This window comes from Pleurodeles waltl, chromosome 9 (genome assembly GCF_031143425.1).
Source record: "Pleurodeles waltl isolate 20211129_DDA chromosome 9, aPleWal1.hap1.20221129, whole genome shotgun sequence".
NCBI lineage: Eukaryota > Metazoa > Chordata > Amphibia > Caudata > Salamandridae > Pleurodeles > Pleurodeles waltl.
In genome coordinates this window covers 228,087,156-228,983,794 of record NC_090448.1, presented here as the reverse complement: position 1 = coordinate 228,983,794, position 896,639 = coordinate 228,087,156, and the positions used below count along the sequence as shown (strand labels likewise).

Below are 896,639 nucleotides of genomic sequence, written 5' to 3'. Positions count from 1 at the left end.
AGTGTGATGGAGGCAAACAGGGAGCTACAACTCCCCCCCCAGAGCAATGCAGAATGGCGAAGTGAGGATTTTTTTTCTTCTCTCTCTCTCTCTCTCTCTCTCTCTCTCTCTCTCTCTCTCTTCCCACCCTTCATCCTTCGTTGGACACACTGAGACTACGGGGAGCACATGTGTGAGCCCAAGGGCCTGAAGTGGAGACACCAAACTGCCATGGCTAGCCGGTTTTGGCCCAGACACAGGCCCGCATAGGAGATGGAGAGGGTGATCTGCTCACTGAACTGGGGCACTGGGATGCCCATCAATATCACAAACAATCGGAATCACTAGGCCGTTTTGTTTGAGAATTCGGCCTTAACACTGACCGCTGTTGCTGCAAAAAAAAGGGCGCTCTTTGAACTATGAACCCCTCTATCAGTGGTGGCTGATGCGGAATGGGCTGGCCCGTATGGAGTGATTTTCCACTGGATCGTGGGTGCAGATCTCCTGGAGAAACGTGAGGCGTAAACCATGCACTGGAGTATTGATCCAATCCACGGTGGAGAGACACTGAGCGGAGGTCATGGCGGGAAAGTCCAAGACGACTAAGGCCCAGGAATGTCCTGTACCCGCGGTACTACCGGGTGGGCAGTGTAGGAGGCTGGCCTGGCTTATAGTGGGTACCTTGTGGTACTTACACCTTGTGCCAGGTCCAGTTATCCCTTATTAGTAGAATAGAGGTGTTTCTAGAAGCTTAGGCTGTTAGAGGTAGTTATGGCAAAGCAGCTTAGGCTGAACTAGGAGACATGCAAAGCTCCTACTATACCACTTATATCATATAGCACAATATCATAAGAAAACACAATACTCAGAGTTACTAAAAATAAAGGTACTTTATTTTAGTGACAATATGCCAAAAGTATCTCAGAGGATACCCTCACTTAGGAGGTAAGTAATATACACAAATGATATGTACACAAACCCAAAACAGGTAAGTAACAGTAAGTAAAGTAGTGCAAACAATGTAGAATCACAATAGGATGCAATAGGTAGACATAGTTCAAGGGGCAACACAAACCATATACTCCAAAAGTGGAATGCGAATCACGAGTGGACCCCAGACCTATGGGAGGTTGTAGAGGGTCGCTGGGACTGTGAGAAAACAGCAAGGGTGTCCAAGATACCCCACCCCAAGACCCTGAAAAGTAGGAGTAAAGTTACCCTACTACCCCAGAAAGACAGAATAGTTGTGATAGGGGATTCTGCAAGAACCACAAGCACCAGCAAAACACTGAAGATGGATTCCTGGACCTGAGGACCTGTAAAGGAAGGGGACTAAGTCCAAGAGTCACGAAAGTGTCCAGGGGGGGCAGGAGCCCACTAAACCCCGGATGAAGGTGCAAAAGGGCTGCCTCCGGGTGGAAGAAGCCAAGGAACGAAAAAGGCTAGGAACTTCTCCTTTGGATGGGAGATGTCCCGAGGGCGACCTTGATGTTGCAGAAGTGTTTCCAGGCAGAAATACCGCAAACAAGCCTTGCTAGCTGCAAGAGTCGTGGTTGAGGATTTTTGGTGCTGCTGGAGACCAGGAAGGACCAGGATGTCGCCCCTTGGAGGAGGAGACAGAGGGGGCGCTCAGCAACTCAGAGAGCCCCCACAGAAGCAGGCAGCACCTGCAGAAGTACCGGAACAGGCACTTAGAAGATCTGAGGACAGCGGTCGACTCAGAGTCACAAAGTCGGAGTCCAACTCAGCAAGTTGGGCAATGCAGGACGGAGTGCTGGGGACCCAAGCTAGGCTGTGCACAAAGGAAGTCCTATAAAAGAGCACAGAAGCCGGAGCAGCTGCAAATCACGCAGTACACAGGTTTGCTGTCTGGCGTGGGGAGGCAAGGACTTACCTCCACCAAATTTGGAAAGAAGGGCCACTGGACTGTGGGAGACACTTGGACCCAGCTCCTGTGTTCCAGGGACCACGCTCGTCAGGATGAGAGGGGACCCAGAGGACCGGTGATGCAGAAGTTTGGTGACTGCGTTGGCAGGGGGAAGATTCCGTCGACCCACGGGAGATTTCTTCTTGGCTTCCAGCGCAGGGTGAAGGCAGACAGCCCTCAGAGCATGCACCACCAGGAAACAGTCGAGAAAGCCGGCAGGATGAGGCGCTACAATGTTGCTGGTAGTCATCTTGCTACTTTGTTGCGGTTTTGCAGGCGTCCTGGAGCAGTCAGTGGTCGATCCTCGGCAGAAGTCAAAGAGGGAAGTGCAGAGGAATTCTGGTGAGCTCTGGCATTTATTATCTGAGGAATAGCCCAGAGGAGAGACCCTAAATAGCCAGAAAAGGAGGTTTAGCTACTAAGAAAGGAGGCTTGGCTACTGAAAGAGGCAAGCACCTATCAGGAGGGGTCTCTGATGTCACCTGCTGGCACTGGCCACTCAGAGCAGTCCATTGTACCCCAACACCTCTGAATCCAAGATGGCAGAGGTCTGGGACACACTGGAGGAGCTCTGGGCACCTCCCCTGGGAGGTACTGCTCAGGGGAGTGGTCACTCCCCTTTACTTTGTCCAGTTTCGCGCCAGAGCAGGGCTGGGGGATCCCTGAACCGGTGTAGACTGGCTTATGCCAAGATGGGCACCATCTGTGCCCTTCAAAGCATTTCCAGAGGCTGGGGGAGGCTACTCCTCCCCAGCCCTTCACACCTATTTCCAAAGGGAGAGGGTGTAACACCCTCTCTCAGAGGAAATCCTTTGTTCTGCCTTCCTGAGACTGGGCTGCCCAGACCCCAGGGGGGCAGAAACCTGTCTGAGGGGTTGGCGCAGCAGCAGCTGCAGTGGAGACCCCGGAAAGGCAGTTTGGCAGTACCCGGGTTCTGTGGTAGAGACCCAGGGATGCATGGAATTGTCACCCCAATACCAGAATGGTATTGGGGTGACAATTCCATGATCCTAGACATGTTACATGGCCATGTTCGGAGTTACCATTGTGACGCTACACATAGGTAGTGACCTATGTGTAGTGCACACATGTAATGGTGTCCCCTGCATTCACAAAGTCCGGGGAATTTGCCCTGAACAATGTGGGGGCACCTTGGCTAGTGCCAGGGTGCCCACACACTAAGTAACTTGGCACCTAACCTTCACCAAGTGAGGGTTAGATATATAGGTGACTTATAAGTTACTTATGTGCAGTGAAAAAGGGCTGTGAAATAACATGGACGTTATTTCACTCAGGCTGCAGTGGCAGTCCTGTGTAACAATTGTCTGAGCTTCCTATGGGTGGCAAAAGGAATGCTGCAGCCCATAGGGATCTCCTGGAACCCCAATACCCTGGGTACCCAGGTACCATATACAAGGGAATTATAAGGGTGTTCCAGTGTACCAATGAGAATTGGTGAAGATAGTCACTAGCCTGCAGTGACAATTGTGAAAAGCAGAGAGAGCATAAACAGTGAGGTTCTGGTTAGCAGAGCCTCAGTGATACAGTTAGGCACCACACAGGGAACACATACAGGGCATACATTATGAGCACTGGGGTCCTGCCTGGCAGGATCCCAGTGACACATGGGCAAAAACAAACATACATACAGTCAAAATGGGGCTAACATGCCAGGCAAGATGGTACTTTCCTACAGGCAGCAAACAATGCCTAATCTACAATCCCTAGAAACCACGCTACAAGCCCACTCGACCCAATTCGAGAAAATTCTGCAAGCGATCATGGACACTAAATCCTCGTTAGAAAATAGAATTGACACAGTATCCCAAGATCTCAACCTGCTAAGGGTGGATCACCGTAATCTGTCGGAGAGAGTCGGAACAGTGGAGGACGCGCTGGGCGGGCTGGACCCATTGGTCGCGGAGCACCAGAAACAAATCCAACGCTTGGACTCTGAGGTGACGGTCCTATGGAGACATGCTGAAGGCAGGTCATGCCGCAACAATGCCTGCTTCCTGGGATTTCCCGAAAGATCGGAAGGGCAAGACTCTGAACTATTCCTGGAACAATGGCTGATCAAAGAGGTACTGCACAGTACCCCATTGAAGTTTTTCTCTGTGGAAAGAGCACACAGAGTCCCGGGGAGACAACCAGCTCCAGGGCTACCGCCTAGACCGATGATTGCAAGATTCTGAAACTACAGAGATCGGGACGCGATACTTCAACATTTCCGCAGTAAAGGCCCTGTTCGATACGAGGGTTCCTCTATCACTGCATATCCGGATTTCACCCAAGAAGTACAGCGACAACGCAATTCCTACATGAAAATCAAGCAGCGCCTCCGCGAGCACAATATTAAATATGCCCTGATGTTTCCTGCTAAACTAAGAGTGATCTCGGATGACCGAACGCACGTGTTCACCACCCCTGAAGATGCTTGGACATGGATGCACGCCAAAGGTATGGCACAGCTCCAGGAGGGGACAGGGGATGGAGATGCATGGATCACATCGCCGGCACGGAGGAGACCCAGGAAGCACTCAAAGGCACAACCTTCCGAAAAACAAGCTGCGGCCAAGAGAGCAAAAGTGTTGAAGGAAGTGACTTTGCACACACAAAACTCATTCGGAGTGCTACAGGCTAATCTATGTGACCATATGGACTCAGACTCGGCTAGCTCCGACTCAACAGTTCTGGAGGCGCTGAGAGGTCCAAAGCTCACACCCAGATCCACAGATGCATTGTGACTGCCCAGAGGAAAGAACAGTGGAACTACCTTATTCCGAATTGAGCCCCGCGGCATTACAATGGAACCCTGGGACCGAGGGGCTGAACAAGACAGGAAAGACACTGCCTTTAAATATAAGTATTAGCTGGTTAGCCTTCTCTTTCTGCACACTTGTGACATATAATATTGAGCCCAAAGTGATAGAGAGGCCAGACACACCAGGAGCGCCGACACACGCATTTCCTGCCTCAATGTTGGGGGCCCCTTATAAGGGCCACCTCCAAATATTAACATGACTCCCCAGAAGATATCCATATGGATACAGTTTTTCACTGCTAGAAGTGTGTTGTGTTTTTTGCTATCCAAGATGGCAGTTAGAAGAGTACAAGTAGATCATAGTTGTTGGGGGGTTGAGGGGGTGGGTAGAGGGTGGGAATGGTTTTGTTTATGTTCATTAGGTTTACCTAAATTGCAAAGCATTCTACTACAGCTGTTAGTCTACAATGAATCTCAAAAATGGAGCAGAATAATTTGTGGCGGAACTAAAATCCGGATCATAACACACGCACAAACATTCTACAACAGAACACGGTCCAGGGTGCAATCTGCGCTATGCATGAATACAACATAATCATGTGGAACGTGCGAGGTATGGCGGCGCAGAGCAAGAGACACCGAATTCACACCCGCCTCAAGCGCCAAAGGATACATATCGCCATCTTACAGGAGACACACCTATTGGAAGCTGATTTGGGTGCACTAAGGGGGCGCTGGGGAGGACAGATTTTGGGGACATCATACTCGGCCTATGCAAGGGGGGGTGTTGGTGTGGATAGCACAGGGGGTACCATATGTTCAACACACCCATAGGATAGATCAAGGGGGCAGATATGTGGTAGTAGAGGGGCAGTTAGATGGCAGACAACTCACGATTATAGGGATCTATGCCCCTAAGAGCGCGTTGACTGAATTTCTTCGTACACTGACACCAGCGTTGTTAGTGAATCCCGAAGCGCCGGCCGTGTGGGGAGGCGACTTTAATAGTACACCGGATATATTGCTGGACAGATCAACTCCACCTCTGGGTAGGTTGACACACGGGAGCATCACTAGTCCACTGTTGACATGGGCGGCGAGACATGAGATTATATGATATTTGGCGCAACGGACACCTGACGCATAGGGAATACTCATTCTATTCTGCACTTCACTAGATATACACCAGGATAGACATTATATGGAGGACCCCAGATATATGCTCCCTAATCAAGGACTCTGGATACTTGGCCAAAACACTATCTGATCACTCCCCGCTAATGATGACACTGCGATGGGGTAGGAGACGCTTGCAGGTGGAGGCCCTCCAGGATCAGGCTTTTAGGGAAGAATTGAACACAACAATAAGACAGTACTGGGAAACAAATAAGGGCTCTACAGAAACAAGAACGATGGAATGGGATGCTCATAAAGTTATTGTTCAGGGTTATTGTCTATCGGCCACTTGGGGAGTATGGCGCACCCTTCATGCTGAGGTTGCCAAATTAGAGAAAGAAATGAGAGCTCTGGAAGTTGCTGTGGCTCAGAACAGGGCACCATACACAGAACTCAGAGATATGTGCACGAAATACGATGAGGCGGATTTACGGCTTCGCCGACACGATTACAACTATCACCTGATGTGCTTACAAACAGAAGGTGACAGATTGGGGAGACTGTTGGCATGGCTCCTTCTCGAGGATCGTCAGCAAGCTCCTGTAGGGACTATACGCATGGCTGATGGATCTATGGCCACCAGCCAGGAAGCGATTAATAAAGCGTTCAAAGACTACTACACGGGCTTGTATAGGGGGCAGACTACATGCACTGCCCAACAACTGGGGTCGTTTCTTGGGGGGGTGCCCCTAGCACAGTTGTCACAACTAGATAAAGAGACATTGGAGGCTCCTCTAAAAATGGAGGAGTTGGAGGTGGCCATAGCACAGATGTCTCGAAATAAAGCACCGGGAATAGATGGCTTGCCAATAGAGTATTACACCACTTACTCCAAACACCTGAAACCCTATTTGTTGGCGGTGTTTGAGGAGGCATGGTCTCGCAGTCTGCTCCTGCCTTCACAAAGAGAAGCACTGATAGTGGTTCTTCCTAAGCAAGGCTGTGCCCTGCAGATGTAAGGTCATACAGACCGCTCTCTCTCCTAAACTTAGATTGCAAAATTTTGGGTAAAGTCCTGGCAAATAAGCTTGCCCCCATAATACATACCGTAATACACAAAGACCAGAATGGCTTTATCCCAAAACGCAATACATTCTTAAATATCCGTAGACTGCTCAGCATCATTGGAGATACCCCGCCTGGGGCGTACGATAATGTGGCAATGTCATTAGACATCGAGAAGGCATTTGACACACTAGGGTGGGACTTCCTGTTTACCACTATGCACAACATGGGATTCGGCCCCAGCTACATACGCTGGGTGCAGACATTACATGCTGAACCCAGGGCTAGAGTGAAAACGGGAGGCATTATATCCGATAGCTTCCCCATTAACAGAGGAACCAGACAGGGGTGTCCGCTATCTCCCTTGTTTTTCGCCATTGCGATGGAACCACTGGCATCTAGGTTGCGAGCGATGGGGGAGCAATAGGGAGTGCTCAGAACTGGAATTCAGCACATTGTCTCGCTATATGCGGACGATGCATTGATATACGTGGAAAGAGGGAGTGAAATGATGCCTTCGGTGATCTCCCTGCTAGATGAATATGGGAGAATATCTGGATTAGTGGTGAACTGGGATAAATCATGTGTGTTCGCGCTGACTGATTGGCCGATGGAGGCGATGGAGACTGCCCCAACAGGACGCCTTAGGTGGTGTTTTGACACATTCAAATACTTAGGAGTCCACATCTATCATAAACCAGGGGATCTGAGAGATGGCTACTTGGGCTGGGTGCTGAGCTCCATGAAGGGATCCCTGCGCTTCTGGTGCTCATTACCGCTGTCGCCGCTAGGCAGAGTGGCAGTGGCAAACATGTTAATACTCCTCCGCCTTCTTTATTACTTTGCGGCATTACCGATCGCAGTGCCTAAAAGCTTCTTCTGCGAATTAAATTCAGTACTACTGGGACTTATATGGGGAAAGGGCAGGACTCGAGTAGCACTCACCACCCTGCATCGACCATTGAGTGATGGTGGGTTAGGCGCCCCTAACTACGAACTTTACTTTGCTTCCGCGCAATTGCAATGGATATTAAATTGGATACACAGACCCGAATCGGCAGAAGCTACATAGATCAACACGCAGCTGCACGGCGTGCCGCTGATCACATGGCTGTCGAATAACTTATCGAAAGGTGCCTGCGGTAATCCCTTAATGATAGCTGCACATGAATGCTGGAAACGGTATATACAGAAGGGCCACATGAAATCCCTGTATTCTCCCCTTATCCCCCTAGGGCAACTCCCTAATAGGGACAACACGTCCAGGATGTTCTCCACTACTGCTTGGGCAGAGGCAGGGATATTAACAGGTGGAGATTGCTTTGAGGAAGGCGTATTAATGTCATTTGAGTCCATAAAAGACCTTACGTCAGTGGGACCAGGTCAATTTATAGCATACTACTCTATATGCCATGTAATCAAGAAGGCGTGGTCGTCAGGCGACCAGGAACCAGCTATCTCCCCTGCACTACATCATATGCTGCTAAATGACAATCAAACTAAAGTCATAACAAATCTCTATAAAGTCTTAAATAGATTCCCCGAAACTGGGTTGGAAAATTTAAGGGGGCGATGGAACATTGTTCTTCCGAACCAGCTATCACCTGAGGATTGGTCGCAGGCCCTCTATCACACCCAACAGGTGTCAAGGAACCCTAGGTTCCGTTACACCCAATTCAATTATATCCATCAGACGTACCTCTCACCAGCCCGGCTGAAGCGTATGTTCCCTGAGTCTGACCCTCTATGCCCCCGCTGCGTTTCCCCGTCAGCACATTTTTACCACATGGTTTGGGAGTGTGGTCCTTTGGAGGAGGTGTGGCGGGAAGTAGTAGCTGATATTTCAGAAATACCGGATCATTTATTCTCGCTAGACCCCAGATCCTGCTTACTGGGTGTTAGAATAAAGGAAGAAAAGCACAAATACATCCATAGGTTTGCAGACCTAGCACTCATAATGTACAAAAGATTGATTGCAATGAACTGGAAAGCCCCTAAAGCACCAGAACTGAAAATGTGGCGAGCCTTGACATTGCGTTGGGCGCGAACGGAGCATCAGTTATTACGCAGGCTGTGAGATAGAGGCCAGACGCACACGGGAAGCAATGCTTGGGAGACATTTGTCACCAGGTTAGAGGTCAAAAACGATGAACGCCCACCATGAACCCCAATAATAATACAAAGACTGGGGGGAGGGTCTCCCTAACACCGCCCTGCAAACATAGAAAGATAAATAATCTCACAAAATAGACCCAGCGAGAAGGCACAAGTAGACTGACATTTGCCCAGCAAACAGTAAGGATTAAATGGTGGGTTGAGATGGGAATGCCGACGGCCCCTAAAAACCCTACGGGATCGCACATCCATGGCACTGGACACGATGGGGGACAGGTCAGGACTCGCACGCTCCACAAGGAACAAACAGACAAACAACCGGAGTACACACTATAACAAGTGTTATTGCATAACACCCCACAGCCACACGTTGATTGTGAAAAAAGGGGAACTGATTGCATCAAAAGCTGCTGTTCACAGCACTACTTACAACTCTTGATACAGTTGTGTACTAAAGAATGCACATCCTGATAGATGTAATTAGATCTAGATCTAGGTTGTTGTTAATGTATCATGTTATTACAGATCAGTTGAATCCTATTATCGTATTTGCAGAAGTGTTTCCAGGACTGGAAACGGGAGGCATTATATCCGACTGACTGAAAATGTGTGTGTTTAACTATTTAAGTGCCTATAGCCTAAGACTATTCGATAGAAATTATCTGGTTTGGCATAACGAAGATCTTCTAGGCAGATTATTTAAAGCTCTATGGACTCCATACAGGTGATGAATCCAACTGCGACCTGAATCTTATACTTTAGCTGTTAGAGACTGTTTTAAATCATGGTTCTTCCTTTCCACTATCGTATTTACCACAGGATGATATGGGGAGGAATAATGCAGAGCAACACCCAGGGTTCCCGTAGTGTCCCCGTGAGCCTTAGAGGGAAAAACGGATTCTTGGTCCAAGTGGAATGCTGCTACTGCATATGTACCAATGAAGACTTGCAAGTCTTTGGTCCAGAACATGAATCAACAGCCAATAAGATAAATTTAAAGGAACCATCTGTATGAAGTGGTCCACAGTGATCTAAACAGACACACTATAGTGGCTTGGTTGAAACTAGAAGGGGTGTCTGCAGGGAGCGGGCAATGGTGGAACCAATAGCGTTTCTATAACAAGGAAACTAGCTGACACACCAGCATGGGCAGACACTAATCCTTCATAAGCAGCTCATATTAGCTCGAGGCTGTGGTCCTGGTTGGGTATCACTCGATCCCCCACCCCGGAAATGCAGGCAAAAGAAATGTTTTGGGCACTCAACAGATAGGAATATTTTACTGAAAAGTCTTTTAGAAATGGAGCGCCACTAGCCAAAGCAGTGACTGCAGCCATGATGTCATCATCATTTCTTGTTTGGGAATGAGGAATTGTAGCTACATGAATTGTCTGAACAGCTACTGAAGCAGCTTCATCAGCCAGTGTATTCCCTACAACGTGTATTCCAACACGCTGGTGACTCAATGTATGTATTACATGAGCCTGTGGCAAAGCATCTTTTAATTCTGCCATCTTTCCCAAAAGCAAATTATGCTTGATAGTGTTACCTTTAGAGTCTCTGAATCCATTCAGGCACCAATATTGTAAATGATTGTTATAGGATTAGACACAATAATAGGAATTACACACTATAAGTGTCAGGAATTCAGTATTTTATTTTGCAGTGCCACAACCAAAGCTTTCAATTTAGCCAGCTGAGCGGTACAGTCACCCAAAGTTTCTGTGTAAGTTCTTTGTGCCTGAAATTCTTCACTTTTCATGACACTTAAAGGAGACGTGTGTATAGCCTGTGGAGTCCACAATGATGCGCATAACTAGATTTTTTTTGTTAACACAAGAGTGTGTTTAAATACAAGCATGTCTGTTTGCAGTGTTCTGAGAGTATTTGTATGTTCTGTAGTCCAATGTTTGTCTGAAAAATCTGGACAAATTAAATCGTACAGTGGTTTAACCCATTGTGCATAATTTAGTATGTATGTTCTACCAAAGTTTAGAAAGCCTAAAAGTGATTGTAGCTTTTTTGGTGTTTTTGGGGATTGCCGAAGAGCACACTTCTCTGAGAGGTATGGTGCAAGGTTTCTGCCTGTATTTGATGGTTTGTATCCTAAGAAAAGCTATTTTTGATTTTCGAAAGTTGAATTAAAAGCTATGGTCTGCAAATCATAGGATTATGCGGTCCACTCTGGCCAAATGTGTTTAAATCATCATCAAGTGAAGTAAATGTCATCAACATGAGACAACGCTTCTAAGTCAATTTCTCACAGAACTGACTTTATAAGGACGGCAAACAGTCCTGGACTGTTCTTATACTCTTGCAGAAGTCAACAGAATTTTCTCTGTGGCCATAGGGCAGTAAACACCATCAAGTCTCTGCTTTCAGGTGCTATACTTTGACAGAAAAAAACATTGGAGATGTCCAATGTTTTGTATTTTTTATGAACAATGTTGTTCATCAAGGCTGTACTGTGTGTGTTTTGCATAGCAAATGTGTGTGTTTAACTATTTAAGTGCCTATAGCCTAAGACTATTCAATAGAAATTATCTGGTTTCGCTACAGGAAATAAATAATTATTAATTGTGATAGAATTTCCTTAACAGGGTGTATAGCTTCATGTTTAATGGAGGATTGTGGTTACACTTGCGGGCTGGATCTTAAATGTATGACATGAGAAGGTAAGTCGTTATCCCAGCCTGCCTGATTGTGGTATAGTGCCGGGGCAAGCGCAAGAGCCCATTATGCTGCATGCACTTCTTTAACTTCCTCTGGAACAAAACTTCCCTAACGAGCTCGGGTGGCCAATTTTCCTCAGCCAAGAGAATGTCATAAGCATTAGACAAGTGTGATCAGAATATTACTTCAAAGGTACGCTATATATCTCCCTCAATTTGGATGTCTGAATCAAAAAGCCTATCTGTAGGGCTAAGCCACTGATCTGGAGTTTCAACTTGAATGAATTCCATTAGTTGGTCTCATCGTCACAAATTCATGAAGATTCTGGAAACCTATTGCGTCCTCTGCTGCTGCACTGTCAAGCAATGTTCTCGCCAGTGGACGAAGTGAGTGGGACTGGCAGGGCACGGCATTCCCCTACTTTAACTTCATACAATCTGTTCCCCTACTTTTTAATTTTAAAAATGTGTCTCAGGACAAAAGGAATGGTCCTTCTTTAAAAGTGATTACATAATCATCTGATCCTGTGTGTTGCGCATCAAGGATGGCCTCAGCAGTCGCCAAGACCTTCTCCCCCTCCCCCTGTGTCTGGGGGTAGGGGCCTGGCAGTCAATCTTAGGTAAGCACGCAAAAATGTCTACCTATGATGGCCCTGCAGTGATTCACACTTCATTTAGTGACAATGCCGCCTGCATGCCTCCACTGTGACCAACACAACGGTCACATCAGGATGCACTGGTGGCCCCGCCCTTGACTTCATCTGCCCTTCTCAGGCTCACCCAGACTGACGGTGCCGCCAGGAAAAGAAGAGGGCTCCAGTGTGGGATTAGTGGCTGACTGTGCCCATCCACTCTCCACCCAGCTAGACCTGGAAAACAGGAGGAGAGGAGGCTGCAGTAGAATAGGCTCCCCACTGATCTCTGTACCCAGTGCTGACCTAGCCCCACCAGCCTCTCCTGGGAATCGTTATTCGTGCCTGCCCAGAGGCCGCTAGTCCCTCCTTTACAGCTCAGCTTCTTTCTCAGCACAGGTGCTTGCAAGATTAGCCTGGGCTGCCAGTAGAATCCATCACATTCGGCGCTCTATAAAAACAAGCATCAAGTATGTTGGGAAAGGAAAATAGAAGAAATCCAAGCGTTTTTTTTAAACTGTGAAAAACGTTAATTGTGATCATTATCAGCTGTTTTCCTTGGTTTCGTTTATGCAATGCTTACCTGTACTTACTGGTGTCCAGTTCTGTGACCCCGATCACCTTTTAGACCCCACCCAGAGCCAGGCAAACAATAGGCCCTTGCAACACATTAAAAGTGCCCCTTTAGCAAATGAGACAGCTAAACAAGCATTGGCAAAACCAATAGGTTTGGGATCTCCTAGGTTTGGTAATGTTTTTTTAGTGGCGCTTTACAGCATCACTTGTGTCACTAAAAAAAATGACAGTTGGATGTATCCCTCACTTCCTGAAAGAAAATACAATTTTGCCTTTTATTCTCAAGAGTGCTCTCAAGTTTGTTGTGGGTAGGAGAGTTAGCCACGCCAGAGAGTTCAAAAGGTATCCTTTGCATGATACTATGTTCGAGCAGCTAGCTGCGTGACAGGAATGTGGGAGAGCCCTTGTGGGTTTTGCATGAGCAAATCAGGTTCTCCAGAAGAGTCCCTTTCTTTTCTGAGCCCTGCTTAACCCCTTCGCTGTCCACAGGTGCAACATGTATGTATAGGAGGAGGGCACCCAGTGGCCACATTTCCAATCCATAAACCAGTCTTGCTAATATACCACAACAAGGAGTTTCCTACAAGAAATAGAACGGTTTACAGTGACTCCAGGGACGCTGGGGCCATTAGTGCATCAGGGGAATAAGGCAAGCCAAAATGTACATCACAGGCTGTGAGGCACATGAATTGTACTTAAGTCTAGTGTCTGCAACCACAATATACACAAACCCCTGCAGTATCACATGATTGCTTATTTACTGTTGCTCTGCTCAAACGTGTGAAAGTATTTATGGGATTAATGATATTAAAAGGGCTTTAAGTGGGCGGGGTTGCTCCAAGTCTCAGACCCTGTAATAATTAAAAACGGACATTGAAACGGGGCTCTTCCACGCCCTGTATTCATGTCCTTTATCACTGAGGAAAAAGCACTCATTGATTTCTGAACAATGAGTTTAAAAGCGTTAAGGTAATCATGTCATTCCTGCTTACATTCCCTGTGAGTGATTGCTTTTTCCAGGATGTTGCTACTTTTTTTCCTCAAACAACATATTCCTCTTGTCTAGTGCATAATCTGAATTGAGTAGCATCCTGATGTTTATAACAGGGCTCATAGGGTTGTAGCTGAATGAGGTGCGGGTTTCTCTCAGTGGGGCAGAAAGGTGTTCGGAGGGGGGTGAGGAATGTGGGACTATGGCCAGAGCTACTGATGCTACTGACTTTGGAACTGGGGAACCTAGTTCAGGCTTCATGACCAGTCCATCAGACCACTCTCCTGAGGGAACACATTTCCGTGCTAAATCTTAAAAGGCCCCACTAGACCTTAGTGGACCCTAGCGGTGGTCAGTTTGGATTAACCTTTAAGGCCTGTCCATCACAATCCATACTGAAATTCACCTCAAGTCTTGCGGGCAGGCCTTCGAAGCAGCACACGAAAGAGCAACAGTGACTCTGTCACTGAGCTCACAGGACTTTTGAGGCCAGTCTGCTTCACCTATTGGTGCCTCCATTGGCCTTGCTCCAGCAGTAGTGGCATAACTCAACAGGGATCGGCAATGCAGGGTTTGCATGCACAACAAACTAAGTTTGCAAACTTCACGGTCTCTCTGTTTCACGCACCAGTACTTTTAACAGGTGCTGCCTGCGTTGGGGACACTGGAATTATACAGCAATGGAGGACAAATTTACGTTGCAGTGTTGATTAAATTATGCAGCAAAAAAGGCTGCAGAGTAATGAGGTACATCTTCTGATACTTTATTGATTTCACATTTTTACTGTCTCTGCAAAGCTTTCCCCTCATTAGTACCAGTGTAACATCAAATGCAGCAGTGAGAAAGATGACCAATAAACCTTTGCAAAGGACTCTCCACTTCGCAGCTACACAAGTCACATTTTTAGTAACTTTTGATCCGTTCGAGCTACAAAACAATTATTTAGTTAAAATCATCAGATTATGCAGGAGATGATGTAATATGTGAATAACACAGCAGAGCTATAATCATGTGGAAAACATCTGCAAACTAGGATATGTTGCATTCATGTTTGAATTGCTCTTCTGCAGTCTGTTAGGTGGTATCTGTAGACACCTCAACTTCCAAATATTCTACGAGCAATTATACTGAGCAGAAAATATATGCTGGTTTAAACCGTTTATTAACCTCTCTGGTGTTTGTTGAAAATATGGTCATATTATTTGATGCATTCACAGAATTGTGTGACACGTCCAGAAGGCTGCAGTGGCGTGATATGATCATATATGAGGCTGATCGGTTAATATAGATGCAGATGTTTGTGTTTGAATCAATGGCTGACCCACCTGGGCCATTTGCTACAATTGCATTGAATGCTGCAGAACAGATGCAATTTGATGGTGTAGGACTTCAACATAACAAAGGTTGTGTTAGCATCAGTAGGGCACATTTCTTTAGGAGCCCAGCAAATAACCTGCGAAAAAGGATGACAATGACAAAAGCATCAAATGTTTCTAAAAGCATAACCACAATCAATGTCGAAATAGAATACAAACAGTTGGTACATGGAACAAAAATATTGCAACCAATGTATTGGCCAGACCCAGTAGATATCTCATATGGTGAAGGAGAATTACAAAACCTATGTAGCAGGTTGCATGTATTTGATAGCAGGCAGTACATCATTGGTTTCAGAGAGTACAAACAAAATAAAAATTGCATCCCAGAAAGCCTGAAACCATTAGTGCACATTTTGGCCACCTTTTGTACATCCACCCTCAAAATGTGAACAAGGATTTAGCGTAATGAATGATGTGCTCATACCACTGCAGAACAGAATATCAGCAGGCCTCGAAAAATCATAAAAATATTACTAGATCTGCAGGTTGAGTAACTTGAATGATCTACTCAACGTAACTGAAATGTCCTTGACCTGTATACTGGTCTCAAATTGTGTGATGCTAGGCAAATATTTTATTTTACAAAGTCGGCTTTTTCTTCATTCTCACATATAAGTGCACCTTCAAATTTGTGAGCTCAGTATTTCTGCTGTACAAAAAAACCTTTTTGTGTGATTAAATATACTACATGTTTGCTCCATGTATACAAATAATCTAGCCCACATATATGGGACACATGATCCATGACCTGCCTTTTTTTTACTAATAGCATTGTCATCAGGGCAGGAGTGTTTCTCAGTTTATGTTTAAATACACACTTACTAAAGCACGGTGTGGTAGCACACTGTCATTTACAGACAGTAAATTTCCAAGAAATGCCCGAAACCCTTCCAAATAACGTGCAGCTTTACTTATAAAACTGTATAGTGTATTAACAATAATCTGAGAAAACTGGGTTACAGAAAACATATTTATCCTTTGCACATCACCAAGTAAAGTATTCTGATTTGTGTTCATCCTATTTAAATATTTCTTTCATCACACAGAAGTACAAAAATGGGCTCTTACAGCTAATGACATATATTTTGAATGTTTGTGGAGTTGCCTTAGTTATTTAAATGTTGTGTGTTAGGAAAAACCTGACACCCTACAGCCTTTCATTTCACACACTTTGTGCAGCAGGTCAGACAGTTCACCTTACAAAATCCCGGACCTCTGCAGTCAGAAGGAATAATTGTAAGAAGACAAACTGACATTTGACCTCTGTCTCTGAACACAGAGCAGACATCACAAGATAGGAACAAGATTTAAAGGTGTCTTTATTGCTCCTTCACTTTCTAACTGAACAGAACACCTGTTCTTTATCAACTCCCCAGAAGGGTCGAGGAGGTTCTAAAATAGCTTGACCTGATAAAATATGACTCGCATAGCGAGTGGACAAGTAGATTTCTCGAGGCCTAGTCAGTCTTCTGTAATGGTCATAAAAATCGCGGGCCTCCTGTCATAGAATTTAAACCAGAATTTTATGTTCACAAATGGATGGAAAAAGGGAGGAGAAATGCTGATGACAGAGACTGCATGGCTCGGATACAAATGGCTCAGGATTCCACTTATAAACATATTTGGGACATTCTGTGATTGGAAACGTATCCCTCTTTGTGAATGTATTTTAATATCAATAATTCATATTTACCCTTAAAAAAAATGTGTATCCATTGGTAGAAATAAATAATCATCTAACCTGGAACTGGTCTATGAAATGCCGAACAAATTCTAAAAATTGGGATGTTTTGCTCTTTCTATCCACACCTCTGACTCCACCCACTGACCCAATCCTCTAATGATCCCCAGCCCTGATGCTCCACCCAGAGTGCCCCTACTTTTTTCCCTCACTTCATCCACGGGTTCTCACCTACGTCTTGTTCAAAAGAAGTGGCTTGAGTATCTGTGGCATATTTAGAGGAGATTCCTGCCATCTTATTCTTTGTGAATTGGGGTTTTTGTTGTGAAAGTTTCTCTGCATTTTTTCTGATGATGTCAGAAGAGTGTTGTGAGTCCTTTTTTGTTTTCGCAGACTTTTCCTTTATGGTTTTGCTTCGTCCCACTCTCTCTGACTTTTTGTCTGGTGAGTCCTGAAAGGAGCGAGAGGGAGACGTGTATCAGTATACTGATACCTATCAAGCTGTTTAATTGTATCACGGTTTCGCAAATTATAATGTTTCTCAGTGGACTCCGGCTACGGAGATCCACCCTGTGTTTTCTGTTTTTCTTTTTTCTTTGTTTTATCCCAGCGCTTTTTAGAAGCCTCAGATGTCTGGATGGCAGTATCTGAATCAGGATTTTCTTTAAGTTCTGGCTTACCAGGCGTGGTTCACAAATGATCATGTCCTATTGAAGCATAGGTCTTGGAAATTATTTTAAGTAGCTCGCGTTCCTGATCCGCAAGAGCTATTGGCACGAACCATTGGCATATTGCCAATGATGCTGCCTCCCCAATAATATTACTTAAAATCATTGAGGATACTGTGGCAAAATTGCTAATTCATTTCAGGGGCCACCCGTATTCATTTTAAATCTCTTTTAGAAGTCAGGCAAAACAGCAGTTGATGGGATACTGTGTGTTAAAATATGAATACATATAGCAGCAACAATCATACCCCAAGTGGCGCAGACTTCAGTTGGGGAACTATTCCAAGCAGTAGACACATAGAGAGAATTCAAATTTTTTTTTTGAGTCCTGTATATGGAAACACTGCTTCAAGCTGATTTGTTGTTTGAGCAATCCAATTTCCTCCTATTTGGTGGGTAGTTTGCCCATAATGGCATTATAAGTAACTGGACTAAATGCAGAGGCACAGCTAACTGTGGCTGCACAGCTTGAACAGTCCTTGCCCAGGCAGTCTTTATTGTACGCCTAACAAACTATGTTAAACCTCTATATAGTTTAGCTAGACACGTGTAAAGAGTATGGAGGTCAGCAGTATTTAATAGTCCTACATTTGAGTATGGTGTGTAGCTGGCTAAAACTGGCCTGGTTGCCTATCATTGCTGAGGGGACCCATTTTTACATTTTGCAATGGATGTGGTAGGGTGCCTTGGAACCAGTTCTCATGTTCCTGATGTTAATGGTATTCATAAGTATTGCTAAGGCCTATATTGATCTGGTAACACAGCTTAGGTATATGTGTGGAATGTTTGTGAGTTGGTGTCAACTGTAGGAAAATGTACCCAGGAATAGAATACTTTGCACTTATAGGATTTTCGTGCCTCAACCATGAAGGTAACGTCTCCCTCACCGTTGGCGAGTCCATGTGTAAACAAATGTGCAGTTACTGCATGTCTCAGTTGACAGGGATAACAACTGCGATGTTTAATGAATGGTAAGCACAGAAATGCAAACTATGGTGGGGTGATCCTTTTAAAGTTTCGAACTTGAATAACCGACAGACATAAATAGGTGCTTGCTATTAAGCTGAGGAGTATTTATCCCTTTCACCACAGACGTCTCCATGTAGAGGTGAAAAAGTAGCCTTGGGCATAGGCGAGAAAACTACTCAAGAGACCCATTAAGTAAGTACCTGACCCAAAACGTTATTTCACCATGTTATACAGTTCCTACATATAAAGCAGGACTGTGTATTAGACCACCATGAACTTCACAATATAGAGACTTAGTCCGCATATACCATGAGTAAGTGTTGTTCTATTTTGGTTAGCTCACAGCACCACTTCCAACCGCCAAACAGAACAGGGAAAGATATTGTTGGCAACCTCAAACATGACACTGTGATCCCTAAGGAATCTGTGGAAACAGATCTAGGCCATTTATTAGTTACTCTTGAACGCCCAAGGTAAACACAAGAAAGCTACGAAAAGTATTTTCAAAGCATTTTTTAAATGATTGTATTCTTGTATAAAAAGCATGTGCTGCGATTGTAAGCAAGATGAGACATATTGAAGTAATCAGAATTTGTTAAAATGGTAAATAAGATAAACAGTTCAACCATGCCAACTGCATGCAAGCCAGGCAGCACTAAGAAATATCCAAGAGTCACACCGACCCATGAGTTGGTCCTAGGCATAAATGTGGCATCCCAAGCCCCTCTTTAGAACACTTTCTGGACTTTTGGAAGATCTGAAGAGGACTGGACCTGCTGTCTGTGACCTAAAAGGAATTCTGAAGCACTTGGCCTGCTCCATCTTGTACCCAGGACAAAAACGTGGATTCCAAGGGTCAATTGGCCTCTTGTGTGGCTACAGAGAGACAACAAGCTGAAAGAGGCCTAGACATGGAAATACCCAGCTGACCAGTGGTTACTGGCCCTGGACTGGAGCCTGCTGTTGGCCTTTCCCTGATACACTGTGAGTCTCTAAGTACCTCTCCTGAGGTCCTGGGGTGCTTACAACTGTACTTCTTTTGTTGATTAGGTCGGAAGGTAAACTCTTTGACTGAGACATACCTGGTTGGTGTATCTGACAGTGTTCCACAGCAGTCAGTCTGACATTGCCCTTGGGTCCCGGTCTACTGCAACCATAGACTATCATTAGCACCAAGCACTTTTTGGCGCTATGGCACTATTTCTACTTAAAACTTTCAAATTTGTATCTCTGGTTCCCCTTACTAGATATTTGTTATTTTGTTTATTATTTAATTATTAAAGTTTACACTATGTTTTTTAATTCATTTTGGGAGTTTATTGTTTACAATTTTTACTGTACCTAAGTTTCATTACTCCATAAATACTTTACACACTTCCCTAAATTAAGCCTGTCTGCACTGTTCCATAGCTGCCAAGAGAATGAGCTTAAGTTAATTTGGTTACTTTAAGTCTTTACCCAGACGAGCTGTGATTACTCCTAGAGGCTGGCTGTCGTCCACTCCAAATAATACTCCAGTTTTCTACAACTATGATTCATCCAAGACTAGCAGTTCCCAACCTGGGGTCCGTTGCCCCCCAGGGGTCTGTGACACATTCCCAGGGGGTCCACACGCCTGGTCTGGAAGTAAGGCCCTGCTCCAACTGAGGCCTCTGACAGAAAAGTGTGCTTTTTTATGGGTGAGCGCAAAGCGCTCCGTCCATTCTGTAATCTCTCTTTGGGCTTCAAACCACGCCCATGTCACGTCAGTCACTTACATTGGTTCGTGGGCTTGCCTTTTAAAATCCACTTGTTTTCATTTGTGAAAGGCATGCATACGTCATGCTTTTTCCGGTGTTTAGCCCACCTACACAGCACTGGTAAACTACTAAAATTATACGAGGCTTGATGTTTTCAGCCTGGGGTCCGGACTACTTTATCTGTTTATTTTCCATGCAGCGCACTCGCGCTGTGTTTATTTCTCTTCACAAACGCTAATAGCTCTAACTTGAGAAAATGTGAGACCCGTTGCATTGAAAATGCTTCTTTATATTTATTACTTCCTTTGTGCAGCAGTTTTAAAAGCACTGCAAAGCCATGGTCAGGCAAAAATAAAAGCATCAAGATAACTCTGGTGATTAATGTACCTGCTGGAGAGAGATGGGAGTTTTGGCTAGTGGCAGTTTTGACTCATCTAAGGTTTGGCAGATGGTTAATGTGCCTACTGTAATGAATGTGTATCATGCAAAGAACAGTATTTTTTGTGCATATCACAGTGGATTACTGCCTTTGTTACAGAGATTCTTCTGTTACTGAGCAGTTCATAAATTACAATCTTAATCTAGCACAGTGAGCTATAAACTGCCATCACAGAGCTGCGTGCAAACTGCATGGCACAAATTAGAAAGTTATGTTTTTTTCCCCCCAGTCTTTCATTTTCCTTACGCTACTAAAAAAGACTTGCTTGCGTAGAAATACATTCTTTGTTATTGAAGTCAACGCTAACCACTATTATGATCTGAATCCTGAGTTTTTCTTCTCCAGACCAAACACTCTTAGAAAATGCCTACCAGTGTGGATGACATGTGAATCCTACACCTTGTAGTCCCTGTAAAGTGCTCTGACACCCTACACTGGTATGAGAGGTGCTATGAACAAATGACTTACATGCAACAGAGGAGTGAGGCCCTTATGGTTTTACTTCCTTTCCCCACCACACGTCTATGAGAAAAAAGTTTCCTCAGATCTTATGTACCTAAAAATTAAAAACAGAAATCGCTTGGGAATGTAGAATCTGACCTGAGGATTCAACTTTCCTACATAAAAACAAACATTGAAAAGCCAGTCACCGAGATTCAGCGCCAACCTTCCCATTAGCATTTTTCGATTTTTGCATATCATATTTTTTAATATAAAATAACCATATCTTTAGTAATTTGAGTATTTGTTTGGTGTGTACTTGTTTGAGTATTTTTTGCGAATTAAATTGTTTGAAATTTAAATCGTACAAATTGCTTGGGGGGGGTCCCCGGCTTCCAGTAATAAATCAGTGGGGTCCTCAAGAGTCAAAATGTTGGAAACCACTGCAACCTACAAAACAACATCAATAACCTGGCCAATACAGCCCATTTCAACTCATACTCCTCCAAGGGAGCACATGTTTCACCTGAACCCACAACTTCAACCTTGTCTTACAGCCACCTGTCCTTCAACAGTAGACTATGGCAACCCTCTTCTAACTCACCTTGCAACCCTCAGAACAGTTCTAGACTCTGCTGCTAGATTAATCACAAGATTTAGAAAATGTGGACAGTTGGTTCTATTTGGAAGCAAGATGGCCTCCGCTTGATATGGCCGGTTAACCTCCCTCTAACCAGCCCATGGCAATAGGTAGTGCGGGAAAGGACCCAGTGGAATATGCTTGCAGCAGTTGCAGCAGCTGCAGCAGTGTTCATCTAGGCCACAACACTGTTGCTGATATTACAGGGCAGACCGCACTGTGATACACTGTTGCAAAAGAGATTCTTGTCCCCTTGCAACTGTCTGTCAGCGGTAACAGCAGCCACAGGAAACCATTGCTTCTGTGGCAGACACGAGATCCGAAAGAGAATGGGTCCACGAGCAGTTGGTGCTGGTCCTGGCCCTCAGAAGGTGAAAGCGCCCCTACGGCCTCCCAGACGACCCAGGATCGGCTTAGCTCCCAGCATCGCTTCACAGCAGGGCGGGCGGCAACTTCCTGCAAATACCGAGAAGAAAGGCAAAGGCAGAGCTTCACAGCCCAAGCAACCGGTCTGGTCAGTCCTGGAGCTTCTCCAAGGCACAGCGGGCATGGCAAGAGGCCCGCTACTGGCATCAGGATCGGAGGGGGGCTCACCGCAGGATGAGACACTCAAAGCCATGGAGGTCATGGGTGCTAAGGAGGTAAATGCATTTAAATCTATGGCTGAAGTTGGGTCTCAGGAAGATATTAACCCCAGGGGGCCCTCTCCAGATGGACGGTCAGAGATGGGGAAACCCAGAGGCTGCAGCTACTTCGGCTCCCCGCGAGCAAATCGTGGCCCATGGTCTACCTACTCAAAATCTTTGGGCCCCATGGAAGAAGCAGGGGGTGAACTGCAGGAGCAAGAAGTTTTGGAAGAAAGGCCTGTAGGGAAGGCTGACGATGGTAGCCCACACAGGAGGATGGTGAAACATGGGCCTGTTTTGGCAAAGAATGCAGCCCCCTCAAAGAGATCCCCTCCTCAAGCAGATCTAGTAGATATGATAGACTGTCTTGGCTGGATAATAGTATTCAAAAGCATGCCTTCCTAATTAGCTCTGACCTGATACAAACAATCACTTCTTTTCCTTGTCGGACAGGGGCGAATGGCCAGTCAGGGGTTCAGAATCTTGCAGTTGCTCTAGCAACAGTGACAGTATATCAGAGGACTAAACTGGTGGAACATCCCTTTCTACTGCAAGGAAGGTAGCTAAACGGACTGGGCAGCACTCTACAGCTAGTAAGGACCTAAAGTGGGATTATTGGCCCTCCCGAGACATCTGATCCACCCCCCCCACCAACTTTGGAGTCTATTTTTCATTGTATTATGGCACGTCATGAGACCCAAGTGGCTGGCATTCGCAGGCAGCAATCCGCAAACTACAGGGGTTGATCCGTAAGGTTGCCAAGTCCTGTAATGTTATCATGGCATGTGTCTTTGATCTGGAAACAAGAACTGCTGCCCTCAAAGTGGAAGCAGCTGGGTTAGTGGCCAGCTAAAAGCCCAGGAATCCCAGGTAGTCGAAATACAGTGGAAGCTGGAGGACCAGGAAAATCGGCAAAGGCACAACAATATTCAGGTGCTCGGGATTCCAGAAGGAAACGAGGAAACAAATGTGCTGTCATTTATGGTGGACAAATTTCGCCAGGCATTCCCGAATTTGGAAGGTTGGAACTGGTTCAAAGAGGTTAAAAGAGCACATCGAGAACCAATGATGTTGGGAAACTCCTGCCCATGTTGGTCTACATTGGGAATTTTCTTCTGAGACATGCAATTTTTGAAAAGGCCAGGCCGGAGGCCAAACGCGCTGTGGGTAACTGTGCTTTCTTTGTTAGGCAAGACTTTTGCCATGTAACTGTCGAAAGACGCTAGCGCCTGCAGTAGCTTATTAAACCCTTCCAGGAAAAAGGCACCCAAGCTTTTCTTTTGAACTCGCCTCAGCTGAAAGTGATTTGGAGGGAGCAAACTTGATTCTTTATGTCTGAGATTAAAGCGAAGGAATACCTACAGAAAATTGTGAAATAATTTGTGTCTAGACCCAAGAAGAAAGGGAGGGTATAGGAGTATGTGCAGGCCATTGGTGTAGTAGGGGCTTTCGGATTTTGGATATGTCATTCTCTCCATTCATGGGATCATAGCACTACTCTTGACTGTGTTCTAACTTGTTCCTTAGTCTGTTTTATTGGGCTTAAACAAGTTTGCTGTGCTCATTTAGGGAGGTTCTCTTCCTTTTTATTCTGTGACAGTGTGGGCTTCCCTTGTTTTTGGTTCTTGGGTCTCTGGGCTTTTCCAGGCTATTTTCTCTTTTCAAGAGTGATGCTTAAGGGGCATGCTTACATCAATACAGACCAATGGTTGTACTGATTGCTTTTCAGGGGTGGAGGGGTAGGTGCATAGGGGATTTGGAGGGTGTGGATGTGAGGGAGGGGATTGGGGCGGTACGGGTGGAAGGTTGGGCGGGGGGACAAAAAAAAATACCCGAAGGGGGGCAAGGGAAAAAGTGGCTTAGGAGATAGGGTTGAGGATTTTCTGACATCCAAATTGTAAGAGGTGGGCAAAAGACAGTCTGCGGCATCGGATGCCAAATGGGTAGACTGGTAATTAGGTCTGTTAACGTAGGGGGCCTAAATGATAAAGTTAAACGTCAAAGGGTGGCTGAGATTATGGGATCTGATGTAATATGTCAGCAGGCAATGCATATTCTATGGGGTAAGAGGAACCTGTTGACTATTAGGGGTTACACCCTAGTGACATTTACAATCTACAGTACAACAATTAGGGGTGTTGCTATTTTCTTTAAGGGGATTATGGGTCCGGTTAAGCGAAAAATGGTAGATAAATGGGTTAGATGGGTGACTGTGGAATTGGGGGTGGGAATGGTTGTTTGTCCTATTTATGGCTCTAACCAGGATGACCCCAAAGTATTTCAAGATCTAGAGGTGGTGCTAGTAGGTTGGCTGACTCTGCTGGTAATATGCGGAGATCTAAATATACATCGGGGGGCAGGTAGTAACCACAGGACTAAATATGGTGGGAAGAAACTCAGAGTATACCGTGCCTTGATGTCATTTAAGGAGAGACATGGTTTGATAGAGCACTGGGAGGTAAAGAAAATCCCCGACCCGGGCTACACATATTTTTCTGCTCCTCACAGGAAATTTGTCACACTAGATTACTTTCTGGTTTCATATAGACCGATTAGTAAAACCACCATTAAGAAAGACCACAACCACAATAATCTTAGAAATCACAGGTCAGGTTAATTTCCATTCACATAATAAATGAATGTTTGACAGGAAGCTACTTCTAAATGAGAGGTTTATCGAGCACATGAGGAAAAGGGTGGTTGAATTTTTTTATATAATGAGTACAGTGTTCCGAGGGGGTGGTTTGGGACTTTTTTAAGCTGGGCTAAGAGGGGAAGTTATCAGCTTTACTGCCTTTAATAGGAAACAGGCAGCAGAAGAAATTAGGGAATTATATGACAAATTTGCGAGGCTGGAAGAGAGCTGTATGGAGAGGACTGTGGGTGGCCAGGGGGAGGGGCAGATTTCAATTCAAATTATGGCAGTTAAAGCCGAGATCAATAGTTACCACACGAAGAGGGTGGCAGAAAGGTTTCAGGTGTACAGAAACAAGAGCTATGAGTATGGGGACTCCGTATGGAGATAGATTGCACTATGAACCAGACAAAAATAAGTAAGGAAGAATATTGTAAAAAAAACAGAAGGATAGACGAGTCGTTTGCAACAGACACCAAAGAGATCATTTAGATCTTTGAGGGCTTTTATTGAGCACTGTATTCATGACGATGCCTCACACTCTGTTCTGGGCAGAATTGCCGAAGGGCTGAATGTGTATGGGGGGAGAGCAGAACCGGAGCTAAACTTTAGAGGCAGATATTACCCTCAAAGAAGTTAGGAACACTTTGGCTTCCCTGGCCGCCAGTTAAGCGGCTGCACCGGATAGATCACCCTAGATTTCTATAAGGCTCTGCACTGAAGCCCTGTTTCTTCTGGATTTGTTCTTAGGTGTACAGCACAACAGGAAACCTCCTCCATCATGGCAGGACACTGACATAGTTATTTTTCCCCAAAAAGGCAAGCTTCTGGATAATCTGGCTTCATACAGGCCTACCTCTCGGACAAATGCCGATGTAAAACTGTATTCCAAGATTCTGGCGGTTCGCTTAGGGAGGATTATTGATCGGCTGGTGATGCCATAGCAACATGGGATTGTGGCTGATAGGGGCACCACCGATCATATTGGTCGTGTCATAACTCTATTTGACATAGCAAATATTACCGAAGGACAAATGGCTATGATCCTTGACGCAGAAAAAGCACTTGACAGAGTGTTGTGGAGGTACCTATGGCACGTTATGGAACAGAAGGGATTTGGAGCGCGCTTTATTGTGGCCGTCAGGGCTATGAATACCACCACATTCGCCACATTGCAAATTTTGGGAGAAGAATCTCAGAAGATTACGATTACCAGGGGACAAGACAGAGCTACCCTTGCTCCCCAATCTTATTTGCCATCTATAGCGAGCTGTTTAAAGACCTACTCGCCCACAGCTGGGAAATAAAACCAGTCCGAATTAATGGGTTTGACACGAAGGTGTTAGTACATGCAGACGACATTGCAGTGATTACGTCTGAACTGGTAAAGTCAATAGTCGAGATTGAGCATCTGGCTGTGGAATATGGGAACTTCCCCGAATATTTATTGAATAGGAAAAAACACTGCTTGTTTGTACTGAGAATACGGCAAAATGCACAGCGGGTGAAAAAAGGCAACCTAATTTGGGATTAAGAATAACTCTAAGGTGTCTACAATATACCAAATAAACCTGGAACCATTGATTAGCAAGATTAATATAGATTTAACACTTTATAGCCTACATTTGTCTATTATTGGCATATGCAATGTCCTTAAAATGTAAGTTTTACCCAGAGTACTTTATTTGTTTTGTGCTATTACTTTACTGGGTGATGTTTCTTTACTAAGGAAATTAGATGCCATCTGCATTCATTTTATATGGCAACATCAGAGGGTCAGGTGATCCCTTAAGTATTTAACTCTTCCACGGGGGGCTGGGCCACACCCAGTTTTCTATTTTATCACTGGGCTGCCCTCCTACAACAGATGGGGATATTGCTGTCAGCAGGAAACTGCAAAGAGGAAAGCTCTATGAATGGACTCGTTCTTCCTACCATCTATGAGCTTACGTTTGGTAATGTGGCCCGAGGGTGCCTCCTCCGACAGATTGAGCCGAGTTACTTCAAGAAAGTTCGGTTTAAGAGTGTGATGTCTGCTCGGAGGGTTTGGAATAGGGTTAAAAAATTGATGAAAATTAAACACTGTAACAGATACACCCCTCTGTGGCATTCGGTGTTCTTTCCTATTAATTTCTATGATGTAATGCGAAGAAACTGGGAGCAGTCTGGCCTATGTAAGTTAGGGGACCTGTCTGAGGCAGATCACATATGCTACTTCGCGGAGCTACAATCAGAGTTTAGGGTTGATTCTAGGTCCTTGTCTAAGTTTTATCAGGTTCGGGACTTCATGAGGCAGGTCAGTGCCAGTAAGATTTCTAGGGGCAGAATAGATCTCATAGAGGTAATAAATCGGCCAGACTGTAGATCCGGCACATTTACAACCTTTTTAGAGATACTGTGCCCGACGATTTGGAGAAGATGGAATCCATGTGGTCAGACGATTAGGGGTGGGGGATGTGGATTTGTATATGTCCATTGAGCTGGGAATGAAGGTTCTTCTCTCATCCAGTCTGAAAGCACAGCACTATTAAACAATTTTTAGTTATATTATACTCCAGCAAAGCTTTTTGGCTGTGGTAAGAGGGCTGATGACAAGTGCTGCCAGTGTGGAGAGGGCCAGCGAACATGTTACATATGTTTTATGGATCTGAGATGTTATCCCTGCTGAAGGAGGGCACTTAGACCTACTGGGATAAGCTGTCTGGGGGGAGGGCTCCGCGTTAGCCCACCCATTGTTGATGCTTTTCAGGTTTGATGATCGCAATACTTTCAGCCTTACCCAGACCTATTTTTTATTCACTTCTATGCCTGTTGCCCAATTGCTAATCCCTACGGCGTGGAAATTCCCTGAGCCTTCGACGTATGGGGCTTGGTTAGGGTGACTCATGGGGATGTACAATGTGGAAAGAGTGATATATAATTGTAAAGGCAGGAGGGCCAAGGAGTGGGGAAGGAAGATCGGGTCTCCCATGATTAACTGGTTAGCCGGCTCCCTAGGGAGTTCGGACTGGTTAGCTCCTCCCCATTGTTTGGGGGGGAGCTTTCTACCCTGCAACCCAAGGAACCTGGGGTGTTAAATTTGTAGCTGACCTAGAGCTCACGTCTTCCCATATTCAGGGTAGTGAGGTCCATACAGATGTATAGATGTATCCATGGTGTCTCAGGTGGTGCCCATCCATGTGCCTAAGAATTTACTGATAGCTGTCAATGTTCAGTTAATTCATGTACTTGATGAAACAAAATGTAATGCACTAGTTCCTATGTTGTTGTCTTAGTTATGTGCTCCCCTTTTCGGTGATAAATACAATTATTAAAATGGATTTAGAAAATGTGACCACATCTCACCCATGCTCTTTTCATTTAATTGCTTCCCCATCAAAGCAACATAATTTTCAGACAGGCCTGCATCACTCATAAAGCACTTCAAGGGAATAAACCGATCTACTTCAACCAGAAACTGTGGGTCTCTGGGGCACAATGTTGTTTGAGAAGTACAGACCCTCTCTTTCTAGAAATCCCCACTATGAAAAGGCGAGAACACCGAAGCAATCCTTCTCAGGATGCGCACCCAGAATCTGGAACTCACTTCATCCAAACATCAGCCCAATCCCCTGCTTATAAAGTGCTCAAAAATGGAACTGAAAAGGTTACTTTTCCAGCGTTGCTTCCAAGTGTAATTACGGGACTGGAACTCATCATAAGTCCTTCTACTACCTTTCGACTATGCCAGCTACGCCTTTCCCCATTTGAACAGTTGCATACCCCTGGTAAAACCCTTTTGGGTAAATAGCCTCCATAATAAAATTTGATTACTGTGACTTTAAGTTTTGACCACAGACATGGCCACTGCTTGAAGAGTAGAAAGTACATTCATTAACATTCTCTTTACTACTGCACCCCTGTAGTTAAGTATGTGTTTTGACCACTGACTTGTGTGCCACCACTTTGCACCTGGATTAGCTGTCCAGGGTTCACTAGTTGCAGACTACATTTTGTGTTCAGTTTAGCTGCCTATTGACTTTATCATAGCATTAGACATTGCCATGTTAAATCTGTTTGTATTTTTCCACATTGTAAACTGTGCTTATTTTCGTGCTTTTTCTCACAAAGGGCTTTGGTTGATAAGGATGTACTCAGACGGCAGGGAACGGCCTTGTTTTGATTTGACACCTTGGGATTGTGGGCAAATCCCAACTTGTTATTTTCAAAGCAGACCTAAACTAGCCAGCATGTTTGAATTGCTAACTGAGGGGGGTTTCCAGAAAGCTCTTTCTGTTTTTTTTTTAAAGATATAAAAAGACCCAGTGCGACAGCGAGAGTGGCCTCAATCAGGATTCTTGATGTAGGATGCCTGGTATCTGTCCCGTGAGGGTGGTAATCTCTTTCTCGCAGTTGAACGGGGTCATCGTCTTGCTAGCATGAGAAAGGTGAAGGCTTGGCAGGTCCTAGGGGGATGAATTTGTACTTCATTATTCACTTTGCAATTATAATATAATATAAATATATATATTTGCTGTGTACACTGCAGTGGAGAATCATTTTGGTATGTTTTCCTTTTATTGCTGTGACTATTTTTAAATATGTGCTTTCAACATGCTAATCTCCTTTTTAGGAACCTCGTGATGAAATATTAATAAATGTCTTCTTTGAACTGAGAAGTGCATTCCAGAGATTTTTGTCAGCAGTCAGCTCAGTCATTAGTAAAAGCAAAGGAACCCCTTCCCTTCCCCCACATCTCCTCCTAATCTACTGTGATAGTCTGTAACTTTCTTGTTCTTGGACCAACTAAAGTGCTCGGACACCCCTAGGTTTTGTTTGCATTATACAAAAAAAACAAAAAATACATAAAAAACTTTGAGGAACTCCTAACCAAGATTCCAAGAGTGCTTGTGCACATGTATGTACTGGGTTCTGATATTTTGGTTCAGTTTCAGTTATAAATTGGGTTTCTAGTTTGCAGAGGTATGCACCCTATCTAAGTAGGGACCACAATCCTAGTCAGGGTCATAGCTTCAATGATCCTGTGCTCAACCTCTGGTAGTTTGGCACAGAGTAATCAGGCTTAACTTAAAATGGCAATGTGTAAAGTATTTGTGTAACAGTTCAAACAGTATAACATTGAAAATACCACACAAAAATAATCCACACCAGGTTAGAAAAATAGAGCTTAATTTAATTAAGAAGACCGAAAACACAAAAATCCAATAAGTAGAAGTCAAGATATGAATTTTTAAAGAGTAAATGAAACTGTAGCGCTCAGAAGCGGAAAGCGCCAACCTGAGCTATCTGGTTACGCTAGACCAGGCCAAAGTCAAAAGTTCAGGCCGACTGCGATGGGAAGCACGCTGGCTACAAGACCCACACAGGGGTCACTGAGCAAAAGCACCTTGGTCCTTCAGATGCATCATTTCTGATTGACACAATGAAGTTGATACATCTGTTCTTGGTCCACGCTGCAGAAAGCAGTGAGGTGATGTGACATCAATCCAGAGGATGAAGGCAATGCATTGATCCTGGAACACACAGAGAAGACGATGCAGTGCGCAGTCTGCAATGTGGTACTTTAATTCTTGCAGCAGGGGCGTGCTGTTGTCCACGGCGATGTGGTATCCTTGATCCTCGCAGCAGCAGCGATGTGGTAGTAATGCATTGACGGTGAAGGAGATGCATCAGTTCCGATCGGTTCAACAAGGTTGACTTTTTTTGAAGGAGCAGCTAGAAAACCCTACTTCCAAGGGCCCAGGACTGGGTTGGCACCACTTGGCAGGGCAGGACTCAAAGCTGGCAGGGTCCACAGGCTGTAGCAGGATTGTTGGAGGTCTTTTGTGGCCCTGAGAGTTAAAAAAACAGGAGGCAAGCCAGCAAGCCCTTGGATCAATGTGGGTTCAAGTGATGCAGGTCCAGTCCTTCTCACCCGGGCAGGGGAACAGCAGGCAGCAGTGCAGCTCAGCAAGGCAGGGATTCAACAGAGTAGCAGTCCTTTAAGCAGCATAGCAGTCCCTTTTCCTGGCAGAATCTTCACAGGTCCGGAGGTGTACTGAAGGTCTGGTGTCATGGGTCCAGTACTTATACCAAGTTGTGCCTTTGAAGTTGGGGACACTTCAAACAAAGCTTTGAAGTGCTCAGAGGTCCACCCTTCCTGCCCTGGCTCCACACTCACGATAGGAAGAATAATTAGCCCTTTGTGTGTGTGCAGACACAGCCTATTCAGGTGTAAGTGTGATGCTGGGCCCAGCCCTCCCCCCCCCCCCCCCCTCCATTGAGATGCATGCAGTCACACCCTGGTTCCCTTTGTGTGTAGATGTCTAGAGGGAGTACACAGAGCACAGGTGTCACCCAGCCCAGACTGACCAGATACAGGCAGAAGGCACAAGAAGGCTATAGCAAGTAAATGCCAGCTTTCTAAAAGTGGCATTTGCTAAACTGCATTTAGAAATGAATTTCACAATAAATTGTGATTTTAAATTGAGTCCAGTGACACCAAACTCATCAGACTTACCTCTTACAGATTGTGCATTAAAGTTATAAGATGTGATACGGTAATAGTAATGATAGCCTATGGGAGAGATAGGCCTTGCAGTGGTGAAAAACTACTTTAGCAGTTTTTCAGTACCAGGATATGTACAACTTAAAATATGTTTTAAATACATTGCACCCTGCCCTCTGTGTTGTTGAGGGCCTAACTTAGGGGTGACTTATATGTATAAAAAAAGAAGGTTTGGGCCTGCAACAGGTTTATCTTTCCAGGTCGAGGTGGAAGGGTGAACTGCAAATACAGGTTCTGCAATGGCAGGCCTGAGTCATGGTTAGATGGCTACTTAAATGGGTGGCACAATGAGTGTTGCAGGCGTGCTAGTAGCATTTATTTTACAGGCCCTGGGAACTTGTAGTGCACTTTACTAGGAATTTATAAGTAAATTAAAGATGCAAATTGGGTATTAGCCAATGTTACCATGTTTAGAGGAGAGAGCACATGCACTTTAGCACTGGGTAGCAGTGGTACAGTGTTCAGAGTCCTAAAGCCAACAAAAAAAAGAGGTCCGACAAAGAGGAGGGGGAAGGCAAAAAGGTTGAAGTGACTCTTCAGAGAGGGACATTTTTCAACAGTTTCTAAATTTGAGATCACTTGTAAAGATGGAATGAGAAGTCCAGGTTTGTGGTTGTAATGATCTAGATGCCTACTGAAGCGACAGATGTCACTGAGAGAATGCCTGAGACTGATAACATGAAACATGAGCGAATGAAGCAAGCTCTTGTGGGACTGTTTCGACTAAAGTCAGCTCAGTTCGTTCAGAGGTGTGCAAGTACAAAAAACAGATGGTGTTCTGTTGGCTCTTGAGGTGAATACATGGGTTCATAATGTGTTGCATAACTGGAACAATTGGGTGACAGGGATGGAGGTAATGACAAATAGTAACAATTATTACATTATTTCAACCCTTTTTTTCAAAGCCTTACAGTCTAAAAATAACAGGTGACACTATCACATAAACGATTGAATCATTTAATTGCTTTTGGAAGAATAAAAGTCTAAGCTGACCCTTGATAGTTACAAATGTTAATACAGAGGTAGGGAAGGCACCACATGAATAAAAGTTACAAAATTCCAGAGAGGCAATTTAATCTGAAATAAGGAATGTGATTGCTCCTGGACAGAGTCCAATTAAGTATGTAAGTCTTTGCAGCCAGCCAGTATGTGTTTTGCACAGGTTAAATCAGCATGTGTTCTTCAGTTAGACCATAATACCCTTTTCACTTGGCTTTGTCGTTACAAATTCCAGCAGGGCCAGAGGCATGGTAGAGATATTTCATTCTCATGCCCTTACCACTTCATACAGCGCTGTGAAAGGCTACACAATCCCTCTCCTTTGAGCTTTAGCAGTTGCAGCCACACTGAGGTGCAGGATCACCAGCCTTGTCTTTTGTGCTTACTGCTTTAAATAACAAGATATCCTATGTTGCTTAAAGCTCAAGGATAGACTGAGAGGTGCAAGGTATGAGGTATACTGGTCGAGGTGCATGAAGAAGGGGCAGATGTCACTGGGAGAATGCCAGAAGCTGCTTATTCAAACCACACTGAGGAGCAGGAACACAAGCCTTCTCCTTTGCGCCAACTGCTTCAAACAGTAAACCGGCCTCTGCTCATCAAAGCTCAGGGATAGAATAGGAAGTTCAAGACAGTGGTTGTAATTATTCTGAGGCCTGCTGTAGGGACAGATGTCATTGGGAGTATTAGAAATAGGGTCTTTGGTTGGCAGTCAGGTTACCCCCTGTCCATGCAAGGACCTTCATTCTAGTCAGGATCACCCTCAGCTAACCCCCGCTCATCCCCTTGGTAGCTTGGCACGAGCAGGCAGGCTTAACTGCAGAGTCTAGGTGTGAAGTATTTGTAACAACACACACACAGTAACACAGTGAAAACACTACAAAATGACAAAACACAGGTTTAGAAAAAAAGGTAATATGTATCAAAACAAAACAAGACCAAAACGACAAAAATCTACCATACACAAGTCAAGTTATGAATTAAAAAGCAAAAAGAGTCTTAAATCCTTTAGAAAACAGTACTAACACTGTTAGCATTCAAAATAACACCGCATGCGCGAGTACGCGTCGGAAAAGGGCAGCGATGCGTCAGTTTCTCACCCGCAAGCGAGACCGTGCGTTGTTCCTCCTCCAGTCGGGTCAGCATGCCTCGTATCTTCTCTCGCAGGATAGCGATGCGTCGATCTGGACCAGCACCTCGGGTCCGGGCAGGCTTTGCGTTGTTTTTCCGTACCCAGCGAGGTTTGCATCGAAAATCCTGCCGCACGGTATCAGCAAAACCGCACTATGTGGGTTTCGACATCATCAGCCTCTGTCAGCATGTGTTGCGCATCATTTCTCCAGCCGTGTGCGTGGATCTTCCAGCCGCGATGCAGGTGGAGCATAGATGTCAGCCTCAAAGCCGGCGGCGCGGCGATTCTCAGCAGGTGCATTGAAATTTTCTCTGCACGGTGGTCTATGCGTGGATTTTTAGTCTTGGTCTGACAGCTTCACCTTTCAAGGGCTCAGGAACTGGATAGGGCACCAGTAGGCAGGGCTCGAGGCTCAACAGAGAGTCCAGGTGCTGGCAGGGGAAGTCTTTGATAGCCCTGAGACTTCAACAACAGAAGGCAAGCTCAGGTCAAGCCCTTGGAGATTTCTTCACAAGCAGGAATGCACAACAAAGTCCAGTCTTTGTCCCCTTGCACAGACAGAAGAAGCAACTGCAGGATAGCTCCACAAGGGAAGCATTTCTCCTCAGCTCTTCTCCAGGCAGAGGTTCCTCTTGATTTCCAGACGTGATCTAATTTTCAGGGCTTTGGGTGCTCTTCTTATACCCATTTTGTCCTTTGAAGTAGGCCTACTTCAAAGGAAAGTCTCTCTCTTGTTTGTGAAATCCTGCCTTGCCCAGGCCAGGCCCAAACACTCACCAAGGGGTTGGAGACTGCATTGTGTGAGGGCAGGCACAGCCCTCTCAGGTGTAAGTGACTACTCCCCCCTCCCTCCTAGCACAGATAGGTCTAGAGAGAGGTGCAACCAGCCCAACTGTCAAACTGACCCAGACAGGAAATCCACAAACAGGCAGAGTCACAGAATGGTTTAAGCAAGAAAATGCCTACTTTCTAAAAGTTGCATTTTCAAACACACAATCTCAAAACCAACTTTACTAAAAGATGTATTTTTAAATTGTGAGTTCAGAGACCCCAAACTCCACATGCCTATCCGCTCCCAAAGGGAATCCATGCTTTAATCATGTTTAAAGGCAGCCCCCATGTTAACCTATGAGAGGGATAGGCCTTGCAACAGTGAAAACCAAATTTGGCAGTATTTCACGGTCAGAACATATAAAACACATTAGTATATGTCCTACCTTAAACATACACTGCACGATGCCCATGGGGCTACCTAGGTCCTACCTTAGGGGTGTCTTACATGTAAGGAAAGTGAAGGTTTAGGTCTGGCAAGTGGGTACCATTGCCAAGTTGAATTGGCAGTTTAAAACTGCACACACAGACACTGCAGTGGCAGGTCTGAGCCATGTTTACAGGGCTACTAATGTGGGTGGCACAGCCAGTGATTCAGGCCCATAGCAGCATTTGACTTACAGGCCCTGGGCACCTCTGGTGCATTGTACTAGGGACTTACCAGTAAATCAAATATGCCAATCTAGGAAATCCAATTACACATACATTTTACATAGGAGCACTTGCACTTTAGTACTGGATAGCAGTGGTAAAGTGCCCAGAGTAACAAAAACAGCAAAAACAGAGTCCAGTACACATCAACAACCTGGGAAACTGAGGCAAAAAGTTAGGGGAGACCACGCCAAGGATGCCAAGTCTAACCGGAAAAATACCTGAGACTGATAACGGCCGCATTCTAGCACAGTCTTTATTGCATTTTTGAAGGGAGCCTTCCCAGTGCCTGGACCTCCACCCAAGGGGGTGCAGACATCTCACATTCCCTGAATGGGGAAGCTGTTCCCTCCCCCCTCCATCTTGTGCCATGTTTGACCAGGGGCATCCTAAATGGGTCCCTCTGTGCTTAATGATGAATACTATGAGTGAAACGTGAGGTTGAACATCAGTAGACATCCGCTGTAGCGTTTGCAGAATCTCCTTTCAGTATTTGCCCCCAGCCAATACTTCATGCTTGCAACCCCTGAGATGATCAGCTCTTTGTGCTGAAGCAGTGGTTCAGTGGTAACCTGATGGTGGACAGGCTGTTTGATAGGCTAGTGCCTATCAAAGTACCTACTATAACATTATCTTCACATGCAACTCATGTTGTTTTTTTCCTACAGTGCTGAAACCTTAAATCACATGCTAACTCAAAAAATGCTCCACTGTAATCTAACACTACCTAATCTCTTCTAGCTCATCTATTAACCTCACCAATAAAAGGACTCTCATATTCACCTTTCCCCGTTTATAATCACACCTGACTTTTGTTACTTTATTGTAGGCGGGTGTCTCCCACCGCGCCTACAGACTCCTCCGACTGGCGCTGTTTGCGCGCGTCGGAGGTGGGAGTTTTCCATCCCCATGGTAACGTGGGGGCGGCTCCGGACGCCGAGGATGCGGATTTCTGGGTCCCGGGTGCTGAAAACAGCAACAACGGACTCGGAAAGGGGTCGGAGGAGACTTCGGAGGCAACGACCTCGAAAGACGGAGCCGAGCATCGGGAGGCGGCGTCCGTAGCAGAAGGAGCCAGGATTAAGAAGCAGGAGCTTCTCAACGAGAGAAGAAGACGCAAAGAGGGAACCAGCCCACGAGAGACGAGCGCTTGCCGCCACGTCCCAGGAGGGACGTGGGTAAACAAGGTACGGTCCTTGTTCAGAGGACAAGCCAGCACTTATAAACAGGGAACAGGGGAGGAGAGAGCGGGAGGGAAGGAGGAGGTGGGGAAGAGGGGACTAAACGGAGGAAACCTCTACTATTAATTAGAGCAGTGGATAGATTATAACTCTTGGACCTGAGTTATATCAAGAACTTCTCTCTCTTTTTCCCTTGTCTCTCACAATTCTACTTTCAAGTTAAATATATATATATGCCCGACTTACCTTCCATTCCACTCCTTTGTTTTCGGTTCACCGGGAGTCCAAGACAAGGCGGCGCCAGTCAAGAAAGGACCTATAAAGAACACCAAAAAGGAGAACATTACCGAAAATATCGCACGAAGAATCTAAAACCACCTGTTTGCACAGAAGTCTTAAATAAATATCACCTTCATTTATAATACGTCTCCGAGTCCTTCATACCACCCTCTCGTCCCGTAACAGTGGTGTCAGAAGTGGGATGAGATAGGTGGTACGAAGACTCCGGCACAAATGGGAGACAAGCCAACGCTGGAGGACATGATTCAGCAACTAGCTGAAGGTCAAAGACACCTACAGCTCGTATGGGAGGCGCATCAGCGGGAGGCAAAAGAAGATCGGGAAGCCCTGCACACCGCATTAAAGAGCCAAGCTACCATCATGGCTAATAATCAATTGGTACACGAAACTGCTTTACAGAAATTAACTGATGCCATCGCAGCAAGTAAAGTACATCCAAACGTCCCGAGTTCCGTGCTGCAAAAATTTCAAGAGGGGGAGGACCCCGACGCGTTCTTCACAAACTTCTAACGCGTGGCCTCCAATGGCCGGAAGAGCGCTGGGGTCAATACATTGCCCCTCTCTTAACAGGTACATTACAGATGGCGTACCAAGCAGCCAACCCCGGAGGTACTACACCCTATAAAGATATCAAGAGCAGTATATTAGAGAGGGTAGGCCATGACTCAGAGTATTACAGGATGAGGTTCCAGAAAATCAGGTGGGGACAGAGTGAGGATCCCAGAACCTTCTATTTCCGAGTGAAAGATCTAGGGTTAAAATGGTTGGGACCTCTGGGAACTGAAAGAGAGGACATTATCAAGGCGGTTATACTGGAGAAATATTTGGACTCACTTCCCGGTTCTACTAGGAATTGGATAAGACAACATCCAAAAGTTGACACCGAAATGGCCGTAGATCTAGCCTGTGCCTATCACCGATCTGTTGATTTTAAGAACCCAGGTATCAGAGTCAATACCAAACCTCCAGTAGTACCCCTTAAATATCCCCCACGACGGTTATCGGAAGAACCGGGGCTGAGTCGGAGTGGAGAGGCGGCCCCCATGCAACAGGCCCAATGTTACAGCTGTGGGGAATGGGGCCACATTGCCAGAATGTGTCCAAGAAAAAGCGACAGGGTAGAACCCATGGAAATCGGGGTCACTAGGGGTAGAGTACTGTGTACCGGTAAGGGAAACCTTAGGTTCAAACAAACCGTCAAGATAAACGGGAACCCCATACAGGCTCTTATAGACTCGGGTTGCAGTCAGTCGGTGATACGAGGTAACCTGTTAAACCGTATGGACCAAACTTCCCAACAATGGGTTTCCATCTGCTACATCCACGGGGATAAAACCAATTACCCTTTGGCTCTGGTACATTTATTTTACCACAAAGAAACTGAAGTGAATGCATTGCATGGTTTGCCTGAATACACAAGACTAATCCCAATAACCAACACATTGATTTACATTGGCCAATAATGTCAGGTACTGGGTACCTGCACTTTTTCATTTTGAGACTGAGAGTACCAATAGCACAGGGATAACCACTAACCTTGCGCTCCGAAGCAGCGTGCCGTCCAGTGTAAATCGCTTCAACATTTTGTCAGGGGTAGGCACCACTTTATATATGGAAGTACAATTCTATGTCAGGACCGGAGGCGAGGATTATGCATTATCTTTCTTCACTTTTTATTAACAGCAGGTTCAAAGTGCAACAAAGAAAAGAACTACAACACCCATGGGACACGTCACCATGGCAACCAATGTCCAATTATAACACTATCTGACAGCCCGTATATATATCAGTCCGTACCGGTGTCCTTCCTCTTTCTTCACTGCTCATTCGTCAGTTAAGTGCTTTTCCCTTACTGTCTCTGGGTTGAGAAGAGTGACTTTATTATGTATTTGTGGAAAATGTTATTGTTCTGACTGCTATTGCAAGTGTTTTCGCTGTGCCACTGTTGTTGTAGGCTGCTTAGCAACCACGCCACGCAGTAGGCATTTTCTTCGCCCGAGCGCAGATTTCTTTTGAATCTACGTCTGGTCCACCAGAGGGCGCTCTTTCGCGCGATCCGGTGCCCGAAGCGTTCTCTTAGCGATTTGAGCCACGTTAAGCACTCGATCGCTTCAGAGTAGCGCACTAGGGTTCTTAGTGGGCCTACTGCTCACTGTGAACCCTCCAACCCCCGCAGTGACACCGCTTTGCGGTTGCTTTTACAGTACTCCATCGGAGGAACGCAGCGATCGCGGATCGCACGTTGAGATGTTCGTCTCTAGTTCGGCTGACAGAAGTGCGGGGGGGCTTCCCTCTATATATTTTTTTAAGGGAGTGTTTTTCTCTGTCTCTAACCTTTCTGTGCTTCCCCCATGCAGTCCTTACAGGACCATGATACTTACCCCACCCTGTCCACAGGGGAGGGCACCTCTCAGCGGACTCTTCCTCCTGAGGTGGATGTCCTCCTTACACAGGCCATCACTAGGGCCTTGGCCCCCTTGAGGGATAGCGTGGCCAAACTATCGGACCACGTCTTTAAGGGGACGGGCATGCTGGGGGGGACGGGGACTGACCATAAGAGTGCGTCAGCCCCCAAGAAAATCCACAAGCGTGACGCGGGGCACCTGGAGGGCTTCGACATCCTTACAGAAGCTTTCCATAAGAGTGTGTGCACGCTCAAGCGACCACCCTTCCGGGAGAGTTCTGACCCCGGAGAGACCAGTGAGGTGGCTCACCACGTATTAGACCCTGAGGTCGGGTCACCCAAGCGGGTTGAGGGGGACACAGAAGGGGGCTCTTCCTCAGAAGAGGAACAGGATTCAGGGTGTCCGTGGCGTCCGACTTCTAACTTATCCGACTCGCAGGAGGCTGAGGACTCCAATTCTGATATGTTACAACCAGAGGACATTTTTCATCCTAGGTCCTCGGAGTGGCGCCCTGAGAAGAGAGTGGCAGACTATGTCGCCAGTAAAATCAGGCAGCCTCTTGATAAAGAGGTCAGGGCCCAGCTGAGGTCTGAATGCCTTCGCCCTACTCTGCCAGACAGGGTAGCGGCAACGCCGGAGATCAACCCAAAAATGTGCACATTTTTCGTGAAATATGTGAAAGACCCCAAAAAGGGCATTGATCGCTCCTGGAGAGGGTACCAGGACAAGCTGTTGGACGTCCTGGGACCTCTCACACAGATTATACAACTAGCTGAGCATGCAAAACGCACCAACTCTGCCCTGCCTACGGACATTGTAGCAGGATGGGCCCAGAGCGCAGTATGCGTATTGGGCAATGATAATTGTGACCTCTCCACAGAGAGGAGAAGATCCCTTCTCATTAAGATCGACCCCAAGTTAGGAGAACTCTCCAACTCAGAGGCAGGGGCTATTGCCCAAGGGAACCTGTTTGGCAACCCCTTTGTGAAGGAGTTGGGCAAATTTGTTGCCACCTTCTCAGCGCTGGATAAGGCGCAAACCTCCATCAAAAAGATTTTTATGGGAAAGGTTTTTGGAGGGGCTGGAAGAGGCAGGGGTCGCACCTCCGGCTGTTCGTTTTAGCAAGGCCCCAACTCATATCCCGCAAGGAACTATGGATGAAGGGACGGCAGACAAGGCACCTTCTTCCCCAATTGGGGTAGAGGGAAAGGCAGAAGATGTGCCCGAGGTGGAGCGAATGCCCCCGGAGGTGCCAACGGTGAGTATTACCCTTTTTTCCCCTCAGGTTCTCGGGGGGAGGCTGCAGCTATTCACACACAAGTGGGCCCAGTTAACATCCGACGCCTGGGTTCTCCAGACGGTGTCAGGGTTCCACATAGAGTTCTGGCAGACTCCGGTTCAAGAGGTACTGCCTCGGCCTCTCGTCTTTTCGGAGCCAGACACCGCACTGATAGACTCGGAAGTGCAGGACCTCCTGCGCAAGGAAGCCATATGCACGCAGTCCGCCACCCCAGAGGTTTTCTGAGCAATCTCTGGTCGAGAAAAAAGACAAAGGGTTTCGGCCAGTTATCAATTTCAGGGCCTTCAACGAGTGGGTCGTCTACCGACACTTCAAAATGGAAGGCATTCACATGCTCAGGGACCTCCTCTTGCACAGGGATTGGCTGATTCGGCTAGACCTCAAGGATGCCTACCTGACGGTCCCGATTTTTCCCCCTCTTTGCCAATTCCTGCAATTCACCTGGAAGAATCAGGTGTTCGAGTTCACAACCCTGCCTTTCAACCTGTCGTCGGCACCTTGGTGCTTCACGAAACTGCTCAAGCCAGTGGTGGAGTACCTTCGGTCGCGGGGGATCCGTTTGATCATCTACCTGTTACGTACTGCGCTGGACTTCTCACTTCTGGATTTCGGATTGGCGAATACACCAAGTCTTCTACAGGTCCTGGATACTCCCAGACAAGGGCGACCACTTCTAGTAGCCACGGTGCCACTTGACAGGCTATGCCAAAGCAGACCGTACCCTCCAGAAGGAGTCCCAGAGGGAAAAAAAACCAACACTGGGGAAAAAACCTCTAACAGGAACTCCTGAATGAAAACAAGAAAAAACAGGACTTGACAACAGGAAACAAAAATAGGCAATATCCATGGTAAAAGGCATGAAAAAAGGAACAGGCAAAAATATCCCAAGGCAAAAGCAGGAACAAAGAACAGGCAAAAATCTCCCAAGGCAAAAGCAGGAACAAAGAACAGGCAAAAATCTCCCAAGGCAAAAAAGAAGGAACAAAGAACAGGAGCGAACAGCACAACCAGAAGGAAGTGTTTGCAACGCAAGGAGGAACAAGACTGACTGACTTATATACTGAGAAAAAGGAAGTGACATCACAGGAAAAGGAAGTAACACCATCTTGGATTGGGAAAAGCCCATAGACCAGTATAGGAAAAAGAAAGTAGTATAAAAGAAAAACAGAGCATGCTGGGACAAAAACACAAAGAAGACAAGATGGACACAACATGGATAGAGACAGGCAAAAAGGACCAACAAAAACCCACCACCAACAACAAAAGAAGAAAAAAGGGCTACAAGTAAGTGTAGCGCGACCGGGAGCGAAATATATGCTTCCCAGAAAGTATAGTCAAAAAACGCTGGGAACGGCGCTCCGAATATGGGTGGCGCGTTCCACCCACGAGGACAGAAAGAGATGCCGCGTCAGAGCGCGGTGTTACAGTAGGTCCCCTCTCCGAGGCACCAGGTTTGTCAGGATGATTGTCAAAAAACAGGCAAACCAAACAGGGAGCATGGACGGAGGAAGAATCCTCCCAAGAACAGTCACTGAGGGGGTATCCTTCCAACGGACCAAAAACTGTAGTTTGCGTCGAAAAATTCTGGAATCACAGATCTCCTGGACTTCATACTCAGGCTGTCCGTTGATAGAAAGAGGAGGTGGACGTTGGAACTGGCGATGGTAAGGATCAGGAACAAAGAGTTTTAACTGGGACACATGGAAAACAGGATGAACCCTCCAGGTATGAGGTAAGCGGAGACGCACAACTACAGGATTCAGGATGTGCGAAATTCGAAAGGGTCCATAAAAACGTGGTTTGAACTTATTGGTGGAAAACCGGGATGGTAGAAATCTGGAACAAAGCCATACCTTGTGGCCCACTTGATACAAAGGTGCGGCTTGCCGATAACGATCTGCCTTTCGCTTCATAGCTTGTTTCGCAGCTAGGAGAGTTGTGTGAAGTAGGCCCTGGATTCGACGGATCTGTCGTGAAAAAGAAGTGACTGCAGGCACAGAAGAGGATGTTCGAGAAACAGTTGAGAAAGTCCTCGGATGAAATCCATAAGTACAATAAAAGGGTGTGGTCTTAGTCGCACTATGTATTGTGTTGTTATAGGAGAACTCGGCAAGAGCAAGATATTCCGATCAATTGCTTTGTGTGGCATTACAGTAACATCTCAGATACTGCTGAAGTTCTTGATTTACTAGTTCAGTTTGCCCATTTGTTTGTGGATGGAAACCCGAGGATAAAGAAATCTCAATGTTAAAGAAGGCACAAAAGGCTCTCCAGAAACGTGATACGTATTTTGGCCCTCTGTCCGAAATGACCTCTTGAGGAAGACCACGGAGGCGAAAAATATCCCGTAGAAAAATGCGACTCATTTCTGTGGCCGTAGGTAGTTTCTTCAAGGCTGAAAAATGGGCCATCTTGGTGAATGAATCTACAGTCACCATGATTACTTGGTTACCAGAGGAGGTAGATAGAGAGCATATGAAATCCGTGGATAGAGTACACCAAGGAGCGGAAAGAACCGGTAAAGGTCTTAATAAACCTGCCACCTTAGTTCGGGGTGTCTTAGTCTGGGCACAGACTGGGCATGCTGACACATAGGTTTCAGTGTCTGTCTTTAGCAAAGGCCACCAAAAAGATCGCTGAAGCAGGTCCTGGATCTTCCTGATACCTCGATGACCGGCTATAGGAGAATCATGGCACATTTGCAGAGCTTCTGTCTGCACTTTCTTGGTAGGTCGGAAAAGAGCATGTTTATGATAGAAGTAGTTGTCCTTCTTCTGCAAAAAAGGAGTCACTCTATCCCATTCTGAAGCAGACAGAAACTGGTACTCGGATTGAATGCGTTCTTAAAAAGATTGAGTAGCTCCGATGATTCTGCTAGACTCAATAAGATGTGGAGAGGAGTTCTGGGTTATGTCAGGATATCTGCGGGATAAGGCATCTGCCACGAAATTCTGGGAACCAGGTATGTACGTGATCACGAAATCGTACTGGCTAAAGAAGAAAGCCCATCGAGCCTGACGACTGTTGCGACACTGAAAGCTCCGAAGACACTGGAGATTACGGTGATCAGTCCTAGCTTCAAAAGGCTCTCTGGAACCCATCAGGAAATGCCTCCATTACTTACAAGCTACTTTGAGAGCGAGTAGTTCTCGTTCCAGTACAGAATAATTTTGTTCAGCCTCTGATAGGATATGAGACAGATAAAAGATAGGATGTTCCAATCCATCATTGTCTTGCTTCTGCAGCAGAACTGCTCCAATAGCTCTGTCTGAGGCATCAGTCACGACAATAAATTTCTTGGTATTGTCAGGATGACGCAACACGGGTGCTTGGGTAAAGGCTGTCTTTAATTCTTGAAACGCGCGTTCAGCCTCCTTGGTCCAAATGAAACCCTTCTTCAGGTTCTCTTTATTAATTGTTTGTGTTATGAAACTTTGTAGGTGGGCAAAGTTCTGAATAAACTGACGATAAAAGTTTGATAAACCAAGAAAACATTGCGTTTCTTTAATGGACGTTGGAGAAGGCCAATCTAATATGGCACTGACCTTGTCAGGATCCATGGATATTCCGTGTTGATTAATACAAAACCAGAGATACCTTACTTCAGATTTATGGAACTCACACTTCTCAGGTTTACAAAACAGTGTTTTTTTCTTGAGTCTTTCCAGAACTTGCAGGACATGATCTACATGGTGCTCAGGATCACGGGAATATATCAAGATATCATCCAAATAAATTACTACATATTGATTGAGTACATCAGAGAACACTGAATCCATAAATCGTTGAAAAACAGAAGGGGCGTTAGTCAGTCCAAAGGGCATAACACAGTACTCATAGTGCCCAAAAGGGGTACGGAAAGCTGTCTTCCATTCATCTCCTTCCTTGATCCGAAGGAGATGATAGGCACCCCGTAAGTCTAATTTGGTAAATATCTTGGCTCCTTGAATGGCATCCAATATATCTCTGATTAAAGGCAGTGGATATCGATCCTTAATCGTTATTCGGTTGAATTCACGAAAGTCCACACAAGGACGCAGATCATTAGTCTTCTTTGGGACGAAGAAAAGAGGAGCCCCGACGGGGGACGTGGAAGGAGCAATCAAACCGTTGTGTAAGTTGTTGTCTAAATATTCCCTTAGCATCTTCTTTTCTTGGTCTGTCAGAGAATACATTCGACTGAAGGGGACAACTTCATCAGGAATTAAAGGAATAGCACAGTCATAACTGCGATGAGGTGGCAAAATAGGATTACTAGGTTTCTGAAAAATCCTGATATATTCCTGTTAACAATCTGGAACCCCCTGGATAATATTGATAGAGTTAGTGTTATCCTTAGTTGACTGACAGGACCTTTTTGGAGTCCAATAAGAAGTAGTGGAATAACAATTCTGTTGACAAAATAAAGACGTCAGGGATATAGTTCGTGTTTCCCAATTGATATAGGGGTTGTGTCGGGCTAACCAGGGAATTCCCAAAACCATGATGTGATTTGGTGATGCTATGAGATCAAAGGCAACGTGTTCTTGATGTCCCCCAAATGTCAAACAAAGAGTAGGAGTTGAGGCCACCACAGGTCCTGGGGTTAACGGAGAGCCATCCACCGTGTGAACCTGCTCAGGAGTTTCTTTAGGAATGCAGGGAATTCCTTTACTCGTAGCCCAGGTCTCAGCCAGATAGAGTCCACTGGCTCCACAATCAAGAAAAGCCAGAAGATGTTCTTCTTGATCTTGTGAACTTTGTAACTTGAGAGGATTAACAGGGTGGACATGCTTTCTTTGGAGGAACATATTGATGGTACTTCAGCTCCTCCCGTCCCCTTCCTCCTTACAGGGGACGGGAGCTGGTGTTTCCCGCAGGCCTTGAGGGACGTACCGGCCAACTACGGATCAGGTGGCCAGCCTTACCACAGTATAGGCAAAGTCCCCTTCGTCGTCGTTCCTCCCTTTCTGACTCCGTCAATGGCCCACGAACCAGATCTATTTGCATGGGTTCTTCATGGGGAGGTGGAGAGGCTTCAGATGGACTATCTTCCGTTCGCCGACTGCTAACACGGAAGGTACCGGACTGGTATGGAGCTCTAGTTCTACGTCTTTCCATCTTGCGCTCTCGAAGTCTATACTCGATGTTGATAGACTGATCCATTAATTCTTTCAAAGAACAAGCTGGAGAAGAGTGTACAAGCTCATCTTTAATTTCTTCACGCAGGCCTCGGCGGAAAAGGGTTACGAAGGTGCGTTCTACCCAGGAGGTTTCAGCTGCCAGTTGTTTGAAGCGGGTTATATACTGCAGTACATCCTGATTACCCTGCTGAATGTCACATAAGGCTTCTTCAGCTGCTGCTTCTACCCCAGGTCTCTCAAACATTTGTTTGAAAACAGTCAGGAAAGCGAAATAGTTAGCCAGAACTGGGTCATCTGCAGAAACCAGAGGAGTCGCCCAAGCAAGCGCTGGACCAGACAAGGCGCTGATCAGATAGCCCACCTTAGCCTTATCCGAAGAAAACTGGAGTGGACAAAAGGCAAAGAAAACCGTCAGGGTGTCCAAAAATTCCTTCATCTTTAAAGGATCTCCGGAATATCGAGGAATAGTAGCAGATACGGGTGGTATGTCCATTGATCGGGAAGACAAGACCTTTCGTAGCGCAGTGTTCTCTGCCCGTAACTGTTGTAACTCTTGGGATTGTTGTTGGACAGTCTGTAACATGGCTTAAGCATTTTCTGACACCTCTCCCTGTGGATCTTCCATGGCGCTCTCGCAACGCAGAATCTTTTGGTGTTGCAATCTGTTATGTACTGCACTGGACTTCTCACCTCTGGATTTCGGATTGGCAAATACACCAAGTCTTCTACAGGTCCTGGATACTCCCAGATAAGGGCGACCCCTTCTAGTAGGCACAGTGCCGCTTGACAGGCTACGCCAAAGCAGACCGTAGCCTCCAGAAGGAGTCCCAGAGGGAAAAAAAACCAACACTGGAGAAAAAAACTCTAATAGGAACTCCTGAATGAAAACAAGAAAAAACAGGACTTGACAACAGGAAACAAAAATAGGCAATATCCAGGGTAAAAGGCAGGAAAAAAGGAACAGGCAAAAATATCCCAAGGCAAAAGCAGGAACAAAGAACAGGCAAAAATCTCCCAAGGCAAAAGCAGGAACAAAGAACAGGCAAAAATCTCCCAAGGCAAAAAAGCAGGAACAAAGAACAGGAGCGAACAGCACAACCAGAAGGAAGTGTTTGCAACGCAATGAGGAACAAGACTGACTGACTTATATACTGAGAAAAGGGAAGTGACATCACAGGAAAAGGAAGTAACACCATCTTGGATTGAGGAAAGCCCATAGGCCAGTATTGGGAAAAGAAAGTAGTATAAAAGAAAAACAGAACATGCTGGGACAAAAACACGAAGAAGACAAGATGGACACAACATGGATAGAGACAGGCAAAAGGACCAACAAAAACCCACCAACAACAAAAGAAGAAAAAAGGGCTACAAGTAAGTGTAGCGCGACCGGGAGCGAAATATATGCTTCCCAGAAAGCATAGTCAAAAAACACGGGGAACGGTGCTCCAAATATCGGTAGCATGTTCGACCCGCGAGGACAGAAAGAGACGCCGCGTCAGAGCGCGGCATTACACTACCTCGACGACATCCTTCTGATGGACCAGTCTTGCGCACGCCTAGTGTCCAATGCGAACACAACTATTCAGCTCCTCCAAGACCTGGGGTTTGTGATAAAAACCCTGAAGTCGGACCTTCTTCCATCCCAGTCCATGTCCTTCCTGGGTTTCCTTATCGACTTTCAGGCGCCCACCCTCAGTCTCCCGGGCTCGAAGATAGTCAAAATCAAGAAGGAATTGTCGAAGGCCTTGAGGCGCGACAGAATCTCACTCCGGCAATTGGCCAGAGTAGTTGTATTCCTCTCTTCCTCAATACAGGCCATCTTTCCGGGCCCGCTTCATTACAGGGCCCTTCAACGCCTGAAGGCTCATCACTTATGACGCGGTCTCATGTACTCCGAACTGGTAACTCTCTCCCAAGAGGCGCGGACAGAGATCCAGTGGTGGCTGGACCACATGGAGGCATGGAATGGCAGGGCGATCTTCGGAGCCTCGCCGGACCTCGTGATAGAGTCGGACGCCAGCCGCTATGGCTGGGGGGGCTCGATGTGGGAACATCTCCTTTGGGGGACGTTGGACCCAGCGGGAACTCAGCCTTCATATCAACTGCCTGGAGGTCCTAGCGGGTTCCTTCACCATCAAGTCCCTGACGTGGGACAGAGTATCCTGCTGCATTCTCTTAAGAATGGACAATATATCGGCGGTGCAGTATGTGACCTGTTTGGGAGGCACCCGCTCGAAGGCTCTTGCAGAGATGGCAAAGGACTTCTGGCACTTCTGCCTCCAACGACAGATATCGGTGAAGGCGGAGTACCTTCCGGGCTCCCAGAACACCCTAGCGGACTGGAACTTCAGATTCCTGGAGGATTCCAGCGACTGGCGGCTGGACAGAGCGGTATTCCTCGCAGTCATGAAGCGCTGGGGTCCGTGCGCAGTGGATCTCTTTGCGTCCAGGTGGAATGCCCACCTACCGCAGTACTTCAGCTGGCGTCCAGACCCCGGTGCGACGGCGGTAGATGCTTTCCTTCAGGATTGGGGACGGGAGCAGAGTTATGCGTTTCCCCCTTCCTCTTGATCCCGATCATGACAGCTCAGATACGTCGCCAGAGGGCGACAGTGATCCTCATCACTCCATTGTGGAGGTCGCAGGTGTGGTTCCCCCTCCCTTCTGGAACTCTCTTGCGACCTTCCGATTCCGCTTCCAAACTTCCCGTCCATCCTATTGAGTCCAGAGGGACAATTACACCCGCTGGTCCTTCAGGGCCATCTCTCTCTGGTGGCTTGGAGGATTTCCGGTCTCGCTGGTCGGACCACAGACTTTCACAGGAGGCTGAAAAGTTTATCAGACATGCCTGAGCCCCGAGCACTTGTAAAAGATACAGATCGGCCTGGAATTGCTGGGCCCGTTGGTGTATGGGAAGGCATGTCAATCCCATGGGGGCCCAAATTACAGATTTTGTAAACTTCTTGGCGGAGCTGGCGGAGGCCGGTCAGTCGTACTGCTCGATTAATTTGGTGGGGTCTGGGATTTCGGTGGGGCAGCCCCACCGTTGGCAATCGCCCAGTGGGGGAGCACCCTTGGGTGTGCAAGCTGCTGAAAGGCATCAGGTTGAGCCGTCCCCCGGTACCCAGATACTCTGAGCTGTGGGACGTCAACCAAGTGCTGCGTCTTCTGTCCGCTTGGCAGGATAACCAGTATCTTTCACGAAAGGAGTTGTCAGCAAAGCTGGCTATTTTGCTATGCCTCATCTCGTGCAAGCGACTTTCGGATGTGAGAGCTCTGGATATCTCTGCTTGAGGTTTCTCTTCAGAGGGTGTGACCTTCACAATATTCAGACGGACGAAGTGTAATACCAGGTCGGTAACTTATCCAGCTTTCGAACATTCTCCCAAGCTGTGTGTGGAGAGATGTCTGAAGACATATGAGAAAGTGACAGCCGACCTCCGGCCGCCGGGGGGAGGACAATTGTTGATCTCACTAAAGAAACCCTTCAAGGCAGTTTCCTCCCCCTCCATCGCTAGGTGGGTCAGATGGATTCTGATGGAAGCCGGCATCGACGTACAAGTCTTCGGAGCCCACTCCACCCGGGGGGCCATGGCCTCCAAAGCCATTCAGGTAGGGGGAAGGCTGGAAGATATCATGAATGCGGCCGACTGGTCGTCAGAGTCTAGGTTTAAAAGATTCTATTTTAAGCCTATTCACGAGGCAGCCTCACTGGTGGTAAGTAAGCTTTAAACATGCATAATCCTCGCCTCCGGTCCTGACATAGAATGAGAAATTTCCTAGCTATTGAGAAGGAAAGTTTCAATTCTATTAAGGACACGGAGGCGAGGATTATACCGCCCGACATTCCAGGCATGTCGCCCACCCAAGAGTGGATTCACCGGTTTTGGAGGTGGTATTCATTTTTTCCTAATTTAGGAATGAGGTTATTTAAGATGGAACATGTTCAAATAGGGTAATGATGTTTGCAAGCAGTATCGTTCCTTATCATGAGGGGAGTGGGATCTCCGTCTGTTTGGTTTACCTCACTTGTTTATGCATTCGAGGACATGGGTCCCAATCTCACTGTTCACTTTCTTCCTCTGTACAGAAACTGCCCTAACCTAAGGACAACTTAACTTCCGGTCGCAGTGAAGTCGAGGAAGGACACCGGCAAGGACTGACATATATACGAGCTGTCGGATAGTGTTATGATTGGACAATGGTTGCCCTGGTGACGTGTCCCAAGGGTGTTGTAGTTCTTTTCTTTGTTGCACTTTGAATCTGCTGTTAATAAAAAGTGAAGAAAGATAATGCATAATCCTCGCCTTCATGTCCTAAATAGAATTGAAACTTTCCTTCTCGATAGCTAGGAAATTTCTCATTACCACTTCAAACAGTGCTGTGTAGAACATACACACGCCTGCACCTTAACAATTTGAAAAGCGCTCGTCCTATAGCTTGTTTCCAGTTTTATATTGCTTGCACTCCGTCCAAAGTACTAATAAGTTAGGATAAGTGAAATGTATTCAGTTTAAAGATGCGATTTGAACAAATCATTCCTTGAAGGCATAGAGGACAAAAACGGACCTGAAAGATCAACTGAGGAAAACAGACAATTGTCGAGCTATCTCATGCTAACAGAAAGGGATGTCGTAGATTTACACGGCTGCGCCCCTTCTCCATCACAATTTGCACTCTTTTCAACCTTAAAAGCAAAAAGCGCGAAGAATTCTTTCACCGAAAAAGGAGAACAGAGCATCGTCCTCTTTCTATCACTATAGTGTAAAAGAGTTGAGGCCGTCAATCTGATTGACTCATTAGCAATCATAGTAGGACACAACCATGTCCTGGCGGGGGGGAATCTAGGGATGTTGAAACCCACGCTTGCAGTCGGTTTGAAACCATCCTTGCCCAGCGATGTTCTAGAAATGAATGTTTCACGGAAGTTAAAGCGTACAGCTCCGGTGTCACGCTTACCCTGCCTGGTCTGTTCCATCACGCACCTCTCCCCTCCAAGTCATTAGTGGCACTTCCCTAGCAACCAGTCGGCGTCTCGTCCCCGGCAACGGAGGCAGTATGCACTGAAGCAGCGAAGGTTGAGGCGAAACTTTCGCACCAGGGGAGCAACAAGAGAGTGTGGAGCGGGACCGTGAGCTGGAACCCCGACAGCCCCCCCCTCCGATGAACGTGTTCTGAAAGCGGACACTGAGGTGTGTTAGACCTATTAATGTACTTTGATTTTGGTGACACGCTAGGTGCTGTTTGTCCAAGCAGTTAACTGAACAATCTAAGAACAGCGACTCCCAAAGAGGGCCACTAAGTATACGTCTCCGTATTTCTTTTACTGTACTAGGGTGTCCATGGGTCCCGGATTTGCTGGGACAGTCCCGGTGTATCACCAGCTGTGCTTAGAGTGCCGATATTGACTAATGATGCGGAGCATAATAAATTAAATAAAGTAACCGCAAGGAGATTCCAAGCGATTTATGAAACTCGAAAGTTGGAATTTCTGACTCCTTTCACGATTATCCGTATAAAGTCTCTTTAATCTTAATCTGTTGCTCGGACCTAGTTGCCAAAATCGTTAGTTAGCTCCTGATTATTGTGTTAGATAACTAATGTTCTGAGCAGTCTCAGCGGGTTTGCATCGCATCCCCATAGTACATGGAAGTTAGCCCCCTCCACCGTTCAATTTTTCATTATCGTAGTATATTAAATAATCTATAACGACGATTATTAGATGGGTCTGGAGAAGCAGATCTTCGACTTTCATTATATTCTAAGCATGGCAACTGCTTCAGTTGACGTGTTTCTATATAAACTAAAAACGCACGCTATTTCTCGAAGAGGAGTTCGTTTTTGGCTTAAATATATATGTTTTAAAGAGCATTTTCTTCATTATCACCGTCTCTAGGATTGTGAACTGAGCCACCAAACCAAAAAGTGGATGCCTTCTCTAAATGGTTCCTAAGTATCGTCTCTCATGGTCTGGTATTGTGTAGCAACGTGTAGGCTAATGATGGCTCCCAGTTGGATGAGAGAAAGTAGGAAATGTTCCTTTTCATCTGAATAAGCAGTGCCAGAAGACAAGGGCACAAGCATGGAAGGGTTAGGATAGATGGTCTCATTTCTTTAAGGACTTTTACACTGACGATGAAAGGCATGGCCTTCGGCTTATAAATAGATATCTACCTCTCGTGTATTATCATGCCGAAGCATCTTTCTCGTGGCGTACACCATCCACTACCCCTCTTCGCACAGGCACTATTACTGAACAATACACACCACTGTGCTTCCTGCTTTTTTTCTCCATACTGAGAACCCAACCGTTAGCTTTGTCTGTGCTTGTTTTATGTACTGTGTACTTTTACCATAATGAAGCTGAGCTATCGATACCTTTACGTTAACACCACAGTAACAATCTGATGAGGCTACCCACCAGTCTCCAATAAAGTATAAGTTGTTTATTTATGCAGTGGAGCATACACTATGAGAAGGGCATCATTGCACTTAGTACATAAACCTGAACTCTGACCATCCCTGAGTGACAAACTAAAATTGCGTCGAAATTTAAACAAAAATATTCCCCAGTCTAAAGATGAAAACAACGAGGTCTTCAGTGACTTACTAAAGTTTTACAGATTGGACTTTTGATGAAGATGTGGGGGTAAAGATTTCCATTTGGAGGTGGCTACAATGGTCCGAGCTGTGCCACCTACTGTTTTTCAATGTAATTTTTTGATATTTAAAGCCCACTGGACATACCACCAAAAGTGATGAGTAGCAGATATGGATTCTGCCAAAACATGATTTTAGGCACTACACAAAGCTTTCAGACACAACCATGGGGATAAGCTTCTACTTTCAAAGTCTTCAGATTTCACTATGTCCTTTAGTCTTCTACCTATGCCTCCTGTATGTATGTGGTATTTGTATAGCATACACCTAAACACAAGGCAGTAGACTGCTGTACAGAGTCAAAGGCAAAGGTACTGTCAATAAGTGATTGGCGAGGTAGCACTGTTCTGAGAGTGGAAGTGGACTGTTACTGTGTCATGATTTAGTTAATGTTCTTTAAAGATATGTGTTTTCTGCTCTTTCCTAAATTGGAGAATGGTTGGGCGGGCTTAAAGATTTATGCTTTAAAATCCACAGTCCCACTGTGAACAACGTGCTCCAAACAAATGCAATTCACTACCGCCTTCACCCATAACTAGATCATGTTGACCCATTAACAGAAATGAATATGTAAGAAACCTGTCTTTATTTAGCTGACTATTACTGTATCTCCTTCAGGTTACTCTAATGTATAACATCCTTGAATGCGCTTGAACAATCAGGTAAGATCAAATACCAGAACATGCATTAGTTGTTCTTGTTAGCTCAAACTTCACTCTATATGAAGTGAAATGTCTAGAAGTAATGAGTGGCCCAGCTTTATGCACAATGAGCTGTGTAGTAGCCGCTCTCTGTTGAGAATGAATAAATGACAGATTCATGAAGTGGTTAGCCCCGGACGGTGTTCAGGGACAACTCGGTGAGTGGTTAAGTGCTTGCAAGGCCAGGTCACTAGCATAAGGTGAGTGACTGTGATCTGGGTGTTTGCACACGTTGACCAACTTAGGTGATAGTGCCATAGGCAGCCTCCTGGACTGCAGTAGCTCATAGGTGTATATGTATCCCCTAGCAAAGGGAGAATGATCTGCCAAGTAGGAACTGGCTGTTAGTGCACCAGGTGTAAGTTGCTGATGGACAAGGTGAGCTGATGGAAGTGTTAAAAGCAGGGATGAGCTAAAGTATTTGGATGGATTGAGATAGAAAAGAGATGCCAGATAGTGGGGAGGAGGCAGTTGCCTCAAATTGATTGAGTTTTTCAGCAGCCTGCAGTGTGCACCCCTGTGGAGAATCCTGGCCTATTAGGGGATGCCAGCCCCACCGAGGATAGTGCATGACCTTAAGAGGAGCCCAACAGTAGGAGCAATATGTCTTAGGCTTATCCTGAGCCCCTGTTGAGTGTTTCCATGGGGATGGTGTAGGAAGTTGGCTCTGTATGCACTATTTCAAAGTAAGGAATAGTATGCACAGAGTCCAGGGGTTCCCCTTAGAGGTAAGATAGTGGCAAAAAGAGATAATACTAATGCTCTATTTTGTGGTAGTGTGGTCGAGCAGTAGGCTTATCAAAGGAGTAGTGTTAAGCATTTGTTGTACACACACAGGCAATAAATGAGGAACACACACTCAGAGACAATTCCAGGCCAATAGGTTTTTGTATAGAAAAATATATTTTCTTAGTTTATTTTAAGAACCACAGGTTCAAGATTTACATGTAATACTTCAAATGAAAGGTATTGCAGGTAGGTACTTTAGGAACTTTGAATTAGCAAAATAGCATATACACTTTTCACATAAATCACATATAGCTATTTTAAAACTAGACAGTGCAATTTTCAACAGTTCCTGGGGGGAGTAAGAGTTTGTTAGTTTTTGCAGGTAAGTAAACCACCTACGGGGTTAAAGTTTGGGTCCAAGGTAGCCCACTGTTGGGGGTTCAGAGCAACCCCAAAGTTACCACACCAGCAGCTCAGGGCCGGTCAGGTGCAGAGGTCAAAGTGGTGCCCAAAACGCATAGGCTTCAATGGAGAAGGGGGTGCCTCGGTTCCAGTCTGCCAGCAGGTAAGTACCTGCGTCTTCGGAGGGCAGACCAGGGGGGTTTTGTAGGGCACCGGGGGGGACACAAGTCCACACAGAAAGTACACCCTCAGCAGCACGGGGGCGGCCGGGTGCAGTGTGCAAACACGCGTCGGGTTTGTAATTGAAATCAATGGGAGACCAAGGGGTCCCTTCAGCGAGGCAGGCAGGCAAGGGGGGGGCTCCTTGGGGTAGCCACCACCTGGGCAAGGGAGAGGGCCTCCTGGGGGTCACTCCTGCACTGGAGTTCGGATCTTTCAGGTCCTGGGGGCTGCGGGTGCAGAGTCTTTACCAGGCGTCGGATATTAGAAGCAGGCAGTCGCGGTCAGGGGGAGCCTCGGGATTCCCTCTGCAGGCGTTGCAGTGGGGGCTCAGGGGGGGCAACTCTGGCTACTCACGGTCTCGCAGTCGCCGAGGAGTCCTCCCTGAAGGGATTGTTCTCCACAAGTCGAGCCGGGGGCGTCGGGTGCAGAGTGTCAAGTTTCACGCTTCCGGCGGGAAATGCAAGTTGTTTCAAAGTTGCTTCTTTGTTTCAAAGTTGCAGTATTTGGTGAACAGGGCCGCTGTCCTCGGGAGTTCTTGGTCCTTCTAGAGCAGGGCAGTCCTCTGAGGATTCAGAGGTCGCTGGTCCCTGGGGAAAGCGTCGCTGGAGCAGTGTCTTTAAAAGGGGGGGAGACAGGCCGGTAGAGCTGGGGCCAAAGCAGTTGGTGTCTCTGTCTTCTCTGCAGGGTTTTTCAGCTTAGCAGTCCTCTTCTTCTTAGGTTGCAGGAATCTAAGTTCCTAGGTTCTGGGGAGCCCTTAAATACTAAATTTAAGGGCGTGTTTAGGTCTGGGGGGTTAGTAGCCAATGGCTACTAGCCCTGAGGGTGGGTACACCCTCTTTGTGCCTCCTCCCGAGGGGAGGGGGGCACATTCCTATCCCTATTGGGGGAATCCTCCATCTGCAAGATGGAGGATTTCTAAAAGTCAGTCACCTAAGCTCAGGACACCTTAGGGGCTGTCCTGACTGCCCAGTGACTCCTCCTTGTTTTTCTCATCATCTCCTCCGGCCTTGCCGCCAAAAGTGGGGCCGTGGCCGGAGGGGGCGGGCAACTTCGCTAGCTGGAATGGCCTGGGGTGCTGTAACAAAGGGGGTGAGCCTTTGAGGCTCACCGCCAGGTGTTACAGTTCCTGCAAGGGGGAAGTGATAAGCATCTCCACCCAGTACAGGCTTTGTTACTAGCCACAGAGTGACAAAGGCACTCTCCCCATGTGGCCAGCAACATGTCTGGTGTGTGGCAGGCTGCTAAAACCAGTCAGCCTACACAGATAGTCGGTTAAGGTTTCAGGGGGCACCTCTAAGGTGCCCCCTGGGGTGTATGTTACAATAAAATGTACACTGGCATCAGTGTGCATTTATTGTGCTGAGAAGTTTGATACCTAACTTCACAGTTTTCAGTGTAGCCATTATGGTGCTGTGGAGTTCGTGCATTACAGACTCCCAGACCATATACTCATATGGCTACCCTGCACTTACAATGTCTAAGGTTTTGCTTAGACACTGTAGGGGCACAGTGCTCATGCACTTATGCCCTCACCTATGGTATAGTGCACCCTGCCTTAGGGCTGTAAGGCCTGCTAGAGGGGTGACTTATCTATACTGCATAGGCAGTGTGAGGTTGGCATGGCACCCTGAGGGGAGTGTCATGTCGACTTAGTCTTTTTATCCCCACTAGCACACACAAGCTGGCAAGCAGTGTGTCTGTGCTGAGTGAGGGGTCCCCAGGGTGGCATAAGATATGCTGCAGCCCTTAGAGACCTTCCCTGGCATCAGGGCCCTTGATACCAGGGGTACCAGTTACAAGGGACTTACCTGGATGCCAGGGTGTGCCAATTGTGGAAACAAAAGTACAGGTTAGGGAAAGAACACTGGTGCTGGGGCCTGGTTAGCAGGTCTCAGCACACTTTCAAATCAAAACTTAGCATCAGCAAAGGCAAAAAGTCAGGGGGTAACCATGCCAAGGAGGCATTTCCTTACAGATGGTCTCTTCCCTTCAAAACATCCCCAAGACTTTGTGATTGACATGGAGTGTATGGGCAGAAGGTGGACTGGAGAGAAACATGCGCATCACCACACCTTATTGGTGGGTTGGACTTTCTGGAACTCAGTACTATCTTGTCCCAGAATGGTGCTGTTGCATGTCTTATTCATCTACCAAACAGAGCCAGGGTGTCCCAAGTGAGGATTCGTGGCTAGCCTAACCCTTGGATTAGTTTTCGTAGAGATGGGAGGTGAGGAGACCCCCAGACCAGCACCACCTCTTTCCCACTTCACTGTCTGTGTTCCTTTTGGCAGAGGATGAATCCCTGGGTTAGGGAAGTCACTGGGACAAGGATGAGTGAGACTTTGGGGCCAGGCTTAAGATGAACCCAGGAAGCCAACTTATATCCTGGTCTTACTATATCATACCTTATATTTGTTGGAACCTTTAGGGTTTAGTGAAGGAGTATATTTCCCCTGAATGAGTTCAAGCATAATCATTGACTGTCATCCAAAAAGGTCTGAGTTGGCCTCATCCTAAAAAAATGATTAATCTTCTTTGATTTCTTTTGTTGACTTGCAAACATGGCTGTCAGATTGCTTTCTCACATAAAGTGAAATGGGATATAATATTTTAAGCCTGTTTCGTTGGGAGGAGGTAATTTGTGCATGACCCAATTCCAGATGTTGCTGCTGTAGTAGTTATGATGAGATTGCTATTACATTGGAGGAAGCTCCACATTGTACACCAGCCCACTAGTAATAGTCCATTAAACTGAAAGTCGCAGCACTTCAGGTGTACCCTACATGAAAAGGGACCGTATCATGGCTTGTAGTTCTCTTTCCGTTTAGGGAGACTTCTATTTACCAGGCACTACACTTCTCCTGAGCTATCACTGGGGTTTGTCACCAGGTGGATGAAATGGTGATTCAGTGGAGGCGTGAACTCGCAGAGATGACCCAGTTGGTGGCTCTGTTAGGCAGTGAGGCCTCCTATTTTTTTATATGGTGGCCTCCTTATTTTCAGATTGCACGCGCTAATGTATTTTTTTTCTTTTTTCTTTTGTGCACCATATGTGACTGTTTAGGCCTACGGTGGATCGATAACACATGCCTGTGCTAGCCATGACCATCTTGTTAACCTGCTTTACTCTTCTAGCTATAATGGGAGTTTGTGAACATTCACATGTATTCAGAGTAGTCAGTTCCTTGTGTATGTATGTCAGTTGTGCCGCTTTTAATTGTACAGATGTTTCTAGCACCTGACCACCTTGCCAGATTCACATCACTTGAGCATAACTATCTTAGTGCATGCAAGACAGTGTTTGCAGCACATCTGCCATCAAGTGGTCACCCCCTCCAGCAGAACCATCCGCGGAACCTGGCAGATCTCTCAATATCAAGCTGTGCTAGTAAAGTACTAAGTATATTTATTTCAATTAATTAAAACCACAATCATTTACAACACATTGCGAGGTTAACGATTTAAGGTGATTAAAAGACGAGATATGAACAGGCATCATAAAAATGGTGGCAGCTAGGACCTGGAACTTTTACAGACAAAAATGTAGCACAGGGGGGCGGAGTGGAGTCTAAAGGAAAGCACAGGCTACTCTTCTGCTTCTGAATGGCCCTATTATGCACGCAGCTCCAGCGACTAATGTTATCACTCCTGGTTTTTCCATACAGATGCAGGGATATTGGAGTAGACCGCACTGTAAAGTGCACAAGAAAAAAAAAATCATAGAGGCCTTGACACCGCTAGCCATGAGGCTACTTTATATTCTGTTTATCGATCTTGTTAGGCGAGTGTCTCGCAGCATCTTACGTTGTCGCTTTCACGCTAAAGTGCCAAGATGTTGGCGCCATCCGCGCTGTAAAATGCAGGAGTAAATTTATAATACTCTTGTGCAGACCGTTATAATACTCTAGTGCAGGCCGCACCCAAAGGAGCATTAAAATAATGTAGCGGACCCATATTGGCAACTCAAATTGTCTGTTGTGCTGATTGCTGAGAAGCTGTTGACCCTTCCACTGTCAGCAACCTGTTCGCTTTTATAATGAATTTTTATAGAAGATGCATTCTTTGGGGGGTTTCGCCCTTCAAGTAGTTGAGTACTGCATGTCGGCACGATCTAATGCCATGCTGGTTAAAAATGCTCCACAGCAATACCTTGCATTCAATTAGTAGCATATTACATATTGATAAGATATGAATCAAAGTGCATTTGAAGGTAGATGATTTCAGATTCCATTTAGGCAGGCAGGCAGTTTGACACAGCCCAAAGCTTAGAAGAAGCAGCTTGATTTTGTAAATTTCTTTTAATTAGAACTGTTAAGTCCATCTACGGACAAGGCTGTTTATAGAAGTTGATAGACATCCATGCATGGCTTCTTTTGCTGAAATTGTGTTTATACCTATCCCATGAGATCCTGATTATTTATTTGAGGCTGATTTAAACAAATTATAAGATAGGGTGTGTTCCCATAACTGTCTTGCTTTTAAGTCAATCAATCAATCAATCAATCAGGAATTTGTAAAGCGCACTACTCACCCGTGAGGGTCTCAAACCCTTCAAGTCATTCAGGACCAACCCGAAGGCCTGCGCCCAGCAGTTTGTATTTGGCAGAAGACCTGCTTGTATATCTTTCCATACCAGGAAGCGCAACGTTGCCTGATCTGAGAGTCTTAGTAGCAACATGTACCTAAGTATGGAGTTATTTTGTGCTATTTGTTGATTGATTAAGCCAAATTCCAACTGGATCTGCAACGGGGATGTGTTTTAAGGGAGATGAAAGAAAAGATGGCATTGTGCAGATTTGAGAAAAGGTCCTAACTTTCCCAGGAACGCTTCTATTCCAAAGCTGATTGTTGGAATAAACTAGGCTTTATGACTTTAGAAGAGGAGACGGGGTTGGGCTTTGCAACTTATGGTGTAAGGACTGAAACTCTGTGATCAGAGAAGTGATAGACGATAAGACAAACGGTCTTGTAGGTAGACCCCGAGGCATTTGTAGCTTGCACTTCTATAGACAGGGAGCCCACCCAAAGACCAGCTTCCTTTCTTTTTGACCTTCCTTCCAAACTCCACAGCCACCTGAGTTTGTGCAAGATTGACAGCCATTTCATTTTCAATGCAGTAGGTGGGAAGTTTATTTAATAACTTCTGCAGTCCTATTCCAGTCAGATTCATGAGAGCTACGTCATCTGCATTTTGCAGTGAAGACACCTGGCAATGCCCCGGGCTCAATGGATGAGATTTGGCTGCATCTAGGTGTGAAGTTAGATCTGAGATAAAAAGATGAAAATGTGTTGGGTTGAGGACATGCCCTTTCTTCAAGCCCCTCTTGATTGGTATTTTGGACGATAGGCCTTAGTTCAGGCTGATTTTGACCTTTGCCCAGTTATTAAAGTATAATAGTTGGATGACACTTTGCAAATTTGTGGGAATATTCCAGCCAGCCAGCTTTCTCCAGAGATGTTTTTTGTTTACGTGATCAAAGGCCTTAGAAAAATCCACAAAACTGGTGTACAACAGTTGTTTTTAAAAGGTACATTTCTCAGTGATCATGGAAGGGTCACAAAGTTGTCCACGGTGCTAGGCTTGGCTTTGAATCCTGTTTGATTGAATGGGATACATTTTTCTCTTGCAGCCAAATCCTTCAATTCGGACAGTAGTAGACTGGCTAAGTATTTTGAATCTTTGTCTACAAAGGTGATCATACAATAACTGTCTGGGGAATCATAGTGACTTTCTTGTAAGTTGGTTAGAAAATGGACCTGCTCTATGATTCTGGTATGACCTCCACAGATAGACAAAATTAAGAAGTCTGTGAAATCGGGCCCCATTTACATATAGAAGCTGGGAGCCTGTTTAGGATTGGGGCTCCATCTCCTCTGCTTTTCTCAATCATCTCTTGCCTTTCTCTCTGAGCGAAGGAAAAGGGTGTTGCGAGTTAACCTTTATGCACGTTAGAGGGATTTAGATCCTGGCTGTGATATAAAAAGCCTATATGATCTAGCCACGCTTCTTGAGTGACGTTGCCAATCACGGCTGTATAGTCTCTACCTAGCTGATTTATTAACAACCAGAGAGATTTTTTATTGTTACTTTTACAGCCGTGCACAATGGCCCTCATTCTGACCTTGGCGGGCGGCGGAGGCCGCCCGCCAAAGTCCCGCCGTCAGATTACCGTTCCGCGGTCGAAAGACCGCGGCGGTAATTCTGACTTTCCCGCTGGGCTGGCGGGCGGTCGCCTTCAGACCGCCCGCCAGCCCAGCGGGAAAGAGGCTTCCACGATGAAGCCGGCTCGGAATCGAGCCGGCGGAGTGGAAGCTGTGCGACGGGTGCAGTTGCACCCGTCGCGTATTTCACTGTCTGCGCAGCAGACAGTGAAATACATGTAGGGGCCCTCTTACGGGGGCCCCTGCAATGCCCATGCCAGTGGCATGGGCACTGCAGGGGCCCCCAGGGGCCCCGCGACCCCCCCTACCGCCATCCGGATTCCGGCGGTCGGACCGCCGGGATCTGGATGGCGGTAGGGGGGGTCGGAATCCCCGCGGCAGTGCAGCAAGCTGCGCCGCCGTGGAGGATTCAATGGGGCGGCGGTACACTGGCGGGAGCCCGCCAGTGGTGCCGGTCCGACCGCGGCTTTACCGCCACGGTCGGAATCCCCATTGGAGCACCGCCGGCCTGTCGGCGGTGCTCCCGCGGTCCTCCGCCCTGGCGGTCAAAGACCGCCAGGGTCAGAATGACCACCAATGTCTATACAATCCTGGTCGGCTTGGGCCCTTTGTGCCGCCCAGGCTTTTTTTTTTATAAGCCTTTTGTAGCTCTTGAAGCCTTCCAAGTTGAGATGGAGGACCTGAATGGAGACTGATGGCCTTCATTTCATTTTTCTTTGCCTGGCATTGAAGCCTGAGTGAGCTTGAGTACAATTTTTGTTTCCAGGGCCGAAGCATGAGCAGAGTCCAATTTTTCCGCTTTGGGAAGTGTGCTTTTACTTCACATTGAGCCTTCTGCCATGCTGGGATTTGTCTTCCGGGTCCCTGTTAGAAGTTTACTGGTCTGCTTCCACTCTGCATAATGGGCCGGCGAAGTAGTGTGCCACCTGTCCCTTTGCAAGTGGCTGCCTACGTCTTGTGCACCAATGATTCTCATTGCTTGCACCCGCTCGTTTGAATTTTTGATGCTGATGATCCGCATTGAGTGGTTACTCTTGCACCTTGCGACTATATTGAAGTCCATGATTTTGTGAAAAAAAGGGAGAAATACAAAAGTGTTGTCCAAGACAGATTCTGCTTTGTGATAATTTCTTGTGGCAGACGTTGGAAAATTTTGCTGGCTATGCCCGTTGTGGGGTCGGTAGCCCCCAGGGCCTCCAGAGTGTGTGAGAGTTTGTGGTCTGATTTATTGATGGAGCTAAATTTGGAAATTGGAATCAGGACGCCCCAACTTATATCTGCTCGTCTTAGACTGCCACTCAATCTCAGTTGATTGAGCAAGTAAAAATTGGAATCTCCCGTAAGAATTCGTGAGATTCCTCTGTGCGAGGCTTCTAATTCTATGAGATGATTTTCTAACATCTTTATAATTAATTGTTTTTGTGAGGACTTTGAGTTAACGTATCTGTTAGAAATTGAGCTTCTGGTTGGCAGAGGTATGTGCCCTGGCCAAGCAGGAACCACAATCCTAGTCAGGGCAAGTTATAAGCACAGCATACATTAACCTGTGCTCACCCCTTGATAGCTTGGTACAGAACAGTCAGGCTTAACTTAAGAGGCAATGTGTTAAGTATTTGTGCAACACTTCAAACAATAAAACAATGAAAACATTATACCAAAAGATACCCCACCTAGTCAGAAAAATAGAGCCTAATAAAAACCTAATTAAATGAAAAAAGCAATACCAGAATGACAAAAAGTAGAAGTTGAGACAGATTTTTAAAGATTAAACTGAAATGTAGTGCTTAAAAGCATAAAGCGCTAACCCTGGCTATCTGGTTGCGCTAGCCCTGGTCAAATCTGAAATGTCAGGCCGATTGCCATAGAGCACGGGTCAGAACAGGGGCCAGCCTTGGCGTGCTGAACAGTACCTTGGTTTTCTACATGCATCTATGTCGAAGCCGAGCTGCAGGGAGCAGAGGAGGTAATGTGTCATTGTGGAACTTCCTGGTGTAAGTGATGCATCGGTTGTGAGCCACGGAAAGTAGATGTGTTGGAAGCTGGAGATGTTGCGCCATGCAGTCGGCGATGCGGTGTCTGCGATTCTCGCAATGATGCATTGGCATTGAGGGAGATCTGCTGGTTCTGATTGACACAATGGCATAGATGCTGATGTTCTGACAGTTGCAGCACTTTATACCCACTTCCAAGGGCTCAGGACTGGATTGGCACCACTTTGCGCAGGGCGAGACTTACAGCAAGCAAAGTCCTGGTGCTGTTGCAGGATGATGAGAAGTCTTTGATTTCCCTGTTTCTTAGAACAGGGGGTAAGCCAACATGCCCTTGGAGTCACTCTGGGTTCAAGTGAGATGGGTCCAGTCCTTTATCAGCAGGGCAGAGAGCAGCAGGACAGCACAGCAGAAAAGCAGTTCTTCTAGAGCAGCAGTCCAGAGTGGCAGTTCATGTAGCAGCACAGCAGTCCTTCCTCTTGGCTCAGTTCTTCACAGGTCCTGCAGTCTACAGAGTTGTTAGGGTCCGAAGTCCAGTTCTTACTTCCAGTGGTTCCCTTGACAAGGGGGAGACTTCAAAGAAGGGCTTTGAAGTGCACACATGTCCTTCCTTCCTGCCCTGGCTCCAGACTCATTACAGGCTGTTGAGCAGTCCTTTGTGTGGGGTCAGGACACAGCCTATTCAGGTGTAAGTGTGAGGTTGTGGCCATCTCCCCCCTCCCATCCTGCCCAGGTTGGCCCATCAGGATATTGATCACACATTAGTCACACATGGCTCCCTTTGTGCGTGGCTGTTTAAGGGAATGCACAAGCCCAGGTGTCACCCTACCCCAGACTTGTATTGGTGACAAGCTGCAGGCACATAGGGCTAAGAACAGGAATATTTCAACTTTGTAAACATGGCATTTTCAATATTGTAACAATAAATCCAGCTTTACCATTAAAGAGGATTTCTTATTACAATTCCATAGGTACTAAACATGGCAAATTTACTCCTTCTCAGTTATGAATTACAGCTTATTAAATGTAATAAGGAATCTCCAATGTTAACCTATGAGAGGGGTATGCCTCACAGTAGTGAAAAACAAATTTGGGAGATTTCACTACCAGGACATGTAAAACTTAATAGTATATGTTCTGCCTTTTAATTACTCAGTACCCTGCTCCATGGTCTACCCAGGGCCTTCCCTTGGGTGAGTTATATGCAATAAAAGAGGGGGTTAGGGCCTGGCAAGAGGTTTTAAATTCCAAGTCGACATTGCAGTGTAAACTGCACATACAGGCTCTACAATGACAGGCCTGAGGCATGTGTAAGGGCTACTTAAGTGGGTGGCACAATCAGTGCTGCATGCCCACTAGTAGCACTTAGTTCACAGGCCTTGGGTATAGGTACGGCACTACCATAGGGACTTATGAGTAAATTAAGTATGCCAATTGTGGATAAGCCAATGCTGCCATGTTTTAAGCAGAGAGCACATGCACTTTAGCACTGGTTAGCAGTGGTAAAGAGGCCAGAGTCATAAAGCCAACAAAAAGGAATTCAACAAAACCGGAGATCAAAAGGTAAAATGTTGGAGATGACCCTGCAGAAAGGGCCAGGTCCAACACTATACATTTAGGATGATATTTAGACCTGTAGAGATTCCAGACTGCCTGCTATATATTATTATGCTGAGCATGTGCGGTGAGTGGAAATCCAAGTGGCCTAAGTTGTAAGTCTTGTGCAGCGTTACATAGGTTGATAGACTACCCCTTCGATGTCCATTTTTCTTATCTTTTAGTACTGGAATGAAGATTTCCACAGTCTCTTGAACAACGGCCATGCCAAAGCCCCTTAAATATTTTTCTAATTTGGGATCTGAGTTGAGTTTTTTGACTCCTTCTATGTTCCATGATATAATGAACATAGGCCGGGGTTTCTTATGAAGGGACTTGTCACAACAATAGTTTATGGCTTGGGGGGCCGTTCTAGGAAACACTGTTGTGCTGAAAGCTTTGTTTTGTTGACTATGGTGGAAAATTCACTCCAGCAGTATCAATCAATTTTATTTTGATTCAGTGTGGAGGATAACCAGTTCCAGTCAGATTTTTGGTTTGGAGAGCCAGGAAATGTGAGATTTGTTCATTAATATTGTTACATAGTCTTTAGGAAGAACATGATTAGTTCCGCAGTTGCATTTCATGTTTCTCAGTAGTGTTGTGGTGTTTGCCTAGCCAGATGGATGTCTTTCTCCGATTGATTGAGATTGTATTCCTTGACTAATAACTCAGTGGGGTACTTTTCCTCAGTCGTGTATGATACCGTTATTCTCCAGTCTGCAAAGACCCCTCTGTTTTGACAGTACTAGCTTTGCAATTGCTGCTGAAGATGTGGTTAGTATTGTAGCTTCATGGGTATTTCCTGGCTTAAATTTAATTGCTTCTATACTCGAAAAGGACAGATGTCGCAAATCTTTCTGTGTGGCAGAGAGTCTCAGGATGTTATGCCTATTTAAAATGTTGCTACTGCTCTGGGATTTGTATTGAGGTTGGAGTGCAGTCTTAGTTTTTTCTTAGGACTCATTTCATTATCTGAGAGCGTTTGAAGAGTGCCAATGTGTGATAAAAGGGTGCCCTCTCAATAGCTGCATAGCTGTGAGCTAACTGAGGGAGCCTGGGTTTAGCCATCTGATGAGGTCCCAAGTTGCAAATTTGTACTGCAATGTTGACCGGATTAATCTACTGCTAGCGATCGAGGATTATCAGAGATGGTTTACACCTTGATCATTATTTGGGAGTGAAGGTTTCAAATTAGTGAGTGTAGGTACTAATTGTTTCATGCCCTCAGCGGATCAGGGCTGTGGAGTTGTGCCCCACTGAAAGCTGAAGGAGCCATCGTACAAGTAGCATTCTTCTCTTGCAGTTGTTGAGTATGTGCCGTTTTGATGTGTAAATAATCATCAGCAATGGAAATATTAGTAGATTCTTGACATTCTGTGTCTGCACATTACCATCCTTTTTTGTTTTTAAAATGGGGAAGAATTTAGCAGTGGTTTCTTTGAGCCTCCGAGCTTTCACATTTTGCTCCCATTTTTGTTTTACTTTCTTACTTTTTTCCGTTTACTTTGTGAGGAAATGGTGGTCTTCATGAGCAACTTGGAGGTTGGACTTTTGTTTGAGAAACTTAGTGATTAAGGAAATGATGGTACTTTTATGTCAGATACAGGCTTGGGGGTGTTGAGTGAGTCACACCCACCATTGTCTGCATGGTCCCGACTTCTGTGCACTTCTGCTGCCACACACACATTTGTTAGAACTTGATGCACAATTGAGGGTAGATGAGAGTGTTTTTGTTGTGATAGTCCTGTGGGATCCATGAGTGGGAGAGTGCCAAAATGTGAGTCAGTTGTTAAAGGAAGCAATTGAGCCTTAATAGATTTTACTTTCCCGACCAGGGAGGACAGAATGGAGGGGAATTCTTGTAGTTTTTCTACATGGAACTGCAAGCACAGTTTCGGTTCTGGTTATGTATGGTTGAGGGTTTGTTGGAATCGCTGAGCAATTTTTTTTTGTGAGATGCAAACGCTCAAAGTATTTGTCAATAACAGCAGACATTGAGCTAGCGACTCCAGCAGAGACATTTGTATGTCGAATTTGTTTGATTGAAATTCGGCCTATTTTGATGTAGCATCCACCGTTTGGAATAGATGGATCCAAATGTCTTGTTCCAGGACCCTGCTTTGCTCGCTAGATTTTTGTGTTCCATCTGAATGGTTACAAGAAGTGCAACGGTTCCAGCATTCAGTTTCGCTGTAATTTTTTGATTGTTGGAGTGTGCAAACTTTCAGAGATGTCTCTGTAGCTAAAATGGGTCAGGTGTTTGAGGCACTTGGAGGCAGCGGTGTGTCGAAGAAGACTAGTGAGAGCTTATTTAAGGTTTCAGTGGTTAGGAGTGCAGCGGGGGGAGGAGTGGGTATATTTGTTTATGGGAAATAAGGCCAGGATCTGTTCTGCAGCCATTAAGGCCACCCTGTTTTTGGCTGACAAGGAGCTGGTTCGTATTGGCGGCAGTCTTGGTCTGGGCACCATTGTGGTGACGTTTTCTTCTTTGTTTGCCTTCCTAGTTCTGACATTCAATGCTCTCCCAAAAATTGCTTCCCCCAGAGGGACGTTGGCAAGAGACTAAAGCTCATGTCGGCATTCTCACCAGGGCAGGGAACCTGCAAAGTTTCTTGTGCCTGTGGGCTGACTATGCCTGTGGTAGGAGACTGGTGCAGAGGCTGGCGTGGCAAGGAACTAATTGGCTTGAGCTTTCCCTCTGACATTGTAACCCTCACTACCCTGACTCCCATGAGCTCAAGGAGCAGGGTTGAAGCCAAATACAGAAGAGAGAAGGTCGTCAGAAGGCCTAATGCAGTATGGAGGACATGGTATGGAGACTGCTCCCATTTCATGCAGAAATGTAGAGTGTATAAAGTTGAATTTGTGAACTTTGGTGGTGCTACTAAGCATTGTATTCTAGGGGTGGACAGGACATAGTAGCATGCTAAAAAACTCCAGTGCTTGAAGCACCCAGGTGTAATTTGGTGCCAGCCTGCCCAATGCGGCAAGCACTGTAATGGAAAAACAAGTATGTACCAGGCGCAGTGGGGTAGAGGTTCGCATGGCCCACAAGTCGCACCCAAGCCTGAATTGAGGCGCTTCCCTAAGCTCAGGGTCCAAGGGTCAACCCTCAGTGTAGGAGGTGATGATCCTTATCTTGCCAACAAGAGCAAGAGACGAGGTTCAAGCAGCTGGGTGCAGAAGCTTACTCGGCCTGTTAGCCACACCTGAGCCTACAGGGCCGCCTCTATCGGGCTCGGGGCACAACCACAATACAGTGGGACCTAAACCTGCCCTTCCCCCTGCTCAGCCCGGTCACCCTGCAACAGCAACGCTGAGCTTACCAGACCATATGCTGGATGTTCGGTGTATTGCACTTCTCCTAGGACTGCAGAACCCTCCTGGGCCTGCAGAGTGAAGCGGGACGAGCCATGTAGTAGGTGGTGTCCTCGCTTTCTTGCTGCAACTGGCTGAGACTGACAACTCAGAGATAGCACAGCAAGCAACCGCTTTGGGCTTCTGGATGATCATAACTCATGGCATTGAAGTGAAAGCCCTCCAGTGATGACACATGGCCATGGACAATTTCTGGCTAATTCTAAAAGAGTTTTTAATGTACACATGGAAGTGAGGGCACTGTGGACCCGGACTAGGCCTGTAAGAAAAGGCTTACCAGAGAGGGACTAGTCTTGCAATTGGAAGCACCTCAGAATGGGTGTAACTGTTCCCTAGTGAGGCACATCTGCACTGAGAATTGTGGTGCATTAGCTAAGACTCCATTGGGTGCCTGAGTGAGTGCGAGATGAGGTGAAACACAGCCATGTCCATTGGATGCAAGAGAGTATTCAGGATATGTTGTTGGCAGGTGGCAGTATGATTCTTTTGCAGCGGTCACAAAACCGTCTAAATCATTTAAATCTGATATTTGCAGTGGGCAGTATGATTTTTTTGCAGAGATCACAGGTGCTGCAGAAAGTCGTCCAGCTGAAGATCAAGTTATTGCACCCTGCCTCCATTCTCTCTGAGCATTGTGCGGTGGTTTTATCCAGTCGTAGGAATTTGTATGAGACCTATAGTTTTTAAATGCAGCACTTGATCCAGTACAATATTTACTCCAGTCTTCCCATACAAATCAATTCTACGAGCTATGATGTGCTTTTTGTAACTCCATCCTGCCAGCAGTACTGATCATGGATCCCCCTTTCTCCATAGTCTGGCAAGCCATTTCTGTACGAGATGCAACATGGCTGTAGCTAGTGATGATGCTGGTAAGTCATACTCAGTAATGGTCACCCAGTTATAAATAAGCATCAAACAAGATTGTCTTGTTTTAATTTTGGTAGGCTCCTGGCTGACATGTTTTAGATAGAAACATGAAGTGTTGTGCCTTTCTCCATTTTCAGAAATATTATTGGCCTTGTTATGTGTCTTCCCATTGCTTGCAGAATGAATGTGATTCTTTGAATGTCACTAGTTTAATTGAGCATGAGTCTTTGGTGAAATTGCAGGTGACTCTATGCCGCCTCCTGAGTACTCAAGGTGAATACACCACTACTGTATTGTATCATTGCCAATCTGAACGACTGTACGTTAATTTTCATGTAGACTGGTTATTGGTTGCGATGTTAAACACCATGTATTGTTTGCAGAAAATATAATGATAACATTTATTAAAAAAAGAAATTGCAGGCAACTCTTGGCTTATTGAACTTGGTTAGGTAGTGAAACAAGTTGGAGTTACCAGGTTGCTCATGGCAGTGCTTTTACGCTGTGCTACATAGAAAAATGTAGGCACCAGTCTGATGGTAGGTATGTTGGTTGGGAGAGGCAGTTATTGAGTAGGTGACTATCGACCTGAAGTTGCTTGTGTGATTTTGCTTAAAAGTCACGCAGAGGATTTATGATCAAGATGTGTTTTGTTCTAATGAGCGGGTAGAATGGTGACATCTTGGATGATGATAAGTAGTGGTTATGGAACTGGAAAGATAGTTATGATTAGTATTGAGACACAGTACATATAGGGTTGTAGAAACGTTATTGCAGTAGTGATGTGTTTGGGAGTACACAAAAATGTACACGCTGGAGTGAGGGGTTTATGTTTGTGTTCAACCTCTTCTCTGGACTGTACTTTTTCCTCAGCTGTGAAAAAGATTGCATACTTTCCAGATATGTTGACAAGACCATTGCTGAACAAAAGGACCTTGACATGTGAGTCCATATCACTTCCAGCCTAGTTGCTGCGTTCAAGCAATTGAACTGGGTTAGGGTTCCCCAGAAAGCACAAGGAACTTTGCATCTAACCACGGAGAACAGCCATAATCACTAGAGCTCTTTTGGGTGAACCCTGTCTGATGTCCTGAAAACTCATTTTATAAGGCCTACAGTAGCTAAAGAGTTGTTGTGGTATTGTAGACTTTGAGCACCCTACTCCTAAAATAATGTAAGCTTTACTCTCCAAAGGCGAATGTCTATACTTTTCAGGTTATTAATCTATGGACGTGTGTTAACAAAATGTATTATAAGACATGTTAATGTCCATTAACAAAACATTATCCAGTAAGATTGGATGCGCTTGCACGAAACTAATGTAACCCTCTCCTTTGCGTCCTCCATACGTCTCAAAACCTACATGTAGAAGAAATCAGGGGCACATTGGTGATTACGCTACAGTCACCCTTCCATGGTATTTTACAAAGGACATCCATTCCTTGACATTAAGGTCATTCAATTTGGAAAATCTAAATATATACCCATAAGCTTGCCTTATTGTCAGTGCTATTGCTTACTTCTTATTCAATGGCTTTCCTTGTCCTAGCTTGTCCATCTTGTGTTTGTCCGTACCCCAGGAGCGTAGCCTCATTACCATCTCTGACTTGGCTGGCTTCTGTCCTTCCACAGCTCACTTTTAGGGAACTTTATTTTCTTTTTGATTAAGCACTCCATGAGAGTGCATGTATTATCCAATTCTCTCTCTAGTGTGCTGCACTCCCCACCAACCCCTCCAAAGTCTAACACTATTGCTAGTTTTGTTTAGATTCAAGTAAAACTAGTAAACCTAATTCCACCAAAGTCCAACACTTACCCTACTGTTGCTTATATTGGAGGGGGAAATAATAAATCTAACCCCACCAAAGTCCTTCACTTTCTCTGATTCAGCTCAAATTGGGGTGGCAATAATAAAGCAATCCCCTTCAAAGTCCACCACTTCCTTTACTGTTGTTGATACTGAAGTGGGAATAGTAAATCTATCCCCGCTAAAGTCCAACACTTTCATGATTTTGCTTACATGGAATCAGGCATAGGAAATATAACTCCTCAAAAGTCCTACACTTTCCCTAATGTTGCTTAGTTTGGAGTGTGACTAGTAAATCTAACCCCTCTAAGTTCAACACGTTCCCTGCTGTTGCTTGGATTGGACTAGGAATAGTAAATCTACACCCTCCAAAATCCAGCCCTTACCCTTCTGTTGTTTAGATTGGAGTGTGAATAGTGAATCTAACACCTCCAAAGTCCAATACATTTCCTACTACTGCTTAGGTTGGAAAGGGGAATAGTAAATCTAACCTCCCCAGAGTTCAACACATTCCCTGCTGTTACATAGATTGGAGTGAAAATAGGAACTCTTCCCCTTCCAAAGTCGCTTAGCTTGATTTTTGCCTATGTTGGAGTCTTAATATTAATTCTAACCCCTCCTGACTCCAAAACTTTCCTTACTGTTTTTATGCTGAAGTGGCAACAGTGAATCTAACCCCTCCAAAGTGAAACTTTTTCCCTGCTTTTGTTTATGTAGGAGTGAGAATAGTAAATTTAATCCCTCAAAACTCTTAACACTTTCCCTGCTTTTGCTTACGTTGGAGCAGAAATAGTAAATCTAACTCCTCCAGAGTCCAACACCTTTTCTACTTTTGCTTGAATTGGAGTTAGAATAGTCAAACCGACTCCTCTGAAGTCCTTCAATTTTGCTAGTGCTGTTTATTTGTAATTGTTGTTTTTAAAAAAAGATATATTTTTCTTTAATGCTAAAATTATTTATCCAAAATTAAAAAATTTCTATCAAAATTATATTTTGTTTCATTATTAATTATAAATTATGTGGTAAATATGTTTTTATTAATATATGTGTGTTGATTTTACTTTTTGTTTAGCAAACAGTTTTTCATCGGTTTCCTTGTATAACACAGTAATAAACAGTATAAGCATCATCTGAAACCAATGGAATACAGTTTGGTAGCTAGAGCAATAAGACCGTTTGGGTAACATGAAGGTGTCACTGGATATAGTCATACATTAGTACATTGCATTTCTATTGGTCAAAAAACAGACAACAAAATAATGTGTGTCTTCACCACTAACCCCCTAATCCCACAAAAACCCCTATAAACAAATCAAGGTTTGTGAGGGTAGTAGTATACATGTTAGTGTGTGATGAGGCAATATGTTGTAAGGGATTCCCTTGTAATGGAGGAGGTAGGGTTCAGGAATGGGAGACTGCGGTCACTAGTGTTTAGAACTGAAAGAGGTGGAGCACCCATATATGTGTGGGGCATGTGAAAACTGGAAGTCTGCTTGATAGGTATTCCACTAGCGGGCCCCAAGTGTATTCAAAGCTTTTATACTTGTCTAATAAAATATCCACCATTCTTTCCATGGTGACAGCCTGCCATAGCCATGTGTGCCATTGGGTTAGTGATGGGGCTTTTTTAATTCCATGTGGATGCAAGGGCAATCTTAGTTACACCAAGGTACAGCCACATTATTGCTCTGTCTCCAGTTGTTTGGCGCTTAAATGAGTCATATTGTACGCCCAAAAGAATGAAGTGGGGAGAGGTCCAGATCAGGTATCCCAGGATTACTTTAAGTTGAGCAAGTCTTTTTGCCCACAATGGGCAAACGGGTGGGCAATCCCACCAGATATGATGAAAGTTCCCTAGAAGTCCACAACCCCTGCAGCACAGGGCAGACTTGTCTGGGAATTTTTATTTCCAGCTTGGTAGGGTAGGTGTATCAGTCAAAAAAGAGTTTGTAGTGTGCCAGGTACTAAGGTAAGCATTAGGTGGGCGCTGCGCCTTTGGCTTCCACAATAGGTCCCATATGTATCTGCCCACTATTGCTCTGTCCATGGGGATTCATGTAGGGACCACTCAGAAATTACCCGAAGTTGTGCTGCTTTGTAGTGTAAGTGAAGGTCCGGCAAGGCTAGTCTTCCTGCGTCTTTGGGTAGTTTCAGTAAGTTATAGGGCTAGCGTGCACTACTGTTTTGCCTTATAAGCGTGTAAATAGGGACCGTAGAAAAGTATTGATTTTACCTTTTAAGTTATTGCTCATATTAATGTAATTTTTAAGCCATTTTAAATATTGTCTTATATTTAAAGTGTAGATAGATATATTTAGGTCTCAATATTGGGTCATAGTGTTAATTACAACTATTTTATACATTAATATTCTAATTTAATGTTGGTTAATATAGTATATAAGCTCTATATTTTTGTGGCCCGTATTTTTTACATGATATTCTGGTATGTTAACAGTGTTGTTCTCAATATTGCGTCATACAACCCGCCCTCGGGTAAGGATTTTGAACCTGGAGTGAGCACCCATAGACAGTCACAGAAATTTGCAGCTTGTCGACTCAGTGATGCAATCCCAGTAAATAATCTCCCTATCCAAGAATAGAGAACATCTAACAAATACTTTTTAAAAGAAGCTTTCAAGATGAAAATAGAAGCGCAGAAATTAGTGTGAAAAATGGGGCCCTCACAGAGCAATGCTGTAGGAAGTTGGCTCTCAATGCACTATTTAAAAGTAAGGAATAGTATGCACTTTAGAGGTAAGATAGTGGCAAAAAGAGATAATTCTAATGCTCTATTTTGTGGTAGTGTGGTCGAGCAGTAGGCTTATCAGAGGGTAGTGTTAAGCATTTGTTGTACACACACAGGCAATAAATGAGGAACACACCCTCAGAGACAATTCCAGGCCAATTGTTTTTTGTATAGAAAAATATATTTTCTTAGTTTATTTTAAGAAGCACAGGTTCAAGATTTACAAGTAATGCTTTAAATGAAAGGTACTTCACTTAGGAATTTTACGAACTTTGAATTAGCAAAATAGCGTATACAGTTTTCACATTAATGACATATAGCTGTTTTAAAACTAGACATTTTTCAACAGTTCCTGGGGGAGTTAAGTGCTTGTTAGTTTTGGCAGGTAAGTAAACCACCTACGGGGTTGAAAGTTGGGTCCAAGGTTGGGGGTTCAGAGCAACCCCAAAGTTACCACACCAGCAGCTCAGGGCTGGTCGGGTGCAGAGGTCAAAGTGGTGCCCAAAACGCATAGGCTTCAATGGAGAAGGGGGTGCCCCGGTTCCAGTCTGCCAGCAGGTAAGTACCCACGTCTTCGGAGGGCAGACCAGGGGGGTTTTGTAGGGCACCGGGGGACACACAAGTCCACACAAAAAGTACACCCTCATCGGCACGGGGGCGGCCGGGTGCAGTGTGCAAACAAGCGTCGGGTTCGCAATAGGATTCAATGGGAGACCAAGGGGTCTCTTCAGCGATGCAGGCAGGCAAGGGGGGGGGGGGCTCCTCGGGGTAGCCACCACCTGGGCAAGGGAGAGGGCCACCTGGGGGTCGCTCCTGCACTGGAGGTCAGATCCTTCAGGTCCTGGGGGCTGCGCGTGCAGTGTCTTTACCAGGTGTTGGGTCTTTGAAGCAGGCAGTCGCGGTCAGGGGTAGCCTCGGGATTCCCTCTGCAGGCGTTGCTGTGGGGGCTCAGGGGGGCCAACTCTGGCTACTCACGGTCTCATAGTCACCGGGGAGTCCTCCCTGTGGTGTTTGTTCTCCACAAGTCGAGCCGGGGGCGTCGGGTGCAGAGTGCAAAGTCTCACGCTTCCGGCGGGAAACGTGTATTGTTTCAAAGTTGCTTCTTTGTTGCAAAGTTGCAGTCTTTGTGGAAGCCGCTGTCCTCAGGAGTTCTTGGTCCTTCTAGATGCAGGGTAGTCCTCTGAGGCTTCAGAGGTCGCTGTACCCTGTGGAACGCGTCGCTGGAGCAGTGTCTTTAGAAGTGGGGAGACAGGCCGGTAGAGCTGGGGCCAAAGCAGTTGGTTTCTCAGTCTTCTCTGCAGGTTTTTCAGCTCAGCAGTCCTTCTTCCTCTTAGGTTGCAGGAATCTAGTTACCTCGGTTCTGGGCGCCCCTAAATACTCGATTTAGGGGTGTGTTTAGGTCTGGGAGGGCAGTAGCCTATGGCTACTGTCCTTGAGGGTGGCTGCACCCTCTTTGTGCCTCCTCCCTGAGGGGAGGGGGGCACATCCCTATTCCTATTGGGGGAATCCTCTATCTGCAAGATGGAGGATTTCTAAAAGTCAGAGTCACCTCAGGACACCTTAGGGGTTGTCCTGACTGGCCAATGACTCCTCCTTGTTTTTCTCACTATCTCCCCTGGACTTGCCGCCAAAAGTGGGGGCTGTGTCCAGGGGGTGGGCATCTCCACTAGCTGGAGTGCCCTGGGGCATTGTAACACGAAGCCTGAGCCTTTGAGGCTCACTGCTAGGTGTTACAGTTCCTGCAGTGGGGAGGTGTGAAGCATCTCCACCCAGAGCAGGCTTTTGTTTCTGTCCCCAGAGAGCACAAAGGCCCTCACCACATGAGGTCAGAAACTCGTCTCTCAGCAGCAGGCTTGCACAGACCAGTCAGTCCTGCACTGAACAATTGGGTAAAATACAGGGGACATCTCTAAGATGCCCTCTGTGTGCATTTTATAATAAATCCAACACTGGCATCAGTGTGGGTTTATTACTCTGAGAAGTTTGATACCAAACGTCCCAGTATTTAGTGTAGCCTTTATGGAGCTGTGGAGTTCGTTTTTGACAGACTCCCAGACCATACACTCTGATGGCTACCCTGCACTTACAATGTCTAAAGCTTTGCTTAGACACTGTAGGGGCATAGTGCTCATGCACCTATGCCCTCACCTGTGGTATAGTGCACCCTGCCTTAGGGCTGTAAGGCCTGCTAGAGGGGTGACTTACCTATGCCACAGGCAGTGAAAGGTTGGCATGGCACCCTGAATGGAGTGCCATGTCGACATAGTCATTTTCTCCCCACCAGCACACACAAGCTGGCAAGCAGTGTGTCTATGCTGAGTGAGGGGTCCCTAGGGTGGCATAAGACATGCTGCAGCCCTTAGAGACCTTCCCTGTCATCAGGGCCCTTGGTACCAGGGGTACCAGTTACCAGGGACTTACCTGGGTGCCAGGGTTGTGCCAATTGTGGAGACAATAGTACATTTTAGGTGAAAGAACACTGGTGCTAGGGCCTGGTTAGCAGGGTCCCAGCACACTTCTCAGTCAAGTCAGCATCAGTATCAGGCAAAAAGTGGGGGGTAATTGCAACAGGGAGCCATTTACTTACAAATGCTGTTAGACTTGTGCATAGATTAGGAGGAGCCTTTTACCCAGGAACTGCCTCTCAAGTTGTTTAACATAAATCTCAACAAATAAAACAATATATTAACTCAAACAAACCCCTAAGGTTGCTGCAGCACTATTGCACAAACATAACTTCTTTTAGCAGTGTCTTCCAAAATCAAGCTGCAAACTACAAAGTGACAACACTCTGCCCATATAGTGCAAAGGGCCTACCGTAGAACCATCCAACTCTCAAATTGTCCTGGGACTCGACACACATCAATGTACCCCACTGCATACAGCCCGCCCGGCTCGTCGCACATCGCCAGGTGCGCACTACCATGGCAGCCAGCTCCAGGAGAGTGGATACCCTCCCCACCCTGTAGACCTACTGCCAGACATCATACGACTCCAACGTTTGCCTGTCAGCCTTGAGGGCCGGCTCTCCTTGATCCAGAAATGACCAGTCACTGACCAACAACAGGCAGGCCGCCCAATAGTATTGCCGTGGTTTGACTCTTGCTCTAGGCAAGACTGCTAGCTTAAGGATGACAGTACTTATGTTTATAAGCGACTATGTCAGTCCTATAACAACTAGCCGCAACTGTCCTCCCAACCCTTCTGGCTCACAAGCAGCACTTCACCAAAAACCCAAACAGTAAAAGGTGATTTGTGGCAGCCTTAGGCATGGACTTAAGAGTGGTACATCTCAGGGAGTGTTGTGGTTAAACGGATAGTACCCCTTTCTCACATTAACAACATGTCTCAATCAAACACATGCAATGAAGAAGATGCAGTAAGGTTTCATTAGGTTTTATTTTAACAAAACTGCAATCTACGATAAGTTGCATGGGCTGCAATGATTAGGCTAATGAACAATGCAAGAAACAGAATGGTAAAGGCAAGAGTCATTAATACAAAGACCCCCACCATCTTGCAATGACATGAAATGACATGAGATGTGAAATATGTCCTAGAACCTTAATAATGTAAACCTAATCTCTAACCTAGTAAGAGAGCTAGGTGTGTTAAACCTAATCTGCCAATGCCATGTCCATGAGCAGAGCCCTCCAACCCTTGTTACCTTGGAATGAGGTCTCTAGCTCAGACTTCGCAGGGACACGAAGACTGGCTCAGCGTCAAGGTGACGTGCAGCATTGATGGCAGCAGCGATGGCATCTGGTCGGAATCCCTCTGACTGTCTAAGTGAGGTGCATTTATGCAGATCTGCCCGGACCCCTGACGTAGGTCTGTTCCCAAACAATAGATAACAGGACATGCTTGGGACCATGATTTATGTAAACAGTTCCCTCAAAAGTGCGAAGAGGGTACGTACCTAATGTGAACACCTACAGTTTGTTATCTTTGTCGATTGATATTGACACCTTAGTGCGGTGGCACTGAGAACGTGAAACTAAAACATAGGCCTAACTAAAAACAAGGCAGCCATCTTAAAATATATAATTAAATAAATGCGCTAAAACAGAGCAAACTAAGTAGGGTAAAAGTCACTAGGTGACGGGGGCATGAGTCTGCAAGCCAAAGGCTAAGCTAACTCCTGTTTCCCATTAAAACAAACTAGGATTCACTACACCCTTCCCATTGCTGTAACAAGTATGACTCCATAGGCTTAAAGCCACTGCAGGTGAATGAACCCAGTGCCAAAAAGTGCTCTGGACTAAAAGCTAAAAGCATTAAAACTAGGTAAAAATCACATTTAAAAATGTGTTAAAAACGTGTTAAAAATCAATAGCTAAAAAACATACAAAGAGATAAAGGCCCTCATTCTGACTCTGGGGGGCGGCGGTAGCCGCCCGCCAGGCAGTAACCGGCATTTGGCCGCCATGCGGCCAAAATACCGCTTCCCGCATTCGGACATTCCCGCTGGGCCGGCCGGCGCTAACCAAGTTAGCGCCGGCCGGCCCAGCGGGAATGGGGGCCGCAACACAGGAGCCGGCTCCGAATGTAGCCGGCGGATTTGCTGGGGTGCGACGGGTGCAGTTGCACCCGTCGCGCTTTTCACTCTCTGCTAGGCAGACAGTGAAAAGCTTCATGGGGCCCTGTTAGGGGGCCCCTGCACTGCCCATGCAAGTGGCATGGGCAGTGCAGGGGCCCCCAGGGGCCCCAAGACACCCGTTCCCGCCAGCCTCTTCCTGGCGGTGACAACCGCCAGAAACAGGCTGGCGGGAAGGGGGTCAGAATCCCCATGGCAGCGCTGCTTGCAGCGCTGCCCTGGCGGATTCGGCCAGCCGGGGGAAAACCGTCGGGAAACCGCCGGTCCTGGTTTTCTGACCGCGGCTTTACCGCCGCGGTCAGAATGGGCATGGAAGCACCGCCAGCCTGTTGGCGGTGCTTCCGTCATTCGCGACCCTGGCGGTCAAAGACCGCCAGGGTCAGAATGACCCCTATAATGTCGACCATGACAAACACAGCAGACCAAAGTAAAGGCAATAAGTGCAAACTATGAATTTGATATAAGAAGCCAATCATCAAATCTTTCTAACAATAGTCATGACCTTGAAGAGCATCTTCGAAGCCATCGAATGGAAAGGACCTCAGAAAAAAGGGCCACATTGTCAGATGTTGGATTGATCACAGGATAGGCAGAGGGATCCACGGAGCAGTAGTGCGTATTAGTCTCTTGTGCAGGTCCACCTGCAGGAGTGGCACTCTCCACAGCACCAAAAAGAGACAGATTGTTCACTAAGGGCGGCTCACAAGTGGCCTTGTGAATCAGCCTTAGTCTCAAGGGGCATGACTGTGAATGAACTCTCCTCAGAGACATCAGCAGTGCTTGGTCCACAGGAGGCCCTGGCGTAACAGCAAGACACACTGTAGGCAAGTGTTCGAAGAGGCACCATATGCAACAAAAGACTGTTTGCACGCACCATAGGGATGGTCGGAATGACAACGACCAATCATGCGCCAATTCCTCCAGCAATGGAGCATTAAAGACCTGAACCATGCGTTCATGGCACAGTTGCGCTGGTGGCAGTGGCTCCATTGTTTGCGTAGCTGGAAAAGCACAACCACTGTGAATCAGAAGAAATAGCAGCAGTATTCTGCCAACCAATGCCAAAATTACATGAAAGCCGCCAAACACACTTGAAAAGATTGAATGGATGGCCGATGGAATAACTCCGAAGACAGTCTGGAAGATGGACACAAATCCAGATTCAACAGCCTTAAAGAAGTGGACAATCCCAGTAGTACTCGAGGCGTTGAAAATTCTGGATACCAGCTTGCCAAAGTGCTTGGGGGATTTGGTATTTAATAGGGATTGTATCTCAGTTGATGATCTCGCAATGTGGAGAGCATACGTCTCTTTAGCCAATGTCAACGTGACTTGTTTTTGGAACAATAGCGCCTTTAGTCTGCTCAGCTTGTCATAATTTACATTAGCAGTATCATTGTGCGGCCACATTTCTGATACTTTTATCTCTCCTATGGGGGGAATGAAACTTGTCCACAACACGTAACAACCTTAGAGACTGAAATTACGTAGGCAATTCCTGGTCGCATACTGCAACAGCTTTGGTCGCTCAGCCCCACATACCTTCCATGGGACGGGAGTACCCTTCAGAAGACAGGCCAAGTTCTTGATCCCTGCATTGCAAAGGCCATGAAGGGACACCTGCTTGCAGATCATTGAATGACTAACAGTAATCTCACATTCGCTTCTGCTGAGAAAGACCTCTGTTTCGCCATTCAGACATTTGTATTTAAAGGGTAACTCCCACTCTTCTTTAATATAGCTATCGCCTAGTCGCTCGTACCTACCCACGGCAAGATGTTTCAGACATTTCAAAAAATGAAAAGTGGAAATGGGCAGATTAATAATGCCATGTAGAAGCCATAAAGTTGAAGGACTCTCTGCAACTGTGAAAGGCAACTTTTCTAACTTCTCTATATGAAGCATGGTGAAACTCTCTTCCCTTTTAGCCATTGTCTGTTGTTTCCTAGACAATTCGCTACTGTTAATGTAGTTCCATGGAACTCGGCCATTTTTCAAAGTCTGTAATGTCCAAACTAACTGCATGATGGAACACAGCTGACTTTGCCCATGATATAAAAGGGACATGTCTGTCTGAATGATATCTATCGCAGACAATACTATGGGGGTCATTCCGACCCCGGCGGGCGGCGGGCGCTGCCCAAACACTGCCCCGCGGTCGAATGACCGCGGGGAGCAGTTTGACTTTCCTGCTGAGCCGGCGGGCGATCTACAAAAGATCGCCCACCGGCCCAGCGGGAAAGCCCCAGCAAAGATGAAGCCGGCTCCGAATGTAGCCGGCAGATTTGCTGGGGTGCGACGGGTGCAGTTGCACCCGTCGCGCTTTTCACTCTCTGCTAGGCAGACAGTGAAAAGCTTCATGGGGCCCTGTTAGGGGGCCCCTGCACTGCCCATGCAAGTGGCATGGGCAGTGCAGGGGCCCCAAGACACCCGTTCCCGCCAGCCTCTTCCTGGCGGTGACAACCGCCAGAAACAGGCTGGCGGGAAGGGGGTCAGAATCCCCATGGCAGCGCTGCTTGCAGCGCTGCCCTGGCGGATTCGGCCAGCCGGGGGAAAACCGGCGGGAAACCGCCGGTCCTGGTTTTCTGACCGCGGCTTTACCGCCGCGGTCAGAATGGGCATGGAAGCACCGCCAGCCTGTTGGCGGTGCTTCCGTCATTCGCGACCCTGGCGGTCAAAGACCGCCAGGGTCAGAATGACCCCCATAATGTCGACCATGACAAACACAGCAGACCAAAGTAAAGGCAATAAGTGCAAACTATGAATTTGATATAAGAAGCCAATCATCAAATCTTTCTAACAATAGTCATGACCTTGAAGAGCATCTTCGAAGCCATCGAATGGAAAGGACCTCAGAAAAAAGGGCCACATTGTCAGATGTTGGATTGATCACAGGATAGGCAGAGGGATCCACGGAGCAGTAGTGCGTATTAGTCTCTTGTGCAGGTCCACCTGCAGGAGTGGCACTCTCCACAGCACCAAAAAGAGACAGATTGTTCACTAAGGGCGGCTCACAAGTGGCCTTGTGAATCAGCCTTAGTCTCAAGGGGCATGACTGTGAATGAACTCTCCTCAGAGACATCAGCAGTGCTTGGTCCACAGGAGGCCCTGGCGTAACAGCAAGACACACTGTAGGCAAGTGTTCGAACAATAGCGCCTTTAGTCTGCTCAGCTTGTCATGGTGAGACACCGCCAGGGTCAGAATGAGGGCCTATGTTTGTCAGGGAATACATCCTGTTGGACAGAGTGTTCATGCCGTTGTCAACAACTGCTAAAGCCTTTTCTAAGTTTTCCTTGTCTATTTGCCTTAAACGTGCAGCAGCTTCTATCTGGGAAAATTTCCAGATGTCATTATACATAGATAGATTCATCTTTTAGAGCACGGCTTTCTGGGACCTAACAAAAAGTCTTGCAAGTCTACATCTTCAGTAAGAGTGTTAAGGTGTTCTTTAACTGTGGCTAACGTGTTAGACTGTACCCATTGTTGGCACAGTTTACCCACACTGTATGTTGTGACTTTACCTATGTGTTAACCTGAGACAAAGCGACGGTCTGGCCGGCTAATCTTGAAACCCCCTGAGGAATACACAAAACACGCCTGACACCCATTGGTGTCTGTTGGCCTAATTAACCACCCGCTAGGACTGGAAAGTGAAGAGTTATAGGTACCAGCCTTAACCTTTACATCTAGTTCTTCCTCTGTGACATTCAAGAAGAACTGCCAATTAGTAAACCTCGCCAGTGTGGGGATATTGGGCGTGTTCATTTCTTTTATTTTTGCTAACCCCTGGCAGGATGTCTGAATGGTGTCATTCAAAAAGATCATTTGCACAGGAATAAGGCTTCCCTACCCCGTATCTGCCATTCTTGTGTTCCCCAAACACTCTTCAAATCAATAGTGTACTTCCAGTATTCGTAACCTTCAAGTGCAAGATGGGAAACAAAAGAATCTGACTAAATCAGCTTTGTATAAGTTAGAAACATTTGCCTAACTTTTGCAGAAGGTAATTTAAAATAATATGACTCTGAATGTTTTGTGTCATGCCCAGAAAAATAAGTAAATTTATCGGAATAACGTTTTGGGCTCCCCACAGGTGGTGTTGAACAGTGTTCCCACTGCGTGTAGTTAAGTACTGGTGTATGTCTAGTGGTACAGTGCAGGTAGTAATGTCCCCAGTTATTATAACAGAACATTTCCCCATAATTCTTTGTACTTGTATATACATCATCACTTTCGAATACTGAATAGTCCTTCATTTCAATTAACAAAGAATTCACTGTCTGGACATCCCAATCATCAGATACAACACCAGGTATAATTACATCAGTCCTAGACATTTTGAAGACAGATGAAATTTGAATGGCCTCATTATGGCCGTATATATCAAATAGAACGTTGTCCCACACAATCCCATCAGGAATTGGGACAGCTGAAATGTTCACAAGGGACAAGTCTCTTCGGACCTTATGTGAGGGATGATATGGAGTTAAGACTTCATCCACAGGCTCAACAGCGGAGCGTTCAGGAAGGTAATGACCATTTATAAGCAAAAAGAAAACAGTCACAAACCCAATCCATAGAAAGAAGGCACATAATGTCAAGCAGAACCATAAATAGTTCCATGGGTGAATTTAAATAGTTATTTTAAAGCCATAGGTACAGCTTACGTGTCTTTTAAACATTTTCAATCGCAGGAGTGGATGAGACTGAAGAAAAGTCATCAATGTCTATGAAATAACCAGAAGCAGTCTCTGCAAACGCAGGAGCAGGTGCATTACCGGAGAATTGATCCACTTTGCGTGGAGGCTCATAGTAGACGGTGTCGTCAGTTGTGTTGTGTGGGGTGTAAAAAACAGCCAAATCTTGGACAGGTGCTGTCGTTGAAGTCGTAACTGGAATCAGCAAGAGCTCATTTTTCGCCTTTCCCACGTTCGAGGAGGTATTTGTAGCATCATTGGACAGGTCGGTGTAGTCAGAAGTAATGTTGTTATTTCTGCTTTGAAGAGGTATATCCTGTTGGGTAGTGAGAGGGGATCGGAACTACCCAAGGTACCTCTGGGTCTACTGTGCAGGATCGGCTACATAGTGAAGTTTGACATCATCAATGGAAATTAATGTGTTGACTTTCGAACCAGGCAGCGGTGGTAAGATGATAGTTCTGGTACCTTGTACTCCCAGGAATGGGACCAGTGCTCGGTATGATGGACCGAATTCCTTCTGCACAGCAATCTTCTCACAAACCAGATCCCCAACTTTTGGAATCCAGCCAGTGGAAGTTATTCCTAAGGTGGCAGCACTTGCGGATGATTTATCAACACAAAATTGTTGAAGTTCCTGTAAAACATTGAGACGTTCATTTATGTCAAAAGGAATGTCTGGTGCCACCAAACCAGGGCCTTCAAGATCTGGGACATACGTAGTTATCCCAAAGAGAACCTCATAGGGAGTGCGTCCCCCCAAGGACCGTCTTGGCAGATTATTCAGTGCTCTCTGGACCCTATATAGGTGATGCAGCCTGTTGCGGCCTGAACCTAATACTCTAGCTGTTAAGGACTGCATTAGATCACGATTCCTTCTCTCAACGACCAAATTTCCCTCGGGATGGTATGGTGAGGAGAAATGGAGTTCAATACCCATCGTCCCCATGGTGTCCCTGAGTGTCTTAGAGGCAAAGTGAGGGGCCTGGTCCGAGTAGAATGCTGCAGCCGCATATGTATCAATAAAGATCAGTAAGCCTTTTATAATAGTTCGAGTGTCAGCCGACCGCTGTGGCCATACTCACAGGAATCTAGAACAAGAATCTACAGTGACTAAGATGTATTTGTATGCACCATCCGGTTGGAGGGGACCGCAGTAGTCCAGGTACACAAATTGTAGTGGCCTGTTGGAGACTAAGAGGGATGTCTGTGTTAGGCAAATTTGGAAGGGTGATTCCTCCATCCCCTGGCTGACGCACCAGTGTCTTGAGGGCAATTCTTGGGACACCCCATCTTAGTGAAGAACATCTCTGCAAAGAACCCGAACTTCCACATCTACCGCCTGAAAAAACAGTTGGAGGTCTCTAACAGGGAGTTCTGCCCCACATATAAAAACTTGGGGAGATAAAACATCTTATACAGGGCCGCCCTACCCAATAAGTACAGGGGGAGCCGCTGCCAGGTCGCTATTGGTCCCATCGCAACCACAAAGTGCAGCTTGAAAAGGGGGCACCCCTGCCATGTTCCTGACCCAGCTGAAACTCCTTCGACGACATCCAGTTAAGCCTCACCCTCGCTGTTAGTCCATGATACAGGAGTCGCACCCAAGCTTTGAATCCTGTGCCAAAGCCTATATGCTCAGGAGGACTCCAATCCATGGAATCAAACACCTTCTTGGTGTCTAAGGGCAGAAGAAAAGCCAGCTCCTCAATACGAAATCTCCGGGCCATGCTGCCAAAAAACCACCGGAGGTTGTGGTGCGTAAACCTATGTGGCATGAACCCCGACTGATCTGGAGCTACTATATTACTTGTGAGAGTTGATTCACCAACACCTTGGCACGCGGCACACTTATCAGGAAGCTTCCCAAGCTTATGGGTCAATATGACCTTCGCCTGCAGGAGATCCTATGGCAATGCCCTTTCCCCCAATCTAGACCTCACAAAACCGAGTATGCAGGTGTTTAAGCACATTACTATTCATAAACTCAAAAAATTCAGATGGGAAACCGTTGGAACCCGGGACCTTTCCACTATTGAACTGGGCCATAGCATCTGCAATTTCCCTCTCTGTGCATTCTGTTTCAAACGATTCATGCCTCCTTATCCAGCTGAGGCACTCAGAGGTCACACACAAACCCCTGCCTGCCCTCCCTTGCCTCCTGTGAGACGCGGGAGGTGTAAAGAGTGCGAAGATAACAAGCAAACGTCTGGGCTATCACAACAGATGATTCCGCTGTCTCCACTGTCAAACCAACAAAACCCTCCTTAGGCCCTCCTCCTTCTGAGCCAACCATGCCAGCATCTTCCCTGCCTTGTGACCTGTCTCATAGACCCTACTCTTCTGCACCCACTACAGGGTCCTCGCTTTCTGGTGGACCAGTTGCCTATAGCCCTCCTGTAGTTGAGTCAAACAGTGAACCCTCCCTAGGTCTGGCCACTCCACATAGGTGGCTTCCTTCCCTTTCCATCTTGTCACCTTACGGTGCCTCTAATCCTACCCACCATATGCACTATCGATTGACCCCGGACCACTGTCTTATATGTCTCCCAAAATACCATCGCCCGAGGACACTGACCTTTCACTCTCCCAGAAATATTGTCTCAACACTTGCCATACATGGTGTCGGGTATCCCAGTCTGTCAGCTCCCAGGGGTCTAACTGCCATCCCAGACTGGGATGGGACCCAGGGGATTACAGTTCTGTAACAATCAGGAAGTGATCCAAGATTCCCCTAGTCAACTAGCATTGTTTCTATATCTAGAACACTGAGACCCCAGTACCAGAAAATAATCCAACGAAGAGGCATTAGCTGCATAAAAAAAGTACCTCACCCCCTGGTGTGGCACCCGGCACAAATCCTCTATCCCCATAGACCCTAGAAGAGAGTGAAGTATTGGGTCATCTCTTGGTGCCCTCCCCGTCCACACCATGCAGTCCTCCTCCCCATGTAGGGTCCAGTTGATGTCCCCCCTACAACCAACAGCAGCACATCCTCTGGCCAGTCTGCAGTCTATTTCCCCATGCTGTCCAGGGCAGACCTTTGAAGTCTGGGAGAACAGTGCCAGAAAGCCATGATCAGACGCTCGCCATTCCACAAACCACCCACAGCCGCCCAACTGCCTGATTGATCGGTCCATGTATGTGTCACTTGGAATGGCGTGGACCTATGAACCAAAATGCTGACCCCCTGAGCCCCAGCCAAGAGACCCACATGAACAAAAGCCTGAAACCTGCCTCTCCCCAAAAAATCAAAGTAGGAACCTTTGAAGTATTTTTTCAGCAGTACGATAAGGTCCGGGGCCTGCCTCGCCAAGTACAGCTGCACTATCCCCTGCTTCAGCTTGTTACCAAGCCCATTCACATTCCAGGAGAGGATTCTAAGGGATGTGCCCCTGATATATTTTGGGAACCCATGGCGCCCTGGTCTGTATCGGTTCTGCACCCGTCTCCTACCCTTCATCTGCCACCTGGTCTCCAGTACAATTAACTCCTCATCAGCCCCCTTAAACTGTAGCCCCTCCACCCTGCCACCTCATGCCACCGGTGTATAACTACCCAAATGCCTGATGCACCTGTTGCCCCTCCCACTGTATGCACTGCTTACTACCATGTCCTCTATGTCCAGAGGGGCGATGTTGGCAACGCTGCTGGTTCAAGGCCCTTCAGAAGAAATCCAATCTGCCCCACTCGCACTCCGTGAACCCTCCCACACTGCCAGGATGTCCATCAAAACTGCTGCAGGTGATAAGGTCCCTCAGAGGACCTCTTCTGCAGTTATAGGGGTGATCCTCGGAAGGTCCACTTCCCCCTCCTCCTCCATACCAGAGGTCGCCGACTTATCCTCAGACAACCCAGGGGCTGGAACCAGCACTTGCCAAGGATTTGCCTAGGGCTGCAGGAGTCCCCGCTGAATCTCCGCAACTAGCTGGTCCCATTCTGTACAGGTCTCTGCGCAGTTGGGGGTCCCTCTCGTCCCCAGATGTGGCTACCTCTGTGACCTCTGAGACTGCCACTCGGGGGATCTCTCACCAGTCTTGTCCTGTGACAGCAGATGGCCCTGCTGTTCTAGCCAGTCCCACACCTTCTTCACCTCCGTGAAGAAAAGTGCCGTAAAGCCCCCCTCCACTTGAAGCCAAGTCAGGATCAGCAAGGCATACTTAAACTGGAGATGCCCAAGTGTCGCTTGACCACAAAGAAAGACTCACGCTTATGCTTGGCCACTGTCTTGTCGTCTGGATAAATGCTCACTGGACTGTTTTCAGTCCTCCAGGGCCCATGTGCTCAGGGTAGCTGGAAGATATGGGCATGATCCCTGACATTAAGCAAGCGAGCCACAATGGGTCTAGGCTGTGCCCTTGGTGCCGAAGGCCAGCTTGGAACCTAATGCGCCCTCTCCACTGAGAACAGTGGCACAGTCTTGCTCCTCCAGTACCTCAAATGCCAACCATTGCTCAACAAATAGGTCTGTTGAGAGGCCCTCTGCTTTCTCCGGGACCCCAACCATTTGGACATTTTTCTGGGGAGATCGCCCGCAACTTCCTACACCCATGCCAAGAGGACCTCCACTTCCTTCTGGAACCGGGCCAGGTGGACCTCATGATTGATCTGCTACCTCAGGGTTTAGCCACTCCACATTTGATTTCACATCTGTGACCCTTCGTCTGCTTGCAAAAGGCCCTCATCAGTTACCATTGCCTCAATCTTATGCTCCAAAAATGTCCTTTGTATCATGAATAGCGGCCAGTATTATGGCTGTGTGGGCCTCCAGATTCATAACTGAGCTGGACAATTCACGGGACCCACCACCACCACCACACACTTCGCAGGAGTGGGGCCCTCCTGTTTGGTGCACAAATGGAGACATCTGGATGAATGATGTTCCTTCTATTAGTTTGCTGAGGAATGGTCTGTTTGCAACATTTCTGTAGTTGTTTGGGTCTTGAGGGTCCAGGTATGTTTTCGTTAATAATGGGCAAACAAATGTATTTTTTAAGTTTTTGGGAACAACTCCTGTTGCCAAGGAAAGATTGATGAATGTTATGACTGGGGTGGCAGCAGAAGTTGTTAAAAGATTGCTCTTGAAGATTTGTGGTGGACAAGGGTCAAAGAGGCAGGCATCTGGCCTGCTTTTTTTGACTGGATCCTTAAATGTAGTTCCTGATAGTTGTTTGAAGGAATTCAGAGGCTGGGTTAACTTACCCTTGGAGGTGTTAGTTGGAAAAAGGTCTGGTGGTTTCTTATGGTTTAAATAGGAATCCAGCATATCTGCTTTGGTTGTGTATGTCAGTAAATGTTTGGGAAATAGGATTGATTCCTTCTGTTCATTAAGGTTAATGAAATTCTGTGAGAATTTTATCAAATTCTTTCTTTGTACAATTGGCATTCTAAACTCCGTTTAAATAGTAGCTTTTTTTTTTTTTTTTTAGCTTTTTTTTATAGCTGACTTGTATATTGTGTTGTGTTTGTGCAGGTGAAGTGTGTCCTGAGATTTGTTTGTTTTGAGCCAGGTGTGTTGCAGCTTTGCCATTTGTTGTTTTTTCTTTTTTTAGTTCTGCATTTGGATGTTAGTTGTGTTTCTAGGTCATCAATATTCGATTTGTTCCAAGGTTGATATGTGCTTGCTTATAAGCTGGCTTCCGGTGTGGAGAGCTGTGGTGTCTTGTGTTGGAAAGCTACCAGATGGTTGTCTGACCAACTGACTGGCATAATTCTTTGGAAAGTGACTAGTTCTGGATTGACAAAAACGACATCTAGGATGTGTCCAGTGACGTGTGCGGGTTTGGGGACAATCTGATGTAGGTTCTGTGTGTCTAGGTTAGTGTCAACTGTTCTGGGATGGGTCATGTTACGTTTATCAAACCTATCTTTAGATCACCTAGGATGCATAGGTTGAAGTGTATTGACAGAAGGTTAGAAATTGTGTCTAGAAATGTGTTTGGGAATGTTGTATTGCTAGGTGGTAGTCTGTAAAGAAGGAGGAAGTTACAGCAGAAAATGGATGTAGGATTGGGTCTGGTGATGAGGGCCTCACAACCTTGCATGTAAATGCCCCCAGCTTTGGAGGGATTTAATGTTTCCTTGAACATAACAGCTAGTCCGCCTCTGTTTTTGCTGTTTTCACCTATGTGATTATGTGTGAAAGTGTGGTAGCCTGGAGGGATAGCTTTGTGCAATACTGGTGTTATGTCACCCCCAACCATGATTTTATATGAAGAGCAAATGAGGTGTTCGTGTTGTGAGTAGGTCGTAGATGTGGTGCTTGTTTTTAGAAAGGGATAGTGCATTTATTTGTAGGCAGTTTAGAGATTGTGGTTTGGGGGTTGTGTGAGTTTGCTTTCTGGAAGAGTGAGTAGTATCCTTTGGACTTGTTGTAGGTAGACTACTGGTGATGTGTTAACTGTATTGGAATAGCAATAGTGTTTGTCTATATCATTATCTTTGTCAAATAGGCTTAGAAGGCATTTTGTTGTGCCTCTGTGTGCAGGTTGAGAATAAGGTGGTGGGCTGTGCAGTTGTGTTTGTGATGTAGTTGTGGTGTGTAATAGACAAGGAGATGTGAAGTTGTGAATAGGGGTTTTGAGGGTGGAATGTGTTTGTCAGGGGGATTGGTGGAGTATGGGGTTCATGTTTTGAGGCTCTAAATGTGCAATGGATGAAAGGAAAGGTGAGTGGAAGAGTATTGTGTATTTGAGGAGTTTGTGTTTGGTGATGTGAATGTTTGACAGTATGTGTGCAAGGTTGGTGTAGGATATATGTTATTTGTGTTGGCATGAGGGAGGAAGTGGGTGTTTCTATTTTGTGATAGAAGGTAGGAAGAAATTGTGTGTTTGTTTTTTTTGGAGTAGTCATATGTGATATTGGTGTACTGCGCTTGTGTGTGGGCTTTGGTTCTAAAATTCTGGTGGAGGGTGTATGTTGAAGGGGAAAAGGAGCGGTGATGTGTGTTGGAGTGTGTATGTTGTGTGTGACAGGAGATGAACAGGGGTTAGGAGTGTAGTTGTCTTTATAACATGAACACATAGTATTTGGGGTAGGGTGGAGTGTAAGGAGTTTTTCCACTTGGAAAAGGGCACTTGTTGCCATAAGTGCGCCGGATATGCCCAGATGTGGGTCCCGGGCTCACTATGCCACAGGATTCAAGCTAGCCTGGCTGATGAAGGGTGATACCCTGAAACCTGTTCCAGCATGCTTGTTTCTTGTCCAAGGAGGACCTGGCCTATAAATTCAGGCTGGACTGTTCCCTGGGGAACATAGTCAAGACTAATTTGCATATGGCTGGGTCCAAACTGAGATGGCATGGTGGGCAAAAGAATTAATGGATTAAACCCAGATCTGTGACTGGGGGTGAATGTTTGATTGGTTCCGCATTCCATCCATCATTTGTGTTTGTTTGCTTGTGTTATGCTGCTGGGCATCACTGAGTAAACCAGAGAAGCCATCTTTGTCCTGTAGCGTATTACTTTCAACCCACTATCAAATCACTTTAGTCTGTTGTCTCACAGCTTATGCCGGCCTTGCTCAACTGAGACTCATGTTGTGTTTTAAGGCTTTCCGACACCTCCGTTAACAGGGTGACTTTTCCAGTTATTGTTTCTTCAGACTCTGGCAGGCATTGTTCCATTTGAGGTCCTCTCATGCTGCCTCTCAGTTGCTGTCCTCAGCTCAGCAGCTCTGCTGGCCTTTCTATCTGTTCTGTTCCAGGCCACATTGTCAATCGCATTCTGGGTCGTGCATTACTGTTTCACCACATCAGGCCTCTTCCTTTTTCACATGAAGATGGCCCTGGCCTGCTTTCCCTGTTGAGTGTAGCAGTGCTTTAGGCACTTTTCTCACATTGGGTCTTCCTTTGTCTCCCCCTTTGAGCATTGAACTCATTCACCAGGTATTTTACATCTTTTTGTACTTAAGTGGCATCCCAATTATTACAGGATTGAGAGGAGTCCCGGGGGAACTCCGGAAATACGTCCTTCTCATGTGGCCACTAGCTTAGTAATTTCCTTTTTAGGTCGAGTATAAGTGTTGGTATGTATCTGGGCTTTTAACCACGCCCATTGCACGCCCATCACTATCACTCGCTCATGAGCTTGCCTTTCAAAACTCCTTTGTTTTAATTGGTTAATGCCTTAATTTTGTCCCTCCTAGAGGCGGTTTTGTTACCGCCTTGGCAATCGACCCTGTAACACAGATTATTGTACTTTTGCCAATAACTTTGACTGCGAGCAAACTTCTTTTTCCTTTTGTGTCTCTCCTTGGCGCTCACGCTCACAGCGGCCGTAGCGCTTTGAATCGCCTCGCTTATGTCAACTGTTTTACTTTTTATTTTCAGTTTGTGTGGCAAGAAACCTCCAGTTAGGAATTCACAACGCCAATTGCTCGAACTCGAGCAAGTACGAGACCCAGTGCATTGCAAATGCTTGCTGATAAGTTACTTTCAAAATATGAATAACCACCTTCTTTTCACACTCCTTGGACAGTCAGATTGGTCAAATTAACATTGTGGGAACCAACCTGCCAGGAAGTCTTACGCTGTTTGTAATGGGAACTTGCAAATTGATACACAAAATGATGGGGTTCTTATGATAATATCTGATTAATATATTTTAATTTTTGTTTTCAGGAGACCTAGATTTGAACTATTGCTTTTTAGAATACATTAATTCAAGTTGCGATTTGTAGTTATTGATTAGCCCACCCGGTTCTTGCAAAAACTTAGATCATTGTTTTAGATAAGGGCTCCTTGACCTCTCCTCTGTTCAGTTTAAATCAAAAAGGTCTAGAGCTGCTTCTACTACCATGCAAGACCTAAAATACAGCATATTCAATGCTCCTCTTTTAAGGGTTGTTGCCTTCCTCTAAAATTGAACTTGAGGCTCAAGAATCAAAATATGCAAATACATGTACTCTTTAGCCATTGAGCTGGAAAATGCTATCTGTATAAGACATTTCAAGCATGTTCCTATAGTTCACTCAAATTATGTTTTCCTAAAATGGAACCTCATCTGGATAGGAATTTCAGTATGGCTTATGTGCTAAAATATACTAGAATGATATGGCGCGGTGTGCATAAAATGAGTGTAGTTTTCCCATGGATTTCTTCTGAAATGTTTGACAGGTTTGGAAGTGTGCTCTAGTCATGTTTTAGCAGGCACATCTCAGTGCAGTATTGCATGAGAATTATCTTTTATCTGTTATCCTCATTTTCACATGAGAAGTGTGCCAGAGTTTGCATGTCTCTACAGAGAACAATCACCTGCCCGATCTTGTGTTTTGTTTTGTTTTTAAAGGCTGTGGCCAAGAGTAGAGTCATCCTAGATCTGAGGTTCCTCCTTTGACAGGAACATCTGAGTTTTGATTGTAGAGAGATTGGTCCTGGTCAATGTGCCGCTTGAAGGCTGATGCAGAGGTCTTTGAACAAGGTTCTTCTAACGACAGGGAACCAGGACAGAAGCTTGAAGGCAGGGGTTATGTGGTCATGTGTGCCCAAGTTTAGTACTTTTCTAGATGCTGCATTTTGGATGTATTTTAATTTCTGATTAGGCATCCTGGAGGATTAATACAACTCCAATTCTCTTACTCACGGCGTGGCAAGGCAGACTTCTTGAGCCAAGGACCCTGTGTGAGAGTCCCAGGTAAGAGAAGGCCCTGCATAGGATTATCCTGGTGAAGAACGCACTCTTGGTCAGTTGGTTAACCTAGGTTTAGAGTGAGATGTTGGTGTCAATGAGCATACCTAGGTTCTTTACTCCAGTAAATGTGTTATGGGGTGGTCCAATGTTCTTAGGTGAGGTGGTTTTCTGTTATGAGACTCCCAGAAATAAATTATGGTAGTGATTGCTTTTCCCCTATAGCCCTTCCAAAGCAAGATTCTGAAATAGTGTGTTATCATTTTTGCAAGAGTTGCCTATAGAGAGTTTATTAGCAGTTGTGCTAAGGACTAGAGTAAGGCACCAAAGGCTACCTGTACGAAAGAATTGATTTGCGACTCGCAAATTCCAAGTCGCAAAACCTTATGCGGAACAGTGTCAATGACATTGCTTGTGATTCGCAAGGGGATTGCGAATGCCCTACCTCATGAATATTCATGAGGTAGGTCGCAATTTGCCCTCACAAGGATGGTGGCCTGCTGGAGACAGCAGACCACCATGTCTGTGTCTGCTTCTCAGTAAAGCAGTTATTTATTTTATTTTTTTAAATGCAGCCCGTTTTCCTTAAAGGAGAACGAGATGCATTTCAAAAACAAAACATGAAACGTTTTTGTTTCATTTTTGCAGCGCAGGCAGAGGTCGGTAGGTCCACTACCTGCTCTGAAAAAATGTTTTTGCTGCCATTCACAAAGGGGAAAGGGTCCCATGGGGACTCCTTCCCGTTTGCGAATGGGTTAGCACCAGTGTGACACTGGTGCTAACTGCGATTGTTTTGCGACCGCTTTCGCTGTCACAAAACAATCATACATGGGACTTCGACTCGCAATTAGTAAGGGATCACCCCTTCCTAATTGCGACTCGCAATCCCTTTTTTCAATTAGGTAAATAGTTTACTGAATCGCAAAAATGGGTTTGAACATACCAAAGTGTATTTTGCACGTTGCAAACGGCCCGATTCGCTGTTTGAGACGTGCAAAATGCTAGGTACATGTAGCCCATAGTCTTTTCTAAAGCCTGAGCTAGATCTTTGGCATGTATGCAAGTTTACTGCTGAACTCTCAGTTTTAAGACTCCAAGTTTTGAGAGTTCTTTTCTATTCCATTCATTTTGTGTTTTTGTTTCGTCACCACTAAATCTTTGAATAAGAGGGCAGTCTGCTTTGTGCTCCACAGCCAGTTTCAGCAGAGATTAAAACTATTCGACTCAGTACAGCCACTAATGCCTTCCATTTTCTTCCTAGGCACATTTACCTTTGTTCACTGAGTGAAAATCAAAATGGATAAAAACAAAAGAAACTTGGCCCACTCACTGGGACGGGTGCCCTACAGTCCACATACCACAATGTTATCTGATCCAGAGGTGAAGGATAATGTGTCCGGGTCAGATGCTCGAGATGCGAGCACCAGTAAGAGGGCATCCAAAAAAAAGTATCCTGTCATAAAAGAGCGAGGATTTTATTCGGACATCCTGACTCGTGGTGCCGCTGATGCCTTGGGGGTGAGTATGAGAGACTGACGTGTTCCTTCCATGTGCAACAGTGCTGTGTTCATTCTGGTGACGCATGTTTGTTTGTTTTCATATTGAGCTATTGTATTTATTTGTTTATTTATTTGTGTGATTTGATATAGCGTGGACCGAGCCACTTGACAGCCAAGAGCTTTACACATAGCCCATTAGAGAAATAATGTGGAACTTACTTGCATTTACACATAACATTTTAGAGGATAGTATATTAGAAAGTAGCAAAATTGAGCAAAACATAAAGCAAGCAGTACCTTAGCCAGTGAAGTATCGTTTGATGAGGTGAGCGTTTATTTCTTTACGGAAAGCCAGCAGATGCACTTTTCTCATTCTGCTGTTTTCAGACACATTCCTGACTGCGTTTCCTCCACAGAGATAACACGAAAACTTGTGCGCCACTGTTTTTTCTACCAACTCCTTTTTCCGTTGTAAGAACGATGTGTTCCTATCTGGCACACTACCTATTAGTTCACACAGAACATAATTAAATAGCATTGAACCCTCCAGGTAAAGAAAAGTCTCTACCGACTGCACCTTTTAATTCCCAAAAATATTACGAATCTCAGACCCAAGCTGTTAAGGACGGGTCTTCAAGTATGTTTCAAGAATATGTCAGGCAAGTCTATGTTTGTGAAATTTGGGCCCCGTTTCGATGAATTGTTGTTTATTTGGTTATTCACTGCAGGCCATCAGGTTATCAAGTAGGCGTTGCTGCTGGGCAGTATAAACAATGTACGATCAGTGGTTCATTGATGGTTTGTAAATGAGTATTTAAGTTTTACCAAACGTGCCCAAGAGACTTAGGTGACTATTGTTGTTTTAAAATGTGTCAATGGCTGCCATTGGATCATTCCTCTCATAGCCTAGTAAAGCTAACTAGGTAAGGCTGAATCTAAGATTAAGAAAAGTTAGGTAGATATATGTGCAGAGATTCTGTGTGGCAATAATTTCCCTCACCTCCGGGTATATGCTGCACAAATGCATATATATGATGAGTTAAACCCCTTGGAATATGGAATTACTGTTTGTCCCCTACTTTACCACAACAAGTGGTAAATATCTGCAACAACGGTGCAGGGCGGAGAGGGGTGCAGATGGGAATAGAGAGCGTGTTGTGTTGTGTCAAGGGGTTTACATGCTCCTTTGTGCCTGAGTAGTGGGTTAGCCCAGGTCTGGGGACCAGGCCTTCTGGCACTGAAGCCCATTCCCCATGCAATTTTACTAGACAGATTTTCTGGCCAGTAGAACTGTGTCTAGCGTTTCTGCAGCTGGGAGGTCCACGTGTGGGAACATCTCTCCACTCTAATAGAGTGGAGTGCAAGTCCACATGGGAATTTGACTTCTCTCAAGTGGCAATCCAAGTCTAAGAAGCGTATATTTGTTAGGAACTGAGTTACAGTAAGACACTGTCAAATAGCACTTAATAAAGGTCCAGCTAGATCTCTAGTTAAGAAAGCCTAACGGTTTTTATATGCACTATAAAAATGATAATCATCAGAGGCAGCATTCTTTGGCCGAAATATGACCCAGAGGTATACTGTTGCTGCATCTAGGCTCTATCAGTGATGCAACTTGAGCTGTGCAGGCCATATTTACTGAACGGTAATGCTGACCATAAGCTACATTCTCTCTGCAGTGCACTTGGTCCCCAAACTGAGTTTACTTAAAGAGATTCTAAGCTGCAGCAGATTCGTCCATTTGTTTGTGGACAAGAGAAAGTGTGTAGACGTCACTTGTAATACTGAGATCGAGGGTCTTGGCGGCTGTCACCCCAAATGGAAAATACAACAACTCTGTCTCACTTACTCCCCAGACAAAGTGTAGATAGGTAGATCGTCAGCCAGGGTAAGTGTTGCAGAGCTTTATATTTGCTAACACCCTGAAATTCAGCAACAAACCTACCAGCCACAGGATTCATTGAAACAACTTCCCGTAAGGTTACTAACAGACCACGTGGATTTAGAAATAAAGCTCCAACTATGGGATAAAATTAGTCATTCCAATGTTAAGAAAGTTCATGGGCCCAAATCTATAAGGCTCCAGTGAAAGGTGTGGTGGCTTCCCTTAATTCTCCTTTTTGACAATTGGCCACGAGATATGGGTGCCACAAAAGTTAAAGGGATTCTTTCCCCTGCAGGAGAGACAAGATGAAGGCTCGTTTTGAAATACCGTAGTTCGAAATGCGCAGCGAAAAACCACCAAAACTGAAACTGTGCTTGTCAAATCCCAGACTCCTCGAGGTGGGGTGTACAGGAAGACAGAGAATTAGCGGAGCACAGATTGCTGCTAACCAAGCGAGTGTTTTTTGCTGGGGTGCATCCCTTGATGGTTTTTTTAAAATATAGTTTATTGTTTTCTTCAATTAACATACAGAAAAAGGAGCAACAAAAAGCCTTTGACAGTGAGCGAGAGTGCACATTGCATCAGGAACATTTGATGAACACTGCAAACCTTTTTTTCGCTATAGTTAAAGTCTTTCGACAGGATATCTAAAGTATTAGAACGCACACTTTGTTCAACTACTGATGAAACACACATTCAATTATTCTTGTTGGCGTCTAAAGGTGAGGTGGGGGGCAATGTTGGTTTGTTGTCGGATTTTAAGGTTAGTTTCAATATGCTGATGTCACACCCTGATACTCTTGTTGCTCTCGCATGCTTGTAATTTAGCTGTTGTCTCACTAAGTCCTCTGCCTCAGCCCAAACACTCAATTCTCGACGTCACTTGAGACTCGAGAGAACAAACTTTGACTCCAGTGAGTTGCAATTCCCTTCTTGGTCATTGCTGGTCCTAAATCAATGAACTGACAGGCATCTTCAAGTTAGTAAGCCCAGGAGACATGTTGACATGTTAGAAGGATTTTATATGCTTGAACTGTCTAAGGCTCAGTGTGAGCTTGTTCCCAAGTCCCTGTTATAGACTTGCAAAAGACTGTGTAGGAGGGAAACCGTCCTGGGGGAGCCCATATTCTTCCCTCATTTCTGGAAATGTTCTCAGTAGGCGAGTCAAATGCTATACTTGTACGACTCCCGCTCTGCTCCGATGTGATTGCCCACTATATTCTTCACCTTCCTAAACAGAGGCAAAGACCACAGTGGAATCTCCGGTTCATAAGTCAGCTGCTGTGTGTGTTTTGTGGGCGCTAGTAGTATATGGCTCCTTCCTGTATTGTTTCTGGGTTGCTCTGAGTAGGCATCATCCCTTGCTCTTAGGATATTGCCCATGGTTTAAAGTAAATAGTATTGTGGTTTCACATTTAGGAATAAAATCGAATTATGATGCAAGGAGAGTGGAGCATGTTTTATGATTAAAAAATCAGAAGCAAAAGCATATTTAATGCAAAAACACTTCTATGTGAAACATCTACAGGAGCGTGGAAACACCTTTGGTTAGTACAAATCATACTGAGGTGCACAATCACACAAGAAAGTGAAAACACATCCAGGAGCAAGAATCATATTTAGGTGCAAAATAGCTTTTTATGCAACACCAATGGAGAGTGTGGAGACACTTTCAGGTGCAAAGACGTGGAGGAGCAAGAATCATTTTTATGTGCACAAAGGTATATAGGTGCAAAATCAACCTTGGCTCAATGTGAGCAGGAGTGGTATGGCATATAGCTTCATACTTACTCAGGATAAAGAGATAATGTATTAAGTAAGTTGTGAAAGATGTGCATTAGTACGGCATCACATTTGCTTGAAAGTACATTGTGGTGTGATATCACTATAGTGCAGCACTAGCGTATGGAAAACGTTTAGTAGCATTTGTCACATTTACAAACAAAAAGAACATTTGGGTACAAAACCACCTTTGGTGCATTATCCACAGGAGTGTTGGAGCACAAATATAGTTCCACTGCAGATTGTGAACGCTTCACTGCACCGCCCTTGCACTGCAATGGGAAATACTCTTTAAGCTGGATGAATATCAGAGCTACTACTAAATTGCTAGCAGTGAGAGAACAATGCTCCTCGGTGCTGATTGAAAATGTGAATGGCACTTTTTTCAGGCATTGACTTAAAGGTGCCCTCTCACCAGTGGCCGAATGGATCAATCCAAAGTTCTTCTGTATGCTTTTGGGGTTGATAACATGAGCTATGACACCTAACTTAAGTTGCAAGTAGGTAGACCAAAACATTACTTGAAGGTGTAGAATTAACACATTTCTGTGAAGTACTTTCATCCAAAGCTGCACCTATTTGGCAAACGTGCTATTGCGTTTTACAACACCCACTTTGTAGGATACAAAAGAGTGATTAACAAGTCAATCTACAAATAACCTTGCGGGCCTTTCCCTGCGTGGAAGCAATAGGCCCTATGCACAAAGGTAAATGTGGTTGTAAACATAGGCTTACTTACCTTTTTATGCCTACCATGAATTCAAAAAGGGATTTCTGGCAGGGGTAAACCCATTTACATGTCACAAGTGCTGATTTCTCCTCACCTATAAATACTACTCAGGGGATGGGAAGCTTGGTGTTGCAGGTATAGTTGTACGTTTGTGAACACACACAGTCATGACTGTTTGTGGGCATTCACAAATTCTTCTCATTGCTCTTTCCATGCTAAAATGGGTTGGATTTTTACTCCAGCCAAGGGCTGGCATAAACCCATTTTGAGGATGGGAAGGGAAATCTATCACTGCCAGTATTGATGGGGTTTAGCCGAATGGTTTTGAGAGGTAAAATATGCCTGTGCATAGGGTATCCTATTTTGTCTGTGGGATTTCCCCCTATGGCGAACTCTGCATTGTGGGAATAGGATCACTCGGGGAATGTCACATGACATGTTTGTGAATCACTGTAAGTAGTAATTTTTCACTTCAACCTGGGTGTAGGTCTGCAAGTCTAGATTGACTACTTTCTTTGTGAAAATGGACCATACTGTAGTGATTAGTACTAACTCTTTTGGCCTATGAGGAGCAACGATTATAGCCTATTGGCTATGGGCCAGTGTCCAAAGAATCAGTATGTGCTCTGAGCCTGGCCTCTTAACTGAGAACAGAGAGATGATTTGGGGGCTTGCAGCTGAAATCTCAATGCGAAACACCAGGGGAAACACACAGAAATGTGCATGGAAACCTGTCCTTGGAATTACTGTGAACCTTGGTAACACTAAATTCCGGGGAGAGTTTGGGGGTGCTGGGGTGCAGAATAACGGTGATCATATATCCTGATATGTTGGAGGATTGCTTAACTATGACACCTCTCTAAATAAAGCCTTTTTTTCTAGGAGCGTTTTCAAGAACAATGGTTCTTATTACCCGATCTCTGGGAGATGTAGTTCTCTGTCTGATCACGACTGGGTCTTAACTTCCTGCACGTGGATTTTCCTGTTGAGGGAACTCTGGTAGTTGATTTCGTAGGAGGCTGGCCTGGTTTGTAGTGGGTACCAAGGGGTACTTACACTCTGCGCCAGGTCCAGTTATCCCTTATTAGTGTAGAAGAGGTGTTCTAGCAGCTTAGGCTAATAGAAAAGGGTAGCTTAGCAGAGCAGCTTAGGCTGAACTAGGAGACATGCAAAGCTCCCACTATACCACTGGTGTCATATGCACAATATCATAAGAAAACACAATACACAGATATACTAAAAATAAAGGTACTTTGACAATATGCCAAAAGTATTTCAGTGAGTACCCTCAGTATGAGGATAGCAAATATACACAAGATATATATACACAATACCAAAAATATGCAGTAATAGCAATAGAAAGCAATGCAATCAATGTACAGTCACAATAGATTGCAATGAGAGCACATAGGTATAGGGGCAACACAAACCATATACTCCAAAATTGGAATGCGAACCACGAATGGACCCCAAACCTATGTGAGCTTGTAGAGGGTCGATGGGACTGTAAGAAAACAGTGAGGGTTAGAAAAATAGCCCACCCCAAGATCCTGAAAAGTAGGTGTAAAGTACACCTAAGTTCCCCAGAGAGCACAGAAGTCGTGATAGGGGAATTCTGCAAGGAAGAACAGCACCAGCAATGCAACAAAGGTGGATTTCCGGACGAGAGTACCTGTGGAACAAGGGAACCAAGTCCAAGTGTCGCGACAAAGTCGAGATTGGGCAGATGCCCAGGAAATGCCAGCTGAGGATGCAAAGAAGCTGCCACCGGATGGTAGAAGCTGTGGATTCTGCAAGAACGAAGAGGACTAGGAACTTCCCCTTTGGAGGATGAATGTCCCACATCGTGAAGAAGCTTGCAGAGGTGTTCCCACACAGAAAGACCGCAAACAAGCCTTGCTAGCTGCAAGGGTCGCAGTTAGGGTTTTTGGATGCTGCTGTGGCCCAGGAGGGACCAGGATGTCGCCAATTGCGTGAGGAGACAGAGGGGGCGCCCAGCAAGATAGGGAGCCCTCACAGAAGCAGGCAGCACCCGCAGAAGTGCCGGAACAGGCACTACGAAGAGGAGTGAACTGGAGCTCATCCGAAGTCACAAAAGAAGATCCCACGACGCCGGAGGACAACTCAGGAGGTTGTGCACTGCAGGTTAGAGTGTTGGGGACCCAGGCTTGTCTGTGCATAAAGGAAATCCTGGAAGAGTGCACAGGAGCCGGAGCAACTGCAAATCACGCGGTACCCAGCAATGCAGTCTAGCGTGGTGAGGCAAGGACTTACCTCCACCAGACTTGGACTGAAGAGTCACTGGACTGTGGGAGTCACTTGGACAGAGTTGCTGAGTTCCAGGGACCACGCTCGTCGTGCTGAGAGGGGACCCAGAGGACCGGTGATGCAGTCTTTTGTTGCCTGTGGTTGCAGGGGGAAGATTCCGTCGACCCACGGGAGATTTCTTCGGAGCTTCTAGTGCAGAGAGGAGGCAGACTACCCCCACAGCATGCACCACCAGAAAAACAGTTGAGAAGGCGGCCGGATCAGCGATACAAGGTTGCAGTAGTCGTCTTTGCTACTTTGTTGTGGTTTTGCAGGCGTCCAGAGCAGTCAGCGGTCAATTCCTTGGCAGAAGGTGAAGGGAGAGATGCAGAGGAACTCTGATGAGCTCTTGCATTCGTTATCTAAAGAATTCCCCAAAGCAGAGACCCTAAATAGCCAGAAAAGGAGGTTTGGCTACCTAGGAAGGAGGATAGGCTAGCAACACAGGTAAGAGCCTATCAGAAGGAGTCTCTGACGTCACCTGCTGGCACTGGCCACTCAGAGCAGTCCAGTGTGCCAGCAGCACCTCTGTTTCCAAGATGGCAGAGGTCTGGAGCACACTGGAGGAGCTCTGGGCACCGCCCAGGGAAGGTGCAGGTCAGGGGAGTGGTCACTCCCCTTTCCTTTGTCCAGTTTCGCGCCAGAGCAGGACTGGGGGATCCCTGAACCGGTGTAGACTGGCTTATGCAGAGATGGGCACCATCTGTGCCCATCAAAGCATTTCCAGAGGCTGGGGGAGGCTACTCCTCCCCAGCCCTGACACCCTTTTCCAAAGGGAGAGGGTGTAACACCCTCTCTCTGAGGAAGTCCTTTGTTCTGCCTTCCTGGGCCAAGCCTGGCTTGACCCCAGGAAGGCAGAAACCTGTCTGAGGGGTTGGCAGCAGCTGCAGTGAAACCCCGGGAAAGGTAGTTTGGCAGTACCCGGGTCTGTGCTAGAGACTTGGGGGGATCATGGAATTGTCTCCCCAATGCCAGAATGGCATTGGGGTGACAATTCCATGATCTTAGACATGTTACATGTCCATGTTTGGAGTTACTATTGTGACGCTATATATAGGTAGTGACCTATATATAGTGCACGCGTGTAATGGTGTCCCCGCACTCACAAAGTCCGGGGAATTTGCCCTGAACCATGTGGGGGCACCTTGGCTAGTGTCAGAGTGCCCACACACTAAGTAACTTAGCATCCAACCTTTACCAGGTAAAGGTTAGACATATAGGTGACTTATTAGTTACTTAAGTGCAGTGGTAAATGGCTGTGAAATAACGTGGATGTTATTTTACTCAGGCTGGAGTGGCAGGCCCGTGTAAGAATTGTCAGAGCTCCCTATGGGTGGCAAAAGAAATGCTGCAGCCCATAGGGATCTCCTGGAACCCCAATACCCTGGGTACCTCAGTACCATATACTAGGGAATTATAAGGGTGTCCCAATATGCCAATATGAATTGGTGAAGTTGGTCACTAGCCTGTTAGTGACAATTTGTACAGAGAGAGCATAACCACTGAGGTTCTGGTTAGCAGAGCCTCAGTGAGACAGTTAGGCATCACACAGGGAACACATACATATAGGTCACAAACTTATGAGCACTGGGGTCCTGGCTAGCAGGGTCCCAGTGACACATAACAAACATACTGAAAACATAGTGTTTTCACTATGAGCCCAGTGCCCTAGCAGGATCCCAGTGAGACAGTGAAAACACCCTGACATACACTCACAAACAGGCCAAAAGTGAGGGTAACAAGGCTAGAAAGAGGCTACTTTCTCACAGATTTTACCAGTCGGTTAAATTGCAGGAGGACTGGCCAGGAGGTGCGGCCATAAACAAAGCCATCCCACGCCTGAACCCCTGCGACAGCATAGAGAAAGCATGTATTGCTTCCTACCTGGCAGTAGCTCCCTCTTCAACTTAATGCCATTTCCGTATCCCTCCTCCAGCCCTCTGCAGTGCAAGGATCCTGCCGGGAATGGGGCTTCTGCATCGAATTTGCACCTGGTAATTCGGGTCTATATTAGATTCCACTTTCTGTGGACAAAAAATTGGAATATCCAGATTTGGGTGTAGGGATATTAGATGGAAAAATATCCTCCCACCAACTCGCACTTAAATTCGGTTCACTAGTAATGCCGGCCTAGTGAGATGCACATGCGACATCATACAGACAACATCATACAAACCACTCACAAGTGTAACTTCTTCCTGGAAACTATATTACTTTTGTTAAAAATAATCAGTTAACTTATTCTATGTTTACAACTGAGATGTCCATATGCCTCCAGAATGAAAAGTCTTTTCTTGTAGAATGTAAATGCTGGGCCGGAGGTGCAGCAGGAGTTAATTTGGAAGGCGGAAAAAGAGCAACACACCCCGAAAGGTAAAGTGATCTTGCATACCCAGACTTTTTGCTACATCTAGCCTTGATTATGTCATGCTCATATATTACCAATGTTGCTTATTTTGCAGTCACAACTTTCCAGACTCCACAAGATTTGCAGCAGTACCTGGATAAACAGGTTTTTGGACCAACCACAGAAGTGAAGCAGAAGTCAGATTTCCCTGGCCAAGCCTATAATCCTAAAGTTCAGCTTCCGTATGAGGTGGTTCCAGGGCAGAGCCCCAGAAAAATAGAGATTGACAGGTAACCACTGAGAGTCAGGAATGGGTGTAGGTAGGCCGAAGAAGGCGTGAGCCTAGATCAATACTAATAACTGCTTGGTTTTGGTTCCACTTTCAATGTATAGGAAAAAGCAAAGCCTTGCTAGATCTTTCTTTAACTTCTGATCTGATATACTCAAAAGATAGTCAATGAGGTGTGACTTACTGCTGTACTTATGTATGTTTCATATATTTCTAAGTGCTTCTATTGCATGTTTAAACTGTGAAGTGGACACTGATTTAGCAATATCATGGTGCTTGCTGTCAAGCCAAACATATATCTTCATTCTGATTCTGTCTCAAAATGATCAGACTTGCCTCTTCTAGTTAAGAATTGAAAATGGCAATGCTATGTGCAACTGGATGACTACCAGTGGAATCCTTAGTTCATGTGAATCGTAGGCCAATCAGTAGATGTAAGATGAGTTCCTCACAGTTCACAGAAGTACCATTAAGTAAAATATCTGGGGTCTATTGGCAAAGTCCAAAATGACTTCTACAAAGGGCAACCATTCAGTGGCAATGCAGAGTATATTTTGAGGCCTTTAAAGAGAAAAGATAAGCACCCAAAATACATGTATGTCCTGTCCGCCCTGTTAAGAGTGTATACATGGCTGCACACTCTGTCTTCGAGAATATTATTATTACTGTTAAACTGAAGTCATTACACTACAACAAGTAGTATCATGTAATTTCTAACCATTGTCTCAGAGTGTGAATTTATGAAAGATGTGAATTCTGGACTATCTCTGTAACAGATAAAAAATATACTTGTCTGCTACACACAGGAGACAGGGTGGGTAGAAGGAAACCTAAATGATTGTCCATTACCCTGTAAATAACACGGACTATCTTTCTGCAAAATGAGAGGTTAGTAGTCTGCCCTGCTGCAAACAGGTTTGCTATTACATTATTTTACTTCATGCAGTGTAGGCCTGCTGCACTTTGTTTAAAAAACAAAAAGGGATTAACTTAACATTTGATAGCGTTTCCATCAATCAGCCCGTTTGGAGGAGACACTGCTTCTGTAGACATGCTGCAGAATCTAGAGTTGCTTGGCCTTGAGTTACTCGTCGTTGACAGTGGCTATAACATGCATGTCTTGAGCTGAGGCATGTGAAAAATAACTGTGGTGGCACACGCTCTCCTGTTCTAAAGAGTTCCCTATCCCACTACCCTCTGTGAAATGGTCCGTTTCTTCTTCACCCCCTCCTGAGTGCCTACAAACTTCCCATTACCTTGGTTAACTCCTCACCCCTTTAAAAGAACCCATATAACACAGGGCTTATCCTGGCATGCAGTTTAAACAAGGGTGCTGAAAAACGTCCCCTAAAGACTAGTACATTTCTTGAACTCGATCCACAGTTGTAGTGCCACTAATGAGGTGGAAGCTTTCTCCCAACAGGTCAGGGACATTGCCACAGTTTTCCTTTGGAACCGCAATGGGTGGAATAGGAGAGTTGTTCAGGAGGGACATGCGTAGAAATGCCACCAGGCAGCCACCCTCTAATTTTAGTGGCCAACACTATTTCAACCAGCATCACAGCTGTCATATGGATGTTTGTAATGGCATAGAGGACAACATCACTTTATAATGCTCTCAAAATAGAGAAACAGCATGTGGATAATAGTAGACAAAACAGCCTTTTGTGTGTGGCTGATGTCCTGTTTATGCCCTTCTCGAAAAAAGGTTCAAAGACTAAGGCCCTCATTAAAACCCTGGCGGTAAAAGACCTCCAGGGCTGTTTTGGAGTTTGTACCGCCAACAGGCTGGCAGTACAAACTTGGGCATTACGACTGTGCTGCTGTCGCACCACAGGGACTGGCGGTTTCCCACCACTTTGGTCCCGGCAGTTAAGTCCCCCTCCCGCCAGCCTTTTCATGGCGGTATGAACTGCCGTGAAAAGGCTGGCGGAAAGGGGAGTCGCAGGGCCCCTGGGGGGCCCTGCACTGCCCATGCCACTGGCATGGGTAGTGCAGGGGCCCCCTGCCACGGCCCCATGGAGCTTTTCACTGTGTGCATAGCAGACAGTGAAAAGCGCGATGGGTGCAACTCGTCGCACAGCTGCAAAACCGCCGGCTCCATTTGGAGCCGGCTCGTGTGTTGCGGCCGAGATCCCCGCTGGGTCGGTGGGCGGAAACCAGGTTTCTGCCCGCCGACCCAGCGGGGATCTCAAAATAGGCCCTGGTGGAGTGCGGCTGCATTGGCGGCCGCCCGGCGGTTTCAACTTGGCGGGCAGCGGTTGCCGCCCGCCAAAGTTGAAATGAGGTACTATGTATGCTACAACTACGGGTTAGTTAATGCAGTGAAGTTGGTTACCATTCTTCAGTACACTGTATGGGAAAAATACTGTTCTGGTACATACAGTGGAAAAGAGACCATTTGATAACAATTGTTAAAATATGTAGTGTATTGGACTGTTTTTCGTGCAATCATAGGTGTTGGTAAATTAACATTTGAATATTATGGTGGAGCTTTTTTAACACTTGAACGTTGGTACTAAATTTAAAACTTTACATGTTGAATATTATCATGAATTCCTTGCTCTCCATGCAGAAGGAGAAGGCTGTACCTTAGTATGGATATCGCCCAGCTCTTAGCTCAAGAAGGCATAGATTCCAATCAACTAATGCCACGGCACCCAGATCCAGCTAATCCGCCAACCATTGAAAACAAGGCAGGACCACCATTGATCACCTACCTCCCCCTAGAGGTAAGACTGAAAGTCATCTCGTGAACACATTCCCCTCTTGAAGTATGTTATAGTCCACTTGTACCCATCAGAATTTGTTTTGGAGAAAAAATTGAGTGTTGCTCTGTCTGGTCTCTAAAGATGACACTACATTAAACACACTTCTAAGACAGAGGACCAGCAGACTTTCGCCTATCTGAGTAGTACTTGCCTACCTACTAACAAGCCTGTCAAGCACCAAGGCCCGGCTGCCTAACCTCTGCTTGGAATACAGTGCTCCTGTGCTTGTCTAACCTCTTCCAGAGACAGGGCTAGTGGCAGTTGTACAGTGTTTTCCTTAAGTAAACTAGTAAGCACCTATTCCAAGTCATGACCCCATTCAACATGAGACTGAAGGTGATTTCAATAAACCAGTTTGAAAGAAACCCCTGCATGCCTCAAAATTACTTTTACATAGGAGAAATTTACAATGCACTTTCCCATGCAGACCTTTCCCTACCAGTGGGAATCCAGAGCCACTCATCCAAACCACCTCGAGTTCACATTAACATCTAATTGCATCTACATCAGCCCTTAGTAGATATAAAATAGGAAGTGTTTCATCAAAGCTTCCCTATGTTCAGAATACAAGGCAGTTATACCAATTTACCACGTTAGAGTTGAGACCACTTTATATATCTATTAAGTCACTTCAACTAAAGATTTAATAGGTGTGACATCCACTAAACTATGTTAGAAATGACTGGACATGGTTTCTTTATCTAGATGTCAGAATACCTGGCTAATCTACAATCTATTAAATTGGAGAGATTTCTTTTTAAGAGCTTTGTTTTCACAGTGTAGCACCTAAAAACAACAGTCCCACCCAGTGATTACGACATGGCATAACAACTACTATTCTCACAACACAGATTAAAGTGAACCACATAATTTCCAACATAATAGAACAAGAAAGCTGCCTAATCGTAGCAAAAAGATTCACTACTGATATCTCCTGACAGCCAGCATGTCTATAGCAAAATGACTATGTGACACCCATACTGAGTTACATATTATTCCTGCAATATGCCAGTACTCTATAGTAATAATAATAATAATTGGCCAATAATTATGTAATTATTATTCTTATTCTTATTCTTATTCTTATTCTTATTCTTATTCTTATTATTATCATCATCATCATCATAGTAGTGACCAGTGTTTTAGATGATACTTCATACTGTACTTCTGCCATTTTTTAAAGAGTATACAAGGTTCTATTAACCAGTTTAAAGGCAGCCAATTTACTGACCTTTTACAGGATGGAAGGATGAGTCTGCCTTGCATGGATTTGAATTTGAATTCGTGACCAGCCAATCTATGCATGTTTCAGTGGCAACCATTCAACTCATTGACTACCCAGTTCTGCATCCTGCAACTGATAGTTTTTGTTGGTCTTTTTGGCCTGCAGCTCATGCTCCCTACTGTGCCATTTGTCCTCTGTTGTTTCATTCAAGCACAACTGACATTGTGGGATTATTCAGTTTGATTTCTACTAACTTTTACTTTCTTTAACTTTGCTCTTCTTAGGTGTTTGATGATGAGGAGTTTGAGGTCCGCACACCACCTGAGTGGCTTAGTCTGGGTTATGAGACAAGTTCGGGTGACAGGAAGCCAATTCCAGCCAAGGCTCTCCTTCCCACGAATGATGTTTTGGGACATGGTAAGGCTCAATCTCTTCATTCTTCTTTTAGCGAACTAGAAGTTAGGGGCAATTGATTAATCATTCCATTCTCCTACTGGTGACCTGAGGAGTTTGAGAAGTTAATTTAGAGATGGGTTTTCAGGGAAATTTCGGAACGTGTAGGTTATTAATAAAGAGAGACAGAATTTGAAGCTGTTTGTGGAGCATTAGTATGGAGAGAGAGCTGTGGAATGACATTGAAAGATTCTGCTTGTTATATTTGTTTCTAAGATACATACATATCTGTGAGCTACACTTCGATTATCCCCCTGCCTGGAGAGGGATGTCAACCCACGTTGATAAGCAGAAGCAATAGTATTCTTGATATTTTTTAGAGCTAGCCCTTTTGATAAGGCTAAGTAAATAAAAGGCTAACATGAGCAACTTCGGTGGTAGTTTAAAAACTCTGGACATTACGTGTTGACTCTGGAATCTACCTGTTACCATACCTCCCATTTTATCATCTGGATTTTGATGAATATTAATAATGTAATGTCTACCTCTAATTTTGACCTCAGTACTTTTTTAGTTTAGCCGCTGTGGTTTGGTTGAGCCTACCAGACAGCACAGCAAAAGACATATTATGTGCTTACCAAGAACATAGAAGAGCATGCATCCTGCCCAATGTGCATACCTCTAGTGTGTGACTCTTACTTTCATTTTCATTTACCTACTTTGCAATAGATGGCTTGCTTTGTCCATCTTGTGTCTGTCCTTCCCTTTGAGCTTTGCCAATTTATTTGTGTGCTTCGACTGCTCACTTTAAGGGAACTATTTTTTAGGTTGAATATAAAGGTATGACCTCTTATATACTTTTAGTATACTTATTGTGGGCTTAAAGCGATTTCATTTGCTTGTTTCAGTGTCATTTAAAAGTTCTTCTTTGCTAGTGGTCAGTCATGCCTCTTTGTTCTGCCTTTTTCTCTTTGGGAGCAGGGATCAACTACTGTATAATTCTACTTTGTCCTGTTTCTCTCTTCTGTACGGGACTTTTTTTTTTTTTTTTTAGTTTTTGCCTGCTTGTCTTACCCCTTGTTCCAGAGCAGCCACGCTTCCTCTGGCAAATCCTCCAGCAGGTCGCCACTCCCCCCCCCTCCCAACTCCATCTGCAAACATAAAGCCAACAGCAGAGAGGGGCATTTATGAACTCTGTTTATTATGCTTTTACTATAAAAGCGGGCAGGGCCACGGGCATGACAGGGATAGAGGAGAGCACTCCCCCTCACTGCACATAAATATTTGGCCAGCCATCTCGAGCTGGCCAAACATGCATGCGCAGTAGGCTCTATCCAACCCGCTGGGTTGGAGAGACCAGGCGGAGGCTCACAGTCTGCCTGGGAGTGCCCTGGCTGGGCGCTCCCAGTCAGTCCTGACGCTGCTCTAAGCAGCAGGGAAGGGCAGGTGGGAGCCTGTGCCTGCAATGATGGAGGAGAGCAGAGCGGATGGAACAGCGCTATAAAAAAAATGTCCATTTTATTTTTATTTTACTATTATTATTTTTTTGGTCCACCCCCACATGCGCCACACCACCCCTTTTCCCTCCCATGAGCCGCACCTGGACCTTTGTAGGCTCTTTGCGTGAGTTTATTTCCACGGACTCTTGGTAGTGTACTTTCGTAGTTTCTACAGAAAAGAGAGTGGTCGGTGACTACATTCACATATGGTTGCACCACATCTGAAACAGCGTAGTTAGATCTGAATTGGCAGGTGTTAATCTTAGGTGTAGCTGAGGGCTTGTAGTTATCAAAGGGGGGAGGATATGGCGTTAAGGTCAAAGCTGACAACTTTAGAAGTGGGGAACCGGTTTATAGTCTCCTCAACATCCTGTGATTGTGGTCAAATGACCTAATCTCTTCTTGTGGGCAACAAATTGAACATGACATTTTGTAATGTAACTGGTGCTCATGTAAAGCACTCCAGTACCTTTCGGCGGAGTTCACGTTATGTAAAACTGCAACAAAGTTGAGTTTAGAAACATGAAGCCTTCATTTCCGGAGGTCGGTGAAGGAATTGTGCCTACATTATAGCCCGTTTTTTTTATGTAGGGTGTTTAAATTAAGGCTTTAACGGTTATGCTGTGGCTTCCTTAACAGTTTTGTTTTCTTAAATAAATCGTGCATCAGAAAATGCAACAGTGATTTTTCATATTTGAAACAATGGTATGTGTCTGTAGAGTCTTGCCTTTTCAGTACTGAGGCTGCTTGTGTTCACTTGTGAAAAGCCAATTTAAGAGAAATGAAGCTGTAAAAAATCGACCTCCCTGTGGTTTGTTAAAGCTATCTGCCCCTTTAAAAAAATGCTTTTTATTCTCTTCTTCTCTGGTGGATATCTCCTACCTTGGTCCGGTGCAGCTCCTGGTCTCCCAGGGGAAGTACTGTGAAATTGTCGCTAATTCTATTGGTGCCATGATATGCCTCTATGACCTCTTTTACACCCTTCTTCCAATGTTTTTTTAAGTTTGGCCTTAAAGGAGATGTCCTTTAAAGTTGGTTCTCAATTGGGGAGGTGGCAAACTGATCTGCAAGGAGACACCCTATTTCCCTCCTTGATACTGGGCCCTCATTAGGACCTTGGCGGCAAATGCCGCATACTGCGACGGCCGCCAACATACCGTCGCCGTGGCTACCGACCGTCCATGACATTATGACCCTCATTACAACCCTGACGGTCGGTGATAAAGCGGTGGTAATACCGCCAACAGGGCGGCGAAAAAAAAATTGAGTTACGTCCATGGCGGAAGCCGCCAACACAGACAGACACTCTAACACTCCGACAGCCACGGCGGTAGAAACAAACACCGTGGCGGTAACCGCTAACAGACAGGTGGAAGACAATGTACCTCCCACACTATTACAAGGCACCAATCTGCCAGCTTTTCCAGGGCGGTACCACCGCCATCAAAAGCACAGCAGAAACAGTCTTTGGAAGGGAAACCACTCATCTCTTGACAGTCAACGAACAACCAGGACGCCATGGAGCCCGAGTTACAGCTCCTGCCGATGCTGGTCTACCTCCTCTTCTACCAGCAACATCAAAGACGGCGGCGACAAGGACGGTGAGTACTACACCTAGCACACTGGGGAGGGGAGGAGGGAAAAGAGAGCGACACACGCACGCAACACCCCACCCCCCACCCACAACAACACACACACACACATATAGAATCACATCATAGATACACCCCGTCACCCCCTAGAAAGAACGCAAGGACCAAATGAAATGAGTTTAACAAGTGCAATAATTGAACAATCAGATAGCCCATGATAACTTTAAATCATCAGTATATACAAATATTAACAGCAGGTACACAAGTCCGTACGCTGTCAAATTAATTGTCCGTGAACCATTGGTACCAAAAAGCATGGGCGAAGCCCACACATGACACCTGCCTCAAAACGGAGAGAACACTGCAAGGGCATCAGGTTGAAAAGAAAAAAAACAGGCACCTCAGGGGGAAGGGGAGGGGGGGCACCTCAGCCGGATGGTGGGACGACGCCACTGCTCCTCGAGGGGGCTCCATGCCCACTGCCTGGTCCTGGGGAGTGAAAAGCCACAGTCTCAAGTCTCTCTAGTGGGTCCACTGCCCACTGCTTGGTCCTGGGGAGTGCAAAGCCACAGTCTCTCAAGTGGGTGGCGTCTTCCACTGGTTCTGGAGGGGGCTTTGTGCCTGAGTGCTTCATCCTGCCAAGGATAAGGTTAGTGGATGCTTTTCTCCACTGGTTCTGGAGGTGGCTTGGTGCCCAGAGTGCTTCATCCTGCCAAGGATAAGGTTAGTGGATGCTTTTCTCCACTGGGCCTGGAGGGGGCTTTGTGCCCAGTGTTGCAGCACCAGGAGTGTGGCAGTTCCCATTCCCTCACCTGGGTGTCTGAGCCACGAGATTTTCCGGTAACAGGTAGCATGATACTCCATGGAGACAGAGCCACACTCCACCTTGCGACGACTTAGGCTGCAAACTGCAGGTAGTGCCAGTTCTGGTGGTGGTGCCTCATGTAGTGTGTGCAGGGTCCAGGATGTCTCCAGCAGCCTCGGACGGCTGCCCACTAGGATGATGCTGATGTCCGCTATAGTGGCACCAGATGGGCACGTCGCAGTGCAGGTGGCGGTGGCTGCGGCGGTGTCTGCAGCGGAGATGCTGCCAGTGGTGCAGGTGTCTGTAGTAGTGGAGGGAGACACCAGGCCGTCTCCTGCAGCCTCGGAAGGCTGCCCACTGGGGATGATGCTGGTGACTGTAGTTGTGGCAGCTGCCGTGCAGGTGGCAGTGCAGGTGGCGGTGCAGGTGGCTGTCGTTGCAGCAGTGCTCACCGCGGTACAGGTTGCTGGCCTGTCTTGAGAAATGGGGGTCACCAGTCCCTCACCCGGAGGCTCCGTGCCCTGAGGTGACTTTCCTTTGCTCTTGTGTCCCTTCCTCAGCTTGGAAGTCGCTGCTGGGACCTTGGCACTGTCCTCTTTGGTTCTGGATAAGGCCTTGTTGGGTGGGTGGTGCGGCTTTTCTCTCCTGCATGCTGGCCCCTTCTTTACCTTAGCAGGTGGCGGAGTAGGGTGGTCCTTGGCTTCAGTAGATGGCACACTGGCAGCCCTGATGGGTGCCCCCTTCGATCCTCCCGGACTTACAGGGACCACAGTGGGCGACTATTTGGTGGCTGAGGTGCTGGTCTGGGCTCTAGACAACCTGACCCTAAGGGAAGGACGGGGGGGAGGTTTAGGGAAGAGGTCAATGTTAGCCAGGAAAAGTTTTTTAGACACACTGGGATGGGAAGATGAGGGGGTTTGGGAGTGGAGGTGGTGGTTGTAGGAAGTGTACGTCTGCTGAGTTTGGGTGAAGGTGCATGGGTTGGAGGCTGTTATGAAGTGGATGGCTGTTGAGTGGGTGTGTGCCTGGTTTGTGTACTTTGGGAGGAGGGCTCACAGACACACTGGGAGAGGACACAGGGGATGTGTGCATGGTAGTGGGGGTGGTGGTTGCACATGAGCGGTGTGTAGTGATGGCCGTGCTGGTGATGGAGGTAGTCGCTGAGGGTGTAGTGCATGCAGGTGTGAGTGGAGACAAGACTGGGAGGGAGTTGGAGGAGAGGGACACAGTGGAGGAAGTGAATGTTGGTGTGTCTAGATGGGGATGGTGCTTGTGTGAGTGCCTGTGGGATGTGTGGTGCTTATGTTTGCCTAAGCCACTTTTGTGTGTTGATGTATGTGCATGCTGGTCTGATGGTGTGCTTGGGATAGGCTGAGGTAGAGGGGATTGGGTCTGGGTAGTGGATGCTGGAGAGGGAGGCTGGACACAGGGACAATGGCTGCCATCAGTGCTTAGGCCAGAGCCTGAAATGCTCGCTGTTGGGCTGCCACGCCAGAATGAATGCTCTCCAGGTATGCATTTGTTTGCTGCAAATGCTTCTCAACACCCTGGATGGCATTCAAAATGGTTGACTGCCCAACAGTGAGGGATCTCAGGAGGTCAGTAGCCTCCTCACTGAGGGCAGCAGGGCTGACTGGGGCAGGGCCTGAGGTGCCTGGGGCGAAGGAGATGCCCACCCTTCTGAGTGAGCGGGCACGGGAACCATGCAGAGGGGCTGCTGGGAGGGCGGTGCTGGTAGGGGGATGGCGGCTGTACCTGTTGTTGCAGTGGGCCACTGCAAGGGAGCTCTCATCAGAGGAGGAGTCACTGTTGCTGGTGTCCCGTCCTATCCCCGTTGTGGAGCTCCCCTCGCCCTCCGTCCTACTGGTGCCTTCAGACTCCGTACATTCACCCTCCTGGGCCATGTGGGTTGCAGCTCCCTCCTGCTCCGGTGCCACTGCTCCTCCGCCAGATGATGCTAATGCACACAAGGACAGGGTGACAAAACTAAAATGGGGGGAACGACAGAGGAGACACATGGTCAATGCCAGCAACACCACTACTGTTGACGGACACAACACACAGCCCTATGCACTAGGCCATGCACTAACAGTTCATAGGAAAATCACCTTCCCATGGGGGACTATGCCTAACCCCATTTGCTGCACACCTGGAACCCACAGGAGCCTGACTAATTGTAGATGGCCACTACCACTTTTGGGGTTGGAGTGCCACAGAGCCAGCCTAACAAGGGACCTACCCTAGCAAGTTCGCCCTGGCCTAGGGAACCCACAGCCCACATCCCCCACCCAGACACCTCGTAAAGCGCGCAGAGTCAGCTGAATGAGACTGTACTCACCCCCTTGTGGCTGCTGTGATGCCCTCAAGTGCCCATCCAACTCCGGATATGCCACTGCCAGGATCCGGAACATCAGGGGGGGGGGTCATGGTGCGATGGGCACCCCTTCCACGTTGGGAGGCCATCCCCAGCTGGACCTCTGCCGTCTTCTTGCTCCAGCGGCGCAGGTCCTCCCATCTCTTGCGGCAGTGGGTGCTCCGTCTATGATAGACCCCCAGGGTCCGCACTTCCTTGGCGATGGCACGCCAAATACCCTTCTTATGGTGGGCGCTGACCTAGAGGAAAGGTAAAGGATGAAAGGAAATTACTCTCCCGTCCGGCCCGTCATACTCATTGCCCACCAGTTCCCACCATGCCCTGACACACACACACACACACACACTCACCATCATCACATGCAGGCCTCAGCACCCCCCAACATGTATCTTCCACACACACCACTCCATACATTCATGTACCACGCATCATGCTCACAGTGTACTCACCTGTTTGTCTGGAGGACCGTAGAGTAGCGTGAACTGGGGGAGGACCCCATCCACTAGTCTCTCCAACTCCTCCACAGTGAAAGCAGGGGCCCTTTCCCCAGACACTCGAGCCATTGTCGCTTCCAGACTCAGGTCACAGCAGCACTTGCAGTGTAGGTCCTCTCCTGTTGAAGGTCAGGTATCGAGTGAGTGAACAGATAGAAAATGGTGGTCACGTCCGCAGCAGTGCGTACCGTCACCACCGGCGTACATCGTCATTGGCTCCTGGAACCTATAGGTCCCAATGATAACCAATGCTGAATTGCGCAGCAGTCTTCGAGCACCTACCACGACGCTGCAAAATGCCAGCGCAGTTACCTCATTTCCCCTTGTCCCTCCTTACAGGTCTAGCAGCCGCCATTTCAGGGTGGCACATGGCAGGGCACCTAACTGCGTCACAGCACATTTGGGCACAAATACTGACAGACAACGCCACATACTGATTTACTCACATTAGTGCAAAAACCCTTGTGCAACCTATGTGGTTCATGATCCTCTGCTCCCCATTCTCCTCCATAGGGCCCATCCGCTGGGGCAGCTGATGAGATGGCGTCATTCTCTGGTGTACAGACCCCTGGTGGACATGTCGACAATGGAAGACAGACACATCATTACCACCTACAGACTTGATTGTGCCACAATCCAAGAACTGTGTGCCCAGTTGGAGCCAGACCTGATGTCAGCTATCCGCCATCCCACAGGTATACCCCCTCTAGTGCAGGTCCTGTCAGTGTGTGTTTCCCTCTACTACTGTGCTTGCATTATCGTCTCGGCCCTTGTGTGAGTGGTGATTGTGTTCCCTGGGTGAGTCTCTCCCTTGGACGTGCTGTGGTGATGGGTGTCCATGCAGGTCTGTGATGGGTGTCCATGCATTGTTGTCACATGCAGGGCTTGGTATTGGGATGTGTGGGTTGTGATAGTGGGGTATATGTGAGGTGGTGGAGTGATGGGTGTGAGGGTAGGGGTTGTTGTTTGTGATGGCATTCAGGTAGGGTGGGGGATACAGTAGTAAAGATTTGACTTACCAGAGTCCAGCCCTCCTGCAACTCCTGCGAGGCCCTCAGGATGCATGATCGCCAAGACTTGCTCCTCCCATGTTGTTAGTTGTGGGGGAGGAGGTGGAGGTCCACCGCCAGTCCTCTGTACGGCTACCTGGTGTCTGGATACCAGGGAACGTACCTTCTCCCATAGGTCGTTCCACCTCTTCCTGATGACATCCCGTGTTCTTGGATGCTGTCCCACTGCGTTGACCCTGTCGACAATTCTCCGCCATAGCTCCATCTTCCTTGCAATGGAGGTCTGCAGCACCTGTGATCCGAATAGCTGTGGCTCTACCCGGATGATTTCCTCCACCATGACCCTGAGCTCCTCCTCAGAAAACCTGGGGAGTCTTTGAGGTGCCATGATGTGGTGTGGGTGATGTCTGAGGTGATGGTTGATGTGATGTGTGGGGTGATGTGTTGGGGTGTGTTCATTGAGGTGCGTGGATGGTGTATGAGTGATGGTGTTGTGTGCCTCTGGATGCTGGTGTTGTCGTAGCTTTTCTGTCTCTCTGCTTCTTCCAAAAATGTCGCTGTAAGGGGTTGTGGGTAATGTGGGTGTGTGTTTTATAGTGGTGTGAGTGTGTGGGTGTGGTGTGTGTGTGTGTATGTTTATCAGGTGTATGAGTGATGGTGTTGTGTGCCTCTGGATGCTGGTGTTGTCGTAGCTTTTCTGTTACTCTGCTTCTTCCAAAAAAGTTGCTGTAAGGGGTTGTGGGTAATGTGGGTGTGTGTTTTATAGTAGTGTGAGTGTGTGGGTGTGGTGTGTTTATGTGTATCAGGTGTGTGTATTTTGAATTGTCCAATGTGGTTGTGTTTTGTAAGTGTGTGTGTGTTTTGAGTGTGTACCGCCAATGGATTACCACCGTTGAATGACTGCCACGTTGATTCGTGGGTTGTGATAGTGTGGCCGTATTCCTGTTGGTGTAACAGTGTGGGTTTTGGTACCGCCAGTTTATCACTGACCTTTGGTGTGGCGGACTTGTGTGGGTGTCTGTATAGTGGAGGATTTCTAAGTGTGGGTCATAATACCCGTAGCGTTTTTCCGCCGCGGACACAGTATATTGGTGGCCGTCAGCACGGCGGTCAGTGGGATTTACCGCCAGGGTTGTAATGAGGGCCTAAGACTGTAGACAGATTTCCGCTAGAAGGCTGGCGGAGTTCCGACTACGGTCATGGCGGCAGACAGCGGTAAGGCAGCAGCGCCACGCCAGAAAAACACCACCTACTGTATCATGTGCCATGATACGGCCTGGCGGTGTTTTGCTGGCGGACGCTGCTGCTGGCAGCAGCGCCACGTCCCGTCTCCTGCTAGAGGACCCCCTGCAAGCAGGTAAGTCAGGTTCTCCAACAGGAGAGAGGAGTGGGGGTGTTGTGTGCGTCAGGGTGTGTGTGACTGTGTGTGAATGCGTGCATGCGTGTGTAATGCGTGTGTGCATGAGTGGGTGTGAGTGTACGTGCATGTTGTCATTCTCTGGTGTACAGACCCCTGTTGGACATGTCGACAATGGAAGACAGACACATCATTACCACCTACAGACTTGATCGTGCCACAATCCAAGAACTGTGTGCCCAGTTGGAGCCAGACCTGATGTCAGCTATCCGCCATCCCACAGGTATACCCCCTCTAGTGCAGGTCCTGTCAGTGCTCCATTTCCTGGCCAGTGGTTCCTTTCAAACAGCAGTGGCCATGGCATCAGGGATGTCTCAGCCAATGTTCTCTAACGTGTTATCCAGAATGTTATCTGCCCTGCTAAAAACACATGCGCAGCTACATCGTTTTCCCCCAGGTGGAGGATTTGCCTACAGTGAAAGCTGACTTCTATGCCCTTGGACATATCCCAAACATCATTTGTGCCATTGATGGTACACATGTGGCATTTGTCTCCCCGCCCCAATGAACAGGTGTACAGAAATCGAAAAAGCTACCATTCAGTGAATGTGCAGATGGTGTGTTTGGCAGACCTGTACATCTCTCATGTGAATGCCAAGTATCCTGGCTCTGTCCATGACGCTTACATTTTGAGGAATAGCAGCATCCCTTATGTGATGGGCCAACTCCAGAGGCACCGGGTGTGCCTAATTGGTGAGCCCAAGGTCCCCACACAGTATGAATAGGTGTCTGGGTATGGGGTAGTCCCTAAGGGTTGGTGTATGTCTAACAAATATCCCTTGACATTTACAGGTGACTCTGATTACCCCAACCTCTCATGGCTACTGACCCCAGTGTGGAATGCCAGGACAAGGGCAGAGGACCATTACTATGAGGCACATGGGTGAACTAGGAGGATTATTGAGCGGACTTTTGGCCTCCTGAAGGCCGGATTCTGGTGCCTCCATCTAACAGGTGGCTCCCTATACTACTTACTGAAGAAGGTGTGCCAGATAATTGTGGCATGCTGCAACGCCAGGTGCCTTTTCTGCAGGAGGATGGCCCTGATGTTGGTCTCATGGATGATGTTGAGCCTGTGGACAGTGATGAAGAGGAGGCAGAGGAAGAAGATATTGACAACCGAAACAACATCATCATGCACTACTTCCAGTGAGACACAGGTAGGAGACTGGTACAGCTCATCTCATATCTGACTACTGTAGGACATTGTATAAGTTAGCCTTTTTAACCTCTGTGTATGGCCCCTGATAGTTCACTTTGGCTTTCCTTTTCACAGATCTGGGTACCACGTTCTGCCTTCTGCTATGTTTACTGCTGCCCAACAACTGTCATACTTTGGTGTGTGCAAATGAACATTTACATTGATATTTATCTAAGAGGTTGTAATAATACATTAGTGAAAGTACAGACTGACTCCAGATTGTTTTGTGATTCAAGGGTGTTTATTTAAGTGCTAATAAGTAGAGGGGGATGTGCAATGGGCTGGGGTGATGGCGGAGGAATATCCATGGTAGAGTCCAGTCTCTTTGTATCACAGGTGCATTGTCCAATGGGGCATAGGAAGGGGAGTAATGGCAGTTCAAGGTGGTCAGGGTGACATAGTGGGACAGAAGGGTGACAATCAGGAGAGTCTTATTTCCTGGCGGGGGTCTTGGCAATGTTCTCTTTCTTGTGCAAGGATTGCAGGGACTGTTTGCGGGGTGGTTCTCCTTCTGCAGGGGGTGGGATGCTGGTGGCCTGTTGTTCCTGTGGCGGGACATCATGTCCACTAGCGCCGGCAGACGTGGAAGGCTGTTTATCGTTCGGGCTAGTGTCAGGGGCCTGGTGGTATGCCACTTTCTGCCTCATGGTGTTGGCCATGTCTGCCAGCAACCCTGCAATGGTGACCAGGGTGGTGTTAATGGACTTCAAGTCCTCCCTGATCCCCAGGTACTGTCCCTCCTGCAGCCGCTGGGTCTCCTGAAACTTGGCCAGTACCCCGTGCCCATGCTCCCCTGGGAATGGTGGTATGCTCCCATGATGTTTGAGAATGCCTTGTGGAGAGTGGGTTCCCTGGGTCTGTCCTCCCCCTGTTGCACAGCAGTCCTCCCAGTTTCCCTGTTATCATGTGCCTCTGTCCCCTGAATCGTGTGCCCACTGCCACTGACCCCAGGTCCATGATTGTCCTGTGTTAGGGGGTTTGCCTGGGGTCCCTGTAGTGGTGGACACACTGCTGATTGACGTGTCCTGGGAACAGTGGCATGGGCCCGCTGGGTGGGTGCTGTGGTGGTGTTTCCTGACGGGGGAGGTTCAGTGGTGGTTTGGGACTGTGGCAGGGGAACCGACTGTCCAGAGGTCCCTGATGGGCCGGGCTAGTCATCTTGATCCAGGCGTGTAGAGCTGCTGTCATCACTGTGGGCCTCTTCTGTGGGGGTACTGGATATGGCTGGCACCTCCTGTCCGGTGACGTTGGGTAGGGGTCCTGTTGGGGTGTAAATGCATTTTTATTGTATCTGTGTGTGCCATCTTGTGCAATGGGTGTGTTTCCCTCTACTACTGTGCTTGCATTATCGTCTTGGCCCTTGTGTGAGTGGTGATTGTGTGCCCTGGGTGAGTCTCTCCCTTGGACGTGCTGTGGTGATGGGTGTCCATGCAGGTCTGTGATGGGTGTCCATGCATTGTTGTCACATGCAGGGCTTGGTATTGGGATGTGTGGGTTGTGATAGTGGGGTATATGTGAGGTGGTGGAGTGATGGGTGTGAGGGTAGGGGTTGTTGTTTGTGATGGCATTCAGGTAGGGTGGGGGATACAGTAGTAAAGATTTGACTTTCCAGAGTCCAGCCCTCCTGCAACTCCTGCGAGGCCCTCAGGATGCATGATCGCCAAGACTTGCTCCTCCCATGTTGTTAGTTGTGGGGGAGGAGGTGGAGGTCCACCGCCAGTCCTCTGTACGGCTACCTGGTGTCTGGATACCACAGAACGTACCTTCCCCCATAGGTCGTTCCACCTCTTCCTGATGACATCCCGTGTTCTTGGATGCTGTCCCACTGCGTTGACCCTGTCGACAATTCTCCGCCATAGCTCCATCTTCCTTGCAATGGAGGTCTGCAGCACCTGTGATCCGAATAGCTGTGGCTCTACCCGGATGATTTCCTCCACCATGACCCTAAGCTCCTCCTCAGAAAACCTGGGGTGTCTTTGAGGTGCCATGATGTGGTGTGGGTGATGTCTGAGGTGATGGTTGATTTGATGTGTGGGGTGATGTGTTGGGGTGTGTTCTTTGAGGTGCGTGGATGGTGTATGAGTGATGGTGTTGTGTGCCTCTGGATGCTGGTGTTGTCGTAGCTTTTCTGTCTCTCTGCTTCTTCCAAAAATGTCGCTGTAAGGGGTTGTGGGTAATGTGGGTGTGTGTTTTATAGTGGTGTGAGTGTGTGGGTGTTGTGTGTGTGTGTGTATGTTTATCAGGTGTATGAGTGATGGTGTTGCGTGCCTCTGGATGCTGGCGTTGTCGTAGCTTTTCTGTCACTCTGCTTCTTCCAAAAATGTTGCTGTAAGGGGTTGTGGGTAATGTAGGTGTGTGTTTTATAGTGGTGTGAGTGTGTGGTGTGTGTATGTGTATCAGGTGTGTGTATTTTGAATTGTCCAATGTGGTTGTGTTTTGTAAGTGTGTGTGTATTTTGAGTGTGTACCGCCAATGGATTACCACGGTTGAATGACTGCCACGTTGATTCGTGGGTCGTGATAGTGTGGCCGTATTCCTGTTGGTGTAACGGTGTGGGTTTTGGTACCGCCAGTTTCACTGACCTTTGGTGTGGCGGACTTGTGTGGGTGTCGGTATAGTGGAGGATTTCTAAGTGTGGGTCATAATACCCATAGCGTTTTTCCGCCGCGGACACAGTATATTGGCGGCCGTCGGCACGGCGGTCAGCGGGATTTACCGCCAGGGTTGTAATGAGGGTCTAAGACTGTAGACGGAATTCCGCTAGAAGGCTGTCGGAGTTCCGTCTACGGTCATGGCGGCGGACAGCGGTAAGGCAGCAGCGCCACGCCAGAAAAACACCGCCTACTGTATCATGTGCCATGATACGGCCTGGCGGTGTTTGGCTGGCGGACGCTGCTGCTGGCAGCAGCGCCACGTCCCGTCTCCTGCTAGAGGACCCCCTGCAAGCAGGTAAGTCAGGTTCTCCGACAGGAGAGAGGAGTGGGGGTGTTGTGTGCGTGAGGGTGTGTGTGACTGTGTGTGAATGCGTGCATGCGTGTGTAATGCGTGTGTGCATGAGTGGGTGTGAGTGTACGTGCATGTTGTGTCGTGAGATTGCATGTGTGCCTGGATGTATGTTCGTGAGTGTTGCTGTGAATGTGTATGAATGTATGGGTGAATTTGTACATGCGTGTGTGTATGGGTGTGTATGTATGTGCGTGTATGTGTGTAAATGTGCGGGAGGGTCAGGAGAGGGAGGGGGAAGGTGGGGGAGGACTCTGGGGCGGGGGGCGGTACAGAAACCACTGAAACCATGGTGGTGGGTGGGGTCATAATGCCATGGGCGGCCTAGTGATGGCCGCCGGGCTGGAGACTGAAGTCTCCAGCCCGGTGGTCGTTACCGCTGTGGCGGTCGGTGTGGTACATTGGCGGCTTTAGCCAAACCGCCAATGTCATAATAGTGGAGGTAGGCACCGCCAGCCTGTTGGCGATAATACCTCCACTATATCACCGACAGCCGGGATCGTAATGACCCCCTGAATATCAATCTGTGCAAGGATGACAGCTCCCAGGATTATTAATTTGTAATCAGTTCTTTCAGTACTGAAAAGTGAAAATATCCAGTTATTCTGGCGTCATTCCGCCACGAGGAAGACTAGCTAAGAAATGAACTAATTATTATAAGTGTAAGCAAGTATATAAATATATATTCCTAGTTGTTCACTCGTTGCCTTCCAATTATTACACGCGTATCTTCCTTGTATCCTTGTGATGGTTAACTTCATTCGTGTTTGTAGGTTCATTTTGGTAGATTCTATATACACCTGCTTAATCATGAAATTCCCAAATGAAGGCCTTGTCCTATGCTCTTCTATATTAAGCTTTTTGTGCACACACTGCCCATTGTGATACTGTAATAAACAAATGTATGTATTGCTGTTGTTGTTTTTTCTCTTATAAATCTTTATACCCATCTAGTCCAGTAATAATGTGCTCACTTTGTTGTGCTTTCGTTTTTCATTTTTATCTTGAATAATTATTCTTTTGTTGTTTATGTGTTCAAAATAGTTACTCACTGTTCTGACCTCACAGCAGTGTGCAGCAAGGCTGTTTTTCCACTGCAGTGAAGTTACTTATTTTTTCTCAGCCAGCATATTACTCACATCTACCATCCCTCATAAACCCATTTTCTTGTTCTCCAGTGCTGCAAGATCATACGAATGGCAATCGTGCTATGTAAATATCATCACTCCACTGCATACAAAAAACAAAAGTAAAAAATAATGCCATTATCTGATAGAGACTTCTAGCTGCGGATTCCTTACCTTTGAATTCCCTGGTGTCAGCTTCGAAACCGGATTTATATGCTGAGCAATACCCTGTGCGTGCCATTGAGCGGTGGTGTTCTGATCTGCGTGCATCGTTTGGCTCTGCATGCCGTCGTCAGCATCGTTTGAGCCGTCTGTGACGTCACAGTCGTCTATAAAGGCACCACCTCAGTGCTTACGTCAGTTCTTTTCCTTCCACACCGGATAAGTGCAGATCCGGATCGAGGTACCCTCTTCCTTTTATTGCATGCCTTTTTCGACATTTTTGTTGAAGATTTTTTTCGCCTGTGCGAGATGTCCTAAAGGAAGACGGGGTTCAAGCTGTGTGGTGCATGCCATCGCACCATGTCGGTGACGGGCCTCCACCAAGTATGTCTCTGGTGCCTCGACAGAGACCACGACTCGAAGTTGGGTTCCGACTGCCGGGCCATGGTCCCGAAAGCTTTGAGAGAGCAGTCTCGGAAGCTCATGGCGGCCCGGAAGTCGACAGCAGTTGGCGCGACTCCTAGGATGTCATGGTCCCGCTTGAGGAGGAGGTTGCGGGACCGGTCCAGGAGTCACAAGTCCTCTTCTTTGCACTCAAAGTCCTCGGGCACTCGGGGAAAAGGCACAAAAAGAAAAAGTCATCCAAGAGGACTTCGACTTTGCCATGCCCGTCAGCCGAGGAGACCACTCTGAAACGTTGATGTTCCATGCACGGTTCCGCAGAATCGATGCCAGGGTCGACTTTGCGTCTCTCCCCCCTATCTGGGAGCCAGAGCAAAACCCGCTCAAATTAAAGAATTTTATGAAGCCATGTGCCTAGTATTTGAGCAGGCTGCCCCCGCTGGTGAGACTTCGGGTTCTGCATGGTGAGCAGCGGCCCCATCAAAGTTCATGTCGGCTGCTTCGGCCTCAATGCCATTGGGCACTCCAGGATCCGATATCCGATCCGGATCAACGCCAGTTCCACACAGTCGACCTCCTCCGGCATCGGTCCCGATGTCGACGCTCTCCCCACCACCAGCACCAACTGGTGATGCGAGACCAACCCTCATTCTGGATGATCCAGAGCCAGAACAACGTTGTATGACGCAGATTCCGACTTCAACGGCACCAACAGGGACCAGATCAGTGCCTGAGGCTTATTTTGAATAGCGAGGCACAGGTGAGGAATCTGAGGGGTCTGAGGACCCTTTAGAATATGGATTGGAGCAGGACTGGTATGAGGATCTAAGGGAAGCCAGTGGACTGGATACTTCTCCAGATACTGGCATGTTCTCACCTCCTTCTGTGGCTACGGGGGAGGAAGCTTCATATGCCATTGTGGTGTATAGAGCAGCCGAGGTATTGGACATAAAGTTGCCTTCGATGCCGGTCAGGACTAACATCCTGACAGAGGTGCTTCAGCCAGGGGTTTCCACATCGGAACCAATGTTACCCTTCAACAAAACCCTCACTGATGTCCTGCTGGGGACGTGGTCCAAACCCAGCACAGGGGCTCCTGTAAAATGGACTATTGGCTGCCGCCATCGACCAGCTCCTCCTGACCCTAGTTTTCTCACCCCACCCGGAGAGCTTGGTGGTCCAAGCCTCCACTTCCCATGGTGCCTTCCCTTCCACTTAGCCGGATAGGGAATCCAAGAGGCTGGATCAGCTTGGTAAGAAGATGTTGTCTTCCTCCAGCCTAGCATTGAGGTCCGTAAACACTTTATGCCTATTGGTGCCTTTTTCGCATATTTTAAGGGATACAGTTGCACAGGTGCTGCCCTAGGTCCCGGAGGGCATACGGGACACTCTCTTTCAAACTGTCAAATATGGGAGAGATGCAGCAAAGTTTACGATTTGGTGTGGTTTGGACACAACCGACTCACTGGGCAGGGCGATTTCATCGACAGTGGCCCTTCAACTCCACGGCTGGCTCAGTACTTCTGGCTTTTCGGGGGATGTCCAGGCAAACCTTATGGACATGCACTTCAATGGCTCACGCTTTTTTTGAGAAAAGGCAGACTCGGCGTTTGAGCGATTGAAGGACTCTCTGGCTACCACCAGGTCCTTGGGCCTCTCGGCACCAGCTCGTCATCAGTTTGTCTTTCGTCCCTTTTGAGGATTTAGAAGGGGTGGGTTACCACGCCACCCTCAAATCAGCCACCATCCTCCATCATCTCAGCATCCAGTGCAAGGACGAGTTTGTGGTACCTTTAAACCCAGAGGTTGGCAACCTCCCAGCCCTCCTCCTCCACAGTGCCCAAGTCCTCCTGGTATGATTCTGAAAGACTACATGCGTCCAGTTGGAGGGAGAATTCAATTTCATCTCCCTCACTGGTGGTCCATGACATCAGACGAATGGGTCTTGCAGATCATGGAGAAGGGCTATTCCCTCCCCTTCCAGATTTTTTCCTCCCTCTATGCCTCTATTAAAAGAACGGCTGATGGAGGATCACTTAATTTTGCTCTGCGAGGAAGTTATGGGTCTCTTGGCCAAGGGAGTTCTAGAAAGAGTCCTGGTGTCGGAAGTAGGCAGAGGTTGTTATTACCTTTACTTTCTGATTTCCAAAAAGAACAAGGGTCTTCCCCCCCCCCATTTTGGATTTGCGGGATGTCAATCTCTTCCTCAAAAAGACGAAATACAAGATGCTTACTCTTGCTTAGGTCTTGTCTGCCCTAGACCAAGGAGACTGGATGGTAGTTTTGGACTTGCAGGATGCGTATTTTCACATCCCCATCCTGCCACCCACAGGCGTTACTTGAGGTTCAAGGTGTGTCACAAGAACATTTCAGTTTACCATACTGCCCTTTGGTCTCACCAGTGCCTCTCGGGTGTTCACCAAGGTGATGGCAGTGGTAGCAGCTCATCTGTGCAGGTTAGGGATTTCAGTCTTCCCCTACATCGACGACTGGCTGTTGAAAGCTCATATGCCCCAAGCTCTCACCAACCACCTTCAGATGATGACAAACCTCCTGCATTTGCTGGGGTTCACTAGAAATGTGCAGAAGTCACACCTGACTCCCTCTCAGAAGGCCCTTTCATTGGAGCCGTTTTGGACACAGTGCAGTTTCGGGCTTATCCTCCCGAGCACCAAGTCCAGGATATTCAAGTTATGATACCAATGTTTCGGCCTCTATCCTGGATTTCGATGAGACAGACTCTGAGGCCTCAGACTCGAGAGAATCCGACCAATGGTGCAGCAGTGACCGGCAGGTGGCCATCCTCCCTATCCAGTCGGTGGCTTGTCCGAGGAGCCTGTGCCTTGCCTGCAGCGCCTAAGTGACCCCCGGGAACCCGATGCCCTGGTTGCACCCTGCACCCGGCCGCCCAGTGCTCCTCTAAACCCTCCTGGTCTGCCCTCCTACAACGCGGGTAGTTACCTGCAAGTAGATCGGAACTGGAGTACCCCCTGTCTCCATAGGGACCCACATTATTTTGGCTCCTGTTTGACCTTTGCACCTAACCTGCCCTGTGTTGCTGGTGCTGGGTGTTTGGGGTTATCTTGAGCCCCCAACAGTGGGCTACCTATGCCCTGGAGACTAGGGGGGTCATTCCGACCCTGGCGGTCATGGACCGCCAAGGCCGGGGACCGCGGATGCACCGCCAACAGGCTGGCGGTGCATCCAGGCCAATTCCGACTGCGGCGGTAAAGCCGCGGTCAGAAAAGGGAAACCGGCGGTTTCCCGACGGTTTTCCCCTGGCCTGCAGAATCCTCCATGGCGGCGCTGCAGGCAGCGCCGCCATGGGGATTCCGACCCCCTTACCGCCAGCCTGGTTCTGGCGGTTGTGACCGCCAGAACCTGGCTGGCGATAACGGGTGTCGTGGGGCCCCCTAACAGGGCCCCACAAAGATTTTCAGTGTCTGCCAAGCAGACACTGAAAATCGCGACGGGTGCCACTGCACCCGTCGCACGCCTTCAACTCCGCCGGCTCCATTCGGAGCCGGCTTCCTCGTTGAAGGCGCTTTCCCCGCTGGGCTGGCAGGCGGCCTTCTGGCGGTCGCCCGCCAGCCCAGCGGCAAAGCCAGAATGGCCGCAGCGGTCATTTGACCGCGGTGCGGTCATTCGGCGGCTCCCGCCGGCCATGCAATTACCGCGGCCGGCGGGAGTCAGAATGACCCCCTAAATCTGGATGTTTGTTACTTACCTCAAAAACTGTACTGTATTTTCTTCCCCAAAGAACTGTCGAAAATTGCAGTGTCCACTTTTAAAATAGCTTTTTGTCATTTTTAACAAAACTGTGTACATTGTTGACTCTATTCAAAGTCCTGATTATACCTATACAAAGTACCTTTCAATTCATGTACTTACCTGTAAATTGAATCTTGTGGTTCTATTAATAAATTAAGAACCATATTTTTCTATATAAAATTATATTGGGCTGGAGTTAAGTCATTGAGTGTGTGTTTCTTCTATTGCTTATGTATATACAACAAATGCTACCCTCTGATAAGCCTAACTGCTCGACCACACTACCGCAAACAGAGCATTAGTATTATCTATTATTGCCTCTGGGGTACTCCTGGACTTTGTGCACACTATGGGGGTCATTCTGTCTCCCGCCGGCCGCGGTAACCGCGGTGCCGGCGGGAGCCGCCAGAATACCGCTGCGCGATCAGAAGACCGCCGCGGTTATTCTGTGTTTCCCGCTGGGCGGGCGGGCGACCGCCAGAAGGCCGCCCGCCCACCCAGCGGGAAACCCCTTTCTACGAGGATGCCGGCTCCGAATGGAGCCGGCGGAGTGGAAAGGGTGCGACGGGTGCAGTTGCACCCGTCGCGAATTTCAGTGTCTGCTATGCAGACACTGAAATTCTCAGTGGGGCCCTGTTACGGGGGCCCCTGCAGTGCCCATGCCATTGGCATGGGCACTGCAGGGGCCCCCAGGGGCCCCACGACACCCCATACCGCCATCCTGTTCCTGGCGGCTAAAGCCGCCAGGAACAGGATGGCGGTATGGGGGTCGGAATCCCCATGGCGGCGCAGCAAGGATTCCCCAGGGCAGCGGAAAACCGGCGGTACACCGCCGGTTTTCCGTTTCTGACCACGGCTGTACCGCCACGGTCAGAATGCCCTTGGGAGCACCGCCAGCCTGTTGGCGGTGCTCCCGCGGTCCCCGGCCCTGGCGGTCCATGACCGCCAGGGTCAGAATGACCGCCTATATCTCATTTTGATATAGTATATACAGAGCCAGTTTCCTATACCTGCCCACCATCTTTGCTCCAACGCATCCCTCTGAAGAAGGGGAGCGACCCCACCGGCTGGACCCAAAAAGAGCGTTATCATTCTACCTTGACTGCACAAAAGAGTTCCAGGTGGATGACCAACTCTTTGTGGGATACGTGGGAGCAAAAAAGGGTCGGACAGTGCAGAAACAAATCATTTCGCACTGGGTCGTTCTCTGCATTAAGATCTGCTACGCATTGGCCAAGAAGCAGCCTCCTGAGGGCTTGAGGGCTCATTCTACCAGGGGCAAAGCTTCTACCACTGCGGTAGCTTGGGGATTTCCAGTCCTGGATATTTGTCAGGCGGCAACGTGGGCATCTTTGCACACGTTTGCAAAACATTACTGCCTGGACAATCAGGTAAGGCGAGACGGTCACTTTGCCCGTTCGGCCCTACAGGCCTTTTTTGTGTAAGTAGAGGTATCCTCAGCTCATAGCCAGGAGGTTATGGCTTGGGTTTCTATTCAAAAGTGAGGAATCTGCAGCTAGAAGTCTCTATCAGATGAACAAGTTCCTTACCTTCGGTAACGCATTATCTAGCTAGCTGCAGATTCCTTACATGCACCCATGCCTCCCCGCTCTGCGGATATGTCTAGTAGGGTTAGGGTTTATCCCTTTTAGGGCTCTAGTTTTGCGCAGACAAACTGTTGGTTCTATCCATAACTCTGCACTTCTGGCGTGGAAGTTCGTGGGTAAAAGAACTGACATACTCACGCTGGGGTGGTGCCGTTCTAGACGACTGTGACGTGACGACTCTTGCCTGTTTGCTTTTCTCCCCCCACTTCCTTTGCGGAGCATCTTGCTACCCACACCCCCTGCGCTGCTTCCACCAAAATCCACTTTAATAAAAAGGAAATAAAGAAAAAAAAAGTGCCTGTATCATTTTGTAGACACGGACATATATTATAGGATTATGTTTTATTCTTCTTTAGCCATGATGTTACAGTATTGGGGATGTTTTACAGCATTGCTAAAAAACTGCTAACAATCAAGCACTAGGAAAGCCAAAAGGTCTCATCTTTGTGACTTTGCCAATAAGTCCTAAAAACTAGAGCGATTGGCCTGGCCAGTGCTTGTTTTTATTTTCTTTTAATTGCAAATTTTATTTGTATACTTTTCATCACTTTTGGGCTTCAATAATTTTTCATGTTATCTTTTCTGTGCTGTTCAATTTCTTTTTTGCCAGATTGTGGTGTTTCAAAGGGAAATACTCGGTCCTGTTCTTTATGACCTTGAAATATCAGAAATATCACACATTGTACACGTACATGTCTAAGAAAAAGCAACACACTTGTTAGCTGAGTTTAGGCACTTTTGCATGCTCCCCACTTTTATTTCCTTGGGAGCAGTAAGTTATGTCCATGCTTTGATACATGATCTTGCATACTGTTTCTTGTTAATGCAATCTTTCCATTCCACATAAAGATGCAGAAATCCGTAATTGTACCAGGGATAAGGCTCTTTAACTTCCTCCCGCCTCACATTTCACTGCCTGTGATTTTCAGACTGCATTATTTACTATTCACATTTTACATTGAGTGGGCTTTGGGTTACCCCCCTTTAACGATTGACTTGTTTTGGTCAACCTCCTTTAGCCATTTTTTAGGACAGCGTCAGTCTTATCTTGGATTAGAGCAGCCTAGTATACATCTCTCACCTCATGCTGTTGGCTGGTGGGCAATCATTCTCCCTTCTGAAAATGGATCCATCGCAATGCACAAGAAACTTTGTATTTGAAAGTACACCCAGTCCATCACACCTTTGTCACATTCAGTTTTTTTCCTCACACATGCTTTGTATACAACAAGCAAACTTTCCTTTGCCTTGTTTTCCGAAGAAAGCCTAGTAGTTTACACCCCCTTGACATGCAAAATCTCCTCTGCCTCCCTTCCTTCAGTTACAGCACAGCATGCTTTAACCACTCTGTCCATCTCCTACCTGCTCCCGTCATATAACATAAACTTGCAGAATTTTATCTCATAAGGATTTCATTGTAACATTTGGATGGATGGTTTTTAGATCCCACTATGGAATTAATCCTTACCACATCCCATGCGACAACTTACCCTTCGTTTCCGTAGAAAAAAATGACAGTGCTCTTAGTTAAGAGCCTGCCTTTGTTAGAAGAGTCACACTTTCATGTTTTACTCTGTATGCGGCAAGCCACATGTCACTTACGTTCTTTACTCTAACCTCTGTGCCTTTGGCTGGGAAAAGTAAAAGACTGATCTTTCTGAGAAGGAAGATTCACACCTCTATTTTTTGTACTTGAAAACTCCTGCCTCCACTTCAGTTCTTTGAAGGTGTGATATAGAACCATGCAATGGAAGTGATCTTTTCCTACAAATCCTACTTAAAGAGTAATGACATGTTAGAAGAAACGAAGGCCTGTATCGCCTCAGCCAATGGAAGATCTGCTGAATATGCATAGCTTTTGGTCAATGATGTTTCAGTTTTAGCATGAGGATACGGTTATGTTTTTGCATATAGATGCTCAATGCTTTTGAATTCAGAGGGTCGGAGTCACAAAGCCATTTGCAGGAGTAGCTTCAATATGCATATGCAAGTGGCTTGAAATGTGAGTGCAAGTTCGCCTTTAAGATTTACTCATGTGTAACATTGCCCCTTTGTGGTCTAATATTACACATAAGGAAATCTGTTCTTAGGAATGGGGAGTTATTGGTCCAAGGCTAAGATGCCCTTAAATGGTTGGCAACAAGTACACCCTTGTGTGTTTGAGGGATTTTACAAACTTGATCGCGAGCCTCTCCTACCCGGAAAACAGTCAGAACTACACTCCTATCAAAGACCGCAGTACATGCATTTAAGGAAGGGGAAGGTTTTTCGCTAGGAAAAATATGTTCATAATAGAGAAACAAACATGTAATTTCAAATAGAGAGACATCTGTGCATGCGCAGCGGAACAATTTCACTAATAGAGAGACATCTCAGCATGCTCATCGGAACACTATGTACAATCACGCATCCATATAAAAAAAGATTTTGAGAAAAAAGGGCCCATAATATTTTCCATCAATACTCCAAGCAACTGGTATCAGTTGCAGGTTTTGTGAATTATGATCATGCAAAGATAGTCCCACAAGTGTAATTGTTCATAGGGTACAACTGTTCTTATCAAAATATACTAGCATTAGTGCAATTGCACTCTTCACCCTCCTTCAGATCTCCCTTCCACCACACCCCACTTATTTTTAGGGATGATACCTTTACATTATCACTGTGGATATTGATTTACTTTCCTCATTAACAGGAGTACATCACTGATTGTTTTCAAGGTGGGAATGGGCCTTAGAAAAGATTGTGAATATTCACAAACCCATTGACTTGAGGGTGTTAACAAATTGTCCATGGCATCTCTGTCATTGAACACCCATGCCACACCATTGGAAGAAAATGACTCCTTGAATATTACACGAATATAGGCCATTATTGTGCATGAGTAAGTCCCTTATGAGTGCAAATTAATCTTTTTTGAATTTCTAAAGCTAATTTGCACTTGTGCTCAAGTCATTTGAGCTTGCAAGTTAACATTATAGGTGTTGATGGCTTTCTGAATCAATCACTAAACATTAAATTAAACCTAATTTAAAGGGGTGCGACATAAAAATACTTAATTCTAGCCTGAACATCAGACCGTTTCACTTCCTCTATCTGGTGATTGATCAAAGGAAGATTAAAGGATCAAGTGTTGCAGGAAGTGTCAGGCCGTGGAATCATAGCACCCTCAAGGTAATTTTTCACCTTCCCTTACAGGCACACCCTTTTTATTTTCACTATTTCGAAAATCATAACAGAGTTCTATTCGAAACAGCTCATTAATAGAGCTCAGGAGAGAATAAGAGGTTAAGGTTCCCCACTAAAGGATTAATTCCTCCAAAAAAGTAGAGAAGGACATGAGTGGGGGGACAGTGCTTTGTCAAAAGGTGTAGTGTGGTGCTGTGTTACTAAAGATCCGCATCCTTCAATTCTGCTGCTCACAGGTCTAGTCAAGCTATACCTTCACAATTTTCTTTGTGGGCCCTTTCTGCTTAGTGTGCTCAGTGGAGGGGCTCTTAAATTGCAATATAATTCCATGTCAGAGTTGAGTGGGAGCATGGACTTTCAAAGGTTGCAAACTATGTGAAAGAGAGAAAGGAATGGCAATTATGAGAAGAGAAAGGAAAAAAATAAAGACAACAGGCAAAAGAGTGCAGGAGAAAGGGAATATAGGCAATGCAAGAGTAATAAGAGATGGGGTGTAAAAAGGGTGTTGGGGAAAGAGCTATAAAGAAGAGATAGAAGCTGGAAAGGGAAGACAAAAGAAGGAAGAATAGATGCACAAGAAAGGGAAGGACAGAAGGTGGGGGAGAACAAATTCAGTGGTTAAAAGAAGGAAGGATTTGGGTAAGGGAGAAGGAGGAGGAACGATTCCAGGAAGGAAGTGAGAAGACAGGAAAGAAAAAATGGAGATATGCAAGAAAAGAGAAGACTGAAAATAAGGAATTAGGGAGGACAGAAAGTTAATTGAAAAAGTCTATATGCTTTTGTATGGCATATTTGAGTTCATTTACTGACACTGATACTATTTCCTTGATGATAGAGACTCTTGTTGATATGGTTGTTAATTCATAATTGTTTATGATTTGTGGATCCCTGTACTGATAAACCTTTTGCTGATTTGTGGATTTCTGTATTTATGAAACTTTTACCAAGTTTTCACCCCCCTCTCACAGCCCGCTACAATACTATTCTTAGTCAGAATGTGTGACTGACAATCTCGTTAAGGGCAGGTTAAAAAATTGAAATGAGGTAAAAAAATAGACTTGACAAAGGATGGTAGACAGACATTGAAAATGACAATTTGAATACCGAAATTACTGCTGTAGATTCTTTTGCGTCTTACAGATGTATAGGATTGGACTGAAAAGTGCTCAATGGTAGGTACTCTTTTACTGTATTTTCTTGGCGGATGAACCCTCTAACAAGTCTGGGAAGATCAGACTTGCCTGGCACACTATGACAGTATTGAAACACTTATTGAGTGCTCCTTCAGAATTGCAGATTAAGTCTATGGCTATTTCAGCTAATGAATTTGGAATTTGTGCTGGAAACTTTACAAGTTTGTCCAATTTTCTCAAAGTTGTCATGGGAGAGAAACCTCTCTGAGGACCATCCACGTCCCCCTGGAAAGGGTCAGCCATAGTGAAGGACTTTGATTTCCTGGATTATTTAGTTACTTTTCATTCCAAATTGCCTGCAAACGTGTAAGTGTTTTGGTAAATTAGATGAATGTTTTGTGTAAAATGCACCATTTAGCTCCATTTTTGTCTTCATTTCCTCAGGGATAATGGAAGTGTAGAAGTCCCCTATGCCACTCTCCCTGGGCCCTCATAGGCAGGGTTTCACTAGTTTGTTTTGCTCCATTTACTATGTGTTTGAAAGTGATCTATTTTATTATTATTTTTTGTTTACTCCCTTGATCCAAAACATGCAATAAGTACTCTATCTAAACAAGAAAAGGCCATATTTGCGATCATGTTGGGCTCTGAGAACAAGGGCTTGTGATGGATTTGCCGTGTTGCTCCTCCTTTAGCTCCATTTCCGTTAAGTGCGGATCCCAAAAATCATTTTTGTGTAGTGACGTTACTGCTTCACTCTGGAATTACCTGGCGTGGTCCTTAATTTAGCTGTATGAAGAAAAAATTATTGATATTAACTAACTCTTCGCTTCATTCTAAAACAAGTTGTGTATGGCATTTTGTTTACATAACCTATAATTTCCACAACCTCATTTATGTGTTGTCAGCGACCTAAGTGCCATTGCAAATGGACATAAAATGTGGGAAAAGGTGTCGAGAACAACAGTAGAGAAGAAAACGAAGCTTGAAAAAGAGTATTTGCATACACATAAACCTTAACAAAGAGGCAGATTTCATTTCCTCGCTGGCCTTTAGTTTTGTAGAGGAAGCAAGTTTGTGGCCAGAGTACAGCATCTATACCGATCCCTTTGCAAAACAAAAAAACATTTCTTAGTTAACATTTCAGGGCAGAATGCATATCTACATCTCTGCCCAAAGGAACGTTTTTTCATATGTTACAGTTGCTAATGATTTGTGGCTTTCTTAATGATAAAAAATGTCTTCCTTAGGTACTCAAGGCAAGCAGAGTTATGTTTTACCGATATGCTTTACCCTTGACTCTTTTTTAAAACATCCCTCTTAATTGAGGAGTTGTCTTGTCCATGTCCCGTCAGCGTTGCCGCGATCCACTTTCGTTTACTTTTCTTTTATCCATTTCTTTTGTTTGTTTTTTATTTGATCCTCTTTTCTGTTGCATCCTCTTTGCACCCTCGGTCTGTTCCTCACCCACCCCTGTACAATCCTTGTTTCTCTGGGTCAGCTCCTCACTGTTACCCCATTATCAGCAATCTTGTTTCTGATCCATTATGTTTGTTTACTCATCCCTGCTTCTGTGTAAAAATGCCCATATTTCACTCAGTAAGCTGCAGAAAGTTTATGACCATTTCCAGTGTTTCTTGAAGTTTGAAAGAAAATGACGATCATTTCCACAGAATTGATATGAGCATTCGCACATTCCAAAAACAGTTCTGTTTAGTCGCTGAATCTTGGCAGGGAGCTTAAATTGGTTAGTATTGCCTCAGAAATATGGCTTAGTCAGTGAAATCTCATTCGTTTGTGCCCTCTTCCCTGAAGATGTTCAATGCCCGGTACTCTATTGTAAGCTACTATATCTGTGTGAAGCGACTTTCTGGAGAAAATAAAGTTATGCTAACTCATTAGGAGATGGAGATAAAATAGGACGTAGACACAGCAACACACAGCAGAGACAAGATTAGAAAGACTTTCAGGCTAAGGCAAAAGATATAGAGGATTAGAGGGTTTGGAGATAGAGTTTAGGTAGATTATGTACAAGGCACAGGGAATCTCAATTGTCTCCATTATAATTTTTAGGTGAATATATGGGATACTGGGCAGTGTGGAGCAGTAGGAGGAGGGGGTGAAAGAAGAAGTGGGTAATCATTTGGTATGGTGAAGAAATGTTTAGTGAATGTTAAGTAGTGGGGAATGAAGACAGAGAAAATTATTGCTTGGATCAAAATGCAGTGGCGAAATCGAGCACTTAGGGTGAGTAAGTGGCGGAAAGGGGGTTAAAAAATAGTGGTTTACGGTTTTTTTCTTCATTCTTCCGCTACAGAGGACCCCAAGAGTCATGAATTGATTTATGAATGGTACAGTGTAGGCGTCTTGGATTATGATGAGCAGAAGAAAACGTACTTGGTGCATAAGGCCACTAAGAATAACTTGGTGAGAGATGCTAATGGATATCCCATCCTGAACGGAGGTGTAACTGCAGCAGGTATGATGTACTGTTGAACAAGATCCCACTGATTTTTTTTAAAGGAAGTCTGTAATGCCGTACAACATTTTAAGTCTGAGTCACTTTGTGGTTGTGTACTACAGTTGTGACCACAAAAAGTTGAATTCATGAGTTTTCAAATCTGACTTGCTGCATTTTCTGACTCTGTCTTACACTTTCTACACTTCTACCTGCTAACTCTGCTGTTAGGACACACTAACTCTGCTGTTAGGACACACTTTCCACGAAGTGTGGGATCCCATGAGAGGGTGGGCAGCCACTGTAAAAGCTGTGTACATCCACAAAGTCTTAACTTTGTGGAAATTCACATCTAGTCACAATTACTTTCCACATCCATTTTCCACATCTAACTTTATTGACAAAAAATGCTGGGGTAAGTTTCCCTTTGGATGTAAAAAAAACTCACAAACTTACCCATGTTTTTAGGGGTGCAGAAGAAGGGATTTCTCCTCATGAAAAAATATACCCACGAGGAGAGCAAAAAAAAAAAAAAAAAAGAAAATGAAGTTAAAGGATAATTGCACTCAAAGCGACCAGATTCTGCACTGGTGGAAACTCCACTGGTTTAGTGTTAGGCATACACAATACACATGGAAATGTATATATTTTGTGAATTTCCAAGTGTAATCAAAACAAGGATTTTTCATTTTCGGTTTGGCTCATGCTTCTGGGCTATATCTCATTTGTTATGCCTTTCACTTAGCACACAGAGCACCACAACATTTCTTTGTAGACCTCCTGTATATCAATCAGACCGATAACTGTTTATGCTATGCATGCTAATAATACATATATATGAATTTCAAGAATGTTAAAAAATGAGGTCTCTGCAAAACAGTATTTACACATGTCCAAGAAAACGTGTTTGTCATTAGATAGGAATCATAACTAACTATAAACTAAGTAAATATTTTGTGGTTTTGTGATACCTAGTTGGACGTTTGTTGTTATGTTATATCATAATTTCTTAACACTTTTCCCTGATTTCCACAGGAAGGTCCCCACTGATGCCTTGTCAGTACTGGGTACCCCGGGTACGCATACAGTTTGCAGCTGAAGATCCCAGAAAGTTTGCTCAGCGTGTGATCTCCGCCAATTCCTTACGTAAGAAGACAGAGTCATGGCTACTGTACAACCTCTATCTTGACTGCATGCCATTGGATAAAAAATGGACCATGGAACAGCAGACTTTGAACCAAATGAAGCAGTTTGCTCTGAGCACTGCAAGGTTGAAAAAAGATGATAGGTATGTATGAAGATTAGTGTCTCTGATCTCTCTTCTCCCATTCTACTCACCTTTAATATATGTATATTTACAAGCACCTTCATTTTAAATGGGCATTTTATTCGATCACTTTTACTAATTCATTTTATTCCATGATTATATTTTCTAACATTTCCCTGTTTGAATGTCTTCAACATCTAGAATATGCTTCCTCGTGTAATTATGTTAGATGGTGCTGAAAGCTGTCCTTCACACACTTTCCAGTGAGTAAATGGACAGTGTGTTACAGGCTTAGTGGGTATCTTTTAATAGCATGAAAATGCTTAACATATTTTCCAACACAATCACAATTGTGAGGCTGCTGCAGTTCTTACTACACTGCACACTCTTTTCTCTGTGACCCATTGCATGATAGTAACAGTAGCTTTACTGCCAGAGCTGGCCCTCTCATCTGCTTACTCCTCAGATTGATAATAATGGATATGATTCTACTGCAGAAGCTGTCTTTCATCTGAATTCCTTACTGGTTCAGATTCTTAACATTGCATGACAGATCCAGCCAGCGCTGCAAGCATTCTAAACTAGTCATGAAAGTGAGAAAACAAGTTACACCAGTATTGGAACTTTCATAGATGCACATTCTTGAATCATTCATCGTCATCAAGATGGGAGCCCCCGGTACAAATTACACAAGTAGTGTTGAAATATATTAACAAAAGGGCCCTAGGCCTCTTCAATTTAACAGTCTATCAGAGTAATTTTTAGGAAAAAGACCAAACTTGAGCATCCACCAATCAGACGACACCACCCTCTAGAATCCTCCTGAGAGAAGCTCCAGCACCTCAGATTTTCTACTGCACGTCGTGCTAGGGAGTCTCCTCAGAGCTCTGCTCTTTATTCACCCCTTTTGGATTAGCTTGAACATATGTTTCTCTGCTAAAAACTTATTTGAACTGATTGGGGTTAACACCTTCAACATGTCTGACAAAGAGAATAAGGGTTTATTCTGAAATTGCAAAACTTGTGGTAAGAAGAGACTACATTCTGAAGACCCTCATCAGGATTGTATATACTGCCTCTATCCAGACCACTCAGCCAAGGACTGTAAGGTTTGTCGTACCTTTTCCTCTAAGACTCTTAAGGATAGAGAAGGCAGATTATTGATTTGGCTGCAAAAATTTAAATACAGAGATAATCCAGTCTCTGACTCTGATAGTGATGACTCTTCAATATCCAAAAAATCATCAAAAAGGGCGAGATCAGACACAAGATCTCCTTCCCAACAATCAAGAAAAGCCCACAAAAAGACTGCCTCAGGGTATTACAAGGGCCGTAGCCCCTCTACTTCACCTCAGAAATCTTCCAGGAAAGGGGAGAGAGGTCATGCCAGCAGTTCTGAGAGGCATAAAAAGTCATCCTCTGTACCTCCATCTGTGCCTTTCAAAAGGCCTTCATCTACTTCTACAAAAAAGGTACCGTCGACGACGGACTCATCGTCGACGAGACCGTCGGTGAGTGCTTTTCCACCGCCAATGACGACTTACACCCTGCCACCGTCAACGACGACACTTCTGACGACGACATCGTCAACGACGAGTGCCCCACCGTCGACGAGAGCGGCATTGACGACCTCACCGTCGATGAAGATCTACACCTCATCATCGTCGACCACGGTTATGACGGTATCTGCTTTACCATCGTCGACGGCCTCGTCGACGGTATAGTCTTCGGTAAGGCTGTCATTGATCAAAATCTCCATGCGTTTGCCATCGACGACTCCACCGTCAACGAAGTCTATGTCTGCGCCGTCGACGACACAGTCGACGAGGGAAAAACAGCATAAAACACAAGAAAGACTTACCCCAAAGCACACCTCACCTAGTAAGGTGACCTCTCTCATACCAGTTCACTTGTTAGAGGGGGGATGAAGACTCGTACGACGAGGGTCCATTTGGGACAGCCAATAGCCCATCTCAATTGAATGTCCAATATCAGGACGAAGACGAATTTGATGAAACCTATGACCCTCAATTCTATGGAGGAGACCAACAATATCAAGAAGGGGCATACATTCCAACCTCTTTGCTATCTGACCTCCGAGCAATGCTGGCTGATTACAGCAGGCGTTTTCCTTCTTAAGGGGAGCAACCTCCTCCATCGCCCGTTTCCGGGGTTACCACTCCACATCAGAGACCGGCCTCTTTACCTCTAACAAATGTGGCCACGCCGGATATGACTTTACCCCAGGACACTGAAATGTCGGAACGTGATCACGAAGAAGGGGAGCTCCTTGACACTCATTCCTAGTGGGATGAATACATTATTCCTGCTCCTCCATCTCCTTCCCAATCAAAGGTGGAGTCCACTCCAGACGACATCGGAGGATTTCATAATCTCCTGGAAAGAGCAGCTAAGCGTTTCACTTTGCCAATGCCGTCAAAACAGACAGATTGTTTTCTTTATGATTTTAAAGAGCCATTTCAGAAATCTGTGCGCTCTATTCTGCTGGTCAGCTACTTATGGGAAGAACGGCTAAAAGTGATGCACAATCCTGCTACTTTCACAGCAGTGCTGCCTCGATTGGACAAAAAATACAAGCCACCAGACGATGCCCCAGCATGTCTAATTGGTCATCCTAATCCGGACTCAGTGGTGGCTCAGGCAGCACAGAGGAAGTCCAAGAATCCGTCTGCTCCGATTTCTGCACCTCCAGACAAAGAAGGTAGACGGCTAGACAATATTGGGAAGAGGTTCTCCTCGATGGCTAGCCTGGTGATAAGAGCTGCTAACTCACTAGTGGTGTTAGCCAGGTTTGACAGACAGCTATGGGCAGACATCGCCCCACATATTGGCCAGTTGCCGGAGGACGGAAGATCAGAGGCAAAGAAGACGTTGCAGGAAGGTCAGCGCACGTCAGCTGAACTTATAGACTGTGCAATGGACATAGCCACGACTGCATTTCGACAGCTCGCAGGTGCGGCTGTACTTAGGAGACAAGGTTGGCTAAAGGCTACATCATTCCGGCCTGAGGTACAGAATAAGATTTTAGACCTACCTTTCGATGGCCAGGCATTATTTGGTAAACATATTGACGAGGCTTTACAATCTATCAAATCCGACATGGATACAGCAAGATCATTAGGGACTCTCCAGTTTCGAAAGCCTTCCTTTTGAGCTAGAGAACGTGGACAGCCTTCATATAGGGGAGGATATCAGCAATATAGATATTCAACCTATCCTTCCTCCTCTCACCAGTTCTGTCAATACTACCCACAAAGACAACCACCGCAAGCGGCTTATGGTAGATCTGGCACTAGGGGACACTCAACCCGCCCTGCTAAACACTCGGCTCGTAGAGCCTGATACATCTGAGGCGCCGGCTACACCCAACTCTCCTCCTCTGGTTCTAGGCGGAAGGATATCCCTGTTCCTCAAGCAATGGCAAGTCATCACATCAGACAAGTGGGTCCTCCAATTAGTGAAACAGGGCCACACTCTGGAGTTTATCCAACTACCTCCCTCCAATCCTCATCGCAGGACTCCTTCAAGGTACCCAGAACAACTCAAGAGGGAGATCAACAAGGTGCTCCTCAAAAGAGCTACAGAGAAAGTTCCTCGGTCACAGCGAGGAAGAGGGTTTTATTCCAGGTTCTTTCTCATTCGCAAGAAGTGGAAAGATTGGAGGCTGATCCTCGACCTAAGGGAACTAAGCATCTACTTAAAAAAGCAGTTGTTCCGCATGATAAGCCTGGAGGATGTCCTCCTGCGTCTGAACAAGGGAGATTTCATGTCTACACTAGACCTAAAAGACACATATTTCCACATCCCCATCCACCCTACCCACAGACAGTACCTGAGATTCATGGTAGCCGGAAGCCATTTTCAATTTCGTGTCCTCCCTTTTGGCCTAAAATCAGCTCCTGGAATATTCCATGGACCATCACTACGGACGCATCAATGGAGGGCTGGGGAGCCGTGTTGCAAGATCTTCAAGTAAGTGGCAAGTGGCCACTAGAGTTGAGAGTGATGCACATCAATCTGCTACAGCTCAGAGCAGTTTATCTCGCATTGCAGGCTTTTCTCCCAAAAATAGCAGGATCAGACATAGTAATAAGAACAGACAACACCACTACGATGCATTACCTCAACAAACAAGGAGGCACAAGATCTCTCACCCTCTCCAAGGAAGCCCAAAGAATTTGGAATTGGGCCTTGCAGCAAGGCATCAGACTCACAGCGGTGCATTTGCCGGGGATAGAGAACAAGATAGCGGACTCGCTCAGCAAGATCGAGCTGCCACGAGTGGGAGCTGGACCAGTCCACAGTGGACTACATCTTTTCCCAGTGGGGAACGCCAACAATAGTTCACCAACAAGTGGAACCCCAAATGCCAGTACTTTGCAATCTGGCATCACCAAAAGGGATCTTGGGGGAATGCGTTTTCTATAGTTTGGTCAGACATCTTTGCTTACGCCTTTCCTCCAATTCCATTGATCCCAAGAGTCCTCACGAAGATGAAGGCAGAGCCATGCATCCTGATATTGATAGCTCCATACTGGCCTCGCCAACACTGGTTTGCAGAGCTTCTTCTTCTATCAATGAAGCCTCACATTCCACTGAAACCGTCTCCACAGTTACTAACGATGAACAAAGGACAAATATCGCACCCGGATCCTCAGTCGATGCGATTGTCAGCATGGCTCCTGGGCAAAGGGAGCTTGCACATCTGAATATCCAACAGGAATGTAGGGACATTTTGTCCAGAGCTAGAGCGGATAGCACTAATAAGGCTTACTCTTGCAAATGGAAAAGATTTTGTTTCTGGTGTCACCAGCGGCAAATTGATCCACTGTCCTCACCACCGGAACAAATAATGCCGTATGTATTGCATTTAGTGCAATCAGGCCTGGCGCATTCCTCCATAAAGGTGCATCTGGCTGCAATAGCATTATACAGGCGCTCAGACTCTTCACCCTCGCTGCATTCCTCCCGTTTAATCAAAGTTTTTTTAAAGGACTTTTCAGGGTCTTTTCTCCATTCAGACCTCCTCCTCCCTCGTGGAACTTGAATATTGTTTTTGAACAGTTGATGAAGTATCCGTTTGAACCGATTCATCAAGCCTCTCTGAAATTCCTTTCTTGGAAGGTTGCTTTACTGGTGGCTCTCACATCAGCCAGACGGGTCAGTGAGGTACAGGCCCTCTCCATACAAGGGCCGTTCTTACAAGACGAACTACTGCTGCGCACAAACCCGCATTTCATCCCGAAGGTCCCTTTGGACTGCCACATCAACGAGCCCTTTTAAAACCTTTTTTCCACATCCATCTACTCCTGCGGAAAGAGCATTACACTCCTTAGACGTTAAGAGATGTGTTCAGTTCTTCTTGGACAGAACTAAGTCCTTTCGCCGCTCTAATCAATTGTTCGCAGCTTACAGTGCACCCAGACAAGGCCAACCGCTCTCCAAGCAGAGTATATCCAGATGGATCGCTTCAGCCATTCGATTCTGCCATCAAGCAGCGGGTAAACCTCTGCATTCATCAGTCCGCGCTCATTCTACTCGGGCAATTTCTTCCTCAGCAGCGCTGTTTGCAGGGGTTTCCCTGCAAGACATTTGCACAGCAGCAACATGGAAGAGCTGCCATATATTTACAAGACATTACTGCTTGGAAGCACTATCTCAAGGAGATGTAGCAGTGGGCCAAGCAGTCCTCAGGAACCTCTTCAGGTGAAGGTGAGCCATCTCTTTCATCCCTCCATCCTATATCAGGTATGCACATTGTTTATGTCTCTTATGTTTGGCTACAGATTCAATGCTTATTATTATGTTTAAAAAAAAAAAAAAAAAAAAAAGGAAACAGAGAAAAGTGAAGAGAAGTAAAAATGGGGTTGACAGACGGTATTTTGTTTGAAGTATTCCTTTATATATTTATTTATACATATATATATATATATATATATATATATATATATATACATATACATATGCAGGTGTTTTGTGACATACATGGTTACAATGCTACAATGTGCATAAGTACTGCTCGCTACTCTGATTCAAGCATGTGAATCTATGAAAGTTCCAATACTGGAGTAAGAAAATTAGTTACTTACCTGTAACTGTGGTTCTCCAGTATTGGAATCTTTCATAGATTCACATGCGACCGACCCACCTCCCCGGAGATGCTCACTTTCACCTTCCTCTCTCTCTCTCTCTCTTTCTCTTTTCCTCTCTTTAACGCACTTGTGCTTGGAAAATCTGAGGTGCTGGAGCTTCTCTCAGGAGGATTCTAGAGGGTGGTGTGGTCTGATTGGTGGATGCTCAAGTTTGGTCCTTTTCCTAAAAATGACTCTGATAGACTGTTAAATTGAAGAGGCCTAGGGCCCTTTTCTTAATATATTTTAACACTACTTCTGTAATTTGTACCGGGGGCTCCCATCTCGACAACGGGGAATGATTCAAGCATGTGAATCTATGAAAGATTCCAATACTGGAGAACTACAGTTACAAGTGAGTAACTAATTTTCATCTAAGTACTAGAATCACCCTTAAGGTTGTTGCATCCTTCTCTGCTGTTGCTAATGTTCCTCATTCACAACTAGTTGGCAACACTTACAGTGCAAGAAGGATCATGCTTGCTGTAGAGACATTCCAAAGCAGTAGTAAAGGAGGGAGTTTGAGATCTAAGAATACCCAAATCACCATGAAGATAATTTCTCTTTCATGCTTCTCTGCATCCTACACTCAACCAGGTCTTCCACGTCCCCACCTCGATGTCAGATAACTTCCCTAGAGCTCTGTTATTTATACCACCAACAAACCTCTTCTATATGGATCACAGCAGGCAGAACATGGTATGTGGCTAAAGGTAAATATTAGGGCTGGTAGGCATATCATCCTCTCTTTCAGTTGAGACAACTTCCATTATTCACTGGTGGCATATCATGGCCGGTTTACTTTATTTACAGATACATCATGGCTAGTTTTCAATAAGCGCAGTTAACACATAGTGGTCCACCTCTGTTAAGCTGAGGCTGATGTTATTGTCAGTTTCCCTCAAGGTTTTGAATCCTGACCAGTTTCCTTTATGTCAAGGTAACATGCCATAGCCAGTTTCCTGCATACCCCCACTAAAGAGTTTTCACTTGGGGATGTGGTCCAATATGGACACAGTTATGTTAGTCTCTGCACTGCCATGTTATTAAGGGCTATAAAGAACTTGTAGCTAGAGGCACTTATTGATGATGTACTGATGATGTACTGATGGGTACTCAATCAGCTGGTTGGAGGTTGAATCATTTTATTTTATCTTCCTGGATGGAGGAAAATCACTTCAGATCATTAGGTTCTCCAGATTGTGGAACAAGGTTTCTCTCTACAATTCCTTTCCTACCCTTTATACATGCCACCCACACCACAACATTTCCCTGTGGACAACTTGTCTATACTCCAAGTAGAACTTATGGATCTCTTGGCCAGGGGGCCAATAGACAGGGTGTCTGTTTCAGAAATTGGTAGTTACGCCTGTTGCTTTCTGATTCAGAAAAAGACCAGAGGCCTTCGTCTAATCTTGGCTTAACACCCTCTGAACTTCTTCTGATGGAAGGACAATATCAAGATGCTCACTCCTGCTCATATTCTCTCTGGCCTCGATACAGGAGGCTGGATGGAAGTGCTGGATTTGCCGGATACATACGCCCCCATCCTTTAGCCCCACAGACACTACCTGTGGTTTCAGGTAGGCCAGTGGAGCTTTCAATTCTGCTTGCTTCCCTTGGGTGTCTCAGGTGTTCACAAAGGCAATGGTGGTGGCCACAGTCCATCTGCAGAGGTTAGGAATACCAGTCTTCCCAGAGCTCAACAACAGGATACCGAAGACAGATTTACCCCAATCATTTATCAACTGTCTCTAGACAATGGCCAATCTGTTGATACTGTTGGGTTTTCTATCAACGTGCCAAAGTCACACCTGACTCCTTTACAACAGCTCCAGTTCATCTGAGCCATCATGAATATCGTACTCTTCTGAGCCATCCCTCTGCCACAACGAGTCTAGGACATTCAAGCTATGATCACGATGCTACGACATGCAGCATGGGTCTCAATGAGGTTCGACTCGGAGGCTTCTAGGCTTCTTGACTGCCTGTGTCCTCTTTGTGGAACCCACCAGATGGCACAAGCGGGCTGTGCTGTGGAATCTGAAGTCTCAGTGTGCTCGGAACTAAGAAAATATGCCAGATCACACCTATGTGTGGAAAGAAAATGCAAAAGACCTGTATGTGGTGGCTCCTCAACTGAAACTGGAGCGGCCGCAGACCCCTCTGCCTAATCCACTCAGAGATAACAGCTCTGATGAACGCATCATTAGAGTTGTGAGTGATTCGCTTGGCACTGAAGGCATTCCTCCCAACCATCAAGGGGAGCAGTAAAGTTGCTCACACACTACATGATCACCATGTGTTATAGCAACAAAGAGGGCAGAATGGGTCGTGGACCCTGTACCAGGAAGCCATACTTCTCTGGAAGTGACAGAACGCTCAGGGCATCTCCCTCTTTGTTTAACACCTGGTAGGGTTTTTAAATGCCAAGGCAGACAAACTCAGCTGACATTGCCTAGTGGCTCACAAATGGCAATTACACTTGGATGCGGCACAGGGAGTCTTCCAACAATAGGAGGAACCCTCTATCAATCTATTCGCCACCACAGAGAGCGCACAGTGTCACAACTTTTGCGCATTGGAATTCCCAAGGCAGTCTTCTTTAGAAGATGCTTTTCACCCGCATTGAGGCATGGAACTCCTGTACACATTTCCACCACTCCAACTCCTGCCCAGAGTGCTCAAAAAGATCAAGAAAGACTGGCACAAGTCATCATAGTGGCTCCTGACTGGGCAGAGAGAGTGTGGTATACAGACCTCCTGGCCATGAGCATTTTCTCCTCTTATCCAGCTGCCCCTTCGGGAGACCACACTGTTGCAGCAATGGGGTCAGGATCTACATATAAACCTATGCAACTTACACCCCATCCATGGAGATTGAGCTGTGATAGTTAATGGCTTTTGATTTTTCTCCTGAAGTAGTTAGTGTTTTCCTGGCAGCCAGGTGTTCGTCCACCAAAACTGTTCATGCACCACTTTAGGAGAAGTTTGTGGTGAGGTATTCCTCCCATCATATCCTGCCCTTACAGGCTTATCTTTCTGATATCCTCTTGTTACTTTACCATTGGCCCAGCAAGGCCAAGCTTTCTACAGTTACCACATCAACCATCTCTTTTTTAAATCACTTGTTGTGATGCATTTAAAGGGGTTGATCTGCCTGTTCGGGCCTGTCCCACTTATAATGCCACAATGTGATCTGAACTTAGTCTTGACTTACCTGATGCGCTTGGCTTTTGAGCCTGTGCACAGTTGTTTTTACGGTTACTTTTAAAATGGTGCTTTTCATTTCTGTGATTTCTGCTAGGCGCATGGTTAAACTTCAGGCCTCATCAGCAGTGCCTTCTCATGTCTCCTTTCAACACAAGTTGGTCCATCGTACTAAGGCAGCATTCCTTCCCAAAGTAGTCATGCCCTTTCGTCTTTGTCATCTTTTTATGTGCCACCTCACCAGCTGGAAGTAAAAAAAGTAAGACTACATTGTCTTGATCCTAAAAGGGCTCTCTTCTTTTATATTGAGAAAGCCAGGGTATTCTGACAAGATGAATAGCTATTTAGCAGTTTCTTTGAAGCAAAAAAGGACAGGCAGTGCAGAAGAGGACCATCTCTAGGTGGTTTGTCCTTTGTATTATCATCTGCTGTGGACTAGCCAAGAGACCACCTCCAGATGGCTTGCATGCTCATTCTACCATGGATAACCATGTTAGGTGGGATGGTCAGTTTGCCCTCTCGGTCATGCAAGATTTCCTAGTATGAACCATTTTACAGACCCATCACCTGAGGGGTACTGCTTTGATATCTACCTTTGGTAATGCCTTTTCTGGTGCAGGCTATTTAACCTCAGATTCCTCACCTACCCTTTGACCTCCCCATTCTGAAGAATGGACTCTTAGAAGGCATATATAACAAGCTGCCAATCCTTAAATTCTGAACACTGACTATTATTTGTTTCTTAAGGCTCTTGCTTATAATTAAATAATTGCTTAGATCACCTGGTCTCTCTCCCCTAGTAGGGTCTGAGTAATAGCTCACTTTTTGGAAAAGTGTACCTCGGTGTATTGTGTTTAAAAATAAGGAAACTTAACACTGGACGGGCTCATTCTCCCACTCCCTCGATTAATTAAGGTGGTTTCTTGAGGCTTCACATTTGATGGCATGGACGGAGTATAGAAAGAAACTTACACCTACGCCGCAGGTGGCTTATTTGTACTGGTCCTGACATCAAACTGGCCTGCTACGGAGAGGCACGGCACAATACAATGCCGGTTGACGCCACCTGTATGTTCTGAAGGTAATTGCTATGTAAACGTTTCCAAATCCTTTGTGACTCCTGACGTTATTCAAAAGGTGGGGAATCTGCAGTTACCTAGAGTCTCTTGCAGAAAAGACATTATTGAAGGTCATTTACATGTTCTTTAGGGGTTTAGGGATGGCCACGGAGGGATTTATAGAGATACGTCGCCCAGCCACACAAGAGTAGGCCAACTGCATTGCTCTGGGGGTGGAGTCATGTAACTTGTACTTTTGTAGTAAGTTTGCATTTAGAGTTTGTGAATACCGAAAGTAGTAAATTTAAATCGAAGCCTAAACTTACTCAAAAGTGCAACTTACATTTGTCAATCAGGCCATGAGCCTCTAAAAAGTAATACAGCTCTGTTGAGGGGTCTGATGAATTTATAAAAGTCACAATGGTAGACAAGCTTCAGCTAAGTTACTGAGTCACTCTCCTGTTCCTTGCTTTCTGATGCTCCTTAGATATCATTATTCACAGCCCTTAGTTCCCATACCTTCAGGTCAAAGACTTGTTAAGTTTACATGTATCAGACCTAGAGATCACAGGTTTGAATCCCATTCAGGCCAACAAGCCCTTCTATCTTTTTGAGGTAGGTAAATTGAATACCATTAAAATGTGAACTAATAAGACTGGTTATTTACACTTTGAAGTGTGGCACAAATACAGTAGCAAGTACTACATAAACATCATTACTTTTCCAGTTGTGTTATACACATTTCCCATCTCATTTCATCTCTACTTCCTATACTCATTTCCTATATGCTGCAGAAGATGCTCTCAGTATGTCTACTTGCTAAACCGCCTTCTTTGTGCCTTTAGATTATTGGATCACATGAACCATCTGGAAATGGAAGTGAGTCTGGAGTATTCACGCACTATGAATAAGATGATCTTTGACCGAGTCGTCTCTTCCAAACCGCAGATGTATTCATATGTCTTGCTTCCAGATAAAATGGTAGAACCTGTATTGAAAAAAGGTGAGTGACAGTTTACATGGATTATCTGCTCATGTGAGTGCACCCTCAGTATCCTCCAATACAGGGACAAGATTTTCCTTCCTTCATATCAGTCTTTACATTGTCATATTTTTCCTTGGTTGATAGAGTTCTTCAAACACAGTTCACTAATTCAATAATTTGTGGACAACTTCCTTCTAGCTTACTCCTTTCTAATGTGGCGTGCTCACTTAATTGGTTGTTTTCCACAGTTTATAGAACTCCTTCAATAAAGGTTATTTCTTCCATAATTTAGGGCATTCTTTTCATCATGTTAACTTCAATAGGGTGTGCATCTGCCAATTCAACTTACTCATGTCTGGCCTGACTTGTATTCCGTTTTCCCTTCCATAGCTCGGGTTGTATGTCAGTGCAGTTACACCACCAATGGGCTCAGGCTGTCCATCTTTCAGGTTCATAGTTTCAATACTTCTGGACACTTATTCCTTTGAAATCATGCAGTTCAGCATTGTGGAGAGTGAAATACTTTCACTGTAAGGTTGGAAAGGAGAGTCTGGATTGTTTAAAGTTTAGTGTTTTCTTTCAGAGTATGTTGTGGTGTCTTTGTGTAATGGAGGTTCCTTCACCCTATTGAATTGCTCCTTCCATGGAGTTAAATCTTCGATAGTCTTGGGCACATCTAGTGGTTCATTCTTTTGCAACCATCCTTGATATAACTTTTTTTGTGAAAAAGCCTGACTCATGAGATTTGCCCATGTGTGTACCTAGAAGCACCTTGATTCATTTGATATCTGCATCAGTTTGGGTGGCACTCATAGCTAGATCACTCAGTTCATAGCTTGTGCACTTAGGTGGATCATGTTACTCTTTTCATTGGGGGAGACTTGTTACATTGTGTAGAGAGGGAAGTGTGGGGATGAGAATTGGAAGAGAAGTGGCACTTCTATATCAAATGAATCATTTTTTGTACTTATTTAGAATACTTTCTGCTTGTCATGCCATAAATGCCTAATAACAAGGTACAATTATTGCTTACTTAGTTGTTTTTTGAGAAAATTAGCCTTCTCACAGGAAGCTGGCTGAGCCATCCCAGAATGCCTTTGATAAATAGTAGTTAACAGATTTTTTTCCACTCGCAGTGAAAAGAGAACTAAATGCACTACCTTTCGCAAGGCATTTTTCCATTTCATATGTTCCTTTGTACTTACTTTAACAGCCATCATTGATACATCAATGGATGTCTCAAACACGGGTTTTCACTAGCTTGCAGGAGGAGCTGTTTTGAGAAGGCAAGGCTGGTTAAGCTCCACATCCTTCTGTCCTGAAGTTTAATTGAGGATTTTGGACATACCTTTTGATGGTCTTAACCTGTTTGGAAAAATGTTGATGAGGCTATAAAAGGTCTCAAAAAGTACTAAGCCTTTTACAGTACTATAGATCACAGTTGTCCGCATTTTGGGGTTCATGCAGGTCCTAAACTTACAGAGGAAGATTCAACCAGTTTGAAGAACACCACCAACCATCCAGTCCCCAAAGACCATTCGTATCTAATAATGAATATGCTTTTAATCACAGTCGGGGGTAATGATACAGGAGGTCATCAGGACAAAAGAGGAGTGCTTCGCAATCACATTTCAATGAAAACTTACTGCCTTCCCCCTCTTCCATCTCAAACAAAGAAGACAGGGGGTAGAATTTTGCTATTTGCTTGGCAATCTTTAACAATGGACAAATGGGTGAGGCAAACATTTCTCACAAGTCATGTTTGGATTTCATTAAAAAAACAGCAGTCTGTCCACCCAAGAATGAACATCACCTCCATCTGAGGGAGTTACAACAGGAAATTCTCCTTCTCCTTCTCAAGGGAGCAGTAGAGTAGTCCCCCAATCCAAGACAAACCACAGATTTTACTCCAGGTTCTTCTTGATAAGGAAGAAGACGGGACAGTGGAGTCCAATACTCGACTTCAGACAGCTGAACAAGTTTTTGAAGAACCAGTTGTTTTGCATAATCACACTTCAAGATGTCCTTTTGATGATACAAAAAGGGGACTTCCTAACTTCCCTGGATCTTGTGGATGCATACTTTCACATATCTATCCACTAGAAGTGCAGAAAATGCCTGTTTTTTCAATGGCAGGCCAACATGATCAGTTTAAGTTGCTCCCTTTCGGGCTCAGGTCAGTGCCTCAGATTTTTATCAAGGGGCTTTCAGCAGTCTCAGCCTTCCTGAGGCAACCGGGTCACCAGGTATACTCATACTTGGACAACCTGCTCATCAAAGGAAGATGCAAAGGCTTCTATGGACGCCTCTGTCAATCTCTTTCAGAACTTTGGTCTCGCACTCAATGTGGTACCACATCAAAAAACACTTTATTGTACAATTGCATTTTCTACTTACACGCATTGAATTTGCCTTTTTAGGACACTTTGTTATGAGAACAATACATTTCTGAACACCTAATTTAGAACAAAAACTTTAGGAAAGGTGAACTTTCAACAAAAACTTTAGAAAAGGTGAACTTCAACAATACCAGCTCTGCAAATGAGTCTGCATTTCCCCATCCCATTGTTAACGCGTCCCTCTATGATAATTTATTACACATCAGGACTTGCTTTAGGCCAATGAATCTTTTGACCCCGTTGAGAGACACCTTAGGACGAGATAGCTAATCAATATGTCAATAATATCATCAATATTTATTACTACAATACATTAAACTTTAGTTAAAGACATTAATCAGCTCAAGACACCAGCATGACCTTACAGTCATGAATAACCACACCAGTTTAGTAGAATTTTGTGAGTTTTATTCCCTATTATTTACAATTCTAAAAGCAGGTGTGTTAATCTCAAACCCAAGAAACACAATAACATTGTCATAATTTGGCAACTTGAATAAGACTTAAACAACGCAAGGAGCACAATTATTAAAACATAACTCAGAGTCAGCATAGATCAACTTTAGCAGAGTTTCATTAACGCATCAGTTCAACAAAGAATAGATTCAGTCGTTTGTCCATTTGCGTCAGTTTAGTGATTACCTGACCTAACCACTGATTAGCACTGGCATGTTGGGCTTCATGCAAAACAATTTAGAACACCAATTTGGAAACACATAACTATGGTCTCTGTCAAAATAAGCAGTTGGTACCTAGAAAGGAAAAGCAAACAGACAAATCACAATTTCATTGTCATAGTTACCCTCCAAGGTTTAGGTCAGCATTCAGATTCAGTCTTCGTCTTCAGGACAATAAGATGATTTGCCAACAGTCAAAACTCAGCTCACGGGAAAAAGGGGCACTTCCCTCATAAGACGGTAAAGTGTAAAAATGGGCAATCTAAGGAAGAGGATGGTTCTAAGTGAAATCAGCAAAGTCACTAAACAGAGTGACAAAGTTTCTGGATAAAATCAATAGCTTTCCTTAACCCACCTCCTAAAGGCTCCCCGTGTCAGGGGTTTTTATCCCTTTTTCATTGTACATTCCCCTAAAATGTCATTGGTTCATGGTTATACCCCACTATCTTTACCCAGTTAGAAAATAGATGATTTCATTAATCTTTCACCCCATATTTGTTTACAGACATTTTATTGGTCCATATGATTGACTTCTTCAGAGGTAGCACGTCCGGTATGATTCCATCCTTCTGTAATTCTTTGCATATCTTTTGGTCAGTAGCTCCATTGTCTTCACCGGTTTAAACGACCATGTACATTACATTAATCTACATTGTTGCATTTTGACTAACATTTTCTACAAGCAATGTGAATTTCATGACAACTGATCTACTATGGTTACATTCAGTTTCTAGTTTGAAGAAAACAAAAGGTCATGTCCTTTTGCGAGTCAGCACACTGCACGTTAGAAAAACACATTTAATATCAGAGCCAGGCTGCTAAGCTTCGGCTCATGCCAACTTAAGGCCTACAAGAATTATTTAGCACAATTTCAATAGCGTAATCATTAATAATTAGTATAAAACTTGTTCAATTTCAATAAATCATAACATTAGTCATTTTATTAATCCACGTATACATTGGCGGCCACTAACCGTGGTCACATTTCAGGTGCACGTTTAAGCGAAACCTAGTAATACAGTTTTCTATGCAGCATTATTGCACACTATTTCATAAACATTTCATGTTTATATAGATTATATAAGCTACGCTCTCTCACCATAATTGTCCCTGTACATGACACAGCATCATTTTCAGAAAAGATTCACTGAATTTCATGACATTTTAACATTGTAGGGAGCTCCAATCCCATCTAAACTTCCTTTTTTGTGACAGTGGAAGATTTAAATGCTTCAGACAATATAGTGCCATTAGAACCTTCAGAAAAAAAAGAAGCAGTCTGGAAATAAAAATGCCATTGTGTATGGGATCTTCCCTCCACCAGAATCAGTAATGAATAAGGGGATGTCTACTTTCCAATCCCGATCACTACCAAAGAGAACGAAATTGTAAATTTAGGGAAACAAATGATGAGGTTTTACACTGGCGTTTGCCTTGCCTGAATGTTTGAGGGATGAATCCTGAAGCCCAACAGAGGATTGTGGGCTGTAAGTGGATCACATCTAAGTGGGGGCCATATAAAGTCGAAAGACTATAACACAATTACAAATAAGGCTTGCAATTGAGAGAAAGACTAGTGCAAATATTTCTTGCATGGTGTCTACATTAGAAGATGGTTTTTCAACAATGGCCTCAGATTATGGCCCATCAGAAAACTAATCAGAAGAAACAGAGGTACTTTCAAGCAGGGAAAAGAAGTGGAAAGTATCTGATGCCCCTTCATCTGAGTAGGGAAAGCTCCCTGGAGCTCCCACCACAGTGGCGGAAAGCTCTGCAGAAAAAGTATACAGAAGTGTTGGCAGAGGTCTTGGCCCATAGGACAGTGAATAGCATTTTGTAGTATGTGAGGAATTCAGCAGTAGTACTACTGCACAAACTACACTATATAGTATGTAAATAGGCCTCAATGTCTTTTGGAAACATTACCGTTTATGTTATCGTTTTAGAGAAGATTTACATATGCCGGGTCTGGTGGCTTAGTGGACTAATGTGTCCACTATAGGGGCCTGTGTTTGACCTCATGGTCACAGGTTCAAATCCCGGCAGGTTCACTCAGCCTTTCATCCAAAATTCTGAGGTCGATAAAATGAGTACCATTGAGTTGGGTAACAATAAACATCTGTTATTCAGCGCCAAGATGCCTGCGGGTGAACGTACGCTTTACAAATACACATGTTATGTTATGTTACATATTGACCACCCCTAGCTCATGAATCTCTTTCTTAAGGTGAATGCATTTTTCTGTGTTGCTCCCCCTATGACTGCCTCCAATTTATTGCTTGGTATTCTGTTCTGAAAGTTAATGAGTAATGTTTAAAGGGGTCATCCAGGGTACCTAAAAATACACTTCTCTTATCCCAATCCTGCATTTTTAACAATCACCAACAATAGACATTTCAGAGTGTTGCTTTGTTTTATGATGTTTGCATGGGTGATTAGCTCTATTATTACATCACTCGCCAGATGATGAGTGATGTCACAATACCTCTCAAATGACAAACTGATATAAACACATATCATCAACCGAAGGACATTCTGGAATGCCTTTTGATGATCATTGCTTACTCCGCAGGTCTGGGTAAAGAGAACTCAAATCATTTGTCTTCATCAAGGATCATTTTTAGTAACCAACCCACCATCGCTCCTCATATCTTTTGTCTTCTGGTACTTTGCAAAATAGAACTGCTCCTTAAATCTTCAGAGCCAGAGCAAAATCTTTAAATAAGAAGAATATGGTGACTATATCCATTATTGAGAAGAATAGTTACTTGTAAGTACTTTTCTCCTATTTTGATGTGGGTACAATGTGTGATGTCTGGAGTAACATTGGACATAGTCACTGGGTTATCCATGCAAATGGACCCTTTAAATCAGTAGAATGTTTTAGTCATTCTGTATTTAGATTTCATTCTTAAATGGCCCTCTGGGACACCAGTATTTTTTGTAAGGATGCTGCAGTCACCTGTAAAGTCTACAATCATTTTTATGGTTTAAAAGCTTCCTCAACGTTTGAATTATTGCTGTGAGAACTCGCTGTCTACTTGTAGAACTTCCATCTTTCTCATCGCCAGTCCTGAAGAAAGTTGTTTTTACCTAACTGTTTCTTTGCTCCCTACAGGATGTGTGGAAGTTCCTGACTATCCCTTTGCTAAAAATCGTGGAGACTTCATATTTATCACACTGCTGACAAGACGTGAAATCATCTACGCTCTCACTAAAGTGCGGGCCGAAAGCAACAAAGTAGCTGCAATGTCTTTATTTCATTCGACTTTGGCTAAAACCATGCGTCTGGAAGAATTTGAACAGGTCCAGTCTCAGGTCATCTCCCAGGTAAAATTAGTCTTAGCTGATGCATAGTTAAGCATATAACAGATACATGCCTTTTTAGGAGTAATAAAGTAATTAATCTGTGACTCGGTTGTTTCAGTATTTATACATTGTTAGAGCTAAAAAGTAAAAAGATCCAAGCTCCTTATTTAAATAATTGAGAAAGTGGCAGCTGGTGATCTTTGATAGTGGTGGGAAGTAATACCTGCCAGGACTTCACCCCGTTTTTTCAAAATTGGCCTTGATAGTTTCCTATATGTTAAGAATTACCTCCATTGTGTCAATATCACCATTTTGTTTTAGTTACCACCTTATTACATACATTATTCCGGTACCAGAATTTTGTCATTTATACTGCCCATATACCATGGTGGCTGTATGTCAAAAACTTCCTCTAGTATTTGAAAGCCAGTATTTTATCATGGTCCCCTTCCCCCTAACTCACCCTCTCCACCCCAAGCATGTCATGGCTGCAATCTCTAAGGCAAAGAATTATCTACAGTATACCAGCACTATCATTTTGTCACAGGTGTCCCTTTGTGTAAATTATGACTTCCTGTATTTTAGAATCTGCATTTTGCCTTGAGTGCCTTCGTTATGTCAAGAATTATCCTGGGTGCCACCATAGGCCCAGAATTATATTGAGTATGCCATGGCAAGGGGCAGACTCATAGTCATAAAATATGCAAACAAACACATTTTCCACACTGCACTCTCTCATTAATTTGCACTCCTTCTTACATTCAGTGTCTTTCCCCTCACTTGCTCTTATTCACATTCTCACTCATTTTCACTCCCACTCGCTCCCACTCACTGTCACTCATACACAAACATACTCATGCTCACTGGTTATCACTCTCACCTACAAACACCCTTTCACACTCACTGACTCTGGGCCCTTAGAACTGTGCCAGCTGCACCACTGATAGCTACACCCTTTGCTCACTCCCACTCCCTCTCACAACCTCCGGTCACTCTCCTTATTAAACACTCACACACCTTCACTCTCTGCCTTGTATTCTCTTTCTGTTATTCGTACACTCAAATTCAGATTCTCAATTTAACTCTCATTGATGCTTTCAAACATACTCACACTCTCACTCAATCTTACTCACTGATGATCACTCACAAATACACTGGCAAGCACATAGACACATGCACAGAGAAATCACATAGTTTTTTCTTTCCTTGCTTTTTTAGCTGGCAACTCAGAAGCTCCATCGCAGCAGCAGAGCAGGAATCTTCCGCTGGACATTAGTAGCAGTAGGCTTAACTTCAGAGTGCTAGGTGTAAAGTATTTGTACCAACACACACAGTAACTTAATGAAAACACTACAAAATGACACCACGTAGGTTTATAAAAATACGAAATATTTATCTAAACAAAACAAGACCAAAACAACAAAAATCCACAATACACAAGTCAAGTTATCAATTAAAAAGGATAAAGAGTCTTCATGTAGTTTTAAACACAACGCTAGTGCTGCTAGCTTGAAAATGTACCTGGTGCGTGTTAAAAATAACCCCGCATGGGCGAGTGTGTGTCAAAAAGGGCTTGCGATGCATCGATATCACTCACGAGCAAGACCTTGTCGGCGTGCGTCGTTTCCTCTCTCCGCAGGAGAGCGATGCTTTGATTTGGTCCACACAGGGGTCCGGGCAGGCCTTGTATAGTTTTTGCACGCCCATCGATGGCTTGCGTCAGAAATTCCGCCGCATGATGATCCAAAAACCACGCAGCACGGGTTGCGATCTCACCGGTCTCTGTCAGCGAAGCTGCGCGTCATTCCTCCAGCTGCGGGCATCGATCTTCCGGTCGCGGTGCAGGCAAGTGTCGATTTTCAGCCGCGAAGCCGGCGGCGCATCGATTATTCAGCCACAGATCGGAGTCGCGGCGATCTTTTCCCCGCACAGCAGTCTGTGCTGGATTTCTCACTCTTGGCTTGCCAGCTTCTCCTTTCAGGGTCCCAGGAACTCGATGGGCACCTCTTGGAAGAGTAGGAGTCTCTGCAGAGGTCCAGGTGCTGGCAGAGAGAAGTCTTTGTTGTCCCTGAGACCTCAAACAACAGGATGCAAGCTCTAAATCAAGCCCTTGGAGAGTTCTTCACAAGAAGGAAGGCAACACAAAGTCCAGTCTTTGTCCTCTAGCACAGACAGAAGCAGCAACTGCAAGAGGACTCCACAAAGCACAGTCACAGGCAGGGCAGCTCTTCTTCCTCAGCTCTTCAGCTCTGCTCCAGGCAGAGGTTCTTCCTGGTTTCCCAAAGAATTCTAAAGCCTGTGGTTTTGGGTGCCCTTCTGATAACCATTTTGCCCTTTGAGGTAGGCAAAGAAAAGTCTCACTTGTTTGTGAAATCCTGCCTTGCCCAGGCCAGGCCCCAGACACACACGAGAGGGTTGGAGACTGCATTGTGTGAGGGCAGGCACAGCCCTTTCAGGTGTGAGTGACCACTCCTTACCTCCCTCCTAGCACAGATGGCTCATCAGGAAATGCAGACTACACCCCAGCTCCCTTTGTGTCACTATCTAGTGAGAGGTGCAACCAGCCCAATTGTCAAACTGACCCAGACAGGGAATCCACAAACAGGCAAAGTCAGAGAAATGGTTTAAGCATGAAAATGCTCACTTTCTAAAAGTGGCATTTTCAAACACACAATCTCAAAATCAACTTTACTAAAATATGTATTTTTAAATTGTGAGCTCAGAGACCCCAAACTCCACATGTCTATCCGCTCCCCAAGGGAATCTACACTTCAATCATATTTTAAAGGTAGCCCCCATGTTAACCTATGCGAGGGACAGGCCTTGCAACAGTGAAAAACGAATTTAGCACGATTTCAAAGGCAGGACATATAAAACACATTGGCGGTCATTCTGACCTTGGCGGACGGTGGAGGCCGTCCGCCAAGGTACCGCCGTCAGAACACCGCACCGCGGTCGAAAGACCGCAGCGGTGATTCTGACATTTGCCCTGGGCTGGCGGGCGGCCGCCAAAAGGCCGCCCGCCAGCCCAGGGCAAATCAACCTTCCCACTAGGATGCCGGCTCAGAATTGAGCCGGCAGAGTGGGAAGGTGCGACGGGTGCAGTTGCACCCGTCGCGTATTTCAGTGTCTGCTGGGCAGACACTGAAATACTTTTTGGGGCCCTCTTACGGGGGCCCCTGCCATGCCCATGCCATTGGCATGGGCACGGCAGGGGCCCCTATGGGCCCCGCGGCACCCCCTACCGCCATCCTGTTCATGGCGGGAGAGCCGCCATGAACAGGATGGCGGTAGGGGGTGTCTGAATCCCCATGGCGGCGGAGCGCGCTCCGCCGCCATGGAGGATTCAGACGGGCAGCAGAAAGTCGGCGGTAGCCCGCCGGCTTTCCGCTTCTGGCCGCGGCTGTACCGCTGCGGTCAGAATGCCCGGCGGAGCACCGCCAGCCTGTTGGCGGTGCTACCGCCGACTTCCGCCCTGGCGGTAATTAACGCCAGGGTCAGAATGACCCCCATTGTGTCAGGACATATAAAACACATTACTATATGTCCTACCTTAACCATACACCGCACGATGCCCATGGGGTTACCTAGGGCCTACCTTAGGGTGTCTTACATGTATGACAAGGGAAGGTTTAGGCTTGGCAAGTGGGTACACTTGCCAAGTCGAATTTACAGTTAGAAAACTGCACACACAGACACTGCAGTGACAGGTCTGAGCCATGTTTACAGAGCTATTTAAGTGGGTGGCACAACCAGTGCTGCAGGCCCACTAGTAGCATTTGATTTACAGGCCCTGGGCACCTCTAGTGCACTGTACTAGGGACTTACTAGTAAATCAAATATGCCAATCATGGATGAACCAATTACATACACATTTTGTATAGGAGCACTTGCACTTTAGCACTGGTTAGCAGTGGTAAAGTGCCCAGAGTAACACAAACAGCAAAATGAGAGTCCAGAACACATCAACAACCTGGGAAACAGAGACAAAAAGGTAAGGGAGACCACACCAAGGATGAAAAGTCTAACAGTGCCAGGATGCATTCTCACCCAGTGGACCTGATCAAATGTAATTTTGCAGTGCCTATCTATCTTATACAGATGTTTGTCAATTTAAGGGAGTTATTTTGTGTCATTTTTAATCTAGGCCCAAATGATTCTTAGATCACATTAAAATTGATGGTCTAACATGAAGACAAAAACAATTAACATTTGTATTTAAACAATTACAGGAGAAGTAATAAGAAGACATGAAGAGGTGTGTCCATGATTAAAGTATGAGTGGGAAGGTTGCCAATTTGTGGAAATATTAATAATAAAATGCATTGCATATTGTGCAATATATAGGATAAATGGCCCTGTGCTTTACATTATAGGGATATTACAAATCACTGAGTAGTATCTGTAAGGAAATGCCTCCTTGGCATGGTTACCCCCTAACTTTTTGCCTTTGCTGATGCTAAGTTTTGATTGAAAGTGTGCTGGGACCCTGCTAATCAGGCCCCAGCACCAGTGTTCTTTCCCTAAACTGTACCTTTGCTTCCACATTTGGCACAGCCCTGGCACTCAGATAAGGCCCTTGTAACTGGTACCCCTTTGTACCAAGGGCCCTGATGCCAGGAAAGGTCTCTAAGGGCTGCAGCATGTCTTATGTCACCTTGGGGACCCCTCACTCAGCACATGCACACTGCCTCACAGCTTGTGTGTGCTGGTGGGGAGAAAAAGACTAAGTCGACATGGCACTCCCCTCAGAGTGCCATGCCAACCTCACACTGCCTGTGGCATAGGTAAGTCACCCTTCTAGCAGGCCTTACAGCCCTAAGGCAGGGTGCACTATACCACAGGTGAGGGCATATGGGCATGAGCACTATGCCCCTACACTGTCTAAGCAAACCCTTAGACATTGTAAGTGCAGGGTAGCCATAAGAGTATATGGTCTGGGAGTTTGTCAAACACGAACTCCAGAGTTCCATAATAGCTACACTGAAAACTGGGAAGTTTGGTATCAAACTTCTCAGCAGAATAAGTGCACACTGATGCCTGTGTGCAATGTATTGTAACATACACCCAGAGGGCATCCTAGACATGTCCCCTGAATACCAATCCGACTTCTAGTGTAGGCTGTCCAGTTTCTGCCAGCCTGCCACACACCAGACATGTTGCTGGCCACATGGGGAGAGTGCTTTTGTCACTCTGTGGACAGGAACAAAGCCTGTACTGGGTGGAGGTGCTTCTCACCTCCCCCTGCAGGAACTGTAACACCTGGTGGTGAGCCTCAAAGGCTCACCCCTTTTGTTACAGTGCCCCAGGACATCCCAGCTAGTGGAGATGCCCGTCCCTCCGGCCACTCCCCCCACTTTTGGCGGCAAGGTTGGAGGAGATAATGAGAAAAACAAAGGGGAGTCACCCACCAGTCAGGACAGCCCCTAAGGTGTCCTGAGCTAAGGTGACCCCTGCCATTAGAAATCCTCCATCTTGAGTTTGGAGGATTCCCCCCCAATAGAATTAGGGATGTGCCCCTCTCCCCTCAGGGAGGAGGCACAAAGAGGGTGTAGCCACCCTCAAGGATAGTAGCCATTGGCTACTGCTCTCCCAGACCTAAACACACCCCTACATTCAGTATTTAGGGGCACCCCAGAACCTAGGAAACCAGATTCCTGCAACCATAGAAACAAGAAGGACTGCTGACCTACATGCCCTCAGAGAAGACGGAAGACGACAACTGCTTTGGCCCCAGCCCTACCGGTCTGTCTCCTGATTCGAAAACCTGCAACCAGTGACGCATCCGACAGGGACCAGCAACCTCTGAAGCCTCAGAGGACTGCCCTGGACTAAAGGACCAGGAAACCCCTGTGAGCAGCAGCTCTGCTCAACACCAGCAACTTCTTTGCAACAAAGAAGCAACTTTTAAAGACTTCACGTTTCACGCCGGAAGCGTGAGACTTCCCACTCTGCACCTTACGCCCCCGGCTCGAGATCCAGAGAACAAACACCACAGGGAGGAATCCCCGGCGACTGCGAGCCCGTGGTTAGCCTGAGACGAACCCCTGGAGCCCCCACAGTGATGCCTGCAGAGAGAATCCAGAGGCTCCCCCTGACCGCGACTGCCTGTAACAAGGGACCAGACGCCTGGAACCAGCACTGCACCCGCAGCCCCCAGGACCTGAAGGAACCGAACCTCAGTGCATGAGTGACCCCCAGGCCACCCTCTGCCTAGCCCAGGTGGTGGCTGTCCCGAGAAGCCCCACCTGTGCCTGCCTGCACCGCTAGGTGACCCCCGGGTCCCTCCATTGATTTCTATCTGAAACCTGACATCTGCTTTGCACACTGCATCCGGCCGCCCCTGTGCCACTGAGGGTGTGTTTTGTGTGCCTACTTGGGCCCCCCCACAGTGCTCTACAAAACCCCCCTGGTCTGCCCCCCCCGAGGACGCGGGTACTTACCTGCTGGCAGACTGGAACCGGAGCACCCCTGTTCTCAATAGGGGCCTCTGTGTTTTGGGCACCTCTTTGACCTCTGCACCTGACCGGCCCTGAGCTGCTGGTGTGGTAACGTTTGGGTTGCCTTGAACCCCCAACGGTGGGCTGCCTATGCTCAGGAACTGAGACTTGTAAGTGTCTTACTTACCTCACAAACTAACCTTTACCTACCTCCCCCAGGAACTGTTGATTTGTGCACTGTGTCCACTTTGAAAATAGCTTATTGCCATTTTAACAACGACTGTATATGATATTGCTTTCATTCAAAGTTCCTAAGTTACCTATGTGAAGTACCTTGCATTTTATGTGTTCACTTCAAATCTTGAACCTGTGGTCCTTAAAATAAACTAAGAAAATATATTTTTCTATATAAAAACCTATTGGCCTGGAGTAAGTCTTTGGGTGTGTGTTCCTCATTTATTGCCTGTGTGTGTACAACAAATGCTTAACACTACCCTCTGATAAGCCTACTGCTCGACCACACTACCACAAAATAGAGCATTAGAATTATCAAATTTTGCCACTATCTTACCTCTAAAGGGAACCCTTGGACTCTGTGCACATTATTTCTTACTTTGAAATAGTATATACAGAGCCAACTATCCTACATTGGTGGATCAGCAGTGGGGTCTAAGACTTTGCATTTGCTGGACTACTCAGCCAATACCTGATCACACGACTAAATTCCAAAAATTGTCATTAGAAACTGATTTTTGCAATTTGAGCTATTTTTCTAAATGTTTAAAAGTCCTGCTAGGGCCTTGTGTAAGTCCCTGTTAGCATTTCTTTTAGAGTTTAAAAGTTTGTAAAAGTTTGGATTTAAGTTCTAGAAGTAGTTTTTAGATTCTTAAAAAGTTAGCCCAACTTTTAGAGAAATAATCTCTAGCACAGAAGAGATGGTGGTGGAACTCAACCTCACCCCTTACCTGCATCTAGGGATGTTAGAGTTAAGGACTGTAAAATAAAAAATATAAAGACTGGGTGAAACCCTACCAAAGTTAAGCTCCTTTTGGCAGAGTTTGCAAACAACCACCCCTCTGAGGATAACCCTACAGAGGGGAAAGTTAGTGACCAGGAGGATGATTACCTCCCTCCTGTCCTAGCTAGGGAGGCCAGGGTCCCTCAAACCCTGACTCCACAAGTGATAGTCAGAGAGACTGGTTCTCCTACAGGGGAGACCAGTAACTCTGGAAGCATTGAGGGCAGCCTCAATGAAGATGACCTCCTGTTAGCCAGGGTGGCCAAAAGATTGGCTTTGGACAGCTCCTAGCCATAGAAAGGGAAAGACAAGAGATGGGTCTAGCTCCCATCAATGGTGGCAGCAACATAAATAGGGTCAGAGAAAATACTCACATGCTAAAAATCCCCAAAGGGATTGTAACAAAATATGAAGCTTGTGATGAGATCACCAAATGGTTCACAGCTTTTGAGAGGGCTTGTGCAACCAGAAAAGTAAATAGATCTCACTGGGGTGCTCTCCTTTGGGAAATGTTCACTGGAAAGTGTAGGGATAGACTCCTCACACTCTCTGGTAAAGATGCAGAATCCTATGACCTCATGAAGGCTACCCTGATTGAGGGCTTTGGATTCTCAACTGAGGAGTACAGGATTAGGTTCAGGGAGGCTCAAAAATCCTCGAGCCAGACCTGGGTTGATTTTGTTGACTTCTCAGTCAAAACACTGGATGGTTGGACTAATGGCAGTTGTGTAAATGATTTTGATGGGCTGGTTAACTTGTTTATGAAGGAACACCTTTTAGGTAATTGTTTCAATGATAAACTGCATCAGCATCTGGTAGACCTAGGTCCAATTTCTCCCCAAGAATTGGGAAAGAAGGCAGACCACTGGGTCAAGACAAGGGTGACCAAAACTTCCACAGGGGGTGACCAAAGGGGTCACAAAGTCTCCCCAGGGGAAGAGTGTTGAGACATCCAAGGGAAAAAGTAAAGAATCTTCTACAGTGTCCCAAAAACCTGCACAGGAGGGTGGGTCTAAAGCCTTTTCACAATCCTCATTTGGGTGCAAGGGTAAAAACTTTGATCCCAAAAAGGCCTGGTGTTGCAGCTGTAGCCAGCATGGACACCAAACTGGAGACAAGGCCTGTCCCAAGAAAGGTTCCACAACAACTACTACTCCAGTTAGCACTGGAATAGCCAGTCTCCAGGTGGGATCAACAGTGTGCCCAGAGCAAATCAGGGTTCACACTGAAGCTACATTAGTCTAAGAGGGTGGGGTGGACCTAGCCACATTTGCTGCCTGGCCGCCTAGCATGCAAAAATACAGGCAGCAGCTCTTGATTATTGGGACTAGAGTAGAAGCCCTGAGGGATACAGGTGCCAGTGTTACTATGGTGACAGACAAACAGGTTTCCCCAGGACAATACCTGACTGGACAAACTTATCCAGTCACCAATGCTGACAATCAGACTGAAGTACATCCCATGGCAATGGTAACTTTAGAATGGGGTGGGGTCACTGGCCTGAAACAGGTGGTAGTCTCTTCTGCTATACCAGTAGAATGTCTGCTTTGAAATGATCTGGAGTCCTCAGCATGGGCTGAGGTAGAACTCAAAACCCATGCAGCCGTGCTGGGTATCCCTGAACTGGTGTGTTTCAAGACCAGGGCACAGTGCAGGGCTCAGGGTGAAAAATAAGTGTTGGAGTCTGGAATAATGGCCCAACCTTCCAAGAGAAAAGGAAAGAAGACTGGAGAACCAGCTTAAGCACAGAAAAAGAAACAGAACGTCTCTTCTCAGGAAGAAATTCTATCCCCTGAGGAAACTGAGTCCATGGAGCTAGAACCTTACCAGGTTGAGCTCTTGGGCCCAGGGGGACCCTCAAGGGAACAGCTGTGCAAGGGGCAAGAAACTTGTCCCTCTCCTGAAGGCCTAAGACAGCAAGCAGCTGAACAAGAAAAAGGAATGGTCAGTGGAACCCACAGGGTCTATTGGGAAGATGGACTCCTTTACACTAGGAGAGTGGTAGTGCCTCAGGAGTTTAGGGAGTTCATTCTGGCATTAGCCCATGACATTCCCCTTGCTGGGCATTTGGGACAAACCAAAACATGGGAGTGGTTAGTCAACCATTTCTATTGGCCCAATATGTCCAGGAAGGTAAAGGAGTTTTGTACCTCCTGTGTCACCTGTCAAGCCAGTGGTAAGACAGGTGGCCATCCAAAGGCCCCCCTCATTCCACTTCCAGTGGTGGGGGTCCCCTTTGAAAGAGTGGGTGTGGATATAGTGGGTCCACTTGAACCTCACACAGCCTCAGGGAATCAGTATATCGTAGTAGTAGTGGATCATGTACTACGTACCCTGAAGTAATTCCCCTTAGGTCCACTACTGCCCCTGCAGTAGCCAAAGCACTCATTGGTATTTTTACCAGAGTGGGATTTCCTAAGGAGGTGGTTACTGACAGAGGTGCCAATTTCATGTCAGCTTACCTGAAACACATGTGGAATGAATGTGGGGTGACTTACAAATTCACCACACCATATCATCCACAATCCAATGGTCTTGTTGAGAGATTTAACAAGACATTAAAGGGCATGATCATGGGGCTGCCAGAAAAACTCAAAAGGAGATGGGATGACCTCTTGCCATGCCTGCTTGTTGCCTACAGAGAGGTGCCTCAGAAGGGAGTAGGGTTTTCCCCCTTTGAACTTTTGTTTGGCCATCCTGTTAGGGGACCACTAGCTCTTGTAAAAGAAGGCTGGGAGAGACCTCTTCATGAGCCTAAACAAGATGTGATGGACTATGTACTAGGCCTATGTTCAAGGATGGCAGAGTACATGGAAAAGGCAAGCAAAAACCTTGAGGCCAGCCAACAACTCCAGAATTTGTGGTATGACAAAAAGGCTGCTATGGTTGAGTTTCAGCCAGGGCAGAAAGTCTGGGTTCTGGAGTCTGTGGCTTCCAGGGCACTTCAGGCCAAATGGAGTGGCCCTTACCCAGTGCTAGAAAAGAAGAGTCAAGTCACCTACCTGGTGGACCTAGGCACTAGCAGGACCCCCAAGAGGGTGATCCATGTTAACTGCCTCAAACTCTTCCATGATAGGACAGATGTAAACATGTTAACGGTTACAGATGAGGACCAGGAAGCAGAGAGTGAACCTCTCCCTAATCTCCTCTCCACTGACCCTAAGGATGGCACAGTAGATGGAGTGATCTATTCAGACACCTTCTCTGGCCAACAGCAGGCTGACTGCAGGCAAGTCCCCCAGCAGTTTGCTGAGCTCTTTTCCCTAACCTCTGGTCAGACACACCTGTGTACCCATGATGTGGACACAGGAGACAGCATGCCTGTCAAAAACAAAATATTCATACAGTCTGATCAAGTTAAGGAAAGCATTAAAGTGGAAGTCCACAAGATGCTGGAATGGGGAGTGATTGAGCACTCTGATAGTCCCTGGGCTAGCCCAGTGGTCTTGGTCCCCAAACCTCACACAAAAGATGGCAAGAGAGAGATGAGGTTTTGTGTGGACTACAGAGAGCTTAACTCTCTGCTCCAACTGGCAAGATCACCTGGTCCACCTGAAGAAGGTTTTGCAGGCCCTGCAAGCAGCAGGCCTCTCTATCAACGCATCTAAATGTCAGATAGGGCAGGGTACTGTGGTTTAATTGGGACACCTTGTAGGTGGAGGCCAAGTTCAGCCACTCCAACCCAAGATCCAGACTATTCTGGACTGGGTACCTCCAAAAACCCAGACTCAAGTCAGGGCATTCCTTGGCTTGACTGGGTAATATAGGAGGTTTGTGAAGGAGATCAATAGTGACACCCCTCACAGAACTCACGTCCAAGAAAATGCCCAAGAAAGTTAACTGAACTGTGGACTGTCAAAAGGCCTTTGACACCCTGAAGCAAACAATGTGCACAGCACCAGTTTTGAAAGCTCCAGATTACTCTAAGCAGTTCATTGTGCAGACAGATGCCTCTGAGCATGGGACAGGAACAGTCCTGTCCCAAACAAATGATGATGGCCTTGACCAGCCTGTTGCTTTTATTAGCAGGAGGTTACTCCCCATGGAGCAGCGTTGGAGTGCCATTGAGAGGGGGGCCTTTGCTGTGGTCCTCAGACTGACCACAGACCTCTCAGATGGCTAATGCAAATGAAAGGAGAAAACCCTAAACTGTTGAGGTGGTCCATATCCCTACAGGGAATGGACTTTGTAGTGGAACACAGACCTGGGACTGCCCATGCCAATGCTGATGGCCTTTCCAGGTTCTTCCACTTAGAAAATGAAGACTCTCTTGGGAAAGATTACTCTCATCCTCTTTCGTTTGGGGGGGGGGGGTGTTGTGTAAGGAAATGCCTCCTTGGCATGGTTACCCCCTAACTTTTGTCCTTTGCTGATGCTAAGTTTTGATTGAAAGTGTGCTGGGACCCTGCTAACCAGACCCCAGCACCAGAATTATTTCCCTAAACTGTACCTTTGCTTCCACAATTGGCACAGCTCTGGCACTCAGATAAGTCCCTTGTAACTGGTACCCCTGGTACCAAGGGCCCTGATGCCAAGGAAGGTCTCCAAGGGCTGCAGCATGCCTTATGACACCCTGGGGACCCCTCACTCAGCACATGCACACTGCCTCACAGCTTGTGTGTGCTGGTGGGGAGAAAAAGACTAAGTCGACATGGCACTCCCCTCAGAGTGCCATGCCAACCTTAAGCTGCCTGTGGCATAGGTAAGTCACCCCTCTAGCAGGCCTTACAGCCCTAAGGCAGGGTGCACTATACCACAGGTGAGGGCATATGTGCACAAGCACTATGCCCCTACAGTGTCTAAGCAAAACCTTAGACATTGTAAGTGCAGGGTAGCCATAAGAGTATATGGTCTGGGAGTTTGTCAAACACAAACTCCACAGTTCCATAATGGCTACACTGAAAACTGGGACGTTTCGTATCAAACTTCTCAGCACAATAAATGCACACTGATGCCAGTGTGCAATGTATTGTAACATACACCCAGAGGGCATCTTAGAGATGCCCCCTGAATACCAATCCGACTTCTAGTGTAGGCTGACCAGTTTCTGCCACACACCAGACATGTTGCTGTCCACATGGGGAGAGTGCCTTTGTCACTCTGTGGCCAGGAACAAAGCCTGTACTGGGTGGAGGTGCTTCTCACCTCCCCCAGCAGGAACTGTAATACCTGGCGGTGAGCCTCAAAGGCTCACCCCTTTTGTTACAGCGCCCTAGGACATCCCAGTGAGTGGAGATGCCCGCCCCTCCGGCCACTGCCCCTTCTTTTGGCGGCAAGGCTGGAGGAGATAATGAGAAAAACAAGGCGGAGTCACCCACCAGTCAGGACAGCCCCTACGGTGTCCTGAGCTGAGGTGACCCCTGCCTTTAGAAATCCTCCATCTTGAGTTTGGAGGATTCCCCCAATAGAATTAGGGATGTGCCCCCCTCCCCTCAGGGAGGAGGCACAAAGAGGGTGTTGCCACCCTCAAGGACAGTAGCCATTGGCTACTGCCCTCCCAGACCTAAACACACCCCTAAATTCAGTATTTAGGGGCATCCCAGAACCCAGGAAACCAGATTCCTGTAACCTGAAGAACCAAGGACTGCTGACCTACAAGCCTTCAGAGAAGACGGAAGACGACAACTGCTTTGGCCACAGCCCTACCGGTTTGTCTCCTGATTCAAAAACCTGCAATCAGCGACGCATCCGACAGGAACCAGCGACCTCTGAAGCCTCAGGACTGCCCTGGACTAAAGGACCAAGAAACTCCTGTGAGCAGCAGCTCTGCTCAACACCAGCAACTTCTTTGCAACAAAGAAGCAACTTTTAAAGACTTCATGTTTCCCGCCGAAAGCGTGAGACTGCCCACTCTGCACCCGACGCCCCAGGCTCAAGATCCAGAGAACAAACACCACCGGGAGGACTCCCCGGCAACTACGAGCCCGTGAGTAGCCTGAGACGACCCCCCCTGAGCCCCCACAGCGACACCTGCAGAGAGAATCCAGAGGCTCCCCCTAACCGCGACTGCCTGTAACAAGGGACCCGACGCCTGGAATCAGCACTGCACCCGTAGCCCCCAGGACCTGAAGGAACCAGGAGCGCAGGAGTGACCCCCAGGCAACCCTCTGCCTAGCCCAGGTGGTGGCTGTCCTGAGAAGCCCCCCGTGCCTGCCTGCACTGCTAGAGTGACTCCGGGGTCCCTCCATTGATTTTTATCTGAAACCTGACGCCTGCTTTGCACACTGCACACGGCCGCCCCTGTGCCGCTGAGAGTGTGTTTTGTGTGCCTACTTGTGTCCCCCCCCCCCAGTGCTCTACAAAAGCCCCCTGGTCAGCCCCCCGAGGACGCAGGTATTTACCTGCTGGCAGACTGGAACCGGAGCACCTCTGATCTCCATAGGCGCTTATGTGTTTTGGGCACCTCTTTGACCTCTGCACCTGATCTGCCCTGAGCTGCTGGTGTGGTAACTTTGGGGTTGCCTTAAACCCCCAACGGTGGGCTGCCTATGCCCAAGAACTGAGACTTGTAAGTGTCTTACTTACCTCACAAACTAACCTTTACTTACCTCCCCCAGGAACTGTTAATTTTTGCACTGTGTCCACTTTGAAAATAGCTTATTGCCATTTAAAAAAAGACTGTATATGATATTGCTTTCATTCAAAGTTCCTAAGTTACCTATGTGAAGTACCTTGCATTTGATGTGTCTACTTCAAATCTTGAACATGTGGTCCTTAAAATAAACTAAGAAAATATATGTTTCTATATAAAAACCTATTGGCCTGGAGTAAGTCTTTGAGTGTGTATTCCTCATTTATTGCCTGTGTGTGTACAACAAATGCTTAACACTTCACTCTGATAAGCCTACTGCTTGACCACACCACCACAAAATAGAGCTTTAGAATTATCTAATTTTGCCACTATCTTACCTCTAAGGGGAACCCTTGGACTCTGTGCAGACCATGTCTTACTTTGAAATAGTATATACAGAGCCAACTTCCTACAGTATCTTTATAGGATCCTTGAACTCACAGCTGTTAAGAAGGCCAATAACCCCATTAGATTGGATTCAGAGACAAATCCTGGCAGGTGGTTGTCAAAATAGCATATTTGCCAGAAATCCTCAATCTGTGTGGGGTGGTAATTACTACAATAAGAGGAGTCCACAAAAATGTTTTTTAAGAGTGTCCGGCTGCGTTTACTTGCTTTGGAAAATGTCCCTGTTGGAGGGAGCAATGTGTGACGTGGTTACTTGAAGGGCCCTAGGCATTGAAATATATATTATATCCTCAAACTATTATTTGTGAAACAGCTTGGCTGGTGATATATTTTTGGTGGTCTTAGATATTTTGGGGCATTGCTACAAAAAAGGAGTGAAAATCATATTATCTACCTGCTGAGTTTACCAGCTGGGCACTGGTCATGTCTGATGTGGATGCTGGTGTTTCCCTGGCTGTTCTTGCTTGTTTTTCTGCAACGAGCTAGAGAAATTTTAGCCACACTGTCCTAGATGAGGACTTTAAAATGGCAAAGACCAGCATTAACTAGCTGCATTGTCCTATTTGTATTACGGACTGATGAGAAATGTAACTTGATATAACTGAGCATGAGACCATGTAGATGTGGTGCCTGAGTAGAGATTGGCTATTATCTACTGCTTTAGAGATTATTTTGAATGTTATATTTTCTCACTCCAGATTTGATTCCTGCAGTGTCCACAACACATGGAAAAACAGAAGCAATGATTTGCTTATCAATTCTTGAACCATAGAGGAAGTACTGCTAGAACAACTAGCTGCAGCTCAGTCCAAGTTGTAGTTGATACCCTTCTTCGTGAATTCTAAGACACAATCACTGTGATGTGAAAGGTTTCAAAATATCATACATGTTGAGGAGAAATTGTGAAGACATTAGTATTTTACAGATAACATAATTGGGCCATAGGCTACACTTATTTACATAATTCCTTCTCTCAAACAATGTAGTGCTTATTCACACTTTCCCCTTCTACAGTAGGTAGTTTATTAGAGAATAATGTTGTTTTAACCATTCCCCACATTAATCGTCTTGAAATATTTATACCAGAAATTCCAATTCTGATAAAGAAATATCTGGGTCTATCTTTAAGAAGTTAAGTTAAATATACTTTTAGAAATTGAAATAGAGGAGCCAGCGCTCAGTTATATTTGAAAATGGTCAAAAGCTTTGTCTTCCCATGCTTGCAATATAAGTAATGGATCACATAATTCCATAATCAGGTCTTATTAAAATGATCGTATTTTATTAGTTCATGTCAGAAGTCGAATATTCATAGCCTCATGTAGAAAACTGAACACTCATAGCCAACGCGTTTCGTCCAAACAGACTTCTTCAGGGCTAAAATTATAAACATATAAAATCATAATTTAATATAAGATAAGATATATCTACATCCTAAATATTAAACATACCGTTATACATGTTAACATCATATGCAAACGTCGCCAAAACCATTAGTATTGGAGCATTTATAATAAATACATGATAAATGTGTCTATGGATATTTCAATTTTACTATTACCACCATAAAAATGTAATTTAAATGATACACATGTGACCCAGAGACAGCAAGAAAAAAATAGTTTTTTAAATGTTTTCGACTGACAAAAATTATAAACATACCATACATTGTCCTCATTTATATTACACGTATTTTTTATTATTTCTTTGATATTTTATTTTTTGTTTTTTATTTTTTATGTGCCTAAAGGGGAAAAAATCTCTTGGTCCAAATTTTAATGGACAGATGTTATTATCATATAATTTCATAGCTCAAATGTTATGATTTATTTTATATTCTAGGTGCCTATATTCTTATCCCTATTAGTATCTGCAGTTTTAACATCAATGACTACCATGTAAGCTTCTTATCGTATTTGAAAAAGATTTTTTGTTGTAGATACCGACATAATGACCCAAATGTTCAGCTTAACTACCAGATCTCAATAGTTAAACATGACCGATCTTATACATTTATAAAGTAAACGGTAACTTTTCATTTTTTGTAAAGATGCCGATCTCATGACTATTCTATTTTAATTTTACTTGTTTATAGTCTTTAATGCAATTCCTATTTCACTTCAGACATGAGTTTTGACAGGACATGATTTAATTAATTACACATCATCATTCCGTTTTGTTTCTACACAGTTCTCTGAGCTGTAAATCAATATCCTATCTATCATCATTCCTACCTCTTCAATAAGGACGTGTGGCATGCTCCATAGTGAAACTCACTTTGACGGCGTTCATCTAAATCATCTCTTGTGTCTCCACACCGCTTATATACCTGTTTTAATTGCAGGCTCACACCTGGGAGGTTCAATTTAGACTTAATTGTAGTTCTTGTATTAATGGCGGCCATTTTGGAATGGTGGTTAGGTCAATCAAATCATGTGTTAACCCAAAATTAAATTTGTACATCGGTTGGTATCTTAAGCATAATATTCATTTCAGTTTATTTTTCAACATATTTGCATAATAAACCTACAAAATTCTCCATACCCCTTCAAAACGTAACAATTTCTTTTTTTTCTTTTTTTTTTTTACATATTGTGACTGTCACGAACCTCTATGGCGGCCATATTTTAATATTTTTATATTCAATTCGATTTATCTAAAATAGATATTTATAAAGGTCCCCAGCTTGTATTATCTTATATATATTGTTGTAATTAGAAAATGTATTCTTTGATATGGCCACATGTGTTTTAATTATACACTTGTGCTAGAAGACTCAATTTGGACCTTATTATAGTTCGTATGTTTTTAGCGGCCATTTTGGAGTGGTAGTTACATCATTTGTGTCAGATGTTGACCCAAAATAAATATATGCATCAATTAGTATCTTAGACATAAAATTGATTTCAATTTATTTGTCAACATAATTACATAGTAAGCCAGCAGAAGTCTCCATGGGCCAGATGTATCAAAGGGTTTTACTCATTTTAGGTCTATGGGAAAATGTTTTCATACATATGGCCCCATATCCCTTTGAAACTTCACAGGTTATTTTTTATGTATATTAAAATATCCTAAACGTCTATGGCAGCCATATTTTAATATTTGTATATTCGATTCGATATATCTAGAATGGATGTTTTTTTAAGGAATCCCCAACTTCTATCATTTTACATATCTTATTATAGTTGAAGAGTTGGTTCTTTAATATGGGCACATTATAAAAACAATTAGTTTCAATAGCCTTTCAGATCTCTACAAATTCTTCATATATCTAAGTACGCTATTATCAGCATTTATGGCAACCATACTCTAATATTCTCTTGTTTAAATTAATATGTCTAAAGGGGCCATTTTAACCGGTCCCCAACTTATATCACTTCAGATGTTAATTCAAGAAGTGCATAGAAACATAATTTTATTGTCCAAATCAGAATTGGTCTTTTCTTGGCATTTTTCGTGCATATACTGGATCATCTGGATAAAGAATAAGGTTGATATAAACTTTATTCTTTATCCAGATGATTAAAATGGGATAGATTTATTGTCCAAATAAGAAAGTTTGAATATAAAGAAATTATGCATAACATTATTTAATGATTTTTAAATTAGCTGGTATATGCACACAAAAAGCCAAGAAAAGAACTATTTAAATTTGAGGAATGTGTTCAAATATCCAATATGAGGGAACTAGTTATACTGGGGTTGTTACTTAATTTATGAACATTTTCAAAGTACAATTCTGATTTAGACAAGCCACACGTCCTTATTGAAAGGTAGGAATGATGGTAGATATGGTATTGATTAACATCTCAGAGAACCATGTAGAAACAAAACCGAATGATGATGTGTAATTAATTAAATCATGTCCTGTCAGAACTCATGTCTGAAGTGAAATAAGAATTGGACTGAAGACTATAAACAAGTAAAATTTAAATAAAATAGTTATGAGATCAGCATCTATACAAAAAACGAAAAGTTACCATTTACTTTATAAATGTATAAGATCGGTAATGTTTAACTATTGAGATCTGGTAGTTAAGTTGAACATTTGGGTCACTATGTCGGAATCTACAACAGCAAATCTTTTTCAAATATGATCAAAAAGCATAACATGGTAGTCATTGATGTTAAAACTGCAGATACTAATAGGGATAAGAATATAGGCACATAGAATATAAAATAAATCATAAAATTTGAGCTACTATATTATATGATTGTAACATCTGTCCAATAAAATTTGGACCAAGAGAGATTTTTTCCCCTTTAGGCTATGACTTATATTGCAAGCATGGGAAGACAAAGCTTTTGACCATTTTCAAATATAACTGAGTGCTGGGTCCTCTATTTCAATATTCAAACCAGTTGTTCTGGTTCTCTGAGGCCTAGGCGTTTGGTCCTTTAGCCCCGAGCACCAATCACATCAGTACTTACATATATAATCAACACAAGGGTGCGGCACGAATCGCCTTGACCCCCATTTTATGTTTAGAGATACTTTTAGAAATATTAACTTGAAATGTCCACTATTCAGTTATGTTTGGAGCCTTTTTCAAGGACATCTTTCATGCGCTGTTGTTTTTATAAGAGATGTGTTCCAATATTATAGTAATGCAAGCATTACTTTGTTTCGCTGACAGGAGACTAATACTACCAATTCAAATCCCTTACATTCTGCTCAAAGTCTGCCCAAGGAATAATCACTGAGTGCTTGTGAAGGTTGCTGAGCATCTATAAAGTAAAAGTATCTTGATTTTTCTATTATTAACTAATTGGCTACGGAGATGTAAGAAGTATAGGACACTCTTCAGCATACAGTCAACTTGTTGCAGCATCTAGGGTTCTCTTTCAAAACTTACTTTGAAACTGTTTTGACAAAGTTGCAACCTTTCGTCTTTTGCCCTTCTAGTCACGAAAACCTCTGTTGGTACCATTCTGCTACAGATGGTATTCTACATACCTACATACCTGGTTTCACCTCCATATGCAATCACAACATGAATGTCTTGATGATTAGCAACTGCAAAATAAGCTACTTTTGAAGTTTGCTTTGTAGATGAAACAGTGATTATCTCTGTGGAAATTGGGAAGCTATTTGGAATCTTTTTCAATACAAGGCCTTTGGTAAATACCATTGTTTCCAGGGTGAGGGCAGTGAGGCTGACCCTAATACTCCATAGTAGAAGTGAGAAGGAAACCTTGGTGCAAGGCAACAACCAACAGCAATGTACTGCCTCTAGAAAGAAGTGGCAATGAGATTAAGGACCAGAGAGGCTCAAGATGGATTGATCTGGATCCCCAAGGATTCCATCACTCTAGTGTTAGAGCATATCCCTTGAAGTGAAAACATCAGATCAAAGGCTTCCAGTGGGGAGTTGTAGCAAAAAGTATGAACTGGAAATTGTTTACTTTATCCTCCAAGGTTGCTAAGACTAGTAAAATATATTTTAACTAGTATTTAAAATGCAAAATGGAGAGTCCATGTGTTTGGAGCTGGGATTCCTGTACAGTGTCTTTATGAAAGGCTGGTAGAAGTTTCTCTAATTTTTCCTCTATTTATTCCAACTTGGATTGTTACAGAAATACAGGAGGGCAGAAACCCCCATGATCTGAGAGACCCCTGCAAATTAGAGGGCAGCTGAGGCGCCCAAATAACACAGTGAAGTTGTAATAGGATTGGCAAAATGAAAACATTGTGACGATGAACATCTACTGACATCAGTTGATCACTCGCATATAATTCACATATAAAAATCTTATCAAAACTAGTGTTTACATTGTTTTATTGAGGCTATATTAAAGCCCCAGTTGCATGACTGAATAAAACAAATTATGCCCAACTCCTCCGCTACCTGTTTAGTGTGCATTGGAAAACACATCTCTGTCTTAGATTTTCAAGGGTGGCAAGTATGTCAGCAAACTATTTTAAACAAACACTTTTTTAAATCCGTTGAACAGAGCATTTTTATTGAATTTACAAGTATTGGTTGGGCCCTATTAACCTTACAGAATGGTAGTCAAAATTGAACAGTCTACCCATAATGTCTATTGTTTTGTGAATCCCGGGACACCCAATGAATTTCAAGTCCTTCTTCAAACCAGGAAAACTAAGTAGCGTTCTATATGGACCAAACCACTTAACATCATTTTTGATAGCTAATTGTCAGTCTGTCAACCTGTTGCAGATTTGGGCAATTTTATGATTCCAAACTTTTATGTTTTTAGCTAGTCCCACATCTTATAAATTAATGACGTTCCAGTAAAATAACAGTCAGAGAAAGCTTTTACTCATAATTTTGAAATATTACTGCACTCAATTATTTTTAAGCTTCTTATTGCCTGAAACTATCAAAATTGCATTGCTGACATGATTTTTCTTAAATACAAGTCAGCAATTATATTTCTCAGTTTGCTCACTGGTATGTCCTTTAACAATGTATTGTTTTTATCATCGTGTTTCAATTTGTTCTTTTCTCACATGATTATTAGTTCAAGATATGCTTGGTGGGAAAGTGGAGTGCCAAATATTTATAATCTTTTTGTTAAGAATGCTTAATAATAGGGATTAAGGATAGGTTTAGACCTTTGTATGTCGGAAAGAAACAGTAGCACCATATCTTTTACCACATTTGTTATTTAAAGTCAAGTCATGATTTATATTTAGTGAGCTGATGGAGCATGAGTTGGATAATATTGTAATGGGGTCTCAAGAGGTTGATGATGTCAGTTTGTGTCCTTAATCACTTCTAAAACTGACCAACTATACTGGCATAAATAATCACTCAAGCAAAAGGGATGGCCAAATAACAAAGCATGAAATGTGTAAGCACATAAGAAAGTATGAAACAGACAGACAAATAACTGTAGAAAGGATTAAAGTACTACAGCTAAGAGAAAAATAATATATTTTGCTGCTTTGGAAATTACTCAGTATAGAGACTAATACTTGCTTTGGTTATTTGGTTGGGAGAGCCCTGGGACTCTGAAATGTGTTCGATTACTTTTATCCCAGCAGCAGTTTGGCTAAGTTTCTTAGAGACAAGTTACGATCTTAGAGGAGAAAGTAGTAGTTGTTGGAGGTTACAAGATCCTTGGCCCTATGGTGAATGTGCTAAGAATGATGAAGGTTTGAAACAGCCTTGAGCCTCCAGACCCAGTGTGATATGTATCTGCCACTTAAAATTATTTATCGAAGGTGGACAGTGAAAGATCACGGAGTCCTTGAAAGGCAGCATTATCTTTTCAGATTTTAAAAAGGGATACAGAAGAACCATTCTGTGTATTGGTCAAATTCTATTGGAGCATGTCTAGGAAAGGCTTTTTGTAAAGATACTTTTTTCCAGGCTTGATATAAGTGCCCCTTCCAAAAAAGAAGGCTGGTTTTTGAAGAAGGTTGGCTTCAATGTATCTATGCTTGCTGCTGAAACATCTTGCACTGCCATCCTGAAAGCAGGACAGATGGCTCCTATGCTGATTTGGGGGACCCAATATGATTAATTCGATAATGGTATAAGCCTGTCATTTGCACTGACCTAAGCTGCTGGGTATTGGTTCCCTTCTTCCACTTCATTCTGTTCACAAGGTAAAACAGGCCCAAAACAGCCTTAAGGCAAGTGCACATCGTGCCATACCTGCTTCATGAGCACATGATTTTTCATACTATCTTAAAAATATTATTTTTTCATTTCAAATGCGAATTGAAGGGCTTTTGGTTTCTCTTCTACCATGAGCAGATGGCATGCCCTTTAGCATTTAAAGTGCCAGACGATTACAACATTTAATTGATATGCTTATCAAAAATATAATTAGGCCAGATTACTTTCGGCCTGATTAATTGTGATATAAACGGTACTTCCACTTACTGCGCATATTGCAAATATGATTTGGGGGATAAGCACAGCAGCCTCTCCACATTTCGTCTCAGTACATTTTGGCAGGTAAAACTTGCCAAAATTTACCAAGGAAAATGACTGGGAAGTAAGAGGTCATGTAGATTTTAATATGGTTAGTACAAACATCCGCATGTTAAACCTCATATTTTAGGGAATAAGTGAGCAATTTGGTAATTGATTGCAATCAGTCACACCCGAAAAATTCAGTTTCCTGCAGCGTTGAAATATATCAGCCTCAATAAATATCTCACTCTTTTCCGAGCCAACGGTAAGCACAGCTTTTGAGCTGAATAACTAACAAAAGTAATGTATCTGAAAATAACAACAAATGATGTGAAACAAGTATAGAAATTTAGTGAGGAAGTTGAGGCTATGTTCGAGCCCTCTTGGTATTCAGGAAATTGATCCAGTATGCATAGGTTCCTAACCACTGGCCCTACCATTAGACATCATGCGAGCACAGAAAAAACAAGTGTACCTGTGGCCAGACAAGGATGACCTCAAACATGCACTGTCAGTTTATTATGAAGTGGCTATTTCATCTTATTCCTGAATTTACAAGCCAATCCCTTATTACCAGAGACTGTCCCGGAGGAGAAAAGTATTAGAGTTGAGAATAAGCATATAGGGCCAGATGTATCAAGGTTTTTTGCATTCGCAAACGGTGCAAATGCCCGTTTGCGAATACAAAAAGCCAGTTCAGAATGTATGAAAGACATTCTGAACGCAATTTTAAGGAATCGCAAAAATAGCGATTCCTTAAAATTGCGACCCTGTTTAGAGAGACGCAAATTGCGACTCTCTAATTAAGAAATCGCAAATAAGGATTCCTTATTTGCGATTTCTTAGCACATGTATGAAGCCATTCCTAAATGCGATTTGGGCATTTAGGAATCGCTATTTACCACCAGGTTGAACCTGGTGGTAACCATGTGCAAAATTTAAAAATGCACTTAAAATGCATTTTTAAAATGTACATGTAAAGCACACATGCCCTTTTGGCATGTGTGCACCATACATGTCCCCCCCCAAAAATTGGGGGTGCAGCAGAGGGGGCCTTAGGCCCCCAGCACCCAGAGGTTTTGCATTTCCAAAATTGCAATTTCTGGTTAAGAAATCGCAATTTTGGAAATGCAAAAAATTTGCAGCTATGGGTTAACAGGCCCATAGGTGCGAATGGGGACAGATTCTCTATTTGCGATTCGGTAATAGCATTTGCGATTTTTAAGAAATCGCTATTACTGAATCGCAAAAATCATACATACCTTTGTGCATTTCTGAAATACTGATTTCTTAAAAATCGCTATTTGAGAATCGCAAATCGGTTGTATGCTACATCTGACCCATAGATCTCAGGCCTCCTCGATAGCCTCATCCTGTAGCAGTGTAAAAAATCAGAGTACTGAATAGAAGAATCTGGGGGTTCAGGATGCGCAGGTTGTGATTACTTTCAAATTGCCACATGGTCGAAGACAGTAGTAGGACTTTTGATAGTGGCAGGTCCCTGTCCTTCCGCTAATGTCACTGATGCAGCCCAATGAATAATACTATAGCAGAAGCATGACTGCTGCTTAACTCTTCATGGAGGCTGGGCCAGGACAGGCAGCTAAGCCCTTGTGCTGCCTGCAGCCTTCCTCCCTCCCGCATGCAGGTCCTCTTTGCGAATTGCCAACAGTTTTTAGAAGAAATGCAGTTGCACAACTACGAGCAGCAAAGTGCTCTTCACTGATGCAAAAATGCATTTTTATGACCCTGGACCAAACGGTCTTGTTGGCTTAAAAAAAAAAAAGTTAGAGGTATAATCTGAAAAATGTTATGGAATCTCCCTGGTGGTAATGTGTGACTTTGTAGCAGTTATGAATGTATTGCAGAGTAACTAGTGCTACAGTTACATACCGATTCCAGCTCTTTTATGTTCACACATGAATAAATTAAACTCTACCTTCCAGGGCATTATTGCTGTTTCATGGTACCTATGTCAGATCGCTAAATTAATGGTTTAGAATGGGCTTTGGTTGCCTTCTGTATGCTTGATAATCTTTAGTCCATGTATGAACCCGTGGTGTACTAGAAATGTTTTTTTTTTTTTTTTTTTTAAATCCTTACAATCTGCGATGATGCAAGGGCATGCTCAAAGATTGCAAAAATGTAGAATATAGGGGATTAAGCATAAATATAAGAAAGGCTTCTTGTTATATGAATAGAACATGTTTTCACCTATTCCTTGATTGCTTGACACACTCATTGGCTGTGCCTTGAATTTATGTGATTTACATTTCCTTATTCCAGGTTCAGTTATTCCTAAAGGACAGTTGGATCAGCACTCTTAAGAATGCAGTGCGTTCCAGCCTGAGAGATGTAGGCAAAGGCTCTTACAACCTGCATGAGAAAAACTGGGAGGTCTATCAAATGTCTAAGCTGCGCAAACTCATGGAGCTCATCAAGTACAACCTTCAAGATTCGCTCCGCTTCCTGGTGCAAGATTCCCTTGTTGCCTTCGCCCAGTTTATCTTAGATGGCTGTTACAGTGTCCTCGACTGCACAGAAGACATGACCTGGGGAGGAGACCTTGTCAACAGTCCTTACAAGTAAGAATGTGAGAGGTGGAATGTGCTGTAGTTTATCATGCAGAAGTACAGTGATCATTAGAAACTTGCAGTGAGAGACTACAGATCCACTAAGGATAGTCAAAGAAAAGACAAAGCAACTTGGATCCCAAAATATTTTATTTATATATAAAATATATATTGTTAGCATGTAAATAATGTTGAAACATATACCTGATATCATAAATAAAATTAAAAGATTTTAGTCATAAAACTTTATTCGGATTTCATATAATCCATAAATGTGCATAAATACACATAGAAGATTCAAGCATTACTTGTCAAATTTATACATTAAAAAAACAATATTTGGATCTAGCATGTGTATATTGCATTGCATTACGTTGTACATGCTATCCTATAGGACAAAAGCGATAAAACTATTGATTTTAGTCATATTTCTTCATCATGGGATCACATTTAGAGTTATGCTTGCTAATGTAAATAACGATATTCAGGGGCAAGATCTGGGATCACCTTGGAGTGGAATTCCCAATGCAAAATAAAAGAGGAAAATAGTCTCCTAGTCTACCCATTTCTTCACTACCCAAGCTGCTCAACTGAGGACCTTTTGTTTACATTTCTGGGTTGCTGTGGAATGGGTTCATACCTTGCCTTTTGGTAGCATATGTAACTCCATTGCTTCACATTCATTGCCAAACTGGCTATGCTTTCACTTTATTGGTGGATCAAGGAAGCAATCTCATGCTTTTGCGGGCAGTTAGGAGTGCGGACGGAACATGCGTCCTCTTCTTCCTTTCACATTGACTGCTGTGATAACATCAGAAGGTTTTTGCAGTTGGGCAGAAACCAAAACAGCCAATTCTGATGGATACAACTACCTGTGGATTCCTCACCTAATGATTCCTCACCTAATGATTCCTCACCTAATGAATTTTCCCCATGCGCCAGCATTCAATGGAAATGATCTTCCTAGCTCTGCACATCGACAAGGACATCATAATTGCCCGACTCCCACGCGACGCCGTCTGACGTCATCCAGGCAATAAGAGGTCCTCGCTGTCGTGCTGACGTCAGTTCCCTTTTTTCCATGCCTTCGAGTAACGTTTTTTTTCTTTGAGGCTCTAGGGAACAACTGTATCACTGATACTGATACTTTGTTGTTATGTCTCCGCCACGTAAATCTGGGTTTAAACCCTGTAGGGAGTGAGGGCCGTATGTCGGTTACGGACCCGCATAATGACTGCTTGTGGTGTCTAAGCTCCGAGCACGACGTGGAGGAGTGTGGTTCATGCCAACAGATGAACCCGAAGGCGCTGAAAGAGCGTGAGGCCAAGTTGTTCTTGGCGAAATCGAAGAAGGAGAAACGTCATCATCGGAGGTCGTCTTCTAAGTCTTCGAGGTCACACAAGAGGCGTCGTCATGACTCCCGGTGTCGGCATGATTCCCGGCGTCTGTCGGGGAAAGACTGGTCCTGCTCGAGGTCTCCATTGGCTGGGCGCTGCAAGTCGTGGGAGATCAGCCCGACAGTGATGCCTCAACCACAGACTCCTCAGACGTCTCCGGTGCCATCGGTCTATGAGGTCGAACCTCACCAGAGTCCCGACTTCTCACCGGCGCAATCAGAGGTGCCTGATCCGATGCCGACTCCGCAGGAGTTCACAGCACCTCAAGTGCCCACGCCGCAGGGGTATCTGGCGTTCCCGGCGCCATGTGCGGATCCGGCCGCATTTTTGAATGCAATGTTTAGCATCTTCAGGTTCCTTTGCCTTTAATTTGGGTGTTCCAGCTCCACAAAGACCGACGCCCTTCATGCCCTTCTGTCCTGTGGAAGGTGCTGGTTCGGCGCCGATGCCGTTGGCGTCGCCAAGAAGGCCTGTGACGCCGCTAGCAGCTACTGCCCCGGTGCCATTGACTTTGCCTCAACTCCAGTCCAGTCCAGTCCAGTCCGCCCGTCCATGGCACTGATGGATACGTGTCAGGAGAATCCAAAGATCTGTGTCAACCGATGTCTTCGGCGTCGGCTAACTCCTTGTCGACTCCAAGGATAGAGACCAGACTGCGCTCCAGGAGAAAGGCTCTGAGGTTGCTTGAAGAGCAAGAATATAGGAGGCAACTCCTGGAGGAGGGTGAGATCGAGGAGCCCCTGGGAGATCTTCAGGGCTTAGACTGTGCCAGTGGTCTGGACACTTCCCCAGAGTGGGATTTGGCATCTCCTGGGGAGTACACTGAGGAGGCTGCTTCATTCCACTCGGTGGTGAGGAAGGCAGCGGACTTTCTAGACCTTCCGCTTCCTGCTGCTGAAGTCAAGACCAACATCCTAACTGAGGTATTGCACCCTACTCCGCTCTGGCAGAGCCGCTCCTCCCCTTTAATGAGGTGCTCATGGATCCGATCCTGGAAGTGTGGAGGAAACCAGTCTCTTCTTCAGCCGTCAATAGATCTGTGGCGAGGAGATACCGAGTGACTCCTGGGGATCCAGGATTCCTTTCAAGACACCTGACTCAGAAGAGTCTGGTAGTGCAGGTCCGTGTTCCTCTCGTGCAGCTCCTGGGTCCTTTCCTGGGGTCCTGTCAGACAGAAAATCCAAGAAAATGGAGCAATCTGCAAAGAAAACTTTTTCATCTTGCAGTATGGCCCTGAAGTTGACCAATGCAACATGTGTCTTGGGCAGGTACATCTATACCTTGATTTGTCTCAGGATATTCTGGGCCTTTTTTCTGATGCACAGGCAGCGGCAACCCAGGTCATCCAGTCAGGGCTAGATACTTCTGATTCGGTGGCAAGGGCGATGGGCACGTCCATAGCAACCAGGAGGCATGCGTGGTTGAGGTTGTCTGGATTCTCCTCTGATGTGCAATTGACCCTTCTAGACTTACCTTTTGATGGGGACAAACTATTTGGTACTAAGGCTGACTCTGCCTTGGAGCGGTTCACGGAGAGCAGGGCTACAGCTAAATCTCTGGGCTTGCAGGCTACTACCACCACCCCCTTTCGTTCGTTCAGGAGGTTCAGGGGATTTGGTTGTGGCTCTTCCTTTAGGGGAAGCTTCCAGCAAGCCCAACAGCCTACTACTACTCTCCCCTATAGGGCATATAGGGGGTGGGGTAGGGTTAGGACGAGAGGAGCCACCCAGCAGCACCCTGCCTCTTCCTCTTCCTCCGGAGGGGTGCAGCAGGGAAAGCAGCCTTAGTCCTCCATCGATTCCATCCCATACTTCTGTAGGGGAAAGGCTATTGCATTTTCTCCGAATGTGGGAGTCAATCACATTGGACTCCTGCGTCACCAATATTGTGGGGGAAAGGCTATGCCCTTCCTTTTCTGGAGTTTCCGCCTCCCATCCCTCCCTGTCCATCCTTCTGCACGGAAGATCATCTCCTGTTGTTGCAGCAGGAGGTTCTAGTCCTTTTGTCAAAAGGGGCAGTGGAGTTGGTTCCAGAGCAGGAGAAGGGTCAGGGTTGTTTTTCGAGATATTTCCTGATCCCCCAAGAAGGATGGTCGGTTGCGGCCTATCCTGGACCTGAGGGTTTTGAATTGGTTCCTAAAACAGGAGAAATTGAAAATGCTGACCCTAGCACAGGTGCTTTTGGCGTTGAACAAAGGGGATTGGATGGTGTCTGTCGACTTGCAGGATGCTTACTTTCATATTCCTATTCTCAAGTCTCACAGGAAGTATCTCCGGTTTGTGGTGGGGTTGCAACACTACCAGTTTGCGGTCCTTCCTTTTGATCTTACTTCCACACCTCGAGTCTTCACGAAGGTGATGGCGGTTATTACAGCAAGTCTCAGAAGGAAGGGAATAGCGGTATTCCCTTACTTGGACGATTGGTTGATCAAAGCCAAGTCTCCAGAGCTTGTGCTGCATCACCTGCGGATGACAACCTAGTTGTTGTTCGACCTGGGCTTTTTGGTAAATGTGCCCAAATCTCACCTGGAGCCCTCTCAAAGCCTCCTGTTCATAGGGGCGGTACTGGACACAACATTGAGTCTGGCCTTTCCTCCGCCTCAGCGGATTCAGGACATTCAGGCGTTGATTCCAATGTTTCGAAGTGGAGCGGTCGTTCCAGTCCTCAAGGTCCTTCATCTGCTTGGTCTGTATGCTTCTTGCATTCTGTTGGTCACTCATGCACGCTGGCATATGAGGGCTCTTCAGTGGTGCCTCCGCAGGCAGTGGTTTCAGCACAGAGGGGATCTCGAGGAATCGATAAAGATCTCCAGCGACACTGCAGTGGATCTACAATGGTGGGCTGTGGACGGCAACCTTTCCCAAGGAAGGCCGTTTTCGATGCCACCTCCAGTGACCACAATGATAACGGATGCTTCCACTCTAGGGTGGGGAGCTCATCTGGGGGACCTGGAGATCAAAGGTCATTGGTCTCCAGTGGAGCAGATGTTTCATATCAATCTGTTGGAATTGCGGGCGATATGTTTAGCACTCAAGGCCTTCCTTCCTTCCCTTCGCGGTCAGTCGGTTCAGGTCCTAACGGACAACACTACCGCGATGTTGTACATCAACAAGCAAGGAGGGGTAGGGTCGTACCTTCTCTGCAGAGAGGCTCTGCGGCTCTGGTCCTGGGCACTGGACCATCGGATTTGCTGAGCAGCAAACCATCTGGCCGGGGTTCTAAACGTACGTGCGGACAGTCTTAGTCGGCAATTCTTGGCCGATTACGAGTGGCGTCTCCATCCAGACCTGATCCTTTACATCTTCCGGATGTGGGGGTTTCCTCAGGTAGACCTCTTTGCCACTCGGGAGAACGCGCACTGTCGGTTGTTCTGCAGCCTCCAGTATCCGGTGCAAGGAGCACTAGGGGATGCGTATCAGATTTCCTGGTACGGCCAGTTGCTTTATGCGTTTCCTCCCATACCCTTGATCCCTCGAGTTCTGAGGAAGATTTGCCAAGACCGGGCCCAAGTCATCTTGATAGCTCTGGATTGGCCAAGAAGCGTGTGGTACACAGATCTTCTCCTACTCTCTCTGTGCCCTCTGCTCCGTCTCCCTCACAGGGCAGACCTCCTCTCGCAGTCACAGGGGCAGGTTCTACACCCCCACCTCCAGAGCCTGCACCTTAATGCCTGGAGATTGAACTGGGCAATCTGAGTTCCTTTTCTCTCCCACCAGAAGTGGTGGATGTTATTTTATCGGCCAGGCAACACTCCACCACATCTATCTATGGTGGAAGATGGGCAAAATTTGTGGTTTGGTGTGGAGAGAGACGAATTGATCCCTTACGTGCCCATTTGTCGGGCATTTTATCATTTGTATTATCCTTGGCGCAGAGGGGTAGTGATGTTGCGACAGTTAAATGCTATTTGTCAGCACTGTCGGCCTTTCTGTGTCTTCCAGATCAACCCTCTTTATTTAAGTCCCCTATAGTTTTAAGGTTCTTAAAGGGCCTTACTAATAGGTTTTCTCCCACTCCCTTTGTTATGCCTCAGTGGGATTTAAATTTGGTATTAACATTCCTGATGGGTTCACCGTTTGAACCCTTACATTCATGTCCTTTAAGGTTTTTAGTTTTAAAAACAGTTTTTCTTATAGCCATCACATCGGTTAGGCGTGTGAGTGAGCTTCAGGCGCTTAGCGTTAAACCCCCTTTTCTTTCCTTTCATGTGGACAAGGTGGTGTTGAGGACCAAGGCGACTTTCCTACCGAAGGTTGTTACACCCTTATAATTAGGCCAGTCAATAACACTCTCGTCCTTCTAGCCTCCTCCCCATCCATCAAAGGAGGAGGAGAGACTGCATCGTCTGGATCCAAAAAGGGCGTTGAGTTTCTACATCGATAGGATGAGAGAATTCCGACTGGAGGATCAGCTCTTCGTCGGTTACGTGGGGAAAAGGAAAGGCAAGGCTGTCCACAAGAGAACACTCTCCAGGTGGGTTATTCTTTGCATCAAAGTGTGTTATTCCTTGGCAAAGAAGGTTCCTCCTGTGAGAATTAGAGCCCATTCCACCAGTGGCTAAGTCGGCCTCTTCGGCTTTGGCTAGAGGTGTTCCTGTGGCTGACTTTTGTAAGGCCGCAACTTGGGCATCCCTCCATACTTTTGCAAAGCATTATTGTTTGGATTCGGAGGTTAGGAGGGATGGCCATTTTGCATGGTCCGTGCTGCGGGATTTTGTGGTTTGACCATTCAGGCACCCACCATCGAGTGCGGTACTGCTTTGGGACTCTATTCATTAGGTGAGGAATCCACAGGTAGTTGTATCCATCACAAGAACAAGTTACTTACCTTCGGTAACGCCTTTTCTGGTGGATACAATAGCTACCTGTGGATTCCTCACGGTCCCACCTGCCTCCCCGTTGCCTGAGTGGTCTTACCAGGATATCCTAGGGTGCGTTTGTATATAATGATGTGTATTTTTGCTTGATGGTATGTGTATATATTTGAACATATATGAGTTTATATATATATATATATATATATTAATATGTGTATGTATATATATATATATATATATATATGTATATATTAATAATATGTGTATATATATATATATATATATATATATATGTATATTTTTTATATTTTGCAATTTATGTCTGATTAAATATTGTGTTCTATAATTGAGTGATGTATTCATGTCAAGTATGTATTGTCAGTAGTCACCTGTTCGCCTCAAAGGCACGTAAAAAATGGTGAAAACTGACGTCAGCACCCCGGCGAGGACCTCTTATTGCCTGGATGACGTCAGATGGCATCGTCTGGGAGTCGGGCAATTGTGACGTCCTCGTTGACGTGCAGAGCTAGGAAGAAAATTTCCGTCTAATGCTGGTGCATGGGGAAAATTCATTACGTGAGGAATGAATAGGTGAGGAATCCACAGGTAGCTATTGTATCCACCAGAAAAGGCGTTACTGAAGGCAAGTAACTTGTTCTCTCAGTAGGCTATTATGGAAAGTGTTACATTTAAATTCATTTGGGAAGTTTTCTATTGGATGTCCAACTTCAGGATTGTTATACTCACCTCTCACTATGTTACAAACTGAAGCAGCATTTCCGATGTATGGTGAGAGGATGACAATAACAACTGAGAGTTCTTCCCTTTGATTTAAAGTCATTTTTGTAGATTTATTCCAAGTGCTTGGCAGCACTTGTGGCTCTGCTCTGAAAGAAGAGGTGCTTTTCTAGCCACATCTTAAGCACTGCTTGTTACAACTTGAAGGACATATAGTCAAGTGGCCCAAGACTGTGTTAAGGCAAGTGTTTTTTTTTTAGCATTTCTGGTATTAATTGCTTGGTCCATCAGGAGTGTTCTGTTCATTAGTCGATACAGGGATCTCGATGATAGACAGTCTGAACTTTTCTGCTCAGGGTGGGCTTCTTTTATTGGGCAGGGCAAATCTCTTTAAGAAAGATCTTGTTTTAGTGTGCTTGTCTCAGACTTGAAGGTCTCAGTTCAAGGAAAGCATACTGAAGTCATCCATGCACAGCCATTTTTCCTATTACAGCAAGACATTGCTAATGTAGTACATTGTACTACATGAAGGAGTTGGAAAATACACTCTCTGTTCCTTAATAGCGAAGCACAAGGTCAGTCAGTGGCTTGCCAGCAACAACAAATCTTCCAGACAGAAAGAGTAAGTGCACAGGTAGGGGCTTAATGAGGATGTATTTAACAAAATATTTGTCTCTTTAAGAAAGTCTTCCAAACTGACCTTCTTTTGACAGTCATTAAAAAAATGGAAATGCATATAATGTGTTGTTGGGTCTTCTGCCGAAGCATTGCTTTAGATTTATGTATGTAAGTGCATGTAAGTGTATTTACATTTTTGTTCAGCATCCTTTGATACCAGTTGTTTTCCACAAATTCATGATGTTCAGCCGATATGGGATTTTTATAACTGCAACGTCGGTCAGACAGGTCAAGTACATTTTGCACTTTTTCTACGAACCACATATCAAGTTTCCCAAAAGGCTGAAACTACTCTCAAAAAGTCATAGGAGAAATTCTGAAACACAACCTTTTCGTTCTTTGAATCTTGACTCCTGAAGGCATACGATATGGTTGTACCACTTTCCAAGAGGACGCCATTAGCATTTGTTTTAAAAAACACCTAATACAATAGGCTACTAGAGATTAGAGCTTCTGTATCTATCTAAGGATGCAGCCATTTTGTCTGCTCTGTATGGATATATCAGATTTAGGGTCCTCCTCCATCACAGCCCATTGCCTCTGTTAGAACATTTCAAGAAATATATTCTTTATGTGTACACTAGTGCTTCACACTTTCACATAGTTGTAAGATTATTTAAGCCCATCCATTATTTGCTGCTACGGTTGATACTTATTCTTTATTTATATTCCATCATGAACACCGACTTAGACAGGCCACTTTGGGATTTCTAATAAGAAATCCTGCTGAGCCCATGAACTAGAAGCCTTACTCTCTGTCCTCTTGATGAACCTTTTTTATTTTAATGGTAGAATTTGGAGAGAACAGAGGCTTCTGCGTTTTAGGATCTTCACTGATAGGCATAAATGTTAGAACATTGTAAGGGTCCGCAAAACAGAGCAGGAAATTACATAACATTTATGACTTCAATGAAGATACCAACAATGCTGAAGTAGGACTGCAGGTAAGTAAGCATTTCTTGCGTTTGAAGCTCTCTGTGGACCCTCATTGTGGGTTGGCCGGATTAGGTGTGGGGATACTGGAGGTCTAGAATCTTTGATTCTGGCCGGTATGCTACACATGAATCCAGACGTTATGAGCTATAGGCCTGGAAATGGGAAATAAGTATTAGAGTTGGGAAAACCAGGTAACAAATGGGCATGATTTTCCCAATTCCTGGAAATGTTGTGATGACATTTAGCATTTGGTGTTAGCAGCTGGAAAATGTCAGGGGAGGGGTCTGTGTGGTTTGGAGGGATGAGTATCAGAGGTTAGAGATGGTGTTTGGGAGAGGAGAAGCTATGGTGTAGCTTGAGGGGGAGCATTGCTGATCCCCTTGTGGTGTTGGAGAGGTTAGCAGGGGACCAGACTGTGGAACAGATCCATGCCCAGTAAGGTCTTCAAATAGCTAATTTGATTAATTAGCAGTTCAATACATGTATGACTTTGTCTGCACAGTTTAAAAGTCAGAGATGTGATATACTATTGAAATTACTTTTGTGAGCATGTCTTAATCCTTTAAGATACTTGAGGACTTGATATTAAACAACTTTTAGAGAAATTTGCCAGCTAAATATTTTATTGGCTCTTTAAAAAAACAAGAAACATGCTTTTATATAGATATTTTACTAGAAAAAGAAAGTTTTTTTGTTATAAAGTGTTAAGGGATGATACACATACGTTTCATGCAGCGTTCATGAATTTCCACAAGGGTGTCATTTTTTCTGCTAGGTTTTAAATTTCTTATTATTCATCACTGTATGTTAATACTGCCTTCAGTTGGGGTTATGAAGTAACCAAACCATTTGATGATGTCTAGTATGTATCAAGGAAAGCACATTTTAATGTTATTATCAGGCAGATTTCTTAAAATTAACTCTACTGCCTGGGGTATTGTTCAACAATTTGACTTGTTCTAGTATTTTCAACAAAAAAGAAAAAATAATTGCCTTATGTATTTTTTAACCTTTGTTTGTTTTTCATTAAAGGCCACGTAAAATCCCTATATTTACGCTTGATCTGCTCCTTGACAATTCTGGCGTTCACTTCAACACACCACTGGAAAACTTTCAAACCATACTGATGTCCTTGTTTAATAAGGGAATCCAGGCTACTACCAAGGTTCCTCAGCTGGAAAAGGTCTGTTACTAGTGCTCATGGGTTAGTTAAATATTTATATTGATGAAATGTTCTTTGTCGTTTTTTATAGAAATATATGAATTGTCAGAGTCACACTAGTTCAAACTGTTGCTAGCCCTCACTGAGCAGACCATCTTTCCTCTAACACATTGGCAAATACATGTCCAAAGAAAAAGGCTAAATACTAAATTAGATTAACTGGGTAAAATATCTGTTTTCTCCCTACTGATTAATGTAATTAAAAAAATAAATATTTTATTGTTTATCAAAACGCAAGCATGCAGCAAATAAACAACAATACATTTGTGCACCTTATATTCTAACCTGAAAGAAACATGTTTTACAGTAGTAGATACTGACGCACTGCAGCGAAAGACAAAACGTAGTAGATCACATTTGGTGTCCTATGCTTATCTAATGGCTACCCTCTTCCCCCATACCTTTTTTTTATTTTCTGCGGACATCCCCTGGCAGTGGAGACCATTTTATTCTAGCGCACAGTGAATCTGGAAGAGTTTGAAGTGTCAAGAGAGAACAGCATTGTGTGAGTGGATCTAGGGAAAGAGCTGGATGCTGGCTACCCCCTCTCCATCAAAAATAGATACAGTCCTGCTTTGCATAGCCTGGAGGTTGGAGATTCTGGCCCTAATTACAAGTCTGGCGGTCCTAGGACCGCTAGACGGTGGTGGTCTGACTGCCGCCAAAGCGGTGGTCTGACCGCTTTAGCAGCGGTCAGACCGCCACATTATGACCATGGCAAAAGTGCCACGATCGGACCGCCTGCACCGCCAGTTTATCTCCACAGGAGGGGCTGGCGGTGCTGGCGATCCTAATCCGCATGCAGCGCAGCCCTGGGGATTACGAGTCCCAAAGCTGGCGGAGACAGGGTGCAAGGGGCCCCCTGGGGGCACCTGCACTGCCCATGAACTTGGCATAGGCAGTTCTGGGGGCCCCATGGACAGCCCTGTCGTGCTTTTTAATGTCTGCTGTTGCACCCTATGCACCGAAACATTGCGGCCGGCTCGTAATCAAGATGGCGGTAATGTGGGCTGTTTCCCGCTTGGCCAGCGGGTGGAAACTCTGTTTCCACCGGATGACCCAGCGGGAAACTCGTAATAGGTGCCGCAGGAAGGTCACCCCACTGGAGGTGACTTGACCGCAGGAGTTTGGCGGGTGGCCTTTTCCGCCCGCCAAACTAGTAATGAGGCCCCAATGTGTACACTAAGTAATCCTTGTTTAAAATAATCCATGTAGTCATGAAAACTCGTTACTCCATTAATGCCGTTAAATCAAGGAGATGCGTTGCCTGCATTGTTTAGGACCAACTGGCATTCAAACCTTTTCAGTATATATGTGTTTTAATCAGCTGCATCACAAATTTCACTGTACGTCCTTTTCATGTCAGTCCAGATGCATTTCAGATGATAGGTTCTTCATCAGGGGATATGTCTATTTATAACACACACACATGCAGACACACACACACATTTGTCACCACTAGGTAGTTATAGTTAATATTGCTTTTCCAAAGGAAACATTTTTTTGTGTTGCTAATAACTTTGGCATGGTTCATGAATTTTTCACAAAACTTTCCAAAAAGGTGCTACTTTTTGACTAGTTTGTGCATGTAAAGTTTCGGGGGTAATCCGTCAAGCGGGGGTGAGACAAAATGGGGGGCCCCACGACTCAAAATCCTCCTACATTTTCCATAGACTTCTTTCAGACGGACTACCGTACAAATTTCTGAACAAATGTAAGCCACATTTAGCAGGAGGCTTTTTTCTTGGGCCTCAGGTAGTGCTTTTCCTATGTTGGTGTAAATCTATTCAGTAGTTTTTGAGAAATTAAGGGTAAAAAATAATAGTATATCTGGACAGTTGGGTCCGGGAGAAGCTCGAGAGCCTCTTGCGGGAGTGACAGTTTAAAAATAGAGCATTCTGATAGGCCCAGGAAGCTTTCCCTTCCGCCAGTGCTCTGATTGGCTGCTTGAAACATGAGAAAAATTTTGCTGATAGCCATTACAGGACTGTGGGACTTAGTCCCCTGTCCTGAAGTAAAAAAAGAAAATTTATATAAAGAGGCAGATATAGGGATACACTGACCCATTAGGCCCCATGGGTGGAACCCCGAAGGACATTCCCTGGGCCCAAAATAAAAAAATGGCAAAAAATACAACAATCCTTTGCAACTGCCACAGGATCGGGGAAAAAAAAAGTTGTGGCTGGGCTGTATTAATTAATTATAAGCCTTAGGGAGACCAACACTGGGGCCCGGACTGCCACGAGAACGCAATAAAAAAAACAGATAATGAAATAGTGGCCAGGCCGCATTCATTTGTTCTAAGCCCTGGGAGCCCACCCCCCAGGGCCGTATACAAGAAGGAGAGGCGGACTGCATGCCCCCGCGCCATTAAAGGCCCTGAGGATCCCAACCCTGTGTCTAAAATTTGCAAATATGGGTAGGGGGACGCCCAGCACCTATCTCCAAGCCAATAGAGGCCCTGAGAAGCCCAGCCTCGGGCCAAAATCTGGAAATAAGAGGAAAGGGGCCACAAGCCCTTTAATTATTGTAATGGCCCTGGGAGATTAGATCTTCAGGGCCTAAGAAGGCTCAGGGAGGGGGGGCCGCATGGCCCTCTCCCTCTAATTTAATTAGTGGCCCTGAGGGATGGGATCCTCATGGACTAACAAGGCTCGGGGAGGGAGCCGCAAGACCCCCCTCCCATTTAATTATTGTTTTAATAGCCCTAGGGGATGGGGTCCGTAGGGCCTAATAAGGCTCAGGGATGGGGCCACGTGCTTACCCTCCCTTTATTTTTTATGTTTATTTTTAGAAATGGCCTCGGGGTTAGGGTCCCCATCACCTAACAAGGCTCAAGGAGGGGGCCACATGCTTTGCCTCCCTTTATTTTTATTTTTAGAAATGGCCTCGGGGTTAGGCCTAACAAGGCTCTGAAAGGGGTGCTAGGTCCCTCCCCCTCCTCTTTAATTAACCCCCTCGCATCCAAGGATGTAACGGTTGCGTCCTTGGCTGCGGCGCTGAGGCGCCAAGGACGTAACCGTTACGTCCTGGGACCGGCTCATGGGGGGAGCGCTTCCCCTTCCACCCTGACCCCCCTGCCCCCTCCCCTGGCATCTGATGCGATCAGGCAGCAGAAATGGCCACTTTTTTTTTACCAGGTAATTGACATGAGGGGAGCGGCCCCTTAGGTAAGGGCCGCTCCCCAGGGGGCCAAATTATTTTTAGGCATGGGCCTAATATAATTAGGCCAATCTGCCCCCTTGGAAGTGGGGGGTTGGGGGGTCAGAAACCCCCTAGACACCAGGGATCAATTTATTTTTGTTTATTTTTATTTTTTATATATGGGAAGCGACCCCTTAGGCAAGGGTCGCTCCCCGGGGCCAAATTAATTTTAGGCCATTTCTGCGCCCTTTGGGGGCAGATCGGCTGATTTTTATTAGTCCGGTCTGCCCCGAAGGGTGGCAGAAAGCCCACCAGAGACCAGGGAAGATGTTTTTTCTAAAATAAGATTTTATTACCCCTGATCCACACCCCGGGGGGCAGAAAGTCTACTAGATGCCAGGGAATTACAAAAAAAATAAAAATAGTGGTGTGGTGGCTACCAACCAGTATTGGCCTGGTTATGCCCCCACCCCAACTGAAGGGGGAAACAGTCTTTCAGCTTTCCCCACGCACACTAAAACATCTTATCCCATGGGAAGCAAGAGGACATTTGATTATTTTGGGTTTTGGTTTTACATTTGGGCCATGAGAGCTTGGCTAACTCTCAAAATCCTCCCACTTGGAATGGTGAGGGCTGCACTTTTTGGACTTTGGGACGTTGCCATGTAGAAAAATCCACAAGACCTAGACACATCTGAAAACTAAACATCTGGGTAATTCCAGGTTGGTGTGCTTCACATGCACCCGCAACATTTTCTTACCCACAATGCCCTGCAAGCCTCCAATTTTGCTGGAAATCACACATTTTTCCCACATTTGTGTGATGGAACCTTTCGAAATCTGCAGGAATCCACAAAATTCCTACCACCCAGCATTATCTCATCTATACCGATAAAGATTCTGCTGCACCTGGTCAGTCTAAAAATGTTTTTTTTCAAACTGCCCTTTTGGACCCGCTTTGGTTCCCCCTCAATTTCAACATGTTTTTGGCTCTTCCCTGTCACAGGCACTTGGCCCACGTACACAAGTGAGGTATCATTTTTACCGGGAGACTGAGGGGAACGTTGTGTGGTAAGAAATTTGTCCCAGTGCGGTGATCCCATGCAGAAATGTAGGAAAAATTAGATTTTTTTTTTTTTAGCTAAATTTTAGGTTTGATGAGGATTCTGGGTAAGAAAACATTGGGGGATCCACGCAAGTCACACCTCCCTGGACTCCCTCGGGTGTCTAGTTTTCAGAAATGACTGGGTTTGGTAGGTTTCCCTAGATGGCTGCTGAGCCCAGGACCAAAAACGCATGCCCCCCACAAAACAGGTAGTTTTGTATTTGATAATTTTAATGTGTCCAAATAATGTTTTGAGGCATTTCCTTTCGCGGGCACCATGACTACCCACAAAAGTGAGGTACAGTTTTTATCTGGAGACTTGGGGGAACGCTGGGTGAAAGGAAATTTGTGGCTCCTCTCAGATTCCAGAGCTTTCTGTCACCGAAATGTGAGGAAAAAGTGTTTCTTTGGGGACAAATTTTGAGGTTTGCAAAGGATTCTGGGTAACAGAACCTGGTGAGAGCACCACAAGTCACCACATCGTGGATTCCCCTAGGTGTCTAGTTTTCAAAAATGCGTAGGTTTCCCTAGGTGCCGGCTGAGCTAGAGGCCAAAATCCACAGCTAGGCACTTTGAAAAAAACAGATCTGTTTTCTTTGGGAAAATTTGATGTGTCCACATAGTGTTTTGGGGCATTTCCTGTTGCGGGCCCTAGGCTTACCCATACAAGTGAGGTACCATTTTTATCGGGAGACTTGGGGGAATGCTGGGTGGAAGGAAATCTGTGGCTCCTCTCAGATTTCAGAACTTTCTGTCACTGAAATGTGAGGAAAAAGTGTTTTTTTTTGTGCCAAATTTTGAGGTTTGCAAAGGATTCTGGGTAACAGAACCTGGTGAGAGCCCCACAAGTCATCCCATCTTGGATTCCCCTAGGTGTCTAGTTTTCAAAAATGCACAGGTTTAGTAGGTTTCCCTAGGTGCCGGCTGAGCTAGAGGCCAAAATCTACAGCTAGGCACTTCGCAAAAAACACGTCAGATTTCAATGTTAAAATGTGATGTGTCCATTTTGCGTTTCCTGTAGCTAACATTAGGCCTACCTATGCAAGTGAGGTACCATTTTTATTGGGAGACTTGGGGGAACACACAATAGCAAAACAAGTGTTATTGCCTCTTGTCTTTCTCTACGTTTTTTCCTTCCAAATGTAAGACAGTGTGTTAAAAAGATGTCTATTTGAGAAATGCCCTGTAATTCACATGCTAGTATGGGCACCCTGGAATTCAGAGATGTTCAGATAACCACTGCTTCTCAACACCTTATTTTGTGCCCATTTTGGAAATACAAAGGTTTTCTTGATACTTATTTTTCACTCTTTATATTTCAGCAATTGAATTGCTGTATACCCGCTATAGAATGAAATCCATTGCAAGGTGCAGCTCATTTATTGGCTCTGGGTACCTAGGGTTCTTGATGGACCTACAAGCCCTATATATCCCTGCAACCAGAAGTGTACAGCAGACATAACGGTATATTGCTTTAAAAAATCTGACATCGTAGGAAAAAGTTACAGACTAAAAAGTGGAGAAAAATGGCTGTTATTTTCACCTCAGTTTCAATATTTTGTTATTTCAACTGTTATTTTCTGTAGGAAATCCTTGTAGGATCTACACAAATTACCCATTGCTGAATTCAGAATGTTGTCTACCTTTCAGAAATGTTTAGCTTCCTGGGATCCAGCACTGGTTTCACACCCATTTCTGTCACTAACTGGAAGGAGTCTGAAAGCACAAAAAATAGTAAAAATGGGATATGTCCCAGTACAATGCCAAAATTGTGTTGAAAAATGTGGTTTTCTGATTAAAGTCTGTCTGTTCCTGAAAGCTGGGAAGATGGTGATTTTAGCACTGCAAACCCTTTGTTGATGTCATTTTCAAGGAAAAACCACAAGTCTTCTTCTGCAGCCCTTTTTTCCAATTTGTCGTTGTTTTTTTGGCTAATTTCTTGGTCTCCTTCAGGGGAACCCACAAAGGGGGTGAGGGCTGCATGGGCCCCCTGCATTTATCTCACATTAAGCCCCAGGGAGTTGGTGGTCCCTGGGACTGTGGGGAAGGCCGTATGGCCTCCCCCGTTTGAAATTAATGTTATGCCCTAGGGAGGTGAAATTATTGTTATGGCCGCATGAGCCCCCTGCATATTTCTCTGTCATCACATTGGGGGAGGTGACGGCCCCCTGGGAAAATATAAGCCCTAGGAGCGGGTCCCCAAGCGCCCCCTCCTCTTTCAATACCCCAGTGCCCCCGGGACCTGGTCCACCCTAGGAGCAAAATTAAAAAAAGGGCGGGAGACCGTCCTTTTTCTTTTTAAATGTCTGAATTTTAAAAAATATGCTTTTTAGCCCTGGTGGGGTCTATAAGTGACTGCTAGACCAGGGGTAGGGGCTGAAGGTATCCCTACCCTGGCCCCTTTTATTTTTTTGCACTTTTTGGGGGGATGGATGCCAACACTTGAAGTGTTGGCAGCCAATCAGATATCAGCATGGGGACAGCTGGATCCAGGGAGGTTGTGCATCCCTAGATAGCTATATCTATATTTTTTTACCTTTACTATCTCACAAACTACTGAACAGATATACACCAAATTACAAAAAGCACAAGCTGCACAAAGAGATCTAACTTCCTGCTGAATTTGGTGTAATTCCATTCAGCAGTTTGGGCTTAGGCATGTCTAAAGACCCTATTGAAAAATGAACGGGGAATGCACATTTTGGGACCCCCCGTTTTTCTCAGCCCGCTTGATGGATCACCCCAAAAGTTTCAACACAGCAGCTGAACCAACTGTCGTATTCGTTTTGAAAAGTTCGCAAAGATTCGTCAAGTGGTGCCAAAGTTATTGGCAAAACAAAAAACGATCTTCCTATGGAAACTAGGTCCTAACTATACCTACCTAGTGGCGACCGCCAGTAGGTAGTTACAGTTAAGACCATTTTTTTCCATAGATGGAGCATTTTTTGTTTTGCCAATAACTTTGGCACTGTTTGACAAATCTTCACAAAATGTCCTAATAACAAGTCTGGAGCACTCAACAGCAATTTAAGTCAAGAAAAACATGTTGTTAAATATAAATTTTGTAACATTACTGAGATATCAACATCTATGAAAAAACATATTTATTACTATTCATGTCATTTGTCAAAACACACTTAAATATAAAATCTGCAATATCACTTTAAAAAGCTATATCTTTATCAAGGTCTTTACATATCCAAGCATGAAGTCCATACAATCTTAAAGATCTTAAATTGAGATTACGATCCATATCTAATGTCCAGTCAAATTGGAATGAAGGACCGACAGAGGACATGTTTCGTCTTTAAAATAAAGACTTCTTCAGGGCTGTAAAGGCACACCAAGCAATATATATGTATCAAAACAAACCCCCTCACAAAAGTAAGTAAAACTAACTCACGTGAAAAGCAGGTCAGGAGATGAAAGATAAAAGGATAGATTGAGAGAGCTTGTGATGTTATTTCACAAACCAAAACCTACAAATAATCGTAAGTAGAACAAGAATCACACCACACACAATAAAATAGTGTAAATAGCAGAAACTGAATGTGAAAAATCAGACCCATAAGAGAACCAACTAAAAATATATATAAAATATAATAGTCACAAGACTAAGATATACCAAAAGACCTAAAATCCAAATCTACTCACTTGTATGCTCAAATATCATAGGAACATATATTTCTGTTAAGTCCACTATCTGTTGAGTACAACATCAAGTATATTCATAGCAGATTGAGTTACAAGAGTGGCAAATACATAACCCCTTGATAAGGTTTTGTGTGTCCTGAAAAACATAAAAAAGAAAAAAAAATTTTTTTTAGAAAGGGTAATTGTAGGCGGGTGTCGGACTCCTCGCCTACCGATGTACAGCCCTGGCACCGGCAGAGTACCTCCTCGCTCTCCATTGCGCGTCGTCATGGAGACGCGTGGGGGCCGTACACCCGATCGCACCGGACTTCCGGGTTGCTGGATCGGGGAAAGAGGAGGACGCCATAAAGACGGACGCCGAACCAGAGAAGGCGAGAGAAGAAAAAGAGCGGACAGAGGAGCAGAAGAGCGTGGAACCGCCTGCGGCCGAACCGAGGAGGGAGGAGCAGCAGCCCTACACACACGCTGGAGCCAGAGAAATCTCCAGAGAAGACGAAGAATCCTGCCACGACCCAGGAGGGTCGTGGCTAAACAAGGTACGGGCTCATTCAGGGGCACCCGCATTAAAGGGGTAGGAGGGAGGAGAAGGGAGGAAAAGGAACTGGGGAGGACGGAAGGGGAATAGGGCAGCTTGGGTTGGGGAGCTGGGAACACGGGAGGCACAGAGCACGTCAACCGCCCTGCACTACCCTGTCACAGCCCCAGTAATCGCCCAGGTTTTTGCGCTCTCTCTTTTCTTGACCCTAACTCAGTCACAGCACCACCCCCCTGTCGTTCCTTTCCTCACACCCCTCCCTTATACTAACAAGATAATAAAGATAGGAACTTACCGTTCCACTTACCGAGATCTGTCCTCTTGTTCTACTGAGAGTCCACGGGCGCCCAGGAAAAAGCTGTCAGCAGACCACCACCTAGAAGAAGGACAGAAAGAATATTGAGGACCTGTACAAACCACCTCGCACCTAAACCAGAGAATCCCCGGCGAAAGAGTAAAGGGAAAAGACTAAGGAAGAAGACCAGTTTCTATTTTTGAACACCTTTAATTATAATTAATAAACCCTGGCTACGGCCTTATAAAACCTTACAATCTGAGTCTGAGCCTCTGTACTACCGAGCCCAACAACCACGCCCCACCACAGTGGTGTCAGAAGTGGGATCTGAAAACCTGAGTATATTACACTCCTCCTGGGCCGTACAGAGGTGTTATAAGCATGGAAGAGAAACCCACCCTTGAGGACATGATAAAACAACTGGCAGAGGGTCAACGCCACCTCCAATTAGTCTGGGAGCACAACAAAGGGAGGCCAAAGAAGACAGAGAGGCTCTGCAAGCCGCCTTGAAAAGTCAGGCTACTATAATGGCCAATAATCAGTTAGTTCATGAGACCGCTATGCAAAAACTGACCGATACAATTGCTGCCAGTAAGATACACCCAAATGTGCCCAGCTCGGTGTTACAGAAGTATCAGGAGGGGGAGGATCCCGACTCCTTTTTTACGAATTTTGAAAGAGTCGCCTCATCAGCACAGTGGCCTGAAAATCGATGGGGCAAATATATTGCTCCACTCCTAACAGGCACTCTCCAGTCCGCTTATCAGGCTGCAAATCCTGGAGGCATCACCCCCTATTCCGAAATCAAGAAGAGTATATTAGAATGAGTGGGGCATGATACTGAGTATTATCGATCAAAGTTCCGCAAAGTTAAATGGGGACCAAATGAGGATCCGCGTACATTTTACTACCGGGTGAAAGATCTAGGACTGAAGTGGCTGGGACCCTTAGGGACCGACCGTGAAGATGTCATCAAGGCCATTATTTTGGAACAATATCTAGACTCACTTCCCATGAGCACCCGGAACTGGATCAGACAACACCCTAAAATCGACACCGAACTAGCAGTCGACTTGGCGTGCGCCTATCACAGATCAGTGGATGTGAAAAGCCAAACTTCCCGACCCCTGAGCAAACTGCCTACAACTCCTCCCCAATTTACAATCAGACGAAACCCTGGGGAGCCAGGGTCCTCCTCTCGGAGTACAGAGAAAAACCCCATGCAACAACCGCAATGTTTCAGTTGTGGGGAGTGGGGACATATAGCCTGAGTATGTCCAAAGAAACATGAGGGAGTAGAACCTATGGAGATAGGGGTTACTCGAGGGAGAGTCCTGTGCATAGGAACAGGTGATACGTCCTTTAAATATCCCCTACGAATAAATGGACAATTGGTCATGGCATTGATTGACTCCGGATGTAGTCAGTCAGTGATACGTCGCGATATAGTCAAGTCTGTAAAGTCTAATGCGGAACACTGGGTGACGATATGTTGCATCTATGGGGATCGAGCTCAGTATCCCCTTGAAATGGTAGAAGTAGAGTGGAACGCTAATCATGACTTTCTCGCCATGGGAATCATGGATAACTTAATCGAAGATTGTGTTATTGGGACTGATTATCAGCGGTTTAATGATGTTCTAGACCAAACACGGAAACCCAACCCTATTGATGACTGGTGGGGAATCACACCATTTCGGGACACCCCTATTGTTAGTTCCCCCGAACGGAAAAAACTAACTAAGAGAGAGAAGAGGGTTGGAAAACAAAAACATGCTATGAATCAAAGACAGAGGGAAGCCGAGAAAACAGTGGCCAATATAACCAGCGCCCCAGTATCATTTAGAGTAAGCCAACGCGAAGATCCCACTCTCGAGCACGCGTGGAGGAATGCCAATAGTGACTTTACCGGAGAGGTAGGTCCCCACTTTATAGTACATAAGGACTTATTATACAGAGTATCTAGGACAGTAAATGGGGAGAAACGACAACTAGTGGTCCCTGAGCCCTACCGGACTCAGGTATTGTTCCTAGCTCACAACCAGCCTGGAGGAGGCCATTGTGGCCGAGAAAAAACAGAGGAATACTTATTGAGACGTTTTTACTGGCCAGGAGTCTGTGCCCAAATTCTAAGATACTGTGCACAATGCCCAAAATGCCAACTAGTAGACCCAGGATTCACCAGAAGGGCCCCGTTACATCCACTACCAATTATAGATACCCCCTTCAAAAGAGTAGGCATGGACTTGGTCGGACCTCTTTTACCTTCTACCAAGGGCCATACACATATCCTCGTTTTAGTTGATTACGCCAGCAGATATCCGGAAGCAATTCCCCTTACCAGTACCACTACCAAGGCCGTTGCACAAGCCATGATAGCCTTTTTCTCAAGGGTTGGTTTCCCTGAAGAAATTCTTACCGATCAGGGGACACCATTCATTTCTGGGCTTATGAAACAGATTTGTAAGACCTGAGGAATTACCCAGATAAAGACATCGGTATATCACCCACAAACTGATGGTTTAGTGGAACGATATAACCGCACCATCAAGACCCTTTTGCGGAAAATAGTAAGCGACTCAGGGAAAGACTGGGACCAGAAATTACCCTTAGTACTGTATGCAATTAGAACACATGAACAGTCTTCTACCGGACATAGTCCGTTCGAGTTGGTATTCGGAAGACAGCCCCGAAACTTGCTAGATATGGCGGCAGAGCTGTGGGAGGAAGAGGACGGTGAGGAGAGACCCCTTTTAGACTATATCCATAACTTAAAGGCACACCTCCAGACGGTTTGGGAGGACGTGAGACAGCATTTAGAAAATGCTCAACAAAATCAAAAAGCTTCTTATGATCAGGGCACCAAACTGCGAGTTCTTCACCCTAATGATCAAGTACTGATCATGCGACCCACCTCTGAACATAAGTTACTGGCAAAATGGCAGGGGCCATATCGTGTAATAAAAGCAGTTACCCCTGTTACTTACCTGATTGAATTAAGTAATAACCCTAAACGAACTCAAATCTACCATATCAATTTGCTAAAGAAATGGGAGAACCCTGGGAACGATAGTGATCTTCCTGCTACGGGATACATGGTAACCCCAACCAACTCACTGGGGTTAGAACTCTTTCCCACCCTTCAGCCGGAAAAACGAAAACACCCTCGTATCAATGATTCCTTAGATGATACAGAGAAAAGTCAACTATTTGAGTTGGTCCAAAATCATTCCGATTTTTTTTCAGAACTACCTGGGCGCACGTCTTTAGTCCAACATCATATTAGAACACCTGAGGGCCAAACCGTACGCCTGCGTCCCTACCGAATTCCTGAAGCAAGAAAAATTCTTATAGAGGAAGAGATAACAAAGATGTTGTCTCTAAAAGTCATTGAACCTTCCACAAGTCCGTGGTGTTCCCCTGTCGTTTTAGTCCCGAAGCCAGATGGCTCGGTCCGGTTTTGTCTAGATTTTAGAAAGCTCAATGAGATATCACTGTTTGATACTTATCCTATTCCCTGGGTAGATGAAGTATTAGAAAAGATTGGGCATGCGCGTTTCATGTCCACTATTGATCTAACGAAGGGATATTGGCAGATTCCATTAGCCCCACAAGATAAAGAAAAGACAGCGTTTGTAACCCCCTCGGGTTTATACCAATTTACCGTCCTTCCCTTTGGACTTCACGGTGCTCCTGCTATATTCCAACGCTTAATGGACCGACTGTTACGGCCCTTCCAAGAGTTTACTGCCGCTTACCTCGACGACATTGTTATATTTAGTACAACTTGGACAGAACATCTCCAACACCTAGACAAAGTGTTCTCCGCCTTAGCAAAAGCAGGACTCACCGCCAATCCTCCAAAGTGCACCCTAGGTCAAACCCAAATCGCATATCTCGGCTATGTCATCGGTATGGGAGTTTTACGTCCTCAGAAAGATAAATTAGAGACCATTAGACAGATACCACTCCCCAGAACGAAAAAAGAACTCCGTTCCTTCCTGGGGTTGGTGGGGTATAATCGGAGATTCATTCCACAATATTCTACCATTACTGCCCCTCTCACAGACTTACTAAAGAAGCAATATCCTACAACCCTGCCTTCTTTTTCGCCCTCACATCTTAAGAGCTTTTCATTGCTTAAAGAGGCCCTCTCAACCGAACCCGTATTGAGATGTCCTGATTTTTCTAGGCCCTTTCACCTTTTTACCGATGCTTCCAACGTCGGGCTGGGTGCCGTCCTAACCCAAACAGACGAACTGGGGTATGATCACCCCATTGTCTATATTAGTCGTAAGCTACTGCTCTGGGAAACCCACTATCCCACTATCGAGAAGGAGTGCCTTGCCATAAAGTGGGCGATTGAGTATCTCCAGTATTATCTCTTGGGTCGCCCTTTCGTCCTCTATACTGACTATGCCCCTTTAACTTGGTTGGCTTCCCATAAGGATACTAATTCCCGGGTGTTGCGCTGGTTCCTTGAACTCCAGCCCTTTACCTTTCAGGTTCCTCACATCCCTGGGTCCAGCCAGTGCCCAGCTGACTTTCTCTCCTGTTGTCCAGATTCTACGGGCCTCTACCAGTCCCGTTCATGGGATGGGGTATGTAGGCGGGTATCGGACACCTCGCCTACCGATGTACAGCCCTGGCGCCGGCAGAGTACCTCCTCGCTCTCCGTTGCACGTCGTCATGGAGATGCGTGGGGGCCGTACACCCGATCAGCACCGGACTTCCGGGTTGCCGGATCGGGGAAAGAGGAGGACGCCATAAAGACGGACGCCGAACCAGAGAAGGCGAGAGAAGAAGAAGAGCGGACAGAGGAGCAGAAGAGCGTGGAACCGCCTGCGGCCGAACCGAGGAGGGAGGAGCAGAAGCCGTACACACACGCCAGAGCCGGAGAAATCTCCAGAGAAGACGAAGAATCCTGCCACGACCCAGGAGGGTCATGGCTAAACAAGGTACGGGGCTTATTCAGGGGCACCCGCATTAAAGGGGTAGGAGGGAGGAGAAGGGAGGAAAAGGAACTGGGGAGGACGGAAGGGGAATAGGGCAGCTTGGGTTGGGGAGCTGGGAACACGGGAGGCACAGAGCACGTCAACCGCCCTGCACTACCCTGTCACAGCCCTAGTAATCGCCCAGGTTTTTGCGCTCTCTCTTTTCTTGACCCGAACTCAGTCACAGCACCACCCCCCTGTCGTTCCTTTCCTCACACCCCTCCCTTATACTAACAAGATAATAAAGATAGTAACTTACCGTTCCACTTACCGAGATCTGTCCTCTTGTTCTACCGAGAGTCCACGGGCGCCCAGGAAAAAGCCGTCAGCAGACCACCACCTAGAAGAAGGACAGAAAGAATATTGAGGACCTGTACAAACCACCTTGCACCTAAACCAGAGAATCCCCGGAGAAAGACTAAAGGGAAAAGACTAAGGAAGAAGACCAGTTTCTATTTTTGAACACCTTTAATTATAATTAATAAACCCTGGCTACGGCCTTATAAAACCTTACAATCTGAGTCTGAGCCTCTGTACTACCGAGCCCAACAACCACGCCCCACCACAGTAATATAAACCATTATATGATGACCTTGACAACATGCAGTGGGTGTTCCACAATCCAAAGAACACCTGAATATAAATAAGTAGTGCTGGCACGAGCTGACAAACATGAAGAAGAAAACATTTTTTTCAAAAGAAAAGGTAATATAAAGCATTATATGAACACCTTGACAACATGCAGTGGATGTTCCACAGTCCAAAAAATACCCAAAAAGTATAAATAAATAGTGCTGACATGAGCTGACAAGGTCCGTAGGACACCACTTGCCAAGGACGGAAGTCAACCAGCAAAGTCACAAGTGTTCAGTGAGGCTGCTGGGTTGACCACAGTTGGAGACCTATTTATGGAGGCTGAACTACTCCCTTTTGAAGAATTCCACACTGAATCTGGTCTCCCACGAGAACATTTCATACTTGACCCAAGGGTAGGTCGCTCCCCCTGCCGCTGCAGCTCCTCCAAGTTCCCGAGTTCCTGTGTTCCTGAGACCCACCTAACTGTAAGTACCCCCCTCCTCCCAGCCCCTCGCCCTGCCCCGCGCCACTCACCTTCTCTCCTGCTCCTGCTTCTTTTCCTCCTCTCTGTCTCTTCCTCCTCGCTCCCCCTCTGCAATCTTCTTCTGTGTTCTTCTGTTCTTCTGTTCTTCCCTTCTGTTCTTCTGTGTTCTTCCGGTCTTCTGTGTTCTTCTTCTCTGTTCTTCTCGGTGCTTCTGTGTTCTTCTTCTCGGTTCTTCTGTGTTCTTCTCTGTTCTTCTCTGTTCTTCTCTGTTCTTCTCTGTTCTTCTGCTCTTCCGATCTTCTGTGCTTCTGTCTTCTGTTCTTCTGTTCTTCTGTTCTTCTGTCTTCTGCTCTTCCGGTCTTCTGCTCTTCCGGTCTTCTGTTCTTCTGTCTTCTGTTCTTCTGTCTTCTGTTCTCCTGTCTTCGGCTCTTCTACCTCCTCCGTCTTCTTCCCCCGAGCCTGCCCTCCTGCTCCTTCCTCATCCCCCTCCCTCACTCGCCTCCCCCTCTCTCACCCCTAGCTAACCCGTTCGCTATCTACCTCCCTCACTCCTCCTATCTTCCTATCTCTCTAGCTCCCTATCTCACTATCTAACTCCCCCACTCTCCACCTCCTCCTACCTACCTATCTGTCTATCTATCTATTTCCCTATCTATCGACTTCTCTATCTATTTTCTCTATCTATTTCTCTATCTCTCCCCCCCTCCCGCCACCCCCTCTACTACCTATCTCCCTATCCTCTCACTCTACCTCTCTCCCTCACCCACCTCTACAACCCCCCCTCCCCTATCTTCACAACCCTACTCCTATCTCTCTCCCTAATCTCCAAACCTCCTAACACTCACCCTCCTCCACCCTAAACCCCCTCCCCCAGCTCCTCTCACTCTACCTGTCCCCCCCCCCTCCCTCGCGCTTTCCCGCCGCGACCTCCTGCACGCCCCCGCCCCCCAGCTCCCATTCGCCCCCAGCTGACCCCTCCCCCCCCTCCTACCTCTTATGGCGGCCGCTGCGCGACAGTGGTAGCGACCCTTGACCCAAGGGTAGGTCGCTCCCCCTGCCGCTGCAGCTCCTCCAAGTTCCCGAGTTCCTGTGTTCCTGAGACCCACCTAACTGTAAGTACCCCCCTCCTCCCAGCCCCTCGCCCTGCCCCGCGCCACTCACCTTCTCTCCTGCTTCTTTTCCTCCTCTCTGTCTCTTCCTCCTCGCTCCCCCTCTGCAATCTTCTTCTGTGTTCTTCTGTTCTTCTCTTCTGTTCTTCTGTTCTTCCCTTCTGTTCTTCTGTGTTCTTCCGGTCTTCTGTGTTCTTCTTCTCTGTTCTTCTCGGTGCTTCTGTGTTCTTCTTCTCTGTTCTTCTCTGTTCTTCTCTGTTCTTCTCTGTTCTTCTGCTCTTCCGATCTTCTGTGCTTCTGTCTTCTGTTCTTCTGTTCTTCTGTTCTTCTGTTCTTCTGTTCTTCTGTCTTCTGCTCTTCCGGTCTTCTGTTCTTCTGTCTTCTGTTCTTCTGTCTTCTGTTCTCCTGTCTTCGGCTCTTCTACCTCCTCCGTCTTCCTCCCCCGAGCCTGCCCTCCTGCTCCTTCCTCATCCCCCTCCCTCACTCGCCTCCCCCTCTCTCACCCCTAGCTAACCCGTTCGCTATCTACCTCCCTCACTCCTCCTATCTTCCTATCTCTCTAGCTCCCTATCTCACTATCTAACTCCCCCACTCTCCACCTCCTCCTACCTACCTATCTGTCTATCTATCTATTTCCCTATCTATCGACTTCTCTATCTATTTTCTCTATCTATTTCTCTATCTCTCCCCCCCTCTACTACCTATCTCCCTATCCTCTCACTCTACCTCTCTCCCTCACCCACCTCTACAACCCCCCCTCCCCTATCTTCACAACCCTACTCCTATCTCTCTCCCTAATCTCCAAACCTCCTAACACTCACCCTCCTCCACCCTAAACCCCCTCCCCCAGCTCCTCTCACTCTACCTGTCCCCCCCCCTCCCTCGCGCTTTCCCGCCGCGACCTCCTGCACGCCCCCGCCCCCCAGCTCCCATTCGCCCCCAGCTGACCCCTCCCCCCCTCCTACCTCTTATGGCGGCCGCTGCGCGACAGTGGTAGCGACCCTTGACCCAAGGGTAGGTCGCTCCCCCTGCCGCTGCAGCTCCTCCAAGTTCCTGAGTTCCTGTGTTCCTGAGACCCACCTAACTGTAAGTACCCCCCTCCTCCCAGCCCCTCGCCCTGCCCCGCGCCACTCACCTTCTCTCCTGCTCCTGCTTCTTTTCCTCCTCTCTGTCTCTTCCTCCTCGCTCCCCCTCTGCAATCTTCTTCTGTGTTCTTCTGTTCTTCTCTTCTGTTCTTCCCTTCTGTTCTTCTGTGTTCTTCCGGTCTTCTGTGTTCTTCTTCTCTGTTCTTCTCGGTGCTTCTGTGTTCTTCTTCTCGGTTCTTCTGTGTTCTTCTGTGTTCTTCTCTGTTCTTCTCTGTTCTTCTGCTCTTCCGATCTTCTGTTCTTCTGTTCTTCTGTTCTTCTGTCTTCTGCTCTTCCGGTCTTCTGTTCTTCTGTCTTCTGTTCTTCTGTCTTCTGTTCTCCTGTCTTCGGCTCTTCTACCTCCTCCGTCTTCTTCCCCCGAGCCTGCCCTCCTGCTCCTTCCTCATCCCCCTCCCTCACTCGCCTCCCCCTCTCTCACCCCTAGCTAACCCGTTCGCTATCTACCTCCCTCACTCCTCCTATCTTCCTATCTCTCTAGCTCCCTATCTCACTATCTAACTCCCCCACTCTCCACCTCCTCCTACCTACCTATCTGTCTATCTATCTATTTCCCTATCTATCGACTTCTCTATCTATTTTCTCTATCTATTTCTCTATCTCTCCCCCCCTCCCGCCACCCCCTCTACTACCTATCTCCCTATCCTCTCACTCTACCTCTCTCCCTCACCCACCTCTACAACCCCCCCTCCCCTATCTTCACAACCCTACTCCTATCTCTCTCCCTAATCTCCAAACCTCCTAACACTCACCCTCCTCCACCCTAAACCCCCTCCCCCAGCTCCTCTCACTCTACCTGTCCCCCCCCTCCCTCGCGCTTTCCCGCCGCGACCTCCTGCACGCCCCCGCCCCCCAGCTCCCATTCGCCCCCAGCTGACCCCTCCACCCTCCACGCCCTCAACCCAGGGCGCTCCAAAACCTGCTTCCTAGCTCACCCCAAACGCACCCATGGACCCTTCGCCTGCAACTCCTGCAAACGCATCTTCCACCACGCAACTACCACGACCACAAGCCCACGCGCCATCAACCACCTCAAGTGCATCCTGGTCAACGCTCGTTCCGTCCACAAGCACGCAGTTGAACTTTGGGACCTCCTGGACTCCACAGCCCCGGACGTCGCCTTCATCACGGAGACATGGATGAACGCCTCCTCTGCTCCAGACATCGCTACCGCCATCCCCGAAGGCTACAAGATCTCCAGAAAAGACCGCACCAACCAAGTAGGAGGAGGTGTCGCCATCATCTTCAAAGACTCCATCAGCGTCACCACCTCCACCGAAGACCCCCCCCTCGCCGCTGAACACCTGCATTTTCAGATTCGCACCGACCCAAGGACCACCCTCAGAGGATCCCTCGTCTACCGTCCTCCCGGACCTCGCGCCTCTTTCAGCGACGCCATCGCCGACTTCATCTCCCCGCACGCCCTCGCCTCACCGGACTACATCCTCCTAGGCGACCTCAACTTCCATCTGGAACAAAACAACGACCCCAACACCACCACCCTGCTCGACAACCTCGCCAACCTCGGCCTCAAACAACTGGTGAACACCGCCACCCACATCGCCGGACACACGCTCGACCCTATCTTCTCCGCCAGCAAACACGTCTTCTTCAGCCACACCTCTGCCCTACACTGGACCGACCACAGCTGCGTCCACTTCACATTCCGACGCGAGACCTCCCACCTCCGCACTCAACCCATCCCTCGTCGACAGTGGAACAAGATCCCTGAAGAGCAACTCTTCTCCGCTCTCGCCGCCAACCAACCCACCCTCACCACCGACCCCAACGACGCAGCTCTCAACCTCACAAACTGGATCTCCAACTGCGCTGACAACCTTGCTCCCCTCAAACGCACGCATCGACAGACCAACACCAAAAAACCTCTCTGGTTCTCTGACACCCTCAAAGAATCAAAGAAAACTTGTCGTGCCCTTTAGAAGGCCTGGCGCAAGGACCACACCGCTGACAACATGACCGCCCTCAAGAACGCTACACGCGAACACCACCACCTGATCCGCACTGCCAAAAGGAACTTTTTCACCGACAGACTAGACAAAAACAGCCACAACAGCAGAGAACTCTTCAGCATCGTCAAAGAGTTCTCCAACCCCAGCGCCAGCGCCAACGCCGTCACGCCCTCACAGGATTTGTGCGAATCCCTCGCCACTTTCTTCCATCGCAAGATCAGCGACCTCCACGACAGCTTCGGACACCAGACCCAACCATACACCACTGAACCCGCTTCCCTGGACATCACCCTCAACAACTGGACCCACATCAACACGGAAGAAACCAAATCCATCATGAACTCTATCCACTCCGGCGCCCCTTCGGACCCCTGCCCGCACTTCATCTTTAACAAAGCCGACGACATCATCGCCCCGCACCTCCAGACCGTCATCAACTCTTCTTTTTCTTCTGCTACCTTCCCCGAATGCTGGAAGCACGCTGAAGTCAACGCCCTACTAAAGAAACCTACGGCTGACCCAAGCGACCTGAAAAACTTCCGCCCCATCTCTCTTCTACCTTTCCCAGCCAAGGTAATAGAAAAGACCGTCAACAAACAGCTGACCACCTTCCTGGAAGACAACAACCTGCTCGACCCTTCACAAACCGGATTCCGAACCAACCACAGCACGGAAACCGCCCTCATCTCAGTCACAGACGACATCAGAACCCTGATGGACAACGGTGAAACAGTCGCCCTCATTCTCCTCGACCTCTCGGCTGCCTTTGACACCGTCTGTCACCGCACCCTAATCACCCGCCTACGCTCCACCGGGATCCAAGGCCAGGCCCTGGACTGGATCGCCTCCTTCCTCGCTAACCGATCCCAAAGAGTTTACCTCCCTCCGTTTCGCTCAGAACCCACCAAGATCATCTGCGGCGTACCTCAAGGCTCATCGCTCAGCCCGACACTCTTCAATGTCTACATGAGCCCCCTCGCCGACATCGTACGCAAGCACGACATCATCATCACCTCCTACGCCGACGACACCCAACTTGTACTCTCCCTCACCAAGGACCCCGCCAGCGCCAAGACCAACCTACAAGAGGGTATGAAGGACGTCGCAGATTGGATGAGGCTCAGCCGCCTAAAGCTGAACTCTGAAAAAACGGAAGTCCTCATCCTCGGCAACACCCCGTCCGCCTGGGACGACTCCTGGTGGCCCACGGCCCTCGGCACCGCACCGACCCCCGCAGACCACGCCCGCAACCTCGGCTTCATCTTGGACCCTCTTCTCACCATGACCAAGCAAGTCAACGCCGTGTCCTCCGCCTGCTTCCTCACTCTCCGCATGCTCCGCAAGATCTTCCGCTGGATCCCCGCCGACACCAGAAAAACCGTGACCCACGCCCTTGTCACGAGTCGCCTGGACTACGGCAACACCCTCTACGCCGGGACCACCGCCAAACTCCAAAACCGCCTGCAACGCATCCAAAACGCCTCGGCCCGCCTCATCCTCGACGTACCCCGCAACAGCCACATCTCCGCACACCTGAGACACCTGCATTGGCTCCCAGTCAGCAAAAGGATCACCTTCCGTCTTCTCACCCACGCACACAAAGCCCTCCACAACAAGGGACCGGAATACCTCAACAGACGCCTCAGCTTCTACGTCCCCACCCGCCCCCTCCGCTCCGCTGGCCTCGCACTTGCTGCCGTCCCTCGCACCCGCCGCTCCACGGCGGGTGGGAGATCTTTCTCCTTCCTGGCGGCCAAGACCTGGAACTCCCTCCCCACCAGCCTCAGGACCACCCAGGACCACTCCGCTTTCCGGAGACTCCTAAAGACTTGGCTGTTCGAGCAGCGATAACCCCCCCTTTCCCCCCTAGCGCCTTGAGACCCGCACGGGTGAGTAGCGCGCTTTTATAAATGTTAATGATTTGATTTGATTTGATTCGTAGAGTGGTCACTGGGGCGCTTTGAAGGCACTGGCAGTCAGGCACGACTGAATCTTTGACCCAAAAGAGCTGTTAATACATAGCCCTCTTGCCTGGCGCCTGTAAAACTGTCACAAGCTTATACAGGGCCATGGGGGAGGATATACACCATCCACTGGAGCCTTTGCGAGGCAGATGGGAGGAAGACCTCACGACCCCGATTAGTGTAAAAGGCTTCGATGTACTAGTAAGTAGAATTCCTAAGGTTTCTAGAAAGGCTCATTTCAAACTTATACATTTTATAGCCTCCACAGGGCGTAACTCACACCAGCAACTATCCATAAATACTTTCAGGTGGCTGATGCGGCCTGTCAGCGATGTGGAGAGACAAGAGTAGAACTACTTCACATACTTTGGACATATCCACGGCTGAGAGGGTATCGGGGTGAGATTACTGAGACTCTGATGATTATGCTAGAAAAAGAGATACCGTGTACCCGGGGTCATGGCCTGCTAAGTTGGTTCCCCCACACCTCCAAAACTAAAGCCACTAGTAAATTCCAGGATTTGGATTGATTATTCTGTCCGAGCACGAAATCACGAGAAAATGGAAGTCCCCTAGAGGCCCCTGGACAATAACATGGTGCCAAGAACTAGACTAGACTAGCTGGACATAGCTGGCACCTGGGAGGCCCCGGTTGATTCCTTTAAGGACTTAGACAGTTTACAAATGGAGGCATCTCAAGATGGTGATCATATGTCGGCCACCTCTTGAACCCTCCCTCCCCCTCAGAGCCTCAGCCCTCCTTAACCATTGATCCATGGTCTCCCCAAATACGAGACATACCCATAATGCATAATTTCACCACTTTAGAGAAAAAATGACAACTCACGGGGGGATTTGTTTTTGAATTTGTTGGTGTGGGGTTGTTGATTCTATACAACTGTTGTGTCTAATGAGAAAGTGGCTTTCCAATGGCGATGCTATCAAATACACAGCACGTATATAACAACTTGTGACAAAACCCAATACAATTTGTTTAAAAAAAAAAAAGTCACAAGTGTTCCTTAGAGTAATCAGTATACCACCAGTAAAAAATAGGAATTCGTTCCCCTCCCATGTCCAAGGATAATCACCCTACTACCAATGAACTGGCTCACTGAAATATAATTACCGCCATCGAGACACAAAAATATATTTCAACGATCACACAATGATCTACAAAAAGAGCTTATGCCACCTACCTCTGTCGTTAATTACACAAACTCATTGCTGCCAAGGTTTCAGATTATGTGTGATGTTTTCATAATTTCAGTGTAATTATGAGTGACATTTCAACGATGATGAGTGACACTTTCCTGCAAGCAAAATGAAGCGATGAAGTCAAGGGAACCATATAAATATCGTAATATATCGAGAATCTATTTGTACTCGTATCCTGTTGTACACCAGCACCACTTTGCGGCCTTTGATAAACACTACTCGGAGCCTACTTAGCAAAGTGAGAAACTGGATTTAGAAGGTTTTACCTCACTTCAGGACATGGTTCTTTTGTGTGACAATCTCAGGCATTGCGATAGTGTGGGAAAATGACCGAAAATGCCTTATTCTAACGCGAGATGCGTGGCACTTGGCAGGGCTGCAAACTCAAGGACGCCATGCATCAAAACACCAAAGTGTCGGGTGCCACAACTGAAAGAACCCGAAAGGTAAACATAAACAATGGACTACTAGGCGTGTGAAAAGGCCTGTTCTAACAGTTGCCATTTGGAAAGAGTCGTATGAGTGCTGATAACAATATCAAGGAACTTCTGTTTACAGCCCATACAACACTAAATTACTACATCTCCAACCGTCAATGTGCAAACCACAAAAAACAACTGATATCTTTACTAACACAATGTCCATTAAAATAAAATAAAAAAACAAGAGCCTCATAACGAATCATGCAGAAATAAACACCAAATCAGACTAAAAAACATAAGTACCTTCTTGAAAATAACTAAACCACCTCCAAACACCATGCCCTAGCCAATAATATAGTTACACAAAGAATAGTTTAAAAGAAACATCACTCTTGGTAACATGATTGTTGATGTTAAGATCCCAAGCGTCTAAAAAGGACTTCTATTAAAACCACTATAACACCGATCAAAGGTAAATTAAATTACACAACTGATACTGAGAAAACAAACACCCAAGAAGGACTGCAAACGTGCCACCACCTTACAAATTATTAAAAACACCTACAAACTTACCTTGTGCGTACAGCCAATACAATTACGAAAACAGTATGTGACTACAGAAGGCAACACCCGCAATAAATAATTATTAGAGAGGAAAGTCCCAAAGAACCCCATAAATAGATAGATAAAAAACATTAGAAAGTAAAAAAAAAAGAGATATCAAAACAACTCCATAGTTTCAAACTATCAAATTGAATCTATAAAAAGCTCTCATAAGCATAGAGCATGTGTAGCCACAGCACTAATCATAAATGTCCCAGGACTAATCATAAATGACAACACATGCTACAAGTGAACCCCCAAACAGGTTAGATGCGGGGATCGTGGATGAAAAATGCATTTCAACCCCACTATTACAACTTTATTATTGCAATATCCTAAATAGAAAAGCAACATAGCAAACGCAATGGCCTCCAACCATAAGAAACATACAGGTGTGACCACTGCACTGTTTACTTTATATGTTGCTTATTAACGTGCGAGTTGAATATAGCATAGAAATTCACTGAAAAACACCAAATGTTACATCGACGTTATTGTTAAGTTGACGTTTTACCCCGACAAAACCATAGAAATTCAGCAGTTATAGTTATACTAATGATTATGCTTATCTGGAGAAACTATGGGCCTGATTCTAACTTTGGAGGACGGTGTTAAACCGTCCCAAAAGTGGCGGATATACCACCTACCGTATTACGAGTTCCATAGGATATAATGGACTCGTAATACGGTAGGTGGTATATCCGCCACTTTTGGGACGGTTTAACACCGTCCTCCAAAGTTAGAATCAGGCCCTATAACTCATGCTGGAAAGTAACTTTAGGCAATGAGTGATAGTTTCTTAACTTAAATATAAGTAGAACTATAAATGCTGAATTTCTATGGTTTTGTTAGGGTAAAACATCAACTTAACTATAACGTCCCTGTAACCTTTGCTTTTTTCAGTGATATATATATATATATATATATATATACACACACACACACATACATAGATATATATATTTACATATTATATTATAAAATCAGCATATGGTAATATCAGATATTAATCAAGGAAATCGTCAGGAAATTAGCATGTTAAAATGTCAAAACATTATCGAAGAAACATCTAAAAGATAAACCAATTCTCGCTGAAATTGCATGCGCGAGTGCTCTAAATGGAGTAAATCACTCATTAATTCATGTAAAATCATGCTGTATGCTTTGATGATGTTGAAAGAACTGACTTGGATACCAGTGAAAGCGGCAAAGGGACATACTTGATGAAGCACTGAGAACTATGCATGTATGCTATGACTAGGAAACCCTGTGAGATATTAAACAAAGAAAGACGTGTGCCATGAACCAATGCACCATGGCAAGCACGTTTTCAAAGTGTCTAAAGGGACTAATGTGTACCTAGCCAGAACCTGGAAGATAAATGCTTATAACATGTAAAATAATCAAGGTTTTAAAATATATAACAGAAAAATAAAAAAGGAAATGGTCACGGGTCACAGGACAAAGGCCTGAAAAACTGTTTTCCCTAGCAAAAAGAACCTTTCCTTAGGGAAAGATTCTATGACGGACCAGATGCCAAAACCAGTTGTGTCAGCTTGGGGAACAGCCAGTGACCAGGGCTTCCTCTGATCTCACAAACTCTAAAAGAAACAGATTTGTGATGTTCAGCTTATCCTCAGTCCCTAGATCTGTTTGTTTGGTATGGTATGACAGGGATGGCTCCTCCGCTAAGGCGGAGGAGCGTCGCCCCACTGCTTTTAAGCGGAAGGGGAAGGAAAAATAAAATGATAATAACAAAGTGTTTTTATCATTTTATTTTTCCTGGGAGCCGGGTTAGGGTGGTGCTGGGCTGGAGGGGGGCAGAGGAGGCTGGAAGAGGCTGGAGAGAGGAGTTGCGTGCACAATAAGTGTGCATGTCTGTTTGGCCGGCTGTGCTGGGCCGGCGAAACAGACATGTACACTTTGCATTTCTCCACTCAGCTATATTGAACAGCTGGGCGGAGAAAGTGAACAGGCTCCCACTCCCTAAGTGAGCGCAGAAGCAGAGCGCTCACACCAATTGCAACGCAGCCGTCATGCTGGTGATAGCAGCGTCGTGATTTGCTGAGGGCCTGTGTACTGCCGGGAAGATGACGGAGAAGACGCAAACACATCTCCAGAAGAAAGGTAAGGTTTTTTTTTTTATGTCCTTATTCCTCTCCCCTACCTTGCAACCCCCTTTCAGTTGCAGCCACCATCATGGTACGCGAGGACCGTGGCCTATACACTGTCTAACAAAAATATTCTTTCCTAAATATCATTTATAAAAATCTTTTGCCACTGGAGAAAATATACACACAATAGAGCCATATTTTTTGTCAACAATATGCCATGATATTTGTGTTCTATACCATTTTTGTTATGGCTACTCAGGCATACAACCTATAGAGCCCTGCTACAGCCAGGAGCTACCTCCATTTATAGTCTGCTGCAGATCGCTCTTTATTACATTCAAGCAGGCCAGACTCTGTCCTTCTGCAAGACCTTCTCTCCACCTGATGGGAATCCACATATGACTGTGGAATTCAAGTGATTTCATGTCTTGAACTCCACAGTTAAAAGTAAATTTTCTAAGCAGTGGTGTTGCAACAGCTGCTCTGTCAATTAGGTACAATCGCTTTGGAATTGCTGCAGTTTACTGTATTAGCCTAAAAGCGACCTAAATTTGACCTCCTACGTTACGTTTGTCAGCTGTTCAGGTGTTACATTTTTAAATAATATAAATTAAAATGGTACTAGGCAAAATCAAAAAGAAGTGTAGGGAAGTTGTTCATTTTTATATTCCAAATGGAAGCGACTTTTGTTCTATATACCTTTTCTCAGTTTTTGGAATCATGGCAAAAGTCAAATATGATCTGATCTTGTTTGCCATGTGTCTAGAGACAAGCGTCTGGGCACTGAGTTCGAACCTCAAGTGTGTTATGCAGAGAGAGTCATGATGGCCATTAGAATGAAGGAATTCTATGCACTTTTTGAGGTGGAGTCGGAGAAACGAAATCATTATCTTAAGGAAGAATCTGTGAATGGGGAGACAATGATATAAGTCAAACATTTGCCTACAGTGTCAGAAGTTTGAGATTCCACATTGAAAGAGGTTTTAGAACATACATTGCAGAAACTGCCCAGCTTCCGCCCTTCCTGCATTGCAGTGTGAAAGCTTTTCCTCCTGAATTAGACGTTAGCATTTTGCTGGGGCAGTGCCCTGCACACCAGCATGTGAGAATCCTATCTGACTCCTCTTAAAGTGTGCACTCCATCTGCCTAACTGGCAGTAGAATGACGACGGTTCACAGGATTTCTGCTATCCTGGGGGAGTTCATTTGGCTCCCTTTTCCGGTTCACACTTCCTTCAACATCTGATGCATCATCTTCAAGGCTGTAGATTGGAGCAGATTAATTTACCTACCAGGCGAAATCACCCCATCTATAAGTTCCTTACACTTCTGTGTTCTGCCTAAATATTTTCCTCATCTTTTTGTGTCCTTATAAATACCCATATGACACCTCAACTCTATAGTGTGTTATTTGTCTTTGAGTATGCTCATGGTTTATAACTACCTCTATGTGCATACATCACTAGTGGAAACAAAAGGCGTAACACAGGTTCCTGGTAAAGTGTGAGATCAGATAAGCGGTTTTTCTGTGGAAAATACACCCTACTTTGGAGTAATACATTGTTAGCTTTGCATCCTAATTGGCACAGCACTGGTGTCCACCAGCTGTGAGGACACATTCTGAGAATGTGGATCAGTGGTAGGAGACTGGTGGAACAGAAATAAAAGTTAAACTCCCCGTTGAAATAAATAGAGGAATACAACGTTCTCAAGAACATTTTTAATACATGATGACACATATTTTCCCTTTGAAAGGATTTTGCCCCACATTCAGATGTGGAAGACATCCTTCAACCTGGCTATCACTTTGCACCTCCTCAGCATGCAGCTACATCATTTACCATATTGCTTGCTGAGTTCTGTAGTTGAGTTCTTCAGGCGGCTGGTCTTCTGCAGCAACTTCTGATCTTCCTTTAGTAGTTCTTGAGTTTATGTGCCTGGCAAACACAGAATGGCACTGATTAAGCCTAATGCCCAAACCCTTTAGGGCAACCTGACGCTACAGCTATTATTTTTTGCTTTCTTGTTTCCTAACATTTAATTTATTTTAATTATTTAAGTATTTTAGGTTGATGACGTAGTCACAAAGATAGAAGAGTGCTTCATATGTAAATAACACATGTACACAGTCGTGTTACATATTAAGGCACGGGTGAGAGACATACAGCAGTGGTACACTCAGACAACAAATGCATAGGGGATTTCTGAGAGAGGTGTTCTTGTAGAGGAAGGGAGAGAACTGTAGCTACAAATCAGAGGTCCGCTGTTCCAAGGTACATGTTGTTTTCCTTTTTTTTCTTTTTCTTTATCAATGCTGAAATCCATCTTTTAATATTTTTTCTTCTCTTGTTTTCAGTTTGTGATGGAGGAAATGTTTATCAGTGGTACACCTTTGCTGGAATCAGTCGGTCTTCATGAGCCACCAGTTGAGGAGCTGCGCAAGACCATTCACAATGCCATTTCTAAAGCATTATTGCCGCTGCAGGCTTATGCCAAGCAGTATGAGAAGTACCTAGAATTGAATAATACTGATGTCGAAGCTTTTGTACGGTAAGCACCCTGGTACTTGTCCACAACTGTGCTCCTTTTTTGTGGCTGTGTCTGTCTTGTGCTATGATTGCTTTAAACCTGTGTCCATCATGGAGATACCTTACTCATTTTGGCAGAAATTTCTAATAAAAAAATAAATCCTCGGGAGAGACTATTATATAGCATATTTGCCAGAATCACAACAGGTGCTGTCACAAATCTTTTTACGACAATGTAATCACAGAATTTATTATCAACATATCTCAGCTCTTAGCATCTGATAGAGACTTCTAGTTGCAGATTCCTTACTTCAGAATTTCCCCCAGGCGTCAGACTGGATCCAGAGATTTTTCTTCGAGCAATACCCTTGCGTGTCGGCAGGTGGCGTCGGTCGAATCTGCGGGCGTGGTTGGTGTTGTGGTCGCCGTGATGACGTCGAGAGTAGTATATGGACGCCGCCCTCGCGCAGTGACGTCAGTTCTTTTCTTTCCGCGCTACACGCCACGCGCTGATCTGGAGAAGAGCTACCCTGGCTATTTTTTGGCTGAATTCTACTGTTTTGTTTACTTTTTTCTGTGAAACTTAGGTGCGTCGAGGATGTCCCTGAAGACCGGGTTCAAGCCATGTGCGGACTGTCATCGGACGATGTTGGTGACGGACCTCATCAGGTTTGTCTGTGGTGTCTCGAGCGCGACCATGACTCCGACTCCACGTAGGCCCTTGTCTCGCTCGAGAGGAAGGTCTTGAGATCGGCCGCGGAGTCATCACCACTCGTCTTCTTCTAAATCCTCGGGTCAAGGTAAGAAGAAGAAGAAGTCGAAGAAGTCCCATCGTTCTTTGACTTTGCCCCGTCACTCAGCTGACACGATGTGGGAAGAACGTCCACGCACAAGGCCTCCGTCCTCAGAGCCTGCATCTGGGTCGGCTCCGCACTTCCCCGACTTTCCCAGAGCCGGAGCGACCCCCGCCCAGCTTAAGGAGTTTTATGAGACCATGCGCCTCATATTTGGGCGGTCCGACCCCGATACAGCACCTCCGGGTGCAAGGGGTTCGACTGAGGGCCTTTGGGTTCCGCATCGGCAGCTTCAGCTCCGGCCACCGAGGACACCTCCAGATCCGTGAACGGATCCGCACTGGCGCCGGTCACACCCTTGAGACCTTCCCCGGCGCCGGGTCGATTATCGACGCCCCCGACATCGGTGGTGCCCACTATTGACGTCGACCCAATTCTTATCCTCGATGACTTGGAGTCAGAGCGGCATCGGCCTACGCCGGCTTCGGCTTCGATGGGGCTTATTCACCCGAGGTCAGATTCAGTCCCTTTTTCTTATGGGTACGAATATGGGGAGGAATTGGAGGGGTCCCTGGACCCTTATGAATACCAGGATGACCCTGCTATGGACTGGGCTCAGGAATTGGGCGAAGCCAGTGGTCTGGATACTTCTCCTGACGCTGGCATGCTGTCTCCTCCTACTGTGGCTACGGCGGAGGAAGCAACTTATGGTATGGTGGTCAGTAGGGCAGCTGAGGTCCTTGGTCTCGAGCTTCCCACTGTTGAGGTCAGCTCTAATTTCCTGACAGAGGTGCTTCCGCCTGAGGCTTCTACTTCAGAACCCCTTTTGCTGTTTAATGAGGCCCTCACCGATGTCCTTTTAGGTACATGGTCCAAACCCAACACAGGGGTTCCTGTAAATAGGACTATCACACTCTGCCATCGGCCCGCTCAGAACGACCCTAAATTCCTGTCCCAACACCCCACACCTGAGAGTCTTGTTATCCAGGCTTCCTCTTCTTCAGGGACATTCCCTTCCGCACCCCCGGATAGGGGATCCAAAAGGCTGGAACAGTTTGGCAAGAAGTTGTTTTCGTCCTCCAGTCTCGCGCTGCGGTCTGTGAACACCGCATGCCTTTTGGGCCGCTATACTCACTCTTTGTGGGATACGGTTGCGCAAGTCTTGCCGCAGATACCAGAGAAGGCCCGTGCTATTGTCTCCCAAGCTGTGCCCGATGGGAGATGTAAGGAAATGCCTTCTTGGTATGGTTACCCCCTGACTTTTTGCCTTTGCTGATGCCAAGTTATGATTTGAAAGTGTGCTGAGGCCTGCTAACCAGGCCCCAGCACCAGTGTTCTTTCCCTAAACTGTACCTTTGTCTCCACAATTGGCACCCCCTGGCATCCAGGTAAGTCCCTTGTAACTGGTACCTCTGGTACCAAGGGCCCTGATGCCAGGGAAGGTCTCTAAGGGCTGCAGCATGTCTTATGCCACCCTGGGGACCCCTCACTCAGCACAGACACACTGCTTGCCAGCTTGTGTGTGCTGGTGGGGAGAAAATGACTAAGTCGACATGGCACTCCCCTCAGGGTGCTATGCCAACCTCACACTGCCTACAGGTATAGATAAGTTACCCCTCTAGCAGGCCTTACAGCCCTAAGGCAGGGTGCACTATACCATAGGTGAGGGCATAAGTGCATGAGCACTATGCCCCTACAGTGTCTAAGCAAAACCTTAGACATTGTAAGTGCAGGGTAGCCATAAGAGTATATGGTCTGGGAGTCTGTCCTACACGAACTCCACAGCACCGTAATGGCTACACTGAAAACTGGGAAGTTTGGTATCAAACTTCTCAGCACAATAAATGCACACTGATGCCAGCGTGGATTTTATTGTGAAATACACCCCAGAGGGCATCTTAGAGATGCACCCTGAAAACATACCCGACTTCCAGTGTGGGCTGACTAGTTTTGCCAGCCTGCCACACACCAGACATGTTGCTGGCGACATGGGGAGAGTGCCTTTGTCACTCTGTGGCTAGTAACAAAGCCTGTACTGGGTGGAGGTGCTTCTCACCTCTCCCTGCAGGAGCTGTAACACCTGGCGGTGAGCCTCAAAGGCTCACCCCCTTTGTTACAGCGCCACAGGGCATTCCAGCTAGTGGAGATGCCCGCCCCTCTATCCACGGCCCCAATTTTGGTGGCAAGGCTGGAGGAGATAATGAGAAAAACAAGGAGGAGTCACTGGCCAGTCAAGACAACCCCTAAGGTGTCCTGAGCTGAGGTGACTCTGACTTTTAGAAATCCTCCATCTTGCAGATGGAGGATTCCCCCAATAGGATTAGGGATGTGCCCCCCTCCCCTCAGGGAGGAGGCACAAAGAGGGTGTAGCCACCCTCAGGGCTAGTAGCCATTGGCTACTAACCCCCCCCAGACCTAAACACACCCCTAAATTGAGTATTTAGGGGCCCCCAGAACCTAGGAAAACAGATTCCTGCAACCTAAGACGAAGAAGGACTGCTGACCTGAAGCCTGCAGAGAAGACAGAGACACCACCTGCCTACCGGCCTGTCTCCCCACTTTGAGAGAAACTGCAACAGCAACGCGCTCGCCAGGGTCCAGCGACCTCTGAAGCCTCTGAGGACTTCCCATGTATCTAAAAAGACCAAGAACTCCCGAGGACAGCGGCCCTGTTCCAAAGAAACCAAAACTTGCAACAAAGAAACAACTTTAAAAGGACTCCACGTTTCCCGCTGGAAGCGTGAGACTTTCCATTCTACACTCGATGCCCCCGGCTCAACCTGCGGAGAAACACTACAGGGAGGACTCCCCGGCGACTGCGACCCTGTGAGTAGCCAGAGTTGACCCCAGTGATCCCCCCCAGCGACGCCTGCAGAGGTAATCCAGAGGCTCCCCCTTACTGCGACTGCCTGCTTCCAAGACCCCGACGCCTGGTAAAGACACTGCACCCGCAGCCCCCAGGACCTGAAGGATCCGACCTCCAGTGCAGAAGCGACCCCCAGGTGGCCCTCTCCCATGCCCAGGTGGTGGCTACCCCGAGGAGCCCCCCCCCTTGCCTGCCTGCTTCGCTGAAGAGACCCCTGGGTCTCCCATTGAAACCTTTTGCGAACCCGATGTCTGTTTGCACAGTGCACCCGGTTGCCCCCGTGCCGCTGAGGGTGTACTTTCTGTGCTGACTTGTGTCCCCCCCCAGTGCCCTACAAAACCCCCCTGGTCTGCCCTCCGAAGACGCGGGTACCTACCTGCTGGCAGACTGGAACCGGCGCACCCCCTTCTCAATTAAAGCCTATGTGTTTTGGGAACCACTTTGACCTCTGCACCTAACCGGCCCTGAGCTGCTGGTGTGGTAACTTTGGGGTTGCCCTGAACCCCCAGCGGTGGGCTACCTTAGACCCAACTTTGAACCCTGTAGGTGGTTTACTTACCTGCAAAACTAACAAATACTTACCTCCCCCAGGAACTGTTGAAATTTTCACTGTGTCTAGTTTTAAAATAGCTTATTGCCATTTTTGTCAAAACTATATGTGCTATTTTGCTGATTCAAAGTTCCTATGATACCTGAGTGAAATACCTTTCATTTGAAGTATTACTTGTAAATCTTGAACCTGTGGTTCTTAAAATAAACTAAGGGCTTTGAGTTCTTTATTCCAGGCAGTCGCGCTCAGGGGGAGCCTCTGGATCCTCTCTGCATGCGTCACTGTGGTGGTCCAAAGGGGTCCATGCAGTGTTGGCTGTCTGGAGCTCGAGCCGGGGGCGTCGGGTGCAGAGTGTGAAGTCTCACGCTTCCGGTGAGAAGAGTGAAGACTTTGAAAGTTGCAAAGTTGTTGCTGTTTTTGAACAGTGCTGCTATTCTTTGGGAGTTTCTTGGTCCTTTGGGTTCAGGGCAGTCCTCTGAGGCTTCAGAGGTCGCTGGTCCCTGTCAGATGCATCACTGTGCAGGTTCTTTGAGTCTGGAGACAGGCCGGTAGGGCTGGGGTCAAGTCAGTTGTCGTCTCCATCGTGTCTGCAGGGCTTTCAGGCCAGCAGTCTTTCTTCTTGTTGTAGGTTGCAGGAATCTGATTTCCTGGGTTCTCGGTCGCCCCTAAATACTAGATTTAGGGGTGTGTTTAGGTCACGAGGGCAGTAGCCAATGGCTACTGTCCTTGAGCGTGGCTACACCCTCTTTGTGCCTTCTCCCTGAGGGGAGGGGGGCACATCCCTAATCCTATTGGTGGAATCGTCCAATCTCAAGATGGAGGATTTCTCAAGGCAGGGGTCACCTCAGCTCAGGACACCTTAGGGGCAGTCCTGACTGGTGGGTGACTCCTCCTTGTTTTTCTAATTATCTCCTCCAGCCTTGCCGCCAAAAGTGGGGGCAGTGGCCGGAGGGGCGGGCATCTCCACTAGCTGGGATGCCCTGGGGTGCTGTAACAAAAGGTATGAGCCTTTGAGGCTCACCACCAGGTGTTACAGTTCCTCCAGGGGGAGGTGAGAAGCACCTCCACCCAGTACAGGCTTTGTTCCTGGCCAAAGGCACTCTCCCCATGTGGCAAGAAACTCGTCAGGTTGTGGCAGGCTGGCAGAAACTGGTCAGCCTAGCACTAGGAGTCGGACTGGTATTCAGGGGGCATCTCTAAGATGCCCTCTGGGTGCATTTTACAATAAATTCCACACTGGCATCAGTGTTCATTTATTGTGCTGAGAAGTTTGATACCAAACTTCCCAGATTTCAGTGTAGCCATTATGGAACTGTTTAGTTTGTGTTTGACAATCTCCCAGACCATATACTCTTTATGGCTATCCTGCACTTACAATGTCTAAGGTTTTGATTAGACACTGTTGGGGCATAGTGCTCATGCACATATGCCCTCACCTGTGGTATAGTGCACCCTGCCTTAGGGCTGTAAGGCCTGCTAGAGGGGTGACTTACCTATGCCACAGGCAGTGTGAAGTGGGCATGGCACTCTAAGGGGAGTGCCATGTCGACTTATTCATTTTCTCCCCACCAGCACACACAAGCTGTGAGGCAGTGTGCATGTGCTGAGTGAGGGGTCCCCAGGGTGGCATAAGACATGCTGCAGCCCTTAGAGACCTTCCCTCGCATCAGTGCCCTTGGTACCAGGGGTACCATTTACAAGGGACTTATCTGGGTGCCTGGGCTGTGCCAATTGTGGGAACAAAGGTACAGTTTAGGGAAAGAACACTGGTGCTGGGGCCTGGGTAGCAGGGTCCCAGCACACTTTCAATCATAACTGGCATCAACAAAAGGCAAAAAGTCAGGGGGTAACCATGCCAAGGAGGCATTTCCTTACACCAGTCCATCACTCTGCCTACTTTCTACGCACCCCCACGTCCTTCCCATGAGGAGGAGAGACTCTATTGTCTGGAACCAAAAAGAGCATTGGCGTTCTACCTCAATCGTACGAGCGATTTCCGGGTGGACGATAAACTCATCGTTGGGTATGTGGGTGCGAAAAAAGGGAAGGCGGTGCAAAAGCATACCATCTCTCAATGGGTGCTTCTTTGAATCAAAATGTGCTACGTTTTGGCCAAAAAGCAACCTCCTGAAGGCTTGCATGCTCATTCCACCAGAGCAACTGCTGCTTCCACTGCGTTAGCATGCCGAGTTCCTGTCCTGGATATCTGCCAGGCAGCTACGTGGGCGTCCCTGCACACGTTTGCTAAGCACTACTGCCTGGATAGTCAGGTCCGTCGGGGTGGCTATTTTGGTTGTTCGGTCCTGCAGGACTTCCTAGTATGATCTTGGTTCGCAGCCCACCACCGAGGATAGCATTGATTGGGTATCTATTCTAAGGTAAAGAATCTTTTACTAGAAGCCATTATGAGATGTACAAGTTACTTACCTTCGGTAACAAAATATCTGGTAGAGACATATTCTAGTTGAAGATTCCTTACCGCCCACCCATTCTCCCCGCTTGTGAACTGATTTCTAGGGACAGGGATTCCCCCTTTCAGGTCCTTAGCTCTGGTGCACCAATCTCAGTGTTCTTAGCGGCTCTGCACTTTTGAGTGAAAAGTCGTTAAAAGAAACTGACTTCACTGCACGAGGGCAGCGTCTATATACTACTTCCGACATCATCACGGTGACCATGACGCCTGTGGACTCGACCGACGCCACCTGCCGACGTGCAAGGGTATTGTTCGAAGAAAAATCTCTGGATCCAGTCTGACGCCTGGGGAAATTCTAAGGTAAGGAATCTGCAACTAGATAATATCTCTAGCAGATATTCCGTTACTGAAGGTAATTAACTTGTACATTAAGTTTCTCGCATAAACAAAACACTTCCGCTCTGAGATTTGCACATACATCCAATACTCAGGTGAATCTCGATAATGATCTATAGATAGATTGATCTGAACAATTGTCGCAGGGGCATTTAGGGAGGTTATCAAACCAAGTGCCTTACTGTGGGAAAGCGAGAAATAATGTAAAGATCCTAACAGTAACCTGGTTAAATATAATCTGAGTTGGGAATTTTGTACAAACGTCAAGTAAAGCTTCTAACGATGTACTTAAATGGCTTTATTTTGCCGAACAAAGTTTGGTTGATTTATGCTATAGATATGTGCTGTGGTTACAGATGTTCCGATCTCATTTGTTTCTAAAAGGCAAGGCGTCACTCCATATCTAACTGAAAAGAGTACAACTACAATGAAATCTGCCCAAAGGAATACACCTTTAGCAAATCCGTTAAACAGATTCAAAATACTTAAAATTTTCAGACAAGCAAAGCATCATACAATTTTGTGTTTGGGTTGCATGCAACGTTTTCGCTTGTCCCTGAATTGAATATCATTAGCCAGCTGTCTACAGTGTGTATTTCTCTATCTTAACACAAAACGGACATAGCTATATAATTTGCCCTCAAATGTATGCAGTTCCTCATGCATAACTCTCTGACATAGTGACTGGGATACACAGGAAGGTTGACCAAGAATACAGGTTTGTCTGACAACAGTTTTCGTAACCCCCTTCCCCTTTTTTATCTTCCACTTCCCATTCTTACAGTTAATGCATATTCTAACTATTGGATCTCCTGCATGTTTAATTAAAATATAAGGATTCTTTACATTTACAGCAGTACGAGAGTATCACTGCAGTTACAGAGGAGCATAATTATCTTTTATTTGTTTACGAAATATGACTATTCTCCATCTCCACTCAACAGTAGCCATTTTATAGTGTCTACCTGTTTTTTTCCCATGGCCATCTTTGCTTCACTGGATGGTGCTGGAGCAAGTACCCTAAGATCATTATAGGTCAGAATGTCCCATTTCTATTTGGGATTTTAAAGATGGCCCTGCACTTTTTAAATGAAAACCATAGCACTGCGCTATTTTTTCTTACATTACACTCTAAGGTACAGAGTCTAATGACAATTTTATAGTAATGGGATTGTCTGTATTTGTTTTTTTCTGGTAACCAGGAAAGGCCATCCAACGGATAAGATTTGAAGGAATTGGCCAACATAATTTCCAGAAACTGACCTCAAATTGAGAATCTTTGAGGGACTTTCAAGGCCTTCAGAGGCATCATGAAACTCAACTGTCATGGTTCTATTTCAGTGCTCCACAGGCTGCTGAGAGACTGGTGGGCATCTTGTTGTTGTCATTCAAAGATGTCCTTCAACTTCAGGAGCATGTATTTTGGTTTCCAGTTACAAGCCATGGTCAAAGATTGCTGTTGTTAGAATCACCTTTATCACTTGTGGACTCCCCCTGGTTTCCGACTGTCTCCAGACATCTTCAACCTTCACCTGGAGCTGCTTGGTGCTCTACTCACAGATAACGGAACCAGGTTTCATCAATATGCCAATGATCATGCAAGTCTACTTGAGCGTGTCCTCTACTTCAGATATTCAACACAACAAATACTGCCCAGTGCTCTCCTGAAGCACAACCCAACAAAGACAGAATTCCTGTTATTTGCCAAAAACAACAAAGAAGATACAGAACAACCTTGGCTCAATGACATGAACCTTAACAGCTTCGAACTTCAACTTTTACCGAAAGCCATGTGACCTGGGTTAACCCTGGACACCAACCTCACCCTCAAGGAACACAGTGCCAAAAAAAAAGATGGCCTGTTACCCGCTCTCTCTTCCAAAGAATGCCAAACTGTTACTTCCAAAAAGCTACTTCAGAACTTCTGTTGAAGCCCTTGCCATCTTGCATCTAGATGGTGGTAATGCATAACTACATGGCCTTCCAGACTCCACATTTGTACCCCTTAAGAGCATTTTATATGCTGCAGCACATCTTATCCAGGGCCTGAAGAAATGAGCTCACATCACCCCCAACATGATGAAACTCTATTGGTGCCACTTGCCGCCCTGCAGCATCCTCAAAACCAGGTGTATCGTTTACAAAACCATCACCACCAACATGCCTGCTTATATCGCAGACCGACTCACCATCTAAAGCAGACTAAGAAGTGTAAAAAAGAAAAAAACAAGACAACAGACCTTTTACATCTATGCACCTAGAATCCAGTGGCGTAAGAAAGGCCACAGGGTCCCCCTCAGCATAGTACCTGGCCTGGGTGAGTCCGGAGGAGGGGCTCTTTCTGTGTTTTTTGCAGGGGGCCAGCTCCACTTTTGTTACGCCACTGCTAGGATCTGGAACAATGTCCGAGTTTCGATCAGGGGCACCTCAACACTGCTCCAATTTAGGAAAGGCTAGAAGACTCACCTTTTTAAATGAACACAACATCCATGTGCATTAACTGTCTAAAACCCAACTTCTTCTCCAGTAACTTGTTGACTCTTAGCTCCCCCTTAACGATGTACAAAACTCAGCTTCCTTTGGCTAGGTTTGCGCAATAGAAATACCATATACATACATAAATGCATATACCCACTGGCCATGTTTCACCTACAGAACTGGCTGATTAACCCTAGTTTGCAGCAGATGGTTCTCTCTGTCAGAGTTTTACGCAAACAGAACTATGTCCCAGTTAGCATACTAGAATACAGCCTTAGAACCCGCCATAGCGGGCTCTACCGGCTATTAGAACATTGGAATGTTGGCATGTCCATTGAAGACAATGGACTGCTGCGGGCTTTTACAGGCCGGTAAAAGCCCGCAGTGCCAACATTCCAATGTTCGCTTTGTTCACAGCAACAGCTGTGAACAAAGCCTCACGGAGCCCGAGGGGATTTAAATCCCCTCGGGCTCCGTGATTTATTTTTTTTTTTTAATAGAACATTCTGCCCTGTGTGGCAGAATGTTCTAATAGCCTTAGAACCCGCCGTAGCGGGCTCTACCGGCTATTAAAGTCCCTCTCCCTTGTTAAATGCCCTCGCCTTCGGCTCGGGCATTTAACGCGGGGAGCGGGCCTTTAATAGCCGGTAGAGCCCGCTACGGCGGGTTCTAAGGCTATATTAAAGGCCCGCTCCCGAGTTAAATGCCCGAGCCGAAGGCGAGGGCATTTAACAAGGGAAAGGGCCTTTAATAGCCTGTAGAGCCCGCTACGGCGGGTTCTAAGGCTATTAGAACATTCTGCCACTCAGGGCAGAATGTTCTCTTAAAAAAAACGAATTGCTCACGGAGCCCGAGGGGATTAGAATCCTCTCGGGCTCCGTGAGGCTTTGTTCACAGCTGCTGCTGTGAACAAAGCCCATTGGAATGTTGGCGCTGCGGGCTTTTACCGGCCAGTAAAAGCCCGCAGCACTCCATTGTTTTCAATGGAGCTGCCAACTTCCAATGTTCTAATATAGCCTTAGAACCCGCCGTAGCGGGCTCTACCGGCTATTAAAGGCCCGCTCCCCGCGTTAAATGCCCGAGCCGAAGGCGAGGGCATTTAACAAGGGAGAGGGACTTTAATAGCCGGTAGAGCCCGCTACGGCGGGTTCTAAGGCTATTAGAACATTCTGCCACACAGGGCAGAATGTTCTATCAAAAAAAAAAAATGTTCACGGAGCCCGAGGGGATTTAAATCCCCTCGGGCTCCGTGAGGCTTTGTTCACAGCTGTTGCTGTGAACAAAGCGAACATTGGAATGTTGGCGCTGCGGGCTTTTACCGGCCTGTAAAAGCCCGCAGCACTCCATTGTCTTCAATGGACATGCCAACATTCCAATGTTCTAATGTCTCTTAAAAAAACAGGGAAAAGATAGTGGTCTTCTTGTAGTTGAAACCAGCAGATACTGGCACCCCAGGAGGTCACTGTGTGTTTACTCAATTCCAGGGGCACATGTTGGAGTTGCAAGATAAGGGCAATTGAAGCTTTTTGCTCTGCACTCCCTACCAGCAACGTAGGTGAGTTGCTTAGGATTAGTCTGTTTGAAACCATGGATTAGCAAGTTCACATAGCAGGGTCACCTCTCTGTGGTCCTAGTCAGCATGACAAGTCATCGTGGCTCCTAGTCTGGCTAGTTCTACCTCGAGTTAAAACTGCACCAGGCTGCAGCCTCAGCTTATTTTTAAGGACAGTGAGTGATGCAGAATTCCTCGTTTTCTTGAAGGGTGCTAATCCTTCAAGGTTGGTTCCAGCCTTGAAAGGAAATGTGACAACAAAGTTCCAGAGCATTATAGAACCAGGCCCTGATGATAGAGGACCTGATTCTATGCAAAGTCCAGGACACTATTAGGAAAGTGTTGTATATCAGAATTGAGGTCCCTTTTTACCCATGGCAGGCGGGAGTGATTTTGACAGTTTCTTCTTGATCCTTCCTATTGAAAGTGGGGGGAAGGACAGGGCGATATGTGCAGTATATGTAGGGGGGGTTTCCTGATGAAGCTGTCAGCTGTATTTCTGGACAGAGGGCTAGAAAATACTCCAACCACAGCTTAGCTAGCTGGAGTATAAAAGCAGGTCTCTGAGATGCACAGGACAAAGTCTCCTTCCTGCCGAGGGTGATGTCTACAGGGTCTGTGGTAGGCCACTCCTCTGGGAGTACAGGTAAAACGGTTTGTGCTCCCTCTGTAGAATACATTGCCAACGACTGTCATTCCACCATGGCCTGGCAGACTGATGTGCATGGATAGCGTCATTGACTAGGGGCGGGGTTACTCTCTGTGTGCATTCCCAGTCTAGCAGAGAAGAGGAATCTTCTGGGAAGAATCCGAAAAAATCGATCTCGTCCTCCCGTGTTTTCGAGAATGAGTCACTCGTGGATAAAACATGGAAGTCTAGAAACATGCAAAAATGTAGCAGCATAATGCAGCTAATTGAACAAGTAGTGGCTTTCGTCATCGCAACGAAATGCACCCTTTTCTATGGGTCCTTATTAATTGAGCTTTTCATTGAGCTATGGGAGTATCAAGAACTGATCCCGACTCCACTTAACATGTTTCCATATGTTCATATCACTTCCTCTGTCCCTCTTCCAGTAGTGCTATTTTGGGTGACTCGTCCTCTCATTGACAGGCGGTTACACAAAATATTTTTTATGGCAAGGCAGGTTAACTAATATTATGCAATCCCCCTTAATAGTACTCTAAGCACGAGCTACATCACAAACGTATGACATCACAAGAAGGTGACATCACAATAATATTGAAAGTCAATAGTAGCAGCCAGAAACTCGGTGTCTGTCTTATTTCTTTCTTCTCACTCAATGAATAAATGCCATTTCACCTCTGGGTGTATGATTTGTGTTAATTCTATTTCATTTGGCTATGTAAAGCGCCTAGAGCAATTAAGTGTGCTTCAAAGCACGTGCTGAACAAAGATTGGAGGAAAGAGCAAACACCTGGCAAGGCACTTAAGGTAATTCAAGTAACAATGCATCACTGAAAAGGTGAGTTTTAAAGTGTTAGGGGAAATTGTATCGTCATATTCCAGATAAATTGACAAAGGCAGAAAGTTGTAAAACATAGGCGTTGAGAATGCAAGTACCCTCCTTCAGGCCTCAATCGTGTTAGAAAAACTCTCTGATGTGACGTCGACCTTTGGAGTCTGGGCGTGTGGTTTCTGGTGAAGTGTTTGGAAGTGCTCAGGGATGAGGCAGATTGTTTTACCTTCGACTTGGTTTAAAAGGCAATCAGTGAATTTCCATTTCTTAATGGCTTATAAACTAGCAGGCTGTCGGTGCTTAATTTAAAACACAGTTCACAGATTGCCTTACTTACCTGGTGAAAGGTTCCCATAACTGACAGTAGTCACAGCCTAATTGAGGGACTCTGTTGACATAAATGTATACTGGGTACTCTAGGGTAAATTTACTATGTAGGAACGTAATGAACGTCGCACAGACACGTGCTTGTCATTCTTTCTACATTGTATTGTACATAAAGGAAATGGAAATACTCGCCTCTATTATTAATTTCTAATACTGCATTCGAACTGCGTATTGTGTGTTGAAACCATGAATAATGAGACACACTGCAATTTAAAAACTATTGTTTGTTTTCAGACCCCATTTTGGGGGGGCTGTGCTGCTCAGTCTTGGGGATCGAGGTAATATGCTTGTAATCTCCCAGAGTCCGTCCCACTCCTCAGCAACCCCTCCCACACTTGGCTGTCAGAGGAACCGATTGTGAGAATGTGACAGGTTTCTTTGGGAGGTAATGTGGGGGTCCTCAAGCTGAGCACTAAACAATCAACCATTCAATAAAGGGATAGCAGTGCTTATCTTTAGAAGAAAGAAAATAACTTTATTACACAACTGAGCGTAATAATATACACTTCCTTCCACGGAAAGTCTTGAGCTTCTTCCCTTCTTCAACTGGTCCAGGCCTCCTCCTGTTTCTGGGTGCCCTCTTCCTTCTGTCAGAAACGCAGTAGTAGCATGAATTTAGCTCAGGTGCAGATTAGTCACCCCACTATAGTGTGCATAGTATCAGTTCAACTTCTTACCACAAAAAAAGTCCAGTCCTCCCAGGCCTGACTTGCTGCCCACCCTTCAAGCATGAGTGTGCACTCTTTGCTGGCGAGGCAGGGTGCCGGTCAGCAGCTCTTCTTCTCTCCTATTTCGGGCACTGGGGCTTCACATGGCAGTGCATATATGCCAAGTCCTTCAGCAGCTGGAGCGGAGATGGCAATCCTGGGTAGCCATGGTTCTGACTGGACTGATGGCGAGTGTCTTCAACTTTTGGGGTCTTGGATTGCAGGTGGCAGGTCCAAGCTAGGCCTCTGATTGGGCGAGGTACAACGAACGCTTGCAGCCCTTACACAGAATGGTCACACACATTGTGGCCATGCAAATGCCAATCTCCTGTGGGCAGTTGCTGATGACAACACTTGGCAGTTGTGGACATGCACATGTTGATCAAGCAGTCATAGCTCGATTGGGCCTCTATAATTGTGTTTGCAGCTCCTCCCAGGAAATAGCATGGGGAGACTCGAGGCTCACTGATGCTCAGGCCCAACAGATCGCAATCCAGATCCATCGAGAGATCCAGAGTTCAGTTGATGTCCCCTCACCTCTTGGAGACAGAAACCAGCCCTGGTTGTACAACAGTCTCCAGATTACTCAGCCGAGCACTCCATTCCATTCCATGTTATGTGAATTTGTAGAGCGTGGCTAATCACCTATGAGGGTATTCAGGTGCTGAGTATGGCAGGCCTAAGGTGGGGGGGTGGGGGAGATCATTCCTGTTTCATCTGTAGGAGCCATGTCTTGTGGTTCCTTCGAAGTCCATGAGGGGGGAGGTTCTGAGGCATTGCGGGAGGTCGTTCCAGGTCTTGGATGTGAGGTATGAGAAGGAGCATCCTCCGCTTCTGGCCTTCTTGATGCGAGGGAGGTGTGCGCTTGACTGGGACGCAGATTGAAGGTATCTGGTGGGTTGGTAGAAGTTGGTGGTGTAGGTACACTGGACCACTGTTGTGGAGATATTTGTAGCTGTGGGGGAGTAGCTTGAACTTACAAGTTTCCTGGCCTGGGAGCCAGTGGAGATTGTTAAGGTGTGGAGAGATGTGGTTATTTCTTAGGATATTTATGATGAGCCTGGCAGCGGTCTTCTGGGTGGTTTGGAGTCGGCGTAGAACATGGGCTGGGATTCCGAAGAAAAAGGGCAATTCCATAGTTAAGTCTTCTTGTGATAAGAGCCTGGGTAACAGTTCATCTGGTGTTAAGTGGGATCCACTTGAAAATATTGTGTAGCATTCGCAGGATGTGAAAGCACTGTGATGCAACGACATTGATCTGTGTGCTCATGGAGAGGTTGGTGTCCAGGATGAGCTTCAGCCTATTGGCATGGTCTGCAGGGGTGGGTGGGGTCCAAATTCAGAGGGCCACCAAGAGCAGTCCCAGGGGGAGTGGTTGTTGCCAGAGATAAGGACTTCGATTTTGTCCGGGTTGAGCTGGAGGCAGTTGTTTTTCATCCAAGCAGTGGTGTTGCTCATGCAGTTAGTGAAGTTTGCTTGGTGGGGCCAATTGAGTTAGTAAGGGGAGGATGAGCTGTGTGTTGTTTTTGTATGATAATATGTTGATGCCCTCGGCTCTGACTAATCTCCAAGGCAATGTGTAAAGCATTTGTGTACACACACACACACACACACCCACAGTAACAGTGAAAAGACTACAAAAGGACTCCACACCAGTTTACAAAAATAGCCCATATTTATCTGAGTAAAACAAGATCAAAACGACAAAAATCCAACATACACAAGTCAAAATATCTCTTTTTAAATGTTTAATCAAATATTAATCAATAGGAATCAATGGATGTATCTCTTGAGCATAAAGGACCTGGGATGCGTCAAAAAGAAAGACTATGCAAGCCACAGGAGAAGTGAGGTGCCGGAAAAGCAAAGTGATGCGTTGGTTCCTGTTAGAAATTGGGTCTTTGGTTGACGGTCAGGTTACCCCCTGTTCAAGCAAGGACCCTCACTCTAGTCAGGGTAAAAGAGAATCACCCTCAGCTAACCCCTGCTTACCCCCTTGGTAGCTTGGCAGAGCAGTAGGCTTAACCTCAGAGTGCTAGGTGTAAAATATTTGTACCAACACACACAGTAACTTAATGAAAACACTACAAAATGACACAACACCAGTTTAGAAAAATAGGAAATATTTATCTAAACAAAACAAGACCAAAACGACAAAAATCCAACATACACAAGTCAAATTATGAATTTTTAAAGATTAAACTCAAAAATAGCGCTTAGAAACAAAAATGCTTGGATGAGATGTTAACACGGCGTTGTGACGGAGTCATTCCCAACAAGCCGACACCAGCGGCGCCGGACACGGAGTCGTGTAGACCCCCAAGTACAGTACCTTTGGTGAAGAATGAAAACAAGCCGAGGCGCGAAGTCGGGAATCGCGGCGTCTGTGTGAAACGTTGAATCGGTGCACTTCAAGCGGCGTCGGTCACGACGTGGTGCGGCGACTTCCACGGAGTCACGGACTTCAGCGGGGCTGCAGCGGCGTCGGGCCTGCGAAGAGCGTCGCGTTCCAGCGAGGGTCACGGCGTCGGGTGCAGGCGTCGTTACCGGATTCAGCAGCGGCGTTGGTCCGGAGTCGTCCGAAGTCGATTTCCTTGGATTTCCACCAGCTTTCCTTTCAAGGGCCCAGGGACTGGATAGGGCACCACTTGTCAGAGCAGGAGTCTCTCCAGAGACTCCAGGTGCTGGCAGAGAGAAGTCTTTGCTGTCCCTGAGACTTCAAACAACAGGAGGCAAGCTCTAAATCAAGCCCTTGGAGATTTCTTCACAAGATGGAAGGCACACAAAGTCCAGTCTTTGCCCTCTTACTCTGGCAGAAGCAGCACTGCAAGAAAGCTCCACAAAGCACAGTCACAGGCAGGGCAGCACTTCTTCCTCAGCGATCAGCTCTTCTCCAGGCAGAGGTTCCTCTTGGTTCCAGAAGTGTTTCTAAAGTCTGTTGATTTGGGTGCCCTTCTTATACCCATTTTAGTCTTTGAAGTGACCTTTCTTCAAAGGGAACTCACACCTATTTGTGAAATCCTGCCTTGCCCAGGCAAGGCCTCAGACACACAGCAGGGGGTTGGAGCCGGCATTGTCAGAGGCAGGCACAGTCCTTTCAGATGAGAGTGACCACTCCACCCCTCCCTCCTAGCAGAGATGGCTAATCAGGAAATGCAGGTTACACCCCAGCCCCCTTTGTGTCACTGTCTAGTGCGAGGTGAAAAACAACCCAACTGTCAAACTGACCCAGACAGGGAATCCACAAACAAGGCAGAGTCACAGAATGGTTTAAGCAAGAAAATGCTCACTTTCTAAAAGTGGCATTTTCAAACGCACAATCTTAAAATCAACTTTACTAAAAGATGTATGTTTTAATTGTGAGTTCAGGGACCCCAAACTCCACATGTCCATCTACTCTCTAGGGGAATCTACACTTTAATCATATTTAAAGGTAGCCCCCATATTATCCTATGAGAGAGACAGGCCTTGCAACAGTGAAAAACGAAATTGGCAGTATTTCACTGTCAGGACATATAAACCACATTACTATATGTCCTACCTTATCCATACACTGCACCCTGCCCTTGGGGCTACCTAGGGCCTACCTTAGGGGTGCCTTACATGTAAGAAAAGGGAAGGTTTAGGCCTGGCAAGTGGGTACACTTGCCAAGTCGAATTTACAGTGTAAAAATACACTTACAGACACTGCAGCGACAGGTCTGAGACATGATTACAGGGTTACTTGTGTGGGTGGCACAACCAGTGCTGCAGGCCCACTAGTAACATTTGATTTACAGGCCCTAGGCACCTCTAGTGCACTTTACTAGGGACTTAACAGTAAAACAAATATGCCAATCATGGATAAACCAATTACATACAATTTACACAGAGGGCATATGCACTTTAGCACTGGTTAGCAGTGGTAAAGTGCTCAGAGTTCAAAAGCCAACAGCAACAGGTCAGAAAAAAATAGGAGGCAGGAGGCAAAAAGATTGGGGATGACCCTGCATAAGCAAAAAGTCCAACAGTTCCTTACTGCGCAAAGTAGGTGATGCGTGCTTTCTTTCCATGCAGGTGAGACTTTGATTCGGTTCCTTACTGGAGGGAGGTGATGTGTTGATTCTTTTCCCAAAGGAAATGGAATGTAACGATTTCTGTACACTCTGGCCTCAGTTCCTTACTGCGGTGTGGGGTCGATGGAAAAGTTGGCACCCAGGGACCACGCGTGGAAAATTCAGACGTGCTGTGTTGATGGGAATGCGGTGAAAATTGCTGTGTCAATTCTGCAGGCGCTGTGCTGATTCTCCAGCTGTGGGGCAGGTGTGGCACCAGTTCTTAATCCATGAGACAGGCGTTGGATCGATTCAGCATGGAGCGTTAATGCGTGGATTTTCTCCTTCAGATCACCAGCTTGCACTTCCACGGGCCCAGGGACTGGAAATGGCACCACTTGGCAAGTTAGGACTCTCAGCAGAAGAGCCCTGTACTGGCAGAGGAAGTATTTGATGCCCCTGATACTTCTTAACAGGAGGCAAGCTCAGTCCAAGCCCTTGGATAACCTTTGGAAGCAGGATGTAGAAAGCCTAGTCCAGTCCTTTCACTCCCAGGACAGACGTAGCCAGCAGCAGGCCAGCACAAAAAAACAGGCAAAGTGGCAGTACCTCCTACAGCATCCAGCTCTTCTTCCTGGTAAAAATTTCCTCAGTCCAGATGGATTCTAACTTAGTGGTGTCAGAGGTTTAGTAGGTATACCCATTTCTGTCTTTGAAGTAGACAAACTTCAAAGAGAAGTCTCTGTAGTGCACACGACCTTACTTTTAATTGCCTTGGCTCTAGACACATTCCAGAGGGGTTGGAGACTGCTTTGTGTGAGTACAGGCACAGCCCTAATCAAGTGCAAATGTCAGCTCCTCCCACCACCCTAGCTCAGGAAGACCCATTTGCCTGGTGATGGGTCATCAGGATATGCAGGGCACACCTCACCTCCCTTTGTGTGACTGTCTAGAGTGAATTCACAAACAATCCAACTGTCATCCTGACCCAGATGTGTATTCAGCAGATAAGCAAAGGCACAGAATGGTTAAGCAAGAAAATGCCCACTTTCTAAAAGTGTCATTTTCAAGCTCACAATTCAAAAACAACTTCACCAATATATATATGTTTATATTGTGATCAAGGTCCCAGACTCCATTTCTCTATGTGTCCCAATGGGAAATTACACTTAAAAGATATTTCAAGGCAATCCCCATGTTACCCTATGGAAGAGATAGGTCTTGCAATAGTGAAAAACACATTTAGCAGTATTTCACTATCAGGACATGTAAAACACACTAATACATGTCCTACCTTTTAAATACACTGCACCCTGCCAATGGGGCTGCCTTGGGCCTACTTCAGGGGTGACCTACATGTAGTAAAAGGGAAGGTTTGGACCTGGCAAGTGTGTGCACGTGCCAGATTGAAATGGCAGTTTAAAACTACATGCACAGACAGTGCAGTGGCAGGTCTGAGACGTGTTCACAGGGCTACTTATGTGGGTGGCACAATCAGTACTGCAGGTCCACTAGTTGCATTTGATTTAGAGGCCCTAGGCACACATAGTGCACTTTACTAGGGACTTCCTAGTAAATCAAATATGCCAATCATGGATAAACCAATCACCAATACAATTTAGACAGGCAGCGCTTGCAGTTTATCAATAATCAGCAGTGGTAAAGTGTCTAGAGTGCTAAGGCCAGCAAAAACTAAATGCAGCACACAGTCAAAAACAGGAGGTCAGAGGCAAAATGTTTGGGGTAGCTGTGCAAAAAAGGCCATTTCCAACAGATGTTGACTTTTGCAATTTTCCAGTAAGACAGGAAGTTGACAGTGGTTTAGGAGGTGTTGATAAACACAGTGAGCGCGGAGCGACAATGGTTCTTTTAAGGTTGTATATGTAGAGGGGGCATGGGTCTGAGGGGGCTCCTGAGTGGATGGTAATCATCAGGGTGGTGGTGTCTTCATTAGAAAGTGGTTTCTAGTTGTTTAGCTTCTGTTTGAAGATGAGGGAGGTGTCTTGCTGGGTGTTCATAGCGGTATGCTGTAGGTCAAATGTGTTGTAGATGTTGGCAATCTTCTGTTCGAAGAAGTTTGAGAGGTCGTTTCAGAGTGCTTGGGATGGGATGATGTTTGCAGCTGCGGGGTTGGAGAACTTCTTGATGATAGAGAAGAGTTCTTTGGCATTGTTGAGGCTGGCTTCGAATCTGAGAGTTGGGGCCTTTTTTTGCGTCTTCTAGTGGTTGGTGGCAGAGGTTGAAGGCATATTTGTATGTGGATTTTGCAGTGGTGTTTTTGTCGAGCCTGTTTTCCCTCAAGTTATTTGCAGTGGTGTTTGGAATCCTTGAGGTTGTTTGTGTAGCAGCTGGGTCGTTTGTTGTTTTTAGAGGTCTTGTTTCTGGTGGGAGTAGTGCAGTTGGTGAGCCATTTATTGAAGAGCTTGGTGTCGACATCGAGGTTTCTGGTGTGGGTGGGTGTACCTGTAAGGCCTTTGTCCATTTTTCTTTGGATATTTTGCTCAAGTGTCTTGATGATGCTTTGGGTTTTTCTGGTGGGGTGGCTTAGTGGGCAGGCATCTTGAAATGGATGATGTAGAGGTTGGAACATGTGAGCAGGACTGTGTGGGTGGTGGTGATCCTGTTACTGGAGGAGAAAATAAGGTTAGGAGTGTGGACTGCTGTGTGATTAGGTCCTTGGATGAGTTTGGTGAGTCCAAGGTTGCTGAGGCTGTTGAGGAGAGTTGTGGAGTTGAGGTCTGTGTTGTCTTCTAGGTGGAAACTGAGGTCCCCCAGGAGGATGTTGTTGCTTGATCTGATGGAAAGGGGAGCGATGAAGTCTGCAATGTGGTTGCAGAATTCTGCCCGGGCCCGGATTCATTACATAAGGGTTCTCTTCAGTGTAGCATTGTAATCCATTCGTATTTTGAAGTGGAGGTGTTCCATGAGGTGGGTGTCCGAGTCCATGGAGGTGGTGCAGTCAATTGTGTTTTTGTAGGTGATTGCGAGTCCCCTGTCTGGTTTTTGGGTTCAATCCTGGTGAATGATTTTGTGTTTAGGTGGGATGGCTAGGCCCGATGTCCAGGTTGGAGGCTGGTTTGAGACATGTTTCGGTTAGGAAAAGAAAGTCGGGTGTGTTGCTGTTGAGGAGCTTGCAAATTTTGGTGGCGTGTTTTCTAAGGGATCGCATGCTGAGGAGCATGGTGTACAGTTGGTGGGGATGGTGGCGTGCGTTTGTTTGGAGGTAGTGATGTCAGCGTGTTGCAGGTGAAATTGCAACGGGAGCAGGAGAATGGTCCTACTGTGGTGCTTGGGTATGTGTGGCAGCAGCATATATGCTGTTGTGTTTTATTGATGGTGAAAAAGTAGTGGCAGCATTTGTTGAGCGGTGGCGGCTGCGGCTGTGTTTGTGTTGTTGCTTTGGATGGTCATGGGGTCAGGGCTTCTGGAGCTGGGCGCGGTCCAGGCGCTGACGAGTGCAGACAGGCTTGTCTTTGGCGTGCCTTTGGCATGCCCACTGTGAGGACACGCTGTGGCCTGCATTAAGTATGTCCTGGGGTGGGTGTGGCTTCTGTTGGCAGATAGAACAGTGAGCCCAAAAACCTGGGCAGTGGCGGTGTCACTTGGTCAAACAGTGGCAACTGGGTTGGGCTGGAAAAAGCAGGAACTGGAGGTAACAGGCAAGTGGCAGGCTAGGTGCCTAGTTGCCTACTCCTTATTCCTTCTCGTCCAGGTGCCTACTCCTATTCCTTGGCCATAGAGGACTTGGAACTGAAACAACAAGTGGGATAGTGGGGCGCCACACTTTTATACACAAAAGCCAGACAGGAGGTGTAGATCTAAACTCTGACACTGTTGAACTGTTTTAGACTTGCGCTCATTTCAAATGACAGTTACAGATGCTGCGCCAGGCACAGTCTTTGTGTGGAGTGATGCTTCTCATAGCAGGCTAGTCTCCAACCTGGAGCACCCATAACAGAGAAACAAAAATATGTATGGTTCCTGCAGCTGGCTTTTATCAGCCAAAATGAAGGAATAACCAGGGAAAGACAAAAAGCCAGGCATCACCTAAAGATTTCCTCAGCTTTCACAAAAAGGTCTGCAGTCCCATCCCTTACCAATACCATCCACCAAATAGCAGTGACGAATTAGCAACTCCTTGCTAAGCAAAAGGCTTAAGGGATTATTTAAGGGAGCCCTGGCTCCACTTTCCTAACTTTAAAGTCTAGGGGACTAATTTAGAACTTGGCAGATGGGTTGACATATATCCTGTCCACAGAAATCTAAATCCCGTTGAATATAATGGGATTTAGATTTAGGTGTTTCACCGTTGTGACAGAGTAACCCATCCGCCAAGTTCTAAATCAGGCCCCAGGTCTCCTCTCTCCACCTTCAGGAATTTGAGCAATGCATTTCCATTGTCTGGGAATACAACTTTTCCTCTATCTTTTTTAAAATGTATTTATTTGATTTTCCAACACCAATGATATAATCATGCATTGACATACATGGTCACTATTTCATCGCCCAGCCTCATAGTACATCTTTTCCCCATACAAATCAAACATAGTGATTACCAAATAGCCTTTTTTGTGAATTGCTATTCGGTCATCACTATTACCGATATACTAAAGTGAAATCTGGCCCTGATTTCCAAAATAGTGATTCTTAGTGGTTTGCAAATAGACCTACCTCATAAATATTAATGAGGACAATCACAATTTCTGACCCACTGTGATTCACTGAAATCACAGGGATGGTGGCCTCCTGGGGTCAGCAGGCCAACGTGTCTGTGATTGCTTTTAAACAAAGCAGTCATTTTTTTTAAACGCAGTCCGTTTTTTCCTTAAAAGGAAAACTTGATGTGTTTAGAAATAGAAAATGAAATGGTTCATTTTTTATTTTTAAGAGTAGGTAGTGGTCTGTGGGGCCACTGCCTGCTCTTAAATTATTATTTTTTTTAAAACTATTCTGAAAGGGGAAAGCATCCCAGAGGGAACCCTTCCCATTTGCGAACGGGTGAACACCAACTTTCAGTTGGTGGTAAAGTACGAATGTTTTTCCACTGCATTTTTTCTTGCAGATTCCCTATTTGGAAGTTACTCACTGAACACACCCTTCCAAATAGCAATTCTGTTTGTGTTCGCAAACCTAAACTGTGATTTGGTAACAAGTTATTACATTACAAAAAGCACATTTGCTCTCACAAACGGCCCAGTTCTGCGAATCAGGCTGTTTGCTACAGCAAAAGTGCTTCTTACATCTAGCTCATTATTTCTTATTTTAATCTGCAGTTGGCAGATCAGCAGTGACCGTACCTCCCAAGGATGTACCACCCCATTGTCAATACATTCATGCATCCTCCATTTGCTCCAAACTTTATCAAATTTCTTTAGGCACCCATGCCCTGCATAGACCATCATCTCCTCTTCCATACATGTCTAGTCCTGCCAACCAGATCTAGGTTTTACCCCATTCGTTGGAGTCTCTTTTGCTCTCTGTATGCTAACCACATGACTGCAATGGTGGTCCACTGTCAGTAAATAAGTGCATGCTTGCTTGGTGCACCCTTCCATGTCCGGAGAAGGTCTAGGCCTCAGCATGACACCAGTGCCAAAAATCAAAAGCCAGGATACCAGATACATGCAGCTGGGCGCTTAGGGCAGGGTAACATGTCTGTACACCGTTCAGGTGACCGTCTTATCCTAACAATCGTTTAATTAAGACTTAGATCCTTCTACTCATCACTTCTTTTCAAAAGGAACTATTTTGCATTACTGTGCAGAGAATAAGTGAATGTGCTTTAACAGTGATGATGACACTCAGTGAGTGGTTGGTCAAGATTAATTAAGCTGGGCATTACACTTTCTGTTTATGTGACTCAGGTGTTAGTAAAACAACCAGTCCAAGATGGGAAATTATACTAATGTTGTGGTTTGGCCCTCAACCAAAATTTAACGTAGACTTCATCAGGGCAAAAAGTATTTTTTATTCTCTTTATAGGAGCCGTCACAACCTCACCTACATTACTTCGGTATAAAATGTTGCATTATAACCAAAATGTATTAATTCGAAAAGTAAGATCTTCAAATGAGGAAACTTACAAATCCTCAGCTAGATCACTTCATAGAAACATGTACACTAGCAACAGTGTTTTCTTTAAAGAAGAAAGAAGGAAATCAAATAATATGTACAATATGTGAGACAAACTGCTTACAGAAGCCATCAAACTCCTCACGTGTCCAAGCCTACTTCTGTCAGTGAAAGCAAAGTTCCTTAACAGAAAGTTTATATGTAACTAAGTTGTCCAAGATGAGCACTGTATAGTTTTAATGGCTCCTCTTGGTCTCGTTTTTACATTGCTTGTTAAACACTGCTCTGAGTTGTATTGCTATTCTTGATATGACCACAGATATGCAAATCAAATCATTTATTGCCAGGTGGAAAAATGTATTGGTACTTCCTATAAATGTTAAATGAAAAGTATATACAACTACAAGTATTTTTTATGCGTCACGCTTCGTGTGCCTTTCATACTATTCATTAACTTATTTAATGTACACTGAAACAAATTACCGTAAGCACTACTGATAATTTTAGTTTCACACTCAGGTTCTTATCCTGTAGAGACAGACAAGAGGTTAAATTCAGCCTCCGTGCACAAAAATTCGAGGACAGATGGTAAACCTGATTGTTATGCCCTGTTGGCTAGTCAATTGAAGGAGTTTCTAACAAGGGAGGTAGGCAATGGTAAAGTCTACATTCAACCTAGAGAGCACACTTCAGCACATTCTGTAATGGCCATAGCCTCCCAAACTCTTATCAGCTTCACTTATGGGCCTAGGGCAAACCAAATGGGCCCATCAGGGCCATAAATGGTTAAAGTGAAGGCCATAGAAGGTTTGAGCTTCCAATTAAAAGAACTGTGTCCTTGATGTGATCTGTCTCTCAAACCTAGTCCACTTAATTAAACTCCTCTCTGAGGGCCACTTGATGAGGAAACGCCTGAAGCCTGCCAGAAACAGCGGTTTGCTAAAAGAGCTGCATTCATTCTCACTCCATATTAAGGATTGCAAAGTAGAGGAAACATTTGGATGAACTTTCCTTTGGCTCAAATGTAAGCAAATGGTCGCTCGGTGGTCGTGCACTAAATGAAAACTCAGAGATGTTATGTTCAGCAGGTGAGGATCTTTAGATGGGGCTTTTAAAGGTTCAGATGCGGTAGGGAAGAAAGAAACATCTGCACAGCTGTGAATGACTTGAAATCCATGGCTATATAATGAGCCATGTTTAAGCAGAGACCTTTGGTTAAGGCATTTTCCTGACTTAGATTCAGATGTAGGAGTTCAGAATGTGAAGACTTCTATTGAGGAAAAGATGTAAATATGTTGAAGAAAGACCTGCTTTTCAACCATTTGACAGTAATGTGTCTTATGTCCCAGAATGGCTGGCCACACTGCTTCTTGTGAGATATGTGGGGTTCTTGGGAGGAATTTCCCAGTCATTTGTGGGGCTTGGACTGAAACATTTGCTAGGTGTTGATTTCTATGGTCAACAGAATCAGAAGTTCTATCACACCCAGTAATACCAGCAGAGTCATTGGACTTCAGTCTTTATCTGCAGTATTTCCTGCCTATTATCGCCACGTTCAGAACTTGTTATATTTTGCCAAGAGGTTACCAGAATTTGCAGGTATCTGGGTGAAGATGATGTATGTGCCCTGGAGACAGGCAGTGTGTTGTACTCAGTATTTTGCTGGGCTTCCCAGTGGCCTGAACTATTCTTGTAATAATCACAACTTCTATTGTTTGTGGTCACCCAGTGGGATGTTCTGCAATCAGTAGAGAGCGTCAGACAGGAAGGGAAGTGACAGGAATACAAAGTTCTGCGCTTGACAGTCTATGTCTACCTTAGACTTCTTCATGTGTTAAACCACCACAGTGATTTACTGGAAATGGCCTTGCACAGGTGTTAGGAACAGCCTATTTCAAGATAGCCCTTTGTTCACAAAACTTTGCCTCCAATATGAAAAGGTATTTACGAGTGTTGAATGTGTTGCAGCACATTTTGCAACTTTTTTTTGCTGTGTTCATCATGCTCTTGCTACTATATTTGGTCCTGATAAACGAGGCAAACTCTTTAACTGCATCTCAGTACTTACCTGCGGTTGGAGATGGGTTTTCCCAGCTCACCAAATTAAAATAGCTACTGTATCTACAAGTGCTGAAATGTTGGAAAGTTCATACAGTCGGCAGGTAGCATCCTTAATAATATAGGTATACAACAGGGACGCTCCTTCTTCCCACTATTGTGTGCTGTATTTATTAAGCTTCTTTCAGTATTAATCAGGGAAAGGGACATGTTCAGTGAGGCTGAAGATGGCATAGGGGCATCTAAAATTCAGTCATTAGCAAATTATATGTGTAAGAAATTATGTTATTACTTGGGGGGGGGGGGTACGTGCCCACCTCAGCTAATAATCACAGTCCTTATCAGGGTGAACTGCTAAATCACTAATTAAAACTTACCCCGTGTAGCTATGGCACAGAGCAGACAGGCACAGCTTTGAGGCAATGTGTAAAGTATTTTTGCAGTACTAAAACAGTTATACAGTTGAAATCCAAATCTGTAAAAATACCAAAACAAATTAGGAAAATAGAGTAAAATTTAATAAACAAAGTAATCCAAAAGCACAAAAATCTAATTAGGGGAACCGGAGATACGATTTTTCTAAATTTTCAGTAGAAATAGCGTAAAGAGACACATAGGTGGTCATTCTGACCCTGGCGGTCTTTGACCGCCAGGGCGGAGGACCGCGGGAGCACCGCCGACAGGCCGGCGGTGCTCCAATGGGGATTCCGACCGCGGCGGTAAAGCCGCGGTCGGACCGGCACCACTGGCGGGCTCCCGCCAGTGTACCGCCGCCCCATAGAATCCTCCACGGCGGCGCAGCTTGCTGCACCGCCGCGGGGATTCTGACCCCCCCTACCGCCATCCAGATCCCGGCGGTCCGACCGCCGGGATCCGGATGGCGGTAGGGGGGGTCGCGGGGCCCCTGGGGGCCCCTGCAGTGCCCATGCCACTGGCATGGGCATTGCAGGGGCCCCCATAAGAGGGCCCCTACATGTATTTCACTGTCTGCCGCGCAGACAGTGAAATACGCGACGGGTGCAACTGCACCCGTCGCACAGCTTCCACTCCGCCGGCTCGATTCCGAGCCGGCTTCATCGTGGAAGCCTCTTTCCCGCTGGGCTGGCGGGCGGTCTGAAGGCGACCGCCCGCCAGCCCAGCGGGAAAGTCAGAATTACCGCCGCGGTCGAAACGGTAATCTGACGGCGGGACTTTGGCGGGCGGCCTCCGCCGCCCGCCAAGGTCAGAATGAGGGCCATAGTGCCAATGATAGTCAATAGTCATGTTACAACAGGACTAGTCTCAATTTGATGCTGACTGCGATGGAGCTCCTTTTGGATACACTAGCCTAGTTCGTCCTGGTAAAAGATATTAACTCCTAACATTAGGCCTATAAGTCCCAATCCTCCCTACAAGCTAACTTCTAAAGGCCCAGGACCTCAGAGGAGGCACTTAGAGACTCACAAAGTGTTAGTCAGAGGGCACAGCAGGGCCTAGACCAGGTCAGGTTGAAACTTATCTGCTGGGCAGTTGCTGGAAAAGGCCTTTTGTAGTTTGTTGTGTCCCTGTAGCTTTAAGAGGAGGTCAGCCCTATGTCCTTGGAGTACACTTCTTTATCCTGGGTATTAGAGGGAGGGCACATCCAATCTTAGGCATACAATAGCAGGTTTAGTCCTCTTCTGATCTTCCACAGATCAAAGAGTGTTCCAAAGTGGGTGCCTGGAGATGCCACATTTATGCCTTGTACAAGCTAGTGAATGGGAATGACCCCTGGGGATGCCATAACTAATGGGTTAAAGGTTCCCAGGGTTCATCTTATCCACTTTGTGAATTTTCAAGATGGCTGAAGTCTTTAACTTCACCAAACGTGGGCTGTGAAGGCCGAGTGTGGTTTTAGGGAGTGTATTATGGTAATCCTGGTGTCCTCATCTATGTAACACTAAAATCCAGGTTTAGGCACTACCTGAAACTCAGAGGCCGACATCTGGTAGGACACAGCTGAGATTTCAGCTACCAGAGAGTGGATGCACATATTGTTTTGCCATTTTGTTTTCGTCTTTTGAAGTGTACCCCAATGCCATATGAAAAATTCCAGCAGACCTGTCAAGCAGGTCTTGACACTCCAGCAGGCGCTGACACTGTGATGTCAATAAGTGCCCCAGTGTGATAAAGGTGAGGCTGGCTGGAGGGTTAAAAGAAAGGGTGTAGGCATTGGTGCTGTATACATCTCCTTGTGACAGGGTAGGCTTATTTTAGGTTATTGAAGTCCTTGTGTCCAGCCCACAGGTCTTTCTGTCAAGGGCACAACACCGCCCCCCCACACTCAAGGCCTTTTGTCTCTGTCCTTGGAGCAAGTTCATATCTCAATCACAGCCAGTAAATGCTAATTAATGGCTGCAGATTTATCATTCAGGAATTTCAGGCAGGGCAAATGTGACTTTTTAAAATTAATCTTTTGAAAATATTTATTACAAAACCATACCAGTGAATAGGGTGTGTAATAAATGCTTCAGAAAGTCCAAAAACTAAGTTTGTAGTTGTTTCCGAATGGAGATAACATTCATTCAATTTAATATTGCATGCCAGTGCTTTCCTATGGAACAGTCAATCCTGCTACATTGAAAGTAGCTTTGAGGTGCTAGTCACTGTAAGGAAATGTTTAACATTCACCTTTCCGTGACCTACTTTTAAGTACCATGCACCCTGCCTTAATGGGCAGTAAGACTTATTGAAGAGTGATTTATAAATATTTAATAGGGGAGTTTCGGGCCTGGCATATAGGGTTATTTTGACCGGTCAAATTTGCAGTTAATTTCAGCACAGCCAGGCTACTGGTGGCAGGCCTGTAGCCATGTTTACATTGTCACTGTAAGATGGCACAATAGGTGCTGGAGTCAATTTATGACATTTAAAGTACAGTCCTTGGGTACCCCCTGATACTACAAACTAGGGATCTGAAGACAAGTTAAATATGCCATTCAGGAGTATAATAATTTTACCATGTTTAAAGGAGGAGTACCCAATGGTTAGCAGGGGTAAAATGTACATACTTCTATTGCCAGCAAAAATAGGCTTCTGCAAAAAGGCAAACAAATTGGATTGGCCCTAAAAAAAGGGCATAATTTCCAACAATGTAGCATTATTTTAGTTTGCAATATCTGGCAATGTTCCTAAAGTCATGTAAACAATCACTGTTTTCCATTGGCTTCTGGCTATCAGACTAGAAAGCTGAAAATTAGTTAATTGTAGTCTGTGCATCTGCTGAGATTCTTCCACAGGAGGTTCACAGAGACAGTTTGGATACGCCTAAAGATATTTAGAGATCAAGCAAGATCGAGGCTCTATATAAACTAAATTGTAACCTGTTAGTAGATAAAACAGAGACAGCTCAAGGTGTGTAGGAGACTCTCATTCTGTATATGAAAGGCATGATGAAAAATAAGATAAATGTTTGTTGTACCCAGGTTTTTGTTTTTGTGTCTTGCATAGAAAGTTCTATGGCCATTTAAATGGGATGTTCATTAGCTGTTTATGGGCTGGGAAACCGGTTATGGTTAGTAGAAATAAAAGGACTCCAGCGTCCTGAAGAAGTTCCTCACTTGGTAATTATTAGTTCTTAACTGCCCTCCATTTTTAGAAGACCGATTGATGCACGTTTTTATACTCAGTATGGCCACTTTACATTGAGGGAAAATGACGGCAGGACATGTGATGAAAGGATATTTATTCACATTCTAAAACCTAATATTTAAGATAAAAGAAGGTTTAAGACACTAGGAAACTTTTGTACCATTTGGCTACACCTTACTGGCACCTGACAACCCCACTGTGGAACAACCTGATACTTACAGAAGAGGTGCCTCGAGCAGGTAGCACTGATTGGTAAATGGTGGTAATTGAGACATATCGGCTGATTGTATTGGCAGGCAAAATGCGCCCCCAGCTAAATATAGTAGTTGACTTCAATAATTGTTATACTGAACATGTATTCAAATATTGTCATTTGCAAGGCTTCTCATGCACCCTTCACTGGTACCATGGAATTACTACATTGATATGCTTACGCACTGAATTACTGATGTCAAAAATATCAGTAATTTTGTGATGCGGAAATATGGCTATAGTCTGATTTTTCACCCAAGTTTTACTTGAAAAGAAGTAACTACAGTGGTAATCAGGAATAGGGCACGTGATTGTAGAAGTGATTCCCTAATTTTGAGTAGTATTTTGTCCATTGACAATTGGAGGGGTGTATCTATCAATAGTGCAGGAAGTGTTGTGACACCAGGCCCCCGCCACCACATTTAAGGTTTTCTTTAACTGCCTAAGCAGTGGGTTGGAGGGGGATTTCTTGCTTTCATTAGAGTCCATGACACGCTTGCTATCTATTGACCAATTCCACAGCTCTTAAAGAGGGCATCCAGTGTAGAGAAAAAAAGAGCTCTCTTTACCTACTTCGTCATAGCTAACAATCACCAACACTAAGGCCCTCATTTCGACCGCCAGTGCAGGCGTTTTTCCGCGCAGCGTATTATGACTGCTGGTAGCCCTCCGTCCTTTTTTGGACGGAGAGCCGCCAGCAGCCATACTGGCGGTCGGCGGGGAAGTGGAGGATGCTCCACCTCCACCACCACATCATCAGAACACCGCCCACCACCCACCGAATCACGTCCCATGATTCAGCGTGGCGGTGTTCTAGTGACGGGGTGCTGGCGGCGGAGTAGCCCCCATGGATCCCGTTCCCTCCCGGAGGATCACCGGAACAGGTAGGGCGATCGTCCGTTAGGGGAGGGGGGTGGAGGGGTGTTGTGTGTTGTGTGCGTGCATGGGGATGTGAGTGTGTAGAGGCGGTGTGTGAGTGCATGTATGCATGCGGGGGGTGTTGTGTGTTTGGAAATGTGTGAGTGTCTGTCTGTCTGTATGTATGTCTGTGAGTATGTGTGCGTGTATGTCTGTATGTATGTGTGCGTGTATGGCTGTGTGTATCTGTTGGAATGTTAGTATGTGTGCGGGTATGTGTGGTGGTAGTGTCTGTGTGCGTGACGGGGTGTGTGTCGATGTTGGGGGGTGGGGAGGGAGGTCCTGCCACCTTTGGGGGGTGGTGGGGGGTCGTGGGTGTGGGGGGTGGACTCTGGGGAGGGGGAAGGGGTGAGGGAGACCCCTATCAGTGCCAGGGAACGAATTCCCTGGCACTGATAGTGCCTACTGCCATGGATTTTGTGGCGGTTCCAAACCCCACGAAATCCATGGCGGTATGCAGGAGCCTCATACCGCCGGGGGTCTGGTGACGGCCTCCAGGCTGGAGACCAAAGTCTCCAGCCCAGCAGTCATCACCACCCTGGCGGTCGGAGTGGAGAAGTGGCGGTTGTCCATGGCGGCAACCACCATGGACATAATCCCATTTATTTTTTCTGTTGGCGGTATTACCGCCACTTCTCCACTGACCGCCAGGGTCGTAATGAGGGCCTAAGCCTTTTAGAACCTTGTTTTGCTTGAAGATGTCTGCCAGGGTTTTGAGATGTACTGTGGCATTATTCACCGGATGGTCCCTTTAGGTGTTGTGGAGAGAAAGCTGGATTGATACGTAGCAATAGCGAAAGGATGGGTTTATATGCTAAGATTCAGCAAATTCTAATTGACACGAATCTCTGCACAATACAATATTAAGCTGTGTTTAGATTATACTGCTCGCCTGTACTAATTCAAACTGTATTTAACACACATGCAGTGTATATCTAATAAATGTCCAGATGTGTGGCGCGGTAGGGACTTGGGCGCACATGTTTTTCACCTGTTTTAAGTTATGAGTACTGCCCTAAATCTTCCATTTTATTTACATAACAAGGGGGCTAGACATCAAGAGAACCAGTCCTCAAAATTGGTTAGGATACTGCTGGTATTCGAATACTAATGATTTTCCTGCTATTGTGCTAATTTTCGTAGTGGAAGAGATATGTTCTTAGTATATCTAAAAGCATATTTCTGTTTCAAGAGTTTGGCATAAAAATAATATTTTGTGCTAGATCTTTGTTATGGGAGAAATTAACATTGGCACGAATGAAGGCAGCATTCAGTTTGACAAATTATAGGTGATGAATATGCTCGAAGTCACAATATCCTTTGATAGCCAAATGAGGGGCACTTCTGTGTTTTAGTCATACTACTTGCTTATCGATGTAAAGCTTGCTGAGTATATTTGCCAAAAAAGACATCCTGATGTGCAGCCTAAACACCGTTTTGTCAATATCCTTAAGTCCTAATCTGCAGCATCCATTCCCATTCCAGGACTGGACCATTACAGCTCCTGTGATGTGCCTCAAGTCCCACCTTTGTCCTGCCTGATCCCTATAGTTTTATGCTTTCTCCCACACACTGTTTATCTAGAGGACCTCGTTCTTTTTTCTTCTACCCAAGCCATTTTAGCTCTTGGACCACACACTGTCAGTGCACACCAACCTGGTGTGCCGCACTATTTACTATTCCAACATTAAGAAATACATTGCTCTGCCAATGTTTCTTGATTCTGACAGGAGGCACCCTACCTTTCCAGACAAGAGATGCACAGGTAGATCTACCAATACATCACAACTTTGATAAGAAGTATCAGATTTTATTCCTGTACTGAAACCTACACTCTGCTCTACTAGTATTCTTCAGTGTTACCCTGCAGCACCACCTTCTGTACACGTAATCTGCCCACACATAGGTATAACAAACTTGGTCTGCAACACCCCTCTCTACTAATACCGTGGACAACATTTTTGCAATGTTTTCATAGCACTGGGAACTAAACACAGTCATATCCAATGTACTCCAATTTCGCTCCAAGATTGCCTACTGCTTGATTTCTGAGACCCACCTATCGCCTTTCCAAACCATCTCATCATCTCAGTCCCACTGTTCAGCAGTCCGCCCTACTCCAATACTAAGATACAGAGAGCACATCAAGCCTCTCTTGGCCCTAGTTCCTTGCTGCGGCAGCTCTAGGTACACACTGCTCTACCAATGTGCCTGTCAGTGGACCAGGGAGTAAGAGTCCCCAGAGCTCTAAGAGAAACGACCATACAAGGGGACCAGAGAAGCCCTGAAGTCACTTTGACTTTACCTCTAAGTTGCTGTTACAGTAGCCCACTGTACTAACTCATTGAAAGGGGCAATGGCAGTGGACCTGTTTGCCAAGGCCCATTAGGGACCAGTGTTACTCCACAGATGGCATCCCCTGAAGGTCTTTGTAGGCCTAACAGGGACATAACAGTGGATTTGCTCTAAAAACCAGTAAGCAATACACTGGTAATAAATAGGGCACAAAAGGTAGCTCATATTAATGAGACAAACGAAGGGTTGGAGATTGCCTACTGGGGAAACCAGTAGCCAGCTTCTGAATGAAAGTACCTGACAGAGAAAGAGTGAGAATAAGATAGAGCACAGATCTGCATAAGAAGTATCAGAAAAGGGCTGCAGTAATTACTAGCTGAAGACAGAGAACAGGGCGTGCAACATGTCAGGGTCAATACTTACCGCTAGGGTTAAATGGATCCTGGTCCTTCCTTATTCTGTGCCCTTCAACAGGAGAAACGGATTAGTTGTTGACAAGATTCTCAAATAACGAAGGATAATTAGTATGCAATAAGTGCAGCATGCTTTGAGAACCCACCAAAGTGAAGATTACCAGGCCTCTTTGACAGTCTTGCACAGTATTGTTATGGCCAAGGAGGCTTTTTTTTTATGACACCAATGGAGGCCTTTATCATAAGGTTATGAGGTGATACCAGAGGAAAGGAACATTATGATCCTGATGATAATTGCTCTTAAACTGACAGAATTAGCTATGAATTAAGGCGTCAGTGTGTCTGATGACATTCTGCTTGGAGACTAATTCCCTACAAAGATGTGCATGCACTTCTATACCTACTTTGAAGAAAAGATGCATTTCCAGTTTTAGCAAACATAGTTTTCACACCATTGGTGAAACAAGATGCCCTTTCGCCAACCAAAGACTAGGTACATATTGAGGATCCTTCCTAGCCTCTTGATGGCATATTCCTCATACTGTTCTTCCTAAAAAACACACAGAGGTGGACACGTTTACTCTGCCAGAGCTGTTCCCTCTGGAAAAAAAGTTCTCAGTTAATGCTAGTGGGTGGCCATTTTTCTGTCCCAAATACCCTAATGGAGAGGTTGTCATCATTCAGATATAACTGGTTTGTCATTAAGATTTAAAGAACATTTACTTCACTGAACCTGAGGTGCCTTTAGAAAAATGCACTCCCTTCAATTTGTTGAGAGTAGACACATTTATTTATATTTGTTTGCCTCCCTTTACTAATGTTCTTTGGCTGGTAGCAATCCAACTAAGGACAGGGATTTTTCAGTTATTTTTTATTAAAACACTTAGAGTTCATGGCACAGAGCAGTGGTACATTAATGCACCTTGCAGCCTTATTAGTGGGCCTGCTGCAAGCTTTAGTGTTTCGGATACATGTATAAAAATCAGATATGTGAGTGAAGGTTGTGCTTTTGAGACTTCTAAAGAGAGTAGTAAGGTTTCTATCAGCATTTGTACAGGCTAGATTACCTTTTAAATAATTTCCTGATGTTTAGTGGTCAGAAAAAGAGCCTTCCTGCAGAGTGCTGCATGCAGGGAGAAAGTGTGGGGGACAACAGGTGAGGTGTTATGCTGGAGGGGCATGAGTTCCAAGTTTATGGACCAAAATTGGAGCAGAACAGTATCGTCATGTGTCCCTCAATATATATTAAACAATCTGATTTGAGTCTGAAGTGAAATTAGTCAGATTATAAAGGGAAGAGCATTGGAAGTGGATTGACCGGCCTCCGAAGTGCTTGTTTCTTAGCATTTGTTTTGGGATACCTAACTTGGATGCCTACCTGGCCGATGCAGCTGAATTTCTCTGGCGAGGTAATGAGAGGTGATAAAGGTTTTTTGAAAAGTTAAAGGATTCTGAATTCATTGTGTTCCTTTATTGTTTATTGGTAGCAAGTGCAACTAATACACTAGTGAGGATATGTAGTTGAAAGGCTTGAGATTGAACATTAGATGGACAGCTTGATTTTACTCTGTCAATAGTTTTTTTATTATGGTGTAGGTAGACATAGTCAATTCCTCGCTGTTACGTGTTGGATGAATGATGCTCTGAGTCAGATGCAGACCTGGTAGAGGGGCACACATATGGAAGAGGGCCTGGGTGACTGGGCCAAAATGAAGACTTTCACTTTGGACAGTATGGAATCATCCACCCATAATCATACAGGGTGCAACCTACAGCAGGTTGACAGCCCCTGTCTACTATATGTAGTTGGGCTTATAGCTTGTATCATCAGTGCCCATGTGAAAAGCAGTCTTGAACTGTGGAATTTCAGACATCTGTAAATATTGAATAGACTAGGTGACAGTACTGACACCTGGAGAACTCGGATTGAGATGTTTTTGCTTAAGGTTGTGAAAAAATCCAGTTTCTTTTGGACGGTGCCATGGGAGAGGAAGAAGGCATACCATTTTAGAGAAATGCCATTGATTCTCATCAGTTCCTGGAGACAGCATAACATTATGCTGTTGCCACCATTGCTAACTCCAACAGAGGGCATAGTAAGGCAAGTAGGATGAGGGTATATGTGGGACCTTGCTCTTTTGCTGATAAGAGCTCTTCACTAAAAACCCACAATGTGTTTTCATTGCCATGATTGATGAGGACGCCTGATGGGTAAGAATTTATGAAGCAGTTTATTCAAGGTGAGAGAAGAGCTTAGAGGTGAGTGTTGTTTAAGAACCTTAGTGGCACTTCTGAGGCTCTTGATTGGTCTGATCTTGGCCAAAGCCCCTAACTTTGTGTTGAGCCTTATAAGGAGCACAGTGATGAAGGTATGTTTAAGCTTGTTGCAGATGTTCCTGAAGCAATCTGTTAATAAGGTGTATGTTGGTGACACAATTGCTGAACACCCAAGATTGGTCAACCTAAAGTTGTAGGTGTCATATGAGTATGATGATGATTTACAAGATTGTAGTGCCTTTAGGTAAAAATCTTCATTAAGCCAATTAATAACACAAGCTGTATGCAACACACTGCATGTTACGCACAGTTCTAACAAACGTTCGTTCTTTCCGCAAGGCAGTACAAGTGGCAGTTTCCTAAAATAAGATCCCCACAAATTGCAAACCTCATAGAGATATCTGCAAGGTTCTGATCTAACGCCCAGGTCAAGAACCAAAGAGGGGGAGGAAGCCATCTCTACGTTGCATGCTTGCCAAATAATGTTAAGGCGCCTTAGGGTTATTGAACATGTGAACTTTCCCTTCCTAAAGTACATTCAGTCTGACTGATTGCCAAATTAAATTTTCCTCATCAACATTAACAGATTCATCTTGCACCATTTGCAGCTCCTGCCTCCTCTGGCAGACTGCTAAGACCCAAGAAGATCAACATTTTGTTTCCCTGGAAAGAGATAATTTATTTCTGGTTTAAAACCACAGACTTCTCTAATGCATCAGGTTTTACATGAGTGTTCCTTCTCCTTACTGCTTCCCAGATGGTTTACTTTTTGGGTAGTTTTGTTACTGTGACAGATTCCATAATATCCGCCTGGGTTCCCTCCGGAGCCCCAGAGAATTGTAAATCCTTTAACACTTCTCTGAGAATCCTCCCCATTGTAGAACACTGAAAACCTTAAGTTTCGCTGGTAGGATGCTCTGAAAAGGTCTTCCAGTTTTTCTACCCTAGATTCAATCATAATAGAGTAGTAATGCTGCAGGTTTTGAATTCCTGAATATATTCCTAGTCTTTATACAGGACAGGCAGCTTGGATATGTCCAGTCCCCATTTGTTGAGCTATTTCCTGCATTGTTTAATCATTTGCCACCAGTAACACCTGACATCAGTATTGCATCCATGGTACAAGAGTTGATCTGCAGCTCTACAATTGCTGCATCAGGGGAGACTTTTCACCTGAGAGAGCCAGTTCAACTGTTGCACCTTATGAGAAATTGAGTTGTTTGTTGAGTGGAGTGTTAATCCTGCTGAAGCAGCAGCCACAATGACTGTCAGGGTGAACCACAAAAAAGTCACTAAGCTGTGCTTAACGCTCTGGTAGCTTGCCACAAAAGTAATCAAGCTTAGCTTAGAGGCAATGTGTAAAGTATGTATGCAGAACACAAAAAGTAATAAACACAAGAAAAATCCCAAACCAATTTAGAAAAATAGAGTAAATCAATTAACACCAAAACAACAACAATCCAATCAGTCGAATCGGTGTTGTGAATTTTTAAAGTTTATGATAAAAACTAACACCTAAAAGATGAGTGTCAACCGCGGACATCTAGACGCACAAGACCGGGTAAAGGTTGAAAAACATGGCCGACCGCGATGTAGGTTGAGTCGGATACAAAAAAGTGGATTGGGCCTGGTCAGTGCGCACCTTCGGACTTGAACAATATTTCAAGAAAAAGTGTTCTGACAAGGCAAAAGTTCAGCGGGGCAAGGCTCCAAGTGATGTCTGAGGAGGTGGTGGTGTTGTCATCTGGAAGCTACTGGATGATGTCGCAGTGAGGATTTCTCCATTCAAACTGAGGGCCTGATATATATTTAGGCGGACGGGTTATTCTGTACCAACAGTGGCGAGTATCCCGTCTGCCGAAATACAAATCCCATGGGATATAATGAAGTTTATATTTCAGAGGACGGGCTATCCGTCACCAGTGTCACAGAGTAACCGGTCCACCTATATATAAATCGGGCCCTTAGACTCTTTATTGGAAGTCAAAAATCTCCAGTTGGATGAAGCTAGAGGCTGTAGCCATAGAGAGTTCAAGAGACGAGATACCCCTTTGGCAAAGGACTGCTGAACAGGATTTGCTGCTGCGGAGAAGAATGTAGCGTGAGCTACCACAAAGTCAAGCTGACCAGTGATGGCCCCTGGGCAGATAGACAGGCATGTTGGTCCTGGTCTCCTCTTGGTTCCCAGAGCACTTTTTAGCCAAATACTTTCAAATCCCAAGTTTTGTATTTTGGCTATCTGGGCACCTCGACCACCACCGCCAAGGATCCAAGACTGGAGGGGCACAACTTAAGGATATAAGACTCACTTAGGCTGGTTCCAGGTGCTGGTTCAAGATGGTTGGAGCCTTTTCTGTCCCCCTCTGTCTTGGGGCTGTGATCAGGAGGCCAGCCAACTACCCCTTGGAGTCACTCTGGTAGTCCTGAGTTCATGAAGTGGGACAGGACTCAAGTAGCAGAATAGACCTCTGAGGGTTGAAGACAGGCTCTTGGCACCAAAGCAATCTTGTGGAGTTCACAGCAGGCCCCAGCAGCAGGCAGATCTCGGAGAGTCCTTTCGCAGGTCCAGAAAGTGAAGAGTGGGTCTGAGAATCCTATTTTATACCTGGTACCTTGTTTGATGCAGGACATTTTCTACACAATTCCCTTTGAAATACATACTTGAAGTTTCCTGCCTCACTTGCCCTGGCTCCAAGCTGGCTTCATGAACAATGCAAGGAAGACAAGTCATTTGTGTGAAGGCAGAGCACAGCCAATTAAATTGCAAATGTGGCTGTTCCACGCTCTCCTCTCCAACCTACCATCCAGGTGCACCTAATTCTTCTATTGTGCGACTGTCTGGGAGAAATAAACAAGGTCCAGCTGTCAACTACACCCAGTCAAGTGACCCATTAACAGACTGCAGGCACCAATTAGTTAAGCCAGGAAACTGCCAACTTTCTAAAGGTGGCATTTTCAGTATTATAACTTAAAATCCGACTTTACCATTGAAGAGGATTTTTTATTACAATTTCTCAAACACCAAACATGAAATGTATACCTGTTCCCAAACAGGTATTGGCAATCATTAAACTTAACAAGACGTCCCACTGTTACCCTATGAGGTAAGTAGGCCTCACAGTAGGGAAATACAAATGTAGTCGTTTTTTACTACCAGGACATGTAAAACGTAAACGTACATGTTCGACCTTTTAACTACAATGTACTTTGCCCTATGGGCTCCCTAGGGCCTACCTTAGGGGTGACGGATATGCAATAATAGCGGCGTTTAAGGCTTGGCATGGGGTTATATTGCCAAATCCAATCAGCACTTTCAAACTGCATTCAGGCAGCAATGCCAGGCCTGGAACATGTTTTATGGGCTACTACTTAAGTGAGGGGGGGCACAACAAGTGCTGCAGGCCCACCAAAAGCATTTAATTTGCAGGCATTTAGTAAATTAACTATGCCAGTCATGTGTAAGCCAATTGTACCATGCTTTAGAGGGTGAGCACAAGCATCTGGTTAGCAGTGGTAAAGTACACAGAAGCCAACAAAAACAAATTCAGCAAAAATAGGAGGGTGAAGGCAAAATGTTTTGGGGAAGACCAACCTAAAGCTAACAGGTCTAACACACCTGTATTAATTTTGCCTCTCTACCTGATGAGTTCTGGGGTTTTAGAAATTTCCCAATTCCCTCTTGGGCTTTCTCTCATTTTTGGAATGGTAGCTTATACGAGGATGGGCCATGGGTAGAAGCTCAAAAGGCTCCAATGGAGAATCTAGGATTGAGTTCCTAAGTCCACTCACAAGCTCTAGTCATCTGTAGCTACTCCATCTTCCTGTGGTACCTACGGGAAAAGCAGCATTTCCCCCTTTTAGACCTGCCCCAGGTCTTAAATTCCTCTCTTCCAATCTTTTGCACCCCACCCCACATGTGTTAATGCGGTGCCCTGGCATGTGTTTAACTAGGAATTTCTAAGGGGAATAACACATTTCCTGTGTCCACCATCTGCAACAGCCCCCACTGTGGCGTTGCTTCTGCAAGTCAAAACACAACACACCAGTGTGAAAGATTTGGTTTACTCATGTTTTGAATAGAATGTTGATTACTTTTCAGGCCCTGTGTTAGGTGTGGTAATGTTGTATCTTGTTCAATTGTAGAAGATAAATTATTTAGGAAGATTGACATTTATAGGGCCATAAGTAAGACAGGTAAGAGAGTCCCTATGAACTGAAAGACTGTAGTTTGAAGTGTAGTAAATTGCATTACTTCAGCACACTCCCTGTGGATCCTAGAACTGTTTCAACTTTGATCGGACATAGTTGTTACTATGCTGCTAGTCAGGTAATTTAACGTTGGTCTATTTATAAATTGTGCTGCACTCTTCAAGTTAAATGTGGGTGTTGACCTCTTAAGTTATTGACGTTAGAGTTGTTTCATTGTTGTTCTTTTTCAGGTAGCATTTAGTTATTTCATTTGCCTCTCTAAAATATACAACATTTAAATGATTATTTTGGTCAGCCAATGTGTTTCATCCGTAGGCCATGGACTTCTTCAATGCTCACTCAGTAAAGTCTCAGTAAAGACCAGTCATCGGCTCCAAATCCTGATATCGATTTATTTGTACTCCGTTATTTACAGTCTCATAAAATCAATTGCGGTTTCCAATCAGTTCAAGGTGCATGAGTTCATGGATTAAGCATGGTAACAGTGTTCTAAAATACTGTTTTGTTAATAAGTGGCACATCGTAAAGGCTTTCTCTAATAATGGTATTCTGCGTTTCTTTTGTAGGGAAAAGTAGGATGTGTTGGTGTTGGACATGTCCAGTAGGATTCACCAACCTGAAGTTGTTTGTACTCATTGTGATTGTCCTGATCTTCACACAGAGTAAACAGGAGGTTTATAGTTCGGGAGGGACCCATACTAAAAATAGTTAGTGATTTTCTTGAAACATCCCCCATAGACCTATGACATCTTCTAATGTTAGGAGACAGAAGCACTGAGATTTCTACTTTACAGACATTAACTCTGCATTGTTTTTCACACAAGAAGAGGACCATAGTGTATAAAGCATATTCAGTAATGTGGGGTGTGTGTTGGGGGGCGCTTGAGAAATCATTTCTGTGAATGATTGGCAGGTTGAGTATACTTTTATAGGTTTTTGTTTGAGACATGTTCATACCTTGCCTAAAGTGTTTGAGTGACCAGCAATCAACAGATTATTGTCCCATAGTACAAGCCGACAGTACGAGATTATGTTAAAGTGTTAGTGTTTCATTGTTATTTTCTAGTGTTGATGTTCCAGTTGCATTTTTCTGATTGGTACATGGAGGGGCTTTTCTACCAAAGTCTCAAATATTTTTTCCGCGGGACTTGCAATTTAAATTTATGTTTTCAAACTCTCAACAGCATTGTTCTTTTTTAGCAATCACTGTCTGATGGTAGTAACATAGTAGATCATAAAATGACATTTGTATTGATTAGTTCATATGTTGATACTTTGCAAATTTGTGTGCAATGGTGCAACATGTATACATTGACTTTGCGCCCTACAAATACCTATTTTTTACTTTCATTTACTGTCATCTCGTTCTATCTAATTTGCCTTTTCCTAACAACAATGAAAGTGTGTATGCATCTATATTCAAATACATAACAGGTACAACCTCTTCACATGTTCAGAAAGGGAGTGTTATTGCAACAAAACACTATGTAACTGGGGTGTGCTGTCGAAAGAGAAGGCCACTGATTGTATTGTCTCTATGTTACTAGGGAGTTAAAGACTCAGAACCCTTCAGCTCAGGATGTGAAGGCTGCCGTGGAGAAATATTACTTAGAAAAGGAGCGGTTGGACAACACACTTCCTAGCTCCATCATCATTGGACCCTTCTTTGTCAACATTGACGGTGTGAAACAGAATTTGTCTCGGAAGTGTAAGACCCTAAGCAATGCCATTTTGGAGTTCTTGGCCAAGAAAGTGTCCAAGGAAGTGGAAGATGTACGTATACAGAATTACACAATTTTTAGTGTGCTGAAATATATATTTCAAAAGTCATGCTTGTGCAAAGACAGTGAGAATGTTACACTGCCTAAAATGCGGACACCTACCTTGGCCAACTCGTCAGTTGTGGCTGATTAGAGATGTCTCTTCGGCTGTTGGTCAAAGCCTCTACTGTCATCTGTTCGATTTGAACAGAGCTTTTGAAAAAGGTTTTCATCATTGATGTTGCTGGTATTTTGGATGAAAATTTTTGTTTAATTTACTTCAACATGCATAGTCGCTAGTTATGCTTTTTTTTTTTTCTAACGTTGTCATTTTAGATAACGTAAACATATTATACAATTGGTAATGTGCAGAGATGCTCTGTACACAATCCGTAAAAGAAGGAAAAAAGAGAAAAAAAATAGCTTCAGCAATAATCACACCAGTACAATCAGACAGTAATACACATAATGCACATATAAAATATATATATATATATATATATCAAATGAGGTATATATGTTAGTCAGTATCTGTCAAATCACCATCGAGGCTCAACATCAAAAGATTATCTCGTAGTGGCTTCCATATATCCTTCTGTCGAGGGGTGATAGGCTGCAAAGAGGCATAAAGGTCGCTTGTAGTGCCACTAAATTGGCATGTCTCGAAGCCAAGCAGCAGTGGTTGGGAGGCAAGAACTGCCCCCGTAAAGAGCTATTTGTTGTTTGGCCGGAAGAGAGGCAATGGCTGCATAGCACTGTTGGGTCAGGACCAGTGGTTTAACATATCCTAAGAGTGCCATTAGCGGGTCAGGATCAATATTTTGTTCAAGCATGGTAGATACAGTGGAGAAGATTTCCCCCTAATACAATTTAATTGCAATACAATTCCATGCCAAGTTTACAAAGTCAGCATGATCTGCTTTACATTTTGGACAGTAGTGTGGGGTCTAGTTTGGCTCGCGCCTTAGGTGTAGCATACTCTTGGTGCAATAATTTGTAATGGAGTAACTTGTGTCTATGGTTGTTGGAAACTAGTTTAGTTTGCATACAGCAGTAGTACCAAGTTTCAGCGGGTGGAGAGTGACCTAAGTCACGTTCCCACGCCGCTCTAGATTTCTCCACACCTTTGGATTTCAATTGACTGAGGGTATGGTATGGATGGGTTATCAATCTGTCGCTATCCTGGGTACCAAGGACAGAGGGGGGAAGTAAAGTGGTTCCTCTGGGTAGGCTGGCAAAATGGTGTGAATGGGGCTGTATAGGCGATGAAATACAAAGTAATCCATAAGTGCCATGTTGGCACCCTCTATAAGGGTTTGGCCAGGTGTCATTTTGCCATTCACCAAGAGGTCACCCACCATATGTAGTTTATGGGCAATAAGCGTTCGCTGCGCTAAGCGCTCTCGCATGAATGGCAACCAAGGATTGTTTCTAAATGGTATGTGTGGGAAATATAGTGTCCCATTACCTAAGTATTGTGGGAGTTTGAGCAAGGCCCAGCATGTTGTGGAGAGGGTGTGTAAGTCTGTGGGATTTCGAGGGAGCCCTTTGGGTATTGAAGAGGTAGGTTAGGTGCCTGTGCCTTTTCAGGTGTAAGATATGGTATTCTAGTGTTAGGATACCAGTGATAGGCCAAGTGGGATTGGGTTATTAAATAGTACATTTGCATGTCTGGAACTCCGATGACGCTTTGCTCCTATGGCAGTATTAAGGTCTCCTATCTGATACTTAGTCGATGCCCTGCCCACATAAGTTGTGTCAAGATGCCCCCTAAAGTAGCAAAGCAAGTGCTGGTTAATGTTCTGGGAATATTCAGGAATAGTTACAAGAAGCAGGGTAAAACCACCATCTTAATAATAGCGACACACCCCACCATTGACGGGGGTAGCTTGATCCATTGTTCTATTTGCAAAGTATGTTTATCAACCACAGGGCCATACCTTCGACGTATGACTTTAGTTTTATCCCTGTGCAAAAAAAATACCCAGGTATTAGGGGGAGTCAGTACACCAATTGAGTGAATAGTCTAGGCTATAAGGCACGGTGGCCTCCGTGAGCAGAAAGAGCTCCGATTTGCTCCAGTTAATTAGCAGACTGAAGAAGGAATTAACCAGATTATTTCGCAGATAAGGGAAGCAAGTTTGATGGTTGGGTCATGCACAAACAACAAGATATCATCTACATATAACGTGGCCAGAAGTGGGCCATGTCTGAAGTGTAGGCTTCTGTCTAGATGGCGCTCCTACAGTTGCCTAACAAGCGGGTCCATAGCAATATGAAAAATCAAGGTGGAGAGGGAGCATCCCTGGCTTGTGCCTCTTGCTATTGGGAAGGCTGCCGACAGCGTACCATTCACCCTCACGTGTGCTGCGGGTTTCTTATAGAGTATCATAATGAGGTTATGGAAACCATTAGGTATGCCCACTTTGTTTAACGTCACTTGCAAGAACGGTCGTTCAAGGGAATTGAACACCTTCTCGGCGTCTAAAAGCGCGACTGCTGCAGGAAGAGTAGGTGAGATTTGATTTAAGATCGCAAAGATAGTGCTGAGGTTTATTGACGTGGATCAGTGAGGGACAAATTCTGATTGCATGGGTGAGATTATGTGTTCCATTAAGCGAGAGAGGCATACAGCTATGACCTTGGCCACTATCTTGTTATCATGGTTCAGGAGAGCTAATGACCTATAAGAGGTGCGGCGGTGGGCAGGCTTGCCAGGTTTCAGCAGTAAGGTAATGACAGCCTTGTGCAGTCCATACATTATGTGGTGCTGAGTAGAACGTGAAATCTTTAGTGTGTGGACTGTGGGCGCGCCAGGTGTCTAATAGTTGAAAAGTGTCAAGTAGATCAGATAGTTCCCGTAGGGAGCATGGTTTAGAAACTGTAGTGGAGCCAGTGGTGTCTAGTAGAGAGTGGCAGATGATATTGAAGTCGCCGCCCATTAGCATGAACGCAACGCGGGAGCGAGTCATGTGTGCAGACAGATCATGATTAAGTTCAGGGGAGTCTATGTTGGGTGCATATACATTGACCAGTAAAACAGACCGGCCCGCAAGGTACCAGACACCAGCAAATACCTATTTTCCTTGTCAGACAGGTAGTCTCTACACACAAAAGGTATACTTTTATGTATGAAAATTCACACTCCTCGAGAATAAGAGCTGTAGTGGGCAAAGAAGCGGTTTGTTCCCCATGGAGCGGCATATACACATTCAGGCCATCATTACGAGTGTGGGGGTCTTACTGTCGTGGGGCTGGCAGTAAAGACTGCCTTATTATGACACTGGTGGTTTGGTCGAAGCCAAACCACCACAATTCCATCAATACCGCCAGGCCGGAGGTGAGCACCTCCGGCCCGTCGGCAGCCATAAGACCGCTGGTGGTACTTTGTGTCTGCACCATTCACGGCACAGCACTCTATTCCTGTCGCCAGTACACACACCCCCACACGTCCACACACCTTTAGACACCCCCCTCATCCGCACACTTGCACACGCCCCGAAACGCACACTTGAACACACCCTCCCCATCCGCACACTTGCACACACCCTCCCCATCCGCACACTTGCACACACACCCCCATCCGGACTCATTCACACAGACACCCCACTCACTCGCAGACTTGCACACATGCACCCCCCACATCCGCACGCATCCACACAGACACCCTTACTCACTCGCAGACTTGCACACATGCAACCCCACTCACATGCATCCCATTACACACCTACTCAATCGTACCCCGATACCTCCCTCCCCTTCGCATACATGCAGACACCCACCCCAACAGCATGCAAACATCCAGACACCCCCACTCGCTCGCTCACAAACAGGCACTCAGACACCCTCATTCGCACACATACACACATTCAGACAGATACCCCTACCCCTCTGCATACAAACACACTCGCACCCCAAACAGCCTCCCTCGGCTTCCATTCGGACTCCCACATCCGCACGCACACATACATACACACGTGCATTCAAGTACACCCATACCACTACACTTTCACATACACAACACACCACACACATGCACACAACACCCCCTCCTTTGGACAGTCCATCTACCTGTCTCAGCAAGGTCGTCGTCTGGGAGGGGATGAGTCTCTGCGTCTTCCACCGCCAGCCCCGCACCACCGTTCAGGAAACCGCTGCGCTGTATTATGTATCGTAATACAGTGGGTGATGTCCTGTTGGCCTGGAGGTGAAAATCCCTCTCTTTCGCTGTTGGCCAGGCCAATGGTGTCAGATTTCCACCTGTAAACAGGCGGAAATCCAGTTTAACTCGTAATATGGCGGTCTTCAGACCACCAACACTGGCAGTTTCCTGGCGCCCGCGACTTGTGATAAGTCATAATGAGGGCCTCTGTCTGTGGAGAAAGATGAGTTTCTTGAAGAACTGCAAGCTTGACTCCATGTCTGTTTAAATTTGTAAGGACTTTTTTCCCTTTCCTCTGGTTATTGAGGTCTCATACTGTCTAAGTCATACCCTGTAGATTAAAGCCCTTGTAACAGTAGGGTGTGCCGTCTTGCTATATGGCACTGAAGTGTTAGGCATGTGTGTCAGTACTGTGTATGGAGCAAGTATTGTGTACAAACAATAACAAACCTATTTAACAGGAAGACAATTCCCTCCCCCTCAACTACACTAGAGATAATAACAACCGGTGAATTGCATTTTAACCCCAAAAAACTCAAACAATCGAACATCTTGGCGTACACCTTGGGGGTGCGGCAACGTTTCCGGGTACATCACCCTTCTGAATAGTAAGTGTTCATCAAAGAGTCATTGTCCTAGTGGTCTAGGAGTCTAATCGATGTGGTGTGAAGGAAGAAACTGTAAGTATTGAGCAGCCAGCTTAACTCCATGAGAGTATACATACGGTCAGTCAAGTACCATGACAGGATAAGTGTTCAGGCGCGTTGGTCTTGCTGGGAGGTTATGATAGTGGCCGGAGGGGAGCGGGCTGGTGGAGTGCAGAGCCTTCGCTACTCTTATAGTGTTTGCAAAACTGAACAGCCTCTGCAGGGTTTTGAAGACGTGGTGTGTGCCTTTTGCCTCGACACGCAGATGCGCTGGATAAAGGATGCTATATTTAAGGCCTTGTTTTTGGAACGTACATTTCACATGTGTAAATGTTAATTGTGCGTCTTGTGCAGCTTGCATAAAGTCCTGGAAAATGGACAGTGTTGTGCCCTGGTACTGGAGGGGCCCCCGCTCACGGCGAGTCACAGTGCGGTATCTCTGACTCTAAAATTAAGGAGACAAGCAATGATTGGGCGAGGCGGTGCTTCTGGTATAGGCTGAAGTCCATGAAAACGGTGGGCCCTTTCAAAAACAAAGGTGTCTGTGAAATCCTGTCTATCAAAGAGTTCAATCAAGAGTGTTTTCACAAAAACATCTAGGCATTTGACATTTGTGAATTCTGCGATTCCTGCTATCCATTTATTGTTGCAGATTTAGATCCCGCCTCTAACTCCTCAATTTTGGAGAGGTCCTCGCCCAGCAGAGGAGTCTCGACGTCTGCGGAGGAGCTCCAGTGTTGTAACGCCCTAGCAGCATCAAAGGACATTTTTTTTGCTTTGGGTCACATAGCCTATATTACATCCAAAATGATGCAACAGAGCCAAGAGGTAGCTATCCACTTCAGTGGGGATGGCTGTCCGGTCATGTGGCAGTGTAAGAACCCCGTTGGATAGGTGTACCCCTTCCGGGATTCAATGGCGGTGCACAGTGCTCAGATGATAGGGTAGGTAAGTTTGGAGGATGTTCGCCAGCAACGCGATGGAGCCCGCAGTGTAGTATAATCTCCACAGTCACGCAATCAGTAGTAGTAAGTAGGGCTTGGAGTGACACAACCCATAAATGGACACTGATGAGATAATACATTTCGGGACTTGAATCGCTATCTCCTGGTTCGTGGTGACATAATTCTCGATGTGGTTGTGCACATCACCCCTGTACATACCAGCAGGGTATCCGGCGGCAAACTCCGAACATGGCCATGTAACATGTCTAAGATCATGGAATTGTCACCCCAATGCCATTCTGGCATTGGGGAGACAATTCCATGATCCCCCGAGTCTCTAGCACAGACCCGGGTACTGCCAAACTACCTTTCCCGGGGTTTCACTGCAGCTGCTGCTGCTGCCAACCCCTCAGACAGGTTTCTGCCCTCCTGGGTTCCAGCCAGGCTTGGCCCAGGAAGGCAGAACAAAGGACTTCCTCAGAGAGAGGGTGTTACACCCTCTCCCTTTGGAAAAAGGTGTCCGGGCTGGGGAGGAGTAGCCTCCCCCAGCCTCTGGAAATGCTTTGATGGGCACAGATGGTGCCCATCTCTGCATAAGCCAGTCTACACCGGTTCAGGGATCCCCCAGCCCTGCTCTGGCGCGAAACTGGACAAAGGAAAGGGGAGTGACCACCCCCCTGACCTACACCTCCCAGGGGATGTGCCCAGAGCTCCTCCAGTGTGCTCCAGACATCTGCCATCTTGGTAACAGATGTGCTGCTGGCACACTGGACTGCTCTGAGTGGCCAGTGCCAGCAGGTGACGCCAGAGACTCCTTCTGATAGGCTCTTACCTGTGTTGCTAGCCTATCCTCCTTCCTAGGTAGCCAAACCTCCTTTTTCTGGTTATTTAGGGTCTCTGTTTTGGGGAATTCTGTAGATAACGAATGCAAGAGCTCATCAGAGTTCCTCTGCATCTCTCTCTTCACCTTCTGCCAAGGAATCGACCGCTGACTGCTCAGGACTCCTGCAAACCGCAACAAAGTAGCAAAGACGACTACTGCAACCTTGTATCGCTGATCCTGCCGCCTTCTCAACTGTTTTCCTGGTGGTGCATGCTGTGGGGGTAGTCTGCCTCCTCTCTGCACTAGGAGCTCTGAAGAAATCTCCCGTGGGTTGACGGAATCTTCCCCCTGCAACCGCAGGCAACAAAAGACTGCATCACGGGTCCTCTGGGTCCCCTCTCAGCACGACGAGCGTGGTCCCTGGAACTCAGCAACTCTGTCCAAGTGACTCCAACAGTCCAGTGACTCTTCAGTCCAAGTTTGGTGGAGGTAAGTCCTTACCTCCCCAGGCTAGACTGCATTGCTGGGTACCGCGTGATTTGCAGCTGCTCCGGCTCCTGTGCACTCTTCCAGGATTTCCTTTGTGCACAGCCAAGCCTGGGTCCCGACACTCTAACCTGCAGTGCACAACCTCCTGAGTTGTCCTCTGGCGTTGTGGGACTCCCTTTTGTGTCTTCGGGTGAGCTCCGGTTCACTCCTCTTCGTAGTGCCTGTTCCGGCACTTCTGCGGGTGCTGCCTGCTTCTGTGAGGGCTCCCTGACTTGCTGGGCGCCCCCTCTGTCTCCTCATCCAAGTGGCGACATTCTGGTCCCTCCTGGGCCACAGCAGCATCCAAAAACCCTAACTGCGACCCTTGCAGCTAGCAAGGCTTGTTTGCGGTCTTTCTGCGTGGGAACACCTCTGCAAGCTTCTTCACGACGTGGGACATCCATCCTCCAAAGGGGAAGTTCCTAGTCCTCTTCGTTCTTGCAGAATCCACAGCTTCTACCATCAGGTGGCAGCTTCTTTGCACCCTGAGCTGGCATTTCTTGGGCATCTGCCCAATCTCGACTTTGTCGCAACTCTCAGACTTGGTCCCCTTGTTCCACAGGTAATCTCATCCGGAAATCCACTTTGGTTGCATTGCTGGTATTGGTCTTCCTTGCAGAATTCCCCTATCACGACTTCTGTGCTCTGTGGGGAATATAGGTGCCCTTTACACCTACTTTTCAGGGTCTTGGGGTGGGCTATTTTTCTAACCCTCACTGTTTTCTTACAGTCCCAGCGACCCTCTACAAGCTCACATAGGTTTGGGGTCCATTTGTGGTTCGCATTCCACTTTTGGAGTATATGGTTTGTGTTGCCTCTATACCTATGTGCTCCTATTGAAATCTACTGTAACTTTACTTTGCTTGCATTACTTCCTTTTTGCTATTACTGCATATTTTTGGTATTGTGTACATATATCTTGTGTATATTTGGCATCCTCATACTGAGGGTACTCACTGAGATACTTTTGGCACATTGTCATAAAAATAAAGTACCTTTATTTTTAGTATATCTGTGTATTGTGTTTTCTTACGAAATTGTGCATATGACACCAGTGGTATAGTAGGAGCTTTGCATGTCTCCTAGTTCAGTCTAAGCAGCTCTGCTATAGCTACCTTCTATCAGCCTAGGCTGCTAGAAACACCTCTTCTACACTAATAAGGGATAACTGGACCTGGTACAGAGTGTAAGTACCCCTTGGTACCCACTACAAGCCAGGCCAGCCTCCTACAAAGAGCTAATATTATTATATTTATTATTACTACCAGTGTTACTTCTCAGATCCACAAGAGAGGTCACATTTGTTGTAGCATATTAATTCTGATCGCTGGCCCAAGAAAGGTCTTTATCAAGTTTGCCTAACCTACGTTCAGATGGCCGTATTTGAGGCAAATGTATATACAAGCAAGGACGGCTTTAGGACTGTGGCGCCCTGTGCGGCAGTTTATTTTGGCACCCCCTCACCCCATGACGTCCTACTCGGTTTCACTCACTACCACCCGGCAAATGTGCCCCTCCTCTCTCCATTGCTCCCCTTTCACATACATTCATGTGTGTTAAATCACTTGTAAAGGCTGGCTTTACTAATCCACTTAGCTAGCCACATAAAATATAGGGGCATATTTAAGAGCCCCTAGCGCCATTCTAACGGCACATTAGCGTAATTTCTTTTACGCTAATGTGGCGTTAGAAGGACAAAAATGCTGTGCCATATATACAAAGAGGCGCAATACATGCATTGCGCCACTTTGTAACCCTTTGCGCTACATTATGCCTGCGCCAGGCATAATGTATGCAAAGGGGGCATCCCCCCATTTGGGGGGCCAAAAAAATGACACAAGGAAAACTGTCAGATTTCTTTGCGTCATTTTTTTCTGGCACTTTTAACGTCTGCTCAGAGCAGACATTAAAAGTTGGCTTCCATTGGTTACAACGGGCCTCTGGGTGCTTTGCAAGATTAGTGTCTAAATTGGCACTAATCCTGCAAAGTGCCGGACTAGCGTAAAAAATTCTGATGCTAGTCCCCTAACTACCGCCATGGTGCACTGTATTTTAAATATGACACACACATGGTGGCGTTAGGGGGGCGCAAGAAAAGTGGCCCAGCACTATGTGCAGCGCCACTTTTCTTAAATATGCCCTATGGTTTTGTTTTTTTGAAGCAGGCATATTAACCCTCTATGCTACTTTATGTTGAGTCAAAGCTGCCACTAGGCAAAACTCCCATCTCTCTCTCTAGCAGGAACATTAATCACAAGAGGTATCTTGACATTTTAATTGTTTCTTGAAGGCTAAACTCACAAGGAACTTTTCAGTAGGTGCCTTTAAATCACAAGTTTCGGAAGTTATTGATAAACACAGCCCCCCCCTGAGGTCAGCACCCGGTGTGGCCGGACCGCTTGCCCCGCCCAAAAGCCGGCCTTGTATACAAGTATACATTCAATGACTCTCATTTACATAGTGGTTATCCTGAAAATGTTGCATGAATATGGCCCTCTAAGATCTGCATTGTACACTCCTGATTTGCACTGTAGTCGGTTCAATAAAGACAATGGCTCTGCAAAACTCAGTTGGAGCGACTTAGTAATGCCTGGTGCAGCTTGACTTGCAGTGTACTAGAAGACGCATGGACGTCAGTTAGAGGTGGCAGCTGCAACCCCTGGTGACCCCTGGCACTACTTTTGCGACCCTTAGCCTTTTCAGGGAGGGAGGAGATGGGGATAAGATCAATGCATGGAATACAGCGGCAGCTCGTCCTTAAGGATGTCCATTGGGACGCCATTCTCCTTGTTTCCTATTACGTTTTTATTTCACTGATAGTGAAGATAATTACATTTTTTACTATTATGGCAATAAAAATGAGTACAATAAGCTGGAATAGGACTTTCTCTGGCAGCTGAGGTAAATAAAAAATGTGTTTAAGTGCATATTGTGTGCGTGTTTGCACGTAAGAGTGTGTTTATGTGAAAGAGTGTGTATGTGTGTATGTGTAAATTAAGGTCAAATGGTATGAGATGTAACTTCCGCTGTCCCTGGCATTTTGGCGAACTGACGTCCATGAGAAGACGATTCAGGTCCTCTTACAGGTTTGTTGGAGGAGTATCTTCAGGGTAGGGCACTCATTGGCTGATTCTGAGGGCCCAGTGTTCCCGCACATGGGATTTCAGAGTGTGGATTATCCGGGACCCAACTTTACTGTTTATGAAATCGCAGTCAGTAAAACCACACATGGGGCGTATTCCAAATTTCAGAGCACTGATTGTCAGAATAAGGGCCCTGGAATTAGGAACTGCATGAGTAAAAAGACTGGATAATTTGGGTAACTGCATGTAATTTACTATTCCAGGCCAGGATTCATGAGTGGGGGACATACTGTACATAATCGTTAAATCTTTCGTGTGAGCCTGCGTGGCTGTCAATCTTGAAACAGGTTTGTGGTACACAAAACAAGCAAATGAATAGGGAGGAAAGCAAATTAATCAGGAGTATCAAAGTAAGATAGACAACAGAACAATCCAAAAAAGAGTCAGGAAGTGAACCAAAGTCCACTCTAAGGGCCTTATTATGACTTCGGCAGACGGAAAAGCCTGTCTGCCAAAGTCCTGATGGGTAGGTTGCCGCCAGTGTGGCAGCCTCCCCGCTGGGCCTATTATTAGTTTCCCGCTGGGTCAGCGGGCGGAAACTCAGTTTCCGCCCTCTGGCCCAGCGGGAAATGGCCTACATCATTGTCTCAGGCTCGTAATAGAACCAGCGGCAATGCTGTAGGGCTGTGGTTCCCAAACTTTTTTGATCCCCGGCTCCTTTGACCTATTGGCTGTGTTGGCCACAGCTCCCCGTTATGTTACTTTTTTTGGCGGGTGGGGGAACGTAATCCCAGCCTGTACCTGTACCTACACTATTTACCGTTTGTCTTCTTTATTCTCTCCTTCACGTTGCTGAAAACCATTTATTGGAAACTTTTTTTGTTATAGGGATATTATTAATGGTACTTTGGCACCCTCCGCTGGTCAGAATAATTAATGCAGGGTCTTTTTTTCAATACCACGAGGAAAAGCTACCGATTCAAAGCACCTCCGAGTGGTTTCCAGACTGTGTGCGGCGACCCTGGCTAGTTTTGACGGCGCACCAGGGAGCCGCGGCGCACAGTTTGGGAACCACTGCTGTAGGGCGTAGGGTGCACCAGCACCCGTTGCAATGTTCACTGCAAAGCAGACAATGAAGATTGCGACGGGGCTGGACATGGGGGCCCCTGCACCCTGTCTCTGCCAGCCTTTTCATGGCAGTGTTACCGCCATGAAGTCGCTGGCAGAGAATGGGGTCGTAATCGCCAGGGCAGCGCTGCCCTGGCGGATTAGGACCACCAGCACTGCCAGGCTGATGTGAAGTTATAATCTGGCGGTGCTTGTGGTCCGACCACAGAGCTACCGCCGCAGTTGTCATATAGCGCTCGGACCACTGCATTGGCGGCAGTCCGACCACCACCGTAACCATGGCAGTCATTAGACCACCATGGTTGTAATGAGGCCCTAAGTGTATTAGAAACAATAGGTCTGCCTACAGGCAGCTTAAGCTGTTAGTAGCTGAGACATAACTGGTCTGACAATAAGCCTTTGATTAAAACTTTAGCATAAAGCTCTATACAGGTGGCGTCTATGAGATGTCTAAATCTCGGACACATTCCAACTTTTGCCAGCAGTGATCAAAAGTGTTTGCGTGGTTTACTGTGAAATGTTAAGTATTGGATTTTAATAGGGAAATGTCTTCATTTTTTTACTTGAAACTTGCAATTTCTAATATTGGCATATGTTACACAATCTCTCAAAGAAATCCTCCTTGGACTGCACAGAAGCACCTTTTTATGAACATCATTACAAATCCTGAGATTTGCCAGTTTTATGTGTCCATTACATCTAAACATTATTTCTGCTCAGTCATTTGGATTTAGTGCTCTCATGCTTACTCTGTCTTTACAGTAACATAAAAATAGCATATTGTAACACAAGGTGTATTTGTAAAATGCAGATTCACCCTGCATGGCATCTTGGTGCTGAATAACCGATGTTTATTGTTACCCAGATCAACGACACAAATTGTATTGACTTTAGACTGATGAAATGCTGAGTTTGACCTGAATGAGATTCAAACTCATCTGGGTCTGTATTACAGTAAGGGTGCACTGTCCCCTTTTGTACCAGGGCACACCTTAAAGTAGGTGAGCAGGGTGCAAGTTACACATAGGTACAGTTTGCCCTATTACTGATATTGCAGTGCCCCAGGGCAGCAGTGAACTCATGCCATCCTGGGGGCAGTGCTTCAGATAAAGATGAACTGGCTCATTGAAGCAGCTGGTCTGCTTTTCACAGTGCAGGTAGCACCCGGCCAGAGATATCCCCGTAGCCAAGTTCAGTGAGTGACTGCACTTGTCTGCCTGAAGATGTCTGGGGAGGTCCATGAGAACCTTTTTGCCCCTTCAGAGATGTGCCTTCAGGAGGGCGCTGTGACTGCAAACCACCTTATTGTGGGTCACAGTCAGTGTACCTCCTGATGGCCTCTTTGTCTCTGCGCAGCAGCAAAGCGTTTCCCTCATTTGCATATGGCGACCCCCAATTCAAATTAAAGAACATCCTTTAGGCTAGCATCACCCCTATATGTGCGCAAGTGTCTGCAGCCCCATCTGTAATACTAAAGTGCACATGCCTATTGCACCCCAAAGGGTATTTCATATAATACAGGCCCGTTAGGTGAAACGCAGATTCCTGATTGGATGCATCAGTCCAGTGAGCGACCAGACACTTTGGCTTCATGGTCAATCATATTCAGAATATGTTTGTCTTTTGCCCTCTTTGATTCTTGCATTCTGTTGTCTCGCTTCCTCCATGGAGACTGTTACTAGAATAGCTGCTACCAGGTCTTGTGGCTCATAAGTTTGCTTTCTGACTTCCTTTAAAATGTCTAATAGATTCAAACCAAAATGGAGGTATGTGGCCCTTACTTATATTTAAGAAACTAACACTCTTTAAATTTCACCAAGCTGGAAGCAGTAAAGAGACTAGCTGGATTACTTTTCTCTGAGATTGTTTCATATCTGATGGTCCTGCTGTGCTGCTACTGACATTTGCCAGTATTATTAATGGATAGTGTCAAGATTGGCTTAGTCCATTGTAGCGCTCTGTGTCTCATGCTCTCTGCTCTTATTTAGATCTCTGATGAATTTAGAGCAATCAGCAGGAAGCTGTATGACAGGCCAAACACAATAGAAGAACTAACTGAACTGCGTGAGTGGATGAAGCAAGTGCCTGAGCAGCTTGTTACTCTTCAGGTAAATATACTACACCATTATACAAAAGTGCATTTGGGCATCTGTGTTATATCGCTGTTGTAACAACCTCATTTTCTATTACAGGAGCAGATAGCAAAGGTCCTTGTCGAGTATGACATTACTGATGAGTTTTTGTATAGCCTCTCTCAAGACGAGTTTAACACAAAGTAAGTATTATGCTTCCCTACAACACCCCTTCTGTTCTCTGACCTCCATCTTCTGTAGCATTCATTTAGTTATGTCACTTTATCGTCATTGTAATATTTACTTATTCAAATTCCCCTTATCTCCATCATGGGATCTTCACAGATGGTCATAAATTCTGAATAACACCTTGTACGAGTTCCTGAATCACTTTTAATGAAATATTCTTATCTAATTTTTACACTCACACCTATATTTGCCAATCTATAGGCTACATTAACCATACTGCATTTTTGTTTAAATAAGCACATTCAATTAAAATGTTCTCTGGTATTGAATTAGACTTGAGATCCATCAAACTGTGATCATTTTTTAAGAGAAAAACAAGAAATTAAATTCTGATGGATAAATCTAACCTCAGATTCCTGACATTTTAAATTCACTGAAGTGGCAGACTGAATTTGAAAACTCTTACAGAAATTGCTCGCAAATGCCAATAGGTGGCACCATCGGATTTCGCAACAGCTTCGTTTCGTGTCTAGAAGCGTCGGCTTGGAACCGTATATAGTGCATTTGACTTAAGTTCACTTTTTCGTCACCCTTAGACACAGTTCAGGTGCTCTGCCAATAACTTTGTTGGTGCTTTACCGATCTCCAAACTGATTTTTTTTTTCTCAGAAGACAGTGTAGTAGGGATGTGCCCCACCAGTGTTTTAAATGGAAAAATAGAAGTGCAGGTACTCACTATCTAGAATACCTGTATAGTCCCACAAAGTGCTGGTACTCTCCCATTAAATGTATTGCAGCAGTGCTGAGAAGTGCAGGCACTCTCTCTGTGAAAAGGTACTCAGTAATAGTCCATTTAAAGCACTGTGTCCCACCAAAAACGACAGGCTGTAAGTTGCGCCGTACCTGCAGGAAGCAGATGCCAGTCGTGGACACAATTGAATGAGATGCAGTAAGTCCCCCTCGATGCCTCCGTATGCCATCATGGAGTGGGAGGTGACGCTTTGTATTCCTAAGCACAATTGCCAAGCATTGGAAGGTGGGCTGATCATGCCCACAGTTGTGGGCTTGATCCCTCTCCATGGTGCGTGCCCGTTTCCGCTCCAAGCACTCATCCCATTTCTTCTGTCCTTGAGTAAGTAAAAAGCAAAGTCCAAGGGGTTTATTTCTCTGCCAGCTGGGCCTTCAGCTCCTGTGTTATGGTCTGTCTGGTAGGCAGATACACCCCCACGCCATGTGACATGGCGAGTGAGATATTGTCTGTTCTCCTTGAGGAGTTTCAGAAAACTTTTACTCAGACAGTCCATGATAAGATGCAACAAAGTATGTTACAGTCCGGACACCACACACTGCGTGGGCCATGCTATTGGCACTAATGTGGTCATTGGTCATCAGTCCTGGAAGCTCACCACAGATTTCGCGGAGTACGTGCAGGAAGCCCTCATGGACATGCCTTTTGATTGCTCTAGATTGTATGGAGACAAAGCAGATTCATCTCTGGAACATTTGTTTTTTTCCGCTTATCTCTTATTATTGTCAAAAAGAAAACAGAGAACACATACACGTAGATTGTGTTGCAAACACACAATACAGACCGGCCCCAAAATATACACACAGTGAATTTATACAAGTACTTGTTTTTACCATGATCAAATCACAGAACAGCCAGACACAGCATTAATTAATAATAAAGACTTGTATCGCCAGAAATCGATCTGTGTATGCCCAACTAAAACGAGCGTCAGCAGCCAGTATGGTCACAGGGGGCGCAAGCCATCTCGCGCTTCCAGGTTCCTGACAAATATGTCCCAGGTCATGCCCCAGGCCCTTTGCCACCATGTCTGTGAGCTTCTATATGGACGTCCTCCTACACATGCGCCCAATTAAGAGGTTTGCGGAGGCGCCTGTGTTTTCCAGGACATGGCGATCTGACATTTGAATAGGATGAACGCCACACCAGGTCTACAAATCTATGTAGGTGTTTGACCCCTTAGCCCTTGGGCGTATACACAAAAGGCAGGATTCAGGTGTAACCGGCGTGCCATGACAACTAATGTTGAGGTAATCCCAGAATCTCTGCCCACGCCTGTGCTAGTAATGGACACTCCCCACCCTGTGAATGAAACCAGCGTCCAGCAGTCTGCAACGAGGACATGCCGATGAGGTGGCGGGGAAATTGTACGCAATATGTTGTGGTGTTAGGCATGTCTGGTGTACATAATTGAACTGCCAGTAACAGAAGCACAGATTACAAGACACCTGAAGAACCTGATGCAGGGCTTGATCCAAGTGCTTGTGTGTCAGATGTGTGTGCAAATCACATGTCCAGCATTTGCGCACCCAATTGTCCGGCTGGTAGCATTGAGTCAGTAGAGCAGTATTAAGGGCTGTTATGAGTTTGAGCACACCATGTGGGTTAAGGCTGTATGTAGTGGGGGTGCTGTGGGAGGCTTGCATGGAACTGACCCCAGTGTGCAGCAGCCGCCCAGGTACATTGCATGATATCTCAGGAAATGACTTGGTGGAATGTCACGAGAGTCCCTAAGGACCTGAAAGAATAGGAATACTCTAATAGCTTTCCCCCCGTACACATTACCCCGCTTTTTGCAAGCTCTGTGTCTCATGATTGCTGGGAATCCCCCTAGGAGCGCAATCGTCTGCCAGGGAGGGGTCAATAGGGAATATGATGGTGGGGCGACCATTCCTGTTTATGTACCGCTGCCAGCAAAGACATGCGCCTCACATCTGACAAGACACGTGAACAATCCGAGGTCCCGGCGAGGAGAGCCTGGTGTAAATGGTTGTCCGTCCAGCAAGCTGCGCACTGCCGCCTGCTTTGAGCAGGGGGCCACTCCCAGCCACCGCACGGGCACTGCTGCTGAGCTGCCACGTAATAGAGCTCATAATTAGGGGCGCCCAGTTCCCCTCCTTGCATGGGCCTGTAGAGCAGAGACAGTCCGTTCCCCAGATCAGTTAAACCAGGAGCTGAGGAGTCTGAGGGGCAGTGCCATGAAGAAAATATAACAAGCGAGGGAGAATAAGCATCCTTCATCTACCTACAGGGGAGAGAGGCATTGATGTCCAGAATGCCAAGGTCCCCCAGATGGAGCTCAGAGCCCCACCAGATTCCCATTAAGGAGAACCGCATCAGGATGTAACACACGTATGCCCATGAACTTAAATGTGGTAAAATGCCATGTAAGCCTAGAAGGTGGCAGTCCACCCCTGTCGTGTTCCAGGATCGGGTGAAGACGGAACAATTCACTCTAAGGTCTGTTAGTGCCTGAGATTCCTCCAAAAGACCCATCAGGTCCAGGAGAAAGGCCCCTAACGTTGCACAGGTAAACAAGGCTATGATCAGCGTATAAGGAGATCATGGGGTAAACACCATGTGCCTCAATCCCCCCAGACATGCTGACAAGCATAGTGTACAGGCCCATGGCTAAAGCGAAAATCATCAGCGATGGACACCCCTGCTGAGTGTCCCATTGTATGTCAAAGCTATCGATTATGAGCTGCCCTATCTCGACCCACGCCACTTGTTGGCTGTATAATGCATGTAGCCACCTCAGATATCCCAGGCTAACCTTCATCGCTTTTAGGGCCAAGAATATGTATCTCCATCCCAGCGAGTCAAAGGCCTTCTCAATATCAAGCGAGACTGCCACTGGAATCCTGGCACTGACCAGGGGGTTCGCCAGTAGTCAGAGAAAGTGATGGATGTTAAGGAAGGTGTTTCAGTCTAGCATGAACCCGTTTTGATATGCATGCGCAAGAGTTCCAACAATAGGCAGCAGCCGGTTCACCAGGTCTGGCTTTGGGAGCACCGCTATGAGGACCTCCCAGAGGGAGTCCGAGCGTTTATCCCTCTTCCCCGGCTCGTTATACATCTCAAGCAGTGTGGGTGACAACGAGGCACTGAAGGACACATAATACTTTACAGTGAGTCCGTCCATGCCTTGGTGCTTAGCGCAAGCAATTTGTGTCAAGGCCAATTTGTTCTCCTCGATCCACAGTGAAGCATTGAGCTCTGCTCATTGAAGCTGGCCTAGTCGGGGAAGGTGGAGCCCATGGAGAAAATCCCCTAATTCATCCACAGAAGGAGCAGCGACCTCTGCATACTGGGTTTGGTAGTAGGCAACAAAGGTGTTGTTAATGTTCGCCTGAGTATCAACATTACGCCCCCGCCAAACCATAAAGATCCAACTGGATAACAGGAGTCCCTGACCAGCCATGCCAGGAGCTGTCCCGTTTATTTCCCTTACCATGTAAACGGGCCAGGTGTTGCTTATATTCCAATTTCCCTAGGTGCGCTTCAAAATCCTGATGCTCCTACCTTAGCTCGCATAGCTGGTCGGCCTCAGCGGCGCGAGCCAGCAGCTACACCTCAAGCTGTCACGGTTCCTCCTTCTCCTTCAGCTCTCTCCTCAGTGTCAGTGCAGTATCACCTCACAACCCCTTTGAGGGCATACCATTCCACTACCCCGCAGGAAGCGCAACCATGCATTCAAGGCAAAGTATTGTGTAATGTGTGTTGCCAGTACACCGTGGAAGGGGACATCCTGGAGTGCCTCCATCTACAGCCTTCAGTCTCTGCTAAGCTCCCTATTATGTGACTGTCTGGGGTGAATTCACAAAGTCCCAACTGTCAGTTACACCCAGTCATGTTACAGACACAGAGGGCTAAGTGCAGGAAAATGCCAACTTTAAAAAAGTTAATTGGCCTATTCTCACTGACTAAAAATGGGCCCAAATCCCCAATTGATTTATACTCTTTAAAAGTGGCATTTTCAAGCTTGTGATGACAAATTTGACTTTACCATTAGAGAGGGTTTATCATTATAGGTTCACAGATGCCAAAAATGATATATCTACCACCTCTGGTTTAGGAATTACAGCTTATTTATTTTAATAAGGAATCCCCAATGTTGCCTTATGGGAGGGCTATGCCTTTCAGTAGTGAGAAAACAAACGTGGTAGTTTTTCACTTCTGCAACATGTAAAACTAACAAGTACATGTCCGGCCTTTTAAGCACACAGCACCCTGCCCTGTGGGCTACTTAGGGCCTACCTCAGGGGTGACATATGTAATAAATTGGGAGTTTGAGCCTTATCAAGGGGTTTTAAATGCCAAATCGACATGGGAGTGAGCCACTGCCTCCAGGCTGCAATGACAGGCCTGGGACAAGTTTTAAGGTGTGACGTAAGTGGGTGGCACAGTAAGGGCTGCAGGCAGACTGGTAGCATTTAATTTACAGGCCCTGGGTATATGTTATGCCACTCTTCAAGGGACTTACATGTATATTACATATGCTGATCGTGTATATATGCCTATCAACCCATGTTTAAGGGAGTAAGCACAAGCACTTTGGCAATGGCTAGCAGTGGTAAAGTGCACAGAGTCCTTTGACCAACAAGCAAAAGTCCAGCAAAAAGTAAGAGGAGGAAGGCAAAAAGTTTGGGTGGTGAACCTGTAGAGAGGGTAATTTCCAACAGGCATACTGTTTAAGTTGCCCTCCACTACCACATACTGGCCATCTGGGTCTGCTCTGTGCATTACCACCTCGAATGGGACCCACCCGGTGCTATCATAATCAGTACCCCTCTCGCATATGCCAGCATCGTCGTCTCGTAACCCTGGCCCCTCCATTTTGCATGGAGTTTGTGTAGTTCTGTCACCACCATGTGCTTTTCCTGTATGTATGTTGTATGTGTATGACGTCGCTTGAGGTAGTCGTGAACACAGTGCCTCTTAGTAGGAGTAACCATGCCCCTCACATTCCACGTTAACAGGTTGTATTAAGGCTCAAGTAATGGGGAGTGCAGCCATGGTGGATACGTATCAGTTTTAACGCTGTGCCCTTCCAAGGGAAGGGGCATGCGCACAGCGGTGTCAGTGTTGGCCAGCATAGTACATGTGTGTAGCTTCTAAAACATAAAAACTGTGCTAAAACCCCTGTCCCACTCACCGTGTCTGGGCACCAAACAGTGTCCGGTCATCGTACAAACATCATAAACACTGCAAACAAATGGAGTACAAGGTACTAATTCTAGTCCAATACGGTAAACTGGGGTGCATGGAAGGCAATGTCCCACAGCTCCTGGGCCTCCAGGCCCTTTGTGCCGCTCAAGGTAGTCGACCTCCACTCCCACCCTTTCCCAGTAACTCTGCTCAAAGCATAGCCCACTCGGCCCTTCAGCGTGGGCACGGGCCCTACTAGTCAGTATATACAGAGTCCCTATAGCAGGTCATCTGCCAGGTGAGGTGTGAGATCTGGCCCAGGATGCTCTCCTCAAGGGGGAGTCCATCATATCATCCGTGTCCAAGCCAGCCGTGGAGGTATGATCCAGTTGAAGCTCTGCAAACAGGTTATGGTTCTGATGTAGCACCTTCGTTACTGCCTGCATCCGCTCCTTGGCTCTCTGGTCGGTGGAGGGAAAATGCTGCTGCTTCTTAGAGCGTCAATGATTTGATCTTGGGGTCAGCCAGACCTCCATCTGTGGGGCTTCTATTAGTTGTGTTGCCAGTGCCATCGCATGTAATCACGTCCTGGCGTCCTCGGGGGACAAGAAGAAAAAGGTATCCTTCCTCTCGATGACCTGGAGTCTCGCCAGGAAGAGGAGTGCATATTACAGTCCGAGGCTCCAAAGTTGTCATTTGACAGAGGCATTGGTGTTGTGACGTTGCTGTACTTCCATGGTGAATTTCGGCTAGGCAGTGATGGAAGATCAGCTCCATGTCGCTAAAGTTCAAGAGATGCCCTATCACTGGGTGTGCCGGGGCCCCTCAAAGGCAGAGGACGGCCGGGCAGGTGGTGCACCCACTCGATCGCAAAGAACTTAGGCATCCTGAGGCCAACACCTTGGACACTAACCACTGTTCCAGGAAGAGTTCCACGGTGGGGCCTTCCACACACTCGGGAAGCCCAGAAAGTTCTATTGTGAATGGCCCTTGGCATTCTCTGCCCTCTGCTGCAGGCCAGTAATGTCCATCTGTGTCTCCTGTAGGTGAGAATGTAACTCCTGCACAGTGGGGTGCATTGAGGTCAAAGCAGGCTCTGCGTCATTTACCCTGTCCAGCAGTTTCAAGTGATCAGTCTGGAGCAAGCCCACGTCAATAGACACAGCATTGATCTTTGACTCTTGGGTGCTTTTAGTGTCCAGGATGGCCTGCAGTATCTTTCCAAACAGCCCGAGTGTTTGTCTAGGGTCGCTTCCAGATGGCGCAAAACATCACCTCCCTGTGTTGGTCCCCCATCCCGAGGCACAGAGACCACCTCAGGCAGGGAAGGGGCTCCTTGGGGGGTTTAGGCTTCACCATCATCACATGAAGGGGAGTCAGCTCCAGCAGAGTCTTACCACTGCACACTACCGTGCGGTAAGTACAGCTGAGCCCACAAAGTACTTCACACTCTCCAAGTGGTCAGCAGAGCACCCCACTGCCTCTAGAGTGCCCGGGCATCTCAGTCAGGTCTGCGTCATTCGTGGTGTCCACCTGTCCCTGGGAAAACAGATAAACAGAGCCACCCTCTGCCTCTGCTCACCAACTCTGCAGTGGCATAACAGGGATCACTGGTGGCACCCACAATCCACAGGCTCCTTCATCCCCAGTTAGAGTCCACTTCCTGGTCCACACAAACTTCCCTCTGAGAAAGCAGCTCCACAGTGAGCCCATCTCCAGCACAGCATGCAAGATTCCAGCTACAATAGCCAGAAGTAACCAGGGGTCACCATATGTCACCAGCCCCCTCGCAGTTGTGTTGTCAGCCTGCTCCTTTGGGGTCCACATTTTCAGGGTCCCCCTGTTAATTTCAGGAGCCCAGAGTGAGGGGTGAGGTCCCTCTGTCACGATGTGGGGCCGGTGGAGCACAAAGCGCGGTGCTCCAAGTATCATTGATCTACAAAGGCCATACAGGAGTTCTGGCCCCTGCCTGCACAGGGGCTTAGCTGGCGAATCTCCTCCTCTGAAGGGCCAGTCATCATCAAATCACTAGCCACGAGCACTACGCCCTCTGGAGGCCTTTGCAAGCCGCACTTCTCTTCCCTGCCTTCAGGGGTCACCAGATGCGCTGAGAAGTTTAAGGTTAACGTCCCCCACATCAGAAGGGTGCCATTGGGCAAGAAGGCCCCCCCCTCTCAGCGCTACTAGGGCCAGGGGTCCCACCTGGCTTTGAAGGGTGACCCCATTTCCCCCCCCAAGTGATATTTTGCCGTAATGGGAGAAGTGCTTCCGGCCGCCTGCCTCGATGTGCCCCAGACCGCCCAGGGGCTCCGGGGTTACAGTTGCCTTGGGGAGGGCCATTACAGCCTCATTATGCCCTCGGATGGCCAGCTGAGTCAGGATGGAGCAGGAAATCGTGCAGGTCCGGCTGACGCACGCGATCAAGCAACTGCTCCGTTTGCCATCTTGGCCAGGCTTCCCTCTGGAACATTTCTAAGATGGACATGCTACAGTTCATTCCTTGTGCTTGTTAGCTCTAACCCGCAGGTTCACCAGCAATTCTGAAAGTGCAGGGATTACTCCTGGGGTCTGGGTTATCACCAAAGGTAGCTATCCCAGTTTGTCCAGTCTGCTCAGCCCTTTTGGGGCACCAGGGGACATGGTGATGTTGGAGGATGGAACAAATAGCAGGTTGGTCAATCTTTGTCTTTCTCTTCTACTGCCACCGGTGCCACACCACTTTGATTCCACCTACTCGCAGCCACTGAGGGGCAGAAACAGTTTTTACCTGCCCAAGTGGGGCACAGTTACCTCAAACCAGTGGATCACGCTGGTTGTCTGTCAAAGTTATGCCGTTCCATTTTTTCCATCTGTACACTTCTCCCCGCACCACAATTCCACCCAGAATTTGGCAGAATATGCCTCTTTCTTTAAGGAGAGGTCTAGTCATTACCAGCTAGACGGGCACTAATGTAATTAATTCACATAAATACCAGTGCTCCACCCCAGGAGGGATGATGGATTGCTGTGGAATATTTCACTCCTTGTTCCTAAGAGTCGCTCTCCAAATGCTACATTTGAGTAAAGAAGGTGCCCATGGAAAAAGGGGATGGGAAGCGATACATCGGCCAGTAGTTCACTGTAGCACTAGACAAGGGCTGATTACCCAGGGAAACAGAAGTACACTGATTACTTTAGATACTATAGAGGATGTGAATCGTATAGACAAAAAGCCTTTTGCCTCTAACCTTAATGTTGTCTGAAATTTCTTGGCTGCCTACACTCCTGTTAAAACATGAATGTATTATTTCCAGTAACTCTCTATTTTAAAACAAAAATACATTTGCTAAGAACAAAAGAAAAAAAACAACACAGTGCTGCAATTGCACATTAACAATTTTCACCTCCTAACACCTTTTAACTTTTTTTCATGAAAGTCCAACAAAATATAGTTTAGTGAGTTGCCCAGCATTCAAAAATAAACATATAGGAAAATAAGGGCCAGATGTAGCAAGCCGTTTGCATGTCGCAAACTGCAAAATACAAACGGCCTCCCGCGATGCACATTCACAAATTGTGAGTCGGTACCGACTCGCAATTTGTGAATGCGACTCGTAAATAGGAAGGGGTGTTCCCTTCCTATTTGCGACTCGCATCGCAATTCAGAATTGCTTTGTGACCGCGAATGCGGTCGCAAAGCAACTCGCAGTTACCACCAGTGTGGGGACCCCTTCCCCTTTGTGAATGTCGACAAAAATATTTTTTCAGAGCAGGCAGTGGTCCTATAGACCACTGCCTACTCTGAAAAAAACGAAACCAAATGGTTTCGGTATTTTTTTCATTTTGCAACTCGTTTTCCTTTAAGGAAAACGGGCTGCAAATTGAAAAAAAAAAACTGCTTTATTTAAAAAGCAGTCACAGACATGGAGGTCTGCTGACTTCAGCGGGCCACCATTCCTGTGAGTGCAGGGACTCGCTACGGGGTCGCAAAATGCGACCCACCTCATGAATATTGATGAGGTGGGTCTTTGCGACCCCATAGCGAGTCGCAGAAGGTGTCTGAGACACCATTCTGCATATGCTTTTGCGATTCTGTAATTGCGAGTCGCACCGACTCGCAATTTCAGAATCGCAAAAGCATATCTTGCTACATCTGGCCCTAAACTCCTCCCAGCTTGAAGTCACTTTAAAATACATAACGCCACGCTTTTAAATAGTCTCTAGAGCAAATGATATGCTCCTGAATTGGTTCCATCCGAAAAAGAAAACAAAGCTTTTACATTTATTTTTACATTTCACTTTACCAGTTCCTAAATAACTGTTTGAAGTCTTCAAACTGGACCTTTGTGAATTCTTCATGTCAGGCAACAGAAAATTCTTAAATCAAAAGGTGACCTTTACGATCTCACTTCAAGTAAAGCAAAATGAAAATTTCCAAATGAAAAGGAAAAAAATTAACCCAGTTCAAAACCTTTGTATCTTTTTATCTGATCTTTGCAAACTCTTTAGGTCAGTCAGCTGAAATTAATCACCGTTAATGTCTTCACCCAAATATCTGCAGAGCAGCTTGTATCAGAGCAAACACACGAGAGAAATGCATAGTTTGCGAAGCGTTGTGTTAAACGCAACACGTCACTAAAACAGGAGAGACTAGACTACGGTTCCAAAAGAGCTTTAGCATGGCGCTTGAACCAGTGCAGTAGTTCAGTGCTGCTATTTTTTTAAAATTTCCGATTTGACTACTTCTCCAATCCCTGAGCTGGTATTTGAGAATTGGTTACTTGCTGGAAAGTGTAATTAAGAAAATGATCTTAATTAAACAACAGATGTGTCTTCGTAAACTTTTTAAAAGCATAACTTCTTAAATCAACCAATATGGAATCTTCATTTATGACAAATAGACCACGCGTTTGTAATGCAACAGGTCTCGCATTTGCTCAAGTTAGAGATATTGTTGTAAGCTCCTAACCAGACTTTCTTGCTACAAAAATTGGAGAAAAAAAAAACAAGTGTGATCACGCTGTGTAAAACGCAGACTGATCGCACTGAAATTGAAAACCAAAAAACCGAGTGCGATCGTGCTGCAAGGAAAAAAAAGAGATACGGTGCGCTCGAGGAGGGTTACACACCGGAAAAGGCAAGACGTATGCATGTCTTTCACCAATGAAATCAAGCGGATTTTAAAAGGCAAGCCTACAAACCAATGAAAGTGACAGGCGTGACATGGACGTGGTTAAAAGCCCAAAGAGAGATTACAACAGGGACGGAGTTCTTGGGCGCTCAACCCTAAAAAGTGCCTAATAAGTAGAGAAGCAGCAGGTGCTACTCCATTTATCCCCTAGTGCCCAAAAAGGATGATGGGATCAGACTGATATTTGACTTATGATTCCTGAACACTTTTCTTTGGAAGTGCAGTTTAAAAAATGCATTACCGTGGCCTAGGTATCTCCTCTGGATCTGGGGTACTGATGATGTCCTTGGACCTGCATGAGTCACACTTCTCTGTGCTTGTCCTACAGTCCTAGAGGCCTTCTCAACAATTTATTATGGGGAACTCAGCCAGTTCAATGTTCTGCCATTTGGGCTCACATCAGCCCCCCGGATATTCACAAAATTGATGGTGGTGGTCCGGCCCATCTTCGTAGATCAGGAGGTGTATTTCCCATACCTTGAAAACTTGCTGTTGAAGGCAAACTCTCTGAAAACAATTGTAGACCACATGTGAATGATCATCTTGCTACTTTCTTTTCTGGGGTTTTCCATTAATGAGCCCAAATTCCACCTTCGCCAGTGAAGCAAATTTACTCTATAGCTGCCATTCTAAATGCAGTGGTGTTTAAAACCTTCCCACTGTGCATTGAGTATGGCACATACAGGATATGATCACGACATTTTGTCTCAGGCCTGATTTCTGGTCCTGGTTTCTTGTTGGGATGGCTCTGAGGCTTCTTGGGCTCCTCCTCTCTGCTGGTGTCTCATGGCTGTTGGAACGTGCGAGTAGTCCAGTGGACCCACCACCTTTAATGTGGTCAGCCATGGGCGTGCCTCACAGACAACATCAGTGTATTGGGTGAGACAGCTTGGGACCTTCAATGATGCATGAAGGAGGATAACCTATGTGTGGCGGGATGTTGTCCCTACTCCAACCAAGGCTCACAAACGGATACATCTGCTCCGCGAAGGCCAACTGCACAAGGTGATCAGAGGTCTCTGGTCTCAGTTGGAATAGAGGTATCAGCTGCTTGCAATCCAGTTAGCTATCAAGGCCTTGTTGCCTTTCATTAAGCAGCTCTGTGCAAGCTCTGATACATACCATGACTGTCATATTATGTGGCATAGCAGCAAACAGGGTGGTGTGGGGTTGTCAGTGTTGTCCCACAAAGTGTAGAGGCTGTGGTGCTGGCTGAATCTTCAGGAAATCTCACTGGCAACCATCTGGCTGGATCCCTGAATGCCTGGATACACAAGCTTAGCAGACACCATGTAGCCAACCACGGGTAGCATCTGCATGCCTTGTGTAAATGTTCTCACTACCGCAGAGAATGCTAACTGTCAAGCTTTTGCATTCTGAAGTGTCCACCCCAAGACTCACTGGGTGTCTCATTCTACTATCCATGGGTATCAGATGTTCTTTACTTGACTTTTCACATTTTCCTGATCAACCTTCCCTGTTTGTCACCACTTGTGATGTGTTTTTGAAAGGGCTTAAATATCTGTTTTCCCTTACGCCCTTGGTTATGCTGCATTGAAACCTTAACTTGGTTCTAACCTTCTTTATATGCATGCTTAATGAGCATATGCACAGCTCTTCATTGAGACTTTTGAACCTTGTTACTGTCTTCCTCAATGAGATTTCTTCTGTGCACAATGTCAGTGAGCTATCGCTGCTGATGGTACACCCACCAGACACCACCTTCTTTCAGGACAAGCTGCTCTGAACATCTGGGCATCCTTTCTACTGAATGTGGTGTCATCCTTCCTTGTGGGTCAATCTATCATGCTCCCTGCTTTCTTCTCTCCAACACATCCCTTTAAAGAGGAGGAAAGACTTCATCAGTGGGAGCCCAAAAAGGTCCTCAACCTTTACAGTGGTCAAACCAAAGACCACCTAGTAAGCAACCAACTCTTAGTGGGTGTCTCAGGTGTGAAGAAGAGAAAGGCAGTCTCAAAACAGATCTTATCCACATGGATTGGTCTCTGGACAAAAATGTGTTATGCCTTGACCAGGAAGGAATGTCCTATGAGCCTGAGGGATCATTCTACCAGAGTTAAGGTAGTGACTGTGGACATGGCCAGAGGTATTTCCAGTGTTGGACATTTACCAAGCGGCTGCATGGATATCCATCCACACCTTTGCCCAACTTCACTGCTTTGATTATCGTGTTCGCAGAGCGAGAGAGTCATTTTGCCCATTTGGACCCGCAGGATTTCCAGGTGAAGTCTAATCTTCAAAGCCTTCCATCTTTTGGAAGGTACGGTGTTGGTATCTTTCCAAAAGGTAAGGAATCTGTAGTTAGAAGTATCTATCAGAAGAACAAGTTATTCACCTTTGTTAATGCTCTTTCTAGTGGATTCTCTAACTAACCTCAGTTTCCTCACTAATCTCCATGCTCCCCGTTCTGTTGAGTAAACTTCTAGGTTTAATAAGGTTACAAGTTAGATTGTGCATGCTGTCACCGTTATTTATCTGCACTAAAGCTCCTAGGACTTGGAATGTTTTGTTGCTAACTGGTTTCAGCGCAGAAGGGGTGACACCGATATATGGCTCTGCACTGTCACCTCCAATAGTACCACCTGTCGGCACATGAGAAAAAATGCTGCAAAAAAGTCTGGATCCAGTCTAGCACCTGGAATAGTTAAAAAAGTGAGGAATCTACAGCTATACAGTGTATTCATCAGAAAGAATGTTACCAAAGGAAAGTAATTTGTCAGTGGGGTGAAATAGGCAGCAGCTTTATTAAGCTGAAGATGTAACATCACTTCTTTGAGGCAAAGAGCAGCTCCTTTTTCCATAAATGTCCTGTAACAACAGTTGTGGTGTATTAATAGAGTTTGGCAGAGAGCGTACTCCATCGCAAAGGCATTGCAACTGTGATTTCTGTCAATGTAAGAAATGTCCACTGGGCCGCTTGGATATTCCATCAGGGTGATGGGAGTTTTTTACTCTGTCGCCCTGACGGAGAGAAAATCCAGTCCCCCGAAGTCAAAATCATGCCCTAGAGCTCTTAGTTCTTGTTAATGAAGGATCATGAGCTAAATTAAATTTGAGTCTCCTTTTGCTTATTTATGACTCAAAGGAAGATTCCCACGATGGAGAACTAGAATTACAAACAAATAACTTTTCTTTGTATATCATCTGCCTAACTTCTGTCGTGCTTAGTTCACTCTGTAGCTGCCTAATATTATCTTATACTTCATTTCAAATCTGCCTGTCCCAGTCCCCATTTAATATACTTCATTAAATGTCAGAGCCTCACAGGATGTGCCTTGCCACTTGATGATTTTTCAGAACAAACAGAAGTATGCTGTTTGAGGTCCATATGAGGTCCTTCAAATTTGACCTTTGGAATTATGATGGGCGAAGGATGAACTAATGTCTCTAATTCGGGGTAGCATATATTCTGCAGGTGAGAAAAATGCTGAGGCAGCAAAGATGGAGGACCTCATGCATTTTATCATAGATTGCAGTCTTTTCAATAAAAATAGGAGTTCTTCAGTTGAATTTATCAGAAGAGAATCCATGTCTTCCAAAGGGTAATCCGGTAGTCATGCAACCGGGAGCTTGAACTCAGTGGTAATACCTGGCTTCTGTGAGAACACCAGCTTTATCATCCAGCCTTTCACCCTGCTCGAGCTTCCTAATATGTAAATTTCCATATTTAGTGCTGCCCACACCAAAGGAATATTTATTGCTTTGGCTAACTGGCTGTACAACTTTTAACCTCTGTCATTTAGGAACAAGTTCTCCAATCTAATTTTAAACTCACTATTTTCTGTTGAATATGTTTGAATGTTGCTGGATTAAATAGGGCAACCAAAGTTGTGGCTGTAAGGAAGTACAGCAGAAGTGACACAAATTCTCGTAATACCCGTCATTTGAACAGCCCAAATCTCTTTTTATCCTTCTTTCAGTAAAAACCACGCTTACTTTCTGCTGTTACCTTCCAAATTATTTGACCACTCAAATGTGTTACAACCTACATTTCAAGTTGGACGAGCATTGTCAGTGGTCTTTCTTTGCAGTTTTGAGTATTTGAGAGCTTTGAGTAGGAGGTAACTCTTTGAAACCCAGCACACGTGATATAATAAATACCTTTCTTTGGAAGTTAGAGTTTTATTGTGACAATTGTTTGCATACCAAAAATTTATGAAATTATTGTTTACCATTGATGTCCTTAATATTCACTATAAATCAGTCTCCTTATGTTTGTCAGAAGGGAACAAGGATTCCCCAAATTAAGGGTATTATTCTACAAATCTTCTTGCTCTTTCTTACATTCAGAATTTTAGTATTGGTGTGTCTTGATACCTCTGGATTTTGGTACTGTAGAATTCTTCGTAACAGAGCATTATGTAACTGTGTATTCTACCTCTTATGAACAAGCAGCTAAAGTGCACAAAACCTCTTAAAAATTTCACAGAGAAACCTCTCCATCTCCCAGAGCCACCTCTCTGTCACCTGATTGTAAAGTGAAGCTAAAGAAATGTCTGTCAAAACAATCATCAACTCTATCATAATCTCCAGCCATCATATGTCTATCAACAACTTTTCTTTTGATGACAATCACCAACCTGCGTGTGGTTGACTGTTCCCTTGCTGATGGTATCAAGAAATAAAATCCTTACAATAATATCCGATGCGGTAGTGCCAACAACGCTCCTTCCGGAGCATACCTTCCCAAGAAAAGTGCGGTCTCAATCTCCAGTTTAGCTAGTAGAGACTGAATCAGAAGAATAATTGGAACTAGAGGACCCATTCAGACCCACTTACAGCCAAGGTCAATCGAAAGTTGAACATTAAGTCACAGAGAACGACTTTTATATCATGACCGTCAGTATTACCCTTATGACGAAGAACCATGGGACTACCATAATCTGCCAGTGCTCTAAGTGCCTATTGATCTCACCAGGAATCTGCAATGAATTATGAAGTTTTATTATATAAGATTTCCAACTGAACACCCTTATCAGCTGCCTTTACCATGTCAATTGTCACCCTCTCAAGATCCTCCACCATCAACTCCGCAAGTGTCACAACCTAGGCCTGCACCACAGATACCACAAAAGATGGTACTGCCACCACCTATTCATACATGCCGACATTTAAAAGTGAGAAAGAGGGAGACTTAAAAAACATAAAGTGGGTCATTTTTTTCATTTGCTTCCATTGAAATGGGTGTAATTTTAGTTGGGAGAAGTCTGTAATAAAGCTATTTTTGGATTTACAAATCAAGGATCTCCCACCTGAATTGTCTGTGTTGGCATCTATGCCAATGTCACCACTACAACTACAACCTCTTGTTACAGCATGATTCCTACGTGACTCCCACCTAGTAGGACGAAATCTGACACTTTGCACTATGACCCGATTATGATGATGCAGAGGATTGCAAACTGCTATTCATTCCTCCATCCCACAGAAACTAATGCACAACTATAGTGTTCCTGTTGCAGAGCCAACCATGTCTCCTCCAGCAGACTCGCCACCAGACGACATCGCGAAGCTCCAATCTCTCATAGAAAGGGTTTGAAAGAGTTTCGAACTTCCTGTAAACAGTAATGGAACAGACTGCTTTTGATACGATTTCTGAGAAGTTTCCATGAAATCTGTCAAGGCAATAACTATAATATACCAAAAGCTAATACAAACACCCACAACACTAGTACCAGTCATTCTGAGGCTTACCAAAAAATACAAACTTCAGACAACACCTCAAAAGGCCTCACAGGACAACCATGAACAGACTCAGTGATGCAGTCGCAATGCAGGCAGCAGAAAGAAAATCTAGAAATCTGACTGCCCTTTACACTGTCCTCCTGCCAGGGAGGAGTGAAGGATGTACTTTGGGAGTAGAGTGCTTTTGATAGCCGTGACCTCTTTATGAGCAGCTACCATCATGTCAATCTTAAGAAGATATGAGCACCATATATTGTTTGATATAGTGTCATATATAGAGCTGCTACAAAAGAACAAGAGTCAGGAGATCAATGCAATTATTAAAAAAGCGCCAAATGACTCAGCCACAGATAAGTGATGTACATCAAACTGCAGGCTTGGTATAAAGAAGAGAAACAGTAGAAATCCTGACACCAAATGTTTTCACTGACTTCTCCTTGGCACTGACCAAGGCCTTTTAAGTTCCAAGGTACCATTGAAATAGAGAATATCAGCTTTCTGGCAGTGGGGGATGCAAATCACACCAGACAAATATGCTCTGTAACTGATCTCATAGGTTCGAACTCTTGAGTTAATCCAGCATCCCTTTCAAGCTCCACCACCCACGCACAAAAGCCAATAATTTATTTTGCTCAGCGTCAAAATCTTCATGATGATATACAGAAAGAGGCTATTACACCGCTCCTGTTTCAGGTTTCTATTCCAGTTTCTCCAGCATTATTTTTATTATGGATTCACATGTTTGAATCATTTCTCATCGTCAAGGTCGGAGCCTATGGTCATAGAAAGTAACAATACATACACTGACAACTCGTAGACACATGGCAGTGCTGGTAGCCACTTCACTTCATTGGAAATTACCCAAAAGTCATCCAGTGTGGAGGCACGGTGAACTCCACTGTTCTCATGGCCCCCCCGTAGTTCAAATTTCTACTGCATATCCGGTGTTCATTGATACTCCACAAAGCTCAGCATATTCACTCTTACTGAATCAACAATCCGTTTGATTTTTTTTTTTTACTTCCTATGCTACCTCAACCTCTTAGGCAGCTTTTTCTGTGAAGATGTTTACTGAGCCAAGCAGTTTGAATTCTTCGACCTTAAGTGAGACACCTAAAAAGGGCTTTTTAGAGAATGTGGCACTTCAGGCAAAACTGCCTTAACTTGGAAGACCCATTCAGAAAGTATATATATTGCTTCTAGATCATAAACCTCAGGATTGAAAAACTTAGGAAGTTGGCTCTGTATGTACTATTTCAAAGTAAGAAATAGCATGCACAGAGTCCAAGGGTTCCCCTTAGAGGTAAGATGGAGGCAAAAAGAGATAAAATTCTAATGCTCTATTTTGTGGTAGTGTGATCGAGCAGTAGGCTTATCAGAGGGTAGTGTTAAGCATTTGTTGTACACACACAGGCAATAAATGAGGAACACACACTCGGAGACAATTCCAGGCCAATAGGTTTTTGTATAGAAAAATATATTTTCTTAGTTTATTTTAAGAACCACAGGTTCACGATTGACAAGTAGTGCTTTAAATGAAAGGTACTTCACTTAGGAACTTTAGGAACTTTGAATTAGCAAAATAGCATATACAGTTTTCACACAAATGACATATAGCTATTTTAAAAGTAGACAGTGCAATTTTCAACAGTTCCTGGGGGAAGTAAGTGTTTGTTAGTTTTTGCAGATAAGTAAACCACCTACAAGGTTCAAGTTTGGGTCCAAGGTAGCCCACTGTTGGGGGTTCAGGGCAACCCCAAAGTTATAACACCAGCAGCTCAGGGCCGGTCAGGTGCAGAGGTCAAAGTGGGGCACAAAACGCATAGGCTTCAATGGAGAAGGGGGTGCCCTGGTTCCAGTCTGCCAGCAGGTAAGTACCCGCGTCTTCGGAGGGCAGACCAGGGGGGTTTTGTAGGACACCGGGGGGGACACAAGTCCACACAGAAAGTACACCCTCAGCGGCACGGGGCGGCCGGGTGCAGTGTGCAAGCAAGCGTTGGGTTCGCAATAGGATTCAATGGGAGACCAAGGGGTCTCTTCAGCAATGCAGGCAGGCAAGGGGGGGCTCCTCGGGGTAGCCACCACCTGGGCAAGGGAGAGGGCCACCTGGGGGTCGCTCCTGCACTGGAGGTCGGATCCTTCAGGCCCTGGGGGCTGCGGGTGCAGTGTCTTTACCAGGCGTCGGGTCTTTGAAGCAGGCAGTCGCGGTCAGGGGGAGCCTCGGGATTCCCTCTGCAGGCGTCGCTGTGAGGGCTCAGGGGGGTCAACTCTGGCTACTCACGGTCTCGTAGTCGCCGGGGAGTCCTCCCTGTGGTGTTTGTTCTCCACAAGTCGAGCCGGGGGCATCGGGTACAGAGTGCAAAGTCTCACGCTTCTGGCGGGAAACTTGTGTTGTTTCAAAGTTGCTTCTTTGTTGCAAAGTTGCAGTCTTTGGGGAACAGAGCCGCTGTCCTCGGGAGTTCTTGGTCCATCTAGATGCAGGGTAGTCCTCTGAGGCTTCAGAGGTTGCTGGACCCTGGGAACGCGGCGCTGGAGCAGTGTCTTTAGAAGCGGGGAGACAGGCCGGTAGAGCTGGGGCCAAAGCAGTTGGTGTCTCCGTCTTCTCTGCAGGTTTTTCAGTTCAGCAGTCCTCTTCTTCTTAGGTTGCAGGAATCTAGTTTCCTAGGTTCTGGGGTGCCCTTAAATACTAAGTTTAAGGGCGTGTTTAGGTCTGGGGGGTTAGTAGCCAATGGCTACTAGCCCTGAGGGTGGCTACACCCTATTTGTGCCTCCTCCCTGAGGGGAGGGGGGCACATTCCTATCCCTATTGGGGGAATCCTCCATCTGCAAGAAGGAGGATTTCTAAAAGTCAGCGTTACCTCAGCTCAGGACACCTTAGGGGCTGTCCTGACTGGCCAGTGACTCCTCCTTGTTTTTCTCATTATCTCCTCCGGCCTTGCTGCCAAAAGTGGGGCCGAGGCCGGAGGGGGCGGGCAACTCCACTAGCTGGAGTGCCCTGGGGTGCTGTAACAAAGGGGGTGAGCCTTTGAGGCTCACTGCCAGGCGTTACAGTTCCTACAGGGGGAGGTGATAAGCATCTCCACCCAGTACAGGCTTTGTTATGAGCCACAGAGTGACAAAGGCACTCTCCGCATGTGGCCAGCAACATGTCTGGTGTGTGGCAGGCGGCTAAAACCAGTCAGCCTACACGAGTAGTCGGTTAAGGTTTCAGGGGGCACCTCTAAGGTGCCCTCTGGGGTGTATGTTACAATAAAATGTACACTGGCATCAGTGTGCATTTATTGTGCCGAGAAGTTTGATACCAAACTTCACAGTTTTCAGTGTAGCCATTATGGTGCTGTGGAGTTCGTGCATGACAGACTCCCAGACCATATACTCTTATGGCTACCCTGCACTTACAATGTCTAAGGTTTTGCTTAGACACTGTAGGGGCATAGTGCTCATGCACTTATGCCCTCACCTATGGTATAGTGCACCCTGCCTTAGGGCTGTAAGGCCTGCTAGAGGGGTGACTTATCTATACCTGTAGGCAGTGTGAGGTTGGCATGGCACCCTGAGGGGAGTGCCATGTCGACTCAGTCTTTTTATCCCCTCTAGCACACAAGCTGGCAAGCAGTGTGTCTGTGCTGAGTGAGAGGTCACCAGGGTGGCATAAGATATGCTGCAGCCCTTAGAGACCTTCCCTGGCATCAGGGCCCTTGGTACCAGGGGTACCAGTTAAAAGGGACTTACCTGGATGCCAGGGTGGGCCAATTGTGGAAACAAAGGTTCAGGTTAGGGAAAGAACACTGGTGCTGGTGCCTGGTTAGCAGGCCTCAGCACACTTTCAAATCATAACTTAGCATCAGCAAAGGCAAAAATTCAGGGGGTAACCATTCCAAGGAGGCATTTCCTTACAATCACCTTCATCTGATGAGGAACCTTCTCAGGCTTCTGTGCTCCCAACCTCAAAAAAAGATGAAAAACAGACTCAGTCAGGTACAGATAAAGGAAAGTTCCTCTTACAACCTCAGCAATGTATGATTCTGCCCCAAGGGAACCAATCATGAAGGTTTGTCTTGCCTCAAAAGTCTAACTTCAAACCTGTAAAGTATTCTGTGCTGAGTTACGCCTCAGTCAGGCCCTTCTTCATTGCCTTCAATAAAGTCAATCTGAATCCGTATTTGTAAAGCACAGCTACTCACCCGTGAGGGTCTCAAGGTGCTGGGGGAACGGGACAAAGAGCCACGTCTTGAGGTTCTTCCTGAAGATGGTGAGCGATGGGCTTTGTCTGAGGTGTAAGGGGAGGGTGTTCCAGCTCTTTGCTGCAGTGGAGGTGAAAGATCGCACTCCGGCGGTGGTTTTGCGGATGTAAGGGACAGTGGCCCGGGTCATCTGGGCGGAGCGGAGGGATCTGGCGGGGGTGTGGAAGGAGACACTGTGGTTCAGGTGGGCTGGTCCTGCGTTGTGTAAGACCTTGTATGTGTGGGTGAGAAGCTTGAAGGTGATTCGCTTCTTTACCAGTAGCCAGTGGAGGGTCCTCAGGTGTTGGGAGGTGTGTTCTTGGAGAGGGAGGTCTGGAAGAAGTCTGGCGGCGGCATTCTGGATTAGCTGAAGTTTTTTGATGTTACTAGTTGAGGTGCTGGCGTAGAGGGCATTGCCGTAGTCGAGCTTGCTCGTGACTAAGGCATGGGTGACTGTCCTGCAACAGTCTGCTGGGATCCATCTGAAGATCTTCCAGAGTTTGCGGAGTGTGTTCCAGCAGGAGGATGTGACAAAGTTTACCTGACGGGTCATGGATAGAAAGGTGTCGAGGATGATTCCTACGTTGCGGGCGTGCTCAGTCGGTGCAGGGGGTGGTGCTGAGGGATGTGGGTCACCAGGAGTCGTGCCAGGCTGAGGTGGCGTTCCCGAAGATGATGAGCTTCATCTTGTCGGAGTTGAGCTTGAGGCAGCTTTCTCTCATTCAGGTGGCGACAGCTTCCATTCCTGTGTGAAAGTTCCTTTTGGCCGTGTCTTCGATGAGGGAAATGAGGAGTTGTGTGTCATAGGCACATGACACAATGTTCATGCCTTGGCTTCTGACGATGGAAGCAGTTGGTGTCATGTATATGTTAAACAGAGTGGGACTCAGTGAGGATCCTTGGGGGAGTCCGCAGTTGACTCCTGTGGATCTGGAGGTGTAGGGTGGGAGTCTGACCCTCTGCTTCCTCTCAGAGAGGAAGAAGTGGATCCATTCCAGGACACTTCTGCGGATTTCTATGTCGTGGAATCTGGTGCGCAGAGTGCTGTGGGAGACCGTGTTGAAAGCTGCTGAAAGGTCGAGGAGTATGAGTGCTGCGATGTGGCCGTGGTCTAAGAGTAATCGGATGTCGTCGGTGACTGCCAGGAGTGCTGTCTCTGTGCTGTGATTGCTGCAGAAGCTGGACTGGGAGCTGTCCAGGGAGTTGTTGGCCTCAATGAAAATCCATAGTTGTGCGTTGATTTCTTTCTCTAGTACTTTGGCAGGGTAGGGTAGCAGCGAGATGGGCCGGAAATTCTGTAGTTCAGATGGGTTGGCCGAAGTTTTCTTCAGGAGAGGGTGTATTGCAGCGTGCTTCCAGTCCTTAGGGAAGGTGCCCGTGCTGATGGAGCAGTTGATTGTGTTACGAAGCTCGGGCGATGGATGCGCTGGCTCTGATGTATGTGTGGTGCGGACAATGGTCCGAGGGGGTTCCGGAGTGGGTGCTGTTCATGATGTTGACTGTTTCCTCTGTGGTGAGCAGTGACCAGTCGTTGATGGTCTGGGCGGGTTATGCGGGGGTGGGTCGGTTGCAGGTTCTGGTGCCAGGTGACAGGAAGCTGTTGTAGATGTCCTGGATCTTGTGGTGGAAAAAGGAGGCAAGTTTGTCGCAGAGGTCCTGTGACCCGGGGATGCTGGTGGTTTCGGAGGGGAGATCTGTGAACTCGTTAATGACTGAGAAGAGTTCCTTCGAGTTGTGTGCGGAGGAGTTGATGCCCTCCTGGAGAGCGTCCTTCCTTTCGTTCTTGATTTTTCATTGATGGGCGGTGGTTGCGGCTCTGAATGAGGCAAGGTCTTAGCTGTATTGGCTGGTCCGCCATTTTTTCTCTAGACGTCTGTCGGTACGCTTTGATTCTTCAAGTTCGGTGGTGAACCAGCTGCCCTTCTTAGGTACGCGTTAGGCCGATGTTACACAGAGAGGGGCTAGAGTGTTGGTGCATTTGGTGATCCATGCGTTGAGATTGTGTGCTGCTGTGTTGGCGTCATCAGAGGGGGGGAGGGATTTGGCGAGCGATGAGGTGAGTTGCTCGTTGGTGATTTCGTTCAATTTCCTATGGGGAGGTTGTGGAGGCACAAGTGCGGCTGCTGGGTGTGGTGAATGTGAAGTGTATGCAGCGGTGGTTGATCCAGTCTGGGGTGGAGATGGTCTTGATGGTGATCCGGTCGCTTGAGGTGAAGATGGGGTCCAGTGTGTGTCCTGTGATGTGTGTGGGTGTGGAGACCAGCTGTCTGAGGTCGAGGATGGCGAGATTGTCGAGTACAGCGGTGGTGTTTGTGTCGGTGCGGTCCTCAATATGGAAGTTCAGGTCGCCGAAGGGGGAGTTGATCGACTGACGCCATGGCCTGGGGGGTAGCGATGTCTATGACATCGTCTATGAAAGCTGGGCAGGGGCCCGGGTGGCCTGAAAACCAAGGTGCAACGGATGGAGGAGCTGTGGTTGGAGTGGACCAGGAAGTGAAGGTGTTCCATGGTGGTGCAGTGTTCTTCTTGTATGGCCTTGACACGTAGTGAGGACTTACATACGATGGCGAGTCCTCCACCCGGGTGGAAGGGCCGATCCCTCCTTAGGATGCTGTAACCGTCGGGAATGGCGATATCTGGACCCGAGGTGGGGTTGGTCCAGATCTTGGTGAGGAAGGCTATGTCCGGTCGGGTGGTGTTGAGCAGGTCCCAGAGTTCGGTGGCGTGTTTTTGGAGGGAGAGGATGTTCAGGGGCAGGCAGTTGATGGGGTTGTGGAGGCTGTTGGTATCTTTGTGTTTGGAGAGTACCTTTGGTTTGTTGATGTTGGCACTGAAGTTGCAGTTCTTGCAGGTGAAAGGTCAGTGAGTGTCCTTGGGGGAGATGGTGCAGCAGTTGTTGAGACGTCCGGTGTTGAGGCGGAGGATGGTCTTGGAGTCATAACGGAGGCAGTCCGGGGGTGGTTTAATGGAGATCTAGGGATTCTGGCACTGGGCGGGGCCCAGGAGTGGACGGGCGCAGACGGGCTTGCATCTGACACAGCTGCGCTGCGGCAGCCATTAAGAAGGGAGGGGTGGGGGAGCAGTAATCTGGGAGGCGGAAGGATGGGAAAGGTGCTTCGTGGGAGGGGAGGGGGCAGAAGAAAGAGGGAAGAAAGGAAAAAGAACTAGGGAAAACAAGGGATGATAGAAAAAAAGGCATAAAATGCAAGAGTGAAAGAGCGACAGAGAGAAGAAAAGAAAGGGAAATACTTTCTTGTGATGGCCACTATACCACTACGGATGAGGCGCAGGGACAAGCCTGAAGGCGGAAGAGGGCCTCGAACTGAGAGTCAGGAGACTCTCAGTTCGTCCCAGGCAAGAGGCAGCAGCAGCAGCAGCCAGAGGAGCTGGGGAGGGCAACAGATGCTGACCAGGAGGTCAGTGCAGTTGCCCCAAAGTCATCATCAGTGTTGTAAGAGATTGGGTTATTAGTTGGGAGGGGTGAGATCCCCACTCAAATAATAAACATAATCCTTGTCAGGATGAACTACAAAGGTCACTAAATAAACCTGTGCTTAAACGTCTTGTAAATTGGCACAAAAGTAGTTAGGCTTAAAATAAAAGCGAACTATAAGTATTTACACAGCACTGAAATAGCAATAAAGTGAAAACATGACACAAGAATAACTCCAAACCAATTTAGAAAATTAGAGCAAATTTTAATAAATAACTTGGCACTAAAATGACAAACATCCACTAAATAGGACCGGAGTTATGAATTGTTAAATTTTTAAGTGAAAATAGCACCAAGAAGCAAAAAAACTCCAATTGCGGTTATCGGGGTGCACTGGACCTGGTCAAAATCAAACATTCAGACCAACTGCAATGGAGCGTGGGTTGGATACAGGGATTATATTTGTCACACTGGAAAGTTTACCTTCTAACAGAGTTCAGTTCCACACCTGGAGCCTCAGGCACACCTTAATGTTGCCAGTATTGTCATTGTTGCGGCAAAGAGCTGGTCGCCAGCTGGAGCTTCACATTGGCAGGAAATGTTGGGCTGTTGTTGTCGTTATGAATACCCCTGTGGGTGCATTCTGTAGCCTGTAGCCAGGAAGGTCACATCGGCAGTTAGATGCAGGTCCCACGTTGGTCTTGGTGAAATCCCCTTGTGTTTGGTAGAGAAGGGGGGCTGTTCTTTTTCAATGCAAAGAGACAATAACCTCTGCATTTTCACCTGGAATTCAGTTCTTCTAGTTTGTAAGCTGGAAGAGTACACTCTAACACTAGTCAAAGGTCCAGGACTTGGGAGACATCTCTTGCGGATTAGGACTAACTGAAACAGAGCCCAGAAACAAGGTCCAGACAGGTCTGTTGGTGCTGTTCAGCTGGGCAGTTGCAGGGGAGTCCTCTGGAAGCTTACTGTGGCCGTGTTGCTCAAATAGGTCAGCCAACTGACCCTTGGAGTCACTACTGGAAACCTGTGTTCAAGGCAGGCAGGTCCAGTCTTCTTTCTTCAGACAGCAGGGCAGACCTTCTTGTGCATCTTCTTAGGTCCAGGAGTGTTCTGAAGAGAGGTTCCGAGGTTTCCTCTTTTATACCCAGATGCCAGCCTCTAGGACTTGGCCCTCCCTGCAAGGTCACGCCCAAACATTTTGCCTTCATCCCTCCTCTGTTCTGAGATGTATTTTTGTTGGCATTAGGACTCTGTTCACCGTACACCTGCTAACCAGTGTAAAAGTACTTATGCTTTCACTATAAAACATGGTAAAAGTGCCCTACACCCGACTGGCATGTTTAATTTGCTGATAAGTCCCCTGTATATGATACTCCATGGGTACCGAGGGCCTGTAAATTAAATGCTGCTAATGGGCCTATAGCACACATTGTGCCACGCACTAAAGTAACATTTAAAACGTGTCTCAGGCATACCACTGCAGCCTCCAGTGCTGTTTTAATCTGCCACTTCGACCTAGCAAAATAAACCTTTTGCTAGGCCTAAACCTTCCTTTTTAATACATACAAATCACTCCTAAGATAGGCCCTAAAAAGCCAGCAGGGCAGGGTGCATTGTATTTGAAAAGTAGGACAAGTGGTTTTAAGTTTTGCATGTACTGCTAGTGAAAAACTCCTGAATCTGTTTTTTACTATTGGTAGGCCTCCTTCTCCCGTAGGATTACATTGAGTTACTTTATTACATTTAATAAGTGCTAACTTTTGATTGGGAATAGGTAGAAATATCATGGTTGAGCTCAAATGAGTTATAATTTAAAATTCTTTTTAATTATAAAGTCAGATTTGAAATCACAGTTCTGAAAATACCACTTTTAGTAAGCTTACATTTTCTTGTCCTAACCATTTGATGCCTATTTGATGCCTGCTGCTAGTGTCCTGGTCCACATGACTGTGAATAGCTCTGCTTTCGGACTTTCTATATTCCTCCCAGATGGTGAAGCAAAGGGAACTACCTGTTCCCTCCTGTCTGGATTACTGGGGCAGAGCTGTTCACTGCCATACTACATTTCAAAGGGCTGCCTCCTTCACACATACAACACATACAAAGAAACCTGGCACTTGTCTTATGCCATCCGAGACTTCTTGGTGCCTCGAGAGGGGAAGAGAAAGCTATCCAGAACCAGATGTGGGGGTAGCCTAAAAGATCCTCCCACTTCAAAGGCCGGCACTAGGTATAAATATTGAACCCTCAGAGCAACTCTTGAGTACCCTCTGGGACCAGAGAACATTAGAAGAGCAAGGACTGCCTTGTTCCCCAGAGGACACCTCTGTTGCTTAAAGCCTGCCTTGTTCACCAGACGACTATCTTGCTGCTCGAGGCCTGCCTTATTCCCCAGAAGACTGCCCTGTTGCTTGAGGCCTGACATGCCCCCAAAGGACTGTCCTACTGCTCGAAGTCTGCCCTGATCTCTAAGAAGGAGGGCTGGACCTACTCCATTCATCCCAGGCTACCTTAGTGACTCCAAGGGTCAGTTGGTGCTCTCCCATTCTGAACTGCAGGGACACCAGTTCTAGAGGCCTCCATGCAACTTTCCAGCTGGCCTGCTGAACTAGACCTACAACTAGATGTGTCTGAGCTGTGCTGTCCTCTGCTAGAGTAAGTCCCTCATCCCCAAGAGGTGTCTATCCAGGTCCTGGACCCTAAGCTGGAATCAAAGTGCACTCTTCTTCAAGAAAAAGAGAAATCCTGAAGTGTCGGGCTCTTTACAATTGTGAGTGGGCACATTCCAGCCAAGACCTTTCCACCAGCGATGCCCAACAATGCGAAGTTATGGTTTACCCAACTCGGAGCTACAGCGAGCATCAACTTGACATCTGCACTTTGCCATTCTCGTGAGAGGTCTCGGACTCTCACTGAGCTGCTTGGGTGGTCCTCTTCGCACTGCAGGACGTCTTCTGGTAAGTCCCATAAGAAGAATTTTAAGAAGTCAAAGCTCTCTTTGACCTCTCTCTGTCCCTCCTATTCTTTGGATGACGTGAGGGAATGACGCCACAAATCTCAAACCCGATTGCATGTGGTTCGTATGCAGCTGGTGTCAGGAACTGCGACCGCTCTGTGCATCCCCAAATTTCCTGGAGCCAGAGCAATCCCTACGCAACTCTGAGAGATTTTTGAGGCCATGAACCTCATATCTGGGAGGTCTATCACCTCTGGAGCACCTTTGAGCCCCACAGGTTTGGGAGGATAATCAACGGGAGATCAGCTGACAGGTTCACTGTCTGCACAAGTTGACCTCTTAGTATCTGTTGTTGGATCGGCCCCAGCCGCAACTTTGCAACCTCCTCCAGGGACCATTACAGTGGTTTCATTCCCAGTGCCTCCGGGCGCCTACCTGCTGTGCCCAACCCATCATGATTACGGACTGAAGTGGCATTATGTTGCTTCTGGTGCCAGCCAGGCTCACATGGCCTAAATTGGAGACAGAGCCCTGTTTCACTGAAGGACTCACCCAGGAACACGAATGGAGGGGATTTGGAGATCTCTTTACCATACTAACTCTTTAGCAGAGGCCGTGGCCGATGACATCTGGTATAAGGACCTGGCTGACACCAATGGCCTGGATACCGCACCAGACACTGACCTCCCTTTCCTTCTACAGTAGCTATGGATGAAAAGGCCTCTTTGTGATGGTGGTCCAGAGGACGGCTGAGGTCCTGACCCTTCTGCTGCCCATGGTTCTAGTCAAGACCAATGCCTTGATGGAGGTGCTTTAACCAGGGTAATTCCCATCCCTTACTATCCTTCAATGAAGCCCTTACTGATGTCCTGCTTGGGGTCTGGGCAAAACCTGCACAGGCACACCTGTACACAAGACAATTGCTCACCGCCATTGCCCTGCTTCCATGGACCTAGCCTTCCTTTCCAGTCACCCAACCCCTGAATGCCTGGAGGTTCAGGCTTCAACTTCCAGAATCAGTCCTGACGTGTTCCCTACCATACCACCAGATAAGAAATTCAAGAGGCTGGATACATTTGGTAAGAATATTTTCTCTTCCACTAGCCTGACACAGTGTACTCTGAACACTGCATGTTTATTCAACGGTTATTCCCATACTGCATGGGTGGGAAACTGTTGTGCAAGTGCTGCCTATGGGCCCAGATAAGGCTCAGGTCATGCTCTTCCAAGCTATTGCTGACAGACAAGAGGCAGCAAAGTTCACAATTGGATGGAGGTTGGATACACCTGACCCACTGGGCAGGGCCATTGCTTCTTCTGTAGCACTTTGACATCATGCCTGGTTGAGGAATACTGTTTTTTGGAGCATGTCCAATCCTTGCACATGCCATTCAATGATACCCATCTTGTTAGAGACCAGGCAGATTCAGCCTTGGAGAGATTCAAGGACAGTAGAGCTACTGTCAGGCCGTTGGGGCTTTCTGTGGCCCGCAAAGCAGCTGAAGTCCACCCTATGCCCTTTCTGTGGATATGGTAGGGGCTATCAGCTGTGTCTATTACCCCTACCCACCACTGCCAGCAGGCTCAGTCCTTTCCTGGCACCAGACGTGGTCCACTCAAGCGTCATGGGGCCCAAAGCCAGAGGTCTGTCCAATCCACTCCCCTCTCCGGCAGCTGGCTGCACAGTTAAAGTCTCTTTAGTATCCCCTTAATCCAAAATGGTCCCCAGATTGGCGGCAGAGTCTGACACCGATGGGGGGAGATTATGACAGAAAAATGATTGCTCCCATTGTCCACCAGGGTTATGCTCTCCCCTTCCAATAAACCCTGCTGTCACTTCCTCCATCCCCAGATCTGCTGACAGAGGACCAACTTCTTCTCTTCAACAGGAATTACTGGGTCTTCTGGCCAAAGGAGCCATTGAGAGGGTGTCATTGTCAGAAGTAGGTCGTGGGTACTATTTGTTCTACTTTCTGGTGCCCCAGTAGGATGGAGACCTTTATCCTATATTATATCTGCAACTTCTCAATCACTTCTTCAGAAAGGAAAAATTCAAGATGCTCACCCTGGCCTAGGTCTTATCTGCCTGCGACCCTGGAGACTGGGTGATAGTGTTGGACTTGCAGGAAGCCTATTTCCACATTCCTGTCCTACAAATGCTACTTACGGTTCACAGTGGGCCAGAAGCATTATTTTCAGTTTGCAGTGCTCCCTTTTAGCTGTACCAGTGCCCACTGGGTGTTCACCAAAGTGATGGTGGTGGTTGCAGAAGATCTGCAGCAGTCAGGGGTTTCAGTCTTCCCCTACCACAGTGACTGGCTGTTGAAGGTGGGCTCACCCCAGACAGTCTTCTTCCACTTCCTGACTACAGTAGACCTCCTGCATTTGCTGTGGTTCACGATCAACTTACCAAAGTCACACCTGACTCCCTTTCAGAGTCTCCCTTTCATTGGAGATGTTCTGGATACAGTGCAGTTGCAGGATTATCGTCTGGAACAGCAAGTCTAAGTTTTTTGGGCTATGATACTGATGTTTCAGCCTCTATCCTGGATTTTGGTGAAACTTACTCTGAGATGGCTGGGCCTCATCGCCTCCTGCATCCTATTGGCAAATCATGCCCATTTGCTTATGCAGGCTCTGAATTGGGACTTGAAGACCCAGTGGGCACAGCATCAGAGAAATCTTCCCCAACCTGATCCAGATATTGAAGGGAACTTCATAAAACCTGCAGTGGTGACTGACAGACCACGGACCTCTCTCTCTTCCCCAGCCAGAGCTCCCCGTGGTGACAAATGCATCACTTCTGGGTTGGGGCAGTCACCTGAGAGAGGTGAAGATCAGAGGCCTATGATCTTGGGCGGAGTCCTTGCTCCAGAGCAATGTCCTGGAACTGAGATTGATCTGACTGGCATTAAAAGCCTTTCTGCCTTCCATCTAGGGAAGTCTAGTTCAGATTTTCACGGGCAATACCACCACCATGTGGTATTGCAACAAGCAGGGCGAGGTGGAGTCACGGACCCTATGTCAAGATGCCCTCTATCTCTGGACATGGCTGGATCATCAGGACATTTCCCAGGTGGTTCAACATCTGGCAGGCTATCTAATCACCATAGCAGATGAACTCAGCCAACAGCACCTAGCAGATCACAAGCAGCGTCTCCATCTGGGCACGAGTAGGGAGAACCCTAGATAGATCTATTTTCCCCCACCAAGAATGCACAATGTCAGCTTTTCTGCATGCTTTTGTTTCCAAGGCAGCTCTCACTCGGAGATGCATTTCGTCTTGAGTGGAGCTCAGAACTCCTATGCAGCTTTACACCAGTACCACTCCTGTCCAGAGTTCTCAAGATAGGGGGCTCCTTAGTCCAGTACGCTGATCACGCACTGACCAGCACTGTGCATGGGAGGCGGGCCCCTGACTGGGTCAGGGGTGGTGCCCTCTGTGCCCTTTGCAGCGGGGCACCCTCAAGTTTTGTTACACTGCTTCAAAGAAAGGGAAGGTGAATCTGAAGAGAATCATCTCTTGATGGATCATTTTCTGCATTAAGATCTGCTATGCAGTGGCCAAGAAACAGACTCCTGAGGGCTTAAGAGCTCATTCCACCAGACCTAAAGCTGCTATCACTGCGTAGCTAGAAGGGTCCCAATCCTGGACATCTGTGAGGCTGCTACTTGGGCAACTCTGCACATTTTCACTAAACACTACTGCCCTGACAGTCAAGTCCGGTGGGATGGGCATTTTGCTCATGCAATCCTCAAGGGATTCTTAGTTTAAAAAAGTCTGCAGACCCACCTCCGAGGAGAGATTGCTGTGGTGTGTACTTTAAGGTAAGGATAAACAAGTTACTTACCTTTGGTAACAGCTTATCTTGTAGAAACTCTATCTAGCCACAGATTCCTTACTGACCCTCCTTTCCTCCCAGTCTGACAGACTGTCTTCTCACATAAAGAGATGCTTTAGGACTTCACTTTTGGCACAGTAGTCATTCGAACCTCAGCTTGACTTCTTGCTTCTGGTGTGGGAAACGGTCAAGAACTGAGGTCGGCACGCAGGGGTGGCTTTTACATGGGCACCGTGCACATCACTTCTGATGCAGGCGACCCAAATGACACCTCACAGAGATTAGTGATGCCATCTACTGGCAAGAAAGGGGATTGCTCAAAAATGTCCGGATCCAGTCTGATGCCTAGGGAATATCCTACGGTAAGGACTCTGTGGCTAGGTGGAGCTTCTACCAGTTAACGTGTTACCGAAAGTAAGTAACTTGTTCATCTTTACTATTTCCAACTTCCAAGACATATTTTCTAATAGACAGTCTCAATGCTAGATTGGAAAAGGCATTTCTATCATAGATTGTCTGCAAAGCTGTACCAAATCTTTCTGGTGCAATACAAACATCTATACACACTTAAAAGTCCCTATTACGAATTATGTTCTCATGCATACCACTGATATTCAACTGCTGCCTTCATGTGAGACCTATGGAGAAAAGAATGGATCCACAATGGAAGCAAACTGAAGGCTCCTTCTAGGACATAGTAATCATGACAGATTATGTCAAATCATCTCTTGCATGGAGGACCAACAGGAACAATATCAGTGCAGGTCTGTCATACCCCAGGCATTCAGTTGCTGTGGACAAGGGGTGCTTCCTTGGAGGGGTGGGGAGCACACTGCCAGGACTCAATGCACACCTACATATCAGTGTGTTGGAACTCGGGGCAATACGTAGAGGCCTTTCCTCCATCCTTCTTAGGATACATCATTCATCAGTTCTTGCCCAAAAGGACAACACTATGCCCATGTTTTAGCTAAGCAAGCAAGTAGGAACATCCTAACAAATTGTATCAAAAGAGGTGCAGTGTTTTGTGGATATCTGCAATTCAAAATAAAATATCTGAGTTAAATATTTACCAGGGTCTAGTAATGACTAGCCGGACATGTCCACTTTTGTCCTCTTCAACAAGAAATGCTTCTTCTTTGCCAATATGCATCAGCTGCCTGGAATGAGGGAAGATGTATTTTGTGATGACTTGGAACAAAACATTTGCCTACACTTTTTCAGCATTTTCCTTGTTCTTTGGACTATATCCAAAGTCTAGGGGGAAAGAAGCTGCATCATCCTAATAGTTTCATCTTCATTTGTGTGGGAAGGTGTAGTGAGATGTGGTGTGACATTGCATGGTGTTCTTGCAAGTGGTGTTTAATGGTCTCTAAAGTTGCGGTTTGGATTAATGAAATATGTTAGAATGTGAGCTAGGTGCTATATTGTGGTATTGGCAAATAGCTTGCTGTGTTAAGGTGTTATGGGGTGTTGCTTTTTGTGAGGTTCAACATGCTGCGGTGTATTGTGATGTGTAGTGGTTTGGTTTGGCTTGGAGTCCTCTTGTGTCAATGTGGAGTGCGCTGTTGAGGGTTTTGGAAAAGTGTGCAGTTACTTTAGTTCTGTAGAGAACTGTTTAGTATCCTGAGAATTATATGGTGTGGTGTCATAGGAGACTCCAGAGAACATCCTTAGTAGCTACCCAAAAGTTATCCAAGTGAAGAAGCAAGGCAAAGGTTATGTGACCACTAGCCACATGATTTTCAGGAACCTTTTGAGGAGGGCCTGTGGATAAAGGTATAATAATGGGGGCACGCGTGAGAATGTATTCTGTAGTAATGCTGCAGGACACCAAAGGGTGATTTAGTATTATGCAGTGATATGATGGTAGAAGATGAAGTGAGGTTTATATGCTGTGGATTGGTAATTGATGTTTTGGTACAATGTGGTGTGAACAGATGAGGGGCTTTGAAGTTTAATGTGGTATTGTAGGCTATGAAATTCAGTATGCTACAGCAGGGTGTGGTGTTGTGCAGGCTTCTGTTTTGTTGTGGCATAGTATGGAGCTGTATGTTGTGATTTGAGGGGTGTGATGTGATATGGTGCAATGGTAGACTCTGGAATAAAGTGTATCAGGTCCATGCATGACTACCTACTCCAGTTTTTATTTTTTTTCTTTGCATTCTGGGATTTGTAGTCCTATAATTATTATAGGTTAAACAAGACTACACATTCCAGAATTCATAGAAAACCCTTGACTGGAGCAAATAGTTATTTACTGACCTGGGAAATTTGTCAAGGCTGCTGGAGAGGTGTATAGCAGTGACGTGTGGTATGTAGATATGCTTATGGCCATATTATGTTGTGTGATGTTAGAGAGATTTAGGCCCTCATTATGACTGCGGCGGTCTATTCCATAGACCTGAAGTCACCGTTGCCATATGACCGCCAGTGTTGGTGGTCTGAAGACCACCATATTATGACTGCTGGCTGCTCTCCACCACTATTTGGCAGGAAAGCCGCCAGCAGCCATACTGGCGGTCGATGGTCTAGTGGCGCTTCCCCCGCCGCCACAGCCACCGCCACGTCACCACAACACTGCCCGCCGTATTACAACATTGTAAACGGCGTGACGGTGTTGTGTTGGCGTGGCGCTGGCGGCGGAGCAAGTGCCATGTACCACATTCCCTTCCAGACGACCACTGTGACCACCAGATAAGTTGATTGTCCGATAGGGGAGGGGGGCGGGGGAGTGTTGTGTGTGTTTGTGTGCATTTGTGTGCAAGTGTCTGTGTGCTTGTGTGAATGCCTGTATGCGGGTGTGTGGGGGTGTCGTGGCTGTGTGTGGCTGTGTTTGTATATGTGTGTGAATGAGTGAGCGTGGATGTGTGTAGGTATGTAAGTGTGGTGTGTGCGTGCATGGATCGAGGGGGTAAGTACGAGGATCAGGGGGCTTCGTTGCTTCGGGGCTTCTGATGGGGTTAGGAGGGGCCTCCTACATGGAGGGGGGTTAGAGAGTCCTGTTTTGGCAACAGGAATCTGTATTCCTGTTGCCAGTAGGGTTCCTGCCACGGAATCCCTGGTGAGACGGATACTCATAATACCACGGGCGGTGTTAGGTTGACCGCCGGGTCCATGGTGGTGAACCTTTGACCAGGCGGTCGCACCTCCCTGGCAGTACAGGCAGTGAACTGGCTGTGATGCAGCCAGTTTAGTGCTGCTGTCGTAATTTGATGGTCCTGCCTGCTACGCTGGCTGCGGTCTGACCGGCACCACCGGCGTGGCGGGGCAGGACCGCCAAAGTCATAATGACCACCTTAGTCTTGTGTTATTATTAATATAGCTTAGTACTACTATTTGAGTTTAACTGTTTTCATGCCTGGGTTTTATGTTTCATTCACAGCTTTCCTGACTTTTTGAGTAGGATCATTAGTAGCGCAGGTATGCAACTTGCTCAAGGTTTTTGACTGCAGGTATGCTTTAAGCATATCCTTTTTCCACAGCTCATATAAGTTCCATGCAATCAACACCAATATTTCAGTCTTCTTTATCCCAGCCTCTACACATTACATTATCATTGGTTGAATTGTCAAATAATCCTGTCCACCCTAATATGCTTTAGGACCTTTGCAATGCAATTCTTTCATTTTAATGGCTGCTTTCTATTTTTTATTTTCTAGGTGGGCTGCTATTGGTTGGCCAAACAAAATCCTATCCACAATAGAAACTGTTCAAGAACAACATTTGGAAGACGAGGACATATTCCGTAAAGCTCAAATGATTGATCAGAATAACTTCCTGGAGCGTTTGGATAGCCTTGCGGTAATAATATATTCCTTGCTATTCTCACCCTTAGGGCCTGATTACAACTTTGGAGGAGGTGTTAATCTGTCCCCAATGTGACGGATATACCACCAGCCGTATTACGAGTTCCATTGGATATAATGGACTCGTAATACGGCTGGTGGTATATCCGTCACTTTACCGTCACTTTTGGGACGGATTAACACCTCCTCCAAAGTTGTAATCAGGCCCATAGATTTTAACCCTTGCCTCTCTGGTACAGGTGCCAAGTTCACTCACTTTTCAAATGTGAGCAAAATGGCTCCATCTTGCTCACATGTTGGTTGCTTTTTCAAATGCACTACGCCAGACAATTCAGGTTGTATGAACATGATAGATGCATGGTTGCAAATAAGGAATAGAACATATCACCCCTTGCATAATCTTCATAGGGGGGACTATTACTTAGTTCTCATTAATCCCCAATGTTTATTCATCAATTTCTCAGGCCAGTTGAAAGTGTCCCTGCAAGAGTCCCATATCTTTTCATGCTTGCATGGATAGCCGTGGGCCCGATAGATTACTTTTTCAAGAAACAAACATTTATCCATGCCTTGCATCATCATGCATATGAAAGGGGAAGTAACACCATTCCAGTGTTGTGCAGTGTTTCGTTTGGCCTTAACCAGACCCAAATGGAGCAAGATTTTCAAATGTAAGGTGGCATCAGTATCCTTGGATATGTAGAGTAGGGTTGGCATTGGGTTATTAGTATTAGGCAGCCTAGGACATTTCCATCACCCCCTACTTGGGTAACTGACACAGACAAAAAAATAATCTAGCAGAGTCCCCTTGGCACTTAAGGAATTCCCTTGTGTAGTATAATATGTACAGTATTTTAGCTGAATAAGTCGAAAAGGAGTCAAGATTGTCACCACCCGCCGTGTCATAATGGTATCACTCCTGTCCTTGCTGGGTCTCCCAAGTCTACCACTCAAGATTCTCACAATGATGCAATATTGTCTGGAGCATTAATCACAAGGGATTTGAGGATGTGGACTATTTCTTTGTCTTTCATTTTCCCATTGTGGTCTCATCAGGACTGAAATCCGCAGCGTCTTTTTGGTAGGGTGAAATGGCATGATGCAGTTCGAGATAGCAGAAAAATTGTGTTTTGTGAAGAGCACTGCTTGTCTATAGGTTTTAAAAGGAGAGCAGGCACACCTGGACACAACACCCATCAGTTGTGAGATGCAGATAAGATTCTAGTCCGAGAACCCCTGAAGAGAAGCCACCCAGGGCAGGTGCAACTCAAGCCATAAGGGTGTCTCCCCAGTCAGTCTACCCTCCCGTCTGATCACTCGCAATGGGTCTATCCAAATGCAAACTATTAGTTCAGAGGCAGTAGGGACATTTATAGGAAGCTTGATCCCATACAGAATGGTCAGTGGCAAGGCTTTGCCCCCGAGTGACCTCTTAGTACAATAAGCCAGCCTATTCATGGGGCCAAAAAGCCAGGCGTTATTCACTAAATGGTTGGATGTGTAGTAGTACAACACTATATCAAGCGTCCCTCGTGCACTGTACTATGGGCGCATATAACACTTGGTCACCAAAACTCTCAGCATGCCTCCCTGTCACATGAAGCCTTGAAACTATGCATTTCCTTTATGGAAGAATGCAGGAGGAACCCAGTGGGAATAGTTTTAAAAGGTGTAAAGTAGTATTGGCAATGGTATCAGTTTCACAATTGCAACTTTACCTATTAATGTTAGAGGGTGTAAAGCCCAATGGTACAAGTCTCTTTCTAGCAACTCAACCAGTAGAGCAATATTCCAAACCATTTGAGGGGTACTGAGTAAATTATGCATATCCTGCAATCATGTGAAGCCGTACAGTTCCAATTTTATCATTTGGACCCGCAGCACCTTGTCTGCTGTGGCACATATCTAGCATATATAGATTTTCCCCAATTGACCCACAGGCTCAAAGTCCTCCCAAAATGTTCCATCAATTCCATCACATATAGGGATGGAAAACCGGGTTCTGCCTAGGTACACAATCAGACATTCCACATATAGGGACACAAAGTCCTCCACTGCTTCTCCGCATCTAAATCCCTGAATCAAGTACTCTACTTATAAGGACTGAGGCATTGACTCAATGACCAGAACAAAAAGCAGTGCAGAGAGAAGGCACCCTCGCCTAGTACCTCGTTGAACGGGAAAAGGAAGAACAGAATGCCATCATCTATACCCTTGCAGTTGGTTTGGTGTGAGGGAGGCAGACATTGAAATGAATAGACGGGCCAAACCCTATCCCAATTAGGACAGCAAAGAGGTAGTCCAGTTGTCCATTACCAATGACAATAGTCTTGACAGGCGAGGGACCAGGTCATGGTATTATGGAGGTATCTAATATTATGTAATTTGGGTCGTCCTAAAAAACATAGATTTTTGTTATCTTTGCTTTCATCATGTATTTGGTTTGTCCCTTTATGAGCACAACACCATCTGCACTGGTGTTTACCTTTTGATGATTTCTAATTGTTTGATAATTAACATAATATACTAATGCACATAATTAATGTTCCCTGTTGTATTTTACACATTGAATGCACTTTTCATAATTTAACTGATCTGCAAGTGGAAACAAACACACTTGCATGAATGAAACTAACAGAGCATATGGGGATGTAGAAGATGCATTGCTTTACATGTTTGCTTGACTTTAATAGGACTGTATTGACTCCATACTTTAGATCTGATAGGAGAATCTGATCCTAAGCTGCATTAATGAGCATACCACACAGAGATGGCGTTATGCTAGAAACAAGCCATTTGAACAGTTCTACTGCAAAGCCAATAGGTCCCTGTACCTTGGCCAAGGCAAGATGAGAGATTACTTCACTCACTTCAGTAGTTATACTTGGTCTTGGCATTCAGATTCTTCTAACGTGAAAGAGGATAAAGAGACAGTCTCTAAGAAGGATTTCAGTTCTTCTTAGCTCAGAGAATCACATTGACTGTAGAAGTGTGTGTAGGATGAGGCAACATTTTCAGTTACCCTGTGAGAGTGTACTGTGATCGCGCCACATGCCAAGTGTATCTTTTGAACTTGTCGAGTGAGGTTGTCCCTGCAGTACAACCAATATAAGTGTTTTGTGGGTTCGTTGCTGTATAGATGTAAGCAAACTATCGCCGATTTGCTTCTTCTGTTAAATGATACTTAGTGAAAGTTGTGTCATTTCCAAGGTGAAAAGGGTGTGTGGTTCATGCAAGCCTCTGTATGCATGCACACTCGAATGTCAAGAGTTTGACCTCAAAAAGAGTGGCTGTCTCTATATTAATTTTTTAGGATGAGATATAAAACCCATGGCCTTCTCCTGAGTATAAGCTTAAAGACTTCCCGCACCATGACCTGAGGGTCAACATATCGAGCATTAATTTTGAGATATGATTTTGTCTTTTATGTAAGAAATTAGAAGCCTTCATCTGAGAGCCACCACACGCCTCACCCTCAGGCCTGCTGTTGACTCAGAGAGGGCAGAACTGGTGCATGGCTTGAGATGCCTCATACAAGCATCTCTGCTCACATGATAACGTACAAATCCACAATAGGGAGAAAGCCATAGTCTAATCTGGAGAAGATTTTATGGGCCCTTAAGAAGAAAGTGCCTCCCTCATCAGAAGGGTGAAGCAACCTCCATGTATCTACTAGACCCATGGAGCTGGCAAAGTCTTAGAGAGGGGTACGTCCAGTTCGAATTTATGGCTTGCGGATTGTCTGTCCCTCTCCCAATCCATGTCCCCATTGAAATCCCCTGCTGTGGTGAGGAATCAGAGTGGGGCTTTAAGTATGTCTTGGGATAATGTTATAATGAAGGTAGCGGACACTGTAGAGGATACGTTAAGGTGGGTCAAAGGAATAGTGCTCAGTCGTGTTCCTCTCCATAGTGGGTCTGTGTAGGGGGGAGACCCTCCATAGCATTATGACAACCTGGAACCTCCAGTGAAGGCCTCATGAAGAATGTTGATGACCCCTTTTTCCCAAGGAAAGGGGGTTTTGAGCCAACCAAGAGAGGATCCTGTGTAAAAAGGATATCAGGAGAGTACTGTTTGGCTGTCTTGAGTACTACCCCTCTTAATCTTATCATGCAGGTCATTGATGCAGAACTGTGACCACTCTTCCTCCTCGTGCCTGCCAGGAAGGCACAATGGAACCCCAGAGAGCATACTGAGGGAGGGGCGGACACCAGTCTCTGCTTAACTCATTGTTCCTCTTCAAACATTTCCAGCGAGGAAAACATTTCCTCTGTTCCTCAGAGTGGTTCATCACTGTTTGCCAGGTTACTGCAGCAAGGGCACCAGCATCAAGCGATCAGATCCACAGCCCCAGTTCCCCAAACTCATGGGACTTTATGAGGGTGGGTCATGGCAGCCACAAAAACTGGGGTGAGGAACAAATAATAAAAAATGACCCACACACCATGAGGGAATGAGGAAAAACTCCCATGGCATGGCAACTGTTAGTTTTACATTTGTGAAATACAAACATAACTTTTGGCATACACACACCAAGCTTTTCAGTGACTTTATATGAACCACTTTTATGGTTTGTACAAATCCTTAGAGTTCACTGCTGAGTGAGCGGTGAAATCCCAGTTTGGTGGAAGGCGTAAAAACAGTGTGGCAGGTGTAAAGTTCTCCCCCATGCTAACTGCTTTTACTTTATCCACCAAATTGTAAATCAGACCTTAGTGCTTTATAACAGATCACTTCATTTGATTTTGTTATTTAACGTCTTAGAATTAAATTTTAAGACACTGAATTTTAAATTGCAAATGAACTGTGTAGTAAAAGTTTGAAGCCATATCTCCCAATGGCTGAACTCAAATTAACCTCTTTTAATTGGTTGCTTTGGAGCACATCACGACTTTAAATCTCCATGAAAATGATTTAATTGCAGTATTCACCAGACATCAGATTTATTCCAATTATAACAGTAAAACCTAAAAATGATACTCAAAGAGTACTTCTGGTGAGGCAGTCACTAAATTGTTAAATGCAGCTCTTCATTCTCAGGATGCATTGGTCCATAATCTCTTTGCCTAGATGAATCCTTAGAGAAAGAGAGATAAAATGGCTGGTTGCCTCTTTTGAGGAAAATCCAAACCTAAGTCACCGTCCTAGTCATGGGAAACACAGTGTTGGTGTGGATGCCATAAGAACTGTGCTTTGGCAACAACAATAAGCTTAACAGCACCATTCTTTGTCAGGATCTTGATATGAAACCCAGAAAATCGAAAAAGCACATGTCCTCCTCTTTTTCACATTATTCCTGTTTCACATGTGTACTTTTCAACAAAGGAGCTATGGCAGAGTTGACAGGCTATCTGAAATATTTTTAACCTGCCATACTCTGGTGCATCTACTGGCACCCCAGGTGGTAGCAGATTCCTTGGTTCCAACAAAATGTGGTGTGGTGCTGGCAGTTTCTTTCCCAGTCCCTAAAACTGGATTGACATTATCAAAGTCAGTTCCAAAACCACAGATGAAGTTGAGTAAGTCTCAAAGAAAGTGACTTTTATTGATGTCTGTTCAGAAGTGCCAAAGCTGATGCCTGCTACACTGTTTCCAGCATTAGAACCAATTACATTTTATTTGTCAGAAAAGACAGCAGCCTTGTTAATATATGAGAGGAAGATATCTGAGTTTTACCTCAGAGAAATTCTTTCTCAAAGGCAGACAATGACAGTGCAAACAACTCAAAGGTTTAACAACTCATTTATTTCTGATTATGATGCTGTGCAAGTCTGGGAAATGCAGATGATGATGAGGGCAGAGAGGAAGACAATCTTTCCCAAAAGATATACAGATTCTAACTTTCGAATGGATCTACAGAATGCAAATGGATCCATTCTGATTTCCAGAAACTACCATATTGGTTGTGCCATTATTAAAAACGCAACAAACACCAAAGTGATGGTCTTTCAAACAAAGCTTCAGTATTTTAAACTGCTTATTTCAGATTTATAAATACTATGTACCTGGTCAGACCATCATATTACTCAGTGAATTATTCTTGTTCCTTTTGGCAAGTCAAAGGAGACCAGATTCATCCAGCAATGGAAAACTGTGAATTCTAGCAACACTGTTGCTACTTTAGAGGCTACCAATTTCTCTCCACTTCCAATAGTGAAGCTCATATCTTATCATTTGATTTTTGGGTTTGCACGGTAGTGGCTCTCCATGTCCCTAAAACTGAAAAAGCTATTACTAAATAGAAGAAGCCCACCCCCTGGATTTCTCCTTAACTGGTGGGAGAGACGGACAGAGGGGGTATGGCAGAGAACGCAAGTCATTGTGAGGTGCATGTGTTCTGTGGTCCTGTGGAATCTACCTGCTTGGTCTTATACTTTGCACCGTAAACTATGGCGGGCCACTGGAGATGAGAAGGCTGAGAGCTGAGCCAGTGGTGGTGTGGTTGACCACTTGGCCCACTGCTGCCACTTGCTATCCTCACCTCATGCCCGTCTGTCTGGCCCAGTGTCTGAAACCTGCCTGCTTGCAGCCCATAGCCCACCTCCAGTTGGCCTACCAGTGAATTAGGATCACTGGCTTGTGGCCACTGCGAGGCCGAGGCTGTGGGTTGTGAAGCAGTGGAGAAGTTCTCAGCACCTAGCACCAGCAGCAGAAAAAGAGTAGGAGCTATAGCCAATGAGGCTAGTACAGAGAGGTCAGAGCCGGAAGAGTAGTAGAGACGAGAAGTGAGGCAGGGAACAAGGGCAGTATCAAGGTAAAGCCCTAGAGGGCTGCAGTACTCTGTCTGAGGGCGTAGATGTGGCCGATATTAGACCAGTGCAGCTTGTGCCTTCTAGCACAAAATACTTACCTGCTCCACTTCTTAACCAGCTCCTCTTCTTAACCAGCTCCTCCAACCTTTCTGCACTGCTACAATGCTCATTGACAATCATCTGCACCTACCTGCATAGCTCTTTGCTCTTGACCTACTCCCTCCTCTGGTCACACCAGTTTTTTTTACCCTGGTCTCAGCACCTGTTTAGTATCATCTCACTCTCAGCTAAAGCCTCCTCCTTGTGTTCTCCTCACGTGGCCGCTCACACAAACAAGTAGATCACAGCTCATCAAGTCCTCAAATACAACATGAGATTTGGGAGAAATAGAGATTCCCTCCCAGTGTCATGACCGAAAAGGAAGCATGCCCGCGCTTGTGATGCAGTAAAAAACAAGCCAGTTATTGCTGGTCTTGCTGTCTACTCAAGGCCCAATACAGACAGCACTAAGCCCTCGTCTCAAATGCCTTTGATTCATCCTAGCAAGGAGGGCATCTCCTTTCAACAAAATGGTATATTCATCAAAAAACATCAGTCCAAAAATCACACCACATTTTTCTATATCAAAGACCAAGCAGCAGCCATCTTCACATCTAATGTAAACATTCCAGGTCTTTCATCTTCCTTGGATCCCACTACTATGAAATAAATTGCCCCACATGGTCTCTCACAAGACATACTAGATCAGTCTGACAGACCTTACTCTACAACCTGTACTCAGCAATTTAACCAACGGAAATGGAGATCATCAGACAACCAATATAACTATGACAAATGATCACAAAATCATGCACACAATCACCATCTCTAGCCCAGACCCCTTAGGGTTAGAAAAAACACCTCTGTGTCTCAAAACTCACCATGATCTAGGTCATCCAGCACTCACTGTCGTTGAGTGTTGTTAACAAAGACATCTCAAAGCATCTGTCTGGCTGTGAAAACCTCTCCTTCATTGCCAAAGCACTGGAATGTGAAATGAATCAACAATGATTTTCCAGCCCAAAAACTGCTCTTCAATGAGCTCTGACACAGAAAATTACAGCAAAATAGTCTCTCCATTAGACAAGCATAATAAAACGAAAACTTTCAGGACCACAACTAGCAGCTCCCACTCTGCAACTTCAACAAATTCAGTGTCCTCTATCACATCATCAAGTCATATTACACCTTCTCTTACTCCAGTTGAATGGGAAGTATTCACCTCATATGGCGGTACCCAGCTGGTTCGCTCTAATCTCAGTGAAACCAAGAATGAAGGACTGGGCCCAGGTAGTACTGTCCAGAAAGCGACTAAGTCTGCAGATGTTTGGGCAGCCCTTCTACAAACTCTGCAGTCCACCGTCGAGGCCCTTAATTATCAGTCCGTAAAAATTGACACTTATATCACACTGTTAAACATCATGGCAGTTTTCATTTCTTGGATCAACAGAAAGATAATGAACCTAAACAGCTTCATAGACAAAGCTAAAAAAAAACAGCAGTAACTATACGTCCTATATGTACTTGCTCCCCAATTTTGAATAAAATGGAATCATTACCCAGAGCCCTTGGCAGCATTCTTAATCATCGCAAGAAGGCTCTGCAGCCTGGATGACCTGCCATGTCATTTAAATAAAATACAACTTTGGCCTTCCAAGCTGCAACTGGCACCTGAGACCACATAGTGTACAGTCAATGGCCTCCAAATCATCATCTTTTCGGCACCTCAAGCTCCTGCAAGCATCACAGCCTTGGGGAAGAACATCTGGGTAGCACTAACAGATCACCCATCTGCCGAAGGCCCCATTCCTGGTCCTATACGTAACACCACGGAGGAGAGCCAAGACCTTCAATCAGCTCCTTTTTTGATGACTGAAGGTTGTCATAAGAAAAAATGTCATAAGACACGAAAGAAGAAGGCCAATCTTGCTGTAAATATAAATAATTATTCCTTCTTCACCAATTCAAACTGTAATCCAAACTTACTCAGAAACATTTCTGCAGAGGAGCAATCACACAACGTTGTCTTGGTCTAGTTCATCAGACTCCAACTCAGATAGGAAGCTCTGACTCTCTAAGGCCCTCTGGTAGACGAAGTTGAAGGAGAAGGCCCCTTTTGTACAGGCAATCGACTGGAATTACAAACAGAAACAAACTTTGAGGGATCCTCCATCAGCAGACATAATTTCAATAGGGTAAGATCTTGTTTAACAACTAACATCAGAACGCCTGAATTACTATGCAGTAAGCTGTGAAACAAAAAAGCAAGAGCAGTTACAGATGCCGTTCCGCCAGAGTAATCCATCAAACTAAATAGCTGTACCAAAAATCGTGTTGAGGTCACAGCAGCGCCATCAGGAAGGCACCAAACAAAACTTGACAGCTATTACAATAAGGCCCCAAGGGCAACAGGGTAACTACTCACCATGTCCTGGATTGGAGCAACATCCGACCTACGACAGTCGAAACAAAGCCGTAAGATCTCAGGCTTCGTCTTTAGATGCAACTAATAACCAGGCTCAAGTAGGCCGGCTCAGCTCCACCATCTCTGAGGCTCCGTCCCAAGATACAATTAATAGCCAGGTAATCACAATGTACCCATAGTACAAATTGAGAGGCCATTTTGGTTTACTGAACCACGAGAACATCCTCCATCTATTGAGCCAAATTCCAGGAACAGGTAAGCCGTGTTCAGGCGACATTGCATCTGTGGAATTTTTGTCCCCCTCTCCAGGATACATTATTGAAACAACCAAAGTGTTGTGAATGTCCTCTCCAGTAGCAAAAAAAGTACTGGTGGCACTATAGCTATTCAAAAGCTGGGTGATGCAGGTGTCCCACTTTAGAGGTTCAGCCTACCCCCATTTTCTAGCCACGAGTACAAGGAACAAAAAATATATCAGTCTTCATAAAAACACATGCTTAATTTTAAGAAATGCCCTGAACAAATCACCCAAGCCTTCCAGCTCCCCTGAGCTCCCGTCCTGTCAGTCGACTAAAAGATCACTAGCAAATGATCGTGACTGGAGCTGGATTTCCAGAGCCTTGAACAAACCCAAACTGTAAGCATGAACTGGTCCTACAGCAGCAGCATTAACATTGTTGATAGGAAAACTAAAGATATGTTCCTGGAACATCAGTGGTTTCTCGAATAAGCTAGCTGATAGCAAGACCCTAGGATTTTCTAGGAATCAATTAATTATTAATTACAAGAAACATGGGAAGAGCCGGGCCCATTAGATCCCAGGCTACTTCAGCTTTTCAGCTCTGATGACAAAAAAAGCTATTTATGGCCGACACTGTGGCGGACTGGCAATCTACATACAGGCCACCCTGAAAGGCAGCCACACAATGACACCTACAGCATGCAATGGCCTGCAAATAGTGCAAACCACTCTCAGATAAGGTTCAAGGGCGCTCAGTTTGGTGCTTATGAATAGTACCACCCAAAATGGCAACTTAAAAAACATATAGCCATCTTCCATCTAAAACAGGAAATCTGTGACCTCCAAGATGGGCCCCTTTTGACTGAAATACTACTGCAACATGAATTTTTTGGGGTCCAAGCTAGGTGAAGCAATTGTATCCATCCAGAATGCGTTTTGTTCAGTCCCAGAACAAACTCAAATCCCGCCTTTAAATAAGACGAAAAGGGCAGGGAACTCATAAAGGAGTTAGTGTTTCTTGATTTCAAAGTCATCAATGGACACTTTCAGACTGATTGACCTCCCTCTTTTACATTTCGGAATCATAAGACTAGCTCCTTAATAGACTTCACTGTGCTCTCTGCCCGCCTCATCCATCTTGTCTCTGGCTTTTAAATTACGCTAAAGAGAGAAACCGACCGCCTACCACAGGAACTGTCTTACCTTTACTTCAGACAATCTTCCACTAGACAGAGTGACTGATTGCAGCACTCATGAAAACATCTAAAGACTAAAATGGACTTCTAGTACAATTCACGTTGTGCCTGAATTAGCAGAAAGCAGATTCGTAGACCTTTTTTTGGAGGCAAATGCCCCCCATAGCACCTGGGATCAATTTTCTGCTCAAATTGTCATCCAAAGCACAATCACAGGAAAAAACACCAGCAGCCAACATGAAGTGGCACAGACCAATGGTCGTAGAAAAATAAAAGAATCAAAGCGCTCTGTAAATGAAGCCGCTTGGGCTTACGAGAAAGTCCCAACTGACAACTCTGTTGTGCTCTGTGGCTGGGTATCTAGGATACTGTTGTATACAGTCGCGAGCTGCCCGGTCCTCGTGCGTTCGACAGAGAGCAGTTTGAACGCACTGGGACGGAGGGCAGTGAGACACGTCAGCGGTGGCTTTCTGGGTCATATGCTTGACCAAAAATAAACACGCAAACGAATATTTAAATATGTTCAGTGAGTTTTCACTGCGAATCTCAAAATTATTTTTGACAACGAGGAGCCAGGAGGCCGCAAAACTTTACCCACGCAATTCTTACTACGCTCGAAGGTGAGGGCACATTTTCTGCTCCCTTCTCGACACGTCTCTGCTCCCTGGACTTCCGACAAGAAATGACTGAATACTGGGAGCTCTGTGATTGGTGCGGTAAGGTGGAGGAAAGGACATATGATATTGGGAGGTGGTGATAACAACTGAAAACCGTTTTTCACAAGCTGTGCATGGCTTTTACAGGGACCTTCTTGGATGTGTTTACAGTTTAAAGCACAATTGAAGTCTAAACAGTATTGCCACTGGTTGGACTGTACAGTGGTACAGATGGAACACACAGCCATTCGTTTTTCATGAAAGTTTTGTTTTTAAAAGGAAAAGACAATATTTCTTTCTATTTGAGAAACTGGAAAAGGGCTTACTTGTAGCTGCTGTTTCTCTGGTTGAACAATGCAGTTGGTTAATCCTCCACCACCTTTCCTAGAGTCGCCAGGTGCGCCTGCCATCCCATGGAGACAATGGTTTGATGGATTCAAGACTTACCTTGGGGCCATAGGGACCTCTCGTTTTAGACCAGAAAGGAAAAAGTGTTTACTACTACATTCTCTGAGATATGAAGGAAAAGAGATCTTTAAACACCTACCAGATGTGGTGCAGATTGAGGAAGAGCTTGATGAATATCAGAATGCTTCAAAGAAATTATCCACAAGGATTGATGTACTACCGAGTCTGGTAGTTATGCAGCACAAATTTTTCAAGCATTGTCAACTCCAAAGTGAAGATATTGATGCATACATCAGTGCGCTTAGACAATTGTCTTCCAAATGTGAATTTAGAGATTTTCAAGACTAGTCGATAAGGGACCAGTTTATTGGCCATTGGTTGGACAAGCATATCAAGCAATAGCTGTTGAGCATGGGGAATCCAACGCTGGAATATGCCATCAAAATAGCCAAGAGTATTGAACTGGTGCAGATTTCACTGAAGGAACTCACAGCTAGTGCTGCTGCGAAAGACACTGAACATCTTCAAGTTAAAGTTGTTGCAAAAACAGGGGTGGTTAAGAAAGGTGACCTGAAGAAGTCTAACAACCCCTTTTTTTAGGTGTTCGAACATATGTTTTAGATGTGGGTATGGACCCCACTTCAAGGATGTAAAAGTTGTCCAGCAAAAAATGTTGTATGTAGGAAATGTGGTAAACTAGGCCATTTTGCAAAGGGTTGTCAATCCATGACCAATAAGCAAGCTAAACTAAGTAGTGTAGTGGAAGAAGAGGATGGCAACAGGGAAGAGCTCTTAGCAAAGGCATTTCAGGACATGATTGTTGTGGTCACAGATGATGTTTTGGGAGTTAGAGACCAGAACCAATGTATCGATCCCCTGGTGGATATTCGGGTAGGAGAAAAGTGGTTACGTTTGTTGACTCAGGGGCACACATTACAATGACCATGTCTGAATTGTTCCACAACACGTGGGCTGATAGAAAATTGTTGCCACCGGATAGATCACCTGTCTCATATGAGGGCAGGAAAATAGATTTAGAAGGATATATAGAGGACAGTCTAGAGTTCAAGGGTCATAAGATTTTGGGGAAAATTTATGTGGCATACAAAGGTTTGAAAATTCTGGGTTGGTACCACCAAGGGTTGTTTGGTATGGTGCTGAAGCCCGGAACGAAAGAACAAGTTCTAGTTGTTGAAGGCTCAAAAGAAATGGTACAGTTTGAGGATGAGTTTCCCAGTGTTTTTGCCCAGGGTTTGGGAAAAATTGCAGGTTTCAAGCACAGGATAAAGATAAAAGATAAGGCCATTCCTGTGAAACATATGATCAGGTCTGTACCGTTTAGTTTGAGGGAGGACCTCAAAGCTGAGTTAAACAGGCTTCAAGAGAATGGCGTTATTGAGCCAATTGAGCCTAGTTTGTGGCTTTCCCCACTGGTGGTGCCCGAAAATGGAATGGGGACATATGTTTATGTGTGGACTTGAGGAGTCTCAATAAAGAAATTTGGGTGGATTCATATCCTCAACCCAAAATCAGTGACCTACTTGAAGAACTAAGAGGCTCTGAGTGATTTTCCAAGATTGATCTAGCATCTGCTTATCACCAGGTGGTGTTAGATGAGGAATCACGCCATTACACAGCCTTTAATTCCCCGTTTAGCATGTTCCAGTTTTGCAGGATGCCATTTGGATTGGCCTCTGCTGCGTCAGCTTTTCAACGTATTATGCACAAGTTGTTAGGTGATTTCCAAGGGGTTCGAATTTTCCAGGATGATGTTTTGATTCATGCTAGGGGTTTGGAAGACCACAAAGATAAAATTAGATCTGTTTTCAAGATTTTTCAGTTGCATGGTGTCTATGTGATAAAAGGAAAATGTGAGTTTTTCATGATAGAGATTGAATTTCTGGGGCACTGTGTGTCCAGGAAAGGGGTAACACCGCGGCCCGGGTTGGTAAAGGCGGTTCTAGAATCTCCAAACCCCAAGGACAAAGATGAATTATGATTGTTTATTGGCATGTGTGAATATTACTCAAGGTTCTTTCCCAATTATGCTTGTAAAGTGAAAGTGTTGTCCAATATGCTTAAAAACAAAGTCCTGTTTGTATGGGACAGTGAGTGGCAAACTGCATTCGACAAAGTAAAGCAGGAATTAGTTGATGCTAGAACTTTGAGTCCATATGACCCTAGCCAGTTTTGCATCATTATGGTGGGTGCTAGTAGCTATGGATTGGGGGCAGTGTTGTCCCAAGGTGTGGGGGAAAATGAGAAGGCTATTAGTTATACCTCAAGAGTTTACGTGAACCTGAGTTCAACTACTCAGTAACTGAAAAAGGGTTACTGGCATGCTACTGGGCGAGTGAGAAATTTAGAAGCTATGTCGGGGGCAGGAACTATGTGATTCAAACAGACCATAATCCTTTGGTGTACATCTTAAATGGTGACAAAATCAACTACACAACCCCCTGCATTGCACGTCTCACCACAAAATTGTTACAATATAATTTCCAGATGAGGTACATTCCGGGAAAGGAAAATTTTACAGCAGACTTTCTCTCTCGGTTACCTATTAACAAGCAGAATTCCATTGACTTGGAGGATGATATGGAAGATTGTTTCATAGCACCTGTAGATGTAGATGAATCCAAGGTGTGCATGGAAACGGTGTGGAGGATGGCTGAGAGCAGTGATGTGGTGTTGGGCAGTGTTAAGCAGCACATAATCAATGGCTGGCCAAAGGAAAGGAAAGGAATTTGAATTCTGAGGTCCAACCGTATGCTAAAGTGAGTGATGAATTGTCAATTGAAGATGGTATTGTATTGAGGAATGACAAGTGTGTACTCCCTTGTGAGGTTCGTTCAAGGCTGGTGGACCATGCGCATGAGGGGCATTTGGGTGCCACAATGACAAAGAGACGTATCAGGGCTCATTATTGGTGGCTCTCTATGGACAAAGATGTGGAAAGGGCTGTGAGAGGATGTGTCATGTGTAACAATGCTGAAAAGGGGTCAAAGGTTGCGAAACCACCATTGCAACCTATACCAGACAGAGCTTGGGTTAAAGTGGGTATTGATATGGTGGGGCCATTCAACTTTCTCCCAAGTCAGATGCGCTATGCTTTTCTCTTGATGGATTACTACAGTAAATGGCCAGAAGTGCGTTTCTTTGCTAAGCCAACAGCTGGTAGTGCCATACAGTTCCTCAACTAAATTTTTTGGAGGGAAGGGTTTCCGGAGTTTATAATCTCTGCTAATGGGGTCCAGTTCGTTAGTACTGAAATGGAAATGTTTCTGGTTGAGTCTGGTGTGAAACATTTGAAGAGTTCTTTGTACCATCCACAAACAAATGGTTTGGTAGAGTGGTTGTGGAGTGTATTAAGTGGGCTAAAGCGAGCAAATGTGATGTGGAAGAGGCTGTGAACTCTATGTTGTGGTTTTATCATACTACCCCACATTCGGTAAGGAAAATGTCTCCTTTTGAGCTTCTCAAAGGTAGACGTAGTATGTCTAGACTTTTTCCAGCTTGGCTAGCAAATGTTGTGGCCGGTAAACTTGTGAAGGCTAGGTATGATCAGAAAAACTCTACAAAGGAACACTCAATTCAACCAGGAGATGTGGTACGCATCAAGTTGCAGACATTTGTGAAGAAGGGGGATGCCAGCTATGGATGTCCGGTGCCGGTGAGGAAAGTGTGTGGTAATGCTGCTTTGGTTGAGGGTGGTCAGTGGTGGAATGCAGGAAAGGTTGTGAAGGTCAAAGATGTTAGTGGCAATGATGTGAAAAGGGGTGATAGGTCGTTGTCTGATCGTGTGGACCATAAACACAGAGTGTCAGACACCAATATGTTGGAACCTCACACCATGCGGAGATATGACATCTGTTAAAAAAAAAAAAAAAAGAAGGAGATAATATGTTGTGCTCTGTGGCTGGGTTTCTAGGATACCGCTGTATACAGTCGCAAGCTGCCCGGTCTCCGAGCGTTCGACGGAGAGCGGTTTGAAGGCACTGGGACGGAGGGCAGTGAGACGTGTCCATGGCGGCTTTCTGGGTCATATGCCTGATGAAAAATAAACACTTGAAAGTCAAGCTGATACAGGCAAAGTCTTCCTATAGAAAATGCAGGTGCTACCAGAAAATTGAGTCCAACAATGATCTCTGCACCAAGCCTTTGTACGACTTGAACATTAACAAACAAGAAAAATTCTGGAAAAAAGTGAACAACCTAATCGACGTATCAAAAGCCAAAACAATAGTCAACAACTAAGAAGAGAGCTGACCTGAGTATCTCTCAAAGTATTTTATGCAACCTGAGAGCAAGACCACAGCTTATCAATCATCAATCAATGGCCTTGCAAGAGCCCCAAAACGTTACTAGCACAATGCAGACGTCTAGCCCATTGAAATTTCGAGCAGCAACAATGGAATACCAAATTTCCAGAAGCCACCACAAAGGGATGCCAGGTTCAAACGCCATCTTGCCAGCCATTTTCAAGGAGGACTAATCTTTCTGGTCAAGCAGCTTAGAGCCAGTATTTGAGAGAATAATAACTTGGAACATCATTCTCTCTTCCTGGAAAAGGTCTACTATCTCCCCGATTTACAAAAGCGACAATGTCTCTGACCCCGCTAATTCTCGACTCATAGTGCTTTTGGATCTGATGTCTAAATACTTCACTGGCTGTCTCCTCGAGGAGTTAACATCATGGGCTACAGAAAGGCATTTGATCCCGTTCAATCAAGCGGGGTTTGCAAAAGGTATGGGAGCTTCATCCAATTTACTGGGTATCACTATTGTTCAATCAACTTAAGAAATACAATCAGCCCCTCTATCTCTACTGTATAGATTATGAAGCTGTGTTTGATCGAGTAGATAGAAGAAAGCTTTGGAGCAAACTTGCCAGTTAGAAAATACTTCATCCACTGCTGCACACCCTGACCCTTCTTCATACTGAGTCAGAATAAGGCTGGGTGATGGTGTTTTATCTATGCAGATTTTTTTTGTCCCACTCGGGACTAAGACAAGGGTGAGTTCTAGCTCCCACACTGTTTAAGCGACCCTTGAACCTCGTAGTAGGTTGCTTCCCTGCCGCTGCTGCTCCGTCTGCCCAGGCCCCTGCCACGCCTTGCTAGGGTGTTCAGGTATTTCAGGTATCTCAGGTTCTTCTCTTGACCTTCGACTGTTTCTTGCCATTTCCCTTTTGCTCTTTGCTTTCCACTGTTTCCTGCCATTTCTCTTTTGCTCTCTGCTTTCCACTGTTTCCTGCCATTTCTCTTTTGCTCTTTGCTTTCCACTGTTTCCTGCCATTTCTCTTTTGCTCTTTGCTTTGCACTGTTTCTTGCCATTTCTCTTTTGCTTTCCACTGTTTCTTTTTCTTTTGCTGTGTGCTTTCCCGCTTTTTCCTGCTGTTCCCGCTTTTTCCCACTTTTCCCGCCGCTGCCACCCGTGCGGCCTGCCCCCCCTGCTCCCATTCGCTGTCCTCCCTCCCGCCTCCCAGCTGACCCCTCCTCCCCCCCTTCCCTCTTATGGCGGCCGCTGTGCCCAAGGCGCGCCAAAGGAAAGCCCATCTGCGCCCGTCCGCGCCTGGACCGCGCCCAGCACCAGAACCCCTGGCCCCCACCGCGCTCAAAACACTGACTAAGATATGACGCCGCCTCCCTCAACACCCTCAACCCTGGACGAACAGCCACCTGCTACCAAGCCAGCCTTAAACGTACTCATGGACCATTCACCTGTCAAACCTGCAAGTACACATTCCACCGAGCCTGCAGACCTCCCACCGGCCCTCGCACCAACAACCATCTCAAGTGCATCCTCCTCAACACACGCTCCGTCCACAAGCACGCCATCGAACTATGGGACCTCCTGGACACAACAGCACCAGACGTCGCCTTCATCACAGAAACCTGGATGAACGCCTCCTCGGCTCCTGACATCGCCATAGCCATCCCTGACGGCTACAAGATCGCCCGGAAGGACCGCATCAACCAAACCGGTGGAGGAATTGCCATCATCTACAGGAACTCCATCAACATCACGACCACCACCAAAGACACCCCCCTCGCCGCCGAACACGTACACTTCCAGATCCACACCGACCCCAGAACCACCCTCAAAGGAACTCTCGTCTACAGGCCCCCGAGCCCACGCGCCCAATTCAGCGAAACCATCACAGATTTCATCAGCCGCACGCCCTAGCCTCACCAGACTACATCCTCCTTGGGGACCTGAACTTCCACCTGGAGAAAAACAACGACAATAACACCGCCACCCTGCTCGACAACCTCGCCAACCCGGGACTCAAGCAACTGGTGAACACCCCCACCCACACCGCTGGCCACACGCTCGACCCCATCTTCTCCGCCAGCAACCACATATCCTTCAGCCACTCCTCTGAACTACACTGAACCGACCACAGATGCGTCCACTTCACCTTCAAACGGGAGACCCACCACCATCGCACACAACAAATCCCCCGCAGACACTGGAGCAAAATCTCCACAGAGCAGCTCCTCTCAACACTGAATCAAAACCCACCAGCCATCACACTGACGCCAACAACGCAGCCCTCAGCCTCACACAGTGGATCACCAACTGTGCCGAAAACCTCGCTCCACTTAAAAGCCACCCAAGCGGGACCAGCATCAGGCAACCCCTGTGGTTCACGGACGCCCTCAAAGAATCCAAGAAATCCTGCCGTACCCTCGAAAAAACCTGGCGCAGAGAACGCACCACAGAAAACATGTCAGCCGTCAAGATCGCCACCCGTGAACACCACCAGCTGATCCGCTCCACCAAAAGGACATCATTCAAAGAGCGACTAGATAACAACACCCACAACAGCAAAGAACTCTTCAACATCATCAAAGAGCTCTCCAACCCCAGCGCCAGCTCCAACGTCATCACGCCCTCACAAGAACTCTGCAACTCCCTAGCTACGTTCTTCCACCAAAAGATCGCAGACCTACACGACTGCTTCGGACGCCAGGCCCCGCCGCCCACCACCGAACCAACAGCCCCCAACACTACACTCAACGCCTGGACCCCCATCAGTTCTGAGGAGACCAGAATCACCATGAACACCATCCACTCCGGCTCCCCCTCGGACCTGTGCCCCATCACATCTTCAACAAAGCCGACTCCATCATCGCCCCCTATCTCCGGAGCATCATCAACAGCTCTTTCTCATCTGCCACCTTCCCCGAGAGCTGGAAACACGCGGAAGTCAACGCCCTCCTGAAAAAACCCACGGCTGACCCCAATGACCTGAAGAACTTCCGCCCCGTCTCTCTTCTCACCTTCCCGGCCAAGGTCATCGAGAAGACCGTCAACAAGAAGCTGACCAATTTTGTTGAAGCTAACAACTCGCTCGACCCTTCCCAATCAGGATTTCGGGCCAACCACAGCACAGAAACCGCCCTCATTGCAGTCACCGACGACATCAGAACTCTGATGGACAACGGAGAAACAACCGCCCTCATCCTCCTGGACCTCTCGGCTGCCTTCGACACCGTGTGCCATCGCACCCTAATAACCCGCCTCCGCTCCACTGGAATCCTAGGACAGGCCCTTGACTGGATCATCTCGTTCCTCTCCAACAGAACCCAAAGAGTCTACCTCCCGCCCTTCTGCTCAGAACCCACCGAGATCATCTGCGGCGTACCCCAAGGTTCCTCGCTCAGCCCAACCCTCCTCAATATCTACATGAGCCCCCTCGCCGACATCGCACACAAACACAACATCAACATCATCTCCTACGCCGACGACACCCAGCTGATACTCTCCCTCACCAAAGACCCAACCACCGCCAAAATCAACCTACAGGAAGGAATGAAGGACGTCGCGGAATGGATGAAGCTCAGCCGCCTAAAGATGAACTCAGACAAGACGGAGGTTCTCATCCTCGGACAATCCCCTTCCGCCTGGGACGACTCCTGGTGGTCCACGGCTCTGGGCACCGCACCAACCCCCTCAGCCCACGCACGCAACCTCGGATTCATCCTGGACCCCCTCCTCACTATGACCAAGTAAGTCAACGCCGTCTCGTCATCATGCTTCAACACCCTACGCATGCTCTGAAAAATCTTCCGCTGGATCCCCACCGAAACCAGAAAGACAGTCACCCATGCCCTCGTCACAAGCCGTCTGGACTACGGAAACACCCTATACGCAGGGACCACCGCAAAGCTACAGAAACATCTTCAACGCATACAGAACGCCCCCGCATGCCTCATCCTCGACATCCCTTGCCACAGCCACATATCCGCCCACCTGAAACACCTGCACTGGCTCCCCGTCAACAAGAGGATCACCTTCAGGCTCCTCACCCACGCACACAAAGCTCTCCACAACATGGGCCCCGAATACCTCAACAGCCGCCTCTCGTTCTACACGCCCACCCGTCAGCTTCGCTCAGCCAGCCTCTCCACCGTCCCACGTATCCGCAGAACCACCGCAGAAGGAAAATCCTTCACCTACCTGGCAGCCAAAGCATGGAACTCCCTCCCTGCACACCTAAGAACTACCCAGGACCATCTCCTTCAGGAAACGCCTCAAGACATGGCTTTTCGAGCAGCAGTAACCCCCTCTTCCCCCCCCCCCCAGCGCCTTGAGACCCTCTCGGGTGAATAGCGCACTTTATAAATGCATTGATTGATTTAATCTTTTCTTGGCTGGTCTCCTCACCAGCCTTGCCTAGGTGAACTTGCACGCTCCAAAGTTAGGAAGCATCCCATTGGTACGTTTAATGTATGCAGGTGGCTTCGTCTTCCTCAGCCGCACAAAAGTCGGTCTTCAGAGACTCCTGGACACTACTGCCTTAAATTTCAGTGCAAACTCAATGGAAATTAACCTTAAGACAAAAATCATGATTGTAGGCAAGCCACCCTTAAGATTCTATCAGTGGTACCTGTGAGAAGGGAAAGTAGAGGTGGTATTGGAATACAAACATCAGGGCGTGCTTTTCGACAGGTACGGCTCCTTCAAGCAACATCTGGAACTTATGAGGCTGAAAGCTAATTCCCTCTCTGCAGCTTTTAAACACCTAAATTATGTAATAGTGACATCGACTTCTACACTTCTTTTGAAAATTATACAGACCAAATTAGTTCCAACTATGGCCTATTTTTATAGGGAATGGCACAGGTGTAGGCAGGCTGATATAGCCTGCTTCAATTCCTCAGACATTCAGTTAGATTGCAAATTGACTAAATGCTTGGAAAGATCAGAACTGAACATTAATCACTTAAGAGGCTGTGCAATATCTGAGTTGAATTCAATTAAGTACTTTGAACTCTTTTATGCACCAGCGTATGCTGCACTGTCACTTTATACGAGGCGGCCTTGACTAAATAAGCCAACAACCAGCAGGAGAAAACGCATGTGGGTCGAACCTGGTATTATAGAATTACTTTTTTTAAAACTCCAACATAGACATGCACTGATGCTCTACTGATTATAAGTGGATTATTCACACCAGAGAGGTTGAGAAGGCAGTTTGACTCCCCGTGTTCAAGTCTTTGCCCATATTAACACAATATTGGGGTCATGACCTGTTTTATACCTGACCGCCTTCGCCCTGCTGTGAACATTAGTACAGTTAAACACAGGCACATTATGCACTTTAAGTTGATAAACCACCATGCATAGCCACAGGGTCAATCCTTTTATCGTCTGCCAGTCAGTCAGAGTAGAGCTTTAAATCGTGAAATTCTTTTGAACAAAAATGTCTGTTTTAATGTGTCTAGTGCCACGATTTTAATTAACTACGCACTTAAATAAAATAAACTTGACACCTGAAACCCTTAACTCAGTCAGGCTAGCACCAATTTCCAGCAATGAAAATGGAGGCGAAATTACTGCGCTGGCGCTAGAGTAGAATAGAGGTTACAGCTGAAATGGCTAAATATAAAAGACTGATCCTTAAAACAAAACAAGATCATATCTGTGCCAGGAATCCTCTAAACGCAGCTTTTGAAATTCCTGACAAATTATCTAACTCCTCTTGAGCGTTGCAGGTTAGTGCCCGTCTCAAAAAAGGGTGACTCAATTAATCAATATATTATTGACAAAATAGCATTAGGGATGAGGTTGATCAAATAACTTTTCCAGCAGGTGTTATGGAAACATTACTCTGTACTACTCTGATTAAGGTATTCACCATTCTCTCTATGGTGGAGATAATCTTTGCAGTATCCTCAATAACATCCATGCATCCATTAGCAATAATAGGTGCACTTCTTGTATATATAATAGAAACCATTATATCCACCCACTGACTGGATAGGTCTAACTGTGCTAGATACCCGCTGATATGCCACATCTATAGAAGGAAACCAACATTTGCCACATTCCCAACTCTTCTAACCTAGGTAAGCAGGTTTCAATCAAATTATTGAGCAAAATAGTAATCAAATCTTTAATGCCACTCCTAGGTTTGCTATTAACATCAAGGAAAAACATGACTGTAGAAGTCTTAGGAGAGTTCAGGTAAACGCTTCTTCAGTAGTGGAGAGATTAGGAAAATGCTTTTTCCGTAGTAGAAATAAAAATTGAATCAGTATAACCCTGGAGCTTTTGCCCATTATATGGCACTGAGACAATTTTTGCACTATGGCACCTCAAGCAGTGTAGTAAGTTAACATCCTCTTAACAACCTATTGGACCTTGTCATGGCTGAGGAGGGTAAAGAGTTACTTTCTTCTCATTTAGAGCTCCCTAACCTCTTATGAAGAACAAATGTCCAAATAGTTTGCAGAGGAGCACTTGCTTGAGATAAGCACACCCACAATTATACAATTCATCCAAAGTTATTTTCTTCTCTCAGTGAAAGTCTTTGATTTATGACTGTTTATTAGCAACACTTTGGAGTCACAATTTCTTTCATATGCAAATAATAATCTAGCTAGATCGATCTCCTTTCAAGTGATCATGACTGGATAGGGTAGATATACAAGAACTGGAAAGCAAGCTTCTACAAATAAAGGTACATCAGTTCCAATAGAGTCCAGCATGTCCTGGCAGAACCCATTGGTGGCATTAAAGAATGTTGTCAATTTCTGATTTGTTCCATTTTGTTTTTACCCGTCCCTTCGTACTGCACCACGGTAGCCGTATTAACTACTCCAGTCTTAGCACTTAAATAATCCTAACAAAATGTGCAATAGGTTTGTGATAATCCTCTTTATTAAAACCCAGGAAGACCAATGTAGAAAGCCCTATGATTAATGATAATATTTTGGAATTAATACAAACAGATGAAAACCTTGCTCAGCTGTGCCTGTCATGTTTCATCTAAAACCAGCTTTAGCAGTTACCAAAAAGAAATCTCGACCAATGATATGTGTTGCAAAAACGATCTACCCAAAATGCCGCTACTGCAGCTAAAGACGGAAACAGTCCTATAGTTATCAGATTTGTTTTATTTTCCTTTTTGTATATTGAGACAAGGAAAGATTTACACCAGAAAGTCTAGTTAAACTTCAAAATTGTTCATCAAATGTCAAACCAAAGGGCTTGAACAGATTCAGCTTAGTTAGCAGGAGCTGTATGAAAAGTCAATTGGACGTTCATTTCTGGGGGACAATCCCCATTGATTAGACATAAGCCAGTTTCCAGTGTAAACGTAATAGCTATTGGTTCTGTATGGAAAATCGTGATGTCTGGGGTAAAGTCATCATATAAATGGTAAGTGTTTTCTGCTGTTCATTCAGCTTGCAGTTACTTAGGGCAGGGTCGTCTTTGGTGTGATTTCATTCACTGCCAGCTAAAATACTAACTATGGAGGACTCAGTTGAGCCATGGAGCTAGTGAGTATGGTTTGAAAGCCCTCTTAAGCCATATGATTAATCGTTTCTGCTCACAGATCTGTTATAAACATGATAAACACCATACAAGTAAAACAGTAAAACCTTCTTTCTCATCTAATTTTACTATTCAATGGTAATTCTTGAACTTTTAGTTCTGACTCCAGTTCCCTGAATATATGTTGAATCACTGACCTTCCAAACAATGCCTTCACTCACGCACTGAAGTAAAGGGATAATGTTTTGGGATAGAATGTTGTGTAGGCTTGCCCCACACATCTCTTCAATAGGAATACAACTCAAGGACACCATGGATTTGCTCTCCTTCTTCTCCAGTGACAGCTAATCCTCTGAGGTGGAATCTTGTTTACTGCATATGCAATCTGCCTAAACACCACCAGCTCTTATTAAGCTCCACCACAAGCTAACCATAACGGTCTACCTGTATGATATTACCTGTGTTTACCACATGATGACATAAAGCCTTTTTTGTCTCATCTATCAACTCTTTCCTGTATTTTATGTGGTTGAATATGAGGCCATCTTCATATGTGGAATATCTGAGTTATTACCCTTCAAAGTCTCACAAAAGGTTGCTTACCTTTGCTGATGTTCTGATGGCTAGTAGTTTACTTCTGCAACTTTACTGTTGTTCACCCACTTCCCATCCGTTAAATTGGAATATTTGTGGCTTCTCCTTGGTGGAATGAATTTAAGAAAATGAATGTGCCCTGCAATATATACCATTGTCACATTCCTTTGGCATTATGCCATGTATCTTGTGAGATGCATGCCAGTCCATGAGTGCTTTAAAAATCATTGTAGTATTCCAAGACTGTTTGCAGGAATTGTTTCAAAAGGTATAGCTTCTTTGGACAAAATCCAAACTACGTCAGAATTAAGGTTTCTGAAGACATGCAAGTTTTGTCTCCAATTGTAATAGTAGTCGATTTTACCCAAACACTTGGTGGCTATTTTATTAGTTTCTTTTGACGTTGTATAAGCTGAGTGGAGCCACAATTTGAACTATTATTGCTTAATTTTATACGGTTGTCAGAAATGGAAACTTTAATCTACTAGGCCACCCTCCCTGCTGACATGCTTTTATGTCTAAATCATCACTATCCAATTATGCCTTTTGTGTTTTCAGATAGTGGTTGGTGGATTCTCAGCGCACACTGATGTTACTCGTGCCCATGAGATTGCCAATGAGGTGAGACGGGTCTATAAGCAGCTGAAGGACTCACAGCAGACTGCACAACTTTACAATAACCGGGAACGACTGTTTGGATTACCTGTCACCAATGTAAGTTATTGGTTTGTTAGGAGAACAATCATGGTTTCTAGAATGCCTCCTTGTCAGCAGGGTTTCTGGCATGTAAAGTAACACACTGTGGCTCATGTTCATCACTGCTCCTTTCACCTATATATATGCAAGTCTAGTACAATAAGCTCTGGGGAGCTATGCAACTCACCAGTTTGATATCCTAGTACTGTAACAAAGCTTTACTCAGAGCATTATCTCATTAGTGAGAAGTAGTGATTAGCATCGCTAATGAGTACCTGAGAGCTAGTGACTCAGCTTAGTGTATTTATCCACTGTGTAGTTATAGTTAAGATCTATTTATCATAGGGAAAGCATTTTTTTGATTCGCAAATAACATTGGCGCCATTTGACAAATCATGACGAAATTTAAAAAAAACAAAATGTATCCACCTCAGTTCTTTCCTGGAAAGTTTTGGGGCGATCCAACAAGTGGCAGCCAAGAAAAAATGGGGACCCCAAAATGCAGTTTCCCCATGCATTTTTCCATAGGAAAACAGTTGTGAAAACGTCTGAACATAATTACAACAAATGTGGCTGAAAGCTTGACCTTGGTCTAGAAAGTATGGTTTATTGTAAATCCGGACCGTTGAGCTCTTAGGGGACTCGTGAGAGTCCAGTGATGACTCAACTTCAAATAATAGAGTGATTTAATTGGTTAAGGTGGCTTTTCCCTTTGGCTGCCTCGCTCCCATGAGAGCAAAAGACTTCCGTTAAGTTTTTTGAACACCAAAAACAAGCCACTCTATCAACAACAATTAGTATAATAATATGTTGAACATAGGAGTAATGTGCTCAACAGTTTTCATTGCCAAGGCACACCAAGATCGACAATTTGCAGTACCTGTAATTCATATTTTGAAGATTTTGCAAGATCCTGCTGTGAAGACCGTTGTTATTAGTAACTCTTTCTTGATAATTATTCTTGTACTCAGCGTGAAATCTGAGTCAGATAATAACATGCCTCAAAACTACTATTTCTGTCACACTTATTGTTTGCGTCAGGAAATTTAGTGAAACACGGCAGACCACAGATACCCCAAAATTGGTTACCTCAGGCGCATTTGTTATGACTTTTTGCTATCAGAGTTTACACGGCTGAAACAACTGCTTGCCTCGGTATTCATCTAAAAATGCCTTCTTTAGGCTGTTTACGCCGAGCATGTTGTTTTCCAAACATGCTTTAATGTATTATTACTTAGTATCAGTAAGCAGTATTGAACATCCCCGGCCTTGTTTTCAGAACGTTTTGGGTAGGCAGCATAATATTTGTACAAGAGTGGAATCTATCCCCAGGAGTTAATAGCAGTTCCCCTGCAAGGCAGGTATGAAAGTTAAAGTAGATTATTGCAATTGACAACACTGCTAAAATCCAACAGGTCATCTAGGCGGTAGAGAGTTGGAACCAGTGTTTGAGGTTTTCAGTAGAGTTGAAAAAAACATGAGGATGTGGGCTTGCCTAACACTGTTGATCTATATCGCCCCGGAGGGCTTTTTGTGTACAAAACTGGCAAAATATTGAGCAATACAAGTAAAACACCTTGCAGTACCCCAGAATAGAGACCACCCTAGTGTTTTCTGGATTGTCCACCATAGTTGACTTGGCAACTTTATAAAGCTAAAGCCAGATTGAAACTGGTCCACAATATTCCACTGTAATATGAAACTATACAACTGTCATTGCAATGAGATGGATATATGTGCAACAATATTCATCGGTAATCAGATTCCAGTGACACAACATAGCTAACATTAAGCTCTGCTGAAACCAAGTACTTGAAGAGTTACTAGATTGATACAAACAATTAAGAAGCTTTCTTAATTGGGGCATCTTATGTTTTACAGATCTTACTAAATAGGTGGCACTCTCAGGGTCACAATGTATTTTACAAGTCATGCACACATATTTGTAGAGTAATATTTTATATCAGAGCACACATTTAGCTATTTGTGTTCAGGTCCTTAAAGTTAGTGGGCATGCAGGAGCACAGCCTCTGACAATGATTAAAAAAAATATATATATGCTCCGCTCATGGATAATAGATTTTTTTTATCCATAGACTATTAATAGAAAGTGCAACAATATTTGTGTGCGGTGGCAAGGCTTACTTAACCTTGGCAGTCTTTTCAATTAGGTGTCGTTTTGTGCTGACCTATCAGAATTCTGCTAGCATTATCAAAGGTTTATAATTCCTCATACCGACCTTAATTGATGCCTTGAGTGTGACTTTATTAGTTAGAGTATACCAGGTTATCATTCCTATTCCATCCACTAGATTGCTTGTTTCTAGCAGATTATATTAGTGTCAGCTCTGGCCTATTTTTGTACTTTTTGGTGCAACTGTACCAAACGAAGCATTACTGTAGGAAGTTGGCTCTGTATGTACTATTTCAAAGTAAGAAATAGCAGTCCAAGGGTTCCACTTAGAGGGAAGATAGTGGCAAAAAGAGATAATTCTAATGCTCTATTTTGTGGTAGTGTGGTTGAGCAGTAGGCTTATCAGAGGGTAGTGTTAAGCATTTGTTGTACACACACAGGCAATAAATGAGGAACACACTCAAAGACAATTCCAGGCCAATAGGTTTTTGTATAGAAAAATATATTTTCTTAGTTTATTTTAAGAACCACAGGTTCAAGATTTAAAAGTAATACTTCAAATGAAAGGTATTTCACTTAGGAACTTTAGGAACTTTGAATTAGCAAAATAGCATATACAGTTTTCACACAAATGGCAATAAGCTATTTTAAAACTAGACACAGTGCAATTTTCAACAGTTCCTGGGGAGGTACGTTTTTGTTAGTTTTGCAGGTAAGTAAACCACCTACAGGGTTCAAAGTTGGGTCCAAGGTAGCCCACCGTGGGGGGTTCAGGGCAACCCCAAAGTTACCACACCAGCAGCTCAGGGCCGGTCAGGTGCAGAGGTCAAAGTGGTGCCCAAAACACATAGGCTTCAATGGAGAAGGGGGTGCCCCGGTTCCAGTCTGCCAGCAGGTAAGTACCCGCGTCTTTGGAGGGCAGACCAGGGGGGTTTTGTAGGGAACCGGGGGGGGACACAAGTCAGCACAAACAGTACACCCTCAGCGGCACGGGGGCGGCCGGGTGCAGAGTGCAAACAGGCGTCGGGTTTGCAATAGGTTTCAATGGGAGACCCAGGCGTCTCTTCAGCGAAGCAGGCAGGCAAGGGGGGGTGGGGGGGGGGGGAGTGCCTCGGGGTAGCCACCACCTGGGCAAGGGAGAGGATCACCTGGGGGTCGCTTCTGCACTGGAGGTCGGATCCTTCAGGTCCTGGGGGCTGCGGGTGCAGTGTCTTTACCAGGCTTCGGGTTCTTTGAAGCAGGCAGTCGCGGTCAGGGGGAGCCTCTGGATTCCCTCTGCAGGCATCGCTGGGGGGGGCCAGGGGGGTCAACTCTGGCTACTCACAGGGTCGCAGTCACCGGGGAGTCCTCCCTGTAGTGTTGTCTCTCCGCAGGTCGAGCCGGGGGCATCGGGTGCAGAGTGCAAAGTCTCACGCTTCCGGTGGGAAACGTGTGGTCTTTAAAAGTTGCTTCTTTGTTGCAAAGATGTTTCTTCTTTGGAGCAGAGCCGCTGTCCTCAGGAGTTCTTGGTCCTTTTAGATACAGGGTAGCCCTCTGAGGCTTCAGAGGTCGCTGGACCCTGTGGAATGCGTCGCTGTTGCAGTTTTTCTTGACGTGGGGAGACAGGCCGGTAGAGCTGGGGCCAAAGCAGTTGGTGTCTCCGTCTTCTCTGCAGGGCTTTCAGGTCAGCAGTCCTTCTTCATCTTAGGTTGCAGGAATCTATCTTGCTAGGTTCTGGGAGACCCTAAATACTGAAGTTAGGGGTGTGTTTAGGTCTGGGGGGTTAGTAGCCAATGGCTACTAGCCCTGAGGGTGGCTACACCCTCTTTGTGCCTCCTCCCTGAGGGGAGAGGGGCACATCCCTAATCCTATTGGGGGAATCATGGAGGATTTCTAAAAGTCAGAGTCACCTCAGCTCAGGACACCTTAGGGGCTGTCCTGACTGGCCAGTGACTCCTCCTTGTGTTATTCATTATCTCCTCCGGCCTTGCCACCAAAAGTGGGGCCGTGGCCGGAGGGGGTGGGCATCTCTACTAGCTGGAGTGCCCTGGGGTGCTGTAACAAAGGAGGTGAGCCTTTGAGGCTCACCGCCAGGTGTTACAGTTCCTGCAGGGGGAGGTGAGAAGCACCTCCACCCAGTACAGTCTTTGTTACTAGCCACAGAGTGACAAAGGCACTCTCCCCATGTGGCCAGCAACATGTCTGGTGTGTGGCAGGCTGGTAAAACTAGTCAGCCCACACTGGAAGTCGGGTATGTTTTCAGGGGGCATCTCTAAGATGCCCTCTGGGGTGTATTTCACAATAAAATGTACACTGGCATCAGTGTGCATTTATTGTGCTGAGAAGTTTGATACCAAACTTCCCAGTTTTCAGTGTAGCCATTATGATGCAGTGGAGTTCGTGTATGACAGAGTCCCAGACCATATACTCTTATGGCTACCCTGCACTTACAATGTCTAAGGTTTTGCTTAGACACTGTAGGGGCATAGTGCTCATGCACCTATGCCCTCACCTATGGTGTAGTGCACCCTGCCTTAGGGCTGTAAGGCCTGCTAGAGGGGTGACTTACCTATGACATAGGCAGTGTGAGGTTGGCATGGCACCCTGAGGGGAGTGCCATGTCGACTTAGTCATTTTCTCCCCACCAGCACACACAAGCTGGCAAGCAGAGTGTCTGTGCTGAATGAGGGGTCTCCAGGGTGGCATAAGACATGCTGCAGTCCTTAGTGACCTTCCCTGGCATCAGGGCCCTTGGTACCAGGGGTACCAGTTACAAGGGACTTACCTGGATGCCAGAGTGTGCCAATTGTGGAAACAAAGGTACAGGTTAGGGAAAGAAGACTGGTGCTGGGGCCTGGTTAGCAGGCCTCAGCACACTTTCAAATCATAACTTGGCATCAGCAAAGGCAAAAAGTCAGGGGGTAACCATGCCAAGGAGGCATTTCCTTACAATTACTATTTACACGTTACTCAACTGAGTGGTTGAACTTCGCCAGGAATTGATTTACATGAAAATGAAGACCACCACTTGTGTGGGGAGGGCTCTCAGACACGGACGTCTATAATAATGTTTTCTGATGGATACAACTACCTGTGGATTCCTCACCTCATGAATACTCCCATGGCGCCAGCATTCTACGGAAATCTTCTTACTAGTCTCTGCACGTCGACGAGGACGTCACTGTCTCGCACGCGACGCCGTCTGACGTCATACAGGCAATAAGAGGTCCTCGACGACGTGCGGACGTTAGTTCCCTTTTTTCCGTGCATTCGAAACGGTTATCTTCGAGGGAGCAACTGTTACTCTTGCGGTTACAGTGTATATCTTGCTGCGTACTCTTTCTCTGTGGAAATAATGTCGCAGAGAAAGTCTGGATTTAAGCCTTGTCGTGAGTGTGGAGGCAAGATGTCGGTGACGGATCCTCATTCCGATTGCCTTTGGTGTTTGAGCTCCGACCACGACGTCTCGACTTGTGATTCGTGTCAGCACATGAATCCGAAGGCCATTAAAGAACGCGAGGCGAAGCTGTTTATGGCCAAGTCAAAGGAGAAGCATCACAAGAAAAAGTCTTCTCCAAGACATCGGCGTCATCGAGACTCCCGGCGCCGTAGAGAATCTCGGCGTCATTCAAGGGAGGCTCGTTCCGGGTCTCCGGATCGGCGCCGGAGGACATGGGAGGTCAGCCCCACGGTGACGCCGCATCCTTCGACGCCGTTGCTCTCTCCGACGTCTCCAACTTCGCCTGGACAGGCGTCGGTGATTGAGGTATTGGAGCCTCAGGTGTTTTCTCCGGCGCAGACGCCGAGGCCGGCGTCGGGGTCGCCTCCGAGTCAGGCACCCCAGTATCCGGCTTTTCCCACCCCTGGAGCCGATAGTTCCGCATTCTTGAATGCGATGTATGCCATCTTCCAACAGATGGCTCCAGGGGGTGCTCCGGCTGGGCCTTTGGCCTTTTCTTTGGGTGATCCTGCGCCTCTTCGGCCGGCACCCTTTATGCCCTTTCTCCCGTTTGGGAACGTGGGCTCGGCGCCAGTGTCGGCGCCGGTGGCCGCTCCGATGGCTTCGGAGGGATTGGCCCCAGGGATTTCCATCCCGTCGACGTCGAGATTTCGGCCTGTGACTCCGGTGGGTCCATCCGTTTCATCTGCTCTTCAGTCGGCGCCGAAGTTACCTGTGGCGCCGGATGCGGCGTCGGTGGCTTCGGAAGATCGGCGCCGATCTCCGACTTCGGCGGAGGTGTTGTCGACTCCGCGGATTGAGCAACGACTGCATTCAAGGAGGCGTGCTCTCCGGGTACTAGAGGAGCAGGAGTACCAACGAGCCCTAGAGGAAGGAGAGCTAGAGGACTCGGGTGATGGGCTGCGTGGACTGGAGTCGGCCAGTGGGCTGGACACTTCCCCTGAGTGGGACCTTTCGTCCCCGGGGGAATATACCGAGGAAGCTGCTTCCTTTCATACAGTGGTACGGAAGGCAGCTAGTTTTTTGGACCTGCCTTTGCCGGTGGTGGAGGCGAAACAAAACCTTTTGACAGAGGTGTTGCATCCGGCCTCAGCCGCGGCGGAGCCTCTATTACCTTTTAATGACGCTCTGCTGGATCCGGTTTTAGAGGTGTGGAAGAAGCCGGCATCTTCCCCAGCAGTTCACAGAGCCGTGGCCAGGAGGTATCGGACGGCTCCAACTGATCCTGGTTTCCTATCTAGGCACCCTACGCCGGAGAGCTTGGTTGTGCAGGCCTCCTGTTCGTCCAAATCAGCGCCTGGTTCTTTCCCGACGGTGCCTGGGGACAGAGACTCAAAAAAGCTAGAGGCGCAGTCGAAGAAGATTTTTTCGTCCTGCAGTCTGGCGTTAAAAGCCACTAATGCGACCTGTATCCTGGGGAGGTATATTCATGCTCTGATGGATGACATCTCCTCTTCGTTTACAGAGCTTCCCCAGGGTCTTTTGGATCTTGTCTCTGATGCCCAGGCTGCTGCGACCCAAATTATCCAGACGGGACTGGATACCACCGACTCAGTAGCCAGAGCAATGGGCACAACTGTGGTGGAAAGGAGACAGGCCTGGCTACGTAACTCGGGCTTTTCGGCAGATGTACAGTCCACATTGTTGGATCTCCCGTTTGATGGGGACAAACTGTTTGGGGCTAAGGCTGATTCGGCCTTGGAACGTTTTAAGGAGAGCAGGGCCACGGCTAAGTCGTTGGGACTCCAAGCTCCTTCTTCCACGGCCTCTTCCAGATTCTTCAGGAGGTTTCGTGGATTTGGGCGTGGCTCTTCCTCCTCTTCCTTTCGGGGAAGATATCAGCAACCTGCCTCTTCCCATCCCTATAGATCTTTTAGGGGGAGGGGTAGGGTCCGCACCAGGGGAGCCTCTCAGCAGCACTCTGCCTCTTCCTCATCCTCTGGCGGGGTGCAGCAGGGGAAGCAGCCTTAGGCTTCCACCATTTCCCACTCACTCCTCTCCTGTAGGGGGAAGATTACAGCATTTTCTCACCAAATGGGAGACTGTTACGTCGGACACTTGGGTTCTCAGTGTTGTGGGAAAAGGCTACACCCTTCCCTTTCGGGAGTTTCCGCCCCTCATCCCGCCCCGCCCTTCGTATTGTTCACAAGAACACCTCCTGTTGCTAGAACAGGAGGTAGAAGTCCTCCTTTTAAAGGGCGCGGTGGAGTTGGTCCCGGAGCAGGAAAGGGGTCGAGGAGTTTACTCAAGGTATTTCCTGATTCCCAAGAAGGATGGTCGTTTGAGACCAATTCTGGACCTGAGGATCTTGAATTGGTTCCTCAAGCAGGAAAAGTTCAAGATGCTGACCCTAGCACAGGTGCTTTTGGCGTTGAACATGGAAGACTGGATGGTGTCTGTCGACTTGCAGGATGCTTACTTTCATATCCCGATACTCAAGTCACACAGGAAGTATCTCCGGTTTGTGGTGGGATCGCAACACTACCAGTTTGCGGTCCTTCCGTTTGGTCTTACTTCAGCACCTCGAGTCTTCACGAAGGTGATGTCGGTGGTTGCGGCAGAGCTCAGAAGGAAGGGGATAGCAGTATTCCCTTACTTGGACGATTGGTTGATCAAAGCCAAGTCCCCGGAGCTTGTGTTGCGTCATCTGCAGTCAACAACCCAGTTGTTGTTCGACCTGGGCTTTTCGGTGAACGAGCCCAAATCTCACCTGGAGCCCTCTCAGCGCCTCCTGTTCATAGGGGCAGTACTGGATACGACATTGGGTCGGGCCTTTCCTCCGCCTCAGCGGATTCAAGATATTCAGGATTTGGTTCCAATGTTTCGAAATGGAGCGGTAGTTCCAGTCCTCAAGGTCCTTCGTCTGCTCGGTCTTTTTGCCTCCTGCATTCTGTTGGTCACGCATGCTCGCTGGCACATGAGGGCTCTTCAGTGGTGCCTCCGAAGGCAGTGGTCTCAACACAGAGGGGATCTAGAGGGTACTGTCAAGATCTCCAGAGATGCTGCTGTGGATTTGAAGTGGTGGATTGCAAGCAACAATCTTTCACAAGGAAAACCGTTCCAGCAGTCGCCACCAGTGGCCACAGTCATAACGGATGCTTCCACTCTAGGGTGGGGAGCTCATCTGGGGGATCTGGAGATCAAAGGTCTTTGGTCTCCAGAGGAACAGATTTTTCACATCAATCTGTTAGAGTTACGGGCTGTACGTCTGGCTCTCAAGGCCTTCCTCCCTTCCCTTCGTGGTCAGTCGGTACAGGTCCTAACGGACAATACTACCACGATGTGGTACATAAACAAGCAGGGAGGAGTGGGGTCGTACCTTCTCTGCAGAGAAGCTCTTCGACTATGGTCCTGGGCAAAGGACCATCGGATTTGCTTGATAGCAAACCATCTGGCCGGAGTCTTGAACGTGCGTGCGGACAGTCTCAGTCGCCACTTCTCGGCAGACCACGAGTGGCGTCTCCATCCAGATCAAGTCCGTTTAATCTTCCAGAAGTGGGGGTTTCCTCGGGTAGATCTGTTCGCCACTCGAGAGAACGCGCATTGTCCGTTGTTCTGCAGCCTTCAGTATCCGATGCAGGAAGCATTGGGGGACGCGTTTCAAATGACCTGGTGCGGCCAGTTGCTTTACGCGTTTCCTCCCATACCCTTGATTCCTCGAGTATTGAGGAAGATTCGCCAAAACCGGGCTCTAGTAATCGTAATAGCTCCGGATTGGCCAAGGAGGGTGTGGTACTCCGACCTTCTCCAACTCTCAACGTGCCCGCCGCTCCGTCTCCCTTTCAGGGCAGACCTCCTCTCGCAGTCGCAGGGGCAGGTTCTACACCCCAACCTCCAGAGTCTGCACCTACATGCCTGGAGATTGAACGGGGCAACCTGAGTTCCTTCTCTCTCCCGCCTGAGGTAGTGGATGTTATATTAGCGGCCAGGCGACACTCCACTAAATCTATCTACGCTAATAGGTGGTCTAAATTTGTTGCGTGGTGTGGAGAGAGGCAGATTGATCCTTTACAAGCTCATCTATCGGACGTTTTGTCTTTTGCTCTATCTCTGGCGCAGAAAGGTTGTGCAGTGGCTACCATTAAAGGTTATTTATCGGCCTTGTCAGCCTTCATATGTCTTCCAGACCAACCATCTTTATTTAAATCCCCTATTGTTATCAGATTCTTGAAAGGCCTTCTAAATCAATATCCTCCAAAGCCATTCGTTATGCCGCAATGGGATTTGTCCTTAGTCCTGACTTTCCTTATGGGGTCCCCTTTTGAACCTATGCATTCTTGCCCCTTGAGGTATTTGTTTTTAAAAACAGTCTTCCTGATAGCTATAACATCAGCAAGGAGAGTGAGTGAGTTGCAGGCCTTATCAGTAAAACCCCCTTATACAACTTTTTATGGGGATAAGGTGGTGTTGAGGACCAAGGCTGCTTTCCTCCCGAAGGTTGTTTCACCCTTCCATTTGGCTCAGGCAATTACTTTGTCCACGTTCTATCCTCCGCCTCATCCTTCCAAAGAGGAAGAAAGACTGCACCGTCTGGATCCAAAGAGAGCGTTGAGCTTCTTTATCGATAGAACAAAGGATTTCAGGCTGGAGGATCAGCTGTTTATTGGATACGTGGGCAAGAGGAGAGGAAAGGCAGTCCACAAGAGAACACTATCCAGGTGGGTTGTTCTTTGCATTAAAATATGTTACTCTTTGGCAAAGAAGGATCCTCCTGAGGGCATTAGAGCTCATTCCACCAGAGCTAAGTCGGCCACTTCGGCCTTAGCCAGAGGTGTTCCTGTGGTCGACATCTGCAAGGCCGCAACTTGGTCGTCCCTTCACACTTTTGCAAAACATTACTGTTTAGATTCTGAGGTTAGAAGGGACGGCCATTTTGCACGGTCAGTGCTGCAGGATTTCTTGGTTTGACCATTTAGGCACCCACCGCCGGGCGTGGTACTGCTTTGGGACTCTATTCATGAGGTGAGGAATCCACAGGTAGTTGTATCCATCAGAAGAACGAGTTACTTACCTTCGGTAACGACTTTTCTGGTGGATACATTAGCTACCTGTGGATTCCTCACGGTCCCACCCGCCTCCCCGTTGCCTTTATGGTCTTGCCAAGTAATCCTTGAGTGCGCTCCTCTTGATCTTTGAGGGTGCAATAGATGTATATATATAATATTTATATATATATATGTATATATGTATATATCTTTGTGTATATACTTGGTGTGTGTATATATTTTAAAAGAGAGATTTTATATATATATATATGTACATAAAGAAGATTTACAGTTATTCATACAATGTGGTGTATTTTTACAATATAATGGATGTTGCTTTGTTCTTTCATTGCATTGCCTGGTTGTTCTCATGCACGTAAAAAATGATTGGTACTGACGTCCGCACGTCGTCGAGGACCTCTTATTGCCTGTATGACGTCAGACGGCGTCGCGTGCGAGACAGTGACGTCCTCGTCGACGTGCAGAGACTAGTAAGAAGATTTCCGTAGAATGCTGGCGCCATGGGAGTATTCATGAGGTGAGGAATCCACAGGTAGCTAATGTATCCACCAGAAAAGTCGTTACCGAAGGTAAGTAACTCGTTCTTCTGCACAATCCTTAGTAACCTGTGTTGTAGTCTTTCATGCAGAAGGACAGCAAGGACTGTGCTCAGCTCAACATAGTCAAACGTGCTGTTTGCTCCGAAGGACTAGCCAAGGAGCCAAAGGTGTAGAGTGAGTTGAGGAAGTGCTCCAGCTGGTGTCATATTGGGGCTGGCAATGCATTTAGTAACTTCAGATCACAGTCTCATAGTTGTCATATAATAATTTCCAACTATGTTAAATGCTGCAGATGTTAATCATCTATGAATGGTTTGAGCTGCTAATTTGTCCTTCAAAGTGCTTTGGCAGACCACCGTGAGCAGTTGTAAGCTAGGGATTGCTATGCAACTGGGGATGTATGTGCTTTAGTTCTTTGTTTGTCATCCAGTCATTTGAGGTACGATAGAAACACTTTTTCATGATGCAGTTTAATCATGAGATATTCACCTGCTGCTCTCTGGTGTGAAAATTGTTTAAAACGTGCACATTCTAAAACAGGCAAGTAGCTCCTTCCACCCTACATCTCTTCAAACACAAGGAACAGTTTGAAAGAAAAGTTGTTAAGATGTTAACACCAAGCAAAGAATCCCAGATGGTGGTAAAAAGCATAAGTAAATAGACCTATGCAAGGGTGCAACCCAAACACATTATACATTCCTCTAACAAAAAAGGCAAGCATAGTTCAGAGAGCATGCACCCTCAAACTCGGGGAGATTGAAAAGAATACTCCCCAGAGGCAGAAGGCATTGATTTAATTAGTACGTAGCTTTTCAAGCCAAAATACCCTTACTCTCAGCGGTTCAGTCATGTCAATCATGAAAAGCTCTATTAGTCCTCAGGTAGACATGCATAGAATGCTGCATAAGTAACCACCCATCAGCTAAGCCCACAGCAATACACTTACAGTGGTAGTAGTGGGAATATGAGTTTAGGCAAGGAAAGGCCATTCTCTGGGGTTCTCACATCGGTATGAAATGTCATCATCCCAAAATCCTTATAATCTTGATATTCTTCAACCCCAGAAGATCATCTAGTGGTTGTTTCTTATTTCCTCCTCGTGAGGAGACTCAAAACACCAAGAACATCAGTAATGATGCAGAGACTCCCACCATACAAACACTCTTGCGTCTGATGCAAGCAATTTGTAGAACCTTAGAAGGGTACGGCATTTAGGGGCTAATCACAAAGTTGGACATCCAACTATCCATTCCACAGAAAGTGGTGGGCTAATCTAATGGAAGTGAAGGCCAAGGCAATAACAGTGACAATTGTAAGTGTGCTGTGATTGGGGAAGTGTCAGTGATTTTGCAATCAGTTTATTTTTGAGTGGGGCGATAGAGTCTCTGTTGTCAAATGCCTGACACTAATCCACAAAAAGAAAGGGGACTAAAAGCCAAAAAAAGGTCCAGTACTGAGGCTCTGAAAGATACTATAACACAAAGAAGCGGGGTACTGTTCCTCAAGAGAAGTGTAAGCAGCAGGTAGGACAAAGGACCTAAACTCAATAGGGATTTCTACAGGTTGTTATAAGGTGCCCTCACACCCCCCATTGGGATGTCATGCTTCATTTTAGGGCATGCTCCTCGTAGGACCGGCACTGCAATGTCCTACGGGCCCCCAAAGGTCACTTTATTGGAGATCTTTTTATTGATGCTGTATGGTGAGTGCGATCAGTGTGACCATGCTCGACGAAGGAGAAACAGCAGCACTCATCCTCCTGGACCTCTCCGCAGCTTTCGACACGGTATGTCATCACACTCTCCTCACACGCCTCCACAACGCTGGAATCCGCAACAAGGCACTTGACTGGATCTGTCATTTCTCTCAGGCAGAACCCAGAGAGTCCGCCTCCCACCATTCCTGTCAGAAGCCTCCAGAATCATCTGTGGTGTTCCCCAAGGATCTTCGCTCAGCCCCACGCTCTTCAACGTTTACATGGCCCCCCTCGCCAACATTGCACGAACCCACCACATCAACATTGTTTCCTACGCAGACGACACTCAGCTCATCCTCTCCCTCACGAAAGACCCTACAACTGCAAAGAACAACCTCCACAACGGACTTCATGCCATCGTCAGCTGGATGGAATCAAGCCACCTCAAGTTAAACACAGACAAGACAGAAATCCTCATCTTTGGCACCAACCCCTCAACTTGGAATGACTCCTGGTGGCCCACCTCCCTAGGAACCGTGCCCTCACCCACCACCCACACACGCAACCTAGGCTTCATCTTGGACTCCACACTCAGCATGACTCAGCAGGTCAATGCCATCTCCTCTTCCTGCTACAACACTCTCCGCATGCTCCGCAAAATCTTCAAGTGGATTCCCGTCAAAACCAGGAAAACTGTCACCCACGCCCTGGTCAGCAGCCGATTGGACTACGGAAACGCCCTATATGCAGGAATGACAACCAAACTCCTAACAAAACTGCAAAGAATCCAGAACGCATCCGCCCGCCTCATTCTGGACAGCCCACGCCGGGACCACATTTCCCCCCACCTCAGAGACCTTCACTGGCTACCAGTATCAAAGAGGATCACCTTCAAACTCCTCATCCACGCACACAAGGCTCTCCACAACACAGGCCCAGCCTACCTCAACGACAGACTCACCTTCCACACCCCCACCCGCAATCTTCGCTCTGCCAGCTTCGCCCTCGCCTCCATCCCCCGCATCCGCCGCACCACCACCGGAGGAAGATCCTTGTCTCACCTAGCAGCCAAGACCTGGTACTCCCTACCGCTCCACCTTCGCCAGACCCAAGACCTCTTGACATTCAGGAAACGCCTCAAGACATGGCTTTACGCCTGTTGGCCCATAGCTGCGAATTTTGTGCATTTCCAAAATTGCAATTTCTGAACCAGAAATCGCAATTTTGGAAATGCAAAAGGCCAGGGTGCTGGGGGCCTAAGGCCCCCCTCTCCTGCACCCCAGTTATTTTTTTTTTTAACATGTAAGGTACACACATGCCAAAAGGGCATGTGTGCTTTACATGTTTAATTTAAAAATGCAGTTTAACTGCATTTTTTTATTTTGCACCAGGTTACCACCTGGTTGCAAAGCATGGTATTTTGCAAGTGCAAAATGCCATGTTTGGGAAAATCGCAATTTGCGATTTTTTTCCTGAATAGCCTTGCGACCAGGAAATTGCGAATCGCAAATTGCGACTCGCAATTTCCAGGTCGCAATGCTAAAAATCGCTATTTTAGCGATTTCTTAGTTGTGGTCTGCGAATGCATTTCATTCATCGCAGACCACGGTTTTGCACTGGCAAACGGCCGATTTTACAGTTTGCGAGTGCAAAATCATTTCATACATCTGGCCCCAAGTGCTTTAATATAATGATTACCTTAATATGGTTAAAAAGCCATAAAGGTACAAGGGGCTGCTGTAGGGATGTACCCTAGTAGCCTAAATCAATTGGTATGTAATGTAAGGTCAACATGTTTCACGCCTGATGACCCCAAAAAAAGGTTCCATGGTGCTTCTTCAGGACCAATCTATATTGATATACCCCACACCTAAAAATTCTGGGGTAGTAAAGTTTTTCCCTAAATGTGATACCTGTAATTTCATGAATGGGAAACATCTATTAATGTTCCACCTGTAAAGGAAGATAAGAGGAGGGTTAGGTAAAACAAAGAGGGATGCTGTAGAAGCCATTTTACTGATCCCACGCATCCATCCGATTGTATCCATCTTTAATGTGTATGTCATGATAAAAAGAATACACATGCTGTGAAGAGCAGAGCACAATCAGACGCCATGTAGTGCGGTCTGGTGACCACGTGAAAAGACACAACACATATAAAACAAAATGACCATGCGCAAGCATAAACACATATATGGTACAAACTATGTGCGAGTATCACACAGATGAGTGCCATTACCTGCAGTGCTTTAAGGTGTGAGGGTGCTTACCCAAACTTTTTTTAAGGGAATGCCCCATAGGTCGAGACTCGTGGCTAGTGCACAGCTACTAGCTATAGGAAAATATATAAAAGAAGAGAACACGCATATTAAAAAAGCTGTTGAGTGTCCCACAAACTGGGACTGAAGTCAGTGCAATAATACTCACTGGTCTGTAGCACTACAAGTGTGGTCAACCTACCCATCTCTGCTTGCCTGAAGGAGACAGAGCAAGGTGGGAGGTCTTGTTTTTAAAGTGAATCACTCATTGAAATGTTCAGCAGGTGTGTAGAGGTAACTTGTGATGGGCGCTGATGAGGACTAATGTGGAAATGTATGGCAGCCATCTTAAAAAGGTGAGAATATGGATAGAAATGATACACAAGATGAAATCAACAGCCCCGGCATGAGCTCTGTCAAGGAGTTAATATCAAGCATCATATCAACCAAATAATGGAGACATTAACATTGCTTTTCCTACTCGGTTAGTGACTATCATCACTACGGGGCTCACTGAACTGCATGTCGAGTGTGTAAGGGTACTTCTTCCTGGACACTAATGAGTGGCTAATATGAAAACCAGTGGTGGCCAACATGAAGAAGTAAAATGAACATCGCTGTAGTGAGGATACTTCTACAATAGCCCCTGGGTGGAGTCAGCCGAGAGGCTAATCCCAGTAATAGTACAGGCCCGATTAAATAATACATATAGGGTGTATTTCTGAGACCTGCTAAACAGAGAATGTGTTCTATTGCACTCCGTGGGTAATAACATTATGATTAGCTGCCTTTTTAAAATAATGAAAGGACTGAGAGTACTCGGCCAATTTAAATGAAGTGGTAACTAGTGGGCCCAAATCTGAAAGAGGCTCCATGTTAATAGGGACTATTGACTGATGATGGTAGTGTGATGGAATATCCATATCAGAAAAAGGGGGCAAACTACCATTACCTGTAGGTCAATTAATGAGGTGGTAAAGTTGCTCATAATAGTAACTCAAGCATTAGAGAACCACCTCCACATGTCCAAAATTCTAGGTCATAGTCAAATTAGAGGTTGAAGGGGGAACCTCTTGGAGGGGTACCAATCCCCACACTTCGCCCAAGGGAATTTTGTCATTGAGCCCTATGCTAATGGAGAAAAGGTGAAACATCCATTGTTGTTCCATCCTAAAGAGGCTAGCATTGCTCCAATCCTGGTTTGCTTCTATTATTGTCCATCCTAGATCATCAGGAGAGTACTGAACAGTGGAACAATGTTTACACATTTTAGTCTCAATTCTGCTGCAGTGCTTTATCATTTTGATTTTCACAGCCCTAGTGGCCATCCCCACATAATGAAGGCCACAACGACAAGTAATGATGTAGATGCAGTTCTTTGTGTTACAGTTTGTATGATTTATCTGTTTCCAAACAAATCGGCACTTGAGTGTAATCTCTTTGGAATGTTGTGCAAACACCACAGGATTCACAGGGATAGTGTCCCCTGATAGGGGGAGGGGCCATAAGGTCCTCTTGTACTCCCTCCACTGGTGTGGGGTCTAGTATGAACAAGAACAACATGTAGATTCTGTGTGCATCTAAAGCCAAAGCGAGGAAGTGTGGTTTCCAATGTACCTGTATTAAGAAAAGCCCAGGATTTATTGATTATATTTTTAATCTTGTTAGAGTTGTGGTGACAGTGGTAACACAAGTAAAGACGTCATCAGTTGATTTTACAAAGGTCTCTAAAAGGGCGTTCCTATGATTGTTGCATGCTTGTTTCTTGGATTGTCAAATTATCTTGGATCTGATAGTTTCTTGAGGCCAAGTTCTCACTCAACATTTTGGCTTGTGCATCATAGTCTTACAAGGAGCTGCAGTTTCTGCAGAGATGGAGAAATTGTCCATAAGGTAGGTTTTCTTGCAAAGCCCTCGGGTGATGACTGTCAAAAAACAGCAAGCTGTTGCAGTCAGTGATCTTTTCTTATGTCTTTGTGTTGATGGTTCCTCCCTCAATTCTGATCAACAAACCCAGAAAGGGTATATCTCTGTCAGAGCATGACACAGTAAATCTTATGTAGGGATCCAATGTATTGATCCACCTATTGAATTCCTGGCACATGGAATCATCTCCTTTCCAGAAATCCAGGATATCATCAATGTATCTTTGCCACGTAACAATGTTTTCTCTGTAGGGGATCTCATCAGAGAAGACAAATCTATCCTCAAAGTGGGCCATATACAGGCAGGCCGGACTAGGAGCAAAAGTACTGCCCATTGATGTACCATGTATTTGATGGTATAGCTCAGTTTTATATTTGAAACATTCGTTCTTGAAAGCCATATTGACGCAGTCCATAATAAAATTAACTGGTGTGGCAAAAGTCCAAGACTCTATTCTTAATAGGGTATCCATAACATCCAGGGTGGCATCGTGAGGGCTGTAGTATATAGTGTCTCTACATCTAGGGTCACCAGAAGGTTAATTTCCTGTTGGTTAGTGGTGGGGTTTGTCCCTGATGACTGTTGTTGCTTTCCAATTTGTCATTACTTGAGTTGCTGCTAGGGGAATGGAATGATCTCCACGAGGTACTGGAGTCTTCATCTAATGACATGTCACCCCTTGATAGTATATAGTCCTCTGACGTGCATAGATGTACTATCTCTTTGTCAAATCTTTTGATATCCTTCTGCAGTTGAGAAATGTTCTGTTGGATAAGGTAATCTTTGTGTTTGTTTATCCTTCTGCAGTTTGCATATTTTCTGTTGCATGAGGTAATATTTGAGTTCATTCATCTGAGTGTTAATTTCTGAAAGCCATGATTTAAACACAGTTATACTGATGCCTGTTTTCAATGCATTTTATACAATGTTGATGTTTATAACAGGAGCATCTGACAAGCGTTTAGCTGTATTGATTACCAGGACCAACCAGTCGGGTGTACATTTCTAATCAATCGGAGACCACTCACCTCTGAATATGATAGGCAAATGGGGTACATTACATCGCAACAGCAGCCCCTTGTACCTTAATGGCTTTTTAACCCCATCGAAGGCGTCATTATATTAAAGCATTTGGCTCCTTTACTTAGATTCAACTATAGTTTTTCTTCTCTTTTGTTTTCACACACTTTATTTAACCTCGCCCTGGTGCGGCATCAATCAAAAGATCTCAGATAAAGTGACCCTTCGGGAGCCCACAGGACATTGTAGAACCGGTCCTACGAGGAGCATGCCCTATGATGAAACATGACATCCCAAGGGGGTGTGTGAGAGCACCTTATAATAACCTGTAGGGTTCCCTATTGAGTGTAGGTCCTTTGCCCTACGTGCTGCTCCCACCTCTCTTGAGGAACAGTACCCCCTTCTTTGTGCTATATGTCAAATGTCTGACCCCACTTTGCCTCATCTGAGAGCAATTGTATTTCACTTCACAATCAGCAAATGACCTGACTCAGGACTGAATAGAGGCACCACTGGAAGAAATAGTTTACCCACCAAGACTTTGCTTCTTCTAAGTCAGTGGTTGGGGAACAGAAGTTATTTCTAAGTTATGTAAAAAATTTGGAAACCTATGAAAATAGAAAAAGGGATCGAGAAGCTTGGGTAGACCGATAGAAGTAGCCATAACGTCAAATACTTAACTAAATACTTAAATAACAGTAATCCTGAACACATTGATGCTCAAATTGGTAGTACTAACGTAGTAATCATATCTGTGTCCCTCAACAATATGATAAATGATAAGAAGTCTCTCATTCTGATCAATTCAAGAGTGGTCTAGTTAGATATATGTTTTGTTGAGATTGTTGCACAGAAAAATGTAAACCTTGCCTCTTTAACAGAAATGATGAGAAATCATCCTCCATTGATCAAGCTGAACTTAGGTGTGTTGTTAAAATGTCCCTCTCCTAGAAATGGAAGGTGCCTAAAACTCAGACAGTTTTAATGATAGTACATGAACTTAGAGGGTACTAAGGAGGACTTTGTTAATACATGCAGAGAGCTTCTCACACCTGTGTTCCTACAGGTACCACAAAGATGACATTTAAGTGGGAAGAATTCAGATGGTGAAACAAAGGTAGGAAACTTCAGAGAAAGGGGGCCATAGACAAAGGTTTCACATATGCCAATAGTAGCCAGAAAAATGACCTGATTAGAAGCCAGCAATATATTTCTATTTACAACCACTATAAGAATCTCAGGTTCTTGTGATATTCTGAACCATAATAATGTGATTTGGCTATCAAACTACAAGTAAAGTTCTCCCATTTTACCTCAGGAGTTAAATCTTCAGATTTTTTTTTAAAAAAAAGATTGGGTCTGCTGTGAGATGCGATGGATACTTCTCCAGGTATCTGGTATGCTTTCTCCCTCTACGGTGGCTATGGAGGAGAGAGATTCTTTTGCGATGGTGGTATGGAGGGCGGCTGAAGTCCTTGACCTTCAACTGCCTTCAGTGTCAATCAAGACTAATGTCTTGACAGAGGTGCTGAAACCTTGAGTTTCCCCTTCAGAACTGCTACTCCCATTCAAAGAAACCCTCACTGACGCCCTTCTGGGGACATGGTCCAAACCTAGCACAGGGGCTCCTGTGAATAGGACAATTGGCCATTGCCACCTCCCTAAACCGGGAGACCCAACTTCCGTCACCCAGCACCCTACTACAGAGAGCTTGATGGTTGAGGCTCTTTACACCCCACATACATCTTTGTGCATTCCCTACCGCACCAACGGGCAGGGAATCCAAGAGGCTGGACACTTTGGGGAAGAAGATGTTTTGTTCTACCAGCCTGGCATTGTGGTTCATGAACACCGCATTCCCTTTTTGCTTCTGTTCCCACGCTCTATTCAACAGGATTGTGCAAGTGCTGCCAAAGATTCTGGCAGATGCCTGGGCCATGTTCCCTCAGGCTTTTGCCAATGGGAGAGATGCAGTGAAGTTCACCATTCGTTGTGGATTTCACAGGACCAACTCACTGGACAGAGCAGGTTTCGATGGCAGTGGCCTTGCAACGCCATGCCTGCTTGAGGATGACTGGTTTGGGTGATGTCTAATCATCCTTGATGGACATGCCCTTTGATGGCCCGTATCTTCATAGACAAGACAGATTCGGTGTTGGAGATCTTTAAGGAAAGTTGGGCTACAGCCAGGTCCTTTGGTCTTTCGTGGCCCCTGTGGAAGAGGCTTCCAGCCGCTCCAATTCCCTCCCAGCCACCAACTGCGCATTCTCCACAGCCCCTTTGCGGCTGAAAGAATGGTACCACAGACCTCGTGGGCCAGGCAGTAAGAGGTCAAGTCAATCCACAACCTCTCCAGCCACCACAGCCTCCAAATCTTTCTAATCTGCCCACATACCATCTTGGCCATCCAGTTGGTGGCAGAATGTGCCATAAACTGCCCCACTGGCATTCCATTACATCGGATAGATGGATATTGCAGATCTTTGAAAGTGTCTACTTCCTCCCCTTCATCACCACCTCTCCCCCCATGCCACCATCATATGAAAGGCTGACAGAGGATCATCTTTCTCTTTGGTGCCAGAAAGTTACATCTTTCTTGGCCAAGGGAGCAGTAGAGAGTGTGTCGACGCCAGAAGTGGGCAGTGGCTGCTATTCCTGCTACTTTCTTGTGCCGAAGAAGAGCAGAGGTCCTTGTCCTACCCTAGACGTATGGCCCCTCAACTACTTCCTCAGAGAGGAGAAGTTCAAAATGCTCATGTTAGTTCAGGTCCTGTCTGCCTTGAATCCAGGAGACTTGATGGTAGGGTTGGACTTGCAGGATGCTTCTTTCAACATCCCCGTCCTACCTGCTCACAGATGGTACCTGCAGTTCACAGTGGGACACAAGCATTTTAAGTTTGCCGTGCTCCCTTTTAGCCCTGCTGGCGCCTCACGGGTGTTTACCAAGGTGATAGTGGTGGTTGCAGCTCATAAGCGGAGATCAGGGGTGTTAGGCTTCCTCTATCTCAATGACTGGCTGTTGAAGGCAGTCTCGCCCCAGACTGTTGCCTTCCACCTCCAGACTATGGTGGACTTCCTGCATTCACTGGAGTTCACTATAAACATCCCAGAATCACACCTGACTCCCTCTCAGATGCTCCCTTTCATCTGGGCTGTTTTGGATAGTGCAGGTTTGGGCTTATCCTCCAGAGCTGTAAATTCCAGGTATTCAGGCTATGATTCTGATGTTTCAGCCTCTATTGTGGTGAGACAGACTCTTAGACTGTTGGGACTCATGGCCTCCTGCTAATAACACATGCATGATGGCATATGCAGCCTCTGCAGTGGGCCCTAAAGTTTCGGTGGGCACAGCATCAGGGGAATCTCTCTGATATGGTCAAGATCACGGAGGGAACTGTAAAAGATCTGCAGTGGTGGCTAACGAACCACGGTTGAGTCAGAGGGAGACCCTTTACCCTTCCTCAGCCACACCTCACAGTAGTGACAGATGCATCACTGCTAGGATGGGGTGGCCATCTGGGAAAGGTGGGGATCAGAGAACTTTGGTCTCCGGTGGAATCCAGACTCTATATCAACTTGTTGGAGCTCTGAGCTATCCGGCTGGCTTTGAAAGCCTTTCCAGCCTCCATCAAGGGGCGGCTAGTGCAGGTGTCCTTAGACAGCACCACCTCCATGGGGAACTGCAACAAACAGGACGGGGGAGGGCCATGGACCCTTTGTCAAGAGGCTCTATGTCTCTGGACATGGCTGGAACATCAGGGCTTATCCCCGGTGGTTCAACACATGGCAGGTTCCCTGAATGCCAGGGTGGGTGAACTTAGCCGAAGATGCCCAGTAGATCACCAATGGCATATCCATCCAGAGGTCGGGCAAGGCCTCTTTGTGTGTGTGAAGAGCCTTGGTTCAATGTGTTTGCCGCTGCTGAGAATGCAGAATGTCAGCAGTTCTGGTCGCTGGAGTTTCCAAGGTGGCTCTCGTTCAGAGATGCTTTTCATCTCAAGTGGAGCTCAAGCCTCCAGTACTCTTTCTGCCCATACCACTTCTGCTCAGAGTTTTCAAGAAGACCAAGAAAGATCAGGCCCATGTTATTCTTGTGGCTCTGTAGTGGGCTCAGAGAGTCTGACATCCCGAGCTACTTAGCATGGCCATGGATCCTCCGATCTGGCTGCCCCTTCAGGAGGCTCTCCTGTCGCAGTAGCAGGGGAGGGTTCTCTACCAGAACCTGTCCAGTATCCTCCTTCTTGCATGAAGAGTTAGCAGCTGCAGTTGACAGCTTTTGACCTTCCTCCCGAAGTCTGTGATGTGATCTTGGCAGCCAGGAGGCCCTCAACCAAAATAGTGTACGTCTATCGATGGAGGAAATTTTTGTCATGGAGTGCAGAAAAACGAGTTGATCCCCTTTTTGTCCCACTTTCTCAGGTTCTCCTTTTCATACTTTCTTGCCCAGCAGAGCTCCGTGTTAGCACTCTGAGTTCCGGTCCTGGATATTTGCCAGGCAGCTATGTAGGCCTCTTTGCACATGTTCACAAAGCATTACTACCTGGATAGTCAGGTCCATAGGGATGGACGCTTTGGTCGTGCAGGACTTCCTTGTTTGAAATTGATCCGCAGACTCACCTCTGGGGATGGTATTGCTTGGGTATCTATTCTAAGGTAAGGAATCTGCAGCTCAAGTCTGGACAAGTTGCTTACCTTTGGTAATGCCTTATCTAGTAGAGAATAAATCCAGCTAAATATACATTACTGATGCACCCATGCTCCCCACTCTGCAATTGGATTTTTAGGTATAGGGCTGTTCCCTTTCAGGGCCCTAGTTTTCCACACCAGTTGTCAGTGTTCTTCGTGGCTTCGTGCTCCTGGTGTGGAAAGTTGTGAAAAGAAACTGATGTCAGCGCACCTGGATGGAGCCTATTTAGATGCCGCAAATGTCACTTCCAGTGTGGACAACGCCAACGATGCACGCGGAGCTGATCGACACCACCTACTGGAGTGCAGGGTAATGCTTATGCAAAATCTTCTGTATCCCGTCTGATGCCTCTGGATAATTCTATGGTAAGGAATCTGCAGGTAGATATAGTCTCTACTAGATAAGGCGTTACAGAAGATAAGTAACTTGTCCTTCAAACTCAGCTAAAAATACACATATATTAAAGTTACGACTATTGAAGCTCATCGTATGGTCTGAGATCTTTTCCTAGTGAACTCCTACAAGGCCCCAAATAAGCAACAAAAACTGAACTCAGTCAGATATAAAAAAAAAACTCTTAAAAGATCTGAACCAAGAATCAGGGAATGTGCTTTTATCTTAGAGAGTGAATTTACCATGAACATGACAAGCTAGAGGGTGACTTTACCATGAACCTGGCTAATTTGGGGGACAATGACTTGGAAAATGACCTTCAAGATAGTATCTTGCAGACCTCTTTTTCTGCTACCACTGCTTGGCATATAGCCAAAGCTGGAGAAACCTATTTGTGCTTTATCAGTACTTGGGTCATGCATTTAGGCAAGAGCAAATATACCATACAGTACATCTTGTGTTCATTTGCATTGCTAAATTACATGTTCTTATCTGTTTCTTTGTTGCAGCTGTGTAGGAGTTTGTATAATGACAAACAAATGGAAAATAGTCACTATTTCCTACATTTAACTAACATTAAAATGGTAGATTATCCTCCCTAATTAGTGTTAATTTGGCAGTGTGATGCACACCGAAAACTCTAAATACTAGAATAAATGTTATTGAAGTTGATGCCCAGTTTCAAACTTGAACAACTAGCCACTCACACAGTTGGTTGCCCACTATTGTCATTAAGGGAAATAAAACTGGAGCCTATCACTAAGGTCTTGAAAGATCTTGACTACAATTAGATGTTGATGTTGTCTAATTGAATCATGCTCCTTTGTCTGTGAGAGACTAACTGATAACTTTTCTTTTGCTGTCAAATAAAAAGATCTGTACCCCGTGCTAATCTTCCAGTGTATTTTTTGCAGTCATTTTCCACTAGACATGGAAGAATGAAAGAATCAGAAATTGTGTACCTTGTCATCCATGCCCAGAGGCTTTCGACAATACTATATTTTCTACTGACCTATGTAGTTTTTCGAGTCTAAGAAGTTTTGTCCACTCATTAAGACCATGTTTGTGCCCTGTGTTAATACATTGGCAGGCACATAAGAAAAACAGTTTATTATATTCAAACTGTTCAACAAAAGCAAAATGAAGGACTTGGGGCCGTATGTACAAACCTTTTTTTTGGTGGAAAATGGCTAGATTTTCATATGTACAAAGCACAAATTGCGATTCAGTAACGTTACGGAATTGCAATTTTTGTTTAGTGATTCGGTATTTTGAAGGGGTGTCTAGGGCGTCTCTTCCAAATACAGAATCGAAGTGGTATATATGAATGTTTTGCAACTGAATTACAGTGCCAAAACATTCACATTTTACTGACACCTCAAAAGAGGTGGTAACCATTCACAAATAGCAATGGGTCCCAATGGGACCCTTACACTTTATGAATGATAAGACATATATTTTTTAAGAGCAGGCAAGGAACTGCCTTTTCTAAAAAAAAAACTAAAAAAAAAAACTGAAAAGATATATTTTTTTTTTAAACATATCCTGTTTTCCGTTAAGAAATACAGGCTGCCTTTTAAAAAAAAAAAAAAAAGATTACTTTATTAAAAAACAGTCACAGACACGGTGGTCTTCTACCTCAGCAGGCCACCAACCCTGTGATGACTGCAATTCCTAATGGGATGCAAATTGCTGCCTCATTAATTAATGTTCATTAGGTAGGTCAATTTGCGAACACCTAGGAATTGCTGTTTCAAAGATGTACATTTTGTTACATCAGGAATTGTGTTTTCCTAATTGCAATTTGGTAAGACTCGCAATTAGGAAATCACAATTCTAGATTTTTGTACATATGACCCTTAGACTCTATCGGAGACTAGTAACTCACTAAATTGGAAGGAATGTATTTTATAAAGTGCTCAATGGACGAATTTTTTATTTTTATGTGTTGTTTGTTACTGAATCTTTCTTTGCTCTCAGTTTGACATGTTGAACAGGTTGGTGAAAGACTTCCAGCCGTACAAGGACCTGTGGACCACTGTCTCAGACTGGATGCGTTGGTACGACAGCTGGATGAATGACCCACTCACATCTATTGATGCTGAGCAACTAGAAAAGAATGTTACAGAATCCTACAAGATTCTTCACAAGTGTGTAAAACAATTCAAAGACATCCCAGGTGAAAGCATAACTCATACCCTTGATTTTGTTTTGATGCATCTTGATAGCAGATAATGTCCTCTCAGTAATGATGCTGAATAATATTCTAATCTGTGTCTTAGAATCACATTTCACCCTGTACATTTAGGGTTTAAACTGATCTGAATGGAGTGGATCTTTCTAGGAGAAGGTATCTCTTGTGTAATGAGGTGCTCATGAGTTTTAAAACAGGAACTTAAGTTGTGTAAGTGTATGTGTAATTAGGTGTGGTGAAAGTGTGCATGGGTATTTACAGAGACATAAGTCTTATGCTGATCTAACTGGTGCTTCCTACTTGCTTCCTTTCCAAGTGGGTTGGAAATACCAAGTCTGGCAGGTAGGACCATAAAGTTTATCTAAAGGGATTTGACTCTTTAAGAAGGGTTTAGACAGATTCTGTGTGATCAACCCTCCATTGGACCAAACCTGTCCCCTTTGTCAACAACTGTTTAGAAAATGTTCCTGTTTATTTGCCTATTTGAGAGGATGTTTCTTTGGGGTTTAATTTTTTTGGGGTGACTGACCCTCGGAAATCCTGGGTATCTTGCTTGGAAAACCTTCATCCATTGGGTTCTTGTCAATTATGTGCTGGAATTCATTTGCGATTGCTGAGGAACAATTTCTGTAGGATGCCATGGATTTTGTTGCTAGATAAATGGTGTGTTAGTTGTTACCTAATCAGTAACCCCTATCTGTACTGCCAAGAATGTTTTGTCCTCGGCTGTATGTGATTTCATAGAATAACGATTTCATGGAATACCATTACTGAGAAACCATTCAATCTAAACTGTTAATGGAAGTTTTCAGAATGAATGGCATTTACCTTTTCATTGAAAACAATTCATAGAATGTCTTTTTGGTCGAAATTGGTTTTTGAATGCTTGTTTTTGAAGTGTAAATGCAATGGTTGCAGGTCTTACTTCCATAAACAGTTTTATCTGAGGTATTTATTTCCGAGCTTTACTTCAGCCCCACCTGTAAACACCACCCATTACTGACCCCTCAAACCCCTAAACATCTTAAATCCCTGCCCCTAAAACCATCACCACTCCTAAAATACTCATCCCTGAAGCCTAAAATACCTTTCTACCCCAAACCTGCACCATCTTTAACCATAAAATCACTCACTTTTCCTAACTCCACTCATTCCTCAACCTTAAAAAACAAACCTTCCTATGCATAAACATAATCTATTCCATACCCCCTAAAACACCTCAGCACACCCTAACTCAACCCATCCCTGAACCCTTAAAAAACAGTTGCCCTTCAACACCAGCAATCCATGACCCATAAGAACACCTCATCACCCTAAACTACTAATCTCTGAATCCTAACAACCCCTTTCCACATCTAAACTCCACCCATCCCGGATTCTTTAAAACCCCTCACCACCCTAAACTCCACCCCATCTTGATACCTAAACACTCGTCACCACCCCAGCTGCAACCCATAATTAAACCGTAAAAACCCTTAACGGCCCTAAACTCCACCTATCCATGAACCCTAAAACCCCTCAACAGTCTTACACTCCACTCGTCCCCGAAACCTAAAACCATCACACACACCTGAACACCACTTATCTGTAAACCCTAAAAACCTCTCACCACCCCTACACTTCACCCATCTCTGAACCCTAAAAACCCCTTTCTGTACCCAAACTCCAATTAATCCTGACCCCTAAAATTCCCTCATTACCTTAAACAGTACCATCCCGGAACCCCAAAATCCCACAGTAGTCTAAAACTCCACCCAGGTTTAATGTCATTTTGGACTTTTCCTTACAATTATCTTTCTTTTAAATGTTTTGTTTAATTTTTCATTTTTTTGTCTTTTCCTTAAAATTGTTTTTCCATGATTTGGTTTTCTCCATTGTGGTTTCTCAGTTTTCGTTTTCTGATAAGTCACACACATCACTTGTGTACAGTTTCTCTATCCCTTGACTGTATATTACCTGAGTGCATCCTCCTGCAAATGCCTCTTAATGGCAAAGCATCAAATTGGAGAACTTGTGATTTTAAGGCTCCAGGTGAGGTTTTAAACCAGATGAAGGCTTCAGGATACAATAAAGGTGTGTTTCTGCCTTGGAAATCCACCAAGCAGAATAAGAGCATCTTGGTGTACACAAGGCCTTTCAGAGTCAAATCTGCTTGAAAAGCTTAGTATGCCTTTTGGCTACATCCCTTTTTATGGATGTCGAACTTTAATGTGGGTGTTCTGCTTTTGCTTTCTCGAATATATATTCACTTTTGAAGTAATGTAATGTTAACCTGTATTTGCTGCTTTAAATCTTCGTTTCAAAAGGAAAAATAAGGGATTTGATGATTTTTCCATTTTTTACTGGCCTTAGTATAAAAGTGCTGACTGTGCCGATAAATTACTGGTCAAGTGGCAACCCTAAATGGAGGTGGTAAACAATTATCTTTCTTCAAAGCCCGTTTCATCAGCTCTCTTTTTACCTTTACTGAGCATGTTTACGCACTGATAAAAACACTTCATTGGGAGCGGGATACTCGTAAACTGATTGAGAAGTAGAAAGTAGATCCCTTAGCAGTGTCCATAAGGAGAAGCTGCCCCTTTTCCTGGCACTGATTTTGCCACCTCTGAGACCAGTGGTCGCAAAGGCAGTGCCCCAGCAGGGGGCGGCCCCTCGACGAGAGCGGTGGAGCATTGCCCCACTAAAAAAAATGCCCCAAAAATGCCCCAGAGCTGAAAAAATAAAATGTTAATAAACTTTCTTTATTACCATTTTAGTTTTCAGCACCCCTTCTTGAACTGAATGTCAGGATGGGGCGGGGCCACTTCTGCTCTGCTGCTGAGTGACAGCAGCAGGGAGCTGTGCACTTCAGTTTAAAGTGCACATGTACCTTTGGCCTGCTGTCTTGCGATAGCCAGCCTGACATGCATACTTTAAACTTCTCTAACCCAGCTGTCTTAAGACAGCTGGCTTAGAGAAAGCACAGGCCTCCAGTACTCTGGAGAGGCCACTCCCACCAATCCCGATGCTGGTTTCATGCTAGTTGCCAGCATAAAACCAGCATCAGGATTTGGTAGGTTTGTTTCCTGGTCCCCGCACTGGAGCCATGACTGATTTAAAAATATGTAAGACGCTGTAAATACTAACCAGCTGCCACTGAGTGCCAGGGGTCTCAAAGGGCAAGCTGGGTGTCGCAGCTGTGACCCCTAAATGACGTCCATGAGCTTCACTCTTATGTGCAATAGCTACATTTCTTTCACACAAATTAATGCTTAGCCAGTAGTGAGAGCTTAACATTAGTAAAATTGGGAGAACCTAGGGCCAGATGTTGGAAACACTTTGCGACTCGCAAATGGCAAAATTTGCCGTTTGCGACTCGCAAATGCGTGTTTCCTATGCAGAAATGCATTTTGCGAGTCGGGACCGACTCGCAAAATGCATTTCCGAATCGCAAATAGGAAGGGGTGTTCCCTTCCTATTTGCGATTCGCAGTGGTATGCAATACCATTTGCGACCGCATATGCGGTCGCAAATGGTGTCGCAGTTACCATCCACTTGAAGTGGATGGTAACCCACTCGCAAATTGGAAGGGGTCCCCATGGGACCCCTTCCCCTTTGTGAATGGACCACAAATTATTTTTTCAGGGCTGGTAGTGGTCCAAGGGACCACTACCTGCCCTGAAAAAATACCGAAACTAAAGGTTTCGGATTTTTTTTTAAGTGCAGCTCGTTTTCCTTTAAGGAAAATGGGCTACACTTAAAAAAAAAAAAACTGCTTTATTTATAAGCAGTCACGAACATGGAGGTCTGCTGAATACAGCAGGCCTCCATGTTTGCGAGTGCCCATAGTCGCTATGGGGCCGCAATTTGCGACCCACCTCATTAATATTAATGAGGTGGGTCTTTGCGACCCCATACCAACTCGCAGACGGTGTCTGAGACACCGTTCTGCATACCAATTTGCGAGTTACAAATTGCGAGTCGGAAGGACTCGCAATTTGCAACTCGCAAATTGGATTTTTGCTACATCTGGCCCCTAGAGATGTTTCTTCCCTAAAGGTTTTGAAAAAATTCTGTTTCGGCTTTCAAATGAGGACACAACAATAACAGCAAAGAATAGAAATGAAGGCATGCATGGGTATGCATCTGCTATATAACCATTGCCAATTGAAATTAGACCATTTACTTTCCTTTCCTTTTGATGATCAGACCTTATTTTCTCCCTCTCCAGACAAGGTTATGTGAAACATGCAAAACTAGTTTAATTGTAGCTAACAGCTATTACAATTCCTCACAGGGAGGGAAATTATCATCATTCTCAAGACTTCAAGTTTTTTCATGTCTGTCATGTGTCCAAAGGAAAGATACAGTATAATATAAGACAATTAATATTTCTAGTAAAACAACACTGTATGTGTGGCTCCTTATAACAGATACCTCCACATAGAACAGCATTGTCATTGCATGTGATTTACCATTGGAGTGCATCACTATCAACCTCTCTTTCAGCCTAAACCCCATTCCAGCGTGTTTACAAAGGTGCTCCGAGGGGTGGCTGCTCATCTTCACCTTCTAGAGAGTCAATAATAACTGCTAGTTTTTTCAAATTGTTTCTGTCTTAGCAAAACCTTTTTCTAAATTGCAGCACTTCGTGCAGCCTGAGATTTTCCATCAGCTATATATAAAAAAAAAACTCTTATCCGATTTGATCCTAAAGATGTTAATTCATAGGACTAGTACTAAGCTTATTGGAGAGTCTTGCATATAAATGCTGAGAAAAAATGTTTACCTTCAGTCAAGCAACTGAGTTTTTCCAGAGGACTCTCAACTCGGCTGACATATCACCTCCATCTGATTATCTTGCCATGGTTGCAGGGGTTTTTCTCAACATTAAATTGCTCCAAAATTCGTTATGTTCTTGGATTGCAGTCAAAGAAGACTGTGATTCCCAGGCGCTTATTAGTCCTTCATTGGTGGAGCCTGGTGTTAAACCTGCTTCAAATCTCTGTCTACCCACATTGTAATGACACCGATCAAGCACAGCATGACTAGGTAGCATAATGTCAAGAGCAACAGATGTCTTCACTTTACCACTCTAGCTTTGACATTTTCACCTCCGTCACCTAGAGGGTAAGATATGTTTCCTGGGCCTCACATTCTTCCTTCCCTTTACCACTCTAGCTTTGACATTTTCACCTCCGTCACCTAGAGGGTAAGATATGTTTCCTGGGCCTCACATTCTTCCTTCCCTTTTGGCAAAGTTGTTCAAGTCCTTATGGAAAACTTTGCAGCATATTTATTCAAATAATCCAGGAGTGACACGGCCTCGCTGTATGTGACTTTTGCCAGCTCTTTTTTGGGATTTGTCTCTCAAAAATAATATTGTTCCTGTTGCATCTTACCTAGAGGGGGAGAGTAATGTGGGACCATAGACACTGATTAAAATTCAGCAGGCTGCAGAAACATATCTCAGAGTTCCGTGGATTGTTTTGGAATCCTGTATAGATCTATCACAACAGAAAATAATTATTGGTATTTGGAATTTGCATCCTGTATGTGAGTGGAAAAGTCTGTTGGATATGCATCCTGTATGCGAGTGGAAAAGTCTGTTGGATATGTATCCTGTATGTGAGTGGAAAAGTCTGTTGGATATGCTCTTGCCTTTGACTGGTCAGGAAAACTTCTGATTTCCTTTCCTCTAATTCCCCTAATTCATTAGACTTTTTTCAACTCCAGGACAATATCTCACCAACATTGTTTCTTGGAAATCCTACTCCTCTAATAGAACAACTTTCTAACCCTTCCTCAAGTTTCATATCTTCTGGTTCACCAAGCGGGGGAGGTTCTTCACTTCTGCCTTCTATTTTTGAACTAGAGAGCCTTGTTTCAGAGAAGCTAGCAGGTGCACTTTTTGACATTAAAGTTAAGAACATTGGCATCATGTCTGTTGCTACAGTGTAATTACCAAGAAAGCTTTACAGATGAAAGTGGCTTGCTTTTAGTTGCTGAGCTTAAGGGGGAAATGTGAATATGCTCAAGGATTCTATCATTTTTATAATCACTTTTATTACCCAATTTGAATTACAGAGATCAAGACAGCTTCCTGCAAGCACTATCAATGTGGGTTACTGGAATACTTCCAGTTACAATTTTCACTGCCTACAGTGTACCAAAAACAGCCACCAGTATGTCAGTGCCATCATTATTCCAGGTGAAGACATCATCATGCCACAGGTGGCCTACCTAGACAATGTAGCCTAGGTAGGGCCATAGAATGCGATAGATGGTGATGAATGACGAATTCGGTAGCCACCCACCATGGTGAAAAATAGCCTACCAGGATTGAATGGAGAACACGGTCAGCCATGGATGGATTGGGCCATGGTCTGCCAGAGATGGAGTGAGGTTTAGCACCTCACTGAGCAGACACTCAGAAGGACACAGGCAGCTACACAGACAAATATAAACTCATTCACATGCATGCATGCATAATCACTTGTTACTTACCTGTTTCCTCCACTCCTGCTTCACTCTGCTGCGACATCCCACTCTGCTGCATTAACAGGCTCCTGCACCTCCTCTCTAATCCATGTCAGCTGGCATTTGTTCTTAACGCATGCTAAAATAAAATACATACAAAGTGACTGACAGTCAAGGGGCTATAATATTGCCAGTCATCATGCAGCAGTAATCTACATGATGACTGGCATAGTTGTAGGTGTTGTAAGGCAAACTTTGTGTGTGAGTACAGAGCCAGTCATTAAATAACCCATGGCATATAGTGGTCTGATAGAGATATTTCTGATGGATACAACTACCTGTGGATTCCTCACCTAATGAATTCTCCCCCATGCGTAGCATTCGATGGAAACTTCTCTAGCTCTGCACATCGGCGAGGACGTCACAATTGCCTGACTCCACGTGGCTCCGTGTGACGTCATCGTGGCAATAAGAGGTCCTCGCCGCTGTCCTGAGGTCAGTTCCCTTTTTTCCGTGCCTTCGATAACGGTTACTTTTCTATTACCTGTATCGTTAGCTCTTCGAAAGGGATACTTTGTGTATTTCCATGATGTCGGCTCCAAAGAAGTCGGGTTTCAAGCCTTGCAGGGAATGTGGAGGTCGCATGTCTGTGACTGATCCACACAACGATTGTCTTTGGTGCCTCAGTTCCGATCACGACGTCCAAGAATGCGGATCCTGCCAGAAGATGAATCTGAAGGCATTGAAGGAACGCGAGGCGAAGCTATTCTTGGCGAGGTCCAAGAAGGAGAGGAAGCGGCACCATCGGTCCCATAAGAAGCGACATCATCGTGACTCCCGACGTCGGTCTAGAAGACGGTTGCCGTCGAGGTCTCCATCATCCCGGCACCGCAAGTCTTGGGAAGTGAGTCCGACGGTGTCCCCTCAACCTGCAACGCCGCAGACGTCCCGGCACCGTCAGTCTTTGAAGTCGTGGAGCCCCGAAGTCATCTGGCTTCGCCGGTGCATCCAGAACCTGAAGATTCCAGCCCGGCACCGGCTCCACAGACTTATCCTTCGTTCCCGGCTCCGGGTACAGATCCGGCGGCATTCCTTAATGCCATGTTTAACATTTTTCAAAATATGGCTCCGGGAGGTGGTGCGCCAGCTGGCCCCACTGGTCCCCTGGCTTTCAATCTCGGCGTTCCGGCTCCGTATAAGCCGATGCCGTTTATGCCATTTTGTTCGGCTGGAGACTTAGGTCAGGCCCCTATGCCGGCAGCGCAGCCCGCGACGTCGAGGGAGAGACCTTCAACACCGGTGTCGGAGGTGATGCAGCCGAGAGGTCGGATGTCGGCATCGGATGCGGGTGCCTTATCCATGGCCCGATGGATCCATCTGTGGCGTCGGGGGGATCCGGAGAACCTATCATGACGCCTTCCCGGCACCATTCACCGACGTCGCTGCGCTCCATATCGACGCCAGGGCTTGAGGCCAAGTTGAGGTCACGTCGAAAGGCCCTTAGACTTTTGGAGGAGAGGGAGGGAATATCAACAACAATTCCTCGAAGAAGGGGAGATCACTGATCCCCAGGGTGACTTCCCTGGGCTGCACACTGCAAGTGGTCTTGATACCTCTCCAGAGTATGACCTGGCCTCCCCGGGTGAACATACAGAGGAGGCAGCCTCTTACCACTCTGTAATTAGGAAAGCTGCAGCTTTCCTGGATCTTCCCTTACCAACAGCGCAGGTGAAGACCAACCTATTGACTGAGGTTTTGCATCCTGCTACAGCCATGGCGGATCCTCTTCTGCCCTTTAATGAGGCCCTGATGGACCCGATCGAAGAGGTTTGGAAGAAGCCGGTCACCTCTTCGTCTTTTAGTAGGTCGGTGGCCAGGCGTTACAGATCTGCGCCTGGGGACCCGGAGTTTTTGTCCAAACACCCTTCACCAGAGAGTTTGGTGGTAGAAGAGCATCCTGCTCTTCTAGGTCGGCCCCTGGTTCGTTTCCGGGAGTACCATCGGACCGGGAATCCAAGCGGATGGACCAAACGGCCAGGAAGGTGTTTTCATCTTGCAGCATGGCTCTGAAATCTGCCAATGCAACTTGTATTCTGGGCAGGTATATCCATGCTATAATGGATGCAATGAAGACTGTTCTTCCAGGACTTGCGTGGTCTTCTTTCGGACACTCAGGCGGCGGCTACGCAAGTTATTCAGACATGGCTGGATACCACGGGCTCTATTGCAAGAGCCATGGGGACTTCCGTTGCCTCCAGATGACATGCGGGGTTACGCACTTCCAGATTTTCGTCTGACGTCCAGTCTACGTTACTGGATCTGCCTTTTGATGGGGCAAAACTATTTGGTTCAAAAGTGGACTCTGCGCTAGAGCGCTATAATGAATGTAGGGCCACTGCTCGGTCTTTGGGTCTGCAGGCTGCTTCTACCCCATTTCGATCTTTTAGACGGCTGCGTGTTTTTGGAAGAGGTGCTTCCTTTTGTGGGAGGTCACAGCAGCCAGGGCAGCAGTCCTCCAGCCTCCCTTATCGTTCCTACAGGGGGCGGGGTAGAGTCCGCACAAGAGGGGTCATCCAACAGCAGTACCCTTCCTCTTCCTCTGGAGGGTTACCTCAAGGAAAGCAGCCCTAGTCCTCTTGTCATTGTCTCTCATACCTCTCCGGTAGGTGGGAGGCTTTCTCTTTTTCTCCCCATATGGGAGTCCATAACAACAGACTCATGGGTCATCAGTTTGGTGAGAAAAGGTTACGCCCTTCCCTTTCGGGAGATTCCTCTTCCCTTCCCTCCCTGTCCTTCCTTTTGTTCAGAAGATCATCTCCTGCTGTTAGAGCAGGAGGTTCTCTCCCTATTATTGAAGGGTGCAGTGGAGTTGGTTCCAGAGCAAGAGAGGGGCCAGGGGTGTTATTCCAGGTACTTCCTGATCCCCAAGAAGGATGGTCATCTGAGACCTATTTTGGACCTGAGGATTTTGAATTGGTTCCTCAAACAGGAGAAATTCAAAATGCTGACTCTATCACAGGTGCTTTTGGCGTTGAGCAAGGAGGATTGGATGGTGTTGGTCGACTTGCAGGATGCTTATTTTCCCATTCCCATTCTCAAGTCGCACAGGAAGTATCTCCGGTTTGCGGTCCTTCCTTTTGGTCTTACTTCCGCACCACGGGTCTTCACGAAGGTGATGGCGGTTGTTGCAGCACACCTCAGGAGGAAGGGAGTAGCAGTATTCCCTTACCTTGACGATTGGCTGATCAAAGCCGAGTCTCCGGGGCTTGTGTTGCATCATCTGCAGCTGACAACCCAGTTGTTCAATCTGGGTTTTTCAATAAATGTACCCAAGTCTCACCTAGAGCCCTCTCAACGCCTCCTGTTCATAGGGGTAGCACTGGACACAACATTGAATCAGGCCTTTCCTCCACCACAGCGGATACGGGACATTCAGGCGTTGGTTCCAATGTTTCAAGAAGGAGCGGTAGTTCCGGTCCTCAAAGTCCTTCGTTTGCTTGGTCTGTTCGCTTCTTGCATTTTGTTGGTCACTCATACAGGCTGGCATATGAGGGCTCTTCAGTGGTGCCTCCGCAAGCAGTGGTTTCAGCACAGAGGAATTCTCGGGGAGTCGATAAAAATCTCCAGAGACACTGCAGCGGATCTCCTATAGTGGGCTGTGGAAGGCAACCTTTCTCAAGGGAAGCCATTTTCGCAGCCAACTCCGGTGGTCACGGTGATAACGGATTCCTCCACTTTAGGGTGGGGAGCTCATCTGGAGATCAAGGTTCGTTGGTCTCCAGTAGAGCAGAGGTTTCATATCAATCTGCTAGAGCTGCGGGCGATTTGTTTGGCCCTCAAGGCCTTCCTTCCTTCCCTTCATGGTCTGACGGACAACACGACTGCGATGTGGTATATCAACAAACAGGGGGGTGTAGGGTCATACCTTCTTTACAGAGAGGCTCTGCGACTCTGGTCCTAGGCTCGGAACCATCAGCTTTGTGTAGTGGCAAACCATTTGGCCAGGGTCCAAAACGTACGCGCAGACAGACTTAGTCGCTTCTTCTCGGACGACCACGAGTGGCGTCTGCATCTGGATCTGGTTCTTTGCATCTTTCGGAAGTGGGGTTTTCCCCGTATAGACCTGTTTGCCACTCGAGAGAACGTGCACTGTCCGTCTTCTGCAGCCTTCAGTATCCGATGCAAAGAGCGTTGGGGGACGCGTTTCAGATGTCCTGGTGCGGCCAGTTGCTTTACGTGTTTCCTCCCATACCCTTGATTCCTCGGGTTTTGAGGAAGATTCGCCAAGACCGGGTCCAAGTCATTCTGATAGCTCCGGATTGGCCACCAAGGGTGTGGTATGCAGACCTTCTCTGACTCTCACTGTACCCGCCGCTCCGTCTCCCTCTCAGGGCAGACCTCCTCTCGCAGTCGCAGGGGCAGGTTCTACACCCCCACCTCCAGAGCCTGCACCTTCATGCCTGGAGATTGAAGGGGGCAACCTGAGTTCCTTTTCTCTCCCACCAGAGGTGGTGGACATTTTTTTATCGGCCAGGCGACACTCCACCAAAGCCGAAAGGGCCGAATGATGCCCCTTAACAGTGGCCACAGCACTACCACGCTGAGCCAATGACAATGCAAACAATAAAATATCATGTGGACATCTGTAAGGCTGCGACTTGGTCTTCCCTCCACACCTTTGTGAAGCATTATTGTTTGGATGCGGAGGTGCGGAGGGATGGCCATTTTGCGTGGTCTGTGCTGCAAGAGTTCCTGGTTTGACCAGACAGACACCCTCCTCCGAGGTGGTACTGCTTTGGGACTCTATTCATTAGGTGAGGAATCCACAGGTAGTTGTATCCATCAGAAGAGCAAGTTACTTACCTTCGGTAACGCTTTTTCTGGTGGATACATTAGCTACCTGTGGATTCCTCACGGTCTCTCCCACCTCCCCGTAGTCTGTCTGGTCGCGCCAGGATCTCTTTGGATGTGCACTTCAGTGCTTTTATTTCAATGTTTCTGTAAATGCATATATGTTTATAGTTCTAATTTAGGTTATTTTCAAGTTTAGAAACCGTTCATGATGGTATGCGCTCTTTTTAAAGAGTTGTGCAAAAGTTTTTATATGAAGATTCTCTATAAAGTTTATTCTTGTTAATCTTAAAGGGTTTAAATTGTCAATGTTCTATATATGTTTCAAAGGCACGTCAAAAGTGGTGTGAACTGACGTCAGCACGGCGGCGAGGACCTTTTATTGCCACGATGACGTCACAAGGAGCCGCGTGCAGTCGGGCAATTGTGACGTCCTCGCCGTCGTGCAGCGGATGAGAGAGACGTTTCAGTCGAATGCTATGCATGGGGGAGCGGCATATTTACATGCCATGAATCCATATGAGATTGTTATTTAGTAAAACAAATCTGAAATTCTTAAATGGATCTTCTCCTTGTGGACTACTCCTGGACTCCTATGGTGTAAGTCACCTGGATGTTGATTAATGGCCAGGGCACAGCTTTCGAGAAAGATAAAGAGGTAGAAGTGTATTATGCATTCTACATATTTGGAATCTGAAGTGATTTTGTTTTATTCTTGACTTTGCAGGGTGCCAGGAGGTGGCTCAGGAGTTTAAGAACAAGATTGAGGACTTCAAGCCATATATTCCACTTTTCCAGGGCCTACGTAATCCAGGAATGAGGAACCGCCACTGGGAGATGCTTTCTGAGGAAATCAACATTAATATCAGACCCAAGGCCAATTTCACTTTTACGCGCTGTCTTGAGATGAACCTACAAGACCATATTGAGAGTATAGCAAAAATCGCTGAAATTGCTGGCAAGGAATTTACCATAGAGCAGGTAATTGTTGCCACTGTGAAAACATGGGACATTTTGATATAATGATAAAAATTGATAATATCAAAGAAGAGCTTGTTTAAGATATAAGGGATAAAACCCCGCCTGTCGTACATTATAAGGATATTGCATTTCACAGAGGAGTTTTATAAACTTATAAAGGAGCAAGGCTGAAGGTCAAGTTTCTTTATAAGGTTATGGAACTCTGAGGCGGCTTGCAATATTCTTATCACATGCACCACCGGCCACTTTATCCCATATAATACATGGTCACAGCATTTCCTTTGCCACAAACCATTTAAAACCCTGGTGCATACCTCTTTCAAATGAAAGAGCAAACATTTTTGCAATAATGAAGATTTGAAAAAAAACGAGCTGCAGTAGCTTGGAATGTGCAGAAACATGCAGGAAGATTCTAGCCTTTCTCTAACTATCTAAGGAGTGCAAAAAAATAAACAGATTCCCTATGCTTGTCATTGTAAACTAAAAGAAAATATGGCAGAAGGTAGAAAAGCAATGTTTTGTTTTCATTGCTTTAAACAGCTGCTTCAATTATGCTATGTGACCTGACCTGCCTTTCACTTAGCTGTTGGCAATGGCAGCAGGTATTGTGATCCAAAAACACTCAAATTTCCCCTTGATAAATATCTAAGCTTTCATACACTCACACATCACAACAACACTCAATCTAATTCAATACCATGGGAGTTTGAAAAAACATGCTGGTTTTTCATTATATTAAAATGTATACATTTAAAAACCTTATTACATGACACAACTAAAGTACCAACATAAAAACAATACATAAGATAATATAAAGAACAAAATAAAAAGGAGGAGAATTTTCAGAAAACTCCAATACTGCTTAGTCGTAATTTGATACGCTCCCACTTAAAGTGTCACTGGATATAAATAATATGTTCAGTGACATAGTCTCATTGTGCATGCAATAAGTCGTGAGTCATGTTTATATATTCTGTCAACGTGTTTCGGTGGCCTCAGTACATATATACTACCTTCATCATGACTAATAATTTTATAGCTCCTCCCAACGAATAGCTATAAAAACATATAAAACATCTCTATAAACATGAAACAAACACATCACAAACTTCTTTTACAAACAATCATTAATAATAGATCTTCTAGACTCAAGTAAAAAACAAGTAAAAAAACAACTTTAGAGCACACATATTAGATTAATATCCTGTGACATATTATGGTTCAAGTGTTTTTATTGGTGTTGAAACAGTATGATACAGTATCATCCCACCATCATCCACTGGCCGGTGGGAGAAGCAAGGATATCAATGCAACAGACTAACCAAAGGTAGGGTGGAAGAGAAACCACAGGACAGGAACTACCACAGGAAGGGTAAGGGAACGTATTGACCACTAGTGCAAAATTATTAAAATCTAAAGTAGCCGGCAGGGAATGGGAGCAGAGAGACTCGAGGGATTTGTAATGAAATAAATGACTATCTGCCACTCGCCAAAACAAGTGAGTGTGGAATCAGGGTGTGTAAAGTGCAAGACCTGCAAGTATGTTGGACATGTCAGTTCTCGTAATTCATCAGAGAGGTTTTGTATGCACGGTCCACACATCCAGTCAGACCACTTTAAAGTATTGGACACTGCTGCTGTCAATTTCCCATCCCCAGAAGCTACCAAAGCTTATGGAGCCAGTCCAGGTTTGCTGGGACCATATCAGAGCCCAGTCGGGCCATTAAGGCTTGTTTAGTAGCTCCTAGCGTCAGGGTAATGGTGCGACCATTGGCGGATTTTAAGGGATATATCAAAGGATTTGGAAGGCCCAATAAGATGTAACTAGGAAATCTATGGAGGTCGGTGCCCAACATGGTGTCTCCCACCGACAACCTCACCATCCAGTAGGAGCCTATTTTGGGACCATGTCAGAGTGCCAGGCTGACCACAGTGCCTCCAGCAAGCATTGTCGCCACCCACCTTCCATTGGACAATGCTCCCTGGTGTGAAACACCAATAATAAGCAATCTTGAGGAGCATTCCTTTCCTAGAGGTGTTAAGGGCAGAGGTGCGGGCCCGGTGATGGATGCTGCTTCATTCCTTAGCAGTGAATGTACGCTCCTACTCTGTCTCCCAATGGCACTGGCGATGGATTTTGAAAGCAGAGATGGGGAATTAAGAAATGTGCATATGTCCAAAAGGAGACATTTATCAGAGGAGCAAGTGACCAGTCACTTCTCAAAGGATGTAAGTGTGAGTCCAGTGTGGGCACGGATCTGGGTCTGTGAGAACCAATGGCGGATGGTAATATACTGCCAATATGAGTCCATAACTGGCTTGGATTTGAGGAATGTCCATAAGGCCATCCTTGTCAAAGAAGTCCCCTATTCCCTTGCAGTTGGCGGCTTGCCACTGGGCGAAGGCAAAGCCATGATGTGCAGCAGGAAAGTCTGGATTCCCTATGATCGGCGTATGTGGGGAAATGTGAGTGGACAGTTTCTGTTGGGTTTGAACTTTATCCCAGACCACCAGTTTAGCCCGGAGAACCAATGTTTTTCAGTGCTGGGCCGTGACCACTTCACTATATAACGCAACTGTGCTGCTTGATAGAAGCATAGGAGGTGAGGAGCACCCAGTCCCCCCCTCTGATTGGGGAAAATAGGCCTTTCTTCTCACCTTGTGCGTCCTTTTCCCATCCCAGATGAAGTCCTCAATGAGATGCTGTAGTTTAGCAATTACCTGAGGGGGAGGGTGAAGCGGCAGCGTTTGCATAATGTATAAAATGTTCGGTAAGATTGTTATTTTAATGGCTGCCAGACGTTCCAGCTGTGAGAGACCTTAATGCTGCCATTGTGACAGTTTGGAACCGGTAGTTGTCAAGATCGCTGCAGAATTGTTGTCAGTGATGCGTCCAACTGTGGAACATATCTGCATGTCCAGGTGACCTATCCCTTGTGGAGACCAAGAGAACGGGAAATTATGTTCTAATTGGGCCAGATCTGCTTTTGTGATAGTGAGGTTCCTTTTAGAAGATTTCTTCCGGTTAGTTTTTTACCCAAAAGCGAGCCCAAACCTGCTGATTTTGCACATCACCGCTGGCAGAGAGTTGTGGGGGCTGGAAAGAAACAGCAGGACATCATCAGCATACAGTGCTGCTTTATTTTCTCTGCCGTGCATAGATATCCAAGAGATGTTGTGGGGCTGCGGTTCTGTTCCACGAAAGGCTCCATGTACAGGGCAAAAAGTAAGGAAGATAGTGGACACCCCTGTTGAGTGCCCCTGCATATATCAAAGGGCTGCGACATAAGCCTATTGACCCTCACCACCGCTTTAAGAGAGGAGTAGCTACATAGGACCCACTGACGGAACTGGGTTCCAAGACCAAAGTGTAACACCACCAAGTGGAGATATGGCCAGTGCACCTGGTCAGAGGCCTTCTCCGCTTCAATGGATAGGAGAACAGCTGGAATGCAAGAGTGCTGCGTTTTATCCAGCAGGTGGCATATAAGCTTGGTATTGTCACTGCAGCTCCTCTCCGAGATAAACCCAGTCTGGTCTCGGTCTACTAATCCCTGCATGTAAGGGGTGAGACAGTGTGCCAAGATCCTGGTGAAGATCTTTGCATCTACATTAAGCAGTGAGATAGGGCGGTAATAAGAGCACCGCTTCGGATCCTTACCCAGTTGAGGGAGCACTGTGATCGAGGCGAGCTGCATCATATTCATCAATGTGCCAGTTACACAAAAGGAGTTAAAAATTCAACCCAGAAGAGGGGCGAGCAATGGCCCAAAAATCTTATAGAAATCGAAAGTAAAGCCATCTAGCCCAGGCGTTGAATGGCCATTCATACTTCATTGTTTGTGATATCCCTGTCTAAGCTAGAAGCATCTTCCTAAGAGATAGAAGCCAACAAGACCTGGGCTAAGTAGGAAGTGGCGTCTTTATCAACCAACGTCTCTGGCGAGTAGAATTCAGCACAGAACCATTTGAATTCCTTAACAATCTACTCATCACTGTGTTTAGTGGAGTTGTCAGAGCCCGTAATCTCATCCACCCTGGTTTGGACTGCTTGGGAGCACAAATTTTGAGCTAACAAATGTCCTCCTACTCTATTTCCTTCCACATAATATTTCAGCTTGGTACGAAACAATGCATATTCCGCCCTATCAATGTCTAGGGCAGTGCTTAATTTGTAAATAAAAAGGTGCCAGTGCCCAAACCCCTCCTCTTAAGCACGCGCGGCTGCTGCAATTAAATGTGTGAACACGGAATACTGAGGTGTCATAATCCTGAAGCCATCTCGGCCCTCTTCAATCCATATAAAGCCACTCCCTGCCCCTTTAGCTCTCTCTAGCAGCTTTCTACTTTCTCCCTTTGAGACACTTTTTAATTTTTCCCTTCCTCCGTTTTTCCCATATGTGCCTTTTGCTCACAGCAAATGCTTGAGGCAGAAGAATAAGCCCCGGCGCTCAAAAATAAGTGCCGGTGCTCAGCACCGGAAACAACAAGCACAAATTAAGCACTGGTCTAGGGCCATACATTGCTTACGTGCTGCTGTGTGTTGTTTCTGTGTCACAAAGGAACCAGTGCGAGTGTGTGCTTCTTCTAAAGCCTTTATATTAGACTCTAACTGAGCATGTATTGTGCACCTATCTTTATTGAGGCGCGCTGCCATAGCCACAAAATGTTCCCGAATAACGGCCTCCAGAGTATCCCCTGGCATATGATAATACACATATGCGCTATTTATATTCCACCAGTCACTTTCATAAATTCCACATGTCTCTTCCAGGAAGATATTACTACACACCTCTCACTGGCGATGGTGTCAATCGCTCACATTTGCCTTCATTTGGATCACTCTATTGCACTTCAAACCCCACCATTATCCCGAAAGGCTATTACCTTATTTCTAGTTCTTAAAAGGGCCCCCTTTGTAGTTATCCTTTTATATCGTCCCTTCACTCTATAATAGAGAAAACGTCTTATGTGCTTAGGAGAATAATAGAATTGTGACCCAAATCGTTCCTGTCAGGCTCATGCCTTAGTGGGTGAATACACTAAGTACAGTCAGATTAGTAACCTGGAATGTTCCCATATGTTCAGAGTTTATCCACACCAGGCTTCCTACCTCACCACAGTCTAGTCAATCACTGCCATGGACGGCTGTCATACTAGTACAGAGCGTTTGCCATATGTGGCATTGTGATGTCAGAACTCAGCTGTAATAACTTACAATATGTCAAGTTCTGCTATCGTTTCTTTATAATCACCGACTTGGTGCGTCACAAGTCACTGATTATAAAGACATTTAACTGGCCTGTATTGGTTTGCATAGGGATTTCAGAATCCCATGCATTATAAATTATTAATTAAACCTTTTGAACCTAGGCTTTAGCCTGTAACTTGAGGCTGCATGTTCTGTTTGTGCAGTCCTTTGACTCTTGTCGCATGTCCAACATTTCTAACACATTGAACGCATAGTCTTTGTCACACTGTTTCCCTTCTTGCCCCACGAACTGGCATAAAATGGACAGTTATGAATAGGGCCTTTTGTGAATGCATAAAGAAGGGATGTTGAGTTGAGTAAGTAGTGTGGATGTCATAATTTGGAATGTTGCTCTTCCAACCTATTAGTGAGAGGGCAGCAAGATGCACTCATTGTTCACTTCATGCTGAGCGAGGAAGTTCTTTCCTTGAGCTAAATCCATTTTTGAGAAATTACATTAGAAGAAACTGCAATGTTTTGATTTGAAAGCAACATCCTATACAGCGGCTACATGTTAAAACTGTTCTCCTTAGGTCTTGATCAGATTATTGTCTGGGAAAAATGTATCACCCTGGTTTATCTAATCAAGAAATAGAAAGGATAGATTCCATCCATGCAATGCATGATCTGAGGGTCAACTGCATGGACTTTTACTTTCTTATTTTGGAACCAAATGAGAACATCCTGGAGCCTTCAATGAAGCTTGCTTGGCTTCTTAAATAGTCGGCTCCTCCTATAGTGACTTTTATTTCTAGGTCGTTGGCAGTGACCTCACAGGAAGTCTTAATGTCAGGAATGTTTTTTACCGGAAATTCGAAAGGGGAAACTAAAAGGGATTTGACATTAACAGTTTTCAGCAGTCATCACCTTTTATTTCGGCCACCTTTGAACATTGTGGATCATGATTAACCTTCAATATCAACCACCCTCAATCTCAAACTTCCTCAAGTTCAGAGTTTTACTCAAACCCAAGCTGAACTGAACATTAAAGTCCTCAGGTGCAAGCAAGCAACCTCTGGCTTCATTTATCTCAGCACGATTGCTTACAAGTTAGTGCATGAGGAGGAACACGTTTTTAAAAAGCATTTGTGTGATTTAAATACATTTCTTGATCCAGTAGCAATCATGCTAGTTGTCTTGCCTCCACCCTACTGAGAAATAAGTCTCTACCACACTATCTATCTCACCAGCTACTCATTATTTTCAAATACCAATATTAAAAATACTACAATATGTACCCCTTCATCCATTGCCTCAATTGAGGATACAGCTAAACTAATAAATGCTATAATTTGAACCACTTGCACATGAAATTTATGAGACTTTATATGCCACTGAATGAAAGCAAAGGCAAGGAAAGGCTCAGGCAGGGATTTTGGAAGTCCCCCTAAAGGAGATGACTCAATTAATGTCATAGAACATGTCAATTCGGTGTGGGATCAATGATACAATAAAAAGCATGCAGACAAATAGTTACATTTATCCAGTTCTGAAGTTACACGCTGTAATAACTGAGGCCATACATCCTTTTGCTCTTTAAATTTCTGAAAGCTGCAGTTTCCTGTTTCTTGTTCTTTCCAATATGACCATATAGATTTGAAGGAATCACATATGGGGGCATCAAGTAAACATGTTCTAAACTTGTACCTTTGTATTTGAGATCCTAGTCAGTATATTGTTCACTGCTGTCAGTAAACAGACTTCTAAGAACCTGCAAATTAATGCATTTTGGATAAACTATTTACTGTAGACCCCAACAAAATGTGTGCTGCAAACCTCCATAGCTGTTTGAAGTAGATTTTTAAATGTGGTGCAGGATGAAAGTGTTCAGAGAAGGAGGATCTACCAGTTTTTAATCAAACTGTTGAAACCACCATGGTCTTGGCTGACTCCAGGCCTCTATTGTAAGCCAACCAGAGAGGCAAGGTTGAAATACAAAAACCTAAATTCCGAAAATAGGTACAGGTTTTGGACATACGTTTTGATGGACAAGAATTTTTTGACAAAATGGTGAGCAAATGGATGTAAATGCTAAAAGCATAAGCCTTTATCTGTCATCTTATGACTCCAGAGAGACGAAACTGACACTAAAACACTGTTGTAGTCATTTTACAGTTGAAATCAAATTCTTCCCAAATTCAATTAACTAGCAAGAGTCACAGCAGCATTTCAGACCTACAGCTGAAGATGGGAGAAGTTCAGGACCTCCAGAACCAAAATACCTAACTCATGTTTGTCCCTCTCCCTAACTTTTAGTATCCCAGTTAGAGGTAGGAGGTCATCCACCCTTTAGTAGTGAGCAGCCAAACAGACAAGCAGCCACTGAAATAATTTGCTCAAGTTCACATTAGAGTACAGAAACTAGCATCCTTCAGAACTCCTCAGAAAGACCAACTCCAGGTATCTAAGCACTGCAGCGGAAGAGGCTCAACAACTAATTCAAAATGATACTCTAGAGAAAATCTAAATGCTGGTGTGAAGCCAAGCTGCACTCTCCTTCGTTACTCATTCAAAAGAAGGCATAAGATGTACCTGTGGAAAAAACAAGTTTGCAAGTGTTCACTATACAAGCTGAAAGATCTCTCACTTCCACATTTGAGCCTGAGGATGCTTATTTCTACCTCTCCTTTCCACAAAAAGCCCATTTGTTTTTAAGACAGACAGTATCAGAGTCCTACTGTGGCTGTTTGTCCTCCCCAAACGTCAGACTTTTGTTTTCTGGCAACTTGCTTCTTCATGAGACATATATTCAGCAAACTGCAAACACACTTGCAGTAGACCAGACTCTTGTTAACTGATGAGGAGTTTTCAGTGAACACTGAATAATCTTGCCTTTCCCTATGGTCAAACATGGACTTTCAAGGTTCCAACTTTGAAGCATCCAATCTGAAGCTTCATCCCTCACAAATAAGAACTTGTCCTGCCGTAACAGTGGCAGTCTTTCTTTTGAATGTAGCATAAATACCAGGCTAAATGTCTGCCATACTTGAATAGGTAGACAAACTGCTGGCAAGATTATCTTTAGCTAGTTCCATTGTAAAAATGTTTTGTTTTTTTTGGACAGATATTGCGTGTCTGTTAGCTCATCTGTGTTCCAGTAGAGCCTTCTAGCAGCAGATTCCTCACCTTTTAAATATTCCCTAGATGTCGGACTGGATCTGGAAACTTTTCAGCAGGACTTGAGTGTTCCTTCATTTGGCGCCTTGTGGCTCCGCACTGATGGTGTTCCGCTCTGGAAATGACATGCAGAGCTTGTTTAACTGCCAGCCCTGCCTGCTGCCATCTTTTCCTTTCTTTCCTTGTCATCAGACACAGATCTGGAGCTTTCTTTGTGTCCTTCAGGAACATTTACCTTAAAATGTCTTCAGTGTGCAAGGCATGACACCTCCTAAAACGGTTTCAAGCCCTGTAGGGACTGTAGCAAACAAATCTCTGTGACTGATCCCACCAGGTAAGCCTGTGGTATCTGGGGACAGGCCACGACTCCAAGGCCTGCAGCGACTGTGCATCAATGAACTCAAAGGCCATTACTCCCACAAGGCGAAGCTTTCCATCACCAAAGCACAAAATTCTTCTTGTCAGGGCCTCTCCAAGTTGCGGTACGCATCCAAAGTTCGATCCCGGTCCCTGTCCTATATCCACATTAGAGGTTGCTTGAGCTGCTTGAGAGGCTGGTCTTCGTTTTGATCCAAGTTCTCAGGCATATTCAAAAAGAGGCATAGGAAATCGAAGCAGGAGTTTGCTCCGTTGCACCACTTGCATTTACCTGAGCAGGCCTGGGGGCAACACCAATCTTCTCAATCTCATTCCTGAAGTCTGCCAACTTTGGAGCCGATCCAGCAATTTGAGCTGGCACAGTCCTAATTTCTGGGGCTAATGGCCACATCTCGCAGATTGAAGAGTTCCGCACACCTATGCTCTTCGGATTGTTACTTACTCTTTCTGGTGCACCTTTGGGCCCCATGAAGCCCAGAAGCCTTCTATTTGGAATACTGCCGGTGGGTTTGCCAGTTGGACCCTCTGAGCCCAATCTGCCTCTGGCTCCAGTTCCAACCCCGCTTCCAGCCCCATGACCTATGCTGGCCCAGGGTACTTCAATGCTGACGCTGAATCTATCGATGCCAGAGGAGTAGGACCCAGTTGTTCTCTCCAATATAAAGTCAGTTCTGGTCCGACCTCTACCAAAGTTGTGCCCGATTCTGCCCAAGGTGGTTCTTTCCCTACTAGATTTCCCAGCTCCAAACTGGAGGCACACAGTCTGCATACCCTGACAATGACTATGACCTTAGTGATGTGTTTGCTCATTCCCATAAGGATATTAATTGGTGTGAGGACTTACAGGAGACTAGTGGTCTTGATACCTCCCTGGACAAATTACAGAGGAATCTGCTCTCCACTCTATGGTTTTACATAGGACGGCCAAAGTTCTTGACCTCCAGCTCCCCACCTTGGAGGTTAAAATAAAAATGCATTGATAGAAGCCCCCCACCCAGGGCAAACATTTTCTGAACCTCTTCTTCCATTCAACCAGGAACTGACGGATACATTATTGAGGGTTTGGGCCAAAACTTGTCCTGACTCCCCCCAGCCAGCTCTTTTTAGTTATGTTGTCATTTTAGATTCTAACATGGAGCTTTGAAGAGGCTGCTTGGAAGTAGTGAATAAAAGGATTAATGCATTATGCTAGCTTCCTGTCGTGCCATAAAATTGGGGCTTCGGTATGCTTTTCTGCTGATACTACTCCTGCCCCTAGTTCTTAGAAAGATCAGGACTGTCTGAGCCCAAGTCATCCAGGTGGCTCCAGATTGGGCACTGAGAGTATAGTATCCAGAATCCCTGGGCTTGAGCATACATCCTCTCCAGGAGCACCTGCTGCTGTTGCAGCAACAGGGCAGGATCTTGCACCCAGGACTTCAGAGTCTCCACCTTCTTGCTTGGAGATTAAGCGCTGATAGCTAAACTCCTTCATACTTCTTCCAGAGGTAGTTGATGTTATCTTGGCAGCCAGGCATCCCTTGATAAAAACTGTATATGGCTGTTGTTGGGACAAATTTGTGGATTTTTGCGGCACATTCCAGATTGACCACCTCCAGGTCAAGTTATCTGACATTCTGTTATTTGTTCTGTGTCGTGCTTGGCAGGGCTTTGCTTTGGACACAGTTAAGGATTATCTTTCAATCCTTTTTGCCTTCTTACATTTGACAGATTACCCCTGATTGTTTAAATCACCAGTTGTGATCCAATTTATGAAAGGGCTACAACATATGTTTCCCCCAAATCCGTTTGTAATGCCTCAATGGGACCGCAACCTGGTCCTTACTTATCTTATGTGCACTCTGTTTGAGTCACTCCACATCTGCCCCTAAGGACTCCTTACCATTAAGACTGTGTTCCTCGTCGCCATTACCTTGGCACGGTTAGTGAGTGAGCTTCAAGCTCTTTGTGTCAAGCCACCTTACACTACCTTCTTCTATTACAAACTGGCTCTGTGGATGCAAACATTTCTACTGAATGTTATGATGACATTCCACGTCAGTCAAACTATTATCCTTCCAGCATTCTATGCTCCACCTCACCCCACTAAGGAGAAGGAGAGGCTCCATCGCTGGGATCCCAAAAGAGAGTTCAACCTTTATATTGATCGTACCAGAGCGCACCGGGTAGACTATCAGCTCTTTGTGGGGTTCTCTGGAGGAAATAAAGGCAAGGCACTGCAAAGGAAAACCATCTCCCACTGGATTGTGCTCTGCATTTAGATCTGCTACACTTTGGCCAAAAAGTAGCCTCCAGAAGGACTGCAAGCTCATTCTACCAGGGCCAAAATGACTACCACTACGTTAACATGTGAAATTCCTATCCTGGACATATGCCAAGCAACTACGTGGGCATCCCTTGATACATTCACAAAACATTATTGTCTGGACAGTCAGGTTCCTTGAGGGGGGCATATATATATATATATATATATATATGGTTTGAACATTATTTCCAGAGTGGAATGGTTTGAGTGCGGAGCTGCACAGCACCACCTGCTGGTGCGCCAAGGTACTTCTGAAAAATTTCCTGAGCCAGCCTGATGCCTGGGGTAAATTCAAAAGGTGAGGAATCCGTGGCTAGATAGAGTCACTACCAGAAAGAAGGTTACTGAAGGTAAGTAACGTGTACTTGTAGTTTTCTCAACAAAAAGTGTTTGAGATCGCTAACTCTCCACTGTTATGGTGAGGCATGCAGTGCACAGGCTTACAGTAAATAATTATTGAGGGCAGCAGAAAGAGACCTGCATGTCAAAGGTCTGGAACATAGAGGACTGAGGTTAATTTTTCAGCTTTTTTCTGCTAGTAAATAAGGAATGATTAAATTGATCTTGATGAATAACACAACCACAAATTTTTATATAAGAAAGCAGGCAGATCTAGAGTCTCGTGCTCTTGATGAAAGCACACAATTATGGAATAAGTACAGATTTCATATTGCCTCTCACCATTTGGCAGATGGGAGAATGGCTGCAGGACACTTTGAGTAAATATCTTCAGAAATGGAAGGCGGTCATTTTTCACCTGAAGGAAGTCTTTTAGCTGTGGGAAGGACTAGAGATGAGTCTGTTTGCGATCAAGTAGAAGATGAAATATCTAATAGACATCTAGCTGCAGATTTTTTACCTTAGAATTATCTCAAGGCATCAGTGTGGATCCAGAAATCTTTTGGGAGCAGTACCCCTGTGTGTCGTAGGTGGCATTGTTCGGCTCTGCGTGGTGTTGTTGGGGTCATTCGCGCCATAAATGACATGTGCAGTGCCTATATAGGTGCCACCCAAAACGCGCTGATTCAGTTTTTTCTTTCCACGCCAGTCAGCCCAGATTCAGAGAGAGCTACCCCCGGGCATTTTTTGACTGACCTTTTTCAAACTTTTGTTGAAGTCTTTTTTGAGATCTTCTCTTGGTGTGGCAGGATGTCATCTAAGAAGGCTGGCTTCAAGCGCTGTGGTGCCTATCACAACAGATGTCCATTAATGGACCCGCACCTTGCTTAAGCTCAACCATGCCACGAAAGATCTGGGTCGACTTCGGCATCCATGTATAGCAAGGCATTGAGGGACCAATCCCTCAAGCTTCTTGCAGCTCGAGATGAAGGTCCTAGGCACGGTCGCAGAGCTCAGGATCCTCGTTGCACTCAAAGCCGTCGGGTAAGCCTCACAAGAAAAAGAAAAATAAGAAGTTAAAAAGGCCTTTGACTTCACCCCATTCCGTGAAGTCATCTGACAGGACGAGGTAACATCATCATTCAACACCTGGTTCTGTGCTTGAGCCTGTGCCTGGGCCAGCCTCGTGCCTGCCCAAGTTTCCAGGAGCCAGAGCGACCCCCCACAGCTTTGTGAGTTCTATGAGGCCATGCATCTCATATTTGGGCCAACAGTTCCTGCTGGCATGCCTTTGGGCTCTGTGGATTTGAGAGTGGCCCCCACTGGTTCTTTGCTGGCAGTTCCGTCCCCAGCTACCGTTGGGCCCCTTAGATCCATGGATGGATCGGGACCAGCTCTGGTCTTAACCACCTCAAACTTCCCCAGCCCTGCTCCTGATGCGATGCTCTCGGTGCCACAGGCGCCCTCCGGCAGTGCTGTCTTCATTCTCAACCTTGACTCTGACACGGAGCCGGAGGGCGTCCATCGTCGGCGCCAACTTGAGCCATGCCTTACAGGCTGGAGCCCAAGCCCTGTTATAGACTGGACTCGTGGAGAATTGGGAGGGGTCACTGGACCGTGACGAACATCAGCCCCTACACCCTAACATGGACTGGTTTGAAGACATGAGGAATGCTGGTGGACTGAACACCTGTCCAGATACTGCCATGGTCTCTCCTCCTACCGTGGCTATGGAAGAGGGATCCTCTTTTGCTCTGATGATGAGAAGGGCAGCTGAGGTCCTAGACCTTAGCCTACACTCAGTGGCTTTCAAGACTAATGTCTTGACAGAGGTGCTTCAACCAGGAGTGACCCCCTCAGAACTGATTCTTCCATTTAATGAAGACCTCATGGCATGGGCTTTCTGCTTGGGACTTGGTCCAAACCTTGCACAGCGGCTCCTGTGACTAAGATGATTGCACGCTGCCACCCTCACACCAGAGGACCCCAGTTTTTCTCATGCAACACTCTGTCCCAGTGAACTTGGCGGTCCAAGCCTTCATCTCCCATGTAAATCCTGGTGCATTCCCTACCACTCCACCGGATAGAGAATCCAATCCAGTGCTGGCAGTATATCTGGCTCCCTATTTTGACTTTTCTGCTGGGCCAGCCGATGGTAACAGTGTTTCCGTCTGCTGGCCCAGCGGAAAAGTCACATCAACATTGCAGCCGGCTCGTAATAGAGCCGATGGAAATGTTGATGTGCAGCGGGTGCAGCAGCACCGATCGCGCATTTTCACTGCCCAAAATTCGGGCAGTGAAATGCGCGATGGGGCTGTGGCTGGGGGCCCCTGCACTGCCCATGCCAAGTGCGTGGGCAGTGCAGGGGCCCCCAGGGACACCCCGAGTCCCCCTTACCGCCAGCCTTTCCATGGCAGTGTTTACCGCCGTGGACAGGCTGGCCGTTGGGGATTATGACTGCCTGGCGGTATAGTGGAGGGGCCGGCTGTATGGCTGTGGCTAATGCGCCACGGTCATAATAGCTGGCGGAACACTGCCAGCCTGTTGGTGGTGTTACCGCCAGCTTACTGCCGCCTGCCAGGGTCGTAATGAGGCCCTGTGTGTCTTTTGGGTATTACTCCCACTCACTGTGGGATTCGGTTGTGCAGGTGATGCTCATGGTCCCGGAGGACACCCGGGCCAAACTTTTCCAAGCTATTACGGCAGAATAGATGCAGCCAAGTTCATGATCCGATGTGGACTGGGCATAGTTGGTGGCCTTACAGCTCTACACCAGGCTGACAACAACTAGCTTTTCTGGGGATGCCCTTTGATGGCTCCCATCTCTTCAGAGGCAAGTTGGACTCAGAGCTGGAGTTCTTAAAGGATATCAAGGCTACTGCAACCCCAGTCTGCCCTTTACTCCTTTTGTGGCCACAGAACGGGCTTCTAACAACATCTTTACCTGCCCAACCACCACCATGTGCAAGCTTCCCTGCCTTTGTGTGACTGAGGACACAGTACCCACAGACCCTGTCGGTCAGGCAGCCAGAGGTCGGGCCATTCCACCATCCACCTGGCAGCCACAGCCTCCAAACCCCTTTAGTTTGCCCGCTTACTATCATGGACACCCAATGGCAAGCAGGTTACGCCATCACCTGTTCCACTGGAGGTCAATAACATCAAACCGCTGGGTTCTTCAGATTGTCTGAAGGGGCTACTCCCTCTGCTTTATGACTACTCCAACTCCTCACCCCAAGATGTCACTCCTTGTGATAGGCTTACGCAGGACCATCTCTCCTTGCTCTGCTCAGAAGTGACAGCTCTCTTGGCCAAGGGAGCCATAGAGATGGTGCAAACTCCAGAGATAGGTTGCAGTTGTTATTCCTGCTAGGTTCTGGTACCCAAGAAGGATGGAGGTCTTTGTGCTATCCTAGACCTGTGCCCTCTCAATTTCTTCCTCAATAAAGAGAAGTTCCAAATACTCTGGACCCGGGAGACTGGGGGCTGGCATTGGACTTCCAGAAGGCTCATTTCCACATCCCTGTACTGCCTGCCCAAAGGCATTACCTGCAGTTCACTGTGGGACACAAGCATAATCAGTTCACTGTGCTCTCTTTTGACCTTACCAGCGCTCCTCAGGTGTTATTTCAAGGTGATGGTGGTGGTTGCAACACATTTGCTGAAGTCAGAGGTTCCAGTTTTTGTCTACCTCGACAACTGACTGTTGAAGGTAGGCTCACCCACGGGCACTGCTTCCCAGGTCCAGACTAGGGTGGAACGCCTGCATGTACTGTGATTCACTTTAAATGTGCCGAAATCACACCGGAGTCCCACTCAGATGCTCCCTTTCATCCCGGCTGCTCTTAACACAGTGCAGTTTCGGGCCTATCCTCCCAGGATTTTGGTAAGACTGACTCTGAGGCTGTTGGGACTCATTGCCTCCTGCATCTTTCTGGTGATACATGTCTGCTGGCATATAAGGACTCTGTAATGGGACCTGAAGTTCCAGTGAGCACAGCGTCAGGGAAGTCTCTTCAACTTGGTCCAGATCTCAGATAAAAACTGCAAAAGACCTGCAGTTGTGGCTGACGAACAGTGATTGGGTCAGTAGCAGACCCTCTTCCCTTCCCCAGCCAGAGCTGATGGTAGTGACAGATGCATTACTCCTAGCCTGGTGTGGCCATCCGGAAGAGGATGAGATCAGAGGACTCTAATCTCTAGCGGAGTCCGGGCTTCACACCAACCTGCTTGAGCTCCGAGCAAGCCAGTTGCCAATAAAAGCCTTTCTTCCTTCGATCAAGGGAAGGCTAGTGTAGGTGTTCACAGACAACATCATTGTCATATGGTATGGCAACAAATTGGGAGGGGGGTTGGGGTTGTGAACCCTGTGTCAAGAGGCTGTACACCACTGGGCATGAATGGAACATCAGGACATCTCCCTGGTGGGCCAACACCAGGCCTGCTCTCTGAACTCCAGAGCAGGCGAGAGGATCTTTTGTCACCGCAGCAGGAGAGGGTACTTCCCCCAAACCTTTGCATCCTCCGCCTTCATGCGTGTAGATTGAGGGGCAGCAGTTTTCGAGCTTCCTTCCAAAGTCTGTGACATTATCTTGGCAGTCAGACGTCCCTCCACCAAGACGGTATATGCCTGCCAGTGGAATACATTTATCTTATGGTGTGCATCCAAGTAGATTGACCCCTTTCACCACCCTTTTCTCAGGTTCTTTTGTTTGTTCTTTTTTGCCCCAGCAGTGCTCTGCTCTGGGCACTGTTAATGGTTACTTGACTGCCATCTCAGCATTTTTGCGGTTGGCGACCCACCTTCTTTGTTCAAGTCACCGGTTGTAACTAGATTCCTGAAAGGGTTACAACATATGTTTCCCCACTAGGCCATTCATTATGCCCCAATGAGATGTATGCTCCCTTTGAGCAGTTACGTAACTGTCACTCGCTTATTGACTCTAAAAATGACTTTTCTAGTGGCGATACAATCAGCCAGGAGTGTCAGTGAACTGCAGGCCCTCTCTTTATAACCCCTTTATGTCACCTTGTTCCCAGACAAACTGGTTCTGCGGACTCGTTCCTCTTTCCCAGCTGAGGTTATTATACCCTTTCATGTAGGCCAAGAAATCACCTTGCTTACCTTTGTTGCTCCACCTCACCAGTCCAAAGAAGAGGAGAGACTTCACCATCTGAACCCAAAAAGAGTGTTATCATTCTACGTTGACCGCACATGAGTGTTCCAGGTGGACAATCAACTCTTTGTAGGACATGTGGGGGCTAAAAAAGAGAAGTCAATGCAGAAACAAACCATCTCATGAGAGATTGTGCTGTGCTTAAAGATCTGCTAGGCCATGTTCAAGAAGCAACCCTCTGACGGCTTGCATGCTCACTCTAGCAAAACCAAGGCTGTGACCACTGAGTTTGTTCGTGGAGTCCTTGTCCTAGACATCTGCCAGAAAGCAATGTGAGCTTCCTTGCTTATGTTCACCAAGCACTTTTTCCTGGAGGCTCAATTCTGTTACGACTGACATTTCGCCTGTTCGGTCCTTCAGGACTTTTTGGTCTAAATCTGTTCACAGACACCTCTCTGGGAAGATATTACTTGAGTATCTATTCTAAGGTAAGGAATCTACAGCTAAAAGTCTCTTATCAGATGCACAAGTTACTTACCTTCAGTAACCCCTTATCTGGAAAAGATGCTGTCTAGCCGCAAATTTCTTACCAACACTCCCCACTGTGCAACCTGATTAAAGTGTGAGGGTAACCCTTCTAAGCGCCTTAGCATTCCCACAAGTTTTCAGTCTTCCTTGTGGCTCCCCGCTTCTGGCATAGAAAGTTGCAAGAAAAAATGTATGTCAATGCGCTGTGTTGGTTCCTATATAGGCGCTGCTCAAGCCACTTCTGGTGTGGGCGACATGGGTACCATTGATGTGGAGCTGAACAATGCCACCTACCTGCAAGCACGGGTACTGCTCGAAAATTTAGATTTGTCTAAGGTAAGAAATCTGTGGCTAGATACAGTCTCTACCAGTTAAGGCTTAATTGAAGATAAGTAACTTGTTCTTCAGTTCTGCAGCTATGCCACATGAAGGCTAGGGATTTGGGAATGCCCAAAGCTGGGAATTTGCTTTTACAGAGATCCTCAGCTAAGCCCAGAGTACAGAATGCAAAAAGTTAATTACCCATACCAATCACAATAATTGAGAAATGTTTAAACAAGTCGTAGCACTAGGTTTATAATGGTAAGTCTGAAGTATGGAATGTAAAAGCTGTCTTTGAGATTAGTTTCACATACACGTAATTTGTTCTTTGGCTTCACTTTTCACATGAAGTAGAAGTACGGGATATATTTAAAATGATTCACAATTTAGAGTTGTTTGAATGAGAAGTACATCATTTTTTTGCGTTTAATTTATGAGCTCTGTATGCATAAAGAATACCACCACTTCCAATTGCATGCCCTCCTTTAGCTTTTGAAAGGTCATCGGATAAATCTCCCTTTGTTTTGGGTTCTAAAAAATATCAGAGGTATTAACAGCACATTGATCATTTTACTTTTTCTGACACCATTGTAGAACTAAGAATATTGGGTCTTGAAATGCTGAACTTTATATAAGACTACAGTTAAATAGAAGTACCTATTTCATTGTTGTCTTCGTGCTGATTTCAGAGATCAATTAGATTGATTGGATGTATTTAACCATGGCAACTATTCATCTAAGTGTCAAAATATTACCTTATGTCCCTTCACATGCCTTTAATCAGTAACTTTCACTCTTGGGGTACATGCGTTAGGTGGGCCAAAAGAGATGTAGCCTTCATTTGTAAATTCTGTCTTATGAGTCTCCTTAGTGCTTGATAATATGTGAAATTGATTGGTTCCTGTGCTTTTGTCTTACAGGCTTTAGATAAGATGGAGAAGGAGTGGGAGTCCGTACTATTTAATGTGCTGCCTTACAAAGAGACAGGAACCTACATCTTGAAAAGCCCAGATGAAGCTTCACAGTTACTGGATGATCATATTGTGATGACCCAGAGTATGTCCTTTTCCCCTTTTAAGAAGCCTTTTGAAACACGAATCAGTACCTGGGAGGGCAAGCTCCGAATGACTCAGGTAAAACAACGAGAAATTACACCCACAAATACCTCTCCTTTTTGTCCAGAACGATCTACCTATTTGACTGATGTTGACCTTATCAGGCGTCTTTGAATGTACCAGACAATACCTTTGAGGTATCAGTTTGCAATACTGATCTATGACTCTGCTTCCCCTTGCAGAAGGAATGTACCATTTACTGTACACAGCTGTTTCTCCTAAAAGAAGAATAAACCATTTTCTGACTTTTCATCGTACTCCTTACATTCTTAGGATGTTCTCGAAGAGTGGCTGACATGCCAGCGATCCTGGCTATACCTGGAGCCCATTTTCAGTTCTGAGGACATCAATAGACAGCTACCCGTAGAGAGCAAACGTTATCAAACTATGGAGAGGACCTGGAGAAAAATCATGAAGAATGCTGTAGAAAACAATCAGGTATGTGAATTCGACATGTCTGCGTTCCTGCATGTGTATTTTGTACGTTTCATTCTGGACGTATTGTGATTCTATCTAATTCTCACACCATCTTTCCTTTATTGTGGATCCATTGATTGATAATGTTATCAGTCTTAAAACCGCATTTCTCTATATTAACTGCAGCATTAGATGCTGTTGCGTTTGTAATAAAAGTATACAATAGTGCAACTTTAAGTGTTGGATAGCAACTTGAATTTTGGTGATGGGTAGTAGGTTTTTCATCATATGATCATCATCGTCTTTCATTAACACGCAAAGATCCTTCTAAACAACAAGTCTAGCATGGCATTTGTAGAGACAAGGGCTCTTTAGGCTGCTCAACTGAAACATTAAACTTATAATTATCAGGTAAGGGAGAGTAGACTCATTCTGTTCTCCTCTTCTCTTGTGATTTCCAACCCGACACCCTTCAGAGTTTCTCAGTATTGGCTCCGTTACCTTGATTCAGTAACAGTTTCTTGTTCATGGTTCAAGTTGAGATGCTTGTAAATGGAGCACTTGTCATTGAGACCGCATCTTCATATCTCTTCACATTCGGACAGCACCCAATACTGATATGATATTACTAATTGAAGAGCTATTGAATGACAGTTTTGGCATTTCTACAAATGGAGAACACATCCAGCTAGCACCCTCGATCTATGATGTCACACACCCATTGTGAATACTCTTAATGGCTCTTTCAAAATAGAAATGTAGGAGGATCTGGGCTTCATACAGGGACGACTTTGCATTTTTAGACCTCTGAAGCCAGTCACTCCAGCACAAACATCATTCAGGTCTGCTGATCATTGCATTTTCCAGAAATGGCTTCTTGACTGGCTTCTGAGTGGCTAGTGAGAAAGGTCTGGATATGTAATGTGACAAGGTAGCCTTTTTCTTCCCTTTTCACAGGGCTTTCTGTCCCACAGGCGTCCTGCAGTTAAAGGCATCTGAGCTAGAGTGGCTGCCCTATTTGGGCCTGTTACTCCTCGAACCAGAACCCCTTCTCTTGCAAGGGCAAGTCACCCCACTCCCAGCAATAATGCATAAGACCCATGATCTTCATGAACTACAAGAAACAATCCTTATGTAGTACCAAGCTACCCAAAAGGTAAAGTACATCCTTTTTAAACAATAAACATGCCTGTGTTACATCTGTTTGTACACCAGTAGTTCATCTTGTGTTCCTTTGTGGTCTTAATGGACATTTATCTGGCTATTTGTAAACAGAACATGTCATATGCCGCTCCTCTGTTGCTTCTGGGTGGACCCAATGGACAATGATTCGGCTGCCTGGAACCAATGCACTCCATGAGCAGCGTCTGTCACTTGTGGACCCTTTGGACATTTATCTGGCAGCCTGTAAGCACTACATGCTATGTGCTGCCTCACTGTCGCTCCTGGATACGGTATATGGCTTTATCCTGGCTGCCTGGAACCAGGAATTTCCACAGACGTCTTCTGTATTTCTCCTGGTTGGTCCCTAGCAAGAGAAGTTTGAAATCTGCGTGGCACTGCCAACGCTTAATGACAAAGGGTGCATGCGATTTACAAGATGGGTAATAGTCTATTGTCTATCGCCCTTTTGCCTTGAGTCCTGTTTTTTCACCTCTTATTCCCTCCCTGTCGCTTCATTTAACCTTACATGTTCCACCTGCAGGCACTACTAGGTCTTACCCTAGCCAACTACTGCATCTATCAAATACTTCACTAGTTCTTGGGTTAAATTATGAATATCTACAATGGTGTCTGTGCCACACTTGACTAGACTGATAGCTGATCACTGCACAACGGACTACGGACTCGGTCACTCCTTTATTTACTGTGTGCTATTTCCTTATTGCCTGACACTCCTTCAGGTGCTAAGATTGTGTCTCTCCTGTGTTGATTCAACATTGTACTTCCCAGTGGCTTGGCACTACCACCAATAGCTGGGATTCTGCTGCTTTTGTGATGACTTCAGTTAGTATTTCATTGGTACCACTTTTCCAGATGGTCTATTCTGGCATTAGAGCTCTCTTGGCCACTCTTGTGATCACTACAAAGCCACATGTGCGCTCATCTGAATGACTGTCTGCATGAAAGATGAATACCCTGTTAAGGAGATAGGATATGATGAACTGCACAACACTTTGTTACGGCTTTATTTAATAAACTGCCTGACAAATCACGTCAAGCTATTAAGAAACTGTGTGATATACTCATTGATTGTAACTCAAGTTGCATGACAAATACAGAGTAAAGTGTACTCAGCCACAAAGTGCTTCAGCAGCTTGTTGTAGTTGAAACGCCTGATACAATGCAATATTCAATACACTGTCAAAGGTCCTAATAGTGTGGAGCATCTCATAAAACGCAAAACACACACCGACTTTAACCTCCATATCTAGGAAATGCACAATATATGTGCATATTGCAAAATGCATAATATGGGCGGAACTTAGCATGACAAATGATAATCCATATGCATGACTCTAACGTTGGATTCCAAGGAGTACCATGCTACCCATCTGCAAAGCACTTTAGCGCCTCATCAGGGGTTGTAAGCACTATATAAATACTTGCAGAATTCAATCCTTTCTTAGAACCTTGAAACATAAGTCTTAGCTACATCAGAATAGCTTTGCAAAGAACTGCAACCTATTTACTCACCAAGTAAAGAGCACGCAAAACCATCTACACCACACCTCAAATCAACTCCAAAAGATGCAGCAGCGTTTGACATTGTTAAGCTGAGAATGCGTATTAAGTTTCACATAGCAATGTATGTAATTCCTTTTATATATTCCAAGCTGTAACACTCTAAAAGACAAGAACCATGGGCGTTCAGCAGACTCAATCATTGTACCTGAGGCAAGAAAGAAATCTACTTTCAGTCTTCCGTTTTTATTCTGCACTTCCTGGTCGGGCTGTTCAAACGTTCTGTTCTACGGCTGCGTCAAGTTATGTGCATCAAGTGTCCAGATAACTGGGATGTTAAGCTACATCCTTCTAGGATTGATTTTTATGGGGAATTTATGAGATTTCCTGGAGGGTAGCTTGCAAGAAAAAAGACGCTCTTGCCTTCGTTATGAAAGCCGTTTGGTTTAAAAGAAGTCTATCTGAGCTTCAGCAGCTTTGGGAGATTCGTCCGATTCTGATGTAACCCACTAGCTGTGCTGTATTTTCACTCTGTCTTACTGGCATAAATCTGGCCGAAGTTACAACAGAACACCACTGACTGCCCGTTTTAGGGCAATGCACTCTTTGGCTCTATGCATTTGAAAGAGAGAACCTCTAACAAGGCCTTTACAGTCATTATCTCCCCCAGGAAGTCTAGTCTAATAGAGGCTTCCTCTCCCACAACCACTGAGTCGATAACAAACACATTTGTTTGAGCGCAGTCAGAGTACTCCTAACAAACAGGAGCAAGGCCAGAATCCTCAGCATTAGATAACCTTTGTAAACAAGGAAGAAAGACTCAGTAATCCACTTTTCTCAAAACCACCTCATTCACTGCTCCGGTGGAAGGAATGGTGCCTCGTTTCCTTTCGGCTTGATATGAAATAACATTTTTGTGCAGAACAACGTCTCATGAGGGAAGAACCTTCAGTGTGTGCATTTTTCACCTCAGAGGTGTGCAAAGGTTTTATTACACAAAGTCTTGCACCTTCCCTTAGTTTGTGGACAGTCTTTCACTTCCTATGTCTACATTTCCTTTCCTGGCTTAACATTTCATGCACATTGGCAGTATTTCCTCAAGAGTGCCAATTGCCACTGAAAATATATGTGACATTTTCTCACACATTTTCCTTGCAACTTTGAAACTGGATGTTTGTTGGCAACCTTTTTTTCTCAAACACTAAAAAGGGCTCAAAAACCTTTATTTTAATGTGAAAAACCATACACAGAAAACTTTATGAACTACTCGTAGCAATCATAGAATTTGCCGAAATATAGGAAAAAATATTTTTAGCTTCACACTCCCCTTTTTAGATCTTCTTTGCTGCTGTTACACTGTGCCTTATTTTTTTCTGAGATTTTCAAAGACTAAGGTGGACTGTAGAAGCTGGCAAATTGATCACTGACATTGCCAATTTTGTGTTGAAGGTGGATAACCTAGGTGAACTTGAGAGAACCATGAGCTTTGATAATGTAAAAGGTAACATTAGGAAAAGTTTGTAAACTCTGGTGCTGTACCTTAGCCGTTTCATTAAATATGATTCCAATGGATACAGTCACATCACTTTCAACAACCTTGACATTCTCTTTATGACATACGCATGAACCACTCTGATTCTCCCATCGTTAAAATAAATACTCCCTGTTGGGCAGACAATCACATATTCACACCTCACAAACTGGTGGCAGCCTTGCCATTGTCCACACATCTGTATGTCAACTCATTGTCCTTATGACTCAAACACTCTCCTCCTTCAAACGCCCCTCCTTTTTATTAGACCCCACTCTCTTTATGATTCTCACCACTACACTTATCTATCATCCTTCACGATCCAGCAGGAAATCTCCAACGCTACTGAGTTAATTTGCACAAACCTCCCAGTGACAAATTTTATATAATAGACTTTAGTTTCACTGGGAATTTTACAAAACATGCCATGTGAGATACTTTATGAACTTCATCAGATCAGCATAATTCACATCACCCTACCAGCATACATAAAGGGCTAAAAACTGAACCTATTTATTTCATCCTTATTAAGCCAACTACTAGATAGATTGTGTCATCATGCCATTCCCTTTCACCATCGTTCCAGATAGGACTTTACACAAAGGATAACCCAAACTAATTTACCTAACACTCCTCACCCACCTCCCTGTGGATAGTTTACTACAAACTCCAACTTCCTTTCCTCTCAGCTGCCTACACACCTAGCCAAGAAATACTATTTTCTAGTATCAGCACCACCCTCCAAGCCATAACAGGCCCCTATGCTATACTTAGAATAAATATAGGTAAACGCCCTGTCTGCTTCCCGTTACGCACAAAAGCCTAACTTTCATGAAAGGCTCATCTGCAAGCTCAAAATAAGCCTGATAAATTAAAATTACCTCACGATGTCTCAGCCTCCTCAACAGCTCACAAGAGTGTCAGAAAGCTGAATGCATCGTCGCGCACACTCAACACAAACATTTAAAGTACTTACCAATATGTTGACAACAAAATCAACTACATTAGACAAAACAGTATTGCCACTAGCCACAGTGGCGAATGGAGCAATATCGCACTTTCCTTTTCACCATGCACTCCTTAAAGCATTTGACAAACGGATCCTAATCTAAAATAAGTAGCCAGAATACTGCTAGCTACATTGGCGACATCTTTCCTGCCTCATTCGGCAAAACTATCTCGCCAGAAGCATTAACACATACTTCCTTACAGACATATTCTCAACCTTTCAAGAACTCAAGCGGCCAACTCCCCTACACAGGGGGAAAGGCTTTTTCTCCACTATCATCACTGAACCTGTATAATCACCATGGTGTTCTTCCTTTTAGTGGTGAAGCCTGGTTATGCTATGCAGTTTTCACAACTGTCCCATTCAAGGGACGATTGCCCAGTTGCATTCCAAAACTCCTGACTGAGATAATGAGGCTTGCTTTGAGAACAATAAAGCTGTCCCTGCCCCCGGAAAGACCTGAGGAATACTAATCAATGACTTTATTGTAAAAAAACAAATAACAACCTTAGGAATCCTCACCAGTCTACCACCCCCTTTTAGTTATCTATGATAAACATTAATCTCTGCTGAATACTTCTAACCACAGATTCCTCACTTTTAGATTATGTTGGAGCTGTAAAATCTAAATGCAAAAAAGACCCCAAGTCTGTCACGACCCATGGGTGTCATCTTGAAATGGGTTTCCTATTTATTTATGAGAGAAACCATTCCAAGATGAGTATTGTCCGTACATATGTGTGTGCATGGATGGTGCGCATTGACGTCCAATTTGGCATATTTATCTCATCATTCCCCCATGGCCATGACCATGGTCATTTTAGAACATTAAATAAATAAAGCAAGTAGGAGGCCCACAAACGAGGCAAGCCAGTAGCACGTTGTAGTTGCCATGCCTTCTGTTAAAAAATAATAATTGTGTAAATAAAAATAATCAAAAAACAGGGTGCGGGGGGGGGGCAGTGGACATTGGCGAGCCACAGATGAGCAGTAGAACAATAAGTCTTTGACAACAGACAGCTAAAGCTGTTTGTGGGGGTGGCCTAAAAAGACATAAGTGGTGATATCTCCAGGGGTGGCGAACTCACTATTTTTTAGTTGCCTTCGTCTTACAAAAGTAGGCTGTAGTCTGCCTGGTCAGTGCATTCTCAGTGCAGGAGCTGAATCTGTGCAATATGTTATCTCTTGCAGTGATAACGCCATGGCACGATTCTTGCATCTAACAGTCCACAGTTTCAGTACATGCGTCATCTTTCTTCCCACTTCCGCCTTAAGTGGCTCTTTTCTCCTATATTAAGTCAGGCAAAGATAAATGGACATTTTAGGAGTCTCGGGGCATCCGTAGATCGTGCAGGAGATGCCAGGCAGATTGGACAGACAGAATGAGGGCAAGTCTGAACAGCATTTGTATTTTTTTGCATGGAGAGCCAAGTCTTACTTTAGATCAAGCTATTTCCCAGAATGGCAAACATTTTCTAACTACGCAATAAGACCACATGCAGTTGGCAAATGTACTATCACTAACGACACACTAATGGCTCGGGTTTGGTCTGAAGACAGAAGCCCTGTCAGTAATCATGGACCTTACTGGTTTATATGGCTCCTTTTGCATATCCCAGTCTGTGATTGAAGCCAAAAGTTGAAGGCAGAAACTTCAAGTGGCAGTGTTTTGGCACGGAACAAAGAAGTGCCGTGTAACCCCACCCCCAGTATAAGGGGTTTCTTATGGGTTCTCTTACCCGGGCATACTCTTCCAAAGGTTCAAACCCTAACCGCTCATATCACTCCTCCTCCCAATATCAGCATCAGGAATGCAGGTGGAGGATATATGATTCACAGTTGGCAAAGTGACCACCAAATCAACAGGAACTCAAGCAATAAGTCAAGACAACAACCTCTTCCACACAACACCCCACCGAAGGTAACGGTGCTCAAATAAGATGCAATTTTCACACACTCAGATTTAAAATGTATGTCTGAATAACGTAACACACGTGCATTTGCTAACTTTTTCTCTATAGAGTCAATGTTTTTTTACCTGGAGAAACTCCCTTCCTCTAAATCTCCACACATTTTGTGGGCCATTCCCATCCTGAATAGGGACGTACTATTTCCCTTGGCAGAAATAAATTCCCTGTCATGCCGAGGGCAGAAATGTGTTGGACAAATGTTTGTGAATAGTGACAAACGCTTTTTGTGTTAAATCACGTAGGCAGGCATCTTCGCCCTGGCACATCCAGGCCACTGGAAGATAACTTGCTCTCGTGTAAAATGACAGCAGTATAAAATGACACAAGCATGGTGAAACATTACACACAACTATTAAGGGCAATAACAGTAGGGCAGATGAGCCAGATTGTAAGGGTTGCTTCTGTCAAACAAAAAATGCTGAATCTGGCATGTAACCCAGTTGTCAAGTAACACAAGACAGTGGATGTCACTGTAGGGTCGCCAGTTTAAATTGTAATCTTGCTCTCCTGCTTAAAAAACGAATTGATTGAAACTCTCTACCAGCTACTACATAAAACTCATGGCTGAAGAATGATGGGTAATTCGTGTATTTCATGCTTTCACAGTGAACATGCAGCTCCTTTTATTGATATACGTTCAGTGCTTAATTTGTGCTTGTTGTTTCCGGTGCTGAGCACGGCACTTATTTTTGAGGGCGGGGGCTTATTCTTATGCCTCAAGCATTTGCTGCGAGCAAAAGACGCATATGGGAAAGACGGAGGAAGGGAAAAACGAAAAAGCGTCACTAAGGGAGAAAGGAGAAAGCTGCAACAGTGAGCTGAAGAGGCAGCGAGTGACTGCAAATGGATTAAAGAAGCCCGAGATGATTTTAGGATTACGCTGCCTCAGGATTCCGTGCTCGCACATTTAATTGCCCCAGCGGCATTATTCAAAGGAGAGCTTTGGGCACCGGCACCTTTTTATTTACAAATGAAGCACTGTATACGTTGCTATCCAGTTCTCATTGTATTCTACTTTGTCTGATCTTTTTTTCAGATCTAGTGTTAGCCAAGACCTTTTGATTTAACTGAAATTATGAAATTATATATGTATAATATACTTCCTTATAGGGGTTTTCAGTGAGCCGTCTTCATCCATGGATCTGTTGTGTCATTCATATTTGTATTCTGAATGGAGTTGTGGGTCAGTCCACTTCAGCAATTGGCTAAATTTCATGTGAATGACAGCATTCTTCCCTTTCACAAGGAGAACATCTACACACAAAATAAGTCCCTTCAGTGCTTGGCAATATGTAGTTTTTAAAACCAAAACAGATTTTTTTCTATGATTTTTGTTTTAATTGGTGAGGGCCTTGCAACTTCCACAACAATGGTTTATTAAAACCACGGTACAAGAAAACAGGCTTTGATAAAGTCAAGAGGCTGGCAGCCAGCACCAAGCCAAATTAGCTTTGCCAATGCGTGTCTCAATATGCCCTGAACGTCCTGGGTTTAATTGTACTGTGGATGCACGTTCTGTTTTCCTTCTATTTAGTCTGTGGCCGAATTATAATCTCCTTACTCTCGATTTGCTGAGTTATTTTGCTCTTTTCTTTGATAGGTGATAGCACTATGTCCTGATCCACGACTTCTAGAGAGCCTACGTGAATGCAACAAACTCCTAGAACTGGTGCAGAAGGGATTGAGTGAATACCTAGAAACCAAGAGAGCATCCTTCCCCAGGTAATGCCATTTTCTGCTTAAGGCTTGATCAGATAAGACTCAATTTAATTTAATTATTTAGTACAACCGGATTTCTTCCAGTAAGAAGAGGATTGAGAAAGGCTTCAGAAGTAATGTAGCTTGAATTATTTGACTATTCAAAATCTAGGCAAAAACTCCTCTAATATTAGTGAAATTATGAATGTAGTCTCTATTATTCTTCCTTTCTGTGCAATTGGTGGTGCAAAGAATAGATGACACGTGCTACTAAGATATTGTCTCTGGTACTCAAATAATGAAAGAGGATTTGGTGATGAACTTTTCTTCAAATGGATGATAGTTGCTCTCCATGTCTTAATCTTTGTAACAGCCCCGCGGCAATCTGGGACCTCAAAAGATGTTCTAATTTTTCCATACCATATATCCCAGATGCCACTCTGGAAACGTGCAACGCCAACCACGCATGATGCCACGAAGTACATAAATGGCAGCTCTCTGCACCACAATACCTATCTTCATTTGAAGTTCTTTCTGGAATTGCACACCATAGTCTCATAGTCTCTGACTTGATACAGGTTAATGGGAGGAAAAGGATGGCCCAAAATAAACTGCATTTGCCAATAGATGAAAGCGTCCTCGGAGTCCTCAACCATGAATGATATTATCTTGCTACTGAGCTGCAATGGCCTTTACTGGGTCCCAGGAGGGGATACACATGGAGGGTAGACTTAAAAGCTGAGCTACATGCACCTACATTGTACAAAGCCGTGTTTGACTATATGAGATGAGCTTTTGTTCTAAATGACTTGTTACAGTCAGACATTGGTGGCAAAGATGTCTGCAACCTTTTCAGCCCGCAAAAGCCTATGCACCATGATAGTGCGTCTTGCATTTTCAGGAAGTATTTCGGTTGTGAGATAAACGTCCGTGGATTAACACAGATATTGAAAATGTGGGCAGCCTCTATTAAAACAGCACACTCCAGTAATTTAATTACACCAGAGACGTAGTTGGCACTGCAAAAAAACACTACTTGACATACAACACGATTAAATGGGCTACTCACCTTACTTGGGTGCAATGAGCCTCAAACATTTTACATTACAAATCAGCCTGACCCACGGGGAGGGCAAAATAACAGTGTCCCAATAAGTAATTCACTGTTGAAGATATTTCAGACTAGAACTGAGAGAACTCTGAAACTTGAAGACTGGAAGGATTTGATAAATATTGAATGTCTTGGTAAGGATCATATGGCTATTGATCACAATTCAATTGCCTTCACCAAACGTACTGATCTCCTAAAGGCTTTGGAACGATGTTCATTGTCACAGCTGATTCATGCTTGAGAAGCAGAACCCCCCAATGCATCTTTTTATGACATAGGGTTGAGGCCATCATCTACACAGGAAGTTCCTATAAATAGCAAGGTCACTGACGTTTAAGCAAAAGGGACTAGGAAAGAGTCACTTTTCCTATCTTTACTGACATTGAAAAAAAAATTGGTGCATTCTGTTTTGGGATCAAATGCTTCCAAAATATAGGCCTACAAGTGGGTGTCATTTTATCTCCTATATGTCACAATAGAAGACCTTCCAGTTGTGCAGGCAACTAATGCCAGTCCTAATGTGTTCCCAACTTTACCACCTGGAAAGAAAACAAAAATAATGGATGCTATGGTTTAGTGTCTGGTTCTATGATGCGCCATTCTGTGAATGTTGCTGTAATCTGGCCAGATATCAAAATTCAATAGCAGCTTGTGGTAATGTCAATGGGCCATTTGACCACTGCACAGGCCGTTACTTTATGGTAAGTAGCAACAGACGGTTTGGATTCTTTCAAACTCGCTGCTCAAAGGGACCCTGTTTATTTAATTGCCATGTCATCCGTGAGGCGAGGGCATTTTGTGGCATACTGCAATTAAATCTATTCTACTCTCTACAAAATCTTTATCCCCTTTAAAACTCTGCAGCCTAGGATCCTAATGCAGTCGGTTAATATGTTTGTCCCACACCTGGCAGCATATTACAACACTTCCACGTAGCTATCAGTGGTTCCTGATTATTGTAAGGTCACACATGTAATTCCCATTCTAAAAAAAAAAACTCTGAGTTGACCTGCTATCAACCGTCCAACTAGCAACCCATTTTCTTACTTCCACTTACATCCAGAATTATGGTAAAAATCATTAACAAGCAATTGACTGTTTAGCTGAAATCTAATCCTCCCCTGGATTTCGCCCAATCTGGCTTCCGTGCCAACCACAGCATGGAAACCGCTATGACTGCAGCCACGGTATAACCTGAAACACATTTTGAACCAGGGCAACTCTGCAGTCCTGTTCCATTTGATAGAGACTTCTACCCACAGATTTCTTACCTTAGAATTATCTCCAAGTGTTAGACTGGACCAGGAAATGTTTTCATGCGCAGTACCACTGCACACCGGTAGGTGGCATTGTTTGGCTCATACCGGAAGTGACGTTCGTTGTGCCTCTATAGGCACCACTAAGGCACACTGAAGTCACTTCTTTTCTGTCTGTTCCAGCCAGCTCAGATACATAGAGGAGTTTCCACTGCTCATTTTTTTACCAACTTTTTTTTACTTTTTGTTGATGGCTTTTTGAGGTTTTTCCTCCGGGTGAAGCAGGGATGTCCTCTGTTAAGGCTGGCTTCAAGCCCTGTGGTGCCTGTCACTGCTCAATATTGGTGATGGAACTGCACCTTGTATGCCTCTGGTGCCTCGACCACGACCACAGCTTGAAGGCCTGCACCAATTGCCACGCCATGAACCCGAAAGGTGTGGAAGGAGTGATCCTTCAAGCTCCTGGCGGCTCAACGTATGACACCATGACAATCAAGATTGCCATCGAGAGGAAGGTACTGGGAGCAGTGGCGAAGCCCTAGATCTTCATTGCACTGAAGTTGTCAGGTCACTCTGATAAGTCCTGCCACAAGAAGAAGTTGAAGAGGTCTTCGACTTCACCTTGTCCGTCAGCTGAAGCGTCGCTAATCAAGGCCTTGCTCCATGGTAGAGCCAGAGCCTGGGCTGTCTTTGCACCTCCCAGAATTTCCGGGAAGGAGAGTGACCCCCGCCTAACTCAAGGAGTTCTAAGAGGCCATGCATAGTTGGGCGGTCTGTTGCCTCCAGCTCATCTTCAGGCCCCAAGGGTTTGGGAGGGGCCCATACTGGTTCCACACAGCAGCTCCGGTCCAAACCAATTGGGCTCCTAAGATCCGTTCTCGGATCTGCACCTACGCCAGGTGTGCTATGTCGACCTTCCCCAGCCCTGATGTCGATACTCCTGGTATCATGCCTATCAGAAGCACCGCCTCTATTCTGATCCCCATCTCTGATACGGAACTGGAAGGGCATCGACCAATGCCGATTCAGGCACCAACCAAGCCATGCCTTCCAGGTCGGAGCCTGAGCCCTATTCCAATGGGCTAGGGCATTTGGAGGAGTGGAAGCGGTCACCGAAGAATATTAGCCTTCTGAGACCATGGAACGAAGTGAGAATCTGAGACAGGCCAGTGGACTGGACTCTTCCCCAGATACTGGCCTACTTTCTCCCAGTACTGAAGCTACAGAGGAGGGAGCATCATTCACCATGGTGTTGAGGACAGCTGAGGTCCTCTACCTTTAGTTGCCCTCACTGGCTGTCAAGACTAATGTCTTGACAGAGGTGCTGCACCCGAGAGTGTGCCCCTTCAGAACCGCTACAGAGATTCAATGAAGCCCTCACAGATGTCCTGCTTGGCACCTGGTTCAAGCCCAGCAAAGGGGATCCTGTCAACAGGATGATTGCCCGACGGCACTGCCCGGCTCTAGGGAACCCAGTCTTTCTCACCCAACACCCTACCCCAGAGAGGTTGGTGGTCCAAGCGTCTAGTTCCCATGTAAATCCTGGCACATCCCCTGAATAGGGAATCCCAGAGGTTAGACACCTTAGGGAAGGAGAATTATTTTCTTCTACCAGCCTGGCACTGTGGTCCTAGAACACCGCCTGCTTTTTGGGCCGCTCTTTACATGCTTTGTTGGATACGGTGGCACAGATGCTCCTGGTCCAGGTGGAGGCCTGGGCTGTACTCTCCCAGGCTGTTGCCAAACTGAGAGACGCATCTAAGTTGACAACACAATGTGGACTGGATACCAGAAACTCGTGGTTTCATCAGCGGCAGTCTTACAACACCACAGTCACCACTGGTTGAGAATGACTGCCTTTTCTGGGGATGTTGAAGCATCGCTCATGGACATGCCTTTTGATGGCTTCCGTTTCATCGGAGACAAACCAATTTAGGCTGGAGTGCTTTAAGGACAGCAGGGCTATAGCCAGTTCCTTGGGCCTTTCCATGGCCCCTCGTCACCCACAATCTGCCTTTTGCTCTTTTTGTGGCCACAGAAGGGGCTCCAACCACGCCTCTACTCTCCCACCACTGTGCTGGCATGCTCCCGAGCATCTGTGTGGCCTAGGGAGTGGTATCCACAGACTCTGTGGATTGGGCAGTCCACCACCCCCAGCAGCCTTAGCCTCCAAAGCTTCCTAATTTCTCCTCTTATCATCATGGGCACCCAGTTGGTGCCTGGATTTACCATCACCTCCATAACATCGGCCAGGTGGGTTTTGCAGATCGTCTGAAGGGGCTACTGCCTCTCCTTCATGACTACCTCTCCTCTCATATCACCAACTTATGATAGGTTAATGGAAGTTCACCTATTTCTTATCTGCCAAGAAGTGATGGCTCACCTGGCCATAGAGAAGGTGGCAACACCAAAAGTAGGTTGTAGTTGCTATTCCCGCTACTTTCTGGTGTCCTATCCTATACCTGCACCCTCTCAATTTTTTGTTCAAGAAGAAAAAGTTCAAGATGCTCAAGCTAGAGCAGTTCTTGGCTGCCCTCGACACAGGAGACTAAGGGGGTCATTCTAACCCTGGCGGTCGACGACCGCCAGGGCTAAAATGACGGGAGCACCGCCAACAGGCTGGCGGTGCTCCAATGGGCATTCTGACCGCGGCGGTACAGCCGCGGTCAGAAACGGGAAACCGGCGGTGTCCCGCCGGTTTCCCGCTGCCCTGGGGAATCCTCCATGGCGGCGCTGCAGGCAGCGCTGCCATGGGGATTCCGACCCCCTTACCGCCAGCCTGGTTCTGGCGGTTTTGACCGCCAGAACCTGGCTGGCGGTAACGGGTGTCGTGGGGCCCCCTAACAGAGCCCCACTAAGATTTTCAGTGTCTGCATAGCAGACACTGATAATCGCGACGGGTGCAACTGCACCCGTCGCACCCTTCCCACTCCGCCGGCTCCATTCGGAGCCGGCATCCTCATGGGAAGGTGTTTCCCGCTGGGCTGGCAGGCGGCCTTCTGGCGGTCGCCCGCCAGCCCAGCGGGAAACTCAGAATAACCGCGGCGGTCTTATGACCGCGCAGCGGTATTCTGGCAGTTCCCGTTTGGCTGGCGGCGCCCGCCGCCAGCCAAACTTGGAATCACCCCCTAAATGTTAATTTTGAACTTGCAGGACGTATACTTTCATATTCCCGTCCTCCCTACCCACAGATATTACCTGAGGTTCACGGTGGGCCACAAGCACTTCCAGTTCACTGTGCCCCTGCTTGGCCTTAACAGTGCCCCTCGGTTGTTCACAAAGGTGATGATGGTGCTTGCGCTCATTTTACGAAGATCAAGGGTGCTAGTCTTCCCCTATCTGGACAACTGGCTGTTGAAAGCGGGCTCGTCTCAGGCTGCTGTCTCCCACGTCCCGACTATGGCAAACCTCTTGCACTAGCTGAGGTTCACTGTCAACATGCTGAAGTCACACCTGACTCCCTCTCAGAAGCTTCTCTTCATCAGAGCAGTTCTAGCACAGTGCAGTTTTGGGTTTATCCTCCAGAACGGCTAGTCCAGGATACTCGGGCTATGATACCAATGTTTCAGTCTCTATTCGGGATTGCGGTGAGACTGACTCTAAGGCTGCAGAGCCTCATGGCCTCCTGCATCCTGCTTGTAGCACATGCCTGCTGGCATATGCGGGCTCTGCAGTGGGACCTGAAGTTCCTATGGGTGCAGCGTCCGGGTAATCCCTCCAGCAGTGTCCAGATTTCAGAGGGAACTGCGAAAGATCCGCAGTGGTTGCAAACGATCCATGACAGCAGCAGACCTCTCTTCCTTCCCCAAATAAAATCTGACAGTAGGGACAGATGTGTCACCTCTGGGATGGGGTGGCCACCTCGGGAAAGGGAAGATCGGAGGACTCTGGTCTCCGGTAGAATCTGGACTCCACATCAATCTATTGGAGCTCAGAGCTATCCAATCGGCATTGAAAGCCTTTCTACCCTCCATCAAGGGACGACTAGTGCAGGTGTTGGTGGCCAACACCACTGCCATGTGGTACTGCAGGAAACAGAGCGGGTGGGGTCGTGGACTCTTTGTCTGGAGCCCTGCGTCTCTGAACATGGCTGGAACGTCAAGGCATGTCCCTGGGGGTTCAAAAGCTGGCTGGCTTTCTGAATGTCAGAGTGAACGAACTCAGCCACAGACGCCTAGCGTATCACGAATGGTGTCTCCAGCCGGAGATGATGCAAGGTCTCTTTCAACAGTGAGGAGACCCTTGGTTAGATCTGTGCAGCACTGCCGAGAACACCCAATGTCAGCAGTTTTGATCGCTGTAGTTTCGAAGGCGGCTTTTGCTTGATGGCGCATTTCATCTCAAGCGAACCTCAGGCCTCCCATACACCTTTCTGCCCATACCACTTTTGCCCAGAGTTCTCCAGAAGATCAAGAATGACTGCGCCCAAATCATCTTTGTTGCTCTGTACTGGTCAGAGAGAGTTTGGTATTCCAAGCTCTTGAGCATAGCCATTGATCCTCCAATCTGGCTGCCCCTTTGGAATGATCTTCTGTTGCAGCAGCAGGGGATGGTTCTCCACACGAATCTGTCAATTCTTTGCCTTCTTGCGTGGTGTCACCCACTCACTTGGTTCTGACTGCGGGGATGATACTGGACTTCTAATCCTGCCAGAGGCAGGGAATTAAATCAAATAACCACAACCTTAAGTCACTCGGTGCCTCTGAGGAGAAGAGAGAGTTGAGATAAAACAAGAAAAGATAGACTTGTGTCACTTGGTCTGCTCTGCTGCGTTGCATCACTGCATAGAAGGGTATGTACTCCCGGAACCTTTTAGGTAAGATGCTGGTGCAGTGCACTAGAAACAACAAGAGCAGTTCTTAGCATATAGTTTTTAAACTTTTATTTACAATAATATACACTTACAGGCTTCATCATAAATATTGTTTGAAAGAAGGTACAACTCAAAAGTAAGCTGGAGTTTCTGGTACTCCCACGAATGTCTTAACAATGTTCAGTTCAAATTCAAATGCATAGATCTTGTGCTCTAATGTCTCTTCAAAATACTTGACACAAAACTTGTCAAGAAATACTGATGTGAAGACCTTTAAGTCTGATACAATTAAAGTTTGGAGTTCCCACGTGTTAAAGTGTCCGGGGGCTTGTGACTTTTAGAAATGTAGAACAAAATAATGTCCAATTTCCAAGAACGTTTGTTCACTTTCAAAGACCTCAGTCTTGGCTTAATCTCAAACTTATCTATAGATTAGTGCGTACTAACCTTGGGATCAAGTACTTAGCCATGTCTTTAAATCTTCAACTGGAATCCAGAGGAATACTGGAGGCTGTTGTGCAAAAAGTCCAAAAGGAGATGGAAATGTAGCTCTGGACGCGAAGACACAGCAGACGTTGACGGAGTCAGGATCATGGGATCAACAGGAAGGCTTGGAAGACTACAGTGGTGGAGGGTTCTGGGCGACTCAGGTGAGTGCAGGGAAGATGCTTGCGTAGGCCTGGAACTAGGCCAAGCCCAACTCAGGTTTGGACTTGGTATTTATATACGATGGGAGAGACTGTTCCAGAAGGGCACATGACTCACTTTGGAGACTGTAAAGTTCCAAAGGAAACTTGTAAGAGAGTATGTGTTAAAATAACAGATGTGACCTTTGCTGATGGCAGGTGCAAGTGACGGTTGGAATTTATTAACCATGGCAAGTGGAACAAAAGAGCATTAGCCATTGGAGTCAATAGGTTACAGCAGTTGGCGCCAAAAACCAAGGCAGGTGGAACAAGTAAGCATTAATGTTTACATTCAATAGGCAGTGGCAGATGGAGCTAACTAACCAGGGAACACATGGTTATTTTACGAGAGTGCAAACAGGGGGAAGAAATGTTTACAAGGTTCAATGGAGTGAAGTGCTCTGGTAGGGGAACCATGGGTTGCAGGAGGCCGTGAGGTGCCACAGGGGAAAAACAACATAATCCCCTTTCTGTTCCCCCTTTCTCAGGTTCTTCTTTTTTTATTTTTTCTCTTGCCCGGCAGGGCTCTGCTCTGGGCTCTCTGAAGGGCTACCTCTCCACTATATCTGCTTTTTTGTTGTTGCCTGATCAGACATCCCTCTTCAAATCCCCTTTATCATGCCTCAGTGAGACCTCAGTCTTGTTTTGACATTCCTGATGTGCGCTTCTTTTGAGCCATTCCATAATTGTTCCCTTAGGGTGCTTACCATCAAAACAGCATTCCTTGTGGCATTAACACCTGCCCGGCGGGGCAGCCAGCTTCAGGATTTTCCATCCAAGCCTCCTTAATTTACAGCCTATCCAGTCAAACTGGTTATGGATCATAAGAGCTTCCTTTCTTCCAAAAGTAGTCACCCCCTTTCACTTAGGCCAATCCGTCACCCCACCTACATTTTACACTACGCCACATCCCTCCAAGGAGGAGGAGTGACTCCACTGTCTGGACCTTAACACAGTGTTGTCGTTCTTTCTTGATTGCACACAAGAGTTTCGAGTGGATGGCCAACTTTTCGTTGGGTATGTTAGAGCAAAGAAAGGAAGGCCTTGCAGAAGTGAACTATCTCCATATGTATTGTCATCTGTATTAAGATCTGCTATGCATTGGTCAAGAAGCAACCCCCTGGGGGCTTGCAAGGTTATTTTGCCAGAGTGAAAGCTGCGACCACTGAATTAGCACGCAGCGTTCCAGACCTGGACATCTACCAGGCAGCAACGTGGGCCTCATTGTGCACATTTACAAAGCACTACTGCCTGGAAAGTCAGGTCTGTCAGGTTGGGCATTTTGCATGTTCAGTCCTAGAGTACTTCCTCATATGAAATTGGTCCTCAGACTCACCTCTAGGGAAGTTATTGCTTGGGTATCTCTTCTAATGTAAAGTCTCTGTCAGATGAACAAGTTACTTACCTTCAGTAATGGCTTATCTGGTAGAGCCTATATCTAGCTGCAGATAGAAGTACAGCTAGATAATGTTGCCTCTATAGGTAGCACACTAAAGTATCCATAAAAGTGATGGATGGAACTCTTGAATTAATCTCAGCCACTGGTAATCACTTGGGCCGCATCCCAGTCTATTGTTGTTTTGCGCACCATGTCACCTCAGTTTGGACCCAGCTATATTCAAATTCGTCTCGAGCCTGCTCCAATCTGAACAGTCCAGCCCGAACTCCCAAGCCAGATCCTCCTTGAACCAGAACACAAGCAACCCAGGACCGGATTCGCCCTAGTTATGGGCTCATTAGCCGGGTACAGCTTGAATCCAGTGACAGTGTGCACAGGTCCCACATATATACATACCCATCCAACTTAGTTCAACATACTATAGTATAAATAAAAGTGATGGATTAAATGCTCTATATCATCTCAGCAGCACAGCAGAATGCAGAGAACATCAAGCTCTATCCAAATTAGGTGAGCCATGCTCCTAATATGACTGGGATGGTGTAGGAGGCTGGACTGGCTTGTAGTGAGGGGTACAAGGGGTACTTACACCTTGCACCAGGCCCAGGTATCCCTTATTAGTGTAGAGGGGTGTCTAGCAGCTTAGGCTGATAGAAAAGGTAGCTTAGCAGAGCAGCTTAGGCTGAACTAGGAGACGAGTGAAGCTCCTACAGTACCACTAGTGTCACTTGCACAATATCATAAGAAAACACAATACACAGATATACTAAAAATAAAGGTACTTTATTTTTATGACAATATGCCAAAGTATCTCAGTGAGTACCCTCAGTATGAGGATAGCAAATATACACAAGATATATGTACACAATACCAAAATATGAAGTAATAGAAATAGAAAACAGTGCAAACAATGTATAGTCACAATAGAATGCAATGGGGGCACATAGGGATAGGGATAGGGGCAACACAAACCATATACTCTAGAAGTGGAATGCGAACCACGAATGGACCCCAAACCTATGTGACCTTGTAGAGGGTCGCTGGGACTGTAAGGAAACAGTGAGGGTTAGAAAAATAGCCCACCCCAAGACCCTGAAAAGTGGGTGCAAAGTGCACCTAAGTTCCCCAAAGAGCACAGAAGTCGTGATAGGGGAATTCTGCAGGAAAGACCAACACCAGCAATGCAACAACCATGGATTTCCAGACGAGAGTACCTGTGGAACAAGGGGACCAAGTCCAAAAGTCACGATCAAGTCGGGAGTGGGCAGATGCCCAGGAAATGCCAGCTGTGGGTGCAAAGAAGCTGCCACCGGATGGTAGAAGCTGTGGATTCTGCAAGAACGACAAGGGATAGAAACTTCCCCTTTGGAGGATGGATGTCCCACATCGTGAAGAGTCGTGCAGAGGTGTTTCCGTGCAGAAAGACCGCCAACAAGCCTGGCTAGCTGCAAAGGTCGCGGTTAGGGTTTTTGGATGATGCTGTGGCCCAGGAGGGACCAGGATGTCGCCAATTGCGCGAGGAGACAGAGGGGGCATCCAGCAAGACAAAGAGCCCACTCAGAAGCAAGCAGCACCCGCAGAAGTGCCGGAACAGGCACTACGAAGTGGAGTGAACCAGAGCTCACCCGAAGTTGCACAAGAGGGTCCCACGAAGCCGGAGGACAACTCAGGAGGTCGTGCAATGTAGGTTAGAGTGCCGGGGACCCAGGCTTGGGTGTGCACAAAGGAAATCCTGGAAGAGTGCACAGGAGCCGGAGTAGCTGCAAAACACGCGGTTCCCAGCAATGCAGTCTAGCGTGGGGAGGCAAGGACTTACCTCCACCAAACTTGAACTGAAGAGTCACTGGACTGTGGGAGTCACTTGGACAGAGTTGCTGAGTTCAAGGGACCTCGCTCGTCGTGCTGAGAGGAGACCCAGAGGACCAGTGATGCAGTTCTTTGGCGCCTGCGGTTGCAGGGGGAAGATTCCGTCGACCCACGGGAGATTTCTTTGGAGCTTCTAGTGCAGAGAGGAGGCAGACTACCCCCACAGCATGCACCACCAGTAAAACAGTCGAGAAGGCAGCAGGATCAGCGTTACAAGGTCGCAGTAGTCATCTTTGCTACTTTGTTGCAGTTTTGCAGGCTTCCAGCACGGTCAGCAGTCGATTCCTTGGCAGAAGGTGAAGAGAGAGATGCAGAGGAACTCTGATGAGCTCTTGCATTCGTTATCTAAGGAATTCCCCAAAGCAGAGACCCTAAATAGCCAGAAAAGGAGGTTTGGCTACTTAGAAGAGAGGATAGGCTAGCAACACCTGAAGGAGCCTATCAGAAGGAGTCTCTGACGTCACCTGCTGGCACTGGCCACTCTGAACAGTCCAGTGTGCCAGCAGCACCTCTGTTTCCAAGATGGCAGAGGTCTGGAGCACACTGGAGGAGCTCTGGGCAACTCCCAGGGGAGGTGCAGGTCAGGGGAGTGGTCACTCCCCTTTCCTTTGTCCAGTTTTGCGCCAGAGCAGGGCTGAGGGATCCCTGAACCGGTGCAGACTGGCTTATGCAGAGATGGGCACCATCTGTGCCCATCAAAGCATTTCCAGAGGCTGGGGGAGGCTACTCCTCCTCAGCCCTGACACCTTTTTCCAAAGGGAGAGGGTGTAACACCCTCTCTCTGAGGAAGTCCTTTGTTCTGCCTTCCTGGGCCAAGCCTGGCTGGACCCCAGGAGGGCAGAAACCTGTCTGAGGGGTTGGCAGCAGCTGCAGTGAAACCCCGGGAAAGGTAGTTTGGCAGTACCCGGGTCTGAGCTAGAGACTCGGGGGATCATGGAATTGTCTCCCCAATGCCAGAATGGCATTGAGGTGACAATTCCATGATCCTAGACATGTTACATGGCCATGTTCGGAGTTACCATTGTGACGCTATACATATGTCGTGACATATGTATAGTGCACGCGTGTAATGGTGTCCCCGCACTCACAAAGTCCGGGGAATTTGCCCTGAACAATGTGGGAGCACCTTGGCTAGTGCCAGGGTGCCCACACACTAAGTAACTTAGCACCCAACCTTTACCAGGTAAAGGTTAGACATATAGGTGACTTATAAGTTACTTAAGTGCAGTGGTAAATGGCTGTGAAATAACGTGGACGTTATTTCACTCAGGCTGCACTGGCAGGCCTGTGTAAGAATTGTCAGATCTCCCTATGGGTGGCACTAGAAATGCTGCAGCCCATAGGGATCTCCTGGAACCCCAATACCCTGGGTACCTCAGTACCATATACTAGGGAATTATAAGGGTGTTCCAGTATGCCAATGTAAATTGGTGAAATTGGTCACTAGCCTGTTAGTGACAATTTGGAAAGAAATTAGAGAGCATAACCACTGAGGTTCTGAATAGCAGAGCCTCAGTGAGACAGTTAGTCATAACACAGGTAACACATACAGGGCACACTTATGAGCACTGGGGCCCTGGCTGGCAGGGTCCCAGTGACACATACAACTAAAACAACATATAGGCAGTGAAATATGGGGGTAACATGCCTGGTAAGATGGTACTTTCCTACAGATGGGGAGCTGAAAGTAGTTTAGGAGGGCCCAGGGATCTTGGTGAGGATCACAAGAAGATACTGGATGATGCTCCATGGGCCCCAAGTGTGGCGCAGCAGGGGCATTCATTACGGAAAAGTGCTTTGAGATAGGGCTTACACTTATACTTCTATGACAACACCTGGTGTCGTCCAAAGCAGTATAAGTGAAACAATTTTCAGTATTTTCAGGTTTCCACCTAAAAGCAAATATTTGCTTTGTTGTAGAGTTTTGGGGTATAATTAGTTTTAACTAAAAGTCTGATTTCTTAAGTAACTACTTCACAGCTTTACATTGAGGAAAGTGTGCTTTCCATAGTGAACATTTTGTCCTCAGTGCTGCATGTGGCACCCTCCAGCTCTTTCAGTGTTTCCATGGTCAGTGACTCCTGGGTGAGCAGGAGCTTAGCTCCCTTGCAGTCTCTTGATCTTCTTCCTGTAAGCTGGTTATTCCCTTTTGTTGGCATCTTGCAGTAAAATATCTGCTGCCAAAGGCTTTCCAAGCAGCTCGAATCATTCAGTCAGTCCTAACAATGTGTAGAAGTGGCAGCCCAGAAATAATCCAGTGGTCTGCTACGCTTCAATTTCAGCAACCTTCCCCACATACTGCCGTGTGCCTCCACTGCATGTGGCTGCAGAAGCGCACCCCAGCATCCAACTCCAAGTCGTATCTCATTTGCGCCCCTAATGCACCTAGGGACTCTGGATCACTCTGCTAGTTGCTGTTCTGAGATTGTTTAATAGTAAAGATCCAGATCTTCCACACTGGGATTAACTATGCTAAGTGGGTGGCAAGGACCACCGAAAAATTAAGCAGGACACTCAGTGGTGTCTGGATAGCTGAGTCCTGGAGAGGGGTGCATTGCTGACTTCACTGTCAAAACTCCACCAGAATCAATCCCAACTGCTTCTTTCTATGTCGCAACACAGCATGGAGGAAGGAGTTGAACTAAATCTCTGACAATAAACAGTCATCTTGGAGCAGACAAGCTCTGCACCCAGAGATCTTTATTAAGGATGGCTAGGATGATTTCGAGTAATGAAAGAATGCCTTGATACCGTTGTTTTAAAGTTATATTATTACAGTGATCAGAAAATATCATTTTCCATTATGAAATAATGCTATCAGAGGCAAAGCAGGATTTTAAAATCATTTTTACTCAATCACTGCAGACACAATGCTATTAAACCTTTCTGTGTGAAGCATTGGAAGCAATAGTATGATGCATTATCATACTGTTACAGTGAGACTTGCAGATCATATTCTCCCTCATTGGTACTTATGTTACTATTTCTATAAAAGAAGCTTGATACACTATCTTCATTTTAATTTATTCAATAGAGCACCCCATCAAAGTGGGGGATTCGTTTTTTAACCAGTATCTGTAACCAAGGTTATGTGTACAGTTCATTCTGCCAAATCCTTAGGTTTACCAAGAGACATATGCCATGCTAAAATAATGAAGAAATTAGCTTGCCTCATACTCCAGTTTTTGCCTTTTTATTTAATCAGTCCTTCAGCCAAGGTCAGGTACTTGTAAGAAATTAGGTTATTTTTGTGGGGAGTGGAAGCCCAACTTGTGCATAAACTACCTTCTTTGTCCGGGTGAACTAAAAAAAAGTCACTAAAATTAACCTGTGCTTTACCCTCTGGTAGCTTGGCATAAAAGTCTTCAGGCTTAACTTTGAGACAATGTGTAAAGTATTTATGCATTACACAAAGAGTAATAAAGTGAAAACACAGGAAAATCCTAAAAGATCAAAGCGCCAGCGTCAGGTTTCTGGTCTTGCGAGACCAGGTCAAAGTCAAAAGGTAAGACCGCTCACGATCCTGGGTCGGGTACAAGAGGTGGATTGTACCCAGTCTTGGCTTACTATTCAAGACTTTTTCTAAGTCAAAAAAGTTCTTTGGAAAAGGTAGAGTCTCAGCAGGCTGTGTCGGAGGAGGAGTTGTTGGTTTTAGGGAGTCACAGGATGAGGTTGCGACGAAGATTTCTATTCAGACTTGGCCTTTTTTTTAAAGTTGAAATCCTCTAGCAGGAAGAAGCTGCATGCTATAGTTAAAGAGGGCTCCATTAGGCTGGATACCATCATCAAGCGGTCCTGTTGAAAGGAATTTGCTGCTGCAGGGAAAAATGTAGCGTAACTATTGCAAGTCAGGCCGACTGACGATGCAACTTGGGTGAATTGGCTACCAGGGAAGACCAGGTCTTCTGCCAGTTCTCCATGCAGTTTATGTTGAAAACATTTTCAAGTCTTAGGTTTTGGAGAAGTACCACCAACAACACTACCAAGGGTCCAGAACCCGGGGGGGGCGACCACTTGGGGAGTTAGGACTCACTACAATACAACAGATGCCAGCAGCAGGGTTTAAGGCCTCAGAAACTTGTTATGTGCCTGTAGCTCACACAGGAGGCCAGCCAACCAGCCCTAGGAGTCACTGGTGGTCCTAAGTTCACGGAGCAGATCCAGTCTTCCGTCCTCACGGCAGCAGGACACTTCTTCCAGCAGCAGAGCAGTACTTCCAACATCAGAACTGTCCTTCTTGCAGCAGGGCAGCAGTGAAGTCCTTCTTCGGAGTTTTCTTCAGATCCAGAAGTGATCTGTAGAGTGTTTCTGAGGGTCCGATATTTATACCCAGTGCTAGCCTTTGTGTGTATGTGTGTGTGGAGGGGTGTAAGTGGGGCAGGGTAGTGCTCTGCCCCAGGAATCCTGGCAGGGTGGTCGATCTTCTCCATGCCGAGTCACCTTTGTGTCACTGTCTGGGAGGAATACTTAGACCTGAAGAGCAGAGCCATTCACAGTCATGTGACCTAGGACACTGGCAGAAGCAAAAATGGTTAGGACAAGAAAATGCCTACTTTTAAAAAAAAGTGGCAAGTTCAGAATTGTGACTTAAAATCTGACTTTACCATCAAAGAGGATTTTACATTACAATTCATTTGAGTGTACACAGCTTATCTCTATCTGCTCCCAATTCAAAATTAACATTTATTAGATGCAGTAAGGTAATCCAGTGTTAGCAAATTGGAGAGATAGACCTTACAGTAGTAAACAACAACTTCAGGAGTTTTTCACTACCAAGACGTGTAGAACATAAACCCATGTGTCCTACTTTTTTTAAATTACCATACATCTTGCCCTAGGAGCATTTAGCACCTACATTAGGGTGAAATTTAAGTACTAAAAAAGGTTTATGCCTGGTAAAATTTTAATTTCTTTAGGTGGAATTGGCAGTTTAAAACTGCACTACATGTTGCAGTGGCAGGCCTGAGACATGCTTTAAAAGGCTACTTTAGTGGGTGCCATAATGAGTGCTGCAGGCCCACTAGAAGCATTTAATATATAATATAATATATGCTAGGACCTTACATGTAAATTAAATCTGCCAATCAGGTGAATGCCAATTTTACTCTGTTTTAGGGAAAGAGGAAAATCACCTTAGCATTGATAGCAGCGGTAAAGTGTACAGAGTCCTAACACCACCATATTAGTATAGCCGAAGGGTAGAAGGCAAAAAGTTTGGGAATAACCTTGCAGAGAGGGCCAGGTCCAACAGTACCAGAAGCGTTGAAAGTAATGCTGGTAAACCTCTAATGAAGAAGCATTTTTCTCCATATGAACTCTGTGGAGAAATGGAAACCCTCACTGTGGCCTGATAAAATGGGCCCATCTCTCTAGGCTTTTGACACAGTGAATAATTCTACGTTTTTCTTTAGACCAACTTAACTTTAGGTTACCAGCTCCTGTTTCTGTCATCTCCTGAAGAACACCCTGTCCTTAATTCCAATCGCAATTGAACTACGCCAGTTCTTGTTACCTGGCCTTGCCTAACAAGTCAATGAAAAGGTTTGAATTACTTAAAACTGCTGACGCACACACGTTCGCCAGGACTTCCTCTAGGTAGCATATCTCGCCAGTGCTGATGCAGCTTATTTGTCTGTGGATAACCCAGAGATTGGCATATAAATCACAAGTCATTGTCACAAGATCCTTTATGGTTGTTCACCCTAATTATTGGCCAATAAATATAATCTTTACTCTCTAACTAGTAACCTAAGTTCTCAAGGCAATTTCTTTTGAATGTTCCCAAAGTCCACTCGGTAGTCAGCGGCCAAGGAATGTTTTATATTGTGCAGCCAAATAATTAAATCATCTGCTTGTTGAACCCTGAACACAGCCTTCTTCAGTTCAGAAAGGAATTCAAACCGCCAGTGATTTATTCCTTCCTGTGACACCTGGGATTGGTTGGGCCAAAGAAGCGTTGGTAATCGTGGGCTTTAGAAGTGCCCTAAAAATAAACATATAGAACTGACAGCCAAGAGGCGACGTGCTGAGAATTTCTATTGATCGCACCTCTTTTATTAATTGTTTTAAAATATTTTTATTGATTTTTAGTAGTGATGACTTCTGATTTACATTAATTACAAAATATCCTAATGAAATGTCAAAAGACGAGTGATAGCAAGGTTACAATCAGTAAGGAGAATGATTGTGGGGAAAAAGGTGAGGGACCTAGTTTGAATAGGTCAAACATATTTTAAGGGGGACTGTAGCCAGTCTATAGGCTTTCCCTGATAATTGTTGTTGGCATGAACCCAACTATGCAGAGATCAGCAACCAGGCAATGCCGACTAAGGTCTGCCGGTTCTATAGCAGACAGGGAATTGGGTGCGCTTGATGGACACCATGCTCTTTTCTTTTGCAACGTTTGAGTCTGGTTTAAAGAAAAAACTTAAGTGTTTTGCAGATCCTTTGTAATAAAGTAATATAAATACATAAAAATAATGCATACATATATATAGAGAGGTTTGGTGTCGGCTCCTTTTAACCATTCTTGTCTAGAAGCACCATGCACATTGTGGTTCAGCCCACAGTCATCATACATACAGTAGGGATAGTCATTTGGTGGTTGTAGTATCTTGCGTTTATTATAGCACAAACCTTACATTGGAGTGCTTTACAATAGAACCAGACTACACATTGGTTTCCATTTTGACAGGTATAGGAAAATGTAGTGATCTGCCAGGAATCGCATGATGGTAAGTCAAAATCAAGATTCTTTGCCCATGTTCCAAAGTCGATAGCTCAAGCCACATCTCTTCCCCTGTTTATGCATTTAATTTATGGTATTTAAGCGCTTTTCATGTAAGTCCAGGGTGCTCACCGCATGGAGAGGCAAAGGAGTTCTTCTCCCCCCACCATGAGGCTGCCACTCACCTTCTCCACAAAGAGCTGTTATGTGCACCTGGAGCAAAATGTCTGAGGTCAGAAGGGAGGCCCAAAATACAGTAGCTGGTGTGGAATCTATATTCTCAGTAACAGCTTTTTTCGAAGCGGTGCATATGGGTACACATTCAGGTTTACATATGCACACTTTTGTATTGTTGTTGTTGACACATTTGAATACAAGGATCCGTACTAGTTTTTCAGTTTTAGGTGGTCCTACGTTTTATGCCTTCTGGGCAAAACATGATGATGTAGTTGGTGTAACGTCGTTATAATAAAATCATGCCTGTAATGTTTTGGTGAGGGTGTTTCCGCTGGTGCTGTTGGAAGATTTTTCTAGCTGAAAGGCGAAATTCCAACCTGGGGAACCTTAGTGACCTGCAGCCATGTGAGGACTCTAGTATCTACACCAACACTCTTTTGCTCAGGTCTGTAAGACTACACCTTCAGGTGTTCCTTTCAGTGATTCCAGTGGCTCTACGTAAGCATGTCCTGGTGGTTAGGATAGCAAAGCTAGAATAATGTAACATTGAATACAAGTTTTATTTTAGTTTAGCCTCGCAAGTACGAAATAAAGCAGAGCATGCTGGAGGAACTGACCAGTGTAATGGCCTGGAATGTGAGACAGATTGCCTGTTTTTCGATTTTAAAACTACTAAAAAGGTCGAAACGTAATGCAAGCATTCTAAAGGGAATTTCGAAGTAAAGATATCAAAAGGCAAGATTTCCTGGCATTCAGCAGAAATTCTATTTATTAAAAGAGTGCCTAATAAGTCTGATTCATAATATTATATCCATGCCCACTTTCAGTGAGTACTAACAAGGCAGTAGAACTTTCTACAGCTTTAATGATTATCAGCAGAGAACATGTTAAGTTAATCAATTTATTAGATGCATCTTCAGTAGAGAAATGCTTATTTAGTTACTTATTTTCGATTTAAATGTGTAGGCTCTATTTATGAAGTTCAAACATAGATACAGAGGTCAATAGAGCACTGCATGTAGTAAGTAAATACTTGTCTAATGGGCAATTAGTGAGACGCGTACATTTATAATGAAAACTCAGGACATTAGGTTTGTACAAATACATAAAATACATAAATAAATGAAAAAATAAAATAATTAGTAAATAGTGATGCCAGTGTAATGCCACTTCTGTTACCAAACAGGTCTATTAGGTTCTCTTTACTTCATTTAGTTAGGAGTATGAGCATTTGAATGTTTATGATAATAATATGCATGGTAGTCCAAGGCTTTGTAGGAAAATGTGTGTGGAGGTGTTGTCCAATCATTCCACAATGTTCCCAAGATCCCCAACACTTTGATTTCTGTGAGAGCACATGTTTAATCTGGATATTCACACTTCAAGTGAAATGTGTTTCTTTCAGGTTCTATTTTCTTTCCGATGATGAGTTGCTGGAAATTTTGTCCCAAACGAAGGACCCAACAGCTGTTCAGCCTCATCTGCGCAAGTGCTTTGAAAATATTGCTAAAGTGAGTTTATGGCATATTTGGTGACTATTAGTGCTTTCAGTGAACTTCAGAGAGTACCTATGTCTATGGCTGAGTTCAGCAGCATCAGACACTTTGCATGTTTGCAACACATCAGTACATTGCATTCTTTAATATCTAAAACGTTTTTAGAGAACAAGGCTGGTGCAATTACATTATTGTTTAGAATGTGGGACATTGTAGGGTTCCAGATAATGAACGATTACGAAGTGCAAATTAGATTTCCACCTAGAGAAACAAAAAGTAACTAGGTTAGGATTGTGTGAAAAGTAAAGAGTTACATAGAACCTCAACAATTTTTTTTGTTAACATCATGAAATCGTCACAACATGGAAAACAGCAAAACGGGCCAGAATAGCCCTCCATTTACACCCTTCTGAAACCGAATTGACTGGAGCATTTATGGTTAAAAACGGAGCGTGAATTCACTCATGATCAAAAAGACTCTACTCCTCAGAAAGCTGTACATTACACGTTTTTTGGAAATCTCTACAGTTCGCAGCAATGTTTTCGCTTTTGATTATCTGATGGACTGGCATCTCCTTCTGATGGACATTTATCTTCCTTTTGCACCATCCCTCCCACTCCACCCGACATCCTCCCAAAATTGCCACATGCTGTGGAAAGCCCTCCTGGGTGGAGAAACAGCCGTTACAACGCTGTTTGTACCACGCAGCGCCTTTAACATGCCATGCCCTTACCACGCATGCCTTTACCATGCAGAGCCTTTAGCACGCTAGGTAAAGGTATTGGGTGGTAAGGATAGTGGGTAAGGGAACCTTAAACCTTTTTACCTTGCGTATTAAAGGGACATGAGTGGTAAATGCATGTGTGATAAAGGTATGCATTTTAAAGCCATACAACCCCAGGGTGAGATGGGTGGGGTACAGGGTGGTAAGAGTATTATTAGGGTTTAGGCCTGGGTAAGAGTATAGAGTAGTAAGGGTATTTTTAGGGTTTACCAGTGGGTATGGTGCTAGGATAGTAGGGGGGATTTTTAAGGTTTAGTGTTGGGTAGGGTTATGTGGTGATAAGGGTAATTTTAGGTAATTTTAAAAAATGGGGGGTTCCCTCACAATTGACCAAAAAAAATGAATGTACATTTTTTTTTGTTTAACAAAACGGTGGGAGATTCCCCGAAAAACAGCAAATTACACACATGTATTTATATAGGCAGATAGATAGAGAGATAGATAGATATAGGTAGGGGTTTGACTTACCTTAAATGTACTTACCTTGCATAGTGAAGGCATATGCGAGGTAAAGGCATTGTCTGGGTAAAGGATGCGTGGTAAAAACATGCATGATAAAAGCATGCACTGTGAAGTAATACAACACCCATGGGGTGAAAAACCTCCTTTCAAGAGTAACGAAGGCCCTATGCTTTGGGATTAGGAGAGGTCTCACTGAGAGTCCAGCGTAGATCCTGAGGGATATCCTGGGGTAACCATGGTGGCACAACATAGCGTTCTAGAGATGATGATGTCAAGTGACTTCAGAATAAATCATGTTGAACGTCAGAATGTTAGCAACAGATAAGGGCTCTAGTGGGTAAGGGATTACACGGTAGGTGCACTCTTCAGAGCGTGGCAAAAGGCTAAGATCAGAATGGATTTCAGAGGAGAATGTACATTGTGTACCCAGTCAATGATAAGTAGTAAACCACAGAAATATTCCTGGTCCCATTTAAGTGAGCACTGCATTGTGTGTTTAGGCCTAACATTCATTGTTTAGCCTAATTACTAAGCAGTTAGGATCCAGGCTAATTCAGTTCTCGGATGAGGTCCCTATAAGCAAAATTATCTACTTTAACAGATGGGTTTTATCATTGACCTTCAGTTGGGGGTGAGGGGCAGGGATTGTCTGTGCCGTGTACTTTGGAAAGAGAGGTATCATTCTATCTGTTCTCTACTCCATCTTTTCTCCTAGCTTATGTTCCAGCCGGATCTGCAGATTACTCATATGTACTCAGGAGAAGGAGAGGAAGTGCAGTTATCCACCGGAATTTACCCCACTGGAAACGTTGAGGACTGGCTGCTTGAGGTTGAGAGGGTAATGAAGGCAAGTGTGAGGGACTACATCGAGCGCTCTATCAAGGTTTACAAGCAGGTGAGTTCTTTAACCCAATCCCCAGTACTCTACTTTCCTGTTCTGTGTTTCTTTTTCTAATTCTGCCAGATATGGTCTGAGGTGTCTTGGTGTATAGGGTAGTTGGGAGCTATGCTAGGTAGGACTCCTCCTCAACCATTCTTGCCTTCTTATCACATGTGGGAAACCTTAATATGCGACTGAACCCATCCCAGCCCTACAGACCAACCAGAATCAGTTACCTGCCAGAATCTTATAGTTTAGCTATGGGCCAGTTCAGTTTTTCTCATGCGGTCATTCCACCAATTACTTGTTTGTTTCTTTCTTTTTGCTCTGGCCTAGAAGTGAATCTTTTACTACTGTCAAATTACTCCCCTTTTCACCTCTTCTAACTGCGAAGGAGCTAGTTAGTGGTAAGAATGTCCACACCTAATGGACCTCAGTTGTACGTACACCTGTCTCTATCCTGGGAATGTATATGACTTCCATGTATCACTTCTGGCATCTGCAGCCAAGGTTTGTTCTCCCTTGATGGGATGTTACTTTAGAAGCATTTGTACAGCGCACAGTCTGCCAAAAGGACGGTCTCTTAACGATGATGTGATGCCTTCCACGCACTACCGAGATATCTATCACAAACCGCAGTTTTAGTTTCAGTGATTTGTTTGGGTGCTGTGTTGTGCCGGAGCCTAATTCAATGGACTGTGCGTGTATGGTTTTGGTGTCGGAAAGGTGCGGCTAGTGGGCTTTACTGTAGCTTGCACATGACCTAAGTTGGTACTTTGTCAGTTGTCCCGGCTGTTAAAGGTATTTCAAGCATGGTGTTGCTGGCTTTATGGAAATGTAGTTATTTATTCATGTCTGCGATTTTATATAGCGAGGTCCTTACTCAAGAGTGTCGGAGCGCTTTATAAATGGAACAGAGAGCATTACAAGAGAAATTGAGAGTAACACGGTAGTAGGAACCAAAAATTTATAGCTACTCTGGTTACTCATGACAAGTTGCTTATTTACATCGTACTTAATATTTACATAAAATATATTTTGAAAAATTACAAAAGAGATACAAGGTTATACAGAAGAATAGTACATATTTACAGAATTATATTCAGGGTAACTTAAAATAGGTAGTAGAGTTATAGATCTCGAGATAGTTAAATAGCATTTTGGATATGCCAATATGGGAAGACATCGTGCACACTAAGGGGGAGGAACTTCAAGACCCAGCACCACATGCGGTGGAGGCCGGCCATCACCAGGTGAGCGCTTAGAGGCACCTTAAAAGTGATGCTGTTGTCCACAGGAGACATCGTGCACACTAGGGGGAGAGGAACTCCAACCCCCAGCACCACACCCGGAGGAGACCGCCCATCACCAGCTGAGTGCTTAGAGGTGCGTTAAAAGGGACACTGTTGCCCCGCGGCACGGGATGCTCCCGGGTACTTGCCCTGGTGAAGACCGGGCCAAGAGTGAGCCCATCTTCGCCCGTCATCGTCCGGAAGAGGCTGGGCTGGGGCCACCCTCTTTCAACTTGGACCCAGGCAGCTTGTTTGGATGAATCAATTAAGTAAGTTTCTTACTGCTAATTGCAAGCATAGTCAATTGAAGAATTGGCAGCTCCTGGCTCACACCAACAATTATGGGTAAGCGGAAGGCTGGGGGGGACTGCACAATTTTCTGGGAGCACTAAGAAAGCAAGGAAACCAACTGGGACTTCACCGGTTCTCCAGCCCCCGAGGGACAGTGCTAAGACCCATACAGATATAGATAATCTTATTGGGGAACTAGAGTCCTTGCTTAATGTAAAAGGAACAAGAGGAAATCATGCCAAGGTATCGGACATTTTGACAAAAACAAAACATCTACCTCAATCCACACATGCTACAATCCCACATAATGCTGCACCGCCTTCCAATGAGGAGCGAGTCCCCCTAGGACAGCAGTCCTCAATTTCAAGTGACCTAGTGACTGCACCCAGACACCCCCTCTTGCCTATAATTGTTTTGAAAGATGGTGTACCCTATAATGATAATGTTTTGACAGTATTAGGTGGCATTGGGCTTGATACTGTTCACTGTAGATTGGATGAGCTACCAAGGCTAATAATTGCACTGAGCAGTAACATTGAAAATCTTGAGTCGCAGTTTGGTCAATGTAGATATATATGTGTCATAGATGGGAAGCATCCACATGAAGTGCATAATGTGCCAGCTATGAGCTTAGGACCAGCTTCATTAGATCCACACCAGTTGGTTGACAGGTGCCTGCAGCAGGACCAAAAATCTGGGGCCCAGAGTAAGGACTGCAAATGACTGGGCTTACAGCGTATGGCAATGGCTAGCACTTCAATGCCGTCCAAAGACCCGACTCATATTGACAGATGGGATTTCTTCACGCCTAGGATCCCCGCCATCCACCTGCTTTCTTGGATCCTAATTGGAGTAATTACTAATTGCCTGTTCAGGCCTTCCTGCTGGCTTAAAAACTACATGTTTTCCCTCAGAAAAATATAATAGTCCACATGCTTCATCTTGTCCTTGGTCATATCTCAGACACAGGTTGTTAGAGTGGATCCTAGGGAAATGATTTACTGGCCGCAGGTGCCAAAGCTGATCCAGGAAGCCTATGAAGAGGAAGATGCCTTGATTAAAAAAAACTATTCATTGGTTTAGGATGAAGCGTAATTGTCTTTCTGTAATGAGGTCTGATATTGTCCCTGCAAACAGACACATTGTTGAACAAGCACCTTTTGATTATATCTCTTTATTGTTGTGCTCAAATCAATTGGTTGAGAACCTTATAAATTTTTAACTGCGTACCTGTCATTTAGCTGAAGGACTAAAGACTGATATAAGACTCAAACTGTCTGCTCGTAGAGCTTCTCCAACTGTGTACCATGCACCGAGCCTTTTAGCACATAGCCAGCAGAAGTCATTGTATTGGGGGCGAAGCGGGGCATCTAATCTTGGTAAGGTAGACTGACTTGATTGCTTTGATGGTTTCGTCAATTGTTCTGTAGGGGGGATGACGCTTCATAGTAGTAGAGAAGGTAATGTGGTTGGGACGCCTTTAAGAGTGACAGCTTGTGATAACCCAGTGATTAATATCCAAGGTGCCCATGTGCCATCACATGAAGACATCTCATACTGTGTGCTCAAAGTTTCTTTGGAGAGAAATGTTATGTCTAAGAGACACCAGAAACCAAAAATTGTGAATGAGGGAAACATCTTAGATGGGAAGGTTGATGCAGGTATTCATGGTGTTTTGGCCACGCAAGCACAGATTTGGGAAGGTAACTCAGATAACGCGAAAGGTGTAGGCTCTCTGGGGATTTGGGATTCTCGAGACAGTATTACCTTAATGTCTAGGAATTTGGCAAAAGCTACTAGAGGTGGAATTTTCAGCTTATATGGAGGGCTGCAATATTTGTATGTTCCAAGAGGTGTGCGCCACAAAGAAAATATAGCTAAACAGCTTTACCTTCTCTAGTATGGAGGCTAAGCCACCTGAGAAATTTGGGAGGGCTTGTGGGGGCTTATTGATAGTAAGTGTTGAGAAATGATCTCCCTGGAGCTTGCAGGGTTTTACAAATAAATTCCCCTGGATATGACAGGCATTACTATTTCATTGCCCACAGGTTTATGTATTGCTCTCATAAGTATATATGTCAGGTATACCCAGTCGAATAGGGAATCTTCTAATTTATCGCTTTTGGAGGAGACCTTGGAAACCCTTTATCCTAGAACAAAATTAATTGTAGCAGGGGATGTCAACACCTCCTTCAATCATTCTCCATTTATAAATGAGTTCATACAATCAGAAGAAGAACTATGGAAAATGCCCATTTTTGCAGGGGAATCACGATGCAACTACTCTGCCTATGCCTTTAAAATAGCGACATGATGGTAGGTAGGCGGTTAACGGTTTGCAATGGTCGTACTCCTTCTGTCTCTCTTTAGTGGAAATGAAAGTAGATACCCGCTTTGATAGCAACCATAATTCCCTAATTCTTACCTTATTGGGGGTAGCACTGGTGAAGGGATAGTATCTCTGTGCTACCTCAGTCCTGGAACCTACTTCAGCCAATAAATGTTGCTATGTCTCATGGCCGACATTGGCGTCCAACCAAAAACAATACTTTGAAATGTATGGTTCTTTTGTGTCTCACTTATCAAAGTATGTTGGCCATTCACCCTCAAATATCCCAATTAATTCTTAATATACACAACCAGCTATTCAATTTACAAAAAATATTTTATAAAGAATGTTGTAAGAAGTCTGGGACAGGTAATGTTACTAAATGGTTTGACGCTGGTTGTAAATCTGCCAAGATTAATTTGAGGAATGCAATTAAGCAGTGCAATAGAGGAGGAATTGTGTTATTGTGCTAGACAGAACTATAATCTAACCATCAGTAGTGGTAAAAAACAGTAGGATGAGTCAATCTGGCAAGAGTTGCTTGTTCCAGCCACAAGGAAGGACAGTTTGTCATTTTAGCGTCTAGCCACCCAAGAAGGATCTGAAAATCTGTGCCTCATATGAATGTAGCTGAGGTGATCGCTATTGCCACACTGCCTGATAGTGGGGCAGGTAGTGTTGATGATGCAGTCACTTTTAACCTAGATGATATGGCTAAGGCAATTGAAGCTCCGAAATGCGCTAAAGTGCCTGGCCCTGATAAAATTCCTGGGGACATGTATTAAGCTGAGCCTTTGATCTGCACCAGTTACATAAACCTGTTGTCCAATGTCATCTCAGAGGGTGGAGAGGCTCAGAGGTGCGGAGATAATCCCAATTTACAAGAAAGGTGATGCTAGTGATCCTTCAAACTATTGACCCATGAGTCTTATTGACAATCTTCAAAAGATTTTTGCTAGGCAAGTTCTAGACAAACTACTTGCCTGGGTGGAAGGGGAAAAATCTTGTCACCACTGCAGGCCAGCTTCTGCCCCCAGACTAGTACTTTGGATCAGGTCTTCAGATTAGCCACCCTTTACTGGAAATATGTATTTTTATCTAAACAAAGGCTCTATGTAGCCTTTGTAGACCTTAAAGCAGCATTTGGTCCCATTCCCCGAGTACGTTGTGACAAGTGCTGCTGAATAGGGCATGCCTAGGAATTTGTTAAATTTATTTGTATTCTGATAATTATGTCCAGCTACGATGGGGTAACCAGGGGGAACTAAGGGACTGCATACCTATTAGGTTTGATGTACGCCAGGGGAGTGTGCTTGCACCAATGTTATTTACCTTTTATGTGAATGACATGGTGGAAGTTCTCCTTGACTGCAAGAACGATTCTCCCAGCATAAATAATTAAAAGATTCCTATCCTCTTGTTTGCGGATGATTCGCTACTTATTTCTAAAACTCTGATGGGCTACAGCTCCTCGTTGACAAATTTATAATCTTTTGTTCTACTAAAAGATTAGTTTGTTTTTTGTAAAGGTACGGCAACGAATGTCACAATCTGAGTGGGCAGCAAACCTCTGGAGAGGGTCAATAGTTTAAACTACGTAGGGGTTAAATTAACCAACAATTTTAAATGATTGTTGCAGCTCACTAGGTCCACTTTAATCACTGAACATAGATCTAACACCTTAGTTAAGCCCTACAAGAAAACTAGTAGTTGCACTGCTTCTCCAGCCCTTGAGGTATATCAAGCTAGAGCACAGAATGCTGTACTGTTTGGCACAGAGATTTCGGGGTACTAGTTGAATAGTTTAGCTATCACTGAAAATAAATTTGTAAGGAAGCTGCTCTCCATACCAGTGAGCTCTCCTCTTGTTTCTCTCTTTCTTGATTTGGGTTTAGGAATAATAACAGACATTGCGAGCTTAAAGCCACCGCTGTATTGGGCCCGTCTCTGGTCTGCCAATGATCTTAGACATTATAGAGATTCGCTGAGGAATGTGATAACAATTCACAATGCTAGAAGCATTCCCTGGGTGAAATCTGTATCTGACTGGTTACATAAGTTGGGTCTTGAGAGATATTGGGTTGACCAAGATACCCTTCGTAAAGCTGATCTCATAATTTTGAAGGCCCAATGTTGGGAATGCATTCAAGACCACCATATATTGAATGGGGATAATAGCCATTTAACAAATGACTTCCTGGAATTTAAACCTTAACCATATTTTGAGCCATTCTTTGACACAATTACCCCTCAACTAGCCAAAAGTTTATATATTCGTTTTAGGCATGGCTTATTAGGTCTGAGGTCTTTTACAAGCAAGTGGGGGAAGGACGCAGGTGTACGTGAGTGTCCTGCATGTGGATCGGATGTAGAGTCCAAGGCCCATGTACTGTTTTTTTGCCCTGAGTATCAGGGCCCACGTAGAAAATGGATTCGCCCAATTTGTTTGAATCTAGGGGTAGCTAGATATTTATTAGTTTTGAGTATTTTTAAAACATACCTCACAGTCAATTGTATTTGCAATTAGCAGATTTTTACTGAGTGTCTGGTTTAAACGACAAAAGATTTTAACACTGTTTGATTTTCAGGATTCTTTTGTTGAGTTTTTATGGATGATGCTATTTAATTATGTTTGGTGATAATATGTATTGTTTTATCATGTATTTTATTTATGCGATTATTGTTTTTTGCACTTTGATGGTTGTTAACAACCAAATAAAGAATTGTTTGATTGATTGATTGGTATGCCAATAAAGGTGGGGGTGAAGGCCTAGTATGGTCTTGACAAGTAGCGTTATTGTGAAAAATAACTTTGGAAGAGAAAGGTTTTAAGATCTGTTTTGAAGGTTCTGAAGGAGGTGGTAGTGCAAAGGTATATAGGCAGTGAGTTCCAGATTCTTGTCCTACCCCTGAGAACAACTGTGTCATGAATTGTTCTGTTTTGAAAGCAGGGGGTTGGAGCTGCAGATTTTCAGCATTTTTGGGAGGGTCTAGAGCCACCGGATAACTTGGGTTTGTTTGCTACATAACAATGGGTGAAGGTGTGAATGGCTTCATGTGTGATGCAAGCAGTCTTATATATGGCCCTGGCTTCAGTGGGAAGCCAGCGAAGAGTTATCACCATAGGTGTAATATAGTCATTTCTTTTGGCCCCATAGACGAAATACTCAGCTGAGTTGCAGTAATCAAGTCTGGAGAGTGCCAGGGTTTGGACAAGAGTTTTCAGGTCTTGCTCAAGAATAAAACGTCAGATCCCCCAGAGAAGTCACAGTTGAAATCGTGCATTCTTGGCTATGGTGTTGATTCGGGATTGGGGATGGAGTCTTTTGTCCAGGATGACACCAAGGGATTTGGCACTGTCAATGATGGTGTGTTTGCTGTTCAGAATGTTTAAATTATTCATGCATGTTTGAATTGGAGGTGGGGAGCTTGAGGTAGAGATGAGAAGAAATTAAGTTTTAGAGGGATTCAGCTTAAGGTGATGAGACATCATCCCTACTGGGATGGAGTTAAGGATGGTGGCAAGAAGTGTCATGCGCGGAGGAGATTTTGAGGTAGATTTGGGTGTAATTAGCGTAGAGGTGATAGATGATCATGGCTTCTTTTAAAAGGGCTCCTAGTGGTTCAATGTAAAGATTGAAAAGAGCTGGAGCTAGGATAGAGCCCTGAGGGACACCTTGTTCAAAAGATCTTGTAGTTGAGTGACTATTTTCAACTCTACTCATCTGAGTTCTTCCTTTGAGGTAAGATTTAAACCATTTAAGTACTACGCCTTCAATACCCATGCTTTATTTTAGTGTGTTGATTAGTATGTGATGGCTGACAGTATCAAAGGCTGCAGAGAGGTCAAGAAGGATCAGCAGACAGGAGTTTCCAGAGTCTAGGACTGAATGGCATCATGAGTAATCTTTAGCAGCGCTTTTTTGGTGCTGCAGCCTTGACTGAAGCCAGATTGAAGTTTGATGAGAAAATTATTGTCCTTGATATGGTGAATGAGTTGCTCTGCTACACATCTTTCAGTGATTTTGGCGAGAAAAGGGAGGTTGGTGATAGGTCTGAAATGTTTATGGTCAGCCATATCAGAGGAGGGTTTCTTAAATAGTGGGGCGCCTGACCAGAGGGCATAGGGAAAGGATCCTTGGCTGAGAAAGAGTTTGATAAACTTTGTCCAGTAGGGAAATGTGAGGGTATAAACGTCTACTGAAATGTCACTTGGGATAGGGTCTAGAGGGTGGTTAGAAGGTTTGGTGTTCAGGGTGTGTTTAAGGAGGGAGTCTTCAGTGATGAAATCAAAACAGAACTAGGAGCCTTTGGATTTGCGTACCTCATATGGGGTAGTATATGGTCAAAGACGTCACAGGATTATTGGTGGATTTGATTAGGTTAAAGAGTTTTTAGGTCTGTACTTGGCGGAATCGAGCAGAGATCTAAAGTAGTTTGATTTTCCGCTATAGATATGTTTTTGGTAACAAGATCTCACATAACAAATGTGGGAGAGGTTGATGATAGAGGTGACTGTCTCCATTTCTTTTCCAGGATTCTAAGATCTTTTCTTTCATTGTAGAGGGAATTATGGAACCCAGGGGCAGAGGGTGTAGGCATTTTCTTCTTGCTTTGCATTGGAGCTAGATTGCCAATCAAGACAGATAGATTGGAGTAACAGTGATTGGTCAGATCATTGACAACGCAATTGGGGTGATGTCTAGTAGAACCTTCTTAATGCTGTTGCAGAGAGTGTTGATGTCAATGTTCTTTGTGTTGCAAAACCAGGTAGTTGCCCTTTTTGTTTGGCTGAGGGTTACAGCATGTGAGAGGTGAAGTGAGAAAGGAATGAGAAAGTGGTCGGACTAGTCGACCGGAAAAGGGACATCTGTTGTAATCAAGTCAGCTTTGGAAAGAATAAGGTCAATCATAAAGCCGTTGGAATGTGTAGGTTTAGCCTTGTGTTGAAACAATTTCTGCAGAGAAATGTTGGATGCTGGTTAGCAGTCAAGTATTCCTGGGTGTCCCAGTGAAGATTAAAGTCTCCTATAAAAATCTTATTATCACTTTGCGAAGATTGATCACTAATAAAGTCAATGAGTTCCACAATGAAGGAGGTGCTGTCACCTGGTGGGTGATAAATGGAGGTAATCGTGAAAGGGGAAATGGCTTCACATGCAATTCCAGAGTAAGGCATTCGAATGTGGAGAAAGAACTACTAGGTAGCTCCTTGCATTGAAGGGATTTTCTAAACATGACAGCAACGCCTCTCTGACTCTGCATAATCTGTCATTCCTGGTAATGGAGTTAATTATAGGGAAGAAGAAAATTGAGGAAAGTGTGAGATGTATCATTAAACCAGGTCTCAGTAAGGATTAGTAGGTTGAGGGTATAGTGAGTGATGGTGGCTGAGACTTCAAATTTGTGTTTAACTGCAGATCAGCAGCTGTGGATCATACAACGCAGCTCTGAGGTGACAGTTTTGGTGTAGGGGGTGTCAGTGTGTTTGGTGGTGATGGGAATGCTTGTCCCTGTAGAGCTGACTCTGAGTCGTGGGTAGCTAGCGTTTGGCTCTGAACAGAGAGATGGTGAGAATAGTGCTGTCAGGAGAGGAGATGGTGGAAGACGGGGTATTATAACTAGCAAGTACATTACACATATCATTTTGGGTGAGATTGTGCACAGCTCTGTGGGTGTGAGGGAGAAGAGTACTCCTCTGGATAGAGTAATTAGGGTATTATAATCTAGCCGAGGGGAGTAGGGAGTTGGGTACGGCGGAAATTTTGGAATTTAAGAAGGATATAGAGGCTTCAGGCTGGGAGATTGAAGAGATGAGGAGGCCAAGTTTATTATTAAGGGTGCTAAGAGCAGTGTGAGGAATGTTATGGTGATCGGGAAGGGCAGCAGGTTCAGAGGAGAACTTCTTGGGCAATAGGGTGGGGAAGGGAGAGAGGAGGGGTGATGAGAGAGGAAAAATTTATGATGAGAGGGGAAAGTTTAAACTCTGTTAGACTTCTATCTGGTATTCATTAAATTGTGTTTTTAATAGCAGTAATAGGTGTATTTGATGTTCATTCTGAGCTGCTCTTTTGTTTGCGAGGCCAAGTCGTAGTTGGTCATTTGATGTCTTAATTCCATACATTTGGCAATTAAATCTGGAAATTAAGATGGTGTTCTGCCCTGCTGCAACCTCTCGTCGACTCTGTTTGCAATTTGAATGGTTTGCTATGTTTTTGGCTAACAATTATTTTGGACTGAGGGCCACCAATTGAAGAGCTAATGATCACATGAAAAGCTATTCTTGTTGCTGTAACGTCAGCTACGAGAATGAGCATTCTACAATTTCTCTTATGGGGCAAACCATACACTGTGTTATTCAGGGAAAAAACTGCCCCCAGAAACCTGCCATTCTTATTGTCTAAGGGTTCGGAAGTATTTTCATATGCATCAAGAGAGGTTCCTCCCACCTCTAACGTCTGAATTTGAGAGAACCCTCCACAAATTGAATCTTAATTTGGCCCTCCATGTTTAGGTCCTAATTTAGAGTAGGTGGGCAGCCGGCCATCTGTCTGTCAGGGTGGCAAGGGACTTAGGCCCTCATTACAACCCTGGAGGTTGGTGGAATAGTGGAGGTATTACCGCCAACAGGCTGGCGGTACCTACCTCTACTATTATGACTTTGGCGGTTTGGTTGAAGCCAAACTGCCAATGTACCACACTTACCGTCACTAGGACGCCCATGGCATTATGACCTGCCCACCACCATGGTTTCAGTGGTTTCTGTACCGCCACTGAAACCATGGCGGTAGGCACTATCAGTGCCAGGGAATCCTTCCCTGGCACTGATAGGATCACCCTCGCTCCCCTCCCCAGATTCCTCCCCCACCTTCCTCCTCCCTCTCCCGACCCCTCTGCACATTTACAGACAGACACGCACATACATACACACTCATATACACATGCATACACACATTCACTTACGCATTCATACATTCATACACGCTCACTAACATACATCCAGGCACACGTGCAATCACACGACACAACATGCACGTACCCTCACACCCATTCATGAACACACGCACTACACACACATTACACACGCATTCACACACAGTCATACCCCCCGCACACAACACCCCCACCCCCCCCTCCTTTTGGAGAACCCAACTTACCTGCTTGCAGGGGGTCCTCCTGCAGGAGACGGGTCGCGGAGCTGCTGCCAGAAGCAGCGTCCACCAGAAAAACACTGCCAGGACGTATCATGGAACATGATGCGGTAGGCGGTGTTTGGCTGGAGTGGTGCTGCTGCTGGCAGCAGCGCCACCTTACTGCCGTCCGCCGCCATGACCATCGACGGACTTCCGCCAGCCTTCGGTCGGTAGCCATGGCGACGGTATGTTGGCGGCCTTAATGTCTGCCATCCTGACGGACTACCGCTTCCGAAATTTCCAGATCACTGCCGTCCCAGTGGTGGTCTTTGTGCCCTCAGAGGCATCTCCATCATGGCGGCTCCTCTGAATGTACCAAACGTTTGGTTGATGGCTGCCATCCGTTTTGACTGTCAAACACCAACTTTTTTTTTTCAAAAACATTTTCTCAAAGTGGGAGTGTTTTATTAAAACACAAATAATGAAAGACTCCTTACATGCATGGAGTTGTTTTCCCCTGGGTGTGGGAGTCATTATTTGTATTTTTCTGTTAGTGAGGGGTAGAAAAAGAATTAGATCCTAATCTCTAAATGGGGTGGATGGTATGATTCCCTTACTGCGACCGGCATCCAGCACTCTGTTATGTTGTATGAGTTGACTTTACAGCCAACGGAGCCATCAGGGGTGCTGCTAATAGACAGCTAATAGTCCATCCTCCTCCATAAAGGGCAGTGGACTGAGGCTTTGGCGGACAGTATACTCCTTAATGTTTGTAGTGGAGTACACTGTCTGCCAAATTCTAATTCGGGGCTTTAGTATTTTATGCCTTCATATCCTCTGAATGGGTTCTTTATCAGTTTTAGTGCTTCTGATCCAAGCTTCGTTACAAAGTGCTGATTGTTCACTGATTTTTTACAATGTGTTCTAAAATTCGCAGTATCAGTAGAAGTCTGCATCCAGATTTGCATCCACTGTATGGTACACTAAAGTAGCTGTCAGTGCAGTGCTGATGAATGTCCAGTGACATCTTCCACTTTATACAGTCTGTAGTACAAACAGATTGACAATGCCACAGTCAGTCTGTAAACATTAAATATTTTCGCAGAGTTTTCAGATCTTCCGCTCAGTTTAAAATACCTACAAGCTGCTACCACCGAATTTGGATTTCTGAATTCTTTGGAGTCTGAAAGAAGAGGATAGATGCAGACACTCGCTAGGCTTCACCATAGTTACTCTTTATTTTTCTTTGTCTATTACCCCTCCCCCTTCTGCAAGACTACCCTTTACGCCTTTACTTCGAAGATATAGTATAAAAAACAGTACAGTAAGGAGCTTTACAGGCACGTTAGGGGCTACTCTTTTTAAATCTGTGTGCTACACAAAATGTTTTCTTATCCCCCCTTCTATATAGAAGCCTCATGATTTTGATTAAAGGGTGCCTAATGCTCCAAGTACAAGAATCACTAGTAGCAGTAACATTACTTTCCTGTGGTTATGCTCACACGAGCATTTATTTCTAAAGCAAATCTGAAAAGGAAGTTTGCTGCCAGTTAGGATTCTAATTGAAATAATAACAAATAAACAGATTTTTTTTAATCGTCGGATAAGAAAAACAGTCCACTGGCCTTTGCGGCTTTACTCATCCTAAACCTCATCTTAGTACTATGATCTCCCACTGAACACTTTCTAGATTCTTCCCTCTTCTATCCCGCCATTATTCTATTCAATCCAACTAACAGACTCACATGTCCACCCCTCTAAATAACTCACATTTCCCTATACTAATCCAGCACTAATCCTTTTGGGTTCCAGAGTAGCATACTACTCACTTAAAAATGCTTTGTTGAGTCATAGTTGTTTGGCATGTTACCCCCATTTTTACCTGTATGTCAGTATGTTTTTGCCTGTCTCACTGGGAACCTGCTGGTCAGGACCCCAGTGCTCATAGTTTATGGCCTAATCTGTGTATGTGTATAGTGCTTAACTGTGTCACTGAGGCTCTGCTAACCAGAACCTCAGTGCTTATACTCTGTCTTGCTTTTAACTTTGTCACTATAGGCTAGTGACTTCATTTACCAATTTCAACTGGCACACTGGACCCCCTTATAAGTCCCTAGTATGTGGTACCTAGGTGCCCAGGGCATTGGGGTTCTGGGAGATCCTTATGAGCTGCATCATTTCTTTTGCCACCCATAATGAGCTCAGACAAACCCTTTCACAGGACTGCCAGTGCAGCCTGCGTGAAATAGTGCACACATTATTTCACAGACATTTTAACTGCACTTAAGTAACTTATAAGCCACCCATATGTCTAACCTTCATTTAATGAAGGCTAGGTGCAAAGTTACTAAGTGTGAGGGCACCCTTGCACTAGCAAAGGTGCCCCCACATAGTTCAGGGGCAATTCCCAGGACTTTGAGTGCGGGGTCGCTATTATACGCGTGCACTACATATAGGTCAATACCTATATGTAGCTTCACAATGGTAACTCCGAATATGGCCATGTAAGGTATTTAAGATCATGGAATTGTCCCCCCATTCCAAATCTGATATTGGGGAGCCAATTCTATGCATCCTGGGTGCTCCACCGTGGACCCCCAGTACTGCCAAACCAGCTCTCTGAGGCTTGCAATGCAGCTACAGCTGCTGCCACCTCACAGACAGGGTTCTGCCCTCCTGGGGTCGGAGCAGCTCAGTCCCAGGAAGGCAGAACAAAGCATTTCCTTTAGGAGGAGGGTGTTACACTCTCTCCCTTTGGAAATAGGTGTAACAGGCTGAGGAGGGGTAGCCTCCCCTGCCTCTGGAAATGCTTTGAAGGGCAGAGATGGTGCCCTCCTTGCATAAGCCAGTCTACACCGGTTCAGGGACCCCAAGTCCTTGCTCTGACGCGAAACTAGACAAAGGAAAGGGGAGTGACCACTCCCCTGTCCATCACCACCCCAGGGGTGGTGCCCAGAGCTCCTCCAGTGTGTCACAGACTTCAGCCATCTTGTTTTCCAATGTGTGGGGACAGTCTGGATGCCTCTGAGTGGCCAGTGCCAGCAGGTGACGTCAGAGACCCCTCCTGATAGGTCCATACCTGATAAAGTAGCCAATCCCCCTCTCAGGTCTATTTAGGGTCTCTCCTGTGGGTTCTCTTCAGATTCTACTTGCAAGTTTCCAGCAGGAATCCTCTGAAACTACTACTTCATCCTCTGACCTCGGATCAACCACAGACAGCTCCAGGAACCACTGTAACAGCAACAAAGTATCCAGAAGGGCTACTTTTCCTCTGCAACTTCAGCTCCAGCCAGCAACTGCAATAGTTTCCACAGTGTGCACGCTCTGGGGAGTCCCTGTCTTCACCCTGCACCAGAAGGACCGAAGAAATCTCCTCTTGGATTCCTGTCCTGGCGACGAGCGTGCTCCTTGGAACACAGGTGGTGGACCCCTTCGACCCAAACTGTCCTAAGGTCCTGCTGTCCCAATTTGGAGGAGGTAAGACCTTGCCTTCCCTGAGAACAACAGGAACCCTGTGCACCGCGTCTTCTTCACCTCCTGAGGCCTTTGTGCACTATTTACAAAATTCCTTCATACACAGCCTTGCCCAGGTCCCCAGCACTCTATCCTACGATGCTCAACTCGCTGAGTTGACCTCCGGTAGCAGGGGACCCTCCTTTGTAGTGCTGCACCAACTTTATTTTGCACCTCCTTTGTCCCCATGTCCTAGGACTCCTGTGGGTGCTGTCTGATCTTCTGAGGACTCTCTGAAGTGCTGAGAGCCCCCCTCTTCCTCCTCATATAGAGTTGAGGCCCCCAGATACCTCTTGGGTCCAGACAGCGCCACTTTGACACAAAACGCAACATTGCCGGAACCAAGGCTTGTTGGAGGACTCCAGTGCCAAAACTTACCTGCATCCAACTTCTCTCTGTGGGACATCCGGTGCATCATGCAGGAACCCACTGACATCTTCCTTTGGTGCATTTCTGCAGTCTTCGTCCCACGGGGACTCTTCTTTTGCACCCTCTTCTGGGTTGGCAGGGGCTCCTGTCCTTCCTGGAACTTCTTTTGCCTTCTGGACTTGGTCTCGTTTGTTGTTTGCAGTCTTGCTTGGTTTTTTCAATAACTCTAATCATGACTTGTAGTGTGTCCTAAGGAAACTTGCAGTACTTTACTCCTGCTTTTCTGGGCTCTGGGGTGGGGTATTTTACCTATCTTTGCTGTATTCTTACTCTCCCAGCCATTCTCTACACACTATACTTGTCTAGGGGGTTAATTTGTGTTTCGCATTCCACTTTCTTAATGTATGGTTTGTGTTGCCCCTAGACCTATTTTCTCCCATTACATTCTATAGCAGTTCCTATTGTTTGCACTATGCTATGTCTAATTACTTACCTTATTTTTGTGTCTAGTGTATATATTGTGTACAATACTTACCTCCAGAAGGAATATTGCCTCTAAGATATTTTTGGCCTTGTGTCACCAAAATAAGCTACCTTTATTTTTGGTAACACTAAGTATTGTCTTTACTTGTGATGAAAAGTACTGTGTAACTATAAGTGGTATTGCAGGACCTTTGCATGTCTCCTAGCCCAGCCTAAGCTGCTCTGCGATAGCTACCTCTATCAGCCTAAGCTGCTAGAACACTACTACATTTCACTAATAAGAGATAACTGGACCTGGTGTAAGGTGTAAGTACCCAAGGTACCCACTACAAACCAGGCCAGCCTCCTACAATGGGTAGTAAGCACTATATGAATACAATTACAATACAACACAATATTTTGGAGCCACTGTGATAGTATTAGATTCCAATTAACACTAACTTTCTACGTTTATTTCTGTTTTTGAGACTGCCTCACTACTCCTGTCATAGACTGACATTATGCCCTTGTTTGGAAACCACAGTCTCAACTGCTCCAGTGCAGTTTCAATCTTGATGATTTCATATATTTTGAGGCTTATAAAACCAGTACCTCAGAATTGACACTATTGTGAGATGATTTAGGGCCTGGTTTAGATCTTGGCAGACGGGGTTACTCTGTCACAAACGTGACGATATCCTGTCCACCGTACTATGATATCGCTGTATCTTTGGAAATCGTAATATGGTGGACAGAATAACCCATCTGCCAAGATCTATATCAGGACCTTAGTCTTATATGCAATGATAAAACTGAGTTTCGTACTTAGGACCACCATGACTGTTAAACACCTGTAATTTTTTGTGTCTCGTAATGATCCGACTGGACTTTTTGCAAATGTAACATTATAGCGATCACTTCCCACACTGAATCATTTATTTATTGGTATCTTAAGAATTTGAATTAATACGTTGCTGTATCTTTGGCTCTGGAGCCCGAAATGCCTCTTTTGCATTTCATTGAATTTAAAGTTTTGTTGAGGAATTAAGGAGAAAGAAGTCTTTCTGATGGATACTTCTGCATGCCTATTTCACACATCTTAAATCTCCTTCAGGCACCAGATTGGATGCAAGAATTTGAAATGGATCTCCTGCACCAACTGATTGGTGTGCTCGGCTCCAGGAAGATGTTGATGTAAACAAAGCTTATTTTTAAACAACAGGGTCATCCTTTATATAGCGCTCATTAAGGGGGGTCAGTACCTGCAGCTAATTGCAATTAAGGTGTTCTTCAAATATGTGTCTTTAGTTCTTACATAATTGAAAGATGGAGCTTAGGTATGTGGACAGACAAGGCTTGCATTTTTTTCTTCTCTTTTTGAATTTCTTTGTCTCATACCTGTCAATATCACTGCTAATGATGGCTGCTTTTGTTGTGTTGGCCTAAGCTAATGGGTGGTGCATAGTTTTGTGTTCAGAGTTTTCAAAATAATGTTTTTGCCTGCTCATTGGATCCCTTAATGTGGTCACTAGCTTCTGAAAGCCCATTCAATGCAAAGTCCAGTGTCAGTTCAAATTATCTTAATAATTAATAAAACACATACATAAGTGTGGAGTGTGAAGTCTTATCCTTTAAAACGTAATCAGTGTTATTGTTCCTATTCTACTCATGCTCACTGGTATGCAAGGGTAAAGTTCTGACAAGCCCAAGAAGTCCCCGTAACACAGGATTCACACAGCCACCATCCTGTACTCACCCTTACTCTTCTCCTTTCACAGATTTCCTCTGTAAAATCTCATACGAACATCATTTCTCCTTACAGTCACCACCCATGCCATAAGCTGATGCTAGCAATTCACATCCCAAAGATCTTGCCATCCACCATTTGTCTCTCTGAGCTTTTTTCCATGAAAATCCCTCATTTGCTGAAGCATTACTGAATGGCCCCTTTGTATTTATAGCCATATTATATTTTTTCATTCTTTGCTAAATGTGTCATGGACTTTGCTTTTCAGACACCTCGTACGGAGTGGGTCCTTAACTGGCCTGGGCAAGTCACAATTGCTGGATGCCAGACTTTCTGGACCAAAGACGTGTCTGATGCCTTAGACGCTGGAGACCTTTCCACCCGCCTCTTCCCACAGCTTAGTGCTCAGGTAAAATATTTTCACTGTAATGGATAAATGTGTATTCTTTGTGAATAATAATTACACTTTTAGTACAGCGTCAAAACTAGAAAAGACAATGGCCCTTATTTCAACACGCCCGCCTGCCAAGTTGAATCCGCTGTGCGGCCGCCAATGCAGCCACACTCCCGCAATGGCTATTTGGAGACCCCGTTGGGCTGGCGGGCGGAAACCTAGTTTCTGACCGCCGGGCCAGCGGGGATCTCGGCCACAACACTGGAGCCGGTGGTGTGGCGGCGGTGTGATGGGTGCATTTGCTCCCGTTGCGCTTTTCACTGTCTGCAGTGCAGACAGTGACAAGCTCCATGGGGCTGTGGCAGGAGACCCCGCAACTCCCCTTTCCGCCAGCCTTTTCATGGCGGTTCATACCGCCATGAAAAGGATGGCGGGAGGGGGGACTCGTAATCCCCTGGACAGCGCTGCAAGCAGCGCTACCCTGGGGGATTACAACTGCCGGGACCAATGTGGCGGTCGTAATCCCATGGGAAGCACCGCCAGCCTGTTGGCGGTGCTTCCGTCGAACCAGCCCTGGCGGTCATGAGGGCCAATATTCTTTGATTTAGGATTGATCAAAAAATGCAGGTTTCTCACCATGTTTTTTCCATATTGAGTGAGAAAATGCAAGTTTGCAGAATTCGCTGTAAGTGTCCAGCCTTTCAGCACAACCTCTCTCACCTGAGCAAACTGGCGATACATATTTGTGGTATGATGATGTTGTTAACATCATAACTTGCTGCCCATTCCATTGTATCTGTTTCTAGGTTGGTGACATGTAGCAAGGACAAAGGGGAAGAGGAAGAAGCTCACAGAGTGTGCCTACACTCGTGGTGCCTACAGTTGGTCCTTGGTGTGCCGGTACCTTGATAGAGCACAGCACATCCTCTCTCCTTTACTTGGCTGCTTTGTTATGGAAATCTGAAGCTATATCCTGCTGCCACTTTCTTTAAGCCAAGGAGGAGCAGCATCTAGTGATCTGTTTTTTCTGAAAAGTCCTCTCAAGTGTGCTGAAAATTCAGGGTCTCAAAAAATGAAGGCGTAGCTGCCAGGCGAAGGGAGTAGCTGGGCATAGTGTCAGCAGGACATCAATGTTGGGGCATATATTGGGGCCTCATGACCTTCATCACCTTGGGTGCACATCCTTGCCCGTATCAGAAGAATTAACAGCTTGCTTGAATTTCATTTTAGTTACTGTTATATGCATAACTTTGCAGTGGTTCACTCCAGTGATACGGCCCCAAGCTCACTTATTCTTTTTGGTAGTCTTCATGTCCCCAAGTAAGGTTCTCAGCCAATGGGCAAGTTGGGCGTGCCACTGCAGTTTCCTATTTATTGTGTGTCAGATAATGCCCGCTTGAAGCCGAGGACACTTATCCGTTCCCACTTCTGGGGTTGTTCCCATGACAGGTCATCATCACGGTCCAGGTATTTGAGTAAGTCCAAATCTAAAAAAGAAGCACAAGAAGTCTAAGTGGGCCTCGATCCCCCCCTCACCACTTTGTCTGAGAAGTCAAGAGGACATCAAGGTGCCTCCTAGTCTCACTCCTGGTCCCTTCCACAACTGATTCTGGGTTCCCAACCAACCCCACAACAGATTGAGGGATTTAAGGATGCCATACGATGCATCTTAGGCACCCTACTGGCACCCTCTGGTGCTCCCTCAGATTGAGGTATGAGTGGATAATTCCTTCACCTAACATCGCCCCCAGTTCAGTCAGTGCCAGCCGTTTGTTGGGAAGATCATGCCAGCAGTACCAGAAGAATTATGCACCAACTTAGCACAGGCATTGAAGATGGCCAGGATGCAGTTAAGTATATCATATGGGTTGAAGGCTGGCTTGCCGCCTGAAGGACTGAGGGCGCACTACACCAGGGCCAAGTGCCTGTCATAAATTTTTGTCTGACTGCTACATGGGCATCAAATCTCACGTTCACAAACATTATTGCCTTGACAGCCAAGTCCTATGGAAAGGGCATTTTGGCTGTTCAGTCTTGTAGGACTTTTTGGTCTCATTTATTACTGAGGAGGTGCTACATTGGTATCTATTCTAAAGATTAGGAGTCTGCAGTTAGAACTATTCATCAGAATAAACTCAGTAATGCTGTTATGGTTGCTACTCTATCTAGCAGCAGATTTTTCACCGCCCTTCCACTTCCTTGTTCTGTTCCATCTAAAAAGGTCCCAAGTTGGAGGTCTGCACACTGGCACAAACAGTTGTTTGCGCGCTGTATCTGATGGTGTGGATGGAGTCCAGTAAGAAACTGAAGTGAGTGTACTTTGGTGGTCCCTATATGCGGCTCCAGCTTCCACTTCAAAGGCACAGTGAAGCCGACATGGAGCCGCACAACACCTCCTACTGGTGAGCAGGGGCTTTGCTGAATAGTCTTCCAGATCCAGTCTGGCATCTCAGGATATTCTAAAGGTGAGAAATCTGTGGCTAGAGAGATTATCCAACAGAAAGAGCAGTATAGCTTCTGGTATGTCCTCCAAATGTCACTTGATTATGTGGTCAAGCATTTAGCCCCACCGAGTTTTAACAAGCATCTGCACTTTTGAGTAACTGGTTTCCCAGGTATGTGATGGGACTCTCCTTGCTATATCAGTTAGAATGTCAAGTCTGCTGAACTTACAGTTAGTCACTGTTGTGCCAGTAACAAAGAGGACGAATGAACAAAGTAGCTTTGCCCTAAAACATTAGTCATTATTTTTAATTTATTTCAAACTACTGCTGACTAATTAGCAATGCACTGTCATGACCATTTCTGCAGGATAATTGCAGTTGCATTAATTGTATCATGTGGTACTCAAGTTTGGATCATCAGCCCCTCTGCTCTTAAGAGCTACCCCAGAGATACCTCAGCAGTTTTCCTTTGTTTGCATATTTGATTGACTGGTTCTCTGATTTTCTATTTTTATTTTTATTGATTTTTTACAGTTGAGTGACCTGGTGGCCCTAGTGCGTGGTAGACTGTCTAGAATGCAGAGAACTGTTCTCTCTGCTCTGATTGTGATTGAAGTCCATGCTAAAGATGTTGCTGCTAAACTTGTTGATGAAAAAGTGACCAGTGTAAATGATTTTGAGTGGATCTCTCAGCTCAGGTATGGAATAAACCTATTTATCATTAATCACAAACTAACATGCATGTTTTTTATTCTTATATTTGGTAAGAATGTTTTGCTATATGATGTTTTAGAACTACTATGTTAAGTGTCATCAGGGCTTGTTTAAATACTAAATAAAAATTCAAACCTATGTCTACTCTAATAAGTTTTACATGGATACAGCACTCAGCATAACATCTACTTCCAACATCAGAACAAACACTTTGGGGGTCATTACAAGCTTGGCGGAAGCGGTAACCGCCGCGCGGCCACCTATGCGGCCGCACTTCCGCAGATCCCATTACAACATCCCCACTGGGCCGGCGGGCGCAAACCTAGTTTACGCCCGCCGGCCCAGCAGGGATGCGGCCGCAACATAGGAACCAGCTCCTAATGGAGCTGGCGGTGTTGTGGCCGTGCGACGGGTGCAGTAGCACCCGTCGCGCTTTTCACTGTCTGCTATGCAGACAGTGAAAAGCTGCACGGGGTCCTGTCAGGGGGCCCCTGCACTGCCCATGCCAGTGGCATAGGCAGTGCAGGGGCCCCAGGGGCCCCAGGACTCCCCTTACCGCCAGCCTCTTCCTGGCGGTGCAAACCGCCAGAAACAGGCTGGCGGTAGGGGAGTCATAATCCCCAGGGCAGCGCTGCCCTGGCGGATTATCACCGCCGGGGCTAAAACGGCGGGAAACCGCCGGCCCCGGCGGTGCGACCGCAGCACTACCGCCGCGCTCGTAATACGGGTCTCTGTACCGCCAGCCTGTTGGCGGTACGGACGCCACACCAGGGTCATAATGACCCCTTTTATGTTCACACCTACCTCAGACAGATAAAACAGTTGCTATCACATTCAAGCCTTGGTGTCAGGTTCACTTCTACCTGTTGACTAAGTCAGAGCTCCCTTCCCTTTAGGCAGATGTTTCTCACCGTCTCACTGATGATCTCACGGATTAGAGTTTTAGAGCATATTGTTTACGTGTATTCTTCTTTGACCAACACTCTGATTGTAAATGCACTGTGGCTGCTGAATTTCATTAAGAGCAGACTTCACCTTCGTTGGTGTCTCATTTTCATGGTCCATGGAAACTACATTTTCTCATGGATATCCTTTGCCTTGTGAATAACCCCAGGCGCTAGACTGAATCGGAATCTAAAAAAAGCAGTGGCAGTGTGGATCTCCATGCCAAATTTGTTCTACTTCAGAAGTGATTTGAGGAGTCACATATAAGTGCCGCATGTGCTCCGAAATCAGCCCTTTCTTACCACGCCTTCAGATGTGGATCTACAGCACCACTCCTTTTCTCCATTCCTTAAAGAGAATTTTGCTTTCTAATTTTCTTACTTACATTTTTCCAGTGTGCAAGGGAACATGTCACCAGATAAGACTTTAGGGTTCAAACCTAGTAGGAAGTGTCGCAAGCAAATGTCTGTGAGAGATCCCCAAGAGATGTGCTTCTTGTGTTTGGGTTTGGCACACAACTCCAACGATGCAGTGACTACGCTCAGGTGAATCAGAAAGCCACCAAGAACATAAAGTGAATCTCTGTGTGGCAAAACACTGCGCGTCTCCACGGGATGCGGCCCCTTCATGCCATTCTTGTTCTCCAGAAAAGGTGCCACTGCTCCTCCAAGGTTTTGATCCAGTTCCAGCGAGATGCTGATTCCAGCCTTGGTCTTGGTGGTGTCACAGCATGTTGCAGCCTTTGGAGAGGCCACGTTGCACATCTTCAGTATGCTTCTAGCTCACTATGGCCTAAGGGATCCACAGGAGTCTCCTGTCAGGATTCCACTGGTAGATCTGTCCTTGGTGGCGTCTGGTCCCCTTAAACTTGCTTTGGCTTTTGAAGTGGTCTGAGTGCTAACTTCTGGTTCCATGCCAACATTTGCACAGACACTGACTTAAACACCAGAGGAGGATCCACTACTTATCATGGTATCTGACTTTAAGCCTAATTCACCTTGACTGACACAACACCCAGATCCCGATGTGATACAGCCAATGCTAAATCTCTCTGACTCTGACACTGTACCATTATGGCGCAGTCGTGCACAGACACTACACCAGCGCTTTGGCTTTGACTTAAACCAGAGTCAGCAATGTGGAGATGACACCAGCATGATGGGGAGGAGTTTGTCTCACCCTATGATGAGGATAACTTGTACATTGATCTACAAGATGCTAGAAGGTTGGTTACCTTATCTGAGATTGGGATGGTCCCCCCACCCAGACCAGTAACTGGAAAAGCACATCTTTACATCTTTGTAAAAGCCATTAAGAGGACTGGTGCGGTCGTTGACCATCTCCACCCCACTATGGAGGAAAAAAAACAAATGTTCTTCCTGAAGTTTTTCAGCTTGGCCAGGCACCAGCGCTTAAATAAGGGCCCTCACTGATATGTTCTTGGGCACATGTACAAAGTCATGTTATGACCATCCAGTCAATGGCTGGGTCACATGCCATCATAGCCCAGGTCAGGCAATCCTTAGTCTGTAACTCAGAATCCAACTCCTGAGAGTTTGGTTTGGTGGTGCAGGCATCCACAAGCAGAGTGCACACCTACCAAACATATGGAAGCATTTGGCAAGAGAAGGTTTTCATCAGACAGTCTTGCCTTGAGGTCTGTTAATGCCATCTGCTACTTACCAGCAGTCTCAGAAGCGTTACACGCTTCCCTAACCTTAACTATCCATGATGGCCGAGATGCGAATGTCTGTCACCGGATTGAGCCCATACACCACTGATTGCCTAGGAAAGGCTATTTAGACAAGGGTGGTGCTCTGATATCATGCATGGATGAGTTCCTTCTTGGTTGTCCAGGCATTCCTAATGGACATGCCTACAACAGTTCCCACCTGTTAGGAGAAAGAGAGCTGAGTCTCGGAACACTCTTTGGGTCTCTTAACACTAGTTCAGCTGTCCCACAAGTGGTTTCTTCCTTTTTTGGGAATATGCCAGGGGCTTGGCATGTTAACAGCATCAACCCCTGCCGCTTGCACAAAAGGCCTACCAACTCCTTCAAAGTTGGGGCAATGGGCCCAACAGTCAATGACCAGGTCATCACAGTTAACATACGTCTCAATCTCCTGCCCCTTCAGTTTCTAAACCTCTTCAGTGCACCTGTGTTGGAGGCAGGTCGGAGGCAGGGTCAGCCGCTTTCTTCAGGGTTGGCAGAGCATTACACCCTTCAAATAGTCTAACTGGGTTCACCTTGCCAGTCCTTTTTGACCCACAGGGCCTACCACATACATTGGATCAGCTTTCAGAGGACCAGCTGCCCATTTTATGCCAGAAAGTGTTGGTTCTGTTGCCAAAGGAGATATAGAGAGGGTACCAGCTCATAAGTGGGCACTAGCTTTTACTCCTACTACTTCCTTGTGCTGAAGGGTAAAGGACTTTATCCTATTTTGGGTCGTAGCCCTCTCAATCCCTTTCTGTGAAATGACAGATTCTAGTTTCTCATGCTGGCCCAGGAGCTATTTGCCCTGGCTCCTGAAAACTTGATAGTGGCGTTGGATCTGCATGATTCTTTTCTTAACATATCTGTCCTGCAGGCCCACTGGCACCATCTGTAGTTCAAGGGGGGCCACGGGCACTTTCAGCTTGCCTTATTTCCTTTCAACCTCACCTGTGCCCCTTTGGTGTTCACGAGAGTGATGCTGGTGATACCTGTCCATTTTTTTATGTTAGAAGTCCGAGTCTTCCCCTACCTCGAGGGCTGCAAACCTGACATTGTTAGGGTTGTTAGTCAAGCAACCTCTGTTCTGGGTCTCAGTGAGGATGGCTTTGAGGATTCTGCATCCTGCTCGTCGATCATGCCAGATGGCACATGTGAGCCCTGTAGTGAAATCAGAAGTGTGAGTAGGACCAGCACTAAGCAAAACACTCAGATTTGTTTGGGATTTCGGAGGAGGCTGAAAAGTGGTGGCTACAGGTGGTAATGGATCTGTCAATACTGGGCTGTGGAGGTCATCTGTGAGATGTGGAGGTCAGAGGACTTTAGTCGCCATATCATCTTGCTGGAGTTCTGGGTGATTTGCTTGGTGTTGAAAGCCTTCTTGTCAAAGAGAAGCTGGCACATTTTCTCACAGACAGCACCACCACATGTGGTACTGCACCAAGCAGGGGAGGATGTGGTCCTGGGTCCTGTGCCAGGACGTTCTGTGTCTCTGGAACTGGCTGAATCATCAGGGCATTTCCCAGAGGTGGTGCAGGATGTCTTTGAACAACGAGGATAACCCTGGTTAAATCTCTTTGCCACCCCTGAGAATGTGTAATTTCAACAATTTTGCAGGCTGGAGTTCCCAAGAAGGATTTATTTTTGTAGACACATTCTTCATAGGCTGGAGTATGTGACCCCGGTACACCTTCCTGCTGCCACCTCTTTTGCCCCTATGCTGAACAAGATCAGGAAAGACTGGCAAAAGTCATCTCTGTGGCTCCAAATTGGCCATGAGAGTGTGGTATCTGTTATTTGGAGGGTGAACATCTGCCCTTTGATTAAGGCTGCTGCTTCAGGACAATCTTCTGCCACAGCAGCAGGAAGAGTCTTACAGCCAGGGCTGGGCAACCTACATCTTGTTGTTGATGTAATCCTGGCAGCCAGGTGTGCTTCCATTAAATCAAAATATGCCAGCCACTGAGATCAGTTTGTGGCTTGGTTTGACACCCATCAGCGTGACCCATTTCAAGCTATACTGTTAAATGTCTTGTTGTTTGCATTGTGTTTGGCTCAGGAAGGTGTTCAGTGAACATTAGTAAAAATAACATGTTGGCACTATCAGTCTTTATACATTTGCTAGGTAATGGTCCTTGTTCAAATCACCTGTTGTGATGTGTTGTCTTAAAGGTTATCAGTATATATTTCTGCCAAAGCCGATGAGGATGCCACAGTAGGACTTAAATTTGGTTCTCACTTTTCTCATGTGTACCCCTTTCGAGCTGATACATAGTGGCCTTTGCGATACTCAACCTTAAAAGTGATTTTTCTCATTGCAGTAACATCAACATGGCCTGTGAGTGAGCTCAGTCCAGCTGCCTTATACAACTGTTTTTGCCAGACAAACTGGTGTTAAGCACTCAAGCTGCACTCATGCCAAAGGTAGTTACGCCATTTCAGTTTGGACAAGCCATCACTCTTCTGACCTTTGCTCCGCTGCATCCCTCGAAAGAGGAGGAGGGACTCCATTGCTTAGACTGCAAGAAAAAAATGTGCGTACACATCAATTAAACCAAGGGACCTTGGGGGGATGATCAACTCTTTGTGGTGTTCTCTGTGGAAAAGAAGGGCAAGGCAGTGTAGAAGCAGACCGTCTCACAATGGATAGTCCTTTGTGTTAAGATCTGTGAAGCATTGGCCAAAAAGCTTCCTACTGAAGTCCTGAGGGATCATTCCACCAGAGCCAAGGCTGCTATCACTGTGTTGGCACGTAGAGTGCCTGTTCTGGATATCTGTCAGGCCGCTACGTGGGCACAAGTGAACACATTCACAAAGCACTCTTACTTTGATAGTTAGTTCCATTAGGATGGGTATTTTGCCCATTCAGTCCTGCAGAGCTTTTTGACTTGAGTCATTCCATGGGAGGTTTTGGGAACCTTGGGAGGTTTTGCTTCACAAACTGTTCATAAGGGAGGACTCTGCAGTTAGAAGTATCCATTAGAAAAACAAGTTGCTTACCTTCTGTAACACTTTTTCTGGTGGATACTCTATCTAAATGACAAATTTCTCACATCCCTCCTTACCCCCTGGTCTGTAGAATGGTATATTTTTCCATTTAAAAAAGGAATTTGCACATTAATCCTTCCAATTTGCTGATAAACTCTGCCATTGAGGGCACAGGCATGCCTACGAAAGAAACTGACGTCAGTGTGCATGGGTGGCACTTTAATATGGTGCAGCTCGCCACTTCCGCAGTGGAACGAAGTTGGCGCAGATTCCCACTGCGCCACCTATTGGCATGCAGAAGCACTGGTTTTGAGTTTGCCGATCCAGCCGGGAACATTAACAAGGTGAGGAATCTGCGGTTAGATAGAGTATCCACCAGAAAGTGCATGCCTGAAGGTAAGTAACTTTTTCATCTGTTACCTGAGTTTTGGAACTATCCACAGACATGTGATCTTCAATAAAGCCTGAAGGTTAGCGTGCCCTTCGTTGCTCCTTGTTCGTAACTCGATTTACACATTTTACTGGCTTCATGCCTCTCTCTTTGTTATGTTCACTGCATCGTGAATTCTCATGTAAAGCACTTCCATCTCTGTCTTCAATGCCCTTCATATTCTGCTTCTACTTGTGTGACCCTTCTTCATTCTTGAAAGAATGATCCATTACTTTTATAAGTGGTTGTATTCTATTTACATTTGTATAACCTGAAATTATTTTTTATTGTTAGATACTACTGGACAAGGGATGATCTCTACATCCGAGCAGTGAATGCAGAATTCATTTATGGCTATGAATATCTTGGGAACACAGGACGTCTTGTGATTACTCCTTTGACTGACAGGTTTCTAAGTCTGAAATTTCATGGTGTACAAATGCTATCAGTGTGGGGTTTGAGACACTTGGATTACCATAATCTCAAGTAAATGATAAATGGGACCAATTTTAGAATGAAGTGGTATTCTGTGTACCACATATGTGGATATTTATCAGCAGCAGGTGAAACTAGTTCCTTTTCAGGATGAACCAATCTCTACATATGTTATCTTTAGTATACCTTATTAATTTTTTCTTTGACTAAATAAAATCTTAGATATAGTATTGTATGAGAAATTACTAAAGTCCAATGTCAATCAACAGTGGAGGAGGTAGTAATCATCATTAGAACGAAGACGTTCTTATGCACATCTCCAGCTGCTGGTCTTTTAACCAAGACAGGAGTTGACTCCCTGAACTTGAGCATGTTTTTTCCAGATCAAAGGCAAACTATTTTCTGCTATGCTTAATATGTTGGTTAAGGTATTGCACATTAGATTGCATATTTATTTGTTGGGGGGAGTACGAACCTTAGACAAATCATTTATAATTCTTATATTAGTCACATTTATTTGTTTTCAAACTTAGATGGTCCTAAAAAGCTAAAGCTTTGCCTGGGCTATGATGTAAGGGAGGGGAAGTAACTGAGTGGATTTCTGTTTCCACTAGCAGCAAGCAAGGAAGTGACTATATTGTTTCACACACAGGTAGTGCTTAGACACCACTGCTTATAGGATCACCAGACAACCTGAAACAAAAAGCCCCAAGACATCAATCATACCATGCTTTTGAAAATTAAATTTTCATGTGTTATGGATACATTCAGTCAGTAACATAGGATATAGCACCAATAGTTAGAGTAGGTAAGTTCCTATGCAAGAGGTAGATGTGTGCTTGGGGCTCTTAAGTATTCTTTCTGATCTTGACAACTGGTAGTATTTGTGACTTCCTGCTTACTCTGTTATGATTAGGTGTTATCTGACACTGACTGGAGCCCTGCATCTCAAGTTTGGTGGAGCCCCAGCTGGCCCGGCTGGAACTGGAAAAACTGAAACTACCAAAGATCTTGGCAAAGCTCTTGCCATACAGACCGTTGTCTTTAACTGCTCTGACCAACTTGACTTTATGGCAATGGGGAAGTTCTTCAAGGGACTCGCCAGGTATGTCCACTTGTAAAAGCAATGTATGGTGCTATGTGAAACCGATCTGTGGTGTGATTAAGAACCATATATGTCGCTACTGTAAATCAACTGAATGTGCCATGAAACGCCTGCCACTAGTGACATAAATCCCCAGGAAGTAGATGACCACAGAGAGCACACATTCCAAAGCTAAGTACATCTTTCATTTCAACACAACTCTATAGGAATATAACTGTGAGAAGGAAATTGTGTATGCCATAGTGAACTATCAGCTAAATTAAAACTCTGACTATACAAAAATGTGGCGGTGAATGTGTGGTATTATGCTTCTTGATCATGGTAGAATGAAGATGCTCTGAATATGAGAATTCATCAGAAGCATTTTTGGACATGGGGAATACTGACAGTAGCCCAATGAAAAGTGAACAGGCACGTGTAAGCAAGCAGGAACCTTACAGAGAAATCGTCATCATAGAATTTGTAACACTTCTCTACCCAGGGGCATGAAGACACAGTGGGTATTTGAGTGTAGAAAGGGACAGTCTGGACGTAGGAAAACTACCAGGGCAGGTACTTCCCTGTTCATAAGAAGGGCCTGAAGAAAGAATATAGATTTGTTTTGGAACAAAATGCTGCACATAATAGAGTGATAACACGTTACCAACAAGGAAATGTAAGCCACACATCTACAAGACACATATGTCTGCATGACATTTGGCCACAAACAGTCAATTCCTCGGCTTTATAGTGAGCAATTAACTCTTCTGGTTAAAATCCCACCATCCAGTCTACAGTCTGATCAGAGATCTTTCTCCAAGTTTATAGCAATAGTAGGGTGACTGCAGATACCTACATTTGTGTGTGCATCTGTTATCCTATAATACATACTTAGTGAGTGTTCTAGGTGCGTTATTGTGAAATAATTGCTTGTTACCCAAATTATTCCTACTGAGAAAAAGGCCAGGGCATGAATAAAGGGTGAAGTGCAATAATCTCAATAATAAAACCCTCTAGAAGATCAATTAATGCTTTTCAAGCATTCTTACTGGGAGCTTTAGAAACGAGAATCCCCGTTCTGGGGATTTTGTTTAAAACAGAACAGAACCTAACCTAAACACGTTTTTCTAATGCACTTGCTGAGAAATGTCAATTTGAAAGAATTTGTGTTCCAGCTCAGAGACGACCTGGCTTGGCAGTTCATGCTGGACTGTTCCCATGGGAGCAGGGTCAAGAGTGATTTCCGCATGGATAGGTCTAATCTGAAATGGCCTGGTGGGCAAAAGAACGACAGGTTGGAATACTACCCTGAGCAATTGCCAGTGATTAGGCTTATTGCAAGCATTCCTCCCATCACCTTTTGTGCCTTTGAGAATTGTGTTATGACATCTTAACTTGAGAAGTGCTGAGCACTAGCAACAGAAAGCTCTGTGAAAGTAACATTCTGAGTGGAACATTATTACATCATACACGTCAGAGCTGTGAAGGCAGACCTTTGTTGTCAATTACTGCCCTCCTTCTACGGGAGTTGATTGACTAGTACAGCCTGACCATTCCATGACCTGTTTTGATATTAATTAAATTATAACTTCACATGTATCTACTTGTAGCATCTGTTTGTAGAAAAATTGAAATGTGTGTGCAGTTTCGGGGGTAGGTAGTAGACTTTGAATTTATTTGGGGAGACTGCGTAAGGAGGTCATAAAGTGTTGCTGTAAACCAGTCAACTCCAGCTCGTTATACAAAGGCATGCCGGGACTGGTTTCAACAGGAATATATGTGCCAATGAACTTCCATCAGATAGCACAGCTTGGAATTTCGCTTCTTCACCCAGCCCTGTAAAACCATCAGCATGACAATGTACCTGAATACTAATGTATTGAGCTCGATGCGGGTACAAAATGCTGCTCTTTTTAAGGCATGCGCATGAGGGGCTATTTCTCCTCTGCCTCATAAGAGGGGTCTTCTTTGAAGTCTTAAGGGGTTAGAGGCCAATAGTGATATTATTTCCCACACACATTTCACTGCTATTTTGGAATTCAGAGGTAGTAGCGAGTGAGTGAAATTCTGGTTTGCTTAATGCAATTCCCTGAGCATGGTGAGGTAATTTTTGGAGTAAGAGCATACATTATTACTTTAGTAAACGTTTAAGATAGGAATGCATTAAGTTTAACAATTACACCAGAAGTAACAAACATCACTACCTATGTAGCAGTTCTGGATGTAGAATACTTTTCTAATTCCTGTGGAAAGACGTTAAAATGTGCACTTCCTTGTTCTAAAGTTCTGAGGGGGCTGAGGTTGCTTTCCTGGATTGTAGAATCCAAGTTGCAAAACCACACCAGTGGGACCTGCTGTTAAACTACTAACTTGCCTGGAAGGCTGTATGAACTTGAAGCTGTGGCAGTCCGGGGGAAGAAAGAAGAGCTGAAGCTTTTAGTGGGTGGTCATGAAAACGAATAGTCTGTTTGCCATCATCCTTGCACCTGGCTGTGCACAGAAGGAGTGTGAGACCTTTACCTGAACGGCCTTACGTGAGTCACAGCGATCAAAGTCAGCAATAACGTTAACTTATGCTGCACTGTATAAAATTCACTGCCCACTGCCCCCCAAAATCAGCCAGGTCCTCTACCTACAATCTTCAACGGATGTAAGGAAATACTCCAAGATCATCAATTATTCTCCCAAACATTCCTGTGTTTGTAGACTGTATCCTAAATTGTTTTATCTAAAGGAGTCACCCAATTCTTTTCTTTCAGCTCTGGAGCATGGGCCTGCTTTGATGAGTTTAACCGGATTGATGTTGAGGTACTTTCAGTGGTAGCCCAGCAGATCGCAACAATTCAGAAGGCTCAACAGCAGCGGGTGAGTCTTGTATCAGCTTAGAGCAGAGGTCTTCAAACTGGGGGGCGAGGCCCCCTTGGGGGACCTCAAGTGATCCTAGGTGGGCGCCAGACTCTGGGCAAAATCAACTTTACACAGATAGCAGGCCTTTGGTTTAAGCAGAAGCATATTATTGCATGTTTTAAAAGGTAACAGTACTTAACTGCAATGTGTAAATAGGTCTAGACATATTTAAACATTGCCATCTTTTTTAAATAATTATGAAAAATCCTGAGGGGTGGCCCAATTATTTTTATTTTTGCAACAAGGGGGTTGGCATTAGAAAGTTTGGAGACCACTGGCTTAGAGGGAATAAAAACACACCTCAGTGCCAGCATCTTAGCACTCATAACCATCTCTGTGTGTTATCCTGAGTATATACCCCTATCTCATCATGTGCTGTATCATCAGCCTACTCTTTAACAATGGATATGCACCAGAGATATGTCTATTACACCACATGGACTAATAAAGTAACTTTGCCAGTTAGTGTATGAGTTTTGAACTTCAGTATTGGAAACATGGAGCAGACACCACAGCTCTACATTTCCAAGCTGCAGTGCCCAGAGAATAAGCACTAACTCCAAGAGGTATACTAAATTAGTGCTGTAGACAGCATGCTTTGTTCAAATACAGGCACAACGTACATTGGCTCCCTTCTCCACCTAGGCATTGGCGCAATGAAAGGCAATGATACTGCCCCATGTGGTTTAATGTCTGCATTCTTGTCTTTGTATCCTTGAAAACATTGGGCCATTATTGTGTTTTCACCTTCACTTGCTTGGTCATGTGAGCTTGTGCAAGGATGTCCCAGCTGTTTATCTGTGACTCCTTGTATTTATGTGTGCCTGTTATTGTTTCTGCATGTATCAATATGCCATATATTTATCTTACACTACTACATGCTAATAACATATTTGATGTGGTAAAAATACAAAACAAGTGACTTTCAGATGAATACTTAGCTGGATGCATAGTAAATATCAGCTTAGAGTTGTGTCTTTTCTGCACATAATGTCTGCACTGAGCAACAGAAACTGGATGGTGTTCTCGGGTTTGGTGGGCATGTTTTCAATTTTCCAGTTCCAGAGCATAAGAATTGTCTGTATTTCTGGTGTACAATTGGCATTTTCAGCCCCATGTTCTTACTTTTGGCTTCATTTCAGCACTTTGGTTGTTCATGAGGATGCTGCCTATGTGGTGGCGCATCACTGGTCGCTAAAGGATATTTCCAAAAATAAGCATTTTCTTGTTTGTTCAAAAAGCATTGGTTCTGCTGCATATTGTGTACTTCTCCCTGAACCTCCCAACATCATAACATATAGCAACCATGAAGATACTAGAGTTTGAGAAGAGACAACCCCTACTCTAATGAAGGAGGTTCTGATAATAATTAGGGTCCAGGTGATGAGAAACATGAATCTCATTTTTGCACAGTTTCCTTTAAATTTATGCATCTATCAGTACCCCCAACAAGACTGCAAAATAGGTACTTCTGAGGTGTCAGAGGTTGCAGCATCTACAGCAAATGCTCTGTCCCCTGGTGGTGAAACCGAATATTTACGGGATCTCAATTGGTGAACACTGGACAATAATCTTTGAGGAGCAAGGATTTTGGTCACCCAGATTATCAGGTTCAGTTAGTGATGGAGGCCCGCTAGACAGGATGAGGACATCTTTAGAGTATCTGAGGCCAAGCGGCCTTTGGTCTGAAGCAGACTCACTATATACTCACTTTATGTACTAACATGAATGACCTGAGAGTGATTGGTTGGGTCTTACAAAGTTTATTTACTAAGAATAGCTTAGGCGGTGATGAACAAGTAAGGATGAGAGGGGTTTGGGAAAATTTTCATGTAAACTTAGATGTTGTGACAATAAAATTGGGAGGGACTTCTTTTTCATTATGTACATTTTGCGGGAGAAACGGTTTACATAAGTGGAACTTTTATAGACAGGTGGTCTCAAAACATTTTGAGTTGCAGTGGTGTCTACTGGGGGTTTCTTTTTCTAGAATGCAAATTACCCATTTTGTTGCTCTTTTGTTTTTAAGAAGGGATGCTCTGGGGGAACCAGTGCTGGTGCATTCAGTCTGGAGAATGAGTTATCATCTTTTGTAATTATTCAAATTGCATCAAGCCGATTCAGGGAACTTCGTCTGGCAATGATTTTGTAGCTCCCAATTTGGTATTCAGACTTTCACAGTGAGGTGAAGTTGTTAAAAGTGTCAGCTTTTCCATTTCCTGTGCCTGAGGATTAGAGAAGTCAGCTGCATCCAGTCCTGAGCAGCATACAGTTCCATGTGTGAATCCTTAGTATCTGAGATTTGCTGATCAGTTTGCTGATCAGTTTGGTGAGATTAATGTGACTGTAGATCCCAGGAGAACATATGTATCTTGATCCTCTTAGAGCTTTTTTGTGTGGGCCTAGATTTTTCTTTCAAACTTTCCCTATGATGGTCGTCAAGCCTGATATTTTAGAGTTAACATGGCAGTGATATTCAGCTTTTTTCTTTTGCAAGACCTGATGAGTCTATTGTCTTAGATTCCTTAGGTTTGCCAGGGCTAATCTACACATGCTACAGTAATGATTCTGTTAAAACGTTGGCCCAGAGGAAGCAACATGGTAGTCATGAAGCAATTGTTGGACTTCAGTAAAGGAAATGAACATCTTCAGTACTGAAGACAGTCTCATAAACCTCAAGTTAGCATTGGCTCGCTAGGACAAAGATTTGTACTATGCTATGAAGATGTTTATATGGAGCACCTGGCCTGTATTTTGGGAGGTGCTCCCTTTCTGAGTTAATCTGACACTTTGCCCATAATGAAGCCTTCTGCAAACTGGCTGCACTGTCCTTCATAAATGACTATGAATAACTGTGAATGATGAGTTCCCCTCATAATAAAAATGAAATACATGCAACACAATGTATTAGCTTGCCATTCAAGAAATTATATATGGAATCCTCTCATGTTACTGGGCCTAAACACTTTAAAACAGGAGAGAGGTGTTTGTATGTGTGCTGTTATCATCATAGTTTGAATACTAAATGCAGAGAGTGCAGGCAGTGTTGATTAATTTGTCAGACAGACTGTTTCTAAAATACAAGGGTTTGATTTAGAAAAAGGTTTTAACAGAAGGCTGGCGGCTGGCTGAAGGACTGCAAATTCACCATCTGTGCCTCTCCCATGTTTGAGTTATTGCTTTAATTGATCACCAACTAATATAGGCACCACTCTCTGTGCACCGACATGATGCTTATTCTCCTAGAGCTTGCGATGGTTCACTATCTCATTTACCATGTCAGGTCATCCACCACATTTGGCAGAGATAGCCCCAGGAAAGACTGCTATGATCATGGACTGGGTTTAATGGAATAATTCGAATTTTGTCCTACAAATACTGGGAAGTGGCAAGACACAACAACCACTCCCTCTGTAGATTCCTATTATACCACTGTCACTGGTATAATGGACTCCCATTGCCACCAGAAGTGGTAAAATGGGAGCACATGACTGCCATTCTGAATTACCAGTCATCTGGTAAGTCAGGCAGGTTTGACAAAATATTTCTGTCTTTACTATCATGAGGAACTGTTGAATAGGTAATGCAGTCATACCCTTTTTTCTTGGCCCCTTTCCACAAGTGTGCATCATGACTAAACTGCAGGAGGATAGGATGTCCCTGTGCACCACCTCGAACCACGACGGTCCTGCTAGAATCATGTTCTGGATCAGACGTATAGCAAATACCATTTTCTGATGCGGTGTTGGAGCCCCCAGCACTTTCAACTTTTGAGTGTGCATTGCCATCCTGCACAGTCCCTCCAGACTGGAATATTCACTGGCAACTAAGCCCTCAGAAAACTCTAGCAGCCAACCTTATGCAGCTCTGGTAGACTCCCTAGCTACAACACCTGGTCACTCATAGAATGCTTAGATTTCAGTTCGGGCAGGTATCTCTAAGAGCTGCACCAGTGAACCTGTCTGAGTTTAGTCCTCCTTGGCCTTAACGTTGGTCAAGGCTTTAGGTAAAAGCATCAGAAACTCTTCTAAATTGTCTGCCTGTGAACAACTAAGAACAGTATTCTACATTTTATCAGGGTTTTCCCCAGCAAGCAGTACTTGCAGAGGCCTTGCCTCTTAGTCACCTAGAGTGTCTTCAGGTGCAGTTGTATCTCAACAATGGAGTAGTAAACAATGTTCCTTACTGCTCTTCTTGCAGATCTGGTGACATCTGTAAGGTTTGTCTTGGTCTTCAGAAACTTGTGGCGAAAAGAGATCAAACATGAACTCTCTTACCATCCAGATGGAGAGGACTTTCCTTTAAGGTTTCCGATGAAAGCATTACAGCCTTGAGTTGGTGACAGGTGTGTCCCTTTCATGAAAGAGAAGACAAATTGTGGAGCTGAGGTCTGTCTAGGACTGTCTTGCTTTATATTGTCATTGTCATCACAGGTAAATCAACTATGTTAGTCATTCTTGCCTGACAGAAGAACCCCTGGCTATCAAAGTCCAGAATCCTGTTTCTCAAATATGGCTGTTCAGGTGGTGGGGGTATTCACAGGACCTAGGGCACCCATTAGAACCTACCGGATAGCACTGTCTGCTGGGGTACTGGTATTCAGGTTTAGAATCTATTAATGCCCATAAATATATGGCGCCAAAAATATTTGAGTTGGTTGTTGAATCTGAGCAACAAGCCTCTGGAAGAATTAGTATAGGTTGATTCACGAAAATCTAGAGTCCTTATGGCTCCAGATTGGATCACTTCCTCAAGATGACTCTCACTCAGCTACTTCCTTCAATAGAGACAGTACTGATTATTCTTCGTTTCACAGTGGTAAGAAAAGGACAACTTTATGAATCCTGTTATTGGTCAGATGTTGTTCTGTGCTGGTTGGCCAGAGAGTCTCATTATGAATTCCAGTTAGGACAAACTGATTGAAAGAGATCAGTATTTATGTGATACTGGTGGAACTGGCGAAAAATAATGACTTGAGATTCAAAGCTAGGTACCTATTCAGGAGATGATTAAAGCATGTTTGACAGCTTACTTTACTAGCGTTCAGAAAGGTTCAGAAGGAGAGGTAATAATTGTAAAAACATGTGGATTCTTAAAGGTGCACTGAATGCTGTGCAAGTGGTGCTTCTTTGATTTCTGTTATGGTATTGGATGCGGTCAAGCGTAGAGGGCAATAAATAGCCACAGAATCTGTATTGGATTTTGGTCATACAGCTAGAACAAGTGTCCATTAACTCCAGACAGGTATAGGAACAGATGTGCCAAGGCAATCAAACAGGCTTATGTCATTCATTTGTTTGGGCAACCCCCTGGTTTGAAAATACACCGTTGCCTTAAACTTGAAATGGGTGAAAGCATTACGAAATAACTAAAGCACAGCCAAAGGGGCTGCTGTAAGGAGAGTAAGGCTGGGGTGGCTTTACCCAGTGTGGGGAATCACCCACGTACCGCATGCAATATTTCCTAGCAGATGATATCATTCATACTCCACACTGCCTCTGTTAAGATTGCAGGTAAGCTGAAACACACTCCACATTATATAAATGTTAAGGAAAGTGAAAGACCTTTATTATGGAGAACTGAACTGTGTTTACAAAAGAGGGTTAATAGACCTCTTTCTGTGGGGACATAGGCAAACGGTCTATGTGTCTCTGTAGATGCTCATCAGCCGCCAGCCATCAGTCTCCCTATAGGATGAGCCGAGGCAATAGTAAACCGTCCCTATCAGTGAGGGAACTCTTTAGGTTTATGCCCAGGCAAAAAAGCCTTGTGCTCTGCTGGTGAGATGTTGAGAAACAGGAAACACCCTTGGTGAAAAGGAGGCCGGTCTGGAAATGTCAAATGGGCACAATGACACAGGACTTTTTTGCCATAAAACGTTCTTGTCTATAGAGCTGTAGCCTAATGCAGCGATATTTCAAAAATAAAGAATCTGCAGAACAAGAGGATAATTCATCACAAGCAACATTGTCAAAAGTGCATTATGTTTTACCTTTAATGCCACATAAGACCTACTGAGATGATGAAATGTTTATTTTCAACCAGTCTCCCCATAAGCTGATCTGTTTCGGATGGGGTGCCACCCTTGTTAATTTTTTTAAAGTGCATTACAGAAGTATTTTAAAGTTTAAGATGGTAAGTCTAACAGCTCAGTTTTATCCTATGGTAGATTCAGGATAAATGTTTTATTTTGTCGAACAATATCGCAATCACCATTTAGGGAATTATATCCTAGTTTTGTTTTGCATACTATTTCTTTGTTGTTGGCAACAAAACCATAATGTCCTTACTCTTTGAAATGCCCACACCTGGATGACTACTCACAGACTCATGCTCAGTCCTTTGCAGACAAAAATAATCTATATTTCCTCCTTAGGCAACTTTAGAGTGCACACTCTCACACAATTGAGGTCCTTTATTCTATTAATAGCTGCAACGGTCAAAAGGATTTACCATGTGCAGTCGTTCACACATCACCAAGCCTCATTCCATATTTCATTACTTGACATCGTTATGTACTGCAACAGCTTTTCATACAGTCTCCCCTCTGCTTTTCCTACCCACAACAAACTTGTCAACTTTGCCACTAACAATTTATTCCTCTGCCACCATAACACATGATGGCTCCCACCCGGCCAACTTTAACCATGCAAAATGAAACCCACTGATTACATTGCACATTTACTTCTTGTCCCAAACTACCTTTTACTTCACCCTTACTTGCCCCCGCTGAACGCCCACCTCATGGTCCCACAATCTCACTGTACTCCCACGCCCCACATCTACCCCATGAACCCTGCCAATTTCTCACCAAGAACACCATCACTCCCAGAGGTGACCTATAGAGCCGTTAAAACCTCCGTAAGTACGTTTAGAACTAAGCTTGGAGTTTTCCAAGTAACCCCCAAGAGTTTGGGAATGATTATATATTAGAGAAAAACAAAGATATTCAACTGTGTCTTCATGTACTATGAACGACAGTGTTGACATCATGTATTATCATCAACCCTGCTCTCCATCTCTTACCTAGTGATTGATATCCTGCTTACTGCTTTGTTGATCTGTTCAGTTTATTCTGATCATCACACATTGGTACTATAAGGAGACCTTATGCTTATATGCTTCATTAAATGGAAATTGTATGCCTGCTAGGGCTCTTGACAACCTTTTTGATTACTTGTAACCACAATTGATTTATCCAGTCATGGAGAGTGCTTCTGCCTAATGGGGGTTTGATATAAAGATTGAAACAAAGCACCCATATAATTATTTTATGTTCTTGATACACTAACCCATTTTGCAAAATCTATGAATCTAAGAGTTTGCAATATTTTGGATAAAATAGACAATGCAATGTTCAATGTGTTTTGAGAGTGAACTTCCTACTGTTCTCAAAATACAAATCATGCGGGACATTTAAAAGAAACATCTGTGAATAATTCTCTTCTCCTGCAAACTTCCTCTGGAAAGTGGTATTCCTGCTTAGCTCACTAAGTGATTCATAGATGTTCATGTGGAGTGAGTTCAGTTTTTCCCCAAAAATATGATCTATTAGTGACACATATTTTGCAAACACGCATCTGAACACAAAAGCAGGTGATGAAAAAAAAAAAGAGTGCCAAACATACGCAATAATTCAAGAAGAGACTCAACAATCATTTTATTCTAGAATGAGTACCTGATTCTACCAAGAGTGAGCTATCTCTATCCTTCTCTCAGAAATCCGTTTCCAAACTAAGGTTAGGTGAGATATCTATAACAAACTTAAAGCCACACCACCAGTTTCCCACTCAGTTTTCCTCCAGCTAATGTCACCCTTTCTGCTTTCTCAGGCTCATTCTTGTCTTGTTTCCACAGGTGGATCGTTTCATGTTTGAAGGTGTTGAGATCCCACTGATCCCTTCCTGTGCAGTCTTTATCACCATGAACCCTGGCTATGCAGGTCGCACTGAGTTACCGGACAACCTGAAGGTAAGGGGAAACCTGGACGTCTGCTTGTTGCATGACATGTTTACCAGAGCTTGAATAGACCCAAGCAAGGCTTAAAGGGCTGTTTTAGTTCAGCCTTGTAAGACATTGAGTTATTGGTAGAGGCAGGTGGAAGCCACACTCAGGCAACAAACACAATCGTTGTCAAGGTGAACCACAAAAGCCACTAAATTAACTTGTACTTAACCCTTTGGTAGCTTGGCACAAAAGCAGTCACGCTTAACGTAGAATAAATGTGTAACTTAATTATTCAGCACACAAACAGTAATAAGGTGAAATCATGGCAAACCATTTTAGAAACATAAAGGACATTTATTTTAATAAATAAAATGATACCTGAACAACAAAATTCCAGTAGTTGTGGGTCTCTGTTGCCTGTCGGTGCTGGTGATTGCTGTTGATTCAAAGAGCAGTTTGCACCAGAGCGTGCTGGCGGTTGCTGTTGATACAAAGAGCGGTTTGCACCAGATCTTTGCATTGGGGGTCATCACAGGTGGCAGTGTCCTGGTGTGAACTAACCCAGTCATGAGGAGCCCAACCTTCATGATTTTCGTCTTTCCTTCAGGAGGAGTACACTCTGATACCAGCCATGTGGGCAGGACCTGGGTAGGCAGCACTGACCATCAGGAACTCACTCCAGCAGAGGCAGGTCCAATTGCAGGTACTGGTAGGTCCAGTTGCAGCTGGTCTGTTGCAAGGAGGTCTCTGAAACTTATGGTGTCCCTGTAGCACATACAGAAGGTCACCCAACTAATCCTTGGAGTCACTCTGGTTAGCCTGGGATTCAGGCAAACAGGTCCAGGATTCCTTCTCAGACAGCGAGGTACCTCCCCAAGCAGTATGGGAGTCCTTGCCAGCAGGGCAGTCCTTCTTCTGTATCTTCTTCAGGTCCAGGAGTATTCTGAAGAGTGGCTCTGGAGGTCCAGTATTTGTACTTGGTGCCAGCCTTGGGTGGAGGGACTACCTGTCCCACTTATACATCTGATTCAGGAAAGTTCTTCCCAATCCCCTGTCGAAGTGCCAAACTGTCCTGGGGAGATAAAGAGCAGGTCAGGCCAGGTGCCAAATTCCTTTACATGTGCAAGAGGCAAATCCCTTTGAAGTGGAAGTGAGGCTGGGTACATCCCCTCCCCAGTCATACTGCCAGAATGAGCTATCCTGTCCACACCCAAGCCCCTTTGTGTAAATGACTGGAAGCAATATACAAACCCCAGCAGTAGAGTCAGTCACAGTCATATGACTCAGGACACTAGTAGAAGGCACAAATGGTTCGAACAAAATAATGACAACTTTTTAAAAGGGGCATTTTCAGAATTCTAACTCAAAATTTGACTTCACCATTATAGAGGATTTAAAATTACAGTTCATTTGAGTGACACATCAAGGAGCAGATTTGGGGTCTCCTACCCCTACGGACCCTAACAACCCTTGAGGACTCCATCCCCCACCTTCATACATGCCTAGATTTGTGGTTGCAGACAGCGGACCATGGGGCGGGGCCTCCCACATCGTGCAAAAAGCACCTCAGCAATCCTGCAGTGTGGGACACATTGAGGAGCAGATTTGGGGTCTCCTACCCTAACGGATCCTAACAAACCTTGGGAACTCCATCCCCCATCTTCCCATGCAGCAAGAGACGTGGGTGCAAGTAGAGGATCTATTGAGCTGGGCCTGCTACATTGCGCTTAAAGTGCCTCCCCAATCTCGCAGTGCGGGATGCGCCCAAGCCATGTCTGTGCAAAGCCTGGGCCAGGGACCGGCCTGTCCTGGACCTGTCAGCGTCAGGAAGAGGCAGAGCAGGGACACCCCTCTAACATCCTCAACTTCAGGCAGGTAGGACATTTAATTTCCCCTTGCTTCCTTGTAGAGTGGCCAGAGGTAGCTAGCTAATCAATATGTCAATCAATACGTCAATAATGTCATCAATATTTATCACGACAATACATTTCACTTTAGTCAAAGTCATTAATCAATTCAAGACGCTACCATGACCTTTCAGCCATGAATAACCACACCGGTTTAGTAGAATTTTATGAGTTTTATTCCCTATTGCTTATAAATCTAATAGCAGGTGCGTCAATCTCAAAACCAAGAAACATAATAGCATAGTCACAATATGGCAACTTTGGTAAGATTTCATTAAAGCGAGAATCACAAACATCAGAACATAACACGGCGTGAACATAGATCAATTTAGCAGAGTGTCAATAACGCGTTAGTTCAACAAAGCATAGATTTGGTCTTTTGTCTATTTGCGTCAGTTTAGTGAACACCTGTCCTAACCACTGATTAGCATTAGCATGTTGGGCTTCATGCAAAACAATTTAGCACACCAGTTTGGAAAAACATCTAACTATGGTCTTGGTCAAAAGTAAGCAGTTGGTACCTAGAAAGGAAAAGCAAACTGACAAATCACAATTGCATTGTCATAATTACCCTCTAAAGTTTAGGTCAGCGCACAGGTTCAGCCTTCGTCTTCAGGACATCAGTCAATTCGCCATCAGTCAGAACTCAGCTCCGGGGCAAGAGGGCACTTCCCTCATAAGGAGGTAAAGTGTAAATAAACAATTCTAAGGGCGAGGATGGTTTTAAATAAACCAACAAGTCACCAAACAGAGTGACAGAGTTTCTGGATAAAATCAATAGCATTCCCTACCTAATTCCAAATGGCTTCTTGCGTCATGGGTTTTTATCCCTTTTTCGTTGTACATTCCCCGAAAATTTTATTGAACATTTGTTATACCCCACTATCTTTAACCTATCAGAAAACACATTAGGTCACCTAACTTTCACCCCATATTATTTTACAGACATTTTATTGGTCTCCATAATTGATGTCTTCAGAGGTGGCACGTCCGGTATGATTTCATCTTTCTGTAATTCTTTGCACATCTTTTGGTCAGTAGCTCCATTGTCTTCACCAGTTTGAATGACCTTGTACATTACATTAATGTACACTGTTTCATTTTGTTTCAACATTATTCTGCAAAGAAGGAAAAGTTGTGGGAACGGATCTAGCATGGTTACATTCATCTTCTAGTTTGAAGAAAAAAAACATACGATCATGTCCTTTTGTGAGTCAGCACACTGCAACATAGAAAAATACATTTAATATGAGAGCCAAGCAGCTAAGCTCAGGCTCATGCTAACTTAAGGCCTATGAGGATTTCAACACAGATTCAATAACATAATCATTTATTTAAACATAATATAAACATTTTAGTCATCATTTTTTGTCTACGTATACATTGGCGGCCACTCCCCGTGGTCACATTTCAGGTGCACATTTAAGCAAAATTACTATTACAGTTTCTAGGCGGCATTATCACACATTAATTCATAAACATTTCATGTTAATATAGATTATATAAGCTACGCTCTGTCAGTGGCATCCAGCAAAAAGAAAATGTTGAGTGCGTCCTAAAGTAAAATTGTGCTATCAGAAATTGACTCGCTAACAGAAGAAGTGGAATTGATGTTAAGTGGTCAAAAACCCAAGGCAGCCACCTGCCCGGCTCAGCCTCATACTGCAGGGGAGCTAGGGAGACCCTTGGTGGAAATTTAAAAAAAAAAAAATGGGGGGAAAAAGGGTCCTCTCACACTGCCACAAGCTGGAAAACCCCTGAGTTCAAGCAATGGCTGTGTGGTTAATGCTCCTCTAGATGTTATACACTCTCCAGAAACCCTCCCAGAGACAGCTTTGACTGTTGCTACCACCCTGTCTGATGTTCCTTGTAGCAACAGCTTTGCCCTGCTTTGTGATTGAGACAGGTCTGAAGCAGGGGTGTGTATTGGCCCTGACCCTATTCAAGCTTTATTTAAATGATTTGGTTAAAACATTGGATTTTCCTGGAAATGATGCACCTAAATTAGGTTTTTAAAAGATTTCCAACCTGCTATTTGCAGATGACATTGTAGTAGTTGGACTCTTGCTCTGGGCAAGACTGCTGGTTAAAGGATGACAGTACTTTTGGTTGTAGGCGACTACGCCTTTCCTACAACAAGTCATAACTGTTGTCCCAACCTTACCGGCTCACTAGCAGCACCTCACTAGAAACACAATAGTAAAAGGTGATTTGTGGCAGCCTTTACGCATGGACTCGAGAATAAGACATCTCAGGGAGTGTCATGGTTAAACGGAGATTACCCCTTTCTCACAGATATATCATGTCTCATACAAACACAGGCAATGACAAAGATGCAGTAAAGTTTCAATAATTTTTATTTAACATAACTGCAATTTGCGATAAGTTGCATGGGCTGCAATGATTAGGATAATGAATAATGCAAGAAACAGAATTGTGAAGACAAAAGTCATTATTACAAAGACCCCCACCATCTTGCAATGCATAGAAAAGACATAAGAGATGTAGTATGCCCTAATACCCTAACGTGAAAGGCCTAACCTCCTACCTGAAGGAGAGCTGGGTTTTCTAAACCAAATCTGCCAATGCCATGTCCATGAGAGGACCCCCCAACCCTCGTTACCTTGGAATGAAGTCTCTATCTCAGACTCTGCGGGGACACGAGGACTGGGTCAGCGTCCATACGACGTGCAGCATCAATATCAGCGATGGTAGCAATGCCCTCTGGTCGGAATCCCTCTGATTATCTGTCTAAAGTGCGATTTATTTATACAGATCTACAAGGACCCCTGACGTAGGTGTGTTCCCAAACAATAGATAACAGACATGCTTGGGACGGCACTTAATATAAACAATCCCTCGAAAGTATAGAGGGGGAAAATCCCTAAGTGTGAACACCTACTGTTTGTTTGTCTTTGTTGCTTGATCTTGACACCTTAGCGCAGTGACATTGATTTTTTTATTTTATATTTAAATATTTTTTATTAACATTTTGCCGCTATAAAAGTTAGGTTATTCAAGGCATTGTCATTCATAACCATTACTATAGATTCTAGGAATCGTTTCCCACTAACATATATCGAAGGCTGGTACTTAGTTTACTGGGTCTCGGTATCATTAGAACACCTTTACTGTTTCCATCTGCCTTGTGCTTGAGCGTGTTCTAATATTATGGCTCCTGCCACGTACCTTCACTAGCAATTCCTTACATGCTGTCCTTAGACCGATATCAGTCAACATTAACATTAACATAAACATGAACACAAACGTGATGGTACCTTGGTTCCTTATAATTCTAACTGTGGGGGGTGACGTGATGTATTAGTGCCTCTGTGGGGGCTGACCCCTACCCAATCCCCGGCGTTCCTTCCGTGTGTGCTGGGTCATCTGATTATCACTCTGCTATTCTCCAGCTCTACACTCTGTGTCCTTCCTGTGTTCTGTGCCTCCCTCCTGCTTTTTAGTGGCTTTATGTTTCTGCAGCTTGCCCTCCGTGCTATGTAATAATGTAGTGGGTTCTTCTCTCAGTTATCCCAACTGTCTGGCTGATCTGTCAACTCGATTCCCCTGTGTCATTGTCTTTCCCACATCACTACTTTCCTCCACTTCATCAACACCCCCTCCCAGGCTGGGGCAATTGGTGTCTGGCTTAGGCCTCTCGCCTCTTCACCCTTCAGGACCTGTATTTCAGCCCCAGCCCATCTCAATACATCACGCCTCCACTCAGTCATGGTCGGACTCCTGGGTGACTTCCAACCCATGGCAATTAGTCTCCTATATAGTACTAGTGTAATATCCAAGAAGCTCTCCTGCACCTTCCGAACTGTTAATCCTGTTTTCAGGCCTACCAGGCACACTGCTGGGTTTGTGGTATTGACACTCCCAACAGCCTCTCCAGATCCCTCACCACTGTTTCCCACCCTGTCTGAACCTCTGGGCAATGCCAGATCATGTGATCAAGATTGGCATCCATGGTGCCACACTTGGGGCATACCTTAGGAGCGCCTCCATATATACGAGTTAAGCGTAGTGGGGTGAGATATATCCTGGGTGTGTAGTTGAACTGAATGTATCTCAGGTGCGTATTCCTTGAGACTATCTTCGGGTATGTCAATAGCTTCCTCCACTCAGTGTCTGACAGTTACCTTGCGAGGGTCCCTTCCCATCTATCTTTCAGGGTCGCAGCTGATCTAATGTGTCTTCGATTTGAGTGCTGAATAGTTTTGTGATTAGGTGGGTATCTATGCCCGATGTCAGTAGCAGGTGCAACTCCCGGTGTGTGGTAGGCTCTACGTTAATCGTTTCCCAGTGTTCCCTTAAAATAATAATTAGCCTCTGGTTCACGAGGAACTGTCCCCTAGGGACCCCTTTATTGTCTACCAATTCAGTGAATGAGCTCAACACCCCCCCCCCCCCCCCCACAGAACAGGTCTCCGATTGTCTCCACTCCAGCCCTCGTCCATGCCCCCAGATCAGAGTCCACCCAGTTTGCCGCAATCGTTTCTACCCTCAGCATGGTCATTGGCAATGCAGGGGAATAGGTCTTCCCCACCCCTACCTGCTGCAAGCACTTCTTCCAGCAGGCCAAAGCCAACCTCGTCAGTGTGCTCTTTTGGGGGTTTCACTGCACTTGCCATCTGCAGGATAGTGAAGAGGTGTCTAAGATTTAGTGATGTATTACGGTTCGGGACAAACCCATTTTGGTCCGCGTGTACTAGAGTGGGTATATACTGAATCAGGTGGTTGGCCAGTATTTTACTAAGAATTTTAAAATCGCTGTTCAGCATGGAGAGTGGTCTGAAATTGGTGACCGACGCTTCGCCTGATTTCATCTTGGGTAGAGGGATCACTGATGCTTCCCTGAGCATGTCTACGAGTAGGCCACGGTGTAGTGCTTCTGTATAAAGGTCCACTAGCTGTGGGGCCAGTAACTTGGAATTTTTCTTATAAAAGTCCATTGGCAACCCGTCAGTGCCTGGTGTTTTCCCTGGGGCCAGCTGCGAGATGGCCTCCAGTACCTCCTCCGTCGTCACCGTACCCCCCAGCACTTTACCATCTCCATTGGCCAGGGTCGGCAGCGGGAGTGGCCCCAGGAATTCCCTCAGGCGGTCCGTATCTAGGTCTTCTGGCTCCCTGTACAGGAAGGTATAGTACTCTTTAAAGGCGTCATTTATGGGTCCGAGTTTAAATCTGTGGTTGTCTTTCATGTCATGTACGTCTACTATGGGCGCTCCCTCCCCTCCCAATCTCACCAGCCATGCCAGCATCCTACCCGACCTACCCTCCTCAGCCTGTACTGAGGCTAAGTGTCTCTGGAAGCAATGGCAGCGGAGTTGTTCTTCCACCTGTGTGTGGGATTTCCTTGCCTGTGCGTATTCCTCCTGCTCTTGTTTGCTTTATTGTCCATTTTTGTCCCCACTCGTGTATAGTCTACTCGAGCTTGATCAGTTCTCGTTATAATGTGCGTCTTATCCCGACTGTCTGACCTATGCTATAACCCCTTGTCGCCACCTTAAGTGCTTCCCATTCCATATGTCTGGAGGAGGCTGACCCCTTGTTTATGTTAATATGATCAGTTAAGTAAGATCGGAGTGCCCCTCTGAATGCCTGGTCCTCCAATCCTGTTGGTGACATTCTCCACAGTGGTATGGGGGGCCTATCCTCAGCTGCTCTCCACGTTACTAGTAATGGATTATGATCTGATATGGTTCGCCCCAGGTACTCAGTGTGAGCCATACCTCTCGCTATCCCAGGAGTGCATACCACTTTATCGATCTTAGTATGTATCTGGTGCAGGGCTGAGTAGAAAGAGTAGTCTTTATCGTGCGGGTGCTGTTCGCGCTAGACATCTACCATTTCCCAGGCCTTTACCCACACACTTAGTTTCTTGGCTATTTTATGTGTCGCTGCACCCAGCAGCGGGGGTGAGGAGCGGTCCAGATCTACATCCAGAACGCTGTTAAAGTCTCCTCCTAATAATAGTTCCCCATGTTGCTGGCGGGTAATGTGACTCGAGAGGCGCTGCAGGAAGGGGGCCTGATCTTGGTTGGGGGCATATACGCTTCCTAATATTATTGGGGTCCCATGGAGCCTCCCCTCCACCACTACAAATCTGCCCTCCTGATCTATGTCTATGGATATCGCTTCGAAGGGTACTCCAGCGTGAATCCAGATTAGTGCTCCCCTGGAATAGGCAGAGTACCTGGTGGCAAACACCTGTCCTCGCCATCTGTGTCGCAGCTTCTCCACCTCACTCGTGGTCAAGTGGGTTTCTTGGAGCATCGCTACATGTATGCCCCTCCTCTTCAGGTGGGACAGTATTCTGTGTCTTTTTGCAGGTGAACCCATCCCACGTATGTTCCATGTTAAGAGATTATAGTCGGCCATCTGGATGTGTCATGTAAAAAATGCGGGCCCACCACCTCTCGTCTTCCCCGCCACTTTGTGTGATCCAACGAACCTCGTGTGTATAACCTATTCTCTCCAGGCAACATCTAAGTTAAAACTTTAAAAAAAACAACTCCTCCACCCCAGGGCACCTCCCTAACTGTAGGCTGCCCAGGTAAACCATGCAACCTAGCAACGTAGTCCAACAAATAAGCTTAGTTCTCGCCATTCCACCTGATTGGACGAAAAACCGGTCGGGAGGGTGGTACAATGTCCATTTGGGGCCGATCGTCTATTCAATGTGCCCCACCCCACAGTCCATCCGTGCCTTTGGTCATCCCAATTCATCTGCCGTCTGCGGAGTCACCTTCGGCGGCCGCTCCGAGCAGCCGAAGTCCTCCACTGACGATGCTGCAGTGCCGTCTGAGTCTGTCATCGCTCCCCTTCGGAGAGGCTTCTCTACCCATTGATGCCGCTGCCCTCAGGGCCTCCTTCTTGCCCAGGTCTTTCTGAGATTGCGATGGCTCAGTCCAGGGGCGGGTTCGGCGCCACCTACCCGGTCCCCCATGTCGTTTTCTCTGTCTTCCACGGGCCTCTAACCATTCCCATGCTTCCTTGGGGTTTTGAAAGAAAGTGGACTTGTCCTCCATCACCTTCAATCTGGCTGGGAAGAGGAGTGAGCATTGGATTCCTTCTTCTCTCAGCGCTCTCTTCACTGCAAGAAAGGAAGATCTCCTTATTTGAACCTCGATAGTGAAATCCGGAAACAGGGTCACTTCTCCATTGGCCACTCTGTAAGGGCCTGTCTCCCTGGCCCTCTGGAGCAGGATGTCTCTGTCTTTATAGTGTAGCAGGTGTGCGATCACTACTCTAGGTGGTCTTCCGGGGGCCTCGCGGGGACCCGGTGAGCTCTCTCCAGAGTAAAGAACGGTGTCAGACGTCCTGGGGCCACTGTCGTACGCATCCATTCCTCCAGAAATTCCACCATGTTTGTGCCCTCCGATCCCTCCGGGAGGCCCACCACTCGCACATTGTTCCTTCAGTTTCTCCCCTCAGCATCCTCCGCCCTTTGCTCCAGTCGTGTTATTCTCTCCGTTAGATGTAGCATAGTGGACTCCAGGTCCTATTGTCTCAGCACTATGTCTGTCAATGTGACCTCCGTTTCTTGGACCCTGTCTGTTAACTTTTGGTGGTCTGCGCGGAGGAGGCCAACCTCCACAGCGACCTGATTGATGTCGTGCTGTAGGATAGCTTTTGTGTCCTCAATTGCTCCTAGGATTTTGTCTAGCGTATCCTGCACTTTGGACTGCGTTAGGTCACGCATGTCCTCTTCTTTCCTTTCATTAGGTGTTGGACGGTCCATCTTCTTCCCTCCGCGACGACTTCTTGTGGTCATCAGCAATGAAAGACCGGGTATCCGACTCCCTACTGTGGCCGGCAGCCTGTACTCTGGTGTCGCTTAGCCCCCTTGGTCCCACGTGGACCCTCCTTGTGGTTTGTGGTGGCTCACCAGAGTCCTGGTCAGCCGTTGCCCTCTTCGCTGGGGTTGTCACTGCTCACGTTTGTCCCTATTGAGCCTCCACCAGGATCATTTGGGTCCTCACACTTAGACACTTCACCAGGGGCCTGTGCAGACCCCCCCGCGTGCCCCAGAGGAGCCCGTTTAGTGTCCCAGGACTCGATAGGTCCTCCTCTTCTCCCAGTGCCCTCCCGGAGCACCCGTTGGCAGTTCTGTCCCCCTAGGGGTTCTCTTGTCACCTCCTGTGGTTCAACAAAAGAAAAAAAAAAGGGGCTCGCCGTCTATGTTCATTTGGCCAAGTCCTGACACCCACCATGCACTCTCTGCGCTGTCCTCCGACTTGCAAGGGTCAGGGGGTTCCTTTATGCTGCCTCGTTCCTCAGTCGGCACCTCTCTCTAGTTCAAAGGGGGTCCGGGTTCACCCCCCCCCCCCACAGGGCCCCGGCCGGGACCCCGCACACCTGATCCCCTTCACTGGGGGGTGGAACACCCGCCGGTCCCACCAGTCGCTTTGCCGGGACGACTCGAAGGCCCCCGCCTCTCGGTGCTTATCAGTCGCGGCTCCCCCACCTAGACCCGGGTTGCCCGGAAGCAAAGACCAGCTCCCTTCCAGTGGGTGCAGTTCTGCTGCCTTGACCTCCGCTCTCTGTTCTGCCTTCTGACCCGGGAGGGTCAGGGGAGATCCTCTGCTCTGCCTCGCTCCCCAGCCGGTACCTCTCTCCCGTTCAAAGGCCACTGTGGGGTGGACCACAGACTTACTCTGCATGGAGGGGCCCAAAGAACCTATGGTCACTGTGGTAGCTCAGCCATCTGTGAGGAACTCTAGAATTGCTGAGCACAGCCTGCTTGGGCAGTGTGCAGCCAATTCACTGGAATCAGCTACTGCCGCTCCTGTGCACGGGAAGGGGAGTACTCAGGAATTACAGTCTCTCCACTCCTGCAGGTGCAGGTAAGATTGATTTCAGGCCAGTAAGCCTAGAGGGAAATTGCTTGCTAGATATTACTGTGGGGCTGGAACACTGTTGACATTAATATAGAGTCAGAGTGGACTTTTGAGACTTGGACTACTAGTGGGGCTTACCTGGTATGTTGCCTAATGTGAATGGGGAATAACCACAATCGCTAGAGCGCGGGGAGTGGGGCACAAGGAACTGCCTAGGAAACACTAGAGCCCTGACCTCAGTGGAACTGTCCGGTTATGTGTGACTATTGTAATCAACTTTTGTGTTGATAGCTGTAAAAATGAATACTTCTCTTTTTCCCTAAAAGTTAATATTTGCCTGGATAATAATTTACTGCTATTGTGTGCATGTTGAGTCCGTGTTCACGCCCCAGTATCTACCTCCCCTGGAGGGAGCCTTGGACTGCTCGGACCACACTATTCCTGAGAGTCAATTGCTGAAGGGATACTTGGCACATGTGCTCTGAATCCTAAGTAAGTTGGTCCCCAGGACATCAGGAAAAAAAGGCCTCAGCCCACACATTTTGACCCGGTGACCTCTGCTTGCCCTGTGGCTTTCTGAAAGGGGTTCTGACTGTGGTGTCTGTATAGTAACAGTCTGTCTATTTCTGTCAAAGAGAACAGTTAGTATGCGGTTGTATTGAGGTATTGAAGCTACCCAAGAGGGTTATTAAAATAAATATTTGTAATGAAAGCAGAATTACATACAAACAAACTAGCACAGACAAAGTGGACAGGTCTGCCTTTTTTCTATCTGGAGATATTGCTTCAATGGTTTTGGCATTTGTATGGTTGTATGGGCGTCTGAGTGAGTTTTGGCATTTGTATGGTTGTATGGGCGTCTGAGTGAGTGAACGCACAAATGAGAAAATGGGTGGTGAGGAATGAAAGGCGTGTGATTGTAATGGACAAGTGACTGGGCACTACTACATCGGTGGGTGAATACAACAGCGGTGGGTGAATACAATAGCAGTGGGAGGGGAGAACATCCTGTTAGGCCACTGGAAGTACACTCTCCACCAGCACTCTTCCTTAGCCAACTATGCACTCACTCCTTATGCTACTAAGTCATCATCCCCAGCACCCACACCTCACCATCATTCATCCATGTTTTACCTCATCCTTCATCTATCCACACACTCAGCCATGCACCAATCACTGTATATATTTATACACTAATCCATCTATGCACTCAGTTACTCAACCATTCTGTCATCCATAACCTCACATGTCCATCAATAAATGCTCTCGCCAATCTGTACAACCAGGTGCACAAAATTGTGACTCAGTCACAGGGCATTCACTTTTAACGCCAGAGCTATTGGCTTTGCCAGTGCTTCAGTGAAATACCCCCAGGTTACTGCTGTGCACATTTCCTTGAGGTCCCTGCATAGCTTCCCTTCCACGCTGGTGCAGCATTTCCCTTTCTCCAGGTTCCTGCAACGCTTCCTCACAACCCCCCATAGGCTAACCAGAGCATGTTTAAGGGAAAGATAAATCTGCTTTGTGATTTCAATTGTGTTTAGAAAGTGTATGTAGCACTTGTTCTTGCCTAGAAACAATGATGCTTTTAAGAGATCAAAAAGCAGTATTTACAGTGGCTTTAGTTTTGGGCCTTGGCTGCACACAGTACATCTCACCAAAGCTAATGACATTTCCATACCAGGTTGTGAGGCCTTCTTGACCAAATGCTTCCTACTGTAACTTCCTCCTACTTTCCAGACCACCACCTAGCACTTCAACGTTCCCAGGCATATTTCTACACACAGTTTCAAACCTTATGAAACTACACACCAACTTATGCATCTTGGTGATCTAAAAGTATTGTTTGACAATCCTAATATGCCACTTCTTAGAACTATCGTCATTTGCCTGGAGACACTGAACCTACATCAGATCATCCACAAACCTACAGACCTCGCTGGACACATCATATATGTCATCTTTGCAAATCCAGAATTAACTACCTTTAAAGGATTGCACCAGTCACCTGGTAGCTTTTCAATTCAAAACACCACAAATCAACATCCCTAAGGCCGCCATACATGCATCCGTCAATCGTGCAACAAACTCAATTTCAAACATTTAGAAACACAACTAATTTCCAACACATATCTTGACACAATAAATTCAGTTGAAAAACTTTGAGAGGCTTCAGGAAGCATTTAATATCCTAATACCACTAAGAACAACAAAACGGGATAAAAGAAAACAGGCACCTTATAGGAATGCAGAACTAAACAAGCTAAAACAACAAACTGCAAAGCTGCAATGCACCCGGCTCAAACCAAATAGCAATTAATACAAATTTCATCCACACAAACTAATCAGAATATACAAGTCAACAATAAAAAATGCAAAAAAGAAAGAATTCAAAATGCCAAATGGGCAAATAAAGAAGCCTAAATGTACTAAAGGAACTCATCCCATGACTCAAGATTTTACTGACAAACTGGCAAATCATTATGCAACCAAAGCGACATGTTGGATTCCTATTTAAAACAAATGAAAACCACAAGCATCAACCCATTTCCAACAATCCCCTCCAAGAGCCGGCTAACCCAGCCTCCTCATTCTTTCAAACAACTATCACAAAGTCAGTGTATGGATCTGATAAATTAAACAGGCCAGCCTGCTGCCCTTCTGACCCCTGTCCACCACAAATCTTCTGGGACTTTATCTTAACTACCTCTACTGCCACAGCAGTAAGAAAAATCATCAATAATTCTTTAACCACAGGAATCTTTCCAGATGAATTAAATAAGCCATACATCCACCCATTATTAAAGAAAACAAACCTGGATCCGCATGGCCCACACAACTACAGACCTGTTACAAAGGGACCTTTCCTGGTCAAACTGTTAGAAAGAGCATTATTCGCCCAGATGTTATAATTACTGAAAATAACACCATACTTTCTGACTTCAAACAGGATTCCATCTAGGAAGAGGCACATAATTTGCCCTCATCACCACCTGGGTCGACCTTAAAAACGCAGTACACTGGAACGGGGTCCCTGCACTACTGTTCTTGAACCTTTCAACTGCCTTCAACACAGTTGACCATGACATTCTAATGCAAAGACTCTATGAAGCTGGCATAGAGAGACTGTCTTGGGTCACATCCTGCCGTCAAAACAGGACAAATGCAATCCATACTCCCTCTTTTTCATCCAAACTGTACTTCACAAAAGCACGGGACCCGCAAGGCTCTCTCATCTCACCCCTGCATTTCAGCATCTATAAATCATTGCCAGCAATGATCAATGAATTTCATCTCACTTGCTATAACTGTGCAGATGATGCACAAATACTTCTTAAACTGGAAAGCCCCAAAGACATTGGGAACTCAAAATCTTCAGTTGCCTCAGAACCATTGATCAGTGGATGATAAGGAGCCACTTCAAATTAATGCTTCCAAAACTAAAATACGGACATGTGGCAATTGGAATAATTATTACCCACTCTGCGCCTTGCCTCACAACCAGGATCCACCTCCTAAAGTGTCTAAGGAAGTAAGAAACCTTGGAGTTACCATGGACTCCAAATTATCAATAAATTGCGAAGTGGACAAGTTGGCAAGATCAGACTTCATTACCATGAAAACTCTGCAACACAGCTTTGCCCACCTAGGTTTTCCACACAATTTAAAAGCTGCTATCTCTCTGGTGCCTAGTGCGCTTTCTGGGGGGTGTCAGATGGGGTCTGTTACCCCATCTGCCCCCCAAGGGGCAGAAAGGCTGTGCTGATTTTTTTGGGGGAAGGGTGGGGGCACTGCAATGTCCAATCTGGGCATCCCCCATCCCTTGTTCAATAAAAAAAAATCCTTGGTGCCAAGTGGGCTATCTGTCTCTCCGGGGAGCAGATTGGGGTCTATTGCCCCTTGTTGCCCCTAGGGGGCAGAAAGACTGTGCTGATTGTTTGGGGGAGAAGAGGTGGGGCTACTACAATGGCCATTCTGGCAGCCTCCACACCTTAGATGAATTTAAAACAAAGCCCTGGTGCCTAGTGAGCTTTCTGCCCCCTCTGGTGGCTATTGCCCCATCTGCTCCCCAGGGGGAACAGAAAGACTGTGCTGTTTTTTGGGCGGGGTGAGGGCATTACAATGCTCATTTAACCTACTTAGCTTGCTCTGTCTCAGCCCCTTTATTATTATTTTTTTGTTAAGATGGCTGCTATTGTTTATAGTTAGAGAAATGTTTTGATTTGCATTATCAGTGCCACTCTGTGAAGGTGTCACTATCAGTGTCATAATCAAGTGATGTATGCAGGTATTCACATCATGTATCTTTCTCACTTATGTGTAACAAGAAGGTAATGTACACTTGTTGGGAAATGTTTACATAATTGCTGCCACAAGTCTGACCCCTTATTGATTGTTTGGGAACATACCTGCATCAGGGGTCCTACAAAATCTGTACAAATACATCTCACACCTACAAGATTATCAGAGGGATTCCTACCAGATGCCACATATGCCGTCTATGCTGCACGTCACCTCGCTGCAGAACTCAGCCTTCGTGTCACCACGGAGTCTGACCTAGAGACCTCATTCCTAGGTAGCGATAGTTGGGAGACATGATACTGGCAGACTAGGTTTATCACACCTAGTTCTCATTAGGTTAGAGATTAGGTTCTCTATGCTAGGGATTTGACATCTCATGTTTATTGCAAGGTGGTGGGGGTCTTTGTATTCGCGACTCTCAACTTCACAATCATGATTCTTTTATTACTCATTATCTTAATCATTGCAGCTCATGCATTTTTACCGTAGATTGTAGTCTTTTCAATAAACCTATTGAAAATATTCCTCCGTTTCCTATTTTGCCTGTGTGTGACAGAGACGTATTGCTAATGTGAAAAAAGGGTAACTTCCCTTCCACCACGACTTCCCTGAGATGTCGCACTCTAGAGTTCATGCATAATACTGCCAGAAATCGCCTTTAACTGTTTGGGGTTTTGGTGAGGTACTGCTTGTGAGCCAGTAGGGTTGGGCCGACAGTTGTGACTTTTTGTGGGTTTGGCATAGTTGCCTTCAAACAAAAGTTCTGTCATCCCTAAACCAGAAGTCTCGCTTAGAAAGCTGAGAGTCCAACTACGACAAAGGTTTCTCAAAGTATTTAAAGGATTTCGATTGTTATGGTATCCGTGGCTATGGTTAAGTCAGAGATACCAAAACTATGTCAAGAAGGATTACCTTTATGCCAGGATTTCCACAATTATGGCAGTAGTGACTACCATTGTTTCAGAAATGACCTCTGCATGCCATCGGACACAAAATGCCTAGGATTGCTACTATGGAGGGCGACTGCCAGATGACACAACACACCAGGCACACTCAATGACACAGACCGACATGAAAACGTATCTAGGCTGAGTCACGTGAATCTGTTTTCTCAAACATGCATGGAAATACAGACGCACAAATCTGTGTACCCCTGACACTCTCTTCTTGCACTAAGTAAGGCACTTATCTCCTGCCACAGACACTAATGCTTGCCTTAGTCCCTGCTGCACGCAGGTCACAAACTTCAAATCAGACTCTAACCACGCTGGTCTGCTCTAGCTACCACTGGCATGTTAATTTCCTGGCACATGCTATCACACAAACACTCACCCAGTGTGACTGAATGCTGCATAGTAATTGTATTTTAAATTACATGATAGCACAATATCATTGTGAAGTTAAAAGGGGGAATTCATTCTTCTGCTGCTCTTTTTTCGTGACATCTATCTTTTTCTCATACTTGGCTGTAAACAATAAATCAAAAATGTATTTAGATTTATATTTATTTTGGAGAGTTAGAAAGTGCTACATGTCATCAAGACCATTTTCCAGTTTATTTTGTAAAATACTGGTGCATGTGCCTGAGTACCATTGATTACAGTTACTTTAAATATGACTAGGGTAGATCATTTTGTTTCTGAGATCACATAATGTGTCTTTTTAAAGTTGGTAGTATTAAAGTAGGAGCTATTTCCAAACTCAGTGTTAGATCACTTCTTACCACAGTAATGGAATTCTGACTTGCTCCCATAGGCTCTGTTTCGGCCAGTTGCTATGATGGTTCCGGATTATGCAATGATTGCAGAGATCTCTCTTTATTCCTTTGGGTTCAACAATGCAAAGGTTCTGTCCAAGAAAATTACTACTACATTTAAACTTTCTTCCGAACAACTTAGTTCCCAGGTAAGACCTCTCCGAATTGCATTCCTCGAGTTAAGAGCTACTTTGCTTTTGCTCTTGCTCTTGTTTTTACTTTCTTCTGCTATCTAAAAGCTATTTATTTATATTTCGTGCTTTAATGTCTACGCACATATTAGCTGCCTGCTGCCATTTGAGGTTTTGCAGGTATCTCTGTCTTTTATCTCAGTGTATCTCTGTATTTCTGTTTCATTATTTGCTGTGTGTGTCTACATCAGATGTCCCTGTTCTCCTCTTAAGTCTGGCATATCTAACATCCAATAATATTTCTATCTGTTGGTTTCTGATGCAGGACCATTATGACTTTGGAATGAGAGCTGTAAAGACTGTGATCTCAGCTGCTGGCAACCTTAAGAGGGAAAACCCCACTATGAATGAGGTAACCTGTCCTACCTTTTCAATAAACAAAACCCCACCATGAGCAAGGTCTGCTTAGACTTTAACAAGGCAAAGTCCACATCAATATCTAAAATTATACTTGCCCCATAATGACTTGTGTTCATGCATTACTTCACATTCTTTTCCAGGGGATCCTCATCAATAGTCATAAACATTGAATATTCCCGCCCTCGTGCGGGGACCCCGGAGCATACGTAAAATACACACATGTATAAGTATGAAATATACACAAAAAATATATAGCATTTTTAGTAGACAATTTTCATACCAAACCCATATATACATGTGTACAACAGCAATGCAGACTATAATGATAAACAGGCTAAAATGCTTTATTTCTATGGATTGTTTTTTTTTTTTTTAAACACTCCCTTTCAAATTTACAAGAAGAAAAGACTTTCCAAAGCCCCATAGCTGGGCCCAGGGAAAGAAGCAGTAGCAACACCAGTGAAAAAAGAGAAAAAACTACATTGAAAACAATGGAGCATTATTAGCCAATAGGCTGCATGCAGGTTAACACAGCAGAATCACAAAATTTGGCACCGTGCCTTTAAGACCCTGAGCATCACCAGTATCCCACCATGCCTCAGGGGTGAAGCAGAGGTGACAGTTGGTTCACAGTTAGGTCAGTTATTTTTTCTGGCTTCTTCTGAGAAGATCCTGGAGCATTGAGCTCTCAATTTTTCTGAGTTTTTCACAGAAAAATATTTTTAAAACAGCATTTTTTCTACCTTCACTCGACGTTTTACACCTTTGTCTGAGTCAAGGGAAAATGCCTTCTCTTTTTGTGAAGTGCCCTTCCTGTGGGAAGAAGGCCCAGTCTGATCCACACTCTCTCTGTATAGTGTGTTTACCTCAGAGCCACTGCACTGACACCTGCAGACACTGCAAGAAAATGTCAAAAAGGACTCTGAAGGACAGAGAGAAAATCAGGCTTCATGGTCTTCGTGAGAGGCAAAAGACATCGTCCTCTTCACTTCCCAGACAGCCAACAAGCCATTCTCAGGAGAGACAGGCTAGATCGTCGTCAGCTGGTAGGAAGGTGCCTGTCTGTTCCCCGTCGACGTCATCGCTGCCACTGTTGCATCGTCACAGATCGCCATCAACAGCGACCCGACCAACGTTGATGGGTACGACGTCGAAGGTACATAGCCATCATAAGGGCAGATCTCCGTTGACGGCAACCCACCGATTGACGTCGAGCCAGCTCCGCCGTGCTCATTCGCCGTCGAAGGCCTCACATCCCTCGACGGCACGGAAGATGACGTCGAGATCGCCTCAACGGCGAGAACAGAGAGTTCCGTCATCAGCGGCCCATCACTCGACAGCGAGGCACACGACGTCGAGCAGATCGCGTTCAAGGGACCACCTGTCACCGTCGAGGTGCTCGATGTCGAGACCTGAGCAGCCCACGGTACTCTCTTCGACGTCGGTACATCTTTCGACGTCGACATAGGTGCAGCCTATCTCGCAAGGAGAAGAGCGTTGGTTACCACCGGCTGATAAGAACATCACTCCAACAAGTCCAGGGGTCTACATAAGGAGTGGATCGTCGAGGCGGTCGAGAGCCGCATCGTCTGGGCACATCTCGCCCATAAACCTATTGCCAAGGTGGTTGGAGAGTCTTAATAAAACACCTGCTTCTCCAGACTCTCAATACTCTTGAATGTACTCACCGTCGGCTTCTCTCCCGAGGACACCATCGCCGACAGCGCATACAGAACGGGCTCATTCTGCGTCTCGCCAGTCTGCCACTAGACCTCGGTGCACTATAACAAGATCTAGAAGCAGGTCACGCTCCCAGAGAAGATCAAGATCAAGATTGCGCCGTCACAGAAGGTCTCCTTGGTCCACATCGTCGGGGTCTTTAGTAAGAGGGTACTCCCCGACTCTAACGGATTCTCCACCAGCTAGAGTTTCCCCAGTGGACGACATCACAACTTTCAACAAGGTGCTTCTCAGGGGGGCACAAAAGCTGAATATTGAGGTCCCAGAGCCTTCAACCTCCTCGTCAGTTATCTTTGAAACCTTGCAACACAGGGCGGTTTCAAAGAAATTGTTACCGCTGGTGCCTGGTCTTCTACAGCCAACCATGGAGACTTTTTTAACACCAGCAAACCTCCGTTCAGCTCCTGCTAGGATCTTAAAGAAATACAAGGCACCTGATCAAAATCCTTTGTTTCTCAGGGCTGATCCACCACCAGACTGTCATATTGGCCGCAGCCCATAAGACACATTCAGTGGCGTCATCCTCTACGGTTCCACCGGACAAGGAGAGTAGACACCTGGACTCTCTGGGGAGGAAGATGTGTGGCACGGCGGCATCAATGATGAAGGTCTCCAGCGCCTCCGCACTCCTTGGTAGATACAATCGCTCACTCTGGGACTCACTGAGCAGGTTTGCAGAAAAGCTGCCTAGAGAGGACAGACAGGATTTTCAGGAGATCCTTCAGGAGGGAAGTCTGGTGTCCTATCAGATCATCAGTGCCGCAGCAGATGGTGCAGACTTGGCAGCACATGGTTACGCGCATGGGGTTTGTGCGAGAAGATCTTCCTGGCTACGACTCACAGGATTAAAACAGGAAGTGCAGCTTAAATCTTCCATTTAACGGAAGCTCGCTATTTGGGACCCACACGGATGAGGAGATGGCGCGTATGAAGGCGGAGGTTGACACCATGAGGGCAGTGGGCCTCGAGAGGAGGAAAGACTTCAGGCAAAGGTACAGGCCTTACGACAGGCGCCTGTTCCAACAGAGGGTTCAAACCCCTCATTGGTCTCAGAGACCACAACAGAAACAAGGGAGCCCCCTCTTCCAGTCTCGTAAAGCCACAAGAGACCGAGGTTCGAGCAGACCTCAGCAGTCTACCCCCAAAGCCCCTGCAAAACAATGAAGATTCGCTTCCCTTAACACCGTACACCACTCCAGTTGGGGGAAGTATCACAGCGTTCATTCACTAGTGGCATGGCATAACAAAAGACAAATGGGTGCTGAACATTGTAGAGAGTGGATACTCTCTTCTTTTCCGCCAACCTCCTCCTCACTTGCCACCAACCAAATCCAGTCCTGCTCACATGAGCTTATTACGCAAAGAGGTTCGTGCCCTGTTACAGAAAAAAGCAATAGAAAAAGTTCCAGTCGCACAAAGAGGAAAGGGGGTGTACTCCCGCTATTTTCTAGTAGCAAAGAAGGGTCGGGAAGGAGTTTTCAAACCGATTCTAGACTTGAGGCTGCTGAACATAAAGAAAACATAAAGAAACAAAAGTTCAGGATGCTGGCTCTCCACCAGATTTTCCCTCAACTGCATCGAGGAGGCTGGATGTGCTCCATAGATCTGCAAGATGCATATTTTCATATCCCGATCCTCCCCAAACATCGGAAATTCCTACGATTTGTGGTAGCCTCCCAACACTATCAGTTCAAGGTGCTCCCGTTAGGCCTAAAATCTGCCCCTCACGCATTCTCCAAATGTGTAGCAACGGTAGCGGCGCATTTAAGCAAGCAGAAAATCTTCATTTATCCATACTTAGACGACTGGCTAGTGAAAGCCTCCTCTCCGGAACAGGCAAAAAACCATCTGGACATTGTGCTCAGTGTTTTCCGATCTCTAGGTCTACAAGTCAACTTCCAAAAGTCCACCCTCATCTCAACACAAACCCTCCACTACCTGGGAGCAATACTGAATACAGAGCTCGAAAGAGTGTATCCTTCGGAGGAGCGACTGTTATCAATAAGGAGGAAGTGTCAAGACCTTCTGGGTTCCCCCGCATCTACGGCCCGTCAGGTGACATCTCTGTTGGGCTCCATGGCCTCTTGCATTTTCATTGTCCCGAACGCCAGATTGCATATGAGGCCTCTCCAAGAGGCTCTGGAGGAAAACTGGAATCAACACACAGGCCACTGGGAGGACAGAATGCTTCTTCCGGTAGGAGCGTGACAATCCTTACGATGGTGGATGCACAGACATCACCTGTCAGTGGGAGTTCCTTTTCATCAGCCAATCCCGTCCGACACTCTGGTAACGGATGCGTCGCTTCAGGGCTGGGGAGCTCATCTGGGTTCCCTTCAAGCTCAGGGCCTGTGGTCCAACAAAGAAAGGGCGTACCATATCAACCTGCTGGAGCTCAGGGCGATACATCTGGCTCTCAAGTCATTTGCTCCATCGATTCAGGGAAAATCTCTCCTCGTACAAACGGACAACACAACGACAATGTATTATCTGAACAAGCAAGGAGGGACAAGATCCCTTCCCCTGTCTCGCAAATCTCACGCCATTTGGCATTGGCTCATAGCGAGGGGAATGTCTCTGACAGCAATTCACCTCCCAGGACGGCAAAACGTGGAGACGGACTTCCTTAGCAGAACCCTCGAGGACGCCCACGATTGGGTTCTTCACAACGAGGCCGCCGAAGACATCTTCGTGCAATGGGGTCGGCCTCAGTTAGATCTCTTTGCGTCCAGGTTCTACCGTCCGGGGTCTCAAGGGAATGCCCTGTTGATCGACTGGTCAGGGATATTTCTCTATGCCTTTCCACCGATTACCCTTATACCAGCTGTGATAAACAAACTATACAGATCCAGCACCAGAATGATTCTCATAGCCCCGCAATGGCCTCGTCAGTTCTGGTACACGGATCTCCTCAACCTATCGGAACAACCGCACAAGAGACTGCCGTGCAGACCGGATCTCCTTTGCAGGCTGGGAGGCAGGATACTTCACCCCAACCTTCCCTCTCTGAGCTTGACGGCATGGCTCCTGAATTCCTGCAGTATGGGCATCTAGGACTCTCGCAGGAATGCATGAACATCTTAAAGGAGTCCAGACGGCCTTCCACAAGGTGCTCTTATGCGTTCAAGTGGAAGAGATTCTACATATGGTGTCATCAGCAGGGTAAGAATCCTATTCTGGCTCAGGAGGAGGTCATATTGTCTTACCTGCTCCATCTGGCGAAATCGGGTCTGCAAGTGCCATCTATTAAGGTACATTTATCTGCCATTACAGCCTATCGTAAGTCACCTTCTCAGGAATCCTTTTTTACAAAACCAGTAGTCAAGGATTTCTTAGAAGGTTTTTCCACCCATTTGAAAACCCTCGCCTCCATGGGAACTAAACATAGTATTATCTAGACTCATGGGCCCTCCTTTCGAACCTATCCACAAAACTTCTTTACAACACCTTACGTGGAAGACAGCTTTTCTCATAGCCATTACTTTGGCGAGGCAGGTCAGTGAAATTCAGGCTTTGTCCTCCAAGGAACCGTACAGGGTTTTCCATGAAAATAGAGTGGTTCTACAAACTCATCCATCATTCTTACCGAAGGTGGTGTCGGATTTTCACTTTAATCAGACTATTTCACTACCGACTTTTTCCCCCAATCCGGATACCCCGGCGGAGAAAGCTTTGTACTCTCTGGATTTGATAAGAGTGCTAAAATTTTACTTGGATAAGACAAAATTGATTAGACGATCTTACCACCTATTTGTAAATTACGGTCATATGAGAACAGGCGATGCAGCCTCTAAACGAACCATGTCTAGATGGATAGTTTCATGTATTGTTACTGCATATCAATTGGCTAACAAACAGTTATTGGCTAGGCCTAAGGCTCATTCGACAAGAGGAAAAGCGGCTACTGCTGCTCTCCTTAATAATGTTCCAATCTCTGAAATTTGTAAGGCTGCTACATGGAAGTCTGTACATACATTTACTAGGTATTACTGTTTGGACTCAGATGCCAGAGCAGACGCTCAAGTTGGGCAAGCGTCTCTGAGAAATTTGTTTGTATAGTGTATATCCTTTCCTGCGCTTCTATTAGACAGTCCGCAGAGATAAGGGATGGGCTTGCTAATCTATTCAATGTTTATGACTATTGATGAGGATCCCCTGGAAGAGAAGGATAAGTTACTTACCTGTAATCCTAGGTCTCTTCCAGGGGTATCCTCGTCAAAGTCATAAACAACCCACCCTCCTCCCCGGACGCAAGTCTCCTAGAAGTGCAGGACAGACTATCTTTCTAATCTGTTGGATACGTTGTCACCGTAAAAAAGTACTGACCTAACTGTGAACCAACTCTCACCTCTCCTTCACCCCTGAGGCATGGTGGGATACTGGAGGTGCTCAGGGTCTTAAAGGCACGGTGCCAAATTTTGTGATTCTGCTGTGTTAACCTGCATGCAGCCTATTGGCTAATAATGCTCCATTGTTTTCAATTTAGTTTTTTTCTCTTTTTTCACTGGTGTTGCTACTGCTTCTTACCCTGGGCCCAGCTATGGGTCTTTGGAAAGTCTTTTCTTCTTGTAAATTTGAAAGGGAGTGTTTAAAAAAACAAAGCAAAAAAAACTCCATAGAAATAAAGCATTTTAGCCTGTTTATCATTGTAGTCTGAATTGCTGTTGTACACATGTATATATGGGTTTGGTATGAAAATTGTCTACTAAAAATGCTATATATTTTTCGTGTATATTTCATACTTATACATGTGTGTATTTTACGTATGCTCCGGGTCCCCGCACGAGGGCGGGAATATTCAATGTTTATGACTTTGATGAGGATACCCCTGGAAGAGAACTCGGATTTACAGGTAAGTAACTTATCCTTATCACACATTTGTAACACTTATCAAGATGTAAAAGTAGGTATTAAAGAGAAGGTGAACGTGAGTCCATTTAAAGAAATGGTAGTTGATTGCAGTTGTTTTTTAGTGTTAGGTGCACATGAATAGCCCTGGTTAAGCATGCATGTAGCTCAAATATATGTCTATACACCAGCTTAGTGCCTCATTTCCGTGCCTTGTTCTTCTTAGATTTTGAAACAGTTTTAATTTGTGTTATTTTACAGAGACATCTAGCCACAGATTCTTTAATTTAGAATCTTCCCCAGGAGCGACCCTGAATCCAGACATTTTTTTTCCCATAGCACATCTGCACATCGGAAGAGGGCATTGCGCAACTTCGTATCGATGCGGTCCACTGGATGTGACATCAGCAAAGTCCATATAACCCCTTTGCCGATGCCCCAGTATCAGTTCCTTAGTTTCTGCATTTGCAATGTGGATCCGGTAACGGTTAGTCAGACCTTCCTCTGGAGCGGCTGTGTTCCTCTAGAAGGTGCAAAGTGCCTTGACTGTGTCCATGTAAGCAGGTTTGCCCTCTGCTTCAGTTAGGTTTTCAGCTACAGTTGATGAAGCTGTTACAGCCCTGGTGCACAGCCCTTCGAGGTTTCCACCTTCGGCACCCATATTCGGTCAGCTGACTCCAGGGACTCCGCTGACTGTGCGGATCGAAGTCGAATCCATCTCTGTCTGAAGTCAAAATCGATGTCTAGGATTCACCTTCTTGACAATGGGTTATGTCGGATACGGCACCTCTCATGCCGGTAATCCCTGATCTTCCTCCACATTCTGAGGAGTCCCCTCATTTTTATCCTTTTGAGGGCCATGGTGGAGAGGCGGTAGAGGAGTTGAATATTCATCAACCTCATAGAGAGGATAGCTGGATGGTTGACTTGCTGCGGCTAGTGGCTTGGACTCTTCCCCATCCTCAGTCCTACTTTCCCTTATTACTTGCTATGGAAGCAAGCTCCTCTCTTGCTTACATGCTGAGAAGGGTTGCTTTAGTTGTGAATCTAACACTTCCTTCAGTGGAATTAACTTCGGATCCTTTAATTGATCTCATTCATCAAGGCCAAACAGTGCTTCCTCACAGTGAAGCCCTACATGACATTTTGTTGGGAGCTTGGGCTAAGTCTGATGCAGGGGCCCCTGTTGATCAGTCTATAACTTACAGGCACCAACCTGCCCTGGTGATCCGGCTTGTCTGCTAAGACATCCTACTCAACAAAGTTTAGTGGTACAGGCCGCCTTGGCCTCCCACGATATTGAGTCTCTCCCACTTCTCCCATCCAATAGAGATTCCAGGAATCTAGACATCTGTGGCAGACATATTTTTCCCTCCACAAGTACTGCTTTACGCTCTTGGATGTTCTTGGACGTTTCTCTCATTCATTTTGTGACTCAGTGGCAAACATCTTGCCTATGATTCTGGATGAAATCAGGAGCACTCTCACCCCTATGATCCAGGATGGCCAGCAAGAAGCTAAACTAATCATTTGCTGTGGTAAAGATACTACTGACTTTGTGGGTTGGGCAATGGCTTCCTCAGTCAACCTATGTTGCTGCACCTGCTACCGTACCGTTAAGGCAGTTCAAGTCACATTGATTGACATGCCGTTTGATGGTGCCCATTTATTTGGTGCACAGGCTGCCTCTGCTGTAAGGCGTTTTATTGAGAGTAGGGGTGGAACAGCAAATTAGCTTGGTTCCTCTCTGCCCTTTGAAATAGTGGTTACCTCCTGTACTGGCTGTAGGGGGTTATTTGTCTTTATTTATTTCACAGATGAGCCACGTTTTGGTATTGACGTGAGGCTTTTTCAGTTCTATGTCTGTTCCACCTAATGGTGGCACCCAGTGGGTGTTCCTGCTTTCGGCAGGTGTTATTTTTCCTTAAATTGTCATGGGTAGATTATTGGGGTCTATATTACTCTGGGACCCTATGGTGCTTTTCATGCCTGATGTTCCAAAGTTACTTTCATTATTGTTATTACTTGGTGTAGAAGTGGTGGCTTTCCACTTCATGTTTGTCAATAACAGCTTCTTGGAGGTTTATCTCTTTTTAATATACCTGATATAAAGGTTATGTTGCTGACTCTGAAGAAGAGCTTGTGCTTAAGAGTTGATACCTTCACTTGTATTTACTTGTATGCTCGGTGAGTATTCATATATATATCCACAATTGGGATTCCTTAGTTTGTGGGCTATTACACCTTCATTTGGGGGTACAGAGTTGCTCCCTTTGCAGAGTTATTTTTCTAACCTGTGAGATCATAAATTTATCCTAGAATCCCTTACAGGGAACTTGTAATGTTAACAGCTCTTTGGGAGTGTCAGCATACTGTTTAATCTCTGTTCAAAGAGGTTTCTTTATTAAGTTTATACAGCACTAAGGGTGTCTCTTTACTAGGTCCGTCTTGCACTGTCAAACAAGGTAGCTGTTGATGTACACTAATTGTTGTGTGCATTTTACTTTTACCTATGATATGGTAGTATCATTTTTTCTAGTTTTGGTAGATTTGATACATTAGAAGGCAGAAAGTATCATCTTGGGGACCTTAAGACTTTCCTTGTTTTGGTCTTAAAGGTTTTATATCAGATAACCACCACAGTTTGATGGACTTTCTACACTTTGGTGCAGACATTTTTTCGAACATTTTTCTTTATTTTTCCTTGCTTATGTCAGGTTATCATAGGTCTTCATTGGGACGTATCTCTATGTAGATTCTGTTCACACTTTTGTATAGAATAATTATTATTATTCAATCTTTAGGAGTTTTCTGTTCGCTTTTGATTATGCATTTGAGAGTTCCTTCCTCTATTAAGGGTTTTACCCTCTTCAGGGGTACTTTTCCTTCTCTATGAAGATGTTCGTATCTGTTGTGCATGAGGAGGTTAGGTATGTGTCTCATCTAGATACATCTGTTTTCTTTGTTACCTAACTCTAGTTCTTGTAGGTTGGGTTCACACTTTGAGACGGAATATACAAAAATTGACTAATTCTTTTTATTTCAGACTCTTGTAAATTTTCTTTTTTGCAATATTGACAACTTTCCTCGTTTATCTGTGGATGAGTCATTAGAAAAATCACATACTCACCTTGGTTTCTGCCTCACTATCAAAGTTCCTTTTTCATACTTGCTGTTTTATTCAGCCTTAAATTATATATATGTGTGTGTGTGAAAAAAAAAAAATATATATATATATATATATATATATATATATATATATATAAATCATAAATGAAATATATTTCGTAAGTCATTACAAAGCTTTTGTTTATTAAATTCCTATGTCACTATGCATATATATTGATAATATCTTTAAGATGTTTTTATCATCTCTAGTTACTTTTCCCGGGTTGCTATTGTTGTCTTCTACTTCTTTTTAAAGAGGGCAATTGTATGTTTTCTTTCAAGAGAAAAACATTCTATGTGTGTCTTAAAGTGTAAATCTGGTTATGGTATACCTCTACATGTCAAGAGGTATTGCTCAATGGCATGTTATGTTGCTCTGTCTTCCAACAGGATAGAACATGCAGTTTTTGTCTACATACAAGAACAAATAGATTCATCTTCACTAGCTCATTTGGCAATACTGTCCCACGGTCATGGGTAGTGTTTCTTACCCATGTTTTCTTTATCTTTATGATGTCATTGCTGTGGTCCTTTCTACAGTATTGATGGGGTGTTTGTTCCTGGGTTTGCACCCATTAAGGGAGCAAGTAGCTTGATATACATTTTGTTAATTTACCTCTAACACTGATTGGTCATATTACCAAGGATTTTCTGTATTCCATGTTTTTGAATGTTTATGACTTCTTAAGCGTGGTTCCTCGACAAGTTTTTACGCTGTGAAATATGCTAGGGCTCACCGAAATTATTATGGATGCTGGTCTTTTTAAATTGTTTTAGACCGTTTTTGTTCTAGAGACAGAATTTTAATGGTCTCAATCATGAATGATGCTATCTCCATTCGCTTAATGTTTTGTTGACTTTTTCTTACTGCAGTCATTTTCACAGTTTCCTCATAGGTATTTTTATGCATGCACAGTCTATTTCTATTGTGCTAGACCAGTTTTCTTCAGGTTAGATACTCTCAATATTGTTGGGTCACTTCTGACACACATTTATCATATTAACATGGATGAGCTCATTTCCATGTTTCTCATGCCTTATGGTTTTATTTACCTGTGATTCCTTCTACACGTTTTGATGTTGTAGAGTATATTATTGCTCACTTTAATTATTATGATTGTCTGGTCTTTTTCTCTTGTTCTACACTGGTTTTGTGATACCTAGAGACTTTTTGAAGTTCTTAGTTCTCAGTCCCTCCTCCGGGTTTCTATAACTTTGGTATCTGAATTTAAAGTAAGGAATCTGCAGCTAGATGTCTATTAGATGAACAAATTACTTACCATCAATAACACATTTTCTGGTAGAGGCAGGATCTAGCAGCAGATACCTTAACAACCCTCCCATCCTCCCCTCTTTGTGAACTGAGTCTTCTTTGTTGTCAATGATTTTGTTGTGGAAATCAACACCTTGAATTAAGAATTTGGAGATTATTTGACACAGGGGTGTTGTAGGAAGTTGGCTCTGTATGTACTATTTCAAAGTAAGAAATAGCATGCACAGAGTCCAAGGGTTCCCCTTAGAGGTAAGATAGTGGCAAAAATATATAATTCTAATGCTCTATTTTGTGGTAGTGTGGTCGAGCAGTAGGCTTATCAGAGGGTAGTGTTAAGCATTTGTTGTACACACACAGGCAATAAATGGGGAACACACACTCAGACAATTCCAGGCCAATAGGTTTTTATATAGAAAAATATATTTTCTTAGTTTATTTTAAGAACCACAGGTTCAAGATTTACAAACAATACTTTAAATGAAAGGTATTTCACTTAGGAACTTTGAATTAGCAAAATAGCATATACAGTTTTCACAAAATGGCAATAAGCTATTTTAAAACTGGACACTGCAATTTTCAACAGTTACTGGGGGAGGTAAGTGTTTGTTAGTTTTGCAGGTAAGTAAACCACCTACAGGGTTCAAAGTTGGGTCCAAGGTAGCCCACCATTGGGGGTTCAGAGCAACCCCAAAGTTACCACACCAGCAGCTCAGGGCCGGTCAGGTGCAGAGGTCAAAGTGGTGCCCAAAACGCATAGGCTTCAATGGAGAAGGGGGTGGCCCCGGTTCCAGTCTGCCAGCAGGTAAGTACCCGCGTCTTCGGAGGGCAGACCAGGGGGGTTTTGTAGGGCACTGGGGGGGACACAAGTCAGCACAAAAAGTACACCCTCAGCGGCACGGGGGCGGCCGGGTGCAGAGTGCAAACAGGCGTCGGGTTTGCAATGGAGTTCAATGGGAGACCCAGGGGTCTCTTCAGCGAAGCAGGCAGGCAAGGGGGGGGGGGCTCCTCGGGTTAGCCACCACCTGGTCAAGGGAGATGGCCACCTGGGGTTTGCTTCTGCACTAGAGGTCGGATCCTCCAGGTCCTGGGGGCTGCGGGTGCAGTGTCTTTACCAGGCATCGGGTTCTTTGAAGCAGGCAGTCGCGGTCAGGGGGAGCCTTTGGATTCCCTCTGCAGGCGTCGCTGTGGGGGCTCAGGGGGGGTCAACTCTGGCTACTCACGGGTTCCCAGTCGCCGGGGAGTCCTCCCTGTAGTGTTGTTTCTCCACAAGTCGAGCCGGGGCGTCAGGTGCAGAGTACATAGTTTCACGCTTCCGGCGGGAAACGTGTTCTTTCAAAGTTGTTTCTTTGTTGCAAAGATGTTTCTTGTTTGGAGCAGAGCCGCTGTCCTCGGGAGTTCTTGGTCCTTTTAGATGCAGGGTAGTCCTCTGAGGCTTCAGAGGTCGCTGGACCCTGTGGAACGCATCGCTGTTGTAGTTTTTCTTGAAGTGGGGAGACAGGCCGGTAGAGCTGGGACCAAAGCAGTTGGTGTCTCCGTCTTCTCTGCAGGGCTTTCAGGTCAGCAGACCTTCTTTGTCTTAGGTTGCAGGAATCTAGTTACCTAGGTTCTGGGAGCCCCTAAATACTCGATTTAGCGGTGTGTTTAGGTCTGGGGGTTTAGTAGCCAATGGCTACTAGCCCTGAGGGTGGCTACACCCTCTTTGTGCCTCCTCCCTGAGGGGAGGGGGACACATCCCTATAAAAAGTCAGAGTCACCTCAGGACACCTTAGGGGCTGTCCTGACTGGCCAGTGACTCCTTGTTTTTCTCATTATCTCCTCTGGCCTTGCTGCCAAAAGTGGGGCCGTGGCCGGAGGGGGTGGGCAACTCCACTAGCTGGAGTGCCCTGGGGTGCTGTAACAAAGGGGGTGAGCCTTTGAGGCTCACCGCCAGGTGTTACTGTTCCTGCAGGGGGAGGTGAGAAACACCTCCACCCATTACAGGCTTTGTTACTAGCCACAGAGCGTCAAAGGCACTCTCCCCATGTGGCCAGCAACATGTCTGGTGTGTGGCAGGCTGCTAAAACTAGTCAGCCCACACTGGAAGTCAGGTATGGTTTCAGGGGGCATCTCTAAGATGCCCTCTGGGGTGTATTTCACAATAAAATGTACACTGGCATCAGTGTGCATTTATTGTGCTGAGAAGTTTGATACCAAACTTCACAGTTTTCAGTGTAGCCATTATGGTGCTGTGGAGTTCGTGCATGACAGACTCCCAGATCATATACTCTTATGGCTACCCTGCACTTACAATGTCTAAGGTTTTGCTTAGACACTGTAGGGGCATAGTGCTCATGCACTTATGCCCTCACCTATGGTATAGTGCACCCTGCCTTAGGGCTGTAAGGCCTGCTAGAGGGGTGACTTATTTATGCCTATCGGCAGTGTGAGGTTGGCATGGCACCCTGAGGGGAGTGCCATGTCGACTTAGTCATTTTCTCCCCACCAGCACACACAAGCTGGCAAGCAGTGTGTCTGTGCTGAGTGAGGGGTCTCCAGGGTGGCATAAGACATGCTGCAGCCCTTAGAGACCTTCCCTGGCATCAGGGCCCTTGGTACCAGGGTACCAGTTACAGGGGACTTACCTGGATGCCAGGGTGTGCCAATTGTGGAAACAAAGGTACAGGTTAGGGAAAGAACACTGGTGCCAGGCCTGGTTAGCATGCCTCAGCACACTTTCAAATCATAACTTGGCATCAGCAAAGGCAAAAAGTCAGGGGGTAACCATGCCAAGGAGGCATTTCCTTACAGGTGTCTTTTGTTCTAGCACAATGTTTCAATAGGCACTTTCTATATGTGGTTCCATGTTTGAGCGTGGAAAATAGTCCTGGAAGAAACTGAAGTTGGTGAGTGGGTAATGCGGATTCCGCTGATGTCACATCTCGTGGACGATGTCAATAGGGAGTCGGGCGACACCCTCTTCCGATGCCCAGATGTGCTATGGGAAAAATGTTTCCAGATCCAGGGTCACACCTGTGGAAGATTCCAAAGTAAGGAATCTGCGTGTAGATCCTGTCTCTTCCAGATAATGCGTTATAGAAGGTAAGTAACTCTGGTAGAGTCATCTAGCCACAGATACCTTACTTTAGAATCCTCCCAAGGATTGAACCTGGATCCGGAAACTTTTTTCCCGTAGCATGTTTGCACGTCGAAAGAGGGCATCGTGCAACTCCGTATCGATGTCGTCCACCAATGTGATGTCAGCAGAGTCCTCATAACCTCCTCGCCAACGCGCCAACATCAGTCTTTTAATGTTGTACCCTTCACATTTTTCAATGGTGTTTTTAATTTTCCTGGTGGATTTCTTAACATTCTATTTGGAGTTATTTGAAATACTTTAAGCAGCATGCGTTTGCTGCAGTTGTCATTGTCTCTGTTATTAGTAGAATCCTTAATTTGTCAAACAACACAGTGGTGCCGGTTCCAAAGTTGCTCTGGAGTTGATGTGCTTGGTTCCTTCTTGGTTGCACCAGAACTCACTCCCAAGAGCCCAGGAACTGGATTTGGCACCACTTGGCAAGTCAAGACTCTCAGCAAGAGAACACAGGTGCTGGCAGATGAATTCTTTGATGTCCCTGAGACTTCTTAACAGGAGGCAAGCTCAGTCCAAGCCCTTGGAGAACCTTTGGAAACAGAATATAGAAAGCAAACTCCAGACCTTTCACTTCCAGGACAGTAGCAGCAAGCAGCAGGCCAGCACAGCAAAGCAACAGTCAGAGTGGCAGTTCCTCCTACAGCATCCATCTCATCTTCTTGGCAGAATGTTCTCAGTCCAGAAGGATTCTAACTCTGTGGTTTCAGAGGTCAAGTACTTATACCCATTTCTGTCTTTGAAGTAGGCAAACTTCCAAGAGACATCTTTGTAGTGCACAATTCCCTGGCTTTCCCTGCCCAGGCCCCAGACACACTCCAGGGGGTTGGAGACTGCTTTGTGTGAGGACAGACATTCCTCTATTCAGGTGCAACTGTCAGCTCCTCCTGCCACTCTAGCTCAGGACATGAAGTGCGCACCTCTGCTCCATTTGTGTGACTCTAGAGTAAATACACAAACAGCCCAACTGTCATCCTGATCCAGACATGTATTCAGAAGACAGTCAAAGGCACAGAATGGTTAAGCAAGAAGATGTCTATTTTTTCAAAGTGGCACTTTCAAAATTGCAATTCAAGAACTAACTTCACCAAAAGATGTATTTTTCAAATTCAGAATCCAGAGACCCCAAACTCCAAATCTCTATCTGTTCCCAATGGGAAATGACACTTAAAATATATTTCAAGGCAATGTCCTTAGTTACCCTATGGGAGAGGTAGGCCTTGCAGTAGTGAACACTGAATTTAGCAGTATTTCTCAATCAGGACATGTAAAACACACCAGTACATGTCCTAGCTTTTAATACACCGCACCCTGCCTATGGGATTGACCTGGGTCTACTGTAGGGGTGACTTACGTGTAGTAAAAAGGAAGGTTTGGGCCTGGCAAGTAGTTGCACTTGCGAGGTCGACATGGCAGTGTAAATCTGCACACAGGCACTGCAACGGTAGGGCTGAAACATGTTTGCAGGGCTCCTCATGTGGCTGGTACATTCATTGCTGGAGGCCCACTATTAGCATTTAATTTCCAGGCTCCGGACACACCTTATGCACTATTCTGGGGACTTAGTAAATCAAATATGCCAATCATGGATAAACCAATCACCAATACATTTTAGACAGAGAGGATATGCACTTTAGCACTGATTAGCAGTGGTAAAGTGCCCAGAGTCCTAAAGCCAACACAACTAGTTCAGAAAAAATAGGAAGAAGGCAAAGGGTTTGGGAATAATCCTGCAAGAAAGGCCCAGATCCAACAGACGTGGACCTCATTGTGGTAATTGCATAAATGTTTGGTATTTTAGGTAATTGCTTGATGTATTTGTTCATTGTATTTCATTTAGAAGTAGTCCTTCTTAATTTCCCCAAGGTGTACTTTCACTGCAAAATGTACTTTATGCATCTCAAGACTCAGTTAGTGTGGATCTGAGATGCTTATGATGTTTACTTACATTACCATAATTGATTTCTGGTGTTGGTTACCAGATAGATAAAGATTTGCTTCATAGAATGGTTATTGGAAAATTGATGTATGGAGTGATTTGAGAGATGATGAAAAAACACTGACCTAATTAGGAAAGACTGAAACAATTCAGAAAAAGGAGAGCCATATCCTTTTATAGTCTGACTCTAATCTCTTTGCAGGAGCTGATATGTTTGAGGGCTATTCGTGATGTCAATGTGCCTAAGTTCCTTCAAGATGACTTGAAGCTTTTTAATGGAATAGTATCTGACCTGTTCCCAAAAATCCAAGAGGAGCACATTGACTATGGCACCCTGGAGGAAGCAATCCGCAACAGCTGCACCAAGAAGAAGTTGAAGGATGTGGATGGTTAGTAACTTTTTAAACAATAACAAATGTCATTCATGCTTGTGTTATGAGTTGCTCTGACCACTTTGTGTGAATCCCCAGCCAAACAATGGAAAAAACAAACCTGCAACATAAAGCGCATGTCTTCAGCACCACTGTGAAATTATATTGATGTGAGTTTCTGGATTACTAATTTGCGAGTAAAGGCCCCACTAAATTATGGATCTAGTATCTTCCTAGGTCAAAAATTAGTTTAGTTGAGTAAACCACTGGTAACAGTGGTCTGAAGCAGCAGGCTTTTCGGAAAGAAACAGGTGTTAAGTATTTAAGCATCTCCAGACAATATCTTCAGCAAAAAAGATGGGAACTTCTCAAAGGTTATTATTTCTAGTGGGTTGCACACGTCAAACGTTTTACCATTAGATTTATATCCTGATTTAGAGTTTGACAGATGCGTTACTCCATCACAAACATGATAGCTATCCTGTCTGCTTTATCACAAGTGTCATAAGCTATGCACTTACAATAAGGCAGACATGATATCTGTCATGCTTGTGATGAAGTACCCTGTCAGACTTAGGGGGTCATTCTGACCCTGGCGGTCATGGACCGCCAGGGCCAACGACCGCGGAAGCACCGACAACAGGCTGGCGGTGCTTCCATGGGCATTCTGACCGCAGCGGTACAGCCACGGTCAGAAACGGGAAACCGGCGGTGTCCCGCCGGTTTCCCGCTGCCCCAGGGAATCCTCCACGGCGGCGCTGCAAGCAGCGCCGCCATGGGGATTCCGACCCCCTTCCCGCCAGCCTGGTTCTGGCGGTTTTCACCGCCAGCCTGGTTCTGGCGGTTTTCACCGCCAGAACCTGGCTGGCGGGAACGGGTGTCGTGGGGCCCCCTAACAGGGCCCCACATAGATTTTCAGAAAATCGCGACGGGTGCAACTGCACCAGTCGCACCCCTTCCACTCCGCCGGCTCCATTCGGAGCCGGCATCCTTGTGGAAGGGGGTTTCCCGCTGGGCGGGCGGCCTTCTGGCGATCGCCCGCCAGCCCAGCGGGAAACTCAGAATGACCGCCGCGGTCATTCGGCGGCTCCCGCCGGGCGTGCGGTTACTGCCGCCGGCGGGAGTCAGAATGACCCCCTTAATCTTTTTTTGCAGAAGTCCACATTCTCTAACAAGGCAGAGCAGGATGCTGTAGCTGGAGAAGATTCCTCAGTCGGAGATACATTTTTCAGGGTCCCACTGAAACTTTGAGGTTTAGCTCCAAAACCTCTAAACAGGACAACCTTGAAAAATGTATCCACTAAGGTCACTTCACTGCTGGGATAATGTGTCTGTGATTCCCCGGATTTAAATTGTACATTCAGACACTCATTTTTGAAGCTTGAAGTCTTCCAGTTGGGCAGTGCTGGATGCTGTAGCTATTGAGGTATCCACAAAGTCAGATACTTTATTACAGCAGCCTTCTATAACTTCAGGCTTCCAAAATGCTCAGAGAGGGACAAACCTGTAGGTCTTGGCTGCTAAAGGTTGCTCCTATTTTAAGAACGCTTCCAGAGGTGGAAGAGGTGACTAAGTGCCTGCTGTTGAAGATACTGGAAAACGTCGTTATGACAAGGCCTACAGCTCCTGAAAAGCCAGGGGAAGCTCATACGGTCCAGGCTGCAGTTCAGAAGTGGGAGGCAGGTTCACCAGCTTATTCCAGCACAGTCCAGAACAGTTCACTCCCATTTGGTCTTTTTGATTTTCCACAGAGGAGCCCATTTCTTTAGCCTTTATTCTCTCTTATGCTATAAGGCTACAACTTTGTCTGCTCCTGAGAGCACCTTCAAAGAGATAGTACAGGAAGAAGCAAGTTTCCTCAGTCTTTTTCCAGCAGGCCAGCAGACAGCAAATAGACAGCCTCATCATCTTCTTCTCACCTCTTCCAAGGTTGGTTGTGACCTACTAAGATGATGGTGTGAAGCATTTCGTATGGGACAAGCTTGCTTGTAATCAATGAAAAACTGTGGCCAAACCTCTAGAAAATTCCAGTCTCCAAATCAGCCACCATTTTTAGCACTTCCTATTGTTTTGTGGTTAAATATTGCAGCAGCCTACAACCAAAATGTCCCTGAAGAATAATGTCTATTTGGAGGTGGCAATCCAATTGGGGTTGGCCAATCGGTTACCATGTTACGGAGGGTTTACACTGAGAAATGGGTAAATGTTTCCCAGTGTCCAGAGTCAAATTGGAAGCCCATCTTGTCAGAAACAGATGTGGGGAGGAGGTCAGATGTGGGAGGGACCACATATTTTCACCTACTAGTGAACTTGTGCCCGCTGGTTAATGTGTATTATCAGGAAACCCTATCCTTTTCAAGAAGCTACGTTCATAATAGATAGTTTTCAATTAAAGACATTATGCACATACCTCTTCTGCAGTTTAGTTAACCATTTTTTATTAGGAGTATCATTGCCTTTAGCAACAAAACACAGCATACTCTCTACAACCCCAAGGGCTAGCAGAGCATGATAGGCATATTAATCAACGTACCAAAACCAACGAAAAAGCAAGCAACCCCAAACCTCTCAGCCGTCTCCCCTCATGTGTAGTGTAGCGATCAATAATAAAGCAGTGAATTAAGTCAGGCTGTAGGGGCTGATGGATAAAGCCCCCTGTACCTCCCACCGGTATTCCGGGTGTTACATTACATCAGGGATCAAGCAGAGGAGGCGCAGGTAGGACGGGCAAGTCAGCTTCTGAAACTCCAGTGAAAGTAGGTGTATGAAGGGCGACCACATGTTGATGTATAGGAGACTATATGATTCTACAGCCAAGGCCAATTTCTACATACCAAATATAAAACCACAGCCCGCATAACCACGAAGTGTGGTCAGGGTTTTATCGGAACCCCAATTTGAGAGTATGAACTGGTGGGCAGCTTCAAAGCCAGGGCCATCTGTCTGCCCATGCGTGAGTGTAGGGGGTATGTCAGTGAATTTGGGAGCCCTAGGATAGTGTAGACCAGGAATCTCGGGATGGAAGTTGCAAAGGTGCTGTCAGTGTCATTGAGGACTTGGTCCCAATAGCGAGTGAGCTTTGGGCAATGCCATAGTAGGTGTAACAGGGTTCCCATATTGCTTCACCCCCTCAGCATTCCTGTGATGCTCTGGTACCCATTTCTGTAATCTTGGGGGGTTAAGCACCAATAAGAAACGATCTTGTAGGCAGATTCAGTGCTAGCCATGTTATGTGCTGTGTGGTGTACCCTCTAAAAAATATCATCCCATTCTTTGGTGGAGAGAGTTCTACCCACTTCCGCGTTCCACCTCAGCTGCCCTTTGGATTTGGCTAGAGACATATCCCCTCCCAGCAGGACGTAGAGGTCAGAAATGAGGCGCTTATCACCAGACTTAAGAATAATCCAGTGCTTGAAGGGAAACAACTGCTGTTCCTGTCCTGTACGTGTCTCTAAGCCAGAGGTTTAGTAGCAGAGCTGGAGGTATTAGACGTGGTCCGAATCCTCCAGGGAGTAGTCACTTTTAGTTGGTTGAAGAGGATGATCCCTGAGGTGTCGTAGAGGGATTCCAGACATTTACAGCCACCCTCCTGAAATTGATCAAATTCCTCTTGGTGCGGCCCAGGTACAAAATCAGGGTTAGCCAAGATCGGGCAACGATGGGTGAAAGAAAGGTTGTCAGGCCATCCTTAGTCGCAATAGAATCACAGCCGCGCATCGTCGCACTTGTCACTGGGGAGGTAGAGATCCCAGGCTCTGTGTTGGCGAGGTAGCCCGATCTCCTTCCAGATGTACGAGCCAGCGACAGATTGGTCAATGAAGGACCAATTTTACACCCAGAGTGGGCGGTTCCACTCCACCACATATCGGAGCTGGGCCGCTTGGTAGTAGAGAAGGATATGGGGAACCGCCGTTTCCCCTTTTTCTTCTGGTGGTAGATCAGGTGTTTATGCAGGTGTGGCTTCTTTCTAATCCAGATAAATGTATTAATGGCCATCTATAAAGCATTTAACACGTGTGTTGGTGGGGAAAGAAGCAGGGTCTAGAAGACATACAGAATGTGTGGTAGGATGGTCATCTTGACCACCGCAAATCAGCCCATCCACAACAACTGGAGGCAGCTCCAGGACATCAGGTCCCGATGCATCTGTGAGGTAAGATTGGAGTATTTTATAGTCATTTCTTTGTGTGCCAGGCTCAGGAGGGTGTCAGGCTCCCACTCAAGCGGGAACATAGACCACAGGCCAGTTTCATGAGCGGGACTAACTGTGAGGTTAAGGATCTGTGATTTTTGCATATTGGCCTAAAAGCCAGCCACCTCCCCAGAGGTATGGAGCTCTTCAGTCAGTGCTGAAAGGGAGCTCAGAGGGTCCGTAATGGAGAGAATGACATCATCGTCATACTGGTATATCAAATGTTGGGTCCCTCCAAACAGTATGCTGTGGTTATCAGGGTTGTCCCTCAGCCTCTGCTCTAAAGGCTCCATGTAGATAGGTGGCAGCCTTGCCGTATTACACTCTGGATCAAGAATGATGCAGATAGTATGCCGTTAACTTTGACAGGTGCCCGTGTAGATACTCCACACCCACTTACAGAGGTATACCCCAAATTCAAACCTCCAAAGAGAGCAAAAAGGTAAGACCAGTGAACGCGGTCAAATGCTTTCTCTGTGTCTCTGGTCAATAAAACATCTCCTGCCACAATCTCCGAACTTTATCTATAAATGTAGTATGTTCTTGGTGTTGTCGCAGGACTGGCATGAAGGTATGAATCCAGCCTGGTCCGGCTCAATCAGTCTGGGCATTAAAGGATTAAGGTGGGACGCCAAGACGCTAGCAAAAAGTTTCACTTCAATGTTTAATAAGGAGAAGGGTCAGTGTGACTCACAGAGGACAGGGTTCTTGCCTGGCTCCGGGATCATCAAAATGGTAGCTTTCCCCATGGAATCAATAATGGAGCCCGAATCAGCATATGTGTTATACAGCCGAGTGAGTAACGGAGCTAGTTTGTGACAAAAGGTCTTATAAAATTGGGATGTGAAGCCATCTCCCCCAGGAGCCTTCATGGGCTTCAAGTGGGATATAGGCACAATTACTTCTTCTGCACAAATAGACACTCTGGTGGAGGGTGATGTCCCAGAGATACGTCAGACGGTCACCGCTGGGGCCGTCCATGGAAGCATACAGCGCACAATAGGAGGTGCAAAACGCCTCTGCTGCTTTGGCATCTGTGCTCATCATGATTGAAAGCCCTGTGTGAATCGTTTTCAGTGTGCCGGAGAGGATTATGCTGCACAGGCAGTGAGCAAGCATCCTCCCGCAACGGTTACTGCTCAGGTAGAATTTATATTTAAGGCATATGATTACATATTCACGTCTGTCTTGGTTAAGGCGTTTAAGAAGGAGCCGGGTCTTTTTCAACTCTTTCTACACCCTTTGAGCACCAGTGCGCTTGTGGATATCCGCTAGTTCTGCCACCACCCTCTCCAAGGTTTCACTCTTGCCTCTGAAGTGCTGATTGTCCTCCGCCGCAACCTCTATCAGCTTTCCTCGAACCACTAGTTTCAGAACTTCCCAAACGACTGCCAGCGATGACTCCTCCGTGTCATTAATTTGCAAATATGAAGATATCAATGCTTTAATGGAAGGGCAGTTGTACTGGAGCATGGTCGGAGAGGGAGCGTGGGGCGAAGGAGTTATCTATTAGAAGCTCTAGCAGGGAGAAGAGACAAAGAAGTAGTCAAAGTGCAGATATGTTTTATGTGCGGTGGAGTAGTAGGTGTAATCTATGGCGGAGGAGAAAAGTCTGCGCCACACATCCTGTAACCCTCATTCGGAGAGCCAGCTGTGTCCCGAAGTGGAGAGGATCCCTGTTTGGCCAGTGCATTGACCAGATCTGTCCATGGTCAAATCAATGACTAAGTTCAGGCCCCCCCCCATCCAAGATAGCCGCATCGGGGCTTTGCAGTACTGGTGCTGGGGAGGTTATTAAAAAGTCCTCCTTTTGTTCATTCGGAGCATATGCATTTACCAATGTGAAGGAGAGCATCCCCACTCAGAGGTAGACTGGCAGAAGATGCCCTTGATCTCCCTCAGGCTCAACAAGATCTCCCCCCGAAACTCCGAGAGAAAAGAATGGCCACCCCACTCTTCTTTGTAGGACCGGAGGACCAGATCTGTCTAGTAAACCAGCGGGAGTGCATTCAATGTACATCCTTCGGGACCAAGCATGTCTCCTGGAGGAAAAAATATCCACCCCAGAGCGCTGGAGGAGGGAAATGACAGCCAGACGTTTGGTGGGGTTGTTAAGTCCCCCTAAATTAAAGCTAAGAATCTTAAAATCCATGGGGGATTCAATGACGGCATGGTAGCAAAGAGGAACTAACAGTAGCTAGGGATAAGGCTCGCTCAGAGCCAGCCGACCATTGATTAACCGTTACTGCGTTACTTAAATAGTCTAGCAGTAACACAGGGATAGAATGGAGACAGACACACCCATTAAGTCTATGAACTAAAGAAGCCAACATGACTACATTATGTGTCAGTCAGTCAGTCAGAAAATTCTTTATTCGGCAGGTTGCCATAATAGCACAGATCCATTTCAAACAAAGTAAAAAAACTAAAAACTAAAAAGCATTTCATAATATATGAAAAATTTAGTACATATGTTATATCCTGAAGACATAAACACAACAAACAAGTTAAAACCGTTATAAAAATACAAAAGGTAAAATGTACCGTATACTTAAATTAATAAAAAACAATTTTTTTTTTTAAACTTGTCCATATCTAAATTAGGCTATAAAACAGCTTAGTCAACCTGTTCGTATCGTTTCCTAATAGCGATTGCAGACCCAATAAAATTTGATACAGAGCAACAGATTTGAATTGTTGGCAATTTTTTAACATAAATCAATGCATCCTTATGGGATACAAATTTTAATTTACGTAAGCCAGGCAGAATAAAAACATGACTAGGTGCAGTATATAATGTACAAAATCAAAAGAAATGGCATGTACTTTGCTTAGATCTGCCATCGCAGGGGCAATTTGGAAGCTACTTTTGCCAAAAACATTGTTTAGAAAAGGCCGCTCTGAAATGAGTTAAATTAAATCTGACTGGAGATAACAGAGAACATAATTGGGGGCTCGAGAACCAAGTTAAATAGGGTTCCAAGATATCCGTGGTTGAGATTTGAGCATAGGGATCTTGAGTTTTCATTTTCAAAGCCCCATGGAGTCTGAGATTCAAAGTATGCTCGGTGTGCCGTTTTTTCACCAGCTCCTTTTATTTATGGGTAGAGACCTTGGCTCAAGGAACATGTACTCAAGCCCAAATTTCAAAAAGATGCATGCAAATGTAGAAACCAAGGAATTCTGTTTGTTTTAGCAAGTTGAATTCAATCAGTCAAACAGTCTTGTACCAAAATAGCCTCAGGATTATTCCAACATCTAAGCCACAATAAGAGAGGGGCAATCAAGTCCTCTATGTGTCGTAAGCCCAATTCCTGGTGGCAGATAATATTTGCTACATTCTTGTGTACCTGCAATAATCTACATTATGTGAACCAAACAGTCCACACAATATGGGAATATATACATGTTGAGGCCCGTTTAGGCCGGGTAGACCAATCTTACCGGTCTCGGGCAGGCGAGGAACCATCCTGAGGAAAATAGGCGAGCTAAGATAAAACCTTGAGTTCCCTCCCCCTGTCCTGACCAGCTTTCACCCTGTCCACCCATATAAAGTACGAAAGCATTGAACACGATTTGGTACATCAAATTGGGACATATCCTCTGTTAATGTGGCCAGTTCTGGCTTCCTTTCCAGAGCCATGGTTGCCTGTGTAGCAGAAGATTTATGTGGTAGCCATCCACGCGGACGTCTCAGAGGGTCCTGAGTGGCTCCATTGGGGGGGGACTCTCCTTTGGCAGGGTCAGCCATGCCGAGCACCCTGCAGGCTCCCTGGAGGGACCTTAGTTGATGCAGTTTGCCATCCAGGTGACAGATGGTGCGAAAAGGGTGCTCTCACTAATAAGAGATTCTGGCATTCTGACAATGAGCTGTGACAGGCCGGAGGTCTTGTCACTTCTGAAGGGTAGTGGCAGCAAGGTCTTGGTACAATAGGGGTGTATGTCCCTTGAATTGAAGGGGGTGAAGCTCCCGGATTGTTGTGGTGGGCCAGCTCCATGACAACGGTCCAGTTTCACCTCAGGAGGTGCTGCATCTCCCAGAAGAAAGCTAAAGGGGGCCTTCAGCTGTCGGGACTTCCCTTATGCAAATATTATTTTGCCGTGAGCAGTTTACGCGGTCCTTTGTATGTGACTAGAGGTCGATCTGCTGCTCTTGGAGATGCAGGATTTCCTGTTTCAGCCATCCGATCTCCTAGCTACTGCCATCTTCCTTGTGTTTCAGGGTCACAACCCTCTCCCACCTCATCAAAGTCCCTGTGTACCTCACGCAATTCCAAGGGAAGATCCCTCTTGACAGCCTGCAGATCTTCGTGCAGGGATGCCAACAGTGCCCCCAAAAAAGAGTGCGTTAATGAACTCTCAGAGTTATCCGCATCCAGGGGGTGTTCAGCTTCTGGCTTCTCACTTTTAGTACCTCCTGCTGGATTCGTCAGCATGTCACAGAGGGACAGGTCCTTCTTGTTTCTAGCTGCTGACATGGCTCCAGCTATCTTTATCAGGTATCCCCAACAGGGTGCTCAAAGGGCCCCAGTATACCAGCAAGTGGAACTGGGGGTGTTGTTGGGGTCCTAGCCCCCCAAGGCCTGCCTGGCACAGAGCCCAGGCCCACAGCTGGCATGCTCTGCGATGCTCCTGGAGTGCAATTCACCATTGGAGGGCCATAATCAGAGACGCCAGCAGAGGGACCAGGTCTTTAGGGCTCTTATGCCACCAAACTTGCTGGCGTGGTCCAGAGCAGGTGCGAGGTTCCAAAAAGGTGGTGGTCCATACAGTAGGCCATTGCGGTACCCAAATTTAGCAGCCAGAGAGCAACAGCTACACCCCGCAGGCCAGGGTGCCAGGCCTGGCAAATACCTCTCCACGCCCCCAGGCCACCCCACCGGAAGTACTGTGGGACAGTCGCTGGGAAGGCTTAGTAAGGCCTAGGGTCGGCGGTAGGTCTGATTGGTGCAGGGGAGCGAGTGGTAGGCCTGGGCCAGCAGGCGATGACCCCAGTGGTGCGGGGCACAGTGCTCACCATCATCCACCTATCTGGTCCCCCAGGTGATCCTCCCCTTTGCTGTCTTCCCTCTCAGCACGCACGCCAGTCACCAGCAGGGTGATCCTTAGGGCCAGGCCGGAGCGAGGCCCTAGGTCAGTAAGCCTCTGGCAAGGACTGCAACGTAAAGATTCTGTGGCAGCTTCATCTTCATTAGCCCCCCCCCCCCCCCCCCCCCCCCAGCCAGGGACTGCCAGTGCACCACTAATTGTGCCATGTGTCCGGCACCCTGGGGCATGGCGGGGACCAGTCCAAATCAACTCGATCACGCAGAACACCCTCCTCATCCAGAGAACACCCAGGGTCACTGCTCCTCTCTCCGAGGCACCACAATCCAGGGCCCAGGCAAATTGCGCTGAGGCTACTGGCACCGGCTCTCAGGTGGTGCTGTTGGGCCCCAGGTTATCCACAATCATCCCCTTTGTTTGTTTAGGCATCCTCCACTTGTTGGGCAGGGCGCTATGAGGAGCTGTAGGTTAGCGGGGACAGAGAGATAGTGACTTGCCTTCCATCTTGGTCATGCCTTTTCCAAAGTTTAGTGTACGTTACTTCTGTTTTCTTCATCATAGAAGGATTTTTGGGGATAGGGTTTTAATTATTCTGGAATTAGCTTTTAAAATTCACCCTTTAAATAAGCATGTCTGCAAACAATGCTCACCAACTCTTATAGCAGCTACACCATTATGAGACTCTTCAGCATGCAGTAAATGTTATAAAAACAATGCCAAAGTGGGCAAAGGGACATCTTACTTAGCCTGCTTCTTTAGCCATGTCAGCTCCTTCATGAAATCTTTTTCAGCATTACCTGGAGTAACAGCATATATTTTTCCACTGAGCATGGCTCTCAATCTTGCAGGAAGTATTCACAAGACTTGCAAACCCATTCACATCATTGATCACAATTCTTGCCTTTTCTTATACTGCTGCATCACAATTAAGATCTAAACTGAAGAGGATATCACTGCCTTACTTTATAACAACAGCAACTTTATATATACCCGATCTGAGGCCCTTGTCAAGAAAGGTAGGACATGTATACCTAATGTAACACCTTTTTAAAAAAGAGTACAATATGTATACCCAAATCTAAGGCTGTTGTCAGGAAGGGTAACAAACATTTGTGTAAGTCCTCCCTCTTCTTTCTGACCACACATAGACAGGAGCCTGTCTCTTTTCCTAAGTTGTATTTTCTGGTCTCTCTCTTACGATTGACTGGCCAAAATAAACCTCTTTGCATTGTCTCTTAAAGTGAGTGTGCCATTCTAGCCAAGGTTCCATTTCTGACATTAGATGTTGGTTACAGATCCTCATCTGGGAGCACCAATGACATCGGTGCCTGGGCTTGTTTCACAGTTCAGCAACGTGTGCTCCAAAGCAGCCTAAGGCTCTGATGGAGAGAGAGGTGCAGCTTTTTTTGGTTTCTACTCTGGTCTTAAGGTATGTTCTAAAGAGATGAGCCACACGAAACATTGGAAGCTCAAGGACTGGTGCTTTTCTTTACATAGCAGTAGCAAGAAGAGAGAAGACTACCAGGTAGGAGTTGGAGTCATCTTCAATCTGGAACATTACAGTTCTTGAGAAGTAGCTGCTGAAGTCATTGGGATATTTCCTTCACCTGTGGCTTAAGTCAATCATATATAAGCCTTCAAACAGTCTTTGGTGCTATTTTTGTCAAGCAGCACACATGTTGTGTGCCCTTTGGCACTACGAAACTCAAAAAGGTGCTTTCAAAGTCAGAAAATCTCAATGCAAGGTCGGCAGCTTCAGGCTTCACTCTGAGTTCTGAGGTTAAGAAAACCTCTCCAGAGCTGGTAAAACTGGTGCTGGTGTGGAAGTCAGGATCAGCTTCTGTTGTGATGCTGTACACCACATCAGTGGAGTCAAAGACTCAAGTGACTGACACTACTGTGAGTCTTTCACTAGTGTCTTATGTGACTGAGAGCTAACACTGCAGCGTATTTGAAGTATACAGGGGGCCTGATTTAGAGTTTGGCGGATGGGTTACTCCATCTCAAACATGACAGATATCTGGTACGCCGTATTGGGCTTCACTTAGGATAGAATGAAATTGTAATACAGTGGTAGGGATGTCCATCATGTTTGCGACGGAGTCCCCATCCACCAAACTCTAAATCAGGCCCAAGGTTCCTAAAATACCTGAGGTGACATTTCATGAGATTTTAAACAGTTTTTATAATCCTTTTTGGTCTTCCCCTTAGGCTTTAAGTTCAAGAAGCCATACCCTAGGTAGGATGAGGATGATATCAAAAGCTAAGAATTTCTTGCTTCCTTGCCATACTGATGAAGGCTTGTTTATAGATATGATTTACTAATCACATGTGGACAAAATACATTACCTAAGTTTGATTTTACAGTTGCTGAAGTATGTGTGACTGCTGATAATGTAAAATTTTCAGCTGTTGTGAAGAATATAGCTGCATTTTTTAACGCAAGTCTACATTCAAAAAGATAAATATAGCTTCTATATTGAGATTATAGAAGGAAGGCAATAGTGATGGTGTGTGGAATAGGCTCTAGTCAACTTTATTAGATGTGAAGTATGCAGTTCATAAACACAGGGTAGCTCCTTTAGGTACAGTATTTATACTGACGCATCCAATATTAAAGAGTTTGGTGTTTCAGACTTTTTCAACTAAGATGAAGTGAAACACTTTGGGGGTCATTCCGACCCTGGCGGTAAAAACCGCCAGGGCCGTGACCGACGGAAGGCACTGCCAACAGGCTGGCGGTGCTTTCCTGCCCATTCTGACCGCGGCGGTAAAGCCGCGGTCAGAAAAGGGGATCCGGCGGTTTCCCGCCGGATTTCCCCTGGCTGGGCTGAACCTCCATGGCGGCGCTGCAAGCAGCACCGCCATGGAGATTCCGACCCCCTTCCCGCCAGCCTGTTCCTGGCGGTTTTTACCGCCAGGAACAGGATGGCGGGGAACGGGTGTCGTGGGGCCCCTGCACTGCCCATGCCACTGGCATGGGCAGTGCAGGGGCCCCCTAACAGGGCCCCTGCATGATTTTCACTGTCTGCCTAGCAGACAGTGAAAATCGCGACGGGTGCAACTGAACCCGTCGCACCCCTGCAACACCGCCGGCTCCATTCAGAGCCGGCTTCTGTGTTGCAGGGCCTTTCCCACTGGGCCGGCGGGCGCTCCCTTGGCGGGCGCCCGCCGGCCCGACGGGAAAGTCTGAATGGCCTCTGCGGTCTTCTGACCACGGAGCGGCCAATTGACGGTTTCCGCTTGGCGGGCGGTGCCCGCCGCCCGCCAATATTGGAATGACCCCCTTTGTCTACAGGTCTCCTGATCATGAATCAAAGAGGTTGGATGGTTTGTACAAAACGTTTTCACACCATGAAGCTTAGCTTTAAGGTCATGTATTGCCACCTGTTTAATAGCTAGGTATTCCCATGCATTTTGGGAACGAGCTTTTGTGACTCTGCCATTGCTACCCAATCACCTTTATTACCATTTAATATTGTTACTGAAGAATGGTGTTGAGGCTTCTAAGGAGACGATGCAGGATGTGTTAGAGACATTGGATGCAGTTACTTGTTGGATGGGCTCAGCAGTGGTGTTGCCAAGGCATATTTTGAGGCACCTTAAGGGTTTTTATGTTATGTTCAAGCACATCACCTAGTTAAGCCCTGTGATGGCCAGCATTTATTTGTGGACAAATTGGATCATTATTTACAGTGATTTAAGCAGATTATAAACACTGTAGAACTTTAGGTCTAGCATCTCCAAACTATTGTTTTTGCAAGCTGTTAAACAGAAACCTTTGTGGATACATGCACCCATTTAACAAGCGGATGCAGCAGCTTCAGCAACCCCAACAGCAACTGTTCCAGCCAAGCAGAAGGTGATCTTCAGTAAGACATAGACGGCAAACCTCTGGTTTCTCCACCTTGTCAGTTCCAGCCACTTCAACACTTCTCTAAAGTCTTAAAAAATTGTCAAAATGCTTCCTTGGTTTGGAGACAGCGGGCCTGGTTTTGGCTTGTTTTTCCTAAGAATGGAGAAAGATATTTTGATCATTGGTCTTGCAGGACATAGACAAAGGTTGTACTCTTTTGTTCTTGAGAAATCACCACCTGGTCTTCCATTAGTAGTCCTCTACCCCACATAAAAATCTTGATGAAAGAGCGTCAGGACCCGATCTAATTATTGGCGAATGGAGTAGTCACCATTGGCCTAGTGAAGAACTTTACGTCCGCTAGGTTGAGAGTAATCCTCTCGCTAAATTTATTAATTACCATCTAATCGGCTATCATGTATAGCCTTGGCAGAAACCACCCATCATGGCGGTTTCTGTCAATGCATTTGACTCTTTGTTACAGGGCTGTGCCAGAAGGACCATCCACCATCCTCCCAGTGACTGACAGAGGGCCATCTCTGTTTGGCGGCAGGAAGTGCAAGCCCTTTGGCCAAACAGGATAACAACAGGGTGCCCACACCAGAAGTAAGATGTGTTTTTTATTCCTCCTGCTTTTTATTGCCCAAAAAGGACGAATTCCTTCATCCTATTTTAGACCTGGGCCTTCTCAGCACCTTCCTCCAAAAGGCGAAATTCAAAATGCTCATGTTAGCCGAGGCCATGTCTGTCCTCGACCCTAGGGATTGCAGCATGGCATTGGACCTGCAGAATGCCTGTTTTCATATACCAATCCAGCAAGCCCATCGGCGCTATCTGCGGTTCATGTTGAGCATTTTCTGTTTGCTGTGATCCTCTTTGGTGTCACCAGTGCCAGTTTCCTTCGGACGAAAGTGATAGTGGTGGCAGAGCGCCTTTGGTGGTCTGGGGTGCCAGTCTTCTGGCTACCTCAGTGACTGGCTGTTGAACACAGGCTCATCACAGGTAGTCATCAACCACTTCCAGACTACTGAGATCCTCCTGTCATCTTTGTGATTCACTATCAACATGTCAAATTCACACCTGACTCCTTCCCAGATGCTCCCTTTCATCAATCTGGACACGGTCCAGATTTGTGCCTTTCCCTAGGGAATAGAGTCTTGGACATTCATGCTGTGATCCCAGTCTTTTATACTCAGTCCTGTATTTCAGTGACATCGACTGTGAGGCTGCTGGGACTAATGGCCTCTTGTGTCCTGCTGGTCGAGCAAGCCAAGTGGCATAAGTGTGTTCTGCAGTGGAATCTGAAGTCTCAGCAGACCCAACATCAAGGGGTCCTCTCCCACCATGTTTAGATTTCAGAGGAGAATGCAACAGATCTGTGGGGTTGCTACTAGACTCCTCTCCCTTGCCCACCCATAGCTGAAAGTGGAGACCGATGCATTGCTTCTAGGCTGGGGTGGCCCTATGGGAGAGGAGATGACCAGAGGCCTCTGGTCTTTGGTGGAGTCCCGGATTCATATCAGCCTTGTAGTGCTTATAGCCATCGGCTTGGCATTGAAAGCCTTCCTTCTATCCATCAAGGGAACACTGGTACAGGTGATCACAGAGAACATCACCACCATGTGGCATTGTCACAAGCAGGGCGGGGTGTAGTCATGGACCCTGTGCAAGGAGGCCCTGCACCTCTGGAAATGGCTGGAACACCAATACATTTTCCTAGTAGTGAACCACCTGTCAGGATCATTGAATGCCAGGGCTGATAAGCTCAGCTGTGGACACCTAGTGGATCACGAGTGGCAGTTATACATAGAGGTAATGCAAGGTCTCTTCTGCGAATGGGAAGAATTTGGCTTGACTGGTTTGCCACTGTTGAGAATGCGCAATGCCAACACATCACCTCATTGGAGTTTCCAAGTCATCTTCTGCCCAGAAATGAGTTCTGCCTCGGGTGGAACTCTGGACTTCTGTATGCTTTTCCACCAACACCACTCCTGCCTCAAGTTCACAAGTTCAAAACCAGTAGGGCATAAATCATTGTGGGGGCTCCGGATTTGAAACCAATAGTATGGTATGCAGAACTCCTGGGCTTGAGCACTTGTCCTCTGACCAGGATGCCTGTCCGTGAGGACCTGGTGTTGCAGAAACATGGCAGGATTCTGCACGCATGCCTTCACAGTCTCCACCTTCGTGCTTGGAGATTGATCGGCAACATCTGAATACCTTTGACCTTACCCCAGAGGTGGTTGATATCATCTTGGCAACTAGGCATCTCTTGACAAAAACTATAAACGCCTGTGGTTTGTACAAATTTGTGGTGTGGTGGGATACTCGGCAGAAACTCCTCTTCCAGCCTCCAGGCAAGGTTATCTGACAGTTATTAGTTTTATCCCAAGTCCGGCAAGGCTTTCCTCTGGGCACAGATTAAGGATACCTTTCAGCTCTCTTCGGCTATTTTGCAGTTGCTAGATCATTGTTCATTGTTTAAGTCCCTAGTTGGTATGCGCTTTATGAAAGGTTGGCAAGAATTGTTTCCTCCTCCTCCCTTTGTCATGCCATGGTAGGACACTTATTGGTCCTTACATTTCTGATTTGCACCCAAATGGAGCTGCTTTATAGCTGCTCCTTTGGGCTTCTCACCCTCAAGTCCGTGTTCCTCACCAACAGAAAATTGGTACGACATGTGAGTGGTCTTCAAGCTCCCTGTGCCAACCTGCAGTACACCACCTACTTCCTAGACAAGCTGGTTTTGTGTACACATGCACCTTTCTTACCTAAAGTTGTGAATCCGTTCCATGTCGGCCAGAACATCACCTAGCTGCCATTCTATGCTCTGCCTCGCCATTCTAAGCAGAAGAGACTCCATCCCTTGGACCCCAAGAGAGCAGTGAGCTTTTACATTGATTGTACCAAAGAACACCGGATGGACAACCAGCTTTTGTGGGGGTTCTCTGGATTGAAAAATGTCAAGGCTCTGCAGAAGAGAATTTTCTCCAGCAGGAACATGTTCTGAATTAATGTCTGCTGCGCAATGGCAAAAATGCAACCTCTGAAAGGACTGCATTCTCATTCTGCCATTGCCAAAGCTGCTACCATTGCACTGGAATGTGGAGTTCCTGTCCTGAACATTTGCCAGGCAGCTACATGGGTGTCTCTCCACACATTCATGAAACACTATTGTCTAGACAGTCAGATTTGCAAAAAAGGGCATTTTTCCTGCTCAGTCCTGCAGGACTTTCTTGTCTGAGTCCATCCACAGACCCACCTTCAAATACATATTATTTTGGTATCTGTTAAAAAGGTGAGGAATCTGTGGTAAGAAGTCTCTATCAGAAAAACAAGTTACTTATCTTGAGAAACTCTCGAGTAGAGACCATCTAACCACAGGTTCCTCACAGACCCTTCCATTTTCCCTGTTCTGTTGTTGGTCTCTATCGACTAATAAGATCCTAAGTCTAGGAATCTGCACACTGGCCACACCAATTTGCTTTCGGGGCTCTCTTTAAAGCAACTGATGTCAGGGTCAGAGAATGGCACCTCTATAGGCCCTCACATAATTTCCAGAGCGGAACAGCATCAGTGCGGAGCCACACGCACCACCTGCCAGTGTGCAAAGGTACTGCTGAAAAGTTTTTATATACAGTCTGATGCCTGGGGAGTTTTCAGAAAGTGAGGAATCTGCGGCTAGATAGTCTCTATCCAGTCTTCACCAAGAAGTGCATTATCAAAGGTAAGTAACATGTTCATCAGTGTAATTCAGTTCTTTGTCATTGCAAAATAATAGATGTCCTGGTACTTTTTATATACAATATATAAAAACATGCCTCAATTTATTTAATAATTATACTTTTTGTAGGTTTTGTGACCAAATGTATCCAGTTGTATGAAACTACAGTTGTGCGTCATGGCCTCATGCTGGTAGGACCAACAGGTTCAGGAAAAACACAGGTAAGTAAAAAAAACTGTGTATATATATATATATATATATATATATATATATATATGTCTTTGTTTCCTGTTTTTACAGTTTGGCAATCCCATATCCTCTCTCTGTTATTCAACTGAGAGGCAGATTACTGTGGAATTTTTCTAACATTTCCTGGTGCTCTGTGTGCTTTTAGAGTCACTTGCAAAGAAACAGGCCTCACATTTTAATTATACCTCTTTGCCACCGCCAATCACAAACCGTATTCATTTCTATATCATCTTTGAAGACAGTAGTTTGTTGAATTGTCCCCAGTATTGCGGGAGCACTATTAAGTGAGGCCATTTGGATAGTTTTATCTGTTTCTCCAGACTATTGTTTTTTTAATAAATCATATATAATATGCATACACATACGTGTCATGAACATAGTGTGTGTCCCACAAGGGTGGATGTCGACTCCAATCCGTCATTCTCCCCTATAGGTCGACTTAACCCCTCGCACTGGGTCAAGGACTTTAAAGAAGAGCCAGGCTAAGGGGAAGGACGGTGCGGAGGGGGGAAGAGGGACGCACTCCTGCAGGCTAGCATTCAAGATCTGGAATGGATTTTGGAGGCTAAAGTTCATAGTGCCAGTTTAGGATGTCAAATTCTCTATCTGGGGATGAGAGAGCACAAGTACTAAGAGGACGACAACATGGAACTTACATTAAACAAGTGGATGTCTCTAGTCCCCGGTGTAGCTCAGACCCTGCTCAGGAGCTGAAGAAGGAAACCCATGCAGCATGAGGAGAGAAGAGGCTTAGACACAAAGGGGGTCATTCTGACCCTGGCGGCCGGTGACCGCCAGGGTCACCGACCACGGGAGCACCGCCAACAGGCTGGCGGTGCTCCCGAGGGCATTCTGACCGCGACGGTTCAGCCGCGGTCAGAAAGGGTAAACCGGCGGTCTCCCGCCGGTTTACCGCTGCCCCATTGAATCCTCCATGGCGGCGGAGCGCGCTCCACCGCCATGGGGATTCAGACACCCCCTACCGCCATCCTGTTCGTGGCGGGAAACCCGCCATGAACAGGATGGCGGTAGGGGGTGCCGCGGGGCCCCTGGGGGCCCCTGCAGTGCCCATGCCAATGGCATGGGCACTGCAGGGGCCCCCGTAAGAGGGCCCCGCAAAGTATTTCAGTGTCTGCTTTGCAGACACTGAAATACGCGACGGGTGCAACTGCACCCGTCGCACCCCTGCAACTACGCCGGCTCAATTCTGAGCCGGCGTCCTCGTTGCAGGGGCATTTCTGCTGGGCCGGCGGGCGCTCTTTTGGAGAGCGCCCGCCGGCCCAGCGGAAATGTCTGAATGGCCGCCGCGGTCTTTTGACCGCGGTGCGGTCATTCGGCGGCGGAACCTTGGCGGACGGCCTCTGCCGTCCGCCAAGGTCTGAACCACCCCCAAAGTGACAAATAGGTAACCGAGCAGGATTCGCCAACAAATGGTATGAGAATTAGAGTACTAAAGGCAACCAAATGAGGGAGTAAATAATAAACGTGAAGGGTCAACAACAAAGATTGAACGTTGACAAGCTGAGTGCGAACTGTAGCAAAATGAGAAGAGCCACAACCGCTGCTGTTGCCCGACAGGGAAACTCTATAGATGTGGGATTGAAGTACTTGGTTTGCCACTACTGACTTATAAGTATGCTTGATTGTGGTAGGCCTCTAGTGGCTGGGGTTGTGCATGGAATTCTGAGAAATGTAGTTTTTCGAGCAAGTGCGTTTTTCCACTTTCCTGTGTACTGTCTCCACCACGTTTCCAGTCTCTTGTGCTCAAATGGTCCCTGCGACCTGACAATAGAGTCCTTCGGTCAGCGATCTTCATCCATTGGTCTTTTAAACTGGCATTCACTTCTTTCTTCCCCCTCACAAAATATAGCATGGGGCAATGGGTCAGCTGCTTTGGCCATTTACCTCTGTGTTAGTGACAGTTCTGAGTGTAAACCATAAGAGTAGTCCTATTCAGTGCTGAGACTGATGGGGGCTATTTTTCCTTTTTATATGTTTGTCCTCATCAGATTTATTATAGAAGATTGAGCAGAGTTTCCCATATGTTGGATATCAAGTGAATAATTGGTACAATGATAAGTAAAGTTAACACAATCATTGTTCTCTTTAAAGATTGTATTTATTTATTTACTGTTGTGAGGACCTGGCAGCCGTCTGTCACTGCTACTGCACTGCAGTCCGCTCAGGCAATGCTAGTAACTATTATCATAAAATGGTCTCTCGTAGACTTTGTATATTTATGAAGTATTCCATAAACATTTAACGTTTGCCATCGGTGTGTGCTCATAGTCTACATTATCAAAGTAGAATGTTTTAGTGGCCTCTGATGTAATGATGCTGAGATTTATATGTTAAACTACAGGGTTTTCATATTTTTATACATTTTTATGTATTGTGAAGTCAGCTTTCCAATATATTATTTAAAAAGTGCAATAGGAGACATTTGACACTTACCCTTTCCAAGAATCCCTGATAGTGGCTTTGCCTAAAGCTTCGGTGTTTAATGAAAGCATGACCTTTAAGGCTAATAAATGCAAAGTGAGGTGTGAAAACTTGCAAAACCTGTGGCTCCTTAAATCCAAAATTCGTGAAGAGCTTGCAAGAAGCAATCTGATTATATTGTGTAATTTTAAAAGATGTAATCAAATAATTTTCCATGAGCTGGTAAACCGTATAGTTAGGAATGCTTACAATTGTTGTGTGAATCAGATCCCTAATATATCCCCAAGATGTTTCTTGTCAAATTAACCAAAGGGTTTATGCGAACAGGCACTTGCATTGGATTTGCTAAAAAAACTATGGGGGTCATTCTGACCCCGGCGGTCTAAGACCGCCGGGGCCAGGGTCGGCGGGAGCACCGCCGACAGGCCGGCGGTGCCCCGCAGGGCATTCTGACCGCAGCGGTTCGGCCGCGGTCAGAAGAGGCAAACCGGCGGTCTCCCGCCGGTTTACCGCTGCCCTTAGAATCCCCCATGGCGGCGCAGCTTGCTGCGCCGCCATGGGGGATTCTGACACCCCCTACCGCCATCCTGTTCCTGGCGGTTCGCCCGCCAGGAACAGGATGGCGGTAGGGGGTGCCGCGGGGCCCCTGGGGGCCCCTGCCGTGCCCATGCCAATGGCATGGGCACGGCAGGGGCCCCCGTAAGAGGGCCCCGCAAAGTATTTCAGTGTCTGCTAAGCAGACACTGAAATACGCGATGGGTGCAACTGCACCCGTCGCACCCCTGCAACTCCGCCGGCTCAATTCTGAGCCGGCGTCCTCGTTGCAGGGGCATTTCCTCTGGGCCGGCGGGCGCTCTTTTGGAGAGCGCCCGCCGGCCCAGAGGAAATGTCTAAATGGCCGCCGCGGTCTTTTGACCGCGGTGCGGTCATTCAGCGGTGGTACCTTGGCGGACGGCCTCCGCCGTCCGCCAGGGTCATAATCAGGCCCTATGTGTCGACTGTGAACGGGGGTGGGGGCACTGCTTCCTGTAGGATTTCACTTTGGTAAGAACGCTCCCCATCAGAATTCCATCTAGGTGGCAATACTCTGTTTATTCAAAGGCAATTGTGCCTAAACCGGTGTTTTCTTTCCACATTTTGCTAGAAAGCTACACCCTAACCAGTTATCATGGTAAAAGGGCTTCTCATAATCGATGGGAAACATTAGAATGTTCCAATATTGGTCCATTAGACAACTCTTTGACTTCGTTTTGTAAATTGTTACATTTCGTTACTCCTATGTCATAATAGCAGTCAAGTCCATAGGTGGTGAGTGTCAAAATGGGGAAAGTGTAGTTCTCAATTGTATTTAATAAAAGATTGTTGAAAATATTTGAAACTGCGGGACCTAGCAGGTGGCGGCTGCAATGGGCATATTATTATTAATCAGAAATTAGTGGGATCATCCATCCACATTTATAGTTAGGATCAAAAGGAGGCCATACAATGAAATGTTCAAGAGAAATTTAGAGAAGATGCAAGCTCCACAATCAGAAGCTGCAGCACGGAAATGCAGCAGCCATTTTGGTTTTTGGTAGTTCTGGGTTGTAGCACCCAATTCCCTGAGGGAAAAATCTAACAAATACTATTTGTATTGCAGAGTAATTATTTTTTAAATATTCCAGCGCTATAACAGCTTGTTCAAAAACACGTCGGAAGTCCCAACCTGCAACTGAGACATTTCAAAGACAATAGGTCTGCAGGGCGAGTACAATTTCTATCAAAGTATCTGTCACAGTCAATGTAGCTGTAGGTATCTTACATTATTCTTCTAACTGAAATCTAGAAATACCAACACGTCATTGATATATAATGTTCTTTGATGTCATATGAACGAAGCTCAGAAGTGAGATGCAAAATTGCTGCTCTTTATCTGAAGTTTTATCTTTAGAGATGTCTGTTGCACTGGCCTCTCTAGCTTCACAAACTATAATTTCCTTGCATGGAAACAAACACTTAATTGTACCACTTTACGAGAAGAGCATTTGTCATGACACAAAATCGTCAGACCTAATTTCCTTAGTGCCACAACAGCAAAGTGGTATTGTAGCCAACACTTAGATCATTTCAACACTGATAAGAAATACCAGCATACTTACTGATGTGCAATATTATCTCGGCACAGCTGAGCAGTGGTCATGTTGTGTATCTGGAGATCAAGGTTTGATGTATCTAACATTAGTCAATCTGAGCTATGCTACTGATGGCCTAAGTATGAAAGGGATTAGGGTAATCTAGAATCGCATGAGTGTAGACGCTTTTATATTAAAATGTTCACCCTTGTACTCATCAGAGCTTTATGGAGGTGATAAAATATAATTTTTCTGAAACTGCTAGCTGAGTGAGGCAATGTGTTGTGCTTTCCACATTGCATTATATTATATGTACCAACAGCTTGCATGTGGAACTGAAGGAGCAACACTAGACATCCCTGAAATTGCCCAGTGACATATTCAGCAACATTCAATTTGCAATTATGTTTTAGTACTGTCACAGAAGCAACATAGCCTACAGTGTCTAAGTAATCATTACGTTCATTATATGGGAAAAAGAGGGTTTGATTCTAATGTAACTGAATCTAAAATAAAATTTGTGGGCCCCAAAAAAGAGAATAAAGCAAAACTATAGTTGAACTTGGTTCCCTATTAGCAAGAATATACCCTTCCATATATGAGTTAAATGACATATAGCATGGGATGCACAGTTAGACAAGTATCTGATTTTTAGTCTGAGTGGATGACAGGATATTTAAATGTGCATCCTGTTGCAAGATATTGCAGCTCCATGGACTCTAGTATTTACTTGCAGTACAGAATGGCATCGGCTTATGGCGGTATCCAAACATAACTCATTACACATTGAAGAATGTGAATGTCCAAGCAGACTGCTAGAACTTCCATGGTCAACAGTTGCCCTGATTGTTCATGAAGAACTAAGGGCCTTATTTAGGGTTTGGCAGATGGGGTACTCTAACACAAAAGAAGCTGATGCCCCATCCAGTGCATTACAAGTGCATTATGCCTTATGGGATTCGGCAGATGTGAGATTCATCACATTTTGACAAGGTATCCTATCCCCCAAGCTCTAAATAGACCCTAATTGTCAAATCTCTGAGTGACATAAGAATATAAATTTTATTATTTGCTTGGCTGCATCAAAACATTGACGCTGTCAATCGTGTACCAACAAGACATTCATTCAAGGTGTATTAAAAAACGAGCAGTGAGAACTGTTTTACTCTGGTTTGCCAACACATAAAATATTCCCAAGGATACATAGGCCAAATGTAGGACCTGATTTAAATTTGGCAGAGGTGGGACAGCTATGTCCTATCCCCCATCGTTAGAGTCAGTCGTCTATGCAATCTGAATAAAACAGAGAAGATATCTCCCACTCTGTAGAAGATAACCCACATTCACCAAACCCTAAGTCAGGTTCTGAGATTGCTTGTGTTTTGCAGCCTTGGAACAAAAGTATTAGAAATTATTAAATGCGTTGCAAAAGCATATTTAACCTTGTAAACCTACAAATGGACTGTACAAATATTTGTGGATAACTAAGAAATCATATGTAAAGAATATTCGAACATGCCTCTGGTTACTTCTGCTGCCTTTAAAATTCAGTATATTAAGTTGATTGGTTTTGCATTGAATCTCCTATAATTATCCTAATTTTCACGCTGATGTGTAACATGTTATATTTGTGTCTCTTTTCAGTGCTATAAAGTCCTGGCAGCCGCGATGACATCCCTGAAGGGCATGCCATCTATAAGTGGTGGCACATATGAGGCAGTGCATTACTACATTCTAAATCCTAAATCCATAACAATGGGACAGCTGTATGGAGAGTTTGACTTGCTCACCCATGAATGGTAATGCCACTTTTAGAAACTGGATCCTAACAAACAAAAAGGGCAACCGAATATTCCAAACGGGACATGGTTATATAGTATACCAAAAACAAGGTTCCTTCTTAGATTTATGTATGTGTCTATAGTTAATCGTTTTGGATAATCTTGAGGACCATTATATTCTCCTTAGAGCTAAAGCATTTTTAGTCCGTGGATGTGTATACAGTTTAGAAGACGTATTACAGTTATTATGTAATGTGTAAGAAGATTGTTCATAAGAAAGGAGAAGGTGCTTGTGAGCAAAAAAATCATACCAGTGACCATTAGGTAGGAACAGATGTATGCCCAATCAGGTCAATATGACAACAATAAATGCTAGATAAATGTTGTCCCTGATTCAAATGCTTGACTGCGTTTTAACCCTGCTGCTATTAAGATGATCATCATCAGGACACGAAAATATAAAATGTTTGAAAAAGAGATCTGCAAGTAAAAAGACATGTAACGTAATGAATGTTTCAATTTAATATTTGTTAGTAACATTTTCCATGTGTGAGTATAAGAGGTCCCTATGAATCTGAAAAACAAACTTACAAAAAGAGAGAGGACATGCCTGAAAGGATAGTGAATGAAGTGGCAGCACTGGGAGTCACAGCAATGATACTGAAATATCCAGAATTTTATTTAAGCATTTAAGTGTGTTCTAAAAATATAACCAAACTGGTTAGCATTGCTCACCAAAGACTTATTAATTTTTCTCGTTTCAAAACAGAAAACTTAAAAGTAAATGTTGCAATAAGTGTGCAGCCCACACATAGAAAAACTAAGCTGCCACTTTGAAGCTATCCAAAATGACAAGTATACCTGAAATGCATGTATACTCAGATGGCCATCATACCTTAGGGCTAGTCTCGTGGCCAAAAAATAGTTTGATTGGTTTCCAAAGTTCCGTTCTACTCATCTGTTATTCACAGAACAGTAAGAACCTTTACAATACAGTACAATTAATAAAGCGCACAGCTGCTTCTGAAAAAATGTCAGGGCACTAGAGGCAAGTAAACTGCCCATTAAAAACAAAAGAAATAACCCAGTAACAAAAATTAAATAGAATGACAAGTCTTAAGATTCTTTTTAAAAATACCGTCAGAAGGGGCCAAACGTAAACTAAGTGGGAGAGAATTCCAGGGTTTGGATGTGAGATAAACCGTGCTTAATTTGTGCTTGTTGTTTCTGGTGCTGAGCACCGGCACCTATTTTTGAGGGCCGGCGCTTATTCTTCTTCTCAAGCATTTACTGCGAGCAAAAGACACATATGGGAAAGACGGAATAAGAGAAAAACGAAAAAGTGTCACAATGGGAGAAAGCAGAAAGCTGAAAGAGTGAGCTGAAAGGGCAGATGGTGGCTGTAAATGGAATGAAGAGGCCTGAGATGGCTTCAGGATTGCGAAGCCTCAGTAGTCAATGTTCCCACATTTATTTGCAGCAGCTGCATGTTTAAGAGGAGGGCTTTGAGCACCGGCACGTTTTTATTTACAAATTAAGCACTGGAGGTAAACAAACAATTCCCCCACTCTACTAGCTTTACGGACCTTGGGAACTTGAAACAGTTTGGAATTTTTCAATCTCAGAGTTATGACCTGGCGATAAGGTTTGCATCTCTTCCTTAAGTAAAGGGATCCTTTCTGCTCAAATGTTCTAAAGTCAAAAGTTAGGGGTTTAATTTGAATGTGTTTAGTTACAGGCAACCAATGCAATTTTCGCAGATAAGGTGTCACTGATAATCGAAAAGGAATTTTCCAAATTAACAGAGCAGCTGCATTTTGAACAATCTGAAGGCTCTGCATCAGTTTAGCCAGAAGTCCCAAATAGAGACTGTTCGCATAGTCGAGTCTAGAGGTTACCATAGTGTGAACAGTAATCTTTTGAGTATGTTCTGGGACCAAGTGCAACATTCTCTTTAAGCATTTGGGCAATGCAAAACAGCAAGAGGGAATTGTTTTAATATGAGGTTTAAAAAAAAAAAGATTAGTATCAAATTTAACACCTATATTTCTTACTGTTGAGCGTGCGTTGGAGAAGACCCAAGCTCAGCCGCCACCAATTGCAAGAATCTGGAGAACATTTTGACCCGAAAAAAAAAAAAAAATCTCTGTTTTGCCCTAGTTTAATTTGAAATATATACTGTTCAGCCACTCAACTACTGATTTTAGACACTGTTTAAACCAATCAATGCGTCCACATTATTCTCCTGAAAAGACAGAAGTTGTGTGTGGTCAACATATAAGATCACTCGCAAGCCCCACAATTCAACAGGACTCACTGCTCCAGATATATGTTAGGAAGCATAGGATTCAGTGAAGCAGCCTATGGGACCTATATTCAACATGTTTTGGATTGGATGTATAAGGCGGAAGAAAAATAACCTGCATCCCGTCTTCAAGAAATAATTTAAGCCAAGTCAAGACGCAACCTTGGATTCCAGTTTTGCTACACCTATTTAATAAAAGTGAATGAGAAACCGTATCAAATGCCGAACATAGGTCAAGTAGGACCATCAGCGCCAATGAATTCTGGTCGAGATTGTCTTTAGTAAACTCTGTCAATTTTAGCATTGCAGATTCGATACTAAAACCTGAACGGAATCCAGATTTAGAGTCATACAAAAGATGATTTGATTCAAAGTAATGGGTGAGATGTTTATTAACTAACTTCTCAAGCTTTTTTGCCATGGCCTGCAAAAGTGGTATTGGTTGAAAATTGCTTAGAATATTTGGATCAGTATTTGGCTTCTACAATATTGAAAGCAAAAGACCCTGTTTCCAACTCTTAGGAACCGTCGCAGACTCCAATGAAGTCTTCATGATCTTATTCAAAATGGGATTGACAGATGTGGAGACTCACTTTAAGATGTCTGGGGGACATTGATACAGAAGGGAGAAGGATTTGCATTTGGCAAGTTCTTTAGTTGAGTCGTCAAGAGATATTGGATTAAATACTGACAATAAATAACCAGAAGGCAAGTTTCTGGCATCAAGATTATCAATTAGGCTTTGACTTAAAAGCTGAGTATAATATCTTTGGATTTTCTTAAAAAATATGTCTGAAAGATCATCACATAAGTTGGCCGAAGGAGTACATTTATTCTCTAAGGCAGTAGGAGAAAGAAAAGAACTGATGATTTTAAAGAGTTCCTGGGACATATTAGATGCAGACAAAATTATGGAGGAAATATAGTCACTGTGAGCCTTGCAAACCTTGGAAGGAATTTTTCTGGAAATCTCATGTCTCATTGTTTAAAAAAATGTAAAGATAGTCTTTGAGTTGAGCAGGAGCTGCTAGCCTTCTGAGGAAAAATGTAATTCTTCTTAAATGCCCTTTGATAAGCACTTTATCTGTGCAAATAATGAAAATAATGTATTCACCGTCACATAAGGAAGCAGAAACTGGCCTAGAGGAGACATGTGAGAATATTACCTCCAATAACTATAGGGAAATGAATTGTGGTAAAATGAGACATTTGTGGAAGACACAAGTACATCTGAATAAAATCTCAAAAGTGGGTAAATGCATTAAAGATTATCTAGGACCCAGAAAACAGGTGGGGATGTTTAGTGTTTATGAATGTAGTGAAGATACCCTCCCATGTCAGTACCTCACTGCCCACAGCCAATCACTGATTGATAGAAGTGCCCAAAACCACCATATTTCAGGTAATTCATATTTTGTTTTTCCCATATGAAGCTGATAATGCCATTGCACAAACAGGCTGAGGCAGTGGATGGCACAAATGAGACTTGATGAGATCTGACATTGGGGCAGCATCTAATAAGCTAGCTTTCATGTTCCTTGATCTGATTGTAGAAGTTTTTCATTTCTAACATGCATGTCTAACAATTTGGGGTAAACCCTGTCCCATACCACATGCCAGAAAAACAATTCTCATTGCATTACTTGTATAGCCAAATTTCCTGTTAGAAGGCATTGATCACATAATGACAGACATGTTTCAGTCTGACATTACTGGCCTGCAATTTTGAATGAGTGCTGTCAATTCCATCCTTCATATCACTCTTAGGTGTTTCCAGTGTGACGGGCACATCTGCCCATGCCTAAACGTTATAAACCTCAGGGATATAGAAATATCTAGCACTAGTTTTTCTCAATGCAGTTGCATAATCACAGAAATAATGAATTTCACAATCTGGGTTTTAATGTACTTCTCACTTAGGTGACAGCTGTGACATAAGTCTCTAGAGAGGGGTGCATGCGGAGACCTTGTGCACAGAGGACATCCATGTTATCTTCAGTGTATAGGAGCTCAGTGCAGTAAGATTGCTTGTCGAAAAGCAAGATATTAAAAGCAAACTCATAAAACAAGTACAGTGTATTATCTAACACTAGGAAAAAAACAAGTTATTTGATCCTGTCCTAGAAAGTCCAGGCCTTCTTGACATGAGCCCTACAGGAAACTATCTAGGTAAGAGTGGAATTACTTTCAGGATATGGGCAAGAAGAGAGTGAATGTTTAAGGGATAGCACAGTTAGTCGAAGCTGCATCAAAAGCACCGGTCCAAGAATGTTTTAAATAATGGTCCTGCTGCAGAATACATAAAATGCCAATACTAAAAGTCCAGATACCTGACTCTATGCCATCTCCAGAATACTTATATTTGGAAAATCCCAAAAGGCTGTGACCAATAAACATTTTCATGCTGTCATTACGTCACATGGCATCATTCATATTTCATGTGGACTGAATGGGGTGTCATAGAGCACACCACCCAAAAAATGTAATTCCATTTTCTGGGCACAGTTGTGAGGACATCAAGAAGCACTTGGTGTCATGCCTATGGGTTCCAGTGATCATGAAAATTTACACATACTTGTTTTCTGTGTTTCTTTCCTGCGTTTTTGTAGTGTCTGCACCAAGAGTGAGTTAAATTCAGATGTAGGGAGGTGATGTATAAAGCCAAAATGCGTAACCACTGCTGAAGTACTTGGGTATCATTCATGACACTGTGAAGTGCACTGTGTGCCTCAGTAGTGTCATGATTTTCCTCTTTTGAGGGAGAGAAAATGAATGGCTTCTTAGACAGACTTGCCTTCAGAGGGCCAAGAGTTCCCTGTGAGTTTGGAATAGGGCCATTCTGATAGAGACTTCTAGCTGCAGTTCCTCACCCTTTGAATATTCCCCAGGAGCCAGTCTGGATCCACAGTACTTCTGCATGCCAGAAGGTGGCATCTTGCAGCTCCACACTGATGCCTTTTCGTTCTGGAAATTCTGTGTGGGGCCAATAAAGATGACATGCGATGACATTAGTTCCTTTCTTTAGGCTCCTTGAGATGCGGATCCCGAGTTCCTTCTCATCTCTCAGAGATATTTACCTACATTTTTCTTTATTTCTACAGTGTACAAGTAATGTTTCCTTAAAACAACAGGTATTAAGCCCTGTTGGGACTGTCTCAAACAAATGTTTGGGACAGATCCCCATTAAGTGTGTCTGTGGTGCCTGAGGTTGAGACATGACTCCAAGGTATGCAGAGACTGCGTGTCAATGAACTCAAAGGCCATCAGGGTGCACAAGGCAAAACTCTACGTTGTCAAAAGACTCTCCTCCTTGACCATTTCAAGTCCAACTTAATGTCCAAACTTCGCTCTCTGTTCTTTTCCTGTTGCTGGAGTATCAGAGCCGCTACAGAGGTTTGTCTTCATTGTGCTCCAGGTCATTAGGTAAGCGTAAAAACCAGAGAATGTCCCTGCAGGATTCAGCCCCCCTCCGCATCATTAATATTCACTTAACCAGACACTAGGTTGGCACCACCTTTCTTAATCTCTCTCCTGAAGTGGCCGACTTCAGAGCCGATTCTGCAGCAGTTTCTGGAGCATTCACCCATGCTGCATCAGATCAAAGCGTTCTGCCCACCATGCTCTGGCTCTTTAGATTTCTGCTGACACCCTCTGGTGCTCCTTCAGGCCTCAATGAGCAGAGAGGCCTTCCACCTGGGATACCATGGCCTGGTTTTTCCTTGGTGTCTTCTGGACCCTGCACCCTTATCTTATCTTCGCCTCTTGTTCCAACTTACCTGCTGGTACCACAGCCCACTCCGGCCCCGGGTATGTCAAGGCTGACTTCGCTGCCTGAAACTGCGCCCCAGATTGTCCTTTCCGATGCCAGTCCAATCTCGGCTGACATCATGCTTAAATCTGCCTGAGGCACTTTTTCCTTGGCTTGAACTACAGCCTACACAACATTCACTCCATTCCCTCTTTGGGACTGACTCTGATAGTGGTTATGACCGGGTGATAAGTTTGTGTTCCCCTACCAAGATGACAACTGGTACTAGGACTTACAGGAGGACAGAGGCCTTGATACCTCTCCAGAGACAGGTCTGTTTTCTCTCTGTGGGTCAGCCAAAAATAAATCCAATTTCTATGCAATGGTAGTGCGTAGTGTGGAAAAAGTACTTGACCTCCAGCTCCCCACCTTGGAGGTAAAATGCTAATGTCTGGATGCAAGCCCATTCTGCCCCTTAACGAGTCACTGATGGATAAATCATTGTTGGTTGGACCAAACCTTGCTCTGGTCCTCCCAGTCTACAGACAGATTGTCAGATGCCATCAACCATCTGCAAGCAATCCAGCTTTTCTTTGGCAGTACCACTCGCCACAAAGCCTTGCAGTGCAGGCTTCTACCAGCTGTTCTAATACCAACACATTTCCCACCACTACTCCTGATAGGGATTCTAAGCAAGTGGAATGTTTGGCAAATGTGTCTTTTCTTCTACCAGCTTGGCTCTCTGTTCTGTTAACCCCAGCTGTTTGTTGGGACAATATTCACATGTCTTTTCAGATTTGGGGACCCAAGATCTTCACCTTGTCCTTTCTCAGGCGATCCAAGATGGCTGTGATGCTGCCAAGTCCACGATTCTGTATGGCTTGGGCACCAATGATTCCATCAGATGGGCCATAGTTACCAGTGTTGCCATTTGCGGTCATTTGCTGCCATATGATCAACTGAATTTGTCCAGTCCTCCTTAATGGACATGCCCTTTAATGGAACTCACCTGTTCAGAGAGAAAGATGTTTCTGCTCTTGAGTGCTTTATAGAAAGCAGGATACTGCTTGCTCTATAAGCCTTTCCACAACAGTTTCACCACTCCTTTGGCCGAGGCACCCCTTACAACCAAACTATCCAACCCCTACAGGAATTCCAGCAGTATTGCGATAGAAGCTGTGGTGCCCACTGCCCGGCAGCCAAGGTCAGGGCACCCCACAGCCCACCCTCCATGGCACCCCCTGTCAATCCTATTTAGTGCAGCCTTTCAGGGGTACAGCTACCTGGTGGGAGGCAGAATACACCAATTCTTATAGGGCTTGCAGGAGATCATATCGGGAAGGTTGGTCCTAAAGATTGTTTGCAAGGGATATACCTTGTCCTTTCTCTGTTTTCCACCATACCTTCCACTGCTCCCTTAGCGATGGAGGGAGGACCTTTTCTCATTTTTTTGTGGCAGGAAGTGCAAACCTTTTTGCCAAAGGGGCTGTTGTGAGGGTGTTTGTGCCAGAAGTAGGGCATGGTTATCATTCCGCTACTTTCTGGTGCCCAAGAAAGACAGAGGTCCTCAGCCTATTCTAGACCTGCTCCCTCTCAGCGCATTCCTCCAGGTGGAATTCAAAATACTTATTCTGTCCCACTCAGTCTCTATGCTGGAGACTGGATTATAGTGTTTGACCTGTAGGACGCCTATTTCCATATTCCTGCCCTCCTTGTCAGTATATTGGTGCTACTTGCAGTTCGTGGTGGAAGAGGAGAGTATTCAGTTCGCTATGCTTTTGGTCTAACCAGTCCCCCTTGGGTGTTCACAAAAGTAATGGCAGTGTTGGCAGCTCACCTTCAGAGGTCAGAGGTGCCAGTCTTTCCCTACCTCAACAACTGACTGTTGGAGGTGGGCTAACCCCAGTCGGTCATCAACCACCTCCAGACTACAACAAATCTCCTGTCATCTTGAGGTTTACTATCTATGTACTGAAGTAAAAAAATCAAGACCATCTACGACAGTTTGAACAAGGACAACCTATGCGCAGAACCCCCTCTACCAAAACCCAACACCAACAAACCAACAATCACAACCTGGACCCCCCTCACCACCAAAGATACTCTGAGAACAATGATGTCCATACACTCCGGGGCCCTCACGGATCTGTGACCCCACCACATTTTCAACAGAGCTGCAGACACCATCGACCCCAAGCTCCGCCTCACCATCAACAGCTCACTAGCTGGCGCCACCTTCCCCGACAACTGGAAACGTGCTGAGATCAACCCCCTCCTCAAGAAACCCTCAGCAGATCCTACCTACCTCAAAAACTTCAGGCCCATCCCCCTACTCCCTTTCCTGCGAAAGTCATTGAAAAAGCCAACTTGCCACGTTTTTAGAAGACCACAACATCCTCAACATCTCTCAATCCGGATTGAGGAAAAACCATCACACCAAAACAGCCCTCCTTGCCGCAACAGACAACATCCGCTCCCTGCTGGACAAGGGAGAGATGGCAGCACTCATCCTGCTAGACCTCTTGGCGGCCTTCGACACAGTCTCCCATCACACCCTGATATGAGGACTCCACAAAGCCGGCATCAGAGATAAGGCCCTCGACTGGATCCAATCCTTCCTCTCCGGCAGAACTCAACGAGTGAGACTCGCCCCCTTCCTCTCTCTCAGCCCCACGCTGTTTAACATCTACATGGCCCGGTAGCAACCATTGTCAGAAGCTACAAGATCAACATCATCTCCTACACAGACAACACCCAACTCATCCTTTACCTCTCCAACGAACCCAACAAAGCCAAACACAACTTCCACAAGGCATGGAAGCAGTCGCCAACTGGATGAGAAACAGCTGCCTTCAGCTCAATGCAAACAAGACAGAAGTACTCATCGTAGGTCCTCAACTCAACACGTGGAACGACTCCTGGAGGCCACCCATCCTCGGAAACCCGCCCACCCCCACCAGCCAAGCCCACAACCTCTGGATCATCCTGGACTCCAATCTAAGCATGAACCATCAAATCAACTCAATCACCTCATTCTGCTTCCGCACCCTCTGCCTCCTACGCAAGTCCATCAAATGGATCCCCTTGAACATAGAAAGACCTCATCACCAGCACACTGGACTATGGCAACGCACTCTACGCCGGAATCAACAAGAAACTCATCTGCAAACTGCAAAACATCCAGAGCGCCGCCACCAGACTGGTCCTCGACCTACCTTGACACTGCCACATCCCGCAACACCTGTGTACACTGCACTAGCTTCCCATAGAGAAAAGAATCACCTTCAAGATCCTCACCCACCCACACAAAGCCCTCCACAATACCGGACCAGCCTAACCGAACCAGCGACTCAACCTCCACATACCCCACAGGACCCTACGCTCAGCCCAGTTCTCTTTCGCAGAAGTACACCGCATCAGGAAAACCAGAACAGGATGACGCTCCTTTTCCTACCTCACAGCCACCGCCTGGCATGCCCTTCCTCTCCACATCAGACAAACCACCTCCCTCCTCACCTTCATGAAGGCACTGAATACATGGCTTTTTTAAGAACCACCGGTGAACAATACACTTTCCACCACCCCCCCAGCGCCTTGAGACCCTAACGGGAGAGTAGTTGCGCTTTACAAGCATTGATTGATTGATTGATTGATTGAGGTCACTCCTGACTGCTTCTCAGATGCTCCCCTTCATCGTAGCCATTTTGGACACAGTTCAGTTTCATACCTTTCTCCTGGGAAAGAGAGTCGAGGACATTCAGGCTATGATACAGATCTTTCAGCTTCAACCCTAGCTTTCAGTGATGTTGACTCTGAAGCTGCTGGGACTGATGTCCTCCTGCATTCTTCTGGTCAAGCACACTAGATGGGATATGCAGGCTCTACAATGGCATCTGAAGTCTCAGTGGGCCCAACATCAAGGGAAACTCTAACCATGTTCAGATTTCCGAGGAGACTGTGAAAGATCTGCATTGGTGAGTACTGGACTGCGATTGGGTCAGTGGCAGGCACTTCTCCCTTCCCCACCCAGTGGTGACTGATGCATCGCTACTTGGTTGGGCTGGGTTCTGCCCCCAGGCCTTGACAATCTCCAACTTCATGCTTGGAGATTGAGTGGTGAAGGCTGAACACCTTCGAGCTTCCTCTGGAGGTGATACATGCTATCTTGTCAGCAAGACATCCCTCAGTAAAAACTGCTTACACCAGTTGTTGGGAAAAGTGTGACTTTTTTGTGGAACATGCCACATTGATCCACTCCAGGCCAAGTTATCTGACGTTCTTTTTTTTTTTCTATCTCTTGTGCAGCATGGCTTTGCTTTGTGAACAGTTAAGGGTTATTGTTCGGCCCTTTCTGACTTCTGAAGGTTACCAGATCATCCTTCATTGTTTAAGTCACTGGTTGTGATGCGATGTTTGAAAGGACTGCAGCACATTTCCCCCTTTTTGTTTTGTCGTGCCCCAGTGGATCCTTATTATGGCCCTGACTTATCTGATGTGTACTCCGATCGAGCTGCTTCACAGCTGCCCTTTATGGCTTCTAATTATCAAGACTGTGTTCCTCATTGCCATTACCTTGGCACAGGGTGTGAGTGAGCGTTGGGCTCTGTGTCAATCCACCATACACTTTCTTCTTCCCAGAAAAAACTTGTTCTGCAGACTCAGGAGTACTTATTGCTGAAACTTGTGAAGCCAGTGTTCTATGCTTTGCCTCACCCCTCTAAAGAGGAGGGGCGATTTCATCACTTGGATCCCAAGAGAGCACTGAGCTTCTAAACAGATTGTACCAATGACCATGGGGTGGACAATCAGCTGTTTGTGTGATTTTATATATATATTTTATATATTATTTTCACAAGGTGAGAAGTCTGCAGCTAGAAGTCTGTATCAGAACAAATATCTGAACTTCGGTAATGCTCTTTCTGGTAGAGTCTCTATCTCGCTGTAGATAACTCACCAATCCTAACATCCTCCCTGTTTCATGGTTGGCCTCTATCGGTTAATAAGATTGACCAAGTCTAGGAACTAGCACACTGCCTACCAATTTGTTTTAGGGCTCTGCATCTGGGAGACAATTTTGAAAGCAACTGACACCAGCTCTTCCTAAAAGAGCATTACCTAAGGTAAGCAACTTATTCTTCCCTTCACAGAGGGGCCTGGATTTCTGTCTTGGTCTTACCGTGGGACCAGTGCAAAAAAGGAATGAGATGATGTATAGGCACCATAACAAGTTCTCACCAATTCTCAGAAAAATAAAGGGATAGAGGTCTTCTTGTACACAGTGTGGCCAACAACTTGAGTCTGTCCTGATTAAGCTGTATGAAAAATACCTAAGAAATTATCCTGTACTGTTAAAGTAAGATGAAGGAAACGTGTTTGAGGTCCGTGGCTATGGAGATGATGATAGGTTTTAGGTTCAGTGCCTGGGTGTGAATGAAAGAGAGCATTACATTACGTTTTTCTTATCTAAATAACATACATTTTATAATATTTTCTACACTACTTTACAGTAAGTGCCCATCAATACTGGGTCGCTAATCCATCCCCCTGTTGACTTGTTTGACAGGACTGATGGCATCCTTTCCTCACTCATTCGTGGAGGGGCCGCTACTGCAGACGATGATAAGAAGTGGTACATGTTTGATGGACCAGTAGATGCAGTATGGATTGAAAATATGAATACAGTACTGGATGATAACAAGAAGTTGTGCCTTAGCTCTGGAGAGATCATCAAACTGACAGAGGTGAGAGACACCCAGTTTATCTGAACTATTCTTATCTCCTTCTTCCCAGCACATATAAAACCCTCCCAAAGCTTTTTGAACTCAGAGAAAGCTAGCAAGTCACGCAGCATGAGAATGTATTTACTATCACATCCTACAGTTCAATTTATCACTTCCTTTCAGCACCCCTCACAATTAATCTACACCAATTAGGATGTATCTGCTCTCTGCGCAACACCATCATTCCGTCCCCTAATTGCTCCATTCATATCATCATTGTTGTCAAACTTTGACCTCCATTTCGTTTTCAGCATTTCTCCACTTTAAATATTATTTTCAAATCTCCACATGCATCACATATGCAAAATTATTATTCTCTCTCACTTTTACCAAATTGATTTGCTAACCGAATGGGCTGCCTGCTTTAAACAGAATTAACCTTATTATCACTCTATTGCTTCATTTCCTCCCACCTCCCGGACACAACTTAGAAGGCTGGAAAGATATTTTCTTCTTGGTGACCAGAGCTCAAGGGCTCAGTAATTTATATTTATTAAGCATGTATGGCCAGATGTACAAAAGTGTTTTGCGGTCTGAAACACTCCAATTTAATGTTTGAGACTGGAAAAAATGTTTTCTCCAATGTAAGAAACCCATTTTAGGAGTCACACTGTTATCAACTGCTAAATTTGAAAGGGGTATCTTGTGGGTGTCACGTCAAAAATTGCATGATTCCAGCCACAAACCTTTCAAAAATAAGTGACTCCCAAGTTGGGCTGGTACCTTTTTTGAAAAAGTGAAGGGGTCCTCTTTGGACCCCTCCCACTTTGTGAAGTGAAGTGAAACCTTTAGTGTGAGTAGGCAGGAGACTGGAGGACCACTGCCATCTCTCTCTGAAACTTTGAAAAACAAAACATTTTTTAAACAGTCCTATTTCCTTTGCGAAACGAGGCTGCTTTAAAATAAAAAGGTTATTTTATTCAAATGAAGTTACAGACACAGGGGGTCATTATGATTTCGGCGGACGGAAGTCCAAATGGTCAGGTGGCTGCCAGTGCAGCTGCCTTCACGCAGGCCCCATTAAGAGTTTCTCACTTGGTCAATCTGCGGAAACGCTGTTTCCTCCCGCTACTGCCATATAAAAGCTGGTGGAGAAGGGGGTCGTAATCTCTAGGAGGGCACTGCTTGCAGTGCTGTGTGGCGGATTAGGACCGCCACAACCGCCAGTCCCTCCAGTGGAGGAGAACTGGTGGTGCTGGCAGTCCCATCGCTGCACAACCGCCACAGTCATAATGTGGTGGTCAGAAGGCCGCCAAAGTGGTCGCACCACTGCTTTGGCAGCGGTCAAGGGTCGTAATGGCCCCCATAGTATTCTGCTGATCCTTGCCGGCCACATGCCCTCTCATAATGACCTAATAAATATTATTAAAGTGAGTTGAATTCTGACTCACTCCGAATCCTTATTCCCCTTTTTGCGACCTAAAGAAATTAGTTCATCCGGCCCTTACTGGATATCTGTATGCAATAAAGATGTGCAACCCAATCAAAGGTACGCATCAATAGAGTCATCAATAATTCTGGTATTTACGTCCACAAGGTGTTTATTCATGTAACTTTTTTGTATAGGTATTTCCTTTTCTCCTGAAAAACTGCCGGTATAGAAAACTATTTTTACTGGATCTGAAGGGAGGAGCGATTTAGTCATTACAAGTTCCCCACTTTAGTAAATTTTAAACAGCCAAAACTGAGTATTATTCTGTCAAATGGCAATGCACAAATGTTAATATGCTTTGTTGCCTTGGCTCTCTCATGCTTTTGCCTCCTTATACAGAAACGGTGACGGCATTAAATGTTGGAGAGTGGGCCTTATGTAACCCATCGCCACAAAGTGATCATCCTCTTCACAGAGTAGGGAATGCTCTGCAACAGGGAAAGAACACCAAACTAAGAAGCCCAGATGTAACCGATATAGAAGGTGTAATGAGTTTTAAAGATTAATTTATAGCTGGGCAGTTATGGGGCCCTGGCTTATCTACTCAGCTCAGGGCTCCCCATCTCTTGTAGAGGCGGGGTAATACTGTTTCATATGGAACAGTAACAACTGGCTACTTCTGGAAAAACCCTCACTGGTACTGGATTACTAGCTGAAATGGATTTGAAAGGCTCAGCCTACCTGGAACATTAAGTAAGCCTTTATATTTTCCTGTCCATTATACTGGGAAAATTAAAAAAATGTCCCCTATGCACTGAGCAAAAACTCCCCTGGAGGCTCTGAATCCCTAAAGACAACCATCTTTCTGACAGTTTGTCATTTAAAAAAATGGCAACTGACCCGCCATTCCATCATGGCATGTACCACCAGCTAGCATAGTTTTGTTTTTAACAAAACTGCTCTGCGATTGGCAATGGGAAGAGTTTCACAAAACAAAGTTGCCTAACCAGCGACAATTCTAGATTTGGGGTTGAGAAGGAAGCACCTATACCGCCCAAGCTGTCTAACCACTAAACTGCAGTACAAATGATGTCATCAACACTTGTCGAGCCAGTATGTAGAAATGTCCACAACATTTTTCTTTGAAGGAAAAGGACATACTGGTAGCTGGAATAGTTAGCATTGAAGAGCGATTTGGTAGACGGGAAACACATACGGGTGCAAGGTTTAGTGTGGGCTCACCCTAGTGGTCAAATCATCAAGGATCAGAAAGAATGATTATGTTTAGCTAATGTTGCAAAAAATTCCAACTGTTCCTGATTTTTTCGTATATTGTTATTTTAACATTTGAATTTGGAACACTTTGACTATCTTAAAGTATAATTTGAAGTGGTCAATGGAGGTGTCACTGTAGTCTTAGCTGCGGCAAAAATGGACTACAGGCACATATTTTAAAGTATGTTCAAAAACTTGTAACACCACTGGTCTTTTAACCTGAACGTTCATTAAGAACACCAGAGATACTAAAAAAAACTCTGTGAATCAGAGAACTGTGCCAAAACTAGGAGAAAGTAACCCACAAGGGCATTGTAATCTTGATTCCTCAGGCTATTTCAGAACTGACGTAATCCTTTTCTCTGTTTTCTTCTTTCTTTTCTTCTTCTTCTTCTGGCTTTGCTCAAAGAAGAGGCAGAAGAATATCTAGAAGCAAGGTGTCATTCTAATCAAGTTGCCATTTTGATTTGGGAGCTGTGCTAGATATGATTTGAGTAATTCTAATGTGGTACAGTGTGTTTTCATGTTGTCCAGTACTACAACACCAGTCCCATGTATTGAAGAACTGGGACCAGGCCTTGGAGAAATCAAGCAAGCACAACCTCCAAAATTAGGCATTTAGCCTGAGGACTGTGTTCTTATGTGGGAATGGTCTATGGAGGTAAATCAAACCTAGGATGCCACATGCCTCATTGGTTGTGTTCCAGAGCATGAGTATCCCTTCTTACTACCATTCAGACAGATCCAGGCATGAACAGGCCATGCACTACAGCAGGACTTTTATTCCCAAGGTACTTTTAAATGCATTTGCTAGAACCTAGAACATGGAGGCAATGGATAATCTTGAATCAGTGATTGTGCCTGTTACCTATCTCCTTTTAACTAAATAAGACAGTTTTCATCTATCTATCCACAGTCTCCTTTTGGTACCAGTCTCTTCTTGGACATTCTGAGAAGCCATTTTTGCTGTGGCCTCTGATGTATTCCATCTCACACAACCAAGAAGTTACAGAATGCTGGGTCCCTGTATGAGAGGACACACCTTGTAGGGGTCAGCCTCATTGAACTGCCTGCCAAATGTAATCCACTACTTTGAGCCCATTACAGTTGGGGGGCATACATTCAGGATTCAATCATGATTAAAAAGAGATCAAAGGCACACAATCCAGAAAGCTAGAACAGCAGAAGAGCAAAATGGTACTGCCCAAAAAGGGGGAACATAAGAGAAACTAATCCCTGCATCCTTCCTCAGTTGCAAAAAGAAAGGGCTTGGGTGTGGTTTTTAAAACCCGAGTAAGACGTGGCGCTTACATAGATGCGCACCAGTTGCTCCAAATTCTTATAGAGGCTCTTCCTTGTTCTGTTTGCCAGTAATATGGAACATCAGAAGCAGGAGAACAGAATAATAATTATTAGTGCAGCGTAATAGCATCAGACAGCACTGGATGTAGAGAGATAGGGTGGAGTGAAGTGGTTGAGGGACAAGCTAGAGAGGAGAGGTAGAAGGAAATGAAATGGTATTGGGGGGCTGGATGTGGTGATGTTTGAAGGTATAGCAAGAATGTTATATAGCAGGAAAAGAGAGTGATGGGGAAAAATGAGGAGTGGGGGAATGGAATAATCTGACTGTTGAAAATGCACACTTTGTATGTACGAATAGTATAAAAATTAGTTAGATTTGCAGTATATCCTTGTTTGAACCAGTGTTCTTATTTTCTTGTAATTATTTTCATTGTTCAATAATTAATTCATTTTGGAATTACATAGTTCACTTGGTGGCTTAATGTACTTAACACATATTCATCTTAAAGGCATGCTGTTTGGGTTCAGTTATTATTATGTTTCTTAATACTGACAAATTATTGTTCTGTACTGAAACTTTCTCCAGGAACTCAGACCGACTTCCTCTTGGGCATGCAAAACCCTCTATTGAACATCCTGATATAAACATGCCAGGTAGGAGGCAGGCAATTCCTCCGATTACTATCAATGATCTCAAGTGACTCTTAACCAGTGGGTACTAAATTTTATCAAGGATAGGTATTTAAAAAATGTCCTTTAGTCCTTATTTGATGTCCTTCAAGAATAAAGCTATTGCTATATTGCCTGAGTAATATTAGATCTTCATCTAGGAGAAATCCAGTTAGCGAGAAGAATGAAAGGGGCATGGAGTGTTACTGCAGGTACTGTTTCCCAAATAGACCAAGGCATCAATTGCATTAAATTTGTCTAGTGAAGTCTTTCCCAGGGTTAAGGTAGATTGTATAGTGGAAGCAATGCAGATTAGGAGCTTGATGATATCTGTAGAGCTTCATTGTGCTTTTTCCATATGCCTATTAAGGAAGAGCTTTGCCTGTTCCTCAGAATACCCATCAGATCATCAGTATGAGTACAACTGTTTGCCATCTGGGCTGACCTAATCTCAGTTTCATGAATATTTCTTTTAGCGTTGGGGTTCAATGTTCACCAACATGTTCAAGCATCCCCTTATTTTGAACACTCGTGTTCAAGACCCTCTCCCTTAGTACTCACTCAGATAACCATCTTGTAGTTTGCTATTCCCTTAATAGTTTGGAATTGTTGATTAACCAAGCCCAACTAATCGTCATACATGGATTTCATTTTATATGATTCATCAAAGAGTCATGTATAGATTGGTAGTTTCCACCTCTGGACCAGATGGATTCCTCGAAATCTGTAGAAGAGCATTTTTCCATCTTTCCTTTGACTGCGGTTTAGCGGTTTCAGTACATCTTTGTAGTTCAGATGGCCCAGCTTTCGATGCAGGAGCTGCAATGCAATTTTTATGGTGATCTTTCGGCTCACAACTGAAAAGATTAAGATTGTCTGCCAGGATTTAGAAATTCTTTTTGAATGGTCTGTAGGTATCTGTCACTTGAATTGAGGGTCCTTTCAAGCTCAGATTCTTGCAATAACACTAACCATTAAACATTTTTGGTATGGCTGTTAAATGTACTGTGTGAACTATAGAGCTTGTGCTCTTAAATTGATTCAGGTCAGCGACCTTCTCATTAGTCTCCTAGGGCTCAGTATCTTTTGTCTATGCCTTCTGTCTTTTCTACCTCTCCTTAGAAGGAATATTGTTAAAGTCCTATCGTACAGCAATACTATAGTTTTGTCTCCAAGAAACTATAGGGGTTTAGTCTGACCCTCCCTACAACCTAAAAAATCAGAGGCCAGTTGATGAGAACATTTTCCAGTAGCATCCCACCTTGGATGGAAGAGAAATGAATACAGCAGAATTCCTCAGCAGATTACATCAGTCTTAACACAAGGTGAAGTTCAGTTTGGAAATTCTTTTAGCTGTGTTCACATGCTAAGACAAACCTGTGATATTTGAGAAGCTATTCTTCTAGATTGGTTGGAGATATTCCATTATGCATTGCTCTTGTTTCCTCAGTTCATGAAGCTATTTTAAGATTTAAAAATACTCCCTAGTTTTCACCTCGACAAATAGAGATCACAGAACGACTGCTCATTATGAAGAACACGTTTTATTTCATTCTGGTGTTCAAGGTCTGGTAGTACAGCAGGGAGGGCTGAAATTTCACCCATCACTTTTGTTTCGGAATTTGAGAGCATAGCTCCTGAAAAACTAGTATACACGTTTGGGTATATGGGAGCAAAGTGACTGTGTGCAGTAAGGAAGGATTCTTTCAGGACGTAGTTAAAAACAAATGACTCAATTGTAATCAGTGATTATTGTAGATACATTTAAATCCTACATAGGCATATTCAAATGACAAAAACACTTGAACAAACCAGTTATGACAACCTGCTTTCATCAACATGTTTCCGCAACTTTTTCACCCTCACTGGAACTTGAACTCCAAGGATTTGCTCTTACATATACACAAGCCGTGTGAGCCAAAAGCATCTGGTGGCCAATCCTCCTACTTAATAGACAGCTTTTTGGTAGAGATCAGCTCTGCCAGAAGAAATGGAGAACTTGAAGTTTCAGAAGAATGTAAATCTTTTTTTTTAGCCCAGACTGCATGCATCTGTGACTCTGTACACTTTGCTTTATCTAGGTGTCTTTAGAATATTTACAATTTACCTGAAAAGTTAAACCACATTCAGACTTTTGGAACAGCTGCTTGTCATAAATTGTGGTTTTATTCTGTACATCAAACCTGGATGAAGTCTCTGTTGCCAAGTGTATATTTCTTCCATTGCCAAAGCCTATCCTATGAAAGGTGTTCAGGCTCCACAGAGACTCCACCATACCGTAGGCAGTAGTGTTCCTCTTCCAGAGTCACATTCACATAGAAGATATCTGACAAGTTGCAATGTGGATGCAGCTTTCAAAAAAGGCACTTGGTTCTGTGCAGCATACTGGCTTGTAAACTGGTCAGGCATTTGCTGTCTTCTCTCTGACTGTTAAAACGTATGGAATAAAAACAAATCTAGCTTTCACATTAAGAATTTTTCAATTCTATTAAGGACACGGAGGCGAGGATTATGCTTCTCTTTCCATGCTCTTTATTTTAACAGCAGCCAATGAAAACCATGGAAAACAAAAAACTACATATCCCACATACCGATATGTCACGTGATAACCATAGAGGAGGATGCCTATAAAGTGTTGCTTCACACCCAAACACTCCTCTTTTTTTGTCCAGAATTCGCAACAGATAAAGTCATAGTCTTAACATGAAATCCTGCAAAAGCAATCCTGGAAAAAGGTGAACTGGATAATGAAAAAGATGAATCCAACTCATCTGGAAAAACTTGAAACGGTGACAGAGCGGACCGAAATTACTTCTCGTCATTTCCTAGGAAAAAGAAAATTCAGACCATTAAAAACTGAACATCATAAAATGATACTTATATCTACTACCAAATAGGGTGGGGTAGCACTGAAATACAATAAAATAATACATGAACTTCATATTTAACATAATGTACCACAAGATAACATATACATACAGTGCGGTGGGATAATCCTCGCCTCTGTGTCCTTAATAGAATTGAAAAATTCTTAATGTGAAAGCTAGACATTTTTTTATTCTATGGCAGGACCGGAGGCTCAGATTATGCTTGTTCAAAGCTGATTCACCACCACTGATGCAATATCCACAATAGGTTTACAATAGAAAGTTTTAAAAGTCGAAGGAGAAGACCAGTCTGCTGCCCTTAGAATGTCCTCTAAACGAGAACCCAAAGCAAAAGACTTTGACGCCATAGCACCTCTGGAAGAGTGAGCACCAAATTTAGAAACATCAATGCCTGCTTCATTCAATAACCAACGCATCCATCTAGCGAGGGTTGCCGATGAAACAGGATGATAAGGCTTAACCAAGGAAATGAGCAATTGACCCCCACATTCAGAACGAAACTCTTCTGTACTCACCTCATAAGCTCTAAGACACTGTACAACACAGAGTTTGGGGTTGTCCACAAAACAGGGATAAGAAAACGGACTTCAGATTACATTTAGTTCTACGTGAAATAGAAAACGTAACCCTATCTGGGGAAAACTCTCTCCCAGCCAAATCCAGAGCTCTAACATCTGATACTCTCTTACATGAAATTAAACATAACTACATTGTGAGCTTCGCTGAAAGTTGTTTCCTAGACAAAAATCTATTGGACGGCCAAGATTCTAAAAATCGAAGAACAATGTTCACATCCCAAAAGGAAGAGTAACAAGGGCGAGGAGGATTAGCCTGTCTGATACCTCTCATTAATTTACAAACAATGGGAAACTCTCCAATAGGTTTGCCCTCAATAGGCAAATGTCCTGCCGAAATAGCAGACCGATAATTATTAATAGATCGGTAAGCTAGACCTGATGCTGCTAAGGAAGATAGAAAATTTAGGTCCAGACAGCAATCTGCTGAAGAAGGATCTGCACCCCTAGCACCCACCAAGAACTCCAGAGCTTCCAAGCCGAAGCGTATCTCTTGTGAGTACTGGAGTACCAGGAACCTGCAATGAAATCGGAAGACTCCTGCGAAAGCCCTGGGATGCTCCATCTTTCCCTGAGAGACGCCAAGCCACCAGAGATAGCTGACCCGACAGGATCAATGGATGTCGAAGACCCAGAGAGTCTTGGAGAAGATTCTCCCGGAAGGGAAGCAGGATCGGATGATCGCAACTCAACTCCATAGCCAATGGAAACCAAGCCTGAGACCTCCAAAGAGGTGTCACCAGAATCAGTTCCGCTTGCTGACGTCTGATCTGTGCCAATACTCTGGGTATCATTAAAAAGGGGGGAAAGGCATAACTCTGTTATTGAGACCAGTTCTGAAGGAAGGCATCCGTGCTCGTTGCTTCCGGATCCGGCCTCCAACTGAAAAAACACTTGGTCTGCCGATTGAGGCGAGATGCAAACAAGTCTATCGAGAAGGGGCCCCACCGAGCAGAGAGTCCCCGAAAGCCCTGGGATGGAGTCTCCAATCGCTGTAATCTCTCAGGTGTCGCGAGTTCAAGTCCTCCACCATGTTGCTGGTCCCTGGGAGGTACTCCGCGACAACTGAAATCCTGTGCTGAAGGCAAAAGTGCCAAAATTCCTTGGCTATCTCCGCTAAAATGCGGGAACGAGTTCCCCTCAACTTGTTGACATATCTCACCGCCGAGGTATTGTCCATCCATAGAAGAACACAACAGCTCGCCCTGAGAGAGGAGAGACTCTTGATCGCAAATGAGCCGGCTAGGAGCTCCAAACAATTGATGTGGAGGTTCAGCTCCGTGTTGGACCATCTGCCTCCCGTGGAAACTGATCCGCAACGGGCTTCCCAACCCCACCGACTGGCATCGGACTCTATCCCTACATCCGGGTACGAGCTGAAAATAGCTCTGCTGTTCCAGGCTTCCATATGTTCTAACCACCAATTCATCTCTGCACGAGATTCCTCGGAGAGGAGAACCTGGTCCGCATAACGGAGACCCTTTTGTAGATGGGAGATCTTTAAACGCTGAAGGGCTCGGTAGTGTAGAGGACCCGGAAAAATCGCTTGAATCGAAGAAGAGAGCAGGCCCACCATGCGGGCAATCGCCCTCAATGATACAGTCTGTTTGGATAATAGAGACCTCAACTCTCTCTTGATCGAATGAATCTTCCTGGGGGGAAGTACCAATAGAGATCGGACTGAGTCTATCTGGAAGCCCAGAAAATCCATCTGCTGAGAGGGAGTCAGAATGGACTTCTGGGCATTGATTATGAAACCCAGGCTCTGAAGTAGAGACACCATGCACTCCAGATGAGAAGACGGTAGGTCTTGATTTTGGGCCATGATTAGGATATCGTCTAGATAAATTATTAGACGGACCCCTTGCGAACGAAGGAACTCCACAACTGGACCCATCACCTTCGTGAAACACCAGGGGGCAGAAGACAGGCCAAAGGGGAGAACTTTGTACTCGTAATACTCACCTTCCCATTGGAACTGAAGAAATCTCTGATGCGAAGGAAAAATAGGAATGGTAGGTAAGCGTCCTTCAAATCTAAACGGACCATCCATTCTCCCTCTTGGAGAATGTCTCTCAACAAATGAATTCCCTCCATCTTGAAATGGCGATACAGTAAAAAACTGTTGAAGTCTTTTAAGTTTAGAACCAGGCGAGAACTTTGTACTCGTAATACTCACCTTCCCATTGGAACTGAAGAAATCTCTGATGCGAAGGAAAAATAGGAATGGTAGGTAAGCGTCCTTCAAATCTAAACGGACCATCCATTCTCCCTCTTGGAGAATGTCTCTCAACAAATGAATTCCCTCCATCTTGAAATGGCGATACAGTAAAAAAACTGTTGAAGTCTTTTAAGTTTAGAACCAGGCGAGACCCGCCCCCTTTCTTGTCCACTAGAAACACTGGACTGATAAACCCAGAAGGGTGACGCAGTACCTTGACGACGGCACCTTTTGTTATCAGGGCAGATATTTCTGCTGAAATGAGACTGTGTTCTTGAAGGGAAAAATAAGTTTTTTAAGAAGACCGCTGAGGGACCGCCGTGCGGAAGACTGCCAGTAGTGGCGGTTTGCTGCTCGGCGTATTACGACCGTTGGCTGCCCTCCGTCGTTTTTCCGACGGAGAGCCGCCAACAGCCATACTTGCGGGCGGCGGGGAAGTGGAGGTTGCTCCACCTCCACCGCCACGCCAACAGAACACCGCCGAGCTAATCACGTTCTGTGATTCTGCGCGGCAGTGTTCTTTTGGCGGTGTGGTATTGGCGGAGCTGCCCCCATGTCTCCCGTCCCCTCCCGGCGGATCGACGGAACAGGTAAGTCGATTGTCCGTTAGGGGAGGGGGCGGGGGGTGTTGTGTGTTGTGTGGGTGCATGGGGTGTGCGTCTGTGTATGTGGGGGGGGGTTGTGAGTGCGTGTATGCTTGCGGGGATTTTGCATGTTTCGGAAATGTGTGCATGTCTGTCTGTATGTATGTCTGTATGGATGTGTGCGTGAATGTGTGAATGTGGGTGTACGTGTCTGAGTGTGTGTGTGGATGTTGGTATGTATGTCGGGTGTGTGCGTGTGTGTGTTGGTGGTGCCTGCGTGCGTGTTGGGTGTGTATGTGTAAGGTAATGTCGGGGGTCGGGGTGGGGAGGGGGGCCCTGCCACCTTTGGGGTGTGGCAGGGGTGGTGGGGGGTGTAGGAGAGGGAGTCGGGGTGGGGGTGGGGTAGACCCCTGTCAGTGCCAGGGAACAAGTTCCCTGGCACTGATAGTGCTTACCACCATGGATTTCATGGCGGTTCCTACCGCTGGAAATCCACGGCGGTAAGCCGGGTCACAATACCGGCGGCGGTATTGTCACGGCCGTCGGGCTGGAGACCCAGGTCTCCAGCCCAGCGGGCGGAACGGGGAAGCGGTGGATGACCATGGCGGCAACCACCATGGTCATAATACTAAAAAAAAGACCGCCAGCCTGTTGGGGGTCTTACCGCCGCTTTAACACCGTCCGCCAGGGTTGTAATGACCCCCAAAGTGTTAAAACTAGGTTGGGTTGGTGGTGGCTCATGTCTATACAGGGGATGCCTACTCAGGTAGTGTTCCAAATTCTTTTAAAGTGACAGCATTCTTTTTTGGAAAGATTTTCAAAGCCCTGTCTCCAGGTACAGACAATTCCCAAACATCTCTTGAAAGAGGCAAAGCAATGGTTACAAATACTAAACCATGTAAGCCTTTTTCTAGCCTCACCACTTTCACCCGCAAATAGTCATTCCCTCAACTTCTCTGTCTCTGTCATTCCATGCAAGCATTTTTCCACTAGTCTTCCACTCGTGGCATCACATAGCGTTTACTACTCTAGCTCCACAACTGTGCCACTTCTCCTCACCAGTCTTCTAAACCCATCACACTTTCCCTTGCCGCTTGCCCTATTAATCTTCTATTATTCCCTGACCCCTACACACTGTCCCATAGAGCCTAAAACTATTTTAACTCCACTGGTCGCTCGTCCTTTCAGCACTCGCTAGAAAATATCACAGTTTATAATCTCTTCTAATCACTTCCCAGTTTTCAAACCATCTTCAGAACCTGTCTCTGATCCCATATCTTCTTCCACTTGATCACACACACGTTCACCCTCCCTCAACTCATCACTCTTTCATTGCAAATCAACCTGAATGAAACGCTCCTTCTGTTCCTTTTGTCACTCTACCTTCCACAGCATAGCGCCACGTTGCTTTGTTCCATTGCCCGGTAATTTCACCAACCGTTGACCACATCTGTTAATACCTAACACGTGCTCCGCTCTTCACTCCTCACATTTTCCTCCAGTGTTTATATACCCCTGATTTCTTCCTGCCAGTATCGCACCCTTATTACTCACTCAGTACACTTCTCTGCCAGTGCTTAATTTGTGCTTTTTGTTTCCGGTGCTCAGCACCGGCACTTATTTTTGAGGGCCGGCGCTTAGTCTTCTGCCTCAAGCATTTGCTGTGAGCAAAAGGCACATATAGGAAAGGTGGGTGAAGGGAAAAACAGAAAAGCGTCAAAAAGGGAGAAAGTAGAAAGCTGCAAGAGTGAGCTGAAGGGGCGGTGAGTGGCTTTATATGGATTGAAGAGTCCCGAGATGGCTTCAGGATTATGCTGCCTCAGTATTCCGTGTTCACACATTTAATTGCAGCAGCCGTGCGTTTAAGAGGATGGCTTTGGGCACCGGCACCTTTGTATTTACAAATTAAGCACTGTTCTCTGCAGATTACATTTCTATCCTGCACTGCCTAATACTACATGTGTTGTTTAAACTAATCTTGCCTTTTTATTTCTCTTTGACTGCTTCCAGTTTTATCCAACAGTGTCCTCACATTCTTTCTCAGTTTCTCACTTTCTTTTCACATCCACCTGGCCCCTTGCTAAAATTTCCCTCAAACTCCTCCCTTCATTCTTAACTCAATTTTGCCACATTTCGACCGGAGCTGTGTAAGTCTTTTACAGTTTGTGAAGTATTCCTGCATTTATGTAAAACAGTGGTAGTTAATATTGATTAAATGTGATTGGACACTGTTAGGTAAGAAGCGTGTGTTGTTTTTCCTTTGCAGTCAATGACAATGATGTTTGAGGTGGCAGACCTGGCTGTGGCTTCTCCCGCCACCGTCTCGCGCTGTGGTATGGTTTATTTGGAGCCCAGCATATTAGGGCTGACACCTTTCACTGAATGCTGGCTTCGCCTGATCCCAGCAGTCATGGAGCCATTTGCAGAGGAGCTGGAATCTCTCTTCACAAGATTTGTGCAGGTGAGTTTACCCGAGAGAATACAGCTGGTCGTTTCCCAGTCTTCCTCTAACTACCTATATTTTTCTTATTTTTGTGCAGATATTTTACTGCTTCACCTGAAATCAGGAAGAAATATCAAAAAATCTTTTGATGGTCCAATGAACGTTGCCAATTTTAGAACGGTTTCCTTTGTATACATGGCCACGGCTTCCAACCATTAAATTAGTTTTTCATTAAATCTTGTTGATGTCCACTGTGACTACAGAAAGAACAAAAATGCATTTTGTAGAATGTGTATTTGATCATTATGACAATTTGCCCATAATGGAAAATAGAGTTTCATCAGTCTGATTTTGTCAAGATGTCCTTCTCCGTTGTTGTTACTTTTCTTAATGCGCTAGAGCCCGTCTGCACATTCTTTTGCTCTTGCATGTTGCGCAGGCCCCTCATGCCTGTGGCTGAAGGTCCTGCCTACATTGCCCACCACCGGCAGGGACACTTTATTGCAACAAAGTGGAGCCATCAAGAGCTCCTAATAACCACACAAGTCTATTAAACCACAAAATAAAACTTAAAGCACCGTTGTTTCCAGGTTTGTTTCAGGTCAAAATATTAATAAAATATATTATATTTACAGCCAACATTTAGCCCACTTCTCAGGTATAAACGTAGCAATAACTTGAACCCACCCTTGGTGCACCTCTTTTCCTACTTTAGTGTATCAGGTTACTTTAGTAAGTGAGCATGAAACATAGAAACTTAACATGTAGTACCTTTGCCTCTAGTCTAGGGCTATAACCCTAAGCAATTTACTCTCTATGCCTAATGACATATTAGATAAAAACAGTAATTGAATTGCTTCACACTCTCAAGGTGTAAACATCTGTCTAGCTTTGAATGCTGTTATAAATGAACATGTGGAAAACTACTGAATGTGGTGTTTGGGGCTCACCATGACCCCCATAGCAACAAAAAAAGGAGCAGAAGACCTGAAAGATAAGATATTATAAAGAGAGAAACAAATTACATGGACTTATCTCAGTGGTTGGTGTACCTTCAAAGAAGCAAGAATTCTCTTTGGAAGAGACTCTTTCCCTCCACTTGGGAGCTAAGGAACATCAGTGGAGACCATTACCAGTACATATGACAAAAGTTCTAAAGGAAAGGCTCTTATTGTCTTTTTTGGTCTCACCCAACATGACAATGGAATAAAGCAATTTGTCAGCTATCACACAGCACACTCCACATCACTCACCACACTCCACATATTCACACAGAACATATTCAGACAGATATAGACACAGATGCAAGCTTTTGGGCAGCCCCTTTTGTTACTGGCTATCATGGAAAAACTGGCTTTAGGTATTTGCTAGTAGAGTTTTTCAATCAGCTTTGGTATAAGCCAAAGTTGTTTTTCGACTTTCAACGACCTAAAAGGGTAGTCCACACACATTAGCATTAAATAATTGTTAATTTTTTTACATTTTTTTAATTTAATTTTTTTATTTACCCGTGCCCTCTCTATGTGCTCACCTCGCAATTTCCCATCCTCTCATCCCTAGGTTATCTGTTGCTCTCCCACCCATGCCAGTCCTGCTCCTTTTTATATTACTATTATGAAATGGCTTATGGCTTTGTTTGTGGTTGCCGTTAGGATGGCTCCAGGTTCTGAGGTTCTGTCTAATCCATTTTACAAGGCCCTTAGTGATATATTAACATATCATTCAAAGACATTGTTTAAGGCTTTCTAAGACATACAGAGGGTCGCTGGGACTTGATTATATTAATTTCACAAGACAATACGCAAACCACAGACCCCCCATGGTTATCACTCCATCTTGCTGTTGAATTTGAATTGTAAAAATTATGCCAAGATATTTGGCGTTTCGATTACAAATGGTTATCGCGAAACTGATCCACCTGATGATGACCAGATGTGTTAAAAATCACTTACCTAGTGATATTTCCAGACAAGTGGAATGTGTCTTATTGATTGCTTGCACACTGACTACATCTGCATTGGTAATAACACTAGACACCCAAAAGGGGTCACTAGTCAAAGCTAGCTTAGGTGAAGACATGATCAAAATGGCTCTATCTCATAATCAAAAAGCTTCATGAGGTCCAATGGCACTACGGCTCAATATTTATATTTGGATCGGTCAGGGCACGAGGAAAGGTTGCTTATTATCCAGTCTTTTCTTCATACTATGACTTGAGCTGTTGTTATGTGTGCAAAATAACACTGGGTTTCAGAGAGTCCTGCTGCACTGGACATGTCTGAACCCACTGAGCCCTGCTGGCCTTTAATGGTGTGAGTTTCTGATCCCCAAGAAGGGAACTCCATGTCCTGGGCCTTTAACTGGCATCAGTCTGAGCTCCTCCAAAGAGAAATGAAATTCAGAATTTTGGGCTCTTTGTGACCGTGAATGGGCCCCCTCACACCAAGACTGTCGCCCACGATGACCACTAAAGTGAAACTCCAGTGATACCTCCTCTTCATGCTACACTGACTGCCTGTGATGACCGGCAACACGAGATCTGCACTCGGCACTACAGCAACAACAGCCCACGGTGACCACCAACGCAAAGCTCCTGCAACAACCGTCCGTGATACCCGACTGGCACTACACACACGACAGCCCTGCAACATCTGGCTTGTTTTTTGCTGTACAGTGACAACCATCTGCAATGCTCTCCCTGCTCCTTGCTACTCCCTCAAATGTAACTCATTGTGCCAGGTTTTGAGAAGGTAGCTTTTTTTAGCTTGGCTAACCTGGTCCCTGTATCTGACCAGCTCTCCATCGTAGTCAGCCTGAACTTGTTACTTTCTCCTAGCCTAGCACAACCAGATGACCGTAAGTGGAGCTTTGTGCGTTCCATCCATCACTTGTTCTTTTTGCATTGGTTGCCCCAAGTGGGAAGGGTATGCCCAGACGTGGGTCCCTTGCTCCCCATGCCACTGGAATCAAGCTAGCCTGGCTGATGAAGGGTGGTACCCTGAAACCGGTCCTAGGATGCTTGTTTCCAGTCCCTAGAGGACCTGGCTTGGCAGTTCGGGCTGGACTGTTCCCATGGGGAACAGGGCCAAGACTGATTTGCATATGGCTGGGTTCAAACTGGAATGGCATGGGTGGCAAAAAAACGATGGATTTAGGCCCAGAGCTCTGTACTGGGGTGAATGTTTGACATTGTTTAGCATTCCGTCCATCACTTGTTCTTTTTGCTTTGTGCTTTAAGACACTGTTTTCACTAGAAACTTCAAAATTAAATATCTCTCACTCTTCTAGTAGATTTCTGCCATTCCAGTATCATTTTGTTTATTAAAATGTACTTTATTTTTCTATGTTGGTTTGGAAGTTTTCCTATGTTGTGTTTTTACTTTATTACTGTTTGTGTGCTGCATAAATACTTTACATATTGTGGAGGACTTGGTCCTCTCTGTAGGATCACTCACAAACGTTTTTCCTTGCCCCTCTTTATTTTTCAGATTTTGATTTTGATGGTCGTAGGACTCTGTTCACTTTACCACTGCTAACCAGTGCTTGTGCTCATATCCTTAATTATGGTAGAATTGGTTTACACCTGACTGGCATATTTTATTTAATTATAAGTCCCTGTAAAAATGGTATACCATATACTCCAGGCCAGCAAATTAAATGTTGCTAATGCCTGCCGCACATATTGTGCCACCCACTTAAGTAGCCCTTTAAAGCATGTCCTGGGTCTGCCACTGCAGCCTGTAAGCAGTTCTAAACTGCAAATTCGACTTAGCAAAATAATCCCATTGCCAAGCTGTAAACTGCCATTTTAGTACAAATAAATCACCCCTGAGGCAGGCCCTAAGCAGCCAATCGGGCATGTGGCATCGTAATAAAAGGATAGACATGTATGTTTAAGTTTTACATGTCCTGATAGTGAAACTCTCACAAATTTGTTTTGCACTACCATGTGGCCTACCTCTCCTATAGCATACCATCGGGTTACCTTGTTGCAGTAAGTGCTAATGCTTGATTGGGAATAGTTAGGAAAGTCATAGTAGGTGTCTGAGAAATTGTAATTTAGAACCCTCATTAACAGTAAAATCAGCTTTTAAGTTAACATTTTGAAAATGCCACTTATTTTCCTGCTCTGTTTGGTACCTGCAGCCTGTTCCTCGGTCACATGACTGGGTGTGGTTAGGCAGTAGGTCTTTCTATATTCCTCCCAGACATCCACACAGTGGAGGGATTAGGTGTGCCTGGGTGGACCATCACTGGCAGGATGGGGGCAGAGCTGGGCACAGCCCCACTAGGAAACCACTTGCAAATCAATTAGGTGTGCTCTGCCTTCACACAAAGGACTTCACTCTAGCCCAATGTGCCTGCAACCAGGCTGGAGCCAGGGCAGGGAGGCAGGATATTCCAAGCACTTTTCAAAGGGGAATCTCTAGAAACCTCTCCTTCAGATCAGGCACCAAGTATAACAATAGGTCCCTCAGGCCCTCTCTCCAGTTTACTTTCTGGACCTGTGGAAGGACTCTTAGAGGTCTGCTTAGTGCTGGGGTCTGCTGTGTACTTCAGAAGACTGTCTTGCTTCACCTGGAAGGAATTCTATGCTGCTTGATGCTTGCCTAGAACCCTCAGAGGCTTTTCATGCTGCTTGAGCCCTGTGCCACTGATTGAACCCAGGACTACCAGAGTGGCTCCAAGGGCAAGTTGGCTTACCTCCTGATCAGAGTCTTTGGGACAGAAAAGGCTCCAACCATCTTGAACCCGGACCTGACCCTCCAAGTGGTACCTCTCCAGTCCATGACCTTTCAAATTGGTGCTCAAGGTGTTCTGATAGTCACAATCCATGACTTTGGACATTTTTGGCTAAAATGGGCTCTGAAAACTGAGAGGAGACTGGGATGTACCTGCTTGTCGATCCACCTAAGGTGCATTGCCGGTTGGCCTAACTTTGCGGCAGCTCCCACTATGTTCTTTTTGTAGCAGCAAATCCTGTTCAGAAGTCTTTCACAGAAGTGTTATCTGGCCTCATGGAGTCCTCATCGGCTGCAGCTTTCAGCTTCATCTCATTGGAGATTTTCAACTTACAAAAAAGAGACTAAGTCAAATGTAGAAATTGTCACTGCAACTTCGTACTGCTGCTCCCTTTCGACAGCGCCTCCTCCTCGAACTCTGCCCGTAGCCTTGTCCTGCTGAATCTTACCTTCTCAGATATTTTCCCACAAAATTCCTTCTAAGTCAGAAGGTAAGCACTCACTGTTCCCTATCCACTTCTTGTATCCGACCCACACTCCATCATGTTTGGCCATATTTTTAGTTTTTGACCCATCCTTGCACAGCTAGATGTACAAGTTGGCCCTTTGATCTTTTAGGTGTAAGTTGTTGCCTTCAACTTTAAAATACATAACTCCAGTTCTACCCATTGGATTTTTGTCATTTCGGTGCCAAATAATTTATTAAAATGCACTGTATTTTTCTAAATTGTATGGAATTTTCCTTGAGTTGTGTTTTCACTTTATTACTGTTTGTGTGCCGCATCAATACTTTACACATTGCCTCTAAGTTAAGCCTGACTTATTTTATGCCTAACTACCAGAGGGGCAAGCACAGTTTAATTTAGTGGTTTTAGTGGCTCACCCGAACAAGGATAGTGGTTGTTGCTTTGAGCATGGTTTCCACTCCACTCGACCAACAACTAGATTTCTTACCCTTACCTATACTACTCTCTCCCTGTGATCCTTTGTTTCAGTACAGGAGCACTTGGGACTTTAAATGCTTTGCGGCTGGTATCTTGGGCAAAAACATCTATGTGCGGGCAACACATACTCATTTCTATAGAAAGGGAGAATTTAAGTAATTAAGGTTACCTGCAAGGCAAGGCACAGTAAGGGGAACAATGGTAGCAGGGCTTTGACTTATTGGTGGGAAAACATATGAATAATATGAGTTCCCTCTCAGTGGATCTCACTGGTGTAGATGCCACCGAGAAGTAGTGGGTGTGGTTGATAAGAAGAACAGTGGTGACAATATAAGAACCTACAGAGTTTGCACAGGCTAATGCAATCTGAATTTGGATACTTGTGAGATGAGCTTGTAACTGAGTTCTGTAGAAAGGGTTTGGTCGTTCAGGGTATCTGTAGTTAGAGAGATTTGCTGTACACAGTATCACAAGCATCTGATAGAGACTTCTAGCTGCAGCTTCCTTACCTTAGAATTCCCTGGCGTCAGCTTTGAATCCGGAGTTTTTTCTGAGCTGTACCCTGCGCGCGCCGTTCGGATCCACGTGCGTCGACCAGCTCTGCATGCGTCGTCAGCGTCGTTGGAGCCGTCTATGACGTAACGGTTGTCTATATAGACGCCGTCTCGGCGTGTGTACGTCAGTTCTTTTCCTTCCGTGCCACTTAAGCGCAGTTTTGGAAAGAGCTACCCTGCTTCGACGGTTTGTCTATGCTTTTTTTGGCTGTTTGGAGTCATGTCTTCAAGAAAGACAGGATTCAAGCCGTGTGGTGTGTGTCATCGCACCATGTCGGTGACGGATCCGCACAGAGTTTGTCTTTGGTGCCTGGACAAGGACCACAATTCCACATCGTGCTCCGATTGTCGGGCCATGGCGCCGAAGGCCTTGAGGGAGAGATCCCTTAAGCTTCTTGCGGCCCGACATTCGTCTTGGGTCGGCGCGACTCCGTGGAGGTCACGGTCTCGCAGTAGGAGGAGGTCGCGACACCGCTCCCAGAGCCCCAAGTCCTCTTCCTCGCATTCGAGGTCATCGGAAGGTAAGAGGCACAAGAAGAAGAAGAAGTCCAAGCGACGAGGCGTCTAGGGAACGTCGACGTTCCAAGCGTGGTTCTGCAGAGCAGTCGCCAGGTTCGACTCTGCGTCTTCCCCCCTTTCCGGGGACCGGATCGACCCCCGCTCAAATAAAATTATTCTACGAGGCCATGCGTCTCGTTTTTGAGCGGGCTGTTTGCGAGGTCAGCAGGGGCCCCTTCGGATTCGACGCCCGTTGGGGACCTCAGGATCCGATAACGGATCTGGACCGGCGCCGGTCTCTCACAGTCGGCCTCCTTCGGCGCCGGGTCCGATGTTGACGATTCCGCCACCGGCGCCCACCGGTGGCAGCCCCATCCGTTTTCCGGATGATCCGGAGCCGGAGCGACGTCATACGGAGCCGATTCGGCCCAGATCATTGTCTGAGCATTATTTGGAACAGCCAGACGCAGGAGAGGAATGGGAGGGGTCTGAGGACCCTTTAGAATCCGGATTGCAGCAGGACTGGTATGAGGATCTAGGGGAGGCCAGTGGACTGGACACATCTCCAGATACTGGGATGCTCTCTCCTCCTAATGTGGCTACGGAGGAAGGGGCTTCTTTCGCTATGGTGGTGCGTAGGGCAGCTGAGGTCTTGGACCTAGATTTGCCTACGGTGTCAGTCAGGACGAATATCCTGACAGAAGTGCTTCAGCTGGGGGTATCAACATCGGAGCCGTTGTTGCCCTTCAATGAGGTTCTTACAGACGTCCTTCTTGGTACGTGGTCCAAACCCAGCACAGTGGCTCCTGTGAATAGGACGGTCGGCCGCCGCCATAGACCCGCTCCCAGCGACCCTAGTTTCTTGACACAACACCCCACTCCTGAGAGCTTGGTTGTCCAAGCCTCTACTTCCCGTGGTGCTTTCCCTTCAGCTCCCCCGGATAGGGAATCCAAGAGGCTGCATCAGCTTGGGATGAAGATGTTTTCTTCGTCCAGCCTGGCATTGAGGTCTGTAAACACCTCTTGCCTATTGGGCCGTTATTCCCATACTTTATGTGATACGGTGGCGCAAGTGCTGCCCCAGGTCCCGGAGGGCGTACGGGACACTCTCACCCAGGCTGTAAAGAATGGGAGAGATGCAGCCAAGTTTACAATCCGGTGTGGCTTGGACACAACCGACTCGCTGGGCAGAACGATTTCATCGTCAGTGGCCCTACGTCGCCATGCCTGGCTATGTTCTACTGGTTTTTCAGGGGATGTCCAGGCGAGCTTGATGGACATGCCCTCTGATGGCTCTCGCCTTTTTGGCGAAAAGGCAGACTCCGCGCTTGAGAGGTTCAAGGATTCTCGAGCCACGGCCAGATCCTTGGGCCTTTCAGCGCCGGCACGACAGCAGTCTGTCTTTCGCCCCTTCTGAGGCTTCGGGATGGGCGTGGTACCACGCCAGCCACAGTTTAGCCACCGTCCTCAGGCTTCACAGCATCCCAGAAGAGGACGTGGTCGTAGTACCATCAGACCCAGAGGGTCTGGCCAGAGGTCGGCCGCCACACAGCCCCCCTCCACTGCGCCCATGCCCTCCTAGTGTTGTTCTGTGGGATCATGTCCGTCCAGTTGGAGGGAGGATTCGTTTTCATCTCCCTCACTGGCTTTCCATCACCACGGACAAGTGGGTCCTGCAGATCATACGGAAGGGCTACTCCCTTCCCTTCCAGTCTTTTCCTCCTTCTATCCCTCCGACAAAGGAATGGCTGATGGAGGACCATCTGACTTTGCTCCACCAGGAAGTTGCAGCTCTCTTGGCCAAATGAGCCATAGAAAGAGTCCCGATATCAGAAGTAGGCAGCGGTTGTTATTCCCGCTACTTTCTGATTCCCAAAAAGAACAAAGGTCTTCGCCCTATCTTGGATTTAAGGGACGTCAATCTCTTCGTCAAGAAGGAGAAATTCAAGATGCTCACTCTTGCTCAGGTTTTGTCTGCCCTAGACCAAGGAGACTGGATGGTAGTGTTGGATTTGCAGGATGCATATTTCCATGTTTCTATCCTGCCAAGCCACAGGCGTTACCTGCGGTTCAAGGTGGGCCACGAGCACTTTCAGTTTACCGTGCTTCCTTTCGGTCTCACCAGTGCCCCTCGGGTGTTCACAAAGGTGATGGCGGTGGTGGCAGCTCATTTGCGCAGGTCAGGGATTTCAGTCTTGCCCTACCTGGACGATTTGCTGTTGAAGGCTCCTACGCCCCAGGCTCTCGTCACCCACCTCCAGACGATGGTGGACCTCTTGCATTCGCTGGGGTTCACTCTAAATGTGCCGAAGTCACATCTGATTCCCTCTCAGAAGCTCTCTTTCATCGGAGCTGTTCTGGACACAGTGCAGTACCGAGCTTATCCGCCCGATCAGCGGGTTCAGGATATTCAGGTTATGATTCCGATGTTTCGGCCTCTATCCTGGATCTCGGTGAGACAGACTCTGAGGCTGCTGGGACTCATGGCTTCCTGCATCCTGTTGGTCAAGCATGCCAGATGGTGCATGAGGGCTCTGCCGTGGGACCTGAAGTTCCACTGGGCTCAGTATCCGGGAAATCTTACCGACGTGGTTCAGATCTCGGAGAGGACTGCGGAAGATCTGCAGTGGTGGTTAGTGAGCTGCGAGTGGGTCAAGGGCAGACCCCTCTCCCTTCCCCAACCAGATCTAACGGTAGTGACAGATGCGTCACTTCTGGGATGGGGCGGCCATCTGGGTGAGGTGGAGATCAGAGGTCACTTGTCTCCGGCGAAATCCGGGCTCCACATCAACTTGTTGGAGCTTCGGGCGATCCAGCTAGCATAAAAGCATTTCTTCCTGTTGTGAAAGGGAAGGTGGTGCAGGTGTTCACGGACAACACTACCGCTATGTGGTACTGCAACAAGCAGGGCGGTGTGGGGTCGTGGACCCTTTGTCAAGAGGATTTACGTCTCTGGACATGGCTGGAACAGCAGGGCATAACCCTGGTGGTTCAACACCTGGCAGGTTCTCTGAACGCCAGAGCAGACGAACTCAGCCGAAAATGCTTAGAGGATCACGAATGGTGTCTCCATCCGGGGGTGGCGCAAGGACTCTTTCAGCAGTGGGGAGAGCCTTGGTTAGATCTGTTCGCCTCCGCAGAGAACACTCAATGTCAGCAGTTTGGCGCGTTGGAGTTTTCAAGGGGGCTATCGCTAGGCAACGCTTTTCGTTGTGTGGAGTTCAGGCCTCGTATACGCTTTTCCGCCTATACCACTTCTGCCCAGAGTTCTCAAGAAAATCAAGAACGACCGTGCCCAAGTAATCCTTGTGGCTCCGGATTGGGCACGGAGAGTTTGGTATACCGAGCTTCTCAAAATGAGCATCGGTCCTCCAATCAGGCTGCCTCTTCGGGAGGATCTTCTGTCGCAGGGGAAGGTTCTCCACCCGAACCTGTCAACTCTGCGCCTTCATGCGTGGAGATTGAGCGGCGACAGTTGATGGTTTATGACCTCCCTCCTGAGGTCTGTGATGTCATTCTGGCAGCCAGACGTCCCTCTACTAAGTCGATCTACGCCTGCCGTTGGAAACGTTTTGTTTCATATTGTTCAGAGAGGTCTATTGATCCTCTTTCTTCTTCTCTGTCTAACATCCTTTTGTTTATTTTGTCTCTCGCCCAGCAGGGTTCCTCCTTGGGGACTCTCAAGGGCTATCTTGCAGCCTTATCGGCTTTTCTTCAGTTGCCTGATCAACCATCTCTGTTTAAATCACCTATAGTACAGAGGTTTTTGAAAGGGCTTGTACATCTGTTCCCGCCTGTGCCTTTCGTTATGCCCCAGTGGGATCTTAATTTGGTTCTTACCTTCCTTATGTGTGCTCCTTTCAAGCCCTTGCATAACTGTCCTCTCCGGCTGCCTACTATTAAGACAGCCTTTTTGGTGGCAATTACATCTGCCAGGAGAGTGAGTGAGCTGCAGGCTTTATCTTCTAAGCCACCTTATCTCATGATATATCCTGACAAGGTGGTGTTAAGAACTCGTGCCTCTTTCCTCCCCAAGGTGGTGACCCCTTTCCATCTGGGTCAAAATATCACCCTGCCCACCTTCTTTGCACCACCTCATCCCTCTAAGGAGGAGGAGCGTCTCCATCGACTGGACCCAAAAAGGGCGTTATCGTTCTACCTTGACCGCACTAAAGAGTTCCGGCTGGACGACCAACTCTTTGTGGGGTACGTTGGTGCAAAGAAGGGTCGGGCAGTACAGAAACAATCCATTTCGCGCTGGGTCGTTCTCTGTATAAAAATATGCTACGCTTTGGCGAAGAAGCAGCCTCCTGAGGGCTTGAGAGCTCATTCCACTAGTGGGAAAGCTGCTACCACTGCGTTAGCACGTGGCGTATCGGTGGTGGACATCTGTCAGGCCGCAACGTGGGCTTCTTTACACACGTTTGCGAAACACTACTGCCTGGATAGCCAGGTCAGAAGAGAGGGGCATTTTGCCCGTTCTGTCTTACAGGACTTCCTAGAGTAAAAAAAAAAAAATCTCATTCAGACCCACTGCCATGGGTTATGGCTTGGGTATCTATTCTAAGGTAAGGAAGCTGCAGCTAGAAGTCTCTATCAGATGAACAAGTTAGTTACCTTCGGTAACGAGGTATCTGGTAGAGACTCTATCTAGCTGCAGATTTCTTACACCCGCCCAAGCCTCCCCGCTCTGGGGAATTTTTTTCTTATGTGGATACGTGTATATATATGTATATATGTTTCTATGTGTACATATGTATATTTTTGATTTTGGCAACTTTTGCCTTTCTGATAGGCATGAAAGTGTTTTTACTCCAAACAGTCAAAGAGGTTAAATGTATATTGGTTGGTTCTTCCATGACTCTGCGCTTCTGGCGTGGGAAGTTGTGGAAAAGAACTGACGTACGCGCGCCGAGACGGCGTCTATATAGACAACCGTGACATCATAGACGGCTCCAACGACGCTGACTACGCACGCGTAGCTGGTCGATGCACGCGGATCCGAACGACGCCGCCCGACGACGCCAAACTCCGGATTCGAAGCTGACGCCAGGGAATTCTAAGGTAAGGAATCTGCAGCTAGATAGAGTCTCTACCAGATACCTCGTTACCGAAGGTAAGTAACTTGTTCAACAATTCCATTCCTCATAATTACTTGGAATCGAACCACAAAATATAACCAAGTCCTTATTCACTAACCATAGGTGCAGAGCAATGGTTAATGAATATAATTCATAAGTCTGTTTATGTGGGACATAGAGACACTCCTACTCTGGAGCTCACTTAAACCTTGTAGTCGTAGCTCAAAGGCACACATCATGGGCTGGTGAAGAAGGAGATAGTCTCTTTTGGGGCTTAAGAGAATGTTATATGACTTAAGTCACATGTGGGCAACTGCATTTAACCTTTTCTGAGTGGAGACCTGACATTTTCTAGATGTGTGTGTCCTGTGGGCTACTTTTAACTTGCCTGTTATGCAGAGATGGTATAGAAATCAAATAGGGACATTTTCCCCGATCTACCACAGACCAGGGTTAAGGTTGCCTGCATAGCACTGTGATCCCCAACTCCTGGTGAACTGAGTGAACTCCTGGGCAAGACGCGGGGTGGATAGAGCTGGTAGGGATGACTGATGTTTGCCCTCAGAAAGTGCGCATACTAATATGATCCTGTGTGAAGCAATCTTTTGAATTTTTAAATAGGCATGTTCTAGAATGTTCTCTAATTATAAGTAAGACAGCATAAAATGCGTGTTTTAAATGGAGGTCAGGCATACAAGAAGACATATGCTTCCCTGAAGTAAAATATTCACTTTCCCCAACAGTTTATTTCTCATTTAAAGTTCTCAACTTCTCATTTTCATTCCAGCATGTGACACTCCTAATTCTTCTGTCTCCTAAGAACATTGTCTTTTTTTTTGTAGGATTCAATCAACTTTGTTCGGCGATCAGTCAAGGAAGTCATAACTTCAACAGACAGTAATTTAGTTGTGAGCCTCCTCAAACTTCTGGACTGCTTTTTCTACCCATTTTCCCCTAAAGAGGTAAAGTTTCCCCATGCACTAGGTTTTTGAGAACACACTGTTTCAGGCCTCCCTCCAAAGTAGCCCCTGGAGGTTTGGCTGTTTTTCTGCATTTGTAGGAAGTGCAGATGATGAGCTATTAGCCATTTGATAGCACTCAATGATGAATCTACAAGGGTCTCTCAGGAACGTTATCAGAACGTCATTTTCATTTGGTTCTCATTTGTGAAGCACCAGCTTTATGCATTGCCTCTTTCCTTATGTGCCTTGTATTGTACTTATTTTGAAAGCTCTATCAAAATATAACAGTTTTTGGGGATGATATGTGTAGAGTTAGCCTACCTTTACTGCTGAAACTCAAAGGAATATTTTTGTAATTTGCAGGGAGACAAGAAGGTTCCTTTGGAGAAACAGAATCGCATCCCAGAGCTCATTGAGTCCTGGTTCATATTCTCATTGGTATGGAGTGTTGGTGCGACAGGAGATGCTAAAAGCAGGGCAATATTTAGCACTTGGCTTCGAGAAAAGATGAGTACTGAGAAGGTGAGCTGGGAAAACATAGGTACAAAGGGTAAGGTGGGTGAGGACTAGCAATGAGGACAAGAAGAGACTTAAAAAGGCGAGAGGAAGTAAAGCTCAGGATCAGAGCTAGACCTCTGAATAAGCCGACGCATGTGTAGATTTGAAAATTTGTATCATAACCAATTATGTGCTTTGTTGCAAAAAATAATATCTGATAGAGACATCTAGCCACAGATTCCTTACCTTTGAATTTCCCAGGCTACTTCTTCCCCTTCGAATCCTCCCCTCCTCCTATACCTCCAACAAATGATCGAATTACAGTGGACCATTTTACCTTGCTCTGCCAGCAAGTTACAGCTCTTTTGATCAAAGGGGCCGTAGAGGGGGTTCCAATATCAGAAGTAGCCAGTGGTTGCTATTTCTCCTACTTTCTGATACCCCCCAAAAAGACCAATCCTAGACCTCCAAACCCTCAATCTCTTCCTCGGAAAGGAGAAATTCAGAATGCTGAATTTGGCTCAAGCCTCACCTGCACTGGACCAAGAAGACTGGATAATAGTGATGGACTTGCAGAATGCGTATTTTCATGTTCCCATCCTGCCTGCCCACAGACATTACCTGTGGTTCACGGTCAGTCACAACTACTTTCAGTTCACCATGCTCCCCTTTGGCCTTACCAGTGTCCCTCGGGTGTTCACCAGGGTGATGTCGGTGGTTGCAGCTCGTCGGCGGCGATCAGGGGTGCCAGTGTTACCTATCCTATCTCGATGACTTGCTGCTGAAGGCGGGCTTGCAGCAGGCTGTTGTCTCCCACCTCCAGATGACAGCAGACCTTTTGCATTCACGTGGGTTCTCTGTAAACATTCCGAAATCACACCTAACTCCCTCTCAGATGCTCCCTTTCATTGGAGCTGTTCCAGACACAATACATTTTCAGACTTATCCTCCCAAGCGTCAGGTCCAGGATATTCAGGCTATGATACCGATGTTTCAGCCTCTATCCTGGATTTTGGTGAGAATGACCGAGGCTGCTCGGCCTCATGGCTTCCTGCATCCTGCTTGTGACACATGCCAGATGCCATATGCGGGCTCTGCAGTGTTCCAGTTGGAGAGGCATTAGGAGAATCCGACAAGGTCCAGATCTCAGAGGGAACTGCAAAAGAACTGCAGTGGTGGCCAACAAACCACAATTGGGTCAGAGGCAGACCCCTCTCCCTTCCTCAACCGGATCCCACAGTAGTGACAGATGGGTCACTTCTGCTATGGGACGGCTAGCTGGATGAGGTAGAGATCAGAGGATTCTGGTCTCCGGCGGAATCTGGATTCTACATCAAATTGCTGGAACTCCAGGTGTTCCAGCTGGCATTGAAAGCCTTCCTTCCTTCCATGAAGGGATGGCTAATGCAGGTGTTCACTGACAACACCACTGCCATGTGGTACTGCAACAAACAGGGCGGGTGGGGTCCTGGACTTTATGTCAAGAGGCCCGGTTCTTTGGACATGGCTGTAACAGCAGGGTATATCCCTGGCGGTTCCTCACTTGCCAGGTTCTCTGAATGCTATGGCGGACAAACGCAGCCACAGATGCCTAGCGGATAATGAGCAGCATCTCCATCCAGAGGTGGCACAAGGTATTTTTCAACAGTGCGGCGAGCCCTGGTTAGACCTTTTTGCCTCCGAAGAGAATGTGCAATGTCAGCAGTTTAGCATGCTGTAGGGTATCTGTATACTAAATCCTTCTTGCACTGTCAAACAAGGTAGCTATTGTAGTACACTAATTGTTGTGTACGTTCTACTTTTACCTAAGATTTGGTAATATCAGTTTTTGTACTTTTGGTAGAGTGGATACATTAGAAGTCAGAAATTATCATCTTGGGTACCTCAAAACTTTCTTCGGTTTCCTCTTAAAGATTTTATATCGGATAACCATCACAATTTGATGGATTTTCTACACTTTGGTGTAGACATTTGAAGTTGGCATGTTCTTTGAACAATAATCTTTCTTTTTCCTGGCTTCTGTCAGCTCATCATCGTGGGACGTATATCGCTGTAGATTCTGTTCACTCTTTTGTATAGAATAATTATTATTATTGACTCTTTTTGTTTGTTTTTTCGCTTTTGAGTTTGCATTTAAGACTTCCTTCTTTTCGGAAGGATTTTACCTTCAGGGGTACTTTTTCTTATCTATGAAGAGGTTCATATCTGTTGTGCATGAGGAGGTTAGGTGTTTGCCTCATCTAGGTACAACTGTTTTATGATTTCTTGACTTTAGTTGTTGTAGGTTGGGTTCACACTTTGAAAAGTGTTGTTGTAAGATGGAATATACAAAATCAGACTGATTCCTTTTTATTTCAGGATCTTGCAAATGTATTTTTTTGCGATATTGACACCTTTCCTCGTTTATCTGTGGATGAGTCTTATTCATTAGAAGAGTCACATACTCACCTTGGTTTCCGCCTCACTGGCAAGGTTCCTGTTTCATACTTGCTGTTTTATTCAGCCTTTTATGAAATATAAATACATGTGTGTATGTATATATATATATATATATATATATATATATATATTTAGTAAGTTACTACATAGGCTTTTGTTTATTATACTCCTGTATCAGTATGCATGTATATTGAGAATATTTTGAAGATAATTTTATCATCTCTAGTTACTTTTCCTAGGGAAAGTATATTTATATGCCATATGGTTGCTATTGTTGTCTTCACCTTCTTTTTAAAGAGGGCAATTGTATGTTTTCTCAGCACGGGATAAACATTCTATGTATGCCTTATAGTGTAGGTCTGGTTGGGCTATACCTTTACAAGGGAAAAGGTATTTCTCAATGGCGTGTTATGCTGCTTTATGTTCCAACAGGATAGACCACGCAGTTTCTGTCTACATGTAAGATCCAATATATTTATCTTCACTAGCTCATTTGGCAATACTGTCCTGTGGTTACGGGTAGTGTTTCTTACCCATGTTTTCTTTCTCTTTATGATATCATTGCTTAGGTCCTTTCCACAGTGCCGATGGGGCGTTCTTGCATGGTTTTGCATCCCAATAAGGGAGCAAGTAGCTTAATATTTATTTTGTTATTTTGCCTCTAATGCCCATTGGTCATATTAACATGGATTTTCTTTATTCCATGTTTTTGAATGTTTATGGCTTTTTATCCATGGTTCCTCCCATGAGTTTCACATTACAAAATATATTATGTCTTACCTCCATTATTATGAATGCTGGCCTTTTTTAATTGTTCAGGACCAGTTATGTTCTAGGGTCAGATTTGTAAACGTTTTCGATCATGAGTGATGCTCTCTCCATTCTTTAAAAGTTTTTGAGACTTTTTCTTACTGAGGTCCTTTACACAGTTTTTTTAGAAAAGAGAATGTGTTTCCTCATAGATATTCTTATGAATGCGCAGTCTACTACTCTTGTGCTATACCAGTTTTCTTCTGGTTAGATATTGTTGGGTCTCTTCTGACACACATTTGACATACTAACATGGATGAGCTTATTTCCATGTTTCTCATGCCTTATGGTTTTATTTACTTGTGGTTCCTTCCACAGGTTTTGATGTTGTAGAATGTGTTATTACTCATCATAATCCTATGATCTTCTCTTCTTCTAGACCTGTTTTGCAAAACCTAGAGACTTTTTGGAAGGTATTAGTTCTCAGTCCCTCCTCCGGGTTGCTATGACTTTGGTATCGGGTTCTAAAGTAAGAAATCTTAGAGATCTATCAGATGAACAAGTTAATGACTTTCAATAATGCATTCCCTGGTAGAGACAGGATCTAGCCGCAGATTCCTTAACGACTCTCCAATCCTTGCCGTTCTGCGAACTCAGTCCTCTGTGGTCTCAGATTTTGTTATGGAAATCAACGCCTTGAATTAGGAATTCAGTGATTATTTGATACAGGGATGTCTTTTGTTCTAGCACATTTTTTCAATAGGCATTTTCTATATGAGGCTCCATGTTTTGAGTGCGGAAAATAGTCATAGAAGAAACTGACGTCAGCGCATTGGAGAGGGGGTTATATGGACTCTGCTTATGTCACATACTGTGGACGACGTTGATATGAAGTCACTCAGGGGGACATTCCGACCCCGGCGGGAGCCGCCCGCCTGGCGGAAACTGCCCAAGCACCGCACCACGGTCAAATGACCGCAGCGGTGATTCTAACTTTCCCGCTGGGCCGGCGGGCGATCTCAAGAAGATCGCCCGCCGGCCCAGCGGGAAAGCCCCTGCAAAGAGGAAGCCGGCTCCGAATGGAGCCGGCGGATTTGCAGGGGTGCGACGGGTGCAGTGGCACCCGTCGCGATTTTCAGTGTCTGCAAAGCAGACACTGAAAATCATTATGGGGCCCCCAGGGGCCCCACAACACCCGTTCCCGCCAGCCTCTTCCTGGCGGTGTAAACCGCCAGGAACAGGCTGGCGGGAAGGGGGTCGGAATCCCCATGGCGGCGCTGCATGCAGCGCCGCCATGGAGGATTCCCCCAGCCGGGGGAAATCTGGCGGGAAACCGCCGGGCCCGGCTGGGCGACCGCGGCTTCACAGCCGCGGTCGGAATACCTGGTGCAGCACCGCCAGCCTGTTGACGGTGCTTCATCCGGCCTCCACCCTGGCGGTCTATGACCGCCAGGGTCATAATGAGGCCCTCAATGTCCTCTTCCGACACGTAGGCGTGCTGTGGGGAAAAAAGCTTCCGGGTCCAGGCTCGTGCCTGTGGAAGTAAGGAATCTGCCGCTAGATCCGGTCTCCACTAGAGAATGCCTTACTGAAGGTTAGTAACTTGTTCATTACTGCCAGTTTCTATATGTCCAGTAGCGTGTAATGTCAGATTCCACTAGGTCAGCAACAGGTGCTGTCAATTTCTGTGTTGCCTGCAACATATATTTATATTTTATTATGCCAAGTCTCATATCCTCATATGCCCAATAACATATCATCAATCATACCTACATTAACACATATTGCCATTTTCCACATACTAAATAACAATACTGCCAGCTATCACAGGTCAAATAACTGATTGTGTGTATTGGCATTCTGCATACCTAGTAAGGAGTACTGACTGTTTGCTCCTTCTCTGTCATAAATTGCCTAATTTCATATGCCCAGCAATCATTATTGCTTTGTAACTTGCACACCTTTTGAACCATTTGACTACTCATATGACCACTGAGTCTAACTGTGGCATTTAATGTAACAGACACAGCAAGCAGGGTCTTTCTCACAGTCTCAAACTAAGAGAGAAGAGGTAACACGCATGCATGCTCCCTCTCTACCCACCCACCCTGTGTACAGGTGTTCTCTGATCTATGCTTCTAGCACATGATCTACTGGAAACAAGGGGTGACTCTTAATCTGGAGTTGTAGTCCTGAATATGGGACCACCAAAGGCTCCAGAGCAACCATCTAAGAGAAATGTCATTATTGATTGTGTTCATACTCTCCACTGGTATCAGCAGTCTTACTCTGGGCTACTGATGGTTACTTCTAAATAAATGTTGATATTCTTTCTGTAGTTGATATGTGTAGTTTGCTCTGCCTTGGTAAAATATGTTCTAATAATGAAACAATAAGAGCCCTGAATTACAGTACTAACAACAGTCCTGTTTCTCCTTTAGATCAAGCTCCTGTTCCCAGCTGAAGGTCTGGTGTATGATTACATGTTGGATGATGCAGGAATTAGCAGTACAGCTGAAGAAGAAGATGATGAAGGAGAAAAGAAGGTGATGAAGTGCACAAACTAGGCCACGAGGGGGCTATCTATAATAGCGCAGTGAGAAATTGTTAATTTTGTTGGCTAGAGGGAGGGCAGGATGTAACAAAGCCGGAAGACCTAGACTGGAAGGAAGTGAATCAATAATTGAAGTTTCACAGGTTCTTGAGTGCTACATAGTGAAAATTGACAAAGCGTACAAAAGTGTGGATTTAGGTTACCAGACATTCATGTCAAATTATTGGAGCTATTGGATAAAGAGGGCACAAAAGGAAAATGGTGGATAAGAGATACTGAGGTATTGGATACTGGGGTTCTTGAAAGAGAGGAAAATATTTAGGGAAAGTAAGTAGAAAGGCCAACCCAATTAGGGGAACCTGAAAAAGATAAAAGTGAGTAAAGAGACTGGAGAGGACATGAGTTGGATAATGGATCCTTGTGGCCTGAGTACGATCATTATTGCTTGTACCAGACCTAATAAATACTGATACCTTTAGGTGGTGTACTTACCTCCTATGGTAAATTTCTCTAGTTTCACAAGCCAGAATAAGGCATAACATGTAGACTATGGGCCTGATTACAACTTTGGAGGAGGTGTTAATCCGTCCCAAAAGTGACGATAAAGTGATGGATATACCACCAGCTGTATTACGAGTTCCATAGGATATAATCGACTCGTAATACGCCTGGTGGTATATCCGTCACTTTACCATCACTTTTCGGACGGATTAACACCTCCTCCAAAGTTGTAATCAGGCCCTATGTATTTATGGCATTGATTTCCTCAGGTTTTAACTTTTTCAGTCCATGTGCTCCCTATTAATTTTGGCAGTTTTTTTTCTTGTGAAATTTTCTAGGGGAAAATGCAGGGTTGCATCAATTACTGCTGAACACTGAACTCCTATCTGTGATAAGACTTCTCTTTGCATACTGATTGGAATTTCACTCACTACCTGTAATGGAGGCTAGGCCCTATAATTATCTTCTCCGTTATAAACATAATTCATGGAGGACAATGCATTTATGTCTGTGAGCCCCTAACAAGCTTTGACATATGGCAAGCATGCATAACTTTTTGGACAAGACAGATCCAGTCATGTTTAAGCAAAAATCTCAGCTATATTTTAGTGAAAGCAGACTAGATAGCAGATTTCATACTCTGGGTCAATGAACCAAACCGAATCTGCTTTAAAGAAAACATCATAGGAAAATAAGTCATAAACATCAAATTAAGCCTATAATCTATTTTAGCATCAATAACGACACCAGTTTATTAAGAAGTTCAAGATTTATTTCCCTATATTAACAATGCTAAGGTCACAAAAATAATTCTCAAACTCAAATGATACATGTAGAGAAACAATAAAGGCTGATTTAGTCGGCTAATTAATCTAACCTTAATCAATGTAAAAAGACATAGTGGGGGGTCATTACAACCCTGGCGGCCGGCGGTATGTTGGCGGTAACACCGCCGACAGGCTGGCGGTGTTCCGCCAGCAATTATGACCGTGGCGGAAAAGCCACGGTCATACCGCCAGCCCCTCCACTTTCCCGCCAGGTTTCCGCCTGGCGGGCATAATCCCCAGGGCAGCAGTGCAAGCACCGCTGCCCTGGGGATTATGAGTCCCCGACCGCCAGCCTGTCCGTAGCGGTAAACACCGCCATTGAAAGGCTGGCTGTAAGGGGACTGGGGGTGGGGGTGCCCCTGGGGGCCCCTGCACTGCCCATGCACTTGGCATGGGCAGTGCAGGGGCCCCCAGGCATAGCCCCATCGCGCATTTCACTGCCCGAATTTCGGGCAGTGAAATACTCTGAACATCAGCATTGCTGCCCGCTCTATTATGACTGTTACCGTCCGCTGGCCCAGCGGAAATGTCAAAATAGGGAGACATGAATACTGCCGGCAATGGTGGTATTCTGTCTCCCGCGGCCTCGGCAGTCTTTTTGAAAGACCGCCGAGGTTGTAATGACCCCCATTATCTCAATGGTTATTACACAAAACCATAACAATAGAATCTGAGCAAGAGAAATTGAATACATTGAAATAACAAGACGAAAGGAATCAATGACCATTCATGTGAATGAGAGTAACACCTCACTAACCACTAATTAGCATCAAGATGTTGGACTTCATATAAAAGATTTAGTAACACGAATTTAGAAAAACATATAGCTATGACGCTATCAAAAACTAGCAGCAGTATTAAACATTGGCAGTTGGTACCTGGAAAACAAAAGACAAAACACAATACAGAGTTCATACATTTACCCAGTCTCTAAGATAATCAACAACAAATTCTACTTTATCAGGGGGACAGCAACATCAGACATCAGCATCAGAACAGGAACAAGGTAGCATCAGGAACAAGGGTAGGGGGGATAGTTTAGAGTTTGGACTATAAAATTCACTAAACCATCAAAGCATAAGTTCAGTATTGAACAGACATAATAAACTCAGAAAGTACCAGAATGTCAGTAGACTGTCTGGCAAAGCATGAAATGTCAAAGTGACAGATCACAATAGTAGGTCTCTGGAACTCAGGATACACGAGAATAGAATGACAAATGACCAATGATGACTGAACATTAAATTAAACTTGTTAAAGTTCATGATTGGATAGCGTATGAGTTGAGAAAATTATGTCCAATCAGAACGTTAACAGACATAATTTTTTTTAATATAAAATGTTATCTCTAGGCTCTTCCATTTGCTGTTAGCCGGCTGACGAAAACTTGAATTAATACAATTGCATCTTGTGTGTCCTCTTCTCTAGCTGCATCTATAAACCCTTTGTTCAACACCTCCGGAATACGCTGTCACAGGACAATGATTACAAAATATGGAAACATTTCACGTTGCACCATTTCCCCGAGGGAAAAACACACGAATTAGAAACATGACTACAGACAAGTATGCAAGGCTGATGAATGAAGTCTGTTAGACAGGAAATGTACTTGCATCTAGAAACATTTTATACTGATAACATTGCACAGTGGCCTTGCTTCTGCTTCAGGCTCAGCAGAGACCACAATTACACGTTTAATTTCAGTATTTATTATTAGCAAAGGACATGTTCTTAAAGAGACAGAAATATTTGGTTATAATGTTAACTTAGCATTGGAAAAACAAATACAGGCCTTTTACTTGATCACGGGCACTAGGTGGATCACAATTTTCGAGTTAATATAAAATTACTATATAGTGATTAATATATCGAGATATAAGTATGATTACATATGAGGAAAATATTAATATGAAATTTACACTCACAATGATGAAGTCATTATCGCCTCTGCTTCCACTTCCTCCATTTCATTCACATGAAATTTAGTGTGCACTTGTTCCACTTAGAGTACCTTGAATGAATCAGTCCTGCATGGTTTTTATCAATAACTCTATCAAGAGTAGTTAATTTGTGCACCTGATCCCTTCTGAGGATGCAGTCACTATTTCTTAGGATTCCTCTCTGGAATCAGTCCTTAGTTCCTCATTGCCATAGTTGCTTTTGTAGGCACATCAAAAATTGATAATGCAGACATCATAATCAGAAGGATGAGGTTTAGAATTTATGAAATTGATGTACAAGCCTGGATTGGTTCTGGTCCGATAAGAACATACATTCCTGGTAGGTCAGTGGTTATATACATGTTACTTCAAGAATTATGACAGTTATCAAAGGTGCAGTGATTTAAAAGCCCATTACTAATTTCATGAGGCATTTGCTGTTTCACTGTGCCTGGTTTATGTACTTAGCCTATATTCTTTCATCAGCAGTGATAGCCAGTTATTAGCCTCATGCTCCAGCACCATCCAATTTCAGGGCTCATAGCTGAGTTATTACACATGCATTAGTGGATTCTAGATTCCATAGCTACCTGGTTTCTGTGTTAACCAGATAGCTTTTCTGGAGTATGGTATATGTCAATGTGTGGCGTTTTAACCTGGCATGTGATTCATGCCATAGCAGTCTTTCCCATTAGATGTTTGAGATCATTTCTCTCCCAATACATTTAGGTATTCATCTACCAGATAAAACTGGATTTTCAAGCGTCATCTATTCTGTAGAAAGCTCCAGTGAGAACTATCTGCAGTTGTTTGACCATAATACTAAGGCCAGACAAATAATTTGCTTGGCTGGACAGCTTGAGACTATCAACAGAATTTCCTCTCATTTGTCCACGACCACGTGTAATTTACCAACTTTTGAGTTGTATTCAACATGTTCATTCTATAACCTGTCCAACAGTGGGGACAAAGTAGGCAGTATTAATGCCATGACAGCATCCCACCTCAGTCTCTACATGCTGACCCTTACCTTTATTGTATGATAGGTGTTGATCAGCCTCCAGACTTGTGCATCTATTACATTCATTGGTACATGTTTTAGTGTGGGCCAGGTGAATAAACAATATTGTGTTGGCCTTATGGCACCACAAATGGACCTCCGCACATGGCATTGCTGTGCTATTGGAACAGTCCACCACAAGCAGTAGACACATTGTAAACACTGTGACTGATGCTTACTGCCTCTGAGAGAGAGAGCAAGGCTGATGTCAGAGTAAAACACAAAGGTGGTAAGTTTCCTTTGGAACCAAGTACACAGTGAAAGTGCTGCTAATAGCCTGGAGCACTTTCTGCCACAGTGAAGTGTTTGCTGCTCCTGAAGTCTTCCCAGCTAGTTTGGACTAGTTGGGAAGACTTCTGGAGCAGCTCCTTGAGACCCTCGCGGGTGAGTAGTGCCCTTTATAAATACTCTGATTGATTGATTGATTGACTGGGATAAACAAAAGATTCAGGCACAAAAATTGAAGTGGCCCCATTAGTGAACCAGATAGCTAAGAAATGGCCCAGATTAATGAAGCCCCTTTTGAACTTGTAAAGACAGCTGAATACGTATTTTGCAAGGTATATATGCATATATTTGTGCTCGCTACAATCAATGATTGTGGTAATTTTATCAGGAAAATGAACAGTAAAAATCGATCCATTAAACCACAAATGGACCCACAAAAAACAACAAAAACAATTGCCAGCACACTCACCTGTCAGACCAGCCCTTCGGGCACTGCCTGATTGCCCTGTAGGCCATTCCGATCCTGTCCCAGCCATATTTGAACCAGTCTCAGTGCACCACTGCAGAGAAATTGTGCCTGATAGAGTCCAGGTGCTCCTGGTGGTAGTCACATGGAAGGATTTGACATACCATGCAATCAAAAGTCACACTGAGTAAAACTCGGAGCATGCTAAAGGGACATCACTGGTTTAAAGTATTTTACACCCACTCGTATGAAAAGAGACACAGAAAAAGGCTGATATGAAAAGACAAGACAAAGTAGAAGTACATCAAGAAGTGATTAAATCACAAAGTACAAAAATCATTTGTGAAACAGAAGAGATCGAAAAGAAAGTGGAACTAAGTAAAAGACAGAAAGAAAAAAAGGTGTACAAGATAAGTAATAGAAAGAATAAGTGTGAGACTAAGAGAAAGACATATACAAGACAAGGTGTGTGATAGAGGTGGGTAGCCTCTGAAAGTTCTAGCCAGATGCATGTCTCTGACTTAGCTCACGGTCCTTGTGAACCCTCAGTCCCGAACCACACCAAGCGTTAATGTAGCTTCTTCCTGTCACCCACACTCTAACTTATTGGAACAAGAATTAATTAAAAGAACATTATGTTTGATGTAAAACCGGAGATAGAAACTCATACTTATCTAGTGGTTGAATGGCATAATGTGAAATTAGACAATTTTAGTAGCGTCCCCGCTTGACCAAACTGTGTGATCCTAGGCAAATAGTTTATTTCACTGGCTTCTTTTTTTCGGGATTGCACGTGAGAGCACTTTGAAATATGTGACTTCAGGGTATGTCCTATTCAACCACATCTTTTATGTGCAATTTAAATATGCTATAATGTTGCTCCATGTAAGAATCTAAGTTTCTGTAATAAGAACTACTTATGCTCAAAGAAAATTATCCTGAGCTACTGAGAGTATTAGCGTTGTAATAGTGACCCCATCAGACAAGATGCGGCTTTACCAGCAATAATCACCTCAGTGAGTCAGACAGGATTACCAGTTGGCTGAAACTCTACTGAACTTTGGCAGCAATTCTTTTGAACCTTGAAACTCAATTCTTTGAACATATTACTTCTTTCTCAAATCTAAGTGCGTCAACTTGGAAGCTGAAACTATGTTGAACCCTGAAACCTAAATATGGGATTATATCACTGTCTCACTAATTAAAGTGCACTGACTTGGACTTAAGAGACTGTTCTTTTCCTTATTTGATATCCTACCATTAACATTATGATATTTTAAGTGTGGGAACTTACCATTTAGAGTAGTGTTCTTTACCAAGGGAGGATTTGGGTCCATGTCCTTCGGTTCAAGCTCCCACAGCACAGAATAAAGGCATTTCATACAGGAAGTTATCCCGTTTGGACCCTCCCGTCCTTTTGGATGCAAAGGATTGCCAGTTGAAATGTCAAAAAGGCTTTGTCATTGTTTATAATACTTAATAGCCACAGCTGCAACACTACTGGCAGGCTCCAAGGTTACCAATATGAGTTAAAAGCCTCCCAACGCCGCCAATGCTGTAAATATATTTTGGAAATTCAATCATTTCTCTCCAAACATCAGAACACGAGTTCTGAAAAAATACACATTTTTCTCTCATACATACCTACACACAATTTTCAATATTGGAATACATATATTGATTCAACCAAGCAAAAATGTTTAATTTAGTATACTAGGCTGCACACAGAAGAGTTACTTACAGTACTGCCACTAGTAGCTCACAAGCTATTTGTTGGAAACGCCTGCAGCAGTCCAACAACACAGCCTGTTCTAAAGTTGTTAAATATTTTCTTTTTTTTAGGTCAGCTGGGTGAATTGGATGGACTCTGCTCCACCATTCTCTTTGACTCCTGACACCAATTTCTCAGACATCATTGTCACCACACCAGACACCATACGTATGTCACGCCTACTGGAAATGCTGCTGACCAACAAAAAACCTGTAAGTTCTTTCCTTGTTTCAATGTTTTTCCACTCTGTCCTTGCATGTTAAAGCTATTAAATCCTCCTCTTCCTATGGCCTGTGTAGAGGGCATGTTAGGATCCAGGAGGTAAAATAGAAGCCAGTTGCCTGAAAAGATGAAATTGAATGAATTGAATGAGAATCATGGACATTTCATGTGGTCCTCCTGGTCATTGGTCATCCCATTGTGTGCACAGGGAGAAAAGCAAAAAGGGGTACATAGAACAGTCTGACTATTTGTTAGAACCAATATTCAGTCTAGAGAGCTCCATTCCAAACAGGTCATCATTCTTTGCAGCTTGTGGCTATACAGGTCATTAGGAAAACCTTTTCTTTGCTTCCAAAACTGCTTTTTGTGTTGCCAGACATGTTTTGAATTGCTTCATTAACAATCACCCCTGGCTGTGTTTTTTTAACAGTTAACTTTCCAGATGGGCTCTTTAGCCCTACCTACTCATAAGTCAGTTACATTATGGAAGAAGCTTTCCAGAATTATATTTATTTTCTAGAGAAACTATAGATTTTTTGCTTTAGCTTCATTGCAGAAGAATTATTCAAATTTGTACAAGTATTAATGATGACCCGCTTATTTATTTCGAGGATCAAAACACTGTGAGCTTCACTGCAATTTTAAAGACTTTGGCCCTCATTATGAGTGTGGCAGTCTCAAGACAGCAACACTCGCGATGGCAGTCGGACTGCCACAGACAGGGCGGTCCGACTGCCCTATTATGACTGTGGCAGATGGGCCATGGTCCGACTGCCGGCACCAATAGCCTGGTGGTCTCGGTGATCGCAATCTGCCAGGGCAGTGTGGCAGGCAGCTCTGCCCTGGTGATTACAAGTCCCCTTTCAGCAAGCCTTTGTATGGCGGTCTCACTGCCATGCAGAGGCTGGTGGAAAGGAGGTGTCCGAGTCCCCATGGTGGCCCCTGCACTGCCCATGCACTTGGCATGGGTAGTGCATGGGCCCCCATGGACAGCCCCATCATGCATTTCACTGCCCGAATTACAGGCAATGAAATGCGCAATGGGTGATGTTGCACCGACACACCACAACATTGCCACCGGCTCGATTACGAGCCTGCGTCAGTGTTGTGGTGAGTTTTCCGCTTGGCCAGCAGGCGGAAACACTGTTTTTGCCCACTGGCCCAGTGGAAAACTCCTAATAGGGTGGCCAGCATACCGCCAGCACTGGCTGCAGCGGCTTCGGCGGTCTTTCAAAAAGACCGCCGAAGTCGTAATGAGGGCCATAGACTTTGCTATAATTTCTCAAATCCTTTTGTTGTTCAACAACCACGGCCCGCTAGTGCCCCTATTCAGACTTCAGATGGCGTGTCCTACTCAGCTCTGACTGTGTCAGACCCCCCATCCAATTCCTCCCTGGTGCTGCGCCATACCTCCACTCCTTTGCCTGAGCCCACATCAGTTCTTGTTCCAACACCAGTGTCATATCTGAAGCAGACTTCATCTACATCTTGACCAATGTCTCTTTATGAGATTACCAAGGTACAGTCAGTGGTTTTTGAGTACCTTTGCCCTGGTGTCAATAACTGTAAAACAACGTGGCCTTATTCAGCTCAGATTTAATCCTCATACAAGACTTACAGAATGCTCCTCGTGACTAGGATGATGAGGAGAAGGCAGACAATGTATTGCCACCCTCACTAATCTGATGAGGAACTTTATTTAGATCTCCAAAAGAGAGATGAACTTGAACTCTCCATTTGGGCCCTCCTTGAGGATAGCTCTTCCTTTTCAGGTGTAGTATGTAGAGCATCTTAAGCTCTAGAACTGCAGTTCCCAACTGTAGAAACTAAGGTGGTTCTTATTACTGAAATTGTGCAGCCAAGACCTTCAACTTCAGAGCTTTTGTGCTGTTAGTGCAGCCTTGATAGACACTCTGATTGCAGCATGGTCATAGCCCTGTTTGGTGCCACAGGTAAGCTGCCTCATCGATAGGCACCATAGGCCTGCTCCAGGTGTTCATGCTTTACTGAGTCACCGCCTGGCTCTGGAAAATATTGTTATTCTTGCTCCTTCCCAAATGTCTTTCCTTCTGCTCCGCTTGATGGAGAATAAAAGTGCATTGACATGTTTGGAAAGAGGATGTTCTTCTCTGCCAGTTTGGCTTTGTGCTCTCTAAATGTGGTTTGCCTTTTAGGCAGACACATTTATGCCCTCTCGTATATGGTGATCAAGAACTTGTTTGCCTTCCCTCAACTCTTTCATAACTCCCTCGCACAAACTCTCCATGACAAACAGGATGAGGCAAATGTATTTGCAGATTGGGCTCAATACCACAAACTGTGTAAGCCATGCTGGTGGCATTGGTTTGGTGATTCATCATCACTCCTGGATGCTTGTCATCGGTTTCTCTGAGGACATGCCCTTTGTTGCTTTTAGGCTGTTTGTTAACAAGGTGGGGTCAGTACTGGAGAGATTTAAACATAACTGCACCACAGTAGGATCCTTAGGCTTGCTCTTTGGCCTACCAGTTTAATCAACAATACCAGAAGTCCAAGGATAACTCCTTGGCCCTGGCTTATTGCCACAGCCAGCGATTTGAATCCATGCAGCAGGCAGTCCAGTCCTTTCACTCCTTTATGGGGCATTGTGGAGCAGAAAACGGGACACCATCAACAGGGTCAGTGTTCATTTTCCTCTTCTATGACTACCACAGCTCCCAGCTGCTCTGATTCCCACCTTTGGGTATCGTGTGCGGCAAGTGGGAGGCAGAGTGCATTTTATATGTTTATCTGGCATGTGGTTACTTCAGACCAATGGGTCTTGCAGGTTGTCAGTCATGGTTACGCCCTTTTGCTTCTATAAACCCCCCCTTCCTGTTTTCATTCAGACATTAGCAGAACATGCCAATATCCTTACAAGAGGCTTAGTCATTGCTGGGCAAAGGGGCAATAGAGAAAGTCCCTGAGAAGGAGGTAGGCAAGAGGAGCTACTCATGTTACTTCTTGCTGCCTAAAAAGGACGGTGAGGGTCAGAGTGATTCTGGATCTTCCGCTGTTGAAAACCTTCCTTCGGAGGGAGAAATTTGAGATACTGGCTCTGGCACAAGTCCTCTGTGCCTTTTAACATGAAGACTTACAGAACCCATTCTTTAATGTACAGATTCTGCAGTCCCACAGGGGGCTCCTCTGCTTTTTGGTAGGGTTGGAACTCTTTGAACAAAATATTGTGCACTTAGGCCACACCTAGCCTCCATCTTTCTTGACAAATATGATGTCAGTGGCTGCAGCCCATCTGCGCAGGTTGGAAGTGCACATATTCCTGTACCTCCAGGAGGGGTTGCTCATCCCAGTCTGTTCCAGACCACTTGATGACAGCCATCTTGCTTCTTTCTTCCCTAGGGCACACCATCAATGAGCCAAAATCCCACCTTCAGCCATTTGAGAGCATTCCCTTTAAAGGGGCAAATAGTGCTTAAAGCCTTTCCACACCTGCAGTGAGAGCAGGACACTTAGGGTGTGATCCTGAAATGTTGGGCCTGGACTGGTATTCTAGCCTGGACAAATCTGAGACTTCTTGGTTTCCTGGCGTCATGTATTCCGCTGATGTCTCATGCTCACTGGCACATATGGGCTCTGTAGTGGAATCTTTGCCTTTCATGTGCTTAACACTGAAACTTGGATACAAATCTGTACGTCAGATGAGGCGAGTCAGAACATCTAGAGATGAATGAAGGATCACAACCTGACTTGCAACAGCCCATTCTTATTTCTCCATTCAGAGCTGTCAGTGGTGATGGATGCTTCAACTCTTCTCTAGGAAAGTCACTGAGAGCAGAGGCTTCTGGTCTCTGCTAGAGAAGAGGTACCACATTAGTCTTCTGGAGCAGCATGTCATCCAGTTGCCCTCAAGGATTTTCTGCCATCCATCTTGGGCAATCCTGTGCAAGTTCTGTAGGTAATTGGATGCCATGTTGCACCTCAGCAAACAGAGAGGTGTGGAGTTGTGTGCTGTGCCAGGAGGTGCTGAGACTGTGGCACTGACGGGACCTAGAGGGATTTTCCCTGTCTTTCAGTCATTTGGTGGTGGTCCCTAAATGTCATAGCAGATGAGCTCAGGAGATGATATCTATCTGACCACGAGTGGTGCCTCTATATGCAGATGGTTCAAGTTGCATTTGCCCAGTGGACCATGCCTTAAGTAGATCTTTTTGCTACCTCTGAGAACATTCATGATTGAGTTTTTGGCACTCTGGGGGTTCCACCTCAAGGTTCCCTGGGAGACATGTTTTGCTTATTGTGGAACTCTGGTTTCCCATTTTTTACCAATGTTTTTTTGGAATGTGAAGAAGGTAAGAAGGGGTTGGGCTCAGTTTATCCTGTAAGCCTCAAACTGGGATTGGAGGGCCTGGTACTCTGACCTGCTGAGTCTGTGCATTTGTCACCTGCTCTGTCAATATGTTAGTAATGATTTACTCTCCCAACAACAAGCAGCTCTCTACATCTGAGCATTCCCAACCTAAACCTTTGGGCATGGAGACTGAGCGTAACCTGCTGTGCAGGTTTTATGCGTCGTTCTATTATGGACATTTGGCAAAGTTTGTGTCTTGGTGCAAGGACCATACAAGCTAAATTTTCTAATTGTCTTTTGTTTGCCCTGTTTGTGGCCCTGCAATAACTTGCTATGAGCACTAAAGTTTATCAGCCCTCTCTGGCTTTTTACAGTTGCCTGTTCAGCTCTCTTTATTTGAGTTACTTGTTGTGATAAAAAAAAATTATGTTTCTTTCTGCACCTTTTTTTTTGCCAAAGTGGGGCCTTAATCTGATTCTTATCTTGTCAATGTGCATGCTTTTCCAGCAAAGGCATGACCATCCTGTCAGGTTCCAGGCCATTAAAGCTGTTTTTCGTTGTGATTACTTCAAGTACTAAGTCACTGAACTGGAGGTCATGTCAGTGCAACCACCATATACCACCTTTCTTCTAGACAAGCTGGTGCTTCAGGCTGTGGCATAATTTCTACCAAAGCTGGTTTTGAGTACCCACGTGGGGCAGTCTGTCTCACTTCCTGCTTTCTTCTCTCTCTCACATTTCTCATAGGTGGAGGAGAGAATGTATTGGTTGCACCCTATAAGTGCCCTTAGCTTTTATATTGATCGGACTAAAGAACACTAGGTGGATAACCAACTTTTTGTGTGGTTCTCTGGTGCTAAGAAGGAAAGCACAGTCCAGAAACCAACCTTTTCCAGATGTGTTGGTCTTTGCATAACGATGAGCTGTGCCTTGACCAAAATGAAGCCTCCTTCAGGCTCATTCTACTAGAGCTAAGGCTGTCACTACTGCCTTAACCAGGGAAGTACCAGTGCTGGACATCTGCCTGGCAGCTACAAGGGCATCTGTCCATACCTTCACCAGGCTTTACTGCCTTGACCCTGAGGTCTGCAGGGAGGGACATGTTGCCTGCTCTGTATAGTAGTGATTCCTGGTCTGAAGTACTTTTCTCAGACCTTCCACCTATAATCTATGGTTATATGTATGTTCCATCATAAGAACAAGTTACTTACCTTTGTTGGCGCTTTTTCTGATGTGGTACTTTGTCTAACTACAGATTCCTCACCAATCCTCCCTCCTCTGTTATGTGGAATGGCCTTCTAGATGTCAATAAATTAGCAATGTAGGCTTTTCAGATTGTTACTTTCCCAATCTGTCAGTGACACTCCACATTTAAGGGTGCAAAATGCTTAGTTGAATACTATTGTCAGTGCGCAAGATTGAAGCTCATATAGGACTCTCTACCATTACTTCCGAAAGTGGGACAAGGCTGCCGTAAGTCCAGCAGCACCACCAGCCGACGCACTGGAGCATTTGCTAAATAAGAATCCAAATCCAACCTGGGGCTGGAGGTCTACAAATCTGCAGGTAGATAGACTACCCATCAGAAAGAGCATTAGTAAAGGTAAGTAACTTGTTCAACACTGCATTTCACACTGCTTAAGCCAAACTACATGCTTTTTCCAAATCATGACAAGAATAATAGAAAAACACAGCATCCCTTTTGGAAACTGGGTAGGAACACAGCTAAACAGTAAAATTCCTAACAGTGCTAATTTTAAAATTTATTAAACATTTAATTGCTTAACTAGACCATATTGGTGTCTACTGCGTTAATGACTCAAGAACATTTTAAAAAAGAATTTATAAATAGGAAACTCTTAGATGGATTTAACCAGTATTTGAATCAGTGCTTGAATTAAATGATAAATGATATTTTACAAAGTACAAGTCTTAGAGAAAACAATATTTGTGAGAAAGTGCAAGTATCAGTCAACATAAATGAAAATTAATTTACATGACAAAGAGTTCATAACACTAGACAAAAAATGTAAAACACAAAAAAAAACTCCTTGTTATATCACTCAGTCCATTGATGCTAGATCAGTACATAGATATCAGTTTCCATTCATTAAGGCACTACAGATAAAGGACTGTCTTCATCACAACAGGACATTCAATAGGTGCCATTGTATCAAAATTAATTCCAAAATAGGCAATTAAATGACAGAGGGCCTGATTTAGATATGGGTGGATGGGTTACTCCGTCACAACGGTGATGGATATCCCATTGCCAAAATCTTAATCTCATAGGAAATAATGAGATTTCCGCTGACAGGATACCCCTCACCATAGTGAAGGAGTAACCTACCTGCCAATATCTAAATCAGGCCCAGAGTCATTCTACAAAGTCACAGTAAACAAATCACAGGGATATAATCAAATCACCATCATCAGCACACTGAAAGTGAATGCAAAAACGTTATATTAATTGGGCCATGAGAAACCCAGGTACTAAACTAGATTATCTAGTCCTAGTCAAAATAAATGGATCTAGGTAGGAGACCACTTATGTTTTGGAGGTTTTTGAGTTATGCACTATTGCATATACATTGGCAATGGGATGCTTGGTAATGTGCAGTATTTCCTATATGCCTTGGTAACAGACATAGGTAGTTATTGGACTATTGGAATGTTTCGTAATGAGCATTTCCTCCATTGAGGATTCTGCATCAGTTGTTCATGTTTGCTGCCCACGTTGCAGGTTCCTTATCTTGCGAATACACCCAGGCACCAGACTGAATCCAGAAAACGTTTTCAGACAATCCCTGATACACCAGACGTCAACTCCGTCCCACCCAGAAATGAAGGGTGGAGTCAGTTAAGCCCCATCATTTGCCAGCTTATATTTCCGTGCCTCTGAACATGGATCCGGAGCTCACTCCCTCTTTTTTCTGTCGCTTGATGGGATTATTTTCTCAAAATGTTTACAGTGTGCAAGGGATTATGTCCCCTTCAAAAAGCACAGGTTTTAAACCCTGCAGGGAATGTCACAAACAACATGTCTGTGACAGATCCTCACAAGGTATGCCTCTGGTGCCTGGCTTTGTCGAATAACTCTAAGTGGTGTGGGGACTGCACAAAGATGAATCTGAGTGATATCCAGGACCACAAGGTCAAGCTCTCTGTTACCAAAACTCGTCGGAAGGTAAGTAACAACCGGTCTCGCTTGAAGTCAAGGATGCAGAAGCACTCTCGAGGCCATTCTTGAGAGAGGTTCTCTTCCATTCAAAGTAATCAGGTGAGTCAAAATCTTTTTTTTAAAAGACATAAGTAGCCAAAACTTGATTCTCCTTCGTCCTACAACTCTCATCAAGAGAAGTCTTGTGGATGTCAGGTTGCCTTCTGTTCTCGTCCCCACGTGTCATTTCCTGTGCTAAGCCCACCAATGCTAGAGGAAGAACCAATTTTGGACTCAGAAACAAATCCACCTTGCCTGCAGTCGCACCCATCTGGACCTCAGGAGCAACCAATACAGCCCCATTCAGAATCAAATGAGACATAACCTTTACCCAGAACCATCATGTTGGACTCAGAACACTATGATAAAGGATATGGCAGACATTTTGCATCCTAATTTTATGATGAGGAGAATCTATTTTTAGACCTTTAAGATGACAATAGATTAGACACCTCCCCATTCATTTGTTTGAACTCCTTGTCTGGTCCCTCCACAGAGGAATCAGATTCAGTTGTCATAGTGATAAGGAGAGCTGCAGAAGTTTTGGACCTCCAGCTGCCATCTGTTAAGGTAAAGACGTGTTCTCACTGAGGTTCTGCAACTGATCAGACTTCATCTGAACGAACATCTTCTCCCATTCAATAAAGCCTTTACAGACTCTCTGATGGACACTTAGGCCAGGGCTCGCTCTTGTCTGCTGGTGACAGAAAAGTGCCCAGATGACACAGACCTGCTCCTGGAGGCGCGCCCTTCATCCTTCAGCATCCTACACCCAAAAGCCAAGTGGTTTAAGCTTTCATGAGCAGAATCAACCCAAAGTCATTCCCAGCTATGCCCCCTGATAGGGAATGCAAACACAGGGACATTCAGCAAGTGGATGTTCTCCTCAGGCAGCTTGACCCTCCACTCAGTGAATGCAAGTCACCTCCTGGGATGCTATTTGCACATGCTATGAGACGTGGTGGACGAGGTCTTGCCTACAGTTCTGGAAGAATTCTGCACAAATTATCCGGGATGTACTAGACGCAGGAAAATAAGTCGTACAATCTAGACTCGACATGACTGACTGTTTCGGCAAGGCATTCTATACCAGCATGATGCTCCAGCCAGGGACTATTTCCACAATAGCACAACCCCCAGTCCTTTCAAGGTCAGAATTAAGCATCCGGCTGACAACATCCAGTCCTTCAGGAATAACCTACCACTCAGTCTCCCACCCATGTTGCCACTGTTTGCAAACTGTTTTAGTTTGCCCTCCATGGCTTATGGCCATCCTGTTGGAGGAAGGATACGATCTACACTGGTGGCAAAGCATCACTTCTGACAGATGGGTACTCCAGATTGTTCAGCACAGAAACACTCTGCAATTCCTTTTCACCCTGTCCACAGACAGACTGTTGGAGGTTCATTTATCCATCCTACAGAAAGAGGTTTACACCTTCCTCTTATATTGTTTCTCGAAAGGGACAAATGTGAAATACTCAGCATGGCCCAAGTTCTGTCTGCCCTGGATCTGGATGACTGATGGTAACATTGTATTTGGAGGATGCTTGTTTTTACATCCCTCTCCTGCCGTTACACAGGCATACCCGCAGTGCAAGTTGAGCCAGGAGCATTTTCATTTTTTGTTCTCCTCTCTACCAGCGATGGCTGTGGTAGTAGCAGCGTTCTGCACCACCAGAAGTCTCTTTAGAACATGCGAAAGAGAGCTCAGGAGCAGTACGCTGCCGTAATTGAGACGTGAAAATATCAGAGCCTGAGTAAGAAGTCTTTTGGCTGAAAATGGAAGTAATTAAAAGATTTTCGTAAAGGTTCTTAGAAAACAGAAACAAGTAGCTGCCAGTTTCTTAGAATGGCATTCTATTGTAAGGTGCGGGTCTAGCCAAAAGCCCAAGCTTTTTACGGAATCTTTAGGCAGACGTAGATCCATAGGCAAGTTCACTGCTAAGGATGGGGACCTAAATAAGGAAGGATTCCTGCCGATCATAACTTCTGTTTTCCCTTTGTTGAGCTTAAGGTTGCTCTCTATCATCCATCTGGCAATATCTGAGAGACAGGAAGATAAGATAGCCTGTTCTTGGGTATTCTTAGTAGAGAAGGAGTAGACAAACTAAGTATCATCCACATAAGATACTAGAGATAGTCCACGTGGCTCAATAATTCTTTCCGGGGGGACATATAAATGCTAAAAAGAGTAGGGCTCAGAGATGAGCCCTGCGGCACCCCACAACTGAGTGGCAGAGGTTTAAAAAAAAATCAATGTAGGACTTGAAAGGTCCTGTCCTTCAGGAAGTCAGAGAGCGACTCAAATGGGGTCCCTGAAAAGACCATCTGAGAGATTCTCTGAAGGAGCATATTATGATCTACAGTATCGAATGCAGCACTCAGATCCAAAAGGACAATTGCTGCATAGCCACCTGAATCCAAAGTCACACCTGGCTACTTCCTGAAGACTCCAGTTCATTGGAGGTTTTCTAGATAGGGAGCTGTTTAAATAATTTCCATCTGCTCGACCTGTACAGAACATTCAGACTATGATCTTGATGTTTCAATCTATGTCCCGGGTCTCAGTAAGAACAACTGTCAGGTTTCTTGGTCCTTTTGCCTCTTTCCTCCTGCTTATTGAACACCCTAGTTGGCACATGCAGGCTTTGCACTGGGATCTGAAGTGTCAGTTGGTTCAGCACCACGGAAACCTATCACATTCCATCCAGGTTTCAAAGGGTGCTGCAAAAGATCTATAGTGGTGGCTGCTGGACCTCAAAAGGCATTTCTGTCATCCGTCAAGGGTGACAGATACAGGTCCTCACTGACAACACCAAAGCCAAAAAACAAGGTGGAGTGGGTCCTGCATCCTGTGCCAGAAGGCTCTGCACCTCTGGAATTGGCTGAGCCGTTGGGGCATCTCCACAGTAACCAACTACCTGGCAGGATCTTTGAACGCAAGGGTGGACAACCTTGACTGGCATTGACTAGCGAATCACAAATGACAATTGCATTCAATGGTGGTGCAGTCCGTTTTCCATCAATGGGAGAACCTAGCTTGATCTTTTTGCCACTACTGAGAACACTCAGGGCCTGATTACGACCTTGGCGGATCGGATTACTCTGTCCCAAATGTGACTGATATCCTGTCCGCCGCATTACAAGTTCCATTATATCCTTGTATGGCAGACAGTATATCCGTCACATTTGGGACAGAGTTATCCCATCCGTCCGCTAAGGTCATAATCAGGCCCTCATTGTTCTGACTTCTGCCCGTTGGAGTTTCCAATACAGCTCTTCTTTGAAGCCTTTTTCCCACAGAGTGGAGTTTAAGACTCCAGTATGGCTTTCTGTCTCTACATCTTCTCCCCAAAGGTCTGAAGTTAAGGAATGACTGGACTAAAGTCATTGTAGTGGCCGTAAGCCTTTATCCTTTGATCTGACTGCTGGTTTGGGAAGATCTTTTGGGGCAGCAAGGCAGAGTCAGCATCCGGGCTTGCACAACCTTCACCTCCATGCATGCAGATTGAGCAGTAACAGTTGATTGCCTTCAACATCCCTAGATGCCATCTTAGTGGCCAGGCAGCCATCCATGATAACTGTCTGTGGTGGAAGCTGGGAGAAGACGTTTGTGACAAAGTGTAATTCCTGACAAATACAACCCCTGCAAGTTAAGTTGTTGGCTTTTCTGCTTTTTGTGCTACCCGTAGAGGTTGCCAAGGACTTGCAGCAGCCATTGTTACACAGCTACTTTTTGGGCTTGTCAGCTTTTATTTGTTTACCAGATCAACTATTGTTGTTTAAATCACCTGTTGGGATGCATTTTTGAAAGGCTTGACCCATATGTTTCCACTTAAGCGATTTGTAATTCCACTTAAGCGATTTGTAATGACCTTAAACTGGTACAACTGCTACTCACATACTTGATGTACACTCCATTCAAACTGATGCACAACAGTGCTCTGCAGCTTTAGGAACTGAAAACAGTCTTTCTCGTAGCAATAATATCAGCCCACAGGGTGAGAGAGCTGCAGGCACTGTCTACCCCGCAGCCATGTAGTTCCTTTTTCCTGGATATACTAGTGCTTTGGACTAGGGCATCATTCTTACTCAAGGAGATGTTGCCTTTTATGATAGACAATCATTGACCTCTCTGGCCTTTGTTGCTCCTCCTCATCCCTCAAAAGAGGAAGAAAGACTCTATTTGGACCCCCAAAATAGACTTTAACTTTACCATTTGTTGCACCATAGACCATTGGATGAACAATCAACTCTTTGTGAGGTTTACAGGAGCACAGAAGTATGAGGCAGTACAGAAAATAACTATTCCCAGGTGGATAGCCCTCTATAATAAAATCTGCTACACACTGGTTAAGAACCCGCTCCAAAGGGTTCATACAACCAGGGCCAAGACTAAGGCTCCTATCGCTGCTTTATTGCACCAGGTGCCTGTCTTTGACATCTGTAAGACTACAACATGGACATTGGTTCACATGTTCATGAAGCACTACTGCTTTGATAGCCAGGTCCGATGTGACAGGTGCTTTGACAGTTCGGTCCTGCGGGGAAGTTTTAGTCTGAGCCATTCAATTGACTCCCCACCTTGGGAAGCACTGCTTTGGTATCTCTTCACAGTGTAAGAAGTATCCACCAGAAGAACAAGTTACATACCTTCAATAACGCTTTTTCTGGTGGATACTCTATCTATCTGATAGAGACTTCTACCTGATTTATAAATGTCTCAACATCCAATGGCCTGGACAGAATTCAAAGAGATGGAGGTCGGCATGCAGGGGTGGTGTTATATGTGGCTTATTCGGCATTTCCGGGGCGGGATGTGGAGTTGACAATGCCACCTACCAGCGTGCAGAGGAATTGCTGAAAAAGTTCTCCAGATCCAGTCTGGGGGTGTCAAAAAGGTGAGGAATCTGCAGTTAGGTAGAGTTTAAACAAAAAAAGTGTTACAGACAGTAAGTAAATTGTTCTTTATATACGTATACAGGGAGGGTCTTATTTAACATTAATGCTGCTTTTCAAATCTGGACCTTGTAATATAAAGTCTCAGATTGTTCTGTTCATCATACCATTTAACTAATAGTCTTTCTGAATAGCAACTTCTTGATCAGCAGTCCTTGCACAGCTTTGAGCTAAAATGGATTGTAATATTTATGCAGTTCACAAAATTAGAGACACAAGACAACTGTTTCTTATTGCTTTAAGATCACGTGAAAAAGTCTGTGTACCAAGAAATTAGGACTTCCACATTGCGCTGTCCTTTACTGAACATTTTTTGCAGGTCAGCCCCCAAAATCTGTTTTCTTCAAGCATTGTTCAGATATAAACTCTAAGACTAATGCTCAGATGGACCCATGTTTCCTCGGAAACAAAATGCATAGGGGCCACACATCTAAATATATGGACATAATACAATGGATTGTTTAAATTGTAGGAAATATAGGATGTTTTAGTAGTGAAAATTCTGGAATGTGCTTGAGATGTATGATTTAGCGAACAAATTGCGATTTGAACTTACATGGGCAGAAGTGATGGTGTGTGTGAGGAGACACACTTTATGGCCAGGGTGTGCTAAACAGTTGCTTCTGCAACTGTACCCAGACTATAAGGAACTATCTTGCCAGCATGCAGGTGTTATTCACTAGGAGACAGTTCCTCATAAGTAAGTACTTAGAGGGCTTCTGTGTATATGAACTCAAACTATGGAAGATCCCATATTGTAAAACAGTAAGAGTGATATTTAGAGTTTGGCTGATGTGGAAAATCTGCCAGAAAATAGCAGTTGTCTTGACTACTCTATGTAGAATGTACAGCCATGTATATGCTTTAAATAGGAGTTATTTATGGTTTGGCGAAGGTTGAACATCTACTAATTATTGGCTGGTGTCCTGTTCTCTCTTGTGTAGCCATATATACACTCCAAATGCAGCAGATGAGACAGCTGCCAAATTTTGAGAGATGCTTCACTTAGGCCAAATCCTAAATAATCTAGTTTGCCATTAATAAAAGTTCCTCAGCATGGATTTTTTCAATTGAGCCATAGGTAAACCTCTCATCCTGCTTTTTAGAAATTGGGTCTCTAGTTGACAGAGGCATGCACCCTGTCCAAGTTGGGACCACATTCCTACTTGTGGTAAGTCGGTTACGCTTCCTAAATTACCTGTGCTCACCCTCTGGTAATTTGGCACTGAGCAGTCAGGTTTAACCTAAGAGGCAATCTGTAAAGTATTTGTGCAACGCTTGAATTACAGTAACACAGTTAAAACACCACAAAAAGACTCCACAACAGTTTAGAAAATATGGAATATGTATCTGACTAAACTTAGACACTATGCAGATGTCCGCAGCTGGGCCGGGCACAGTGTGGCATTGCAGAATACTGGGAAGTGCTTGCCACACTGTGGGCTGGTAGACGAGGAAGCGTGGAATTGGGAGTCAGTACTTATACCAAAACGTGTCTTTGAAGTGGAGGAGACTTCCAAAGAGGCCTTTGTAAATCACATGTTCCCTTCCCTTCGTTCCTTGGCTCCAGACACTCTACAGGGGGGTATGTGGCCCTTTGTGTGAAAAGGCGCACAGCCTTATTTAGGTGTAGGTGTCAGCTCCTCCCTCCCATCTACCCTAGTAAGATCCATCAGTCAAGTGATGGGCCATCAGGTTGGAAATTTCACACCCAATCTTCCTTTGTGTGTGACTGTCTAGAGAGAATGTACAAAGTTCTAGCTGTCATCTACTCCAGACGTGTATTCAGAGACAGGCAGAGGCACAGAATTGTTAAAGCAAGAAAATGCCAACTTTCTAAAAGTGGCATTTTCAGACTTACAATTTAAAATCCGACTTCACCATAAGTTGTGATTTTAAATTCTGAGTCCAGAGACACCCAACTCCATATTTGTATATTTTCCCAATTTAAAATTATATTTTAAAAATGTTGTAAGGTAATGCCGATGTTACCCTATGGGAGAGATAGGCCTTGCAACAGTGAAAAAAGAATTTAAGAGTTTTTCACTACCTGGGCATGTTAATCTTAAAAGTACATGTCCAGCTTTTTATTTTTAAATACACTGCACCCTCCCCTTGGAGCTAACTAGGGCCTATTTTAAGGGTGAGTTACATGGAATAAGAAAGAAGGGTTGGGCCTTGCAAGTTGGATACACTTGTCAGGTCAAAATGGCAGTTTAAAACCGCACACATAGGCTCTGCAGTGGCAGGCCTGAGGCATGTTTGAAGGGCTACTGTAGTGGGTGGCACAATCTGTGCTGCAGGCACGCTAGTAGCATTTAATTTACATGCCCTGTGCATATGTAGTGCTCTTTACAGGGTACTCACATGTCAATTAAATATAGCAATTGTGGGTAAGCCAATGTACCATATTTAGAGTACAGCACACCTGCACTGGACAGCAGTTGTAAAGTGCCCAGAATCATAAAAGCCAGCAAAAATGAGTCAGAAAAACAGGAGGTCAGAGGGCAAAATGTTAGGGTAGACCACGCTAAAGTTGCCAGGTCTAACACTGCTTCTTTCTTGATAGTGTACAGTACCATATGTTAAACTTCCTGATTAAAGATGACACTAATACACTGACTGCAGACAAATTATTCTGCCAACTTTCATTATTATGGACACCAATTCAAAATCACTGCTATAGTGAGGTCCACATGCTGACAAAAAGTGTTCTGATGTTCTCTTCTTAACAGTGAGGGATACCTGCAGTTTGTGATTCTACAGATAATTCTTATATTGGAGAGCAGTTGGTATAGGTAATTATCATTTCCCTTGCTTTCCCTCTTGTGCACGTGAATCTGTAGATGATGGAATACCTCCATTTGAGAACTAGTACTTGAAACTTTGTCATTGCTCCCTCCAATGTCTTTTTACTTTCATGCCTCGTGTTTTAAGTGCCTTTTCCTATCATTTCCATGTCTGTCCTCTTGTTTCTTGATATGCGACTCATATTGCTATTGGGGGTTTTATTTACACTTTCTACCAGGTTCTCTGCATTGGTCCTACTGGCACAGGGAAAACTCTCACCATCTCTGATAAGCTGCTCAAAAACCTACCAATGGAGTACATCCCCAATTTCCTAATGTTCTCAGCACGGACCTCTGCCAATCAGACGCAAGACCTCATCGACAGTAAACTTGACAAAAGGCAAGTATAAAGAGCATGGTGGTGGGGTCTGTAACTAACTGGTCTGAAGACTCAGTGAAAGGAAAATAAGAGATGATAAATGTGCAGTATATTAAGTGGAGATTGAAATATGACAGTGTGAGGACAGGTCAGTAAATAAAATATTTCATAAACATTTGACATAAATAGGAGAATGGTCAGACTGAAAAGATGAGATTAGGCAAGCTTAGCAAATAACTACCCCTTAAAAGAAATCTGCTTTGAACCTTACAGGATTTCCATTTTGGTAGAAATGATGAATGAAAAAAGCTGAATGTTAAGTTCCAATGATTTAGGGGTATATGAACAGAATTTAAAACTTCAAAACTTTCTCATGTACTTTGACCTTATCCCAAATGAATCACTTCTGCATCTAGGACATCTTTTGGCCCTCCCACTTGGAGAGTGTCTGAAATTCAACTGTGCATTGTTAGCCCCATCTCAAAAGAGAGAGAGACTTGGTGTATTGAGAGGGGGTTATATCTCCCACGCACCGATACAACAAATGGTAATAAAATGGTGTCATGAAATGTGCAATGTGTGTTCACGTCAAGACTTCACGCCTACCTGCGGTAGGACTGCTGCAACCCGTACCCAGTCCAGCTCAACTGTAGAACATAGTCTCAGTGTGCATTAGTGTTGAGCTATCTTCTTTGAATAGATATGATATACCACCATTACTGGCACTGGCAACTTATTTCATGAAGATGGAACACTTAATTCCCTCAAAAAATGCCTATGGCCATAGAACTTGCAGGAATTCTTTTGGTCCACATGTTTAATTCACACAGGCAGTCTGATGTCATTGTCAGTGACAGGGAAACACATTTAATTTCCCTCTTCTTGAAATAGCTGCTAAAATAACATATACTAAACAATTTAAATTCACCAGCTTCCATCCTCAAAGGGTGGACAAATGGAGTGGCTAAACCACTCTGCAGGACAATACTTCAGGTATCATCAAATGCTTGGCACCAATAGATTATGCTTGCAGAATTTGCATATAACTCATTTTATTCATTGGAAATATGTCCCTTCTAATGGTCCTATGTTTTCTGTCATCCATCTGCCATGGATCTGCTGCATCAGATTCACATTATTCTAAGGGCAACCCACCAACATGTGCCCCGAGCCAAAGCACAACACAAAGGTTTTGCCGAACATAATCGGCGTAAAGCACTAGTTTACCAGACCAAAAGCAGAGTTTGTTTATACTCTAAAAATCTAACCACCATCCCTGGGTCCATTGAAAATTCTTCTGGGAAAGTGGGAAGAAGAGATGGGACAGGCATAGCGCAAGTCAAATTTGGAAAATATGAAGTACGAGACAAATGGAAACTGAAAAGGCAAACACTAAGACTGCATTTTTTTCTCAGCTCACACATTTCCTGGTTCATTAGACATGTCTGCAGGATTAGGAGTAGAGTTAGTATTTTAGGATCTAGCAAATATCTAATAGAGACTTCTAGCTGCAGAATCCTTACCTTTGAATTCCCTGGCGTCAACTTGGAATCCAGACTTTTTTGCTGAGCAATACCCTGCGCTACCCATCAGGTGGTGGTGTTCAGATCTGTGTGCTTTGTTCGGCTCCACGTGCAGTCTCTGAAGCTCATGGCGGCCTGGCAGTTGATGTTGGTTGGCGCGACTCCAAGGAGGTCCCGCTCGAGGAGGAGGTCGCAGAACCGCTCAAGGAGCCCCAAGTCCTCTTCTTTGCACTGGAGATCCTCGGGGCACTCGGGGAAGAGGCAAATAAAGAAGAAGAAGTCCAAGAGGACTTCGACTTTACCATGCCTGTCAGCCGATGAGGCGACTCTGGAACGTTGAATTTCCATGCACGGTTCCATGTAAAAGATGCCATGTTCGACATTGCGTCTCACCCCCCCATTTGGGAGCCAGAGCGACCCCCGCTCAATTTAAAGAATTTTACGAAGCCATGCACCTCGTATTTGAGTGACTGCCCCCGCTGGTGAGCCTTCGGTCCCCGTGGGGGTGGCAGGGACCCCAGCATAGGGGCTCCTGTAAATAGGGCAATCCGCCACTACCATCGACCAGCTTCTACTGACTCTAGTTTCCTCCTCCAACACCCCAACCTGGAGAGCTAGTTGGTCCAAGCCTCCACTTCCCATGATGCCTTCCCTTCCGCTTCCCCGGAATGGGAATCCAAGAGTGTGGATCAGCTCGGTAAGAAAATATTTTGTTCCTCCAGCTGGCATTGAAGTCCGTAAACACCTTTTGCCTATTGGGCCATTTTTTACATACTTTAGGGGATACAGTGACACAGGTGCTGCCCCAGGTCCCAGAGAGCGTGCGGGACACTCTCACTCAATCCATCAAGGTTGAGAGAGACACAGCCAAATTTACGATCGGTGTGGTTTGGACATGACCGACTCGCTGGGCAGTGTGATTTTATCGACAGTGGCCCTTCAACGCCACGCCTGCCTTTGTACTTCTGGCCTTTCGGGGGATGTTCAGGCAATCTTTATGGACATGTCCTTCGATGGCTCATGCCTTTTTTGGAAAAAAGGCATACTCAGCGATTGAGTGGTTGAAGGACTTTCGACTGCGGCCCGGTCCTTGGGCCTCTCGGCGCCAGCGCGTCAGCAGTATGCCTTTCACCCCTTTTGAGGATTCGAAGGGATGGGGGTACCACGCCACCTTCAAATCAGCCACCGTCTTCCTCACGTGCGAGGTCGAGGTCGGTGTACCCTTAGACCCAGAGAGTCTAGCCAGAGGTCGGCAACCACCCGGCCCCCCTCCTCCACAGCACCCAAGTCCTTCTAGTATCATTCTGCAAGACCGCACGTGTCCAGTTGGAGAGAGTATTCAATTTCATCTCCCTCATTGGTGGTCCATAACATCAGGGAAAATGGGTTTTGCAGATCATTCAGAAGGGCTATTCCCTCCCCTCCAGTCTTTTACCTCCCTCTATGCCGCTATTAAAAGAAGGGCTGATAGAGGATCACTTAATTTTGCTCTGTGAGGAAGTTATGGCTCTCTTGGCAAAGGGAGCTATAGAAAGGGTCCCGATGTCAGAAGTAGGCAGTGGTTGTTATCCCTGATACTTTCTGATTCCCAAAAAGAACAAGGATCTTTGCCCTATTTTGGATTTGCGGGGTGTCAATCTCTTCCTCAAAAAGGAGAAATTCAAGATGCTAACTTTTGCTCAGGTCTTGTCTGCCCTAGACCCAGGAGTCTGGATGGTAGCATTGGACATGCAGGATGCGTATTTTCACATCCCCATCCTGCCCGCCCACAGGCGTTACTTGCACTTCAAGGTGGGCCACGGCACTTTCAGTTTACTGTGCTCCCCTTTGGTTTCACCAGTGCCCCTCGAGTGTTCAACAAGGTGATGGCAGTGGTAGCAGCTCATCTGCGCAGGTTAGGGATTTCAGTCTTCCCCTACCTCGATGACTGGCTGTTGAAGGCTCCTACACCCCAGGCTCTCATCACCCACCTTCAGACTATGGCAAACCTCATGCATTTGCTGGGGTTCACTATAAACGTGAAGAAGTCACACATGACTCCCTCTCAGAAGCTCCCTTTCATCTGAGCTGCTCTGGACACAGTGCAGTTTCTGGCTTATCCTCCCAAGCAGCGAGTCCAGGATTTTCAGGTTATGATACCAATGTTTCGGCCTCTATCCTGGATTTCTGTGAGACAGACTCTAAGGCTGTTGGGAATCATGGCCTCCTGCATCCTGTTAGTCAAGTATGCCAGATGGCATATGAGGGCTCTGCAGTGGGACCTGAAGTTCCAGTGGGCACAGCATTAGGGGAACCTTTCTAACACGGTTCAGATCTCGAAGGGATCTGCAAAAGACCTGCAGTGGTGCATAGTGAACTGCGATTGGGTCAGAGGCAGACTCCTGTCCCTTCCCCAGCCAGATCACAGAGTAGTGACAGATGTGTCACTTCTGGGATGAGGTGGCCATCTGGAAGGGGTGGAGATCAGAGGTCTCTGGTCTCCAGGGGAATCCAGACTCCATATCAACTTACTGGAGCTCTGGGCGATCCAACTGACATTGAAAGCATTTCTTCCTGTTGTAAAAGGGAAGATAGTGCAAGTGTTCACGGACAACACCACCGCAATGTGGTACTGCAACAAGCAGGGTGGTGTGGGGTTGTGGACCCTTTGTCAAGAGGCTATGCATCTCTTGACATGGCTGGAACATCAGGGCGTAACCCTGGTGGTTCAACACGTGGCAGGTTCACTGAACCCAGGGCAGACAAACTCAGCCATCTGTACCTAGCAGATCACGAATGGTATCTCCACCCGGAGGTGGCGTGAGGACTCTTTCAGCAGTGGGAAGAGCCTTGGTTAGATCTGTTTTCCTCCACAGAGAACACACAATGTCAGCAGTATTGCGCATTGGGGTTTCCAAGGCAGCAATCGCTCTGCGATGCTTTTCGGCGCAAATGGAATTCTGGCCTCCTGTACCCTTTTCTTCCCATACCACTTCTGCCCAGAGTTCTCAAGAAGATCAAAAATGACCGGCCTAAGTAATCTTAGTGGCTGTGAACTGGGCATGGAGAGTGTGGTATACCGAGCTTCTGAACTTGAGCATCGATCCTCCGATGAGTCTGCCCCTTCGGGAGGATATTTTTTGTCGCAGCAGCAGGGGAGGGTTCTCCACCCCAACCTGTCAACCCTACGCCTTCATGCGTGGAGATTGAGCGACTGCAGTTGATGGCTTTTGGCCTTCCTCCTGAGGTCATAAAGTTATTTTGCCAGCCAGGCATCCCTACACTAAAATAGTACACACCTGCCGTTGGAAACGCTTTGTGTATTATTGTACGGAGAGGTCTAGTGATCCTCTTTCTGCTTCTCTTTTTGATGTCCTTCTCTTTATACTTTCCTTTGCCCAGCAGGGCACTCTCAAGGGCTATCTTTCTGCCTTATTGGCATTCCTCGGCTGCCTGATCAGCCTTCATTTTTCAAATCTCCCTTTGTACATAGATTCCTCAAAGGGCTTGCACATATGCTTCCCCCTACACCCTTTGTTATGCTCCAATGGGACTTAAATCTGGTCCTCACATTTATTATATGTGCTCCCTTTGAGTCCTTGCACAACTGTCCCCTCCGGCTGCTCACCATCAAGACGGCTTTCTTAGTGGCAATGCTATCTGCCAGGAGGGTTAGTGAGATGCAGGCTCTTTTCATCCAAGTCACCGTATCTCACCATATTTCAGACAAGGAGGTTCTCAGAACTCGTGACTCTTTCCTCCCTAAAGTGGTGACCCCCATTTCATCTGGATCAGAACATCACCCTGCTCACCTTCTTTGCTCCCTCTAAATAAGAGGAGCAACTCCACAGACTGGACCCAAAAACAGCGATGGTGTTCGACCTTGACCACACAAAAGAGTTCCAGGTGGATGACCAACTCATTGTGGGGTATGTGGGTGCAAAGATGAGTCGGGCAGTGCAGAAGCAAACCATTTCGCGCAGGGTTGTTCTCTGCATCAAGATCTGCTACGCATTGGCTAGGAAGCAGCCTCCTGAGGGCTCATTTTACCATTGCCAAAGCTGCTACCACTGCGCTAGCACAGGGCGTTCCAGTCCTGGATATTTGTCAGGTGGCAACGTGGGCATCTTTGCACACGTTTGCAAACATTGCTGCCTGGACAATCATGTATGGAGAGGCGAACACTTTGCCCTTCGGTCCTACAGGACTTTTTAGTGTATTAGAGGTATCCACAGTCCACCGCCAGGAGGATATGGCTTGGATATCTGTTCAAAGGTAAGGAATCTGCAGCTAGAAGTCTCTATCCGATGAACAAATTACTGCCATATTATGACATTGGCAGGTTGGCTGAAGCCAACCCTCCAATGTATCACTTCGACGGCCACGGCGGTAACAGCCGCCGGGCTGGAGATATCCTTCTCCAGCCCGGAGGCCGCCATTGTTATGCCTGCATGATTATGACCCTGCCTACCGCCATGGTTTTGTGGCATTCATAACGCCATGAAAACCATGGCGGTAGGCCATATCAGTGGCAGGGGATTCCTCCCCCCTTACTGATAGGGGTCTCTACTCCCCATTCATCTCCAGGTGCCCCCCCACTGCTACAGACCCCCCTAACCCCCCAAATTCACTCTCCTCCCTCACACACGCATACACACACCCATTCCCACATGCTTACACGCATGCATACGTCCATTCACACATACATCCGCACACACTTTCAAACATACACGCAGACACGCATTCACATAACACAACATACACGCACTCACACCTCCATACATTCACACATGCATTCAACACGCAACACACACCCGCATCCACGCACACACAAACATTCACACACCCCATATGCACACACACACAAAACACAACACCCCCTTCCCCTGTCAGAGACCGGACTTTCTTGGATCTAGGGGGTCCTCTGGCAGGGAATGGCCAGCAGCGCCAACCAGCAGAACACCGCCCGGCCGAATTATTGATCATAATATGGCTGGCAGCCATCTACTGGCGTGGCGCTGCTGGTGGCAGCAGCGCCACCTTACTGCCATCCTCAGGCATGGCCACCGCCGGATTTCCATCATTATTGTGGTGGAAATCCGGCTGTTGTCAGAATATGGTGGACGGCTGGTAGCCGCAGCAACAGTTTTGTGGCGGCCGTCGCCACTGCGGTAGGCGGTGTTTACCGCCAATGTCAAAATGAGGGCCTCTGTCTAGCTGCAGATTCCTTACACACACCCATGCCTCCCCGCTCTGCGGATATGTCTAGTAGTGTTAGGGTTATCACTTTTAGGGCCTTACTTTTGCACAGACAAACTATTCATTCTATCCATGACTGCACTTCTGGATTGGAAGTTGGTGCACACAGTGGTGCTGCTTTTATAGACGACAGTCACAGATGGCTCCAGCGATGCTAATGACGCCACGCGTAGCCGAATAACCCACACGGATCAGAACGACGCGACCCGACAGCTCTCACAGGGTATTGCTCAGCAAAAAAATTCTGGATTTGAAGCTGACGCCAGAGAATTAAAAGGAAAAGAATCTGCAGCTAGATAGAGTCTCTACCATTAAGTCAACACCTGGCAATGTGTTGTTTGTTGTTGTGACTCTCTGCTTCATACTAGTTTGCACCTGTTTATTTATCTTTTTTTGTTTGTTATTTTGTTAGGCCTCAATTTCCCTGCATCAGGGAGTCCCAGCCTTTTCTCCATTGCTTTTTGTGTTGTTGGTTGTGATTAACCCAGGCACCCTCTCTCTCATTTGCATCCTCTACTCTTGTCTGGTTTGGTTTGCAATAACCTTCCAGGACTTACTCCTGGTATCCCAGTCTTTAGGGGCTCTCTTGCAGCAACATTCAGTTCTGCAACTAGTAAGCCTCTGTTGTACTCCAGTCATATCCAACAGATCTGAACCTCATTCTCACTTGTGATCTCCCACTTACCTTACATCCTTCACAATGGTGTATCATACCCTGTGAGCGAAATATCCCATACTGCTTCTAACCTGTACAGAGTTGAGCCCAAGTGTGAACTCCAGTTCAATATGTATTTTTCGTTACCTTCCCCATTGTAGGAAACTAGCCTGGTGTGTGGAGGGTACCTATGGTACTTACACCTTCTACCAGGTCCAGGTATCCCTTCTCAGTTAAGTGTAGGCAGTGTCTAGAAAACAGGCTCTCTAGAGGTGGATGAGCAGCCAATGCTTATCTAGGAGACATGCAAAGCTCATGCAATACCACTATAGTCACACAGTATTTGCACATAAGAAAGAAAACACTTGGTTTTACAAAAATAAAGGTACTTGATTTTTGGAATACAGTATCAGAAATAGATTACTGAAGAAAGAGTCCTGTGGAGAGAGGGGGCCAAGTCAAAAAGTGTCTGTGGAGTCCAGGAGAAGTAGGAGATACTACCCACCCAGAGGTACCTTTTGGAGTTGGTTGACGAAGAAGGAAGACAGGTCAGCACTGCAGTCCAGAAGCTGGAGAAGAGTTCCTAATGACTGCAAAAGGTGTTCCATGCTGGAAGCTGGATTGCAGACGGGTGTCGGTGAAGGATTTCCACCCACAAGCATTGGCAAAGGCAAATTCGCAGTTGGAGGAAAAGAGGTGCTGCTGGGGACCATCTGAGGACCAGCAACGTCCAGAAGGACTCTACCCAAGAGGGGGAGTCAAAGGGTGCCCTCCCCGTCACAGAAAGCCCACAGGCACAGAGGCAGCACCCACAGGTGTCCCACGGGACAGGGACACAGAAGTCGCTAAAGCAGCCCACACAGCACCACAGAAGTTGCTCCCACGTCCCCGGAGGACCACGCAGAGCCCACAAGATCCAGGAGGGAGTGCTGAGGGCTGGAGCTACATGTTGCCTGAAGTCCTCCTTGGAGGTGAGTGAAGGGCACGGGGTACTGTCTTGCGTGGAGTGGAAAGGTCTTACCACCACCAAAGTGCAAAAGCTGGTAGAGAGGACCAAGGGGAGCCCTGTGGACCACAACTCGTGATGCAGGGCCATCACCACTCAGGATGAGGGGAAATTCATGCAGCCGGTCGTCGTTGCAGCCAAGTACCTGCAAATGCAGGGGAGTAATGGCTTCAGCCCAAGGGAGATTCCTCCTTCTTCTTGTGCAGGCTGAAGAGTTGCAGTCTTCTGAGGATGCATGGCCAGGGAAATGTTGCAAAGCTGGCAGGAATTCTGGATACAATGTCTTAATCATGGATCTGCAGCTTGTAGGTTCCTGGAGGGTCCATTTGTGGTTGTGGAGGCCAGAAGTCGAAGCAGAGGTTACAGAGGAGTCCTGCTGGAATCTTGCAAGCTGAATCTGAGTACGCACCCCAGAGGAAGACCCTATAAAGCCCAAGGAGGGGGCTTGGTCACCTAACCAGGTAACTACCTATCAGAGGGTGCCTCTGATGTCACCTGCCTGGCCTCTCAGATGCTCCCAGAGTTCCCTTCCAACCTTGGAATCAAGATGGCAGAACCCAGGGATCCTCTGGGCACCACCCCTGGGGTGGTGATGGAGTGGATACTCCCCTTTCCATTGTCCATTTGTATGGCAGAGCAAGAACTGGGGGGTCCCTGAACCGGTGTGGACTGGCTTATGCATGGAGGGCACCACGGGAGGGCACCAAATGTGCCCTTCAAAGCAAACCAGTGGTTTGGGGAGGCTACACCTCCCAAGCCAGTCACACCTGTTTCCAAAGGGAGAGAGTGTTGCCTCCCTCTCCCAAAGGAAATCCTTTGTTCTACCTTCCTGGGCTTGATCAAATCAAGCAGCAGGAGGGCAGAAACTTGTCTGAAGGGTGGCAGCAGCTGGGCTGCTCGGAAAACCCTGATAGACTGGTAGTAGCAAGGCTTGGGGTCCTCTAAGGAGCCCCCAGAATGCATGGAATCATACGTCCAGTACTTGCAACAGTATTGGGGTATGATTCCAACATGTGTGATACCAAACATGCCCAGGTTCGAAGTTACCCTAGCTGGACATAGGTAGTGACCTATGTCCGGTACACATATAAAATGGCTTCCCTGCACTCACGAAATCCTGTAAAATGGGGCTGGAGTTTGTGGAGGCACCTCTGCTAGTGCAGGGGTGCCCTTACACCCAGGTACCTGCACCCTGCCCTCTGGGCTGAGAGGGCCTAGAATAGGGGTGACTTACAGTAACCCGGTGCAGTGACCTATAGTGAAACAGGGTGCATGCGCCCTGTTCAGACAGACTGCAATGGCAGGCCTGCAGAACCCTCTGCATGTGCACCCTATGGGTGGCAGCATTTCTGCTGCAGCCCACAGGGGTCCCTTGAAACCCCAATGCCCTGGGTACCTAGGTACCATATACTAGGGACTTGCATGGGGGCACCAGTATGCCAATTGTGGGTATAAAAAGTTACCTGCAACCAAATTTAGAGGAGAGAGCACATTCACTGGGGTCCTGGTTAGCAGGATCTCAGTGAACACAGTCAAACACATGGACAAACAGGCCAACAGTAGGGGTAACCAAGCTAGAAAGAGGCTACTTTCCTACACACATCCTTCTCCAGATTTCTTTAGCAAACAAGTAGTAATCATTACTCTTTCCTGTAGTAGTTCAGGAATGCCAATGACTATTAGGAACCTGACACTTTGAACCTCTTGTAATTGTAGGGGGCCTCATGGTATGTGGTGAGGGAGAGGATCCTCATCAGAACTTACATAGAAAGGAGCTTATCAGTGGTAAGCAGCCTCTAGGGTGTTGGGAGATCGTTAAAAGTAAACTGAGTCTTCAAGTGGTACAATGTGATTGAACATGACAAGACTCATTCAGTCTAAAGCCCTTTGTAGGCTACTATTTATGTTTATCTGCACAGTCATAACTTTCCTAGCAATTTTAAACTGTTGGTACCTTTGAAATAGCATGTGGCCAAGCACCAACTTTCTAATGGTGTTCTAGCTCTCATTTATGTAAATAAAGTTCATACTTCATTTTTCTAACTGGAAGTCAACAAACAAGATTCTAGAAGACTGTTTGGCCATCTTTAAAATACTTCCTATAGTGAATTGTCAGTGTATGCTGAAAGTTGCCAGGTCCATGCACAATGACTTATTTGTCTTAGGGGTTAATTTCACTGATGCCAGTACAAAAGTGAAATAGTTTTATCTTTTATATAAGTGTGGGCACTGCATAAATGAACAGGAGGAGCCACCAACCCTTACCTTGTCCATTGTTAATCATTTCAGAAATGTTCATAACCTGTCCTTACTGCCCTCAATTTTTCTTCAGCAAATATTTTATGCCTGTAGCAGTTTGGATTTCAGAAGGAGTGAGTAATTGGTGTTAGTACAGTGTATGTTTTCTTTCCTCCATCTTTACATACAATGTTGATGGTCTGAATGCCATTAAAGCGCAATAACATTTAAGAAAAAATGGTATGATTGTCTATTATGAGGAAGCTGAAGCACCTACATATAGCAATGTTATCGGTGTATGTTTTTCAATTAGTAACAGAGTCTTGTCTTACAAGCTACTCATATTCACACATCTCCTCTACCCTTACAGGCGAAAGGGTTTTTTTGGCCCACCACTTGGACGATACTTCATATTTTTTATTGATGATCTTAACATGCCAGCACTGGAAACCTATGGAGCACAACCACCTATTGAGCTACTGCGCCAGTATATGGACCATGATGGCTGGTATGACCGTAAGCAAATTGGTAAGAATTCAGATTTCTAACTGTTCCCGATACACAGCCAAAGCTAGTCCATCTTTTTCTTCTTTGCAGTTCTTGATTGCATTCAAGTATTTTCAATTAATCTTTTCCACCTGTTTAACTGTCCTACAGAATTAGACTTGGACCTTTAAACAATGAATACAAGAAGATGTCTGTTGACATTTTAGACGCACTGTGAAGCAGTTTAGGGCTAATTCTGGTATTAGAATGTTTTAGGATATATCGAACCATGGGCCACATCAACTATAAAGAATGTGCCAGTCAGCAAAACACTGCGCCTGCACTCTGCAACATTTTTAGTAAGAGCGTCCTCCCCATCATTCCACAAGATAACCTGGAAGAATTGTAGTTAGGGGGAGAAGCCATCTCTTTCCCCTGCTACATCTGAATGGAGTTGGACCTCTAGCAACAGTATTTTGCACTACCAATGACATAATAATCTCCATCCTCAATAATGATCGTAACTTATATACTCCTATGAGCAAGTCATGATTGTTATTTTTACCCCTGACTTCCTGCTGCATCCATAGATACCAACCACAACCTCAGTATGACTTATACATCACACTGTTCAAAGTGCATCTCACTACATGAATCCAGCAAAGTAGATCTCACCATAGCAGTAAACAAACACACACACACAGACATACCACACACACACACACCACACACACACACACACACAGACATAACACACACACTCCCACACATTCAACACTAAGAATTAATTATTGATGGGATTTCGTCAAATTGTTACACAATTATTGTTCTTTCCTGTTGGCTATAATAAAGATTGTCACCACTGAATGAACACCCCTGCCCACTTTTCTCTGCTAAGCTTTTATCCACACAAATGTGAAGTATAGGGTTGTTCAATTTATCCCCATCATTTTGCTAAGTCGAAACTGCCAATGTTGTGATGATTATGTTGACTGGTGCAGAAAAGTCCTTAAAACCTAGTTGTATGTTCACAATGCTTATGATGGTCAGGTGTGCATATCGTTCACAAGATATGTATGAGGCCCTTCTGAACTGACTGAAACCCAATAAATCATGCCAGTAAATTGTTTCACCAGCTACTAGATTCTGTCATCCTTTATGTAATAGATCAAAACATACCTCTGAGGGTTTAAGGGTTATCTTTTGAAATATGGTTCTACCAGTTCCGTAATGAGGGCTACAGAGTTTGAGTGATTATAGAATTTCAAATGGTATTTTGTTTTCCTTGTACACTAAAGAATATGTGTTTTCTGTCACTTCCGAAACTCTTCTTACAGCATTTCAAAATAGAGTTCTGGTGAATTTGTTCTCAGATTACGAGTAACCTGAGTTGGGAGAGGTGTACAAATCTCATCTCGCTTTACCTTGTATGGTTCTGGTTTTGTTGGGGACTCATCCATGGGCTGACAGTCCAGTGGTTCAGATGGCCAATTTCAGCTTTAATACAGTTCCAAACTCGCCACTACAGGATCTCTGACTTTGACATCCTTTGTGTTGACAGTAACTTGACAAGAGTCTTTTATTCTTTGTGACAGTTAATGGGGAAAGCTACGGATCATATGCCAGGCATTATCTGAAATGGTGTACCCTACTAAAATGCCAAAACACAGAAAGTAACAGTAGAAAGGCATCCAGTTAACATTTGCATCAAGAGCCTTTTTAAGAAGCTAAAGCTTGTCAATGAATCTCCTAACTCCTACTTTGCCTATTTTGTTAAGCTTGATATGGACAATAGTGTCAGAAGCTTTTTCTATTTCCCCTCGCAATGTGCCCTAGACTTGGACTGCAGGATGATTAATTTGGCTTGGGGGGCTTTTTTCATGCAAATGATTGGTTAAATTTGCTGTGCTCCATATTAGTTTGTCTGGATAAAAGGGCTATTTGTGGCACAGGCATTACGCGACATGTTTCTGACGTACTTTTATTTTGTTGGCACAAGCCTAATACTTAAGGCTTTATTGTTGAAACCACCTTTCTGTAGCATTCATGCAGTAAGGTAAGTTCTTTTTTGCATTCAACTGACCAGTTCTTCACAGGGTTTTTAAACATGTTTTTTCTTCATGCCTGATGTCTTTCTGTTGTCCTCTATGGTCAAGCTGCATTTCTCCAATAAGATATATTTTTGTTAGTATTTGCAAAGTATTTCCAACATTTTCAAATTCCACATACTAATGTTTTTTTTAATTTTTTTATTTTGTTAAATTTGTGTTTACCAGGTGTCTTTAAGCAGCTTGTGGATATCAACTTTGTGTGTGCCATGGGTCCACCTGGAGGAGGTAGGAATCCTGTCACTCAGCGTCTCACCCGTCACTTCAGTTACCTTTGCTTTCCGGAGATGGAGGACAGCAGCAAGAAGAAGATCTTCTCAACCATTTTGGGCAGTTGGATGGGTAAGTCTCCATCGACGATGAAAAATAGAACTTGAAGATAAATGGTTCTTCATTCTTCATTTAGATTATCCTATATCTTTGTCATGTTTGAATGTTGGTATTACATTTGTTTAATTCTTCCTGGTAGAATTGATCTTTTTCTATTGTGACTGGTTTATAGAAAAAAAGAGACCCCTTGCCTCTATCTCTATTTAGCTTGAGATTCTCAGTACACCTCTAGGCCCGTCTGTAGTGAGCAGTATGTTTAAGATCAATCGACTTGTCAGTGTAGTTGATCACTTTTGATAATTTCCCTGTCAGCTGTGAAATTGAAAGTGAGAGTCATTCTTTCTTTATAACTGAGGGTTTTAGATATCATCTTTTCCTTGGGCTGATTTAAAAACTGGTGAGTATATACCCGGTTCCAGAAATGATAATTGTCACAAGTCGTACAGTAAGGAACATTGTGTCCTTATTTTCTCTATGTGTTCAATGCGTTCACAACTTGCTATTTTTTCTTTTTTTTAGCTGGACTACTTGGAGAGAAAAGTTACAGAGAAGCAGTTGGTAAGTGAGGCTATCATAAACGAAGAGGAGATGAGCGCAGGATAAGTAACTACTTTGAGGCAAAAGAGGAGTGAATTAGGAAAAAAGAGAAGAGTGCTTTATAGCAGCATCTGTTGAACTAGATGAGTACATTAACATTGTGTGGAAAATTGAGAGTTGTGTAGTAGTCGTATTGTGTGTGTGTGTACGAGAGGGAGAAGACAATGCTCCTTGTAAAATAGACAATTTCTTTATGAGTGACTGTCTTATTGGGAGGGTTGACTTAGACATACATGGCAAAATAGAAGAGGGAAGGTTTTTCTGCAAATAGTATATGCAGTAAAGGAGGATTGTCTGTAATGATTACACTATTGGAGAGTAGCATTTAAACATAATACATTTCATTTGAGTGAATCAATGTTCGGAATGCAGTAGAGGATACACTTTGGTTATAGAATAGGAATCACAAGTATGCAACAAGTGGGAAGCCATATGTGAGGCACATGATTGTGCAGAAATGTGGAGTTGCCTCCAGAGGAATAACTTCATGGAGGCTTGGTAGAAAAACACATGCATTTCATTTAAGGCTAGTCTGGAGATGAAGAACACCCATTTAAAAAAAGTTTTTTGTGTTTTATTATTTGCAATTAAACCAAACAACAATCACATTCACATACTAAAGTATGATGTCACAGGTGAAAAGACAAAGCAAATACATTTGCTTCACCTTTCCTTGCTTTGAGTCCAGACAGACAGGTACAAGGATAATAAGTCGAGCATCATTTTTGTGCCAAAAGAGAGACAGATCCTCCATTAAGGCGGGTCTGAGGTGTGAAAGACATAGGGGGTCATTATGACTGTGGCGGTAGGTGATAATGTGGCGGTACTACTGCCAACAGGCTGGTGGTACATACCGCCACATTATGACATTTTACTGTTCCTACTGCTGTGGCGGTAGCAGCCGCCAGGCCGGAGGTAACAGTCTCTAGCCCGGCGGCTGCTATTGTACCCCCAACGGCATTTTGAACCTTCCTACCGTCATGATTTTCGTGGCGTTCGCAACACCACGAAAACCATGGCGGTAGGCCCTCCCAGTGACATGGAATTCCTTCCCTGTCACTGGTAGGAGGCTCACCAACCCCCAAACACTCGCAGGACGCCGCCCCCCACCACCAACCCTCCATCAACACCCGCCCTTCTGATCCCCCACACCCAATACACGCACACTCACAGACACGCACTACACATACTCACACTCACTCACACTGGCATACACGTATTCATTCACGTATGCATCCATTCATTCTTGCACACATCCGTACACACTTTCACACTGACACGCAGATACGCATTCACATTTACATTCATACACATGCATACACCCATGCAAACAACACTACACACAGTCAAATTCATGCACACACTCACATATTCATGCACACAACACCCCACACACACAACATCCCCCCACCCACCTCCCCTGTCGGATGCCCAACTTACCTGCATCTAGGGGGTCTTCCGGCAGGGAATAGGATGGGGCACTGCTACCCCCAACAGCGCTGGCCAGAAGTACGCTGCCAGGCCATATTATTTGTCATAATACCGCTGGCAGGGGTCTACTGGCGTGGGGCTGCTGGTGGTAGCAGCGCCACCTTACTACCAATGCCAGTATGGTCACAGCCGGATTTCTGCCCTTCTTGTGGGTGAAGTCTGGCTGTGGTCATAATTTGGCAGACGGATGTTAGCCGTGGCGATGGTCTTTTGACGGCCGTCGCCGCGGCGGTAGGAGGCATTTACAGCCAATGTTAAAATGAGGGCCATAGTATCTGGTCCAGAGTAACTGCCTTTCAAGTCATTGACAGCCATGTATTCCAATAATCGCTACATTAGGGGGACAAAGTGGGTAGGTAAGCCTGCAGTGCAATATTTCATGAAGATGGAACACTTCATGTCCCTAAAAATGTCTCCAGCCTTAGAACTTGGCAGGAATCTTTTTGGTCCACAACTTTAATTTACACAAGCTGTCTGATATCATTGTCACTTACAGGGAAACATAGTTCACTGCCCGCTTCTTGAAACAGCTGATGAAAATAGCATATACTAAACGTTCTAAATTCATCAGCTTCCATCCACAAACAAATGACAAATGTAGTGGATAAGCCACTCTAAAGGGCAATAATTCAGGTATCATCAAAATTTGCTTTTTGAATTTGCATATAACTCATTATACTATTGATTGGCAATATGTCCTTTCTCTAGGTCCTATGGATGTCATTCTTTGCCATGGATCTGCTACATCAAATTTACATTATTCAAAGGGCAGCTCATCAGGATGTGCCCCCAAACCAATGCCACCTACATCTAAATGTCTGTGGACTTGGATGTGGGTGGCATGAGTTTTGCATACAGCTCCAGCTGTCCATTGCAATAGAGGAAGGAATTGAGCCACTGATTGTATTTTGAGGCTCTTCCCCTGCCCCAGCAACAGCCGCCTGTCTCTTGGCCAACAAAAGCGCCAAGTCAAGAAATATCTTATGTGACATGGATATTCCTGGAACCTATCCCAAAAGAGAGATCTTAGGGTCCATAGGTACCTCACAGCCTAACATAGTTGGTTAGGTAGTTATCCCTTCACTCCAGTACGAATGCACTCTACTGCACTGCCAGGCCAAATGCAAACAGCCTAATATTACGTCTCTTACTATTGGAGTTCTCCCTTAGGTCGAATTTCCACAGCACCGGGGGGGTGTAATAGGCTCTCTGTAGAAACTTGAAATGAAAAATGTGCTGTCTAGTGCTAGACAATATCTTGCCAGTCTGTGAACAGCAGAATCTCCACACCCTCTCTGACAATTCCAACCTCAACTCCTCACCCCAGTGGTCTGAGTGATCTCAGGTGTGTCCTTTTGAGTCAGTCGGTACAAACTGGAGATTAAATGTTTGGTGGAGGTATACCATTGAAAGCACTTCCATGGTTTTGACATGGACAGGCTCCAAGTGGAAATTGGTGACAACTTTCTTGCTGGATTCCCTCAGCTAATAATACAAAAAACCCATCTAAAGCGGTGTAAGAAGAGTCTCTCTTAAAGCCATCTGAAGTAATGGAAGAACCCTTACTATGAAGTTTGCCCCAGCAAAGCAGACCTTAGTTATTCAGGTGGTGTATAGCCTTAGCTTAGTGTGTTACTGGTAGGTGACAGCCTAATGACATCTGGGAGAGTAGATCATACTGAACTTATCCCTGGTGGTAAATGCATAAGTGATAGTGACTATTGAGCTGGTGAGGCCATTGTGCCAATTATTAATTGTAGTAGGATAGGAGCCACCTTAGATTTTTCAAATGCAAGGTGTGTTGTAAAAGGGGACGGTTGAAACCAATAATAATGGGTGAAATGAGCCTGAATACAAAAATATTATAATACTGCGTCAGGGGGCTGAAACACACTTAATTTTGGGCTATATGTCGACCCATATCAACCTAATCAGTTGGGTTTGTAGTGTGTGAAAAATGACCTTAGTGGGAGAAAGGGTATGTTAGCAAACAAAGTATTTAGGGAGTATGACGATCTTAATAAGCTCTGTCTGGCCAACTTTCGAGAGCAGGAGAGATATCCACCTTGTGATTTTCTTGGCAATCTTGTCTGTCACAAACACCGTAGTTTCCACTCATGACCACATCCACATCTCAATTAACCCATATACCAAAGTATTTTAGCGATTTATCACACTAATTAATTGGGAAGTCTGTTGTGAATTTTCATGTGTCACTGGTGAGAGAGAATATTTGAGATTTGCTCTAATTGATAGTTAAACCTGAGTGAGCACCACATTTTATGTATTCTTGCATGATCATATATCATAAAAACTTCTAGTTGCAGATTCCTTACCTTTGATTTCTCCCCAGGCATCAGACTGGAACCAGAAGGTTTTTGTGAGCAGTACCCCTGCGTGCTGTTAGGTGGTGTCGATTGGCTCCACGCCCATCATCCTCTGTGCCAGGTATGACGTTGCTGTTCCTATATAAGCACCATCCCGGCACACTGATGTCAGTTCTTTTCTTTCCACACCAGCAAGCGCTGATCTGAAGAGAGCTACCCCATCAGTCACTTTTTGACTGACTTTTTTTTGACTTTTTGTCAATCATTTTTTGAGTGTTCTACTCCTGGTGCGTTGAGGACATCCTCTGGAAACCAGCTTCAGACCCTGTGGATCCTGTGCTTCTTGTGTGTCTTTGGTGTCTTGAGTGTGAACATGACCCAAAATAATGCTCTGTGTCTTGCCATGCATCTGAAGGCTTTAAGAGACCGGTCCCAGAAGCTAATGGCAGCCTGATGCTTGACTCTGCGCAAGTTGAGATCTCGGTCAAGAGGAAGGTCCCAGATCAATCACATAATCCTCCATCTTTGTCATATTACTCCAAGTCGTTGGGGCGATCGGATAAGTCGAGACATAAGACGAAGTCCAAGAAGTCGAAGCATTCTTCGACTTCTCATCTGTCGGCTGGCGAGAAAAGGGGGTTTAAATGTTTTATATCTCATTCTGCGGAAACTGCGCCTGGAATGACTCTGCTCCTCCCTGAATTTCCTGGAACCGGAGTGACCCCTGCCCAACTCAGAAGGTTTATGAGGCCATACACCTCATTCTTGGGCAGCCCGACACCGCTGGAGCGCCTTTGGGCCCCATGGAGTCCGAAGGGGTCCCTTCAGGTTTCGTGCTGGCAGCCTCAGCCTCGGCGCTGAGGGGGCTCCCAAGGATCTAGTCCTGGATCTGGACCTGCATTAGTCATATTACTCTGGCCTTTCCTAATGCCAGCGCTTCTGCCTCCATCTGTGCCCACAGCTGGCACAATCCCCATTGTGAGCCCAGATCCCCCCCACTCAGCAGCCCCTAAACCATTTTAGTCTGACTCTTCCACACCATGGGCTAGTTGACAGCAGGATTCACCATCACCTGCTTCTCTGGCAGTCCATCAAGTCAGGCAGATGGATTTTGAAGATAGTCTCAATGGGCTACTCCCTTTCTCCGAGACTACCCCTCCATCCATGCCAACCATCCTAAAATTGGATGTTGGAGGATCACTTGTCCCTTCACCACAAAAGGAAGGGTTCCCATGGCAGAAGTAGGTTGTGGTTGCTATTCCCGCTAACTTCTAGTCCCCAAAAAGGACAAGGGCCTCCGTCCTATCCTAGACCTTCAGTCCCTCAATCTCTTCCCTCAATCTCTTCCTCAGAAATGAGAAGTTTAAGATGCTCAGTTTGGTTCATGTCCTATCTGCCCTGGACCCAGGAGACTGGATAGTAGCGTTGGACTTTCAGGATGCTTATTTTCTTATCCCCATCCTGCCTGCCCACAGATGTTACTTGCGGTTCATGGTAGGCCATAAGCATTTTCAATTCATTGTGCTTCCCTTTGGCCGTACCAGTGCACCTCGGGTGTTCATTGTAATGTTTCAGCCTGTATCCCGGATTTCGGGCTGCTGGGCCACATGGCCTCCTGCATCCTGCTAGTGACACATGCCATATGGCTTATGCAGGCTCTGCAGGTACCTGAAGTTCCAGTGGGTGCAGCATCAGGGGAATCTCTCCGACAAAATCCAGATCTCAGAGGGAACTGCAAAAGATCTACGGTGGTGGTTAACAAACCACGATTGGGTCAGAGGCAGATCCCTCTCCCTTCCCCAACCAGATCTGACAGTAGTGACATATGCGTCACTCCTCAGATGGGTGGTCATTTGGGAGGGGTGGAGATCAGAGGCATCTGGTCTCTAGTGGCATCCGGACTCCACAACAACTTGTTGGAGCTCCTTATGATCCAGCTGGCATTGAAAGCAGTTTACTCTCGCTGTCAAGCGAAAGATGATGCAGGTGTTCACTGCTACCGCCATGTGGTACTGCAACAAGCAGGACTGGGTGGGGACATAGAACCTTTGTCAAGAGGCTGTGTACCTCTGGATGTTCCTGGAACAGTAGGGCATATTCCTGGTGGTTCAACATCTGGCGGGATCTCTGAACAACAGAGAGGACAAACTCAGTCAAAAATCCCTAGTGAATCACGAATGGCGTCCCCATCCGGAGGTGGTGCAGTGTCTCTTTCAGCAGAGGGGGGACTCTTGGTTAGATCTTTTCACCTCTGCAGAGAATGCGCAATGTCAGCAGTTTTGCACGTTGGAGTTTCCAAGGTGGCAATTGCTCAGAGATGCTTTTCATCTCAAGTGTACCTGTAAGTCTTCCTGCCCATGCCACTCCTGCCCATACTTCTTAAGAAGATTAAAAACGACCAGGCCAAAGTAATCCCTGTGGCTCTGGACTGAGCAGGCATGGAGCCTCTGGTATCCCTTGCTGCTAGGCATGTCCATCAATCCTTCTGATCATACTGCCACTTCGGGAGGATCTTCTGTTGCAGCAGCAGGGGAATGTTCTGCACCCAAACACGTCCACTCTCCGCCTTCTTGCATAGTGATTGAACGGCAACAGTTGACAGCTTATGACCTTCCTCTTGAAGTCTGTAACATAATCTTCACAGCCATGTGTTCCTCCAACAAAATAGTATATGCCTGTCGTTGGAAGAAATTTGTGGCATGGTGCACAGGCAACTCTGTTGACCCCTGTTCTGCCCCTCGCTGTGAGGACTTGTTGTTTATCCTTTCCCTGGCCCATGGCTCTGTTATGGGAACTCTTAAAGGTTATTTATCTGCTATTTCTGCTTTTTTGAGGTTGCCTGATCAACCTTCTTTGTTTAATTCTTTTACTATACATAGATTCCTCAAAGGTCTTACTCATCTCTTTCCTCCATCCCTATTCATTATGCCCCAATGAGATCTGAATTTGGTTTTGACATTTCTGACGTGCATTCCTTTCAAGCCTCTCCACAATTGTCCTCTCTGGCTTCTCAGTTTGAAAGCAACCTTCCTTTCAGTCTTTACATCTACTCGCAGGATGAGTGAGCTACAGGCATGGTCATCTAAGTTGTCCAAACTTTCCTTCTATCCTGACAAAGTGGTGCTTCTCACAATGGCTTCATTTCTGCCAATAGTGGTTACGCTCTATCATGTAGGCCAACCCATCACCATGCCTACTTTTTACGCACCCCCACATCCTTCTAGGGAAGAGAAGAAACTCTCCCGTCTGGACCCCGAAAGAGCGTTGGCATTCTACCTTGATCATACAAAAGAGTTCTGGGTCGATGACCAACTCTTTGTAGGGTATGTGAGTGCGAAGAAAGGTCGGGCAGTGCAGAAGTGGACCATCTCCAGATGGGTCATACTCTCTATTAAGATCTTCTATGCACTGGCCAAGAAGCACCTCCGTGAGGGTTTGTGTGCTCATTCTACCCAAGCAAAAGCTGTGACCACTGTGTTAGCATGTGGAGTTCTAGTCCTTGACATCTGTCAGGTGGCAATGTGGGCACACGTTTACCTAAGACTACTTCCTGGACAACCAGGTTTGTAGGAACAGGCACTTTGCCCATTCTGTACTGCAGGTCTTTCTAGTATGAAGTCGCCTCACAGACCCACCTCTGGGGATGGTACTGATTGGGTATCTATTCACAGGTAAGAAATCTGCAACTAGAAGTCTCTAACAGATGAACAAGTTACTTACCTTAGGTAATGCCTTATCTAGTAGAGACAGAATGCAGTTGCAGATTCATTTCCAAACCACCCATTCTCCCCACGCTGTGAGCTGATTTCTGGGGGTAGGGACTTCTTTTCAGGGCCTTAGTTTTGACGCACAAGTAGTCAGTTTCTCCATGGCTCTGTGCTACTAGCATGGAAGTCATGAGAAGAATCTGAAGTCAGCACATCAGGGTGGCACCTATATAAGAACCGCAACATCATATCCAGCGTGGATGACGCCGATGATGGACATTGAGCCGATCAATGCCATCTAACTGTGTGCAGAGGTACTGCTCATGAAATTCTTGGGGATGCAGTCTGACACTGCAGGTAAGGAATCTGCAACTAGATATTGTCTCTACCAGATAAGGCATTATTGAAGGTAAACCAATGGCTGGGACTACCATATAGGGTCATGCCACCTGCATATAAAGGGATCACAACATTTGGTATACCCATACGGGTGTCCTGAAAAGTGCTGGAGAAGCTTCAAAACAAGTGGCTCCAGTGCTAGATGAAAGAGGAGAGGAGAAAACAGGCAGCCCAACTTTGTGCCTCATGAGAAAGCAATAGGTGATGCATTGAACCAGACACGAGCTACCGGGGAAGAATATACCTCCCTCATCCAGTACAAGAATGGCTGAGGTAAACCCATTTTACAGAGTATGGTAAATAGGTATGCCCATTCTGGGAATCAAATGCCAAGGAGACATGCAGAAAGACAGAAACAGCATTAAGGTCCAGATCTAAATCCTGCAGCAGTGCAAAGAGCGTGTGCAAGGAATGAGTTGTCAATTGGTCTGGAATATACCCACACATGTTCAGTATCATCAGGTCCGGCATAAGAAGTGTTAGACCATTGACTAATAGTTTGGTGGGAATTTTGGCATCACAGTTAAGCAGTGAAAGGGGTTTGTAGAACTCACCTTTACACACTGGCTTCCCTGGATTCAGAAGTGTGATAAGATTAGCTGCTCTCATTGATGGGGGAGCACACACTGTGTTTTGGACTCCACAAAGACTGCCAGCAGATGTTGAACTAGCAGAGCAGTAGAATGCTTATAAAATTCCGCCGGCAGCCTGTCGGAGTCCAATGCCTTACCAGTAGGGAGATCTTCAATAACCTGTCTAACTTCTTTAAGACTGAAGGGCTGTCAAGCCAGTTCAGAGCAGTGACACCTAACTTTCTCCAGTATTGGATCTTTCATAGATTCACATGCTTGAATCATCCCCGTCGTCGAGGTGGGAGCCTCACGGTAAACTTAAATATATAAAAAGCAGTAAGTCAGTAAAAGTAAAACCAGTAGGCCCTAGTAGGCCTCATAGGGTATTTTACAGTCTATCCACTTTGTTTTGTGAAAAGACCCAAACTTGAGTATCAACCAATCAGGATTCAGCCCCTCCCAAACACTCCCAACAGAGGCTGAATTCCCTCAGATTTTCTACCGCACGTCGTGTGAAGGGAGTCTCCCTGAGCTCTGCTCAGTTTTTTTCCTATTTTCTGACTGAAGATTGTTTTTTCTCTCAGGAAACTAGTTACAACTTTACTATGTCTGAAAAGGCAAAGAAGGGTCTGTTCAGAGACTGTGACAACTGTGGGAAGAAGAGACTACATATTGATGACCCCCACAAGAAGTGTATTTACTGCCTTCATCCAGACCATAAGGTGAGAGACTGCAAAATCTGTCGCACCTTTAGTCAAAAAACCCTCAAAGACCGAGAGGGTAGACTTCTCTTATGGCTGCAAAAACAGAAAGCCTTAGAGCATCCTTCATCAGACAGCGAAGAGTCACCACAAACTTCTCGCCCTCAGAAAAGAACAGGTGAGAGAGATAGAGGTGCGGATGAACCACCAAGAAAAATGCACAAAAAGACAAAACAAGTCTTAACTGAAGAGGCAGTTAAACATGGACCAAAAAAGGTTCATTCAGAACCTACTACGCCGTTACACCGGAAAAGCACCTCAAAGAAACCATCCCTGTCTCTGTCACCACAAAAAGAGCCAGAAAAACTATTTTCGGTGAAAAAACAACCGTCGACGACCGCCCCGTCGACGACAGTGTCGACGGTAACAGCGACCACGGTATCGTCGACGTTCACAACACCATCCTCACCGATGATTATGACGTCGTCGCCGTTGTCATCGACGACGATTATTACTGCAAAAATCTTCAAAAGAGCTTCGTTGGCAACCACAGCGTCGACAGCGGAGGCCTCCTGGGTTCACAAATCATCCAGGGCACTCCCATCTACGCAAGATACGTCGGCGAAGCGACCGTCGTCGGTAAAATACCCGTCGACGAAGGGACCGTCGACTAAGGACCCATTGACAAAGACGCAGTCATGGACGGAAGCGTCGACGAGAGACCCGTCGACGAGAGACCCGTCGACGACAGTACCGTCGACGAGGGAATCGTCGACGAGGGAACCGTCGACGAGGGAACCGTCGACGATGGAACCGACGATCACCACAGCATTAACAGTTTACAAACCTTTGGACATTTCACCAGATCATTCCTCATACCATCATGAGGACTCCACCAGATTCTTACCCCTTTCCCTTATTAATATAGGGGACAAGCCATCTGACATTTTGCCGATGCATACATCACCAAGTAAAGTGCTGCCATACCCACCGCAACATCTTTTAGACGATGATGATGATGAGGATCAAGGAATGTTTGGGGCAGCTAGTAGCCCGTCCCAACTAAATGTCAAATGTCAAGAGTTTGATGAAGAAGAGGATCAACATTACCAGCATAGTTATGCTTCAACATCTTATCCACAGGCAAACCAACCATCGCCACTAGCTATGCCTAGCACATTAGTGACAGATTTACAACATATGTTGAAGGACTACTATAAAAGGTTCCCACCGTCAACTCAGTCCACGCCACCTAGACCTCAAAGTTACCAGCAAGCTCAAACTACTAATGTTTCCGAAAAGCCACAGGCTAGTAGACCTGTAACTAGCCAAGCTCCGGAAGCTTACCTCTCGTCGGACGACGAAAGGGAAGAGGGCGAGCTAGCAGATTCAGCGGCTAGTGAATGGGACGATTATCTCGTTCCCACACCATCTCCACCTCCAGCAGCTCCAGTGGATTCTCCTCCAGAAGACATAGGAGGTTTCCATAATATCACAGAGAGAGCGGCGAAACGTTTTGGCCTGGCAATTGTTTCCCATGAAACTGAGTGTTTTTTGTATGACTTTAAAGAGCCATCAAAGAGATCTGTAAGAGCCATACCGATTGTGGATTTCTTATGGCAGGAGGGTTTGAAGGCAATGAAAAACCCGGCAACAGTGCCTTCACAAATGCCAAGGCTAGAGAAAAAATACAAGGCCCCAGATGATTCTCCGGCCTGTTTAGTCTCACAGCCGAAACCTGACTCGGTTATATCACAGGCGGCTCAACGACGATCCAAAAACCCCTCTACGCCTATTGCGTCTCCCCCAGACAAAGAGGGAAGGAGACTAGACAATATCGGTAAGAAATTCTCCTTGGTTGCTGCAGTAACGGTCAAGGCGGCCAATTCCCTCGCCATCCTGGGAAGGTACGATCGCCAGATGTGGGCAGACATGTCCGCTTTTGTAGATTCACTGCCAGAAGATCTCAAGGTGGAAGCTAAAAAGGTCTTGCAGGAGGGAGAAAGGGTCTCCGCAGAGATAATAGACAGTGCAATAGATATTTCCCTCACTGGCTTTCGACAATTAGCTGGAGCAGCAGTCCTGCGCAGACAAGGGTGGCTTAAAGCTACTTCATTCAGACCAGAAGTCCAGACTTGTGTTCTCGACATGCCCTTCGATGGAGAGAGTTTGTTTGGCAAACATGTCGACGACATGCTGCAGGCTATCAAGACGGATACCGATACAGCAAAATCCCTAGGTACCGTGCAGTATAAAAAACTACCTTTTCGTGGAGCAAGGGGTAGAGGTAATTACTCCTTTCGAGGTGGATACCAACAATACAGGTCATAATATCCATCTTCCTCCACAGGACCAGGACATCAGCACCATCAACAACAGCAGCATTATCGATTACCACCAGCCGCAGCTTACAAACATCCGGCTAGAGGAAGAGGAGCTGCCCGAGGAAGAGACACAGGCAGAAAGCAATGACCAGCGGATAATCTCAACACCTCCCCAATCAATATTGAAGGTCGGAGGTCGCATCAATTCTTATTTCCCTAAGTGGAAGGCTATAACATCGGACAGATGGGTACTAGATGTAGTGACCAGAGGTCATACTCTGGAATTCATGCAAACACCACCGAGTGTCCCTCCATCGGGTACACCGCCTCCGAGGTTGAACCAACTTCTCAGGGAAGTAAGAATAATGCTAACAAAAGGAGCAATAGAACCAGTCCCTTTATCTCAAAAGAACAAAGGATTCTACTCCCGGTTTTTCCTTCTAAAGAAACCCTCAGGAGACTGGCGCCCCATCCTGGACTTGAGAGCACTAAACAAGTTTCTAAAGAAACAATCGTTCAGGATGGTAACGTTGCAGGATGTCCTGCGTCTCTTAAACACGGGAGATTGGATGGCATCCCTAGACCTCCAGGATGCTTATTTTCATATCCCCATATATCGCAAACATCGCAAATTTTTAAGGTTCAGGGTAGGAAGTGTATGCACCTCCAATTCCGGGTTCTCCCATTCGGTCTCAAATCAGCCCCCAGAATCTTCACAAAAATGTTAGCTCCAGTAGCAGCACATCTTCGCCAGTCAGGTATCCAGGTCTTCCCTTACCTGGACGACTGGCTTATAAAGGCACCCTCAAAATTCCAAGTAACAAATCATATTTCCTATTGCCTTCAATTGTTACACAGCCTGGGGTTTGTAGTCAACTACCAGAAATCTCAGATATACCCCAAACAAGAATTGAGGTTCTTGGGAGCAATTTTGGACACAGTACGCAGCAAAGCGTACCCATCACACGAGAGGAAACAAAAGTTAACCTCTTTGGCAGACAACCTATCCAGAAAAAAGTTTGCTTCAGTCCGCATCTACAAATCATTGCTCGGAATGATATCATCGTGCATTCCGCTAGTCCCAGATTGCAGGCTCCATATGCGACCCCTGCAAGAGCAATTGGACATACAATGGACACAGGTCCACGGCTCCTTCGAAGACAAGATTCGCATAACGCCTCTAATGAAGAACACTATGAGGTGGTGGGCGACTCCAACCAATTTCTCAAAAGGGCTGTCTTTTCTTCTTCAAACACCAAGTTACATAGTAACAACGGATGCCTCTCTTGAAGGATGGGGTGCACACTGCCAGGACCTGCAAATCAGCGGAATCCGGAATCAGCAAGAGAGCCAGCTCCACATCAATTATCTAGAACTCAAAGCAATACACTTAGCTCTTAAAGCTTTCTTGCCAAAGATACAATGTTCAAGCGTCTTAATCCGGACGGACAACATGACCAGCATGTTTTATCTAAACAAGCAAGGAGGCACAAGATCCCTACAACTCTCGCAGCTAGCCCAACAAATTTGGACATGGGCCATCAAACACAATATTTCACTAAAAGCGGAGCATGTGCCAGGACAGATCAATGTTCTAGCAGACACCCTGAGCAGGACAGTGATTCCTTATCACGAGTGGGAGCTAGACCAGAAAACTCTCAATGGCCTGTTTCTATTATGGGGCAAACCAAACTTAGACCTATTTGCCACTCTCGAGAACAAGAAATGCCAGTTCTACGCAAGTTGGCTTCCCCAAAAAGATTCGTGGGGGAATGCGTTTTCGATGAGATGGTCAGGAGTTTATGCCTACGCTTTTCCTCCGATCCCGCTCATTCCGAGAGTCATCAGAAAAATGAAGACGGAGGGGTGTCGACTTCTACTCATAGCTCCCAGATGGCCCAGACAAATATGGTATACGGAGCTCCTCATGCTCTCCGAACGACCACATCTACCACTCAGACAGAGTCCGACTCTTTTAACGATGCACCAGGGACAAGTCACACACCCACATCCGTCGTCTCTTCATTTGTCGGCTTGGCTCCTGAACACAATGAATACTTAAATCTCAAAATTTCCCCAGAGTGTAGAGACATCTTAGCAAAAGCTAGAGCTGACACTACCAATAAAACCTATAGACTTAAATGGAAACGGTTTTGTGCTTGGTGTGCAGCGGAAAATATACATCCTTTATCTTCTACTCCGGAACAGATACTTCCATATCTCCTGCTCCTGGCAAAATCAGGACTTGCATATTCTTCCATACGGGTACATCTGGCAGCAATTTCCAGATACCGCAGATCACCAGACAGACTCTCTTTGTGTTCCACAAGAATTGTCAAACAATTTATGAAGGGCCTTTTTCGGGTCTTCCCGCCAATTAGGAAACCTCCGCCTCTATGGTCATTGAATGTTGTGTTGATGCAGCTCATGAAAGCTCCTTTTGAGCCGATCCACAAAGCTGACCTAAAATTCCTCGCATGGAAAACAGCGTTACTGTTAGCTCTTACTTCGGCAAAAAGAGTCAGTGACATTCAGGCGTTCACTATCAAACAGCCGTTCCTCCAGTTTACAAACTCAGGTGTCATCCTGCGGACAAATCCTAAATTCATTCCGAAAGTTCCCTCAACATTTCATTTAAATGAACCAGTCATCTTAAAAACCTTTTTTCCAAATCCGCAAACAGTGGCGGAAAAAACATTACATTCTCTCGATATTAAAAGATGTTTAAAGTTTTATCTACAGAAAACTCAGGCCATCCGCCAGTCGGATCAATTATTTGTAGCATTCGGCGGAACAAAGAAGGGACACGCGGTGTCCAAACAGACTTTAGCAAGATGGATTGGCCTGGCGATTCAATTCTGCCATTCAAAAGCAGGAAAGCCGCTCCACACCAGGGTGAGAGCCCACTCTACAAGATCGGTAGCCACTTCAGCTGCACTCTTTGCAGGTGTACCACTACATAGCATCTGTAGAGCAGCGACATGGTCCAGCCAACACACATTTACAAGACATTACTGTCTAGAGGAGACTAACCAGGTCGATACAGCAGTGGGACAAGCAGTGCTGAGGCATCTATTTCGTTAAGGTGAGCCTCTTCCACATCCCACCACCACACTCGAGGTATGGTCATTAATGGTTCATTTTCTTATACTGTGTTAACGTGTCGTATTCTCCATAATAATAGCATAAATTGTGTCAGGATTTCTTGCCACACACCTTTTATTGCTCTTATATTCGGATGTTTATGAATATAAATATAATTATATGTAAGTGCATATTTAAAACTGAACTAATGTGAATCACATCACGTATAGAATTACGATGGAATTACAGTCAATGTAATTCAGTAAGTAAGAAAACATTACTGCTCGTTACTCTGATTCAAGCATGTGAATCTATGAAAGATCCAATACTGGAGAAGAAAATTAGTTACTTACCTGTAACTGCAGTTCTCCAGTATTGGTATCTTTCATAGATTCACATGCGACCCACCCTCCTCCCCTCAGAGGCTCCCCTATTATACAGATATTAAACTTCACACTCCTACTAGAAAATCTGAGGGAATTCAGCCTCTGTTGGGAGTGTTTGGGAGGGGCTGAATCCTGATTGGTTGATACTCAAGTTTGGGTCTTTTCACAAAACAAAGTGGATAGACTGTAAAATACCCTATGAGGCCTACTAGGGCCTACTGGTTTTACTTTTACTGACTTACTGCTTTTTATATATTTAAGTTTACCGTGAGGCTCCCACCTCGACGACGGGGATGATTCAAGCATGTGAATCAATGAAAGATACCAATACTGGAGAACTGCAGTTACAGGTAAGTAACTAATTTTCATTCTGCAAAACGATAGGGTATGTGTAAGTCCATGGAATTGTATAATGTCTGCTAGTGTTGTGAAATAATATTCAGAATGCTAGCAGTATCCTGGTGGTGTGAACCATTTATGTCCTCTCCCTTGAGAACAGTATTTGCTGTCCAGTGGTCTTTGATCATATCAGGTAGTGGTGTGTGCTCTTTATCCCCATAAGTACGAGTGAGGCATACTTACCACAAAATCTACACATCCTTTCCTCCACTTCATTAAATTCAGAGAGTTTGTGTCTGACCTGCTCATTTAAAGGACCATTGTGCCCCTGGGTAAAAGTCTGTTCCAGCCCCTTAAGCTCCAGGCAAGACGGATGAGCCTAAAGGGAATTCAGGATTCCATTCTGCTTGGTTATGTACCTACCCCTGATCAGGGCCTTAAAGCCTCCACACTATACCAATGGTGTCAACAGTGCCATGATTGCCTTGATGAAGGTATTCCAGGATACATTTTTAGGTCTTCAGTGAACACAGTGTCCAGCAAGGTCTCTGCTCCAAATCGTCAATGAGCTCCCAGTGGGGCTGCGTACAGGACTGTAAAGCAGAGGGGGACTGGTGAGTGACCTGGAAGGGTGTGAGCCAAAAGCTAGCGTTTCAACGCTGAATCCAACATCCCTTGACACCAGCCAGTTGTCAAGCCATGACCATGTGGTGCACAGCAAAATAGAAAGTGTTCTCCATAGCTTGAGGTTTCCTATGCTTCCAGACAACAATCAGATTGTGGCTATCCATAATGGCTCACAAGTGGTCAAGTGCCATAGGTATTGTTCCCTCTGCAATGTGAGATCTGTCCCCCAGCTCTTAGAGTCCGCCCCATATCAGAGAGTGAGGCTCAGTGAAGAGCAGTCTACCCCACAGGTCATCATAAAACCAAGAATCATCAGTATTTGGTCCGTTACAGTTCTCTCTAGTGAGTCAGGCAGATCCCACCCTGCCCCACACTAATATATATCTGCCCTGTTCGTCTTGAAGAGAGCCCAGCATCTGTAACTATGTACCCTTCTTTATCCGGAGGAATATGCTAAGGTGATACACCTCGAGGCCTACCTACTAGCAAAACTGTGACCAGCCCCCAGAGCAAAGTGTCTTTTGGAGGTGGGCCACTTGTACATGATGCCTGTCAGGATATACCAACCCTTGTTGTGTCTTGCAGTGTTTGTGAGCCCCCTTACCTTCCAGATGATGCAGGAAAAATTCCTGCCAGCTCCCCCTATTATTCATAGTATATTGTGATTTTTAAGCAGGATACAGAGAGATGAGATGTGCCAACTTGGTGCAACTCTCAACACATGTAAGCCAGTAAAACTGCAATGTGATGAGTGAAATCTTTCAAACCCCAACCTCCCCTCCACCCTGACACCCTCCCCCCACCAACACTGACAACCCAAATCTGCCAGGGCAGTACCCAGCTATAACTTAAGGACACATCACATCATAAACTATCAGGGAGTAGTAAACAGCTATGAGTAACCCATTTAAATATCCATAATGGGGGTTGCAATCCTTGGGTGTTGCCGAGAGCCATCCATAATCCCTCTAAGTAGGACCAAGGGGCAGAGGACTCATGGGTAACTGTGACCATATTTATATATTGTGACACTGAGTTGAGCTTGGTGCTAGCTCAATAATTCGCCCTGGCAGGGAGCTGAGAATAGAGTCCTCCTTGAACTTGACTGTTAGTAGGCACAAGGGGATATTTTAAGCTGCTGCAAGACCAGAGGGGATATGGGGGACCAGTCTCTACAGCACTACTGCAACAAAAGTAGTGCCTCACACTGGACTAACTGCTAGTCCAAGTTAGTCTGTCGTGTGAGCGATGTGCGACGTCATGGTGGCTCAGGTCACGGCCACTTTTTTTTAGAAACTGGTCTGCCTGCTGTGTTGACTGAAAGAAATGATGTTTCTTCCAGTGGGTAGCTTTTAAATGTGACATGTGACAAATATAACACTACATATGTTTTCTATAGGAAAGAACCCTTTTTTTGGCTTGATTCCCCCCACTTTGTGCCTTCTCTCAGTGTGTTTTGACTGTGTTTACTGGAATCCTGATAACCAGAGACTGTGCTATCTCCCCCTAAATTTGGTTGTGTTTTTAGTACACCCCACAATTTACATACTGGTGCCCTCATGTCAGTCCCTAGTATATGGTACCTAGGTACCGAGGGCATTGGGGAACCAGGGGATCCCTAGGGACTGCAGCATATATTATGCCACCGATGGGAGCCCATGCAAAATGTGTCTGCAAGCCTGCCATTTCAGCCTGCATGAAAACGTGCATGCACCCTTCCCCTACAGGTCACTGCACTAGGTCTCTATAAATCACCCCTGTGGCAGACCCTCCTAGCCCAGAGGGCAGGGTGAAAGTACCTGTGTGTGAGGTCACCCCTGCATGAGCAGAGGTGCTCCTACAAACTACAGCTCCATTTTCCTGGACTTCGTAAGTGCGGGGAAGCCATTTTACCCATGTACTGGTCACAGGTGTTTAGCTACATAATAGTAACTCCGAACCTGGGCATGTTTGGTATCAAACTGGTCAGAATCATACCCCAGTACTGTTGCCAGTATTTGGTGTATGATTCCATGCACTCTGGGGGGCTCATTAGAGGACCCCCAGCTTTGCTCCTACCTGTTTGCAGGGTTCTCCCAGGTAGCCCGTGTTTCTGCCGTCCTACAGACAGGTTTTTGCCCTCCTGCTCCTTGACCAGCTGAAGCCCGGGAAGGCCGAACAAAGGATTTCCTTTGGGAGTGGGAGGCAACACCACTTCCCATTGGAAATAGGTGTCACATGACTTTTGAGGGGTAGCCTCCCCAAGCCACTGGTATGCTGTGAATGGCACATTTGGTGCCCTCCTTGCATAAATCGGTTTGCACCAGTCCCAGGACCCCAGGTCCCTGCTCTGCAAAACCGGATAATGGAAAGGGGAGCAACCACTCCACTGTACATCACCACCACAGGGGTGGTGCCCAGAGCTCTCCAGGTGGCCACTTGATTCTGCCATCTTGAATGCAAGGTGGGAAGAGGCCCTTGGGTGCGTCTGAGTGGCCAGGGCAGGCAGGTGACGTCACAGCCCCCCTCCTGATAGGTGGTCACCCTGCTAGGTGACCAATCCCCCTTCCTGGGCTATTTAGGGTCTCCCTCCAGGGTGGGTCTTCAGATTCAACGTGCAAGATTCCAGTAGGACTCCAGCTACGACTCTGCTTTTCAACATTGTTTCTCCGGCTCCTTCCATCAACTGCAACATTTGCCTTGCTGTGCATCCTCTGAGGGTGACGAGTCTTTAGCCTGCACAAGAAACAAGAAGGACTCTCCCTTGGAGTGAAGGAGTCACTCCCCTGCACCTATTGCAATGACGACCGGCTGCGTGGATCCTCTCTCCTCTGGAAGTGTGTGGATCCTGCCTCACAGTTGGTGGTCTGGAGTGGTCCCCTCTTTCCTCTCTACCAGCTGTCCAACTTGGGAGACGGTAAGCCCTTGCCTCTCCTTGCAGGACAGTCCCCCTGTCCACCAAGACTCTTGCAGCTACCAATTCTTGCTGGCTCTTCTTCCAAGGGATCTTCAGGCTTTGTGTAGAGGTGGCCTTCTGCACTCTTCCCTGCAAAGCACAGTCTCCTGCCTGCTGCCCCAGTGACGTGGGACTCCTCTCCAGGTGTGCTGAGTGGGCTTCACTGTGACTCCTGTGCCTGCTGCCTGTGAATTGCCTGTGAAGGCTGCCTTCTCGTCTTCTGACTCTCCTCACTGCTGAGGGTCACCTGGGACTCCCCTCCTTGGGTTGAGTCTCCCTGGACCTTCCTGGTCCCCGGCGGCTCTGCAACTCTTCATCTGCGGCTCTTGCCTTTGCCAAGGCTTGTTCGTGGTTTTTCCACACCACTGACCGATTGCAACTCTTCTTCCATCATGGGGCAGCAGCTGCATCACTTCTGGGACTCCTCTCCAGCTCCAGTGATGCAGAGCTGACTCTTTGACTTCACCATCTACCTGGTCCTGCAACTCCAGAAGGGTGGGTAGTGGCTCCAATCAATCAATCAATCACGTAATTTATAAAGTACGCTACTCACCCATCAGAGTCTCAAGACACTGGGGGGGAGAACTACTGGTCGAATAGCCATGTCTTGAGGCGTTTCCTGAAAGTCAGTAGGTCCTGGGTCTGGCGTAAGTGGTGCGGTAGGGAGTTCCAGGTCGTGCCAAGACCTGACAGTCCAACTCAAACTAAACTTGGCCCCCTTCATTTGGAGGTCCTCTTGTGGCAGGATCCACCTTTGGTTTCTTCCTGTCTTGCTTGGGTCTTGCACAGTCCTTTTCCAAAGTTTAACTGTGGGTTTGGGAAAAGACCAGGTACTTGCCTGGTCTCTTCTTGTCACTGTGGGCACCCTGGTACTGACCTTTTGGGGTTCCTAGTTCCTCCAGCTTGCCTCTGTAGATTCCACTGCCTTGGGTGGGGGACTGACGTTTGCATTCCACTTACTTAGTATATGATTTGGTCTCCCCAAGGGTCTCCATTTTATTGTGCTATTTCACTGTTTTCTATTGTTCTCTATGCCAATTCCTGACCTTTAATGTGTATATAATATTGTGTTTACTCACCTTCTAGTGGAGTATTGCATATATAGTAATTTATGAATTGTGTTACTATAATAAAGTGCCTTTATTTTTGTAACACTATGTGGTTCTTTCATGTGTGTATTGCATAAGCTTTGCAAGTCTCCTAGATATGTCTTGGCTGCTCACCCACAGCTACCTCTAGAGAGCCCTGGCCTTCTAAACACTGACTACACCTCACTGATAGGGGATACCTGGACTTGGTATAAGGTGATAACACCATAGGTGCTCGCCACACACCAGGCCAGCTTCCTACATTGGTGGTGCAACGGTGGGATAAGACACTTGAAGTTGCCTTACCACTCTGTCACTAGGTACGTTCCACAAGAAAGACCATTACGAACTGTAGGTACACTTTACACTTAAGGGGTCATTATGAACATGGCAGTAAGCACCGCCATGTTCATTCTGGCGGTCTTCCCATAGACGGCCAGCCCCCCTAAGACCCTGTCGGCTGCATAAAGAACATTCTACTGGGCCGGTGGGGTGATCTAGTCTCTAGTGATCTATGAGCTGTATGCACCAACAGGTGTGAAAATGCCTGTCAACCAAAGATCATTAGTCATAGTCACTCTAAGTTCTTTTCCAGTATTGGATCTTTCATAGATTCACAAGCTTTAATCATCCCCGTTGTCGAAGTGGGAGGTCCACGGTATATAAACATAGCAATATATATTATTACCATAGGCCCTAACGGCAAGATGTTGGATATTTCAAATAAAGGACTCTTCAGATCCTGCAAATCTTGTGGGAGTAAGAGGTTACATGCGGATAACCCACATAAACACTACCTATACTGCCTTTATCCTAACCACAAAGTAAAGGATTGTAAGCTATGCAGAACTTTTTCTACTAAAACTCTATAGGACAGGGAAGCAAGATTTCCTTTGTGGTTACAAAAGACCAAATCACAAAAAGATACTTTCTCAGAAGAGAAGAGAAGAGAGACACCTCAACTCTCTCTCAGAAGAGGGCAAGGTCCCACGACCAAGGGACTTCTGAGGCAGCCAGAAAGGCACTAAAGAGATTTCATCATGGGTTTCTCACAGACAGTGGAAAAAAGAAGAAAGCTTCAAAAGTCTCCACACAAACTGTCTCTTTTGTGAAGTCTACAAAACATGCTTCCTCTGACCCATTGCCGACCTCAAAAATCCAAACATCATCGACGAGAATATCCCAATCGACGACGCTTCTGTGTCGTCAAGGAGACCCTCAACTATGACGAAGACAACTGTAGTTGACACTCCTATTCCGTTGCTGAAGATCTCCTCGTCAATGAAGACTATACCGTCGACGAAACCATTGTCGACGATATCATCGTTAATGAGACCATCGTCGTCGACACCACTGTTGACGGATCCATCGTCGTCGAGAACAGCAACGTCCACCATCGATGACGGCTACATCATTGGCATCTATTCCCTTGTCGTCGTCGACGACACTGTCAACCTTCATTTTAGTCAGCAAAACATTTCTCAGACCTCAGGACACCTCACCCAGAAAGGTGTCACCATATCCTCCAAGTATCTTGCTTGATCTGGAAGACTCTGAGGATCAAGGACCCTTTGGCCCCGCTCACAGCCCCTCTGAGCTGTAAGTAAAATATCAGGAGGGTGATGATGGAGATGACTCCTATTATGGACAATAATATACCCGCAAGTGACTCGTAAATATCCAGCCTACCATGCCTATGCAAAGCACCCACGAGATGAGGGACAATACCACTTTCACTGGTTTATGATCTTCAGGCTATGCTGCAGGACTACCGTGGACCGTTTTCGAGAAACCACCTCCTCCTCTTCCACCAGTAGTCCCTGAGACATGAAGGCCTATTCCTCCACCAGTAATACCAAGGATGACTCTGGCTCCTTCAATTGCAGCACCACCAAGGGATGACCCTTCATCATCTGAAAATGGGAAGAGGGTGAGATACAGGACACCCGTCCACCACAAGACAAATGAGATGATTATCTCATTCCCACGCAGTCTCCTCCAGTGCCACATCCCTCAGATTCCCCTCCTAAGGACATCGTGGGTTTTCACAATTTAATGGAGAGAGCTGCAGCAAGATCTGACTAACGTATTGCTGTGAAACATTCACATTGTTTCCTTTATGATTTCAAGAAACAAACACAAAAGTCTATTCAAGCCATTCCTGTAATAGGTCATGTTTGGGAAGAAGGCCTCAAACTGATGCTAACTCCAGCAACTGTGGCGGCAGTGGTTCCACGCATCAATAAGAATTATAAAGTCCCTGAGAATTTTAACCACCTGCCTTACAGGACATCCTAAGGCAGATTTGGTGGTCTCACAAGCAGCGCAAAGGTGCTCCAAAAATCCTACTACCCCGATTTCTACTCCACCTGACAAAAGAAGGGAGGTGCTTAGATAACATCGGAAAGCATTTTTCCAGTATTTCTGCCATCATAATTTGTGAGGCAAACTCCTTAGCCATCTAGGACCACTTTGATGCACAAATGTGGTCAGATATCGATGCCCTGCTAGATCTAGTGCCTACAGACAAGAAGTCATAAGTATGCAAGATACTACAAGAAGGTGAGCTTACATCCTCATAGATAATAGACTGAGCGATGGATATTGCATCCATAGAGTTTTGGCAATTGGCAAGAGCCGCTGATTTGCAGAGACAAGGCTGGCTCAAATCAACATCTTTTACGCCAGAGGTGCAATCAAAAATCTTCGACATGGCATACGATGGTGAGACACTACTTGGAAAACATATTGACAATGCACTACTCGCCATTAAAATGGACACAGACACTACAAAATATTTAGGTACACTGCAGTTCTGTAGGTTTCCCTTTTCGGGGAGCACAGGGTAGAGGTCTTTTTACCTACAGGGAAGGTTACTAGTGCTACCATCAGCCCTTTCAGTCCCATTATAGACATCCTTAACAGCTGCAACTTTGCCACCCACCACCATCAGCCGCCTATACCATGCAGGCAGAAAGACAATCAACACAATCCAGGGATGCCGCCCTTAAACAATGATTTCAGCCGGGTGCCAGCTACCACCACCTCACCACATCCGGTGGGCGCTTATATTTTGGGCCATCTCCTCCAATGGCGGGGAATAACTGTGGACAAATGGGTACTGGATCTGATTGCCTATCGTCATACCCTGGATTTCATTCAGAGGCCATAAAACATGTCACCAAAAGGTGCACCCCCCAACATCTTCACTTATTGCAGAAAGAAGCTGTCACAATGCTCGCCAAGGGAGCAATTGAGAAAGTACCATTCAACGAGAGAGGTACAGGCTTCTATTCTCATTTTGTCCTGGTAAGACAGCAATTAGGAGAATGGTGACCCGTTTTAGACCTCAGAAAGCTCAACAAATGTCTAAAAAAAAAATGGTCATTCTGCATGGTCACACTAACTGACATCCTGCGTCTCCTTAAACATGGAGATTATATGACCACTCTCGACTTGCAGGATGCGTATTTCCACATTCCCGTACATTCAAAGCATCACAAATACCTTTGATTCACCGTAGCTGGCATCCATTCCCAGTTCCAAGTCCTCCTTTTTGGCCTCAAATCAGCACCCCGCATTTTTACAAAATGTCTGACCCTGTTGCAGCAGCCCTCAGAACTCAAGATCACAAAGTTTTCCCATGCCTGGACGATTGGCTGCTAAAGGCACAAACACCTATGCAAGCGAGCAAAGCGACAAAGGATTGTATGAATTTGTTCAACAGGTTGGGACTTCTTTAAGCCTTCAAAAATCATTTACTGTGCCCCTACAAAAGATAGGCTCCATCCCAGATACCAAACAGGACAAAGCTTTTCTTACCCTGGAAAGACATCAGAAATGAACTCTGCTAGCCTGCACAATATCTAGAAAAAAGTCAATTTCAGTGCATTGGTACAAGTCATTACTAGGGATGATGCCTTCGGCTATAAACCTTATTCTCCTAGCGTGTCTAAAAATTAGACCTTTGTAGGAGGAACTCCAAGACCAAAGGATTCAGTCACAGGGGTCTTTCGAGGACTTCATCAAGATAACCCCAAGAATGATTTAAGCTTTGGAGTGGTGGTCTCACATCCCTCATATCTCCAAAAGACTCACGTTCCCACCATTAATTTCAGACGTCACCATCACAACAGATGCTTCTCTAGAATGTTAGAGTGGTCATCTCCTATAACCTAAAATCCAAGGTAAATGGTCTACATCTCAATGGTCCATGCATATAAATCACCTAGAACTAAAGGCCATCTTTCTCACTCTCTAGGCCTTGTTACCTCGCATACAAGCATCTTGAGTGCTGGTCTGCATGGACAACACCACAGGCAAGCACTGTCTAAACAAACGGGGAGGTTTAAGATCACTGGCTCTCTCCCAAGAAGCACAGTACTTATGGCACTGGCTGACCGTGTACAACATCACTTTGAAGGCCGAACATGTGGCACCCATTGAAAGTATCACCAGAGCAAATATTTTCTTATCTCTTTACCGTGGCTCGCTTAGGTTTAGTTCATGCACCTGTGAAAGTACACCTTGCAGCAATATCCAGATAAAGACTCTCTTCACAGAATCCTTTGTTTTGCTCCACAAGGATAGTCAAGCAATTCATAAAGGGCCTTTTCCTTGTTTTTCCTCCAGTCCGACCACCTCCTCCAGAATGGCATCTGAACGTCATCCTTACTCATTTAATAAAACTATCATTTGGACCAATTCACAAGGCCAAATTAAAATTCATCATCTGGCAAGTGTCCAGTGAATTTATGAAAGATCCAAACCTGGAGAAGAAAATGAGTTACCTACCTGTAACTATAGTTCTCCACTCATGGAATCTTTCATATATTCACATGCAACCCACCCTCTCCCCTAAGAGGCTTCCCTCATAACTAAGGATACAAATTTTCACTGGTGCTCGAAAACCTGAGGGAATCAGCCTCTTTTGGGAGTGTTCTAGAGGGTGCTGTCAAGTTTGGTCCTTTTTAAACAAGGACAAGGAATCCCTTGGCAGACACACTCAGCAGATCACTGGAAGGTTGCCACAAATGGGAGCTAAATCAAGAACTGAGCAAAATTGTTCATCTTTGGGGCAAACCAGAACTAGACTCCTTTGCCACCAACAAGAAGAAGAAGTGCTTTTCCCTACATTCCCATGATACAGAGAGTGCTCAGAAAGATGAAGACAGAGAAGTACTGCTTGATCCTGATAGCCCCCAGGTGTCCCAGGCAACACAGAACTTCTCCTGCTGTCAGAGACCAATCTGGTTTGACTCCCCACCAAACCCACTCTGCTGGCAAACCAAGGCCAAGTTCTTCACCAGGATCCAGGCTCTCTTTGATTCTATGCATGGCTCCTGAATTCCATGAATTCCAGAATATAAATACTTCTCAAGAGTATAAAGATATCCATGCAAGAGCATACTCAACTAACACATCCTACAGATCGAAATGAAAAAGATTCTGGTTTTGGTGAAAAAAATAAATAAAATGTGCACCCATTGAAAGTATCACCAGAGCAAATATTTCCTTATCTCCTTACCGTGGCTCGCTTAGGTTTAGTGCATGCACCTGTGAAAGTACACCTTGCAGCAATATCCAGATAAAGACTCTCTTCACACAATCCTTTGTTTTGTCCACAAGGATAGTCAAGCAATTCATAAAGGGCCTTTTCCTTGTTTTTCCCCCAGTCCGACCACCTCCTCCAGAATGGCATCTGAACGTCATCCTTACTCATTTAATAAAACTATCATTTGGACCAATTCACAAGGCTGAATTAAAATTCCTCATCTGGCAAGTGTCCACACTATTTGCATTAACGTCGGCAAGAAGGGTGAGTGAGATCCAGGCATTCACAACCCAACAACCTTTTCTCAGACAGATGAAAGAGTTATACTAAGGACTAACCCAAATATATTCCAAATGTACCTACACAGTTTCATCTTAATGAACCTGTCGTACTACTCCTTTCTTCCCAAATCCAGCCACTCCAGCAGTGCAATCTCAGCATACTCTAGACATAAGGAGATTTCTTAAGTTTTTTTGTTTTGTACACCTTTGAAAAACAGAACTATTTGTGGCATATGCACAATCTCAGCATGGCACAGCTGTTACTATAGCAACCAGTGCAAGATGGATTTCTGCAACTACAAAATTTTGCCATTCCAGAGCAGGCAAACCTCTTTCTTCCAAGGCCAAGGCACACTCAACAAGAACTGTCTCTACATGGGCTGCCTTATTTCCAGGTGTTCCGTTGGCAAAGATTTGTCATGCTGCAATGTGAAAAAGCGTACACACTTTCACTGAGCACTGTTGCCTGGATTCTGCACACCACGGTGATGCAGAAGTCAGGCAGGCTGTATTGTGACATCTGTTTCACTAAGGTGAGCCTCTTTTATCTTCATTGTCACTTTACTCAATGTCTCGTATTTCATTATGCATTATATGTCTATGTTAATACATCACAAAATGTGTATTATTATAATAATAATCATTATTATTAACCCACTATCCACAACGTAATGGGATCACAATATGTAAGTATTGCAAAACTGCTTTCTGTTCTGATTCAAGCATGTGAATTTATGAAAGATCCAAACCTGGAGAAGAAAATGAGTTACCTACCTGTAACTATAGTTCTCCACTCATGGAATCTTTCATATATTCACATGCAACCCACCCCCTCCCCTAAGAGGCTTCCCTCATAACTAAGGATACACATTTTCACTGGTGCTCGAAAACCCGAGGGAATCAGCCTCTTTTGAGAGTGTTCTAGAGGGTGCTGTCAAGTTTGGTCCTTTTTAAAAAAGGGCATGGATATATTATAAAAGAGACTGTTCATTGCCAATAGGGCCTATGGTAATGATATATACTGCTATGTTAATATACCGTGGGACTCCCACTACGACAACGTGGATGATTCAAGCATGTGAATCTATGAAAGATACCAATACTGGAGAACTGTAGTTACATTGGCGGCGAGGTGCGAGAATGATCTACCGCCGATTGTAGTTCTGTGGACGCGTGGAACGGTTGTGAGGGCGAGGTCTGCGGAGCGGAGATGCCGGGTCAGGGTGTAGAAAGAGAGTCGTATGTTGAGGTATTCTGGTCCGGTGTTGTCCAGTGCTTTGGGAGCGTGGGTGAGGAGTTTGAAGGTGATTCTCTTGTTGACTGGGAGCCAGTGCAGGTTTTTCAGGTGGTCTGTGATGTGGCAGTGGCAGAGGATGTCCAGAATGAGGCGTGCGGAGGTGTTCTGGATGTGTTGCAGCCTCTTCTGAAGTTTGGCCGTGGTTCCTGCGTAGAGGGCTTTGCCGTAGTCCAGTTTGCTGTTTACGAGGGCTTGGGTGACTGTTCTTCTAGGTTGGGTGGGTATCCATTTGTAGATCTTTCAGGGCATGCAGAGGGTGTTGAAGCAGGAGGAGGAGATGGTGTTGACTTGCTGGGCCATGGATAGTGAGGGGTTCAGGATGAATCCTAGGTTGCGTGCGTGGTTGGTGGGAGTCGGAACGGTTCAGAGAGTGGCAGGCCACCAGGAGTCATCCCATGCAGAGGGGGTGGAGCCGAAGATGAGGACTTCCATCTTGTTGGAATTGAGTTTGAGGCAGCTACTCTTCATCCATTCGGCGATGGCTTTCATTCCTACATGGAGGTAGGTCTTGGCGGAGTCCTTGGTGAGGGAGAGGATCAGCTGGGTGTCGTCGGCGTATGAGATGATGTTGAGGATGTGGGATCAGGCGATGTTAGCGATTGGGGCCATGTAGACGTTGAAGAGGGTCAGGCTGAGGGATGAACCCTGGGGTACGCCGCAGATGATTTGTGTGGCCTCTGAGCAGAATGGGGGAGGCGGACTCTCTGGGCTCTGTCGGTGGGAAATGAGGTGACCCAGTCCAGGGCTCTGTCGCGGAATTCCAGCATTGCTGAGGCGTGAGCCTAGGGTGTGGTGGCAGACGGTGTTGAACGCGACCGAGAGGTCCAGGAGGATGAGGGCTGCGGTTTCGCCATTGCTACGATGGTGTTAGCCCTGCCCATTGTGTGACCCCACGGATCCATTTCCTCTGTGGTTGCACTAACTCGGGCTTTGGCTGTCTTCTTGCCACAGTGGAGTGTGGCCTCAGCTACTAGAGCCCCAGCATGCAAACATAAATGTCCCAGGAGGCAGCCACACTGTCAGCAGGCAGTGGGGAAGCACAGTAGTGCCACAATCCTCTTTCTAATAAAAAAAAAATGTTGTCCTGAGGGCCTGATTTTGTTGAATGCTTGCCTCCGATGGCAGAGGCCTCACTAGAGTGTTGTATCTTACATGCCGGCTCTCTGGCACCCTCCTCACCTTCCCTGACTACCTCCTTTATAGAGATTGCACAAAATCTATCCACAGTGTCGTTCAGCCCCAATTAATAAATACAAAAGTTACAGCAGTAGGTATGTAGCTCACAGAAAAGTGCTTTAGAGGAGCAATGACTTACTCAGTTGTGTGAACCTGACAAGCAGGTGTGGCAATAGTATGCAGTACTGGAAACATTGTGTGGTGCCAGAATTGTGCTGGAGCCACAGATAGTGGTGAAAGAATGGTACATAGCAGTGAAGGTGCAGCATTTTGAACAAAAGGTCATGAAGTAAAGTGGAATGCGGTAGATCTGGGATGACCTGCTAGAACATTGTTGTGAAATGTAGGTGTAGACAGTGAGCTTATGAGTGTGGCACGCATGAGAAATGTGCAATTGCATTATTAGTGGTTAGCAGGTGGTGATGGTGTGCTGTGCAGCAGATCTTTGAAGTAGCAATTCGATGGACCTGCTGGAGAAAAGGGTAGCATGCAGAATACAGGGTACATTTGAAGGAGTATGGTGAGTAGTTCTGCAGAGGGACAAAGAGTAGAGGTGATGGACATTAGGAACAGGAAAGGAGGACTTTGCAGGAAGATTTGGGGTGACATGAAGGAGAAAGGGTTATATTGTCCAAATGTGCATAACAGTTCTCATTAAAAGTAATGTGCCTGATAGGGTGACTACATAAAGCAGAGTCATATGGTATGCAAGGGAGGTACTGAAGAGGTGAGTGCTGTGCTGGACTGGAGGGGAGCAGCAGCTTATACATGGGAGGAACTTGAAGCTCAGTAATGGAACTCAGGATATGATATGTGGCAGAGTGACAATCCAGAAAACTGTGGAGCAGAAGGCAGAGAAAGGTGTTGGGTTCAGGAGATGATGACTGTGTGGAGATACAAATATAAAATTACATTGGGGCTGATGTAGAATTTGGAGGACAGTGTACATATTATCATAGCAATTGAGTAAAATACTCTGTCACCCTTACGGCGTATCAGTCTTCCAGATCTAGAGATGGCTGTTGCCCAATTGAACATCTCTTACATTGACAGGAACCACCCTGACAACAGTTTTTATCAATGTATTAAAACTTTGAGGTATGGTTCTCCCAACATGATGGTATCCTCTGTCAAACCTTTAACCTTTTTTTTAATTTTCAATTACAAAATTCCAAAGTGGGATTTTGTTCTTGGAAATAAATAAAAAAATGACTCCCACACCAAATTTTCATGGCCCCTTACCACTAGTTTTATAATGAAAACTGGCCATTTGACCACTCACTCTAAATCAGACAGGCGGTCAAATCGCTAAACCTCCGAGGGCCCTTCCTCCATCAAGCTGTCTGAAGTGTGTGTCAGTGGCTGAGACGGAGTAGCCTCCACCTCTGACATAATGAAATTATGTCCAAATTTAAATGATGTGAGCAGAACTTTGGTGGAGAGAACACTCTTTTCACTCTTTTGCAACAGAGTACCCTCTCTGCCAAACTCTAAATCAGGCCCTAGCTTTGCACAGCATAAGGTTCATTAACATCCTCAATGCAGGTAGTGGAGTGCAAAGGGAAGTATCAGCCAGGCTTAGAGAGGATGCGATGTTTAGAGGAAACTGACATTTTTCTAAATTATCTGATTTTTAAGCTTCTCCTTCACAATCACAGCAGCATACCTAGTCTGTTATTGAGCTGACACGGGAACACTGAGAAGTCTTTCAAAGTCATCCCATTGAAAGTGAATGCAAATTTGTCTCAATGAATCACAGAAAAGCATCTCTTTCATTTTTTAAAACATCTGTGTGCTAAACTTTGAATGATTAACAAAGTGAAATATTGAGTATTGCTTTTTATCTCACCCTATTGGAAATTATGGTGTTTTGATCTGTCTGCAGCTGGCTGCCCCTCTCTTCAGAACTTGAATGAGCCACTTGTAGAAGCCACTATCAACATGTATGCCACTATTACATCACAGCTGCTACCTACACCAGCCAAGTCACATTACACCTTTAACCTTCGTGATTTGTCCAAGGTTTTCCAAGGCATGCTGATGGCTACACCTAGCTCGATGGTGGTGAGTTGCAGCATAAACCTGTCAAAAAGGCAACTGGTAGCTAGAAGGTTATGTGTCACTCTTCTTCATTTTCAGACTTCGATATACTCCTAATATCATCATTGGCTTCCATACTAATGTCTACAGATTTCTAACTCTGAATAATTATCTTATTTTCCTTAACCTGCGCTCTTCCTGTGTTTATGAGAACATTCCCCATACTCTTTTTTTAAAGAGACCCTTAATATTGGGCTGTATATGAACTAAGACCATCTGTCTGATATCCGGTATATCGATAATGTGTCACGGGAGCTATATGTTAGCCTTCCCAACTTTGCACCTTTTTTGCTTTGAACAGAAGATATTTTCATTTTTAGATTCAATTGAAACTTTATTTTTTTCTACGTTTTCTGTTTACTTGTGTCAGACATTCTTTCATTCTTTGTATCGTAGCTTTGTAGTTTACTGACACTAACAGTTTACTTACATCCCCTTTGGTGTATTTACAGATGACCTATTTACTTGATTCTGTCAAGCGCTTCTCTCTCTTTATGTCTCTACAAAATTATTTTACAATGCATGGTTTTTATTTACCCCACCCATGTATTTTTTTGTTCTTGGCTCCCATGGTGCTATTTTAACATCTCTGGAACGAGTTTCACACTTTTTTTTACATCTGCTTCGTCTCTTGTTTCTCCTCTCCGGCCATCATTTAAATTCCATAGCTAAATCATGGCTAATAAAATGATGTAGTACTATCTAGGTAATTAGGCATGAGAGTGACAAATGAAGTATGATGTAGGACAACAAACCCGCTGTACGTTTTTGCATGTTCTTTCACATTCTCATCACCAGCCTTTATCTGGCAGTAATCTACTAAGAACTTTCCTTGATGTGATACAATAATCATGTAGGATAACTGCATCAATAACGGCAGGAATGTGGGGTAATCAGTCAGTCATTCATTGGTTCCTCTAAGGGTATAATATGATGTTATTTCTGGGCATTCTCCTAACTTGAATGAAATGTACCAAATATCTCCTATTTTTTATTTTTAGGATAAGCAGTACTTGCTTAGGCTGTGGTACCACGAGAGCTGCCGTATCTTTAAGGACCGCCTTGTGAATGACGACGATCGCATTTGGTTTGATGAGCTAATGAAGAAGAAGATGCAGGAGTTTGGCACCAAGTTTGAAGAGGTTATTACAGACCAGCCAGTCCTTTATGGGGACTTCATGGCACCCGGTTCTGATGTCAAAACTTATCAGTTCATTGAAGATAAAACAAAAGTAAGGAAGCACATCCTGTTCTATCTTCATGAAAAAATATTTCCCATGCTATTGCTTTACTATCTAATATCTGCTATTCCTCTTTAAATGAGTTCCCAAGATTGTTGAATCTGATGTACATGTCTCCTAAGCTTGGGTATGATGCATACATTCAAAAGATCTGGAACCTTTTTATTCATGTAAATTACAATTGCATATCATTTTTAAATTTTTATATCTATTCCACGGTAGTCAGCCAGGCATATGTATAGTTATGCAAGCTGTACACAAGTACATACATGTTTTATCATCTCCCATGTGTTTTGATGGATGCATCCCCCCTTCAACATATAAAACAATTCAACATCTTTGGGCATGATAACAGTGCTTTGCTTCTTCATCAGAAGACTGAGGTTGACCATACTTTGCCCATACTTGATCATTGAAAACCATTATGTCTACCCATTGAACCACAATATGTCACAAAAGGGGCGGAAATCTTTTAGAATTTAGTCATGTGGTCATATATACGTGCAATCAGTTTTTTATGTGTGTAAATTTACCAAATTTGTACCCACCGGTCATTGATTGGAGAAGTGAGCTCCTGTTTCCAAAACTAGTGCAATGATAATCTAGCTGCCAAATGCCGATGCTTAAGGAGTTTTCCAAAGTGAGTACTGATGGGATATGTGGAGTCCTCCCTCAGGGTCCCCAATATTTTATGATAGGATCTAAAGAAAGTTGACCCCTGTGATTACCACCATATTTGTAATTATCTCTTGACAATAGTCTTGGATTTCCAGAAAGGCCTGCCACATAGGGATCATATCTCCCTATTTCCCACAGCCTTTTCAGCATAATTGTTAATCTTTTTATATTGCAAGTAGACAAACTGGGGTGAAATACCAGCAAATTCATATTTTATTTGAGTTTTCTTTGTAGTAAACACATATTGATGGATGATTTGGTACTCTTGGCCAATGTTTCATCCCTGTTGCCTGCAGGACTGGAACCCATTGATCCCCATTCCAACTAGCTATTTAAGTTGTGGGTTGTATCTATGTAGTTAATTTATAACTATGTGTTATAAGGATTTTCCTTTTTCCATGTCTTATCATGAAACTGGAGTGCAAACTCTGCTTTAGATTGCACATGTCTGTCTCGTGCCCAATATAATAGTTGAGTCAATATAAATCCTGTGTTGGGTTAGAGGTTAAATTTGTCAATATATGTTTTTCGATCTAGTGGAGTTTCATACGTCGCCTAATCTTAACAAGACCCCATCATTCCAACATTGAAAACGAATATCCTAGCTCCCAGAAGGGAAGTCATGGTTGAATCTGATTGGAGTAATGGGGGATGGAAATGTGATTCTATTAATTTTCCAGATAATCCAACAAGGTGTGAGTTGAACTGAGCAGATTGGGCCCATTCAGCCTGTATTATGTGGAAGCTCCCACAAGTAAGACAATGGAATGGGGGAGGGGAATAGTTGGGTATCTGCTAACAGTGATTGGGGTATGATGCCAATCCAACAATCAGCATATTTGAATGGCCCACAGGTAGCTTTCAACATTCAGGAGTCCCATACCCCCCTCAGTTGATTTTCTGTAGAGGGTTAGTCTGAGGACCCTAGGAGTTTTGTGCTTCCAGATGAAGATTATAAGTTTGTTTTGGATATGAGTGATAGTGGATTTAGTGAAAATGATCGGCAGTGTTTGCTCGACTTATAAAAGCATAGTGACAAAGTTCATTTTAACACTAGACACTCGACCCAGTCATAAACCCTCTAGCTTCCCGACATATAAAGATCCATATACAGAACATGTAATTGCATACCATTTAAGGTATGGAAATTGAAGAATTCTATATGCTAGCCAAGATGAGTGCATACATGACCTTTAATGTTGTGGTCTCTTTATTTTCTTATCATCTTACTTCTAATTTCATGTAATTCTTTTGTCAGCTGTCTTATTAGTGACCCATGTTTCCAGGATCCTTGTTTTTCTGGTATGGGAGGAATCCCAAGTTTAATGTGCTTTAGAATACGCCCTGGATTCATTGTAGTGTTGTTTCTGGATAATCTGAATATGATGAACATATTGATAGTGAAAACTTGTTTTTGTAGATAAGTAGCAATCTTTTCTGTGTGGCATTATTTATTAACCAAGCAACGGTAGAGCCTGGTAATATTGAATACAGTCCATGTATTTGATTAACACTTTAATTTAGACTCCTGTCGAGACCTCTTGCATATCTCATACCTAAGGTGTCATTACGCATAAATGCTTCCAAGTATTTTGCAACTTTTCTCCTGTCTCATGGTTTTTCCAAGGAGCTTTGGTATCTTTTGCTCATTACTTGACTTCTCTTTCCAAGAGAAATGAAACTCTATATTTGCCAAGTCACTCCTATTACCAGCCAGATAAGAAAGTACATACAAGTGATTAGAAAATTCATGGTGGAAAATGGCCCTAATAAGCAGATTTACCTTGGGAATCAAACATTGCAAGTCATATTCACCAGGTAATTTCAAATTTTTAAGGAGACCCTCAGGATATAACTCAGCATACTGTAGAAATGCTCTAAACCAATTTTATTACTTGTGAGAACGTAAACCCATCAAAGACCCATACATGTCTGGTGCCTCTATGCTAAAGGCAGACAGTGCGCACTCTGACTGTGCTGACAGAGGGGGGAGGCTCTGCAGTGCCCACAACATGGGCATTGGCTGTGCATGGGCCCCCCGTGGCCTCGTCTCTACCTTTCCACCGACCTTTTCATGGCGGTATCCCCGCCATGAAAAGGACAGTGGAAAGGCAAGTCGTAATCAGCACGGCGGTGCCGACATCGTCACCGCCGTGCTTGAACACAGCTTTTACCGCTGCCAACGCATATGAATCCTCAATCCTGGCAGTAACGATGGTCTTATGGCGGTTTAACTACCAGCATCGTAATCTGGCGGTTGTACCGCCAAGGTTGCGGTGATTGGACCGCCACCGCAGGTACCCAGCCTTAGGACTGCCATACTTAATACGTATTCAGGCCCAACGTCGTAGGTCAAACCTTGGCAGGGGTATGCTCCTGATTGAGAGAGACTTAAGAGAATTACGTTTTACATAGATTGCTGTAAATTCGGACAAATATCATCTTCAGCACAGTCAGGATGAAGGAAATCTGACACCAAGCACTGGGCAGCTTAGGATTTTCAGATGTTAAGCAGTTATATCTGTAACCTGAGGACAGGTATGTCACTTTCAGTTGCTGCACAAATTTCTGAAATGCAGTGCACCCGGTTCATCGCCTGTGGGCACCCTGTACCCACAGAAACCCTTAACTGTTTGGTACCCTACTCTCAGGAAGCTGAGAGGAACAAGTCTTAGTAGTGTGTGTTCCTGTTGAAGAGAGACTGGAAGAAACTACCATGTCTTTGAAAAAATTGCATCAGAGCTGACAAACATCAAGCCCAGCATGTTCTATCGACCTGCCAGTCAATGAATTGTGGGGCTGGGTTGCACCAGAAGATGCCTTGCGAAGTCCGTTCGGACCGCCGCAGATAGGGCGGTTGGACTGCCCATTATGATCGTGGCGGTGCCGCCACGGTCAAACTGTCGACAACGCCAGGCTGCAGCAAGGCTGCAGCCTGGTGGTCCCGGCGGTTGTAATCTGCCAGGGCAGCGCTGCAACAGGTCTGTCCTGGGGATTACGGGTCCCCATCCGCCAGCCTTTGCATGGCAGTAAACACCACCATGAAAAGGCTGGCGGAATGGGGCCATCAGGGGGCCCATAGAGGCCCCTATGTTCCCCATGCACTTGGCATTGGCAGTGCAGGGGCCTTCATGCACAGCCCCATCGTGCATTTCACTGCCCAGATTACGGGCAGTGAAATGCGCGACGGGTGCTGTCGCACCCAATGCGCCACACCATTGCTGCCAGCTCCATTACGAGCCACCATCAATGTTGTGGTGAGTATTCGCCCGCTTGCCCAGCAGAACACTCCTAATATGGCTGGCAAAAGACCTCCATTACTGGTTGCCTTTTGCCTGCAGTGTCTTCAGCGGTCCTGTGAAAGGACCACCAAAGTCGTAATGAGGCCCATAGTGTTTACATCCTCCTTTTAGTTTATTTTTTGTCATTAACATTCTTGCAGCCACAATTTTGTGATCGATCCTATTGCATGATTGTATATCCTTTATTCCATAGAAAACATACCCCTTTTTCATATTACCAGACTCAAGACATTCACAGCAACATTTCCTTGGTTAGAGCTCTCTGAACTCTGCAAGATGCACTAAAATATTGAGAAAAATTGTTTAAAAAAAGTGAAACTATCTACACATTGCTCATAATGTCTTCAGGCTACATTGAAATATGTATGTGAGGTTTACACCTATGCACAAAACATATAGCTTGTATTGGTGACCAAAGAGATTAAAGAGGTACTTAACTTCCTAGCAGCAATTTTTTAAAGAAACCTTCTGACACATCACTGCTAACGCAGCCTGGCAGTGTAAGGGTTAAAGGCATGTCAGTGATTTGAAAGAAATTCTAAATTAATATTCAGTATTAGTCTTATGGTTGATATAACTGTTGATGCAGAAAGGTGTTACATGCTTAGAGTCACATCATGAGGTTCCTGGAGATTGTTCAGGCAATTACCCCGTAGGCTCACCCAGAATGTACCTATATTAGGGGCATGGGGAGCATTGAGAGGCAGAATTACAGTGCATAATGAACTGTGCTGATAGGTTAGCCTTACGAATCACCAGCAGAATTGGTCATTCTTCACCAATTCCCCTGGAAGTATCTCATTTTTCCCCGAAATTTTACGTGGACCTTGCAACTCTTTCAAGCAGCCAAAATGTCTGGTTAAAATGCACGGGCTTTTCAGACCTACCACATATCTCATAATTCCACTATGGTGGGTTGCTCCTGTTACTGGGCTCATCAGGGTTAAGAAGCCAATAAAGTGACTGTGCCCTTTTGTCTAAAATATTTGTAATGCAACACAAAAAGAAGATGGATGGAATGCTGAACAATGTCAGCCATTCACCCCCAGTTGCAGATCTGGGTTAAATCTTTTGTGTTTTATGCTTACCGTGCCACCACAATTTGGACCCAGCCATATGCAAATCAGTCTTGACCCTGCTCCCCCTGGGAACAGCCCAGAGCAAACTGCCCGGCCAGGTCTCCCTCGACAGCAAACAAACACCCTGGAACTGGTTTTGGGGTATCACCCCTCATCAGCAAGGCTTGCATGAATCCAGTGGCACAGTGAGCATGGGACTCAAGTCTGCCCATACCCTTCCCACTTAGGGCAACTGTAGCCACATAAAAAGACAACTGTATCCAGGATCTCTTATCACCCAAAAGACCAATGGTAAACAACTGTTTTCTCAACTGCTGTGTCCTTATCCTTTGAACGTGTACCGCACAGACTCTGCTCTCTGGCACCAGAACATGTTGCACCATGGTACCAAGTGTCACTGGCGGTGAGGCCAGTGCTGTCTGGTGTCAGCCTGACAGTGCAACCACGTGACATTAAATACGAACAGTCACACTTAATTCTTTAACTCAGAAGGTATCTTCTGTAACTATGACCTTGAGATTTAGAAAAATGTTATAATGAGGGTTACACACAGTAAGCAGGTAGCCAGGAGAGATGTTTTAGTGAATAACTTGCTGGAATCAGTAGCAGAGCCCCTGTCAAAGAAGGCTGATACATGATGTCAGACGTGTCAACTCAGATAGCACAATGAGTTAAGCTGGCATGGGTACAAGTATGCTGAAAGCTCAAGGCATTGGGCTTTTCAGATGTGTGTATGGCTGGGCACAGGCATCCAATGACAATGATTCATCCTGATGAAAAAGCGGGTTGCCACAAATGTGAGATGTTTATATGAATGGTAAACTCTTGGAAGTGTGAAAGAACACCTGTACAGGGCCTACTCTGTTTGATAGGATAGCAAATGCAGCTAGAAACCTTTGGGACAGTTTCTATGATATGCCTCAAAATTAGCTTGCTGCAGTTAAAGTGAATTTGACACAGGAACTTGTGCCTCATAAAGAAATGTAATGCAATTTTACTAGAAGGGTTCCACAGGTGCATATATCAAAACCTTGTTCTTACATTTGCCCTGTTATGGTGTATCTGTGAGAAGGTGCTGGAGCAAGGAGACAGAGGTTATCTCAGGAACAGCAACCACAAATCAAAATAAAACAATAACTACGCAGCACGATACAACAAAAAGAGCAAAGAGCAGATCTAGACATTTTTAAGCCTAGCACAGATACCAGAAAAGCATTTCCATGATGTGAACTCAGCGAGTGGATCCTCCTAGTCAGTTAGTTTAGAGTGATGGTCTTCCACAGGAGCTTCAGCATTGGAAATAGACAGATCACTAAGGATGGTCAAGGGAAGTAACACAGATCCAATGTAGGGATATTGGGGTGTTTGTGAATGCGTTTTAGTATTCCTCAGATCATATGTTTTTCTACACTGTTGTGCATGCTGCAGCAGCAGAGCAGTGCATACTCTTTCTTTAAAATGCAAAGATATATTTCTAAATATGTTTTTTTCTTATACAAGTAAAAATATATCAGTTTAACATTTTTAAAAGAAAACAAGATACATTTCACAATACCCCCTGCACCAAAATACAGTACCACAATAGTGTAATATTAATGTTAATGTGTTCCCCCGCTTGAACCTAAGAGGTATAATCTACTCTTTTATATTTAACAGCAGTACGAAAGTTTTGCTTGGGTTATTGTAGGTTTTAAATTACCATTGATAAGGGAGTACCATATCTCGCCCCATAGGTCTGTTGTTGTATATTATTCTACCATATTGGACCGCGAGGTTGGGATGGTGTTACTTCATCAGGACCCATGTTTGTAATCAAAGTGATCATACATCTTTGGTCCTTTCCAGCTCTCTCATCTCTACTGCTCCTTAAGACGTACTTCTTCAGTAATGCCCACTCATTGGTATCTTTTAGCCATGCATCTATACCAGGACCACATGAGGCCAGTCATCCCATAGCTGTGCACATTTTGCCAATACCAAAACTGAAATATCGAATATAGACAACAAAGAGACTCCTATCTGAAAGACTATATAGACATTATTAGAGATTTCTAAATTAGCACTAATATTCTACAAGAGGGATATACTGATTTATATTTAATTGATACATTTGTGATTGTAAAAATTGAGGGACAACCATGTGAAATTTTAGTTGTATTATATTACAAAACTTCTAATTGTAGATTGAGTTTCCCTGTGTTAAAATATTATCTTGTGGGTCTTTGCAAAGTTAAATTAGCCTTTTTACAGGAATGAGGAATACAAAAAAAGTGATTGATGGAATTACTCAGGCAGCATCCCAGTCCATCGTTATTGTGCCCACCATGGAAGCTCAGATTAGACCCAGCCACATGCTAATCAGCCCTGTTCCTGCTTAAATATAAACACTGCAGTCCACATCGCCAAGCAGGGTTCTTTCCAAACCAAACATAAGTTACATAGGGCTTGTCTTGGCCTAGTTGTGCCCCCTCAATCGGATGAAGCAACATTACCTACCTTCTTTGAAGGCTTTCTGGTGTTTAAACATAATATAAAAAGTATCTATAGTTTTATTAACATTGGTCTTGAGTTACTTCTTGAGTGTGTGCCTCATTCATTGACTCTGTGTGCTCAACAAAAGCTTAGCACCACCCTCTGATCAGCCTAAACTGCTCACCCACACTACCACAAAATAGAGCATATGTGATTATTACCTTTAACCCCTGTAAACCAATAAGGGTCATCTAGACTATCTGCATAGTGACCCCTTCAATTGGTACACTACATAGATAGCCAGCTTCCTACACTGCTCAGTTGACACAAAAAGCAGAACACCTGACTCCAACAAGGCCCAGTTTACCGCAAAGGTCTGGACCTGTCAGGACCCTTGGATAGAGAGATATGCAGTGTCTATGAGACCTGCATGAGGACTTGGGGCTCCAGGATTGACAAGAAGTGGCATCCTAGATGTTGGAGAAAAGTGTGACTTCGACATGTTTCTACCTCTAAAGGACTGGGACAAGGTGCTTTTGCTTGACCTACAATATCACACCTAAGGTGGGCTAGAAAACCAGGTTCCTACTACTCAGAGCATTTTACCACCCTGAAAATGGATTCCGCAGGACCTCAAAATGTAGGTATTTGCCCAGTTACAACATCCAGCTTTTCCCAACTACAGTTTTTTGGGGACCGAAAAGGTGACTGAGGCAGCAAATCCATCCCCGTGACTCAGCGATCTAGATGGCTATGAATACTAGCTTTGTCCTTCTCTGAGCTTTTGGTACCAAAACAAAGGTCTTTAGTGGGAGCTTGATGCTGACAAAGCTGACTTTGAGGATCCATTGCTGCCTCAGTTTTGGACCTTGCCCTGCAGAAGGATTTTGGCTTGCAGTTCAGAGACTTTACCCACAATGACCTGCTTAGTGTTTCTGGTTTTCACTACATTACGATCAGCCTAAAATCATGATTAGCTCTTGTTAATCTAAGAAATGTTGTTTTTCAAAGGCATTATACTTTGTATAGGCTTTTTTGCCTTAAAACTTTGTAAATGATCTCTGTTTCCCCTTATCCAATCATATTTTTTTATCCTTAAGAATGTTTCACTCTTTTCCTAAGTTTTTGGGGGTTTTATTTTGTTGTGTTCTTTACTTATGACAATGTTGGTACTGCTTCAAGACCACTGCCTTTTTCTAGGGAATTGTTATCTGATTGTGCTAGGCTACCAGAGACTGAGCTTGTTAGGCCTTACTACAAGCTCTGAGAATTGTGGTAAGGCCTAACAAGGGTATATTCATTAAGTGGATAAGGCACCTCCCCTCCCAAAGTCATTTGTGGGTCACGCACTTTAGGACAACTGAGAATAAAGTCAGAAGAGTGAGAAACTAGGTTACACTTAATCACAGCATAGCAGAGCAGGGGTTTTCAAGAATATCAAGATGACCTGTGTCACCAGACGTTTTATGTGTTCTGCGACTAAAATCATACACTCATGGCAAGATAAGCACGTTGTGATACTGCAGGAGCCTCACAACCTAAAGGTCCATTTGTATTTTTTTTTATGATTGTTGGCCTCACTCACCATTATTTTCAAATGTTAGTTTGTTTTCTCCTGGGAATTGAGAATTATTTTAAAACTGAGATCCAAGGGAGGTTGGATGGAGTTGGATTAGGTTATTTTTCTATTTGAGCTCCCCTTTCGGTCTCCTGAATGTTAATGGTTCTGCCCCACTGGTCCAACTGGCATTATGGTTATTACTGTTGATGTCTGTTTTAAGTGGTCAGTGCAATTCTAACAATCTCGCTTGGATAATGCATAGAACACTTTGTGATCTATGTTTTACTTAGAGATTTTCACAGTAGTTCAACAAGTCTCCTGAGCATGGACAGAAGAGAGACTCTCCCATGTATGTTGGAGGTTTGGTCAAAGTTCTGTCAAATTCCCTTATACGGGTCTCTGGTGTTTTATTATTTATGTCTTGTTGTCTTCAGATGGTGCGTGTAATTGAAGACTACATGGAGGATTATAATCAAATCAACACAAGCAAGATGAAGCTCGTACTCTTCATGGATGCCATTCAGCATATTTGCCGAATCAGCCGGATCCTGCGACAGCCAATGGGCAATGCCTTGCTTCTGGGCGTTGGTGGCAGTGGACGACAGTCTCTTACTAAATTAGCCACACATATGTGAGTACTTACTGTACTATTCAAATAGCTACTACTATATCCAAATGTATATGTTACGTCTGTCTTTAAGCAGTTAAAGTTTTTAAAGTTATATTTACTACTGCTGACTTACATCACATCACTCTCAGTATAATCCCCAACTGTTCACTTACTTCTTGTCATCCTCCCCTGCTTTTTTTGCAGCTCACTTCTACTTCCTCTCCTGCCAGATTATCGCTTCCAATTATCCATGATAATGCTTTTCCCCCTGCCATTTTCCTCCTCCGCCTTACTACTGTACAATGTCCTTGATTAATTCAGGATTTTTTAACACACTTGATATAAGCCTTATATACTTTTTACAGAACTAGTAAAGTACAGGAAGATTGTATCGAGGGAAAGGCCCCTATTGATATCAATACATTTTAATTAACTATGGTGGGAGTCTAGGGGGGTGGGTGGGTGTTATAGCCCTTGACAATATTTACAGAACAATACATAGACATTAGTTTTACTGCACTTTAGGGCGTACTACTTTTTCACAACTAGATATGTTTAATGGAAACTTACTAAGGGGGACTTCGGTGATTGTTTTCTTACCCAATATGTTTTAGTAATGTTTACCAGACATAAACATAGTTGTGGACTTGTCAAACACCATTTGCTCAGTAGTTGGCAACAATGTACATTTAACAAATATATTTATAAAATAAAGACATATTTTAGATATCATTAGAAGGAATTGCGATGAAGGAATTTGGGCCAATCTCCTTAAAGCTACTAAAAGGAACAATAATTTAGCCTTTTAGCATATTGTGGCACGTGGGAGCTGCCATGGCTTTAGCTCTACTGATCATTACGTACAGCCCCATATTTTTCTAATCTTTATTCAAATGACAGTAGCAAAATTACTACATATGACATTGCTCTGTCTACTTGTCCCTTAATTTCGACCTTAGGTTCTGACACTGTTTTTTTCATTGTCTGATATGTTAAAAGCAATTGGAACTGTAAAACACAGGGACCGCCCGGGCACAGACAAAATCCCTGGAGGTCTAAATAGATCAGAGATGGATGTAGGGGGGGCATATATACATTTGTTGTCTAATGCAATACTCCTAGGTGTTGATAACCAAGATACTTTTTGAGGGGCGGACATTATACCTTTCTTTAAGAAATGTGATGAGAGTGTACCAATAAATTATAGTCCAACTACTCTGATTGAAAGGAAACACAGGTTTTGTCACATTACTAAGTGGATTTGGGAACAAAATTAGTACAATGGATCAGTGTAGGAAGCTTGCCTGGTGTGTGGTGGGTACCTAAGGTGCTTACACCTTATACCAGGTCCAGGTATCCCGTATTAGTGTAGTGTAAGCAGTGTCTAGAAGCCAGGCTCTCTAGAGGTAGAGGTGGATGAGCAGCCAAGGCCTATCTAGGAGACATGCAAAGCTTATGCAATACCACTGTAGTCACACAGCACTTACACACATGAAAGAAAAGCTACTTTATTTTAGTGACACAATACCAAAAAGTACTAGAAAGGCAACCCTCCAATAAGAGGTAGGTAGCACACTGGATATGTATACTAGTAACCAGCAATAGGCATAGAAAGTGATAGAAAACAGTGTAAATACAGATAGACAATAGTGACCCTAGGGGAAGCCCAAACCATATACTGAAAAAGTGGAATGCGAACACAGGGCCCCACCTAGGTAAGTGGAATGTGTAGATGGGAGCTGGGGGCACTAGGAAACACCAAAGGTAAGTACCACAGTGCACCCTAGTGACCAGTAGGAAAGAAGTAAATTACTAGATTTCCCCTAAACCACCCAAAAGGAAGGAAAAGAAGAAAATCCAACACACAGATGAGACTGCAAGAAACCAGCGGTGGATTCTTAAAGAGGAAGACTTGTGGAAGAAGGAGACCAAGTCCAGAAGTCACAGAAGAGTCCAGGGGGAGCAGGAGCTGCTACCTATCCAGCTGTGGATGCAGGAGTTAGTCGACAGTAGGACAAAGACAGTCAGGAATGCAGTCCTCGAGCAGGTGAAGAGTTCCTGAAGGATGCAGTCGACATCCCACACCGGATGAATTATTTCAGTCGGTCAGTGGCATGTAAAAGCCCCCCATCAAGCCTTGGCAAAGGCAGTAGTCGCTGGGAAGCAAAAGTGGAGCTTCAGGGGACCAGCAAGGCCAAGGAGGACTCAGCCCATAGGGGGGAGTCCTAGGGGTACCCTCAGCAAGGCAGAGAGTCCAAAGCAGAAGAGGCAGACCCCACAGGAGACCCACTGGACGAGGAACCAGGAGTCAGAGAGGAGCCCACGAATCACTACTGGACAAGGGTCCCACAATGCAGGAGAAGCACCCAGAAGGCTGTGGGTTGCAGGAAGGAGTGCTGGGGGCTGCAATGACAGGCCTGCAGAACACTTAGCATGGGCTCCCCACGGGTGGCATAATACATGCTGCAGCCCATGGGGATCCCCTGGTGCCTCAATGCCCTTGGTACCTTGGCACCATATACCAGGGACTTACATGGGGGCACCAGTATGCCAAATGTGGGGTGAAAGTACCTAAGTTACCAAGAGCCTGAAGAACCCTTGGAGTAGTTGTCAAGAAGCCTTGGCAGCTGCAAGAGACTTGGTGCATGGGCGTACTGTCCTGCATGGGAAGGCAAGGGCTTAGCTCCACCAAAGTTGGGCAGCTGGCAAAGAGGACTACTCCGGATCACCACCCATGATGCAGGATCCACACAGCTCAGGATGAGAGGAGATTCACGAGGCCGGTCCTCGTTGCAGTTGGTTCCTGCGGATGCAGGGGAGTGACTCCTTCACTCCAAGGGAGATTCCTTCTTCCTTCTTGTGCAGACTGAAGACTTGCCGCAGTCAGAGGATGCACAACTGGGGAAATGTTGCAGAAGCTGGAAGGAGACGTGGAAACAATGTTGCAAGACGAGTCTTGGTTGTGGATGCAGATTATTGGTTCCTGAAGGGTCCAGTCGTGGTTCCAGTGGCTAGAAGTCAAAGTAGAGGTTGTAGAGGAGTCCTGCTGGAATCTTGAAAGCCGAATCTGAGGACCCACCCAAGAGAGAGACCCTAAAGAGCCTTGAAAGGGGGATTGGTCACCTAGCCAGGTGGCCACCTATCAGGAGGGGGCTCTGATGTCACTTGCCTGACATGACCACTCAGATGCTCCCAGAGGTCCCTACCAACCTTGGATTTAAGATGGCAAAACCCAGGGACCCTCTGGAGGAGCTCTGGGCACCACCCTTGGGATGGTGATGGACAGGTTGGTGGTCACTCCCCTTTCCATTGTCCTGTTTCACCCTAGGACAGGGAGCAATGTGCCCTTCAAAGCATACCAGTGGCTTGGGGAGGCTACCCCTCCCAAGCCATGTAACACTTATTTCCAAAGGAAAAGGGTGTTACCCTCTCTCCCAAAGGAAATCCTTGTTCTGTCTTCCTGGGCTTGAGCTGTTCAAGCAGCAGGAGGGAGAAACCTGTCTAAGAGGTGGCAGCAGCTTGGGCTGTCCAGAAAACCCCAGAAGGCTGGTAGGAACAATGCTGGGGGGCCTCTAAGGAGCCCACAGAGTGCATGGAATCATACTTCTAATACTGGCAACAGTATTGGGGTATGATTCTGACATGTTTTATACCAAACATGCCTAGGTTCGGAGTTTCCATTATGTAGCTGGACATAAGTTGTGACCTATGTCCAGTACAGGCATAAAATGGCATCCCCGCAATCACGAAGTCCATGAAAATGGAACTGGAATTTGTGGGGGCACCTCTGCTAGTACAGGGGTGCCCTCACACACAGGTACTTGCACCCTGGGCTAGAAGGGCCTGCCATGGGGTGACTTACAGTGACCTGGTGCAGTGACCTGTATTGAAAAAGGGTGCATGCACCCTTTCATGCAGGCTGCAATGGCAGGCCTGCAGAACACTTTGCATTGGCTCCCCACGGGTGACATAAAACATACTGCAGCCCATGGGGATCTCCTGGTGCCTCAAAGCCCTTGGTACCTGGGCAGCATATACTAGGGACTTACATGGGGGCACCAGCATGCCAAATGTGGGGTGAAAGTAACTAAGTTACCAAGTTAGAAGGGAGAGTGCATAATCACTCGGGTCCTGGTTAGTAGGATCCCAGTGAACACAGTCAAACACACTGGCAACAGGCAGAAAATGGGGGTAACTATGCCAAGAAAGAGGGTACTTTCCTACACTCCTGTACCAATCTTTTGGAAGTATGTTAAACTAAAAAAAGGAGCCTTTAAATGTGGCTTTTGTTGACTTGAGGGCTGCTTTCAAACTTTTCCCTAGGAATAAACTTTGGGATACCGTCAAGTCAATAATGCTATAATAATGGAGGGCAATCTTATACCCACACTTTTATTTGTGGACAATACCTTCCTCTTATCTCATATACCAATGAGTCTTCAAAACGTGATAAATTTACTGACTTTTGTGTTCTGCCGGATCTAGAGATTAATGCAGCTAAAACTAAAGATATGAATATAGGGCCATGCAGACCTTGCAGAAAGGTTTGAGATTAGGATTACAACTGCTGGATAGAGTGCATAAATTTGATTTTCTGGGGATTAGAATCAATAAACCACAACTGTGGAAACAACAAGTTCAGACAGGTTAAGTATTGTTGCTCCATGGAGCATCAACTGTTAGAAAAATGTATAGGGTATCTACTTCTCTGTCTTTATCTCCGGTTATGGAAGTTTATAGTGCCTATAGTGCGTAAGCACAAACCGCTCCCCTTTTTGGCGCTGAAATATGCAGAATTACTAATGCTACCAATCTAATTTGTTGTAAAACTGATTCTATGAGAACCATGTTGAACCTACCTCAAAGTACTCCTTCTATCCCACTGTACTTTGATCTTGGGCTAAAGAGAATTGGGGATTTGACAACCATTTGACTTATCCTTGATTGGATTTGAATTTTATCAACACCTGAGCTCTCCTCGTATAGGGAGGGACTCAAAGAAATTCTGTCCTTCGATAAGAATCATAAGGTGCCATGGCTTATCCATGTAAAATCTTGGATCTTAAACATAGAGCTAGAAACATTTTGGTATGATCCTTTATGGATGACAAGAGGATCGAGGTGGACTGTATCTAAAGCTATCTGATAGAGACTTCTAGCTGCAGATTCCTTGCCTTTGAATTCCCTTGCGTCAGATTGGAATCTGTTTTTTTTTCTGCTGAGCAGTACCTTGCATGAGCTGTCGGCTCCGCGTGGCATCGACAGCATCGTTGGAGCCGTCTGTGATGTCACAGTCTTCTATGTAGGCACCACCCTGGTGCGTGTACGCCAGTGCTTTTCCTTCTTCGCCTGTGAAGTGCAGGTCTGGATAGAGCTACCCTTTTTTCAACGTTTCGTCAAATATTTTTTCGATTGTCTGTGCAAATGACTTCAAGGAAGACTGGATTCAAACCATGTGCTGCATGTCATCGCACCATGTCGGTCACTGATCTACACCAAGTTTGTCTCTGGTGCCTTGACAAGGACCACGACACAAAATCGTGCTCCGACTGTCGGGCCATGTCTTCGAAGGCCTTGAGATCTCTCAAACTTCTAGCGGCCCCGCAGTCGCCTTTGGTCAGCGCGACTCCGAGGAGGTCATGGTCCCGCTCAAGGAGGAGGTCGCGGCACCGCTCCAGGAGCCCCAAGTCATCTGCATTCAGGTAAGAGGCACAAAAAGAAGAAGTCCAAGCGGACTTTGACTTCGCCATGCCCGTCGGCTGACAAGGTGTCTAGGGAACGTCGACGTTCTGAGTGTGGTTCCGCTGAGCCATTGCCAGGGCCGACTCTGCATCTCCCCCCCTTTCTGGGAGCTGGGGCGACCCCCGCTCAATTAAAGGAATTTTACAAGGCTATGCGCCTTGTTTTTGAGTGGGCTGCCCCCTCTGGTGGGTCTTCAGGCCCCGCGGGGTCAGCAGGGGCCCCATCAGATTTGACGTTGCCGGCTTTGGCCTCGGCACCGTTGGGGACACCAAGATCCTATAGTGGATCCGGCCCGGTGCTGAGTTCTCACAGTCAGCCTTCTCCGGTGCTGGGCCCGATGTCGACGCTCCCTCCACCATGACGCCCACTGGTGGTGGTAGCCCCATCCTCATTCCAGATGATCCGGAGCCGGAACGACATTATACAACGCCGATTCCAACTTTGATGACGCCGATTAGGCCCAGATCAGTGCCTGCGGCTTATTTAGAACAGCGAGGCACAGGTGAGGAGTGGGAGGGGTCTGAGGACCCTTTAGAATATGGATTGGAGCATGAACAGGACTGGTATGAGGATCTAGGGGAAGCCAGTGGACTGGATACTTCTCCCGATACTGGCATGCTCTCACCTCCCGCTACGGAGGAGGGGGCATCTTATGCCATGGTGGTGCGTAGGGCAGCTGAGGTCTTGGACATAGACTTGCCTACGGTGCTATTCAGGACCAATCTGACAAAGGTGGTTCAGTCAGGGGTTGCTACATCAGAACCGATGTTACCCTTCAATGAAGCCCTCACAGATGTCCTTCTGGGAACGTGGTCCAAACCCAGCACAGGGGCTCCTGTGAATAGGGCAATCGGCCACTGCCATAGGCCAGCTCCAAGCGACCCTAGTTCCCTCACCCGACACCCCACCCCAGAGAGCTTGGTGGTCCAAGCCTCCACTTTCCGTGGAGCCTTCCCTTCCACCCCCCTGGATATGGAATCTAAGGGACTGGACCAACTTGGAAAGAAGATGTTTTCTTCCTCCAGCCTGGCACTGAGGTCGGTAAACACTTCTTGCCTATTGGGACGTTTTTCCTATACTTTATGGGATACGGTGGCACAAGTGCTGCCCCAGGTCCCAGAGGGCGTATGGGCCACTCTCACCCAAACTGTCAAGGATGGGAGAGATGCAGCCAAGTTTACCATCAGGTGTGGCTTGGACACGACCGACTCGCTGGGCAGGGTGATTTCTTCGACTGTGGCCCTCCGATGCCACACCTGGCTACGTACCACTGGCTTTTCGGGGGGTGTCCAGTCGAACTTGATGGGCATACCTTTCGATGGCTCACGCCTTTTTGGTGAGAAGGTAGACTCTGCGCTTGAGAGGTTCAAGGATTCTTGGGCTACGGCCAGATCCTTGGGCCTCTTGGCACCTGTTCGCCAGCAGTCTGCCTATTCCTTTCAAGGCTTCGCTTGGGGCACAGTACCACGCCAACCACAGGTTAGCCACCATCCTCCGGCTTCACAGCATCCCGTGTGAGGACGAGGTTGTGGTACCTTCAGACCCAGAGGGTCTAGCCAGAGGTCGCCCACCACCCAGCCCTCCTCTTACGCCATGCCCAAGCCCTCCTATTATGGTTCTGCAAGACCATGTCCATCCAGTTGGAGGGAGGATTAAATTTCTTCTCTCTCACTGGCAGTCCATAACATCGGACAAGTGGGTCTTGCAGATCATACAGAAGGGCTTTTCCTTCCCCTTCCAGTCTTTCCCTCCCTCTGTCCCTCCGTTAGAAGAACAGCTGATGGTGGATCATTTGATCTTACTCTGCAAGGACATTACGGCTCTCATGGCCAAGAGTGCCATAGAAAGAGTACCGATGTCAGAAGTAGGCAGTAGTTCTTATTTCCGCTACTTTCTGATCCCAAAGAAGGACAAGGGTCTTCGCCCTATCTTGGATTTAAGGGACGTCAATCTCTTCCCTAAAAAGGAGAAATTCAAGATGTTCACTGTTGCTCAGGTCTTGTCGGCCCTAGACCAAGGAGACTGGATGGTAGCGTTGGACTTACAGGATGTGTATTTTCACATTCCCATCCTGCCAGCCCACAGGCGTTACTTGCGGTTCAAGGTGGGCCACAAGCACTTTCAGTTTACTGTGCTCCCCTTCAGTCTCACCAGTGCCCCTCGGAGTTCACCAAAGTGATGGCGGTGGTGGCAGCTCATCTGTGCAGGTTAAGGATTTCAGTCTTCCCCTACCTCGAAGACTGGCTGTTGAAGGCTCCTATGCCCCAGGCTCTCGTCACCCATCTTCAGACTACGGCGGACCTCCTGCGTTCGCTGGGGTTCACTATAAACATGCTGAAGTCACACCTGACTCCCTCTCAGAAGCTCCCTTTCATTGGAGCCATTCTGGATACAGTGCAGTTTCGGGTTTATCCTCCTGAGCAGTGAGTCCAGGATATTCAGGTTACGATACCAATGTTTCGGCCTCTATCTTGGATTTCTATGAGACAGACTCTGAGGCTGTTGGGACTCATGGCTTCCTGCATCCTGTCAGTCAAACATCCCAGATGGCATTTGAGGGCTCTGCAGTGGGACCTGAAGTTCCAGTGGGCACAGCATCAGGGAAATCTTACCAGTACTGTTCAGATCTCGGAGGGAACGGCAAAAGACCTGCAGTGGTGGTTAGTGAACAGTGATTGGGTCAAAGGCAGACTCATCTCCCTTCCCCAATCAGATCTCACAGTAGTGACAGATGCCTCACTTCTGGGATGGGGAGGCCACCTGGGAGAGGCAGAGATCAGGGGCCTCTGGGCTCCATATCAACTTATTGGAGCTTTGGGCAATCCGGCTAGCATTGAAAGCATTTCTTACTGTTGTGAAAAGGAAGATAGTACAGATGTTCACGGACAACACTATCGCAATATGGTACTGCAACAAGCAGGGCGGTGTGGGGTTGTGGACCCTTTGTCAAGAGGCTCTGCATCTCTGGACATGGCTGGAACAGCAGGGCATAACCCTGGTGGTTCAACACCTGGCAGGTTCTCTGAACGCCAGGGCGGACAAACTCAGTTGGCCAAGCTTAGCGGATCACAAAGGATATCTCCATCTGGAGGTGGCGCAAGGCCTCTTTCAGCAGTGGGGAGAGTCTTGGTTAGATCTGTTTGCCTCCGAAGAGAACATGCAATGTCAGCAGTATTGCGCGTTGGAGTTTCCAAGGCAGCTATCACTAGGCAACGCTTTTCGTTGCGAGTGGAGTTCAGGCCTCCTGTTCGCCTTTCCTCCCATACCACTTCTGTCCAGAGTTCTCAAGAAAATCAAGAACGACCGGACCCACGTAATCGTAGTGACTCTGGATTGGGCACGGAGAGTCTGGTATCCAGAGCTTCTCAAAATGAGCATCAATCCTCCAATCAGGTTGCCCCTTTGGGAGGATCTTCTGTTGCAGCAGCAGGGGAAGGCTCTCCACCGAACCTGTCAACTCTGCGACTTCATGCGTGGAGAGTGAGCGGCAGCAGTTGATGGTTTATGACCTCCGTCCAGAAGTCTGTAATGTCATTCTGACAGCCAGGCATCCCTCTACCAAGATGGTTTACGCCTGCCGTTGGAAGCGTTTTGTATTATATTTGTAAGGAAATGGCTCCCTGTTGCAGTTAGCCCCCACTTTTTGCCTGATTCTGATGCTGACTTGACTGAGAAGTGTGCTGGGACCTTCTAACCAGGCCCCAGCACCAGTGTTCTTTCACCTAAAATGTACCATTGTTTCCACAATTGGCACACAGATACGTCCCTTGTAAAAGGTACCAGTGGTACCAAGGTCCCTGTGACCAGGGAAGGTCCCTGAGGGCTGCAGCATATGTTGTGCCACCCTAAGGGACCCCTCACCTAACACATGCACACTGCCATTGCAGGTTGTGTGTGTTGGTGGGGAGAAAAAGGCAAAGTCGACATGGCATCCCCCTCAGGATGCCATGCACACAAAATACTGCCTGTGGCATAGGTAAGACACCCCTCTAGCAGGCCTTACAGCCCTAAGGCAGGGTGCACTATACCACAGGTGAGGGCATAGCTGCATGAGCAATATGCCCCTACAGTGTCTAAGACTTTTCTTAGACATTGTAAGTACAGTTGTGGCCATATTAGGTATATGGTCCTGGAGTTTGTCAAAAACGAACTCCACAGCTCCATAATGGCTACACTGAATACTGGGAAGTTTGGTATCAAACTTCTCAGAATAATAAACCCACACTGATGCCAGTGTTGGATTTATTAAAAAATGCACGCAGAGGGCATCTTAGAGATGCCCCCCGTATTTTACCTAATTGTTCAGTGCAGGACTGACTGGTCTGTGCCAGCCTACTGCTGAGAGACGGGTTTCTGACCCCATGTGGTGAGGGCCTTTGTGCTCTCTGAGGACAGAAACAAAAGCCTGCTTCACACCTCCCCCCTGCAGGAACTGTAACACCTAGTAGTGAGCATCAAAGGCTCAGGCTTCGTGTTACAATGCCCCAGGGCACTCCAGCTACTGGAGATGCCCGCCCCCTGGACACAGCCCCCACCTTTGGCGGCAAGTCCAGGGGAGATAATGAGAAAAACAAGGAGGAGCCACCCACCAGTCAGGACAGCTCCTAAGGTGTCCTGAGCTGAGGTGACCCCTGCCTTTAGAAATCCTCCATCTTGATTTTGGAGGATTCCCCTAATAGGAATAGGGATGTGCTCCCCTCCCCTCAGGGAGGAGGCACAAAGAGGGTGTAGCCACCCTCAAGGACAGTAGCCATTGGCTACTGCCCTCTCAGACCTAAACATACCCCTAAATTCAGTATTTAAGTGCTCCCAGAACCTAGGAAACTAGATTCCTGCAACCTAAAGAAGAAGAAGGACTGCTGACCTGAAGCCCTGCAATGAAGACGAGACGACAACTGATTTGGCCCTAGCCCCACCGGCCTGTCTCCCTACTTCGAAGAAAACTGCAACAGCGACGCATCCAACAGGGTCCAGCGACCTCTGAAGCCTCAGAGGACTACCCTGCATCTAAAGGACCAAGAAGCTCCTGAGAACAGCGGTCCTGTTCAAGAAACTGCAACTTTTGGAAACAAAGAAGCAACTTTTAAAGACCACACGTTTCCTGCCGGAAGCGTGAGACTTTCCACTCTGCATCCGACGCCCCCGGCTCGACCTGCGGAAAACTAACACTACAGGGAGGTCTCCCCGGCGACTGCGAGACCGTGAGTAGCCAGAGTTTGACCCCCATGAGCCCTCACAGAGGTGCCTGCAGAGGAAATCCAGAGGCTTCCCCCTGATCGCGACTGCTTGCTTCAAGGAACCCGACGCCTGGAAACCACACTGCACCCGCAGCCCCCAGGACCTGAAGGAACGTAACTCCAGTGTAGGAGCGACCCCTAGGTGACCCTCTGCCTAGCCCAGGTGGTGGCTTCCCCGAGGAGCCCCCCCCCGTGCCTGCCTGCATCGTTGAAGAGACCCCCAGGTCTCCCCATTGAGTCCTATTGAAAACCCGACACCTGTTTACACTCTGCACCCGGCCACCCCTGTGCCGCTTAGGGTGTACTTTCTGTGCCTGCTTGTGTGTCCCCTGGTGCCCTACAAAACCCCCCTGGTCTGCCCTCCGAAGTCACTGGAACTTACCTGCTGGCAGACTGGAACCGGGGCACCCCTATTTCCATTGAAGCCTATGTGTTTTGGGCACCACTTTGACCTCTGCACCTGACCGGCCCTGAGCTGCTGGTGTGGTAACTTTGGGGTTGCCTTGAACCCCCAACTGTGGGCTACCTTGGACCCAACTTTGAACCCTGTAAGTGTTTTACTTACCTGTGAACTTAATTACTTACCTCCTCCAGGAACTGTTGATTTTTGCACTGTGTCCACTTTTAAAATAGCTTATTGCCATTTTTGTCAAAACTGTACATGCTATTGTGATAATTCAAAGATACTAGAATATCTGAGTGAAATACCTTTCATTTAAAGTATTGTTTGTAAATCTTGAACCTGTGGTTCTTAAAATAAACTAAGAAAATATATTTTTCTATATAAAAACCTATTGTCCTGGAATTTGTCTTTGAGTGTGTGTTCCTCATTTATTGCCTGTGTGTGTACAACAAATGCTTAACACTACCCTCTGATAAGCCTACTGCTCGACCACACTACCATAAAATAGAGCATTAGAATTATCTCTTTTTGCCACTATCTTACCTCTAAGGGGAACCCTTGGACTCTGTGCACACTATTTTTTATTTTGAAATTGTATATACAGAGCCAACTTCGTACAATATTGTACAGAGAGGTATATTGATCCTCTTTCTTCTGCTCTCTCTAATATCCTTCTTTTCATTCTGTCACTCGCCCAACAGGGTTCCACCTTAGGGACTCTTAAGGGCTATCTTTCTGGCTTATTGGCTTTTCTTCGGTTGCCTGATAAAAAATCTTTTTTAAATCTCCTATTGTACATAGATTCCTAAAAGGGCCTGTACATATGTTTCCACCTACGCCCTTTTTGTTATGTCCCAGTGGGACAGTAATCTGGTGCTCACATTTCTCATGTGTGCTCCCTTTGAGCCTTTATATAATTGTCCTCTATGGCTTCCCACCATCAAGACAGCCTTCTTAGTGGTGATCACATCTGCCAGAAGGGTAAGTGAGATGCAGGGTTTATCATCAAAACCGCCCTATCTCATGGTATATCCTGATAGGGTGGTTCTGAGTCCTCTGCCTCTTTCCTCCCTGAGGTGGTGACCCCATTCCATCTGGGTCAGAATATCACCCTGCCCTCCTTCTTTGCTCCACCGCATCCCTCTAAGGAAGAGTAGTGACTCCACCGTCTTGATCCAAAAAGAGCTTTGTCGTTCTACCTTGACCGCACAAAAGAGTTCCGGGTGGATGACCAACTCTTTGTGGGGTATGTTGGTGCAAAGAAGGGTCGGGCAGTTCAGAAATTAACCATTTCACGCTGGGACTTTCCCTGCATCAAGATCTGCTACCCATTGGCTAAGAAGCAGCCTCCTGAGGGCTTATGAGCTCACTCTACAAGAGGAAAAGCTGCTACCACGGCGTTTGCTCGAGGTGTACCAGTCCTAGACATCTGTCAGGTGGCAACGTGGGCCTCTTTGCACTTGTTTGCAAAACACTACTGCCTGGATGGCCAAGTGAGGAGAGATGGGCATTTTGCTTGCTCTGTCCTACAGGACTTTCTTATATGAGGTGTATATGTCCGCAGCCTACTGCCAGGAGGTTGTGGCTTGGGTATCTATTCAAAGGTAAGGAATCTGCAGCTAGAAGTGTCTATCAGATGAACAAGTTACTTACCTTCGGTAACAAATTATCTGGTAGAGACTCTATCTAGCTGCAGATGCCTTACACCCACCCATGCCTCCCCGCTCTGCAAATATATTATGTAGTTTCAGATTTTTTCCCTTCTTCAGGGCATGTCATTTCACATAGATAAACAGAGAAAGTTGGTTCTTCCATGACTCTGCGCTTCTGGCGTGGGAAGTTGTGGAAAAGAACGGACGTATGCGTGCCGGGGAGGTGCCTATATAGAAGACCGTGACATCACAGACTACTCCAACGACGCGTTTGACGCCACGCGGAGCTAGACGATGCACGCATATCCAAACAACACCGCGCCCAGGGTACTGCTCAGCGGAAAAATCCAGATTCAAAGCTGACGCCAGGTAATTCAAAGGTAAGGAACCTGCAGGTAGATAGTCTCCACCAGATAATACGTTACCGAATGTGAGTAACTTGTTCTTCAAGGATTGTGTAATTTACGATTGCCATTGTCCTGTGAATGGTGGTAGTTTAACTGACACGTTCCTGGCCCATAAGCCTACTCCCCGTTTTGAAAGTTTCATAGATGATATTTGTCCTCAACATGCTAAAACACACTATGTCAAAGTTAGGTATGGGATGCTGCTACCTTACAGTTTTATATATGTGTGCAGATTTTAATGATTTTATTGGAAATTGCTTCACTTGCAGTAACATTACTGAAAATGTTGATTATATTTTGTTTTTCTGCCTGGCTGATAAGCATGCTGAGAAAAATGGATAAGACTGCTTCATTTGAATATGGGAATTAGATGTTATGTAACAGTGTCTAGAATATTTGACACTGATCTGAGTTAGAATATTAATTTAGTAGAAGCTTATTCTTATGTGCTGTTTGGATTTGAAGAAAGCACCCATGCCTCTCTTTTGAATTTTATTCTGCATTATCCTGTTTTAGAGTGTTTCTGCTATAGATGTATTACAATGAATTATATATATGTGTGTTTTGAGGGGTAGTTCTCTGAAGTAAACATTGTTTTGTTGGTTATAAAATGAACTCTTGTAGATTTTACCTGAATCATTGTTTATACCAAAAGGTTAATCTTGTCTGACAGCCTTTTCGCCAATTTTTGCAAAGTTATATAGTTAAGAGCCACATTTATGAGTCGTCTTCTGGGGTTCTTGCCAAAATAATTTTAACAGCTTTGCAAATTGTGATTTTATATAAACAGTGATCTGATAGAGACTTCTAGCTGCAGCTTCCTTACCTTAGAATTTCCTGGCGTCAGCTTCGAATCAGGAGTTTTTTCTGAGCAGTACCCTGCGCGAGCGCCGTCGGGCGGCGTCAGCATTGTTGGAGCCGTCTAGGATGTCACGGTTGTCTAAATAGACGCCGTCTCTGCACGCGTACATCAGTTCTTTTCCTTCCAGGAGGTCGCAGCACTGCTCCCGGAGCCCCAAGTCCTCTTCCTCGTATTCGAGGTCATCCGAAGGTAAGAGGCACAAGAAGAAGTCCAAGCGGACTTCGTCTTTGCCATGCCTGTCGGCCGACGAGGCATCTAGGGAACGTCGATGTTCCGAGCGCGGTTCTGCGGACCCGTCGTCGGGGTCAATGCAGCGTCTTCCCCCCCTCTTTCCGGGGACCGGATTGACCCCTGCTCAAATAAAAGAGTTTTACGAGGCCATGCATCTCGTTTTTGAGCGGGCTGCACCCTCGGGTGGGTCTTCGGGCCCCGTGGGGTCAGCAGGGGCCCTTTCGGATTCGACGCCGGCAGCTTCAGCCTCAGCGCCGTTGGGGACCCCAAGATCCGATACGGGATCCGGACCGGCGCCAGTCTCCCACAGTCGACCTCCTTCGGCGCCGGGTCCGACGTCAACGATTCCGCCACCAGCGCCCACCGGTGGCAGCCCCATCCTTATTCCGGATGATCCAGAGCCGGAGTGACGTCGTACGACGTTGACTCCGACTTCAACGGAGCCAATTCGGCCCAGATCATTGTCTGAGCATTATTTAGATCAGCCAGACGCAGGAGAGGAATGGGAGGGGTCTGAGGACCCTTTAGAATGTGGATTACAACAGGACTGGCATGAGGATCTAGGGGAGGCAGTGGACTGGACACGTCTCCAGATACTGGTCTGCTCTCTCCTCCTAATGTGGCTACGGAGGAGGGTGCTTCTTTCGCTATGGTGGTGTGTAGGGCAGCTGAGGTCTTGGACCTAGATTTGCCTATGGTGCCAGTCAGGACAAATATCCTGACAAGTGCTTGAGCCGGGGGTGACAACATCAGAGCCGATGTTGCTCTTCAATGAGGCTCTTACAGACTTCCTTCTGGGTACGTGGTCCAAACCCAGCACAAGGGCTTCTGTGAATAGGACGGTCAGCCTCCGCCATAGGCCCGCTCCGAGCGACCCTAGTTTCCTGACACAACACCCCACTCCTGAGAGCTTGGTTGTCCAAGCTTCTACTTCCTGTGGTGCCTTCCCTTCCGCACCCCCGGATAGGGAATCCAAGAGGCTGGATCAGCTTGGGAAGAAGATGTTTTCTTCCACCAGCCTGGCATTGAGGTCCGTAAACACCTCTTGCCTATTGGGCCGTTATTCCCATACTTTATGGGATAAGGTGGCACAGGTGCTGCCCCAGGTCCCGGAGGGCTGTCAAGGATGGGAGAGATGCAGCCAAGTTTACGATCCGGTGTGGTTTGGACACGACCGACTCGCTGGGCAGAGCGATTTCATCATCAGTGGCCCTACGTCGCCACGCATGGCTACGTTCTACTGGTTTCTCAGGGGATGTCCAGTCCAGCTTAATGGACATGCCCTTTGATTGCTCTCGCCCTTTTGGCAAAAAGGCAGACTCCGCACTTTCAGCGTCAGCATGACAGCAGTCTGTCTTTTGCCCCTTTCGAGGCTTCGGAAGGCGCGTGGTACCACACCAGCCACAGTTTAGCCACCGTCCTCAGGCTTTACAGCATCCCGGAAGAGGACGTGGTCCCGGCACCATCAGACCCAGAGGTTGGCCGCCACACAGCCCCCTCCACTGCACCCAAGCCCTCCTAGTATGGTCCTGCGGGATCACGTCAGTCCAGTTGGAGGGAGGATTCATTTTCATCTCCCTCACTGGCTTTCCATCACCACGGACAAGTGGGTCCTGCAGATCATACGGAAGGGCTACTCCCTTCCCTTCCAGTCTTTCCCTCCTTCTATCCCTCCAACAAAGGAATGGCGGATGGATGACCATCTGGCTTTGCTCCGTGAGGAAGTTACGGCTCTCTTGGCCAAGGGAGCTATAGAAGAGTCCCGATATCAGAAGTAGGCAGTGGTTGTTATTCCAGCTACTTTCTGATTCCCAAAAAGAACAAAGGCCTTCGCCCTATCTTGTATTTAAGGGACGTCAATCTCTTCCTCAAGAAGGAGAATTTCAAGATGCTCACTCTTGCTCAGGTTTTGTCTGCCCTAGACCAAGGAGACTGGATGGTAGCATTGGATTTGCAAGATGCGTATTTCCACATTCCTATCCTGCCAGCCCACAGGCGTTATCTGCGGTTCAAGGTGGGCCACGAGCACTTTCAGTTTACCGTGCTTCCTTTCAGTCTCACCAGTGCCCCTGGGGTGTTCACATAGGTGATGGCAGTAGGGGCAGCTCATCTGCACAGGTCAGGGATTTCAGTCTTCCCCTACCTGGACGATTGGCTGTTGAAGGCTTCTACGCCCCATGCTGTTGTCACCCACCTCCAGACGACGGTGGACCTCCTGCATTCGCTGGGGTTCACTATAAATGTGCCGAAGTCACACCTGACTCCCTCTCAGAAGCTCACTTTCATCGGAGCTGTTCTGGACACAGTGCACTATCTGGCTTATCCTCCCGAACAGCGGGTCCAGGATATTCAGGTTATGATACCGATGTTTCGGCCTCTATCCTGGATTTCGGTGTGACAGACTCTGAGGCTGCTGGGACTCATGGTTTTCTGCATCCTATTGGTCAAGCATGCCAGATGGCGCATGAGGGCTCTGCAGTGGGACCTGAAGTTCCAATGGGCACAGCATCAGGGAAATCTTACCGACGTGGTTCAGATCTCGGATGGGGACTGCAAAAGATCTGCAGTGGTGGTTAGTGAACTGCGATTGGGTCAAAGGCAGACTCCTCTTCCTTCCCAACCAGATCTAACGGTAGTGACAGATGCGTCACTTCTGGGATGGGGCGGCCATCTGGGGGAGGTGGAGATCAGGGGTCAATGGTCTCCGGCGGAATCCAGGCTCCACATCAACTTGCTGGCGCTTCGGGTGATCCGGCTAGCATTAAAAGCATTTCTTCCTGTTGTGAAAGGGAAGGTGGTGCAGGTGTTACCGGACAACACTACCGCAATGTGGTACTGCAAGAAGCAGGGCAGTTTGGGGTCGTGGACCCTTTGTCAAGAGGCTTTACGTCTCTGGACATGGCTAGAACAGCAGGGCATGACCCTGGTGGTTCAACACCTGGCAGGTTCTCTGAACGCCAGGGCAGACGAGCTCAGCCGAAAATGCTTAGAGGATCACGAATGGTGTCTCCGTCCGGAGGTGGCGCAACTCTTTCAGCAGTGGGGAGAACCTTGGTTAGATCTGTTCGCCTCCGTAGAGAACGCGCAATGTCAGCAGTTTTATGCGTTGGAGTTTCCAAGGGGGCTATCGCTAGGTGACGCTTTTCGTCGCAAGTGGAGTTCAGGCCTCCGGTACGCCTTTCCACCTATACCACTTCTGTCCAGAGTTCTCAAGAAAATCAAGAACGACCGGGCCCAAGTAATCCTAGTGGCTCTGGATTGGGCATGGACAGTTTGATATCCAGAGCTTCTCAAAAGGAGCATCGGTCCTCCAATCAGGCTGCCTCTTCGGGAGGATCTTCTGTTGCAGCAGCAGGGGGAGGTTCTCAACCCAAACCTGTCAACTCTGCGCCTTCATGCGTGGAGATTGAGCGGCAACAGTTGATGGTTTTTGACCTCCCTCCTGAGGTCTGTGATGTCATTCTGGCAGCCAGGCGTCCCTCTTCTAAGTCGATCTATGCCTCCCGTTGGAAACGCTTTGTTTCATATTGTACAGAGAGGTCTATTGATCCTCTTTCTTCTTCTCTGTCTAACATCCTTTTGTTTATATTGTCTCCTGCCCAGCAGGGTTCCTCCTTGGGGACTCTCAAGGGCTATCTTTAAGCGTTCTCGGCTTTTCTTCAGTTGCCCGATCAACCATCTCTGTTTAAATCACCTATAGTACAGAGGTTTTTAAAAGGGCTTGTGCATCTGTTCCCGCCTGTGCCTTTCATTATGCCCCAGTGGGATCTTAATTTGGTTCTTACCTTCCTTATGTGTGCTCTCTTCGAGCCCTTGCATAACTGTCCTCTCCGGCTGCTCACTATTAAAACAGCCTTTTTGGTGGCAATTACATATGCCAGGAGAGTGAGTCAGCTGCAGGCTTTTTCTTCAAAGCCACCTTATCTCATGATATATCCTGACAAGGTAGTGTTAGGAACTCGTGCCTCTTTCCTCCCCAAGGTGGTGACCCCTTTACATCTGGGTCAAAATATCACCCTGCCCACCTTCTTTGCACCTTCTTTGCAGGGGTTATAGCTTGGGTATCTATTCTAAGGTAAGGAAGCTGCAGCTAGAAGTCTCTATCGGATGAACAAGTTACTTACCTTCGGTAACGAGGTATCTGATAGAGACTCTATCTAGCTGCAGATTCCTTACACCCACCCAAGCCTCACCGCTCTGCAGATATTTTTTATACGGATATATATATATGTATATATATATATATTTTTTTTTGTATATGTATATATATGATTTTGGCATTTTTGCCTTTCTTAAAGGCATGAAAGAATTTTTATTTCAAATAGTCAAAGAGGTCAAACCCATAATTGTTGGTTCTTCCATGACTCTGCGCTTCTGGCGTAGGAAGTTGTGGGAAAAAATGACGTACGCGCGACGAGGCGGCGTCTATATAGACAACCGTGACGTCATAGACGGCTCCAACGACGCTGATGACGCACGCGGATCCGAACAACGCCGCCCGACGGCGTGCGCGCAGGGTACTGCTCAGAAAAAAGTCCAGATTCGAAGCTGACGCCAGGGAATTCTAAGGTAAGGAATCTGCATCTAGATAGAGTCTCTATCAGATACCTCGTTATCGAAGGTAAGTAACTTGTTCTTTAAGCCAAATAGTACCAGAGAGTATTTGAAGTAATATGTCCTTTTTAAAACCTCTTCATGTCCAGTTTATCATATGAAAGTGGATGTATAAGCTGTATTTTATTACCTTAGTAATTCTACAGTATTATGTTAAATTAATGTATACAACATGAATTTTACCATTCGTCTGGTGTGATGCTTTATACATCAGAGCCATTGTGCACTGATGTGGCATGTATTGGTATTAATACAAAACAAAAACACAATTGCTGTCTAAAATAAAATCTAAAAATGATTGGCTCTACCCCTGCTTCAGTTCAATACAAGCAATCGTAACTTGTCTCTAGCAAGTGGGGGTAAATAATACAACACCACCTGCATGAGGGAAAGTACTCATTCAGATGAATCTCTTTCTGTTTATCATTTTTTTGATTAAGTTTTATTGACTTCTGGTGATGTAAACGGAGATCAGAACCCTAGTCAGAGGCTGTCGACTTCGCTTAACTATTGGTTATAGCCCACCTTGCAATTGTGTGACAGGGGCAAGGGCAGATAATGAGGGAAAGAACAGTTAAGAGCTGCTAATGACCAGCGTCAGGAGGGCAGAAGGTATAATATTACCCGACACCCTAATGTCATCCATACAGGCAAATAAATATGCCCAATGGGCAGGCAACTAAATCGAATATTCAGACAACCACTAGAGGGTGGCATCTTTCTAAGCATTTCAGCTGGATGGAAATTAAATTAAATTAAATCTCTTCCTTGGTTATAGGGCAGAATATGAATGCTTCCAGATTGAACTCGCTAAGAACTACGGAATTCCTGAGTGGCGGGAGGACATCAAGGGCATTCTGCTGAAGGCTGGATTGCAGGATATTCCCATAACTTTCCTCTTTACTGACACTCAGGTACTCATTACTTGTGCGCCACCCTGTATTACTGCTTTGGACTTCTGACATGTATTGGGACTACGTAATTAATTAATGTTCTGCTGACTGAGCCCTTGCTGATGTGCAAGCCGGCTTCCTATGAATGCTGTTGATGCTGACACAAGCGGATTTGCTTTCACATAGTTCAGTGCTCACTAAGATAGAGCTCATCTTTACAAACAACTCCGACCTTTATTTAGGTGCCGCACATCTCTACTACACACACAGATGCTTACTATTTTGTCGAACCTCCACACAGGTACTGTTCTTCTGCCCGCAACTTTCATACACGATTAACAAGTGGAAAATGTTATATAGTGATGAACAGGTTCATTCGAAGTTGGGTATTGGAATTATTTTGATCCCAGCTAGAGTACTCCATCAAAAATGTTACGATTTGTGTCGAATCAGTACTTTTCCTGTGGATTAAGTTGTTAACTAATACAAATCTGTTAAAACGTGTTACTTTCCTTGATTTAGTTTCAAGTAGACACCACACCTCATCCGGTACGCTGAGCAGCTGTGCATGACTACTATTTGAGATACACCTTCAATAAAATGTTCTGTGTAAAATGTTCTAGTGTTCCCTAAATCAATATCATCTGTGCTTGTCCGTCACTTCCATAGATTCTGCTCAGATCTTTGAAACCTAAACAAAACTGATCAGCTGTCTACAACCCACACAACTACTATTTACAACTGTTCACCCCCACCATGATGCTGTTTACTGTCACTGTCCTCACACATGTACTGCTTATTTATGCCATTTTGAGGCATATATACTCCACATTTATGTACCTGCTTACAGGTATGTTATCTTTCTGCAATTTCCCAAATCTAGCATACATATGAAAAATCGTTTTTTACCAATATAGGTCACTGCTCTCCTCCTATTGAAAATGTATTTTCATCTCCATTTATTTAGATTAAAAGTGAGTCCTTCCTCGAAGACATTAATAATGTCTTGAACTCCGGAGATGTTCCAAACATTTACGGACTTGATGAACAGGACCAAATAGTCACAGTGATGAAGCCGATTGTTTTGGACATGGGTCAGCAGCCTACTAAGGCCAACATGATGGCAGCCTACACTAAGCGAGTGCGTAGTAACATACACACTGTGCTGTGCATGAGGTAAGGTCCAGTGTTGCGAAAGAGAAGCTTTTCTCAGAAGAATGTCTTTTTTGCTCAGATAAACAAGTTTCACTTATTATTTTCTTTTGTTGTCTAACAATATGACAGCAGAAAAATTAAGATAAAGTGTTAGTTCGCCATATTTGGGAAATTTCTCCAATTAACTTGTGAACTTGTTGGAGAACAGTTTGATGAAGATTTGTTTATCGAATGCTTTATTCACACGTTAATGGGTCTTTGAACTAATTTTAATAAGGGTTTATGCCGCAGTTCCTATCACCTGGTTAATTCCAAGGCTAATTAAAATACCATCTCACAATTTGTTTAAATGCATCTCCAAGACATCCTGCTCCTCGTGGGTATCCAGCTCTTTGGCCACATGTTCCCCTGCGTCTTCCCAAATGATGACTTTGTGTCCCTTACCAATTCCTGCTATCCAAAAGAGGTCAGAAGGGGCTTCGCTATTGAGTCTTTAAACTCCAAAGAGGAGAAAGGATGTATTTTAAAAACTTGTCAAGCGTGGTCTCGTCCAAACAATGATGGCCATAAATCTCGTGAGTCCTGAGAAACCTGCCACCTCAGGATCACCATTGGATGTTTTGGTGGCTATCTGGACTTTCTTGCTTTTGGTGTCCCAGCAGTATGCCTGTGCTTGTCTTCCTCTAAAAGCAAAAATGTGAAAATATGGCTAACCAGTAATCCAGAATACATTTTGGGTGCATTGCACATGTTGTAAAAGCGACAGGTACAGGTATTGTGGCATCATTGCATAAAATAACTCAACATACATTTCGTGAAGTCACTGATTAGCTTGAGTACTCAAATACTCCAAGGAAAAATTGGATTATTTGCGCCCCACCTGTGGAACAGTCAAAATGGTCTGAAGGGACTTTGCACTACAGACCATCTAACCACTGGCTTCTCAAAAGTGTACATTCATAAGTGTAGACAGCACAGAGCTCGGTGATTGGTGCTCACAAGAATACGATATTTGGAGAGACAATTGCAACTATGGTATAGAACAAGCCCTTTAAACTGTTGTCCTATTGTGACTGGAATCTTTTTGCTTTGTTGTTAACATTGCCCAGGCCCGTTAGCAGGCTATAAGCCCTTGGTGCTTTGAAACCAGTCTTCAAGGACAGGATGCTGTTTATGCTTTGGAATCTTGGACATGGTTTGCCTACGATAAGGGCGACACTCTCCAGGAGCCACTATTCTTCACACCATCTTGGTACATATAATTGGGTGTGTGTGCTGAAAACAGTTCCCCAAGATTGGAATAAAAACAGTAATTCTGAAAACCCCCACACGCGCCTTGGAATACAGAATACTTCAGGTTGTTTCAATTGTAGAAAGCAGTATATTCACCAGACGTCCAGAGTTTAAGAAAAGATGGCACAGTGGAACTGAAGGTGACTACAGGAAACGAGAACACAGAAAACTGAAGCACCAAACAAGGGAAAAAAATAGAAACAGGTGGCCATGAACCCATCAAAAAATATTGCAACATAATTGCCTCACACAGAGTGTATGATTCAGTCTGATCTCACTATATGCTGGTAAACACGTAGAAAGAAGAGGCAATCTTTCAAAGAAAGTGTGGTGGAGTCATCTTTGATTGTTTTGGACTGTTATTACAAATAGAATAATCCATTACCCAAAGTTGAGGTTTAGGAGCAGGAGAAAATGTGGATCTGGAAAAGACATTTAAACAGAAAATAATGATCAGCCTGATTCTCCTTTTGCCTTCTCCACTGTAATACGCTGAGTCTGTCACCATGTCCATACCTGCTGAAAACTCGCTATAAGCCTCCAGCCAGCACATGCCATTGCAAGAGGATCCAGAAAACACCAGTTAATAAAGTAAACGGAGACATGGAAGGTAAACGTCTCCAAATATTCCCTGGCCTGGCTTTGTGTGTGCCCACTACTTCCTTTTTGCATAAAATGGCAGTCCTGGTAGACGGGGTACTCCTTCCATTAGAAAATACTTTAAACCCAAGGAGATAGGTTCCCTGGGTCTAAAAATAGTTCGGGGAGTGGGGCTGCCCAACCACTCCCTTAAACAATGGTTGAGAGAGGGGGGCTTACAAATTTGTTTGGACTCCAGGGCTAAAATCAGCTCGGAGACGGGGCTGTGTCCCATCCTCTTAAATATGCATGCCTCAGAGGATGGGACACCTAGGCACCTAAATAGCTGGGGAGGGGGGTCCCTACTGACACAACCCTTCCCTTATATAAATTATAGGATGGCAGATGCCATATCCTCCTCCTTCTCCATAATCCCGCAGAGAAAAGCTTGATTTGTGTTTTTTTATTTTGGCCCCGGGGAGGGGGGTATTTCCCTCTGGGTGCCCTCAATAAACCCCACTGGGGCAATGTATTCTTATCCTGCCCCTTACATTATTATTACTATTTTTTAATCTTCAGGACAGGGAACTAAGTCACCGTGCCAGCAACATTTTTCTGGCAGCCAATCAGAGTGCTCGCTCCTGCAGGAGTCTGATTCCTTCTGGAGTGAATTGGCCCAAGGGGAAAAAAAGCTTGCTGGGTCAATCAAAATTACAATTTTTGAAAACTGAGTCTGAGGGACACTTGCGAGAGTCCTTCAAACCCAGCTGTTTAGATATACATATATTTTTAAATCTTATTATCTCAAAAACTACTTAATTGATTTACACCAAATCTGGGCCAAGATCAAGCTTCCTCCCTAATTCGGTGTAATTGCGTTCAGCACTTTTTGTGGTAGCGCTGGCTAAAAAAGTCTATGGAAAATGCATGGGGATTTTTCTTTTTTGGGACCCCCCCTTTTTCTCAGCCCTCACTTGATGGATCATCCTGAAAGTGACCATGACAAACTAGCCAAAACAAGCACTTTTTTGGAAAGTTTTGTGAAGATTCCTCAAAAGGTGCCAAAGTTATTAGCAGATCAAAAAGGGCATTTCCTATGGAAATCTGGACCTAACTGTAACTACCCAATGGCAACTGTATATATACATATATATCTACATATATGAATATATACATATTCACTGAAAAAATAAAGCTTAAAGCCACATTATAGCTATGTGTTGAAGTAACATAACAACACTGAAATTCACCAGTTATATTTTAATGAGCTATCACTTGCATCTCCATCAGGCATTTCTTATAACCTCACATATTACATCACCACTCATGACATCTTAAATTACATCATTAAATAAATCTCAAGTTACATCATAGATTACATCACTGGTGAGAACACTGATAACACAATAGTAATTTACACCAAAAAGTTACAAAGTGTACATATGTGTATCCATAGTTTAGAACAGGGGTCCTCAAACTTTTTAAACAGGGGGCCAGTTCACTGTCCCTCAGACACTGTTGGGGGCCGGACTATAGTTTGAAAAAAATATGAACAAATTCCTATGCACACTGCACATATTTTATTTGTAGTGCACAAAAAGCAGGAGAAACAATGCAATGAAGAACGATTTTAATCAACATAAACTTATTTCAATGAGAAGTATGGGCCTGCTTTTGGCTAATGAGATGGTCAATATCCGGTTCCATATTTGTTTCTGATAGTCGTAGCAAGTGATGCAAGTGTTCATCAGTTAGTCTGGATAAGGTTCGAGATTTCAGATGTTTCATTTAGGAAAAAGTCTGTTCACAGATATAGGTGCTGCCAAAGATGGTTGCAATTTTGAGTGCATGGTTCCTGAGATTAAGATATGTCTCAGAGGGGAGAGATGAATAGAAATTAGTAAGGCTGCTTGATTTGAATGCTTCTTTCAGAGAGTCACAATTCTGTAGTTCGGCCAATTCCATTTGGTAAATTGGATCAACAACTTCAATGTCAACAGAAAATGGGTTCCGGAAAAGCTGTATGTCCTGTTCATGGAGATGAAGCTCTTTAAATCTAATTTGAAACTCCTTTTGCAACATTTCTAGTAAATCCACACATGTTTTGTTTGGGAATGCAACTGCTGGTTTTTCTGCCAACAGGTTTTGAGTGGTGGGGAGATGGCAGATGTTTTCCCTCCTTCACTTGTTTAATGAGGAGGTCTAATTTTACTTGAAATGCCTTCACACGTGAAGGCATTTCACAGATGAGCTTCCCCTTTCCTTGAATATTGAAACTGTTGAGTAGCTCTGTTATATCTGTCAGAAAGCAAGGTGCCATTTCCATTCTGCATCTTTGAGCTCTGGTGGTACTTTGTTTTTTGAAAGCATAAAATCAGAAACCTGTGGAATTAAGTCATAAAAACGTTTCAAAACTCTCCCTCGACTCAGCCAACGGACTTATGTGTGGTACAGAATATCTTTATAGGGAACATTTAGCTCAGACAGAAATTCCTGAAACTGTCTGTGGTTTAGTGCATGAGCTCTAATGAAGTTAACACAAGATACCACAATTTTCATGACGGAGTCCAACTTCAGTGATTTACAACACAGTGCTTGTTGTTGGATGAGGCAGTGTATGGCTATTGGATGTAAATGGTTGTGTTTGTCCATCTCTTTCTTAATGCATGCAACCACTCCTTTCATAGACCTCACCATACTGGGAGAACCGTCAGTTGTCACACTAGCCAGTTTAGCCCAGTCCAGCTCCAAATGATTCACAGTTTGGCAAACTTTTTCATAGATATCCTCTCCTGTTGTTGTTCCTTTGATGCTTTTCAGTGCAGCAAGCTTGTCTGTGACTTCGAAATAATCATTTGTCCCACGAATGAAAATTAGAAGTTGTGCAGAATCGCGAACATCATTGCTTTCGTCGAGTGCCAATGAAAAATAGCAAAGTTTTTTGAGGAGTTTTGCAAAAGCAGATGCAAATTTTCCCCCATTTCTTCAATCCTTCGTGTAATTGTTGGTCCTGAACGACTTACTGTAATAATAAATCAGCCTTCTCTGGACACATCTCTTTGGCAACAGAAAGAAGGCATTCTTTAACAAATTCTCCCTCTTAGAAAGGTCTGCCAGTGCGTGCTATAGGCTTGGCAATTTGAAAACTTGCTCGCAATGATGATATATTTAGCTGTTTTTGCTTCACAAAAGCATGTTGCTAAGTTGTCAATCCATTTTTCAGTTTTAATATTTTATATTTTCTCACTTGTCCGACTAAACAATCATATTTATCTTTATGTTGAGTTTCATAGTGTCGACACAACTTGTATTCCTTGAACACAGAGACTAAATTCTGGCATATTAGACAAACAGCTCTTTCTTTGTACTGCGTGAAAAAGTAATCGTAAGTCCACTGTTCTTTGAATACTCTGCACTCAGAGTCAATTTTTCTTTTTGTTGACATAATGATTTCCTAGGGATTGAAAATTGCTATTAGTAAAATACCAATAAATACACAGCTACAAAAACAATATACCAGCAATAATGTCTAAACAAAAATAAAAAAATGTCAGCGCTCAGCAGTAATGTAAATGGCCAGCGCTCAGCAGTAATGCACAAGCTCACTCATTAGCAGGCACACACACACACAGGCAAAAGGTCACTCACTAGCAGACACACACACACACACACAAGCTCATTAACTAACAGGCACACACACACACACACACACACACACAAGCTCACTCACTAGCAGGCACACACACACACAAGCTCATTCACTAGCAGACACGCACACACAAGCTCTCTCACTAGCAGGCACTTATCCCAGGTGTAGGTGAAAGGTGGCCCAAGTATGCTTATACTATTAAATTTATCTATTAAATGATCAATTTAATAGATCATGGCAATTTCAGTTTAGGGCTGAGAATACTGAGCGGATAATCATCCCCCTGGCAACTGGAAGTACCAACCGTGCCTCAGAAATGCCCTAATTCTGGGAGGCCCTTGTGTCCCTATATGACCTATATATTCTGGATAGGACCAAGACACTTAAGAGCATTCAGCGAGGTTTAAAAATAATTCCAAAAATGTGTAAAGAATGACCCCACACACCCCCTGGGTGTCATGCTTCATCACTGTTCTAGCTTGCTTGCCAAAGAAGCCTCTAATAGTGGACAAGCTTCCTACGTTCACATGAAGCACTTATGGACGGAGGGTGGGGAATGGGATCCATTTAATGCAAAATACATCAAACATACAGTAAACATCAACATTTGTGTTATGCCCAATTTTTGCGAACACACTTGTGGCAATTTATTTTGCTGGATGCAATTAATATTGAGAAACAGACATATACATACACATACTGACATACATACACATACCCACACATACTGACATACATACACCCACCCAGACATACATACACATACATACAGATACATACATGCACATTGGCAGACATACACATACTGACATACATACTGACATACATACATACATACATACTGGCATATATACATACATACATACTAACAAACATGCATATGCCCACAGCTAATTTTTCTTACCTTTTTTTTCTTTTTTTGTTGCAGAAGGGTGGCTGTGGCTCACGGAAGTCGCTGTGGCTCTCTAGTTCTCACAGCTTGAGCTGGAAGGAAGTGACTGTTGTCACTTCCTCCCAGCATTACCTTGGCCTGCTATTTTTTAATGGGGCCCGGTCGCGCTATATGCAGCAGCACTGTCCGGGGCCCCAGATAAGCAAAGGCTTGTCTCTTCCCTCCTGCGCGGAGGGACCTGGGAGGAAGTGACCGGCTGTCACTTCCTCCCAGCATTACCTTGGGCCTGCAATTGTTTAATGGGGCCCGGTTGCGCTATATGCAGCAGCACTGACTGGGCCCCAGACAAGCAAAGGCTTGTCTCTTCCCTCCTGCGCCGCAGGAGCTGCGGGCGTCACTTCCTCCCAGCATTACCTTGGACCTGCAATTTTTTATTGGGGCCCGGTCGCCCTATATGCAGCAGCGCTGACCGGGCCCCAGACAAGCAAAGGCTTGTCTCTTCCCTTCCGTGCGGAGGGAGCTGGGAGGAAGTGACCAACCGTCACTTCCTCCCAGCATTACCTTGCGGCTGCAATTTTTTAAAGGGGCCCGGTTGCGCTAACCAGGCCCCTGAAGCAAATGCTCATCTGGTGGCCGGGGGTTCAGGACCCTGGCAGGCCGCATCCAGGAACCTGGCGGGCCAGATCTAGCCAGCGGGCCATAGGTTGAGGACCCCTGGTTTAGAAATGACGAAAGTCTCTGAGGCAAGTATAATTATGCATGTTGAAACTTATGGTGCACCATTTACAAATCAGTAAAGTTTGGGGTGAAAGTAGTGATTCAAGTTAAACAGAGTGAAGGCTGAGAGCGCCTGATGTGGGTTGTAAAAGTTATGACTGAAAATATGTTGTGGTTTGGAGCTAAAACCTGTTCCAAAAAATCTGGAAGAAAAGTTAACGCTGCTGTTGATAATAGATTATCCACCAGTGAATATCTGGGCACATGCCCCTGTTTAATAGATGCAATACAGTGGTGTACATATATTCTATGTAACAAGGACTTGTATAAGGTGTGAATGTTTATATCCAGGACTTTGCTGAAGATTTGCAGCAGTGCAGATTTTAGAATACTATAGAAAATAGGGGTGTCCCACTTAGACATGGATTATCTCACACAGGTGTTGTAAGCAAGGTTCTAAAGTTGTATACCGGTTTTCTCAGGAACATGTTCAGTGTATTTTACGTAACTACTTGAGTTGTCCATAGGGCCTCACAGAAGGTCTCTTCTCAGTGCGAATGTATAGCTGTCAACCTGCAGATTTAAAATTAAAGGTAGCATAAAGTCTTTGAGAGGGTAATCCGATTAAACTGAATAGAAAAGTTTCCACCGGGTAGCATTTTGAATTACCTCAAGTCAACAAACCCTATATGGTGGTGTCACAATGATTGTATAGTGTCATGAGTGATGTAATCAGTGAGGTCATTTAACATGTCTTGAGTGATGTAATATGTGAGTTTATAAGCAGTGCATTGGCAGTGCGCAAGATATAGTTTGCTCAGTAAACTATAACTGACAAATTTCAGTTGTTTTATGATTTTTAACTGTACACCTAACTACGACGGTACTTTGACCTTTGTTTTTTTCTTTAATATTTCTAGAGGTATTTTAGTATAAGCTAAAATCTTATTTCCATACGTAACAATATTGTCATTTCTTGCTTTGTTTTTTTATTCAATTTCTGAGGTTTTTTTGATTGCAAGTTGAGATGGTAAGATCTCATTACCATATCCAACTATAAGGTCACTTTAACGTTTTTTTTTTTGTGGATTTCTGTTTTTTCTACTCTACTGAGCACAGTTTTTAGACAAGCACATTAACGGGTTGCCACTCAACTACCGCTGACAGCCAACACCCACACGGCAGCCCAACCTTCTGCATTAGGCCAACACCAAGTCATGCACAGCCTTTGGCCATGCGCAACAGGTTGTTTGTCACTGGGCCTGACCTCTGATGAATCCATATGCCCAATCCCTCACAGACATTCATCAACACACTGATCACTACCTTCTTTGCTCAGAGGCTCCCACAGAGTCCGCAGAACCTCATGGGAAGGCCACTCTGGGTTCCACTGGATGACGATAGTGCCAAAGCCACAGAAAAAAATATATTTTGATTTTGACCACTGGAAGAGCAGGGGGTCCATCTAGGTTCTCCCCTGCACTAGTGCCTGGGAATCACGGTACCCCTATGCTCCCTCCTAATGTGTGTTTTTAAATATTACTTCTGTACATAGGTACCAAAGCCCTGTGACTTATAACGGCAGATGCAATATTTTTCCTAAAGTTTGCTTGGTACTGCGTGATCGGTACTTAGCGCACGGTCCCATACAGGCTGACGGGATCAAAAAGAGCTCTCTCAGCCAATCATAGGTCCTTATCTTTTAAGTATACAGGGAACTCTAGGAGGCCTACCGCTGGATCAACTGTTCAGACACACATACATAACCACTCAGAGCACCCCTGAAGTGCAAATTTCTTGAAAATGGCTCAGGGGATTCACACCAAATAATAAAAAGCATGTTTTCGAGTAAGTTTTAACTTTCTACCAAATTTTGGTCTAATTATTTTTTTCTGTTTTTTTCTGTATTGCTTCCCAAAATATCATATGAGAATTAACGTAGGAAAATGTTTTGGGGTTACCACTCTTTTTGATGGAGCACCTCAAAAGTTTACAGCAAGGAGCTAAGGTCCATGAACTTAATTTTTTATAAATGTTTTGTGATGTTTCGTCCAACAGAGCAAAAGTTATTAGTGAAACAAAAAAATGCTCTTCCTAGGGAATATATATATATATATATATATATATATATACATACATACATACATATATGTACATATATATATACATACATACATATATATGTGTGTGTATATATATATATATATATATATATATATATATATATATATATATATATATATAAAAATATAAATTAAAACATACCTTTGTACAGTAAAAAAAAAAAAAACACTGAAATTAACCAGTTGTAGTTATCTCGAGTTAACTATAACCCACTTTAACTTTTGTTTTGTTTTTCAGTCAGTTGCTATGTTTTTTTGTAATGTCCCTCAGCATAAGCTGTGCGGGTCTAGGAGCCACCCACCTGTCATGCATGGCCTTTAGCTCCATCTACTGCAGCTGGGCCTGCATTTGCTGTTTGAGTCCCAAGTAGGACTGAGTCAACCACGGCACTTGTGTATTTGTTGCGGCGCTGGGGGGTGGGATTGACGGGCCTTGCAATGGTCAAGGAAGGGAGGTCTGCACGCCTGCTTCCCTTTAAATAACGATGCTGCTCTAATGGTTGAAGGGCTCCCCAATAATAATAATAATAATACTTATAACAATAAAAAAAAAATCACAGGACCAAGGATTTGTGGTTCCGTCCCAAAAAAGAAAAAAAAGATTTTGTCCCACCCGAGGGAATCTCTCTGGGACCATCCCACTAGGCCTAGTAGGGGTTAAATTAACCCTATCCTGCCCCTATTTGATTTTGTTTAGCTTTTTTGAGGACAGGAGACTGTGTCCCCAGGTCCTAAAATGGATCAGGCTACATTCTTGTTGATGTATTAGCTGCTTCTCAGATCTTATCTTTAGAGCCGTCGGGTCCAGTGATCCTCAGTGGCATGATATATGAATACATTTTTAACCTTAATTTCTCAAAAATAACTGAATAGATTTACAAAAAATCACCAAAATCAAGCTTTCCGGGCCAAGATTTAGCCATCTGTCTATAAATTTGGTGCTATTCTCTTCATCCGTTTTTGTGGTATCAGTGTTCAAAATGCATTTTTCTCATGAAAACTGTACTCTGAGACCCCCTGCCAATGGGGAATATATATATTCACTGAAAAAAACGAATTTTAAAGTGACGTTTTAATTATACCACATACTGGCCCCGTTGGACCCATCACCCTGGGAACTTAGAAGGGTGCTCCAACGCTCCCCCAGGTCACCCACAACACAGAGCATTGGGGACCAAAGGTGGGGGGGCGGGCGCCGTGAGTGCGGTCTTAGTGGTTCCCTACATGTACCCATTCTGGGTGCAGCAGGAGGTGGCTTTGCTCCTGCTTCACAGTTTTTTTCCTGCCCCCGCCAGGAGCAATCTCAGGTCCCCTGCCTGTAGGAACAAGAGCAGGAAAACAAATGTGCCCTCCCACCCACTGAGAGCATTTTTGCAACTCTAGCTGGGTGGGAGCAGACATATGTTTCCTGCATGTGCTCTTGCAGGCAGGGAAACAAGGCCCCCTGGGGCACAATAGTTGATGTGGCCTGGGGCCTTTGGCGACTCGGGGAGGGGGACTGCATTGCCCGTCCTCATTTCAAGAATTTCAGCCCAGGGGATGGAAAGGCTCAGGGAGGGGGGGCTTGGTGACCTCCCTTTCCTTTAATTTTGTATCAGTCCCTGGGATGGTGTCCATAATGCCTCTGTGAGGCTCGGAGAGCAAGCCTGCATGCCCCCTGTACTATGATCCATTTGCGCCAACTCCTACCCCAGCACAAGCCCACCCAGGGGGTTCATTTAATTCAAGTACTGGAGCCTGTGCCTTTTTTATCCAACTATGACTGCTGATTTGCAGCGTCACTGAAAATTTGCAATAAAATTGAAACATTTTTTGACCTGAAGGCAATCCCTGTGGGACCCCCTCTTACCAGGCATTGGGGAGCAGAGTATCTCTACCTTGTCCCCTTATATCTTTTTTAATGTTTTTTATTGTCAGCACTCGTGACTAAATCACAAGAAGGCTGCTACAACATCATTGTTAATATGTTAGAGGCAAATCAGATCTCATCTTGCTATCTATTGGCTCCACAGGTTGTCCGTGACATGAAATATAAAACAATTTAACACCTAATTTCTCAAAAACTACTGAACATATTTACACCAAATCACAAAAAATATGCTTTCTGAGCCAATATCTAGCTTTCTGCTCAGTTTGGTGCAAATTCAGCAGTTTTGGCTGTAGGTGTGTCTAATTTTCCTGAGGATAAATAATGGGGAAGCACGCTTTGCGACCTCCCCTTTTTCTCGGCCCACTTGGCAGATCACCCTGAAACTTTCCAATTAACAGTTGAGGTGGAAGAACATTTTGGGGGAAAATTTGGTGAAAATCTGTCATATTGCACCAAAGTTATTAGGAAAACTGAAAATGCTTACCTATTGATGATTACTATAAATACAATGAAAAAAAAAGTTTAAAAGCCATATTGATAAATAAAAGAAAACCTATACTTTACATATAAAATATGACAGTGGATTGATTTAATGTTTCTTTCAGAACTGCTGTTCTTGTACTTTATTGCTATGGAAGCCGCAACATTAATTCGTTGTCAAACTAACCAACAGTCACAGCTCCTTGTGACAATTGAGAAGCTGACCCCCACTTGATTTTATAATTTCACTATGACTGCACGTGCTGAATATGCACAAGGAATAACAGCTGAATTGGCAAACATTAAGGAATTACCAAGAGTGCAATCGGTCTCTGGACCACATGCAAGCATGATTTGGGATTTCTGACAGTTCAGATGGTCCATAACATGGACATCATTTGGAGGTTGCCAGGGATCGCAGCTGCGACCCCTGGCTTGCCCGTTGCTTCCACTGGTACTACCTTGCGACCCTCACCACAGCGGTGGCAGATTCAGTGTCAGGAAAACAGCGGTAGCTCGTCCTTATGGACGTCAGTTGGACATCAGCTGGCAGCTGAGGTAAGTAAAAAAAAATTTTTAATCTATGTTGTGTACGTGCTTGCGGGAGAGTGTGGTTATGTGTGAGAGAGAGAGAGAGAGTGTACGTAAGTGTGAATTTGTGTCTATGTATGTATGTGTGTGTGAGTAAAAGTAGAGGTCAAAGGGCATATGATGTCACTTCCGCTACTCCTGACATTTCAATGAATTGATGTCCGTGGTGCAGAAGGGAGATTTACTAAAAGAGTTATAGGTTGCGATGTCCTCAAATGCAATAAACTTTATCATAGGTACAATCTGGTTACCGAAACAATGACACAACATTTTAGAACATTTAGGCCCTCATTATGAACTTGGAGGTCGAGATCGCCATGCTGGTGGTGGCGGAAATTTCCGCCACCGGCATGTCGGTCTCAACTGCCACATAATAAAGACAGTGTGGACCACCACAGGCGGCCTTCCACCACCGCCAGGCTGCCGCCGACATGCAGCCTGACGAAGGTGGAATTCTTAATCCGACAGGGCAGCGCTGCAAGCAGTGCTGCCCTGCTGGTAAAGAACCCTGGGGGATTCCCGCTTTGTTCATAATGAGCCCCTTAATTTTGAAAGCCTTTCGCATTAATAATGCATATAGCTAGGAGAAGGAAAAACAGAATTATTGAACCATTGTTGAAGCACTGCCAGTCCAAAGTACATGAATGACTTGTATTGTTCGTTGTGACAGTTTTGGCAGAGAAATGTACTGGTGGAAGCAGTGCTGAATGGAGAATCATTGTAGAAGCTTGTGGAGCTAATTGCTCAAGACAATAGTTTACTGCTAATTCCTACAAGGTTTTACACTTTTTGGTTCTTTTCTGCCTGGACCTTCTCTTGGGTAGCCACATTATTTCAAAGTAAACAAAATGTTTACTTACAGTCCCTTTTAAAAAAAGATACTGACAAGTTGTCAATAAGGAGTATTTTTGTTGTGAACATTTACAACATTTTTAGAATATAGAGAAATAATTATTAATATAAGTTTTTCATGAAAGGGTAGCTCTGAGAAGAGGCATTTAGTTCACTAACTCCAGCTAAATGTAGCATTGCCATCTCTCCAAAACACATATGGATTGTCCTACAATGCCATGATGTAGATACATCAAAGGGATACATCAGTGTGTGCCCCATAACATGACCCCCCTATGTTGCCCTCTTTTTCCTTATTTTTATTTGCTTTTGACAACACAGGGGCTGAGTCATGAAATGGCAGCTGCAACTTTTTCTGCATGTTGCAGCGAGCCAATCAGATCCCGTGTTTTGAGCTCACAGTACCTCATCACTAGATAGCTCTAAATTTTGAATCTTAGTTTCTTAAAAGAATACTGAACAGATTTACACTAAATCATAATATATATGCCTTCTGGATCATGATCCACCTTTCTGGCAAATTTGTGTAATTCTTTTCAGCCATTATGGCTCTAGCGTCTTAAGTTCCTGTAGGAAATTGCATGGGGGAAATTGTTTTGGGACCCCCTTTTTTTGTGGCTCCCACTTGATAGATCACTGAGACTTTCCGGGAGGGAGCTGAGGTAGATGAATTTCTTTTTTGGTGTGTTTTGTGAAGATTTGGACAATGCAAAAGTTATTAGGAAACCAAAAAATCGATTTCTCATCACAACCTTGGCCCAAATGTAACTACACAGTGCAGCCACCACTGTGTAATACATGGTAATAACATCTTACTTCACATAAAAAAAAAATCCCTAGAAATTCACTGAAAAAAGTGATGTTATAGATAGGTGAAACTGGCTGTTAAAAAATACCATTTAAAACTAAAAAAAACAGAAATTCACCAGTTATAATTAACACAAGCAACTATAATGTGTGCCCTTGGCATGCACTGCTTATGACCTCGCATATTACATCACTCATGATATGTTCTAAGATTTGATTGATAACATCCCTGATGACATCTGGAAGTACATCATTAATGACATCACTGTGCATACCAAGTGTGCAAGTTATAGTTACTTCAATTAACTGTAACTGATGAATTTCAGTTGTTTTTTTTAGTTTAAGATTGTATTTTTTGACAGACATTTTCACCTAAATACTTTTCGCTTTGGCAATTCTAATTTTGTTCTGTCATATTTTTTTTCAAAGCTCTAATGTTTTAAGCTGCTCTGCCCTCATCAATTCAAACTATAGTAATAATTGGCTGAAGGCAAAAATACTTTATTTGCCTAAAAAACATACTTTACCATAGTAGTTCTTGACACTGAAGGGAAATACTTCTGTGATTGTGTTTGTTAAAGGGCAGTGAAGTCAGTTAATGGCTGAAGTGGGCTGAACCATTTCCGAATGATGCATGCTGAAGTGGCTGGAAGAAAACGTGAATGATAGCAGGTTAATGGATTAAGGGGGTCATTCTGACCCTGGCGGCCGGTGACTGCCAGGGTCACCGACCACTGGAGCACCGCCAACAGGCTGGCGGTGCTCCCAAGGGCATTCTGACCGCGGCGGTTCAGCCGCAGCCAGAAAGGGTAAACCGGCGGTCTCCCGCCGGTTTACCACTGCCCTACAGAATCCTCCATGGCGGCGGAGCGCGCTCCGCCGCCATGGGGATTCTGACACCCCCTACCGCCATCCTGGAACAGGATGGCGGTAGGGGGTGCCGCGGGGCCCCTGGGGGCCCCTGCAGTGCCCATGCCAATGGCATGGGCACTGCAGGGGCCCCCGTAAGAGGTCCCCACAAAGTATTTCAGTGTCTGCAACGCAGACACTGAAATACGCGATGGGTGCAACTGCACCCGTCGCACCTTCCCACTACGCCGGCTCCATTCGGAGCCGGCGTCCTCGTGGGAAGGTCGATTTGCCCTGGGCTGGCGGGCGGCCTTTTGGCGGCCGCCCGCCAGCCCAGGGCAAATCTCAAAATACCCTCAGCGGTCTTGTGACTGCAGAGCGGTATTTTGACGGGGGAACATTGGCGGGCGGCCTTCGCTGCCCGCCAATGTTAGAATCACCCCCTAAGTCTTTCAGGAAACACTTGTAAATATGTTTTATACCTCAATTCAATACAATCAAAAGGTCATGGCTGACACCAGACCTAGAAAAAGCCAATCATTCTGGCATTGGCTGTCAGCCTCTTGCCTTTACTGTTGCTTTTTTGTACTGTAAATCTTTAATACAATTAGATACAGAGGGTTGAAAAGATATAGATACTTGCGAAGACAGAGAGAGCAGCTTTTATGGATGGATGGATTGATAGATAGATAGACAGACATATAAATCAATAATTTCACAATGCTTTCTACTCATCACCACTTTTCAATCAAAATTAAAAAGTAGGATAATATTGTAGCTCTGTTTTGCCTTCCTGTATCATAGACAGAGTTTATATTGCTCCTCAACCAATATGTATGGCCAGTTCCTCATTTATGTTTAATCAATAGAAAAATGTTATGTTGAGTACCAAAATGTATTTGGACTCCATCCTCTGTAATGTTCTCCGTCTATTTCCACTGCGGTTACTTCATGGGATCCTGTCAGTTCAAAAAAATTGTAACAGTGGAGTGTTGCAATTTTGAAATTTTTTAAACATAGACAGACTTATTGGTTCCTTCATTTCCCAAGAATATAAAAGGGCCTATCTGATAGAGACTTCTAGCGGCAGATTCCTTACCTTGTGAATTCCCCCGGGCGTCAGACTGGATCAGGAAACTTTTTCTTTGAGCAGTACCTGTCACTGGGACATTCCAGTCATAAGAAAAAGAAGTTGAAGAAGAACAAACGTTCTTTGACTGCACCCTGTCGCTGAGGTCAGTTCTTTTCTTTCTGTGCCAGCCTACACTAAGATCCAGAGAGGAGCTACCTCAGTCACTTTCTGACTACGAAGACATTTTGTCGAACAATTTTGACGAGGTCGTGGATGCGTTGAGGGATGTCCCGCAAGACTGGTTTTTAGCCCTGCGACTCCCGTCACCGAATGATGTCGGTGACAGATCCGCACCTCGTGTGTCTTTGGTGCCTGGAGTGCGATCACAACCCGAAGTCGTGCTCCCAGTGTCGGGCCATGAACCCGAAAGCTTTGAGGGAGCGGTCCCTGAAGCTCTTTGCGGCCCAACACTCGACTCCGCGGCACTCATGGTCTCGTTCGAGAGGAAAGTCTTGAGACCGGTCGCAGAGTCACCACCATTCTTCGTCCTCAAAGTCATTGGGACATTCCAGTCATAAGAAAAAGAAGTTGAAGAAGAACAAACGTTCTTTGACTTCACCCTGTCGCTCGGATGATGCGGTGAGGGAAGAGCGTCGATGCTCTAAGCCTCCGTCCACGTAGTCTCCATCTGGGTCCGCCCTGAGCTTTCCCGACTTCCCAGGAGCGGGAGCCACCCCTGCCCAGCTAAAAGAGTTTTATGAGGCAATGCACCTCATTTTTGGGCAGACCGACTCACCTTTGGCACCCTCGGGCACAGGTGAGTTGGTGAGGGCTCCCTACGGTTCAATGTCGTCGGCTTCGGCCACCGCTCCGGAGGGCTTCTCCGGATCCAATATCGGATCCGCCCCAACACCGGTCGTGCCACAGCGACCTTCCCCAGCATCGGGTCAGACGCCAACGCTCCTGACGTCGGTTGGGCTCACAATCGACGTCGATCGTATTCTCATACCTGACGACCCGGAGCCAGAACGACATCCCTAGTTGCCGATTCCTTTCTCTATGGGCTCTCCTGGGCCCAGGGTTGATCCAGACCCTTATACTTATGGGTATAGATACGGGGAGAGTTTAGAGGGGCCACTGAACCCTTTAGAGTACCAGCTTGACCCCCAAGTGGACTGGGTGCAGGATTTGGGTGATGCCAGTGGTCTAGACGCTTCCCCTGACACTTGTATACTCTCTCCCCCTAACGTGGCTACAGAGGAGGGCCCCACATACTCCATAGTGGTGAAAAGGGCGGCTGTGGTCTTGGACCTTGACCTACCGTCTGTGGAGGTTAGGCCTAAAATCCTAACCGACGTGCATCAGAACCCCTTTTCCCCTTTAATGAGGCACTGACGGACGTCGTTTTGGATACTTGGTCCAGAACTAGCCCAGGAGCTCCTGTGAATAGGACAATTGCCCGCCACCATTGGCCTGCGCCAACAGACCCAAAATTCCTCACCCAACATCCCACGCCTGAGAGCCTTGTGATCCAGGTTTCCTCTTCTTCTTCCTTTGGCGCATTCCCTGCTGCCCCCCATGGAAGGGGAATCAAAAAGACTGGATAATTTGGGGAAGAAATTGTTTTCTTCTGCCAGTCTAGCACTGCGGTCATTGAACACCGCATGCCTTTTGGGCCGCTATTCCCATACTCTGGGATACAGTCGTGCAGGTGCTGCCTACAGTTCTGAAGGAAACCCGGACTGTCCTCTCCCAAGCGCTCACAGATGGGAGAGATGCAGCCAAGTTCATCATCCACTGTGGACTGGTTTCGACCGACTCTGTAGGCAGATCAGTTGCATCGATGGTGGCACTGAGGCCTCACTCCTGGCTGAGAACATCTGGCTTCTCGGAAGATGTCCAGCAAATGTTGATGGACATGCCCTTTGATGGCGCCCATATCTTCGGAGACAAGGGGGACTCGGAGCTCAAGTGCTTTAAGGACTCTGGAGCCACGGCCCGGTCCCTTGGACTCACACCTGTCGCTAGACCTCACCAGTCTGCCTCTCACCCCTTTCGTAGCTTTGGAAGGGGCACCCAACTGCATCCTTTTCCACCGAGCCATCGACCCGTGCATGCTGTACAGGCCCTGCTTGGCCACGGACGTGGGATCCCATGATCTCAGAGATCAGGGAGCCAGTGGGTCACCCAGTCCCCCCCCACCCCCTCTTCCTCAGTCTCCAAACCTTCCTAGTCCGTTGGAACACCTGGAACTAGTTGGAGGCAGGATTCGCCATCATCTGCCCCACTGAAAATCCATTACCATGGACAAGTGGGTCCTCCAGTTTGTTTGGAAGGGCTACTCCCTCCCTTTCGAGTCTTCTCCTCCAGCCATGCCACCTTCATTCGACAACATATATAAGAGGATCACATGGCACATTGCGAGGAAGTCAAAGCTCTTTTGGCCAAAGGAGCTATAGAGAGGGTCCGTCCATCAGAAGTAGGTTGTGGTTATTATTCCCGCTACTTTCAGGTGCCAAAGAAGGACAAGGGCCTTCGTCCTATCTTAGATCTTCGGTCACTCAATCTCTTCCTCAAAAAGGAGAAGTTCAGGATGCTGACATTGGCTCAGCTCTTATCTGCCCTGGACCCGGGAGACTGGATGGTATCGTTGGACTTGCAGGACGCATACTTCCACATCCCCGTCTTGCAGCCCACAGACGCTACCTAAGATTCATGGGAAACCACGAGCACTTTCAGGTCACTGTGCTCCCCTTTGGCCTTACCAGCCCCCCTCAGGTGTTTACGAAGGTGATGGTAGTGGTTGCAGCTCAACGGTGCAGGTTAGGGGTCCCAGTCTTCCCCTACCTCTACGACTGGCTGTTGAAGGTGGATACACCCCAGAAAGTCATCTCCTACCTCCAGACTATGGCGGACCTCTTTTATTAGCTGTGGTTCACTATAAACATGCTGAATTCACACCTGACTCCTTCTCAGATGCTCCCTCCCATACGAGCTGTTCTGGACACAGTGCAGTTTCTGGCTTATCCTCCTGAAAAGCGAGTCCAGGATATTCAGGCTATGATACCGATGTTTCAGCCTCTGTCCTAGATTTCGGTGAGAATTACTCTGAGGCTGCTGCGCCTCATGACCTCCTGCATCCTGCTGGTTCAAAAGGCCAGATGGCATATGCGGGCTCTGCAGTGGGACCTGAGGTTCCAGTGGGCACAGCATCAGGGGAGACTCTCCGACAAAGTCCAGATCTCTGAAGGAACTGCGAAAGATCTTCAGTGGTTGCTAACGAATCAAGAATGGGTCAAAGGCAGATCCCTTGCCTTTCCCCAACCAGACCTCACATTAGTGACAGATGGTTCACTCCTGGGATGGGGCAGCCACATGGGAGAGGCAGAGATCAGAGGCCTCTGGTCTCTGGCTGAATCCAGGCTTCATATAAATCTATTGGAGCTCTGTGCGATTCGACTAGCATTGAAAGCATTTCTTCCCTCTCTCAAAGGGAAAGCAGTGCAAGTGTTTACGGACAACACCACCGCCATGTAGTACTGCAACAAGCAAGGCGGAATGGGGTCGTGGACTCTGTCAAGAGGCCCTTCGTCTCTAGACTTGGCTGGAACATCAGGACATTTCTCTGGTGGTTCAACATCTGGCTGCCTCCTAGAACACCAGAGCAGATGAACTCTGCAGACGATGCATAGTCAATCACAAATGGCGTCTCCATACGAGGTGACGCAAGGTTAGATCTCTTTGCTTCCGCAGAGAATGCCAATGTCAGCTGTTTTGCGCGTTGGCGTTTCCAAGGCAGCACTTGCTAGGCGACGCCTTTTGTCTCGAGTGGAGCTCAGGCCTCCTGTACACCTTTCCGCCCGTACCACTTCTGCCCAGAATTCTGACGAAGATAAGGCAAGACCTGACCCAAGTTATTCTGATGGCTCCAGACTGGGCACAAAGAGTCTGGTATCCCGAGCTCTTGAGCATGGCCATTGCTCCTCCAATCAGACTGCCCATTGGGGAGGATTTTCTGTCGCAGCAGCAGGGGAAGGGTCATCCACCCAAACCTGTCCACTCTCCACCCCCTTGCGTGGAGATTGAGTGGCAACAGTTTTCGGCTTTTGACCTTCCACCCGAAGTCTGTAATGTCATCTTGGCAGTCAGGCATCCCCCCACCAAAACAGTATACGCCTGTCGTTGGAAAAAAATTGCGGCATGGTGTATTGACAAATCTGTTGATCCTCTCTCTGCACCTCTTTCTGAAGTTCTGCTCTTTGTTCTCCCTCTTGCCCAACAGAGCTCTGCCTTGGGTACCCTCAGGGGCTATCTTTCTGCTATCTCTGCCTTCCTGAGACTACCTAACCAACCTTCTTTATTCAAATCTCCCACTGTAGGGAGGTTTCTCAAAGGCCTCACACATCTCTTCTCCCATCCCATTTATCATGCCACAATGGGATTTAAATTGAATCCTCACATACCTGATGTGCACTCCATTTGAGCTGCTTCATAGCTGCCCTTTACGGCTCCTAACCATCAAGACTGCCTTCTTGGTTGTCATTACCTGTCCTTGCAGAGTAAGTGAGCTCCAAGCTCTGTCATCTAAACCACCTTTTCTGGCAGTACATCCTGGCAAAGTGGTACTCCGCACTAGGGCTTCTTTTCTCCCTAAAGTGGTAACACCCTTCCATGTAGGTCAATCCATCACCTTGCCTACTTTTTACCCTCCCCCACATACGGAGGAGAGACTCCACTGCCTGGACCCAAAAAGAGCATTGGCGCTCTACCTTGATCGTACTAAAGACTTCCGGGTGGACTATCAACTCTTTGTGGGATATGTGGGAATGAAGAAAGGGAAAGCAGTGCAAAAGAGAACCATTTCACCATGGGTCCTCCGATGTATAAAAATGTGTTTTACTTTGGAAAGAGCTTACTCAACTAGAGCAACTGCAGCTACCACAGCGTTAGCACAAGGCGTTCCAGTCCTGGATATCTGTCAGGCAGCCACATGGGCATCTCTGCACATGTTCACCAAGCACTTCTGCCTGGACAGTCAGGTCCATAGGGACGGCTACTTTGGTTGTTCGGTCCTACAGGACGTCCTGGTGTGATCTTGGTTGGCAGCCCACCTCCGGGGATGGTACTGCTCGGGTATCTATTCAAAAGGTAATGACTCTGCAACTAGAAGTCTCTATCAGATGTACAAGTTACTTACCTTCGGTAACAATATATCTGGTGGAGACATATTCTAGTTGCAGATTCCCTACCGACCCGTCCATCCTCCCCACTCTGCGAACTGATTTCTAGGGGCAGGAACTTTCCTTAAAGGGCCTTAGCTTTGGCGCACCACTATCAGTGTTCTTCATGGCTCCGTGCTTCTGGCGTGGAAAATCATGAAAAGAAACTGACGTCCGCGCACCGGAGTGGCGCCTATATACAACCGCAACGTCATCACGGCAAACATAACGCCACCAACGCAACCGATGCCCACAGAGTTGACTGACGACACCTGACAACGGTCAGAGGTATTGCTCAAAGAAAAAGTCTATGGATTCAAAAGGTAAGGAATCTGCAACTAGAAATGTCTCTACCAGATATATTGTTACCGAAAGTAAGTAACTTGTACTTTAAGAAGCTATTGCAGAACGGCAAGGATGTTTCACAGCAAACAGTGCTAATGGACCTAGGTAGCCTGGATGCTTTGGTGCATTCTATGAATCCCATGTTTATTTTACAGAAGATTAGGTGTATACTACTGGCTTTTCGCCAGAGGCTCAGTTGTCTGATATGCCTTTTGATGGACAGCATCTTGCTGGAGAAAAAGCTGATGCTTTGCTTGAAGCCAAGAGGCACCACAGCAACTTCACGTTTAGCAGCAGTTCTTGGGCGTCAAAAAGGATGTGGTTCAGAAAAATGCTGCCAATCTCATGTGTCTTATTCAGCAACTTCACTCTTCCAATACCAACATCCTTTTGTTTCCTCAATATGCTTTGTTCATTTATCATCTGTAGAGGGTTGGTTATCTGCAGAAATAGATTTAAATTTATTTGGACGAGTGGGACCTTCAGGTGATAGATTATGATTACAGTCTGTATTTTCTGGTTGGATGAGCCTACACCCATAACTCTTCATCCTCTTCTCCTGACAAACATCTTTTTAAGTGAGATGGAAGACGTATTGATGAAGGAGCAATAAAACTGGTTCCACCTTTTCACAGAGGGAACACTTGATTGTCATTACTTTTTGAATCCTGCAGAATTGAGGTGGTTTGAGAGCAATATTGGATCTTTGTTCATTTATCATCTATAGAGGGTGGGTTTTCTGCAGGAATAGTTTTACATTTTTTGGGCTAGTGGGTCTATGAGGTGATAGATTAGGATTGCATTCAGTATTTTCTTGATGGATGAACCTACACCAAAAACTCTACATCCCCCTCCCCAGACAAAAGTATTTTTAAGTGAGATGGAAGACTTATTGATGAAGGAGCAATAAAACTGGTTCCGCCTTTTCTCAGACAGAACACTTTATTGTGATTACCTGGGAAACCCTGAAGAATGGGATGGTTTGAGAATGATATTGGATCTTTGGTGTCTGGACCAGTTTACAAAAAAAATAGAAACTCAACAGGTTGACTATGATACAGGTATTTTTTAGCACAACAGTAGCAGGGCTAGGTGATATATCTGGATCTTCAGGTTGCCTACTTACATATTGTCATTGTTCAGTCCTTCTGCCTTCACTATAAGGGAGACGCATTACCATTTCAAAGAGTTCTCTTTCAACCTGTGATCCACCTGATGGATTTCCAAAACTCCTGGTGGTGATGACAGCGGTGCATCTTAGATAGGGAACAAACTTGGTTGTAGCTTTTGGACCATTTAAGATAACATCATTTTATAGTGATATGTATTTGAATCCATGGATATGTGTGCAGTTTATTCCCAATATCCTTTTTAATATAGTGTTTAATAAATTGTATAAATAGTTTTTTTAACCTTTAAGAGTTCTGAACTGATTGTGAACATGACTCCACACCAATGTTAATTACCTTTTTTATTAGAGTGTAAATAGTGGGTTATATGAGGCTGGTTTCTAGGGGTGGGAGTCAAACTTGGTGGGTTTGCATTCATATACGGGCCACTAGTACATACATATGGTAGAACCTTTTAGCTTAGCTTCCCATTAAAACCTTAATTTTTGGAATTATCATTACTGACGTATCTCTTGGCTTGTCTTTTGAGTCTCTACAGTCATGTGTTCTTAATTTTCTTTTAAATATTCCCTTCTTGATTACAAAGATTTCAGCTGTAAGAGTTAACAAATTGAAGGCTCTGTGTGTGTCTTCACCATTTGCTGTTTTTCAGAAGAAAAGGTTATGGTTGTATTTTAAACCTTCCTTTTTGCCAAAGCCTTGAGGCTACGGGTGAAACGCGTTGTACTGGGAGGAGGCATTGGTGAATAAAGCATTTTGGACTTCCATTTGGTGTCTGGGAACTTTCTGTATGGTACCAGAAGCATTGTTTCATGTAGTGCTTTGTAAGGGTTTTGGGCTCTAAATCAAACCAGCCAAGTAAGGCTTTGACAAATGTATGTATTCACAGTGGAACACTTACTTTTTTTAGCTCATCAGTGTGAGTTAGTTAACATACTTTGCAAGTAATGAAACAGTGATAGAAGTATGTGCGTGTATCATTATCTGAGCAAATATAATGAATCTCTCTATTTGTGTAACTAATATTCTTTTTAAGAAACATCCTTTTTCCTCTCCTGTTTTTCCTAAAGTCCCATTGGGGAAGTTTTTCGTGCTAGACTAAGACAGTTTCCATCGCTAGTCAATTGCTGCACCATCGATTGGTTTAATGAGTGGCCAGCTGAAGCTCTGAGGTCTGTAGCATCTTCATTTCTTCAGGATATTCCAGAACTAGAGGCCAGTCAAGCTGTTATAAATGGCATGGTAAGTGCTTTTTAATTCAATGGATTCAGAATAACAGAGTCTGTGTACTTATATTTCCAAGCATTCTCTAAATGCATGGCTTATGTAACTGAATGTGTAGACTTTCAACAATATTTTGATCAATAATCATAAAGAACAATTTTCCAATCTTTCAGTATAGTTGTGGTTAAATGTTAACATCATTAAATTAGTATTTCCACTTCTCGTCTTTACTACTACATATGTAACTTTCCAGTACTCATAGAAAGCTATTAGTGTTTTCTGTAAAGCTTTAGTATAAAAAACAAATCATAACTTCATTTTTGTCTTTTCTGTTGTCCAATCTCTCTGTGTCTGTTGTCTTATCATACAGATCACAATGTGTGTTGCTATTCACCAGTCGGTTGCTGTAAAGTCAAAGCAGTACCTTGCTGAGCTATCACGTCACAATTACATCACACCAAAAAGCTACTTGGAACTGATGAGTATCTTCTCCCAGCTCATTGGCAAAAAGAAACAGGAACTCAAAACTGCAAAGACCAGAATGAAGACTGGCTTGGACAAGGTAAGGATAGAGTTGAAGTTTAACATGACTGCCATTGGCAAACAGCAGTCTCAGACAAGAGGAGTCATTGGAGTCAAGTCAAAAGTAGAAGATAACTTGAAGATATATTCTGAGGAATATTCTAATATCCTTAAACACCAAACTATAAAATATCAGTTTTTAATGATATTAATATTGAGTGCTACCTCTGTCACATTTCTACATGCATGTCTATTTCACATTAGAACATTTCCTTTTTTACATTTTTAGTCATGCTACTTGCCTCTTACTAAGTGCAATATCACCATTGATATTTCCTTTTGCTGCTCGGAGATTTATCTGCATCTGCAACCAAGTAGACAAGAGGGCAAAAGCAGTGTATACATGATTGCCTTGATGTCTCAGGTTGTGTGTGGAATCTGAGTGCTTAACTATGGTAGAGAGCCACAACAGTTTAGGTGTGAGCCATCACTGAGCTCTCTTAAAGCTTACGACCCATCTGACTCACAAAAGTAAATTGTTTTTTGTGACTAATACATGTGCAAGAAATATCTAAAGAGTAATACAATTAGTGGCATGCAAATTGTGGTGCAGGGATCAAAACTGAAAAAAACAGACTCACAAGGAAGCTTAGAAAAGGATATTCAATATTATCTTATGGAAAGAGCTGAAAAAGTTAAAAAAGGCAAAGGGTCCTCCACATAAATGTAAAGAATCTTCAGTTTTGTCTTCTTAGGTTGTAGTTGACGTTTCCAATGTACAGAGGGTTCCCACAACTCATTGCAAGAAATGTCCTGCCCCAACTTGTGAGCTGCAACCTTCCCAGTTAGACAACAGCTTTCTCTGTCTCAGTATCTTCTCCACCCTCAAAACACAGACAATTTCCATAGGGGCACAGAGGGCACACTGGCAGCACCTTAACCCCTTTTAGATATGTGTGTCAGCAGAAGAGTGGCACCATCAGCCAAGGAGGGAAAAGTTGAGGCTGAGCAATAGGCACCTTTCTTCATTGATCTCTGGCAGGCAGGCAGGAGGTCTGTAGTACAGCTGTCAACAATGTCTTCTGTCCTCTTCAAAGCCAGACTTTGGAGGGGCCTTCTGATGTGTGTCCATATGTTGTTTTAAAATAAGACATCTATGAACTCTCTGTTTTGCTGCTAAGCAATGTACTAAAACCTCAGAATGTGGAAACCCTGTCTTGGCTATGCACTGTCCTACCCTGCCCCTCAGATCCACCCCATCCTACTCATTACAACCACAATTTTACCTATATCTTCAAACTTAATTTTGATAGCCTTCCAAATGTAAAGTCACATATGAAATGCCTCATAATATTTATTTATCTGGACATATGCTGACAGCACGGCTGCTAGATAAATGTGCAATTTAAAATTATGCAAAAGGGGAGCAAAGCAATGGAGATCTCCTTAACGTAGAAAAATGTTTAGGGCTTTTAAGAGTTTGGCAGATATCGGATATCTCCCAAAAAGAGGAAAATATCTTATCAATCCTATTTGATATGTATAGGGCATCTGTGCACTACATCTCCTTTTGGCTGTTGTCCTACATCTGCTGAACTCTAAATGAGGTCTTGAGAGAGCCAAAGTTAGAATTGTCTACATGCAAAGGCCCACATACACCCCTGTATGAGCATTTAGATGCTAGATCTTTGAGACAAGGAGGTCCTTGGATCGCTGTTTTTAGCAGGATGGAAAATGACCTACCAAAGTGTCCATCAAAATTATGAGCTTCTGTGCTTGAAACCTTGATAGATAATACACAGAGCTTAACGTCAACCCTTTCATACTACTAGGAAGCTAATGTACCAATTACAATGCAGGTGAGATACGTGCCCTATGTGTCCTAAAATGGACATACAACAGAAGAAGAACCCTGCATTCTTAGCATTTTTTTGTCTTCGACCAAGTACACAGAGAGTTGTAAAGAAAGCTTGTGGCATATCTAAAATATGCCAGTAACATGGAATTTACAGATATTTTTTTTAGTGGGGATGCTTTGTATCGAATAATGATACTCAAGGTGTTAAGAGGAAAGAAAATATAGATCTTAAGCACTGGGAAACCTATCCATGACCCGCCAGGTAAACTCTGTTGCCTCCTCCTGCTGGCACACACTCTGTAAACTTCGGAAGATCTTCAGATGGATCCCATCAGACTGTCGCAGGACAGTCACCCACACCTTAGTCACTAGCAATCTTGGCTACTGCAATGCCCTCTGTGCCTGCACCTCAACTAGGAACATCAAAAAACTTCAACTCATCCAGAACACTGCCGTCGCCAGACTCATTCTGGACCTCCCTTGCTGAGAGCACATCTCCCAACACCTGAGGACCCTCCACTGGTTACCAGTTGAGAAGCGAGTAACATTCAAGCTTCTCACCCACACGTACAAGGCCATACACAATGCAGGACCAGCCTACCTGAACCACCGTGTCTCCTTCCACACTCCTGCCTGATCCATCCGCTCCGCCCGGATGGCCCTGGCCACCGTCTTTCGCACCTGCAAAACCAGCACTGGAGGACGATCTTTCACCTACACTGCAGCAAAGAGCTGGAACAACCTCCCCCTGCACCTCAGACAAAGCCTGTTGCTCACCATCTTCAGGAAGAACCTCAAGATGTGGCTCTTCGGATGAGGCCTTTCCCCTCCCCCCAGGTGCCATGAGACCCTCACAAGTGAGTAGCCGCACTCTACAAATATTGATTGATTGATTGATTACATCAATGTTTGTCACCAGGGAAATAGCCTCAGACATCCTCCCTTAGAATTGGGCATTGATCTCGATTATAAATAAAGTCTTGAGTCAATTGTGGTCTTGGGGATATATAAATTGTTAACCAACTGCGAATCTTGAAGTCTTGACCTTAGTTTGCGAAAGCTCACATAAAGTCAGCTTTTGTCATGCATGGCATAGGCAACCTCCTATAATGTCTGGCCACAGGAGGCCTCCGGTTGTATTTGCTAAAGGCCAAGGCATAGTGCTCTGTAAGTAACAGCCTGTGTTTCTTACTAGATGACGGAATTTCCTCTGATAGCTTACAAAAGGGCAATTCACAACACAGCTAAAAAAACACATTGCTGACACTGAAGGACTCAGCAGTGTCAGACTAGTGGCTGGGATATTGTTTCTGGGCAAAATATTGGAGAGCATTTTGTATGAATAACTAAAAGATCACATCAATGATAGCATCTTTTTAGACTCTAACCCTGCATGCTTCAGAGAATGGTTTAGTACTGAAATATCGACACTCGGTCATCAGTGATTCACTAAAGAATGTAAATAAAGGAAAGTCTGTTCACCCAATTTCGTCTGCCTCACTACAGCTTTTGGCATTGTGGATATGAGGCCCTCGGCACTCTCCAAAAAAGGATTAGAATGGTTGCCACATCCTTAAATGGGCGAGTTTCTGCCTGTCAATCAGAGATTACACAGTTAGGATTGGAAACTTCTCTTACTTTGACCCATCTCCTCATGTTGTACATCAAGACTCAACACTGGGCTCTGCTATATTTAGCTGATATGTGGAACTCTTCAACAAACAAATCAGAGAAATAAGTCTAAGTATCTTCTAGTATGCTGGTGATATACAGCTGTCTCAAATTAGCTCTGATTCCCAACCTGATAATCTAAAGCAAGGCCTTGAAGTTACCTAGAACTGGCTCTCCAAACACATTATTAAATTCTATCCTGACAATACCAAATTATTTCTGCTATCCCATTACAACAACTCAACTCTGGCCCATGATTTGAGCTTGGCCTCTAACAGCAATCAAACCAACTATGCATAGTAAAGCACAATCACTAGGTTTCCATCATGACATCAGGCGTTCACTGCATATTAATGTTAACAATATTGCCAAAAAATGCACAATGACAACTGCACAGTTCACATCCTTAAAGATCTGATCTCAGAAGAGGCCTTGCAAGGAATAGTCTGGTCTCACTTATCTCCAGAAAATACTATGGAACTGCCCTTGTCACTGGCTTCCTAAACCAGTCATGTAGTCCCTAAAATAGAATTGAACTCTGCAGCAAAAATAATCACAAACACCAAGAAAATAGAGCATACCTCATGTTGTGAGGTGTCTGAACAGGCCTCTTTAGAGCAACTAGGATAATCAATAAAGGCTGTCATAACATATGAAGCCCTACACTGTAGCACTCCAAGATACCTTCTGCAAAAGTGATTATCCTAGGGGACATCAGAAACCCCTGAAACAAAGAAGGATTGGTGCTTTAAATTGCAAAGATCATAAAGAGAAGTACATTTAACTGGGCTTTCTTGGGAGCAACACTGAGCATCTGGAATAACGTTCCTCTGGATCTGAGAGAGGCTCCTTCTTACGCTGCCTTTCAGAGAGGAACCAATGGACTCTTTTTCAACAGACAATCTGCTCCTTTAAATGATCTATGTTAACACATAGGCCGCCCAGAAACTCATTCTCTTTCTCATCACCCTTCCGGGTTCACGATAAAGATCGCTCTCCTGTCAATCTGGATACTTCTCCACGACAGTACCATTTTCAGCACTGTTCACTATATAAGAGTTGGTCTCTAGATGGCCTGTGTTATTTGAGTGTATAATGTACTGGTAAGAAATTGGCAACTAGAATATGTCTCTACCAGATAATTTGTTACCGAAGGTAAGTACCTTGTTCAGTACAACCATCTGTTTAACTATTTGAATCGCCTAGCAGGGGTAAAGGATGAATAACAGTTCAGTTCTGTTGAAGATGTTATCTTATAGAATAACGAAGGACATGTATACCACAGGGCTTATCCCACCATGCAAGCACTGTTAAATAACCATAAAGAAATGTATAAAAGGGTGTCACAAAAATTGCTAAAATGTCCATCACAAGGCGAGTGAAAGTCCCACCTCATACAATCCTACAGCTTTAAGACCTTGCCAGTGCCCAGCAGCACTCATCCCACAAGAAATTTCTCTCTGTTTCAGGTTAACCCTGACCTAGGGTTGGTTTTAGGCTCAGAGGCTTTGGAATGCACAGGTCTTTGATGTTGACTTCTTTATGGTTGCTGGGCAATCTGGTTGAGTAAAAATAAGACTCTAATGTAATTCCTCTCCCTCATCCTCTTAAAAAAAAATATTTTACTTAATTTTTTGTGGATGCAAAGCTTACAGGGTTGCTTGCTTTCTTTTTTGTGCCAGGATTATTTGTGCATGAGAGGCCATCTTTGAATGGGTTGTCCTTCACAGAACATCCATTGCAAGATTGCCTTTCGTGTGTTTGTGTGCTAAATAATGCGTGTATTTTCATTAAGGTGTCAGGGAAAAAGCATTGACAAAACTAATAACTTGACCAATTGCCTTTGCAACTGTTGCTTTTTGAAGCAGCTACCTTTTTATAGCTAGTTTTTCCACTTTAAAAATCCGGAGTTACAAGCAACAAAAGGAAAATCGGGATAGTCTGAGATACCACTACAATGGAAAACTTCACATTACAAAGAAAAAGTGAGAGAGGTCTGAATGCAGGGGAAAGGCAAGAGATGATAGAGGCAAAGAAGGACAGAAACAAATGATATTACATTATTTTGTGTTTTCGCCTGGCATCCCATATTGGGACCAGGCAGCGGCTGTGAGTTTTGCAAGTATTCCTTCCATCAAAACCATTAGTCGGACAATATGGGCTGGCTTGGGTCCTATGCTTGTTATGCTGAAGGACTCAAGTTGTATCTCACTAATGATGTCCTTTCAGGCCAAAATTGGTCTGAGGGCCAGATGTAGCAAAGACTTTGCGACTCGCAAACGGCGAAAATCGTCGTTTGCGAGTCGCAAATGTGTCTTTGCTATGTTGAAATGCATTTTGCGGGTCGGAACCGACTCTCAAAATGCATTTCCGACTCGCAAATAGGAAGGGGTGTTCCCTTCCTATTTGCTAGTCGCAATGCTATGCATTTTCATTTGCGACCGCGATTGCGGTCGCAAATGAAAGCGCAGTTACCATCCACTTGAAGTGGATGGTAACCCAGGCACAAACGGGAAGGGGTCCCCAGGGGACCCCTTCCCCTTTGTGTCTGGCAAAACAAATAATTTTTCAGGGCAGGCAGTGGTCCAATGGACCACTACCTGCCCTGAAAAATACCGAAACAAAAGGTTTTGGTTTTTGTTTCAAAGTGCAGCTCGTTTTCCTTTAAGGAAAACGGGTTGCACTTTGAAGAAAAAAAACTGCTTTATTTAAAAGCAGTCACGGACATGGTGGTCTGCTGTTCCCAGCAGGCCACCATCCCCGTGAGTGCCCTGAATCGCTATGGGGTCGCAAATTGCGACCCACCTCATTAATATTAATGAGGTGGGTCTTTGCGACCCCATAGCGACTCGCAGAAGGTGTCTGAGACACCTTTCTGCATTCCAAATTGCGAGTTGCAATTTGCGAGTCGCTGGGACTCGCAAATTGCAACTCGCAATTTGGAACCTTGCTACATCTGGCCCTAAGTTGCATGGTACTATGCTCACTGGTGTACTCTGGGCAGGTAGTTCAGCCTGATCTGTTCCTATTAGAGAATGATCAATGGCTCGATATATTTATATTTACATAAGTCTGGTTCCTGTCTGGTGTGACAAAGAGTGCAAAGACTAAGAGACTGGAGTGAACCAAAGTGATTGACAATGGCACAGACTTTCGCGTGCATTCCATCTATCACCATTGTGTTTCATTGTGACGCACTGCATGTGATGAGTATGCCAAGATGTGTGACCTTTGGTTTCTGTTCCTGTACTAATTGCAAGCAGAAAATAGGCCTTCACATTTGTATCTAATTGCGACTTGATTCTAGTGATGGCATACTTGAACAAGGCTCTGAAGGATCATACAAGTTTGGTGATAGGCTGCGGATGGAGGGGATTATTTTCCTTATCCTGTTCACTCTTTGGTGTTACTGGTTTCCTAGCACGCTTTTGTCTCATACCATAATATGTTGTCTTTCTCAATCCTCTGATTCTGTTTGTATCATTCTCTGGCTCCCAGGCTGTTAGTCCACATGTTGGTCCTCTCTAACCCTCTTCCCCCCCCCTCGGGTCCTTTTCACCTTGTTTTCTCTTGTCCTTCCGCTCTTTCTGTTGTCCCCATTTTCACTCATTCCCTTTTGTCTTTGTAGCTGCTACAAACTGCAGAGGATGTGGCAAAAATGCAGGAGGAATTGGAGACCATGCGTCCGCTTTTGGAAGAGGCAGCTCAAGACACTGTAACAACCATGGATAAGATCAAAGTAAGGAGAATGAGTTTGGAATGGCGACAAAAGAGTGCGTGTAATGCACCCCATCCTTACCCAAACACGGTTTATGAGTGCGTGTTAGTCGATTCCTTTCTGCCACAGATATATGTGTGGGATGACTATTAAAAGTACCACAGGATGAAGGACAGTTCTTCAAATCTATCATTGTATGTGGGGAATTCATGAGATTGGAATAATAATCTTTAGGCTATGTTGGTGGAGTCGAGAGAGCAATCAGTATTAGGTTTAAGTGAGTGCACTTATCCTACTTTGTGTGAAATGTTTTTAAATTAGACACTATGAAGGAACTGGCAGCTTTTACCAGTAACAAATACGTAGAGCTCCCGTGTTAATACGCGTGACTCTGTGAATAATCAATAACTCAATCGTGATTTACGAGATAGCACTTCAAAGTTATAGGCTACTGAAAAACGTAGAATATACATCGTATTACTTTATGCCACCACAACTGCAGCGGATAATGAAACTTGATATATAATATTATTGATGAGTGATATTGAATAATGGAGCTGTTTGTCACAGAAGGATTCTGAGTGACAACAAGAGCAAAACTTGAGTTCTTTATGATGGTACTCAGAACCTCCAGGTGAAAAACAGTCATTATTCCCTTTTTACCGAGCTATAGTTTTCTTTTGTGTAAGGCTCTCGAAAACCTCTGTCCCCTCTTTTAACTGCTACGAATTGGCAAATGAGTCATGGGGAGTGATGCATAACATGCCCTCCCCTTCCTGTCCCGAATGTTAAAAAACATTTGTGGGGCCCAAGTCAAGACAGTGAACAGAGGCAAAATGAGAGAAAAGGGAGGTGGAAAGGTAAGGTAGAGAATTAAAGATGAAGTAAATTGAGAGCTGTGAGAAAAATGTGAGGGCATGAGAGACGTGAGGTAGAGAGAGAAATGAGAGGTGAGGTGGAGAAAGGGTTGAAATGAGTAAAGAAGAAGTTTGATAGTAGGTGCATTGATTGTGAGACAGGTAAATATAGAGATGAGGTTGTGTGAAAAAAGTAGCTGGAGATATACAAAAGTCATATGGAGAAAGAACAGTGAGGATAGATGGAGGGATTAGGTACAGATAGAGTTAAGGTAGAGAGAGGGGATTGAGAGTAATGGTTATAGAGATGCTGACAGAGAGACATTGAGGTATATTGAGTGAGGTGTATTGAGAGAGACATTGAGGTATATCGAGTGAGGTATTTTGAGAGACAGATGAGGTAGGCAAAGGCGCGAGAGAGGGCAGAGCTTTAGAGCGAGAGTATGTAGGAGCAAAGAGCTGTAGAGAGAGTGCAGTTAAACAAGTGAAGGGTAAGGTAGAAGTGTGGAGAGAAAAATGACATAAGAATTATTTTTCAATTTAATTACCACCAAATTGCATGATATTTCAAGATTTAATGGTGGGGAGGCCACACATGCATACTAAGGGCCACATTTATCTGTGCTTTAAGTAAGTTCAGAGTGACCACAAGTGATGCAAACTGGCGCAAAGTCTGACTTGGGATTAACCTTCCAGTGCAAAGTTGCTTAAAAGTAATGCACCATGTGCAATTGTGCTTTAGTTTGCATCAAGGCTTCGCTCCATGGCTGGTACATAGACGCCCCCATTGTATCGCCCATTATGTTATGCACTGCCTGATCTACTAATATTGATTGATAGGACTTTGCACCATTAAAATATGCCTCTTCTAAGTAGGTGCTAAGTAGGAGAAAAGGATTTTATTTCTCCCACTTTCTATGTGTGCTGCACGGTGCGGAACACATACAAAATAGAAGTTTGAAAAAATTAGTCTAAATAGGGGTAAATTAACTAAAACCTCACACAGTGCAGTGCAGCAACCAATGCTTTTGCATGGTGTGAGATTGAGAGAGCAGGACTGCGCCATATCTACTAAGAGCTCTCTCACTATTGCTAGCTCACAGTCAGGCTGCCTATTGTCATGCACACACCTTTGCACCACAGGGCATAGGTAGCCGTGTCATGTCAATATAGGTTTCATGATGGAAGGGTATCCTTCCGGTACAAAATACCATGCTTAAACAAACTTTAAAACTTTTCCCACTTTGTATGTATGCTAACCAGGTCAGCACACATGCAAAGTCGGAAATATTTTGAGAAATAAAAACATTTCTTCTTTTAAATACGGTCTCAAAGAGGCATTCATGTTTTAATACCCTGTCACCTATTGTTGGCAGGTAGGGCCTTGCATCAGCAACCATAGCTCAACTTTACAAGGCAAAACAAATTTTGTGCTGTAAAGTTTATTCCACATAAAGTTTTTTTGCTGGTTTGTGTCACTTATTTGCAAAATGGTAGTACATAATGTTTTGCGGTGGAAGGCTACCTATGCAGAATAATTGCTAGACTCCCATATACCTATGCACTATGGGGCAAAAGTGTGACGCAAGGCAGATTCTGTGCTAGTGCTTGCGACAAGAGAGACAGCTATCCTGCTCTCTCTCTCTCTTTTGTGCAGCACGTCTTGTGTTGCATGAAAGAATGTAAGTGTAGCCTATTGTTTCTGAGAAGCATGCTCAGCTTTCAACTAGAAAAATAATGTGGGTTTTTATGAGCACGGATATTATGGAAGAGATTTCGACTGTCTCACTCACTTTACCAGGCGCCTCTTTGGAAACTGGGGACACTGGCAATGGCCCACTTGGTCATGCCTTAAATCTTCTCTGGCTTCCCTCCAACTTTGTTCCCCTCCCAAACCTTTGCCCTCTGCTTTCCAGAGATGCTCTAACTGTATCTGTGAGAGTCCTTCGACAGCTACCTGGAATTCCTTCATGGTGTATCACTTGTGAGAAACAATGTGTGTTACTCACTTGTGCAACATTATAGAAGAGAAAAACCAGATTAAGAATCTGGTATTCCCAACCTTGGCTGTCTCAGTGAGAGCAATACTTAACATATAGAATGATAGAAGGATAACAGTGAATAACGGGTATGGTTTTCATCGAGGCGTTCTGAATGACATGAAATAAACGAAAGTGAAGATTGCGTTATCTATGGTATAACTCAAACCCCCTTGGTGAAAAATGTTTGCCTAATTTACATGTCTGTCTTCTATAATTTTATGTTGTGTCTGACGCTCAAAATCATCTGCCCCTGCTTTGAACTTTCACACAAGGGTGGAGGAGTAACGGGGGAGACATGTATCCTATCCCAAATGTAAAATAATACATACCTGGCCTCCTGACACCCACCCTCACCATTCACTGTGCCTTCCCTTCCATCTGTTAAGGAAGCTGTGCTTCCTGCCTTCTATCACTGCCCTGATAGGCTCTGTAACAGCCCTTCCGAAGCAGTCTGAATTTCCTTTGTGACACACCAACATTGGGTAACAGCTTCTGGTAACAATGCTTGCTACTTCATAGCAGTGAACTGATAGATTTAGAACCGACCATTCATAATAGTGGCTTTCAGGGAGTCATGCATAGCACATAGAATTATAGATGGATAACTATGACTAAATGGGGATGTTTTTCACTTCGGGTGTCTCAGTGGCATTAAATAGACAACAAAAGTGAAGCTTGAGTTTTCTATGGGGTCACTCAAAACTGTGAGATGTGTTTGGCCCCTTCAAATCATATGCATCTCCTTCCAACAGGTAGGCAGGATCAGAAGAGTAATAGGGAAGCTTTTTATAACATGTTAAAAAAAAAAAATAAAAAAAAAAATCTGGTCTCCTGCCACAGATCCCTATCAACCTCCTCCCTGAAATTAATTTTTTTATATATGGCCTCCTGCCACGAACACGCACCCCACTGTATGTTCCTTGACTTCCCTCTTTCTACTCAAGAAATCTGTCTTCTAGTGCTGCTATGACAGGCTAACAGAGAGTCCAGTCAGAGTGGCCTCATTTATGACATTGCAGCAGTGTTTAACAAGTTCTAGTGCCCTTTGTAGGTATGCTATAGTAGTGAAATACCAGATTTTGAATCCAGTTATTAACACTAGTGTCCCAATTTACTTTTTACTCAAGAATGCTCATAAACTGAAAGAGAAATGGTTGTAATTTAGTATGCCTTAGTGCATGGTACATTTTGACAAATTGTCTTCAAAAGCTTGCATGCAAACACCTCGTTTTACTGCACTCTACATAAACAACTTTAAGATTTAAAGGTATGACTCTAGGGCCCTACTTTTAGTGGTAAGCAAGAGTTCAAGAAGTCAAGAACTTCACAACCTTAGCTAATAATATACAGTACATTTCTAATGATAATTAGTAATTATTCCACATATCACAAGACAGACTTGCTGTGATGAAGGACAAGCCTTATAATAACTAAGGCCTCTAGTACTACGTTCATTACACACTTTCAGAACTTGCCATTTTCCAGATGTTCTAAAAATTCTAATTTTTGCAGGTAGACACAGCCGTAGCTGAGGAAACACGTGCTTCAGTACAAGTAGAAGAAGCAAAAGCAACTGTAAAGGCACAGAAAGCTCAAGCCATTGCAGATGATGCTCAGAAGGACCTTGACGAGGCCCTCCCAGCCCTGGATGCTGCCCTTGCCAGCTTGAAATCGCTCAACAGAAATGATATTACTGAGGTAAGGATGGCACCAATCACACTGAGTTTCATGGGAGCTGCAAAGCAAACCTTTAGGGAGTAAACAAAAAGCCCCATAAACAGCCACAATTAGGTTGTTTGGGTAGGGGATGTGGTGACTTGCAAAACCACCCATGATCTGTAATGAAGTAATGTAAGTTCCTGGAAGAAGGAACAACTGTAACTAGAGTTAAGCCATCATTTACTTTCACCTGCTTTGTTTTATGGATTTTCCATATTCCATTAGCATGAATTCCTTATTGCAATGTAATTTCTGCAACCTCTATGAAGTTTGAAAAGCTTCAACAGTTTTGAACAAAATGCCAGGATGTCTGCAGAGGGAAAATCTTTGTTTATTGCTGTAGCTACCACATATCTAGAGTTCCCCGAACGGAAGTGCTCAGTGAGCATTCTAAGGACTCTGTAAGGTAGCAGCCAAGAGGTTCTCTGAAAACATGACAGGGCCTTTTCAGGTACAGCTGAAGTAGCTCAATTTGGAGCTCCTTTGGAATTCAGATACAATTATTAACAAACGTCTGAGACAGAAGGCCTATGGAATACTGCACAGGGATCCATGATACATATGGGATAAACTATCCCCTGCTACTCCTCCTATACATTGTAGGACATTACAAGTCATTTAGGAGTACTGTTGCCATACAGAGGAATGATGCCAAAGGATAAGCTCCTTCTAAAGGTCCTGGAACCTGGGGTGACTTGCAATATATTTTTAATGTATGGTAGAGAGTATTTTATTCCTCATGGTATATGGTCAACTCCGCCATGGCTGGTCCCATTGCCCAGCTGTGAAAGTAGAAGGGTTATGTGTGGGGTAGCTGCCCGACCATGTTAAACAAATCCTAGATACAGAAACCTCAATCAAAAGACATCCCGGCCTTGGGGAGAGAGGAATCTCTTTCACAGGTTGCTAGGACGTCTTGTGGTGAAAGCCAAATCTACCATTGAGACTTGGAATGGGAGGACTATGTACGAGACAGGCAAGACAACCCAAGTGGCAGTGGAGATTAGAAAGTACAACTTGCCCTGCTTGCCATCACCGAGACCAGATGGACACCGTCAGGACAGAAAAAAGACTGACTCCAGGAGAACTGCTGCTGTTTTCTGGGCACGAGGAAGAGAACACCTCACACACTAAGGGAGTAGTATTGATGCTAACACCAGCAGCCAGCTGAACTCTAATTGGATGGAATGCCCTTGGTCCCAGAATCATTACAGCGACTTTCCACACAAAGAAAAAGAGGATCAAGATGAAAATTATCCAGTGCTATGAAGCTACCACTTATATCAAAGAAGAGGAAAAAGAACAGTTTTTACAACAGACCCCAGCCCATCCTGGAGAAATGCCTTGAGCGAGACATCACAATACTGACGGGGAAAGTCAATGCCAAGGTTAGAAGGCACAAAACTGGGTACAAAGAAGCCATGGGCAACCACAGCCTTTGCAACATGAATGAGAATGGTCAAAGGCTCAAAGACCTCTGTGCCCTGAACAGGATGGTGATATGCTGCATTGTATTCCCGCACAAAAGATTACACAAGGGGACATGGGAGTCACCAGACCATTCAGAAAAGAATCAGATCAACCATGTTTGCATTGCCAAGAAGTTCTGGATGTGAGAGTGATGTGAAGAGTGTACGTGGTGTCAGACCATTACCTTGTCGTTGCCAGGCAAAAGCTAAAACTGAAGAAAGCATGAATAGAACTGACAAACCAACGCCAGCGAAGTAACACCGCTCTTCTCAAAGATACACAGAAATGGGGTGAATGCTCAGTCACCCTCAGTGACAAGTTTCAACTCCTGCAGGAACTAGAGAATGACGGAGAGCTAGTAGAAAGTCAGTGGGAGGAGTTCAAAGAAACAGTGACCTCAAACTGCAAGGAGATACTGGATCCCAAGAAACACCAGTATAAAGAATGGATCTCCACACAGACTCTGTAAAAACCAAGAGAGAAAGGGAAATAAAGCTGCAGCCAGCACCAGCTCAACAAAAGCAGAAAAGGTGAACCTCAAGGTGAATATACCAAAACCAAAGAGGAAGCAAAGAGAAGCTTAAGAGCAGTCAAGTGAAGATTCACCAATGGTCGTGCCACAGAATCCCAGGAAGCAGCAAGCCATGTAAATTAGAAATAACTCTCCAACATAACAAGTAAACTCTCTGGCAGATACAGAAAGCCAGAAAGACCTGTTAAAAACAAAGCTGACAAGACAATCATGGGTAGCAAAGCCCAACAACAAAGAAGTGTGGAGCACTTTGAAGAACTGCTGAACCAGCCTGTGCTGCAGTCTCCACCAGACATACAGCCAGCTGAAAAGGCCTTGCCAATCGACTGCAGCAGGTCAACCAAGAAAGAAATATGGTGAGCCATCAAACATCTGAGAAATGAGAACACAGCAGGATCTGACAACATTCTTGCAGAGGCACTGAAGACAGACATTGAAATATCAGTAGACATGAACTTACCCATGTTTGGAAGGATCTGGGAAGAGGAAAAAATGCCATCAAACTGGAAGGAGGGATATCTCATCAAGATGCACAGGACAGGTGACCTGAGTGTGCAAACTACAGAGTGGCGGTCTGACCGCGACATTATGACCGTGGCGGAGCTGCCACGGTCCAACTGCCGACACCGCCAGGCAGCCACCAGCCTGTAGCCTGGCAGTCCCGGCAGTTGTAATCCACCAGGGCAGCATTGCTGGGGTTTACGAGTCCCCAACTGCCAACCTGTCCATGGTGGTTTACACCGCCATGGAAAGGCTGGTGGAAAGGGGGTAGGAGGCTGGCCTGGCTTATAGTGGGTACCTTGTGGTACTTACACCTTGTGCCAGGTCCAGTTATCCCTTACTAGTAGAATAGAGGTGTTTCTAGCAGCTTCGGCTGTTGGAGGTAGCTATGGCAAAGCAGCTTAGGCTGAACTAGGAGACATGCAAAGCTCCTACTATACCACGTATAACATATAGCACAATATCATAAGAAAACACAATACTCAGAGTACTAAAAATAAAGGTACTTTATTTCAGTGACAATATGCCAAAAGCATCTCAGAGGATACCCTCACTTAGGAGGTAAGTAATATACACAAGTTATATGTACACAAACCCAAAACAGGTAAGTAACAGTTGGAAAAGTAGTGCAAACAATGTAGAATCACAATAGGATGCAATAGGTAGACATAGGCCTAGGGGCAACACAAACCATATACTCCAAAAGTGGAATGCGAATCACAAATTGACCCCAGGCCTATGGGAGGTTGTAGAGGGTCGTGGGGCTGTGAGAAAACAGTAAAGGTGTCCAAAATACTCCACCCCAAGACCCTGAAAAGTAGGAGTAAAGTTACCCTACTACCCCAGAAAGACACAATAGTCGTGATAGGGGATTCTGCAAGAACCACAAGCACCAGCAAAACACTGAAGACGGATTCCTGAACCTGAGGACCTGTAAAGGAAGGGGACCAAGTCCAAGAGTCACGAAAGTGTCCGGGGGGGGGGGCAGATGCCCACTAAACCCCAGATGAAGATGCAAAAGGGCTGCCTCTGGGTGGAAGAAGCCGAAGATTCTGCAACAACGAAAAGGGCTAGGAACTTCTCCTTTGGATGGAAGATGTCCCACGGTGTGCTTAATGTTGCAGAAGTGTTTCCAGGCAGAAATACTGCAAACAAGCCTTGCTAGCTGCATGAGTCGCGGTTGAGGATTTTGGGGGCTGCTGGGGACCAGGAAGGACCAGAATGTCGCCCCTTGGAGGAGGAGACAGGGGGGGCGCTCAGCAACTCAGAGAGCCCCTGCAGAAGCAGGCAGCACCCGCAGAATTACCGGAACAGGCACTTAGAAGATCTGTGAACTCAGAGTCACAAAAGGAGGGTCCCACGACGTCGGAGTCCAACTCAGCGAGTTGGGCAATGTAGGACAGAGTGCTGGGGACCCAGGCTAGGCTGTGCACAAAGGAATCCTTGGAGAAGTGCACAGAAGCCAGAGCAGCTGCAAATCATGCAGTACACAGGTTTGCTGTCTGGCGTGGGGAGGCAAGGACTTACCTCCACCAAATTTGGACAGAAGAGCCACTGGACTGGGGGAGACACTTAGACCCAGCTCCTATGTTCCAGGGGCCACGCTCGTCAGGATGAGTGGGGACCCAGAGGACCGGTAATGCAGAACTTTGGTGCCTGCGTTGGCAGGGGGAAGATTACGTCGACCCACGGGAGATTTTTTCTTGGCTTCCAGTGCAGGGTGAAGGCAGACAGCCGTCAGAGCATGCACCACCAGGAAACAGTTGAGAAAGCCGGCAGGGTGAGGCACTAGAATGTTGCTGGTAGTCGTCTTGCTACTTTGTTGTGGTTTTGCAGGCATCCTGGAGCAGTCAGCGGTCGATCCTTGGCAGAAGTCGAAGAGGGAAGTGCAGAGGAACTCTGGTGAGCTCTTGCATTCATTATCTGAGGAATAGCCCAGAGGAGAGACCCTAAATAGCCAGAAAAGGAGGTTTGGCTACTAAGAAAGGTGGCTTGGCTACTGAAAGAGGTAAGCACCTATAAGGAGGGGTCTCTGACGTCACCTGTTGGCACTAGCCACTCAGAGCAGTCAATTGTGCCCCACCCCAACACCTCTGAATCCAAGATGGCAGAGGTCTGGGACACACTGGAGGAGCTCTGGGCACCTCCCCTGGGAGGTACTGGTCAGGGGAGTGGTCACTCCCCTTTCCTTTGTCCACTTTCGCGCCAAAGCAGGGCTGGGGGATCCCTGAACCGGTGTAGACTGGCTTATGCAGAGATGGGCACCATCTGTGCCCATCAAAGCATTTCCAGAGGCTGGGGGAGGCTACTCCTCCCCAGCCCTTCACACCTATTTCCAAAGGGAGAGGGTGTAACACCCTCTCTCACAGGAAATCCTTTGTTCTGCCTTCCTGGGACTGGGCTGCCCAGACCCCAGGGGGGCAGAATCCTGTCTGAGGGGTTGGCAGCAGCAGCAGCGGCTGCAGTGGAAACCCCGAAAAGGCAGTTTGGCAGTACCCGGGTTCTGTGCTAGAGACCCGGGGATGCATGGGATTGTCCCCCCAATACCAGAATGGTATTGGGGTGACAATTCAATGATCCTAGACATTTTACCTGGCTCTGTTCGGACTTACCATGGTGACGCTACATATAGGTATTGACCTATATGTAGTGCACGTGTGTAATGGTGTCCCCGCACTCACAAAGTCCGGGGAATTTGCCCTGAACAATGTGGGAGCACCTGGGCTAGTGCCAGGGTGCCCACACACTAAGTAACTTTGCACCTAACCTTCACCAAGTGAGGGTTAGACATATAAGTGACCTATAAGTTACTTATGTGCAGTGTAAAATGGCTGTGAAATAACGTGGATGTTATTTCACTCAGGCTGCAGTGGCAGTCCTGTGTAAGAATTGTCTGAGCTCCCTATGGGTGGCAAAAGAAATGCTGCAGCCCATAGGGATCTCCTGGAACCCCAGTACCCTGGCTACCTAGGTACCATATACAAGGGAATTATAATGGTGTTCCAGTGTGCCAATGAGAATTGGTAAAATTAGTCACTAGCCTGCAGTGACAATTTTAAAAGCAGAGAGAGCATAAACACTGAGGTTCTGGTTAGCAGATCCTCAGTGATACAGTTAGGCACCACACAGGGAACACATATAGGCCATAAACTTATGAGCACTGGGGTCCTGGCTAGCAGGATCCCAGTCACACATATCAAACACACTGACAACATAGTGTTTTCACTATGAGCACTGGGCCCTGGCTAGCAAGATCCCAGTGAGACAGTAAAAACACCCTGACATATACTCACAAACAGGCCAAAAGTGGGGGTAACAAGGCTAGAAAGAGGATACCTTCCTACAAAGGGGGACTTAGAGGGGGGTTCCTGGGGGCCCCTGCACTGCCCATGCACTAAGCATGGGCAGTGCAGGGGCCCCCATGCACAGCCCGTCGCGCATTCCAGTGTCCAAATTACGGGTGGTGGAATGCACAACAGGTGCTTATGCACCCGCTGCACCACCACATTGCCACTGGCTCCTTTAGGAGCCAGCTGCAATGTTAAGGCCCTGTTCCCTGCTGAGCTGGCGGGTTGAAACACTGTTTCCGCCTGCTGGCCCAGTGGAGAACGCAAATTAGGGGCGGAGGGGTTCACGCCGCTCGTGTGACCTGATGGCGGGATGACTTTGGTGGACAGCCTCCGCTGCCCGCGAAAGTCAAAACAGGGGCCAAATTGTTCAAAAGAGCTATCCCAAACAGAATGAAGTTGACACTCAGTTGCAAGACCAGTAAGCCGACTTCCACAAAGATACATTCTGCATGGACTAGATTTGAACACTGTACCTCATCATTCATCTTTGAGCAGTCCGTGGAATGGAACTCCCCCCTCTATGTCAACTTCATAGACTATATGAAAGTGTTCTACAGGGTGGGCAGAGAGATCCTTTGTAAACTCCTCTGCCACTACGGTTTGTCAGATAAACTCATAAGAATAATCAGAAGCTCTTACGAGAGAATGACTTCCATGGAGGACAACCCACAGAGGTTTCCAAGTAAGGACCAGAGACCACCAGGGGTGTTGTTCTCGCCTTTTCTCTTCCTACTTGCCATAGACTGGATCATGAAGACATCCAGAGCAAGCAGAAGAAATTTCATCTTGTGGACACTTTGGACACAGCTCGACGACCTAGACTTTGCAGACGACCTGGTCCTACTATCTCATACCCATCTGCAGATGTAAGAGAAGACCAACAATGTGGTAGCCACATCAGTGCAACATGTCCTCAACATCCGCCGGGAAATAAAACCAATATCCTGAAGGCTAACATGACCAGCACAACTGGAGTCACTTTTGCAGGTGAAGCACCGGAAAAGGTTGAGACCTTTACCTTTCTGGGCAGTGTCATAGACAAAGCAGGGCTGCACAAATGTCGATGTCAAGGAAAGAATCAGCAAAACAGGGGCTACCTTATTGCTAAAGAAAATCTGGAGCTCAAAGGGTCTAACGCTGCAAACCAAGATAAGGCTTTTTAACGCCAATGTAAAATCAATCCTTCTGTATAGAGCAGAAATTTGGAGGATAGCAGTGACCACCAACAACAAAGCCCAGAACTTCATCAACACCTGCCTGAGGAAAATCTTCCAAATCCACTGGCTAAATAACATCTGCAACAGCAACCACCTATGGCAGCAGACATTCTAACTCCCTGCTCATGAAGAAGTCTTGAAAAGACGCTGGAGCTGGAAAGGGTCACATCCTCTGCAAGCTTGCATCAAACACCTCCGTACAAGCCCTGACCTGAAACCCTCAAGGGAAAAGGAAAGGAGGCAGGCCACGATTCACCTGGTACTGAGGCCTCGAGGCTGATTGCAAGGGTGTGGGTTATGCTTGGAGTCAGATTGAAAGAAAATGTCGAGATAGAGATGGCTGAAGAGTCCTGGTTGATGGCGATACCCCAAGAGAGGTAGTATACATAAGTAAGTACGTAAGTAAATATATGGTCACACCATCACCATTTTAAAGCTTCTATAGTGCAAAATTAAACACAGCAAAAATATTTAGCAATTTTCTGCAAAAACATATCAGACTGACTATAATGTGACTCTGATTAATATTCGCTGTAGCTCTGATTGTGTAGAAATCAGTAGAGAGATTGTATTTTTACTCTCATGACCGATACCAATGCAAAAAACATGTATGTTGCCTGAATATTTCTTTTATACTTATCATTGTTCATTTTGGCAAAATATATTAAAATATATATCTAGTGAGGAAAAAGCTTTGTGCCCTGCCTTTCACCTTGACTTCTGGCTGTGGCAACAGGAATTATGATGCCACAACTCAACTGTAAGAACCTATTTACAGTTAAGCAGCTACATAATTTGCCATTATGGTGACTAGAGATGTCACACCTCAACTATAACACATGGGATAAAGCATCTCCTGCCATCCATTATAAGGATAATGCAAGTCACAGAGGTGTTCCATGATCATATAAAAGACGGGGCTGAAGGCTGAGTTACTTTATAATGCTATGGAACTCCATGGAGAATTGGTATACCCCTGTCAAGTATGGCAGGGGGAGCATTATTCCGTATAATAAGTGGTCACACCATCTACTTTCCCTCAAACACTTAAATCCTTGGTGCGTAGCTTTTTTATATGTAAGAGAGAGAGCATGTTTGTAAACATGAAAATAAAATCTTCATTACAAAATGAAAACTATCAAAAAAACTGCTTGATATTTGTTCTAAAAAGATATTAGAATTGGTTTAATACAGGTCAGCTGTAGCTCGGAATGTTTAGAAACATGCAGAAAGGCTCATACTTTTCTATATTTACCTAAGGAGTACCTGCAATAAACATATTGCTATGGATATCTCCTTTCTGCTTTCTACTATACAGCTAGAAAAGGGGGCAGAAGAAAGAAAACAACATTTCAAAACAACTGTGTTAATTATGATCTGTGACCTGACATGCCTTTCCCCTTGGCTGCTGGTTCTGACAGCAGGCATTCATGTCAGAACTGAATTGTGATAGGGGGCTACAACCGAGTTCTGATGTCACCTTTTCATAATCAGCGACAGTGTATATCACAGCTCGCTTATATATGGGATAAAGTACTGCCTTACATTATAAGGATATAACAAATCACTGAGAAGTTCGATGACCATATAGAAGAACGCATTGTTCTTCCAAGAAATTCGATAAATTGAGTCTTCTCTGAGTGTCCCTATCCAAAGAGGGAAATCTGGCATAGAACTATTCTCAACATACTGATACTGACTCTGGTTCATCTGCTTATTGTCATGATTTATTTCCTGTTCCAGAATCAGTTCTTTCTAGCATCTCTCCTGTTTAACTTTCTTGTTGCTGTCATGAGCTGCGAGGTAGAGCAGTAGGAAATTCAGTATTCAGATCATTACTCCTGGAATAAATGTGTCTGTCATTTTGGAGGAAAAACAATCCAAACCTAGCGAAACTTAGTGTGGTCAGTAAAGACAGAGAATCTTGAATGTCCGTGGTCATTTGAACTCAATATAGGATGTTCTTGAATTTGAACCCATCTAACCGAATTGAGAGGGCACTGTCACTCAGTCTTCATAGACCATTTGCAGCTCCTTCATCTGGGAAAGGCAGTCATAATTAACATCTTAAAGGGTTGAAGCTGGGAAACTGATAGACATGCAGGTTGGAGAAATAGTAGTGATTAATGGCTGATAACAAAGCCAAAACCTCCCTGTCCTCTAGACCCAGGTTGCTACATCATGGTGATGTGCAATCCATTATGCTTTTGTCCCCTATCTCCTGAACCCTGCCTGTATGAGTTATTCCCTGTTTGCCCTAATACTCAGTTTTCTACTCCCTCTCCATGGTATGGTTTTATCTTATATTAATATCTCTTGGCTCCCATGTGATTTCGCTGAAGGAGTTGCTGAGCTCGATGTAGGGGAGGGGAGATGGAGAGGGGGAGGTTGGGCAATGGCTTCTAGACTTTGCCCATTTGCACTATATTGTAGTGTTTTCCATTTGGGCACCATTTACTTCATTCATTTTTCTTTGTAGACTTTTTCTGTGTGGTGTTTTCAGGCAGAAATGTTTTTTTTTTTAAATTAACTAATTGTAAAAAGATAGTAAATGCTGCCTTTTTTTAGCACTGTTTCGAGAATGTTGTTTGTTGGATCTCTCACATGTGCAAAGATCTACCATTTAAGAATTCAAAGAGATACCCAAGGTAACTTTTTCTTCTTCACAAAATATATTTTGAAGCTAAGTATACCCTATATCACATGCCTTAAATATGTGAAAAAAGAAGTAAAATTCAAATTCAGTGGTGTTTTGTTGGGAAGAAATAGTTTAAGAAGTAACTAATAATGTTTATGGAAAAAGTATAATAAAGCTAGCTCTGAACGAGTAGGTAATAAATATCTAGGATAACACCCAAGCAAAATGAAAGAATACAAGAGATTCTATTGGTAAGCAATAAGTGCATTGGGGAACAGTTACGCACTCTGTAGGAGATGAAGCTAATAAATGCATGCAATCTGTATATTACTTAGGGCATGATCGTATACAATTACTATTAATTAATCAAAGTTGTTATTGAAACCTATTGACCTTGGAATGGTATAAGGCTAACATGTCTCTGCCAGGATTTCAACATGTAAACTACAGAGTGAGGGTTTAACTTGCTAATGTAGTTTACTGGCATGGAGCTCTGAGTGATAACTCAACCAAGTACTGCTAATTAAACATTTTAAAATGAAGGAGAACTAATGAAATTGTGTTTTTAGCCACCTATGTAAGATTGGAAAAAAACTGAAAGGGACCTTTGGAAAAAGGGCAGAGAAGTGTTAAGGTAATCAAGTGATGGAAGACTATGGCTAGCAGTTAAGGTCAGAAGTAAGAGAGCTCAAAAGTATCTGAGCAAGGAAGGGTGGTTTTGGGGAGACATGGGAATACTTTAGAGTACCTTTAACTACTTACTTGTTTCATCCTTGCTTCTTTAAGACTGCAAGATTTTCTAAGCAGATAACGATAATAAAGTCTAATTTATGGTAGATGTTGCTTCCTAAATACCCTGAATAAATATGCATTTTTTTTATAAGAGGGTGCCAATGACTAATCATGATCAGGCTATGTTTTTTTCAGGTGCGAGCAATGCAGCGGCCCCCAGTTGGTGTTAAACTTGTGATTGAAGCTGTCTGCATCTTAAGAGGAATCAAGCCCAAAAAAGTCCAAGGAGACATGCCAGGCAGCAAAGTAGATGACTACTGGGAGCCAGGCAAAGCAATGCTTCAAGATCCAGGGAAATTCCTTGAAGGACTTTTTAAATTTGACAAGGTGAGCAGTATGAGCATTTTCCATTCTGTGTTACACATGTATCAAGAACTTCAGTAAAGAAGCTTTTGATTTTCTGATACTGCCCTAATGCTAACCACACCAAAGATATCAAACCTGCACCCTCTGTTCCTCTTGCACCTTTGCTGGTGTGACCACACTGAAGGGTTCCAGTGTATTTTCCTCTCACACTGAGACCACTGAATGACAAGGACCTGCATTTTCTAGTCACCTTACATTATCCTATTGTTACGCAGAGGATACTGTATTGAGAGATCCTGGTCATTCAAAACTATTCAAGTACCGAAGTCCGTGCATCATCTCCAGGCTGTAAATGCTTTAGCTCCTATTCTTACAACCTCAGCCCTGTGTCTTATAGTATTCCAGTATTGAGCACACACATGGTTTACAATTTGAAGCTCCTTATGTTCCTAATGAAATGTTTTAGAGCTGAGCACAGTAATAGTTGTACCACTGCTGAGCACACCCAGGGCTGCTGCCCAGAGCACCTGCTCCTCTCACACCTCCCTGATATTCAGAACATCAAAGCCTGTATTTTATCGTTGTTCCTCATGTTTCTGATCTATTTTGACAGGAAAATATTCCAGATGCAGTGATCAAAGCTATCCAGCCATACATTGACAATGAGGAGTTCCAGCCGGCAGCCATCGCCCGGGTGTCGAAAGCATGTACCTCTATTTGCCAGTGGGTGCGGGCTATGCATAAATATCACTTCATTGCCAAGGCTGTGGAGCCTAAAAGGGTATGGGCAACCTCATCAGTTTGTTTGATAGATAAAAAATGTATTTATTTATTTTAGTCTTCTATAACTCAAACCACACTCTTGCTGTGACTGCTATAAGTTTATTAGAATTACAACATGCATTGTAAATAGCAGGATGTAATAAGCAAAGCATCAGAACAGAATGGTGTTGAGGTAGTTCTGTTAAGTCAGTAAAGGTAGTAGCCTGTTATGGTGATGCAGTTGGTCACTGTGCTGGTTCAACAATTATGTTAACTACTCTGTGACAGTAAGTGAATATTGGATCAGCTCCAGGTGTCATCTGGTCGCTCCTTGGGCAAGCTTCAAATACATGCAGAGATTATGAAATCTACATATTGATGTGTACTCATCTAAAGTTATTCGCTCTTTAGGATGTGTTCAAGTAGTGATGGACAAAGAAGAGATGATATAGGTGACCTGAATGGAGAAGGAGCTCATGCATCTATTGTGCAACTATAGCTTTAGGTATGCATGTGTTTAACCATGATGGTAGTTTCAATTAAGATCAATTTTAGGCAGCAGATGGTGATCATTATCAGCCTTTCCATTTTAAAAATGTGTTTTATAGATTAATTTGATCAGCAAGATGGACTAACGTTGCTCACACTCTTTGGAATTCCACCCAGTATTTGACTCCTAGACTTATAGTTGGTGGATTTCAGGCCATTCCTGTAACTGTTTCTTGAAGAGGAAGATTGGGGGCTCTTACCAGATGACAAAGAAGATAGCTCAGCCAGTTTCAGTGGGTTAGTAGTAGGGAAGTCTGCCATTTTATTCTGTCACATGGCAATCAGTGAACATAACATTAATTTTCGTTTCGGAATGAAACATTATAATATGCCTGGAATCTCTCAGGATTGTTACTCGTTTTGTAATCTTATCTATTTGTTTTTATACTTTTTTATGTTACTTGTTTTAGAAGTGGACCTCTGTCCTTAAAGTATGCAATCTTCTTTTTGTAATTAAATATTGTAATTGAGGAACATAGTACTGTGTATTGCATTTAAAAATCAGATCTGTGTTAAACTCCTCAATGTCTGCTAAATGCACAACAGATAAAGATATTTCCCAAACGATGTTGTGGCATGGGATTTCAAATGCCAGTTCACTTGCATATTATATTTTATTAGATCTTGACTTCATCATAGTGCTACTTTAATCTCTTGGTACAATTCTTCCCTGTACCTCAAATGCAGTGATGCGTATGATGTTCTAAATGGCTGCAGCTTTTTTACCATGTAATTTGTATGATCATTAACATTTGATATTGACTTCTAGCTGCAGATTCCTTACCTTTCATTTTCCCAGGTGTCAGGATGGATCAGGAAACTTTTGCTGAGCACGTGCTGTTGGGTGGCTCCATTCGGATCCGCTTGGCATCATTGACGCAAGATGTGTTGTTGCAGTCACTTACATAGGCATCACCCAGTTCTTTTTTTTCTGCGCAAGTTAGTGCAGATCCAGAGAGAACTACCCCTCTGTCACTTTTGGACAGGCCTTTTTTTTTACTTTTTGTTGAGTTTTTTCGTCATGTGTCGAGATGTCTTTGAGCAAGGTGGGGTTTAAACTCTCCGGTGCTGGTCACAACGCCGATGCTCCTCGCACTGCTGGCGCCCACTGGAAGTGCCAGCCCCATTCTTATAACCAATGATCCAGAGTCAGAACGGCATTACACACACCACCGATTCTGGTGGCAACCACGCCCACAGGTGCCAGATCATTGCCTGAGCAGCCTCAAAGCCTTCCTAGTTTGGATCTGAAGGACCATGATTGCCCAGTTGGAGGGAGAATACACCATCATCTCCTCCACTGGTAGTCTATAACATCAGATGCATGGGTACTGCAGATCATCAGGAAGGGCTATGCCCTGCCTTTACAATACTTTCCTCCTCCTACTCCACCAATATTTGAATGGCTGGTGGAGGATCATTTGTCAATGCTCCAAGAGGAAGTTATAGCAATCTTGGCCAAGATATCAGAAGTAGGGAATGGTTGTTATTCCCACTACTTTCTGATACCCTAAAAGAACAAGGGGAGAAGTTCAAGATGCCCACGCTGGCTCAGGTCTTGTCTGCCCTAGACCTAGAAGACTGGTTGGTAGCGCTGGACTTGCAGGATGCATATTTTTATATTTCCATCCTGCCGGCCCACAGGCGTTACCTGTGGTTCAAGGTAGGCAACAAACACTTTCAGTTTACAGTACTGCCATTTGGCCATACCAGCGCCCTTTGGGGGCTCACACAAGTGATGGCGGCAGTTGCAGCTCATCTGTGCAGGTCAGGGTTTCAGTCTTCCCCTACCTAGATGACTGGCTGTTGAAGGCAGGCTGGGCCCAGGCTATCGTCTCCCGCCTCTAGACTACGGCGAACCTCCTGTATTTTCTGGGGTTCACTATAAATGTGCCGAGGTCACACCTGACTCCCACTCAGAAGCTCTCTTTCATAGGAGCTGTTCTGGACAAGGTGCGGTTTCAAGAGTACCCTCCCGAGCAGCGAGTCCAGGATATTCAGGCTATGATACCAATGTTTCAGCCTCTACCCTGGGTTTTGGTGAGACTGACTCTGAGGCTGCTGGGCCTCATGGCGTCCTGCATCCTGCTGGTAAAGCATGGCATATGCAGGCTCTGCAGTGGGACCTGAAGTTCCAGTGGGCGCAGCATCAGGGAAATCTCTCTGACATGGTCCAGATCTCAGAGGGAACTGCAAAGGAACTGTAGTGGTGGTTAACAAACTGCGATTGGGTTAGAGCCAGACTCCACTCAGTTCCCCAACCAGACCTCACAGTAGTGACAGACGTGTCTCTTCTGGGATGGAGCGGCCATCTGGGAGAGGTGTAGATCAGAGGACTCTGGTCTCTAGCGGAATCCAGACTCCACAAAAACATGTTAGAGCTCATGGCGATCCGACTAGCATTCAAGACATTTCTTCCCTCTGTCAAGATAGTGCAGGTTTTCATGAACAACAACACCGCCATGTGGTACTGCAGTAAGCGGGGTGGGGTGGAGTCATGGACTCTTTGTCAAGAAGCCTTGCGTCTTTGGACCTGGCTGGAACAGCAGGGCATAACCCTGGTGTTTCAACATCTGGCAGGATCACTGAATGCCAGGGTGGACAAACTCAGCTGTCGATGCCTAGCGGATCATGTGTGGCATCTCCATTTCTCTTGCCCGACACAGTTCCTCTCTGGGAACACCGAAGAGCTATCTCTCTGCTCTAACAGCCTTTCTGTGGCTGCTTGATTAACCCCTTTTTTCAAGTCCCTTATTGTAAATAGGTTTCTTAAAGGGCTTGTAAATATGTTTCTCCCCACACCCTTTGTCATGCCTCAGTGGGATCTCAATCTAGTTCTCACATACCTCATGTGCGCTTTTTCAATCCTTTGCACAATTGCTGCATCTGGCTGCTCACCATCAAGACAGTCTTCTTAGTGGCAATAACATTTGTCTGGAGGGTGAGTGAGATACATGCATTATCACCTATGCCGCCATAGCTCACTGTGTTTCCAGAAAAGGTTGTGCTAGGCACCCATACCTCTTTTCTTTTTAAGATGGTGACCCTATTTCATCTGGGTTAAACTGTCACCTTGCCCACCTTGTTTGCTCTATCACATCCCTCTAAGGAAGAGGAGTGACTCCACCAGCTGGATCCAAAAAGAGTGTTGTCGTTCTACCTTGACCGCAAAAAAGAGTCCCGGGTGAACATCGAACCCTTTGTGGGGTATGTGGGAGCAAAGAAGGGATGGGCAGTACAGAAGCGGACCATTTCATGCTGAGTTGATTCAGATCTGCTACACCCTGGCTAAGAAGCAGCCTTAGCAGGCTAAGTGCTGGACATCTGCTAGGCAGCAACTTAGGCATCACTGCACATGTTTGCCAAACGCTACTGCCTGGACAGTCACATCTGAAGGGATGGACATTTTGCCTGTTCGGTCCTGAGGAGTGTTTTAGTCTGAAACATTCTCCACAGCCCACCACCAGGAGGATATGGCTTGGGAAGCTAATCAAAGGTAAGGAATCTGCAGCAGAAGTCTCTATCAGATGAACAAGTTACTTACAAGTTACTTACCTTCGGAAATGCATTATCTGGTATAGACTCTAGGTGCAGATTCCTTACACCCACCCATGCATCCCCTCTCTGAGGACATGTTCCTTGGGTTAGGGTGATCCCTTTTTCAGGGCCCTAGTTGTGACACACATTGCAACAGTTCTTGTCATGGCTTTGCGGTTCTGGAGTGGAAAGTTATGATAAAAGTAACTGACGCCTGTGCGCCTGGATGGCATCTATCTAGGTGACCTCGATGTCATATTCGGCACCAACGGTGCCACGTGGAGCCGAATGGAGCCACCCGACAGCGCGCGCAAGGGGTGTTGCTCAGCAAAAGCTTCCACATCCAGCCTGATGCCTGGGGAAAATCAAAGGTAAGGAATCTACATCTAAATAGAGTATCTACCAGATAATGCGTTACTGAAGGTAACTTGTTCTTTAAGTATATAGGACATATAATTGTTTCCCTTACATCCTGTCTCTTTTCTTTTCTGAACCTGTGAGTTACCTTACCACCTTGAGGTGAGAATGCAGACTGCTGTTTAAATGCACAGCATTATGTACTGGCAACATGTACAGGTGCATGTGACCTAAACGGCATGCCCCCATCCTTGAAAATATGCACAGTCTCACCTGTTGCTTATTTTGCCTATCAGTGTAAATCAGAGCTTGCTAATCTCACATTCAACTAATTGCTGTACAAAGGACTAGTACTTATCCTTAAGGCGTTTTGGGTATGTTTTTTGCTGTTTTACCTTTATCTCCTCCCCCTTCAGATTATGGGTCTCTTTTTCCCAGGGGCTCCTGTTTTAAGCCTTGCACCATTAGCTAATTTCAGAAGCTACCCTATATAAACTTTTAGTCATATACCAGGGGAATAGCTATTCATCTTTGCTTTGTGTGCTAACGTTGATAAAATGTCCTGCAGTAACCCCATGGCTTGCATGCAAAGTAAGGATGCACCAATTCCTGTGCCGACTTTGCTTCTCATTACCAGGAAGAAGAATAAGTACAGAGTGTTGGCCATCAAGTGCAGTACAGAGCACTCTTTGTTTCCTTAGTGCAGGTTACCCTCACTGGTTCTGGGCAAGTATTGTGATTAACCCTGAGGAGGGTGAAACTATGCAGCTTAAATGCCACCTACCTCTTGTACTTGATGAGTTTTTCCAGTCATACCCTATTGTCACGGTACAGTTGGAGGGTGTGAAGCTCCTTGTAGGAGAGGATTCTTTAGAATCAATCCCCCTACTCTGGAGGCTCCACTGCACAATTGAGTCGAGCTTAGTCAACCTACACATTGGAGTGTAGAGCCATCATTACATCCAAAGGTTTGAGCCAATCTCTCCTTCTAATTGTGATGCCACAGGCCATTCCACCAAAAGGTTGCACTCTGTCTTGGTGCTTATGTCGGGGAAAGTTTGCATCTAATCCAGTGACTCCAGACGCTTGGTCAGGACGGTCAAGACCATCTCCTCCTGTGGGATCTTGAATGATCTCTTTCACTGCCCCTGTCTGGTGGGGTAGATTCCACTCCTGACTGTTCGTCTGCCCCTGTGGTTGAGCTGGACTCCAGCGTATGTCTGGTGGCACAGGTGCAGATCTCCCTATTGCTCAGACTTACCCAGAGTGCATTCTGAACTTCAAGAGGCATCAAAATAATACAAAAGTACAGGAAGCACTGAGATGCCAATGAGTTAGCTTCCTCTGAAATTCAACCATTCAGGTGCTTCTGTGATGGCATCCTGACAGTGGAGACTCACCACATAAACACGTATGTGATAATGTGCACGTCCTTCAAGAGCAGCGGTTTTTCCTAGTTTCTCCAGCAAAGCATGTAAGCTAGCAGCAGTCTTCCCAGATAGTGGTGTTTCTCTCTTCCAAACTCATTGCTCAGAAGATTCCCTCATGGCTGTCATTCCCTAAAGGGCTGTAGACTCCATGGCAGACAGGCAGAATTAATCAGACAAGTTGCAGCTGGAGAAGTGGTCAAATAGTTCCAACTCTCCTATGGATCAGGCTTCAGGATTTGTCTCTATTCTCTCCTGTGTTCATTCTTCAGTCACTTTCTGGATGCTTTGAGCACGAGTTGAAGATCTAAAAAGACAACTGCCTCTGAACAGCCCCAAATCCTGATGCAACCCCCATCTAGTGCTTCTCCAGATATTCCTTCTGCAGTTCCCACAGTCTTGGGTGCTTCTGCTGAAATGAAAATATCTTTGCATGGTACCAGGCTTCCTGACTCAGCTGACATTGTCAAATGCAGTCCCAGCTACAGCTCCTATCCCTTAAGGTGTCAATGATGTCTCTATGGATACACTCACCAAGCTTCCTAGCCCACCTTTGCCATGCTGGATATTTCCTCCACGAGGAGGGTACTGGTGACTACAGGGACCTTCATCCAGTTGGATGCTATCATGCGGTTGTGGCCATAGCTATAGAGTTGCTGTCCAGAGTGGCACTAATAACCCACTAAGACCTGGCCACATACCTCCAGGTACTCAAGCAGATGCTGGAGATTTAAAATAAAGCCTTGCTCTCAACTTACAATCTGAAAGGTATTCAACATTAAGTAGCAGACCCCCAAGGAAATGACCATTCTTTCTGTTCAAGAATCTCCCAAATTAGTGAAAGGCAAAGCAACCCACATATGCAATGCTCATTGGAAGATATTTTACATGTTTGGTGGTCTCTACACCTGACATGCCAAGCCCATTGCTATTATAGCCACGTAGGACTTCCACTGACTCTAGACTTCTTTGGTTGCCAAACTGCACAACTAATATCTGGATGTATGTCTCTTCTGAGTGCATTCCATTTAGTTTGCTTTGTATTTTTTAACTGTGCATCCAGGACGTGACCCTTTGTCACCTCTGCACAAACCTATACAGTATTATACCAGTGGACCCACTGATCCACATAGTGATGTCTCCTTGTGAATTCTCATGCTCTGCGATGCTTCATGCTTAAGCTCAATGAGGCCACAGCATCATGCTTAAAGCATTTCTCCTGCTCTCACTCACCTCACCCAGTACCTTCTGTGTGGGAGAAACTACATTCAGTATCCTTTTAAACCAGACAGTCCAAAAGGTGCCTAGGTATCCAACGGATATCCAAGGATGTGACAACTACGTAAGGGCTAACACAATATAAAAAAATATCCAACTGCTATATCTCTTTGCTCCTGGACTGTGTCTTATAGAATGCTGGTTCATGGATAACCAAGCAAAGGAGATGCAGGGAACAAACTGCTGATGCCCCAGGACCTCATTGACACACCTACCAGAACCATGAACACTGGACTGGCCATGTGGGTGCCATTGTTGCTCAAGTCCAGAATCCCACATAAAGTCATTGACTATGGATGATGGCCTGCTCAGTACAAGAAGGGTGTGGTCATGGCCAATTCATTGATTGCCATTCAAGTGGTACCAGCCAGTCCCCCTTCTCTATTTGAGTCTGAAAAGTAAAGGCAGGTTAAGTGAATACTCCCCTAAAGGGAGAAAAAGCTGCCTTCCCTAGCTTCTGCAATAGCCATCAAGTTCGGTGACGTTCTCGCTGACCATTACAATTGCACAATTACAGTTACACGTGTTGTGTGTAAACACCTCACACCTTGAATTTGATAACTTTGAAAGTAGAAACGTGGATTATTCATGATTTCTGCATAAAGAATCTTCATCTGTTTTTAGATTTAGAAATACCTTTGCCCCTCTTTCCTGCTACTCAGACGTATTATGGTGCAGAATATGTTATGGAGAAAATGCTTTTATGCAGACTTTTAAAAAATCAGCGTACTGAATTTAAGTATTATAATGTGAGCAGGTGATTCACAAGAGTACCTCCAACTCAAAAGCATCAGAAAAAGTAAAGTAGAAGTCATCATGTATATTTAAAACTGTAAAAGCAAAGGTTGTTATCATAAACAAGTTACTATATTGGACCCTGTTGCTAGTAAGAAAACTGTGTGGGTATTGTGCAAAGGCAGTATGTTAGAAGATATTGTAAGGAGGCTAGTGTATGAGGGGAGCAAAGACCTTGGTTCAGTAACATATCTCATTCACGGAGATGTGAATAATCCTGCAGTCGCCCTATTCCATCATGGTGTGGTTGCTGGAAAACTACCCATGTATTTTCTTCTCTCAGTTGTGCACTACGCACAAAACCTTCTCCTTATTGTTGCAACCATCAATATGATCCATTATCATAACTTTGTCAGTAAAGTGCTGACATTTCTTTCTAGGTTGCAGTATTGTTGGGGTGATCAATTAGATGTTAGATGTGTGCTTTGGCAGGCAAAGGTGGAGAGAAATGCAATAGATGCTTTTTTTCTACGTCTGCTGAGCTGCCTTCTGGAACAGGAAATAGATAATACCTTGGAATTTCGAAGGTACTCATTTGAACTTGCTTATTGCTTTAATGAGTCTGACCATGGTGCCAGGGCTGATTCAGTGTTTGGGCATGGGGTGAAGTTTAGATGTAAAGAAGGTATGTGGTACTTTGGCGTGGATGAGCAGTGGTTACATTTTGCTTTCATTCAGTTACAGAAAATTCCTAGCCTACTGCGATTTAAGTACGGAGATGATGTTTTCTAGAACCTGGTGTTGTTTTTTGTTATGTTGCTGATGCCTACAAACCTGCATGTTGCTTGTACATAAGTAGGTGAGAAAGTTGCTACTCTTAAAAATACATTCTTAAACTGCAAAGAGTATAGCAGCCAAGTGCTCAGAAAGTGCTACAATATGGATAAACAAGAAGATGCTAGATCCTCCCCAATTTCTATTCCCAGTGGAGTACGAGTTCAGATCTAATTTAATGTTCATCAGACATGATTTGGCTATTTATAGAATCTGCCACTGTATTTCAACCACAAGCATCACGGGTTTGCAAATAATGTAATTATTATAATAGAAAAGATTTGCACAATTCCTTGAATTTAGTAAGTTTCGGAGTCTTCGCTTCTCCAGTTTCGTATCACAACCTACAGTTCTAGCAGATTGGTGCTGCTTAGAAATGATTACCCTTTTGGATGTAAGAAAATAAATATGACTCCCATATCTATTGAGTGCTTCATTCTTCCAAGGGATACACGTTTAAATTAATGAGCCTCTCCTCAGGGGATTTATTTTTAGTTTAATAAATGCACCATTTTGTGTACCAACTCGGTAGCCCGTCTTCATACTGCCTTCACTTAAGTCTTTATTTGTTTCTCTGGTATGTTTTGCTACCAGAATTGGTTGTAGTTGAAGTCACTGAGCTTATTTATGCACTGGTCAAAATTTGTTAGATTCACTTTCATTGTTTATTTGCGTTCATTTGTTAACACGATTACTGTTCTGAAGTGATGATGATCATTTCAGGAACATTTGTGAATCTGTAGGCTCTCCATTCAAGTGTGCAGGTCTAATGAATTTAAGGTTACTGACACTTCTGTTTCCCTTTTTCTTGCAGCAAGCCCTGCGGGAAGCACAGGAGGATCTTGATATCACTACGAAGGTCCTAGAGAAGGCAAAGGCACAACTTAGTGAAGTGGAGGCAGGTATTACTACACTGGAAGCAAAATACAAGGATTGCTTGTCCAAGAAAGAAGAGCTGGAGAAGAACTGTGATCAGGTTCAACAAAAGCTGTCACGTGCTGACAAGGTGAGAGGGGAGATGGCCCCATGCTTCCATCAGTGAGCTTAGATAGAGCTTGAACACTACAGATGTGAGATACACATGTTTTGCCACCAGTCTTCCATAGACAGTCACAATGCAGATATATTCCTTTGCTGCAGTAGAGGAAACAAAAAACGTGGTGCCAAATAACAAAGGTATTTTCAGTTGCGGTTTGCATTCTGCATCACTTCAGGCAAATATAATTGTCTTTAGTGGGATTTTCCACTGTATTCCTGCTCACCTCTAGCGTTATATCATTTATAGATTCAGCATTATAATTGGATGGAGTCCCCAGCCAGGGCGCTCCGAGGCACAGTAAAAGTCTCTGCCTGCTGTCTCCAACCCGGCAACACAGTGCCTGCGTTGCCAGGTTGGTGAGAGCCTAGTACGCATGTGTGTTTGGCCAGCTGGAGACAGCCAGACAAACATACATTTGCACTCTCCCTTCATGCTCGTCACAGTCCCATGGCCCCACCCTTTTTACTATAAAACCGTAATAGACTAAGTTTATTATCATTTTATACCAAACGTTTGGCAGCTACTGCTGCTGGCGGACGGGTGGGGGATCTACCCCTAACTATTAAAAAAGGCTATTAATCTGTTTAGGAGGGTGATAGGATGACAGGTTAACAGGAAGTTATTTTTTCTGACTTTTTACAGGAAAGCAGGGATCAATATCGAACTCAATGATTTTGGTTATAGATGCAAAGGAAAGAGACACACCATGAAGCTGCATGGCATGAAGGTGGCATTTTTGATACGTTTAGGAAGGTGAATTTACTTTCTGATGGATTGTTGGCAGGCTGCAGATATCAATCACTTGATCACATGAAGATATATATATATATATATATATATATATATATATATATATATATATATATATTTACTTTAAATACAACAAGGCAATGACATTAATTTTGATGGATGATAATAGTATAGCGTTGTCCGCATGAAGCAACATTCCGAGCACTGTGGTCAGAAGAAATATAAAATCAGAAACATAAGCAGAGATAACAACATAAATAGTGAATTCTACATAAGAAGGAAAGAGGTTGTGTCTCTCAAGAGCACAACAAGACACCTGTAGGATATATAGTCAACCGGCAGTGTTATTAAATCAAGAGTGAACAGGGTAGCATATATAATCAATCAATCACACCCTTTTGAAGATGGTGTCCCCCCACTCAACTCACCTCCCCTAGTATGTGAGTTTCACAGATGTTGGGACAACTGGCCGTCCAGCTTTGGCTGCCGTTGCTGCCGTTTTGCATGGTAAACTTGTTTTGCCCCTGAAGGCCTCCTATGGGGTCCCATTCCTCCAGACACCCAACTGAAAGTCCCAAGCTTTATTCTTGGACAGTCAAGCCTTGAGGATGGGGAGCATAACATGGATCTCATGGTGTGAGGCTCTACGATGAATCAATTATGGCATAGGAACTCCTAATTTTAGACCCACTTCTCGCTCAAGGCGAATGGGTATCATTTTTTGCCTCCAGATTTCTGACGTAAATCTCCCAGCACCCTACTCCTGGTGCCTCACCCCCTCTTGTGTGTAACTTCGCAACTACCGTAGCTTCAGTGTGTGACCATTTCAGCAGAATGGATAGCCAGCAGTGGGTGCCCGAAGCTGCTGTGGCCTGCCATGATGTTGCAATGTGTTGTTTTAATAGGACAAAGACGAGGTCAATAAACCTGTGTAAATGCTTCTCCCCTTAAGCTTTGAATCTGATTCCAAGTAGACATGACTTGGGCGAGGGTGTGACCTAGTGATCTGCAACTGCGGTCACTTTATCTGTGCTCTGTGTTCAAACTCTCTGTATCACCAAGCACTCTCAAACCATTTGATTAAATCTAGCTGCAGGTGTTTTTCATTTGTGGCACTCTGAGGATGCTGTACGGAAACAAGTGCTGTATGCATTACAGTGGAAAGTATGCTTGATGTAAGTAAATAAATTGAGTATAACAAAAACTTGGGTTACGGGATACTTCCTTAACCTGTCGAAAAGCTCAGACCCAGTGGGTATCTGTCGGCGATTGTGATAAGTCATCAGTACATCTGGTCCAGGCTTTATCGGTCGCACTTGTCTGACCCGCACTTAAGGCAACGTACAGGACAGAGATAGCGCATTGCGTGCAACCACGGGACAGTAGTGCAAGCAGTGTTGGTGATTGAGGCGGTTCATCTCTGCCTGGTCACCAGTCACATATTGTATTGCATGGTACAACAAGAAGTGCTGTGCTGCGCTGCCACATTATGGGTGTCCATAATGTCCTGAAAGGACAGAAAAGCTCCCTTGTCAAATAGATTCACCAGGAGAGTAATTTCAGCCCCCTGCAGGGCTCCACATCAAACATCTGGGTCTCTCGGAGCCTCGGTAGTTGCCATGTTGGAATGAGTAGAGAATAAGGCGAGCCACCGTCATCTGATGTGTGTCCTGACAGGGGCTCGTTTTGTGTTCCGACAAATATAAAAATATATATATATATATATATATATATATATATATATATATATATATATATATATCTGAATCCCCCAAAGAAGCTTGGGTTTGTGCTCACCTATTACATGGGCTCCTACAGCTGTACTGCTGCAAAAAATTTTTTTTAATTAGGGAATTAGGGGCGCCAAGTCTGCCCTCGAGTAGAAGTCGTTGAAGTATGGAGACCCCACCCTTCTTCTACCTCCACTCCAGATCAGTTCCAGAAGAAAGCCATTCAACTCTCTGAAGAATCTCCCAGGGAGCGACATGCAGGCAGAGATATATAATTGTGTCTCATACACACACAGGTGAAGAACAACATATTTATTTGCCAGGAGCACCCCACAGGGCTCCATATATAAACTGGATATCAGTGGTGTAAGGATGGAGCCTTGTGGAGCCAAATTCTGACTGTAAGTATCTGAAAAGGACTCCATTTAGGCATACTGTTGTCTATGCCAGCTTTGAGGGCAATCATTTCAGAACAGTGTGTTTCATATGGCATGCGGCGAGATAGGATATTGCATCAAATTTGGAGTCAAAGGCTGCCAACAGGATGGGGAGGACCGAGAGGCAGGGGCAACATTTATCCATAATTCTCAATAATGTTGTTTGTGGCAAGCAAGGTTGTGGGATCTGTAATGTACTGATGACAGAATCCCAAATGAGAAATCTGCATTAGGTTGTGGTATTATATGTGATTTTCTAGTTGAAATGCTACTGCTCTTTCAAAGACCTGTTCAAAGAATGTGGGGTGGGCTATGAGTGTCAAGACCATTGCTGTACTTTGAGCTAATCGCCAAGCAACTCTGATGTAATCTTGACCCAGGACCATAACGGTCTCTAATGCAGGCACCAGGGGAAAGGAGTGAACAAAATAAGGGAAGGGGGGGGATCACACTTTGTCAGTGACTTGTACAGGATAATGTCAATTGTCAGCTCAAGATAGGCTGTCACTTTGACTTATCTGGTAAAAGGTGTTCTACGTGGTAGACAAGTGGGATTCATCATACACAAAATGTCAAGGAGGTTAATACATATTAAAGAATATGGATTAACCTACCAGCGATCTCTTAAAGACATAGGCCCTCATTTAAACTTTGCCGCCCGCCCATAGTTGAAACCGCCGGGCGGCCGCCAATGCAGCCGCACTCCTGCAGGGTCTATTTTGAGATCCCCGCTGGGCCGGCGGGCGGAAGCCTGGTTTCCGCCTGCCGGCCCAGCGGGGATCTCAGCCGCAACACGGGAGCCGGCTCCAAATGGAGCCGGCGGTGTTGCGGCTGTGCGACGTGTGCAGTTGCACCTGTCGCGCTTTTCACTGTCTGCTATGCAGACAGTGAAAAGCTCCATGGAGCCGTGGCAGGGGGCCCCTGCACTGCTCATGCCAGCGGCATGAGAAGTGCATCGGCCCCCAGGGGCCCGCGAGTCCCCTTTCCGCCAGCCTTTTCATGGCGGTTCATACCGCCATGAAAAGGCTTGCGGGAGGGGGACTCGTAATCCCCTGGGCAGCGCTGCAAGCAGCGCTGCCCTGGGGGATTACAACCGCTGGGACAAAAGTGGCGGGAAACCGCCGGTCCCGGCAGTGCGACCGTAGCAAACATAACCAGCACAAAACAAACAGCCATCAAATAGGTAAGGAGAAACAGGAAAGACTGGGAAAAGTAGACAATGCAATAGACTGAGGAGGGAAGCAAAACAAAGGTGAGGGAACACAAAGCTTGTGAATTAACTACAGTGAATAGGTCACGCCACAACAGCCCAGCTAAATGTGACCAGGCACCAATGTCAGAGGTCTGATCCTCTTTATATTACCTACTGCCTAATGTGACTCTCAGCTCATGTGTGACCTGTGTTTCTCAAAGGGCCAGCTGACCTGTAACTGATATGCAGTAGGCTTGCCCTTCATGGCATCAAGTCTATTCTCTAAAGTCAGAAATCTTCTCACTCTTCTCTTGGTGGTAAGTGTCAGTCTGCTTCTTGTTTTGCCTTCCTGATGTTCAGCTGCATGTGTTTGCCTCCTGCCTATTCTAGGTGTATGGATTATCCAATCCCTATCTTGTTGATTCCCAACAATAATGCTGTAGTTGGCGAGATTGTTGGGGTCTAGGTTGGATTTTTATAGAAGGGGGATGATTTGGCGGAATCTGGAGAAGTATAGAAAGCTGCCAGTTCAGAGGGATGTATTGATGATGCTTAGTTAAGGACAGAGGGCTAGAAGGGAGAAGGGCTTGATGATGGGGGTTTGAAGAGAGTCATTTTTGCCAGTCCTTGCTATGAGACATTGAAGCATGACGGTAAGATTGTCAATGCTTTGTGTTTGAAATAAATGCTGAGTGTTGAATTCATTTGAGGTGCATGTTCACTGTGATTACATGGATGTTGTGTACTTTTGGTTGGATCTATGTTGTTACCTAAGCTGACTAGTTTGTTGCGGCAAAGTTTATTGATTTTTTTCAGTGGACTGAGGAATGGTGGGTGGCATGAAAGGATTTGCACAGATTTTTATTGTTTTGAATAAAGTCTTGTCTTCTCTCTCGTTGTTACTTACAGTTTGATAGTGTTGGTTTTACTTGGCAACTCAGACAACTTTTTCTGCCTTAAAGTTTTTTCAGCCATTGTAGGTATGTCATTTTGGGGATAGAATAGTGTGGTTGGGACAAGCATTGGTCTTGCTGGTGGTTGAAAACCTGGAAGAATGTAATGCTTTGATTACTTGTTAGTAATACCGTTACTCAGATTGTTCTTCCTGGGGGTGAATGTTTGAAAAGTTTCAGCACTCTGTGCATCATCCTTTTCTGTTCCTCAGGGAGAAAAGGCAGGACATGTCAAACAGCAGAACCAGAAGCACAAAGCCTCCAACAAGCCCAGCAAGGAGGCAGGGGCATAGAAACTGGCACGAGATAGGGTTAAAGGGCACACATCTTGTAAACTCCAGCCCAGCACAAAACATAGAAGGAAGCATAAGACAAGCTCAGACCCGTGCAACAAGACAGGGGGCACACATGTATTCACCAGTGAAGGGGACTGCTGCACCCCACTCTTAGCAGGCCCACTTTAGCCCCAAGCCCAGTGGGGAGTCACTGATAGGGGAGCTAAACCTTGAAACCAATTTGACATGGTCACAAGGCTAGCAGAAAGGCACGGATATGCAATGCCACAAGACAGGGAGACCAAGAACACATCCCACAAACCTCAGCTCATCAAGCTGCTCAAGGGAACTCCAAGACTAGCCTACACCATTGGACAAAGGAGGACACCCTTTCTTCCATCAATTATGGGGCCCCATTGTTGCACCCAGGGAAGGTTAAACCTATCCTCAAGCCCAGGAGGGAGCACACTGTGACTTGGCCATGTCTGACTTCTCCTTGTCCAGGAAGGGGTCAAACAGAGTAAATGCACCACTACTCCCTAGGTCCATTAGGGGGCCGTGAAGGGCTAGCATAGCAAATAGCATAAGAGCACTACACAAAATCCCCAAAAGTCAAGTAGGGAGCCTGGGGATACAACAGCCAACATAATGCAATGATGCAGGATTCCATCAAGAAGCCTCAAGCCCAAAATGGATTAAAGTGGGCAGCACAAACCCACCCTGCATCTAATGATAAAAAAGGGCAGCCGACCTCCTGCGAAGGCAAGACTCCATTGGCACCAATCATATAGATATCAACTGCCCCCAGGCCATCAAGAATCACACAGTAGCAAATGTTCACACCCAGCTCCTCTGGTTGAAGAGTAGGAATTGTTGGAGAACCCATGTGCAGTGACGAATCTCACAGCAATGTATAAAAGTCAGGGAAAGGCAGGCTAAGCACCAGAACAGCACCCCGCAGACCACAACAAACCCAGCAGGAAGGGTGGTACACACAATAACTGAGCTAAAGACAAGACAGGAGACAGGGCAACATCCACTATCCCCAAGCCCTGAAGGAAATATATTGGGAAGCCCAGTCCCAGCTCATACCTCAGGTAGCACAAGCATTTGCAATGCAGTGGGTCTCACATGTGCTTGACTTAGAGCTATTAGCATTTTAAAGTCCTACCTGGACTTTTCTTGCCACATAAATTGAAAATGAAAAGTAAAACAGTTTCACATAAGCAAGTCGATTTAAAGCGCCACAGCATGAGCGTGAAGCGCGAAGGAGAGACAGAAAAGGAAACAGAAGTTCGCTTGCAGTCAAACCTATAGGCAGTTATGCAATTATCCGTGTAACAGGGTTGATGTTATGCAAAGCGCTCGACTACTGGTCAGCGAGATCGCGCTGCATAGGAAATTAAAAGAAAATGTAGTCCAGAAGCCATGTGGAAAACATGAAGCCTCGTATGTTTTCAGTAGTTGGTCGGTGGGCTCGAGGAGGACTAAACACTAGAGAAGGCGTACCAGAATGACGTATGCATGCCTTTCACTAATGAAGTCAAGCAAATTTTAAAAGGCAAGCCCACAAACCAACTAAACTGATGGGTGTGCGGTGGGCGTGGTTAAAAGCCCACAGAGAGATTACAGCAGACTAGACCCCTTGCACGCCCGACCCTAAAAAGGGGGGCACCTATATGTCATATAGTGAAGGGACTGTAGCATCCCACTGCAAAAAGATACACTCTGGGCTCAAGCCCAGCAGAAACCACATTTAACTGAAGCTCTACATCCACCCTTGCTATTCTGGAGGGAGGCTGTACTGTGAAGCCGAAAAACATCTCTAATTCAAGTTGAAAGATCCAAACTTGAGTGAGTGTCCTACTGGAGAGTGGCTCCTTGGGTATGAAAAAACTCCAGTATAATTTTTTCAGCCGTTCCTTAATATAAGCATGTTGTAAGAATCACAGAGACCTTCGACCAAGGATTCCTTTACATAACCTATTTATGAGGTTAGGAGCATGAGGAATATCCCATGTTGGATAACGTATACTTTTGCTATTGGATTAAGGATCTATGTTTGTTGTTTAAAAATAGTTTTTTTTCCTTTGTGAATTTGTGGCTGTCTGTTCATCACCCTGTTCCATTGCATGTTTGTTGTTCTTTGTCTACGCAGACAGTAATTTGACTGTATGTTTGACTGTGTTTATGTCTCTGGAACATTTAATTCCCAGTTTATCATTTTGGTGTCCCTTTCTGGACTGCTCATGCATCTTGTATTCAATTTTGCCTGTCTTTGATTTTCATAGCCCATTCCTTCTTTAATGTAATGTTTATGTTTCTTTGGCTCTGGCCATTTTCTTCTTCATTCATCTATGTGGCATCCTTGCTGCACAGGCCTCTATTACTATGTTCATGTGTCTGTCTTTCAGTCTTATTATCAATCATGCCTTTGCCTGTCTGCTCACATGTATGTGGGTGCTAAGGTTTGTATTATTTTTTCTTCCTACTGCTCATTCTTCTCTCTCTTATCTCGGTTTTACTTCTCCATATCCCTATGGGGCTCTCTTTTTCTAGTGGTGTGTTAGTGTTTGGATTTTGTACGCACTTTTAGGCATCACTATTGTCTTTCTTTTTTTCTGTACCCAACATGAAGTTGATCAATGGTTTGGCGGATGAGAAGGTGCGGTGGGAGGAGACAGTGCGCAACCTGGAGTTCATGATAAACAACATTGCAGGGGATGTGCTGCTCTGTGCAGGATTTGTTGCCTACCTGGGCCCCTTCACGGTAAGGAGTTTCATTGGACAAAAAAAAAAGGGGGTGCATGCTTGTGCCACTGCTTCCAGGTTGGTGTGAGATTATCCTAGGGCTGTGAGGTCCAGAAAGGCATGGATGTGCAAGACACTCTGATGTGTCTAATACTAGTCCTGTGACTTAACATCTTCAGAATCGAATGAAATAAGATATTTTTGTAGTTGATGGAAAATATCAGACTGCACAAAGTGTTGCAATTTACAAAGAGGTTCTGTTAAGACACAAAATATTTGAAAAAAAAACTAGTGAGTTATCATTGATTCTCTATAAGGTGAAGATACACTGTAATGGGGTTTAGGCTAAAATAGGGAGTGATTCACTTCAATGGTAAATCACGTGTAATGACAATTGTGTTCTTCGATAAATTTGTGTTCTTTGTTATAAAAAAAGTTTCATACTTTGAACATTGTCTCTTCTGGGGACGCTCTTCTGACATTTAAAAGCATGGCCTTCTACAGTCTGATTGAAAATGAACTTGTTTTTTGATAAATAAAAGCTGTGACAGAGTATAATATTGCTAAATCACAAGATCATTTTTAGAGTAACGTTTGTAACTCACTATAATTTTTTCAGCCAAGGATAGAAGACATAGGGCCGGATTACAACTTTGGCGGAGGGGGTTAATCCGTCCCAAATGTGTTGGGTATCCCGCCCGCCGTATTACGACTCCATTATATCCTATGGAACTCGTAATACGGTGGGCTGGATATCCGTCACATTTGGCATGGATTAACCCCCTCCACCAAAGTTGTAATCAGGCCCATATTATGCATATGAAAATATGCATAATGGGACTTCTGCTTCTACAGTATTAGTTAAACCTCACAGTATTATTATGTCAGTATATAAGTAGAGCTCTGTATATGCAGAGGTTCTTAACCTTTTGACTTCAATGGGCCCCCACTGAATCATTAATGGAAGGTGGGTACACTCAACTGTAGAATTTCTATGATTTCAATCTCAAAACAAGACACAAACCAACAGAAACATTTTTATATCAAATACATTTAAATTAACAAAAATATAAAAAATTCAAAATTATAATTTTATTCAGATGGTTGGAGTGACGTTTACTTTTTTATGGAAGTATACTTTCTCATTCAGCTAATATTATTTAATTTTCTAAGCCCACCAAGTAGGTGTTGCAGACCACCAGGCGTCTATGGACTACAGGTTAGGAATCACTGACACTGAGCATTCTCCAAACACAATAAGGCAGTTATATTGAGTAAAGGTGGTTAATTACTTGTCCCGCCTTAAACAGTCTAAATGCAGTAACTCTTCTAGCCAAATCAATGTAAAGCCAAATATTCAGAAATCCAAAACATCTAAAGAAGACTTATTTAGGATTTGGCGGTGAGATATTTAGTCAAAATGTACGACATATCCTGTCCTCTGTATTATAAGCGCTACAGGCTATAATACGCTTGTAATATGGCAGATCGGACATCCCCCACATTTGCAATGGGATATCAAATCTGCCAAACTCTAAAGAAGGCCGTAAGATGCTTTCTTTCTGCTAGCCTTTATGATAAAGAGATGAACAAATGTTGTGGCTATATCATGATGCAAATGTGCCTTCTCCATGATAAACTAATCACTAAACAATTCCACTAAAATTGTATCAAAGTGTCATCAGCAATTTAATGGCTTTTGAAATAATCCCTTTGCAGCAGCATGGTGACATGTTTAAATGTAACAATTGAAAGATCTCACACTCATGCAAGCTGTACTCCACATTCACTGATGACTGATTGCAAACATGGACCTTCCTTTGCACCCTGGATTATAGGTGAGATTTGGTAGAAATTAAGGACATCCATGATGGAATAAAAAATCTGGAAGACAACAACAAGCTTCTCAATTTTATGAAGAAAGGCCCTGATGTGTCATAGTTTGTCATAAAGCTGAAGATGTTTTTGCACACCTCTGGATTGCTATCCAATCTTTTCTTTGTGCTGCGATGCAGGTACGATCAGTGGTTGCCTGAAATGGTCGATCTGTAGAATTTAGATCCTGCCTAAGATTTTTTGACAGGATTACTTCTCTGAATGGCTTTGAATGCAGCAATGGAGATCTGTGACAGACAACAGATGTCCAATACTGCGTTTGCATCCCAAAATTCTGCCACTGCAGCCCCTGCACCTTAAAGAAGGACAGGTTGCGTTTAAAACAAAACATTGTCATGAAATGAAGAGTCCCCTGGGGAGTGGGAATTAGGTCCCTACATAAAAATGCCTGGAGCCTACATTCACAAAATTGAAGCTTCCAGTCATGAACATTTTTCATTTTGTGAATAGATACCACCCATTTCTAGGTGTTGCATTTGCATCAAAGGTTTTTAACCACAGTAGCAATTACAAACCATTGGTTTATATCTGTGTGAGTCGCATGGAACAGCAGGAACACCCTTTTCATACTTCCTTTGTTTGCAACTTGCAGGGAATTGGACATTTTAAGTTTCAGACCTATTTGCAGTTCTCCACATCCCTTAAGTACATTGCGACTGTGGGTTTCACACATGCAAATTGTTCAATTGTGCACACCGAATGGTTTGCAAATGTCAAAACATTTGGTATGTTAGCCTCTAAGTTACTTCACTGTTTGGTATGACAATCTGAGCAGGGATGAACCCAATATCTATTTTTATATCTGAAAGTTTCTGAAGGCAAAGTTAGTGACGAAGGACAAAATGGGTTCAAAGGTAAAAGAAATACAGAAAGATAAGCAGTCCACAGGAGGGAAGGAGACTCGGCAAACCTATAGATCAAGCTGAAGAAACCAATGAGAGACCTGCCAAATGAGCCGATAGTTTGCAACCGGTCAAAACGTGTGCTGACTCCAGTAGAAGTCTAAGGATTTTCTTTATATCTCTCACATCCGCTCTCAACAGACTGTAAGTTATTGGTCTTGAAATCAGACCTAGACAAATTCATTAGGAAATTAAGTGTGAGTAGACACTTTACTACAGATAAAATCATGTGTCCTTAACTAAATTGAGGATTTTTTACGAACAGGAAGAAATTACATTGCTTGCCTTATTGGACCAAGAGATAATAACTGCTTGTTTGCCAACAATTGACTGTGAATTATTACACTTGAAGCCAGGTCTGGGCAAATTTGCTAGAACAATAAACGTGAAGAAAAGCTTTGCTAAACCTAACATCATAAATCCTCAAATAAAGTGCAAATTTAAACTCTCTAGGAACTCGAGAACATATAGCTTCACTGACCAAGAGACAGCAACTGCCGATTCTTTCACTGGAGAGGAATTAGAAATGCAGACTTACATTGTGGCTGGGAGTGTCTTCATCTTTAAAACAAGTCATACCTAGAAGTGGTGACTTTAAAATGAGAAACATCTTTGAAAAGGCTGTAACCGAAGATTGTGGTAAAATAATACAGTATGAATAAGAATGAATAACCTCACTGTGTTCTAATTTGAGCACTAAACAGTGGTAAATATTACAAAAACTAAAAATATGTCTCTAGAATAGTTAGTCAATCAGCCAATTAAAAGGTGACCTCATTGTCCTGAATAGAACAGATTATATGTGTTGTAAATTGCCATCATGTCCTTAACTAGAATTCTTGATTTTATCTTGAAAATATAATTCTGATGGATACAACTACCTGTGGGTTCCTCACCTAATGAATTCTCCCCATGCGTAGCATTCGACGGAAACTTCTCTCTAGCTCTGCACGTTGGCGAGGACGTCACAATTGCCCGACTCCACGCGGCTCCGTGTGACGTCATCGTGGCAATAAGAGGTCCACGCCGCCGTGCTGACGTCAGTTCCCTTTGTTCCGTGCCTTCGATAACAGTTACTTTTCTGTTACCTGTATCGTTAGCTCTGCGGAAGGGATACTTTGTGTATTTCAATGATGTCGGCTCCAAAGAAGTCAGGTTTCAAGCCCTGCAGGGAATGTGGAGGTCGCATGTCGGTGACTGATCCACGCAACGATTGGCTTTGGTGCCTCAGTTCGGATCACGACGTCCAAGAATGCGACTCCTGCCAGAAGATGGATCCGAAGGCGTTGAAGGAGTGTGAAGCATTTTGAATTTCTCCTGTTTGAGGAACCAATTCAAAATCCTCAGGTCCAAAATAGGCCTCAGACAACCATCCTTTTTGGGGATCAGAAAGTACCTGGAATAACACCCTTGACCCCCTTCCTGCCCTGGAACCAACTCCACTGCGCCCTTCAATATTAGGGAGAGAACCTCCTGTTCTAACAACAGGAGATGATCTTCTGAACAAAAGGAAGGACGGGGAGGGAAGGGAGGAGAAATCTCCCGAAAGGGAAGGGCGTAACCTTTTCTTACCACACTGATGACCCAGGAATCTGTTGTTATGGACTCCCATATGGGAAGAAAAAGAGAAAGCCTCCCCCCTACCGGAGAGGTATGAGAGACAATGGCAAGAGGACTAGGGCTGCTTTCCTTGAGGTAACCCTCCAGAGGAAGAGGAAGGGTGCTGCTGTTGGGTGGCCCCTTTTGTGTGGACTCTACCCCGCCCCCTGAACGATCGATAAGGGAGGCTGGAAGACTGCTGCCCCAGCTGCTGTGACCTCCTGCGAAAGGAAGCCCCTCTAACAAACACTTGCAGCCGTCTAAAAGATCGAAATGGGGTGGAAGCAGCCTGCAGACCCAAAGATCTAGCCGTGGCCCTACATTCTTTAAAGCGCTCTAGCGCAGAGTCCGCTTTAGAACCAAATAGTTTTGCCCCATCAAAAGGCAGATCTAATAGCGTAGTCTGGACGTCTGATGAAAATCCGTAAGTGCGTAACCACGCATGCCGCCTGGTGGCAACGGAAGTCCCCTTGGCTCCTGCAGTAGAGTCCGTGGTATCCAGCCCTGACTGAATAACTTGCTTAGCCGCCGCCTGAGCGTCCGAAAGAAGACTACGCAAGTCTGGGGGCATATCTGGAAGAACAGTCTTTGTCGCATCCATTATAGCATGGATGTACCTGCCATGAATACAAGTCGCATTGGCCGACTTCAGAGCCATGCTGCAAGATGAAAACACCTTCTTGGCCGATTGGTCCATCCGCTTGGATTCCCAGTCCGATGGTACCCCAGGGAACGAGCCAGGGGCCGACCTCGAAAAGCAGGATGCTTGCACCACCAGGCTCTCTGGGGAAGGGTGTTTGGACAACAACTCTGGGTCCCCAGGTGCAGATCTATAACGCCTGGCCGCTGACCTACTAACAGCCAAAGAGGTGACCGGCTTCTTCCAAACCTCTTCGATCGGTTCCATCAGGGCCTCATTAAATGGCAGAAGAGGATCCGCCATGGCTGTAGCAGGATGCAAAACTTCAGTCAATAGGTTGGTCTTAACCTGCGCTGTTGGTACGGGGAGATCCAGAAATACTGCAGCCTTCCTAATCGCTGACGTGCAGAGCTAGAGAGAAGTTTCCGTCGAATGCTACGCATGGGGAGAATTCATTAGGTGAGGAATCCACAGGTAGCTAATGTATCCACCAGAAAAAGCATTACCGAAGGTAAGTAACTTGCTCTTCTTGTTTAAAAAAAGATCTCTTGTCCTCAGACAAATGCAGTTTCATTGTTGATATGAAACAAGAGTATCAAACTTTTATCGATTGCCCAAGATTAACAAGTCCAGAAGACCTCTGCAAGGTGGACTGATAGTTTCTACTATTGAAAATTTGACACAAATGTAGCTGCTTAAGTGGTTAGTTTTTTTTATTTCATAAGGCAACTTGCTAAGGATACACAAGTTGAATGTTTACAATTTGAATGTATCCTGGGGAGCCAGCTACATGTCAGACAACACTATATGTAGTCTCTTAATACTTCTTTAACAGTTATGAAATTGTTGAACCCAACAAAATGTTGTAGACCAAGTAGAATTTGCAATGGTTCCTAAATATTTCACTTTTAATGGTGACCTAAAGTTGCAGCACTGCAGGACTTTGTAGGAGTGCAAATTTGCACCAGCCTTTGTAAGAGTAGAAATGTGATTTGCACACAAAAAATGAGAAGCACTTAAAAGAAATAACTTTTGGTTATGCTTCATTGACAATATTTTGATTCAGTTGTATGGCACCTATTCTGGTTTACATGAATTTGTAGACATTTTTAAATCAAATAATCTGAATATTCTTTTTAGTATGCACTCTAACCCATTCTGTCAATTTTAATTGATTTAATACTGATAGTGAAAGGAAGCTGTTTGAGATCAACTATTTCCTGTGAATATTCAGAAGTCAATTCACTTCTGTATGCCACCTTAAATCAGCTTCCAGTGATGCAGAGAAGTATTCTGTTCAGGGAAATTGTGCATGGAAAATTAAACTGTAATATTTGACTGTGAAAAAGAAGAGATAATGACCAGATATTTGGAGAGAAGGCATAATCTTAATCTTCTTTCCGATCACTTACACATATCCAGATGCTCAACAGGGAGATACAGATAATGCCTGCCTTGAAGGGGTGCTACTCTCACTTCACAAGACTATGCATCAACCACAAGGACTGGGATTTACCATATTTATTTGGGAAATCAAATCAGATACCTATGAATGTTGGTTATTCGAGCAGCAATGGGCATCTAGTGAGAGCAGGAAAGTTTTAATACATAAATAAGGGTTCCTCTTTCATTTTAGACAGGTATGAGAATGCAGATTGTGTTATTTCTAAAGGGATGCATCTTATATTGTGCTAGGTTATAGTTTTTTTATTTTGGGACAATGACCTTGAAACATAAAAACACAAATTAAAAACCTACTAAACATCCTTTTAAGGCTATTACACAACATAAATAAGAAAAATACAATCCAATTAAAAACTTGACAATAAAAACCATACAGTGAGTTGTTAAAAAGAAGGAATATGCTATAATTTTTCAATTATATGATGTCTGATTTTCCAGGTGTTGAACAATGAGATACAGCAAACACTATGGCCCTCATTACAACCCTGGCGTTTGGTGTTAAAGTGGCAGTAATACCGCCAACAGGCTGGCGATATCTACCGCCAACAGGTTGGCGGTAATTACCGCCAAATTATGACCATGGCGGTGTCATCTCCGATAGACAGCCAATGTACCACACCGACCGCCAGGGCAGAAACAACAGTCACCACGGCGGTAGCCGCTTACAGCCAGGCAGAAGTCAATGTTCCGCCCACAATATTAAGACGCAGAAAAACCGCCACCTTTTCTGGGGCGGAACCAATGACATCAAAAGCCTGGCAGAAACACTGCACAGAAGTGAAAGGACTCACCATTGAAGACACAGGGAACAACAATGCTGCCATGGAACCAGAACCACGAACACCAACGCCGGCGAAGACTACGACGGTGAGTACAGCTGCCTAGCACACAAGGGATGGGGGAGGAAAAAGAGAGTGACACACACATACCATACACACAACTAGATGCATAATAAAAACAATTTTAACCCGTCACTCGGATGAATAATGCAAGGACAAAACGATTAAAAAAAAAGTGAATGTAATGAGATCAGCACAGCATGACAAATGAGTTACACAAGATAATAGATATATACATATGTAGACAAAAAGGAACACAGCCCAGTCCACAATGTTCGTAGGCCACATGGCCACAGGCCAAAATCCAAGGCTGCACAAATCACCTGCATCAACACGGAGAGAACACTGCAGGGGCATCAGTTGGTAAATAGGCAGGCACCTCAGGGGGATGGGGGATGGGGGGCACCTCAGCCGGGAGATGGAACAAGACCACTGGTTCCGGAGGGGGCAACATGCCCTGTGCTTGGTCCTGGGGAGTGCAAGGCCACAGTCTCTTGAGTGGGTGACTTGCCCACTTGCTTTGAAAGGGGGCAACATGCCCTGTGCTTGGTTCTGGGGAGTGCAAGGCCACAGTCTCTCGAGTGGGTCACTTGCCCACTTGCGCTGGAGGGGGCAACATAACCTGTGCTTGTCCTGGGGAGTGCAAGGCCATAGTCTCTTGAGTGGGTGTCTTGCCCACTTGCTCTGGAGGGGGCAACATGCCCTGCACTTGGTCCTGGGAAGTGCAAGGCCACAGTCTCTCAAGTGGGTGTCTTGACCATTTGCTCTGGAGGGGGCAACATGCCCTGTGCTTGGTCCTGGGGACTGCAAGGCCACAGTCTCTCAAGTGGGTGACATGCCCACTGGTTCTGGAGGGGCCTTGTGCCCTGTGCTCTTGATCCGGGGGAGTGTTGGGTATGTGGGTGTCTTACACACTGGTTCTGGAGGGGGGCCTCGTACCCTGTGCTCTTGATCCTGGGGAGTGTTGGGTATGTAGTTGTCTTCCCCACTGGTTCTGGAGGGGGCAACCTTCCCTGTGCTCTTGATCCTGGGGAGTGTTGGGTATGTGGGTGACATGACCACTGGTTCTGGAGGGGGCCTTGTGCCCTGTGCTCTTGATCCTGGGAAGTGCAAGGTCACTGTCTCTCAGGTGGATGTCATACCCTCTGGATTTGCAGGGGGCAGGCCGTACAGCAGCCCATGGAGGCAGGATTACATACCGTCTGCCGGTGGTGACGGCTGCTCAGTGGAGGTGGTGTTGCTGCTGGTGGGGGTGGCTCCTGCCCATCCCCCTGCAACCTCGGACGGCAGCTCACTGGAGGTGGTGCTGCTGCTGGGGGGGGAGGCTCCTCTCCATCCCCCTGCAACCTTGGACAGCTGCTCATTGGAGATGGTGGTGCTGTTGGTGAGGGGAGGCTCCTGGCCATCCCCTGCAACCTCAGACGGCTGCTCAGTGGAGGTGGTGATGCTGCTGAGGGGGGAAGGAGGCTCCTGCCTATCCCCTGCAACCTCAGACCGCTGCTCAGTGGAGGTGGTGGTGCTGCTGGGGGGAGGCTCCTGCCCATCCCCGGCAACTTCGGACGGCTTCACAACCATGGTTGGTGGAGGGGGCTCAGTCACAGTTCCTGCCCCATGCCCCTTGGTCTTCCTGGATGGTGGTGCAGGCCCCACGCTCTTCCTGGCAGCCGGGGCAGGCTTCTTTCTCTTCTTGCCTGCTCGGGCAGGCTCCTTGCTCTTTCTGGCAGATGGGCGGGCTCCTTTCCCTTGAGGCTGCCTGGTGCAGGCTCCTTTACCTTCAGGACATGGGACCTGGATCCTATTCCACCACGAGTGGGTGTGGTAACGACTGGGCCTGTGGACTGGGTGGCTGAGGTGCTTGGCTGGGTTTGTAATACCCTGCCCATATCTGCAGGATGGGGGGGGAGGGGTAGAGAAGAGGTCGATGGTGGATAGGAACAGTTTTTTAGGGACATTGAGGTGGTAAGAGGGAGAAGGAATGGGAGTGGAGGAAGAGGGAGTGGTTGTTGGAGGTGTCTGTCTGCTGGTTTTGGGTGCGGGTGCATGGCCTGTATGCTGTTGTGAGGTGGATGGCTGTTGGGTGTCTGAGTGCTTGCGTTTGTGTACCTTAGGGGGGGGGACAGACACAGTGGGAGAGGACACAGGGGAGGTGTGCATGGCTGTTGCAGAGGTGTCTGCCAGTGAGGTGTGTGTTCTGCTTGCTGTGGTGATGATACTGGTAGTGGATGATGATGTAGTGCATACAGGTGTGAGTGTAGACGGAACTGAGAGGGAGGTAGAGGAAGAGGGGGAGACAGTGGAAATAGTGGATGTTGGTGTGTCTGCATCTGGATGGTGTTTGTGTGAGTGCCTGTGGGATGAAGTGTGGTGCTTGTGTTTGTCTTTACCACTCTTGTGTGTTGTCTTGTGTGCATGCTCGTCTGGCTGTGTGCTTTGGATGGGTTGGGGTTGAGGAGAATGGGACAGGGAAGAGGAAGTTCGAGGAACGAGGGTAGAAACAGGGACAATGGCTGCCATCAGATAGGAGGCCATAGCCTGGATCAATCTCTGTGGGGCCGCCAAGCCAGTGTGAATGCCCTCCAGGAATACATTGGTCTGTTGCATCTGGGCTGCCAGCCCCTGGATGGCATTCCCAATAGTTGACTCCCTACAGAGATGGATCACAGCAGGTCAATAGCCTCCTCGCTCAGGGCAGCAGGGCTCACTGGGGCAGTGCCTGAGGTGCCTGGGGTGAAGGAGATGCCCACCCTCCTGGGTGAGTGGGCACGGGCAACTCAATGAGGGGTTGCTGGGAGGGCGGTGCTGGTACGGGGTGGCGGCTGTACCTGTAGATGTGGTGGTCACAGATGTGTCCCCCACCAACAGGGAGCTTCCATCGGAGGAGGTATCTGTGTCAGAACTGTCCCCTCCATTCTCCTTCGTGGTAATCCCCTCACCCTCTGTCCCACTGGTGCCAGCACACCTGGGACCCACGCAGCCCTGACCAGTAGTGGATGCCTACGAGCTAGGTTGCAAAATTTTCTCTTCGTAACCCTAGCCACCAGGGGACCTACGCTGCAATGTCAGGCCTAACCTAGGACCACCGACTGACACACATCCCCCACCCGGATACCATCCTGCAGTGCATAGGTTGTAATGATGGGCATTGTACTCAACCCCTTGTGGCTGCTGTGATGCCCTTAAGGGCCCATCCAGCTCAGGATAGGCCACCACCAGTATCAGGGGGGTCAGGGTTTGATGGGCACCCCTTCCTCGTTGGGAGCCCATCCCCAGCTGGGCCTCCACTGTCTTCCATGCCCAGCGTCTCGGGTCCTCCCACCGTTTGTGACAGTGGGTGCTCTGCCTGCCGTAGACCCCCAGGGTCCACACGTCCTTGGCGATGGCACGCCATATACCCTTCTTTTGATGAGCGCTGACGTGCAGAGGCAATACACACAGTAAAATGGAATTATCAAACAGTCCTGCCTGTTACACTTAAGGCCCACCATTCCCCTTCATATCACCATTCACACACACAGGGCCCAGCACACAACCTATATGCCACCCAGAGGACATCCACCCACCCCTTACACGAGGACTTCACACACACCACTCCATGCATTCATGCCACTTGCATCGTGCCCACAGTGTACTCACCCATTGGTTTGGAGGCCCATACAGCAGTCCATACTGGGGTAGGACCCCATCCACCAGTCTCTCCAAACTCTGCCGAAGTGAAGGCTGGGGCCCTTTCCCCAGTCACACGGGCCATGGTAGGTTCCAGACACAGGTCACAACAGCACATGCAGTGTAGGTCTTCTCCTGTTGAAGATCAGGTAGGAAGTGAGGGATAAGGTAGAAAATGGCGGTCACATCCGCAGAGGTACATACCGTCACCGCTGGCATAGATCACTATTGGCCATTGTAACCCATAGGGCCCATTGTTAACCAATGAGGAGTTGCACAACGGTTCCCGACCGCCTCCCGTTAGCGGAATTACCTCACTTCCACCTGTCCCTCCACACAGGACAGCTGGACGCCATTTCAGGAAAACTGCGGCATCACTGGTGAAATTAGGACATACTGGACAAATCACACTTACCCATTACAAGTTACCAGCATGCAAAGTTCTGTTGTAGCTCCATTGTTCAGTTTGTGACTAGCTCCTCACTCTTTTGCCGCATAGATTCCTACCACTGCGTATGAATAGGAGATGGAGACTTACCCCTGTGTACAGACCCCTGGTGGACTTGACAACAATGGAGGACAGGCACATCATCCTCACCTATAGACTGGACAGGGCCACAGTCACAGAGCTGTGTGCCCAATTGGAGCCTGACCTGATATCTGATATCCATCACCGCACTGGGATCCCCCCTCTTGTGAAAGTTCTATCAGTGCCCCATTTCCTGGCAACTGGTTCTTTCCAAATGACAGTGGGCTTGGCAGCAGGAATGTCACAGCCAATGTTCTCAATAGCGCTAACACGAGTGTTGTCTGCCCTGATTAAACACATGTGCAGCTAAATTGTATTTCCCCAGGTTGAAGATTTGGCCACAGTGAAGGCCGAGTTATATGCAACGGGACATATCCCCAACATAATTGGGGCGATTGATGGAACACATATTGCATTTGCCTCCCCCGTCAGAATTAACAGGTGTTCAGAAATCGGATGAGTTTCCACTCTGTGAATGTACAGATGGTGTGCTTGGCAGACCAGTACATCTCCCACGTCAATGCTAAGTATCCTGGATTGGTGCATGATGCCTTTGTCCTGAGGAATAGCAGCATCCCAAATGTGATCGCCCGACTAAAGAGGCACAGAGTGTGGCTAATAGGTGAGCCCTGGTTCCTACCCAGTATATGTTGGTGTATGGCTATGGTTTGGGCCATATAGGATAGTGTGTGGCTAAATGTTGTCCCTCAATATTTGCAGGTGACTCTGGTTACCCAAACCTATCATGGCTGCTAACCCCTGTGAGGAATGCCAGGACAAGGTCAGAAGAACGTTATAATGAGGCACATGGGCGAACCAGACGGATCACTGAATGAACCATTGGCCTCTTGAAGGCCAGGTTCCGGTGCCTCCACCTAACAGGTGGATCCCTGTGCCACTCACCCAGGAAGGTCTGCCAGATAGTAGTGGCATGCTGCATGTTGCATAACCTGGCCCTCAGATGCCATGCCCCATTCCTGCAGGAGGACCCTGTAGATAGTGAGGATGAGGAGGCAGAAGTTGAGGATGAGGACAACAGAATATCAGTGATCATACAATACTTCCAATGACACACAGGTAGGACAGTGTTACTTTACATTTCAATGACATTTGTTTGAATTTCTTTGGCACTGGCATGCTGATATTTCCCACATCTATGCCCACTTACTGTTCCCTCCTGCAATTCATTTTGCAGATGTTGGTGACCTCACTTATGCTCCTGGTGTGATCACTGCAGCCAGCTACAGGTCATTAATCTATGCTCATTTCCAGTACAGTTGAATTGCAATGTTTGTACTTGTTTCAATTAATACATATTTGAACAATATGACATACTCCAAATTTCCTTTATTTACAAGGGTGTTTATTGAAGTGCTAAAATATAGAGGGGCAAGTGCAATGAGATGGGGGAAAGTCCAGGGTATTTTTCCAGTCTGTTTGTAGGCAGGTGCATTGTCCAAGCGGACATAGGAAGTGGAGCAATGGCAGTCCAAGGTGGACAAGGTGACTGAGTGGGACACAAGGGTGACAATCAGAAGAGTCTCATTTCCTGGTGGGGGTCTTGGCAAGTATCTCTGGCTTTGGTCTGGATCGCAGGGAATGTTTGTGGGGTGGTTCTCCTTCTGCAGGGGGAGGGGTGCTAGTGGCCTGTGAGTCCTGTGGCAGGGCCTCCTGGTCACTAGTGGAGGTGGAAGGCTGTTCAGATGTCTGGCTAGTGGCAGGGGCCCGCTGTTGTGTGACTGCCTCCCTCATAATGTTGGCCATGTCTGTCAGCACCCCTGGTATGGAGATCAGGGTGTTGTTGATGGCCTGGAAGACCTCCCTGATCTCCTAATACTGTCCCTCCTGCAGCCTCCTGTTCTCCTGCACATTGTCCAGGATCTGGCCCATCGTGTCCTTGGAATGTTGGTAGGCTCCCAGGATCTCTGCAAGTGCCTCCTGGAGAGTCGGTTCCCTGGGTCTGTCCTCCCCCTGGCGCACAGCAGTCCTCCCAGTCTCCGTGTTGGCCTGTGCCTCTGTCCCCTGAACAGTGTGCCCACTGCCACTGACCCCAGGTCCCTGATTGTCTTGTGTGCGAGGTGTTGCCTGGGGTCCCTGTAGAGGTAGACACACTGCTGATTGACGTGTCCTGGGGACAGAGGTATGGGTAAGCTGGGAGGGTGCTGTGGTGGTGTTTCCTGATGGGGGAGGCTATGTGGTGGTGTGTGACTGGGCTGGGGTAACCGGCTGTCCAGAGGTCCCTGATGGGCCAGGTTGGTCATCCAGATCCTGAAGACCAGAGATGCTGTCATCACTGTGGGCCTCTTCAGTTAGGGGACTGGCTATTGCTGGCACCTCCTCTCCGCTGACATTGGCTGGGATACCTGTGGGGATGTAAAGGATGTGTTATGGTTTCTGTGTTTGACATATAGTGCATCCGTGGCTTGCCCTCTTTGGTTGTATTTGCCCTGGCAGCTTTCACTTGTGTACGTTGGTGTATGGTGGGATGATTAGTTCTCTATAGTGTGCATGCTTTATTGATGAGTGTCCTTGCAGGGCTGTGAGGGGTGTCCATGCATTGGTACAGCATGCAGGGCTTGGCATTGGGATAAGTGAGATGTGATGGTGGGGTGTGTGAGAGGTGGTGGAGTAATGGGAGTGAGGGTGAGGGTGGGTGTATGTGATGGCATGCAGGTAGGGGGTAGTAGTTGTAGAGAGTTGATTTACTAGAGTCCAGTCCTCCTGCTATTCCGGCCAGTTCCTCAAGGTGCAGGATTGCCAAGACTTGCTCCTCCCATGCTGTTAGTTGTGGGGGTCCACCGCCAGTCCTCTGTACAGCGAGCTGGTGTCTTGCTGCAATGGAACGTACCTTCCCCCGTAGGTCGTTCCACTTCTTCCTGATGTCATCCCTAGTTCTGGGGTGCTGTCCCACGCCGTTGACCCTATTCACGGTTCTCCGCCATAGCTCCATCTTCCTAGCTATCGATATCTGCTGCACCTGTGCTCCAAAGAGCTGTGGCTCTACCCTGACAATTTCCTCCATCTGGACCCTTAGCTTCATGGGTGCCATGGGTTTTGTGTGAGATGTGTAGGTGAGGGTGTGTTGGGTAAAGTGTTAGGGTGTGTGATGTGGGGTGCGTGAGTGGTGTATAGGTGTGTATAGTGTGTGTGGCTCTGGTTGTGTCAGTGGCCTTGGTGTGTCTCTGCTAGCAATTGCTTGTAATGGTAAAGGGTTGTGGGTAATGTGGATGTGTGTTTTATAGTGGTGTGGGTGTGGTGTGTGTATGGGTGTCAAGTGGTGTGTTGTTTGAATTGTCCAATGTGGGGTTGTTTTGTATGTGGATGTCCATTCTGAGCGCAGCGGTCTGTACCACCAGTGGTTTACCGCCGTTGAATGTCCACGTGGTGATTCGTGGGTCATAATGTGGTGTGCGTTGTTCTGTTGGCGTAACGGTGTGGGTTTTGATTCCGCCAGTTTATCACTGAGATTTTTGTGTGTGGCTGAATATTGACGGATTGGTATGTGTGTGTCATAATGTGGTTAACGGATATCTTGTGCGGCGGTAAGTTGGCGGCAGTCAGTGTGGTGGTAAGTGGGATTTACTTCCCTTGTCATAATGAGGGCCTATGTCCTTGATGTGTCCAACTTAATCATACATGCAGCAGCACCCATATTTTAGGAATGGACATAATTAGCAGTTGCTTAAGGAAATTCCTTCGAGGGGATTATACATTGGGCAAATGAATAGGAAATAGATTTTGTTTCCAAAAGGCTCAGTGGCTCGTTTTCCCTTAGGTGTCTTCCCACCTATAAGTAAAATGATTAAGAGGTAAAGCTTAGCCTGAGATACAGAGTAATAGTTTCCTGGAGGTTAAAGACTTGGTTAAAGTACTTTTTGTTGATTTAGAATTTACACTTCCATGGACCACTTTTTGTATGTTAGTTTATGCTTATTCGTGACTTGTCAAATTATAGACTCATGGTTGGTCCAGAGGTTGAGCATGCCTTTCTGTCCTTACAGGGTACGTATGTTCTTTAGCCATCCAATGTAGCCACTGCTTGTAAGTGTTAATACATCGTGTAACACCTTCTGATAATGCTGCAACTCAGGTGTGCCCCATGCCCGGACCCAATGTAGTAAAAGTTATAATTTGGTTTCATGTAGAAACTCCTAGCATCCCAAGGTGTAGAAGCAACAGCACTGTTGAATTGATTATGGATATACTTAATAGATGTTTAAAAAAGCTATCTTTTGGCTGATGAACTCTGAAAGATCAGAATAACTCCAAATCTCAGCTCCATACTGGACACCATTCTGGGAAGGTAACTAACACACCTCAAAAATGAGGGAAAAGTGGTACACACCCTTCTTCTTGTCAAAGGATAGAATTGCCTCTTCACACCGAGCTAAGAGGTTGCAGCTCCTGTTTGTATATTTCTCCTGTTTTGCATTGTATGTCAGGTCTGCTTCAACAGCTTCAGCTGCCTGATTGATGTAAAGGAGAATAGTCAAGGAGCTAGTGTAGGAGGCTGGCCTGGTTTGTAGTGGGTACCAAGGGGTACTTACACTCTGCACCAGGTCCAGTTATCCATTATTAGTGTAGAAGAGGTGTTTCTAGCAGCTTAGGCTGATAGAAGGTAGCTTAGGCTGAGCAGCTTAGGCTGAACTAGGAGACATGCAAAGCTCCTACTATACCACTGGTGTCATATGCACAATATCATAAGAAAACACAATACACAGATATACTAAAAATAAAGGTACTTTATTTTTATGACAATATGCCAAAAGTATCTCAGTGAGTACCCTCAGTATGAGGATTGCAAATATATACAAGATATATGTACACAATACCAAAAATATGCAGTAATAGCAAAAGGAAGTAATGCAAGCAATGTACAGTCACAATAGATTGCAATGAGAGCACATAGGTATAGGGGCAACACAAACCATATACTCCAAAAGTGGAATGCGAACCACGAATGGACCCCAAGCCTATGTGAGCTTGTAGAGGGTCTCTGGGACTGTAAGAAAACAGTGAGGGTTAGAAAAATAGCCCACCCCAAGACCCTGAAAAGTAGGTGTAAAGTGCACCTATATTCCTGAGAGAGCACAGAAGTCGTGATAGGGGAATTCTGCAAGGAAGACCAACACCAGCAATGCAACAAAGGTGGATTTCCGGACGAGAGTACCTGTGGAACAAGGGGACCAAGTCCAAGAGTCGCGACACAGTCGAGATTGGGCAGATGCCCAGGAAATGCCAGCTGAGGGTGCAAAGAAGCTGCCACAGGATGGTAGAAGCTGTGGATTCTGCAAGAACGAAGAGGACTAGGAACTTCCCCTTTGGAGGATGGATGTCCCACGTCGTGAAGAAGCTTGCAGAGGTGTTCCCACGCAGAAAGACAGCAAACAAGCCTTGCTAGCTGCAAAGGTCGCGGTTAGGGTTTTCGGATGCTGCTGTGGCCCAGGAGGGACCAGGATGTCGCCAATTGCGTGAGGAGACAGAGGGGGCGCCCAGCAAGATAGGGAGCCCTCACAGGAGCAGGCAGCACCCGCAGAAGTGCCAGAACAGGCACTACGAAGAAGAGTGAACCGGAGCTCACCCGAAGTCACAAAAGGAGAGCCCACGACGCCGGAGGACAACTCAGGAGGTTGTGCACTGCAGGTTAGAGTATCAGGGACCCAGGCTTGGCCGTGCACAAAGGAAATCCTGGAAGAGTGCACAGGAGCCGGAGCAACTGCAAATCACGCGGTACCCAGCAATGCAGTCTGGCGTGGGGAGGCAAGGACTTACCTCCACCAAACTTGAAATGAAGAGTCACTGGACTGTGGGAGTCACTTGGACAGAGTTGCTGAGTTCCAGGGACCACGCTCGTCGTGCTGAGAGGGGACCCGGAGGACCGGTGATGCAGTTCTTTTGGTGCCTGCGGTTGCAGGGGGAGGATTCCGTCGTCCCACGGGAGATTTCTTCAGAGCTTCTAGTGCAGAGAGGAGGCAGACTACCCCCACAGCATGCACCACCAGGAAAACAGTCGAGAAGGCGGCAGGATCAGCGATACAAGGTTGCAGTAGTCGTCTTTGCTACTTTGTTGCGGTTTTGCAGGCGTCCTGAGCAGTCAGCGGTCGATTCCTTGGCAGAAGGTGAAGAGAGAGATGCAGAGGAACTCTGATGAGCTCTTGCATTCGTTATCTAAAGAATTCCCCAAAGCAGAGACCCTAAATAGCCAGAAAAGGAGGTTTGGCTACCTAGGAAGGAGGATAGGCTAGCAACACAGGTAAGAGCCTATCAGAAGGGGTCTCTGACGTCACCTGCTGGCACTGGCCACTCAGAGCAGTCCAGTGTGCCAGCAGCACCTCTGTTTCCAAGATGGCAGAGGTCTGGAGCATACTGCAGGAGCTCTGGGCACCTCCCCTGGGAGGTGCAGGTCAGGGGAGTGGTCACTCCCCCTTTCCTTTGTCCAGTTTCGCGCCAGAGCAGGGCTGGGGGGTCCCTGAACCGGTGTAGACTGGCTTATGCAGAGATGGGCACCATCTGTGCCCATCATAGCATTTCCAGAGGCTGGGGCAGGCTACTCCTCCCCAGCCCTGACACCTTTTCCAAAGGGAGAGGGTGTAACACCCTCTCTCTGAGGAAGTCCTTTGTTCTGCCTTCCTGGGCCAAGCCTGGCTGGACCCCAGGAGGGCAGAAACCTGTCTGAGGGGTTGGCAGCAGCAGCAGCTGCAGTGAAACCCCGGGAAAGGCAGTTTGGCAGTACCTGGGTCTGTGCTAGAGCCTCGGGGATCATGGAATTGTCTCCCCAATGCCAGACATGTTACATGGCCATGTTCGGAGTTACCATTGTGACGCTATACATAGGTAGTGACCTATGTATAGTGCACGCGTGTAATGGTGTCCCCGCACTCACAAAGTCCGGGGAATTTGCACTGAACGATGTGGGGGCACCTCAGCTAGTGCCAGGGTGCCCACACACTAAGTAACTTAGCACCCAACATTTACCAGGTAAAGGTTAGACATATAGGTGACTTATAAGTTACTTAAGTGCAGTGGTAAATGGCTGTGAAATAACGTGGACGTTATTTCACTCAAGCTGCAGCGGCAGGCCTGTGTAAGAATTGTCAGAGCTCCCTATGGGTGGCACAAGAAATGCTGCAGCCCATAGGGATCTCCTGGAACCCCAATACCCTGGGTACCCTCAGTACCATATACTAGGGAATTATAAGGGTGTTCCAGTATGCCAATGTGAATTGGTGAAATTGGTCACTAGCCTGTTAGTGACAATTTGGAAAGCAAAGAGAGAGCATAACCACTGAGGTTCTGGTTAGCAGAGCCTCAGTGAGACAGTTAGGCATCACACAGGGAACACAAACAGGGCACACTTATGAGCACTGGGGCCCTGGCTGGCAGGGTCCCAGTGACACATACAACTAAAACAACATATATACAGTGAAATATGGGGGTAACATGCCAGGCAAGATGGTACTTTCCTACACAACCCTCCCCAAACGAAGGACAATAAGACTAGCCATGACCTGATGAGTCTTCATTGTCTAAGTGGAAATATCTTGAGAGTCCATCTGCATTGGAGTGGGTACTCCCAGTTCTATGTTCCACTGTATAGTCCATTCCCTGTAGAGATATGGACCACCTCAACAATTTAGGGTTTTCACCTTTCATTTGTTTTAGCCAAAGTAGAGGTTTGTGGTCTGTCTGAACAATGAAGTGAGTGCCAAACAGGTATGGCCTCACCTTCTTCAGTGCCCAGACCACAGCAAAGGCCTCCCTCTCTATGGCAGACCAACGCTTTTCTCTAGGGGTCAACCTCCTGCTGATAAAAGCAACAGGTTGATCCTGGCCCTCAGAATTGAGTTGTGATAAGACTGCCCCTACCCCTAATTCAGATGCATCAGTTTGAACAAGGAATTTCTTGGAGTAACATGGGATTTTTAGGACAGGTGCAGAGCACATGGCCTGTTTCAGCTCATCAAAAGCTTTTTGACAGCTAGCTGTCCACAATACCTTTTTAGGCATTTTCTTTGAAGTGAGGTCATTAAGAGGGGCTGCTATGGAGCCATAGTTCTTTATGAACCTCCGGTAATACCCAGTGAGACCTAAGAAGGCTCTCACCTGGGTCTGAGTTGTAGGGGGGACCCAATCTATGATAGTTTGGATTTTCCCCTGAAGTGGTGCAATCTGTTCCCCACCTACAAGGTGTCCCAGATAAACCACTTTCCCCTGCCCTATCTGGCACTTTGAAGCCTTGATAGTGAGGCCTGCCTTTTGCAGGGCCTCCAAAACTTTCCATAGGTGGACCATGTGATCATCCCAGGTGGAGCTAAAGACAGCTATATCATCTAGATATGCTGCACTAAAAGCCTCCAACCCTTGCAGGACTGTATTCACCAACCTCTGAAAAGTGGCAGTTGCATTTTTCAAACCAAAGGGCATTACTGTGAATTGGTAGTGCCCTCCAATAGTCGAAAATGCAGTTTTTGCTTTAGCATCCTCTGATAACTTGATCTGCCAATACCCTGCAGTCAAATCAAAGGTGCTTAGATACTTGGCAGATGCCAGTGTATCTATGAGCTCATCTGCCCTGGGTATAGGATGAGCATCAGTTTTAGTTACCTGGTTGAGACCTCTGTAATCCACACAAAATCTAATTTCCCTTTTCCCATCTTTGGAATGAGGTTTTGGTACAAGTACCACAGGAGAGGCCCATGGACTTTCAGAGTGCTCAACCACACCCAGTTCAAGCATTTTCTGAACTTCTGGTTTTATGCAGTCCCTGACATGGTCAGGCTGCCTATAGATCTTACTTTTGACAGGCATGCTGTCTCCAGTATCTATAGTGTGCTCACACCAAGAAGTGGTGCCTGGCACAGTAGAAAAGAGTTCAGAAAACTGACCCAAGAGATTTATGCAGTGGTCTTTCTGCTCAGCAGTAAGACAATCTGCTAAAACTACACCTTCCACTAGAGCATCTTGTTCTGTGGAAGAGAAGAGATCAGGGAGAGGGTCACTCTCTTCTTCCTGTCCTTCATCTGTTGCCATGAGCAGGTTGAGATCAGCCCTGTCATAGTAGGGTTTCAGGCGATTGACATGGAGCACCCTAAGGGGACTCCTGGCAGTGCCTAAGTCAACCAAGTAGGTGACTTCTCCCTTCTTTTCAACAATAATGTGGGGTCCACTCTATTTGTCTTGGAGTGCTCTTGGGGCCACAGGCTCCAAGACCCACACTTTCTGCCCTGGTTGGTACTGAATCAGAACAGCCTTCTGGTCATGCCATTGCTTTTGGAGCTCTTGGCTGGCCTGAAGGTTTTTGCTGGCCTTTTTCATATACTCCGCCATTCTGGATTTTAGGCCAAGTACATAGTCCACTATGTCTTGCTTAGGAGCTTTTAAAGGTTGTTCCCAACCCTCCTTTACAAGTGTTAGAGGACCTCTTACAGGATGTCCAAATAGGAGTTGAAAGGGGCTGAAGCCCACTCCTTTTTGGGGTACCTCCCTGTAAGCAAAAAGGAGGCAAGGTAACAGGACATCCCATCTCCTCCTGAGTTTTTCAGGGATTCCCATTATCATTCCTTTGAAAGTTCTGTTAAACCTCTCAACCAGTCCATTTGTTTGTGGATGATAAGGTGTGGTGAATTTGTATGTTACACCACATTCCTTTCACATGGCCTTCAAGTATGCAGACATAAAGTTGCTACCCCTGTCTGATACCACCTCTTTTGGGAAACCCACCCTGGAAAAGATTCCTAGGAGGGCTTTTGCCACTGCAGGATCTGTAGTGGTCCTTAGAGGAATTGCTTCAGGATATCTTGTGGCATGGTCCACTACCACCAAGATAAACCTATTGCCTGAAGCAGTAGGAGGGTCAAGGGGGCCAACTATGTCAACCCCTACCCTTTCAAAGGGAACCCCAACCACAGGTAGTGGAATAAGGGGAGCCTTTGGGGTGCCACCTGTTTTGCCACTGGCTTGACAGGTGACACAGGACTTACAAAAATCTTTTGTGTCCTCTGACATTCTAGGCCAATGAAACAGGGGGACAAGCCTATCCCATGTTTTCATCTGCCCCAAATGTCCAGCCAAGGGAATGTCGTGGGCTAGAGTTAGGAGAAACTCTCTGTATTGCAGGGGAATAACCAATCTCCTGGCAGCTCCAGGTTTTGGGTCCCTTGCTTCTGTATACAAGAGGTTGTCCTCCCAGTAAACTCTGTGAGAGTCACTGACATCCCCATTTTTCTGTTTGACAGCTTGCTGTCTTAGACCCTCTAGTGTGGGACAGGTGTGCTGTGCCACACTCAGCTCCTTTCTGGCAGGCCCCCCTCCACCCAAAAGCTCAGCAGTGTCTGCTTCCAGCTCCTCTGGTGAAGGTTCTGCACAGGGGGGACATTCTTCTTCCTCAGAAGTAGAATAATCTGTAGAGGGAGGGATAGTAGGTAGAGATTTACCTTTACTAACCCTAGCTTTAGGGAGCACTTGGTCCATTGTTCCAGGATCCAAGTCACCCTGTCCTTTTTGCTTTTTGGCCTGAGCCCTTGTCAAAGCAAAAATATGCCTAGGAATGCCCAGCATTTCTGCATGAGCCTCCAACTCCACTTCTGCCCAAGCAGGTGTCTCTAAATCGTTCCCTAGTAGACAGTCTACAGGTAAATCTGAGGCAACCACAACTTTCTTTGGACCAGTAACCGCCCCCCCCCCCCCCCCCCCCAGTTGAGATTCACAACAGCCATGGGGTGGCTAAGAGTGTTGTTATGAGCATCAGTCACTTGGTACTGGTGACCAAGTAGGTGTTGTTCAGGGTGGACCAGTTTCTCTCTTACCGTGGTAACACTGGCACCTGTGTCCCTGTAGGCCTGAACCTCAACACCATTTAGTAGGGGTAGTTGCTTGTACTTATCCATATTAAGGGGACAAGCAACCAAGGTGGCCAAATCAATGGCACCTTCAGAGACTAACACAGCCTCTGTGGTCTCCCTAACAAGACCAACCCCAACTAAATTACCAAAAGTGAGCCCAGCTACTCCCTTAGATTGGCTATTAGTAGGTTTGCTCCCACCACCACTGCTATTACTAGGGGCACTAGGTGTAGCAGTAGGGGTTGTGGCAGTGGGAGGCTTGGTGCTTTTCTTTGGACAACTGGCATCAGTTGTCCAATGGCCTTTTACTTTACATAAATAGCACCATGGTTTCTTTACTTGATTAGAAGAGGATTTGGACCCACCACCCCCACCAGAGTGTTTTTGTGGGCCTGATGAAGACTCATTTTTAGATTTGTCCCCACCCTTGTCTGAAGACTTACCATCCTTCTTCTTGCCATCCTTGTCACCCCCTGTATGAACTTTTCTGTTCACTCTTGTTCTGACCCATTTGTCTGCCTTCTTTCCCAATTATTGGGGAGAGGTCAGATCTGAGTCCACTAGATATTGGTGTAACAAATCAGACACACAGTTATTCAGAATATACTCTCTCAGGATCAGATTATACAGGCTTTCATAGTCAGAAACTTTACTGCCATGTAACCACCCATCCAAGGCCTTCACTGAATGGTCAACAAAGTCTACCCAGTCTTGTGAAGACTCTTTTTTGGTTTCGCTGAACTTAATCCTGTACTGTTCAGTGGTTAAGCCATAACCATCCAAGAGTGCATTCTTTAAAACTGTAAAATTATTGGCATCACTTTCCTTCACAGTAAGGAGCCTATCCCTACCCTTTCCACTGAAAGATAGCCATAGGATAGCAGCCCACTGCCTTTGAGGGACCCCCTGTACAACACAGGCCCTCTCAAGTGCACCAACCCACTTGTTAATGTCATCCCCCTCCTTGTAAGGGGGAACTATCTTATGCAGATTCCTAGAATCATGCTCGTTTACAGGATTACTATCTGTAATACTGCTGCTGCCACCATGGGGTCCAAACCCCAACCTCTGTCTTTCTTTTTCTAAGTCTAAAGTTTCCCTGTCTAGAGCCAGCTGTTGCTGTTTAAGCTTCAGCCTGGTCTCTTCCACTCTCAATCTATTGAGCTCCCTTTCTAACATTCTGTCATCAGGGTGGGTGGGTTGGGCATGCTTTGACACAGAAGAATGGTGTGAATGAACAGAGGGAGAATTGTCCCTAACAGTTGGCACTCTAACAACTTGATCTGCAGGAATGACATCCCTACTGTGATGAGAACTCACATTAGTACCAGTTCTGCTAGGTGGTCTGCTAAGGGGCAAGTTGGAAAGAATACCATCTAACATTCTTGCTGGGGCTGCCCCAGAATCAGAGTGTGAACTGTCTCCTAACTTCTCAACAGATGTGCCAGCTAAGGCCTTATCATTTTCAATTAGCATGTTAATCAACAATTCTCTAGAGGGATTCTTCCCTACCCCTAAACCTCTATCAATGCAGAGACCCCTTACACCTTTCCAGCTAAGGTGGTCATAAACAGAGCTGACCAGATCAAGAGTAGGACCTGTACCAGACATGATAGAAAAAGGTTTAAGGGACAGAAAAAGAAAGAAAAAGTTTCAGAACTTTTAAAGGAAACAGAAAAAAAACGTTTTCAACTTTTTATAACTTTTTGAAAGTTTTAGAGGTACTTTTCAGCACTTAGCAGTAGAGTAAGAGAAGAAAATCTAAACTTTTTGGTTAGGTGTACATACACTGAACTTGTTTTGTATATTTTTCTCTTATGAAAAGTACAAAATGACAAAGTGGTAAATAGTTGCAAGTACTTATCCCACCGCTGCACAACCAATGTAGGAGGCTGGCCTGGTTTGTAGTGGGTACCAAGGGGTACTTACACTCTGCACCAGGTCCAGTTATCCCTTAATAGTGTAGAAGAGGTGTTTCTAGCAGCTTAGGCTGATAGAGGGTAGCTATAGCTGAGCAGCTTAGGCTGAACTAGGAGACATGCAAAGTTCCTACTATACCACTGGTGTCATATGCACAATATCATAAGAAAACACAATACACAGATATACTAAAAATAAAGGTACTTTATTTTTATGACAATATGCCAAAAGTATCTCAGTGAGTACCCTCAGTATGAGGATAGCACATATACACAAGATATATGTACACAATACCAAAAATATGCTGTAATAGCAAAAGGAAGTAATGCAAGCAATGTACAGTCACAATAGATTGCAATGAGAGCACATAGGTATAGGGGCAACACAAACCATATACTCCAAAAGTGGAATGCGAACCACGAATGGACCCCAAGCCTATGTGAGCTTGTAGAGGGTCGCTGGGACTGTAAGAAAACAGTGAGGGTTAGAAAAATAGCCCATTCAAGACCCTGAAAAGTAGGTGTAAAGTGCACCTTTATTCCCCAGAGAGCACAGAAGTCGTGATAGGGGAATTCTGCAAGGAAGACCAACACCAGCAATGCAACAAAGGTGGATTTCCGGATGAGAGTACCTGTGGAACAAGGGGACCAAGTCCAAGAGTCGCAACACAGTCGAGATTGGGCAGATGCCCAGGAAATCCCAGCTGAGGGTGCAAAGAAGCTGCCACTGGATGGTAGAAGCTGTTGATTCTGCAAGAACGAAGAGGACTAGGAACTTCCCCTTTGGAGGATGGATGTCCCACGTCGTGAAGAAGCTTGCAGAGGCCATGTTCGGAGTTACCATTGTGACGCTATACATAGGTAGTGACCTATGTATAGTGCACGCGTGTAATGGTGTCCCCGCACTCACAAAGTCCGGGGAATTTGCCTGCCCTGAACGATGTGGGGGCACCTTGGCTAGTGCCAGGGTGCCCACACACTAAGTAACTTAGCACCCAACCTTTACCAGGTAAAGGTTAGACATATAGGTGACTTATAAGTTACTTAAGTGTAGTGGTAAATGGCTGTGAAATAACGTGGACGTTATTTCACTCAAGCTGCAGTGGCAGGCCTGTGTAAGAATTGTCAGAGCTCCCTATGGGTGGCACAAGAAATGCTGCAGCCCATAGGGATCTCCTGGAACCCCAATACCCTGGGTACCTCAGTATCATATACTAGGGAATTATAAGGGTGTTCCAGTATGCCAATGTGAATTGGTCACTAGCCTGTTAGTGACAATTTGGAAAGCAAAGAGAGAGCATAACCACTGAGGTTCTGGTTAGCAGAGCCTCAGTGAGACAGATAGTCATCACACAGGGAACACATACAGGGCACACTTATGAGCACTGTGGCCCTGGCTGGCAGGGTCCCAGTGACACATACAACTAAAACAACATATATACAGTGAAATATGGGGGTAACATGCCAGGCAAGATGGTACTTTCCTACAGCTAGTCAGCAGCCCTGGTGAACACATTACCTGAAGAAGGGACTGTAGTTTCACCTGCTGATCCTTTACATATTCTGGCAGTGTATCTGTTATATAGCCTAATCAAGCTGTGTAGCAGTCCCAACAGATGCTTTAATCAAACAACGATGACCATTGGAGGGTCCTTGAGATGTTATTGAAGGCAGCCCCACTACTCTATAAATGCCACTTTTAGGGGCTCTTTCATGAGCACCACATTTTTCTGAAAAATAAAGTAAAATCTTAATGTGTTCTGGTGTGCTTGTTTTATTTAGAAAGCCAGCCTGACAATGGACAGAGTCTTATTATTCTTAGCCCGATGTTCTTATCTTTGGTTTTAGATGCTTGAAAAAATGTTTTGGATGTTATCTAGATCAGTAGTTCCCAACCTGTGGTCTGGGGACCCCTGGGAGTCCACAAAGCTTCCTCAAGGGGTCTGCTACTGCTAAGAAAATTAAATAATATTAACCTATTAGGTCCCCAGCTCAGTAATGACTCTGTGGGGGGTCCCCGGATTCTAATATAGATTCAGTGGGGGTCTCTGGGTTCCAATAATGATAAACTGGTGGTCCACAGAAGTCAAAAGGTTGGGAACCACTGATCTAGATGGCTTATCGGGTAATGGTTTGCTGGATAATTTCTATCACCTTTTTTCTGTATATGGTCTTTATTTGCGAGACAAGATGGGTAAAGGGATAGGTGCTCTCTACGTATTGCATTGCTCGAACATACACAATATTTCTCCTATAGCCATAAATTTGATTTATGTATGTCTGCTGGGATTATATCCAGTCCAGGTACAGTACCTCTCGTTTTAATTTTGATTGCCTGAATCCATTTCTTTATAGAGAAGCGTTCAACTTGATACTTTCGCGTGCTGTGGATTGTGAATTTATATCACTCTCAGCATGTTGCAGAATATGCTGAAAAGCACTCATGCCAACGTTTTTCTGCAATATATACTTCTAGCCTGAGGGGTTCGCTTGATTGATATCATAGCATATGATAATCCAGAATATTTTAAACATGTGGAGCTCTTACTGCTCCCAAAATATCTTGCCATCTGTTATGCACCCACATTTCCTTTTTTTATGAGGCTTTATATTGGTGCCTTTTAAGTTAGATATCCTTACTACCATTGATTTTACTAACTAAATATAGTGTTGTCTTGACTTATCTTCAGCTTTTATCAAACTAATGGATATGGATTATGTTGCAAATAAGTTCTGTCCATTTAGTCCACCAGACTTTTTTTTACTTTTGATTGCCGGATGTTCTTCCTGTATAGGTGGGGATACAATGTGTTTGGGGGCCATAACCCACTAGGACTGCTCTACTTCAGTGCTTGAGAGAGAAATGTGCTACAGTGGGTTCTTGGCTCTAAGTAAGGATGCAATAGCGGATCTATTACTTGGTCAGGGCTCACATCCTTCAAAACCAATAACCCAGTTACTTACAGCTGTGATTTGGTACTTTCTTTACAATCACTGGGTTTGTTAAAAAGAAACAAAGACACTCAGCCACAGAATTATGTTGCCATTTTTTCTAACATAGAAATAATAGATACAAACAAAACAGTTATGAGTTAGCTATTTCCCTCTGCCTTGGCAGGGTCAGTACCGCAGTGCCCTTTGTGAGGACTGGATGAAGACACTCAAGGAGCACGGTGTCCCCTGCACTGAGGACCCCACCCTCATAAGTACATTGGGGGATCCAGTGAAGATCCGCACATGGCAGGTAAGTGCTGGGAAAACAAAGGGGAAATTGAGTGGGGGTTTTACTGAACCAGGAACCAAGTAATTTGCTATGTTAAGATATCTTCTGGACACAGAACCCACCTCTCAATGTTAGCACCATTAGATTTATATTGAACTCAATAAGTCCACATCACAGATATTCGAAGACCTTTTGCTGCTCAGTAGAGCCACTTACTCTGTTGCTTACCCTGTAAAGGCTGCCTTTGATGTGCTTGAAAAAAGCAGTTATGCATTTGGTGATCTGCATTTATAATTTTGGAATGTGTTGGATGTAGTTTTGCTTAGAGCTAAAATACCACGAGTAACTGTTATACTTAGAGGAGATGTTACGTTAGTGATGTTTGAACATGGTGCTATGTAACTGTAGTAGTGAGGTACAGTGAGGAAGGTAACATACATGGGCTTGTGTTGTGGATCGAAGTCCACATGAGCAAATTCTATTTTTCTTTTTTTGTGTAGAAATGCTTAGGAGGAAAGAAACATAAAGTACTCATGTGTTGTTCCGTGGGGGGTAAAGAGCGAAGGAGACAACATCACCATAATCGTCCTTGGAGATGACCTGCTTGCAGTGCACCAATAGGTTCCCCAATTGCCTAACCCACATTATTTGAATGGGAGAAGTGAGGGAGCTGAACACCCAAGCTAATTTGGACATTCTGATGCAGCAATGGTCTGCCGCAGAATCAAAGTACCGGATTTTGACAATACTTAGGCAGTCAGTGGCTAAGTGGTGTCTACAGTAGTTCTGATATCATGAGACCAATAAAGACTACAGGCCGGTCCACCTGATGTCTGTGATGCTACGTCAGAGGAGCCGTTGCAGCCATTGTTCTGTGATTCCTGACCTGTGGTCCTGGGCCTGTGGAGCACTGTAGTAGAGTGTGCTAACCAGGTGAGGGAATGGTAGGTCAGAGGTGGTTGTGTATGCAGTGGTGGCACTTTTAACTGTAGAGGATATTTCTCACACTGAATTTACCACACAGAATGCTCGGCGGTTACAGTGTAGACCTTGGAGTGGGCAAAACAGACAGCAGTGAGATCTTAGGTTTTCAAGGGGCTCATCTGTAGGTTTAACACCAGGCTCAGTTTGAACTCCATATGTGATTTGAGGTGGTTCAAAGCAAAGTGCCTAACAGGAGGTAAGTGTTAGTTTGTCACAGTGTTTCTTTATTATATTTTTCAGTGATGACTTTGCTGAGATTTTAGCAGATGTTGGAGAATCTATGTGGACAGCCATTTGTTTGCCATTACTTGGGGACAGGCACTTATAGCTACAGATACCCAGATTACAATGTCATATTATTGGGTAGAGTTATTACTTGTCAGATTCAGCTGCATATGTCAATCCAGAGCTATCATGTGTTATATACAGCCTCATATATCGAGATAGAGCTTTATGCACACATACGGCTATTATATATATTTATATAGATATTTATAAGTGTAGATATTTGTCTCAACAGTGGTCTCTTGACAATATAGTAGCCAGTCAAGATCCACTTCTTTTTGTGGCAAGCCCTCTTTGATCATCTTCATATACCCTATTTCCAATCACTGCTATCATATGCCTATGTCAACCCTAAATGTCAATTGTTTTGATTTTTAGAATTAAAAAACAGCAGAATTTTGTACACAATGAATCCTGGTCATTTGTCGCTGACAACCCACAAATAAGGTGCTACTATAGTCCATTTTATAGTTTAAAGTGATGATCGCACAGAGGTTGGCAACATGTACTGGAACTAGATGACTAACATTGCAGTGTCTTGCCTGTTGCAGATTGCTGGTCTTCCTAACGACACTTTATCTGTGGAGAATGGTGTGATAACACAGTATTCTAACAGATGGCCACACTTCATTGACCCACAGGGCCAGGCGAACAAGTGGATAAAGAATATGGTAAGAATCAATTCTGCTTAGTATGAGGTGGATCATGAAGGTCACACTGTTGCACAAGTTCCAAGTTAAAAGAGTACCCAGAAAGGCACAGTGCACAAAATGTATATATTAGTGTCTCATGACCAGTGTATGCAGCTGTATCATTCTATTCTTCTTATCATGTCTTCTAATTTAGAATATCCCCATAATAAATTTTTCAAATTGAGCCACTGTCATGTGTGTTCCTCCGTACACCTACCAATACTCATCAATGAAGCCAACCTCAGTTTGAGCTTGTAGTTAATTTCTACCAGTGTCAGAAGTGGAAGTTGGAAGTGAAAATTACAAATATCTTTGTTTTCTTAGTGACATGATTTTTCACTTCATTTCCTGCATTACCAGTGAGTCCCAGGGTTGGTGATTTGAAAAGTGCTCATGGCCATATCCAGCTATGGGCATTCCTCATTTTGGAGTTTTTGAGGGTTTCAAGCTGCTTTTCAGACTCCTAAAACTAGATGTTGTATTCTCCAATAAAGAGACATGGTGGTTAATGGCAGTTCATCTCTAAGCAGTTTATAATTAGCATCAACATCACAATATATGATATAACATAATTTGTTTTCAATATTCTAGACCTCAATAAAAAAGGAATACATAATGCGGAGATTAGCACAAATTGCAGATAAAAAAGTAATATGCATGTAAATACTCAAACTAATACGAATATAGATTCATTTTCTGTGGGAAGTAAAAAGCAGCAGTAAATATTCAGGGGTCATCACATACAGAGGTTTCCCTTTGAGTCCAACCCCTCCAGAAGATTACTGGGCAACCAAACATGTATAAGCCTTAATAGAACTAGAACAACACATGTATGTTATAGTGTAATTCTTTTTTTCAAACAAATATATTCTTAAGCATTGCTGTATACAATGTGCAAAACAAGAACAAATACACAAGTTGTGACTTTAGGTTTGCAGTAAAGTGAGGCCTGTGCATTTTTTTACCATTTTGCCACCTTGTTCGCCATAGACGAGACTTGCAATTGCAGGCAGATAAAACCTTAACGAAATTAGCAGATTAGCCTGAAGCACAGGCAGGATTGATAACCTCGCAAATCCCTGAAGAATTTGGGGGATCTGTGATTAAAATAATTCTGCAAGTTTTTGTTTTTTTAAATATATCCTGATGAAGGTGATGTGAACCAATTCTACTCCCCCTAAATGCCGCGTCGACAGACGTTTTTAAATGTGTTGTTGTAAATGGAAAATGATTTATGTATTTGATGATCATATGAATGTAATAGGTGGTTTTATTTACTGAATGAGTTTTTAACATGAGTAATGGTGTATATTTTTTAACTGTAAATTAAATTCACAAATATTTTCCGGGAACTATAGAGAGACAGAGAATTATTTTATTTTGCTTGTTTTATGTTTAAAACGACCATTAACATGAGTGTGGTTTGACCTGCTGAACTATGTTTCATGAGGCAAGTGGAGCAAAAAACAGGGATTTATTAATTTTTTCTTGTTGCAATCTAGGCCGTCCCTTCTGGCACATAGCAGGTCTCTCCTTTGTTAAAGTGCTTTATACTTACTGCACCTTATTTTTAGTAACAGGAGGAGTTGATTGATCGGGGTCTGCTTGTTATTAAACAACTGCCACACAAGACAGGGGTCAATGTCTATACAATTTAAGGTTGTGAGAAGGTCATAAATACATTTCAAGGCTCAGGGTGGCCATAGCAGGCAGATAGAATACCTTTGCATTTTACACTCTGAATGTTTTATAGTAGGATAGATTTTTTTTTTTTACTGGCAATATTAGGAGTTTATTGAGTAGCGGCTGCTAAGGAAAGAAAAATAGCTTCTTAACTATTGGCTGGTCCATTAATGAACTTGAGATCATTAATTTAATTTGTGTAATGTATGCACTTGTATAATGCTTTGAAGGGGCTAAATGCTGGGGCGTATTCTGTTATGTGATTTTATGATTTGTTAATTTCTCTATGATCTAATGTTTGCTTTTCACAATTAACTTTTTTAAATTCTATTGATGGATGGAGAAATGTACATAAACGTTAGGTTGTATTTTTTTCTTAAATGTTTGTTTTGCCAAATCGACATAGTATCAAACGTAATAAATTTAGATTTGAAACACATCAAATAAAGAAATATTCAGAGAGGGTGCTTTGGGTGAACCCTCTTCAGCCATTGGTTTAAAGATTTTTTCATGGATTGCCATTGCTTGATTGGGCACTTGTCAAGGTCGTGGCATTTTGAGGATGGAATCATTGCCCTTTTTGTGTTTCCGTTAGATTTTGGTGATGGGCTCAAAAACTCGTTTTTGTTAAATTGCAGACAGAGTATGAGTTGTAGTTTGAAACAGAGTTCAATTTTGTCATCTTTGGTTTATTTACTTTACTCGCAAAAAAACATTTAAAGTGTTGATTTATGGTTATGCTTCCTACTGTTTGGATGTTTAAACCTGACAGAAAATGAGGGCACAGCTTTATTCACTAACTGCCCTTGAGAATAGGTTTCTTTCAACTTTGCGGTGATGAAAATATGTTGTTGGGTATACAACATTTGTCATCAAAATTCCTTTTCTAGCTAAAAGGGACATGTCTGTCATTAGAATGTGATGTGATAAAGAATCAAAGCACCACGTTGCATTTGATTAGCAAATGGTCCTTATAAAAAATATTACAATTCAGGTTTTCCCACTGCCTAGTCTCAAGGCAGATGTGTCCGTTTGCTAATCAATTTAGCTAGAAACAGACTGTTGCAAATTCAAACATTTCTCTAAATACTCTTAGGGCCAGATGTATCAAAGAATTTTGCATTCGCAAACGGTGCGAATAGCAAAATTCGGCCGTTTGCGTATGCAAAATCACCTTTCTGAATGTAAGAAAGGCATTCGCAGAGCAATTTTAAGGAATGCTAAAATAGCGATTCCTTAAAATTGCGACGCCATTTAGAGAATTGCAATTTACGATTCTCTAAAGGCGGCATCGCAAATAAGGAATCCTTATTTGCGATTTCTTAAGCACATGTATGAAGCAATTCCTTTATGCGAATTGGGCATTAAGAAATCGCTACAACCAAGTTGAACTTGGTGGTAACCATGTGCGAATTTTAAAAATGCATTAAAAATTAAAATTGACATGTAACACACACATGCCCTTTTGGCATGTGTGCACCTTACATGTCTTCCAAAATTGTTTTGGGGTGCAGAAGAGGGGGCCTAAGGCCCCCAGCACCCTGGAGTTTGCATTTCCCAAATTGCGAATTCCAGTTAGGAAAATTCGCAAATATCAGCAAGACAGGCCCATACGTGCGAATGGGGGCTGTATCGTAATTTGCGATTTGGTAATAGCATTTGTGATTTTTAAGAAATCGCTATTACCGAATCGCAAATATGATACATAGCATTTTGCGACTCAGAAATAGCGATTTCTTAAAAATCGCTATTTCCGAATAGCAAAAGGCTTTTTTCATACATCTGGCCGTAAATTACTCCAGCTCAAAAAATGTCTGTGATATAAGTATTTATCCCGGTTCAGGTCTGGCAAATAATAGCTCTGTTTGGTTTGGTACAATACATATGTTGATGACATAACATAAAATGGTGTTCCTGATGTCGACGTGGTGTACCATTTTAGGTGTGCCTTCTTGTCTTAAAGTCTACTGCTTCCTCAGTTTATTTTGATGAATGATTAAAGTCAACTGAAACTTACTTAAAATGAATTATTTCCATGAAGGTTTTTAGGTGTTGTGCTGTTGCTTTAAATATAATGCCACAGTCCAGTCATGTGTATCTCTCATTTTGTCCGTTCAAGGAGAAGGATAATACGATAGATGTGGTGAAGCTAAGTGACCGGGACTTCTTGCGTAGTTTGGAAAATGCCATTCGCTTTGGGAAGCCATTCATGTTAGAGAATGTTGGAGAGGAGTTGGATCCTGCCCTGGAACCAGTGCTACTGAAACAGGTACCATTGTATTCCGAAAAACAACTTCACTTTTCTTTTACATTTCACATTTCTTCATTAGGTTCAAATTAGAAACTAAAAGAAATGTGACTTGGGGGTACAAGGAGATTATTGACTAAGTTTCATGCAACAAGTTTAATCCAAAGCTACTTTGTCAAAGTATTCTGTTTGCAAGTGCATGTGATAACTTATCTGCAAGTATTCTGCCCTATTACCATTTTTAAATAAGTAATTATGAAGCATCAAAAATTGTGACACATATAGTAAGTTTAAGAGGGAGTTGTATTATTTCAAGGATATTGTTCACCTACTCTTTCAATTACATTGAAACTTCCTTAACAACATTCTATATCTTAGAATCAGTTCCTTAATTTAGATATGGTGGCTGAAAAGGATGAAGAATCTTTAAACCTTAAAATTCTACCTGATGTTTTTGTAAAAGTCATAACTATTTTGCTGCAGACAGATAGAATTACATGTTCCTACAAATCATAATCACAAACTAACTATGCCCACTACAGAGAGAGTAGGTATGATATGTCTGCTCGTGTCCATTTGTGCCAAGTGTTACCACAATAAGCCTTATTGCAATGCCACCAGCTTATTGCTGAGACTCAGAAGTTAGAAGGGATGGCCATTTTGCCCGATCTGTTTTGAAGGACTTCTTGGTTTGACCAGTCAGGCACCCACCTCTGAGTGCGGGACTGCTTTGGGATTCTATTCATAAGGTTATGAGTCCACAGGTAGTTGTATCCATCAGAAGAACAAGTTACTTACCTTCAGTAATGCTTTTTCTGGTGGATACAGTAGCTACTACCTGTGGATTCCTCACAGTCCCTCCAGCCTCCCCTTTGCTTGTCTGGTCATACCAAGACTTTGATTATCATAGATAGAATGTATATATTTTAGTTTTCATATAAACAGATATTGTGATCTATATATATTTCTGTGTGTGTGTGTGTGTATATATATATATATATATATGTGTGTGTATATATATATATATATACACACACACACATTTTTGTTGGATTGGCACATGTTGTGCTTGTGAGGTCGGTATTCACCTGTTCGCCTTGAAGGCAATTTAAAAAATGGTGAAACTGACGTCAGCACGCCGGCGAGGAGTTCTTATGACTCCGATGACATCACACGGAGTCGCGTCCGGAGTTGTGCAATCGTGACATCCCCATCGACGTGAGGAGCTAGGAAGAAAATTTCCGTTGAATGCTGGCCCATTGGGAGAATTCATAGGGTGAGGAATCCACAGTTAGCTACTGTATCCGCCAGGAAAAGCGTTACCGAAGGTAAGTAACTTGTTCATTTCTACCGTATCTGTTCACTCTCTCTCTCTCACACCCTTAATTTGAGTTTGGGCCAGTCTTAAAATAGACCTATCTGGGCATGCACAGTGTATGTAAGCGTATACAACTCTACCCTCACTAAGGTAGCAATGGTAGTATGGAAGATTAGTCTTCATATCTTCCCCTTCTATATTCCTCGTCTGCTGATGGCACACCACCTGTCACATCCATGTGGAGCTGCTGGTGGCAGTACAGTTGGAGTTTTAGATTAGACTAATATATCTTGACCTGTACAGAACACTTATTTGAGATGAGTAGTACCTGTCACATCTGTTAGCTGGCATATTTTGCTTAGAAAGCAAAGTGAATCAAATATGCATTTGCTTCTTGGCACACAGAATTACTGATGTATATGTTTCCAAACCATTGTAATTTAAGAAGTTCTTGTTAAAAGTTCCAGATCTCCCTGAAAAGGAAGAAAGAGATTCCTCGAGGCCCAAAGACTGGAAGGGTTAGAAAATTAGTCTGATCTAATAAATTGGAGCACATGTGAATCTATGACTCATATCAGCACTGAAGAACCACAGTAACAGGTAAGTACTAAGGGCACTTAGAGTTGGGCAGAAAGAGTACTTCGTCGCAAGTATGGTTACTGCTACAGGGGATCCTTCACTCCAATTAGCAGATTCTCTCCTGGTTGAAAATGAGCATTTTCACATGCTAATTGAGAGAGCTTCCAAGTATTTTCAGGTACCAGTCACATTCAGAGACTGACTGCCTCCTGTATGATTTTAAGGAGGTAGCTAGAAGAGCTATAAAATCCATACCAATCATAGATGATATGTGGCAGGAAGGGTTAAAAATGAGGCAACTGCTGAGATTAGTACCAGTTGACAACACACCACTTATTTGACAGGCAAGCACAAACTAGACTAGGTTGTCATGCAAGCAGAACCAAAGAAGATCATATAACCCCACATTTCCACACCACCAGATCATGAGGGGAGGAAGATGGATAATTTTGGCAAACAAGTGGTCACTCTGGTAGCTACGCGCATTAAGATGGAAAAACATTTGCCATTGCTGACCTATGTCACAGATAGAGGTGGTTGGATCTCGCACTTAATATTGACCTTATTCTGGACAACCAAAATGAAGAGGCAAAGGCAGATCCATGGCTGTGATAGATGCCACCATGGACATTATTACACCAGTGTTTCATCTGATGTCAAGAGCAGCAGGCTCTCCAGACATAGAGGGTGGTCATGGTACACATCCTTCTTCTGGTCAGAGAACCAGAATCGCATTCTGGGCATGCCCTTTGATAGGGAAGCTATATTCGGCCTTCAAGTGGCTGAGACGTAGTTTATTTAAGCTTATGCAGATACAATACTGATGGCAGATGCCCTTTCATATCCACAGAAACAACAATAGCAGTTTTACTATCTATCACTAAATGTCCTATCCTCAGAAACAATCCCCTGCAAGCTCCCCACAACTGAAGGTAAAACGAAAGCAGGCTTCCAGAGTAAACAGCAAGTCACAAAGAGGTGTTGACAATTTACAGGCTGTGTGTGCATACTCCTGTCCACAGGGCATGGATTGTGCAAAGAGTTTGCACTGATTTTCATTACAGAATGCTTCAACAACTGACAAATGCGTCCTAAATGTTGTTCATTATAGCCACACATGGGAATTCATCCAAAGACGTCTGCGGTGCCCAATGTGAAAATATGGTGCATTAGCACCTTCCCATGTTACAGTCTGAAACACTCATAATGTTGAACAATGGGACTCTGTAGCCCATACCCAGATTCCAATAAAGGCTTGTACTCCTTTTTTTTCCTGAACAGGATGAAATCTGGAGTATGAAGGTAAATTCTAGATCTCAGACAACTTACAGTAATAAGTTACTTCACACACAATTCTCTCAGATGGTCACACAGCAGGAAGTTCTGTTATGACTTAAGGGAGGAGATTTTAGCTGTCCTTAGACTGCCAAGATGCACTGCATACTTTCACATCTCACTCCACCGCAAATTGGTACCAATTTGCACAGGGAACAAAGAGAACACTATAATCTATCAAACCCAGTATTGCCAAGGCTTGTACGTTTTTCTTTGTGCACTAAGTGAAGATGTAGCAAGACCCAATGTTTGTGCCAACTCATTCCCCCTTCCAAAATGAAAATTGTTAACCCGCTGCATATAAAATGCAGCATCAGAAGTGTTTCAACTGCTAGGAAATGACATTTGACCTGAATTACTTTTATTGCACCGAGAAGCTTGAAAACAGGAATATCCAACATAATAGTTAAAGTTATCAATGAGAAAGAACTAATACCAAAAAGATGTAATCCAACATTTGCCTTAGTAGTTCCTATATTAACAAATAGTGAATCTGCAGCTACTGTAGTCCCAACTATAAGCTTCCAAATGTCAATTATATCATAATAATGTTGGCCTGGGTAGACCTTCATTCTTTCATTTCTAGAGCCGCTTTGACCCTTTGATAATAATAGAAATAAATGATGGAAGTACCACAGAGCACAGTTTTCCTACAATTTAAAAACTCATGTCAGCCACTGGAGCCAAGATCTATGAATATGGCAAAATGCTAGTTAGTCTATAATTTAAGTACCAAACTGATTACAATAGTCAAAGGCTTTTTCCGAGTAAGCTGTCCAATTAAATAAGTAAGGAAGGCATGTAATGTATTCCAAATAGAATTGTTCAGTATTGAAGTATGGATTGAGAAACAGTGGGTTTGTATGCAAAGCCTACAAACTCAATCAGTAAATTATCAACCAGTTCCAGTTGCTGATAAACAAAGTTTTCCCTTACTGTCCCTTCAGATGGTCAAAAAACCTAATAATATCTGGATGTAGTTGAATACTTGATTTGATAACAATAATTCAAAACTATTATAAACAATCAAAAATATTATGTGATAACATGCAATTTTATTATTTTTCTTTCCTCCAAAAGATTGCTTTGCCTGCTTTGGGAAACCTCTTATCTAAAGCTAATCCAAAGCCTACAAGTATGACTGCTTATTAGCAATTGCAGTCAATCCATTCTACAACACATCTTCTCACACTCCTACACCTTTCTGTGTGGGAAACTAGAATTTATCCAAATCTGTTATGCTGTTTTTTTGTTATGCCAAATAGTCACAAAATATTTATGGATTTAAGTATAACATGGCCATGTTGATAAGTGTCCAAATGATACCTATATATTTAGATAGAAACGCCATTTGTGCAGATTAAATCAGATCAGGAATATTGGTAGGTTTACCTATGGTGAAGTCCCACCAAGTTACTTAGCGAAGTATCAAGGTATTTGGCAAACATGTGAGTAGCTGCAGGATATTCAGAGCCATTGCAAGGAATGTGGAGCAGATGAATGGTATTTTATATTATAGTTGTTTGCCTTTGATAGTTGTAAGACTAAGGTTTTGTAGCTCTGTATCTGAAATGCTAAAGTGTTTCACTTCTTTTAGTTAGCACATCCTTTTGTTTTTTGTTTTTCAGACATACAAACAGCAAGGAAATATAGTGATTAGGTTGGGAGACACAGTGATTCCGTACCATGCTGACTTCAAAATGTATATCACAAGCAACCTACCAAATCCTCACTATACCCCTGAAATCTCTTCCAAGGTCACACTCATCAATTTCACTCTCTCTCCCAGGTAACCAGTAATGTTCTTCCTTGGAAATGTGCTACTGAATAATGACACCAACAGTATTGTGATACAGGATTATGAAGACAGAATATCGATGGACAAAACAATGAAAGGCATGCCCATATATGAAATAATAGCTTTTCTATTCCTAACTTCACATCTATGTACTTTGATGATATAGGTATCATGTAGGTACATGTATTTGGAATTAGGTGTAGAAAATATATACTTACTTACCTGTTGATATTTTATTTTTGATATTCTGTCCTCAATATTGTGTCTCATCGATATTGTGCTTTCGATATTCAAGGGCCACACCCTTCCTTGACAGGGTTTATAGGATTGGTGACGTATCTGACTTGTGCTCTCTTGAAGCAAAAAATACCCATTTACTTCTTTGAATTCCCTATTGCTTATCAGGATCTGAAACTATGCATGGCATGTGCATTGTGGGGCCTGGCATTGTGGGATCAAATGACCATGCCAAATACTTTTTTTGACTTGGTGATAGCTATTGTATATGTCTGTAACTGTAATGATATTGCATTGGAGGTGATGATGTGACAGTTGCCACAGTGAAGTGTAAAAGCTCTTTAACAGTTATTGTGCTATTTTGGGTGTGATATCAGAATAAATTACATATGCAAGAAGCTTATGAGGAAAGGCATGCATAATATTTTGAAACGTGTGTAGGACTTTTTGAGTGGTGTATTTGAAAGAGACTTCTAGTCACAGATTCTTTACCTTAGAATATTCCCGAGGCATCAGACTGGTCCCAGACATTTTTGAGCAGTACACCTGTGCACAGTTGGTGGCTTTTGGTAAACTCTGCATCATCTGCATGGGAAATAATGTATGCAGTATCTATATAGGAGTGACCCCAGTGTGCTGACGTCAGTTCTTTCCTTTCAGCACCCCATATTGCTGATCGTTGAAGAGCTACCCTCAGCCATTTTTTGCCTGTTTTTACCTTGATGTTTTGGCAAATCTTTTTTCAAGAGAATTTCTGTCTAGGATATCACCAAATAAACAGGTTTTGAACCATGTTGTGCCAATTGAAGGCAGACATCTGTTACAGACCCACTCTTGGTTTTTCTGTGGTGCTTGGAGAGGGACCTGCGAGGTCTGCAATGCCATGCACCTGATGGTGCTAAGAGAGAGTTCTCTCAAGCTTCTCCTTGTGCAGCCTAGATCACAACGTGACATTCAAAATTCCAAATGTCCTGGAGCCTCCAGGACAGTTAGTGGAGTGACACCCAGCTGTCATTGTCTTGTTCAAAGTTGTTGAGTAAGTCCCTCTACAAAACAAAATCTAAGAAGTTGAAGAGCTTTTCTGCTTCCCTGCACCTGTTCAAGTCTTCTGACGAGGTGTGGGAGCATTGACACTTCAGTCCTCCTGCTTCCTCTGAGCCTGAGTCCATGCTTCCCTGTCTTTTCTGGAACTGAACGACCCACGCCCAGCTGAAAGACTTTTATGAGGCCATGCACCTGGTATTTGGGTGGTGTTGTCCCGCTGGAGCCCCCCCGGATTCTCATTAGCAGGTTTGCCCCCAGGGCCATTCAAGTACCATGTATCCAGCACTATCTGGAGCAGAGCCGCCTGTGAAACGATATCTTCCTTGGCGCCAGCTCCAGTGCCGTGGATGCCCCAGGCAGCACCATCCCCATTATCATTCCTGACTCCCAACACAGACCTGGACCGACGTACTTCCCTGGCCTGGTCCAAGCCTTGCATACAGGTTCCTGTGCATTGGACAATTGCCAGCATCCATTGCCTCCCGTCTGGGGACCCAATTTTACTTGCCCAGCACCTCACCCCTGCGAGCTTGATGGTCCAAGCCTCCACCTCTAGAGTCAACACTGGCAGGTTCCCTACCGCTCAACTTGGATAGGGCCAAGAAACTGGATACCTTTCGCAAGAGGGTGTTCTCTGCTTTTGGGCCAATATTCTCATATAATCTGAGATTTGGTTGCACAAGTGCTGCCTATGATCTTGGGTGTGCCCAAGCCATACTGTCCCAGTTATTGCTGATGGGCGAGATGCAGCAAAGTCCACCATATGATGTGGACTGGACACAACCGACTTGCTGGGTGGAGTGATTTAATCATCAGTGGCCCTTCGAACATGCCTGGCTGAGAACCACTGGCTTTTTACGGGATGTCTCAGTATCAATAATGAACATGCCCTTTAATGACTCTTGTCTTTTTGGAACGATGTCGGGCTCAGTGCTGAGGTGCATTAAGGACAGCAGAGCTATTGCTAGGTCGTTGGGCTCCTCCATGGCCCCACATCAACCCCAGTCCACCTTCCGCTGCATTCGTGGCCATGAGGTTTCCAATCATGTCCATACCCTCCCACCCACACCAGACAACAGGCTTCCCAGCCTTTTTGTGGCTGAGGATGCAGGTCCAATTGACCATGTGGATCAGGGAACCAGAGGTCAGGCCAATCCATCACTTCCCCTGCAGCCATAGCTTCTAATTCCCTTTAGTTTGCCCTCTGACCATTATGTGCATTCAGTGGGAGGCAGAATACGCTATCACCTGCACCACTGGCAGTCAGTAATATCGGATTGGTGTGTTTTACAGATCTTCTAAAGAGGCAACTTCATCCCCTTGGTGAGCACCCTCTCACCCATGCCTCCCACACATGTCTGGCTGATGGAGGAGCACCTCTCCTTCCTCTGCAAGGAGGTGCTGCCTCCCTTGGCCCAGGTTTCGAGAGTGTGCCGGCATCAGATGTACGTCACAGTTGCTATTCTCACTACTTTCCAATTGCCCAAAAAGGAAAGAGCCCTTTGTCTTATCCTAGACCTGTGCCTTCTCAATCCCTTTCTGAAAAAGGAGAAATTCAAAATGCTCATGCTTTCCAAGCTCTGTCTACATCCAGAAGTCTGGATGGTAGCATTGGACTTGCAGGATGTGTATTTCCGTATCGCCATCCTTCCTGCCCATACATGTTACCTACAGTTCATAGTGAGCCAAGAGTCCTTTCAGTTTGCCGTGCTCTCCTTCGGGCTTACGAGCACCACTCTAGTGTTTGTCTCCCACCTCGAGTTGCTTGGCAAACCTGTTGCACTCGCTGGCTTTCACTATCAAGGTGTCAAAGTTACTCCTGGATCCCTCTCAAATGCTCCCTTGCATCTGAGCTGTTTTGGGCACAGGTCACTTTTGGGCCTATACTCCCAAGTGGTAAGTCCAGGATATTCAGGCTATGATACTGATGTTTCAGCCTCTATCTTGAATTTCAGTGAGAATGACTCTGAAACTGTTGGGCATCATGGCCTCCTGATTGTAACACGTGCCTGTTGGCATGTGTCGGCTCTGCAGTGGTAACTGACGTCACAGTGGGCACAGCATCAGAGTAATCTCTCCAACGTGGTCCAGATCACAGAGAGAACAGCAAAAGATTCACAGTGGTGGTTGATAAACTGCATTTAGGTCAGTGGCACACCTTTTACACTTCCCCAAACCTGAGCTAACTAGTCACAGATGTGCCACTTCTGGGATGAGGCTGCCATCCGAGAGAGGTGGGGATCAGGGAAATCTGGTCTCTGGCAGAGTACAGACTTCACATCAACTCACTGGAGCTGATGGCGATCCGCTTGGCATTGAAAGCCTTTCTTTCTTAAGGCTGGCTGGTGAAGGTGTTCAGAGATGACAACACCGCCATGTGGTACTGTAATAAAAAGGGATGTGTGAGCTTATGGACCCTTTGTCAAGAGGCTCTGCATCTTTGGACATGACTGGAATGACAGGACATTTCCCTGATGGTTCAACACCTGGTGGGCTCTCTGAACACCAGGGCAGACAAATTCTGTTGAAGATGCCTACCGTATCACGAATGGCATCTTAATCTGGAGGTGGTACAATGTCTCTTTCAAGAGTGGAGAGAATCCTTGTCTGCAATTTTGCACGCTCAAGTTCCTAAGGCGGCTGTTACTCGGAGGCGCTTTTTCTTTTAAGTGGACTTCCTGTATATCTTTTCGCCAATACCACTCCTGCCCAGAGTTCTCAGTAAGGTCAGGAACGACTGGGCCCAAGTTATTCTTGTGTCTCCGTATCGGCACGGAGAGTCTGGTATCCTGAGCTGCTGAGCATGAGCAACGGTCCCCTGATCAGGCTGCCTTTTCTAAAGGATCTTCTGTTGCAGCAACAGGTGAGGGTTCTGCACCCAAAACTATGCATTCTTCACCTTCTTGCGTGGAGTTTGAGTGGCAACAGTTAACAGCTTTCAATCTTGCTCCTGAGGTCGTTAATGTTGACCTGCAAGGTAGGCATCCCTCCAGCAAATCAGTGTACGCCCACAGGATAAATTTGTTTCATGGTGCGCATCAAAAAACTTCAAGACTGTTTTTCTAGTCCCCATTACATTGGCCAGGAGGGTCAGCGAGTTGCAGGCACTCTCAGCACCCCACCCCCCCCACACCACCATCTATGCAGACAAGCTAGTATGCCTCCTTCCGAAGGCTGTGACTCCATTCCATCCGGTCTACCTTCTTTGCTCTGCCTGACCCTTCCAAACAGGAGGAGAGCCTTCACCACCTGGATCCAAAAAGAGCATTGTTGTTCTATCTTGATCACACCAAAGAGTAAAAGAGTTCTGTGTGGATGATCAACGCTTAGTGAGGTACATAGGCGCCAAGAAGGAGAAGGCTGTGTAACGATGGACCATCTCAAGGTGGGTAGTACTTTGTGTTGCTTTCTGCTCCGCGTTAGCCAATAAGCAACCCCCTGATGGCTTATGTGCTCATTCCACCATAGCCAAGGCTGTGACCACAGTGTTAGCCTGCAGAGTCCATGACCTGAACATCTGTCAGGCAGCAACATGGGCATCTCCTCACACATTTGGCAAGCACTATTGACTCAACAGTCACATCCATCATGACGGGCATTTCGCCATTTGGTCCTACATGACTTTCTGGTTTAAATCTGCTTTGCAGACCCAGCTCTGAGAGGCATGGCTTAGGTATATTTATTCTAAGGTAAGTAATCTATGGCTAGAAGTCTCTATCAGATAAACAAGTTGCCGCGCTCCTGGCATGAAAAGAATCCAAAAGTAACTGACATCAGTGTGCTGGTGTGGAGCATTTATAGGTACTGCATATGTTATTTCTGGAACAGCCAATGGGGAGCTGAATGATGCCACCTACTGGTGGGCAGTGGTACTGCTTCAAAACTTCCAGATCCAGTCTGATCCCTGGGGAATATCATAAGATAAGGGATCTGTGGCTAGATAGAGTCTGCACAGATAAGGCGTTATCAAAGTGAGTAACTTGTTCTTCAAGTCTTGTACCATTTGGCTATGAGAAGGGATCTTGTCCCATTGACCGTTATAATTTGAGTAACCCAGATGTGTGTGGATTGTAGAAGAGCTATTATGTTATTTGAGGTTTCATATTGGTTGTAGCAGCATATAAGTTGAAATATGTTTGACTTTAAATGTAGAAAAGAACATGTGAAGCTGGAAAGACTATAGAGCTTTATTTCTTTTCAACTACATTTGCAGTACATAATCACAAATACACCCACATTTAATTTGTGGCCCAACTGCCCTCCTTCCTACATGTATTAATGGTATTCAAGCAAACATATGGTGCAACAAGTGCCTGTGCAGTGGCCTATCCGAGTCAACAAGAACTAGAACGATGTACCATCATGGTTCTTTTATGCAACTTAGAATAGATGTACAGCAAGAGCTTATTTTATGTGGAGAAAATAAGAAACTGCTGTATGCCAATTCGATTACCCGAATCACACATTTACTCATCTAATCTGGTTTTATACACCAACATAGTAGATTGACCACCACAGGCACTATGAGCCTATCAAAATATGTGTGGCATGCACTGTTGAAATATGCAACATTGAACCACATTTAAATCGGTAGAGGATAAAAATGTGTGACTAAGGCTAGAGCCTAGGGAATGCGCTTTGTATGACAAGACTGTAACTTTGTACACGAGTCTCCATAGGGGTTAATATTGACTGTATTGAGTGTGAGATTTTGACAGCCATTTGTAGAGCTGAATGGGCAGTTTGACCTGAATGAGCCTCTGGTGGGGAAATGAAGGGTGAGTGTAACAATTTAGATCATTTAAGGTAGGTTGAGGTTGTTTTGGAATGATCACAGTGGATATTTTGTTAAAATGCAATGAGAAGTAATCTTAATATATGTTCTGACAGTGGCCTGGAAGACCAACTTCTAGGTAAAGTGGTGGCAGAGGAACGTCCAGACCTAGAGGAAGCCAAAAACCAGCTGATAATCAGCAATGCCAAAATGAAACAGGAACTGAAAGAGATCGAGGACCAAATACTTTTTAGACTTAGTTCCTCAGAGGGTAACCCTGTAGATGATGAAGAACTCATCAGAGTGCTTGAGGCTTCAAAACAGAAAGCGGGTGAGATCAAGGTCAGTGGCATGTTTTCTTTATAATTTTAGTTTATAAAAAGCTTATCTTGTAACTTACATATCAACTTTGCTTCTCCACCACTGACCACCCAAAGGCATGTTATATGTTGCTCACTAGTGTTATTTTGTTTTGTCTTTCTTGATTTTTCCCATAGGCCAAAGTGCGTGTGGCTGAACAGACAGAGAAAGATATTGATGCCACCCGCCTTCAATATGTACCTGTGGCTGTTCGCACCCAAATCCTCTTCTTCTGTGTTTCTGATCTCTCAAATGTTGACCCGATGTACCAGTACTCATTAACATGGTTCCTAAGCATCTTCATGTCTGGCATCATGAACTCTGAAAGAGCAGGTAGTCACATTAGGCATTCCATATGACTGGGAGTTTAATGAACACAAATTAAATCCATAGGAATTTCTGGCATGCCTGCCATGTCAAGAGTCTGGCATCCCTTTGCCGGACCGAATCATATGATTGCTTGGCAGCCAAATGAGCCTGATGTTAAATAGATGGGACAGAGAAACAATATACAAGAAACATAATGTACTGATTTTCTTGTCTATTCTGTACAACTCATCTCCCTCTTATAAACGTAAGGAATTAAAATGCAAGAGATATGCTTGAATAAAGAGAAGGATTAACTCCCTTCCTCTAATATATGATCCATGTACCTTAACTAGTATAAAAAGGAAGACATCTCCTGTGATGGCCTTTTAGTTTTCACAGTGGCTGCAATAACATTCACTCCTAAAAAACAAGTGCATCTCAATGTGAATAGGAGAATGATATGACCTTATTTTCTTCCGCAAAAACAAATTATATCTCTCAAATCACATGGTTTGTTCTTGCTTTAACTGAACATTATTTTGTATTTCTTATAAGAAAGTGCTGTATCATCTGTCCTAATGTTGTATCACTAACACTTGACTTGATGTTTCAGAAACGGTGGAGAATCGAATTGAAAATATCAACAAATACTTTACATTCAGTCTGTACAGCAATGTCTGCCGAAGCCTGTTTGAGAAACACAAACTGATGTTTGCTTTCCTACTCTGCATTCGGATTATGATGAACCAGGGCAAGATCGACCTGGTGAGGAGATACCCATGCTGCTACTCTTACTAAACTCATCACACCCTTCCCCTGGTATTCTGTATGTGCCCCCCCACGTCAATATGCTGTGATTAGCGCTAACATGGATAAGAGCAGGCACACATCCTAGACCACTATGAAGAATTATTTTGACGTTGTCTCCCTCAGCCATTATAATATAAGATCTAGTGACAGCATGCAGTTATCAAGAGTCCAGGGACCATAGATAAATACTATTTGCACAGATCCTATAATTATTGTTTATCAGCAGGCTGGGTGCAATACTCTGAAGTTTATTTACACTTCATTCATGTTCCTTATTTAGGAAAACATAATCAGTTCCAACAATTTATTGAGTCAGCGCTGTCCAGTGTAGTTAAGTTGCACAAATCTCACAGAGATAAATATTATTGACTTAATTCATACTAGAACCTGTGGCTCACTCTCACAAACTAAGTTTTGTTCTCCATTCTTGGTCTACTTCACCAAATTTCAGGAACACTGCCCTCCCTGTCTGTAACCCACAAATGTCTAATACCTGGTCTAGGGTGGTAGACAGGAGAAAGGCTGCATGGAATTGTGAGCTATTGTGAGATCCCACTCCCTAACCACCATAAGACTCCACTATGAGGTTGGTGCGCATAGAGATCCTATCTGGAAACTTGAGGCTTTGTGACTTAATTGAGGGCTAACTCTGGCACAAGGCTGACCCCTTGTCAGTGAAGTGAAGCTCACCCATGAATGAAGCTTATGTTATGCTATCTGGCACTTGTACAGGACTCAACTGCCACTAGTGTTGCACAGTGGCACTCTAACTGTGTGAGCGATTACAGGTGAACCAGCATGTTTGATTGCTGATAGATGTGATCTTGGCAAGTGTACTGATTTTTGCTGCCTAGTTTCCCCTATGTTTACGTTCAAGTTTTCTGTTATTTAGTTTCATTCATTGATAGCCAGTCTGCCGGATTAGGTCATGTGGGTGATGATTATTCCTTGATGTAGATCTTGCATCATTGAGTCTGCATTTGAGGGCTTTTGTTCTTAATGGGAGACCAGTTAAGATGGTAGAGTGGTTGTTGTCTGGTCAGTAAAAACGACTTGTTTATTTATACTTATCATACTCTTGGGTATGATAAGTGCTTTTATCTGGTTGTTGTCCTGGTTTTATTGAAACAGGTTGATAGATGGTATTCTTAGATTTATTTTTGGACATGAAAGTGTCAGGCTTCATTTTTGTCAGCACTGTGATGGGAGAGAGACTAGCATGTTGACCCTATCATGTGCTTTTGCTGACTGCCTCAGTTAGTTGATTTTGAGTATTTCTTGTTTACTTGTTGTATGTTAATGTTTCATATTGACAGGCTGGGTGTCAGCTGGCTAACTTAAAAAAGACAGAGTGAGTTGTAGATGAGTTCCATGACATTGCTGTGTTGAGCATTTTGTAGGTATGAAGGCTTCTTTTTGTTGAAAAATTTGATTTTTTCTCCTTAATGGGAAGTCTTGGGTCATGAACATGTTTTTTCATAGACCAAGTTGCTTTATTTTGAGCACATCGTGATGATTCTCAATTTTGGTGTTTTGCCGCACCAGAATGGAATCTCAGCTGGCTTACTTGAGTTGGATGCAGGGAAAAACAGCTGTAGATATGATCTCTTTTGTGATTTCCTTGTTCTTTCCTATGCTTTTTCCTTCATTTTCCTATGTCAGGACAGGAGTTCAGCTGGCACATTTTACAGTAAGGGGATGCACGCAGGACCATGAAACTCCTGTGTTCCTCATTAGTAAACTAGCGTGCATGATTTTTTTATGGAACTTGGTAACCCTGTCAATAGTGGCCTGCAAAACATTGTTCCCTTTTTGCCTAAGTAGATGTCATCAGGGCCATGTTCTCCAACCTCTTTCCATCTTCTACACCGTGTGCCCCATGAAGGTTGGCTGCTGTTACAGGATGGCCCTGGGTATTCTTCCCACTGTTGATCTGGGCCTTCTTTCACACAGTAAAGCCCTTTGATTGCTTAGTGTCTGGTCTGTCCTCCAAAGGACCATATTCATGTTTAGGGCACTCTGAAGGATGATGTTATTCCACTTACCGTCTATGCAGGGGTTGCAGTGCCAAGACACTGCAGGGTTACCCTGCTAGAAGCACCCCTGCAAGCTCCTCACACACTCTACAGATTCTCTGTATTTATAGGTAATTCATACACATCACAGGCACTCCTACAGCTGCGTATCCAGTCATCCCACTCAGCATACCCTGTTAAGTAAGCCTGCCTATCACACAGAGATGAATGTTTATGCTTACTCCTGAGCTATCTGTTGGTGGCTGACTAAAGACCTTAAGAAACATTGCACCTACCCAAACTTTTCATGCATTCCTCTCAGATTCTGTGGTGGTTTTCTCTTGTTCTCAGTTCTTCCAGACTGCCTTTCCCATCTTGCAAAGGTATATCATCTTTATTCTCAACTCTCACGCAATGGCTCTCTTTTTGGATTTTTAGGATGAATGGCGCTATTTGCTCTCTGGGGGAACAATTGAAACCATTCAGGAAAACCCAGCACCACAGTGGTTAAGCGAGAGAGCTTGGCGTGATATCCTGGCCCTTGATATCCTGAAGAACTTCTCAGGCTTCGTACATCATTTTGTGCTTCATTTGGATGGCTTCAAGACAATCTTTGACAGTGCTGAACCTCACAGGTGAGTCCTGAAGAGAAATTTCAAAATCATCCAAGAAATTATTTGAAGAGGATGCCTAGGGGAGTCTGTCATAAACAAAACTGCGCAAGTAAGCATGTCTGAACTAGCTCAACCCCCAAATGCAAATTACCTCCAAATGTCACAGGGAAGATTCTCCAAAGCAACACAAAATTACATACACATGCACTGTTTCACAAAGATAGAGGGATGCCAATACTGCTGTGTTTTGTCAGTTACCATTGAGACTAGACTTCCACAATTTGCTTATATAATTTTCCCAAGCTAAAGCATGCTATCATTACACTGACTGGGAATTAATTCTTCTCCCAGTAACCTATCTGTTTAATATCGACTTGCAACCTTTGTTTTATTTGGCGATTAGGCATAAAGACACTGGTATGGAGGCTATGCCAGAATCTCATTAATATTGTACAGTGTAAGGATTGGGAGCACAGTTTGGGATAATCTGAATTAACATGATCACTGGAACTTGAATGAGCGACCCTGTAACTTTCTTTCAGGGAGCCGCTGCCTGGTGAGTGGAACAATAAACTTGATGCCTTCCAGAAGCTTTTGGTTTTGCGTTGCCTACGAGGGGATAAGGTTACTAATGCCATGCAGGACTTTGTCGCATCCAACCTGGGACAGAGATTTATTGAACCACAGGTAATTCAAGCAGTTGCATTGTGTGGCAGAACATATTTTTTGTGCATGTGCATTCGTAGCATATACATGCTACGGTGAGTTATGTCATGAGAGGCAGGTACATTTTCTTTGTAAGTTCATTTATATTAGTGGTGTTAGTTCTGAAAAGATGAATTATTGAGAGGCACAGATGGATATACATGGTGGTGAGGGAGATTAGGAAGAGGATTGAGTGTCTGAATGCTATGGGACGATAGAGCTATGTGTAATAAGAGCATCATAAAGCAGGATGTGTTGGAAACAGAAGATTAAGGAGGCTACAAACATGAAAAGAAAGAGAATATATATATATATATATATATATTGTGAGAGTAAACAAGAGATTTGTATTCCGTACACAGTTCACAGTGACATACATGGCGGTCCCCAGCAAGGACAACTCTCATTGGACCCGATACACATGCTATCATTGTTTTGAAATACAACATACCACCTACAGAATTTGTTTTTCAGAAAACAAAACACTTTGCAGAATGAGCACATTAAACATGGTGCCTGCTCAGCAAAGTTCAGTGCCTTCAGTGGAGCTGCTACAGTGGTGGCTCAACTGAAGGCACACAGATTCCCACAGATAGGGTTGAGGTAGAAGAGTAGCTAAATGTTTAACACACACGTTCTGTGCTACACAAGTCCTGGTATGTACAAAGATATATGGGGCAGTTCTTCCTTGAGCTATCTCTGGTCTCACCTCTTGTAGTCTAGTTGTGTGGAGAAATTATTCTGTGAGAAATGCAGGAACACGCTACAGTCAATAGTTGAGAAATAATCAACATAGAGCATATATAAAGATTGAAATACACATTGGAATGTTTTAACTCAATACCACTCGCATATCGAGGGTGAAAGGAAAAGTAATGTGTATACAGATTGATTGTTTAAGGACGAAAAGGTAACAATCAAAACTTTCAAATAAGCCCACTGTCCAAAAATGTTTAAAACAAATAGAAAACCTATCAAATGAATAGTCATCACAAAGTTTAAGAGTCCCTTGAAGGGATCCATCAAGTCAGTGCCATTCAAGTGATGTTGGTCAGGAAGATGTTAGACAGCAGTAGATGCCTGAAATACTAATGAAGGTTACCTTTGGTTACACACTTTGAGGGCCTTCCTTCTTGAATAAGGCTCATAAATCCATATTACCATAATACTTTATGGAGCCTGATCATGTGAGCCAGATTAGATAGAAGAGCAGCTAATGTATACTTCCTAGTGCCACTGGCTTTTTGGTTATGAAATTAATACCTTGTACAAGATAAAAGTTGTGTCTCAGAATCTTGTGATTCATCTTCTACAAAGTGGTACTATAAAATCACTTGCCCTCCCATCCCTAGAATATACCATTGTGGGTGCAGGGTGTCCATTGGAGGATGAGAGTGAAGGCACAGCTGTCAAAGAGCAATCTACACAACTGGAGTTGTCTGACACTAACTGTAAACTGTTGTATGTATTTTTAAATATATTATATATCACTCTTTGTATGGACATCAGCATTTTTAAAAGCATAGTTTCCTCTGGCCCAGCGGAAAAGTCACATCAACATTTCAGCCGGCTCATAATAGAGCCGGCTGCAATGTTGATGTGCAGCGGGTGCAACTGCACCCGTCGCGCATTTCACTGCCCGAAATCCGGGCAGTGAAATGTACGATGGGGCTGTGCCTGGGGGCCCCTGCACTGCCTATGCCAAGGACATGGGCAGTGCAGGGGCACCCGAGTCCCCCTTACTGCCAGCCTTTCCATGGCGGTGTTTACCACCGTGGACAGGCTGGCGGTTGGGGATTATGACTGCCAGGCGGAAGCCTGGGAGTACGCTGGAGGGGCCGGCGGAATGGCCGTGGCTAATGCGCCACGGTCACAATACGCTGGTGGTACACCGCCAGCCTGTTGGCGGTGTTACTGCCAGCTTATCACCAGCCGCCACGGTCGTAATGAGGCCCATAGTCTCTGAGGCAATCAGTCATGCTGAGGATGGATATGTCCTCAATGAGACTGGATTACACATCAACGAACAAGTCAAAGATATAGTCAATGGTCAGGCTGGAATTTGAAAAGTTACCTCAAATTCAGTGGACGAGACAGCTTTTTGATCTGGCTTCCATTAAAAGCAAATCAGTCTATGATAAGCCATTTCCTTGTATACCTGAAGTGGATGAGGCAGGAGCCTTGTTAACAGGTAACTTCTTTTCAACTGAGCCGGCACTCAAAGACTTTGGCACTGAATGTAGGGCGAGATGCCAGTGATACCACACTCTGTTTTGATCTGCTTTTCATCAACTCTTTTGAAGACAGCTGGATTTTGGCCTTCCTTACTGGGATTGTGGATTCTGAAGCAGAATGCTTAGCTTTCTGGCATGTTTACATCGAGGGGTGTTAGTTTGATGAACTGTGTGAGAGGAATGAGGCTTCTTTTTTCTTTATCATGCTTCTCTTTTCTTTTGCCTTTAATCTTCCTTATGTGGGTGACCAGAGTTCTGAACCTTACCAGCAGGGTTAGACAGTGTAAGCTTTGCTGAATTTGACTTCCCTGAGGGAACTGGAATTTCCAAAAGTCTTTTCTCTTTGATAGTGCTAAGCTGGCTGGCATAGACCTGCCTATCTCCTCAATCAGCAGTAACAACAAATGTCTGTTTCTGCCCCTGATAGTCTTTTTTGGCATTTGAAGGTAAATTTCAGAATGCCTTGAATAATAGTGCAGGTGCAAACAGGTAATACAGACGGCATGTGTGTCATCCCTGTAATCTTTCTTTCTCTACATGGTTTGAAAATGTTGTACAGTATGCTGTTACAATTCTAGAGAGCAATGGTTAACCAGAGTTCCCAGTCTGGTAACGATGATGTGTTCAAGTATGTGAATATATGAAAAATCCAGTGCTGACGGAGACTGTTTTACCATTGCTCTGGCATGAGTGTGTCCGCACAGTATACATTACAGAAGGGACCACACAAAATCTGCTTTCCCTTCAGTAATATGGAGCTGATTGAGGAGCACAAATTACCAAATTATAAAAAACAAAGACCACCTGTGTTCCTGGGGTGCTTGTGTAACCTGCCCCAAGTGGAGTAGAGTAGGTTTGAAGTTTATGAAATATACTAGCCCTCATAAAGAGTACATTTTTATTTTGTATTTGCATATGGAACCCTAGAGGTGTTTTCTCGGCCTGTCTTCTATCACATTATTATTCCATATTTGACATAAATATTTTGGAATTTCTATAGTGTATGCCTAGCTCGGGAACAAAGTTGTGCTGTACACAGCAAACAGGATATACAGCAACTACATCTAGAAAAAGAATGGCGTATATTTGGGTGAGGGCTGATCTTGTGCAATAGTACAGAAAGGGGAAATCCTGATCCTTAGCCAGTAGAGAGAGAAGCAAAGGGGCTCCTGATCGATGGTCATTCTTAAACTGTTTTAACTGATTATTACAACTTCCTCATTGCTCAATTATTTTTCGTTGCAACTTTGTAGTCTATGTATCAGATTTCATGCAAATAGTGCATAAATTTAATAGGCCTGGGCAGAGTTTGTGGAGTTTTGCCAAAAAAACTCCTCCCCTCTACACGGAGTTCCACGAGCGGCGGGATTTGGGTAAACTGCACTGTTCATGCTGATTTTCAGCTCTGTAAAATCCGCACGAATGGCATCACGTTGAGTGCAAGAGAGAGTGTGCTAACTTCTTTTTGCCACTCCAATAGATTTTTTACTCAACTTGAGCAGCAGTTTTTTCATCGCAAGTGGCTGTGGCCTACCACGACCGCTTGCGTTCAGAAATCTTGCTCGTGCTCGCCAACTTTGTGATTTCTCCTGCTTGCCAACTTAACATTGGCGAGTGAGAGAAAAAACTCTGCTCCATGTCACTTTGCAGACTTTTTAGGAACTCCGGGCTCTGTGTAAAGTGGGGAAAACTCTGCAAGCTCCACAGGCAGAGCGGAATTCTTCTCCCACCCCTAAAATCTAACAGCAACATGTATTCTGAAAGCTGTGTTCTTGTTAAATTCGAACAAACTATGAAGTAAACTACCACATTATAGTGTTTGGTAGAAGCAAAGCTCAGGAGGGTACATTGGAGAGAGAAACTCAAGGACTTTACAAAGAAAAAATTAGTTTTGGTTCTTGAGATAGCAATTGGGATGGGTGAGATATTGAAATTATTGTAGGAAAGGGGGGTGTAAATTATATAAAATGATGTAAAGTGGAAAGTGGAGACAGAAATGGTGATATTGGAATGCTCTAGGAAGAGTGGAAGATAAATTGATAGGTGAAAAGGGTTGCGAAGTACAATAAGTGTAAAGAATTTTGGTGCAGAGGGATGTAAATAAAGATAAGAGTTCCACCAAGGCCATGGCCTGATGCAATCTTAATGTTTATTCCTATAGACGTCTGATCTGTCTGAAGTGTACAAGGATTCTACGCCTGTTATCCCGTTGATTTTTGTGCTTTCTCCTGGCACTGACCCTGCTGTCGACCTCTACAAGTTTGCTGAAGAGATGCGTTTTTCAAAGAAGTTAACAGCCATTTCTTTAGGTCAAGGACAGGTAAGTGCCCCTTCATTATAAATAACAACCTAAGCATTTAATAGTGATGTGTCACCGAAAGACTGACGGATCCAGAGATTATTGAGATCCATGGTTTACTTGATTTTTAGGTCACATCATGGATCTGTTCTTCACTCACAGTTAAGCCATTTCAAATTTGATAATCCAACCACAATCCTGACCTAATGATGTCTTTCTCTCCTTGTCTTCCTGTTCTGCTGTCTGGAAAAATACATATACAAATTTACCTTACTTCCCACATTCTAGGAATCCCATATTAAATTATTGAACTCTCCTCCTACTGACAATGAATGAAGACTCTTAAAAAACATCAAACATAAAGTTACTCACACCCTAGGTGTGATTGCTGCAGACCACTGGAGAAATAAAACCACATACAGAAAATAACAAATGGTACATTGTCAACTTGGCACAGCTCAAAAGACTGCCATAAAATTGAACGAAACTGAAGAACATCTTAATATCACAAGGACACAATGACCAGCAAAATCTGAATGCTTGTTTAACACAAAGTAGTACACACTGCCAAAAAAGCCTATTACTGTTCCTATATCATGAATGCGTCAAACAAAGAGAAATATTCATTCTCTTTAGAGAACTTACAGATTGCAAGTCCTATAACAATGCCATAACTGCAACTCCTAAATTTTACGATGAATGTGTGAACACTTGAAATCCAAAGTTGAAATAATTCAACAGTATATTCTCAAGTTGGAGATCAAATCCCCTTTATATGCCCATTGGCAAGATAGGGGCCCGGTCTCAACCCCTCCCTACTTTGTATCCACAGTGAGACCTCAAAATTACCTCAAAATGAAAAGCATCCTCCTTGCCTGTTGTGCCATTCTCAGGAGCCTTTTAAAGAAATGAACGGACATCTTAGCCCCTAATGTCACTTAACTATTGAATAAATCTTTGAAATTCAACACAATTCCAGCAGCATTTACACACGCAGCCATCACCCTTCTACAAAAAAATCTACTGACATAAACAATTGCAGCAAACTAATGACCTATTACCATCTTACTGCTGCTCAACATACTGTAATCAGGAACATACTGTAATCAGTAAATTTGCTAGTTTATGGAAACTCAAAACATGTATAATTCATTGAATTCTGCATGAATGGCAACCCAGCTTCAAACCTTGAAGACGCACTGACTGTGTGAAATCAGAGAAGATCTTGTATCTTCACCGAATAAAAACCATTCTGAGGTGTTCACCCTTTTAGATTTGTAAGTGACATACGATAACATTACCCGAATACACTACTCCAAAGGCTAGAGATATGGGCCAATACAACCATTCTTTGCATCAGATCCATCCGAAGTGTAGCTGCCCTATCAAAATAGCCAATTTATCTTCCACCACTGAATCAATCACATGAGGTGTTCTTCAGGCATCATCCTTATCACTGATTCTTTTAAATATTTACATGTAACTATTAGCTGATGCGATTTCCTAACAGTGGTTACAATTTAAAAAATATGACAACACACAAATCCCACATTCATGTGGAAAAGACTGGAATTACGGACTAAGATTGTTTATCATCTCTGACACATCTATTAATGGATGAAGGACATTTCTTCTGCTTTATATAGGTCTAAAACTGAAATATATTCTTCTCTGTTTGGCCATCTGAGGTAGACAGCGCCCAGTCACTAGTGAATAAATAAAGAACCTGCTAGTGTAGTTTGACCAAGACCTCTCCTTTAATCATCAGGTGTCTGCTGTAGTGAAGAACACCAGTGTCCTCCTTAAGAGAGTTAGAAAGGTCATTCCCTTGTTGCAATCAAGTTGCAGAATCAAACTGACAAGACCCCTAATTTGCCTACCTAAGTTATTACAATGCTGTTTAGTTGGGAGCATCAAAGAAAGAAATCCAAATCTTCCGGAGGGTTCAGAACCAAGTGACAGACTTTATTTGAATTTCAAGAAAAACAGGGTAACGTTACCACAGCAATAAATCATTTGCAGTAACTCCCTGTTTAATAGACAGTCACCATCAAAGTACTATTTTGCGTATACAAATCAGTTAGCCCAATCTACTTCCAGAAGCTGGCCCCCGCAGCATACATCTGACAACCTGTTCAGATTGAATAACACTAATCTGATGGTCATAAAGATTTTTTTTTTAAACAGTAGTAGAGCGGAAATTCTTTAACTTGGACATGCATTCGATTTTACAACGTCTTGCACCCTCATCTGCAAACCATGCCAAACACACATACCTTCAAAAAGATGCTGAAAACAAAACTCTTTACGGAAGCTTTCAATGCTTACATTTCTATTCCTAGGACTCCCCTGTCATATTCACACCAAACATTTTTAGAGCCACACCTGATAGATCTCTTTATCCCTTTTGGAAAAATGCAGAACTGGCAGATGTCTCTCACTTCCCCTTTTGTGAGACATGCTGTGTTAGATAGGGAGTGTTAGGAGTCAGGCAAACTTGTCAGCGAATCTTTTATCTGCAGTTGATGAAAAAATGGAGACCCGTGCTAAATAATGAATCCAGGATTTGTACAGTGTGGCAAATCACCTGTGCGGGTCTCAAGGCGCTGAATTGTAGGCACGGGGAGACTAAGTGATTTGCTTCGAATCACAGGATGTTGAGCCGAGACTCGAACTTGGTTCCCCCAACTTCGAAGTCGGCAACGCAGCCCGTTACACCACACCATCTCACCTCTCTATAACCCCAATCCAGTATGAATACACAGTGACTGGTCTTTTGCTATCATGTGATTATTTATTCTACAATATGTGTCTATAAATCATGTTTATTAAAATGATCATAATTATAAACAACTCCGCTGATGATATACAAATCAAGGTAAATCTTAAATAGGCCCCAATCCTAATTCATCGCTCATTCCTAATATGTCAGTCTATTTCCTGCCCATAGTGCCTGAAGGTGTCAGCCGTCCAATTTATAAAGCTCTATTAGTCAAAGAAAGCAGCAGCTATACCAAAACATATATAGTTTCCCTACATACCTTGTACTGATATTGGGTCAGCATTTGGAATTCAGCCCTTCAGTATCTCCCCTCAGCAAGCGGTCCATGTGTGTAACCCTGCCCCTGAACTGTTACCTTATCTATCTTTATGACCAATGATGTCTTCTGGAGTGAGGAGTTAGCAACTCATGCTCAGCTCCTACTTTGCTACAGCAGCATTGTATCCACCAAAGGATCCATCAAATCATCATAATAATAACCATTGGCTGCCAGCTGAGTGATTTTAAGATTGCTGTGCAAATGTTATTTTTGAAACGTCCCAACCAATGGTTAGCACCCCAGAAAAAACTTTACATCCAGTCATGGCATCTTGGCCTCCACATATATCACAGAGTATTGTGATGTCATTGCTTGATGACAGTCAATGATACAATAGGAATTGCATAAAAGCTCCAGCCTACAGACCTACAGACTTTAGTGGGGGTGACGTTGCAGACGTCTGTAGAGGAAATGCACTATACATTTGCACCACTATTACTGACATTACTTTTTCCTTTGATGGCTATTGATCATTCTGCAAGTTAATTTATCTTTGAAAGATTACCCATGAATTCCAACCCATAACATTTAAATTGTCCTTAGTGTGCAAAACCCCTCTTAATTCTGGGAATTGCATGCACTTGGTATGAAAAAAGAGAAGCTTGACATTGAGGAAAGAGGAAACCTCCTGGGCAGGTTCATGTTGATATGGTTCTGACAGCTTACACAGTGACCTTGGTGGTACTTGGTCTATCAGTGTATTACTGCACATGCTACACTTTTTATATTCATGAAAGTGGCAGTCTCAGTCCCTCTTGGTGTTTTGAAGTGTAAGTGAAGAATGTCCGACAGAGAGGGAAATCTTCATTTGTTTGAAGTCTCAGGCCTTGCTTATGCTATGCAGGGGGTTGCGGGAAGTGAGGCATTTCTCCTTAGAAAATATTGCAGTCCCTTTATCCTTGACTTTAATGCTACACTCATCTTCCTCTGTTTACTTAGCCTTGTCTCCACCACAGCCTTCATCGTAGGATTGAAAGCCAAAATTTTAATTTAAGACATGCTCTCTTGTTTTTATTCTTTTACATTGGAGCCCTAATGTGGTTTTTATGCTGCAGTTTTTTTTAGCATTTTTAAGGGTGGAGCCAAGGAATTCAGCAAATGTGAAAAATGCAGCAGATTTAACTATTGAATATCCGCCTGTATTTGTGTGCCTCGATGGATGCCTGATTTATGAATACAAAATTTTTTTTTTAAGGAGGACACTGGTGCTGTTGAGGTTTTTGTAACTTTGATAGGGATTTCCATGATGGAGAAATAGGATATCAATGCCATCCAGGTTCTTCTTCAAATGGTCACCTTCATACAGCACTCACTAGACAGATTTTCATGTGTCCAGCATAGCACCAAAGCCATATATTTGGCAAGCTACAGCATTGTCATAGGTCATACCAATATGCAATGTAGAATCACTTACATGATTCCAGTGTAAATACACAACCACTTCATGCACACAATAGTGCATCATTCGTACCCATGAATGGAGTGGAAACCAAAATCAGTTTTGACAAAAAATGTCCCAACAGCCTCACACTTCAAGTGAATGTTAATAGAATGTTGCCATGAGGGCACGGATGGGAAACAGCAACCCATTCAGCTCTGAAATCAGCCCCAATCTTGCACCCAACAGAAAAATGTCAAAGCGGCGGAGCTGCTAGTCAGGCCCTCCGGATATATTCCTGGATAGTGTGTGTGGGATTGGAATACCTCACTCCGTCCAGGCGTTGGATAATGAACCACCCAATCCAGACAAAACATAACTCTTTGGCAAACCCACCCATGCAGGTACTATTCTAGAAAGAGCTCCCAAGATAAGACACAGTTTACCTTCATATGCATTTACACAAAATGCATACATACTAAACGTAGTGTAGGTTCTCTACTGATCACTCACAATCAGCTAGCAACAAACATCCAACACAATTGTTTGATCGATTTACCAGTTGGGATGAAATGGCACCCAAAAAAGACTAAAGTATGATACCGTGGAAATTGAGATTATTACAACATAAATGAAATCACAACACGCACAGTGTAACGCAATATTATATGGCATGTTATGCTAAGGCAAGTTATCAGATGTTTGGTGAGTCCTCACTCTTGCTGTGTAAAACATCAATATGATGTCAGCCATCTAGGATCCACAACTCTGAGATAAACAATAACAGCAAAGTATTTTGTTTACATTTCTCTATTATTGTCTCTGCTGGTTGGATTTGTTTCCAACATGGTGACTACTGATGGTTTTGTTTTTCTTCTTGGTCACTAAAGATATTGCTTTATGGCTTGATAACCTTTATTACTGCTGTTCTTTTTTCTTTAGGGACCTCGTGCAGAAGAAATGATGCGCAGCTCCATGGAACGTGGGAAATGGGTATTCTTCCAGAACTGCCACCTGGCACCAAGCTGGATGCCCTCTTTGGAGAGACTTATTGAAACAATTGATCCTGATAAGGTATGGAGCACAGCATATTTATACTGTTTTTGCTACATTCTCAACTATTTCAAATTTTGCTCAGAAATTAGCATCAGAAGGCAATAGAAGTTGCATTCTGTTGTCTCCCTTGATTAAGGTCGTCCCTTGCATTTTCAGTGACATCAACAGATCTTTTTGCAGAAAACCATTTTAGATCATAGTTAAGAGGGCAGCTGTCTGCAAGACCTACTGTTTACAGTATGTACAGAGTGGGCTATGTGTCACCCCATTTCAACTATTGACTTATTCGGATCCACTCCTTTAAGCCTCTGGTGTGAAACATTGTCAGTCACATCTATGATCAGCCAAAGGAGTATTCCCCTTTCACCCTCATGCTATGTGTGTTTTTCTGCCTTCTATGGAGTGTTTGCATTATAATGTGTGATGAACTATTCTACATTTAAAACATACACTCAGTCATCACCCTTTTGTCTTATCCAAATGTCATACATGTATTGTACACAGAAAGCAATCTTGTTTTTAAGTGCAGGTGTCTATGAATGTTTTTGGCATACTCAGGTCAGGTTTGCGCTCAATCGTGACACATGCCTCTTAATTGTTTTTTTATTATTGCTATGGAGGGCCCTGTTTAGAAAGGACAGGGCACCATCAAAACACTATGGGGGTGATTCTGACCCTGGCGGTCGGTGATAAAGCGGCGGCCAACCCGCCAACAGGCTGGCGGTCCGAAAAATTGAATTCTGACCCTGGCGGGAACCGCCAACAGAGACCGCCACTTTAACACTCCGACCGCCACGGCGGGACAAACAAACAGCGCGGCGGTCACTGCCAACAGGCAGGCGGCCGACAATGTACCGCCCAACCTATCACAACTCACCAATCCGCCACCTTTTCCGGGGCGGGAGCACCGCCGATAAAAACACGGCGGAAACAGACTACGAACGGGAAAACGCTCACCTCTACGCACTCCACGAGGACAGAGGACAGCATGGAACCCGAATTGAACATCATACCTGCACTCGTCTACCTGCTCATCTACCACGAGTACGAACTCCGCCGCAGACGTCAACGGTGAGTAGTACACCTACGACACACGGGAGGGGGGAGGAGGAAAGGTTACGGGCACACACATATGCGACCCCCACCACCCCCCCAAGATGTACACACCAATGCAGAGCAACAAGTCACAGTGACACCACCCAAACACCCGTAAAAAATACAATCACATAACTAAATTGAGAATAAATATTTATGAACAAAATAGTCTCAGAAAAGTATTTTTCAACCATCAAAACTTTCTTCTGATAAACAAATTATTTACACAGCAGTGGATAACTGAAGCAAGTAGTCCTGCACATCTTACGAATCCATCATGTCCGTGGGCCAAAGTGTAGCGAAACAAGGGCAAAGCCCACACAGGAGACCTGAGTCCTTTGGAAAGAACACTGCAGGGGCATCTGGTGACAAAACCACAGGCACCTCAGGGGGAAGGGAAGGGGGGGGCACCACAGCCACATGAGTCCACGACGCCAGATCCACGAAGGGCCCACCATGCCCACTGTGCCATCCTGGGGAGTGCAAAGCCACAGTCTCTCAAGTCTCTACAGTGGGTGGATTGCCCACTGTGCCATCCTGGGGAGTGCAAAGCCACAGTCTCGCAAAGTCTCTACAGTGGGTGGATTGCCCACTGTGCCATCCTGGGGTGTGCAAAGCCACAGTCCATCAGGTGGATAAGTGTCCCCACTGGACAAGGAGGATGCATGGTGGGCACAGTGAACCCTGAACAGTGCCTGACAGGAAGGGCCCAGCGGAGCGGTGCGGTGCTTGAGACGGTGGTGCCCAGCGGAGCGGTGCGTGACAGGAAGGGCCCAGCGGAGCGGTGCTTGAGACGGCGGTGCCCAGCGGAGCGGTGCTTGACAGGAAGGGCCCAGCGGAGCGGTGCTTGAGACGGCGGTGCCCAGCGGAGCGGTGCTTGACAGGAAGGGCCCAGCGGAGCGGTGCTTGAGACGGCGGTGTCGTGCGTGACAGGAAGGGCCCAGCGGAGCGGTGCTTGAGACGGCGGTGCCCAGCGGAGCGGTGCTTGACAGGAAGGGCCCAGCGGAGCGTGCTTGAGACGGCGGTGCCCAGCGGAGCGGTGCTTGACAGGAAGGGCCCAGCGGAGCGGTGCTTGAGACGGCGGTGCCCAGCGGAGCGGTGCTTGACAGGAAGGGCCCAGCGGAGCGGTTCAGAGACGGCGGTGCCCAGCGGAGCGGTGCTTGACAGGAAGGGCCCAGCGGAGCGGTGCTTGACAGGAAGGGCCCAGCGGAGCGGTGCTTGACAGGAAGGGCCCAGCGGAGCGGTGCTTGAGGCGGCGGTGCCCAGCGGAGCGGTGCTTGACAGGAAGGGCCCAGCGGAGCGGTGCTTGAGACGGCGGTGCCCAGCGGAGCGGTGCTTGACAGGAAGGGCCCAGCGGAGCGGTGCTTGAGACGGCGGTGCCCAGCGGAGCGGTGCTTGACAGGAAGGGCCCAGCGGAGCGGTGCTTGACAGGAAGGGCCTAGCGGAGCGGTGCTTGACAAGAAGGGCCCAGCGGAGCGGTGCTTGACAGGAAGGGCCCAGCGGAGCGGTGCTTGACAGGAAGGGCCCAGCGGAGCGGTGCTTGACAGGAAGGGCCCAGCGGAGCGGTGCTTGTGATGAAGGGCCCAGCGGAGCGGTGCTTGAGACGGCGGTGCCCAGCGGAGCGGTGCTTGAGACGGTGGTGCCCAGCGGAGCGGTGCGTGACAGGAAGGGCCCAGCGGAGCGGTGCTTGAGACGGCGGTGCCCAGCGGAGCGGTGCTTGACAGGAAGGGCCCAGCGGAGCGGTGCTTGAGACGGCGGTGCCCAGCGGAGCGGTGCTTGACAGGAAGGGCCCAGCGGAGCGGTGCTTGAGACGGCGGTGTCGTGCGTGACAGGAAGGGCCCAGCGGAGCGGTGCTTGAGACGGCGGTGCCCAGCGGAGCGGTGCTTGACAGGAAGGGCCCAGCGGAGCGTGCTTGAGACGGCGGTGCCCAGCGGAGCGGTGCTTGACAGGAAGGGCCCAGCGGAGCGGTGCTTGAGACGGCGGTGCCCAGCGGAGCGGTGCTTGACAGGAAGGGCCCAGCGGAGCGGTTCAGAGACGGCGGTGCCCAGCGGAGCGGTGCTTGACAGGAAGGGCCCAGCGGAGCGGTGCTTGACAGGAAGGGCCCAGCGGAGCGGTGCTTGAGGCGGCGGTGCCCAGCGGAGCGGTGCTTGACAGGAAGGGCCCAGCGGAGCGGTGCTTGAGACGGCGGTGCCCAGCGGAGCGGTGCTTGACAGGAAGGGCCCAGCGGAGCGGTGCTTGAGACGGCGGTGCCCAGCGGAGCGGTGCTTGACAGGAAGGGCCCAGCGGAGCGGTGCTTGACAGGAAGGGCCTAGCGGAGCGGTGCTTGACAAGAAGGGCCCAGCGGAGCGGTGCTTGACAGGAAGGGCCCAGCGGAGCGGTGCTTGACAGGAAGGGCCCAGCGGAGCGGTGCTTGACAGGAAGGGCCCAGCGGAGCGGTGCTTGTGATGAAGGGCCCAGCGGAGCGGTGCTTGAGACGGCGGTGCCCAGCGGAGCGGTGCTTGAGACGGCGGGGCCCTGTTCAGCGGTGCTCTTCTGCACGGCGGGGCCCTCTTCAGCGGTGCTTGTCTTCACGGCGGGGCCCTGTTCAGCGGTGCTTGTCTTCACGGCGGGGCCCTCTTCAGCGGTGCTTGTCTTCACGGCGGGGCCCTCTTCAGCAGTGCTCTTCTGCACGGCGGGGCCCTCTTCAGCGGTGCTCTTCTGCACGGCGGGGCCCTGTTCAGCGGTGCTCTTCTGCAGGGGGGGGCCCTCTTCAGCGGTGCTTGTCTTCACGGCGGGGCCCTGTTCAGCGGTGCTTGTCTTCACGGCGGGGCCCTCTTCAGCGGTGCTTGTCTTCACGGTGGGGCCCTCTTCAGCGGTGCTTGTCTTCACGGCGGGGCCCTGTTCAGCGGTGCTTGTCTTCACGGCGGGGCCCTGTTCAGCGGTGCTCTTCCAGTCAGTGTAGGGAGTCAGACCTGGCCTGGACAACCTGCTCACTCGCCCTCCGAACGTGCAGTGTCAGGCCCCTTCGGAGATGGAGTCCTGGGCCCTTTGGTGTCGTCCCTTGCAGCCGGGATGGGGTGTGTGGGGCCCTCCTGCTCCGCGCTCCTGCTGGCTGGCCTCTCCGCCCTGCTGCCCTTCCGCTCCTTAGATGGGGCCCTTGCCTCCCCTGGCTGTTGTGGCAGGTGAAGTGGCCGGAGTCACCTCCTTGGGGGCATCCGTCTCAGTCCACTCACGGCGGCCCTTCACTTTCCGGGTCCTCTTGCCTGGGGGGGGGCTGCCAGTCCCCTTGCTGCTCAGTGAAGTGTCACTGCCGCCAAAGGGTGGACTCCATATTCCATGCACCACTTGTACCTTGGAAGCTGGGCTGGTGGTGGCTGAGGTGCCTTTGGGACTTTTCCCAGATGGAGGGGGTGGGTCAGGGGAGGGAAAGAGGTCAACATTTGAGAGGTAATATTTCTTTGGACCAGGGTAAAGGGTAGGAGTAGTGGAGATAGAAGTGGAGGAAGAGGATGTGGTTGTAGGAGAGTCAGGTGTGCTGTCCTTGGGTGCAGGTGACTGAGACGTAGGCTGTCGTGAGGTGGTTGGCTGTTGTTTGGGTGTCTGCCTGCGTTTATGTGTCTTGGAAGAGGGGGTGACAGACACAATGGGAGAGGACACAGGGGACGTGTACATGGCAGTGGGGGTGGTGACTGCACGTGTGAGGACTGTAGTGGAGGGTGTGCTGGTGATGGAAGAACTGGCTGATGTTGGTGTGCATGCAGGTGTGAGTGTAGACGTCACAGGGAGGGAGGAGGGAGACGAGGAGGAGGGGGACACAGAGGTGGTAGTGACTGTTGGTATGTCTGCAACTGGGTGTTGCTTGGGTGAATGCTTGTGTGTTCTGTGGTGCTTATGTTTGGATGAGCTGGCCTTGGGTGTTGAGGTGTGTGCAGGCTGGTCAGATGGTGTGGATGGGATAGGCTGAGGAACAGGAGACAGAGAAAGGCTGGAGGCAGTTAGAAGAGGGAGACTGGAGACAGGGACAATGGCTGCCGTCAGTGCTGAGGCCAGAGAAGTGAACGCTCGTTGATGGGCAGCCTGACCCGAATGAATGCCCTCCAGGTAGGCATTGCTCTGTTGCACCTCCCTTTGCACCCCCTGGATGGCATTCAAAAGGGTAGTCTGCCCAACAATGAGCGTCCTCACGAGGTCAATGAGCTCCGCACTGAGGGCAGCAGGGGTGACAGAGGCAGGGGCTGAGGTGCCTGGGGCGAAGGAGACGCGCGCCTTCCTGGGCGAACGGGCACGGAGCGAAGACTGAGGGGCTGCTGGGAGGGCGGTGCTGGTGCGCTGGGTGGCGGCTGTACCTGTTGTTGCGGGGGGCACAGATGTTGCCGCCCCTGCTAGGGAGCTCCCAAACGAGGACGTGTCCGTGTCGCTGGTGTCTCCACCGGCCCCCGTTGTGGTGCTCCCCTCGCCCTCCGGATCACTGGTGCCCTCGGTGTCTGTGTCAGTGCCCACCGGGGCCTGGTGACCTGCAGCTCCCTCGTGCTCCGACGCCAATTCTCCTCCGCCTGATGATGCTAATGCACAAGAAACAAAGAATAAGGGTGGGGGGAGAAATAAAACAAAGTTGAGTGCATGCCTTGTCAATAGCCTTGGCGGAGAGGACAGACACAGGTGCCTCATGCACTAAGCCGCGAACTTGGGGTACACTACTCTGTACTTCTGACTAGGCCAACAGGTCTAGGGACAACAGACGCGCTCATGGGTGATGTTGGACCATGGATAGCTGCACTTGGCACCCTACAGAGGTGGTGGGCGGGGGCACAGGGCCATGTCTAAGGGAGGGGACTACACTACAGAAAGCGCCCTGGCCTACTGTCACCCACAGCCCTCCTCCCCCACCCAGACGCCTCCACTGCGCGTATAGATAGGAGAATGTGCTGATACTCACCCCCTTGTGTCTGCTGTGATGTCCTCAAGCGCCCATCCAAATCAGGGTAGGCCACCGCCAGGATCCGGGACCTCAGGGGGGGTCAGGGTACGACTGGCACCCCTCCTAGGTCGGGAGGCCATCCCCAGCAGTGACTCGGCGGTCTTTCGGGTTCCGCGGCGGATGTCCTCCCACCTCTTCCGACAGTGGGTGCCCCGTCTGGTGTAGACCCCCAGGGCCCGGACTTCCTTGGCGATGGCATGCCAAAAATCGATTTTCTGATGGGCGCTCACCTGTTTGACATGTACAGGGTGGGAAAGAGAAAACGTCAAATTTCTGCATGTTTGGAGTACATGCCCCCCCTCCCCACCCTTGCCATGTGGCCCATACTCTCATCAGTCGTGCGTTGCATTCCTCATTTTCTCCCCACCCCACCAACTGACAGCCACCCCACTCCACACAGGCATTACCCATTCAATGTGCACTCAGTGTACTCACCTGTTGGTCAGGAGGACCGTAGAGTAGCGCATACTGGGGGAGGACCCCGTCCACAAGTTTCTCCAACTCTTCAGACGTGAACGCAGGGGCCCTTTCCCCAGTCGCAGCAGCCATTGTCACTTCCAGACTGAGTTCACAGCAGCACTTGCAGTATAGGTCCTCTCCTGTGGATGATCAGGTCTCGAGTGATTAAGCAGATAGAAAATGGCGGTCACGCCCGCGGCGGTGCGTACCGCGACCGCCGGCGCACATCGTCATTGGCTCCTGAATCCCATAGGGTTCAATGTTAACCAATGCGACTTCGTACAGCGGTCTTCGACCGCCTACCGCCACGGTGTGCCACGCCAGCGCATTGACCTCACATCCCATTGTCCCAGTTTAGAGGTCAGGCAGCCGCCATTTCAAGGGCCCACGTGGCTTAAATTCTACTGCGTCACACAGGCCTAGGCCTTGCATTTGCACACATACAAACATAGCAGTCAATACATTTTCGTGTACTGTGCAAGCTGTGTTGTACGTACCTGTGAGTTGATTGACTCAGTGCTCCATGTTGTCCTTCCTAGGCACCGTCCGCAGGGACTTGCGAGGAGAAGGAGGAATCCTCCCGTGTACCGGCCGCTGGTTGACCTGTCGACAATGGAAGAACGCCATATAATACTCCGATACCGACTTGACCGAGCCACTATACATGAACTGTGTGCCCAGCTGGAGCCAGACCTGATGTCACCCATCCGCCAACCCACAGGAATTCCCCCTCTAGTGCAGGTTCTATCAGTCCTCCATTTTTTTGCAAGTGGCTCATTCCAGACAACAGTGGCCATGTCATCTGGAATGTCTCAGCCTATGTTTTCAAAGATTCTGTCCAGAGTGTTGTCTGCCCTCATGAAACTCATGAGGAGCTACATCATATTCCCAGAAGAGGCTGATTTGGCCACAGTGAAGGGTGATTTCTATGCCCTTGGACATATCCCCAACATCATTGGTGCCATTGATGGGACCCATGTGGCATTAGTACCCCCAAATGACGATGAACAGGTGTACAGAAATAGGAAAAATTACCATTCTATGAATGTGCAGGTTGTCTGTTTGGCAGACCAGTACATCTCCCATGTGAATGCCATGTTCCCTGGGTCAGTGCATGACGCGTATGTTATGCGTAATAGCAGCGTCCCCTATGTGATGGAACAGCTACAGAGACAGCCTGTGTGGCTAATAGGTGACTCTGGTTACCCCAACCTGCCGTGGCTATTGACCCCAGTGAGGAATCCCAGGACCAGGGCAGAGGAACGGTACAATGAGGCCCATGGGCGTACTAGGAGGGTCATAGAAAGGACCTTCGGCCTCCTGAAGACCAGGTTTAGGTGCCTGCATATGACAGGTGGATCCCTAATGTACTCACCAAAGAAGGTGTGCCACATCATAGTGGCCTGCTGTATGCTTCACAACCTGGCTTTGCGACGCCAGGTGCCTTTCCTGCAGGAGGATGGTCCAGATGGTGGTGTCGTAGAAGCCGTGGAGCCTGTGGAGAGTGAAGAGGAGGAAGACGACGGTGAGGAAACAGACAACAGGGAAGCTGTCATACAACAGTATTTTCAGTAGCACACAGGTAAGGTTCAGCCACGCCATTTCCCATTTACTTAGCGCCTCATGCATCTCAACTTTATGTATTTCCCCCCAGCTCTTTTAAATAACATTTCTTTTTCCCTTCCCTTCTCAGTGCTTAATGACTCATAGCCCGACTTCTGCTTGGTTTGGCCATGTACTACAGCGTATTGACATTGGTATGTTGTCATCACTAACTGACATCACATATTGTGAACTGTTATGGGTTGTACGATTTTTTGAGAATACAGCATGACTCCAAACGGTTTTCTGTGCAATAATTGTTTTATTTTGTGTGCTTAGATAATGGTACATTATATGAAAACGGTGATGGGTGGGGGTGGAGTGATGTCCATGGCAGAGTCCAGTTCTCAGTCTGACAGGTCTATTGTCCATATGCCTGTGGAAGGATGGAGCAGGGGCTGTTTGAGTTTGGACAGGGTGGCAAGGTGGGACAGTGGGATGACTTCTGGGGGTATCTCATGCTGGCGGTGGTCTTGGCATGCTACTCTGTTTTTTTTTGGGGTCTTAGGCTCCTCTTGCGGGGTGGTTGTTCTTCAGCAGGAGGTGGGGTTCTTGTGGCCTGTCGTTGTGTGTGGGCCTCCTGTCCACTAGCGCCGGCGGAGGTGGTATGCTGTTCCTGGCTAGTGACAGGGGCCCTGTGTGGTGCCACATGGTCCCGCAACGTGTCTTCTATCCTGTTGAGGGCCTGGACCATGCTCCCCATGGCGGTAGCGATGGTGGTGAGTTGGTTGCTGAACCCCATGTAGCGTTCTTCCTGCTGTGCCTGTATCTCGGTGAACCTGGCCAGTACCGTCGCCATCGTCTCTTGGGAGTGGTGGTATGCTCCCATGATGGTAGTGAGGGCCTCTTGGAGAGTGGGTTCCCTGGGCCTCTCCTCCCCCCCCTGTCGCACGGCAGCCCTCCGAGTTGCCCTGTTTGCCTGGGCCTCTGTCCCCTGGACGGTGTGCCCACTCCCACTGCCCCCAGGTCCCTGTTGTTGTTGTTGGGGTGTTGGGTTAGCCTGGGTGCCCTGTAGTGGCAGACACACCGCTGCTTGACCTGTCCTAGAGACAGAGGCATGGGCCCGCTGGGTGGGAGCTGTGCTGTTGTTCCCAGGGGGGTTTGGGTCTGCTGTGGCCTGTGTCTGTGTTTGGGGAACCCACTGCCCAGAGGTCCATGATGGTCCGGGCTGGTCATCAGGTTCCAGGTCGACCGAGCTGCTATCCTCACTGGGGGCCTGTTCCGGGGGTGGGATGGACATTTGAGGACCCTCCTGACCGGTGTGTTGGCGTTCGGGTCCTGCATGGGGTGAGAGAGTATGGTTATTGTTTCTGTGTGTGAAATAGCGTGCGATTTATGGGTGCCCTTGTCCCCCAGTGCAGGCATTCCCTTGTGGGTGGTGTTGTGAGGGTGGTTTGTGGGGGGGGGATGGGTATGTGCAGTGGTCATGCTTAGGTAATGGGTGTCCAATGTTTGTGGTGGCATGCAAGGGTTGGTGAGGGGTTGGGTGGGTTGTGCTAGGGAAACATTCTCAGGGATGATGTGTGATGGTGGGTTGGGGTGAGGGTGGGGGTGTGGGTTGGCATGCTGGTGGGGTGGGGGGGATGAAGTATATGAGATAGGACTTACCTGAGTCCATTCCTCCGGGTACTCCAGCGAGGCCCTCAGGATGCAGGATGTTTAATACTTCTTGCTCCCATGCTGTGAATTCTGGTGGGGTGGGTGGGGGTCCTCCGCCAGTCTTCTGCACCGCGATGTTGTGTCGCGACACCATCGAGCGCACCTTCCCCCGTAGGTCGTTCCATCGTTTGCGGTTGTCGTCCCTATTTCTGGGGTGCTGTCCCACCGCGTTGACCCTGTCCACGATCCGCTGCCATAGCTCCGCCTTCCTTGCTATGGTGGTGTGCTGAACCTGTGAGCCGAAGAGCTGGGGTTCCACTCTTATGATTTCCTCCACCATCACCCTGAGTTCTTGGTCCGTAAAGCGTGGGTGTCTTTGTGGTGCCATGGGGTGGTGTGGATGAGGTGTGGGGTGGTGTATGTGGTGATGAGTGTGTTGGTGTGTGGTGCTTTGTGCTACTATGTGGTGTGTGTGATGTTGTAGTGTGCCTCTGTGTGTCTGGCTCTCTATTCTCTGATGTGTCTCTCTCTCCTTCGTCTCTGATTTTTGGTTGTAGGGGTTTGTGGGTGATGTGGGTGTGTGTTTTATAGTTGATTGGATGTGTGGGAGTGTTGTTTGTATGTGTATCAGGTGTGTGTATTTCAAATTGTCCAATGTGGTAGTGTTTTGTAAAGGTGTGTGTCTTTTGACCGCGGCGGTGTGTACCGCCAATAGACTACCGCGTTTGAAAGACCGCCGCGTGGATCGTAATGGCATGGGCGTATTTCTGTTGCCGTGGCGGTGGAGGTTTAGTCATCTCCAGTTTATCGCTGGCCGCTGATGTGGCGGACTGCAATGGAGGTCGGATTTTTGGAGGTTTGGCAGTTGTGGGTCAGAATGACCGTGGCGGCTGACCGCGGCCGCGGCGGTATTGTGGCGGTCTTCTGACCGGCGGTAAGCGGCTTTTACCGCCGAGGTCAGAATGACCCCCTATATGCTAAACGTAGTGTATGTTCTCTACTGACCACTACCAAGCATTGGAAAACACTTGAGGTCTGACTTTTCTTGTGTTATTGCCTGGCCACGTTAACTCTGCTTGCCTGTTCCTACACACATGTGCACATGTCAACACAACTCATCCTCTCAGAAGACACAACCAACACCACAGCTGCATGACAGACATTGCCAACTGGATGAAGGACATCTGCCAGATGCTCAACACGGACAAGACAGCAGTACTGATCTTTGAAAATATAAGCTCCCTATGGGGTGCATCCTCATGGCCCTCAGAACTTGGACCTCCTCTTACCCCCACTGACCACGCTAGGAGCCTTGGCATTATTCTGTTCAACAAGCTAACCATAATTACTCAAGTGAATTCCATCTCCTCCTCCTGCTTCTTTATCGACTCATGCTTCGTAAGATATTCAAATGACTAACCCAAAGCTGAAGACACACCATCATTCAGGCCCTCATTTCCAGTTGAGTAAACTACAGCAATGCTCTCTACGCAGTGATAATAGTTCACCATCTCTGACGACTACAGACCATACCGAAAGTCAGAGCCAGACTCGTCCTGGATGAACCCACATCACCCCCTACCTCAGGGAACTCCACTGGCTCCCTGTACAGAAAAGATTCCAGCTCAATCTCCTGATCCACACATATAAGGCACAACACAACTGTGGACCCGCCTAATTGACCCACAGTCTGAACTTCCATCAGCTCACTAGACACCCAGCTATGCAACCTTTTCTCTAACCCTCATCCCACGCAGATGTGGAGGTCCCTTCTTCTCCTACCTTGCAGCAAAGACATGGAACGAATTACACTTTCATTTCTGGACCTCCCCATCACTACCAGTGTTCTTAAAATTCCTGAAGACCTGGCTATTTGACTAATCAGCTGGACCTTCCAGAACCTGGATACCCTCATGGGTGACAAGAAGCACTCTACACCTATATTGATTGATTGATTGTTATTTTCCCTGATTGATATTTTCCCTTAATTTAGTACCTTTGCCAGTGCTTGTTTATATGTAGTGATGTTTAATTCTTGTGTAAATACTTAACATACAAGTTTACATATAAAAATTAATGTGGTAAGCCTAATAAAGGAAATACTTTATAACGATTTACGTCACATCACATTTGTTTCACCTAGGACAATGACTCCATCCTTAAGGTCAAGCTCACCAGATTTTACAACCACCTCTTATATTATGACTTCTCCAGCACAAGTCTCCATCATGGGTTTCACCGTTGGATTACATCTTAACATTCCAAGATGTTCTAGTAAGGAAAGCCTCTAACTTAAATTTACAGGTGGATACCAATCAGCTATTGATGTTGGTAATCTTGGAGACTCTACAAACCAGTGCTGTTACTAGACCTCTTCTCCCAATGCTACCAGGTCTCATGGAGATAGCCCCTAAAAAACTCCAGCCCCATTTAGAGCAGCAACTTTGAGACTACTTAAAAAATATAGACCTCTGCAGCAGGATCCGGAGTGCCTCAAATTCGATCCGAAACTGGATTCAGTTTTTGTGACGGCAGTGAGAAGGAGGATTGCTTCTCCTTCTGAAACAACAGCCCCACCAGACCGAGAGAGCAAGAGGATAGATGCCATCGGGAAGAAAATGTGTGGCACAGTTGCCATTCACCCATGCAAAACTAATTCTGTAGCCTTATTAGGAAGATACCATTGGGACATTTGGGAGGGTGTGAAATCATTCATGGACAAACTACACACCCGTCATCAACAAGATTATCTAGAGATGGTTCATATATCTAATTAATCCGTCTGCTATGCGGTGGATTCGGTAGAGCTTTCAGCCACATCTTTCTCTCATGGAATTTCACTTTGACGCACGTATTTGTTAAGACTATCATCTTTAAGACCTGATGCGCAATTAAAAATTGCCAACTTGCCGTTCTCTGGCTCCTCACTCTTTGGTCAACACACAGAGGAGGAGATGCTCCGCATGAAGAATGAGGCAGAAACTGTCAAGGCTGTTGGTTTAGAGCATGGGTACTCACAAACTTTTTCTCGGGGGCCAAAATTGCAGTATGGTTTGCGGCCGAGGGCCGCACTGAAGTGAGAGCGGGGGGCGGGGCTTAGAGGGGGCGGGGCTTAGAGGGGGAACAACCACCCCACCCCCTTTTTCAAAACAATGCCCCTACCCCAGTAACACACACAGCGCGCACACATACAGCGCCACCTGCTCTCACCCCTACCCCAGTAACACACACAGCGCCATCTGCATACAGCGCCATCTGCTCTCACCCCTACCCCAGTAACACACACTGCGCCATCTGCACACAGCGCCATCTGCTCTCACCCCTACCCCAGTAACACACACAGCGCGCACACACACAGCGCCATCTGCTCTCACCCCTACCCCAGTAACACACACACACAGCGCACACATACAGCGCCATCTGCTCTCACCCCTTCCCCAGTAACACACACAGCGCCATCTGCTCTCACCCCTACCCCAGTAACACACACTGCGCCATCTGCACACAGCGCCATCTGCTCCCACCCCTACCCCAGTAACACACACAGCGCCATCTGCTCTCACCCCTACCCCAGTAACACACACTGCGCCATCTGCACACACCGCCATCTGCTCTCACCCCACCCCAGTAACACACACACACAGCGCCATCTGCTCTCACCCCTACCCCAGTAACACACACAGCGCGCACACACACAGCGCCATCTGCTCTCACCCCTACCCCAGTAACACACACACACAGCGTACACACACAGCGCAATCTGCTCTCACGCCTACCCCAGTAACACACACTACATTAAAAACAAATAAATAAATAACCAAAGAGCCTTACCTGACTCAAAGCACTGTAAAGATGCCACAAATGTGGAACAGCAGGCAGGCAGGCGGGCAGCAGATGTGGAGCCGGTGACAGGAAGCAGACGACCAAAGCCCCATAAAAGTTAGCTGCAAGCGCTGACTTTTATGGGGCTTTGGCTTCCAGGATCGTCAGGGCAATGGCATAAACAATGGCCGCCGTATGTAAACATAGAGGAGGGCCGCGGGAGCATGCTCCCGCGGCCCTCTTCTATGTTTACATACTGCTGCCATTATGATATGGCGTTTGGTGTGCGTCTCGCGGGCCGCCAAGCTAGGTCCGTGGGGCCGCTGGCGGCCCGCGGGCCGTACTTTGAGTACCGTTGGTTTAGAGGAACAAAAAGAGACTTTAAACAATTTAAACCCAAAAACAAGCATGCCTATTATCATAGGGTTCAAGCCCCTAAATGACCACTTCAATACCAGCAACAAAGTTAAATTCAAAGGCCATTCTAAAACAAGTACCAGAGGAGGCAATCTCATCCACATAAGCCTTCACAGACTAAGGGGAAGAAATCTAAGTCCAAGCAATGAGAAGTGCACAACCCTACACTGCTACCCACTCCTGTGGGGGGAGCGGGGAGTCTTTCCCGGAAGAGTGGAGAAAGATAACAACAGACAAATGGGTACATACATTATCTTTGCTTTACAGATACCCCACCATCAGTCCCTCCAACTCAAACTAGATACATCTCTTTTATTGCAGAAGGCAATAGAGAAAGTTCCTCAACATCAAAGGAATTTAGGGGTATACTCAAGATATTTCCTAGTCCAAAAGAAAAATCAACCCAATCAATTTCAGCCTATACTAAATCTCAGATTGCTCAACAAATTTATAAACAAAAATTGAGGATGTTATTTTTTCATCAAATATTCCCTCATATACGGAAGAGCAATTGGCTTTGTGCAGTAGACCTCCAGGATGCGTACTTCCATATCCAAATAAACCCACATCACAGACAGTTCCTACGGTTTGTAGTAGGCTCCCATCATTATCAATATGCAGTACTCCCTTTCGGCCTAAAAATGCATGGCAGTAGTAGCTGCACGCTTAAGAAGAAAAGGTGTTTTCCTATATCCATACCTGGACAACTGGCTGATAAGAGCAGATTCTTTACACATAACAAAACAAGCCTATGCCACAGCATCATCTCTCTTGGCATTACTAGGTCTGCAAGTCAATACAGAGAAGTCAGTATCCACACCAGTACAGTGTCTCACTTTTCTTTGAGCAACATTAGACACTTTTCAAGAAAAAGTGTCTCCTTCGTAGGAGCGTGTGTTATCTGTATAGACAAAGTTTTCATATCTCCTAAATCAGACCAAACCAACGGTTTGACAAGTGGTGTCTCTGCTGGGGTCAATGGCATCATGCATTTCCATAGTCCCAAATGCATGCCTATACATGAGACCTTTCCATATGTGCCTGGAAGATCAATGGTCGCAAACCACAGGTCTATTGGAAGATCAAATTCTCGTCAGTCTCTCACATGGTGGACCAACTTTAGAAATTTCTTAGCAGGAGTTTCTTTCAAGAAACGAATACCAAGTCAAACAATTGTCACAGACGCCTCATTGACAGATTGGGGCACACATATTAAACATCTGACGATTTAAGGGCTTTGGTCTCAAAAGGAAAAAGACTATCACATCAATTTGTTGTAACTGAAAGCTGTTCACCTAGCTCTCAAATCCTTCTTTCCAGTTTTTAAATCAAAAGAGCATCCTTCTGATCCAGACAACACCACTAAAGTATTTTATATAAACAAACAAGGCGGAACAAGGTCAAGACAACTTTCCCTTCAAGTTCAAACAATGTGGTATTGGGCTCTGGCAAGAGGGCTTTCCATCACAGCCTTTCACATACCGGAAGTGCAAAATTTTTAAGCATATTTTCTCATTTGTCACCACAACGAAAAATCACAAATGGGTCTTCAATGATGAAGTGGTAAAAGACATCTTTAAAGACTGGGGCATGCCAGCATGAGACTTGTTTGCCATCAGCCAAAATAAAAAAGGCAGAGTCTATGTATCCAGGGCTATGCAACCAAAGTCTCTGGGCAATTCTCTTTTGATGAACTGGTCAACTCCATTTGTGTACTCTTTTCCACCAATTCTGCTGGCTCCGAGAGTAATCCAGAAACTAATCACATCTCAGATCACAATGATACTAATAGCTCTGGAGTGGCCAAGACAGTGGTGGTACATAGATCATCTTAAGTTATCCATAACCCATTGCAAATGTCTACCACTCATACCAGATCTCCTATCAAATGCCAGGGCAAGATTCTACATCCAACAATCCAATAATTGAATTTGGCAGCAGGGCCCCTGAGATCACTCAGTACGGACATCCGAATCTACTGCAAGATTGCATGAACATTTTGAAAGAAGCTAAACGTCCAGCATGCTATGCGTTTAAGTAGAAACACTTCTGCTTATGGTGACAGGATAGAAACCATAATCCCATTACAATATCATCCTACCATAACTATTTCATCCACGTAAATCAGGACTTCGATTCTCCTCGATTAAGGTTCATCTAGCAGCCATAGCTGCTTATACAAAACATGTGATGCTGAAATCTTTCTTCAAGATTCCAGTAGTCAAAGGCTTCATAGAAGGACTCAAAAAGGTTTTTCCACCAATCAGAAGACCTTCACATCCTTGGGAACTGAATCTACAGTTCTAAGATTTTATTTAGACAGAACAAATTTATTAGGAACTCTACTCATTTGTTCATAAATTACGGCTCTATAAGACAAGTTCTAGTATCTTCCAAACAATCCATAGCTAGGTGGATTGTTCCTTGCATCTCATTATGTTATCAAATAGCAAATAAACCGTGGTCGAGAAACATTAAGGAATCTTTTCAAATAGTCTATCTTGTCGTCTTAGGTTTGAGTTCTAGATTTTAAGGATGTCCCATGTCTTTCACTTACTAACTGACAGGGCATGATTACTGACAGCCTCTTCAGGAGGTTTTCTATTTGCTTGCTATTCTATTCTAAGCGTATGACTATCAATGAAGATCCTACAATACAGAAGGAAAAGTTACCTACCTGTAGCCATAGTTCTGCATCGTAGGAATCTTCATTGAAGTTGTAAACAACCTCTCTCCTCCCCAGCAGTCAGGTAAACTCTATATCCTGACCTTTAAAAAAGAACTGTCTCTCTCAGACAAACTGCCACTGCAGTGCATTGTGGGAAGGGGTCTCTCTAGGGTCTTTAAAGGTATAGATCATATTTTCAAACTTGCAGTGTTAGCCTATCAGGCTGTTGTTTCCACTCATGCTGTCTATGGCAAGGACAGCCTTTTTCAATGATAATGGGCAGATATTAAAAAGGACTCTTTTCCACTATTATTTCTACTATGCTGCTACAGCATTTTAAGGAAAATACATCGCTGATAGTCCACACTGTGACTATGAAGAAAATTATTGAAGTGATGAACACTAGAAAGACATTTTCATGAAATCTAAACGTATGTTAAAGAAGGTGTTCCGGGGTCCGTGGAAGCAGCACGGAATTATGACGTCAATGAAGATTCCCATGATGCAGAACTATGCCTACAGGTATGTAACACTTCTTTCTCTTCCAGGGGATCCTCATCAATAGTCATAAACATTGAATATTCCCGCCCTTGTGCGGGGACCCCGGAGCATATATATAAAATACATACATATTATCATGTGTAAAACAGCAATGCAGGCTATAATCATAAATAGGCTAAAATGCTTTATTTCTATGCAAGTTTTTTTTTTTTTTTTTTTTTATATTATAAAATCACAATAGATCATAAATATCTACCTAAGCCCCCAAAAACTGGACTTAGGGAAGTAAACAGCAGTAAATAGCAGTGAAAAATAGAAAAAACTACATTGAAAAACAATGAAGCATTCTTAGCCAATAGGCTGCATGCAGGTTAACACAGGAGAACCATAAAAACTTTGGCACCGTGCCTTTAAGACCCTGAGCACCTCCAGTATCCCACCATGCCTCAGGGGTGAAGGGAAGGTGACAGTTGGTTCACAGTTAGGTCAGTTCTTTTTTCCGGCTTCTTCTGAGAGGATCCTGGAGCATTGAGCTCTCAGTTTTTCTGAGTTTTTCTTCAGAAAAATCCTTAAAAATAGTGTTTTTCCTGTTTACTCGACAGATAACATCTTTTGTCTGAGTTTGGAAGTCTTTTTTGACAGAAAATGCCATCTCTTTTTGTAAAATGTCCTTCTTGTGGGAAGAAGAAAGCCCAGTCAGACCCACACTCTCTGTGTATTGTCTGCCTGCCACAGAGTCACTGTCCTGACACCTGCAAGTATTGTAAGAACATGTCAAGGAGGACTCTCAAAGACAGAGAGAAGATCAGGCTACATGGGCTTCAGGAGAGGAAAAATGGCCCGATCGACGTCGACAGGTAGGATTGTGCCTGTTTGTTCTCCATCGACGTCATCGGCACCACCGTCTCACCGGCATAGATCGCCGTCGACGGCGACCAGACCGACGTCGAGGGACAAAACGTCGAAGCATGGACACAGGGGTACATCTCCGTCGACGGCAGGCCGCCGTTCGGCGTCGAGCCATCTCCGGCGCTCCCGTTCGCCGTCGAGAACGTCTCACCCCTTGGCGTCGAAGGACACGACACCAAAAACACCTCGACGGCATGAACATCCGCCGTCGACCACTCGCCACTCAACGTCGAGACACACGACGGCGAGTAGGTCCAGGTCCCGCGATAGGCGATCGGCGTCAAGACACTCGACGGCAAGACCTCCGACGTCAAGACCTTCGACGTCGAGAACAGATCAGCCATCGCAACCTTCGACGTCGAGGATGCAATCGACGTCGACACAACCTTCAGCTGTGTCACAGGCAGTAGAGCCAGCGGACAAAGCTCCCTCACCGGTGGTCTCTATAAGGAGTGCATCATCCCATTCCAGAGCATCGGGGCATGTTTCTCCCATCACTCTATCACTCAGATGGTTAGAGAGCCTGAATAGACCGGCAGCATCCCCGGATTCACAATACTCTAGGATGTATTCTCCTACTGCCTCATTACCGAGAACGCCATCGCCTACAGCTAGAGCAGGACGGGCTCGTTCTGCTTCTCGTCAGCCGACCACAAGACCTGCACACTCTGCTACAGCCTCTCGGAGCAGGTCCCGTTCCCGAAGGAGAACCAGGTCACGAACACCACGCAGAAGATCACCTTCTTGGTCTTCTTCAGGATCGTCTGTTGGGCGCTACTCCCCCACACTCACAGATTCTCCACCTGCTAGGATTTCCCCGGTGGATGATATCACCACTTTTAATGAGGTTCTTCTAAGGGGAGCGCAGAAGCTAAATATTGAGGTACCGGAGCCGGCCACCTCATCCTCAGTTATCTTTGAGACCCTACAACACAGATCAGTCTTGAGAAAACTGCTGCCACTAGTACCGGGTTTGCTGCAACCGACTATGGACACTTTTCTGTCTCCAGCCACTCTCAAGTCTGCCCCGGCTATGATTCAAAAGAAATACAAAGCTCCGGAACAAGATCCTTTATTCCTGCGGAAGGATCCGCCACCGGACTCTGTGATCTTAGCCGCAGCCAGAAAAACACACTCTGTGGCATCATCTTCCACAGTCCCCCCGGATAAGGAGAGCAGACACCTAGACTCTCTGGGGAGAAAGATGTGCGGTACGGCGGCATCTGCTATGAAGGTCTCCAGCGCCTCAGCACTTCTGGGCAGATATGACCGCTCTCTGTGGGACTCACTCCACAGATTTACAGAAAAGTTGCCCAGGGAAGATAGACAGGACTTCCAGGAAATCTTGCAGGAGGGGGGCCTAGTATCTAACCAGGTCATCAGCGCGGCGGCGGACGGGGCGGATTTGGCTGCGCATGGATATGCGCGCGGAATCTGCGCTAGGTCTTCCTGGCTACGGCTCACGGGTCTGAAACAGGAAGCACAGCAGCGCATTTTGAACCTCCCATTCAGCGGGAGTTCGTTGTTCGGTACCCACGCGGATGAAGAGATGGCCTGAATGAAAACGGAAGTCGACACGATGAGGGCAGTGGGCCTGGAACGTAAAAAAGACTTCAGGCGGAGGTACAGGCCGTATGACAGACGACCATTCCAGCAGAGGATTCAAACCCCTCACTGGTCTCAGAGGCCACAACAACGACAGGGACGTCCCCTGTTTCAGGCACGTAGACCCACAAGAGACCGAGGGTCAAGTAGACCTCAACAGTCTACAGCAAAGACACCATCAAAGCAATGAGGCATTGCTTCCCTCAGCACTGTGCACCACTCCGGTGGGGGGAAGTGTTACGCATCATCTTCGCGAGTGGCACTCCATCACAAAAGACAAATGGGTGCTCAATATTGTCGAACATGGCTATTCTCTCCTTTTCAAAAAACCTCCTCCACACTTGCCGCCAGCAAGGTGTTTTCCTTCTCATCTCAGCCTGCTACGCAAGGAAGTTCTCGCACTCCTACAAAAGAAAGCTGTAGAAAAGGTTCCTCCGGCACAAAAAGGAAAAGGGGTGTACTCCCGTTACTTTCTGGTGGCGAAAAAAGGTCAACAGGGCCTCTTCAGGCCAATTCTGGACTTACGGCTCCTGAACAAGTACATAAGAAAATAAAAGTTCAGGATGCTAGCCCTTCACCAGATTGTCCCGCAACTGCATCAGGGAGACTGGATGTGCTCCATCGACCTACAGGATGCATATTTTCACATCCCAATAGCAACCAAACATCGGAAATTTTTACGTTTCCAGATAGCGTCACAGCACTACCAATTCAGAGTCCTTCCATTCGGCCTGAAGTCTGCACCCCGAGTCTTTTCAAAATGTGTAGCAGTGGTAGCGGCACACCTTCGAAGACAAAAAATATTCGTCTACCCCTACCTGGACGACTGGCTAGTGAAGGCCTCATCTCCGGATCAGGCGAGAAAACATCGAGATATCGTTCTAAGAACTTTCGAGTCTCTAGGTCTTCAAATCAACCACGACAAGTCAACCTTGATTCCAACAGAAAACCTCCACTACCTGGGAGCGATACTAAACACAGAGCTCCAAAGAGTGTATCCTTCGGAGGAACGACTTTTATCAATCCACAGGAAGTGTCAACAACTATTAACAGCCGATGCACCTACAGCTCGTCAGGTGACATCACTTCTGGGCTCCATGGCTTCATGCATCTTCATTGTCCCGAATGCCAGGCTACGCATGAGGCCCCTTCAGGAGGCATTAGAGAACAATTGGAGCCAAAAGACTGGTCACTGGGAGGACAGAGTTCGACTACCAGCAGTGGCTTTTCAATCACTACAATGGTGGATGCACAGACCTCACCTGTCGATAGGTTCTCCGTTTCACCAGACAATTCCAGTCGACACTCTGGTAACGGATGCGTCTCTTCAGGGTTGGGGTGCTCATCTGGGTTCCTTCCAAGCTCAGGGTCTGTGGTCCGACAAGGAAAAGAACTATCACATAAATCTACTGGAACTCAGAGCAGTCCATCTGGCTCTCAAATCTTTCTCTCCATTGGTTCAGGGGAAATCTATCCTAATTCAGACAGACAATACAACCACAATGTATTACCTGAACAAACAGGGGGGAATAAGATCACTACCTCTGTCTCGAGAATCCCAAACGATATGGCATTGGCTCCTGGCCAGGGGAATGTCTATCACAGCGGTACACCTGTCAGGTCAGCAAAACGTAGAGGCAGATTTCCTGAGCAGACATCTGGAAGACGCGCACGACTGGGTCCTACACGACGAAGTCGTCGAGGACATCTTCGGTCAATGGGGTCGACCCCAGTTGGATCTCTTTGCAGACGAAACAAACAAGAAATGCCCAGACTTCGCATCCAGGTTCTGCCGTCCGGGATCTCAAGGGAATGCCCTGTTGATCAACTGGTCAGGGACATTTCTCTACGCCTTTCCACCGATTCCCCTCATACCGGCAGTAATCAACAAATTTTACAACTCCAGAACCAGAATGATTCTGATAGCGCCACAATGGCCCCGCCAATTCTGGTACACGGACCTACTCAACTTATCGGAAAGACCTCACAGGAGGTTGCCGTGCAGACCGGATCTCCTGAGCAGAATGGAAGGCAGAATCCTACATCCCAACCTTCCCTCTCTGAGCTTGACAGCATGGCTCCTGAATTCCTACAGTATGGGCACCTAGGGCTCTCACAGGAGTGCATGAGCATCTTGAAAGAGTCAAAACGACCTTCCACGCGGCGTTCTTACGCTTTTAAGTGGAAGAGATTTTACATCTGGTGCTCTCAACAAGGTATAAATCCCATACGAGCTCAGGAGGACGTCATACTGTCCTATTTACTTCATCTGGCGAAGTCTGGTCTGCAGGTATCTTCTATTAAGGTTCATTTGTCTGCAATTACAGCGTATCGTAAGTCGCCTTCTCAGGAATCCTTCTTTACGATACCTGTAGTCAAGGATTTTTTAGAAGGCTTGAAAAAGGTTTTTCCTCCCATTCGGAGACCTTCTCCCCCATGGGAACTGAATGTAGTCCTGTCAAAACTTATGGGCCCTCCTTTTGAACCTATCCACAAGGCCTCTTTACAGCACCTTACTTGGAAGACGGCTTTTTTGGTGGCCATTACTTCAGCGAGGAGGGTCAGCGAAATTCAGGCTCTGTCTTGCAGAGAACCGTACACGGTTTTTCACGATAATAGAGTGGTTCTGCGAACTCACCCATCTTTCCTTCCGAAGGTGGTGTCAGAATTCCATATCAATCAGACTATATCTTTACCGACTTTCTTTCCCAAGCCGGAGACTCCGGCTGAGAAAGCATTGCACTCTTTAGACTTGAAAAGAGTGCTGAAATTCTATTTGGACAAAACAAAACCGATTAGACATTCTAACCATTTGTTTCTAAATTATGGTCATTTAAGAACAGGAAAGGCAGCGTCTAAACGAACGATATCAAGATGGATTGTGTCTTGTATTGTTAACTCTTACCAACTGGCTAATAAGAGATTACTGGCTAGGCCAAAAGCGCATTCCACAAGGGGAAAAGCGGCTACTGCTGCCCTCCTTAACAATGTACCAATTTCCGAGATTTGTAAGGCTGCTACATGGAAGTCTGTGCATACCTTTACTAAGCATTACTGTTTAGACTCGGATGCAAGAGCGGATGCCCAGGTGGGGCAGGCCTCTCTTAGAAATCTATTTGCATGAATATATATCTTTTCCTGCACTTCTTTCAGACAGTCCGCAGAGTTTAGGGATGGGCTTGCTAATCTATTCAATGTTTATGACTATTGATGAGGATCCCCTGGAAGAGAAGGATAAGTTACTTACCTGTAAATCCTAGTTCTCTTCCAGGGGTATCCTCATCAAAGTCATAAACAACCCACCCTCCTCCCCGGACTCAAGTCTCCTGGAAGTGCAGGACAGATTATCTTTCTGATCAGTTACACAGATTGTCACCGTAAAAAAGTACTGACCTAACTGTGAACCAACTGTCACCTTCCCTTCACCCCTGAGGCATGGTGGGATACTGGAGGTGCTCAGGGTCTTAAAGGCACGGTGCCAAAGTTTTTATGGTTCTCCTGTGTTAACCTGCATGCAGCCTATTGGCTAAGAATGCTTCATTGTTTTTCAATGTAGTTTTTTCTATTTTTCTCTGCTATTTACTGCTGTTTACTTCCCTAAGTCCAGTTTTTGGGGGCTTAGGTAGATATTTATGATCTATTGTGATTTTATAATATAAAAAAAAAAATAAAAAAAAACTTGCATAGAAATAAAGCATTTTAGCCTATTTATGATTATAGCCTGCATTGCTGTTTTACACATGATAATATGTATGTATTTTATATATATGCTCCGGGGTCCCCGCACAAGGGCGGGAATATTCAATGTTTATGACTTTGATGAGGATACCCCTGGAAGAGAACTAGGATTTACAGGTAAGTAACTTATCCTTATGGAGCTCAAAGAGTACACATATGAATTTATAGAACACATGAAATTACAGAAATATAAATATGCTTGCTGCTGAACAAGCTTAAGGATGGGGACTGTAAACAAACATTTCATTATTTTTACAGCACAGTTATCAACTAATGAACTAATAAAGAGAACTGACATTTTTAGTTACCCTTTTTATTGTGTCATGCTTATATTTTCTATTCCTGTATCTCTGTTTCCAGGTGCATAGGGATTTTCGCCTCTGGCTTACTAGCTTACCCAGTAACCGCTTTCCAGTATCTATCCTTCAAAACAGTTCAAAGATGACCATTGAGCCTCCGCGGGGAGTGAAGGCCAACTTGCTGAAGACTTACCTGAGCCTGAGTGACGATTTTATAAACACCTGCTCGAAGGTGAGATTACTGGGGCACAACTTCCATCTTCCTTGTGGAGAAGGATTGTCATCTCTGATTGTTGTACTGAAGACCAGGTTCAATCACAGTGACCTTTGTAATGTATGCTGATTCAGCTAGGCTAATTCATTATTATAGCACATAGGAAAGATATTATGGTACATTGGTGGATTTGGAGCTTCGTATTGTCCACTGAAAATCTTTTGCTGAGTTTTCAATGTAATGAACAATTGTCACCAGATAACAGATGACAATGTCAAGAGCACATCCTCTGTCTTACGAATCACAAATTATTAACCCCTAGTGGTATATGAATCTCTATAGCATCAACAAATTATTAAAGGAGAGCATTAGACATCCAATGAAGAAGTGGAATCTCCAACGCTTCACAAACCAATAAAGTTACTTAACTCCTACCACTTTCCAACATGTGCCAATGTTCTTCAACATAGTGTTAATAAATATGACAAATAGTAACCTTTCTGATTATGAGAGGGAGATTACCAGACCTCTGAACGTGATCAAAATAACTTGTAGAGAAATGTTATATTCAGTGCCAAAAATGTGTTTCACTATGTATGCACCAATATTCAGAATGACGTCACAAAAGAGCAAATGTGTGCTGGAAATTGACAATTTCTGTATTGAAGCTCTGACACTACTTAGTGAGATGGCAATAGCTAAGAAAAATGCAATTTCTACTGGGTACATAAACCTTTATACAAAGGGTAGTAGTTAATGTGAGCTACTGTAGAAGACATAGAACTATCAAATCTGATTTCTACCTACCAATGGTATCCACATCACACTAATAAGAGATGGGAGACAACCCCATTCTAACTCAAGACTCAGAGATTCTTTGTATTATCTAATTTGTGTAGAAACTTTGTATGCTTGAAGTCCACTGTTGGTGAAACATATGAATATCAAGTGAGGTTTTGTGGGACTTTTCCCAATGAAGGAGTTTTCAATTGATTTTTGTAACACTCGGAGGAAGTCTACCCTTCATATGACACTTTTTACATAAAGTATGGGCCAGGTTAATTTAGTAACCAAAGTCAAGTATGAACACTCAGAGCAGAGTCATTCTTTAAAAATTCTGTAAATGGTCTCAATGAAAATATTGCTTCCAAATAAAATGCCTATTTTAGTTGTTGTTCAGTCCAATTAACTAATATAACTTATTGCAATGGAATTATGTTCCTCTGCAAAATTCCCTCACCTAAATGTGCCTCCACCTATGTGCAATAAATGTATTAGATTTAGGGTCATCTATGCCATCTCAAATGCCAAATTGTAGGAATATAAATCTAATATTTACTTTGTGAGCAGACCTAACACAGATTGAATTATGCCACAAGATAAGGTCATGGGTTTGTGCTTTGATTGATGACAGTGCAGCAATTTAATGCAAAAATATTGCCCTAAGTTATGTAAACTGACTATTGAGTCCCTCTAAAGATTCCAATTAACTTGCCCGCTTTGAATGGGCAAACATTCAGAGAAGAGACAATTCATCATGAATATAGTACAAATCCCTATCACTTAAAGCTAGGTCAATTTTTTGGGAACTAAATGTGTTCTTTACCCCAAATGTAAGACCAAATAGAAATCTCAAGGTTTAATGTTTCTACTGATATGAGTCCCAACCACACTCACACTGATGTTACTTTGTCTTTCAGGTTCTTGAATTCAAATCCCTGCTCCTATCGCTCTGCCTTTTCCATGGGAACACTCTAGAACGAAGGAAGTTTGGTCCTCTGGGCTTCAACATACCCTACGAGTTCACTGATGGAGACTTACGCATCTGCATTAGCCAGTTGAAGATGTTTCTAGATGAGTATGCAGACATTCCCTACAAGGTATGAGGTGACATGTGAACAACTTTAAGCTGTTTGAGAATACAAACCAACAAGGAATGGACTGCGAAATGCCTTTAAGTAAGATTCTTTCCTTTTTCCCCTCTATTAGGTTTTGAAATACACCGCTGGGGAGATTAACTACGGAGGGCGCGTGACAGATGATTGGGACCGGCGCTGTATTCTAAATATTCTAGCAGATTTCTATCAACCTGATGTCCTGAAAGAAGATTTTATATACTCAGAGTCTGGCATCTACAAGCAGATCAGCACTTCATATGATCTGAATGTAAATCGATTCTTCTAGTTTTATAACCCCACTTTTTCTCTCATCCCTTTTCCAATCCAATTGCCCATTCGCCACCATGTCAAACCCACCCACACCTATCCACAAGCCATCCTACTGCAGTTCTGTTGCTTGTTTTCATCTTGACTGGCAGGGTTCTTTCCTCTCTGTTACATGTTTTCTCCCTCCCCTTTATTTGACTACTTTGTCTCTTTACAAATCCAGCTGCATTCCTCACTGTTTCTTCAATTGTTTCTTTTACAGGGTTACCTACAGTACATAAGAAGTCTGCCAATAAATGATATGCCTGAGATTTTTGGACTCCATGACAATGCTAACATCACATTTGCCCAGAATGAGACCTTTGCACTGCTCAACTCCATCATTCAACTCCAGCCTAAGACTTCCTCTACCGGAGGCAGGGGGAGAGAGGAGGTATGTCCCAGGGACCGCACAGTTCAACCACGGGGCTAGAGCGTTTATGGTGTATGAAAGGCCATCTGCGTTACTGTTCTAGATTTGGTCTGCACTTGCTCAAAGAAAAAAGTTAGAAGTGTCTCAAAAAGAAGTGCATTATGCTTCAATACCCATTTAGGCAGTGGATATTTTGTAGCAGAAGAATCTCCTACAAGCATTTGCAAAAGCGCCATTCGTCAGCAATTTTCTGCAAATAGAAGTTATTTAAGTAATGTGTTCTTCCGATGTTCTTCAGCTAATTTTTTCTTAGATATGCTTGGCAAGTCTACTATATTGTCCAGATACAGTTTCCTCCAGATACCCCTCTATGAAACAAAACTGAAGAACCCTCAATGAGAATCATCAACAAAATATTACATGAATATGGGTGTGAAAAAGATTGCATATGGCAGTCTATCATCTTGTCTTGTTGGAATTTCATCTTTGTCTCTGTGTAGAATGCTCACTTCTATGTTCTGTCTGCACACTGTCTTTTAGATGGTCGAAGAGATCTCTGTGAATATCCTGACCAAGACACCAAAACCTATTGATGTACAAGACGTAATGATCAAGTATCCAGTCATGTATGAAGAATCTATGAACACAGTGTTGATACAGGAAGTCATTAGGTAAAATATTGCAACTACATTCTATCTAATCTACATGTGACTCAACAGCCTCTTTCCATTCTCCATGTTAACTGTGTATATGGTCCAAGTTCAGCTTCATCTTTCCCCCAGAAATCAGGCTTCTTCCCCTAAAACATAAGACTTTTCATGTTCCACAATCTCAACCTGTACCTCCGCTCTACCACACATTACTTTCCAGGCCTAACCACTTTTTCCTCCTCAGCCCTAGTCAACTTTTGCTCCCAAAGCTCAGCAACGTCCTGCATCCAACCTCATTTACAATCTGGCCACCCTTCATCACATACAATTATTCTGACCAAATCCATCTTACTTTTTGCCAATAGATTCTTGCTTTGTGAATCCTCCCATGTCTCTCCCTCCCAATGGCATTGCTGGTCTATGAAAAAAACAGCTGTTTATTATAAACTTTTGAAACGTTAATGCTGCCATTGGTATATAAGGAAAACAATTCAAGGCACAGTGCAGCTATTAACACAACTAGTATTGTGTGAGATGTTTGCAGATTGTAATGATATAAGCATGTATATTGTGATAAGTATGTGTAGGGATTCAAAACACAGGCTGCCCAGTGAAGTCTGCTAAAAGAAATTGGAAGAAGCCTCATAAGTTGTGATAGGTTTGTATGGTGAGATTTTATGAAATACATTTTGACCAAGCTGTCTTAAAAATTGAAGAGAGGCAATGGGGAGATGAACTTCAAACTGAAAGCAGGTTGTTATGTGCAGTAGGATTCTCAATAATATTAGACTCATAGACCAAACGTTGACAATATCATCTTGCAAAAGAGGTAATCACTTGGGTAAGAAGCCAAACAGCTTGGTCACTAATATTTGCCATCAGAAAGAGGTATGCAAACCAGTGTCTCCTCAGTGTAACTGAATGTTACTATGTAGAAGTGGATAGGTTGATTTGGAGCTCTTCCAGGAGGTCTGGGTCATGATGGGGTTTGCCTTTGGTGATCCCCTGTTTCCTGGTGATCCTCATATTATAGACAGATCATACTCCGATATCCTGTGAGGAGCGGGGATTCCATTTCGTGGATTTCTAAATGGGTTTGGTGTGATGATATAGACATCACTAAACTGTACGCCATGATCTCTTTAGCTACCACAGAAAGAGCACAAGATTACAAAGCAAATGCTCAGATGGCGCAACAAAGGTGAATTTGTAAAAGGTAAGCAGGGCCCTACATAGACAAAGATCTCTTGATCAGCTTTTACTACTTTAAAGCTGATTTTAAAGCAAACCTTAGGTTGAGAACCTGTACTCTAAGAACTGACTTTAATGACATGTGCTTCAAGTTTAATTATTATGTCTACAAGAATGAGTAGATGTGACACATTGAGCTACCATAGTAAACATGCATTGGCAAGGCCAATAGGTCTGTCTTGAGTTCTGATCTTACAAAAACATTAAAACCCACTACAGTGGAAAGAATCTGTCTATACACAATGCAATTATGTGATAAATAATTTAGTGTTGGAGGATTCAGTGTACTTTGAGATTTAAAATAATCCCTACTGCATTAAGATATAAGCAGTCCACAGGATGCAGAATAATATGACAACAATAGCATGAAATGAGAGAGAAATACTCCACTTGGTGGAGCCAATGCCCAGTCTATGTATATGTTAAATGTTTGGTGATAGTATTACAGACAGCTCTGTTGTCAGGCCACACCCAAGAAATCAGTTAAAGCTAGCAGAAGAAGTGCATCACATCACTGTCTAAATACATAGTCATACCAACCCCACTGTTCAGGTGAGGGTGAATGGCTTTACCCCCAGGCCATTCTCAATAGCAATGGGAGCTCATCAAGGCTGCCTTTTATCTCCCCTTTTCTTTGCACTGTATATGGAGCCGTTCACTGAGAGAGTGAGGCCAAATGCATCAGATGAGTGCATTCCCCTTTGTTTCCCAAGAACATAAAATAGCTCTATAAGCCGATGACATTATGTTCTGCCTCGCACAACCTCAGTCCACACTCCCTGCTCTCATGAGCAATCTTGTGACCTTTAGAAAGGTCTTGGGTTTCAAAATGAACATCCAAAAAATGTAGGCTCTCAATCTAACCATATCTCAGAAAGAAGAGGCCCAATTGGAGAACCTGTTATTTTTCCCTGGACAGAAAGTGGGGTGTCCTACCTGGGCATCACAATACTCCCTATGCTGCAAGAGGCATTGAAGCTTAACTACACAGACTTTCCTGCAACAGCATGCACAGATCTGCAAAGATGGGCAGCAGGAGGTCTCTCTTGGACAGGACAGATTGCAGCAATAATCATGACCTTATTACCCAAAATACTGTATACACTGTAGACTCTTCCCTTGAGTCTGCCCAACTAGCACTGAATAAGCTCACATACTAGAAATCTACAGTTGGGAAGGAAAGCAACTCTGCATGGCCAGAAAACAGGCGTACCTGTCCATGGCTGATGGCGGCTTTGATGTCCCACACCTCACCCACTACTACCTAGCAGACTAATTTTGATACTTGGTTGAACGGAATAAACCACTTACAGAAAAAAATTAGTGCTTTATTTGACCTAACCATAGCAGGGGTGCACATCTAGAAGATACCAATGCTCTGCAAAAAGCACTGTCTGGCTGGGGTTTACATTTCACCCATCGCTTGGGTGACCATAGTAGGCTGGAACAGATTTATGGCCCTGGGAATAGCCAGAAACGCTTTCAACAATACATAGCATTAAATGTCTGAGCAGAGTGAGCCATCCTAACCTTCCTATGAAATGCCAGGGGTGCCCTGGTCATAAAATAGCACCAACGTTTGCAAAATGATGGATACTGCAGCATGATTTTAAAGGACTTAGGCCCCAAACTACGCCTATACCAATACTGTCTTATTTTTCTCATTTATTTTTTAATCCTTGTCATCTTCTCTCTTTCCTTTTATGCTTCTTTCTTATTTTTCTTTTATTTTTGTATTTCGTTCTTTCTTTCTATTTTTGCGTTATTCTGTTCTTCTCTACTTCATCTCTCCATTATTCTACCTTTCTATTCTTCTTAATCCTTTATACTTATCATGCTACTGTCATTCATTCATACCTTTCATGTGTTAATTCTTTCTTTCTCTTATTTCCTTCCATTGCCCTTCCTATGTACCTTTGAATTTCCCAGGCGTCAGACTGGATCCAGAAGATTTTTGCGTGAGCAGTAACTGTGAGCACTGTCAGGTGGCTTGGTTCAGCTCCACGTCTCATTTTTGTGGGAGATGACATCATGGTCACCTATATAGGCACCACGAGGCACTAGGACATCAGTTGTTTTCTTTCCATTCCAGTTAGTGCTGATCTGGTGAAGAGCTACTCCTCTGTCTCCTTTTGACAGGCTTTTCTCAATATGCTGTTGACGGTTTTTGAAGTGTGTCAAGGATGACATCTCATAAGGAAGGGATTAAGCTGTGTGGTGCCTGTCATCGCACCTTGTTGGTAACAGACCCACATCTTGTGTGCTTATGGTGTCTTGAGCGCAACCACTACTTGAAGTTGTGCTCGGACTGCCGGACCATGGCACCGAAAGCTTTACGTGAGTGATCCTAAAAGCTGCTTGCATCCAGGTAATCGACCCCAGTTAGAGTGACTCCTAGGAGGTCTCAGTCCTGATCGAGATGAAGGTCATGGGTCCACTCCAGGAGCCCTAAGACCCCTCTCTCTCTCTCACACAGAGTCCTTGGGACATTCAGGGAAGAGGCACAAGAAATGGAAGAAGTCAAAGAGGTCTTCGACTTCTCGTTTGTCATCCGACGCAGCAAGTTTGGATTATCAGTGTTCCAGGCATGGTTTTGCGCATCCGTTGCCAGGTTCTACTCTGTGCCTCCCCCTAGGGGTCACTGAACCCTTTAGAATACACCCCAACATGTGTGGACTGGTATGAGGAACTAAGAGTGGACAGTGGACTGGACACATTTCCAGATATTGGTTTGCTCTCTTCCCTCATTGTGGCTACAGAGGAGAGAGCACCCTAAGCAATGGTGGTGAAGAGGGCAGCGGAAGTCCTTGACCTTGAACTTCTCTCTGTGGTGGTCAAGACTAACTTCTTGACGGAAGTGCTTCAGCCTGGGGCTGCCTCATGTGAACCCCTATTGTCCTTCAACCAAGCACTGACGGATGTCCTGCTGAGAATTTGGTTCAAGAACAGCACATGGGCTCCTGTGACTAGGACAATTGCCCGCTGCCATCGAACCTGCCCTAGGTAATCCAACACCCCACCCCTGAGGGCTTGGTATTCCAAGCCTTAACTTTCCATGGCGCGTTCCCTGCTGACCCCGCCAGACAGGGAATCCAAAACGCTGGGAATACTCGGGAAAAAGATGTTTTCTTCCACCAGTCTTGCATTGTGGTCAGTGAAAACCACATGCCTTTTGGGCTGTTATGCCCATACCCTGTGGTATAAGGTTGTGCAGGTGCTGCCACAAGTTCCGGAGGATGCACGAGCCGTCTTGCCAGATGGCATATGCAGACTCTGCAGTGGGACCTGAAGTTCCAGTGGGCGCAGCATCACAGGAATCTCTCCAACATGGTCCAGATCTCGGAGGGAACTACAAAAGGCCTGTAGAGTTGGTTGATGAGCCAAGATTGGCTCTAAGGAAGACTCCTCTTCCTTCCCCAACGAGATCTGACGGTAGTGACGGATGGGAAGGTCCTCTGTGAGAGGTCAAGAATTCAGACGCCACATCATCTTGCTGGAGCTCCATGCAATCCGGCTAGCACTGAAACTATTTCTTGCCTTTGTCAAGGGGAAGTTAGTGCAAGTGTCCACGGACAACACCACTGCAATGTGGTACTGCAACAAGCAGGGCAGGGTGGGATCGTGGACCCTTTGCCAAGAGGCCCTGAGACTTTGGACCAGGCTGGAACAGCAGGGCATAACCCTGGTGGTTCAACACCTGGCTGATTCTCTGAACGCCAGGACGGAGAAACTCAGCCATCGATGCCTAGCGGATCACGAGTGGCGTCTCCATTCAGTGGTGGCGCAAGGGCACTTCAGCAGTGGGGAAAGCCTTAGTTAGACCAGTTCGCCTCTGACGTGAAGGCGTAATGTCAGCAGTTTTGCACGTTGGAGCTTCCAAGGCGGCTATTGCTCAGAGATGCTTTTTGTCTAGAGTGGAGTTCAGGCCTCCTGTACTACTTTCCACCCATACCACTTCTGCCCAGAGTTCTCAAGAAGATCAGGAATGACCGAGCCCATGTCATTCTTGTGGGAGGATCTTCTGTTGCAGCAGCAGGGTAGGGTCCTCCACCTGAACCTGTCAACTCTCCGCCTCTTTGCATGGAGATTGAGTGGTGACAGTTGATAGATTTTGACCTTCCTCCCAAAGTCTGTGACGTTATCTTGGCAGCAGGCGTCCCTCCACCATGATAGTGTATGCCTGCCATTGGCAGAAATGTGTAAAATAGTGTACCGAAACAGTCTATCCGACCCTCTTTCTGTGTCTCTTTCTGATATTATTTGCTTCATTCTTACCCTTACCTAGCAGAGCTCTTCTCTGTGTACTCTTAAGGGTAATCTTTCTGCTCTGTCTATCTTCCTATGGCTGCCTGACCGACCCTCTTTATTTAAGTACCCTACTGAAAATAGGTTTCTCAAAGGGCTTGTACATATGTTTCCCGCTTCGCCGTTTATCATGTCTCAGTGGGACCTGAATCTGGTTCTCACTTATGTCATGTGTGCCCCCTTGGAGCCATTGCTGAATTTTCCCCTCCGAATGCTTACAACTAAGACAGCCTTCCTAGTGGCAATAACATCTTTCTGGAGGGTGAGTGAGCTGCAGGCTTCATCATTCAAGCCTCCCTATCTATTTGTCTTTTCTTACAAAGTGGGGCTTCACACCAGGGCCTCATTCCTTCCGAAAGTGGTGATCCCATTCATTGGTGACAGTCTCACACCCTGCCCACCATTTATGCTCCTCCACATCTCTCTAAAGAGGAGGAGCAACTCCACCCTCTGGACCCAAAAAGAGTGTTGTCCTTCTACCTTGATCACACAAAAGGTCGGGAAGATCAAAAACAAAAATTTTCGAGATTGGTTATTCTCTGTATCAAGATCTGCTATGCCTTGGCTAAAAAACTTTGTACAGGCCATTCCACCAAGGGAAAAGCTGCGACCATGGCGTTGGCTCGTGGAATTCCTATTCATGGATATCTGCCAGGCAGTAATGTGGGCATATCTGCACACATTAGCTTACACTACTGCCTGGACAGTCAGGTCCGCTGGGACGGGCATTTCGCCTATTCGGTCCTAGAGAATGTCTTAGTATAGAAAATGTGTCCGCAGCCGAATGCCAGGTTGGGTATCTATTCAAATGTAAGGAATCTGCGGCTAGTCTCTATCACATTAACAGGTTACTTACCTTCGGCAACGCATTATCTGGTAGAGACAATATCTAGCTGAAGATTCCTCACAGAACCACCCATACATCCCCACTTTATGGACCAATTTCTAGGGTTAGGGATGCTCTCTTTCAGGGCCCTAATTTGGACACACATTTGTCAGTTCACTTCATGGCTCTCCGCTGCTGGCGTGGAAAATCGTGAACAGTAACTGATGTCCACACGCCTATATAGGTGACCACAATGTCACTTTCAGTGCCGACGACACCGACTGCACGGCGCAGAACTGAACGAAGCCACCTGATAGCGTGCAGTGGTGCTGCTTACGCAAAAATCTTATGGGTCCAGTCTGATGCCCGGGAAATTCAAAGGGTAAGGAATCTGCACCTAGATATTGGGGGTTATTCTAACTTTGGAGGAGGTGTTAATCCGTCCCAAAAGTGACGGAAAAGTGACGGATTTACCACCAGCCGTATTACGAGTCCATTATATCCTATGGAACTCGTAATACGGCTGGTGGTATATCCGTCACTTTACCGTCACTTTTGGGACGGATTAACACTCCTCCAAAGTTAGAATAACCCCCTCTGTCTCTACCAGATAATGCATTACGGAAGGTAAATAACTTGTTCTTTAGCTAACATTTTATTTTTTCTATTTCATTATATTTGCTGCTTTCCTTCTCTCTTTCTTTCCTTCTATTTTTCTTTTTTTTTTACATTTTCCTACTACTTCCTTTCCACCCTTCTTTCTTTTCCTTCATTCTTCCCTTTCAACTTTTTTGCTTATTTTTTGTGTTTTTTCCACTCTCCTTTACATCATGCTTCTTTTTCTTTTCTTTCTTCATTATTTGTATTCTACTTTGTTTTCTTTGTACTTTCACTTCATTTGCCTTTAATTTATTTAATCTTTGCCTTTTTAATGATTTTTTTTTCTGTCACCGTTTTAGGCTTTTTTCCATGGCTATGATATGGGACCTTTCATTCCCACCTCATAGCTATGTTATTGTAGTTTATTAATGAAACATTTGTTTGTGTCTGTTTCTGACTTGGGATGACTTGTGAGCCAAAGATTAAAGTTAAAAAGGGCCATAAAACAAATTAATCAGCACCCACATTTAAGCTGGTACAGCAGGTGCTTCACCACGCCCTTGGTTATGGTAACAAAAGTCCTAGCCAATCCTCTCTCTCTCCTCTCACACCTATAATGAAAAACCCAGAGTTCCCCTAGCTTTCATCTGCCCTGAGTTCCACGAATGGCAAGCAGCCTACTGCAAATAAATCGCCGATCTCTACGACCACAAGTGGATACTTAATTTTCCACACTTCCAAACTAACTAAGGCTGCCAGGCACCGAACAGTGGCACAATACTGCAGTCAGACACTGGGTCATCCAACCCTCTATCTGCCCTCATGCCTCCAGACTGCTGACTATTAGAAAAGAGGCTGCTCACCAAATCTTATGATAAGCATTTGCTTTCCAATATTTACAGATTTTTAAATGCCCCCAGAGATACTAGCTTTCTCAAACCCAAAGGTTTTTGGAAACTAAACTGGAGCACACTTTCACACCTACAGAAGAGCGGACCTCCTCCAAGGAATTCGCATCTCCTCCCTTAATGCCAAAGGGAAAGAATCCTTATTGAAAACCATCCACTATTGGTACTTCACTCCCGCAGACTTGCCAAATGGAAACCCATACACCTGCTGGCTGAACTGCGGGCATACAGGCAGACTCATTCACTTACTTTGGAGATTACCCAAACTCAAGAGATACTGGGAGGACATGCTCAATGACAATGATGCAATCCTCGAGCCGGAGATCCCCCGCTTCCCTAGCTATACACTCCTAGGTCTTCTGAACCAGCTGACATACCCACTCTGACAGAAGTAAAGCAATACCACTAGCCCTATGTGCTGCTAGGCAAGTTATTGTGTTTAAATAGGATACAGACATCACACCTGCCCACACAGATTTGCAACATAAACTATAGGATACCATTGCTATGGAAAACCCACTGCTTCCCTCGAATGTTCAATGCCACATTCCGAAAGAATGTGGGGACCATGCCTCCGCTTCGTATCACGTGACTTCAGGGAGGTTACTTCCCATTGCTGCCTCAGGGTACTCCGATTGACGGGGTTAGCGCCAACAAACCTATTGACCAGACCTTAATGTTTGCTGAAACAACTTCTCAGCTCCCTTGCAGACACTACTGCAGCTCGAATATCCTCTACCTGAATATTTGGACCCCTTCTGCCCTCCTTCCCCCACACTTTCCCTACTGTTGTGGCTCCACCCTTTGCATTCATTCCCTACCACCTCCCCTCCTTCACTGCCTTGTTGCTTCCCCATACCCATCAACCCGTCTCACCGGCCTTTGAATGTAGGTGAAAGTATATGTTCAAATTTCAATAAAACAGATTTGAACCATAAATACACAGACATAGAAATTGATGTAGAAGCAAACATATCTGCATTTGAAGATTTGGAGAGTGTGCAGAAGCTAAGGATTGAGGGGGTCATTACAACCCTGGCGGAAGGCGGAGATCCGGCGGTAAGACCGCCAACAGGCTGGCGGTCTTTGCCCAGCGTATTATGACCATGGCGGTTACCGCCATGGTCATCCGCCGGTTCTCCGTTCCGCCCGCCGGGCTGGAGACCTAGGTCTCCAGCCCGGCGTCCGTCACTATACCGCTGGCGGTATTTTGACCCGGCTTACCGCCGCGGTTTTCCAGCAGTCTGAACCGCCATGAAAACCATGGCGGTAAGCACTATCAGTGGCGCCATGAAAACCATGGCGGTAAGCACTATCAGTGCCAGGGAATTCCTTCCCTGGCACTGATAGGGGTCTCCCCCACCCCCCACCCCCACTCCTACTCCCTCCCTTACCCCCCCCACCACCCCTGCCAACCCGCAAAGGTGGCAGGGCCCCCCTCCCCACCCCGACCCCCAACATCACTTCACCCATACCCACACGACACGCACGCAGGCACCACCTACATACTTACATGCACACACGCCGACATACATGTCTACATCCACACACACAGTCATACACGCACACCCACATTCAAACATACACGCACACATCCATACAGACATACCCACAGACATACATGCACTCACACACCCCCTCTACATACACACATGCACACCCCCATGCACCCACACAACACACAACACCCCCAACCCCCCTCCCCTCACGGACGATCGACTTACCTGGTCCGACGATCCTCCGGCAGGGAACGGGAGCCATTGGGGCAGCTCCTCCGACACCACACCGCCAACAGAACACCGCCACAGTGAAGCACAGGACGTGATTCGCTGGGCGGTGTTCTGTTGGCGTGGAGGTGGAGCAACCTCCACTTCCCCGCCTCCCGCCAGTATGGCTGTTGGCGGCTCTCCGTCGGAACAAGGACGGCGGGCTGCCAACGGTCATAATACGCCGAGCGGAAGACCGCCACCTCTGACGGTCTTCAGCACGGCGGTACCTCAGCAGTCTTGCGAAAAGACCGCCGAGGTCGTAATGACCCCCTGAGTCTGCTTTATTAAACAACTCTTGGACCGGTGAGTCTTTCTTATTGTGAGAAATGGGTGGAGAGTTCCATTCTCCACAAACCCAAAGAGACAAAAGACATGTATAGGAAGTTGTAATTCAGGTCTAACAGAAATTGCAAAGTAAACCAAAAGGAGGTACCACATCTAGTGATAAAACATTGGGTTCACCTGTGAAACTTTTAGGAGAAATATCTGGAGACTCCAATCTATCTCCTAGTTCTGGTTCGAATTTCTCTATCCACAATTTTTCACTAACTATAGTATATGGAGACCCCGAGGCATGAGTGACCGTTACAGTCACCGCGCCCATAGTTAGCCCACATTTGGGGGTTTTCCTGTTAACCAAAACTTCCAGAACCTCTCATGTGTCTACACTTAAAACACACATGTTCGTATCATCATCATCTGTGTCTTGCGACTCAGATTCTGGCTCATTCTCCAAAGATTTTACTGCACTCTTACCCTTCCTCCTTATACAAATCGTTTGAAAATGACCTATAATACCACACTCCGAGCATTTCTGAAATTGGGCTAGACATTTCTAATCATTGGCTAAATGAACTGTGAACCCACACCTGTAACATTTTACATCAATATTATAGCTCAGTTGTCTTTTCTTGGAACCAGATTTACGAGGATTAGACTTCTTATGTTCTTCTTGAGTTTAAATTCCAATCTTCTTGCTTGACTTTATCTTATTGACTACATCCTTAGTATCCTGTTTATTGTCAGTAGTGGGATCTATTTTGTTATCAGTCAATACTGCCTTGGCATACCACCTTGTAAGTTCGGCTCTTTTCACAACCACAATTGCCTCTTGCAGGTGAGCCTCTCCTTTGGCCCTCAGATTATCCTGTATAGATGAATTAGCAGCACGCATGACAGTTTGATGCTTAATTAACTTGTCATGTAATGATCCAAATCGGCATGTTAATATTAAATTCTTTAAAGCAGAAAAATATTCTTCAATAGGTTCCTCCTTTGACTGCTTCTTATGTTAAAACATATACCTGTCTATTCCCATCCACACTATGGGACCATTATATATGTCCAGATCTTCCAGTGCATTAATGAAAACATCTCCTTCACCTGGTTGTCTTGGTTTATTCTCAATATGATTGTATATTTTCAACACAGTAGGCACCCTACAGTGAAGGAGTATGTTTTTCTTCTTATCTGGTGTGAAATCTTCATCTACACCAAATGTAGATATATCATTAAAAAAAATACTCCCTACATTCCTGTCATTTTAATGAAAGATTTGTTTCCTCAGATGCTTTGGCCGGAATACACTCTGGACTGATGTGTAAGTTTGTGTGCCGGGGCTTGTTCGTCGGCCACAATTTCATAGATGGAGACATGTTTATTTCTTTGATAGTATAATTTATTGTTCTTTAAAGGCCCTGACACCACAGTACCAGCTTACAGGAACGGCTTTGTTAGTCACTCGCCAACTGTCTTCACAGTCACAATCTACCCTCTACATCCATATTACATCACAGTGTACCTCGTGCTACGAAGTAACACCAGGGGCATAGTATGACATGCATTACAAATATTTATACATCACAACACCACAGATAGAATTTCAAGATGGTTTGATATGGGGTTTTACTTCAGTTATACAAACATGGAAGCTGAGGCTCTAGTTAGATCTCAATACATTCAGAATGGCGTCTTCAGTGCAGATTTTAATGCTGTTACAACGGAAACCAGATGACTTAGCTGCTTATGCAAACCTGCATTGACATATTCCTAATTTTCCCAATAAACTGACAGTTCTGCATTATAGGATTCTCACTGATAGTCATAAATGTAGAATTGTACCGCCTGTGTTAAGGACCCTGGAACACCTCTTTATACATATTTTCTGACCGTGGAGGTAACTGCCTCAATGTTGAACCGTCTGGGGACACCTCCATAAGTCTGTGACACATCAACTGCATTTTTCTGCATAAAAAAACTATAGCAATATAATAATCATTATAAGTCTAAACCACATTGCAGCATTTAATGTGCAAATGTGTCTTGTAATGAAAGATAGCCTAAAAACCATGCTGTAGCTGCAGAGAACAAATAAAGGGAAATGTTCTTGTCAGGTCAGAAGTGCATTAGCTGTACTCAAAACACATTGTAGCTTTAAGAAAGCCAGCAGCTTCCATTTCCCAGCATGCAATGTACTGGCAGTTTGCCTCACAGTCTCTGTTTTTTTCAAGCTTGTGCTGACTGTGACCTTCATTACAACCTCAGCGGTCTTCCAAGAAGACCGCCGAGGCTGCGGGCGCCAGAATACCGCCAGTGATGGTGGTATTTCTGGCTCCCTATTTTGACTTTTCTGCTGGGCTAGCAGACGGTAAGAGTCCTCTGGCCCAGCGGAAAAGTCACATCAACATTGCTGCCGGCTCCTAATGGAGCCGGCGGCAATGCTGATGTGCAGCGGGTGCAGTAGCACCCTTTGCGCATTTCACATGCCAAGTGCATGGGCCACCAGGGGTACCCCAAGTCCCCCTTACTGCCAGCCTTTCCATGGCGGTGTTTACAGCCATGGCCAGGCTGGCAGTCGGGGACTCATAATCCCCAGGGCAGTGGTGATTGCCCTGGGGATTATGACCGCCAGGCCGAAGCCTGGCGGTATAGTGGAGGGGCCGGCAGTATGGCCTTGGCTATTGCACCACGGTCATAATAGCTGGTGGAACACCGCCAGCCTGTTGGCGGTGTTACTGCCAGCTTACCCCCGGCCGCCAGGGTCGTTATGAGGCCCTGTATCTTCAAACACATCAAGTTGATAAACCCATCTTTTTTCTGTTTTTTTTTCTGTAGAAACAAAACTACTCTTGTCTTTTGAAGAATTCAACATCTTCACAGAGTTTTAACATGAGGAGTAATTTTCTTCCAAAATTTATTCACTTTTTGTGAATTGTCCTTCATGTGGGAAGAGGAAGGGTGCTACTGACCCACATTGATTATGTGTGGTTTTTCTACCTTCACCTCATCCTGTAAAAGAATGTCCTTTTTGTGAAAAATGTCAAAAAATCCCTCAAAGACAGAGAGGGTATTCAGCTTAGAGGGAAACTGGAGAAACTCAGGGCTGCAGAAGAAAGGAAGACACAGAAGACAAAGGAGGGGGCTCCCTCTAGTGCACCACCTTCTCCTGTGAAAAAAACCCCTACAGAGAGCATTCCAGGGATAGGAAACATAAAAGGCACCACCATCATTCTAAAAACTCCCACCTTTCACTGGAGCATTGGTCGATGTTCAAACCTTTGGCATCGACATGATCCCTGTCAAAGGGCCTGATAGCTACCCTGATACATAAGCTACTGTCATCTACCTTATCAGCGATGTTACTGACATCGACTCCTTCGACAGCAAGACCCCATCTGTTGACATCTACACCTCCACCTGAACAAATCAAGGCTTCAACGCCATTAGGACAATAGCAACACATTTGAAGTCAGTGATGCCTAAATGACCCCATTTGCCTTCATAGTATTCCAGGACAGCATCATTGATGTTCAGTCAATCAAGTTGTATTTATAGAGCGCAGCTTGCCACCCACGAGGGTATCCAGGCACTTTGCTGTGGGTCTCATTTAAAGAACCAGGTCTTTACCCCCTTTCTGAAGTCGGTCAGCGAGGGCAAGGTGCGGAGGTGGAGGTTGTTTTAGGCTTTGGCTGCAAAATGGGAGAAGGAGCATCCTCTGTTGTGGCAGTGGCATATACGGGGATCTGTGTGAGACAAGGTGTGTGAAGCGGAGGTTCCTAGAGGGGTGGTGGAAGTGTAGCCGGAGGCAGGTCACTGGTCGTGGACGGCTATGTAGGCATGGATCAGGAGCTTGAATTGGCATCTCTTCTGGACTGGGAGCCAGTGGAAATCTTTCAGGTGCTGGGTGATGTGGCTCTCTTGGGTAGGCTGAGGATCAGTCTGGTAGCTGCGTTCTGGATCGACAGGAGACTTTGCATGAGTTCGGTGGAGGTGCTTGCATAGAGTGCAGTGCCATAGTCCAGTCGACTGGTGAAGAGGGCATGTGCCACTGTCTTCCTGGTGTCGATGGGGAGCCACTTGAAGATTTTGTGGAGCATGCAGAGCGTGTGGAAGCAGGCTCCAGAGACGGCGTTGACCTGATATTTCATGGAGAGTTTCCTGTCTAGGATAATGCCGAGGTTGCGGGCGAGGTCTTTCGGTCCAAGTTCCGACGGCCACCAGGAGTCATTCCAGAGGGCAGTGTGTTTGCCAAAGATGAGGACTTACATCTTGTCAGGCAGTTGTCCCTCTTCCATGCAGAAACGTCCTTCATGCAGTTGTGGAAGTTTACCTTTGTTGCAGAGGGGTCGGCAGAGAGCAATAGGACTAGCTGAGTGTCATCGGTGTAGATGATGTTGATGTTGTGCTTTCTGATGATGTCTGCGAGAGGAGTCAGGTAGATGTTGAAGATTGTGGAACTGACGGATGAGCCTTTGGGCACATCGCATATGGTGTGCTTGGCTTGCGATGGGAAGGGGGAGGCAGATTTCCTGGGTGCGTCCTGTAAGAAAGGATGCCATTTATCTGAGCGCGTCTTCTGTTATTCCAATCTGGCATAGGGGATTGATGAGAGTGGGGTGGGAGACCGTGTTGAAGGCGGTAGAGAGGTCTAGCAGGATCAGGGTGGCTGATTCTGCTCTGTCACGGAGTGTGCTGATGGCATTGGTTGCAGTGATCAGAGCTGCCTCTGTGCTGTAATTAATTCTGAATCCCGTTGCGAGGGGTCTAGCAAGTTATTTCTTCCCAGGTGGTCGATGAGTTATAGGTCAATGGCCTTTTCCAATACCTTGGTGGGGAATGAGAGCAGTGTGATGGGACGGTAGGTCTAGAGTCTGCTGGAGTCTGCCGAGGGTTTCTTGAGGAGGGGTGTAACGTATGCATGTTTCCAGGCATCGGGGAAAGTGGCGGTGGTTGGTGAGGCACTGAAGATGGCGGTGAGTTGGGTGCTGATCTTGTCTTTTCTTAGGTTGAAGAGTCAGTTGGGGCAGGGGTCGGTATGTGCTCCTGAGTGGATGGAGTTTATAAGGGTGGTTGTGTCTTGTGCACTGAGCTGACCCCATGTGTTGAGGCGGAACTCAGCAGTGGTGGTTGATCAGAAGCTTGGAGGGTTGGGAATCAAAGTTCTTATAGATGGTTGCTATCTTGTGGTGGAAGTGGTCGGCAAGGGCGTCGCAGAGTTCTTAGGAGGGGGGGTTGCGTTTTCCCTGGCTAATGGGCAAGTGAACTCTCTGATGATGGCAAAGAGTTCCTTGGTTAGGTTGGTGCTTGTGTCAATGTGATGGGTCAAGGCCTCTCTCTTTGCTGCTTTGATCTTTCAATGGTATTTGTTAAGGGCTGATTTGAAGGTGGCTCTGCCAGTGCGGTTCTTGCTGGTGTAGCATCTTCTTCTCCAGTATTGGGGTATCTTTCATAGATTCACATGCTTGAATCATTCCCCGTCGTCGAAGTGGGAGTCCCACGGTATATAGAAAGCAATAAATATAGATTTTTTTTATTTTTATTTTCATTGAAGTCAATAGGAAAAAACACATTCAATTGTACAACTATCAGCCTCATTAGAAAAAGCCCAAACTTCAGCCAATCAGGCGAGACCACCCCTTTAGAATCCTCAGCACAGAGGCTCAGTCCTGAAGGACAAGCCAGTGCACATTATAACAACAGATGCATCCCTAGAGGGATGGGGTGCTCATTTGCAGGATCTTTCAGTGAGAGGGAAATGGTCCACTCAAGAGTCGACTCTTCACATAAACGTATTGGAGTTAAGGGCGGTTTCCTTGGCACTCAAATCCTTCCTCACAAACATCAGGGGTTCTTCAGTCTTGATAAGAACAGACAATACCACAGTCATGCATTATCTCAACAAACAGGGGGGCACAAGATCGCAAGCATTATCGCTAGAGACGCAGAAGCTGTGGCATTGGGTAATTCAACATCGAATATCCATCAGAGCAGAACATCTCCCGGGGATCACCAACACCTGGGCAGATGCCTTAAGCAGGACTCGAACCAGCTGCCACGAGTGGGAACTCAATCAGTCAGTTCTCGACCGTCTATTTCAGCGTTGGGGCAAACCCAGTCTGGATCTGTTCGTGATCAGAGACAACAAGAAATGCCAACACTTCGCAAGCTGGCGACCGCATAAGGGATCAAAGGGGAATGCGTTTTTGATCAGATGGTCAGGGATTTATGCATACGCTTTTCCCCCGCTTCCACTCATCCCGAGACTTCTGCAGAAAATGAAGAGGGAACCATGCAGACTTCTATTAATTGCTCCCAAATGGCCACGCCAGTTTTGGTTCACAGAACTCCTATTACTCTCGGAGCAGCCTCACATTCGACTGAAGACACTACCGGATTTGCTAACAACGAATCAGGGTCAGGTCCGTCATCCCAACCCGACATCTCTTCGTTTATCAGCCTGGCTCCTGAATTCTATGAATTCGACGGCCTAGATATTCCTCCAGATTGCAGGGAGGTACTTGCCTGTGCCAGGACTCAGTCTACAAACAGGACATATAAGTTCAAGTGGAAGAGATTTTGCATATGGTGCTCAACTTCCAACGTTCATCCTCTCAAGTCCTCTCCTGAACAGATTCTGCCATATCTATTGCATTTAGCTAAATCCGGCCTTTTGCATTCGTCTATTAGAGTGCACCTGGCTGCCATATCCCGTTTCCGACGAACGTCTCAGTCACCTTCTTTATGGTCATCCAGAATAATAAAACAATTTCTTAAGGGTTTGTTCAGGATGTTTCTGCCGATTCACCGTCCTTCACCTCAGTGGCATTTGAATATTGTGCTATCCCAGTTAATGAAGCATCCGTTTGAACCCATTCATAAGGTAGACCTCAAATTCATTTCTTTTAAAACAGCCCTCCTTCTGGCCTTGACATCAGCGAAGAGGGTTAGCGATATCCAAGCCTTCACAATCTCTCCACCTTTCATCCAATTCAAACCAGAGGTGGTCATTCTGAGAACTAATCCAAAATTTATACCTAAGGTTCCATCGTCTTTTCATCTGAATGAGCCGGTGGTTCTGAGAACATTTTTTCCAAATCCGCAAACTGCAGCGGAGCGTGCTTTACATTCTCTGGACATTAAACAATGTTTAAAATTTTATATACAAAGGACTAGCAATTTCCGTAAATCGGAGCAACTGTTTATTAGTTATGGACGGATCAATAAAGGCAAAGCCGTTACTAAGCAGACCATAGCGCGCTGGATCTCTTCTGCCATACAGCTATGCCACCAGTTGGCAGGGAAACCGTTATCATCCAGTGTCAGAGCGCATTCCACTAGAGCGGTATCCACTTCGGCAGCTCTATTCGCAGGAGTCCCTCTGAGCCAGATCTGCAGAGCGGCAACGTGGACACGTGCTCACACCTTTACCCAGCACTACTGCCTGGAAGCTACGGACAGAATGGATGCCGCGGTAGGACAAGCAGTGTTACGTAATTTATTTGCATAAGGTGAGCCAATAACCTTTTACCCTCCATCCTCTACGTATTGCCAGAATGATATTTTCATGTAAATAGATCTATGTGTAGATATATATATATATATATATATATATTCATGTATATAATCTTGTAGAGGGTTGATTTGCAAATGTTAATTACCTATATAAGTCCATATAGGATAAACTATACACAGGCATGCTTCTGGCGTTTCAGAACTCAACCATCTTTCCTACTGCTCACTACTCTGATTCAAGCATGTGAATCTATGAAAGATACCCCAATACTGGAGAAGAAAATAAGTTACTTACCTGTAACTGTGGTTCTCCAGTATTGGTATTTTTCATAGATTCACATGCGACCCACCCTCCTCCCCAGAGGGGCTCACCTCTTTTGCTTTCCTGTAATCACTAGTGTGGCGAAATCTGAGAGACTGAGCCTCTGTGCTGAGGATTCTAAAGGGGTGGTCTCGCCTGACTGGCTGAAGTTTATGATTTTTCTAATGAGGCTGATAGTTGTACAATTGAATGTGTTTTTTCCTATTGACTTCAATGAAAAATAATAATAATAATAATTTCTCTATTTATTGCTTTCTATATACCGTGGGACTCCCACTTCGACGACGGGGAATGATTCAAGCATCTGAATCTATGAAAGATACCAATAATGGAGAACCACAGTTACAGGTAAGTAACTTATTTTCTTTCAAGCTGTTTGCACTTGTGTTTTGATTTGCTGAGTTGCGTGGTGTACCAGTTGGCTTGTTTGGCAACTGGCGGATGTTGAAACCGCACCTCATGTCACCTCCGACTAGGCCTCTATCGATGTCAACGTCGAGCATTCGGTGTCAAGACGTTCACGGTCTAGACATTCTATTCAACAATTCCCTCCATGTCATCAGGGGAAGTAGTTGATAATGGAGGAGATTCAACAATTCCAAAAAGATCACAGCTTATTATTCAGGCAGATGATTCATTTGCAGGTACCTATTCAGCCTTTAAATCTACTGCATCTATCAGATCCTCAAGGAATCTAAACAGTTTTGGCTTATCCAGCTCCGCAAGGGCAACCACTCCCACTATTTCCAAGACCTACAGAACTGATTTCTCCTCTGTCACGCTCTCCTGACAGGAGCAAACAAGATAGAAGATCTCCTCAACCTGTCAAAGTTCCTCCCAGTATGACACAGATATGTTATATTCACTAATGTCTCCACTGGCTGCTCCTCATGCATCATCAATAGATTATTTTGTAAGTTTTCAAGATGTACTTCTCAGAGGTGTAACTAAATTAAATATTCAAATAGAACTTCCTTGCACAACAGTCTCTGTAATCATGGAAAACTTACAACCGAGGACTTCTTCTAGACCTGCACTTCCATTAGTTGCAGGTTGGTTTTACAGAACTGCCAGAGCCGAAATTTCTATCTCTGGCTACACTGGAGTCAGCAACACCAAGACTTCTTAACAAGTATAAAGCAGCAGAGCAGGATCCACGTTTTCTCAAACAAAATCCAAACCTGGGTTCTGTCATTAGAAGAAAAAGCAACCTTCAGCTCAGGAAACCTAAAAAATGATGGATGCAGTTGGTAGGAAAATCTGTGGATCTCTTGCCACAGCTCTCAAGACAGCCAATGATTCTGCACAATGAAGAAAATAAAATAGAGCCTTATGGGAATAATTACAGTATGTTTCAAATTACTTGCCCAAAGATAGAAGACAAGACTTCCTAGAAATTTTAAATTAAGGTCAGCTCCTCTCAAACCAAATTATAAGTGCTGCTGTTGATGCTGCAGATCTGGCAGTGACAAATGTCTGTTACAGAATCTCCATCAGACCATCTTAAAGGCTTCATCTTACAAACCTAAAGCCAGATGCCCAGGCTAAAGATTTGGAATGTTCCATTTACAGGACACGTACACTTTGGTCCTCATTTAGGGGTAGAAATGGAGAGGATGAAGAAGAGTCGGAAATGCTTAAAGTAGTAGGAGTGGAAGCAGAAAGGTGTGTTTTATAGATCTCAGTTCTGCCCTGGGGATTCCATAATGTATCAAATTCAGAATATTCTATCCCCTCAATGATCCTTCTACCCACAGCAAAGCCATCAATCGCAACATCGGTATTCAAGAAGACCATATCAAGGCATACATTACATTCTCAACAATGTTGCAGATTGTTTAACTTTCCTTTCTCCCTTTGTCTTTTACCCCTATTTTTATCTTCCTCCTTCATTCTCCTTTGTGTTCCTTTCTCCCTCTTACTCTTGGTCAAAGGCTGTTAGCAAAAAACAAGTTCTAGTCTGCCACTAGCACAAATTAATCACTGTTTCTAGTTGTCTGTTTTTTTTAAAACAATATTTTTATTGTTTTTGTAATGGTAGGGATAACAGTACATCCACAATATCAAAGAAAAAGCATTAGGAAGTGCAGTATTGACAAATTAATATAGCAGGAACAGTGTAAAAACTATTTTGAGTCTAAAAGCCCTAAATCATAAACCCTGCAAATGTGATAGCAGGATACAGTACCATTATATGAAAAGCAGTATACTTTATTATTCATTTATATACCTGAGTGTCTACCTATACAAGGCCAGAATCAGATAATAATAAGAGGAGAGAAATCCCTCTGCTATAAACATCCCGACAATTTGGGCAAAAACTTCACAAATGAAAGTGCATATAAAAGGACAGCGTGCTCTAATAACATAGTGGTCGGGACTTGAATTCCATCTCATCCTAGCTAGTAACAGCCCAAAGTGCAATGATAACATAACAGCACCATAAATCTACATAATCAGGCTGTGATTCAAAAAAGTGCATCAGGATTAATAAAATGCATGAAATTGCTGGTGCTTGCTGATTCAGTACTCAACAAAACACATTATTTGTTCAGTTTTGGTTATCCATAGATAGTAGCCGCCGCAAATAAAGTGACAGTTTTTTTGTCTGAAGCAAAATATCAGAAGGGACCATGAATGTCCAGAGGACAGCTTGCACTAAAATGCACACAAGATGGAGGCAACTGTTTCGTTGAAGGTGCAATGAGACTCTTTCCTACCAAAGACAATAAATAACCTGTTTACTTATATAAATCCCACTAGAGCAACTTGAGTTTTTACCTCAGAATATGGAGTTAATTGGAGCAGTGCGGCGATTTTTGTTATCACATCATATTGATTTAAATATTAACCCTCTGTATTATACTGGTATTAACAGATTTCACATGACCAGAGATCTATTTGTTTACGCTAAAAAATACTAAATATATTTTCTAAATCGTAGTTGGGGAAATCCGTATTATGTTTTGCCATATCATCGTTATCCTCTAGTCTAAATTATTCACACTTACTTTCAAAATTTGTAAACGTTTGCTTTGAGTTTAACTTATGAGAGTTCTTACGCAGTTCAATGCTTTATTTATATGTTTAATTTCTCAGGAAATCAGCCCTTCCTTCCAGTACCACTGTATGGCCTACAGATTTTTGCCTTTTTTCCCTTCTAGATGGACTGCGATTAAGCTTGAGGCAAGTTTAAGCCAGTTCATTTATTTACCAGAGACTACTAGGGTAGTACCTGTCACTGTCATTCAAGAGATAAAATGTATCTACCAAACACAGGTATTAAGTTTGCTGTTTTTTCTTCAAATCACTTGTCGTTTTTCATCAAATTACTCCACTCCTTTACTCTTTGGGCCAAAGTTTCTAATTTATAACGCTTCTGCTGTAAGAAAACAGTATTTTTCCTTGTATTGTTTCTGAAACGATGGGTTTCTACTATCCTAACAAGTCCTGAGGTTATAGCAGATGACCCATTCCCCCACCACATGTTCAACCTAGGAAGCAATGCCATCAGCAGCAAACTCATAGACATCTTCAACATATTCATCACCTCAGTCATCTACTCGGAGCAATGGAAACACGCCGGAATCAAACCCCTTCTCAAGAAACCTTCTGTGACAAGATGGAAATCATGATCTTAGGAAGCACCACGTTTCCATGAGACGACTCCTGCTGACCTAGGACCCACCACAACACAGACCAAGCCTGCGACCTCAGCATTTTCCTGGACAACAACTTACATGAAGAACCAGATCACTGCAGTCTCCTTGGCCTGCTTCCTCACCCTCTGCATGCTATGTAAGATCTTCAAGTGGTTCTTGGTCACCACAAGACGCACCGTCACTCAAGCCCTTGTTACCAGTCACCTGTATGCTAGAAGCACATCTTACCTCATGAAAACACTGCAAATCATACAGAACTTAGAGGCAAGGCTCGTCCTAAACCTACCCAGGTGGACCAACATCACCCCATACCTGAGAAAAATACACTGGCTACCTGTACACAAAAAATGGCAATTCAAGATGCTGATCCTTGCCTATAGAGCTCTTCACAACAAAGGACCAGCTTCCCTCAACCACAGCCTCAGCTTCTACCTTCCCTCCAGGCCCCTGTGCTCCGCCACTCTCTCCCTCGCACACACACCCTACATCCAACAAGGCAAGAGTGGAGGCTGCTTCTCCTTATGCCTTGCCGCTAAAGCCTGGAACTGGTTCACCATCTAACTCCAAACATCACCCTCGCTCCAGGATTTAAAGAGAGGGCTCAAGACCTGGCTCTTTGACAGACTCAGAGCAGCAGGATCCAGCACCTGGGTACCCTCACAGATGAGTAGCGCGTATTCAAATCCTTGATTGATTGAACAATGGGTTTCTACCACCCTAGCAAGTCCTGATTGTTATAGCAGATGTTACAACTTTAATGGGAATCTTCCTAACCTGTGTCACTTGTCGGGTCTGAAGAAAATGTTATTCACATTGCCATATGCCTCAATATTCATCACGTTGCTTCAGCATGAATACACAAGAGCTGGGTAACAACTCTGCAGCAAGTCTTTGAAACATCTTATTCAAATTTTTGAAAGTGAAAAGCCAACCATGGTTACAGATCTTACTACTCCAACAACAAGTAAAAACAAAGATTCTCATTTTTGGATTTACATTATTGCAAGTAGAAACAATACTAATACCAAGAAACGTTTACTGTTCTGTCCCAATCACAAGAGTTTTGGTCAGTAGTAGCAACTAATAAGGGTAAACTCAACCCTATCAGTGCTGCACTTACATATTTTCTGTAATGCTAGTTGAAGGCCTTCTCACCTAATAAGCCAGGTCAGTATGACAAATCAGGGGCTCATACCCATACTAGCCACATGCTAGCCATGCCCAGTTGTGTGAGAAAGTCAATCATGGCTTCCAGGTGGTTGTACGGTGCTTGTAGCTAAAAGCTGAATCAATGGGATATTATTCCTTAGCAAGAACTGTCACCTTGTAAAAGAGAGAGGTTCCTCCTGCTTCCTTTATGTTTCTTTGTGTTGCAACACTGCCATAAGCAAGTGACTCAATAAATCCATCAATACCCTATTTGCTCCAGGCATGGCTACAAATTGTGGATTGCAAAACCCCAGGAGAACCACCTCTGGCATCTCCATTATTGGGTAGGCTAAAACCTTTGCTTCTACTCAGAACCTCTTTACAGAAATCCCTCAGTCTTGGGTAAAGCCAGTATACCTACCTCCACATCTCCAACAGACATCAGATACCCCCGGATATTATGTCTTCAATTTTTGTTTGATCAAACACCAAGTATTCATAATTGTGAAGGGGATATCCTTATAAAGTGCTTATCCCATCCTTACGGAATTATAAAGTAGGTTCAAAACCCGTACTTGGCAGAGTCAGAAGGATCTACTAGCTCATGCTTACTCAATAATTGTAGTACAGTTAAAGGCTACATGCAGAATCTCTCACCTCCATTCAGCAGTTTGCTGAAGTAAAAGGCGATCTCTTTAGATATATGGCATACCATCAGAATTACCAAGATTTAGCAAGATTTTTGTAGCTGCAAGTCTGTTATTAAGTTGCATCACCCAATGATATTGCTGACTTTAAGGTAACCTATTGGCCTGCTTGTGACTAAATTCATGTTTACATTGAGCAAAAAATATAATGTTCCTCTTAGTAAATATATCCCATAGAACACCATATTCTCCTGCCTTCCATATTTGAAAAGGGGGGGTCCTGCATTTGTGGTGTTAAATCTGGGACAAAGTGGATCTTTGTGAGAGGGGAGAGAAATGTAATCATTCTAAGGGCCTGATTTAGAATTTGACTGAGGGGTTAGCTGTCACAAATGTGATGATATTGTGTCTGCCTTATTTCAAGTGCATTAAAGCCTATAGCACTTGTAATAAGACTGATGGGAATATCAACCACATTTGTTACAGAGTAACCTGTCTGCCAACATCTAAATCAGGCGTCAAGACTTTTCACTATTATTCCCTACAACTGCAATTGTGCTTGCATGATATAGCTGAGCTGTTTGTATTTTGGGATTCATAACGGGTCCTGAAGGTCTCTCATAATACTGCCTGGTCCAAAGGAACCATTTCCTTGTCTGTCTCTTGATCCAATCCATAACTTTAGCAGGGTGCAAGTGAGCAGTGATATTATCTCCTGAGATGCAGCTAGCAAACCCCTGCTATCCCCTGGATTTGTCATATTTTGTTTTTAGATTTTTGCCCACTGTCCCCCATGCAGAGTCAGCTAACTTCTTCTGCAGATTCAAAATTACAAGTTTGAGAATAGAGACAGAGAGTGCCTAAGAAGGTATAGAAGTCATGGTAATACAATTATCTTTCTTTCACGTAGTCTCCCCAACCAAGCTAGTGATAGATAACTACAGCTACTCAAACCAGCCTCCACACCAAATTTAAGACATGGCCAGTGTGTCTTACACAGTGTGGACAATGAGTATGATTTTTGTCTAAATACAGGATAGGCTTAGAAGCCAAACAAACTTGACATTTGGACTACAAATTACAGACCAGATATGATCAGGTTCTGGATTTATCATTGTTGACTTTAAATCCTCTCACCCTCATGACTGAGAAGAATAGTCAAAGACAACTCAGAATTAGTTAACATCAGAGGATCATCTGCAAAAGAGTAATTTTCAGTTGTATAGAGCCAAATGAAAGTCCAGTATTCTTGGGGGCTTGTCTAGTGGTAGTAAATAGTGGCTGATTGGGTAGTGGAAAAGGTAACCTATAAACAGAAGTCCTGGCAGATTTCTCTTCCCAGGCTGAAATCCGCAGACCTACTACTTTTCATAAGCATACCCCCTGACACTGTTTTATAAGCTGACAATATCCATGTCCCAATCGTAAAATCGGGTCCTATCAATGGCCAGTGTAAGGAAGCCCAAGCAAATCCAATCAAATACCTTTTTGGTACCAAGTGTGATCATGATTGCTGGAATCTTTTTCCTCTTTTTCCTTTTTATTACAAATATTGCCATGGGATTAGTGTTCTGTGACAAATTCAGATTAGTCTCTATCAATTTGCCCTGGGAAGTATTTGTTCAGATGGGTGGCGAGAACTTTAGTAACAAGTTTAGCATCTATATTTAAGAGGGCAATGGCACTGTAGGATTTAAATTCTCTAGAATCTTTACCAGGTTTTAAAATTACTAAGATATCTGCCTTCCCCATGTTTAGAGTGGCCATTAAAAAATTCCAAAAGATATTAAAAGCTTGGTTCTAGGGTGCCTTGAAAAGGTCCCAGATAATTCAGTAGAATACCAATCTGGTCACAGAGATTTTCCTGCCTTAATGGTGCCTAAATCCCCTTTCATCTCACCAGTTGTGCTAACACGATCCAAGTGTAATCTCTAGGCTACAAGGAGCATAAATCTAGCGACTCAGTGCCCCGTACCGGGTGCTCTCCCCTTCATTATATAGGTTCTGATAAAAGCATGTAAAACCTGTTAATTGCCTCCCCTTCTCTTCTCTAAAGATGTAGGGCCTGATTTAGAGTTTGGAGGAGGGGTTACTCTGTCACAAAGGTGATGGATATCCCATCTGCCATAATCTACATCCCATTACATCTTCCCTCCTCCTTTTAAACAGTCTATTGCTTTTTTCCATGAGGAAATGGGCTTTTGGAGGTGAAGGAGAGGAGCTGGGGTTTAGGAACCCCATAGACAATACTGCCCAGCCTCCTCTAGAGAGTAGGTGGCTGACAGAGTTGGGTGAGGCTAGTGGCTTTGAGTCCTCGCCAGCTTTGGATTCCCGCCCCAACAAGCCTTGCTAAAGAGGTGAACTCCTCCTTCACTGAGGTGCTGAGGAGGGCAGCTGCGGTCCTAGGCTTGCAGCTTCACTCTGTGGAGGTGACCACTTACTCCTTGATAAAAGTGCTTCCCCAGGGCCAAACAGCAGTAGAGCCTGTACTCTCCTGTAGTGAAGCACTGTATGACATTTTATTAGGGGCCCAGGCTAAGCCAGCTACATGGGGGCCCTGTGGACCGGTCCATCGCCCATAAACACCGACCCCATCCCCCCGTCCTGTCTTTTCCAGCACCAAACTTCAAAGAAATTTTATGGTGGAGGCAGCTGCCATCTCCTCTGACCTGAGCGTCCCTCCTAACGTTCCTCAGGACAGGGAGTCTGAATGGCTGGAAGGTTGTGGATGAAACATTTTCTCTTCAGCCAGCTCAGTCTTGCAGTCAGTAAACACTGCATGCATTCTGGGCTGCTTTTCCCATGCATTGTGGGATGCAGTAGCATGTCTGCTGCCTTCTCTTCCGGAGACCCAAAGCAAACTCACCCAGACACTCCAGGATGGGCAAGAGGCAGCCAGTCTCCAATAAAATGGGGTATGGATACCACAGACTCAGCCACGACTCATTTGGTAACGCTGCACGGTCATGGCCTGGCTACGCTACTCTGGCTTTTCAGACACTGTCCAAGCCACCCTGGAGGACATGCCCTTCAATGGCACTCGCCTGTTTGGCACACATGCCGATTATCCATTGCAATGCTTTAGGGACAGTTGGGCGCGAAAGAGACTCTTGAATGTGTCTATTCCTCCACCATCCGGCTCCCTAGTCCCGGGGCTAGTAAGGGTGTGCTCATCTTTGACTCTTCATAGAGATGGAACCATACCAGAGTGGAGTTCTATTCTTCCTGTTGAGAGCAAGCTCCCCTTCCACCCCACCCCACCCCCCCCCCCCCCTTCATCTGAGCCATTTTACCTTCTGGTGATACCCGGTGCGGTGTTCCTGCCTTGTGCATGTATTTACTATTATTTCTTAAGACCAGCCTTTCACTCCTGCTATCTGGGAGGTGTTTTCTTTTGGCCCTACGTGGGTTTAACACCTAATGGAACAGGGTTTTTTCTCTGAAGATAGGATTAATGCCCAAGAGATAGTTACCTGTATGATACGTTCCCTGCTATGTGTAGAGCATTGTCTGTATGACTTATAGGAATTACTAGGCACATTTGTGGTACCTTTAGTATTCCTTATAGGGATCTTATAATTATAACTCCCTGGGAGCCTTTGTACATGGCTTATCGCTTTGCACCCAGAGCTTATTTATGGTGAATTTATAGTTTCTCCTTGCTTTAATGTTTGGAGCATTACTTATGCTTCTATTTCTAGGGTTGTTCTACTTCTCCTGAGAGACTTTTAATTTCCCATGCAGAACAGTGGGGCAAGTGGTAGCGCCATTCCACATCCATGCGTCCTTGTACTTATTTAGCGAGCTGCTCTCACTACACCTCCGCAGAATGGGCTCTTGCTGCTGGTCTCTCCGCAACGGTGGTACTTAGGTTCAAATTCTTTCTTGTGTTCTCTATAGAATGGGATTTTTCCTTCATCCTCCATTAGGCTCTTTAGTATATGTGACTTACTTTATTGTGCCTTAATGCAAAAATCCAGTAGTTTATTGACTGTACTACCCTTCCTGTAAACCTTTTGTCAGAGTCTGAGAAAATGGGAACTTTGATATTGTGGTCTACAACATAGTCTACTGTCCTTTCAACACTTTGATGTATCTGATTCAAACACCATTTTGTATGCTTTGTTTGCCAGTTCAATTTCCTCCACTTTGTCCTGTATCTTATCTATTTCCATTTCCCTCTCTGTCTTTGTACACAATCAGAGCTATCAGCATCTAGTGGTTGCCTTTAGTGCCTCCCAATTAGTGGTCTGAGAAATGGTGCTACCATTATGCCTCTGCTAGTATTGGACAGGCATAAGGCTTATCTGTTGCACATGCAGTGGATTCCTCATCAAGTATTCCCTAAAGTACACCTACAGGGTTTCCTGATCAGAGGGGCTCCCTCAATTGAACCAGAATATGAGCGTGATCCAACAGAGTTATGCCTCCCATCTCTTGTAATCACACGTGCCACACTGGCTGTTGGCTGATAATAAGGTGATCTGCCATTGTATCCATGTACTGTCCAACACAAAAATCAGAATAGTCTCTGCAGGAGGGATGAAGTTGATGCCTTGTCAGTGAGGTATAAATTCCTGACTACTGTCTTCAGTTGCTTACTTATCCATGGAGATCTATCAAATTCTGCTTTCCAAACTAAATTAAAATCACCTACTAATATGAGCTCTACTTCTAAAAAATGGGCAAAGGAGTATGTGATGTTGTTGAGAAACCGGTCCTTAACCACCTTAGAAACATATATATATGAACTAAGTAAACCTGCTCTCCATAAACTCTAACTCGATCACCACAAAACTACCCTCAGATCGTTTTTTGTCAAGATATTTTGGAGGAAACTGCCCTGTGTAACACATAAAGCCACTCCTCCAGACCTGGAGAGCCTGAATTGAAGATTCGAGCAGAGTAAAGTATATGCCACAATAAATGCTGATTGCCCTGCCTTCACTGGGTCTCTAGCAAAAAGATAATATGTACAGCTTGTTCCTTCTGATAGTTCAAAATCCTCTGATACTTGTTTGACAAGTTAAGACCCCCTTATAATTAAGGATATTAGCTAGAATATACTTTTGCAATTAGAAACATCAAGATCTCAGCAAGCCATCTCCAGTTAAGTGTCATACTAAGTGCGTGCTTTCTCCCCAGAGAAAATTCTTTTTGTGCAGGTTAGTACGTGTAATGGGTTTCCAGAGAAGGACTTGAGTTCAGAAAAATATAATTGTCTAAAGGTTGTAGTCTTATAAAATTATGTGATCCATTTGTATTTGCCACCTTAACACACTGAACAGAGCCCGCCAGAACAATGCCAGATGCCATAGGGTCCCTCTTCAAAGTAGGGTAGCATATACCGTCAGGATACTCCAGTCCCTATTGTAATGTGTATAATCAGGTTAATAAGTTGCATCCTCTGTTAATACTTACATCCATACTTACTTGAGCTTACAACCATAAGATGGCATATAGTTTTGGATCACCCTACAGGCCAATTTACTGAAAAGCCTTTTAAGTTTCAGAGGATTAGCATATAAATATTATACGAACATAGAATTGTTTGATGAGATAGTACATTCAAGCCATACATGCAAACAAGCGTGGCCTCAGAAAAGCAGTGTGTTGATGGGTGTTTCTTTTCATCAAGCTCTACGTACCAAGAGGATGTTTATGGATTTTCACTAACAGTTTGGAGAGCTCATCTGTGAATGTTGAATTTAGTTCCAAGCCGAATATTTGGAATATATGGTGTTTTTACGAACGTTAGTAGCCTGTAGAACAGTAGAGAAAAGGTGGAAAGATTGCAATCCATCATCAATACAGGAGTTAAAGGTTGAGATGAAAAATATTGCAAAATGGGAAAATGTTATCATGTAATAATGGGGTTATGCAGGATTATGAAAAAAAGGTGCGGATAGTATGCTTTGCACGGTCGTCATTTGGTGAGGACTTGCTAGAGGGTGCTCCAAGCTGGCACCTCTGCCCAATGACCTTTTGTTCTTTGATTACTATTGAATCCACGTGAAGTGTGCAAATCTGGAATCAGTATCCTTTATTTGCGGTGGTAGCATGTTATAAGTTTCGTTCTATGTTCAGCCATATTAGACATAAGACAGATAAAGTCAAACTGTCCACTTTAGAACTTTAGACTCATGAATCAGTGTTCAGATTTCAGACCGTAAGAAAGAGAACTAGATAACTTGGAATGTGAGTCTACTAAACTGTGAAAATGCAATGTTAGGAAATAATATATACAGGTCACCTATTGGATACAGATATTACTTTTGGACAATAGCTCTTTTACTTTTCATCCTTTTGGTAAGTATCTTATGTTTTAAATGTGAATGAACATTTGAAACATCACCAGATAACTCAATAAAAAGAGAGCCAAGAAATAAACACAAAAGAAGAATATGGTTGGGGGTGGCCACTATATTCCATGTGACTGAATTGTACAATAAATGTATTGCACCCACTATATCCACTAACACTACGAGATCCAGGTGGGCAGATATGGAGTTAAGAATAATAAATCCATACTTACCCGTGTATATACTTACCTTGACAATATAGTTGTAGGTGGTATAGTGCTCACAATATTTTTGTAAGTTGATATTGTTGAGCTTGACATAGTGACATGCAGTCATTGAATCGAATGTGTCTGGCCACAGAATAAGTAACTGTACTGCAATACAATTTTTTAGCCTTTTCTCACTGTACCTCATCATACCCATCATAACCATCTTTACCGTATGCATTTCCATAATGCTCCTTTCTAATATACCTGCCTTTACTCTGTGTATGTTCACTCTGCTCATATCCATCCTATATATTGCTAGCCCCACGTTTGAACTCACTCTGTACACTATACCTCAATATTGGGCACACCACTAGCTAGAATAAGTCTAATATTTGTTTGGTTCAAATACTGCACGAAATGTTGTTTTAAGAGGACTGCATCAATATAAATTCACATATATTTACTCTTCTATAATTCAGGTACAATCGCCTGCTAAAAGAAATCACTCAGACGTTGAACGACCTACTAAAAGCTCTCAAGGGTTTGGTGGTGATGTCTTCTCAGCTTGAGTTGATGTCCAGCAGCCTGTATAACAATGCTGTCCCAGAACTGTGGAAAGGAAAGGTAAAGCTATTGTCATGGAATAGGTGTAAGCAAGTGTTCTGAACCATACTTGTCAGGATATATGAAGAGTGACATTTAATGTCCACCTTGTTGGCTGTCATCATCATGGCAGTAAGAATGATAGGAAAAGCTCAATAACAATGAACAAATGCATAACAATAATTGAATTCCAGGAGGATTTATGATTTTAGCTACGGTGATCCTTTTAGGTGAGTACTGGCTCCCACTAAATGGACATGTCAATTGATACGTTTTCTCTGCATCATATAACTATGAATCCCTGTAAAACCTGACATAATAACACTTTGACATAATACAAACACCTCTTCAAAGGAAGATTAAGCAATGGAGAGAACATGTGTATCCATTGTATGGAAAGAGTGCATATCCGTATAGTCTTTTCTATTGTGTCTAGCAATCAGCATTTATTTATATAGACAATCCCTACTCAGGAGCCTGAGAAGCTATTAGGACAGGGATAGATGATGACAAAGCATGCTACACTATATAGGTGAGGGCTTATCCCCTCTATTTTTTATTCTTACCGGACTCTTAAGATTACTGAAGCGCGACAGGGACATAGTGACTCATTTACATCCACAAATCTTTATTTCTGATTACCACACCATGTGTAGGTTTTTGGGTTTACAAACTATCCATGAATTATAGCAACTTACAGAATGGGAAAATAATTGTACTTTTCTGTTGGTATAGGGTGGTTGAGACCAAGCCAAGTCAGTCAAGTCAAGTTTATTTAAATGCATGGTTAATAAAAACCAATACATCATACATTTTTAAAAGATACTACTCACCCCACACAAATAAAAAGCAAGTACCTTCCATTCTAGTCTAAAAGTTCTTCTTAGATTTATAACATGTAAGATCAGTATATCTAACCGTGATTTGTCTTCTAATTCTACATTTCATAAAATATTACTCTTTTTAATTATTTTCAGTGGCAAAATACCTCCTGATAAGAGTGAGTATGTTATAGTCATGGCCACATAAGTTTTGCTATAAAGTGCATCAATTTCCCACTCTCCTCATTTTATATATGTGATTCTAAGCATGTGTTTTGCTTTCACTAATGACCGAGCTGACAAAAATCTCTGGAATGCACTTTTCAGTTCAAAGAAGACATTTATTATTATTTCACCACAAGGTTCCTAAAAAATAAGATTAGTAGGGCGAATGCACACGTTTAAAAATAGTCACAGCAATGAAAGGAAAATATATCAAAATGATTCTCAACTGTAATGTACACAGCAAATATATGTGATTATATTATTATAGTATAATTGCAAATCAAAGAATAAAGTAAAAATTCATCACCGTAGGGCCTGCCAAGCTCTTCATCTTTCTCATGCAAGCAAGAAGATGACCCCGTTCAACTGCGAGAAAGAGGTATCCACCCTCACGGGACAAGTGTGTGTGTCACACATTCGACGTCTAATCCTGACCGAGGTCTTGGAAATTCCCCGGCTACTGAGCAGGGCCACCTTTTTTTATACCTTAACGAACCGAAAGGGCTTTCTGGAAAAAACCCTCCCATGAAAGAGAAATATTCAAACATGTTGTCTACTGTAGGTCAGAGTTGGAAGAAAAACGTTGAAAACTGGCCAACATTTCTCTTATCTCTTATCATGCTGACTGACTAACTGTTCGTGTTCGGTGAGAAAAAATACGAAAAACAAGCACAGTTTACCATGTGGAAAAACACAGCTCAACTGCAATGTCTCAACTGCAATGTCTAACACCACGATAAAGTCAATAGGCAGCTACACTGAATACAAAATGTAATCTGCAACTGGTGTACACTGAACAACTAATCCAAATGCAAAGTGGTGCAACACAAAGTCATTGGTCAAAAACACCTATTTTACTACAGCATGTTAGAGGGGTATCTTAAAGATTCCTAATAATTTTTCTTTAAAATAAGTTATACATTTATTTACCATTAAATTAATACTCAGGAGGCGCTTGAGACCAGGAAGTGGGTTGTAGCGGAGGCTCTTTACATATGACAGAAGCATGGAACCTTGGCTGAATTAAAGATGCATAGGGATGCCTGTGTGCACCAGATATCATGATCTGTGTGTAAGTGAATAATCTATGTGACTGTTTCTAGTGACTTTTATGAAAAGTGGGGTCTCTATGCACTGGAGTATAGATCAGCTTAAGGTAGCAGAAGTTACCCTGATTATGGTGCTTTGCATTACTGGAAAATGTCTGTGGCTATTTTTTTATTGAACATACTATGGGATCACAGTGTTATTGAAAGTGGTGGACCACCTGGTGGCAAGGAGGTCATTGTGGCTACTGTCTATAATTGCTCTATTTCTGCACTCCTAGGCATACCCATCTTTGAAGCCTTTGGCCTCCTGGGTAATGGACCTGTTGCAGAGGATTGAATTTCTGAAAACTTGGATTGCGCAGGGTATTCCACCAGTGTTCTGGATTAGTGGATTCTTCTTCCCACAGGCCTTCCTTACTGGCACCCTGCAGAACTTTGCGAGAAAATCTGTAGTCTCAATCGACACAATTTCATTTGATTTCAAGGTAAGCTATGTCTCTGCTGTAGTAGGTCACTGTAAAAAGAACAAAGGAGCCAAATAGCCAAATGGGTAACGTGTAATTAGTTATATGTATGAAGGGAACCAATAACTACAGCCTGGCTCTCTAAAAACTATAGTATCTATAAATACTTTAGAAAATCACAAAGGTTCAGGGTGTATCAAATACACAGTGTATACTCCAGCAGTCACCTTAGCATGAAAAGTAATATTTTAGTTGCGTCTCAACACAATAAAGAAGGTGAAATGTAAAATGTAATGAACGTGCTCATTCCTCCAAGAAAAAGACTAAGAAAGAGATATTCACTTATGATTTATTAAAAACCCATCAACACAAGTGTGAATGTAGACATCTGACTAAAAGAATTAGTCATGGCTGATCCTCATAAATGACGTCATCCAGCAACGAACAAGTAGATCTGTTATAGTCAGTCCCTTATTCAGAGACAAATTGAGTTGGCAGTGTTTCGACCCTAGACAAATGTGAGGGTTATCATCAGCACAGTATTGATTTAAATGGCCAACAGAAGACTTAGGGAACGAGAAGGCGACATACCCATTAAAGAAAGAGAAGAGGCAGAAGAAGAAGAAGTCAAAACGGACTTCAACTTCACCTTGTCCTTTGGCTGATGTGACGAGTGGGGTACACCAGTGTTCCAGGCACGGTTCTGCAGAGCCGTTGCCAGAGTCAACTCCGCACTTCCCCCAATTTCCTGGAGCTGGAGTGACCCCCACTCAAATAAAGGATTTTTGCACCAAGTATTTGAGGGGGCCATCTCCTGTGGAGTGCTTTCTGGCCCCGAGGGTTGGAGGAGGCCCCATCAGGTTCCACACCGATGGCTCTGGCCTCGACTCCGATAGGGTCTCACGGATCTGAATTCTGATCAGGATTGGTGCCGGTCGTGCCAATGTGACCTTCTCTGACGCCAATCCCGACGGTGATGTGCCTCGCGCCCTTGTTGTCCACTGGCAGCATCAGCCCCATTCTCATCTCGACAACTCAGAGTCAGAATGGCATAGATCGACACTGATTCCGGCCCTGACGGGCTCTACGTTGTTGCCTGAGCATTATGTGTAGCACACAGACATGGGGGAAGAGTGGGAGGGGTCACTAGGCCATTTACAATACCGGTTGTACACCTCTATTGAAACTTTGGACTAGTATGAGGAACTAGGAGATGCCAGTGGATTGAACACCTCTTCAGATATTAGTATGCTCTCTCCACCTACACTGGCTACAGAGGAGGGACCATCTTATGCAATGGTGGTGAAGAGGGCAGCAGAGGTCATTGAGTTTGAATTGCCATCTGTGATGGTTAAAACTACTCTTTTGATGGAAGTGATTCATCCTAGGGCTTTTTCATCTGAACCCCTAGTGCCCTTCAATGAAACACTAACTGATGTCTTGCTGGGAACTTGGTCCATACCCAGCACAGGGGCTCCTGTGAACAGAACATTTGCCCGCCATCATTGCCCTGCCTTGGGTGATCTTAGTTTCCTCATGCAACACCCCAACCCTTAGAGCTTGGTAGTCCAAGCCTCAACTTCCCATGGTGCGTTCCCTGCCGCTCTCCCGGACAGGGAATCCAAGAGGCTGGACACACTTGGGAAGAAGATATTTTCTTCCACCAGCCTGGCATTGCTGTAAGTGAACACTGCATGCCTTTTGGACCATTACTCCCATACCCCATGGGATACAGTTGCGCAAGTGCTGCCGCACATCCTGAAGGAGGCCCAGGCCATCCTCTCTCAAACAGTGAAAGACGGGAGGGATGCTGCAAAGTTCACCATTAGGTGTGATTTGGATACAACTGACTCACTGGGCAGCCCGGTTTAGTCGACAGTGGCCTTATGGCTCAACTCTTGGCTGGGAACATCTGGCTTTTCGGTTGATGTCCAGGCCAACCTCCCGGAAATACCCATTGACAGGACTTGTCTCTTTGGAGAGAAGGCAGACTTGGTGCTGGAGCTCTTCAGGGACTCGTAGGCTACGCCAAAATCCTGGGGCCTCTCAGTGACCCCTCTCCCCCAGTCTGCCTTTTGCCCCTTTTGTGGCTACAGAAGGGGTATGCCACTGCATCAGCAATATCCCAGCCATCATCCTGCACAGGCTTCCCAAGCTATGTGGAGACATGGATGTGGTGCATTCAGACTTCAGGGCTCTGCCAGCCAGAAGTGGTTAGCCACCCGCCCATGGCAGCTGCAGCATCTTAACCTTCCTGGTTTGGTTCTGCAAGATCATTGGTGCCCCGTTGGAGCGATAATCCAACATCATCGAACACACTGGCAGTCCATAACATCGAACAAATGGGTCTTACAGATCATTCTGGATCAGTCTTCCCCTCCCGCTATACTGCCTGTTGGACTTTTTCCTTTATGCAAGGTCATCCCCAATCTTTTTGCCTCCTGCTACCTATTTTGTCTGACCTGTTTTTGTTGGCTTTAGGACTCTGAGCACTTTACAACTGCTATATAGTGCTAAAGTGCATATGCTCTCTGTGTAAAATAAACTGTATTGTTGATTGGCTTATCCATGATTGGCATATTTGGGCCTGTAAATCAAATGCTACTAGTGAGCCTGCAGCACTGGTTCTGCCACCCACATTAGTAGTCCTGTAAACATGGCTCAAACCTGCCACTGCAGTGTCTGTGAGTGCAATTTTAAACTGCCAGTTCGACTAAACCTTCCCTTTTTATACATGTAAGGCACCCCTAAGGTAGGCCCTAGGTAGCCCCATGGGCAGGGTGCAGTGTATGTTAAAGGTGGGACATATACTTATGTGTTTTACATGTCCTAACAGTGAAATACTGCCAAATTTGGCTTTCACTGTTGCAAGGCCTATCCCACTCATAGGTTAACATAGAGGCTTCTTTAAATATTATTAAAGTGCAGATTCCCTTAGGGAGCAGATAGAAATATGAAGTTTAGGGTCTCTGAGCTCACAATTTAAAAATATATCTTTTAGTGAGGTTGGTTTTTAGATTGTCTGTTTGAAAATGCATTTTCTTGCTTAAACCATTCTGTGACTCTGCCTGTTTGTGGATTCCCTGTCTGAGTCATTTTGACATTTGGGATGTTTGCACCTCTCCTCTAAACAGTGACACAAAGGGAGCTGGGGTGTAGCCTGCATATCCTGATGAGCCATCTGTGCTAGGAGGGAAGGGGGGAGTGGTCACTTACACCTGAAAGGTCTCCACCTGGTGTGTGTCTGGGGCCTGGCCTGGGCAAGGCAGGATTTTGAAAACAACAGAGACTTCTATTTGCAGTAGGCCTACTTTCAAAGGCAGAGAGGAGTATAAGAAGAGGACCCGAAACCTCTGAAAATTAGATCACTTCTGGAATCAAGAGGAACCTCTGCCAAGGAGAAGAACTAAAGAGCTGAGGAGAAGTGCTGCCCCTGCCTGTGACTGTGCTTTGTTGGGCTATCCTGCAGTTGCTGCTTCTGCCTGTGAAAGGGGACAAAGACTGGACTTTGTGTATATTCCTGCTTGAGAAGAATCTCCAGGGGCTTGGACTGAGCTTGGCCCCTGTTCTGAAGTCTCAGGGCATCAAAGACTTCCCCTACCAGCACCTGGACTCTCTGCTGAGACTCCTGTCCTGACAAGAGGTACCCTATCAAGTCCCTGGGTCCTTGAAAGGAGAAGCTGATGAAAATCCAAGAAAACCAACTTCGAACAACTCCGGACTGATGCCGCTGCCGAATCCCGTGACGCCACCTGCAACCGACTCTGTGGTCCTCGCTGGAGTGAGATGACCTGCGCAGCCCAACATCGCTGCAGCCCCGCCAAAATCTGTGACTCCGTGGAAGTCACCAAGTCGTGACCGACTCCGCCTGAAGTGCACGGATTCAACGCTTTGCACTGATGCCGCCTCACCTTCACCGCTCCGCAGGAGGACCCGACCCCTCTTCGGGACGCCTCTGCTCCTTTGCCCCACAGCACTGGAACCAACGCCGTCTCGGATCCAGCAATGGCGTGCTCCCCGACTTCACGCACCGGCTTGTTTTCACATTTTACTAAGGTACTGTACCTGGGGGTCTGCGTGACTCCGTACCCAACGCCAATGGTGTTGGATTGTTGGGAAGGACTCCGTCATGACGCCGTATTATCACCTCATCGAAGCATGTTGTGTTTCTAAGCGGTATTTTTGAGTTTAATCTTTAAAAATTCATAACTTGACTTGCCTATGTTGGATTTATTTTTGTTTTGGTCTTGTTTTGTTTAGATAAATATTGGCTATTTTAACAAATTTGTGTTTAGTCATTTTGTGGTGTTTTTACTGTATTACTGTGTGTGTTGCTACAAATACTTGACACCTGGTCTCTGAAGTTAAGATGGGGCAGCCATCTAGGAGAAGTGGAGATGAGAGTCATCCAGTCTCTGGCTGATTCCGGACTCCACATCAACTTACTGGAGTTCCAGGTGATTTGGCTAGCATTGAAAGCATTTCTTCCTTCTGTCAGGGTGAAGTTAGTGCAAGTGTTCACGGACAACACCACCACCATGTGGTACTGCAACAAGCAGGGGGGATCTGGGTCATGGACCCTTTGTCATGAGGGTCTGTGTCTGTGGACATGGCTGGAACAGCAGGGCATAACCCGTGGTGGTTCAACACCTGGCAGGTTCTCTCAACACCAGGGAAGACTAACTCAGCCATCGATGCCTAGTGGATCATGAGTGGTGTCACCATTCGGAGGTGGTGCAAGGACTCTTTCCGTAGTGGTAAGAGCCTTGGTTAGATCTGTTTGCCTCCGAAGAGGATGGGCGATGTCAGCAGTTTTGCTCATTGGAATTTCCAAGGCATCTATCACTGGAAGATGCTTTTTGTCTCGAGTGGAGCTCAGGCCTCCTGTACGCCTTTCCACCCATACCACTTCTGCCCAAAGTTCTCAGGAAGATTTGAAGGTAAGGAATCTGAAGCTACATATCGACTCTACCAGATAATGCTTTACCAAAGGTAAGTAACTTGTTAATCTGTATGGAATCAAAAGAGAAAGGACCTGATTCAGATTTCGGTGGATGGGTTACTCCATCACAATGGTGACAGCCCATTTTCCAAAATATTAATCCCATAGAATATAATGGAATATATATTTCGGCTATCCGTCATCATTGTAACGGAGTAACCCGGAGCACCAAAATCTAAATCAGGCCCATAATCTCCCAAAATGCAAATCATACATTTCTGATGGATACATCTACCTGTGGGTTCCTCACCTTTTGAATAGCCCCATGCACCAGCATTCAACTGGAATTTTTTCTCTCTAGCTCTCCACGTCGACAAGCACGTCACAATAACACGGCTCCACACGTGACTCCGTCTGATGTCTTTGGAGCCAGAAGAAGTCCTCGCTGGCGTGCTGACATCAGTTCCCTTTTTTCTGTACCTTTGACGCATAACAGTTTTTCCTACCTCTCTGTGTTGGTTATACTGGTTTGAGGAAATTGAGGTTTTATTGGCTCGATAGGCAACAATGTCTCCACCTAAAAGTCAAGTTTCAAACCTTGTCGGTAATGAGGAGGCCAGATGTCGGTTACGGATCAGCATGAAGATTGACTCTATTGCCTTAGCTCTGATCATGATGTCGGGGCTGCGTTTCACGTCAGGGTATGAACCCTAAAGCTCTGAAGGAGAGAGGAGTAAAGTTATTCTTGGCCAAGGCTAAGAAGGACAAGGGTGGCTGTCATAGATACTGGCCTCGGGCGGACTCACCGACTCATTGGTCTCCGAGGTCACATAAGAAGAGATGACATCATGGTCCCCTGCATCTGTTTTTCTCAAGAAGTAAGTCCATGGCTGGTACGTCCTGTGCCGAAGTCCCGGCGCTATCATATTGGGAAGTGAGTCCACAGCCTCTATCTCCTCCTCCGAAGTCACATGAAGGGCCCCCGCGTTCTGTCTGTAGTGGAGATCCCGGCGTCACCCACGGCCCCGGTGGCGCAGATTTCACTGGTGACTCCGCCGTATCAGGAGATGGAAGCGGTCACACCAACATCAGAAACTGCACGACCTCCTCAACAGGAGAAGGAGTATCCTACTTTCCCAATTCCTGGGACAGACCTGATGAATTTCTTAAATGTTATGTATAGCATTTTCAACAAGGCAATGACTCCCTCTGGTGTGCCGGGTGGCCCCAAGGGGCTATTGTCCTTCTCCCTTGGAGGTTTCCCTGCGCCGAGTTTAAGTCAGCTAGAGAGATACAGCCACATAGAGTCTGTTCCAGAATAAGCAGCTTATTACTATTCCATGGCTACGAGCCAGGAATTTAGCAGTGGTAATAATCTGATCCAAGACTATCATGCCCCTTTTCATGATATCCATCAAATTCAGTTTCTGTCCTCCGTGATATTGAGTGGAAACTCAGCCAGCTTAGTGTTCAGGAGTCCTAGGACCAGATGTACAAAAGGGTCTGTCATAGGGTCGCACACGAGGAGTGAGGAGGCTGCCTCATCATCTTGTTCTTTGAATACTCTGGCTTCAGCAGCTCGGACCCATGTTACTACTATGGTGAAGAATGAAGATGAGGTTTTTTAACATTCATTTGTAAAGAGACCTCTTTGTATGAAGATTTTGGAAAGTTGGGTGACAGTATAGGCCCTTGGCCTAGTTTCCTTGGGCTGTAAACTTCAACCACAGTATTGCCACATTTGGGTCTATAGTCAGCAATTCATTCATCATGTTCATCCCTATTACATTCTCAATACACATAGTATCAGCAGCCATTTCATGCCTCTGGGGATTGATGAAATTGAAAGGGTGGCTAAGCAGTGACTGCTATACCTCAGCTGGTATAAGACCACTCTAAGGCATTTCGGATTTCAACTAATGATTCACTGTTTGGAGGACAAGTGGAGTGGGTTCCTGAAGGGATCGGAAGTAAGTGCAGACTTGTGTTTTGTGAATAGTTACACCCTTCCCTTTTGAAGGTAACTTAGATGAACATTTAGATGAAAGAGGTTTTTCCTCCCTTCTAAAAGGGGTCATTGGAGTTTGTTCAATTTGCCCAAAGAGGCCAGGGTGTTATTCTTATTACTCTATAGTTCAGAATGTTGACTTAGCTTCGAGTTCTTCACTTTCTTCGGGATCAGAATCGGATTGTGTCTATAGATCAGACGGATGCTTAATTCCAGGTGCCAATAAAGGAGATTTGCAGGAAATATGGGTGGTTTAAGGTGACCAATTTGCATATGCAGTTCAAGGTGCCCCTATTCGGTTTATCATCTGCTCTTAGTGGTTCTGAGAGTCTTCACCAATTTAATGGCAGGTAGGCATAGATAGTGTTTTTGCATCGACAGGGCATTTTTCTTTACCTCTTGATCTTGATGATTGGCACTGAGGACTCTTTCTCAGGCTTCTGTCTGAACATCTCTAACGCATTAGTATTTTTGAGTAACAAGTTTTTCTATCAATGTATAAAATACGATCTCGTCCCCTCTCAGCAGTATTCATTCTGGACGCTGTTCAGCTCACGCTTTCTCTTCTCAGAACAGACTTCCTTGACATCTCTCAGATGGTCGCCGGTTTCATAATATCTTGGTGTCAGCCCTATAGGGCTGTACTTCATCTGTGAGGCCTCATCACGTCATCTCCAGATACCAGTTCCAGTGTTCTATACTAAAATAGTGGAATCGATTGACCAGTAATCTAAAGGAAGTGATAACTCTTCAGTCTCTGTGCTTCAGCCATTACTTTGGTGGCCAGATCAATCAGCCCAATACAGAACAGGGTTATCCATTCAAATCTCCGCATCATCAGATGTCACTAGTTATAGATGCATCTCTTCAGGGCTGCGTGCTCATCTGGATGAATTGCTTTTAAATAGCATTTGGTACAAGCAGGAATTAAACCTTCACATTTAATCTTTTTAGGTTGTGATAAGAGTTGTAGTCACTGTGTAGGGTATTTCTTCCTTGTGAGCAATGTGTAGGTTCAGATTTTGAGGGTCAACAAATGCGATGTTCTATCATGAAAAGTAGGGTTTTGTGGTTTTTCGACAGCAGTGCTGAGAAGCGCATCCCGTTTGGTACTTGTTAGTAAGAGAACTGGGTCATCAGCAGCTCGCTGTACAGGGGTAAAGAATCTGATGGCATACTCCCTGGCCAGGCTAGGTTCTGTAAACCATGAGTAGGAACCTCATCAAGCGGTGATCCTAAGACTCTTCCAGCATAGGTGGTTCTCTTTGATAGAACTGTTTGCTACCATGAAACGTGATTTCTTATGCTACCTTGAGATTCCGGGGAAAGACTGTCTTGCCAGTGCTTGATGCTGCCGTGGACATTTCCATTCCACTATGCTTTTCTGTTTTTCCAAAGATTATGAACCAGATTCGCCTGTTCAGTGCTTGCATTTTTTGATCGGAATGGACTCTGTCACAAGGGCTGGAGACCCGGACCTTCTGCAGTTCAGTGTAGTTCTATGTGCTCTCATCTTCGTATCTTCAGTTTCATCCTTGGAAGGAGGAGAGTCGGCTTCACTGCGCTTGACCAAAGGAGAGCACTTTGTCGTTTCATCAAACGGACTGCATCCTTTAAGATTGATGACGAACTTCTCACATGCTTTGGAGGGAAGTAAAGTCTAATTTCGAGCACACTGTTTCTTGGTGGTTCTTGTTGACTGGATTGTTAATTGGCCGTTGTGCCTTCGTAAAGGATTTGTGAGGTTATTATTGAACCTTTTCATTAAATTTTGGTTGTAACGTTGGTTTTTCACGTCCCGCCACCTGGATGGATGCTTTGGGAGTGGTTCTTGTAAATAATCTCTGGTGTAAACCATCCATAAGAATGACAACGTCCTAACCTTCGGTAGCTTCTTTCCGATCGATGGATGTTTCAGCTTCCACCGATTGCTTACGGTCTTGCCTCCCGTTTTTGCAGAAGTTTTTTTGTTTCTGTTTTTATTTTTTGATTTTTTTCAGCGAGAAACGTAAGGTTTTTATTCTGTTTTGTGTCCGTCTACTGTATCGGAACTTGTTTTGACACTATAAATAGATCGGAACTGATGTAACTGGAACCCCGGTGGTTTCATAACCAGCTAAGATGTCACAATCGGACGCCTTCTAGATTCCAGATACCAATCCTTAGTCGAGCAGTGCCACCTGGTGACGGCTGGTAGCTATGCAGCGGATAATTTCCATATACAGTCCAGCTGCCTGAAAGGGAAGGAAGGGATTATTGTATGGAATCTGAGGAAACGGAACCATCTATTCGGTTAGGTTCATGCTTTATAAATTCCACGTACCTAATTTAGCAGATATATATACATTAGAAATACCATTGCCAATGGTAAATAAATCATCCCTTATCACTTTTTCAAGGGCCATCAATTACAGTCATCCTTTTTCTGGAGGCAGTATGTAGCAATTGTCCCAAAGGTGTCTCTTGCCAATGGCTGTGGGACCTTCCCCCATCACTTAACTAGCAGTAGTGTATACATTGCAAAAGTTCCCTTTTCTTGTTTCCTGAGTTGATCCGAGGTCCGTTCACTCCGCAGAAGTCTCTACCATGTCTATCTCACAGGGCATACCTTTTGGATTGCATTTTAAACCAAAAGCTCCGTCCAGGGACCCCAAATATTTTTGAATTTCTCTGAACACCCCCTTCGCTTGTAGATCACTCTGCTTCATTCATGTATTGCCCTGCGAGATTTGGCCTGTATTCCCCAATCTCGTATGGTGTCTCAATTGGCTACTATAAGTGCAAGCAAACAATGTGAACTTCCACACAGGCTGAATTATATCTTTTACAATACCCAGGACAGAGAGTTAGGGCGCCACATTAATCTACCCTAGCTTTCCGGACAGTGCCTCTTGCACCTCCGCCCAATCAATCAATCAGTTTTTGTAAAGCACAACTACTCACCCGTGAGGGTCTCAAGGCGCTGATGGTGGGTCTGAGACTCATTCGAAGAGCCATGCTTTGAGGTTCTTCCTGAAGATGGTGAGAGATGGGCTTTGTCTGAGGTGTGTGGGCAGGTTGTTCCAGCTCTTAACTGTAAGGTATGCAAAAGATCTTCCTTTGGTGGTGGTTTTCCAGATGTGTATGATGGTAGCTAGCGCCTGGTGGGCACAGCGGAGGGGTCTGGCGGGGTTATGGAAGGAAATGCGATGGTTCAGGTAGGCCGGTCCGATGTTGTGCAGGGCCTTGTTGGTGTGGGTGAGTAATTTGAAGTTGATTCGCTTCTCTACTGGGAAGCAATGGAGGGTCCTCAGGTTTTGGGAGATGGGTACTTGGAGGGAGAGGTTCAGGACAAGTCTTGCTGAGGCGTTTTGGATGAGTTGCAGTTTCCTGATGTTCTTTGTTGTGGTGCCGCACAGAGTGTGTTGCCATAGTCAAGCTTGCTAGTGACTTAGGCGTGGGTGATCATTTTCCGGCAGTTGACCGGGATTCATTAGAAGATTTTGCAGAGTTGGCGGATGGTGTGCCAGCAGGACGAGGTGACTGCGTTAACATGTCGGCTCATAGATAGGTAGGAGCCAAGGATGATTCCTAGGTTGCGGGCGTGGTCAGTTGGAGTAGGTGGTGCGCTGAGCGATGTGGGCCACCAGGAGTCATCCCAGGCTGAGGTGGAGTTTCAAAAGATGGTGAGCTCGGTCTTGTCCGGGTTGAGCTTGAGGCAGCTCTCTCTCATCCAGGCGCAACGGCTTTCATCCCGGTGTGAAAGTTCCTTTTAGCTTTGCCCGGGTCTTCAGTGAGGGATATGATGAGTTGTGTGTCATCAGCGTATGACACGATGTTCATTTCGTGGTTTCTGACGATGGTTGCCAGCAGGGACATGTATATGGTGAAGAGCATTGGGCTTAGGGAAGATCCCTGAGGGACTCCGCAGCTGACTTCTGTTGGTTTGGTTATGAAGGTTGGGAGCCTGACTTTGTGTTCTTCCGGTGAGGAAGGTGTGGATGCATTGCAAGGCTTTTCTGCAGATTCCTGCATCGTGGAGTGTGGTCTATAAGGTGCTGTTGGAGACTGTGTCAAAGGCTGCTGAGAGGTCGATGAGTATGAGTGCTGCGGTGTGTCCACGGTCAAGGAGTGTATGGATGTCATCGGTGGCTGAAAGAAGAGCTGTCTCCGTGCTGTGGTTCCTGCGGAATCCAGACTGAGAGGTATCCAGAGAGTTGTCCTTGAGGAATTGTCGCTGCTGTGAGTTTATGCCTTTTTCCAGGACGTTGGCTGGGTAGGGTAGCAGCGAGATGGGTCGGAAGTTCTTGAGCTCTGATGGGTCGGCTGTGGGTTTCTTCAGGAGGGGGCGGACTTCGGCGTGTTTCCATTCTTCGGGGAAGGTGGCTGTTGTGATAGAGCAGTTTAACATCTTGCGGAGTTCGGGGGCAATGGATGCACTGGCTCTGTTGTAGATGTGGTGAGGACAGGGATCTGTTGGAGTTCCGGAGTGAATGCTGTTCATGATGATTTCAATCTCTTCTGTGGTGAGCACGGACCAGCTGTGGATGGTTTGGGTGAGTTATGAGGGGCTGGATGGATCATAGGTTCTGACGCTAGAGGGGTTCTGCAGGAGGAAGCTGTCATAAATGTTCTTAATATTGCGGTGGTAGAAAGTAGCCAGTTTGTCGCAGAGGTCTTGCGATGGGGGTATGTTGGTGGCTTAGGAGGGAGGATTGGTCAATTTGTTGATTACTGTGAAGAATCTCTCGTGTTGTGCAAGAAGGTGTTGATGCATTCACGGAGTGCGCCTTTTTTTTTCGTTCTTGATGCATTGGTGATGGGTGGCAAAGGCAGCTCTGAAAGAGGCAAGGTCTTCGCTGGTTTTGCTGTTTCTCCATTTCTTCTCTAGGCGCCTGCAGATGTATTTGGATTCTTGGAGTTTGGTGTTGAACCAGCTGTTTTTTTTTTTGGGACGCGCTTGATCGAAGTTGATCGGAGGGGGACTAAAGAGTTGGCGCATTCGCTGATCCAGGTGTTGACGTTGCGTGCTGTGGCATTGGCGTCGTCGGTGGTGGGGGTGATTTGGAAGGGTCCTGGTGAGTTTCTCGTCTGTTATCCCAATCCATTTCCTGTGGGGAGTCCTGGGTACGCAAAGGCAGCTTTTGGGTGCGGTGATGGCGAAGTGTATGCAGTGATGTTCGGTCCAGTCCGGAGTGAAGGTATGCTTGAAAGTGATCCGGTTGCTTGAGGTACAAATGGGGTCTAGTGTGTCCTGCAGCATGCATGGGCACGGTGATCAGTTGCTTGAGGCTGAGGATGCTGAGATTGTCGAGTAGGGAAGTGGTGTTTCGGTCGTTGCGGTCCTCGAGGTGGAAATTCAAGTCGCCCAGGAGGAGGTATTTGGTGGACGTCAGGGCGTGGGAGCTGGCGATGTCTACAATGGTGTCAATGAAGGCTGGGCGGGGACCAGGCAGTCTGTAGACTAGGGAGCGGCAGAGGGAGGAGTTGTGAGTGGCGTGGATCAGGAAGTGTAGGTGTTCCTTTGTGGTGCAGTGTTCCTTCGTGTTTACCGCGATGCGGTGTGAGGACTTGTGTATGATGGCCAGTCCTCCACCTAGACGGGAGGATCGGTCCTTCCTTAGGAAGTTGTAGCCATCCGGGATTGCGATGGCGATGTCTGGTCTGGAGGTAGGGTTGGTCCAGGTCTCGGTTAGGAAGGTGATGTCTGGACGGGTGGAGTCGATCCGGTCCCAGAGTTCGGTGGTGTGCTTGTGGAGGGAGCGTATATTCAGAAGGAGGCAGTTGATGAGGTTGTGGCGGGAGTCAGTGGTTTCGGGTTTGGAGTGTTCCGGTTGTCCTGTTGTGGCTAAAACTGAGGCTTCAGTTCTGGCAGGAAAAAGGTCTGTGGGTGTCCTTAGAAGATGCGGTGCAGCAGGGGGTGAGATATCCGATGTTAAACTGATGGAGGGTCTTGGCATCATAATGGAGGGTGACCAGGGAATGGCTCATCGAAGATCCAGGGTTTCTGGTGCTGGATGCAGTCCAGGCATGGACAGGTGCAGACGGGCTTACCTTTGGCGCACCTTCATGCCCAGAAACCCTGTGTCACGCATCACATTACCAGATGCTATGTAGGCAGGTTCCCTCCTCTGATCTGCACTTGTGGCCTTAACCTGTAAGGGAAAGTCTCATCTTATGGAGTGTGTTGCTATTATATTAGGCCCTGTTTATTACTTTGTGTTGTATTAAGTCAAAACCTTTTTCTCCTCCTCCCTGTGGTGGCTGTGGGCCTTGATCCAGTGCTGTTCTATACTCACCCAAAGTCTCCTTCCCACCTCTCAGTTTCTGTAGAGTCTCCAGCACATTGTTTGAGTATTTTTTATTTCAGAGACATATTCTCTCAATGGATTCGGTTCGCAGAACCCTTGTTTTCAACGGTGTGGCCTCCGGTGTGTCTTGACCCTCTAACATGTTGTTCACCAGTTAGTGGCAGATTTGTAAGTATTTACATTTTTATGTTGGCTGCTCAGGCCCCCCCGGATTTTTCCCAGTGCCAAGATACCTAATTTGTCACAGAACATCTCCATCAGACCCTCTACCCATAGCGGTGTGCTAATGGCCATTCTTTCTCTCCACCTCAGTGCAGCCATGGCCACCCTCCATGTCTTTATCACTGCTCATTTGGCCTGTAAAACAATATTGAGGTTCCCATTATTGTACAGTGAATGTATGGTTTAGTACCCACAGCTGATCTGTATAGCTGGACCGCTAGGTTCTCAACTGGAGTAAATGCCTAGTCATTAATGACCCCCAGTTATGAGAAGCCGTATATACTAACATTTGGCAGCTAGATACCGCTGCAATATACATATTTCATAAAGCAACTAATGATATTCATGGTAATGTCCCATCCCAATGCAGAGTTCATGTCTCCCTTTAGTCCATGAAAGAAGTGCTCCCAGATATAGTGCTGGAAGTTTTGGACTACATATTGTAACCTGGGTAACAAGATAATTTTATAGAGGGCTACCTGCCCTAGCATAGGCAGTGGTAGAATGTGCCAGTGGTTTACTTCTTTTTCTTTATGGATGAGGATCGCTGAAGAACAGTTCTACTCCACAAATGAATCCTTGTGTCTGATTACCTCACTGCCCAAGTATGAAAACCCATCTGTTCCCACTTCCAGGTTTGGAATTTACAGGTTGTGTCATAAACAAGGTGGATTTCTGTCAGTTTCTCTTATATCCCATTTATGCCCCAAACTCTCAAAAGATGTACCACAGTCTCAAGAGAGATCTGCTGTGCTCTAAGATGTACACTTATATGTTGTCCATTTAGGGCAGTATTTTGTGTTCTCCTCTGACCAATTGGAATCTCGTTATGCCAGGTCTGACCTGATCCAGAGGGCAAGTGGCTGCACCAATATTGCAAAAGGCAGCAAAGACAGAGGGCAACCATGCCTTGTACACTAACCCAGCCTGATGATTTATAACGTAACCCCATTAAGTCTCACCTTCGTGGTGGGGTCTGCATACAACAGTCTCAACCAACCTCTGTATCCTGGCCCAAAGCAGAATTTATGCAATACCTTGAAAAAGCAACATTAGTGTATAGACTCAAATGCCTTTTCAGTGTCTAATGACAGAATGGTTTCTGTCTCAGCCATGACATTCAGTCAATGCTGTAGGCATGCAGATTTAGTATAGTGGGCCTTCCCAGTGTGATCCCCAATTTTTCTGGAAGGATAAGATTGGGTAATACTGTCTTCAGTTGATTTTCCAGAACTTTGGCTACTACTTTTGTTTCCACGGAGAAATAGGGATATTGGCCCTTTGAAGAGTACCCCTCCTCTGGTTTGCCTACCTTGCATACATATGTCCGCTACTGTAGTGTGTCTAAGCTCAGCTTTTTCGTTTAACTTCGGTGTACATAGTTAGCATATGGTGCCCTATCTGTGACCTCCTCCTCTTGAACAGCTCTAGTGGGAGTCTATGTGGGCCTTAGGACCCTGGCATCCCGCATTTATCCTATTGCCTCTCACCCCTGATCACTTTCTATGAATTTGTCTAACCTCTCTCTTGCCTTTCCAATAGCCATGGAAGCTCTATTCTCAGTTTGCCAGCTTCCTTCCTTCCTCTTCATCTTTGCACTCTTGTACAGTTTCTCATAATATGTGGTAAAGGCTCTTGCTATGCCTATGTCATCTAATTCTAGTTCACTTCCCCACTCCTCATCTTCTCTAGCCATCACAACCTTTCTTCCTTCCTACTCAGCTAAGCAAGAAAGCATCCTGTTTTGTTCTCTGCCTTATATAGTGTCTTTTGGAAAGCTACACACTGAACCCATTTTTTTAACCTAAGCCTGCTACATCATTCAGTTATGATTGAGCTATCATATTTCCAGAGTCTGTGCAGGATGGCCCAACGTACGCTGTAATCTTACTACATCCTCTTCTAGTTCTTGTGTCCTTGCTTCCCTCAACTTCTTTCTACAAAGCACCAGCAATATGGCCCGGCCTCTGATCACTGTTTTGAAAACTTCCCATTAGCTTTCCATCCCTCCACTGATCTCATCTTATCTTCAAGGTAGAGTTTAGTAACAATCCTGAGATTTTCAGCCATTTCTCCATTCTGCAGGTCTCAGGCTTCCTGGCTTTAAAGTTCCACCTTTTGCACTTCCTCTGCGTGCTCCTTCCCATTTTGACTATTATTGGAAAGCTGTTGCATATCCCTATCACCATGTATTCATCCTAAATTTTACTGGCAAATAGCTTCAGTTATCAGTAATGTGTGTCTATGCAGCAGCTCTTTATATTGTTCGAGTCCAGAAAAAGGCATCAATGTATGAAATAGTGAAAGGATTCTCAATATTCTAAGATGTAGTTGGACACAATCCTTCCCCACTGTTCTAGCATTCTAATTCTTATGACCCAATCCAATGGGGTTTTCATCTATTGCTGATTCCATAAATGAGTGTTACATTCCATTTTGCATAGTTGTCTTTCATAGTCATGACACAGCTTTTCTAGTGGGCACAATGGTAGTCAGAAGTTATCTGCTCCTTCTTATACACTTATTATTAGCAAAAATTCAACACTTAGTTTGAAACTTATAATTTTATTGAAGTATTTTAAATCATTTTACTTGAATGGGAGCCCTGCCGTTTAAATGTTAACAAGAAACTCTGTACGTATTTATATCATATGTTTAGATGGTTGTTAATATTATGGTGGATGCTCCAAAGTAAAAGCTAAACTTGCAATATAAATTTGGATAGCAACCTAGGTTACTTGAGATTGTTGCTCGTTCTACAAGGAGAGAGCAGCAAGGCCAACATTGTGAAATGTTGTTTCAATATAGCAGATTTGGAAAGAACCCAGGTGGTCTTCTTTATTGGTGTATGGTGCCTACATATTATTGTCTTGATTTGGACATGTGAACACAGATTTTGTTTGGTAAAACAGTAGTTCTTCAGAACTCTAAACACATGCCTTTGAAACTCACTGAATTCAGACAGAAGGCATCAACTGAAAACCAACCTCTTCAAAGAGGCATACCCTACCAGTTAGTCAGCTAGGGACTACCTGTTGCATGGATTGTGTGTAGTCTCCATTTTAGATTCAACTCTTTAAGTTGACATCTATTTTTCATGGTAACCTTTTGCAAACTTTACTGCTAACACGTGAATGTGCTGCATGTGCATTTTTAATAAGCATTGACACCCTTTAGTAGTTCCAGGGTTGTACATTTCAGAACACAATGCAATTGTTTTGCTTTCTTGCTGTGCTCGTTAGGAGACACTTCATTTTAGCTAGTCAAAATGAATGAGAAGCTCTGCACCGCTGCCAAAGTGTGATAAGAATGCAAATGTATTATATAAACAGCTTCTGTGATAAAGCTCAGTGAGAGGAGCACTTCCATGCTTTGGTTATCACTGAACCTCTGCGAGCTGTGACTGAGATGAAGCCCTGCTCACTCTCCATCCTGCCAAGGAGGATAACCTGTACTGGCTTACTGACACCCAACATGAAGGTACGGGATTTAGAATATTCCAAATGATCTGGCAGAGGGTTGCCCCGCTATACTGTCTTTAGTATAGTATTAGATACAGCTAGGAGTAAGCAAACATTAGCAACCATTACCATGGTTGAATTGTTCATATTGTTTACCATTTTAATAATGCTGATCACAGTAGTATGTCTCATATTTTCAATAATCACAGCTCATGCGTTTTCTGCAAGAATGCAATCATTTCAATAAATGTTTTATAAATACATTTTTATATGTTTCTTGTGTTTACCTTCAGCAGGCAAGAGTGACCAACAAAAGGGAATCCCTTGAGGACCATTTTCATGTTTGAGGTTGCCAAAAGCTTCTTCACCCTGGTCAGTTTAGGGTTTCAATGTGGTACTGTGAGCTAGCTGAGACACACCAGCACTTACCGATGATATATGTGGACTGAGTCTCTATATTCTGAAGCTTTTGTTGGTCTAATACACAGTCCTCCTATATTTGTAGGAATGTTAACACACAACCCTCCCTGTAAACAGAGGGCAAGGCCATTTCAAAGTATTAGTCTTTATCAGCAGATACTGTAAGATCACTAAGGCTCCTCTGAAGCCAACATCGACACTCCATCTTGTGACATCTCATGATAAACCCTTCTGGCTATGAATGCTGTAGTACAATGATGTAGCAAGGTGTCACAAGTCAGCACCTTACAAATCAATAACATAAGTACATAAAAAATAGATCACAACATCTTTGGACAGTTAATTCTTTTGTGTGAAATATCTGTCCTTTTAACTTTTTGAGACATGGGGGTGTCTTTAATAAGATGCAGTAGTGTTGGGGAATAGTACCAGCAATCCTGGTAACAGTAGGATGTAGGAAAATTCTTTTTTTGCATTCTTTCACCAGATTATGTGGGTATTTTGACTCTGCACATTGCAAATTCACTAATTAAATTATTTTTGCATGTATTTTCTTCACAATGTGACAAGATATTGACAGACTCCTTATGCGAGTGCTGGAAGTTGCATGCAAATGAACCACATTTAGTGTCTCACGTGAAGGCACAGCCTGTCTTATCTTTCGTACTGAGATTTTAATCCAGGTTGATTGCTCGTGAGACAAGGTCATGCCTGCTCCCCTTGTAAATAATTGCACACTGACTGAGATGAGATAGGAAGGTATTGTGTAAGCAGGAGGTTAGGCCAGCCAAGTGCTACCTTGTAGATTCCATTGTTTCTTGTATGAGGTTAAGGAAACAAGATATATAGTGCAGACCTATTTTCCTAAGGAGCTTGGGTTCATGGATGATGGTCTTGCTTAGGGGCATTTCTTTTTTACATTGTAGGGTTGTGATATTTTGAAGAGCTTCAAGCTTACCACCTATTTTACAGTGTTCTAGTCATAACTGTAAAACCTTGGTAACTAGGAAGCGACTGTGGGGAGAGGGATATAGTAGGGATTTCCCTCCACCTTTGTTAGGTTTACTATATCTGATGATATCTGCAGTCAGAGCTTCTTGGAGGGAGAGTGGATTACACCAGCAAACTTTGGGCCTGATTCTAACTTTGGAGGACGGTGTTAAACCGTCCCAAAAGTGGCGGATATACCACCTACCGTATTACGAGTTCCATAGGATATAATGGACTCGTAATACGGTAGGTGGTATATCCGCCACTTTTGGGACGGTTTAACACCATCCTCCAAAGTTAGAATCAGGCCCTTTGTCTTGAAGACTGCTGCCCTGCCAAGTGCAGTAAAGGACTCAGCACAGACCTCATCTGTAAGGAAGTGGTTGGAGGTTGTATGCGACATGTGGTTAATAGAGCTAGGTCTTTTGCATTCACTGGCTGGAAGGCTGGATACATTGGGAAGACAGCCAGACCACAAATGTACATGATGCACAACTTGGAGGCCGAAGAGAGACTGCTGAAACAGTGGGAAAAGATTTTGACTACTAATGCTAAGATCTGTGTATGTACTAACAGAGGATCAGAGTCAGCTGATCTCCTGTGGGCCTACAGGATCACAATAATGACACCAAAAAATGACTGTTCCTGTGACTGAATGTAACTGGTTTATCACTAGGTTTTGTGAAGGTTATTTGCTGGAATTTGGACATGAGTGACCAAGCCAACCTTTACTCACTTTGAGCTGGTATCCAGATTGAGGACCCTCCAGTCGAAGGCAGGGACTCTGGTGCCTGCACAAAAGACTGAACATGCAACTGGGAAAGAAAACATTGCCCTCTTTCTTAGACAGACTCAGAAGGATTGGAAGATACTCTGCCTGCTGATGCTACACAAGCCAGAACAAGCCCCCCCCCCCAAGGAACTCTGTGACATTTGCAATCTATGACTATGACCAGACTGCACAAGATGACTGACCCTTATCCAGCTACTCCAGCCTGACTAAAGGGAAGAGGCCGCCTGGATGTGGCAATCCTGCTGTTCTGTTGGACTGTAAGAAGCCTCCAGTGGCCACTTGTGAGTAATGCCCATGCAGAACGGAGAAGTGTGGAGTAAAACTGTTATTTTGAAACTCCTTATCTTTGAAGTACTTGATCAGATTTTTGGTCTTATTTTAATCATGAAATTCTTTTAAAATTACTAAAGTGGACTAGGAGCTTTCCAGAGTCATTTTTTGATTCAAGTGTTGTATTGCCGTTGTTGACCCATAATTATTAAGAGGAAGATGAGGTTGCCTCGAGAAACAGTGTTTGCCCGTCTAGGAGTTGATTTTTCATCGTGATAGGAGAATTTGCTTCCCTCCAAAGTGGTTTTGATAGCTGTTACTTTTCCTTGCAAAATCTCCTTATGCACCCCTTTCTCTATCCTACTACGTGTGAGTATTTCTGATGGAGATTTCAAACTGCAGCATTCTGACCTTTTTCAATACCTCCAGGCATCAGACTGAATCCAGAAATGTTTGTGTAGCAATTCTTCCCAGCTTCGGCAGGTGGTGTCATGCGATGTCATGCTACCTCGTGCCACTGCATCCTGTGCTGATGTGACGTCAGTATCAGTGTATGTACATCACCTGCTCCCGCTTGTGTCAGTTCCTTTCTTTTCACACTAGATGTCTGCCTGTGGTGTCTTGGTGCAGGCAACAATTCAAAGTCGTGCTTCTCATGCACCACGATGAATAAGAAGGCCATTCATGACCATGAGATGAAATTGACAGTTGTGGAATTGAGGAAGCAAAGGCTCTGTCAAGATCAAAGTCTACAGTGCAGTGATCCCGGTTGAGGTTGACAGAGAGAACTCATTTTCATTCCCAAGGTTGATTTCAAGTCTGGACTTCCTCAAAATTAGGTAAGTGCAGAAAGAGCCATAAAAAAAACAAGAAATCTAAGCATGGCTCACCTGCATCAAGACACTCACATCAGTCAGAGTCTCATGATGCATCTGGCACCTCGAAAGCACAGAAATGTTCCCCCACTGCAGATCTAGCAACTATGCCATTACCTTTCCAGATCTCTTTGGATCTAGTAGCAATTCCAGATCAGCTCCATCAGTTGAAAATGGCTACGAAAAAACATTTTGGTGCACACTGGATCACTTTGGCGCACCTTTGGGTCCTATGAATCACATGAAGCCTTGAGTTGAACTCTTGTGAGCAGATCCAACCTTGTCAGCTGTGTCTCTCAAACTTGTTTTGGTGTTGATACTGATGTCGGACCTGGTTCAATTGAAACCAGCACAAACAACACCTTTGCCTCCAACCACGACACCACAAGCATCATCATACGATTCTGCCATCGTTGCCGTTACCGTCACCCACGTCAATTGAGGATCTAATCATACAGAAGGATTCAGAGCATGCTCCTGCTCCTAGGCTAGGAATTAATTACCAAATCAGAACAATGTCTAGAAGGTTAAGAATACATAAATGATGATAAATATCAACCCTTTTTTGCCCACAGCAATTTTTGGATGGCCTTAGGGATGCTAGCAGATTAGGTACTTTGCCTGATATAGGATTAGCATTGCATAACCCTGCAGTAACTACTGAGGAAACAGCAACTTTCACCACAGTGATATGGTGGACAGCAGAGACCTTCAACCTTGTTCTGCCTACTCAGGATGTAAAAACAACAAACAATCTTGACACAGTGTTGAACCTGCTCAGTCTTCCCAAGAGCCTTTGTACCCTTTGATAAGGCATTAATGGAGGTCCTAATGGCTACCTGGGTAAAACCAAGTTGTTGCCTATCACCAGTGGGCAAGCAGCAAGACACCATAGACCAGCTCCTGGGGGCTTGGACTTTTTGTTGAGGTATCCAACCCCAGAAAGCCTTATAGTTCAGGCTTTTATAAGTGTTACAAACCCAAATGCATTTCCAACCACTCCTCCTGCTAGGGCATTGAAGAGAATGGAAGCATATGCAAAGAAAGTCTTTTCATCAACAAGTCTAGTCCTTACAATGGTTAACATGTCTTGTCTCTTAGGGAGATACTTCAATGCTTTATGGGATAGAGTGGATGATGTTCCTCCTGCAGGACAGTAAAGCCACTGCTCACCCATTGTGCTTAGCTACTCAAACTCAGCAGTTTCCCCAACAAGAAGATGTGGCGCTACATCTAGAGCTGCTGACTTTGCAACTGGGAGACCAGCTTCGAGTCTCGTCATCAGCTCAACATCCTGTGATTCTGGGCAAATTACTTAATCTGCCTGTGCCCATGAAAATTAATGTGTCCCTGTGTAATGCAACGGGTGGTCATATAAAGTACCTCAATACCTTCAGGTTGAGTTTATGCTATCTAAAACTGAAACAACTCCCGTTTTGAGGCTTCAGAAGGGGCTTCATGCAGAGACACAGACAACACTTGTGTCAACAACAACAGACTATCCAGTCCTTTTCAAGAAGAAGTCTGGGAGCAAGTTGTCAAAGCGCAGGTCCCCCTGGACAGCTTCCAATCCATCCTCGACTCCCACTGCTGCAGCCGCAGAAAAATTCCTTTAATTTGGTCTTGACATCTCACAACCAGTGGGTTGGAGGTTGGATCACCTTTTACCTCCTGAATGGAGAAGCATCACTTCAGATCATTGGGTGTTGAGATTGTGGAACAAGGTTACTTCCTGCATATCCTTTATTACCCTCTGTTCATGCCACCCACACAACAACATCTCCCAGAGGATCATTTATCTACCGTAAGAGAATTTCTGACTCTCTTGGCCCAGGGAGCAATTGAGAAGGTGGTGGTTTCAGAAATCGGGACTGATTGTTACTCCTGTTACTCTGATTACAATGAAAGACAGAGGCTTTCATATAATCCTGGATCTTTGTCTTCTGAACTTCTTCTTAATAAAAGATAAATTCAATATACTCACCATGGCCCAGGTTCTCTCTGCCCTTGATTCGAGAGAATGGATGGTTGTACTGGACTTGCTGGATACATACTTCCACATTCCCTTTCTGAAATCTCACAGGCATTACTTGTGGTTTCAGGCAGGCCATGAGCACTTTCAGTTGTCTGTGCTCCCCTTTGGCCTGACCAGTGCTCCTCAGGTGTAGAAGGTGATGGTGGTGATCCCACAGGTTGCAAAAACCAGTCTTCCTGTACCTCGACGACTGAAGGCAGGTTTGACCTCAAACACTCACAAACCATCTCCAGACAATGGCTGATCTATTGACATCAATGGGCTTTCCCATCAATGTGCTAAAATCACACCTGACTCCTTCGCAACGACTTGCCATCATAGGAACTATGCTAGATACGGTTCTCTTCAGAGGTATCCCTTCACCTCAGTGAGTCCAGGACATTGAGACTATCATCCTTATGTTTCAACCTACAGCCTGGGTCTCAGTGAGATTGACTCTTGGGTTTCTTTGTCTCTTACCCTCCTGCATCCTTCTTGTGGACCAGAGCAGGTGGCACAGGGAATCTCTGCAGTGGACTCTGCAGTCACAGTGAGTCCATCACCAAGGAAATCTGTCAGATTCCATCCAGATGGCAGAGGAGACGTCAAAGGAACAGCAGCGATGTGCTAGACCTCAGCTGGACCAATGGCAAATATCTCTCTCTTTTCTATCCAGAACTAACGGTTGTGGTGGATGCATCATTGCTTGGTTGGGGAGCTCATCTGCGAGGGGTCAGGATCAGAGGACTCTGGTCTCTGACGGACACTCGCCTCTACATCAGCTTGTTGGAGTTGTGAGCAATTCGCCTGGCACTGAAGGCAGTCATCCTGTTCATTCAAGATGGGAATGGTACAAGTGTTCACGGACAACATGTCTGCTGTGTGGTATTCCAAAAAACTGGGCTTAGTGGAGTCGTAGACCCTGTGCCAAGAAGCTCTATGCGTCTGGAAGTGGCAAAATGCTGAGGGCATGTCCCTGATCATACAATACCTGGCAGGATGGGATATTTAAACTCTTAAAGGTGGCCCAGGGCATCTTTCAGCAGTGGGATGAATCATGTATCAATTTATTCCCCACTGGAAAAAACATGCCGTGTGATGTCTTTTGCGCATTGGGTTCCCAAAGCAACCTTTCTTCAGAAAATCATGTCGTCTACATTGGGGTCCAGGACTCCTATATCCTTTCTGCCCCTTCCTGGCCTGCCCACAGTACTCAAAAAGATCAAGAGAGACTGAGCGCAAGCCATTCTAGTGTCTGCGGACTGGACTAAAAGAGTGTTGGTATCCAGAAACTCTGGCCAAGAGCATCTGCCCTCCAATTTGACTTCCTCTTCAGTAGGACTACCTGTCGCAGCAGCAGGTTTGGGACCTACACTTGAGCTTGCACAACTTACACCTCCATGCATGGAGACTAAAGAGCCACAATTGATAGCATGCAATCTTCCTCTCAATGCAGTTAGCATTATCTTAGAAGCTAGGCATCATTTCACCAAGACTGTGTATGCAGGAAGCTAAGAGACGTTTGCAGTGAGGTGTTCTTCCCGCCATATCCACCCTCTGCAAACTTCTCTTTCTGATATTCTTTTGTTCAGCTTATCATTGGCACAGCAATGGCCTTGCTGTGGCTACAGTTAAAGATTACTTCTCAGCCGTTTTGGAATTCCTATGTCTACCAGATCAATGTCCCTCTTCAAATCACTTGTGATGTGTTTCTTGAAAGGGTTGACACACATTTCCACCTATCCAATTTGTAATGCTAAAATGGGATCTGAACTTGGTTTTAACTTACCTGGTGGGTTTGCCTTTCAAATCTAGGAACAGCCGTTCTTTGCAGTTGCTTACTCTTAAAATGGTGTTCCTCATAACCATTACATCTACAAGACAAGTGATCCAACTTCAAACTTTATCAGCATCACATACTTATGTCTCCTTCTTTCCTGACAAATTGGTTCCTCTGACGAAGCAGCATCCCTTCTCAAGGTGATACACCTTTTCATGTGGGTCAGTTCATCACTTTATCATCCTTTTATGCACCACCTTAACCCTCAAAGGAAGAAGAGCATCTACATCACCTTGATCCTAAAAGGGCTCTCAGTCTTAACATAGAGAAAACGAGAGAATTCTGTGAAGATGACAATCTGTTTATCGGTTTCTCTGAAGCAAAAAAGGGCAAGGCGGAGCAGAAGAGGACCTTTACAGATGGATTGTTTACTGTAGTAAAATCAGCTATGGGCCAGTCAGGAAGCAGCCTCCAGGAGGCTTGCATATTAATTCTACCAGAGCAAAGGCTGCTACCACAGCGTGGACATGTGGTATTGGAAATATGCCAGGATACTACATGTGCATACCTCCACGTGTTCACTAAACACTACTGCTTGGATAGCCATGTCTGGCAGGAAGGGCATTTTGCCTGTTCGATCCTGAAGGATTTCCTGGTCTGAACCATTATACAGACCCACCAAGTGGGAAGCGCTGCTTTCGTATCTATTCAAAAGGTGAGAGATATGCAATTAGAAATCTCTATCAGAAGAACAAGTTAGTTACCATTGGTAACACATTTTCTGGTAGAGACTCTATCCAACTGCAGATTCCTCACCTGCCCTCCCACCTCCTCGTTCTTTGGAGTGGCCTTATAACAATCTATCATTATTAAGATTCCAATACCAAAAATCTGTACACTATTTTATTGATGGTTTCTTAAGGCTCCTTGTCTGTTGGCACTGAAGGAGTATAGAAATAAACATAAGCCGGTATGAGTAGGGGACATATATACTGATACTGACATCACGTCTGCACGAGATGGAGCGGCATAAGGTAGCATGAAGGTGCACTACCCCACCTGCCGATGATGGAGGAAATTTCTATGCAAATATTTCCTGATCCAGTCTGATGCCTGAAGTTATTTAAAAGGTGAAGAATCTGTGTTCAGATGAAGTTTCTACCAAAAAAGGCGTTACTAAAGGTAAGCAATTTAATCTTCGAATTTCTATGTGGTGCAAATTGTCAATGAAAATGAAATCACACACAATAAATATTTCCTGTGGTGTAATAATGGAAAGGCTCCTACACACTACCAGCACCATGCAAATGCCTAGATTGTCATGATGATAGTCCCATTGCGAGAAATCGAGTGTTTCTCGAGTCCCTACTTTGTAACTGAAATACTGAACTGTGTGAAGAGACTGCAGGGGCTGCAGTTATCCTTCTAAACCTAGGTCCTCCCTGTGCAGTGGCTGAAGTTTCCTATACAACCATTGCATTGTATGAATGTGGAGTCAAACTACATTTATTCTTTTGATAAGAGGTACAGTTGTCCGGGACATGTTGGACTGTATCAACCAGATAAAAGTGCTAATCAAGAATATTTCTTTATTGACTACGAGTTGTCGATAAGCGGAAAGATGTTAATGTTGATTATGAGATGAACCGCTCTAACGTTCCTTAATAGTGTCATATAATGTTATAGTTAAAGAATTCGCATTTGGAAAGTAACCACAACTTGAATGGAATGCTAATCATCTGTTCATTCCAATGGAAAGGTATAAAAGGGTAAGTGGGTCAAGATAAATACGGAAATTGAAGTTAAAATTATGTGATATGGAATTTGCGTTTCATCTAAAGGTAAAATAGAGATATTGACGCTTTAAGAGAATAAAGATATCAGTGTTTATAAAAATATAATTGCTCAATAAATGTTAAGTTCAGTTTCGTGGAAATAATGGAAAAGGGCAGTTGATGGATAAGAACTGAATATTCAGTGATGAGAATTTTTTTTAGAATAGTCAGTGAAGCATATGTCATGTCAGCATAAAATCCATCATCAAAAGTTCCCCTCTTTAAAGCATTATTTCAAAAAAGCATTTGTATATGTTTGGTGGCATTATGTTGAAATATTTTGAGTTGTAAATATGAAATAAATGAAATTAGTTTTATCTTTAATAGTAATGAAATGTGGTCCTCTGTGTTGGTTGTGTGGACATTTGGGCAGCTGTATGCCAGGACCAGCAAGGGGAAACTGATAAATTGGGTTTAATATTTTAGAAATAACACTATGTATAATTAGTAGATGGGATGCAAAAATATTGCTAAATACTAGTAATGTACAAGACTTATTTATCAATGATAGGTCGGAGAAGTAATGGTCTTGAGAACATTGGTAACCTTAAGCTTTTTCTGAGCCTTTTGAGATATGCCAAGAAGGACGTTAAATGTGCAGGCCTACGAGTGACTATATTCAAGAAATGGTATGCCTACAATGGTGTTAGCTGACAGAAGATACTGATGTAGGGCTAATTCCCGAGGAATTACCTTATTACTATTTGTTATGAACTGATAGGTAGTGTTGTGACCTGGGGTTACTGTAGGAAAAAAGGATGTTTGGAAATATGCAGGTAACAGGGTTGGTGGCATGCTTTGAATGTTGGACTAAGTGCATGCCATTGTCATTCCATTTCATAATCAGGTCATGAAAAACCCTGTGTCGGAGCTGCTGGAACGACCAGAGCAGGGCTGCTATATTCACGGACTGTTTTTAGAAGGTGCTCGCTGGGATGTGGTATTGCATGAGCTGTCAGAATCACGACCCAAAGAACTATACACCGAAATGGCAGTTCTCTGGTTAATTCCTGTCCCAAACCGCAAGCCGCCAGAAACAGGATTTTACATGTGCCCAATCTACAAAACCTTGACAAGAGCAGGTAAGAGGTGAAGTGCTTTGGGGGGTTTAGCTACCTAGTTTATAGAATTAAAGAAGAAAAGAAGAAACAACTCAGCATGGACCATATTTACCCTATTTTTGAGTTACTGAAACCGTTATTGGTAGTTCTCCGGTGGGAAAATATCAGTCCATTTTCAAAGACCCCACCCTCCACCGCCAAGCCCCATTCTCTCTTCCCCTCTGCAACCCTCCACACCTTCCCCCTACTGCCCTTCATCGTGCAATGGCCACTCTGGTCACCTTAACCACCTGCCCATAGCAGGTTGGAGTGTGTGAATTAAACCTCATGGAATTGTGAATGTTTTAGGAATTATGCATAGGATAAATGGGCTTGCACAGTTATTCTGTGGGGATTAACTTGTAATTGGCTTACATAGGTGCAGCAGTACTGGCTGGATTCACTAATTCTGGCCACCTGATATCTCCACATGTAGCTATGCCTAACTTGTAGTTGGGGCCCTGTGTGAAAGAGCCATTCAGCATTACCTTGAATAGGCTAAAGAGTTAATCCTAACTCTTTGTTAACTACGAGACTATTCACAAAGCCTAAACTGCCTTTGCACAGCCCACAGTCAGATGGATAGAGTTGAACATTACTTCATGCTGTAAATACCCTGGTATAATATTTTATATGTTTTTTAAAGAAAGTTTCATGCTGTCAGAGAGTGACACCACCACCACCGGGGTGGTACCACGTCGGTCCACACATGCATGGTGTGACACCATCTGAATGTGATGACACATGCAAATAAACTTGAACTGCGCAACAAAGATTCCTGTGGCTTTGTTCATTGGTCTAATGGTCATGTAAGTTCAGGTTTAGTTGCGTTTTTGTTTCTTTGTAATTTTTTCTAACCTCACCTCTCCATGCATTTTCTATAGCATACCCACCACCCGACATCATGACAACTCATAAAAAACAATCTCATATTCCTACCTGCAGCTGTGATATGTGAAATAATGCAGCCTGTACGTGCAATATTTAATAGATGAGTAATCTGCTCTGGTACAGCGTCTTTCAGGCCAATAATACTGAAGGTGCACAACTTTTTCTTCTCCCACATGATTATCATGATTACATTTATAGTAAGTCATACAATTCAGAGCAAAATAATAGTAGAGGGCATCCTACCACTTCTGCCGGATCTGATCAATGCGGACCAAAATGGGCTTATCCCAAGACATAATACCTGTCTTAATATCAGATACCTCTACTCGGTCATAGAGTCATCCCGTACTTGGCCCATTCAGCATACATGTTCCTTGGACTGGTAGAGGTGTTTTATTCATTAAACTCGAACTGTATTTTCCAGGCTCTCCAGCGCTTTGTATCGCCCCGCAGCTCATGGGTTGGATCCGATTATCATTCATCAACCCCACAGTGAGAGAAAAGACTGAACATAATATATCGAGCCCATACGCAATATCCAGGGGCACCCGCCAGTGATGTCCACTGTCCCCCTGCTATTTGCTCTGGCTCTTGAGCCTCTCACTGCCGTGAGCAGTCTGGGATTGGGTTATATCTAAAGGGGACCATACACATATTATTTCAATTTAGGTGGGCAATATACCCCTTTATCTCTGATACACACATGATAACTTAGCACCCTTGATGTTTATGTTGGAGGAATTCAGCAAAATATTTAGACTTACTTGATGGCAACCAGGGTAAAGCTATTAGATTGTTGGGCTATCATATCTTATTGTGGAACACCCTTCCACGGTCCATTTGGGCCATGTAGCCCTTTCTAAAACAATGTTACCTCGCCTTCTCTACTTTGTTACAAAACTCATAGTCCTCATCCCCGTACCCCTTACAGAATATCCTGTGAGCTAGACTCTCTGTTAGTAGACCTGATATTAGGGAAGAGCTGAAGAAGAGTGGCATTGTCCAAGCAAAGGGTTCTAACCACAGGGGTTGGCATGGGAGCACCAGACTTTCCCTAGTATATTTGGTGGCACAATTCCAATGTGGTAGTATTTGTGTTGTCACATCGGGTCCATGTGGTGTAAAGCCTACAACAAAAGTACCACCACTTGGTGTGATGTCAGCACATAAATGAGAATCTTATTATTCAGCCCGCAGCTGTGATAATTAAAATAATCCCACCTGTATATACAATATTTCGTAGATGAAGAATCTGCTCTCCTACAGTGTCCCTTCAGCCAGTGTTATGGAAGGTGCATAACATTTTCTTCTCAATCATGATTATCTTGATTTATTATATACCAAGTCATAAAATTCTGAGAAAAATAGTAGTTAAGTTCAGCCTAACACTTATGCCAGATCTAATCCACTGGAACCAAAAGGGGTTTATTCTAAGACAACATGCCTCTCTTATTATCAGACTCCTCTTCTCAGTTATGGAGGAGATGCCCGAGGTTGCCCCAATCGGCATGCCTGTTCCTTGACTTGGAACAGGCAGAGGAATTCAGTGAAATATCTGGACTTGATGTAAATTATTATAAATCCCTTCTATTTCTCCTTAGGAAATAAATTCTGGAATTACATATATATTCAAGAGGACACTGGACCTATAGCATGGTCTTCCCTTGCCGTTGAATATCTAGGCAACCAGATGTATCAAGCACATGTGGACAACTTGAGGGCAACCTGGATAAAGCTATTATATTGTTGCTGTCTCAGATCTTGTTTTGGACAACCCTCCCACTGTCCATGATGGGTCATATTGCCCTATCTAAAGTGGTGATGTTGCCTTGCATTCTTTACTTTTTTTGACAAACTCCCAGTTCTCGTTCTCCACCGCCTGCCTCAATATTCCCCGAGCTAAATACTCTGTTAGTAGATCTTACAGGGGGGAAGAGCAGAAGTGTGGTGTAGTCCAAGCTAAGGCATCCAACCACTGGGTGTGGCATGGCAGCCCCAGACTTTTCCTAGTATTATTTAGCTGCACAGCTCCAGAGTGTGGCATATTGGCTGGGTGGCCATCATCAATAGGTGACAGGGCACTGCCCGCCAACGGTCTTACTCACTTCATGTAAACACAGTGAAGGGTTGCCTAAAACGTGGATTCTAGTGCACTATGGAACCACGCCCCTAATCATCAGGTCTTTCTCTTTTGGGACTGCCTGCAGGACATGAAATGCTCACATCTAGAACACTTTCCGCGTGGCCAGATGCAAGGGTTACCACACATAGGTTTATATTCTTAGATGGGACCCTCTTGAACTTACCAGAGTTACAAGAATAGTATGCCATGCATAGCAGTACCTTTTTGATGTATGGCACTATCAAGCAATTACTGACCATTCACTGGGACATTAGGGTCCAAGAACCTGACACCAATCCTCTTCTCCACACACTACATACCATAGGGGACTGAGGACGCTTCGTACTTGGCTATTTAGGGCGTTCCAATGAGAATGAGACCTTCTAAGTACCCTGGCACAGGTAAGAAGTAACTGGAAGGACTCTTTGAAGCAGATATTTAACAATGCTTATTGATTGAAAATCCTAATATATCCTTGTAAAGTCTCCAGCAATGGCTGTTTTAATTCCATCCAATTTCACTTTTTGCATAGAGCATACTTAACTCCCCACACATTACATCTGTTATATCCAATGAAGAAGGCACTTGCCCTCACTGTTATGCGTTCAAGGTAGATATACTTCACAAATATGCACATTCAGGAAGAGTATTATTTGATATGACACAACCCACGGATCGGACTGATGTTTCCACCGCACAGCATTGACTCCAAGATGCATCCTCCCGCGCTGAAAACAAAAATGACACAGCAAGATCAATTGATCTGTCATTATTTCTAGCCAAGATAGCTGTGGTGATGAGACAGCAGTCTCCCATGCCAACCTCTGTTACACAAAGGAGTGCTGAAGTCCTTATGTGGGCAGAGGCGGAAACCACAGCCCTCTGGATGGAACAAATGGGGTTGAAAAAATTGCCTCTAGCGATGTATTGGGACACAATTGTTCACAACTATGCAGAACAGAGATGACGCCCACAGAGTTAAATTCATAGTCAACCCTACCATAATAATGCAATAATGCGCTTTTAGGTCCCGCTTCCTGTAGGCCTATCCTTGATGATAAGAAAAACAACTTTGTCAGTCACAGGGTGAGATTTTTGGGAGTTTGTGGGCTGAGTTTAAGCAGGTTTTTTCCTATTTTTCTTCTTTTGTTCTAACTCTGTTTATGCAAAGATACTTTTGATGTGGGCTCTTCATCTCTAAGCACCGTATATGACAAGGCATGGAACCAAATAGAATGTTTCCTAATAACGAATAATAAAGCTTGTTTCAATAATACATTTTGAAAGTGTATATCTAAATTTGCTCTTATACACTGTAGCAATATGTTTGGTTGCTACGCACCAAAACATTATTAAAAGGTTTATCGGAAAAAAACATAGCACGCCACTGACCTCCCTAGTAAAGCCAGAGATTGGCAAAGGAAATAGTGCTGAAAGCCCTTCATCTAATTTGCCCGTTAAAATGAACTGATGCTAACTGACACTGCACAGTTTAAGGGACTCTAGAGCAGCAAGCTACCTTTAAGCGACATTGACAAATTGGTCTCTAATTACCCTAATTTTCTTTTCGAAAGTAAAATGTCTTGCACTTCCTTTAAGCACTCTGTAAGAACCCCTTTCAGAGGGCCACAGGGCAAGCAGGACCTACTGACACCAACTCAGAGGGTTGAGGTATTTTATTCCTGATGTCCCAGGGCCTGAATTACTATGGATCCTGAGTAACTGGGCTAAGTACCCTTTAGCGCTTGGCTCTTAGTAGTAGAATGGGCCAAGCAGTCCATGGCTTCTTTGGAGAGAGAGATCCAGGGGTGAACACAAGCTCACAGCTCAAAACATGTTCAGTAGCAGAAATAAATGACTGTCCTGTCAAATACTTGCTTTTATTTTATAAAAGCAGTATTTATACATGAACATGAAGTAAAATATGGCATACACAAACAATACACACAACCCCTTGAGGTCAATGCGACAGTGTTCAGTAGGCAGTTCTTGAGTCCCACGTCCCTCTCAGTAATGGAAGTGGTTATTCCTCAATCACTATAGTCAAAATTTTAATTAACTCCTACTAGCAGTCTCAGTTTCAGGAGTCCTACTCTGACTCTTTCAAAGCCAACAGTGTTCCAGCACCCTAAAGCACTGTGCAACAGAAAAAGTTCCCCCTGGGCCTTTCAGCCATAAGATCAGTCTTACCAGCTCCTGCAGTGATTGCATGAACAGAGTCTCTAGGAGCCTCTCATTCATTGACATCACAGAGAGCGTGTCATGGCTGCTGTTGGTGAGTAGCATTCTAGACTTTGCAGGGGCAGCAGCAGCATGTCCACGTTGGTTCCTTCTCCTTTCCACAGATGGGGGGCTGATTGGTCTGGTTCCGATCCTCAGTTGTTGGCTTAGGCCTGCATGGGTCAATACAGCAGTGTCTCCTGCCAATGACGGCTTGAACCAAGCAACATTCCTTGTCCTTTCCAGTGGCTGCCCTGGCATATAGTGTCTCCTGCCTTAATCTGTTCATGGGTGATTGGCCAGCATGGCAGTAACTTCCTCTTCATGGTTGCCCCCTCTGGCATATGGAGTCCTAGACTTCACTCTACATATATACTGCGGCCCGACTGGCACAGCCGTAATCTTCATGGCAGCCCCATCTGGCATACAGGGTCACCATCTTCACTCTGCACACTGGTACAGCCTGATCGGCGAAGCAGTAATCTTCGCCCTGGCCCCCTCTGGCATATGGTGTCACCGACTTCACTCCTCACATAGGCTACGGGCCATTTGGAATGGCATTAACCTGTGGCATACGCTGGTGCCGAATTCACTCCACACATTGAGGATGGCCCATCAGCTCAGCAGTATTCTTCACCGCAGCCCCCTCTGGCATACAGGGGTAGCAGACTTCATGCCACACCACAGTGACTGCCATATCGGCAGGGATTGGTGACAATAGTGGCCAACTGCATGGCTGCTCGCTCTAGCATTTGGAGCTCTGAACTGAACTTGCACAAGGATGATGACCCGAGCGGTGCAGCAGCCGTTCCCTCACACCTCCCTACAGGGATCCATTTGAGAGGATCCCTAATGGACCTCATTCCCACTAAGCACTCTCCTCTTCCTCACAGGGCACACTGTTCTTTGCAAGCACACATGCACTGGTGCTATAGGTTCAAAGGGCAGGTGGTCTTGGATTTCTCTGGGTGATGTTCACTCACCCTGCTGGGAGACTGGCATGCCTTAGCCCTCAGCCCTAGTCAGAAGCAGAAGTCCTGCAGAGCTTTTTCTCCTTGCAGAGCGTGACTGGCTGCTTAACAGTTGACAATTTGGGGATCTTGAGCACCCCTTACAATCTATTTAGAGCCACAAAATGTGAGTTTCCACATTTGTGCTGGGTCTGCTTCCTTTTGAAGTGCCTTCTCCTCTGCCCTGCCCGTTCAGCAGAAATCAGTCTGTTACAGCAGGAGCGACTCTAAGGCCCATATTTATACTTTTTTAGCGCTGCATTTGTGGCATTTTTTGGCACAAAAGCGTCGCAAACTTACAAAATATAATTGTATTGTGTAAGTTTGCGCCTCTTTTGGGTAATAAAATGACGCACATTTGGTGCTAAAATGGTATAAATATGGGCCTAAATCCAACAGCCCCACAACACAGGCCAAAGGAATGGCTAGAGGTTCACACCTCGATGCCAGCCACAGTGGTATGTGTTTCAAAAGGTTTGCCATGGGCACCAGCTCTATTCTTTATGAATCTCTTATTAGCCCCATCTCCTTCCTGAGATGTGCCCAAGGCCCTTCCCAGTGACCTCTCTCTGAATCAAGGAGCACCCTTTAAAGTGTACTGAACAGCATGGCTCTCCTTCCTCCAGTGTGTGCCCCACCCAGCTCACGGGAACTTAAAAATCCAAAAATCTCTCTGTGGGGCTTTCTCTACCTCCCCAAGCTCCTCCAGTCAACTCTGGATCTTCCAGTGTGGAATCCAGAATCTTCTATGTATTGTACCATTCACAGGCACACATATACAAAGCACACACATGACACCACACGTGCAGCACAGCACTACATACTAACTTGAAGGAGGTCAATGGTGAGTTAGCACACAGCAGCGGAACTTTACATGAGTGAATCTGCAGGCCTCACTCCAGTGACACAGGTAGAAAATCCTGTTTACTTCTACTGATAACTACATGGAATACTGCCGCCATTTGCTCGTGCTACTTAAATCCTGTTGAAGGCATTAGCCTTTAACTGCTAGGAGGGAAGCCCTTTGGGCACTCCTACAGGTCCAACAGGACCACAGTCCGTGAGACAGGCCTGTGTCATGTCGCGCATGCATGATCCGTGCTTGGCCATGACAAAGTCATCGTTGCAACTGGGGCATTCAGGGCAGGGGTATGTGTCCATCACTATGCAAGGGACATTGACATTCCAACGCTTGAATTTCAGTTGTTTATCATTTGCATATTGCAAATTATGGTAATATAAAGTTTGTCCACTTTAATCATTCTAGAACCTTCAGACTGGTAGCCTATGACCTATCATGTATCAAGAATGTTTTGAAATCATTTTTAATTTTATTTATGTTGTAGCCCTTGTTATACGTTATCCACTGCAGATGTATTTGTTGAGCAGTCTATTACCAATCGTTTTGTGCGTGTTAGCATCATCCTGAGATATTATCAGGGGAATAATAGTAATGGATAATCATAGCTGTATTAACCAGAATTTATTTTCATTCATTTCAGGTACACTGTCAACCACTGGCCATTCTACCAATTATGTAATTGCAGTGGAGATACCAAGCAAAAAAACACAGAGGCATTGGATCAAGAGGGGCGTAGCTCTTATCTGCGCCCTGGACTACTAGTAATGCCATTGGACTCACCTGGGGGCCAATGCTTTACCCTCACCTTAGGTGCTACTCTAGCGGTTCTACACTGCTAACTCATTGGCTGACACTTCCACTTCAGGACTAAGTTTACTCCACCTTCTCTAACCTACATACAGAACTGACTGCAATGTATGCCAAACCAGTGTTTCCCATCCTACCATTATTTAAAAACAGAGAACTATATTAATTGCAGAAGAAACATGTCCAATGTAGCCAGCATCTTTACGAAAGAAAATGTGCTTTGTGTGAAAGTGCCATCAAAAATGGAACAAAGACGTATTAAAAAACTAACGTGTCCATGGAACTATGGATGACAAATGTACCACTACAACTAGTCACAGAACTAATGTCTCAAACGTACAAGTGCCAGTCTCTGAATGGCACCTGCATTTGGTGCCAGTTTTCTACTTCTAGCCAATTGCTACATACACAAAGTATTACAGGAATGTGTCAACTGTACTGTTACACATATTTGCTTCACCATTGACATGTCCCGGGGCAAAGCACCCAAAATAGGCAAAGGCTGCATGAGCAAACATTCTGGGGACACACTGTTGGAGTGTAGGAATATATGTCTTCAGAAGAACTTGGTGCACAGTAGTAGTTATACCTGTTGTAATATTCCAACAGGTGCACTAAAATTCTGGTCCTACCTGGAGAGTTCATAATTCAGTTTGCCTCCCACTGGTGCTTGTTGATCATTAACCAAAAATGTAAAGTCAAAATGCTGAATCTGTACTGGAGCAAGTGTTGCTACATGGTGTGTTCATCACGTAACAAATAAAATATGTATACATCAGCTCTGAAGTCGGTTTGAGGTGTGAGATGCAGGAAGATTGTGCACCTGTGTGTGTGTGTGAGAGAGAGAGAGAGAGACACAGAGAGAGAAGCTGCTAAAAGATTTGCCGCATATTTTTGAATATCAACAATGGTTTCTAAACACCCATTGCTTTTTTGCATAAAAATTATATTTCTCTCCCATAAAATATTTAAATTATATGAAAAAAAGTCAGGCATCGAATCAAGGCATTGACTTGAAATGAATGAACTAAATGTGTATTGTCTCTCATTTTGCTGTAAGTTGCCGGGCCTCTTTTTCACTCTTCAGGGCTTTTATAGAGTTGAATGATGGTGGGAGACGTTGCTATACCATCGTGACACAATCACCATCACACTCTTGAATAGTGTAAAAGGCCATTTATTAGGACAAGATTGCAGTTAATAAAAAAAAATCTGAATAACTTCGAACATTCCAACTTTCCAGCATCCTTTCCGTACTACCCCCTTTAAAAAGCCCCACCTTTCAGTTTCCATTTTGTTCCCCCAATTTTGCCTACGTTCACCTAGCCTCCACCTTCATTCACCTACTATCCACACTCCTTTCATACCCTACCTCATGCGGGCATCCCCCACACTGGCATCCTTCACCTGCTTCCTCTTCCCCCCGAAAGGGTGGCCAGGCCTGCATCTGACTCTCCACCCTCCTCCAGCCACTGCCCACTCACTACAACCTGCCCTAAACTGGCAACAAGAACCCTAACCCAACCCCCCCCCCAACCATAACCTCTGTCCTATTGCTCAACCTATGCAGGGTGGGTGGTGGCCAAACTTCCTACAGTGCGATCGGCTTTCACACAGAAGAGACCGACCCCTCCCCTACCTAACTATATAAACCGACTCCTAAAGGCCTCCCCTCCAACCCCATCCTGTGACGTTTTTCCTGTCACAAAGGATTCCATGGAGAGAATAGACTGTGTTTCTGCTCTCTACGGGGCCCTTCATCATGACACAATCGCCATCACACTCTCGAATTCGGTAAAATGCCCTTTATTAGGACAGGATTGCAATTTATACCAAAAACATTTGAATAACTTTGAACATTCCAACTTTCTAGCATCCTTTCCGTTTCTCCCCTTTTGAAATGCCCCACCTTTCAGTTTCCATTTAGTTCCCCCACTTTTGCCTCCGTTCACCTAGCCTCCACCTTTATTCACCTATTATCCACACTCTCCTTTCATACCATGCCTCATTCGGGCATCCCCCACATGTTCATTCTTCACCTGCCTCTTCTCTCCCTCCCTCCCCCCCCCCCCCCGGGAAGGGTGGCCAGGCCCACATCTGACTCGCCACCCTCCCCCAGCTACTGCCACCCAGCAAAGCCCCTGGGGTGTTTTGCTGCCCCACCAGCGAATCCACCGCAACACCTTCAGGCAGAAACCCTGAGCCACACCTTCTCACCCCACAAATGCCCCTGCAAAAACTGCAATTCCATGCTGTAATATGCATTGACCATATCCGAAAGGTGCACCCCATCGACCCGGAAGAGAACTGCCTCTTCCTCTTTGATTCCTTCATGTGTCAAAACCCTAATATTATGGGCCCAGCAAAAAAACGTCATGGTTTGACTGAGCTTCCTCCTAGCCCTGTTGATCGCCCCATGTTTTATCGTTCCCCTCCATTTCCTGCGGGCTGCGAATTCTGTCCATACCAAACAAGTTCCAGCCATCCTCTACTGAAGCAACTCTAGATCCTGTTGCATGTGTTGCAGTAGGGTGGGCCCAGAGAGTTGCACCAGATCATTCTCACCCAGGTGAAGCACTAAAACATCAGGACAACCCCAATGTGGCAACATGGATGTCAGAAAAGGTAGCAAATTGCTCCATCTCATCCCACTCTTCCCCCACCACAAAACCTCATGACAGCTGCTTGGCAGTCCAAGAGAGTTTCTGTAGATCTGCTTTTCTGCATATTTTGCTGCCCAGCGTATAAAGGAATGCCTGACCAGCTATGTGACCACCTTGGACGTTGCAGGGCCACTCACACATCCTGTAAAGAGAAACAAATTCCAGTAGAGGGACAGCAAGCCCCCCACACTCCACATTCCCCCTTAGTGGTTACTTGCACCCCACCACCATGCCCCTAAAGACAGCTCATGCCCACACATACTGCTGACAGCACGGCGAACGCCACCTCCTAATCCGCCTGATCTGCGTCCAGTCCCACCCCAAGCAGGCCGCCTCAATCCAGAATGAGTGGGTCCCAAAATTACCCACCTGACGACTAATTTGTTGCATCGCCATCCGCAATACAGCCAACAACTGAAATGCTGCAAGCTTCCCACCACTCGCGTGACAAAAAATACCCTCGAACCTATGCACCACCTGCGCTAGAAAACTACCCCCTCACCGACCGGGAACACTACAGCATTCCCTCCTTGCACAGTCACACCCATTTTCCCCTTCCAAGCTGGTCCATCTTAGACCTTTGCAGCCAGATGCCCAAACGTTCACCCTCAAGACGCACCTCCCCCAGCTTCACGCCAACAGCCTTGCCCACTTCCAACAGCTCAGACACACGAAAAGCCTAAAAAATCATCCTTGTCATGCACAACCGAAACAGCACCACCTCATATCCATCCGTACAGCAGACTGACAGCACAGGTAACAATTCAAGTAACATTTCAAAAGTAATGGCCTCACTCACGGCTGTACTTGTCCCCGTCCTTTCCTTTCCCCACCCTTTCTACATTCTCCCCAAGATGTCATCTTTTGCTGGGTCAAAACCAAAAAACAACTTCCCATAGAAGGACACTCCTGCTAACTTGTTCCCGATGGTAGCCGGCGACAAACCTTTCTTAATCAAAAACAGCACAAAGCTCATCACTCGTGCCTCAAGCTCACCTTGATCCTGAAACCCACAGCCATCCGAATCTGGTGATGAGGAAGCGATACGCCCGACATAGCAAGGCCCATGTGCCGACAAAACTTCCTTCCTCCTTGAACCACTCTACATGCAAAATTGAAAAACCCCAATAGCTGCTGGGCCATCCTCAACTCAATGTTAAGTAGCAACCGAAGGTAGGCCACAATTTCTTCCACTTTGTCTGCTTGCAGTCGTGGTATGAGTGCCACAGTGTCCAGTCAATAGCCATGAAGACTAGTACAATACTTGGGCCCGTCGTCTTTTCCGGAGACAAAGGAACCCCCACGTCTAGTTCCTGCTGTTCAAAGCACCTCAAAGCCCTGTCATATGCCACCGACTCTGCCTTGCCCACAAACAGGAAGTCATCCAAGTAATGCGACACTGCCCGATGGCTGCTCTCCTTCATGAAAACCCACTACAAAAATTTACTGAAAGCTTCGAACAAGGCATATGAAATAGCACAACCTATAGGGAGGACCCTGTTGACATAGATAGCCCCATCCAGCTGCATACCAGCAATGAGAAATCTTCGGGTGAATGGAAAAGAGTCGAAAAGCCTCTTTGATGTCACACTTAGCCAGCTCCGATCCCCTACCACACCCACGAATGAGACGAATGGCATCATCAACTGACGCATACACCGTTCCCGTGTCCTCTGGCATGATGAAGTCATTCACCTATGCCCTCTCCGGCCATGATAAATAATGAATTAGTCAAAACTCCCCTCTTCTCTTTTTTGGCACCACAGGCCCAATGGTGAAATCATCTACTCCTCCATAGGCCACTCGCAAAGGGGCCCCCAATCCGTCCTTCCTTAACCTCTTTACTCAATTTGTTTGCAATCACCTCTGGCAGCTCCCTGGCTGATCACAAATTGTCAGCCCATCTTCGCACCCGCGGTCCTTGATAACCCACCCAGAAACCTTCTCTGAAACCCCACTCCAATCTCCGCGCTATGTCCGTGTCAGGATACATGCACAACTAAGGCAGTAACTTGGGAAGCTTAATTGGTGTAGGAGCTCTTTGGCCCAGGAGCGCCTTGAGCTCCACAGCCCCTGGCAGATCACCATTGTTCCACTGGACGGGCCAGTGAGAAACACTGCATGACCGGGTGCCTCCCTCCACATTTGGAGCACTCAAGTTTAAATTTACATGGGTGCCCTAGAAGAAACTGTAGGAGGCTGGCCTGGCTTATAGTGGGTACCTGATGGTACTTACACCTTGGGCCAGGTCCAGTTATGCCTTATTAGTAGATTGGTAGTGTTCTAGCAGCTTAGGCTGATAAAGGTAGCTATAGCAGACCAGCTTAGGCTGAACTAGGAGACATGCAAAGCTCCTACTATACCACTTATATCATATAGCACTATATCATAAGAAACACAATAATCAGGGTTACTAAAAATAAAGGTACTTTATTTTAGTGACAATGTGCAAAAATATCTCAGAGGATATACTCCCTTAGGAGGTAAGTAAAATACACAAAATATACACACAAACCAAAATCAGGTAAGTAAACAGTTAGTAGTGCAAACACTGTAGAATACAATAGGATGCAATAGGCCTAGGTGCAACACAAACCATATACTCTTAAAGTGGAATGCGAACCACAAATGGACCCCTAGGCTAGTGTAGTGTGTAGAGGGTCACTGGGAGTGTAGGAAAACACTAACGGTGTCCAAGATACCCCAACCCAAGACCCTGAAAAGTAGGAGTAAAGTGACCCTACTTCCCCAGAAACACACTAAAGTCATGATAGGAGATTCTGCAAAGACCACAACTGACTGAAAAGCACTGAAGACGGATTCCTGGACCTGAGAACCTGCAAAGGAAGGGGACTAAGTCCAAAAGTCACGAAAGTGTCCAGGAGGGGCAGGAGCCCACTAAACCCCGGATGAAGGTGCAAAATGGCTGCCTCAGGGTGGAAGAAGCTGAAGATAGTGCAACAACGAAAGGTGCTAGGAACTTCTCCTGTGTGTAGAAGATGCCCCACGGAATGCTGGAGGATGCAGCATTTGTTTCTTTGGAGAAAGACCGCAAACAAACCTTGCTAGCTGCAAAGGTCGTGGTTGAAGATAAAGGGTGCTGCCCGGGCCCAGGAAGGACCAGGATGTCGCCACTTGGGAGAGGAGACAGAGTGGGCCCTCAGCAACACAGAGAGCCCACGCACAAGAATGCAGCACCCGCAGAAGTCCTTGAACACGCGTTCAAGGAGACTGAGAAAGGTGATCATCTCAACACTACATAAGAGGGTCCCACGAAGCCAGTGGTTAACTCAGCGAGTTGAGCAATGCAAGACGGAGTGCTGGGGACCTGGGCTAGGCTGTGCATGAAGGATTCCTTGCAAAAGTGCACAGAAGCCTAAGCAGCTGCAGTTCATGCAGTGCACAGGATTACTATCTGGAGAGGGGAGGCAAGGACTTACCTCCTCCAAATTTGGACAGTTGGATCACTGGACAGTCTAGGTCACTTGGGTCCACCACCTGTGTTCCAAGGGCCATGCTCGTCAGGATGAGAGGGGTCCCAGAGTACTGGTGATGCTGAAGTTTGGTGCCTGCTGGAGCAGGGGGAAGATTCCGTCGACCCACAGGAGATTTCTTTGTGGCTTCCAGTGCGGGATGAAGGCAGACAGCCCTCAGAGCATGCACCACCAGGAAACAGTCGAGAAAGCCGGCAGGATTAGGCGTTACAATGTCGCTGGTAGTCTTCTTGCTACTTTGTTGCAGTTCTGCAGGCATCCTGGAGCAGTCGGCAGTCGATCCTTGGCAGAAGTCGAAGAGAGAGGTGCAGAGGAACTCTGGTGAATTCTTGCAAGTCGTTATCTGAGGGAAATCCCACAGGAGAGACCCTAAATAGCCCTCAGAGGGGGATTGGCCACCTAGAGAGGTAAACACCTATCAGGAGGGGTCTCTGAAGTCACCTGCTGGCACTGGCCACTCAGAGGCCTCCATTGTGCCCTCACACCTCTGGATTCAAGATGGCAGAGGTCTGGGACACACTGGAGGAGCTCTGGGCACCACCCCTGGGGTGGTGATGGACAGGGGAGTGGGCACTCCCCTTTCCTTTGTCCAGTTTCATGCCAGAGAAGGGACTGTGGGTTCCCTGAACTGGTTTAGACTGGCTTATGCAAGGAGGGCACCATCTGTGCCCTTCAAAGCATTTCCAGAGGCTGAGGGAGGCTACTACTCCCCAGCCCTTAACACCTATTTCTAAAGGGAGAGGGAGTAACACCTTCTCTCTGAGGAAATTCTTTGATCTGCCTTCCTGGGACTGGGCTGCCCAGGCCCCATGAGGGCAGAACCCTGTCTGTGGGTTGGCAGCAGTGGTAGCTGCATAGAAAACCCCAGAGAGCTGGTTTGGCAGTACTCGGGGTCCATAGTGGCACCCCGCCGAAGCATGGGATTGGCACCCCAATACCAGATTTGGCATGGGGGGGACAATTCCATGATCTTAGACATATTACATGGCCATATTCGGAGTATTATTGTGAAGCTGCATATCGGTATTGACCTATATGTAGTGCACGCGTGTAATGGTGTCCCCGCACTCACAAAGTCCAGGGAAATTGCCCTGAACTATGTGGGGGCATTGTGGCTAATGCCAGGGTGCCCTCACACTTAGTAACTTTGCACCTAACCTTCACTAAGTGAAGGCTAGACATATATGTGACTTATAAGTTACTTAAGTGCAGTGTAAAATGACTGTGAAATAACGAGTGCGTTATTTCACTCAGGCTGCAGTGGCAGTCCTGTGTAAGATTTGTCTGAGCTCCCTATGGGTGGCAAAAGTAATGCTGCAGCCCATGGGGATGTCCTGGAACCCCAATATCCTGGGTACCTAGGTACCATATACTAGGGAATTATAAGGGTGCTCCAGTGTGCCAATTAGAATTGGTGAAAATGGTCACTAGCCTATAGTGACAATTTTAAAGGCAGAGAGAGCATAAGCACTGAGGTTCTGGTTTCCAGAGCCTCAGTGACACCGTTAGTTACTACACAGATACACACATTCAGGCCACAAACTATGAGCACTGGGGTCCTGGGTAGCAGGATCCCAGTGAGACAGGCAAAAACAAACTTACATACATGTAAGAATGGGAGTACCATGCCAGGCAAGATGGTACTTTCCTACAGAATCCATTATTAAAATTCCACCAGGCTCCTGCACTGCGGATGGGAGAGCGCTGTGTGTTACCCTCCCTTCACCTGGGCAGGACGGGGTTGAAAAGGCTTATATACCACAGGCAAACCTCTTGCAGTGTGTGTGTGTCGATGCCATAGAATGGGAAGACGCCACCCACTGCAACCATAATTCCGAATCTACATCACCTCATGGCTTTTCCGGGTTCACGCTCACACTCGCCCTGAACTCCTCATTGTAGCTCAGCCATGCAAAACCTCCAAAATGCATCTGCGCCTTTCGGATCATATCCATATACTTAAAAAGCACAATGCCCCTGTCCGGGTATTCACGCAATAAATGATTGCGTAAATAAGGAAGGCAGATGTCCAATTTTCCATAGTTATTGGAACACGCAGCCTACACGCCAGCTCCCACTCTTCTTTGGAACCTTCCTTTGCCTGTATGTCTCTGTGGAGGAGCTTGAACATGTCTATATATTCGTGCTTCCATATTCTAGCTTTTGTTTTGTCCGCCACGTGGGAACCCAGTGGCATTGTCAACCCGATATGGTTCCAATGCTTGTTATGTTCCCCCCCCATCCTTGGCATCACCGTCTACCTCTCTCTCAGTCACTTTCTCCCTGGCGCCTCTGATGCCCCATCCTCGTTAGCAGCTGTTTCACCTGTAGTCAAAGAATGTTTCGCCCCTGCACTAGACACTTCGTATATAGACTCATCCCCCACCCCGATAGACTTGAACTGAGGTGTACCAGAACTGGCTGGGGGTTACCCCAAACCGACCACCATTCACACTTACCTTTTAGCACTGGGTCGTGGGTGTCCGCCCCCTGAACCGTCTTGCGACTGCATCTGCAAACATCCTTGCGTGCATCCTCCTGTGCTCTTGCACCTGGAAGACATCAAATAAAAAGGGGGGGCTGCCCAGCACCAATGCAGACGTGCTTGTGCTTTGCTGCAAGAGTGCCTGCAATAGGAGCAGGATTGCTTTTGTGCAGCAGGGGCACCATAATCTGCGGTGGAAGACGACTGCACTGGGCGAGCCCGCTTTCAACAAAGAATCGCCGAGGTAGGCAAAGATTGGAACTTCAGACCTCTGCAGGTGTGCTACAACCACTGCCATCATCTTGGTGAACACCCGAGGGATGCTGGTGAGGCCAAAGGGGAGCATGGTGAATTGTAAGTGTTCCTTGCCAACTGTGAACCGCAGGTAGCGCCTGTGGGCAGGCAGGATGGAGATGTGAAAATACGTGTCCTGCTACTCCAATGCCACAATCCAGTCTCCTGGATCTAGGGCAGGCAGAACTTGAGTGACCTCGAGCATTTTGAGTTTGGGGAAAAGACTGAAAAGGCACAGGTCAGGTATAGGATGAAGGCCTCCATCCTTTTTGCACACCATAAAGTAGCCAGAATAGCGACCACAACCTCCTGATGCTGTCAACCTCTCAATAGCTCCCTTGGCAAGACAGAACATTTCCTGATGGAGTAAGGAAAGATGTTCCTTTGTCAACTGGTTGTAAGTGGGTTGCATGGGTGGAGAGGGATCCACAAAGAGGATGGATTAGCCCCTCTGTACAATTTGCAGTACCCAACAGTCTGATATTATTGACCTCCAGTGGAGCAGGTCTGCCCCCTACTGGATGTCCGTAATGGCAGGAGGGCAAACTAAAGGGGCTTGGAGGCTGTAGCTGCCCGGGGAGTAGTTGGCTGGCGTGACCTCTGGCTACCTGTCTCACTTGGTCAGTGGGAACTGCGTCCCGACCAAAAAAGGGTGTAAAAGCTTGCTTATTGTGGTGACTGGCAGCATATTGACAGGGTTGGAAACCCCTTTCGTGGCCACGAAAGAGGCAAAAGGCAGTTTGGGGGTGACGAGGGATCATTGAGAGACCCAAGGTTGGACATCCGCCCACGAAAGAGGCAAAAGGCAGTTTGGGGGTGACGAGGGATCATTGAGAGACCCAAGGTTGGACATCCGCAGAAAAACAGTAATCCTAAACCAGGCATAGCCATGAAGAAATTGCTCTGCCCAGAAACGGTTGTGCCCATCCTGCAAGGAATGGCCAACTTTGCTGTATTCTTCCCATCGCCAATAGCCTGAGAGAGTATGGCTAGGGCCGTCCCTGAGACTATAGGTAGTATTTGCACAACTGAGTCCCAGATCATCTCAGAGTAACGGCCCAACCAGCATGTGGTGTTCACCGACTGAAGTGCTAGGCTGGTGGAAGAGAACATTCTTTTTCCAAAGCTATCCAACTTCTTGGATACCTTATCCAGTAGAGTGCAAAGGAACGTGCTAGGATTCACTCTGGAAGTGGAGGCCTGGACCACCAAGCTCTCCGGAGTGGGGTGCTGGGTGAGGAAACTGGGGTCCCCTGGAGTGAGGCCATGGTGGCAGGCAGTCACCCTGTGCACAGGAGATACTGTGCAGGGTTTGAACAAGGCCCAAGGAGGGCGTCACAGAGGGCTTCATTAAAGGGGAGCAAGGGTTTGGAGGAGGCAGTTTCCGGCAGAAGCACATCTGTCAAGACATTAGTCTTGATGGCCACTGAGGGCAACTGAAGGTCCAAGATCTCCACTGCCCTACCCACCAAGATAGTGAAAGAGTCCCCCTCCTCTGTAACCACAGTAAGAGGGGAGACCAGGCCAGTGTCTGGTGAGGGGTCTAGCCCAAAGGCATCTGCCAGATCCTCATGCCAGATGTTCCCGGTATCATCCAATGAGTGGTGACATTCAACAGGGCTGCCATACACATCCCATTCGTCCCCAGTGCCAGGCCCATCAAAAATAAATGGCTCTGGCTCCGACCCGGAATGCATGGCTGCAGATGGCGCTGGAACTGGCATTGTGAAACGCCAATTCTGCTCCATGTCAGAGTTGAGGATGATGGGGATGGTGTCGTTGATGGGTGTTGACTGTGCCAGGGGTGTTGGTACAGGAGCAAGCACCGGAGAAGGTACAATCTCGGTGACGGCACTGTGACGGATCCAGCACCAGATCCAAGGGACTATAATGGTGTTGAGGGCGTGCCCGCCGATGGGAATCTAGTGGGGGTCCCTCCCAAACCCACAAGGCCCAAAGGCACTCCAGACGGGTCAGGCCACCAAAAAATTAGGTGCATGGCCTCATAGAATTTTCGAAATTGGGTGAGGATCACTATAGCATCTGGAAAATCGGGGAATTGCTGAGCCGGTCCTGGTTGAGGCTGCAGATGCACGAATCCTGGAGTGCCAACGCTCCCTGATCTCGTCTGAGGTTTTGGAGAGATGGGGAGAAGTCAAAAACCTCTCTGACTTAGATTATTTTTTTCCTATGTGATTTACCCAGTGACAACTTTGATGGAAATAACAATCTTTGGGGGCAGCTCTGCAAGCAGTCCCTGGAAATTCCTTGTGACAGGGATCTTGATCGCAATGGGGTTTTTCCAACATTGGGTAGCAAGTAGCTTGATGGAGCACTCTCTCACAACCTTCGGGTGCATGGAGTGGCAATCCTAGCAAGCCTTAGAGTCATGGTCCTTCTCGAGGCACCATAGACAGACCAAGAGGGGGTCTGTCAGACATCTGCCTGTGACAGGCACCATATGTTTTGAAACCAGCCAGTTTCTTGTGGGTCATCCTATCACACCAGGAGAAAAGTATTTCTTAAAAAAGTAGACAGCAAAAAGTTGAAAAAAGCCATTCAAAAAGTAATTGAGGTGTAGCGCTTCACGGATCTGTACTATATGGTGCGGAAAGGAAAGAACTGACGTCAGCGTGCCAAGGTGGCACCTGTATAGGTATCGTGCCTCACCTCCAGCACAGATGACCCAAACATGGAGCCGAACAACCCCACATAAAGACCCGTAGGGGTACTGCTTGAAAATGTCCACATTCAGTCTGATGCCTGGGGATAATTCTAAGGTAAGGAATCTGTGGCTAGAGTCTCTACTAGATAGGGCATTACCAAAGTTAAGTAACTTGTTCATTACTAGTATAGGCTATAAGGTATACCCAGGACTGGTAAGTTAATTGCCACTAGTGGACTGCAGCACCTCTTGTGCCATCAACTACAGTGGCCTGCATCAAGTCTATCATTTCAAGCAAGACTTCAAGCAAGCCTGGCTTTAGGCCTATCATTGTAGCCTGACCACAGGAGTTTAAAAGCTCTAATTTAACCTTTCAAAATAAATGCTTTTAACAGGTCTTTAAATATTAAAGTCACTTTTAGCCCATATGGCAGATTTAATGGTTTTTAACAGTAAAAGATGTAGAAAGTTAATGTTAAACATGTCCTTGCAGTGATTAGCACCCAAAATATATTTTCATTGTAGCAAGGCTGGCTGTTCCAGAGAGAAGTACTATTATACACTATTAAGTGTACTAATGTTACCTTTGGCTAGGAAACAACTAGACACATCATTCAGGGTCTTTTTAATACTTCTTTAGAGCCAAATTAAATGGTGAAGTCAGATTTTTAACAAATATTAAGAAAAATATATTTTAGAAAATTGCCTTTTCTGTGTATAAAGCCTCTGAAATCTAATTTGCATTAACCTCCAGTTGCTGCCCACAGAACACTCAAGCTCTGACTAGGATGTGAAAAATTCTCCCAGGGCAGAGACAAAAGCTTGTGTGTGGAGTGGTGTTTGTCTGGCAGGATGACCATTTGGGCAATGCCCAGGATATTAATTTACTTCAACGGTACCTCCCCTTCCACAGGCAGATTTCAGATGCCACTTTAACAGGCCTTTTCTTTTACCCCCCCAGTCAAGCAAACACCAATCCCAGTGGGTAGGAAGCTTCCCCTAAAACTGGTTTGGATGGGCCACAAAGGAGGGATTGCTCATATTCCTGGCCACACTGTCAGGTGGGCACACAGGCTGTGCCAGAAAGGATAAGGGTTTCACTATCTTAGTTTTGGGAAAAGATGGACACTCTGGGACTATTTACAGTAGGGCACACCGGAGATGCTGCAAAAGTGAGAAGGGTAACCTCTGGTAACTTTATCCCATTAGTTAGAGAGGAGCCAAGAGTCACTGCCTCCCACAGGCTGGTCCTTAGTATAAAGGTGGCATCCTCAGTACCCTCCTCATACCACTTCTGGACCTGAGGGAGATCAGAAGAACCTGATGTCTGAGACCTGAGAAGCCCTGAAAGACTAGACCTGTTCTCTCTTGTACCCAAAACAAAGAAGTGAACTCCAAAGGTCATAAGGCTGACCTCCTGTTCAAGCTACAGGGGAAAACAAACTATAAACATTTAAAAAGGATGTCAAGCTACAAGAGGACTTTTCTAAAGATTTCCAGCTGTCCCTTATCAACTGGACCTGCGCTGGGGTCTGCTGGTAGCCTCTGTTGGAGTGAGTCCTAACTCCCTAGTGCTGTTTGTTCCTGAGGTCCTGAAACCCTTTGCTGTGTCTGACTAGACTTCTGCTACCCCTAAAAACCTGGGACTTAGAAACATTTTGGCTCCAACAATCTCCGAAGGATCAGGATTAACCTTCCAAGCTGGTCTGGCCAAGGTGGTTGCTGCTGGGCTGAAGATTCAGGTTTCTTCAGCTCAGTTTTTTGCCACCGCAAATACTCTGCAGTGGGCCTTCTTCAGCTACAACCTGCAGTTTTACTCCGCTGGAAAACCAGAGTTCCAGAAAAGTGATTAAAATCAAATGAAGAAATCTTGACTAGGTGAAGGCACCAAAGGTATATGTCTAGCAAGGAACCTCCTTGAGGTTGAAATCTGAAGTTCTCTTACTCTGAACTTTCCCACAAAAAAACAAAGGCTTCACTCGGACAGCATCCAATATCTATCCAACCTCTTACAGCACTCCTCGGCTACTGCCTGCTTCCTTGCCTCACTGAAGACTTTGGACTTCTATTTTTGAGACTAAATATCAAAGTAAATCCACCAACCGGATTGAAACTGGTTCTTGTATGCAAACATCGCTTCATCGTAGTTGGCTTCAAATTGCTCCTAGGTCCTGGTGTTCTGCAACCAGTTGACTGCTGTTGGCACCACCTTTATTTAAAACTTTAAAAATTCATATGTCTGGTTCTCCTTATTGGATGTTTGTCATTTTGGTGTCATTTTATTTATTGCAATTTTCTCTGTTTTTAAAAATTTGGTTTAGAATTTGTAATGTGTGTTTTTTGACGTTATTACTGTTTTGGGACTGCATAAAAGCTTTACATATTGCCCTAATTTAAGCCTGTCTGCTCTGTGCCATAGGTACCAGGAGGTTGAGCTCAGGTTAATTTAGTGACTTTAGTGGTTGACCCTGATAAGGATTGTGTTTATTACTTAAGTAACACTCCTTAACTAATAACACAATTTCTTACACTGGAGTTTATCGTTGGCAAATTGAAATTAAAAATCCCTATTTCAATAAAAATACTTTGGATTCGTATTCAGTCATTTTGTTTCTAAATTCATTCCTTCTCTGAATTTTCACGCCCTGAGTTTTTGATAACATGAACCTGGATCTGACCAGCATGGATAGGCTCAGAATGGCAGAGGAAGAGTTGCAATGAAAGGAGGCTAAAGCTGAGGAGGGAGTCCAAAAAGAAGGACCACCTAATTGCCCTGAGAGCTTGGGAAGAAGTATGGCTACTACATTCCACCCCACAGGAGCAAGGGGATGAGGTGAAAGTAGAAGCCCACAGTTTGTCCACATCAGAGCTAAAGGACAGACAGCAAGAGAGGGCTGTGCAATTTCAGCTAGTATCATAGCTTTGGAAAAGAAAATGCTGGCACTTGAGGAGAAAAAGCTGCCCCAGGCTGCTGATGAGAAAAGATGACCTTGGCCTAAAAGTAAAAGAAGACTCTGATGGCCCATAATAGGAGCCCTGAGCAAGATGGACTTGAGGTCCCAGAGGGCCCCTGATCCAGTGATGATGGTGGAGGCGACAATGTGTATAAGAGAGGTGAAAGAGTCCACATCCCCAAAGACTTGGCAACTAGCTGCTATATGCTGAGGAATGATATAGTTAAGTGGTTTGCAGCATATGAGATGGCCTTATGTATGCATAGTGTCCCAGAGGATAACTGGTGACTAGACTTTGGAAGCACATGCCCATTGCTGGAAAGAATACCCTATTGGCCCTAAAAGTAGCTCATCTGATGAAGTATGTCCCCTTGAAGGAAGCCTTTATCTATAAGTTTGACTTGACTAAAATTGAGTGAGGTTCAGGGATAGCCAGATGCAGTCACTTTCTTTAATTAGTAACCCATTTTCTTTCAGTATAGTTACTACATTGGTAATGAGGTGTTGCTCTCTGCTTAGGCTATGTTTGTTTTTTCCAGATGTCCAGTCAAAAATTTGGAGGTGTCTCTTGATAAGGAGGTATTGTTTGGTGACATAGCCAATCATACTGTAGAAGAATGTAAGAACTCAGACAGCATCACTGGCCACAATTATAAGTTCAGATCCTTCATACAGAACTGAGTGCAGTCAGGTTTACAAATTGTTTTGGGAATGAAAAAAACTCACTGAAGATCAATGGGTCCTTCAGATAATAAAACTGAGTTATGTTCTTAGAATGGAGAACATTAATTTGCTCTGCCTTGCCCCACAGAACTCAAGTACACAAGACCCGGAGAAAAGGCTCTTAGAGAAAGGTTCACAAATGCTGCAAAAATGTGCCATAGGAGTGCCAAATGAAGAATGGAAAATGTGTTTTTATCCAAGGAACTATCAAGTGACAAACAAACAAGCATTGGCAATTACAATTGGCCTCATCTTTTGGCTTTCCCAACGAAGACCTATTGACTGTGCCTTACAGCTGCTTTTTAGCATTGACTTGTCAGTGAATTACAACCTCCAAAAAGGAAAATAAAAGTTTACAAATGAACAAAGGAGACAGCAAGCTGGAGTAATCCGTGACAAGCAGTGGGAGAAGAAGATTGGAGGAATAATAGAGGAGCTGGCTGGAGAGTTATAATTTTTTTTTAAAAGACAAAAAAAACAATGTGGATGGTGACGGGAATGAGAAGCAATGAACTAGCCAGTGGGGAGAGGTGGTGGAGGGGAGCAACTAGTTAAGGACAGGATTTGATTAAGGAAGCCTACCTAGCAGCTCGGACATGGAACACACTTACCCCTCAAGCTCAAGCAGACCGCATCACTGAAGCAGTTCAGGAAGGACCTCAAGATCTGGCTCTTTGACTGAGCAGCACACCTACATTCAGCACCTTCAGACCCTATGGGTGATTAGCCGCGCTTTGCAAATTCTTGACTGATTGATTGAAGCAGCACAACAGGGAGAGAGCAAAAAAACACATGTACTTCCATAGAGTGTGAAACAAAAAAGAAAAAAGTAGTTCCTGGAATGTGAACAGAGGGAGGGAATACAAGTCATCCAATCAAAGGGATGGTAGAGAAGTTATCCTCCAAAGGGGGGGCAAACATAAGACGAGCAAGGAAAACCATTACATAGAAAGTATGCCAATGACACCGGCAAGACCACCATCCAATGGTAAGCACTGGGCTGACCCAAAGCCCACTGTACGTACTGGTGTCATTCACAATAGTTCTTTGACAACAGATAACTAAATACTGTTGGTAGGTGAGACTTAAAAGTAGGGGCTGAGGTGCATATTAGACCGCAGCACTCTTGACAAGTATATAAATAAGTAGAAATTGCATATGGTTTACTTGGTGCAAATATAAGCAAAGAGAACGAGGATAAACATGTCCCTGAGAATGCACGACACATTTCCATATTCCAGTTCTGCCAGTGGATAGTTGCATTTTGTGTTTTGTTGGGAAATCATTTGTCGTTCAAGTTCCTTTCTTTTAGGCATATATCAGCAAATCATCACCTCAATTGCCTCTAAAGCAGATGGCTAAGGTAGTCACTTCAGCATTCTTCCGAAGGAACAGTGCACAAAGAATTGGTGGGACAACAAAGAGGACTGTAGTGCCAAGGTTTTATGACAAGTGACATTTTTGTTCTTGCTGCCTGTTGGGTTGATGGATACCTCGCAGAAAAAAATAAACTTTCATTCGGTCAAAAAAGGCGTTATCACAAGTTGGGAGGCAGCACTCAAACTCTTCTGAAAGGAGGGCAACTCATTCCCACTCACTACCACTGCAGAGAAAAGATGAATAATACCAGAGATTATGGCAGGGGCCGAGTGATAAAAAGGAATTTAAATAGCATTCTCTTCTCTGGTCTCAGCCAGTGAAGACTCCTCCAGACCTCCGACCCCTACCCTCACTCCATCACTCCACCACCTCACACACACACTCCACCATCACAACCCACTCATCCCAATACCAAGCCCTTCATGCAACACCAATGCATGGACACCCCACACAGACCTGCATGGACACCCATCACTAAAGCATGCACATCTGAGAGAATCACCTAGCCCACAAAATCACTACTCACACAAGGCAAACCTGCCAGGGCAATAATAACCATACAGGGCAACACACCCATGCACAAGATGGCACACACAGAAACAATAACACTGCATTTACATCCTCACAGGTCCCCACCCAACGTCACTGGAGAGGAGGTGCCAGCAACTTCCAGTCCACCCCCAGAAGAGGCCCACAGTGATGACAGCAGCTCTGGACGCCTGGATCTGGATGACCAACCTGGCCCATCAGGGATCTCCGGACAGTCCCATAACCCCACAGAGCCTCCCCCCTCAGGAAACACCAGCACAGTACCCACCCAACAGGCCCATACCTCTTCCCAGGTCACATCAATCAGCAGTGTGTCCACCACTTCAGGGAACCCAGGCAACCCCAAACAGGACGATCAGGGACCTAGGGTCAGTGGCAGTGGGCACACGGTTCAGGGGACAGAGGCACAGGACAACAGGGAAGCTGGGAGGACTGCTGTTCGACAGGGGGAGGACAGGCCCAGGGAACTGACTCTCCAGGAGGCACTCACCAACATCCTGGAAGCATACCACCATCCCCAGGATACTGGACAAGTTGCAGGAGACCCAGCGGCTGCAGGAGGGACAGTACCTGGGGATCAGGGAGGACTTGAAGAACATTAACACCACCCTGGTCACCACTGCAGGGGTGCTGGCAGACATGGCCAACACCATGAGGGAGGCAGTGGCACACCACCGGGCCCCTGACACTAGCCAAACCGATGAACAGCCTTCCACCTCCGCTGCCGCTAGTGGACAGGAGCACAGGAACAACAGGTCACCAGCACCCCACACCCTGCAGAAGGATAACCACCCCACAAACAGTCCCTGCGATCCAGGCAGAAGCCAGAGAACATTGCCAAGACCCCGCCAGGAAATAAGACTCTCCTGAATGTCACCCTTGTGTCCCACTCTGTCACCCTGTCCACCTTGAACTGCCATTGCTCCCCTACCTATGCCCCCTTGGGCAATGCATTTGTGATACAAATAGACTGGACTCTATCCTGGACTTTCCTCCATCATCACCCCAGGTCATTGGACATCGCCCTCTAATCATTAGCACTTAAATAAACACCATTTGAATAAATACAAGTATGGAGTCTGTCAAATCATTTAACCATGTATTCGTTTAACAAGCTTTAAACACTGCAATATAACTGTACGGTATTGTATACATAGGAATGACCTGTAGTTGGCTGCAGTCAACACACCAGGAGCGATAGTGGGACACAAATATCTTAAAATAGAGATGCCAAAGGGTACAGTAAGTGGCCTTAGAAGTTGGAAAATCAGCCTGCCAGTGACAATGTCAAATACAAAACTGTCAATGTAAAGTATAAGTACAGTGTCTTACCTGTGTGTCATTGGAAGTACTGTCTTCTGATAGCACTTCTGTTGTCCTCATCCTCATCCTCTGCCTCCTCATCTTCACTGTCCACAGGGTCTACTGCTACCACACACCCATCTCCAGCCTCATTGTCCTGCAGAAAAGGCACCTAGCGATGTAAGGCAAGGTTGTCCAACATACAGCATGCCACGATGATCTGGCACACCTTCTTTGGTGAGTAGTACAGGGATCCACCTGTTAGATGGAGGCAACAAACCCTGGCCTTCAGGAGGCCGAATGTCCTTTCTATTCTTCTTCATGTTCGCCCATGTGCCTCATTGTAACGTTCCTCTGCCCTTGTCCTGGGATTCCTCACAGAGGTCAGTAGCCATGAGAGGTTGGGGTAACCAGAGTCACCTGCAAATATCGAGGTACAACTGTTATACACACACTAACCCTTAGGGCCCACGCCATACCCATACACCAACAACCCCTGGTTGGGAACCAGGGCTCAC

At 45.3% G+C, this 896,639-nt stretch overlaps 1 protein-coding gene across 1 annotated transcript; it reads left to right on the top strand.

Annotated features, from left to right (window-relative positions):
- The first annotated feature begins 50,645 nt into the window (after nt 1-50,645).
- On the top strand, nt 50,646-878,390 carry DNAH1 (dynein axonemal heavy chain 1). Its single transcript, XM_069206595.1, has 79 exons — nt 50,646-50,776; nt 93,031-93,287; nt 102,273-102,345; nt 102,435-102,609; nt 105,184-105,340; nt 106,889-107,021; nt 134,101-134,262; nt 135,277-135,529; nt 146,774-146,931; nt 153,108-153,319; nt 177,917-178,215; nt 187,801-187,951; nt 215,676-215,869; nt 257,156-257,381; nt 270,672-270,791; nt 270,876-270,958; nt 305,899-306,040; nt 330,708-330,863; nt 355,924-356,122; nt 368,175-368,428; nt 386,705-386,917; nt 387,173-387,337; nt 396,112-396,233; nt 415,650-415,755; nt 417,703-417,882; nt 435,272-435,412; nt 438,376-438,539; nt 444,927-445,040; nt 445,984-446,172; nt 448,911-449,016; nt 456,916-457,029; nt 473,819-473,968; nt 474,276-474,362; nt 490,668-490,854; nt 507,784-507,875; nt 514,101-514,255; nt 525,854-526,031; nt 539,223-539,417; nt 552,061-552,180; nt 552,544-552,702; nt 558,309-558,413; nt 565,286-565,426; nt 580,974-581,134; nt 592,144-592,301; nt 594,536-594,709; nt 595,217-595,255; nt 625,468-625,646; nt 626,684-626,914; nt 636,450-636,646; nt 656,552-656,687; nt 657,634-657,842; nt 681,360-681,531; nt 681,884-682,075; nt 689,193-689,303; nt 693,694-693,879; nt 704,536-704,727; nt 705,320-705,487; nt 715,000-715,191; nt 723,200-723,331; nt 750,723-750,848; nt 752,648-752,767; nt 756,591-756,740; nt 761,580-761,740; nt 767,921-768,146; nt 768,302-768,497; nt 769,087-769,238; nt 771,737-771,933; nt 772,455-772,599; nt 777,013-777,171; nt 782,572-782,703; nt 806,418-806,588; nt 808,271-808,450; nt 808,560-808,736; nt 808,998-809,168; nt 809,688-809,818; nt 840,018-840,162; nt 842,515-842,721; nt 869,448-869,682; nt 877,446-878,390. Exons 2-79 carry the CDS (start codon nt 93,066-93,068, stop codon nt 877,565-877,567), a joined length of 12,684 nt encoding a protein of 4,227 aa, XP_069062696.1. The 5' UTR covers nt 50,646-50,776; nt 93,031-93,065; the 3' UTR covers nt 877,568-878,390.
- The last annotated feature ends 18,249 nt before the right edge of the window (nt 878,391-896,639 follow it).

Coding starts and splice junctions, on each gene's coding strand:
- DNAH1 (XM_069206595.1), top strand. CDS start 93,066: ATGGATAAAAACAAAAGAAACTTGGCCCACTCACTGGGACGGGTGCCC. Junction 396,234..415,649: donor AAGAGAGCATCCTTCCCCAG/GTAATGCCATTT, acceptor TGTTTCTTTCAG/GTTCTATTTTCTTTCCGATG. Junction 435,413..438,375: donor TCCCACAGCTTAGTGCTCAG/GTAAAATATTTT, acceptor GATTTTTTACAG/TTGAGTGACCTGGTGGCCCT.